Here is a 1153433-nt window from a genome sequence, read left to right as displayed (position 1 = left end):
TCACCACCTCCCAGGGTGTGGAACCCAGTTCCTGGGCTAATGGCAGATAATCCTAGGAAATCACAACCCTCTTTTCTTCTGAGTCTGAATCCAATGTCAGACCCCTTCTTAACACTAGAATTCAGATAGTTATCAAGAATTATTTGGAGTTCACAAATAACGTGAAGTATGTTGGCCATTTCTGCCCTACATAAACATTTAATTTTAACCATTTTTTTTGCTCACTTTTTCTGCAATACAATCATACATATTCGTGCTAATATATCTTTGCTCCCCTTTTCCACCTTTAAAATGCCCTCTTTTTGAACATTGTGTCCATTCAAATCATCATCATCTTTCAAGGGCAAGCTCACGTCGCAGTTCCTTCCTGAGGCCTCTCAGACAATGGCACAGTAGGCCACTGTGACCTCTGACTCCTCGGAAAGCCTCCTTCCGCATTTCTCACACATAGTAGGGAGTTGACGTCATCAATAACCTTGTTAATTCTCCAACTTATGAGAACCACTGTCACCTAGAATATGCTTGATAAAGCAGAGTAAAGAGTCACTAACAATAATAAGTGACACTTAAGAACTTTTCAGGTTCTTAAGGATTCTAAGTGCAGATGAAAACACATTACTGAAGCCGATTATTTTTTTCTAGCTGAGAGTAAGTTCCTTTTAATTTTTTTTTAAGGAGTAGTATTCTCGAACAGGATTTTAGAAACTATTCATGAGAATTACAAAAGTGCAGATGACATTTCAGAGCTTCATTTTAAAAAATATCACTTGTAGACATAGCAAAATACATGCTCTATTCTAACGGGATTTAACTTTCAAATCAAATTAGAAAATGTTACTTGATAAATTTTATAACAAAATTGCTTCAGTTGCTTGCCAGTGAGCAACATCCTCTTACTTCTCCTGGTCTGGAGCATGAACGCTACAAGTTTTCTTCCATTGGTTAAAATCTGTTTATTCTAAATTAGTTCTCCTTACAAAATACATTATTGTAAACATTGTAAAGCCATTATACAGCCATCCAGTCCCATGGAGAACAGAAATAAAGTTTATTTCAAGAAGGCTGTCAAAATTGGGGGGGGAAAAAAACCCCGAAATTTGCATAGTTCATATATTTCAAATACTCATTAATGAATCCAAGTGCTGTTTAATTAAATGCTAGTAATTCACTATTTTAAAGTTAAGTATTGATAATGTAATGTATTCAATTTTGTAATATTATGTTTAACAGTAAGATAAAAGACCATGTACCAGGGAGAAGTGTTCATTTTTTTTCCCAAAGATAATCTAAGTGTCAAAGCGTAGTTTTCAAAAACTTTAAAATCTGACTGTCAAACAAATAGTGAATGAATACATGCCAAAACTTATTCAGCTTACTAATGAGGGAACAGCAAGGTGGGAAAGCATATTCAAAGAGTGTCTGAGAAACAGAGATAATATATAGCTAATGAGCAAAGTCATGCTGAAGTAAGCTTGCTAAGCTAAAGATAAAACTGGTTAATGTCCCACAGTGCAATACGATAGTAAAAATTAGCATCTATTTCTATACACGCCAGAAATCGCTTGCATTTCTACTGGACAAAATCCACAAGTAGCATAAAGTATAACAGAGTCTAGCTCTTAATCAATGGAACATCAAAGAAAGGCACAATCTACTAAGGAATAAAACAAATAATCATTGGAGAAGCCTGTTAGACAATGGTCCAGAATGACATTGAGAGATATACAGTCAGGCTTAAGCCTCAAAATTTGGGATAATTTTTCTTAACACTAAAAAGCATCACTTTTGTAGATTACTTCACTTCTTACTTTTATCACTAGGCTTTTGAATTTCCCTTTACTGGAACAATCTCAATGTCTCTCTCTCTCACGTGCACGCACACACACAAACACGTTGAAAGTTCTTGTTTTCAACTTCTTATGAGAATTATTCCACATGTGGAATGTACAAAGAAGCTGTGTGGAGATGAGTTTGCTTGATTGGTCTCAGCCACCAGTTCTGAAGTGTCTCAGCAAAATTCCAATTTACTACATGTTTTTATCTTCTGGATTACTTGTAAATAGTACAAAGAAGGACTTCTATCATAAATTAGGGGGTAGGCCATACTGCTTTGTGAGACATCTGGTTCTTTTCTTTCTCTTCTTTAAACTAATTTAATAAAGATGTTCTTTATTAAATACGATAGGGTTGAATCTGCAGGCAACATCTCTTTCAGGATATAGACCTAAAGTGGAAGAGGCCATGTCATGCCTTCATGGTTAACATGTCTACATGAACAAACAAGGCAAACTGTTTGATGTTCTATTGATTTGGCACTTCTAATCCTCATATCGCTCACTGGGCATGAGTAAATTTTACTATGAGAAATTCACCACTGACTTCTGGCTTGCAGGTTTCCATATTTGCTTCTAACAGACAGCTTATTCATTAATGTCTCATCGAGTAAGTTATTGCAGGTTATGTCTTGTCTCAGGCTGCCTTCCTGGAGGATGAGGGAATACTGAAATCCAGCCCAATCTCCCCTCTTCAAGCCTGAGATCCATGGGGCTTGCAGGGAGTACCCTGTTCAAAATTCACATAAAGGCAACTTTTGGATGAACTTCGGTTGCCATTAATCTGTGCTCCAGCCTATCAAAGCAAAGGCAGCCTCCTTCAACCTCTGAATCAGAAGAAAAAATCTGCTTGGAGAGATTTCTTGATTTCATATGTGCGTATATAGCCGTACATACGAATATTTTCAGAAAGGCTAAAATAAATAAATAAAGATGGGCCAGGGTGTAGACAGGAGACTCAGAAATTAGAAATTCACAACATGAAAGAATAATAAAATTAATAGCTAACGTTTATTAAGAGCATAATGTGTCCCAGGAACTGAAATACGGTCTTTATATAAATCATTTCAATATTTTTTTGTTGAATAACAGATTCTACATTTGTCATAACTGCCTTTGGCTTTGCATGACTGAATAAATTGATCAGAAATTCAAAAATTATACCATATAATAATCTGGAAGCAAACAGCAGAACCTAGACTTTAAATCTTTGCTCCTCGTGACATATTGCAAAGGTTTTTTATTTTTAATTTCATCTAAAGAATCTTCACACGGAACTTGTTAAAAATACATCCCAGCTGCTGCTCTTTCTTTTCAGTGTGACCCCAAACAAGGAATGTTTCACATGGTTTTAGATTTCTGAGTGGAAGTTTAGCACAGCTGTGATATCAAATGAAGTACCACCTGGCCTAATCACCATAACAATATGTCCTCTGTCCTCCACAGCTAACAGATGGATTGGGTATCAGCCTGATGTCATAATCTGTTAAGTTTGTAACATGGAGCATTACCCACCCATTTAGGATACATCTCATCTTCTCTGATGGCATGTTGTACCCTAAATGGAGAGATGACACTATCATTATATGCCACTATCACCAGTCATATGGGATCTTAGTTTGCATTACTTAAGGATAATTATATGGTGCCCTAATTCATTTGGTGAACTGTCACTCCACCACTGAAATACTTACATGGAATTTTAACAAATGCTATGACATTCATAAAGCAGATTACTAGTCTTCAACATTTATTTCTCTCCATTTTTTTTTAATTCAAGTTCTAAATATCGACTTTCGTAAATATGTGCTGCTGAGTTTCTCTTTGGAGCATTAAATTGGATCTCAATAATTGTACAGTTGAAGTGATGTTATGCTTGCACCCAGGCTCTGATATAAAATATGATAATATAAAAATTAGCAGTAACATATGCATCTATAACATCTATAATCAAGATTTAGAAGGACAATATGATCACCAATACTTAATTCATCAAGCACTTATTAAATGTCCCTTAAATGCAAAGCACAGTGATAGACAATGGGAATGTAGAAACAAACACAAAATTAGCCCAGCCTGCTAGGGGCTTTCAGTCTTTCCCAATCCACCTCTTCCCTCCACCGCCCTCAGAAACATTCATTATTTGAGGTATTGAAACAGCAGTTCTTCAAGTATGGTAAATCCTGTTCGTTGAGTAGACTGATGCCCATCAGCAGCCCTCTCTTCCATTATTAACTACCTCTCTATACAGATGCTAGAAAAATTACTACTCATCTTGTCGGTCCTTCTTGCAGTTTAGGACGGTCAGTAAGATATAAACACAAATCTGGTAGAAGTTTTGCTTCAAGTACATTGGAGAACTATGGGAAAGACTTCACTTTTCTTATAAAAGAGAGAGAAAAATCCATTACCACCTCCAATCTCCCTTCTTCCATCCTTGAATGTGGACATGATGCTGGGAGTTGCAGAAGCATGAGGCAATAAGACAATTGCTAAGACTGGCAAGATACAAGATAGAAAACACCTGGGAGTGTGATAAATTGTTGAGATTCTCTGCAGTGCTGGTGTGCTTTCACGTGACTTATTGCGGGATAGAATTAAACCTTTATTGTTTAATCTGTTGTTGGATAATTTGTTATTTGCAGAAAAAAGCAATGGATATGTCAATCAAGTCAAAATAAAGCAACTTCATGACTATGTCAAGAATTTTCTGATTAATATCTTATTTCCTTTTAAAATTGTATTTATTTTCCAAACAGAGAAGGAAACTGTAGAGCATTAATACCACAGTTTAATTTGGCTTAGGATGGTTACCATCATAGATATATGATGCAATAGTTTCACTAAAAATATAGTTACTATGTAACAAAGTACAAAGCATCAACACATTTCTTTTAACCATATTGATGAAGTATTCATGAAAGGTATGTATAGTACCATTGATTTTTTTATGAAAATGAGATTTATTTCACATTAGAATATTTAGAAATATTTTATCTTTATTCATAATTATTATATATTTCTCTTCATTCATCTTTAAAATTTCTTCCACAAAATAGTAATCCTCTGTACTTTTATAGGATGATGTTTTCATTCAGTTAGTGTTCCTTCCATACACCTGACTTTGTGTGGAGAGCAGAGAGTGTAACAATGAATGAGCAGTGATCTCTTCCCTGGAGGAGCCCACAATCTACTGAGGAGAAACCAATGAATAAACTTTTTCATTGACCGGGACACCGTCACCAAGGGGAGCATAAGGAAACAAGGTAGTGGGTACTTTGCTGCTCCATCCCAGATGCCCTCAGGTCCAACATAACCAATTCCTGGCTGCTAGGATATGTGGTGGGTGATCACTCACAGATATCTCCATCACAGAGAATTGTCCTCAGATGCACAAAACTGTTTCACCCAAGGTTATGTGGGATCCAAAGTCTGGCGTCCTGCCTCCATTTGGGACAACTCTGAACGGCCATCTCAGAATCATCACCCCTCATGGGATTGGCTGAGGGCTCAGTTGCAACTGTTTTGAGGAATAGTTTCTCTTTCCCTCCAATTTTGTTTTCCTCATTTCCTTTTACATATATATCATGAGCGTACCCTCACACAAGGCTTCTACATGTGTCTAGTTCCTAAAGAATAAAATATCTGGGCAAAATCTTCAAGGAGAATAAGTGGCATCTGAGAAAACCTGGGAAAAAAGACAACTTGCCAAAGGAGAGAACGTTTGCCAAAAGAAAAACTTTTCAAAGTCACAGATATGTTTAAGAATGTAGAAAAATAAAGGATCTTTGCATGAATACTCTGGCTTAGGAAGCTGGAAAACATACAGGAAAAATCCATAAAAGATTTTGCACATCAAACAAAAAAGTTTGAATTTTATCCTGAAGGCAGTAGAGAATATTATTGATTAAAACTAGAATGCCAAATGCCAAACTTCAACAAAAAGGGGCATATCATTTTTACCTAACAAAAAAATCCAGAGGAGTATGGCTGTTAGCATTGGTCCCACAATTTACCTATATCAGAGAACATGTCCCTGCCTTCTCTTGGTTTTCCCCACGACCAGAAGAAGTCTGTGGAGATTCCAAGTGTCTGTGCAACAGAGAAAGAAGCAGAAGAGGAAAATTACTAACAGTGTTACCATTCCCTTTTATGGCATGTCATTTCCCTTTCTCGAGGAAAACAAAAGCTTTCCCAACATCCACACAGTACAAGCTTGGCTGTGTGTACTACACACTTATAGTCACTATGGTGGAAGCAAGCAAGGTAGAATGGAGATTGGAACGGAGGTTGGAAGCACGTAGGACTGGAAATTGAGTAAGCCAACCTATGTTGCCCACAAAGTAACTAAATGATTTGGAGGAGGCGAGAGGCAGGGTAACATTTGTACGAGGAGGGAAAATTCTGTAAATGGAGTAGTATGAATTGGACATTGTAGTTATGCAAATAAGATATGATTAAATCCTGAAATAAAAGATCCTTGCAATCATGGTAGTAAGGATGGGAAGAAAACAAGAGATAGGCGGGAAGATATGGTCAGGATTTGGAAATTGCTATGGTTTAGTTGCTGTGGGATGACGCCTAAGTTTCAGAAGGCTTGAGCAACTTGATATTTGTTTCATTGATTCGCATGTGCATCCTCATTTGGCTATCACTGAGATGGAACCGGCATTATTATTCCCATTTTAGAGATTTAGAAGCCAATGTTCAGAGAGATCAAAGGAATTACTCAAAAATCCCATGGCTAATAATTTTCAGAACTGAGGCTCAAATCCACATTTTCTGGTGATTAAGTTAATCGTGCTTGCTCTCTGAACTGATTTAGTATAACTCTAATGAATAATTTTCTTATTATCTAAATTGTTAGACTCCAGAATTAGTCAGTAATGGTAGATGTGCTTCTATGAGCAATATGGCTTTGTAAATTTCATAAATCCTCCACGAATACAAAATAGATGCTCATAGATAGCAGCAAAGAGCAGAAAAAAGAGAATAAAGAGGAGGAAAGAAAAATGATCTAGAGCAGAATGTACAGAATGAGTAGAAGTTTATGTTCAGGTCAAAGTTTTAACATTTCAAGAGTTTTTATACTTTATCAGTTTGATTTCGTGACCACTGTTCAAATATTTATGTTTCTTTTAATCATTTATTAACAAGTATTAGCCTCCCAATACATGCCAAGAACTATTTTAGGTCCTGGGTTTAGAAAAATGAATAAGACACAACTTTGAAAACTGTTAGTTTAATTGAACAAAAGCTCTATTTGAGATTATTTTTTAATTCTGCAATACTCCCTTGAAATAATTGGAGTTTTTGAAATGGCATGGCAGGATCCAGGGGGACACCCAGGAGTCAAGAATATTTGTGTAAGCACATGAGTTATACTGCTCATAAATGCAGATGAGAAAAGGTCTTCCATGACTAGGTGGAATTACCAGAAAATTCAATAAGATTTCCTCTCCAGAGGGATGGGTTAGAACTTATAGTACTTTGTATAACCCTGAATTGATATTCTGGAAAGGGGAAGAATAGCTCTGCCATAGCTACTGAGGCACATAGAGCCAGAGAGGAGAAACAACCAATTATCCATAATAGTCAATTAATCATAATCTGGGGGAAAAAAGCCATATAGAATTTAGGCCAAACCATTTTAAACATTTATGTTGTTCAAGCTTGAGGAGCAAGTGAAAAGATAATGAAAGAGAAAAGAGTTGTTAGAAGTTACCAGTTGCTCTTATATAGCATAAAAGTACCAAAATATACTTGAATTCCATGTAGAAGAAAACCAAAAGCACAGAAAATTGACAAGAAAGGAGGAGATAATGAGATGCACAACTTTTAGCAAGTGGGATGCAAGTGAATCAAGAGTTCTAGTAAAACTATTGGAATTTTGTTTTACAAAGGAATACATTAAATCTTTGTAAATATCTGTATGCATCATATCTGATTGTAAATCTTTACCTGTGTTTACATTTTCTCATGTGACATTTGCTTTTTATGACTCAACAGGGAGAAATACAAATATCTTATTTATCAATTCAATAAAAATCTAAAAATATTTTAATATTTTCCTCAACAAATTTGAGGACGCATGTAATGGATTCATAAGCATCCTCCTTTCTATGATTGGATATATTAATACTATAGAGATTTGCATTGCTCTTATTTTCAGGTATTTCAAAAGTATTCCAGATCAGTTCATTATATTAAGTGCCTCTTTTCTATAAAGCAATTTCTACAGAATTTATTTTATAAAAATGTTATATATCAATAAGTCAAGTAAAAATTATTTATTTATAAAGGGATTTGCTATTTACCTAACACTTTAATTTTAACTGTCTCTCATTATCTTACTAATTGTAGAGGAAGCAGACCCTTTAAAATGAATTTTACCTCATATACAAAGCAAATATTTTTAAATTAACTTTTTGAGAAGCTAAACACTTGATACTACTTTAACAGGCTAGTAATGTCTTAATTCTCAGTTGTAATTTTGGAAAACTTGCAAGCATTAAATTCAACTTTTTGTTCCTGAGAAATAATGCAGAATATTATCATGTGAATATATTTTACAAAGCTCCACTGGAAAATAGTAAAGAAATGCAAATTTTAATCAATACCTATTTTAACTTGACATTATTTATCATAAGATAAATTATAATTGTTTTATAAATGAAAAGATGTGGGCTTTAATTACAAGCTTATCTGAAAGAGATATTCTCCAACGTATACTTTGAGTTAGATCCCCTCAGACAATTCCACAATATGTTACAAGCTCACTGCTTAATAGCTAATATCTGGGAATTAACCGAAAGGCTTGAAAAATTGAACAGTATTGTATTTTCATGGCACTTATCCTGTGCGTGCTCTTTTTCCCCCAGAAAAGGATAAATACAAATGTTTAATTCTCACATTTCTTCCCCAACAACTCTGTTTCATCCCTACGCAACTAATTGTTATTCTCTAAACACTGTGCTCTAAGGTAACGTTGCCTTATGTAAACTGTTTCTTCTTTCTGACATTCCCTCTTCTTCTACCCTTCATACAAAGGAAACTCCTATTTTTCAAGTTTCAATTCAAGCATAATTTCCTTGAAGAAGTCTTCTTTTCCTGATTTGCTAGGAAAAGTTAGCTTCTCATCCTCTATTCTCTATTTTTATCTCACAGAGTATTTTGATTCTGCAAGTACTTCCTTGAAACATAGTACACACAGTAGTCCCACTTTATCCATGGGGGATACAGTCCAAGACCCCCAGTGGATGGCTAAAATTGCAGATAGTACTGAACTGTGTATATGCTACGTTTTTTCCCATACATACATACCTATAGTAAAGTTTAATTTATAAATTAGGTATAGAGAGAGATTAACAACTATAACTTCTCTTTGGCATATCCAAATTGCCAGTATCACTTCTCTAGTTCTTTGGAGTCATTATTAAGTAAAATAAAGGTTACTTGAACACAAGCACTGTGATACCTTGACAGTTGATCTGGTAACTGAGATGACTACTAAGTGACTAAAGGGCGGGTGGTTTTCACTGCGTGGAGCCACGGGACAATGGATGATTGGTTCATGTCCCTGGCAGGTGGGAGTGAGCAAGACAGTGCAAGGTTTCATCATGCTACTCAGAATGGTGGACAATTTAAAAGCTATAAATTGTTTATTTCTGGAATTTTCCATTTAATATTTTGGACTGCAATTGACTGCAAGTAAGTGAAACCACAGAAAGCGAAACGACGGATGAGGGGTCCCACTGTGTAGGCGTCCTCATTTGCTTGTCTTCCTTTTATGTCTCCAGACAAGTTTCAAAGATTCATCATATAGTTTTATATTTCTGATCAAAGTTAATCATAGGTTTAACATAATTGCTATTTCTATGGAAATGATCTATTTTTCTATTATAAGTTCTAGCTAGCAATAATTGTCTCTATATGGGATAGCTATTGATTTTGTATATTTACTTTTTAACTAGATGACTTACTGAATTATCTTACTAACTTAACTGCTTTTCAATTGACTCCTATGTATTTTGTCTGACGAATAATCTGATTATCTACAAGTAATAAATAAATAATAAATATATTGCCACCTCTGTTCTAATATTTTTAATTCCTTTTATATTTCCTTATCTAATTGCATTGGTTGGTACTTTTACAAAAACTTAAAGAGTTGTCCTTGTGCTAGGTACATTTTCCTTGAGAGTGTTTCTATTGTTTTACCAGTAAAGAATGACTGTTGATTTAAAATACATATTATTATATGCTGAATATTATTGTATGTTCCTTCCCTATATATCAAGATAATACAATTTCCTCTTTGAATCTATTAATAAAAGACATTTTATGACACCTGTTGTTAAAATGAATGGAGGAATTGCTTTATACTCTTTAGAACAATTTAATGTAATGGAAATAACATTTTGTAAATATTGAATTGATATAATTTTTACTTCCCCCAAAACCTTCTTTTTCAACTACTGTTAGAGTTATTGAGGCTTATTACCCAGGAACAGGAGGAAAGTTTCAAAGGTCACAGTTAGAAAAGTTCCCATCACCCAATGTACAAGAAAAGAAAGGAAATGATCCTTACAATTACAAGAAGAGTGTCTGAGGTGAGAAGGAGACAGAGAAAAGGAAAATACAGGGCACAGATCAGCTAGGATGTTTTTGTCTCTCTACCGACCACCTTTCCCTTTGAAAGGGAAAAATTTGAGATAGTTCACACCTGCAAATGTTTATAGGAAACTTTCAGTGATCCTTGCTTCTCAAAGTGTAATCTGGAAAAACTTGCCAATCAACAGAATGTCCTTAAAAGGTAGTTTAGAAATGAGTGTGTTAGCTAGAGGTGGGTAGAATAAATGGCAATCTCACGGTCTTTGACTCTCCAACTTGGTTTTGACAACACAACTAAGATGCAACCTAAGAGGTTGTAAACTTCTTGAGCAAATCTGCAGACCAGACAACAATGGAGTTGGAAGGGACCTTGTGACCAAAATCTGTAACAGTAGTGAGGGCCATTAGAACCTTTAAAAAACCAGGCGGCATCAGAATCATCTCTTCAAGTACATGTGCCAGACATCCGTGGACCTATATTCTTCCACCAATTGTGAAAAGAAAAAAAAAAATACATATATATACATCGATGCGTATATTTATATATACACATGTACTCCACAACCTATTAAAAATGAGAGATTTATGCTTTTAAAAAAGTTTTCATTACATTTCCTACCCACTCTACAGCTTCTAAAATTTTTGAATAACTTGAATTTTATGCATAGATTTGTTGTTATTATTATTAGTTATTTTTATCTCTTTCAGTAAATATCTTTATATTTACATTTGATTTCACAATCATTCTGATTATATTTATTAAATTCAAGTATTACTGGGTGCATTTCTCCTGGCCATTTCTCTTAATACGTCTTCCTTATACACAAGTTCAGACAACTAAACTTTTTCTCCAAATTTTTATCAAAAATAAAAGACTGTGGAGTATAAATTCACTGAGTCCTCATGTCTCTTAAAATGTTGTTGTGTTGCCTTTTGGAATAAATGATTGTTTGGTCCAGCGTAGCACTTTTTGATAATCATGATTTTCCCCTAAACCAGAGGCATTTTTCTCTATTGTCTTTGAACATTTTTGTGTGAAAATAATCATGATGCTACCATTCTTTTCACCTTTGTAGGTTGTCTGTTTTTATTTATTTAACTAAAAATAACTTATGTGTTTGAGTGTCTTCTTCCATGTTGGATGTTTACTGGGTTTTTTAAATTTAAAAAATTCATTAGGATATACTTAGGTATAGATCTCTTTTTACTTCTTTTTCATGGTTCTCTTAAAGGATGCAGGGAAAGTAATTTTTGATATTACTTTGATTCATATTTCTTTTCATTACATTAATATTTCTTGTTATTACACTGATTAATATTTCTCCTCTATATGTACTATTGTTTCCTAGAAACCTCATTATATATTCTTCAGATTCCTAAATTGATCTTTCATGTCTTTGAATTTCATCATCCTCTCCATTTTAATCATTTCCCTTGAGTTCTGGGAAAATTGTCGTGCTGCTCTAATTCATTGATTCAGTTGTTTGAAGTATCCAGTTGCTTACTCACTATTTCCACTAAGTTCTTTCTTTTAAACATATTTCGAATCTGAGTGACATTTTTCTGGATTATAGATTATTCCCTTTTCATGAATAGCATACCACCTAAAATCTTGTTGAGAGAATATGTTAGAAGTTTCTCTCGTTTTAAAAGTCAGATTCATGAAATTATGAGAGAGAGAAAGACAGAGACAATTTTCCAGAAAAGCTCTCTTCTTTTGTTCCAGGCTATTCTTTCTCTCCATCACACTTATAAATTCTGCATTGGTTGGTGGCGAAATCCTAACAAATTAGAGCAGAGGTGAATGAACCCCAGCCTTTGCATATGCTGCCTAACAGGTTGTAGATAATTTCCTCATCCAATTCCATCTCCCTATATCCTGCAGAAATGTCTCAAAGTAGCTGTCAGTTGATATGCCCTTCTTTTTTTTTTAACAGTATTTTATAATTTTCCCATATGTAAATATTTCTTCGGTTGTTCCAATAGCTTCAAGAAGGAATAAGAATGAAACACACGAGTTGAAAGCTTAATCTTAAAACTATAGTCTGAGGCACATTTTGGAAATACTTTCTTATAAATGATCAGAGTTCAGGAATATGACGCAACATGGCAAAAACCACTGAGAAAATGGCTCCATTTTCTCAAAACTTTTTTTATGTGCTCTGTTAGAGATTTTTTTGTTTAACAAACTTCTCATTTTAAATATTATTCTGCTCAACTCCTCATTCCACACCTTAGGGAGAATAAGCTTTAATGACAACTATATGAAAAGCTTTTGATCATACATCAAATCAAATCTTTAAGAAAAGATATTACTGTTAGATTGGTGAGGAAAAGAGGTAAATATCAAAAATACCTTTTAAAAAAAGCCTGTCAGGTAGTGTTCCTGGAAAGTCAGAAGAGTAAATAAAGAAATTATATTCCGAGAAAAGAAAAGACAAGGAGAGAATTTCAAAATGAGAAGGGAAAGCATACCAAACCAAGTTCAGACTCCTTTAGGCAGCAATTTAATAACTTGTTACAACTTTTGTTGAAGGCTGCCAGCTTCAGCTATTTAAATTATGAATCCACAAGCCATTTCAAGTGATAACTCTCTTTATCCAACTCTAGTCAGGCTCCTCTCAGCCCTCTTCTCAACTGGGCCTCAACTTTGGTCTATTAGAAATGCAACTCTCAGAACAAATGATTTTGTCCACTCCCCACTCTAGGGGACTTGCACAAACACTAGCATAGTTTCTATCAGCTCAAGGCTGTGTCCCTAACGTGAACTCAGCGCATTTTAAAACACCTGAAACAGCTCAACATTGCCAAAGGAATTTATTGTTTGTTCCAGCCAAAATCTAAAGATAGGCCCCTGAGCCTCCACTTAAAAAAATTCCTTTGGAAACCTTGCAACATAAATGCTTTCTCTGCCCCTTTGAGATATAAATCTGCCACTCAGAACTGTCTCCTCAAGGACCTGGGAGCCATCTCTTTGAAATGCAAACCTCCAGGGAGATAGCTTTTGCTGTCTTACCTCTCATCTTGTGGAAGGGTAAGGGCCTAACTTCTTTGGGCACATTGCTCCAATTTGCAAAACAACCTCCTATCCTAAAGATGCGTTATTCAAATAAGTGCCAATTAACAAACTCAGATGGCCTAATTACAGTGACCAACCCTCTTTTCAGGCTTTTTGTAATTTTCCACTCCCTCATTCTCCCTTGAAAATACCCAGTCATCTGGGTTGAGCTCAGGTGATACTGAAGTCTCTTTCTCTCTCCTGCTGCAGTAGTGCTAAATAAAATCTGTCATACCACCCTTAACAAGCATCCAGCTTTCTTTTACTTTTACACAATCCAGACCAGTGCTTTTCAAACTGCTGTGCATGAAAATCATCTGAAAGCTGATTAAACACAGATTCTTGGTTCCCAACCCCAGAGATTCTGATTTGGTAATTCAGGGATGGGACCAAAAGCTCTGCATTTCTAACAATTCCTCAGGTCACACTGATGCTGTCTAGAGACCACACTTTATGTATCACTGGTCTAGGCCAGTCATTGCATCTAGTCTTTGAGAAGAAGGAAAAGAAATAGAAAAAAAAAGAATAACATAATAAATGTACAGCAACACAACTCACAAACAAAACTCATAGTCATCCACAGTTAAATATGTATGATTTCTCCTTGTTTTAAGATTTTTGAAATGTGTCCTCAGTTAGATAAGTATCTGATCTAGTTCTAATTTCCTGGGGAGAAAGGGAAATGGGGCAGGAAGAGTTGGGACATAAGACAAATGTTGTTTGTAGTCAAAATGATTTTGCTCATTAAAAAGTTAATATAGTTGGACAAATTTTTCCATCAATACAAAATTAGCTGATGTCTGAGAGAGTCAATAATACGAAGTTCATTTATTCACTGTATAAAAAGAAGAGGATAAAGTATGTTCCACATAGTAGAAAACAGCAACTTCAAAGGCCCTAAGGAAACAGAGATTTACAGAAGGCACAAAATAGATAGCAGACCATTCATTCAGGAGGGAAGATGGCAAGTAGCAGGAGGGACATAAGATAAAGCAAGAGTTAGGAGCCATATTAATAATTTTGAAGAGAAAAGAGCAGGAAATGAAGAGTCAGAAGATAACAGAATTTACTTCTAATGTTACCACTTCATAGATAAATGACCTTGGGTAAGTCACTTTAAAAGTCTTGAGTTCTTAGTGTCTTCACCCAAAACATGAAGATGCTCATTTGGCCAGGAGATCCTAGAGAGAATTACATATTAGAATTGCACAGGGAAAAGTTTAAAAATATACATGGCCAAGTTTTCCTTGAAAAATTTGACTCAGTAGTCCTAGATATGGTCTGCACTCTGGAAAATTCTCAGGTAGTTCTCAAGTACTCTGGTTTGAAAATCACGGCAGTCAGTGAACATTGAAGATTTTTACAATAATATTAGATGCATTCAGAGATGGAATGATGGAATGATTATTATTCAAGAACAGACCAAAGATATTATTAAATACTGATTAAAATCAGTCTACTAGATAGAAATTCAGTAAATATATGTATTTATACTAAATTTAACATCTGAAATCTTTAGTTCCACACACTGTTGATCATAACTTTAAACTAGGTTACTCATATAGAATAAAACTCTCAAAACCAAAAATTCTCATCATCGACTAGTTTATAGATTAGAACACCCTTGTAGGCAACACCTTCTATTGCTTTTGCCTTCCCAGAACATACACTACCTTAGCATGAAATGGAACCCCACTCTTTTCCATTCTGCAATCACCTTTGTGAGTCGGGGTATTCTGAGAAACTGAAGCCAAAACAGAATTAAATGTGCAACAATCTTATTGGGGGAAATGCCTGTTTGAAAGCAATAGGAAAGAGCAAGGAATGACTAGGCAAGTCATTGCATTGCTTTGCAAGTGTGAACACAGAGAAAGAAAAGTGGGAGAAAATGTTGAGTAAAAGTGTCACAGTCACTTACGTAGTGGCAGATTCAATAAAACTCTGAGAGAGTCCTTGAGCTATCCTTGGCCAACACAGGAGGCATCTGCCTCCTAGGAATGGGTTTGTCTTCCTATCCCCCCACCACACTCAGTCACTGACTAGGAGCAGCCCAGGAGAGGGATAGCCTTGGTGCAAATTCAGTGATGAGTTTCAAAGCATGGCAACTGAAGCCTTTGATTAATCATGCTCCCTACAGTAGGAACAAGGTCTACAAAGTGCAGTCTTATTACCAACAGACCTCTCCTCCTCATTCTCAGTGTGTGAGTTTATCTGTCCAACCAATAGCATGAATCAGCAATTGGTACCTGGCCCTGCCTCAGACAAGCAAGTTAGTTCCAGGAATATGCTGCAATTATTGGAGAAAATAGCATCTTATCTTCATTAGGATTGTTAGCTATAAAAGTGCTTTAAGTCCACAGCCTATCATGGATCTCTCCCTCTCCCACTTCATGGAGGGAGACTGACAGAGAGTGAAGCCAAAACGGAAACAAATGGGAAGAATAATGGGATTAAAGACACATTTCTGATTACACACATTGGACTCGGGTCCACCAGAATCATGTACCCCCTTGTACTTTCTAGTTACTTGAAATTATAAATTTTATTCATTTTCTAAGTCAATCTGAGTGATTTTTCTTTAATTGCAATGAAGAGTCTTGTGTAAAGCAGCATTTTCCTGTAAATTTTGTAATTAAATCTTTATAACAAACTTTAGAGATAGATATTGTTATCCTCATTTGGGATGACCTCAGATGGGAATAAGGCCCAGAAGCATGAAGTGACTTCTCCAAGGTTATCTAAACTAAAAGAGACTGAACTATGACTCAAATTCCTACTTTCTTAATTGAAATCCCACTGCCATCCAATTAGTTATACAAGCTTGAATTTTTTGTTTTTCTGTGAATATATAATAATTGTTTTCCTGTTTTCATGTGAATTACAGAAAATAATCTCTATATGCTGTAGTTACTGCACATAGATTTGCATCTAATTTAATCCTATGCCTATGTCGATGGACATAGGACTAAGATTTTAGAAGTTGAAAACTAATAAAGTTACCTAAATAAAGTACTCTATATCTAATTATATATTATTGATTTTCCCCTCATAAAATTACACAAGGGGTCATATTTATACCATTTAAGCAGTACATTTTTTATCTGAATTTTGTTGTCATTTGACATGTGTTTCTAGTTTATATAGGCCTCATGTGCTTATGTCTGTTATTGTTTAAAGTCAAGAATGCAAGAATTTTTATACTTAAAATTGAATCCTTCAAATTACCTTGTAAAATAGTTCTAAATGAATGCTAAAGAATGGACAGACAGATTAATGTGTACTAAAAGGTTGTTCTGTAGCTCAGGTTCAACTATGAAAACTCTTGTTTATCTAAATTACATTCATTTTGTATAATTACATATTTTTGATATAATGACATGTAATATTGATTTTTGTACATGTTAATGTCAGAAGCCTTTGCCCCCCTTCTGGTATTTAGGGAATGGTGGCCCCAGTAAATCCAATTATTTAGGAAACCCTTACAGGAACTTTTAAAGTAGGAGATAGTTTTAAAAACCGTCTAGTCTAACCTCCTCATTTAAGGATAGACGAAGTGTGTTCTATAAATTAATGTCACCTGCTCAACATTAAACAGATTGGCTTTAGGAAAGCTGGGACTAGGATTCGCCTCCCTATACTTCCATTTTCTGAGTCATTGCATTGAGTTTGCTTTGCAAACGATCAGCAAAACAGTATTTGCTAAATCTCCCTGAAGTAAGTTTATACGATTTCCAATTATCTAAATTTCAAATTTACTTTGTATTCTCAAAATTATTTGTTGATATATTAGGGCCAGCCCCATTGCATAATGGTTAAGTTCAGTGCTCTCCATTTCAGTGGCCTGGGTTTGCAGGTTTGGATCCTGGGCATGGACCTACACCACTCATCAGCCTTGCAGTGGCAGCGATCGGCCCATAAAGTGGAGGAAGATTGGCATAGATGTTAGCTCAAGGCCAATCTTCCTCAGGAAAAAGAAAATTATTTGTTGTTATAATTGCATATTATAGTGGAGCCTGATTCATAACTTGGATTGGATTCAGTTTGTAACTCTCAATCCCAAATTTACCACATTACCACAATAGCATATATACATGTATATATGTATGTGTATACACACACACGTGTATATGCATACATATAATTCTCAGATCACCCTATTTACACATTAAGGACACAAATAAGTTGTCAGGCATTGTAAGAATGTGGCAGCTATGGATGAAGAAAACTCAAGTGATCCAGTTTTTCACATGAAAGATAATTTAAATCTAAAGTTTAGGTTGGGCAATATAGGTATTTTCATTATCCCATGGCCTTGTTTAAACACTTTACATCTCCTCTCTCTTCCTAATTTTCCACATGTCTATGGTTTGTATGCAGTATCTCCAAAATCCATCTCCTGTCCAGTGTCAACACCACTTATTTAGACCAGGCCCCATCAATTCTTGCCTGAGTTACTGAAAACACCTATAAAGCAATTTCCTTTTCTGCAATCTTTTCACCCTCTAATCTATGCCCTACTCAGCAAGCAGGGTGATCTTTATAAAAGTCAAATCTGATCAAGTCGCTTTGATAAATCCCCAGAGTCCTTAAGAAAAGTTCAAAATCCTTAGCATGGCATGAAAGGCCCTAAGGTCTCTACTTTCTTATCTCTTATCACTACCTCCTTCCTGCTTTATCATCTACTCTCCAAAAATTCTTTCCATTTTCCAGAGGTTTCACACCACCAAACCTTCCCACAGGATCCCTCCGCTATCTAAAATATTCCTTTTCCTATTTTATCATCGATAATATCTCATAATTCCTCTAAGTCACAGCTCAGATATTACCTCAAATCCTTTATTAACCACATTTTCTGGGTTAGGTGTCCATTCTCTGTTGCCAAATAGCATCCAGCTAACACTTTGAGATAGCATTTATCACACCACAAACTGATCATCTATTTATGTGTCTACTTTTCCTCACTAAACTGTGCATACTTTGGGAGTGTGTCTAATTTATTTCTTCACTCTCAGACCTTACCATACTCTGGGTACCACACATGTGATACTCAAACGTTGGTTGAATAGCTGTTTCTCTGACACTCTTTCTCTAGCGGCAGCCTCAGTTTTGGGGGATCTTCAACTTCTCTTCAGATCCCGGGAGTACACACATTTCATACTTTCTTTTATAACAGAATTTGTGAGTGTTTTAATGAAAAAAGTGAAACTAAAGCACGTCTTTGCAGGCTTGGCCACTTGTTTGAAAGAGTGGAGGCACTAAAGGTCTACAGGCAGTTGCACTTGAGTTATGTGACAGCAGTGTTCCAAGGAAGTCACACTCTTTCCAGCTTTACGTCCTGAATCCAATTTTTTTAGCACAGTGTTGTAGTCTTTGAACTACCCAGTATAGGAACATTAAAATAACCTACATAATATTTATGAGTCTTAGTTTTATGTGTAAAATGGCAATAAAATATTTGCTTTTTGAGGTCATTTTGTGAAATAACTTACAAAAGCAAATAACTTAGTTTCCTGCTTCAACTTATGTTTAAGTGGGTTAGTCAAACTAACCCTCCTAATGATTTATAAAATCTGAACAAATAATAAAAACTGCTTATTAGATGGCACTGGAGACTGGCTAAAAACAGTTAGAACCTGCAGAGGAGTCTATGATTGAAAGATTAACAGCAACTGGTAAGATGTGAGAGTTTGTAGCCTTGCGTCTGGGGTCAACGTCCGTCTTCACTTGGCTCCAAGAGCAGAATGCTACAGCCTTAATGACTTAAGGAGTCATAGGAGAGAGGTTGGGATGGCAGAGCAGCCAGAAAGCTGGGAGTAAATCCAAGAAGATAGGGATTAGCAGAAGGGGTAAACCCCAACATTTGCGTATAAAATTGATGCAAATTTTTGACAGATCACTAAACTATTCATTCATAACAAAAACCTCAAGGGCATGGCAAAAAAAAAAAAAAAAAATTTCAGGTTCAATTGAAAGCTGCAATAAATTAGCGTAGATATAAGCTGTTATATATACAATGGAGAAAGGTTATAGAGTTTGAGTCCAACCAAGTCAACTTGGTAGACGTTCTTTGGAGAAACATAACACAATCTAGAGGTTTTACATTGATTTACTCAACAGATATGCTAAAAAAGGAAAATAATATCCATCTCCTTTTCAAAAGCAGTAAATAAAAAACCTCCCTGAGGGGACCTACATATTACAACCAACAAGGATTTCAAAGCAGCTACAATAAATATGTTCACAAACTCAAAGATGGAGAATCACACCAAAAAAATAGAAAGCATAGAAAAGAACAAAACAGAAATTCTACAGTTAATAAAACTGTATTATATATTTGAAAATTGCTAAGAGAGTAGATCTTAAAAGTTCTCATCACAAGAAAAAATATTCTAACTATGTATGGCGATGGATGTTAACTAGACTTATTGTGGTGATCATTTTGCAATATATGCAAATATTGAACCATTGTGTTATACACCTGAGACTAATATAATATTATATGCCAATTATATCTCAGAAGAATTCTAGAACTAAAAAGCACGATACCTGAAAATTAAAAAAAATTTCTCTGTAGACTTAACAGAAGATTAGAAATAGCAGAAAGGAGTTAATGAATTTGAAAATATATCAGTAGCAATGATCTAGCCTCAAGAGTGGAGATTTAAAAGATTACAGAAAAGTAAATAGAATTTGAGGGAACTGTGAGACAATATCTAGTCATCTAGCATCCATGTAAGCAGAATGCTTTTAAGAGAGGTCAAAACTGGAAGAGAAAAAAAATAATAATGACCCAAATCAGCCCACATTTGGAAAAACATCAAGTAATATATCTAAAAGCTCTAGAAAACCAAAGCAGGATAAATAAAAAGAAAACCATATCTAAGCAAATCAACTCAACTGCTGAAACCCAAAGATAAAGCGATGATCTTTAAAGTAGCAAGAGTAAAACTACACATTAAACATAAGGGAACAATAACACAAATTACAATGACTTCTCACAAGAGACAGGGCAGAAGAGAGTCGAAGGAAAAGAAATGTCTTCACACTGAAAAGGAATGACAACAATACGATGATAATAGCAAAATAATTGAGAGAATGCAACTGTACTGATACAAGTTTCCTATACTTCAATATCAACTCTAAGCAGATTGTGATAAAGTAAATTTGCATAGTTTAATCCCTAGAGCAACCATTAGAAATAATACAAAGATACACAGCTAAAAAGGCAATTAAAAATCAAAATTCAGTACAGGAGACAAACATTAGATAAACCTAGAAGAAGGTAGGAAAAGAGGAGTAGACGAACAAAAAACTCATGACATAATAGAAAAAATAAAATTTAACACCTAAATTCAATCATATCAATAGCTGCATTAAGTGTAAATTGCCTACTATAAAACACTAATAAAAAGACAAAAGATTTTCAGCCTTGATATAAAAAGGAAACTTGTCAGACTGGATACAAATGTAAGACCCAACTATTTGTTGTCTATAAGAAAACTACTGTAAGTATAAATACACAAATAGGTTAAAAACAAAAGGATAGGAAAAAATAAACCATACAAAAGAGTAAGCATAAGAAAACTGAATGCTATTATAAAAAATAGACTTTGAGAAAGGAATAGTACAAGACATAGAGAAGGTCAACTCTTATTGATAATTGTCAACATATCAGAAAGACATAATAATTATAAATGTGTATGCGTAATTTGGCTTCAAGAAAAATGAAGCAAAAACTAAGAAATAGGAGGAAAATTATCCAAATATTATTCAGAGTTAAAGTTTTTAATGCCTGTCTTAGGAATGCATTTAAAAAACTAATAAAATTGATAAATCAATAGAAAGACTAATCAAAAAATGGAAAAAATAAAAATTACCAATATCAGTAATGAAAAGGAGATATTCTTATTGATCCTATAGAAGAAAAAGTATAATAAGGAAATATTATGAACAACCTTATGCCAATAAAGTTGACGTCTCAGAGGAAATGGACAAATTCTTTGAAAAACACAACACACAAAAATTTACACAAGAGTGTTCTTCACCACTAAACCAGCCTAAAAAAAATTCTAAAGGGAGCTCTTTGAGTTGAAATGAAGGGATGTCAAACAGCAACACAATAACATAAGAAAGTATAAATTCACTGGTAAAGATAAATATACAGGCCTATACAGAATATTGTATTACTCTATGGCAGTGGCTAAATCACTTGAATTTAAGTAAAAGAGTTAAAAGACAAAGTATAAAAAATAGCTACAACGATAAAAACATGTCAATGGATACACAATATAAATAGATGTAAATTGTAACATCAAACATAAGTGTTTAGGAAGGGGGCATAAAAGCGTAGTGTTTTTGTGTATTATTGAAGCAAAGTTGCTATCAGCTTAAATATAATATTAATATTTTATTTAAGCTCTACGGTAACCACAAAGGTTATATCTATTGAAGTTACACAAAAGGAATATAGAAAGGAATCAAAGCACATCAATGAAAAGATCAATGAAGCACAAAAGAAGATAGCAAAAGGGGAAATAAAAGAACTAAAAGAGACAGAGAGAAAATAACTAACAAAATGGAAATAGCAAATACTTCCCTATCAGTAATCATTTTAATTGTAAATGGATTAAACCCTCCTATCAAAAGGCATAGAGTGGCTTGATGAATGAAAAGGAAAAAGAAAAAAAGATCCAGCTATATGCTGTCCATAATAGATTCATTTTAGATTTAAAGACACACATGGGCTGAAATTAAAGGGATGGAAAAAGATATCCCACACAAATAACTAAAAGAGAGCAAGGGTGGCCATATGTCTATCAGACAAAATAGACTTTAAGTCAAAAACTGTCACAAGACACAAAGAAGGATATTACATAATGATAAAATGGTCAATTCATCAGGAAAATATAATTGTAAATATATTTATATATGCACTCAATGCTAGAGTGCTTAAATATACAAAGCAAATATTGATAGAACTGAGGGGAAAAATAGACAGCAATGCAATAGCAGTAGGAAACTTCAACGTTCCACTTTCAATAATGGTTACAATATCTGGACAGAAAATCAATAAGGAAACAACAGACTCGAAGAACACCATCAAACAAATGGACCTAGTGAACGTATATAGAACATTCAACCCAACAGCAGCAGAACATACATTATTCTCTAGCAAACACAGATTATTCTCCAGGATGGATCACATGTTAGGTCACAAAAAAAGTCTTAAAAAATTTAAGATTGAAATCATATCAAGTATCTTTTCCACAATAATGGAATGAAAGTAGAAATTAATAGCAGAAAGAAAGCTAGAAAGCTCACAAATATGTGGAAGTTTAACAACAACCTTTTGAACAATCAATGAGTCAATTAAGAAATCAAATGGGAAATTAGAAAATACCTTGAGAAACAATAACAAAACATAACATGTCAAAACTTGCTGCAGGATGCTGCAAAAGTACTGTAAGAGAAATTTATAGCCTACATTAAAAAAGAAGAAAGATCTCAAATTAATTACCTATCTTTACACCTCTAGGAACCAGGAAAAAAGCAAAAACTCAGCACAAAGTTAGCAGAAGGAAAGAAATAAAGATTAGAGCAGAAATAAATAAAATAAAGAGTAGAAAAAATCAATGAAATTAAGGCTTCATTTTTTGAAAAGATAAAGACAGACAATCCTTTAACTAACCAAAAGAAAAAGACAAAAGACTCAAGTAGATAAAATCAGAAAGAGGAAACATTACAACTGATGCCACAGAAATAAAAAGGATAATAAGAGACTACTGTGAACAATTATACAGCAACAAATTAGATAACCGAGAAGAAATGAAAATCCTAGAAACTTACAACATATCAAAACTGAATCATGAAGAAATAGAAATGAAACAGGCCCATAACTGGCAAGAAGATTAGATCAGTAATCAATACCTCTCAAAAAAGAAAAGCCCAGGGCCAGATGGCTTCAGTGGTAAACTCTACTAAATGTTTCCCAATCTTTCTCGATCTCTTCCAAAAAAGTGAAGAGGAAGGAACATTTCCAAATGCCTTTTATGAGCCCAGCATTACTCTGATACCAAAGCCAGACAAAGACACCATAAGAAAAGAAAACTACAGGCCAATATCCCTGATGAATATAGATGCGAAAATCCTCACCAAAATACTAGCAAATTGAATTCAACAGCACATTAAAAGGATCGTACACCATGAGCAGGGTGGATTTGCCTCTGGGACGCAGGGCTGGTTCTTGTGATGCACCACATTAACAAAATAAAGGATAAAAATCTCACAATAATCTCAACAGATGCAGAAAAAGCATTTGACAAAATTCAATACCTTTTCATGATAAAAACTCCCAACAAATTAGGATGAAAAGGAATTACCTCAAAATAATAAAGGTCACAGTTGACATCATACTCAATGAGGAAAAACTCAAATTTTCTTCTAAGATCAGTAAAAAGGCAAGAATATCCACTTTCACCACTTCTATTTAACACACTGCTGGAAGTCCTACTCAAAGATATCATGCAACAAACACAAATAAAATGCATCCAAATTGGAAAGGGAGAAGTAAAATTGTCTTTGTTTGCAGACAACATAATCTTATATGTCTGAGACCTAAAGACCTTCCCAAAAATGTTGGAACTAATAAATGAATTTAGGAAAGTTGCAGGATACAAAATCAACATACAAAACTCAGTAGGTCTTTATACACTAACGACATACTATCTTAAAAAGTAATTAGGAAAACAGTCCCATTCACAATAGCATCACAAAGAATAAAATAATTAGGAGTAAAACTAATTAAAAAGAGGAAAACGTGTACATTGAAAAATACAAAACACTGAAAAGAAAATAAAGACACAAACAAATGGAAAGATATCCCGTGTTCATGGATCAGAAGATTTAATATTGTTAAAAGGTCCATACCACCCAAAGTGATCTACAGAGTCACTGCAAACCCTGTCAAAATTCCAATGGCATTTTTTTACAGAACTAGAAGAAACAAATCTAAAATCACATGCTATGAAAAGGATCTTATATAGGCAAAATCATCATGAGAAAAAAGAACAAACTGGTGGCATCGTACTTCCTGATTTCAAAATATATTAAAAAGCTGCAGTAATTGAAACAGTATAGTACTGCCTTGAAAGATAGACGTATAGACCAACGGAACAGAAAAGATAGCCCAGAAATCAACCCACATAAATACAGTCAATTGATTCTAAAGAAGGACGCCAAGAATACACAATGGGGAAAGGACAGTCCCTTTAACAAGTGGTGCTGGGAAAACTGGATATTTACATGCAAAAGAATGAAATCGGATCCTTATTTTACACCATATGCAAAAATCAACTTAAAAGGATTAAAAACCTAAATGTAAGAAATGAAACTGTAAAACTCCTAGAAAAGAACATGGGGGAAATCTTTATGATATTGGTTTTGGCAATGATTTCATGGATATGGCACCAAATACACAGGCAACAAAAGCAGATATAGACAAATGGGACTACATCAACTGAAAAATTTCTACACAAAAAAGGATATAATCAAAAGAGTAAAAAGGAAACCTATAGAATTTGAGAAAACGTTTGTAAACCATATATCTGATAAAAGGTTAATTTCCAAAATAGTTAAGGAACTCCCACAACTCAATAGCAAAAAAATAATAACTTGATTAAAAAATAGGCAAAGGGCTTGAACAGACATTTCTTCAAAGAAGATATAGAAACGGCAACAGGTACATGAAAAGATGTTCAAACTCACTAATCTCAGGGAAATGAAAATCAAAACCACAATGAGATATTACCTCACATGTGTTAGGTTGGCTATTACCAAAAAAAACCAAAAGACAACAAGAGTTGGTGAGGATGTAGAGAAGTTGGAACCCTTGCATTGTTGGTGGGAATGTAAAATGGTGCAGCCACCGTGTAAAATAGTATGGAATTTCCTCAAAAAATCAAAAATACAACTAACACATGATCTAGTAATCCCACCTCTGGGTATTTATCCAAAGATCGAAATTGAGATCTCAAAGAGGCATTAGCACTCCCATGTTCATTGCAGCACTGTTCACAACAGCTAAGATGTGGAAAAAACCTGTCGATCGAAGTCAGTTGAAGGATAAATAGATAAAGCAAAGGTGGTATATACATACAGTGGAATACTATTTAGCCTTAAAAAGAGAAGGAAATCTTGTAATACGCAACAACATGAATGAACTTTGAGGACATTATGCTAAGTCAGTCACAAAATCACAAATACTGCGTGACTTCACTTATACGCAGTATCTAAAATAGTTAAACTCATAGAAGCAGAGAGTAGAATTGTGCTTGATAGGGCCTGGGGGAAAGTGGGAATGGGGAGTTGCTGTTTGATGGGTACAAAGTTTTACTTATACAAGATGAATAAATTCTAGAGATCTGCTGTATATCATCATGCCTATAATTAATGATAATATATTGTACATTAAGAGTTTAAGAGGGTAGATGTCATGTCAAATGTTCTTAGCACAATAAAAAAAAGAAAATAGATTCCATCAAAATTAAAATATTCTGCTCAAAGAAATCATTATGGATATAAATAGGTGAGTGACAGGTATAAAGTATCCATAACCTAAATCTAACAAAATACTTAGATTGAGACTATATAAAGATCTCTTACAACTCAATTAGAAAAAGATCAAAAACAATTTTTTAAAACATAGGCAAAAGGTTTGAAAAGACACTCCACAAAGGAAGATAAATGAATGGCCAATAAGGACATAAAAAAGTCTTCAACATTGTTAGTCATCAGGAAAATTCAAATTAAAACCAAATGAGATACCACAAAACACAAAAATGTTTAAAATAAAAATGTTTCAAAATATAAAATGTTGGCAAGATTATGGAACAACCATAATTCTCATATATTGCTACTGAGAATGTAAAATGTACAATCACTTCATAAAATGTGTTAGCAGTTTTTTACAGTGTTAAACATTCACTTATCCTTTGACACAGAAATTCTACTCTTAGATGCTTAGCTAAGAAAAATGATAAAACATATCCAAAAAATGACTTGTACATGAATGTTCATATAGAAAATTCTAGAACAAGCAAAAGCAATCCAAGGTTTAAAAAAGAGTGAGAGAGAGAGAACAGTGGTTACCAGGCTGTGTATTTGGGCGGTGGGGGGGCGGGGTTTGGTAAAGAATGGAGAAGGATTGGTAAGGGACAGGAAGGAACTCTGGGAAATGTTCAACATCAAAGCAGAGATGTGGATCATATGGGTTTATCCATTGTCAAAGTGGTACAGCTAAGATTCATGCGTTCCAATGGATGTAAATTCTGCCTAACTCATTTGCTATCATCATCTTGTGGTTGGTGGAGAGTAAATGGAGGGAGGCAGAGAGAAAACAAGAATGGCAGAATGTTGGTAAGTGTTGAAGCTGTGGGATGGACATGGAGTTTCATTATACTATTCTGTTTACTTTGTATATATATGAAATTTTTATAATAACTAAGGAAAATTGTATCCAGGGAAGAGAAATCTCCTTTTTCTACAACTCTTTCCCCATACTGCAAACTCTTCTTAAGAGAACAAAAAATTAAAGTCTGTTAAGTATCTACTTAGTGTTAGAACACAGGTAAGGTGCTTTACATGTTATTTTACTCAATGCTCCTAAAAATTCTATAAACCCAGCATTATTATCCCCATTTGGCACATGCAGAAAAAAGTATATAGAGGTTAAGAAACATTACCGAGATTTCAAGTGAGAATACAGTTTAAGCCCTATCTGATTGTAAAACCTATGCTCTTTTCACTATATATCACTAAACTATTCTAAGTTATAACAAATCTTGTTTTTGAAGAGGTAAATCAGGAGTCAAGACTAGGACAGGAGATGATATCGGTTGCTTTATAAAGATTTTTATAGGAAGCTATTTAGATGTGCCATAGAGATAAAAATATTATTTAAATTGAGAATTGACTGTTGATACATACATTCTGAGAGAGGTGGCATAATTCAAGTCGGAGATGAACAAGCTCCATAGAGCTCCCTATAGAGAGCTCACAGAGGCCAGTGGAGCATAAAGCAGAGAAAGACAAAATATCAAAGTCTCTGCCGGTTATTCTCTGGCACTGAACTATTTGGGTCCTGCAGTTAATGGTTCATTGGCAAGCAGAAAACAACAATGAGTTTTTTGATACGCAAGAATAGGCAAAAAGCAGAGCAGGAATTAGAAAACCATTTAATACTACATTGAAAAGTTAGGAAATCTGAATTATAGGGAAAGAGTTATAGAAGGGAGAATGTATTGGTCAGCATTCCACAAAGAACTAGAAACAGTAGAATACACGTAAATATGTAGAGAGAAATTTATTTTAAGGAATTAGCTCACGTGATTGTAGGGCTGGAAAGTCCAAAATTTCAGATAAGAGTTGAAGTTGCAGTCTTGAGTCTAAAATCTGTAAGACAGACCAGCAGGCTAGAAATTCAGGCAGGATTTCTATGTTATAGTCTTGAAGCAGAATTTCCTTGTTCTCTAGGAAACTTCGGTTTCTGCTCTTAAGGCTTTCAACTGATTGAATGAGGCCCACCCGCATTTTCAAAGTAATCTCCTTTACTCAAAGTCAACCGATTCTAAATATTAATCACATTTATAAAATATCTTCACAGCTACATCTGGACTAGTATTTGACCAAACATGGACACCATAACTTAGACAAGTTGACACATAAAATAACCATCACAGATGGATTCTGAGAAACAGAAAGGCAGTTATGTCCAGAGGCTCATTGGCAGCAAGACTGAAGAGCTCTGTGAAAAAGAAGATGTAATGTCCAGTATTTACTTTTATGCTGCAAGTGCTATGCTGTAAATTCTATTACCTCAAGCCTTTGTGTGCAAGATACACACCTTTCTTGTGTGAATAATATTTTGGGGAAAAATTAAATGGCCATATTCATTGTTCAGGCCAAAGAATGAGAAAACAGCATAGGACACTCTCTATGACTGGTTCATCTATAACTACAATATTTCAAGAGATAGAGGAAGTCAGCCAGAAGAGATCCAGAAAAATACGAGCCAACCCTCTCCACAAGAACCCCCAGAGATATTAGGAATGATACAGTTTCCCATGCACGTGGAATGGGATTCAAGCTAATTTTTTGAATCCCAAAGGTCAGTGTACATCATCTGATATAATAGCTCAAAAAGGCCAAGTTGCAGATTATGGGCCTGAAGTCATAAAATTACTGAGAGAGATTTTGTGAGCTTTCTTGGGAGTCAATGGAGTCTTCCAAAATATCCAGAAACTTGGAACACTGAAACAAAACATCAGATTTGCTTTTGGTTAACAAAAGGTTTATTATCTAGAAATTTATCTTCTTCCATCAAAGCGTGAATAGAGCTAAGGAAAGCTTTATGCCAAGACTTCTGTTTTGTATACATCCCAGGGCAGGATGAAATCTGCCCCATTAGCGGAGGGATTAATAGATTCCCTGCTTCAGGTGAAGTTTAAAAAAAAAAGCCTCTGGTGAGGGATTAAATCTAGTGATAGAAACTCTTAACTGTAATTCACATTCCCATTTGGGAGTAAAGCTCAGCAAAGAGTTTCAGGAAAAATTCCCCTGCTCTACCTTTAGCAAAAGGGGAATTTGACATTTCCCTATAAAGTTTTACAGGGTCAATGCCAAAATAAATCTCATTGTTTTCCTCAAAACTTACTGAGGTATATCTTACGTGGTTTTTGTAATCTATAATCCAATATGGTGTTTTTAACTAGAGATGTGTGTAAATATTTGAAGATAGGTTACTTGATTATCTCTGTTTCCATTTAGAACAGAAATTTTGAAGTACTAAAAAATTAGTGAGGGCCAGCCCCATGGCTGAGAGGATAAGTTCACACACTCTGCTTCAGTGGCCCAGGGTTTCACTGGTTTGGATCTTGGGCATACACTTGGCACCACTCATCAAGCCATACTGAGGCAGCGTCCCACATGGCACAACTGGAAGGACCCACAACTAAAATATACAACTACGTACCGGGGGGCTTTGGGGAGAAAGAAAAAGAAAAAAAAATTAGTGATATTTTCATTTCTATAAAGCCTTGAAAACATCGTTGCGGTAGACGATTACTAAAAGTTACTATAAGGACCCTGAGCAGGGCTGGCATTGCTATCTGGTAGCAAAACAGAGAGAAGGAGGTGCGGCAGCAATGGAAAATATGTTAGATGTTGGCTTGTGCGCATTTCAGACACATCTCATGATAAAACTGAAACTCTGCTCTTTTCCTTACTTTCTCTGTCCACATTTTCAAATCGCTTTATTTCAACACACTAGTCAATTTCCCTCAGCCTCAGTTTCTTCTCCTATAAAATTGGGATGTCTTTATTCCACAAATATTTATTGAGCATCTATTGTGAGCTAAGCACTGTACTAGGTGTGAGGATAGAGAGGTAAATCAAATGTCTTCTAAAAAACGGAATAAATATGTAAACTTTACAATAGAAAAATACTGTCAACCCATCATTTTGCAGTTAAAGAGACAGAAAGTAAAGAAAAAGTGCTGAGTTTCAGCGGGAAGTTTCAGCTGCCTGATTCTGGAAAGGTTGAAAATAAGTGGAATATGGAATTTACAAGTAGAGAACTCTAGAAGCAGTTGAAAATATGTGTCTGAAGCTCAACAGGGATTTAAGTAGCTAAAGATGGTTGGGGTTCAAATGAGATTATAGATGTGAGAGTATTTTGGAGACTATAAGCATCATGTAAATGCAAGTTCTGTATATGTGCTGCCAGGCAAGCAACACAAATGTGAATTATTATTACGTTCCTGCAGTTGGCACTAAACTAATTTGCAATTGTTCCATGTTGATTTTAAAGCACTCAATCTTTTATGCAAGTAGAATATTCTGACTTATCAAGTCAAATATAAGCTTCTCTAAGACAAAGCACTTTCTTTGAGCATACTTTACACATAATACAGATGTTTCATAAATGTTGTTGACTTATTAACAAATGAGAGTTTTACACAGTGATGGAAGAAAAAAAATTAAACCAAAAGTTACTGCTAAATATGACCAAATATGTACTCTTGATACACATAATACAGATGTTTCATAAATGTTGTTGACTTATTAACAAATGAGAGTTTTACACAGTGATGGAAGAAAAAAAATTAAACCAAAAGTTACTGCTAAATATGACCAAATATGTACTCTTGAGATGTCTGGGTTTATAAGACACACTATCCAAAATGGAATTCATAAGGGACCGCAAACTAATCATCATATCATTATCGTAATCTTGTAAATTAATATTTATGGAGTATTTATTATAGAAGAGACTTTTCCCGTGGATCTAATAGGGATTATCTAATTGATTCCTCCCCAAACCCCTTGCTGTCATTGTGTTAGAGGTAGTAGATTAGGGTGGTCAGGGCAGGAGCTCTGGGCTCTGAGAGGTTGGATTGGAAACGGCTCTACTGCTCACTAGCTGTGGTGATCCGAGCAAATTAAACATCTGCAACAATCTCTTCACCAGTATGAAGTGTAATCATAGCCTGTCTCTCCTAGGATGAGTCAGTTTATCTAAGGAGCTTAAAATAGTGTCTGGAATATTGTTTTCATAAATATTAGCTGTTATTAATTATTAGGCTGTATTATTTTTCTATTCCCTTTTGCCATACATGAAATTTTTATTGACATATCTAAATCTAAGGTGGACAAATTAAGGGATCCATTCGACTCTAAAGTTTCAGTGTGAAGGGAACATTTTTCACTTTCATTTTCTTCCTTTGAGTGATGTTATTCTGTCTTTGAAATACTTCCACAGAGACGTTCATTACTGAAAGTGTATATATTCACTTTTTAAAATGGTTAACAAATTTAGGCTAAGTGTGATTTTGAGATAATGAGTTATTTGTAGCCATAAGAATGATAAAGTAATGAATGAAATGATTTCTTGAGTCTTCTTCCCAGGAGAAATGAAAGAAAAGAATTGGCAACTATCCATCCCTTAAGACAGCCAGGATACTACATTAGCTGATCCCTGGTGGCAGTCCCCACCTCTAAGATTCTGGGATTTAAATAACTCAGAATGAACACAACATTTCATTGCCTTTGTCTGTGGGTTTGTGTAAATGTACCGTATATTTAGATGAAAAATTATCATGACTTATTACATCTCACATTTGCATCTGATTATATATTTAATCAGCATTCATTGGATTTTGGTTAAAATGTCTTACCTCAGGTTTAATGTTACTTTTGGTTACCATATATATTCTCATATGGCAATGACGCAAGTCACTGCTACAAATGTGCTTGAGACATTATACTTCTATTTAATTAGTTATCTTAATTGGGATTTTTAAAAAGTCAAAACATTGGCAAAATCCCATTTGTACTAATATTGCTATTTGCAAATTCGTAATACTACATAGAAAAATGTAGCACAAGCTTCTCTCAGAAATGACCTACAGCAGACCACACGAAGTATTCAGTACCTCCGTTCTCTATATTCATAGCCTATCGGTGACGTCTGTCTGCGCTTCACTAATGGCTTTAAATGTTAAATGAAGCCATATTTAAATTTCTCCAAATCTCCTTTATTCTTATCACCTTTGGCAGCTGGTTCCCAGATCTTCATTCCTATACTACCAGAATCCCCTTGTGTATTGTCTATTTGACAGATAAGATGAGTTTATGGTGATCCCCTTCTCATGGGCTCAAAATATTAAATTTAAATCTAAACATGTTTGCAAATAACCAGGAGGCCTTTTCCAAACATTATTTAATACACTGAGCTCCAGTTTGAACAGTTGCATATCCACTCAGGAAGCTGACTGGTTTGCTCCTATAAACCACAGCTATGTATTTTTTTTATAGTCTCCTGAATCACTACCCTGCAAGTTAGCCTGAAGACAAATTCTTATTTTATTTAAAACACATATCACCTTACTTTTCTCTTTAGGATTAAAAAGGCATTTTACAATAAATCTGAGAGAAAATATAATTTATGAGCTATAAAGCTGTGTGGTTTTGTAAAGGAGAGTGAAGACTAATGATCTGGGGAGTGGGGTAAGAATAAATTTCAAAATAACCTCCTAACTCCTTGTTAAATTTAAAATAAAATAACTCTCCCCACCACCTAATTAAAATAAACAAACTGGTCTCCATTATAGGCCATTCCATTTCTTTCATGCCACCCCTGTTTCTCCCCTCTTACTCATTCCCTCATAAAAAAACTTGTAAAAACATGCTGAGAGACTAGATGTATTTTCACTCACACAAGATGGGTCAAGAAATAATGATATCTCTGAAATGCAAAATTTAAATAAATGTGATGATATTTAACACATCTTCAGCATTTTTCAAAGAATTTGGTTACAAAAAACACACATACAAACCAAAACTGTAGCCTTCCTCTATTTTTATGGTTCAGCTGAAATTTTAGACATTTTTTTAGTCCTATCCTAAACTTTATTCTGAAGTACACTATTGTTTTGTTGTATCATCAATCAAAAGGATTGATCCATATATATTTGCTAAAAGGTCAATTACCTAAATAAATCTGATAAAAATTTATTTAATTATCTTATTTTTTACCTTTCTCATACAAGCAGGGAAACATATGCAAGATAAAGATGGTCATGTTGCTTTTCTAATTATTTGAGATTATTATTTCAGAGTCCAGAAGGAGATGTCCAAAAGGAGAATTAGCGATCCCAAACATATTTTCTTGTTAACTTTGACTCCTGCAATCTTCATTAACATGTTCCTACTTATCTGTGCATTGGGAGCACTGCGTGTAACTTACTAATTCATGGAAATATTGAAGCAGTAGTCGAAACTTTCAAAGCTCTTTATAAGGCTATAGTAATGTGTAGTGTAATAAATTCTTCCGAGCCTTTAATTGATTCACTTGAGAAAAGAATAATTTATTATGATGTGGATTGTGAATAGAATTAAATGTATGGAAATTATTCTAAAATCAAAGGATGTTGGTTCCTCTCAGTGTATCTATTTGAGCATTGAAACGTATCATCAGACGTTGCAAACTGCTCTCACACACATTGTGATATTTTGTCTTTAGATAATGGTCCTTAATTGAAGTTGAATTACATTCATTCAATCAACATTTATGTATCATGTGTGTAATACGTGCCAGACACTCTTTTTCTACTGGGGGTGTGACAATGAACAAGGCAGACAAAATTCCTGACCTTAGACTCATCATTCTGAACAAGAATCTGAAACCCCTGTTAATGATTAAGTCTCTTCTGTCTTGCTTTTACCCAAGTGATGAAGTCCAAATGTTGGAATCTGGCCTCTTGCATGCCATTCCAAGCATAAATTCTATTACATCTCCCAGTAGTCTGCGTGCATGCCCAGATCTTTGGCGTCTCTGTAACTTTGCCCCTTCCTTAAATGACACATTCAAGCTTGCACCTGGTGAATGACTCCTCATCTAATTTAAGTTTCACTACTTCTATAAACTCCTCTGTGACTTCCCTAAGAAGTGGAATGTGTTTTGGGTTTCCATAGCATTTTGTATATAATCAATTGTAACTCTTATCACACATCTTATAGTGAATATCTATGCCTATTTTCACCATTGGACTATAAGCTTCTTGAAAGCAAAGATTACATTTTCTTCACTTTAATGTTGCCAACAAATACTTCAATATGTGGGACATAGAAGATACTCAAAAAGTGTTTGATGAGTAAGGTAATTAATTAGGTAAGCTAAACTCATAATTAGCTAAGGCCTCATTGGATTTCCTGGTTAGAAATTGTTATTAAAATTCGCAGTAAAATATATAGTAACAGAAAAACAACCTAATCTTTATCTTTCCCAAGGATATTAAGTATACAATGAAAGTTGATTCTCTTCTCCTACAGACGGGGTGAATGAGCTGAGCCCTCCAGGCACAGCCGTATTCTGTTTCCCTCCACAGAGGACCTAGGGGATAATTCTGATCAGAAACAGCTCTGTGATAAGTGCCATTGGTCACGTAGCTACTAATGGTTGCCCTTCATTACCATAGACAAGTGACAGTCCCCACTAGTCCCTGACAGTCAATAACTGTTCTTTGCTTTTGTCCCACAGCCACTAGAACTCAAGAAAACAACAAAAATGCTAAAGGAATTAAAAAACTGTTTTTTCAAACAAAGCTCCAATATAATAAATACTACTTTGCCAAATCTAATGAAGATGGATATTGCTAAAGCTCACAAAACTGGAAATAAGAAATAGACCAGACATAGAAGTTTAAAAAAAAAGATACAATATTTTACTACATAATTTAAGCCAATAAATTTTAAAATTTAGATAAAATAGTTGTCTGGAAAAATAAATAATTTTCAAAATTGACACAGCAATTTAAAAAATATGGTCAAGGAGTCCAAAAGATGTGAAAACAGTTTATAAGTTAATCAAAGAAGAAATTTCTGATGGAAAGATTTGGATTCGAATATACTTGGCAAAGATATTTTTCAATATTTGAAAGTACAAGTAATATTCCATGCAATTTAAAGTGTCCCATTTTCATAAAAAGAGGAGAGTTTAGGGGCTGCCCGGTGGCACAGCGGTTAAGTTCGCACGTTCCGCTTCTCGGCGGCCCGGGGTTCCCTGGTTTGGATCCCGGGTGTGGACATGGCACCGCATGGCATGCCATGCTCTGGTAGGCATCCCACATATAAAGTAGACGAAGATGGGCACAGATGTTAGCTTAGGGCCAGGCTTCCTCAGCAAAAAGAGGAGGACTGGCAGTAGTTAGCTAAGGGCTAACCTTCCTCAAAAAAAAAAAAAAAGAGGAGAGTTTAATGCTGAAATGTGTATAAATATTTGTGAATCTAGATATAATTATAAAATGTATGGTCTCATTTATTACAGGGGAAAATTTTGTAAAATGCTAAGGATTAGTTAAAAAATTACAGTATTCAAGAAAAGACCAAATATTAAAAGTTATGCTGTAAATATATTTATAACATGGGCAAATGTTTACACAAATTTTTTTAAATTACAAAATGTCATAGAAAGTATGATACCAATTGTGAGAAACTAAAATTTTATTGTGCTTAAATATGTGTATAAATTGACATGCACTGAGAAAAAACTGTGAAGTTTTATTCCAAAATGTTAACACTTTTATCTCTTGGGAATAAAAATAGTATTAGCCTCAAAGCATCCCTAAGAAAAACACAGTCAGCTTCTAAGGTGTTGAGGACAATAATTTGCATATAGTGAACTAAATCTAAATTTATTTTTATTATAAACAAAATATTGCTTAGGAGTTGTCATTGTTTCATCTCTATACTTTTCTCCATTCTAAATTTTCTAGACTTAATTGATATTTCTTTTGTTCCTAGAAGAAAACATCAATATTATTTTAATTATTACGAACAAATTATAAAAAAGCACTTAACTAACAAAAAATGCTACGTACATGAGAAAGGAAACATATCTTGGAAGCAATTATACTATAACCTATTCTGTCTCTTTCATAAGCCAACTTTTTTGGGGAACCTTCCCTAAATTCTCTATTTATTTTTCTTTTCTCCTTTCTTTTAGGTACCATTTGAAAGAAAATGGGTCATGTAGAAAGAAATGGCCTCACCAATATAATTAAAATACTACCTTACACCATATAAATTACCATCCTATTGGCCACTTTAAAATGTTGGATTAGGTACTGGCCAATGGCATCAGCGTGGATGAAAATAGAGAGAATGTTGAACGCTGGGATGCTTGTCTCATGTTCCTAAGTCTATGTCAGACCTATAGTTCCTCCTTATGATGGCCATTTTTCAGACAGTTTATATCATCTGCTTATTACTGTGGATGCTATTTTATTACCATCTGCCATTCTAATACAACAACAATCTCATTCAAGGCGTTAATTCAGTGCAAATTGGACTGAAGCAATGTCCACATAGGAATCTTATGTCAATTTGTTAATTTGAGTGCCTGCCACTTTTGAGTAATCCATAAAACTAAAAGTAGTTGTACCAACCTGGAAGGCAAAAGAATCTGTCTCTCCCTCTGGAAAACACTTTTGAAATTACACAGTTCCCCAAGTGGTACTTTTTGGAAATACACATACTGGGAGGAAAGAAAAGTCTATTGAGTGTTATTTTTCAATTTTATTTTGATGTTCAATTTTGTTTCCAAATTGAATTCCAGTGCTAAGATATTTCTTTCTTGTGTAACTTGAAGATGGAAAGAGTAGACGTTTTCTTGTAAATCAATTTTGAGCGCTGTGGATATTTTTCAACCTAATTATTTTATGGAATTGCAACAATTCATGTTTTTCCACCATGAAACACAACATTAAGTATCAGTTGAGAGCACTGCAGAAAAGTACTTTTAGGAGCACCATTATGAGAAAAATTATAATTTTTCATCACAGTTGTTTTTCTGGAAAAAGCAAAGGCTAATTACCTTGGACTTAGTAGCATTTGGATAATTTCTCAGTAAAAGAAACTGTGAAAACTGAAGTGTTTATTTTTCAAAAGGAAGTCAAAGGACAAATGCAATACAGTTGGAAAATCAGGATTCATATTCAATATGTAGCTACCAGCCTGTAAATTTTCATTGACAGAATGTGGAGTAAGATACTTAGAAAGATTTGGTGACCTGAGGAAAGAGGCTCAAATAAATCAAAGACTAACAATGTTACAGTATGACTTGGAGTTTTAAAGTGACAATACTACAGATCTTAAATACTGTGAGAAAATGCTCATTAAACCTTAGGCATGGAGCTCTTCATTTTAGCTACTCCTACTGCCTTGTGCCACCCATTTTCGTCTCTCAGAAACTTGAGAAAACAAAAAGGTATGAGGTTTTCTGTTTGGGTTTTTTTTTTTTTGCTTAAGAGAAATGAAAAGGATTATTTTTTCTTTTCTGTGTGAAGACGATTACCCCTGAGCTAACAGCTGTTGCCAATCTTCCTCTTTTTGCTGGAGGAAGATTGTCACTGAGCTAACATCTGTGCCAATCTTCCTCTATTTTATGTGGGATGCTGCCACAGCATGGCTTGACGAGCAGTTCTAGGTCTGCGTCTGGGATCCAAATCTGCAAACCCTGGGCTGCTGAAGTGAAGCATGAGAACTTAACCACTATGCCATCAGGCCAGCCCCTAAAAAGACTATTTTTATTTCAGAACAGCTGATATTTAATGCTGGAGTATTAGCAAAGCTTATGCACCACAACCCAGTGGTGAATGGTTCTGCAATGGGGCACTCTACTAAGCGCCATTCTGCAAGGGGCTCTCCATCAATCTCCTTGGGTTTGGGTCCATTATCACTGAGTGAAGTTCTGAACACATGCTGTACAACTCAAAGTGTAGAAAGGCCATTAGTGACAGTACAGCTACAATGGAAGATAAATGGAACAAAGAGATGATGAATGTATTAAGCAGGACAAATTCAGAATGGAGCTCAGTTTATCTACACATCATCAGTCAGCCTTCTCTTGCTCCAGGCAATGGACACATTGTTCGTCTGTTAGTAGCCAAAGATTTTCACTGACTTAGTTGGTTTCTTTTGTTTTAACATTAAATGTCTTATTTTTAAACTTTTTTTCTATAGTAACTGACCCAGTTTAAAAATATCCTAAGCACTGGGATTCAAATGAGTGCTCCAATCACCATAATTGTTGCCTCTGCCCCCCAATTTTAGTTTCAGAGTAATTCATTATCTTTATCACACGTGCAAATACAATCTGTTTCCTTACATTCGGATTTTTGAGAAGAATAGGGAAAGAATTGGTGAAAGTTGAATTGATTGGCAATTTCATTCTCTCTGTAGCTATTACGAATTATTTGGAAGGCTGTAACTGATGGCGGCATTATCATACGACCACTCTAAAACCAAATAGCCGTTACATCTAATGCCTCAGATTTCCAAGGGTTTCATCAGTAATGCATATTTCTGGGTGTTTACATGGTAAATATGGAACTCAAACATTTCTTTCTAGCCAAATTCTCCCTGCTCAAATCCTGCACCTGTCTCCTCCATATTGTAACAACTTGTTTTCAATAGTCTATTTTTCCTGGTATATTGTTAAGGGCACATGTCTCTTAAAACATCTGGCATTATTTTTAGCTTACCTATTATAATAAAATTATGAGGTGAAAACTTTGCTATTTTCTTGTTCTTTATGCAACTTAAATGTTTGTGGGTTATTGCTTAGAATTAGGCTCACAGGCAAAAAGAGGAATTTTCCACTTGCAAACAGTTTTGTTCGGGCTGAGAGGGAGACACATAAAATGACTGAGTGCTAGAAAATTTCTAATTGTAGAGCTTTTCAGTGTTGCTCTTTAACAGACTAAGATGTTCAGCTGAAACTTTGTTCATCTGCCTTCTGCAGAGAAAAACAAAAATTGAGCTAGGAAGATCTCAGTATTTTTTCATGTGCAAATCTGTTTTATAGGAGCACAACACATATGTTTCAATGCTTACATTGTCATTGTTTCTTCTTTTTCCTTTTTTTCCTTTTCCAACTGGGCACACAATATGCACCCAACATACCTATAAAAGGTTGACTGAAAAATCACATTTTATAGTCTGCCAAAGGAATGTTTGTATTAAATTGCTTCAGATGGAGAAAGTTTCATTGTGATCAGAACCCAGGAGATATAAAAGGGCCATAAAGTTTGGGTCATAATGTGAGTTTATAAGCCCGGCTTCTACTTAATTTAAATTATAGTGGCAGTGCAAGAAATTGTGGTTTACCAATAGCACTAGGCCTCCGGCCAAATACTTTCGTTCCACTAGCTGCCTCGAGATCCTACCTCTGTTGGAAAGAGTTAACTGCCTTGCATAGGTATTTCTTGTAACTCGTCATCCGAGAAAAATAAAACTTAGTAATCACACATAGGCACACGCATTATTTTGCTTTACAATTACAAAGCAGCAAGTATAGTGTAGTGTAGACTCCATTTCATGAGCTTTTTGTTTTTCTGTTTGTTTTGCTTTGCTTTTTTGTTCCTGGATTAGTGCCAATATTGAAATGTCTGCCTAAAGCTGGTGTATGGGCCCTGAAGAGGAGGAATTTAGCATCTCCATTTAAAATTAAAGTTTGCTTTATAATTTGGTCCAATTTGACTGACTATGTCTGTGATTTATAGTTTCTTATATTGGATACTACAAGTCAAAATTACATTTACACTAAGATGAATCATATTTTTGTTTTCTACTCTATCTGTTTGACTTTTAAAGCATACAGCTTTTTGCACAAAAGATGCTGGAACATAACAGATAAACTTGCTGCCTGATCTTTGACCATATCTGTTTGCTGAGTTTTTTAAGAGATGAAAATGACAAAAAGGGCTTTGATCAAATCCAGTCAGCTTTAGCATTTATCTTAGAGTCTAACATCACAGCACACTAGCAAATAATAAAGAGGAAAAAAGTAGGAAAAAAGCATTGTATTATTATTTTTCCAGTTGAACATAATTAATTATATTTTAGACTTTTTGAATACTATCCTGAAGGTATATTTTTATGGTGTAAAATAATGTCAGGGCTACAAATAAAGAGAAATAATAGATACTAATATCTTGGAAGGAAACACAATTTAATCATCATCATAACACCTAGATGTATGTTTCAATTATTCCAGAAACAAAGATTTCTGTTGTGAATTCAGTTCCGTAAAATGTTTCCCAAATAAGTATCCTATAGTTAAAATACATGGTAGATAATGAATAATAGTCTACAGATGCCACAGCAGACAAGAAAGGCCTATTCCAATGGAATGTGTAGGCAATAAAACTTGTATTATGGCAAAGATGCTGCCTTACTAGCTTTGTAGTCATCATTCACAAGGTGCCTAATTCCCGGTCTTAATTTGGTTCTTGAAATATGTTACCACTTGGAAAGAAGCTAAGAGGTTAGCTGACAGGTTATCAGCCTGTCACTCAGTGAAGGACTCTTTTATAATTGTAACTTGAATTTCCAGTATCTTCTTAGGTACTTTTGGTGCAAGCGAATTCACTGCCTGGAAAAGCGTCCGGTTTACTTTTTTAAGAGTTCCAATTAATGTGTTCCTTCTTTTGGATCAAAAGTGGCTTCCCTTTGGCTTCCTTTCAGAAGCCATATGCTTGAGTCACGAAGAATAAATTTTATCTATCTTGTATATACGATCCCGTTAAACAGCTAAGGCAGCCATCATGCACCTCCAATAACTTTCTTTCTACAGACAAAATATTCCCATTTTCTTCACATATTTATCTGCCACGTCTTGCAATATGATGTTCCCCATGTAATGTGACTAGTGCACTCAGTGCCACTGTTCTCTGATCTCCTGGGATAATTCCCTTCCTTGTTTTAGACACTCTACTTCTATTAGTGCAGCCTATGATTGCATTGTCCTTTCTAGCATAATAACTCACTGTTGACAAATATTAAATCGCTCAATGAAGCCACTAAGTATGACAATGTGGAACATTTCTTTTCTATCCTACACTTACACAATAAATATTTTGAACCAAGTCACCAGACTTTACAATTATTCCTATAGGATTTTATCTCATTGCTTTCAATCCATTCTTTCATCCGTTGAGATTTCTTCCAGCCTTGACTGTCGTGTGTTAACTCTTCAGTAACTTTTCACCAGTGTCTGCAGACAGCAGCCTTGCCACACCACTCCTGTCCTAATGGTTGACATCCATTTATTCATAAATCTCTTAGGAGTACAGCTCAAGCAGTTACTAATTCAGCCACTGGTTTTATCATCAAGTTCATACTTCTCTGTCGTGCCATGAAAACAATAAATGAGATATTGTTAAATCTCTAGCTTCCCTTTGACCTAGCAATCCAATATACCTACCAAGAAAAATGCCTTTAAAAAGCGAAGTTTTGGGTTTTGGTGTTTTGTTTCCTAAATCAGTGGACAAATCATTCTTAAATGTTTCAATCATTCTAGAGGTAAAATAATATTATAAAAATTTTCTATTTTCATTCCTAATTAGTTATATTTTTCTTTTCATTCTTTACATAGTGATTATGAATCCTTTTTGAAAAACAATATGAAAATAACCCGGTATAGTTTGAGTATCTCAAGCTCCGTATCATGTACATTATTAGCTTACTAAAAGTAATAAAATGCAATTAGACTTGTGAAAAATTGCCTTCATATCTGAAAATTGTGTATCCATGTGATTCTATTTTGGGATAGTATCTAGGACTATCTAGAGGCAGTTGTCTTTTTTAATTGCTACCATTTGGAGGAATTAGAGGACAACATTGTGCTTATTAAAAAGCATGAGACATAAACCTTCTAATCTGATTTAATTCCACATCGGTAAACTATATGCCACTTACTTTAACTTTCCTTCAAGTCACATTGGAATAGCATTCTTTTGTCTCTTCTTTCTTCTCTGACTTTTCATATAAATTCCAGAGTCCATGTTTTGTGTTCAAATCATTGTTTTCTCTATGTCGACTTTTGTTTATGCTACACCATGGCTGTGGCACCATGCACCTTTTCTGTTAATGCTATAGGCCAAAGGGTAGTGGTAGAATAAAATCAAGTCCAGAATAGGCTCCTTCAAGGGCAGGTGAAGGAAATACAATCATCAAAATATCCTGAAGTTTCCTTCGTTAATATTTATTTATATATTTACTTTCTAAAAATATAATACTTATGAAATATTATCTATTATTATAAGGGGATGATCAACAGATGATGAATCCAGAGTATAAACGTAATCTAATCACCTTTCAGGACCCGATTTATTTGCAAATAGAATAAGAAAGTGGCCTGTCAGATGTGTTTGAGAAACAAGCGGTTTTGCATGCAAACATCCCCCTCCTGCCACAGGGCCAACTGCAGTAGTCACAGGGAAAGTGATGAACCTGAAGGCCGACAGTCAAATTCCCTAATGCCATTTATCTAGAGTTAGCTTTCTAGCAGTGTCGTCAAGAGGGAAAACTAGACATCCCCCTTCATAATCTATGGTCCAATTCCTTTTCTCTCTCTTTATTCTGAAGGGTCTCCATCATCATTGTAAGAGCATGGCTAAGCTTCGTACAATATTTTATAGTGCTTAAAGGCATCGAAACTAGCTAGATCGAGACTTGAAAACCAGCTCTGCCCCTCTGACAAGTGTCATCAGGAAAATCTTGTACTTGTATCTAAGGCGAGTTACATAATTTGTGGGGCCCAGTAAAACATAAAAATATGGGATCCTTTGCTCAAAAAACAAGAAAAAGTTTCTAATAAAGGTAAAAAAAATATAAGGCTTTTTTCTTTACTCCATGTTCTCTCTCTCTCTTGCATTATGATGGTGTTGTTTTTTTTGCTACTTAATGTCACTCTAATTTTTTAATATAAATATTTATTAGCAAGCATTTTACCATTATTCTTTACGTTGGACAATGCCAGTTTTAAGTGAAAATATGGGAAGATTTAACTCAAATGCAGAATCAGTGATATTATGCATTTTATATTTCATAGGTTGTATATGCTTATGTATTTTGTTCTTGACAGAACAGAAATACTACACAAAACTATCTCAGTTTTTTATTACACTTTTTGATACACACAAATTCTACTAATATTCTTTCCATCCATCTCACTGATGAGTAAGTAAGACAGGAAAAGGAACTGAGTTGCCCTAACTTTCCCTTTTCATTCGTGTCTTTATATTCAACTGGTTGGTTAACACAGGGAAGTAACATGGGAAAAAGGATATGATAGGGTCTCTTGATCGTTTGCATTTCTTAGAACATCATTGGCTATTGTCTGTGTTTGAAGCAAGTTCAGAAAATGTGGCCTTGCAGGGACTCTAGGTGTCCTAACTTTGTCATGACATAACACAGTTCTCTTGTACTCTTTCTGAGTCTTGTTGAACTCTCCTGCATAATGGACTCACCAGAATTCTGTTCTCTCGGGGCATCACAAATGCTATATGCCACTGGGGAAGCAATGAATGACAGTGGACATGCATAGTGCATTGTCTCCTACACAAACACGAATCCTCCATTGTTCCAATGAACTTCACGTACAAAATACAAGTTCAAAATAAAATTATTAAGAATTTCCAGACAGAGCAGAGCATTAAACTACATATGTGACTGCATGGGTTGCACACCCATGAAGCAGGTCCTGTCCCCATATAGCATTTAACTACCAACTTCCTTTTCCTCTTCTCCCTAATGGGCTGTAACTTCTGCTTAGAGTTATCATCTCAATGCCTAGCATAGTGCCTGACTTAGTAAGCTCTCATTATTTTTTGACTGAGTGAATAATAAATAAATAAATGATATTAACCCATCTAAGCTTTAGTTTCTTCATTAGCAAACAGGAATTTTTAAAAAAGTAAATAGGAGAATAAAATAATTAAATGAGGCATTATTAAATATATGAAAATTTCAGATTTCAAATTATGTTTAATATGGTATAAAATGTAAAATATCAGCTAGAATATTGAATTCATAGAGGGTAGAAAATCTGAAGTCATGTCCTTGAGTCAAATGCAGATGTCATATGATATAGATCTCTATATATCTGTCTCAGTTGGATAATTACTTTGATAAAAGGCAAGTTCCATGAGGGCAGGGGCTTTCTTTTGTTGTTTACTTTAGTCCCAATACCTTTTCTTAAGTGTGATGATCCATAAGTATGTGCTGAATGAAATATACAAATTAATGAAAAAGCGTGACATGATGGTCAAGCAACATTAATGTGATCAAATTCATATTAACAAGATTTTGTGGAAAAGGATTCTGATCTAAGTGTTAAGTTAATTATAAAATTAACTGATAAAAGTGAGAATTTCTCAGGGCATAGTATCTTTCCCTTCCCTGGGTGTGAAAAATAACTCCTCATTAGGAAGTCTCTCACTTTCTTGATTTCCCAGAAAATCTCCTCTAAAGATCTACCTCTGAGAAAGGAGTGGTGAAAGAAGAAGAAAGAGCGAGGGTCAAATCAACCCCTTAAAACTCTGAATAATAAACACATGATTATTTCTTTTTAACTAGTCATCAATTATTCTGAAGAAAGTGGTGTTGTTAATATTTATTTATGTCATTACAAATAAAGTAATCGACTGCTCATGACCTATTGACCTGCTTATGTTTTTAGAGAAAAGCTTTGTCCAGATAGCAATAAATTCCTTCTGTGTGACTCATACATTACCCAGAGACTTCTGGCTTCCCGGAATTTCTGTTGAAAATTTCAGCTTTCTCAGCAATAATCTCCTGTTTTTGCAAGAAAAGATTTAATTAAAAAATAAATAAATATTGCAAGATATTGATCAAAAATGCACTTCTAGTTTTGGCACCAAATATTGTTCGTGCCAAAATACAACGGCCAACTTTTGATATGCAAAGTTGAGTCTTCATTGTGCATATGTGGGTCACCTGTAACAGGTTGTTTATATTGGACTCTATCATCAGTAGGTTTTATCTTCCTTACCAAAACTCATCTTATATGTTACACTTTTTCATATTAAACTCAGTAATGCACAGTTACATAAAAATACAAATAGTATAATAAACACTCTCAATTGTACCACTCTGAAGCAACCAAAATTATGAGAGTTGGGTAGCTGGCTTTCCAAACCTCATTTATCACAAAGAGTACAACATTCTATATCTTGAACTCCTCCTCTTGCTCTTTTCACTTATAATATATCATGGACATTCCCTTGGGTCAATACATATAGAACCAATTTATTTTTTTAATTGCTGACTAATATTTCTTAATGGACATGTACTACAACTTTTTAACCATTCTCCTATCAATAGACGCCCAAGATGTTTCCAGTTTGAGAGCTACTAGAACCAATAATGTATTAAATATCTTTATACATATAAGCTCCCATATTGGTGATTTTATATTTTTATTATCAGTTCCTAAAATTAAGAATACTGTTTTACAAGTTTGTTCATATTTAAATTTTTATAGATGCTAACGAATTACTTTCCAATATGGTTGTAGCAGTCTACATTCCAGCTCTGTTTAAGCAAGGATTTTTCATGCTCCTCTTAACAGCACTGAAAATGTATCGACACTGCTCATTTTTGTTTATCTGATGTGTCTGTTGCTTTATTTTTATAGAATAGTATGCTATTGTTTCAATTTGTTTTTCCCTAACTAGGAAGGTTTCTTTATTTTTAATATATTTAATGGCCATCATGGTCTCTGGTGGTAATGACACTAGAAGCCCATACAGAGGACTAACAGAATTCCTCCCCCTTCCTTGACAAAGAACAACTCTGGACCCTCTTTTATCATTTTTTTGGGGGGCTCAATCTTTACTATATCATATGTAGGGAACTGCTTTATCTAGATAGCCTAGAGTAAAGGATTTTATAAATTCACCCAACCTAGGTATGAATTGGTAATGAATCTTTAATGTATTACCATTTGCAGTTATATTTGCATTTCAAAAGGGAATGACTCACAGAAATGAAATGCTAATAAACGCATTTCTCTGTGTGAGCATCACTGTAGTAAACGTAAGTCTCCCTTAAAAAGAGGGGAGAATGAGAGGTAGAGAAGAAGAAATATAAGTGAGGAGTCTTACATTAAAAACAAACAAATAAATAGGAGATAAGCATTAACCATGGGAATTTCAACTTCTCCTAGTTGCCCTCAACATGCTTGGATGCATTAGAAGATAAAAATCATTCAAAATGATGATTATGGTCCCTCCGTAAGAAAGGAATTAATACCACTTCTAATAATATAAAGTTTATCCCATTCTATTCTTAGTTAATATATGTGATTATTGAAATTCCAATCAATGTTTTTTTCACATTGGACCAAATGATGTAAACCTTAATTTAGAAGATCAGGTTCTCACTAGTTTAAGAATGGTAGTTCTGAGAGGAATGTAGAGTTTTTCTCAAGGCTGAATTCTCCCTCACTTTCTATATCCCACATATCACCAGGGTTTCTTATCTTCTGTGTTCTTCACATCTTATAAAACCTTTTCTCTAGCACAGTCTGATTCTGCCTCACTGGAACACTACTCATAATTTGACTCTCTGACTCAAAGGCCTCCAATTTGTCCTTTACGTCTTGTTAGGTCTTTTATTTAAAAGGGTTGTCAGAAGACCATCTACATCAAAACCACTTGGGTGCTTATTTTTAAAAACGTCGATTTTGGCCTACTCCACACAAGTACTGAATCATAGTTCCTTGAGGAAATGCCCAGAAAACTGTGTTTTTAAGAATTTTTCCAGGTAATCTTTATGTATAGTAAATTTTGAGAGGTAAAACTCCAGAGTTTGCTAGGCCATATCAAACGTCTTGCTGTTGCCTACACTTATTATTCCTTGCCTTACTACCTTTAAAAAGGCAATTCCACTGCCAATAATGTCCTCACTGCCTTCTGCTCATTAAATTACCATTCTTTTACATCCAATTCAATTTATAACTCTCTCCTCCATAATTTTACAACTTTCTGTACATAGATACATAGGCTTCTTCTAGCATGTGTCCAATTATACTTTGATTATTTCTTTATTGGAATAATATCTCAGATTGCTTGAGGGAAACTGCTGTATTTTATTTATCTTTGTCCTAATAATACGCTTCCACATTTAACCAATTATCTTCATTAGTATTCTCACGACATTTGCTATACATCAAGAGCCTACATTTTTCCAAGTTTCATACTATGAATTTCACAAGCATTATTTAAAATTCCCAATAGTTTCCATGTCACAGACAAGGAAATTGTGACTCGAAGGGTGAAACAATAACGTTAGAGTTTGAACAAATAGAAAATAACAGAACCAGGATTCAAACCCAGTCCTGTCTGATTCCAAAGCCCATGCCCTTTTCACAGTATTTCAATAAATGTTGGTTAAATGATTGATTGCTTTATATTCCAGCTAATTCTCTGAGATTTGGCAATTAAACAATCATCAGTCATTTCTGTAAACCTTACAGGATCCATTAAAAAAAAAAGCTTTCTTTTTCCTCAGCACACACTCTCAGTAATGTTTCCCACAGAGATTAGTAAAAGAAAAAAGTTAGTTTAAGTATTTTAAAGAGCTATAATCCCATCCTAGCTTTCAAAGGGTCTACAAGTTCGCCTGAAAATTGCCTCATTCTCATAATCAGGGGAGGAGAATTAGATGGTTACAGCTTTATTTAATGAAGGAAAAATCCTTTAAAAGAATCCTAAATATTTTTTATTAAAAAAAGAAATCAGTCATAGATAAATTATAGTTACCATTTTAAGCATCTATTTGTTGTCAGACTTTACGCTCAAGTCTCTACTCATCCTCACAGCACCACTGGAAGTTAGATATTAGGCCCATTTCAAACGCCATGGAATGGACTCTCAAAAGAGTAGTCACAAAGCTGGAGATTGTTGGAGGCTGATTTTGAACCCAGTTCTTTCTGACCTTGCAGTTAACATTCCCCACCCCACCCCAAATCTAATGTTTTTCGTTTTTGGGGGTATTTTTTGAGGAAGATTAGCCCTGAGATAACATCTGCCACCAATCCTCCTCTTCTTTTGCTGAGGAAGACTGGCTCTGAAGTAACCTCCATGCCCATCTTCCCCTGCTTTATATGTGGGACGCCTACCACAGCATGGCTTGACAAGTGGTGCATAGGTCCACACAGGGGATCGGAAGCAGTGAACCCCGGGCCGCCGAAGTGGAACATGCAAACTTAACTGCCGTGCCACCAGGCTGGCCCCAAATCTAATGTTTTTTACTCTGCTGCACTGCCTGTGATCATTCATCCATACCACCTGGCTCAAATAAAGGTCAAAGATATTGCTCACATTAATATCATAACCAAATGAAACTGACAACAAGATAATTCAATACATGTTCAACAATATCTGAAATCATTATTCTGCTATGTGGTTATTAGATGAATGTTGAACAGGCATGTGAATGACTATAATCACATTTATTTTACCCAAGTAATTAAAGTATTGCTAGCCTAATCTGAGGGAAAATAGGAAAAGTTGGACAGAACAGACAATTTTTCAAATTTCGAGGAAGTCACAGGTGCCTCCACTCCTTTAACAGCAGTAGCTATAGTCCAAGTTTTCTCCCTGGCTGGGATTATAAAATGCTGCTGCTTCTTTCCTTCCCAGAAGCCACTCTCACACATTTAAGTGGAATTCCATTTAAGTGGAATTCTCCAAGCCCCAAATAAAGCTCCTATCCCCAAGGTGTAAATTAATTTAAACTGACTCTTTTCCTCAGACTTGGCACTTTAAAGTAAGCAAACAAAGGCCACAAAAACTGGTTACCTGTGGATTTTGTCTACTAACTCTAATCAATTTTGAATTATGAGAATTCCAGCACTGTGGGGGAGATAAACATCGATTTGGGGGAGATAAATCCAGTTGACTGGGTCTCTGAAAAGAGTTATAGAACCAGGGGCAAACAACTTACCTATTGCATGTCTCATTCTGCAAGAGACCAGTTTCTACCTCATACATCTGGTCTTGCCTCCAAAAGTTAATTGTTCAGTTGCTACCATCTGGCAATATAAACTGGGGACTCTGGCCCCCAACCCCACTTTGTTTTCTGTGAAATGCACATATTTCCAGCACATCTTTATTTTAAACTTCTTGATAAAGTGAAATAGTTTCTGTATTTACTATGGATTACAGCTGAGCACGAGTGAAGGTTAGAAAAGCCCATAAAATACACTAATGAGTGTCCTATAATTGTTAAGCATAGAGAGAAAAAGATTAGACAAGATGAATTTGAACAAAAATGTTGCTCTTCCTGAGAAGGTAAGATGTGGTGTGAAAAGCAGAAGTCACGGCTGCTACTTACAACTGAAGACAAGCCACAAACTGGGATATTTGTAAGACACAAACTAGACAAAGTATCCAAAACATTTATTAAAACTCCTACAATTCAATAAGAGAAAGAATAAAACTAGAAATGGCTGAAAATATCGGCAGTCATTTCACAGAAAAGGGAACTCAAATGGTAAATAAATGTATGGAAAGATGGTCAACTTCATTAGTAATTAGAAAAATCCCAACTAAGAGCATAATGAGATGCCATTTACACCCACTAGATTGGCGATGTGTCTGAAAAACTAAGTGTAAGAGAAGATTCACATCAATATAGACTCTTGGATATTCTTGGTAGGCATCTAAATTGGAAAAATCCTTGTGGAAAGCAGTTTGGCAGCATCTCGTAGAGTTCTACATTCTTTCACTCTATGGTCCAGGATCACTGCTGCTAGGTGTGTGCCCTGCACACTAGAAGATATACCTAGGTGTATACTTCTTGAACCAAGAAACATGTACTCAAATATTCACAGCAGCATTATTTGTGATAGAAAAGAAGTGAAAAGGACACAACTATCCATTGATGGGCAAAATGGGTAAATAAATATGGCATATTCTCAGGATAGTATATTTTAGAGCAGTAACGATGAATGACATTTAGCTACACGTTAAACCTAGATGACTCCTAGGAACATAATACTGAGTTTTCTTGTTTAGAAAACATTAAAAAAAAAAAATGGTCTCATGCTGTATGTCATTTTCTGGTACTTGCTTGGGAGTGGGAGTTTTATTTAGCACTGAGCAAATTTCAGTTAAAGGGAGTGGTGATTCCATTTATCCCACCCATGTGTTCAAGTGGCTTCTGCTCAAGGTTTCTAGCTGTTTTTTCTTTATTATACATTGTTCAGCGTTCATAAATAGATGGATATATATTTTTTTAAAGACAAGGCAATGATAAGCAATAAATTAAAATAATTTAATTTAGAAGTAGATCCCATTATCTGGGCAACGCCTTAATCATTCAGTAGTGGTCCATCGAGATTTGTTATTCCATTTTATATTTTACATATAAATTTATACTTTTTGTTTATCAAATGGTACCTTCAAAAAGACAGTCAAGGAAGGAATGAAGGAGGAAGAGGAAGAAGAGGTGGAAGAAGAGAGGGAGGAGGCGGAGGGAGAAAAAGACGGAGAGTGAGAAAGGAGAGAAAGGAGACAAGGAGAAAAGAAAGAGCTATGCAATCAGACCTCCCTTCAGACTCTGAGTGTAACAATTAATGATGCTTGAAAGTATGCAAGTTGTTTAACGTCACTGAGACTCAGTATTTTCAACTGTGAAATGAGAATTTCACTTCAGGGGTTGAGGTGAGTGGTAAATGAGATTAATTCATATAACACATTTAGTTATTTCTAATACACACTCCTGTTTCTCCCTATCCCCTCTCCTCTACTTAGAAGGGATAGGAAACTGAGGCATGCAGGGGAAAGGGGGAGGGGAGTGGTGGAACTTAACACAACTACCTTCTCATCAGTCATTTCTTCAGGCAGGACGCTACCCACAATTGCAAAGCAAGTGATGTCTACCCCTAGTGGCATTCCAGACTCCATCTCTCCAGACACTCAATGACCTTAGGTTTCAGAATACAACATTCCTAACTTTTCCTTCATGGTTTGAATCAAACTCTAATGCTTTGAAAGACTCAACTTTTTTTTTTTAATCAAAGCAAATTATGAAAAATCACAATTAGGTGCAAATATAGTTGAATCTTCCCTTGGGGAGGAGGTTATATTCTAACGGAGGAGTTTGTTGACTGAAATGGACCTCTCTGTGGTGAAATGTGAGCTGGAGGTGTTTGTGAGCACAGTTGCACCCCATCCCCCGCCCTTCCTTACCTAGTCTGCCCACTGGGGAGAAAAACAAACTACTCAGCCTGACTTGACTCAGCCAAGGACCCACACTTTTGACAAGTTAAGCCTTAAAACCTCAATAAACACAAACATTCATAAATCTAGAAACTCCAAACATCAACGGTGGGGGCCTCCTGCATAATCATACTCAGTTAGTATCCAGTTGAATTCGCTCAGTGGATTTCAACTGGGGGAGATTTTGCCCCCAGAAGACAATTGGCAATTCTGGAGACATTAGCAGTTTCACAAGAGAGGGGCAGTAATTATTGGCATCTAGTGGGTGGAAGGGACACGGATGCTGGTAACCTACAATGCACAGGACAAACCCAACAATGAAGAATTACACAGCCTCAAAATGTCAACAGTGATGCAGATGAAAAATCCTGGTTAGCTGCGCATCAGCCACCTTGAGCTGCCTTTTGTCTGACCTGGGAACCCCAAGCTAGCTGTGTACTATAAAGGAATTTTATGTCATGGGGCTCATAATACCTTAATGCAGGGGTTATTAAGCCAAAGATCCATGGATTGGCTTAAAGCAGTTCATAAAACCCATGAAATTATATGCAAATTTTGTTCACATGTGCAGTTTTTTAAATGCAGGTCTAAAGTTAAAAAACTTTTGGAAGCCTGTCCATAAGACTCACATGTCTTTTAATATTTCCCCAAAAAGCCTGTTAAAATGTCTTAAATTCTCAACAAATCAATGAATTTCTTAAAAAATAGTGAGCTTTTATTTTGGATAGAGATTTAAGAAGATAGTGTTTATGCTCAAATCTGGATTGGAAGCACAGCCACATGACCTTTGAGTCTCAGTTCCCAAAATTATAAAATAGAAAATAATTATTCCAATTTAATTAATGCTATTTAAATCACCCAGTCACAGTAGTGTTTGTTGTTACTTTACTGTTAAAAATAAGTTGACTTTAAAGCTTTTCCTGTAGAAGATTGTGGATGGTGTAAAGCAGAGCCATCCAGTAATATTTTAGAGCATATTTATTCACCAGATGAGTTATTAGAAGAAGGAGAAAAGGCACAAGATTTGAATGGAGATGTGTAAAGTGTTCCGATATCTTATCTCTACAAAAAGAATATGAAATGGATGGGGTGGGCATTCAGATGAGAAAAGGGAAGAGTGAGCAGCGAAGAAATTTACCGAATAAGCAGGCTCAAATCCAGATGCTCAGATTCTGGAGCCTAGGTTCTTTTCACTATGCCCTCTAGAAAGAGCAAGCCTGGGGCTGGCCCTTGGTCAAGCGGTTAAGTTCGCGCACTCTGCTTCGGCGGCCCAGGGTTTCGCTGGTTCAGATCCTGGGCGAGGACACGGCACTGCTCATCAGGCCATGCTGAGGGGCATCCCACACAGCACAAGGGGAAGGACTACAATTGGAATATACAGCTATGCACTGGAGGACTTTGAGGTGAAGAAGATGACAAAAAAAAAAAAAAGAAAGAGCAGGACTTCTGGTGTTCAGACTCATAGCAGAGACATTTTGAAGAAGAGAACAATAACCCAGACGGTGAATTGCTTTTATAGGAGGATGCCCAGGCAATCATTGAAGCTGGAAGTTTTAAATAGAGAGCCTTGGAGAAAGGAAAAGTCCCACAGAGAGGAGACATTTGTTGAAAACAGGGAATTTAGAAGTCTACTTCAGCCTGTTCCAACCCAGTTAAAACCAAGCCTGGCTGTCCAAACTTGAAAGCCACCTCTGCTCATATTCCACTCTCTTGTAGCCCAGAGGCTCTTCTCCTAATCGCCACTGCCATCTCCTTTCATTTTCCCCTCTTTTCTGTGTACTCAGAGCTACCACAGCAAAATTAAAGACTAAGCTGGGACACAGTGAGTGTGACATGTGGGGAAAATGCCTTTTTTCTAAGAAAGAAAAAAGGCCTGATGTCTCTTCATCTTACATGTGGATTGCCCAACCTAGTTTTGTTACATAGGGAAAGTTTATTTAATTGACCCAGATAGTCACTTAAAAAAGTGCCTTGTCATAATCTAGAAAGTTGAGGGAAAGGTTACTAAGGTTTTCATTCACATAGTCAGCCATTTTTTTAATTCCACAGATATTTATTGAGTGCCTCCAACATGGGCCAGGAACTCTACAAAGCACTAATACATATGAAACAAAACTGATACCATCCCAGCCCACTTAGAGTGCTGCCTAGTGGAGGAGATGAATATCAAACAGATAACCCCTACTTCATTATGACACAATTAATTGGAACTGTGATAGGACCTATGTATTAAAAGTACAAGGGTCTATAAAAGCGTATAAAAGAGACACAATCGACTTTAGGGCATTTGTTTTGAGAGGCTTTCCAAAGAATTTAGAAAAGAAGGAGAAGAAGAGTGTTCCTGGCAGGAAGAAGTGTATCTTCAAAGACATAGTGAGAAAAAAAGAGGGATAAAGAAAGATAGCTTGTTACCAAGTTACCCTACGTGGAAACATTTATGCTCGCCCAGATGTTTTAAAGACTTCAAAGTGTTTCTTAGTTTTTCCCTCTGATAAAATTGCAAAAAAAAAAAAAAAAAAGAGTCCTTCAACTCTCCATTATCAATAATTTTGTGATTATGTGAACCAACGTCAGGGTTAAAAGGAAAACCACAAGTTAAGGAAAAAAAAGTTCAAGAGGGAAATAAAAATCTTCAGTGGTGAATTGAACACATGAGCCTATTAAAAATATGTTCTGTTTCTACTAATGGGTCATTTTCACCTGTTCCTGCGGGCCCACCTGGCCTCGGCTGGGCTGCTGCAGCTCCCGAACAATGGAATGAACTATCATTGCAGTTTGATCCCCAGGACGTGGAGGTGACCAAAGGGTCAAAGGAACAGAAGCTGGGCCGTTACAGAAATGGGTAATCCTCAAACAGGAAAATCCACTCCCAGATCATTTGGAGCCAAATGGAAACCCGCTAGGCTCAGGGAATCACCAGCTGGGTTTCTATCTGAAACGTGTAATCATCAGATACACGCAAAGCCAGACCCCACACGGAACCCTTGTGGCTAGCCATATGTTCGGGACACCTTTGGTGTTTACCAGTGCCCCAGGACTGTGAAGCAGAAGATCCACAAGAGAACACGCGAGCGCTCTGAACTGAGAACGCAAGGAGGTTGGAAGAGAGCCCCTTTTGTTTGTGGATAAGTGATCAAAGCTGGAAGCTTTTCAACAGTGAGCTACTGTGCTGAACACAGAAAAACTAAACGCTTTAAAGTAAGCCATTCAGGTTTCACAGCGTATCTTTAGGCATTAGCCTATTCTTAAAAAATTGTGTGGCATTGTTTCATATTTTACTTTTCCTAGCCAGCTTAGTTCAAAAAAAAAAAAAAAATGAAAAGACTTTTATGTAATAACAACGAAAACTGACACAATCACTTTGGACTTGAGAGGATTGATTACAAGAATTTCTGAAAACAGCGATATTTCTTTTTTCTCACTAAAAAGACTTTGAGGGAAACAGAAGACTAAACATGTTTCCTGGACACAAGGAAGGTCTGATGAAAGCCGTTTTTCATTTTATTTCCATGCTGTGAATGAATATTCAGGCTATTCAAACTACTGAAACAATCTGGTTCTCAAGTTAAACCACCAACCACCAGTCCGTAGGGGTGAAAAAAACTATTTTTATGCACTGTGACATTTTTAACTTGTAAAACATTGCAAATGTAGGTGGCAGCTCTCACAGTCTGGTGTATTTTTGGAGTTTCATAATCCTTCCAGCCAGAGTTCACGGGCTGCTTTTTTTCAACATTCTGGCATGTCGTGGCCTTTTCTCCATAATTGTACATGTTTAAAAAATAAATCTTTTTCTCACTGTTCTGCCAGTCTCCTGTTGAAAGTCACTGGAATGGGAAATTGAACACACACATATTCACACTTGATCTTGCCCCATCTTCTTCCTTTCTCTCTTCTCTTTCCTCACTCCTCTTTTCTTTATCTCTCTCTCTCCTGCTTCTCTTTCTCACATATGTCTCTAAGAATAGACTTGATTTTCAAAACTCTGAAGTTATATTTCAAACTAAAATTCTTGGTTCCTTCTTCTTAGTTATGCTGGTCAATGGTCAATGAAATCATATCTCGTTTATATTTGATTGTGAATTATGTATTGAAACCATGTAAGCAGTGGTTAAATTTTGTAAATTTATGATTATCGAAACGATACTAAGATAAACGTTTGAAATGTGAGAATCTATTTTTTTTCTTCATAGAACCCAATGATATAGGATTTACTTTGTCTAAATTCAACCAGCGTTTGAAGAAATTGATCGAATTCACTGCTTGATGAAAGGACAACTAAAGGTATAATCATAGAATTTTAACTGCACAATGAGGCTGTGTGGCCCAGATAAGTCTCATACAACAATGGAGAATTGAATACCCAATATTTATTTGAATGGTTTCAACAATCTTCCAAAGTAATTTCTTCTATTATTGGCCATATATAGTTGTTAGAAAGTTGTTTTTATGTTAAAGCCAGTCTCACGTTCCTATTGCTAACGTCTATTGGTCCTAGTTCTGCCTTCTGCAGCAATACAGGGTGACACAAAGCCAGCACGGACTCTGTCCTCCCATGGATATAGGCCTCCATTTCTTAATCTCAGACCTAGAAGTATTTTGCCTCAATATTTCTTCATCTATCATAATTTTGAGACCCTCTACTATTGTGGTAGATTTCTTTTGAGAGTGTTCTAGTTTATCAATATTCTACCCACTACCATGTGATCATCAGAACCGGTTGCTCCAGGCACATCTATTTATCATCTAATTGATTTTTGTAAAGTATTGGTCAACATTTATTTAGCAAGATAGGGAGAAATTTATTATCAATTAGTATAAATAACTTTTTTCCTTATATGTGTAACTAATGTATCAGTGTCCTCTTGTCCTTGTCTTTAAGCTCTCCCCAAAGTATCTTCTACTCACCAAAGAGCAGTGTTTAACTTTGCAGAGATCTGCTGGCATGAAAGAGAGAATATAAGCGGAACTCATCCCAGCATTTTCCTTGCAGTTCCCCAACTAGACAAGTCCTCTCTTGGCCCTGCTGACACCAGTTTCTCTCGCTCTCTCTTACTTTACTCAACATTTTTAGCTACTGCCTTTCTTTTTCTATACCTCTGATTTTTCATTCATAACTCCTACCCCTCAAATCCCTCTCTCTTTTTTAGTCAAAGTAATTTAGTACTGTCTTGCTTCAGTCTCTCCAACACCTCCACCCTCCACTCACTACTGTTTTGAAGAGTGTCAGAGACCATTTTGATGAAGATGATGATTTTGTGTGTGAATGCTCCGCAAACAAAAGACCCTATAGTTAGCACAACTCACCAGTCTTAGAAAGCAGGGAGAGGTTATAAATAACATTTTTTTTCCTGTCAAATGTTCAGATTCAAATAAGAGATTTCTTACATGCTCTGGCACTGGATCATTTTCCTTTTTGACAGTTATGTTAGCAGTTGCTGGTGCAAACCAGAGTTAACTAGAACCATATTTTTGCCTGTATCCAAAAAACGGATTTTTAACACCTCTCATAGACTGGTTGTCCAGGAAGTTGCCAGTCTGGTGTATCCTGGTGTCAGCAATGACAACATAAAACAAGGCGATGCAATAAGAGCAGTGAGCAATACAATGGCATTCTGTACTCTCCTATTGGCCTTGATATTTCAATAATTAAATAGTTCTTGGAATAGTTTTACCCCTTTGTGGCTCACTCAATATTTTTTATGTCAATTGCTGACACAATTATGCACCCAGGAAACTGATTTTTAAACTCAAGCACCTGATTATTTATATCTAAACTTATCCTGTTTCCCTTCGGTTTGGGAGTTAAAGTCAAACCTAGAGGGATTACATTTAATCTCAATTCAGAAACATTAAATGTATTTGATCTCTTTCCCAGGTTTGGGTCTTCACAACTATAACAAGCAGATTTCACTGTCTTTATATAAAAGCCTGACTTTTTTTTTAGTGTTCACCAGGACAGGACAAAGCATTATCTGCCGCAACAATTAAGACCACTGTCCAGTATTACATTCATCTACCAATAGAGAACCCAGTGATTGAAAAGTGCTAGAGATGACATTTGTAGGTATTAGTAGGTGTAAAATATTCATGTTTTTATTTTTAAAACCTGAAGATTGAATCATTTATGTCCTGAGACAGTCTCAGAGACTTATACACTGCGTTAAAATTTTTTGAGTAGAGGATCTATTCTATGGCTCAAAATCCTTAAGAAGAGGAATGAAATAATAATAAGCAAAGCAAAGCTTACGTGCCAACTATAGTTCTTACTATGTTTCAGAGACTTTCTAAACAGGTGGAATATGAACGTGACAGTCTTGAAAACGATACAAGTAACTCTGGATCAGAATTTTCCCATATACGTATGACATTAAAGAAAACTGGGACAAACTAGAAATGGTTTCTTTGAAACCAAACCTACAGTTCACCATCCACCCCTGCTGAAAAAACACATAAGGCTTTTTCAGAAAGATTTCTCAATGTTATCAAATAGGTGATGGGATTATTTGAAGATGGAGAAGTCAGAAGAAACTATGTGGAGTTCTCTCATAAATATCCCTTCACATTCTCCAGGCAACTATAACAGACTTAGAAACAGTTTACCAGCAGCATGAAAAATTTACCAAAAAGTATACCTGGGACTCAATGATAATGTCACAGGTGCATTTTATGTATTGAAAGAGTCTTTTAAAATAGGGTTAAGTGATCTTCACTTTTTTTCAGCTTTTCGTGGTTACATTTTTTTCTGTTTATGAAGTGTTTAGTTTCTGTTTAATAATGCTTTAGTTTATTAATCTCTGATAAAATTATTTAAAGGAGAATGCATCATTTAATATCTATAGTTTTACTTTATATTTTAATGCTCGCTTTACATTGAAAATGTCTTAAATGTTTTTCAATATTTTAAAATAATCATTGAATGCCTTTTATTAGTACTGTATAAAATGAATACCAAATTATCAGTATTGCTATTTTGCTCAGCTCTTATAATCACTAGACTATGAGGTGTGTGGTTTTTGCTAGCAGCTGCCTATCCAGTGACATATGTTATCATTCAAATCACACACCGTGATCATTAAACTCAACATAAATGCTGCTAGAAAATTGTAAAATGCTTGGAAACATTGTTCACATTTTCTTGATGTTGCAAGTTAGTAATCTTATCATAAAAGTTAAGTGAAGATTCATTGTTTCCTAGTGGTCACTATACTATTAATTCTTACAAACTGTCTGTAACAATTAACTTTACATGAAAAATGATTCTCAACCTCACTGGAAATCAAAAAAATGAAATGCCATGTTTAATGCATTAGATCAGAAAATATTTAAAATATGGATAATATCTTGTGTTGGTCACTGTAGATGGGAATGTCACTATCTCTTTTGATGCTATGCTGCATTACCCATTACAGTTTTAAATGTGTATCATTTTTACCAGAGATGATCTTGCAGGGTCAATCTATCAGTAATACTAAAACATGTTTTCTGGGACATATGTATTAGTCAGTTCCTTGCAGTGCCACTGGGAACAATTTATTAAGCCATATTAACCCATACTATGGAAAGACCTTGAGCCATTCAGAGGACCAAGGGAGACACACATAGGCGTCTTGCACAGTAGTAGGCACAGTACAATCCAACCCAGTATTCTTGGGATCAGTTCTACCTTATGTTATTTTATTTCTCTCCAGACATGTTCTGGAGAGTAGGAAATCTAAGGAAGGTTCAACATCTTCAGTTGGGACATCATGAAGTACTCCCTAGGGCTTAGAAGTCTACAAAATGGTTGCTGCTACTGCCCTTTGATGACCAAGGTCAGAGGTTGCACCCTGTTTTACCCATTCCACATCCTGCCTCATTTGCCTTTCTCCAAAGTGAAAGCACACAGATTCTCAATAATATTTAAATCATTCTTTACTGAAGAGGTTTAAGTGATTAGGTAAAGGCTGAACAGATTCAGGAAAACTGGGAGAAATTAGGCTTTGTTCTTTTTTCTTCTTTTTTTTTTTTTTCTGAAAAAGATTCAGCCTGAGCTAACATCTATTGCTAATCTTTCTCTTTTTGCTTTGGGGAAGATTTGCCCTGAGCTAACATCTGTGCTGATCTTCCTCTATTTTGTATGTGGGACACCACCACAGCATGGCTGACGAGTGATGTAGGTCTGTGGCCAGGATTTGACTTGCAAACCCCGGGCTGCTGAAGCAGAGTGTACCAACCGAACTTAACCACTAGGCCATGGAGCCAGCCCTTAGGCTTTGTTCTTAATCCAACTATTGTATTTCTTTGTACTATCCTAAGGAGCAAGTCTTCACTATCCAGGCCTTCTAGAAGTTTCCCAAGTGGATAGTTGACAGATCTTTGGAGCTAGGTCTATGGATCACCTTTATTTCTGAATTCCCCCCTGTTTTGTTGCACAAATCCAATGGTGACAAAACAAAGGCCAGTAGAAATTATCTGGCCTACGAAGATACTATTTGGTTTGCACAGTGTTGACCTATTCAGTGCTATAAACAAACATATAAAGAAACAAATATATTTGAAGATTAATCTTCATCAAAATATGGATTTAAAAATAAACTAAAAATAAATTGATAATATTTAAAAGTGATGAGATTCCTAGATTTCCAGTTTCTCTTGCAAGGCTGCAAGATAGGGCAACACTGGGCCGCACACCTAGGTGGTGATAATTATCTATTAAACAATGAATATACTCTCTGATTTGCCATGATACTCAAATAGCCCTGGGTTTTGTTTTGTTTTGTTTTTTAACACTGAGACCATGTTCACTGCCATTTATTATCTGTTGCTTTATATATTGCAGAGTTAGGTATCAATATACCTATCAAAATGGGGGGGGGGATATAACAGCATGGTACTATGATTCAAGAGAAAAAACTGGGAGAAAGGATTTTTCAGACACCTGGATGGCTTAATTGAGATTGCATGCCAGCCACCCTCTCTCCTTTCCTCACGAACATTTGTGTTCATAAACATTGTTCCATGTATCATGTGCCCTTCTCTTTCCTTTCTCTCATTCCTACTCAGAAAGGTAAGCAAGTTACAATGCCTATTACTCCTTTCTAGTATCCTGCAAGTTTTACAGCCTCAGGAAAATGTTCCTGCTCTGAAAAGAATTGTATTGTACAATGTCCAATTTGAGGGCTGTTCTTCTTCCTGGAAAACATGAAAGCAAAATAGCAACTTTACCTTCTGGCTAATGATAACATCACTTCTACCCTAACAAGTAAACCTCTGCTTTCCTTGTGCTTCTGCATGTAGTTTTTCAAAGATCTCCCTTTTTATCCGTGGAATTTCCCTGCGAGCATCCATTGATGTAGAACCTTTTTATTTTGATCACATTTATTGTGAGATATCTCCCAGACAATATCACCTTTCCATCAGATCACACTCCCAGCTCGAACACTTCTCTAGCCATTTCAAAAGTGAACAAGTAAACGCATCCTTAAAAAAAAGTCACTGTACCTAAAACATCTTACTTGGGAGAAGTGGAAGAGAATATACCTTCTGTGCCTCTTTGATATACTAATAATTTCCACGTTTGAGATGAAAAGAATTTGCATTTATTTCTACAAGCTTGCTCTTTTAAAATTATTTAATGGGCCACTAAAATAATGGCCATGGAGTCTGGGGGACTTGTCTTCTGGCTGATGTGTTCATTGACAATGTTTAGAGTTCTGGAATGCCTCAGGGAAATAAGTATTTTCAAAATAGCCTCTCTTTAATATCTGTTTCAAGGGAAAGAGGGACATTGGTGATGCTGAGATGAGGAGATTTTTATTTCCATAATTTAGTTTGAGTGTCTCAAAGCACAGTTAGTTTGATTTGTCTTCTAGCGTTCCGGACCACAGGTGTTTCCCATTAAGACAAGCAAGCTGACTTTAACGGAATCCAGCAGAGCAGCGGGCACAGAATGCCTTCTGTGAACTGCCAATAATTATTTGTCCTGGCTTTGTTTCTGGAGATTCTACTTAAATTGGTTCAAAAGCTGATAATCTGTTTCATCCCTAAAGATTAACCCCTTAAAAAAAATGAGTGTGCTTCCACATAATTGGACCGAATAAAAGAGCTCTCTTAATATCGCTGTTAAATTAGAGAATGATTTTTAAAGTGTGATAAAAGGACGCTTCGGAAGAGCACTCAATATGTAGCACTGCTAATAAAAGAGCTTCATCAATTCTTTCAGTCTTTGCAGCAGACAAAGGGTGAGTAATAAATCTAAACTGGCTAGGACCTAAATGCTTATATTCTAAAACATGCTGACTGCTGAGTCTGCTCTGAAATCTGAATTTAAACTTAAGACATCATTTACAAACTTATTGTAATTTGCAGTCCTCTGTGAACCAAGATGCAGTTGTTAAAACTTGCTTCTCAGCAATCCACTGGTCCTAAAGTGGTCATAGTCTCTTCACAAAGAATGAGTGGATGGACACACTTCAACACTCGCTGAAGACCTGGTCAGCCAATGACGACTGGATTACCATGCAGAGTATTTTCTGGCAGCCCACTTTCCCCTCCTTCCGTTTAAATTATGTTGCTTGGCTTCTTCTAAAGTGGTCTTGGATGAAGTCACTCTCCTTAAATATAACTGATCTCGAAAGAAAATCTGTGCTTATTTACTGTCTCAGAAACGAGAGCCGATCCCACATATATAATGTGGCTGGTTTAGCATATTAGAGTCACCACCGCAAGGTAGTCATCTGAAGGATAGCTCTTGGTGGAGTCTCAGGAAGACATTCGAGAAACAGACACTTCTGATGATAAAATTAAGACTAGATTGAATAGTTTTTACATTATTCCTTATTTATCTTGTTTACTGATAAATTTCTACTAACATATATGAACAATATGAATTAATTACAATAGCTTTCAAGGGTGCAAGTGCAACTTGAAAGCATGTATTTTAGTCCAAGAAAAGTAATACATTTTTCATGAGAACTAAAAAGGTAAAAACTAATTTAGAGTCCAAATTAAAAAGAAAACATGTAATGTTTAATTCAGCTGTTATCCTTTATTTTGTAACACATAGTCCACAGAGATGCCTAAGGAACCTTTGGACTCCAGGATAGATGAGAAGATAGGAAGAAAGTACCTAATGATTTTAAATTAGTTTAGTTTTCAGATCCAAGAAAACCTTCCAGGAGACTTAGAATTATCAAGAGTTATCTCAGAACTACTGCAGAGAATCTTTGAATAATCATAGAGAATGAGAGTAATGTTAAAAACAATATAGAAAGACAGATACCCAATTTGTGAAAACAAAGGGAAAATGGAAGAATCTTGAAATTATGGGCAATTAAACTTATTTCCGTGGAAGAACAACGTGATGTAGTTTTTAAGCAAATGGTTTGCATATACTAAAAATATAAAGAGGTCATAAATAAGAATCAAGGACATCCAGAGGAGGAAGTCAAACTAAATTAACATCATTTCCTTTTTGATAGGGTTGCTTACTACTAAGTAGTCCAGTGAATACTGAAGAATACTTATTTTGTTTTCAAAAAAAAAATCTAGTGTTATTTTTTATAATATATGTAGAGATAAGATAAAGGATTTAGGGCTGTATGACAATTGTTGTCAAGGACTTTAACATCTAACTCCACTGTCTTCCTTTTTTATGCTATGTCCCACATTTAAGTTCTCATATCTTTACCATCCATCTACTCATCAACCAACAACAATCTTACTCTGACCCCAACACGTCTCTAAAACTCTTCCTGCTGACACCTTCAAGGACGCCTAATTGCTAAGTAAAAGAATCACTTCTCAATTACTTTACTTGACTTTTTTGCTGCTTTGGTAGAGTTGAGCATCTTCTTAAGACTGTTTTCGGTTTTGCTGACACCGTGCTCTTTTGTCGTTTTTAATATCTCTAACAGTTCCTCCTGTATTGTATTACTTCTTTGTCTACCTTTGCAATGTTATTGCCCTTAAACTTATACAAGGCTTTCTTCTTCCAGTGGCAATATCATTTGCACTTCTAGTTTGAGCAACAGTCTATCCGATCTGATTATGCACCCAAATCTCTCAATTTAGGACGGACTTCATGGAAGAATTTTAACTTCATCTATCTAGATGACCCACAGGCAACAAAAAGTTAATGTGTAAAACACTGTACCCATGATTTTCTCCATACTCACTTATAAAATTTTTCCCTCTATCCTTTCCCATCTCGATTATTTGCCTAACATTAAATAAGTTCACCCATTCAGAATCACTGGAATCTTTGTTGATTCTTGCTCTTCTCTCATCATCAAACTAATTAAATGTAAAGTCCTGGAGGTTTATCTTCTAAATAGTTCTTCACTACATCTCCATTGCCACTTCCCTGATATTGTCTTTACTCTGTTCCTTACATTATCACAATACATTCCAAAGGAGATAAGTCAATTATATTTATCATATCCATTACTTTTTCTAAGGAAACTGTCCCTCTAGAGGGGTAGCTCTATGTAGTAATGTATATAACACTGTTTCCTGTGAACTGGTTGGACTAGGCAGGAGCATACAACCTAATGACAAAAAGGACATGAGGGGGTCCAAGGTGAAAATCTCTGTTCAAACTGGGTCATCCAGATTACCAATGTAAGGGAATTGCAGAATATGAAGAGAATTAGCCAGTAAGCTAAAGGAGATGAAACTAAAAGATTCCAAGGCAGAAACAACCTAACAGTGTAATGGACTGTTACTACGCTAAAGTCTGAGTAGGCCAATGTTACAAGTGCAGAGAAAGCATGAGGCAGAGGATAAAGAAAGGAGAAGGTGATAAAATCTCCAGAGGCAAGATTAGACATACTGAGATGGATATTGAATGAGACACTGCAGAAAAGTTGAGTTACGTTATTAGTGAAACATTTCTGTGAACCCTTGACATTAAGGTCTACCACAATATCTATTACAGTCCCTGGTTTTACATGTACACCCATGTCAAAGCCCCCATTATGTAAACTAGACTTTGTTTCCTACAAGCAAATAAGTCTAATCAGAATAAATTCACTAGTTTTGCATTCTCTAGTCTCTCACTCCCAATATCCAACATTAATACTGTGATATTAAGTGATATAACTAAAATGATATAAGCTGCTCTCCTACTTAAAACACTTTACTCTCTTCCCTCTCTGCATTAACCAGAAAACAAAATCTAAGTTCTGAAGCACGGCATCTGAGGCCTTCTTAGATCTGATCTCTGCTTGGCTCTTCAGACTCTTGCCATTCCTTCCTACCCTTCCCTGCATAATTCATACATATATATATATACACACACACATACATATATACACACACACACACACATATATATATATATCTATAAATAAAATGTGTGGTTAAAGACTTCAAAGGATGTTTTATCAAATTTATAAATAATATGAAGTTAAAAGAAAGAGCTGTAAGTTGTATTACAGGATCAAGATTCAAAATATCTCAGTGGGTTGAAATTAGAGTTTGAAATTTCTGTGAACAAATTAGTCCTGAGTTTTTGACAGTATTGTCAGCAAATTAGAAGAGAAATACCTTGACGTGTTTTCACTATTTTTACCTTAGAATTGGTCAATTATGCATTAAGCTGCTAAACCAACTAATAAGAAGTAGTTTAAACTAATTCTTAGATATATAATGAATATTACAGATGCAGTGGAATTTATCTTATTCCTACTACCCTTGGAGCAGGTTGTTCTGTCCTGGAAGCCTTTAAACAGACCTGGAGAATTTCCAAGGAAGGGCAGCTGGTACTGTGAGGGCTCTGTAAACATACATCTTCTATACTTGGCTAAAGAACCTGGGGTTGCTTAGTTTGAAGAACCAAAGATAGAGAGAACATGACATCTGACTGCAAGTATTTGAATGGTTGTCATTTGAAAGATATTAGATTTGGTCTCTGAGATCCTCAATGACAGAATGATACCAGTGGAGAGAAGATGCAGAGAGGCAGATATTGACTTTATATGAAGAACTTTAAAACTTTTAGAGATGACAATAAATATAACAGACTGCCCAGAAAAAGAGTGAATTTCTATAAACCGGGAGGTTGAGATTAGGTTTCTAATAAGGATGTACAAGCGAGATTTTTTCCTTTGAGTGAGAAATTCAATTAGATAATATCCAACAAATCTTTGAACACTGGGTTTCAATTAATCTATTAAAACAAGATTTAAGAACTTAAAAATATATTAAATCCTCTTCTTAATTAAAAATTTCAAAGATAATAAATATTTTGCTAATATACTTAAATGTCTATTCGTGCAAACGAGGTCAACAAATTAGTGTAAAGACAAGAGAAGAAGAAGAAAAAAGAAAAAGAAAAGCTTAGATTTATGTAAGCAAACATTTGAAAAATTATTTGTAACTTTGGAAAACAACACAAAAAGCAGTCATATTTATCAAACATTAAAATAACTGGTTCCATATCTGTTATAGTGCTTATATGCCCATGAACCTAATTAACTCTGTAATCTAGTAATTAACCGACCCATAAAGCCACAAGCCAATGAATGAATGAATGTTTCAGGATAGAGAAAAGTCACTGATTTATGCTCAGTCAGTCCATCCTTGGGAAGTGCATTCTTACCCTGAATTTTGCGTGAAGTTATGTGAATTATACAATTAGGCAATATGCATTTAGCTACAGTGAACAGAGTTCTGATTTGACTGCCAATTAGCCCTGCATGTTGACTACCACTTAAGTGAAATATGATGTGGAGGGTAAAAGATTACCTCATCAACTCTGCATCTGTCTTTTTTTTTTTTTAACAGATTCAAGCCTACATTCAGTGTGCAATTAAATCACAAAATACTAGACACAGCGTGACCTCCATGGCGAGTATCAGTGTATATATTCACTTCCTAGTTGACAAGCAGTACAGTTATTTTACAAAACTTCCAGTGGTACGCAGTTCTAAGACTCCTACAGAAGTATGCAGGATAAAAACTCCAGGTAGCTCTGGGTTTGATTAAAAGAAAGAAAGAAAGAAAAGGTGGGGCTTGAAGTGCTTGACTGAGGAACAGGTGAGGTTAAAAATGACTGAGAAGTTACTGAACTCATTCTGACATGTTTTAAATAATGGCCGGAAAATACAAGGGCTCGTGCAGCGCAGTTAAATCTTTCCCACTCGTTAATAGAGGGGACACAAAGGTCATGGCTGCGCAAAGAGAATTGACTAATTCCTCCTATGCATGGTGTATCCAGTACCTTTTTTATTTAATTTTGTGGAGGAAAGCTGGTCTGAATTAAGCCTTCAATAATTATTGCAGGGACCTGACACAAACATTAACAAGCCCCATAATGGCCTATCTATGTATTCAGGCCAATTATTCCATACTGACTGCTAGAGTTGGGCTGCAGACATTCTGTTGGTCACTCAGAACCTTGTTTGAATTATTTTATGTTTCACAAGACACAAAAAGAAAATAGTTGTGTAAATTAGAGAAATAAGCAGAATACTACCCATGGGGGGAAAAAGCTAATTCCTAATGCTATATGTAAGCCCGATAACTGGATATGATGTTGCCATTATATTCTCCCTGGTGTGCTAAGATATTATAGAAAGAGACGCAATATGTGTCTTAAAGAAGCACAAGGACAAGAAACAGCGTTATAGGTGAGACCCAGACCAGCATTCTATTCCAAGAATGCCAACAAAGTTATAAAGGGGTAGAAGCCTTCTCTTTGGGAAAGGATGAAAAGTGAGAAGAAAAGAAATGGGTAACGATCAGTACAAGTTCAATTCCTGTCACATTATTTTCAAAAAATTTCAAGGACAAGACAACCTGACACTTAACTCTTTTCCCCCAACCACCCTGAAACGTTCCTCAATAAAGTATATGTATTGGTGTTTAATTTACTAGCCATGGTCTAATGCCAAGCCCAGGACATCTTGTTACAAGGCCCTCACTTTCAAATGTTTCTTTCACGTCAGTAGCTAGGGAGCAAATATTTTTGCCTTCTGATTTGGAGAAGCCATTGGTTTTTTTCCTCTGCTTGCTTATTCAACACTAGAAGGTTAATGTTAAAGTGACACTTAGTTTTGCTCCTTTAGATCAAATTCTTTCCACAGCTGTTACTTAAATTTCATATACAGAGTTTATTAAAATATATGAAAATGGAATCTGTGTTAAACATGACCTGTATATGACCTTAAGCATAATGGAAATCAAAACCATTTCTCTTCTTTTTTGTTACCAGTTTTTCATCCCCCGCTTAACTAGTTATTTTAAAATGTGCTTTTCCCTCCCTGCAAAACACATCTTTGTGTCAAAAATGATGAAAATAGTGTAATGCTAAAAGAATACAGAAGCTCACTAGCAGTATTTATTTATTGCTCAACACATGTTTCTCTTACTTTTGTTTTGTAAATCTTATAGATTTAAAATAAACTCCTAGAAGGGGATGAGAGGTGGCGGTTCCACATCTATAAATAATGCAGCTTACTAAATGCAAACGTTTCTTGTAGTCCAATGTTTCAAGGAGTAATTTTTTGCAGCTCTTTTGGGAGACAGGGGTTTTATACATTTCCTTTTGATATTTTTTTATCTCCATGACTTAAGTTTTAAAGAAAAATATTTATAAATGGAGTCTCATATGTCTGATTTGTAAAAGAAATACACTAAATACTACGTTTTCAGAGAAGAACATTGAAATCAGGGTGAAGATGTGCTTGCAATTTACTTTCAGCTTGCAAGTATTATTAAAAAAAAGATTTAGCCCCTGGGGGTAATGCAATCACTTTCATGATATTTTTACCCTAAAAAATAGTTTCTAGATTTAATCTCTACAATCCAATCAAAACCATACATCCACAAAGAGCCTTTAAAAATACGTTCTTTGGATACTGTTTATAGAAAAATTCACTGAAAAGCTTGACTACATTAAAAAGCTGTTGGATCTAAGTAGAAAGCAACCTTGAATAATTTACCCTGAACTTTGCAAAACACCAGTGCAGCATAGAAAAAGATTTGGTCTCTGAAAACAATCTGTTAATTTCTGTGTATACAGTTTTTCTTTTGTTTATTTTTGGGCAGAAAAAAAACCCATCACTCCCGCTGTTGAAAGGAACTTTGCAACAAATTCAGTTACTAGACGCCCCACGCCCCAAGGTCACTTGAAGCAGGACCATGACAAACGTTAGTAGCAAATGAAGAAAATTGAAACACAAATACAATTTTATTAAGAACCAACATAACTCAGGGACAAAAATGAGGTATTCTGCTATTTGTTTCTGTGAGAAAATAAAACCTGTGAAAATTTGTCCATCTTGGAAACTAGTCAAAATAGAATTACAATTTGGAGGTAGAGAAAGAAAGAAAGAAGGAAGAGAAGAAGGAAGGAGGCAAAAGAAAAGAGAAATAAAAAAAATAAAAGTGAAGTGAAAGAGAAGAATGGAAAGAGAATTGGAAAAAAAAGAAAGCAAACTAAGTGAAATAAAATGCTAATTTTTAAAATTATTATTATTATTATTATTATTATTATTTGAGGAAGATTAGCCCTGAGCTAATATCCACTGCAAATCCTCCTCTTTTTGCTGAGGAAGACTGGCCCTGAGCTAACATCCATGCCCATCTCCCTTTACTTTATATGCGGGACGCCTACCACAGCATGGCGTGCCAAGTCATGCTATGTCCGCACCTGGGATCTGAACCCGCAGACCCTGGACCACCGAAGCGGAACATTCACACCTAACCACTGTGCCACCAGGCTGGCCCCATAAAATGCTAATTTTTCTCTGGGTTTTTGTTCACTGAAAACACTACATATGCCATCACAGGTAGGAAAAACATGGAAGCACATTCTTGTTTTAGATTCTTGTTAGTGATTATTTTTGTAAAGGAAGAGAAAAGATTTTTATAGAGACATATGTCTGTGCAGATAGAACTAGAAATACCAGTAAAAAAAGGAAAATGAATAAAGGATTGGAATTTTGTTTCAACAAATTTAAAGACTTTGGAAATTTGTTGGTTAAATGCAATGAATCTTCCATTCATAGTACAGCACAGAGGGTTGGGTAATAGATGTTGAGATCTACTGCCAGCTTCTCGGGTCCTTCTTCAAGACGAGCTGCAGGGAACAAGGGCAGCAGATAACCTCTAGCCGTCAGCAGCGTCAGGGTATGCTGCAGAAAGCCACCTTGTCTAAGGTCCTGCCCTCCCGTCCCACTGAGTGAGGTGGGTATAATAGCTGCCGCTTCTGCCCAAAGGTAGACACTCTGCCTCACAATATTCACTTCCAAGTTTCCCTCAAAGGCAGTAGAGACTTTGTTGACCTGCTCCGTAGAACACTTTCATCCTCTGCCCCAAATTGATTCTTCCTCCTTCCTTTTACAGACGGGAATCCAATAAATATCTTCCCCTCCCAACCTCCATTTTTAGCCTCTGCTTCCAGAGAACTCAACCTATAAAAGTTGTTATAATAAGCTTTAGAAACATGAAACTATGACACAGGAATCATGATTTTTTACACTCATTGAGTATTTGTAACACTCACTCACTGTACCGTATTTAAAGAACTATGCAAAGCACTTTCTATGTGTTATCTCCCTACCATTTAATCCCCGCCACCTTATCAGGCACAGTGTTTATATCTACTTTACAGAAGAAGAAACCATGGCAGAGAGAAGTTAAAATTGTGAAGACCACAAGAGACAATGCTTAGAATCAGCTCCAGCAGTCTAACTCAAGAATCCATGTTATTAATTTTTCAATATGCTATGATTCTTTAAAAATAGATAAAAGGCAACTTTTGTATACATGGTCCCAAATAGTCAGATAAAAATCTGGAAAATTCCATCACTCAAATACCCTCATGTCTGATTCTATGTAGGTGGGATATTTGGATAAGCAATAGAAACTTTCAACTTTCACAGAGATGTCTTACATTGAAAAAACTCGACAAACATTTAATATACAAATCACTGCAATACAAGCACTGTGCTAGGTGTTGGGGACACAAACATGGAAAAGAAAATGATCACTACCTTCAAGAAGCAAAACTCTTACAGCATAAGAGAAATGCAAACCAACAATTTTAGCTCAATGTATTAGGTGCTAAAATGAAGGTACGAGATGCAGAAGTTCATAAAAGAAAGAAGCAATAGCTCCTTCTGGAGATGTCAGAGAAGAATGATTTTCACAGAGGACACAGTGCTTGAATTAAGACATGGAAGTAGAGGGTCATTCCTGACAAAGGTGACAGGCCAGCAAAGATGCAAAGGCATGAAAGAGCATGATATGAAGAAAGGCAAGTGAGTCATCTGGACTGTAGGATGTTCTCTGACAACTGGGTCATATCTTCTCGCTGGGAGTTTCCTTCGTGACTCAACCACCTAAACTATAACTATTTCTACAACCATCTGCTTTTCTTCTGGTTCTACATGAACTTTGTGCAGCACCAGTTCCATTTCCAGTGAATTTTATATCTTTTTTGCCTTTTCATTTAAGAAATAACAGAACAATAATGCTGCCTCATCCTGTACCACATCCAAGCCTTCAGTGTGAGATACCAAAAGAAAACAACCCTGACAGCATCCTGCTCTCCCCACTCACAAGCACCTAGATCATGCTGGAGACCGCTGCTATGTGCCTCTACAGAGCTCACAATTTCACCTCCGTGAGCACCTACCATGCTTTACTCTTTTTGCTTAACTCTAAGTCTTCTGCACGGGACCGCAAAATCCATTTGGCAGGAACCCTCTCTCTCTTGCTCTCCATTGATGGACTCGCCGGTGTTCAGATCTTAGCAGGCACTTAATAAATATGTGTTAAATGGATAAAAGGCATTGTTCACCATCATTTATTCATAAAATCCAGAAATATTGATGGAGTACCTACTAGGTTCCAGGTACTGTGCTAGGCCGTGGGACACAAAGTAATGAGGCTGTCACTGCCTTAAGAAGTAAATAATCTAATAGTTTAGTCTAAACATAGATATGTACAATTATTGTTTAAATACCTACTTATAAGCATAAAGGACTCAGGCTCTTTAGAAGGTTTAAAACTAGAGGAAAGTGTTTCAATTGGATGAAATGGTTTGTATAGTGAAGAACCTTCTCCAATACGTCCAATTTAAACTTTTATGAATAAAGAAATATATGGACGTTTTCACACAGTATAGTGGAAAGGGAGTGGACTTCAGAGTAAGTTAAACCTGATGCAAAATTCTGGTTCTGCCACTCAGTAACTCTACAACCTTGGGAATGTGAACTTAAATACATTAGCATTAATTTCTCACTTGTTTTATTAATCAGGTTGATAATCCCATTCCCAGAGTTTCTTGTGCGGCTCCCCTGAATTTACATCTGTAAAGCACTTAGCATACCTCCTGAGACATAGCAGTCATTTAACTCATGTTAGTTTCTTTTGCTAATTCTTAGGCTAACAACTCTAGAATCCATCAAGAGTAAGCACAACCTCCTTACTCCAAATGGTCTTCTGTCCTGTCATGCAAAATTGAAATTATATCTCTGATGACATCTACAGTTTTAGGAGACCTTGCAGAGTAGCACCAAAGTGAGTTTTACGAATTCTACGTGAGTTTTCTAACACTCTAGCTACATTATATATATTTATTTATATGTTGATACAAATACCAAATGACTTATTTTTACTTATGTTTCTCCATAGAAAGTATTTGTACTATTATTGTTACTATTCTGCTATCTAATAAAAGGCTAAACAGTGATAGCTTAATCTCGAAAGATGAGTTAAAATTTACAAATGCGTATTCGACATTTTCTCCTGTATCCGTGTCTCGTAAAGGGATCACAAATCTCAACTAGTCTCCTGGTTCCTGAGTTCACTAATGTTCAACTGTGAGAGCTGACAGCAAAATCTAAAAAATGAAGAAACAACCTACCACTGAGGGCATTACAGGGAGTGTGAGAGTTATGTTGAAATGCATGACTGGCGAGCTCTATTAGGCCATTTTATTTTCAGCCCTTTATTCTTTTAACATTTACTCTTTGGGCCTTGTTCTTTCCCTGCATATAGATGCATGATTTTCTGCTTTCTCTCAGTTGGTGAAAACAATCTTTCTTCAATAATTAATTTCAGTTTTACTTATAACAATAAAAACTTAACATATTCATTTGAGAGGTCCTCTTCCCCTTACCATCCTGGACCTCACTCTTGCTAAGCACCTGCACTGAGGGAGTAGAGTATAATGGCATTTTCTTCCCCCATCCCTAACTTGTGCTTTTTCCCCTCTTGCTTTGTTTTGCTCATTGATATTTTCTAATTCCTATGGGGAGGAGGAGGAAAAGAGGAAAGGGAAGAAAGGTTCTTTCTTGTTAAATCTGCTATGATCCATGATTGGAGTCATGCTCTCTGGGCCAGTTAGATGTTTAAATTGACCTTTTTGTCTGTTGGAGAATAGTCACAAATTAGCTGAGACATTTGATCCCTAATAAATTTTTACCTGCAGTTCCCTCCATGAGGGCAAATGTATCACTTCCTGCTCCTTCAGTTCTTGCCTCAGCCTCTTACCTCACTCCATGATGTTGGAATCGTAGGCAGCCCCCTGGAAGGATTTAAGATGGCCCGATGTTGGCTCTCTTTCACATCTGTGATGGTGTACTCTTATGTAGCCTGTGTCCAATCCATGGGAGAGCCTCATACTTCATTTATCCCCTGGGTGATGCATGTTGTTCCAGTTAGGGCATCTCTCTCTTGTTCTGCTATTCTTTTGATGTCTCAGACATCCAAGTTGGCAGTATATTATGTCTCTTAAGCTCCAAATTCTAAGTGGTTCAATTGAATATTTTCCCCAAAGTTTGAAATGTTGGTCAGACACCCCCCCTCTCCCCCAAAAACCTCCCACGAGGAAGTGGAATAGGACTTAATAGCATGAGTTTTTCCAAAAATCCCCTTCTTATCTCCACTTTGAATACTTTCATACTTGCAAAGTGGTTGAGAATGTTTAGATTCACAAAACTGGTCTTCATAATTTCTTTTGCAAATCCTTCATGGTGGTCTCATAACTCAACTTGTAATGTGGCATCAATTGTCTTGAGTCCTCAGCTGAAAGTGATACTAAAATATTTCCATTTTATTATCCTATCATATGAGTTTTTCATAAAGTTAAATTTATTTAATAAAAAAGACTTCTCTTTGTTTTATGATTACATTTTCCTCCCCTTTTGTGGTGTGAAAAAGTTCTGTTTTTTAATGGAATCCTAGTGATAGCATACTGCAGTTCTTTTCATAATGTGCTTCCTTGGCAAAATAAAACCTTGACCACTGACTATGTTAGCCCTTTATTGATTTTTAATTTACAGGTTGATTTTCAGATGCCTTAAAAATATTAATCTAATTTAGTACCTTCATTTTTTTTAAACAAAGAAATTAAAAACCTGAAGTGACAAAGCGAAATTCCCAAGAAACCTTCACAAGTGCAACATATTCAGGACTAGTACAAGGAATGTAGTTTTTCTAACTCCCAGTCCAGTGCTCATTTCACTACTAACATTCATTTAAAGAGCTAGGTAGATTGTTTAAAAAGTAAAGTCTAAAATAAATAGATAGGAAGAGGATAATTACAAAAGAGAAAGCTTGAAAAGTGGTGGTGGTAATGCTACAAATGACAGCTAACGCGTCTATGGTGCTTATGATGTGTCAAGCACAGAGCTGGTGCCTCAGATGAACTCATAGGTTCCACAACAGCTCAGTGAGATAAGAACAGTTATTATCCCCACTGTACAAATGAGAAAACGGAGGCATACAGTGTTTTTGTAGCTTACCCATGTCCTCAAAGCTTGTGGTGCCCTCAACCGCCATAATTTACAGCAAACTTCTGATTAAGAGTTGGCCAAACCTAATCTGGAAATAATATCCATTTATTAAAATAAAGTTACATAAAAATTATTAGGCAATAAAAAGATAAAATTAAGAAAAGCAAAGAAAAATACTAATACCTGATAGGACTTTTAAGGCAGTTATGAAATATAACTAATTATAGGAAAAAAGGATGGAGAAATCAGAAAAATATCAAGAGACTATAAATTAAAATGGTCTACTGATAAAATTTTAACATGTCATAATTTGTATTTTCATATTCTTTTCCTATAATCCCAAGATTTTTTGAAAGCATACCATGTGTTAAACTTAACAGACTTATGATGTAGGATTTTAGAGTCAGATGATATTTCCATTAAAGACTTCATATTTCAGGACTTCATTACAATCTACTTACAATTTATATTGAGCTTCCAAGTTCTAAAACTACTTCCTTTAAAAAGATTTTAAATCGATCAGTAAAATAAGAGGCAGTTACATACTAAGGTTCATAGTTCCTGCTGTGCATGGCTTTATCTTCCTCCACCTCTCTCTCTTTTTTTTTTTTTTTTTTTTTGTAGCATAACAACTCGATCTTAAACACTGACACTGTGCAGGCTATGTTGAACTGTTCTTCTCCAATTTAAACAAAACATAAAACAGAGGAGATATTTATCTTTGAAGAGTGGCTCTCAGCATTGGGACAGCGCCTTATTCTCTGCTACACTCCAGGAGTTCGAGATGTAGGCAAAAATATATATGAGGGCTTGAACAGCATATTTCAGTGAAAAGAATTAATTACCCAAGGAGTCAAAGATTGCTTGGAGCAGAATGAGCGATTTCGGGAAGCTTTCCTGTAGAGCTACAATGCTGAGAAACAGACTCCATGTTGAGAAGTTTGTCCCTATTATATTTTACCTAACCTTTGGCTGAAGCCATCTTCAAGCAATGTTGCTTTGTTATCGCTAAAATGTTCTGGAATCACGTTGTTGTTTTTAACTTGCCTGCACTAAACATCAATTTTTTTGGTCCAGAAGAAAACAAAAATATCCCCACAGTCTGCCTGTCCTTGGCTTCTCCATTACAGATGAGAGTTTAATTCTTTCATCAATTTACGTTAAATTTCATCCAAGTAAGAAATACTTTTTGAAACAAACTGACAGCAAAATGCCTTTCAAAATACTGTTTTGGCTTAGAACTGTCATTCTTTAGGCTTAATGGCTGCAGCCCCAGGGCTGAAAAGTTACACTCGTATTACAGCTGTTCAGTGTAATATTCAAATAATGTTTGCTATTGATTTAGAAGACTCAGACAGCTTAGATTTTGTTCCCTTTCATTTACATTCTTAGCATCAAAGTCGCAGAGTGTTAGGGTACTATAGTAACGCAGTTAGGGAAAAAAAAATAATTCTGCTGACAGTAGGATCTTGTTTTTTTCATTGGTATGGCTTAGCAAAATTCATGTGTTCACCATTCACCAGTAAATAGGGGAATGCCTTTTGTATACCGGAAAGAACAATGAATTATGAAATTATTCTGACAGTTCATTCATATGGAGAAGACCTTAGACAGAACAGAGATGCAGCACACTCCCTGTTGACTCAGGGCCTCTTTTGCAAAGGGCTTAACCTTGTGTTACTTAATAAAATTCAGCTCTGCTATGGGTCAGTATACTATGCAATAAAGCCTGAAGGGACCATTTCTGAAGGCAGCATGGTTTAGAGGAGAAAATACACACATTCAGAATAAAAAGATCTAAATCAGCAGTTGACATTGTATATGACCTTGGGCAAGTTGCTTAACCTCCTTGGGCCTGAGTTGCTACATCTGAGAGCAGTAATAATGCTTTAATATAAGCATAAAAAAGAGCCCGTTTCATTCTATTTTACAAAGTTGGAGTAGGGATTAATGAGATAATGTGTGTAAAGCAATTTGATCTCCTGAGGGAAACACATTAAAATACATAATATCAAGCATTATTACTAATAATTATTCCAGTTGACCTATGTGTAGAGGATGGAGAGTAGTTTGACTCGTTGGGTAACATAATTACAGAGGGAACAGGTTTACTTATTTATTTATTTATTTATATGCTCTCCCCAAAGAGCCAGATGTTAATTGTGTTTTGAACCTAGAAGAAAGATTTTTGACTTAGACATGGTAAATGGCTCACTTGAGCAGCTACTGAATAGATGGTAATAATGTGGTCCTTCCTGTTCGTTGGCGTGGAATGTTTGGAGTTTGAATATGTAAGCAAGGGAAACTTCCAAGCAATGAATCATTATCTTCTAAATAGTGTATGGAGGTTAGGAAGTGTTTATTTCCCCAGAAAGAAGAGTGTTTAACAAGCACGTTCCCCCATCCCCTATCATAAGGCATTTCATGACCTTGGCTATCTAGCGTGAAATGCGCGATTTTTTAAATATGAATTTACTTTTAATATGCATACAGCTTTCAAAGTCTGCCATCAAGCCAGAATCTCTCACTTTAGTTATGAGAAATGTAAGTAGAGACAAAAATCAGTGAACTCCCTGACTGGTTTTCTTTCCGGCAGATATTAGCATTCTTACTTTAGTCAAATACATTCATAAGTTCATTCATTCATTCACGGAATATTTACAGATGTATAAACTGCTTTTTAGATATTATGCCAGATTTTAGGAATATAGGAGGAGATAAAAATTTTCAGGGTTCTGAGAGAGAAGTTAGGAAAGACCGCACACAGGTGGTAACAGCTGAGTCTGATAGAATGGAAATGGCTGAAGTTCACTTGAGCCGTAAATTCGGGAAAGAACCAGGTGCAGCTAAAGCATAACCACTTTGAAGGGCAAAGGCAGAACAGGAGGCTACAGAGACAGCACGGGCCAGGTAGCATCAGTCAGGACAGCTCTAAGGGAGGGTTTGAACGCTCTCCGACAGACCAGTGAGTCCCAATAGGAGCTGAGACATGTCACACTTACAGAGCAGGCCACCCTCTTATCCACTGCACCTGTCCTCACTGGAGTCAGCCACAAGTATTGATTCACAGACACTTTGTAATATCTATGTGTGTTGGGGAGAACTAAAAAGGCAATAGGAGCCATCTAAGGATTTTAAGCAGCTAAAGCACTGGTCAGATCTGCACTTTACCCTATGTCATTCTAGAATTAGATATGCCAGAAGGATACTGTGTGCATGGTTGTATCACTCCAAAAGTAGAGGATGCCCCCTTACAAATATGTTACTTGGAACAGTCTCCAGAGCTTCTCGAAATTTCTACATGTGTTGTCTTTTATTTTCCCATACATTTGGTCCAATAATAATTTCTTATATATGTACCATTTTAAAAAATTACATTAAATATACATTAACAAATGATCCAAACTTCACATCCAGAAATTCTAAAATTTCAAAAGAATTTCTCAACCTACAGTCTCTGGTTTGTGTATCACAGCTAAAGTCATCAAGAGCTATTAATCTCTTGGCACATTTATTTTCTTTATTTTCTCTAGTTTATGGAATATGGAGGAAAAAAGACAAGGAATGAAAATCTGAAGCTCATATTTCTATTCCCAGTAAAGCAAGTTACTAGCCATGCTACACTGGGACTGTTAATTGGGACAATAGCACCTATGTGGCCTAACTTTTACAGGTATTCCAGTATCACATGAGACAACGAATATGAATGTCCTTTGACACCTGAAGCATAGGGGACAAAAGGAGTTACCAGACAATGACTTAGCCCGGCTCTCCCATTTGACTGGAGAGAAGCCATAAAGGTCAAATGCTCAGAAAACTGTTAGAGGTCAGGCCCTAGCAATGGCAACTAACTTTGGATGTCTACATGAACTGCCTAATTTACAGTGTCCTTCAGAAGCTCAGCTGAAAAGTACTCTCTAGTGCGACAATGTGATGAAGTTTCATGAAAGTTAGGAAATGTACTTTTCTCCACATATAAATTCATATCAAACAAAGGGTACAATTGAGCCTTTATAAAATAAATTTCATAAATAGGAATACTAGAAGTGATAGGAAAAGCCGAGGAAATCCAATACCTTCCAGTGCTATTTCCATTGACTGTGAATCGTTTGTAGGCCTTCTTTCATTTATCTTTGTATTTCTAAAACTGCACAGTGCCTGGCTCATAGTTATGTAACTGATTTTAAATAAGTTAATATTTAAGACAGTTTTCTGACACATGCATAAAGTATTGCAAATACTAAGTGAACTAAATAAAAGAATCCAACTTTTTGAATATACCTAAGTACACTAACCTACTCTCCAGGAAAAACATGGTATAAAGTTTTCAATAGGAATTTTAAATAAACATGAATGTCATTAACCTTAGTTAATGTGCCTGTTTAAAATGAAGATAAAGTGGAGATAAGGGTGACTGAACTATCTAAGCAATCATCAGTTTAAGGTATTTCATACCTCGGAAAATTGTCTGATTTATGGAATCTTTCTATGGGAAGCAAGAGGCTATTATATGTATACGATAGCAAATTTTAAAAAGAGTTGAAGATTTCCCAATTAAGCCCTCTAAAGAGCATTCTGAAAAAAACAGCCCAATAATTACCCAACCTATGGTCAAGAAAATGCCTAAAGGGAACAACAAAACAAAGGGTTTTTTTTTTTTTTTTTTTTTTTTGGTGAGGAAGATTGTCCCTGAGCTCACATTTGTGTCAATCTTTATCTATTTTGTATGTGGGGTGCTGCCACAGCATGGCTTGATGAGTGGTGTGTAGGTCCATGCCTGGGACCCAAACCTGCAAACCCCAGGACACCAAAACAGAGTGTGTGAACTTAACCACTATGCCACTGGGCTGGCCCCAGCAAAACAATGATTTTTAATAAAATTTCTTGGCAACAGAACAAAGATAATCTGCAGAATATAGAACAATTGTTTCAAATGTAGTTTGCTCCTCAACGTATATTTCGAAAAAACTTGAGCAAGGATCAATCTAGATTGAAAAATTAATATCAAGCAGAAAAAATATACCACATTGTGCCTTCTATGGAGGAGACGTGGCAAAGAAAACTACAGAGCCATTGCTTCAAGGAACTAAAATAAGGTAAATTATTTTCATACAGGTAAACAAATAGCTATAAGATGAGGCAGAATGTATTAAGTATTGTAGTCATAAAATGCTATGGGACCTCAGAAAGAGCAAAAATTAAGCTTCCTTCTCAACCCAACTTCTATACGTTGAATTGGTTCCGTGTTCTGTACTAAGTCCTCACTTTACACTCTATTCCTAAACAATCTTATCCATTCCTGTAGTTTTAAATAACATTTATAGTCCAACAATTCCCAAATTTCTCTTTCCAGCCAAGCCTTCTCCTCTGAGCTTCAGATTTGTAGAGCTAACTCTCTATTTAATGTCTTCACTTGAGTGTCCCACAGGCATATCAAATTAAATGTCTTTATCAGTCACGGTTCTTAGTTGCAAGCAACAGAAACTGACTCTGGCTGAAAAATCAAAAAGGAATTTTAAAAAGGATTTTGAGACACTCATAAAATCGGTAGGAGGGCTGGAAAACCAGGTTCAAGGCTAAATTTCTAGGGAAAATAATCAGAAACGCAAAACAAGACTGGCCTATTGAGACAGCTGCTACAGCTGCCGCTGTTATCAACTCTGGAAGCTACTGTTTGCATGGCTGCTATAAACTTAAGTTTTCCACAACTGGCCACCAGCATTGATGTCCTAACCCAAGAGGATCTTGCAACCACTGTCCTCGCACCCCTGATGTCCAGAGCTAACGGAGTCTACTAGCAGAATGGACGCTCAAGAGCCATCAACCCCCAGCACGAACTGACGTGATTCATGGACAGAACGTCAAGCTGCAAAGAAAGCTGTGAAGAGTATTTTTTTTGGCTTCTATCTTGGGAAGGCAGAATTTATAAAGCAGAAAACTTTCCCAAACATAGCAATAGTGGTGAAAAGATATTGAGCACACAGAGACAGGGCAGATTGTATACCACAGAATCCAAAACAGATCTCTTCATTTTCCCTCCCCACAAATCACTCTACTTTTAGTCTTGTACAGTTTACATAATGGCATTTCCGTCGACTCAGTTGTCCAAGTCAGAGCTTAAACATTTTTCTTTAAATCCCCTTCTTCTTCACACCCACGTCTAATGCATTACCAAATTCTGAGCATCCAGATGTGTCTCAATTCCCTCTGCTTCTCTGCATCTCCACTATTACTATACGTCTAGATCAGAGGTCAGCAAGCTGTTTTGTAAAAGTCTGTACAGTAAATAGTTTAGGCTTTGTGGACTACATACTTTCTCTGTCACATGTTCTTTATTTTTTAAAAATGTAAAAACCATTTCTAGCTTATGGGCCATATGAAGCAGGTCACGGGTAGGTTTGAATCCGCAACCCGAGTTTACTGACTTGTGGTTTAGACCATGCTGCCATCAACTAATTTCTAGAATACACTAAAAGTTTTATGTTAATTAACCTGTCTGGCTCTTTATTCATATTTAGTCCATTCACAAAGAACAACCTGAGTGGTATTTGGAAACCATGAATCTGATCGTGTTGCTTTCCTGCTTAAAGTCCTTTACTGGTTGTTCATTGCACTTAGCATAAAAACAAAACTGTTGGACAGCCTTCAAGGCCTGTAACCATCTGGGCCCTGCTGACCTCTTCACATTTACTGCATGCTCATCACATTCCAGTTATATCAGCCTTACTTCATTTCCCTAAATGGCAAGCTCTGTCACAACTCAGGGCCTTTGCACAGGCTCTTCTCTGCCTGGAATCATCTTCTCGCTTTTCCTTCATCTTTGAGGACTCAGAGTCACTTCTTCTGGGTCCTTTCTGACCATCCCAAATAAAATTAGGCTCCTACTATTTTTCTCTCTAAGAGTTCTCTGTTATTTTCCTTCATAGTGCATATCTCTATCTTCAGTTATATAATTGCTTTATTTATTTTTTTATGCATGTCTCCTCTTTTAGAAGGTAAATCCCAGAGAACAAGGGCCATATCTGATTTTTCATTGCTACAAATTTCATGCGTAGCATCTTATCACATTCTCAAATAATTACTTGTTGAATGAAGGAATAAATGAACTAATATATAAAGTCAACTGAAAATATTTATGAAAATATTCATGGAGCCAGTGAATTTTGAAATAAGCCTTGAAGAATGTAAAAAATTTAGAAAAGAAAATTAGTAAGGTTCAAATGGAAAATCTAGGGCATATATAGAAAAGAGAAAGCTATATTGTGTACTAAGTTATATGGTATATAAGGGATATATAATGACATCATCCTAGAAAAGTAGGTTGAAGCAAATTGTTGAAGGACTTACATGCCGAGATAAGGAGTATACTTTACCATAACAACCTAATAGGGTATTTCCCTATGGTGTTCCCAGAGCTTTTAATGTGTTTAAACCATTGTAACTCTCTAAGGGAGGCTTGTGAAAGAAGAAACATAAGGTGACCCCTATGATCCCCACCTCCTAGTATTCAAATCCTTGTGTAACCCCCTCCTCTTGAGTGTAGGCAAGGCTTGTGACTTGCTTCTAACCAATAAAATATGGCAAAAGTGATGAGATGTCACTTCCACGGTTACAGCTCATAAGATTGTAACATCAGTCCTGCTGGGATACGTTCCCTTGGTTTCAACAAAGCAAGATGACTATGTTGGGGAAACACATGTGGCAAGGTATTGAAAGCGGCCTCTGGAGACAGCCAGCAAGAAATGGGTCCTCAGTCCAATAGGCCACAGGGAACTGAATTCTGCCATCCAATACGTGAGCTTGGAAGCAGATCCTTCCCCAGGACAGCCTTGAGATGAGACCACATCCCTGAGTGAAACCTTGGTTGCAGCCTTATAGGAGACCCAGCTGAACTATACCCAAATCTGGATCCACAGACACTGTGAGATAACAAATACATGTTGTTTTAGGCTTCAGTGTTTGTTGTAATATTGCTATCCAGAAACACTTAATAAAGGGTGTTATGGGATGAATTGCATCCCCTCAAAAATTCATATATTGAAGTCTTAACACTCAGTACCCCAAAATGTGACCGTAGTTGGAGATAGGGTCTTTATGGGGATAATTAACTTACAGGGAGGCCATTCTGCCGGGCCATGATTCAATATGACTGGTGTCGGAATAAGAAGAGGAACTTTGGGCACGATCACAGAAAGGGGGAAGACGATGTAAAGACACAAGGACAAGGCCACCTACACGCCGAGGAGAGAGGCTGCAGAAGGAGCCAAGCCTGCCAACACCTTGATCTCAAACTTCTAGTCTCTAGAACTATAAGAAAGGAAATTCCTGTTATTTAACCCACCCAGTTTGTGGCCCTTTGTTATGGCAGCCCTAGCGAACAAATACACAGGACTTATATTCTGTAGCATCTCAGGTACAGTCAAAGCTCGTTAGGCAAGTTTCTCTATATTCTCTTTTTTCCTCCATAAGGATATAATAATTACATCCTCAATAAGAATGTAATATTCCTCAATATGGGAAGGATCAATATGATACTTTCTCCACTCTACTTTTCTCACTGGGTCTTCAATCTATTTCCCGTGAAGGATTTGCCTTTACCTACTTCTCAGACCTGTATTCAATATGTCAAGGCACTCTCTAAAGTTATATTCTTATCTACTGTATTTTTGTAAAGGATAATTCTTACATGTTATTTTGTTATCCACTGTATTTTTGTAAAGGATAATTATTAAAAAGCAACTATAAAAAACTATAAAAATTATTTTAAATATTCTTAACATAGGATTATAGCACGATAAAGCCATTTTAAGCAGTTAGGAATACTGGTTCTTTACAGTGAGACATGAACATATATATAAGATCAGGAACAGAGATTTTAAGAAGTGCAATGAACTATTACTCAAGAGATTATTTATTGGACTTGGCAATTTCACTCAGTAGTCTAATGTTTGGAGAAACTTGCTTGAAATTATTGCAAATGGCTTTTGTTTCCCCTTCATTTCGGTTCAGATGAAGGTTGTGTATTCTCTTATGTATAATAAATGTCAAAGTACTTGTGGGTGGTTTCTAGACAATGAATGTGGTTTTCAACTACTAATTGCCAAGTTTTGGTTGCAAAATCAGGCTTCTGAGATGGGGTTCTCAGAAACTTTGATCACATATTTTTCGCTGGATGTGTTTGGAACGGCTTGAGAAGCAGTCATGGCTTACTGGGGGTTCCTCTCCATCTCCTGGCAGCCATCCCCTCCTCCTTCGTGATTTAGTTCTTCCTGTGCGCCTTTTGCATCAGGCTCATGGTGTCCTTTTGTTGACCTCTGATTGGTCCCCAATCTACTGGTATCAACTTATAGGTTATTGTGCTGATTCAAGGTATTATTTAATCAAGGAAAGAGACCCTCTCCTCTCTTTGCTTCCTAATTAAGCTCAAGCTCTCTCCTAGAGAAAAGTTTGTAATCTATGTCAAATTCCTCATCTATCGTTGTTTTTTAGTTCCTCAAATTATGTTTCGTTGTTCATCACTCCCCTGAAAGATGTCTCACTAGAGCCACTAACGATCTCCTAATTGCCAGATCCAGTAGGATCTCTTCGATATGCATTGTATCTGGTGTATGAGTCATCGCATCTCTGAGCTTTTGGACATCTCTGAGCTTCTTTTCCTTTGGCTTACATAATAGTGCTTCCTCAGTTCTCCTTTTATCGCTTCAATTAAACCTTCTCAGTATCCATGGTGAGATCCTGTTTCTCAACCTATTATTTAAACTATTTATTTGTCTTAGATTTTACTCTCGTAAGAACCTGCTCTACTGTCCATGTTCTCCTAGGATTATCTCGTTTAATCCCATTATTCCAAAAACAGCTGTATGATGATTCAATGATGACCTCAAAATTTGCTATCTCCAGCTCAGACTATGTTAGTGAGGTCCAGACCTACATTGGCCCAGGAAGCTAAGACTCCACATCTCTAAAACAGAACTATTCACTCAGCTTCGCCTCTTCACTGCCATGAAACCTGTAATTTCTACTGCAATTGTTATGTTGTCATCTCAATTAATTGTGCCAATATTCTTTAAGACCAGGGAGACATTCTATACCAAACTGCCTACATCTAATCAGTTAGCTTAACAGTTTTCCTATCCAATTTCTCACTCTCTCTCCACTGCTGCTTACTACTCTAGTTCAAGTTCTCATCATTACCCACCCAGATTACTGCAAACATTTGCTTGTAACTGTTCCTTCTGCATCCAGTCTTGTACCACCTTGATCTATCTTGCATACTACTGCTAAATAATCTTTCTAAAAGGTAATGCTTACTATTTAATTGTCTACACGTTACCTAAAGAACTATTTAAAATCTAACAGAACATCTTTCCTGATCTAGCCCCTGCCTTCTTCTCTGGCCTTATCTCTGCCCCCTCCGCCTCCACCTTTATTCTCATATATTCTATCATCCAGCCGTGCAAGCTTCTTCTCATTTCCTTAAAGTACCTTTTTATACCCATGTTTATCCTGCTTAACCTACTGGAACGTGCTTCTCCTGGACACATCCACCTTTCCACGTCATGTGCCTGAAGAATAAGTCATCATTGCTCATAACTCAGTTTGGCTAGTTGCCCTTCTTTGACTGCTTTCTGAAAGCATTAGGTAAAATTGATCACTTCTCTTTGGGCCCCACTGAATATTTCTGTTATAACATCTCACTCACTCTATACATGCCGCTGATGGTATGGTCCACAGACAAGTACGACCTGGGAGGTTGTTAGAAATCCAATTCAACATCTGCTTCCATCCCAATATACTGAATCTGAGTCTCTGGGGTGGAACTCAGGACTTGATACTTTAAAAAGCTTTCCAGATCATTCTCATGCTTATTCAAGTTTGAGATGCACTGTTCTGTAAATTTATTTGTTGCTAGAGGTCCGAAAATTAGAGATTTAATATGGCAGGTGGAAGAATGATAGAAGGAGGGTCTGAAAGACAAGCGTGGCCTTTGGAGGACCCAGTGGGAGAACACTTTGTAGCCAAGAAACACAAAGTTTTATAGAGAAGGAAACGATAAGGCTGACATACATGGTGTGACTCAGTTCCTCTCTCTCCGACAAAATTAGAGTGGATTCCTGCTATGTGTGCTCATTGAGTGGAGAGTATGCCAAGCAGGTTGCTGGGAGGCTCTGTTCTTCTGGAAAAGAGAAAATAAAACAATTTCAGCCCGAGCTGCTGGAGGTGGGACCACTGCCAAAAGAGAAACAAGAGAGCAATTAGCCCAAGGTAGAGCTGAAAGTGCCTGCCTGGCCTTTTCCAAAGTTTTGCCCATGCACCTCCAGTGGAGTATGAGGAAAACAAGATATGCACAGTCAGATGTCGTTTTCTTAAAAAAAAAAAAAAAAAGATATTTTTTCTCAAATGTTTACTATGACTTTATTTGTATAGAAATACTTGTCAAGATCTTCCTAGCTGTAGGAAAGAAAGTAGTGACAGGCAGGGACTTTAGATGAAGTCGAATTAAGTGGTACAGACAATTTCCACAAAACCGATTGTCTAAGAATTCACAAAAGATGACAGTATACATTTTTTTTTGTCTATTTCACTGTAATAAAGGTAAAGTCTTTTAGGATAAGAACAGTATCTTACTTTTCTTTTCATCTCTGATGAGGAGCATAGTTTCTGGCACATAATAAGCACTCAATAAAAGCTTGTTGAATAAATGGTGAGAACGATTTTTCTACCAGCATGAATCATAAAATTATCAAATTTTAGCCAAGGAAATGTTTCAGTAGAGAGGATAATCTGTTAGCTAATTTGAATATTGCTTTTTAAAATCTACACACCATGTCCTGCTTAATTGAATTATTCATTACTAGTTTAAAGACTTTCATTCAACACCCCTCTGGCAATGCTGTGTATGTTTTTAAACACCAAATGGACAAACTGGAAACATAACTGCCCTCAAGCGCCTACACAGAAAGGCTGGCCTACATACTGAGCGGTCACTTACACCTACAGCCTCTGCTTACGTTCTATCGTGCTCAAATATCTGAAAGGCGTCCATCCATACATAAAGCCACCTGTGTAAAACAATTTGATTATTGAACACAATGCTGAAATTTGTAATTTTTGAAACAGATACAATTCAAAATTTAGCTAATGTCAATACTGCATTTCTCCTAATTCAAAGTGATATATTATAGCAGGATATGCTAATAATATAGCAATTATAATTTTATTTTCTCCTACAAGGCCCATCTATAGGCATTTATGTTTTGATTTAATTACCAAAAACCCAGAATTGATACTGTGGTGAGCCATGGAAATAAAATTCTCTCCAGAAATTATCTATTTACAAATTAATCCTCTTAGAGATAAAGGTACACAGAGGTTGAAGTTCTCTTTACTCTATTTTTATGATGTTTCTTTACTAATACCAATATGTCAGGTGTCTCTTTTTTAAATTTTTCTGCCCAGCTCTTAATTCCCTGGCTCACAAAAGCTCAAAAATATTCTACACTTTGTTGGTCTTAGCCATGCTGTCAAAAATGTTGTGGAGTTTTTTAAAAATGTCCACGCTAATGATAGAGCAAGTATTTTTATGACTTTTTCTTAAGGATTAGGAGCCACGAAAGCTGTGAACAAAATGAAAAAGAAAGTTGCAGAACTGCGAGACATTTCGTAAGTCAGTGAGGTATATAAATGCCTTTATTTACCATGAAAATATTGAGGGGAAAAAATTAGCGAACCTTCATTGACAACCTTGTTCAGACACTGCCTCATCCTCCGACCACCCCCAAAAAGTATATATGTATGCATATATATATGTGTGTGTATATGAAGTCTTCTCTTATGGCTGATATCTTGTCTTTGAATTCTACTTTTGCCTGTATATTTGTCCCTGAGCTTCTCTAGGGCAGGGCGTGACGGAAATGATGTATTCCACTTTATTATTTCAGGTCCATTACAAAGCGCCTGACACTGAACAGTCATCCAATAAATGTTTCAAGAGTGAATTCATTAATTAAACTTAAGATAAAACAAAGTTATTATAATTTAAGAGTAAGTCCACATTTATATTACAGATGGTACGTTGGTTTTAAGTTAGAACAGCGATACGATTTACTACAGTTGTATGTGTGTGTATGCTCACACACATTTCAGTCTCTTGAATATTCTATGAATACAGATAAAAAAGGCCCGCTTCATAAAAATTGGATTATTTGAAAGATAATTATTTAAATATAGCAATTTATTAACTAGTATTTGTCTTTAATGTCATGCTTTTTATTATAAGTCCTTGATCCATAACTTATCCCTCAATTTTAACACTATGTCTACAAGGAAATAAATCAGCTTTACAGTGATGCTCTTTGAGGTATAGTTTATTAAAAAACATTATAAAACTGTAGAAACTGGATTATTTAGGTTGAATTTGTGTAAAACCTAAACGTATAATCAATTCATTGAAAATAATAGTTTATTTTGTTGTGGTAAACAAAGATCTACACCAAACAGCATCCTATTGTTTTGGGAGAGCTAACAGAAAAACAATTTACTTTAAAAGTGATTATTTATTTTTCAAAGTCATTTCATAATCGTAATTCTAGCAGGCAAAATAGGAGGAAATAAAGGGTGCCTGATAGAGACAATAATGGCCTTAAAATAAGGGATGTCATTGACTGTGACCCTTAAAACACCCAGGCTCAACTCAGGAATTTGATGCTGAGAGAGTGCACATTTCTTTATAATATTCAGATCAATCGCACCAAAGCCTTAGAGTAGAAACTCAGTTTTTCTGCTCAGTAAGGGGATCAGCACCCCAATCCTTATGAGGAATATTCCCCCAGCCCAAACTTGGAATTTGATTTAGAGCTTCCATGTGTTTATAGACCATATCACTGCCTGTTGATTAATCCAGAAGTAGGCACTTGATCCATATTGAATCTATGATAATATTTCACATTCCTGGCAGAAGAAAACTTGTTTCCTGTACATTGAATAAATTAGAGCCCTTTGCTAGCGTTATTACTTGTATTTTTTAAAATTTTGGACTAGAGATACAGCATGTCTTAGGATGACTCTGCTGCATGCCATCGTTATAACTAAATGAATGATGAGGCCATTGAAGCAGAGACTGGCAAGGTGAATTGCACATGGATCACTCACCTAGTGAATTTGAGAGCTAAAATTCCAACATAGTTTGGCTCCAGGGTCTGACACTTAAGTACCATATTCTGCTGACCCTTAGGGTGTTGTGGAATTACTGTATATGTAGTCATATAAACAAAGAACAGCAGAGAATCTTTAATCTGTCCTTTGTCTCAGGTTCAAATCATAACACAATATATACCTATACAGAATTCACAGGGTAGCAGAAATTTGCAAATGGATTCTCCAATGCCTGATTGTCCCTCCTAGCACAGGTCTTTCCACTAGACTCAGCTTCACAGCGTTATAAGATGCTTTGGGCTAAGGCATTTACTGAACAACACGTTTTATGCTTGAAGTATAATACTGTCTTAACATCTAGAAATTCCTTTGCTCAGCCTTTCTCATTATTTCCATTGTTTATTCCATTCTGTAACTTCAGCCTCAGTTGTCATCTCTTTGCTTTTTCTTTATAGCCTTGGTGTACCCCCTTTAAATCTTAAAGGGTCACCTAAGAGTAAATAGGACCTTTCTCAATTTCCCACTCAACCTGTCTAGGAGAGAATTACACCTTTGCCATACCTACACAATGGAATTGCAGCAACATGACACAATTGATATGTGTCTTACTAAGGACTTTTTCCTTGTAATGAATTTTGCTGAAAAGTCTGTACATTCTTACCTCTCATAGGTTTTGACTGGCTTTTCTGAAACTGCCATATGGCTACACAATGCTGGCACAGAGTTTGAGGATTTATTAGGTACCAATCCTGATCTCAGTTTCAGGTAATCAGGAAACAGAGAAGTTACAGTTCAGCTATTATGAGGGAGGAAAGAAGCAGTAGAAAGGTGGTCAGCAATTTTCAGGAATGAAACTGGGGAAATGAAAGAGATACAGAGAACTAAGAGTGACCTAAATTTCAGAGAAGATCAGTTATAAAAACACCATCACTGTCATCCCAGCGGAGAGTTAGTCAGTGTGCACACAGTACACCTGCCCCCAGCGTTCACTCTCCCCATTTAAAAGAGCAGATTTATTCACACCGTCTGTAGCATCAACAATGATATATTCAGCTTCTCTGGAAAAATAATGAGATAGTAAGCAGTGGGTGGAAAATTTGGCAAGAACTGTGGTAATTGCAGTATTCGTAGCAGAAGATGGTTCCCATTGCTTCATGTTTAAATGAAGCTGTACTGGAAGCAGCTTTATTTCCATTCCTGATTCATCACAAAATCTCTGGTTCTTTGTGATAATTTTATAGTCTTCACTGTGCTACTGTATACATTTTTACTTCTAAAACTTGACCAAAACTTTTGCTTCGTTTTATTATGGAAATCTTTTTATAATTACTTGTAGATATCTCCAATGATTATTAATTCATCATGATTACAAAGGGTCTTATCTTTAAAAAACTTTCATTTTTACTGTAACTAATTTTATCAATTACTTTTGGCTGATTGAAAATGAAATTGCATTGTGGCATATATATCTAAATGCTGATTTATATTTCTGACTGCAAGTTACTCTCAGTATATTCATGGAATCTCATTTATTTTTTCATTTCCTTTCCAATTATCCATAAGTGAACTGTCATTTTGTAATATCAGAAATCTATTTAGTATTTGATCACCATGAGAAATATATGCCATGTATGCATAATATGCATATGCACATATAGTAACTAAAGCTTCTAATATTTCTTTATGTAATTTTTTTATCATACATTTCTATTCTTCCCACTCATAGCCTAAGTAGTAAATCATCTGCTATGATCTCCTCAGCTTTCAGATGATGTTGTCCTTCATTTCCAACCCATAGTTGTTGGTTCCGTGATTCAATCCTGGAAGGAAAGACAGCTTTAGCTATAATATCAGTGGTAGCTTGCCTAGTTTCAGTGTCATACATAAAAAAACAGGTATTTCTCTATATAGGCCAGCCTATATAACCAGTTCTTACAGAACTCCATGGCTGATACAGAATTAAAGCATTCTCCCTTCCAGTTTTATCATCATTGGAGAATATTCCTTGGGAATGAAGAGACTGTCCATATTTAGTTGGATTGCATTTTCTAGAAAATGCCCTCTGAGCACAGCAAAACTAACATTTGTTAAACACTAGCTGTGAGCCAGACACTGGGCAAAGTACTTCATAGGTGCTTAATCCTTACTACAACTCTGGAAGAAAGAATAGGTATTACCCGTACTTGACACATGGAGAAATTGGATTGACTTGCCCAAGCTTACAACACTAGTACATGGTAAACCCAGCGTAAAATCCATGTGGTTTAACATCATAGTCTGTATGCTTTACAAAATAACTAGCCGTCCTTTCTTTCTAAATCTTTGAACTTGAGTCCTAATGAAATCAGTGTTCTATTGCCTTTCGACTGGTGCTATAAAAGTGTTAACAAGAATACTTGCACTTCCTACTTAGGGTAATAGCACTTGGAGGGGTGTGGCAGGCATTACCATCTAACTCTAAGCCCATTTCAGATATACATTTTCCTCACTTGTCAGCCCTTACTATGGGGGCTACCAAAGCTAGTTACTTTTTCCCTCCGTTTCCCTTGTACCCAGAGGGAGCCATGTACATAGTTTTGTTCAATAATGTATAATTAGAAGTTACAGTGGGCTTTTGGGGAAGCTTTTGCTCTTTCTGATAAAAATGATTGATATAGAGGCAGTCTCCTAGAATGGTGGAGTAAAAATCAGCAAATTCTCTCCACAAAAAATTTAACGGAGGGGCCAGCCATGGTGGTCTAGCGGTTAACTTCAGCACACTCAGCTTCAGTGGCCTGGATTCAGCTCCAAGTCACAGACCTGCATAGTTCTGTGACCAGCCATACTGCATTGTGGCCCACATACTGAAAAACAGAGGAAGATTGGCATGGGTGTTAGTTCAGGGCAAATCTTCTCTAGCAAAAAAACAAAGCAAAATAAAACTATAATAATAAAACTGGACAAAATTGTCAAAAACAGCCATTTCAGTACTCTGGAAGTCAAAGGCATACAACAAACCTGAAGCTTTAATTCAAGAACTACTGAGGCCGGTGGCCCAGGATTTCACTGGTTCGGATCCTGGGCATGGACATGGCACTGCTCGTCAGGACACATTGAGGTGGCATCCCACATGCCACAACTAGAAGGACCCACAACTAAAAATATACAACTATGTGCTGGGGGGATTTGGGAAGAAAAAAGCAGAAAAAGAAAAGAATAACTACTAATACTGTGATATAAACAGTGGGACTCTGTGGGGTTTTTTTTCCTTTTTTTTTCTGGGAAAGATTCTCCCTGAGCTAATATCTGTTGCCAATCTTCCTCTCTTTTTTTTTCTTTTCCTCCCCAAAGTCCCAGTACATAGTTGTAAGTTCTACTATATGAGCTACCACCACAGCATGGCTACTGACAGACAGGTGGTATGGTTCCATGGGTGGTTCCACACCCAGGAACCGAACCCATGCTGCTGAAGCGGAGCACTCTGAACTTTAACCACTAGGCCCTCAGGGCTGTCTAGGGACTCTGTGGTGTTTTAGCCTGAGATTGTTCCTATCCCACCCCCGCCTCCAGTTCCATCAGCTTAGTAGTTCAACTAGAGTGAGGCAAGCTGTGAACACACCTCTGCTGCCAGAGGGCACTGTCTTGATTTGGAGCAAAGCACGTCCCCACGGGTGCTGTTGAAACAATAGTAATCTTGGTGGCAACAATTCAAGGGAGACCCACATAACAATAGTCAGAGGTTTTGATATTGGTTGTGTCGAGCAACAGGCCAGCACACTAGCCAGAAATTTAATAGGTCTATCCAGGGAGTAAGCCAACTATATTGAGTTTTGATATGCATTTATGTATCTTTGTGTTCTGGAAGGCGATACATATACCCAAGAGTGTGTACGTGTTCAGGAGACAATAGAGAGGTCCCTAGCTATCAATTTATTTATGACTGAATATGAGGCCTACTGCAGAGAGAAGACATTAAACGGCCTAGCAAAAAGTAAGAGCTAAGGCACACTTGTAAACTGCCTGCACTTTGAATGCATGCCCTAATCCGCACACAAATACACTGGCAAAGGATGGAAGATTTATTGACTCAAGTTTTATTTGATCAATCATTGTCTGATCACTAAGCTATGCTGATTCATCTCTAGGATATCAGGCTTAGAAATAAAAGAAAAACCTGAGCAGAGACATCAGTGGCCACACAAAAAGGAAGAGAGAAACTCTCCACAATTAGTCCATGGAAGTCACTAAACAAAAAACAAACAAAACAAATTGAAAAAAAAAAACAAACAAGCATAACAACAACCCCTGAGCAGAGGGGAAGTCTGAATCTAGATTTGCTACATGCAAGGAAGTAGGAAAGTTTAATACATGCACCAGAAAACAATAGCAGTCTGTAGAAGTTGTCTCTGAGGGGGCCTGGATGTTGAACTTAGAAGACTCTAAAGCAGCTATTATAAATATGTCCAAAGAACTAAAGAAAATCATGACGGCAATAGCATATCAAATAGAGAATGTCAATAGAGATAGAAATAATAAGAACCGATCAGAAAGTCTTCAGCTGAAAAGCACAATCACCAAAATGAAAACTTCACTAGAGAGGTTCATGAGCATAGCTGAGCTGACAGAAGAATCAACAAACTTGAAGATACAGCAATAGACATTATCTAATCTGGAAATCAGAAAATAAAAACTGAAAAAACCGAGTCCCTCAAAATCCTGTGCAACATCATCAAACACACCAAAATGTAAAAATGAGAATCACAGAAGGAAAAGGGAGACAGAAAGGACCAGAAAGAATATTTGAAGGATATTGTCCAAAACTTTCCATGTTTGATGAAAACCATTAACTTATACATTCAAGAAGCTCAACAAACTCCAGGTTGGATAAATTTAAAAAGATCCCTACCAACACACATGGAATCAACCTGTTCAAAGTCAAAACAAAGATAAAAACTTGAAAGCAGCAAGAGGAAAATGACTGATGGCACAGAGAGGAACCACAATAAGATGAACAGCAACTGACACCTTATTAGAAAAAAAATGGAGACCAGAAGGTACTGTGATAACATATTCAAAGGGCTTAAAGAAAAAAAAACACCATCACCTAATAATTCCATATCCAGCAAGACTATTCTTTAAAAAATGTAAGTGAAATAAAGTCATTCCAAGATATACAAAGACTGAGAGAATTTCTTGCTAGTAGACTTGCCTCAAAAAAAGTACTAAAAGAATTCCTTTAGACTAAAAGGAAATGATATCAGATAGCAACATGAACCCGCACAAAGCAATAAAAAACACTGGTAACGGTAACTATGTGGTTAATATAAAAGTTGGTATATATTTATTTTGTTAATTTTTATTCTCTTAAATTATTTTTTAAAAGTTAACTAAAACAATATTTACAAATAGTATTTTGAGCCTATAAATATGAAAATGTAATATATATGACAATGTGATTCAGCATAAAGAACAGGGGAGAATATGTGGCTACATTGGAGTAAAGTTTCTATATTTTACTAGAGTTAAACTAGCATCAATCTACAGTAGAATCTGAGAAGTAAGATTCATATTTTGACCCCTTCATAAACCACTAATAACTAAATGTGCATAGTAAGATAACCAAAAAAGAAACGTTAATAGTACATTACAAAATGTCTGTTTAACACATAATAAGACAGTAGAGAAAGAACAGAAGAACAAAAAAAGATACGAAACATATAGAGACAGCAAAATGACAGACAATCATATCAATAATTATAATAAATGTGAATGGATTAAACATTCCAAAAATGGCAGAGATTGCCAGCCTGGATAAAATAATAAGCATTTCTATGCAGTCTACAAGAGACACTCCTCAGATTCAATAACCTAAACAGGTTGAAAGAAAAGGAACAAAAATAATATACCATGCAAACAATAACCACAAGAGATTTAGAGTGGCTACACTAACATCAGACAAATAAATTTTAAGACAAAATTGTTTCTAGAGTCAAAATAGGACATTTTATAATAATAGAAATCTTAATTAACGAGGAATATAACAATTATAAACATATAGGCATCTAACAACCCCCAAATGTTGGAAACAAAAACTGACAAAATTTGAGAGAGAAATAGACAGCTTAACAATTATAGATAGAGACTTCAACACTCACTCTCAATAAATGGTAGAACAGCTAGAGAGGAAATTATCAAAGATATAGAAGACTTGAATAACATTATCAATCAATCAGACCTAACTGATCTGTGTTAAATACTTTACCCAAAAACAACAAAACACACATCTTTTCATGAACACACAAACATCTCCCAAGGTAACAACATGTTAGGCAATAAAATAAGTCTAAATAAATATAAAGAATTGAAATCATACAAAGTATATACTTCAACTATCATGTAAACATGTTAGATATTGATAGCAGAAAGAAATTAGGGAAATCCACAAATTTTAAGAAATTAAACACACGTATAAGGAACCCATGGACCAATGAAAAAATAAGAGAAATTAGAAAGTTTTTCAAACTGAGCAAAAATGAAAACACAAGATATAAATTATCATATGCAAATAAAGCAGTGCTTGGCAGAATGTGATATCTTTAAATGCCCATAAAAGAGAAAAAAGATAAAAAATCAATGAACTGTCATTGTGAAAACAGTGTCTCATTTTCTCAAAAATTTAAACATAGAGTTAACATCTGACCCAGAAACTCCATCTCAGATATATATCCAAGAGAACTGAAAATATAGAAATTTTAACATGAATGTTCATAGCAGCATTTTTCACAACAGCCAAATGGTAGAAACAACCCAAATATCCATCAAATGATGGGTGGATAAACACAATGTGATATATCTATACAATGGAATATTATTCAGTCATAAAATAAATGAAGTATAGATACATGTGACAACATGGATGAACCTTGAAAACATTAAGTAAAAAAAGGTAGACACAAAAGGCCATATGCTGTGTAATTCCATTTATATGCAATGTGCACAATAGGAAAATCCATAGAGATGGAAAGTAGATTAACAATTCTCCAGGTACTTGTGTAGAGTGGGAAATTGGGACTGACTGCTAATAGATTTGGTGCTTCATTTTGGGGTAATGGAAATATTCTGGAATTAGATAGTAGTGATAGTCGTATATTATAATGAATATACTAAATGTATTAAATTACACACCTCAAAATAATAATTTTGTTATATGAATTATATCTCAAGAAAAAATTCAATAGCCTTTGAATCTACCTCAAAAACCCAAAAAAAAAGAGAAGAAAACAAACAACCCCTAAACCTAAAGAAGTAAGGAAATAATGAATAACAGTATGGAAATCAATGAAATAGAAAACAGGACAAACAATTGAGGAAATGAATGATACCCCAAATTTTTTTTAATTGATAAAAGAAATCTGGCAAACCTGTTGCTAGACTGTCTAAGAAAAAAAGATAAAAGATAAAAATCAAAATTGGGAATGAAAGAGGAGGCATTACAAAATTTAGAGAATTAAAAGAATTGAGAGGAATGTCATGAACAACTTTATGTCCAAAAATTAGACAACTTCAGGGGCCAACCTGGTGGCGCAGCAGTTGTTTGCACATTCTGCTTTGGTGGCCCAGGGTTCGCCAGTTCAGATCCCGGGTGCACACCTACACACCGCTTGTCAAGCCATGCTGTGGCAGGCGTCCCACATATAAAGCAGAGGAACATGGGCACGGTGTTAGCTCAGGGCTAGTCTTTCTCAGCAAAAAGAGGAGGATTGGTGGCAGGTGTTAGCTCAGGGCTAATCTTCCTCAAAAAAAAAATATTAGACAACTTCAATGAATTAGATATACTCTTTTAAAGATACAATTTACCAAATGACTCAAGAAGAAGAAGCCTGAATAGAAATATAATAAATAATGTGATTGAATTATTAATTACAAACCTTCTCACAAAGAAAATCTCAGGACCAAATGGCTTGACCAGGGATTCTATCAAACACATAAAAAAGAAATAATACCAATCCTTCATAAACTCTTCCAAAACATAGAGGAGGGAACACATTCTAACTCATTCCATGAATTCTGTATAACCCTGATACCAAAAGCCAGCCAAAGAATTCATAAGAAAATTAGAGATCAATGTTCTTCATGAATATTAACATCAAAATCTATTTTCAACAAATATAGCAATATATACATTCAGCAACATATAAAAAGGATTATTCACTATGACCGAGTGGGATTTATCTCTAGGATGCAAGGTTGGTATAACATCTGAAAATCAATTAATTGAATACTCCATATTAACAGAATAAAGGACAAAAAACATTCAATTGTCTCATAGCTGAAGAAAAAGCATTTTAAAAAATCTAACACTCATTCATAATTTAAATTCTCAACAACCTAGGAATGAAGAAACATCCTCAACCTGAGGATGTCTATGAAAAACCAACATCTAATAGCATGTTTAATGGTAAAAGTAGAAATGGAACTTACATAAGTAATCCAAAGGAGTTTACAAAGAAAAAATGATAAAATAAATACCACCAAACCAGTCAATAACACAGAGAGCAAGAAAGCCAATATTAAATATCTTTAAGAAAAAGATTATTGCCTCACAAAGTCTTTTAGCTTGATGGGTCCTTTTTTGTGGGTATCCCCAGTTTCTAGATTTATTAATATTTTGCGTTTCTAATAATGAATTTTGTTTGTATATAAAAATAATTCTACTGATAACTTGCATTAGGCCATATACTTTATGTTAGGTTTTGTTTATTAATGTTAATTTTTTTTTGAATTTTCAACAATTTCTTGCTAGTTCCTATTAAAACCACTGGCAAACACTGGTAAAATATTTGGCAGGATAGGTGTGCAAATTAGGGCTATAAAACCAAAGCACTCCAATTAGTGTGTGTGCGAACTGGATCTACAAAATTATCAAATAACTTGATGCAATCAGCCGTCCTAAGGGCAGATAACTCAGGTTTTGAACCGAGATACTTTTAATACCTATGTTATAAAGAGAGCTATCCACAGGTGCACCTCAAATGTAATTTCAAACGCTTAACATAAAGACCAATGCAAAACTGATTTTATTTCTCCTAAAATTGTGTTTAGATAAAGGAACAAATAATTGTTTAAGTATGCCATGATATATTAAATTTTAGAAATGCATGAAATCTATTGAGGTAACATTGAAATAAACAGGCGATTTTTTTAAAAAGCTTAACTAAAGTGATTTACGCGTGAAAATAGACGCTAAAATTTCCCAAATAATCATTCAAACTTCAAGTCAGGACTTCAAAAACACCAGAATTTAGGGGCTGGCCTGTTGGCACAGCCGTTAAGTTTGCATGTTGCGTTTCTCGGCGGCCTGGGGTTTGCCGGTTCGGATCCCCGGTGCGGACATGGCACCACTTGGCAAAAGCCATGCTGTGGCAGGCGTCCCACATATAAAGTAGAGAAACATGGGCACGGATGTTAGCTCGGGGCCAGTCTTCCTCAGCAAAAAGAGGAGGAGTGGCAGCAGATGTTAGCTCAGGGCTAATCTTCCTCCCCCCCCCCCAAAAAAAACCCACCAGAATTTAAAATGCAATATTTACAATACAATAACTATAAATCAGCTTTTATATTCATTTTATACAATGGCATATTATATTAATTTTATTGTTTTATTATCTGCACAAAGAGATTAGTTATAGTTACTAACGGAAACATAACTTGGAATTTCTTGACTTACATATTTAGAAAGCTTGCCCTTAATGTTCTATTAATATAAGATTTTGCAATTAATTCCCAAAGCAAAAAGTAAATAAAGTAAAAAAGCTCTGCAAAATATTTGAAACTCATAATTCACTTGTAATGGGTTTTCTCTGAATGTGTGATTTGAAATTCAGTGAACAAAATTTTCAATGCCTAATTATGCATCCTTTTATGAATTTGCTCTCATTATAATAAATGCAGCTGTTATGCTTTTACCTTTCCCAGAATTTGTCACTGAAATAAAAATACATTCCATAACTTAAAGGGCCAGACGATTTAGTATAGAACTCCTTCAAGACGCCCTAGGTATCAATGGGAGATAGTGATGAGGCGTAGTTACTGTGCAAGGCCTTAAATGCCCTTCCACTCATTTCTTAATTTTGCTTCAGGGACCCTCATCAAATTCTAGTTCCTCCATTATGACTTCTTTGATTTCTATACCAAGAAGCAATACTTCCCACCCTTATTCTTTTTTTTTCTTTTTAAGGAAGATTAGCCTGAGCAAACATCTGCTGCCAATCCTCCTCTTTTTGCTGAGGAAGACTGGCCCTGAGCTAACATCTGTGCCCATCTTCCTCCACTTTATACGTGGGACACCTACCACAGCACGGCTTGCCATGCGGTGCCATGTTCACACCTGGGATCCCAAGTGGCGAACCCCGGGCTGCTGAGAAGTGGAATGTGCGAAATTAACCAGTGCACCACCGGGCCAGCCCCTAACCCACTCTTACTCTTTTAGAGCTATATTTGTTACTTCTTCAAGGCATTTATCACTTTGTGCTTTATGTTAGGTTCCTTCTAGAGTTTAGAATTCATCTCTGATGCTTGCTACAATATCTAGCAAAGTGTTTTGAGTACCTGATCAATAATATTTGTTGGACTGGAATGAGTAATTTGTTATATTCTGCCGTCAAATTCTGTGTTCTTAGGTAATCCGACAAACTCGTACTACTTTTACCTAAATCCCCTGGTCTTCAGGAGGGATTGGATCCCACGTTAATTATACATCCCAATCCTTAGGACACTGTCCTGTTTATTTACTATCACGTAACATGTATCATTTGAATGTGCTAACTTTATACATATAGATATTTCATTATTTTTCCCAGACAGAAGGAACAATGAATAATTTTATTTCATGAACTTGTATAGCTAATAAAGTCCCATTCAAAATCCCAACCCTTTTTCTTGTCCTGTGAAATTTGTCAAATTAAAATTAAAAAACATATATACATATACAAATGTAAAAGTTCAAGAATAGACAAGACATTCTTGAAGAACAAGGTGAGAAGACTACTATACTGAGTATGGAGACCTATGAAGTTCCAATAATTAAGACAGTGTGATATAAGGGCAAGAATTAAATGGAAAAGAATAGAAAGATAAGAAGCTGTAAGGTTCATAAACAGACGCTTGTTTTATTGCAAAGGTATATGACCAAATGCATTAGTATTCACTCAACTATGCTGGCCCTCCCTGTAGGAAGATAATATGTACACAATATCGTTGAAGAGTTGGCCATGTACTAGCTTTGGCCAATGAAATATAAGAAGTTAGTATTAATTCAGGGCAAAAATTTTAAGAGCCTGTACATGCTTCCTTCCTCCTCTCCCCTCTGCCCCAAAGAGCAGCGATGTCCCACACAGAGGTGGTGGCATAGAGTCAGAGCCCAGCCGTGACAGACAAGGAGTATAAATGAGAAATACACTTTGTGATTTCAAGCTGCTGAGATTTGGGGATTATTTGTTGCTATAACAAAACGTAGTCTTTCTAAATAAGTTTGCAGCATAGAGTAGTAGGGAAATTACCCATAATTTTTGCAGTTAATCATGCTGAGATAAAAGTAGCTCCATATGGAAAAGAACCTTTAGAAACTCTCCCCTACTTCACCTCATACACAAAAATTAATTTTAAGTGAGTTGCAGGGCTGTAGCAAAACAAAACGCTTTCAGCAGATAATGTAGGAAGATATATTTATGACGCTAGGATAGCAAAAGTCTTTCTAAACAAAACAGAAAAAGTATTATCTATAAGACAAAAGACTAATAAATTGGACTACATAAAAAGTAAAACTTCTCTTCATCAAAATTTACCACTAAGTGGCACAGAGAGGAAAAAAAGAATATTCACAACATGTGTATCTGAGAAAGGGCTTATACACAGAACACAACACAATATTTTTTAAATGGACAAAGTCCTTGAGCAGCCACTTCACCAAAAATTTATCCAAGTGGCTGGTAAACATATGAAAAAGAGCATAACTTTATTAGTAATTAGGGAAATGCAAATTAATACCAAATTATAACACCATCATAGAGCCACTGAAGCAGCTAAAATAAAAACAATGGGCAGTAAGTGTTAGCATAGGAGTGAAGCAACTGAAAACTCTTGTACTCCTTAATAAGGGTGCAAACGGTACAACCACTTTGCAAAAAAGCGTTTGGTATTCTAGGCTGAAGTCGAAGGTACACATATTCTATGACCCAGAAATTCCACTCCTGAGGTGTACACTCAGAAGACATATGTCCCTTTGCTGGACCTGGGGATCTGCTGCTAATATTTCTTTCAAGGAAGGACCTGCTGCCCAGAGGCATCAAGTGAAGTCAGCAGACAACCTCCAGCTATCAGCTTCCTCATTATATGCTTTAGAGGCAGACAGCTCCCCACACAGGGGCACTTTTGAGGGCAGCAGCTCGTATCCACACCTGGTTACTGAAGGAGGCAAGGCTCTAAAGGCTGGCCCATTTTAGCCTCAAGTACTTGCTCCAGACCCTCCGTCCAAGTTTGCCGAGACACTGTCAGGCCCGTATCTCAGTTCGGTTTCTTTCTCTGCCCAATCACGTCACAACCTCCTTTCCTTTACAGCTGTTAGTCCCTGAGGAGTGTTCCACACCCCAAGTTCCATCTCAGCATGTGCTTCTAGAGAAATGAACCTGTCCCAACAGCTGGTTAGGAGTGGTCTAAGAAAATTGCTGACAAATTAGGATTTGAGGCTAGCTCACTCACTGCCTAGCTGGCAATGGAAACTCCAACAAGAGTGGTAGGTGGTACACAGGCAGTCCCTGGTGTGCAGAACTTATTGCAAAACTTTCATTGGCAGTGCACTGGGAGGGCGTGCTGGTGAAAGCGAATGAATCTGTCTCAGGCTTTGGAGGCGTTTGGAGGAAACAGTAGCTATTAGTATTGAACCAGTAATGCTCTACAAAAAGATTATCAATAGCCATGGGTAAGGAAGCGGCAATTCAAAGCCAGTTGTGGAACCCCAGGGACTTTAAGGTTGCATACAAAGAAGCTCTCAGCAACTCTATTGGTAGGATTGGAGAAAACTGAAGATCCTGACCATGATGTAATAGTCAGAGTGGCTAAACTTCGAGGAGAATTAAATATCCAACTAAGGCAGTCACAGGTCTTGGTCGAGAGAGCCTCTCTCAGCTCACAGCCATATAGTGGTTCTTGATGATCACCTAACGGAAGAGGAAAATCTCTGAACTGGGTTCCTAGGTGGTGGTACGGGCTGAACTGTGTCCCCTCAAAATTCGTATGTTGAAGTTCTAAACCCAGTACCTCAGAAAGTGACTGTACTTGGATATAGTGACTTGAAAGAGGTCATTAAGTTAAAATGAGCTTACTAGGGTGGGCCTTCATCCAATATGACTGTGCCCTTATAAAAAGAGGAGAGTAGGGCACAGACAGGAACAGAGGGAAGACTACGTGAAGATAACAGGAGATGGCCATCTGCAAGCCAAGGAGAGAGGCCAGCCCCACTGATACCTTGATTTCAGACTTCTAGCCTCCAGAATTGTGAAAAAATAAATTTCTGTTGTTTAAATCATCCAGTCTGTGGTACTTTGTTATGATAACTCTAGCTAACTAATAGAGATTTTGGTACCAAGAAGTGGGATACTGCTGTAAAAAATATCTAAAAATGTAGAAATGGCTCTGGAACTGGGTATCTGATAAAGACTGGAAGAGTTTTGAGGTGCCTGTTAGAAAAAGCCTGGATTGCCTCGAAGAGATTGCTGGTAGAAATATGGATGATAAAGGCAATTCTGGTAAGGGCTTAGAAAGAAAAGAGGATAGCTGTAGAGGAAACTTCTATTGTCTTAGAGATAGACATATATCATCATGGAGAGAATGTTGGTAGAAATACGAATGTTAAAGGTGCTTCTGGGGGCGGCCTGGTGGCGCAGTGATTAAGTTGCATGTTCTGCTTCAGCGGCCCGGGGTTCAACAGTTTGGATCCCAGGTGCAGACATGGCGCCGCTTGGCAAGCCATGCTGTGGTAGGCATCCCACATATAAAATAGAGGAAGATGGGCATGGATGTTGTGGATGGAAGATGGGCCAGTCTTCCTCAGCAAAAAGAGGAGTATTGGCAGCAGTTAGCTCAGGGCTAATCTTCCTCAAAAAAAAAGGTGCTTCTGGTGAAAACTCAGATGGAAATGAGGAACATGTTATTGGAAACTGGAGGACCCTGACTAACAGAGATTTGTTGGCTCAGATTGTGGGTGCAACCTGAATGAGAATGGCAGCTCTAGTAGAGCCTCCCTCAGAGATGTTCTTCAAAGGCAGCAGAGAGGGGCTGACCCTGTGGCCGAGTGGTTAAGTTCGTGCTCTGCTTCTGCAGCCCAGGGTTTCACCAGTTTGGATCCTGGGCGTGGACACGGCACCACTCATCAGGCCGTGCTGATTTGGCATCCCACATACCACAACTAGAAGGACTCACAACTAAAAATATACAACTATGTACTGGGGGGCTTTGAGGAGAAGAAGAAAAAGAAAAAAAAAAAAGAAGAAGATTGGCAACAGATGTTAGTTCAGGTGCCAATCTTAAGAAAAAATAAAAGGACCTTGATTCCTCACTTTAAAAAATAAAATAAAAAGGGGCTGGCCCTGTGGCCGAGTGGTTAAGTTCGCGCGCTCCGCTGCAAGCGGCCCAGTGTTTCGTTGGTTCGAATCCTGGGCGTGGACATGGCACTGCTCATCAAGCCACGCTGAGGCAGCGTCCCACATGCCACAACTAGAAGGACCCACAACGAAGAATATACAACTATGTACTGGGGGGCTTTGGGGAGAAAAAGGAAAAAATAAAATCTCTAAAAAATAAAATAAAATAAAATAAAAAGACAGTGGTGAGAGAAAATTCTCCTAATGGGCAGATCGCTGAACAGTGGATCTAGTCATCTATTTTTGTGGAAAAAGAAGTGGCCAACTGTTACAACATATACGGACTTATGGTCAGCTGAGAATGGTTTATTGGCTGCTTTGGGGCATGGAAAGAAATATCCATCAATACCGAAGTGGACAAAATTGATAATTTTTATAATATTCATACAACAAAAGATAGCCATGAAAATAAACTACTGCTCCATGCAATAATATGGATGAATCTCACAAAACGGAATGCAAGAAGTCAGACAGTAATGGGTTCATACTGTATAAATCTATATTCGTTTCCTAGGGCTGCTGAAACAAAGGACCACGGACTGGATGGCTTAAACAACAAACCCTTATTGTCCCACCACTCTGGAGGCTAGAAATCTGAGATCAGGTTGTCAACGGGGTTGTTTGCTTCCGAGAGCTGTGAGGGAAGGATGTTGCAGGTCTCTCTCCTTAGCTTGTGGTTGGCCATCTTCTCCCCGCGTCTTCACATCATCTTCCCTCTACATGTGGCCCAGTTTCCTCTTTCTATAAAGACACCAGTCACATGGGATTAGGGACACTCTAATGACCTCATTTTAACTGCATTACCTCCGTAAAAACCCTATCTCCAAATGACATCACATTCTGAGGTTTCAGCGTTTAGTACATCAACATATAAATTTTAAGAGGAGCACAGTTCAACCCATAACAGACCCAATTTTATAAAGTCCAGAAATAGGCAAAACTATAGCATTTAGGAATGCATACTACAAAGAAAAGCATATAGAGAATGGTACCTTTAGTTGTAAGGAGGGAGTTGAGATCCAGAAAGGACACACAGAGGTGTTGGCAAAGATCAATTTCTTGATCTGGTGATGTCTATACAGATGTTTACTTTATAATTCAACCTTTTTGTATTAGGCACTTTCTTGAATGCATGTTTTATATTGTGGATTGTGTCATATTACAGGCAAGTGGACCTCACAGAACAGAACTCCCAAGGACGATTGACTTACCTACGCAGGCAGAGAGAGTGCTGAATTCTCACATACAGCACTGAAAAGGACATATGTTCCCTTCAGGCAGCTTATTCACAAGAGAATGGAGAGAGCAAGGGGGTGGTCTACGGTGTCCTTTTCCTCTCCTATTCCTAGTCGGATAAATCACTCTACCTGCATGGGGAGGAGTGAGAAAAAATGGCAGGAGCACCCAGGAGCATTATGTTCAAAAAGCTTCATCAGCATAAAAGGAAACATCAGGAGTGGAGAGTAAGCCTTGCCAATATACTCAACATTGTTCCTAAGGTTTTTGTTATTTTAACTCATTGATCTTAGCCATTAAACCTAAGGACTCCTGGGGTCTGTGACCATTCCACTTAGGAGGGTAAATCAGCAGTTGATCAGACAGTACTCCCTCCGCCTTCATGAGACTGATCCTCCAATACCATTCCCTTTGAAGGTCCTCTTGTAACTGCTGGTGGGTTGTAAACACTTGAGTCTCAACTGATTTGGGGACTGAACTGACTTTGATCTGAAAATGATTACACAGTACATCAAGCATCAACTCCAAAGGCCAATTTATACCCAAGGCTGAAAATGTTCTCTATTTCCCATGCCCAACCATGTTGTCAAAAATAAGCTGTCCAGAGTCTCTGTGATAAGATTCAACGAAAACATAAGGATAATGCACTAATGAAATGTCAACTTAGAGATATCACAATAATAAAATGTCAAATTTGAATATAAAGTTCTCTGTGATTATCAAATTTCCATGGCAAAATTCAAGCCCAAAGATTAAATTCCCTTGCAAGGTCGCTGCTAGAGCTTAGCCATTACATCTGTATTCTAAAGACGAAGGGAGGGAGATGGAGCCCCCATCTCCAAATCTTTTTGGAAGAATTCTGGAAGTCTCACATATCCCTGTCATTTGTATCTTCTTAGCCAGAACTTAGTCATCTAGTTTAACATAGCTGCAAAGGAGACTGTTAAATGTCTCTATCCAGGGTGGCAATTTGCTAGAATGAAAATCAGTACGGCTTTCATAAGGAAGAAGATGAACAATGATATTACAAAAGAACTAGCAGTGTTTGCTGAAGCAGATCTTGTTTGCGACTTCCATCTTTATATATAAAAATCTCTTACTTTTCATTTTGACTTTGAGCCCCCTGTTTCTAGCACACTCGTACTAAAATGAAAGATACAATGACCATATTTTCTAGTGATTAGGCATTTTCAGACTTGTTCCAAGTGGCTGTTTCTACTGCCTCTTGCTATGGTATTTATCAGGCCTAAGAAACCTGTCAGTGTAACTTAAGAAACCATGGTGAATGGAGGTAACATTTGAGCTACGGATAAGTAACGCGAACTCAAGATTAACTTCTCAAGACCCTGAAGCTTGCCCCATACAAGATCTATCCCCACTTCCCTCTCTGGCGACCAGAGCAATAATTAAGGTCAAATCCCAGCACAGTTTTGACTGGGGATTCGCTGGACCTAGTGTGGAGGCAGAGGGACTAAATGCCAAAGGAGCTGAAGAATCTAGCTGACAGGTACCAGCATAAGCCAGGAGAGTTCGCATGGGACTGGATCCTTAGGATGCTAAATCAAGGAAGTGGGGGTGCTGGGAGGTGAAACATCAAGTCGCCTAATGGAGAGTTTGTTGACATGGAGCTCCGTCTCATTGTGAAGAACACCTGACAGGGAAGCTAGGCAATGGTGCTAACGTGTTGTTATGATGGGCCTTGGAAGCTTGGAAAAAGTAATGACCTACTTTAACTGAAGCAGAAATGTAGAACTGCCTTAACAGAAGGTGGAGAACAGATGGGGAACACTTACCGTAAGAAGCATGTAGATCCGAAATGTGCAAGGGGGGAACTGTAGTGCACCTGTGGTGCTCTGCCCAAACCTGCAATTGAGGGTTAAGAACTCATCCCCCAGCTGCCGGGAAGATCAATTGCTGATGTCTCAGGGCTGTGCCTCTCAGTGAGAACAACTCTAGGCCTTGGGTTAGCAGACTATGGCCCACGAGTTGGCTGCCTGTTTTAGTGCATAAAGTTTCGTTGGAACGCAGCTATGCCCTTTGTTTACATATTGTCTATGGCTGCTTTTGCTCTACATCAGCAGATTGAAGTAGTTGTGACAGAGACAGTGAGGCCCACAAGACCCCTGCTCTAAGCCATAGAAGACGTCATGTCTAAGATTACCCCTTCATAAGATGGTCCCCCACTAAGACTGCGGATGGAGGGACGTAAATAGCTGGTTCTCTTCCCTCAACTAGGGACAACTCTGAAGGCTGTACCAGCTCCGGATGTGTTGAGGACTCAGCTGCAATTGCTTTAAGGGTCAATTACCTTTTCCGCCCAATTGTACCTTCCTCACTTCCTTACAGGTGTTTCTTTTGAAATACTCTCCAAGAAACCTTTGCATGCATCTCTCAGTTTTAGAATCTGTTTCCAGAGAGTTCAAATTTAAAAATACAGATACGATGATTTAGTGACACCCATTCTGTAATACAGACATTTCATATCCCTGTGACTTCACTTATCATTTTCATTTCTCAACCTGAAACTCCCTTTTCCAACGTAACAAATTCCTACTCATCCTTTCAGATCAAGATTCAAATGTAGCCCATTACCCCTTATACCAAAAAATTAATTACTCCCTCAATTGTAATCCTACAGCAATATTGGAGGGATTCCCTATATTTTTCTCTCTACTTGTAGGTATAAAATAATAAAAAGTTAAAAAAAAAAACCAGAAGGTGCATAATCTCATTGACATCTGCAGGGACTCTGCGGTTCATTGTATGTGTGCCTCTGTGTGAGATGTGAGAGTCAGGGGTGAGAAAGGATTCAAAATTTTGAAACCCAACAGAGAACTTTAATCATTTAGTTAATCAATTAATGTCGGTATGTATGCATAGGATAGGTTTCTCTTTCCCCTCACCCTTTCTTTCCTTCTCAACATGGTAATGAGTAAATTTTTGGCAAGAGAGACAAATTGAAAACCCATAAAATTAGTAATACCAATACATCAAGACTTCCTTAAGCATGAGGGAGTATCCTGTGAACCTTACAAGTATCAATTCATATAACCCACCCAGCAATCACAAGGGCAAGGTCCTATTACTATCTCTATTTTATAAGTAAATAACTGAGGATCAAAGAGATTCAACAACTTGCTATAGTCACACAGCTCATAGTGTCAGAGCCAAATTCTAATGTAACAAGTTTTTAGCCCATCTTCTTAAATTCTCAACAATTTACTGTCTAAAAAGAAAAACCTTACTTTTCTTTCTTTAATAATAAACTCAAGGCTTAAGAAATGGTCATTGTTTATAAGAAAAAGGTCTGTTTGACTGTTATATATTCCTCTTTGAAAAAAATCTGAAAGTTCTAGGTCATTTGTTGCTACCGCCATCATCAAGGGGTGACATAGCTGTGAGCTTCCAGAATGGAGGCAGGACCCTGAAGAGGAGGCAGAATGAGAGAAAAGACCACAGGAACTTAGAGTGAGGAGGGGAGAAGAAAGAAGACCATTGTGGTGGGTCTCGTAGATACTCATCACAACTATGCTGTACTCTGGCCTAAAATGTAAAGAAATGTTTTTGCAACAGCCTTTGGACTCTATATGCACATATAATCAACTAATGGTGACAGTGATTTCTTTCTGTTGATAGATGACACCTGCTTCCCTTCTCAGACATGATAGGTACATCCTGAATGTTGCACATGAATGCAAGGTTACCAACACCACACCATGCACAGTTTCTTTGCACAGATCTAGCCTCTACTAAATGTTTGTCTCCTTTAATTAAATTATGTCTCACATACTTGGTTTTCTCTGTCTGAAGTTTAGGCTTTAATTTGACAGAATCAATAGGAAGGAGTCAAACTAGTTGGACATCATTATAAACAGTTAATATGTCTAGTGCAGTGGACTTAATGGAAAAAATAGAGAAGACAAGAAAAGTTTTAGATAGCGGAGAGAATGTAGAAGAATTTTTACTTTCAATTAGAGGCAGAGAACTTTCATTTTCATTGAAAAGTAATGGGGTTTAGTGAAAAAACTCTTAGACTAGGAGCCAGAGACTGCATTCTAGGACTTCATCTGCCATGAAGAGGTTACACAATCTCAGGCAAGTTATTTTGACTTTCCTTAGCTTTCTCATTTCAGGAATATTGTGAGATTCCGATAAAATAATCCATGTTACCGCCCTACAAAAATCCTGCCATATTGAGAAAATATAAGTGATTTTATTGTTAATCTCAATACCATATGCACATTAGGCTTTCCATAAACATCTGCTGATCAAAACTAAGTTCTTTCATTTGAACATTTCAATGACAAACATATGTATGTCCCTATTGATACATAAAAGTATAAAATCAAAAATAGGTGAAACGTCTTAATCATGTTATATCCAATACTTAAATAATCCTTACAACAAAACTATGAGGTCTATATTCTTGTTATACCCATTTCACACATGAAGATTATAGCAGTTACAGACCTGGTACAAAGTTTAATTACTGGTCAGTGCTAGAGAAAGGATTCCACATAGGTCTAGTGGACACCAATATCTGCATCACTTCCATCATGAAATATTTCTTCTGTTTGATATATAATTCTCTCTGAGTCCCTAAGACATATTCCCAGGGCAGAAAACATACCCAGTATGGACTCACAATTGCAAACAAGTCCCCAAATAATTCAGATGTGTTTTAAAGGTAAACACAGACACAGACACACACACAGCACGTATATATCCATGTGATATTAAGGAATGCCATGAGAATAATGTATGTCTGTGCTGAAATCTCTATGTTCATGGAGCTAGTTCTCATTTTCTAATTTCTTTGCTTTACATAATTATCCTCTCTTGCAAAAATGGATGTAACTTAGAATGCTTTACTTAGGAAAGTTTCTATTAATTTAAAGAATGTTCTGCTTGCAGTCTTAGTAAGATAATCAGAACTGGTAACCCAAAGGAATAATATTGTAACAAGCCACCCTTCCCATCATAATAACCACCATTCCCCAAGCAGCCTCTTCAAAAAAGTCGAAAGTTTTACTCAGATGGCAATATTTATTTTAAATAGAAATAGAAATATGCGCTCAACTCTTCAGAAAAGGTTTGATTACCTGTGAACCTTGGAGGGAGCCATCTATACATTAGCATAGATGATAATTGCCTGCTTTTGATGATGTGTACGAATTTGACATTCCAGCTACCTGTTTCCATGAGCAAGTATAAAATATTTACCACTTCTGGCATCTGACCAACTAATTACCTTCAAAATTCAACCACAGTCTGCATAAAATATAAAATTAAAACTTTTAAAATAGTTTCCTTACATTCTTTAACTTTATATTCTCTTTTAATTCTAAGTAGTCCTTCAGGCTAAAAGTCTCAGGGTGCGGAAAAGGTTATTCAGCGATCCTAGAAAAATAACTAAGGTCATGCCAGCAGTTTTTAAACACACTTTATGTGTTTAATTGAAAATCACATTTCCTTTACCTTCTTCTAGCATATATTGTACTTAACACTCTGAACATTAGCCCTCGGAATAAAGATATGAATAATATATGAGTTGCTCTTTATTATGATTTTGAAGGCTGATTTAAAATTAATTTTCAAGACTATTATGGAATACCAAATGTCGTACTCACTAGTACCTGTACGCTGCTTCCCAACTGCAATGTGCTGTTTGCCACAGCCATCTGTTCCTGTTCTCTCTCTTCCAACTTGAATGAGTATTGATGGAACCTCTCTCTAAAGGAAAAGAATTAGGGACTTGAAGCTCTCCGTGTTTTTGCAGAAAGTTCATATAAAATTTGTACTCCATAGCTAGGAATTATACAAAATATACAATTATAGGAACTCACATAAAGTCATTTGTGATATGCTTGAGTATGCCAGAAAAGTCTGGTGTTGTGTTTAAGCAATAGGTCTTATTGCACAAATGCTCATAAAGTATGCAATATGAAATCTACAGGGACTATGGACATGAATGCAATGAATAACTATGGGATGTAACATGTTCTAAAAAATATAATACTGAAAAAGAGAATTTTCATATAAATGGATGCTAAGTGGTCAAACTAAAACATTCAGCACATCATAATTATACTCATCAAGAGAAAAGTACTTCTTAATGTTTAAAATAAGCATTTCTTGGCTGGTGGATGCAACAGTATTAAAGTGAGGGCCTTTATAAGTAGTATCGGACAGTTTCAACCTCGTAAAGTTATGTCTACCCTAACAGAATAGAATCATACCGTGAACAATGTTTTATGAACCTACTCTATATGGAGCACTGTGCTAACCTGGAAAATTGGAGAAGGAAGGAAAGAAAACACAAAGAAAATAATTGATAAAGTGCTTCTCCTCAAATTTACTTCATACCCAATAGGAAGGATATACAGGCTAACGTATTGTCAGGAGAAAGAAAATAGAAAATCATAAAATCTAGTAACAAATGAAATAAACCATACAAGCAGCCCTCATCTTCACCAATCTCAAAGCAATATCCTTTATGCAGAAACTTCTCTTTTGAAAAGAAATTGGCTAATCTAAAGAGAATAACCCATGAATATGTGATCAAGGTTTCTCTCAGATTGAGGGGATGTCTTTGGTGAAGTTTACTACGTGAAAACAACAGGCATGGGATTCTTTCTCTCTCCTTGCTGATAAAGTGTAAATAGTGCCTCATTCCTTTCCCAGGTCAGTTGCTGAATGTTTGGAATAAATTCCAGAAATGAATATGATCTGCCTGTGACATCTTAGCCTATTGATCACCAGGGGTGATATAGCTCATCAGCCTGGCTTAATAGGCATCCCTTTTCTTCTTCATCATTTTACATGTGTTGTACTAAAGCTGCAATTGTCAATCAATTTCCAAATAAAGATAAACCACTGTTAAAGAAAGGCTACATGAAGAGAGGGGTTCTCTTGCTAGAGGCTCCAAACAAACAGACTTTATTTCTAGATCTGTTACTTGATTCAACAAATTTGAGACTGTAGTTTTTATTATGCATGTAACTTATTATTTTGTGTCATGTCTGTAAAATCATTGAGTAAGATTCAATCATACCTCTGAAAGTCACGTCCATAACTTTTCCAATTGGCATGAGTTGCCAAAACCGGATTTGATACTACCATGATCCTGAATGATCAATGAGATGCTCAAATATATTCTGACTGGCTGAGTGGCGATTTGATTGATTCCACTCTACATATTCCACAATATTAAACCTTTATTTTAGTACAAGTCAAGAAACAACTTGAGTTGCTAAATTCCCACAAAGAAGTATTGTGGGGGAATGTAAGATCAGTAAAAGGCCCAGTTTCTGCCTAGATAGAGCTGGAAAGCAAACACAAGTGAAAAAGATTTAGGAATGATAGCAATCAGATATTATTACAGATAAGGACAAACACAGACCTGATTCCTTAGGAGAGAGGACGGCACGATGTTTCAATTAATTGGATATTCCTGGGATAGATATCACAGACAAAAAAGATGTGTCACATACATACACACACATATATATTTAAAGTTATTTGTCCATTACTGAAAAGAGATTACTCTAAAAGGTATCCAAGAGAGCAAAAATGGAGACACTAATGTCCTTTTCCTTTCCCAGACCATCAAGTAAGCCAAAATAAAGAGCTTGGTATATCAGACGGGGTTTTACCTGAATGTGCCAGCATGGAATACAAGCACTGTAGCAAAAGAGAATGAATTATATGTTTTCAAAACCAATGTACATTATATAATCTGCCCTGCGGTGACCACGGGGAGAGACACATCGGGGGGAATAATCAAACAGGCTTGCCCAGTAAACACTCCCATGCAGATTTTTTTTCACTTGAAACCACATTTCCAGGGGTAGCTGTTATTCAACTCAACAAACTCCTGTTTTTAATAGCTCATTTAAACCTTTTTTTCACAATTCATTACAGACTGCAAAAGGCTCCGTGCAGCATTTTGAAATGGGCTTTGCACTAATGTGATAAGAGATATCTCTTGAAAAATAAAATAAAAGCCAGCAGAGCATATGGTGCTTACCACTCAGATGTTTCTGGTTTTTTATACTCAAATTCACCAGAGAACACTGGAGATTTTAAGAAACAAACAAAAATACTTTTATACTTATAGGGATGCTCTTGTTTCTCCCACATTTTAATTAACTTTAAAAACAGTATCATTACATCTTTTAGAAGCAAGCTTACTAGCTGCTAGGAAGGAAACTAACGTTTGTTGTGAACCTGCTATTGTGTACATGCCAAGCATTTTGCTTGCGATATCCTGTTAGAGTCTTGCAATAACCTTTCAAGGTAGGTACTATTATCTCACTTTACAAAGATGAATCTTTCTTAATCTCTCACAACTTTGACAAGTCACAGGTGATACATCGAGGCCCCTAGTTCATAACTTCAAAAGTCACATGCCACGCAAGATGTGTCAGAACAATCAGCAGAACCAACATGGCCCGGCTTTTCATGGCCTCGACAGACTTTCGGGACAAGGAACAGCAAGGTCCTTGGCTTCTTCCCTGTGGATCCTACCTGCTAAGTACATTAGGCATTAGGGCCTCCAAGAAAGCCTCAGTGCTATCCTCCTGCGTGAGCACCAGGGGAGTTTGAAGAAGCTCTACCCGGTAACTCCAGAGCCAAGAGAACATTTTTTTTTCAATTCTTTTACTCTCTGTTTCCATGTGAGGGTAGTGTTCAATTTGTGTTGGGTAGAGGAATTAGGAGAGGAGTGAAAAGAGTAGATCAGAAGAAAAAAATCTTATTCAATACATTTTTAAGGTTAAATTCTTCTTCTAAAGGTCTCCCTTTGATTGGAGAGAAAACATGAACTATAGGAGCCGGCAGAGAGTGCTAGCAATGGGGGTAGTGGGGAGAAGAGAAAGGGAGAAACACCTGCTTCAGTGAATTGGGTACGCGTTTTCTTCTGTGGGCGAGCATATGCAGGACACACTAAATACTGAGAAGGCCGGAAAGCTATGAAGAATGCATCAGAAAGAAGTCAAAGAGGAGTGGTCAGCATTTATAGAATGTCTACTTTTACCAAGTGTTTTTTGCATAATTTCCATATAATCATCATCATAATCCTGGAGATAAAGTAATATCATTCAAATTTTACAAATAGGTAACCTAAGGCTCAAAGAACTTAACAAGTAGCTCAAGTCACCCCAGGCTGTTCGAGAGGCTTTTGATCCAGACAACCTGAGGACAAAGCCATGCTCCAGGCCTTGCCACTGCTTTGACTAGCTGGGGAGATCAGAGGTATGGCTATGTGAATATGTGTTTCTAAAACACAGAACATAGAGATACTAGCAAAGAACTAAGGACACTTGTTGGCATGTCACATATTCACAGTACTGCCCATATCTCCTCAGGGATCACGCTTCCCCTCCACTCCCACAGCCCCTCCCCCATAACTCGCTCCTGTAAGCACCTGTGCCTGCCACACTGGCTGTTGGAGCTGCTCAGGTGAGGCTAGGGAGGCCAGCTGCACTAGGGAATTCCTGATCTCCTCCCTACCTCCTGGTAGCCCTCGGCTAATGGCAGGTGTGAGTGAGTGGATAAATGGCTTAGCTTCCTCACCCCCAGGTGGAACAACTCTGAAGCATATTGTCTACAATCTCCCAGAAGTTTCCAGGGCGTTGAGCCTCGGCTGACCACAGAGGTCCATGTTCATCAACACACTCTGCCTGAGCTTGATGCCCTTTCCTTTCCCATTTGCCTCCTGATGCTCCTGGAACCACTTTCCAACCAGACTACATACACTCAGTCCTTGTCTCAGGTTCGGCTTTAAAGGAAACCCAACCTAACACAGTTGGGGACACTTCAGAGAGGAGGCCAGATTCAAATTGGACTTTGAAAACAATAAGTGGAATTTCAAAAGGTAGAGGGCTAAAAGGAATGGAATCCAGAAACAAAACGTAGGTGCAGGAAAACCTAAATCAATTTTAGATTTTGATATTGTCAGAGGCAGACAATAAACCAGTAGATTCAGCATGATACATCTTCGAGAAAGCTACAAAATACCATAAATATTCTCAGTTATTTCTCTTTTCCTGGGCGAGGGCCTTAAATAAGTTATCATTTACTCTCACTGCTACTCTTCCTTACTCAAGAAGATAGGGTTTTTTTTTAATTGTTAACCATTTATTTATATCCTGCTTTATGCTAGAAAGGATCTGAGGAGAATGAAGAGTTGATGCTGACTAATTACCTACAAAGATTGAGTTCTTATTCTCCTGTTCAATTCTTATAGCAGTCCTATTCTGAGAATTCTTCATATTGAAAACTATAAGGAGAAAAAGAAATAAGGAGAGAAGATGGCATTAATGCACTGACATAAAGTAATTTCAAGTTTCCTGATCAATTTTCTATAAAAGGCAATTTTGTTAAATGAGGTTTTCTTCTCCTGCATTCATATTATTTCCTTACTGATATATATATATATATACTGATATATATATATCAGTAAGGAATATATGTATATGTGTGTCTTTTTTTTCACTTAATATACTTATAATGTCATCAAAATATTTTTTTTCCAGAAAAAGGGAAAAAAAAGTCTGTTCAGACTCCAAATACATTTCCCAGGAAATGGTTTTTTTTTTTTCTGCTTTATCTCCCCAAACCTCCCCCTGTACACAGTTGTATATCTTAGTTGCAGGTCCTTCTAGTTGTGGGATGTGGGATGCCGCCTCAACGTGGCCTGATGAGCGGTGCCATGTCCGCGCCCAGGATCCGAACCCTGGGCCGCTGCAGCGGAGCGCAGGAACTTAACCACTCGGCCACGGAGCCGGCCCCCCAGGAAATGTTTTGATGCTTTTCATCAAAGGGAAGAAGTAGGGATGAAGTGCTAAAGCTTTAGCAGAAACAAAATTATGAAATATCTTCTTGTTTCATTGTTGATCTTTAAGGTGAAGAGAGAATATTTTCTAGCTTTGGACAAAAAAAAGTATTAAAACTACATATTTTTCTTCTTCTTTTAAAAATTCTATTTATTGTGTTTATTGAGATATAATTGACAACATTATATTAGGTTCAGGTGTATAACATAATGATTCAATATGTGCGTATATTGTGAAATGATCACCACAATAAGTCCAGTTAAAATGTATCACCACACATGGTTACAAAATGTCTTTTTCTTCTAATGAGAACTTTTAAGATCTACTCTTGTGACTAGCCCCTTGGTATAGTGGTTAAGTTCATGGGCTCCACTTTGGCAGCCAAGTGTTCACGGGTTTGGATCCCAAGAGTGGACATATACACCACTCATCAAGCCACACTCTGGTGGCATCCCACATACAAAATAGAGGAAGATTGGCACAGATGTTAGTTCAGGGACACTCTTTCTCAAGCAAAATGAAGAAGATCGGCAAGAGATGCTAGCTCAGGGCAAATCTTCCTCACCAAAAACAAAAAATCTCTTAGGAACGTTAAAATATACAATTCAACATTATTAGCCATAGTCATCATGCTGTACATTACATCCCCAGGACTTATTTATTTTATAACTGGAACTGGGTCCCCTTGATGACCTTTATCCCATTTTGCCCACCTTCAACCCCCGTTTCTGACAAGCACCAATCTGTTCTCTGTTTCTATGAATTTGGTTTTCAATTTTTGTTTTGTTTTGTTTTAGATTCCACATATAAGTGAGATTATATGGATTTGTGTTTCTCTGTATGACTTATTTCACTTAGCATAACGCCCTCAAGATTCATCCATATGGTCGCAAAGGGCATGAGCACAGCGCGTTTAAAAACTACATATTTAAAAGGTACATAGACAAAGGACTGATCGCATTCCTCTCCACGGTTTTTCCTTTTTTTTTCTAATGCTGATCTTCCTATGCCTGTTTTTAAAGACTTGGAGGAACTTTCAATTGCAGATGGTAAACACAGGGAAGTGTGGCAAAGAGCATGCAGACCGCAGTGTGCATTCAGGCCAACAATTAGGACTTCACATAGTGGGAAATTACTGAAGGGTGTCAAAAACCTCCATTATGGACACAATTAGGTTCTGAGGATTGAACTGCTTAGCCTGGCCCAAACTCTACCTGAATGGCAGCGTTTGCAACTGGGGAGAAGCATCGCATTTTCTCTTTTCTCCTTTCATGAGACAACTGCACGTGAAACAAACTGTTTTGTCTCCGCAGTCTTTACTCTACCTATCACAGGCCTGATTGAATGAATGGTGTTTCGGAATCCTTGAAGCTTGTTGGATAACAAAAGTGCATTCAACTCACACAACTTATTTCAGGGAACCTTGAGAAGCTTCCTAAAACTGCCAAGGAGTGCTTGTGTGGACATCTTGCTACACCGTTAGACAAGAGAAATGGGAGGTATTACATGGAATTTTCATCTGGAAAAGTGGTTTATTTTATATTTCAATCCTAAGGGTTGGGCTAGAGATTTAAGGAATGACAGCATTTTTATTTTTGAAGATAAAGAGGAAAGCTATCTTAAATTATTACTGTTGTGCACTGAGTTTTTATGTGCATGTCTCAAGGGTGCAAGTGAAGTGAGCTTTTTTCTTTAAAGCAGCAGAAGCAAAATTGCACACCTGTGTTTTTTGGACACCGATGTGGGACCACTATGGATGCCATAAGATTTGTTCCTAAATAAACACGTCGTAATCTGCGCATTTTTTTTCTCATTTTAGGGATTAATTTTCAAGAACATAAAATTATATATGATCATAATGAACTATAGTATTTCTGATCTTAACTAGATAAAAATCTCTAAAGAGTAAATATTTCTAATCTAGTATGTGGTAAGCAGAATAACAGCCCCCACAGATGTTCACTTTTTAATGCCCAGAATTTGTGGTATATTATGTTCCACAGTAAGGGGGAATTAAGGTTGTACATGGATCGCTAATCAGGTGACCTTAAAATAAGGAGATCCTGGATGATCTAAGTGGGCCCAATGTAATCACAAGCATCCTTTAAAGTAGAAGAGAGAGGCAGGAGAGGAGGTTAGAATGAGAGAGAGATTTGAAGATGCTAGGCTGCTAGCTTGGAAAACAGAGGAAGAGGCAACAAGCCAAGAAGTGCCTGCAGCTTCTAGAATCTAGAACAGTCAGGAAAGTGGATTCTCCCCTAGAGCCCCCACAAAAGAACACAGAGCTGTCATCCCCTTGATTTTAGTCCAGAAAGACCCACTCTGGAATTCTGACCTCTGGAACTGTACTATAAAAAATGTGCATTGTTTTAAACCACTAAATATTTTGCCAATTTGTTACAGTAGCAGTAGGAAACTAACACAAGTGTTAATCCATGGTTTTTATTGTAAAATTAATCTGTTTGTTTTATCAGTGTGAAAGATATTCTAAGATGTTTTTGGAAGTATAGGGAAAATTTGTGCTTCAGTGGGAAACCACATTGTCTACAGCACATTCCGCTGGATTCTCTCGTTCTGATTCGACGGGAGCTATTTACAATTGTAAATTACAGATTACTGATAGAAATGCAAGATAATTCTTGACTGTACACGTGGAAATTCTGTTCTGTCCAGTACAGAGTCAACTGACTTTCCTCCCCAACTGTGGAAGAAGCAAGCTAGTTTTGCCTCAATTCACACATTCATTTCAATATTCCTGACCTGTAAATGTGTTTGTTCTCTGGATTCTCCTTTGAAGTGGTTGTAATGTCTCAGCAGCTTTCTTATTGATGAGTTCAATAAAGTCTTTTATACACGTTCATTTTTATGTTTCCATGCTAGTCATGATTTTACCTTTTTTAGAAAATTCTCTTTTAAAAGAAATGACCGAAATTCATCTCAAGCTAAAAGAAGAGGAGGAGGAGGAGGAGAAGCAGGAGGAGGACAGGAGAGGAGGAGGAGGAGGGAAAGGAGGCAGAGAAGAGGATGATGAAGACGAGTCATTGGAATTTCACTTATCTCAATTTACCCCGGAGAGTCCTGGCTGTCGGCACAGCTGGGTGCTGCGCTCACCTAATGCCCTCAGAAGTGTGTCTCCTGTTTTAGTTTTCTCCCATGTGGACATTTTTCTTAGGCAAGCTGTTTCTTGAGAGAAGAAAGGATGAGAAAAAGGATGCTTTTCAGCATTTCTAAGCTCCTTGATTCTCACTATATGTCATTCCAAACACAAACGCTCTCTGCCCCGGTGTCTTTGTCAATTCTATAATTTATATGAAGAAACATCTATTTGATGTTTATGTGACTGATACTGTATCTAGAAACTTGGAACGCATCAGTGAATACAACAGAGAGCTTCCTCCTCATAGAGCTTACATTCTATTGGGAGAGACAGATCCACAGCAACAGAATAAATGAGGTAATTACACAAATTAAAAGATGATAAGTTCTATGTTCATAGAAAAAGTAAAGTAGAGGATCAAGAATGCTAGCGGTGGAGGGCAGGTTATACTATTAATTAGGGGTCACGTAGGCCCCATTGAAAGAGCGAGATCTGAGCAAAGGCTCAAAGGAGATGAGGGAGTGAGCTGTGAATAACTGTAGGAAGAGCCTCCCTAACAGATGAAATAGTCAGTGCAAAGGCACTATGGCAGGTGAACCGTTAGCATTGTCCAGGAACCATAGGAAACCCATGTGGCTGGAGAAGGGTGAGAAAGGGAAAAAGAAAACGGAGATGGTTGCAAGGGGCAAATCATGTAGGATCCCATAGACCATTGTAAGGACTTTGGGTTTGCTCCATATCAGATGAGAATTCATGCAGTGTTTCGAGCAGAAGAATGGTACCCTCTGACTTACATTTTTAAAAAGTCTATCTGGCTGTGTGTAGTGAATTGTGTTCTGGGCAAACACAGAAGCCAATTAGGAGGCTATTGCAGTAATCCAGGTAAGAAATAATGGTGCCTTGACCCACAGTGATGGCAGTTAAATTGTAGTACTGGTGAAAAGTAGTCATAATATGAATACATTTTGAAGATAGAGTGAAATGGACTTTTTTGTGGTGTGAGAGAAACAAAGGAATCAGATATAATTTCATAATTTTCTGCCTGAACAAGCAGAAGGAAGGCGTTACCATCAACTGAAATGGGAAAGGCTATGAGAATTCTAAGCACTGGGGGAAGATTGGGAGTTTCGTTCTGGACACGCTGAATTTGAGCTTTAGATAACCAGATGGAGAAATCGAGTAGACAGTTGGATACATGGTCTGGGGTTTAGGACAGAGGTCTGGGCTGGAGATATAAATTTAGGCATCATCCACATATATATCTTATTTGAAGACTGAGTAAGAGCAGCAAATGATGAGGATAAATGGAGAAGTGATCTAGTAGTGATCACTCCAACCCTAAGAGTTAGGAAAAAGGAGAAGAACCAGCAATGATGACAAAGAATTGAGGTAGGAAGAAATCCAAGAGTGTAATGTACTGAAATCCAGATAAAGAAAGTGTAACAAGAAGCAGGAAATGATCAACTGGATCAAATGCCCCTGACACCTGCAGTTAGGACTATGAATTGGCTATTGGATTTGGGAGCAAGAAGTCCACGGTGACAGGGCTGAGAGCAATTTTGATGGAATAGTGGACTCCAAAGCCTTATTCAACTACATTTAATAGAGAATAGGAAAAGGAGACTATGTGGCAGTAACTCGAGACAATTCTTGAGTGTCTGTACAAAAGGAGCTGGTGGTAGATAAAAGATCAAGAGAAAGGTTTTAGATTTTTTTATGTCAGGAATAATTTTATGTCTATATCATAATGGCAATTTCTATCTCCGTTTTTAGAAGAGAGAATTGCTGGAGCTGTTTCTTTGAGAGGCTATGAGGGGGCTGAGTCTAGTATAGGGAAGGATTGGCTTGAGTAGGTAGCATGTTCCATGTTCATTTACAGAACCAAGGAGCAGAGCAGAGTGTGTGAGTGCAGAGACGGGGTAGGAGGTCAGTGGTGGGGAATGGTAATTATTGTCTGAATGCTTTAATTTTCTCAATGAAGAAGGAAGCAAGATCCTTCCTGAGAGTGAAGATGAGGGAGGAGGTGTTGAGGCTGGAAAAGAGAAATTGGAAATACTCATCAGAGCAGGAAAATGGAGGGATTTGGGACATATTGCGTGATGACTGGCTGTATTAAGTACCCTCTTGAGGTTCACAGTTATGAATTTAAAATAAGACTAGTCAGCAGCGTTGTGTATTTTTCCCTAACTGTTTAGCTGCACAGGTCCAAGTACAGAGTGAGTGAAGAGCTGAATTTAACTGGGGTTTTGCTTTTGCCAAATGAGTTTAAAATTCCCAGGATACATGGGATACGTTTAACTTGTCAAAAACATGTAAAGTTAAAGGAATTTTAAACCTCTTGGGTATCATATCAGGGAACAAAAGTGTCTTACTCCTAAGGGCTTATTTACCCAGGGATTTTTAAGGCTCCCATATATCTGGCAAGAATTCAGCAGCATTATATTAATTGTGAAGCTGAGCTTTAAAAGTTCAAGTATTGGCCAACTAATTGAAAGTTATTTACAAGGGGGAATAAAACCTATACTGAAATAGCACATTTTACTGTGACATATAATTCAACATTCTATTGTTGTATCAGCATAAAGTGTAGTTATATATACAGCTGTCATTCTCATTTATTGTTAGAAGTGTCTACGTTTTATTTCTCAACTTGGGTGACTATTTATTTTAGGTAGATATCGTGCTTTATTCTTTGTACTCCCTGCTGATCTTAGAGTATGACAAAGCACATGGGAAATTCCCCAAAAGTAATTTCTTTATTGATTGTCATTATCAGCTTTACTGTTTTAGGTACCTACAATCCCTGACGTGGTTCACATAATATCATCCAAAGATTCAAATCCACACTGCAGAGTTTAAATGATCTTTAAAACATATTCTTCAATTGGAGTCATTTCCGAGTGTTAGCTAAACAAAGGAGTTTAAATTTAAATTCTGTTACTATCTTGTTTCAATAACTTAAACATAATTCAAACAATTTTCCACACACACAACATACTTAATTTACAAATAAGATACATTACAGGCTAGGGCCATGTCTACCGTGGTCTTAAAAGAAACCCACAACACCAAGACGGAATTTAGGACTGACATGTAAATCCCTGAAAAATAGTGTTTATAATAGAAATACTGACAGATCCATAACAATAGCAATGCTAGCAGGCGCTGCTATAATACTGAACATCATCAGCCAATTTACCTCTTCATTCATGTCTGTTGCTAAGTGTCTAGTTACTGTAAATGCTTTAGATTTTGCATAATTTATGTAAATTATTAAACACCTGTTCTCTTCCCAGAAAACAAAGATATGGAACAGTCTCCTTAGTTTAATTGATTCCTGGCTTGGTTCTGTCATTGTTTCCCCAGCAACTACAAGGGGGTTGTAGCTCCCTAATGGTCAGACAGTGTTGGAGAGACACAGATGTTAAGAATTGATCTTTCAGACACATATAGCTGTATAGCTTTCTGTGCGGTTGGGTGAGCATGTAAATAAATAAATGAAAATATCATTGTTTATCCTGAATGCATTTAGACCAGAAAAGGTGCACTATCAATAATACTTAATTGCAAAGCATTTTACTGGTTTTTCCTAGATCGGCTTTTTCTTTAGTATCACCCTTAAATTTAAAAAACAAAAAATGGGTCATATATTCTTTAGTGAGGTAATCCATATTATTTTTTGAATAACCAATTCAAGTTATTTTCTTCAAAGATTTTCAAACAGCTAGTTCAAGAGAATTGTGCTAAAAGTGTAGAAAGAACTCAGTGTGGTCACTTGATGTCTATCAGAGAAGCATATCTTCGTGAAAAATCACTAATTCGTATTACTAGTCTCTTTGTTTAAATGCGAAAAGGTTCCTGGATCAAAATAACCTTGGATTGACCTACCCACCCTAGAAAGTGCTTGAAATTGGCTCTTTGCTAGGGAAAAATCCAGGATAGCCTAAAATCGCTTAGTTACACTGGACCAATGAGACGTGTAATGCATTATTTGTATATGTAAAATCTTTCCATGAAATTATTTTCTTTAAGGCAGTTGATTTTGGAAGTTATTTTGCTCAGAAAGGGATTTGAAAAGTTATTTATAAAACATAAAAGTGGCGAATCAGTTGTTACACCTCTGAAGGTCAGTACAGCTCTGACCCCCAGACAAACCGAAGTCAACCACTGAAGGAAATCATGAGCTAAGAAGCTGTAAGTAGAGAAAGAGCCACAGAAAAAGTGTTTAAGCTCCCTTTACCTACCATATTTCTATTCTCTGGCATTATTGATGAAACTTACCTATCACTGTGTAAAATTTTCAGTGTTTGAAATCAACATGGAAAAGTATATCTTAGTTCTGAATTAGAGTTGAATTCATATTCAGCTTTGAATATGGCAAACCCCAATTCTTGGAGTTAATAAGAATTTGAGGGGCCGGCCCAGTGGCGTAGCAGTTAAGTTCGCATGTTCTACTTCTCGGCGGCCCGGGGTTGACCAGTTCGGACCCCAGGTGTGGACATGGCACTGTTTGGCATGCCATGCTGTGGTAGACATCCCACATATAAAGTAGAGGAAAATGGGCATGGATTTTAGCTCAGGGCCAGGCTTCCTCAGCAGAAAAGAGGAGGACTGGCAGTAGTTAGTTCAGGGCTAATCTTACTCAAAAAAAAAAAAAAAGAATTTGAACTCAGAGTGGCTTTTAGTCAACCTAAAAAGATGAAGAAGAGAAAAAAAAGAGTCATAGTGACAATGTGAATAACACATTTAATGCAGATGCGTTGAATGCATTCAATTTTTATGAAAGATAAGTTAAAACCCAGCATAGTAGATGTTATACGATAAAAATCTAGACATTTAACTTAACGTAAATACAATATGAGTCCATAGTGTAAGGTGAGTGGTTAAAGAAATGAAATAACATGCCTAGTACATGTCAACCAGGCTGCGCATCAGCCATTCTTCACCTAGTAACAAACACAATTTCAGTAGCATTCAATAACAAGCATTTATTTCTTATCCACACGTCTGTGGCACAGCTGGGTTTAGCCCATCAAAGCTATCCTCCTCTGGGCTTGATTCTAAGTTGTGGGTGAGTCCAAATCTTTTCTACATGTCTTTTATCACCTTGAACCATTGGTTACCAAAGTATGAGCTTCTTGCAGCCAAAAACAGGAGCACAGTGAGCAAGCCCACCTGCACAAGCTTATATGGAGCCTGTTCACATGCTGTCTGCTAAAATCCCACAGCAAAGCAAGCCACATGGCCAAGCCCAACATCAATGGGATAGGAAATATGTTCCTTCAATGGAGATTAAGAAAGATAGAGCGAATATTTGCTAAACAAAATTTTAACTGACCATGGGCAGCTGTTACTATTATTTAAAATGTAGTGATAAACTGAGGCTACTTTAACAGATGTCTAATGGGCCTAGTTCAAAAGGAACATGTCTAATCTGGTAGTGAAAGGAAGAATTCAACTATTTTAATAGAATTGACCCCATCCCTGCTCACTAATAGCTTATGTGTGTATGAGTGTGTGTATGTGTGTGTGTGTGAGTATGAAGAGAGAGAGAGATTGACGTTTTTAGAAGTAATTTTTAGGTTACATCACTATTCTTTAGAAGACTTGCTCAAGGTCATGGTCTTTCTACATCATTTCTCCAATATCACCCTACACAGTGCTCAACTCCCACCTTTCCACCAATCATATTTGATTGACCAGGGGATAATACCTCTACCCAGTGGGGCCAATCACATAATCTCTTCTGGACATTCATAATAAATGTGAAAGGCATCGTTCCACCTGAGATGATCATCTGATGGCAGGACCTGGTACACACTGGGTCTAGCCACGTACTGCAAAGCTTGTCTCAATGAGAGACGTAAAGCAGACAGCCAGAAACTTTGAAAAGAGCCGAGATCTGGCTTTGCTCCTGGAGTTTTTAGTTCTTGGTTCTGTCTCACGTGAAGCCTAGGTCTTCTTGGGCTCTATGAGATAACCTGGTACCCTTCTGAGCAATTGATCTTATTAAGGCTAAGGTGATATTCTATTTCTTACAACCAAAATAACCTGAGTTCAAAGCTGACAATTCTTGTGTCTAGGTTTGAAGTGAGCCTAGCAATACCTACTATTGAAGAGCAATAAAACAATCTTTGAAGTATTTCCAGTTCACTGTCGTTTATAGTAATTTACATTTATATACCACATCACCTATAGTATCTCATTTTATTCTCAACAAAGCAAAACTAGCAAAAAAATAACACTAAGCTAAATTCAACTCTGTGAAGTAGGTAGGGAATATAGTATTATCTATATTTAACATGTAGTCATGAATTAATGAATTCTATAAAAATATATCTGGAAATGTTTTATAAATGTACCCGGGTAATTAATTTCAGAAAGCATTTCTAGGTTATATATTTCCCCTTATTTACCAGGACTCTTAAAGATACCTAAAATTCAGGGTGAGCTCACTTACTAGCACCTCATATTGTGTGGTTTAATTAACAAAAATATTACGTAACACATTTACCTAATATGATTGGCCCAGATTTCCACTGAGCTCCCTCTGTTTCCCCAATCTTTTGGAAAAATTAAAAGTTTTGGTGTTGTTGCCTCTTTTGGCTTTTTCACTAACATTAGGATTCTATTCCATATCTCCCAGTTTTGCAGTGGGCTGTCATATGCTGCTTTCCATGAATGGCAGAAACTCCTGTCATGGTCCACCTGATGGGCTCCTATCCTACTTTGCTTGATTTGGGGAAGATACGAAGTAGAACTTACTGTCCCTTTGGTTTCCTCAAGTCCAGCACACAAGATTTTGACATGCATGGACATTTCTTTACTGAAGAGTTAATATAGTTTCAGAAGGAAATTTCCGTAGAAGCTGGAAAATCTTTAAGTTCTGATAAAAAATTCAGAAAATCTTGAATTTTCTATAAGTCTGAATATGGAAGGAATCTGAAGATTGAGGACTACCATAAAGAAAGAAGGCTTCCGGGCTGGCCTGGGGCATAGTGGTTAAGTTCAGCTCACTCTGCTTCAGCGGCCCAGGGTTTATGCGTTTGGATCCTGGGCAGGGACCTACATCACTTGTCAGCCATGCTGTGGCAGCAACCCACATACAAAATAAAGGATGATTGGCTCAGATGATAGCTCAGGGCAAATCTTCCTCAAGAAAAAAAGAAAAAGAAAGGCTTCGATAAATACCTCCTCTAATCTTTGCTTTCTTTTCCTTTTGTAGGTGCATATACCTTCTCAAAGAACCTCTTGCTTCAGATCTTTCCCTCCAATTCTCTTTCCCATTCATCATCATCATTATATTTCTACATAGCAGAATGTTAAGAGCATAGACTCAGGCTCCTTACTGCTTAGGTGAATATCCTGGCTTTGCCACCCTGTGGTCATCAGCAAGTTAGTTAACCTCTTTATGTCCACATTTCTTTATCTGTGAAATGAGTAGAATAATAGTATCTGTATTATTAGATGGTTGAGAAGATTAAACAGATTGTTATATACAAATGATTGAAGAGTGCCTGTCATATAATAAGCACAATATGTGTTTGTTATTATTATTATTATCCATATACACTGCTCCATGTCAAAGTCTTGTAGCCCAAATACTTCCTCATGTTTGCCCAAATCACACTGATATCCTTCACTACTCAATGCCAAAGCTTGACCATGAGCATCAACCCTATGGATGAAGGAAGGAAAGCATACAATGAGCACTTCCTGACCAACGTTCTCACCTGTGGACTCTGGTCTGCTCCTTCCTTTAACAAATGGTACTATTAAAGTAAGCACATCTATCAAGGATAGATATTAACTTATCTTTCAACTACAGACTAAATTCATCCTGAGAAAAGGAAAACATTTTTTTTTTCCAATTAGCAAGGAGCCTGTCTGCTCTGTGAGTCAATGGCCCCCAATTAGCGAGTGGAAAGGCATTTGATTTCTTTCCTGCCCCACCCCAATGGGCCTACCTGAATCATTAAAGAGATATATTAGCTTTTAACGTGTGCTCTCCTGGTTAATATGGAAGGGGAGATAACTCAATACTTTATACCCAGTTGTCCCCACTGATGGAAAGAGTATGGAGAGATTATCAATCTCTCCCACCATATCTAGAAAATACAAACAATGAGAAATCCCAGATATTTGAAACTTCCGAGGGCTGCTTTGCCATTTTCCTACTAGACATTAAGTCCTGTCAATTAATTTTACAGTTGAATTAGGTCACCTGGGAAGTTCTAGTCTGGTTTAAACTAGAAACTAGTTTTCGTAAATGCTGTCTTTTCATAATCACGGATAAGATATTTTTTATCTACAAAGTAAGTACTTTAGTTCATAAACACATAAAAATATTATATTCTATTTGTCTAATTGTCTGATACGATTTTAATTTTCTGCTTAGAGTATGCTTATAAATTGGAACATAGAATAATAAAAACTAAAAGATTTTGCTATAAATATAAGCAATGTGAAGAGTTTATTATTTAATTCATTGTAGCCTCTTCCAGGAGAATCCTTCTATAAGATGCCTAAAGCTATATTAATATGTACTGCTGAGAAATCAAATAAAAATGTTTGCATAAGTAAATTCTTAAAATTAATTGCAATCGTTTCTTAAATCTCTCTTTTTCACCTCCACCACCATTAAAATTTTGAGGTTTAATTTAATTTTGCTTAGGCAAATTGCAATAGAAATGATTCAGCTACCCCAAAAATGCATTCTGGGGAATTGAAGCTTGCAATTACTTGTTCTGAGATGTAAGTATGCCTTCGAGAGATGCTTGAGAACCTACTAGGGTTTGCCAGGTGTTCTAACTCATATGTACTCTTGACTAGCATGTCATCTGAACACGTTGCCAAATGAGGATTCTTCTATTAGTGGCTCTCCATGGGGCGCTGCCACATAATACAAGTGGTTGAAATAAAAAGAAAGCAGACTACATTCATATGATTTTCATCTATATTAATAGTAGTGTGTTTTGTCAGACCACATTCTCAGTAATACCAGCAGATAGCATGCAAAGCCTATGTTAAGTTTAGGAAATATTTCCTCCCAATAACTAGCCAAATACAGTAAATTTCATTGAGTGTATATCCAGTTTGGCTGTTTTCTCTGCAAACCATAAATCCTTTATGTTCTGATACTTGTAATAGATTTAAACACCAAAACCATGATAGTCAGGAAGTCATATAATTAAAAAAAATTTCTTGGTTGTTAAGACTATCTGGTTTCATACTGTATTTATTTTCAGGTAAAAGAGCTGAGTCTTATGTCTGTAATATTGTCAGAAAGCCTGACTTCTTGTACTAATTTCCCTGCAGACTATGTGAGGAGCTTGTGCAAGCCACATAATATCCCCTTTCTCTCAATTGTATCAACCCTCAAATGGGAATTATACAATCTACCACCATGCTCCAAATAGCAATGTATATATGTGGACAAATTTAAGTATATAAATACTAGCAGTTATAAGCCATTATCTGTGTGAGCTACAGAGTTTTCTCTTGTGAGCCACTGTGAGTTTGGCTTTCGTCCACAGCTTTTAGATTTGTCCGTAGCTTTTAGAATAAAAGAGATGTTAAGTATCACTTAATATGTTTCACTTGGTAACCACCGATGATGCTCTTCAAACATTTCTAAATTATTCCAAATTGAAGAGTATAAAATGAGGAGGCACATTTCCAATGATCGGGCTCCTTTAGGGGTAAAAGTTTATCTGTGCAAAGTAAAGTTGTCTCAAGTCCTTTCCTTTAACTTGCTGCTTTTTGCTTCTCCAAGCAGTAAAGGTAGTGCTAACATCTTATTGCTCCCTAAATTTAGTCCTACATTTTCCCACATCTTTTACACAGATTTATTTATGAATGAATCTGGGTTCCTTTTTTGTTTGTTTGTTTTACTCATGACATAAAGAGATACACACAAGTCATTTTATGTGTTTTCTTTAATCTACATTTTCCTTTCTGATGGTATATTTGCAGTCTTGAATTTTTCTAATAAATAACTAATACTCAAGAAGTATTAGAGAAACAATAAGCTATTTTCAAGACCTCATCGCTATTCTGACATTCTTATATAGGTAAATTACATTTTGATAGCTTCAACATTCATGATCTGATAACTACAAGCACACATAAACTTAAAACTGGCTTATACAGTTAATAATGCCTACCATACAAGTTTGCAGGGCCCCGAGGCTCGAATAGAGTAGGGAAAGGGTCAAAGAGAAAAAATGAAAAAAAAAAGGTTCTTAGTCTCCTCCTGGCTCAATCATTTGTCTAAAGAAAACAATTTAAGGGCAACAAAGAGAGGGTAACAGCTTTATTCCCCTGATGTGCATGAGGGAATACCTGAAGACGGGGTAACTCTCCAAGTTAAAGCAAAATTGGAGTTGTATAGGGTCAGGGGAAGAGAGCAGTACATGCCCCCGTGGCTTGACTCAGATTGCACTTTTTGTTTCTAACTACTCTGAAAATTGTACTTACAATAGCTGGAGATTTTTCTTTCTCTGTATCACTGGTACAACTCCGTTGTGATAACTACCAGCATGCTTCTTTCGAGAGCTGTTGTTTGCAAGCCTTGTGGTTTGTTGCTTGGTCAAGGTTCATGGGGCAGATGGAAGCAAAAAAAAAAGAAAAGAGCGAGGGTGGAGAAGGAAGGGAAAAAAATGGAAGAAGGTAAAGTTTGAAGATTAGAGAAATGAGGAACTCTGTATCATATCAAATTTCATCCTTTTACACACCTTTCTTTAAAGTTCTGAATTTCTTTGCCATCAAATAAATGGTAACTTGGGGTCTAAGAAAACATGTTAGGAGTCAGTGAAAGGCTATGAAATTTACAAATTCTTTGAGCCTTTCTCCAAGATTGAATTTTATAGCTCTTTTCAGTTATACTCGCAACCCAAACGTCATTAATGCTATTTATTCACCATAATTATTTCATAACTAAAATCTTGATGCTCAGACATTTATACAATGCAGAAAAGGCCTATTTTGGATATCCATTGGAGGGAAGTTACTATATAGTAAAGCTAGCAACTCAATTACTGAAAAACATTTCATCCCAAAAAAGCATTAGAGAAACAATTCTTCCTCTTCCACTTCTGGTAAATTTCAGTAGTTTGAATAGATTAGAATTCACATATGGTTTCAATAAATCTAAATGATAGAACAGAATGGGATGGATTCATTAATGACTTTGGAATGAGCGACTTCTAGTTTAAAAGTTAACAAGTGTCTTGGTGGTATTCAGTCTTACTCTCTAGAGCTCAAAGGACTATTTTATCTACATTGTAACATAATGTTTTAATTTACAAACAGTCTTCTACAATTATCTCTTTTTGGTCCAGCTCTCTTTGAAAGAATGAAAGGTCCTTGGCATCAATTCCTGTTTTTCTCATATATGGCCAGCAGAACTGACCCTATTGCTACCAGAACAAACTTTCTTTTGTATTCTCTCAAAATGTTGCCTTAGGTCTCATTACTGGACACTCAATTTTTCAAGACCGAAACGTGACAAAAACATTTGGAAATTTTATTAGTGTTTAGTCAAGTAAATATATCTTTACTTGATTTCCTCATTATAAAATGGCATGTTTTCCTGGATAGTACATTAATTGTCCTGGAGTGTGTTAACTGGTTAACTGTAGAAATGATCTCAACTCTACTCTTGTTTAAAATAACTAGACTTTGAACCAGAACCTCTCTGTAGTTCTTGCTGTTTCAGAAAATGTATGAAAAAGATAGTAATTTAGCACCATGTGCCTTATAATTAGCTTAATCGTTGTCAGCATGCAGCTATAAACCAAATACCAATTAGTCCTATTTGTATATCCATGGGCTTTTCTGGTTGTCTTTGAGTTAAAGTTTCTTATTTGTGCAACTTAGAGCCCCCCCAGTGTGCAAGGGAAATGTTTTTTTATACATTTTTAAATGTGCAAATTAACTGCATATTTAGTTTCATTATGCAAATAAGCTGAGCTGATAAGTTCTTATTAGCAAAAGACAGGTTTTGTAATGATTAAAATTCAACAAATGTAGGAAAGCAATCTGTGATATGCTTCAACAGTCCACAAATGGTGGTTAGGTATTATTAGAGATTCAGTTACTGTTTAACAATCATTTAATCCCCATAGCTTCCTGTATTTAACAAAAGCCTATTTTCCAAATTGAAGAAAGCATATATATCAAAATGAGCCATGTTCACATATTAAGACAGGCACAGAGAAAAAGCAGTACATACGTGCTGAAAGCAGTACAATATCCTGAAAAAGACTGAAACGTATATTGAGAAAGGAATCCATAAGCAGAGCAAGTCACACACATACAGAAAGACCCAAAAACATTTGGAGAAATAAGTATATTTAGAAAACAAGGAAATAAACAAACATACTCAGGTCCGAAAGATGGATTTGAAAGCCCTACGAAAGTGTAATAAACATTCATCAAAATCTGTTTCCTCATCTTTTGGGAACACAATTAGATATTTTCCAGCCCCGCTTGCAGATGTGGTCATGTGACTGAGTTTGAGACAGTGTGGAGAGAAAGAAATTAGTTCAACTTCTATGATTTGCCCATAATAACATCCTATGTGCCTTTCTGCTCAGGCTGAATGGAGTCAAGATAAGCTCAGCTCTCTGGTGACCGTGGTAGCTGTGTGTTAAAGATGGAAGAGATGATGTTCACCTAGATCCCTGACATGGAACGGAGTACCTCCTTGAGTCCCTTCTCCACCACTTTGCCATCTACCCTGGACTGTTAAAGGGAAGAAATAAACACCTTGGGCTGTTAAATGAAAACAAAAAATTTCTATGGTATTTGGACCATTATGCACTTTGATCTATTGCTTTTGTCTCGCATGCTTGAACTAATGCAGAGGGAGAGAGAACAAACCTAAGGGACACTTTCCAGCTTCTGGTCAACTTTCTGTTTTCCTTCAGGGATTGTCAGAGCTTGTTGAGTTGAAGAAAATGCTTTGATGGATTCAACTTCAGCTACCATGAAGTCTGTGTAAATTAGGCCAAATACCAGGGCTTAATGAAAGAGATAGGATAGTCTAGTATAAACAGCACTGGACTGGAAATTAAAAGGTATTATTTATATTCAAGATACTGTTACGTCCTAGCTGATTGACATAAACAAGTGACTTCCTAACTAGAATTCCCTCTATTTCCACATCTGTAGGATGTGAGCACTTAGATTAAATGATTACCAAAGCTCTATCAATGACACCCTAGTTATCATTCTGTGAGTCTATAATTCAAAAGGGTTCAAAACATTACAGAGATTCTTCTCTGTAAAACCAAAATAAAATTAAAGAAGGTGAAAAATTATACCATATGTTTTGCTTTTCTTCTATTTTCTCTGGAACTTTTGAGACTTAAGCTCCAGCCCTGATGTAATCCCAAACTAGTACCTACTTAACGTCTCACTTATTACAACTCAAAGGTGGTAGGGTAATATGGATAATTTCTAAAATTATTTTAAAATCTAATGCACTGTGGCACTGGCAGATAATAAGTGTTAATCTCCAGGGATAATTTGTTTATTGGAAGCTTTTTTAAATATATCTTGCTTCTGTGAACAAAGGAATAGTTTAGAAACTATCTAGGCTTTGAAACAGGATCTGTGTAATAATGAGCAAGTTGCTTAACCTCTCAGAACCTTATTGTCCTCAACTGTAAACAGGGTTTAACATTGGCCTCCGGCCATTGTTACAAGGATTAAATGAGATTAGAAATGGGAAAGCTCCTAGTTTCGCCCTCTCCACGCTGTAGCCCACCTGTGCATGTGTTGGTTATTCCTCAGTTTACTGCACAGTGTAGCAAGGGTAGGCTGCACAGAAGGCCAACTCTGGACCAAACGTTTTCAAGCCACTGTGAAATACTCAGGATGGCTAACAGGCTTAAACATTGGCAGAACATGCAGGTTGTGACAGAAAGACAAAATAGAGATACGTGATTGTAAAATTAATGGTAATCACTGATGAATAGTTTCTTGGCGTTATATAATTTATACTTATAGAGAAAATGAAAAGAATTGCTTTCTTTTATTTTTTTCTTTTTTAAATATTAAGCACCCGTTTGCTTTCAAAGTAGTGAAGCTAATTGACATTTCCTGGTCATATACTACATGCCAGAGGTGTTTTTTCTTTGTAATAGAATGTAATCCTCAATATCAAAGTTTCAAGGTAGGTGCCCTCCTTTATTATTTAGGTTAAAAAAAAGTGTCAAGGAGCCTAAGGCTAGTATTTGAACCATCTGTTGAACTCAATGTAGAAAGAAAACCCACGTGTAGAGTCAAACTCAAGTTTGTCTGGCTCCAAAGACCAAGTTGACATATTAACTTTCAATGACGAGGTCTACAACACCTCCATATCATTGTGCTTTAATTCACCAGCGCTTATTGCACTCATCATTCCTACCAAGTGAGTTCATGTATTAACACTTAGACAAACAAACCCCAGGGTGGGATGTGGGAGTTGTATAGCAACTCGTAGGTTTACTAATCATCTCTAAATGGTGCATTGTATTGTGAAGGACACAATTGTCTCAAAATATTTAAATAATCATATTTATTGGCAGAAAGCAAGGAGGTAGTGGGAGCATTCTGATATGTGGTCAAGCCAAATATAACACGATTAGCAGAGAACAAACAAGAAAAACTTGGTTGTGACAATTCCTTTGCATGATGTAATTTGGTTTTTGTTAGTAAAAAATGACATCTGTTTATTCATTTGTGAACAAGACACAGCCAAATTTTGTACCAGCTCTCTCTGCACAGTCCCCTCATAAGGAAGGCCCCTCGTAAGTGATGATGTGTCAAAAGTCACAAAAAACTGTTAAGATTCTACTTCTGCTGAGAAAATAGTGCTCTTGATGGATATGTGTGTGAAATGTATTAAATCCAGATGAGAGTGGTATTTCTGTCTCCATTAGCAACAAACACCCAAGAGAATGAAATGTTTAACTTAAAGAAAAGATTGTTTGTGATCAGAATGGCAATTTCCTCGAGAGAGGCCAAAATACAGACAACTATACCACCTGGATATGCTTCAAGATTTTAGTTCCCACCATCCTCCTGAATCATTATATGTGTACAAGTAGATGACTTCAGGAAAAGTGTTACTGTTAAGTCTGGAAAGAATTTCTCCAGTTTTTAACAATGTTCTTTCAAGAATTGTTATTCATAAAACTTACAAGAATTGTCATCAAACCTACAAATGAACCTTCTTTTTTTATTACAGGTAATTTTTGAAACCTTCTTGTGTCTCTAGCTCACTTTAGCAGAGTTCCTATTTATGTACCAGTTGGCAAATCAGGAAAGGTTCCTACGTGCTTGTCCTTTGAATGCCTCTAGGAGAAGATTCAGTCAAAGGACTCGACCTAAAATTCGTAGGTAGGCATCGTGACTGAAATGGGTGGTTGAATATACATTTATACGAAAATAGTGAAGTATTTTCATTTACAACTTACTGAAAAAAATTAAAAAGAATAACAACAATACTATAAGATAAATACATACTAATTCTTTCAGTTATCATCTCTTGTGAAAAATAATCAAAAAATGTAATGGCTGAAAAGAACAATTTTATTTGCTCACAATTCCACAAGTCAGCAATTTGGGCTAGGCACAGCTGGAAAGTTTTCTCTCGGTCTCCTCTGAGACTACTCATGTGGCTGTCATCATCAGGCAGCTCAATTAGAATTGAATGATCCGAGATCAACTGGCTCACATGGCTAGTCGTTGGTGCTGGCTGTTGGCTGAGGCTATGGGGGCAATGGGGCCATTTTTTGTCTCATGTTCAGTAAATTGTCTAGGCTCTTCACATGACAGCCTCAAAGGAACTAAAATAGGACAAACCCCTAAGTGCAAGTGTTTTTCAAACCTCTGCTTTCCTCCCATTTGCTAATGTTCCATTGACAAAATTTATCTCACGGCTAAGCCCTGGTTCTGAGTGGACAGGCAGGAATGTCACAATGCCAAGAGACAGTCATACAGGGACAGTTTGTCGTCTAGTCACAAATTAGTAGCATTCTTCCTACATGCAAAATATCCTCATCCCCAACCAAAGAGTGACACCAAAGTGTTCTCTATTCTTGGAACTCTTAATTTCTTCTCATCTTCACATTCCTTCATATTGTTTTCTCTCAGTCCACCAAACTTTCTCTTCGTTTCTTACAGTGCCTTGTGTTCCTGTCTTCTGCGTACACTCTCACCCTCCACCAGAGAAGGTCATAGAGATTTGTGGGCAGTCAATTTGGGAGAGAAATTAGGACATCATCTATTTGGACTATTTATATAATCTGATTTATTGGGAGAAGAAAAAGTAGACTCACTTTTATTTTTCTCCTACAACTGCTGTGCTACTGTACCTTCTTTCCCCCCCACTGGATGATATCTCCAGTAGATCCGCTAGCTCTCAGGTATTGGAAGAGCAGCATTTTCAGATATTAAAAAATCCGATCAAAATTGACTCAAGGTTTTTCTTTCACATCTCGTTTAAAGCTTCTCCTCTTCCCTGAGTTTAGACTTGAATCTCAAATTCTACATATCAGCATTGGATAAAGGGGGTCGATTCATTTATCCTCCAAGGATGAGATGGAAAATGGGAAGATCAAAGTGAGGAAAATGGCAAGATCTTCTTGATGGATCCCGCTGTGATTTGACTTCCCTGCCAACTTGGTAGCAGATACTCAAATATCAGTTACTTCTCTGGCAAAGCACTGTTGTGGATTGTTCTTCCTGCTGGAAGACTTTACCCAGCAATTCTCCACTGAGTGTCTTCTACATACCTGGCACCCTTAACTCTTGCTCCTGTAATAACCCCTTTCTTCCAGGATGAGTCACCATCATGCCATCCTCTTGAATATGATACTTTCAGAATGGTTAGGGTTGGCTCCTTTCTGTACTGACCACTCTGACCTACAGGAACCTTGACTCACTAAACACTGGGAGTATGGGCCATTCCCACTGCCTTCAGGGGTAACGTCAGACAGGCTTTTTCCTTTAGCCTTTTAAAGGACGAGGCAAGGACGGTCACCACCCCTTGCTCTAGTACCATCATGAGGTGGGCCTAAGAGTTTCTGAAGCATGAAAAGCATCCCGCTGGAGTAAGTTGTCAATTTTCCTTTCTGATAAGCAGTTTACCATCTTTCCAATGGTTTTCTGGCTTTCTCTCTGGTTTGATTTGTGGAGGAGCATCTCTCTTCTTCCTCCAAAGGAGGGGAGGGAAAATGCCTCAGTGCTTTAAATGGCAAAAGTCTATTGAACAGCCTATTACTAAAATATTTATTTACTCAGCATTTTTCCCCTCTGCACACTTAAGTTCGATTTCTAATGTAGCAGGCTTTCTGAAGTAACTATTGCTACTGCTCTTAGTTATCGTTTGTCTATTCTATGTGGATTTACAAATTTGTATGTGCATGATGCTGCATACCAGGAGACACTCTTCTTAGCCTCATCAGAAAAACATAAGACTCTTCTTTTTGCTCCCTTGTACTCTGTGATTGGTGCTGCCAGCATTTATCTCTGCAGTGCTCAATTTCCTTTGCTATATTAACCAAGGTTCTCTGTTTCCCAAGACTTTCTTGCTATGATTCTCTTAGCTCTACTCCCTCAGGAATATTTTTCTTCTAAGACCACTGAGTCTGTAAGGCCAGGCCTCAGTGAGCTCCATGTCTGGTACTGAGCCCCATCTATGGGCAGAAACAGAGGTGGGTGATCTCAGTTTACACATAATCTTCCTGGCCTTGCTTTGCATCTTAGCCACGCGAATGCTTAGCTACCCAGCACAGCCTGGTGTCCTACTGCTGGCACATCTCTCTGCATTGCTCAAAACCTCAGGCCATGACTTTTCACGTCTCTCCTGACTCTTGCCAGCTGTCTTCTGAAATATTCTAGGAACTATTATTTATCCTGTTCTCAAGAATTCTGACTTCAGGTAGAAATGGATACAATTTAGGTTGCAATTGTTATTTTAGGAAAAGCAGACTGATGTATCTATTCTTTTTCTGTTTTTCCTTTACAGACTTTTTCTTTTCCCAAAAATAAGGTAAGGGATAGAAAATTTATGTTTAATGTGCAAAATTTCTAGCTGCCATTCAAAAAGTCACCAAAAACAAAAAAAACAAATAAATCAGACCAATTCACTCTTTTAACACCAAATATGTCTAAATGACGCTAGTATTCAGGACGATACCCCTAGATGAGAATGGGCTCTTTCTTTTCTATTTTAGATGTCTAGGAGGAGAGAGTATTGGCTGACCCATTATTTTTTTTTTTGCTTTTGTTTTTGTTTTTTGGAGGAAGATTAGCCCTCAGCTAACTACTGCCAGTCCTCCTCTTTTTGCTGAGGAAGCCTGGCTCTGAGCTAACATCCGTGCCCATCTTCCTCTAGTTTATACGTGGGACGCCTACCACAGCATGGCTGCCAAGCAGTGCCATGTCCGCACCCGGGATCCGAACCAGCGAACCCCGGGCCGCCGAGAAGCGGAACGTGCGAACTTAACCGCTGCGCCGCCGGGCCGGCCCCTTGGCTGACCCATTATAAACTCTGTCACTTAATTCTAAATTTTTCTGGTCTGGACCCTATTGAAATTATTCATATGTGTTCATGCAAGTGCCCAGACAAGACCAAAGTTATGGAAAATATTATCCCCAAAGATACCCAATTGACATCACTAGAGCTCCAACTGTTCTAAGCTGCTTCCTTTCTTTTAGATAGAACACACTGCCAAAAATTTTAAATGGAAACAGAGCTATTTTACTCAAAATTTAAGGAAAATCTCAAGATTTATCTCAGTCTGAAGTAGGCTGAATCCATGTTGGAATGTAAGATTGATTGTATCAATAAGGGGAGGAATATTTTGAAGTGGTTTCCTGATCACAGGTCCCCTACGCAGAGGAGGACTCCTTTTGAGTCATGTACTTCCAAGGCCATGGCGTGAGCCCTAACACTGTGTTCACATGGTTATATATTTTTGTGAAATTTGCAAAGTGCTGTTTAACCACAATTTTTATATTTGCTTTCCTCTCACTCTCCAGTATCTCCTTAGTCATACTTCAGCTCTTGTCTGGTGGCTTTGATGCGGCACTGGCACAGCTAAGGTGAAAGGGAGGTGGGAATGAATCTGTTTAGTAGGGGTTTGGTGGTTTGCAGTCAGTCACTTCTGTACATAGTTCAAGGATCGCTTGCTGCCCGTTCAGATGCAGGAATGGCTTCAGAGCAACTACTGCTGCCCCATTGGGAGTGTGACTGATCCTGCAAGGTCAGAGGTTGGATAGCTGTGTAAAAGGATCCTACGACATCTAACATCAGCAGGAAGTGGCTAATAGTTAATGAGCTCCCTTCAAAGAATATTTAACATTAGTTACCGAATAAGAACCTTTGAAAAGCTCTGATATCTTACAGCTCATATATGAAAGATTCTTGAGAGATGTTTTTCCAAATTTGACAATAATCCTAAAAATGCACTTGATGTTACCAGTGATAAGGTGTGAAGCTGAAAGAAATTTTTCTAAAACTAACAATAATAAAACATCTCAATCAACAAAAGATTGAATTATCTGAGAAAAGATTGAATTATCTTACTATTATTTCTAACGAAAATGATAGTATAAAATGTTGTCATGTGAAGAGATAACTAAAGAATATGCAGCAAAATGTCAGGTAAAACATAAAGGTAAAATGTATAACAGAAAGGTTTCGAGCAGGTTATAAGTTTAAAAATATTGCTATTTCTCTGGATTTTATATTTGTGATTAGATTTTAAAAAATTTATAGTTTTTCATGATTTCTTTTCTTTTCTAATTTCATATATAATTTTTATTGCAACTGTATTTACCCTGAAAGAAAGGCCCACAGAGTACATAAGCTTCAGGCTCCCCACACCTACATCTGCCCTCCCCCCCGCCCCCAGGGTATATATATTAGATAGGTAGATAGATGGATAGATAGATAGATAGGTAGATATAGATAGATAGAAAGATAGAGATAGGTAGAAAGATAGATAAATAGATGATAGACAGAGAAAGAAAGAAAAAGAAAGAAAGAAAGAAAGAAAGGAAGGAAGGAAGGAAGGAAGGAAGGAAGAAAGAAAAAGGAAAGAAAGAAAGATATAGATATCTAGAAAAAGTGAACAGCTCTCTCTATTTCACTTCAGCTTCTAGGAAATAAAATTAGTGAAGGCAGACAATACCCCTACCATACAGGACTCTATGGATTAAAATCAATATTTCAGTGCAACCAGCTTGCACTTAGGAGCTAACTAGGAGCCAGTGCAACACGTCGATGGCTCACATAAATAAAGCAAACCTCCTAATGGAGTACATGTGAAAATTAAGACAACAACAATAACATCCCTTTTAAGAAAATTGTCTGAAGAAACCAATCCCCTTTGTAGCAATGGTGTATTCTCAGCCAAACCCTGGGATACATTAGTGGGACAGCCGCTCCACCCTTTCCTGTAACTGGCTCTCTGGCTCTTACTGAAGGGCAGATGGGTTTAGGAGCCATTTGGATTTGGAGAGGATTTTGTCTGAAGATAGATTTATGATTAGGTAAAAATTTTTCAATCAATCAGAGTATTATACTATTTTGATATTCAATAAAAATCCCATTGGTTGAAATAGGAATTCAAATAAAATAAGAATTCTGTTTTTTGCTTTTTTTAAAAAAAGAGCTTTTATGATTTCTGGGTTACCACTGGCTACGGTGTTTGAACGAGGCATGTTCACCGTCTCTCAACTTTTCAGAAGTTTACAGCTTGTTCTGAAACAGCATGCTTTCCGATAAAATCCAATTTACAAAGACGTATCTGAGAAGCTTTTCTGTAATATGTTTGAACAACAGAATTTTAGTTGCTAATAAATTCTGCGCAAGATTTATATTTTAAATAAAAAATGAATTCTCTTTTTAAATAAATGAATCTCTGAAGCAGCCTTCTCTAAAATCATGACCACACAGTGTAAGATTCAGAAAACTCTAAAGATAACCAAACATGCGTTTTATCCCATCATTACCCTTCTCAGATGAGAGACCTTGAGCAAGTGGTTCCAGCTCTCTGAGCCTCATCATACTTCACCCTAAATTGAGTCTCGTCTCGGAGCCAAATCCCATCCTGTGGGTTAAATGTGATCCCAGCTGAGACCATTTTAACACAGGGCCTTTATAAAATAATTAAAGGTGTTGGAAAACTCCTTCTAAACTTTCTATTTTCAAAGTTAAAGCTAACTTGCTGCTAAAATGCCAGTCCCAAAATTTTGGGGAAAAATTCTTAAAGGGGTTAGGATGGGTGACTGACACAAAATTGAAAATAAGATAAACAGAAATAAAGTGCAAAACTTGCTACCCCAGATGAGTGAGAATTATATATACATTTTTTTTTCTTTTCAAAAGAAAGGAAGAGGAACGAGCACAGAGGAAAAGGGTTTTCTTGTAGCAGAGTCTACCTTCCCACGAAAGTCAGCGCTTCTCCGAGTTAGTGACGCTTAGGATAATTCAGAGTAACCAGCGCCTCCTCTGCTTTACAGATGGCTTGTAGTGCATTGAGCAAGAAAATGAGCAATTTATTCCATATCTTCTGGTTATTTTTGAGGGGGTTGCAATTTAGATATTCTAATAAGGACACAAATACCATATCCTTCTCTCAAGAACTTGAAAACAATTCTCCGACTTAAAACGTTACACACACATTATTTTTCTTCCTTTCTTTTTTTCCCATTGGGCTAGAGAGGAGATGAGGCTTAAAACTTTGTAGGTGATGGAGGGAATAACAATTAATGAACTAGATTTTGCTTTAATGTTTTTCCTTACTATTATTAATAATTGAGTTTATCTTTCTCTTCATTAAAGGAAACAACATAAGTGAGTTATTACTATCTAAAGTGTAATTGGCATTATTTAACTTAATTTAGTGACATCATGCATCTGAACTCTTAAGAAAATACTAGAATTTTTAAATAGTAATATTCTAAAAGTCCTAAATTTGTCCAAATTCTATATTACTGACTGATAGCGGCAGCAACTACATAACAATAATGGTAACTATTTTCATTGTTTGTGTGCTCAAACACTGGATTAAATATTTTACTATATTACCTTCTTTATTTCTTAAAATAGCCTTTCGAGATGTTATTTGTAACATTTTACAGATAGGAAAGCTGAAACTAAGAGGAGGTAAATTCCTTGTGTCATAGGGAGCTGTCCAGGAATTAATCAAATTAAAATTTACATTTGAACTCAAGAATCTATTGTATTTTATTTTCTGTATGATTACTAATAGTTCACATTTTTAACTTTCACTGTGCCTAGAACTCCATCAAATCCTTTACATACGTGATTTTTAAAATCAGTACAAAACCCTATGATTTTAGTACTTTTATTATCTCCGTATTGCCATGAAAACTAAATCTCAGAAATATTGAAAATGTACTGAAAAGTCACACAGCTTTGCCTATCAAAGCCTGAGTTACGTATCATTCCACAAGATGCCTTCTTCACCCAGATTACATAGATATTGATAGAGCAAAAATTGAAAGATGCCGTAGTTTGCCCATAAACTGTTTCAACATTTGGAACCTTTGGACTAAGTTATTGTTTAAAGGCAAATGATAGGTGGTTTACCCATTAAGTATCATTACCTAGTCCGTGACGTAGCTAAGGTCACCCTAGATCATCCAGAGAAGGGACTATCAAAAAAACACAGAAGTCTGTTGGTAAGGGAAAATCTTACCCTAAAAGAATGGTAACAGTTCAACTGGAGTAAAAGAATCAAGCTGTGATATCAGCTTTGTGACAAAATAGAGAAAGAGCAAGCTTAATGTACTCAAAAAAACAAAACAAAACAAAAACCTTGCAAATGACTAAGATGCAGAGAGCAAGATCTTAGCTTTAGATGTATTAATAAATATATTCAACTTCTTTGACCTTTGAAGAGGTCAGTAGACTTTAAAAAGCAAGATTTCTCAAGACTTTCTGTTGCTTGTGATTTTTCAAATGGTAACACTTTTCATTATCATTTTGGCACTGTCATTGCTTTCATGAATGATTTAAAAGTTTGAAGATAAAGCAAGTTTTCAAAAAATTGCATAGATTTTGCTTAGAGTCACCTATACACTTGATGTGAGATGTGTAAACTAACAGAGTTGTTAACACCCTCTTTACTAAGTTCAGTAGAGAAATTTACATATGCAAAATAGATAAGCCCTAGAAAGGTGGTCTTTAAAGCAATATTCATGCATTGGACAAATCCATATTAAGACAAAACATGTCTTTATCCTTCAGAAATACTCAACCGGAGAAAGGAAAGAAAAGAGTGGAAAGTTAGCCACGACATTAGTAAGTATTGCTGTGGTCTATCCAGGGTATATTTGTTGACACTTCTGAAGAGTCATAACAATAGTTTCTGTGGGAACACAAAGTATTTTCTGAGACCAATGAGGAACAGGCAGGTCTGTTGAGCTTTTTTCTGTCTTACTGGCTCTGAGAGCCTCAAATGTCGTCTCCCACTCTCCCTCCAGCTTTGCCATTGACTCAGCATTCCCAATGGGAATCTTAGGAAGGCATTTGGAATCCTCTGTTCCAGGGGAACACTATTTAAAATAATATTGTAGAGTCTTTAAATTGTCAAACTAAACACATCGGTCTTTCTTTCTTTTTCTGCCTCCTGGCCTCTCTTCCTGACTCCCAAATATCTATTGAATAAGCATTTATTATGCACCAGTACTTGTCAGATCCTGTGTTAGTTTCTAGGAACATAAAGATGAATTGGAGATGGGCTCTGCTCTCAAGTGTCTTTCCATTTAATGTAAATATGCCAGATACATCTAGATACATACTGGTTATGGTAGATTGTTTCCAAAGATGGTCACAACAATACCTCGCATCCTATATGTTCTTTACAATGAGATTTTGCCACTCTCCTATAAAGAGGTGTAGTTGATTTCCCCTCCCTTAGCCCTGTGAGCTATTTTGACCAAAAATATGTGAAGAAAGTGATGTTGGATAATGTTCAAGGCCAAGTTTAAGTGTTTGTTTGGAACACTCTTTCTTGGAAACCAGTCACCATTCTGTGAGAAAGCCCAAATAACTAAGTGCAGAGGCCCAAGTGGAGAAAACTGAGGCTTCCAGCTAATAGACCCAACTGAAGTATCACTCAGAAGCTTGTCCCAGCTGTTGGCCATGTGGGTGAGGCCATTTTGGATCTTCCACTCAGCCCAGCATCCCGGAAAATCAGAATCAGAATCATCACCGGAATCAGAACAACTGCCCAGGCAACCACCGAATTATGAAAATAATACAATATTGTGGTTTAAGCTACTAAGTTTTGGGGTGGTTTGTCATACAGCAATAGATAATTAAAAATAATGGCTGTATAGCATAGATTTTTCTCTGGGACTGGCCTCCCATACTTTATTACATAAATAAATGAATGCATGTAAATGAATAATATACTGTATTTAAATGAGTAAACATGAATTTTAGTTCTCGAAAAAGTAATACTATGTAAGCAATCAGTTTCATTGTACAGTGGAATGAGGAAGTATTATTTCATTCCTTATTCATGACAAATTTGGGAGACTCTGCTATAAATCAGGCATAGTTCGTGGCACTAAGGAAGAAAATAGAACCTCCAACCTTAATAATTCTAAGTCTAGTGAAAGAGATAGACAACTGCGCTTCAGAAATAAATGATGTGGTACACTGAAGAATGTAGCCAATTCCCTTGATACCCCATCTTTACATCCCTTGAGCCCACTTCAGAATTCAGCCTTAGTTACTGTAGAAGTTTCCATGTGGGCTCAGACTCACATTGCCTTGGCAGGGATCCACCTCAAGCTCCTGTCACCCATTTTTCTGCTTTCTGCCTTAGGGACATGTTCAACACAACAGAAGCCACTGCATGAACATTTAGGGGAATTAACGCCAACAGGGACAACTCTCAACCAATGAGGGAAGGCAGGCAGTGAATAACGAAAGCCAGTCTCCACCCTTCATACAGACAATTCTGGGAAACATTCTGCATGCTTATCAGAGGTTCCAAGAGAATTAATCTCCTGTTGCTGTCTGTGGCAACCTCAATAACTGGTACTCGTATAGACCTTTTTCTTCCACATCATACTCTCCTTTTTTCTTCTCTCTTTACAAATAACCTACCTGAATCAAGTCTTATCTCAGCCTCTGCTTTTGGTTGAACTCAAAATGAAACAAGGAGCAGTGCTCTGGGAGCATAGAGGAGGGCCGCTCGAGAATGGAGTAAGATAAGCAAGTTGTCTTTGGACTAAAAGTATGGACAGCAGAACACATGTTGATTGAATGATTGATGGCCTGAGCGATTAAAAAAGGAGCTCTCATCTTTCTCTTCTGCACATTAGTCACTTGATGACTTTAAATCTACAGTACCCAAATTCAGGTTCCCTTTGGCTGTTTAGAAAGGCAGGAGAAGAAAATCAGAGCGAGTAGGATGGTTGAGAATCAGATGAACAAATGCACTTACCAGATGTTCATTTTAAATTTAAAATTAATGTGGTGAAAAAGTATATAGTTTGTCAAGAAAGTCCATGGAATGGAAAATATTAATAACAAGAATGTCTTATAAATGATGTACTCCCCAAACAGCTGAGTATACAAGATAAATTCAATTTCAAAGCCCTTGTGTCATTAACAAACCACTCATGCTTTTCTCACCAGGCTTATGGATTCTCCAGGACCTTCTGTGCATTGCCTCACATGGTAAGGATTCATTAACTTCTCTTTCCTATTTCGTTATTGTTTGACCTCCGAATTAATCTGTCTCTGTAGAGTTTCCATCACTGTTGTTTCTTCCGGATCAAATTAAAGAAGAGCAAATTCAATTTGAGTGAAAACTGTTGCGCAACTTCTCACTACTTCTAGTCTTATTTGGAGTTGCTCGTAGGCCAGAAAAAGTAGCAGGGAACAAAGGCTTCCATCTCATCAATAGTTTTCATGTTTTAACAAGACGTTTCACGGAGGGTTGTTTTATTAGTGCCGGAGGAAGGATCCAGGTGCTAATTATTAATTTAAAGTTAGATAAAGCTAAATTAAATCAGTTCAATCAGGTTGGAGTACAATAGTTCGGAGTGGAAATGAACCCTTCTGAAAAAAGCCATTTACTTTCCCTCGTGTCACATACAGCATGCCTAAAGAGAAGGCATAAAAGTTCATCTTCTCATTTCCGTTTGAATTAGATTTATTCATACAGCAAAGTGTGAAGAATCAGGTTTGTGAATGTGTGAAGAGAATAAGAAACATACATGGGCCATGTGTATTTTTAAATACTCGATTAGGCTGGCAGGATTTCCATTCGTGAGGCGTCTGATCTTACAGTGATACTCAACAGAAGTAATATTTACAGATAACTTTTCAAGCGTCATGCTAATTGTTACATTACATAAAACCACATTTGAGAATTGGGCCACATATTTGAAGTTTAATCTGTGCATATGTGTGTACGTGAAAATATACTTCTATTATAAATTACGTAGTAATCTGTTTTATGACGTTTTCATTAGAACTTCTACAAGTCATTTCCAACCTACTTAACAGCCTGTTTTTTAAACGCTATTTTTTTTTCTTAGCACGTTTTGCGTGTGTCCCGTTTCAAGCCAAATATTAAAGGCATTATTTTTTAAAGATTACCTGTATGTATTTTTTTCTCTTCATACATCTCAGCTCTTTCTCTGATATTATTTACCACATTTTCTTTCAGATCTGCTTTGCGAGGCATAACAAAGCTTTCATTCTGTAACTGCACTTCTCAATGGTTCCAGGTTGCCACTCAGCTCCAGGGTGAGTAACTCACTCGGCTGCAATGCAGACCAGCCCCAGAAAGATGTCTTTAACGTTGGCTTCATTCCTGTTTTTACCTATTTGGACCCTCTAAATCTTAGGCCAGGGAGAGTCCACCCTATTCAGTGGTCTAAGAATGATAATCATCACGATGACTACAAACCACTCAGATTTCAGTTTTGAACAGAACGGAGTCCTCATGGATTTCATTCTGCATGGTTCACTGATGTGTGCCCAGTGCCCAGAGCCCAGAACAGTGCCTGGCACATAGTGGGAACTCAATAAATTTTTTTGAGCAAATACGTTATCATTAATTATAGTCCAATATTAATAATAATTCTCATTTTATTGATTTGTGACCAGCACTCTAGGAAAAGGATCAGGCTTTTTTATTTTAATTTTGAGTTTTCAATTGGACCCAGATCCAACAGAGGGATGCTGTCTTTTGTAAAACAGTTTTGAAACTTCACAAATCCCAAAGTGCAGTTGGCAGGCTGAGCTTGGTAGAGCTCACCAGGTGACACCAACCCTTATATTTCTCTCCCCATAGCCCTCAGAGTGACCAGCAGGACCCTGGTGGCTGGCTATCTGGGACATTTTTGAAGCGCTGCTCGGTATGGTTTTTTTTGGTCCCTGCACCCTTGCAAACTGTGCATCGGCTCCAACCCCTACCGCCACGTTCATGCCAGATTTGAGTGTGATCCTTTTCGGAGTCTGATGTGCTCGAGCTCCCAAATACAGGCTTAGCCCCATGAACTGCAAGAATACATATATGCACGGACACTAATTTGGAGTCTCTCCTCACTGAAGAGTTAAGCATTAATGACAAGTCGGCATGGTGAAAGAAGAGCCACTGTCCTGTCCTGTCTGTGAGCATCACTCTCTGCATGTAATAATAATACTGGAGATATTTTAAAACTCGCAGAGTGTGAAGGACAGCTAAGTTAGTGTAGGCTAGATTGCAGTATCAAGTTGACTAAATATACGCCATGATCTAAACATAAGAGAAATGTATTTCTCGCTCAAAATTAGTTCTGTTAGTCAAGCTGTTCTGCTCTGACTGCACAATGCAGTCATTCTGATACCTGTGATAACAAACATTGCATCATCTTCTAACGTGGTTTTCAAGGTTGCCCTGGGGGAAGTCTTTATTCCAATCATGTGGAAGAAGATACGAATGACTTTGAGGGGTAAGTTCTTATGGGAATACCTGGAAGCTGTCTCTCAATTCTGCTCACATTCAATTGGTAAGAATTCAGTTGCCATAGCTAACAACAGAGAAGGCAGAGGACTGTAGTCCGGCTGAAAGCTCATTAAGGAAAACAGATTGTGGCAGCCAGGATCGTTCACTCTTCAGGTCTCCTGCAGCAGAGCACACAATTGACTTGTCCCCAGCTACTGTTCCTCTGGATCCATCACTGCATAATAAGGATTACGCCAAGCTGAATACTACAAGTCTTCAAGGCACATCCTTTAGCATACTTTCTTCCTTAAACTCTGCCTGAAGCTTTGTCCATGAAACTTTACCAAAAGACTTAATGTGCAGAGTAGAGTGTAATGGTTAAGAGTGAAGACTTTGGAGCCCAAAGGTCTGAGTGACCTTGGCCATGTTACTTAAGCTCTCTATGCCTGTTTCCTTGTGTGTAAAATGGAGTAAGTATTATGCGTGTTGCATACTTAATAGAAGAATTAAAAGAGTTACACATTCGTAATACTTAGAAGAGCATATGGCCCTTATCAACCACCGTGTAACTATTAGCTATTATTGTTCTCCCACTATGCTCATTGGGATTTAAGGGGTTTTTTGAATGACCTTGATAGCTGTCAGGTTGAGGTTCCAGACCTCTTACCTCAGCTCTAAGCAAAAAAGTTCCAGTTGTATCAGTTTATTTGTTGACTTCTTTGGTGGACACAGGCCTAAATCAAGATTTCAAGATTTGCCTCAGTTGCGAAGAGCTACTTTGGCCACAAGCATATCCCTCCCAGGAGTATATGTGATGGCTCTTCAAGGCAGGGGTATAAAGGCCTAGCTGTGTCACCCGCTGCAGACCATTTTGATAGACCACATATTCTGCAGAGCTCCTTGGGGGTTTGGGCAAGGCTTTGTCTGGCTTCATGGAAGTTGAGCTGCTTCTTTTGCTGAGTCTTGCTTCTTCCCTCTCCCTTTCACAAGCATTGTTGCCCCCTCATAAATATGCTGCATGCCAACCTTCCTCTCAGTGCTCAGTGTCTGCTTCTGGAAAACCCAACGTGCAAGAACTTCTACACAAGAGTCTTCAAACAAACGAACAAGAGAAACCACTAGTCCTGCCTACGCAGTTTAACATCTTATAGTAAACTCTCATTGCTTTATGAGTTTAAGACTTTTCTGCAATAAAATTATAAGCTTCGCAAAGTCAAGAACTTGATTATATAGAGTGACTTAATGCCCACTTACTTGCCTCACTGTCTCTTTTGTTGGTTGATTGATTAATTGATAGTCTCATGGAAAGTTTTTGTTAAATATGTTAGTGAGATACAGTAAAATTAGCATATGAGTTTATTCTGACTGCTTAATATTGGTCCCCAAAATATGAAAATTCAAATATAATTTATGCTAATTGGAAGAAAGAAAGAAACGGGAAAAGAGTTTCTATGTTTAAATAATAAATTGTCACATGTCCGTTAACCAAAGCTCTTAGTAATTATTTACTACCTTGCTCAAATTCTTTGGCCTTCTCTGTTTTAGCCAGACAGATAGTAATATACTTAACACAGACTCATATGTCAATGTTCATCTGGGCCTTTGAGCATTCAGGTCCAACCTGGCGATGCCCCCAGGAGCCGGCGGAGCCTGCTGCAACAGGATCTGCCTTCCAGGGACTCTTCTTGATGATTCTAACAGTTGACTCCTCCTAATAGCGAACTAAATCTGCCTCAGTAAAAGTTTCAACGGATTTCTTCCTTTTTCACCATTTGGGGGGAAAAAAAAGTCTACATTCTTAAAGATTACAATCCTTCAAACATTTTAAGACAGCTCTTAAAATCCCCTTATGATGTTTTCTTTTCCAGGCTAACAATTCTTTCTTCCTTTAAGAGATGAGATTTTCAGACTCTTCCTCATTCTGGCTGTGGCTGTCTTCCCCTGGATGCATTCTAGTTACTCCAAGTCTATCAGAAATGGCGGCAGCCAAAACCTACTATCATGCAGCACAGTTGATTGGAACTGTTAGTTTCCTTGTTTTGAACACTGTGTTTTTATTACTGCTGTCTACATTTGCAGTGATTTTGCAGCTCCTTGTTCTGTTATGAGGTTCACCGTAGTGGCATTTCTGTCAGACTCTTAGAATTTGATTTCTCTCCAGCTTAATTAGACATTTACAATCTAAAGAACTCCCTCCCACCCCCCAACCCCCCACCCTCCTGCCCAGCAAGGATAGAATTTCCTCATTAATATCATGGAAAATGTTTCCCATCTGGCCTTTTTAAAAAACCATTATAAGTAGGAATCTTACTCAGATGTTGAGTGACATTGTTCCACTTACTGAATGCTGGCTCTATGTGTATACTTTATAGGATCTCTGGGATTGCTGTCTATAAAATACAATCTATGAAATAGTATTTTATTTTTATAAAGGTAAATTGATTTAGAAGAAAGGAAAATTCCCCCAAAACCTTCTGGAAATCCAAAGCAAGCCTGCTGTCGTTATTGTTTGTGGATATTGTTGTTTAGTCTAGATTTTACATTTTGTTTATATTGGGCTGAGCCTACACACCTTTATAGTTCCCAAGGTCTAGCTTCTTCTGTAATTGCCTCAGAAATGCTGTCCTGTGGGACACCTAGCACAAGAAATTGTGCAAGCTTTTTAAAAAAAATTGGAATTTTGTACAGCTTCACAGTCTGGTGTCAGGTAAAGCCAAGAACTAATTTTGCAAATTACTGATACAAATATAACAGAAACTATGGTGGTCTATTTACTGCAAACATTTGACTATCGTTTTCATTATTTATGAAGAACTGATTTTTCCAGAGGTTCAGCGAACAAAGTAAAAGCTAATATTTACTCACAGGTGGTTACAGATAGTAATCAATGGCCTTGAACTGAAGTGTCACAAAGTTTTGTCTTTCGCCAAAGCAAGCTTTATATCATTTAGGAATTCATGGAAGGAAAATGAATCCATAATAGATATTTTCCGGAACAAATCTTGCTTGGTCCCCAGAAATTTTAAAAATGGAGACCATAGTTTTGATCCTTCAAATTCTCAAATCTCCCCTCTGGAACACTGAACTCTAAATGTCCTGAAGGGAGTGACTGTGTCATGCTCGTCTTTGAAACCTCGTTCTTGGCCCCATGTTGGCAATGAGTAGTCTGTAAAGAGATACTTGTGGATTGAGTGAATAATGAATGAATGAATCATAACCAATGCTGACTGTGAAAGTCAGCATCTTGTGACAATCATAGGCATTACTTTGAAAAGACAGCAGGAGCCGGGCGAAGAGATGATCAGGGGAGTTACAGAGGAGGAGACATAATTGGAACATTGTTTGGGAGACCAGAAGAGAAGATGTAGCGGGAGGATGAGAAATCACCAAGGACCACAGTAGATGGCAGGAATGGGAGGTAGTCAGCAGCTTGAGCAGGAAGAGAGCCAACGCACTGCTGGGAAGTCTACCAGACAGGAGATGTGCGCTCCGTTTGGAAACGATGTGGGACGACAGCTCTCAGTACACAGACAGAGCATATGTAGCTTGTTAATTGGGGGATTTAAAAATTATATTTGATATATAAAATTAATAAAGATGATGAAAAATTAAAACTAAGAACAAGGAAATGGATGCAAAGAAGTCCTTAACTACATGTGTTTAATGATCATAACAATTTATTATAAAATGCTTAGAGCTATAGTCATGCTCATGGGATGAATGATTTTCATGAAATAAAAACAGCTGTGGGGAAATCACAAACTGTAACAGTATCAATAAAAGCAGTAAAATTAAAAGATGTACCTTGAAATATTATTCAAGTAGATAATACATATGCAGTTATCTTTTATGCTATATATAGCTCAATTAAATGCAGTTATAAAAACTAGGTCATATCTTGTAAACATTTGGTATCAGTCAACACAGCCTACCATAGGAAGTTTTTTAATGCATTGGTATGTCTTGAGAAGTATACACTTAAAAAACATTGTGTTGTACCTTCTGCATCACAACTTGCTACAGAAAAAGAATAGAAAATGCCACATCGGTGGGGTGGAGGACTCCACATTTTATATATGAGCATCTGCACTATAATTAATAGAAATAGATCAGTGTTTGTTAGGAGCAAAAGCCAGTGGTAACATAGGCCATGGACACAAATCAAACCTCATATCAAAGTTTAAAAAGCTAAACATCTTACTACATATTGTTTCCAATATTGCTAGAAAATTTCTTTTTTAAAAAGAATTAGCCAGGATGTGCAAGGTGGGTGCATTTTGCTTTTCTTTGAGAGTGTGTGCATATAATAGCTTCTAAAGTTCTATATGTTTTATTGCATTTGAATATATTTTTGTTTTTCATTTTTATCTAATTTACAATTTTTAACAAATTCATGTGCTTTACTATTTGTGGAGATGCACATTCCCCTAAGTTATTATATAACATGATATGTAACTCAAGAAATACTATATTTTGCATTTACATAGAATTTTTTTAGTTAAAACTTTTCTCGTACTTTATTCCTTTTCCTCTCAGCAATTCCATGAGATAAGCAGATTAGCTACAATAATCTCCATTTCAGAGATAAAGAAACTGAGAAATAAGGAAGTTAAGTATTTTGATTAAGGTCATCCAATTACTTGATTTCCTAGGGCTCTAAGTCAGTTTCTCCAAATTGTCTTTCTTTGAAATCCTTCTCAAACCTTCTAGCCTCTCAGTTTTAGATGTCCGTGTCACAAAGTGCTGAATAGAGTCACTAGTCAGAATGTTGATGTCTGAGCAGTTGAAGGCAGATTATCAGGGTAATTCAGGTGAATAATAACTGCCACTTGTTAGGGTCACATCTCTAAGGCCCAAGCTGGATACTTTTCTCATTTCCAAAAATGATATTATTTTTAACACTTTTAGCCATAATGATCATATTGCATAACTCAAAAACCACCTTATTTCACAGAAAGCAAACAATCATCATTTCATTAAGTAGTGGGATTGTAATGGAAAAACTTCAGTTAAAGCGCTCGGCTGTAGTCTTATGATGAGAATATTTCTGATGCATTATACAGATTTTAGGAATACAAGAGGTGGCATGTCCTTCTGGACAAAAGACCACACACCATTCCAGTAATCCTAATCATCTATCACCATAAACATTCTCCTTTCCGAAGGCTCCAGCTCATGAATTTTTCAATATCATTCTTTTTCATAATAGTTTTGATTTTTTTCTTTGACTCTCCATTATGCCATTAATATAATCCCATAGAGGCCTTTTCAAGTAGAACGAGAGCAGCACTTAATTACTGGAATTAGAAATGACAAACATCACAGTTTTTATCTAGTTGATCTCCTCTAAGTGGTTCTCTGTGTAAATTTGAATAATCTTGAATCTGTGACATTTAACATTCTACAAAGACTTCTGAAATTATTTTTTTAAACTTATTCTTTCAATTTCTCCCAGAAAAAGGCAAGTTTTTTTCTTTCTTAATATGGGCCACTGAGTAGTATGATAAGTATGGCAGCCATTATGCAAACATTAGCTCTTGTCTCCACTAAAGAAGTGCCTTTTTTATTTTTCTCTAAGGTTGATCCCATTCATTAATATCAATAAAAATTCCAAGTAAACAATTTTATCGGGCAGTTTGGCTTCTTTGATGGTGAGTTATAGAAACCAACTGTGGCTGATGTGAGCAGAATTTGTTGGAAGAATAAGAGGTAGTTCCAAGAATCAATGGAAAGATAAACCAGGTTTTGAAAAAATGATAGAAACCAGATCAGTTCTGAGAGTTTAAATTTCAAGAACTACTCAACTATCTCATCAAGTCTCTCCATCAGAGTAAATGAATTTAGGCCATTTTCTCTATCCATTCTTTCAAGAGTCAAAGGACCAACAACAAGAATCTATTGGCCAAGATTGGGTCACGTATCATATCTCAATCAGTATAAGTCAAGAAATCTTGATTTTCAGTCTCGTTAAGACTATATAAAATGTGGGAGAGGCAATTCTTCTAAATAAAAGCAGGATGCTCTTAGCAAAAGCAGGGCAAATAGATACTGGCCAGAAAAAACAGCAGCGACAACACATGCCCAGTACCATAAATCATAATTGAAACTCTTCAAAAAATATGATATCAGAGGCTACTTAAAACGCTAGACACATATAGCTTTCCTTTCTTCTGTGGTCAGATTTCTGGAACTCAGAATCTATAGTCACTCTATTTATAAAAACCTGCCATTTTTTTAATTCCCAGCGGTCGGCCATCAGCACCCAAATCTTTAACAAAAGTGCCATCCCTAAGTTATGTAATCATTTACTTTTAGCTAAAGACAATGCCTTTCCTCTCTCTTCAATGGGCGCACACTCTTTGCAGCATGCACTTTTAATGACCACAGTATATGTCACTTCTTTATTATTTGTCAAATTTTTTGTTGAGTACTTATTATGCAGCTACTACTCTCTAGACTGGAGAAATACAAAGACTACAGGATTCTTAAGGGGTTCACATTTTAGTGAGACAAACTGGGTTAAAAATAATTTTATGACATTGTATACCATGGGATCATAGAATAAGCCCTTATCTGCACACAAAAAGAAGAAGGTCGTTGGATAGAGAAGGATGACAAGTGTTCTGGGCAGAGAAAAGCATGCTTTCAGAGGAATTGAAGCATGGTGTAGCAGGGGAATTCTGTGCACTGCAGGAAACAATGATGATTCAAGTTAAGAGTGTAAGGAGCTAAATTTGTATGGATAGAAAGGGGCTTCATTGTAAAGGCATTTATATGACCTATGAAGGAATTTAAATGTTCACCTGTAGTCAATGAGGAGCCATTGAAATGGTTTAAGACAAACTAATAATCACATTTGTATTATAAGAAGACGAATCTAGTGACTACATCGATGGGACTAGGGCAAGAGCAGAGGGAGGGAGGCAATTTAGCACTGTTGTAACAATCCAGCTCCACCCCCCAAAAATGATGTAGATTAAGGTAGTTGTATTTGTTTCCGGAAGCTGCTGTAAGAAATTACCACACATTTGGTGGTTTAAAACAACAGAAAGTTATTCTCTCACAATTTTGGAGGCCAGAAATCGAAACATAGGTATTGTCAGGCTATGCTCCCTCCAGAGACTCTGTTGGAGATTCTGTTCCTTGACTCTTCCAGCTTCTGGTGGCTGTTGGCATCTGTTGGCCGTGGCTATATCACCCAATCTCTGCCTTCATCTTCACATGGCTTTTTACAATACAGGTTTTCAGATTTCCCCTGTCTGTCTCTTCCAAGGATACCTGGATCATTGGATTTAGGATTTATCTGGATAATTCAGGATGATCTCTTCATCTCAAAATGCCTAACTTAACTACATCTACAAAGACCCTTTTTCCAAATAAGGTCATGTTCACAGGTTCCAGGAAGTAAAACATGGACTTGTCCTTTTGGGGGCTACCATTCACTCTATTACAGCAGTACAATGAAAAGAGAAAATGGAGAAAGGCAGATTTGATGGGGGATTGATAAAACCTTTGAGTAATTGATGCGCTGAGGAGTAGTCCCAAAGAGTAGTTTAAAGGAGATTGAAAATTTGAGGATGACTCTCAGATTTCCATCTTGGGGGATAAAGGAGAAACTACTCTGCCTGTCAGTGCCTTTTTTTGTCTTCTTCTTAACCCATAGAGCTGTAATTTGCAAAGGATGATTCTGTGTCCAGATAATATTAGTCACTTCCTAAGACTCTCTTATAGCTATGATTCTCCTTATGGCCAAATTCTGTAAACAAGAGTCTTTTGGATGAGATTTAAGAATGCTTTTGAAAGAGGTCTAGTTTAGCAGACATGCTCTCTTTACATTTGCTCTTCACATTTCACCTTCCACCTTCCTCCTAACAAGAACAGGGATACCATAAAGTCTCTAAATGAAGCGCCAGCTTATGACCATGAGGCTGAATGAAGCCAAGTACTAAGGATGGTAGAGCAAGAAAATGGAAGGAGCCTGAGGCCCTTCTGGAGACACTACAGAAATGCTGCTCCACCCTTAACCCTCAGACATATTATTTGAGAGAAAAAGAAATTAAAGAAACATACTTAAGGAGAAGAGACAGAAAAAACCAAGAAGGAGCAGGTTAAAAAAAAAGATTTCACAAAGATTGACAAGGAGGTGCAGTGAAGCAAAAAGAATGCAATGGAAAAGTGATGTTTAGAAGCAAAAAAGGAAAGTTTTTCCAAATGTTTCCCTTCTTTTCAGAGCTCTCTTCAATCTTTGACATTTTAAGCCAATATTTATTGAATGTCTACCATGTATGTATGTTTACTGATCATAATCTACTTTTCTCTGTGTATTTCCATTTACTTCTTGGAGAATTTTATGGCTTTAACTCTACTTTTTTTCTGATAATTCACAAAGTTTTTTCCTCAATCTTGATCTCTTCCTGTCCAACTACCTACAAATCTTCCCTTTCCTTTCTTCCTATGACCAGTGACTGAAACTTTCCATAACCTTCTAGGTTCTACAAAGAAGTTTCATCACCTTTCACTTATTTTCTCATATTTGAGCTCAGTTTTGTCTAACATTATCTGAAGTGAGCCAAAGTACTAGAAATTTCAAAAACAAATTATATAAATTTACTTTAAAACAGTAGAAGAATCTCTCAACGGGAGTTCACGTTGATGTTTGCCTTTATCTTATCTCACATACAAAATACTCAGGAAAAAAGAAAATATTCTTTCTTATGACTAGATGACAACTACTTTGAAAATTTAACACCCTTGCTGAAATTAAACCATATATCCAAAAGAAAAAACAAATCAGCCCGAGATCCTTCTTATATAAGGCAAAGTAAAATTAAAGAATATATTAGAGCCCCTGTGAGCTGTCTCTATTTCCCGAAAGGTATATATTTTGAACAAGTCTGTTCTACAACTAGTCCTTCTTATAAAACTGCTTTTAAATAATTTTAACTGAAATTTCTAATGGTATTGTTGCAAATTACTCTAAAACTAGTAGATTAAGACCAGCATTTGAATGGGCTCGTAAGATATGAGTCAGGAATTGGGAAGGAATCGGTCAGGCTGTTCTTGCCTCAAGTCCTTCATGTGGTGGCAAGTCAGCTGTCAGTTGGGGCTGTAGTCATCCGGAGGCTCAACTGGGCTGAACATCAGATGGCTCACTCACATGGCTGCAGTTGATGCAGGCCAGAGTCCACATGAGATTACTCTAGCGTGGTAGTTTCTGGAGAGTTGAACTTACATGGCAGCTGGCTTTCCCCAGAGTGAGCATCCCAAGAAAACCAGGGAGAAGCTGTGTCACCTTTCCTGATCTTGCCCTGAATACCACCCAGCATCACTTCTGGAGCATTCTTTGAGTTACAAACAAAATCTCGAAGGCCAGTCCAGATGCAAATGAAGGTCATGGAACTCATGTTTTGATTTTAAAATGCCTGAGAGTTTATCATTATAAAAGTATATATTTTTAGCTTTCTTAATGAGAAATGTTAAAAACTTTTACATCCAATATATACTGTAAGGTATTTACTATTATCTCCTGTCTATGACTTTGCTTATGGGAAACAGAATAACTTATTAGTTATTATGATTATGATGATAAATTTCCTACACAACAAAGAAATAATATAGCCTGTTGAGCTTTGCCTTTCTACTCTGTACCCTTGAACCAAGTTAAAAAAAAAAGTCATTAGGGTTAAAGCCTCAATTTATTAAAGCAAGAGGCTACCGCTGGGGACAAAAGACTTACAAAGTAGTGAAGGTCTTGCTCTTTCAAGCTGTGAACAGCAGTTACTTTAAGTTTTGTCTCTACAGGAAGAAGAAAACAAAAATGCCTTCTTAGAGTAAAGGGGAAGGAGAAAAATGAGGCCTCATCTCTTTACTGGGAGAAATTTAAAGAACTTTTCCTCAATCTGGCTTAGTCTTCCCTGACACTTTGCTTAAAAATAGGCAAAAAAGCCCAAATTTTTACAATTTAAGAACTAATTCTTTGAATATATTTTATGGGTTTATTTTAATTCATTATAACTAGAGGTGTTAGATTTTCATCCTAAAAATATTTTGGAAGATTTTAAATAAAGAAAGAGATTAACCAATTTTCAGAAAATTTTATTAGAGCAAATTTTCTATTAGTTTTATTATAATAACACAAGCAATTTAGACCTAGCCTTTCCTTTATAAATAAGTCTATCCTGATAATTTCAGCTTCTTCTAAAAATTTAAATCACTTTTCCATATAATTATCATCACTGTCTTTCATTTTTGCAAAGTCAACTTATATAAAAATATTTATGATAGACTTACTCTCTTTAAGGCCCCATGCTGTTGGTGTGTAAAGTTAGTGTATAATAACTTCATATTCCTGTGTCTTGTCTTGCTACAACAGCCATAATGGAAATAAATTAAATTTATAAAAGACTTTAGATATCTGTCAAGGGTTATGTCTGTAATTCCGGAAGCTGCTGGTAAAGAGGGCACTGCTGCTTGTTAAGGCAGCTAGGAACGCTAAGGAGACTCTGTTTCCAGCATAAACAAATGATGGTTCCAGTTTTCAGCTTTTCAAAGTCATGATACCTGAAGGAGCTTCTTAAGACCATAAAGCAGCTAGGTCAAGATGAAAAGCCAACATCCAGAAGATAGAAAAGAGAAAGTAGGGGACAGCCTTGCTCTTTGACATCTTTGAATAGCTAAACCAATGCTTTCCTACTTTTAAACTCTTTCATATATGGGATAAATACATTCTTATTTATTCAAGAGGCTTTTAGATGGATATTCTGTTACTTGAGGCAAAAGGTATTCAAATGAAGGCATTTAATTGCAGTGTTTTAGGCACCCATCAGAGCAAGAAATTCTATTTGCTTGTCTGGAAAGAAAGACTTGGATATTGAGTCTAATCATCTTATCTATTCCTGAGGGATCACTCCACTAGGATCAACTGTATTGCTCCACAGGTAGAGCATGTTCAGAAGAGAGTGATTGGGGCCAATTAATCTATGGGGTGTCAGAGCTATACTGGGATGAGGAAGCAGCGTAAAGGCTGAAAGAAGGTGCTATAACAATTGCTTTTGAAAATTCCTTTATTTTAAAAAGGACTGAGGTTCAAATGCATACAGCCAGCCTGTAATCCTACCCTATACATGGAATGACGGTTAAGACAAAGATGTGAGAGAGCTGTTTCTCCTTTTTTCATATCCCCTTCAGGTGTGACTTCTTTCTGCTTTTAAAGGTGCCTTTGATGTTGCTTTTAGCTTAATAGCACTCATCGATCTACAAATGTCTGTGGGACAAGCACACTGCATTTCCTTGCTCTTGCGTATTCTTCTGTTGGGGTTGGGCTTCAACAAGTGCATGCATTCTTTCACCCATTCATTCTTAAAACATCCACCGACCCCACATTATGTGTTGAGCTTTGAGCTGGTTCTTGGGATAGAAAGATGACTAAGACATAAATTCTACACTCACATGCACATAGCTGAAGTCCTTTGTCACAGGATCTAGCCATAGAGTCATGTATAAATGCTACAAACATACAGAGGAAGACTTTTCAGAGTGGGTTAGGGAAAATTCCACAGTAGACAATTAAGTTGACCTTTGAAGAAGGGTCACTAGGCAGAAAGAGACAGCTGGAGATGCGTGGCAGAGGAAAGTGCACAAGTCGAGGAACTGAGGTATGAGAGCATTTTTCTTATAAGGGTGTCAAGGAGTCTACGTGCATAAAATCCAAATGTTATACAGCCATGGGAAAGAAACCTTGGATGGTGGGAAGGGTCTGGAGTGACACGCTGACAATTTTAAACTTTTAAATATTTTTTTATTTTAAATTTTATTTTGAATTTGAATGAAGAAGTCTCAAGAAGATTTGAAATGATGACATGAGATAATGAAATCTATACATTAGGGAAAAAATAACCCTGGCAGAAATTTGAAAGATGCCTTAGAAGGAAATACTCCTACATCCTGTTTAGTCTCCCGTCGGAGGGAAAAAACGCTAAAGCACATTTTTTGCAAGGGATTACCCAAATTGCCTCTCTTCTTTCACACCTAAATTTGGCCTTCTGATGACTAAAGAGAACTCCTTACTGATGCAGGCATTCCAGCCAGCAATTTGATAGCTGCTTCCTCCCATAAAATTTCTCTCCCTGGTGTTACTTTCACTAAGCAAAAATCCAGTTTTCCTAAAGGAACCTAGGATTTCTGTCTTCTTTGAGTATTTTGAACAAATTGAAACTGAAAATAATAGTAATAATGGTTATTGGATATTCAAAACAGTGGATTTTTTTTCACGTTTTGATTACATTTAAAGCCTCATTGAGTCCATGATAATCTTGCATTTGTTAAATTATTTTAGACTACTAAAAGCCCTTGTTATCAGAATTGTATTACTACATGCAAATTTCCTTTTCCTCTGACCTGTTCAAGAACAAGCTCTTTCTCCATTTAGCACCCAAAATTGATGAAATTTATTGGATAGCAGGGCATGTCAACTCATGTCATTTATTGCTGGTCCTCATTGCAGAAATACCAGCTTATGTAGAAAAGATCATCACCTTCACTTCTGCTTCATTTTTCCTCATTTTGTCTTCCTTTAATCCTGGAGATTTCTGGGTTTATAACAATAGAAATAGCATAAAGAGAACAAAAAGATTCCAAAGAGTAGGAAGAATTTGCCATAAATGGGCAAATTTATATGAACGAAATCCTAGTGGGGATTCCTTCAGCTGTGTGTCATCTTAGTTTTTATGGGAATTAACATAACTTAGTGGATTATGTTCAGGTTGACTGACAGTCATTGTGCCTGCGCTTGAATATCTCTGACAGATCATCATAGCAGAGCATGGCATAATGGAAGGAGCCCGTCACCTGAGAGTCAGAGGCCTTTGTTCCATCCCGGATCTGACACAAACTTTCTAAGGAAACTTAAGGAGCTACTTTCCCTCCCGGTGCTTCTGGTATATCATATATAAAATCAAGTCTGCTAGATAAATCAAAGTTTCAGCGCCTTCATGTTCTAAAACCCAATTATTCTTTGAGTGCACTTCAAGTTTAACATAGAGCTCTAATCATTTTAACTCTGATGTGTTTCTAAATCATAGTAACTTATTATCTAAGCCGAAATCCATCACCAAGCCAGCTAGGTGTAGGGAGGCCTTACTTGAAATTTGCAAAAATACATCTTATTTATTTGGAATTAACTGTTTCATGTCTAGCCTTGCTGTATGTACAGTTATCACAGTACAATGTTATTCTCAGAAGCCTCATTAACAGAGCAGTAGATAACATACAAAAATTGGAGAAATAACGTAGAAAACATCCCATGTATAGTAAGCAAGATTCTTTTATATTCAGTTCAACCTGAGTTGGGTTCTGCTATACACATCTTCCCCAACTTGCACATAAAAATAGCTAGAGCCCCACGCCTAGGGCTAAGCTACCAAATTACTCTCTCCTGGATATCTGAGCAAATCCTGGCCTTGTGTCGCATCCCTCCCTAAAGCTGGGTGACCCAGAATTAACTCTAAGGATATCAGAACAGTGCTCTCCACACTTCCGAACTCAGATCAACTTTGTAAAAGGGAGTTTTTTTTTTCTCAGGAGACCTGTGCTAATTGAAGTGTTGTTAAATATAATATACAGGAGATCAAAAGTAATAAGCACATTTCAAGAGTCTTCACTGAATCAGCTCAGTTTTAGCACACAAACATCAATCATAGTAGGAGACAAACAAGAGTTAACTTTTTTGCTTTTAAATGGATGAGAAGATTTTTATTCCCAAGAATGTGTAAATCGTTCTAGATTTATTTTCAAGAATAAAAGACAAACCTAGTCATAGCTACTATTATTATGTTGCCACAGTTTCTTCCAGTCTTTTTCCAACTGTTCATTCATTTCTCTTCTTGTATGTATGTGTGGGTATGTCTCTTATTTCATATTTTGTTGTGTTTCCCAATATTTTAAAATACTTACTATAAACATATTTTTTTTTTTTAAAGATTGGCACCTGAGCTAACATCTGCTGCTAATCTCCTTTTTTTCTTCTTCTTCTTTTTCTTCTTCTTCTTCTTCTTCTCCCCAAAGCCCCACAGTACATAGTTCTATATTCTAGTTGTAGATCCTTCTGGTTGTGCTATGTGGGATCCTGCCTCAGCATGGCTTGATGAGCCATGCCATGTCCATGCCCAGGATCCGAACCAGTGAAACCCTGGGCTGCGGAAGTGGAGCGCACAAACTTAATCACTTGGCCACGAGGCTGGCCCCTAAACATAATTTTAAAAGTCAACTATATAGCCTAGTGTAATAATATTATTGAGTTTAAAAATACTTCTTTTTTTGGTACTAGGATAAAATGTGAAATGATTAACAGAATTTCAAGAAGTTTCTTCCTATTATTCAGATAGAATATATTTTCATATGAAATACAAATCCAAAAGAAGTTAAAAGAGAAAATTGCCATATTTTACATACAACTAAAGAAATACCGCAATATAGCATGTGTCACGTGTATTAGTTTCCCACAGCTGTCATAACAAGTAGCACTAACTGGTGGCTCAAGCAACAAAAGTTAACTATCTCAGAGTTCTGAGGCTAGAGGCTTGAAAGTGAGGTGACAGCAGGGCCCTGCTCCCTCTGAAACCTGTGCAGGAGAATCCTTCCTTCCCCCTCTAGCTTCTGGTATTTGCTGGCAATCCCTGGCTTCCTTGCCTTGTAGAGATCCACCACTCTAGTCTCTGCCTATTGTCACATGGCTGTCTTCCCCTGTATATTTCTCTCCTTTTATTATCAGAATACCAGTCATATCAGATTAAGGGCCCACTCCAGTATTACCTAATCTGCACTAGTTACATCTGCAGCAACTCTATTTCCAAATAGATCACGTTCCAAGTGGGGTACAGGGGTTAGGACTTCCACACATCTTTTTGTGGAGACACACAACATTATGTAATATAGAAAATTTCATTTCTCCCTCTGCATGTGCTCATGCTCTTTCCTCTCCCTTGGAAGCCCTTTGCCCTTTCCTCATATTTCCATAACTTCTCCTTCTTCAAGGACAAAATCAAGTACGGCTTCCTCCACAGACAATGACCATGGGCCCAGTCATCAAATGCCTATGAAAAGCCAGGAACTTTAGGCAGGAAGCACTTTTTGTGAATTAAAACTTCAGCCTCTGGTGATCCTTTCTTCTGAATTCCCATAGCATTAGTTTTACAATTCATATTTTCATGTATTGTTAGCTATTTTCCAGCCATATATCTTAGATATATATAAGTTATTTATTGGTACAGATAGTGTTTGGTTTTTTCATATCTTCCAATGAATATCTGAGTAAAATGTGTAATGATTAAGTAAATGAACAAATGGATGATAGAAATTTCCCAGGCATGAATGCCTCATAAGATCTCTGTGAGTTCTTGCCTTCTCAAGGACTGGCTCCTCTAGAAATCCCCTCTCCGCTTTTATTTTCAACTTCCCTCTCCCTCCTGTCTCATTCTTATTCATATTCAAAAGTGTCTGAGGATCTTCCATCTTTAAAATGCTTCATCTAACCCCATATATCCACCTCCTGTATTTCTCTATCACTTTGATCTCTTCACAAGCAGTGCAAAATATTAGAGATAAATTACTTCAACTCCCATACTTCCCATTTATTCTTTAGAATAAAGGTTATTATATTTATATTATGTTATATATTATATTATATTTAAGCTTATAAAAAAGTGATAGCTATAGAAGTTAAGACCTCAAGCCTCATGCCATAATCTGTTTACTTTGATTTATTTTTCTTCATTATATCATGTATTTATTTGTTTACTTTTTATTGTCTCTCAACTGAACATACATTTCTTGAATTTAGCACTTTGCCTGTCTTCTTTATCATTGTCCACAGAAGCAAGCCTGATACAACAACTATTTATCGAATAAATAAATAAATAAGAATTTCCGTCCTAAACTATAAACGGAAAGAGGGAAGGGAACATATGTTTTTTTTCACCAATATATATCCAGTACCTGGCACATGGAAGTAGGGCAATGAATATTTATAGAATGAATGAACACATCATTGAGAATACTTGGCATCTATCATATAATTACCCAGCTTAACATATCGATATAAATAACAAATAGTATAAGAAAATGCACTGAGCTGTCTTCCCCTTCCACAAAGAAAAGCATCTAACATTCTTGGAGATTATTTAAAAAGTCCCTCTCAAAATAAAATGAAAAAGTTTTAGAGTCTTTGTAGAGTTGGGCAAGGAAATACATTTGTTTATTTTTAAGATGTCTAAAAATTCTATTCTATAAACTAGGAAGAACAGTTTTATCACTGAAAAGGCTTTTAAACTGTGGAAGATTTTCCTATCTCTGGATAAAGACCTCAAGAATTAACAGAGTTATATTCGAAGCGCTTTTAAAAACAAAGAGGCCTCTACTTTTAGAGACAATGTATAGACAAGCTCATATTGTGAGGTGTTAAACATCACCACTGATGGTCAAGTCTCATGAGCAATAAACTTACCTGTATATTCTCCGAGCTCCTTATCTTCATCTGTGCCCTGAGGTGTTGGTCATGGCTAGGATGCTATCCTTGAGGGATCCTGTCTGGAATGATAAATGAGAGGAAATAGGGCCTGATAAATACCCTAGAAAAATAAAGTCCACCAGCATCGCTATTATAAGAAAATAACTACAAGCTTCCTAATTGCTTTACAACTTCAGGGACATCTGCCAATTATAATTAAAGAATCGAAGACTAAATATTCTATAAATCTTAATAAGGAATCTTGGAAAACAGAAGTCAGCAGGAAATATAAGTTACAGTCTTTCCCAAGAGTTCAATGAAATCTCTCTGTCCGGGCCACTTAATATTATGTACAAACCATAAATCCATAACAAGTATATTACCTAGTGTAAAAGGCAATATCTCTTTGTCAACATATATTTTAATTCGTGGTGTCAGAGATACACTATACTTTAGGATGAATTATTATCAGATAAAAATACTTTCTCTCCAACTTTGCATTCCTATGCCACCCAGAGTGGTTTCCTATAAAACTTATTCTTTGGGAAAAAACATGTCTCTGATAGCTTATATAGTGAGGAAGGAAGGAAAAAGGGAAAGGGACATGGATCATGATATTAACATTTTGCAAATTAATATGCCTGTTATTGTTGTGATAAATCTATATTTCCTGACTATATTTCTCTGTTAGTATCACCAACTTTTTTCCCTTTCCAGATTCTCTAGCCGTAATCAGTCACTAGTGTGTTTTGGCTATGGATTCAGATCATTCCCGCACCTGTAGAACGCACCACATTTCCACTTTAGGATGTTTGAGGTGCAGTTGTCTTGATTTAAGGTGAGGTGGTAGAGGGTCACAGGAAGAACACAGGATCAGGATGCAGACAGATCTGACTTGTACCCTGGTTCTACATGCCGTTGAGCAAATGAAGAAACCTCTCTAGGCTAATTCTTGATACCCAAGGCCTTTGCATTTGCTATTGCTTATTGCTTATTGCCTCTAACCTCTTTTCTTAAATCTTTTCATCATTCACTATTTTCTTTAGTATCCTCTCTGAGAGACCTTTCCAGTGGCTTATATATATTCTGTACAAATCCTCTTATCCTCTCTACCACCACCCCCAGTAACTCCCTATCCCATTATTGTGTTTCTCATTACTTTAAATTGTATTATTTAGTTCTTGAATGATTCTCTATTTGTCACCCCCCACTATTGTGTAAATCAGCCCTTCTCAGTCAGGGGCAATTTGGTCTCCTAGGGACATTTGGCAATGTCTGGAGACATGTTTTGGCTGTCACAAATGCTTGGGTGCTAACTGGCATCTAGTGTGTAGAGGTCAGGCATGCTGTTCAACATTCTAGAAATGCACAAGATAGTTCCCACAACAAAGAATTATCTGGTCCAAAATATCAATAGTGCCAAGGTTGAGAAACCCTGACATAAATCCATGAGAATAATGACTCTGTTTGTTTAAGTCCTTGTTGAACCCCCGGAGCTAGAACATTGCCCGGCATAAAACAGCCTCTTGAAAATATCTGCCAAATGAACTTAATCAGCTGGCTTTTGGAAACAGTCAATAGGATAGGCACATAAACCTCTTAGCAGGGCCGTATAAACGTGAGTTTCCTCCCTCTATTGTATTCCAGTTTTGCATTCTTAGTGGAGACCTCTGGTTCATGTGTTGAAAACTAACCTGCCTGGATTCCTCACCTACTACCTGCTTGAACATCCAATAACTTTCAAATTCTGACCACTGTATACATTCATGGGTTTTCTGATATAGGACCTACTTTGTGATCCCACTTTTGTTTTTATTTTATTTTATTTTTTAAAGATTGGCATCTGGGCTAACAACTGTTGCCAATCTTCCTTTTTTTTTTTTTCCTGCTTTATCTCCCCAAACCCCCCCGTACACAGTTGTATATCTTAGTTGCACGTCCTTCTAGTTGTGGGATGTGGGACACTGTCTCAATGTGGCCTGACAAGCGGTGCCATGTCCGCGCCCAGGATCTGAGCCCTGGGCCGCCGCAGCGGAGCGCGGGAACTTAGCCACTTGGCCATGGAGCCGGCCCCCCACTTTTGTTTTTATGACAGGTAGTAGCAAATACATTACTCCTGCTTCAAGCAGGGTGTAAATTACAGATACTTTACACCATCCTTGATAGTTATCAGACTTCCATTCAACATTCCATGGCATCATTATTCTTAGAATATTTTTTACAAGGGCAATACAAAAAATACACAATGGCATAGAAACTTATCTATATCAGATTCTGGACATGTGTAAGACGATGTCTGTGTTTATGGATCCTATTATTGCAATCAATCTTCCTTCAATAAACAATCAGTTGTCAATTTATTTAATCAAATTAGGTGTTTATCTTCCCTGACATTTGTATTGGCAAAGTAGATTAATACTAGATGTGGCTTTGGTATAATAAATCGGCAAATTATTTTCAATTTATGCTATCATCTCCTGCCACTAGAAACTTCCAGGGAAAAATATAAAACACCAGCAATTCATCATATTTATTGCAAAAGTTTATATACTAAAATTCAACAAGTTAACATACATAGACATATTCACTTATGGTATAAGTAAATAATTTCTACCATAAGAACAAACTTCAGGTGCATCATATTTAGCAGGTAAGAAAATGTTATATTTTTGTGTAACACAAATTCAGAATTTGGTGTTAAATTATATAGCATGTAATGCATGTTTTGCCTCTGTTTCTAAAGGCTTTTCAGTAAACTTGTCACATAATGTTTTACATAATGTTTTAAGTGTAACTTTTTTTATATTTGGTTATTCTATAACTTATACAAATATAGTCTTACATTTACTTATTTCATTTAATCAAATAATTAAAATATAGCATTGCTTCATGTGAAATAGTTATGCAAGATATTGCTGTATGGGTCCAGCCCTGTGGCCTAGTGGTTAAGTTTGCATGCTCCATTTCAGTGGTCCAGGATTTTGCCAGTTCAGATCCTGGGCGCAGACATGGCACCAATCGTCAAGCCATGCTGATGCGGTGTCCCACATAGCACCACCAGAAGGACCTAGAACTAGAATATACAAATATGTACTGGAGGGGCTTTGGGCAGAAGGAGAAGAAGGAGAAAAAAAAAAGAAAAGAATGGCAACAGATGTTAGATCAGGTACCAGTCTTTAAAACAAAAAAGATATTTCCATAAAATAATGGTTGTGAGTAATTTTAACAGCTATATTAGAACTCATATAGAAAGTTTTTATATATCTCAAAGATCTTATCTTACTAAGTTATCAGTTAAATCCAATGTGGTTGTCATTTCAATTCCATTTTTGATTGACCATCAGCATCCTTGGCACATTTACATATACATCCTTAGTTGTTTTTGCCAGTAGATTAGATTTCAGAATTAGCCAGAATCCTTTGGGAGTTGACACTTATGTGAAGGATTCAGGCATTTAATATTAGTTTTGATTTTAAAATAAAGTACAAGCTAAGAATGGTTTGCCGACATGTCTTTAAAAATTGTTCTAAAGATAAGTTCAAGAGAAGAGTTTCAAAAATTCAGAGCAATAATATTGGCAAATATAGTCTCCTGACATGACTTCTTATAAGTGCAAACAGTATCCAGAAAAGCAAGTTTTGGTACTCTTGCTTGAAGAAGACCCTTACTTAATAAATATCTACTAAATAACTATTATAAACACAATTTTAAAAACTGAAGTTGACAGGTAGAGTTTAAAAAAGTAAAAAAAGCCTTCAAAAGTGCTTGTTAGAGAATGGGTAGAAACACTCACAAATGATGGGAAAAGAGTAAATAATAGAGAACATAGGCAGTTTGGTCTAAATATGACTTGTGCAACTTTTTTTTTTTAATCAGTAATCTGGCAAACGGCACAAAATTATATCCCAGGCTCTTTATTTTGTAAACAATTCTGCTTAATAAGGAATAATATCAATAACATGTGAAATATTTTAGTCCTGTGGAGAATAACTTGACTGGAGAAATACACATATAGTTTAAAAGTGTGTTAAAAATGACATAGGCTACACAAATACTACTAGTATACAAATACTACTTTTTGGTGATAAAATTTGGGATTCTTAGTACCACTAATGATAGAATGGGCATCCTTACAGATGAACACTGTAAACCATTCTATTAAATATATCAACCACAGAGCACACATAAGCCTTTCATTATTTGTGTCAAGAAAGTATATTGTCAACATAGTGAGTTTTCTTTCTTTCTTTTTTCCACCCTTTTTTCCCACTTCCCACCTCTGGCAACCACCAATCTGTTCCCCGTATCTACGAGCTTTTTCGTTTTTTTAGACTCCATATGCAAATGAGATCATATGGGATTAATCTTTTCTGTCTGACTTATTTCACTTAGAATAATGTCTTCAAGCTCCATCTATGTTTTAACAAAAGGTAAGATATCATTCCTTTTTACAACTTAATAGTATTCCATTGTGTATGTATATATATATATATGGAATGGAATGGTATATATGTTTTAATGGATATATACACAATGGAATATATGTATCACAATGGATATATACACAATGGAATATACATATATATGTATATATATATATATGTCACATTTTTTAATCCATTCATCCATTGATGGACTCAGGTTCTTTCCATACCCTAGTTACTGTAAATGATGCTGCAATGATCGTGGGGGTGCATATATCTTTTTTAGTTAGTGTTTTTGTTTTCTTTGGATAAATACACAGAAGTGGGATTGCTGGATCATATAGTAGTTCTATTTTTAATTTTTTGAGGACCCTCTGTACTGTTTTCCATAGTGGCTGCATCAATTTACAATCCCACCAAGAGAGCGCAGGGTTTCCTCTTCTCCACATCCTTGTCAACACTTTCTATTTCTTCTCTTTTTGATAATAGCCATTCTAACAGGTGTGAAGTGATATCTCATTGTGGTTTTGATTTGCATTTCCCTGATGATTAATGATGTTGAGCACCTTTTCATGTACTTGTTGGTCATCTAATATATCTTCTTTGGAAAAATGTCTATTCAGATCCTCTGCTCATTTTTAAATCAGATTGTTTGGGTTTTTTTACTATTGAGTTGTATAAGTTCTTTATATATTCTGGATATTAACCCCTTATCTGATATACAGTTTGCAAATATTTCCTCCCATTCAGTAAGTCAGTAAGTCGCCTTTTCACTTGATTTATTTTTTCCTTTGCTGTGCATAGCCTTTTAGTTTGATGTAGTCCTACTTATTTATTTTTGCTTTTTTTGCCTTTGTTTTTAGCGTCAGATCCAAAAAGTCATCACCAAGACCTATGTCAAGAAGCTCACTGCCTATGTTGTCTTCTAGAAGTTTTGTGGTTTCAGGTTTTACACTCAAGACTTTAATTCATTGAGTTAATTTTTGTGTATGGTAGAAGCTACCAGTCTGGTTTCATTCTTTTGCATGTGGCTATCCAGTTTTCTTAACACCATTTCTTGAAGACACTGTCCTTTCCCTGTTGTATACTCTTGGCTCCTTTGTCTTAAATGAATTGGCCATTTATGTGTAGGTTTATTTCTCAGCTCTCTATTCTGTTCCATCATAGTAACTTTTGCTTGTACAAAAAGTAAATTGTAAAATTTACCCTTGGTTTACTCTAAACTAACATTTTTGTTTCTGGACACAACATTGGTAGTATTGTATGCTTAAGGTGACTTTTAATACACAAAGACTGCTGTGACAAACTCTAAAAGAAAATCAATGTGGTTACACGGATGCGTGAATTTATCAGCCAGATGGTGGCTGTGAACGTGTTAGAAGTCCAAGAACACCGGCGACCAGAGAGAAGGGGTAGATTAGAAAGAAAAAGCAGTGTGAAGATAAACCTGCTTGAGCAAATTTGAAATATAACAACCTGACAACATAGGTTTCTCTATTTTATAAAGCACACCAAGGAAATAAACAAAGAGAGAAGTACTGGTGTTTCTTGGTTCTATGTGGTCAACATACCCTCATGCCACATGCCATCCTAGATGAGCTAATGAGCCCGGGGCTCATGAGATTACATGGTAAATTGAGCGATAGCTGCTTAACTCAGTAGAAAAGAGCACTTTTATTACATGATATCACCAGGCTTTTATGGTGAGCTTTACGAGATCTCACACGGTGATTTACAATTACTCTGTGTCACCAGTGTGGCACTACTGTTGCATTGTTTTGGCTATTAAAGTAACTGCCTCCTGAGCCAATTTGCGAATGGAGACAATTCACAAAGCGGCTGTGCTTTGTACTGTAAAAATAGATGCTGGAGATAATTGGGCAAGGTGGTGTCATGTCGCTTGTGTGCCATTCATTAATTAACTGCTTGAAACTGCTATAAAATAATAGCCATGTCATCAGGATAAAAGTACAAGAGTGCAAAGGAAATAAAACTTCGTAAGTAAGAAGACAGAAGTAGCTGTTATGAAGAAAAATCAAATGTTTCCTTCCTTTTTAGTACCCATTCTTATTTCCCTGTAGTTACAAACCTGCACTTCAACTTTTCTTATTATTACTTGATAGTGTTTATTGGGTGCTAGATGATGCATGCTATTTATGTTCCCCTCTGAACTGCGGATGCTGATGGATTCTGTACTAAAAGAGCTCAGGGATCATTGCCACAGACAGAGCAATATCTAGTGATTTTCCTCCCATAAGTTGGAAACAAGGTGCATGTGAAAGGCATTCCCGAACGTGTCACTAATGGGATTTCTAATTTCAGCAACAACCAGATCTTTAGCAGATCCAGAGCCAAGTCAGGAAATAAACACATTTGGAGGACCTACTTTGCCATTAGTAAAAGCTTTTGCAGATACAGCGTGTCATTTTTTTTTAAATTTTATTTGTAGATCTACCACTATTGTTTCATAACCAGACTAGTTAATTGGCAGCTGCATCAAAAGAAAGCGAGAGAACTGCAAGTCAAAACACGGTCAGTGAAAAGTATTGAAAGAGTAACTCTGTGCATACCACACCAATAACTATTTTTATCTGCCTTCCATTTACCAGCTCCACGGTGACCTTAAACCTGAAGCTGTAGGATATACTTAACAGCTGGAGCAGATTTGAGGAACTTGGCTGAAGATGCCTCTAGCTAAAAGAATATGCAATACCCTTATACACTACACATAGACTAGAAAAATATAGGACGAAGTACTTAAAGATATTGTTTATTTCTCTATCAGGACTCCCTCTCTATGGCAATAATGGAAACACTGGGTCACCTCACAATGGTAATTTTTTCAGAATTATGGTACACTTGAGTCAGTTTTCTCTCCTTTTAGCTGAACATTGAGCTAAGGAGGGCAGTGCTAAAAAAGCAACCCATCAAGCTTGTCACTGAGTGTAGGGAGAAGGGTGCCTACAGACTGGCCTCCAAGGTCTGGCAGTGGTTGTTCAAGGGCTTAGGCTGATGAAATATTTTCTGTCAGGGCTTATTCCACACCTGACATTTCTCATATTTGATCTGTTAATGGTTATTGCCTGCTATGCTGGTTTCAAAGGTCAGGTTCATAAAAAGGTTCTATCTCTACCAATTGAGCTCTTCTTTAGGAATCTCGTTCAAATAGGTGTTGTAAGCCCTGGTGACGAGTGCCTGATCATTACAGGGAGAGCATAAGTGTGATGGCCCATCCCCAAAGGATCATTTGTTTTCCCGTACTTCGAGGAACACAATAGCAAGATCCCTTATAAAAGTGTTAACAGTAAAAAAAAAAAAAATGTAAACTGTGTATGATTTTCTTTCATGTGTATTTTCACATCTTCTTATCAGATATGAAAAGAAATGCTACAAATTATTCTAGCAAGTAATTGTAAGAACTTTAGTAGAACTTTGGCAGTAATTTATTGTAGACAGTGTATTAATCGGAAATCATGTATTTTCTAATAATAAAAACCTAAAGCTAACTAAGCTGCCAAGGAAACTTTAGTAGTTCCACTGTTACAAGGACAGTTAGAACAACCAAGGTGCAGAAAGGACATGGATGTGGACACAACTGGAGTCAAGGAACTGAAACCCACCTAGACACTTTGCTCTCTGAGTTTCTAAGTATCTGCCTTTTTGTTTCTCATCAAAGACCAACTTCTTCCAAGCAGTGTTGTTTGTTTTCATCACCGGAAAAGCAATAACTCTCTCATTTCTAATTTTATCAAAACTGGAAAGACTGACTGATCCAACTTGGCTCCATCATTCCTTGACCAACGAGCTAGAGGATGAGGAACATGTATGAATATGGCTGATCCCCATGAACCAAATGGTTAGACTGGAGGGTGGGGATGATAGGAGTTTCCAAAAAGGAGTTTGGGGGTGGTGAAAAGAGCCCATCTCCAAAAAACAAGAGGGAGCTGCTGGCCAAATAATTGTGTTAAAACTTTCATTGGTAACATTACCTGAAAGTCAAAACATTATTCCCAAAACCCCAATAGCTTGCACATCTTCTCCAAAAATCTACATCTCCAATAAGGAAACAACTTGAAGGGCACTTTCAAATTAACAATCGAAATGTTGACTATTATATATATATATATATAGTGTTTACATATCACTAAAAATGTTCCTTGTAGGGCCAGCACCAGTGGCCTAGTGGCTAGGTTCGGCATGCTCTGCTTCAGCGGCCTGGGTTTGGTTCCTGGCACAGACCTACACCACTTGTTTGTCAGTGGCCTCACTGTGGCAGTGGCTCACATGCAAAAAGAAGAAGACTGGCAACAGATATTAGCTCAGGGAGAATCTTCCTCAGCAAAAAAAAAAAGTCCTTATAGAGTTTATATTCTAGAGGAGATATTCAGACAATAAACAAATAAATTAAAACTATGTAAGATTTCAGCAGTATGGAGAAAATACAGCAGGGTAAGGAGGTGGGGCAGGCAAGGAGGAGGGAGGTGGTTCCTGTTTTATGGGGAATGCTAAGGAAAGTTTTCTCTGAAAGGGGCCTTGGAATTGCCACCTGACGGGAATGAATGAGTCACACACATCTCTGGGAGAAGAATCAACTATTCTTTTTTTTTGAAGAAGAAGAAGATTAGCCCTGAGCTAACATCTGCCACCAATACTCTTCTGTTTGCTGAAGAAGTCTGCCCCTGAGCTAACATCCGTGCCCATCTTCCTCTACTCTACATGTGGAACACCTGCCATAGCATGGCTTGACAAGTCATGTGTAGGTCCTCACTGGGGATCTGCACTGGTGAACCCCAGGCTGCCGAAGCCTAACGTGCAAACTTAACTGCTGCACCACCTGGCTGGTCCCAAGAGTCAACTATTCTTGAATATAAAATTGGTTTTCATAAAGTTGAATTTGAGACTGATATGAAGGATAATGAAAAGATCACTGCCCTATGAGCCACTCTACCTTTAAGAAGTTGCAAAAACTTAGAAAAATATTTTAATCTGGGCCTCAGTTTCCCCATCTGTAAAATAAATACATTTTTGTCTTTTCACCAAAACTTAAGACTCCTAATTTGATGAAATTATTTTCCTAGTACCTAGCTCAGAGATACCAAGTACTGAGGGGCTTCTCTGTGAGCCTGAGCCGCCTCATCCCTTGCTTGGACCATGTCAGTAGCTTCCTGACTCGTGTGCCTGTTTCTCTCCTGCCTGCACCACTTGTTCCTGTTAAGACATAATTCCAGTAATATCATTCCCTTCACAAAGCCCCCAGTGCCTCTCCATTTATGCCAATAAGTGAAAACCCAGTTTGTTAAAGACCTGCGTGAGTCTGGACACAACCCTTCTCTGTTATGGGCTGAACTGTGACCCCCAAAGTTCATATGTTAAAGCCCCACCCCCAGTACCTCAGAATGTGACTGTATTAGGAGATACGCCCTTTAAAGAGGCAATTAAATTAAAATAGGGTTCTTAGGGTAGGCCCTAATCCAGTAAAACTAGTGTTTTTATAAGAAAAGGAGGTTAGGACACGGACAACACAGACAGAGGGATGAGCACGTGAGGACACGGTGAGAAGCAGGCCATCTGCAAGCTGAGGAGAGAGGCCTCAGAAGAAAGCAAACTTCCCAACACCTTGATCTTGGACTTGTAGCCTGCGGAAGTGTGAGAAAACAAATTTGTATCCTTAAAGCCACCTAGTCTGTGGAATTTTGTTATGGCAGCCCTAGCAAAGTAAAACACTCTCTAAGTTTATCTTCTAGTAACTACCACTCTCTTGCTTGCCTTAAACACAACAGACAGACACGCTGCCCCCTTGGGGCCTTTGTGCCGGTTGTCTCCTCTGCTTTAAAGGTTCTGTGCTCACTCCCTTACGTCCTTCAAGTCTTACTCAAATGTCTCCTTCTCAGTGTGGCCGCCCCTGACCACCTCCACTAAAAGTGTACCTCCTCTCCCTGACACCCCCACTTTCTTAATCCCATTTACCGTGTTCCATTTTTCCCTAGAGCACTTTCTCACTTATAATAGTTACTGGCTGATTTTTATCTTAATTGCTTAAGGCCTGTCTCTGTCCACTAAAAGGTAAACTCCATGAGGATAGGGATGGTCACCTGTGGGGCTCACAGATGCACCTTTGTAACCTAGAACTGTGTCTAGCACATAGTAGATGCTCAAGAAATATTTATTAAATGGATAAAATGGAAATGATAAACTGGACAGTACTTTAATGGTTACTCGATCCAATTCCCTTTTTTTTTTTTTGAGGAAGACGCACTGAGCTAACATCCATGGGCATCTCCCTCTACTTTATATGTGGGATGCCTACCACAGCATGGCGTACCATGCAGTACCATGTCTGCACCCCGGATCCGAACCGGCGAACCCTGGGCCACCAAGAAGCAGAATGTGCTAACAACCACTGTGCCACCAGGCCAGCCCCCAATTCCTTTTTATTAAAATAAAATTTATATTCAATTTCCCTTAGCTAGTAAAATCTGTAACAAATTTTTCCAGACAGTAAACATTGATTTACTTGTAATAAAATCACTTTTGTTCATTGAAAATTGGTATCTAAAATGTGCTATGTACATATTTGTTGCCAATCCATAGATCCAATTTATTACAACTTTGGATTCAGTTTTCATTCGTCAAGGTACACTAATTATAACAACAAACTTCCCCTAATTTTCATTAACCTTAAGACCAACAAGGGCTTTGTTTTTTGGCTTTTCATTGCTCACTTCATAGTGAAGAGTGAATGCAGGTCAGAGGGCAGGAAGGGAGTCTGCTCCACACAGTCATTCAGGACCCTACTCTCCTCTAACCACTCTATCTGCCACTCACTAAGACCTAAAGCCAAGGAAAGAAAAGTCTAGAGAATTTAGAGGAGGTTTTAGGGGCCAGAACCGGAAGTGACATATATCAATTTTCAATTACATTCCTTTGACCAGAAGTAGTCATTCAGCACCACCTATATGAAACATAATTGAGCAAAGTGCTAAGGAAGAGATGGACATGGACATTGTGAGCAACTGTCTCTCTCTAACAGGTAACCATTCTCTGCTACAGGAAGGTGCCAGATGGAGCCTCCACACGGGAGCAGAACACAAATAACAAAGAGAGCATTTGGTTGTCAGCATGGCCTGAGTTACTAGACATCAGAAACAGAAAACTAGGAAGGTTTCCTATCATCTTAATTTTGTTTTATTCAGCTTTATGTTATTTTATATATACTTGTTTTTGCTGAGGAAGATTCTCCCTGAACTAACACATGTTGCCAATCTTCCTCTTTCTCCTTGAGGAAGATTGACCCTGAGCTAATGTCTGTGCCAATCTTCCTCTATTTTGTATGTGGGTCACCATCACAGCATGGCCACCAATGAGTGGTGTAGGTCTGCACCCAGGAACTGAACCTGGGCTGCTGAAACGAAGCCTGCCCAACTTAACCACTAAGCCACGAGGCTGGCCCCCTTGTTCAGCTTTATTTTTTAATGTAAATCACCAGAATATTAAATGCATTTATTCATATATACATTTAAAACAGACTACAAATGTAAATTATTTTTTATGTGTCTACTACTATTTTTACGTGAACTTTTCCCCATAAGAGCAGATAATTAAGAGTTCATTGTACGTCATAAAGCATTTGAAAGGACAAAGGAAAATTTGAAACATGAATCTTAAACTACACCCAAATTAGTTATCAGTGGACTAACAGAGGAAAACCATAAACCTTCATCTTACTTCTTCATCTTGAGTAATTTTCTACTAACAATAAATTAAATTGTACAAAACGGTAGAGTTAACTAAGTTTGTTCATTTAAAGTCAGTCTTTTCTGGTCCTAAAGAAAATACATATAGCAGTATACCAGGAAGTTAGAGATTTTTTTTTTTTAATTAAAAATTGGTTTCTGGACTTGAGTTTCTTATGGCCTATTTGAGTTGACAATTACATGATATTTTAAGTTTTTAATGAAAAGAACATGGGTTTTTAGAGACAGAGCTAGTGTTGAGTATTGGCTCTAACACTCACTAATTGTGGGAGTGTTGGCAAATCACTCAACTCTCTGAAACTTAGTTTTCTCATCTGTAAAACATAGAACAATAATCCTTGTCTTGCTGGGCTGTTGTGCATTTTAGAATTAGTTATGAGAGCAACTAGTTCAATTCTTACCCCATAGTAGGTCCTGAATACACTATAGCTATTATTATTATTACTCTGTAAGGTAGCAAATTTTAAGGGCCAAAATAAGTTATGGATGATAACTGCAATGAAAGTTAAGAGACATGGGAAGTAAAATGTAAGCTGAATCAATGGGAATGAAAGTTCATGTAGCACTTGAATTGAACTTTAAATTATTGGTAGTTCTGGGATGGAAAAAGGGGGCAGCAGGAACACACTGGATTTCATATCAGAAGTGGATATGAACTGTTCAGAGAATGAGTGGAGCAACTTGACTAAAGAATCAAACATTGGAGGGCTCAGGGTATATACACAGGTAGCTTACTATCTTGCCTTTACAAGCTTTCAGAGATAGATATCAGGATTGTCAATGTTTGAATTTACAAATTGCAGTTTAATCAAAATATTCAGCAAGTATTGACTAAGAAATAGTATCATTTTATAAAACTATCTCTAGGGGTCAGCCCAGTGGAGCAGTGGTTATGTTCATGCACTCTGCTTTGGCAGCCCGGGGTTCGTAGGTTCAGATCCTGGGCACAGACCTACACACTGCTCATCAAACCATGCTGTGGTGGTATCCCACATACAAAACAGAGGAAGACTGGCATGGATGTTACTTCAACTACAACCTTCCTCAAGCAAAAAGAGGAAGATTGGCACCAGATGTTAGCTCAGGGCCAACCTGCCTCACCAAAAAACTATTTCTAAAACATTTTTGTAATAATAAAAGTCAAAAGGAATGTGATAAGCCATTTATATGCTACTACTATAAGAACTGTATGTCCTGTCTAATTATGGCTGGGGAAAGAGTAGTAGATGAGCAGAGTAGGGCAGGAAGTTACAACAATTTCTAACCCAAATAGTGATAGCTTAGTCATTATACAGAAGTGTTTTGTTGTTATTTTTTTATCCAGTTTTAGCCGCTTCCTCCTTTACTATGAAGATGCTGAATTCTATTACATACTAAAAACTTTCTCCCCATTTTGCTTCTATATCCTCCTCCCTCACACACACATCCAATCTTTTACCAGCGAAAACTGAAACCACACAACCCAATCCCCACCTTCACTGCCTTAGCTCAGACCTTCCACTCCTGCCTGAATTCTTGCAATGAGTTACGGACGGTACTCCTTATCTTTGACCTCAGTCCTCCAATCAATCTTGCATACTGCTTCCTCAACCATCAAACTGCTAATGTTACTCATTTATTTTTTAATAGCAAATGTTTTACTATCTTTAATATAAAATTCATGTCTGTTGCCACAACATTCAAAGACCGTCATAAACCTGTTTCATTGACGCAACAAATATTATTGCATGTTTTCTGTAAGTTAGAAACTTTGCTAGATTCTGTGGTTATAAAGATGAAAAGACAGTTACTGCATTTTTAAAGTACACAGTCAAATGAGGAGATGGGAATGGAAGTAATCAAAGTCAATTGAGATCATTTCTTAAAGTTTAGTTTGGCCCAAAAGAAAATGATTCCCAACAGCCTAGAAGAGATAATTATAAAAGTTTAACACTTATTGGGGGTTTTCTTTATACATTCTACCCAAAACTTAACTATATAAATGAGAATAACATAGCTAATATTCATTGCGGTATACCAAAAGAAGCCAATGAAATTTTAACAAATAAAAACATGAGGTTATGATATTTTATGATGTCTTCCCTTGCAGTCAGATTATTTGCTACCGACTGAGTAGTGTCAAGAAATAAAAATCTCTGCAATTATAACAATTTAAACTCAAAATTCAAATTGAATTTTAAAACATATGCAAACCACTAAATATTCTTTTTTGTTTATTGTAAATTATGGAGGCAACTGTAAATTCTTCATAACTGAAATATTTGAAAAGCAAAGATAAATAAATACAGATTTGTTCCTCTGTTATGTTTACTAATATGCATGCAGAAGCATATAAATTATTTCAGTAATATCTATTTATTGTGAAATGCCTCGCCTTTTTGAAAATAATATCTAGTATTGAAAATTATAGCAGGTAATAAAACAATGTAAACTTAAAAAATATACATCTCCAAAAAACCCTAAAGAAATTAAGGCATATTTGTACTGTTTTCCAAAAATGTTAGTACTATTCATCTTATACTTTCTGTGTATAAAATTGTAATAACTTACCTTAATACAATTTAGATTCACAGGTTAAACCTTTACTTATAAGGACACTCATAAATTTAATTACTGTTGCTACATTCGGGCTTAAATAAATTCACGTGGTGTGTTTATTATAACAGAGATGTAAAGGCAAATCTCTATTTCTCTGGATTCTTTCTTTCCTTTTGGTTAAAGTATTACCAACATTTAAAAATAAAGTTAAAATTTCCTTCCTCTTGAGCATCTATAAATTTCATTCTCAAGTTGCTTTAAGATACTCTAACATAATTTTTATCACATTTTAAGAGAGAAAAAAATCACCTAAAGGCAGTCACCTGTTAGTATTCTGCCTTAACTAAGTGGATTATGGACTTTGAAACTAAACCTGAGCACATCTTAAAAAGGGGCCCAAGCTTAACTATCTTGTCCTATAAATATGGAAGGTCCTTTGACAATAATTGGATCTCCCTAATACCCATATGGATTCAAATATTGCAGAAAGGAAATGGATTGTAAATTTTGGCAACTGAACCTAACTATACTTCCATATGTATGCTTTACCAACCACAGGATTTGGAATTCAAACTGTTGTTACAAACCATTTTTTGCTAATTAGAAGCGTCTTCATTTCTCACCTTCACAAGTAAAGTTGCAAGAAGCCCAATGTTCGCCTTGCTTATCTCAAATTCCCATTTGGCAGGCAATGTGAAAACTAACTCCCAAAGAGCTGTCATATGCCTAGAGTCTCCAACTTGGCACAGCTACTAGCTTTGACCTCAGGGAATTTTCGTGTGTGAGTCTTCCTGTGGTTTACCTCTGAGAGTTCTCTCTAAATTGAAAGAGAGCAGGAGGGATGGGTAAAACAAGAGCTCAACAAGCCAGGTGTTTTTTAAGTGGTACACAAAAACAATTCTCTTGCAGGACCGAATTGCTACAACATGGTCTCAGATAATTACTCTTACAAGGTAATTCAGGAAGAACAAGGCCAATTAACGTAACAATGAAAAGGTGTGCTGACAGCGCAACACACATTCATCCAAATTAACACCCACAAATGTTTCTATAGACACCACATCAAGCAAAGTGTAAGCAATACAGATCTTTGTCACTACGCCCCAAAATACCATCCACTGTCATAGGATTTGATCATTTCCTGTTTCTGCTATGGCCGCCATGGGAATTCTAACCTTCTTCTTCGTAAACAGGCCAAGATGACTGGACCAAAGACAAAGGAAATTTAAAATTTGGGTTTTAACTACTATGAATATGAATCATGTTTTTCTAGATGCCAGTTGGATCTCAATATTTGAACTGTGTAATATGCTCTTTCCATGAATTCTTCTGGAATATTTTCAGTTATTACTGAATTGGTAGTAGTTTCTGTTTTCACTGTAGGGTGGTAGAGAGCCAGAATCTGGTGAGTAAACTCCCTGCGTCAAGTCCCAGCTCTCCCATCTACTAACTAACTTTTGAAAACTGAAATAACCATTTGTGTGAGCCATTTGTCTATTGGCCCTCAGATTTATTTCCGCTCTGCCCTCATTCTGTTTTTCTATTGCATGGAACTACATTTCCCAGGCTCCTCTACTTTCTGCCTTCTGGGCAGGTGTAGCCAGTGGGAGGAATTGTGGAAGACTAGAGGACAGAATGAGAGGACAGAGCTGGTAGCTCTCTGCCTTCCTTTCTGCTTCATGTGAAGCCTCTGGCAGATTCTGTGCCTCAAGGTCCTACTTGGACAGTCACTCACTCACAGGGCACCCACAGGGCAGATGCACTGTGGTTCCACCTTCCTCCAGACAAAGGCACTACCTGTCCGTGTACCTCTGGAGTTGGGGATAGCTTCTTGTTCCCCCATTATTTATGCAATCAATTTTCCATCTTAAATTCCCTCTTTTTGAAATATGTTAAAAGATTCCTGTTTCCCTGATTGGCCCCTGACACTTACATTGACGTACCACTGCTTCATGTCCTCATCCGTAAAATGGAGTTAATAATAACAGCAAACCGACAAAATAATTTTGAGAATTATCTAATGCAGTTGTTCTCAAGCTTCAAGGTACCCCAGAATCACCTGGTGAGCTTGTTACAGTGCAGATTTCAAGGCCTCACCTTGAAGTTTCCGATTCATTAGGTATAAAGTGGGGCCCAAGAATGTGCCTTTCTAATGAGTTCCCAGGTGATCGGGTGCTCCTGGTCTATAGACCACGCTTGGAGAACCATTGCAGTGTAAAGTGCTTCACTGGTTATAAGCACTCTATAAAGCTCTAGGAATTAACGCTGACTGCCATCTTATAATATTCTTTTGTCTTCTCATTTATAGTTGAGCCAAGATTTGAAGAAATTCTTAAATTCATACTAGACATGAATCTAAATATAATGAGGGATTTGTATGTATATGTAGTTTTGTCATTTTATGTCAGATTGAATCATTGTTCAAACTTTGCTTTTGAGTGTGGCAATCATATATATCTCTATATAGAGATGGATCGATAGGTAGATAGATAGACAACAGAGAGAGAGAGAGATTTTTTGCTTGTACATACGGAACATGATTGGTGAAATTCTCATGTTTAATAGAGTCCTTTTGGTGAAAGTAAGACATGAGTTTGGGTTATACGCAAGCAACAACTTTCTCTCCCACTAAGGAGAGTACAACTGAATGCAAAAAAAAAAAAAGAGTAATGTTATTTTATGTGTGAATTATTCCAATACATAAAACAGCGTGTCATTTTAAAAACTTCTTAATATATATTAGTAACAAGTGCTCACAATTCACCACTGTATGGCTATATTGAAGTAGATTATCCAGTTCTGGAGGTGGAGCATATGTTGGACCTGAAACTCCAATTTCAAATACCAAACAGCTGTCCTGCTTGTATTTCTATAAATATGGAAAATCCCTTATACTGGTATAGCTAAGCAAATAAAATTGATTGTAATGGGGATACACAAAAAGATATATTTTATATATTTATAGATATAGATATCAACATCTATGTCTATCTGATATCTCTTTAAAATGCAAAGGAGACTTAAGGGTATATGAAACCAAGCTCATTATAGAGTCCTTGTAGATTTGGGGAACTTTCTCCCACCCTAATCATTACAGCTGGCTCACTTGTAACTAATTTGACAGAAATTCTTTTCTTTTAACCTAAATTTTTTTTTAAAGATTTTATTTTTTCCTTTTTCTCCCCAAAGCCCCCCAGTACATAGTTGTATATTCTTCATTGTGGGTCCTTTTAGTTGTAGCATGTGGGACGCTGCCTCAGCATGGTTTGATGAGCAGTGCTATGTCTGTGCCCAGGATTCGAACCAACGAAACACTGGGCCGCCTGCAGCGGAGCGCACAGACTTAACCACTCAGCCACAGGGCCAGCCCCTCTTTTAACCTAAATTTTAACTCAAAGTTTTTACTAAAAATTTTACCTAAGGTTGTTTTTCCTAAAATCAAGGTTTTGTCCCTAATGGTCTATATAGTTTTAATGAAAACAACTCTTCTCTAATTTATGTTCTCATATTTCATTGATCTATGTACAAAATACAAAAAGCATAAAAAGCTTTGGAAACAGAGGTAACAGGCCCTTCTCACTCACACAGCTCTATTGGAGGGAGCATGATCGTGTGGACTTACTCGCAAGCAGTCTAGTCACTAGTGTTTGGTGGCTGTATTAGTGTTCTATTTCTGGGTACAAATTTGGCAGGTTAAAACAGCATATACTTGTTTTGCTCACAGGTTTCATGCGTCAGGAGTCTCAGACAGGTCAACTGGGTCCTCTGCTCAGAGTCTCACAAAGCCAACATCAAGACATTAGCCAGCTGCATTTTCATTTGGAAGCTCACAAGAGAAAGACCTGATTCCAAGCTCATTGAGTGTTGGCAGAATTCGTTTTCTTGTGGCTCTATGACTGAGGTCACCATTTTCCCGCTAGCTGTCAGGCAGGTATTACTGTCAACAATTAGAGGCCACAGGCAGTCCCTTGCCACCTGGCTGCCTTCATAGGCAGTTCAAACATGGCTCTTTGCTTCTTCAGAGCCAGCCGGAGACTCTCTCATGCTTTGAATCTCCCCCTTCAGGAAGGTCCAGTTCTTTCTAAGGGCTCACCTGATTAAGTCAGGCTCACCCAGGATAATTCCATTTTGATTAACTAAAGGTCAACTGATGTGGAACCTCAATTATGTCTGTAAAATCAATTGACCTTCGTCATATATCATAACCTAGTCCCTGAAGTCAAATCCAACATAGTCAGTCCCAGGCATAGAGAAGGGGAAGGGATTCTACAGGCCGTGTACACCAGGGGGTCAGAATCTTAGTGGTCATCTCAGAATTATGCCCAGCACAGTGTCTGTGAGCATGAGTTAGTTTGATTTACAGAGCTATTGGAGACTGTTGATTAATCCAGCAGGAGGAATAATGGAGGTGGTTAAGAGAGCTTGCATTCTAGTTACATTTCGATGGTATTCTTACAGGACACTGATAGCTGTATAGATAAGTATTCGTGATGGTTATCAGAAACTCCACAAAAACTCCCACAGAGACTGTGTTTTTATGTGGAGATATTATTTAAAAACCTGTGAAAAGCTAAAATCATCATTTAAAAGATAAATTAAAGCGCTAGCGTGAGCAAATACAAATTGGCTAATGAATGTAAACATTACAAGGAGTGCTTTATCTCTATTTATTTATTACTTATTTATATATCTATTTAGTGTGGTATGTTTCTTTTGCATTGGCAAATTATAGAATCCTCTGAGCCAAGGTTAGAAACCCTTTCCCCCTCCACACTGAGATCTTACGAGTTATGATGACACCGACATCCCCCGACAGACAATTGAATCAGAAGAATCCTCTGCTTCCTCAAAGGAGGTGAAAAATTCTCTAATTTAGGCAGAAAATCTGAGAAATCAACAGAATCACTTTCTCTCTCTGATCTCATGATTCTCCGTAGGTGAGGAAACTTTTCCTAATATTCTCTGGCCAGGTCTCCCTTGCCATCCTCCCACTATGACTTGTTTTTATGACCTTATCTTTTTGTCCTGCATGGACTTGTGACCATAACTTATGGAATGATCCTCCCAAATCTCTGGAGACAAATGTATCAGAACAGCTACAAATCTCAGACATGGCGGGAGAACCTATGAAATGTGCGAGCTGGAAAGACTGGGCATCAAATTTTATCAACACAAATTTAACGGACTTTAAACAATTTACTCAATTTTTCTAAATTTCGAAGCAAAGATAATTAGACCTAGAGATAATGTATGGCAAGTATGTATCAAATATTAAATAATTGAATAAAATTTATTACTAATTTAGTCTACTTTAGTTTTAATAGAACCTATTTCTTGCTAGACATTCATCAGAAAGAAAACAGATGAAAAAAAAATTTTTTTAATACTGTTTCCCAGGGTGCGTTTCATGGGACCTTGGGCCCAGGTGATGCTTCTGTGTGGAAAAAAGTAAAGCAGACTCTAAACGTTGGGAAAACACCATACTCTCAATATTGCGTGAAGAGTCACAATGAATATTTGCACAATAAAGTCTCTGAGATGTCCTATAGCAAAGATAAATGCTTACTGTTTTTCTAAAACTTGCTAAAATTCCACAGGACAAGTTTAGGGGAATGTTTTAAAATAATTTTGAATATCTAAAGCCTAATAGAGATTTATTCAGAGTTTTCTCACCAGAATCAAGAAAAGAGAGATAAATGATACAGACAGCAATGGAAGAAATAGAGTCACCACAAGCAATAAACAAAAGGAAGATGTAGCTTTGATTTGCTCGCATGGCATAAATGATCACTCTTGCTGTCTTTCAGCAGTAGTAAATATCACAAATGATCTTAAGGGTAATACATTATTGAAGATAAATAAATTGTGATTGCCATTATCTAAACTAGGCAATACACTGCCACATGTTATGGCCCGGTCTTACTGTGTCAGTCTTTAGAATCTAGCACTATGGAACGAATGGAGACGGAAGGCGTGGAGTGTTGGGGGTTGGGGGCAAGATTTCAGTAAAAGAAAGGAAAGAGCTGTGAAGATCTTTTTGAATAGTGATCATCACGCTTATAGACTAGGGAACAGGAACTGCTGGTGAGAAGGCTAGTAGACAGGAAAATAAAATCTTACTTACATGATAGAAGAGGGGAGCAAGCAAACACTTCATAGAGTGGTCAGAGGTGATTGAAAAGTCATAATAAGAAAAAAACAGACCTTGTTTAGGATGCGCAAGCTGTCCCCTGGGGCAGAGTAAATCCATGTGGTGGTCTTCTGTTGCTGGAGATAAACACGACACTTGAATGTAGAAACTTAGAACGAAATGAAGTGGCTTAGTTTTTGCTGGAATCAATCTAACTCCTAGTGTTTTCCCCGCTATGCCCCAGACGAAGTGATGGGTCTTCTCTCTTCTCTCTTCATTCACACTTGGGGCTGCTTGTTGCCAGATGTGAGGTGGCAAGGCAAAGTGAAATTGGCAATAAATGTGTATCAGCTGAGTGATCTTACGGAACTTAACTTTCCAGGGCCACAATTTTCCATCTGGAAAATGAATATTAAATATTTCTGTAATGTGATTTGTAGATGCAAATGAATAAATCATGTGGTGGTATTATAAGTTTGACATACTGTGGTGTTTGACTGTCCTGGGCCCCACCCATTGGTTTGGATTTCCTTTGGGCATCACTGTCATTTTGGTCAAACCAATCTGCTACCTCCCCTGAGACAAGATATATTGGGCTAATCATGGTCCCCAATAAGAGAATGTAGGTTTTATGTTTGAAGAAACTGAGCTTTAGAGATATGAAGTATCTTTCCTAACTTGGTGGTTCATCTATTACGTCATGACTTAGAGCTTAGGTTTTCTAACGACATAGCTTATGTTCTCTCCACCTCACTCCTGTGTAGTGCTAAGTAGGAGTCAGTATTGACAAACACCAATAGGTTAGGCGCAGTCCTTTGAAGAGCATGTTAAAGGAGGGCTATGTTAGTATGTTAGTGTGGACCTGAAGGGAATGGAAATGAAGCTAGGCCTGCAAGGATGGATACTCCATAGCGAAGAGAGGAGAAGACATTTTTTGAAATGGAAAGCCCTTTAACAGAAGAATGTTTTAGGAGACTATCTTCACAGGACTTGTCTTCAGGAGTAGTGAAAAATGATGATAAAGAATTAGGAGATTTAATAATAATGATAGCCTTTTTGAGTACACACTCACTATATACCAAGCATTGTGATGTATTAGTTCATTTTATCCTCTCCATAACTGTCTGTGGGAGGAATTAATATTCTGTTCTTACAGACAAGGAAACTGAGGCTCACAGAGGCTCAAGGTCACACTGCTAGAGACTTTTGTAAACATATATGTGAGACTACTACGTGCTAGATGCTCTTCTAAGCTGTTTACAAATACTAAGAAACTTAACCCTCGCAGCAGGGTTGAGGTAAATATTATTATCCCGACATACAGAGACATTTCCAGCTGGTAGTAGAGTCCGAGTCCATGTGCTTAACCACTATGCCTGCTGCCTGGGAAGAAGTGGGGGTGGAATTCACATTCACTTCAGTCTGATCCCAGTGCAGATGCTCTGAATAACTAAGCTGTACTCCATTCCTCAGCTTAGAAAGTCTATCCGTACAACAAAGGCTAGTCAAAGAAGTGTGAAAGCAGTCGATTTGGGTGAGTTGTGATTGGTACACTATGGTGGGCAAATGCCAAAATACTTCTGTGACATTGCGTGCAACAGAAATGAAACAATCACAAATGGATGCCATTTACTCACACCTTGGTCTTCATGCCATAATAATAATAACAATAATAATGAGCCATGATTGCGTGCTTACGGTGTTTTAGGTACTATAGAAGTATTTTTGTGCCTTTCCTCAATAAGCTCGCACAACAACCTATAGTAAGGGCAACTCTCACCATTTTCCAGATGAGGAAATTGAGATAAGGAATTTGCCCAAGGTCTCACAGCTAGTGGTAGTTGGTGAACTTGCATCTAAAACCCAAGCAGTGTGACCGCTAAATGGACATCCTTAATCCCTAACCTACAGGGCCATGGTCATGGGCCACCAGGGGGTGAAGCCCCTCGTCTCTATGCATCAAAATCAGGATGGCAGCCCAGGCCTCCTCTCCTGAGTACACACAGACTTTCTTTTAATTAATATCTGTTCCTGCAAATGATTCCCCATGATCTTTTTTATCCAAAATACATGAAAACACCTCAAGCAGCAGGGAAAAAAAAGAAAAATTTTATATATAATGTGAATGAAACTGTGGGCATTTTCTGGTTTGGAATTGAACCCCCAGAAGATAATCATAATACTTCAAGTATTAACTAGTACAATATTTGCATCTTTTCTGGGTCCTAAAGGGGTGTAGAATCATAGTCTTTTTCTATTAAAAGATTTTTCCAAGTATTAGCCATATCTCTGGAATTAATTAGCATACATATAAAAATACATGTATATACACACACATAGTACATGTACAGATAAATGTGTGTATACCAGTACAACTTTTCTGGAGCAATTTTTTTTTTTTTTAAAGATTGGCACCTGAGCTAACAACTGTTGCCAATCTTCTTTTTTTTTTTTTTCTGCTTTATCTTTCCAAACCCGCATACATAGTTGTGTATCTTAGTTGCAGGTCCTTCTAGTTGTGGGATGTGGGACGCCCCCTCACTGTGGCCTGACGAGCAGTGTCATGTCCACGCCCAGGATCCCAACCCTGGGCCACTGCAGCGGAGCGCGCGAAATTAACCACTCGGCCACGGAGCCAGCCCCTGGAGCATTTTTCTAATGTCTGTATCTGGATAGTGACCATGATAAGAACAAAGAAAAAGCTATAATTAATTAATTGAGCTTTCTTGAAGGTCATGTGCAAATTCCATATTTCTATCCACATGACTCCTTCTTTTGCTCTAAATATATGTTGTTTTGAACACTCAGTAAATGCAACTTTCATTTTTGAACAATAGCTCTAAATGCTGCCTTGCCAGGTCAGCTCAGAGTATGTACCTGAGAACAGAGCTGTTAGCTCCTCTTGGTCTCCTAACGCAAGTATTGCAAAGGTGATAACTATCATCGAATCGAAGTTTCCCCATGTGTTCCTCATTATCTCTAATACACATCAAGATCTTCCAAAAATTCTATTCCATACGCAGGAGGAAAATAAGGAAGTTGTTCAGGGAAAAGATCGAGGAAAGAAGCTGAAGGCTAAGATGACAATAAAGGAGCTGATGAAGGAAGAGACCAGGTCATTAACTTTGCAATTCAAGAGCACAGAGTACTCTGGTGGCAGAGGAAATCATGTCAACACGAAATGAAAATAATACGATTAACTGAAACACTTTTCTTTTGACCATTGTGTGAACTATTTTGAAGGGAAATTCATAACCCTGCATGGTCAGATGGAAAAGTTAAAGATTTATAGGGAATATCTAAAGATTTATAGAGAATACCTTCCCTAACAATTACTGTTAGTATTCTCATGTATTCCTACTTCCTTCTGTACAAGAAAAGTTTGACACTGAACAATGGACCCAACAAACTTTACAGAGTAAGATTTTTTTTAACTATAAAAATACAACAATCCAACAACACACCAAGACTGATGAGCTGTCAACGGACGTGCGTCACTCCTCTTCCTTGCTCCTGGGATTTCAAACGCTAGAGTTCCCCAGCGTCTGCTCCAGCCCAGGCAGTCAGATTCCATCGCCATCCTGGGGTGGAATCCGATCCCTTAGTATAGTAAAAAGTTGCTTCATTCTATTAACATTTCTTCCTAATTGGTAATGGGTCTTACATGGCATAAATCATCAGTGCTTATCATGAATTCCTAGCCCAGAAAGATAAATTAACTTAAACAAGTCTTTTCATTTTGTTTCATCAAATTGCATCTTGATACATCGAGACAGTTGGGGAAAGTAATTTCCACTATCTGATCATCAGAACATTTATTTTTATTAAAAACAAACAAATTTATAGCTCAGTGTTTCACATATTTGTAGAGCCGAGGTCTTGAGCATACTCTGAGGCCATGGGCACACGATACGGTGAGGGAACCTGGGTGGACACTACATTCTATCAGCAAAGCCATCTCTGGCGGGCTGGGTTTCTGCAACTTGAAAGCATGGCCCTTGCGGAACATTCTGACACCGTGAATCTGAAGTCTCCTTCTACTCTGACTGCCAGAAAGTTTAAAATGTTAAATAATCTCTCAGACTTGCCCTAGAAACTCAAGTTGGCTTATTAAAGTTTTTTCCCCTGTTTGAAAAACTTCTTTGTTTCACTAACGGCAAATCTCCTGTGTTTTGTAAGGTTGTTATTGAACAAGTTTAATGATTTGCTGAGGACCTCATCTTGAGCATTACCAGGCAGCTCGAGATTAGAAACGTATGGCGGTGGAGGTTCTCCCAGAATAAATGAAAATATTTTATTCAGCTACTGAGAAGGGTCTCCAGAGAGCAAATTAGAAGCTAGCTGGGAAGGGAGATGTTTAGGCATGCTCTGGAATTATTTACCAGCATTTTCTGCTTGTGTGAGAATAAGCAGACATTAAGTTTAAATTAAACAAAGGGGGAAAGAAAACAAGTTTTTTCAGTAATTTGACTGCTAATGATATTTCTGAATTATTCTCAGCTTAATAGTTTAAGTAATTTGCAATGATAATAATTGTTCCTTCTAAAGCTCCAATAGTGTCGATTTTGTTTTTCCTTTTTGCCAAGATTAACCCCCTTTAAAACCTTTAATGGACATGTAATTGCAAATTTATTGTGGGCTTTGTTAATTTTTAAATTTGTTTTCTTCTTGACATTTCTTTTAATTTAATTTAATTTTATTACATTCATCAACAATTTGAGACACTAACGTAAAAGTCCATTAAAAAGGAATAAATGTTCTTTATGTCGCACTGGTTTGTCTTTATTTATAATGAGGCTGAGCTTGTAGATAGACTAAAGGCAGCTTAATTATTACTTTCAACATTAATGTGTTTTTCTCATGCACTCATTCCAAATAGATATGCTTTTAGGGTTTCTTGGAAAGAAGTAAACTGTTAATGTGGAGTTGCAATCCTCCCTTAAATAATTAAATTAAAAAACCAGACTATATTCCAAATTCACCCAGACACTTGTATTCTAAATAACATCTAGGTGGTGAAGTTGCACTAAAGGCAATTAAACTTTGTTCTTAAAAGAAGACTGCACGTTATCACAAATAATTGGTAGTTGAAAATATTTTCATGTGAAATGCAGCAGGTTAATAAACTAGAAACTAAAACCTTAAGTGCTACGGCTGCTTTTCATATTGAGGAAATGTAAATATATAGCTTGACATTCTGTCAGCCAGTAAATTACCTTTCTCGTGTCCTGAACTAAGTCACAATATCAATCATCTACATAGAAATGACCAGGACGACTAAAGCTCCCTTGACATTCACTGTTTCAACAATGAAATGCTTGATGGCAATCACGCTGTTCCTAGAAACTCAGGTTGCACGTTTGAATGTTCTGGGTTCATGTTAACTATTTTTAAAAGGATTTGGTTATCTGTTCTCAAATAATTTCCATTAACTTATTCCATTGTGATTTAGAATTGTTGTACCTTAAATTTTGAAAAGAAATGAAAAGGAAAGGAAAAGAGACCAAAATTGAGCTAAGGTGAACTAAGAACTCGGTAAAAGCATAATCCTTTCCTGGCCAGAGGAAAAACATTCTTAAAATTTGAAAAAATTATATATATATACATATATACGTATATGTGTGTGTATATATATAATATATACATAACAAATTCCCTGTTTGTGTGACTTGAGAAGGAGAGTTAATTTGGTATAAATTTTTTCTTAATCTGGAATGCCACAAAGGTTAATGACTTTTAAATACTTCAGAGTGACATTCTCAACCCTCTGCTAATACTCTTTCAGTGCTTGGGAATCAAATAATTACAAGATGAAGCTTTAAAACAGTCAAGAAGGCAATACAATACTGTGAATTAAAATGAGATAAAGGACTCATTACTGACAGAAAGGAAGGGAACAATTCAAGTAGACATGATTAGTGGAAATTTAGCAAATGCCTTAACATTAGTTTCTTTAGAAATATTCTTAGATATTATTTACATCTGCTCATGTTTTTGCCTAAATTGCTCAATTTTATGAAATGCCAGCCGTTGATTTTTTCCTAAGTTTAGTCTAGTAGTGACCAAAGTCCCTCAGATTACCCCCAAAACACGTATTTGTGATATCTGTCTTTTTCATAACTATGTAGTTGGTATGTTATTTCTTTCAAAAGTGTAAACAATTACTTTTCAGCATTCTCACAGTGACAACTACTTTCAAATATTTTCTACCTATTTCTTCCATAACCCATTGTGTGGCTTTCCCCCTCGTTTCTCTCCTTGTCAGGGCTCCTGATGCTCCAATAAGGGTACAGAAATTCCAACAAGAGTACATTCTTATTATTCATGATATAATTGATGAACTATTGTGGGCAGCACCATTGGCTGGACAGTATTGGTGAAGGATGGGCTTGAGAAGCCGATGCAGATAGCATCAGCATTCTGGATAAAGGTTCGGGAGAGAAGTTTTCTGATTTTAATTATTGTATATATTTTAATTGAATCCTTAGCGGTGAGGTACTCTTCTACATGATAAACTTCCTAATACGTATGTCTGTGTGTCTAATTTATGGTCCACCAAACCTCTCTTCTTCTCTATCTAGATTCCTTGGTCCAACTCTTCAACATCTCTTTAATTCTTTCCAAGCATCTTTTATTCTTTTCATCCCATCTCAGGATTTTTCATCACATCTGCCTGGAGAAAACCCTCCCTATTTCAATCCAACTGTCCATTTTATCCATACCTGTATGTGGGATGCTGAGTGTTGGGGGACATATGTGTGTGTGTTGGGAGGGAGGGAATCACATGACTGGTTGATTGGTGCCATTCTAATTAAATTGTCTCCAGACTCTTGCAGGCCTTCCTTTCACATTTTGTTACTTAGACTTAAATCTTCTCCATTCTCCTTAAGTATTTCAGCCCTTGATCTTGCCCCTTATTTTGACAGATGAATAAATTTCAACTCCATGGAAATTACTATTAGGGAACTCTCTTTACATCTCATCGCAAAACTGCAAATCTTGCTTTCTTCTTTGCCTCCTATTACAAATGAGAATGTATGCCCCCTTGAGTTAAAATATAATCTATATCTGCTCCAGATACCTGCCTTTCCTGCTTCCTCAGAACACTGAATCCCTTATCCCATTCTATTGGCTTCTGACCTGTGGCATTTAAATATACTGAGGACTTTTTCATATTACAAAACAAAGAAGCAAACAAATAAAAATCTTTCTCTACGTCAAGTCCCTCTAGCTACAACTCTACTTCTCTCCTGTAAGCATCTTCACATAGTCCTCATCTACATGCCGCGTCCTCTTTTTCACCTCCCATTCTCCTCCAGGTACTGCAGCATCCCCCACACTCCACAGAAAGTATGGTCTCAACAGAATCATCACTGACTGGTTTATGGTAAATTTTATAGACACTTCTCAGTCCTCATCTTACTTCATCCTTCGGCACCGTTTGACAGCATTGACAACTACCTCCTTATTCAAATAACCTCTTCTCTTTGCCTTCCTAATACTGTATTTCAGGGGTTGGCAAACTATGGCCCACAGGTATAGTCCATCACTGTTTTCATAAATAAAGTTTTACTGGAATATAGCAATACTCATTTCTTTATGCATTGTCTATGGCTGCCTTCTAAGTCTACGGCAGAGTTGAGTACTTGGGACAGAGACCATATGACTCACAAAGCCTAAAATATTTACTATCTGGCCTTTGGCAGAAAAAGTTTGTCAACCTCTCCTATATTTCATGACACTTTAAAAAAAAACAAAACCTCTTTAGCCATTGCAACTTGGTCTCCTTACTAGGTTTCACTTTCTCAATAGATCTTTTAAATGTGCATGCTTATTCAGGTTACACCCTGGATCCTATCCTTTTCGTAATCTACACAGTCTCTCTGAAAGATCCCACCTGTATGTACTGTACTCTAAGCCTGTGACGTGCTAGCTGGTCTACACGTTGATAACTTCCAAATGTGTATATTCAACTCAAACATCTCTTCTGAGCTTCTGAAACACATAACCTAGTGCAAACGTCCTTCTACTTAGATATTCTCTAGGCTTCTAAAATTCAACAAACACAAAATTGAAAATACCATCTGACCCAGTCTCCAACCTGTTCTTCCTTTGTCTCTCTCTCACTGATGGGCCCCACTCAGTTAATTGAATCCTACACTAAGGTTTCATAACGGCTTCCTGTTGCCTTTTGTATCTAATTTATCAGAATATATTTCTAGTGATCACTATACATTATATCATCTCCATCTCTAACATGGATTACTTCAAAAGTCAACTAATGTTCTCTCTGTCCAATCTCAGCAGTGTTCATACACTCTCTTTTCTCCCCCAATCCTCTACCCTACACACACACCCCCACACAGACACACACACACACACTTCAGTTGGCTAACTCCTGATTCAGGCTTCTGTTTTCATCCTCAAAGATTTCACTGCCCCCACAAATCCATCTAGACTATATTACTGTCTCTTTTTATTCTCCCCAACTTCTCCATGCTTTCCTTGTCATAATATTTTTCACATTTCATTCTCTTTACAATACTCTAAGCCCACAACAGGTAAAGATTGTGTTGATCTTCTTCACCATGGTCTGTTCAGCAAGTTCCACAATATTTGGCTTAAAATAAGCACATGATAATCTTTTTTTGTTCTGCTTTATCTTCCCAAATCCCCCCAGTACAGAGCTGTATATCTTAGTTGCAGATCCTTCCAGTTGTGGCATGAAGGACGCTGCCTCAATGTGGCCCGATGAGCTGTGCCATGTCTGCGCCCAGGATCCGAACCAGCAAAACCCTGGGCCAGTGCAGTGGAGCGCGCGAACTTAACCACTAGGCCATGGGGCCAGCCTCCCACATGATAATCTTAATTGAATGAATGAATTGTAGAGTTTGTCAATTTAGAGAATCATTCATACCTAAAATGCTTTTTGAAACAGCTAATAAATTTTAAAAGAATTTAATATTATGAATAACCTTTATTTCAATTCTTGCCTTCAATTCCTAAAATAGAAGAGCCTATGTGTCATCTGGTGCCACTCATCAAAATGGCCAGTTGTAAATGTAAGCAACGATGTCTCTGTCTCTTAGAGAAGAAATGCCTTTATCCATGGGTCCTCCTCTCTTTATCAAGGTTTGTGTACAGGGCTTTCGTATACACAAAAGAGTGATGAACGGTTTTGTAAGGTGCTGCCTGGTGATATGATGCTGTGACAAAAAATTTCAGCAACTGTAAATTTGAAAGAAATAAATTTGCATTTTCCAAAAGCAGCTTGGCTATGTATAATCACTATGTTTTGCATCTTTGACTATCATTTTCTTTAATTAATGTATGTTTATAAATGAAACATTGTTTTATGAATTTTCTAAGTGTAATCAATCAAACAGTTACTGTACAGTACAACCTAGAGTCATGAGGAATATTTAATGAAAAATTATTTATTAATCAGTCGGAAGGGTTAACAATAATGGATTTCTCCTCTACATAGGAAACTTACATATTGTCGTGTTATCACTTGTCCTCGGAATGTGTTTCCTTAAGGCAGAAAGAATTCTAAGCCGCAAGATCCTTTATTCTTCACTGGAAAAATGAAGGCCATTTCAAGGTACTCATACAAAGACAAAAACATCTTTGTTTTTCCAATTTTAACAGTTTATCCAATTTTCATGACTAAATTTAAAACCTGGAGGAAGAGGGACATGCAATAAAAATTGGGGCAGACTCCTGACAGTAACCGAGTGAATAGATCTCCTGTACAGTTTTTCATTGATGATGAATTTCCCATTCACTAAGGGAGACAGACTGAAGCATTTCTTGGCAAATTATATTCTCTTCTGTGCTGCTGCCAAATGAAATACTTGAACAAGTACAATTCCACCTCCTACGCTTGATGCGAGCCTAATGTCACTATATTTGGAATGAAACATTGCTCAAAAGTTGGTAACAAAATGTTTTTGTTTTTAACAGGTCTCAACTGTTTCTCTTCTCCCTCATTTCTTGCAAATACTATGCCTCAGATTCTTAGCAGAAGTCTCTGAAGAGAATCATTTCCATTTCCACATCAAGTCTTCGTCTGTGAGCAACCAGGTTAGAGATATCTATTAAGAAAAAGCCCAAAGCCCTGAAACGTATTTTCCCATTATGGTTTTAATTCATAGAAGACATTTCAAGGAATGTTTTTGTATCCTAACAAACAGAGAAAAGGAAACAAAAATTCATCATATTAACTTCATGTTTCTGCCAGCAAAGTATCAAAGCATTCGAGGAATCTAGGAACAATGGATGTGTCAGGAGATAGCTTCAAAGCAATGATGTCAGCATCTTTATGACAACACTCAAACTGTTGCCAGTCTGACTTTTCTTGTACACTGATTTTGTCACACCAGACTTCACTTCAGGAGACATCATCTCTTCCTCTTTCTTGTTCTAGAAAACCAAAATTCTTCTCTTGCCTTTCAGAGCTCTAAGCTCTTACCTAAAGTAGCCCTTTCCTCACTTCCATGGAACTCTTCAGTGTCCCAAGAACAGGTCATGAAGTTTAGGCAGAGGAAGCCAATATGGAACAAAAACTTAAAAGAAAGTAGACGTGGTACCTAACCATAATTGGAAAAGCATGCACTTAGGAAGCTGGGAAATTTGAACTTCATCCCTGTTGAACCATTCAGTAGGATTAACTCCTTATAAAGAAGACGCCATAACCCTGGAGAGAACAATACTTAAATGAGGCAGATAGTGTTGCTAAGTAAGGAAACACCCTTCCCAGTCCCCTTGCCTGTCTTAGCTATAGGATGCTAGAAATGGTAAATACTCCCTTTTCCAGACACCTTTGCAGCAAAGGGTGGCTGTGCAAACAGTTCTGGCCAATAAGATATGAAAAGAAGTCTGCTTGGCAGCTGCTAGGAAAGCTTTCTCTTCTCTTATCCTAGAGATAGATGTCACTCACCTCCCACGCTCCCCTATATTCCCGTCTTGAACATGGATGCAATACCTGGGCAGAAGCAGTCATATTTTGGCCATGAGACCATGAGATAGCCTGCTAAGGATGGAGACAAAATAGAAAGACAGAAGGAGACGGCATTTGTTGTCTCATTGAACGGCTGCAACAGCGCTAAACTGCTTACCTCTAGATTACCTTCAAATTATGCGAGAAAAAATAACCCCTGATTGTTTAATGACCATAATTCAGTCAGTTACTTGTAGCGAAAGCATTCCTAACTGACATACCAACACAAATATTCTCCATTCAAGGCACACTTAGTGTCTTGGCAATTTTTTCACAGCACCCTTAGGCCAAAAGAAACATCTAACAGGTTCCAGGTATTAACAAGTTAAGTCCAAAAAATTAATACATATTTACATCCTAACAACTTAGTACCTATTGGACACAGCACAGCTTCTCAAACTTTGGAATCAAAAGTTTAATTCCAAAGATGGTGGATACTGCCACCATCATTTCCCGTTTCACGTGGAATTTTGTGTGGCATTTTACTTTTATTAGAGTAACAACAGAAAATCCAGCTTCAAAAAGACATGATGTCAGTGAAAGATTTGATATCATTGTAGCAATCTAATGTCAAAACTGTGAACTACCTTGAAATACTGGTTTGTACAATAACCAACAGATTGCACTGTATTTCCTTCAAGAATTATCTCCTTTTGCCTTTGTGAGTTCGCCTAGATGCACCATTTGGGAACCACAGGCCTAATTTTCAGAACAGTCGTGATGATAAAAAGAGATGCTAAATGTAAATAGTAAGTGCCACTACCTGGAATAAAATAGATGAGCAATAAATTGTAGATATTATTATTAGCATCGTTCTCGTCAATTTTTGCATCCACTTTTATGAGTGTCCCTCTATAAAAAAAAAAATTTCAATCTCTGAGAACAGGAAATTGTTCCTTGTTCTTCCGTATCACGAAAAATATATAGCATCAAATTAGCAGCGTAGTATTTGATGGATTCAATCCATACACAAGCATATACAGATGCACATGAGCATAAAAGTGAAAGGAGCTGCTGGAAGACAGGGACCCAGTACGGCAAATCAAAATACAGTACTACAAAGATACTATTATGCTAAGCTAACTCACCACTTAGAATTTCATTATAACACCATGTTCATAAGTATTTCCTGTTTGCCTGGCACATGTGAAAGGCTTGAGATATAGAAGGGTATAAATGTAAAGAATATTCCTTGTCATTGATGAGCCCATATTCAAAGATTTACTAGCTCATGGTTGGATTTGCCATTCTGCAATTACTCTTTCACTTTCCTGTCTTTCCTTCCCCTTAATTTCGCTCCTAGATTACTCTCCCATTAGAGGGACAGAATTCCTCATGGTGCTGTAATTTTCACTTGCCCTGTTTGTGTCCTTCACAGATAAATTAGAGTGTGGGTTGCCTCAGTACAGTTCAACCCCAGGGGCCCTATCCACTCTCCATTCAGTGTGAATGGTGTTGCCTTCAACCTTGGTTTGTTGCACTTAAATTTCATGACCAACCTTCATCTCAGAGGATGAGCCTTTTCCAATATCAGGAACTGGAGGCCAAGTCTTCGTTTTTCCAAGCTAAGTTCTTGCTGCTGTCAGGTGAACAAGATGTTCCAGTGTCCAAATACCTCAAGTTTACTGACTCCAGGAAATAATAGTTTCTCTCACCCAAAAGGGCTCAAGGTCACATATTGGATATTTAAAGTAAACTGAAGGTCAATTTCTTTGGAGATGTGAGATGTAGGAAAACATAAGTCACTACTTGCTAAGGTCACTGTTTTGTGGCAGAACTTCAAGGTGTTTCCTGATGCAATAGTAGATAAATTAGACCATTTCCAAAGAAGCCCCAGTAACCAATGCTTTGAAAACTGGCTGAAAAGATTGTGCCAGGCAACAAAGCCGTTAGCTTCTGGGAAGCAAAAGCATCTAGAGGCCCAACCAATGGGATATGGAGCGACAAGAAAAAGATTGGTCCCATTTGTGAGAAAGAAGTGGATAAGTAATGAAGCCCAAAATTGTGACCAATGACGTAGGGTGATCGTAAACTGCAAACCTGCTCTCAACCATGTTGGCAGTACATATAGGCCACGTAGGAAGTGCTACAGAAAACAGAGACATTTTCAGACCTGCAAAATGCAATCCTCTTTGCACCATTTTCAAATGTAAATAATGAAACTCTATATTAATTCATTACCTTCATTTTCTAATTTTCTTTAATAGGCAAATTATTCTCTCATTTGAAATTAATAGGTATATGGGAATAGCCCTCCATAATTTAGGAATAAAAATGCTGAAAACAGGAAAATTAAACCACGCCACTGAATTTGTTTTGTGCAACTTGCAAGTCCTGCCTTTTCAAAAGGAGTATCACACATAGCTCTTTGCACAGCAAAGTTTTTCAGGATGCTTGTTTCAATGATTTGCATACGACAAGGTGTGAGGTTGGTTTATTTATTAACGTATGATATTAAGTTTTAAAACTACGTTATTTGATACTGGGCCAAATAACACATTAACTGTGTTTTTGAATTTCACAACTAGAATGAAGTGTGACAAGCTGATTAAAATTCACATGAAGAAGAGCTAGTAAACAGCGAGCCAAATCAGTAGCTTCGAAACCCTGGACACCGTATGTATTAAACTCATTCTATGAGCAAGCTGATCCTTTGTCTTCTATTTCTTCATTTGCGAGTTGGCGAAATAACCTTTTTGACTTACCTGCTTTAAAGTGAGGATTAATGACACAAAATTTGTAGTCGGATCAAAGTGTACTAAATAAGTACTGTAATTTTCAAGGAAAATATTATGGGTATTTGTATCATATACAGTAATGGAAATGGAAATTATTTACTCTGGGGACCCTGGCTGCATTATCATTAAATTATTTGCATCCTGATAAATGATTTGCATGTTAATGAAAGCGTATTCCCAGAACAGCCTTTCCAAAGGGTTTTCTATAGTTTTCCTACCAGGGATAGGTTACACCATGTGATATAAAGATATAGAACCTCAAAAGGTCTGTGAAGTAAATTATCCTCTTTTTCCTTTGCAATAGGCTTTTGGGGGATCAGTGAATGTTTTATTTTAAATTTGCCAGGTTGTCGTTAATGAGTTCTTCTTAACTCTATGGGATTTTTCACCCATTTATATATTTATTTATTTATTCTCATTCTTCCAAGCTTATGTCACAGTGACCTTTCTTACTGTGACCTGATGTTGCCTTCCACCTCTTGCTCAACTGACACAAAGACTCAGTCCCCTGATAGAAGATAAAAAATATTCTAAGTCAGAATTCTTTTCCCACTCCAATGTTTTACATTTGACTTTTATCTCTCTGCGACCAAAAAAGAGAAACAGAAAAGAAAACTCTTCTTCAGATTGCAAATAAGGTTTTGCATATTTGAGTGAATTTTAATTCTTCTCTTCTTCTCTGGAGTAATAGTCATTATTCTGATCTCTCCAGAGATGGCATTCCCAAAGTCCACCTGGGTTCAGCTGCCGCACTAAGAGCACACATTTGATCTGACATGCTGCAGATATATATTGCAAATAAAAATAAGTCGACCCTCTCAAGGGTGTTCTTACATCAGCTAAAATATAACTAGAAAGGTTAGTGCGGGAGGGGTTAGTTCCCAAAGGGAAAGGCCATTCCCCAACACTCGCCTGGCGGAGGATGAATACGCTAATTGGAAAACTAGAAGTTCTGGGGATTTGCAAGTGGAACAGGTGAAAATGTAACTGGTGATAATTAAAGGCTAATTATCTTCAACCCACAATTGGCCACAGGAGGTTACTCTGAGCCACATAAAAAGAGAGCCTGAGAGAGGGGGGAAAACCACACAGAAAAATATACAATTCTATTGCACACCTGTGCTATGAACTATAGGTGGAGATTGAACCTGTGTGGTCATGGATGGTTGATGCCTGTCTTACCCTTCTAGTCACCTTCCCTCCCAAATCTGTCTTAGGGATAAGAAGTACGTCTTACATCAGCATTAATAGAATTCATCCAAAGTTCATCTATTGATTAGAAAAGAGACACTCCTCTAATATCCCAAAGAAAACAATTTCTGAAATTCGGAGTCATTGTATTAACTCTTCCAGAAACTCAGGAATATAAACTTCTCCCATGGATCTCCTTTGTAACAATGGTTTGTGCAGTGTCAAAGTCAAAAGAAACATAGGCATCTTTTCTGGCTGGATTTGGTTTTATTTAGACACTGTGTTAGGAAAGATTGCAGAAAACTTCTCCAAGAAGCTCCACACATGTGTCAAGTGCAATAAGAGGAGCAAAGACCAAGAGAAATGTATTGGCAGAATCATCATTCCAGGAGGAATGGCCTCGTGAGTGTTTCTCTAGCAATGTGAGGGCACATGATTGACCCCTTTCACTACTCAACTAAAGTTGAGCGATCCAGAAATGGGTGCTGAACTAAACCAGGAATATCAGGGAACTCCCATAGCATTTTTCAAAACGAATCTGAGTGACAGAGATAATCTGTCTCAGTGGCAAAAATTTTATGGAATAAAACTTGGAAGCTGTCAATCATGGTTTCCCATAATGTGGAAAGAGTTGGTCTACAGTAAGAGAGAATTAGGCTGAAAGAAAGTAACAAGGACTAGAGAAGGAAAAGTCTTGTTACCTTTTTGAGCCCTTAATATTATGGGTTCCAAATGCATCTATGCTCTCTTTGGTTTGGACATTCAACACTGCCTTTTTGACTAAAATAATTAAAGCAAGAATTTTGACATTTAGAACAGAAAGACTTCTAAATGAAGGCACACACAATGGGATATAACTTGGGAATACTAAGTTCTCTTTTTGCGTTATTGTTTCCAATCCAGATGCATCCTGTCATCAACAGAGAACAGAGCATCCTCCCTTTTAGCTGAGCACTGGTTTAGAGAGAAGGAGAAATATACCAAATGGGTTTGCAGAGGTCCAAGAGCAATAGGGATTTATTTCCTGCCACCCTGGTGACGTCTGTGATGGCACTACGACTTCCAGTGAAGGCTCCTGGTAGTATAGTCACTCTGGAAAACAATCTGACACTTTTTAGTGAAATTAAGTGAGCACTACCCAATAGTCTCATTTTCCTGTGGTTGCAGAAAATTGGCCACAACCTAGTTGTCCATCACTAGGGGAATCGGTAAGTTTAGGTTGAGCCATATGAAACTGATAATATCTGACCATTTTTGACTGTAAGAAAATATCAGTCAACCTAGTACAATGTGGTGGATATATACTATGAAGTGGATAGAAACCAAAAATAAAAAAAAACAAAACTAAATCTTCCTACAGCAACAAGTATATACTTTAAAACTTAATGTTAAATATATATATATATATGATATATATATGTATGTATACATACAGCAGGAGATTTATAGCATAATACCATTTATATAAATTAAAAGCACATACACAAGAATGCAGTACATATCCTATCAGGACAGATGCATATATGAGGATACATATCAAACACCGTTAATGCGGCTTCTATTAAGGGAAGGAAATAGGAATGTGGATCGGGGATAAAAGAGAAAAATCAATTATACACAGAAATGCTTTGCATGGACCAATGATGATAATATGCCATGGACTAGGGAGCAATAAGCTCAATTCTCTGCAGCTGACAAATAATAACAGGTGATCCAAAAAGCCAAGGAGAGAGAAAGAGGAAATGTCACTGTATCAACACAAGTCCTCAGCAAAAAGTAGAAAATGAGAGGTAATGTGGCTAGGAAAAGAGGACCTGAAACAGTGCCCCATAGTTCCAGAAAAATATCTGTAATTTTTCTGAATAGTTTCTAAGCCTTCTAGTAGCCAGATGAGACCAAAGCAGCTGAGAGAGGCATGCAGACAAGACGAAGTCTCTTTCTGGTGACTGGGGGACACTGTCAGTGTACATGGCATGGATCATAGATAGTAGCAAGAGCGAAAGTCACCTGTGGATGGAAGTAGTTGATGCTGTAGGAAATGAGACCGGTGATCAAAGACCTGACATCACGATTACATCTTTGCAGAGTCTATAAGAGGCCAAAGAGTGCTCAAGAAAGTGCCTGCACTCTCACCATCTATGCCCCATCAAAATCTTCTCCATCACACCTAGACCTTCCAATTTAGATGTAATCCGAGGACAAGAGACAGAGGGACATCCTTTGTTTTAGTAAAAACCAGAATGACTAAGTAACGCTAATTTGAGTTTACTTCATGGAAACTTGAGTGAGTTGGACATAGGGGTTCATTATAAATTACATTTAAAACAGAAAAACAATGAAAGTTCAATTTTGCACATCTATGCTTTTGACCGAAATTTATGCATATGAACATCAGTTACTCGCTTCCTATATCTCATTTCAACTGTTAAACTTATCTATTTATGAATTCATGCTCGATATAGCATGTAAGTTTTGGCTCTGTATACAGTATTTGTGCACGAAGAGATATTACAGTGATGCTAGAAACAAAGTTGGAGGTTTTAATTTAATAGACAGCCACTGGTATTTCAAAATAAATAACACATTCATTAGAACTTCATATGTCAAAACCTAATTATTATTCTTGGCTGGTTCTTCACACAGGCCATTTTTTTGTTGTTGTTGGAGTGTGCTTTGCGTCGGAGACCAGTAGCTTTGCAAATGTGTGTGACGTGTTAAGGAGGAAAGGAGGCTCCTCTTAATTAATGACAGAGCTCTAACTTCATCTAACTAGAACAGTATCAGGGAGCACCAGCAAAGTCACTCCTTACATTCCACAGCATGTCCACCTTTCAAAAAATGTTCCCAGGAGAATTCATCCTACAGGATGGGGCTCTGAGCCAAATGCATGCACTCAAAGGATTAAACTAAGGAAAAATTCAGTGCCGAGTGGGAAGTTTGGGTCTTCACATGTAGTATTTTAAAAGAGCAGATTTGAATAGAAAACCAAATGAGCATCTGAAGGAGTACATCCTTGGTTTCTAAAATTGTATTCAACAGTAGAATCCATTTCAATCAAAACTCAAAACTGAACTCTAGTAAATCAATCACCTGACATCAGAGATGCTCCGGCTGAAGTTACTTCAGAGGGCAATTGGAAACCCTGTCTCTCAGACCCACTCACAGCCAGATGAAGCCCCTCAAGGCTTTGCAACACCCAGGGCCTTTGCCAAGCACACTTCAAAATTACTGAGTAGTGATAGTTATAAAATTATGATAATCAAAGGAAAACTAATATGAAAAGGTACTTTTAATTTATATCTTACTAGGTGCTGACCCCTTAATCACATCACCTCTGTCAATCTGTCCAGCACCCTTAATCCTCAAGTTACAGATAAGCAAATTATGGCTCCAATAGGTTAAGTCAGTTGCCAATATTACTAAGCTAATTATTGGCAAAGTTGGAATAGAAACACAGGCTGCCTGCATCTAGAAATCTGAGCTATTAATCACTTAGACTCTAGACATTTATATTGGTCAGTGGCGATGTTAATAGGGAAGAAAAGGGGCACTAAAGAAATAGAAGATTTCCTTGGAAGGGAAGCGAAGGGTAAAAGTACTTTAATTCAGGACATGTCACGTGTGAACTGACCAGGAGATTTCCTGATGGACCGGTGTAAGCACTCGGACACACGCAACTGGAACGCAAGAGGTTCAAGGGAGAAAGACGTGGATTTCAGAGCAACATATAGGAGACAATTGAAGCCAAGATTCTTACACAGGGAAACAGTAAAGGGAGAGAAGAAAGGGAATACACCCTCAGAAATTAGCATTTCTGGGAGTCTTTGCAGGAAGGAGAGCAATTGAAAGGAAGCAGTAAAGAATAAATTTGCAGACACCAGGGTAGAAGAGTAAGAGTATGTCAGCATCATGAGGGCAGGGCTTGTGTTGTTTTTTTTTCCTGTTTTGTTCGCTAATACATCCCAAGTACCTGAAATAATGCCTGGTTCTTGGTAAAGACCAATAAACAGTCATATAAACGTGTTGATCAGGATCTTGTGCTGCAGAGAGGAACCTAGTCGTTGCAGTTGAAATCATCAGGGACCATATATAGTGTCACTCAAATATCCTTAAAACGCTCATTTCCCAAATCTAAATTCAACATAATCTATACACTTAAAATTCTTTTTAAAGTAGTTTTAAAAAGGGAGCGTTAATTATACAGTTTTCTATGACTAAAAAATACTAAATATTTCAGAAACTTTTTACTAAAAATTCATCTCCTAATGAGATCAATGGTAGAGTTAACTAATTTCTCAAGAAATAAAAGCCTTGAGAGTTGTATTCATTTTTAGCCTTAGATTTGCCTACTTTTACGCACACCTACATGTTAAAGCGTTTTCATTAATTTTTCAGTTGGCCTATGATTTATGAAGTAGTTAATATGAATTTAGGAATTATCTGCTTCCAAAAATGCATCATGATTTGTGTCTAAGTAACAACTGTTTCAAAAAGAAAACCGCAGTCGTTACTCGGTTGTGTTGGCTGACAAACCTGGAGTAATTAATCTTTGTTTTCAGTGAATATTTTATTAAATTAATTTTCAAAAATGTGTGCAAATTACAGTTTTAAAAAAGCTTTTATGTGTGACAGTGAAATGTAATGAAATGTACTCAGGCCCAGACATAAGCACCTGCCAAGATCTGAAAAATGAACTGCTTTTTTTTTTAACCCCCAAAAATCCAGGGGACAAGGAGTTTGCCAAAGGAACAGAAGTAGGCACGTCTGCTACTCCACACTTGAGCACGTACTCACTAGTCACCTGAACATGTTCAGCGCACTATGGCGTGACAAATGTCAGGCTTTGAAGATGGACAGACCTGGGTTTGCATTATGCTCTTGCCACTTCCTAACAGTGTGACTTTGAACAAGTTATTTCCCTTCTCTGAGCTCTTGTTTTCTTAACCAGAAATTGGGGCTATTAGACTCCCATTGTGAGGTTATTGTAAGCTCCTTGATGGCATAAACTATGTCTTTCTTGTCCAACGTTAACATCTGATGTCTACCATAGCAGGAGTTTAAAAGTACTTGCTTTGTTAGTTTGGTGAATGTGCAGGATAACTTGTATCCACTGCCTGGCATGCAGAGGGGACCCAACAAATGCTACTTCCCATTTCTTCTTCTGGCTAATTATTTGCACCAGTCAATCTCTCCCCAACTGTTTCTGTTACTGGAATAAACGTGTATTTTTAGCTTGAATTGTCAGAATCATCATCTAAATCCCCTAATAGCTCTCCCTCTTTAGAGACACCACACCTCCCACATTAAAAATATTATCATTAGTCATAACTTAATGCACTAACATAAAGCTACCCAAATATTGTCCCCAACTCCCCCATAGTAGCAGGCATTACTTTCTTCCTTTTCATTCTTTCAGCTGACACCCATAAATTCAGAGTTTAATTATCATAATAGAGTTGAGCTTTGCCAGGGTTTTGGTTAAATAGATGACAAGGCGTGTCAGGCCTGCTGCCTTGGGTTGACATGTGTAACATATGCCTCCCCCACCGTAAATTCTGCTTACGGTTCTGGTGTCAACAGCAAGTGGTGTAATGAAATATGCACTGATTGTTATTGAAATTAGGACAACCAACGAGAAAGATTCCAAAGCAAGTTTATTATTTATCTTACATTAAAACTATTATAAAATTGAAGCAGTGACATGATTCAATTTAGCTTTGCTTATAACTATTGATCTCGAGTTTTCTACAGAGAAGTCCTTTTGGGCTAAAGCTCTGCACAGAAAATCAATTTGCTTAAAATGCTTCCTTTTATACATAATAGCTTACTCATCGAGGACTGAAATTCTGCATGTGAATAACACTGCAGTCTCCTTGCCAATCACTAGAAGCACTATGTAAATTATAATTGGAATATTATGGCAAAAACCTGGAGGCCACAATCTTTCCACAAGATAATTGAATGTCAATAATGATCCGGGAAAACATTTAGAGCCGTACCTCAGTATGAGCATAAATGGCCTTAAATTTAACTTTTAAAAACTGTTTCTATTCATTGTGCACTGAACATTTGTCCAAGGATGAACGATTAAAAGCAGGCAGATACCCACTAGAAGCAGTGCGGTTCCACGTACAAACTAGAGACCTAAGTTTAGAAGTACTAACTTCAGTTCTAGTTTCAAAGGTGGCACTAACTAGCAACCAGACTTTGTGAGTTTGGCCGGTTATTTAACCTCTCTGAATCTAAGTTTTCTTATTTATAAAATTAGAAAGTCTCCCCCCAAGTCTAGGATGCTTCAATTATGTCAAGATTTATAGAGACGTTTTATACCTGGAAACAATATTGTTTAAATGTTGCAGGAAATAAATAAAAGAAAAAGGAGTTGTTGATTAGAGCTTCCAAGACATAGCAACAAAACAAAAACTGAACCTGCACACATAAGCGCTTCAGACTTTTTCAAAATACATCCTGTTTCGTGTGAATTCAAGACAGTCTTATTTTATAAATCGTATCAATCAACTTAGAAATATAAGATTTTATATAATGTTTTCCAAGTGTTCTAGTAAACAATGAATTAATTAAAGAAATTTAATAGAGAGATTTGGAAACAATTTCCAGAACTTAACAGTTGAGGCTTTTCTGATGTTAGCGAAAATTTCTGCGGTGATCATTTCACAACACATGTAAGTCAAGTCATTGTGCTGCACACCTTACACTTATACAGCGCTGGATGTCAATTACAGCTCAAGAAAACTGAAATTACAAAAATTTTCTTTATCCTTCTGTATCTGTCTTTTATGAACTCTATGATATTAGCTTGCATTCCTAATTTCTCCCATTAAGGTTTGTATATGAATTTGATGGTTATAAGTGACACATTGACTATCGCTATAAAAATTCCTTCCCATTGTGACAAAAACACCTTTTCCATGCTCTTTCCAGTTTGTCTGGTATAGACCTAACTTTCCGTAACGTGTCACACAAATTATTTTCTGACTCTAAGAGAGATACCATAGTTCCACGCATAGATATAAAATATACTTGTTAAGACTATGCATAAGTTTTACATTTTGCCTATGATCTGCTTCCACTCAATTTCCTTGAAGCTAATTTCAGAATCATTTTCCCATAAAGATTTAATTGGGAGTGTCTCTTCACTACAGATCTAATTATTTCCTACTATACCATGAACACCACACACTTCCGGCCTCACATACCCTAAAGGATTTCAATTAATTCTAGCTATTGTGAAACATTAGGAAAGTAATTCCTAGCCATTGTGCAATATGCCTAATTTGTATATATCTAAAGAAATGTGATCTAACATAATCATATTTTACTGGAGGCCAAATAAAGAACATAAATGCATTACTGAAAGGCAAATTGTATATGATTGAAATTTGTTTTTCCTCCAGAGCACAGTTTCTTCAAAAATTGTCAGAAACTAGAATTATTCCATTTCCTCATACATAAGGGGGAACAACTAGTTTTTTAACTCTAGCAAATAATAGATGCATTTTAATAAGGTTTTTAAAAATCTGAAATTAGCATAACATGAAAAAAAATTAGACATTTTATAAGTAATTGCATGTAATAACTTATTAATGAGCAAGTACATTTTTCTAAACATTTATAATTTTCTTAATAAATCAATAACAGTAAACAAATTAACATAGGCTAATAGTTTGGTCTAGTTTAATCTGTACTTATGGAAATCTGCAGCATTTTCAAAATACAATTGAATCTGTATATAGAATAATAACTGAAAATATGGTTTCCAGAGTAAGACTGAGCTGCTTTACTTGCTATGAGAATTTGCATATAGTTCTAATATTCAAAGTCTTAGTATGTTCTTGGGTAAAAGGCGAATTGAAATAATATCTTCTTCGTTTTCCTCATTGGGCTCCTTGTAAAGATTAGATAAGATAATGCATGTAAAGTTGTTAGAAAAGCACTTATTTAACAGTGAGGTCAACAGCAGGTAGCTTTCCCTCCACACTGACCTATCCTGGAAGTCTTTCCAGTTTGGAAGGAGATTTGTACAAAGTGAACACAACAGCCTTCGCTCTTGACTGGTTCAAGTAAGTCTAGCGTGGGCTTGAAAGATTTGAAGCGATCCCCAAACCATGCCTCTCCCGCCCCGATACCACAAGACCCCGCTCTCTCATCTGCCCTTCAGTCCAATGGCGATTGGTGGTTGAACCAGACTCTCTGGGAAATCTTGGCTGACTAACTCAGCAGTGAAATTCCTACTCGTCCTCATGGAGCTGTGCCTGATCTCCCTGTATTCTAGTCATTATTACCTGGTCCTAGAGGATTTCATTTCCATGCTTAACATTCCTCTCCAGCAGGAAATTCTCCTCTATAGTTACCCAAATTCTCCTGATGCACTTAAAGATCATTTGCTCTTGCTTAAAATTGATGTAGATAAACTGGTCAGCATTCTTGACATGTCTTTATACATTTAAACACCAATATTAAGAATGTGACAAGTTTATGTGCAGTTCAGTCTTAGGTAATTTTGGCATTGCTAAAAACACAAATGGGAGTCTGACTTATGCTCAATAATTTTCAAAACAGAAACAAAAAGCAATATCCAACGAGTTTCTTGAAACTTTTAGTTAGAAAGTTTTAACTTACACAAAATTTAAATCCCTTTGTCTACAATGTAAGCCTATTTTCTCTTGCTTTCTTCTCAATAGATAAGAAGAACAGCTACTCATTGTTTCGCCAGTAGTTTTTATCCTTCTGTAAGTTATTCCTCTTTTTTCAAAATCCTTTTTATCCTAGTCTTATAAAAGAGCTACTTGTCTTCTTTAAATTTGTCTATCTTCGTAACTCCAAAAGTACATATGTAAGTCTAGATGTACTTTTCCTATTTAAAAAAAGCACTGCCAACAGTAACATCCCTGTTCTTTCTCATCATGTGTAACTAGTTGTTATTATATATTGTGAATTATATGCATACATATTCCTGCTTAATATTATGTCATACACACTTCATTTTGAGTGGATGTTAATTGCAACTCATTTTATTTCTACACTCCTCAACCACGTTTCTTTATATCACTTCAGATTTATTTTAAAAGATATTATTAGCTTGATTAATTTCATTCTCATAGCTTAAGAATATTTCTTGAAGTGTTGTGATATATATCCTTTGGAATATACTCTTTAGTGTTGAAAAAAGAGAACATCTGTTTCTTAATAGACAAATGAAATTCCCTGGTAGCTCCAACTTTCTGCTGGTTTCTCAGAAATAGAAGCATCAGGACTCAGTTCCACCTAATTAGCCTTCTTTCACCCTCTTGACATCCCTTAACTCTACCCACACCTACCATGCACCCCGTTGTCCTGGGTTTCCTGTAGTTGTCTCTATTTTCTGGAGACTTAGCTACATTCCTTCTTTCCATGAGTAAACAGAAGACCACGTCAATCAATATCTATCCCTTGAATCTGCCCTTTCAATTGGATATTGCATTCTTACTCTGAGTTGCTGGAATTGGAATTGACACAGCCAGTAGGCCAAGTGATAATCCAGCTAAGGCAACATCAACATAGAAAAACAGAAATGTTCACTTTTCCTTTCAACTCTCTTCTTATGCTAATCTTCCTTAACTCAGACAGCCTCACCATTCTTTCATCAACCTTCCAAGCAAAGCCCTCAGAATTATTTTCTTTTCTTCACTATGCTTTGTCATTGTCTACTTACTTGCCAAATGTCATTTTGCTGTTATTTATTCTAAATGCCTACATTGTTTTTCTCTTTTCTTGCAATTTCTGCATTCCTAGTCTGAACATAGGCTTTGGTCTTCCACCTAAGTAAGTACACAATGAATATCAAAATGTTAATCAATTTACAGCACTCCTCTGAAAGTATTAACTTCCCAATGTTTATTTTTGTACAATTAAATATACTTAAACTCTTTTGAACATGATTTGTCAGCTTGAAATTATATCTTTTGGCTACTAAATCTTACAAATAACATGTTCAGTATAACTATTATCTTTCCTACCATTTTCATTCTAGTGACTTTGGTTCTAATGTTCACATTTGCTTTAATCTCAGATCTCCAATTAAATATATCCTGTGCTCACAACACACATTGTTTGACTGAGGTTAATATGTTGGTAAATTCTTTATGACATTTTGTGGAAACAATATTTTCTGAGTTCTTGCATGTTTAACACTGGTTTTTTTTTCTATAGCTTACACACTTGAAGAGAAATTTGCAGGTCAAAAGTCCTTGCCTCACTCTTTCTTTCCTAGAGTGTCTTGGATATTTTACTCTATTTTCTACTGCATTAACTGCTCCTTTGTGGAAACCTCAGGCCAATATGATTTTTTATCCTTAAAAGTTACTTGGCAAATATTTGCAAATCATATATGTGAAAAGTGGGTAATACCACTAATATATAAAGAACTCCTACAACTCAACAACAAAAAAACAAACAACCTGACTAAAAAATAGGCAAAGAACTTAAATAGGTATTTCTTAAAAAAATATGGCCAATAAGCACATGAAAAGATGCTCAACATCACTACTCATCAGGGAAATGCAAATCAAAACCACAAAGATATGCCACTCCACACCCTTAGAATGGTTGTTATCAAAAACAAAAAACAAAACAGAAAATAACAAGTGTTGGCAAGGAGGTGGAGAAATTTGAACCCTGTGCATTGCTGATGAGGATGTAAAATGGTGCAGGTGCTGGTTCCTCAAAAAATTAAAAACATGTCTACCATTGGATCCCGCAATTCTACTTCTGGGTGTATACCCTAAAGAATTGAAAGCCAAGACTCAAACAGGTATTTATATATCCATGCTCATAACAGGATTATTCATAATAACCAAAACATAGAAGCAGCCCAAATAGTCATCTACAGATGAATGGATAAATAAAATATACATACCATGGACTATCATTCAATCTTAAAAAAAGAGGGAAATTCTGACTCATGCTACAACTTGGATAAACCTTGAAGACATTGAGCTCAGTGAAATAAACCAGTCACAAAAGGACAAATAATGTATGATTCCATTTAGTTTAGGTACCTAGAGTCATCAAAATCATAGAGACAGAAAGGAGAATGATGCTTGCCAGGGGCAAGGGGAAGGAGCAAATGGGGAGTTATTGTTTAAGGGGAATTGAGTTTCAATTTGCAAGATAAAAAATGTTCTGAAGATGGATGATGGTGACGACTGCACAACAATGTGAATGTACTTATGCCACTAAACTGTTCACTTAAAAATGGTTAAGGTGGTACATTTTATGTTATGTATATTTACCACAATAAAAATATACCTAAATTTTTTAAAAAGTACACTAGTACAAGATTAAAATGGACACTTTTTTCCTAACTAAATAATGTATTTCCACTAATTGGCAAAGAAAAATATTGAATCTCTAAAAAAGTGATTTAACACACCTATTGACAACAGAAGAGCAGGCAAATTAACTTGATATATTCATACAATAGAAAACCACTCAGCAATACCACAACATGGATAAACCCCCAAAATATTTTCTTGAGTGGAAAAAACACCCTGCCACAAGATTGTAAATGCTCTGTAAAACCATTATAGGAATTGTTATATGGTGATAGAAATAAGAAAAAGTTATTATTCTAGATGATAATAACTGGAAGCAGGCGTCAGAAAATTGTAGGTGCTAATGTTCTGTATGTTCATTGGGTTGGTGATTATATGGGTATGCACCTGTCAAAAATCGTCAAATGGATACACATAAATTCTCTGTATTTTTTAGTGTGTGATTTTTACTTCAATTCTGATTATGTTAGGCACAAAATGAGTTATGATCCTTTGACTTATTTGCCCAAAAGACTTTTTAATCTTAGAAATCCAGTTGCTATTTTAAGGTATATCTCTATTAAGATCCAATTTCAGTCATATTGCCCAGAAGATTGTACATTTGTTTGTTATATACATACAACTCTTTATTTTAGAAGAGATTTCACTAATTGCATGTATAAATATGTGATTCTTTTCTTTTTTATTGGATTTCTTCTTCAGAGACTTTGAATGTCTACACTGTTTTTTCTCTCTCATCTTATTTATTTCCAGTTCTTTTTAATTCTTTTAAACACATGACATCCTCTATTCTTGCACATACCACCATCATTCTATTGAGATACCTTTAAATAAGATTACAATAACTTAAACATCGCCAAATCTAATGGAAAATGTTTGGTTTTCATCCAATTTGATCAGCATTTTCAAATCCTTTTGGAAGTAGTATCTTTCCCTTGGCTACCTGAATAACATACTGCTTTAAATTTTTTCTGACCTATCTGACTTGTCTATCTCTCTGCCTTTTCAGGCTGATCTTTCTCTACCCAGTGATGAAATTTAGAGCAAACTCAAGACTTTTCCTTAGTCCTATTCTTTCCTCATTCCGTATACTTTTCCTAGATGATCTCATCTACACATATCTTTATTTCACACTTATGTTCAGATGACTCTGAAATTTATACCTCCAACATAGACCTCTGCTTTGAACTATGGACCTGTACCTCCAAATGCATTCTTATAATCTCCATTAGGATAAATCAAAGGCATCTTAAAATCCATATTTCCAAAAGGAAACCAGAGATGGACTTTTTCCCCAATATTCATTACTGAAATTAATGACTTCATCTTACATCAGATTAAACAAGCCAAAACCCTAGGAATCAATCTTGATGTTGCATAACCCACTCATCATATCAAATCTCCTACCAATTCTTGTTGATATTTGTCTGTATATTTCCCATCTATTCACTTCTCTTTATAACCATTGCAACTACATAACCATAGCAACTACTCTAGCGCAAACTCATCATCTCTTACCTGAGCTGCAATAGCTTCCTACCTCTATCACTCTACACATATTTTCTTGTATCTTTCAAATCTGTTTTCCATAGAAGCCATAATGATTTTTTTCTAAATACAATTTTGATCATCTCATGCCTTACTTGCTTAGAAACTTTCAATCAGTTTCCATTGATCTTGAAGTAAAGTCTGAAATCCTACAAGGCACTGCCTACCCGATTCCCAATCTACTCATCTAACTTCCTCTCAGAAATGGAACTCTTCATTTTCTGCTGTGTTTTATTCCTTATATGATTCATTCTACATTCTGCCACAAAGATTTTGAATTTTTTTCTTTGCATGAAAAGCTTTCTCTCTCTCTTATTTAGTTCAGCTTATGCTCATCATTATTTCTCATCATGAATCATTACTTTATGAGAGAAGAATTCTCAATCCTCTTAATGCAGTCAGAATCTATTAATATATTATTTGATTGCACCATGAAAATTTGCTGCTAAAATTATGGTTATATTTTATGATTTTCTTAGTGTGATCATTATATTAATATTTGGTCCAAGCACCAAAGTTTATGCCATTTTTGAGGAGGGACTATATTTGTTTTGCTTATTATTTGCTCCTCAGAGCCTAGCACAGTGCTTGGCACTTAGTAGGCGCTCAAATACTTGTTGAATTAATGTAAAAACTCGGAAGCACTTCAGAACATTGCAAATTGGGACCAGATTTTGAAGGGTGTTCAACACAAGGCTAAGGAGTTGATGCATAAGTCAGAGAGGAATAGGAACTCATTGGAGGGTTTTGGTCAAGGAAATGGCATGAAATGAACTGTTCATCAGAAAGAATAATGTGTTAATGTTTCATGATTGGTAAAGAATTGAGGTAAGTTAAAAGTTAATATTTATAGTTGAGCTAAAAATTAACAGAGATACATGGATAGAAAATAGCCCTGCAGTGAGACTAGACAGAAACTTCCTTTGACTATGGGATCATATGTGTTGTAGAACATAGCAAAAGGAAGAATCAGTGTAATTTAAGACAGGTCAAAGATTATCCATGCTGAAGTTAGACAGAAAAATAATGAAAAAATAAAAAGAACTGCACGTGAGAATTTTGGAATAATACGAAATAATCTAACATTCATTTAATTTATGTCTCAGAACAAGAGGAGAGGAAGAATGACTTAGAGGAAAATATTTGAAGAATGACTGGCTTAAATTTTTCAAAATTGATAAAACATATTAAACCACAGTTCCTAGAAATTCAGAGAATCTGCCATACAAAGAGGATCACTATAGGCATATGATAGTCAAACTGCTGAAAACCAAAGTTAAATAGAAAGTCTTAAAAGCATCCAAAGAAAACACACATTGCTTCCAAAGGAACACAAGAATGGCAATTGACTTCTCATTTGAAATGATGGAAATCTGAAGACAATGGATAAGGGTAAAGTGTTGAAAGAGAGAAAAAAAAGAGCTATCAACATATCAACTAGAGATGAATATCCAGAAAAGTGTTCTTTAAATACAAAGGTGAATAAAGCAATTTTTAGAAAATCATAAATTGGAAAAGCATAACAATAGTACTGAACCTCTACCAAATAGGGTTTATCCCAAAAATGAAAAATATCTAAATTTCATAAACATATGCATACAACTTACCCTAAAGGAATAGAATTAAATAAAATTTTTAAAAGTTAACTAATTACGAAGGAAAAATAGCTGATAGAAAATCAAAAATAAAAGGAGATTACTTTAACCACAAAACCAGACTGTGTCATACTTAATAGAAAACTCTAGTAAGCATTTCTTTTAAGATCTAGAACAAGAGAACATGGCAGATATTAGTTAATTTAACATTTTCCTGGACTTCTTTGTCAGTGCAATGAGACAAGAAAAATTATTAAAAATTAATAAGGATTGTAAATGAAGATACTCTCATTATCTCTATGAATAAAAATGAAAATAAATAATTATTCATATATAAAATCTAACAGAATCTATAAGCAAATTTTATAACTAATAAGAGAGTTGTATCCTAGTTTTTGGAAACAAAATCAACACAGAAATATTAGAGAATTTTTATTTACTCATATTAGCTATCTGAAAATGTGGTAGAAAAGATGCTATTCAAAAAGTAGCAAAAACTTTATGGTACCTGGGCATAAATCTAATGAAGGATGTACAAAAATTTAAGAAGAAATATGTGAAATATTTTTGAAGAAGACAAAGGAAGATTTGAATAACTGAGAGGTCTATCATATTTATGGAAGGGAAGACATCAAATATATGGGAAATTTTACAAAATTAATCTATAAGTTTCCTGCAGTTCTAATAGAAATCCACTAAAGAGTTTTTATGGATCTTGAAAAATGGATTCTAAAAGTTACATATGAAAAAGTATAGTGTCAAGAATAGCCATAAAATGAGGCCAGCCCAGTGACGCACTGGTTAAGTTCACACGTTCTGCTTTGGAGGCCCAGGGTTCGCCACTGCGGATCCCCAGTGCAGACCTACGCCCCACTTGTCAAGCCAGGTTGCGATAGGCATCCCAAATATAAAGTAGAGGAAGATGAGCATGAATATTAGCTCAGGGCCAGTCTTCCTCAGCAAAAAAGAGGAGGATTGGTGGCAGATGTTAGCTCAGGGCTAATCTTCCTCAAAAAGAAAAAAAATAGCCATAAAAATATGCAAAACATATGCAAGAGGGAGGATTTTTCTATTTGACATAAAGATTTTTATAAAGCTATAATAACTAAGATAATGTCATATTTATGTAGAGATAGAGAAACAATAAGTGAGATAAAATCAAGAGTCAAGAAACAGACCCAAATATGGCAGGCAATTAAAAATCTTGAGGGCTGGATGGTTGGGTAGTTTGCTTTAATACTAAAAAATAACTAAATTATTTCTTTCCTAACAGAAGCAAAAATAACTCCAAATAAATTAAAGTATTACATGTGGAAAAGAAACAAACATATTAAAGAAATATAGACTATCTTGGTGCCATGAATCTGTTGAAGAAGAACTTCAAAAGAACACATACAAAAAGTAAGATGAATGCAATGGGTAAAATGAGTTTAAAAAATAGTAAAAAAAAAAAAAAAAGTAAATGAGAAAAGTAGTAAATTTGACTATATTTTAAAAAGAACAAAAAAATTCACAAAAATAAGGGCAAATATCAGAATGAAAGAAATATTTGCATCCAGTCAAATAAATAGAATATTACTACTCAAAATAAACATTTACACTTCTGAATATTGGTAAGAAAGACTCATTTTTTTAAAATTAGCTGCAAAACATAAACTGACAAATCACAAAAATAGAAAATGTAACAGTCAATAAACAGAATATCAATCACACTACTAATTAGGAATATGCAAAGTAAAATAATGAAATACCATCTCATACCTATCAAATTGACAAATATTTTAATCTGATGATAGCAAGTGTTTGCAAGAGTTCATAGAAATTGGAAACATTTTGCAAACCAACAAATGAACGATATTTCAACCCACAAAACGTAGACAGTGAGTGGCCCACTTACTTTAACTCTTGTAAACTCTGTGATCAATTGGACACCATGACAGATCTGCCGGTCAGAACACTCAGATCCTCATTGTATCCCTCTGTCTTCCTTGTCTCTGCTGGAGAAGAGCCACCATATGGCCCCTCCTCCTCAGGATCCATCTCTCATCATTGCATCTGACCTATAGAAGATATCCTCCCAAAGTTAATAAAGGATGTTGGTGCTCCCTTCCCCAATTCCCTTTTTTAAAACTTTGAGGAGTGAATGTTCTTTGGGTCCTCCTGGGGAAACACGGTTTGGGGTAGATGAAAATGTTCACATAGTAAATCCACTCCAATATCATATCTCTCAAAGCCTTCAGACCATTCCTCTATAGCATGGGTAGGAAAACTTTTTCTGTAAATAGCCAGATAGCATATATTTTAGGCTTTGCAGGCCTCCTACAGTCCTTGCCCACATTCTTATTTATTTATTTTAAAACCCTCTAAACATGTAAAAAATCATTCTTAGCTTGATGGCTGAGAAAGAACTGAGTAAGGGCTAAATTTGGCCCATGGGCCATACTTTGCTGACCCTGCTCTACAACTGAGCAAGGAAATTTTAGCATCTCAACCTCAATTTGTGTATTTCTAGGAAATTTTTCCATTTCTTCTAGGTTATCTCATTTGTTGATGTATAAACGTTCACTGTACTATCTTATAAACCTTTTTATTTCTATAAGATCAAGAGTAATGTCCTCACATTCCTTTCTTGTTTTATTTATTTTGCATTTCCTCAATTTTTCTTTGTCAGTCTAGGTAAAGTTTTGTCAATTTTTGTGATCAAAGAACCAACTTTTGGTTTCATTGATTTTCTCTATTGATTTTCTATTCTCTATTTTGTATATCTGCACCCTAATCTTTTTTTTCTTCTTTCTACTAGCTTTGGGTTTAGTTATTTCTTCTTTTTGAGTTCAGTAAAGTGTGAAGTTAGTTTATTAATTTGATATCTTTCTTGTTTTTAATATAGGCATTTACAGCTATAAATTTTCCTTTGAGCACTGCCTTTCTGTATCCCATAAGTTTTAGTATGTTGTGTTTTCTTTTTCATTCATCTTAAAATATTTTCTAATTTCTATTGGATTTCTTCCTTGACTCTGTAGTTATTTAAGGATGTGTTGTTTAATTTTTCCATATTTATGAGTTTTTTCAGTTCTACTTCTTTTATTGATTTCCATCTTCATTCCATGAGGTTGGAGAAGATATGGTATTTCAATCTTTTAAAATTTAGATAGTTTTATTTTACATACACCAACTATAATCTCAAGAATTTTCTAACAACCTGTATTAAATCATAGTTTATGGAATTAGCAAAACAACTAAAAAATGTAATAAAATCTTGGTGTTGTTTGAGATGAGCTGAATGATATCCAAGCACAAATGCACAGAAATGTGTAAGACTAAAAGAGAAGAAAAACTGAAAGGTAAAGAAATTGGGATAATGTAAAGAAGAGGTAAAGTATGAGAAGAGACGAGCGACAGTAGAATTCTAACTGAGACTAAGTTCCTTCCAGCTGATGACAGAGCAGTATAATTAAAGTTCTTTTAACTTGGGAACATTAAGAAACTCTATGGAGGTCTTCCATTTCCAGTCAAGATGGAGTAATTCGAACTGGATTTACACTACTACCTAAAATAAGTGAAAAAAAATATTGGGCTGAATATATGAAACCAAGTCTTTCAGATATTGGGCAGTAGACAGTGCAGAACAGTGATCTCTAAGGAGAAAAACATCGAAGTGAGTCTTCCAATAGTCATTAGGGAGATTATCTCAATTGCAGCACACAGATGGAGAACCCACTTGTAACCCAGCAGCCATCCTGCGTTAAGGAGACAGAACTAAGAGGCTGGGAGTCAAGAGCAGCTGGAATCATGAGGCAGAGTATCAGAGACAAGCTTGCTGCACAGAAGGAAAAAAACAGCTTTAGACATCTGCAGAGAGTTCCTCTTGAGTCTTCATCTGAGTACTGATCAGCACAGGCACATAGGGAAAGAACTATCTTGAAAGATGAGAAGAAAAAATCTGTAGAGATCACAGAGGGCTGAGAATAGTTTGTGCCCTCACCAGTCATAGTGGAAAACATCACAAGTCACAGGGTATAGGGTGGCATAATCAGGAGATTGCCTTAGCAATCTGCCAAAAATAACCAGAGATTAAAGGTTACTCTGTTTTAACTATTCTAAGCTAAAAAGGAAGCTTCAAAAGGATCAGTTGTCAAAGTGAAAGGACAGACAATATCTAATTCAAGCCCTTTTAAAACTCTATGGTAATCAAGACAGTGTGATATTGGCATAAAAATAGATAAATAGATAAATGGAACAGAAAGGAAGGTCCGGAAGTAGACCCGCAGGTATACATTCAATTGATTTTTGACAGAAGCGTCAAAGCAATTCAATATGAAAAGATAATCTTTTCAAAAAATGATGCCAGAACAATTGCAGAGTTATATGCAAAAACAAAAACCAAAATACATTGGCCCTGGCCTTATACCATATATAGAATATTAACTTGGAATGGTCATAGACAGAATATAAGAGCTAAAACCACAAAACTTCTAGAAGGAAATAGGAGAAAATCTTAGTGATGCGGATTTGGCAAAGATTCCTAAATACAACACCAAAACATTTACTATAAAAGAACAAAATCAATAAACAGAACTTAATCAAAATGAAACACTTTGGCTCTTTAAAAGACATTAAGAAAAGGAAAAGATAAGCAAAAAAACAGAAAATGTTTGTGAAACATATATGCAACAGAAGATTTGCAGCTAGAATATGTAAAGAACTCTTACACTTCTATAAGAGACAACACAATAAAAAATGGGCAAAATTGTTGACCAGAGACTTTACCCAAAAAATGTGTACAAATGGCAAATACATGAAAAGATGCTAAATACCACTGTCATTAGGGAAAGCAAAGGCAAACCACTATTAGATGTCACTATACATCCACTAGCATGGCTAACGCTGAAAGGTCTGACCACACAGAGTGGTGCAACTGGAACTCTCATGAACTGCTAGTTGGAATGTAAAATGGCACAAACTCTTAGGAAAACAGTTTAACAGCTTCTCAAAACATTAAACATACCTGATCTTATGACCCAGGCTACATATTTACCCAAGAAAATAAAAGCATATGTTCACACAAGGACTTACACATGAATGTTCCTAGCAGCTTCATTTGTAAAGGCCAAAATTGAAGGCAACCAAATGTCCCCCAACAGCTGAATGGAAAACAAATTGTCCTGTATCACACGCTGAAATAACACTCAGTAAGAAAATGGAGTGAACTACTGATATACGCCACAGCATAGATGAATCTCCAAATAATTGTATTGAGTGAAAAGAGCTAGGCCAAAAAAGCAAGAATATGTATTGCATGATTCAATTTATATAAAGTTCCAGAAAACACAAATTATTCTATAGTTACAGATCAATGGCTGTCTTGGGTGAAGGGGGCAGGGAAGGAGAGGCGAATGGAAGTACAAAGGGCAAAAGGAAACTTTTGAGGTTGATGAACATGTTTGTTTGTGGTGATGGTTTCACAGGTGTATACATATGTTAAAATTTATCAAATAATATCCTTTATATACATGCATTCTAATGTGTATCAATTATACTTCAATAAAGCTATAATAAGAAAAAGAAATTCTGTATTCAGAATTTTAGTTAATCGTTAACTTAAATGCTATAGTTGTAGAGAGCACGAAAAGGTCTGAACTAGAAAAGAAAAATATATTTAAGTACTGTGAAGACTAAAGTCATCAGATGAAGTAGAATGACAGCTGAGAAATCAGAAAATATTGAAAATGAAATAGAGATGATTTCATAAGAGAAAGAAATGATATTAAAAGAGAGTTGTTGAAAGATACTGGGAAATTTGAAAGAATGAACGGGGAACAAAGGGCATGTAGTTTTCACCTCTTCATTAATTAGAGAATTGACAGAAACCCTTAATTTCCTCACTTGAAAATGGATTAACACCTACACTGTACCTTTTGTTAAAATTAGTTAACCTGGGTATTTAATATCTCTCTTACATTATAATCATGAAGAGCAAATGTTATCACCACCTAACATGAACGTGTCCTTTATAAAAAACATTTATTTGTTATTTTATGCATTCGTATAATTGTTTATACAGGTCAACCATTGTGAGTATTTACCTTGTTTAGGGTCAGATTTACTAATTCAATTAATTTTGATAATAAAACAGTTTATTTTTTTGATAGACTGTGTTGGAAGGCTCTTTATCATGCACAAAAGTGAATTTAAAACAGTCTCAGTAATTTTTGTCTGATTAGTTAACCTTAAAAGGAGGTTCTTCCAATGAAGTACTAAGAACCCAGAATCTCTTTTTATCAATTAGACAGTCATTAGATCATTAAACACACTGCTTTCAGAACTACTTTTAGAGCATATTCAAAGATTGCTTCCAGTAGCTGGCCTTTGCCTCAGCATTCACATCCTTATGACTCCTAACCAGTGTGTTCTTTATTAGGAAGCAAAGATACGGGCAATGTGGTTGCATAAACATTCAATAAATAAATAAGGTCAATGACATCTTGCTCTAAAATTGAAATAAGATACAGGCATATACGAAATAAGGTGGCAATTACACCTCAAAAATATTTACTTAAACTACAAATAATAGAGAAAAGAACACTTTACACAATCAAGAGAATACAATTCTTTCATTCAACAGATAGTTTCTAGGCACTTGGAATAAATCAAGAGGGAAAAAAAAGAACAAAATTCCTGATCTGGAACTTTTATTTTAACAGCTGAGACTGATAATAAACAATATATGTATATTAATCAAAACTATATAATATTCTAGAAGGTCAAAAATTCTGTTGGGAAAAAAAATAGAGCAGGAAAGGGGGAATCAAGAAGGCAAGCAAGGAGGTAGAGGTTGAAATTTTGAATAGAGTGGTAAAATAAGCCCCATTGAGAAGGTGACATGTGACTAAGATCTTGAATGAAGTGTGGGAGTTAGCCAATTGAATATTCAGACAGAGGGCAAAGGCCCTAAGGTTCCTGCAGTGTTCACTGAGGGCAGGGATTGGCCATGGCTGGGGAGCAGGAAGTTGGAGAGAGCAGTAGATGGAAAGGTCAGAGAGGTATGGGGCAAGATTAGGTAGACCTTTGTGTATCGGTGGCTTTTTACTCTGAGTGAAATAAGAGCTGTCAATAGTTTTGAAAAGGAGGGTGTGAACTAATTTCCATTTTAAGAGAATGATTCTGGCTGCACAGTTGGTAATGGAATGTAGGGCGACAGGACTGGAAGTAGGAAGTCAGGAGGCTACTGTGGTAATCCAAGTGAGAGTGGAGGATGCTGAGGCCAGAGTGAATGTAAGGAGAAGGAGTAGGCAGGATATATTTTGGGTGTGGAGACGATAGTATTTTATAAGGGATAGGAAGTGGGGTGTGAAGGAAAGATCAGAGTTAGAGATAAATCCAAAAGTTTTAGCCCAAGAAACTACAGAAGGATGGAGATGCGATTATTTGAGATCTGGAGACTTTGGATGGAACAGGTTCTGGTGGATACACATCAGGAAAGCCAGTACATGGAAAACTTCCATTCTATTAAGTATGTATCAAATGCTTCAAAGGGTACCAGTCGATAGGTACGTAAGAGCGAACAAAACGTCGTTCCAGCCCCGCGGAGAACTAACAGCCAAGTGGGCTGATTGATGAATGGACTGGGGACTCTCTAATCTAAAAGGAAATTGTCAGTGAGGGGTTTACGTGGGACTTTGATAACATCATCTAATCTTGGAAAACTAAAATGGAGAGAGGAAAATGTGAGTCAAATTTCAAACAGATTAGATCTCTTCACTGATTGGTAGCATACTTATGAAGCTAATAGAATTCATTACTAATAGTAAACAACAAGTATAACATGAAGTTAGGATACGAAATTTTCCCAAGTGCTTTGCATCCTTTTTGCATATATTCAAGTATTAGTGCAAGCTAAAAATATTTCTCAAGCTGGGCTGCATGCTGAGCCAACTCTGAGGGCATCCTCGTGATTCGGCCAGAGGCGCTCCACTCGCGACATCGTGGCAGCGTACTGGGGACAGTCTGGTCGCAGCTACATCCTGTACTCCTGGGTCTGTTCAAAAGCAGAGAGAGACGCACTCTTGAAGACAGAATTCAAAGCAAATGCCGAGAAGACTTCTGGCAGCAGCATGAAAATTGTGAAAGTGAAAAAGGAATCATCTGCCCTGACTGAACTTGAGCGCTACGTCTTCACCGTGGAGACGTGTGGGCGCGTGTTATGGCAGATTGAATGTGATCTTGCTTCATGGAAAAAAAATACCTGTCTTGTTCATACATTGACATTGCCAATAAATTGAAGTATAGTTGAAAAGAATAGATCATCTCCCAAAGTGTTTAAATAAATGCGTGAAGTGGGAGAAACAGAATAAGTGAAATTAAGAATTTGAAAAATTATTCCCCCTTTTGATGCTGATCAAGCTTTGCAGCCATATCTGAAGACCTTAAACTGAATGAACTATGAGTTTGACAACAACTACTGTCTTCCAAGATATAGCATTTTGTTTACATTATAGAAGAAATCCAAGATTATAATACATATTTTGGAATACAAAGAAAAACACAAAAACTCCAAAGCATAAAAAATCACTTTTAGTCTCTTCTCTCAGGGTTAACCACTGCTACTATTTTAGTGTTTCTCATAAGATAACGTGTAAAATGCGTATTTTGGAATAAATGTAAAACACACACATGCACTTGTTAACATTTACTCATTTCCCTCAGAGATGATTTGGAAGAAAAGACAGATTTATGTGTTTAGACCACATATTGGTGAAAAAAGGTGATGGTTAACGGGGAAGATAAACATTCTAAAATAAACCAATGTTATTTTCAGAAATACATTTTAAGGGAGAGTCTGTCTCTAAAATCAAAAGAAAGAGACAATCAAAATAATATTCAATCAAAATTATATTCACTACATAAATATTTTATTTTCTTACAAAATTTTTGACACCAAATTTTGGCATCAAAATTTATGAAAGTGAAATAAAATTCAGTGTTTTATACATGTCTTATCAGCATTGACTTTGCATAAGATCTTAAAATGCATGCTTTGTATTGATAATAGTCATTTAATCTATTTAAAATGTTATGACTAATATGTGTGTGTGTGTGCGTATTCACTTGCAAGGTGCTTATTTCATTCACTGGTATAATGCTAAGAATGACACAAACTAATATTCATAACAGCAAACATTTTATGGAGCTAACTATGTGCTAGCACTCTTCTATGTGGTTTCTTATCTATCGACTAACATGAACCTCTCAATACCTCAGTGAGCTAAATGCTATTATCACCGCTTTCCTGTTGAGGAGAAATAAATGACAAAGAGATGGACTGTCCTAGCCTAGCTCACCCCCTGTCACGCAGATAAGAAGTGGCCCTGGGTTTCACACCCTGGCTATTGGGATCTAGAATTTGTGCCCTTAACACTGCATTCTGTCACTTCATGTAGTCTCAGTCCATCAATTTCTGTCTTTTCACATGAATAGGTGTTTTTTTAATTGAAGTATAATAGACATACAATAACGTATTAGTTTCAGATGTATATCATAGTGATTCGAGGTTTATATACATTACAAAATGATCACCATGATAAGTCTAGTGATCATCTGTCACTATCCAAAGTTATTACAATATTAGTTACTATATTCCCTATGCCGCACATTACATCCGCATACCTTATTTCACAACTGGAAATTTGTACCCTTTAATCTCCTTCACCTATTTCTTCCACCGCTCAGCAAAACTAAAAAGAAACAGACTCATAGATAAAGAAAACAAACTAGTGGATACCAGAGGGGGGAGGGGATTAGGTATTTTTTTAAATTATATTGGATATAATTGCAAAAGATCATCATTACTCAACTTAAAAATATATATTTTTTTAGCCTAAATGTTCTCTGTGAACTTTTTTCAGGCAATTTACATTTACTAATTGCATTTTACAATTATTCAACCAATTTACATTTCTAACGTTTTTCATAAGATCCCAGAAACTTTTCTTAGATTTTAGCACCTCCTGTTATTTTCCAGTATTTATATAACTATGATTTTCCCCCTCAGGCTTGAAAAATAGATTATTTGTAATTCAGCTTTTCTAGTAGTAATTAACAAGTCACTACGTTAGCTGATCTGGTTCCATTGTTTCTTAGGAGACTACTGTGTGCCTAATACTACTTGTTATTTAAATAAATCGAAGACATGAATCTTTCCTTGGAAGAATTTAGTATAACTGAGAAATAGATAACTACCTTCACAGACAAATCTGTCCATAACAGCATTTCTCAGCTTCTTTTCACCATTAAACATGTGGTGATTTTCACCAGGCTGCACACTCCAGTGAATAAACGTTGTAGGTGATAAACAGCTCCTAGTTTACTCACTAAAACTTCACACTCTTTGGGATTTTTTTTTAATATGATAAAGTTATCAACATGTTGGTGAATGACAGCATTGTCAGTGCAGAAATAACTTTAGATCTCCCATAATAATTGTTCTCTTCTTAAAGTATACCGTTTTTAAGCTTTCTTTATTTTTGTTATTAGTATGAAATTACTTGTAACTGTTGACATCTTGCTTTAGAATAATCTTTTCCATCTTATAGTCATGGAAGGCTTGTAGAGTCCTGGAAAGCTTTATTGAGAAGATGGGCTTTGTAGAATGTGTATTGTTGGTATTCAACATTTGAATGATTTTATATCTTTAAGTAACTATGATCCTTTACTTAAATGAGTCATTCCTATTAAATTCTATTGGTTGCCTAAGCAATATTAAAACAACCTGTATTCAATTTCATCAACAGCATCCACTGAAGTGGTTATATAGTTCTGTATTTAAAATTGTATTGTATTATATTAATTAGTGTTTTACAGTGTCCTCAAAATAGCTTAGAAACAGTTTGAACTGTTCTCATGAGGCCACATAGCTCACTGAACGATATATTGGTCTTTATTTTTGTTGCATACAAGTAGCCAAACACACATCCTCCTTTCCGTTCACTATATCTTATCCACCACCACCTCCAAAGACCCTATCTCTTTATTGGCAAGCAGTGATTTACCAGCAAAAAATAATTTTAAGATAGTTTTCAGTAAGAAGCATTCAATTATTTTTTTAAGACTCTCAACAGTTCAAAAGTTTTGTATATCCTAATTACCTTGATGCTAAACAAAATATTTATTTCTATTACAAAACAAGCATTTGAAAATAGCCAATTTCTAGAAAAAAATCACTTTTTCTAATGAAAGAAAATATTTTGCCGTAATATTTCGATAATATATTTTTCAAAGCATACCTAAAGATTTTATGTCTATACCAAGTTTTTCTTTAAGCCTATTTAGCAGTCTATGGGCAAAGGCAAATCTAGAAAATCAAAAGGGTAAGCTCTACAGACTTCTTTCTGCAATAACTTAAAATCTGATTATGAACTTTTTTATTGTTGGTTACATTAGTGTCTAGGGCAGTGTTTCTTGGTTGTTTTGTGTTAATGGAACATCTTCCAATTCCAAAATTTTCAGTGGATTTTTTGAATAAATTAAAAGATTTAAAGAATCCTACACAAGCCAGCAATGATTATCAAGCGGTAATTCCACCACAATCGCTGAAGAGCACCTAGCTCTGTGCCATCCGGGCACCGTGCTCCAGGTTGGACTTCAGCTCCACGTCCTTGTTTGATCTGTTGCTGACCTGCCGCCTCTTTTGTGTCCTGTAGAGACAGTCCTCAGATTTTGATCTTTTTTCCTCTAGGGGCTGGAGGTTGCATAACCCTCTTACCTCTTATTCCCAGTCAGCTGTACTCTTCTGATTGCTAGCTTATACCCATAATACTTCCTTATTTTCAGCTGTAGTATAAGTACGTATTAAACATTGATCAATTGTGACAAAGTATTTATTAAATATTATGGCCTTTGGACTAAGATATAACCTAAGGAATACAATGCTTCCTAAGCCAGAGTTTTGTGGACAGTTTACTCTAGAAACATTTCCAAAGTCTAAATGCATTTTGAATGTGCGTAGGTCTATTTTCTGCTATTCTAGTTAACTTTCTTTTTTACCCAGTTTAAGTTTTTCAGTGTTGAAATGCAAAGACCAGATGACGGATTATATCATGGCTAATACTTTCATAAATTTGTAAACTTGTGATATAAAGATCTGGATTCTAATTTACTAGAAAATAAGCCTTTGATCTAGGTGCTATGCTGGGCAGGGCTCCAGTCTTAAAATTTATGTAGGTCTCTACAAATGATTCGAGGATAATAAAACACAGTTTCAAATTTTCATGAGAGTCATAGGAAACCAATAAGAACAAAAGGTTTCTGTAATTCTTCATCGTCCTCCTTACATGATTATATCCAAAATCAATATTGTCCTTTATTATTAATGCGGAATGTATGTTTTTAAAATAATGAAATAATGCAGTTTTATTCCTCAGTAGTTCCAGTCTCTGACTTCATGTTTTTATTGGCGGAGGGTAGCATAGTTGTTCCAAGTATCTTTGGGGGCGATTAGAAAGCATACCGCAATTTTAGGTTATTGTTTTTTAATTCTTCTCAATAAATAGTTTTTAAGAGTCTCTCATACACAATCTAGGTGTAATATGTTACATAGAATTAAGTGGTGAATAAAGACAATCTCTCCTCTCTAGGACCCAACAATATCCTGTGGGCTTTAGGCCTAGGTAGAAAAGTGAAGTCAGAATGCATGCTGTCTGTATGTACAGCTACATTTCACATGCTTGATTGAAAATTAAACTTATTTTACGTCAGTCATGATAATGTGAAGATAATATCAATGATGATTGTATCCGTGATGATTTATGAAGATACAGTCTTTCATGATTGCATGAAGATATTACTTAATCTTCCTGAAAGGAGGAGGGGTGCCTTTCTGAAGGTGGGTGGAGTCTTTGAGGGTGGACGTGGAAAAAGGATTTCCAAATACAGGAAGAATAGCAAGAACAAAAGAATAGAAGTGGAAAAGCACAGGGAATCTTATAATAAATAGCTCAGTTCGACTAGAGATGATAGTACATGCAGCAGCGCGATGCGAAACAGAGACTTCCAAGCTACATTAAAGAAATGTTGCTTCCATCCTTGAATTCAAATTTGTAAACAAAAATGTTATTTAATTCCATAGACAATGGGAACCTGATTAGGTTTGAAAAAGAGTGTGGTAGAGTTAGAATTGTGATTAGAAACAAAATTAACCCAATAGTAGTAAATATGCTTTTCTAGAATGAGAAGGTATGGATGTCAAGATCTGCCAAGAGGTTATTTTAATGACCCAGAAGAGAAATAATGAAAGTTTAACTAGCCTTGTGTCAGTGGGATTGGAAGGAAAAGGATGGATTTTTTAAAAATGGAAGAGATGGAATCTAAAGACGAGTACCTAAATGTCGTGAAGCAATCGAAAATGAAGATTTAAAGGTAATCCTGGGGCACTTCTGGTGTGTAACTAGAGGAATTCTGCTAGCATTACAGGATTTAGGAAGTCAGGAGCAGGAGCGAGTTGTGGGAAGAAGATGGGCAGAGTTGAGTTTAAGGGCTACAAGGTTTCTAGGTGGAATTGCAGAGAAAGGTTTTGGAAATGCACACCTGATGCTCTGGAGAGAGATGAGGGCAGGTAGTTAGTTTCAAGAGTCAGCTCAACGATAGTCCTGTTCAGTCTAGACTGGCCTGCTTACTTCCAAGCCTATATTCAGGATTCCATCTCCGTCAATAAATTTATTACAGAGCTCCACAGGTTTTCTTAGTGGAGTTTTAAGCTGCAATTTAAAATGAAAATTATGTCATCTCTTTTAGTTCAGTATATGTATATGTCAGTGAATATTGTAGTATCTTTGTTTGTGATCTTAAAATATAGAAAATACTACTTCTTTCTCAAGTTGCTTGAAGCTTCGAGGATTACATGATTCTTAGGAACACTTTCTGGACCCCTATCCTCACCCCACTAGCGTAGGTAGCATGATTCTGAATAGGTTATTTAACCTCTCTCTTAATTTATAAAATGTAGGTAGTAATCTCTACCTTGCCTACCTCAGAAATGTGCATTATTATCAAGCGAGACGAGATGAAAGCAGCATTCAAATGCGGGGAATGATTAGTAAGTTCTCCCTCCACCTCGATCTTGCATTGCTGCATGGGAGATTCAGCGAGCTGCACGGTGGGGACATTATATGCCAGCTGCCAGGCCTCAAATAGGCCATGCTCAGGGCTCCTAGGTTACGACATAGACATGAAGCGTAGCTATGAGGCGTGAGGTTCCTGGGCTTGTGGGCATGGGCTATGAGACTTTGGGGAAGGGAAGATTCACAATGTGCCTCAGTTTGTTCCTCGATAAAACTGAGATGATGCTAGAACCTCTTCATTAGGTTGCTGTGACTACTAAGTGCTCAGAAATATTAGCTATTATTGTAATGGGTTCAAATTTTCAGTCTCAAAGTCAGATTTGCAAAAATATTTATTTCCTTGAAAAATTAAAATTAATATAGCTCTGCAGCCTTTATTCCAGCTATTGGAAAATTTCTTATCAATTCAAGGTAACAGTCATTTCTGGTTTTAAAAGGAGTTCAATTCGGGATTTTGACTCAGTTAATGCAGGTATACCCACCTGCTCCCTTTGCATATCCTCATCTCTGGTGCTGAATTATAGTCTGGGCATCAGGTTGGGGGCATTTCTGCCACATGCTGATGTGTCTTCCTCTATTCTTGCTGCTCTCCACTGTTGTATAACATTAATCTTGGTACTCATTACTGTGCGCTGTCGTCTGCTGCTGACACCCATGAACTTTGTGCCCTCTGGTCGAGAAGTTCATATAGTGTGTTTTCATTGTTCTCATCTCTATTGATTGGCTAAGTTATGCAACAGTAACAAATAACCCCCAAATCACAAGGACTTTTAACAAAATAGATTTATTTCTTGCTGGGCTCCATATTTATTAAAGCTCAGTAGCCGTTCTACTCAATGTCAGTCTTTATTATAGGATACAGTCTGAAGGAGTGGCTCCGATCAAGGACTTGGCCAATTTCATAGTAGAAGGAAAAGAGAGATGATGAAACCACATAATGGATCATAAAGCTTCTGCTAGAAAGTGCTTATTTCATTTCCATTTCCATTTCATTGACCAGAGAAAGTCACATGGCCAAGTCAGATTTCAATGGTGTGGGAGAGTATAATATTCTACCAGGAAGGAACAGCAAATTTTTTTTAAAATAATGTAATCTACCCCAACACATAAGGCATCTGTGGGGCCCAAGATCACTCTCTGGCATAACCATATCCATCTCAGGCAGCCATGCACTTTTCACCTGTACGACCACACCAAGTCGAGGTGAGCAGGACACTGAAGCTACCCTCGGTTACATCTGCCTGGACACACCACAGCGCAGAGTTCCAGAAGGGTGGGAAGATACACAGCAAGCTGATGTCAGATCTCCAAACACTTATAAAGCTCAGTTTCTAACACAGTTCTGAGCATTGTAGATGCTCTAATAGGCCAGCTCCTAACATGCAGGGCCCGAGGCGAGAATACAGATGGAGGCTCCCGTATAATGTGTCTATATATTGAAAAGTTATGACATGCTATGGAACTATTACATAAAATAGGCTTCAACTTTCCACCTTGACAAATAAATCTTCATTAAGACTAGGAAGGCTAGTTTCTCATCAGAGCAGGACAGAGCAGAGAGAACCTGGCCAATCCCAGGACCCAAGCCCACTTTGGTGTGCCTTCTTTGTTCACCTCTAGCTCTCTGCCATCCTCAAAGAGGCTTTGTGCCCATACAGTCAGACACTTCAGCCAGGCTTCTCATGCTTTATCCACATCCCCCACATCTAGGGTTGCATTCACCAGCCATAGCTTGGTCTGCCTTTAGGAAGGCAGTCTTGGGAAAAAAACTCACACAGGCCTTGAAAACAACATCAATGACATCTGGGCTGGAAATTTATGGGCCCTGGAACCTGTAGAGTAGTCTAGAAGAGGGTATGTGGGCTATGGATGGTCACATACCTCTGGGCCCTAAGACTCTTCATTTACGGGGTAGAAGGACCCTCATCTACGGTCTAAGGTGCTAAGTCAAAATAAATTTTAGAGCACGTAAGCATAAGTTACATTTGTATCAAAGTATATTTTCACATATTTGTGTATATCAGTAATAGAATCTAGTCATAAAAAGATTCTAACAGACCATGTTTTAAGGCTATCTGCTCTTCTCATTTCTGTTCAGCTGCAGACACTGATTCCAGTATGATCAGCCTCACCTAATTTCTGAGTAAAACTGACCCAGTCAGGGAGCATTTTAGGCAACCCCTGTCCATTTTACAAAATATCTGTTCCTTTTGGCAAAGAATTCCCTGAGATTTTCTTATAAATAATTGTTTCCTTTAATCTTTTTAAAAGACAGCATTATTTACAAAAGTGTATACTCTTTTGAGACCTCTATATCTACTGTGTAAAATAGTATCTATTTGTCTTTTCAAATAACTCAACACAAATTCTGACTTTTGTCTAAGGACCTGAGACTAATTTATCAGCAGGATGTCCACGTCAGTGTGATGGATTGCTGGAGAGTTACCTGCCTTCCTTGGCATGATCCTTGCTCTGTGAGAAGGGAGATGCCTTTTGTACACAGCCAGCTGAGATTCGAGGGCTGTACCTATGGCCAAGACAGAGGTTTTGCTCTGGGTAAAATTAATTGAGACTCCAACTGTGGCCTCACTAGTACCCAAACTTCAATTTCTCTGCTCCCAATACTCTCACCACATACCACCTGCTTAAAGGAATCAGTGGCATTTATGAATAGGCTGGCAAGTCTTCCTTTGAAAACCATACTGTGGAAACACTTTACAAACATGGGTTATGACATGTGAGTTAGAATTCTGCTTGGTATAAAAATATCCTTTTTTTCCCAGCTTGTCACTCACTACAAAGGCATTTTTTTTACAAATCTGCCAATTTGTTTTATTTTATGTGTATTTAACTTTTTGATTCTCAAATGGGGACAACATGAAACAGAAAATCTCACATGTAACCAAGCTGAAACAAGAAAGACAATTACTTTTCCCCAATGAAATGTTCTATTTCCTTAGTTTGCTGTTTCATTAATTTCCCAACTTCATTTTATGCTGATCTAGATTTTAGTAGTTTTCCCTGAACACAACTTGAACAAAAGATGTTTAGATTAATTTAAAAAATTATTGTGGGAACTGGCCCCGTAGCTGAGTGGTTAATGTTCCACGCATTCTGCTTCTGCGGCCCCAGGTTTGCAGGTTCGGATCCCAGGTTTGGACCTACTCCACTCATCAGCCATGCTGTGCAGGCATTCCCCATACAAACTAAGGGAAGACTGGCACAGATGTTAGCTCAGGGCTAGTCTTCCTCAAGCAAAAAAAGAGGAAGATTGGCAACAGATGTTAGCCCAGGATGAATGTTCCTCATGAAAAAAATGTATATAATATTGTGTATCTGTGATGTGAGGGGCACTTTTCTATGAGCTGGGTAATGGTAAAAGATGATCCATATTTCTACTGTCACAGAACTTTTATTTTATTTAATTAATTAATTTATTTTTGGGGGGAAGACTAGCCCTGAGCTAACATTTTGCCACCAATCCTCCTCTCCTTGCTGAGGAAGACTGGTCTTGAGCCAACATCCGTACCCATCTTCCTCTACTTTATATGTGGAACGCCTACCACAGCATGGCTTGACAAGCGGTGCCATGTCCGCACCCAGGATCCGAACTGGTGAACCCTGGGCCGCCGAAGTGGAACATGCAAACTTTGCTGAGCCACTGGGCCTGCCCCCACAGAACTTTTATTTTAGACCTGGCACGAGGGAAGATTGAAACAGGTACAAGAAATAAATAAGAATTACAGGTAGTGGTAAGTATGATCAAGAAAATAAAAAGGTTTGTGTGGCTAAGAATGACTAGGGGTCACATAAACTGTAGGGAGCCCTCCTGAAGAGGTAAGATTTGAGCTGAGAATTTACTAGTGAGAAGGACGAAGCAAACATATATGACTATTTGGAAGGATGCTCAGCTACCTGAGTGAACATCAAAGATAACAGCACAAGAATGGGCCCAGTTTGGTGTGTTCCAGGATTGGAAAGAAAGTCATTGTAATGGGAGCATAAAGAACAAATGAAAGAGGGATAGGAAATGAGGGAGTACCAGTGCTGGGGGTCAAATTAATCGCAGTGTCCTAGAGTATTGTATTATACTTTTAGTAGGAAGTCACGAGAGGATTTTCAGTTGAGGAGTGATATAGAATATGTATGAGGAGATTACTTTGGTTGCTAAGTGTAGACTACATTTTGGGCCAGAGTATGGCGTAGTGGGTGCTGGGCAGGAAAGAATGGAAGCAGGGAATTATTTAGGACACCATTATATCTTGCGGCTGATCCCCTTCTGACTTGCGATCTTTTTATATGAAGTAATATGGTATCAGCCAAACTCTGTGTTCATTCACTTTTCTTCTGGGCCTTTGACCTGGGTTTGTGGTTTGTGGCCCTCTTATTTCTTGGTCTCTTTTTCCCTTATGAAGATACATCATGAAGACACTTACTTTTTCTCCAAACATTCAGAGCTCTTCCTCTGCGCTTGTGTGGAGGAATGAACAGAATTCTCTTTCTGGTGACACCATAGCATGTAGCAACTGCACTTAGAGTTACCAAATCCTGATGTCCAGATGGATGATGGTCCTTACAGAAGCCACTTACTATTTTCCAGAAGTTGTTAAATATTCATAAGCATACCTATGATCCAGTAATTTTAGATAATAAGCTGATACATTTTATTTTTGCCTTTCTGGCTTAGTCATTACAAGTTCTTAAACTGTAATTGAGAAAACCAACTTCATGAACATGGAAATTCCTTCAAGCTATGAAACAGTAAAAAAGCCAAATTTTTTCCTGATTTTTTTCCCCCAAGTTGTCAGATGCTGGCAGCTGGGTAACATTAAGAGGATTAGAAATATGCATGGTCTTCTATTTAGTTTTCTGTCCTTGTCGTACATGTCCAGTCTAATTTCTGGAGCATCACTTTTGCTGTTTGTTATTCATCTTTCTGAGGTTGGAACACTTAGTGGCTTTGGTTCAGTCAATAACTCCTCTGGTACTAAAATGTTCTCTAAATGCAGTGACTCGTGTGTTCTTTAATTTCATTTCTGGCTGGGTGTCTCAGTCTCCCTCTTTGTTCGAGCCATGGTGGGGGCCAACTTTCTAGAATTATTTGTGAAAAAAAGTCTCTGAATTTAGTGGATAGAGGGAGGAATTTCCCATTGCTAGGAGGTGTTGGGTGATTTCCACAATTTCTGCAAAATCTCATCACTGTGAGATTTCTGTGCTTTTAAGGGATGGCTCTTCACAACAGAATTGAGGTTGCAGTTTAGACTGAAAAGAGCCGTAAATAGGAAGAATATTGCCATGTTTTCCAACAGATGCTCTCTCTGGCTCAAAGCTTGAGTCTATCAAATTATTGAAAGTAGCATTTGTAACATTATGTCTCAATGAGGAATAGAAAAAAACCTCAGGCTATCTTTCTGAAATATTCCATGTGTTTAGAATTAACTGCTACGTTTGGGTGGGCCAATGCCATAAATGGTAAAATTTAAAAGATGTGCTGAGATTTGCTTGGGCCTCTGTCATAGTACTCTTTTTCCTTTCTTAAGACAGCTACCTTATTCTTGAAATTGAGTCCAAATAACCAAGCATTTACCTTACCTTCTCTAGGAAATACTGCCTTTGTTTTAAATTTAGCTGCAGATAATTCAGTACATGTCAGTCCATGTAACAGATGGACACTTTGCAGGTTTAATATTCATCAGCCCACAGCATCTTTGTTCCTACTTGTTTCTTGACCAAATCTTAGGTCTGGAAGAATGTGATCTACGGTCTCTATGACTGAAGATGTATAATTCAATGCAAATACTGTAAGGGAATAATGTGGACTATCTCCTGTACTAATGAAATAGTTTTCCATATTCCAAACTAATTAATGCAGCAGAAAATCCTCGATGCTGATTATGGAGCCAGCTTCAATTTGCTTCTATCAATCATTATTTCCACTTCTAGCCATGTCTTACTACAATGACCTCAAAGGAAAAAAATCAGTACCTGTAACTTATCAAACGCGAGTTATTTTAAAAAGAGCCAGACTAGCTAGTATTGTACTGTGGTAACTAACAACTCTAAAATCTCAGTGTCTTCAAACAATAGAAGCTTCTTTCTTGCTCATGCTGCATTGACGTTGAAAGCAGGCAAGGAGTATCTTGCTCATTATACCCAATCCGGGATCAGATTGAATGAGAAGTCACCAAGGTTACCATAGCACTCCATGATTGGCCTTCCCTAAGGCTTTTTGTGGACTGCTCCATTGAGATCCAAATACATGGTTTCTGTCACAATTTAGCTGGAGGAATCAATCTACGAGGAAGGCTAGAAGACAGGCTGCTGAGCAGAGGAAGGAGAGGGAATAGCATCACATTTGGTATTCTGCCTTAAGTTATGATTAGTTAGAAAATGCAAGCTGCATGGGGCTGGCCCGATGGCGAAACGGTTAAGTTCGCACGTTCCGCTTCTCGGCGGCCCGGGGTTCGCTGGTTCGGATCCCGGGTGTGGACATGGCACTGCTTGGCAGCCATGCTGTGGTAGGCGTCCCACGTATAAACTAGAGGAAGATGGGCACGGATGTTAGCTCAGAGCCAGGCTTCCTCAGCAAAAAGAGGAGGACTGGCAGTAGTTAGCTGAGGGCTAATCTCCCTCCAAAAAAACAAACCAAAACAAAAAACAACAACAACAACAAAAAGAAAATGAAAGCTGCTTTGTGTTGGTATTTGTCTCCTTCCCGACACGTGCACAATAACAACTCCATGAACAGCCTGCCCCAGCACATATCCTGATACTGGTGGAGACAAAGTATTGAGTTGCGCTCTCTCTCTGAGATTTCCTGTGGGAGAATTGAGTTTATCTGGCACTTTTCTGGCATCCTTGATCTTCTGCTTCTCTGTGAAGTACTTCTACACTAGGAAATCAAAAACTATTAATAATCATTCATTTCGAAGGTGGAGCACACCGAAAAAAATTCTGGGTCGTGCCTTGGCGTTGGTCGAGGGAATTCCCTTAGCCCACTCCCAAGCATTCTGTTAGCTTCCTCAGATTTCCCCCAAAACTGTTAACCATCATTTCAACTTCACTGTCTGTTAGGCAGATATGTCTACCTTCAACTGGTGACGTTGAACCGCTGCAGTCCAGGCAGGCACTCACAGGGATGCGAGCTTGCACTCATTGCTTCTTAAAATTCTCAAAAACCCAGCTAAGCCTGTTTCTTTCTGACTTTCCTTCTTTACCAGCTTTCCTAAAGTCCACGCATTTAAAATGTACAATTTGATGTGACCTGACTTATGCAAGCACCAGTCAGATCATCAGCACAATCACAGAATGAATACACTCATCACCCCCCAAAATTTCCTGGCGCCCCTTTTTTATCCCTCCCTTTGACTCTTCCCTTCTTCCATCCTCAGGCAATGAATGATCTGCTTTCCATCACTATAAATTAACCTGCATTTTCTAGAATTTTATATAAAGAGAATCAGAGAGTACATGTCTTTTTCTTTATCCAACTTCTTTCGCTCAGCATAATTATTTTGAGATTTATCCATGACATTGTCGGTATCACTGCTTATATTCCATTGCACGAATATATCACATTTTGTTTATGTGTTCACCTATTGATGAACATGTGGGTTGTTTCCAGTTTTTTAATATTACTGATAAATCTTCTATGGATATTTATGTACAAGTCTTTATATGAACATATCTTTTCGTTTCTCTGGGTTAAATACATATGATTGGAATGACTGGATCATATGGTAGGTATATGTTTAACTTTTTAAGAAACTGCCAAACTATTTTCCAAAGTGGTTCTACCATACCATGTTTTCAAAAGCACTGTATGAGAGTTCCAGTTTCTGTGCTTTCTCACCCAACACTTGATACTGTCAATCTTTTCTATTTTAATGTATGTTTTCTGATATTTCCATGGGGCTTTGTTTCGCGTTTCCTGAAAGGTTAATGATGTTGAATATCTTTTCATATGCTTATTTGCCACCTATATATCGTTTTTGGTAAAGTATTTGTTCAAGTCTTTTGCCCATTTTTATTTGAGTTTTTGTTTTCTTATTATTAATTTTTTTGTTTAAATTTTTTATTTTTGAAATAATCACAAACTTAACACTTTAAAGTTGTATACAAGCTTATAATTGTTCTCAATCATTTGAGAGTAATTCGTCAATCTCATGGCCCATCACCTCCTACTATATCAGTCTGTATTTCCTACAAAAAGAAGATTATCCTACATAACCGGAATACGACCATCAAATTCAGGAAATTAACATTTGTGCATTAGAACTGTTTAACCGTCAGACCCTACTCAAATTTTGCCAATGGTTACTATAATCTTTTAAAGCATAAAAATCCAGTTCGGCATCACATATTGCATATAATTGTCGCGTCTCTTTAGTTTCCTTCAGTCTGCAACATTTTACCACTCTTTCTTAGACTTTTAGGACTTTGACACTTTTAAAGATTACAGGTCAGTTATTTTGTAGAATGTCTTTCAGTTTAGGTTTAAATCCTGGTGGTGCATTTTTGACATGAATATCCGGAAATGGTGCTGAGTTCTTCTCAGTGCATATTATTATCTAAAAAACCTTACTGAGGTGTAATTGACAAGCAATAAACTGTTTCTACTTAAAGTACACAACTGGATAAGATTTGACCTATGTATACACTGTTACCACAATCAAGACAATGAGAGCATCTATAAGTCCCCCCAAACAATCCTGGAACACTTTGTTATCCTTTCCTCCAGCCCATTCCCATCCCCGGACAACAAGTGATCTGCTCTCTGTAACCGTAAATTAGTTTGTATTTTCTTGAATTTTATATAAATGAAATTATATAATATGCACTATTTTTTGTCTGGCTTCTTTCACTTGGCACAACTGTTTTGAGATTCATCCATGTTGTAGCACGTATCAACATTTATTCATTTTTACTTTTCAATCGTATTCTATTGCATGATATATCAGAGTTGTTGGCACTTTGTGATGGACATTTGGGTTGTTTCCAGTTTTTGACTATCACAAATAAGCTGCTGTGAACATTCATACACATGTCTTTGTGTGAACATATGCTTTTACTTCTCTTGAGAAAATACTTTGGCACGAAATAGCTGGATCATATGGTAGATGTATAACTCTTTAACAAATTGCCAAATCGTTTTCCAGAGTGGCTGGGTCATTTTACATCCACCAGCACTGGATGAGAGGTCCAGTTTGTTTACTTCCTCACCAACACTTGGTAGGGTCAGACTTTTTAATTTGAGCCATTTTAAAAGGTGTGTAATGGCATCTCATGGTGGTTTCAGTTTGCAATTCCCTCATAACTAATAATGTTGACAGCTTTTTTCACGTGCTTATTTATCATCCATATATTCTGACCTCTTAACGAATCACTCAAAATATGCTTGTTAGCAGACTTTCAATGTTATATTCATTATGAAAATCTGTGGCTCTGTGTCACAAGTCCCTATCTTGTCAGGAGGAGTGTGGGTCAAGATCTCTGTTTCTAATCACCTGTTTTCTGTTTCTAATCATCAGTACCTTCCTCTGTAGTGAATTGTTGAAAACCTGGCCCAGCTTTCAGTTTGATTCCTCCAAAAGTACAGTTATTCAAATACAGAAACTCTTGGGTGTTTCGTTTGCTTCAGATTATTTTTTGCGGTTGTTATGGCTTGCTGCTGTTTGTTTGTTTGTTTGTTTACTTTGGTGCTCAAAGCGTACTGACTGGAAGCAGGCTATGGCTCTCAGATATACAAAAGTAATGACAACATTTTCCATGCCCTTTGTTGCCTTTCCTTCTCAAATAGCAGTTTTTTTAGTCAGAGATTTTTAATTTCTTCAGAGGTATTGAATTTTATACTAAGTGCAAAGAAATGATTCTAGAAATAAAAACTCTTACTAACGTTTTATGTGCTTTGGGATACAAATAAGAGCATCTTAAATATGAACAAGGCTGTTTCTGCTCTCTCCTTTGCACACAGCTCACCTACAATCTCAATCATCACTTGGAGTTAGGTGTGGTATCACTGAGTTCCAACCCACCGAACAGGAATAAACGTAACATGTGCCACTTCCAGACCCAGCTCATAAACATCCATCCCACAAGATCCTCCACATTCTTTCATCTTCTAGATGATCTTGTGATAAGTGTTGAAGATGGTAGATCGACAAGATGGAGCGAGGCCGGGTATAACAGTCACTGTTTGGCGGAGAACCACACATGGACCAGGATGGTCAGTTTGGTAGATTATGTGAATAACTTCCGTCGTTTTCAGCCACTGAAATTTGGGAATTTGCCAGTTACAGCAACTTGCATTACCCTTACTAACACAGAAGTTATTGTAGTCAGAAAGACATATCAATAATAAGGTTTCTACATTTTTCTATGGGTACTTCCTCTTCTTTGTTCGGACTTCAGGCTTCTAGCCCTTGATGGAATACTGAAGCCCACTGAGACAACAGTGCTTGGAGTTTAATTGAAAGGCGTAACTACTGTGCAACAGTCCTTTTAATCAAGATGTTAAAAGGAAACTTTATTAAATTGTGATTGAATATATAAAATTAAGATGTAATGCATTTTAAATATATGAACTCAAATTATAAAATATTAAATTAAGATTTAATATATTAAATTAAACAGATTAAACTAGATTGAAGAAATACTTTTAAAAATCTCAAATACACCAGAGGAATTATTAACCATTTTATTTAAAAGTGAAAGTCTGGCAAGTACCAGAGTGATAAAATGGGGACTATCAAGGGGAGCCGCAGTGGGTGGACAGCAGTTGCTCCACTGGGTAAATGAGATTACCAAAAGACTGAAGTGGAAATTTGGTTCTGGATTAAAGAGTATGAAAATGAGAGCAAAAGGTAACAACATGTTGAATCCACCAGATTCTATGAGATCCCAGTGGCAGTGCCAACCCTGATGGCGAGCGCATGGCTCATCTATTTAGAGCTGTTATCTTTTCCCACGCCCAACATAAAAGCTTCTTGAAAGTGATTTTGTTTGTGCTTGTATATTTTCATGAGACAGGCTGGCTCTCTACAGATACTGACCCTTGGGTCTAGCAGGAGATTTTTCACAGGGGAAAAAAAAATGGAAAGAGCAAAGTTATCTTCAACCAAAACGAAAGTGTCAACTGAAAAAAAAAAGAAATGACCTACGACTTTATTTTTCTTGCTTAACCTGGAAGATAAATGAATGCAAAGATATCTTTGTACCGGACTTAATAAATGCCAGTACAAAACTCTTTAAATAAATGTTGCTTTGTCCAATTTTTACAGCAGTCCTATAAGAAAAATATTATTTTTCCAACTGTACAGATGAAGAAATTACAAATCAGGGAGGATAAGACATTTTACAGGGATGAAAGAGCTAGAAAGCAGTGTAATCAGACTCAAGGTTTTATCTATGTTACTCCAAATCTCATATTTTTTCCATTAATGCAACACTGTGTGTGTGTGTGTGTGTGTGTGTGTGTGTGTGTATGCACGCACGCACATCTATGCTGCATGACAACGGTGGTTTGTATTTATGGCTGGATTATATCCACAAAGGAAGCTAGATAGTTTCCTAGATGACAAGTCACTATGCATAATCACAAGGAATTAAACTGAAGTGCACAGGATAACAATAATAATAAATAACAATTATAGCAGTTACCACGTATTAAGCACTTAACGACGTGAGAAGCAATGATAAATACTTTGCTTGCAATAACTCATTTGATCATCTGAACAGCTTGTGAAATAAGCACTACCAATATCTCCATTTTATAGGTCAGAAGGCTGAGACTCAGCTTAAGAAACATGCCCAAGGCCACAAAGTGTTTCAGTTACGAGTCTGGATTCAAACTCCCAGTTGCCTCCTACCAGTGAGTCACTCTCCGTTGACATCCTTGGGATATTTAGATGGACTGAGATGAGAGAATAAGAATTGTGGAGCACCTTGGTTTCTACCTTAAACCTATTCAGGTGGCTCTTGCTCAAGTCTTAGAACCTATAAGTAACAATGAGCTGTTGTCCATGCAGGGTCATTAGCAGGCTGACATGAAGCTTTTGTCTTAATATTGGAATAAGCAATGGAGATACGCCTGGGCGGTATTATAAGTGCCGGACAGGTAAATAAAGTCTGTTTTTTTTTACTATCTTTACTCATTTCATTTCACTCTTCAACCCACTGTAATCTGACTTTAGTCTTTTCCACTTCACCGAAGCTTATCAATGACAATTAATTACTAGATCTCAAGGGCCTCTTTTCACACTCATTGTTTTTGGTTATATTTAACACATCAACCATCTTCTCAATATTCTTTCCTGACTTGACTTCTGAAATATTCATTTTTCTGGTTTTCCTCTTACCTCTCTGATTGTTCCATTCAATGCTTTTCATCCTTTTCATTTCCATCTCAGCCTGGCCACTTAGTTTAAATGCTTCTGCATTTGGTTTTCTCCCTGAGCTATTTCATCTTCTACCACAGATACCATCCGTATGCTAATGACACTATGTTTCTTCTCTAGTGTGTTATTTGTGTCAAAGGTATAACCTTCTAGACACTAATTTTTGGGTGATCTCATCAACAACCATGTTTCCAAATCTATACCAGGTTAATATCTCTATCTTGACCTCCAGAGACAGATTTCCAACTCCTATATCTCAATATATCTGGACAGCAACATGTAGATATCAGCTGCAATGTACTCTAAACTGATGTTATGCTAAGTGGTGGTTAAGAACAGGTTCTCTGGAGCCTAATTCTTCTACTTACTGGCTGCCACCTTGGGCAAGTTACTTAACGTCTCCCTCTTTTTTCCTTATTCTGTAAAGTAGGGATGATTATAGTACCTTCTCCAGACTGTGACATGACTAGTCCTAATCTGGCCTGGTCTTTTTTGGTTTAATTTCTCCGAATCTACAGATTCCCACCCATGTCCTATGCCAACACGAATGTTCAGCGATCTGTTTCAGAGCTGACGCACTCACAGCCAGAAGTCCCCCATGTCTAACTGAACATTACCAAATATCAACTTTAGGTATGAAAGTACATCAACTGAATTTCTCTGGTTCCAGTGAGCCCTTTTCCTAATTCGTTACTCAAGATACCCTTAAAATGTTAGGACTTAAGGAAGTTCAATTTCTTAGTGCACATGCAACAAAATGTCTGCTGTAGCTGCCTTTTAGCTGGAATGACCTCCCTTTGTGCTGTAACACACCTGTGAAAGACTACAGCCTTTAGATTGTAAAGTACATTCTTCCTATATTCCTGAACAAGATCAAATTCAAGCAAATTCAAAGCTGAGAGCTAAACACAGACACACACACTCTCCTCTTCTCAGGGTGAGTCAGGGAGTGAGCCATTGAGTGTATCCCTCTTTCAGCACAGGACTAGCAAACTTGCCATCCACCTAAATGTGTCATTTAACCATTTCAAGCTTAATAACGCAAGCCTATATTTGCACTGATCGTTCACTATGCTTATACTACTTCCTTGTTCATTCGATGCATTGCTGTTCATACTTCAAAATTTCTTCTAATAACATCTCAATTTTAATAGTGTCTTTCCTGACCCACTTAGGCAATAATAGCACTTTGTATATACCTTAATAATAATAGTAACAACCTACTCCATAATAACATCATGTCCTATGTACCTAGTAAAGATGAAATCCTTACAACAAGCTTATTAGTAGAATTTATGTTTTACAGATGAGGAAATAGACATTCAGTGAGTCTGAGTAACTTGTCCAAGGCACACAGTTAACATGCACAAAATCAAAATTTAAACCCAATCTTTCTGCCATTAGATCATATATACCCTCTGTCTGCCATACTTCGCACCTCGTCTAAAAGTATTTCTATCTTTGTCTATCTCACCTAATACCATGTAACCTTAAGAACAAACATAATTTATGTCCACTTTTCAATACAATGTCTCTCATATAAAAAGAGTTTAAAAATTTTTATTGACTGAATGAGTCAATCAAAAAGCAATCAAATGCCATATTTGTACTACAGATATATTGACACTAAAGAGTTAACGACAAGAAAATAAAAGACAAAGTCTCAATTTCAAGTGGCTCTCAATATTCCAATTTATCAGCAATGTGGAACAGTGTAAAGGCACAGGAATAGGCTTTGGTAGATTCAAATTTGTAATTCTGACTTTGCCAATACAAGGATTGAGAAAGTCTTATAATTTCTCTGTTACATGACTTCACAGCATCCCCAAAGCCAAAAGGTTACATTATGTAATTAAAAAACTAGCTTCCCCCTCTAACAATCTGTCACTGTCTCTAAGAAAGTCAGTCCCTGATAGCACCGCAGTTCATATTTGTAAATCACTGGCATTTAGCAAAAACTGATTTAAAGGATTTGCAAATTACAACAGATTCCACTTCAGGAGGCACAGGTTTATGAATCTGTTAAGATTTTTGATTGGGCATGAACAGCAGAAGGGTTGATCTAGGCATTTTACTTTTGTTATTTTATTTCATCTTGAACCCTGAGCTTCAATTTCCTCATCTTTATAATGGAGATTCTGTGAAGATATTAGAAGTCATAACCAGGAAGGGACACACAGTGGGTCCTAGGCAAAGGTCATTTTCCTTTCCCTTTCTGCCTCTAATCATTTCTCTTGCGGTCTACAGACATTTAATGGCTTGTCTATCTACTCCCTTACCTACAGAACTGATCTTGAAAACATATTTAACATTTAATAGAGCACCATAACTGACCAATCCAAACGAGGCCCTGCTTCAGCATCAAGGAGTTTTAAACAACTTGCAGGGCGTAGGCAGGTGTGTCCTGGTAGATTATGACTCCTGGTCCAGATGTCTGAGCTTCGCAGGCAGAAGTGCACCAGCCTACCTTATTCAACTGAGATTCATCTACTTCACTCTGACTCAGCTGTGGTGTGTAGCAAAGCTTTAATATTCCACCAGAAACCCCAATGTCAAGTTTTAGCATTATCCCTGTACTTGAAACTTTCCTCAAAACCAACTTTAAACATATTTATTTTCCTCAAAAAAATGAAAAGTAGCGGCCGGCCCAGTGGCATAGTTGTTAAGTTCACACATTCCGCTTTGGCAGCCGAGGGTTCACGTGTTTGTATCCCAGGTGTGGACCTAGCACTGCTTATCAAGTCATGCTGTGGCAGCATCCCACATGAAGTGGAGGAAGATTGGCACAGATGTTAGCTCAGGGACAATCTTCCTCACCAAAATAAAAAAAGAAGAAAAGTAAAGAAAACAAGAAAAAAAAGTTTCTTCAGTGCAACCATGATGAACTAGTTAAACATTTATCAAGTATTTATCGAGCGCTTATATCGTACAAGGCACCATAAAATTGACTGCTAGCAGATATGGGAACAAGTAGAAAAAGGACCCTCAAAATCTGTAGTTTGATTCCACTATAGTAAAATAAAAAATGTTATCATCTACAAATTAAGACAGAGATATCATTTCATGAAATTTTCAGTAGCTGTCAATGGTTCCCAATAACTTTTAAACACAGATTACTCAAGTTTTGAACAATAGCTCCAAGATCCGAAGTATGATTTAATTAAGTTGTTAAGATAAAAATTTTTTAGCCAGGACATTGGCAAAGAGGGTCTTAAACATTGTGGAACATGATCTCTTGATTAGAGATTGTATGTATGTGGCCCCTTAGCTATTAGTGTCACCCCGTCAAATATTATTTCATAAATATTTAGACCAATTTATCCAGGAGATAAATATAAATATTTTGGTGAGGAAGATTGTCCCTGAGCTAACATCTGTTGTCAATCTTCCTCTTTTTGCTTGAGGAAGATTGTCCCTGAGCTAACACCAGTGCCAATCTTCCTCTATTTTGTATGTGGGACATCACCACAGCATAGCCCCATGAGCAGTATGGAGGTCTGCCCACAGGATGCGAACCTGCGAACCCCAGGCCACCAAAGCAGAGCACGAGAACTTAACTACTATGGCACTGAGCCAGCCCCATCCAGGATCTTTTTGTCCTGCTTCTCCATCCGATAATGTAACAGAGAGTACTGTTAAGAAGTTACTAAAAGACCATTATAGTTACAACACAGACATTTCACATTTCTTGAGTAAAGAGAGAGAGGAAATTAGTCACTAGTTGATCATAACTTGGCAGAAACCTGCTAAGTGTACAAAAACTATTTAAGAACAGAGAAAAAAATCTTATTAATGAAATGTCACAAAATACCATGGTTCATTAGTCCTAACTTCCTGATGCCTACGGAACTAACTATAGACTTTTAAATAAATGGTTCCTCTTATGCACACATATTGAAAGTACCAAAAGTTGTAATCATCATATTCACTAACTATAACAATCAATAATTGCAGAAAAAAAATTTGAAAATATCTAAAACCTCCTACTTGAAGATTACAATGTGTGAAATATCTAAATTCAATCTAATTAATTATTATGAAGCAGATTTAAGCTTTAATTTTAATTCTTGGATTTACTGAACTCAAGAAAGTATTTAGCAACCTGTTTATGTGTTATGCATGTTGTAATTAAAGCTGTAAATGTATTCATAAGCACATTTATAAAACTTATAATGGCATGTGTTTAGAATTCTTGATTTTGTTAAACTTGAAGTTGCAAAAAAAGTAAAAAACTCTTGAAAGTGCCTTGTTTTTATATCTTCATGTTATTCTGCATTTCCTTGTAGTAGTTAAGTAAGGATTTTCTTGGTTTGTGATACCAGGATCTTTTTTATTGCACAAGCTTCCATATGGGTAAGACCTTCCTTACTCCCTAAGTTTAGATGTCATACTCTTAATTAACTGTTAGAATTCTGAGATTGGCATTAAAATGAAATGAGATAGTGAAATCATGTGTGAAAATATCCAAATCTGTTAACACCACTATTTTCTTAATTTTGTCCAAAAATAATAAAGCGAAAACAACTTATTAGTTTCCCTTACTTTCTATGTCTCATTCTAATATTCTGTGTGTCTAAGTTATCTGAAATGGAATCAAATAATAAATATTCCTCTAGCTACAAAAATCAAAATAAAATATTATTGATTTTGTAAATTATTTTGAAATCTACTCCAACAATATTATTTTCATTTTAACATATGTTTGAGAACTCAAACATACTGTGAATAATAATATTTCCCTTGAGGATATCTCTGCATCTACTTTTCATAATTATTTTCTTATATATACCTCTAGGGACCATCCTGCTTATAAAGATTATAATTACAAGCACTTGCTTGTAAATATTATATTTTAAAGACTTAAGCCATGTCTATATTGCTTCTTATGCCATGTAAATGTACATATACTTGTATATTAATATCACAGTTCACTATTTGCTCACTTAACTGGAATAGTTGATGTAAACAACAAAAAATATATATTTAGAACTTAATCCTGGAATTCTACTTCTCAATGTATAATTTAAATATGAGAAATCAAACATTTCTTTTGATTTTAATAGGAGAGTTATTTTAATGGCTGACGGTACAGCATTTGCTTAGCAACGAAACTTGCTTCCATTTCATTTTAGAAGACTTGATTTAGTTTAAACATTATATGTGTATTTTGACCAAATGAAAACCTATCAAGATATATGACTTCAAAAGAGTGCTTGAAATAGGAGGCTGTCTGAGCTCAGACCAAGGTATCAGATAGTGTAGATATCATCAAAATATTTCTTTTGTATTATATTCAGATGAAAATCATTCTACCATCTGAACATAAGACCTGGAGTCTTTAAGGCAAGTCAAGAGAGTTTTTAGGAAGATAGCCTTCTGAAATTCAGATTTGGCTCAGAAGGTAACTGAAGTGAGACCCAGTAATGAGTTACCAAATCAAAAATCAGACTTCCATGGCCTGAAAAAGTAATATTTACCAAGAAATCCCAAGGGACAGGCTGGCATCAGTATTTGCTCAATAAATGTTTGTTGAATAAATGGACAAGTAAATACTCAAGGTCAGAGCAGGTAAAGTTTGACTTGCACAGGGTGTTTATCCCTGCTCCCTTTTCATATCCTCACCACTGGAACTACCCAGAGTTGGACTGGTCCAGCAATGAGGAGAGAGACTGCAGCTCACAAAGCTCCCAGCTAGGCAAAGGCAGAGGTGCTAAAAATTGCCACAGATTTTTATGAGCCCCTTCAGTATATAACACCGATTTTTTTGTAAAAGCAAAAGGAAGTTGTTCAAAAATTCTCAATTGAATTCTGTGCTATGATAATGAAAATGATTATGAAAGCCTGATAGAAAGTAGCGGGTTGCACGACAAACATCACCAACTGTTGTCTTGCCCCTGGGAAGTTTGATATTTACCATTGAGACCAAAAAAAAGTAAAGACATCTTACATAACTTTGAATAACCAGCTTAAGGGCAGCCAGAAACTGAGTTAAAACGAAGAATAATTGCATTTTTAAAAGTAACAGGAATTTTCCCACAGTTGGGAATTTGATGTTGAGTTGAATGATGAATAAGACAATATGTTAGAGTGAGTTTGTAGGAAGGTGGAAATAAAAAGAATGGGAAATATTTGTAAACATAAATTTGGTGCACAAGGTTTGTGCAAATATGAAAAAAGGTAGTACCAGTTGAGTCTTTTTTTAAGTTCAAAACTTCACACATTATGAAATGAGAAAAGTAACTATTTAAGCTGAAAAAGAGTGTCACATAAAAATAATTAGACACTGTGAAAGAACATTATGCTAGAGTTTGAAACACAAAGTAAAGAAGAGGAATGTATCCAATTGAAACTGTAGGAGGAACTGAGGTGACAGAAAGTAATTGCTCAAATTGGAGTCTATCCAGAATACTGAGGCTGGGACAGGAGCCATGTGGAGCTCATCACCTGGAGTTTAGAGAAAATACATACAGAGCCTTTGTGTGGGATCACGGAGTCATACGCATGCTTGTAAGTGCTTTTGGAAGACCAACATACTTGTGTAACTCCATATGAGGAAGTGATTCTGAAATCTATTATATTTTGACTCAGAAACTAAATGGTAGACTCTTATAGTCCCAATCACTACTCAGTAACTAAAAGTGAGCCATCCGATAGTGACTGCCACTCATAAAACAGAGTCATTAGATATTTTTTTGAGATCAAATTTTCTTATTGAATATCAAGTCCAGCCCCTAGCTGATCTCTCCTTGAACAACCAGGCATACCATATAAGGGGGGAAGAAAGAAGAATTAAAATAAAGATTCTCCAAAGAGCAGATTATTTTTTATTTTGCATTATTAGATAGTTCGGTAAAAACGAGATATGTTCTAAAATAAGATCTGTGTGTTTTTTCAAATTTAAACATATTTAGCAATTTTTTGAAGACAAATACTTTGTAATTCATATTCAGTTTATCAGAAGATGCTTTGATGTATGTAATTCATTTCTAATGATCTCATTATATAAAAGCTAATAAGATTCTTTAATAGGAGATAGGAAAAAAAGCTAAAGGCCTTAGTGTCAGGCACCCTAAGCTTACATTTCAGCTTTACCAATCACAGACATGCAATTTAACTTCCTTGACCTTCATTTCCATCATTAAGAGTATTGAAATAACAGTATTAAGCCCTGAAGGGTTATTTTGAGAATGAGTCATCTTATGTTAGGTGCTCCACTGATGCTGTGTTGTGTACTCAATCAACAAATTGCTATTGGCCAGCACTGGGCTGGCTCCTGGGAACAACAAGTAAAAATACATAACTTCCCTGCCCTTGAGAAGCTCACTCTCTAGTGAAAAAACAGGCAGAGGGACAGTTACACACATGGTAATAAATTCACTAACACAGCCCTATACCTAGTGCTGAGGGGGCCTGGATTGTACGCGGAAAGAAAATTCCAAAAACTCTGTTCCATCGTAGAATATTCCACTTTCCAACTTTCTTGTCTAAAGTCACTGCAGTGATTGCTGTGGCAATGAGACTGTGAAAGTCAAGTTGGCTAAAGCAAATCCCAGCTCCTTTGGAGGTATGCGGACATGGAAAATCTGCATTCCCAGGAAGCTGTGAGATCATGTCTGATTCAAGTCCCAGTCCTAAACAAAGCAGGCCTCACGCTGGGTTTCATGTGCAGAGTTTCACGTCCAATCCCTGTAATGAGGTGATAGGCCTGTGTCACAGCTAGTCAGTAGCAGGCGATGGCAATTAACAGGATTGCACTAACCTGGAGATGCGCCAAGCTGGCGAAAGAAGGATTAGAAAATAAATGAAGTGAACAACCATGAACCAGCAAATAGGGCTTAATGGACGGTACGAATCAGTGAGGCAAAAATGGGCCAATTTGCTCTCATTGATTTTCACTGGCCATTGAGTTGCATTGCTCTTTTGCTTTCTAATGCATTTATCTTAGCCTAGGCAAGTTCTCTGGCTGTCATCCTGAGGACAATTCCATTGACCGCAACAACTCCATGAATGACTGGAGTGGACCCAAGTACAAGTGACCTACAGAGCTCTCTTTCAGGCATCCTGATGTGATGTTCTGATGACTTGGAGAGTCAGGGGAAGAAATTCCAATGAGGTCTTATATTATGTCCACGAATTCATGGAGGAGACTTTCATGGGAGGACTAGAAGTAAATATTGCAGAGGTTTATTCAACTTGTGTGTTCCACCTTATTTATAAATAATTCATCAAAGTGAATGAAAACACTCTAACGTGCCGTTTGCCACTAGTTCTGAATTATCTCCAGCGGAAGTGCCAAATGACTTCTGCTGTCCAGAATAAATAAACCTTGATGACTATTTGTTGTTCACTAGTTATCATAAGAGTAAAACCACGCTGTTATGTTAAACTCTAAGAGCAAGCAAATTGTGTCAGCTAGGCTAGGATACCAAGCAGTGAGTGTTTCTACCTGGAACAAGCCTTTTCTCTCCACCTCTTCTGTATTCTTTTCTCATCTCCTCATATCTTCTGGCCTTTTTACTCTTTATTTCTTTTTCTTTCTCTATACCTTCCCTCTCTCTTCCCCTTCCTACCTAATGGATGCTTTCTTCTTTCTGACTCTCCCTACTCCAAAAAGGAAATGTACTGCCTACTACATCAAAAGTCAATCAGGAAAATTCATGTCTGTCCACTGGATTATCTAACAATTACATTCCAGATAATTTCTCTATAGTCTTACCATTATGCTTAATCTCAGAATGAAGTGGCTTCTGAGATTTTGAAATTCCATCTGTTGATGATGGAAAAAAAATCTCCATCCAATTTCAAGTGAAACTGACTATCTTGCCATGAACCTGAGTCAAGTTTCATTTCTTTAAAAGAAATTCAGACAAGACAGAAAATATTTATTTGCTCAAAATAAATGATTTTATTGTGTTAAGAAGTAATAGACGATGTGCACGGAGAATTGCGGTTGATATTTACCTCAGTATGACTCTCCCTATGAAAGGGGCCCCACTGGTGACTTCAGCAAGTCAGTCCTTCACCACTACGGAGAGCAGAAGGAGCACACCTGGTCACCACTGCTGCATGAGGAAGCCTCTGAGTTTTCCCTGGCTGTGCTGGAAGGTCAGAGCCCCCTTAGCTCATGAGAGCTAATGAGATTCCAACCTGACAAGGAATGGCTGTAGGCCTGAAAAAGACTTTTTCCCCAAGCTAATTAATAGGTATTTTTTCATGGGTCCAGTAAAATAATAAATTATTTCTCTAGTTGCCCTTGTAAACAATGCCTCATCCAATTATTTGGCACTAGGACACGCACCTAAGAAACGAGCAGGGATAGCTGGTGAGTCTAACTTGGCCATAAATATGTGATTCCTTTGGTTTTTGCTGTGTTTTAAACTATTAAACTAGGGGGAAAAGAGGAATGGGGTAAGTTGGATGTCACATCTTATTGCCTTTGGTTATTGGTTCTCTCCTCTCTTATTCTTTGTTTCCCGAAGGACCATCTCCCCTCCACTTCCGTCAAGTAGCTTTGTGTTAGATGCACCCTGGGAATTGCATAGCCAGCTGTTTCGGTTCTTTCCTGGAGCTGCTGCTACTGCAGCCAGTAGGAGATACCGGGGGCCTTTCAAACTCCACAAAGTGTTAACTGCAGCTGCTAAGCAGAAAAAAAGTCTTATTCTAAGTTATGCATTGCATGACACGTGCATTTGATGTTTCTTCATATGTTTCCAAATCAGCATGTGCAACATATCACACTCAAACTGTCACCATCTGAAACACAGAGCAGCACACAGGCAAAATGTTCCAGTACGAGTTTATTGCGTGCATGCACCCCACCTGAGGCACCTGGAAGTAACTAAACTTCCAAACGCAGAGTAGCTTTGCTTTCACAGAATAGGAAGCTTCTGTGTTGAAATGAATTTCATTTCAGCTGGATTAATTTATCCTAATATGGACCTTCTGAATATTTTATCTTTCCTGTGGATCACTCCTAATATTCTGTGAATTGATTTCCATTTCTCTGTTTCCTCCCTTTCTCCTACTCATTTTATCAGATTTTCTTCCTAAAAATACACATTTATTCCCCATCACTCCTCTACTTAAAAACCATCAATGGCTTCCTCAATGCCAAAAATAAAGCTCAAATGCCTTAGCTTGACATTTAAAGTTCTCTACCATCTGGCTTCAACTTGCCTATGGTTTCTGCCTAGTTCCCTGTTCATCTAAATAGAATTCTGCTTCAAAGTGGTCTAATTACTGTTACCCCATCCCTCTATTTCCACAGCCCCTAATAAAACATCCCGTGAGTTTCTAAATACTAATTCTCTTTCTCCGTGCTTGAAATGATCACCTCCCCCTTTCCTTCGGCCTATATTCTGTCCACCTTCCAGATTCCACTTTCTCTGGAAGGATTTTTCTACATCTGCATAGTTCTTGGGGATAGTGGAGTCCACTGGGAAGTGTGGCGCCGGAATGGAAGACAGACAAAGTCTAGGAAGAAGGACCGGGTTTTAGTTCCAGCCCTAATACACAGCAATAACATGACCTTCAATGAGTCACTGAACCCCCTGGTCCTCCGTTTCCTCATTCGTAAAATGGGCTTAATAATAACTGTCTTCCACAACTTAATTTCAAAATCATAAAAGAACGTGTCTGAAAAAGTACATTGAAAATACTAAAGTATCTTTTGAATTATAACATATGAAGACAATTTTCTTCTAAACAACTAGCATTTCCTGTGCACTTATAACATGCCAGGCACTGTTCTGCCTAACTCATAATAACATTATGGTTGGTACTGTTATTATTCACCTTTTATAGATGATAAAGCAGACAGGCTAAGTGATTTGTCCAAGTTAAAACAAGGGGTAAGAAGAACAACTGGGATCCAAACCAAAGTAACTGGACACCAGAGCCTGCTTTCATTACTCTATATTTTACTGCCTCTTTTGCTGTCTTGTAACTATTAACATGCATTAGTCTTATGAACTCCTTGAGGCCAGTCACCACAGCTCATCTCTGAATCTTCCTATGACCTTGACACTTTCTGTTCCCATTGCCTGGAGTGCTCGTCACATGGCTCACGTGGCTCACTCTTTCATCCCCTTCAGATCTCTGCTCAAATGACACCATCTCGATGAGGTCTTCTCTGACCACTGTATTTAAAATTATAACCCTCCAGCCTTTCCTACCCACGTTATCTACTTTATTTTCTCCATATCCCTTATCATTTCACATCCTCCATGTTTTATATATTTATGCATTTTTATTGTCTTGTTCCATTAGAATGTAAGCTCCATGAAGGCAGGAATTTTTGTTGTTTGATTTGTTACTGTATCGCACTGCCTAGAACAGATTTATTACTGTATTCCACTGTCTAGAACTGCCTACAAACAGCTAATATGTTTCACTGTCTGAAATATATTAGCTTCTTAATAAATATTTCATAATAAATTAATGATTCAGCTTAGCATATGATTGATAAAATGATTCAGGATTTCTCAACTAAAGACCATTAACATTTCTATTCAGTTGTGTAGAATTAGAATACAGACAGTATCTACAATGGCAGCATTATCTTTAAATGAATCTTTGGACAGTATCATTTGTATTAAGAAGTACAATAAATGCACTTTGAATTGGACAGGCATGTAAGAACTCTGGTTTATTTTTAACTGTGAACAAGTTGCTATTTTGTTTGTTTTTATAATGTACAAATAAGTGTATAATAAGAGAACTGAAGAGACAGAAGATCTTCATAGGATAAGCTTCTATCTTCTGTAAAGATTTTGTCCATCATAATGGCAAATATATTCACGTTGCTCACAGGAGAAAATCTAAATTCCTAGTCATGAGCTACAAGTCGTTTTCGGATGTAGGCTCCATCTGAACGTCTGCTTTCATCTCATATCACTCTCCGTTTCAGAGGCAAAATAGCACAGTAGCTACACCACAAGCTCTGGAGGCAAGCTACCTGGGATTGAGTCCAACTTCAGACACATTCCTTAATTTCTTTAAGCCTCAAGTTACCCATCAGTCAAATGGGGATAGTAATATTAACTAATTCCTAGAGTTGTTTTGGAGAGAATTGAAATAATCCACAAAAAACACTTAGCAAACTGCCCAGCACAAAGTAAGTTTTGGGTTATTGTTATTTTTTTTAACTTTAGTTTATAATCCAACTACTCACAGCTCCCCAATCTCCCCAACAGAGACTTTCTCAAGCATCTGTGCCTCTGAATATCAGCTTCTTCTTTGTGAACACTTTTCTTTAACTTATCCAACTGGCAAATTCCTACTTACCTTTCAGGTCTCAATTCATAAGCTGCTTTCTCTGAGAAGTCTTCCCTGACTAAGGAATTACCTCTTCTAAGTCCCAACTTCATCTTGTACCTATTTTGACTTTGACAACATTGTGCTCCTTTGATTTCCTTGAAAATCTGTCTTCCTCCTGGCTTATAAATACCTTGAAGGCAGAAAACATGAATTTCATTTTTGTATTACGAGTGCCTAACGCACAGTTATGACTCAATAAAGATGTATTAACTACATGAATTAATGACAAATTTTTGCTTGTTCATTTGTAAGTAAGATTCAACCATAGAAATACATTGATTTGTACCCTAACTATTTTAGGATTAAATGATCATTTAGATTTTTGGCATAAAAGTTTTTCAGTATTCTGTATTAGGAGGAAACACATTTTCCCCCATCCTGATGTTTTCTTCTAGATGAAGCAAACTCTGCTTGTGCAAATTTCTGGCATCTTTACTTTCTTATTCACTCCGTCTCACATATGAGTTCTTAATCAGATGACAGAGTTTGGAATGAAAACTGCTCCTGCTAGGCCAAGTCCCTTTCCTTCTCTTTCAAGAGTGGACCTACCCGCAAAGAGTATGGGTTCTCAATAGCTATCATCAAATAGTCAACTTGGCCACAAACATCCTGTCCTCATGGTTGAAGCTTTTGACTGCTCAAAGTTCTACCTAAGTTTGAGTTTCAACATCAGGAAGCTGGTTTATCTTCACCTATGAACCATGTTGGCCAATCAGAGCAATGTCAACAATAAAGCTGCCATTTTTGTTTTCCATTTCTTATTTTTCAACTGGTTTGGAATTCAGGTGTGGAACAATGAGGTTGTTTACCAGACTCTTGAAATCTCAAACATCTTTCATAATTTATTTATGCTTACACTATGACATACATTAAAATGTATCACCCATCATCACTACCATGTCTGTAATATAGAATCTGTGAATCTCAAGGAATCTTGGGTATATAGAAGAATTTGCACAAAGAAAATGTTCACCATGATGCTGAAAAAAAAATGAAACAAACTTTTTGAATCTGCTATGACCCCCAAGGGGAAGCACGGTCTCCCCCACCAATGAAAATCACCATGGTGGGATTCAAAGAACTTACAGGAGGAAGAAAGGATAAAACTCAGTCATCTGAGTGGGCTGCCTTATTGGAATCTTCACATTCTTCAGGCAATCTCTTCCTGCAAATTTTATTTCCACAGATTCTAACATGCTATTTATCTAGTGTGAATTTCATATTTATGCATGTTTCATGGATCCACTTATTCCACGTCCTGATGAAAATAAGCCTCTAATGAATAAAATGTTGTTTTTTCCGCTTTATTAAGTAAAACATTAACATAGAGAAAGACAATTTAAGTTGAAGTGTTATATCAGATTGTCCTTATTCTCTAATCAAACGATTACAAATGACAGAACTGGTTTGCATTTTCATTTTATAACTTTATAATACTATAAAACATAAGAATAAGAAATTAAGTAAATTATACTCATAGTAAAATCTATTTTCAGAAAGAGTGGGGAAAATAGTTTCTCCTCGTTATTTAATTACAGTTCTAAGATTTCACTAAGGAACTACCCCAGGGTGTCAACTTTTATTTGGTGGTTTACTGTATTTTCTGGTTTTGAGTCCCTTTTCAGTTTATTTTATCTGGAAAAGCATGAGCCGGCCATAAACGACACATTATTACTCATTTTTTTAGTCAGTTCTTTACATTCAGCTAAAATAGTTTTTACTCACGAAGGCTGTTAGTTCAACATTTTTATAGCTACCCATAAAAACTTCATATGCAAATTACATTTTTCTTTCTTGAATCTAGAGTAGATAATGCAATTGATGAAATACTTGTAAATGTAGCGCATATAGAATTACCACACATATATTGGGTGACATCTCTATGAGGTATTGTCCTACATTCTGTGAAAGTCCAAACCAAGAGCCAAGAACCAAACATTTAGATTCCATTCAAGTTTTCTCAATACTTTCGAAAACTTTATTAACTCATTGAGTTGACTAAGAGACCATAGTGGCATCTTTATAGTAACCAGTATGCTGCTCTAGTACCGATCAATGATTTCTGTCCTTCATGTTGGGAGTGTACCAGATAATGTACCTGTACTGAATAAAATGCCTTGAACATCTCCCTCTTGTTTGCTCTTTTTCTCTCTATGTATGTTTCTTTCTGCAAAATGTGTGTAGCATCTCTTACTGAATATGTTATTGCTCTTACCTTTGTATTTATTATAATGCATTCTCAATCTAATGATACTATGACAACAATCATGTGGGCTTCTGAATTTTTTTTTTAATATTTAAAAGGTATGACACAAATGATATAGACTGATAAACACTTTTAAAAATGATACTAAATGTTTAACCTACACATGACTTCTCCTGCCTTAGGAGACTTGGTGAAAAACTGAGAACTTTGGAAATTCTGAATTTACAACTGGAGGAGAAAGAGATGCCCTTGAAAGGAAGAAAAGAGTCCTCATCCGTTAAAAAATCTCAACAAATATTTATCCAAGGGCTTATGATGTGCCTGATACTGTATTTTAGGAAACTGATGCCAGATAATTCCTGAATTATTTGTTTTCCATTTTGTGTAAGTGTTTGCACAGTGTTACACTGGTTGAAATTCCATCATTTAGAAACTCACCTAAGTTAACCAAAGCCTTATATATTAATCAAAAATCTTTTGATTTCAAGTGAATGAAACCCTCTTCAAACTCTCTGGAATAAATTGGCACTCATCTTTTATGATTCCCTCTTTCTAGTGCAATTTCCTCTATGGTAATGGTTGAAAATCTAAAAACTACACTTCCCAGACTTCCTTTCACCTGGGTTTTTTGTGTGAAAAAGAGATTCTTCCAATTAGATACACCGAAAAGAGGATGAAAAGATGGAAAGGATGCAGAAACCTTGTGTTATTTATGTTTGTTATGTCTGCTGGCCGGCAAGGGCATTAAGAAGGAGAATTTTTCTGCATCAGCATTGTATTGTGTCATCTCTAGCCCTGTGGGTGGTGGGTGGCTGTTGTGGCAGAATAGACAGCCAGGTACCTTATTCCAGCATGCAGACGCCGGCTTTGATGATCTCAAAAGAAGATTCTGGAGTGAGCAGCTTATTGATCCTGGTTCCTGCTCCCAGATTTGTAGCTCCTGCATTGTGTTCTTGAACTAACACTTCTCCTCACTCCATACTCTGGATGTAGCCTAGGTTGCAGATTTCTTGGCAGGACAATTCTAGAGTGTTCTGAGAGTCTTTTCTAGAGGCTTAATCCCCTGGGGTTTCCAATCATTTTGTTAACATTTAATTCACTCTTTTAAATCTTTTTATGCTTAAAATATATTATGGTTTCCATTTCCTGCAATGAACATTAATCAATATATTGGCTCAAGCTACACTGAGCTTTGAAGAGAATTTACTGGCTGACATAACTGAAACACTCAGACATAAGTGTAACTTTAGACAGGATAGATCCAGGAGCTCATAGACATCGATGTAACCCAGTGCAACTTTCTGCTTTGCCATTTATTATCTTGGCTGAATCCTCAAGTATGGTGGAAAAAGGCTGTGTCAGCCCAGCTTCTCATCTTCCCAGGTTCAAGTCAGTCCCGTGGCAAAGATCATCTACTTTTTTAGCAAGCCCAACAAAAGTCTCAAAAGTAAGTGCTAGTGGCTCTGATTTGGTCACATGCTCATCTCTGACCCAATCATTAAGGCCAAAGGAATTAAAATGTCCCTTTGCCAGATTTGTACATGATGTACTACCCCTGGAACTGAAACAGTAAGAATGAACTCCACTCAAAGGAAGAGTCAGAGAGAACTAGGATTTCCCCAGGGAAATTTAGATGCCATTCCACAAGAGGGAAAACACATTCTTTGAAGCCAGAGAGCCAATGTCTTTGTTTAGCCTTTTTGTCTTTATCTTTTCTTTAAAATACAAGCACTTCTGAGAGGATCACGATTTTTTAAACCATTTACATATAAATAAGAATTTACTTTATTTTCAGTTTTAATATAGATTTGTTAAATGCAAAGAATTAATTTAAAAATACTCATTAAATTCCTACTATGCTGTAGACTATAATCTCTGGGGTTCTGTAGAAATTGCCCTTAAGAATCTTACACTAGTAAGACAATTACATAATCTATTGCAAGCAGAAAAACAAAGCTATCATAAGTAAATAGAGATATTGATACTCAGAAGAAGGAAGAATTAGTTCAGTTGGGGAAACTGAGGAAGGCTTCATGGAAATGGTATTGTCTTAACGAAAACTCACTTACTTGATTGGATTGAGTTCATGGAGATGGGAAGACGTCAACACAGTTTTATGATAAATGGGGTGAGAGGAAGAATTTACTGAAAAGTTTATTGAGAACCGTGTAAGGAAGAATTTTCTAAGAACTGTAATACTTTCTTCGTAGTTTCTGTTTTTATACAGCGCATTGAATGATGACATAGGAATTGAGAAAAGCAAGATCTTCAGAATAGTTGGAGAGGATGATTCAACAAGATTTGGTGATTTAACATCTGCTTGCTTTGTAATTTATTTATACCTAATTCCATTCTAGAAAGGATTTGAAGTGGCTCTCACTTGGCTCTGTGAGGCAACTGAGAGAGAAGAGGCAAGGATTTAACATTCAAAAAATATTTGTTGAGAAATGAATGAACTTACTGAGTCTTGGTGAATGGAAGGTGGAAATTCCACTACAGGAATTGAGCAAGTCAGGAAGGAGCTGATCTGTAGAGATAACAGGAATTGACAGGAAGCATATTAGAGCAGACACTTCTTGCATTGTAACTGCATGAACTTGTTATAACAACAACAACAACAACAAAGGTAATTGAGTTGCCTTGTAGCAGTCTTCATGAGCTGTGAAAAATGCCCTCACTGAACTTTAGTTGTGGACAGAAAGCCCAAAATCCTGAGTAAGGCAGAGCATTTCTCTCCCTAAGTGGACAGATAGAAGGTGGAGCTGATTTTGTTTGTGGGATAGTAGAACTCCCAGGTACTCCATCTTTTATAGCCATAATGTGTTTGAGCTACTTGGTGTCCAAGGGCTTACATTATGTTCTCTAAGAAGTATCACACTGTCCTCCCTTTTTCCTTCTCTCAAAACATGCATGAATGGCCAATTTTTATAACTCTGGACACATGGACAACATCATTGCAAAGACTGTCTCAGGGAGAAACTCTGGAAGCAACTGTTTCAAATACTCAAAGCAATGCCTCAATATGTTCTTTTTTGTTTGTTTTTTTTGTTTTGAGGAAGATTAGCCCTGAGCTAACATCTGCCACCAATCCTCTCCTTTTTGCTGAGGAAGACTGGCCCTGAGCTAACATCCATGCCCATCTTCCTCTACTTTATATATGAGATGCCTGCTACAGCATGACTTGACAAGTGGTGCATAGGTCTGCACCCAGGATTAGAACCGGCAAATCCCAGGCCACTGAAACGGAACACGCGAACTTAACCACTGCCCCACTTGGCTGGCCCCACTATGTTCTTTAAAGACAAATCAATTATTCTCAATATTCTTGTAGCGTATATAGAAGGTAGATGTCATCTCGACTTTGTAGATGAAAAACAAGGAAAGGAAAGAAGATTAGGAGATCTGCTCACATTTGCCAGACTACTGTAATTCGAGGCACAAATCAGACCTGGGTGCTGATTAAAATCAATGTTGCCTGCTTTGCCCCCCACACTTTATGCCCATGCTTTGCCCATAAGCAGCACTGCAGAAAGAATACACCTGTCCTACCCTCCTACTGGCAAAACTCTTGCCAAATTTGTAATTCCCTTTGCACAATTTAGAGAAAGCAAAACATATCTAAACTCAAGCCTGTAGGATCCAGACAGCCCTGGCTGTATATTTGGATAGGTGATTTAAGTCTCAGTTTTCTCCTCTGCAAAATAGAGACAACAACACCTTCTTCATAAGATAGCTATTGTTTCAGAGCACATGCTAACTTAAGTGCTCAGCAGGTCTTGACCCACGATGTCCTCTGAAATAATTACTTGTTATTTCTAAATCCCTCTTACTGATAAAAGACATTTCTTCTTTTCCTAAAAGATAAGGCTCTAGTTTTAAATGCATTATTTGCTTGGAAATAATTAGCATGTTTGCAGAGCTCTGTACTATTCATCTTAGAAGGAGGAGGAACAAGAGACTTTAGCCCTCTGCAACCATTTAAAGAGTAGTCTCTTTAACAACAGCAGCAACAACACTCTGTGGTTTCAATCTTTCATTATTCACTTGTGCCTGGTGAATTGAGAAGGATACTCCATCCCCCTTGGCTCTGAGGACCAAAATGTGCTCAGCTGCGTACCAATTATGATATTCGAGTATTTTCAAGACTCCTGAATGGGAAACGTTGAACTGTGCTTGTGTGATTAGCTCCATTGATTTCTATAGAAATACAGTACTTAACTTCAATCAGTATAGTAGTTCAGTAGTTCAAGGAAGTTTACTCTTCCTTTCAAATTCACAAGGAATACACAGTACAAAACCAGCCTTGTAAAGATCACAATGACAATTTACTAAAACTAGATGTCTCAGGATCGTCTATAATTTGTTCCCTAATTTGGACCATTTAGACCACCTCATAACTCAGATGCGTGTTTTCAGTGTTACCTTACTTACAGATTATGTTGTGCAATTACTTGCAAACATCTATTGATTGCTTTAAAATAAATAGGGATCCATTACTTGGGAGTCTCCACTGTTTCTTTTCTTCAGAAATGTTTTACTGTCTTCTAGTTGAAATAGTGATGTCTTGGGCCTGCAAGATGATAGCCATTCTCTAAAAAATATGGACGCTTTTAAAACAGTGAAAAAGCTTAAGTAGAAACTTGGTGGTTAATGGATCCCGAACAATAACAGGCAGGAAACTTGGTCACCCCTTAACTCAACGTATTTTTCCATCTATCCATCTAATTATTTCTATGGCACCTACGATCAAAGTTGTTTAGGTGAGCTGACAGAGATATTAGAATTTCAAAACAATAAGTGAAGGAAAGAAGGTTTTCCCCTGTCCTTACTTGACTGGAGCTGTATGTGGGGTGTAGTGAGGTTAATGACACAATGTCTATAATGTATCCTGAGCTTGGAAGGGAACCAGTACAACATTTTAAAGGTTAAATTTTTATGCTTATCTCACCTTCACTTCAGAGTGAGTCTTTTTTTGCCAACTCAGGTGACATTTGGCCAATCGGCTGCTCTCAACAACTCAATAGCCAGGATGGTCGAGATCTGAAAGATGTTTCTAATTATACAGAAGTACAACAATCTGAGGATTGTTCTTCGGTCTTGCAGCGTCAAAGCAAAGCTGTTCATGGAGATAATAGCAGAAGCAGATAGCACACTTCCACTTCTAGTTTGCCTTCTCGGGAAGACCATTATCGAAAGCAGAATCACATCCAAAATAGCCAGCTCATCTCTCAGCCAGCAAGTCCAAAATCATGAGGTCCATGATCAATAGTGTGGTGAGTAATTGAAAGATCCAATATATTTTGAAATATTGCTTTCAAACATTTGCACAGATCAATGTTGAAAATAGATCTTTTTTCTCAGTGTTATTTTCCAGACTCTTCTGATAAAATGAGGATTTAGTTTTGTTATGGTATCAGAAATACTCAGAATTTGAAAGTAAAACTCCCAGCCATCTCTTATACTTTCTCTCTTATGTTAGACTTGCTCCGCTTCCGCTTACATGAGACGATATTTATTAAAAGTCTCCAAGACAGTGTTCTAGTGGTTTTTGTCTCTATTGCCTTCTGCCTTGCAAATTCTCTAAAGTCTTTTGTCTTTGAGAACCTGCAGCCAACAGAGCCAAGCATGTAAGAATGAACGTCAAATGACAGGTTAAATGTAGCGGATTCTAGGGTTGGTGAATTCCGAGGTTCACTTTCACCTAGGTTGTTAGAGAAGTAGTGAACAATCCTCAAATTTAATCCTGCAGCGCTCTTCATGTAGAAGTCAGGAAAGCTTTCACAGGCCTCTGTGGGGTTCCATCAGGTTGAATAAATATAGGATTATGTAAGTAGTCATTTCATAAGGTGTTAGCCACTTGGAGTTTTGAGACAACATTGTTCTGACTTCTCCATCTGAGAATGAGAATATCCTTGACTGAAGAGTGTAGATAACATTTGTAGGAATATGACTAAAGTATCCAATCCATTCATTCAGTCACTCATGCATTCAATCAACACATATTTGCATTCGACAAATACATTACATATTCATCGATTCTGGTAACAGAAGCGACTTTAGTTCCAACAGGAAGCTGAATTTTCATGACAAGCTTCTGTTTCTTCCTTGGTCTGCTACTCTAGATTTTAGGAAATTCGAGCTAACTTATAAAAATATCGTAATTTTGAGAAATTTTACAATTTTTCAAGTGCTTAGAAGTCTTAAATCTTATGTCTATCAAAGAGTTGCTTTTAATTTAACTTGACCATATTTTTTTTTTTTGCTTGCACTATAATGACATATCAGAGGCTTATTGCTAATGAATCCTGCTAACAACACACTATTTCACTTTTGAGCTCATCAGTGTTTTCCAGGTCAACAAATTATTGATAGTATTTTGTAATGTGTTCATTGCAGTAGCACATTAAATATGCCCACGCAGGAGACAGATGCTTGCTCCTGGATCCCCGCCCCCCCCCCCGCCTGCTTTAGCTGTCAAAGACAAATCTCCTGTGCACTAGTACATATCTGAGTAATAGGAGCAAAAGCTTCTCCAAACTCTCTAGTGCCAAGCCCAGGCCAAAGACCAAATGTCACAGTACAACTGTAAATATACTGTGTACATTGCTTATAAGAATAATACCTGTTCTGATAAAAGATTATATTTCAAAATCTGTTGACTTAGGCAATTCCCCCCTGAGTGATGTCAGACAATCCTCAAGGTCTAGCTCAAAGTGTCTCTCAGTTATTTCTGGAATATGTGAGAAATGGTAACATTTGACTGCCATCTTGCTCTCAAGTGAGCTCAGGGGTCAGCTGTAAGACTACTTTTTAATTGGTACGATCTATTTGCCACAGATGAAAATACTTCCATTGTATAAATTCAAGGTTAAAATATTTTTCTGCCAAAAATAAATAAATGTAATCTGATTGTATGAAAAAATCAAGAGAGCATTGAAGAATGTTAGAGGAAAGATTTCTCATAAACTTCTGCTGTACAACTTATCTGTTGAGACCTTTGAAAGAAAAGCGTAAATGGAGAATTAACTAGGCGAAGGGGCGTAAGTGGAGATGGCTACAAATCCTGATTGTTTTCTTACAGAGAAAATGGAGCTTGGTGTTTTGAAAGCTTTGCCTTTCAATGGAGAAATCATTTTATTATACACTGCTTTCGTGAAAGGGGCTAAAATCTAGGTGGAGTTAAAAGTGAATCCGTTTTGTTTTACAAAATTGTGAATAACACTAAGAAGCAAAGAACATCCTATTCTTTAGTTGGGAGGTGTGGCAGAACCCTGGAATGGAAGATTGCTCAAAAACATCGGTAATTGCCAGCAGTTAACTTATGGGAATAAAACCTTTTTTGTGTAAGTGATTAGATTCTTGGGGCTTCAAAGAGAGTTGCAGCATCTTAATTACTTGGAACATAACTCCTCCAGTTAAACGGAAATATTCAAGGTGAAAACACATAGTAGAATTAAGGAGTATTATTTCCACCTTGAAATTGAAGCTTTATCTTATCACTGTATTGCGCTGTATTGGAAAACTGAACTTGTGTTAATCAGTATTCCTAATTACAAATAGGGAAATTGTGGAGATTTTTCAGAGCCTTGCTTTTATTTTAAATGAAATGTCACAACCATGATTTAGATAGAAAAAATTTGGAGAGGATAAAAGGCTTTTAAAATTCTGATAAACACAGGCTAACTTCCGAGATTTATAACTTATTGAACTTTTTATGCATAAAACATTTAGGTTAATTCATTTACATAAATGATTGAATTGTTCTGTTGTCGCTGCCTCAGATATGTCTGCTTGGGCATTCTTTTCCATAAAGTACATTTAGCGATTAGCTGAGTACATTTAAATGCAATATGTCTAGAATAAGAAAAAGCTGAAGATAAAGTAGCTGTAAACAACTAACTAAATAAATAAAGCTGTAACAATGCAGAAGAGAGACACAGAGCTGAGAACTGAATAGATAGGAGAGTTGCGAACATTGAATACTGATTTGGGACTCCCGTCACAGTAAGTACATCTGCCTGCCTTACTGGCTGTTTGTTTCATATTTTTAGCCAGGCCATAAACAAAACAAAACCAAAAAAGACATGAATATCGTTATCATTTTAGTGTATAATTGCCTCCATGTCATTCTAGCAGCCCTTGTCACCTGATGATGACATCCCAGGCTCAGGGCAACAGAGACACAGAGAGTTTCTAGACCATTTCAATACACACAAGACAAAATGAGGGCCGTATCCCTAAATCCCAGACCAGTTTTACAGCTTGTGGGACCCTAGTTCAGACCTAAGTTCTTCCATATTACCCTGTGACAGAAAACATTCATAGTTCTGTATAGTTCCAGGACAGCTCAGACGGCCCCGTTCCCAGGGATTCCATTTCAAAGTGTCTCATGTCTTCTGATTCAATTTGAAGAAGTAAAACAGAAAGTGAAATTTGCTCAAAATAAGACCTATAGTTGTGTTTTCCAAAATTCCTGCAGAGTAAGAATTGAGTTAGGTTTGACACAGACTGGAACCCATTTCCTCTGTGTGTGCTCCGAGAGCCCCATTTCCTGAGAACTCCAGCAACCAAAGAACCAGGGTGGATCCTGACAGTTTGTGCTAATGGCCATAAGAAAGCCCAGAATACATAGCTACTCCTGTGGGGTTTCTCCTCTCTCGTGACCACTGTCGTTCATATCCTCTGGCTGAACGCTTAGCATTTACAAATATCACTATATTTCATCGTTTTCAGTTGAATTAGAGAAAGATTTATACAAACTGAAGAGAAACTGGAGCATGAGAATTACAAAAGTAATGCACCATGGACCTAAGTTCCTGAGGATTAAAAATAGAATTATTGTAAATCTATGAACGCAGAGGACAAAGGAAAATAGGTTTAAACCAAATCATGATTTGCTTTAGGGTTTTGTTTTAATCATTCTTTTTCTTCCAGCCTATTAATTGTTTCCAAAATAAAAAAAAATAAAAATAATTCTTACATATTGGAATAGTGTTGGGAAAGCACTAAAATGTTCCATTATCTCTTTGTTTATAGACAACATGTAGAAAGTGCTAAAGTGCTGACAAAGGGATTTTATGGGGCTCAATGTTCTGAATTAGATTCTACTCAAAGCAGTCTCCTTTTTGGCAGGAGTCCTGCTTCCAAAGGCAAAAGGTCATACTTTTTTTCTTGTGGAAATTCTTTATTCTTTTCTGACTCTTTACCCTGTTGCCCATCTCCCTTGCTAGCTATTTTGGGTTAGTTACGCAGCTTAATTTGATCATGCTTAGCACAGTGAGAGAGCAGACTAATCTGGTTTCCTCCTTGTGGATCATTTACTGCAAAATGTTCTAGATCCTACTAAATTGCAGGATTCCTCTGACAATTGCACAAAGAGCGTCTTTTGACATATCTTTGTCTTTAAACTTCCTTCTAAATATTGGAGAGGAAAAACACATGGACTAGGAAATCCAATGTTCTCTATGAAATGTAATTAGCTCTCAGTCTTGTGGCATGTTCTTAAATACGCTTTGGATAACGCATAAATCACCTTAAGGTGTACACACACACACACAGACAAACCACACACAACAAACACACACAGAATAATCTTTTCTTCTGGTCATATAAAAATATTAAGACTGTAAGTATAATAACGTTTTTAATATGCTAAATTTTATCTGTTAGATGGCTCAATTTGCCCTGAAATTCTTTGTGTATAAAAGGCACAATATATTAGTATAATTAGTTTCTTTGACAAATTTCTGGATATTTGAGTTTGTTGAATTTTTGTCTTTTGTGTTTGTTAGGTGTTTCATGCTTATGGGAAGTATGTTTGCGTATGTTCTTTTTCCCTATTGAGTATGTATATTACAGTTCTTAAAAATCGTTTCTACTTGGTATATAACATCAGTTTTCACACAGTTTTTTACCAATGTAGTTCCTCAGAAACCGTCATTAACTCAATATAGACCAAGATAAACATGAATTTTTCCTTGAAATTTTTGAAAATCATTCTAATCAAGTTGAGTAGAAAGTTCAATGTCACTGTATTTCTTAGTCACAAATTTGTTTTGATATAAACTAATACTGACATTACAAAAGAAAATATAGAAAAGAGAGAAAAAATAATACCTAAAATCTTGTCTCCATCACTGTTGACATTTTTTGGTGTATTTTCTTCTAATTATTGCATTCTAAAACAGACAACTTTTCTTGATGACTTTATTTACAGCTATGCTGGGCACACAATAGACAGAACAGTAACAATCTTCACCTATATGAGGAAGCTTGAGGTCTCTCATAATAAGTGTTGGTGCCCCATAGGCATACTGTTCCTTATCTCTGCACCATCTTTAACCAGAACTGGCGAACGTTGTGCCCTCTGTGCACATATAATGCCATATTTTTTCTAGGCTTGCCCCATTAAGTGTTCAGATGGAAAAAAATCGAAAACAACGCTTGATGCTCTCATTAAATTGCTATCTTAAGCCATCCTTGAAACTTGAGTCCTCCAGTCCTTTCAGTTATATGAGAACCAATAAATTCCTTTCTATTATTTAAGCCCTGCTAATCTGATTTTCTGTGCCCTTCCAATTTGCCTAACTTAACAGGCAATTGATCTGATAAACTTCTTTAGTGGCGTGATATTTATGAAAAAGCTAATGAGGAGAGCTAATGTTCCCCACTCTCCCAGGTAAAGATGTGCATTTTCCAGGGGGCCTTCTGGTACTGGTGTCTTTTCTAACGCCAACCTGGAGCTAGGAGGCCCTGCAGGATATCTGTGAACAGATTAGCAGTATATATGGAGCTCCCACAGGGTGTCAAACCCTGTACCGGGATCCTGCAGTACTTGTGAAGAATACGCAAAGTCCTGATTTCACCCAGTTGACAAGGTAATATTAAGAAAGTTGTATGTACATGTCAGTAAAAAGACAGGTGTTGAAGGGGTCAGGATATAGTACAAAAAACTCGGGAGTCAAAGTCAAACAGACCAGCATTTGAATCTGGCTTTATGACATTCCAACTTTGAGACTGTGGGAGGGTTATTGAGATTTTCAGAGCCTCAGTTTCCCGCATGTGAAGAGAAGCAGCAGTAGCAGCATTCCCACAATAGACAATGCTTACCATGTTCTACGTATGCTCTGTAGTACTTTGTGTATTTTAACTCTGTTATTCCTTATAACAAAGTTGAGATGTAAATGTTATAAAATCTCTGCACCTTCCAAATGATGAAATTGAGGCATAGAGGATTAAATAGCCTGCCCAAGGTCACAAAGCTAGCAAGTGAAGGAGCCAGCACTTGATCCCAGGCAGTCTGATTCCAATGCCTGAATTCTTAACCTCTATTCTTCACTGCCTTGTGAGACCTATGTGAGAATTAAATAAAATAACATATGTAAGCTCTCTAGCAGTATGCAAAGTCATAACTTCTAAATACCCTCTCATTCCCTGATGAACTGAGAAATTTGCAAGAGAGGAGTTTACTTGAAAGTGAAATTTGACTTCTGGCTTAAAGAAAAGGCAATGAAAAGTTGTTGTTTTTTTTTTTTTTTTTTGAGGTGCAAAGAACATCTACCTGAATGTTACTCTACTTCTCTGACTGTGAAATTCTTCTTCCCTCTCAGAGTATCTGAATTCTATATCAAACCAGGTTCATGTTGTCTTCCAAATTATTCCATTGAGAGTTTTGAAGGTAAAATCAGAGGGAAGGTCATTCCTTAAAAATAATACGGCTGAGATATACAGATTTCAACATGGATTTTAGAATACAAATTTTTCTGCAAAATGTACAAAAGCAAGGATTATTATGCTTTTTTTGTCATTCATATTCTTAATCAGGAATGTTTCTTCATTCAGTAAACATTTGTTCATCAAGTCAATGAACTTAAGTACCTACTGTGTACTAGAGAATACAAAGCCTTAAGAATACAGGAACAATTTATTTGTACTGTATCACCGTGGGGATATTTGTAGTTCTTAATTCCTGGCATCTTCCTTCTTGGGGCAAGATTTCCTCAATTTGGTTTGGGGAAAATACATTCTACCCCTCACTCTAAGCTTATGAGTTTCAGGAGAACCTGGTATCATTTCCAAGCTTCAAGCACATGGCCTTCTTCTGGCCATAGTGACTTGTCAGAGATTGGTAAATGAATTAATACTACTGTTTTGATTGAGCCTCAGGAGTTTGCTATTCTGGGACAAAGACATTGGTTTTCTCATACTAGGTGGCATCATGTGAAAATGAAATCTACTGAGCTTTCAACAGACTTACTTCCATCTTGAGGACAGCTAACCTTGGGAAGAAACCAACCCGATAGAGGCCACAGTGTTCAGATGGAAAAAAAATTACAGCAGAAACAATCCTTGATGCTCTCATTAAATTGCTATCTTAAGCCACCCCTGAAACTTGAGTCCTCCAGTCCTTTCAGTTATACATGAACCAATAAATTCCCTTTATTATTTAAGCCAGTTGAATTTGGATTTTGTTTTCTTGGAGATAGATTTCTGATTTCTATAAGTTTCTAAAGTGATTTTGATCTAAAGTTCTTATCTTTGATAACTATGAAAATGCACTAGCAAGATGAGTTGCCTTCAGTTCCAAGTGTTCCTAGTATACATTTTGAGCTCCCTGGGTCTCATTGGTACTCAGCTACTTAGCCACAAATGATCCATTAGTTAGCTGATTTGCCAGTGCTTTTGGTTTGGGCTTTTTGTTTTGTTTTATTTTCTGGTGTGATGGGCAAGAAGAAATCCAAGAATTGGACAAATGTCTCAGCATTTTACAAGTTGTTGAAATGGTTCAACCCAATATAGCACTTTTGATAACCAAAGACTGGCTAATAAGAAATCCCTAGTCTGGTGTCTTTAAAGATATCTTTAAATACATTGCACTCTATTTCCAATTGTCAAAATGTCCTACAAAATACTGGGCATTTAGAAAGGACAGTAACCATCGAGGGATGAGAGTATTGTTCCTCCAACTCCTCTGACCTTTTCAGCTCTTCTCTCCCTCACTTGCTCTGCCCCATCCTCACCAACCCCCTTGCTCTTCCTCGACTATGTCAGGCTTGTTCCCACCTCCGGGCTTTTGCGTCCGCTCTTCCTTCTACCTAGTAAACAGCTGGATTGCTGATGCTCTGAGTTTTTGTTCCCCTACATAGCCACATGGTTTTCTCCCTTACTTTCCTAAAGGCTTTACTCAAATATCGCTTTCCATGAAGTCTTTCCTGCCACTCCATTTAAAATTGGAAAATCTTCCCTACAAGCCAGTAATTTCTGCTCCTTCCCTGCCGTATATTCCTTATAGTATAGACCACCACTTAACAGCCTATGCGCTTTACTTCTTTGTTTATTGTCTGTCTGTACCCATGGAATGTAACCTTCAAGAAGGTGAAGTTTTTTGTTTTGTTCACAGCTGTATCCCCAATGCCTACAAGAGTCCCTGGTGCTCATTAGCTGATAAATGCACATTTGCTAAACAAAAGAATCTGACCTTGAACTAAATGGAATCATTTGTATTCCTAGATGTCACGTTGCAAGAACGTTTCTGAGAAGAGGAAAAATTAAGAGGATAGATGTAGTTATGTACGAGAAAAGATGAGAATAATTAAAACTGAGAGGGGCTTTAACTAAAATATGAAATACTAGAACAAGGAAACATACCTTGAAGCTTGGAAAAAAAAATAGCGTGCATTACTTGGCATGTGTAAGGGATCAAGTAGACAGTAGAATGTAACATATTGTGAGAAAGTGTCTGAAAGGTGTTACTCCTGTGTGAATAAAGACCAGTTTAACTGGGAAAAACCTGAAAATTTGCATTTGCCAAGTTTTTCCCGTGGTGAGCCAGGAGCCCTCAAGAAGGAAAGATTGCACATCACCTACTCCATGGATGGGTCAAAGGAGAGGTGACATTTGGATTAGCCTCACTCTTAGAAATAAAATCACAGGACAGAATTCAAAGGAAAGTTTCAATTCCTGCCTTCAGAAGAGACTCAAGAACCACCACCAAGGGAATAAGACTGAAAGAACTTTGTAAATGTCTGTAACCTTCATCACTTTCCCACGTTTGTTATTTTTATCTCTTCAATATTTTTCCCAGAGGAATTAGCAGTAAAACTCTTAAAACAAAAGAGGTCTGTGTGATTCTGTCAAAGGTAGCTAAATAAAGGGTCAAACTGGCCAGACATCATAAGCCTCTGCCTTCCTTCTCGGTGGATTAAAAAACCCCAAAAGATAGAGTGGGCGGCAGTGCCTATCGAAAAGAGAGGAAGACTGGCTGAATTCTGCCAGCTTGCAGCAAGGAGGAAAAAAAGAGCCCAGTATGAGAGGGCTCAGAAGCTGTGCTGTAGAAGTTTGTCTTTGGGCTTCTTAACATTTAAAATGTCATTACCTCTAAAAGATGGAGTGTTCATATATAAATGGGTTCAATTACCACTTTAGACACATTTGTAGTGTAACAAATTTATAATGAGTATTTTAAGCAAATGAGGAATGTTTGGGATTCTTTTTGGAGTGTGATGTTATGCCAAGCACCTTGAAAAGCCTCAAAACACACCTTCATGAGCATCAGAGGGCAAATCATAGACCGGCTGGGGGATTAACCGGTTTGACCGACTATGACACACATATGACCTTCAATGATGATGCTGAATAACTGCTTTTAAATGAACGTGCCTATGGAAATCTAGGCTAGCGGATCCCTTGGTAGAAGGAAATATTTCTAAATAGGACAAAATATCAAATGCATTTGCTAATGAAGCAAAATTTTGCATCTTGCCTCTGAAAATGTTCAGAAAGATATGCCACACCAAAATGTCTGCAAACGCCATCGCTACCTCTTGCCAAGTTTACCAAATGCATTAATAATGATGTCTCTCTATACAGTTGTTTTCCCTTTATTGCTAAATATTTAACAATTGCACAGTTTTAAAGTATATGACTTCCTCCCCCAAAAACTCCATTATTACATTTTCATTTCTCCTCTACTAGCAGAAAAAAGATTCTGAGTCTCTTGATGGTTGACTCAATTGTGTTCTATCTCCTGGCACTCCCGTCTTCATAATACATTGTAAATGAACAACAGCCTTCAGCTTAAACTTTGCTCCCATCTAAGCTTGTCAGTAAACAACTGTGTCTACTGACTTCTTAGATGAAAAATACCAAAGAAAACTGGGATAGCAAGAAGTGAAGTGAATAAACAAGGTCTCTCTCAGACCTGTTGTTTCATTTTGGAATAAGTCTTCCATAAAGTGATGAGATGTCCCGGATGGCTGGCCAGACACATTCCTTGAATGATGAGACAGGTCCCCAACAATAGCGAAGTGTTCTGTCAATCCCTGAGTGCTGTAACAATATACACGTGCAAACATTCCGTCCCAAAGAAAGGATTTCTGGTAAAATAATTTGGCTCACTCTTCCCATTCAAACAACAGCAGATACATTCCAATGTGTCATTTTCAATAAAGACAGGTGGCCTGCTGGTTCTTCATACCAGAACTCTGCTCTATGCTGTGAATGATACGTATGCTGCAGTTTAGCCATATATGTGTATAAAGTATTTGTGGAGACGTAAATCGGATGCTCTTCAAACTGGCTTTATATTGAGCACCACCATTTTCTGCACACTTCATAGAGTTATAGAGTAGTCCCTCTTTTTTTTCCCCTAAACTATTAAAATTTTAGTCAGCCACCGGCATGAATGTTATGAACTTCTCGCTAGCAGCTGAATTAAGTGGCAGCATTTATACACAGATAAGCTGTGTTGTGTTGCCGTCCCAAACCTGACTGATTCACTGTATATTTTTCATGTTTGCCACTACATGTGGTACCATTTGTACACCCATCTTCGTTTCCTTACAGTAACATATCTATGCTTTTGGAAAAGGCTTCTAGAAAGCCAAGAAGGAGTAGTCAGAGTAGAGAGGAGTTGTATGAAAGGCGTTCAAAATGGGTGGTTCTAAAGCTGTGATGCCCTCGCTTCCGGCTATTAATAAAACTATTGGCACCAAGTGTCTCTTCCGGGTGGTTAATTCTACGTTAACCCTACCAGTGGATAATTATTAGCTGTATAACACAAAAAGGATTATAATCTTGACCCTCTGGCTTGGTATAAAAAGTTTATTGCTGGACTAAAAGAAATAAGGCTGCTACAGAGAGGCTTTGGTTCCAGACTCATCTCCTGAGGTCAATGATTATTGGCAAGTCTACATATATGTGATAGAAAATGACTGGTATCAAAATGATCTAAATTTTTTTTGAAAAGCCCATAAATATTTGTTCCAATTTTAAGCCAAAATGGTGTCTTCAGATTCTTAACACCACTGCATGTTCCTGAATACTCTCACATATGTACTTGCCCTCTCTTTCCTATATTCCAGCCCTTAGGAAATATCTGGAGGTACTTATAAGACCTTTCTATACTTACTATGAACTTGTGGTATAAGTTTGGGCATTATGATGAAGAAATTTCACTTTAAATATGTAGTTTACATAAATATCTCACTGATAAGTTTTAATTAAGGGGAGGGTGGCATGAATATGATTTTTCTTCAATCACTGTTATTAGTCATGCTGTATTAAATTTTGAAGACTCAATCCTTAAAGAGAATAGAAGATTCCTCAAATCTCCAAATAGGCTTGACAATTAAAACTCAGTTCAAGTTGGTTTAAAACTTCAGTCATATATCTGCTTCCTAGAGCTCCTCCTCTCCCAACAAAAACTGAGCTTCTGGGCATGAGGAGCAGGAGCAGAGGTGGAAGCATCCACCGTGCTTTACACTCTTCCCTTCCACCTCTATTTTTGATGTTGGGCTAGGAAAGAGACATGAGGCAAGAGGGCAAACATCGTGTTCTGTAGCAGGGCAAGGATGTTGCTGTTTCTTTGGCTAGTACGATTGGCAATGCCCTCTGTGTCATCACTACCTGAATGTTTACTCTTGTGGGCTATAAGTATGTCCTTTGAATGGCCCAATGGAGCTTCCTCAATACTGGATTCAGACTCAAGCTGGAGCTCAACTTTTTAGCTCCTAAACAAGAGCTAATAAGGTCTCCACATCTAGTGTGGGGGTGGCCTATCTTAGGTGGGAGACCAGCAATGCTGCTTTAGCTTAGTTATCTTCCATGGTGTTCCAGACTGAAAGGAAATTCAAGTACCAGTACCTTTGCCAATCAGACAATGGTCGTGCAGTCTGACTTTGGAATGAGGGGTTACCTAGTATCTTTTCTTCCCAGCTTTGACTTTAAGGTAAATATCAGACTCAACGTCCTATAATATTCAAATAAGGAAAATGCACGAGACACTATGTAAAGGAGCCTCAAATTGCCTCATATAAATGACAGCTCCACAGTTTACTATGTGTGTGAACTTGACTAAGTCACGACATCTCTGAGCCTAGGTTTTCTCAACTGTAAAATGGATAATGGTATTCCCTACTTCAAGGTTATCTTAAGTATATGGATATGTCAGGTTAGCTATATGAATAAAAAAAATATTTTTTAAATCCCTATGTCTGTTTATGTGATAAGATTAAAACTTCAACAATGTCAAAAAAGGATTATTTCTTAAATGATTTCACATCTAGACATTTTATGGCAAAGCTATTTGTTTTACTCTGAATGCCTTTCAAATAGATTTTTTTAATACTTCTCATTCCCTTGGAGAAATTGTCATTTTGAAGATGCTTTAACATATCAGCATTTTCTTGAGCAGTCAGTCTCAAACTTTCCCTAAGAATTACTCACAAATGTATTCAAATACATTTTGCTAGGCACAGTCCTCAAATATTCTGATTTAATAGAACTACAATTGGGACCTCAGATCTGTATTTTGCCAAACTTCCCCTGCTTCCCGAGGAATTTGAAGCAGGTGATCCCCAGATCATCCTTAGAAAAACATTGTTTTAAGATGAACATGAAACTTTCTCACCAGTGGATTCCTATGATTGTTTGCAGCTATGTATATCTTAGTTTGGAAGTTTTGCACTAATAGAGAAAAACACAGGGGCAACTTGTATGACATTAGAGTTGTGACTTGATCATTGATTCTATAGTTACAGAAATTGTGATATTTTCAAATAATTAGCATTGCATACATATTACGCACAGACCACTCTATTACCAAAACAGTGTTTCTCAGAGATGTAGAAAAGAAAATTGACCTTGAAAGTAATGCAGCGCTAAATTTTCACTATACGTAAGGGGAAAATGGCACATCTCTACTTTTGTTTTAAAAATAATGGACATGTAATAAAAGAAGCAAAGCCTATAAAGCAAATAATTTTTCTCTCAAGTATACTTTCTCAGAAAAGTTTTCTATTATTTTATCTCTATGTTAAATAAGATGGCATATTTAAAATCATGTAATAACAGGTGCTATGCTAAATATTCACCTGGAAAATTTTTAGATTTTTGATTTAAATTTGTGAATTTCTCTCTCTGTCTCTGTCTATCCTCCTCTGATCCAGAACACTTCCCTTATACTGGGAGCATCTGAAAGATCTCTTTAGCATTTTGCTGCAAATGGTATTTTCTTCTCTTTTTGATCTCCATCCCACTCTCCCCCTAACTCTCACCCCTAACAGCATTATTCCCCAACAGTACCATGAATGAAATATCCCTGCTTCCAAGTAAGAAATACGTTGAAATGGTAAGTGGCAATAAACACACCAGTGATTGTAACATTGGAATTGTTACACAAAATGATAGACTATCTAATCACTTTGTATGCAGCAGGGCAATGATTCCATTAACAAGTACATCTTCATTTTCAAGGTAAACTCTTTGTCTCTGATTCAGAAGAGACCACCCCATCATCTAGACTTCTCTGTGGGGAATAGATTTGTAAGTGAAATTTTTTGGAGGAGTATCTTTGCTTGTTCTGATGTCCGTAACAGCTCATAATTTTGCAACTGTGCTTGTCTTCTTTTAAAATAATTTTGAATCTAAACCAGAAAAATTGCATTGTCTAGACTCAGTGTGATTTCCCACAGTACTTCAAATCAGTATTAGAAGCATTATATAAAAGACAAATTTGTTCTTGTGTCTCTTTAGGTACAAAGCATCGTTCAGTCCTGCAAAGAGCTCATTGCATTCAGACAACTGAATAGCATGTGTGAACCTTATGTTATTCTGCCCTTTCTCAATATTTAAAAACTGATACCTATCTCTTCAAGAGAATAAGTGTTTTCCTAAGTTAAAAAGATTTCAGTTCAGGCTTGGCCTGCATTAACGCTATTGAATTCTTCAAATACATACCAGGTTAATGAAGGCTAAACCATGGTGGCCTACACTTTTTGATAAATATCGAAGTCTTCTTTGATCCTGATAACCCACAAATGTTCAGCCTGAGTGAGTTTTCACTGTCAGCATGCAGTGATTTTGATATTTAACTTAAAGCTCTAGCCCAAGGTGGTTTATTTCACTTAGGTGGATGGTATGCTTAGAACTAAGAAGCAGCAGAAATTGGAAACAGCACAAGGATATAAGACATGACATATAAGGCACTTTTTCCCATTTGGCAAAGAATCTGCATCATTTACTCATGGCTTCAAGGGCTCTCTCTCTGTATGTGAGTTCATTTGGAGTAAAACAAACAAAAGCTCAGAGAACACATCTTCATTTCATTTTATTGACCAGCCTTGTCTGCTTTCTTTTATGAATCCAGGCCTCCCTTTCCTATCATGGTAAAGCTTCTGACACTGACCAGAGACCGGGTCTTTCCATCACCTGGCAACAGGAGGCCCAACAAGGATGAAATGAGTAGGTGACGGTGTGTAAACAGATATGCACTGGAAATAACTGCCTTTTCTTTCAATGCTTAAGTAATAGTAAATAGCAACCCCAATAAATGCATTGCAAACTCAAAATTCCTCAATTTTCCCTGAGTCTAAATAAATTCTGTCTCCTATTTGTAGGATTCAATGGCCTTTAGGATATAAATAGGAAGAAAGCTGTGCCTATATAGTTTATGTAACATATGTATGTAACTTACTCTGTGATTCCACTTAGATGCTCTTAAAAATCAGGATAGTGGTTACCCTTCAGGGGAGATTATGGACTGGAAGGGAGAATGAGGGGGCTTCTGGGGTGCTGATCATCTTGTTTTACTTGATCCTGCTGCTACTCGTATGATTGTATTCAATTTGCAAAATTTAAGGTGTACATTTATGATATATACACTTTCTGTATCCTTGTACTTAAATAAAAAATAAATATATACATATATATGTAATCCAGGATTTCTTAATCTCAGCACTACTGACATTTTGGATCTCATACGTCTGTGTTCTAGAGGGTTGTTCTGTGTATTGTAGGATATTTCCACGCGTTCCTGATCCCTTCCTATTAGATGACAGTAGCATCTCTCCTCCCAGCTGTGGCGATCAAAAACGACTCCAGAATTGCCAAACGTCTCCTGGGAAAAAAATATTGAGAACTTCTGATGAAACCTATCATTGTAAAAGACTATAAGATGTCTAGAAGAAATACTTCCTTAAGATAAGATTATTACATCATAGCAATGAGTGATATCAGACTTGGAGAAAATTATATGGGTTGGCATTACTTGAAATTCATGCTGCCTTTCAAAATCCTTAAAGTTCATTACAGTTTTGATACATCATTTTTCCCAGTGCTGAATGTTCACGTGTAGCTTCTATAAGTCCGACACAGCCAATTCAGAAACGCTTTTGACAACTGATTGATTGATTAATCTCAGTTTTGAGCAGAATAATTGGTAAGAAAGGGGAACCCGTTATAGGACTACATTATTTATAGAAACAAGAGGGCTCAAAATTGCCTGCAAGACAAATATATGAAGGTATTCTCAGTTCTTATAGCAAAGCCTGACTTTACAAATGGCTACTGAGGCAGACAAGTAAGTAATTGAAAAGAATGAAAGTTGCCAAATCTCTAGGTGTGAAGAATTACTGATACGAGTTCAGATTGTTCCCTAAAACTGATAGAATTAGCAATAACTGGGTTATCACAGAGACGAGTGAAACAAGAAATTCTGAGATAAAGCACTGTGGATAGGATTTAGACAGAAAGGTGTTCATGAAATGAACATTAACATTCCAGGCAAGCACTTTAAAAGGCCGCTCTACCAAACTCACAAACACCAGCAAATCTTGATAACTCTTTTTATTAGGACAAAACACTGTTTAAAGGGTATCCAACATGTTTTTGTTTGGCTTTTGTTTGGGTTTTGGTTTTTTCCTACGTATATATTTTTTTAAGACGACTTACAGCTTAAAAGAAAAATAATGCCATCTGAATTCAGTGTTTTACTAAAAACTGTTTATCAGTGTTCCATTCCCTGCGTAAATGCTTTCTTTTTTCCCGAAGCCAGATTTGGATCACTCACTTGAGCTGGGCCTGGGGGAGAAACACAGCGTGTATGATGAGCTGATTAATTACCAGAAATCAAATGCCTTGCAGTCAAGAGCTCTGTGCTTGAAAGCAAGCTCCAGGACTGGAGGAATGGCGAGATCCACAGGCACGCATGGAGAGCAGGGAACACCTCAGGGGTTAAGTTTCACTGCTGCCTGAAACAAAGGACTCAAGAATGATTGTTTATCCTTGGCAGTGTGACCTGTGTGATCTTTTTTTTACGAGAGCTCTCAGCATATGACTTTTAAAGTCAAAGAACCCCTGTTAAATCAACCTCAAGATTTTGTTGTCTTCAAAAAAAAATCTGCACGATTTTGTCATCGCTTTTCCACTCCTTTTCACACTCTTTGAAACTTAGGTAGTAATTCACAATTAAAGGTTAGGCTATGTCTTATTTCAAGTCTTGTGTGCATAAATAGAATCCTTTGCAGCTGTCTCTTAGGAAGAGCTCCTCGTTTAAAGTGGAGTGTGTGTCTAGCAGGAGATATAAACAGAGACAGAATAATATGATGCGGTGGGAACAATATACTGCCAAGCTCCGAAACCTGGAAAGCCATTAATAATCATAGATGGGCAAGATCGGCCTGTTGACAAAATTTCCTTGCCTGCAAAGATCACAGAAATATACAACTTATTCCCTCAATTCACTGCGCAGGTTGGTTTCTTTTCGATGCCTAATATCCATAAAACTCCCATTAAAATTGCAGATCCATTTATATAAGAGGACTAAGGTCAAAGGGTCCAGTACTGAATTCTCATTCAGAAGAGCTTGCCTATTTTTACTTTCTGTTTTTTTAACTTTTTTGTTGTGAAGATCATTTGTCCCCCAGAGAAACTGCTTATGCAATTTACTCTCTGCCCCTAAAGAAACACCCAGAAGAAGGATTCAGAGCTGCAATGTTGTTGGGCTGCTTCACATGGAGGGTCATTTCTCAGAAAGGTGTCTTGCACCAATAGACACTGTAGATCCCAGCTTGCTACTTCCAGTCACTGAAACACCTGAGCCCTTCTCTTAAACAGGTAGATTTTTTTTAAAAAAATCAAAGCTATTGATTAAAAAGAGCACTAAGACAAACTCTTTCACAACCACTCAAATTTGTCTGTCTCAGAAAACAGGCGGATTGTGAGCTCTGAAAGTAAAACAGAAAATTGTTCTTTAGTATTGACTTTCTTCTCACGTTGCCTTAGAAAGCTCTTTGGCACTAAGTCGGTGGAGAAAGTGAAATGAGAGTTCCTCAAATTTGAGAGAAGGGGGACAAGTCAAACCTGCAGTATAAATATTTTAAGATTAACCAGTAGTGTAAGTGGGGTTCATGTTTAAAAGCTACTTACAAGAGAAAACTAACACCAATGAGAAAAAATACGGGATGGAAATGCTTTAAGATGTATGGAATTTATCCACTCTTGTCCAGTGAGTGTTCTCTGTTTTGGAATTCCTGTCTCCTGCTAGAGTCTAGCATCCTCTGGCACAGAAGGGCATCAGACAAAGGAGGTACTTCAGCCTGGAAGTTAAGAATGGAATTGCTCCACAACTAGAAGGACCTGCAACTAAGATATACAACTGTGTACAGCGATGGGGGGGGGGGGGGGGGTGGGATTGGGGAGATAAAGCAGAAAAAAAAAAAAAGAATGGAATTGCTTTTGTTTGGCGGGGCACTTTTTAAGAACCCAACTGCCATCTGGGTTGGTGATCCTTTTGTGGCTAATTAGAAAATTAGTCATCTCTCTTAGGCTTAAACTTCAAGACTAAAGACATATACAAGTAGGTGAACTGCAGAGGAACACAACAGACAGAAACCAGTGTGACTAGAAAACACTAGAAAACAGAAAAAACTAGAAAAATAACCGTGAAAATCACAATCACACAAAAATTTATCTACAGGACTCAAGAAAACAATCAAGCCTTTCAAAAAAGTTAAGTGAAATTTGTTTTCATTACTCAAGTTCCTTTTTTCTTCTTCAACCCCTTCCCTTTTGTTTGGTATTAATTTCAGGCTTGTTCTATTCCTTGCCTACCCTTCATTCTTCAGTAACTTACTGAGCCTTTCCTCTATTTCCTAGGGGAACATAATGATGAAAAAGGCAGTTCTTGTCCTCAAGTAGCTCATACTTAAATTCTCAATGCCCAGTTTTCTATTCCTATTTACTAAATCACTCGACTGTTAAATCGTAACTGTTCTCCCTATTTACCTTTTTTCCAAGTTTCTTTCATTTTACTTCCATATCTTTCGATTACCTGGAATGCATTTTACTGATATAAAATATTTCTGGAGTTCTATATATTTACCTATGATGTTGCAATTCATTGGTATTTCTTGGAAATTTGTTGAATATTTCGCAAGAAAATGTGTTTAATGACTCTTAAACAATTATTTTCAAAGATACTCTCCTCACTTGACAAGACATAATAGTTTGTGGATGATATCCAGCCCTGGGCTTCATTAATAAGATGATATTTTGGAGAAGTACCAGACATAAGTTTTTTTGCAAAAATTACATTTGAGTTTGAAATGCATTGTGTGATTTCCCCCCTTTTGGCAGAAAATTTACCCTTCTAATTATGTTTACCTTAGGCTAATATTAAAATTGGTTCGCATTCCTTGACATAAAAACTGCCTAGGGGAGAGGGCACAGAATGAGGGAATTGACCCAGAAACATGCAGACAAGGGAGAAGTCTGCCCAGGGGTGCAGGTTTAACCTAGATAGTACAGAAAGTGAAGAAGCCACAAACATATAACCAAGAGGCACTTGTCTCTAAAAACTGAGCTAGAAACCTTATTAAAACTTTTCTTTCTTACTCAGCTTTTTCTATTTTTTTAATTCTTTATTCCCGTTCAAATGAAAATGACAAAAAAACTGTTTCTTATTCTCATCTTTTTATTTCATCATTTTCTTTTGACCTCTTTAGAAGAAAATATTCTAATTTTTGGTAATCCAAAGCAAAAATAAATTCAGTTGGCTTTACTTTGGCAGTAATTTTTGTTATGCTCTCTTTTTCCCTTTTTTCTTTTCTTTTGCCCCTACCCTGGATGCATTTAAACATAACTTAGATGACATTTCTTCTTCCCCCATCGTCATTAATTCTTTCTAACAAATAATAACAATTGTAATTAAGCAGTGCTTTTTTCCAACGACCTCCAAACGACGTACAGCCATTATCTCAGGTGTAGACGTACTAGCCTGCGAAGTAGACAGGAGATAGGTAGTATTATTCTCATTTCACAGAAGGGAAATCTGTGTCACAGAGAGGTTAAGTGAATTTTCCAACGTCATACAGCAAATGACTGCATGTTCAAGCCACACACTGTGTCCTCTTTTAGAACCTGCTACTTAGAGAATCAGCCGTGTTATAGCTTATTAGCAATACACTTCATTACTAATGACTGCGGTCACCATAAAGATTTCCACTGAAGTCTTCCAAGAATGAGGGAGTCAACAGTTACATAAAAAAATAGAGAGAAAAAGAAAATATATCCTCCCTAGAGGTTGCAAGATAAAATCAGTCATTCAACAGCTATGCTTTTATTGTTCTCCTATTATGTGCCAGCTTCTGTGCTCACACTGGGGATATAACCGTGAAGGTGTAGCCCTTGCCTCAAGGAACTTAAAATTTGTTGACTAGAACTGGTGTCTTTAAAAGATACTTATATTTATTTGCAAGGAAGTATGTGAGGCTGTGTGATCATATGCTAAATGGTCCAAAATATGATTTTGAGCTCAAGGAGCTCCTGGAGTTGCTTGGTATACATTTCAGATCTTTCTGATTTTTCCCCTTACTGTCCAATCACATGGTTCACAGGTCCTTGAATTTACTGCTAACCCCTTTCTACAGGGGTCACTTTTAATATTCTAAAACATTATATTAAATGAGAACTAAATAGCAAACGTTGTTCAAATTGTACATTTTTTTAAAAGATTTCATAATCCCTCTGTCAGGACATAGGGGTCTTTTATCATAGTAAACAAATAAGCTTTAGCATCCAGAATCTTTTGACATCTAATTTGGAGACTTCCAGATGTTTCAATTTGACTGTGCTTCTCTCAGCATCCAGATTATAGGCTGAGTGTCTTCTCAACAAGCATGTTTTATTGTCGTATTCTAATAACTTGATTATTTAATGTATATTGGTTAACTTCCTCCATCCTCACAATGCTGCTCGAGAGCTGCTTTAGTCTTCTGAGACGTTCTTCCTTTCCCAGTCTGCTCTCAACTGCAGAGGAGCTTTCAGGAATCACTCACCTGTCTCCTCATTGATGCTCAACTCACCATCTGGGAAACTGTCCCATATGTTTTCTACACAAGAGTGGGAATATGGCATGTGGAAATCATTACAGATATTTTAGGAAGCCAGGAAAATCAGCACATGCCCAGGGCCTAAAAGATTCAAACATTTTATCTAAATTAAATTCACAAACTTCTCTTCACAATTCCACTGCCTTATAGACATACGATTGGGAAGCGAGTATTGGTTGGTAATTTGTACTTCCAACTTTTGTGTTGTTCTACAGCGAGGACCACCTATCTATATGCATATTCTGAGTCATATGTAAACATCCACACATTTGCAGATGCGTATAAAAAAGTACATTTCCAAGCATGGGTTTTATTTATTAACTGAAAGCTTTTTCTTTAAAGTGCAACATTAGGTCTATTTCCATTTTTTTGAAAATTTTTTTCAACTTCATTCAGGTATAGTTGAAAAATATAATTGTGACAGTCTTGCCATTTGCGACAGCGTGGGTGGACCTGGAGGGCATTATGCTGAGTGCAGTAAGCCAGACAGAGAAAGGCAAATATTGCGTGATATCACTTATGTGTGGAATCTTAAAAAAAGGTCTATGTTAAAGTAATAAAGTCCATCATCCACTTCCATTTTTTCTTTTTTTTCTGTTTTAAGTTCTGTTCTATAAACATTTCCATGTATCCTTGCTTTGTTACTTCAAGGTCGTAAAAGCGTGTGAAAATATGCTATCTTCCAAACAGACAATAAAATTCTTTTTATTGTTCTATTATTGTCATATTTTTCTAGACACAGAGACAGAAATATAGACAGAGAGTTGAAAAATTTGCTTTTGAAGAAATCAAATATTCTAAGACAAATTGTAATGTCCATATTGTCTGCATGCATTAGTCAGCATCAATTTTCTGCTCTATTGGGCCTACCCAAACCTAAACTCCTATATTTACAAAAGTGAAGTATCATATTTGTATGTACTCTGCAGTCTGGTTTGAGATCAGGTCTTAGAGTCTTCAGTTTTGTTGTCATCAATAATGTCCTTGCTCCTTAGGTATTAAAAATGGATGTTTCAGAAGCTTGGGGACAACGTATCTTGAAGTGAGCTTTAACTATATAACATTGCTCACAGTTCCTCTACTGACCAATAGTATCTTCCTTCTCTATGGTGAATACAGAAACATTTAATTATAGCAGTGTAGGAAAATCATGTGAACTACTCCCGTTGCTAGGGGGCAGGGGGATGTACCTAAACTATAACAACCAAACAATTTTCCTTCATTGAGCATACAAACTAATTTGAAATGTAAACCTTAAAGAGAAAGAATAGAGATCATAAGAGAGTCCATGATTATATTTACTATTGGCATTTATTTTCATTTTTCACAATTTCTTAAATCCTCTTTAAGAATTGGTTCTCCAAAGCAAAGAAACATAGATCATCAATTCTAAAAATAGCTCAAGAAATAAACGTCAAAGTATCTACTCTTGTCTTTTGTTTTTGAAGTGCTGTCCTTGATGCCAACTATTTTAGTTAAGTATGCAGATGTGGTGGAAACAAAATGAAGTATATTCTTTCAGCTGTAGATGTGCCTTAAAAAGGTCAGATCTACAGGACCCATCAGTTTTTGTGGTTCTAATTGTTGAAAAGGTAACAAGAGTCTTTTGTAGAATGAACTCTTCTTTCTATGCCTTCTTTTTTCACTCTGTTTCTAGCACCAATTAGGAGAGCAAAGAAGTGCAAACTCATAAATCTCATTCATTGAGTAAATTATATCAAATATTTATTAAGGATCTGCCATGCACCTTTATTGTTCTACAGATTGAAGATACAATGGGGAATGAGGATTCTTGAAACTATAGAGTGCATATTTGGGGAGGATGGAGAGGTGAGATGGAAAATAAAATTATTTCAGATAATGACCATTGCTATGGAGAAAATAGATGACAGGACTGGGATACAGAGTGACTGGGTTGGGGTGGTGTACCACGTAAGAAAGGATAGCACCAAAGGCAACTCTGAAGAGATAATATAGTGGCTGACATCTGAATAATGAGAATGAGTTAGCCAGGGAAAGATCTAGGTTAAGTGTATTCCAGACACAGGGAACCAGAAGTACAAGACCCAGAGGTGATAACAAGTTTTGCATGTGTGAGGAAAAGAGAGATGGTAAGAAAATTGAGCAAGTGCAAGACATGGAGGAAATGAGGCCAAAAGAGTTAATAGGAAGCCAGATTAGGAGGGCTTTGAAGATCGTGGCAAGACATTGGATTTTATTCTAACGTAAAATCAAAATCCTTTGTATGGTTTTAAGCAAAAGAGTGCAATGGGAGGGTTTATATATTTAAAATATCCATTTGTTCCTATGTGGAAATGGGACCTTAGGGAAATGGGACTAAAAGGGAGACCAGGAAGCTACTACAATAGTCCAGACAAGAAATGATAGTAACTTGAACTTGAGTGGTTAAGAGTGAAAATCAAGAGAAGCAGTGTAGCTCAGGAAATTCTTTGAGATTGAACCCAAAGTGCTTGCTGATGGATGGTGTGTAGGGAGTGAGGGAAAGAGGGGAATCAAGACCATCTCCTGAGATTTAGACCCGAGTAATTGGTAGATGATAGTCCCATTAACTGACATAGAAAACAGTGGAGAAGGATATGTTCAGGAAGATGGGAAAATCAAGAGTTCTGCCTCCTGACACAGGCATGGCCTCTGCAATCTAAGGATATAATGTATATCCTTCTATTGATATAGACATGAACAACTAGCCACTGCTTGATCGCTCCTAGGAATCGAAGTTGCACTACCTTTAAAGCAGTCCTTAGCACATTATATGCCTAATGACAATTAATTCCCATGATATTCCTATGAGGAAACTGCTGTTATTATACTCTCCATACAGATGAGAAAATTAAGATTTAGAGAAATTAGATAATTTGTGCAAAAAGTCACAGCCTTTATGCACTGAGATTTTATGCTTATATCTGGCTGGCCCCAGAGTCCAAACTCTGAAATATGATGTGTCAGGAAAAGAACCCCTGCTAGAGGAAAAGTTTTTCCGGTTAAGACTCCAAGAGTAGAAGCAATTCCCAAATCCTTGGTGAATTGATTTGGATTCAGGAGGTTTGGTCATAAGGATCAAGACAGAATCCAGAAAGCAGATCCAATATCAAAGGCAGACTAGTAGCAAACTGCCTTTGGCTCACTCCTGTGCCATTAGACTAAAGAACATAAATTTCCTCTCCCTGGGAAGAAGATTGTTCCAAGAACCAGAGATGGAACTTAATTTGCCAGTTGGCTGCTAAGTGATTCCAGTTACATGGATTGGGAAAACTCTGGTCCAGAAATCATTCAGTCAGACGGAAATGTATTCTCTTATACTAGGCATCCCTGATGGGACAGGACATGAAAAGGTTGCCCAGGCAGTTGCTTCTATCGGGCTCCAACCAGGTCTGATGCTAGGTAGGATATTGAGAATGGTGCAGTTAAACTGAATTATTCTCAAAGTTCTCAGCTGCTGGGGCTGAAGGAATGGATGTTTACTATTTTTATATTGGAAGCTGCCTGTTCATTTTTCTCACCAATGGATGGATTGTTTTCTCTTTAGATTATCTTCGGAAAGAGACCTCCGTCGAAAAGAGTTTAAAATATCTCTGCAATTATGACAAAGTGGAGACTGCTGATCATTGTAAGACAAAGCACAGGGATTTGAAAGTTAAAAACTCATTTTAGAGTTAATAAGTAAGACCACAAGACATTTTTTTTAACTCTTGGAAGGGGGATAATCCAAACTATCCCATAAAAGTACTAATGTCCTATTCTAATTCCTTGAGTGACGAAACTTAAAAATTTATGTCTGGACCATATGCTATAATTCATGAATATGACTTAATTAAGTTGTATATTACTATAACAACTAGTTCGTTAATTCAGTCACCAGGTATTGTGTAAGTGCCTGCTAAGCTTCATACACTGTGCTGGGTTTTGGATACAATGCTGGGACAAGATCTTTGCCTTCTTGGAGTTCAGTTTAATGAGGCAGGCAGACAAATAAATATGCAACTTCTGATAACTGGAAGGAAGAAAAGAGTAAAACACAGTGGGAGAGAATAATAAGAAAGACCTAGTTTAGACTGGGCGATCTGGGGAGATTTCTCTGAGAAGGCAAAAATTAAGCTGACATTTGAAAAATAAGGACTTTTTAAAAATGAAGATTTGGGGAAGGATGTAAGAAATGCAGAGAGTTAGTCTAGCCCAGACAAGGGCTAAGGACTTAGTGAATTCAGGGACTTTAAATCACAGGTGTGAATGGAGGGAGGCGGGTGGAGTGAGATGAATGTGGAGAACAGGAGGCAGACCATGAAAGGTCTTATCAAGGCGTGAGCATTTTAATTTGTTTGCAAAAGAAACCAAGAATGTGGCACAATTTGACAAAGGTTCTTCAAAGACCGCACTGGCAGTTATGTCAATAATGGATTAAAAGAGAGCAGGGGAGATGGAGAAAGACACATTATTAGACTATACTTCAAATGAGGAACAGTGATGAGTTAGCCTAGGAGAACGGCAGTAGTAGAGATGGAAAGAAAAGCACAGATTAGACATTTATTTTGAAGGTAAAATAAACAAAGCTGTGTAATGTACCATAGCTGTAGAGGAAGAAACGAGTAAAAAGAATAAATTCCAGCTTGAATCCATGGGTAGATAGAATTAATATAAAGAAAATCAGCATCACTTTTATTCTATTATTCTAATTCAATTACTCTTATTTAAATTTTTTATTATTTTACCAAACAAACTGAACAATTATTCCTTTCATTCCTCATCTTCCAGGCAAGAATGAGAGGCACTTTCCCCAGTGAGCTCATAAAGAGAGCAGCCAAATCTTTGTCTTGGAAACTTTCTCCTTTGGCCTCAGAAGTATTGACAATGTTCTCTTCCCCATCCTCCAGCCCAGGTCCAATAGCAAGACTGCTCATGAGGGAAGATTCTAGAAGGGTGGGGTGCAGAGGAATACGGGACATAACTGGTAAAATGACCGTGTTTTCACATAAAAGAAATAGTATTCTTCCTCTTTGTCTTTTCTTTTCTTTCTTTTTTTTAAACTTAGCGAGGCTATCTGTCTTAGGGCTACCCAATTACCAAAAGAAGTAAAGGGAAAAAAAAGAAATTTTTTAGCCTAGTTATTAAGAGAATGCCTAAGAATAAGTCTGTTTTTTATTCAACAATTTTTATATTCCTCAAGAGCAGAATATGTTAGAAATACTATATATATATATATATAGTGCATTTTATTTTTATTCTGTTAGAAATAAGAAATTGAACTTAGGTCTTATGACATAGACAATAGCTGTTAAAATATGTCCCTAAGCATAGGTTATATATATGTATATTTTTACTATTCCATTATCCTGGTATATGTGTGTTCTCTCTCTCTCTTCTTGCCTATGTGTGAGTGTCTCTGTATATGTGAATCTTTACTCATGTAATTAGATTGATGAAAGCATGAAAATTTCTATGCCATACCTTCTCTCGATTTGAAACTAACTCTGAATCTTTTCCTAAATGCAATGTATCTTCAGATCTAAGTTTTCTGTACAAACACTTACAACTAAATGCAGATACTGAACTCAAATATTTCGTATACAATTTTTACCCAATATCCAATCAAATTTAATATCCAAATATCAAATATTTAATTGACTGTCTGATGTAATGACTTCAAGGAGACTTCCTTCCACTCCTGAGTATCTGACTCGAATTGGAATTCAAGTTTGGGTTTATTAGAATGTTTTATAGGAAGGTTAATTCAGTTTTGACCTTCTAGAACCCCTCTTCTAGGAAGACTCTGTAAAATATTTCATTTATGAGCAGCTGGGCAGCACATAAACAGTATTTATTGGGCATATTTATGAGCAGAACACTAGGGGTTATAGATCATTCTCCTTAAGAAAGTTACTATGTAATGAAAAAGACAAGCATAGCATCTACTGACCTAGCTGTCTCTCACTTGCAGAACCATAACCAGAGGTGACCATATGCACAAAATCAAAATAATAAGAAATCAAGCAGCCTAGAAATTCAAAGTATAGAAGAGAACAAGAAAAAGTGCCTATAGCAGAGCCATAAATGTTGTTCGCTTTCTGCTCTGCTAAACCTGGCTTATCGGATCAGTGGATTTAAAATTGAAAGAAGCTAATCATAGAGCATGAAATAACCTTGGCAGGCCCCCTACTTTATACCTTGGCTTTTAAAAGATATTTCCCCAAAGCTCTTCCCCCAAATTAGGAATATAACTACTTAAGATTTCTAAGTAAAATGCAGAAATATTTTTCATCAAGTCCAGGGTACTTCTGGGTTGTTAGGTTAGAAGCTGTTTGTAGTGGTATTCCATTATAAGAGGCCAAAACAACTGTTTTAAGAATTATTGGATTAAAAACAAAAAGTGTCCCCTGCAACAATTATTACCACACACTCTCACTCATAAACACACAAAATTACCCACATCCTTCAGCCTTATTTATTTAAATTCTTGGAGTTCATTTTAACTTTCTACTGTAGTCCAATTATCTCATTTCCATATTCATTACTCAGTAAGGAGTCTGATCACATTGGATGTTATATAACTCTCTTGAGCATGGGAAAAAATAACTTTTGTGTCATGACGCCTACTTACACTTAGCTTGAAAACACTGTGGGAGACACTCAGTAACCGTACACTCATTTGTCTGGAGGAAGGAAGAGACTAGAGCTGTATCTGGAGGCAAAATTGCATATCCACCACTTTTCCAAATTTGGATTACAGATGAATTTCTCAGTGTTTAATTGCTCAGTGAAGCCTTCCCCAAGAATCCTGGCCAGTCTAAATGATAAAAAGAGAATTACAGGGGGCTGACCCCGTGGCCGAGTGGTTAAGTTCACGCGCTCCGCTGCAGGCGGCCCAGTGTTTTGTTGGTTCAAATCCTGGGCGCGGACATGGCACTGCTCATCAAACCACGCTGAGGCAGCGTCCCACATGCCACAACTAGAAGGACCCACAACGAAGAATATACAACTATGTACTGGGGGGCTTTGGGGAGAAAAAGGAAAAAATTAAAAAAAAATCTTAAAAAAAAAAAAAGAGAATTACAGGACTCCTTAAGGGTGTATGCTTCCCACAGCTGGCCCTTTCACTTTTGTCCAAACTCTGTTATACTCAGGAGGCCCTCTTTTACAACAAAGTAGAAATGCCAGGGAAATGTGGGTAAATGTTATGGAACACTAGGCCCCTACTTTGCCTAATTTGAGGTCTGCATAAAAGCCACTTTCATGCCAGAAACACCCTCCAATAAAGATACTCCTGCTTGTGACCCTTTAGTGGGCTTTTGAGGTAAATTTAGAAGGCTCTAATTGGTAGTTTAAGAAAACAAAATAGAATACAATGTTGCACTTCATTATTAATAAAATCATATTCAGTATTAACTGTGATTTTTGTTGCAGTTTTAGGGATAAGTGTTGTCACATAAAACATTCATTTCAGATACATATATGTACTTATTAGGTCAAAATGTAAAACATATTTCTTCTTCTGAGTAGAGGTCTTAAAGTCTGGAAAACCTTGCTAGGATAAGGTATTATGCCTTTGGAAATTCCCCGTGCAAAAATAAATATGTTGCCTAACCAAGACAAACGCCTCTTGAGTGCTTCCTACAGAGAGGAGATGGAGCGGAGGCACTGTATTGTGGAGCTAGGTCCACCTGGACACAGTGTTGGAGACGTGAAGAATGGATTCACAATAAAGAGAGAGGTGGAAAGATTGGCAATGTCAAGCACCTCTTACATGAAAATTTTGTCCTGGGCCAACCTGGAATGATGACACAAAGCAGACACTTAATAAGTCTTTGTCCAAAGCAGAATGGTTGTGAAGGGGAGGAAGACATTTCCTCTACCCTGTCTGGGTTCTTCTGGCCAGAGAATGAATTAAATTCACATGAGACAGAATAACAGGAGAAAATTAAACAAGGCTTTATAACATGTATACATGGGAGAGGCTCAGGCAACTGAGCAACTCGCCAAAATGGCTGAAGCCCCCACCTTAAATATCGTCTTCAGCTAACGACAAAGGAAGATTTTGGGGGTGGAGGGGGTGTCAGTCATGGGAGATTACCACACAAGTATAGTAAACAAATGCAGATTTAAGTCCTTGCCTTGGCATTGTTAAAAGTTTCTAGAGATAAGTTCATCCCCCCTTCTTCCTGGTACAGAGAAGGAGACACCTTTACAGATGGAGATTTCCCTTACAATGTAAATGTCTCTTAACAAAGGGTAAGTAAATTCTACTTTTCAGTTGCTTTCCTGTCTGCAGTTTATTAAAAGTAACCAGCCCCAAATAATCCTCATGCCGAAGAGACACACCTTGGGGTGGCCAATTCCAGACCCCCACAGTTGTAAGCCCTGGAAAGAAATATTTTGCCTAAAGTCTCTAGAGTTACTTCAAATATAACATAGACCTAAACCTAAGTGACTATTAGAACAGCTTAAACCTAATCAACAGGATCATGAGGAAAATTATGGGGGTCTGCAGCTCTACACTTCTGGTCTTCACCAGTTCTCAGCTGGGACAGGTGACAGTCACCGAGAATAATTTCCAGAAATTGAGTTAGCGAAACAAGCCCAAATTATTTCAAATGGCTTTTTTTAAATAGTTCATAAATGTATTCTAACCCAGCAAAATAATTAATTATATCAAACAGAAATGGAAATAATAAAGTAAATATGAAATATTTTAAGTATTTATAATGTTTAAGAAGGTTTGGCCCTAATAGAGTCACAGATTAGACCATAATTTCAGTTTAAAATGTGTAATTGGTATATTTTGTGTTTTACATTATAATCTTACATTGAAAATTAAAATTTTACTAAATTTATAATTGCCATTAGAACATTTGAAAGAACTTAATACTAAACTTAATCATAAATTAGTCAGACATTAAAATATTAATTATAACCAAAGTTTACTTGGAACTAGATGAAGCTTGAGGAGTGAAGGGAAAAGTCTTTTTTCATCAGGAATTTAAATTCCATTCTCTTTCCTACAAAGGATTTAAAAAATGAGAAAAAAATGAAATGAAAACTCAACTTTTAAATATCTCCATATTCCCCTTAGTCCAATAGCCTCCACATTCTGTCCCAGTTGTGCTTTTCTAGCTTTTTACTTTACCTACCACCCAGTAGGCACATCAATCCATGTACAACATTCCTACAGTTGTGGTTGGGATGCAAATTTAAATACATTGTTGATCTCAAGAAACTTATGTCTTGATCAATTGACATAGTTGGAGTGAAAATACGTACTAATAAAGTATAAATAACGATGCGAGAGAGAATATGATAAAGCACCAACCATGAGATAAGAGAAGCTCTGTAGGAGTTCAGAGGTGTGAAGTAACAGGGTTTGAGCCTTGAAGCACTGATAATAATCAGAGGGGTTGAGTTGTAAGGACAGATTAAATTGCAGGCCAGAAAACTAGAGTGAGCAATAGCACTAGTGTAGGAATGCATTCAATGTGTTCAGAGACTAAGGAATGCATCTGGCTGACCATTGCAAAGGATTTGACAGGCATAAAAAATTAGGATAGGTAGGTAGGCAGAGGAAGATGCCAGCCATTGCATGTGAATCCTTGCACCCTTTCTAGAATCTAAAGGGATAGGTCTAGCATGTTTGCATAACGTGACACAACCTGTCCTTCAACCTCCTCTCCTCTCCCTCCCTCAACTGGTCGGGTCAGGGTTGGATACCTGACAATATGCTGGATGAACTAGATTATCTTTTCCAGAAATTTGGAACAGGAACCTTGTGAAACTGAGTCATTTAGTTGTAGAAAGCAAAACAGCAAGATTGTGGAAGCAGAGTAAGTGCTGTGGTAGCTGAAGACATATGCAAACTAACAAACTGCAGTTATTAGGGGGAAGCAGACGAGACCTGAATGAAGAGGGAAGTGGAGACTAACACACTGAGAAATACATGGTAGAACGTCTAAACGTGAGGCCTCTGGGCCTGCACCACCAGGAGTCAGTCCCAGCACTTCCTCCAACACACATAGTGGTACTGGGGAAGTTACCACACCTTCCTGTAACATAGGATGAAGTAAAAACAGTGATTACAGCACTAAATGAGATAATATACAGAAAGTTCTTAGAACAGTACCAGCCACGTGGTAAGCAGTGATTACATCACTAAATGAGATAATATACAGAAAGTTCTTAGAACAATACCAGCCACGTGGTAAGCAGTGTCAACTATTATTATTATCAAACCATTATTTTTCAGTCCTGCCTGTATTTCCCACGTGTGGGTCCTTATGTTCTTAAAATGAATTCACCTGTACGAAAAAAACGTTGTTTGGTTGGTTGTTGAGGCAGTTTAAGCAGTCCTATTTTTCTTGCAACCAAATACTTCCTGACCTGAGTGACGTAAAAAATAAACGTGGGTCAGACAAGAAAGTCCTCAAATATTAGGATAAGAAATTTGATCACTGAAATCTCTTTCTTGTAGGTCTTCTTCCCTCAAGTAAACCATTTCCTGGAATTCGAAGATGTACACTGAATCTCCCACTTGCCTCAAATTTCCACTTTGGTGAAATGTAGTGAAATGGAGAAAACTTAGTTTAACACATTATAGCAAATATTTTCATGTTTTTGCTCTTTCTGCGACAGTTTGAATTTGAGAATTTTGTTAAGCATTTCCTGCAATTTTCAAGATGCATAGAAATAGAGGAACTTGAACTGAGACCGCACGCAGACTTCTTTAGGTGATCATTGCCAAACCCAGTATAACTTTTCATTTCTAAACAAATGTAAGAAACTTGAGTTTTCTGAAGTGGTTTGTGAGTTCTTAAGAGATCTATAGCAGGTAAGCTCTATTCCAGGTAAGCTCACAGATGGGACCTGGAGAGGATTTTAGGATTTTACTATGCTATTTTCAATGATTTCTTTAGACCAAGCAGTTTTCATTAGCTGTAAAAAGATATTCCATTTTAAGTAGATTATATCTGTGGTTAATTTTGGAGGGACTTTTCAAGATTAAATTAGTTTTCAATATTTATTTCATATTTCTGTCTGATTTATATTCAGAGAAGAAAACAGCGATCCTTCCACGACCATCTGTAACAGTTTGTGGGTAAAACTGAAGTCTGCAAAGTTGATTATTCTCGAAGAATGAAAAATATATAGTAATCATATTTCTATTAGTACAGCTTGATCTAAATATGATAATTCTAATTATAATGTCTTTGAATAAATATTTGAATTCAAGAACAAAATTTTTAGCAAAGTATTTCAAATTTATTCCGTAATACTAATAACAGGACAGAGAATTCTTGTTTCAAAACAACAAATCATATAAACAAAATTGTATTTACATTCTGCTCTCTGTTTCTAAGGTCAAGTCAAAAGTAAATGAGTAAATTGATATTGATTTTTAAAAATCCAACTTTTTTACTCTGAAATTTTAACATAAATTTAGATTTACTGAAAAGCCACAAAGATAGTAAAGAAAGTTCCTGTATATTCTTTACCCAGCTTCCTCTAATGTTAGCATCTTACATAACTATAAACATTTTTCAAAGCCAAGAAGTTAATAGTAGTGTGATACTGTTAACAGAACCAGAGACTTTAATCAGACTTCATCAGGTTTTCCAGTAATGTCCTGGGCTGTTCATGGATCCAATCCAGTATACCATGCTGCATTTATTTGCCATGTCTCGTAAGGTACTCCAAATCAGTGATCATTCTCCGTCTTTCATTTTTTTTTATTACCTTGACACTTCTAAAGAGTGCTGGTTAGGTATTTTGCAGCATGTCCTTCTATGTGGGTTTGTCTGATGTCTTCTTACGATTAAACTGAGCTTACGAATTTAAAACATCATAGAGGCGAAGTGCCATTTTCATCACAGTGTATCAGGATATACATGTCAACACGACTTATTCCTGGTGATGTTAAACTCTATCACTTGGTTAAGGCAGTGTCTGTCAGGGTTCCCCATTATTTTTCCCTTTCTATACTCTATTCTTGGGAAGCAAGTTATAGCCTAAAGTCAACAGATAGGGAATTCAGGACCCACCCCCACCACCACCACCACCACCCCCATCAGAGGAAGGATTGTCAAACAATTTATAATAACAAATATTTGGGAGGAAATACTTTGAGGCTATACAAACACCCTATTTCTTCTTACACTTTTACCCATTAATTTTAAGATTCGTTAGTAGGTTTGCCTGCTGCAACTACTGCTGTGGTATTCTAATTGTGATTTTCTATTTCCCTCATTCTTTGCGCATTTACTACTTGGAATCCTGTGAGGAAGATGTAATCCTTCTCCATCATTGATTTATATATTAATCACTTGTTTATATCGTATGGATCCATGACTATTTAATTTTATTCTTGTCTTATAATCCAATACTATCATTATTCATTTTATTACTCAAAATGTTGTAGCTTTGGCCACTGGGGTCTATTTTAGGTTGGTTCTAACGTCCTTTTTGACATGACCTCATCCTTTTTTTTCCTTAAACACTTCCTTATTGCTCCAGGTTTAAAATTATTTCCTGCCCCAGCCTTAAAATCAGTCATTTCTCCAAGGAACCCTGTGTCCCTTTATTGGAGGATGATATTTAGAAACCAAGATCTGGGCATTGAGTGTGCTTATTGCTAGTAGGTGTCGTTGCTTTGAGTACGTCTCAGAAGACAGAAGTAGGAAATATATGTATGTATACTAATCAGTGGACATAATTATTTCTGTAACTAGCTGTCTGCATATATTTAAAATAAACATGAGGTCAATCTGATGTCTTCGACACAAAATCTCTGAATGCAAATTTTAAGCAGGCACAGATTTCATTCATGTATCCAAACATTTAGATTGTGAATTTTTTAAGCACCATCTGAGTCATCAGAGATTTAATCAAGTTCACTCTTGTCTAATGTTTTAAGTATTATATTACGTTGAACTTATTTGAAACATGACAAACAGATGTTACATAGTAACCAGAGAATTGTATTAGCTATATATTCATTCCACAGCATTTATGAAGCACTGGAAAAGGAGCAACAGTAAGACTTACAAGTCCCCTTCCCTCACAGAGTTTTTATCTAGAGAGTAATAAGCATTATTTGTATTGTTTTAATTGCCCGTAATTTACTGAGTTTTGTTGTATGCTTTATCACAAACATACCCTCAAAGATCTTGTTGACTTCAGAATTGTTGTGCTCTAAGAGGGCAATATAAAATGCTATAAAAGGCTTACTTTCATCACATGAACATATACCATATCAGTATATAACCCAATTTTTTATAGACTTAATTTTTCTTTTAAAATGCTTCTTTTCCTAGTTTAATTTTCCACTTTTCTTAATAAACTTTTAATAATCAATCAAATCAAAATATTGAAACGTTTACTACAAGTGCTTAATGTTATTTGTGCCTTAAAAATCTGATCAAACCCACCATGGCAGCCTGTATGATATCAGGACAAACAGACTTCTCTGCAACCTCAGTTGGAAATGAAGCTTTGATACCTATATTCGCTGTATATATTTGGCCTCTTGGCTGCCAAACCCATGCCCATCTGTTTAGATGGCAGCTTGCCTACTCATAAGTTGGCTGGCCTCTCATACTATGACATGAGTTCCAGCCAATGACAGCTAACAAAATGCTTCAGGAGGCAGCTCTTCTTACAGGAGGTCCTTTCTCATGCCAGAGCTAGAGAAGCAGTTGGCATCATGCATCCATTTAAACTTTGTTACACCTGTTGACACTTTTGTGCCAAAAGCAGACAATGCAACAAATGAACAAGAGAAAGCACAAAGGATTTAATGAAGCTTAGAAATAACCCTTTTCACCCTCTTAGAAATAGATGCTCAATTTCACTGCTGATTACTTGCACAGTTGACATTTAATTAATAGTAGGTGAAGATTGCCTTCTAAGTGACCAGAAAAGAGTTTGCAATAAAGTATCTTACATCTCCAGGATTTGAGCCCTTAACACCCCATATTGTGTCATGCAGTGAAAGTCAGTAATTACACTAAATACCTCTTTTGTCTATATTTTTTTAAAAAAATGCAGACACATGCCAATCAAAGAAGATCGCTTTTAAGATCGCTTTCTTTTACTGAGAATTAAGGTAATTATTCTAATGATTCAGTCTCCCAAATGTATTGAAACTTTGATTGTCTTTTTCCTAGAACACGTAAAGGCTACCAGGTGGGGAGATGAAGGAGATACATTGTAACAATGTTCCAGAGTTTCATTTTAACAATCATCAGGTGACCATTTAAAAATGTATGTATCCCAATAAAATTTTATGTTCAGGCATAATGAATATATTTGTTTTTGGTTATATTCGTTATTTGTATTGTTTTAACTGCTGTGATTTATTGAGTTTTTTGGTATGTTTTATCATAGACATACTCCTAAAATATGTTTCTGTAGATAAAATCAATCATGTTTTCAGTGAGTGTTTTAATCAAAAGAGTGCACAATTCCCTGGCCCCACCCTCTGCTCTCACTTCTCCTTGGACTAACACTAGGCCAGCACATCAATTTTGTATTCAATATCATGGAGATGACTCTGGGAAACAGGAAAAGTATTCATTCATAATAATGATAAAAATCACAAAATGATTAAACTAGCAATACATAACGTCTCAAAGGGTGTCGAGAGCAGATGGGGCATCTAGTTTCCCAACACGCCCTGCAAGAATCATAATGATCTCTTCCCTGCTTATTTCACAAGTTGAACAATGACAACAACTAGCAGTTATTGAGGACTTATTGTTTTTCAAACTCTATGCTAAATTCTTTAAACTCATAGCTCATTGGATACTCAGGACACCAAATGAGATATCATTTCTCCATTTCACAGATAAGTAAACTGAAGCACAGGGAGATTAAATAATTTGCCTCAGTGCAATAAGCAGTAAATGGCACAGCAAAGCTTCAAATTCAAGCAGTCTGCCTTTTGAGCCCCCAGTCTTAAGTACTGTATAACTCCGTCTTGTCTCTCATCACTTTTATTTTACACTCTGTGCTCCAGTGGATACTGAATTTTTTAAGGTACTTCCAACATACCTTTTTCATTTGAACCCATTTCTCCTGTCTGGATTTATGCCCATTCCACCCCCCACACACACATGTACTCCTTAGGGATAACTTCTACTTTTCTTCAAGCTCGCAAGACTGAGATCACTCTCTTCCTTAGTTTGATATCATTGTCTTCCTCGATGCTTCAACTTCAGGTTCAGTATTTCTTCTGCATGCTCCCATTATACATCTCTAGCAGCATTTTTCATATTGTATAGAAATTGAGTGAATAATGTCTCTCTTCCAATCTAGAACATAGGTATTTTGAAGGGGAAGACCCTATCTATCTTGTTCACTTTATAATAACAGCACCTAGCAAGGTGAACGACACCTATAGATTCTCGATAAGTGTCTGCTCACTTATTCAGTCATTCAACACCTACTATACACAGGCAGGGTTCTAGGGTTTAGGGATGCAACAGTGAACATAGATAAAATGCTTGTCCTTGGGGAACTTATTTTCTTGTTGGAGAGAGGGCCAAGTTATAAATAAAATAAATATGTTTACTATGCAATAAAAGGTAATAAATGCTGTAAAGAAAAACAAGACAGTCATGTAGGATAGAGATTGTGGTGGGGTTGAGGACTTTAAATAAGGCAGTTAAGAAAAGCTTTATGAGGAAGGCGACACTGGAGAAAAGACTGAAAGGAGTAAGAGGTCAACTCTAATGATATCTGGGGCAGGAGTGGGATGGGGGGAACTATTCAAAGCTGGAAGAAAAGTCTAAAGCAAACGTCCTCAAGCAGAAGCATGAATTGACTATTGGATTTAGCAATATGGACATCATTGGCAACGTTAACAAGAGCAATTATGATGGGTTGATAGGAGTATTCATAAAAAGATTTTTAAAGACAGTAGGAATAAGAGTATGTTTGTATAATGATGTGGAAATCCCAGAAGAGAGTGAAAACTTAACATAGAAGAGAGGAAAGGATTGCCAGAGCTATGTGCCCATATAGGTGCCATAGGAGGGTGGCTTTATATAGAAGATCCCAATTAATAATTTAAAGAGATAGAAGTTTATTTCTCATCCATGTAACTGTCAAGGTGAAGGCAGATCAGACCTATGATGTTGGGACCATGGACAGGCTCTTTGTTGGCTTATTCCTCCACTGCATCTAAGGTTGCTCTGGTCCATGTTGTACAAAATGTCTCATAATCATATTCTAGCAAGTCGGAAAGATAAAGAGGGGGAAGTGGAGGTGTCCATGCTCTTTCTCTCCGAGGGCAAGACTCAGAAGGGACATGCTTATACATACAATGATCCTAGGGTAGAACTTAAACACAAGCCCACATTTAATTTCAAAGGCTATCAGAAAATGTAATCCTTATTTTGGCCTGGCCTATGTGACTATTTCAAACTTGTGATTTCTTTTCCCTTAGCAGAAAGGGAATAGAGATTTGACCTATTTTCAATTCTGTAATCTTTCCAATCAAGACAGTTAGAATTTAGAATATATTTAAGTTCTTCTTCCTTCTGCCCAACCCCACTGCCCTATTTCTCCCAGTGGCTAGTAGCTGTGGGCTGGTCAGTGAGGGGGTAGGGATAACTATTAATCTCCACTGCATGAAAGAAAGAAGTATTTTGTGAGCCCAGTGGGAGGAGACTTTTTCGTGTCTCAGGGGAAAGAAAATCTAGCATGGAAAGAACATCAAGTCTGCATTTCCCCAAAACCAGTAACTCTATAATTTTAGTCAAAAATATTTTTAGCTCTCATTCTTGTCATAAATGAAATTGCTTACCTATTTTCAATATGAGGCAGTATAGTGGGGTAAGCAAAGCATGGGATGCTAAAGTATGGGCACATAGATCTACATTGGTGCCCCAGCTCCTGTGCTCACTGTGTGACCTTAAACAAGCTATTCATTCAAGCTTAAGTTTCCTCATATACGAAAAAGGGTTAATAATAACACTGGCCTCATCTGGTTGTTAGAAGGACTGACTGTCAAGTAGGCTGGTGCCTGGCCACAGTAAGTGCATAGAAATAATAGCTGTTATTGTCTTAACCTGACAAAGCTCCATACGTAAAATTGGAATTAGCGGTTTTGATTTTGCGTGTTTAAGCATCTCGGTAACAATGGAAATATTGAATCGATCATGTGCTTTTGATTTCAAAATTATTGTGAAGATAGTATAAGCTATGAGGAAGTTCTAGGAGGGGACAGTAAGAAGAATTTTCCAATCATCTCTCTCAGAAAAGTTTTTTGACTTTTCAACTCACTTAAGAGTTCTTTCCTAAATAAATCTTTTATATCTGAAGTAAAACAACATATACTTCAAGTTGTTAGTGTAGCAGTTATTAATCACATGGTGATTTTTCTGTCTGTTTGATTTCCCATTAAAGACAAAAAAATATTTTTGAAAAATATGGACAAAAAATGATTGGTGGATAGATGACAGATAGAAAGATGGTATAATCTATAGAGTTATGTAAGGTTAAGTTCAAATTCTAGCTCCATTTTACACAGATTTTTGACCAAGGGGCTCATCCTCTCTGAGTCTCATTTGACCCATTTGTAAGATGGGAATATTGATGCTATCTTTGTTACGGACTGAATGTTTGTGCAACCCCCAATTCATATGTTGAAATCCTATCCCACAATGTGATGATATTAGGAGGTGGAGCCTTTGAGAGGTAATTAGGTTTAGATGAGCTCATGAGAGTGGAGCCCTGGTGAACGGGATTAGTGTCCTTCTAAGAGTTAAAAGGGAGCTTGCTGCTCTCTGCCTTCAGTGACCTGAGGATTCAAGGAGAAATTGGCTGTCTGCAATCGAAAGAAGGCCTTCACCAGAACTCAACCATGCTGGCACCCTGATCTCGAACTTCCAGCTTCTGGAACTGTGAGAAATAAATTTCTGTTGTTTATAAGCCACCCAGACAACGGTACTTTATAATAGCAGCCTGAACAGACTAAGACAATCTCGTAAGATTGTGATTAAATTAAATAGCAAATAATAATGTCTTTATTCAGCTCCTAACATGTGAGGTGCATAATGCATTTTCACTTAACTGTATCTCCTTTCTGATCATTGCATGCCCCGTGAGGTCAGGGACTCTATATTACGCACCACTGCATCCCCAGTGCACAGTCCCTGGAATACTAGGTGCCTAATAAATGTCTGTGAATGAATGTGATGCCACTGGTGACAGTCTAGCAATTTTTGGAAGTAGTATTAAAACAAGGCACACAGCCTGAGGTCTTTTTCCTTTCTATAATTCTTTTATTAGATTTCTTCTCCCTCTATACAGGTCCTTTGCTTCATTATTTTTGATTAAAGATGAATGATCCCATCTCTTTGTTTATTGTACATCAGATTGACCTCTCTGATATCATTTTCAAGCAGTTCGTACCAATGCCACAGGGCTTGAAGATGTGCTGTCAACCTTCTTGAGTCTTTTCTGCCCATTGTGCTTGGCTAACTCAGCAGTTATTTATACTCCACAAGAGCCAGTCCAGTGGATCTGTTTTAATCTGAATTTTAGTGTGTATTGCCTTAAATAGCCTGGTCAAGTACCACCTACTTAGTGCTGGGAAACTTTTGCAGCAAAATAGAGAAATACTTGGATGTTGATGAAAATGTCCTAAAGACTGGCTGTTAACGTCTGTGACCCTGCCAATACACTGGCAGTACTGAAGGATGGAATCTACCCTTGGACTATTGGATTAATTTTTTAGAAATAGTCTATTAATGAATCAGAAATGAATTATCTTATATTTAGCCTTTATTCCTCTTGCCTCAATCAGAATATTACATTCCATTTTGTGAAACAATATTTGATTAGTAGTATTTCTGAAGAGATATGAGGTATTAATCCAGTGGACTAAGGTTCAGATTTTTTTGCAAACTACTTGTGAAATTTGCCTTCCATTGCAAATTTTCGTCTGCACTCCTTTTACAACTATATTTGAAAATTAACACTGAATTTTTTTTTTGAGGAAGATTAGCCCTGAGCTAACATCCACCACCAGTCCTCCTCTTTTTGCTGAGCAAGACTGGCCCTGAATTAATATCTGTGCCCATCTTCCTCTATTTTATATGTGGGATACTGCCACAGCATGGCTTGATAAGTAGTACGTGGGTCCACGCCCAGAATCCGAACTGGTGAACCCCAGGCTGCTAAAGCAGAGCACACAAACTTAACCACTACGCCACCAGGCAGGCCCTGAAAATTAAAACTAATTTTTAAATGGCATCATAAAAAAATATAATTTACCTCCAAAAGTAAAAAAGATATGAAATAATTTTCAGAGATGCTTTCCAGAAAAAAACTACAAAAGATTTTTTTTCTGGGCAGTTATAAATTGCCAATACTGCTTTATAGCCTTGCCTGCTTTAAAAGAAAGGAGGGAACAATAGAACTTGTTTATAAACTGTGATTTATGCTTAGGTTAGGAAGGAAACTATATTTTAAAAGTATGTGCATTCCACAAATTTTACTTTCACTAAACCTTTTCCTCCCTTTATGCATCAGGATAAATCTCACTTTCACCCTGAAGGGAAGCTTTACAATCCACAAAAAAGGAGAAACCATCTGAAAACAAGCATTCTCCACACAACAAAGGAGTCTATATGTCTGAGGGTTTTTACTTTGTTCAACGATTTTCCCACTAAGAAGGGAAAATTTACTGTCTGGGTGGGGGTTTTTGTAGGTATTTTTTAGTCCATATTTATTACAATTTTATTAGCCTCAAAAATAGTTACCATGGTAATAGCTCCATTTATATCTAATCTTAGAGCTGAATTATAGAAAACCTTCCCACTGGGTAGCATACAATGCCATTTGACAATTTCATCTAGCCTATTATTTAAAGTAGGAATTATTTTAAATACTATCAAATTGTTACATTCTATTCATGACTTCTCTTTTGTAACTCTCAAGTTAGTGAAATCCTTTGGTGTGTAATTTTGGAAGAACTGTGTTTAATTTCAATATGTATTCTTTAATGATTTTTATTACTCCTCCTTTTATGAATGCTTTATAAGCTTAGACGCAGACGATAGTTTATTTTCTTTTATAATTTAAAGCTCAAAGGGAATTATCAAAAAAACACAATTATTTTAACATAAAATCTGTATTAAATCACAATATTAGCAACTTCCAAGGACCCTTAGGTACAAAGGAATCACTTTCTTTAAAAGGTGCTCATAACTTATGAACAAGAGTCATAAATAAATGAAACAGGCCCATAGATCCACAGGTTTTAAAGGTGTTGTGAGAGGCCATCGAGTTTATTCTCTCAACTTCAGTCTGAACAGAAATGAAATCATCCAATATGATTCTTTTCTAGAGAACACTCTGTGAAGATGACATTTCTACCCTCCTTGATAATGTATTCAATGTTTTATAACCCTTATTTTGCAGAAATCCTGCCCAGCATTGAAGTGAGGTGCACCCTGCGTCAGTTTAACTACACACCCCCTGGCTCTGCCATATTTGCTCACTTACATCTGTAAGAGAAGCCTGGGCAAGTCTCTAATATACTTTAAATTGAAATTTTGTTAACAATAGCAACCTGAAAATGAAAAAATGTAAAGATACAATGCATTGGTAATGTGGGATTACTAGGAAAACAAGGATAAATCTGCCTCCTGGATAACCATCATATTGGTTAAAAAGACTATTTACAAGCATTGAAAAGCCTTATGAGACATTGTAAGAGAAAAAGAGACTATCACATTGCAGCGTACTATGATTATAACCAAATTTACAAACGTGAACACTCAAACTTAGAATGAGATAAATAAAAGTATAATTGCTCTGTTATGATATTGAAATGTGAGGTTTTTATATTCCACTTGCCAATTATCAGCCATGTTTTATTATTTTATAACTTTTTTAAAAAAAGGAAGGAATAAAATTAATGGAGCAAGTACTTTGTGAAACCAACCCAACACCCATTTCCACCTTTTTCTCTCTTTTTTGCCTTCAGTCTAGAGGCTGAAGGAGCCAAAGCCAACCAGCCTCTTCCTCCTCCAGCCTCCTCCACAGGGAGCGATGACCATATAACAGGGTCTGGATAACGAGATCTAAGAAGACGTCTGTTGGGATATGTCTGAGAAAAGGTGTGCTTTCCTGCTGAACATGACAGATGGCTGCTGGCGGGCCTACATCCCCTACTCTTCTATACTTGAATGGAGAAAACTGGAGGATCATGACAGAAACTCAAATGCTGGTCTTCATTTCATTTAGCAACTCCACCAGTACCAACAATTTTGAGACTCTTGACAGGGGAGAAAAATAAACCTCTATTTGTTTCAGCCACTACTGCCCAGATTTTCTGTTTCTTTGAGCCAAAATAATTTCTCTTTGATCCAATATGGCACATATAATTTCCATATCACTATTAGTTTGAGATCTTTGTGTCTCTATATGAGAAACCTTTTAAGAAGTTTAATCCAGTTCCCAAAATTCTTGGATTACATAATAACTTGAACGCTTTTGTGTTTAAGTTTATTAAGGATGTGTTATTAGTTATTGTTATGTTTTAAAAAAGGGAATTTTCAGTGGAAAATTTAGTGTTGTCATTACATATGAATTAGCTCTCACAAGATTTTAATGAAGAAAGAATAAATGAATCTCAACTCAATGATTATATCTCCCCTATATTCTACATACTTTTACATATTCAAAGAAACAGGCTTGGCAAAGTGCAATCTGGATTTATCAGAACAGAGTCACTTGCATTTCAGTTTTTCTAGCAATTGATTAATCTTTAACAAGTTTCCAAGTCTGCAGCTATCAGCAAGCATACTTTCTAAAAGAAATGTGAGTAACTAGTAAACCATTATTATTGGCAGTTACACTGAAAAATTTCCTCCAGAATACATACATGCCTTATGGATTACTGGGTCATATTATCAAGTTAGTTAATGTTAACTTCCAGAATAAAATAATTAAGAGATTCTGCGCTTTCATAAATGAATCAAAAGCAGAAAGAGAACGCAAGCCAAGGAAATGAGCCAAGCCTCATTTTGACACAGTCCCTTTGAACTGTATTAAAATTTGGGATTGCTATTTTTATTCTAACAAGTGAAAGGAGACGCTGTCAGAATGGAGATAAAACTAGAGTCCTGTAACAAATGAAGTATTTCTGACTCCCACTTCCTGTTCCTCTCTTTCTGCCAGAGAAGTAGCCAAGATGCCACCCACATTGCTTGCCTCAGTGTTTTTCTGAAGGTCGTTCAGGCAAGGGATTTCCAATGGAATTCTCTCTGATATGAATCTGCAACCATAGTATTTTTCTTGGTGAAATCCAAAGGGTTGTGTTTCTTCATAAGGGATATTACTGTTCACTTTTCCAAATTTGTGCATCACAAAAGCAACGTCTTACTCTTCTTTTGCATCTAGCACCCATGACAATGCTGAAATCCACAATCACTAGAAATGTGCAGAAATTATATCTAAAACCTTCAAAGACAAGAATCTAAGTTAAAGTCCTGTTGGTACACAGCATGTTTCCACTGGTATTTTTTGAAAACTATTTAAATATTCCTTTATGCCATCTTTTCTTTACAAAAGAACATATTTTTCCTCTCACTTTACAAATGTTCCAGGAAAACCACTTGTCTTTCAATGGGAGTCCACCATTGAAGAGTAGTTTCTCTGCCTGGATGAAAAAGCTTATCACAAGAGAAGAAAATGGAAATATTGGGAGGACTTTGAATTTACACTCACGGTTACACCACACAGTATTTAAAATATTTGCATCATTAAGATTATCAGTGTTTAAAAATATTATTTTATAACTACATATTTATGATCTTATCTTTATTATAAAAAATGCAGTTTGGCTGCCAAGATCTATTAAAGTCATCTTTGACTCCACTAATATTGTTGACGTTTCTCATATGAAAAAAACCTAACCCAAAAAGCACCATCAAGGAAGGTGTCAGAGAAGAAAAAGCTTCACATTTTAATATTGCCTATTTAAGTATCAAATTTTTTTTCAACTCCAACAGATTTCGTCTATAGCATCTTCAAAGATGTTTAATGATCAAGTGGTTCATATATGATTTGAAACTCTCCTTTGTTCCTTAGTCCTTAATACCGAAAGTTTTTGCAGTAATATCTAACCTCCTGAAATGTTTGTGCCGTAGTAAGGATGAAAAGGCTCACATATTTTCGTTTGAGTTTCAGTAGGCATTAACAAGCTAAACAGATTCTCAGTGTTAAAATTAGACCTTCTTTCTTAGGAACTATCAAATAAGAAAATATTCGATAAATTTTGGCACAGGTAATTCCAGATCAATAAGAAAATAAATAATCGTATATATTCTTATGAACAGATAGTTGGTGATACTTCAGAGAAACAAAGTTTTAACAAGCAGTGTAACTATTTCTATTAGAAAATCCTTAATCTCGTCCATGTAATAGAAATAAATGCTCTCCTATAACGGAAAGAGTTGGGGAGAGGGGTAAAAATTGAGATGACTTTCAGCAAGAAAAAGAATTTAGCACTTGTGTCATCTATGGCGTTTCTAGTCACTGGCATAAACTGGGGAGCGGGCACAGAGTGGAAGGAAGAGCATTTAAATATATTCTAAATTCTAATTACCCTGATTAGAAAGACTGTAGAGTTGAAAATAGATCAAATTTAGAACTCTGATAAAGGGTTGCTTTTTCTTCATGTATGAGAAATAAAACAGCACCAGGTGAAATGGACTTAGCTATGTTTGCTAACTTTATTAGAAATTAGCTGTTTCTAGGGAGCTAAAACATTCCAACTGGAGCCAAGAGTGCACAAGGGAGGAGCCTTTGTATTTTGAAAGAATAATGAATCCAAAGAGTTGCAGCCAAATTTTGAAGGGGGATCTAAATGCTGTTTGGGGAAAAGATGACTGAATGAATTACCAGTGGCTGTTGTCACCTCCCAAAGCTCTGCCGCAGAAAGACAGTACTGAATAGCTTTTATAATCTTTTCTTTTTATCCTTTTCTTTCAAATCAAGTCAAGCAGAATATAGTTAAAGGCTTAATTTTCACTGAAATCTTCCCTGTGAAATTAGACCTTCTGAATCCAGCTTTTCCCAGCCATCTTTTCTTTTTTTAAAAAACACTAAGTAATCAGTGTTTAATTACTTGACTTTTACATGGTACAACCTTTGAGACTTTGCTGACTTACTGAGGCTTCAAGGTGCATTGTTCAGAATGTTCAGCGACGCTGGATGTCTTGTTAGTACTAACAATGCCAAGATTAGAAATGGGGAAAGTGGACGATAACACATTATTCTCGTATACCGTTGCACACACTCTGAAAGCCTTAGATTATTTCATTTTTGACGAGATCGGACACAAGGTAGAAACGGAAACACAATTCCATGCTTATGTTTTTACTTATGATTGCAGTGTCATTACTAATGACTGGAGCTTGAAGCTTTCAAATGAGAGAAATTATTTTGTGACTACAAAACAGAAAACGAAGAGAAGGGTTGGAAGAAGTCCTTTTATTCCATCAGAACATACAAATAAGTAATTCAGAACCAAAATATGTGCTTTAGCCATTAGTTTATTTATAATCTATGTGCTTAGATAGTGTGTTTCCTCTTTTATTTAAAGTTTTGCAAATGTAGGCTATAAATGGAAAATTTTTAACTGACCCAAATTTAAACTCATACTACTTTCAAATTCTTTTACAAGCTCTACCTGTGTAAAATTCACAATATTAACATGATTTTTTTTTTATTTTTTAATCAAATATCAGGAAATCTACTAGGCCAATTTAAGGGAGGAAATTATAGTGTGCTCTACCTTTGAATACCAGTAATGAATCAAAGATTTGTCTGTAATTTATGGAAAAGTGAATCAAAAGATCTTGTGTGGTTTTAAATATATGTAATTTCTACCCTACCCACATCAAAAAAATTTTTTGAGATTCATTACACACAAGCGCAGATATAATAAAACACATATAAAAGATCAAATAGAAATTTAAAAAAATCTTGGAAATTATGACTTCTCCTTTTAAAAGGCAAAGCCTTATGATTATGAAATTACTGGTCAATTATTTTGATCTTTCATGTTTGATTATTCCTGGTGATGAATATGACCTGTTTCTGGTGTTTTCTCTTTCAAAAAAAATTTTGACCCCTAGTGGGACATGGTAGTACTACATTCTCATCTTAAGCATCTCTCATAACTCCAAATAGAAAGAAATTCAATATACAATATTTTACAAATACTTTTCTCAATACATTAATTTATATGTCTTGATTCAAATATTTCTAGAATAAGTACAAGAAAATGGTACGTGGAAATTTCTTTTATTCAGTAGTTGCAACTAGACTGTAGACTCTTTGAATGGGAAAACCATGTTAGCTTGTTCACTGTTCTAGCTTCAATGACTAGGCCAGAGTGGTAGAGTGCAGGTACTCTTATAAACATGTATTGAATAAAAGAATAAAAAATTAGGAGCCAGCCTGGTGGTGTAGTGGTTAAGTTCATGCACTCCACTTCAGCAGCCTGGAGTTCACTGGTTTGGATCCTGGACATGGGCCTACACACCACTCGTCAAGCCATGCTGTGGTGGCATCCCATGTAGAAGAACTAGAATGAGCTACAACTAGGTCATTGTACTGGGGCTTTGGAGAGAAAATAAAAAAGAGGAAGATTGGCGACAGATGTTAGCTCAGGGCTGATCTTCCTCACCAAAAAAAAAAAAGCATACTTAAAAAAAAGAAGAAAAATTAACAGGGATTGACCACACACACAGTAAGTGGACGATGTTGATACTTCCTTTTTTGAAGATCAATTACTCATTTTCTTCTTAATCCTCACCTATATGTATAAAGTCAAAGAAAGTTAGTACACATTAGTTATTTCTGGTTGTTGTCATGAAATTATTTCATCTGGCCTTCCTATAGTTTATGATTTTTTGCAATGACTGTGTATTGCTTTATCATCAGAAAAAGCAATAAACATGATTTAAATAACTGTTAGAACAATTTTGAAAGGAAAATCCAGAGAAAATAAATGTGTTTTTACCTAGAATGGAGGTTGTTTATATTGACTGAGAAATTTAAAGAGAAACAAGGTGCAAATCCACTCTTAACTCACCAAGAGGATTTGGCCACTCACATTTCATTTTTTTAGCGTACTTTTTACCATACAAAAGATTGCTATGATAATAGTGATTTCATAGGGTTGCCCTGAAGTTCAAATCAGATAAGATGAATGTACTTAGCAGGGTACTTGACGACATTAAGCATCTGAAGGGAGGAGGAGGAGGCGGAAGAGAGGGAGGAGGCAAAGGAGGAGGAACGGGAGAAGAGGAAGACAAAGAGGAAGATGGAGAAGAAGATGAAGAGGAGGGTTTAGAGGAGAAAGAAGAAAAAGAAGAGGAGGAGGCTGGAGGAGGAAGAGAAGGAAAGGGGAGAGGGAGGGAAATGATGGGGAGAAGGGGAAGAGGGTGGAGGAGGGGAGAGGAAGAGGAAGAATGTGATGCTACTGCAGATATTGCTGCTTTTCTTTTCCCTTGCAGCTGTAAATTGTGCATCTGAATTATCTGTGTGATGCGGGGCGTTTTACTTTTTATATGCTAGTACTGCTGCTATTTATGGAAGTCTTAGATACCAAATTAGGCCTTTTACATAAAAAGAATCTCATCTAATCATTACAAGTGTCCTGTGAGATGAATACTTTCTCCATTTTAAAGATGAAGACACTGAGATTCACAGAATTTAACGAAGTTGCCTGAATTCACACAACGGAGGGGAGGCTCCAACAGAACCTAAACTTCAGTCTGTTTATGTATATGACTTTTAAAATCTTAAAATAATTTGCATTTATCCTAAAATTTCTTTTTTGCTGTTCTTAGAGGTAGATTAATTAAAATCTTAAAAAATATATATTTGAGGATGTAATATGACAGCGACAGAAAATTTAATTTCAAACTAGTACTTTGCAGGTTACAGTACAGATGACTGCTTAAATTCAAAAGAAGCAATGAATCTCTTTTGTAATGATTTCAACTAAAATAAGAAACAGTATTGTTTTAGCTTCACTTACTTCAAATACAGAAACTCTCTTCCGCTAGAAAATTCCTTGTAACTCTTGCCAAAAAGGATATTCTGGATTATTCCATTGTTGTTGGTTTTGAAATGTAAACCATCAGGAAAATAATGAGCAAAATAGTCTACATTTTCAAATTCAGAGTTTGTAAGTTTTATTAAATTCATAGCAGGTATACCCTTTTTCGTTATATTGGAAAAATAATTCTTCTTTTTTGTACTATCCTCTTTCTATACCCCAAAGAATTTTTTTGGCTACCTGGTTTATCTGCTTTTGATGGACAGAAGCAAAAATAAATTTTAATTTGTCTTTTAACAAAGTCTAGAGTAAAATACCATTTGACCAATAAAAATTTTCCCATACTTTAAAAATTATTTCATGATGGATTGTAATTAGTCTTTGGGTGGTGAACATGATGTAATCTACACAGAATTCAAAACATATCATGATGTACACCTGAATATTATATAATGTTATAATCCAATGTTACTGCAATAAAAAAATTATTTTCATTTAATTTTAGTTATCTTTACATTAGTGTAAAGTATTTTCCCAATAAGAATATATATTTTACACTCTTCTATTATCTCCAATGGTTTTGTAGCTATCCGATAATTTATTGGTCACCAAATTTGTAAAGTTACCATTTTCTCTGGACTCTTTCCCTTTTTCAAACAAATCTAAGTGACTATATATTTTCTTGATTTAGTCTAGTTTGAAGTTTGAAATAAGTTGGAAGTAAACAACTGATCTAATTATGTACGCAATGAAGGTATTTAACAAACAACATATGCAGTCAGCCTTCCTTGCCTACCAAAGAGAAGTGCTCAGCCTTGTTCTCAGGCTCATGTAGAAGTTACGCAGGAAAGCATGTCACATTGACTATCTGCCTCACACTACTGAAGCCCTTATCACAGACAATCCAATCTGATGATCGACAACATGCAAGGCGGGGAGGAAATTAAAGCATTGAGGAGCTCTCCTTCAATTTGCATTTCTTTTCTTTAAAATGGTTAGCTTTGGGCTTCCTGGCTTTGGGGGGTGTTTGTGTGTGTGTTTGTTTTTTTCCTTTTTTTTTGGTTTTCAGGGAGTATGTGATTTCTCCTGGGGACGGGGAGAGGGTAGCTGGGGAGAAAGCAGAGGAGGGGATATATTTACATTAAGAAGAAAAAAGGAAACAGATAATCTTTTCTTTCAGGACTACATTATAGGAATAGATACGTATCCATGACTCCAGGTGCCCCACCTGAATGACCACAAATAAAAGTTACCTGTATCTTTGGGCTGCCAGGCTATGATAAACTATAAAGGGCTTCTGTTCAAAGCTGATTTGGTACTGTTCACAGGGAAAGAAGCCAGCAGGGCAAATCCTCCGTGGACCAATATTCTTCATATCTGAAATTCAACTGCGGCTAAGGATTCCAAAAGAGACTTTAGAGATTGGGACCCTGTGTGTTTTTGTAGTGGAATTTGACAAGCGTGCCATTTCCTGCATATCAAGCATGCCATAGGTACCATTCATCAGGGAATCCTAGCTGCTGGTGGTTTCTGATAAATTATAACTCATTTTAAAATACACGATTGTCTTCAGATTTCCATTTGGAATATATTTTAAAGTATGCATATGTGTATGTGTGGCAAAGGGGAGTTGGAATACAAACTGAACACTGTGAAAACAGAAAGCAGGGAAGCCATCCTTTTTTTTCTCCAGAACAGATTTTAAAGTTAGTTAAAATGTTCTTCTTGTTTAACTTTATCAAGGAAATTGACAAATAGAATTGTATATATTTAAAGTGTACAACGTGATGAGTTAATATACATATAGATTGTGGAATGATTACCACGATCAAAATAATTAACACGTCCATCATCTCACATTGCTAGTTTTGTGGGAGGTGGTGGGGGGGGTGGTTAAGATCTACTCTCAGCAACTTTCAAGTGTGCACTACTATATAGTTATTAACTATAGACACCATGCTGTACATGAGATCCTCAAACCTTATTCTTCTCATAATAGAAGATTTGTGCCCTATGACCTGCATCACCCCATTTCTCTCTAGCCCTAGCCTCTGGCAACCACCATTATTCTAATTCTACTCTGTTTCTATGAAATCACTTTTTTTGGTTGTTTTTAGATTCTACATGTAAATAATATCATACAGTATTTGTCTTTCTCTGTGTGGCTTATTTCACTTAGCATAATGCTTTTCCAGGCTCATCTATGTCACAAATGACGGAATTTCCTACTTTTTTATACCACATTTTCTTTATCCATTCATCCATCTAAGAATATCTAGGTTGTTTCCACATCTTGGTTTGTGAATAATGTTGCAATGAACATGATGTGCGGCTATGTTTTCAAGATATTGACTTCAATTCCTTCAGATAGATGCCCAGAATGAGAATTGCTGGATTATACGATAGTTTAATTTTTAATTTTTGATGGAACCACCATACTATTTTCCATAATGGCTGTACCATTTTACATTCCCACCAACTGTATAAGAGTTCTTTCTTCTTCACATCCTCACCAACACTTGTTATTTCCTGTCTTTTTTTTTTTCAACTTTTGACGCCCCTTCACTTGTTCCTCCCACCCACCTCCATTCTGCCTCTGGGAAGCACCAATCTATTCTCCATATCTATGATCTTGTTTTTTTTAGATTCTACGTATAAGAGAAATCATATAATATTTCTCTTTCTCTGTCTAACTTACTTCACTTAGCATAATGCCCTTGAGCTTCATCCATGTTTTTGCAAATGGCAGGAGTTCACTTTTTTATGGCTAGGTAATATTCCATTTACAATTTATTTATCCATTCATACATCAATAGACTCCTAGGTTGTTTCCATATCTGGTTATTGGAAATAATGCTGCAATAAACATGGGAGTGCATGTATCTTTTTGAGTTAGTGTTTTTGTTTTCTTTGGAAAAATATCTAGAAGTGGAATTACTGGATCATATGGTAGTTCTATTTTTAATTTTTTGAGAAAACTCCATACTGTTTTCCATAGTGGCTGCACCAATTTACATTCTCACCAACAGTGCACAAGGATTCCCTTTTCTCCACATCCTCATCAAGACTTATTTCTTGTCTTTTTGATTATAGCTATTCTAACAGATATGAAGTGATAGCTCATTGTGGTTTTGATTTGCATTTCCCTGATGATTAATGATGTTGAGCATCTTTTCAAGTACCTGTTGGCCATCTGTATGTCTTCTTTAGAAAAATGTCTATTCAGCTCTTCTGCCCATTTTTTAACCAAATGTTTGGTATTTTTTGCTATTGAGATCTTTATGTTTTTTGGATATTAACCTCTTATCAGATATATGATTCTCCCATTCAGTAGGTTGCCTTTTCATTTTTTTGATGATCTACTTTGCTGCGCAGAAGCTTTTTAGTTTAATGTAGTCCCATCTGTTTATTCTTGCTTTTATTGCTTTTGAGGTCAGAGTCAAAAAATCATTGCGGAGACCTACGTCAAGGAGATTACCGCCTATGTTTTTTTCTAGGAGTTTTATGTTTTCAGATGTTACGTTCAAGTCTTTAATCCATTTTAAGCTAATTTTTTGTGTATGTTGTAAAACAGAGGTCCAGTTTCATTCTTTTGCATGTGGCTGTCCAGTTTTCTCAACATCATTTATTGAAGAGACTGTCCTTTCCCCGTTGTATGTTCCTGGCTGCTTTGTCACAAATTTCTTGACCACATATGCATGAGTTGATGTCTTACCTCTCTATTCTGTTTCGCTGGTCTACATGCCTATTTTTATGCCAGTCCCATACTGTTTTGATTACTCTTGCTTTGTAATATGTCATGGAATCAGGAAGTGTGATGACTCCAGCTTTATCTTTCCTTATCAGGATTGCTTTGGCTATTTGAGGACTTTTGTGATTTCATACAAATTTTAGAATAGTTTTTTCTATTTTTGTGAAAATGTCATTGGGATTTTCATAGAGATTGCATGGAACCTGTATCACTTTGGGTAGTATGGACATTTTGACAATATTAATCCTTCCAATCCAAGAACATGGGATATCTTTCCATTTATTTGTGTCTTCTTCAATCTTTTTTGTCAATGTCTTATAGTTTTCAGTGTACAGGTCTTTTACCTCCTTGGTTAAATTTATTCCCAAATATTTTATTGTCTTTGATGTTATTATTATGGGATTGCTTTCTTAATTTCTTTCCAATAATTTGTTGTTAATATATAGAAATGCAACAGATCTCTGTATATTGATTTTGTATCCTGCAACTTTACTAAATTCATTGATTAGTTTTAACAGTTTTTTAGTGAAATCTTTAGGGTTTTCTATATATAGGACATGCCATCTGCAAACAGAGATAATTTGACTTCTTTTCCAATTTAGGTGCCTTTTGTTTATTTTTCTTGCGTAATTGCTATGGCTGGAACTTCCAGGACTATATTGAATAATAATGGCAAAATTAAGTGTCCTTGTCTTGTTCCTGATCTTAGAGAAAAGGCTTTAACCTTTCACCATTGATTAAGATGGTAGCTTGGGCTTGCCATATTTGGCCATTATTATGTTGAGGAATATTCCTTCTACACCTAATTTGTTGGGAGTTTTTATCATGAAAGGATGTTGAACTTTGTCAAATACTTTCGCTGCATCTATTAAAATAATCGGATGATTTTTATTCTTTATTTTCTTATTGTGATGTATCACATTTATTGATTTGTGGATGTTAAATTATTCTTGCATCTGAGAGATCAGTCCCACTTGATCATGGTGTCTGATCTTTTAATGTGCCCTTGAGTTCAGTTTGCAAGCATTTTGTGAAGATTTTTGCATCTATGTTCACCAGGGATATTGGCTTGTAATTTCCTTTTCTTGCAATGTCCTTGTCTGGGTTGGTATCAGAGTCATGCTTGTCTCACAAAATGAGTTTAAAAGTGTTCATCTTCCTCTTCAATTTTTTGGAAAATTTTGAGAAGGATTGGTATTAATTCTTTAAATGTTTGGTAGAATTCACCTGTGAAACCATTTGGTTCTGGGCATTTATTTGTTGGGAGATTTTTCATTACTGATTCAATCTCCTTGCTTGTTATTGGACTGTTTAGATTTTCTATCACTTCATTATTCTGTCTTGGTAAGCTGTATGTTTCTAGGAATTTATCTGTTTCTTCCAAGTTGCCTAATTTGTTGGCATATAATTGTTTATAGTAGTCTCTTCTGATCCTTCATATTTTTGTGATATCAGTTGTAATGTCTCCTCTTTCATTTATAATTTTGTTAATTTGAGTCATCTCTTTTTTTCTTAGTCTAAAGATTTGTCAATTTTGTTTTAGTTTCATTAGTCTTTTCTATTGTCTTTCTAGTCTCTATTTATTTACTTCTGCTCTGATCTTTATGATCCCTTTCCTTCTGCTAACTTTGGGCTTAGTTTGTTTTTCCTATTCTAGTTCCTTGGGGTAATTAAAATATTCTTAAATCCTCACAGTAGTATTAATAAGTTCTGAGCATCTGTCATATAATGAAATTTTCTCTCTTCTCAGGATACGTTTCCAAAACTCCTTCTTTCCTGGGGGGTTGGGGGGGAAAGGCTGACCCTGAGTTAACATTCTGTTGTCAAAATTCCTGTTTTTGCTTGAGGAGATTGTCACTGAGCTAACCTCTGTGCCAATTTTCCTCTATTTTGTACGTGGGATGCCACCACAAGCATGGCTTGATGAGCAGTGTATAGGTCCATGCCCAGAATCCAAACCTGCAAACCCCAGGCCACTGAAGTGGAGCATGCAAACTTAACCACTACCCCACCAGGTCAGCCCCCTCCAAAACTCTTTCTTAGAATATACTATTTTGAGCTTCTTAATTTCCTTCCAGCTGGATGGGAAATTTGAATTCAGAGCAGTTCGGTTTTAGTAGTCACTATCTATTGACATTTGTCTTGATCTAGACTTATTATATTATTAAAATCTTATATGTAGTATATGTATGTGTACGTATATATGCAATACCAATTTTAATTCTATCTGTTAAGAATGGATTTTCCTAAGTGATACAGGAAAATAATACATGATATAAAAATCAGTTTCAAAACACAATTTAACATTTTGGGAATAAAACAATTGAATCTGTGCTCTATCAAAACAAGACTTTCTAAATAAGTCCTTCAAGTAGTACAAAAACTTTACTTAATTTTGGCCCAATTACCTACATTTAAAGAGAAAAAAATAATCAATTCTCATGGAGTTAATACAAATGCAGATATGTCTATATTTTAAAACATTGAAATAAAAGGTAATTATTTCATACCTACATAATATAAATATACAACATAGGAGAGGGAGATATAAATATGCATGTAAAAAGAAATCTTTCCCCTTACAAATTGACGATCTGAAAGGAAATACTTTTCAAGTGCACATACGAATAGATAAAAACAGTAGAATTAGGGGTAATTTTTAAAAAGTATTTCTTAGGCAGATATTTTCAAACATTTACTTCTTCTCCAGAGGCGAAATATACGTTACTGGACATACATGAGACAAAATGCTTTGCTGAAATCTATTAACAGACTATACAAAATATAATTATTTTGTAAATTGTCTGCATGCCAGCAAAGAAATATCCTGTATTAAAACCTCTTCTGAACATGGAAAAAAAAATCTGATTCAGGAATCATTTAACACAACATTGTATTTGGCTAATCATGCTCTGACACAAGGAAATATCATTCAACTCAGAAGTTATTTTGTCTTTCTGTGAAGTATGTCTTGCTGTTCAGGCCAGCTTTGTCTGTTGTTCAGGTTTCGGTCTAAGTGTAAGTGCTTAGAGCATTGATCCTGGAGGCATAAAGTGACAGCATCCATACCTGGGCTCTTCTGCTTCTAAACTGAATAACCTTAGACAGGGTCTTTATCCTATTATAAGGGTCTCTAACCTCCCTGAACCTCAGTAACAGTATCTTCCCCATAGGGTTTTTTTCTTTTTTTGAATGAATTAAATAAGTTAGTCTATGGACAGTTTGTTATTTTGCCTAGGACACGGTAAATACTATATAAATATTAGCTATTTTATCTGGAGGCATTGATCTTTACACGTGGTAAATACTAACATCTAATTAAGTTACTATTTCTGCTTAGTAGTTGAAGCATAATCTATTTAATAAGACTTGTCTTATTTAATACATTTATTTCATATAATAAAAAGTATTATTTTTTAGCCATATTTATGACATGTGCTTTAATGAATTCTAAGAAGACTCAAAGGTTAAAGTTTGGCTAATTTTGGTTCTATTCCGTATTCATCTTTCCTGCTCATTTTTCTTTCCTTTTTAACTATCGACGGGAAGAGTCAATAACTTTGCCATCTCTCCATCTGTCCATCTATTATTTACCAGTCTATTTCTGGGGTCTCTATTGTTGTTCTACTGATGTTCTATCTGGCGCATATTGCAAACTTCAGAGGGGCAGGCGTGGAGAGGGGATTTGCAGAAGGCCTTGATTTGGCAGATCCAAAGGGAAAGAATTTTCAGGCATGAGGGCTTTGTTGTCTAGTAAGATAACAGGACAAGGAAAACATAAAGAGGATGAGCCACGAGAGTTCTGAGAAATAGAAAGAAAATACGATATTTAAGTAGTGTTGTCAAATTTCTGGGAGGAGGAAGAAAATTAATGTCACCTCTGCAAACCAGGTTGTTTCCCAAAGAATTTGCCTCTAATCAAATCTTAACTGGCTTCAAAGTTTTCTTTCAAAGCAGTGTTTTTCCATTGGTGGGGGCATTTTCTACCTTATATTTGTAAAATACGTTTTCTGAAAGTCTCACATTTGCAGAATTTCACAGAGGTCCCTTTTACCTGAACATTTTCTGTAGGAAGATACAGGTTCATTGGATTAATAGAAGTATTTTAGAGCAAAGATGTGACGCTCATAAAATTAGCTTAAAATATTTTACATACTTATTGCTCAGATCATTGACAAAAACTGTACGAGTTAGTTACTATTATAATGAATGAATGAACCCAGTTAACTGAGGTTCATGGAGCTTACATAACTGAGCTGAGGGTCACAGCTGATCTACTGCCAGAGGTAAGGTCTGCATGCAGATCTGGGGAGATAAGTGCAGAACAAGTTATAGCGAAACTACGAGGGGGGGTGTGTGTGTGCGTGTGAGTGTGTGTGTGAGTGTATTTACAGGGTGAGGGGAGAGAGAGGTTGGGGGAAAATCCAAACAGGCAGACACAACCCTGGGTAAAAAGGTGGTGAACTTTTGAACTCTGCTGTTGTACCAAGCATACAATGATACCCACCCACCCCACTCTGCAGGTAATACAATCACAGCTCTCAGAGTAAATAAGGGCTAATCCCACCAGTGTGTACTTCAAATAAGAGCTTTGTTTCACTGGCATTAGTTCCTTATTTTTTCAGTTGTTTCTAAGTCCTTTAAATATTTGTATCATCAGTATTGCCCTGGGTTTCCCTGCTTTTAAAGATAAGGACCAATAGTTTAATTCTGCAATGAAAAGCACTTAGTAATAAACCAAGAATATAGAATTGCCTGATATATGTTTTTTAATTATAGTTGCATTTTCTGCTTCTATTTCCCAAATCTAAATTAAATGTTTAATTGTTTAATTTAATGTTAATTAGATAATTTTTATATGACACAAATTGAATAAAATGTCTTTTTAGAGATGGAAAAATTACTTTGTTATAGCCTTTTACTTCCCAGGGCACAGTTAAGAGAAGAGAAGAACAAACTTACTGCCTTGTCCTTCTAAGATGTTTTGGTCTCCCTAGTATAAATTGCGCGTTCATTGAGTTTTACCATTATTTTAATCTTTAGTAGTATTCAAATTTGGCAACTTGTGCCAAAAAGTAAGATAATCATTCTCAGAGAAACTACGAATTAAAGAAAATCTATTGTTCATCCTCTTGTCTTTGTCCAAAATATTACCAAGGTGAGAAAAAAAAATTGAATATAAGAAATTATGATGATGAAAACCATGTATGTGTACTCAAAATGGGTAACACCAGCTCATAATGCTAATGTTTACCAATTGCTTCCTGCTTACCAGCATTTGCTGTAGGTTATTTAATTTCTCCTCCTTGTATCCTTTTGAGTGGGTTTTATTGTAACCTTTCCACTTTACAAATGAGAAAAAAAGAGGCAAAGTGAAGTCATGTGTCCAAGATGACAAAACTAGTAATAGTTAGAGCCAAGAGCCTTGTACCAACCTTGGTACAAGCCTTGACTTGACATTGCCTTCCTCTGTGGAAAGTCAGACATTGTGATTTAAACAAATAAAAAGTGTATTTCTTATTTAATGCTCCTGGTTTTCTGCTTAAGTTATTTGAAAATCAAAAATAATAGTAAACAAGAGCTGGCCTGGTGGCATAGTGGTTAAGTTCGTGCTCTCCTCTTTGGCAGCCTGGGGTTGACAGGTTCAGATCTGGGCACAGAACTAGCACCGCTTGATAAGCGAGGCTGTAGCAGCGTCCCACAAAAAATAGAAGAAGATAGGATAGGCACAGATGTTAGCTCAGTGACAATCTTGCTCAAGCAAAAAGAGGAAGTTTGGCAACAGATGTTAACTCAGGGCCAATCTTCCTCACACAAAAAAAAGAAGAATAGTAAACAAAACTATTAAACTGTTACACAGCAGATTGAAAGATTTTACTATACTGCATGGGATTTGCTTTTTGTCACACAATCTGACTATAATATCAGATTTACATATATTTGAAAAATTTAGTTGAAAGTATAATATACATTACAAAGGTGAAAACTAATTTAGAGGTGAAACAGACATAATGTCTATTATGGCAGAAGAAATTATACTCTTTGTAGCTCAAAAGTATTAAAATTTAATGCATTGGTATCTATATTGAACAAATTTTATATTTAAAGTTATTAAGAAATAAAATTTTAAGAATCATGTGAAAAGAATTCATTCTTCTAGATTATTAGTGTAAATCAGTTATACAGCATACAAAACAGTGCAAAGCAATTTGTGAAAGCATTACTAAGTTACATTTCTGGAAAATTTATTGCTGCTTTCATACATACATTTAATATTTCACCCTATGCAATACATATTATTTATTTATGATGCAGATGTACAAATACTTTGAATAAATATATTATTACTATATAATTTGATTTGTATATTTTAACTATATAATAAATGTATATAGTATAAAACTAATAGCACATTTTGTTAAGTTGTGAGTTGCTTTGTTACTTTTTTTATATATGTATGATACATATCACATACTTCATAATTCAAAGAGGGTTATATATAATGGTCATAATTAAATAGATTTTATCACATAATTCTTTTTAATTACAGTAAACAGTTGACCATTTGGCATCTTTACTGGCAATGTTTGTTATCTCCAAGTGCCAGAGGAAGATTTAAATATATTCTAAAAACCACCCAAAACGCATTTAGGATTATATTTAGTTGGTGGGAAAAGAGAAAGACTTTATCGAAAACACTGCAGATTTAATCTTGTGGGATTACTTTTGGTAACCCTTATGTCACTGTTTGAGTTTGCAGAATTAACTTGAGTTTGTTCAGCTAATACCTAGCCATCATAAAATGTTACAGCTCCTTTTGACTTCCACTTAACTTCTTAATTCAGTGACCTTCACTGGTGAATTCCAAAGGTCGGGTTATATCGTAAGTGAAGCTTTTGATTTTCACGTCTAAGCACTGTGCATATTTTTGCCATATTAAAAAACAAAATAGTGAAATAAAAATAAAAGTTAAATAAATAAATATCTTTTCATTTGGAAATTATCAGATGTAGTATAAAAAAATAACCTTTATCAAGTATAAACATTCATCCTTGTCCTAGCACCTAGCACAGTGCCTACTTGTAAATACATAATAAATATATATTGAATAAATATTTTATAAGGATGTTAATTCCGTTGGAACCTAGATGCACAGGAAAATCTATAGGCAGAATCTTACTGTTGCTTCTAATATAACCTTAAATATGGTTTGGAAAACAAAAGGGAAAATTTTAAAAGTGAAGCAAGCAACTAACATTTCTTAATAAACTTCTCATTTAACTACTTCTAAAATAATTAATAAATCAATGAGGAACAGTACTAATGTTTCAAGAAGTTCAGACCCTTTGCAGCTGAGTTTAAACCAAATTACCTCCCATGAAACAAATCAAAAAATAATTCCCCAGAAAACCGCTATGCATGAAGGTCAAATCATAATTCTGAGTAATATATTCCATTAATACATATATTATTCTCCTTTCTTAAATCTATGAAATGTTATCAGCTATTCCTTTATTGTGTATAATATTTTCTCAAGAAATGCCAAAAGTCAATTCTGTGTCTCTGTAAATTCTCCTTTAATTCTATAATAAAAATCAATATATATTTAGAATCAATATAATCCTTTAGAGTCAAATTTCTTCAACCATTGGAACTTTGTAACCTAAATGTCTGTACTTGTACATGTCCCGTTACTGAATAGGACATTCTTTTTCTTATTGCCAAAGACATGAAAGCCAGGAGTAATTTTCTAGGTTTCATGTTAATTCTTCGACTTAATCCAGACATTATGTACGATCAGTAAAAATCAAAAAGGGGCTGGTGTTTTGAGTAGAGGAAAGTTAGCACATTTAACTAGAATTCTGTTTGTGTTGCAAACTGTTCACCCCATTTTTTTCCTTTACTGTGAGCAAACATATTCTCTCCATGTATCTTAGAATAAATTATAATATTTTCTATATAACAAAACTCTATTTAAATTTTGTGTGTCTCACATTTTGCATTTGGATCCCAAATTCCACTCATAAATTTCTAATCACAAGTCCACAAATTACCTCACCAAAATATATGCTAATTAATGAAAGAGGTGATGGTTCTTCCTTCTAGATCTCTTTTCCTACACTATTTCTCAAAGATAACATCATTTATGTTCTTCCTCATAGTGTCTTACATCATATTATCTTTTATTCAGAAATTTTATGTGTTTTAAAAGTGCTTTTTAAGTTTCAAAAGTACTGATATTTAACACTTCATTGAGCTTTTAAAAATTTGGTAAAATAACACAATACATTCACACAAAATGAAACATGATAACTGGTACAATGTTATGATTATTAAACTGCATGCTACTTCTTCCAAGAAAAGTAAAATGATAGATGTTCTCTAACAATTGATTTAAAATCATTCGCCAAACTACAGTAGTGACATATCGTCCTTGACATTTGAGGGCGAGTTATATTTTCAAATGAAGGAGATACCCAATCAACATAAATAAAGAGCATTGCTTTTCAGAAGGAAAAGTAAATCAAGGTGATCCTTTTAGAGTCAGATTTCTGCAATCATCTGGTATTTATGAACCTAAACGTCTATACTTGTGTCTATCCCATTACTGAATAGGATAGTATTTTCTTATTGCAAAAGACATGAAAGTCAGGACTGATTATTAACTTTTCATGTTGAGTCTTTGACTTAATCCAGACATTAGATTTGTCTTTTTCTCTTACCTTCTTAATAAATTTAAAAATCAATACCTTTCCAGGTACATTGTTACCTTGTACAAGTTGTTGAGGTTATTTTCTGAAATATTCTGTGCTGACAAATAGTAAAACTCCTAGAGAAAAAAAAAGAGTGGCATTCAAATTTACTTCTCTGGCTTTCTGGATATTTTTGGTAACTTTTGGGAATGAGACTATAAAGTACCAATTTTTTTTGTTTTTTGGTTGCTTTTAAAGATTTGCAACTGCGCTAACATCTGTTACCAATCTTTTTTTTTTTCCTTCTTCTTCCCAAAGCCCTGGTACATAATTGTATATTCCAGTCGTAGATCCTTCTGGTTGTGCTATGTGGGACGCCGCCTCAGCATGGCCAGATGAGCGGTGCTAGGTCTGCGCCCAGGATCCCAATCAGCAAAACCCTGGGCTGCTGAAGCAGAGTGCACAAACTTAACCACTTGGCCACAGGGCTGGCCCCTAAAGTACCAATTTTAAAGTTAGTGCTTTTAACACATGTCATTGGATTTTCATTGCTATTGTTTAGATAAACCATTTTAGGAGATTTGGAATTGTAAAATGTTAATACAAATCAAAGGAAATGTAAGAATCAACAAAATGCAGCAATGACTAGTATAAACAACAACAAATAAAATTCTGAAAAGTTGAAGCGCTCCACAAAGCGAGGGTTGATCACCTTAATAAGCTAACATTCCTTTTATCTTGTCCTTTCATGACTATTTCAGTTTATGTCTAGTATAAAATCAAGCAAATAAGACCTATCAAATAGTTGACTGTCTCTAGCTCTAGTTGTCTCTACAGAAGACAGAACAGGCGCTTCAACACTGTTTACACGGCTTCTCATATATCTGACAAACTGACTGTCCCAGCCAGCATTCACACCACCTCACTCTTCAATAAACCTTTCTGAGATATGACTTTATATTTTACTGTGACTGCATTAAAATATTGGCTGTAAAAGTACGTGTTTAGAAAAACCAGTTTAAACTCTTGTCCAGCCTTCTTACAAAGTGTCTTCAACTTCTTGTATTCTTGTACAACGTTTTCAAAGTCTCTATTTTTCACACACACAAAAAAATTATTTCCCAATTTATTGATTTAACTCCTTGAAAATGTAAATGTTATTTATTAAAATACATTATTATTTACCACGCATAGTGCTTACAAACTTTGGTCTTAGGCATTCAAGTTATTTTCAGAATAAAATCCAAACTTGATTGCACGATCTGGAAACCCTTAGTGATTTGGATTTTGTTTTCCTCGTTAGGCTCATCTCTCATGACTTCATCTTGAACTACATTCTGTTCATTGCCTAGAACGATGCCGCCTCACTTCTAGGGTTTGAGAATGCTGTTTTCTCTGCATGAAACAGTACAGACCTAGCTCAGCCCACTCATTTCCTCACACTGCCTTCACTTGGCTGATTCCACCACACTCCCTCTAAGCTGACGATGCACTTTCTCCACCAAAAAGGACATTGACCTTCAAAGAAATGAGTCAGTCTTCTCCAAATATGTCAAAATACAGAGAATAGTGTAATGAACCTTCATGTAATTGTCAACTAGACCAACAGTTATCATTCTGCCATTCTTCATATCATAGTTTTTATCATACTTTATTTTAATTGACTATATATTGTCTCTATTATTCCTGGACTCTAACTTCAGTGGTGGGTAGGACCAAGTCTGTCTAGTTCACTCTTTTTGCCTATTGCCCAGCAGCCCAGTGCCTAGCCCAGGGCTGGTTCTCTACTTTATGAATTCAGAGTCTTATATTCGCAATAAAAGCAGTCTACAGAATATATTTTTGATATAATTAAAATTCAAAACAATTTACAGTGACCAACCGGTTTTTAATTAGTGACTGATTTATATTATTTATCCCCTTAAAATGATTTAAGTACATATGTGTATGTAAGTGTGTGTAAATACAAACATTTAAGCATTGGAGACAGGAGGTAAGCTGTCTCAAAAATGCATATACATATTTAATAATTATACATAATTATATTTATAAATACATAATACAGTATTATATAAATATTATATATTAACTTATTAAATATATAATATAAATATATATAGTTTTTGAGATCGCTTACCTAAAAGATACCTAAAATAATTGAAGCCCGTGAATCAGGAAAGAGAGCACTATGCTAAGAATGTGACTAATATGGATACTTAAAATGAACACCATAATTAGCTCTAAGCATCTTGATAACCACAGAACAAAGGAGTTCCATATGATATACACTTCTAATTATCAGAAAGAAAGATTCCAGTTTTTCAAGAGAGACAACTTTGGAAGGGGGTGTGGGGAGTCAAACTATAAATGTGATTTAGCTCACAAACTGGATACAGAAAATATTTGAAATTATTATTAACAGTATTTTCAAAAACGTATATATTATGATTTATTATTACTGCAAATCAATCAAAGTCAATTACGTATATTAAGGACACTATATATACCCCTATATCCATGATATGAATATTTTCTTTTGTAATAAGACTAAAGGAGGTAAGCGTAAAGATACAGATTTTAAATAAATGAAGGGGTATATATTTATTTTAATACACAGACTATCCTATATGACTTTTAATAGCATTAGACAGTTCCATAAGCCACATATTTTAGGTTGTGATCTCTCTGATTAACTTGTCTATAAGAGTCACTCTAATTACCCAAGACTGATAATTGGCATTCAAAAAGGTAGCAGAACGCACCTGCCACTCTGACCACTGCTGACCTTCACCATGAATTAACTGAAAAATCCATGTCAGGCAGCTAATTGAATGAAGCTGTGGACTTGTAAGTGGTAATGGTTATGATTAGTGTGTAACATACCACATAACAGTAATGATGTAATGTGGGTCTCAATAGACCTCAAATTGAAGTCCTATTCTAATGAAAGGGAGAATAAATGACAAGAAGAAAACTTCAAATGGACAGACAGAGCTCCCTTGCTACTGTCTCCAATAAGAGAAATATTCAATGGGATTTGAAATATTGGTGGGTTTTCGGCTGCACCCTTGTGCTTGATGGCTTGTTAAGGTACACAGGCCTGTCAGCACTCCTTTCATTTAGGGCTGAGGAGTTATTCTTCATTTGCAGCAGGGAGCAAGGAGTCGAATTGGCACTGCTGACTGCTGCCTTTCTCAGTAGCCGGTGAATTGCAGGTTTCAATGAGGTGCATGCTGAGCAGGGCATGTGCGTGTGTAGTGGCTTACCAGTTACTTTTTTGTTACATGTTTTCAGAGCTATTACAGTAATGAGATTAGTGATGCACAAGCTGATCATGCTTTCTCTAGACATTACACTTGGTATACAAGTGACAAATATGAAGTGAGCAGCCAGAAAATGGCATTTGGTAAGAAAGCCCGATGTGTGGGTGTTCCAGCTAAGCACACACTGTGTGCAGGATGGCAGAGCTTTTGTGGACTAGATGAATCCTGCTGGGCTCTCAGCCTCAGTGCTCTCAGATAAAAAAGGACGCTTGTCTTGTGTGAAATTTGCTCCTGACTCCAGAGTCTATCCCATGCTTGTTAGAATACGATATCTCGTAAATATCCTCAGTAAGACTTGTTGCTGAACCTCTAAATGAGAAAAATGGAGCCTTTCATAGCAAATGTATCAGCCCAGTGACCGGCTTACCCATGAGCAGAAATTGAACATGTGGCCAGAAATGCAAAGTGAGGCTTCAGAATGTGCTGTCCGTCCAGGATATTCTAAATGTGGCTGTCGCTTCTGGGATTCAGCAGTATCCCGCGGTGTGTAGATGGGTTGCACTTTTGGTATTCCTTTCCATAGATTCATATATTTACTGCGTAAATGATACTTAAAATTAATGGCGACTAGGAAACCGCTTAATGGAACTCAAGAGCAGATCTGAGAAATGGCATCGGTCTACCGATAGAGCTATTAGAATGGTCACAGATTTGCATCACAGATGCTACATTAACCTTGCGAGTGCATCAACTAATTCCGTAAAGCCTGGTGTGTTTATACTGTATCCTGTCAGTAGGTTTGCAAGCTGTCTGCAATAAAACCAAAGTCATGGTACAGGACTATTAGGGGTGCAGCATATGTCTACTATGTGTAACTAGTGTGAAAGGTGGATGTAATGTTCTTTTTCTTCCATAGGTACAAAAGTTAAGCTAAGAAATGTGTTTTCCAAAGCTAAGAAATATGTTTCCAGTTTCAGTAGAGATATTGATGAACAGGGAAATTCAAGATCTTGAATTAGAGGATTAGGAATATGCACAATAAAGAAAAACATGGAGAGGAACATTATGATTAAAGGAAATACCATGAAGTCAATGATAATCTCATCAACTCATAATGCCCAATTTTGTCTTTGTCTTTTTCTTTGAAGACATTGTTTTCACAATGTGAGTTTGAATTCATATTAAATGTTTTTGAATTTAATAACTGGCAGCCGATTCAAACTAGAGATTTACCCAGTATCTGGAATTTAAAAAAAAAAAGAAAGAAAAAGAAAGGTCGTGGCCTGAAAATCATCTTAAAATATTGCTTGAAAATAACTTCCTGCAATTTATACCTGGTATTGTAATTATTGATTCTAACCCAATGAATGAAGCAGATTTTTTAAATGATGGGCTTCTCGTTTCTTTAATTAAGGCATTAGAATGAGGTTTACATGGGAAATTGTGTATATACATAATTTCTCTTCTGGCAGTAAGTTACCTATTACTCATTTGATCAAAAATACTGTGAAATAAGACGTTTTTCACTATAAAAGGAAATATCTTAAATCAGTATTTTACTTTCTAAAATTTTTAAATCAGAATTTATAGGAGCATCCTCAAATAATATTTACATTAATTTTACGTCATATTTTTTCTTTCTTCTGAATTCATATAGCATATATCTATACGCTGACATATACATATATACATATATTCAATGTTATTGGTCTTTAGGATAAAGTTGCAGACAATAAATACAAAACAAAATTGAATAAATATTGTAATCTAATATTTCCAAAAAATAGTAGCTTTGTCATTACAGCAGGTATTTGTCAACATTTCTAAGAATTCCTTGGAAAGTTAAGTTGACCATCTTATGTATAAGAAATCATTCAAAGCCTTGTGATGGTTTTCAATATTACTGAAGAATATGACATAAACTGACCTAGACGTTTGGCAACAAAATACCATGTTAACTGCCCATGAATTTAGATCTTTCCAATCATGTTTCAAACTGACAGAGACCACATACATAGTTTTTTAAATTGCCAAAATGTATTTACTACTGCATTTAACACATAAAATTTAGCATCTTTTTAAGCTCTAACTATTGTAAGACACCTAAAGAAAGTCAATATATATTTAAACTTGATTAACTCAATTACTAACTCTGCTTTACCGAAGAATTTCAGAAACCTACATATGCATCCCTGGGTAATAATCACACCAGTTGAGCCACAATGTATCTTATCTGGAATAGCGCATTAAAAATGAAAGAATTGTCAGCTGTACATTCTAACTTGCTTATTTGTCAGTATTTAGTTACATTCTTAACAATTTTGAGGGACAGAGAAAATGTGAATATAAAGGCTCACAAGAAAGCAGTTTTAAATGGGCAGGATGGGAGTAAGAAGTATCAAAAATCCAAAAGAACATTTAAAATAAAACATTGTATTATAAAGTTTGTATGCCTTTAAATCACTTCATCAAAAAGAAAACCAGTTCTGTAAAGGCATAGCTACCATCAGTATTAGCTGTAATAGGGGTTGAAAAAAACCCAGTGAATCCAATCAAATCTGAAAACATTTTTATCCAAATACACATATCTTCTTATACTTGCTCTGTTTCTCTTAGATTAATTCAAATTTAGGGTCCATCAAAAGAGTGGTAACTTTTATATTAAAGTTTGAGGATGAAAAGCAAAACCTTCTCTTTTATAAGGATTGCTTCAAGGAAAACACCTTATTTCTGAAAAACTTCATAAACGCAACTGGTATAAAGGAATATTCCAAGGATAGAAATGCTTCCATGTTAGGAATGATTTTGAGAGTCCTATCTGGCTTTGGGAATATACTTTTATAACTTGGATAGAAATCTTTTTAAAAATATTTGTCATCATCTTTAAGTTTGAAAGCTCCTAAAAAACTTGAATGGGTAAAAATAATTTTTTTCTTACTTAGCAGAGTCTTGGATATTCTTAGGCATTTGTAGTATTAATTTAACTTTGTTAGCATTTTATGCACTAAGAATGAAAACATCGGGCATTCTTCAGAACACATGAATGTAAAACACTAGGAAACATAAGGAAGTCATAGAAAAGAATCCACTTAAGTTATTACCATGCACCTAATCAAAAGAACAAGAAAGCACAGTCACATGCTGGGGCCTGGTTGTCCACAGTCCCTCCTGCATGGGGGATAGAAGCGCTCCAGTGTGCTGTAGTGACCAAACCCTTAGACGAGCCGTATCTGGTCTATGACAAATTGGTTCCTTTTCAGATCATTCATGACAAAGCAGTGATGTTAGTAAAAGATTGTTTCCTGGCAGGCTCCATATCTGCCACAGCGTTACTCCATTACTGCTATAATCAGTTTAACTCAAATTGCATGCATAAATGTAAGAGCTACTATTTTTTTATAGAAACATGTCTTTAGAGCCAAAAAACAAAAGAGCAAAGTACAATTGTAGTTTTCAGTGGCTGGATATCAACTTGAAAAACCAAGACTGTCACATATCTACACTTTCAATTTTTAATTGAAAATCTTGTGGGAAATATTATTAATTTAATGTACTCTAAATTAATTAAGTAATCTTTTTCAAATTTTAGCAGTAGTCTGTGTCTACTCAAAATGAAAGAAATTGTTTATTTGGTGAAAAAAAGAAACCCATCAAATTATCACCTCCCGGGTGATTAAAAAATAGATGTTTCATTTTGTTACCCAAAGCTAGAGAGACAATGTGGCTACACCTACTTGCTGCTGACCATAGATAAAAATAGAAAAAATATTCAGGCCGTTGTCTGTATTTTGGAAATACCTACACTTCTGACAGAAATAATTAGTTCTTATTTCTAAATATAATGGTGTTATAAAAATATATACTTAAGTGTTTTTTTCACATTTTGTTAAATAATTAATATCCACATTAAACAAATTGAAAAGAAAAATCCTACATCTTCTATACTTTTGATGGCAACTTGTTTTTTAAAAAGTTTCTTTTTCTTATTTTCCCACTTATTTTAATGTATTAGATTGCATTTCAGACTCCATAACTAAGATTTCTTGTTCATTAAGGTGATTTTAAACCGAAGCTTATGTGCTTCCTGTATTTTCATTTAATCTCATCCATATTTTATATTTACACATTTTTCTCTGTTTTCTGAGAATGTCCAACTATACTGTGGATAACAAGTTCAAAGAAAATGATCAGTTTATTGCAACTGGAGTGTATATATTTAAAGTTCAATGTGTGACTATAAAAAAAGGGAAAATCATTCTATTTCCACCAAAGTATAAGTATAAATAGAATTGTTATATATGATTAGTCTAAATTGTTGAAATAAACTACATTCACCTAACTTGCTGAATTGGTTTTGTTTTTCTTTTGTTTTTGATTATTTTTGTTGTTATTGTTGTTAACATAGCCTATAAAGCTACTTTATGTTTTAAAAAAAGATTTTCCGTAAATTGTACTCATCACACATCTAAAGGAGGTCTTTTACTAAAACTGGCAAATCTCCTTTTGGTTTTCTTAATGCGGCTAGTATATGAGCTACCATTCAATTCACAAATCCAGGAAAAATGTCTATTTCATATATTTAACCAAGGTGCCTAAAAATGAAAAGGTACATTTCGTTTATGTTATTCTCAGTTCTTTTGGATTTGGGCCAAATCTTGCAAATTAGGTTGTCATAGCAAAACTCCGAAATAGATGTCCCTTCGTGCCCACCTTCTAACTCCTTCTCTGACTTACATCTTAAGCCTGCCATGGAGGTAAACACAATGTATTACTTTTAGATACTTATGCGGATGTTAACAAAACGAAATAGAGCATTGCTCCAAAAAGAGGGGAGGAGGGAGGAAGCTAAAGGAACCTTTTCTATAATGCTGCTAGCAAGGCTTTATCTTTATGACACTAACGATAATCCCCTGTGTAATTAACTGTAGAGTGGTTATGCATGCAGCATGCAGCCCATGACAAGCCTCATAGAAAATACATCAGTATTAGCCACAGGTGAATTCGTTTAGAAAGATTAATGACTGCACCTGAATTTTAATGTCTGAAAAGGGATGGAACACTGAATCCTTAATTAAAAAGTTGAATGACTGGTATGGTTTGTTTAACATCACAAATTTCAACGGGAGGGTTTTATATTCAAATAATGTATGCAAAGGGAAACTTTCCTTAGAAAGTGGTGAAGTCACAGTGAAAAGCAAAAATGTTTTATGTGCTTTACTTTATGTAAATTGATACATGGATCAGTTGCTTTGATATGGATCAAATGTGGTGTAATTATGGCTCTTTTCTGTTTACAGTGAATATGAAGCAAAGAATTCTTACAGAACATGAGCTTGCATTACCCTCAAACCAAGAGAAAGTTCGAGTAGGGGAGCAATGGGAAGTAGTTTCTTCATTATTTTACGAAGTTTTTAATGAAGAGAAAGTAACCTTGAAAAACAACTTGGCAATGCATTCCCAGAAGAGATTTAACTCTGCTTTGCAAACTCTTTTACTGAGTATTTTAAAGCTTGTCATAGACAGATTTTTCAATGACGATTTTAATCTCCTTTTTCAGTTCTCAGAAGTGGGGCAAGAGGAAAGATGAGTTGGGCATGCTTCTACCTAGAAGAGAAGGAAACAACTCAGATAAATCATTTGCCCTTCAGGTAAGAACTGAAAGCAGATGTCTTAAGAATAATCTAAAGTATTATTTTGGCCACTGTGTTTACAATTTTTAAATTTTTCTTATTATGTTTTAATTTGTCACAGAAACAAGATAATGGGTTCTGGAGCTTTAACAAAATCCAATTTGGCAGAAAGAAAGGAAAGAAGGAAGAAAGAAGAAGAAAAAGAAAAGAAAAAAAAAGGAAAAGACTGACATAATATCATCGGTCTATCCAGAGTTGACAATTGACATATTTAAAATAGATGCATATCCAAATTACTTTTTCTTTAAAAAAAAAGCGCTTTAGTTTTTATTGTCATAATGTGGGATTTAAAAAAAATGAAACCGAAAATATATCCAGTGGCTTTGTACTGACATAGTTTATACAATTGTCTGCATCTTCTGTTTGTTCTTTGCTTCAAAATGGGAATTCCACTGAAATTGCAGTGTAGAAGATATCAAAGCACATGTAAAATTCCTTTGCCTTTTTCTTTGCTAGGTCAGAATGCTGCTCACATCCATGGCAAAGTAGATTTTGATGCTCCTTAGCTGCACACATTGCCGGCTGTACCACTTTTTCTGCCAAGTAAAAGCATGGCTTTTAGTTCTGTCCGCTTTCCAAGGGAACACATTTTTAATGAAATGTCATTTAGGAGTATTTGTTACTTCCTGTAAAGGCTTCTTTCATGGTTTTGTGTGTGTGAAGAAAAAAAAAAATCAGCCTCTTAAAATGTTGTAGTTGTAACTGTTCCCAGTACTCAGAACACTAGAGAGGGGAAAAAAAGAAACCCCAGTTCTCACAGATGTATCAGATGTTTTCAATAATGGATTGAAAAAGCATGTGTTCCGCACACTGCTAGCGTCTCTGAGATTATTATAAAGCAAGTTTATCACTGCCGATTTCCATTAGTTATAATTACCTGTGCCACAGTGTGAGACGTTATTGGCACATGAACTATAAATATTTTTCAGAGATTGGATTTAGTTTTAAAGTAAACATTGACATCTTCGCATAAAGCCAAAACTGAAATGTAAAGAAATGCTAATGCTTTGGCAGCTCTTGTCTGCTGAATTCAGTTAATCCATTAGGAGTCAATCTGTGGGATAAGGTTTGAGGGGGCTTAAAGATCCGTGTTGCTAATACCAGTTAAAATAATTTACAAAGGTGTCCATTAAACCTGTCAGCAAAGTGTTGACGGACAAAAATAGATTGAGTCTGGATCCGCCTGGAGCTATTCACCTTAAATGTCAGTTAATAATGTCTGTTATAATTTTAATAAGTACATTTCTGAAAGCTCAGTATATGGCTTTCTCCCAGTTGTGTACCTAAATCTTTTTCCAAACTTATTTAAATCTTCATCACTAAAAGTTAAGCATAGTCTCAACGGCTTCATAAGCATTGCTGGGAGAATCCTCGAATTTTCTGAAACTGCAGGGGCTCATGTTCCCTCCTAAACTGATTAAGCCAGAAAGAATGAGCAAATTTCAAACAAAAAAATAAGGGATTAAAACCCCAAAATTTGTAAAGGTGTCAAGTATTTTATTGCTTTTAATTTCAAACAGTCATTCAGAGTGATTGCTAAAGGGGAAACTGTTTAAAGAAAAATTGGTGTTATTCACTGAAAAACTGTCTTTGGACCAAAATGTGAAATAGCACTAAAACTCATATTCATAATAAGCCTCTGTTAAAAAAAGTATATATATATATACATATATGTATATACACATATACAGTAAGCCTTTGTTATATATATAGATACATAGATATAGATATAGATATATACACACATATATATATTCCTAAATTCACTAGATCCTGATAACTCTGAAAGGGAGACTACAACTCTCATGATCATGGAAATGCAGTAAGTTCTCACATTTGTGGAACTGTACCTTGTTCACAAACCTGCTGCCTGTAGTGCCTTAGTAGTTAGAATTTGAACCATTTTCCTTGCTGATTGAAGGGGTAATGTGTTTGTATATGAGTCGCCCTCCCTCTCTCTCTCCCCAAAGTGCAACACTAATTTTTGACATTGCATCCTCGTATATGCACCACTTCTAAACACAGTTTAGAGCTCTTGTAATATTCATAGTCTAACTGGAAAGGATACCTATATATTTTGATGAAATCAATTAAACATACATTTATATATGTATATGCAACCCATATAGTTATCTTTTAGAAATACAGTGTAATTACACCAAATTGTCACTTTATATGAAAAATAAGGAAAATAGCACTAGGAAACAATACTAACATTTACTAATTATTATATGACAGTCATCATGTTACACTTTATGTATCGTCTCTTTTTGATCTGAAAATACGTTTGTGATGGGTATTGTATTAGACTCATTTTGTAGAAAAGAAAACAAGTTTATTGACTATTTGGGATTTAAAGTGCTCTGCTGTGCTAAACACACAATCAAAGACTTTTTTTTCTATTTGCCTTTTCTCTGCCCACTGTGTTTAACTATCTGTCACTGGCTAAATTAAGAGCTGTTAAGTCTTCATTCTAGAATTCTAGAATGTTTGTCCTGGAGTTTGTTTGGAGATTTGTTGTGCAACTTGTAGACAGAACTGTGGCAGCAAATGCATAAATAAGCAATGGGGAAAACTCTAACTCCTTGCGGGCCCTGATTGTGATAGAATTGCACGTCAAGTTTGCAGCACTTAGAAGCATCCTTAAAGGGCGGCACCTAGAAAATAACAGTAGATGTTGACAACAGTCATGGCACTTAGGCAAGTAATGGAGTAACATCTATTTTATTTCAGAGCACATACAAACTTTCTGTTTCTTTCGTTTGGGTTTGGGGTTTCTTTAGGTAGACAGGACACATGTTCCTCTTCCTGTCAAGCTCTCATTCTGGTTCACTCCAAGCCTCTTTGTCACTCCAAGTCTGATGTCCTCAGAGAATCGGGGAAAAAATGTAAATGACACTTTTCTTATTGTAGAAGGATTCCTTTTCATTACATACTTCCGTGTCTGTAAAATGATTAAGGAATGCTTAAGGAATAAGAAGCATGATTTTTTTGTACATGTTAAAAGCTTAAGATACAATATAGTCAAAGTTAATCGTAGAATCTAAGTAGTGGGTATGTGAGTGTTTACTGTACAATACTTTAAACTTTTCTGTATGTTTGAAAATTGTCATAATAAAATGCTGGGTGGTGAGAGCTTCCAATATAATTAAGTACAGTCTAGAAATTACACACCAAACTACTAACAGTGGTTATTGCTATGAAGGTTAGGAACGAATAAGAGACTTTCACTTCCTCTGAATTGTTCATATTTTATGCAGAAGCTGTGATATCTCTTAGGAAAATTACTTCCATTTCATATTTCAAATAAAATTTGTAGAGAAGTTAGCAGTGAAACAGAAAGTGGATCACTGGACTGTTTTAAAATTCTGTAAGCTTTCAATGGAGAGTGAAAAGGAAAATGATGTCAGTCATGTTGGAGAGGTTCTTTCTCCCCATGGGTTGTGCCAGAGGAATTAGTTTTTAAATTTCATCAGGAACCAAATAATAGAAAAGTCAGAGAACAATCACAAACAGAGTATGTTGACACTCTATTATTTGCACTACATTGTTGGAAACAGAAATATATGTATATATCATATATATAACCTTTCCCTGTCTTCATATTGTATATGATGTATTGGAGACACAAAACTATCATAATGAAAGAAAAGACAATTGAAAACCAAATCTTCATTACACAGAAATTCGGAGAAAAGAACTTGAATGGAGTGATCAGGCAGAATTAATGTAACTGAGGAAAACTACCGGGGAGAGTCTAGGCATTGAAAAATCCCCAAAATGTTTAGATCAGTCATAATCAATGGTAAAATATATTCCTTTCTAAGTTTTTTCTATGTAAACAAATTATATATATATATAAAATTCTGTATATTTACATAGAAAAATTAGATATAGATCAGGATCATACTGTATAAGTCATTATATATATATCTATATGTCAGGATCATACTGCATAAGAGATTCTTTTTTTTTTTTTTTTTGAGGAAGATTAGCCCTGAGCTAACTACTGCCAGTCCTCCTCTTTTTGCTGAGGAAGCCTGGCCCTGAGCTAACATCCGTGCCCATCTTCCTCTACTTTATATGTGGGACGCCTGCCACAGCACGGCTTTTGCCAAGTGGTGCCATGTCCGCACCCGGGATCTGAACTGGCGAACCCCAAGTAGCCGAGAAGCGGAATGTGCACACTTAAGTGCTGTGCCACCGGGCCAGTCCCTGCATAAGAGACTTTTGAATCCACTTTTATAAATATAGCACGAGAACCTGCACATATCAGTAATTACTCCTCTAACTATGCCTTTAAATCGCTGCCTTGAATTTCATCATATGGGCATACCTTGTATTATTTCTCAATCTTTATTTTGCAGACAGTCGTGTTTGATTATCATTTAACCAATATTCTAAATGTTGTTGAAGAATATCCTTATGTTGAAGATTTTGACATTTCCATATAACCAAATACACCACTCTTTTCCTTAGTTTTTGGTTCCTTTTTTGCTTTTATCTTTGAGGTCTGGGATAATGGGTGATTTTCATACCATAGATGAGGTATAGTAACAGGTGCTCTGATTTAAGAGAAGCCATATAGGAAAATCAATTTATACAAGAGACGAAACTGTAAACAAATTCTCCGTTTTCTGCAAATGGTTTTCCAGAAGTTCTCTAACTCCAGATTTGCTTAAAGCATACTTCTACTTAAAGCATTACAATTTATATGCCTTAGTGCATAATTTTGTTCTGATATGTACGTTGAGTTTATTTCACTATAATTTAGATACATTTTTGAAAGGTAAAATGAATTAATACAAAACCCATAAACTTTACTTTTAAGTACTTTTTAAATTGATTTTATTAATAATAAGCTGCCGTGTATTCTATAGCAACATTAGGCTGAAAATTTTTTTAATACCATCCACAGCTAGACTATTTGTATCCAGCACATCAGAAATTCAGATGTTAAGGTTTTATTGAAAAATAAATTTTTCTTAGAAATGCAGAGACTAAGTAAGTATTTCCAGGATGAACATGTTTTTCTGGCAGTGGAAGTATCCTATTTCCTTTAAAGATGTGGTATTTTTCCAAATGTAGCTGGATGAAGAAGCTGAAGTACAGTACTTCCTGGAGACCCATTTGTCATTTACCTATATTTACTGGGTTTACTGTCCTCTGTGTATCGCCGAACTTCACTTTTAATAGGAGAAAATAGGCCTTAAAAGGGAAGCAGCATTTTACTGCTGAGCAAGAAACTATTTGTATTCCTCTTTCAAAGGCTGCCTAGAAGCATGTAGAATGCCTCTTGACCAAAGGAGGTGGTATGAATATTCATGTGTTTTATGAATCACAGAGTTGAGGCCGTATGGTTTTCCCATTTATCAATTACTGGTTTAGGATTATCCAGCCGAAGAGTTGAACTGATTAACAGCGCTCTTTTTGTTTGCTCTGTGTTGAGGTGGAACAGCCCAGTGACAACTGTATTATTTCTTGCCTCTTCAGCTGTCCACACTTGTGCAAGAAGCTTAACATCCTGTCAGCTTTTATCATGTAGCCTCTTTATTACCACATTGTGAGAATTTGTATAGTTGTAAATCAGAATGACTTTTTAAGGTTTAATTTCTCATTGCAGTAAAGACCCCATGGTTCCTAGACCCAACAAGCATGGCTAATCGTGCCTGTCATAAGTGAGCTCAGGTATGCCTGGCATCTGACTGGAAAATTAAAGTTTGAAAAGTTAATGCCACAGGCAGTTGCGAAAAGCAGCTGCTGTGAGAACCGGACTGTTGGAGAGAAGTTGGAATAATTGAGGCAAATTCACCTTGATGGACCAAGTTAGCATGTTTGTTTTGGCTTTGTTTTCCATTTGTTGTTGGTTTTCTTCCTCTTTTTCTCTCATCTTCTTAGTTCCTATTTCAACTGTCACTAGGAGATTTCTTGTGATTACTACTGTTACTAAAATTAGAAAAAAACAACAGTGAATTCTTTAGTGGTTTGAGTACTCCGCTTTTCAGAAACTCAAAATTCTAAACTCTTTCTGAAAAAGGAAAACAGTGGTTATTAACCTAGAGGTTGGTCCTTCTTTCCTTCTCTCTACCTCTCTCTTTCTCTCTGTCTGTCTCTCAATCCTCCTCGTTGCCCCATCGCCTCCTCTTTCCCCCTCCTTCATGTTTACTTTCATTAGTATGCAACGGTACATTTTAATGGGATAGTGTGAAAATAGTCAAAGCCTAAAGGGGCTTTCTTGACTATATTCTCTCACTTTAAATGCTGAAGTAGCGATTTCTTTTTCAAGAGAACAATGAACCTGCTCAGCCAGTATTTAGCAGCTTAGATTTAAATCCAAACTTTTCTTTTTTCCTCTGTTACATATTGATTCCTGCTTTATCCCTTTTTCTGTTTCTTTGTGGTTTAGTTTGCTATCTTTGACTAGGGTCATCTATTTCAGTTTGTGTGTGCATAAACATCCCCAGACTTTATTCTCTTCTTCAGTGATGGGCAGCCAGTTTCAAAGCTACAGAAAACTATTTTCTCTATTATTTCGAATTATCTCTTACATTCCTCTATTATCTTCACGTGAATATGAAGGAAATCAGGCAGCCTCTACAATTTACTGACTATTCCAGTGCAGTGTGAATTAGCTGTCGTTTAATTCTTTGTTCATGTGTATAACTTTTACTGCTGACCTATTTGAAAAGGAGCCAGGGAGAAGAGAGAGACTGCCCCGCACCTTAGTTGATAGAGCTAACGCCTTTGCTTAGTGTGGGAGAATCTAATTTTCTCTGTGAATCTGGGACTACACAAGAGGCAAGTTAGCACCTTCCAGCACTGAGGAATCCCTCCGAACAGCTTTTGCTGACAAAGAGTCTCTGAGCGATTCAATCATTTACCCTACAAAACAAACCTGATACAAACAAGTAACTGCATATTTTAAGTGGATGTAAAAGAAGTCTATAGTTTGGGAAAACAAATTAAACTTTTTTTCTGAAGAAAACCCCATTGGCCATGTAGGACTCTATCACAGCAAGAAAGAATGTGTCAGTGCTGCTGCATTTCTTCTCTCAGATCCAAGCAGATCATTCTGCGCAGAATACGAGGCTCTGGCTGTCTGGGATTCTGAAAATTCTGTTTGTGAAGCAATGAACAGTGTCAAATTCTTTGTTCATCATTCTGAACACCAAGTCTCACATTGTGAATTCTGTTTTTCTGGTTTCCAAATCCTGAGTGGTTGCATGCAATATACATGTGGAAAGGAGATTAGACGGGTTCTGTCTGTCTGAGTTCTTTCTCCTTCTGAAGCACGGGATTTATTCAGTAAGTGCGACTTGCGAAGATCCATGCTCGTTTTTTTTTTTCTGATGAGTGAGTTCAATTGTTTGATTTACATTTTATCAAATATACTTGCAACATTAGAGACACTCTGAGGCTTTAATGCTGCATCTCATTTCTGATTTGGATTTAGTGTCTTCCAGATCACTATATGGCCAGAAAAGATTATGTATTCATTAACAAAATAATGAGTAAAGCACAGGACTAAATGCTAAATAGCTAAATGAATGCTTAAGAAAGAGAAAAATAACCAACAGTCTTCAATGTTGAGTTTTTCAATAAGGTTGATCTCTCAGTTGTTTTAGCGTCCTCCTTTCTCATACACTTTTCTCTTCCATTCATTTCCTTTCCATACTACAGGACATATATAAAAATATCAAAAGCAGGAATCTTATATTTCTACACTATCATCTTTATAATTCAAAATCTCACTAATTACAGTTATTCATTCAGCAGTTTAGGCTGAAAATAACGTATACCGTCCTTACTTCTGCAAGGTGAGCACAAATTCAGGGAAAGCTGCTTTCAGCCAAATGACAAAGGGAAAATTTGGCTGAAGACTTTCAGATTCATGAATAAGTTCACCTGAAACAATAAATGATGGCAAATATAAAATCAACCACAAACGTAAAAGCAAATCTCTAAAAAAAATGCTAGTATGTCATCTCCGTTTATATAAATGGAGAGTTACTACCCTCCCCTTTTAAATAGACTTTATTTTTTAGAGAAGTTTTGGGTTCACAGCAAAATTGAGCAGAAAGTGCAGAGTTTCCGTATACTCTCGACCCCCACGCATACACAGCCTTGCCCATTACCAACATCACACAACAGAGTAGTGCATTTCTTTCAATTTACTGTTTTGTTTGTTAGCGAAAAAAGACAACTCTCAGATGCTGAATCCATTGACACTCTGGGTAAAAAAAAATACGTTTTTAACTCAGTTTCTAGCCTTTCTAAGGTGCATTGTTCTAGGAGACAAACAATATTTCGAGTGCTGCTAAATTTATGATATTAAGTGAGTTACTGAGGACATACTGTGTTCAGTGCATGACCCAGAAGGGACTAAAAGTAACAACTTGGAAAACGTGTCAATAGAAGCAAGAGTTGGTTTGGAGATGTAAATTGACAAACGCCTCCCCAGCGACTAACCCTGGGGATGCAGCGCAGCCATCACTGAGGCTTCTCCTCCCACTATTGGCAGTCGCTTCTACCTGTGGGTGGACGAAGTTCCAGATGTAATCATTCAACACTCAGGCCCTGCTTCCTAGTGGGACTATTAAAATTGAAGCTCTACAGAGAAATTAAAATAGAAATTGTCATATCATCTTAGGAAGAAATAAACTAATTTTTAAACCAAACAAATCCCAATATATGAGAGCAACACAACAAAGAACAGAGACTTAACAGCAGCCTGAATCATCGGAAAGAGATGGTAATTAGAAATAACACATTCTTGGATAACCTGGATTTTTTCGGGCTATCATAAGATTATGAACGTACTTTGTCTGTAAAGTCAAATGTGGATCGTTCCACCAGCAATTCCAGTCTGAATACTGCTTCTGAGCATTGAATACAGGGTGCTGCAGGCACTTGCTAAGCCCACAAATCAGTAGGATATCTATCCTGCTTGGCCATCCAGGTCTAGAACACTAAATACGAAAAGCTTAAAAACCTGGGTTCCATAAACTTTCATTATATTGGAGAAGGATGTATTTTTTTAATGAACCAAGACTATGAGTATTGATTCTATTAAAGAGTTCTGGGAACATGAACAGAAAAGAGATTCTCATGATGTCGTGTCCCTCAATATAATGTGTGCATATAATCTGTGTAGACCATGTATATTTTATACAATTATTGATGAGGAAAGGGATCCCTTTAAGCCTTTACTCTTTGCATGATGTTGCTCCACCATCCTCTTATCTTGTTACTTTGACACTTTTCTAAGTGGTTTCTGGTTCCTGTATCTACTCAGCTTTTCCAGCAGCATCTTCTCTTCTTCAAGAATTGTCCTAAAGCTTGCAGCCAGTTCGCATTGTCATTGCCCTCAATAATTTTGTCTCGATATCCCTTCCCATCTTAACATAGTCCCACAAATCATTTACAAATAATTGCTATTTAAGAGTCAATTAAGCATTCACAGAACTCCTGTTTTTCAGGAAAATTGGCAGGGAACTAGAAAAGCTGATGCCATCATCAAATTATTATAACACTTCTGATTGGAACTTTCAATTTCAAGGCCAACAATATATAGCCAAAAATAAGTAGTTATTTTTACTTCCTGAAACTACTTTACCACTGCTTAATATTTATTGAGTGCCAGTGGTATGTAAGTCATTTCTTCTAACAATAACATATTTCTATCCATTTTTGTCTTAATCATTTTTTAAAATTTTGGATAAACAAGATCATTTACATATCAACCCTGACACACAAGAAACGCTCTATGAATATTTATTGTTTGAATGAATGAGGAAGAGATTTCATTTGCTATTTGGTTTTCTTTTCACAAATAAAGTATTTAAAGAAATAAGTATGGAAAAGCATTACCAAGTTCATGGATATACATCCTACAAAATACTTTGGTGTTACACTGTTTGGTTATGCATTAGATATATTTTTTCTCCAATGTTTATAAGACAGTAAGAGGTCTTTTACATTGGCATGATGTTGTCAAAAAATAAAAGGCTGTGGGTAAGAAAAGAGCGTCTTTTTCTGTAGCTGTGCTCTGACAGAAAGAAGAGATTGGTGGTTTCAATCTGTGAGCTACACGATTGAAGGCAGACAGTTACTTAGGGCTCATTGAGTGTGGTTTGAATGGCTAAAAATAGATATGTTCAAAGCATAGATATCAATGACTTAAAAGCCACTCATGGGATAGACAACAGCTTCTTCTTTAAGCCACTTAATTTTTCGTCTCGAAATTAATATTTCATTATTCCTTGGAGCACTTGACATGGTCTTTATGGTTTGAAGACGTACAGCAACCACCATGCGAACTAATATTAAACCATGTCTTCAAAACCCAAAGAGAGAAGGTGTTGCAACTAAATGCTTTAGCACATAACTGAAGTCATTAACTGTAGTAGACAGATTTAATGCTATGACAGTTTATTTTAACCAAGGACAAAGGTAGAGAGAGGCAGAACAGGAGAAGGAACGGATACAGTGGGAAAGTAAAAAATTAAATGTCAACGTTGTCCATGTCAGGAACAGTGGCTCTTGCTACTTTCTGAACTATCATGTTCAAAGCTGTTGATTTAAGCTCTTGCTGGTAAACATGCTATTTATAACCTCAACTCATCCATATTTCACACAAGAGACTTCATAAAAGAGACAGATTTATAATTTTCTGTCACCAAATTCAAGATTACCAATTATTTCTTTATTGAAATTTTTGCATCCTTTACTAGAATAGGTATTCATAGCTTTATAGACCTTTTCTTTTTTCTGAGTCACTCAATTTAGATTTATGAAGCCAAGAGTTTTCTCCTGCAGCAACTCACAAAAACATTCTACTTCAAATTCACAGTGCCTCAATCAATGTAATTATTTCCAGGAACAAGCCACAAGTTTTAGAATTTATATCCTCTTATTAATACTTCTATATTCTTGAATTATGTAATGATTTTACATGAATGGAAAATAAGGATTTTTGAGGACAGAATATATGGGAATATTTAAAGATCACTTTGTACATTAATTGGGCATCCATATTTAAAATTTTAATTTTTTCTCTGTGTACAATCCAATATTTAAAACTTTCCAAACCGTATCAATAGCATACTTTCAGAACACTAATTATGTTGAAGTTTTCAGAAATAGCAGAGAATTTCAACCCAAACAGTACACAGTGAAACTCCAAAAATGAGGGTAGGAAAGTTTGTGAAATGTGTATGATGTTTTGAGCCTGAGAACTTAAGGTTGGTGTCCACGAAAGGGTGAATGACATGTCCTGTCATCTTCTACAGGCGCCATGCTCTCTAATCGATAGACATTTGTCTCTGGTGCAGTTCTAATATGTGTGGAATTTGGGGGGGTGTTAGAAAAATATGATCAGGCAAATTTCCTGAATTTTAGTCTGAGAAATGGTTAGGACCTAGAAAAATGCTATCTAAAATATGCCTTGAAGAATCTGGCATTTATCAGGGGGCTTAGAATGACCCTATTCTGCCTGAAGAGATGAGTGGTGATCCCAAAGGAAGACTCGGGGTTATCACGTACTTAGGCTTTTGAAGACTGGCAAAAGGAGTGCCCGGCTCCAAGCAGAATAGCACCTCTCCTTCAGGCATACACCTGAAGAGCAGAGGAGGCTGGATTTCATCCCTCCCGCTGCTGGTTCTAGTGCTGACACTCCTTGCACAGCCACATGTTACAGCCCTTGGTTAGGTCCCAAGCAGTCCGACACCAAGCGCTGGTACAGAAAACGAGACCAGACACCTCTTCTTTCCAGACATCTCACCTGAAACGTTCCGTATTAACACCTCGACCATACACTCATCACTCAGAATGGGAATTTCCATAAAGGTTCGAAGAATAAATAAATAAAATAGAAGTGGGTGTCTATAAAAGCTGAAGAACTGCAGATTGCTCTCTAAGAATGAAGGAGTTTTTGGATCTAATACCATGCATGTGTCTAGCTAAATACTGCTTATATAAACTTTATATGCATGTCTATAGTTTATATAATCTTCATGTTGATCTTCACAATAACCCTGTGAGATAGACAGAGCCCAATAGTTTTATGCACATTTTCACACTAAGGAGCAGTAGTTCAGAGAGGTTAAGTGGCTTGCCTAAAGCTACACGTCATGTTAGGGAGCACCACAAGTAGAACTCACTTTCTGAATGCAAAAGAGACAGGGGGCTGGCCCCGTGGCCGAGTGGTTAAGTTCGCGTGCTCTGCTGCAGGTGGCCCAGTGTTTCGTTGGTTCGAATCCTGGGCGCAGACATGGCACTGCTCATCAAACCACGCTGAGGCAGCGGCCCACATGTCACAACTAGAAGGACCCACAACGAAGAATATACAACTATCTACTGGGGGGGCTTTGGGAGAAAAAGGAAAACAAAAATAAAACATCTTAAAAAAAAAAAAGAGACAGGAAGTACTATTGAGATTCACACTAGAGAAACAGAATATTTTGAATTTTGAGAAGATTTTATGAAATGATTGTTTTAAGCTTTTGCTGAACACTGATGAAAGTAGAGTTCATGGAAAATATGCAGAAGGTCATCAACGGCTGTGTTAGTACAACAGTCCCCTTATCCACTGGGGATATGTTCCAGGATCCCCAGTGGACACCTGAAACTGTGGATAATACTAACCTTACATGTCTTATGTTTTTTCCTATACATACATACCTATGATAAAGCCCAATTTATAAGTTAGGCACAGTAAGAGATTAACAACAATAAATACTAATAAAATAGAGAAAGTATAACAGTATACTTCAATAAAAGTTACCATAGAGCTTAGCAACCTCAGCATATTTTTTTCTTTTCTTATTAAGAATTTTCACCTTTTCAGTTAAAGGAAGCACTATAAGGCTTCTCTTTGGCATATCCAAATTTCCAGTATTACTATTATTGCCCTTTGAGGCCATCATTAAGTAAAATGAGGGTTACTTAAACACAAGCACTGCGATACTGCCATAGTCACTCTGATAAACAAGATGGCTACTAAGAGGCTAACAGGTAGAGATCCACTGCACAAAGGGATGATTCACGCCCCCCAGGGAGGACAGAGCAGGACAGCAGGAGATGTCATCACACTGCTCAGAACTACATGCAATTTAAAACTTATGAATTGTTTCTTTCTGGAATTTTCCATTTAATAGTTTCAGACTGTGGTTGACCGCGGGTACCTGAAACTCGAAATTAAAATTGTGGATACCAGTAGACTACTGTAGTTCTTTTTCAAGTTGGTTTTTTTTTTTTTAATATTTCAGACATTTTAAAAATATACAGCAACTCACATTAATTTTGTCATGTTCCTCAATTTGTCTTGTTTGTTTGTGAAAGTGTGTGTGTGTGAGCGTAAGTGTACAATTTGATATTGGACGCAAGAGTAACTATGACCTGTTGAAGGAGGTCCAAAATAGGACATAAGGATAAAGATTTTAAAAGAGATATTTTTGGTGAAAATTACTAGTAAGGATTATTGTAAGAAAATTTATGAATAATACTATAGAATCATTTCTGATCGTTCTTATAGATAGGTAAGTTTTCACAGGGCAGTCTTCAAAAAAGCAACAAGGATCTCACATGTCACTGACTTCTCATTGAGTCATTTTGTTCTCTTGTCTTTGTCTAGAATCTTTTAAATTACATGAAAATCCCAGGTTAGGTTAGGTGGCTGTTAAGCCTTCATATTTTCTGGAGATGTCATGAAATGCAAGTGCTAAAAATTTTGGGATTCTTGAGGTAGGACAAGAATTGTAAATATTCCATTTTATGAGTGATATGTGCACCACATGTAATGTTGAACAAGTCACATTGCACATAAGTTGAAATTGTGCAGTTCTGAGTTTTTGTTTACCCTCCAGGGTATATCATTTTTATATTTTAAAAAACATAAATATAACAAAGGACAGTATCAGAGGCCCTTCATAGAGTCAAATTGAGTGGTGCGAACTCCAAGTTGTTATAATGTCAAAAACACAGCATAACTTGAAGGTACCAAAACAGAAAACTAAGGTAAGAAAAAAAAACCCTTGTACTTTATGTAAAATATTCTTACTTTAACCTAAAAAGGGCAAAAAAAATATTGAACTGTTAACATTCACATATGGCTTATGAACATACTAACAAGATTTAGGATTCAAAAAACCTGTCTCCATCCATTCATTTTTCATCAGTACTTTTGTCCTTTATCCTCTAAACAATATGTTGAAAAGAGAAGACTTATAATCAATGAAGTTTTCAAGATACATTTTGATAGAAATAAAATCAAGTAAACTTGCTTATATTTTCCAATGGTGAACCACACCATATTGTATTCTAGATTCTCTTAATGCATTGATTTTATCCCTTGTTGGTACGTTATCCATTTAAAGAAACAATTTTACAACTACTTGTAAAGTACAAAAATTTTACATCTCAATTTTCATTTGTTTTGTGGATTAAGAATACACAGCAATTTTTAAGTACTGTTGAAATGAGACACATAATAATGTAAAATGAACAATGAAAGAGAAACTTGGGTAGTAAGAGTTTGAAACGTCAACAGATGAAGAACTCTCTGGTTTCTAACGCTACATTTTCAGATTTATTTTTGAGGGGAAATCTCCTTTTACTTTCATTCTTTCTCTCTTTCATAAGATTTAAGAAATCCTCCCAAGATTTTGAAAGCTTCTTTGGAGGCTTTCCATAATAATGGCTGCAGGCTGCTCCTTCAGGTGACTGTGAAATCTTCTTCATAGAAGTCACTTGAAATTATGCTCATAGTAATCATCCTGAATTTACTCTGAGAAGAGATGGGGCAAATAAATATGTATAGGATCAATTTTTACATTCAATTAAATGTTTGCATTTTATTCCAGTAATTAACATGAGGATGGAAACGATCTTGTGAAGCACCTTATCCACATTTATATACATGCATTACTTTACCAGGGTTAAAATATTATCATTATGCCTGATATGCACATGTGAAAGCAGATCCTGGGAATGAAGCATTTATAGTAAACATCCATATGTTTTAGTAAACACAATTGCACGCTTTCCAGAGTAAGCAAATGTGTGAATTCCTTAAATGGTATTGAAGGATTAAAATAGTCACTCTTTTTATATCCCTCAAAGAAAAAGAAACAAAACACTAAGTAGCGTGCTTTGAGATTGTAACAAAATATAATGATGAAAATAGTGGCACTCATGTGGATTTAATATATATTTTATATACGTATCTCCATCATACTAAGCCTAAAATCTAGGCCCTATTGTCTTCATATTTTACAGAAGGTGGACCTTAGACAGACAGGAAATTTAGTAATTTTCAGGTGATAACTGACTTAGTAGAACTTAAGATCTAGTTTTAAAGAGCTAGTCAATTATAATAAAGCTAATGTTTACAAAGTAAATTACAAATTTTAGGCGCTGGGCACTTTTCTAAGTTCTCTCCATATATTGATTCATATAATCTACTTTATTTAGTTGATTCTATTATGATCTTCATTTTACTGATGAGGAAACCGACACAGAGTGATTAAGTAACTTGCAAAAGGTCACACAGATAATAGATGACAGCAGGAATTAAAATGTAGCCATTCTACCTCTGAAGCTTATCTTAACCACGCTTTGACTTAGATGCAGTTTTGTTAGTTTATGTGGTTCAAAACTGATCTGATTCTGGTAATTCTCAAAGCCTTAAATTACAAATATTCAAAAGCAGTAGATGTCTTCTTTTTGCTGGGCCTCCCTCTTTGCAGTAGCGTATTGGGATTCCCAGTAACAACAAGAGTGGTGACACTCTCCTCTGTTTCATTTAGGGACTTCATTGTCATGAGACCCTTCACATTTTCAGCACTTCATGAGCTCACGTCTTGGGGGAAATTTTCTACTCTTCATTAAAAGTTTACTTTTGGGGCAGCTGCCCCTAGGTAAGGTAAATACATTTAGGTTACCTGTTAGGTTGTCTCTTCAAGAGAGAAACGTAGGAAACAGGTTTGCATATGAAAACATTACTATGAAGAGTAATGAAAGCACTTACAGGAAAAAGTCATAGGAATGAGCTATGGTTAAACAAGGAAAAAGGACCTATAGAAACTCACCTGCTTCTTAAGTATCCTCCCAGTGTCCTTCTAGACCTGTTGCATTCCCAAGCTGGGAATCAGAGGGATCAGGCCTCAGGCAGAGGTTCAGGAATGTACTGTTAGCTCTCCACTGATGCCCTTTCCAACTCCCTGTGAGCGGCATCGTTAGGATGCAGGCCATTTTCTAAACCTTCACCAGATAAGACAGGCTCAGAGAGCATCATGAAACCAACCAATTTAGGTATTGCTGGGGCTCATTTTCCGTTAGTGTAACGACGTTGATCACAGCTGTGGGAAAGAAATTTCCTAACTCTTGCATGTTTTCTTATCTGAAACAAAGGGCCAGAAGAAAGAAAATGACTTTTTTATACTCATGGCCCGGTGTCTTAAAACTCACCATCAGAGACCAATCTCTTTGTCCCTGGGTTGCGTTTCATCTACAACTTCCAGCTTATGAATTTTTTATTTTTAAAGATTTTATTTTTCCTTTTTCTCCCCAAAGCCCCCTGGTACATAGTTGTGTATTTTTAGTTGTGGGTCCTTCTAGTTGTGGCATGTGGGACACCACCTCAGCATGGCTTGATGAGCGGTGCCATGTCCACGCCCAGGATCCGAACCAGTGAAGCTCTGGGCCGCTGAAGCAGAGCGCACAGATCTAACTACTCGGCAACCAGGCCAGCACCCAGCTTATGATTTTTGAAACACATTTTACAATGAGTCTCACAACTCCTAGACTTGATTCTTGATATAATCACTTCTCAAAACCCCAAAACTTCTCTTTTTCACAGAAATTCTGTAATACCTTGAGCACCTTTTAGATTTATTAAAATAAGATATCAATCTTTTTATTAGCTGCCCAGTTTTCGTGATCAAAGAGTGGTGTTTCACCAACAAATATGTGAGACCCTCATATAAGAACAGCACTATGTGGCATTTTTTTTTTTTTTTTTTTAAGATTGGCGCCTGGGCTAACAACTGTTGCCAATCTTTTTTTTCTTTTTCTGCTTTATCTCCCCAAACCCCCCCTGTACACAGTTGTACATCTTAGTTGCAGCTCCTTCTAGTTGTGGGATGTGGGACGCTGCCTCAACGTGGCCTGACGAGCGGTGCCATGTCTGCGCCCAGGATCTGAACCCTGGGCCGCCAGCGGATGGAGCGCGCGAACTTAACCACTCGGCCACAGAGCTGGCCCGACATGTTTAAAACTATTGACACAGGGGGCTGGCCTGGTGGCGTAGTGTTTAAGTTTGCGTGCTCTGCTTTGGTGGCCTGGGGTTCAGGGGTTTGGATCCCAAGCACGGACCTACACACTACTCATCAAGCCATACTGTGGTGGCATCCCACATACAACATAGAGAAAGACTGGCACAGATGTTAGCTCAGGGACAATCTTCCTCATTGATTAAAAAAAAAAAGAAAGAAAGAAAACAACTATTCACACAGGCTCATTCACTCATGCACAAATTTGAGTTAATGCTGTGTGTTTTATTATACTTGGTCACATTTTCAGGCTGTCCAATTAGTGAAACCACTTCAGAGGTATAACCATCGGGATTTCCCATTATCATCCCGGTACTACTCATGTACCAACTTAGTAACTAAGCCATTTCCAGGGAGAAGAGGCATATGCGGTATTTGACAATCCAGGTCACAGAGTAAGAAGAAACAATGTGAGGAGAAAGCTATGGTCCAATTTCCTTTCTGAGAAGATTTAGCAGGGTTGTGGGAATGAGAAAAACTGGACCTGCAATAGTAAGAGTCAAGGCACCGAAATGCCATTTGCCTGCTTGGACCTCTTCGCTCATCACTTCCCGCCTGGTCCCGCTTTAAAATTCACTGTTACGTTGAAAGTACCTAATAAAATGTGAAACTATTGTGTAAATGCTAGTACTAATCAGTCTTTATACACTAGGACTCAGGAGGAAACAGTCTCTGTTCCATTTCTTTGTTTTCTTTGCCTTCTATGCGCTTTACCAGATCCCCTGTGTTTTGTCGGGGATGTTTTTCACCCTGGCCCTGTATTTCTTCACTGACTGTTGCTCATAGTCCTTCTATCCTGGGAGCAAAATTTAGTTTCCAGATTATCATTACAGTCCCTTTAGCGCTTGCTATATGACTTTTTCAGACAAGATTTCTGATAATCAAAATTTCTTCCTATTGGGTAGTTTTTTTAACAAAATTAACTGGCAGTTATCAGATAATTGCCAGATCTGTCAAAATTAATTTTTATCTCTTTTGCTTGAATAAGGGGAAAATAACCATTTGAGTCAACGTCTGACTAGGATATACTGACAAACTCATTTGCCCTTAACTGTTTATATCTCCAGAAGTGAATGGATTTTACTCCAATTAAAAAGACATATTCTCGATGCAAAGTTTCATCTTTAGCCATAAATATGCTCACTTTGAGATAAGTAGTTTTACCCACTATGGTGGAAAGAAACTCTATAATATGTTTTTCTACATCAGATCAGTTCCTCACTCATTCTTTATGTGCAAAAGTGATACCTTTCATAACAAAATCCAATTTCAGTCTCATTCACATTATTCTGTTAGCATTTGACCAGAATAGTTTTTAAAATCATTTATTGTTTCAGTCATTGTGCTATAAATATTGGCTGTACAGTTATAAATATTGGCTATACAGCTATCATCATCTTCTTATTGATATGTTTGCAAAGCACTTTAAATAGTGCCTGATCTGTAATAAAGTTCATATATTCCATCGTCATTATCATCTCACTGAATCCTCACAACAGCATAATAAAGTAGAAAATATTATGACCCCAATTCATAGAAGAAAAAATTGAGGCTATGAAGTTAGGAAACTTGTCATTGATCAAACAGCTAGTAATTAGTGTAGACAGATCTTAAGTGCAGATCTGTCTGACTCTAAACAAAGCACATGGAAGATTCCCTAAACTTTGAACATCTTTCTATTCACTTGTCTTTGTACATCTGGTAACTTGAGGAAGAAAAACATATAAAACTTATCGCTAAAGTGTCTCATGATAAAAAGGAGAAATTACAAGAAACAAAGATTCGTGTACATATCAACAGGTAGCACTATTTGATCCAAACTGTCAACTAAACTATTTGATTATAGCAAAGACTCCATAACCCACATTCCCTACCTTTTCACTTCTTCCAGTGGAAAACGAATACAGTGATAACAATAAAATGTCATTGCCTAAGCAAGTGGAGGGATGAGAGAGGAAAATTATGTAGACATCTGTTTTAGCAATAGGGGGTATACATGATTCATATTCAAATCACAGTGCATTGGGATTCAATGCTTTGGGGATATTACAATCTAAAAATACTGTTGGATCAAATATACATGACTACACACTGCAAGCTTAGTGAAACATCCCATAAGAAACTAAAACGATAATGATTAAGCTAAACTAAAAATTAACTTATAATTAAAAAGCAAGGATAACAGCAATTAAAATCCTGGCCAACTCTAGACGTTTCTGGTTTACCCATAACAAATTGTCCTCCCCTAAAACTCAGGGAATATTCTCGAGAATTGTCAACACTTCTGAGTATAAAATTAAATTAGCCTTCAGGAAGCTCTAACAACTAGATATTTTTGGTAGTAAAACCAAATGTTAATATCATAGGTTACCAGTAAAACAAAACAAAACAAAATTCTCTTACTGATAAATACAGATAAGGTAAGTCTACGGAATACAGCCTGATTTTTCCTTAATGATGAAAAGGACCACTTGTACATTTTGATCAGTTTGAGGCTCTTTGGGAGGTCACTTAAAACCCACCAATGAGCCATAGAACATTCTGCCAGAATCTCTGTGACAGAAAATATTTATGCTCATCTGAAGGGAGTGAAGTTGAAGGGCCCGTTTCCATTTTATCTCAAGTTACATTATTTTTTAAAACAATAGAAATTTTGTTTTGTCTCAGAAGTATTGTGGACTTCAGAATCCTTACTTATTTGTGGAACATTTGGTGTTTCCATAGGCTGCCTGAGACCCACTGACCAAACTAGGGTGAAAGCAGGAGCAGAGCAGAGCCGAATTCAGTTTCTCCTATTCACAGCTAGCTTGACATTTAGCATTGCAGATTCAATCTTTCGCTGCAAAAAAAAAAACACAACTATGGACCTTCAGGGAATTATGTTAAGTGAAATAAGCCAGATAGAGAAGGACAATCTCTGTATGACTCCACTCACAGGAGGAACTTAAAAGTGTAAACAAAGAGAACAGATTAGTGGCTACCAGGGGAAAGAAGGGGTTGGGGTGAGCACAAAGGGTGAAGGGGTGCACCTGCAACATGACTGACAAACAATAATGTACAACTGAAATTTCACAAGATTTTAACCTATCAACTGAATAAAAATTAAATTAAAAAAAAAACACACAACTATCTCCTCACCATTTCCCCACTCCAGTCCCATCTCAGAGATCTGAACCTCCACTTAGTGGCTCCCATTCATGGTTGCGAATGATAACTATTGTAACCACATGCCTCCCATTAATTTTGCTGTTCCTGGGGAAGGAAAATAAAAATGTTTAAAAGCCTGAGACTTTAACAAGCCTCTGCCTTCATTTCATATGACACTTTGACTTGCTAGCTAGAAAGATTGTAAATTGGAACTGAATTATATTTTAAATGAGCTAAATATATTCCAATAGGGGAAAAATGTATTTAAAACACATATCTTGGCAGTATCACGCAAATGGAATCCAGTAAGAACTTTCCCAACTTTTCAAAACAGAAGAGATTGGATTTTTTTTTAAGATCCATAACTACAGTTATAATAATTTTACTGAAAATAGTTAACTAATGTCAGAATATGATGTCATAATAATTAGAAACATGATGCAGGAAATACGGATATTTTATATTTTTATATTAGTGTTGACAATAACAAGGAAAATAATAATAACTATAATACCATGTGATAGGCAATGTTACAAGCACTTCATAATCACTCTCTTCAAACCTGAGACAAGCAGCATTGTCTCTTGCATGGGTTACTGCAATAGCTTCCTACCTGGTCCTGCTGCTAAAGCCCTTGACCTCTACCACCTATTCTTGGTATGGCTGTCTAGTGATGCTTCAAAGAATAAGTCATGCCTTATCCCTTTCCTGCTCAAAACCTTCAGTGGCTTTCCACTTCTCTGAACATGGGCTCGAGGCAGAGCGCGCAGAATTTAACCACTCGGCCCCTGGGGTGGACCCTCCCTTGTAGGTTTAATGCCTTTGGTGAGAGTAAAATTGAGAGTGCTGCCTTTGGAGATGATGCATTGTGGGTTCCACACCTGCCGCTCTCAAGAACTAGCTGTATGAGCTTGGACAAGAGTCACACGACTTGGGTGAGTCGGTTCCCCCCTTTCAGAATGGAGATGATAATAGAAACTACATCAAAGTGGCTTTGTGAGGATTCAAAAGCTAATATATTTATCTATTACCAAATTAGCAACTAAATGTACTTATTTATTTAACTTAACAGACTTCATTCTTCTGAGCAGTTTTAGGTTTACAGAAAAATTGGGCAGGAAGTATGGAGAGTTCCCATGGACTCCTCACTCCTAATTTCCCCTATTATTAACATATTGCGTTAGTGTGGTACATTTGTTATAATTGATAAACCAACACTGATACACTATTATTAACTAAAGTCCATAGTTTACATTAGGATTCACTGTTTGTGTTATACAGTTCTATGGGTTTTGACAAATGCGTAATGTCGTATAGTCACCAATGAGGTACACAGAATAGTTCCACTGCCCTAAAAATTCACCGTGCTCCACCTATCCATCTCTCTCTCCCTCCACCAAAGCCCTGGCAACCACTGATCTTTTTACTGTCTCCATAGTTTTGCCTTGCCCGGGATGCCATATAGTTGGAATCATATAGTATGTAACTTTTTCACACTTGCTTCTTTCACTTAGCAACATATATTTAAGGTTCCTCCATGATTTTTTGTGACTTGATAACTCATGACTTTCTATAACTGAATAATATTCCATTGCGGGATGTACTACAGTTTGCTTACTCATTCACCCATTGAAGGACATTTTGGTTGCTTCCAGTTTTAGCGATTATGACTAAAGCGCCTATAAAGATATGCGTGTACGTTTTTGTGTGGACATGTTTTCGACTCATTTGAGTAACAGCACAATTGCTGGATCATAAGGTAAGATTATGTTTAGCTTTGTGAGAAAGTGCCAAATTGTCTTCTAAAGTGTCTGTACCATTTTGCATTCCCACCAGCAATAAGTGACAGTTCCTATTGACATCCTTGCTAGCATTTGGTGGCGTCACGTCAGTGGTTTGGATCTTATCCATTCTAATAGATAGGCAATGGTATTTCTTTGTTGCTTAATATATTTATTTTTAAACGAATATTTATTTACTTTTATGTACCAGGCATATTCTAAGGACTGAAGTTACAGGAGTGAATAAAACAGACAAAAAGCCCTCTATGGAGCTTATTTTCTAGTGAGGTGAGGCTGGAAACAAAGAAATTAGTGGGTTAATGTATATAACATGTAGGATGGTGATAAGTGCTGTTGTAGAAGAAACTTTAGGAAAGAAAAATGTTGAAGTAGGGACTAAAATTTTAAATTGTGTGGTCAGAGAAGGTGTCACTAAGAAGATGACGTCTGAGCAAAGACCTGAAGGAGGAGAAGTAAGCAGTCATGCAAACATCTGGGGGAAGTGTTCAGGTAGAGGGAATATCAAATGCAAAGGCCCTGGGGAAGAAGCATGCCTGGAAGGTTGAAGGAATGGCACGGAAGCCAATGTGAGCAAGAAGATGCTATCAGAGAAGTCCTGGGGGCTTCCTTATGTAGGACCTCATAGGACAGGGTAAAGGCTTTGCATGTGGAACCCACAATGCATCATCTCCAGAGGCAGCACTCTCAATTTTACTCTCAACTAAATATACAAGGGAGGGTCCACCCCAGGGGCAAGTGGTTAAAGTTCCGCGTGCTCTGCCTCCAGCCCGGGTTCGCAGATTGTGATCCTGGGAGCTGACCTACTCCACTCATCAGTCGTGCTGTGGAGCCATCCTGCTTCCAAATAGAGGAAGACTGGCACAGACGTTAGCTCAGGGCTAATCTTCCTACCAAAATATGTGTGTGTATATACATACAAGGGAAAAACAGTGACAAAAGGAGAACTATAACAAGAATTTAGACGTAAATACATTTTTTGTCACACGTGCAGAGGTGGCCTGCACCTTGTGGTCAGAGAGGGAAGGCCTCTGTACGTAGTAGTTGTGTGGAGAAGAATATTACCTCTCCAGAAGGAAGCCTGAAATCTTGAGGGTTTTGTTTGTTGTCATTGTTTATTATCTTTGTTGTTACCTTTGAAAACAATTTGATCACTGTTGACATGCATGTCTTCTGGTGATAAACATGAGCATTTTCTACATTACTGCATTGATCTCAATATGGATAGATTCAGAGACATCATTTCTATTTTGCTTATTAATCCATTTGTGAGGCTAATATGTGTTAGCTAATAGTGTGAAGCTAATATGTGCCATAGAGGCAAGAATGGGTTGTCTAATTTTGGGGAAGGATTTTTAAATACACCTGAAGTGGCATTTACATAAAATTACAGATATGATAGGACAAGTCATTGAGTGTGAAACAGAATTCCAGTCAACTGATGAGCCCCCAAGCAGATCACCAAGGGCTTTACGATTTTCTTTTTTAAAGTAGTTCCAAGATATTCTGTTATCGTGACAATGCTTCTCAAAGTCTGGATCTTCAAAGTGACCTTTTCCTTGCATTGCCTGAAATAAAAATTTCAGTCCATCTCTGCCTGTGGCAGTCATAAAACAACCCTACTCTTCAGCGTCCTTCCAGATTATGCAGTCTATAATAGGATATCATCATAACTTCCTTCCCAAGTATAACATCCATCCAATTAACCTTGAATACTTTTTAAGAAAGCTCACAATAGAAAAGATAATTGCATGGCTGTCAAAAATTATGACTAACCAGGTACAATAGAGCCCCGTAAAATAATTCGTATCAAAAGATTAACATTTACCACGTCGCGTTAATGAAACATACTGTGAGAGATTTAAAAAGAATAACTGGAAAAATAGTAAATAGTCATTGCATGCAAAAGATACAACCGAAATTAACTAAAAAGGCTAGAAATATACATGGAACAGAGTAAAGAAATACGTTTTCTGTACTTAGCATAGCAATATGTCCCACCATATAGAAATTATTCCTCCAAATACTTGTTATAGAGAGAATGGATGAGATAAAATGCTTTTCTTGCCCCTTTGTGGTGTCACGAGGTTATTCTATGAACAGGTTTCCACTGCATCCCCTTACTAAAAGTCAAAGCCTTTAAGGTACAGTCCTTGGTAAGAAATAGCAGGGAGAACCTTTCACACATATAGAAATGGAGAAAATTGCTAAAGAAAGGGAAAAAAGCCCCCTTGACAGATAAGCAATAGCTCTGCTTACACAGTAATTTATGGTAATATCAGAAAGCTTTTGATAAAATTTCACACATATTGCAGGGTAGGACATTGGAGAAGATAAAGGACTCAAGAGATAGGGGAAAATTAAACCATTTATAAGAGGGGGAAGTATTTTGTAAAAAAAATTTGGCAATTGGTTTTGATAGTCATAACAATTTATGTAATTTCTGTGTGTGTTAGGCACTTGCTGTCTGAAAAAGTGGCAGCCTAACATTTCCCCCATTGCTATAAAAAGCCATTTTTGAGAACGATAAATATGAGAAGGTTTTTAAAATATATATATATGCAAAACTATTGTAACACATCCAGTAATGTTTGGGAGCTAAATGTCTATCATTTGACTAGTTTAGACCTTTATTTTTATTTTCTTTGATAGCAAATCAATTTTCCAATAAAATAATTTTGCCTTTGGGGTATTATAATGAAAAAGCAATTTAAAATATATTTCTATAAATACTGAAAAGTACTTTCATACTAGATATGCAGTAAATAAATGAAGAAATATTCACACAAGTTGCTACTTCCTTTCTTGTTATCTGAAAAATAATGAGCCTTAATTTACATATTTCTCCATCAACCCCTGAAACCCTTATTAAGGTCAAAGCTTGAATATAATACATTTGTTATTCTACAGAATTTTATATTTTGAATTTTAAGGTACTACTGGATGCTCTGATTTCACTTTCAGTATTAAAAAATACAAGTGGCATCAATGAAGAGTTTTTAAATGAGTTTTTTAATATTCTTCAGTGACGTTTTTTAATAAAGTGGCTCTGCCTTCCTCTGAACCTCAATGTATCTTTGGCCTGTCATTGTCATTCTTACTCACTGATTTCTCAACTCAATTTCTGACCACAACCACAATGGAGATCTTCACTTTCAGAAACATAAAAAATTCTGTCATTCAAAAAAAGCGTATTATGAGAACTCTGTTACTTGTTTTTAAAGAACACGAACAGGAAAATCTGGAAGAAGAAATGCTAGTAGTCTCTGCTCTCCCTAACAAATTTTTCCTGAGGCAGAGCTTTAGTGAGTAGTTCTGGAAACTTCTCAAAGACTATGTGTCACTGACCAGGATGGCTGACCCTTTCAAGCTGGCTGATGCTATTCAATAAAGATATTATCAGAATCTGAAGTAACTGGTTTGAGTTTCTAAAGTATTTTGAGGAAATATTTTGCGAGAGTGGGAAGCGTATTTTAATGCCATTCATATGTTTCCTTGAGAATGAAAGCTGATCTGCAGGGGCGTTGAAAGCGTTACAGGCTAATTTCATTGCAGTTTCCAGCCCTGGGAGGAAGGTTGGGAGAAGCAGGAGCTGGGTGGGGGTTCAAGAACACTGAGGTGAACACGTTGACCCCTTGGAAAATCACTAAGTGCTGGAACCTGTTCTAGAAGCCTCATGTTTTGAGCCTTTACAGCAATTGTGCAGCTCTCTTGAAAATTTACACTGTCATTTTATTTATAGCAGATGTCTCTTAAAGCAAACATTTTTACTTTATACTATACAAATCTTACAGAAAATTGCAAACATAATGTGGAGTTTTGATCATGCTGTAGAAATCTACAATATTTTCTATAATGGATTATGAGCAAGGGGGAAAAAACCTGATACTGATCTAAGGCTGAAGGATAAAGGGTAAGCAAAACAAAGCTTCTGCAGATGCTTTTATGAAACTTGTTTTAAAAGAAAAGGCAAAAGTTGAAACTGTGGATTAAACCAACTAAATTAAATCATTTTGTGTTCAACATACATTCTGCACGTCAGAATGAAATGACCAGAAGCCAGCATGAGCCTTAAGAAAGGTGTTCGGTTACTTGAACAATTCCACTGTCTGGACCATAAAAAAAAAAAAGTGAAGTTTTACTCAGCTTTTCCTGAGTAAAACTTGTATTTGTGTCTTATGTATATCCAGTGGAAAAGAAAATCTAAAAATACATTTCATTTTTCTAGCGAGTTCTGATTTCTAGTTCTCTTGTAACTCAATTTTGGGTGTACTCGATTAAACATACGTCCTGTGGCTGCTCAGCAGTTGCTGAACTGCCCGATAGGGAAGTTGTAGCATCTGAAATTCAGCTCTTACTATAAAAATACAATGTGCAATTAAGGGAGAAACTAAATTCTATCTAGAAAGTCACATCAGGACATATAAATAGGAAGAAAAATGATACGTTATAACTTTACAGAAGTGAATGTCAGCAACTTTAATTTTTCAAGGAATAGTTCATCCAGCTACAAATATTTACCCCCATATTTGTTTTTCTAATTGGCAGAATTGAAAAATAGAGAACTATATAAATTTGGAAATTGAAATCCAGATAAGTAAAACCTGTTTTTCGGAGAACTCATTGTTTATTATGCATGGTTGTAACAACACACATTTCAAAAAGTAATGTGGCTAAGTTTTCACAAACCTTTGTGAGAGTTTAACCAATCCAACAGCATAATCTCTATGGATTTTAAAAACACAAATCCAAGACAAGGACATGAAATTTATAGAATCTGTAATCATATATTGTTTACTTATGTAATAAATTTATCATTTCAAGGGCATTATTCAAAATGACCGTACTGCGTTACAATGTGTAGATTCCTATGCAGTTTTGCATTAATATGTGCAGGAAATTTTTACACTCTTAACAATCTGCCGTTGGTGTTTCAGAGGGTTACTTACCATTATAATTCTAGTCACAGATGAGGGTTAAAATATCTCTAACCTTTACAAATGTATTATGTGGCACCATTGACATAGCTTTTATTGTAGATAAAATCTATGACAAATTTTCTGTATGACAGAAGAACATGATTTCATATTAAATTCTGATGATAGGGACATATTTCTCTGCTTGTACTTCTGAAATGTTTTGGATATAGTAACAACGGGCAATACTTTCTCTTCCATTACATCAATAAAATCTCAAAATCCACTTTATTTTTATGAGTCCAGAGCTTCAGTAAATATTTCTTAAGCAGAATTGAAAAACAGGAAAAAAAATATTCAGAATTCAGCTCACTTCTAACCTTGCTGATCAAAATAGACAAAACACTTAGTTAATTAGACATAGTGAAAAGCAGAAAGAGGAAGCCACAAAAGAGCCTAGACATTGGGTGTTACCATGAAGGTGCATAAGAACTCAAGCAAAAGTTTCTCGAATATAAGTGTCAAGATAATGGTAGGTCCCTCTGACAGTCATGTAAAAGAAAGAATAAAGCCTATTATAGTAAATTTATAGAGTAATAAAAGCACTTGAGTTTCAGAGAACTGTGCACTTGTAAAATGTTTGTGACATTCCATCAAAAAATTGGAATTGTGACATTGTCATAATACGTAATCATATAGTAAAAGAATGATTGGAACTAAATCCATAATAGGTTTTTTAAACAAATTTCACATTGCATTCCAGGCATCTTCTTTCTCCTTTCTTTCCTTAGACTTAATAATCAAGAGAAATGTAGATAGAGAAGAACATTGTTTCCCCTGACCCCTTTTCCAGACAATCTCTTGGAAAAGATGAGGATTCTGGTTGGTCTATATTTTTTTCAGGTTTTGGGTTGTGAAGAGCCCTAAATAAGCCCATGTCTGATGATCTAAACTGTCTAATATTGTACCGAACACCTCTCCAAGTTTACCTACTCAGGAGAATGTGTCTCTGTAAATTGCCAGGATGCCTCACAGCTATATCAAGGACCGCACGGATTGTGTTTAAGATTCTTGAGGCTCTGCTGTACTTGAGTCTCCATCCATTGCCTTCTCTGCATGTCGCAAAAGACTTCCCTAGGCTATTTAGAGTCTAGGCTTTTAATCATAAGATTACCTGAAGCCAGACGCAAGCTTCACATATGGAGAGCCAATAGTCACATAAATATCCCTCTCTCCCCACCAAAAAAGGTAACATGTGGCTTTAATTCAATTTAATTTATTTATTCTTTCAATTTATTTAAAAAAAATCCTTGCCCATTGCTTAAGCCTTTGGGCACATGTGCATAATAAAAAACATTGCTGAGCATAAATAATGTATATTAGCTCTGTCTATTAGGATTCTCCAGAAAAGTCCATCAAAATGACTTATTTTATAGTCAAAAGTCTCAATTGAAAATGTATTAGCAAAATAATTCTATTAAACTGTATATTTCTAACATTAATTAGTTACATTTATGTTCAGCTCTACAGTATAATGACTTTGTAATATCAGTTTTGATTTTAATTTAAGAAGATAATTTGTAGGTTTGCCTCAAGTTTTAGTGTTTAATGCTTTGTCCACGTTCAGACTGTGTCCACAGATTGAGACTTTTTCATTTTTCTAGTTGAACAATTGGTTGTTTCAAACCTTATCTTTTATGATTTTTTTTCTTTTGCTGAGTTGACCAACTTAATTTGCTTTGGGACGGTAAAGAAACTCAGTAAAATAGACAAACTGAAAGTTACTGCAGAATAATGTTTCATTTTGGCCATGTACTGTTCACATTTGGCCATGTGAGCAGTTAATTATTTTCAAAATTATTGGAATTGAAGCTTCTGTGGCTAAAGATAGAGAAATCCAATAATCTGATGTTAAGATAGAGTATGTCATACCTGACATTAGTTAATAAAACCAACTAAGGTGTTTATGCCTGGTCAGCACTAAATTGATTCTTTCCCACAATCAACAAGCTTTGCACCTGGTCATTTTAACCAAGAAGAAGACTGGCTTTGAGCTTACCTGGGTCCGGATCTCAGTTTCTCCCTAGGGAAGTCACATACTTCTCCGTGACTCTTGTTTCTTCGTTTATAAGACAAAGATTGATGACAAAATGAGGTAGTAGATATAAAATGCTGAGAACAGAGTCTCACACAAGTAACCAATAAATGTTTGCTATTACTGTTACAGTCAATCTGATGCTGTTATTCAAGATTTTCGCTTTTAACGTATTATACTCCTTGCCTGAAAATGACCTCCTCTTTCTATCTTGTCTTTATAAATTCAATATTTTCTTCAGGGTTCTATAACACCAGTCCAAGGTGACTGATCTCTCACTTCTTAGAATCATGTTGACCCTTAATCCCAAATCACAGTTTAAGACACTTTTCATTCTCTAAACATTTCTTACATCTACCAAAAAAAGTACAAGTTGCTTTAAGAAGGGAACACTAGCTCTATTTCTTGTGCCCAGATTGGACAGGCAATACATGCTCTACAAACATGGCACAATTAATGCTGCACAGAATCAAAAGAGTTAACTAGCCACTGTTGATGACGGCCTTTATTTCTCCTGGTCAATTAAGAGAAGTGCATTTCAAGAGATCTCATTTGTTTTTTTTTTTTGTTTTTGTTAAAAAACAATAACTCATGTTCCTTTCATGGTGATTCCATATCTGCCTTTGGATTCAAAACACATTTTTACACTCTAAATTCTTTGGGTTGAGTCCAACTAGGTCCAGGATTATATAGTATTTCTCTCTATGATGTAGAGTTTCCAAAGCAGGGATATGTCTGGATGTTGTGTTACAAAATACAAATATGTATTATTGGATACATCTGTCAGGTTCCTTCAATTCCCTGAAGCCAAAAGAGATATGTCCACGATCATTGGCACAGTTACGGGTTACAATTGTTCAACATAGTGCTTATATACATGCAATTCACACTATCTGCAATGGGAGTTTCAAGTATTTAAGCTTTATATATGGATTTTATTTGAGCCCATTAAATAGGTGTCTTGGATGAAGGGAAGGTGGTTGTTTGAATGATTAGATGCCTAGAAGATGATTATTTTAATTTTTTACTTGGCTCATATTAGTAAAAAAATTCTACTTGCAAATTAAAATGAAACTTCTCCAAATCCAATTTTATTGTTTATTTTGTTTTGTTACTTTGCTAAAAACATAGCTCTTATCTAGTTATCATTCATTTCTTCTTATCATAAACCAGAGTTCTTTAATTCTTCCACTGTGTCATTAAAGATTCAATAAATTCTGATTTGCTTTTCAAATTCAGCATTTTTTTAGAAGGACATCAGATTCAATGGCAATTACCTTACTAGTCTCTTTAGCACCGACAGTGGGAAGCCAAGCTTAAATCCTCTGACGGAAGTCCTAAAGTTGGAAGGTCATGTAATATTCTTCTTTATAAGTAATAGTGATTTACATGTGTGTGAATTCTTCATTTTATTTTTATTAATCAATATGTGTTCATTTAAACCATTTGCTTTGGTTAGATATTTCATATTATCTGTCGTCTTCTCCTTTCATTAAGAAATGTGTATCTTATTATTTTACTACAGAAAGAGGCAACTTTTCAGTGTTATTGGCTACAGTATTATTTTTCTTGTTATTTTGTTCTTCTAGAAGTATTACTTGAGGAAATTATTTTCATATAATTTTGGAGAGGTATTTTTCCATTTTGCTTTTGTTATTATTTAAACACTTGAAATGACCAAAAATGTTAAGTACTAATATATGAGTATACACGTGCTTGTGCATGTGTGTTTGTAAATGACATATATAAACATTTTGACATCTAGTCCAGGGAGAAAGGTAAATATAGCTCTTGAATAAATGTTCTGTGAATTAATCATTGTTATTCTAGATTCTATAAATTTTTCCTCTGCTTTCAAAGACTTGTCACAGTTACAGGCAATTATATTACAGAAACTATATAGTTACAGAAGTTGTATTTATGATAATTAATAAATATTGCTGAGTCTATAAAGAAATAAGCAATATAAATTCACATGGGAGTTATTATAACTTAATAGTGATTAATAAAGTGACTATCATATTGTGATATGCATATGATATGAGCAAGAAATAGAAACTAAAGAGAGGAATTTTTAAAAGGAAGTAATATAAATTTCCAAACTCTTTAGTTATGTTATAAGCAAGCAAAATAATTTTCTCTTTTTTGTACAGTGGAGATTTTAATGTATGAAACTTTCTGATTTTTGTTTATCAAACTATTTAAAATCATAATTATTTATTTAAATCACAATTTTAAGATGTTTGAGTTATCCAGACAAAAGTGATTAACCAATAATTATTTTTAAATTTTAAATTTTCAACAAATAAGATATTTGCATGAAAAGTTTACCTTAGAGAGCATAGGGGTAAAGTTGAGTGGAGAAGTACAACTAGATCACATAAACAAAAGTGTCATTTCTGTAAATACATATATATATATATATATATATTTTGTTTTTTGGTGAGGAAGATTGGCCCTGAGGTAACATCTGTTGCTAATCTTCCTCTTTTTGCTTGAGGAAGATTGTTTCTGGGCTAACATCTGTGCCAATCTTCCTCTATTTTGTATGTGGGATGCCACCACAGCATGGGTGTTGAGTGCTGTATAGGTCCATGCTTGGCGTTTGAACTGGCACACCCTGCTCCACTGAAGCAGAGCATGTGAACTGAACCACTATGCCACCAGGCCAGCCCCTCATTTCTGTATTTTTAAATCACTATATCTGCTTTGAGTGCACCGAACTTTCTAGTTAACCAAAACAGCTACTATATACACATGCTGTTTCAAGTATAAAATGCGTACTTATAAAACATTTGTTAAATTAGATTAAGAAGAAAAGAAGTCAATAAATTTTTTAACTGATTGTGACCAAGAAATTCTATTATAACAGAATAATCTGGTTAAATAAGCCCAAAGACTTGTTTGATTTGACCATTATTTTAATTCTATATAATGTTGTATGTGTGTGTGTGTAGACATAACTCTGACAATTTTAGAAACAGGATCAAAAAGATATCCAAATGATAAACAAAATGCACAATGCAACATGGAAATATTTCCTGGTAAATTTAGTGTAAAATGCCTGCTCAAGTTAAGGACTATGTAAATACTTAAGAAGTTAGGAGGGAAGGGAATTTAAAAATGAACAAATATTCATTTATCAAAAAACAGTGTGCTGATATCAGTGATGCAACTAACAGTAACTTTCTTGATAAAGAATTCTTCTATTCATACTCACATAAGATTAGGTAGATGTTTCTTTTATTCCTTCCTTTCCTGTCTAAATCCCTTATTTTGCACAATTTATGGCAATAAAAAATAAATTTTTCGGTTGCTATTTTTCATATATGCTGCATAATAAAATGAAATAAATTTTTGTTAAAATGGAATTCTATGAATTGTCTGTCTTATGTATATATACACACATATATAAAGACCTATTGATTATGGAACATATAGAATAAAAACTAACCTGTGCGGTGAACTGAAACTAACATTTTTTTTCTCAGAATCAGTCTGATTATATTCTAGTGTCAGCAATGAGCTCACAGCACATAATTATTCTCTAGGTGTTAATAGCACCCACAAAGCTGTGTCTAATGAAACCAGAATAGCTAAATGAAAAAAAGGAGATATCTATATCATTATCTAATCGATACCCGCTCACCCGGATATTAAGAAACAGTTGTTTGATATCTTCGGATTAAACAAATATCTAAATATTTGCTGTCTTGGTGACCAAACTGAATGATCTGACTAAATTTTTCAGCAGCCTATTTGGGCGTTATGTAGACACAAACAATGAATTACTGTACTTTTGAAAGACCTGGATAAATTCCAGGAAGTCATTTACATGCACAAAGATAACGCAGCTGTATATGACTTTGTTATCATATGTGACGGGAAGAAATTTAAGTCTGGGGGGATTAAAATTTTTCTAATTTTCAGGGAAAAAATGTATAAATACATTTTTGTTCAAAATTGTCTCCTTTTCTTGGATGTTTGTAGCCGCTGAAAAAGAGCAGAAAAATGTCTCCTAGTGGAAAAATAGACCAATGGGAGGACGTAGCTGGCAAGCAGTAGAAGAGCTGGTTGACGGGGCCTAAACGGGAAAGGCCCCAGAGGCAGAAGTTGTGTGAGAACAGCCAGTCATGCATGAAGAAGTGTGTGAGGATTATGCAGACTTGAAGAAGACAGATCTGTACTGAAATCAGACCACATCTAGTCCCCAGATGGAAATCCACACGTTCATTTGTCCTCATATCCTGGAATTTCAATATTTCAGACATAGCTGTTACCATGCTGTTCTAAAAGTGCAGAAAGGTAAAGCAGAGTGTGAGTTTCACCTACTGAATTAATCAGAAAGCTTTTGCCTAAATAACTACCATTATGAGCTTAAGAAAACATCACTTCAGATGCATATGCTTAGGTAGAGGCAAAAATGAAAAAGGTTTGATTAAGATGCCACAGAGTCCAAAAACTATATTAACGCAACTCTAGCTACTCACTTTGTAATTTTTATGCACATGTAGATTTAGACAGAAAAATAAGTAACGAGAGAAAAAGAAACTCATCAGTTGTGTCTTCAAGAGAATTTGAGACACTACACACAGAAATAGATTTGTATAGATAGATTAACTTGGTAATTCCTGTTTTTCCAAGAAAGAGTGTTGGAATTACATACGTCACTATCCACATTGTTTCACTCTGTATAAACAGCCAAGCAATAAAGGCCACCTTTTAAAAACCAGAACTTCTGCAAAATCTGCCACCATCAACTAACCACCAATCTTTTTTCCAAAAGTACTGCCATTCATTTGTATTTATCAAAGACTATTGTATGCCTCATGGGCAAGACCTTCAATTCTACGTAAATAATAAAGAAACACAATGAAAACATGAAAGGAAATACAGCACGACAAAGTTCTATTAGGCTACCCATAACCCTCAGCAACTTTCTTTTCAAAAAAATTTAAGCCTCTCCTTTATTGTCTTAAATCGTCATTTTGTACTTAAGACACCTAGGGAAACTAGTAGACAGTTGAATCCCTTAACTCAGAGAACAGAAAATATGTGGGACCCTATTCTAGAAAGGTGCCAGAAAAATTCTGAGAAGCGTGGTTTGTTACATTGCTCAACAGTATCAAAATAAATAAATTAGTTAGAAAAATAATAACACCAAATACGCTGAAATAATTCTAGTATAACAGTTTCACATGTTTTCAGCCAGGAACTCCTCTGACATTCAACTAAATTTCACAGACTTTGCTTTGCATTTCATACCCCAAAGCCAATGCTTAAAATAACTCCAGGCTCAGTTTCCTGTATCATCCTCGTCTGTGTTCCTCAACACATTTTTTCTATCCCCTATTCTACCTACATCCCTCATTCATCTAAAGAACTGTCCATCTCATTTTCATTTGCACTACATTCTCACTATGCTATCCTTGAAATCCATTCTGTGGGACCATGTTCAATGTGAAAGTGTTATAATTAGATCCTTTTGGTTTATTTGGTAATAAACCCATCTGGATTTGATTCAACATGTATTAGTTTTATACCAAATCTTACCTATTATGGCTAGAATTACAATAAAGGTCCATTCCACGTTCTCTTATTTAAATTGTGAACAGTCATTCAAGGATTTTAAAAAGCAAACTATGAAAACTAAGTTTACATAAAGATAACTTAGTTAAAGAACACATTACTAGGTGTGACTTTCCTAGAGGGGAGCCAGGGACACAGACAACCCAGTTTGGGGTCTGCTGCTAGTTAGAATAGTAGCTCCCAAACTATTTTCACCTGCACCCATTTCAACAAGGCAAACGGTCCTAAGACTCACTTACCTTGCCTGTTCTTAATTTCCACTAGAGGATTACTCCATGAGAGTAATCAAATATCATTCACTGTACAATTAAATTTGGAGAGGGGGTTAGAATTAGGCTATATGGATAATTCATATATGATTCACAATACATATATTAGGGTCACATTATTATAAGATTAGAGGACGGGGCCGGCCTGGTGGCATAACAGGTAAGTTCACACACTCTGCTTTGGGGCCCAGGGTTTGCAGCTTTGGATCCCGGGTACAGACCTATGCACCACTCATTAGCCATGCTGTGGCAGCATCCCACATACAAAATAGAGGAAGACTGCCACAAATGTTAGCTCAGGGCCAATATACCTCAAGCAAAAAGAGTAAGATTGGCAACAAATGTTAGCTCAGGGCCAATATACCTCACCAAAAAAAAAAATTAGAGGACAGAAAATCAGTGATAAAATTATGCCTTGTTACCCACTATAGGGTAGTAAACAATACGCAACAAAGTGGATCATGATGATCCTAAACTAGAAGGAACTTATAAATCAAAGCCAAGAATAATCATTGAAAATCATCACCAACACAAGACAAGCTCTACAATATTCATACAAGCAGTCTTCCTGAGGATGGTGGAAGTGCCACTCATCTCTAGAAGCCTCTCAGAATCACCAAGCACTGTGTGGCAGCCAGATTACTTAGTAAAGAAAGAAAGCTATCCAGAAAATCTAGGCTTATACAAATTTTGGCTTATAAACACGAAATCACGGTAATGCTGAATAATTACATAATATTTTATTGGTAACTAGGCTTTAATTGTACATTAAGATGAAATTCTATCGACTTGCTTGTCACTGCTCCAAAAGAACAAAGAAAAAACTTGACATCATTGCAGCAGTTCAGAGCCCATCGGTGGACCAGGGAACTTAACTTTTTAAAACATCTGCTTATCTTCTGAGCTCCTAAAAAATTAGACGTGTGTTTGGTGTGATAACCCAAAAATTTGTTAGTAATCATATTGTGGATCATCTGGATGACAACTCTATAATCAAATACTTTAACTCACTTTCGGCTCCGAAATACACACTTGTGTTCAGGATGTCACAGGATCAAGCTGCACCCTTTTAATTGTCTAAGGCTAATTAGAAGTGTACTTCACAGATGAATCAAGGGAACCTGCTCAGTAAAGGACAGCCAATGTCATTTTGAAATCCTGATGAGGATTTTTCTAGAGTTTGAATATAGAAAATGGTGAGAGAATTGACATAGTAAGTGACAAGATAGCACTGACATTCCAAACTCAGAAAAGCCTGATTGTCATTTAGGTTGTGAGCAGCAATTTAATTTCCACAAAACAACTTCATCTGTCCATTAAATTAATGATCTTCATTTAAATTTTATTAGTTTTATAGTTTTAATTGACTTGAACTTGTAAAACGGTTTCTTTTATACATAGTTATATAAAGCCGATAAGCAGAGTTTATACCTATTTTATGTTTAAACGTGTTTAAGTAATACTATAATAAGAATAATTAAGTCAGAGCTTAGGGTCATTAAGAAACTTTGCTCTTAAAAGGGCCTATACAATAGTGCCCTGGTTTGTGGCAGAGGGAAGCAGCTATTCGGCCTACTCAGTTTGTCATAGCTAATCCCCAAGAGAACAAAGCATAAAATCAATGGAACAGGCTGAACCTAGGGAGAAAATGGGCACAGAGATTAGAGAACATTTCTGTAGTCGGCTGGGAGGATTATGGTAGGACCTGCTGAACAAAAAGATTCCCCATGCTTCCTCTTTGAAGATTTCTAGAATATTATCTCCAGGGAAACCCAGGCCACTGGCACTTCCTGGTTCTTCTAAAGAGTTCTATAAAGGACCCCAAAATATCTTTCTTAAACTATAAGAAATCTTGCATTTTGCCAATTCTCACTTGTCCTCGCAGCAAGTCAAAAACCAAGCTCTCTTTACCTCCACGCTCTCTTGCATCAGAACTCTACTCACCATTTCCATTATCACTAACCATTGCCCAAAACGATGCTTTCTCCCTTAAGAAACTGAAGGTAATTCCTCCAATGGCTCCTCAAGGTGAACTCTTCCTTTGTTTCAATGCATTCTTTACACTGTTCAATATTCCCACAGGAAGTTCAGATCGGTTTGGTTGCCTGCTCTAAAAGCCATGGATGTCCCACATTGCCAATTAAATTAGGCATTCAAGACAATCATCCTGGCATTCAAAGTCTTTTATGATCTCGCTTTAACCTCTCTTCCCAAGCATGTTGCCCAATACCTCCTAAATTTCAACAGTAAGCTACTAAATGTTCATACCTATCACTTTCCCACCTCTGAATTTATACAAGTTGTTTCCTTAAAAGGAAATATTTTCTCCTCCTATCCAAATGTCATAGGACAGCTTTTCCAAGAAACTGACTCTGAGACTCTGAAATGTATGCTAAGGGGTTTAATTGGAGAGTGCTCCCTGGAGTGGTACCTGTAGAAGAGCGAGGGAAACAGGACTGTTTGGGCAGAGGTTGAAGGTGAACTTGGATAAAATTGCAACAGTGGATTCTGCTGATCCTACTGAGAACTCAGAAGCTGGGAGGGCGTTTCGGACGTCCCCAATCTAGGTAGAGGAGCCAGGCAGGCCTTGTACCTCTGTATTGACCAGTCATTGGATGCAGGCTGCCCTGGAAATGTGGCATAGCCTTTGTCAAGGCAGCTTTCTTCAGCCAGGAGGAAGAGAGAGCGATGTAGCTAGCTGTGAACAGTCAGTAGCCAAAAATCAGGCAGATCTTAAAAGCTACCTGCACAGCACAACACTTCAGCTGACCCCTTGTGCCACTCAGGTCTATCTGCTTCACAGAGCAGGTTCACCCTACCTGGGAAAAACTCCTGAATCCTGGTTGGTCTCTGTCCCTAGGGCAACTCAGAAGAGGAAGTTTAGCGGGACAAAGTAGAGCCCAAAACTACACCTGATATTCATTGTCCTTCCTTCAATATCTGCTGTAGATTCCCCAACCCCTAGTCTAGCACTTCTGCTGGTTTAGGTACGTTACCATGTAGGGTGAACTAGATCCTAATCTCTGAAGAGTGTGGTGCCCTGGTTACCATAAATTTCTGACCACGACTGGCTCTACCTTTTCCTTTTACCATCAAATTCTGTAAAGAAGTACCAAGAAATGTCCCAGTGACTCACTTGGGCACCTATTTTATTCTTCTTTGCTGTCATTGTGTAATAGCAGCCCTATCTCCCCCTGATTATAAGGATCAACTAACCTACAAGGCCACTATTGCCCTCCTTGCCTGTTGGTCTCTTGGCAAAAAGAATCTGATGTGACCAGGTGGGAGCTATCACACAAAAGTTTAACGGAACTCATGAGATAGCCTCTGGGGAACTTAGAAGTTCCCTCTCCAAGAACTAGCACTTCTAGACATACAGTGCCTAGAGTTACAGATGTGGGAAGCATGGACTCCCCAAGTAAGTCACTGCAAAAGATGGGAAGTGAGACTACTTATACTTCCACCTTTTGATTCCCAGATTTACGTATTCCACCCATTGGGAATACAGCATCCTATAATGGTCATTTATTTAATTGAATATTGTATCCCACAGGATGGAACCACAATGGGTTTCATCTGTCTTCAAGAGATGATTCAACCAGCAACCACTGGGTGGTGCAGTATGTGATAGGATAAGTGTATCCCAAGACTATGTGTCCATTGCTGTAAAGTAGCTCCTTGGATCCACGAAAATGTCAGGCAGGATTTTGTGTTGGTGAATCAAACACTCTCAGGTAGTGGTTGAGAGGCAGATTAAGGTTCTGCAAGCTGGAAGTGGAACCCCGTGCCAGGAATATATCGTGATATCGGTCAGTATCAATCGCAGCACTTCCCAGAATAAAGCAAATTCTGTGAAACCAGCTTTCCATCAAGGTGGTGGTTGATCCTCTCCAGGGCTGGTGCCATATCAGGGCTCATCATTGGTTCCTGTTACTGACATGTTGAACTCTAAGTAGCAACAATAGTTAGATCACTCTTGGTAAGCAGTGCATATATGTTGGAGCTCCATCCTTTCTTTCCACCATGGCTACTCTGTGGTGGCTGGTGATAAAAGGCTGACTGATGTCAACTGGCTGAATAAAGTTGTCTACTTGGTTGTTTAGTAACTTTTCCATGGTGGATGCTCTCTGGTAGAAATTAACATGCAATGCAAAGATCGCCACACTTTGTGCCCACTTACATAGATCTATTCACATGCCTCTTCTCTAGACTTCCTTATTCTAAATATTCCTTTCTTTCTCTTTTGAAGCTGTCTAACCAACAAGCTGAGCCATTTGACACTGTCCACAAGCCCATATATGTTCTTAGCTGGGGCCACTTCTCTTTCCACATAAAGTGCTAACCTAGGTGCACAAACCAAAGCTGTTCTTAATAGAATTTCTCCTTAACACACTCTGTTGGGACCATCCCTTGGTGGAGCTCTAGTACACTGTACCCACATTCCAAGCCAACCCAACTGTGAAACACATTCAGCATTTTTTCTCTCGCATCACTTGTTGTAAGGGACATCCCTTCATGCTAAAGAGAAGGTGACAATACAACTGTGGTAGATGACATGGGATCCTGGGCAACCATTCAAGCCTCTTACTTGTACCCCATGGCTCTGTTCATGCCCCATGCCAGATTGAATCACTTCCATCTTATGTTGGTCTGTGACTGGGCTGCCCGACCTTATGACTCAGTGGGTCTGCCAGAACCCAGCTCACAAAGGGCATCTCTGACCCCATGAACATTTGGTACTTCATAGTCAGATTCTCCACATCTACCAGAGCTCAGCAGTCCATAAAGAGTTCTTTATTTGAATAGTGTATAGCTCTGTGTTTCAGATGGCATGACTGGCTCCAGATTACTCTGTGTCTATATCATGATTCTCTTTTGGAGTTTTGCCCACCACAGATACCTATAGTACCAGAGGGTAGGCCATATTGTATAGCCCAAGTGGCAAGGCTACTGGAATTGCAGCCTGGATTGCACAGAGCATATTCCTTAAAAGTGGCAGCCTTCCATGTCATCAGTAAACGGGTTGGTGCAATAATCCTAATATGGAATATGCTGCCTCCAGAACGTGAAGAAGCCTACCAGATACCATATGTTCTTCTTAGTGGTAGGACTATGAGATGCAATGATTTGTCTTTACTTTTGGAAGGGGTGTCCTGTCATGCACTGGACTCCTAAAAATTTCACCGATGAGTTAGTTGCCTAGATGTTTGTAAGGCCTATCTCCAATCCTTCTGAATACACATACTTGCTAAGACCTTTGATATACTTGACACGTTTTGTTCATCTAGTCTGATTAACATAATTTCATCAATATAGTAGTCCAATGTGATATTATGTGCCATGTATAGATGGTCTGGATCCCTTCTGATTATATTTGATAGTGAGCACAAGCTATGGAACAAGACAATAAACAAATACTACTGTCCATCTAACAAGAATTCATTTGCTTCTGGTCCTCCTTCTTGATGGAGATGGAAAAGAGTACATGCTCCAATTCAGTGGTAATGTACTATGTGTCCGAGACCATGTTAATCTTTCTAGCAAAGACAGCACACATGGCATAACAGCTTCAATTGGTCTTACTACTTGGTTGAGTCCACAGAAATTTATTATCTTCTAGGCTCCATCTGTGTTTCCATAGAAACTAGGCCGGTGAACTAAATGGAAGATATTATGGGAACCATCACCTCTGCACATTTGAAGTCTTTAACTGTGGTACCAATTTCTGCCATTCTTTCCAGGATATAGTATTGTTTTTGATTAACTATCTTGCCTAGAGTTTTGAGGAGGCAGTTTCAGAGGCTTCTGTTTGGGCTTTCCTGTGATAGTTCTTATTCCATGGGGTAAAGGAATCAAGGTGAGGATTTTGCCGACTACCAAGATGCCTCTTCTTGGACCTCATATATTCCACTCCAACAAATACCCTGGACATCAAGATCAACTGAGACCCTGTATCCAACAGTCCTCAAAAATGTTTCAGTAATCCTCTTTTCCCAGTGTACAATGGTATAGGTATATTAGGTAGAAGAACTGAAGGATTAGTTATTATATTTACTTACTCTAGTATTGTAGGGTCTTTCTACCTGGGACCTCTTTTTCAGTCAATGATGATTCCAGATCTGAAAGCAGGCTCACTATAGAAATTGAGCAAGGGATATGATTTATTTATGGTAGCTCCCCTTGCCCTCCTGGTTATCTTTTTTAAAAAATTGCATAGATTAACAATACCCTTGATGTCTTCCCATTTACCTAGAAATAATGTGTACTGTTAATCATATCCATTGCTCTCAGAAAGTCAATATCTCCCCATGTCCTCCTTACCACTCTAACCTTGTTTGCATCACATTTTATCTTGGTTCCAAAGTGCCTATTATTTTGGGATGCTGCCATCCCCATTGTTAACAGGGTATAGTTCTTTTCCCCAATTAGCAGACTCAGCACTTATCCACTGAATTTATTGTTGTGATTTGACCCTATCTTTGGTCTGGGGGCCAGAAGCAAAGGTAAGTTAGATCAAAAGGGTATGTATGCTGGTCTGCAAAGCAGAGACCTCTACATCATCTTCAAGCAGTAGCCTTTAACTGGGAGCAGTGGACCACTTCTGTAGTCCCAGGGACTTCAGAGAATCTAAAGATTCAAGAATTTTAGAACATAAACTTAGATGTGCTTAACCCATTTTTCACCTTGACATAGCAAGTTTGCTAAAATGGAGAATTCAACTTCTTCCGGAGATTTGTTACTCTTATAATTAAGTCCTGGACTGACCTTCAACTTTTTCTGCCTTCTAACCATGGGAGATGAGTCTTTTTTATACTGTCCAAGGAGGACCTCTGACTTTCACACTTAGCTTGTAATTGGTGATTACTCTAAGCCTTCCATTGGCTTATTCCAGTGTATAGATTCTCTCAAGCAAAAGCCATCCAATGCCATGACACTTAAAATTTCCCTCAGACTTCTCAAACACCTGAGATATTGCAACCCCTAGTGCATTCCCTTCCACCAATGTTCCATCTCAAGTCTAATTCACCACTGGTGAAAGTTTTAACAGTTGCCCCGCTGTAGCATGTCAGGAGCTATCCATACTCAAATCACCACCAGTGATGGAATCTTCATTGCCAGCTGGTCTGCTGGGCTCCAAAATTCCACTTTATGGTCCACTTTATAGCCACTCTCAGTACCAACTGATTCAAGTTCAATTCCCCAGTAAACAGACACTGAGATTCTGAGATCTGTGTGCAGAGCTATTGAGAACAATTGTGAAAGAAGAGAAAGGGAAAAAGAATCGTGAAGGAAGGGGAAGTTGAAATGTGATATAATTGCAAGTGTGGCTTCAGCTGATGCCCTTGGAAGCTCTGAAACTTAGATGATCCTTCAGAAATTACCTCAATCCAGGCAAGGGAGCCAGGTGCTTGTAATGCCACATTAATTAGTCTCTGGTTGAGGGTTCCTCCTGGGAGAAGATATAAACTTGGGAGTGATATCTTCCTTTCAGTCAAAAGCAATCACTGGAGAGGGACATGGCTATGAGTCCTTAGCACCCAATACTCAAAGGATCTCAGGGAATGAGTATCTTGATCATGAAGAGAGATTTGGGTGGTACAACACAGAATTCACTGCACCATCTCTGAAAGCCTACGTCAAATTCCATCCTTGTTCTTCCAAAATGGAAATATTCTCATTTTTCCTCTGAACTCTCATTTAACTTTGCTATATATTTCTTATATCGCTTTCTATCTTCTAATATATTTAGAGATAAACCTACTCTTACCTTTTATATTTAACATTTCTTAGATGCAGACTTTGGGTCTGATTTGTCTTTGAGTTCCTTACTAAATCTATTTCTGTACTTTCTCATTGTGTAATCAATATTTGTTTTATCTTGGAAACTTCTACTCACCATCAGATCTCAGCTTACAAATTATTTATTCAAGAAACCTTCTCTAACCTCCCAGACTCAGGAAGGCTATTGGTGTTCATAACACGTTGTACTTGTCTATCATTGCATTAACTACAATTACACTTAATTTGCCACAGAAGTAGCAGCTGGTAGGAAAAAAATCATGAAAGCAAGATCCATGTCTCCTTTGTTCACTATTTTATCTACAGAGATTAGCACAGTGCCTGGTGCATAACTGGTTGCTAAATAAAAAGTTATTGAGTGAGTGGAAAGATGAATGAATTAATGAGTGAAGAGGAGAATCTCCTTCATGATGAAAGTCCCTTGATAAAGATTGGAAATTAATAGTCATTCCATGATTAATAGCCATTCCATTGACTAGAATTGGTTCACGAGCTTGCTTTCCTCCTAAGACCATGCCAGGATCAGCAGCACCAAGAAGCTGCTTTCATGACAAAATGAAAGGATCAAAGTATTTCAGGCACTTTGATTGCAGGGCAGGGCTGAGTGAAGGACTCCAGAGAGGCTGTTCATCTGAAGACAACATGAGAACCTTGAGCCTCTGAAGTTCAAGATAAGATAAAGAGGCCCTTATGTATGAATGAGGGATGTGGGGAGGAAAACAATACTGTTGAAGCCAAACAGTCTTATTTGCTGTTTGACCACATCCCTCCACCAATGATCAGAGGACTGCATTTGAGCCGTCTCAAAACTCATATAGCTAAGCCACCTCACTCTGTCTTTAGAAAACAAGACCAAGAGGAGTAATGGCCCCATAAGCTGTTTATTTTAAGTTCCTTGACCAGTTTGCTCTGCAGGCAATAAGGATCATAAGTACTTTCTTTTACAGCCCCATCATGATCAGGAGTGACTTATGATATGTGTGTGTTTGTCTATGTGTATGTGCGTGCATGTGTGTGTGTATAATTTGTATATTATATATAATGTGTATATATATGTCTGTATATATACATCTGATTTATCTATTTATTTGTGGATAAATAAATCATTGTGCCAATATGTGTTATTTCATTTTATTATTTTTAAACTTATTATTACAGAGTTTGGCTTTGGCATCAGAGTATCTAGGTTCAAATTCTGCATAAACCATTTGTAAAATGAGCTGTGTTTGAAAACTCCCTTTGGCTCAGCTTCCTCATCTATAAAACTAAAGTCAATTGGAAAAGTTGCCTCAGAGTGATTGTAAGGAACAAATTAAGAAATCAATGCAAAGCACTTTGTAGGTGTTAAGCCACCACCCCTATGATTAGCTCTGATAGTGACAGGCTACGCTCAGTAAAGAACTTTGTCCAGGCATTTATCGATAAGATTTTGAGCTTCTTGCTGATGCTTTATTCAGCACAAGTAAAAAACACTGCCATAATCTAAATGATTATTTTAAGTAATAGTAGTGCTTTGGAAAGAAGCACCTAGTAATAGCAGGGTGCTAGCACAGGCACTCACAGTGAATGACTGCTGACTGACTGGTTGATGTTCCCAGCAATTAGGCTAGAGATTTCGGGGGCATTTTCAGTTGTTGTAAAGCCAGGTCATTACCGAATATCACTGACAATGCCTCCTTTTTACACCGTGTATTAAGATCTGATAAAATAATTGGCTTACTTCTCCAGGTCAAACTATATAGTCAGACCTAGTCTTACTTTTCTAATAGCCAAATATAATCTTTATTTTTATGTCACTTATTTATGAAGAAATTCTTAGCAACCACAGTTCCTATTAAGTTTCTGCTGAAGAAATCCTCTGAGTGAATCTGGGACCACAGGCAGCGCTTGCCTTTCTGCCAGGATGACTGAGTGTGGAGCATAGGCTGGACATCAGTCAAGCTCTCTTCCAGTCCTAACTCTTCTAAGTGGCAGTGTGAGTTTGGGCATGCCCAGGAATGCCTGTGTTCTCAACTATAAATTAGGAATCTATTTCAACTAACATTTATTGAACATCTACTACAATCAAGGAACTGTGCAGAGGAGAGACAGTGATTCCAAGATGCCTTTGACAGTAGCACAGAAGCTGATACCAGTGTTCTGTTTTTGGAATCCTGAGAATGCTTCCTTCTACTCTCAACCCGTTTTCTGCACATTTCTCCTCCTTCTATTCACTCTCTTGTAATACACGTGTACATATATGTGTAATATATGTGTATATATTTTGTCTCCCACTCAAGTTAAAGTTCCTTGGAGTGCAGGGACTCTACTACTATTGTTTTGGTCTTCTTACCTCCTATTCTTACCCTTAGCATTTGACAAAGCAATAACACATAGTAGGCACTAGATGAAACTTTAAGTACACAAAAATATTACTGGCTATTATCAATTTGTAGGTCAATCCTGATTCAAAAAATAGCCTGTCCAATCTCACACCCTATAATATTTCTACAAAATCATTTCCTAGGGTATCCCGCATGAAAAAGAATATATCCTAGAGAGGATTGGAAAAATTTTTCTAAAAATGGTGATGTTTGAGATAGATCTTGAGATTAGATAAGATTCCAAAAGAGGGATGGGACAGGAACATGTCCAGCATTGGGAATAATACAGGCCAGAAATTAGGAAGCTTGGTGTATGATTGGGGAAATAGTGATCCAAGTGTGATATGTGACTGGAAATCAAAAGATATTATGGTAGTAATATAATGCAAAGTTATTTATATGCTTTTGCTATTTAAAAAGCCTATATATCAAATTATGTTATGCTCAAAATGCTCCTAGGACTTTCCATTTCATTCAGAATAAAACCAAGACCCTTCCCACATGATCCCATGACTGCCACGCTGAACTCAGTAGCTACCATTCTTGTTCTTTCTTACTCACTTAGTATCCTACTAGCTTTCTTGCTACTTGTTCAACCCGCCAAGGCCTCACTTCAGGGTATCTACATTGGCATTTCCTGGGTCTAGAAATTTCTTTCCATAAATAGTTCCACCGCTTGATCTCTTGATATATTCCAGTTTCAGTTCAACTGTCAGCTCCTCAAAAGTTGACTTGCTTAGTCATGCAATCTGAAATAACAGCCTCTTTCACTCGCTAACCATTTATCTAGCCTATTTTTCTTCCTATTTCTTGTCTCTACCCAACATTAAAATAACTGTCAAGATCATCAAAAACAAGGAATGTCTGAAAAACGGTCGTAGCCCAGAGGAGCTGGGTCGGTGCCTAAGGAGACGTGACAACAAAATGTGACGTGGTATCTTGGATGGGAACCTGGGACATTAGGTAAAAACTAACGACACTCGAATGAACTGTGAACTTAAGGATAATAATGTATCAATGTAAGACGTTAATAATAGGAAAAATTGAATGTGAGGGAGCTCTCTGTACTATCTTTACAATTTTTATGTAAATCTAAAACTAATCTAAAAGTTTATTTTAAAAAAGTTTGTGTGTATGTGTCTACTGTTTGTTTACTGTCCATCTCCCTAGAAACTCTTGTTCACTGCTTTATCACCAGTCTTAGAACAATGCGTGGCACATAACAGACATTTGATAAATATTTTTCTAATTAATTAATCAATTAATTGAGTCATTTATACTTCATATGAGCCCTGCGAAGGTCTCCAAGATCTTAAATATTTGTTAGGTTTAACAAAAAACAAGAGCTAGAATGAAGATTCAAACTCAGTTTGATCCAATTCCAAAGTTTGTGTGTCTAAACACAATTTAGGACTGAAAGGGGAAATTGGAATATTGAATTTGTGCTTAGTGTAGGTGCAGTAGGGAACCATGGAAGCTTTTGAACAGAGATAGTAGCAAAGTGGATCCTCAAAGTGAAGAATGGATTAAGAGGGACAGAACCAGTGACAAGAAGGTCAACTTGAAGATTTTGACAGTGAGACAGATGAAAAGAAATGAGGCCTGCGCTACATCGTAATGGGAATATAAAGCAGTAGATGGGTGTAAGAGATATTTTGGTCTGGAATATACGGGACTGACAAGTGGTTCAAGGCAGTGAGCAAGGAGAAAAAACAGAGAGTAAACTGAAGTTGTGAATCTGGGAGACGAGAAGAATGTTAATATCATCAACTGGAATGAAGAATAGTAATTCCTCTCTGACCTTCCTACATATCCACATATTTCATGTGGTTGGCATAAGTAGTAAATGAAATGTAAACATAGAAAAATGAGAAATTCTTTGAAAAAGTTAAAAATACTGGACAAAACATAAATTATTTTCAAAATAATTTTTATTTATAAGATTTCTAAGTCAAAATCTAGAAGAGTAGAGTTTATTATGTCGTGTTCTATATGCTTTCTTTATCTAACAAAGCATTGTGAAAGGTTTTAATGTTTTCATGTCTCAGGCATAAAACTTTGGTAATTAAGAAAAAGGTGTATTGAGACCTCTGCTCTCCACATTAGTCTTGGGGTTATTAAGTGATAACTATTACTGTTACTTAATATCTATCTGAGACAAACATACATACAACATACAGAACAAATAAAAGGTGTTACCCTGGAGCAAAGTAGTTTTTTTATGATCAATAGTCTATCATTAGCATAATGTTTATTTTATGCATCTGCAGACTTTTTGTCACCTGAATTGTGGTTTATAAATATTAACCTATTGATCTTTGCTGCTCTTCCATCCACTACAAGTTTCTGATAAACATCATCACTGCTTTTTTTGTAGGTGAAGGACAAAATGAAAGAGCAAACCTCTAGATGTCTGATGACTGGACATGGTTATAGAAAGTTCAGAATCCAAGGTTGTTTAACCACATAAATCCCTCAAGATATCCTAAAGGATTACATTCCAGCTTATCCATAAAATCCAAGCTGATAATACACACTTTTAAAGAAACACGTAGAATGAGTACAATAACATAACACGTATATTTTACCCAGCATTATGACTTGTGACTTACATATGCTTTATAAATTATCAAATAACATGCTGAAAATGTACTTGCTTTGCTTCACAAAGATCTACTGCCATTTATTTTCTTTTATATTTTCTTTTTCAAGTGTTAGCACAATTTATTAAGCAAGATTTCCTGAATACTTCCCTGGAAACATATCTTTCCCGTCTTTTGGGAGTTCATTACACTGGATAGCAATCTGATTTCATTTAGGGAGTGAAGATCAGCTCTTTGAATGACCAAATAATGCAGCCTCAGAAATAACAAAAGAATACATTTAGAGGAATCTATGAAATCCATTACTTTTTCTAAAAAATTTTTTTTTACTCAATTTGTGTGGATTTTCTGATAGAAAGCTTTATTTGGTCCATTATTTCTCTAATTTATTTTGCTAAAGTAAACCCGACACAAGACTGAGGCCTAGGACCAGCAATTGAGTTATATTTAATGAAAATTTAGCACACAAAAGTGCTTCAATTATTCATATTTCTTGATTTAGACTGAAAAATGGGTGCACATATAAGTGTTCCTCTGATAGCGTTCAAATTAGCAGAGGGCTTTTGAAAATCAGTCCTTAGTAACTTCAACAAATGTCTTTTTACCAGCTTATCTTGGGAGAAACAGAGACTTTTAAATCAAACTTCTATTTCATCTATTTCTTTCTTTATTACTGAAATGAATAAAGTAATTTTGTACGGAAACTTAAATGCTTATCAAAATTGGGAAGCAATAACTACAACAATAAAACCATTTGTTAGAAGCTTCATATATTATTATATTATACTGTTAAGACTGGAGTGATACATTTGTCTTTTCATAGGGAGTTACATGAATTTCTTAAGCTGGGAAACCAGACATGTCATGTCTGTGCAAGGCAAAGGACCAAAAAATGTCCAGCGGAACTCAATGAAATTTGTTTATACAAAGGAACTTTAGAACTAGGAATTAACAGCCCCCATTTCACCACTTGCAACACAGAAAAGACTCTCAGTAACAGGTTTGACAAATCCACATTTAGTTCCGTATGGTCATTTATCCTCCCTATGTCTTTGAAAATAAAATACTGTGAAGGCGGCATTTGAGTTTTTGGTGACAAATTACTTTTCTGAATGGAATCAAAGGCTGTGGCCATCTGCAATGAAATAGATGAGCCACAGCTGGCTTTCACAATAATTAATCCTGATTGCAACAGGACTGTGGCACTTCTGGATTGATTGTGAAGACCTGTTGTGACAAATGATACTGACCAGTTCAGTCACGTTGACAACCGGTTATTTCTCACATTTAGATACAGACTCTACCTCATGTCATCAGAGGGAAGGGAAGAGATAGAAATCATCCAGCACACTTGGTCAATAGTGGAAACCTGAAAATTCGGAAATCCTTACATTGGATTTGGAGACCTGGACCATCTGCATGATACGCCAATACTGAGACTACAGCAATAGTACATCAGGAAAATGGGGAACCATAGTTTGCTGGGGACGTCTATCATGGCCTTCTCAACCCACACATGCGTCCTACAGCAAACTGCCTTACCCACAACTCCTACTACATGAACAGTAAACCACTTGATTCCGTATTTTCTCTTATGTCCCCTGGGCATAGCTGATTTAACCAGGGATGGACACTAATGAAAAGGCAGGCAGTTCATAAGCATAGTAGTGACTTTGACCTAAATCAATCACATTCCTCTTTTGGAAATTTGGATTTGGGCATCCAAGACACTGAGTTAGTTAGGTATCTGTAGAGAATTAAGCTTGAAAGTTATATAATTTCTTGGGGCCGGCCTGGTGACGTAGTGATTAAGTTCACACACCACTTTGGCTGCCTGGGGTTTGCAGGTTCCAGTCCTGGCCACAGACTTACACTCTGCTCATCAAGCCATGCTGTGGCAGAGTCCCACATAAAACAGAGGAAGATTGCCACAGATGTTAGCTCATGGACAATCTTCCTCAAGCAAAAAGAGGAAGATTGGCAATAGATGTTAGCTCAAGGCCAAGCTTCCTCAACAACAACAAGAACAACAACAAATTATGTAATCTCTAAGGCTGGGTAAGCTGTTACAGGTCAAACATTAGCAGTAGAAAAGAAAAAGTAACAATAGCTAGCAGATGTTGAATACTCACTACACCAGACACTATGCTGAATAGTCATCATCCACCATCTATTTTAAACTTTGTGTCACTATTAAGCTTATTAATAGATGCTGTTTTGGTCCCTATATAATTGATGAAAAATCTGAAATTTGGAGAGATTAACTAATTTCCTCATATCACATAGGTGCAAAATAAAGACAGAACTAAAGGTTAATTCTGTTGGTCTCCTCTTGACTATTCAGCTAAAGAACTGGGAATCTATGTGAACGGGCTGGAGAAAAAGAGAGAGAAAGATAAGGCAGATAGAAGCAGAAATGACCCTGCTATTTAACCCTGAGATAGTGGCCTTCTCTCCTGATAGCTTCTGAGCCGCAGTTCCCACAGGTGTAAATGTTCATTGATCTCTGTCCTCAAGTTCTCATGAACCCCCACTGTGTCTCTAGATTGATGTACAGTACACAATACTTGGGTTAGCGCGATTGAGATAATCACAGCAAAGATAATATGTCTTCATTTCTTCATATATTTGCTTCAATGTTTCATAGTTCACTTTGATTTCAGATATTTGACTTTAGCATCGTGTGTTTTTCTGAATACAGAATATGTAACTAGGTACTTTGAGTAAATGTGAAATTTTTATTTTTTCAACAATTTTCTACTTTCCAATTTATAAGGAATACCCAAGACCAAATCAGAAAAGACATTTATTTTTTCTTAATAATCTACATGACATGTGAATATACTTGTGCTTTTTTCTTCCCTCTAGAATCACTTTCATATTGTGAGATTTTAAATTTGGTCCAAGTGCAGGTCGAAAATGGCTTCAGCCCGTTATAAAGTTCCAATCCCATAAACAAAACCCTGATGTGAGGATCGCAGAGCCAGTCCCTTTCCCCAGAGTTCAGCAACTAGTTCAGCTGTTACTCTAAGGATGAGACATTGGGGATTTATACCCAACCTTCTCTTCTCAAAGTCTAAATAAAATTGGAAAAGATGAAGAATGCCTGGCTGATTCAGATAGCCCCAAATTTCTGAAGAATATTGCTTTCTTATGTTGGAGCAACAATCAAAGGGGACAAATCTTCTGTATTCTTTTCCAGCTGACATTATTTGTGTGTTTGAGAGTCCTAGCTTTTATTTTCCCAGGCTTCGTTTGAGGGTTGGAGTTAGAACTCCATTGCCAAATTGGGTCGATTCATGTTTCAATGGTTCAAAGGCAAGATTCCACAAAGGCACCATCACTGGTCATGTGGCTCAATCTGGACAGGGCCTCCATATTGTCTGGGAGTCCATCAGCATTTGTTTGTTCCAAGTTCCACAGGCCGACAGTACAAGCAGCGTTTCTTTTTCTGAGTCGACTACTGCTATGTTTGCCAGTAGTTAACCGTTTAAGCAAATCTAGGATACTGGAACAGCAATTTAAGATGTATAATGAGACACAGAAATAGCTCCTTAGCATTTTCCATTACTTTCAAAATGCTTCACTATCATTCTCCCTAAAATTGTTTTTCTTTGTTTTCAAAGGGAGGAGGGAAGAAAAAGTTATTTATTGCAAAAATGTAAAGACTTCTTTATTCTCTTTGATATTGTTCACAAATTCTGTGTCATTACAGGCAAATTGTTGAGAAGATTTGCTGATAATCTTGTCTCAATTGCTTTAAACTCATTCCACCATATTTTTCCCTTAGAATAATGCCCTCACTACAATGGAATTTCAAATTTATTAGCAGATACTGCCATTGATCTTTCTTCATGTTAAATATCTGTTAAATCTATACATTGCATTTATATAAATAAAATTTACTTAAATATATATTTTTAAGGATTAATGATCCATTTTGCATTTCTTTGAGTTGTAGAGCTTTCGCTACACCAAAAAAAAAAAAAAAAAGCGTACCTTTTTAATGTGATGCAAATATAATACATGGATTATACATTGGATGTCTGTGTAGTGGAATGTTAAGTATGACATTCGCTTTTTCCTTAGAGTTTTGTCCAAGATTCCAAAGCTAAGATCAACAGATGCCAAAACATCTAGGTATGTCATGTTAAAAGGATGTGAAACTAGTTTAGCAACTATACCTTGAGGGTATATATATATAAGTCAGTGATGAGATTGATGGAAAAAAGACTTTTTTGAATGTAGTTGTATATGGTATCAAATGGAAGAACTTCTCAATAGCTATTCAAAATTTCTGACGTTTGTCTCCTGGAGTTTGAGAGTAAGGCGTGCGAAGTCTAAAGGGAAGAGGCTGGCTTAGCAGAGCAGGAGGAGGAGCAGTACCTTCAGAGGGAGATGGCGCCTCTGCCGCCAAAGAAGGTGCGGGAGGGCAAGAATAAGGAAACTTTCCTCTGGGCCGATTAGACCCACAGAGGGTAGTTGGTCTTGAGTCAATTTGAGAAGGATATAAAGGGAAATCCAAGAAGAAAATGGAGCTGTGCCGCTGAATGCAGAAGCCGATGAGTGATTTTTAGGCATTCGGTCAGAGCTAAAGAATAGTCCAGCAGGAGATCCCTAGCGGGAAGACTTCTGAAGAATCCTCAAAAATTCTCCTTAAAAGAAATAGTCACTATTTGGGTATCTACCACATCCAGAGGACACCTCTTCCAGTTTACAGTGGCACCTTCAAATGTTACGTCAATCACTCTTACCTCACTCTGACTTGGGGAAGAGCAGGAGTGACATGGAATATTAAAATGGGGAAAGAGTGAAGACACTGGCTGCGACCCTCTTCACTGCAGGTCACTCAGCTGAGTCAGGCCCAAACTGATGGTTGAGAAGTTTAAAATTAGAGCAGAGAATGAGACTTTGATTATAAACTGAACGAGATTTTAAAACTGGGGACAAGATTACATGTTATTTAAAAATAGTGACCTGGAATGTAAGGAGATATACCCAAGAGTTCATATTGGTACTGGAAAAAATAATTCAAGAATATGTTTAAAGAGAAACTGAGGAGAAGAATAAAATTGTGTGGTAATTAAAACCCTACAAAGTCCAGGTCCTTCAGTGTAGACATATATTGAAGTGTCTAATGAAGATAAAATCAAGGTATGCTGGTAAAATGTGTGTGTGTGTATACATATATATACATTTAAGAAATACACATTTACGCATACATACATACACAAATACACATACACATTTAAGAAGATGAGTCTACCAAAGCAATACTGCATATTCACTGCCAATGTTTTCAGAAATAGTAAAATGCCTGCTTGTGATAAATATTATAATGATAAGAGAGAATAAGAGGGCAAGAGAGTGATGGCGGCAGAGTGCTGTCATGCCATCAGGCACAGCATGGATAACAAGGCGCCATCTGAGTGGACACCTGCCAAGCTGATGGAGTGCATGTTCGGCTTGGAGGAAGATTGCACCAGGCAGAGGATACGACATGGACAAAGGCATGAGACTGGGCCTGAGACCGGGCCTGAGACTGGGACACGCTGGTTGCATTCAAGGACCAGAGAGGAGGGCTGGGGTCTGGAATCTCTGGAAACAGAAGACGGTGATGAGAGGCATGGTCAGAGAAGTCCCAGGTCAAGTCAGACCTCACAGGCAATAGAAGGGCGTTGCAGTCTACGCTGGGAGAGAGGGGAGGATGTTGCTGGATTCTAGCAGAGGAAAAACATATTCCTAAAGGCTCACTCTCTCATGTTTTGTTTTCTTAATTACTGTGTATGCTTTGAGGTGGAGCAGGGCACGCACTATTCAATTGGCTGTGGTTCACTGTGCTTGCTCTATTGTCAAAAACTAGGCCTGCTTCACTCATTCACTTTACCTTCTTGGTCCCTGAAGACACTTGAGTTTGTAACCCTTATTCCGGACTCTTACAATTTCTGCCTTTCACAACACAATAGGAACACACTCTTAAGACATAAGCTCAAGCTGCTACCCTCCATGTTTCATTTTTTCTTTTGATGCACAGGTCTCCTCAGACATTGCCACGTTCACATTCTGAATTATACAGCACTTGTAAAATTTCTGAGTCTTCTGGGACTTACTGTGACCTTCAGAATAGTTTAGGCTTAATAAACTGGATATACCAGGCTGATGTACCAGCCTGATGGCCTAGAGGTTTAGGTTCAGCACTCTCACTGCTTCAGTGGCCCTGGTTCATTTCCCAGCCGCGGAACTGAACCACACAACTGTCAGTTGCCATGCTGTGGCAGCAGCTCACATAGAAGAACTAGAAGAACTCACAACTAGGGTATATAATGATGTACTGGGGCTTCGGGGAGGGCAAAAAAAAGAGAGAGGAAGCTTGGCAGCAGATGTTAGCTCAGAACGAATCTTTCTCTGCAAAAAACGAAAAAAGAAACTAAATACACCAGAGGTCTTCAGCTTGTTGCCAGTTAGAGTCCCAGCTAGTTCTAGAGATGCTTTTAATTTCTTCCGAAGAAGAATCAGGCAAAACTGGAACAAGACTCATGCCTACACAAGTTCATCTTAAGGGAATGAGGAGGCCAGCCACACTGCATCATAAAATGTACTCCCTGGCTCCAAAACTTATTGCTATGGAAATGAAATCAGTTGAAAATTCACTTCCAAGACAGACTCGAAGAGGGAAAGAAACCTCCAATAAGCAGCCTAAGTGTGTTTAGAAGTGGAAAGAAAACAGTATTCATTTGTTCCAGTAATGGCATGTGTAAGAGAAAAATTAGGGAGAGAAAAGGACTTCAGGTTTCTTTTTCTTACAACATCCTCTCCCTTTAGCTGCTTCCTTGGGTACCAAGCACAGCAGGGGAGTTCAGAACTCTTACTACCAAGCACAGGACCTACTGGACACCTCAATTTAACATTGCATGGAAGATCAAACACACCATACTTTGGCATTTAGTTTACCCTCTTATGGAATTCCCAGCACTGGCTCAACAATACTGCAGAACTGAACTTATACAGTCTATAAAATTTCCCAAGTGAATTTAATTCTTCTTTGCTCTGCTTAATATGCATTACCAGTTAGATTTATTAAGCATATACTATGTGTTGAGCACTCTGGGCCCTGGATATTAGGCCTTGGTTATAATGAGATTAATAAGAACTATTCTAGCCTTGATGAATGCATGTTCTAGCAGTGTAGACAGAACTATAACTAGATAAATAGTGATGCAGTCTATTAAGTGTTCTTACTGAGGTAAAAATACAGTATGAATACACAGAGGACACTATCTGGCTGAAGGAAGATCACATACAGAATTGAGCACCTCACTTTTCACTTGTCATTTTACATTTTAACTCATACTAGAATTCAAGAAAAAATAATTTCACATATCACAAATCCTATAAGGTTATAAAGGTTGTAGAAAGGCTTCGAGAACGTCTTAAAGACCTTGAAGTGCATGCTATAGCAATGCTAGAGGGAATCCACTGAGGGTGTTTAAGCAGGGGACATACTTAATCACAATCACATTTTCCCCCTGACATCTCTAGACCAGGCCTCTGCTCTGAGCCCCTGATTGCTGTGTCTGACAGCCTACATTCTGTACATCTCCATTTGGAGGTATCATGGGTCTCTCAAACATAATGTTCAAAATTCTTCATTTCCTTCCAATCTAGTTCTGCATCTAATCCTCGCCATCTCTGACAGTGAGTGACATGGCTGTCTACCCTCTGCTAAAGCCAGAAACTTAGAAATCTTTCTTGAGTCTTTCTTTCTCTTCATCCCTATCACCAAATCCTTTTATTTTTCTACCACCAGGTGGTATTTTGGATCCATCTGTCCCTGTTTATTTCCATTACTACCACCCTAGTCCATGCCACCCTCACACTCCACCTTTAAAATGGCCATGACATCCTTCTTGGTTTCCCCACTTCCACTGGTGCCTTGCTCCAAGACGATCTCTATAGCAGCCAAGGATGATCTCAAAATGGAAACTAGATGAGGTCACTCCACCTTACCCTGCCCCACCCTGAGGCAACATGCAAACTCCTCAGAAGTCTTCATATTATACATAGAATAAAGTCAGATTCCTTACCAAGGCTTTGAGTCCCAGAATCCTCTGGCTTTCTTACCTCTTCAATAACACTTCCTGTCACTCTCTCCCTCACTCTAAGTTCCAGCTCCAGCTGTCTTTTTGTTCTTAAGCACGTCAAACATTTTTCCCCTCCCTGCAATGTTCTTCTCCCCATCCCTCATCTGGTGACTTTGTCTTACTCCTCTGTTTTCTTCTTAAATCCGAAATCTTCCTTGACCATTCTCTGTAACACTTTCTGGTCCCCCAATCATTTATATCATAGTACCTAATTTGCATCCTTCATAAAACATATTTCAGCCTGTAATTAGATGGATTATGATGATAGATGACAGATAGACACATAGATAGATAGACAGACAGATGGATGGCTCTTCTTTAGTCGTTTAATGTTTCCCTTGCCCACTGTATCCTCTACATGAAAGGGCTCAATAAGTTTTTATTGAATGAATGAAATACACTGCTCTCTTTTTTGATCACTTTTCTTTGAATTTGCATTTTGTAACCAATTTGCATATATTTCCAAGTTATTTTACTTATAAATCTAAAAATTTCCTCCCCTGACTACTTTCTACCAGATTTGAAGAATGGAAGAGGTAACATCCTATCCACCCTCTTTTTACTGAAAAGCACTAAGAAACAATATTGCAGGATATTTTCAAATGCTACATGTTTTTTAACTCCCATTGACCACTAGATTTCTTATATTCCCATATATGACCAAATTCTAGATTTCCTAGAACTTTTATTTAAATACATATCCATTTATTATCTTCTGTCATCAAAATGAAGCAGAGGGGCCAGCCCCGTGGCTGAGTGGTGAAGTTCACGTGCTCCACTTTGGCAGCCCAGGATTTTGCCCGTTCCGATCCTGGGCATGGACATGGCACCACTCATCAGGTCATGTTGAGGCGGCGTCCCACATACCACAACTAGAAGGACCCACAACTGAAATATACAACTATGTACTGGGGGGATTTGGGGAGAAAAAGCAGAAAAAAAAAAGAAAAAGATTGCAACAGTTGTTAGCTCCGGTGCCAATCTTTAAGAAAAAAAGATGAAGTATATAGTTAAGTCGGCTTCTCTACTGTTTGTGTCTTGAGGAAAATAATAAAAGAAGGACAATTCCACTCAAACTTTGTTTTAATATATGAGGTAGTATAGGTAACTTTTCATTGCAAGTACCCATAAACATCTTTCTTTTGTTATTTCACTCCCAGCTTCTAGCCAAAACATTAAAAAAAAAAAAAAAAAACTGTTCTTGCAATCCTTGCAGAATGTCAAGGCTTAGAAAAAGAAGAAAGTCCCAAAAATCTTTTCAGAAATCCTGTTTGGGCGCCATTCCCAGCTAATTTTTGCAGACCAAGATGTTTGGGCAGTCCTGGTATGCCGGGGATAAGCAGTTGAGGATTTCTATCTGAATCAAACCCGAACTCCAACCCTAATTAAAATACCACAACATTGTTAACTCCTTGACTGTGTTAGACATCAGTTTAGTAGGACTAATTCCATTTTGGAATACAACCTCTCGTTTATGTGCCTGCTGATTGCTTATGTTTTCATTTCATCTCTCCTGCTGCTTTTCAAAGGATAGAAGTGTTGTCTTACTTTTTGGCTACGCAAACATCTCTGGAGTTACATAAAGAAAGTAAAATTATTGAAGCCAGATAACACCGATATGGTGACAGAAGCTTCTGGAGCTTTCTGTTTTATCCACTTTTCCCCCTCTGATGACTAAGGAGGGTGCAAAAGAATTCTTGTGATACTTTTTTATATTGTCATACATTTTGCAGAAAGAAATACTGATATATATATATACATAGACCCATAAAATTTTAATTGACAAATGCATTTGATGTTGACATTTAAGTTCCTAGTCCCCCATGTAGGAAGCATGAACTGACAAGATTAGTGCAAACTCTGTGTGTGTTTGTACAACATAGCATATATGTAATCGATGCTTAGAAGTTACCAGTCTGTAAAAATATGCCCTAAATTCTTTGAAATCACATCAAAGAAAATCAGCAAAGGACACATGTTCTCTGTCCCTCATCCCAGGACCTCTTTACATGCGCGTCACCTTTTGATCCTGTTGCCTTCAAACCTTCTTTCACCTCCTCAATTTCAGCTTGCATTACCTGTTGCTAACACTACTGCTATTCCCTCATTACTATTTCACTCAGAGTTCTGGAGCCTAGTATGAAGTCAAATATAAAGTGACAAGTGAAAACCAGGGGGCTTCAAAGTACAAATTGTATGTGATCTTCTTGCCGTAACAGAATAGTGTCATTGTCCTGTGAAATTAGAGCATCTACGTTCTTTAACTCCAGAGAATTAGCAACCACATGGATTCTACACAACAGCTCATGGGAATTCTAGAGAGACTTGGAAACCTTCCTCAGAAGCAGCACAAGTAGGGAGTTCCCAGATTCCCATGTAAATACTTTCCTCAAATTATAAACATATCATTTATCAAATTGAACAATTATTTACTGGCTATCTCTCCCAGATGCTGGGCATAAAGCAATGAGGAAAAGTCAAAAATCTCTCCCTCATGGAGCTCACATTCTATCTGGGAAGAAAGTTAACAAACAAGTGAGTAAGTACAGTGTATATTAGGCCAGAGCATGCTAAGTGCTGTAGAGAGAAGTAAGGCAAGGAAGGAGGACTGTGGGCTGGGGATGGGGGTGTTGGGCAGTGGGTGGAAGTTTAATAGAGTGATCAGGGAAGTCTTTACCACATGAGACACTTAAGGAAAATCCTGAAAGAGTAGGCAGGTAGGATATCTGGGGGAGGGGCACAATAGGCAGAGGGAAGAGGGAATGCAAAGACCCTGACGAGGGTGCATGCCTTATGTCTTGGAGGAAGAGTGAGAAGACCAGAGAGGCTCAAGTGGAGAGAGTGAGGGAGACTGTGGAGGATATGATGTCACAGGGGTCAGGAGAAGGGGGAAGGGAGTCCAGGTAGGACCTTGTAGTTCAATGTAAGGACTTTGGCAGTTATGTTTCACTCTGAATGAGATAAGACGCCACTGGGAGTATAGTCATTTCCTAGGCCTGTCTTTACAAATTACCACAAACTAAGTGGTTTAAAACAACAGATATTTCTTGTCTTTCAGTTCTGGAGGTCAAAAGTCCAAAATCAAGGTGTTGGTAGCAACACGCTACCTCCAAACATGCTGCGAGAGATTCTTTCTTGTCTCTTCCTGCTTTTGGTGGCTCCAGGCACTTCTTAGCTTGGGGCTACATCACTCTCATCTCTGCCTTCCTGTTCACATGGCCTTCTCTTCTGTGTCAATGTGCCTTCTCTTCCGTCTCTTGTGAGGACATTTCTTATTGGATTTAGAGCCCTTCCAAATAATCCAGCATGATCTCATCTTGAGATCTTTAACTTAATGACATCTGCAAAGACCCTTTTTTCCAAATAAACTCACATTTACAGGTCCCAGAGGTTAGGAGGTGGACATATCTTTTAGGGGGCCACCATTCAACCTATTATGGAGAGTTTTGAGTAGAAGAGTGGCAAGATCTGACTTGTATTTAATAAGTTCATTCTGGTTCCTGTGATGAAAATAGACTGTCGGAAAGCAGGATGCCTGTACAGCAGAACCCAAGAGACTATAGGGTACAAAGCAATAATTCAGATGAGTATGTGGCCTGCACCTGAACAGTAGTAATGGAGGTGATGAGAAATGGTTGGATTCTAGATATGTTTTAAAGAGATGACAGAATTTACAGATTTTATATGAGATGTAGAAGAAAGAGTAGAATTATGGGTGAATCCAAGGTTTGGGGCCTACATATCTGTGAGTTACCTTTGATGTATATCATAGAAATGCTTCTTTTCCTATACAGCTTTTGCATTACATTGCCAGGGTCAAGGTCACTGGCTGGCTGCTACTCCTCCTTCATCAGGTCTCAGGTTGGATGTTGTTTCCTTCTGGCAGCCTTCCCTAACTTTGATAGATTGGGTCAACATATCTCTATACGCTACACCCTAAGCTTATCCCTGTCATAGCTTTTTTTGTCATTAGTCTTAACTTGCTTGCTCAAAACACCCTAAAATTTAGTAACTTAAAACAAAAAGCATGTATTTAGCTCATGGTTTTGCAAATTGACAAATGACTTAGCTTGGCCGCTCTCCTGGTCTGGGCCAGGGACCACTGATCTTGGCTGGACTTGCTCATGTATCTGCAATTAGCTAGTGGGTCGGCAGGGCCTGGCTGATTCATAATGCCTCAAGTGAGATGGCCGAGATGACTGGGGCTCTCTCTCCATGGAGTCTTTCATCCTCCACAGGCTGGCCTGAACTTGTTTACAGAGCAGTCAAAGGGTTCCAAAAGGGTGAGAGCTGAAGCTTCAAGGTCCCTTAAAGTCTAGGTTCCGAACTGGCACAATTTCACTTCCATCAAATTCTTTTGGCCAAAACAAGTCATAAAACCAATCTAGAATTAAGGGATAAGTAAATAGACTCCACCTATTTATAGGAAGTTACTGAGTATTGTAGCAATTTTTGCAATCTATAGTATCATTTAATATAGCTGCTTATTTCGGTGTCTCTCTTCCCTGCTGGCTATCCCACAAGCAGAGAAACAAATCTCTCTCTGTTTTCTATTGTATCTCCAGATGGTAAACACTGAATATGTATTTGGTAAAGAAATGAATGGCTGAAAGAATGAATGAGAGAATCGATTGGTAGACAAACTAAAATACAGCTCAGCCTGCAAATGTCATGATTGCTTGGTCGGCCTCTATTCGCCTGAGTTCTACATCAGAATATTCATACAATCAGTATCTATAACCTGTATTTTCAAGTGGGGTAAATTATTGCTTCAACTCAAAGATCTGAATTAATGTGGGCATATGTAAGAAATGGCCAAAATAAGCATTGTTTTTTTCAACATAAATATTTGGCATAATTTTTAAGGGAGCTAGATACTCATTTGCTTTATATTAACCTAGAACAATGAATTATTTTAGTTTTTTTGGAATAGCTGTATCTGTATATACAAGTTAACAAGATACTTACCTCTTGAGTTGCAATAGTCATTATGTAGACCCATTTTTCTTTAAGGTTCAGAGTTCTTTTTTGCCTCAGTCACCTGGGTCTCTTTAGGCATGCAAACAAAGTTTTTCAAAAGGATTCTTTTCTTCCTTGCTGATGTTGCCTTAGAATCTAAAATGCAAAGGATTCATGACTGGTGAAACACCTTGATTGTTAAGCAACGCCATTGTCTGGGAAACTTCCAGTGTTTTACAAATGGAATAGCAGCAAGTTATCCTTTTTGCAGTGGAAATATATAAGAGCCTTAGTGATAGAGAGAAGCACTGAATTTAAAATCTGTGTGCCCAATCATTTTCACTAATGATTTCATTCCTAAAGCTCCATCCATTTTTCTGTTATGCCACATACCATGAAGAATTTACACTCCTTTTAGACTCTCTTACATCTTTCAAACCCTCCTTAACGTGAACTTCTTTTGGCACTGAAGCCGAACATCTTCCAGGGCCTTATTGATCTATGTATGTCAACGCGCTGTTTGTGCTGCTTGTCTGTCTGTTACAGTTGGTCTAATAAGTCTATTGGACTTTTCAATACTGTATTTGGTAGTGTGCCTATGTTTTGTACTCAGTATAACAGAGGTGTGGAAACAAACTAGTAATCTGAGAAGCAATTCAGAGAGAGCTACTCCTAGAGAACCTTTAACTCTCCAAAGAATCTTTTAATTGTTCCAAGAGCAAGAATATCTGGGAAGCAGAAATATAGTGAGGAGCTATCTGGGGGTCCTATGGATATGTGAAAAGTAAAAGCTCAGTTCTTTGGACATCAAAGGAAGGGAACAAGAAAGAAGAAAGAAAAGTTGTTTCCACATCAAGTAGATATTGTTAACTGTTAGAAACCTGTGTCTGCTAGGAAGCAAACACGGAGAGGAGTTAGAGGTCTAAGTGTTTCATCAAAGACCGAAGCCTATGAAAATCAAATGATGGAAGAGACCGTATTGGTCAGGGAAAGCCTCTGAGGAGTCCTGCTCTGGGCAGAAACAGATAGCCTTCCAAGTCCCAATATGTTCAGTCATTGTCAAAGGGCTACCTGAGTAGGTAAATGTGAAGGCGCTGTTAGATGGAGACTTTCGGCTCACTCCCCTCCTTGCTGCAGAACCACAAGCTTTTTCCTGAAAGGAGATCCAAATGGCACACCTCACTGGCTGCCAGGGAAGTTTAAGCAGTTTCAAAATATTTTAGAAAGAGCTGAATGTGGAACTAAACTGTGCTGTTTCCACCTCCATTGGGTGGGTAGTGGAGAAGAAGGACGTAATCAAAGATAATTTAAAAGAATCCTAATGTATTCAGTCATTCTGTTAATCAGCATAATTTTTTAATCATTTGTGGTTTGGGTGCCCTTTTTGGAGGTTTTACTTGTCATTGTGTTTATGGGAAATTGACAGTTATTAATTGTTTTTAAGCTTGAACCAGTCCTTATTAGAATTCAAATATATTTCCCACTACTGGATCCAATGTCTATATAATCATTTATCTTACAGTGGATTTTACTGTAAGTGTAATATTTACAAGAAGCAATTTGTCATTCTTGGATTAAGTATAGAAACTTCAATATTTTCTGGATAAATACGTCAAAATAACTAAGATTCAAGCAATACAAGAGAAGGGGAAACTTATAATACAGCATTTTATATTAGAGTTGGGAAGTTTGCTATCTGGTTTGACTCTGTTATCGTTATTGTTTTTATAAATGTGATTTTCCAATTATTAACCATCATTAGAATTAATGGCGTTAATGCTAGTAATCTGTCTCACTAAGGATTTCAAAGTGCTGTATTCTTTAAACGCTAAATGCGTTCCAGGGCTCCCGCAGTGATTCCCACCCTGATTTGCTCTATCCCAAAGTCTCCAGACACAATTAATTTAATTCATATATGAATATGCCATGCAGCACATTAGGTTAGGGAATGGAGTGGAAGACCTTCACAAACAATCTTGGAATATTTCAACTCCCTAAAGACTGAAATCTCTAATCTAATTGGCAATACATCCCCTTGTCTCAGTGCGGACGGCACTCCTTGTCGTTTAAACGTTGTCCTACGTCTGTGTTCTCAGGGCTGGGGAGTCCAGATGAACACATGCACAAGTTGTACAGAGGCAGAGGACGGACGCAGGTCCATGGCTAATGCACGGAGGTACAAAGGATCTCCTGTGCTTGTGCCCAGTGCCTCCTTTCTGGAACCTGCTCCTCAATTCTTCCCTCACATTCCAGTCACATCTCTCCATTTCCCACTCATCCTTCTACTCTGGGCTCTGAGCAGACTTGATTGATCGTCCCAGCTGATTGTCTCTCATGCTGCCTTTCCTCTGCACCCGTGTTCGCTCGATCTGGAACACACCTGCAGCCTTCTCCTCCTTCACCCCTTACTTACCTGAACTGCTCCCACTCTGCCTTCCAGAGCCACATCAAGCATCACCCCGTTTGTAAAGGCCTTCCCTCTTTTTTTTTTTTTTTTTTTTTTTGAGGAAGATTAGCGCTGAGCTAACATCTGCTGCCAATCCTCCTCTTTTTGCTGAAGAAGACTGGCCCTGAGCTAACATCCATGCCCATCTTCCTCTACTTTATATGTGGGATGTCTGCCACAGCATGGCTTGACAAGCAATGCCTAAGTCTGCACCTGGGATCCAAACCAGTGAACCCTGGGCCAGTGAAGCAGAACGTGGGAACTTAACTGCTGCACCACTGGGCTGGCCCCTGTAAAGTCCTTCTTAATCACCCCAACCGTCCTCCACCTGCCTGGCCTTCTTTCCTCTAGATTCTTTCCCTTTATATAGATGTCCAATGTTAGAATCGATCTGTTTACATGTCTGGTTCCATCATCTTCATTAGAAATGAGAGCAAGGATGATGCATTTTCAAATATGTAGTCCAGGTTTTTGCTAACAAAATACTCAATGCATTTTGTTGAACAAAGGAATGTCCCTCGTCCCAGTGCACCAGGAGCCCACACTTCATGCGGTTCTCTGAGCACCTGCTGCAGGACCCCGCACATACTGGCAGATCCAAGTGCACACAAGCAGAGGGATAGCACCATCCTTGCTAGGACTTCGTCCTCACACTCTTTTATATACCAAATGAGCTTTCTCTGCTCCTTCATTGAAATCAGCTTTCCTTGGCATTGCTGATCTTCAGCTAGTTACTAGAGGAAAGCAAAATTGTTAATGTGTTAATTCTGCCAGTAGTATGCGCATTGAAAAAGAGAATAGGAAGCCAGTAAAAAGTAGAAATGAACCCCTAATGGTGGCATTTCAGGAAATAGGAGGGGACAGATGGGAAGATATTTCTGGACTGGGAGCTTCTGGGTGCCCTTCACATTGTGCCACACAAGCCATTTCCTATTCCTATACAGAAGGTTGGTTCTGCTGCTACCCCACTCTCCAGCTCTCCTGAGAATAGTATTTCTATTTCTGTCTTTTATACAAAGGTAGAGACACCAGTCCTTCTGGTTGTCAAGGACCAGAAAGGAGCCCACCTCATGAAAATGGCCAGTAAAAGCCAAGGACAAAGAAGTCATCTTTTTTTTTTTCTACATTCAATAAACACTGTAATAGCACTTCCCAGTTCATAGAGGCAATCAGTTCAACAGAAAGAGATTTATAATAATTATAACAATATCTTACATTGATTACGTGTTTACCCTGTCACTATGCTAAGCTTTCTCCTTTCTTCCTTACACCAACCATACAATAAAGGTCGTTTTCTTATCCTCATTTTACAAACAAGTTAAGTAACTTGCCCATGGTCACAAAGCTGGTCATTGTTTTAGTCAACACGGTGCCCAGAGTTGTGACTCAAATCCTAAACATACTTTCTGGAAGGGACTCCCTGGTATAGGGAAGGGGGTGCCTAATTAAGCTTCCACATCAGTATACAATCCAGCATTACTGGTACTGTTATCACAATCCTATATATGGCAAGACACTCAGATATTTATCTTATTTCCTTTTATTTCATGAGAATACAGAAGACATTATAATTTCTGAATCAAATTTTTACATTAAACAACTGGTATAGAGAATATAAATGCTTTGCCTTTATTTCCAATATCTTTTCTACAAAAAAGAACTTATGAAACATCTAAAAAATATGTAAAGGACATTTTCAAAATATTTGGGGAGATATTTTAAAGGCTATTATAGGGTCCCTGATTTCAAAGAGTTTACAACCTGAAAAGTAATATTAAGACCTCAACAGGGGCCAGCCCCGTGGCCAAGTGGTTAAGTTCGCATGCTCTGCTTCGGCAGCCCAGGGTTTCAGATCCTGGTCATGGACCTAGCACTGCTCCTGGAGCCATGCTGAGGTGGCGTCCCACGTAGAGGAGCTAGAGAAACCTACGACTAAGATATACAACTATGTACTGAGGGACTTTCGGGAGAAAGAAAAAAAGAAGATGAAGATCGGCAACATATGTTAGCTCAGAGCCAATCTTAAAAAAAAACACCTCAATAATATTCCCACTCCCACCGGTGTACAAGCTGTGTCCAAACGAATACCGAAAACCTGGGAACGGGGCCAGCCTGGTGGCCCAGCGGTTAAGTGCACATGTTCTGCTTCTTGGCGGCATGGAGTTCGCCAGTTCGGATCCTGGGTCCGGACATGGCACTGCTTGGCAAAAGCCATGCTGTGGTAGGCGTCCCACGTATAAAGTAGAGGAAGATGGGCACGGATGTTAGCTCAGGGCCAGTCTTCCTCAGCAAAAAGAGGAGGACTGGCAGTAGTTAGCTCAGGGCTAATATTCCTAAAAAAAAAAAACCTGGGAACTCACCCATCCACTCAGTAAGCAATCAGACTCTTGGATGTCAGAGACATAAAATAACTGTCAGCTTCACCTTTTACTTTCAAGCAATCGCGTCCTAAACACTGTTAGTCACTAAGTCTGCACACTTCGGAAATTCCAGATCTTCACTAAATCTCATAGAGATGTATGTTGGCATTTTCCTTGAGATTTCCTTTAAAGTATCACTTCTGTCCATCAAGTCAGAGTTCCTGTAAGTACAGCGTGTTTAAATTCTTTATCTTTCCTGACAGGATGTGGATTTCCAACAGCAGCAAAAATCTGACTAGTCTCCTTACTACTCTCTGCAAATGTTGCTCACATGTTTATGTTGAGATTTTCAGGTCATTTGTTGAAACATAGTTACTGATGTCATTTGGTTCACACCAAGTTAATGCTGGCTTCCCCAAGGCTATGATCAATTCAATCAACCAGCTGATTTGACTGATTTCTCCTTTGAATTGACCTAATTGCCTGGCTGCTTGGGCATCTGCAGACACCTTTGCACAAAGAGAAGGCAGGCTTCACGTTAACTTCTTAAATGAGGGTTATTCTTTCCTTCCAAGATCTGCCATGGACTTATTGAGTGACTGTTTGCAAGAGTTACAATCATATCCCCACTCTCTTCTTTCTCATTTTTAAAATGAGAATACAAATATATAAGCTCTGAAGATGTTAAATGGAAAAGCAAAGAATAATTGCATATTTAAAGATACATCTGCATTATATAGAAAGAGGGATTTCTTCTATTCTGAAATGCCAGCAAGAGACAATAAGGAAAAAAAAAGAATTAGTGACTTAAAGAGATAAAAAAAGAACTCCCTTCAGTTGTACATTTGGGTCCTTTCAGATAATTAATCATTAACAAATATTCAAATATTATGTTCTTTTTACATTACAGTATATACCACTAGCCCTTTAAAAGTTAGCAACAATTAATTGTCTTTCAAAATAAATATTCTACTTAAAAAAATTGTCTAAGTTCCCTCACTGATATATATGCCATCAACTCAAAGCTCATTCAAAACTCAGAGTTTTATGCAAACTTGTTTACCTGGCTACTAATAAAAGATTTTCAACATGCTATCTCAAATCCTGATGACAAAACAGAAAGTCACAAATTGTTTATAAAAATTAGATCAGATGGAGCATCAGCTAATCTCAGTATATTTTTCCCTGTGATTAGCCAGTTCTTAATGACAACATTTCTTATCTTACAACTGTGACATGAAGAGGGAGCTGTAGCTCTTCTGAGACACCGTTCTGCAAAGAAGCAGCTTATCCACGCTCTCCGATCTCGTGTCTGTTTCTCTTTCTCTCTCCCTCTCTTGCGCTGTCCCTCATTCATTCACTCTTCCATCTTTTTGCCATTGTGCCAGCTCAATTTAAATGTATCTGCTCTGTATCTGTTCAAGTGGAGATAATCCATGCAAATCAGGAGCAGTGGCTTTCAGTGCTTGGTTCACAGAGAGGACTCAGCTTGAGGAGGTCACTCGCTCACAGCCGCTCCTCCCATTATATTTTTCCCCTTATTGCAGAACTGCTGTATGTATACAGTGCCTGAAAGGACTCAATTTACTGCAACTGCTGCCTGGCTTTCCTTACAACTTTTTTTTATAAAGGAACTTACCTCCATCTGTCTTTTCAAGGTAGGAAGTCTGATTCTTCTAAAGACGTGTGTAATGCCTCCACTGTCTGCTTATTATCAAATGTCACTTGAATGCTTTATATTGTTGCTGGCATTAGGCACAAATGCTGTGACTCCAGGTGCCTCACGCTTTTGTTACTTAACGGTATAGGTACAATTGTTGACGTGCCGGTATTGTAATGTTTATTTTCCCTGCAGTCAGCTTCAGTTTTAAATGCCAGAAAGATTACAGTGTCCACTCTCTAATCTAGAAATGCAATCTTCTATTAAGTTTCCCCTCTTAAAAAAAATAATCTCAGTATGCTTTAACTTATCATGTATCCTGGCCAATGATAGCCAAGTGTAAAATTCAGCCGTGTTAAGAATTTTTTTTTAACCTGCAACCTTCCTGCAGCATTTTCTGTGAAAAAGAACTAACTGTTGAAATGTTTTTAACAACAGCAAGGAAAGGATAGATTTTACTTCATTCTGCTGCAAAGCCAGAAGCCGAGGCCTTATTGCTAACAGGCCTGTCAAATAGATTTATTTTTCACAATTCGTAAATTGTTACTGGGCTATGCAGAAGTATTACAATTAGTTAGCATTCGGTTGCTGTCATTATACAGGCTATTATTTATTGTTTTGAGACTGAAATTGTGTTATGAAAAAGTTTAACGTGGCAAGGCTGAAAAGAAGGCTTATGTTTGCATAATACTGTTTGATATCATTTTTTAAGACTGATTTCAATAGCCAAATGGTTATGTTTGGATTAAAGATGCATATAAGAGGCTAACAGATTTGACGATGTACATGCTGATTTATGAAGGCAATTCCTGGGTTTACATTACTTCATATGTGCTTCCTTGAAGTTACTTGTAATAATATTTTAATCATTCCTCAGTCATTTCAATTTTAAAACATTGTAAATGTCATAAAATTACAGACTCAAAAATCTTTTTGATTAGTACAAATATAATTATAATATTCCAGTTACAATTTAGATTTTAATAAATGTAATGTCTTTGAAAGCACTCCTTATTAATATAATTTTGCATTTATTACCTTATTTTTCTAAGAAAGTTTGGCGTGTGGGTATGATAAGACTATTTAACCTTTGTGTAGTAGGAAATTGAATATAAACAATAAGCAAAGTTGACAGTCTTGAAAAGAAGAAAAAATGATCCTCTGGTATATTGAATAGTTCTGATGACATAAATCTTAGATTTCATCTTCTAGGTAGATACTTGTAGTTAGTGGAGTTCGAAGGAAAAAATTTATTATCCACATAAAATATCTCAGTGCCCAAAATGTGCAGTTCTTTTTCTTTTTGATACAGAGTCTTCCATTGGAAAAAAAATGCACCCTGATTTTTGAGTACCGTACAAGGCATGAAGCCCTGTCATTGTTAGCATAAAGAAGACATCTACACAAGTATTACTGTGCAGAGGGCAATCTTTCTGTCTCCGGCATTTGTTAGGTTACTGTACGTAGAATTTAACAGATAAATATGTTCTGCTTCGTGGCATTTTAGTGATCCTATTGGTATGCAGGCTACTCTGCTAGGATAGCAACAGGAAAAAAAAAGATATATGTTTTATAGCAGTGGGTAATAAAAGCCCTTCACAGTGAGAGAAGAGGAATTTGACTTATTTCTTATGCAGTAATTAGAATTTCTTGAAAACTCTTTGAAATACTGAGTGGTAAAGTAAACTGAGGCTTCCCAGGATGGGCTAATTGAATTTATCTATTCGAATCATGTAGTTGCCCATGAATATCTTCTTCCCAGACACTGTCACTGGAGGATTCCATTCACATCTTCAGTATTACAGGGAAAGAAAAGAATTCGTCACTAATGGAGGAAGAGGGTCATTCTCTCATATTTAAAACAAGTTTGAGAAGAGCACAGGAAAAGCTTAACAGATGGAAAGGTGTGTGGGATTGCCTGGTTGTGTGAACTTGAGACTAGTGTGAAACTAAAGGATGCCCTTTCAGAACAAAGGAACGCCATGTAATACTCTGTCAGCAGTCAAGCTGAGGAGAGAGGTAAAAAGTGGCCAGGGAGATCTTTTGGGGACAGAGAAAATGCAAACAACAAGGCATTCTTTTTCAACCAAATTATCAGTGTTTGATACGTATGATGGTATTCTCCCCATGGAATCTCAAACCACATTTATACAGAGTTATTTCAAAAGCACATATTTTATAGACTTTCACATTTGTTTGCAAACCTCCTAGGAAACTCCCCAAAGACCTAACTTGTATGCCTTAAGTTAGGTTTCACTGTGCATCCTAAATAAACTGGTCATAACCTTCAACTCCCGTAGGTTTCTTTTGCTTCATCTGTAAGCTTGCCATTCCTCTAGTAACTCATTCAAGCAACTGTTCAAGGTAAGTTACATTTCACTCCATTTTAGTGCGCCTTGCAGCAGAATCTATAGAACCGGTAAACCTTGTAGCTGTGTGTAATATCATGTGGTTATTCCCACCTGGCTCTTTTCTGCTGGTTTTATTGAATACAGTTAAAAAAGATAAATTATCATCTTAAAAGGATGCTATGGAGGGTGTTAATAAGTTCTCTGTAACTTCAGGAGTGTTCAGTGGGGCCAGAGAAACTTGCAACCCTGCTTGAGGGAAGATAATGTGCTTCGTCAGCAGACATTCAATGCCCAGATCATCTGCAGACATGCAAAATGTCTCGGGAAGGACTGTATCATACCACATATATTTTCTACATCATGAAACTCGTTGCTGTGTATGAATTGATCATAATATTAAGTAAAACCTCAGCAGATATTAATTCTTTCATCTGTGTTAACTTAATCGGCACAACACTATCAGGTCAGGTCGATGGAACCATCACCCCATTCCATAGATAATAAAATCTAGGTACAGAGAGGTTCAGTAACTTAGCCAAGGCCACACTGTTGTGTCAAAACTAGGATTTGAACCCGTTTATTCTCATAATGGCTTCGAAACATCACACAATAATGCCTTCCTGGCTAATTGGCTGAGATGACTAAAGATAATGAGGACACCCCTCCCCGGAGCAAAAACATTTGTATTTACCCACTTATCGTCTTGATTCGAATATCTGATTCGGATTTTTCAACTCTTTTCATAGCTCTTCACTTCTATCTGTATTAGCATTATAGCAGAGTTTTTAAAGTTTTTTCATTTAATGCGTGCAGGATGGTTACTCTTGCAGAACATTCGTCTTTTACCTCAAGGAGTTAAGAACTAAATCAGATCTGTAATTGACTGACTTGTCTACTGACAGCCTTTGAAGTGCTGCCCCCCCACACACACCTTTTTTTTTCCTGTCTAAAGAACAAGATTGACGTCTCTTTATATGTTTGGAATTTTTCAGTGGTGTAAAGTGCTTGGTAATGATGGAAATTAACCTGAGGCTTTATCTAACTACCTTCCTTGCAACTTCATTGAAGTTCTGGTAACAATTAAAATTTTCATGCAAACAACTGTTCCCATCAGAAAAAATATATTCTTCTGGCTTGTCATGTCTTTTTTCAAAATCTCCTGGGCAGTAGAGGAAAGCCCTTTTCCTTGCCTTTCTTTCCACTGGACGCATCTGAATGAAAATTTCCCCCAGTCGAAATATACCGGCACATTAGAAACGCATACAAAGAAAACAAATGAAGTGAAAATTCGTCTTTAAATGGTCAGACTCTGAATCACTGAATAAAATGATCTGTCCTTGTGTCAGAAGGTGTTATCTCCTTAAGGAGAAATGAGCAAGAACGGGTCTATACAGGGAAGCGTTTGTGGTTTTGCTTCTGTTTATTTGGGCTAGCTTGAACTGTCCCCTACTGTTTTTCTTCCCAGTGTGAAGAGATGGACTATTATACATGGAACTCGTACGAATCTGATTCAAAGACTGTGTTCGTTTGACCTTTGAATATCAAATATGTAACATAAACAAAAATCTAAACAGTATCAACACATAACCAAGAGGCAAAAATGTGGGGAACATGGGTCAGTAGCAATTGAGCAAGCTACACATTTCTCGAGGAACGAAGAAAAAACAATTTCGATGCCATTCTGTGATACCAGCATTCTTTTTAGATCTTATTTGAAGTATCAGGCAGATGGACTGCCCTATATATCCAGAACCCCTATCTGCTGGCAGGCAGAAAGCCTGAGAACCTATCTTTAAAGTTATTTTAATATATCACTTTGGCCCGGATTAGCCAACTTCGGCATCGACCATTGGTACAGGAAAGGTTGGGAATTAATTTAAATTTGAGCTTACCCTTCCATCATCTCTTGCTGAGTGAGTTCCTTAGCCTGTGAGACATTCCTTTCAGATTTGATTTCTCCATTACTTGGTTGATATTCCTACCTTGAGAAAAAAAAAAACCGGGGCAGGAGGAAAAGAGGACATGGTGGCTGTGAACGGTGTTGATAGAAACAGTCAAAGGAGTCAAAACGACCTTAAACCATTTGAAGAACATGTCCGTCCTCGCTCAGTTCTTCCGGTACATAACTGAATTTCCTATCTAAAATGATGTCAATTTCCTGAAACTAAAAATAAAATGAAAGGATTTTACTCCCTGTGGAAAGCTTGCAGTGGCAAAAAATATTCAGATAACTCCGTCTCAAATGTATTAGCCATCAATTGAGACCGGACAGTTATCAACATTTGCCTCAAAAATAAAACTTCACTAGCTTATAAGATCCACACTTTGGAAAGCAAAGTCAAAATTGGTAGAAAGTCTTAAACCAGGATTGGAAATTTGTTTTGTTTGTTTGTTGATGGCTATTATTATACATGTTACTTTCCTATCAATCTTTTCCCAGAAAAATTAACCAAGTACCACAGTCACTGAGACCTCCTGCCTGTGTGTTCATAGCACCTACAGTTTACACTGCACAACTCAGCCTCTAATTGTGGTTTTTTCCCTCATATTTCCCCAGTTGTTTTATGGGTCATACTCTTGTATCCCCAATAGCTTGTAAGCTAACTGGGGTAACGATCATCCTTGCCCAGTGCCCTTCACAGACCTTAGCTCAGCATTAAGGCCAGAGACTATTCTTGATTAATATTTGAATGATTGATTGAACTTTTTTAAAAATCTAGTTAGCTTAGATCATATATTTTTAAAAATTTGTTTCAAGGGCAAAAAGAGGACCACTTGTCTACTCAAAACATTACTTAAGACTCGGCTATATTCTAGACACTGGGCCTAAGCTCTGACGGCAAATGAAAGTTTACGCGTGCTCAATTTTAAAAACGACAACAGGAAAAGAGATTATTTCAATAGATAAAATTATATACATATGACTTCTTCTTTTGGAAGTTGAAGGGAGAGGCACCTGGGGAAAGAACTGAGGTGAAAGATGAGAGCAGGACGAGAAGAAAAAAGACAGAGAAAATAAGGCAGTTTGGTAGGTACTGGAGGCATGGGGAAGAGAGATATCTTGAGAAGTGAAGAGAGAAGTGTTTAGAAGAAGTTAAAGAATTCAGACCTTGGCATTTCTTATTAACCACAGTTTACAGCTTTTTAACTTCTATCATTAAATCTTCATACACTATAAATGGAACAGAAATAGTAATTAATCTCAAAGAGAAATTATTCTTTGGCCTGAAGCTTTGGCTCCCTGGGAATGAATACACTAAGCGGGGTTGGGGTCCTAAGTAAGGATGAAAGCAAAGAGGAAATAAGGGGGCTTTTAAGGCAAACTATAAAACAGTCAATCCAATAAGAGATCCCACAAAGAGAGCTTACAACTATAAATCAAATTCTAAAAGGAATTTGGCAAATCCAGTCTTACCCAGGCAGACATCAACGCCTACGCAGGATGGAGATGGGGCCGGTCAGGAGTGGGTTTCAGGACAGCTTAAAAGGGACAATTGGCAGCCAAGGCGCTCCTGGGAAAAGGCCGGGGATGTGTGGCCTAAGACACGGGCTTCAGGAGGCAGTGCTGGCAGGAGTGAAGCAGCAAAAGCAGTTTGGGGCTCACCAACATGGGTAGAATGCAGGGCTCCCCATCTATCCCCTTCTGGGCCAGGGCCCAGGGGAAAGAAAAATCTCGCAGATCCTCAGAAGATTCAGAGTAAAGGCACTGAACATATGGCTGCCCCTCCCCATTGGGGTGCTCTGGCCTCAGGCTAGAGGCATTTGGTTGTCTCAGCTCTCGGTCATTTCACTTTTAGGCCCTTAGCCATGGAGATGTTAAAGACTATTTGTGAAATCCTTCTGATTAGCAAGTGAAAAGCCATTGCAGACTGGCTCCTGGGATTTCGTTGGATTCAGAGAGGGACGGAGCAGCCTGCAGGTAACTGTGAATGCTGATTTCTAATTTATCAAAAGAGATATAGGACCGTGATTTAAAGTCTGCATCTTTGATCGGAAAACAAAAATCAAAGGTTTTTAAAATCACGTGAAATGAATTTACAGAGGAAGGGTAATGGCACAGGAAGGGCACCAGCTTCAGTCACACAGACCTGAGGTGGAATCCCAGCCACGGCGAGTATTATTTAATCTTTCTGAGGTTCAGCCTCCTCATCTGTAAAGTAGCAATAGAAATACCCACTTCTCAGTTTTATAGTAAAAAATGAAATAGTGTCTTCTATATGCCCAAACAATGCTGAGCTCATGGAAGACCTTTGACAGTACTTCTTCATATTCATTTTGTTTTCTGTCCAAAATTAAATTTACACGACCCTGGATCCCATTCATAGACATATATATTTAGATGTTTCATGGCTTAATTTTAATTTGTAGCTAAGAAAAGAAAAGAGATTCACAGGACAACAAAGCACTGATGTTTTCTTACTGTTACTAACATAGTATCTGAGGATGGTCGGATCCTTAAAATTAAAATTCTTAGGTCTTCTCATATGGCAGGAAGACAGACCATAGACGTGAAAGGTAAATCCTTAAAGAAAGATGCTTCCTATGCTTGGGTTTATATTTATAATTTTGATTAAAATTAATATTTTCACCTACCTCTGCTTCTCAGGTCCTGATTTAATATCCTTGAGGCCTGATGCCTAATGACCAACATGTGTTAATTTCCACGGCTCTTAAAATGGCGTGCCTGTCAGTGCTCCCAGGCACTCGGGCGATGGGTGTTAGCTGCAGAGCTTGCTGAATTTCCTTTCAAGTAGGATCTGTGCACACCACTAGGAGTTCCAGTGGTTCCAAAGCCAGATTGAGAACTTTTGGAAGAGTTGACTATGAATTAGTCAAATATAAAATCCATCCTAGGAGGATCTTTTTTTTTTTAGCCTTTTCTGTGTATGAGTTGAGCACATATCAGAAAAAAAGAAGCATCAGGACATGAGAAAGTCAGGAGGGTATTTCACAGCCTTGTAGGATTTTTCTGATTTCTTTGGAAACTATGTAAATGAATTCCTTAAACACAGACTGTCATTGATTTTTTCCGATGCTCGTTGATTGCCTCTTCATTGCTTCATGTATGTGTTCTCCCCAAACATCTACTATCGATATTTCTCTCCCTCTACTCTGTCCCCAATCCATTATAAGTGTATCATTAAAACCTGTTTAATTTCCTATGAAAGATTATATTAAGTGCACTTTTAGTGTAATTATGTCAATAGTGGAAGATAAACATGTATTAGGCAGTGCAAAATGCTGATTATCTGTCAGGGCAAATCTGTTTATTTCAGATATAGCAATCTGACAACCCCCTGGTGTTAATCGGGAAAGTACATGCTCATGCCAGGTACAGTTTGGTGGAGTTCTGACAGCGAAATGCTCTCAATGGCCTCCTGCTGTGACATAGTCTTTATCACGTGTAAACCCGTATACATGTGTCTCTGTGTAATAAAAAGCAGACGTGTGGATTGTGTGTTTTAGGCATGTGTGATATGCTTATATTTGTGTGTTTTTGTATACATAGAAAGTGAAGTAGAATTTGGGAAGCGCCAGCATCCAGTCTGCATTAACAGCTCTGCGTAGGATGAAATGGCTTGAGAAAGGGGAGAGTGGATTACAGGATTAGGCTGCATGTTAGTTTGTGCCCAGGGCAGGGTTTGCCCTCAGTAATGTCAGCTCAGAGCCATTTGTATTAATCCACAGAAAAAGGAAAGAGCTGTTGCAAAGAAAGAGAATCAAGAGAGGTAGGTCTGGTACAGGATGTTCATCCGATTCTCATGGCAAACAGGCTTCTTTTATTCTCTTAACTTTTTTCCTTGAGATAATCGTTTCTAAATATATGCCAGAAACACTATTGACTGCCAGTTCTATTGGGCACGAAGTTCCTCTTTAAGGAAATAAAGCAAGATCAGGAAGTCAACATGGCCCGCGTGCCTTGGCTGAATTTCACCAGGTTTTTGTGCAGCAGAAAATGAATCGAAATGAAAACGAATTGAATATTCAGGCACAGTTTGCCAACCCCTCTGAAAAATAATTTTGTCTGACTTTATTACATTGTGATCATTTCCCGAATGCCATAAAGTGCTGAGTAGAATAATAAAAATTGATATGTATATTGACATTTCGGTTTTCTAAATAGAAGCCGAGAAAATACAAACAGCATTTGGTCTTTACAACTCTGCCGACCAACCATTCGTATGCTGACTAATTCACTTACTCTCGAATACCTCATTCGGCCATAATATAAATGTCTTCTGAAATAATTTCTCCCCAGTAGATTATGCACGTCTTCAGTTTGATTCAGAATTTACATGAGTAGTTTGCATATTTTTGCATCAGAGTGCTGCTTTAAATTAGATAAAGGTCACTGTCATTCATAATCAAGAAGAAGGTGGATTAAAGGTCACAATTCAATAAAAAAAATCTGATTAGATGTAGAGATTTGTTCATGTGATTCAATATCATTGGATAAGTGGAAATCATGAATCAACAAATTACCCTCAGTAGAAGAGGTGGTGACTTGCTTTGCTGCCATCAAAAATATTCTGATTTTTTTCCCCAGTGTATAACTTGTTTGTCTCTGTGTCGTAGTGACGGTTGCTTCTGTTAACTCTTTTACCACTACGTGTCTTTTATAATGTCATTTGGTTTTAGGAGTGACATAAATGGCAATTTTATCTCCCAAATAAAGTAGTAGGTTATAATGAAATAATAATAGACAGATGTGGATTAGGAAGTCCCTAAGGACTTGTGGTTACTGCTCCCATTTTTTTCCCTGAGGTAGTTCCTAGCTCTTCCTCTCTTTTTAAAGGATGGAGCCGTCACACTGCATTTCTTCTCTTACATAACTATTTTATACCTCTCCTGGACACTTAAGAGCCCCTATAAACCCTTCCGAGTCTTAACATCTACTTGGTATTTCTGTTTGTGATTAGAATGGATAAGCATAAAATAGATGTAGCCAGTGACAGACAATTAGACTTTTTCAATTTGTTGAAGTTTTGAAGATATGTTTGACAATGACTTGAATAAATGGAAACTGGTTGCAAACAAACAAATGCTAAGTTGCCGTATATACTTATTTTGTCCATAAATCAATCTGAATACCTGAAGGAGAAAATTGATACACCTTTCATTTTTGTTTGCAGTTTTGATGTAAGTACTGGAGTGCTTACTGTAAAGGAACTCACTGTTACTAGTAAAAAATAAAGTCTTATTTCCTTATCTTCTATTTCTTTTCTTTTTCACAAATGCTGCCAACTTAAAGAAAAATCTACCTTTCTCTCCTTAATTGTTTGTCTACTTTTTTTGCTATACTGGCATCTTAGCATAGGATCATCCACCAAGAAAAAAAAGAAAAGAAAGATAGACAAGGAGGCACCAGCTTTTTAAAGCACATTGTTTATTTTTCCAAAGAAAATCAAACATTTTATAGGAACTATAAAGGTTAAATGGTTTAAGCAGATTATAATTAGTTAATTTTGTTAAACATATACCGGATCAATTTTACATTATTCTAATTACCTTTTGGAATAACTGGTTTGGTGAACAAATTCACTTGATGTTCAGGATCAAACAAAATTACCTTTCCTCTGGGTAGGCTTAAGTTTCACAAAATGATTTGGAAATGACCTCCTTTGCTTTCATCTAAAAATATCTTTGGATTTAGAAAATGATTAAAGTTGGATATATTGTGTACTAAACCAATCATATTTTATCATTTCATAGCTTATTCTTTCTTTAAAGAAGAATATAATGAAACTTCCTAAATAGATGTTTCCCCTTTAAGGAGACTCTTGAAATTCATGCAGTATCATGGTATTTGTAAGGCTGAGTCAACTCTTATTTCTGCCAAGAGACATATATTGTATTCTGGTAAGTTGATGAAGTTTTTTTCTGATAAGACATAGGAATGAAAGCTGGATAATCATTAAATATCATGGTCAATTAGATATGTTCTGATTTATGTCTCTGCATTGTATGTATGTGTATGTACCTATATTTATACATATAAATGGGCGATCCCTGAATTGTAAATACTAGATCTCAGGTAGCTGGGCAGTACATAAGAAACCACATAACTCTCTCTCACCCACCGCAATTTAGGGTATCTGGGAAGCAACTCGGGAGAATGCCAATATGATTTGCCCTTTTTTTGTCAATGTGGAGTTAGCAAGTGCATCTAGTGTCCAAAGATAGCTGTCTCTCTTTTTGCTTACAGAAGTAGTTCTCAGTTAGGGGTGATTTTGCTTCCCAGGGGACATTTGGTAATATCTGGAGACATTTTTGGTTTGAGTTGGGGCCGGGAGGGGGGAGGGGGCAGGTCTCGGTATCACTGACCTTTACTGGGTGGAGGTCAGGCATGCTGCTAAATGCATAGGACAGCCTCTCACAGCAAAGAATTATCCTGCCCAAAATGTCAATCACCCCGTGGATGAAAAACCCTCTCTTATAAGAAAGAGGGAGATGTTTCTTCATTATGTGTACCTCTTTCTCCACACTCTAACTTCACATCATCCCAATGTGTGTCTGGCTAACTTCTCTTCACCCCTAGGAACCCTCAGGGATCACCATCACCTCACTCTGGAAATTTCTGCTGATGTGTCTTCTAAGTATGATGACACAGCTTTGTGTTACCACACCGCTGTATGCCTCTGAACTCTAATGATTGATTTGCCTTTCTGTATCCCATACTAGACTATAAATCTCCTGAGAATTGTACTTTGTATTGCTAACTTCTAGCACAGTTTGTGACATAACTGTCTTATTAAGATTTGTTGTTGAATGAAATCAAGCTTATCTCTAGAAACAATACTGTAGAGGGTGTTTGGTTTATCTTAAACAGCACTTAAGATCTACTCTAAGCATTGTGGATTAAATATACAAATTGTAGTTGCTGGCCTAAAAACATAACTATTTTTTTAGAAATTTGAAACACAACCATTTTTAAGTAGGGGGTCTGTCTGCATATTTATTTATATCTATATAGCTGGATGTGTTTTAAAACTTAATCATGTGTTTATGAAACATGGCATGATTGCATATATTTTTTTTTTCAAGAAGGTATACATTTTAATGAAGACACTCCAAAATAAAATCAGGAATATATACATGTACCTAAATGAGGCATATTTTCACATTTACAACATTAAGTTTTTCTAATTCTAATGATTGTTTATATTTAAAATGTCAGATATTATATTTTCAATAAAATAGGAAAAAACACTCTCCACCTCTAAGGAACATGGATGCCTTTAACGCAATCACTGTTATTTCTGTGCTTTATGTTTTCTTTATCTCTGCATTTTGGATTCAAATATGGTCAATAACAGTATCAAATTATGAAAATACATATGCACAATTGAATAACAAGTGATTAGCTAACTTATTGATTGATATTAATCAATGAGAGTCCAGGATTACTTTTTACATCAATTGTTACACCTTTCAACAGGAACGTTGATAACTCTGCAGTTTGGCAATACTGTGTCCCTTTATTATTTCACGAAGAGGAAGAATGAAGTCACAATCTGACATGTCTCTGATGAATAAATATCAATGTAAGCAGCTAATTTGGGTAAATAGCAAAAAATTTACTTCAATAGAGCTTAAAGATTAAGAGCACAGATTCAGAACCAGAAAGATTTATGTTCCATAGATCTCTAAATAGCTCTGCCATTTAGAAGCTATAAGACCTTAAGCAAGTCGTTTGACTCCCTAAGCCTCATGTTCGTCTGCAAAATGGGGACAATACTGACATCTACTAATACCTACCTCACACGGCTGTTGTATAAACAAATGAACTGTCATTTAAAAAGGGAATTTTTTATGTGCCCATGAACACATGTTAGTTCAATAAATGGTGTCTATTATCAACACAGGAGTAGCTGCAGAGGTAACCATGTTAGTAATAGTAGCAGTGGTGGGGCACTATAAAATCCAAGATTTCTTTTATAATCTGAGAAATATACCAAATAACATTCCTATAACTTAAAATTGGATTTATATTAGAAAAAAAATTTACAAAATAAATTCTCTTATATGCTTTCTTCTTACTGCAGTCATAATACTCAACATCACTCATACTCTTTAACTATTCTAATTCTGTCTCCTTTCTCCTACTTCCATCCCTCTGTTGCATGTAACATTCATTTTACCCTCCACCAATTTTATGATGTTGTTTGCAAATTTGTTTAAAGGAATTTTTGAGAGTAGGTTCCAGACTTAAAGCTTCTTTAGCAAACCCAACACCATTTTTTTCTCTATCTCCTTGTCCTGCCGTGGCTCAGAACAACATAATCATAAACACAAAACCAGGTTTGTTTTTTTTTTAACAGGGTGCATCACAGATAAGGGAGGTGTGAAATATGCAAATTTTTCTTAAACTTAGGAGAATTCCATCCTTTCTCCTCCATTGATCCCAACAGCCCACTGTGCCAAACCTGTCTTTGAGAATAGCATTTCTACAGGCTGACCACAGAGATCAGGCTCAATGAATCCTTTCTGAATGGGACTGGAATAATGAACATTTCTAGCAAATGGTTCTATAAAGGCTAAAATAATCATGAGACAAATGACCATGAGTTTTTAAAATTGTATTCATTAATTTTACTTCTTAGAGTAAGGCAATAATTAAAAAGGAAATTAAGATCCATGTACCATTTTGTCTTCTAGGCCTTCGAGGTCAAATATTTCTTGGAACTATTCTTTCAATCTTTCTATAAACATACATAGGTGAAGTTCATAAGGTATGGTTACTAGTAGACTTTAATAGTTTAAAATTTTTGTTTTAATTTTAAAATAATTGAGGCACAGCACTCATTTCAAAACTTCAGGAAATAAAATACTTTGACTATATATTTGGAAGGGCTACTACTCTTTTACCAACATATTTAAAATACAAATGCTGACATTTAAAAAAAACTTGTTTATTAAAATATATATGAATTACATTGTATATACATATTATGCATATTATATAATTGTATATTATAGATATAATTATATATAATACATAATGTAATACAGCATGTGTGTCTATATATATATAATATATATTATGAACCAACTAGTGTGAATCCTTAACTTCTACCTGGGGATGAGGAAGGGGTAAAACAGAGAGCTCTGTCTTTGGGCCTTCACCTTTCCCACATTCATTACAAACAAAAAAAATACGTATATCCAGGTTACACATGAAACAAACCTGAAAAAACTTAATCAATATTATATATGACAACAAGCAATAAATATGTTAGTACAAGATAAGTGATAATTCTGTACATCAGTTAAAAATGTTAAATTGTGCAACTTTAAATGGGGCTCTCTGGCTGGGAAACTTAGAGAGAAAAAGATTTACGTATTTTGGTTAATCAAGTTTAATTTGCACCAATGGTGAGATCCAGCAGCTAAGAAAGCATACTACCGCCTTAGGCTAAATTAACAGACATTGTAAGAAGGACAGTTGGAAGAATAGTCCCACTAAATTCTCTAATTATTAGAACACATCTAACATACTGCAATTAGTCTTCTGTATTTAAAGGAGAACATTGAAAAACAGCGTGTCAAAAAATATGTGGCCAAGTTGGAGAGGAGTTTAAAAACTATGTCACATGAGGAATAATAAAGGAACCAAAGCATTTGGCTTAGAAGAGAGAAGACTAATGGCTAGCCCCGTGACTAAGCGGTGAAGTTGGCACGCTTCACTTTGGCGGCCCAGGGTTTCGTGGGTTCGGATCCTGGGCGCGGACACGGCACTGCTCGTCAGGCCATGGTAAGGCAGCGTCCCACGTAGCACAACCAGAGGCATTCATAACTAGAATGTACGACTATGTACTGGGGGCCTTTGGGGAGAAGAAGAAAAGAAGATTGGCAATAGATGTTAGCTCAGCTGCCAATCTTTAAAAAAAAGTAGTATTAAGATTAAAAAAAAGGAAGAGAGAAGACTAAGGGGAGATATAATAAAAAATTGATATGGATATCTTTCAATAAATATTTATTGACATTCTCTGGCACGCACTGTGCTTAAGTATAAAATAAACAGAGAAAACAAAAAAACATCTTTTACCCTTTTGTTAATGGACTTTAAAGTCAAGAGGAAGAGACAAGACTTTAAATAAATAATCATGCAAATTAACATTTGATAACAAATAGGGATAAGGAAGGAAACAAAAAGCTACAATAAAAAAATAAACTGATCTGTTATAATTGGGATGGGGTGTATTGTCAGGGAAGGCTCTCTAAAGATGCGACATTTAAATCAAATAAATAAAGGTGGGGGGTAGGCTTGATCTCAAACAATGATAATAGCATATGCAAAGTATCATAATCAAGGTTCCTAAGGTGGAAAAAAGCTTAGTAAAATTGAGGAAAGGAAAGAGGAGAGGGTGATTAGAGCACATCAATGAATAAGAAAGAATGGTGTGAACAGAAAGCAGGGCCACACTCTTATAGCCCTTTGGAGCCACATTAAGGCTTCTATTCTAAGTGCCAGGAGAAGCTATGAAGACTTTAAGCAGAGAGTAAGGCAAGGAGATTTGCTTTTTACCGAGATCCTTTTGGCTTTGTCTGGATGATGTATTGGAAAGGGGCTAGAGGCGGTGAGGAAAGCACTTCAGAGGCTGTTGCAGCAGAAGAGGCAAGAAGAGAGAAAGGTCGTTTGGCCTCAAGTGGAGAAGATGGAGATTGAATAAAAAAGAGAGATTCAAAGATATTTTAGAAGTAATATCAAGAGAATTTGATGGTGGATTGAATGAGGTTGTAGAGAAGGAAATCTGGTGCCAAGCAAGACCCCCATTTTCTGGTATAAATAACTAGAAGAATTGCTGAGAAACAGGTGAGGAAACTTTCAAGCAAAAATTCAAATGCCTTGTTTTGGCCACAATAAGTTTGAGAAGCTGGGTCAATTGTTTAAATAACAACCACCACAAAACTGTAAAGACAGTTTTCATATTATTTGGGTGAATATTTGGTGAATTGCCAGGCAGAAGAGAGAGCAGAATTGTTTTGTGTTCTTCAAAAGAGCAGACCCTCAACCACAATGTCAAATTTACCAGGAGGTCAGTTTCAACTCAGTATAGGAAAGCACTGTTTTTAAGAACTAAACTATCCAAAAAAGTGAGGAGGGCCTTAGACGAGGATAAGTTTCTCCTCACAGTAGCTACGCTGGCAGAGACCAAAGTCTACAGGAAATGGTTGCACTTTGTGGAAGATTGGACTTGAGTCTCTTTCAATGCTATTGTGTTCAACATCCAGATATCCAGATAGCAAGTTTTAAAACTTTGAGAAGAAAACAAAGAACATTCTTACTTAGGTCACCACAGGTGTTTGGTAAACCCTTTAATTTTTGATTGCTACTGGGCGTGTCCCTGGCACCTTTCTACCAGAAGGGTTATTGATTGCATCAAGCAGCTATTGGCTCTTTACTGAAATGTGCACACTTTTCCTCTCCAGTAAGTGAAGGTTATCACAACGCCAGAAGTGAGCTACAAGGCTTAGAAGCTTAGAGTTCTCTTCCATTATCACCCTAAACTCTCCTCGTGAACGTGTTGCTAATTTATTACGGCTTGCTTTCTTGTTGTGCTTAAACTTAGCCTCAAGCATCCTTCTGCAGCCGGCACTCCCAGACAATCAATACCCACTGATTGGCATTGTCATTTGAGATGATATTCATCCCAGCTGTTATGAGTGCTCAACCCCATGACTCACAGCTCTTGAGGGTGTCTACCCTCACAGACTCCACAGGGATGTGAAGCTGTGATTTCTTCTAAGCCCAGAGGATCTCCACGAGAATTAATACCACTAGTCAGCCAGATGAATCTTCTTTCTTCTCCCCTTGGTAGTGCTTTATATTTTTTTCCCTGAAAAACTTGGTAAATTTAAGAAGATTCTGCAGTATGACCCATATAGGCAGGTGGAAAGATTACCGTGTCTTTAGGTTTGTCATAATATCTCGGTGTGTGACCCTGCCTTAAATGGAAAGTGGGAAAAAGAATTGGCCACATAGCCAGGCATCCCATGATAGACACTGTAGCTAATCAGAGCCAGAGATTTGAGGCAAAACATCCCAGTCCTTAGGGGAAAGAAAAGCTTCCTTTTTCTTTCTCATAGACTTTCATCTTCAGTAAGAATTGTGTGCTTTGTGATTGTGGTTCAGGGAGAGTACCTATCACATTAGAGTTCAATTTTAATATATCTCGAGCTCTTTAATAAGACAGTCTGTTAAGACGAGGGCACTGACTGATTAATAAGTTGGTTCAAGTAGACTTTCATTCGGGTCTCAGGAATAAGTGCTCTGTCTAGTTGATAAATTTCCACACTAAACACAAACGTTGTTATTTGTCATATACTAACTGTTTTAATGGGCCATTCTTCATGATCTTTAACAACTATCAATTGATCTCTAGGACTCAGATGTCGCACTGCAATCCAGCTATGTTCAAATAATCTAAGTTTAAGTGAACTATAATAGAAGAGAAGAAAAAATATTAATTTGCTCTCAGGACAGATATATATTAAGCACATTGATGAAGATGTGAACGACAAGCAGTGACTCAGAGCTCTTATTTTTCTCCACCGCAGAACTCTAGTAATCAATCCAGACAGTTATATCTTCAGATCCTCAGGTTTTAATAAAGGTAAGTCTAAGAATTCTACTTAGACTTTCAGACCATTACATCACGAACCATCAGAAATAATCAGAGATGTTTTAAATCAGCTGGGAGATAAACTGATCGATTTCATACTTGTAAAACATAAACTCTAGAGGTAGCTTAATTTCCACATTCATCATTTGTGATTATTTTTCCAGTTCCTCCTTGCCTGAAAAGCTGCCTCGAACTCAGATTTCCCTTTAGCAGACTGGCAGGCCTAGGACACTTATACAAATGAAACCCAAAATGCTTAGAAACGAAATGAGTTGTTTTTTAAAGAGGTTCAGGGCAAACACTTATGTCCTAAGAGTACAAAGGAATATGCCTCCTTCTTTATCTGATTGTCTCCAGTGGTAACATTAGCACATCAATGTTTTATGCATTTCATACATAATGCTCCATGTGATTATCAAATCCAGACTGTAGACCTGAATCAAGCTTGTTGAGAATGGAATGGAACGGGAGGAAGAGCATGTGCTATTGAGAAAAAGCATCCCGTTTCTTTATCTTCTAGCAGCTCTGTGGAAGACTTTCTTTTGGAAAGTGCTCAAAGACAGATCAGAGGTGATCACAAAGGTTCACTATCTGAACAGGTCTGCTCTAGAAATAGTGCTTTGGAAATTTGAGGTGGGAAAGAAAGGCAGCTTGTGCCAGAAACTGATTAAATTTCAGTTATCTATCCAAAGACATCCCTAGTTGCTTGTAAAATGCTCCATATAATTACAGTAACTACGGGTTTAAAGGAATTTATACGTTAGCTTTTATCGTGGGACTTTCTTTGTGGGTGCGTTTCTACTTTAAAATCAATATCACTAAAATAAACTTTAATAAGATTTATTAATTTTATCTATGTGGACCTTTTAAAAGTCAATATCAAATATCTTTCTCCAGATTCTTCTTGGCATTTGAAGAAGCTTAGATATAATCAAATGTCATGCCCTCTGTATGTTGAATGATCATTGTTCTATGACTTTGCTCTTGTACACAACTTAGCCCTATTTTAAACTTTGAGAGAGTTGTGAATCAATATAAAGACTGTTTAAAATGTGCAGGTCATCCTGTTACACGATCTCAGGACTGCGGACAAGGCCTATGAGCTGTTTCTTGAGATCTTGCTCAGTGTTAGATTTGAATAACCCATGGAAGTAGGTTACCATGGTGGCTGACCCTATACCATGGTGGCTAAAATCAGTTTTTGGAAAAAATCTACAGGCTTTACAAAAAATAAAAAGGCTTTTAGAAAGTTGTGCCTCCCCAGAGAACAATACTACCCCCTTTCCTGGAAAGTACAGTAAGGAGCATTGGTAGGCTACCACGAATGTCAAACCTTTTCCTTTTCAGAAGATACCTGGCACCAACATTTCTTTACAGTAAGCTTCAAAAGGGAAGACTCCCTCCCAACTACACACACTCAATGGCTTCCTGTTAGGTGGCTATAATCTTCATCCAAAGAAGGGTGAGTTTACATTTTTCATTGGAAGGAAGACTTCTGAGGAAATCAAATGTTAAGATCTTCATTGACACCAGAAGAATTCTCTCAGTAAAGCCTAAATGAAGCATCAAATTGTGTTACCCCCTGAAAGTGAACCGTGATTTAATCTTAAATCTCAGACATTTGCAAACGTAAAAGTCAAGCCAACCTCTCATTCATCCCTAAAAGAAAGGTAAAAATTAAGCCTCAGTACTAGATTGGATGCTTATCTCAAGTAGTAGCTAAGTTTCCTTTCTTCTGTCTCTACTCCACCCTCATAATGTTTAGTTTCTTGAACTATAGTTTCTATGTAATAAACGTTTTTGTACCATCCTGGAAAATTTATTATGAAATGAGTGCATAATATTGAAACTGGATTGGTTAGGCATACCTTGAAAAGATAATTTAGTAGGTAGCCAAGGTAAACACCACATCTTTCCACTTGGATAAAGTGGAGGGAACAATATTTCAATACTTCAACATGGGTAACTCCCCAAGGGTAAGGGTCACCTCAACTCCAATACCTATATCCACCCAATGCAACAATTAGCTATCGCTAGCCACCCTACTCTCTCTCCCACACACAGGAAAATGCTATTGGACACAGCATTGACTCAAAATATCAAATGGCACAGAAGTACTTAATTATAGTTTTATAGTCTGCGCTTCACCTGAACTACTTAAATTAGGCTTTCAGGGGCCAGCCCAGTGGTGTAGCAGCCAAGTTTGCACCCTCCTCTCCAGTGGCCCTGGGATTTACAGGTTTGGATCCCAGGCCTGGACATGCGTACTGCTTATCAAGCCATGCAATGGTAGGCGTCCCACATATAAAACAGAGGAAGATGGGCACGGATGTTAGCTCAGGGCCAATCTTTTCTAGCAAAAAGAGGAAGATTGGGGGCGGATGTTAGCTCAGGGCTAATCTTCCTCAAAAAAAATTAATTAAATAAGGCTTTCATTTCCTTTGTTATCTGCTAGTAAAGGCTATTGTTCATGATCCATAGAGGATCTATCAATCTATATTAGGATAGATTTTGGTTGCTTATAGAGTAAAATCTGATTAATAGTGGCTTAAGCAAGCAAACATTTTTTTTTTTTTTCATGCAGAAGAAGTCTGGAGGTGGTCTGCCCAGGAGTCATATGGCGGCTCTATAGTCACGAGTCATCCATGCTTCTGCTTTGCCACCCTGCGTGTTGGCTTCCCTTCTTTAAGGTTGCCTTATGTTTGCAACACAGCACCAACACTCTAGCCACTACGTTCTTTTTCCAAACACCAGGGAGGGGAAGGAGAAAAGGGCCTGTAGAATCATCCTACTGCATTCTTCTCAGAACACCACCACCACACATCCAAAGACTCATATTTGTATCTCATTATCCACCCAGTTTTGAAAAGAGGCTGAAAGATAGTTTTGTAGACAAACATATTGCTGTTCCCAAAAATATAGGGATGCTGTTAGGAAGAGGACAAAAATATATATTAGGTGGGCAGTTAATAGTCTCTGCCACACAATCTTTAAATTTGCTCCTTAAATATGCTTCCAAAGTGGCTTATTTGGAGGACGTGTAACCTCAAATCTAATGCAAAATATTTCTCCAAAAGCTAGATGGAGTTTCTGCTAAGATCTGTTAGCTTCGTATACCTGCCTTAGTGGTATTGTATTTTAGAAGCAAAAGCTCCAAATATAAACTGCAACTTTAAAATAATTTGATTTAAGCAAAACTGCCCAAACCACCAACTGTTTTTTAGGTGCCAATTTATTTTTCATTTCAGAAACTTTGAGGTGATAGGTGTCTATGGTTTAAGCAACTATTTTCAAAGCTTAAGAGAATCAGAGAGAAAATTGTTGGTTTCACACTATCAAATGTTCCTATTGTGTTTCACCTGAAACGTTGTACTTACCAGCACATTATTATATTGCTCTAGAAACTGTGATCTTTACAGATTAATTGTCATCTGATAACTCTGCTGGTGCGAATTTCCTTCTTTTCCTTTTCACGTTTCTGATGATCAGTTTTTAATTTGAGTCAAGGTGAAATAGAAAGAAAATTGTCATTTTGATTAAATTGCTCTTAAATAAATGGCAATATATTTACTCATCCAAGAAGCTTTTTAGTTTCTGGCTGGTATTTGCCATAAGCTAATAAACTAAAACATCACAAGATTAAAGACTATTAAAATATGAATTTTCCCAACTGTGTTTAGCATCTCATCATCATGATGAGGATGAGCAAAAATATCTGAAATATGCTGCTGACGTTTTACAGAAAAATAAGGTCAGAAGATAATCTCAAATACTGACCCAATGGGGATTAATTCAAACAGATTTCTAAAAGTGTCACATGTCACTGAATGAAACACATGTGATATGCTGCCTGGTTGATGACATGTGTAGGTCACAGCTGATTAAAGAAAAGAGAAGTCTCACATTTTTATATTAACATGTATGCACACTTCCTTGGGAGTATTCTATTGCTGGGGCACATACAGAGAATGCAACTCTAATTTATCTAACATAAATCCAAAAATATTTAAGGTCTCTTCCTTGATCAGAGTCAAAGTATGCTACAGGGTTTGGTTATCTGGAGAATGTGGATTTCCATAGGTCAGAAACTATTCTTTTAAACTGAGATTTCTTTAAAATTTAGTCAAATTAATGGATCTTTCCTATTATACCTTGCCATTATCGTCTAGGGACGCAAAAGCTGTTAGCACATGGCATACTTAATCATCATCTCTACTGGCTGCCAACAGATGTATCAGTCAACAACAAATGCATTCCAGTCATGCCCTGGAAAGAACTGCTTCACACTTTTGGAGGCTGACATCTGCACCACGTAGAAGTGTAAAGAAGTGTATGAGGTCTGCATTTGCTGTTACCTGCTATGTGCATTTGAGAAAACGTGTAAGGGTTTCTCAGAGGATGTTTTTGAGGAACTCAGAACACATATTAATAACTGTTGTTGCTAATATTGTAAAGTTTAACAACATAGATTAATTTGTGGTTGATAAGCACACGTGATTGAGTCACACCTTTCATGAGTACCAGAATCACATCTTAAACTTATTTGGGTGTCCTATAGTGTCTGGCACAGTTCCTGGTGAATTGTGTGCTCTCAATAAATATTTGATGATAATGAGTATTTTACTTTACATCTAAACCAAACCAAAGCATCAGTTGAAAAGGGAAGGATTTTGGACATTTAGATCTCTTTACTTCCCTATACTCATACCTTACTTAATTTCTTTAAAAAAAAAAAAAATCAAATAGTATGGAACTGCCCTGAGTAATAAGAAATAGGCAAGAATGCTAAGGACAATAGGTGACTTAGAAAGAGATTTCACATTTGCAAATAAAATAGATGGTTTTGGAATTAATTCATGTGACTAGTTACGCTCTGAAATAATAATTAGGTAATTTGGACCCTTTGTGGGTATGTTATTTTTTCTTTATATTTTGGGACCAGGGTAGCCAGGCAGGAGAAATACAGACAATAATAAATCAAATTACAAGCATGATGGAGTAATGAATAAATGCTCATTTTTTCATGATTATTGCCTCCATGTTATATTTATTTTCCCCAAATAATTATTAGCTTTATATAAATAATATACTTTATTCCCTTGCTAGTGGAAAATAATGTTTGACATTAAGGAAAGGTCAGGTATCATGAATGGGAAACCACAATGAGCATTGCCTTTAAAGATTATTGAATAAAGAGGTACATATATTTGACAAAGTATAGAAATCAAATAGCTGCCATGTTAGCAGTGCCCTTTTACATGCCATAGATTTATTGACATTTACTAAATATAAAAAAAAAGAGTAGAAACTGTGAGTACTTAGTATGCATTATGATGAAAAACCTAATATCACTTCCCTGAAGATTATATGAGAGCATTTTAACCAGGATCAATTCACCAATTGGTTGGAAATCAGATTGGAATATAAATTAAACAGGGTACTTAATTTTAGAAAATTAAACAGGGTAATTAAATTTAGAAAGCACACACATGCAAAAACTAGTTAAGTCACTTAATGTGGTTAAATTGTATCTATTGACTTAGGCACAAGCTAAATCCATATGACAACAAATGCACGCACCAATACAGACTTTCCACGAGCCCAAGTTGTCCTTGATGTTGTGACATGATATGGATTCTGCAATTCACAAGAGTGCTTACTGCTATAGATGTCATGGTAGTAGCTTTCCAGCAGAAATGAGAAGAAAAAATTGTCCAACTCCACGCCTTTCATTTAAGTTCAAAATCACAATGTATACTTTATATTCAGAATTCTCATGGGGAAAGTCAAAATAAACAGATGCATTCAAGGTTCTAGAATATTTACTTTCACAACTTCATTTTTTTTTCTGAGACAACACAATTTCTGCCCTTAATTCTGGAGGCTCCTGTTTAACTATCAGTATATTTGATCAGTAAGAGAAACATTTTGTAGAGATTGGGAAAAAAAAGTCAGGCTCATAAGAATCTTTATAGTTTTCATAGTCTTTCACATGCCAATCAAGTTAGGTAGTACCTTATGGGGCCAAATTGATTTATATTCAGCAGATAGAGTGATACCCACCTTCCAAAAGTTTCAGAAATGTTAAATTCAAACCTCCTCATGGAAATACAATTTAATCACAGGTAAATGTGCTTGTTTGCCATTATCTGAATTATGGCATGGCCTTTGAAACTTACACAAGCTCGAAACATACCCAAAACGTTGGACTTCACTGAGGAAATATATATTTAAATGTATAATAATAATACTTTATATGAAATGGTACCAAATACCTATAAAGTGCCTTTGCGTTATTTTCTCTAGTAATACATCAAAGCACGAAAGTTGGTTTTAAAAAGAGGGTAGGAGGGGATGGCCTGGTGGCGTAGCAGTTAAGTTTGTGCATTCCGCTTTGGCAGCCCAGGGTTCACAGGTTCAGATCCCAGTTGCAGACATACACACTGCTCATCAGGCCATGCTGTGGCAGCATCCCATATACAAAGTAGAGGAAGACTGGCACAGAAGTTAGCTCAGGGACCATCTTCCTGAAGCAAAAAAAGAAAAAAAAAAAGATTGGCAACAGATGTTAGCACCCGGCCAATTATCCTCACAAAAAGAAAAAAACAGAAGAGGGAGGGAAGTGGGGACTTTTATATGAAAATTGAAAACAGTGAGTTCAGGAGTTTTGTTTCTCTTTTTTCGTTTTTCAAAACTATGTTTGTCTCTATTTTGTTTGGGTTTTTTTCCTCAGAGAAAAATGAATCATCATGGAATTATAATATTTCACAAAGAAGTGAGCTTAGAGCTCATAGACTAGAAAGAACAGTGGCCTGAGAATTAAGAAACTAGTTTCTGAAATGAACTCTACCATCATCCAGTTATGTAGCTTTGGGCAAGTCACAGAACCTCTTTCGATTTTGTTCATGAGGCCATAAAGGGAGGATATTGGAATAAATCATTTTAAGTCATTTATTAAACATAATAAAGGGCTTTGATAGCATCTGCCAGGTACATATGGGACTCAAAGAGAGATAACCTAAATGCGTAGTTTTTATCACCAGCTGGGGCTCCTATTCTGAATCTGCTCTCCTAGTTAGAGAAAGTAGGTTGAAAAAAATGGAGAAATACCAGGGAGAACTTTTTTGTTTCATTCTTAGAGCCTAAGCCAGCATCAAGCCAGAGGATCCAGCCCATTAGCTGCCTTTAGCCTGCTGGCACCTCCCTCACCTTCCTAGCCTTCTGGAGCTAAGGGCTCTCCATGTCATCCCACTCTCCCAAAAGATGTCATTTCCAATCCTAATAGAAAGTGATAGACAGGATATTGTTCTGTGCTAGTTCATTCCGTTGTGACATTTTGGCTCTGAAACCTATCAGGCATCTTTCCTGTCTACCTTATGTTCCCGAGCCCAATTTGAGTTGAGATAGGAGTTTCTCAATATTTACCACTCTAATGGCATCTTTAAGTGTTTCAAAATTAGAGCAGAATCATTGGATACACAGTCCTAGAATCGGCCTGCATCCTGGCCGCAGCTTTGCCATCCATTGCCTGTGTAACTGAGCAAGTCAGTTAATTTCACTAAGCCTCACTTTCCCACTTGTGAACTGCAGAGCATACGAGCACTTTCCTCACAGGGTCTTCTACAGCATGTCTGGGCTTTGACCCCATGCTGCAGAGTCTCTGTAATCCATTCTCTTTTACACTACACTTCTTGCCACCCTACCCACTGTGGCTCACTTCCTCCCAATTTCCACAAAAATGATTATCTCTTTGACTTATTTGACACTTCTTACAGTAGAGCATAGGGACCATATGGAATAGGACATTTATTTTTAAGTAGATGAAAACATAATCTAGTTTTGGCATAGATTTGGTACCAAAGAAATGTTAGTTGACTTTCCTGCCTTTGAGAGTACCCAGCACAGCACCTTGCCTGAGACAGACATTTAATATACATAGGGCCAGTGAATAAGCTCTCTACTTACTTATTCCCTCGAAAGTCATGTGCAGAGGGCTGCTAATTGCTGCCCTTAACATCTTCCTTAACCGGAACAGCTTGCAAGAATCACTGTGGTGTGAAGTATGTTGGCCAGTCATGTGGTCAGGAATGCAAGAAGGTAGACTTGGAAAAGACATGGGGTTCCAGCATCTAGTCACCCACCATCCCTTCATTCTTGCAGTAAATATTTAGTGTGTTATTATTATGGGCTAATGAACAATACTTTTCTCTTACAGACATCCTAGTTAAGGGAGACATTCAATAACCAAGGAAATAAATAAATGAGCCAGTTAATATTGGATAGTAAGGGCTTAGAAGGCAGTTTTTAAAGGGTAATGTGTTAAAGAGTGGCTGGGTAGAGTAGAGGGCTTGGGGGGTTAGTTTAGGTGATCAGGAAGGCCTTTCTAAGGAGGTAATTTTAAGCTGAGATCTCAGTGACGGGGAGGAGTAGACACAGGAAGATTTCAGGAAAGAATGTCTCATTCGGAGGAACAGCAAGAGAAAGAACACTCAGAGAACAGAAAGAAGACCCTCGTGGCCGTTGCTCAATGATCCAAGGAGGGCGCATGTTACCAGATGAGTGTGGGTACCAGAGAAGCAAGATTCGCTCAACAGAGGAGTAAGTGAGAGGCGGAAAAGAGGAGAAATCAGTTCAACAGAGTGGCTGATGCCACATTTGAGCACATTTGGTTTCAAATCTCTGCTCTATCCCTTATTAATTGTGAGACCTCAAGCAAGTCACTAAACCTCTCTGAGCTTCAATTTCAGTCAGTAAAATGGAAGTGAAAATAACTACTCCTCGCAGGTTTTGAGATAGTGAAAGTAAAGAGCCTAGCTCAGCACCTCACATACAACAAACACTCAACAATTATAGTGATATATCATTATAATTTTTATTGTGATGATACAGTGATGACAGCGTGATGGTAGAGGGGCTGGTGGCAGTGATTTCCAATTTTTTTTTTCAGTCTAAGATATCTTTTATCGAAATAAGGCAAAATTTGTACGGCAACTTAACCAAACTACAAAATGATTTTACTATCTCTATTTACACATTAAAATATGAAAAATAAACCCTTTATACTAGATTCTAGTTACTTAGAAGAATACTCCATACATTATTATAACCCCCATCTAGCTTTGCCTGGATATGAGTTTGCTTGCCATCCCAGCTGCCAGATCCAACTTTCATGATGTGATTAAAGGAGCAGCAGGAACAGGACCTTTCCCAGTACTCCCAGAACAGCATCCAGCTAATAACACAAGCTCTGGAGCCAGCCAGCCTCGGTTTCGCTCAGGATCCACCACTTGTCGGCTGTGAGGCTGTGCGAGTTGCTCATCTTCTCCGCGTCTTGGTTTCCTCATCTCTAAAAACAATATCTAGATCTTGGCAATCTTGTAAGCATCAATTAGATAATGCATGTAAAGTGCATATTACAGTTTTTTACATAAATTCTCAAAAATGCTAGCTATTATTAACTGTTGCTATGACCCATGAGCCGATCTTTCTGCCATACTAGTTTCACTCCTTTTAAACCCTTTTGTAATTTTAGGATGAAAGGATAGAAAGCTTTTTCCTTGTTGCAACTTCCCCAAATATATCCATATAGTACCATTTTACTGGCTTAAAAGAAATGCTGATTTTACAGGTATGATTCTCTGGCCAAAACGTTGATAAGTTACACGAATGTATTTTTCTCCTATGGCCTTAATGAAATAAAAAACCAAGGAAAGTAGTTTGTTAACATTTAAATGGGGCCACCAATGGGTAGTAGGATTTCAGATGACTTTTACTATATTTTTTTTTTATATGGCCTATTAACACATTTATTTTCCCAGAATTGGCACTTGTAAAAAATGGTTGCTCACCTCTGCCTGAAGTCATTATCACACATTGATTATCAGTCAGTACCTCAGAGGGATTAGTTGCCAGTCAGAGACAGTAAGAATTCTCACAGGAGGGACTATGGAAGACAGTGGAAGCTGAGGGACAGGCGAAAGTGTTCTAGGAAAAAGGAAAAGAAAAACGTCTGTGGTGACGATTAAATGAAACAGCGTATGTCACGGGTTTCACATGTTCCTTGACTCACGGTGTGTTCTCTTGCCACTAATAAGCCTTCCTCATGTATGACTAACCATCACAAATTCCTCCTTTGAGAAATGACATTAAGTAACTTGCCCAAGGTCGCCTGTATGGAAGAGCCAAAATATGAAACCAAATTGGTTTGAATCCAAAGACTTGAGAATGCTGTGACAACAAGATAAGATTTTTTTTAATATTTGCATATGCTTCTGCGTTAAAGAAAACGTTTTTGTGAATCACTTCACCTGATCCTTACACACATCCACAAACACCTGTTAAATATCATTGCTCCATCTTCCAGATGAAATTGCACAGCTCAGAGTGTGCGAGTAATTTCAAATCACATAGCTGGAGCTGGATCTTGAACCCACAATTTCTGACTCTTAGTCCACTGTCTTTCCAGTACAGCACAGGGTTTTCATTCCCTAATTGGTTACACACATAAAATATCAAAACAAATCCTAAGGAAGCCGGTCCCTCACCCCCAAACCCAAAACTGTGATTCTTGTTCACAAAAACACGCAAGTTAGTGTGAGAAATAAAATCGGTATGTACAACAGAACTTTGAGATCCCTTCCATAGTACAGATGAGCAAATATAGGATTAAACATAATTTATGTGTATGATCCCAAATGCCCCTCACACATTCCTCCCACCTCCGTTTTCCCCTAATTTGGTCATTCGAAATCAGTTGTGGAAGGAGAAATATAACGTCTGTATTTCGTCCATGCTCTGTCCCAGTTTTCACTGATTTTGAGATTCCTTCCTTCCTTCCTTCACTCCACATTTATTAAATCCTACTAATAGCCAGACTCCTGTACCAAGCCCTGGGGCTATCGTGTTAAAAAAGGCACCACCTTTCCCTCAGGGAGTTTACCAATTCTTACAATGTTTAGCAGAAAACGTTTAGTTCACTCAATAGCAAAATTAGTTGGAATCTAGATGCCAAAATTTGCTAACACTTCCTTCCCTTCAGCAAGTCCCTGCTAAGTGCCAGGCTGCTTTAAGTGTGGCTCTTTGTGAGACAGGAGAGATTATTATCACGGTCCTTTGTGATGGCCTTCACTTTATCATTCCTTTCTGTCCTGATTGATGTTTAGTGGCCTTGTCAGAGCTTCTCTACCATGCCAATCTGCCGCTTCCAGACCTGTTTCCACTCCCTTTCTTGCCTGTAACATTCCAAATTAGATTTTGGAAAATCATTTGTGCAAGCTAAAACAATGCTGCTTTTCATAAATATACTGATAAAAATACAAACATGACTGATTGTCATACTAATCAAGGATTAGAAAAGGGACTAGTTCCACAGTAGCTCATTGTAATCCCTCACTTCACAGTTCAGGTTGATTAGAAGTAGTCTTCTAGTTTCAAATATTAGTCAGATGCAAAGCCAGATGAGACTGGAAATCCTGATGGAGCCAGTTAATTGTGCTCATCTCCTTGATCTTCTATCTGAGTTGGGAATACTTGTTCGTGGTCTTAGTAATTTTCCTGTGCTCATTGCCCAGGTCCCTGAGGGTTGTTGATGTGAAGGACAGCTGGACCTATATATCTATAGCTGTCAATGCACAAGGTTACTCTGTTAATACCATAATCCCCATGAATGAGGAGATGACTCATCCTCATTTGGAGCATCTTAATGATCTGATCCTCCTCTAGAAAGAGTTCATAATCTTTTGCATGTGTCATCCTAACACTCAGGTATCTGAGATATATCAGATATCTCTGGGATATCTTAGAGAAATACCATTTGCTTTAAGCTACAGGAGACCCAGTCTTCCTTGTGTTTCCACGGCTTCTAATATATGGTCTTCCTTCAAGTTCATCACCAAGTTATTCCACTGTCCAGATCTGCCTTCTTTTAAGATCTCCATTAGTCTACAGGATTTAGTAGAAAACAAGAAAATTGCTCATGAGAGTCACCATGTATTTTATACGCTGGTATATTCTTTTGTTCACAGTGAGTCCCAGAACATTAGACCGTCTAAAGGTCAGTCCCAGTCTTCTGAGTCTCCATTATGTGCCTTATGAATTCTGTGAGTGCTGAAGTCTTTGGTCACATAATTTGCAAATGGATATCCAAATAGGGCCAGAGTTCTTAGGTTTGTGAAATATTACTCTCAAATTTCAATTCTTATTTTTTTCTCGTAACCTCTCTAAATAGGAAAAATAACGTACATATTTACTTAAATGATTATCTTAGAAATTGTCTAGCCTGAAGGTGATGTCTATCACAATTAACATCCCTCTTAGCATACAGTCAACAAACGTTTTCTTGGTGTCAGTCTGGACCAGGCACTAAGATGTTAACTGATAGTACAAGGGTAAATGACTGCATAGTGGTTAATTTTAGTCCACAGTGATGGAAATTAAATGATTTAACTAAGAGAGGGCAAAGAATGCTCAGAGCTCCAAGAAGTTCCTTCACACTTCCAGACATTACTTTGGCCTAACTCTACCAGAAACCTGGAAATTTAATAACAATAGTTAATAATTCCAAAGCATTCACCATGTGCCAGATGATGTTCTAAGTAATTCCTACTCTAGCCATAGGAAATATTGGTATCCCTCTTTTGCAGATGGGGAAATTGAGATACAGAGCAATTATGTCACGTGACTGAATTCAGATAATCTCAAAACAGCAGAGCTAGAAATTGAACCCAGTCTGACTCCAATGTCCAAGCTCCTAACAAGCAGATGGGACAGCCTTTCCCTGAACTCTGCTCTTGACCTCTGGGTCTTAAAATGCTCTCTTCTTCTATTTGTTTTTAAGTTTTACTCTTTTCTTAGTCTCCCATCTCATTACACTGTTCTAATGCCTGGAATGCTTTTCCCCCATCTTCTTTGTGGCTCTAATTCTGACTCGCTCTACAAACTTCAGCTCATGGTTTGCTCTCTCCCTTGAATCTTGAGCCTAATTTAGACGTACCTGCCTCAGTGTTCCCAGTGTGCCTTGTGTTTAGCGTCTGTGTGTGTATAATAACTAATATTTATTGAGCGTTAATACATGGCAAGCGTTAATGACTTTCCATGGGTTATTTTGTTCCATCTTTACAACCCTATGGAGAAGGCACTCCGTTTCACAGAAAGAATTTTGCAGCATAGCAGCAATTAAGGAATTTGCTTAAAGTTAGAATTAATTAATTAATTAGTGGTAACTGAGAAAGCCAGGATTCAAACTCAGACAATCTGATTTCAAATACCTTGCTCTCAAGCCCCACATCCATATATATGTTGTACACACGTGCAAACACACATAGTCATAATCATACCACATGCCATCTTGTGCCTCTTGTCTTTACTGAAAGCACCTTGCAAGTCAGAGCCATGGCTTATTTGAGTTTGTATCCATGGTCCCTACCACACTGCCTAGCAAATAAATATGGCTTGAAATTCTAACTGCTATAGGTCTTCTCGATTTTTCCTCATTGGTTTCCTCCTTTTTGTCCTTTCATCCTACACCAGCTGCTTACTTCATGGTGTTCCCCTAGGCTCCAATTCCTGCTCTTTTCACTCCAGGTGAGATTAGCTCTGTGGCTTTAGCTCCAACCTGTATACTCACGATTTCCTTATACAAAGCACCAGTACTGATGTCTCATGAGACTCATCCTTCTCCCTACCTTTGTACACACTGATTCTTCTGCTTAGAATGACTTTCTTTCCTTTCTCTGACTTGCAAGCTCCAAGTTATTCTTCTAAATTCAGCTTAATCACAAGCTCTGTTAGATTCATGTGTCCTTTCCTAAGTAATTTTTATCCCCATTTCCCCCCTAGCAGGACTTGCATCATGTTACAATTACGTGTTTACCTGTATCTCTTCCTCTTAGGAGACCATCGAAAAGAACAGTGCTATATTCATTTCAGTATCCCAGTGCCTGGAAGAATGTGTCACATAAAGTGTGCTCAAGAAATCATTTAGTAAATGAATGAATTAGAAATCTGCAGAACATATTTTGAGTAACGCTATATTTACAAGAGGATGCTTTTTAATGGGTATCTACATGTTAATGTTCTGTCATTTTATAATGAAAGTAATTTGAAGATATTGTCCTGAATAAATAGCATATTATGAACTCTTTTATTTCAAAATGTAGATTTAATGTAAGAAGATTGATATTTTATTCTTTTTTATGCTTTTCCAATGTATAATTAACAATAGGAGGACATGTTAACCTTATCACTCATATCCAAGCCTCTGCTTTTTGAAGAGTCAAAATCCTTTGCCCAACTTGTGCCTGCCCCGAGTCATGAGTCCACAGCAATGCCTCTGATACAGAAGCAATTTTTTCTCGCTACTAGGATAGCAGGGTCATCTGATTGGACTTTCTATGGCCCTGGCTGAATAGGAAGGGAATTAAATTGCAGTGTCAAAGGAAATTACTCATTCTAAGAAGCATTCGCGTATTATCTATGGCCAAAACCATCTCTGACACTCATTTGTGATTAAAATTAAAAGTAAGAAAGAAGAGGCAGTTTGGCAGTCCTTCTACGACAATAAAATTGTGAGGACCAAATTAAATTGATGGTAAAATCTGTGGCACACCAGATAAGAAAGTGGTTTTCTTGGCGGTGTTTTAGAGTTTAGAGGCATACCCAGAGAGCCAAGGAGAGAAACTGCGTGCCCCGATGTGAGATGGTCTAGACAGGACTTCATTCTAGAACAAACCTTGTTTAGGTGATGCCTGATAAGTTCACATCACCCAGGCATTCTCTCACGGGGAGATTTTAAGGAGCAAAAGTCTTTTTAAACGGAACCCTAAAGATCTTAATGGAGAAACCTTCAAAACAAGCTCATTTTTCATATTGTCAATAAACATTACTGTTCTGCTTAATTTCATTTTTACCGTAGTCCCAGGCATATATTTGAAACCTGTTTGCATTTTCTAAGGTAATGGGTGGTTACACTGAATGGTCGAAAGATAATAATTTCTTGATAATGTATCCCTGAAATAACATGTGGAGTTGAGCTAAAATGCCTTCTTTAAAACATTTCCAAATTATACAGCGTGGCTTAAAAATTGTGCTGAGTTCTATGCTTGTAGAGGAAATAAAATTAAAATGTTAAATTTAAAAAGAAATTCAAATTGACTTTTAGAAGTAAAAGTGTTTTTTTGAAAAGCAAGGAAACTATTTTAGTTCCTGAAATAAATATAGCAGCAAAGATAGTTTAAAAGAGAAAAGCATCTAGATTTATTTAAAAGACATGTCATCTCTTCGGCCTCTTCATACAGGGCAGACAGAACAAAAATGATTTATCAGCTGGGCTATTTGCTTTTTACAAAACTGTGATTTGTTTGTTATATAGACCTGTCTTTATACGTTCATTTTATTGCCCAGCGTTTAAACACTTAAGAGTCTTTTCTTCAAACATCAGTTTTCTGAACCTAGTGAACATTTATATTCTCCTTAGAGAAGCAGGCTTTTTCAAATTTGAAGCAACAGTTTACCATTTGTTTTATTCTGATTCTTAAGCATTTTAATGGAAATGATACTTATGTTGCTTTCATGTGATCACACTACTAGATGAGTCTATATTTCAGGGAAAATATGTTCGTGGAGCTCAAAGGGAGTTATATCCATTTATGTATCTTTCATGTATCTATCTGCTAAAACCCATCAACACTACTGGAGAATTAGTGCCAAAGACTACAGTAAATGTTAGTAACTGTATCTATTTTAGATCAAAATTTGAACTAAAAGAAATATAAATTCAAATTTTAGGTTTTTATATTTTCCTTTAAGAAGTGTGAATCTTATTAAAACTAGTTATTTACCAAGAAAAACATAGGATATGAGTAGTGAGTAATGTTGTTCAGAAAGAAGCATTAAGCTCCAACTGTGTTGCCGACTGTCCCTGTGAGCTGAACAGGACTCTCTGAGGTAATGACAGGCAGATTTCCTGGACAAAGGACTTGCAGAACAAAGATTGTTTTGGACCTAGCTACAGGGCTGGAATTATAGTATACCAAGTATAAGTATTTAAGAACAGACACCATTTTAGTAATAAGCAAAATTTCCTGCAGGAATTTTTCCCCTTGGTAAAATCCTTGTTATAAATAGCCAAGTTAATCTAATTAAAAATATCACTTAAATGTCCATATGGTTTAGATCCTAGGTTAAGAATCCATAGAAATTACAACAAATATTGAGGAGTTAGAGTTACATTGGGATTGATCAAACCAAATTAGATCCGTATTCCAATGTTGTCACACGGCCTTTGACAATTTTCTGTTTGTTACATGATGATTTTGGAAGAAATTGATTAGCTCTGTCTGAATTTGGCTATGCTACTAAGTGATATCAAGCTCTGCCTTCACCATGATTCATGAGTCAATTCACCATTTTACAACAAATGATAGCTGGAAAAAGTTTCCATATGGCAATTTGGATATAATTTTAAATGGATGTCAGTGGAATTCAAACTTACTTGGGTCAACCACTTCAGCAGGGTGAAAAAAAAAATCAAAGTAATGTAACAAATTTTAACTTTCCATTAAGTAACTAATTTTTAATTGAGTTCTTAATACATGTATTAATACTTCACATTTCATATCTTATTTTATCTTTATAACAGTCTAATTAGGCCAATATTATTGTTCTCTACCTTCTAGATAAAAAAATCAAGGTCCACAAATGTTAGCCAACTTTTCTTTTGACAGACAGCTAATAAGTTATAGAATTTATATTTGAGCTCTGCTCTTTCTGTCTACAAAGTCTGGCTCTTTATCACAACAGCGGTGTTTTCCAAATTGTAGTCTGTGTTTTTCTAGTTATGTTATGTTTCTAGTATTTCTAGAATGTTAACAGGTATTCTGTGGAAAAAAAATGCAAGTAACGTATTTTTTCAAAAATAAAAATTTTTAATGTACCTGTAAAGAAAATAATACACACATAATTATTATTATACAACAATCTTCTTTTAACAATAAATTGTTTATTTATAAGTGTGTACAAAAATAGTTTTTAAAAGGCCAGTAAAAGATTAACACAAAACTCAGAAGTGTTATTTTCTCATGTCTTAGTCAGCTCAGGCTGCTGTAACAAAATAGCATAGACTGGGTAGCTTGAAAACCAGACATTTATTTCTTACAGTTTTAGAGGCTAGAAAGTCAAAGATGAAGGTGCTGGCAGTTTTGGTTCTTGGTAAGGGCCTCTTCCTGGCTTGCAGATGGCCAGCTTCTTGCTGTATCCTCACATGGTGCAGAGAGCAAGCTCTGGTTTCTCTTCCTCTTCTTATTGGGGCACTAATAAGAGGCTTGGTGGCTTCACCCTCATGACCTCGTCTAAACCTAATCTCCTAAAACCTTCACCCTGGAGGGTTAGGGCTTCAACCCTGAATTTTAGGGGGGCACAAACATTCAGTCCATAAGACCTCAGGTGAAAAATAATTATGTGATAGTTTAAGGGAGTAAAACACAAGAAAGTGTAAATCGTCATCAATATCTAGTTTTGGGGTTTGGTGATAGATTGACTGGGGTCTTTATATTACAAATAAAACTAAAAAAATAAATGAGGGTCATACATGGATCAATGATAAGGGTGAGTCAAGAATTACAATTTGGGTGATTTGTGATTGATCCAATTTTGTATGCTTGAGGTGAGGGAGGTTGGGGGAGAGGAGAGAGAAAGAAAGAGAGAAAGAAACTGTTTGCCATATTGAGAAACTGAAATATTCAAATGAGACATAATCTGATTCACAAAAGAATAGTGTTCAATCCTCACATTTAAGCGTAGGCAGCCTTTACTAATCAAACTCCACATTAATTTCTGGACTATGTTATATATTTTGTCTTACTACTTTAATAGGTATTTCTGATTCATAACTTTTATCCTATCTTAATTATACAACATAAATTTTCCCCACAAATTTTTGGTTGATAGAACATCTGAAACAAAAAGAGTATTGTGTCGGAATCAAAGAAGCAAAATTGGAGCAATTCAAAATAAAGATCAGCAAACTTAGCTTTAAGTTTAAAAACCATAAGGCAACTGTTCATCATGAAACAATTACTTTTGAAGCATCTTAATTCACTGTGCACATCATGTAATTGGTGATTTTCTTTCCCTTGACACTCCTCACTCATATCAAACAGCTAAATGATGTCCATAATCATTTTCTCCTTTAAAAAAGACCATTTTCCCTTGTATGTAAAATTTTCCCAAAAACATAAAATTAATTATGTTTTATGATTTATTTTATCCTATAAGACTTGTTGTTTTACTCTTAAGAAAATAAAATTCTTTAGTTTTTCATGTTTTACTGAATTTGGGCCTAATACGAAATTTGAATGTGTATTAGCTAGCTATTGGTACATAACAAATTATCTCAAGACTTACTGGTTTAAAACAATAGTAAACATTTTTCTCTCTTGGTGTGTTTATGGGTCAGGGATCTAGGAGTGGCTTAGCTAGCTGGTTCTGACTCAGGGTCTCTCCTGGGATTTCATTCAAGATGTCAGATCGGGTTATAGTCATCGAAGGCCTGACTGAGCCAACAGCAGCGGTGTGTGGAGCTGGCTCATATGGCTTCTAAGGCAGGATTCTTAAATTTTCAGGAATTTTGCAAGCTAGCTGTTAACTATAGCCATTATTAAAAATTAAATTATATAAAAGTTATATGAAATTATATTCTAAAATTACATATAAATAAATTATATTAACATTGAATGCAATAGTCAAAACTAACCACTTTCAACAATTTTACTGTTTTACTACAATCAGTGCTTTTGAGGTTACTTATCTCTTTTACCACTGTGTAGTGCAAATACCATAGAGCTGTGTGCTACCGTGCATCTCTTCCCAACTCTACATTTCGTGACGTAACTTGCTAGGTTGAAATTGGTCATTGTGTGAGTATTTATACAATAGGATTGGGTAAATGCTATAAATTGGGGCTTGATTTAATGTTTTGTTAATTGCCTAGACTTAAGAAAGTAACATAGAAAATGTTAATAATGCAGAGTATATATACAAGTGTGTTGTGTCCATAGCTATCACATTGTCAATAGAATAAAAAATTGAGAAAAAATTTTTCCATTATATGAAAGCTTTTTTCCAATTTGGCAGAGAAGTCACTCAAGCTATTGATGAATAAGTGATGTTCCAGCATATGTATTTGTTTTTCCACTTTTGTTTTATTTGTTAATATATAAAAATATCAACCAGCATTTGTCTCAAAACTGTGGTCATTCACCAATGAGGAGTGACTTCTTTAATGAATTGACTAGTAATCAAGCATCTATTCAAAATCTGATTTTGTGAAACTTTTTTTTTAAAAACATTTTATTTTTCCTTTTTCTCCCCAAGGCCCCCAGTACATAGTTGTATATTTTCAGTTGTGGGTCCCTCTAGTTGTGGCATGTGGGACGCTACCTCAGCATGGCCTGATGAGCTGTACCATGTCTGCGCCCAGCATCCGAACTGGCAAAACCCTGGGCAGCCAAAGCAGAGCACGCGAACTTAACCACTTGGCCACAGGGCCAGCCCCTGATTCTGTAGCCCTCTTGTTGGTAAGAAATTTCAAAAACTGATAATGGATTTTGCAAGAAATACTACGTCACACTCATGTATGAGTGTATGGAATTTATAATGAAGAATAATGTATATTATTGTTAAATTTTATGTTACAGTTCTTTGTAATAAACTAATATGTGTGCATGTGTGTAGATATAGAGATACACATCTTTTTTGGAGAACAAGAAAACATTTACCAGCACACCACTGAGCTGATTGAACTTCCAGTGTGGCTCACTCGCATGGCTGGGAAGTTGGTGCTAGTTGTTGACAAGAGGTCCCAGTCCCCCGTCATGCGGGCCTCTCCACAAGGCTGCTCAACATGACATCTGGCTTCCCTCAGTGTGAGCAAAGCGAGTGGAAGAGCCCGAGGGAAGCTGTACGTTTTTCATGACCTAACCTGAGAACTCACATACCATCTTCTCTCTTTCTTGAAATAAATCTAGATCTAAGTCTATTCTCAAAAAATGGTTAGTTAGTTGTAAGTCCTGCTATTAACTGACTGAATGCTTGTGTCTCCCCCAGCTCTAAATCCCAACATGAAAGTATTAGGAGGTGAGGCCTTCAGAGGTGCTTAGGTCAAGAAAGTTGAGTCTTAGAAAAAAACTAAAGCCTTATAAAAGAAGTCCCCTTGCCCCTCCCACCACGTGAGGTCACAGTGAGAAGACGGTCATCTATGAACCAGGAAACTGCCTCACCAAACACTGAAGCTCCCATGTCTTTATCTTGGACTTCTCAGCCTCCAGAAATGTGAGAAATAAATTTCTGTTGTTTATAAGCCACGTGGTTTATGGTACTTTTGTCATAGCAGACTGAACGGACTATGTCAGCCGCTGAGTTCGGGCTACATCTAAGGGAAGGAGAGAGCTGTCTCCTCTCTCTCTTTTCTCCCTCTCCTTCTCTCTCTCTCACCCTTATCCAAGGTGACACATCTCATCTCTAGAACAGCTGCCAGTATTCCATTGATACATAACAGTTTTCAAAGAACAACACTGGTCAAATAAGTTTTGAAAGCTGTGAATCCTGCTACATTGTCCCATCTATTCTTATCCCCACAAAATGACTTCCTGGAAGTAATGGGAAGAGTATGGTATTTTTGATAAAATGTTAGAAAAAGAAGTGATAGGTAAATGATCTATGAATGCCAGAATGAAAAATACATATATCGAACAATTTTCTCTCTATAAATATTAATGCCACAGAAACCGTATAGTGCCTGGAAAATTCAGGTGAACTGCTTTTGGCCTACTAGCCATAACTGTCCTACATTTAGAATTATTTAACCAAAGAATGAGAGGGAAAAAGAGACAGAGAGCAAGGAAAAGGCAGAAAGGAAGTCAGGAAGGAAGAAACTCTGTACATAGTGATGTAAAATTTAATGCTTAGGAAAGTTTATGCTCATATTCTAAAATTTGTTAGTAAAAATCCAGATATTCAATTGACATTATGAAGTTTGGAATACTCATTATATATTCTATTCACTTGCCTAAATACCATTTCAAAAGATTTGAGCTTTTGCTGGATCTGCTCTTGGATTTTGAAGTTTATGAATAAATAATTTTTATATTTCTAGCCTCTATTGTTTCACATTTGATTTTCTGCGACAAAATATAATACAGCAACAGTAATACCTCGCTTTTCCATAAGAGTTTTTGCAGCAAGTTTATAAAAGTATTGTCTGTTAACCCAAAGTTAAATTGCATGCCGAGAAATAAGACACGCATTTGGAGTTGGGGGGGGGACGTGGAAGAGGACGCAGCAGGGGATGCTCACCTGGGAATGCAACGCTTCCTCCACAGGCATGCAAAAGATTTGCAAAATGAAAGTTATCCATCATACTTATGTAGAAATAGGTCACAGTCACATTTTTGCAGTTGTCATAATCCTTTTGACTAATGCAAAAATCCACTCTATGTTTGTGGCATTATAATCTCATAATCAGAAGGAACAATTCAGCAAACCATCTTTACATCAAGGATAGATCTTTTTCAAATGCTGCATCCTCCACATTCCAGATGCGATTATAGCACCATCAGAGACTGCTATGGGTGGAACTGTGTCCCCTCTCAAATTCATCTGCCGAAGCCCTAATCTCCAATGTGACTATATCTGGAGATAGGGTCTTTAGGAGGTAACTAAGGTTAAATGAGGTCATAAGGGCTCTAATCCAATAGGTCTGTGACCAGTAATAAGAGGAAGAGATCTCTCACTCTCTCTCTCTTATTCCCCACTATGCAAGCACACAATGAGAAGGTGGCCATCGATAAGCCAGAAAAAGAGGTCTCATCAGAAACCAAATGGCTAGTACCTTGATCTTAGGTTTTCCAACCTCTAGAACTGTGAGAAATTTCTGTTGTTCAAGCCACCAAGTCTGTGGTATTTTGTTATAGCAGCCTGAGCTGACAAAGACAGACGTTGGCGTGGAGAAGTAGCGTGCTGTTGCAACATATCCCTGAAAATGTGGAAGTGGCTTTGGAACGAGGTGGTGGGTAGAAGCTGGAAGAGTGTTAAGGTGCATGCCAGAAGAAGTTGATTGCTGTGAAGGGACTGTTGGTAGAAATACAGACATTAGAGGCAATTCTGATGAGGGCTCAGAAGGTAAAAAGAGAGCTGGAAAGAAAGCTTCCATCTTCTTAGAGAACACATACATAATCATAAACAGAGTGTTGGTAGAAATGCGGACATTAAAGGTCACTCTGGTGAGGTCTCAGATGGAAATGATAGAAACTGGACTATTGATTACTGGAAAGGCGATTCTTGTTATAAAGTAGCAAAGAACTTGACTGAATTGTGTGTTAGTGTTTTCTGGAAGGCAAAATTTGGGAGGGATGAAATTGGCTATTTAGTGGAGGCGATATCCAAGCAAAGTATGGAAGATGCTGCCTGGGCTTTCCTTACTGCTTATAGTAAAATGCAAGAGGAAAAAGATGAGTTGAAGAAGGAATTGTTAAGAAAAAGGAACTAGAATTTAGGAGATTTAGAAAACTTTCAGCTCACCTATATTGCAAAAAATGAGAAAGCTTGTTGTCATTTTTTCTCATTTGTTTTTTGTGTTCTTGTTGAAGAGAACACTAAGGGTGTGGCAGAACAACAATTTGATAACGAGATCATGAGCACAGCTCATGGACTTAATCAGCCATTGCAGCAGAAGCCAGGAACAGAGAGATTATACCAGTAGAGCCAGTTCCACTTTGAAATAAAGGGGACAGAGAAAGCAGAGCAGAAGGAAGGCCGTTGGATGTCTTGGATTACATAGGACAGACCATAGAGCTATTCAGCTGCTAACATGTGCTATTTTTCAAAAAAAGGGAAAAATGACCCCAAAGCATTCTTGGGTCATTTAGGCTGCCACTCCCAACACAGAGCCTAAGGATTGGAGGTGCCCTGCAGGGCCACCACAGTGGGCCTGGAGAGCAGAGCATAGATCCAAACCAAACCTTACAATCTAATGGATCTTAGTTCCTCTGTAGCTAAGATCCTAAAGTACATCCCTCACCACCGCCACTACCAAACACACACACATCACTCCTGAGACTACTTGTTGTGTTTTCAAATAGGGTCATGACAAAAGCATCCTCTGGGGTTGCAATGTTTCTTAGTGCTATGTAAGATCTAACTTCTTAAAAATCACTCCTCTTTTGTATATCTGTTCCACTCCACGGAGCATAAAAGGTGCAATTAGTAGGTTAGGTCTACAAGCAGGGGTAGGATGGAGTGGGTGCAAAGACAGCTTTATTAAAAACTTGGGATAATTTCCTTCAGCCTGGTGAAAAGAAACATTAATTGAGAGGCAAATTCTTGAGTCTGAGAGCCAGATTTTAGAGATGTCCAAAAATAAAAGAAAACAAAATCCAAGAATAAACAACAACAAAAGTTCACAATGAATTGCTTTCAAAGACTACTTTTTGTCGCTGCCATTAAAAAATTTTAAAAGTTTTTAAATTAGAACAGTATGAAATATGAGGTGGCCCAACCGAGCCTTGCCAGTGTAATACTGAGAAAGAGTAAACAATTACATTATATAAACCAACCATCTGAGCAGAAATGATAATTAAAGTAATGCATCTGTATGCTTCATTGATTTATGAATTTGTTTAATGATTCTCCTTCGGAGTAGCAAAAACTATTACGCATTCACTGATTTTAAGAGACAATATATAACTGCCTGACCTTTTGTTGCACCAATGGAAATAATCTGCAGTAATATTCTGAGAGATTCAAATGGTCTCACTGATTTTTGATTACACTTTAAACCATATATATTTTTTTCTTGAAAAAGTTTTATGATTGTGTATTCATAACTATTGATTGTTTTGGAAAGAATCATGGCACCCGAGCAAAATTGCCTCCCAGCAGCTGGAGTTAGGCTGAAATCAATGCGCGCAAAGGCATTAACCGTGGTGGGGATGTTGGCAGCAGGCCCCTCTGCAGGCCTCACTCCACAACCACTAAAGAGGTGTCTGCTTGTAACTAGGAGCTGCAGGACAAATGCTAAGTGAGGGTGGTTGTTCTTATCAGGGAATTTCTTTGTTTATTTGGTGTTCAGTCACAAGCTGATCTTTCTATTCATGTCTTGTGGTGTAAACTTCCTTGTTTGTTTTCATTTCTTTTTAACCTGGGAGCCAGAGAACCTGAGCACACAAGCTAACCTGAGAAGAAAAAATAGAAACTTAAGAATAAGTGATGACAAGAATGGCAGGAATGTAGGAACGGTGTTAGTGCTCTGAATTTTGAACTCTTTAAAAGCTTCCTTCTCTCTCTCTCTCTCACTTACACATGCACACATACACACGCACACCTTGCACCAATCTCTCCAAAGATCCAAAGAAAGAGATGTTGAAGAGAGACCTGTTCTGCAAGCAGCATACACACACACATCAGCATTCATTCACTCAATAAATTTAAGCATTCTCTCATCAGCATGTCCAGGCTTGACTGGAAGCAGATATAAGAAAAATATAGGAACAGCCAATTTGCCATATCAGATCAGACCACACATTTATCTATTTCTGTACCTCGCCTCTGGGAGTGACCAGTTTCTGATGCTTCTTGGAAGATAGGGAAATAAGATCAAACAAAAGAAAACATGCTTTCTTCAAACGCTTTCAGTACTCATTCCCTCATAAGGACAGGATTTTACCATCTTCTAGTCTTGTGCGCTTTTATCTTTTATTTTCCCCTGCACCTTCCTATCCCACATCAAACTTAAAATGATAACTGCAAATGTCATTTGAGTCTTCTGTGAAGTGTTTTGGCAAACTTACAATTTATCACGCACCTTTCTTTCATTCCTCTTATTTTGAGATTTACCGCTGTTGAAAAGTTCATTGTTTTTAAGAATAATTTTTTAAGGAAAAAGAAAAGATACTAAATGGCACATAACTCTCCTTGATTTCCTCAGTGCAGAGCTGTAACTGTTCCACACCGACTTTCTCATTGGATGTGTTGTATTAAATGACACATTGAGTCAACCTACCTGAGAATGTTCTAGCAGTAATACGTGTGCTTATTGCTATCGGAAATTTGCACAGGGCTGGCCCAGTGGCACGGAGGTTAAGTTCCCACGTTCAGCTTCTTGGTGGCCCAGGGCTCGCCAGTTCGGATCCCAGGTATGGACATGGCACCGCTTGGCAAAAGCCATGCTGTGGTAGGCATCCCACATATAAAGTAGAGGAAGATGGGCATGGATGTTAGCTAGGGGCCAGTCTTCCTCAGCAAAAAGAGGAGGATTGGCAGTAGTTAGCTCAGGGCTAATCTTCCTCAAAAAAAAAGAAACAAGAAATTTGCACACAGTAGGGTATACAGTGTTTGAGATTGAGTCAAGTAAATATTTGTAAAACATTTTTGTCCTGTAAACCAAGATTAAACGAGATCTTCAAGGATTTCAGTAAAAAGCACCCAAAATTATTTTGGAGACCGTTTGAAAAGAATTGCCAAGATTTGAATCTAAAGAATAATTGGTCAAGGAACCAGTATAATAACATGAAATATTGAAGAGAAACCAGATGAAAATATTTGGATAAAAAATTTCTTTCATACGTGTAGGATAGACTCTGTTAACAGAATTTCGATTCAGATTGCATAGAAGTATCAAAAAAGTAGAGAAGCATAGTCTACCAAAGTAAGATCTTCCAGTGGCAAAACGTAATGATGATAAAGCAGGGTTAGAATATTGGATAATTTTAGTGCTTCATATTTCAATCTAAAAATTTTAGGTTTTTTCTATGTAGGCATTTATTTACACATATGTATGTGTAACTCGACCATTATGGAGCATTAGACAATATGGCTTATGTGTTGATTTTGTAGCAAAGGATTTTCTATCAACAGATCTCTGATCATAGAAAGAAAAATTTCGCTCATTTTTATTGACATGACTCAAAGAGATGGTTCTTAATAAGCGATGTCCATTATGTTTTCATTGATTTTCAGGAATAAATGCAAAGTTACAAAAATAAAGATATTTAAAATCTGGAATGTATTTCCCACCAGATTATGACAATTTAAAACTTGGCCAAAATTTGACCCTAAATTATTTGACAGTGTCCCTTTAAGACTTTTAAGGGTCATTTAGCATTTCCATTACAAAACTTGACTTTCAGAGGTTTAACGTTGGCAGTTTAAAGTTGCAGGAGTCTGGAATTTATACAAGTTGTCAGACCAGATGCTTTTTATTTATTTGTGTGAGATTTTTCTTTTACCCTTTCTTCTCTTTCCTGCTTCACTAAAAGTGTTTCTAAAACTGCTGGTAACTTCCAGAGTACACAAAAACGAAAAACTTTAAGCTTTCTATTTTTCTTTACCAGAGCTATAAATATTTTCATTTAAAAATATGATAATATGTAGGGAATCACTCTACACTCCATGATGAAAGTAAGTCCACCCAATTTGAGAATCGTTTATATATATTATGACAAGGACAATAAATAAAAATAAAATGTAAATACCAATGAAAAATAGCAATCTAGAGATACTAAACCAAATGAAGAAGTTCCATTGTATGGACAAGGTTTTTGACAAAGGGACAAAGGAAAGAGTGATTTCAGATTAATTGTGGAAAAGTCTTTGATGTCCTTTATTCAGCATGTGAAACCTGCAAGTAGGTTTGAATCCTAGAGGGAGGATGCTGAATGTTTAGAATCAAGTTAAAGTTGTTTTCAGTGCTTACATTTTCTGACAAAAAAAGTATTCCTGTACTTGCTTTTTAAGAAGCTGAATGACTACATAGGTGACAAAGTTGTAAACCCCTTCAAATAACTGACAAGTGTCTAAGTCACTTTAAAAAGATTAAGAGTGGCTCCCTTGTTCTAAAATTATATAAAAGTGCCATTTCACTTTTCAAGCAATTTGAAAGCCATTCATTTCAGTGGCAGGTAGCCAAAACACAAAAGCCAGAGAATGGCAGCAGAGATGTCATACAGGCTCACACGTGTGTTGTCCAAAGGCTCTGCTGCCTCTAACCTCAAAGGCACAGCCTCAATAGGTTGCAGAGACAAAAGAGTCACAGCAAAGATCTGCACTAGGTACACGTGTGGGTGCTGGCTTCTGGCTTGCCCTGATTCATCTGCACTGATTGCCATTCCTTAAGTGATCTCTTGAGCATGGATGCCAATGTGAAGGATGCCACATTGTGCATGCCTGGATGCCAATGTCAAGTTGCTGGCGGTGGAGCAGAATTTGCATCATCACAAATATCTGATGGACAAAATCTCAAGACATCAGTGGACATTCTGATGGACCACACATGAGTTTCAGTTTCTGAAATCTTCTTACAGATTCGTTACTTGCAACATATCAGTTCGAATGACACAAAATCTATCAAAATACACACAAGAAATACTCTATTTCTTCTCCCCACCCAACGCAGTTGAAATATAACTTTGCACAACATTAAGCTCTAGCTGTAAAAACTTGAGTTTGAATGGCCTGAAATGGTGTAAAGAATAGTTTAAGCTATAGGTCAGGCAGCATGCTAGTTCATGGAATACTAGAACTCCCAGTGAGGGTTGGGAAACAAGACAATCTTGGAAAACTTGGAAAATTCCATTGTATCTCAAAGTTCTACTTTAAAAAACTTTCCAGCGATAGTGGTTAAATAAGATTGTACGTTAGTTGGTATTGTATGCCCTTTCTCCCAATTTAAGATGTGCCATGTGAGAAAGGGAAGTGATTTCTTTAAGTTCTTTTGGTGAATCTTATGCACCTGCCTAGTTCATAGCCGTTCCTTTCAGTTATCTAGACTCTTTCAGTGTGGGAAGGAGACTATATATAAACAATTTAACAGAATTCAAGCAGCAGCAATGGAAGTAAAGGAAAAAGAGTGTTTAAATCTGAGTCAAGAAAGGCTTCAAAAATGAGAAGACATTTATGTTAATGTTTAAGAAATAGGGATAGAAGAATTTAGTCAGGTAAACGAGTCGGGTTAGGGAGTGGGGGAGAAAAACAAAACAAATATTTTAAAATATTCAGAGATGGTAGTGATGGAACATAGATTGAGTGTTGGGGCTGCAAGGAGGGCTAGAAGTTATGCCAGCTAACATGTAATGAATGCTTACTACATCGTGAGCAGCATTCTGCATTTTTTATATATTAGTCAATTAATCATCACAAGAACCTGCTAGCTGGGTGTTAGTTATTAACCTCACTTTACTTGCCAGGATTGCACCCAGGCAATGTCTCTGCCAGACGCTTGCACCATACTGCCAGCAGCAATAAATAAGACTAGACTGCCAGGAAAGGATGCAAACACCAAGAGCCTTGCACGGCATGATGGACAGTTCAAACGGGGTCCTTTCATTCTGTGGGTATTAGGGAGCCTTTGCAGATTTTTGAGCACATGAATGTCACAATCAGATTCACTAGTTATCCAAATCAAGGATAGACTGATGAAGGACATAGGAAAGGGTAGGAGAGGGACCATAGTCTAGGATAGAGGTTCCGATGACTAGGCCTCTGAATACACCTGTGCTTAGAAAGATGCAGATGCTTGGGGTCCACACCACACCCACAAAGGAGAATTTCTGGGATGATGGGAACTTTATTGAGTGAAACAGCAAGAATGTTAGAAGGGGAACGAATTTGAAGAGAAATATGTAAAGAAGATTTTGCAGGACATAATGATTGACGGGAGGTGGAAAGATGAGGAATAGGAAAAAGTCTAGGCTGACTCCAAGGTTGGTACCTGGAGCCTCATTGGAGAGAAATGTCTTCAAAACAGGAGAGAACCCAAGAGGGAGAAAAGGGTGAATGTGATGCACTGCAAGTGGCTTTGGGTTGACAGTATGGACGTGTCAAGGATGTTGCGGTTCTGGAGCTCATAAGAGAAGCCTTGGATAAAGTTACAGATTAGCAGTTGGTAGTCCTCAGTGAACTGATGGTAGCTGAAACCATGTGAAAGGGAGAGGGTGCCCCTACACACATGAGGAGTAAGAGAAGAAGGTCAAGCATGAACCCCTGGGAAGTGTAGCATTAAATGGGTGAGTATCGAATGAGGAATCTGAGAAGCCATGTTGGAAAAGTTGTAGGGTTGAAAAGGCAAAGCAAGCGTGGAAGAATTGTGGTATGAGATTGTGGGAGTAAGATAACGTGGTGGTAAAGAGCACCTGCTTTGGAGTCCAGCAGACCTGGGTTGGAGTTTTTTTGGTAATTATCATAAGCCAGGCACTGTGTGAGTACTTTATATGTGTTATTTGATTGAATCTTCCCAAGTCACCCTACAGAGATACTACAGTCTCTTCTCACTGATAGGGAAATAAATCTTAGAGTGTTAGGAACTCGCTCAAGGTCGCTTTACTAGTTAATGATGAAGTTGGGATTCCACTTCTCTCCCCAGAGCCTAAACTCCTGATCACGTGCTATAACACCTCTGTAAACCCATTCTTCAAATGCAAGGCCATGTATGTCTTGTTGAACATCGTATTTCCTTGCATCTAACCCACTGCCAGAAACAGAATAGGTTCTCGATAAGCATCGATGGAAAGAGAGAAGGAATAAGCATTGAAGCATAGATGTTGTCTGTCCTCTCATCTTGTTGCCTCCCAGAATACCTTCCCACTGACCTTATTTGAAACCAACCCATCCCTAGTCTCCGTTTACACCGTAAAGCCTTCCCTGTCGGCTCCATCCAAAGACAGGCTTCCTTCTGTACTCACACATTTGTTTGTGCCACTTACCTGGAATTTATTCTTTCTTGCCTTGTATAATCAATTCCCTTTTTGAATTCTTATATCATGCTTCAAAAGCAGGCAGAAAGCTTTGCAAGGGCGTTTGTGTACTTCTGTATTCTTCAGGTCAACTAGCTCCATGCCTTTACCAGATAGGTCTTAGTAATTGTTTGCTGATTGATTTCACTGGTTAAAATCAGAATATTAAATGACACTCAACCCATGGTTGTATCAAAAATATCACAGCCCTTCCTTCATCTTTTTCAGAAAGATTCAAAAGGATGTAAAACATAGATTTTAGGAAAAGCAACTTTATAGGAAAAAATACATGCCAGACATTCATAGTTACTCTCTGTAATGTTTTTTCCTACTTCCTATTACAGCAGACAGGCTTTTCTATGCTTTAATAAATCCCAATTTCCATGGCTTTTATGTCTTATGCATTTCAAATTATATTCAGTTGAAACTTGGCATACAATTTTCAGAGTTTCAAATATTTTCTCACACATATGTATTCTCTTAATCTATAAACTTGTTTGGATGTATGGCCCCAAAAGTAGATTACTGAGTACTTCAGGTGCCTAATTGGATAAGATAAAAGTGCAGGAGTATAGTTGTCCATGAAGGCAGTGCTGGCATTCAAGAACGACAGCACAGCAGCCCCAGAAAGTGTACTACAGACAGCAACGTGCAGAACCTTCCATGAGAGACCAGGTTCCCTCTGGGCGCGCAGCTCTGCCTGCTTGCACATGCAGCAGCTTCTGAATTCTCACAGGTGTTTTGTGGGCAATAAAGGCCACATTTATCTGCCATTACCTGATGAATAGTGACCTACTCCCTCTCGGCCTGACCTTGTCGCTGTTTTTGTAACCCCGGGATTAGACCACTGCTCTGTGTTTCTACAGATAACATTGACAACTGCCTAAGACCCTCAGCTTGTGCAAAACTAAGTAAAATGTTTTCTTATTGCCACCTTTGCATTTTTTTCCCTCCTGATATTACTTTTTTTTTATCTTGGGTAGGATATGAATGTTGTTTGCTTTGGGAACCCTAACCAAATGCTTACCACTTGACATGAAATCATTCTTTAGGTAATGGTTTGTCCGAAGATAGCAATAAAAGGGCCTGAGATAGCGCTTCAGGACAACTCTCCAATGCTTCCCTCACTCCCATCCCTAATTTATACAATTGTGCTCCTTAATTAGATTTAAAATGAACTAAGGGAAGTGATGTCATCTCTAACAGGAACGGTAAAAAACTAAGCAGGCTAAATTCAACCTACAATTTCACCAAGGCTTAGGTTACACCGTGTAAAATACTAGCTCCCTTCCCAGGAAGAAAAAAAAAAAGATTCTCAAATCACATCAAAAAAGGGTGTGGATCAATGAAAACAATATGGGATTTTTGCCAGACGTGGATTCAGCTTCTGTCTCCTCTGCTTACTGTGTGACCTTGGGCATGTTCTTAAGTTTGAAACTAATTCTTTTGAAGGGGAGGACTCCAAAAATCAGAAAGAATAGGGAGAAAGAAGTGAGAGGGGCATATCCACTCCTTTGTGGAGGAATCCCCGGTTATTGCCTCGGCGTTACTGGATGACGCGTGCTAGAGTCTCTTCTGACAGAAGCCTTCTAAACAGCTTCTCCGTTGGGTACTTCAGTCTGTCTTCAGGGAGCATTAAGAAATTTTCTTTTTGAAGTCCATTAAGAGTCACAGATTTCCTTTCATCTAAGGTACTAGGTATTTAAGCTCATCTGTCCAAGAGATGGCTAGATAATGGCTACTCACGTCCAAAGAACTTACGAGAAAGAGTGTAAACATAGCAGGACTCACCTTCCTGAGTTACCCTCGTCTTCAGCCTGAAAGGACAAACTCTGAAGGAAGGATGCTGAGTCTTTGGGCATTGTTCATGTTTAGCCTCATCCTTTGTCTCACGATTTATATTCATTGGCTATAGAGACTAATATTTTGTGATCAGGCTCCCAGATTACCTCTCTCGTCAGTTTTTAGGTTGTAAAGTGAAAAATACAGCGCTGGCCTCTCCCAAGCTGAATTTTAATTCTAAGCTCCTTTACATTCAGTTGATTGCTTTTACTAGCTGTGTCTTTCAAAGTTTCTAGCATATTTGCTAGGATATAACTCAATTATTTTTACCCCTTTACTTAATGTTATGTAGCATGATGTTACAAAAAAAAAAATACTAGATTTGGTAAAAAAAAAATCTTAGCACCATTTTGGATAATTTTTTAAAAATTCTGACATGTCTTGTTATTTAATCTGTACAACAATCATATGAGATGAATAATAACACCACCATTTTATAGGTGAAATAAATGAAGCTTGGCAGGGGCGCAGAGTGGGTGGGGATGGGAGGTAAGGAGTTAATGAGTAGGTTGCCTAAGGTCCTATAGTCAGGAACTAATAAAATCCATATACAAACTCAGCTCTCTTGATTCTAATGTACATGCCCTTTTCACTAAACTATTATGCCTCTGAAGTTATTTAAAGTCCTTAAGCCTTAATTCATTAATTTACCAAATGAGGATATTAATCTCTGCGTAGCTTAGAATACTCTTGTGAAAATCAAATAAGTAAAAGTGCTTGATAAACACTAAAGTGTTATAGAAATATGGAGTGATAATAAAGTAAATTAGCAAATGCTGAGTAACAATCATTTTCTTATGAGTTATTACACATATTACACCAAAAGGCTCTTATGGATATTAGCTATTTTTACCGAGGAGAATGAAGCCCCCAAGAGTGGAAATTAGACTTCTAATTCTCTTGTCAACATAATTTTTAAAAATAATCAGAAAAGCTAACTTACAGAAACAGGGTAAATTTTACACTTTTATAACTGTGTGACAGAGGGTGAATTTCCAAGGCAATGCGGGAAATGACAGATTTTTCATAAGCAGGTATGAGAATATTTTTCCCACATCATGTGAATAGGGTACAGCGAGAGAAAGCAGTGACCTCGCCTCTCTTGAAATGAATGTGCCTTGATGACTAAGTCGAAGATGCCATCGCATGCCCCGTGTGCTCAGAGAAAGTACAAGCACAGAATCCAGATTTTCCAGAAGCTGATGGTGTCCTAGATTTCTGTTGTATTAAATTCAGTCTGACTCTGAATAATCCCAATTCAAAACCAGATACTTGTGCAGTGGAAAAGCTGCTTTTGTGTTCTTCAGTTTTTTCAAAGGTACAGTATGGGTGATATTTTCTTTCTGAAAATTTCATTGATGTTTTATTGATTTCTATTGGCACAGTTAAAAATCAGCCTGAATAAAATAGCCTTGTTTTCTCCTTGCATTTTAGAGATTCCTTAAGTCTTGTCACTTTGGAAATCATAAATTACTTGATTTATATTAAGCGCGTACTGTTGTCCTCACCTTGATAAAATGGTGAGCCAAAGAGAACTGTTTACATTATAATGGGAAAACAAGATATTAATCAAACAATTATACAAATGTTGAATTAGAAATTTTAATAAGTTCTATACAGGAAAATGATCAGGTGGTAGGAGAGAGGTCTACTCCGTGGGATCAAGGAGAGTCCCCTGAAAAAGTGATGCTTGAGCTGAAATCTGAAAAATGAGCAAGAGTTAATTAGAGGAAGAGGATGGAGGAATGAGAAGAGGGAAAAGAACTCTGGGAAAGGAAAACAGAATATTTAAAAGCCCATATGGAAGGGCCTCTGGTTCTTTCCAAGAGATGAAAAATAAACCTGTGTAATTGGGCTGGAGAGTTGGGGCAGGGTAATGACATACGGAGGCCAGATAATGCTTAAGCATAGACACTTTCTTGACCATGAATAATAAAAAGGCTTTAAAAATGACTGTATTAGGTTAATACTTACACTTGATAACTTCATTCGTGATATATTTATTGAGCATCTGCCGTTGCTAAGCATTATGCTACAAGGTTGACTAGAGAGAGAGAGCGATGAACAAGGCAGAAACGATTTCTGTCCACATCAAGCTTACAGTCTATAGTTCCGATGCATCTTTGGTTACTTATGTTCTTCAAAGGAGAAACTACTCTAAGTTTTGGTTTAAATTCTAAACTTCAATAGAAGCAATTTAGATGTTACATTTCATTCATTCGTACATTTATTTTGTGTCCTCTGAGAAAACTGATGGCTCTTTGGAAAATAAAATACACTTCTGGTTACACTTTCAAAGGGAAGCTCTACAGTGCCAGCCTGGTGGTGTAGTGGTTAAGTTCGTGCTCTCTGCTTTGGCAGCCTGCAGTTTGCGGGTTCAGATCTTGGGCCCAGACCTACACATTGCTCATCAAGCCATGCTGTGGCAGGATCCCATATACAAAATAGAAGAAGATTGGCACAAATGTTAGCTCAGTGATGATCTTCCTCAAGCAAAAAGAGGAAGATTGGCAAAAGATTTTAGCTCCGAGCCAATCTTCCTCACCAAAAAAAAAAAAAAAAAAAAAGGAGAAGCTCTACAAACCCTCTCTATATACTTATTATTCTACTATATGGATGAATTTATAAACAGAATTCCTCATGAACTGAAGTATATTTTTACAAGTCAAGATGTATGTATGTGAGAGAAAGCTAGATCTTTTAGACTAAATTTGTTCCTAGATCTGGCTTAAGCGTTTATTGAAGACTCATGATTGCTCTGCCCATTCTTTTCCCACTAGATTACGGTTGTCTACAGAGATCTGGGGATAAGTTCCCAGTAGGTGTGAGAGGAACTCCTCGGGGAATTCACAATGATTTCTGCTATGTGAATAGCCAAATCAAGTCATTAAAGTGACACTCATCAAGTCATCATCATTGGAAATTACTAATTACTTTGTTTGGTTATGAAGATTTAGACTGTATTCCTAATGTTTTCTCCAATCCTCTGCCACTAATCATAAGAGGGGGAAGATGAGAAGGAGTGAGAGTATATCACCGCCCCCATTGGTGTACGGGAGGAAGGGTCAAGACCAGCCTCGTGGACTTATGACTAGGTTTCTATTTTCAGCCTTGATCTTCCCCCTGAGCTCCAGTATTGTATATCCTACCTCATGCTTGTTATCTCTACCTAAATATCTAAAAGGTATCTCGAAGTGAACATTTCTATAAGCAGAACTTTTTATTTCCCCCATAAACCCTTTAACTCCCACCCCGTTTCTCTCCTGGTCTTCCACACTCAGTGAGAGAAACCACCATTCACTTTTTCCAGTCAAAAATTTTAGAGTCAGCTTAGATTTCTCCCTTTCCCTCATCCTTCCAACATCCAATCCATCAGCAAGTTCGTTTAGCTCTACCCCAGCATTTATCCAGAATGTATCTTCACAGCCATCCCTCACCACTATAGTAGATAATAATCCTTTCTCCGCACAGCAGCCAGGGTGATCATTTTATAATAGTTCAAATTGTGTCATATCTTAACTTAAAACTCTCCAATTACTTCTCATTTGAATAAAATCTGGACATTCATCAAGGCCTCCAAGATGCTGTATTATCTACTCTTTGTCTGCTTCTCACGCTTCCCCTCATATCAGGCTTCCCCTTTCTGCTACAAGCTTCACTCACTATTTTGCTATTCCTTGTACAAATCAAACAGGGTCTTTGAACTTGCTGTTTCCTCTGCTTAGAACTTTCTGCCCCTAGATCTTTGCTTGACTGTCTTCTTGTGTGTCAATTTGTCAGTTCTAGTATTATTTCACCAAAGAGACCTTTCCCAACCACAAATGTGTTGTAGTATCCTGCTCATCAAAATCATTCCCTATAATTTTGTTTAGTTTTGTTTTCTGGATTGTTCTTACTCTCTTTTTGTAAATGTGCTTCATTTCTGTCTCTTCCAAGTAAAATGTAAATTTCATCAGAACAGGAATCATATTTATCTTTTTCATGTCTGTTTTTCCAGTACCTGGGAAAGTGATCTATAAATATTTATTAAAAGGAAGGAGGAAAGAAAGAAATGGAAGGAAAGCAGGAAGGAAAAAATAAAATACATAGCTAATGTATCCAATAAAAACAAGTTTGCATTCCTCATTTTTCATAGCCACTCTTCAACCCAGATATAATGTAAGGAAAAAAATATTCTGCCCAAAGCATTCCAAAAACATTTTAATGCACTCTGGAGAGAAAGTCTACGTACCTAATGTCTATTGGAAAAATTGTGCAGTAAATCTGTGGATAAAAGAGGAATGCAAAAAAACAAGAGAAAAAGAAAGACCTAATTTTGCACTATTAAACAATGTTAGTTGCATTATCTTGTTTTCCCTTACTTTTATAAGAAAAAAAAATAGAAACACAACAAACCACAATGACAACTCAAATGCATCTTTATTCTTCTGGGTGTCATTCATTAGATGATGCGCTGGGCTCCACTCTCACTGTGTGTGTTAGTCTCTCTGAGCAGAGCTCCATTGATTTCACAGTCTCTGAGCTACCATTTTGGAGACTGCTGAGTGCAAATATTATAATGCCATTTGGGGTACTCTAATGTGCTTTTTAGAAAAGTAGTCTCTCAGTAGTACTCCAACTTACGCTGATTGGGGCTTGGGCTACATGCTTGCTGAGAAAAGATGGCTCTGCTAGCTGTTATGGTTTATTTTCAGCCCTTTAAACTTGACAAATCTTATCAGAGTTCTTGCCCAAGACTTTATTGATTCTACAGGGTGGCCCAGAGCCTTGAAGTCGTCCATGGGGAAGTGCTCCCTAAGGACAAGGACTCTGTGTTATAAATCACTGTATCACAAAAGGGACTGACACATTAGAAACACTCAGTAAACGTTTGTTGAATGAATAAATGAATGAATAAATAAATAAATCTTAATTTCTAATTCATTAGTAAGAAAAATGAGCACTTTGCCTTGTCCATCTGATCTCCCACTTTTCAGTTACCCGAAACTTCCCTTAGAAGTCCCAAAGCTACAAATACTTTCTTTTCCCTGATTTTTTTATATAACAAACGTTCATTAACCACCTATTTGGTGCAAGCCTTTGGAATGAACACAAAACAATTAAGACATCTTCTGCCCTCAAAGAAAACCTATTCAGAGACAACCCTGTGAAGACTCTTATCTAACTTTAGAATTTTTTCTGGCCTCTTCTACAATAATTCCCTGCTCTAGTAGAGTTCACAATATTTTTTTCAGAAAAAAATTCCCTGTTAGTGCTGCCCTCCATCCCTTGAAAGCCCCTGGTTCTCCTGGTCTATGTTTACTTGAGGATATAAAGTCTATTCTTCCTTCAGGCTTAATAGACATCATGTCTGGCTTAAGGCACGGCAAGAAACTAAACATGAAATGGTATCTTTTGGCCCTCTGTAGGATTGCTTTTTCCAAGACACTTTGGGATGGCGTCCTAGACTTTCATTAAGCATTCCTATAGTAAAACACCGTAGGAATCTCACCCTGACATTTAAAATAGGGAAGCTTTTGAGCATGATTTTTTTCATAATATCACTCTGTGTCCCCTCTCTCTATGAAGTGTCACATGAGAAGATTTTTCAAAACTAAGAGCTGAGTAAATCCTTGCTTCTCCCAAAGAATTCTTTTCATTATATTCAAAGTTAATCTTATAACATTTGCAGCTGCCTTTTTCATTTTTTTTTTGACTTATTAGAAAGCTTAGAGTTGGAAATACAACCAAAGTTTAGTCATTAGATGGGATTACATTGTCCTCCTATCATTATGCTAACTTCTCCACAAGATGAGAAAATAGGGGTCTCCGAATTTACATGTAAAATTTTTTAATGGAAGATAATTTCAAAAAGTCTAATACATATTTTCCACTTTTTGAGAGAATAGTGTTCAGTACAGATAAAAAAGTACCTGTCCTCGTAGAATTTATATTCTTTATATTTTTTCTTACTATTTTTTAACCAAGAGAAGTGGGGGAAGAATGCCCATCCATTGATCACTCAAATGACCACATATGGATAATATTTTGTTACATTTCTTTACAATTTACTTAGATATAAAATTTTTCTCATGTTATTAAAATCTCTTCTCAAATGATCAAGAAATAGTCCATTGAGTGGATATACCTAATTTACTTAACGTACCTTAATATCTTAATTGTGCAGGTCTTGTTTCCTGTTTTTTTATCATTATAATCCTGTTATGTTTTGGGATTATCAACCTGTAGGACTTTCTGCCACTTTCCTTGTTAGATTATTCCAGACATACATATATATCACTTCATTATATTTACCACACTGCATTCTTCTCTATCAGCATTGACATACTTGCTGTATGTGTTTTTATACTGGTAGAGATTTATTAAGCAAAATGAATATCCTAAGTCATTTAAATATTTGCATGTTAACTATTGACATAAAAAAAGTGCATTACAATAACAAGACAAAATTTAATAATGGGAGTATTCTTCATAACCAAAAAGATCAAGAATAGGAAATTTTGATTTAATCTTGGAAAAAGAGGCTTTCTGTGATATTTCAAAAATCTCCTTGCTACAGTCAAGCATGCTAAAGGGTAACTTAGTCATTATTCAAATTAGGCTATTAACGAGTCAATCCTGTGGTAATCCAGCTGAATAATTTTTTCTCTGGAGATGTCTATATGTAACAAATTTTCCATAAAGTTTGACAATTAAAAAAAAAAGCGTTCTAGTACAAAATTATCCTCCTGCTAAGAAACCGGAGGCCTATCTACTGAGTAGAATTCTCACGTAGAAGTAGTCACTGGAGAACTCAAATGTGTGTTAACCATAGGCCTAAACAATTGGTTCGTTTGGTCAAATAAATGATAAAAGTCATCCAGCAGACTGCCAACCAATCAACTCATTTAAATACTATCTCTGCGTAGTAGCAATGTTGTAAAAGAGTTTTATTTTTTTCCCCCCCAATTCAGAGAGGTAACTTTCTTACTTGCCAAGTTAAATGATTTTCTGAAATACGCATTGGCATATAAATTAATGCCTGTGTATACGGTACTGCGGAAACAATAGCCTAATAACGGAAGCCTGTAAATACCTGTAGTATTTTCCTCAAGCCGTTCTAAAAATGTCTACTCTATTAATGCCTCCCTATTTCTGATACGAATGAAGAAACTCCAAGCAAACTGCGTTGCAAATGACTTTTCTAAGAGCATTTAATGTTGTTGGAAGACCTGTTTCTTTGTGAGAGTGAATCATTTTTACATTCTCTATCTGAAGGGATGACTTAACTGGTCCCTCAGCGCTTGTTTCTGCTGTGTTTTGTCTTAAATCATTTATTATTACAGCCCTCTTTTTCCTCTCACTCTCTCCTTTGCCTCCCACCCCACTAAAAACCAACAGAAAGCCAGACTGAAGGGAAAGCGTAGGAGGGATGAAATTTTGAGTTGAACAAAGAAAGGATGAGCCCTGAAAATTTCTATTTTTATTTTTTTTGTGACTTTGCCTCGGTCCAGGATCATGCTTTCTTTTATTTCAACCAGAGTGGAAGCCCGTCGTTTATGTTCTGACCTGTTTCCATGTTCTGAGTGCAGGTCTTCATGTGTCTTCTCTGCAACCAAAATTTTAACTTATGCTTTCACTCCAGGAGTAAGGACTCATAAGAGTAAAGGTACAAAAAGAGCAAAAAATCGAGCATTTTCAATGTGATGGACCCAAGTGTAGGACAATTAGATTGGCAGATATGGGTGTTTAACTCTGCTATCCAGATCCAACCATTCTTAACATAAAACGTGGTAAAATAATTCAGTACGCAAAAGGTTAAAATGGCATCTTTTATGATCTGCATTACTATGAAAAACTAGGAGTGAAATTCTAAGCAGTACTCTTGTAATCAGTCACCAGAGTTCTTCACGTCAAGAACAACAGGATGGTGGAAATGAATATCTCAAATCTGTGATGTATCCGAGACTTGGATTGCAATAACCAGTTGTTCTGTGCATATATTTGCTTTTATTTGCTTCTCCATCCTATCTGACAGCTGATCCACCTGAGGCTGGAGCTCAGGTGGAGGTATATGAGACCAAGACTAACGGGACTTCCCATCGGGACATCTGCCAAAAAGGGGTATGAAATTTTAACAAACAGTCCATTTGTGTAAAGTCAGTTAGAATCAAGCCAGAAGGAAGGCAGAAAATCATGAGTTGGAAGATGAGAGCTGGTTTAGACAATAAGTCACATCTAAACCAAGGTGTAAACCAAAGCAAAGAGGGGTGGCATAGAAAACAGACATGAAGTGAAAACTTGTCAAAATATAGGGAGAGTAAAGAATGTAATTTATGGATGTTAATTTTTCATTTGCACTTCCATTCATTTATAATAAATATCTCACGCTCTCCTTCAAATTGGACGTAAACTATTAGTTACATATGCCATCTTCCCTCTTTACATCCTGGTTACCCCTGCTTCTGCTATGTTTATTTCTATCAGGACTAAAGAAAATCAATTTTTTTTCTTTCTTGAATAAAAGAAGTGAGACAATCCAGCTTTGTGGCATAAATGATGTCTTTTCACGGCACTAAATTATCTAGTAATATTGGTTGGGAACAATAATGGAGAATCTTCATTTGATGACCACAATATTCACAAGCATTATTGCAATGACATCTACATTTTATTGTCCTGATTCAACTTTTGCACTTTTTCAACCTTAGCTGAAATGTGTTGGATTTTTAAACCAGACCATTGACATTGGGTCATTTGACTTGAATGACATCTCTATCACTGACTAGCTATCTGATGTTCAACATAAAATCTGATTTTCCTAAGGTTTAGTTTCTTCATTGACAAACAGTGTAAAATATCTCAAAAACTTGTCTTAGAGACTAAATGTGTGTATTAACAAACATGGATGCTGTTAGCAGAAGGCGTGACTCCGCATCGGTTCTTAAAGAAAGTAGTTTCTATTCTCCACCACTCTCGTGAATTTTCTTCTCTTCTGCTGAGTAAGCAAGACATTAAGGATCGTATGTTGGTTTTTGATAGGTTTTCTCAGAACTTTCTCCTGAAAATGTTTATGAAAATCTTCAGAGACTGGATCTTCCAGTCATCATAAATTTCCCGTGTTTTCCTACTTGTGAATACAAGTGAATTGGTCACTGCAGTAGTGTTTAAGAGTAAGTCTTGTAGGTAGAAGAAATCTCATGCATCTCCGTCACCTTCATGAGCTCCGTACTAGCAACTCACCTGGATGTGGTACACATGGCTCCAGAAAAAGAAACAGTAAATCCGGTGTGGTGAGATGTGTTCCTTTTAAATCACGTCTACTCAAAGAGGCAGGTTCCGTGCACAAATATTTATAGTAACATGCCAGAAACCCACAAAACCTCTGTCAACAGAGAGCATTAAAACAAAGGACTGTAAAATTAAATGCAGAACTCATTTTATACAGATTCTAGGTTTCCTTCCTAGTTTTCTTGCTTTACTCTTCTTGTCTTTATGCTTTTCAATGGCCCGGGACGACATACCCTCTAACATACACCAAGAAAATATTTCTCTGTCAATCTCTTAATCTCTCTGGCCTCTGATTTAACATAGAAATATTTTGTACTAACGTGAATTTCACACTTGGACTGTGTATTCAACTAACCTTCCTTTGAAATAAAATAATATGACATGTCTCAATATTTAAAGCTTATCCTTATATATCTTTTCGAACTCTCTAATGAATTTTAGTCACTTCTTTTCAAATCTGTGATTCTTGAAAAACTTCCATCCATTGGATTCTGTGATATAAGACTCCCTTCATTCTTCTCCCTTGTCAATCATTTCTATCTCTCCTCTTCTCCTATTTATCCTTAAGAGTTGATGTCCCCCGAGTGTTTTATCATAAATGCTATTCTCTTTTTATGTCACACATTTTCCTGAGAAAATCTTAGCCTCCAAATGCTTATGATTTATAAATTCTTCTACAATTAAATTTCTCCAGAGTTCTAGACCCATATAGCCAACTGATTATCTTCTAGTCACACAAATTCAAAATGTCTAGCAACTTTCTTGCTAACCATATTCTTCCTTCCATATCTCTTATCTTGGTAAGTGTCACCAATTTCTGTATGTTTGAACGAGCCTGTAACCAGGCAGTAATTCTTAACTTGTTTTTCCTTTCCCCTTATCTAATCATTTACCAAGCCTTATCAATTTTGTTTCCTTAATATCTCTCAAAAAGTTTAGCTATCTCCACCTCCATTGACCACTTCCTTAGTTGAGGCCCTCATATTTCTCTTTGCCCTGTTCCTCTCTGTTCATCACACATCTTCTAGAGTGATAGATTTAAATGTACATTTGGATAAGTCGATCTATTGTTTAAAATCTTTTAATGACTTTCTGCCACGTACAAGACAAAGCCAAAACTATATCAATGGCATACAAAGAACTTTCGCATAGATCCCTAATGACTTCAACATCTGTCTCTAATGTCTCTTCTTCACATTTACATTCTTAAAGTAAGAGAACTGCTGGCAGTCTGGCCCACTACCTCTATGCCCCAACTTTCCCACCACACCGTGGCTTTGCATCCATCCATCCCACTGAGTGTACATTACAGATGCATGAAATGTACTCACTGACATCTTGACATGCGTATCCACTCAGGGAGCTAATTGTTATTATTGGACCTTTTTTCAGGCATAACTCCCTTATAAAACCTCTGTAACCACAAAAAAATCTTGTAAGACAATTTCCTCCTCCCCATGAGAAAATCTGAATCTTCTATATATTTCCATTATTACATCCAATATACATATATTCGTTACAAGAACCAAAATGACAAATGTTGGCCTTTGCTCTGAATAAAGTGAAAAGGAACACTAACGAAAGAAAATTAATGTTTGTAGGAGTGTGTGTGTGGGTGTCAGACAGACAGTCACAGAGACAGAGACACAGACAGATAGTGATACATAGAGAGAATAAGAGAAATGGGGACAGAAAGATGGAAAGAATTCACAAATATGTATTTGAGGGTTCAATAAATACAGTATTTTGCAACAAGAATAAAATTATCATTAAAATATTTGCAGTTTGGGCTATTGTTTTCCCCTTGAAACAATACTCTTTAAGGATTCACCAAAGGAAAATCCCTAAATATTTATAATCAGTAATAGTATGAAGATATTAATTCATGTACTGATAGTTTAGTTGTTGGTTATGCATTGCTTGCTTGGTAGATTTTTTTAAATGTATTTCCCCCTTCAAGTAAATGCTACAATATGTTTAACTGCATGCATTTTTGACAAGTGATGGCTTATATATGGTGATAGAAGTGTATGTATATTCTTCTAGATATATCAGAGATAGAAAAGAATGTGTGTGCTTATGTATACATACCTATGTACATATACATTTACAGGTACCTATATATATACATATATGTGTGTATGTGCTTATGTATGCATACCTATGTACATATACATTTACAGGTACCTATATATACATATATGTGTGTATATAAATGTGCGTGTGTGTGTGTGTGTCTAGACACACGTATTAGTTGTCTGAGACAAGTAGCCACTTGGCATAATGTATCATTTCCAGGATTGGTTTTTATTTGAGTTAGAGTTAAAGGACTTTGCCCAAAGCATTCAGATATAGTCTACTTCTGATAAAATGATGCCTCCCTATACAGGGCTATTGTTCTGCTTCTAACAGCAATCTTGCTTCAGCTGAATGGATGACCTTAGTCTAAAGTGACTGGCTCATTTGAAAGGCCACGTATACTTTTTTCCCATGAGCAAAGGAAAGCTAAACTAAATCAATTTATGTTTCCTATGGACACGAAAACAAAAAAACCCTTGGCTCGGAAAAGCCATGGCAGAAAAACATGTTATGTAAAACAAAGCATCGTTGGGCTGGAGCAGTAATCTATGTGAAGCACTTGTAATCTTATAGAAAGCACTGGACTACTTTTGGTATTGGGGTTAGGTGTTTTTTTAAATTAATTAATTTATTTATTTTTCATTAGCTAAGCTTTTGGTAGTGAGGTATTGCAAACTGGACAGCCGCTCGTATGGATTTCCAAGCCAGTGGAATAGCCTTGAGACTTTCTTCCCTTCAGGGTGATGTCATCAGTTAGCCAGTTTCCGTAGCACCCCACACACTACCAAGGTTCCTCTTGGTATTAGTTCTGCCTTCACCTGCCAAGAAAAGAAAACACACAGCTTCCTTTATTCTAAAGTGAAACAAAGTGGTTTGGACACAATTTGGAGGAGAACTGCCAGAAAAAACAAAAAAATGTTTAACTTAATAATGTTTCCATACATTTAGATGCTCTCCTAGAATATACGACTTTAATTGATTTTTACCTTTTTTATGGACTACAACTGGTGTAGTAGAAATTGAACTTTGGCATTGACCCAGAATGTTAAAGAAACGATAGAAAACTTTATAAAATCCAAAACTATTAAATAATTGCTGGAGGGATTTTTTTTTTTTTTGCATTTCACAAAATAGCACAATGCTTGTTTTTAATAGAAAATAATCTCAACTTTATCTGAGGTAATGCTTTTGTCTGTTTTATGTGAGACAAAATTCTAAACAAGGTAATTCATTAAAAGCATATTGTGTACCAAAAAAACTGAAATAATTGCCATTGTTTCTACATGAAAATTATTATGTTCACAACACTTTTTGTACAACTAAATATAGGCATCCTAAAGATACTTGTACGTTTCATCCTCAAAAGACCCTCCCTGCCAAAAAAAGTTTTCAGATATTAAGTTCTGAAGACAGTTAAAACTTATCTTATCATCAGAATGCTTAGGGCAGAGTACTTCAGAAATTTTGAATGATTCCAATCCTTTTAGGAACACACTGTAGCACTTAAAATCATCTCATCCTTCATGAAATATGATTTTCCCCCCTTGTGCTTTTAAAAAACTGCACCTTATGAAATAAATTTTCATTTGGAAATACCAAAAGAATTAAGTTACACTAAGTATAATAGAATCATTGATATTAGAGAAGAGAAAAATGTATTAGGCCTCTCCTTTGATGTCTCAGGAAGGACAGTTTTCAATATAGTATGTGACTTAGTGAGTTCTCTAGTCTAGCGTTTAACGGGAATTTTCAGTATGCTAATAAAACGCTTTTAAAAATCTATCTATATGGGCCATGTGTACCCAAGTGAGGCAAATGTTACTGAAAAGTAGAATAACTTCTCGTTTTCTGTAGTTCGTTAATATTGGCCTTGAGTGGAAAGGCGGCATCTTTAGGGTCTCCACCACCCACAGAACCATTAAAGGAATCAAGGAAACTTGCACCAACCACCTGTCCCTTTTATGCCTGTTTGGACTATGGTCATAGGGATAAAACCTTAGTGTTCTGCACAAATTGGGGTAGCTATTTCTTCAAATTCTACTTTTATATACCAAGTTAGGTTGAAATAACTTAAGGCAGAGAAATAAACTAGAGCTTGAAAAAGGCAATTAAAAGATGGAAAATAGGCTAGTGATGAAGGAAAAGTATAAATGAAAAGATGACTTTGTGGAATTAAGCCTGTGTTTCTAAAACTAATGTTTGCATTAAAAATATTAAACATCATTAATATTCTCACTTCTAAACGCTTGTTTTGAATATAAAGTGAGATAAGAAATGTAAAGCATTTAGCACAGCATAGGATATGTATTTCATAACTAATCACTTTTGTTCTTTATAAATGAAATATTCTATCATGTGCAAGAAGTAAGCTGAAATACAGTGTAAAAGTATAGCTTTAAATCTCTGTGATAATTTCTACTGTAATTATTTACTAGGAAATATAGAGGCTATTTTTCAAAAAGTATGCCATGATTTTGAAGAAGAAAAATCATGCACTTCATCATCCAACCATTTATTCACTTATTCAATAAATACTTATGGAACAAATCATCTCTCAAGCATTGTATTAATTGCTGGACACATAGCAGTGGACAGAAAACCCAGTATGCTTGAATTCTAATGGAGGTGACAGACGTATAAACAGATCAACAAAGAACAAAGGAATAAGTGTTGAAATGGAGGTCTGTTGCAGGTACAGCTCAAGGGCAGTCATGTGAGAAGGGTCAGCGTAGGAAGCCTAGAACACTGAGGTCTCTGTCTCCCCCCATAGTGAGCTGGAGCATAAAGATCTTAGATATCACACACCAATGTGAAACAAACAACCTGTCCATTGTTCATGTGAAATGGTAGGTCATTCTTTAATCTGCAATGTCAGTAAGACTTTATACACTCTGCATCAATCAATTTTTTAAAAAAACTAGACTATTATAGCAACACTTCAATTAATGAATCATCTGAGAAGAAGGATGAATAAAGTCAAACTCTGTTTAGAAATAAAAAGTGGACAAAAGTCTTCATAAATTATTCAAAGAATGTGAGTGCATCATAGAGCTCAGGAACCATGTCCCTCTAAGATATAAAGGTGATGGGCAAGGCCGTTGACTCCCACCTTATGTAAGGAGGTCAAGGAGGGCAAACACAAGGGAAAGATATCGTTGCGGTCAAGTTTGCTTTCTCTCGTTTGTACCCTATTTGCCTCCATTTGCTAGCATTCAGACAACTTGGAGAGCTTACTATTGCTGGACGGACAGATTATAATTTAGTCTGAGGAAGTTTCAGTATGTATCTCATCAGATTTGGCTTCCTATGCTCTTTGATTAATTAATTAGTCGATTAGTTTGTTGTTTGATAGCCCATCCCATTCCAAAAACGTTTTTGAGGTGACTAACTTCCTGACGCTCTAATAATAAACTTTGTCCCCTGTTAAAATAACGTACCTCAACAAGCAAGTGGAGAGATGTCTTCTTTCCATAGGGGAGCCCTTGAAATCAAACCACAGTTGTCCACCTATATGTAAGACTAAGGCACACAGAGTTATGATGCAGGCCCATATTATTTTGACTAGTCACTCCTCTAGCCTCCAGAAGCATGTTGACAACAGGAGCAGTATAACACTGTAATTATTTCCTTACATGTGAATCTTATTCCAATAGTTGTCAAACTTTAATATCCATCATCATAATTATACAAGGGGACGGGGCTTATGAAGATATAGCTTCCAAGAGTTTCTGATTAAGTATACCTTGGGTGTAGCCTCAAAATTTACCTTTCTAAAAATCTCCATATCATGCTGATACTGCTAATGTGGGGATCATACTTTGAGAACAATTGTCTTGTCCAGTCCCTCGTAAATACCTAAATGATGGTAACGAAGCCTTACCTCTGTACAGAAACTTTTAGAAAGTGCTCAATAAATGTTCAACACATTGAATAAATGAATGAATAATTGTACCTGGTTTAGTTCTCCAAGGAGGAAGGAATAAATAGCTTCTGATCCCACTTCTCAAAATGTTGGTCTTTGAGAAACTCTATGTAGGATGAGCCTGGGGGCAAGACTATAGGGAGAGCTGAAAACCCAGGGCTGGAAATGTCAAACAGCATTTCAATCTTCAGTTTCCTCAATGATAGACAAACGAGCTCCACATAAATCCTTGGCAAGACTCAAAACATACTACTAAACGGGTGGGAGGTTAAAATGTAGAAAAGGAAGGGTTCATCAAGAACGAACGCTGACTGGCAGCATCTTTCCTTAGCAATGTTACTTACAGAGAACACCAGGGAAATACAATAGGCATAAGGCATCTGGAACCGCCAAAAGGGCTTGCTTCTCGTGCACAACATGGAATAAGACAAGCCGTATGCCAAACAAATTAGATAGATCAATTAATAAAGACCTAGATGAGTATAGTGATGTCTGCCTGAAAGACGATTTCTAGCGGTGTGTCTCCTCCTTGCTTAACTTCAAATGCTTGTTTTCATCAAGATTTTGAATGATGACATGAGGGTGGGCCGCCAGAAGCACAAGTGATTCAAAGCTTGGAAAAAAGGCAAGTGATTTAGGAGACAGAATGTAAATCTGGCAGTATGCCATGCATGAGAAAGGCTGATAATCAGCAATAGGTTCAACAGAAGTCAACGGTATGTTGTGACCACCTTTAATTGTATATAAATATGACTATATATACAAATATATATAGTCATACATATAAGTAGACATCTATAATACATATATTACATATACATATTCAGAGAGAGAGAGAAACATGTTCAAAATGTTCAGTTGAACATTTGGATTTTCAGAAACCTTTAAACAAATGGAAAGAACATGTTACTGCTTACAAAAATGATAGAAAGATGACCATCTTTAGATGATTCTAACATTCTTGTACTGGTTCTAGGATTAGGGGTTGTTAAACTAGAATGTTGCAAGGGTATCAGTACTCGGAATGATTTCACATTTTTTACTCAGCATCCTAGCTTGCATGACTCCTTAGCTATGTTTAAAAGTAGTCCCTTAGTAAAAGGAATTTCTGGACCCTCTTCTGTGGAGACCTGCACTGGATTCCTGCTATAATGTAGTGGTGGCCTCAGGGATAAATTCAGCTCTACTTCATCACTTGCATTTAATGATTTTTTTTCTTTTCAAAATGCTATCCTTGATGCTATTTTTAAAAGCAAGAGTACAGCCTTTGACATTCTGTTAATTACAACAAAGAGAGCTATGTTGTGTCTTATGCTTACTATGTTTAATAAAATAAAGGAATTGAATTTTTTTTTAATACCACAACAACAACATCATTACAAAGATGGCAGTGAAGACCAGCTTCCACTCTCCAGTGGATTGGCCCCAGCCACTCTTGTCATTGGCCCTGTTCTCTCTTCCTTTTACTAGGCTGAATAACATAGATACCCTTAGCCTTTCATCACATCAATTTACAAACTTTTAAAAGTTCCATTTTGTTCTGTTCAAAACCGTGAAGTCCAAAGCTGGATGTACTAGTTTATCTCTAACCTATTCCAGAGAACCATTAGGCATTTACCCAGCTGCCTGTGGGGTAATTCTACTCTTCACACTTCTCCAGCACTGAAAAGGGAAAAGCAGAATACTGCCAACTAAGAAAACATTGCCTAGTGGCTTGGTAATCTGGGAGTTTTTCCAGCCTGCCTTGTGGAGGCAGCCCAAACATCATAGCGTTCCCAAAATGCCTGACTGGGTTGACTAGGCCTGTAGTAATTTCCCACAATTGTATGCTATAAGCTTCTTAGTAATTGTATGCCCTAACCTTGTTCACACCACTTCCTTTCTCTCTTCCTTCTTCCCTTCCTTCTTTCTTTCCTTTCTTCCTTCTTTCTCTCCTTACCTTCCTCTTCTCCTTCTTCCCTCATTCTCTCCAGTCCATATCTCCTATCAATTGTCCACCCCCTGATATTTTGCAATTTGGCATGAGATCCATTTTACTCATGCATGACAGAAGAGAATGAGCACCCCAGGAATTGGCCAGACTCTTCATTAAAACCCAACCAGGCTGGGCTGTGACTGTTGGAGGTATAGTGCGCTCAGGCAGGGGTTGCCAACACTAATAGCACTGTGCTTGGTCATGAAGAAATGCATGACTTTATATTTATCAGAAACAACCACACCAGAGCAAAAAGATAAACATTATTTTCAGGAAAAAAAAATCAATCATCGGCAAATACGTGAAATAGAGATAATAATATTGTAAGGTTACCCTGAGAGCTGAATGCACAAAAAAATGCAGGAAAAGTATTCGGTGCATTGTCTGGCATTTAATGAACATTCACTAAATGGTGTTATCATCATCATCACCTTCCTCATGTTTTAGTTATTGCCAGTATCAAAATTAGCAAAATCTTAAACTAGAACCTATTTTGGTAAAATCACATTCAGATATTGGCTGGATGTTGTTTGGTATATACTCACACTAAGACAGCAGGAAACGTTATTATCCCAGAAGCAGTTTATGTCACAACCTTCAGATTCATTGAAGCTTATGCTACCTCTGAGTTTCCTGACGGGACCACGTTACACTCAACATCAGCCTAAATCCAGGTTGATTGCCAGGCGTCCTATTGGTGCGGCAAATTTGTGATGGGACAATATGTGCAAATATTTTTAATTGCCTGACAGTTGTTCTTCATTTAAAAAATATCTTACTTTAACAAAATCGTGCCATTTGCGACAATGTGGATGGACTTTGAGGGTATTATGCTAAGCGACATAAGTCAGAGACAAATATCGTACGATTTCACTGTATGTGGAAGATAAACAAACACATAGACAAGGAGAACAGATTGGTGGTTACCAGAGGGGAAGGGAGTCGGGGGAGGATGAAAGGGGTACAGGGGCACATATGTATAGTGATAGATAAGAACTGGACTATTGATGGTGAACACGATGCAGTCTACACAGAAACTGACACAGAATAATACACACCTTAAATTTACTCAATGTTATAAGCCAATATGACTTCAATAAAATAATTTTTTAAATCTTACTTTAAAGTGTATGCTTTAATTTTTAAATACTTCAAAAAGAGAAAAAAGCTGTATTATCTACCCCAGCACCTTAATACCACATTGCTCAGCATTTTTATGTATTTCACTTTGAATTTTTATGCACTTTTCAAAGTCATAATAATAATGTGCATATGATGTCATAACATGCTGTTTCATATTACATACACTGTAACTGTTAAAGCAGATTTTGTCATCAGAATATCCAGGTTTAAATTGTAGCTCTGTTGTCTATTAGCAGTGTAATCTTTATGTGTCTCAGCCTCCCAGAAACTCAATTCCTCCTTACATAAGAATGAGGTAATAATAACAACATATATCTCATCATAAGAACCGAGTTAGAGAATTCATGTAAAGGGCTTCCTGCAATGCCCAGAACAGAGTAGTCAATAAATGTCATGATTTTAATGGTTGCGAGTAGTCCCTAATCTTTTAACCATCTCTAACTGGTTAACGTCCACTAATGCAATTTTATAAATGATGTTATAGGTAGCAAAATTCCAGGTTGACAATGAATGTTTTTGGTTTTGATTTTTTGCTGATGTGATCATTAAAAGATGATGTCATATTTCCTATTTGTTAACACCACTCTTAGCTGTTTATTAAAATTTTTAATTCAATGTAACTAAAAGTAATAATATCATGCTTGCCAGCTTTCTTCTCCATCCAAGCTTCCCTCCTCCAACCCTGTCCCTGCCACCCAGTGGCACGTGCCCAAGACAACTTCAGGAAGAGAACTGCAGGATTTAGCAGGTCGCTATGACATGGTTTTCTTCTGTTAGTCCACATCTCACACTTCCTGGAACATACAGCAATTCCAAGACTCAAACTGCTTCTACTCCCTTCCTTTTTTCAGAAGCCTGAGCTACAAAAACAAACTGTAACTCCTTTCCCCATCTAAATTGAATTTGCATTTCTTTGACTACTAATGAGGTGAGCATTTTCCCATCTGTTTGTTTACTTGTTCTATTTCCTCTTTGGTGAATTGTCTGTTCATGTCCTGTGCTCAGGATTTATGAATTTGTATGGGCTTGTCTTTCAAAATTACAAAGTTATTAACCCCTTATCAAATATAGACTGGGATATTCTTTATGAAATAAGGACTTTTATATTTATAAAACTAAATTTATTGGCATTTTTTCTTTATGGTTAGTTTTTAATCATTTGTAAATTCATAGTCTTCTATCCAAAAATCCAACTATTTATTTCTATTTTTCCTACCTTAGTAATAGTTTGACTTTTTCATTTTAACATTTTAATCCACCTCAAACTTATTTTGGAATAAAATGTGAGGTAAAAGAATATGTGGCTTTTTCCAAATTGCTAATTATTTATCACCACTTTTGACTAAGACTTCTGCCAATTTTATTGATTTATAATGACTTTATTATACAGGACATTTTTACAAATAATAAGAATTATTTCTTCGCTATTTATTCTTTTCCATTCAGCTGTCTACTTTTATACAAAAATCATGGATTTACTTATTATAAGTTTATAATGTGTTTTATAGTGGTGGTGGTGGTGGTTGCTGTTTTGCTTTGATAGTTCTGCCTGTTTATTCTTTCTAAATGAATGTTACATTAGAGAAAAATGTCTTAAATTTCCCCCAAAGCTCCTATTTTATTTTATTTACACGAAACATACAAATACATGTGGGAATTATATGACATATATAAATAAATGAGGTTCAATCATCTCTTCCAGAATCATGTTTTATCCTTAAAAATCTCAACAAAGTTTTCAATTTTCATTACATATTTTATTTATATAGATTGCAGCTATATTTGTAATTTTCTTTATATGCAATTTAGAGATTTCTTTTTAAGATTATCCTGGGTTACTGATAGCTTTTATTGATGTTTTGACTGTGATTTCTTCTTTTAATTTAGTTCTGGCTTTATATTAAACACACATATTTTGTCATATTCACAATCTTTTATTTCATATAGCTCTTTGGGGATTATAACTGCCCAGTATTTATACTCCATATTTGGTTTCATGTTACATGGATTAATCAGAAAATCCCCAAATAATAATAAAAATTAATGATGGCAATGGAGATCCGTATCTTATTCTGAGATTTCACCATTAAATAAATACTGGCTGTTGGGTTAAAATAGTGATTCTTAGGGGGCCGGTGCCGTGGCTGGGTGGTTAAGTTCACACGCTCCACTTCGGGGGCCCAGGGTTTTGTTGGTTCGAATCCTGGAAGTGGACATGGCACTGCTCATCAAGCCACACTGAGGCAGCGTCCCACATAGCACAACCAGAGGCACTCACAGCTGGAATATACAACTGTGTCCTGGGGGCTTTGGAGAGAAGAATAAGAAAAAGAAAAAGAGGGGCCGGCCCGGTGGCGCAGCGGTTAAGTTCACACGTTCTGCTTCTCGGCGGCCCGGGGTTCGCTGGTTCGGATCCCGGGTGTGGACATGGCACTGCTTGGCAGCCATGCTGTGGTAGGTGTCCCACGTATAAACTAGAGGAAGATGGGCACGGATGTTAGCTCAGAGCCAGGCTTCCTCAGCAAAAAGAGGAGGACTGGCAGTAGTTAGCTGAGGGCTAATCTTCCTCCAAAAAAAACCAAAAAACAAAAAAAAAGAAAAAGAAAAAATGATTGGCAACAGTTGTTAGCTCAGGTGCCAATCTTTAAAAAGAAAAAAATAGTGACTCTTTATCGTGTTCAAGAAAGAGTCTCCTATTCCTTTTAGTATTTTCATGAAGAACGTCTACAGACATTTTCAGTGTCTTTTTTAATACCTTTTGACAAAAACATACCATTTCCTTTTAATATCTCGATTTCCTATTCTCCATGAATAGATTTTATAATACTGAAGCATGCTTCCTCTCCTGAGATTAAACCTCAGGTGGTTGTGGTAAATTATTTTTCACAACACTCTCATAATGGACTTACAACCCAAGAATTTAAACAAATAATCATTGTTGTATCAAACATGTCCCTAATGTCCTGCTCTTGTAACCCTGCTTGCCTTCCTTTATCCACCAATTTGGTAATCTTATAAAAAAAATAATTAAGCTTGTCTGGCCTGATTTGCACTGAGGAAGGTCATGCCTTTCATTGGTCGTGATTCCCTTGTCCAACAGTGGTTTAGTTTTTCTCCCATAATGTTTGTTTCTATGTTTTACTAATTTTTGACATAAAAGAATCTTGTAGATATTCTTCCCATGCTTTGGCCTAACTGAGCCCTTGTGTGCTTTAGGGTTCTACATAAGCCTCAGGGTAGCCTGGCATACATCATATGATTGTCATTCAATTGTATTTTCCTAAGGGATGTCCACCAACAGTTAGCAATCCCTCAGCTCTCACACCAACTCACATCGACATTCATAGCTGTAAAGCAGGTTTTGTTCTCCTTTTCCTGATTAAAATTTTTAAATCACCCAGACTCAACATATGGGATTTTTCAATATCCCATTATTATTAAGACTACTATTGCTATTTGAGTTTAAAATAATAACAATCTGAATGTCCATTAAGGACTATCGCACAATAGAGGAAGCTTTTGTGAAGCAAGCACTTGCTAGGTATATTGTGTGCCTGGTGACCCACATGTGCCTGAGATAAAAATGAACTATTTTCAATTGCATGTCATTGTCTAGATTATTTGCTTTTTAAAAAGCAATTTTAATATCTATTTTAAGATTGAGAGAAATTATGAAGTGCTGAAAAAAAACAGAAGCAAATAAGGACATAAACTATAAAATGAACTTGATCAAAGACAAAATTGCATTTAAACACTCTGGTTCCATTGTCCAAGCTGAAAATGTGCCAAAAATAAGCAGTGAAAGATCAAGAAAAAATTGGATACAATTGTTCTTATCTTAAGATGATAAAATTTCTGGGAGTAATAGGGAACCTGAAAATTTTTATTAAGTGTATAGGGAGACCCCATACTGTTAGCCCAGTGATTACAAAATTTGAATGTTTCCATAGGGATCCCAACTAACATGTATTCTGGGGTGTTTCTATTTATCAAAGAAAAATTTCTAGGATTGCTCCTCCAAGATAACTTCCTAATTGCTTTACTTACATATTTAACATGTGCAACTGTCCATGCATTCGTTCAGCCTGTCTGTCTCGACCACATACAACAAGTCAGGCACTGTCTTAGGCTTTGAGTCCGCACCAGTGGAGTGAAGTCCTCAGGTTTCTAATATTTTTCTCATTCACACATCATCTGCTCTTCCATGCGTCACTCCAGCTGTGTCTATTGAACTATATTGGAGGAAAGCTTAGATAAACAGAAAAAGCTTATTCCTCTGGAGTTAACTTTAAATTGAAAATTCAACTCTTTTAATATTCCTTTTAAATTGGTTTTAGTTGTATATCAAAGTAATTGACCCGATCCTACACCACTGAAACATCTCACTTAAAGATTCAACAGCTAAAAAAAGGCTTTTAAGTTATGACTGTTCCCTAACAGCGGGTAAGAGAGAGAAAGGGGGTGGGGGGAATGTGTGTGTGCGTGTGTGGTCCTTCAAGCCACCATGGGTGGTCATACATCCTTCATTATTTAACAACAACAAAAAGTTCTCCTGAGAAGAGTTTGTCAAAGTGCTCAACTTCTCTGATAATTAAATAAATGCAAATTAAAACTACTGTAAGATACACTTTATAAAAATCTACTATAGCTTTTATATTACCAATCTTGACCAAGGCTTAGGAAAGCAGACTCTGCAAACTGTTTTGTGGGAAAGCAACTTGGTACAACATTTTTGAAGGGAAATTTAACAACATCTATCAAAAGTAAAATAAACTAAAAATACACAAGCCCTTTCACTCAATATCAGTATTTTTATTTCTAAGAATTTTTTCTATGAAAATTCTCATATAAATGTGCAAAGATATATGCAACAATGTATGTTGTACCTTGTTTATCATAGAAAACAATTAGATACAGTCAAAACGCTTATTAGTCGGCAACTGGTTAAATAAATTAGAGTTACTCATACTATGACATATTGTGCCGCCCTTAAAAATGAGAAAGGTCTATATGGACTATATATTGAGAAATATGTTTTATGTGAATAAAAATAGGTTGCTGAAGCCTAGTGAAATCTCATTTGCATAAAAAAGGTGCATGTCGGGGGAAGCCCCATGGCCCAGTGATTAAGTTCCGGGAGCTCCGCTTCGGTAACCAGGGTTCAGTTCCCGGCTGCTGACCTGCACCACCTGTCAGCGGCCATTCTGTGGCAGTGACTCGCATACAAAACAAAGGAAGATTGGCGGAGATCTTAGCTCAGGGCAAATCTTCCTCAAGCAAAAGGAGGAAGATTGGCAATGGATGTTGGCTCAGGGTGAATTTTCCTCAGCAAAAAAAAAAAAAATGCATATGTGTGTGCATCTGTATGTGTGTGTGGTGACTAGAAAATTAACAGAGAGATATTTAAGAAACTCTTAAAACTGGTTACCTGGCTCAAGAGAGTGGGCAGATCTGAGGAGGTGAGGAAGGACCTTCTATTTTTCACTGTGTGCCTCTTTTGATTGTTTACTTTTTTTGCATTTTAAATTAATTTTTAAATAATCCATCATTCATTTCTCTTTTTGAGTTGTATAACATAACAAGTTTATAGCAGATGTGAAATCAGAATGTACTGTTTCCACCACTGTTACTATAATTCCATTGTGTTTTTTAAGAAATTTTACTGACGTGATCTGAAATATTTGAATTATTAACCTGCTCAGGCTATCCTAACAAAATACCACAGACTAGGTGTCTTAAAGAACAGATGTTTATTTTCTCACAGTTCTGGAAGCCAGAAGTCCAAGATCAAAGTACCATCAAGGTTGGTTTCTGGGGAGACTTCTCTTCCTGACTGGCAGATGGTGGCCTTCTCACTGTGTTCTCACGTGGCCTTTCCTCTGTGTGGCAGGAAGAGAGAGATCTCCGGTGTCCCCTCCTCTTCTTATAATGACACCAGTCCTCATGGCGTAAGGACCCACCTTTATGACTTCATTTAACCTTGATTACCTCCTTAAAGGTCTACCTCCAAATATAGTTACATTGAAGGGTAAGGTTTCAACATACGAATTTGAGGTGGACATAATTCAGTCCACACATCTTCTGAACATTTAGAACAATGTAAGAGACAATGTGTTAATGATAACTAATATGCTTGAAAATGTGGCTTTGAAAGACTGTTTCATAATAGAAAAACTGGCAATAGATTAGGGTAAAAGAAACAGCCCACTTATTTTGGCCACTCACTTTAAATGCAAGAAGTTTTCAAAATAACCTTCAGATATATATATTGTCTTCTCCACCAATTGTTAATGCTTATGAAAAAACGACTTTATCTTCTTTCGATTTACTTTAAACACCATAACCCTGTTGTGGCCAAGACCTCCACAGTTGTCCAACGAGATGTGAAGTTGTGGTGACACATGTCTCCTGTAGTCAGGTAGTCTTTGATAAATACATAAAAAAGGGACATAGTATTCCATTCCTTTGTTCTTCTGCCACACCTGAAGAGAATACTTAAATTTTATCAATACTATTTCCACATATTCTTTTATGATATGGTCATATAAAAGTGATGGTCCTATAAATTTATTTAAAACCCACTATTTTTCTTTAGAGAGACACAGGTTTTGAGGCTTGAGTGAGTACTGGAAAATCATAAAGCCATGTGAATATAAGCCTAGCATGAAAACATCGTTTTTATACAGGCTTTATTTTTCTGAGTTGAAATATATGCCAAAGGCTACAAAAATGAGAGCTAGACAGATGTCATATCACTACATTTGTGAAAGGTGAAAATTTGATCTATCCACAATAACTGGTTGATGTCAAGTAAATTAAATCAAAGGAGAAAGGCAGATGAAGTGTCATATCAATGAGAAAGAATAAACACAAAAGTGATTGAGATAAAACATATAGAAATATTTCCTGATACCTAAGGCTACTAAACATTGTTTTGGAAAAGGTGGCAAGGAAGAAATCCTTAGACATTACCCAAGGAAACTGGAATGCTGCCTTAGAATTAGAGAAAGTTATAGTAATTATTTAGGATAATTGGACAATGAGTTCACAATGTGTTAATAATGAAACATGTGCTATATTTCATTAATAACTAAAATAAAAGCTAAAGAAGATTTGCAATATTTATATCAAGATGGTTTCCTGGAAGAAAACTAAGGACACAATTCTTCTTTTCTAATCTGGACTTGCTGTTAAGTAAATATAAAGATTTGCTCAGAAGTAAAAGGGAATGGTACCCGAAATAATTGCTAAAGAAAATGAAAGGTCTTCAGAAACCAGGAAAATAAGTGTTAACTTGAAGTCTGAGACCACATAGCTCAGGATGTTTCTATAATTGTCTAATGTCCTTTAGGAACTTGCGGCTAATTACAAAAAAAAAAAAAAAAAAAAAAAATGGCTCCAGAGCAATCTTAATTTGTTTTCTGTTTAAATAGCACAACCTATTAGGTTTCAATGTCTCTAACTTTAAAGAATTTTATTTCTTTTTCCTGAAAAAAGCCTTATTCTTTACCATAAAAAATGACAAGTACAAGGTCAAATTCAAAGGTAATCTAATGACATGTCTGCCTATTCTTTTATCTAAATGAAATAAAACAGACACAGGCTCTTTTACAAAGGACCTAATAGAATAAACCTAGTAAGCAGGAAACCATTTCATTTAGCTTAGATGACTTGCCCTTGGTTTCAAAGGTGACCAGAAGTCTTTGGTGTGTGATAAGGTGGTAACTGAACTGGTTTATCTCCTGGCTTCCATTATGCCTTCTCTCACAGTGTTTTTTTGTATTGTGTGCCAACATATCTTCAAGGTGTTTCTTTCTCCTCTCCTATTTGGTAAACGCATGATAACAGAGCCCCAACCAAAGACCAAATGAATGTACTGCTACTCACCATGATTTTTTCTGCAACAACCTAGGAGTATACATTGTCTGTGCTGGTACATTATATTTTCGGTGGCTATGCCTTACAAAAGAACGTATATACTGGACTAATGAAAACACATTAAAAGAAATGATGTGATATGGATATACTAAATTCAAAAGACCCTTGACCAATTTGGTGCAAAAAATTAGTGCTAAATAAGTGTTCACTGAATCAATGGTCGTTATGAAATATGGCTATTGCTACCACTCTCATGAGTAGAAGGACACTTTCAAATTGCACCCTATTAAATCTTCTATCCTCTACTGTCCTTGATATTGTCTTTTTCTACTCTGTTGGCTATCAATATTCAATCTATATTGCATGAGGACAGCTGAGACCAATGTCTTGCCATTACCTGCAGGAGCAGTTAGGCCGTATGTCACAATATTAGACAGTCATGGCTTTCTTTGAATTGATTTTAATATAGTCTTAACTTTAATGGAAGTTGATCCTCACTTTCAGAATTAACTTCAGCTAGGATTGCTTGTGATTTAAGATTCCAAAGAAAGTTATCCATTCTTCAGAAGCTGATAGTGTTGGCAAAGTCAGTTATGAAATGGTATATGTTAAAGCACTTTGAACTTGTAAAATAAGATACCAATATTAATGATTATCATTATTGCTTTTTGGAGTCTGTGCCAAACCTTGTAGAATATTTCACTTACCAAAATTTTCCTAAAATAATTCACAATCACAGAGAATACCAGCAAAGTTTTCTGTTGTAGAGAGAAACTTATAGAAAAAAATTAAGAAATTTTTCATATAGAAATCATGCAGATAGTCACTTTTTGTATGATAACAACAAGGGTAATTTACATTTACTATGTGTGTTCCATGTAAGGCACTATTTCACATACCTTAAGTACTTATTTAATCCTTTCTATAATCATATGAAGTAAATACTATTACGATCCTCTTTTACAGAAGAGGAACCTAAAATTTGGGGAGATGAAGTAACTTGGCCTATGGCACATGACTAAATGACTCAGTCCAATCTCAAAGCCCTCAGTCTTAAATACAAATTAGTTCATTTATCCAAAATTACTTGTTCCCAACTGCTATATTCCAGGCACTGTGTTTTTTGCAGTATGCAGTGTCATGACCATGTAGGTAGTATGACTTTCTTTCTATTTATCCTGCCTGGGAATGGAGTGCGGGGGTCTCTTGAGCCTGTGGATTAGTATCTTTCTTCAACTAAGAAAAATTCTCAGTCCTTTCTCTCCAAATAATGCCTGTTTCATCCTCTCTCAGTTCCTCTGGGACTCTAACATATACTAGAATCCTTCATTCTATGCCGTATTTTCCATCTTATATTTTCTATCTTTTCCATCTTATTATTTCTCTTTGCTTTGTTCTGCATAATTTTCTGGTCTTCATCATTGGTGTTTTATATCTTGTCAAATCTGTCCATTGGAATTTAATCTTGGTTTTTGAAGTTTTCTTTCCTAAAAATTTTTAAGGTGATGCTTTTTCAAATCTCCTCTGTCACTTGTTATATATAGATCCTGCTCCTTGCAGCTTTTTTCAAACTTGTGTTTCAGTTTTTTAATTGTGGCAATAGCAGTTTCAGTCTCTCTGACTGATAATCCGATATCTGAAGTCTGTAGACCTGTTCCTTCTGGCTGGTGTTTCTCCCGGTGCTCACTCACAGGGCCTTGTTTCCTCGTGTGTTTAGTCCTGGGGATTCCTTGAGGTCCAGCTCCAGATGAATGTGTGTCAATTTCTGCCCAATACCTAGAGGCACTAATTGCCTGTAACCATCTCAAATCGAGCTCCTAGATTGGAGACCCCCGGACCACCAACGCCATGTGTATTGTGAGCTGCAAATCTGTAAAAATATTGGCAAGAACTTCCCTAGGACAGGTTGTTTTGCTCTTCCCTTTGCTCGCCTGCTCTGTGATATGCCCAAGCAACCCTCATTGCAATCCCCTAGGAGCAGAGGATGGAAGGGTAGAAACATGGTTACTGCTGGTTCCTTTGTCCCTTTTGGGGCCTCAGCTCAATGTAAGCAGGATGTCCTTTAACACTCCCTTACTCAGAGACCCTCAAAGAGTCTGCCAAAACTATAGTTCTAATTTGACAGAATACAAAAATATCCTTGGGGCAAAGGCAACTCAGTATTCCAGGCTCGACTTACTTCTCTAGATCCCCACTTTTTCTTCAGTTTCATCCTCTGGACCTTACTATCTTGTTACATCTTGGATGCTTTTAAGAAAATCTTTTTAACCCAGATTTGTTGTTTTCAGTGATTTCTCTGAATAATGCTACCTTTATTAAACCTTTCAACATTCAGTAATGTAGCCATTATTGAAAAGAGAGGCCCATAAATAACAGGGACAGGGTCTTTTTCCTAATATAGATTGCATTCTAGTCAGAGAGTAATACCAAAAATAAGTAGGTAGAGAGATAAGAAAGTGATTCTGAGTTAGGACAGGAACTATGAAAAAAATAGACAATGAACTGAGATAGATATTAATGGAGGGGAGGGGGATATTGCATAATAGCTTACTAATTTTCATAAATTTAAAGGAAGTTGAAAAATCAACAACAACCTAGAGAAGAATTTAAGATTATATAAAAGTTAAATGTTAAATTAAATGCCTTGTGACAAATTACTTAGGCAAAGCATGATTCATATAATATATATGTATGTATAATAGTAAGAGGCTTAGATTGGCAACGGGGTTTCAGGGATTGGTTCCGTGTGTCATTTACCTGCAGAATGATCTTGGAAAAGCCACCTGACCTATTCAGTCTAATTCAACCACCAACTAACTGCACAGTTTTTGCTTATCTCTAAATGCAAGGCCCGTGCTTGGCCCTGGATGGGAGTGGTCCTAGAAAGTCAATGTGAAGGTCAGCTAAGTGTGGATCTTGCACTTCCTGCAGTGTGGAGCTAATATAAAACTGCAAAGAAACTCTATGCCTAAAATTTCACGTCTGCTAAGCTGAATTCTAATCTCAACTCTGCAGCTTGTTTGAGCTTGAGTCAACCACGTGATCTGATATTACAACTTGGGGAAGTGGTTTTCACACTGGGCTCCCTGGAACATTAAGTGTTGTGTGGATTCCCCCTTCCACCCTTCAACCCCTTACTCTCACTTTAGGCTGCCTCAGAACAAAGGAGAAGGGGAGTTCTGGAGCTTCATTCTGAAATCAGAAGAGTTCTGCTCTTATCCATTCTAATATCGGGCTTTCCTGTAATATTTCCTGGGCATGAACAAAGAATAGTACAGCTAGCAAATATTTGAAAATCTGCTGGTTTGTTTGTTGATTTATTTATTTGTTTATTGAAAAAGGTAAAAGAGTTATGAAAACGGGATAAAGCTGGTTTTCATTCTGGTGATGAAAGAACTATGAGGGAGCTGCAGAATTATTGCAAAGGATTTTCACATAAAGGCACGTACCAAACGTTAGCCATTGGCAGAACATACAGGTCTTAAGTGAAGGGTGAAAAAAGAATTATATATCATATATGTATGATATATATATATATCTGTATATATATAATAGAGAGAGAAAGAGAGATAATACATACGTGGATATGCTATTTTGATTTTTAAAATATAAATAATTCATGTTCAGAGGGGAAAGCTCAAACGGTATAATAAGTTGTAATGTGAAAAGTAATGCCTCCTTCCTATCACGCTCCTTTCAATTTATTGTATATTCTTCCAGAATTTTTCCATACTCTTGCCAACAGATTTGTGCAGTTTTTCGTACACAAAGGGAATTATACTGTACATTCCCTGCTGAAATTCGATGTTCTCTTTTAATATATCTTGGACATTTTTCTATCTCAGTACTTATTGATCTACCGCCTTCTTTTTTAGTACTGCGAAGTATTTCATTATATGAAAGTAGCATAATTTATTTAACCAACCCACTATGGATGGACATTCATTATGTTTTCATAACCTCTCTTCAGTTGTTTTGCTATTACAAAGATGCTGCCACAAACACCCTTTATAATACCGGTTTTGAAAAGATGTGGGAGCTGCTCTGGCAGCTGCTGTGTCATGTATTTTCTCAATCAAGAGATAATTTAAGTACAAATACTCATGAAAATTTTTGACACTTAAAGGAAATCCTCATGCTAAAATTGGTCGGTAACTGCTGAGTTAGAAATTCATTTTAAGCTTTCGTTTAGCATATGCTGTTTTGAAATATAACAGGCAATCAAGTTTATTAACAAATGAGATAAATGAATGCCCTTATCTGGGACTCACTGAAATTGATTCATTGATGGAGCAGACTCGGTTTTTTGAGCACTTATTCTGTGCTCAGGATTGGTGATACACAAATAAGATATGGTCCTGTGCTCGGAGCCATTGTGGGAGAGACAGTCATGTTAACATAAATTGCAATACAATGCAGCAAGTGCTACACTGAAGAGCTGCCCTGTGCTTTCGATATGTTAACGTAAATGCTGAAAATGATGAACTCGAGCTACTGTTCTCCCTACCAATGTATGTATGGAGGCGTTCTTCAGGCATTTTCAGTAACTGTTCACCGTTTTCTGCAGAAGGAAAAGAGAGAAACAGAGAATTTGGCAAACGAGCTTCAGTTTTCATGGGCTTTGCAATCATTTCCTATCAGTGGCTCACGTAATTTTTCCTCTAAAATAAAGGAAGGATTTATCTGTCTACTTTTACCTCTCTAGCAAGTCCTCTGCTCCTTTATTTAATTTTATGTGCCCTTCGAGTGCAGCAGAGGTTTATCCTTGCAGAAGTCTGTCTGTGGGAAATTCAGACTAACGCTTGACAATTTAGCTACTTACACTTCACTCTCTACCCAAACCTATGCCACACTGAATGCTAGCGACTGTCTTTGACTGATCAGAAGACACTTATTTGGATTCCTTTTCTGGAAAGGAGAAATAGGAACCAGGAACACATATTTTACTGTGATCAATGAAGCTTAGGAATGCATCTAAAATAATAATAATATAAAAAACAACAGCTATGAATTATTATACCCTTACTGCTGTGATAAGAGCTCTACTTACTGCACTAAGCGTTTTACATATATCATCTTATTTAGTTTCCATAGCAATCATTATCTCCAATTTACTCATGAGAAGCATGGGAGAAGGTAACTCACAAAGTCATGCAACCTGCAAACGACAGAGACAAGATTTAAATCCAAGTCTGTCCAGTTCCATTGCGCCTACTTTCAACCACTGCACAATACGCCTCCACAATGAAAGCTTCTTCTCAAGTCTGGATAGTACTGATATCTCTTAACCATGTGTAAAACACCAAATACATACCTCTCGCCCTTCACCCAATCCACCCTCACACAAAAAAAGCAACGTTTCCTCAACTTAAGAAGAAACGTCCTGCCTGGATGCAATGAATAAAAATAATGTTTATTTTAGAAGGAAGGTTTTGAATATATTTGAGATATTTAAGTTTTATACCCACCTTCCCATGTAACTTTGCCGCCTTAGAGTCTTTATGGATAATAAGTCTCATCTATTTTTACCATTTTCTACTAACTTGTGCTGGAGGAGCAAGCTAACACTAACAAAGAAGCTAGCTCGACAGATAAAGCCCCAAGGAAGGAAAAAAAATTATCTGTTTTAGAGTAGTATTAGTCTAATTCCACATCCCCAAATGCCATATTTGGATTAACCAATCTCTCTTAGATAAGCGGGATATAAATTAGCAATGGCAGACTCGGCCCAACCTCCCTGCTGGAAGCATATTATTAAGAGACCATGCCCAATAGTATTAGGGAGATATATGTTTGACTAAAATCTTGAATCCAGTGGGAAAGAGTGCCAACTGGCACAGTTTCTTCTTGTTAGTTCAGCCTCTCTTGTTGATGTAATGTGGTGGGGGTAAAACCATTTGTGTTTCACAAAGTCAATCATGTAGCATAGATCACACCTGTCACTGAGTTAGAAAATCTTTTGCAAAATCTTCCTCTAATATAATCAATCTCATCTTGTTGATTCACAAGGCTTTTCTGAAAAAGGACAAGTGTAACTTTTTGTGCCCCACCCAACCAAATCACGCTTCGACAAAATTGCTTTCCTCTTTCACAGTTTGTACACATTTTTTTGATTGTCTGATAACATCTGCACATGGGAGTGTAAATTTCGACATTGTTGATGTTTCCAAATAGTTATAAGTTCCAGCTGTTAGTCCTTTTCTCTCCAATGGAGAGCTAGCATTACGAAGGAAAAGAGGAAGAAAAATATAGATAACTAGTTCCCTAGTCTTTCATGACTGAGGAGATAAATTGTATGGTAAAAATTCTATTAGCAATTATATTTTTAACAAATTAGAAATTCTCAGCAAGTACTATTTAAATATTCCCAGTTGTCCTCATTTTCGGGTGGAGAGGAGATCAGTGATTACAACCTGGGTATGTGGAAAGTTCAGATAAAACACAAAACTTCATTCCCTAGAAAAACCATTGTTTTTCTAAACACATGCAGAATTTCACGAAAGGCATTCTCTTGAAGTTCGAGAACATTTATAAAGTCAGTGGCAACTATTTTGTAAGTGAGGCCCATCACAGCCAACTAATTCCTGTTGCTATTGCTCTCTAAACGAAATCTCTGCCAGCTTAACTTTTGGATAGAAAAGCAGATTCTACAAATTGTTTCTCCCTCTTTAATTACTTGCAGGTTCTTGTCCATTTTAATTTCACAGTGAGGAAGAAACACCAGGGAGAGGCCTATGTGATTCAAGAGGTGGGAAGATGCTGTGACCCACCTCCATCATGTAAAATCCTTATCCAATCTCTAAGCCAAAGTTTAATACTTAGGAGGGCTGCACCAAATGGATGCATGAGGATAATAAATAGGGAACTACCCTATGTAATGGGTATACATCAACCAACCAATTAATCGTTTAACACCTGTTATGCTATACCACCGTCCTTCTCATTTTGAGAGTGTTTATAAGATGAAAGTGCTTGATTTCTGAGAAATATGTTTTAATCGACTTCAAGAAACATCTTAGTCATCCATGAAGGAATCAAGCAGCAGCATCTTCAGCTCCGTGACTGAACTCACTATGCTTTAATGGACTGTCTATGTAGGGGAATAAAAGACGTAATTGTGTCCCATTTTTAACTTTTAAATTTAAAATAAAATAAACCCAAATCTATATTATGCTTAAATCCCTATAAACATCCTCCCCTTGAAGATAATAACTCATTCAACCACAGAGAAGAAATAATATGATAATCAGGCTTTCCCTCCAAAGGATTAAAAGCAGAATTTTTTTTTTTTTTTTTTTTGCAATTTCTAGAGTAGTAAACTAAATGGGTATGAGTTGGCAAGAAGAGACTTAGTGGATGGCGCAGGTTCTTTCAAAACAGGTAACTAAATTAGTCTACCTTTCTTTTTTCTCCAATACCAGCAGAATCCAGCCACTATTCTTGACTAAATGGGAAGCTCTGTCTCCCTGTACCTCAGGGGTATGATGGGATCCTTGCTGGTTTGCTTCATCTGGTGCTTTTCCCATTGAGCGTGTCATCCACAAACAGACTACACAGCGTCTTTGGGAAATTGAGGTCAGGAGGGAATATGCCACTCTGCCTGCCAGGCTCCCTAGGATGTTATTTCACCTGCTGGGTCCAGAAACTTATCTCCAGAGTTCAACAAAGAAAGTGCTTCCTTGATTAATCACATACAGGTTCCTGCCCCCCGGGGTCACTGGGTGATGATTCCTTGATGCTCAGCAAGAGAATCCACCATATAAAGGGGATATTACCGCTGCCACCGACCCTCCTCTACACATTGACCTAACCTACCGGCTCTAACCACAGATGGCTTCTTTAAGGAAGATTACAGAAAGGGACTCAACTCCACACAGCAAAAAGTCCTGGGAAAATGTAAACAATTATCTCATATACTGCTCTGAAACAGGATGATCACTCATGTTTTTCCTTTCAAGTTGATCTTGTTTTCTCTATTTTCTTAGTATTATCTTTCCATATTTACTACCTGAAACAACCATGAAATGGCCTTGTCCACAGAGCATTCTTATTCACACACTCTCCACCATATCACGGGTGTGCAACCAGACTTTATTTGAACTACTCACCACCACCCCCCAAATAGCCTTGTCAGAGGCCACTGTCTTTTGTTTATTCATTTGGCAAACATTGAGTTATCCCACTTTATGCTGGATACCATTCTAGGCACCAGAGACACAAAATAATGAGCAAACTAGAAATAATTCTTACATTCATGAGCTTTCAGTGGAGTGGAGAAGACGCTCATTTTTCAAACAGTCATTTTTTTAAATGTGTAATAAAAATTGTGACATGCTTAAGACAGAAAGGTTCACTCAGTTGAGAGAAGATCTAACCAACAGATCTGATCTACTCAGAAGAATCTTTTGTTGAGATAATCTTGGTAACAAGCAATTACTTCCAGAATAGTAACAATAAAAAACAGGGCATCCATTGGAATTTGCATGACACTTTCTTTTAATGATAAGACCTCAGTTCCCATAGCAAAAGGAGTGTTATCATCAAAGAATTCAATAAGCAAGTACTACTGGAAAGGAAAAATGGGCTTAAAAATAAAAGTTACCAGGAAAAAAAACCACATTTACCAGAATACATACATGTTTGCAGTTTATGTGTTTCTATATTTTGGTCATTTATCTACCACCCCTTCTTAAGATGACAGAGCTTTTAGATAGAGAAAGTCAGCATCTTTGTTTTTTATCAGAAGATACGACTAGGTAACTTATTAGGCAGTTAAAAGTTCATGGATATTAGTGCATGCACTGGTAGCTCACTCCACAGCACAGTGAAGCTTGTGGCCCCTGGAATTAGACATATGGAATGTACAGAATACCAACTCCTTCGCCACCACCCACTAGATATATGATTCGTGGCAAATTACATCAACTTTTGGGACCTCAGTTGTCTTTGCTTTAAAACAAAAATAGGAGGGGCCGGCCCAAGGTGCAGCGGTTAAGTTCGCATGTTATACTTCGGTGGCCTGGGGTTTGCAGATTCAGATCCTGGGTATGGACCTACACACAGTTTGGCAAGCCACACTGTGGCAGGCATTCCACGTATAAAGTAGAGGAAGATGGGCGCGAATGTTAGCTCAGGGCCAGTCTTCCTCAGCAAAAATAGGAAGATTGGCAGCAGATGTTAGCTCAGGCCTAATCTTCCTCAAAAAAGAAAAATAATAAAACAATTTTTAAACAAAACAAATAAAAAAAAACAGAGGCCAGCTTGGTGGCACAGCAGTTAATTTCCCACATTCTACTTTAGCATCCCGGGATTCACTGGTTTGGATCTGGCCATGGACATATGCACCACTTATCAAGCCATGCTGTGGCAGGCGTCCCACATGTAAAATAGAGGAAGATGGACACAGATGTTAGCTCAGGGCTAATCTTCCTCAAAAAAAAGCAAAAATAATTTTTTTTAATCAAAGAGAGTTCTTGTGAGAATTAAAGGAGAATGTTTTAATAAACCGTTGTATAGTGGTTACTATGTACCAGACACTGTTCCAAGAACTTTCTCAATATTTACTCAATTAACTCTCATAACAAACCTATAGGGAAGGTTCTAATGTGACTTTTTATCACATTCTATGTGTGACCTGGCCAAGGTCATACAACTAGTAACAGATGAGGCTCAGATTCAAACACAGAACTTAAGCTCTCAGCCCTTCACTCGGAGGTTCTGAATACACATAAAGCACTGGACAAAATGCCTGAAATGTTGTAAGCATTTAAAAATGTTCCTTGCTGTTCTGTCCGGCTATCTGCTATCCATGTTCTGATGAGTAGTCGCGCCAACTTTCCCCAGACTAATACTATTTTCTAGTTGGAGAATTAGATCTCCTCTTCCTTTCCTTCATTTCTTCCTCTTACTCTTCCATCAAAATTATCCTTCTCTCTTCTCTCTCATATGCACGCTCATTATTGCCCTCTAATGGACAGATATGTGACATCTCCTTATTTTTAATTTTATTGTAATAGACTAGCAGACAAATCAAAATTACTATAAAATATTTATAGTCTTGTGTAGTATCTGACTTGAATATAAACACGGGCTTTTAGCAAAGATTCTAAAAAGCCCGTGTTTACATTCTAAGACAATTTTCAGGCATTCCTCAATAGTGTTGAGATTTCAGTACTTGTTCTAATCATTCGTTGTCTTCTCAGCAAAGAAATTGCTGTGTTATTTTATGCCACAGAGTACACAAATTGTGCTGAATTTTATGATGGTTCAGTAGCAACCCTAAAAGCATATGCAAGTATTTTCTAAGGAATGCCCAGTCTGTGAGGAGGAGCATGCTCAAAACGAAATTTCACTGAGATGTCATCACTTACTCAACACCACAAGAAAATCAGAAGAATGAAGTCTTGTTTTGGCATCTGCCAATGATTCTGTGTTAACTTAAAATCGGATGATCTATTTTGGATAGACAAGACCTGGAATCAAATCTACGTCCGCATATCCAGGGGCCTATTTGGAATATTAAAATATACTATTTCATACCTTAAGCAAAATATCTCACATTCTCAAAATAATAATAGAGGCTGTTTTCATAAGGCGTTTTGCAACTTTCCAATAAGTTAAAAAAATCAGTTGGGTAATCTCCTCCCCTTCCCAAAAAAGTCATTGTGGAATAATGGTTATGGCATGTAAGGGAATTGTTCTTATATATAATACTTTTATTTCGTTTCCTTTTAAAATCCAATAAAATGTTATCTCCTCATGAAAAGTTATAAAATTTAGTCCCCTTGAAGAAGATTATAATTAATCTGAGGTTTCAGACACATAGTTAATCTATTACTAGGAAAATTTTCCATCTCTGCTGTAATTATCTTGAAAAAGTTTGAGATGAGACTTTAAAAAATCTTTACCCATACATTAAACAATTTTGAATTTTGCTCTCTTTAACTGAGAGCAGACCAGGAAGGAGTACACTCTTAGCTGCAGTATAAAAGATTTAGGCTAGAGAAAGAAATGGCCTCTGGTGGTTTTTACATCATGGAATTTTTTTTTATCAGTGGGAATCACAGACCCTCTGTGTTATGGGCTTCACAATAGAATTTTCACCTTTCAAATATAATTTAGGTGTAACACTGTTTTGTGATAAGGCGTGAACTGAGTGACGTTTTGGCGTCTTTTGATCCCTCACCTTGACAGACTACATGGGACCATAATAGCACCAATCTTGAGTGGAGAAGTGGAACCGATTTTGCTAAACATCTGAAATATACTCTTTCTAAATAGTAACACCTGGTCATACAGAAAGTCCCAAAGAGTCTTTGTTCCCAGGAGATCCCCCAACCCAGTTTTCCACTACCCAAGAGGCTTAGGTAATACAGCTCAGGTCAGAGACGCGCAGCCATGGGGCCAGCCTCTGGGCTGTTCTTTAAATAGAATTGCTTTTCTGACTCTTCACTCTCAAGTTTTGAATACAATGCAATTTCAACTATTCCTATCGATATTTTTCTGTTAATTAAAAATGACAAACGACATTGTTGTCTGAGAGGAGTTAGTTCTCTGTGGTGGATGCCACCAGAGCCTGAAAATCACTGACTTTGGGGAAAGCAGAACTCTGCTCCCCAGTCAGCAACATCTGTGATATGAAAAGGGGACTCCAGAGGTTAAAACCAATTTAAGCTTGTCAGTCTCTAGGCAAATGCCGCAGAATCTTCAGAAACAGCTTGTGATGAGGGAGTGTTGAATGGAAATAAGCTCAATCAACCTTCTGAGTTGGATCATTGAGAACGCTGGGATTTTTAAAAGTGTATTTATTTATTATTCTGTTATGTTTTGGTTACATTTGGTTTTAGCTCTTTATTTCTTGTCTGGTGTCACTTGAAGAAATGTGCATTTCTGTGAGATGTATTTCCTCCCGTTTCAAAAAATCTTCATGGAAGAGAAGTTCATTGCTACCATCTGTACTTGGTTTAGGAGAGCTTTGATTAATAAGGACCACCCTATTGTTCATTTGTTTGACATGTGGAAATATTTGTAATCTGTTCCTGGTGAGAGAGATTTCAGCAAGGACCTGGTTTGACTTTCAAACCCACGTTGCCAATGAAAACCAGCCTCCTGATTCCAGAGGTCAGTGGGGAACAAGCAAAGGTGTTTTATCCTCCCCCCACCCCCTCCCGCAAACACCAACACCTGTTAGAAGTGAGGTTGAAACGATCCTGTTGGATCTCTGGGACAGAGACCCAATTCCAACCTGAAAGAGGCTCTGATGTATGGTGTATATTGAGGGCTGGAGACTGCCCACTGCTACACATCATTATCATTCAGATCATGAAAGAAAATGAAATGGTTCAAGCAGATAACAGCTGTTTTTATTCTGCTTTTCAAAGATTCTCTTAAACAACCTGATCTCATTGCTTTTATTTAAGGGTGAACACCCAATTGTAAACATAGGAGAGATGCATTCTCATGATGTCAGTAATAAAAGCATGTATAAAGCAGCATGTGTATTCTGGAAAGCTAACTAACCATTAAAGCCAAGAAACATAGTCTGGCATGAATCTTATTATGTGTCCAAGAGGACTTGATGGTATGCACATAAGAAAATGTAATGAAACAGCGGGAAGGAGAAAAGAGGGGAGGGCAAGAAGTCAGAGGGTTGGGGGGCGCCCAATTTTATATCTGTGAGATGTTAGCAAAATTAAAGAAAGGCAAAGCTTCCAAGAGCATCTGAGAAAAGGGTTACATAGCAAGTGGAAATGCAAGCAATTTGGTTTCTGTTTCACTATATACTGTGTTACAGAATCAACTCTCTGCATTTTGATCTATTAGTTACAGGCAATGAGGTTGTTAGACAAGACACAGGAAAAGGGAAGAGTCTTCCTTTTATCAGGACTTCAGATGGCATTTGGGGTGATGTACATCTATTGTGTCTGTAATTGCTGTGATCACTATCACAAGCATTCGGGCTAGCTTGCTTGAGGAATTCCACACCACACATTGTTCCTCAGAATTTTGTGAAAATAAAATTGCATGCGAGGGAATTTTGACAGAGTAAACCTTATACAAAGCCAATCTAATTGATATTCATCATAATTTTTCATCTTTGCAAAAAAATAGGCAATCTCTCCTAGATGCACTGTATGACAATGCTCAGTTTTTAATGTTTTCTTCTTATTTCAGTATAATAGGTAGCACTGGGTCATATGTATTAATTAAAGCAAAGTAAACCATTCCTTTACTCGATAATAAAAATTTTTGTGTCTGAGGAAAGCATATGTATTAAAGCATGTATAAAGTTTACATCTAATGTTGGTTTATGACCCACATAAATTATAACATTAAAGCAAAAGATGAGTTCAATAAGCAGTTTAAAATTGGGAATCTGCTGTTCCTGTGTTTAGACTTGTGCTTTAAAATAAAATAAAAAAAAAGCAGAAGGCATAAAAATGTCAGCTCCATAGATTTTCTGCTAAAAAATTCTTGTCCACCTGTGCATAAAATACAACCGACCCCAAGGGTGTGTAATTTTACAAAGGCAAATTAATTTCGTACCTGCCCAATGCTCAAACCGTAATGTATTTCAAAAGTGAACAATATAAACCACTAAATATGAGATTGTTTTAGATAGCTCTGCCAAAGGAAAACTAAATGCGTGGTTTGAGGTCCTAAATTATAGCTGGATTTTCTGCTGTTAGACGTTCATTAATGTGGATGGAGCCAATGAAATAAAGTAGCAACATCTTGTACCACTATATGACTTCCTAGTTCTTTGAATCAAATAGGGAATGATGTGGAGGCTTGTGCTGTTTTGAAATGGCATTTCTAGCTCTGTCAGGAACAATGTTTAGACTGAACTGTAAAAATTTTTCATCAGTGTGAAAAATGCTGATTCCATGGGCTGGTATGAAAATATAACAGTAGCACACACACACAAACAAGTGTTCATTCCTCATGACCAAAACTAATATTCCTTAATATTATACTCATTATCAATTATGGTTATATTAGTTTTCCAGATTGCAAATTATCTGGATTCCCAACTCCTGTTCTTTTCCTTTCCTCCTGGGTAGGGTCATTCTCCTGCTCATTAGTGGACCCGCTACTAGAATACAAGTACAAATAAAAGGAGAACAGAAAGAAGCCACCCACCACCTCGGAAAGGAACAAAAAAGCATACAGATTTGTACTTATTAGCAGCTCTAAACATCTGATGAGTAAACCGTTTTAAACAACTGACCAAAATAAGCATTTTGAATCTGCAAATATATCCTGAAACACAGAGGCTGTGTAGGCTAGGCAGCTAGGGGAGGCCCAGGTTACAGCGCTGAAATTCAGAGGATCGTTTCTATTTATGGCACATTGGATTGTCACAGGGCTATGAAACAGGAATTTGGATGCCAAATGAATAACAAGTTTGAAGGCTGAGCACCAAGTGACTTTAAACATCTGTGAAGTGAAAATGCCCCTGAACCAAGACATGCTGCTGTGTTGAAAACAATTACTGTTACTGATCATTTGCTTGCTTTAGCTAAAGTACACGTCTTCTGATGGGAGCAGGTGTATGGATGGCTCTGTGAATCATCATTAATCAAGTCACAAATGGACGCCCCCTCCCCTTTTTTGGTAAATCCATGCAAACAAAATGACAAACGTTCTAAAATCTCCAAGATAGAAGCCTGTGATGTGTTACCGAGGAAGGATAAATTTCACCTTCTCGTTTCTCCAGGAGTCATAGTAATCCAAAATCAAGTGAGCAGAGACACTTCAAAAATCTGCCCCTTTACCCCCTGCCTTTGGTATATTAATGACTACAAGATGTTGAATGCATATTTGAGCAGTCAGAAGAACCTGCTTCCCAAAGGGAAAAAGAAACTGGAAACAGACCCAGAGGAACTGTTAGTGGACGGGTCTAAAAGCTCTGAATATCAGCACATTGCAAAGCTTGGTAACAAAGCTTAGGCTATTGCGTGATCTCTACATCAGAGTCAGCGCAAACATTTTCTTTCATTATGACTTCTAGAGCATGACTTGTGTTTCATAAACCGCAATTTCTCTTTCATTGGAATTCATCGCACGAAGCTAACAATTAGCATTCTACCATTGCCTTTTTTGTCCTAGCCATAAAATGTTTTACTAGCCAGCTTTAAAAAAAAGTCAAGAACTAGGGAGGGGGGGGAATTTGTGTTTGAGGCCATGCGTTGAATTTAGGTTCCTCTTTAAAGGATGGGGTAGAACAAAAACCAGCTGCTTTCCGAATGCTTATTTTGATTTTGAAGCCCACTTGTGCACAGGTGTCATTCTTTCCTTCGTTTACTTTTCTCTCAATTGTCTCTCTTTCCCTCTACACATCCATGACGCAGATTAGCACAGGCCTCCAAGCCCCAGGCATCAAAGGAATTAGGTCAGACCCAGAAGAAATCAGGTTGCAGGCAAGAAAAAAATTTTTAATAAAATAGAAGCTATGCCAGCCTGGAACTTCCATACTCCTTCGGGCCAACTAAGCAGCCCTGGCCTTAGATGTAACAGTATTAAGTAATTGGTATGTGGGAAAAAAAGCAGAAAAGATGTTTGAGAGACTGAAGATTTTAATAGGATTAGCATGATGATATGCCGAATTTATTTAAAGCTAGTCTGTATATGCTGCTTGGGTAGGCTGGGTTCTCAGTCTTAAAACAATATTTGCAATTAAAAATAATTCCAGGAAAGCTCTAGTGCAATATCTGTTTTCCTGTAATTTAGGTTTTTGCAAAAAGCTATTTTGTATTTGTATTTCACCTGAGATTGGTAGTCTTTTAAAGCATGTATTGTCTATCTAGAGGAAATTCATATTATGTTAGCATGTTTAATGCTTATTTATTCATATCACATTATATTATCTTGTTTTGGGTTATTCTAAGGACAAAAAAAGAGAGAGAGAGAGATTTTATTTGAAGATGTCCAGGCTTAGTTCATTCTCCAGATGACCATTTTGGTTGCCATTATTACTGCCTCCGAAATGATTGGAAGAGTAATTCGAATTCAACCTATCGCATTATCCAAGGGCGTTCTAAGAATAGCAGCAACCCAGAGAAAGTTCTGGCAAAGATGCAAAGGCAGCCTATCAAAGTCAGCAATAACACTCAAGAGTGTTTTCCAGAGTTAGCGAATGCAGATGAGAATATTTACATGTGATCTCTCAAACTAAAGAAAGTATTTTGGGAAAGATATTTTTCACAAGCCCTGCATTAGCCCTTATGTACTTTCTTAGCATTTTTAAAGGGTTTTTTGGATAATGAAACAAATCTTTGGGTGATGCTAGTCACATTCACACATGTCATCCCATTTAATCTTCCCAGATGCCCTGGGAGGGAGATATTGGTGTCCTTAGCATCCCCATGTGAGATAAGAAACTGAGGCACAAGCATTAAGAAACCTGCCGAAGGCCTCAGAGTTGGAAGATGGCAGAGACAAAATTTGAATTCGGGGCATCAATGAAGCTCTAGGGGTTTCTCCATCTTGCTGCCAGCAGTTTTCAGTTTTAGAAGAGGCGAAACCTCTTCAGCTTCTGAATGTAGTAAATCTCGGTTTGTGATAGTTCTCAGACATTCCTTCCAACTGTTGTTATTATCATCATTATTCTTATCAGTAAGTTAAATTTAACAAGGGAAAATATTATCCTAGCTAACATATATTGAGAGATTATTTCATGCCAGATATACATAAGATTTTCATGTATAAATTAATCTAATGCTCACTGTAAGAGATCTAATACTATTATTCCCCATTGGAAGAAAGGGAAATTGAGTCGGACAGACGTTGAGTAATTTCCCAAGTTATGGGCTAGAAAGGAGAAGAACCAGGATTTAGACCCAGGTAGTCTGTTTCTAGAGTCAGTAACTATAACCACTAAGCTCTATTGCCTCCCCCAGGTCATTGTTAATTTAATCATTATGTCCTGCTCTGTGTGAAGAAGGGGCATTTTGTTAAATGATTACGTTGTGCATATAAATGAATACCAATTATTAAGAACACATTTTGCATATGTCGTGCATTTTGTCTGGAATTACCTTTCCTCTTCACCATCTACCTAACTCTGCTTACTTATCTTTTAAAATTCAGCTTTCGTATTAGCCTTCCCAGATCCATCCATCTGATTTACATGCCCTTATATCGTCATAGGGTAGTGCTATCATAGCATCTATCACACTGTGTGGTATTGCTACATTTCGCTTTCTCTCCACCTGGACTGTAAGCTCCTCTAGGGAAGGGACTCCATCTTCCACGTCTCTATATCACTAGTAATAATGCTTGTCATGTTTAAATGTTAAACATGTTAAAATGATGTTAGGTGGTCAGGATGGCCAAGCAATCTAAGAATAAAATGATGTTTAAATACTTTGTTGGGATAGATGGATGATTGGATGAAGGATGGATGGATGGAACTATAGAAGAGTAAGTGATGGGGCCGGCCCGGTGGTGCAGCAGTTAAGTGCACACGTTCCCCTTCAGTGGCCCGGGGTTCACCGGTTCAGATCCCAGGTGTGGACATGACACTGCTTGGCAAGCCATGCTGTGGCAGGCATCCCACATATAAAGTAGAGGAAGATAGGCACGGATGTTAGCTCAGGGCCAGTCTTCCTCAGCAAAAAGAGGAGGATTGGCAGCAGTTAGCTCAGGGCTAATCTTCCTCAAAAAAAAAAAAAAAGAATGAAAAGAATACGTGACATACATGTACAGCAAATGTATGTATGAGGCAATCCAATGTATGTGCCAGCTTTAAATGGACAGAGCTTCCTGGACATATTTCTAAAAAAAAAGAAACATTTTTATAACTGATGCATTTTCCTACTTTAACTTTAAACACCATTCCGTCTTCTACTGCCTTCTTTTAATAGCCATTAATGATGACTCAGCAAGTTAGCCATAAATTTACTGTTAGAAATTCTCTTTAGTTTTTTGTTATGTATACATCAAAGTTTTTGAGCTTTGTAACCTCACTCCTCTTGAGTCTGACATGCTGGATACCTTTGGATAGAGGAGCTGCCTTGCGCTCCCTTGCTCTGTGGCTGAAGCCCTCCACTTCCTTCCACCATTTTCCTGGCAGGTCCTACTTGAAGCTTTGGCCTCTGTTACCCCTACTCAATTTAGCAACAAAAGCAGCATGAAATCCTAAACATACTGCCAAGTATGCTTCTACTTCAGAACAGACATACCATCCTGGCCCTAACAAGGAACAGACCACATAACATTTCCAATGTTTTAACATTATGCCACTCCAAGTGTCAAATTATATCTACCTCCCTAGCAGAACCGAAAAAACGATAATGTTTTTCTCATTAGCAGCCAACATTGTAAGAAAACATTAATTTCCCCTGAAAAAAAGACATGGCAACTGCAGGGTACCATCATGGATCGCTTAATGATACAGTTTATGAATATAATACTCTGTTGAGAATGCAATTACTAGAGAGACATTTCTCCATGAAAGATTTGGGATTGTTTATAAACAGAAAAAATTATCCACTGCTTGGAGAGTTGCACTGGACAACTACTAGTCAAAGTTTAAAAGTATAAAGGCAAGTAAAGTCAATCATCCACTAATTTTTCTCAAGAAAAAAGTTTACTAGATTTCCTTTTACACTATCAGACAGCTTCTCATTTTGATGTGATAGACTAATTATTTTCCACAGTGGTATAATTCATTCATTCATTATTCCATCAGATATTTATAGAGAGCCCACCATTTTTCAGGCTCTACGGTGAAATACATTTTCTGACTGGTGGTTAAATATCTCATTTCCCTCTTACTGTGTTTTCGACTCCAAGGACTTCGTGTTTATGACTACACAAACTAGCCAGGCAAAATCTCCAAACAAAATAACACTGGGGGCAAAATACACATGTGTGGGAGTATAATTAGTAGCAATAGCAGTCCCTCAGCTTACATAATTTTTAATACTGGATTTAACGTTATTGCTGTTGGTTGCTACTGAATGGCAAGAAGAGTGACTGGAATCTTGCCATCTTCTGGTTACATAAATTAGAAAATATGCAAAATCTCCATTTGATTCTTGTTTGGATTTTTCTTAATCAGTCAAAGATGTGTTCACAAAATTTGGGCACTCCCACAGTATGAAACTGTGTGTATGTGAATGTGCAAGTGGGTGTGATATTTATGTATTTATATATGTGTGTGTGTAAATACATATTAATATATTTTATATATGTGTTTTTTTTTAACTAGGGCACTGTATTCATTGTAGAAGCGTACCAAAATCTATTTAGGATGCAAATAGCCAGGGGAGAAAAACACGGAGCCACATAACCTGAAAGTATAAGAAGTTTGTGAAAGTGGCCTAAAGACCGATCGATCAATACACAAAAGTCGTCACAACTTTTAAAGTCTACCGACATAATCTTTTAAACCAAATAAAAAATTACAAGTTGGGAAAATGTTTGTGGGTTATCAAAACATTCTTTACTTCGGGCTCGCGCCGTGCTGTCTCATATTCTTGCAAGTCTCATGGGATGCTTCTTAAACACACTTCACCTTTCTTTCTTCAGTTTCAGGGTAGAAAGGGTCCCTTTAACTCCTGGAGACAGTAAATCACAGTTTGTGTGGTGGTTCTCAGAAGACACTTAAAGAACTGAATTGGATGCTCTACATAGCGTCCTTGCCAAAAGAGTTCGGAAATGACTTCCAGCTTCCCACAGTAATAAAATGGCACTGTTTGGCATCTTTAAGGTAATAAAAGTGAATTTTTTCCATTCTAGTAAATGAGAAGAGAGGCCTGGTTGTTTTAAAAACTGATTAAAATGCATGTGTTTTCTTCAAATTATGGAGCGTGATATGAGCACGCTTACACGTGAACTTCAGACCACCTCAGAGCGTTATTATTACATCCAGCCCTCTGAGGGAAGCAGGATGTGCTAGTGGGTGGATGGAAGGGAGCCTGGGAGGACCCGTCAGGTGCTGTGAATACTGAGGCCGTGATTCAATAGGTGGCACTCTTCCCTCTGAGTCAGTGCTGAATGAACTTGGAGTTCGCTCTTTGGAGAGTATTATTTTGCTTGAAGGAAACGATTTGGAGGTTCATAAGTGTTTCTGGCACTGTTAAACAGCTGCTGAGTCTAATCGCAGACTCTGGCTGTACTTTGGCGATGGGAAAAGCTCTAGAAAACAGGTTTCATGTCTTTAAGAAAGAGGCTTATGTAAGGCATTATCGTCATTTGTATACAGGACATTTTAAAATTCTGTTTCACTCTCCCTACCGTTTCAAAGGAAAATCTTTTGTCATTCCTATTTGACTCATAGGGTCTAGGAGGAAGTCTGATCATCTTCCTTTTCCCATCTGGTTATTCATAAGGCACCTGCATCTCTGTGATTTCTCCTAGACTACACAAAGCCACCAACTGACAACAAACATTTTATAAAGGAAGAGTGCCTTTCAGAAAAGGCACCCAAACGTTAGAAGTTTGTCAACCAAGGGCACAGATAGAGCTTTCTACCCTTATTTCAACTGTACCAGAAGTAGTAATTATCATTGTTTTAACCAGAAAAGACAAGATGGATATTTTTTACATGCAGTCCTTCCCACATTTGTCTTTGTTTATATGCTGCAATTAGAAAGCTATTACAAACAAATTAGTAATATCGTGGAAGAATTTTTAATGACTTGCAGATTTCAAGTATTGCCAAATACCTTCATCTACCCGTCACATTCTTAAGAGACATCAATGTGTGTCTTTATATAATCTCTTTGTGAAAATTAACATAATAGTGGCCTCAATAGTCAGGGGCTAGTCCATTAATTAAGTAGACAAAACCAGTAAAGAAGCTAAACAGATTATTACAAAAGAAACGGATGTAGATACACCCGGTTTAACAATAGTGGGGAAGGAGGTGTCCCTAACAAAGATACGAGAAGCCGCTCTTAATGACGGTCTGTAAACACTTGACTAAGTGTTTATTAAGCTTATGACATCTCACTTCAACAAAGAAAGAATTAGATGTAAATGCTAATGCCCTTTGCTCACAAATACTCCCAACGAGTATGACCCGAATCAGAGCATCTGACTTCAGTGGGTAACCATCTGTGATAAAAAGGAGAATGTTTCCTTCTGGGCTAGCACTGAAATACCAATGGAGGCAGCCTACCTGCAGCTAGTCCTGACCTTCACCCTCAAGTACTTCAAGTATGTATTTACCTGTTAAATTATGTGGTCTCCAAGCTGATTCATGACAGAGGTTTAAGGAAGAAAAGTGTAGTCCCTGATACACTACTGATCATCTATAACATATGGCACAAAATGTTTATAGACCTGTATCTGCCATTATCCCTTTTTTTAATTTAGCCATTTCTCTCAATATTTTGGGCTACGAGCTTTTCACAGCCAAGGACCATATCTTATTTAAGTATGAACAGAGTAGGCAATCAATAAGTATTTGCTGAGTGAATAAAGGAATAAACATGTAAAAACAAGTTTCTCATTTTTCTCCTTGCTAAAATGGAAGGAAAATTACTTTCAGCAAATATATAAGGGTAAGAACATTCATATTCTTGATTTTGTTTTTAGTGTTAATAATTTTATCTATAAATACAGGAACTGTACTGTGCTTACCCTAAACAACCTTACTGCTTAAAAATATTAAAAGTTAAAGACGAAAAAGTAATGGCTTGTAAATTCAACATCGCTGTCTCTTATCTTAGCAGGGACTTGCTTTATGTTCTTCCTAAGCTTGTCCCCTTGTCCTCCTGTTATTACCTCCTCTGTAACTTAAATTACTTATTTACCTTCTATATTCCAAATAGTATTATATATATATAGGAGTTAAAATAATCAGTTTCCTTTGAAAATTCCCAATTGTGATTTCCTATTCTAATATGGATATTTTACATCCAAATGATATTTATCTTTGCGTAATGGATAAAATTCCATTTATACATTCATTTAACATATATTGGTTGAGCGCCTACCATGTGCGAGATACTCTACAAAACACAAAGACGCAACAGAAAATATTCATCTTCTCTTGATTCCACATGTTTCAGAGTTAAGCTAATTCCACAGGTTTACGTCGATTTGGCCAGTGATCTTCACTGATTGTATAGGCTAAAGATTTGTCTTTAAGAGAGTGATTCTGAAAGTCGTCCATGTTTCAGAAGCATCTGTGACTATGTATGTAGTAAAACAGGTTCTGAATTTCATTCCCCTGGAATCAGGCTCAGTAGATCTGGCATAGAGCCCAGGAATAGGCAGCATTTCTAACAAGTTTCCCAGGTAATTCTCAGGCAAGTGGTCTTCAGTACATGCACTAGAAATGACTGCCTGAAGAATTAAAGAGGTTTTTCTTTTCATGCAATGTTTTATTCTGGGTACAACAAACATCTTCTTTTGCTTCCTCATTATTTTGTTTGTATAAAATGAATTTAAATTTTCCTGAATTGCATTTTATAAGTACAACAGAATCTGTTGTAACCCATGGGGAGTACTGTAGGATATTTTTGTCACTCTAAAAGGGGTAGGGATAAATGAGGAGTATTAAATGTGATTTTTTAAAAAACTCACATTTTAATGATAAGAAAAATACTTCAGTTGCCATTATTCAATTTTAAATTGGCAATTCATTATGATGAAAATCATGGACTTTTGGTCATTAACTTTGACTATTCTTTTACAAAATAATTTTCAGAAGTCTCCGCTAGGTGCTTTTCTTTAACGTGTTCCTTTGTAATTTTGCCTTAAAATATTCCATTAGGTCCCAATACGAGTTTTTCCTATGACTTTAGAAGAGAGTAGATAAAAGAAGTAAGATCTATTTTCCTTCCTGTATACTTCAACCTCTTTGAACAGATTATTTCTCTCCACAAGTCCTTTAGTAATATGGCACATGTCATGGGTTGTGAACACGGTGACATTATTTAAGATCAGTGTAGACAGAAAATCTGTGACCAGCCTCTCTATTTGTTATATTACGGTCTATCATTCTCACACAGAAATGTTGGCTTGTTATTTCGTGATTTGAGTTCCAGACATGGTTTTCTTACTTCGAAGGTTGATAGATCATTTCTTTGGGAAGATATGATATATTTCTAACCTTTTCTAATTTGAATATTGTCATGTGTGATCTGGTAATTTTTTTTAGATAAGACGATAGTCCCCACGCTGAGTTAGATTTCAGATGATATTAATCCTAACGGCCACCTCCTGCCAAGTTTGGCACCGTTTAGACCCTTTCTTTGCAAAACAATATCATATTTACTTTTATTTTTTTCTGTCCTTTTTAAGAACTTATTTTAAGAGGCTCACTTGGAAATAGCTCTTAGTAATAAACAATTGGGAAATGTTCCCCTTTCATTGAGTGCCCTAACCACTTTCACCTGAATAATCCAGCTCACTGAAGACTGAAATCTGTTCTCGCTATTTGTGAAAACATAGTGTCCAACAATAGCTACCCAACAAATACTCTAAGGCTGATAAAAATAGAATGAAGCAGAATATCTCCCCCTCTAAAAACAAACAAAAAAAATAGATTTTTATTTTGAAAGTCTAAAAGGCTAAATAAACTTGAAACACCATTTTAAAAGACATACTTCCACATGATAATTTGCCCTGGGGCCTGGAAACAATTATCATAAAATTTTGTGGAGAAAACCCCCCACTGTTTCTGTGGTGGCATTTCTGCCATGGTTCAAATTAGAACTCCTATAAATCTTGGAATTGAGCAAATAGGGAAATAAAAATCTCATAAAATATCTGTCTGTATTCATGCTGAAAGAATTGTCAACCTATAAAAATCAGAAACCAGTTCAAAAGGCAAAGCATTTATTTGGGATCAAAGAATTGCAATTTGGGGAGCACAGACTCAGGGAGAAACCCGAGTGATGCTCCACCTACAAGAGAGGGACTCAGAGTTTTTATGGGAAAAAAGGAGGAAGGTGAAGTCAGTTGTATTAAAGAAGCGGTCACTGGTGCTGGATGAGATGAGGCTAGGTTTGTACTTCGTAGACTGGCTTGAGATTTGCTCATCAGGCAAAAGACCAGATTTCTACTTCACTGATGGGTTAGTGATTCGATCATCGGCAAGGTCCAATTTTACCAGTCCTTACAAACAGGATATTCTTGTTCTTACCGACTTCTTGGAATGTTAGCAGTTTGATCCAGTTTGGAAGATAGCAAGACGCACCAGGCAATTCCTCTGAACTGGCTGCTCTGGCTCTATTTTAATACGGCTCCGCTCATGTTAACTTTCACAGAATGAATTTGGACAGGATTCCAGATCAAACTTTCTAAATGTTGAGGTGGATACATTTCTACCTGCTTTCCAATTTGTGGCAACTTAACTAAACAGTTCCCAGTTAAAATAGAATCTATACTTTGATCATTCCTTTTAAAATGAAATCGTGGTAATTTGGGCCCAATTTCCTGCATTAATGTATCCATTTCCCTACAAGAAATTCTGTAAGATGCTACAAATAAGTAAACAATTGAAAAGTGTTCTCCACAAATAATGATGAGGCTGCAAATCCAGGAATCTTATGCCCTGGACCAGTAGTGGACCGGGCAGGGGAATTCCGCCTCAAAAGTAGACAAAGAAACTTTCTATCCACAACTTTACAATGGTAAAGCACATTTACACTTATGACTGTTTCCTTTTCAGCAACCTCAGTGAGAAAGTCTTCTTTATCTTTTCAAATGTCATAATTGCATAATTACAAATGTTATGCAAATTATCTATTTACATGCCAAATGACAAATCCGAAATACTAAGCATCATCAAACTTTGGAAAATGCATAAATATCTCTAGGACAGTATTTTCAAATGATGCATAGAGGCATATACAAATACTTCTGAACCATGGGCAAAGCTTAAAAAAAGAAATCTTTAAATAGGAAAATCCCCTGAGGAAAGACTTGACTCTGGCTTTGTAAATGAAAAATGTTTCAGTGGGTAGAGGGGACCCACGCAGTAGTTGTAGTCAATCTAATCCCATCAAAGGGGCACACAAAAGTATGTTTCTCACTGTGAAAACATCTCACAGTGAAGGTCTAATTGCCTTTATTGTCTTTTAAGAATATATCACTGAAAAGGAAAATCTTCTTGGTCTACCATAAGCAGTCAAGGGATTAGATATAGCCATCACTAGGCAAGAGTTCTTGTCTGGTAGGCCTGTAATTGTAGCGAAAATTCAGAATCCTCTTTTTCCCTTGTAAATCTTCAATTTATGGATGCTAGAATTTTACCCAAAGGGAAGAAAAACAGGAAAAAGAGAGGCAACCTAGAATATTTACCTGCTTTTCAATCGCTTACCAATAATGTCAAAGTGAAAACAGATTATTAAATTAGATAACGCTTTAAACAGGAAAGATGTATTTAAAGTATTCTATTTGATAACATTTATACCGCAATTCTCATCAGCATATTCGATATCATTCTTCCTCCAAAAGATTTCAATCTCATTAGATGTCTAGCTCTTATGTTCAGTTTTTTTTTTTTAAAGATTTTATTTTTTTCCTTTTTTCTCCCCAAAGCCCCCCAGTACATAGTTGTATATTCTTCGTTGTGGGTCCCTCTAGTTGTGGCATGTGGGATGCTGCCTCAGCGTGGTTTGATGAGCAGTGCCATGTCCGCGCCCAGGATTCGAACCAACGAAACATTGGGCCGCCTGCAGCGGAGCACGCGAACCCAACCACTCAGCCACGGGGCCAGCCCTCTTATGCTTCAGTTTTTGAAAGATACTTTTTAAAGTACTTTCTATCTACCTATCTAACAATCCATCCATCTAAATATCTGTATCTCTATCTATCACAATATCTTCTAAAATAAGAGGAAAGATTTTCAAACACCTTACCAAAAAGCTCCTACACTAATAAAAGAAAATAGAAATTATAAGAAAATGAGTTTATCTTCCAGTTATGAAATCAGGGACCCTTCTACCCATTGAATTGATTTTAGCTCAGCATGATCTTCCATATGTTTTCTGAGTTTTCTCAGTGTTCTTCTGATAATGAGATAAAGTGCATTGTTTTGTCCTCCGACATTGCAGAGTGATGTTAACACAAGGAGTTTTGATTTGAAAATCTTTAGCTGGCATAATTATACATTCTGTCCAGGCCTCCACTGACGGGAAGTAAACTGTTTCTCTCTGTCAGTTGTCATGCTTAGGGGAAAGGCCAGATGGGGCCAGCAGCTAAAACTACAAAAGAAGCTCTCCTAGGTCGTTGGTGGGAAGCTCGATATTATTGCATCCCTAATAGCAGCTGCTTCTGTTTGAACTCGGGGTTATGAAAGATGAACTACATTAAATGGTAAATCATTAAATATCAGCTGAGTAAAAGTACTGTGGTGCATTTCCTTGCTTAAATCATGAGCATCTGTCTTCTCACATGCAAAGAGTTGCTCTTTACAATCATGCAGTGAAACACTGACAGAAGGGCCAAGGCTAAAACCGCATGAAAAACCTCAAGTAGCAGCTTTTGGGTTTTCAGTTGGTGAGCAAATGATCATCAGCACACATTCGGCCATGGAGCTACAGAGCAACACTGCATTTAACACAGCTATAAAATATTTAGGAAGGCATAAGCCCTTTAGAACCTCATTTTTTCTCCTATTATATGTTTATTCCTCAGGAAAAGAAAAACAACTGTTTAAATTATGTCCATCTAATACCTTAGATGTATTGCAAAGCCTACAATTTGCTGGTTTCCTTTTACTATTGATCCCCCTCTTACTTATGGGGATGGGAGCATCATAAGTAGAGATAAAACTCATACTGATTCAAAACTAAAACTGTACAATCGTGGATGCCATAAAGTAAGCCTTCAGGACTGTTACAGAAATTAGACCCTTCTCATCGACTTGAATTAGGTGGCAGAATAATCTCAAATGGCAATTATAGCTCTAATCTCTTACTCCCTGCATGGCTTCGATTTATAGTAATATATACACAAGTGCCAGCAGTTACCATAGGACAATGTTCTTTTTTTATCTTCCTGCCGCACATGCTCTCATGGTGTTTTAGCTCCACTGTGGGTTTGTCTTGTCCACGTAAGCGTTTGAGCTGTCATTATGGTGTCACGCTAGATGCCCGCATCCTGGCAAGATACTGGAGGTAAATACGGAGCATCTCAACGGCAGATTCTTTCCTCCTCTCCTGAATATATAGTCCTGGAATAAAGAAACAAATGAAAATCTAGGATTCACTTTTAGGTTTTCAATTAGTCGTCTCCCTTCGGTGTAAGACAGACTTCAAGGGTTGCTACTTTCAAAATTTGGGGAGAAAACATAAAGTTTATTGCATAGAATATATTCTTTCAATCATTTTTATACTATGCTTATTTTGAGAGTGTATCCTGTCATGTCATTCCCACACTTGTCTCAGCCGGGAACAGATTACCTTCTATAGACAATAGAAAGAGGGTCTCTAAAATTTTCTTAATACTTTTACTTACAGATTCATTTCACTCAACAGATGAAAGGAAGAATTTTCTTTTAATTTCTATTAAAGGATGTAAAATTATCCTTATATCAATCACAAAACAAATGCAATTTTGAGGAAAAGATTGTTTACTAACACTCTACTTATTATAAAAATACGTGAATCCTTCAAAAGAACACATTTTTATATCCATCAAACTGCTTTTTTACAGAAATTGTATTATTTTTAAAGCTATTAAGATGCGTTTCCTTATAAAAATGAAACTATCTTTTAATTGCTTTATTAATTAGCTCCTACATCCAGTAGAAATATCGTGGAATATCTTATATGCACAAAGTCGTATTTTGTTTAAGGAAGAAACAATTATACTCTTATAGGAAATCATAAGGACCTCGAAGACCACCTTATTGTGACGTTAGACAAATTATTTATCTGCTCTGTACCACCATTTTCTCATTAGTATAATGGGAATAATAACACCAATCTCACACATGTGTAAGAATAAAATAAAATAAAATACGTAAAGGACTTATCATAATACCTGACACATATTAAGCTCTTAGCATAAATGAAATGTTTTTGCTCCAAAACACATATAATGTGTTTCAAAACTATACCATGTAGTTTATCACGTTTCTGAAGCCTCTCTCTGTTTGCTGACCTGCTATGCATTTACTAAAAAGACTCCTTTTTATAGCTTCTCACTCCACATGTTTTATCCACTGGAAATCTTTCAGAGATCAACCAGTGAGGCCAACTTGCAAATATATTAATGGAAAACATATATAGTACATGGTTACCTCTTCTGGGACATGAATAGACAAACAGAAAATGTCAGAGTGTCATGTTTTAGAAGAAATATAAATCTTTGTGAACTACTGGACATGATTTTGCTAACAGGTAAAAGGAAAGACAACAATTTTGACAAAGTTAAACTTAACGCCATGGGACATGGTTCTCCCCATGTTGGCTGCTTTTAAGATTGTGTAGCCTCTACTCACACTCAGATCAGACTAAAGATAACGGAGTCTTATTTCCCGGCATTGAAGGGTGGATTGAGCTGGCAGGTAGGCATGCCCAGGACACTGTCCAGGGCATAGAAACAGGACATATTCCTATTATCCAATACTGTCTTGTCATTGTGTTAAAATATCTACATCCAGAGAGCCCAGAATGCTCACTGGACAGAACTGACACTTTAGAACCTGAAAGGGTTTGTGTAACTGAGAGGAAGAAATAAGTCAGTCATACAGAATCTGTAATTCTGACACTGAATACTGAATAATCTAGCAGAATTACAGGCCCTGTTCGGTGCATCGTTCTGCATCTTTGTCGATCAACTTCCTCTTATTTTTTTATTCCCATAATAATGTTATACACGTATATGTACTGTATAAATAACGAAGACAGAAGGTTAAGCGTTTCGTGTTAAAATGCTACCTGAAATGTTAAAAGAAACCACTTAATTAATTCTTAAACCACTTAGACTAATTTCATCACAGATTATGTCATTTGACAAGTCATGTCATTACTGAAGCCAAGGGTAAATCACTCTTTTTAAAAAATATAAAGCCAATCTTTAAAGAGCTTTACAAAAATGAAAGAACTGATTGATCTCACCCCGCTCTCCTCCTGAAGAAAAAGTGGTCTACCGATGTATCAGGCTCTCTATCTAGTTAGTTGTTCTTATCTATAACAGCTACAAAGTTTCCAAGGACAATACGTTTTAGTATTATATTGCACATTTCATTTTGTAAGGACACTTCAATTTCTCTTCATTTCTGGAGGAAGATGAATTTTGTCACTGAACATTCCAGACCCATCTTGCTTGAAAGGCGTCAGTTGCACACCAGCATTTATGGAAGTCCCGAGGTCGGGTGTCAGAGAGCATCCAAAAATGGATGAAGCATCACCCCGCAACTGCCATCTGTTGAGTGCTTTCCCGACAGCTGTATCTCTTGACCATCGCAAGTGGAGATAACCACAAGAGGCATGGAGGAAGTGCGCAGCCGTCAGACACGGAGGAAAATTCCATGTTCGTCTGTGAAACAACAGTGCTTTTAATTGCACCATAATGATTTTCTAACAGACACAATGGAATGTAGCATAGTCTTAGAGCTGATTTAAAGCACACAATAAACCACAGCGCAGCTGAAAAACCAATTGAGACTTCTTAGTGCCAGGAAGGTTTTTGTCCTACGTGAATACTTAAGAGCATTTTCGCCAGCTCCTCTGTCCACAATCCATTTTTACCAAAAATAACTGCCTCTATCATTGTGTCGGGGCAGTTTTGAAAAGTAAATGAACATTTTCATTTCAAATATCAATGAAGTTAAGCTTTGGCTTTAGTTTTAATCTTCGTGATATACAATCCTAAACTAAGACAAGTTCATGGGCTGAGGATGGCCCCAAATCTCACTTTGCTGATTTTTTTAAAACCACTTAACATTTTTATTCTTATCCTTGAGTGTGAATGTCTGCCCAACTGCCGTCAGTCTGTACTTCTTACAAAACATTCTCTGACATAGCAGTTGAGATGGTATTCAGATGGTAGAATTGGCTGGTCTGACATGGAAATTCTTGGTTTCTTAATGGGGCAATTAATAAGAAGACCAGAAGCTTCCATTATTTGAGGACCCACTATGGGGCTGTCCTCCTCTCAGTACTTCATAGGCTTGGACTTGAAAGATTCCAGTCAAACATCACTTTGTGTGAAAGTCAAATACTCTGTTTCTGGGAATTTAGTTGTCAGAATATGATGGATTAATCAGCAGAGGCTTTCTAAATTCCCCAGCTCCAGTCCATTCCATAGCATAAAGGAATGAGAGAGAGAGAGGCAGAGAGAGAGAAAGGGAACTTTAAAAGATCTACACTTTTGCACTTTCCATTTGAAATTTCATCATCATTATTATAGTAACCAATAAATGCTAACCCTATCATATATATGCATAACACAAACATGCATGTATGTACTCTAAACTCTCATTTTCTTGACCTGTTGTCAGGTCTCACTTATTTGTACACCATTTTGTTACTACATGTTACTACTTCTCAGAAGTGTGGCAGCAAGGGCAGATATCGGACCCGAATTTTAAAAATAAATAAATAAATCTGTGGGAAACCTGCATCAGGTACATTTGGACTCATTCTCTATTTTTTAGGGGAAAAAGAATTCCCTGCCAGGGGGTCCTGCCGGCATAGTGGTTAAGTTCGCACACTCTGCTTCAGAGGCCTGGGGTTCACAGGTTCGGATCCTGGCCGAGGACCTAGCACCTCTCAGTCAAGCCATGCTGTGGCAGCATCCCATGTAAAATAAAGGGAGACTGGCACAGATGTTAGCTCAGGGCCACTCTTCCTCACACACAAAAAAATCCGTACCAAAATGAGCCACATATTTCTAGAAATGATATTTTTCAGGAAAAAACCTGAACCACCTATCTAGGACCCCAAATGCTACAAAAATTTGGAATATACACTTTTGAAACCTATTATCCCTATTTGTGAACTACCCATCTGCAGTTGGAAAACAGCTTTTTCTACAAGGACCCACTTTTCTTGGTCCTAAGGCCTGTCTGAGGACCTGACTGCCCGGTTCCACCACTTCCCAGTGAATAATTGTGAGAGAGAAGAGTGAACTGTGCTGTCACCTAGTTGCTATTGTTACTTTTTTTTTCTCCAATAGCTGTTTGCGCTCTAATAGTAGATAAACATTCTTTTGTTGTTTAAGAAAATTACATACACAATTCAAGAGGTGTAAAGAGCCAGGAAGCCGACAAGCCACTGCCTAATCTATCGCCTAATCTATCGGATTCAGTAATTGGGGAGGCGGGGAGGAAGCGGGTGTGAGTACATCCTACCTGAGGTCGGAATATTTCTTGTCCCTAAGTCAGCGGTCGGGAGAATTGCAGCCTACTCTGGGGTCGGGTCGTTGCCAGTCCTAAGAAACAAGACTCTCTCACTCCTGCGCTTGGAAATCAGTTGCAGTAAAGAACGCAGGCACCAAATGTGTCCCTCCTTCCCTTGTGCCTGGATCTATGCCTAAGGGACTCTTCAGTCTCCTTCTGAAAACAGTGGTTTCCATAGGCCAAACAGTGCACACTAAAATGAGAAAAATAAGCCGTATGTAATTATAAATATATGTAAATGGAACAGATATGTATTGTTGCCTCCCGCGTGCCAGGCAGTGTTTGGGGTAGTGGAGAAAAAGAGGTCAACAAAGGCTGTGAAGCCCATGACCTCATGGACTTTATATTGTAATGGAGGAGATTGATAATTAGCAAACGAAGAACACACAGCCAGGTAGTCACAAGTGCTAACAAGGGCTTGATGAAAACTAAAGGAAGGTAGGGAAATAATGGAGAGGAATGGGAGTGGGCAGGGGAGAGTCAGTCGGCACGGGGTCTGCGGAGAGGGACTTTAAGTGGCATGGTTAGGGAAGCCTGCCTCTTGTGGTTCCATCTGAGTGGAGGGCTCTGCCAACGTCCCAGGGAATAGATTTCCAGTCAGAGGAACGGCTGGCGTAAAGGCAGTGAGGTGGGAAGGCGCTTGGCGGGTTTCAGGAACTGGCTGCTTCGGAAGGCCTTTGTGGCATGTCAGGGTAAACGTTGCCAACTCTTCATTCTTGCAAAGGCTGTCTTGCATGCTGAGACTCTGGCTTTCCTCCTTCTCTCACCCCTCACTGATGTTAGCATGTCCTTTCTTTTAAGAAATGATGTAAGATTTCAATGCTAGTTGGTTTTTTTTCAATGGCGTAACTTGGCAATATAAAATGTTGGCAACCTTACGTTGTTCTCTTTTTTCCTCCCCAAACTAATTCATGAAATACAAAACTCTGTTAAGCCCTGGCTTAAGACGACGTGTGTTGAAAGTGCCAAATCTCTCTGTGTCCATGGAAAACTCCATCCTAACTCACTCCTAAGTGTTGGTTTGTTTTGTTTTACTAATTTCTGTACCTACTTCCTACTTTCCAGGTTTATTCTGAAAGAAAAAGAAACTCTGTACTCCAAAAATGCACATTTTAGATGTTTGGTTTATTTTATTTTGTTTTAACATGAAAAAGCGGTCGTAAAATTTATACCTGATTCTTTCATAAAACAGCAGGTCAGCAGAACAGGTACAGAAAATGGGGCCCTTCCAAGATCTTTTATAGTCTGACATCAAAATTAAATTGGGATGTTGAGAACATCTGGGCTTTTCCCCCTTCCCTCGCTTCCCCCAGGATTTCCAAGGGATATCCGTGTTTGTTTTGTGTTTGTATTTTGGGGATAGGGTGGGGAGTCTGAAGCTGTTTTTTTTTTTTCTTTAAGGGAAAAAGAGAAAACCAGATATTTTCAAGGGAATTGACTAGTAGTGGCCAGTCTAACAAAGAAACCCACTAAGCCCAACCACAACCTGACAGAATGAAAAGTGATTCCAGAGCTGCCACTCACCGCAAATCCCCATGAAACATGCCAGGAAACCAGCTGGAAGCGGTTGAGGGGCCGCTTCTCAAGGGCCACATACGTGGCCCCCAGAGAATCTTCTGGTCCCATTCAAATTCAAAGTTGCACCGTAGGGGAGGGGTGGAGACTGGAGACAGAATTAGCAGCTGTGTGATCACTTTCAGGGGTATGATGGCATTGATTTAAAATGCAAAGCCGCATTCCACAGTAAACACAGAGACAAACTGGAAGCCGAGAGGAAATGGGACTTCATTTGGTGATTTTCAGTTTTAGGATCGAAACGGGGACAAGAAGAACAATGCGATTTCTTTTTCCAGAACTGAGATTGCCTGTTCTTTTTTTGTAGGATAAGTGAACATGGACTGATATATTACTTCTTTGGGCGTCCATGCTAATAAGGCATACTTCCCACAGAATCTGACAGAAAGGATGAATACCTTGCCCTGCTAATGGTTAATTTGTAGTGGCATGTGTATTTCTTGAATGTTCATGAAGTTTTCTAATTCATCAGCACACAATTGGGCTTTTTTCTTCCCTTTACGCAGAATGAAATGCCGAGAGGGCAGGAGGTTTGGGGTGTTGTATTAGCCCTCAGCCAGTGTCTTTACTGCCCAAAAGTTATTGCTAATTTTTTTCCACCTCAGGAACGAAATTATCCTTTAGCAAATAATTTAATACTGACCACCCTTTCAAAGGTTTGTTACTGTTCAATCTATTGACTCTGTCACAGATTGCATCAAGCCACAGATGCTAATCTGTCTCTTGTATTTGAATCTCCTCTGGGAAACATATATTTGGGCTTACCGCTGAGTGAACATGACTGTTAGGATTATGGAGAACCAGACACAGTGAAGAAAAGCAGCATCACTTTTCTGACTGGAAAGTAAACAATAGGGCGATTGTCGGCTTACACTTTGGGGCCAACAACCCTACTGCTGAGAAGCTGTACGTACAAACCAAGATCAGCAAGCGGTCCTGATGTGTTCTTGGAGTTGGATGTTGTCAAGGATTCAGATGAGCTACCCCAGTGAGTACCCAGGAAACAAAACAGGATATTCTTGTTGAAGGACTGCTTTCTGTAATTATGTTGATTTTTTTATGCAACACTTGAACTTTTAAAAACTCAAGGATGCATGTGAAGTACTCCAGAGGAGAATAAATGATTGGGATTTTGTCTTAAGTGAAATGTTCGCTTGTGTTCTTAACAAAATTAGCTTGTTTGTATTTGTGAGCAGGCCTGTGAATTAAGTATACTTAGACCATGCCTGTTTTGTCTTCCCACCTTGGCCCCTCACTCCCATTTTCAAACAGGAGGTCAAGTTGTCTTTGGAACATCATATTTCCTGCTTGGAAAAGGCACTGGATTGTATATAGTCTGACAGGAAAGTTTCAAGAATACCAGGAGTTTCCCCCAGAAGGCTTGGGGGAGGGGCGGGTGTGCAGCATCTATAAAGTTCTTTCCTTTGACCTATCATGAGCTGTTCTATTGTTGTGTATACAAAGTCTTCGGAATGGAAACAGCTACACTAAACTGTAAATACCCTAAGGAAAAACGTCTTTGGAAATATGTCCGTGGGCTTGCTTGGCACGCTGTACTTTTATCTGTCCTTCCTTGCTGAGGAAGGGACATCTGGCTCAGCGACTTGCTGTTACTGCTATCATGCTACAGACATCCGTTTACTTCTTTCCCATCCGAGTATCAGTTCTGTGGATTAGACAAGAGATGTGACATATTTGTATGCCAAGAAACTTGGTTTTGTGACAATTATTTGCTCTTTAACAAAATTACTTCATGCTCCTTTTCTTTAATCAAAATGCCATGCAATTTCGTATTTCACTTGGATAATTCTCATAATTTTACAACACAATGAAAGGATTATAGATTAGCACAGGTCAATCTCCTCCATATCCTCCTTATTTTTCTTAAGATTCCAATCCACAAAAGGTCATGGACAACATAATACTTCCTGGCCAAGGACACCACAAGGTCCCTTTGCAAAAGCCCCCCACACACACACACCTCCCCCCAACATCCTGCTGGGCAATCATATTCCAATGGCAGTGTGCCCTGAGTTTTAACCACTGTGATTCAATGGAGAAAATGAAATGTCTACTAGTCTGCAACTACCAAGTTTAGTCAGGGCACCCTGGGAATGCTGACCTCACTTTAGGGGTAAAGCTGTGTGGGGTAGAATTTAAAATGGTGCTTGGGGGTCAGCCTGCCCGGGTTGGAATCCAGATTCTACCATCTGGCGAGCAAATTACTTAACCCTTGTTTCCCTTGGTTTCTCTTCTATAAAAGGAAGATTATAATTTTTCCAATTATTCATTGCTGCATAACAAAACACCCCAAAACTTGGTGATTTAAAACGACTATTTACTATTCCTTCTTACTTTTCTGTGGGTCGACTAGGCTCCCCTAGGTGGTTCTCACTGGGATCTGTCATTCTAGTGTAGTCATATAGTAACTGGAGTCATTTGAAAGCTTGAGGGGGCTGGCCAGCCAACGTGGTTCATTCACATGCTGATTGTAGGCTGGGAGCTCATTGGGGGCTCAATTTACACCTGGCCTCTCTATGTGGTTTGGGCTTTCTCACAGCATAGAAGCCGTCATCTGATTTCTTACGTGGCAGCTCAGAGCTCCAAGAGAACAAGGCAGAAAAGCTAGGCCCAGACCTAGTCTATTGTCTCTTTTGCCCTATTCTATTCATCAAACAAGTCACCAAGCCCAGCTCAGATTAAAAGGAAAAGGAGTTAAACTCCATCTCTCAATTTGAGGAGTAGTTAATAATGTGCTGCCATCCTCAATCCACCACAAATACAATATCTACCAAGGAGAGTTTTGTGAGAAATAAATGAATTAATCTATGTAATATACTTAGATCAGTGTCTGGCACTTGTAATATATTTTGAATAAAGGTTCATTATCATTATTTTATAGGTCCTTACACCATTTTTTCCTCATTGCGTTTATCACTGTTTGACCTTACTTGTAATTATGCTTGTGTATATGTCTTTGTGTGTTTATTTTCTCTCTCTCTCATCCAAATATAAACTTCACTACCATATAGATTTCATTTTTTTTCAGAGCCTAGAAACTGTCTGGTATATAATGCTGATGTTGGTGCCATTGAACTCATTCCAACTCCTATTGACCCGTGTACAGCTGAGCAGAATCCTGCCTGCTCTTTTTGCGCCATCCTCTCACCTTCCAGTGTTCTATCAGACAATGCTCTGCTGTATTCATAGGGTTTTCATGGTCAATTTTTTCAGAAGTGGGTGGCCAGGTCCTTCTTGCTTGTCTGTCTGGTTCTGGAAGCTCTGGTGAAACCTGTCCACGATGGGTGACTCTGCTGATGTTTGAAATACCAGTGGCATAGCTTTCAGCATCACAGCAACACGCAGCTGCCACAGTATCACGACCAACAGACTATGGTATAGAATGAAAGTACCATAAATATTAGTTGAGTGAATGAGGGATAAGTGAGTGAACCTTAGTGAATGTAGAACTGGAGGAAACAAACATTTTGGATGTTTGGTTGTGGAAAACGGGAGTGCGTTTTAAGTTGGGGGAGGATTATGAGCAGACAGTTTGACGTTCTGATTTATTTAAATGTATTAAAAATTAGGATCAATATCATCTCTTACCTGGAGCAGTTTTTAACTGAAACTGTCCTAAGAAGCATGAAATATATGAACAAGTCTACTTCGCCTCCAGAATGGCTGACCACAATCAGCACAACTAGCAACTGCATTCGCCACCCATAAGCCTTAGCATCTGACAGGTCTGGGTTTAGCTCTCTGCTCCGCTGTTTGCTTGCTGCCTGACATGAAAAGTTTTTTTAAATTCTCTGAGTTGTAAAATCTGTAAAACCAGACAATGAGGCATACCTCATGTGATCCCTATGAGAATTAAACACAGCTGACAAAGGGTTTCAATAAAAGTACTGGACACAGTTGATAAAAATGTACCAATCCCCAAAAATATTAATGATAAGGAAACTTTATTGACATGAATTTTATTACACCTATACTTCCTATTCGAGTGGACGGCTTTTCAATTTTTATTTTTCAAAAACTTCCAAACATATTAAAAAATATTAAAATAATATTAAGTTCACTTTTTACTAACTTGACATTCAATCTGTGTGCATATTGATCCATAAATTGACCTTTCTACTTCACCAGTATTTGACAGGAATTGAAACAGAATATTCAGTAAGTTTTAACAACCCTTTTAAAAATAAATGTTTACATATATCAAGAAAAATTGTGACATCAAAGGAAGTAAATATCAGTCCGAAGAGCAACTTCCTAGAATTCAAGGGGAAATCCCCTCCTCCACCACCCCCTCCATGAGGATGTCCAAAAGTAAATTACTTAATCAACAGTTGGTGCTTGTCCAGAGTTCTACAAATTCAAAGCAAGCAGAGCTGTGGGGAACTCTTAAAGGGAAACCACTTCTTATTTTTTAGAGCTCTTAGTATTTCAAAATAAATTTGTTGACCAAGATGAACTGATAAGTATAAAAATTTATTTCCTCCACACACATACACACATATGTATAAAATCAATTCAAGATGGCAATTTATGGGGACACACACATTTATACAAATTCAAAGTGAGTAAAGTGGACAGAAATTTTGTCTATTTTCTTGTTTCAGAAAAGCTGTCAAATATTTCTTACATTGAAAGATTGCTCTAGAACATGTGGAAGATGGAAGCTAGCAAAAAGGATGATGCAATAGAGAATCATAAGCCTTCAAAAGGAAAATATTCAGCACTGATGTTGTATATTGCTGGCAGCTAGAAAGGACAGCATATATTCTGTTCTCTGAAGAACAAAACACCAAAATGGGCACGCGGCAGGCACAGCTCAGCCCTCCAAAGCAAAGGAGAATTCACAGTACAGCATAGTAAAATGTAATGGATTTGTTTTTGTTTGGGGGGAGGAGGATGTACAAATACAGGACTCAGCAACAGATTTGATATCAGATAGTGGCAACATTAAAATTACATATATTCATTGTACCTGACAAATAGTAGATGATTAGCAAATATTAGCTTTCTTTCCTTCTTTCTTTCAAATTGTTTTTTTTCCTGCCTTTTTGTCCATTACCTCAATGTCTGAGCTCTGTAACTAAGAGCACAGCCACGTGTCTTGGGATCACCCTATGGTTCTTTGTTCTCAAGTAAACAAACCCTATCTGGTTAAGCATTAACCAATGGCAAGTGATCGGCTCTGTCATGGAGCAGAATGGGAAAATCAGAGGCAAGATGAAATAAATACAAATTAAATTTGTCTGAGCATTTCCATCGTTCCATATTTAGTTTCTTCATGAGCCATATATTAGGAAGACAAGCCTGCCAGAGTTTATCCACTCTGTGAACCCTACTTAACATGAAAGGGGAAAACCCTGTTATTCCCTCCCAGAATCTGATTGGACCAGATTGTTAAGGCTCCATAAGGTAGATATTGACATTCATAGCACCACCATTTTTACTATACAGAGTGCTGACAAAAGTAATTTTGAGTTTTTTTTTCTCCTTCCACACCTTACCCTTTCCAGAGAATGTCTATAATTCTACTCCTTAAAATAGTGACTCCAGATGGTAAGAATTCGCCACAAAAGACCTTCATAAACATTTACCTGTTACTTCCATATTCGTAGTAATGATAACTAATGCCTATAGTTTGGAGAATAATTTGTTCCATTTATCCAACCAAGACAAAAGCCCTTTAGGGGAATTTCAATGTCCAGTCTATTATTTAGCCTCATGAACAAAAACACCACATTGCCCCACTTAAAAAGGTTCATTGCAAAGGTTAAGAACAGCTGAGGAGGTGTCTACAGTCTCCTGGAATCGAAAATGTACAAACAAGAGAACTAATTTTTCTCTATTGTTTTTACAAAAAAAAGGAAAGCTTTTTTTCACACTAGGCAAACAGCAACTGGTTTAGTCTCATAAATTTACATATCCTAAGTAGTGTCAGTATTCAGGCAGATTAGATTAACAGGCCTTGTGTTATCATCCAAAGGAAAAAAAAAGGAAAATATATCCAAAGTCATCTGGTTAATTGGAGGAGGTGGGGAGATGAAGCTGCTTCCATTAAGTTCTTTTGGAACAGTTGCAAGATCCACAAAATCTGTTTTTAGCTCAGTCATTCATCCTGTTGGATGTGTGATGTGTTTTCAATTTAATGATAATTGCCCTTTCTGTTTCTTTGATAATTGCCCTCTCTATTATCATTTATGGGGATTCAAATTATAAATCAAGACAAGACAGCCAGAAAAATATTATGATTGTCCCTTCTGAGGCCACAGCAAATCAAGTAACACTGCCAAAGTCTGAGAGCTTAAGCTATTTCCATTTGCGTGTTTTCTGAACATTTTATTTTAGGGTCCAATGGTTTTCCTAAAGAAGAGGTTGCCCGACAATAACAGGACTGAATGACAATGGATACAGAGAATATAAGTTTAGCTTCAATTCAACATTTAAGTATTTATATTTGAAACCAGACGCTTGCACTCCTGACTGAAAGCAAATGTGAGGAGTCAGCCAGAAATGTTTCTTATCAATCGCGGGGTGTCCCCCTGGAGGACATTGCACAGCCCTGGCCCCCACAAGGCTCCTCTCCCTCTACTCTTGGCCTGTTTGGCAAAAGACTGCATTCTTCTCACTGAATATGCTCGATGATCCACACGATGAGATAAGCGCAAGGACATGAGTGAGCTTTCATCTAAGAGTCCAGGAACCAACTCCCAAAACAGAAGCAGGAAAATAAAAATGTGCACCCAAGAAATAGTTCTTAGAGGTGGTAACAGTGGTGTGCTGACACCAGCTCGTACCTGCTCAGCAGGTCCTATTATGACGTTTTCAGGAATTCAGCAAGCTGTTTCTTCCCCTAGAGAGCCACTATTAAAAATTAATTGTATAAATTTCAAGTTAAATACATTATATTAAAAACAAATATAATACATGCACAGAACTCATCACTTCCTAATTATTGTAGTATGCTGTATTATTTTCTGTGTTCTTGAGGTAGCTGTTATTATTGTAGCTGAATGATAGAAATACTGTATAATGGTGTGACCTCTTCCCAGCTCTGCATTCAGTAACTTCATATCAGTGGCTTGAAATCAGCAATGGTATTTACAACACTGATATCAGAAAATGCTACAAATCATTGCTTCCCCCCCCCCCCCCCCCCCCGGAGAGCTAGTTGTTAAACATTTTGCACTCCAGCCCTGGATAGTAATATAGTTGCATAAAAGGGAGGACCTTGGAGCTGGGACGACCTGGGTTTCCTTTGGCTCAATTGGTAGCTGTATGATCTTGGGCAGTTTATTTAAACTATCCGAGCCTTAATTTGTCACTTTTTGCCCTTCAATATCTTTCCATCACTATTAGGATAAAGTCCAGAATCCTTAGGGCTTTTTTTCCCTTATCCTTGCCCCAGATTTCTTTACTCCTTGAATCCTGTAAGTTCCTCTTGCCTAAGGACCCTGGAATCTGGAGGGCCCTTCTTTTCCCTGTTTGTCCTGCTAACTCCTACCCATGATTCAGGGCTCAGTTTAAATGTCACTTTTTTAAGGTAGACTTCCCTGATAGCAACCCCCTACACCCCTTGTATGATAAATTAGGATCCCCTAATACAGACTTCCATGGAACCGTTGCCTTCATAGCACTTGTCAAAAGTGTAACAAAATTATTTTGCCTGTAGTCAACTGCCTAATATCAAAATCCCCTCTTTTGCCTGTGTTTCTCATGCATGTTGCTGTTACTCTCTATGCCCTATGCCTTATGCCCATGGATGTCTGCTTTGCTAAACTAATCACTTAAATTGAATCTGTGGGATATCTGTTTTCACGAGAACATCCTTCTTCTCAGAATCACTCAATGTACCTAAGAGGCGCTACAGCGCAGTGGTTAAGGACAGGGGCTCTGAGACTAAGCTCTCTACGTTTGAATCTTGACTCTACTTAGCAACCTTCTCTGCATCTCCATTTCCTAATTTATGAAACAGGTTAGTAACAAAATCTACTTCCTCGGGGAGGATGTGAAAATGAGGTAAGTTAACCCCTGGGAAGAGCTTAGAGCAGTGTTGATCCTGTAGGAATCAGAATTTAACTGTTTGATATTATCCCTACTTGCCTTAACTCCAGTTGCACTTTCTTCTAATTGTACCATTTCCCAGAATCCCTGCTCCTATGGAGACTCTCATCCTCCTTTACCATTGATGATTATAGACAATCCCACAGCTTCAACTATCTCGTCCATCCACAGAACACCCTAATCTCTCTAGCTCTAGATTCTCCCCTAATTTATAATCTTACCGTTCCAGCTACTTACCGTCATCTCTCTGAGACTTTTTGACACATCAAACACAGTGTACCACACCTGAATTCATCATTACCCCATCAAACTAGTTCGTTCTTTTGACATCCGTATTTCTGTTAATAGCATCCCAATTTCTCCAGTGAGGCTCCAAGTTTCTAATTCATCTATGTCTCTTCCCTCTCTTTTACTGCACATCTCAGCAGTTGCCAATTCTTATTGACTGCCTCTGAAACACCTCTTGCATCTTTTTCTTCCTTTTAATTCCCACTGCTCCCACCTAGTCTAGGTTCTCATTAATCTCTTTCTTGTCTGGACTATAACAATAGCCTACTATCCAATCATCACAGCTTTAGACTCAGCTTAACATAACCAGAAGCATTCTTTTAGAATTAGACACTCTCATAACCTGTTTCTCTCCCTTGCTCTCTCTTCCTCTCGCTCTCTCAATTACGTGGTGCTTTACGGTCGTCTTAAAGAGGAGACCTTGACCAACTAGTTCACCTCTGTATCCTCGTACCTAATAGTACTAAAAAGAATTATTTACTATTAAATTTACTACTATTATTAAATGTTATTATAGTATTAACATACTATATTATTAATATAGTATACTATTATTAAAATAGTACTATTAGATGTCAAATATCGCTAAAAGTATTTGTTGGGTCAGTTATTGAATAAATCCGTTTTCTGTCCTTACTCTGATCTATAGTACACACACTTCGTCTACTTAAATTAGATTTCTGGTTAGTTCACTCCACTGCTCAAACATCATCAGCCCTTCCCAATTGATTGCCTACTGTCTAATGTCCCCATCCTGGGATATGAGGCTCCAATTAAGAGGCCAGACTTACTTCTATGAAAGCTCCATGCCACTTAGAATATTCAAAGAGTTGTTTTTTAACTAGGAAAATAACAATATTGGTTATGATTTCAAAAACCTCCTCAGCCTACATCACACAAGACATTAGAGAAAGCACTGGATTTCCTTATCAATTACACTTCCCTCTGAAACAGAAGGCCCAGTTAGTCAGGAATTTCCCGTCCTAGCGCAGTCGTGAGGGCACTAGTCAGGGAAAAGATATGGACATCTTCAAACAATGAAAATATTAAGGCTGCTTCCTCAAAACTTTTCAAAATAAATTTTTCTTTTTCAGATGTAAAAGACATTATAGATGGTACTGGAATGTTCTTCTATTTTACTTAAATTCATTTCACTTCCCCTTTTCTCTAGATGAGGTTATCACTGGATGCACTTTTTGTCTAAACTGGCTTCTTTTCATTCTTGAGCTTTTTTTCATATTGAATTACATTCTCTTTTCTCAGTAACTATTCATCATTATACTTTCTTCATTTTCATCTTGATGATTAAAATGTTGCTTTCATATTACTTGGAACTTATTTTATCTTGAATCTCATGGATTTTTCCCCTGAATTACAGTTTAAAGAATACTCTTTCTTAATTGGTTTTTAAAGTCCTGATCTTACATTTTTGCATACTGATACCACCACTACATAAGGAATAAATGTTCCTCAAACATCTGACTTGTTTATTTAGATTCCATTATTTTGAACTCGGAAATTTTTCCAGAAGAAACTGACTTTAAAATTTGAAGAAATTATGCAAAGAGCAACTCTCTTCAAGAAAAGAGAAGTTTTTTTTTAACAACCATAGTAAGGGTAGCATTCAAAGGTGACTAGAAAGTTCCATTCTGATGAATAAGACATTCTCAAACTTTAGCAAAAATAACTTATTTTGTACATTTCACTACACTGTGTTAATGCTGCCCTCGTTAGGTTTACTCACAAAGTTAATATCTATGTTTTGATTGTAAAAGACACATACAGGAATTAATTCTATTTCTGTAAAATCTAAATTATCTAATATGGTGTTCATTGAATCTTTTACCATGTGCCTAAACTCTCAAGAAAATAGTGAACATTTCTTGAAACTTGCATTGTCAAACATAAATTTCTATTTAAAAAATAGATGTCTGGGGGCCAGACCTGTAGCCTAGCAGTTAAGTTCGGCATGTTCCACTTCGGCAGCCCGGGTTCTGTTCCCAGGTGTGGACTTGCACCACTTGTCAGTGGCTATGCTGTGGCAGCAACCTACACACAAAATAAAGGAAGACAGGCATGGATGTTAACTCAGGGCAAATCTTCCTCAAGCAAAAAGAGGAAAATTCACAACTGATGTTGGCTCAGGGCAAATCTTTCTCAGCAAAAAATAAACAAATAAATAAAAGTAGAAGCTGGCTATCAGTTCAAAAGCTATACTCACTACTACAAATATCAACAATTACTCAATTACCTTTGTCCTCTTAAAGGCATAGTTTGATAACCAACATTAATTCATCCTACAAAAATGTTTTTTTTATTACAGATGAAAATATCCCTTTTTCACAAAATTACACAATCAAATGTCCATCAATTCTATGTTAATCTCACATCTATTAGCTAACCATGATCTTAAGAAAAAACCCTTAAGTGCTAGTTTATTCCTTTAGCATTTTCAACCATAGTCTGAGATGAAATGCCCATCTAGAACTGTATCTAAGCAAGGGCAGTGCGAAGCGTGAAGCCTGGAGATGAGTTTATCTAGCAAATTTTCTATTGTTACTCATTGTAGAAACTCTATAGCTATGCTGAATCCTCACCATAAAACATGATGCTAGGGAGCAAAATTCAGTATTAGATTTGCTTGGATTTCATCCAAGGACTGTCATTTTGATGCAAGGTCATACAGAAGAAGGACGTATGTCCATTCCTCAGCTATCATTTTAAGGTCAAGTTTTGCAGCCTCATTCAGCAATCTGATCATAGCCTTTGTATTTATAAAGCCCCTTTTTTTTTATCCTGCTCCATTTGATGTTAAACTTATAGTATGTTGAAAAATTAAGAATTTCCGGTCTCCAAAAATGTGCTCTCTTGCTCTCACTGTAATTTTTGTGTGTAAGAGAACAGTATTCTTCTCAACGTACTTCAATCAGGGACATAAGTGATATTCACAAGCCCCTTTAAATTCAAGAAACAGTAACAAATCTAGTCTCCAAAATGTATAAATCCTTAGCCCATGCTGGAATTCTATTGCTTAAAAATTTACTAAATAATACCTTTTTTTTTCCCCCAAGATTAGCCCTGAGCTAACATCTGTTGCCAATCTTTTTTTTTTTCTTCTCCCAAAAGCCCCACAGTGCATAGTTGTATATTCTAGTTGTGAGTGCCTCTGGTTCTGCTATGTAGAACACCACCTGAGCATGGCCTGATGAGCTGTGCCACGTCTGTACCCAGGATCCAAACCGGCGAAACCCTGGGCCCCCAAAGCAGAGCACGTGAACTTAACCACTCGGCCATGGGGTAGGCCCCAATAATACTTTTTTTTTTTTTTGAGGAAGATTAACCCTGAGCTAACATCTGCTGCCAATCCTCCTCTTTTTGCTGAGGAAGACTGGCCCTGAGCTAACATCCATGCCCATCTTCCTCTACTTTATATGTGGAATGCCTACCACAGTATGGCTTGCCAAGTGGCGCCATGTCCGCACCCAGGATTCGAACTGGCGAACCCCGGGCCGCTGAAGAGGAACGTGTGCACCTAACCACTGGGCCACTGGGCCAGCTCCCCCAGTAATACTTTTTTAATAGGCACTCATTCCCTGGTCAACTTTCTTGATTAACCTATGTCCGTTGTAGGCTAGAGACAGGGATTCCTTTTCCCTTGCAGGTCTAAGACTCCCTTGATGGAAAGTCCATCCATCTACATACTGATTAGTTAGGAATGAATTTTAAGTATTCAGAACCTACATATAACACCTTGACTTTTAGAGACTAAAATGAGCAGAAGACAGAACAGTAATTAACAGACCAGAGTTGGCTTTACCATCTGACTGCTTGGAGAAACTGTAGCTAACTGCTACATCTCACCATTCCTCTCTTAAGTAAGCAACTTGCTGCTTGCAAAATGTTTTGGACTGGAATAGGAATGTTCAACATGGAGAGAAAGCTATTACTTGGTAGTCAGATAAATAGTAACTTCTTGAATAGTCATAATCAATAAATAATAAATATGCATACCATCAAAATTATACAAGGTCAATTAAATATATTCACTTTATTGAAAGAGAAATGGACACTCATCTGCTATAAAGGTGGGATGGTCTGGAGTCCCCCCACCAACAGGTGTAGTCGATAGGGAGTGAGAAAAAAGTTGGGAGGGCCATTTAGAGCTGGAATTTGCAGATGCTGAGAAAAGTAGCCAATAGCTGCTGAGCAAAAAGATCCTAGTACCATTACCAATATAAAAAAATAAAGTTTCTTCCCTGTTTACCAATGGGGAGCAGGCACTTGCTTTGCTTTAGGAAATAACGTTTCTTTTGAACCTTTATTCATTGGAAACTGATACTAAAGAAAAACAGAAAACCTTTCCTTATGCTTTTGGAAAATAATTAATGCTTGTAAAAAAGACAGTGGTCCTCAAAGACCGTTAAAGAGAACAAAAAATTTGTATAATCTCTATATTTTTAATGTATAGTCACTTCAGATCTGAGGGATATAAATACCTGAAGAAAGAAAATCCTCTGAGCCATTTTATTTTTTTACATTTAAAATGATTTCTTGAGTTCACGTCAATATTAACTTTATGAACTCCTCATATTCTGATGTATTTGTTGAAGAGGAAACCCCGCACCCTCCCTTCCCCTCTGGGAGAGACTTGCTTTCTGATTTGCCCTCACATCTGCATTTACCGGAGGAACAGATGCTCCACTTCCAAGGGTCAGAGTTTGGCCTTTTCCCTCCCATCACTAGAGCAGAATGAGAGGGGTTCCAAAGCGCTGTGGCAGCTTTCCAATGGCTGGCCTGTACTTTTACATTTAAAGTAAGCAGGTGGCATCAATGGGCTGTCTAATGACTAACAAGATAAGAGTGCAATTGATCTTTTTATTAACCCGTTTCCCCAGGTGGGTGGCAGCCTGCTCCTCCCTCCTGGGTTCAGTTACATTGTTCAGTTCCAGGAATCATTTTAGACTCTTTTGGTTTTTTGTCTGAGCTGATACTTAAAACACAGGAGCACAAACGCTGATATTCCGTGTCCTCTAAATCCTATCCTCTCTGGACCTCCAAACTGGTAAATGACTTTATTATTTGAATCTAACTCAAGACAGTAGTTAACACACATGCGGATGTATCTTCAATCCTATTGATGTTCTTCTCATGCTGAATTTGAACCACGACTTTGTTTGTCTTCCTTCTAGGTCGCAGACCACTTACCCTAGACCTCACGACTAGTTCTGAAGAGTATGGAGCCTACATAGATTCATAAGGTAAATGATTAATTTCAAAATAAGACCTAAGGATTCAACTGTAGTGTGAATTCCAGCATTGTGTAAATGTCTTGTCCTTGATTTATCTGTTGGCGACTTTCTAAGTTATGATACCGAGTAATCTTTTGATGGAGGGTAGAATCATGGTGCTAGGTATTGCTGAGAGAAGATCAACTACATCTGTGCGTTCCTTCGCTTCAGAGGTAGGTTATCTGTTGTATATTGCTTAAAGCTGGCTACCTACCTCCGTTTCTGACGAAAGTATTCTCACGGTCTTAGGAGCCTCCTGCCCTGGAGTAGGCCAGGACGTCAAAATCATTTAGTCAAGTGAAGAGTGATTAGATCTGTCATTTTCATGAAAGAAGCCCAAAATTATTAGGATGCATTCCTTTGTAGAAGTAGACAGAGGTACAAAGCATCCTATTGACAGGTGGTGTCAGATGAGGAAGTGTGGGATAGAGGGATTTAGAGGATGGCCTCGTATTCCTATTTCTCTGAATCACAGTCATCATTTGCTTTCCTGCTTGTTAAATGGTTGTGCATTCCTGGAAGCCAGCGATTCTATATTAAGGTAGACTCGTACAGGATCTTTGATATCGCTATAGTAAAATGATAAAAAGCCTGGGCTTCAGAGCCAACCTAAATTCAAATGGTGGTTCTGTCATTTACTTGTTCTGACAGTGTGGGCTTGAATGTTCTCATCTACAAAGTGGGAGAAATAATAGTGCTCACTTCCAAGAGCTGTGGCAGAGTGTAAACATATGAGTACATGTAAAGCACTTAAAATATTGCCTGGCACCTAGTAAGCACTAAATTTACTGATTAACTAAAGCTCTTTTATTCTACTTCCTCACTTTATTTATTTCAGTTTCTCAATTTTCCTTTAGTTCAGAAACTCAGTGGTTGTGGGCATTATTAAGGGAAACAAACTCCCAATTCCCTTTAGCAGCCTCTCTCCTAAAGGGGATATATTATACCTTTCATGTAAATGTCAGGAAGGAAAATAATTGGCATCCCACTGCCCTTTGAATGGGTCCCTGGCTAACCCTAGGTGGTGTGACGTGTAAAGTGACCTGGAATCGGGGCGCCTGCCAGCTCAGTGCACAGCGTAGTGGGAGAATCAATTAGAAGGCTCATCGCCATTTCAGAAACATGCAAACATCAACCGGCGTAGACTTTCAGGAAGCAGAATAAAAAGGAACCTACAAAACAAAAAGCCTTTCAGGAGGATGGAAGCACCGTTCTTCCAAATCACGAATGGATGATTATGATCACTGTTAGAGCTTAATGAGCCTCTATATAGCTAATGACTTCATCTTTCCAGTAGATGTGCCGATACTCCATGTTTCCACTCACATCCATCCTTCTCTTCTAAGAAGCGTAACCCGTTGTGCTAGTTGATCAGAACAAGTCTTTGGAATTCCCCCTCCTCCGTCAGCAAAAGCATATTTCTCAAATCTACCATCGCCTGATTTCCTTCCAGGACTGGAGGTAACAGATCAGAGAAAAGAAAATAACACCAGGGTACGGTTTATAGAACCCTGGAACACGTAGGTTCAATCCAAGACTGGTCATTAACTGCTATCTGACCCAGTTTTGTCATCTCCAAAATGCAATAGGTCACTGTCCTATTTCCAAAGATAACTTTAAAGATAAAAATATGTAAAAATGATCTTTTAACACACGTAGGGACATGGTTTATTTTACTTAATTTAGATCTTTGCTACAAATGCTATCAGTGATTATGGCTATATTTTTATTTTAATAACCCAAATGCAAAAATTGGTATTATAAGGTTTTAATGAGTTATCTGCTAAGCCCTTTAAAGTCTATTAATTCAAATAAGACCTAAACTGGAGTTAGAATCGTTTTTTAATTAACCACAGTATTGTAATATTTAGTCAACAGTGATACTTAGCGTTAAAATCACTGAAAGGGGCAAAATTTGGCAAAATAGAAATAACGACATATCTTCTAAGGAACAGGAATTAAAAATAGGTTATTTTTTGGAAGAGAAAATTTTTCATAAAAATAATAGATAACATTTCCCAGCACGATTCTTACTCAAATTTCAGTGTGAATATTTCTTTGATTTTCCTATTTTCAAAATATATCCAGTAAACATAGATCTTAATATGATCTTGAATAATAATCATACCAATATTGTTGTCTTAGTATAATATTGAATAATATCATGCCACTATAATGTTGAAAGTGAGGCAAGTCATAGTTATGGTAGAAGGAATAATGTTAGCTATTAAGACAATGCTTTAGTGTAACACCCCAGAAATTTTAAATAGTTTTATGTTAAAATATTCCAGCATAATTTTTCTGGGATCTTTATGGTATAAATAAATTTTGATTGCTATGGTAATGTAAGAAACATGACTGGATAATGTCTATTCTATGTAACCACCATTTCAGGAAAGTGTCATTGTTAAAAAGATACATGACTGGGATAGCATTTTTGAGTTCTAGTCCCAATTCTACACCTGAACTTTCTGAATGATCTTGAGGAGTTTGCATCTGTCGGAGTAAAGTTTTTGATATACAATTTGAAGAAGTAAATAAAGGAGCCTCAAAAGTGAAGGCTGATTTTCAGGAAAAATTTTCAAGCAACAAAAATGTTTCGCAGATTCTAACAGGCCCCAAATCCACATTGTGCCCCTGATCTTCCCTCACACGCTTCCGCCCACTCCTCTTGCCCTACTGATCCCAACATTTCAAGAATGAAAGGGTTAGTTTAAAATGGATCCTCTTCAAAGGCACCGGAACCTTTAAAATCACCAAAAGGTAGGAGCTGAATTTCCTTTTCAGTCTCACCAACTGGATGTTTGGAGACCATTTTTTTTTAAGTCATTTACCTAATTTTATTGAGGGTCTATAATATGTCCAAAACTGTTCCACAACAAAAAAGTATAAAAAGAGTGTAGAGTGTGGCCTCTGCTCTCTGAAGTTTATTTATAGAGGTAATATCAACACAAACAAAATAAATATTAACATCAGAAAAAAAATATGTATATGTGCTCATCTCAGTATTTTAATATATGAATTTTGTCGGAGTTCTGGTGGAAGAAGTGGGATCCAAGATGTGGTTTTAAGAATGGAGTTTGGATGCCTAGTTCTTCTCTGGGATAAATAAGCAGTGGTCCTGGATTTATATTATCCAGGGTCTATGTAATGAGCTGTTTGACCACTAAAAGCAAAGCAAAGGAGTAGTTGAAGGGGCTGGTTAATTCACCATGAAGGCTAGGTAAATCCCAGCCAACAAGCCTTTCGCTCTTCCATGCTCAATAAAAGCATGAATAGACATCCCACTAAAATCCAAAGCTTAGCTGAAGTATGAGGCTCTCCCCTCAGAATGCAACAGTGAATATTCCGGGATGAGTAGAAAGAATTCAATCCTCGAAGCTGAGTTCAAATCTTTGAGATCCAAATGTTGGGCTTGGGTATTAAGCTCACTGAGTAACCCCATATATCTGAAATAGAAACCCAGACTCTCTGAGGCACGTCAAGCATAATCATTCTCTCCCTGAGGACTCAGTCTCCTTACTTCTCCCCGCTGGCCCAACAGCTGCTTTCTTTGCATTTCTGACCAGTCCCAAAGTGAAACAATTGAGAAAGAGAAAGCTAGAATCATGGACCTTGACAGATAAAGACTTGAGAATGTAGAAGATGAGTCCATTTTATTCCTCATTCTAGGAATGAACCATTTGCCATCTAAGGAAAAAATGAGATCCTTCTCATATTAATAATCCAACACTTCACTCATGCAAAGAAAACCAAAATTACATATTGTTCTTGAAACTCTAAGTTGCACTGTGTTGTGAAAGTAAACTGTAAGTATGCTGATGACAATGATAATCATAGCTACCATTTGTGAGTTTATTGTATGCCTGGCATTCAGTTATATGGTTTAATTTCTGTACATCTCATTTAATCCTCACAAAATTTATATTAGGAAGGAGCTATTGTCCCCAGTTTAAAGATAAAGAAGTGAACCTCAAAAATTGAATTTGATCAAATTTTACAAGTAGCAAGTGGCAGAACCAGGATTTGAACCCATGTCTTCCCGAGGTCAAAGGCCATGCTCTTGCCATTATGTACATTACCTTTCAGACAGTGCTGCCTCACTGTCTAATGATGCTCGTCTTATATACTCAGGTACACCAGGAAGATGACTGATTTGACAGCTTTATTGCATGTATGTACATTAACATCAACCAAAACTTATTATTTAGTCCCATGAAGTCAATGAATGTTTTGCAAGCAGATAGGCTACAGATTCAGAAAAATCAATGAATATATGACTAAGCAAGTGAATTATGAAGAGTAAAAGCATTGTATGTGCTTTTTCTTGGAAGTAAAGGGAAAGCTATAGTGTTAATAAAACAGACCCAAAGCTAATGACTTAGAGCCACCTCCCAAAGTAGAAATCAATCTGACTCTAAGGTTGATTTTGTTCCTTCCGTAAACTTATTTCCCAAAGGAGTTTCTTAATTTTGACATTCAAAATGGAGAATCCTGTCATGGCTCTTTACTTGCAGATTCAAGGCCAGTTTACTTCGTAATATCTCCTCATTTATTAGTCACTTTCGTATAAGGCTCCCTTTGCCTTGTTTTCACATTCTTCATCTTCTTACACACTCTCTAAGACTATTCTCACTGTCTGGAAGATCTTCCATTGATCTTACCTCTTCTTCCTCGTGTCCATCAGATCTTCATTGAGGCTTCCAGGATTTGTAGCTCTGATTTTGCCCAAAGATTTCCCAATTAATTATATGTAAAACATTGTAATCCTTCTATTGAAATCATCCTTCCTCTATAGCCAAAGGCATTACCAGTGGTAAAATGTATTCATTTTGTATCTAACAGTAATTTCAACCATTAGCTTGTACTTTTCATTGATCTATTTTTTCTGCTCAGAGTAGAGATGCTATTGTAGAAAACAGATAAATATTAAAACATGGAAGGAAGAAAAAAGCCATTGTTTCATGCCAACCCCCTGAGAAAAGCATTGTCAACATTTTGTTGTATCTCTTTCTAGTCTATTTTTTTTTCCCTAACACATTTGCTTATGTTTTAGTTTAAACTCTCCCTGCCTTAATGTACATTTTTTCCTGCTTTTTTCCTCCTAAAATTAGACCCTCTAAGATTTGGATTCACCCAGTTCCCTGAATTCATGAAAACCAAGGACTACTGACTTATGAAGGCTAAAGGATTTCCTAGCTTGGATGAGATTAAAAAGCTTTCTTTCTACAAAAATGTTTCCTTAAATACTACCTATGAACCTCTGGCCTATGAGAATAGCCTTCCTCGCACCTTATTTTTCTTTGTCACACCACCTAAAAGAAATATCAGAAACTCTCCAAGTTTAACCCTGAGTCTGGAACTCTGGAAACTGCAAAGTATATTCGTGGATCTGTAGTGTAGATTTTATAGACAGAGATAAAGGAGCTGAAATATCAGCACCACTGAGGGAGAGCCTGAGAAATGAACAGCTGTGCGTGTTGAGGTTTCCCAGGCAATGGGGGTTCAAGAGGAAAATCGCAAGGTGTCAGGACAATCAAGACACCACAATATTTTAAACTGCAGACACTCTACATCAGGGCGGATGCTGCCAGCAAGAGGTCTGTGTTTTATTGAAGTCTAAACTAATTCCCCTTGTTTTATGCTACTGAATGGTTCATTTGCTTTGGGACCCTCAGGGGGTAAAGGGGAGGGAAACAAATTAAGTCAAAACTGCAAAGACTTGTTAAAACTACACAAGGTGTGTCTAGCTCTCTTCTTGTTCTATGATACGTTGGGAGAAAAAAAAAATCTGTGGGAATTCCACCCTGACTGACTCCGTAACAACTCACAGCTGATTAAGTCAACCTTTGAAACAGGCAATGAAAACACAGAGAAAACCAAACTTAGTATGCAATAGCATAAACTAATCATCGTTGCATTTTCTGGAAATTGTGTTGGCGCCAAGATGAGAAGTAGATAAAAAACTCCAAGGAAAACAAAGACAGCTCTCTCTAAGTCAGTAAGTTTACTGATTAATGAAGAGCCAGGCTTGCTGCTAAGGACTTGATGTGCAGTGGTTATGAGCATGTCCCTCCATAACAGCTGCCACTTAAGAGTTCCAAGAAGGGACTCATGCATGTGCCTAGAAAGAGAAGGAAGTAGAAACATTTATGACTTTTGCACCACCCAATGTACACAAAAACACACCCTCACTTAATCCTGTCTATAAAACTTTATTTATGTAGTTGTAAATTGGGAAATCCCAAGCATAAAACTCTATATCTCTTAAATATACAAGGTTTTAGTGGACTGGTGACTGTGGCTGGCTTGCTTATTTTTGCTTTTTCTGGTAGCGAATGATTTGAAATCACAGGGAATCCATATCACTAAAGCCAAAGAATAGCTCCGAGTCATTTGTGGCATGATTAGCAACGTCGTGATGTCCTTAAGGACAAAACACATAAACGTTCTCCTGTCACTTACAATCGTGTCAAGGAGAAAAGCAAAATGAACTTGCAAAGTCATGCACAGCTCAATTTTGGAAGGCAAAAAAAATCTTCCTTTGAAGGAAACGAAATCAATCCCCAGTTCAAATTAAATTTGGACTATTCTGTGAAGCTCCAGTACACAGCTCCAATAACAATCAGTACTTACGGACTCAAGGTGCAGGCAAATAATGTTTCATTTAAAAGAAATTGAATGAGGATTACTGACAGAGAAAGTTTTGATGCTATTTTGTCTTAGTCAGAGTTAAATCATGCCATTATTGGCTCAGTGGTGAACGTCTCAATCCCCACTCTTCTTTTTTTTTCCTGAATGCACTAGGAGCCCTTTGACGGGTTGGGCTTGTGTCTTCATCTTATTAAAACCTTGTCATGCAAATATATCATAAGTGTAGCCTGAAGACTTCTGTCTCATGCAAAATTTAGCTTAAATTCTACTGGCATGAAACACTTTGTTATGCACAAACCTTCTGTTTGGTTTGCTGACATTCTTCTTAGCCGGCTCTCATGGTGATTCATTATCTTGTGATATAGATTTCCAAGTATCATCTTTGTATTGATTTTTATATCTTTAATAACCACTCCACAGAAGATGGCTCCACTGGTGTCATTGATCGCATCAAAAATTCAAGGCTTACAGAAATACTAGAGGGCTAATTGGTAGCAGAACATTTCAGACTTAATCTTAATGCAGTCTTAATCTTCGGCATTAAACCTACCTGAACATTTCCTCTTGGAGCTGAGGAGGGGCATTTAGTGCTTCGTTGAAAACACCTGGTGAGAGCATGCAAGAACATGGCAATAAATGGACTACGAACTTGAAAATGTCACTTAAGAAACATTCAGAAATTAACAGCAATCCTTTCATCTGCGGCCTCCCTACCTGGAGCGCTCCTTGCTTTCCCTTTCCTCTGGCTCCACTGAGCCAGGTTTGCCTATATGTTTTAGAAACGTAACTGTCGTTAAAAAGGCCCCATAATTCTAAAGCACAAGCCACCCTTGGGTTTGATAATTTCCCAGTCTGACAATCGAAGAGATTCCTCTACAGAAGCTCAGAGTGAGCACCCTGTTTGTGTGAGTGACTTTAAACAACAAATTTTGCACTGTTGGTGTGGGGCCAGCAAGTCTGGAGGCCCAGTATAGAACTTGGCATATGACATTCTACTTCCTTCTTTCTAGCACCCCAGTCAGGGAGCATCCAGATCTGCATTAGGAAATGTAACCAAAGGGAGAAGCAGTGCTTTCTGCAAAGCTTAAGGGTAACTTGGAAACACTGAAACTTGGATTTACTGTAGTCTCTCCCAAAATATTTTGTGAACCTGCTCTGTGCCTGCCACTGTTTCAAAGCACAGATGGTACCTGCCCTAGGGAACCTTACATTCGGCAACCTATGGGTGGAAGGTGGAGAGGAGACTGAGGTATATTTAACAACTAACAAAAGGGCACAAGGACGTGGGCTTTGGAATTGGCCAAACCAGAATTCTATTCCATCTCCAGCATTGTGCTGTGTGGCGCTTGGTAGATTGCTGCTTCCCTGAAAAACGGCAACAGCTAAAGTCTCTTTCTCATGAGAATAAAACGTGGCAATGTGTGCAATGCTGAGTATTGGACATTTTATCCATGCACCCCAAAGGCACGCTTCCTATTAGAGGACCATAAAGGAGGAAGCTGTGTGGTTTTTTCCCCTCCCTGTAGGAGATGAAGTCATTTAAAAGATGATAGAAAAAGGCAGCCATAAAAAAATTGCATGTATTCTGGATTTTTGACAGAATTTAGAGCAAAAAGCTAAACATATTTGCTAGTTAAGCAATATAGATGTAGCATCAAGTGCTGAGGGGAATCTGGAATATTTAAGACATTTAAAGTCGGAGTGAAGACTTTAGAAAGAGTGGAAAGACAAAGGGATGAATCAAGGATAGATGCCATAGTCAGATATTATAAAGGTTGCGGTAGGATTTTGATGTTTAGCATTTAGGTATTTGAATCTTGGGATTCAAATAATTTTTAAATCATCAGAAATTATAGTTGCAAATTTCAAAGTTTCCCATTTTAAAAATGAGATGTAATAATCTCATAAACAAAATAATAAATATGTAAAGTTCTATGTAGTTAACTTAAGAATGAATACACTATTAGAATTTATTGCTGTGAATATCTTCAAAGTGTTTCATTTACAATATGTGTGAATTTCAAATAATTTACCTAGGATATGACATTTAAAGAAACGACAAACACTCCCATTATATAAATTGTTTTTCTACTCAAGTCATTATTCCTTTTGTATAATTATTTGCTTCACGGAATTTAGTCATGTGTCTGGTCTGTAAATACTCATTTCTTGATGAAATTCAGTTTGTACGTTTATGATAGCCTCTTTGCTAAACAGGCTACAGCTGTCAAACTAGGAGAGCAAAACATCTTCAAGTGGTTTCATTAGAGATGTTTTCATTTCATCATGGTCTATCTGCCTTTCCAGCTGCCCTCCCACAAAACAGTCCCTGATTTTACAGTTTCTCAAAGAATTCGTCACCCCACTTCCCTGCCTCTGCCTTTTGCCTTTTATTTTCTTCCTCCGTCGCTTTCTTCCTCTGCTTTCCTTCTTTGCCAGCTTTGGGTCTTTTTGTAAGTTTCTACCACTTTCCCTCTGCTTCACTTCCAGTCTTTTCTCCCTTCCTCTTTCCCTTATTGTGTTATTACCTGAACTGAAACCCAAAGCACAAAATTGTAAATTTGATTCAAATTTTATTTATCCTTTGGACATGTTAATAAACAATCCAAGGAATCTCCCATTGGGGTGCTAAATTCACTTTCCATGTGTTACAAGAAAAGACAGACTATGACATGAAAGGGAACAAAAATTCTGCCAAATTCAGATGCAACAAAATTCAGTGAGGATGGTTTTCCAAGAGCTGCGAAATTTCTTTTCTCCTTAACCTTTACCTTTTTTCTGCAGTATAACAGAAACTATTAAAAGTGTTTGTGGTCCTAAATATAGGAAAAATACTTCTCCATAGTAAGTTAATATGAAATATGAACATTAATTTTTAATTTTCTATTTTTAAAAACTTCAAAATGCTACCAAAAAAAAATGTAGGTCTCTATCCTTAATATAGTAGAAAAAAAGTTAGACATTCAGTACTAACCAGCTTATTGTTTCTGAACATAGTTTTCCCTTCTGTTTAACATTATCTATTCTTTACCATTGTCAGGAAATTGCTTTACTTATTAGTACAATAATACTATTAACAGTATTTGATTATTGACCACTAATCAAAGGATTGGAATATAGTAAAATGCCACTAACAAAAATACATTTTTTAAATGTTGCCTTTTTATTAAATTCCTCTCTAATAATTGTAAAAACTACAAAAGTGAGAGTTAACAGAGATTTCCAGCCAAACGAATTTTTTTTTTTAAATATCAGGTTTGTATATAGAATGGCCCAGAGACGAAATATGAAAGTTTGACATTTTCAAAGCCTTCCCTTTTCAGGGCTTTCTCCTTTTGATCACAGCTCCGTCCCTGTTACACTCTCCAAATGGAGGCCCCACATCATTCCACAGCGGGAGCCACCTTTGCATCATTATTGATCCCATTCTTGAGAGCAAATGACATATGCCTTTCAGTTTGCCCCTGTGGAATTTATATAATTTCAACTTATAAATTGGATGCCCAGTTGACAAAACTAGCATCCTAACTTTCAGTCCTAAATCATCCTAAATAATAAGAATAATCACCATGTTTTAAGCAACTATGATGCTTTCACTTGCATTATCTTGAAGTCTTACAAAGACCCAACATGAGAAATATCATCTTCATTTTACAGATGAGAAAACTGAAAATCAGACAAATAAACCAATGTTGCCCAAATGCACAAAATCAATGGTAATTCCACATAGACTTTCTGTTCTAGTTGACAAATAGCAATGTCCTTCAAAATAGTGGTTTGCCCATGATTAGTAAATGTTTTTGTTTGATTTTGTTTGATTTATTCTGGTGAGAACATTTAACATGATATCTAGCCTCTTAACATATTTTGTGTTTGTGTGTGAGGAAGATGGGGTCTGAGCTAACATCTGTTGCCTATGTTCCTCTTTTTGCTTGAGGAAGATTGTCACCGAGCTAACATCTGTCCCAAACTACCTCTATTTTATGTGGAATGCCTCCACAGCATGGCTTGATGAGCAGCGCTAGGTCCACACCCAGGATCCAAACCTATGAACACCGAGCCGCTGAAGTGGAGCACATGAACTTAACCACTACACCAACAGGCTAGCCCCCTCTTAACATATTTTTAAGTGTACAGTAAAGTATGGCTGACTATAGGCACAGTGTTGCACAGTAGATCTTTAGAATGTATTCATCTTGCATGACTGAAACTTACCCAGCAGAATTTTGTGTGCTTAACATGTCTCCCCCCAGTGGATTGGGTATGCCTTTAGGGGTTTAAAGAGCTACCCCTTTTACTCATAAACAATGAACCAAATGGTCAGAAACAGGACTAGAAATTTTTGATCTCCTGGCTCCTACCAACTTGCCTCAGACTGCCACTTCTAACCAGGCAAAAGACATGTCAGGACACAAGCTCTAAGGAACATTTCCACAGCCTAAATCTTCCTGCAACATTGCCAGAGGCTTCGCTGCCTCAGGACCAGCTATCTTACGTGCCTCAGTCAGGTGTACGCTTATGTCCTGTTGAAAAGGAAACAGCAGTCCTTATGCAGATGTATGACAGCATATGGTCAGGATTTAGATGAGCCAATACTTGCACCTGGAAATCAAATATCAGCACCAGCAGAGCCTCCTGCTCGCCCAGGGCAGCATCCACCCACTGGGACAGGGAGCAAGCTGCCAGACCGAACGCATCCAGATGTCCCACCTATCTCTTCCTCCTCCCCATACAGCCTTCCATTGTTTTCTTCATCCTTTGGCAATATTTATAAGTTTTTAAAGGAGTAAAGGAGCCCAGAAAATACAACAAAATATGTTTTTAAAGGAGAACAAACATATCACCCATTGAGCAGTTAAAGATTTTTTGAAAAATTAGTTTATCTTAGTCTTTTAAAAGGTTTTGTTTTCATTATCTTTTCCCCAAACATTGGATTTTTGTTGTAATTCTTGCTCAAAGGTTTGGAAGAAGAGTATCCCTCTTAATTTTTAGATGGACTAAGGCAATTTTGAGAAAGTGCCATCTCAGATGTCACAGAATGTCAATAACATCCCAGCCGCCTGTACTGATTCTGACTTTTACATGGTGCTAACTGTCCATTTCTTGCAATTTACACCAAAATCTAATGTGTTGCTTGGGGTAGCTCACTAGGAACGGATCTTGTTTTATCTTTTCAAAACGCTTATTTCCCTTAGGCATGTGATGTAACCTCTTTGTACTTTAATATCTCTATATATACTTCAGAGAGATAAAAAGATAAAATGTTGTAAATGTGTTGAGAGCTTCTGATCCCTCTGAAGCAGTAATTAATCATTCAAAATGTCCCGTATAAAAATAGCTTTAGGGCCGGCCCAGCGGCATAGTGGTTAAGTTCCTGTGCTCCACTTTGGCTACCCCAGGTTCACCAGTTCCGGTCCTGGGTGCAGACCTATACACCGCTCGTCAAGCCATGCTGTGGCAGCATCCCACATACTAAAAAATAGAGGAAGATTGGCACAGATGTTAGCTCAGGGCCACTCTTCCTCACCAAAAAAATAACTAAATAAAAAAATAAAGCTTTATAAAACAGGGTTTGGGAAGGGACCAGCCCAGGAATGAAGGAATGAAATAAAACTTAAAACTAGCCAGTAAACATGAATTCTTCAAAGCAGAAATGAATAGTTGATAGCCCTACAAAAAAGAAAAGAAGGAAGAAGGGAGGAAAGAGAGACAGAGACAAAGAGAGAAAGAAAGAAAGGCAAAGTTAGCTTTCCTAGCCTACATGCCCTTCACAAAATGCCCACTTAGAAGTAAGCTTAAAGTAATGAGCGATGGCAGCCTCTGGTGATTAATTTTTTTCCTATGTCATCTACAAATGAGGCATTTGACGTAAAGTTATCAGGTAGGACAGTCTGTCTAATTCTTACTCAATTATTCTGTTACTAGAAAAAGGCCTTGTTCATATTAGCACCTTGCTCCTGTATTATTAACTGTTTAAATATTTGGCTTGTATGACTTTCCAGTTAGTCAAGATCTAAGGAGGCTATCCATATCCTGAAAAAGCAGGCCGTTCTATTTATTTTGTAGAAAATCGTTTATCGGTGGGAGGGTAAATAAAATTAACATTAAAAATAAAACAAGTTGTATAAGCTTTGTGTAAAAAATATGAATGATCACTGTCTTCTAATGTGTGTGTAGCAGGGGAAGAGTTGGTATCAGACAGACATGGATTGACCTCTGACCCCTCCTTGACTAGCTGCCCGCTTTGGTCTCTCTGGGGCTCAATTCCCTCCTCTGTAAAATGGATATAATAATTTTTGTGAAGTTTAAATCAAGCCGGAGAATGTAGACAAACCGTTTGGTACTCAGCTCTTGTTAAATGTCATTTCTTCTTCCTAAAATTTGTTTTTCTTCAAAACATTTCTACTGTTTGTTGTAAATGATGGTTCTCCAAACTGAGAACTTTTGTTCCAAAGCTACTCCAATGACAGCCCTGGACACCCAAACCTACAGCTGTCGCCTGATTTCTGAATGAGGAGAGCTTCTCCTCTGGCGTCTTGCCCCATCTCTCTGGACTCTAGAGGTGTCGGCAACAATTGAGTCTTGTTTTTATTTGTCATGCATTCTCTTTTTTGTGAGGTAGTTACCTAAATTAGTAAACTATATAGACAGTGAATGAACCAGAAATGCAATAACCGCTGCCCAGTCAGCCCTGGACTCCTTCCTGCATGAGATGGTGCTGAGGCTGGACCAGGAGATTGATGTATGGGAAAACAGTTCAAGTTCTTTGCAGGAAATTATCCTTAGTGTCCTTATTTATTACTGGGAAGAATGAAAGCATCACCGCCGCTCTCATTAAAGAAATCTGTATTGAAGCCGACTTTAAGCCTATTTCTCAGATTTATCCAGATAATGTAGAAGGGAAAAAAAGTTTTTCTTCTTTCCTTCTCTCTTTCTTTCTTTTTTTTCAAAATGCAAGCAGACCAAAATAAACCCTATTAGTGCTCCTATAGCCAAAGGAAAAGAATCTCACACACATACACACACACAATCATATTAGTAGCATGTCCCATCAGGAAACCTTGACATGATGGATATTTCAAGTGTTATCATCTCAGATGGAAGTTCCCATCAAGCACAAATGTACAAAGTTGCATTTTTTTCCTTCTTTTCCTTTTCGCAAACACGTATTGTAAACCCCAAAGAATCCTGCTAGCTGGCTTTCTTTCTCTCTATTCAATGCCTTCCTCTTCGACTCCCCACCTCTCCTCATTACCCAGCCCCAATTTGTACACACACTCCATTCACCCCCACCCCACCCCACCCCCATCTCTAGTGGTGTGAAAATAGAAAAGCATCTGAGTCTCTGGGCAGCCGATCCTTTGCTAAGGTTCATTTTAGCTAATCCAGACATCCCGCACAGCAGGGGGAAAACTGCTGTATCTAGTGAAACAAGAGCATGAATAATTAAAACTCTGTTATTAATGAACTTCCAGTCATTATGTAAATGAAACTGATTTCAAGTCTAATTTGTCAGCCTGAATTCTTTTTCTGTTCTCCCTTTGTCTAGGACAAGAACTCATCATAATGGACTTGATAATAAAACACTGTAGACATGCTGTGTGCAGTACCCATCTGAGTCAGAGCTTTTAGCGTGGTTAATGGATACAGTTACTCCAGAACAAGTCTATAAGGCATTTTGTATGGCTCTAAGTTTTAAAAGCCGCTCTTTTTTCCCTTTGACAGGGCTGCCTCATTATCACTTACCTTTACACGAGGGGTGGCATATAATTACTGCCTAGTAAATAGTTTCTTTTTCAATATCCATGATGCTCAAAGACAGCAGAGTTCAAAAAGATCCAGGGGAAGGGAAGTCTGTAGTCTTCCAAGAATGACAAATAGCCACCAGGGAGAGAAAAGAAAAGAAAAAGGAATACTTGACAAAGCACAAGACCACTAAGTACCAGTCGCCCACTGTCCCACCATCAAGTGTCACTCATGCTATTGGTGCCATTGTCCTAGTGATACCCTGATGTCTGTGTTCACATATTTCAGCTACATTGTTTAAATCCACTGTATTGTTTGTGAAATCATTCACGATTAAGGTGACAGCTTCAAATACTACAATCTGATTTCCTAGGGTTACAAATATTTTACACAACATAAAAGCAATAATTCTTTCAACAGAAAGCTATTCACCAGTGTCAACTCATTGAGAATTTACTTAGCTGGTGTCTTTAGATTTGAATTTTGAAAATGCTTCAGTATGATTTTTAGGGACGTGTATAAAGTAGATATCAGAAATTAATTCATATTTTGGATGTTTGGCATGTGATTTTATTTCTATAAGACAATGTATAAATAACAGAAACTGACTCATATTTTGTATATCTGTTGCATTAAAATAATTAACTTTGCTCCATGTTTAGAAGGAGGGAAAAAAAAGTTCTCCAGAAAAATCCTAAGTCTTTTAAGCTGCAGATGCTAATAACATGATTCTTGCTACTCTGGTAGATTTTTCGTTAATGGATCATAGTTCACAGTAATATTAAAAACTAAAAAAGTTTTCTAGGTCCCCCAAATATTGGTGCACCAGCTCCTAGGGAGTTTTATATCTCTATGTCAACATCTGCAGTGCCTTTGTATCATTGAAATCAGAGAAGTGTTGTAGGCATTGCTTAACTGTGCTCTTTTGTTATTACGTAATATTGCTTTGTTTATATACCAAAGAGTAGAGAGTATCCGAATCACTTTTGTCCAAACAAAGAAAAATGGACATCTCAGCATCTGCCTGAATGAGATAATCAATCCTTCAGGTATCAGTCATTAGAGACTCCTAACACACGTTTTCAGACATCTAAAATGTGCCCAACACTGGCTTAACAATGGAAATAAAAATTTGGAAAGGGAACAGTCATTTTCATACAGGAGGAGAAAGGTCAAGTAACCAATATTTATAACTTGATGTGAAAAGTTACTATACACATATGTGTAGGAATATATAGTGTACAAAAAGGTGTAAAGTGTCAGAGAAGCATTCCAAAAGTAATCTGTGGGAAGCCAGGAGACACGATGTTCAGAGAATACCATACTCTCTACTTTATCTAACGGCAAAATATTATCTAGCCCAAGTCACTGTCAGCATCGTCAAGTACAAGGGTCTGGTTATAATTTGATTCCTTTTCTCGTGGATGCATTATGCAGCAATCCATGCCTCAATTTCCCAACCAGCAAAAGGCATACAGTTATTCTAAATCATGTCTGGTTTTCACAATGTCGAAGTATAAATTGATGGTGTAGGTTAAAGAAATTCAGTTCCCTGCAAGTTCACAGGAATAAGACCCGACGCAGGGCACCACAGCACGGACAGCACAATCTGATGTCCAGTGATACCCAGCTTGACCCTGCCCGAGGGACTGTCCCACACATCTGTCAGGCTTGCCTTGAAGAGGTTTCCCCTCATTGTGCCTATGCCAGACCTTGCTAAAGCCTCTGCTCATTCTGATAAACCCTGGAATTCCTCTAACCCAATCTAAACCTAAGAACAGCCTACATTAAAAGACAAAAGCAACCCAGTAATAAGTGCAGGGGATGTGATGACATATAACATATGATCTCGCGTGCACACAGACACACACACACACACACCCCCCCTATCTCCCTACTTTCAATTGATAATCTGGCTCATGGGGCCAGCAACTCTGTTCAATTCCTTGCCAACTCCAGAAGTCGTAAAAATAGGCAATCTGAAATTAACGTCAATTAAACTATGTTGCTTCTTCGGAAAGTTAAAAGGAAAACACACATAAGTAATAGAAATCAATTATTGTATATTCCCAGGCCTGTTCTTATAAACTGGAGAGGTAATCAATCACTCTAGAGATTCCTACAAGGTAATTACTGTTTGTTCTTTAACGTTAGGACCGTCCTCTTCTTCCTTCACACCAGCCTCCGGCAGCTGCCGCCTCGCAGAAAGCAAATAAGCTTCAGTTAAAAAAAATAAAAGATGAGAAGAAAGTTGGTGTTCTGCATAATGTGGACACTAAGACTGCTGAACTTCGTCCCTTTTCTGTGACCTGAGTCTACGATACTTTATGGTCCATGCTGTATCCACACGTCATAGCTGCTTTTCGGTAACACACGCGGCCACGGCTTTGAGAGGGGGCACTGCTGCACAATATCTTTCTGGTGGATGTTTAGTCACTTAATAGAACCAAGTTCGAAAAGAATAAGCAGCTGAAAAAGAACATGGACCAATTAAGAATTTAAAACAACTAGCATCCCACTAAGTCTCTTTCCCCTTTTTAAAAAGAAGGGGAGAAAAATAAAGAGTAAAAATAAATGCCGCTGCTGTTATCGAGAGGCAAAAAGCACTAACCAAGAGATTTCACAGCGCTTCAGTCAGAGTTGAGCTAATGAATATAAGTTACCTTAGCCAGTTTTAGCTGACTTTGAAATTAAAGTTCCATACACTTGCATGCTGGGAGAGCTGGACTCGAGCAAAATGGACTTAATAAACTCCATTGTGCCGTTAGATCCCTAGTGAGATTTCCTGCCCATCCATGACCAATCGGTATTATTTTTTCAGTGACTGGTACTTTTGTGAGCAAGATTGGGGTTTCTGGGAGTGATTAGCACTTTTCACCATTGATTGACAGGTTCAAACAGAAATGAGACAATAGGAGGAGTCATTAGGAATTCAAATGTAAGGTTAGTGTTTGCAGGCTTTGCGATTCATTTTCATAGAAAGGAACTATATACGTAAGGAAAGGAATTAAGGTTTAAAATGCTCGCTCAGAAAGTATAAATTCATCTTTTCAATTTCAAAAAAAAATTTTCAGAATTGAAATGAATCAAAAATAAGAAGATGAAATGGCGATATTTTTGACGGTCTTTCAGGAGATTTCTCATGTCAGCCAGGGATATATTCAGCTCTTTGCTTTAGATATTGAAGATCTGAAGATTTAAAATCTTAGAGAAATCCTCAGTAGTAAAGGTTTAGATTTGGGTTTCTCGTAGATTAAAAATCTTGTAGAAAAAAAAATAAGTATTGTTTTTCTAAGAAAAGAAATATGTTGAAGCTCACCATTATATCCAGGGAAGTTTCCTTAGGGAAATAATTATGGTGAATGATTCTAGCATTGACCAGTAATTGATAATTGGCCACAAATAATTAGGGTAGAATATCTTTCCTGGTGTAAATTATGCTAATAGCTCAGCCTTGTCCCTAGGTGCTGATGTTGGTTTCTTATAAGTAATTTTGTTTTAAATTCACATTATAAATTTAGCATACTGTACTTGAAAATTTAATCTTGTTTGGCATCAAAGCAAAGGCAGATAATACAGAATTAAACAAGCTTAATCAAAGAAGAAAAATAAGATGCACACCATTATTTTTCAGGATTTTTTGAGAAGAGTCGACTCCTTCTGGGAAAAAAAGTTTTCTGCGATGGAAATTCTGTTTTTCAAAAAAGCGAAAGCATAGTAGAACAAAATGTGTGACTTGAAGTCACCTCACAAATTTAAATAGAAGCATTTCTGATATCTCATGAGTTGTTAATATTTAAAGGACCATAGCGTAAATCCAATACCCTGCGCACGAAATGATCACCACATTGGATTTTTATGCACATCCTGCGTGTAGCTCGGCATTCAAGCTGCATTTTTGAATATGTTGTGACTAATTTACGCCAAGTTTTCATCAACCTAGCATTCTTCATTTTTCAATTGACATACAAAGTTCTGTAATTTGTGTGCTCAGTATGTTAATATACCGAGATAGTGAGAGAAAATCCAATGCATCACAGAGACAAAATAAACTGTCAGGGAGCCTGGATGAAAGTCAGAGGTCAAGAAAACAAGTCCCAGCCAGGGAGTGGCTCGTGGTAAGATTTGTGGGGGTCATTAATAATCTACACTTCCATATCACAAGATGATTACTGTCATTCTTTTGTGACCAATCTGCTATTCAATTTCCCTCCAAAATTTCAAGGCATGCTCTATGAGTGGTTCTCACACTTTTCTACAAATTGGAATCCCCTGGGGATCTTTAAAAAATGTAGAGCCTTGGCTCCCACTCCACACTTTCTGATTTCTTGGTGTGGAATGCAATCCGGGCATCAAGAAATTTTTCTGAGCTTTCAAAGAGATTCTAATGAGCAGCAAAATTTGGGAAACACGTCTGCATATGCTTTCTGCCTCCGTTTTCTAATTTGGTCTGAAAAGACACCACTGTTCTCTTCTACACATAGTTAAAAGAAATGCCTCTCCATCCCGCAGTAGATGTCAGGCACCTGGCTCCTTGATCCACCGTGTTTTCTGAGAAGGATCATGGCACCATACCCAGTGCTTCTGCCAAACTCTCTTACAGCCTCTCATCTGCTCTCAACTTCTTTCTTATTTTCCCTTTTACACTCTTTCATCCCCTAAATTACTACAGATCAACTGTTATCCCTCTGAGTTTTCAGCTCTTATTCAATTTCCTATCTTTAGCGATCTTTGGTATCTTATTGCCAGTTTAAGTGTGAAAAAGGTCCCTTTTCAATGTTACCTATTTCTTTCCCTTTTTCCAAAAACCCACAGGCAGGCTCTATTCCTTTCTTCAATCTTCATCCAAGAGCTAAGTTAAGACTCTTAGTGATTTCTTTATCTCATTATAGTGGACTTCTCTGTTTCAGACTCTAGTTTTCTACCTGTCTCCTCCCAACAGGCTCATCACTTTCCTGTACAAAATGCTACTGTCAGACTTCTTGTCATTTCCCTTGCTCATTATGAACACCATGTCAATGTGTTTCTTAAACACATCCTATCCAATTCATCTCCCTATTCTTTTCCAAGAGGCTCCTTCAGTGCCAAGCTAACCCCAGAACTATAGTCTGGATGAGAATCTGTCTTGGGAATTGATAGTAATACTTAATAAATGCTTAGACAACAAAGAGATGCGTACCCGGGGTTGTTCCACAACGTGCATGTCCAGGAGGCTCTCTAGATTTCTTGGAATTACTACAGGCCTTACAAATGCATTCGTTCTCACCCTTACACTTCTTCCTTTCCTCAGCTCAGTTTTTCCAGACTCATACAGCTGACACTGAGCCAGGATCATCCAAAAAGTCGGGAAGGAAGTTCTATACATCTATGTCTGTGTTCTATTCTTTGTCAGATTATGCAAATTGTATACTTATTTGAAAAATTATAAGAAGAATGAATGCCCTTTTGCCTTCCACCTCAAGGGCCTGTTTCCTACTGAGCTTTGCAACATCAATCATCATCCCTGTTTCTGTTCCCCAGTGCTCCCATCCACCATTTCCCTTCTCATAAAATTCTACCCCACCTGCTCTCTGCCTTCCCTCTTCCGTTTCGGTCTCCAATAACCTTTTTCAAATTCTTTATTCTCCTTTGCCAGGTCACCACCTTGTATTTTCTCAACTCCCTCTTATAAATTTACTTCTTGCCATGACTCTTTTCTATGATAGCTTTTCAAATACATCTTCTTTCAGAGGAAAAGAAACAAAAAAACATTATTTTAAGTCAAAGAAATATACACCAGTGAGAGAACCCTATCTTCTTTCATGATACATTGTATTTCTAAACTATTTAATACACATGTGTCACATGATTATAAAATGTCAAGTCCTGGATGTAGAAATAAGCTCAAAGTAACATGCAAGGAGAGTAAACTGCTCAAGAATCAGAAAGCAAAATTCATCTGTCACCAAATGAGTTAAAAAGGTCACAAAGTGAGTTTTTTAAAATGAATTAAAATGACTGATACAACTATTTTTAATTTGTTGATTTTATTTTCTTGGTAAGGAAGATTGGCCCTGAGCTAATATCTATTGCCTATCTTCCTCTTTTTGCTTGAGGAAGATTGTCTCTGAGCTCACATCTGTGCCAATTTTCCTCTATTTTTTGTATGTGGGATGCCACCACAGCATGGCTTGATGAGCGGTGTGTAGGTCCGCACCCAAGATCCAAACCCATGAACCCCAGGCCACCAAAGCAAAGTGTGCAAACTTAACCACTATGTCACTGGGCTGGCCCATTTAATTGGTTAATTTTAAATGAAGTCATTAACACATAGAGTTACTTGTATCTCTATAGAGAGAAGAATGGTTTATCTGAGTTTGGACTTGTGAATTGGACAGATTTGTGTCAAATCCTGAATGTAGTTTTGCTCATTGTGTAATCCTCAGCAAGTAATTTAATGTCTTCTGGTCTGTTTCCTCATTGGTAACACACAGCTATAAATTATATCTTATTTGCAGGATATTTTTGATGTCTGAATGAGATCAGATCTGTTAAGCACATTGCAGGGCTGGGACATAAGAGGAACTCTGTAAAGGGTGGTTGGTCGTTTTACTATGGACATGCCTTGGTAAACCTGTTACCAAGTATCTAGGTATTTTTTCTGTATTTCTTGGACAGCTGTGTTATGATTCTTTTTTCAGACCATCCTAAATCCATCCCTGGCATTTAACATATCAATACTAAGAGATTCTATATTTTATCAATGCTTTGGCATTATTCAGTATTACATATAGTTTGCCTATTTTCTGTTCAAGGGAATTTTAAATGGAAAACGTATTAAGATACCCCATGTGCTTTCAATATAGTACATCTGTTATCAGCCTTTATAGCCACTAGATGTCAATACAATGTTTATCTGGAAGGTTTAATAAAGGCTCATTAGTATCCTATTTAATGATTAAATAATGTATTCCCTTTGCAAGATATTTTAATATTGAAGGGTTTCGGAGCACTTTACTCTAATATTTATGGAATTCACTCCACTAACAACTGAAATGCTTCACCTCATCCAGGTGTAAACAGTTGTTGAGTAGAAACAGAGTTTTAAGTCTGAATCAAATTAAAATTGCTGAGAAAAATGTATCGAGGCAGAATATAATTGCTCTAATTGGATTTTTTCCAGGCACTTTACTCGCAGAAGCACAATGGGATTTTTATTATTCATAACTGGATAAGACCTAAATTTTATATTTCATTTTAAAGGTAGCATCTTACCTTTTCATAGTTACAATGGTAATTCTGAGAGAAGAAATAATCTAAGGTGTTTCTAAAATCATTTCCTTCAGGATATTGGCTATTTTATTAGTGATTTGGCTAAAGATAATTTAAATTCCTGTCAAAACTCAGCTTTAGAAGGCTTGAGTATTTACTTTTCAATCTTTAACCCTCAAATTACAGTCAATAACTTTTCCCTGAACATACTAAACATTATTTTTTAAAGTCCCATACTCATATAGAGAAATGTAGTTCAAATCTCCTTTCTTTTGAACTGAGAGTGAGACTTACACGTAAAATAGAAAGAACAGGACTTCAAAACAAATGACAACTAAAGATCCAATAAACAAAGGAAAAATAAAACCATATTATTTTTATCTGAGGAAGTTATTAGATGTATTTTTTTCCCAGTCCCAATTTTATGTGTTGTTTTCCTCTGGATATGTATCACATAACCTATCCGCTCATTTTAGCCAAAAAAGGTAACAAGAGAACTTGGAAAATCCATTGACTCAAAAGAAATCTTTAATCTTTAGTCTAAATATCTCTTGTTATGTGTCGTAGTAGTTTCCTACATTGTTGATCCTCAATCCTAAACAAAATGGCACTGTAATGAAATTTTAGGACAAGAAATGAAATTTTAGGACAATATTAAGAAGTTTCCTTTTTTCTTTGCCCACCTTTCCCTATCCACAGTACAAGTTGGCAATATTTGCATAAGATTATAATTTAACATATTAAATACTTTAGGAAGAAAGGGGGAAGAAAGAAACTGAGGGCGAGAGAGTCTATTTGAGGACCCAGTCATTAATCTTCCAGCCATTTTACGGAAATTCTCTTCACAGTTAGGACTCCAGCGCCAGTTATGTGAGCTAGATGGATCAACGTAAGCAAGTGAGACAGAGGGGAAGGAGGAGGCACGGGGGAGGCGGAGAGGGAGGAGAAGGTGGATGAGAAGGGGGAAAAGGATGAGATGATGAAGATGGAAAGTGGGTAGGAGTGACAGAGGGGATGGTATGATAGACAAGAAAGATTTGTGTAGGTTCAGAATGTTGAATTGACTTTCCAATTGTCCCAAAGTTTCAGTTGAAGTCTAAAAGCAAAATAAAAAGTGACTGCTCCCCCACTTTGAAGGGAAGACTAGCCCTGCACTGTCAAACACAGTAGGTAGTAGGTACGTGAGCCAACTGAGCACCAGGAATGTGGCCGGTTGAACTGAGATGGGCTGCAAGTGTTAAATACATACCAGTTTTCAAAGATGTGGTATGAAGAAAGAATATGAAATCTCTCTTTAATATTTTTATATTGATTATACATTTAAAAATAAATTTTTGGATTAATTTAGATAAATAAAATGTACTATTAAAATTATTTTCGGGGCCGGCTCCGTGGCCGAGTGGTTAAGTTCGCGTGCTCCGCTGCAGCTGCCCAGAGTTCGGATCCTGGCCCCAGACATGGCACCGCTCATCAGGCCACATTGAGGCGGCGTCCCATATCCCACAACTAGAAGGACCTGCAACTAAGATATACAACTGTGTACAGGGGGATTTGGGGAAATAAAGCAGGGAAAGAAAATAAAAAAGATTGGTAACAGTTGTTAGCCCAGGTGCCAATCTTTAAAAAAAAAAAAAAAAATTATTTTCACTTCCTTCTTTTGACTTTTTATTTATTTATTTATTTGCTGAGGAAGATTCACCCTGAGCTAACATCTGTGCCAGTCTTCCTCTATTTTGTGTGTGGGTCACCACTACAGCATGGTCACCAACAAGTGGTATAGGTCCGCGCCTGGGAACCAAACCCAGGCTGCCAAAGCAGAGTGCACTGAACTTAACCACTAGGCCACTGGGGCTGGCCCTCTTTTGACTTTTTAAATGTGGGCTCCTAGAAGATGTTAAATTACATAGGTGGCTTGCATTATATGTCTAGTGGACAACACTGAACTACACCATCTGGGAAGCCCTTGCTAACAGATAGCAAAAATGGTTCTGTGGTTCATATCCTTCCTATCATCCACCTCCAGCTGAATATTGGGAGACTAAGTAGAGAATGAGGAATGCTTTGTAAAGGAAAAACAGAGGCCTGTCAAGAGTAGCTCTGTGACATCTTCCTTCCATCAGGCAAGGGACATCCCTCTACCCACTTCAAGCTGAGCAGAGAGGAACTTCAAAAGAGAACCATTTGTGCAGATCAAGGTGCAGGTCCAAAGGGGATACTGACACTTTATGCTATATGGATAGCCATACGGTTACAGAAACTCCAGGCAACTCTTTCTCCTGGTACATGGAGCTGAAGGTGGTAAGAGAGCTCTTAGAAAAACTTGACCTAGGCTTCCTGCAGTTGGAGAGAGTGAGGAGCTGGAGTTAGTGAGGGGGAGAGAGGAGGAGCAAGGAGCTAGAAGAAAGAGGCCACTTCCCCTCTCCCTAGGGGAGGTGCCTAATGTGGGCAGGTTGAGCTGGGGAGGAGAAAGGAGCTTTGAAATGGATGTGAAAGGAACATTTTGGTTTGGGTAGAACTGGGTTTTTTAATAGGTGAAAGTGATACTTCTAATACATGAAAAAGACCAGAAAACATATGGAATATGCCTAAGTTCAGAGGCAGGAAAAGATCTATTAAATTTCTTGTCTGTCTCCTCCATTAGAAAGGAAGCTCCAGGAAGGCAGGGTTGTCTCCTCTGTTTGGTTTTGTTTTCACTTGCATACTCTAAAGGCTTAAAATTGTACTTGGCACATAGTACATATGCAATAAATATTGGTTGAATAGATGAATAAATGAATCTGACATAATATGATTGAAGGCAGTAATTGGAGGGAAAATGCTTCCTTTTGTACCGATGGAGTCTAGCATGTTCAATAAACTTGACAATTCTATTAGGAAAAGCAATGCCTGTGTCATTTAATGGACACAAAATGGCTGGTAGACAAGAGGAGGGATTGCTGGTCAGTTCAGCAAATGCAGTCCATTTTAGAAATTATAGAGTATAGTCAAATCCCTGCATGATGCTATACTATCAAGAACTCTTTTAAATTTTCCTTGCCAATAGTCTCATATTAAGGCTTGCGGTGCTCAAAATATTTCCAGTGTTTTAGAGTTATTGAACCTCTTTCAGTCAGTAAGATTCTGAGCGAAATTTCTTCCATCATTCATGGCCAATTACCTTTGTTTTTTCAATTTCTGGTCATTTTGTTTGAGACTGAGTTTTGAGTATGATGAACAATTTTCATCATTATTTTATGTAGATTCAAGTAACAGTGAGAAAGACTGTAACTTTGACAAAGATATATGAAGCCACCTACAAAGTTTCTAACCTTTTTTAACAAAAGGTCTTGTTAGGTGGTACGTGATCACTGCACTGAGGACCAAGGACCTCAAAGCAATCAGAGTCAGCATGATTAGTTCTTTAGGCTTCTAAGGCTTTTGTTTCTATATCTGTAGTTTTCTAGAACTCACTGACATCAGTTTTTCTACTTCAAAGTCAATAATAGGGATATGACAAAATGTTAAACTTCTAGTTCAAAAATATTTGTGCCTGAACATTTTTGAAAAATACACCCATGGGCAGAAAAATACGCTCACGGCATACTCATGATTATTGTCTTTCAAAGTATACGATGGTGATAATTATTTCATCTGGGTATGTGAATTTAGCTCAAAAATGTGTGCATAATTGGTTCCTTCCCCTGAGCACAAGTTGACCATTGCAGTTTCCATGACTTTGGTCCATGTCCCAACAACTCTTCTTTCTTTGACGTCTGATATCTTTGTTCAAAGGTACCAAATAGCCTTTAAGCTATACAGGTGAGATCTTTCTCAAAAGATTTTAAAACCGTTTATGCATATTTTAGAATATTTTATGAAAGGAAATTAGGAATCAATTTTTTATTTCCTAAAATAAAAGTTAGACAAATTTTACTCTACTTTCCATCATTTCATGGATGGTGGAAAAAGAATGCTACAAACTTCAATAATTTTGGAAATGATTTGATCTTTCTTAAGGAGGAAAACAACAATGAACTGTCATACTAGAGGGTGTATTCTATGAAAGGAGATGAGCAAACAAGCACGAAAGACAGGAAAAGCAGACAGAGATAAAGACGGGGGCAAGCAGATCAAGTGATTGAAAAGAAACAAAGTGTAGAGACAGCAAATTGTTGTCAACTCCAGCGTCAACTTGGGTTAATAGTGACTTTCCTGGAGCAGGTTGTTTAGAAAAATTTTAAGGCTATTACAATCTATGTAGGAAATAGTGTCATGATCACAATGCAGGAAGGGGGAGTAGAGTCACAAAAGCAGTGTCTTTCCATCTCTTCTAGAAGGTAAAGTTTTGCCACAACAAGAAAACCCATGAATATTCAAAGGAAACAGAGTCACGATCAATGTCAGGGAATCCTAGCTTTGTCAACACTGATGAACAAGTTCTAGATTTCTTTTTTCCACTGAGAAGAAAACTCTTCACACTAATCATTTAAATTTGAAACCAATACACGGTTTGGAAAGAACATAAACCAAAATAAAAGAAAAAAAGAGAATAAGATCATTGGACTATTTCAGACTAGTTCACATCTTTGAGGTCTCCATTATTATACCTTAAACTACTGGGAGAAATTGAATATAGGATTAGTGGGCCACTCTAAGTAAAGTTACAAGAATTATGGAGAGTACGAAAAGTGCTTGAAATCTAGGTATGAGGCAAGTATTTTCCCAGTGCTCAAAAAGAGGAGAAAAAGATGGATTGTACTTACCAGGAAAACACTGGGCTTCCTCCATTCCAAAGTAGAAACTTCCACCTGTGCTCCCTCTCCTCATGCCAAGATCCTTCCACCTTCTCTTCCTAGACCAATTTATTGAAAGAATGGTATGCCTAGTTACCTTCCATTGTTCTTCTGCCACTGAACTCTCAACTCCTTACAATGGATTTCATTTCGTTTCACTGGACTCTCACAAAGTTCCTATTTAAAGAATTGCTAAACGTCCAGTTTGTGGTGCATCATTAAACATCTTCCATTACACCTTCTTTCGGGTAACATTGTGTTACTTTAATGCATGAAAACCTATGTTTTCTTTGTAGTCATCCTACATCTTTCTCAAGCTCCTCATCTGGCTATAAGCGTAGTCATGTCACTTAATGACAGGGATACATTCTGATAAATGCATTGTTAGGTGATTTTGTCATTGTGTGAACATCATAGAGTGTACTTACACAACCCTAGATGGTATAGCCTACTACACACTTAGGCTGTATGGTACTAGTCTTATGGGACCACTGTCATATATGCGGTCTGTGCTTGACCAAGACATCCTTATGTGGCACATGACTGTATTCTCTTAGATTTTGTCCTCAGCTTTCTCATTCCAAATGTTTGACTTCAGAAATATTAGTGACAATCATGGATTAAACTGTATTTTTATGTCACTGATGCCCAAATATATCTGCCTAGTCTAGACCACCTGAATGTTGGCCTTGTGTTCCAGTTGCCCAGTAGAAATATCCATGGTTGTCCTACACATACTTCAGGTCAACTTGTCCAAAATAGAATTTATCTTTTCTGTTCACAGACTCACTTCTCCTTCTGTTATTCACATCGGTTGACCATTCCTGGCAACCTACACTTGAACCAATACTCTGTACCCACCATGCACTTTGTTACAGTTTACGTGTCATATCATATAATATGCACAACAACCCCCTTGAGATGGATTATGATGCCCACATTACAGATGTGGAAATGGAGGCACTAAGAGGTTAAGTAACTTGCCCAAAAGGATACAAGGCTAATAAGTCATGAAGCCAGGATTCTTACTGACATCTGATTATCTTAAGAGACAATAAGCTTTTCGTGCCAACCTGAAGGAAACATGTATAAGGAGAGATGTGTTTATTCTCTTTCTACAGAGGAAAGAACTGAAACAATCAACAGAAATTATATGAATATAGATTTCAGTCAATTTATCAAGGACCTTCTTAAAAAGTAGAGTTATAGAGCAAAGAAACAAGTGTCCTGGCACAGTAATGGCTTCAGACTCAGGACTGTTGCAGAAAAGTCCTTTAAGTGGAGAAGAAATTTAGACTACACAAACTCCTAACGTTCACCACAGAATCATATTTCCTAGCACTGCCTCCTTTGGATAACAGATTCAACAGTCTGCTTACTAATCCTACGAAAAACTAGACAGATGCACATGAACATTTAATCAATATACTGCATATTGGGTAATCAATGCACTGTTTATTAAACAATCTAAAGTCATGAAACTTTGGTAATCAGTTTAAATAGGAAAAAAGTGGTTTTTTCTTTATTTTAGTGGATCAGCTGCTCGAGGTCATGTTCTGTTTTGAAAAGCAGCTACCGTGGGTGCCATAAACATTTCTAAATGATCCATCCTCGTAATATAGTTCTGGCTACAGCATTACCTTTTGTGGTTTCCATAGGAAGAGGAGTGAAAAGTGTGAAGGGAACAAATGTGACACTGTTGTGAAGTTGAAGAGAACATTTCTTGCATGTTTGGGTGTGTTTTTGCTTTTCTCCCATAGGTGTAGTACATCTGTGTTTTATGCAGCTTGGATTTTTGTTTGTTTGTTTGTGTAACGTAGACTTTAGTCTCGTTTTTGTTGTTGTTTTAATCGCTGCTTTCAGAAAGGGTCTGGTTCAACATTTTGCATCATGTGATAATTATTCCTCAGGAGAGCTATAAATAAGTGCAAGGGGCAAGAAGTGTCATCATCTCCAAGTAAAACCGTCACAGGGAAAATCTGAAAGGGGAGATACCCGATAAGAGATGCCAGAATTCATGCCTGTTTCTTGTGGCCGGGCAGGCCAGGCGATATGCCCACGGCTCTAGCTGATTCTGCTGCGGCCACTGGCAGGTGCCTACAATGAGATTCTGTTCATCCGCTTTAATTAGCACCTCATCACTTTCAGCTTGGTGTCACCCAGCTGGCTAGAGCAAGACGACACCTCCAGCTTGAACTGGGCTCCATTCCATGTTCTTGGAGCTCATGGAGACATGCGGTGCTTTCTTCAAGTGCAGCTGGTGCTGGCACTTTCATTGTAAATTTAAATCTCTGTTTGGGAAAAGGTGATAAGAACAGTTTGTTTCAAGTCCCTGGTGTTTAAGCCTTAAGCGATTCCCAGTGAATACATTCAAGGTTCCTTCTGGTTTGATCGTCTACAATTTGTAGTCTTATTAATAGTAGCAGTGTTCAGATTCTCCTTAATGACATGCACCCCAAGGAAGTCTCAACGTGGGCATCACTGTTTCTCTGCAGCTCAAAGTTTATGCTGATTGCTTTTATCATTTTGGGTGGTACTTGTTGATCAGTGCAAGTCATGAGAAAAATACCGGCAACTGCATGCGTTTATCTGAGGGTTTTTTCTTGTTTCAATGGGACAAAGATGGGATGCTTACTAGATGCATTCGATTTTATCACAGTTCTTCCTCAATAACACGGGTGCTAACATCCACGACTGCACAGTGAGCTCCATGCAGGAGCTTAATGTCTTCTGTTTTTCTATACAGTTGTTGCACCATCAGGATTTAACTCTTCTTTATAAACTATCTTGATTGTGTTACGCTTAAAAATTATTGTATAAATGGTATTTTTATCTACTTTATAATTAATTTCTATGTCTCTTGGCTTTTGTGCCCAAAATTGGAGTTGGTGATTAAAATATTTGCCTTTTCTTTAATTTCTTCTTAAACCCCTTTATATGCTCTCTAGGCATCAGGTATCTAAGATTTGGAGATAGAAAATGAAATAGCTCAAATTAAAAGTATTTCATTTTTATATAATATTCCAGGCAGTCTACCAGATGTCTTCTTTTGTTCTCTCAACTTCAAGATCATCCTTTTAAAGTTTCATTATAAGCCACAATAGTACGTTAAATTGTAAGCAAAGTGTTTTCTGAACATTACATAATTTAGTTCTCGCAACAATTCTGAAATTTATAAGTAAGTGAACTGAAATTCAGACAAGCTAAGTCATGGGCTGGGGTCCCCCAGGTGATGACAGAGTTGGCAGATCCCAAGCTGGGTCCCCATTACACAACACAAGGCTGGAAACTCTCTAAACAGATCTAGACTGAGCTACTTACCTTTGAGCACAAGGGCAAAGTAAGCTCACCTAGTGAACAACCAACCAGGGCATCTAGGAGGCCCGTGGCATTGGTAAAGGCCTCAGACGTTACTAACCATGTTTCTTTGGCCTACTAGTTGACTTCTTAGAGCTTAGTTTTACATTTGTAGAATAGACAAAATTATACTAAACTCACACAACTATTATGAAGACTAGATAAGTTAAAATGCCAAGTATTTAGCACAGTAAATTTCAGTTACCTTCATTTCTCTTTTATACCAAAAATATTGATGCCTAAACTAGCATTAGCAGATGAAAGTGACATATTCTCACTCGGTCAGTTAGAAATTATCTGTTGTTTATCTTGACAATTTGTCCTAAAGCAGATTAATATTTCAAATATGTTTTATTTCAGAACATATAGTATACAACTACCCTCTCTCTGGATAAAACAAATGGGAAATGCTTTTTAAATAGGAGAAGGCATAGATAAACATATTGGGGCAAGGAAGAACACAATTTTTTAAACTTTACTTAATTCCTAACAATAATAGACTAATAGTAATACCTAAAATTTATTATATAACCACTAAGTGTTTTTTATAAACTTATTTTATCCTCACAACAAAATTATCTGATGTATAGTTTCTATTAAACCCATTTTGCAGATGAGGAAACAGAGGTATGAAAAGGTGAGGTCATCCAGCGCAGGAATTTCCATGAGTCAGTCTGATGATAGTGCCCCTGTTCAACCATCACAATACACAGCCTTAAAATAAGTTAACTACTGGGGCTGGCCCCGTGGCCGAGTGGTTAAGTTCGCGTGCTCCGCTGCAGGCAGCCCAGTGTTTCGCTGGTTCGAGTCCTGGGCACGGACATGGCACTCACTGCTCACGGGGCCATGCTGAGGCAGCATCCTGCGTGCCACAACTAGAAGGACCCACAACGAAGAATATACAACTATGTACCGGGGGCCTTTGGGGAGAAAAAGGAAAAAAAATAAATACATAAATAAATAAAAAATAAGTTAACTACTACTTGTAAGAGTAATTTTATCTATATACAGATTGAAGTAATGAAGAGATGCCTGAACTTTGGCATCCTCAGATTAGAAGATATGTGTCTTTTAGCATTTATGTCATTTCTTTACTTGTTAAAATCAGTCATTGTCAATAAAACTACTCATTAAAGTAAAAAAGAGATAAAAAAGGAAGAAATTTAATTTGAACTTTGGATAACTAAAAATATTTGTTCATTAAATGTTTTCCAGTTATTCCTATCAGTGTCTAGTGACAATTACTTTAAATATATTAAAAATAAATGTATATGTTAGAAAGTTATTGGTGAAAATAATAGAGGAGCTAATTAAGATTTCTAAATGAGGAAACCCAATAAACTGTCAAGAGAGAAATAATTCCACAAAATTCAAGCTTTAGGAAAGGAAAGTTTCCTGTTCAAACTCTCTCAGATGTAAAATCACCTGGGAACGATTTCCCCTATGGAGGTTAGTCATTAATTCCTTGAAGAGAGAGAAAGAAACCAGAAGGATGCAATATTCAACGTCAGTCTGGCTCCAGGGAGGAGCTATGGCCCTCAGCTCAGAAGTTCCGGTGCCAATGGGCAACTGTCTGGGGCCACACCAGTGAGGCAGCCGGCAGCCTCCTCCCCTGATCTTTAGGAGAACCCAGAGTTGTGTTTTGTTAATCTGGGTAACCTCATTTCCTTCTCATTTAACTAGTAGGACTTAATTGAACTACCTGCTGAGATCTCTGGCACATAGCTAAATAAGGTGAAATGAGGTCACAATGTTCCCTAACCCACTTTTGGCCCCATTTACAGTATGGGCTGGTTTTCAAAGAGGATCAGAAAATACTTTGACAACGGCAGGTTACTTCCAACTCCTGCTGGATCCAGCTACACCCATTGCAGGTCCCTTGTTTTCCTCCTCCTGAACTCCACCCTCCCTAAATATGTAGTTCTTCCTGTTTCTTCCCCTTCAGCTCACCCAGATGCATTTCCCATCTTTTCAAGCCAATTACCAGCAAATCCTTAAGACCCTCCCACCCATATCTTTGTTCCATTGATGTCTCCAGACACACTGTGTCCACAACTTGCTTTTGACAGCTTTTCCTCTCCTAACAGACCTCATGAATTCCTGTTTCGGCCTAAAGAGACTATATGTACACAAGGTTAAACATGGCCTAGAAAACTAAAAATCCAACCCGCCAACCTTTTTATTATGTTAAAATATCAAACTGTTTGATATTTTAGCGCAGCCATGACTGCATTGTTCAAATATTTGGGCTTTGGTAGAAACAGATACTGGTTATTTCTGACGTAAAAAACAGAATATAGTTTGTGGCCAAAAAAAAGTTTGAGTAAAGCACTGTATGTTTCTGCATTGTATTCCCTTGGAAAAGTGCTGGTGAGGATTCGTTTCTGTACCATCTTGAAAATGTGCGTTATTCTTTTACTACCCGAGAAATACATGTTTATTAGAGAAAAATTTTTTAAATTAAATAAAAATGTATAATAACTTGTTTCTTGTTCTGACCTCACACATATAAACTATTATTTAAAAAATGAGGTAAATAGCCATTTATATCTGTTTTGTCTGTGTGGTTCTGAAGCTGAAGCCAAAATGCCTGAATTAGCCACGTATACTAATTGCCATAAATTTCCACTCCACACTGTAAGAATTCACTAGGTATTTTTCCTTTATTTTTAATTTGTGTTTCCATCACTATCAGTGCTTTATGATAGTAAAACAATAGTAATTATAAAACCATTAAAATATATCACAGCATGAATTCATTTTTACTTCATATTTATGAACTTAGCACACATTAGCTAGGGTTCTGTTTGTAGATGTAATATAAATAGTTCTTTCTTATAGATTATCATTTTAAGCCTTACACCTGCATTATACACATCCCTACCTTTTACGTTAAGCACACAGAGACTTACTATATACTGCTCTATTTTTTGGGGGGGGTGGGGAAAGATTAGCCCTGAGCTAACATCTGCTGCCCATCCTCCTCGATTTTGCTGAGGAAGACTGGCCCTGAGCTAACATCTCTACCCATCTTCCTCTACTTTATATGTGGGATGCCTACAAAAGCAAGGCTTGACAAGCTGTGAGTAGGTCCACACTCGGGATCTGAACTGGTGAACCCTGGGCCACTGAAGCCGAACGTGTGAATTTAACTGCTGCGCCACTGGGCCAGACCCTCTACTACTCTATTTTTGTTTAAATTGGTCACCATCTCCTCCTTGGCTCCCCCTCGGCTCCCCGTCCTTGACTCCTCCTGCTCTTTCATTATATTTATGTATGAATTTACTCAAGTTTGTGTGATTATTTTTCTTATTTCATCTGTCTCCAAACTTACCGTAGAAAGTTGACTATGTGACACCATGAGGGAGAACAAACTGTCATTGTCAGGACCTGGGCTCACCAGTAAAACAACTCTCCATCAGATATTTTATGAAACCTGAACCCAAACCTAACATGAATGTCATAGGACTGTTCCTAAAACTATGTCTGTCTTATGAAGCCTTCGATGGGACACACTTCAGACCTTTAAGTTCAAGTTAGGAGTGATAAGTGCCTTTCATATTGAATCTTACTTAACCCACTTAGAAAAGATTCATTGTTGCTATATCTTAACAAGAAAAACATGTGTCAGTGAAGAAGAAAATGAAGCAGCCAAGATGAATGTTCAAGAGCCTTTGTGCATTTAGAAGCATAGAAGTATTCTGACAACAGAATATTCCTGAAGTAAATTTTTAGAAAGGAACAGAACAGTGACTATGCAAGCCAATCATTATTGGTAAACAGCTATTTCTATTTCAAGTTAATTCATTCTTTCAATGATAAAACTACATAAAAGCTGGTGCCAGCCTCATGGCCTAGTGGTTAAGTTTGGTGTGCCTGGATTTGTGGGTTCAGACCTGAGGTGTGGACCTACACCACTTGTCAGCCATGCTGTGGTGGTGACTTACATATAAAATAGAGGAAGATTGGCACAGATGTTAGCTCAGGGCTAATCTTCCTCAGCAAAAAAAAAAAGAAAAAGAAAAGAAAAAAACACCTACACAAAACCCAAAACCGCATAGGATTATGTGTTCTTTTTCAGAAGAAAAAAATGAAAGATTTAGCAATGTGTAAACAGAATCAAAAAGCCAGGCATAATGAAGTCTTACCCACATACCCACACACACACTGGCAGTCACAGAATGATTAGAGTGTGAAAATAGGAGAGATGTTGACCAGGTTATTTTCTACATTGCACGTGACGATGTTTGAGTTTAAACAAGGTATTTTCAAGCATATTTCCTTTCATAATACATTTAATAGATGTATGGAAATAGAAGACAAATGTTTAACAATTATAAGATAAGCTTATTTGAAACTCTCTAGAATAAGACAGCGTTCTCTAAATCCTGGTGTCTCTGATTTTCAAAAGACTAAATCAAATCCCCAAAAGAAAGCAATTGTGGTGGAGTTAATTAAGACAACTTTGTGGCTGTATTTGATCATTTTTAAAGGGTATAAGTTTCTAAAGGGTATAACTTTTCATGTTTTAAATTGTGTAAGTCTTCAGCATAAAAGGGTCAGCTCCCTTTACCAGATGTATGTGTATACCTGCTGGGGGCTACTTAGACACACAGAATGTCGGGGGGAAAAGCCCTGTTGATCTGGCATTTATAAATTTAAATTTGAGAATAAAATTCAAAGATTAACTAATCAAAATCACACAATGCGATAAAGAAATATATCTACATTTTCTTGTTAAATCTAATTATTTGAAGAGTACATTCTTAAATGTTAATCTCTCTTCTAGTTCAAAAGATTGATTGGATACAGAGGAGCAAAACAGCTTGCCCATGTCAACAGATCATTTTATTTGGTCTCCAAGTTTCTGAATGAACTTCCACACAGAAGCGTGTAGACATCTGAACTCCATAAATCCACAGGTGTTTAAGGAGCCCTAAAGGCTGGGTCAGATAGCAGCCTTGTTCCACTCTGACTTTACAAGGATTTCGTACTGTGTGAACAGCACTTGCAAGGATTTCTCTTTATTGCTGAGTAAAACCAGTAGCAGGAAGATCCACTTTTAGCTTTCTTCCCTAAACTGTAACACAGTTCACTTTTATTTCAGTTATGAGCTACGTGTAGCAGATTATCTTGTACACAATGTAGGTGGCACTTTAGTTCTCTGCTTCATGAACTGTACAGCTTAGTACAAAGCATAGCCTTTTAAAAGGAAAAATAGCTATCTTCGGAGGGAAAATGCGTTCTGTTACAATGATTTTCCATCTTTCCATGCGCTGCGCTGAGAAAATTTTGAAATGTCCAAATATCATTTATTTGTTCCTCTTTAAAACTAGAAGTTTTGCATATCTCATAAGGGAAATTTGAGTGAAGTTAGTGTAAGCAAATGACAGATTCTACTCAGGAAATGTCTGGAAAATCTAGTTTGTTTTCATTTTGCTTCTTTGTTGCTTTCTTTTAGTAATTAGGCCAGAAGCCTGATTCAGAGGACAAATTCAGAAGAAAAACTAAAAGCCTTTAGGATAATCAATATACGGTACGCCTTGAATGCTATGACAAACTATGACATTCAAATGTCCCTCAATAGAAGATAATAGTTCCCTTAGACTGGGAAATTGAGTCTAAAAAAGAAAAGCAAGAAATTGAAAAGAAAAAAAAATTGTTCTTGAAGAGTGAAAATAAGATGACCTAACTGAGTGGTGTATAGAATTAGGAACTGGGAGAAGAAATCAAGACCATTAGGGGATTTTCGGCATCAGAAGAATTCAGAGGGAAAAAGGTAAAAGCCTGTAAGGGAGGTTGCCTGCAAAGGCATAATTAACTCAAATAAAAAGCTTGGAGTCTCCATGTTGCTCCTCTGTTAAGATTTCATGTGATTTTAGGAATATGTTTATGACAAAAGTTTTCTGTCGCATATTAAAATGATATACTTCGAAGTGTATTTGATATTGAAGCAGAATAAAATCATGAACATCAAAACGTTGCTTTATATAGTCTAAATGGTATTTCTGTGACTTGGTTTAAGAGCAATATTTTGTTTTTAAAAAGATGTGTTTAGGATGCCTCAAGAGCGATGAGCACAAGTCTCCTAGGGAAATAATAATTTCTTAGATGGCACTGCTGTAGAGTATACACAGGTATCACCAGGTACCTAAGAGTCTTGGAGTCTTGTGACCTTTCTGCATGAGGAAGGTTGCTGAGGAACACTGCTCCTGCCCCCACAATAAATAAACAAACATTTGGGAAAGAGAGAACCAGATCGGCTCAAGTAAACATTGATTAGCAGTCCGGCCTGATTCACCTATCAATGCATCACGTATAAATGATGAATCAAGTAAAGGACTGAAGATCAAAGACCATCAACACATAAAAGTAAAGACTCAGGGGGCTGGCCCCGTGGCCGAGTGGTTAAGTTCGCGCGCTCCGCTGCAGGCGGCCCAGTGTTTCGTTGGTTCGAATCCTGGGCGCGGATATGGCACTGCTCATCAAACCACGCTGAGGCAGCGTCCCACATGCCACAACTAGAAGGACCCACAACGAAGAATATACAACTATGTACCGGGGGGCTTTGGGGAGAAAAAGGAAAAAAAAAAAAAAAAGTAAAGACTCAGAGTTAACCTCCACAAGAGATTACTCATCTACCGAGTCAACACCTCTGCCCTACGTACAACACCCACCTCCTGTTTTGTGTCCATGTGCGGCTTCAACAGTTATTTTAACACCTTCTCTATACAAGCCACGGTGCTAGCTTTCTCGTGAAAATGGGCCTAAATCTTTCCTTTGAACATCCAAACACGAGGAGATTGCAGTTCCTGAGAGGAGTTTGGTTTTGAAACAGGCAAGAATTATTTGTAGGCTTGTTTATCGAATCAGATGAGTAAACAAGCCAGACAACGCATGTCTGGTCAAAACCCGAGAGTATGCATTCTCCGCTCTGGCCCTCGCTGTACTTCATCGACGTCATCTATTTATAAGGCTGACCTTCCCACTCACTACGAGCTCCTCAAGGTCAAAAACTAAGCTACTGTCCTCTTTTTTTTTCACCTCCTAGCACATTGCCCGTTGGTTGAAAACAACTGATGTTTTCTGTGGCTCATAAGTTGTCTCTAAAGAGAATCATAAAATATCAACGTCTTTGTAATAAATGTTAACTATTTGGGAGAAAACAAATACGCATTCTGAGGTTTTAAAAAATAAATCCCGTTACTTACAGATCAATGCAGAATATCTACTACAAATTGATAAAACTTCAATAAAAGGTATAGTGCTAATAGGTAGATGGGAATTACTTAAAATGAATATCAAGTTATACATCATTATCTTTGTTTTTCTCCCAGAGTGCCAAATATTGATTCTGAATCTATCTCTCACCTCCAGAGTTCTAGAAATCTTCCCCCATGCCCTTTGTTCAATCGGGCAGGATGTAGAGATCTATTTCTCATGCTTTGGGTATAAGAGTTAGAAAACCTGTCTCATGTTTGGCAGATTTCCAAATGATTGAGTACTTTCATTTCTAATTCTAGTTTGTGATTATTGATTCAGCAGAGGAAAAGTAACTTCAACAAAATTGATACCTGTTTGAAAGTGTCTCAGGCTTTAGAAATGTAGCAGGAAGTGATAAGACTACCAGATAGAAGTCAGGTCGGGTCATTGTTGCATGAATTTAAAACAAGGAAATCCGAAAGGGGCCTCATCACATCTGATGATCAAGCAACATAAACCCATTTAAAGCTATATTAGGAAATGAGGATTATTCCTGAAGTATCAAGGAGGTAAAGTTGTGTCTTCAGTAACACTGTCAACTCATATCACCATTTCAAGGTTATACGCTGGAGTTTGGGGCAGCGGTTATGTGAATGCTCATTTACTTGAAAAATAGACAGGCTAAAGAGGAGATGTGGAAAAATGTGCACGTATGTCAGTGTAAAGTACGTTCTCCTCTCAAGGACTTAGAACCCGCTCATTTCTTAGCTACATACAGTAAGATATTTATTCAATTCAGCAGACTAGGTTAGTAAAGAGCATGCTCACTAATTATAATCTTTTTGTTTGTTTCTAGTAGGAAATAAAACTGCCAATTTCCAGTGATACATCTTTCATCCTTTTTCCAATCTAAATATTTTATCTTTGCCTAATATGTTGAAAACTCTCGTGACCTTGCATATGTGGTTTGAATTAGTAAAGAAGAAGGAAAGCAAAAGGTAAATGTTGAATATACATACAAGAAGGCATTTTTACATAAACGTCTTCATAAAATGACCAAAGAAGTGTAGAATACTTTAAATTCTATTCACTTTTTTAATATCAATTTTCAAGTAGATTTGTGTATGTTTCATCAGTTCAAAATTCAGTTTAGTGTAAAAAACTTTATTCTGATAACGACAGTCTATTGACTGAGATCACATGGGAATGAGAAATGTAATAAAACAGACATACTTAGATTATTGCTGGGAAAAAAATGGGTTGTAAATGAGAAATACTTGGACCTAGATGTGCTATAGTACAAATGTGTTTCTAATCGTTGAAAATCATCACTGTGCAATATTTAAACTTAGACCAAGAATACTTCATTTCTAAACTTGGAAAAACTGATTTCATGTAAATAAAATCATTCTCAAAATTGGATATAACGTTCAATATTCGGAGTTCAGAAAGACGTTTGAAAAAGCAAGGCGTTGAAGATTGCCCTCCAGATCCTGCGCTGATGGGCTGATGCAGTGTCCTACTGACATCGACTGGAAATTTGCTGATGCTGGGCCTCGTGAATACACTTCCTTTCTGGATTTCTTCCTCATCCAGAAACAGAACAGGAAGGTCATTTGTTTGGGAAATAGAAGAGTATGTTAATAGCATAAAATAGCTTGGATTATGACCTCTTCTGATATCAACTATATAATGTATATTTTTTAATCTAGAAACAACTACAAAAGTATATGTAAGTGATAGACAAAACCTGCAAAGAAGGAATAAAAATCCTTTTATAGAAAACACATATACATAATCCTAGTACTCATATGAAATACCCCCATCTAAATTTTATACAGCTCTAACGTTTACAAAAAGCAGAGTCAGTCAACCTTAAGGAGATCTGTGAAATATGTTTCAGGAGCAAACAAACAAACAGAATCCTAAAAAAACTAAATGCAATAGCAGGATTGCTGAGCAGATGCGAGATGAGGCTGCCCTGCACATCACAATTAGCCAGAAGCTAAACTCCTAGCAAAGAATATTTGCTGTCCATCAACCTAGGCCAATGGTTGCAATAAATATTTTTCTCCATATGTCACTGACTACCTGCCTATCTTTAATCTCGGGCCCTTGAAACTTTATCTCATGAAATATTAAGATATGCTTGTGCTTCGCCTATTTTTAGTCCTATTTCTCAAAAGTGTTTTATTTGTATAATATATCAGAAAGGAAGACAGAGTGGCTGTGTGTTTCTTCCCTTTGTTGGGATATGTGAAAGGAAGGGAGTGCAGGTTATCTTGGGCGTGAGTTTGTCTCTGGCCAGCTGAAACACATCAGTGAAGTAATTTCTATTTAAAGTCTTGGCTTTGCCACTCAGTTTGTAATAAACCAGAAATATCAGACAGAAATCAAGACACAAATCAGTAATGGCTGCCAGAGAAAATGCATAGGACCAGGATTATCTTTAGGAAGAGGGAGTGGTCAGTGGTCATTCACAGCACAAGCCAGCAGTCCCATCAGAAGTTTGGGTCAGTGGATGTTCTATACCTGTTCAAAAACCCCCTAACTGTTTAAAACATGGGGCAGCTGGATTGTTCTCAATCTGATTCTTGATATGGAGAAAATACAAGGAGTTGGGTGAGTAGGACAAGATAGAGGCGCTTTCTGAAACAATGGGACTTTGAATTCTCTTCGCTTTTAAATGAGCTGAAGAGCCAGAGTGTCAACATTCCTAAACTCAGGTCTTCTTCATGTTTTGACAACATCCACCATCCTAATAGCACCAAGTTTTGCAAACTCTCTTGCAAAACTTCCTAAATGCTCATTCTGCATATTAAATTAGCTTCGTCTTGCTAGAGGGTGTCAGAATCTTGCTGATTTTCCCTCACTGAAGTGGAAAACTTACTTCCGTCAATCAGCAACATTCTTAGCAACTTATCCATTCCATGTAAACTGAAGCAAGACGTGGTGTCCCATTTTAAAAATTTCATCTATACTCATCATTTTTAAAAGTGCCATCAGAAGGCTCTGAGTTCCTCTTCTGAAAGTGGACAGTTTATTTTGAAAAGGTCTTTCCTGGGGCAAGATCAAATGTCCATGATAAAACCAAACCATAAAATTACTTTCCCATCATTTGCAATGTGTTTCATAGGGATAAACAATACAGTCACACAATTCTACTGGTCGAGAAAACCTTAAATACCACCTATGACACGCATTTCATGTCACTGAAGAAACAGAAGCTCAGAGAAATTAAGTAACTTTCCTGAGACTATATAGCACTTTACTGGCAAGTGGCAGTCTGGCACCCAGAAGTCTTGCTTCTTAGTCCGGACGTCTTGTCAGCATACCTACAAATGGTCCTCTAAAAAGTACACGGCAATGCTTCTCTTTTACAAATATTCCCTCTCTCTCTCCAGTTCTTTGCCTTCACCCTGGGAGATTTAGAATCAACAACTCTTTTCTTGGAATACTTTGTTTTAATGCGTCAGTTACCTTTATTTTCGCCAGTGTCTATGCTCAAGGCCATTAATAGCAAGAGTTCAGAACTGACACATTCCATGAAATGAAGTCGCTAACCCACATTACCATTTTTCACTCAACAAAATTAATCAGCCCATGTAAACCCAAAGTAGGCAAGTTTGCACTTCGAATGCATCAGAGAACCACAGTGGTGACATAGATAGATAACTATTAACTCCTTTTAAGCTTTCAAATGCCTTAGAATGTCAGAGGAAAGACTCTAAAAACTGCAGATCTTATTCAAATGAATCAGGATAGAGCAGATGGTTGAAGAAGGCACGCAAGCAAGAAGGAAATCTCCTGTTCTCCCTGTCTGATTGGTTTGCCCACAGAGGAATAACAATTCAGAGAAAATCAGTCATCATGGCGGATGTCGTTAGCATATTCCCAATAAGGGTGCTTACATAAAAATTCCCAGAGAAAATGAATGACTGCTTGAAGATCAATGTGCAAAGAGCACTTTTTCAGCTGCCTGCCTTCTCCCAAAATACACGCTATTTAAGACTTAAAAATTGAAGTTTATAAAAAATATAGGCAAATACTGAGAGTGCAAATTAGTACTGATTATTATAAGCAAAAATAAAGCAGATATATTTGCAAGTTTTGTCAATGATTAGAATGCTTTAGTGCCTTAGGTTTCACATGTTTTTAATTAAATTCCATTTGGACTGCAACAAAGTCCAAAGACTTACTAAAATATGGAATATACCCTTTCTTCTCTCCCCTGTGTAATGGAGGATTAAGCAAGCTACCATGAAGCAACGTCATTGCTTTATCATGAGTCCACGCAGTAAAATGTGTTTTCCCCCTCTTAGCTGATAAGCAGAAATCATTGAAACAACGTATCTACTCTAAAGAAAAACTTGCATGAAACAGTTTTAAGAGGAAAAGTTCTAATTCAGGTAACTATACATTTAACATGCCTCTATTGAGAAAACATTTCGGAAGACGTGATTTAATTAAAGACCAAGCAAGAAAATAATAGATGCTTACTTAAAGTCATACATTACACAACTGGTGAGAGCTTGTCATTCGTATACATTTCTCGTTCCTTCTCCATACAGTTTGTAAATTTCTAGTTATCGAGGGGATACAAGCATCCTTTGTTGTTGTCAAGCCAACTTTTTAACCCTCAAAAAAGAGACTAAAGAATTTCTTCTTTATAGGAAGAACAGCAATCACCAAATATGCAAACGCCCTTATCAATAATAAATCTCCCTGATAAATTAAGCATGAGACACTGTATTGGCAGGTCTTGTTAAATAGAGAGGACCTAGGTAATGCTATCATTGATGGGACCAGTAGAAGGCAGATGGTTAAATAACACAATAGGAAATGTCACAATAGTTTTAATTTTATTATTGAAACCCAAACTTTCAGTGGCAGTAGACAGATTGCCTTCATTTTTCATCCATATAGCAACCATCTTGAACATTTCATCAAAAAGAACTTTTTCTTACACTGGCATTGCAACCAATAAAACCTTTTATGCATGGCAAGTTGGCAGAAACTATTAATAAAATGTCTGTCAACTGCACATCTCTCTCTTTTTCTTTAGCAAAAAAGGGGGGAAAATCATTAATTATAGTTTCTGTCACACACAAAAGACACAAGGATTGTTCTGGTTTCCTAACAGCCTGAAGTCACCTAGTGACCACCTCTTCTGTTGAATGTGAGAAGGGATAGGTCCTTATCCATCTAAACAAAAAGCTACAGAGCAATCGGAACACATTGCCTGTGTCTGCCTGGGCAACAAATGTGGTATTTTAGGTTGACTCTGAAAGAGGATTATGAATATGGATAGAATGCAAATACTTCATCTATCTTAATCAGAATACAGGAATTCAAGCTGTTGAGGAAAAAAAAAAAAAAGACCTTAGAATTCCCATACATGGAAAGAAATTTTATAGTAGTGCTTATTGAATTTAGAAGACAGAGATTAGAAATGAACTTAATGAATCCGTTCATCAGAAAGCAAGCAACAGACTTAGCAACAAGTGTAGATCAATTACCCTGATGACAAATAAATATAGTGAACTTTCAGAGTGGGAAACAACTGTTTAACACAATTAAAAAAGAAAACGATTTTTTTTTTTTTGGTGAATTTACTTTGTCCTTGCTTTTCTACCTGATTTTTTTTTCTATTAACAATTTTTAAAACCCTCTCTATCCTCCTAAAATGATCTTTCCACAAACAAGTTTTGCAGTATGTTGTGCATAGTAGAAAAGTAAGACCATAACTACACGATTTCTGTAACCAAATATAAAGAGAACAAAAGAGCCAGAGTGACTTGTACAGGTTCCTTCTGAATTTGCAACAAGGTTTTAGCAATAACACGGTGTAGAAAGCTGCCAGTTTTCTTTATTATTTCAATTTATCTGCTCTCAGTAAGTCAACCAAAAGGTCTAGGTAGGCAGATTCACCTCGGCTGGATTCCCCATATCTGTTCACATTTAATGGATGCATTTGCTCCAGGCGTTAGAGTATTGAAATCCAACAGCTTTCTGTTTTTTGTTTAAAGAAACTTTTCAATTTAGTGTACTTCTTCATATGAACACTAGTAATTACCAGTCCATGACGCTATGGATTTTTAAAAATATGTACTGTAATTATTTGATGAAGTTCATTCAAGGACTTCTTTATCTATGCAGGGTGGGAAACTTGAGGAGATGGAAGAACAAAGGGGCTTTATAATAATCTATAAATCTAAGAAGATAAGTATAGTCATAGGTTCTTAATCTCCAGGTTTACTACAAGTTTGTGTTGTAAATATATCTAGATTCAAATCCTAGCTCCACTTGTTCTTAGCTGTGTGGCTTTAAGCAAGTTGTTAAACCTTGCTGTATCTCGGTTTCCTCATCTACAAAAGGGGGAAAATACTGGTAGTTACTTCATATAAGGATTAAATGACAAAGTATAGAAAGCGCCTAAAGCACTACTGGGACATAATAAGTGCTATATAATTGTTAGCCATTATTATGAACTGGTTTGTTTTTATTTGATCTACAGCCAAAAACAAAAAGATGCAAACTAAGCTTAACAATGGAAAGATTAACGTGTACACTAAATCTTTGCTCATAATCTTGACTGCTGGCAGGATAGATATGGTAAAAATTCGAATTGGAATTTTACAAAATTAAAGTAGGGACCACTCATAATGAATGGGATACTGTAAGCAACTATTCCCTTGCGAGACTGAGGACAATAATATCGGTAATGCAGAAGTATATATTGTTTCTTCTCAGTCAGAAAAAGTAACAGCAAAAACCTGGCCAGTATCGTGACCGATATTATCTTGTTTATAAGTTTGAATCCAAGGTAAGAAGTGACTGTGTCCTTTCTTGCTCTAACTAACATATGCTTATGCACATATCGTACATACAGAGAGAGAGAGATGTATGTCATCTTTATAATCTTTTTTTAAAAACCTCTATGGAATAGAACTTTTTATTGCCACTGGTTAGAAATGTCATATCATAAGAATCTGGCAAGCATTCAGAACCATTTAATCTTTCATCAAGGTTTAATCAGAAGAGGTTTATATCTCTTTTGTGCATTGTCAAGTGCCCACCGCAATTTGTCTCCCCCACACTGGACTGACAGATTGAGCGAATAAGCAAAGAGCTGGAACATTTGAATCTAATTGCAGTGTCAGCACTGTTAACTGTATTTATGAGAAGAGAGTTAACACTATGACATTAATAATTTCATCAGATTACACATGTTTGCTTGACAAACAAGCAAGCTATTCTCTTTAAATTATCTGTGACTAGCGCCGTTTTCAGCTGGAGAACAGCCATGAATTCCAGTTTAAAAAGAAAAATAAACTCCCCAAAATGCTATTCAACTTATATTGTTATGTTTTGGGGGAGGAAAAAAATTAAGTCTTTAAATATTTGCATTGAGCCAGACTTTATAAATCGTGGTTTCGTGTCAATAAGAAAGAAAAAAATGGTTAGGAACGTACAATAAAAAGGAAGGGCCAGGAAGTATAACCGTGTCTAGCTGCACCGTAGTTCAAAATAGCTTCAGGCAGAGACATGAAGTCTTTTAGTTTGCCTTGACTTTTTAAACCACTAGATGCTCACCTGCAGTGCTTTCTGTGATTTGTGGCAGCTTACCAAAGGCACAGGATAATAAAGACAGTTTGTTACCCTCTAATTTTGGAGGGGCATAACACATGAAGCTTGTACAGCAATCTCTTACCTACATATTTCACTCCGTAAGGGGAAACAATAAGAGAGAACATGACATGTATTAGAGAAGTAAATTACAATGTTATACTCTTTGGTCCAATAAACCATTGTGGGCTGTCACGCTCCTGACTACTGAAGTGTTGTTTTATGCTACAGCTTAATCAGCTGGGTCTAGGCTGTGCTTTCATATGCCGGTGCCTTAGGCAGCATAAATGCGATGATTCACACACATGATCACAGGGGCCTCTATGGTGAGGTCTGCACAACCTGCCACGGAAGTTATTGGCCGGGGTGATGGATCTCCTTGCACTTAATTTAGAAGAGGAAATGGGACTTGAACTCGATTGTTAAAATTATCGCAAAACATGGAGCCACCTGTTTGTCTTATTTAATAGGAGCATCTCGCTGGTGTTGGTTCTAACAAAGTAATGTTTCATCATTGGAACCTAGAATCGATGCCCTTTCGAGAATCTCACCAGCAGGAAGCATCTGTATTTGTGAAGCTTATGCAAGGCAGCGTGATGTGAACCTGAACGCAGAAAGTTAAAAAGAGATTTATTGATTCCACCACTAGCGAGCCCCCAAACAAAAGCCCACCACTTCTAGAAATACATAGAAAATCAGATGTCAAGAGGAAGTATTTGGCCTACCTGTTTTATAATTCTGAGAGTAGTTTTTTATTCAGTTTCATTATTCTTTTGCAAGTAAGTATTGATACTATACTAAAAAAAATAGAATGATGGTAGTAGATTATATAAATACATATATATACATACATATATGCACATACATACATACACATAATCCCCAATTACAAACACATAGATTATTACTATGTGCTCTTGAAAAAAACTAATAGATCTGGTGAGGAAGAAAGAATAACACATTCCTGAACTGAAAAAAATCTCAACTCAGTATCAGTCACTTAGAAAATCATATCACCAGAAGTTTATGCAAAATGAAGAGGAAAAAATATTTACGAGACTTAAAGCAAATTTTCCCACTAGGGTGGCTGTTATCAAAAAAAAAAAACAGAAAGCAAGGGGTGGAAAGGAGGTGGAAAAATTGGAACCCTTATACATTGCTGGTAGGCATGTAAAATGGTATAGTCACTGTGGAAACCATACAGTGGTCCTCAAAAAATTAAACAGAATTACTGTATGATCCAGCAATTCCACTTCTCAGTATATACCCAGAAGAATTGAAAGCAGGGGCTTGAACAGATGTTTGTACACAATGTGCATAGTAGCATTATTTACAATAGCCAAAAGATGGACCCAGCTGAAATGTCCATCTACAGATAAATGGATAAACAAAATATGGTATATACATAAAATAGAGTAGTATTCAGCCTGCAAAAAGAAGAAATTTCTGACACAAATGACAACATGGATGAAGCTTGAAGACATTATGCTAAGTGAAATAAGCCAGACACAGAAGGCCAAATATTGTATGATGCCACTTATATAAGGTACCTGGAATAGTCAAATTCATAAAAACAGAAAGGAGAACTACGAGGGACAGGGGAGAGGGACAGTTGGGGAATTATTGTTTGATGGGTACAGAGTTTGTTTGGGATGATGAAGAATTTCTGGAGATGGTTAGTGGTGATGGTTGCAAAGCAATGAATGTACTTAATGTCGCTAAACTGTACACTTAATATGGCTAAAATGGTAAATTTTAAATTATGTATATTTTACCATGATTAAAAAAACAAACCTCTTAAAGAAAAATAGAGCCCCTACCCCCAAAAACTAGTTGAGACCAGAATTAATAATTTAATTCTATCAAGAGAGGACTAACATAAAATTACAAATTCCAATTAGGGTAAATTCTCACAGTTGTGGATATCAAATTGATGGTAAAATGTTCAAGCTAGATGAGAAATTCCTAAATATTGCATTCATACCCCTTGTCCTAGAGACCAGAGGTGCTCATGAGTACCCTCAAGATGACAGTTTCAGGGGCAAAGTTCACTGTTGCTGCAATGTTCATTGTTTAAGGATAGATTTGATGCCCATATTAGAGAAATGGAAGTATGAAATTATCTGTATTTAAAAAATTTATTCTGTTCACTTCTCTACACAATGCAGCATTTTGGCCCTCAAATTATGAGTAAAATTTTAGAGGTTTTACCAAGGACATCTGAAGATTTGTGTGGAAGTCCCTCCCCATAACTTATTGGTATACTGCTCTGCAATATTTCTGCTATGTGATTTTACTAGCTCTCTGCATCAGCTAGTGTGTGTGTTGAGAGTGCAATGCAAGTTGGCTCTGCTCAGGGCTGCTGTAACTTGAAATCCTGTTTAGCAATAGCTCACACTCTGTTTCGAAAGTGTGCTGGATGCCTTGTAATGTTTGTGTTTTGGTTCACCCATCAAGGTACAGGGCACGTCTCTTTGTTTCAACATTAACATCAATTACAAGAGCAGGATCCTGAAACCTGGAGTTGAGAAAATCTGAATTTTTATTTTGCTTTGTCTTCCTTTCTTTCATCTATCTCAGTTATTGTTCTTTATGGGATCGGTATCATTACCCCACTTTCATTAAAAACATTTAGAAAGCACTACGTTATGCACAAGATGGGCCTAAATATTGTGCAAAGATCATTACATGCAACTTGGGTCCCTTCCTTCTGCCTGGAGGAATTTCTGTTCCTATTCTGAGAAAGACAGACTGATGAGCAGGCAGAATTATAGGAAATGCAGAGAACAAAAGGGCAGAGTAAACAAAACTGTGGCATTTGCATCAAATCCAGGTCAAAACTAAACTTCTTTTAGCATGAAATCCAACAATATGATAAGTCTGGAAAGAGCAAGACCCAGATGGTAGCACCTTTCCAACCAGCCCAAGAAAGGCTGCCTCAGAAAATATTAGGAACTTGAAGGGGAGGGGTGCATTTACCCTGGCAAAATGTTCATTTAAAATTCTGTGAGGTCAGTAAATTACCACTCAAGATGACATTTCCAAAAATATATTCCAAATAATACTCATTCTAAATGAAAAAGAGTCCCAAGGCCCAATTGACTCACACAGTATATCTCTGTTGGAGATTGACACTGACCTTTGAGCTATCAAAGGCACTGTTAAGTCCTGCAATAAAGAAGATAGCTGAGTTTTGTTTAATTCAGTCTTTCTCGAACTTGTTGACCCTCAACCCCTTCTTCCCCCCAACCCCTACATTCATCCATCTAACAAATGTTCATGGAGGGCCTTCTCCAGCCAGCCAGAGTTCTAGGACCTGGGGATACAGCAGTGAACAAAACAAAGACTGCCTTGGCAGACTATATTATTAGGAGGAGACAGACAATAAACAAATTGAGTACTGTGTATAATGTATCAGAAAGAGTTAAGTGTGTTGGGCGCAGGGAAAAAGAGTTAAGTGCAATGGGAAAAAATTTAAAAAAAAATAGCAGCCAGAAAGTGTTGCTATTTTCAAGAAGGTGGTCAGGAATAAGATGACACTGAGGCACAGGTGAGATGTGTTGATTTGATCAATTGCTGGGGGGGACCAGTGGAAGCCCCAGGGGAATATGAGAACTAACACTCCCCTAGAGAGGGAGCCCCCAGCACTTCCTCCCAGTCAGGAGACTTAACATTGATAGGAAAGTTCGACATAGGGGCACTAGCATAAAGCAGTTCTAACAAGGAATTGATTTTACCAGTGTGGATGGGTAAATTGCTCATCTTCTAAAATCAAATTAACTCTTTGGGGCCCCTAGGGTATTGTTCATTTACTAATTCATTTACAAATTGTTTGCTCCTTGCCTTCTAATTAGTGACATTCTCCTTGGTGACCGCGTGTTATGGAAGTGTGTTGCTTTCGAGTCCTCCATTTCACATTATATGGAGACCGTTTATCTTGCTCCTTGGGAGGGAGGTGGCACCTGGGAGCAACTGGTCATACCTCATTTGTCATAACCAGAAGGGTGGCCATCAAGTTGCTGAGCTGTGTTGAGTGGAACAATGATAAGGGACTGAAATTTTTGCTACCTGAGTCAATTCTCGATACCACAAGAAGGGGCTCCATTTACTATTGTTGTAATAGAAATTGAATGACACTCCTTCAAAGATAAAATAATTTAGAAAGGTGGAAAGTTTACCTCGTGCTACTTGGGGACACATCACATTTTCCATTTCCCTGGTAGAAATATTTCCTACTTTCAGAGCCAGCTACACAGCTTGTGGGGTTCAGTGCAAAATTAAAATGTGGGGCCTGTTGTTCAAAATATAGGGGGAAAAAAAAAACAGTGCCAAAGGTCCTAAAATATACAGCTTTCTTTTCTTTTCCTCCACAATCTCTTTCTCTTGATTTGTGTTGGGGTTTACTTGCTATTTAACGTCATTCTAAGTACAGTAAAATTTTAAGTTATTAGCGTGAATTTTACCATTCAGTTTTATGTGTGCAATGCCCATTTTAAACGCAAATATAAGAGCATTTCAGTCATGTGGAATTACTGAAATTACACAATTCATATCTCGTAACTTGGACATGTATATACATTTTATTCTTGTCAGAACAGCGAAAATGCTACACAAAACTTTTTTCATGTCACTTCTTGATACATGCACATTCTACCATCACTGATCACTGTCTGCCTTACTGATGAGTAAGGAAGGATTGAAAGGAAAAAGAGCTATATCCTCCCCTGTATTTTAGTTCCCCTCTATGTCATCCTCAGCACCACCACCTCAATAACAGATGTAATGTAACCTGCTTCCCTTTTACTCACTTTGAGATTCACTGAAGTCCCACACAATATGGGGTCACTAGAATTCTGTACTCATGAGGCATCACAAATGCTCTGTGTGAATGAGAGGCAAAGAACAATAGACACATATATTGCATGTCTCTCCTCTGTTTATGTAGATGCTCCATTGTTCCATCGAACTTCGCTTATACAACACAAGGTCAAAGATAAAAGTATTACGAATTTTATACATCAAACTAGAAAGTTTCTGCACAGCAAAAGAAACAATTAACAGAATGAAGTGGCAGCCTACAGAATGGGAGAAGGTATTTGCAAACCATCTATCAGATAAAGGGTTAATATCTAAAATATATAAGGAACTCACACAACTCGATAGCAAAAAACAAATAATCTAATTAAAAAATGGGCAGAGGACCTGACTAGATATTTTTCCAAAGGAGACCTACAAATGGCTAACAGGTACATGAAACAGTGCTTAACATGGCTAATCATCAGGGAAATGCAAATCCAAACCGCAATGAGATATCACCTCACACCTGTTAGAATGGCTGTTATCAAAAAACAAGAGATAATTAGTGTTGGTGAGGATGCGGAGAAAAGGGAACCCTTGTGCACTGTTGGGGGGAATCTAAATTTGTACATCCACCATGGAAAACAGTGTGGAGCTTCCTCAAAAAATTAAAAGTAGAGCTACCATATGATCCTTTAATTCCACATCGGGGTATAAATCTGAAGGAAATGAAATCCCTCTCTTGAAGAGATATCTGCACCCTTATGTCTATATATAATGGAATACTATTCAGCCATAAAAAAAGAAGGAAATCCTGTCATTTGTGACAACATGGATGGACATTGAAGGCATTATGCTAAGTGAGATAAGTCAGGCAGAGAAAGACAAATACTGTATGAACTCATTTATATGTGGAATCTAAGAGAAAAAAAAAAGCCAAACTCACAGAAACAGAGAGTAGAATGGTTGTTGCCAGGGGTTGGGGGCATGGAGAAAATGGGGAGATGTTGGTCAAAGGGTACAAACTTCCACTTACAAGATGAGTAAATTTTAGGGATCTAATATTCAGCATGGTGACCGTAGTTAACAATACTGTGGCATACACTCAAAAGTTGCTAAGGAGTAAATCTCAAAGGTTCTTGCCACAAAAAAATTATGATTATGTGAGGTGATAGATGTGTTAACTAATCTTATTGTGGTAATCATTTTGCAATATATACATGTATCAAATCATCACGTTGTACGTCTGAAACTTATACAATGTTCTTTGTCAATTAAACCTCAATAGAGCTGGGGAAAAATGAAGGTTATAGTAGGAGGCGAAAAAGAAAGCCTTATTAATGGGAAAGACATTCTGATAAATCAAATTGATTTTAATCTTAATAGCCAATTTAAATAATAGAATTGGCTAATAGCGTCAAATTAGGTTAAAGAGAGGGATAAAAATCTATTTCTACATGTTGTTTCAAAACAAGACATTCACTGGCTGCCATATTCTATCAATCTGATTATACTGTATGTAGTAAAGCATATCCCATGACAAAAAAAAAAGGAGTTTCAAGACTGTGACAACAGAACATTAACACAAGTGCCAGGCCCGACTGGCATGAGGTGCTGTGCCTGGGCTGTGTAACCACGAAGCTGGCCCTGCCCACTTTACATGGAGCACACAATAGGCACTTGGGGACCACAAATGAGGGTATTGCCATCTCACAGAAATGTTACAAACTCTGTTCCTTCATTTATTTTCCAGATGTACCTCTGACATAATCTTTAGAAAGTAAAATATTCTCCAAGAATATATATTAAATATTAGTTTGAAAATAGCTTCAGGACTTAGTTTGAACAACTAAGCTCAAAATGCTCCCAGCCCAAGTGCCCTTTTTCTTTAGGCTCAATTCAAGAAACTTTTGATCCACTGATGGAATGGTTCATCCATCTCTTAATGTATGCAATATCATAGCTCCTCTTTCCTTCTTCTCACACTAAAATCGCATTTTGATTAAAGTCGCCCTTTGCTTCCTCCTTTCTTTCAACCACTGGCACATTCCTTGGGTATCAAATCCCTGTCTTTCAGAGTGATTAAAATCCAGAGGAAAGGAGTACCTCAACTGCCAAATGAATTGGAGATCAGTGCACAAAAACACACAAAGCCAGCCAGCCTGCTAGTAATTCTGACACCCCATTAACTGCATCATCTGCATCTGATGGCCTTTGCTCCTTCTCTTGAGGGCAACATAGCCCTCATTCCACTCAAGGTGTATTGTCTTCTTTTCATGGGAAATCACTTAGAAAAGAATACGTAAGTGACATGGCAAAAAAGATGCTATGTTTGGTAGTACAGAAGCAAAACATCACTTCCCAGCACGTTTCTTTGACTACTCTATCTGCCATCCCACGTTGTATTGACCTTCTGTCCTATTCAGATCTGTGCTGTGTAACCGATGTGGCATATACAGCATTTTGACAGACAGTCCATATGAATGAACTGTAAACCTGGTGCCTGCCTGCATTGTGGTAGAAATCATATTACCAGATTCCTAACAAGAAGCATTATGGTGTTAGAAACTGTTAAAAAACATGAATGGAAAAAGACCCCTTTACATGGAGCCCAAAAACTAGTTCAAGTAACAAAGCCCTATTTTCCATCTTTTATGTAAAGCAAATGGATTAACAACTGGCATGGAGCTGAAGTGACACCCTGACTCGCCGTGCCAGGCAGGCTCTCCGTGGAATTGTTTGCACCAGCCATTTCTTGTGTGCAAACAGGAGAAACTTGTTCAGGCAGCAGCCACTCTGAATGGTATGTGAGGATTTAGTGAAATACATGCTCAGGACAGCTTTCTTAATCCTTGCAAGTCTGCCCCACAGAGGGAATTCCAGGGTGACAGATGAAGGAAGCTTCTAAGTCTTTCACTGCATACAGTCAAGTCCAGAAAAAAAGTTTGCGGAGCTGTGTTTTATACTCAGTTTCCGCTCACCCAACAAACACCACGGTTAGGAGAAAAAGTTAAACGAAAGACGGTAATAAACATGCTAGTACTACCCACTGATTAAAGTGTCATGATGTCTCTTTAGAAATCAAAGGACTTATCCTGCTAATGAGCGGAATTAGACTGAACTAAGAGTCGTGTTAATAATGATCACTTACAGAGCTGGCTGTGTTAGGAGTGATCATGGTAATGGGAAAGCTGAAGATAATAATATTTCTCAGGTGCGTATCCCCAGTTTAAAGCAGATTCAACAGGAACAGGCAGGTACCCCAGCGGCCCAATTTTAAAGACTGGAGGGAATTTTTTCGGAGTGAGGATAGTAGATTAGGTCCTAGGTGAGTAATGAAAAGAGGGCTGAAAAACAAAATTCCTTATTAGAACCAGAAGTGTTAACCTGACAAACACACTCATTCAAACTCTTTAATACTATATATGAAATACATATGGTACTCATTTTCCCTTAAAATGAGCCATGATAAAAAACAATTTTATATTCTCAAGGCTAGAACCAGAGAAGATATGCATTGGTGATAATATTGATTTTTTTTAAAATTCCACTGAAAGGCCATTATTAGACATAGGTTATAGTTACAGCGAAAACTGAGAGCTGTTTTGAATCCCCCGGGGGGGCAAAGTTATGTTGGCTCCTTTTTGTCATTGTCAAGGTGTAGAAAGAATGAAAAATACGGTGGTGTATTTCATTATTAGTACGCATGAGCAGTTTGAACTCTCCATTATTGGGTTGTCTTTTTTCAGAGTCAGTGTCTTTTTCAGGCTCCTTTTAAAAAACTATTTGACAAGGAAAAAATAGCTTCCTTGGTTTGATATGTGAGTATATACAAGTTCACACAAGTTCTCACAAGAAAGTAAATGAAGAGCATGCCCTGCAAGCTTAATCATATTAACTCTGAATGCAATCAAAGCTTCAAATTTTAACTAGATCTTAGTGCTAAACACGAGCAAAGACTCTGTGGAGATGTTTCTTGATCTTGGACATAATTTTTTTTTAAGATTTTATTTTTTCCTTTTTCTCCCCAAAGCCCTCCAGTACATAGTTGAGTATTTTTAGTTGTGGGTCCTTCTAGTTGTGGAATGTGGGATGCCGCCTCAGCATAGCCTGGTGAGCGGTGCCGTGTCTGCGCCCAGGATCGGAACCGGTGAAACCCTGGGCCACCGAAGCAGAGCGCGCAAACTTAACCACTAGGCCACGAGGCCAGCCCCTCAAAATTTTTTGGATAAATAAATTCTATGCCTTCCCCTCAAAGTAAAATTTCTATCGTATCTAAAACAATAGGAAATATCTCAGTTAGCTACAGCCAGATACTGTCACTCGACCATTCTGAATGTGGAATAAAATCCTTCTAAAATAAATAATTGTAGGCAATCAAAATGCTACCAGTACTTTGATGGATATTGTCTTTCTTTCGACTAAAACCAAAACTAAACAAGACCACAGATTTTCAGTATGTGAGTGATTAAAAACCTTTAGCATTGTTTCTTTACTATTTCAATTCTCTAAAACTATTGCTGTTAATAATTGTCAGTAACTTGCACCTTTATTTTCTTTGTGTAGGGGGAAGGAGGTGGCCAAAGGATTTTTTTTAATTAGTAATCTCTCTTTTTCCATCAACGTTAATTGTTTGATATGATTATACCTTCCACACGTTTCTTTTGTGCTGCTTTGTCTTTTAAGGACGGCTAGGTGAGTCAAAGAGAAAAGCATACTTCATGTGAATATTTGACTTCGACACTATTTGGATCAAATTATAGAGAAAACAATGTTCTGGAAATGATTATTTTTTGTTAAACTTATGGAGTGTCAAGATAGGCCTTAGTGAATCAAGCAAGCACATTTTTCAAATTATTTCAGTAAAGGATGGGGAGTTGTAAAAGTGACTTTTTAAATTTCAACATTTTGTGATAGCTTTTTCCACTTTTTCATAGGGGAATACTATCTCTTTAATATGTAGGCGTTTGTCTGTGATGTATGTGTATGTGAACTTGGTATGGGTTTTACCTCATCTCACGAAATGAGCAAACCAAGTGATTTTAAACAGGTCTGTGTTTTGTTTTTGTTTGTTTGTTTGTTTGTTTGTTTTGAGGAAGATTAGCCCTGAGCTAATTGCTGCCGATCCTCCTCTTTTCACCGAGGAAGACTGGCCCTGAGTTAACATCCATGCCCATCTTCCTGTACTTTATATATGGGACGCCTGCAACAGCATGGCTTGCCAAGCAGTGCCATGTCCCCACCCAGGATCCGAACCGGCGAACCCCAGGCCGCCTAAGTGGACCATGCACACTTAACTGCTGCACCACCCGGCCAGCCCCTAATCATGTCTATGTTTTAATATGTGAGCCTCTAGCCTGCTGTGTGCAGACTTCAACGGTTTACAGTGTGATGTTTCACGTCAATTAAGAAAAGATGAGAGAATGGGCTAGTGGAAGAGTTTGTTTCCTTGTAATCAACTGTAAAGAGACCAAGGTCATGTAACAGATTTTTTCTTCTTTCTTTCTTTAACCAGAAAGACTATGTGAATGTAAATTGCTTTATTGGTGAAGGGAATTAAAATTATAAAAAGCCAGGCTTAAAGAAGTGCAAAATCAGGGCTGTGTCGGAGCAGGGACAATATAATTGTGGTATGGATTCCCATATGGGACTAAATTATCTAGATTTTAGTAACGTCAGCAGTTCTGTGTCGTTGCTGGAATGCAGCCAATGTGCCATATTTGCTTCATTTTTTTAAGATGGTTCTGATTTTACGCAATTTTAAGTATGCAGAAAGCTAAAATTGTTCGGGTATTTTGGTGGCACTTCTCAGATACATGTCTTTGCATGTCGGGAATTTTATTTGACTATTAAACAGGAAGTGACACTGATGTGGCTTTATTATTTTTAAGCAAAATGCCATTTATTATCATTTCTATCGAGGCTGTAAAATCTTCCCAGTAGGGGAAAAAAATACCCTCTTCTGTGAGCACATCCCAAGGTTGTCTTCCTTGACAGTGTACCATTCAGTAATACTGTTTTGTAGCAACTCAATAAAGCTGATAGTTTTTCTGGATAATTACCCACAGCCCCCTGCAGGACAAATTAGCATTCATGACCTGAATAATGCTTACTAGAAAGAGTTCAATGGAATTTACTTAATCAGAATCATTGCTTTCTCTTAGTTAATTTTTTTTTACTTAGTCCCCAATGCCCGCTAATAGCAAATATCTTTCGGGCCAGTGTTTGATACCTGATAGAGAAAAAAGCATGAACTTTAAATTTTGCAATGTCTTTTTGGTCTTGGGAAAAAAAATGTATATTTTTATATATAGTGTGTGAAAAAATTAAGCTATCTATCTTCCTTAAAATTTTCTGACTGAATTTATTTTTTTTCTCTTTTTAATGCTTATTGGTTTGAAAAGGAGAGAGATTTTTCATTTTCTAATTGTCTCACAACAGTGTCTCAATTTGTTGAGGACGAGCCTAGACAATTGGTCATGGTTTTGGAGAGGATGCCTTGTAATATCTCTGTTCCTGGGCACCAAAAATTATAGAATTCTGTAACAGACTATGGGCGTTGATTTTGATGATTTGCTGGATTTTTATTTTGTTTGTTTTTGATGATTTGTTTGATGATTTGAACCAAAATACCAAGCAATATAGTTATTAGGATATTAGGAGAAAGTGACATTAATTGAGCTTCTACAACGAGCAAAACACTTTGCCAGGTGAACTGTTTATTGTATTTCATTAATTCTTGAAATGGCACAGTAAAGGAAGATGAGTTTCAGAATTTAAGGTACTTACTCCAGTTTATACATCCAGTAAGCAAAACATAATCCAAAGACTGCCTGAATCGAAAGTCTACGCTTTTTTGTTTTTGTGTTTATGTGTAATGCTTTCATATTTTTAGAAAGGCAAGAAAAGGGAATCCCAAACAGATTCCATTTACTGAATCTCTAATTTGGAAAAGCCTCCTAACCTGGAAAAGGAGACATTTCTAAAATGCAGCTGCAAATCAGTCTTTGAGGGAGGACTCCATAGACACAACTGACCAGGGTAGAGTCTGATCAGAGCAGAGGGATCCATAGCAATTTGATGGTTCTCTAAATGTTCATTTAGCCCATTTCTCCTCCTTCCTGTCATCTTTTGTGAATCCCCACAACCCAGCAGAATAAGAGGCAGCTATGAATTGCTGGGACACAGGACTCCCTGACGGAACTTTCCTGGGGGCTGGGAAGTATTCCAGTCATCTCAAGCTGTAGGACAAAAGTGTCAGATGAGATGCAAAATAACAAAGCAAAATCAGCAAGGTCTGTCAGTGTTTCTATGTGCTTAACTCAGCGGAGACACAAGAATTTCTGTAGGAAGGGAAACTTGTCTGGACTGTTAGTTTGCATGACAACCTCACAGTTTTACTTAGGTGGTATGGTTGTTTGGGTTTGCGTACTGTGTTTGTTTATTGTTTATTTATTGTATGTTTGTTGGAGGTGACTTGAGGGGAAACTGATGAAGATTGTACAGGGCAATTAGAGTCCCAGACAGAAACTTCTTGGCTCCTACCCTGGTCAGACTCTGTACTTCAAATGTATTAAAACAGTTCAATACAACTGAAAAGGGGCATTCACTCATTCAGGCCCCTGTCCACTGTGCCATGCAGTGCTGAACTGAATTTAGTACTTAATTAAGTCTCCCGGGGTGCAAAATGGTTATCCCATTTCTAAATCTAAATAAATCGAAATGTTTTTTCAACTTTGGGGGTTTCAGAAAACCCGCAACACATTTTTGCACAGATTTTCCTTCCAAACACTAGAATATTGCAAGGAAAATTCAATCCATATGTTTCAGATTTACTGAGAGTTGTATCAAAATCTTGTGTTGCAATTGACATTTGATGTTCATGAAGTTTTCTGAATGCTTTTTATTTGCCTTTAACTCAAGAACAGAAAGTTGATTTGTCAAGCTTATATGTACCAAAAACCCCAAAATATTAAATTTGGGTTGAAGACAACAAACTTAAAACTCTGCATCAGGCGTAAAATTTAATAAAGCATTTGTCTTGCCATCTCTACAAATTGTGCATATGGATATGCAGATATGGACATTCCCGGCAATATGGTGTACATAGATATACTTTTGATATTGACATGGTAAGGAGAAAGTGGGACAATGAAAAGAAACAGGGTCAATTGTTTTTTGTTCTGGTACTCCTTCCCGATTTAAATATTAACAGTATATTGTTTATAATTTAACACAAAAGATATGTTCAGTGACAACCTATATCTAACTTTCTTCTATCTTTCAACAATCTCCAATCAGTCTATGATTGGGACTGAGCTCTTCATGTGTTTTCTGGTCAGTGGTGTACCTCCTGGTCACCATGCAGAGAGATGACGCTGAGACAGGCAAGAGTGAAAATAAACAATTTAAACTGCAGCGCTAGCGTCTTAGGGAAGGTAGCATAAAAGAATCTGCATTTGCTGTTGTTAGTGCTGTTTTAGGGCGTTCTAAGATGACTACCTCCCTTTATTCATGACTAATAATGTGCTTCTGCCTCTGCTTAGAGCATGACAATGGTGCCTTCCAACCAGAATCTGTTCAGAGAGAGGCATAAAGTTTCTAAGGAGCCAAGCACCTCAGGAAAGCAAAACACAACCGAAAAAAATGTTTTCTGTTAGCATAAAATAAATAACAGTCTTCTGGCGTTTGTTTATGACAGTGTCTACAGACAGTGAAGGAGTGGGCCATTCACTTTGTTTGTTATGTGATTTGTATGTGCAGCCTCTTTTATAGTTTTCAGTATTTTTACTTTCAATGTTTCTTCTCTTAGAATAAAAATATATAGGAAAATAATTCTTCAATGTTGAAAAATAAATGTATGTAACCAGAAAAAAATTAAAAATTCCTGAAACCTCTTCCCAGAGATAACTGACATTTCCTTTTGTTATATACAGTTCCCTCCATTGTATTTTCTATGCATAAACATGCACACATTATATTTTTTACAACGAGGTCATACAGAACATACTACCTTATTCACTGGCAGTGCAGAGCCATAGAAGATTATGCTGTATTTTAAACGGTGGCATGGTATTCCATTGTTGGGATGAACTATTTAATCATCCAAATATTCAAATATAATCATTCAAATTTAGTGATTCAAAATTTTAACTTTCAGGTTGCTCCAAAATATTGGTTCCATAAAGTATACTACAAATATCATCTTTACTTTAAATTTTTGTCCATGTCAATAATTATTTCCTTAGGATAAAGGTCCAAACGTCACGGCTTTTGAAGCAGATTTACAAAAATAGCATGCTTTTTACATTTTTTCTTTCAAAATGACAATGGATATATGGCTCTGTCTCCACGTCTTCATCTGATCTTCGTCAGGACCTATCATTCACCTTTGCTTCTAGAAAAAGACCCAGCATTTCCACCAACCCTCTGTTTACCCATTGTGTGACTTGAAGCAAATGGCTCAAGCTGTCTGGGCTTCAGTGCCTCTGTCAGATACTGGTCACATCACCTTCACGCCATTCGTAAGAATTCAGTGGTGCTGATGAAACATCTTGTGTGCAGTGGGTGCTTAATAAATGGTAGATACTTAAGATATATTTAGACCAAAAAGTGTAAGGTATTCATTGAAGGCCTTTTTAAAAGAATTTAGCCCATTTCAGCCCGAGGTCACATTGATTAAGTTGTGTTCTGCTACAAGTAACAGAAAAGGAGTACCTTAAACAAATAAAGGACTTGTTTTTTCCCACATAATTCCACACCCGGAGGTAGGCCTTGTTGGTGTTGATTAGTGGCTTAAGGATGTCGGAACCGAGCTGCTTGGGATTAACTTAGCCGTTTCCCGCGGCCATCAGCATATGGCTGCTGCTGCCGCTTCAGTCCCATGACCTCATTTCAGGGAAGAAGGAGGAGGAAGCGACAAGAAAGGAGAGGAAGCACCCACAGGAGAAAGCCAGAGCAGACTGTGACCATCAACTTGGTCCCTGCTGCCCCTCACTGCAAGGAATGTTTGGAGAGCTGGCACTTGCTTTCTACAGAAAACCAGCGTACTCGTCTGCCTGTCGAAGGTGCCTTTTTCCTTCTCCTACTATACCTCTTTCTCCTACTTGCTTCCTGTCTGAGACAGAGTAGGCTTAGCCAGCATGGTCTGAGGCGTGGTCCAAATCTTACCCAGTAATTCTGCCTCACCCACCAGTTTCTATTAATGCCTCAAATTTTGTCATCAGCAAATTAAGCTACCATCCGCTATATGTTCAAATGCATTTATCTCTGAAAAGTTGGCACATTGCATCATTTCTGTTACTAACACCTTAGATAATCAATAAGCTTATTGATTAGATCCCCTTAAAGAGGAAATTAATTGAAACTAGGTTTTTAGCTAGGGAAGATGGAGAGCTCAGTTTCCAACGATAGGCACTAGCCAGGCGGGCATAGAAATAGGTGAAAGGAAAAAAAAAACAAGAAATAGGTGAAAGGAAATGAAGAGCAGGAAGGGAAGATGAAGACAGAGAGCGAGCAGAAGCTGTTAGAAAATATTAGATAAGCACATCAAAAATAAATGTCACCTTCTTCACAATTTGTCCTAGAAAGAGCTTGATTGCTCTTTTCCCCTTAGTCCTCCACACTTGTGAATATGTCTGATCACACGTAGAACCTTATCTTGATACATATCTCAACACACCAAACCACGAAAGAGAAAACTAGCCCGGCCTGTCTCTGATACCCTGCTAGATCCTACTTCAAGCTCCACACATGTGAGGCCCGGTGTGGCCGCACTCAGGACCCACTACCCAGAGGAATGGGAAGTGTTGGCTCAGGGGCTGCTACCCAGGGGGAAGTCCTTTGACTTGATGTTAGGGTATTAGGAAAGAGGCATTCATCTTAACATTTTGTTAACACAACAGAAACAGCATGGTGATTCAGTCTAAGCTTTCTGGAACCAAACTGCCTGGGTTCAAATCCACAAAGACTATGAGAAAGTCATTTGCTATGCCTCAGTTTCTTTGTCTGTAAAATGGCCATGACAATGATATTTATCTCCTAAGTTTACTTTGAAGATTAAAGGAGGTAATATAGTTTAATTACTAAGAGCTGTGTCTGGAACACGGAAATATTTGCTTTGTTGAACTGAAAGCTTTCGTTTTGTTCTATCTCAGATCTTTTCCTTAGATACTATTAATCATCTTCGATGTCTATAGTTCTTTAAAATTCCCAAAATGTTCCGCTATGTATTTTATTCCTATTTCACAGATGGTGACTGGAATCAGAGAGATTATGCACATGCCCAAGGTCACACAGGTAGTGACAAGGCAGAGACTTAAACTCAGAAATTTGAAGACAAGTTGAATGAACTGTCTGTTATGCCACACTGATTTCTATTTGGGAGGAAAAAGTTTGGAATCATGGCAAGATGAACATGTCTCAGGACTGATTCTGTTTGCGTGTATTCTTCATTCCCAAAAGCTGAGTCTGCTTTATAGGGAGCCTGTGTACTTGCCCGGAAAGGTCTAAGGAGTGTTTGACTTCCTGATTTCTGTGTAATTTCTGTACTATCCCAGAAGGATCACAGTTTATTCCACTAATATTAAATGGCCTTGTAATTATACTTTTAGGAGCATACTCAAGAAATGAATCCTAACCAGAGAGAGAGAAAAAAAAAGTTGTATACAGAAGGATATTGACTTTAGAGTTATAAATAATAGCCAAAAAAGCAACAAATAACCTAAATATCCTTGGCACAGGATCAGTTAAGTAGACTAAGATACATCAACTCAATGAAATAATGATAGTCATAATAATTACCATCTGGTAAGCATCCAGTATGAGCAATGCACTTTACTAGCTCCTTTCAAATGGCTTCTCTGTTGATTTCCTAAGAGTTGGGCATCATTATCACCCCATTACATAGATAATGCCACAAAGTCAAGGTCATATGGCTAGTGTGACAGATACAGTAATGACTCATCCTTCAGCTTTACTTGCTTCTTTATGGCTGATGGAGCCCTGATTTCGTTGAAGAAGAAGGGTGAACAGCCCCAGGAGATGAGCTGAGAATAGTCTAAGCAGATTAGAGCAGTCCCAATCTCCTTTGCAAGTAGTAAGTCTAGGGATGGGCATGTGATATGATTCTGGTCAAAGCGATTTAAGAATAAACTTGGCTTCTTGAAGATTACTTCCTCCAGACTCTTTTCCTTTTCTTTTTTCCTGCTCCCTTTCTTATTGCCTTTGAACGTTTCTATGTGAGTTGATGATTCTGGAGGCTGAAGTAGCTAATTAGGGATGCTCATAAACAGATTGGAAGCAAAATGATGAGAGTGATGGGGTAAAGAAGGAAAATAATCTAGATCCCTGACGATTACAGTGAACTGTCAAGCCACCCTGCGATTGCCTGCCTTTGAGGGTTTGTTTTGTTTTTTTCTGGAAACAATATACATCTTTTTGGTGTAAACCACCATTCATCTATTATTTGGTACCAAAAGTAATTATTATTAGGATTGATAAAGCTGTGAATGACTTAAACCCCCCCAACCTAACTGAGACTTAAACACATATAAAAATCTCTCCCATAAAAGTCCTTCATAGGCAGTCTGGACCAAATGTAGCTTTCCACAAAGTCATCAGAGACCCATGCTTTTCCAGCTTTCCATTCCTCCATCCTAAGAATGTGCTCTTGCCACTGGGATCAAGATGGCTGCTTGAATCCAGCCTTCATGCATGCGTTCCAGCCAGCAGAAAGGAGGAAGGGGCTAGGAAAAACATACACCCTCACTTTTAAGATAAAGCCAGGAAGTTCCATATACCATTTCACTCACATCACATTGGATAGAACCACTGGCTGCAAGAAAGCAAGGAAATGTCATCTTCATTCTGGGTGTTCATACACTCAGCTAACAATCAGCAATTCAATCAGCAGGAAAAAAGTGAAGAACATATAGAAGGAGACACATACAACTGATGAACCCACATCTGTCTGACTCCAAAGCTGTACGGTTACTGCTATATTCCACTGTCTCTTATAGCTAATTAGACTGCACAATGATGAGGAAAATCTGTTATATTATTTTCTATACTTTATTTTGAAACTATTTCACAATTTAAATATATTATAAAAAGAAATATGCTTTTAATATGTTATGCAGGATAAAATTGTATATAGAACATACATGGATAAAATTACGTTTTCAAAAGATTTAAAAGAAAGATTGTGTTTGAATTTAGGAACATCAAGGAATCAGGGATTTGTTCCTACATTTCTCTATTTTATAAGGCTTCTTTAATAAGCAAGTAATAATTTTATATTAAACATCTTACACTTAGGTATCTACACCATATTAAAATCCTATAAACCATACAGTCAGAGAACGTTTTCACGGATAGCCACTAAGCAGGTCTATAAGTGGTGGATTTTATGAGGAAGAAAAATGATAAATAGCGTGTCATGTGATGCTTCATAATTTTTGGTTTGTAACTTCCCGGGTCACTGATTTCTCAAAGAGTTTTCCTTCTTTCCGCACATTAGTTAGGTGATTGAGGAAGGTGTCAGCTACTGAGACATGGGAAAAGATGATGTGGAGGAATTAAATTCTTCTTTTCTTTCGGCTGAGTGTACAAGATACACGACATGATTTAGTAGTCCTCCCCCTGTGTGTATTAACCTCTGACTGCTGTGGGCAGTGTGGAGAAGACGTTGTCGTTGGCATCCAAATAAGATACGTTCTTTTTTTTTTTATAAACTGTGTACTGATTTAATAAAACCAGTGCTGAGAACTGGAATGGGAAGGACCAAGAAAGTTGAGGAAAGAGCAGAAAGAATTGCTGGTTCATTATGATTAAGGGTTATGTTGGGATAGAGGCAGGAAGAAGCACTTTTGGAGGAACATTCTGAATAGAATACATCTGTTCGAGTGATCGCCATCTCTGCTCAGTGCAGGCACCTGCACAGCTCGCTTAAGTGGGAGCAGGAGTAGCCAGCAGCACATATGAAGGAGGAATAGAAGCCAGGATTGTCCTGTCGTGTAAGTGATGTCTCTCTTAAGAAATTATAAGTGTATGTAGTTTAGGTTGTACTTTTGCTGTCTTTTATATTTGCGTGCTTGCTGACTTTTTAAGGGAAAAGGGGACAAAAAGAACCATTTTAAATGATTTAAATAGTGAACTAACATGTAATTATGATAAGATAGATAAAATCTATATTTTACCTCCTAAATTACAAGCATGATAAAGCTAAATCCTGTTGGTTTACATCCATTTTCCAGTCCGCTAAAGTGAGTATACAAAACTTCCTCTTATGCAACAGGAAGTCTATGGCTCGTTTCCAGTACTTTATTTACATTCAGAGGTTCAGTAGAAATTTCATCTTTGAATATGTTCTAGAGAAGATGTCCTACTTTCAACTTCCCAACTATGTCATTCAAGAATTGTGAATTGAAGTGCAATGAAAGTTTGGCTTCTTAATAGCAACAGAAAAAGCAAAATATCTGAGAATAAATTTAACCAAAAAAAATGAGCAAATATTATACGATGAACCTTTAAAAGCTATTGGAGAACAGAAATTAATTGAACATACAGAGAGACATATAATGTTCTTGGATAAGCGGACACCTCATAAAGAGGTTCATTATCCTAAGTTCACCTATGAGTATTGTGTGATCCTAATATAAAATATCAATCCAAGTATTTTTGGAACAAGATAGGCTAATATCAAAGTTCAAATCAAAAAATACACAATCAAGTAGAGCCATGAAAACTCTTAAAAAGGAAAGCCATGAGAGGAAACTAGACCTTCCAAGTATTAAAATGTCTTATAAAGCTTCAATAATTAAAACAGTATAATATTGACCTACACGCGCATACATACACACACGAACATACAAACACACAACATACACTCAAACATAAATAGAATAGTTTAAAAAGTCCAAGAAAGACACAAAAACATAGGAGAATTTAATATGTAAAGATGGCATGTTAAATCAGTAGAGAAAAGATTAATTAGTTAATGGAAAAGATTGAAAAAGTAGAGTATTCATGTGGGAAAAAATAATATGGATCTATAATCTATCCCCACCGTATATTAAGATAAAAAATTATCTAATAAAATGTAGGTAAAGGAAATGGGCAGAAATCTCATAGAAAAGCAAATACATTTAAATAAAACAAAAGATGGTCAATCTCCCTCATAACCTAGGAAATACAAATCAAAATCATCTAGAGGTTTTTTCACGTATAAGATTGACAAAGATCCAAAAGTTTGATAGTACACTATGTTGGCGAAGGTATGAAGAAACTGGATTTCTTCCACCTCTATGGAAAACAGTTTTCCCAAAGCCAAAAAAAAAGTGTACAAACATTGGAACCCTTTGAAACTGAAATTAGACTTCTAGGAATTAGAGAATGTATTTAGGACTATACATATGCATGTGCTGAACCACACATATATAGAATTCCACCATAGGAACATTGTGTGTGTGTAAAAGCAAAAGACAGAAACAACCTAAATAGGTCCACATCAGTCAGAGACAGTTCAAAGATCTAATGGAACAACCATATAATGTAATATTTATGCAGATATAAAAGAGAATAGGAAGCTCTTCATTTATAAATATAAAACATTTGTCAATACTTGTTAACAGCAACAACAACAGACAAAGCAAAATGGAAAACAGTATATGTAGTATGCTACCATTTATGTTTTAAAAATAAGAGGATGGGATACACATATTTGAATAGAATAATTTTGTATAGATACATAAGAAACTGACAACATTGTCTACGTCCAAGGAAGAAAACTTGGAATGAAGAGTCAAGGGTGGTAGACTTCTCACACCTTTTGTATCCCTTGAATTGCAATCTTTTGGGTGTTTTAATAGTCAAGAAATAAATTGATATGTAACAAATTTTAAACGCCTTAGCGTGTGACGAACAGTTATACCCCATAAGTGTGACTGGGTTCGGGCACATATTTCTAATTAAACGGAGAATGTCGCAGTGGTGTGTTGGAGCCAGTTCCCTTCACACAAATAGGTTTGAAATCTAAATACCAATTAAGAGAGGCAGAGTGAAAAAAGCACTCAGAAAGAGCGTGACATCCTATACATGTAAAAACGTCAAAATGGACATTCTAAGTGTACTATCTAACATCATTTGTAAAATGTCTTCCCAGCTCTTTGTTCAGTGACGTTGTACTGGTAGCTTGAAATCAACTCTGGTGGGAGTATTTACCCTAAGGAAATCAGCAAACACAACACATCAGAGTTTTCTTAGTGTTGGGGAAGGGAAAGCCAGTGGTTAGACATTCCCCAGCACAGCGCTGGCTCCAATGTTCCAACTCTTACCATGATTTTCTCTGAGACTTTCAAATTACTTGATATTCTTTCCTAAAATGTGGGTTGATATTTACCTGACAGTGACACTGATGAGAGATTGCATGCTAGGGGAAGATAAGCATAATGCAAGTGGAGTGCTAATAATTAGAAATACATCCTCATCTTGACGCACGACCAGCGGCATTCTTTGAGAAGACTTCATGCATGGAGACACCAGTCATGGTATCTTTCCATTTTAAATGAACAGAGAATCTTCTGTCTCATTTTTAGACAACTATATAAAAGCTAAGGAAATAAAATTAATCAAATTTGCAAGCTTATTTAGTCTCCTTGTATCATATAGTGTATCTCATTTAATATTTGCTTGTTTTATTAATAATTGAAAGCAATTTTGCAACACATAGGCGTGCAGAATAACCTCTGATCCTATGGGAATTAATGTGTAGTGACAGTGGTCCAGAAATGATACAAATTATGATAATAAAAACCCTGCTCAGCTATTTTGCACTTTAACTAAGTACTATAGATATTTTCCTTGTAAGAATACCCCCCTTCACATGGAATTTTTATAACAAATTCATCTAGATATTATAGCTTGATAAGAAGCAAACTACTCATAAATAGATATATGGCCATAAAATAAGGTTAACTTTTTCTTAATAATTGTGATGAAAGAAAAAGCAGAATGTCAGATGTGTCTTCAAAGGAAAATTACTTGGAATGTGTAAAAAAAAGAAATGTAATGTTTAACATCATCTGTGTTAAACTTTTATAAGCCCCAATTAGGGCTCCCTTCTGTTGAGGTTTTCCTCTAAAGTGAATATATGTTCAAGAGGGAGAAGATTCTTAGTTTTTGGGAGTGTTTGTATTTTCCTGCTTCAAAAACAACTCCTGTTTATGTAAATACACCCTCCTTGCCATTGTTTGTGTCAGTACTGCCCACAGGGAAGTCTATTTCAAACATACAAACTCTATATTTGGGAAATAAAAATTAAATCAGATATTTTTGTCTGTTTGTTATTAAAATTCCGGCGTAAGTTTACCCAAGGGCAGAGCTAACACACACACGCCTACTTAGACCACTGTAATGCACATATTTACTTTATTTGAAAGACTTGTATTGACCATTTTGAGACACCTCCGGCTATGGCATTTCTCTACTATCAGGTTCATGCATATATTTTTAGGGTATTAAAAATCAAAAGCCCATAGTTCTTTAAATCACTTCTGGCTATGAAAGTTGCCAAAGCAAAAAATAAAATCGGTATATGAAAATCAAAATGTTTTTATTCAATAAATTCAAATTGAGCCTTTAATCTGTTAGGTATGATAGCATCTCCAAAAAAAAAAAAAAGTCAACATGGACTGCCCTTTAGGAGCCTCAAAGACAATGCAGATCATTTATCAGCTGTATGAACTTGAGCAAGTCAGATAGGCTCACTAAACCTCAGTTTCCTCGTCTCAGAGTGGTGTTAGTGGGATAAAATAAGCAATACATGTTTGGTGCCCAAATTCGTGACCCAATGAGTTCTATAGGAATGAGAAAAGAGGCAAATGAGATTCTTTAGAACAGAAATGGACTCTTATTCATACCGATAATCTAAACACCAGCATAGCGCCTGGCATATAGTGAGCAGCCAGTCAACATCCGTTGCAGGATTAGAGTGATCAGCCGTTCATTGTCGGCTGGTATAGAAGGAAAACCTTAGAGATAAAATAGAATTTTAACTCCATCTTGAAGGATGGGCAGGATTTGCATTGATGAAGAGAATAAGAAAAGATATTCAAAGTGGGGAAGATAGCAGAAGCCAAACTCTGGAGAGGAAATGAGAGGAGTCTTTTAAGAGGACAATGAATAAGATTTCCAGACTAGATCTAAGAGCTCGTGGAGCCAAATCTAAATCTTGCTAGCAAAGGTGAAAAGAGATTTATGAAGAGCCTTAAAAACCAAGCGGAGGAGTGTGGACTTTATTAGGTAAGTAAATGAGCAGTGGAGGAAAAACGATGAAAAATGCTGTTTTAGGGAGTTATCCTGGCAGTGGTCGGGGGAGAGAATCCAAGGAAGGAAGTTTGAGCTGCGGCCCCACAAGGAGAGGTCGATGCAGCGAAACAGCTGGTGTAGAGGTGAAGGGCAGTGGAAACAACAAGGAAGGAAGAGATTTGGGAAAAATGCTAAAGTAAGAATCCAGAACATTTAGTGACTTTTAATATGCAGCATGACGATGAGAGGCCAGGAAAATAGGATAAAGTTGGTGCAAAGAACAGGCCATAGGATGGACAAACAGCATATTTCAGATGGATCCTGTGACTTTCTTTAATTGCATTATCTGTTACAATGAACCATCCAATATACTTTGGGCACAATTGAGTGTTTATTAAATGCTTACTGTTTGTCCAGTCTGTACTAGGTGCTATGGGGAATGTAGAGGAAGGAAGTCAATGACATAGATACCGTCAAGACACTGATTAAGAGGAATATTAAGAATATTAAGAGCAGTGTGCATTGAGCACATAGTATGGACCAGCTACATTAAGCAGACTCACTTAATCCTCACAACAACTTTAGGAGGGAAGTACTACAATTTGTCCTCAATTTACTTACACAGAAAGTGAGTCTGACAGTGGTTAATTACCTTGTCCAATGTAACAAAGCCAGTAAATAGTAGATTCAGAAATAAAATCCCACTAGTCTGACTCCAAAGCCCACAGTTTCACCACTAGACTATGCATGATTTACATGGATGGAAGTCACTAACGGATGACAACAGACTAAATATTATTGAGCAACAACACCCTGGTATCATGGATTTTGTTTTAGGGCAGAAAGGAGAGAGATGGGGCTTGCAGGAGAAGTTACATAAGCTACTGTACAGAAAGGAATGAACACAATGTGCCCGAGGAAGTTGGGGAGATCAGCCTGGCTGTCACAGGAGGGTGAGTAATGAAGGGAAGAGAATTGAAAGTGTAAATCTGGGCCAGATGATGGCTACAGGTCTGAAAGCCTGGGACAGAGCAGTGACTCACAACTCACAGGAATCAATCAATTAATGTATACTGATGCCCAGCCATCTTTCCAGTAGCGGCAGGCTGGGGAGTTCAGGATGAATGGACCCTCCTCTCACTTTTTCCGTACTTCAGCTTTTTCTTCTTACCAGTATGGGCCCAGGATGCAGTCCATCCAGTCAGCCAACTTATGTCACATCAATTCAAACTGTTCCTGTTTCAGGACGGCGAAAATTCAAAAAGCTTCCTGATCTTCATCACACTCAGTTCCATCAGATTCAGTCTCTTTACGCTGGGACAACACCTCTAGAGACTCTATGTGATGTGAGGAGAGTAGTATTTTTAGTATACAGGATGGACTGGGGAGAGAAAGAAACAGAGATTAGAAGGCTAAGTACCTAGCACTCTATCTGATGCGTGCCTGCTATGCTATAAATAGTTCTTGAAAGAAGAAAGAAACTTTAAAGAAGGTATTCTAATAATCCAAGTTTGAGGAGCGAAACTTGTGCTAGTAGAAAAGGAGGATTAGGAATAGATCAAATGACATTCCACAGAAAAAAAAATTGACAAAATAGATTGGATATGTGGGGAGGAAAAGAGAAAGCCATGGACTATACCAAGTTTTCGAACCTGTATATTTGGCAGGAGGTGATATAACTGACATTAATTCCAAGAATTAGAAGTTTCATTAGGGTAGAAATTATCTCTCTGGTTCTCTGGTGTAATCTAGAAACTAGCAGCACACAATACATAATGGATAGGCAGTAAATAATTAGGGTGTTGAATAAATAATGTAATAGTTTTAAGAAGAAAACCAAACTCTCCTATCCTGAAGCTGTGACAATGACATTTACTGCTAGAAATCCACGTCTTAATGAATGACTGTTACAGAAGGGACTTTGTTATATACTTTAATAAGTTAGACCAGGAAAAAGAAAGTTTGAAGACCACTGCCCTAACGCCTAGCACAAACGCCTAGTGGTATTCTTGATTTTAAGTTAGGGCTAAAATCACGAGAATGTAGGGCCTGGGTTAGGTATTGGCTGGATTCCTGAAACCATCTCCAAGACAGATTTATTAAGAAGATCAATGAACCCCTCACTTGCAGGGGCCCCTATATCTAATTTTTTTTAATTTCTTAAATTTTGCAAGCTTCAGACACCACAAAACCTGGACCCATCTCTGAACCACTAGTCAGATATTGGGTCCAGCTGGTGCAAAAAAACTATTTGAATTTCCCTGTTGTCATTTCATCATCCTGGATAATGGAAATTTACATCTTAGACTGTGAGCAAAGTTAGAACTCAGTGTGAATTGCAGTTATGCCATTTATAAGCTCTGAGGCTTTCGTCCGCTCTCTCTAATTTCCTCATCTGCAAAAAGGGAATGGTAGTAGCTACCCTCAGGGTTATTATAAACTTAAATGTGCATAAGAGTTCAGTAAATGGCAGCTCTATCATTATTACTAATTAGTCTAATGATTCTTATCCTTAGTTTTCCCATTTTACATTTAGAATTTTGTATATAATTGAGAATTTGTTACAAAGCCTAAAAAAAAATCCATTAAATAAGATGTTCATAACTTTTCCTTTACTTTTCAAATGATCCTGCTAGGAGAATTCCTGGATATGTTGATTTGCAAGAGTTATGTAGCAAATTCTGAACAAAAAAATTCTTTTTTTACGTCCCTGCAATCTCATTGGGTATAAATCTAAACTTTTTATGAATAATCATTTGCCTGCAGAGATTGCCCTCTCACCATGATATTCCAAGAAATTTTTCAGGCTGAACAAAAACCAAATTCAGAAAATAATCTGGTGGTCATTCTTACTATCTGGAAACCCAAAAGAGCCATGGAAATCAATGAACAAAAGTGTATAATTTTATCTTAACAATCACCAGCTAAAGAATGATTAGAATTTTACTATTTACGCAATCATCTTTTAAAGAAAAGTGGACTCTCACATATTTCTTGGGGGGAGGGGAGGCACTCTCACATTCTTTCGCCCTTAAATGCATTCCCCTGAATTCGTTTCCCAACTAACCTACTCATTAATCATTCCAGCAGAGGAAGTAATGGATTAAGCCAAAATTTCTCAATTTTTTAAAGTCCGAGGGATCCTTTTCCTAGTCCTTGTATACACTTTAAGTATCCTTTAATTTTAAAAAATACAGAATACCAAAAACTACTCTGAACTCCATAATGCTTTCAGATAAATTTTATCTAAATAATCTTAATAGCAACTACATACTTCAGAAGAATAGCGATACAAATGTGTGTAAGCTATATAATATATTCTATTACAGAGGTTGGTGTACACTTTTCCAGAAATAACTCCACGTTCAATCCTTCCTCCCACCCTACCTTCACCCTGGGAGTCTAAGGAACACCACCTGGGAACCATTGTTTTATGTACCTCAGAGTCAGCGGGCAGAACGTCTTGGCTCATTCTGCGAGTCATGATTCCCTCCTGGCTTCGCAGAAAATCATCAGGTGAATTCAGAAAAGAAGAGGAACACATGGGGCCACTTTCAGCTCATGAGCTTTCGAGGCAAAGCCTCATCATGAAAATGTCCTTTTACAGACCGTGATAAATCCAAGTTCTAATTCTGGTCCCACCACCCATTAAAACGTGGGTCTCACCTAACCGCGGTGGGCTTCCTTTACCTTATCTGCTGAGGAGAGCTACGTTAGAAGATTCCACCTTCTCTGCAGCAGACTTTCCCAGCCTCACAGCCCTTTCACGGGCATTATCTAATTTGATCTACACAACAACTTTGAGCTAAGACAAGGCAAATAATAGTATTCTCGTTTCTCAGATAAGGGAATTGAGACTTAGAGATGAAAAAGCTTGCCCAAGTTAGACTTAATTCGTGTTTGAGGCAGATGCCTAGCAAGGTCTTCTGATTCTTGAACTGGTGAGTTTCTGACTACACCCTACTGATCCCAATTCTATAAAGCTAATATTCTAAGACTCCTCTCCCATCTTAGAGACACTTCACATGGTTTATGCCTGAGAATATTCCATGTCTAGTAAGAGCAGGGAAATGCTGCTATTCTTTAAAGATTTTTTCAAAGGTTACAGAATCAAATACAAATTATTTTTAAAGATTCTCTATTAATTCAGATACTGGCTGAAAATTGTGGATTTTTTATTTCGATGACAAAAGCATACATTTAAGACGCTTTCCTCTCTCTTTCCTCCTCGTTTTCCGACCCACAATCAGGGCTTGCTGCTTCTAAGCTTTTTAGCGTCTCTGGATGAATCTTAGTGATTTGAAATAGTTGCCACTGAGCTGTTGTTCGGCACTTAGTCCAAGTCTGCTCTAAGTGTGTACAACGCAGAAAGAGTTCTTTTCTGAAGACTTGTGACTCTAAGCTTCGAGAATTGTTGAAGGGTTTTGTTTTCCCAGAGCTGTCAGGTTTCTTTGAAAGAACTGAAAAGAAGCAACAAAGGAAGATGTGAGAGCGATTTAAAAATATTTTAAATATCTCTTTGGTTTTCCAGTCTTTTCAAATTGAAGTTCTCTTGTTAACCATTCCATACTTAAATGCCTCTATCTTTGGAATGTTACTCTGTAATGATATGACCCTTCTTTATTTTGTGTGTGTGTGTGTGTGACAGAGTGTGTATGAGTTCTTTTCTTTTCTTTCTTTTTCTTTCTTTCAGCCTTTTCTCTGAATGGTAAAGGTTTACTGGAGACTGAAAACTTCTTATCTTTTCAAAGAATAGAATTTGTAGTAAAAATGGTTTGATCTAGAAATAAAGATGGAGGGGATATAGAAATAAAAGTAACATTGGAAAAATAATAAGGGGAAAGAAACAGACAGCAGACCAAAATCGTATGGCAGACCATGTTTAAGTGATTTACTTGGGGTTATGTGTTTTTAAAAGCAACATATAAATGCATAGCAGGATTTTGGCAGATGAAAGTGTGTTCTGTTTACTTTAAGGCACTCGATGATGATAAACAGTTATTTAGAACAAGTAGTATGCCTGATGGTGCAAAGAACACTAAATTAGATATGGTTCCTGCCAAGTAGGTTTGAAATCTAAATACAAATGAGAGAGGCAGGGTTTGAAACATCCAGAAGAAACCGAGCATTCTACACATGTAAAAATGCCATTGTGGGCATTCTAAGTGTACTTGCAGATACAATTTGTGAGATTTCTTAAGTGCACACACAAACATTATAAATAAAGTCATATTTACACGGATTTGATATGTGCACAGATGTAAGTACCTGGATTTCAGACGTGTAATTTAAGGGTGAAGCGTTTAGCTGCTAAATACAGGCATTCACCTAAAAATTGCTCTCTTTACTCCTCATCTCCCTTACATTTTTAATTCCTTCTAAATTACGGTTTGAATAAACATGCAAACATTTGTTGTTTCTGAATAATGTGTCAAATATATATTTGAGTGAAATTTCCTCTAAATAATTTTTCAATTTTGTGTTTCATCTCTGTAGTTGCTCTTTGCTCACTTGATGAAAATGTTTTGCTTTTTTTAAATTGGCAAAGTGGAAAATTGAAGAGCCGTTGAGAAAAATAAACCCAATTCTTCATGTGAACAATTGTCTCACGCTGATGTCTTGAAACCAGAAAGCTTTCTGCTATTTATTTACCAGAGATGAGTACAGATCATTTCATTGTGCATCGATTTTCTCTAAGGAGGGAGGAAGTGTGGTCAGCTAAACAAGACACTGAAATGGGGAATCAGCAGCCACAACTCCTATTGTCATCTCCAGCTGCAGAATTTGCTCAGACTCTTAGAAACTCACTTGATTGCTATGATCCTGGTTTTTTGGTTTGTTTCTTTTTTTGTTTCCTTTGGTTGTTTTGTTTTTTTAATCAACAAGATCGAACTTATAGATTAAATTCTTTGAGTTCTTTTGTTGGGTTATTTTAATTGGTCTGGTCTATAAACACAATATATTGATAAAATGAGAGCCAATACAATTGGACACCATTCAGGAATAGAATCATTCCACATTCATGTAGCCAAATGTTTACTGGGAGCCTACTGTCTACTGGGCACTGAGCTGGGCGTTGCATAGTGTATTTGCTCCTTAAATCACGAGACAATTATGAAACTGACATTATGTGCAAATATAAACTTCCCAGAAGATCAATACTATATGAATTAAGAACAATTATCCAAAAGAAGATCACTACACTTTAAATACAAAGAACTCCTTTATTTTTGAAAAACACTTGTTAAACACATAAAAAATTTCAAATCCCTTAACCTGTTTTTATTCTGTTTTCAAATTACTGTTTTTAAATTTGTGAAATATGTCCATTGTACACATTTGGAAACTTGGTATACTTATTTGTGTATTTACATATGTATATGCTTATGCTGGAAACACATATATCTGTGCCTTTCAAATTATAAATTAGAACTCACAGTAACACTGTTTCAAATTAAAATTATTTCACCCTCATTAGGAGGGAACCTGCTATTTTTTTCTATTATCAAGTTTTTTTATGCCAGTTCTGTCTTCTTGGTTACAGTGAAAGATTAAAAATAAATAGATAAATAAAATGTCCTTTTCAAATTGTTAGTTTTATATTCATGCTGTTTTTTTCGTTTATCATTGAAAATGTTTTTAGGATTGGATGTTTAACAAGAAATTCTGTGACTTGTGCTAGATTTTATTTATATTTTGCTCTTTACACCTATATTAGATATGAATCTAGTTAAGCTATTATAACAGAGAAACTCCAAAACACAGAAGCTCATACGAGATAAAAGTTTATTCTGTCTCACATAACAGTTTAGACTGGCAGGACTGTTGGTGTATGGCAGCTGCACAGTGTCAGGGGCCCAGGCTCCCTCTGTCTAATTGCTCTGCTATCCTCAACTCTGTCTTTCATCTCCTGACCCAATGTGGCTGCTGCAGCTCCAGCCATTATGTTTGCCTGCAGCCAGCAGGAAAAGAGAAAGGGGTAGAGGAATGCATACTTCTTTCTTTTGAAAGCATAAACTGAGATTTTCACATATAACTTCTGAAATGATCCATGGTAGATGTTCAGGCACACCCACACTGGAAGACGTGATGAGGTCATGCGATGCCTGCACATATACACAGGTTCTCTGAACATAACAGTAAAAGTGCAACCTCAGACCAGGACACTGTGTTATGCTGAGGCAGCAGTATCGTGGGTGATTTTCTGAGATGGTATACAACTCAGGGAGGTTTGGAATAAGGCAACATAAAAGCCTCCTTCAATTTATATCGTCTTTCCATTTCTAAAAAAATAAGTGTTAAAACAATGCAAAATAAAAATTTAAAACTTTGTGTTGCGTGTAAAATAGAATTCAATTCTAGTCTTAGGCAATTATCAGCAGGTTTTTCCCCTACAGAGATGTCTAGCACAGTGTTTGAAAGTCATGAGCAATGTAGATCAATTCTTGTCATGTGGGACTTTTCTATACTTTGTAGGACATATACTATCCCTGGCCCAGACCATGAATTTTCCTCCTCTAATTCTGGTAAACACCAAAAACAACTCTGAAAATATCCAAAATGTCCCTCAGGGACAGGACAACTCATATAGACAGCTCTGGTGCTACAACGTATGTTGGCACCTGGTCTAACTTCCAACATATCACGGATAACAATTTTAGCAAATATTCTGCAAGGGTCTAACGAAGGGTCATCAGATTTCTAACTGTTAATAAATATATCATTACCACTAATCACCCAATGTTGCACGTTCAAGGCTTTATTTAGGACAGCGTGCTGCTTATAAGTACCAAATAATGTATTTGTTGTGAGTTAATGTTGCTATATAAAGGAACCCTATACTGGACATATGTTTATTTCCTTCTCATGTAAAAGTTTTCCCCAGGTATTCCAAGACTGATATGGCAGACCGATAATTTGAGGGCCCTTGCTTCTCTGTTGTCACTCTGCCATTCTCAACATTTATGGTTTTCATTTCATGAATCCAACATGGCTGCTCTAGCTCTAGCCATTACAACTGTATTCCAACAGTGAAAAAGGAAAAGATAAAAGAAAAAATCATAATCCTTCCTTTTCAAGGCAAATCCCAAAAGCTACACAGACAACTTCTGCTTGCATCTCTTTCTCTAGGACTTAGTATTTTTATTTTTGAGATTTTAAAACTACGGATTGTTGGTAACTCTAAGCATCTAGTAGATACTGTTCTACCAGACAGGTGGCATAGTGAAATGAACCTCAAACTACAAATTCTAATTCTGGCTGTGCTGCTAACAAGTTTCAGGATCCTGGGGACATCACTTAACTTCTATGATCCTGTTTCTTCATCTGCAAAATGAGAAAAGGGGAGTTGAATAGGTTATTTCAAATTTCCAAAATCCAGAGTGTACTATGCCTAGGACATTTTATGACTAGAATCAATCTTAAACCTTTCTTTTTCCTAAAAATTTTCCAGTCTGTTCATTCTAGGTGGCTGATTTTTATTTTCAGAAGTAATTATGGTTTTACAAAGTACCTTAGGAACACAGAATTTAATTAAAAATTTTACTTTATGTCTTTGTCATAGTTTTTTTAAACAAATATATGTTGAACACTTATCACATGCCAGACACTGAATTAGACACTAGAGATATTAAGGGTGAGCAAGATTGGCACGATATCTTCCCTTACACAGATAAATAGGAAATAACTGCAGCTTATAGCCAGTGCTATGAAAGAAATATATAAATGTGTAAACAACAGACAAATCAAGCCAACAAACTAAGTCAATCACAAAAGACCAAACAGAGACCTTTAGAAGAGAATGAGCTGGCTGTGCTGATCGTGGAGATCAAGAGAGCATTCCAGGCAAACGGAACAGCCTGTGCAAAGGTTATAAGATTCGGGGGAGGGGAAGTGTGGAAGGCTGGAGAATAGTGAGGGGGTGAGGAGAGGGCGGTGACCCAGGAAGAGAGTGGAAAAATCCACAGGCGCCGGATCACACAGATCCTGCACGCCTTGGAAGCAATGTAGGTATAGAATAGTTTATTTCCAGGGAAGCGTTCAGACATCGGAGGGATTCAAACAGGGGAATTATGTGAATCGATTTATGGTTTAACATCACTTTTGCTTTTGGTGGAAGGAAATAAAAGAGAAAGTGGAGAAACCAGTAACCCAGGGAGAACTGATAGCAGTTAAGACAGAGAGGTGACAAGAAGAGAGAAAAACTACCTTTACAAAGTGCAGTTGAAAGGGTTTGTTCTATCTAGGATGACATGCAATCAGCCAACGAACAATCACATTTTGAGGTCCTACTCCACAGCCAGCGTGAGAGCGTAAAGATGCAGGATGTGTAATTTATTAGGGGGAACACTAACATATAGAAAACCGTATCAGTGATCTCATAGAACCTCCCCGACACCTTACAAAAGGCCATCTCTTTGGGTTTACAGGAGAAATATGTAGAAATCTGAAGATAATATTTTTGTGTTCTATCATTGTTGTTGCTTATTGTATTTATAACCTGATCTTCCTGTGCCAGTAACCAGAATGTGAGCAATGTCCGAATAGGTATTTCTTCTTCTCCACGTGTCATATTTTTCCTGATTTAGGCCAGGTCATGGACATGGGGTAGATGCCAGATGGCAGCAGGTGGCAGGAAGATTACAAGAACTCTCAATTTAGACTTTACCGGCATATTTCAAGCTCTCATTTGCACCTGCCTAGAGAGATCCTGAACTCCGGCCTCTTCACAGATCCACTTCGGCAAACCCTTCTGGCTAAGCAAGAGACAAACTCACAGATGGCCAACATAGGCTCTTGCTTTCTAGAAATTATAAGAAACTGATTTAATTTCAAATAAGAAAAGAAGACCAAATGTAGTAAATCATCTCATTTAAAACAATCAGTGCACTGTCTTAGGAATATCTTCTGAAAGCAATATCTTGGAATAAACTGAGAGTAACTTGCCTCAGAAGTAAAGGTTCTAGATGAAACAGACTATACTTTTGCTACTTAAATTACCCTTTGAGGGAAATTTTCAAATATTATTGACATGGGGGAGCTTCTTGTGATAGCCTCATGTCAATGGCATAGGGTTTTCACTCTATACGACAGGTTTGGAAACTACTAGACTTTCTCATTCATAACAGGAAGCCCAGTTCTTGTGGATGGGAATGTGGATGGCCCTCTGAGTCTGCCAAGAACAACTGGAATAAGAAAAATAAAAAGAAGCTGGAGCCCCAACGCTTGTGGCCATTCCCATTTCCAGAGTGCCTTTTGCTGGTGGAGGGCATGGTAATTCTGACATCCTGGACACATTTTAACCTGAGTAATAACACTTTGCTGACTTAAATACCACCTGCAGTTTCAATTAGCTGGGCATGCTTCTAAACATTCTTTTGCTGTTAGGCGAGACGTGGTTACAGCCAGCACGCATTCTTCAACGGTGAATAAAAGGGTGTTCTCATCTAGAACCAACTTTTCAAACTTGTGCAAGGGCAAGGATATAATTTAAAGATTTAGGCTCTAATTTGCAACACATTTTCAGAATAATAGGGTCAATAACACTTGTATAATATTTCCACTCTTGTAAGAGGTATAAAATCCAAGAATATAGTAGTTTATTATTTTGATTATCAACTCAATAAATAGAATGACATTATTGCTATCAAATGCCTAGTTAATAACCGCATGATAATACTCCAAAGCTTGAAAGAAATATAAAGGACATTCACAATTCAGCAATGGATTATTCAGATTTTACAGCAGATATTTCTCAGCAAATAATCCCAGCTATAGAAATCATGTTCCCCTAAATCAACATGTCTTCCACTATTCCACAGAAAACTGGTGTCCTTGGAGATCTTAACAGATGTCCATCAACAACAGTTTATGTTATCCAACAAGTCTGGGATATGCTGGTTGAACAAAGTTGAAAAGGTTTTATTTTGTTTTCACAATTCCTTAATCATCTGCTAATGCTTATTTTGACCTCCAAGTAAGGGCATATGGGATGTAGAACTATATTTCCCCAATTCACTTGTCTATAGAACCCTGGAACATGTATTTCTATAAGTGGTATGGATTTACCCTGGTTATTCTCTCTGCTTGGAAGGTTCTTCTCTTGAGAGCCATGGGGCTCACTCTCTCACTTCCTGCAAGTCATTTGCTCAAATGGCACTTTCTCAGTAGGATCTACTCTCACGAACCTGTTTAAAACGCCAACCTCTATCCTTACCATTTGGTAATCTAGATTCCCCTTATCATGTTCTACCTTTTACCCATCGCATTTATCATCTACATAATGAAGTAACTTAGGTTTATTTTCTGACTCCTTCCATTAGAAAGGAAGCTTCAGGAAGGCAGGAATTTTTACTTTTATTTTACTTTGATGCATCCCCAGTTCCTAGAACAGGGCCTAGCATATATTAGGTTCTCAATAAATATTTGTTGAAGCAAGAAAAAAAGAGAATGTTTTCCACCTATTTTTAAAATCAAGATGTGTCGTATAAATGATACACTTCCTTTTTCCCTGTTGTAGAATTTATCTGTATGTTATAGTCAGCTCTGTCTTAGAATCTAGGAAACGCAAATCAGGGGACACTTGCATTTTTCTGAACTCACTGCTGCCAGAGTTAATTTAATATCTGGTAAGAAAGAAAGAGCTTAATGTCATTCCTGACTTTTCTTTCTCTAATTTCATCACTCCCCTTCCTCTCTCTGAAATTAATTTTTTCTAAGTTGCCAAGCCTTGCCAAGTCTATTTCAATAATAACTTCCTCATTAATTTCCTTCCCTCCTTCCACACTAGGAAGGGCACGTGGAGGGGGACAGCTGGCAATAATCCTGGAGAGGAGGCCGGAACCTTATCATAGGTGGCCTTCGATGCAATTAGACTTTCTGTGGGAAGCAATAGTGAGCCAATGCATTGGTCTAAGCAAGATCAGAATTTTTAGAGAGATACCTCTGACCGTGATGTATCAAATGGCCTAGAGGTCAGCAAGATTCTCATTTCTAATTCTGCACTAACTCTTGATTTCCCTTCTTTCTCATCTGCTTTTTTCTTTGGCCACCTACTCACATCTCAGACCTGCTAGTTCTCCAAGAGTCTGGATATGCAACAAAGACACGGGCTCAAAGACATGGCTGTTCCATCTCCTCCGAGGTCTTCCTGGCCTTCTTGCACACACTGATCAGAAGAAAAGGTTCAAAGGGAGGAAGGGGAGAAAGAGACAAGCTTTCTGGATATCTCTTATCATAATCTCTAAATTCTCTCATATAAATGAGGGAACTTCAGTTCAAAAAACATAAGTATTTTACTGAATTTCACATAGATAGTGAAGCTCAAGCCTAAAGCTGCTCAAGAGGATAAAAAAGTAACATTAGCTGACTTCTAATGAGCCCGTTCTAAGTCCAGAGAGTGAGATGTATGCTTTACAGGAATTATCTCATTTAAACTCCAACAGCCTTATGAGAAGCCTCAATTCCTATCCCCATTTTACAGAACAGGAGACTAAGGTTAGGAAGATTAAGATATTTGTCTAAGTTCACGCAGCTAGGCAATGGTGAGTCTAGGCTAGAGCCCATTTTATCAACTAGAGTGAAAGCCCCAACCTCCGTATTATCAATAAACTCCAATGCTTTCCACGATGCATCTTGCCTCCTGTGGTATGGAAAGCAAGAGCCACAAGGACACATACTGGCCTGGCCCTGACCATTGCCACATGATGGGCTGTTGGCTGTGGGTATGAGCGAGCCCTCTGCTCTCCCTGCTGTCAACATGCCTGCAACAGCTGTTTATCCTGCCAGTGTTTGCGGGGGAGAAGGAATAGCTCTGGAAAGATCAGCGCCCTGAAAATAGAAGGTCCTTTTTACCCTGTCTTTTCCTGTTTCATTTTAACAATTTATATCTTTTTCACCACCACCACCGCCTTCCCCTACAATTCTGAGGAAGGGACAAAACTCTAAAGGTTAAGGTACAAAGATTGTAGTTGAATCTCCATTGACTACCAAAGCAGAAAAGTCCTCTGTAAACTTCAAAATTTTACCATTATTTTCCTTCCCAGCACTGTGGGGTACATGGGGGCTCGGCAGCATTTTATTTGGAAACCTAGAGACTGGCCTCCCCTTTTTTTTCTTTCTTTAATACTCATTCGGGGTTGGTTCTGTAGTTGAGGTTCAGGTAGAGGCGTCTAAATTAGATAGTTATTAATTCATATCAAAGGGGCTATTACTCAATCTACTCCATGATACAAAGACTGGCACAAATAAAGACTTAGAAAAATTTAATTCCCATAGATATAATGATATGACACAGTAATAATAAATTAGAAGCATCATAAATGTGTTTACACTATGCTCAGATGTGCAAAGAAATGGGGTTTCTTTATTTCTGTTTAACTGATTGGGCTTTCTTCATAAATTCTCACCCACAGGGTAGTTTAGGAAAGTTATTTTAAATTGTCGATTCAGTCTTATTTGGTAATTCAACCTATCTCTTTAACCAGTTTACCCAGTTTCTGCCTTAGATGAGTCAGGGAATTCCTCTCCACCTGGAAACGTGCCCGATGAGTGAGGTGGATGCCAGCTTAGCTGGGAGCGGAGTCCTGGAATGCAGGAGGTGTCCTCAAAGCTCTCTGGTTTGGCCTACTCCCAGAGCTGGTACCATCTCAGGAGCGCCTTGTCCATACCCTGGGCATTCTGATGCGTCCACTGCAAGAAATTGCCTTTAATGATTATCATTTGTATTTTACTCACTTGACTCTAACAATGCTCTGGGGCACCATTTCCTTTTGCTGATTGGGCCCCCAACGCCACTTTCACAACATTATGTATTCCCTGACACACGACTGTAACTCCCATTTGGACCTTGGTCCACAGCAGGTGGCTTCATTCCCCTTAGGCAACCTCCTTTGTTTGGCAAAGTTGCCAGGCAGGTCCTTCAACTACTTTCAGCCAGATCCTTCTGGTTCATTCCACAGGACGCTCAGGAACTTCTGGATAGCTACCAGACCATACAGGAGTTGAGGGAGACTGAGGGGCTTAAACTCAGACCTCTCTGTACAAAACCATGTTAAGCCACTGAATTTAATTTGATGTAACAGCCCCCATGTTTAAGCAGAAGCCTGTAAGGCAATAGCTTCCAATATCCTCTTGGAGAGCAGAAGTGACTCTCTCTTCAGCATTCCTCTCAACCTCTCTAGAACATCTCTACACTTCTCCTCTCTTACTGAATCCCCACCTGGAGGAATTTGTGAAGAGAAGAGAAACCTCTCTGCCTTCTTCTACCCAGAATCCAGTGGGAACTGAGAAGACAGGCATTTCCCACCTTCTTCCTAACCTATCCTGTCCTCTTCTCCTTTAAGACTCTCTGGTATAGTTTGTCTGGCCAGCTTCTCAATATATTGAAGAAGAAACAAAGGAATTTAGAAAACCCTTTTCTTTCTTACAACCCAAATTTCATCACTATTGTCTCAAAAGAGTCAGCTTGTGAGATCCAAAACTGATCAATGGCTTCTTTGTTCTAAACTTGGGAATGCCCAGCTTCTTCCCTGGGGCTATATGCTCAGGAGGTAGACATTTGCAAGGGAACTTGATTTAAGGGAGGAGTGTAAGTACTTATTTATTATTTCAAATGATTCAAATATGATTTCAAATGTGATTTCAAATAATTCTCATCATAACTCCCAATAACACCAATATCAGGTTCTTACTGTGTCAGATACTGTGCATCAACATTATTTTATTTTTTACTTAACTCTTATAACAACCCTATTATGAAAGTCTTAATACACATATTTTCAGAGAAGAAAACCAACGCTTCGAATGATTCACAGTTGGTCGGGAGTTCTTGCCCCTATCCACTGCAGTCTACAATAGTTTTTCTCAGCTCAACTATAATTCACATAAGAAATACAACTTATGTTACAATCCAAATACACACATCAACTAAAGCATGAATTTCATGTACCAATACTTAACTTCCACTCATTTTTTTTATATTCCTGCAATTCTATTCCTTTCTATTAATATTATTTTTTCTTTTTAATGCTGGTCACAACCAACTAAATTGACTTTACAGCCTACTAAAGGGTCATAATTGACAGATGAAAAATGCTACTCCAGCACCTGTGGTATCAATATTACCGAATTCTAGTGGAAATGACATCCAACTATTTAGTCATTTGGAAATCAGGCTAAGGTAATTTTTCATGTGCAATTTGTAATTGGGAGAGCTTGAGTATGAAAGACTTGAAGCAAGTAAAATAATAAGTAAAATGTCAATTAAATATTGTTAAGTAGCTTTAGAACTACTTAGTAAGAGGAAATCCAGAAGCTGAACAAACATAGATTTGTGGTTTAAACACTTATCATTTTCACAAAGTCTTCTTCTTTAATTTGGCTTCTCAGAACTTATATCCAGATATTTTCTCCCTTAATTTTGATCTGCAGGACTTAATTATATCTCAGGATTTTAATTTTTTCTCAAGGATTTAGATTAAAATACAGCATTGGTTCCTTCAAAACTATCTCTTGCAAATCTCTAAATAGTTTCAAAAGAAAAAGGCTTTCCTAGCTTCAAATTCTTGGATGATAAAGGATCTGAGTCAGTGGACACTCTGTCCTTAGAATAAGCAGGATAAACCCAGGATTGATAATGCCAATTCATAATTTTGAGATGAGTGAGTGACATTTCGGGAAACAAAAGGTTCAGAAAATGTTCAAGAATTTCATCATCATAAGACCTAGAAAAAGCCAACAGATTTCTGACTTCTCAGCCCAAGGATCATTACAAGGTTATGTGCTGGAGTACTTTGTTTAGACAACTTTCAAGTAAATCAAGAAATGAGCCCTCTCTCACATTTATTGCACTTTCTAGTTCTCACTAAATTGTACCTTTGACCTCGGAGACATTTGCAATAGCACCAGGGTGTGGTTACAGATTGGATTAGTATTGCCAAGCAGATCCTTCTGGCACGCTGGAAGCCCTAAACCATCAGTCACCTACTGAAGCTGAATGGATGACGTTAGTAGCTCTTAGGGTTAGGATTTTCGGATATACAACTGGAGGACAAAACAGATGCTGTTGAAAATAAGGAAAAGAAACTATTCAAAACACAGTAAAGGCAAGGGTATTTGAGTAAATTCTGGGAAACCTGAGTTCTACTCCTGAAACTACTGTGAGTTAGTTTTGAAAGACTTACAGAGTTACCTGACCTTTTTAGACTTCAGATGTCTCACCTGTAACTATCTTCTGTAGCTTATCACCTGTCAATGGTCTCAGAGCTACCGATGTTATGCCAAATATTTGGCATCCATTATTACCTTCAAATTGCACATGAGATCGAAATCACCAATTTAGAGTCGTTTTCTTCGACGCTTTAGGGAATACTATAAATAACAATCATTCTAGATTCTAGCACCCTTGAGAAGAACCTAGTACGAGTAGTTTCACGAGAGGGTTAAAAAAAAGTGGAAACAAGATTGTGGGAGGAGAAATTCATATAACCTGCAGGGGGCACTAAGGTACTTTTAGAGAAAGAATCAGATGACTGGGCATGAGAGGTACGTGTCTCCCCAAATGTAAGTAGGCAAACTGGAAGAAAAGAGTAAGAGATGTCTTCATTTACCATTCCTCATATGCTTCCATTACTCCCCGCCTCAAGTAGACAGCCGAGATAGCATCAGTGATTATAAAAGATAAACTACTAACTGATGGGAGAGGAAAAAGTTTCCAAAAAAGGAGAAGCTCCTTTCTAAGGATTTGATGAATGAGCCCTTGCTACCTAATAACTTCAGAATTGGCCAGTTAGTCAGGATTAGGAAATCCAAGGAGAAAGTGTTCAGAGCTTAAGACGTATTGATTATTGACAGAACAGAGGTAAATTACAGAGAGAATTCTCGGAGTCTTAGTTCTTCCTTTATAGGGTGGGGTCAAAAGGATATCCCCGGCGGAAGACTCAAGTCAATGCCTTATATTGCAAGATCGCTTTTCAAGAAGGCATGAATCAGATTAAGAACGATGCCCGGAAATGCCCTTATATTTGTATAATACTTAACAATTTGAAAAGCCCTTTTGTATAGACATGATCTCATTTAATCCTCATGATGACCATTTTATTTTTGAAGGTTTAGAGAGGTTAAGTGCCTTGCCCAAAGCCAAACAGTAAATTTCAGAGAGGATCTTTAACGGAAATATTGATTTCTAGTGATTTTTAACAGATCTTTGGGCGGTTCTTCCAACCAAGTGTGTCTGGGGGGACATATTCACAATGGGAAAAATTCTGTAACAAGCCCAAGAGATGTCAGTTTACGTTTTAAAGTGAAAATCAAATGGCAGATAGTCATAAGGAAAATTTCTCATCACATGCTTTGCGGTTCCAAGAAGCTAACAGGAGTTTTCACAACATCATGGAACCAACACAAATGGCTAATCTTAACAGTACGCTAAATTGGCAGTCATGTCATCTGCCTGATCAACAATATGCCAGGCTGCTTGAAATTTATCCTGTTACAACTCTTCTGGGTGAAGGTATCATTTCCAAAAGGTCCCTGTCAGAAAGTAAATAGAATTCTTTTAATAAAAGTTAATAGAAGTAGAACCATGTATGACTTCTATCTCCCTACCCAACCAACCTCTCCCCTCCAAAAAAGAAACCAATTCCTTACTGCCCATATTCCAAAGCCCCAAAGCCAAAGGGAATCTGGAGTCAAAACAAGAAGAACAAGTTTGGGTGTGAACTCCATTGGGAAGCCTCAGGTCTCACGATGAGCCATAATGATGTCACGAGCTTGAAGAGGGGCATTGAAGTCAGACCTGGGGTTAAAACCCAGCTCTGCCCTTTGGAAGTACTTACACTCATTGAGTCTCATTCTCATGTCTTTGACATGGGGTTAAAATACTGATCCTGCAAGTTGATGTAAGGATGAGAAAGAATACATGTAAAAGTATGGCACACAACAAATCCTCAGGAAACAGCAACTAGAATTTTGGAGTCCCTGATGCTTGGTGGGAAATGTGGCACAGAGCAGTGTGGAAAGCCCTCAAGACAAATTTGCCCACTTCCCAAACCTGCCTACAGCCAGCCCATCTCATGATGGGTCTGCATATCCAACAGGCCAAGGACTCTGTCAGAAGACGTCTTTTGTCTGAGTGTCGCTTGAAGTCCCCAAGTGTAAGGATTTATTATACTTTGATTTGTACGAGTCCTCCAGGATCAAAGACGGATTCTGAATGTTAGTTGTCAAGTGAAGGAACGATCATGAAAATATAAAAGTAAAGCAACTCCTGTTGCCTTAGGAATAGCTCATTTGCAAAATCTACTACGTATTACATTGACATATTTCCTCATTTCATCTATTAAATCTTCCATTTTAGTATAACTAGTTTGTCACAACCAAATACTACAATTATGTACGTTTATGTACAGATTGTATGCGTTATAGTCTGCCTATAGTTTTTAACAAATGCTGGGTCTAATGTGAAAAAAACAGGAAATTAAGGTCTACATATGAATACACAGCATCTGCATTTCAAATATCCTTGAGTGTGGCTACATTTTTTTAAAAACTTCTTCTGAAATTCATACCTTTCTAAAATTTTAGTTCTTCTAACACACCAATCAAACTAAAATTTATTCTTAAAAAGAAAATCTCCAGTTGAAAAATTATGAAAATAGACACCACGGATTGAAGCAGCTCCAAGTTAACTGCGGTGTATGCATGGGCACTGCTCATGGGATCTTGTATTGGAGGTAGGGTCTCACTTTCCTGTTCCCTGAGCTTTTGTTCTAATCTCCCACCCAGGACTTGGCCTATTTTACTGGCACTTGCCTGCATTTGGCCTGGGAAAATGTTTATTTAAAGATTGCCCTCTCGCTGGTCTCTCAGCAGCTTGTTTGTAGATGAGTGTGCTAGTTCAAACTCCTCCATTCACTGTTGACTAAGACGTTGAAGACTTCTTCAGGCTCCACTAGGCTCCAGAAGAGTCTTTTGAGAGTCTTGGCCTTTTTCTTCCTGCCAAGTTACCTTTTTTTTTATTAAGCTGATAAACTCCAGAATTGTTGGAAAGTACCTGTTTAGAAAAGGGTTTAACTTATTCTCATGGGGTTTCTGGATGTGGGGGCAATATATTGGGGCCTGGGGTCCATTGGTCCCCAGCACAGTTAGAACAGGGTGGCCTCTCTTTCTAGCTCTAAAAAGGTTTCTGGAATGTGAGGCGACCACAGCACTGCTTTTCAGAGACAGCCATAGACACTCAATTTCCTTTTCCCTCCTGTCTCCCATCTCAGTGTGGATCTCTCTCTCTAAATGTGAGTCTTTAAAATTAGGATTTCAGGTAATTTGATGTTCACCAGGTGAATGCTAACCAGATAGAGTAAATGGTACTTGGCTGGGAGAAAGAGGGGACGGGAGTGGAGGGGAGGGGAGGGGAGGGGAGGAGAGGAGAGGAGAAAAAAATGAGCCTAGTCACACCATGAGTTCTGACTCAGGCTAAGTCTGGTCAGATGCCCGAAAGGGTTTAAACTGTTAATTTTCACATATTGCTCCAGTAAGCAAAACTAAAAGCATTTAATTCTTCTAATAATCTCAGACATGGTATCCTTGTAATGTACTACACAATCTGTATTGATTGCTCTGTGGGTGAGATATGCATTTAATAAACACATATTCCAACGTGAAGCGTAAAATCAACGTTTAAATTACTATTTTTAAAAGCCACTTTTTTCCCCAGTGTGTCAAAACCAAATGTCGACTGGGGAGAAAAAAAAGACTTACATTTCAATTGTTTCTTGAGAAACTAATTCATAACAGGCATTGAGATGAGCAGGGCAAAAGCAGGCAGCAGAGGACCAGAGGAATAAATTCTATACTTTTTCAAAACAAGTTAGATGTAAGGCTGTCTTCCATAGGATCATTTGGGGACAGAAAAGAGCTTAGCTGGAAGTTATAAAGGAAGAATAAATTTTTACGCTTCTGATAAACAAATAAAAATTGCCAGTATTACGTTAAAATTGTTGAACGCATAAAAATTTAAATATTGATCCACTAAATATGCCATTTATACGCATGTAATAAAGATTAGATGATAAACTTTTAGCATTATTTACAAAGGGCATTATTTACACATAAGAGCAAATTATTTTGCCAAATTTAAGCAACCAGTTTCTGAACTTTTAGTATCCCCCAAAGCAATGTTCGCAACTAGGCAAACGTCTTACCCATTTTAATGCTCTTTAGAAGACGTCTATAAGAAAGGAAATTGTAAATGTGCAAAGTGGTAAATAGAAGGGGTGAGTAAAGAAAAAGTGAATTTATATTTGCAGTCATGGAGGGGACTGTTGTTTTTGATTTGTTCTGTGCTCTAATCTGGCATGCTATTTCACCCTCCACGACACACATCAATACCTTCTTTATGTCTAGCTATTACCACTCATTTAAAAATCTATTTTACATGATTCTTTCAGCCAAAAATGGACCATAATGACACAGAATACAGCATGTGCTTCATAAATTCTGTAAGAATCAATACTTTGGCTGGAAATTTGTCAGTCTCTCAAAGTTATGCATCATTAAACTTTACTGTTATTACAGTGGACTCTTCTTCAAAGTTCAGTACCTGGCTCCTCCTGAAGAAACGCTTTGAGAGCCAGGAAAGGTTGAGAGAAGCAAAAGCTGCTTGCAACAGGATACATACCTTCAGATGATGCTTAATTTGCAAAATGCAAATAGAACACAAGCTATTTTGCTTATGTATGGGGAGGTAGTTTATAAGATTCAGGTTATAAGATTCAGTTTATCTAAAGGTCACATAGATGATATCTAAACAAGTTTGAAGAATGTGAAAAATATTCATCCCCTGACCAGATTGCATCTTCTTCTAATACTCTGACAATTATAGCACACGGATTGAGAAACAGATGATTTCTGGATTCTTCACCCATTTTACGCTGCTCTCTGGATTAATTTGCAATAAGAACACCGCGATCCCTTTTGTTTTGTCCTCCTTGAAAGGCACTTGGTGATTGGCACAATGACTGGCCTGTGCAGACACCCTCTGTTCAGCCACACCTATAGGGACTCCACTGTAATCATGTCACCCACCGGCTGCCTTGTCAGCTTCAAAAGCAAATACTGGCGGAGTTCCCTTTGTGAGCCGTCTCCTGCTTGCCTCTCTCCTCTCATTGGTCAAGATCTCACTGTTCTCCTACCCGTCAGGAAATATTTCAAGTTCCCAGAGCAGACTGAGCGCTGACTGTGGGGTTCAAGGCTTTGGTTCCTGTCGTTCCCGAATCCTGTCCTGCCCTTTCCCCTCTTAACGATTACTTTCTTTACGATCTCAGAATATTTATCACCTTCTCCAGGAAATCCTCCCCGATCACCTTATATTGAGTTCAGTGCTCCTCTATTCTAGAAAGCACCCCAATATTACCCTACATTGTATTTGTACTTAATGAAATTGCCTTTTTCTTGTCTGGCTGCTCTATAACAATGACAATTTTAGTAGTGACTGCATCTTATTTGCCATCATACCCCCTCACTCAACCCAGGGCCTGGCACATAGTAGGTGCTCAAAAAATCATGAAGGAACAAATAAATGAAATGTTCCATGTGCAAAGTAGAAGGGTAAACACGAAAAGTCTCAGAGGTGTAAAACTAGCTCCTTTTCTTGAGGGGCTTACAACAGGGCAGGGAAAACAGAGCTTAGACAGAGATTGATTTAAAAGAAGAGGAAAAGGAACTAAGAAAAAAGTCATAAAAATCTTTTTAATCAGCTACAAGAAAGTCTCTCTTTCTTCGTGATAATACCCCAAAAAGTTTATTTTTCAAATTTAGCATTTATAGACTGCATGAAAAATTAAAAAATAAATGGCCATTTGAATGAAGGACTTAGATGAAGTCAAACACCTTTTCTTATGCATGTTTTCCCTTATTCCTGTGAGATAAGGAATTGTCTCACCACTGGTTTGTTGACAGTGTCTTCAGGGTCACGCTGCTCCATGGGAGAGTTCGAAGTGCAAAGATTCCTTTCTATTCATTCTTTCACCCAGCCTTTCAGCTTCAGATATATTTTCAAGTTTGGACTAAGCTCTTAAAATTTATTCTTGGGTGATAAACAAGGCTGATTCTCACTTCTTAAAGGAGTTAATGTAACAAAGTGTTTATAACAGTACCCGGCACTCGGTTAACTTTCCATATGTGTTTTGTCATTCTTATTTCGTACCCCCCGGTATCTTCCAATTAGCCTTTCAAAAGCACTGTCTCTCAGCCTACAAGCGAGTACAGATTGAGAAGAAAAGGGATATAAGGAACCTTGCAGCAAATTCGGGGACTTTTCCATGCATTTGAAATTACAGTTCAGAGTTCAGTCATTTGAATTGGCTGCTAAACAATAGGAGCTGTACTTGGTCTGAGTAGGCGTGAGGCAGCTGGAATCTGGCTCAGGTAGGCTCGTCCCTAGTCTGTCGTTTTGGCTGTGTGCTCTCCTACTTCCATGATCTTCGCCTTCGATTCTTCTATCAACCTGCAAGCGGACTTGGAGGCCGGTCATCCTCCCACCCTATGCAGAGAGGCAGCCCGGCAGGGTGGGCTTCTGTGTCAGACATTCTTGCTTTGTACCTGGCCCCACCATTAGCCTCCCTGAACTTCCTTTTCTTTATTTGTGATGATGGAATTAATAACCAGTCATACTTTAAAATCTCTTGAGGATAAGTGCTAATTAATATAAAATTAATGGCATAGGTATGCTCTGATCTTGATGAGAGAAAACACTCTTCTAAGTAGGTAACTGATGAATGTCAGTTGCGATGGATATAAATGCTATGAAGAATCGGTATCACGTACAGTGTAATAGCGCTCCAGTGCATCACAGATAGTATATGCTCTGTGCCCAATAGGTTATGGTCTATATTTTTTAAATATGCCTACCACACAGTTTTGCACTTGTTCAGAATTCAACATGTATTTTTTAACTCAATAGAATTGATAAGAATAAGAGATGATCCCCAAAGAATGGCAGGAATACACTCCTAAAACTTTACTGTCTTATTACTGTTCAAATAATAATTTTCAACATTGCTGAGTTATCTGAGTCATATGGGAAAGTCTGGAAAGAGTCTATCAGTAAAGCCCCAAAAGGTCTTATTAAAAGAAATGAATTTTCTGACCTACTATGAGTGGTTTATTTTTCATCTCTAGGGACTGATGTTTTATGATCTTTTATTTGGCTTACGTAGAGGAGCCATGTACAGCACTTCAGGTTGTGCACTTCACAAGGGCATCACATCTAAGGGGCATTATTTATATTATATACACTTTTAATATTTTGGCTTTCAGATTTATTCCACCTTTGGACCTGCAAATAAATTTGTGTATTTATTATGACAGTTTTCCAACCATGGCAGTTAAATATCTTGCTCTGAAAGAACCAGAATAGTAAGGTAATTTTTCGACACAAGAAAATCAAGCGTCTTGAGGAAGAGTCACCGTTTTCTAAATTCACACAAAGACATCATAGAGGCTTGCAGCCGCCCTATCACCACAATGCCTAACAGTGCTGAGCAAACAGTAGGATGTTCATAAATACTTAGGGAATGAACAAGTCAGTAAACAAGACATTTCAAAGAGTATGGCTATTGTCAAGGATTCTAACAACAGAAGGCAGCATTGTGAATGGTCAAGAACACAGACTCTGGAGTCAAAAATACCTGAGTTCAAGTTTTAGTTCTATGGTTCACTGTCTGTGTATCTTGGATGAGTAATTTAACCTTTCCATGCTTCATTTTCCTCATCCATAAAATGGAAAAATAATATCATCTATTTTACAGAGTTGCTTGTAGGACTAAACGAGCCGATGCAGATGAAACACTTAGTGTTGTGTCCTGTTCAATAGCGGTCTAGAGAGTCATACACTACGGTCAGTGTCCAATAGACTATAGTTTCTATTTTTCAAATGTGCCTGACACAGTTTTGCACACATTAGGAATAAAATACATACTTCTGGATTGAATAGGATTGATGAGAATTAGAGAATTGTGGACATATATTCCTAAAACTTTGGAATCTACTATTATTCAAATCAAGTTAAATGTTCAGTAAATGTCTCATTGATGAAGGTGATAATGGTGAAGAATAAGGAGGAGCAAGAAATGAAGGAGGAGGAGGAGGAAGCAGGGACCCAAAACTGGTCAGTCAGGAGTCAGAGCCAAAGTCGAAGTCTTCACGATGGCTTACATACCTAAACGATCTGCACCACCACCCAGGCCCCCACACACTCTCCTCTGACCTTTCTCCCTTTACTCCCCCTTTGCTGCCTCTGTTCTAACCACGTTTATCTTCCTGCTGTTCCTTGAATGCACCAGGCGCACTCTTGCCTTAGGGCTTTCATTGAAGTTATTCCCTCTGCCTCCAGTGCTTTTTCTTCAGATACTTCTTGGGATAATTCCTTACTTTCTCCAAGTTTTTGCTCAAATGCCACTCTCTCAGTAAGACCTACCTACCATTGCAACCAGATGTAATACCCCCTGCGTCATCCCGCCCCTCACCCTGCCCCCACCCACACTCTCAACTTCCCTTACCCTGCTCTACACATATCACCTTCTAACATACTCTATAGTTTATTCTGCTTGTTATTTACAGTCTCTCTCTCTTCCCCTAAGTGCCCCTCCCAGTGCTAGAATGTAAGCCTCAAGAGGGTGCAGATTCTGCGGATTTTATTCACTGATATAATCTAAGGACCTGAAACAGTACCTGAGAATAGGCGCTAAATAAATATGACTTGTAACATTTCTCATTTTCTTAAATCCTTTTCTCTCTTGCCATTGTTTTTTCTTTCGGTTTAAATGCAATAAAAATTTTCATGTTGCACTGATATTATTTTGGTTATAGGATTTCCATGAAACAATTAACATTCTCTGTCCTGGCCTCCTAATATGAGCCAAGACCACACAGAGCTTAGAACAGCAAGATTTTGCTTTGTTTTGTTTTGTTACGCTTAGGCAAAACTTCATGTCTTTCTGGGCAAATCACAAAATACACAAGTTTGCGTAACTTAGATAAAGATACTCTCGATTCACGTCTTTCTTGAAGAAGCTAAAATACTAAAAAATTATAAATTTCAAGGTACGAGAACAACAGCATAAATGGCTTCCCAAGGAAGCTAATCAACGCTCACAATCATCAATATGTATTTCTAGTTGTAAAGAAAAGTACAATTTCGTAAATAATGAATAGAAGATAGGGAAAACATGAGTCCTGGGGGGAAACCAAATTGTGCAAAAAAGAGGTTCTTTAGGAGGCAAGTATATAGCTAAAAGAGACAATAATTTAAAATTTGTTGAGCCTCTTGAGTAGGTGAGAAAGATATCTCAATTAGAAACACCAGTAACTTTGTTCTGTATATAAATTCTTAAGTGTGTGCATATATATCTACTCTCACACATATTTTCGTTTAAAGACTAGGAAACAACTACACCAGACCGTGTATGTTTAGTTTATTAAATAACTAACAGAGACTGAGAAATTAACCCTTTTTTCTAATGCAAATTTTTCTCCATATCTACATTTAAATCTTTCTTACGCCCAATAAATTTAAATAAATTTTATTTGTTTCCACATAGTCCCAAATATTAAATTCTACATTCTCAGCTGGAAAATGTCATTTACACATAGAGATAGTTTATTCTCTGCTATTTCCTAGAAGTGATTTCTATTATTTAAAATTTTAGCAAATTTAGTTTTAATTTTTTTGTAAACTATATAAATTTTTCAATTTTTTTAAAAAAATATTTATACCAACATTCTGGGAATATTAGGCAATGTTTTTCATATCTACTGTGTGTCTAGTAAAGTCTTTAGAGAATCACGTTTCGTATTTTGGGTTAATTACTGTTTAATTTCAAAATCCAAGGGGTTAGTGCCCAGAAACAAATATTATGAAAGAAAAATTAATTTTTTCTTTATTTCTATATGTCATACAAACCTGTAATTCTAGAAAGCATTTTATTTATTCAGTCAGTCATTCACTCATTCAACAAATACGTCTGCAGTTCTTGTATTACAAAAGCAAAGCTGGACTTTTGACTCGATTTGCAGAAGTTCATTGCTATGTGGCCTCCACACTGTGCTGGGTGCTGCCACATTACTTTTAGCCATCAATATCTATAAACATCTCTCAATATGACCTGTGAATGTTAAACTGCGTAGGTATCTCCTGCAATTATCTCTTCAGAAATGTGACAGAGGAAATGGGCTCGTGTCACCCATAGGAGTTGAGAAGCATCTAATGAAAATCATTGTAACTTGGCTTCTATTTAAAGACACTACATGCCAGTTATTATCATGCACTTGGATTATTTTCTGTCTTGCAAAATATTTTAGAATGGTTTTTATTGCCGTTCCTTGACATCCTCCTGGGGTTCAGGTCACTATTATTTCCATTTTTAATGGGAATTCTTTGATTACTTAGGGAATAGGACAATATCATTTAGGGATAAGTACTGACATCTTTTGTTGGAAAGCATTACCTAGAAGAGGATGAAAGAGAGGAGATACAGAAAAGAGAAGCTCAAGGAATGGTGCATATACAATTGACTGTTTTTGTTTGTCTTAATGGCGTGAATGACACAGATGGTGTTATTTTATACATACTTTGGTGACTCTCAATGTAGACAAAAATATAACAAAATTTCACAGCTAAAAATTCTTCTTTTTCAATGAGGAAACTAAGATCTGAAGGAAAATAAAATTCAAGTCTCCTAACTCTAACGCTAATGTTTCCTCTATTTCTCCTGCCCTTGAGAAGCTTCTTCTCAAAACAAGAACATCATATATAAATATAAATACCACATTTCTTCTTCCTGTACAATGTTGCCGCGTATGCCAAAAAAATTGCAGTTACACCAAAATATGCATAGTTGTAATCGACAAAGTAGAGTTTAACATACAGGAAATACTATAGTTTCTCACCACCACCTAACCTGACCATCTTTCTCAGCAGTAAGCAGTATCAAAATAAGGGAAGAAGTCACCCACCCACGGTGTTCCCTAGGTCCTTCCTATCCAAAGGAACAACTTATATTTATTCACTGATATTTACAAAATGCCATTGGCTGAGTATTAATTTCCAAAGAAAATAACTTTCCAAAGGAATAAGAATGTTAGGAATGCAAAACCAAAATAGGTAGATGTAATTAATAGATTTCAATTCAAATTAAAGAACAATTGTTATAAAAATAGCTAACACTTTCTGAGAGCCTACTAGATACTAGAACTTTTTGTTTTGTTTTCATGAGCTCACTTAAAAAAAACACCTCTGAGCCAGGTAGTGTAGATAGATCATTTTACAGATGAGGAAAGCGAAGATCAGAGATACTAAATAGTTTCCCCAGTGTCTTAGAGCTGGTAAATCACAAATCTAGACATAGCCCAGATATTTCTAATCCCAAAACAATGGTCTTATCCACTATGCAGTTTTCATAGTAACTGACATCAAATCCTCTTCCAAAATTGTCTGGATAGTGGGAAGGGCATTGTATACATAAAGGGTAGGATAAAGGAATTCTGTTAAAATCAATTCATTAGTTATTTGGTGCTATGTAACAAATTACTCCCCAGACTGAGCCGTTGAAGGCAACGAATATTTTATCCTACAGTTTCTGTGGGTCAGGAGTTGGGGCACAGCTTAACTGGGTCCTCTGGATCAGAGCCTCACAAAACTGCAGCCAAGGTGACCACCAGAGCTGCAGTCACCTCAAAGTTAGACTGGAGGAGGATCGTGGCCCGGGCTCGCTCAGATGGTCGTCGACAAAATTCAGTTCCTTGTGGGTTGTTGGACTAAAGGCCTCACTTCCTCGCTAGCTGTTGGTGGAGCCTTCCTCAGTTCTTGCCACATGGGCCTCTCCATAAGGCAGCTTGGAGAGTGAGCAGCTGGCTTCCACCAGGATAGGAAAAAAGAGAGCAGCAGAGGGTGCGCAAGACAGAAGCCAGAGTCTTTTTGTAACCTAATCTCAGAAGTGACACACCATCTTATTCGCCAGATTTTATTCATGAGAAGCAAGTCACTAGGTCCATCCCACACTCTGGGGCTGAGGGGGCAGACTTACCTGAATACCGGGAGGAGGGGATCACCGGGAGCCATGTTAGAAGCTGCCCATAACAGTCAAGAAAATGTTCTCAGAAGATACTGAGGACTAAAGGCTCAGCTGACTCTGGTCCACATCTGGCTCTAGCAACACCCCTTAAGTGAATGTCCTTCAGTAGGCCCCATCCTAATTCAGGCAGAGTTTAACACTATGCAGAGTGCAGCATGCCAACCTCCAGCATGGCCTGGGAAACAGTATAATTCTGCCTGGGAGTCACCTCGAGCAAAATTCATCTCTTTTCTGAACTAAATTTTCATTTACGATATCAGAAAAGTAAAATGGTAGATGTGAGTAATGCATTTTTGTATAAGATAATGAAAAGAAGACAGTTTCTGGAATCTTCTAACCATGTTTAAAGACACAACTCAAAGATACCAGCTGTTTGAATACAGGCAACTTCCTTACCTATCAGAGCCTCAGTTTCCTGACTGTGGATCAAGGACATACTAACTCTCACAGTGTTACTGTGAAGACTAAATAAGATGATCTATCTGAGAGCATTTCGTTAACTAGAAAGTACAGCATATAAATACAAATTTTGTTGGTACTTCGCTTAGCTACAGAGCAGGATAGATTGTTAAGAACAGCTGCTTAGCATGCTATTTAACTTTCTTATTAGGGCAATAAATATCTTTGGAATATGGATAATAAATACACTGTGTTTTTACAGCATTCAAAGCACCATTAGTAGCCACATTGGCTGTTGATTTACTAAAGAGAAAAAAGATTTCCAGGCAGTTTTGTTTCAAAGAGGCACTTGTGTTTTTAGAACCTGCCTGCCTTCACCACACTGCAGAGGTTGACAGGCGACACACAAGCTTTCTACCGTGTTGAAACCATCTGGCTGCGAGCACTTCCTCCAGCCGTTTTCCTTCATTCCACACTGCCCCCTGTTAAAATGTTCCCGTTGTGCGTGTCTTTGACTTGAGGGAAAACATTTTCCCATTTCATGTAAGAACAACATGGATTTGAGGCCCCTGATGGCCCGGGAGAGTACATTAGCCTTTCTTCTTCAGTGGCCCAGATTGAAATCTCATCTAATGTTTTCCCATTAGAAATGAGATGGTGAGATATTTTCTGGGAAGTGATTTAGGTACACTAAAACAATCTATAAGGATCTATTGATTAGAAGTAGACTTGACTCAAACTTGATTTGTGTGCAGTGAAGTACCTTGGAAGGTGATGTGATTGACAGGCAGTGCAGAATAGATCTGGGGCTGGAATAGTTACACCATTGCAGCTTTTTATGAGGCAGTACATGGGCAGAACTCATCTGTGGAGAAAGAAATTGAGAAAGAAAAATAAGGAATTTAGAGTACTGAAATACTGCATACTCTGTGGTTTTGGTAACATATATAAATTCAAACATACAAACAAAAAAGGGGTTTTTGCATACTGAGAATTATAGGAGGAAGGGAATTCCGGGGTGTTTCTATGAACTTTGAAAATATTCCTATTTCCAAAAACATGTATTGGTTGTCATTAGGCTATTCCTAATTAGTTTTGGTCAATTACATAGTTTTAAAATGCCTTACCAGCAGATAATAATGGCATTACCCAGTTAACTGGAATCAAATAACCAAAAGCCTGAATCCAAATGGCTTGCCCATAATCTTGTAATACATCATGGTAGAGACTAGAAAAGGATGAAACGATGACTTAAGAATTTCACCACTGGAGTAATAAGGGTGAAATGTATATTAACATAGTAAGTCAAACCCCAGCCAATTATGAAAATGCAGAAGTCTGTTGAAAATTTTGCATTTATTACGTCCTTTCACTCCACGAATTTACTTGAACTCAAGTCATCATGTAAGCAACATTTAAAATAACATGATATTGGGTAACTCCAGGTATGTTTTGCCTGAGTCAAATATTTCACTTTTTCATGTAAGTAGGAAATTATGATCTGATAGCATTTTATTTATTCTGAAAATAAGTTTTGATACTCGTTTGAAGAAATTTCAAACTAATGATGGTGTTGAAGCAAGAAAGAAACTCAGTTATATTAATAAATCATAAATTTGAAACAACCAAATTTAAATTAAATTTCATTTGAGCTGCTCAACTTTTCGCAAAAAGTAGTTAAATAAATCTCATAGTGTTTGTATATGCAAAATACTTCAAAGGGCAGACGTTTTCTAGCAAATTTAAGTCTATAGCTTTTAAAAATAACCCCAAGTTGATCTTTTTAGACATTATCAACGTAGGAATAAGAATGGATGGAGCTAGAAGTTAAGATAATCAATTGTTGTGGAATTAGCTGTTCTTTTTGAAAATCGAGTCATAAATTATCTACTCCTGCATTGTTCAATATGGTAGCCACTAGCAACGTGTGGCTATTTAAATTTAAACAAATTAAAGTACGTAAAATTAAAAATTCAGTACCTCAGGGGGCTGGCCCCATAACCTAGTGGTTAAGTTCGTGCTCTCTGCTGCAGCGGCCCAGTGTTTCCTTGGTTCGAATCCTGGGCGCGGACATGACACTGCTCATCAAACCACGCTGAGGCAGCATCCCACATGCCACAACTAGAAGGACCCACAACAAAGAATATACAACTACGTCCGGGGGGGCTTTGGGGAGAGAAAGGAAAAAAATTAAAACTCTTAAAAAAAAAATTCAGTACCTCAGTTGCCCTAATCACATTTCGAGTGTTCCATAGCCACACGCAGCTGGTGGCTACAGTTGTGGACAGCACAGGTACAGCACCTTTCCCTCCTCACACAAAGTTCAATTGGACAGTGCTAAATTCTACCTCCCGTTTCCCTGTGTGTGGTCTATGTTGTGGGTAGAATCAGAAAAATATGCAGAGCATTTGATATTCTGTCCCCAGTGCTGATAATTACATAGCATTTTTCTTCCTCTTCAAAAGTTAATGAACACAAAATACTTCATGGTCCAAGGTGTCCCATTAAACTATGGAAGTTCTAACAAAATGAGAGTTGGCAATATTTAGAATTATGTACTGGGTTCAATGAAGCACTGAAATATGCTTATCAAGTCTCCATTTGTCGTCTGTGTTTGGAAAGAAGTTAATGGAAAAAAGCACATTTGTTAAACTACTTTTTACACTAAACAAAACAATATTATGAAAGGAAGTTCTTAATGTGCGTAAAGATTAGGATGTCATTGAATCAAAATACCTGATAGACTGGAATGGGCTTCACCCTACTGGGAAGAAAGATTTTCTTCTTCCCATATTCCAATATTTTGTTCTTGCAAGACTTACTGAATGTGTTTAAATGTTCAAAGTCATCAATAATAAGATAAGTCATAGCATTTTTTTGTATCTGAGAACTTGCTATCTGAGGATCTCAAAATGATATATTACCTTGCTGTAAAGCATCAAAAAAAAAAAAAAATCAGCATGCCCAATTTTTTTCCTAGTTTTTGCTGCTGGTTGTGGCGTTAAGTGAAATAAAATGGCTTCACAAAGAAAATCAAGAATTTTGAAACCTCAAATATAACCATTAATATGATGACTTAAAGAGAAGGCAGATTTTCTCCAAGAAAAATACAGCGGTGTTTTCCACTGTTAAGAAAAGAAAAGCTGGAGGAATGGCTTTTCTTCCATGTAATGTATTTCTAGAAACAGGGATCATTGTCTCTGAACTTTCTTGACCTTAGCCTGTTCTCTTTTGCTAAAGTCATTAAAATGATTACAACCTCAAGGAGGGTTCCAGTGGTATATTCTTTTTCCTCTTTTTAACTTACTCTGAACTGAACCACCTTCAAATCCTGCACACATCCCATTAATCCCATCCAGCTCTTCTGTCTGTCTGGATGAGTTTCTTCAACAGGTTTCCCCAATATGCATTAAAACACATAAATCACGGGATTAAACTTGTAGAGAATGATGAAAGCTAAATTCGTGTATATACATGTGGTGGGACAAATGGACCCTTTTATTATTTAACCTGAATGAAAGCAATAAATTTGAAACAGGTTTAACTGATGATATTGGTAATCCACAACAGATTTCGTAAGTGTTTTTGAATGAACATTGGTTTTGTTCAATAATCCCTTGGATTAAAGAAGGGTTAGATAACTCAAACAATCTGCAAAAAATCATCTTATTTTGCTATTTATCTTTTATTTTTACCCGAAAAATGATATGTATGGTTTAGGCTTTTGCAAATTAAACCAAATATTACATTTGTCATTTTGTTTTTTACAATTTGTGGCTGCAGTTAGACTATATAGTTTCACCTGTGTTCTCAGGAAGCAGCCTGTTCTTCACCCTCTGTTGTTTATATGTAATATTATGTAGTAGTAATATGTATCTTGTTTTCAGGTATATTGACAGTAGTCTCTTCTCTTAATTACTGCTTTACTGATCTACCACATTCACATTAGGTACTCTAAGTCGTATAAACTCTAGGATATAGGATAAAAGTCCTTTAATATTCTACTATGCATTCATTTAGTTGTCAAAAAAAGGTTTGAAAGAATTCTTAAGTGGGTACTTGAAGTCAATTCTAATAATCATCAAAAATAAATAACTGCTAACATTTATTTAGCAATGTTATCTTTCATTCATTATCTCATTGAATTCCTCACAAGAATTCTATGAAATAGGGATAATTATAGCCCCATTTTTGCAGATGAGAAAACTATATAACATGATTAAGCAATTTGCCCAAGGTCGTACATCTACCAAGTGGCAGATCTGGGGTTCAAACACAAGTTATATGATGTGGGAGCCCATCCTCTGATACATCATATTACTTATCTATGGCTGCATAACGTATTACCCTAAAAATCAGTGGCTTAAAACAGCAAACACTTATTATCCCATAGGTTCTGGGGGCAAGAATCCAAGAATGACTTAGCTGGCTGGTTCTGGCTCCAGGCCTCTCAGGAGGTCGTCTCAAATGTCAGCAGGAGATACAGTCACCTAAAGGCTTGGCTTGACTGGGGCTTGAGGGTATGCTTCTAAGATGGCACACTCACGTGGGTGTTGGGATGCCTCGGTTCCTCTTCAGCTGTTGGCAGATGCCTCAGTTCCTTGCCACATGGACCTTTCCAAAGAGCTGTTTGAGTGTCCTCTCAACATTGTAGCTGGTTCTTTCAAAACAAGACAGAAATCACAATGTCTTTCATGACCTAGATTCAGAAGTCACACTCCATAATTTCTGCAATATCCTAACGATTATACAAGTCAGCCCTATTCTGTGTAGGATGGGACTACACCAGTAAGTGGATATCAAGAAATAGACCATCTTGGAGCCTGACTACAGTATCCACTAAAGTATACTACTTCCCAAGGAGAGCTCTATATAGAATGTATTTCTATAAAACTTGGATATTCCAGGTTTTCATGTCTATACTTATAGATGTTGAACCAAAGAACAGCCTGCAAATGGAATTTCAACTGCTACTGATTTAGATCTCTAATGAAGAGGATATTATTTTTACTGGATAAGAATTTCCAGAAGAATATTCATATCATATGCAAATATAGGAAAAAAATTATATCCAAAGGGAGATGTTGAATTTTTTTTAGTGATCCATCATTTTGCTGTCACCCAAATTACCATTTTACTCTAACTCAAATTAACAAGCATTGTCTATGACAGATAAATAGTAAATATTTTCAGCTTTGCAGGCCATGCAGTCCATGTTGCAACTATTCAACCTTGCTGTTGGAGCATGAAAGCAGTCACAGGGAATATGTAAGTGAATAGACGTGGCTGTGTTCCAATAAAACTTTGTTTACAAAAACACATGGTGGGTCAGATTTGGCACACAGGGCATAGTCTATCAACCCTTAGTCAAAACATTCTTTGGGTGGACTTTTGAACAATTATTACTTTGATTTAAGGTAACTAAAATCACTGTAAATTTTTTGTGACAGAATTATATTAAGTAGTTTTGTCCTGGCCCATAAAATATTGTACCATTTTAGGAAAGTTGGCAGCATTGTCAAGATAGAAGAGATGAACTTCTGTAAAAACAGAGCATAATAGATAAGACAAACAATTCACACATCAAATCAGCACTCTAAAAATATCGAGTCATTCTAGAGTATAAACTGACTTAGGGGGGATGAAATTTGGATAATTCTTAATTCTGTTGATATCTGTCTGATGAATATTTCATATTTTTGGCTGACCTTGAATTGTCTAGACTTCATGCACTGTGCCCAGCATAGAATAGGCACTCACGAAATATTTGTTGAATGAATTAAACATCTTACCTCTTTACCTTTTCTATATCACACACTCCTCACCCCCAGGCCTTCACTGCCTTTTCTTGTCTCTTCAGTAATTTTGTCAGAGCAGATTATGAAATATGACGTTCACTGTTAGTTCTACTTTTAAGAAGTTATTCAACAAAAAGTAAACAAAAGGCAGATAAGAAGTAGCTATTGGAAGATAACTGAAGATATAAAGACTTAAAAACAACCTGGAAAATTATGGAATAGAATGAGCATTGACTTCAAATAGACCGGCTAACAGGAGCAATGAAGCATCAGACAATAGAGTAATTGGTAATGAATTTATTGGCCTCTGACAAAGCTATTAAAGACCAGTTCAATTTAGTCATTCTTACTTTCACTTCTGTTATTTTTACTTTGAGGCCAAGAATTATTTTTTTGAAACCTATATTCTAATGTGGTTATATCTATAGTTTAAAAGGATGTCTACTCCAGTGTCCATTCATTCAATCAAACAAATATTTATTGAGTACTTACAATGTGCTAAGCACTGTGCAAGTTCTCAGAGATACAGTGGAACGCAACACAGGGACCCCGCCCTTACTGTACTTGGAAGCTGACGGGGGATTCGGAAAAGCAGACAGGCATGGTAAAAATGAACAGCATCATAAGGTGTAAGTTCACATCCAGCTTAATGAACTGCATATTAAACAGGTGGATTAAGCTTTGTTATGCTGGTCCTAAAGACAATACCTATGGGGCACTTCAGCTATTTTGACTTTTCAAACCAAAAGCAACAATAACAAAATCATAAACACTAACACTGGAATACCCTATTTTATAACTGCATTATAGACGATGCAAATTATTAATAGAGTTTTGAGGGGAAAAAGGTTTATAGCCAAATTTTTTGTAAAATGCTGGGTTCAGCATAAACAGTTTTGTTTTGTTTTTTTCACTGCAGGACTTCTCAGTACCTATAATATGGTAATAAGCATTGTGGCTCACCCAGAGGGCAAATATGGTTTTGTGTCTTGAAATCTGTTTGATCATAGCATGCTTCTTTTAAGGAAGCGTCAGTTAGTATCTAGCAGGACCTGAATATTTCTTGGAACATAGTTTGAGAAAGACTACCACATACAATTTCACATGTTTTAAGCAAACCATGTTTATTATGTTCCAGGAGAGCTAATTCTTTAAGTGAAATATTAAATAAATCCTTTTGTTAGGCAGGAGAGTTGTTTTGCAAAGCTCTCTCATTTTGCATCTTTCAAATTCAGAATTTGCTTTGCTCTTTTTAAAAGAAATATTTGCCCAAGGTCCCATTAAGGACTATCAGATGTTGTTAATCCTCAGCTAAGCATGTGACAGTATTCAGGGGAGTCCAGCTTGTGGCAGAGGCCTCTGGTCTGAGTCTGCAGAGGACAGCCAAAGGATGATTGGCACAAAGTGACATCTGGTTTCCCAATCGCCTCTCTACTGGCTGTATTGGTCCTGGCTCAGTCTTGCACAAAGCAGTTCTGGAAGACAGGACGGCACCATCTTAGTGCGTGTGTGTGAAGGAGAGTTTCTTTTCAGATAGAATTTGACTTATACAGTATTTGCTTTCAAATCAGGCACCTTCTATTTGAGTTTCTCATATTATCGGGTGCTCTCTCAAATACTTCTTTTGAACAATAAAGTGCTGTTTGGAGAAGACACATAGCCTTAAAGAAACTGAATAGTTTTTGAATTGTTAGAGATGTCTCAAACCGAATTTGTAAAAATAGCAGACAAGGAAAGTTAACATAGACAATAATTATTTCTGAGGCGTCTCGCTTCATAAGTGCGAGTGTTAGATAATGTTGTAAACAAACCTTTCTTCAGATCACTTCAAAAAGCAACATAGTGAGTTGTTACAAAGTGGGGATCAAACAGATACCTACAAAATGAACTATTTTAAAAGCTATAAGCACTTTTGAAAGAAGCCCATGGGAATCCCTACAGGCTTAAGCAGGGAAATCATCTAACCGGCAGTGAATACTTACAGAAGGGGGGTCGGGGTATGAAAATGAAAATGGTTTAAGATCAAGAAGGAAGGACAATCAGAGATTGGTGACTGACCAAACGAAGCACCTGCTTTCCGGAAATTAAAATCATGTATTAGGCAGCTCTGACTTAATTGCCAAATGGGGTGAAGCCCAGTCTCTAATGTAAAAGGGTCCCAAATTATAATTGGGCATCATGGATTAAAATTCAATACCTGAAAATTTCCTCTGAAATGAATAGGCAACTGGGACAGACTGCAGAGCCCAGTACAATATGCTTCCCGCAGCTGACACTGGCAGGTCACTTTATTTGGCACCAAATAAAGTTCCCAAGTGGTCTTTAAGAGCATTCAGCTGCCGAGTGCTTGTTTCATTCATCCCTTATTGTGCTGCCCGTAGCAGATCCAAAGAAGGAGCATGAATCAGCTCTGCTGATGAAATTTTCTCAGGCTGAGCGAGGGAGATGCAACTGGACTGACTTCACCCCTTTAGTGACACCCTGAATGGTAATGGCTTTCACGCAATGTCGTTCAACAGGAAATTTAGGGAAAGGAAGGATAAAAATGAACAATGGAATACTTCCAAACAGATACTGTTTAGAAGAAAAATATTTTTAACGAGAAACATTATGTATTTTGCCATTACCATATAAATGAGAAAATTGTCAAATAAGGCTGCGGTCCCCCTTTGTGTACCCCCAGACACAAAGTGGAGGCTCAAAGTAGACCCTCAGATTTCCTACGCGAAGCATAAAACTACAGCGCTATATTTAGCTCTCTTTAGTTGCTTCTTTTTAAGGTATCCAGAGGAATAAAAGTCAATCCGTTCAATATCTTTCGTTTTAGATGTGCTAATTTCAGAGCGTATGCTCAATATCGGAGTGTGTTTCCTTGTTTCTGTCAATTCTAGTAAAATTTTCTAATCCTAAAATAATATTTCGTGTCCTCCCCCATGCCGGTTTAGGAACTGCAGGAGCTGGAGCAATCTTACTGAGGTCGTGAACCTGTCTGATGAACTTCAGATGAATGGAAAATGTTCTTCCGAGCTTAACAGGCCTTATTAATGTGCAATTCCAGTACAGATTTTTTTATTTAAATTCACGGAAAGGTTAAAAGGCAGTAGTTTTTATTATTGTTTTGCCTTTGGTTTAGGACAAATTCTGCATGCATCTACAACAGAAGACGTCTGCTAATTATTTCATATAAATCACTGTTAGCGGCAGTATCCAATAGTGTTACTATCACTGAATTGTTAAGAGTCTTACATTTCCATTAGAATTAGGAGCAAGGGCTAATTATTTTAGTTAAAGCTAAATTTGATCTAAACGGGAAGCACATTTGGCATTCAGTCTAGAAACCTACGGCTGTAATAAAAAACTGCTTGTAAATGCAGAGACTGGAAAATGTATACAGACTCTTCGGTTTTCCATTTTTAGGAGAACTTGCTGTAGTTACAGTGGGATCATTAACATAAGTATAGTAATATAAAATAATTAATATAAGATGTTCTGTTCTCCTGTTTATGGCCAAATTTTGCAGGATAAAGTGAATTAATTTGCCCAAATAAATTGGTATGCAAGTATCTAAATGCTTCTCTAAATTGAATTTCTTTTAATTTTTTATTATGGAATATTGCAAATTTATACTAAAGTAAACAGAATGGTATAAGAAACCCCCCTATACCCACTATCCAAATTCAATGAGTATCAACACATTATCTTGTTTCATCTATACCCCAATCCTCTCCTCCATCACACTTTTCCTCTTGAGCAGACTAAGTGTAGGAGCCAAATTGTATGGGATTTTTAAATTAGTAGAACTTATTTTAAAAACTGGCACATTCTCAGGGTCAAGCATTTTACTTAAGAAGCATTTTTTTCCCAGTTAACCCAGGAGAAGAGTGGCGCACTATACTCACAATATGAAATGACAGATGAGGTGGATATTTGGTAAAATCATACTTCACATACCAGAAATTCAGTGATCTGGGTTTTCATTTTCTGTGCGTTTCCTGGGTAATTGATACGGTTCTTTTTCACCAGTGGAATCTCTAGTCTTCCAAGTCTACCACTCCTCTAAACCTCTCAGCCTTTCTTTCTTTCTCTCCTTATTTATTTTTGCCTCTTATAAATCATAGATAATAATAGTTCCCACATCATAGCTTGTTAGATTTTAATGACAGCCTCCAAGGACAGGTGTCAGTTAAATGAAACCTATAATTAAAATTTGTGCTATTCTAAAATTGGGTTACTTGGCAATCCTCCAGTCAGAGACTAACCCCATTCAGATGATAGGCGTGTAGTAGTCATCCGGGCTACAAAGTGTGCGGCAGATTCAATGGAGGCCAGAGTTTGCAAAGTGCCAAAACTATGATGGAATGCTTTGGTTCAGCACACCCACATTTCAGGTGTTTCTACTTGGCACCTGAGTAAGTGGTCTGTACCTTGGGACTTTAGCAACTAGTGTTCTTGTTCTTGATTAACTCCACAATTTGGGTGAAGGCTATATGTGTTTCACCAAGCAATTAATTTAGGTATGTGCATATATATGCGATTATCATACTTATGCACTAAGTATGATATTATCAAATTCTTTAACCTCCGGCACTTCCTCACTAAGAAGTAGGGAGGCATGGTCTCAGTTCCAGTCCCAGTGTTGAACATGTACATCATCTTGGACTCCATGCTAGTCCTATCAGACGTGGTTATCGTTTTCCTACAAGAAATACCTCTTGAAGGATCCTAGCTTGCAGAACCTCCTGAGACTCCTTTGGCATTTACTCAAGAGCAAGCTCTCTGACTTTGTTACTGTTCCTATAAATTCTGCTCTGGGAACTCTTCAACCTTTCATTGATTTCTATATCTTTGGACTTGTCATTTCCGCCCTGCAACACTCTACCGAGGGAGAAACACATAATCACTATTAAGTTGGAAACGTCATGATCTTTTCATCTGTAGCCCTCAACTATTGACACCCTTCATGAATTTGTGCTGGGCTCTCGTTCTCTTGGCCCCACTAACCACCGAGAGGCATTCCCTTCTACTCTTGGACTCCTGGGTCTTCAACCTGCATGTTACACATGGTCCTCGGATAAGAGTTTCCCCTGCCTGTACAGTGTCTTTCAGACCGTATGACTTTATTGGTAAGTCTTCTCTATGTTCTCACCAGGCTCCTTGGAGATACACTGGCTGGTAGACACATCAACCAGACCCAGCTCTGTTTTGTAGCTGAGTCTTGAGTCTCGATGATGGCTCTGGCTTGTCTTAACTCTTAAGCCTGCGTCTCTGCAAATCAGCAGTCAGACTAGGACACTTTCTTTTCCTCGACCAGGTGTCACTTGCAGGATTATTCTGTTAGGAAATTAACCCCTTCTCTAAGCTCATTTATCCAATTTTCCATTTCAAATCTTTCCCTTCTCCCATAGCTTCCAGGCACAGGGGAAAAAAAAATCAAGTTGCTATTATTCGACCAGAAACATCTTTATTTTTAAATTATTTAAATATTCAATCTTTCCACCTTACTGTGTATGGGTTTCCCTCTAACAAATGCACTATACAAAGATTTGGGTGTATGTTTTATTTGATTTTCTTTTGGATAAAATCCAGATTTTTTTTAAATCAGTAAGAAAAGGCGCAAACCATTAGGAAAGCATTCAGGGTAGATTAATTGCTTATCAAGTTTTCATTCTCTCTTCAAACCATATTGAACCACTTGTTTTACATGAATTCCAAAGGCTGGTGCTAGCTTTCACTTCAGGAAATAAATGACACAGGGTATTATATTTTAAGGACCATTAAAACCTTGAAATTGCACAGTGACTTAAAAAACAACAAGTTATTTAGCCTGGATAGCTTTGTAATGGTTATACAATGGGGAAATTCATTGTTAAATGACTCTCCCACTCTAACTTCACATATAATGCTTGGCAGGAAGAGGGAGAAATAAGACAAGCATCCGGTACACAAGGTGTAATGTAAATGGTGCAGGAACATTATGGGTCTGTGTACCAAGTGGATTGGAGAGAATGCACTAAATCTTTCTCGGAATCCTGTGCTCATTGACCCACAGCTGGTGACTGCTATTTTTGCCTGGTCTAACAAGGCTAGTTCATTGCTATGGTCATAATTCCGAACTTCTATATTCTGTTACAGAAGTTGCTCTTATCTATAGGTTAATATGTTTGAGATAAATAAGAGAAGGTATCTGTCATATCATTCATGAATCTTTGCTAATATAAATAAGTTTGGATTTATATCAAGTGGCATTTGAATGCGGTCCTTCTGTTGTCTAATTTATCACCTTTCGAACATTTTCTTTAACACCTCCATTAGAACGTCTGTGAAGGCAATGAAACCTAGCTACCAAACTAAAGGCAGAATGCAACAAGTTCTAAAACAACAAGAACGATAACACAAAGAATTCTTTTGAGCAAAACGACAAACTAACAACAACAATAAACAAAAAGCAAACCCCACCTGTTTTTACGATGAAAAGCAAACAGCATTTGATTCAGTAAAGAAGCAATAATTGCTTAACTAGCCAAAGAGATACAGCTCATTATTTTTCTATTACTCATTTATGTAGTTTTCCCCCCTGAAGCACACGCATAATTCGGGTCTTTAAAAATATGATTTACATATGGCACTTGAGGAGCAAAATTTTGGAAAATCATAAAGTGTTCTTTCCTGTAAAAGCAATGTCCTTTCTTGTTAATGCTGAGGATGCTTTTCCCAAAGCTCTCCTTTTCTGCGCAAGACAGTGTAGCCACTAATGAGGAGAATACGGCAAGTACCTCTGTTGAATGTTTTCCTTTGTTTATCTACAGAGAGTTCATTCTGCAATAGGAAGAATCCCTTAGTATGGATGAGTCTAAAAGTGCTCAAATTCTGCCAAGAGCAAAGTTATAAAGCTTTGTGTACCCACAGTTTAAATTAATCTAAATAAGGCCAAAGGAACTCTATCATCTCAAACAACATCAACCACATTGCTTCCATTGTCTCTGTTTACAAAATACATTCTGGCTTATTTCCATGGATCCCGTTTCCAGTTACAGGCTCTCTGGTTGGCAATACTAGAAGATGTGCATGTATAGTGACAAACTCCGACACTGGCACTTGCCGTTTATTAAAGGTATATGATGTTTTTCAGCCTGTTTGGAGTTTCCAGAGTAGTTCCAGATAGTGGCAATCAGTCCTTGAAAACGACTCTACGTCCAATAGTAAAGAGCACTTTCAGATGGATTTTTTTAAAAGAGAGCATTAATTCAGAATATAAATTAAGAAAATAATGTTTACTGGTGAAAAAGTACAAACTTACCCACACATTTTGGTTTCATGTATAAAACATAAATAGCATATGAACTCTGCCTTGTGTCCTCAGAGAGAGCTGCAGCTTTTTTTTTCCTTCTGAAGAGTGTTCAAAATATGCTATTTTAAACACAATAATTCATAAATAAAATACAGTGCTTGCCAAAATTATTTTTTCACCCGTATACGTAGGGCCTTTAGGCACTGTTCTGAACTCTGATTTTCTCCTGAGATACAATTTAAGAGCTTAAAAAATGTCTTTAAAAGACTTCCTGTGAAATATGCAGGCTTTTTTTTTTTTTAAATTTGTGTTTCTATATGGCCAAATTGCTCTGTTGTTATAAATACTGTATGTAAAATTACCAGATTGCCTGGCATTCCATTTTTACAGGGGATACTGCATCATTAAGCATTGAAAGAATATAATATAACTATTCAAACTGCTTAAAATATTTTGTAACCATAAATTATTATCCAAAAATATTTTTCAAGTAGATAAAAAGAGTTGTCAATTCTGCATAGTGAATGCCTCATAAGGGGCTCGTTTGTGGTTGAAAACTGAATAAAAGCAGTAAATTAAGACCAGACTTAACCATAGAGAAACTGTAATCCACTGCAGATTTCCTTGGTGAATGAAGTATTGTTATGTGGATTTATCCTTCTTGCTTGTGCAGTTAACCAGTCACATCTGTGGCCAAAGCGCTGTCTGTGCTCACAGACAACGCGGGTTCACTAACCCCAAGGAGGTAAGCCCACGCTGGTTTACATTGTATTGATAAGTGCAAAATAAACTTCACAACTGTTTCACAGGGGCTGCCTGTGAAAGGGCAGATAGGATATTGAAACTGAACTATTGTTAAGGGTGGAGAGGAGTGTCACAGAAGGAGCAGGCTCTTGAGAAACTGCAGGCGACATTGGGTGTTTGGTTTTCTAATAGGCATGATGTTAGCAAGGGGGGCTGTGATGAAGCCCTGTGGAAGGTGGTGTGAAAGAAGGACAGGAGCATCTGGGGTTTCCGAACGCAGTCAGAGCTGAGGACGGACGGAAATATGGTATATGTTAAAGAGCATCACTCATCATAAATATTCAATTTCAAGAATTTAAATAGTTTACAGACATAGAAGCCCTTGATGATTATTTTATCCAGCATTGTTGATTTTCCTCTGTTGTTCATCGGCAGCCGCCATAATTAATGAATAAGACCCTGGAAGGCTTGACAATGAGTCGCTTTAGTCTTAAGTCTGTGGATTTTTCTTTGTGATTACATGCCATAAAATAACTGATTTGCCTTTTTGTAAATGAAATGAAAGGGAGGCAAATAAGTCATATCTCTGATTTTTTTTTCTTTTAGAGCCTAATGTTTCCAAACAACATCACTTTTGATTTCTCTGATGAAGGCTTATGGCTACCCCTCATGCTTTACAAAATATACCAAGTCAAAGCCGAAAAGAAACCGTAAGTGAACATTATTTCAAGACAGTTATTTTTCATTATTTTGGAAAAATTTATCAGATTTCCCTGTAATTCATTGCAATATGTTCACTTTGTGAGTGATATGGGAAAAGAATAGAAAAAGAGAACATACAAGTGAAAAATGCCTTTCTTTTTCTATGGAGGGTTGAGATTTAAAAGTTGTAAGAGTCCCACACCTTTCTACAAGAGTATTTTTACAAGCAAGGTCAGCTTTGCAAGAAAAGAGTTTATTCTTGAACATAAGCAGGCATTTGTACATTATTGGTACAGTAAAATGTGTGTAAAGTATAGATATACTGGCCTGTTCCAGTATTTGAATCCTTCAGATCAAGAAATTTTTCTTGGAATTTTTCAAACTTGGAGTATTGCTTTTCCCTAAGATGGAAGATATTTAAGCTAATGAAACCTATTTCAGATTCAGCAGCTCCACTAAAGTGTAAATAGGTTATCTGCTCACGAAAAAGCCTTCGCGACTTGCAGCAATGTGGGTCTCCTAACATGAGTAAAGAGATCCCAGAAAACATCAGTTCTTCCAAATATGTGCTAGATTGGATTTGATTCCTGAAGAAGAAAGTTTGTAATTACCATCTCTACTTAATTAAAGAAAACCACAACTTGATTATACCCATTACACCTTTACAAAGGTGTCTGTTTCTGAGGAAAGCACAATCTGAAAATCTCTATCATTACATGAAGTATCTATATATTCCATCAAAACTTCTGGAGTTCCACAAGCTTTTTCTTCCAGTTGGTGAAAAGGGGTACCATGCTGATTGCAGGTAGGTTTAGTTCAAATTGCCTGTAAATATTGTATAAGCACCTGCACCTAAAGACAATGTTTTTCTTATTATTTAAATCCCACCCCCACACTCCCACAGTACACACACACACTCCTTGTAAATTAAGGGGAGGAAACTTCAGTAGAAACTGCTATTAGCAATAAATTACTCTTTGGTGCTTTGCAGTTATATTTTCTAAAACGTTTTCAGATTGATCAAAATAACAATTTACTGTTACATTTTTCTGTGACTTCTGTGTATTGCAACAATTTAATAAAGTAATAGAACTTCCCCTTAAAAGAACAAGTGCTCATTATCACTTGTAATTCCATGTTGTGTGGTGCGTCCAGTGTTGTGAAAAGGTTATGGATCTACTCACTGTAACATCAAAAGTGTAAAGGTGATGGGTGAGATTCCCTTTGTTGCAAGTGCCGAGAAATAATCATTTAAAGGTCAGTTGCACTCAAAAAAAGAACATTTGTTTAATAAGTAACTCATTTTAGGATATGCTGCACTTTTAAAGGTTACAGAGTAGACCAATTTGCCAGTGATGTCAGCAAAAAGTACTATTAAAGTCATTGGTCCTATTAAAACAATCCTTCATAAAACTCAGATTGTATGCCTTCTCACACAGCCCAGCACACATCAAAACAGCGAGCAAACCGTTTATAGGGTGACTTAAGGAGACATTGCCTTGTGCACATTACCTGAAGTGTTCAGCTCCTCTTAAAAGCAACAGTGGAGTGTTAGGCAGGAAAATATGTTAGTACACACCCACATACACACCATCCCACAGCTGATTCATTCTATTTTGCTTCATTCTTTCAGTTTTACTAATTTCTAAGAACATACCCATGTGTCTTAGGTTATACGATTTCTCACTGGATGGTACACCAACAACTGTCGTGCTAGAAACTCTTTCATAAATGAACTAATTATTGATTCAGCTATCTATATAGACGAACAACTATTTTTTTCTGTTCTTTGCTATTCTAAGACAAACTTCCCTCCGCTGCTCTTCCCCCAAAAAGCCAAAGAGAATTTGGTTTGGCAATAAAATGGAATACTAATTTGATATACAGACCAAAGAGAAGTAACGATAATTGTAATATAAGCAAACATTTTTTAATACCAGAAGGGGTTTTTTTCCCAAGATCTGAATAAAGGTGGTGGTTTATTTAATATAACTTTGTATTATTAAAAAATGTGTCTTTGGGGAACTGATGCTCAACACATAAAAGTTCTTTTGTTGTTTTTACATTTAGCATTCTGGAAGCAGTGTTTTAAACTGGCAATAATTTTTTCTAGAAGGTTAGCTCTTGGCTTGAGATGAGTAAATAAATGGAATAACTTCAAGAGAAACCTCTGCAGAAAGCAGGCCCTCTGAAAACTTGATTGTTTAAGATTTGCATTTACTTTTTCGCTCTTTACAAAGGTTGCAAAGCTTCCCAGTTGCGACATTTGGTTGGTGATAAACAGTGAATTCTCAGATTTTTATAAGGAGTTGACTTTTAACACACACTGAATAAGAAATTTAATTACAGGTTAAAACAATACATTTTCATGCAAACTTCTAAGATTCATTATTTAGATTAAAGGAACTAGAAAGCTTATAACTCTTACCCTATGGTAAAGTAAGAACCGTCTGTATGGACACAAGATATGTGCAATTAGAAGAAAATACGACACTCTTATTTCAAGCAATTTAGCTAAGAATCAAGTTATTCCCTTAATTTGCCTTGCTTTTCATTTGAAAGAGGCAAAATCTATTTCCTGGGCAATTTTGCAGAGCAAAGATATTAATACTTTGGGGTTTAATTGTATCCTGTGTTTAAATACACTGTGGGTGAAACCCCAGACCTCTGCTTAATTGCTGTGAGAAACTAGCCTGATTTCTCTGAGATTAGGCACACGCTTATGTATACTTTGACCTAAGAGTGCCTCCTTCGGAATTAATCTTCTAAGGTAGAGAGATTTGCTTTTCTATGTGCAGCAGGGCCATTCGTGACAAACGGGGCCTAATAAACTAACCTCACCCCCAACACCTCGCTTTTGCTGTCAACGTTTTTCTTCATCTATTCATTTCACACATCTCTTGTCCGGTGGCTTATTAGCAAAACCCTAAACTGGGCAAGAGGAATAATTTTAATGGTATTTTTTCAATTAGAGGACTTTGAACTTTAAATCAAAATACTTCAGAAATAAAACTGTAAAGAAAACTTTCATTTTTGCTAATGAAACAAATTGTTCTAAAGCAACCCCATTTAAGTAAATACTGTGGCCCTGTGAAAAGACAAACAATTCATATTTACTTAAAATTTTGTTCTGCAGCTGTATTTTGTTGAATTCATCTAATGTATGAAAGCACTTTTTCTTTCCCATCAGCTACATCAGAATTGTTTTTATAAGATGTAACAGAATGTTCTGGTTTTTAAATATTTATATTAATCAAAGTTAGGGCTGTTTATATTTTTTGGCAATAGAGCTTTTCTTTAAAAGTGATGCACTTCCATTTAACTAAACAAAAGTGTTGAAATGGCTTGTCATATCAACCTCAACATAGAACAGTTGGTAATAGAAGTTTTGAAGACAGGAAGAAAGGGCAGCTAGTTTCTCAGCTTCAGGTTAAATACGGATTACCAAAATATGCAATATTGGTAATTTCCAAGATTCAGCTGAGGAAATGTCATTCGTTGCCGCCTATAAACTATAGAGTTACCTGGTTGAAAGGTTTGCATTCAAGTTTCTTGTTCTGTTTTCTTGGGGCATTGGTAAGTCAAGACAAAAAGCTGGCTAAAAAATGACAAACTGCTAAAACTGGGGGGTTACTAAATCTTTTAATTCATGGAAAACATGCTCTAATATTTTATATATTTCTAAACAATCTTAGTAATGAAAAAAAAACACCTTCGTGTTACTTACCTGCAATCTTCTATATTTGTGAGCAAAAATAGCTCAAACTAAAGCTTTTTTGAGGTCAAACCTCCAGCTGTTGTTATTACCATAAGCTTTGGGTGGCTAATAAGGAACATTGTGGTCTATCCAGACTTTCATAAGGGAAATGGAATCTTCACTAAAGACATTTAAAGAGCAAGCCAACCTTGATGAAATTCATTCATAATTAAACATAATTCTTTCGTAGTTTGAACAATCCCAAACATTCTGGAAGCTTAATAAGAAGCAGCTTGGAGTAGATCAGTCCATTGGGAATTGTGTTGTTGTTGTTGTTTTCATTTGTTAGTTCAAATTGTACTGATTCACTTCTGTGAGAAATCATCCTAAACAGGAAGAGTGGGAGCAGAGCATGCCGGCCCTAACATGGAAGCTATAAATGCTTTGCTTTCAGGGAATGGTAAGCACCTATCAAACAAACAGGAAGTATTATTATGCATTGCAGGCAGAAAGGCTAAAGGTCTCCTGTTCGAACTTTTGGCCCTTCCTGAATCCCTGATCCTTCGTTATTTTGTTGAACTCGATGTAAGTCTTGACCAGTAGCTGACTCTGAGAAAACACTTCCTGACATCATTTTCAAAGGTGATGTGGGATTATTATGCCCGCCTTTTCATTTGGGGTTGAGGATGTAAAATCTGACAGTGGTTCCTGGTTAATACTTCAGACGGTCTTCTAATTGCCAGGTCAGGCTAATTCGTTCCTTTGGCCTTTAGCTTTACTGCTTCATTTTCAAACATTGGTTAAAATAATCAATGCGCGTGCACACACATACACTCACCAACACACAAACATTTAAAGGGGCAAAAATATGCTATCGCAGAACAGGCAGAAGAGTCTTTTTAATTACCTCATTCATAATATAAAGTGGTGAGGGGAGAGCAAAAGAGGTCAGGGTATAATAAATATAAAATTCAAATCTCTAAACTAATTTCCTTTTTTTATTGTACCAGCTAAAGCCAGTGAAATAAACATGTATACCATTATGTCACACCATTATGGATTATTATTAATATCTTGTTTCCAATTTTATGCAATTTTGGAATAATCCAAATCTATGCATTCGCCTGGGTAGGGGGTTTTGCTCGAGGTAATTGACATTATATAGTCCAAAGCACAGAAAGAAGAAAACATATCTATAATCTTTACCCATTTCCAAACAGAGGGGGATAATCGGACCAATTCTTCTATTGTGTGCCCTCCCTTTTCATGCAGGGTTTCCTTTGAAGTCAGAGGGAGCTGGAGGAGCCGGGGCTGAGAATGTGGCTGGAGGAAAAGAATGAATATTATCAGGTCAGATTCTCATAACCAGGTTTTATGCCACATTAACCATTGAATTTCCTATAATGCAAAGCCTTTTATGATCATTTTTACCTTCTGGTTTATTCCAAGCTCACTAATACAATTTCTAATAATATACTGGGGGTTTTTCTTAAGTATATTTATTTGAAAAGCTAGATCCACAACCCAGGCCCTCAAAAATATAAAGAAACAATTTTTTTTAAGAAAACGCTGATAACTGAAAAAACATCATTTTCTGATTATTTGGAAGTCTAGATGAATTAAAAACACTGGCCAATTAAACTGGCTTTGGAGTGACTACAAGGCAGAGAAGGTATGAAGTGGATGGGGGGCTTGGCACTTGGAAAGCAGTTTTCTCCGTTCTCCCTTGCTTGTTACCACCTTCAAGGAGAGATGTAATGTACACTTGCATTTATGTTGCCTAGCTAAATTTCAGGTTTGCTATTGCCATTTGGAAGTTTATTTCTTAGCCCCTGCTTTTTACAAATGACAGGGAGCATGAACTTGCGTAAATGCACAGGAGGTAACCGTATATAAACCCAGATAATGATGGCCTGAAGGTGTGGTCAGTCATTTGATTTAGGTGAACAGACAGTTGTGCAAAGACTCGCTTCAGTATCCATATCTCCAACCAGAGGAAAAGGATTGAAGGCAGGGACTAGAATAGAACTGACCCACTTGTCAGGCTGAGAAGCTGTCTAAGAACCAGCCGAGTTCTTCATTCCGTTAGTGTATATTTTTAAGAATACTATGCTAAGCTATGTGATAATTATTACAGCTACAAAAACAAATCACATGGCCCTTGAAAAACTCAAATTCACGTGGAAGAGAAAGACATGTAAATAAACAATCACAAAAAAATTATGACAAACATCATAACACAGGCATCTACTATGTGCAATAAAAGCAGAGAGAAGGGAGTTATTAATTCTGTCTGGAGGTTGGAAAGAAGTGCTCAGATGGTCAGTAAGAGTTTCACAGAAAAGTTGATAAACAAGCTGTGTTTTAAAGCATAAGCAGAGATTCACAAACAGAAGAGGAAGGAGGGGCCATCCCAAGCAGAAGGAATAGCACGGACTCAAATCAGAGCATGTCTTATTCAGGGAATAAGAAGTTGTTGAGTCTGACTGTAGTGCATGGCTTCCAGGCTGGATGGTATGGGGAAGAGTCTACCAGAATTTGGTTCCAAATTGCAGCCCAACAAACAAAGCCTTGTATGCTACGCTAAAGAGTTGAGACTTCATCCAGGAAACAGCAGAAAGTCCCCAAAGTGTGTAAGCAAGGGAGGAACATGAATTGAATTTTGTTTTAAAAGATAGTTAGCATCAGCAGAGAGGACGCCTTGGAGAGTAACAAGAGTAGAATAATGGTCATCAGATATAGTAAAGTTGAGAATTGAAAATGAATGAGAGACTTTGCTATGGTAATAAATTAAAGAGAGATGGTAAGAGGTAAAATTTTTTTAAAAATTGACAACGTCAATCTATACAATTTCTCATGTGTGCACTATCAGGTTTGGATCAGAGTGATATGGGTGGAAAAAAGATTTTTCCAACATAATTAATAGTAGCAGATGGTGTCTTAAGTCGGAATTCCTAGAAGTGGGGCCCAAGATGGAAATTCTCCTGAAAATGATTTATTAAGGGAGCTCTCTCAGGAGAATGAGAGCAAGAGAAGCAGAAGAGGCAGAAGAAGAAAGCTAAGCAGGGTGTGGTCTCAGCTGAAAACTGGCTTTAGCTTAGTCCCTTGGGTGGGGGAGGGGCTCTGGAACATGAATTGCACCCCAGGGTTAACTCTTCTGATCCCCAGGGAAGGTGATTCTCAGCTGAGTTGGCACTGTTCAACAGAGGGTTAAACTTTGGGAAGGGTGCAGACATGAGCTGTTAGCGTCCAAATACTCAGAGCAGCTGTGGGTGAAGAAGCACCATCACCAAGTACTGTAGTCCCCCCCTTGCACTGCTCAGACCCACCTGCTTCTTACATTAAGTTTCCTCCTTCCAGGCACAGTCACTTCAGGATACTGGTTGATCGACATTATCCTGGCTAATGTATGAGAGAAAAGTTAGCAGGAGAAACTGCAGCTTCCTGTGCTACAGTTTTTCCCAAGGCCATGACACAGTTATCATCTCCCTCCTTTATCAAACTTCTAGATGCTCCTCCTCATGGGCTAGTACACCTGCAGTTCGAAGCAGATTGCCTTGAGGGGTAAAACAAATTATCATCTTTAAGGCTTCTGAGCATCTGGTTACCAAGCCCTAACCAGGTTGTTGTTGCTGCACTGCCATTACAGTTAAACAAGGCATGGGAATACCAAAATATGTCCCAATGGATCTCCTGAGTGACAAATGCATTGCTCCATGCCTTGAATATCTGGCATCACGGCTGCCTCTTCGTGATAAGCATGTCAGTTTCCCTGCCAATATAGTAACTTTTTTGTGCCATCTAGTTTACCATGACAAGGATCCCAACGGAATCTGGCAACAGCCACAGCTTTAAGTGTACTGAGACTCTTGCTGTATCCCCTGGTGGTAGTTTCCCTTCATTGGGACCCAGGACCTCTAGACTCACAAATCCTGAAGTCAGAGGGATGGGTCACTGGGAGTGATGATGAGTGAAGTCCATCTTATGTCATCTTATGTCCATTCTTTGATTCCTGGACTCACCTATTCTACCTGTTGGGGACAGAGCACCATAAAACATCCGTTAGTTTAAAGTGTACACTATAGTCTGAAAGGTGATACCCACCCTCGCAGGGTGTCATCTTCAAGCTGATGCCTTAGTTGTGCCACAGTGTGGTAGGACCAGTGAATCACATGGTTCTCTGCCCACTGCCATAACTCCTTTATCATGAAGTGAGTTCCTTATCCCAATTAACATGATGTGACTCATATGGTGCGCAACTATAATGCCCTGCAGAATGTCCGGACAGTCCTGGTCCTTTCAGTTTATATTTTGACTGAGCTGGAGAATTAACACAACACTGAGACAAGACCATGGCCACTGTTTATCCGTATGAATATAAGCTGTTTCTTGATCCTCCTTCTTGATGGGTATTGAAAAAGCACATTTGCCAGAACAATAACTACTTACCTTGTATCTAGTTAACTTGCCCTAGTGCATATGTTACATACAGCATAGCAGCTGCATTGAAACTACAACTTGGTTAAGTTGGCAGTAGTCCACATGATTCATCTAGTTTGGGTATCATCTAGACTGTTGAGTTACATAGGGATAAGATGGGGATCCTCAACTCTGCATCCTTTAAATCTCTGAGAGTGATACTAATCTGTGCAATTTCCCTCAGGATGTGATCGTTGATTTTGGTTTACTAACTTAGTGGAGGAGATAGTTTCAAGGACTTCCACTTGACCTTTGTTAATACAAATCAAATCAAGGAAAGAATGGTAGAATCCTACCAACTCCTAATAGGTCCTTTCCAATAACACATTCAAGGAATAGCTAAATGACCACGAGGTGGGTGTGTGGACCCAGTAGAGCTACCATGAAATGAATCTGGGTCAGGACTCCATTTACTTGCCAATGTTCATATATATGCCTACTCTAACAGGGGACCCATGATAGTGCTATCAGCATCAACTCATACCTTGTATCTAACAGTCCCAGAAAGATCTGAGTATCCCTTTCTCCCCAGTGTACAGTTTCCTGAGTAAATAGCTCTTGTCCTTTTGGGGAAGGACTGGAGAATCCCACACTTGGCATAATGTTGCCATTCCTTTCTCATGGGACCCAGCATCTCCTTCAGTCAGTGGCTCTAGGTCTACGGACTGGCTCAGGTCTGAAGACAGAGCAAGAGATGCAGACTTTCCATTGAGTTACTTGGCCTCAGAGTTTTGCTCATCTATTTTTATCTCTTTTGATTATATACACAAATAATACCCTTGTAGACTGCCCATCTGTCTTGCCCTTACACGAGGTGCCATTTCCATAGATACTTTGGGATGGCCTCCACCCCTACCTACAAAACAGACATTCCAACCTCGCTTCCCTTTGTAATGATTGCATCAACTTCGCTTCTGACAGTTAAGTGCTGCTCTGTACCCTCTATCAATCTGGAATTTTACCATCCTCATTGCCCCACTGTACCCCAGTCCTGTAACAGCATCACGCACTATCCCTGGCCTAAAAGGGACTTATGCTTCTCCACTGTTAGAGTCCCCCTTATCAGAAGATTCCTCAACATACTTATAAATACAATGCTCCAAGCCCTCCTGAGGAACAAAATCAAATATGAATTTTTCAGTCTTATATAATGGGCCCATTTCTGTACACCCATTTTTTTCATCTGTTTTTTCCTTCCTCCACAATATATTGCTTAGAGTGCTGGGATCCCTACTTCATTTCATGTGGGCCATTGCTCTTTCCAAGCAATCAAGGGCTAGCCCAGTCTTACATTATACCTATCACCCAGGGCCTTGCTGGGTGTTAAATTTGGTGTCACAACAAAGTGATCCCATATCAGCAAACTGTCCATATAGCTTTATATTCTGCCCATGTTCAAGAAGGACCCTCAGGATCCACTCTCAGGCCTTCTCTTGGCATACGTGTCAGCCAACTCTTAGCACTCCACTGGTGTATAACTCATCTCCTCACTTAGTAAGCCATTACTTCCCTAGTCAGGACATGCTGAGATACAGCCCAAATTATCAGTCTGACTCCCATGAGGGAAAGTACAGACAGATCCTGAGGATTGTCTTGTAAGAAACCTGCCCTATCTGAGACTTCCGTATAGTCCTCAACAAAGCAGCTCTCTTTTCCAACAAGAGAGTAGGCTCTTAGTAGCCACTGCTGCAAGCCAAAAGTATTCAGGGGAATATGCAGATTTAAGGTTGTCAACTACCCAGATATCCCTGTTCCAAACCTCAGGATCTTACTCCTTTTCTTCCAAGACTTGGAATTTGGCAAAGGAGCCTTGCCTAGGCAAAGAATTTAGCCTTCTTTAAAATTCTGCCACTTTTACAATTGTGATGTGAACCTGATCTTCAAATCTGTCTGCCCTCTAGCTAAAAAAGATGAGTGTCTCTTTAATAAATGCTGCTAATATGTCTTTCTGACTCCCACAGTTTGCTTTAAATTCTGAATAATAGATCTGAACTGTGTGACAGACAGGCTCTAAGATGGCTCCCAGAGAGCCCTGCCTCCTAACATTCATACTACAGTATGATCCACTTCCTTGAGTATGGGCTAGCCGTGTGACTTGCTTTTAACCAGCAGACTATGGCAAATGTGATGGAATGTCACTTCCATGATTAGGATACATAAGATCATCACTTCCTTCTTGCTACCAGAATCCCTCTCTTGCTGGCTTTGATGAATTAATCTGCCATTGTTGGAGAGGCCCATGTGGCAAGAAACTGAGGATGGCCTTCTGCCAACAGCTCACAAGGAACTGCATTCTGTCAACAATCACATGAGTTTGAAAGTGGACACTTCCCCAGCCAAGCCTTTGGGTGAGACCCTAGTCCCGGAGGACACCTTGATTGCAGCCTTCTAAAAGACCCTGAAGCAGAGGACACGTTAAGCCATCCCTGGGCTCCTGACCTATAGAAACGGGGAGATAATAAGTGTATGTTGTTTTAAGCTGCTATCGTTGTGATAATTTGTTGCACAGTGTAACTAAGAGAGCATGTCATTTTCTCCCTTCAGTGCGTCAATGATACTTAGTAACAGTCACTGAAATCCACAGTCCTTATAGTTCCAATTTCCCCACACCGCTCAAAGCCAGAGACATTCTCTCGCTAAGCTATCCCTTTCTCTCTGTATCTCAATCCAGTTTACCACCATAGGTGAATTGGCAAACTTTTTCTGTAAAGGGCTACTTGGTAAATATTTGGGGTTTTGCAGGCCATATGGTATCTGTCTCAAATACTCAGCTTTGTCTGGCAATACATAAATGAAATCTGTTCTAATAAAACTTTATTCACAAAAAGCAGTGAGCTGCATTTGGGTCACAGGCCGTAGTTGCTGACCTCTGATCTTAACAATCACACTGCTAACAATACCTACCTGCCTACGTGCCTACCACCAATGGTAGCTACAATACGTACCTACCACCAGTGACAGGGTCCTCATTGCCAGCCACCTCCAGCATCCCATCTTAGACTCTGCTTTCTGAGTCCACTTCCACTACCATCCTTCTTGGCTTGGGTTTCCTAAAAGCAGAACCTAAGAAAAAGTTTCTTGTAAAAGTGATTCATTGAAGGTGTGCTCTCAGGAAAAGGGGGGGGCGGGAGACAGAGAGGGCAAGGGAAGAGTCCCAGCAAAGACATGTATTCAGCTGAAAACTGTGGGAGCCTGGTCCCACGGGAAGCTCTGGAGCACCAGAAGTCAGTCCACCTTGCAGCCAGGGGGCACCTGGAGGGGCGACCTTTTGTACTCCTTATATCAGTTCCTCATTTGCTGTTGGCTGCCCTGGTGGGAGAACATTCCAAAAGAGGCAGCTTCCCTTCTCAGAGCAGAGGGCAGCTGTTAGTAACCAGCACTCACAGCAGCTGGGGTATGGGTACTTCCCTCTTCCGCTCCTGGGGAGATGCTTTTACCCCAATTAAACTTGTGTTAATGGCCTGGAAGTATTTTCATTAATTTCTAAGGGATGGAAATGGGGTGGTTAAAATACAAAGAATATTAATGATGCTAAAAAGGATGCAAAGTAATTTTTCCTAGTTTTTTCTCTCGAGGAATATTAGCCCTGAGCTAACATCCGTGCCTATCTTCCTCTACTTTATATATAGGACGCCTGCCACATCATGGCTTGATAAGTAGTGCATATGTCCACACCCGGGATCCGAACTGGCGAGCCCCGGGCTGCCAAAGTAGAGCGCATAAACCTAACCCCTCCTCCACCAGCCGGCCCAAAAAATTTGTTAGTTTTTGTTATATACTTTATAGGTGTTGCTGATTATCACCTTCCTTGACCCATTTGTCATCTAGAACTAACATAGTCAAAGCAGAGAGAATTGAATGACAGTTTCGGGTACAATTAAGGGAAACATGGGCAGTACCAAGAGGCAAAGCAAAAAGCTCAAGGTTCTCATATCATCCTGTGCTCTCTCTTACGTAGTATAACAGCAATCACCACAGAGCCGACCTACTTCAGTTTCTATCCCACTCAGTCCCATGCCGGCTGTGTGAACTTGAGTAAGTTACGTAAAGTTTTGTGCCTCAGTTTCCTATCTGTAAAATGGAGCTAATACTAATATCTAGCTCATAAGGTCATTGTGGGAGAAAGAATGAACCAACACGTGGAAGCGTGTACAACAGTCCTTGGTACGTAGCACACACTTAGTAAATGTTAGCTTTATTACTATTGGTGGTGGTGTTACATCTATGGTGATCATTAACTTATCTATTGCTGTATTTATATGCATCTTTCACAATGGACCCTTAATTGTACTGTGTTATAGGCTCTATTTCCTCTTAGTCCAGCACTTCAGAATGTTAAAGAATAGGATTAGATTAGTCTGCTCTCAAGCAAAACTGCAAATCTCCTTCCTAGACCCCAAGAGAAATTCTGCAGAGCCATATTCTTGAGTCCCTTCTGTAGAGAAAGAGTCGGAAGTGTACCTATGCTTCTAAGCAAATGCTGGGAAAACAACTTTTTCTCTCTCCACGTCTGAGATAATTATCCTTTAGCAATCAAACTTCAAGAGCCTCCAATTTGGGGGAAGGTAAAATTATGCCTTAATTTTGTAAAGTTTGTTGGCCTGGCTGACCATAAACAAGAACCTTCAGAGAGTTAAAAAACATTCTATGTACTTTCATGCATAGATTTGCAACTATGTATATAGAAACACATGAAGAATACTGTTTATTGTATATTTATGTACAATGCTTCAGAAGATTACAAGTTTCCAACTTTCAGCTTTATAAAAATACTTTTGAATTTATAATAATGCTCAGAGTACAAGATTCCGCACCATGGATCTAATGAAATATATCTGATCCCCATCATCTGTCTAGCATTTCTGCTTCTTCTCTTCATCTTTATAAATCGCTACTTCTCTTCATCTTTATAAATCACTGCTCAGTAAACAAGGAAATAGGAACCAAGCAGCCAGGGAGATTTGGAAGGAAGATCACAATTATTTGATGAGTGAAACATCTGGAAAGGGATCATGGCCTCATTATCTCTCAAAAATAGTTAATGAAACTCTCCTTTTAGTTCGCTGAAGAATTGTAAGTGGAAGCGCTTCATCAAACATTAACTAAGAAAATGTATGCCAATGCTTTGGATAAGTCAAGTTGTCATTCTGCTCCATAAATATTTATTCAGCAGATGGTTTTTAAACCTACCAGTTTCCTTTTTGTAAGGAAAAGTTAAGTTGGTATATTTATTTTAGATTATGTTACAGAACTTTTCAACAGTTGGGATTTTTAAAAACATTTATTCAATTCCTTTTCCTATTTAAAGTCGGTGGCTTGAACTGAACAAATGATAATGTAGTAGGAATTTTCACATTTAACAGGTGAAGGACTTGTCTCACCTATTACGTCCTTTCCTCGGCCATGTAAAACTCTGTTTTAAAAAATTAGAAATCTTTTGAAATCCTGCTCTTCAGAAAGAACATATTTAAAATCAATAAGCCATTGGACAGCAAACAGCTTTTGAAAGATAATTGAACTGTAGAACTAAATTATTTTCAACCCAAATGTGATTATGCCTTTCTGGTTTAGAAACACATTCTTGAAAAGCCCTCATTCTTTAAATAAGGACTTGAGTATAATATAATAAGGAATAACTGGTGTCATGTGAACCGGCAAACACATTAAACATCAACACACTGCATTGTGCCTATTTGATTCAATCACCAAACACTTATTGAGCACCAACCAAATGCCAGGGGCTGTGACAGGTGCTAAGAATGCAAAAAGAAAGTGGTGGTCACTGCCTTCAGGGAACTCATAGTCTAATGCAGGCGACAGCCACTTGGACAACTATCTATAATCCAGTATGACAAGAGCTGTCTAGCAGCATCAGCTAAGCATTATGGGAGCAGGAAAAAACAGTGACTGCCCAAATGTGGTTTAAAATTGAGAAATGCAATAAGAACTTTTTAAGAACCAGGGATCACAAAGAGAGTCAGTCAGGATATGAACGAAGATTAGCAACAGCCTTTGTGAGAACAAATATAGACGAAAATTCTGAACCGTCACCTCTCAGGAGAAATGGGAGTAGAAACATTTAGAGAGCCGCAAGATTGGGAGCAATGTCACTATATTAACATCTCAGGAATATTTTGATGGAACCTAAGATGTGACTCTAATGACAGACCTCCTTCTGGGCAATAGTATCCCTCTAACTACTCGGAACATGCTAAATTTCTCTAAAATTGTTAACAATTACAAAAGTTCATTATTTCAACATGGCAGTCAACCACATGCTAAAATTAAATTTGCGCTGTGGTATATTCAGTTCTGGGGCAAATGTGGTCACAATCAATTAATATCTAAGAAAATTGCGGTGTGACAAAAACTGAAGTGAAGTGCTCAGCTCTTCATTCAGTTAATAAAACTCATTTAGTCGGCAAGATATAATTACATGACCCTGGAATATGAACGCATTGCTCTGGCATTTGCTTTCATATCTCTTTAGGCTATTAACTATATTACCAACCACAGTTCTTCATCTGACTTATCCTCTTATCCTCCATTTTAGTTCCAGAATGCATAGATTTTACTGTTTTTCTGAGAGTTTTCTGAACAAGGTGGTTAAAGTATATCAAGCAACAAAAATCTCTGGCTTGGCAATTTTTTTTTTTCCTGAAAAATTTCCCACCCATGCGCTTCTACTTGGAGACTAACACACAGGGTTAAATAGTCTTTAATTCTCTGCCTCAATATTCATCTTGCCTTTCTGGTGGTGACACTGCTATGTGCAACCGCTGCTGCTTAAACTCTTCCCTCTGTCTGTCCCCCACCTGTCTGTTTTCAGTCAGCAAGATGGTTTTGCCTTATCTTTCTGAATATTTGAATAACATGATTAACTTTTAAAAGCACCCTACAAAATAAAGATTTAAATACAGTCCCTGCCCCGTGAATTTATAATGTAATGAAAAGGCACCTTCCAAACAAAGAAAAGATGGAAAGATATTCTTCCCTAGAAGAGTAATTGACAATAGGGAAAAGCCAGTTGTGTCTTTTTTAATCCTTTGCCTTTGACATCTGTCATTTTGGGGAGAGGGTTATGTGGGTGTTGGGTGGTGTCACAGTAGTAGTTAAAAAGTTCTCTTTATCTCGTGGTACTCATTCTCTATCCTTTCTCAGTAACTTTCTACCTTATGTTATTACTTTCAGATATTTTTCTCTTTAGCTCATGGCTAAAGAATTATATTTGCAAATATTTATATGTTTGAATTAGTTTGAAAAACACAAGAGCAACAGCAATAAGGATGTTTAAAATATGTAAATTTATTTAGTGTTTCATGATTTCCAAAGCACTTGTACATATATCCTCTCGTTTGATCCTCACAATAACCATGTGAATAGGCAGGGCAGGTATGATTGTTTTCATTTTACACATGAGAAACTTGATTACTTTGATTGGGTTCCCCCAGAAGCTTACTCTAAGACAAGGATTCAAAGGCAAGTAATTTATTTGTGAGCTGATCCCAGGAAACACTGACAGGGAGTGAGGAATGAGACAGGGAATGGAAGAAAGCCAATAAAAAGTGCATTTTCAAGGCAATTTCCAATTTGGCAACTGGAACTCAGTCCTGCCGGGGAACTTTGAAGGATGGTGTAGAATACAACTCAGTATTAGCCCAAATCAAAGGGTAAACGAAGCTGGGATATTCATCTACCAACTCCCCATCCATCTTTGGTTGAAGTTGGCCTCCGTAGATAACAACTCTAGCATACCTCCAACTTGCTTTATTTGTAAACAGAGCATATTCTGAGAGGCAGAAAAAAGTCCTCAGTCCCACAGTCACAGGTGTTCACAGTAAGCAGCCTTCAGGGTGCAGCGGTGAATGCTGAGGGAACACGGGTCGGGCAGGACAGAGTTGCTAACCAAACTTGGCAAGGTTAGGCCACTTATCAATCCAAAATTATACTAGCACAGGGAAGGCCAGGAAGGGAACTAGGCCCTTGATTGTTCAGTAGATTCCTTGATACAGTAAAATAAGACGGCACTCACTGTGCTCAGAGTGTAGGTTGGAAGAGTCAAGAAGAGAGAATATACTAAACATGAAAAAGTATTCTTTAAAAAGGTCTAACATTAGGGGCTGGCCCCGTGGCCGAGTGGTTAAGTTTGCGAGCTCCACTGCAGGCTGCCCAGTGTTTCGTTGGTTCCAATCCTGGGCGCGGACATGGCACTGCTCATCAAACCACGCTGAGGCGGCGTCCCTCATGCCACAACTAGAAGGACCCACAACGAAGAATATACAACTATGTACTGGGGGGGCTTTGGGGAGAAAAAAAAAAGGAAAAAAATAAAAATCTTAAAAAAAAAAGGTCTAACATTAATTGAAGATTTATTCACCCTATACATATAATAAAATTATTCAAAGACTGCAGCTTTTATGGAATGCAAAGAAACATCAATACATGATCCTTTACACTGCAAACATACTAACACCCTGCCAAAATACACTGCCAAGGTTTTCAGTCCAACTGGAAGCGTTTTGCCAAGGACACTGGAACGAATATTAGTATTTACATGCGCCGTAATACATTTAAAGGGCATGTATATTGCAGAAAATTATGACACACAAGTTAGATAAACATTATATGGAAAAGTCATAGCAACATGTACATGTCACCACTTGACAGCATCTTCACATCGGCATCACTCACTCATCAGTAGCAGTGAGTTTTCACAGTTGTGAAATATTTGCATACAGATGTGAAGGTATTCTTGTGGCTTACTCAATAAATGAGAATGGGGCTTTATGCACTCCTGAGTTTTCAATTAATGTTGTTGACAGAATGAATGGCTATTTATGCCAACCAGCCTTTCATGTTCACTCGTGGTACACAATACCTAAGTCTTAAAGATCTCATCTAAATGCCTCCCCTCTTAGGAGGGTGCTTACGGATTCTATTGTATAAATGGGGTAGCATAAGGTTCAATGATTCTATCTAATCAGCAGAGTGGACCTTACATTTTAGCAAAGCCTGCCGAAGCCTTTGTTCTGCATGGAGCATTATCCTACAACTTCTACAATAACTCAAATGTCTGATTGTACAAAAATCTTAGGTAACGAATGGCTGAACCTAACTTTCCCAAGTATAGCCCACCCTTATCACATCTCAACACTCAAACATTTGGGAAAAAGATGTCTTCACAGGAAAATCATTTTCCTTTGTGCAGTAAATCCTTGGTATACTCATCCACTGTTCACTGTGTAACCAGGGGCCTAGCACAGAGCTGGAACTCAATATATTCTTGCTGAATTTAATAACAAGCAAGCTACAAAGCTATCAGCCTTGGCCACTGTGTGTTCCAAGATTTCTGTAACATGGTACAGTTTCTGGGAGGCGGAGGGTAAAAGTGAGTACCCTCCTTCACCCCACCCATGCCACAATCTCTTCAGGCAGGGAAAGGAAGGTATAAATGTTATCCAAGAAAGGTGTTCATAACAGATGAGGAGAATTCCATATTTCTGCTTGGACTAGAAAAGGAGAATTCCTTTGGGAATGGGGCTGGTCATTATTCACATTAATTAAAACCAAAACAGTAATTTTTCTTTCCATGCAGCTTTATTGTTTAAAAAAAGATCTTTCACAAATACCTGATCTCTTTTTAGTCACACAAGAGCCCTACGAAATGACTAAGGATTACTCTCTCCATTTTTCAGATGAGAAAACTGAGTAAGCTTAATTGATGTCCCCAAAGTTCTATATTTAAGGAGAAGAAAAGCCAGAATTCCACTCAGGTGACATCTGAGACTGGGATATGGACACAAGTTTATCAAAAGTAATCTGAAATAACACGTTTTCAAAGTTCAAACTACATATCCCAAGTTTTGAGACTCCATATGAAAAATGCAGGCATGTTTGTTTACTTCTGGGAAGCAAATTAAATGTATAGTCCATGCATTGTTGATGTCTATTATTTTAATTCCTAAGAAGTACGTGTATCAAATTGCCATTACAAGAGAAACTGCATGAAAACAACTTGTATTTACACGCATTTTTAGTTTACACTTGAGTGTTTATTTTACCACTAACTTACGGACAGTGATGTAACGTGACACTGTTTTGAAAATCTGACATGCCAGTGACTGTTCCGGAGCACAGATCAGTGTTTGTACACTAGGGAACTCTAGCCTGGGGTGGGAAGGTACAGAGACAAGAGGCTCCTCATTAAGGGTTCATGTGCAAACAAGCAAAGAAGTCAGACCAAATGGTCACCAACAGCCTTGAATTATAAACTAACCACAGAGGATCTTTTTAGAGTTTTTACAACATTTGGCCATGTAGAACAATCTCGATGGTTCTAATCCATCTCTGACTTCTTATTCTTTTCAAGTGTAGCTCATTTCCTCTTGAAATCTTTCTCCTGCTCTGTGATCAGCACAGACAAGAAGGGGCAGACAGGCCCAGCATAGACTCCAGGAGTCTTAGAGCTAATTTAGGGCAGAGGCAGAGAGATGCCCTGAGCAAATATTCCCAGGGCTCTCAGGGGCTCTGCCAGCAGGAGAAATCACAGGCCGATTTGCAGTTCTCTGCTCTGACTATCAGAATTTTCAATCTGGAAGAGCGTTTAGAGATTACTTAATACAATATATTCATTAATAGACTTGGAATTGTGTCTCTGAGAACTAAAATGACTTGCCCAAGTCAGTGGCAAAGGTAGAGAGAAAAACATACCACTTGGAGTGGAATAAAATATATTAATTTGCTTAAAAACATGAAATATAATCAAGATAGACTAGTAGTGAGGCTGGTGGACCAGACTTTAAAGCACAAGATTTCTAAGTAAATCTTGATTTACTTAGAAGCCTTGAGACAGAATACAGCAAGTCAGTTTGGCCTCCTTGCCTAAATAATGAGGTTAATATTTATTTCTCAAAAGGCTTAGATCTATCATCTAAAACCTTAAATCATATCCATTCAATGCCATGCTTAAGCATTCTAGTAATGAAAAAGAACAGCCAGTCTGAAACACAGGGGCTGCTGATAGATGCTAAAATAATGAGTATGCTTCCCCCTCGTGCATAGGTGATCATTGGTGAGAGAAGGGCATGACTAGCAACTGCTTTTTCCTTGGTGCAGTGTAGAGTTGAGCAGGATGATTTATAAACCTCAACACATTGAAGACCAAAAAAATAAATCATTAAGTAGCATGGCTCATGATTCAACTTGCTTTTTTTTTTTTTCCTGCTAACATGGGTAATAAATTGTGTGGGCTTTAATAATTTATGGGAGATGTTGTTATAATGTGAGAATATTAACTTTGGTGAGTCTTTTAATTTGCCTGTGATGTCAACAGTGTGCTGAAGTGTTTCTTCTACAGGATGGCAATACTGCTGGTGCACAATTGAATTTGACACTTTCGTCAGAGGCTCCTGGGGACCAGATGAGACAGTTCACTTTAGTACTGAGCTTATCAATTTGGTGCATGTCCCTCAGGACTTACACGCCACAGAGAGAATTAAACAGAATGGTTTGAAAGCACTTAGAATCATATTAGCACATTCACATATAACCCTTTTTCCCCCATGTCCTTGTGGAAGCACATTCACATATAACCCTTTTTCCCCCATGTCCTTGTGGAAGCATAACCTGACAAAGGCCATTTTATTTCTACCCAGGACTACTCCTCAGGTTTGCTAGGAAAAAAAAAAAATAGATGAAAGAGGAAATTTAAAAACTAACAGAATGCAACACCAGGAAAGCCAGCGAAATATTCTAAATTCATCTGGGAATGTGGCCAATCTCTTCCCAGTTAATAATATCCCTCGCAGGTTCCCTCAGATGTTTTCTCATCATTTCACAAATGTGTGACAATACTGACCCTCTCATATTTCAGAAATAATTCCTCACTGTCCTGCCTATGCCTCCACTCTGGAAGGAAAGAGCCTTATAACAGTTTAGTGAACAGCAGAGCCAAAAAAATACATGGATAAAAAAGAGGTAGAATGAGAGAAAAGGGAAGAGGAAACAGTTCGAGAGATGATGCTAAGAGAAAAGAGTGTCTGGGTGACAGCGTGGAAGAGGTTGAAAGCATCAGCAAGGCACCATTCCCAAATTTTAACTTTAATCTAGAAGCCACACATATACCTAAAGATCTACCTCCTTTCATGTTTCAAACCAACATCTCTCAATATACAGTTTTCAAGTTTTTTTAGTTTAAACAAAAATGAAGCAGTAAATTTGAGAGATTAAAAAGTGAAATGGCCTGGGGCCGGCCCGGTGGCGCAGCGGTTAAGTGCATACATTCTGCTTCTGCGGCCCGGGGTTCACCAGTTCGGATCCCGGGTGTGGACATGGCACCGCTTGGCAAGCCATGTTGTGGTAGGTGTCCCACATATAAAAGAAGTGGAGAAAGATGGACACGGATATTAGCTCAGGGCCAGTCTTCCTCAGCAAAAAGAGGAGGATTGGCAGCACTTAGGTCAGGGCTAATCTTCCTTAAAAAAAAAAGGGAAAAAAAAGAAGTGAAGTGACCAATACAGGCAGAAACCAGAAGAATGAGAGAGTACAGGAATTACTGGTGTGAAAGTGAGGAAGGCTGGTGCTAAATATGTTAGCACATTATGGTAGGTGGTTAATGAATCAGTGGAAAAATGAACAGAATCAAAGACATAAAGCTAGGTCTCTCTTGCTCTTTCATGTTTCAAATGGCTGTTCCTGTTTCTTTGAATTTTCATTAAAACATTTTTCCTTTGGCCTGAGATATTTAGTTCAACTCTCCAAACCTAACTCAAATTTAGGCCTTTCTTTCACAACCCAAACCCAAGAAATTCTCACCAGTCTCAACTGGCCATTTCTTCTTTAACCTCAGCACCTTGTCCTGCTTCCATTACAGGTTCTGGCTCAAGGTCTGGTTCTTTCAAAAGATGGTATGTGTGTGTGTGTGATGACATGTGCATTACAACACGTAATTACTTGTCTTCCGGAAAATGTAGATGCATGTCTATGTAAGAAATCCCTTTCATAACTAAACCAACCTGTAACAAACAACAGGTCTACTGCCCATGCCCAGCTGACCCACAGAACACCAGACATTTCTGACATACTAAGAAAAATTTTGAAACTGTAAGCTTTAAAATTGTTTTCTTGTATGTCACAGTCCCACCCATTAATCAACCCCCAACATTATCAGAGAGAATGAGAAAGAAGCTCTGAAAGAAAGGACAGTTGAGAAAAATATTTTATAATTATCCATAAGACCACTAATGCAGTATTTTTTCACCCTCAACAAAAAAAGGGGAAAAAACAAAGGCTATTCTATTCAAGGCTAGTCTTATTCTTCCCTCTTCTTCTGTTTGTTTTTTTTTAATAAGAAAGTGATTTTATTTATTTTTTAGGTATTTATTTATTTTTTGGTGAGGAAGATTGGCCCTGAACTAACATCTGTGCCAATCTTCCTCTATTTTTTTTGTGTGGGACATCGCCACAGCATGGCTTGGTGGGCCATGTGCACGTCCACGCCCAGGATCCGAACCCGCAAACCCCAGGCCGCTGAAGTGGAACGTGCAAACTTAACCACTTCTCCACCGGGCCGACCCCAATCCTCCCCATTTCTTAAATGTAGTCTGGCTTATTTATTAAAGTCTAAATAAAGTTAATAACTTGGTTAGGGCTGTGTTTCTCAATCTTTGTTTAACAAAAGGACATCTTTTCACTGGTCAATCTTACAGAGAACCCAATATCTGAAACAGAACGTGGAGGAGCTGCTTTGGTTGAAATGGGGACAGGAGAACTGGAGCTCCCTGTCCTCGGCTCCCCATGTGGGGCTCTCCAGGGACTCCTGGAGTTCAGTGAGATAGAGCTTGGAATCTTTCAGATTAGACATAACACAAGGGTAGGCACAAGTTGCATTCCAACAGAATCAAATAAATAGCTAAGGTCAAAGCAAATTGTCAGAGCAACAGGCAACAGTGCCAAGTGCAAGCAACCATCTCACGCTGTTAAGTTTTCATGAGTGAGGACTAAGAACTGAGAAGCAATCAAGCCCAGGACTGAGAGGTTCGGGGATGAAAAATTCTCATTGCTAAAATTGGGATGGTCCCGGGCAAATCAAGACAATTGGTCACCCTATCAAAGGGACCCTCTATGGGGGTCCAGGCGACAAGTCAAATCATGTCTCTCAATGCTGAAAGAGTAGCATCAGCAGCATCTTCACACAGAGAGCAGAGCACAGCACATCAGGATTCAGCTGAGCCATGCCTGGTTGGCATTGGGCAGCTCTGGGTTCTTTGATGGGGAAAAAGGAGGAATCGATGAAAAAGTACCCCTTTTATAAACCACAACACAGGAGGTGAGCATACAAATACACACCCACACACTTCAAGAAAGACTTAATGTGTTTATCAACAATTGGTTCTTTCTTAGAGTAGATAACAAAACACTTGCACGTGTAATTTCTTTTCAGCCTCCAAGATAGGAAATTTTACAGATGAAACTAAGCCTCAGGTCTTTTCACTGCAAATTTAGTGCCCAGTGTCCTACTAGCCACATAACCTGGGGATATGATTTAAGGTCACAGATAAGGACAGCTCCAGCTGCTATAATGCCTGCCATCCAAGGTCGACACAAAGAGCCCTTCCCCTAGGCTGCAAATCCTTTTGTATCAGCCCTGCCTGTGGAGATTGGGCCCTGCTTAATTAGAAGGCTGAATTCTAAATGTGCTTAGTGTTTGTCAAGTCAGGAAGACAGAAAACTATCCTGTCTGTAATTTATGTGTGCCCAATGACAAACTATATTATTCAAGTGAGAAGAGCAGATGGCCCCAAAACAAGACAGTTATGGCCCACAATTATAATAATTATAGTACCCAGTGGATCTCCAGGATATCAAGAGAGCAAGGAATCTAACAGTCACCCCAAAGACATTTAAAAGGAAAAGGAGTTTAAACTATGCCCCAAGTAATAAAACGAGTTGAGACCCTGCTTCATCAAGATGAAAAGGTTTATTTCCTCACGGTAAGAAGACAGTACCAGAGGGAGCGTGTCATGAGTAGACCATGGCCCCAGGCAGGACTTGCAGTTTCTCGGGAGTGTCATCAGCTACTTCTATGAACATCAACTTTGTGAGCAAGGACATTGCACCGATTTGGGTTATCTTGGGAGAAACCTAACTTCTCAAGGGCTGATTTACATCAGTCATTTTTGTCCCATATTTCCATTGCCGACAGTCTGGTTCCATTGTCTGTGACGATTAGATTTTGCAGTCTTGAAAATAGCCATGCAAATTACCAAAATGTTTTCCATTTGAGACCTTATACATATTTGAATAAAATCAACTCTAAGCTGTTAAATGGAATTAGATGAAATAGGCTCAATCTGATGACTGAAATTTTAAAACTTCTGCAAGAGGCTCCCGCTATCCCAACCCCTTTATTAATGGCCAATTGTAAATGACTTTCGCAAATGGAAACACCATTTGTCACTTTTTTTAACAAGTATGGCACTGTTACTGTTTCAACTCCCCCCACTCAATTTAAGCATCAAGATTTATAGCTCCTCGTGAGCTCCTCTATCTTTCTGTTCCTTCTTTGTACCTCTCCAAATGCTCAAGCAGATTTTTTTAGAATAAAGTGAAGATAGTTTGTTCTGAACTCAGACTGAGCATTCTGAGACTCGACTTAAAAAATCTGTGTCCCCCCCATTCCTTTGATTCTATTCTCTCCACAGTAGTTTGTGTTCCTTCTCTTCTGTCCTAGCATCATCCATATTCTATATGAGCTGACTCTTTCTTTCAAAATTCCTCCCCTGTGTATCCTTGATTTTGTTTTTGGTTTCCTGCTATTTTGAAACCACTCTGTATAATCTTGATTGGCCAGTGAAGATTTATTTGCCACATAGCCACCAATTACACTAAAAATTCCAAGCTGTTTCATTTCACTTGATTTTTCTGCGATGTGTAACCAAATTTTGGTCATCAGGCAATTGCTTTCTTATTTGTATGAAGGAGAATTTTATCAAAGATTACAGACACCTGATACAACTCATGTGTAGGCCAATGAACACACAGCAGACAACCAAGAAATGACCCCTACATAAACAAACACACACACACACATAAGCTTCAGTTTAGCTTATATCAATCAGATATCTGTTTGTTTTGGTTTAGTTAATTTATACTGGGAACCCAAGAATTCACTATGAACTCAATTTCTTCTCTTTCTGCCTATGTCTTTGTTTTCTTTTTCTTTATTTATTCCTTCCTTCCTTTCTCTTACTTTTCATTCCTGTCTCTCACGTATATATACTCTAACGTAGCAATGCAAATAAATGCCTCAAGAAAAACAACTTGGGTGTTTGTGTGTGTGTGTGTGTGTGTGTGTGTGTGTGTGTAACTTGTCTTTCATCTATTTGCTCATTCATGTGGCTTTCACAGAAGTACGAATGTGGCTTTCACAGAAGTACTTCACCTCCAGAATCATGTAACTAGAAAACTGCAAAGCAAACTCTTGTCCATTTTGGAGAATCAAACATCTTAAACAATGAAATGCCTCTCAGCCACCTAACGTTTACTTTATAACCAAAAGCAATGCTTTCATGAAGTGAGTCACTTCTGTGAACGTGGAAAACTCAAGATTACTTCAGAAACTTCATCTCTTAAGTCTTTAATTTCTAATTTCCATAATTCTCAAACTAAGCTTTTCTCTGAATTTTGGTTAAATTTCCCTGGAGCAAATCTCAGAAATATGTCTTTCTCTGAGTGACTATGGCTGCTAATATATATATGAACATGGAATTAACATGTATGCTGATGTAAGTTTCCCCAAATGCAACTTTGGATATTAAAAGGTAGGTTATACTCTAATTGAACCAAAACTATATTAACCAACCAATTTATTAAGCATCTATTTCCTGCCAGACAATTCGTTAGGCTCTGGGGACTAACCAATGAATGAGATACATGTGGCCATCTCGGAACTTATAATCTAGTGGGAAACAGCCAATTAAATACACAACAAAGTGTGACGAGGGAAGTTACAGTGGAGGCACCCGACCAGGTTCTTCTAGACTAGGCGAGTGGCTCAGTAAATTCTTGCCATCTAAACGGAAGACTGAAGGATGAATGGCACTTAGTGAGGCAAAGATGAGACCAAAGAGTTTCAAGTTGAAAGAAAAGCACATGGGAAGCTCAGAGGGTAAGAAAGAGCACATTCCCTTTCTCATTTTTGACCTTTGCATACATTCGTGTGTGCCTTGTGTTATTCAAACATTTAGCGATGTAACTGTATGCATTTTGGAGTATTTATATTTTAGGAATCTCTCCCAAAATATATTTCCCTAACTCTCTAACATGATTTGATTTTTAGTTAACTAAAGATAATAAAAGAAGGAAAATAGTCATCTCTCTCTGGCACTTACTGAGTTTAGAAAATGTAACTATTTCAAATGTTTTAGTTGCAATAGTATGGAAAGAAGATAGAGACAAAATCCATTAAAAGCAACTTTTCTTTTCCTCTCGTTCAGTCCCTAGAGTTTATTCTCAAGGGCATTCTCAAGGCCATAAACTCATGAACCTTACTAAAGTGAAACACCTTCATAATATTTCTCCCAGGGCCAGGGAGAGGAAGCATGGAGCATGTGTGAGCATTAGGCGGATCTTTAAAAGGTTGTAGTAAGTGGGTTTCACTGTACTGGCAACTCTCATGGGTTCATTTTTTCTGCTACACCGGGTAGCACGTTCATATCCGATTTTCAGTGCATGATTGCTCCTAGTTATCTCTCAGTATTCCTGCTTCAGGAAGGTTCAGCCATTCAGTCCATCTTCCTTTCTGCGGGTGAAGGGTGGGTCAGAAGGTAGAAGTAGACAGAGTTCTTTCCCCGACTGCTTCAGAACCCAGAGGCAGATGCTCTCCACGTGGCGTGAGGCGCACGGGAGGGAAGGTTAGACTCTTGCCCCAGAACCCGCTTCACAGGATAATGAAAGCGCTGGTATTTTCTTTGTTGGTTTCCCATCCACAGCCTTTGTGCTTTTCTAAAATCTTTTTCAGTTTGTTAATAAATGTCACAGAGAAAAAAGAGCCATATGCTCAAACATGTTTGGGAAATACTGGGTAAAACAGAGTTAACAAGGGTTTTTGTTTGTGTGTGTGTTTGTGTGTGTGTGTGTGTGTTCCCTAAAATGCCTCTCTCGCGCATTGTGGATACTTGAGGGAGAGGTTTACACAGTCCTTACCAATCTTATTTAACCACTAAACATGTTTTTCTTCATAGCATCTCACAAGGCCAGTATTCCAAGAAACCTTTGGAAAGCATAACTCTACTACTTTTCGCCACTGCCTGTATAAGACGAAGGACTCTTGTGTTTGTTGACTTCCTCTCCATGTACCTATTCTTCATTCTTTTCCCCAATTTTCCTTACCCCTGCTTCTCTGTTCTATTCTTTTCAGCTTTCTTTCTGCCTCTCCCTTTATTCTCTTTTCGGAAATTTACAATAGCTATTGAGTGACCGAAATAGTGCCTCCTAGGTCCCAGGCTCTGGTCGAGGCTCTGGGAAGAGAACACCTAAGACTCCTGCTCCCTGGGAATTCACGTGGGGGAGTCTGGGGAAGGAGATACTAAACAAGTAAATAAATGAACATGTAAATATGCAAGTGAATTTTATCTACCAATTCTTGTAAACTAAATCACAGCCCATTTGTATGCACAAGTCTTGGGTTCTTTTTGGTAGATAACAGTTACCATCACAACCTTTGAAATGGATGAGGGTCAGCTACTCCCCCTACAACCTTGCTGTCAGGTTATAAATGAAAGCAAGACTCACACCAAATTCTATCACACATAAGGGCTTGATTAAGTAAAATTATTAGGAAACAGGCATGACACAGTTAATAAAGCATGTTCTCTGGCTTGACAGAGTGCCAATTCTCTGTCCTTTAGGTATTCCCATCACCATCTTACATGAAAAGTTCCCTCAAGATGGATGTGACAATATCCAGAGGCAGGATTCTGCGACCCTCATGGTCAGCATCAGGCAATCAAAAGTCTTCTAAATCAGCGGCCAGACATGGGAGATTTTGAGATCAAGCTTTGTACTCCAGTCCTAAGAAAAAGTGTTTTCTAGTTTTCCATACCTTGTTCATGCCAGACTGGGGGATATAGCCAAAATGATTTTGACACATCCACCTTTAACTTTACTAGTGAGAGTCCGTTTCTAGCATTCATCATGCTAATTAACAAGGTGCTAATTTCACCAATAAAAATGCGCTTCTGACATTCACTATGCTAATTAGCAAAACATCTTTATCAGAGGTAAAGATAGCTGAAGTGCTTGTAGTGGCCTCCTCTGGAGCGTGGCCCTTCTGTCCAGCATTAGCTAATAGCCTGCACCCTCCTCTGGGGAGTGAATTCCTGATGACAATGCTGTCCGCACCTGGGGTGTAACTGCAACCAACTCACCCTTAGATCTCAAGATCTATTCTAATCCATTGTATGTTAATTACAGTGTGGCCTCTCTAAATCTGATAAAGAAAATAAAAGAGTCTATTCGAGAAGGTCTCTAAGGAGGAGGACAGGTGATAGCTAAAGATATTCAGACTAATATCTGAGTGAAGAGAGCAGCTAGACCTAAGGACGTCTCGGGCAGAAGTAAAGGAAGTGCAAAGGTTCCCATGCAAAAGTAAGCTTGATGTGTTCAAGGAGCCGCCACACGTCCAGGGTGACCAGCGCGGTGAGACACTGTTCAGAACGAGAGAAGATGAGGTCGGAGAGACAGAAAGACACTGGATTGCTGGAGGCCCTGTTAAGGAGTCTGGAGCTTATTCCAAAGGAAATGGGAATTCATTGCAGAGTTTTAAGTAGGGGAGTGACATGGGATTTACATTTTAAAAGAGGGCTCTCTGCTGAGTGAGGAGAATGGATTGCAGGGGGGCAGGAGAAGAGTCTGTGAGACCACGTAGAAGGCTACTGTGGTTTATAAAGGAGATTACGGTGCTCCAGTTTAAGGTGGTATTAGGGAGGATGCAGAGAGGAAGCTGTGGGGAAATGGAAAATTTTAGCATATATTTGGACGTAGAGCCAATCGGACTGAATGATGAATAGGAATTAGGAAGCAGAGTGAGGGTAAAAGGAATCAGAATCTTAATTTTGGGCTGTGCAACAAGGTTGCTTGTGGTACCCTTTATGAGAATGGTGGGGGACTGAGAGAGAAATCCGATCTTTTGAGGAGAGGATGGGCAGCAGAATCAACACCACAGAATGAGAGCCTCTCCATCTAGATCAGGATCCACCTGTGAGGCCGCAAATTCCAAATCAGAGATTCACAAGCCAGTTTCTTCCACCTTTTTAAGGTTTGTGGAAATCGCTAGAGGCACACTAAAGCCTTCAGCAGCATTATGCTATCCATTCCTCTTAGTGCTCTTACAACCAAAATCCTAGCCTTCTTATCCTAAGAATCTAACAGCTTTGTGAAAATGAAACGTAGTTCCTTTTCATACAAAGACCAGAAGGCCTATTGTGACAGTCAGAGGCTACAAGGTAGTTATTAAGGAATTGAGTCCATTATGGCCTTTGGATTCAGAAGTTAGGAGATCAAATTCTGGCTATGCCCCTGTTTCGCACTGTGACTTTGGACAAGTCTGGAAGCCTCAGTTCCCTCATTTATAAAAGGGAAATAATCTATGAAGTGAATGCTGAATAAAGTAATATATGCGAAAATTTTTAAACTTAGTAAAATTGCTATATAAATTAGCCATTCCTTTTTTAATAATAAAAAAATTCCAAATAACGCAGGCCTCCTTTGTGAATGTAATAAATATGAAACCCACTTATTGTGCCTACTGCATTCAAGGCCCTCATTTTACAAGCCTTTGGTATGTATACATTACCAATTTTAACAAAAAGATATTCTCTTGAGTCTCCAAGAATTGAGCCTGGATAATAAATGACATTATTTTTTAGCTAAAAATTATTTCCTCCAGTGGTATTAAAAAATTCATTGCAGCAAAATCACCCCAGGAGCTCTTAAAAACGCTTGCCCCAAATCTGCAGAATCTGAATCTCTGTGAATGGGACCCAGGAATCAATATTTATCAAATACTCCCCTGGTGGTGGTGATGCAGCTGGCCCACAGGCTAACACCTGGGAAGCCAGTTTGTAGGTGACAAAATGGAAATGCAGAGAAGTAAAGTGACTGACCCAGTAGCACAACTGGATTCAGAGCCTTCTTTCCCAGTCTAGACCAACAGGCCGCCCATTGTATCTTCTGGGCTCCGCGTGATCCTTCTAAATAAGAAAACCTTGAGAGGTGACAATAGTGAAAAGCCAAACTTTTTCAGTGCCAATGTGCCTCTCTATGTTCAATTTAACCGCAAAGATAAGCAAGGACCCAGGAGACTAAAGCTTACGGTGAATTCGGAATGGGCTCATGTAAAGTAGATCAACAGGCAGAATAAAAATGAGGCAGAGAGCCTACATTTATGCATGTACCTGGTCTCTCCCAGGTATTCAAGTTGAGGTTCAATGGCAATTGTTGTTATGAAATCCTACAGATATTTTATGCCTATTTTCTATCAGATGGGAAGGCAAAATGGTGTATCAAAAGGAGTGTGGGGCCCGCCCGGTGGCATAGCGGTTAAACTTGCACACTCCACTTCAGAGGCCCAGGGCTCACCAGTTCGGATCCTGGGTATGGCCCTATGCACTGCTTGTCAGGCCATGCAGAGGCAGGCATCCCACATATAAAGCAGAGGAAGGTGGGCACGGATGTTAGCTCAGGGCCAATCTTCCTCAAAAATAATAAAAAAGAGTAAGGACTTCGGAGATAGATCTGTGTAATCTTGATAATGTTTCTCAACCCTCTAAGCCTCAGTTCTCCAATATGAACTAAAAATGATTTTTATCCACTCTGCAATGTTTTGTGAGTAAAGTACACAAAAACACATGCAAATTGCCTAGCACGTAATTAACTCTCATTAAACATTGATTATCCTCGTTGTGGTTATTATTCTTAAGCTGTGTGCACCATGCAAGTTACTGTGGCTACTAGGTGATCATGACATGGTCCGTGTCCTCAAGAAGTTTATAAAATAGGGAAGACAGACAAGGAAACTAGTTACTCTAACAGTATGATTTAAAAGCATGGACTCTGGAAGCAGTTTGAATTCCAGCTCTGCCACTTACTGGTTGTGCAATCTTGGACAGGTAACTTAATCTGATATGAAATTTCCTTCTATATAGAACTGAGATCATTATACTTGCCTCTTAAGGTTGTTGTGATAATTACAAAGCGAGTGCGTGAACATGCACAGCACAGAGTCTGGAACATAATTACCTGCTCAATAAATACAGCCGTTATTGTTGTCAACTTATGTTAGAAGCAGGCACTGGGTGTGATGCCAGTACCAAGGAAGGCCACAAACCAAAGTCAGGGGTGGGCTGGTTTCTGTACATGAAAGCCAGGGAAGGAGGCGAGGGCAGAACTGAATCTTGAAGGTCATATGGAGATAACCCAGAAACGAGAGAGGAGTGGAGCACTGAGCAGATGGTGCAGTGAGTAATAAGGTGGATGCAATCAGGGAGCTACAAATAATTCAGCCTGGATACAATGGGAAGCACAGAGCAGACAGATGTATGAGAGAGGCTGGGAAGACGGACAAAAATAGTGAAGGGAGGGTCTCTTACAGGGCTAAGGAGCTTGGACTCCATCCTGTAGGAAACCCAGAACCTTTCAAAGATTTTAAGCAGAGGAGTGACATGATCAGATTTGTATTTTTAAAAGATAAGAATAAACAGTATAACGCAATGGAACAAAAATGGCTAGGAGTGGGGAGGGGCTAGCACTTATAAATGTGAGCAATGCCTATGAACATTTTGTGAGCTAAATGACTTTTAAAACAATTTCCATTGCTGATTTAAGATACTGTGCACAGATGTGAAAGCGCATTTTTTTTCTGACGGAATCTCATTTCTGTTCTAAATTCTTTATATCCTTTTGTTTGCCCTCATTTGTGTTTACACCACCTGTCAATTTAGTATAATCTGTGGTTTTAATGTGTTTTCTCCCTCTTCCAGATCATTATTAAATGCGCTAAATAAAACCAGACCCATCACTGCCTCTGGCACTTCCCTCCCTGAATGCTTCCACCTAGTTCAATATGCTGATTGTTATTGGCATAATACTTCTAAACTCCTTGAAACTTCCTTAGTACTCTCTAGTCCATATCTGTGAACAAGATAAATAGTCAAATGTTTTCTCTTTAACTAGGCAAGACTGGGGCCTCTAGCTTGGTCCTGTGAGCCTTGGCCATCTTGATTTAATCCCAAACAAGGGCACATACATGGAGTCCAAAAAAGATGTTACTTGATGAGGCACATGTAAACCAATGGGTCCTTGCTTAATGTGCTCTTTAATACAAATGTCCTAATGGATAGACCCAATCAATCGCTTCATTCCATAGTATAATGACTGAGGAATGTGTGTACGTGTGTGTGTGTGTGTGTCTGTGTGTCTGTTGGGGAGACAGGCTTCTGAAACCAGATTTTGTGGTATCAAAATCTTCTCTTCTTTACAGAGAAGCCAGTGGTCCAGAGATTTTTCCCGTAAATCTGGAAGTGGGGCCAGTCCCCGTGGCCTAGTGGTTAAGTTTAGCACACTCCATTTCTGCAGCCTGGGTTTGGTTCCCAGGCTCAGACCTATACTGCTCTGTTAGCGGCCATGCTTTGCTGGTGGCCCACATACTAAAAAATAGAGGAAAATTGGCATGGATGTTAGTTCAGGGTGAATCTTCCTCAGGAAAAAAAAAACTGGAAATGCATATATTAGTCAGGGACATCTTGAGCTTTCAGGTCACCCCTGCCTCTCCATCTCTCAACTCCACCTCCAAGTGCCCTCCTAGACTCCAGTTCCTCAGTCAAGCTTCATGGCCATACTGGAATGGCATGTGTAAGAAAAGAGGAGAGGCTGTCCCCATTGTAGGAGGCAACTCTAAGAACAGATATCAGTAAATCAAAAAGCAGTAAACACAAGCATAAAATATTGCAGACCATTCTTACTTGGCTTCTTGATTTTGCCTTTCCATTCATCCCTTCAACAAACTTTTTTTTTTTTTTGAGGAAGACTAGCCCTGAGCTAACATCCGCTGCCAATCCTCCTCTTGCTGCTGAGGAAGACTGGCTCTGAGCTAACATCCGTGCCCAACTTCCTCTACTTTATACGTGGGACGCCTACCACAGCATGGCTTGCCAAACTGTGTCATGTCTGCACCTGGGATCCAAACCAGCAAACCCTAGGCCGCCAAAGCAGAACGTGTGCACTTAACTGCTGTGCCACCAGACTGGCCCACAACAAACATTTTTTGAGGCCCCATCTAAATGTTAGGCCCTGCTCTAAGGACCGCAAAAAATTGAAAAACCAACATTGAAAAATGAAGAATAGTTGGTCTCTTTCTTCAGGAAGCTAAAATCTAATTGGGAGGAATGACTAGGGGGAAGTAACCCAAGCTCATGTTTTCTTGCACTTTAATTTCATCCCCGTGCCCAAAATGGCATCTCAGAGAATGGTTCTGTTATAGACATGTCTTCACCTGATTAAGCTGGGAGTTTTAAAGCAGACAGCTTCAGATTGCATACACCAATCATCCCACCAGCCCATGCCTTGTCACACTTCCCCACTTCCACCCAAAGTCAAGGCCTGAAGCAGTCAGCCTTATTCACTGGCACCATAGTCACCTAGAGAAGCATCCTTAGAAGTGTCTGGAGCCTGGGCATTTCAACCAGGGCAGGGCCTACCTGAAACCATCAAATGTCAGAGGAAGTCAAACTGTTGACAGGCTCCCTGACAGAAATTTTTGGAACTCAATTTTGATGGTGTTCAGAAAAGAGGAAGAAGGTATGATGCTTTCCCCTCTCCCTCCCATCAGACGGCTAGCACAGGACCCAGGGAAGCTGCCTCAGTTGCCCTAAACAAGAGATAGGTCTAATCATCTGAGTTCATCTACTATATTTGGACTTTTGCAGTCTGGCTATTTCTGGTCACTGGTTGCCCATTTGGGTTCAATTTCTCTTTTCAGGTCTGGTCCTTTAACATTCAGCTCAGTGAGGATAGACTAATTTTCAGAGAAATTGTACTTATCTAGTTGTTCACTCCTTAAGGCCAATTTGCCTAAAGTGCTCAATTTTATAAAACTACTAATTCCAAGTCTTCAGCACTGTGAGCCCTTTCACTTTCTACCTGAGGCTGCCTACTCATTAGCATCCAATTCTAGTTTTCAAAGAGGTCAGGCGCTCTCTTCCACAGGCAAGTGCATTGACCATCGGTCTGTATGACTGTTGGACAGATAGTAGGCAGCATCATTCACAGGACCCTCCACTTGGGTTATCCATTGCAAATGACCCCAGTTGCCAGCAGAACAGCTTTCTTTCCCTGCTTTTGGTAATAGTCTTAGTTTATTTCCTGTTTTGCTTTTGACTACTTGATCTCCATCTGGGATGTGAACAGCCATGGGTTTACAAGGATGTCATTGATATGGGGCACACAATCCACACAAAGAACCTTTCCTTTTCAAGAACAAACTTGGCCTCTTGCTATACCAGGAAGGTAGCAGAGCTCAGATGCTATGTCAATGTTTCTTTAAATGGCATTTTTCATTGCAAGCACCATTCTGATAGCATAATCTGAAATATTCCCCGTGGAGTTATCTCCACAGACAAACACACTTCAGTAAGTAGCCCTTTGCCAGGGTCATTGGGAGGAAAATGAACAACAAAAAGATTCCACCCACTCTTATTTCTGATAGTGACCTAATGTTACCCTTGAAATGTGGAAGGAGCAATACCCCAGGGCATAACCTCAGCCGGTTATGGACCTTGCCCTTGGTTATAGCCCTTTTTAATTTTCATTTGCTGAATCTTTACAACTACATAACAAAAAGCTGTATTGTTAAAGGCCATGTTGCTTGTTTTCCTGTCCAATTATAAAGAGTATATGTTTGTCTTTGCAGCAAAGGGAAGGCAGGAAGAGGAAAAGCGCATTAAAGAGGGACATTAAGTGATTTATTTTTATCATAGGTAGTTTGGATTATGGCACTTGACATAGACATTTGACTGTATCAAAGCTTCCGGAAACAAAGCTTAAAGAGTAAAGTTTTAGTAGAAAAGTCAGTTCTTGGTCATCAAATAATGGTCCTGTGGAGCCTTTGTCCCTGAATGCCTTGCCATCACTCATAATACACTGTTCCCAGTCCACTCAGAGGCTACTGTCTAAACAAGATTGACTATTACAAGGGGAAGAACAGAAAGTTTCCTTTGTAATGTCACCAATTTTTTTACATTCTGAGAATCCTTCCCCAGGCACCAGCACAGTTTTAAAGGCAGAAAGGTGACCATATTTTTATGACAGTTTTTTTTTCCTTGGTCCGAGGTTGGAGCACTAGAACAAAATAGCTCTTTTTGTTCATTGTACCAAGAAATTCCCTCCTGGATCTATCAAGTGTGACTGTTCACCTAGCAAATAGCTTGGACATATCCAGACATAAACACCACATGAATAAAACATGTTGCAATTGTTGGATATAGTTATGTTTTTACAAAGACAAGGTGTTCTGCTCTACACTATCTGCAGAAGTTCACAGTAATCATTCTCAACTGTGACACTTTATCTTATTAACTGAATAAAAATACTTTTAATTATCTCAGTTAACTCTGTTTATTGTGACAGTATATGCATCATTAATTTGGAGAAGTTTTTTCTTTTAGCTGTTACTGTAACATAATGGCAGGTCCAGGTTGAGTTCTGAATTGGGTTTATAAAAAGGTTGAACACTTGGTTTCCACATTTCAACTCAGACATTTATTTATATATTTCCTTTCCTGTTAACTGTAAATGAAGTTCTCTAAAATAAAGACTGCTTGGGGGGAAGGATCATTAATCAGCCACACCTTGATGTTTTACTGATAATCAAAAGTTCCACAAAATAAGCAATTGTGTCTAATCTCAATTGCTGTACCATATCTAAAGAGAGTATAATACCTAAAATAAAATTAATCTACACCACACAGTGACGTATAGGCTGAGGTCAGTGCCTTGATCTGTGCGCACAGGCTGAGGAAGCAGCCTGAACACATCGCCATTTATGAGTGGACCGCCAGAGCCCAGCACAGTTGTGGACTTTTTTTTATGTCTGCCCTCAAGCCCCCTGCAGTGCATTTAGTACCTCATTGCCCTGGGCACTGACCCAGTGGAGATTTCCCTATTCACCAACAATCTAAAGCAATTTGCACTTATTGACACCATGCCAACTAATTGGTCTTCATGACCTGCAAACTTTCGGGAAGGTCAATTCAAGCCACCTTTGTCGTGTCAGGGATCAATGTAAAATTCCTCAAATCAGAGGCACTTCTGCTCTCTAACCCCATTGGAAAGTTGCCTGAAGTTCTCTGAGTTGCCTCAAGGAGAAGGCATTCAGACTTATCCAGTCTGAAGTTTCAAGATGATAGAACAGCATTTTGTGATCCCTACGAAAGGATAAAATATACCAATATATCTTCTAGGAAGATCATTAAACTGTATTGAATTCTTTCTAGAAATTAGGTCTGGTGCTAGGTGAGCATGTGTGTGTGTGTGTGTTGTGTTTTGCATTTAATCTTCATAATACCAGATTAAACCAGGGAAGCAGTGTATGAATTAGTTAAGGGAACAGACTCTGGAGTCAGACTGTTGGGGTTCAAATCCCTGATCCTTGCCTACCAGGTACATGACCTTGAGCAAGTTACCTAACTTCTCTGTGCCTTAGTTTCCTCATCTGAAAAAAGGGGATAATAACATAGAACTGTTTCGGAGATTTAAGAAAGGAGTACAAATAAAACACTTAGAACTTTACCAAGTATGGAGCTCTTAATAATAAACATTAGTTGTTACTATTATTATCCTTATTCTATATTTTAGGATTTAGAGGGCCAAGATCTGAAAGAGGTAGAGCCAGATTGAGACGAGAAATGTTTTGCAGGATGCAAGTAAGTCCTAAAAAGTTGTGGAAACACTATTGGTGGTGCAGGTAATAACTGCAAGTGGCACATCAGCAATACTTTCAATACTACGCGTTTTCATGTGAAATTGAAAAATGTAAAATGCGTAACTAGCATGTGAATTGCACGGTTTCGTGGATACTACTGTTTAGATTGAGCTCAAGTAAGATTCAATTTAAAGAAAAATGTTATGTAAATTCTAGTATAAGAAACATACAAGTATGGCCCCAAAATTAAGTAATTTGTACTTAAATATCTAGAGTTCAGGAATACTCCAGTATAGCATACTGCCTCCCTAGACCAGTCTAATCCTCCTCTGAAACAATAGTTTTCTGAATCCAAGTTAAGTACCACTATGGAAATGAAGTACCTGTGCTCTGTTTTCTGAATTTAACCAATGAATGAAACAAATTATATGCCCGTGATACACCTAGAAATCTCCTTTATATTAACATGAGATAACTCTGTCCTCAAATAAGGAATACTTTAGTTGAGGAGGAAAATCCGAAGGTATGAAAGAGAACTCAAGAAGTCGCTAATAAGTGTGATAATATTTATAAGTAGATGTTCAAATATATAAGTTCGGGGTAGGGAGAAATTAGCATGCACAGGAATAATAAGAAAAGTCTGCACGTGAACATGGAAGCAGAGGAAAGCTTGTACAGCTTCTAAATCTGTACATGGAAAAGGAAAGCCCTTCCACATGTTAGAAGCACAGAGAAGCTCACCAGAAGCAACTACGGAACTCTGAGAAAATGGAAATACCAAGGTTATACATACTCCAGACTTTTACGTCAGAATCTCCAAAGGAGTGGGGCAGGGTGTTATGAGTCTTTTTTCCCTCTACCCTGGTAATTTTGTTACATATGTGGCCATGTGCTTTTGAATGTACTCCTGCTATCTGAAGGCTGAAGAGCTTTCCTCTCTTTGGTTACTTAAGGGAGCAGCCCCTACCTGAAAGGCCTGAGGAAGGAGAGGATTAGGCTTTGGGATGAAGTCCATCTTTCCTGCTCTTTCTCACTGTTTCTTGGAGACCTCTTAATATGCTTTGGTTCGTGTGGCAGGCAGAATTCCAAGATGGCCCCACGATCTCCATGCTCTGGTGCTATGACCTATCTCTGCCCTTGAGTGTGGGCAAGACTCGGCCTTCCTTCTAGCCAATAGAATATGTAAACCTGAAGGCATGTCACTCCTACCTAAGATTCTGTCTTAGCAGACTGGAAAAAGATTTTCCTACTAGCCTTGAAGAACCAAAGGGCCATGAAGTGAACTCCCTAGGGAAAGAGCCATGTGGCAGGGAACTGCAGGTACCATCTAAAGCCTGAGGGCACCCAGAGACAGCTAGTGAGAAACCAGGGCCCTCAGTCAAATAGCTGCAAGGAGATGAACTTTTCCAACAACTTAAATGAGCTTAGAAGTGGATTCTTCTTTAGTCGAGCCTCCAGATGAGAATGCAGCCTAGCCAACACCCAGATCGCAGCCTCATGAGATCCTAAGACGAGGATCCCCCATAAGCCGTGCCCTGACTCTTAATCTACAGATAATCTGCAGACATGTGAGATAATAGATGTCTCTACTGTGTTAAGCCTGAAAGTTTGCGGTAATTTGCTGTACAGCAATAGGAAATTAATCATTGACTTTAGCCTACACAAATGGAGGGACAAAATCTCTGGATCAGAGACACAGCTTGATTCCCTCACTTCCTCCTCTGCAACTAGTTGTAGTTTATCAAGCATTTACGTTTTCCCTTGGTGATTTGCAAGAATGAGTGGTTCCACCAGAGGTCAAAAGCTTCTCCTTCTTCAAGTACCATTTTAAATCCCATCCCATTCCCAATACAGCAAAAATGATTCGTAAAAAGTAAAGGGATATAAGTTTAGATAGATATAATTTTTTAATGATAACTTTTTTCTTGTTACAGAACTAATATGTGTTCCTTGCAGGAAGTAACAGGAGAGGAGTCATCTCAAACAACAGCACGAAAAATGTCCACAGTTAATATCGTCCAATATTCTACCTGTCTTTTTATATACATATATACCCTAAATATGGCACTACGTATCCTTTAGAATCAGTATTTTTTAACGATGTACCATGCATGTTTTTCCAAGTTATTTAACTATCTTTGACATCATTATTAGTTTTATAATGTCTCATATCGTATCCCATTTTACATATTTGATTTAATTTATTTAATCAATCTGGATAGAGCTAGAATTTGAAGGGACTTTAAAAATTTCTGAGAAGTTAAGCATTGGGAAATGTTAAATGGGCATCAACTTTGCTCTGAATCACATCCAGGTTTTCAAACTTTAATGAGCAATACCTGGTGATCTTATTAAAGTGCAGATTCTAATTCAGAATTAGGTCTGGGGTGGGGCCAAAATTCTTTATTTCTACCAAGCTTGTAGCTGATACTAATGCTCCCAGTCCCTGGACCACACTCTCAGTAGCAAGGGACCATACAAGGGATAGACTAGAATCAACAAGACTAACCTGGAATTAAAGGCCTGATCTGGACAGACACAGTGGCAGTAGACAGTAAGAGAAGCTGATGGATATTTCAAAAGAAGAAACAATAGCACTTCATGACGGATTGAATCTAGAGTGTCAGTGTGGTAGAAGTCCCTAACCTGGAACAGTTCAAGTTTAGTGACACTGACAGAAATGAAGAGTCAATTGCAAGACTGTGATGAGGTGATTTGGGCCATCTTGTTTGTGATGTAAGAATAAGTTCCTGTTGTGGGTTGAATTGTGTCCCCCAAAAAGGCATGTTGAGGTCCCAACCCCAGGTACCTGTGAGTGTAATGAATGTGACCTTATTTGAAAACAGGGTCTTTGCAGATGTAATCAAGTTAACATGAGGTTATACTAGATCAGGGTGGGCCAAAATCCAATGACTGGGGTCTCTCTAAGGAGAGGGAAATTTGGAGACACAGAGATTCACACAGGCAAGTTGGCCACACAATGACAGAGTCAAAGATTAGAATGATAGAGATGCAAACCACGGAATGCCAAGGATAACTGGCAACAACGAGAAGTTAGGAAGAGGCAAGGAAAAGTTCTTCAGAGACTTCAGAGGAAATAAGGCCCTACTGACACCTTGACCTCAGACTTCTAGCATACAGAACTGTGAGAGAATAAATTTCTGTTGTTTTAAGCCATGCAATTTGTGATATTTATTATGGCAGCTCTATAAAACTCATACAGTAATCTAATTGTTAAAGCTGTGAAAACAAATAGAAATATGAGATTGAAGAACACATCCGTCAGAGACAGAGATGCCAATTTTAGAAACTTTAGAACAGAGATTGTAGTTCAAGTCCCTAAGAAAATAAGCATACAGAGAGAAGAAGTGAGAGCACAGTCTTGAAAATCACTGATAGTTGAGGACACTGAGGAGGGAAGTGTGGTAACCCCAAAAAGTCATTTAATGTCTCTAAGCTCCACTATCCAATTCTATATAAAAGAGAAGGCTGAATTCGACAATCTTGGAGTACTTTTGCAGCTCTGTTATTTTACATCCATCATTAAGCTACTACTTTGGTAAGATGCTGGGAAGCTAAGAAGCAATAAGAGGAATGCACAGAGGATCTTTGGTGATAATGATGACAATAGGAATACTTTGCATTGTATCTTTCTGGGGAGTTGAAAACATTTTTATCTATAATATACTATTAATCCTAATACCTTCAGTACGAAACAGAAAAGCATTATCATCATTTAAAGGATAAAGAAGCCGAGACACGAGAGAGTTAAATGAAAAAGATTCTTCAGTGTAATATATTGCCTGAATGAGGCAGAATGCTTATCAGGAGAAAAACTAATGACAACATAAAGAGCACAGAAATACTGGTGGGAGACACATCACATTCTCGTGCTCTCCCTTCCTTCCTCCTTTTCTCCCTCCTCCCTCCCTTCCCTCCTCCCTCCCTCTCTCCTCCAAATTACCTTGCCCCTATTTGTAAAAATAGATTTTGGTTACAGAATATTTGACAATCAACAAAAGAGACATAATTGATGTGTTGGGTGATCAGGAAAATAGGTATTTTTCTTCTTGGTTATTTCAAGTGTTTTCCTTCTTAGGGTTAATGAAGAAAGAATAGTTATGTTAGATACTCTATCATTTCTGTAAAGCTGTCATTTTTCTCCTGTCTTTAAGGACAGGAGCAGCTATCAATGATATTTTACTCACGGAAAGAAACTACAGAGCTGCAAAATCTATTTCGTGAGAGTCGAGCCTCATCTTGTTCTTTAGAAAAAGCCAATCCTTCAGCTGTCTTAGCCCTTCAAAAGAGACATTCCCAAAGCGCTTCAATAAAGTATTAAAATTTTCTCCTTTCTTTATTTTAGAGTTGCATTCTTTGGGGTGCTGCTACCTTAAAGTGGAAAAACAACAACTGACAGCAAATAACCTATATTAAAACACACTCTCCATCAGCAACCATAACTTCCTATGGGCAGTAAGCATTTTAAGAGCAAATCATACTTAAAAAGAATGGCATGCCTTGCATGCGTTGAAGTGTAGACTATATATAGTTAAAAGTTCTTTGTTTAAAAAGCTGTCAGAGAGGAATTTTCCTTCTTTCATTTGCCTTTGAAGAGTGACTAGCCTGCAGCAACCTCAGCTATATTTTTTCCTCTATGACACAATAACAATCCCAAGTGACACACCCCCTGAATGATTGGAAAGTGGGTTAGGCTGCAGGAATTTGAGACCCAAAACACAGTGGCTTCAACGTTCTGCCACAAAGCCCCTTCAGAGACAGGGGCCTTTCTTGTGGTTACGTACAAGAGTGCTCCACTCTTTTCCACCTCTTGACTGGTAAACACCAAGACCCACCAATGCCACGAAGACCAAGGCAGCAGTGTTGCTACCAACCAGTGAACTATTGCTTTAATGACAGGCTGCACTTTCATATAAGCCATAAAATAGGACAAATGTTATCATCATTTGAAACATGTAAAAACCGACACATGGAAAATTTGGTTGACAAGATTCTTTAACTGTAATCGAGCGAACTGACCAGAGAGTGGACATGTGAGACATTCCGAGGCCTCTGGACTGAATGGTCCATGAAGGAATGCTCTATTTCAGTCCTTTGACCAGCACCTCAGAGCAGGCATTTCATAAATATTTGCTGCCGTGCAAATGAAAGCATGTGTACCTTTACTTTACCAGTAGGAAGAGAAAATTGGCAGTTGCACAGTTTAATGATGCCTTCCCCACTTGTGAGCACCAGAATGGTGAAGGGCATGGGTGGGTGGGTGGGTGTGGAGAACTGAGTTAAAGATAGGGGAGGGGATAGCTCTGCTCTTTCTGCTTTGATATTTTATTCATTGTAGTGATGCCAAACCTGAGACACATCCCACATCAAAGGGTTTTTGTAGTACCGTTAATAATTAGCAGTAAATGTTAGCTATTATTCTTATTACTATTATTATTATTCTAGAAATGGTGATGGGTTCAGAAGTCATGAAAACTGAATCCGTATATCCATAACAAATGTGACTATAAAGGCACATGACGATTAAAAAAAACATACTTGAACATATATATCCAATTTATCCAACCAACTTGGTGTCCTTAATGGCTTTCTCTTCTCCAATAATCTGAACTCCAGACACTCTATAAGAGCTTCCCTACATCAGTAATAGTTGTCTAGCATCCCCTTTTGGGTAAATCCAAGAGAGACAGGCCTCTAATTGAGCTGGGTTTCCTGGGTGTTGATCTGGGCACAGAAGTAAATTGGGCTGTATTTAGCTGCTGTGAATAATGATAATAATAGCTACAATTTATTGAGAGTTTACTATGTGCCAGCTGCCCCATTAAGCATTTTGTTTTCATCATCTTATGTAATCACAACAACCTTGCTGGAATTACTATTATTACTTCCATTTTCCATGTGAGGAATCTAAGGCTCAGAAAGCTTAAGTAACTTTCCCTGTGATCATGCGGAGCTGTTTCATTCTGAGTAAAAGCAGACTGAGGGGTCTGGCCCACTGGTGTAGCAGTTAGGTTTGCATGCTCTGCTTGGGTGGCCCAGGGTTCATGGGTTTGGATCCCGGCCATGGACATACACACCACTCATCAAGCCATGCTGTGGCAGTGTCCCTCATACAAAATAGAGGAAGATTGGCATGGATCTTAGCTCGGGGACCATCCTCCTCAAGCAAACAGAGGAAGATTGGCAACAGATGTTAGCTCAGGGCCAATCTTCCTACCAAAAAAAAAAAAAAAAAATCAGACTCTGAGAAGCAAAGACATATTTAAAACTGTAAGACAGAGAGCTTGAACTGGACCAGAACTATAAGACCAGCCATATCTCAGTTAAGACAGATTCTGAGCATAGAGACTTGAGAGATCCTTGAAGCTCTAGATTTTCACAACCTCCCAAGCTTCAAGTTCCAAGCTCTGGGCCTCAGTGCATGACAAGATTCCACAGCCTGGCATGGCTCACAGCTGTGGTTTGATCCTGAGCAGCTGGGAGCCATCCTTGGCTAGTCGACGAGGCTCACCATCAGTAGTGTGTATCATCTTGGCTTCTTGGCAAGCTCAGCTGATAGCCTATCAATCATGTTAGTTGCAGTGAACCACAGCATTTTTGGAGTTCCTCCTTCAATGTTACCTTCGGGTCCTGCATCACATTTTTATTTTTTTAAATAACTTAATCTTTTAAGGTGTTAGTGGACTTTTAGAACCACCCAAAGTCATTGAGATCTAAATCTGATGAGAAAGGTACAGATCCAGCTGGGTAAATACTGAATCATATCAATCATAAAATGTGACTATAAAGCAAGAGTTATTCTGAGGGCAAGCCCCAAAGTGGAGTTTGGAAGATTTTCAGAGTAAGGACATCATCACTGGGTTCTATCTGTGGCCTCTCAGAGCTGTTGTTTGGATGTATAAGTCTCAGTGGCTGTGTTAAACAATCAGAGAATCTTCTTGTGGTTTGTATGACTTCTCTCACCAGGCTAGCTAAATGTCCTCTCTTGATGAATCTTGATTGATATAAGTCAACGTCGACTGAGTGATAATGAGCCAGACGTTCAATATATTACTATATTTTTTTCTCCCAACAACCCTGTGAAGTTAAGATTAGTATCCCATTTTACAGATAAGGAAACTGAAATTCCTAAGCAAGACCTGTGTCACCTATTTCTCCATTCAGATTAGTATTTAAATCTAGGTCATGCTAGAAGAATGCTTTCTTTCCACCATTCACAACTTTTTCAGCCCCGGCCTTTCTAAGCCCCTCTCCAGGAAGAATATTTGTAGAAAACACAGTACTTCCTCACTTCTAAATCAATCAAATGGCAAACATATGTCATAACTTCTCCTCAAGAAGAAAATGAATTTATTTTAGGCTCAAAAACTAAAGTTCTTTTACTTCACAAATATTTATGACCTATATTAGATACTTTTACTTCGCTAAGAAATTACAAGAAATAATGCGATTTGTTTTAGATAAGGTTTGAAGATTGTTTAAAAGCTTCTACATTTAGAGGATAGTACCTGAATCACAGATTGTATATTATTCCCAACTCTCATTACAGCTTTCAAGGAGAAAGTCATCCTTATATCTACCGGCTAGTAGAGTAGCTGCCAGTAGAATTTATAGTGCAAGAGCAACCAGTAACTCCTACTTCTTTAAAGCACATTTTCTCTTAGAGACCTTGACAGTTTAGACATAGGGCAAAAGCTTCATTTATTGACTTCTAGTTGAAGAAGACGAAAGGGATATTTTGAAAAGAAATACCAATGAAAATAAAGATCCAATCATATAAGTCTTCAAAGAAGAAGATAATAATGCCATGCATATGCCAATAATATATTTTTTTCCTAGGTATTAAATATATACCATATTGAATGCCTGAAGGTATTAACAAAAACATGCTTATACCTTATAAAATTGGATCTGACACGATCTAAAGCAGTATTTTCAATCTTATGGTTACAACTCTCAAGCATATTGTTAAATCAATTTAGTGGGTCATGAACAGCATTTTTTTAGAAGAAGGAATAGACTAGATTATAAAAGAAAATATCAGAATACAATGAGTCAGCCTACAGAACACATGGTAAAGTTAAGTTTTGTATTATGAATGTAAGCTCCATATTCACTGCTATTTTTCCATCAAATAGAACAGAGAACAGTTCTTTGCACATAATTGGAAATAGTTAAACAATCATTGTTAAATGAACGAATATGTGTGCTTGTGTGTAGGTAAATATGTTTTTAATCTTTTATACCAGGTCAAAAAGTAAAATTTACTTCTTTTTTTAATGATTTTCTTTCTTTTTTTCTTTTCTTTCTTTCTTTCCTGTGTTTTTGCTGAGGAAGATTTGCCCTGAGCTAACATTCATGCCAATCTTCCTCTATTTTTAGTATTTGGGCCACCAGCACATCATGGCCACTAACAGAGCCATGTAAGTCTGTGCCTGGGAACTGAATCCAGGCCGCCAAAACAGAGCATGCTGAACTTAACCACTAGGCCACTGGGGCTGGCCCTGAAATTTACTTCTTAATGTAGAACAGGATAAAAACTTTGTCTTTGTATATACACATACACACATATGCATATACATATACATACATACATATATACAATACATAACAATCATACATACAAAGATAATGTCTTAGGTCAGATTTCCTAGAAGCAGAGTCGGAGACACGAGGTCTTGCAGAAGTGAGACATCAAGAGTGTTTTCAAGAGACTATAAGAGGGAGGGAGACCAGCAGGGTAAGGCAGTGGAGAAAAAGCCTCTGTTTCAGAAGTCTAACCTCCCAGCTTTCCCCAGGAAAGGCAGCTCCCATCAACCAAGGCCAATCTCTCTCCGGAGAAGGTGGCAGTGACAAGACAGACCCCTCCCAACTAAAAGCTGATGATTTTTCACTCCTTTATTCAACACACACTTATTGAGGACCTACTCCGTGCCAAGACCAGTGTTAAGCCCTGAAATCTGACCCTACCTCACAGAGATTATAATTTAGTAGGTCAGAACCCAATTGCAATTTTTCAAAAGGTAGAATACATATGGTACAATACTTTGTAATAAGAAAAGGGGTCATTTCCATCACAAATTGGATTCCTTGGAAAATCGTCAAGTTTCTTTTACTCCTTAGTTTTCCTACATTTTTCTAACTCTTCAGAATGAAACCAGCACATGCATTTAAAACGAAGTGACATGAATGCAAATGTATATATCGGACTTGATGAGCAGCCTAGAGTAATTTTTGAATATACTAATACTTTCTTAAAATATGCAAAATGTGTTACAACTTGAAAGTTTGCAATTGTAAGAATAGTCATACGAAGTGGCAAAAAAATAGCATGTCAACTATGCTATTGATATGGAAATAAAAAGTTATATTTCTGAAGAAAAGAATTTCTCAGAATTTTAGCAAAGCTAACCAAGCAAAACAATTTCTAATCTACTGTTGGCTTCTACACGTTCTCCTAATTTTAGGTGATGTTTTTAGTATTTGGATGATTAAAATAATAAGATACACAACCTAATTTTGAGGCTTGTAGACATACATTAATATTGAAGAACAGTGAAAAAAATTGCCCCTTATTATACTTTCCTCACTTCATTATTGTTTTCTCAGGAGTGCATCAAGAATTTCTACCTGGTCAATCTGAGCCCAAAATATAGACTTAACCGTGTCGCTCACCTGCTCCAACACCATCAGTATCTGCGGCTCATTTACAGTCTGGAAGCAGCCTACCTTTCCAATCCTATCTCCCACCAGTGGTCGCACACTGGATCTAAACCCTGCCAGGTTCCCTGTTCCACTAACTGACCTCCCCCAAGAGCTAAAGCTATTCGTCCTCCATTTGAATGCCCCCTCCCCGTAGCACCAGGCCCAGGCTCTGGTTCTAAGCCTGACCTAAATCAGAAAGCAGAGTGAACATAGCGGATTTATGGTCCTCTAACTCACCTGAAGGAATTGAAGATTAATGACCTTGTCTCTCGCCTAGCTCTGACCTTGTAGTGCACATTAGCACTTCTTAGATTTCAATGTGCATACAAATGACCCTGATCCTATTAAAATACAGGTTCTGATTGGTAGGTACACATGGCAATGCCAGAGCTGCCAGTCGGGGGGCCACACTTTGAAGAGCAATGTCTAGTCACTGATTCTCAAACTTGTCTGCACCTTGCACTCACTCCCTGAGACCTGGGTCCTGTGCCCAGACATTCTGACTTTCGTGGTATGGGGTGCAACCTCATCAAGGAGAGTTAGAAAAGCCCACAGTTGATTCTAATGTATCACACTTGAGAAACACTGGTCTCATTTATACCTTCCTTCTGATCATTCTGTCCCTGATCTACGTTGCCTGAGATCTACATGACACAATATTGATTATTGCCATTCTAACTTCCTCCTTCCCCAACCCCGACCCCTGCGTCAGACATTGGAGCTCTTTCCCTGAATGGCTGGTGGAGACCCACTAAATTTTGAGAGATTTCCTTGATGCTCATTGTAAGGCCTGCCCACCTAGACTTTTGAACCTAGCCTCTGAGATCGTTGGCTGTGAGATTTCCTATCTCAGCAGGTTTCTCCTGCCCATTCAATATTTCTCACATTGAATTCTATAATATCCTATAGCCACATAAGAAACATTTGATGACATAAATTTTAAAAAGAATGATTTGTTCATTTATCCAAATAAATTCTTATCAAGCACCTCTTATGTGTCAAGCAATGTTGTACAATCTGGGGATGCAGGATTAAACAAAACAGACCAAGTAAAGCTCCTGGCCTGTTAATGCCTACGTGCTAATAAGAGAGAGACAGATAAGAAACAAATAAATGTATAAACTAAGTTCAAGTAGTGATAAAAATTATAGAAGAATAATAAACAGAAAAAAGGGATCAATAAGAACAGAGTCTAATATTTCATATAGGATGGTCTCAGGAGGGTCTCCTATAGAGGAAACATTTGAGCAAGACCAGAATGAGGCTAGGGAAAAAGCCACACACTTATCTGGGAAAGGGAAGGCTGCAGACAGCTGGAAGGAACAAGGGCAATGGCTCGGAGTGGGCAGTTGGGAGTAAGGTAGAGTAAGGAGGCCACTGTGGGGGCAGCTGAGTGAGCAGAAGGCCATTGTTAGGAGAAGAGGGGTTAGGCGGGCAGGGCCACGATTAAAGTCCACCAGATCAGACACGGTCAGGACTTTCATTCCACGTGAAATGGGAAGTCTTTGGAGGGATTTGCGCAAATGATTTAAAAATGACTGACTTGGCTATAATAGATTTCTTTATACCAAAATCTATTTGGTAATGATGGCCTAACCTTTTCAGTTGCTAACCTGCCTGTGACTATTTTAGGATATACTGCAAAGAAGTGTTTCTCAGCCCATATCATCCTCTACTCTTTCCCAAGTGGTTTTTTATGGTTAGACAACTGTTCTTCAACTCTGAGGTTCCAATATACAGAGAGAAACAGAGAACTCTTATTTAGGCTATATCTGTAAAACCCTCATTTGGCTTTTTTAATATAGATACGGTGGTGGGGAGGACTCTCCTTTAGACAGAACACTCAAATACCTCACACATCGTACTTGGTTGCCTCACAGGCATCTCAAACTTAATATAGTCAAAAAAGAAGCATTGGTTTTCTCTGCCAAATCTACTCCTCCTCATTTTAGTAAATAGCACCATCACCTATGCAGTCGTTCAGGTCAAAACTAAACTGCTGGGGCTGGCCCCACGGCCAAGTGGTTAAGTTGGCACGCTCCGCTTTGGTGGCCCAGGGTTTGGATCCTGGGCACGGACATGGCACCTCTCATTAGGCCATGTGGAGGCTGAGTTCCACATACCACAACTAGAAGGACCCACAACTAAAATATACAACTATGTACTGGGGGGATTTGGGGAGAAAAAAGCAGGAAAATAAGAAAAGATTGGCAACAGTTGTTAGCTCAGGTGCCAATCTTTAAAAAAAATAAATAAATAAAAACTAAATTGCTATCTTAGATTCCTCCCGGTCCTCATAACTAATCCTTCATTAAGACTTGTTGACTCTACCCCCAAAATGTTTCATGAACATTGGTTATGAAGCTTTCACCACATCCACTGCTACAACTTTAGTCCTTACCAACATTTGTAGGGGTGAGAGGAGTCAAGGGTTCAGTTTTTGACATGTGAGCTTTGAGAGGTCAGTCAAACCCCCAGATGGCTATGAAGCTCGTAGTGACAGAAATGATTCTGGAGTTGAAGAGAGAGGTCTGGGCTAGAGACATACATTTGAGAGACTTATGGGTGCCAGTGGTATTTAAAGTCATAAGACTACATGAGATCACCTAGGGAGTAGGTAGAGACAGAGAAAAGGTCCCAGAACTGAGCCCTGGAGCAGTCCAAGAAAGGAAATGAGTAAGAGTCCCAAAGAGGTAGGAGGAGAATCAAGAGGAAGTAGTATTCTGGAAGCCAAGCAAGAAAGCGTTTCAAAAGGAAGAAGAGATCAATTTTGTCAAATACTGCTTACAGATTAAGAAGAAAACTAATAATCTACCACTGAACCCAACTGACTATAATCTTTTGGCTGGACTAATGCAGTAGCCTCCTAATCTGTCTTCCTGCCTCTTGTATTTCCTCCTTACAGGCCATCTTCCACAAAAAAATCAGAGCTATCTTTCTAAAGCTTGATCATATCAGATCATTTTCCAGCTTTAAACCCTCCAATGGCTACTCATTGCAAATGGATTTAAAACAGGCAAAGTTACACCTCATCTGGCTTCTGCCTACCTCTTTGAACTCATCTCCCTCCATGTTCCCCCTACTAGGCTCCAACCAGGTTAGCCTTGAGTTACATTCTGGGGAAGACAGACAATGTTGATGCCCTGCCGTTATGCTCCTGTCCCTGAAGAGTTTTCAGCATACTGACAGTTTCCTGTCTTTAGCACCTGTGTTTCTCTAATTATTTTCCTGAGGACTTTCTTTAGTTCGTCTGGAGTTTGCCTGACCTCCATAGATACAGCCTGAAAGTGCAGGAGAGTTAATACCCTGAGGATAAGACTCAGCCACGGGATAGGGAGAAGGCAGACTCATGGCCCAGCCTCCCAGCCCTCTAGTCAAGAGGTGAGTTCCAAACGGTTTCTCTAAGAGGCTCCACCCCAGAGGAAATAAACCCATTATCCACAGCAGTAACCCTCTCCTACAACATCGTTTTTTGGGTCTTCTCTCTCCTTGTCCAGTTTCTCCATTTCCTCTTTGGTGCTTCCTGGGGTGACCTCCCAAATAAACTACCTGTATCATGTCCTTATCTCAGAGTCTACTGTGAGAAATCCAAACTAAAATGCACGCAAAACCACTTCCCATCCTTGGGCTTTCACAGGTTTTCTGCCTTCAACTTAGAAAGCTCTTCAGTCAAACCCTTTGAGTGGCGTCCTTCTTATCAGTGGGTTTCAAGCTGAATGATTCATCCTCCAAGAACCTCCCTGGTTCAAGTAGCTTCCACCTGTCACTCTACCACTGCTGTATCTTCCAGAACCAATAAATGATAAAGTTATCTTACTTATCATTTCATGAGTTTATGGCTGTCTCACTTCTTCCCTCCTCACGCTCAGCACACAAACCACTCTCCCCTCCCCATTCACTGGACACAAGACTGTAAGAATTCCTTAAAGGCACGAACTCTCTCTGCCTGCTTGCTCAGCCCCTAAAACGGTACCCAGACCAGAGAAAGCAGTGAATATCTGTAGACTGGCCGACTTAAGGCCTTGCTGATCCTACTGGAGTACAGGTACTCCTCTCACGGCTGCTCAATATTATACCGGGGGTCTGCATTTATGTACCCAGTAAGTGTGAAATATGATACATCTTCCAGGAGCATAAATTTGATCAGACAAAAAGTGTGCATGTGTGCGTGTGTGTGTAGGAAAGTACGAAATCATTTACTTCTCAATAATTAAAATTTTTATTTTTATATTTAAACAAACAGATATCTTATGGAGTAATATGGGAGATTCTCTTGGGCTTTCATGATAAAATAAGTGTTGAGCGTCCCTTGCTTTAGGGGTACTTTGATGGGAAAGTCTGAAAGCCTTCCTCTAAGGGACCCATACTCTAATTGAAAAAGGGAGGAAACTCTAACGGGAGCGGATGGCTACACAAGCTGTCCCTCATTTTTTTTTCTAAGCTTTTTCCCTGTTCTCAGGCGCCTTAAAGCCATTACCCATACTTCTTCATTTTCTGGCCCAGTTTTCCCCAAACTCAGTTCCCCAGAACCATTAATTTATGTTCTCTAGAGATTAAAGAATCCGTGCTCAGATAAGATTGGAAAAACCAGATTAAGCCTCCATAGAACCTTTAAAACGCTAACGTGCATTTTTCTTAAACCAAAGAGCGGGACTACAGACGTAGCCCCCCAAACTTCCCTGACCCTGAAATCCTTTCGAGAGTTTTTTGAAAACAGATAGGGAAACATCGTGCTGATCTAAGAGGATGGTATTCCAAATCCTGAGTGCATTTCCAAGTCAGGCGTGATGCTAAGTGCTTCTCAGGGGTTTGTACACCTACACGGTAAAAAGGTGATTCTTTCCTTAAATCCTCAAAAAAATCTTCAAGGTAGGAATTATAATTTTCAATGTCTGAACAGAAAGTTGAGAAGTAAAATAATGTGACCCAGGTAGTAAGTCGTGGAGAAAGAATTTGAAACCGTGTTGGTCTGGTTCCAAGGACTCTTTTTTCTACTTAGCACAGCTGAAAAAAAACTGGAAGGAGTTTCTACTGAAGCTGCAGAATAGGATTTCCAGATGTCTTCCTCAAAATAGGGGTGAGGAATAAAGATTTACATTTTGAAATGATTGCTTGTTTCATCTGATATTTCATATTTATTGATTTATTTTATATTCTCCTTAAAACAATTATTTTTAAATAATTGCGTGGACTTTTGAAGGAAACAAAAAGTTTCAGTTTGAATTCATTCTATACAATCAGCCCACACATGGTTCAATACATTGAAAACTGAAAATGTTTTCTATAGCAGCATTTAAGGGAGGAGTCAGGCATATTTCTGAAATAATTATGAATATATTAATTTAAAAGTTAACATACAGTGTAAATAGTGAATATCCAGTTCGTTGGCCTGAGGAAGCATCTTATTAAAGGTACCACATTTGTCTACATAACAATGTTATCATCAATATACTTTTTAATTCAAATTTTTTTAAAGTCTAAATAATTTTTTAAACCTTCACATGCTCTCTCCTTCTTTTATTTTTTCATTTCACCAGGCAGACAGCTAAATATAGGACTGCATCATTCCAGTTACTGAACAACTGGCAACAGTATTGAGGAAAACTAATTGGGAAATAAATTTTTTTGAAAGATAAAGAACAGTTTTCTGATGGCAGAATACGCCAAGGGACATCACTTAACCAGCCCAAGGTCCCATTTCTGAGCCTTTGACTTTTCTTTCTCCACTCATATTTTTGCACCAGGAGACCTTGAGTTGGGTACACCCTAGCCCCCATTGTTATTAACAGCAGCAAGTCAATCTGAGGACCTCACAAATGGTTGAGGAGTTGATAGCACATTGTCAGGTCAACAATACAATCCTCTCACTCAATGAGCGGCCATTAACATAGTGGTCCACAGTTGATTGTTTTCCGGCATTCTTCAGGGAACAGATGGAGTAGCTGCATTCTTACTTTCGAAAGAAACCATCCCTGAACTTTCTGAAGAATAAAGCAATGGAACGAAACTGGCGGGACATGCCTTTCTCCTACTGAGTGACTTTAGGGAAGTCCTGTAAACCTCTCAGGCTCTCAATTTCCTTGTGTGCAACATGAGAGTGTTGGAATCACTAAAAATGTATGTAAATTTGTACAAGTTCCAAAATTCTATAAGCAATTCTCTGAAGTATGCTACATCTTCTGTTATCCCCTCTGCGTCTCATCTTCCTATTCGTTTTTAATTTGCAAAACTCTTAAAAGAAGAGTACAGAAGATGCGTATAATAGCGTTCAATTCCATGGGAACTTATTGTGCACTTTTATCAATGTGGCAGCTTTTGTCAAACATTTTATCGTATTTATTTTTACCAGCAACCTGGGCAAGATGTTATCATTATTCTCATACTATATTCAGATTTTTCACACAATAAATATAACCCAGATCTCCTTGTCTGGAATGCACTTTCTACTCCACTACAATTGAAGGTCCTTTAGTTGTTTAATTAAACAAAATTTTATAAATTGTCCTTGCAAATCCATTTTCCTTTTGCCGCTATCAGAGCTCTGGCTGATATTATTAAAGTGTCAAATCATAAAGAGCACGTCTAAGAGCCGTTCTCTTGCCTTGCTCTCCCCCATCTCTTGTAGTTCCTACTCTTCTGGTTGAAAATTTAAAAGGACGACTTAAGTAGACTCTTCTAACCAGAACCACAGTGAGATGCGAACTGGGTAAAGTCAGCGTTTTGTCCTTGAAGTCACAAAGGTTGTCTCTGCCCTAACTCTTTATCCCACATTCATAAGAGTAATAACACCTTACAGTGGCAGAGCAAGAAACTTTAGCCAGATGCACTGCCCTCCTGAGAGTAAGCTGGAAATTGTAGGAGTGCTGGAGCGGAGTCAGGAGATCAAGGGTGGCAGTCCACCAGAAGCACTAAGAAGCAATGTGACCTCGAGCAAATTCTTCCTGCCTAAGAAGAGAGGGGTGGCTTGTGCTTAAAACCTTTTGTGCGTCTTAAGCTCTCACATTGGATGATTCACTGTTGATTTTCAGAGTACTTGTCAATGAGGTATTAATAGGCTTATGGTGCATTCTTTTTAAATACGTGAGTACATTGCAATAAAAAATTCCAACCTTAGAGTTCTTAAATCTCTTGTGTAGGGGAGGAAGACATTTCCTCTCCCCAAATGTGGGTTCGTCTGGCCGGAGAAAGAATTAAATTCACATGAGACAGAATAGCAAGAGAAAATTAAACAAAGCTTTATGAGGAACCATGGCCCGGGGCCTTTCTTCCCAAAGGAAGAAAGGGCACCACAGAAGTGGGGTGCACGTAGTGGTTATATACCCCCAAACAGGGTGTTTCACATGTGATTGAAATGTCCCTTTTACAATAGTCACGAGGTTGCTCTGTCAGCACAGCTCTTGATGGAAACGGCAGATAGGTCTGCTGTCTCAGTGAGCGCCTCAGGGTGGCAGGTGTGTTACCTCGGGCTGGGGGGTCACAGATGAGCACCGCAATCGGTTCCCAGCCTAAAGAAAGATGCTTAATCTTTAAGGAGATGCCAACGTTGGGAGGGTGAGGGAAGTCAGTTACAGGAGGTTACCAGACTAGCACAATAAAATGCAGATTTAAGTCCTTGCCTTTGGTATTGATTAAGACTTTTTAGAGAGATGGTCATCTCCTTTCTTCTTCCTGGTACAGAGAGGGAGGCACCTTTTACAGATAGAGATTTACCTTACAAATGTAAACGTGTCCTAACAAAGGGCAAGTTCCATTCCTCAGAGCCTCCTTCCCTGTCCCAGTTTATCAAAAGCGATCAGCCTCAAATAATCCTGACGCCAAAGAGACATATCTTGGGGTGGCCAATTCCAGGTCCCCACACTTGCAACTACTACCAATCTCAGACCTAGAGGACATCACTATTATCCATTTTGAGTATGTCTTCCAAAATTTTTCTATGCATTTCCATACATATATGAATATATATAGATATATAGTAAGCTTTAAGGAAAAGAGGTATCATTTTTTAAAAATTGTACAACATTAACTATCTTTCCATATCAATATATATTGATTGTCTTCATTTTTCTACAACTACTGCCTAGTACGTCATGCTGTGAATGTACTGTATCCTGTGAAATTATTCTTCCTTTGCTGGACATTTAGACTGTTTTGTTTTTCCTATAGTAAAGAATGATGCATTGGATATCCTAGCATATGTCTCTTTGGTCATATATATGATGGTCCTTCGATTAGATCTGAGGTGAAATTTAATTTTAATATACTGCCAATTCATCCTCCAAAGTCACCATACCAATTCACACTTCCCACCAACAGAACATGAGAGAACCTTACACCTTAGCCAATACTTGATGTTATCAAACAACTTAAGTCAAAATAAGGGGTAAAAATGTTATCTCAGCCTTGACTTCACTCACTCTTTCCTGTGCTAGACCACCTCATCACAGTTTCTGGTCTCTACCCCTCCCAACACCCCAAGGAGAGTTGAGTCAGTGCCCTTCTAATAAATGCTTCCTTAGGAAATGACCTGGTATCACTTGCCTTGGTACAAATGTAAGTCAATTAGCTGCTATTCTTATGGATATTTGCATTTCAAGAAACTTCATCTCTAATTGCAGAATAAAAGACTATAGGGCAATTTAAAGAATTATATAAGAGAATTATTTCTTGGACTAAGAGGCTTTCATAGCTCCAGAAATCACATTATTAAAGGCCCCGGCCATGATCCCCTAGGAATGCCTTATTGATGTGTGGAAAATCATGATGTTCTGGCTAGAAAATCCTTACTTATGCTGATTGTTCTTCAGATCATCTCAAGTAGCAAATGTACGAAGTTCGCTTCTGAAGGGTAATGGGGTGTGGCTGTTGACGGAAGAGGAGATACTAGAATCCTGCAACAAAACTTGCTTATATTAACAGGAACCCCATGGAGGCGCAGTTGTATATTTACAGACCAGAACTATCTTCCTCCGAGCTTATAAGAGGAGGCAGACATTTCAACCATTCAACAGGTCCATTTTTTTTTTAAAGATTTTATTTTTTTCCTTTTTCTCCCCAAAGCCCCCCCGTACATAGTTGTATATTTTTAGTTGTGAGTCCTTTTAGCTGTGGCATGCGGGATGCCATCTCAGCATGGTCTGATGAGGGGTGCCATGTCCATGCCAGGATCTGAACCAGCGAAACCCTGGGCCGCCGAAGCAGAGAGCATGAACCCAACTGCTCGGCCACAGGGCCAGCCCCTGCAGGTCCATTCTTGGATTAATAGAGCTCTTCTTATTTTTTTGTTAGCAAATATGCTGCCTCTGAGGAAGACCTGTTGGTCTACAATTCAGTTTGAAGAAATGTCTGGCTCCAGCCACTCTGGACAATTTTCTTATCTCCTAAATGAAGCTAAAATGCCTTACCAGCCTTACAAGGTGGTCTGAGATTAAAATGCTATGCCTCATGTGGAAGTACTTTAATCAACTCTAAAACGGGGGCTGTAATTATTATTAAGTAAATAAACTAATAAAACAATATTTTTGAATGCTTAAACATGCCTGAGTCTCACACTTATACTCACAAAGATCTTGTGAGATCAATATTGCTGTTCCCAAGAGAAAGCGGAAACTCAAAGAAACTGAATATCACACTGGAGATAAACTTAGCACCAACAACAAAATTCACACAAAATCTTTCTGAATCTACAATCTAGATTCTTTCCAGCCCGTAATCTGCCTTTATCATTTTTCAGTATACCTCACCTAGTAGGTACTAAATAACTGTACCTTAAGTAAATACATTAATGAAAATTTACATTGTGTTTGATTGCAGAATTCTGAATACTGTGAGGTTTCACTTCATTTAAATATGTATCTAAGCCATAATAATAGCCATGTTAATTTCAGTACCGGCGCATAATAGTTCAAGGTTCACCTCCAATAAGACAGTATCTATCTGTGGGTAATGTCCTGGAATTTGGACTCACTAAATGGTTGGTAGGACTGACAAAACAACTAGGAAGTTGCTATTTCATGCAGTTTCCCCAGGCTGGTGACAGTACACATTCTGGGGAGATGCGATAACAGCACATTTTACATCTTCATGTGTTGAAACCAATAAATCTTAGTCCTTCCAGAAGCACAGCCCTACTTTGGGTAAAATTGCAGCCATTGATCTACAGTTCACTCTGACTTACCTTTCTGCCTTTTTTCTTTTCATGCAACCTCCTCCTATTTAGATGTGGCTCACTGGGTGGCAAAATGCAAAGGAAACCAAATGTGGGGGATGATAGAGCAGTCGATAAGCTAGTATTTGGGGATTTCTGCTTCTAAATAGAGACTGAAAGAGAGGGTTCATAACAAATGCGTGTTATATCCCAGAGCCAGCAGTGAGATGGGAATGGAGGGGCTGTGGCTGCTAATTTAGAGTTGAACTAAAAACCTCCTTTATATCAAGGAGGACGGGATCACACCAACTCGGAGTATTAGATCCACCGACCAACAGATCTGACTCCTTCTTTTTGTAGATCTGAAAACAGAAGTCCAGACAGCGGACACAGTTGGGATTCAAACTCAGAACTCTGGACCTTGGCCCCAGTGTACTACCTTCTGCCACCCACCTCCCTCTCAGCTGCAGCCCCAAATGCACATGTTGGAGCCGAACACTTTATAAGTCCCTTCTGTTTACTGAGGCAAAACAAAGAAAAGACACATATTCCTTCTCCCAGAACATTGGGCACAAGACCCTGTGCAGATGCCACGGTTAATTGCACTTAAAATGTAATTCTGTGAGGACGGTTTGCACTAGATGGAGAGAGGGGATTGAAGAGTTAACAGGCTCCAAAGAGAACCGAATTTCTGATCCTGCTTGAAGGATGGTTAGCTAGGGGCATTGCACAGCTCTTAGGATACATGTTACAGAGTGACATTTCCATAAGCCTCAGGTTTCATTCTAACCATCCCTTTTAGTGGTACTGGGGAAGACGTATTTCTGAGCTTCCTAGCTTGAAATATTTAAAGAAGACATTTAAAGGTGTAATTTAAATAATGAATGCAAGCAGGTTTCAGGGAGAAAACAAGCCCTGCACTCCCAGGCATTCTGATTCATCTTACTGGACAAGTGTCTGCCTGCACTGTCCTGTGGACACTTGGAACCAGAGGGCTGTGCTGGATTGCGGGGTTGGCCCTGACCAAGAAGGCCAGCTCAAGCATCAGCACCAGGCCAGCGGTGCCAAAGGCAAGCTGGGAGATGATTTTTATCCATACCAGACAGTTAATCCCAACCTAATCGCAAAATAAAAGAAGTTTATTTTGGAGTTCTCCCACATTTTCCAGACTCTTCTGCCCTCTTTTGGAATGCCCTGCCTTTCTTCACCCAAGCACCTAGGGCCCTCAGATTTCCACTATCCTGGCCAAAAGCATTCTACTTCCACCTGATTCTCTCTCTTCTACACCTATCCTACCGTAAAGTACATCAAAATCCCCTTCCTTCTTCTTGCTGTGCACATCTCAAATAAGATATTATTTGACTAGAAGAATTTATAACAGGGTGATAAAAGAAATGCTATCACTTTCCTCCTCCTATCCTGAAAGATTTGCATTTTAAAACCTCTGTTGACTTATCCCAAGGGAATCTCTTAATATGTGGAAAAGGTGTTTTGAGCTGAGGCCCTCCACTTCTTGAGCACTCTCTACTCTCAACACTGGTCCTGACCAGTCAGATGCACTAATGGTTCATTTCAATGTCCATCCTCCCAGAATGTCTTGTTTCTTTTATTCCACTGAACCAGAGTTTCTTTGTTTTTAAAAAGTTATATAAGAAGGCTAACAGGGGATTTCTGTTCCTGCTTGAAGATGGGTCAATCTATTCTAGTTAACCCTTTCTGGGTCTGGACTTTGTGATAAGCACAAGTCCTATATTATTTACTCTTTCCCACAACCTTCTGAGGGAGGTTCTATAATGACCTCCATTTTAGAGAAAACAGGCTTAGAACCATTAAGTAACTTGCCCAAGGTCATGGTAAGGAGTAGATTTGCGAGTCAAACCCAAGTCCTTCAGATTCCAGATCCCATGCTCTCAACCACTGCACCATAAAGAGAAAGGCTCTCATTCCCAGTCAGAAGGCCCAAGTTTCAGTCGTAGATCTGCCACCAAGCAACAATCGTCACCAATTTCCTTCACTTTTCTAAAACTCCTCCTAATCTGTAAAGTAGGGAGATAATAATACTTATGATGCCAAGCTAAAGCAAGAATTCAATGTGAAAAATGATTTATAAATGGTACCAAATTTATATGGCTATTCTCACTGATATAAATATGGTGCCTATTCTTTTTTTCTTAATCACCTCCCCCCAAGGGAATTTTATTTCTGTGTTTATGTGAATTCTACAAAAGATAGACTTATAACATAGCAGACAGTAAGCTGAGACCCTCTCTGTCTTGTTCTTCGCTCAGGCTCTCAACAAATACTCGTTAAATAAATGAATGATTGATCTTTGCTTGGAAAACAAAAGAGGAGCATGACAGGTGAAGAAGAAGGCTTTGTTAATTGAGAAATTGTCACTGGTATGCAGAAAACAATGACTGACTTTTACACGGGCTTGGCAAACCCTAAGGAGCTCAGTGGTAAGAAGATCTACTCTATCATATTAAAATGAATGATATTTTGTGTTCATCTTTAACAAATCAAGGGAGTCTTTAAGGTCTGACTCGCAGCCCTATTTTGGCCCATGTGTAGCCCCATTTAGGCTTGCTAACGCTACCTTAATCCTGCTTGAACTTCTAGACTCCATTTGCCAGCCATTTGCAAGTCTCCAACAGCATGGCTGTGTGTAGAGAGTGTTCAGTCCACTTCCTTTCCCCACCCCCACTTTCTATTTTGGGCTTTCGCCCTCCCCTCTTGTACCTGGCATGTTTCCCAAGAAGTGCTTCAGTTGCAAAGAAGGAAAATACTGACAGTGCATAATTTAAATGAGAGAGATGTGCCATGCCACATTTTCATTAAAATTACAGAAAAATCCAAGCTGTGTGGAGTTTAAGGGAGATCAGAATAGAGTCCAAAGTGCTATCATTACATTTTGTAGTGTTTTTTTAGCTCAATAAAGCAGCTGTCCTATATTTGCAAAATAGCTTGGAAATTGTTGGTCGTGGAAAAGGAAAGATGCGCACTGGGTTTTTTCTTTCTTCATTTCAGTTCAGAGTTCTCTACTAGTTACAAGAATTAGAAGAAAATCAAACTGCACAATTCCTGTCATCTCTATTAGCATCTAAATATCAAACCAGGAACATGTTGAAAAGAGCTTCTAAAAGTGGATTGGGACAGAATTATGTTAACAGATTAACAAATTCTTACCCGCAAATTAAATGCTCCTTTGGCAGATAAGCTTAAAAAAACAGTGGCACTTGTTTGTAAGGGTGTTTCAGTAAGCAAAAGTTTTCTGCAAACTTACACAAAGCAACCAAATAAAGATGTGATTCTAGAATAAAGACCTGAAGCAAATGTGGAGAACAAGAAATACCAAAACGATACTGTTTTCTCAGTAATTGTAAGATTTCACCACTCTTGGGGCCGGCTCCGTGGCCGAGTAAGGTTAAGTTCGCGTGCTCCACTGCAGCGGCCCAGGGTTCAGATCCTGGGTGCGGACATGGCACCACTCATCAGGCCACGTTGAGGTGGCGTCCCACATCCCACAACTAGAAGGACCTGCAACTAAGATATACAACTATGTACCAGGGGGGTTTGGGAAATAAAGCAGAAAAAAAAAAAAGATTGGCAACAGTTGTTAGCATAGGTACCAATCTTTAAGAAAAAAAAAAAAATTTCACCACTCTTGAGCTCAATCATCCTTTAGAGCTAGAGGTCCATTATATTTTGGCATTAGTTTGTCATATCTTGGCATCAGTTTGAACAACAGAACGCTTCTGTCATCAACTGGGAGATTTTCATCTCAGTAGGTAATAACTTTCCTGTACATGGTTAACGCCCGTTTTCTTCTACTATCTTAGGATCTAGACCCAAGGGTCAGAGATATCAAATAATAAAAAATTATCTGTTCTATTTGGAAATCCAGCAGAAAAAAGGCAAGAATGTTTAGAAATCTTAGAGAAAACAAATTTAAAAGCTAATTCATTTGGCTCATTCTGCAAATAAATTACATTTCTATGGTTTCCTAACTGAAAATATGCAATTATGTATCTCTAAACACAACATTCGTATAAATGTAAATCCATCTTCAGCTTTGTTCAAAAGTGGGATTCTCACTCTAACATACACCTGGAATTTCCATTCCAACAAATCACCCTATAGATACTGTTTCTTTTGCTTTTAATGTTATATTTAATTACACAAATAGCATATGAACACACTAGTGTAAAAAGAATAAATAATGCAGAAGGAATAATTATTCACTTAAGTGAACATCCTTAAATAGTTTTGCCAATTTTGAATTTTTTTAAGTCTCTTTAGTCATAGTTCTCTTTCAGCTCTTTCTCATTTTTTTATTATTGCAATTTGTTGAATAAAGTGAATCATTTGATCATTTGTCCTAAACAGATGCCCCCAGTTTGGGTTTTATTGATTGCATTCCCTTGATGTTATCCATCATATTTCTCTGTTCTCTGTACTTGCTATAAATTGGTAGTTGATCTAGGGGTTCAATGTCATGCCAAATATATATACATATATATTTCTCCTATTCAAAATACTTTATAGGTCATGGGAAATTCTTCATCAAGACATTGTCTCTCTTGCAACTTATTTTTTAACTTGGGAATATGTCAGAGATTCCTTCTCCCTCAGTACGTGTAGGTTTACCTTAATTCTTTATTCCATAGAATGATGTATCATAATTTACATTATCTTCTTCCTGATGGACCTTTAGGTTGTTTTCACCGTTTTCAACAATGCTACATTGAACATCCTTATATACAGAATTTTGTGCACACGAGTGAGAGTTTGTAGGGTGATGAATTCTTTAGTCCTTTTTCTCCTGTGTGCACTGTTAAGAGATCCTGAAAAGTGGAGATATTCATTCATAGGAGAAGAAACAATAGAAGGTCATTTTGTTCAATGCAAATGCATTTGGGCTTCTTCCCAACACCAGAAAGGTATCTAAGATATTGCAGTGGTCTCCAAAATGGGGTACATGCCTACCAGGGGTTACAGAAAAACATTCATTGGGGCATAGGAAAAAAAGTGGAACTCCTATTTCTATTTATAATTCTCTGTGTGCATCTTTTATAATGTACAGAACTATGTGCAAACAATTTATAAATAAACATCTATATTTACTTATATATGTAAACTGAGTACGTGCTCAAAATATTTAAGGAAAAAGGACGTCCTGAGGAAAAAAGTTTAGAAGCTGTTGTAGATTTGTTATATGGAGCTGAGTTCCTGCAAAGCTGATTGCTGTGTCTCTCCACCCAAATGACTTGTTTTTACCTCTGTAAAAAAAAGCAAACCATCATTTTTTCCCTCAAGGTCCAGCTTCTTCCCCTGATTTCTGCGTTTCTATTCCTGGCATCAGCAGCGTTCTCCCCGTCACCCAGCCTCGAAACCCTGAGTCATCTTTTGTTTGTTCCACCTTCCAGCTCAGCCTCTGCAATAGCTCTTACATCCACGCTTCCTCCTTCCCATCTCCCCAGCCACCACCCTTTCTCAGGCCCATTTAAATCCTATTACAATACAGTTTAATTGGTCTCCACTCATTGTCTCTCTTTTTAAGCTGATATATCCTAAAAGATGAATCTTTCCAAATCTCACTTCTGATCACACCACAAGCCTGTGAAATTCCACATGTAATTAAAAATTGCCAACTGGACAATGTCAAAACTACCCCTAAGTATGGTATTAAGAGCCTTCATATGCCTTGGCTTCAAACTCATTCTCTTCCCCACCGTCCTCTCCTTTTCCATGCTGAGATTTATTCAATCAAATGCTTTCTTTCTGCCTGACACTGCTAGTGTAAGGGAGGAAACAGTTTCCCTCGATCCTCTTAGGGTTCCTGGCTAGGCCTGAAAATTAAACTGACAAAGACAGAGTAACAAGAGAAGAGCATCCACATTTATTTAAGTTTTATGTGACACAAGAACCCGCATAAGGAAATGAAGATCCAAAGAAACAGACCGGAATATATTTATGCTAGGTTTTTTGAAGAGAGGCAGTTGTGTTAAAAAATAATAGGCTAAGTAGGCAGTGAGCATAGTAAATTGGGGGAAAGTAAGCAAGTCCTGTTTGTAGAGCTCTTCTTGGTGTCCCTCTGTCTTTGGAGATAAAGAGGCTCCTTTCCTCTGCACAGAGGGAGGGCACCTCTCACATGAGAGTTTTATGACCATTCAGGGGAGAAGAAGGGAGCAGGAAGGACTCTAACCGTCCTGCTTCTGCCGTTTTCTCAAACTCCTTCAGCTTCAAATGTTCAGTATACCCAGCTGCCATATTTTGGGAGTAGCATGTCCTAAACCCCATCACTAGGCATATTATAGGTGTTATCTCATTTAATTCTCACCATACTTTATGAGGTAGATGGCTGAACTTCCAATAATGAGGGGAATTCCAGAACCAGAATGTCTGGATTCCAATCCCTGTCTTATCAATTGTGTGACAAGCGACTTGCTAGACAGGTTTGCTACCCTCTTTCACTTCAGTTTCCTCCTCTGTAAAATCTGTATCTACCTTACAGGGTTGTTGGGAAGACTAAGTGTTAACACCTTTAAAATGGTTAGAACCATGCCTGGTGCAGAGTAAGTGTTCAATAAACGTTACTATGCTCATTTATTACTATTGTTAATATTAATATTTCCATTTTCCAGAAGAGGACACTGAGGCACATAGAGGTTAAGTCAATTGCCCCTGTTCACACAACTAGTGATTGTCAGAACAGGAACTCAAACCCATATCTGTCTGACTCCAACACCCATGTCTTAACACAGTCCTTTGTCACCTCTGGTTTCCAGTCCCATCTCTCCTGCTTCCTCTACATCTGTACTCGAAGCTCCAGTTATATCAGGTAACTCACAAGTCTCCAAGATGCTCTGCATTTTTTCCTTTCCTTGTCTTTCTTTTCACGGTCTTCCTCTCCTCCTGACACAGTTCTGTTAAAATGCTCTTCATTCCTCTCCTTGCTCTTCACTGGTGACCTCAGCCTCTTGAAATCCTATCTGTCCCTGTGAAAGGCCACTTTCTTTGTGCTATCCTCATTCACCTTCTTCTTCCCTTGTCCATGAAATGAGCAACTGTGACCTCTCTCTTTCATAAAGTATGGGGAGAATTAAATGAATGGACATACACGTTCTGGTTGTCATCATTTTAGTGCTTTTTATTGCATATATTTGTGCACCCCCAGTGGAAATCAGGATTTTATGTTTGAAAGTCCCCCAGAGATCATCTTGCCTGATGACTGTTTTCAGAGCCTGAGGGTTCAAAGGAGGCGGCCCAGGACTGCGGGAGGTGGCTGGGAAAGGCTGAGTGGGTGATCTGTGTCCTCCTTACACACACCCACACCCCTTCAAACAGAGTATTTCCTTTTTCTCTGTTTCACCTATTGGGGTAGATATCTGCATACATTCTACAGTAAATTATTGTCTTCTCTCTCCCATTATATCTGCAACACTTTGTGCGAGGAGAGAGTCTTGTGGATAATCTGTTTCTAGCGGCAACTAGCTCAGGGCCTTGACAGACTAACTGCTTATTCAAGGCAGATCCACAGAGGCAAGACACTGTGCTCAGCATTTAATGTATCCTGTCTCAAATATTTAACCTCTGGACAGTCCTGTGAGGTAGACATTCCCTCCATTTTAAAGATACAAAAATGGAGACCTACGTTGCCAAAGTTAAGAATCTGCCCAAGTTTACACAGCTAGTGAGGGATAGAAGGAGGATCGGACTAGGTCTGTCTGGCTCAGATTCTGAATTTGGATGGACCAGGATTCCAGTCCCTGTTTATCTCAAACTAGCTCTGTGATCTTGGCAAGGTGTGTAATCCTCCTGAATGTCACCTATGCAATGGGCATAGCCCTACCTCTAAACACTGTTGTTAGGGTTAGAGTCTATACGCCAGATGTCTGGCTTTCAACCAAAGTTGCCTGTTATCATTTTCACTACACCATCTACCACAACATTTTCTGAGAAAACTCTGGTTACCTTAACGTCTGAATCTTCTTCAGCAACAAATACTAAAGAGCAGGATTCTGAGACATCTCGCCATGTACCTAAAGTGATTTAAAAATGTTCAGAGAGCCATGCAGTTTCTATCAGGGAAAGACAGCAATTCAATTCAGAAATTCAACAATATGAACCAGTGATACAGCAAGTTCTGTTTTATAGCACTGCACGAAGTCTGGAGAATCTGGTCTGCTAAGGGAATTCCCTCAAGGTTAAAACCTCCTAAGAGAAGTAGCACTTCCGCTCCCTTCCCATGAAGCCCCTAGGTCTCCAACTCTCAATTCTTTTGCCCGGAAGAGCAGAGTCAATTGAGAGAGGAGTGCGTGTGTGTGTGTGTGTGTGTGTGTGTGTGTGTGTATGTGTGTTCTTATTTCACTGTTACAAGGACGAGAAAGTTACTTATAAAGCATAAAAAAAGAAAGAATGGCAAGTCAACAGGCTTATCTGCACCTGGAAGAATGTTCTCGATGGGCTCACTGCCATAGAGTTTTACCACATATTATGTAGTATATTCGTTGCTGTTTAATCATGTCACTATTTATTTGTATACATATACATTGTCTGCTTTTGAATGCTTGCTTCTAATGTGCAACTTGCTTTATTGAATGCCTGCTGGTTACATTTTTGAGAAGGCAGTGATGGATATCTGTTGCAGCTGTCCCAAACAAAGGATGCCAATGGGAATGAAAGAAGTAAACCCTGAACCCAGAAGGAATGATTCTACAGAAGTATTTAGCATAAATTTTCTTTCCTGTCTAGCTTTTCCCCTTCTAAGATGTGGACTCTGTTCTTATCTGAAAACCCAGTCAAAATAATTGGTTCCTTTTATGAACCTACCCAGAGAGCACATTTGTTTAAAAAATTAGTCGACCACTGGATATGCCACATCTATGACACTGGAACATGGCCATGTGAGGAAGGGCTCTTAATAAGCATCACTTCATAATTGCCAAATGACTTGTAGATGTCTGTTACATGTCACCGTTAGCTTCTTCACCACGTTTTATTTTGGTGCACCCTGCTGGTTTACCACATGCTAATCAGATGTATCCTAACTGAATTTAACAGAAAGTATCAAAAATATTTCTAAATTACTTTCTTTTTCTGCCGTTAATTTAGGTAGTGAGCCATGGATCAATGTTTATTGGAAAAATAGAGCTTTGCATACAATGAAATGCTGTTTTTGTGTGGGAAAGCACATTTTTTGCAAAGAAAACCATTATGTCAATACACAAATATTTTCAGAATTTATCACCCTGCAAATGCCTAACGTGATCACTACTGATGAATTTCAGATTGATTTTTGCCCTTTCGACAATCTATGGCCAATACCACATGGCCATATTTTCTTCCTCTCAAGCAGAGATTCCAGTAATGAATTGGATTTGCTCTAAGAAGTGGGATTTAAGTATCCTTCACTAAGTATGTCCATTTTAGCGCTGTGGTCTAAAGGGGACAGATGACAAAAGGACTCTTCTTAAGTTTACAGTTGTTTGATGGGTTCAATTTGTTTCAGCGCTCTACAAAGTAATAATGTGCTGTCTTTTGTATATTAGATCTAACTATCACCTGCTTGTTTTCCAAGCTGTTAATAGGTTGTACTGAGTAATCTGCACTCTCTTTGTGACCCAAGAGAACTCACTGAGCTTGGAGGTACAATCTGTGACTCTGGGGCAGTTTTTCTCTATGTAAAGCTAATAAAATCTGCACCTTACCCTTATTAGTGCTGTCCTCTCACCAACTGAGCTAACACCTCTGAAAGTAAATAGATGATTTGCACAGAGCCACTTCCACATTCAATTTCCAAACCAGTTCTTCCTGTGTTGCAGTAGAAATGTATCCTATGGTGAAAATTTATAGAACTTTTAGTACTTCTTATAAGCTTCCTTTTCCACATTTTAGCAGAAAAGGGATCATTGAAAAAGGTCATACATACAATCTGGCAAAGACCTAATAATACAGAGTATTAAGATGCAAATAGGGATGTCTTATTCTGTTTCTGTTTGTCACCAACATTAATAAATTTGGTAAAAAATATTTATTGAATATCTACTTTGGGTCAGACACTGTGTGATTTAATGATAGATAAAACAGTCGGGTCTTGCAAGGCATAGAGTCTAGTAGGAAAACAAAATAAACAATAAGAGTTATGGGGAGTTCAGGGTGAAGTTACAGGATTCTGGGAAGGCGTTCTGAAAGTGTTAGCAAATCATCAAGGGCTGACAGTTTTCAAGTCTGAAAGACCCATTTTCTTCCATTTTACTTAAGCATATTTCTCTTTGTACTATTTTAAACACTATGTTTAATTCCATGTGTTCTAAGACTCTTTACGCTTCCTCTTTTACCTTCTTTATTGCTACAAAGGTTTTGAAATAAAATATTTAAACTTAAAGATTTCAGATATTTAAAGTATTTCCATAAGCCCTCCCTAGGAAATTAACAAGCGAGGCTATCATCTTTGTAGCAATGAAAAAATTAAGGCAGAGCGAGTCCTTCTTGGTAGTAACATTGGAGTCAAAGAAATATTCCACGTTCCTTGATTCCTAGGCTAATAGTGTCTCCAACTGGTTTCAAGTCTTATTCATTTGCTTATAAATCATTACAGATTTTTGGTTGCCCAGGAAATTGTATTACTATAAGAATTTTAGATGATAAGTGCTTTTAGAAAATTAAAGGTGAAGAATCTTGAACTATTCCTTAGAAAAAAGTATGTAAATACCTGTTGCTGAAACCAAAGAAGACACAGTGGATGCAGCAAGTTGTTTTGTGCCAATGACATGATTTTCAAAGACTAGCTAATCAACTACATGGTCCCAACTTTAAAAATTTTACCTTACACAGCCTTGTTCAACAACTAACTTCACAGATCTGTTCTAATTCATTTTAAATTGTCTAGTTATGGCTAATTATTCATAGGTTGAAGATATACCCCAGTTTGCCTGGGATAGTCCCAGTTTACACCAATTGTCTGGTATAATTAAAAATAGCACCCCTTTCACTTGAAAAGTACCCAGGTTCAACAATAAACTTTATGGTCACTCTAGTTTATTCACCATATTCTCATCAAATGAGTTGACAACAACAGGATCATGCCTCTTTAGTCCCCTCCTGCTCCCCACTGCATATCTTCTCATCATCTGTATATAGTTTTGAATACCTGTCAGATAAGTATTACTTAATTGTGATAGAGTACAGGAGAAAAAAAGGAATGCGGTCTGCTTAAACATTCTTCAAGTATTGGTAACAAAATTACTTCCATGTCATTTGGTAATAGTACACTGGTCCAATTCTTCTTAACCAATCACTATATTTTAGTTGTTTTGTTAAGTTAGGCCTGATTGATTGCAAGAGGGCATGAGCAGGTGGTGAGCATTTGGCCATTTGGTCTTGCTGTTAAATGAACCATTTGGAAGGTCCAGGCATTTGCTAGCCATATTAATTGTTAAAGTCAGGTTTAGAAGCATGATAATGGAAGAAAATATGTTCTTTAAGAATTGGCTCCTTATTGTCTTAGTATTTCCTGTACACGATTTATAGATTCTTTTCAAGTATGAGAAATAAATTTGGTGGATAAATGTCATTTAGTATGGTTTTGATTTTGGAAGGGGGAAGGAAGACTGCCCATCTTTGATTTAGGTTATCATATGTTCACAAAGCTAGGAGGATCATTGGTAAACTGTATATCCTGCTGCCCTTAAGTGTGACTACAGGTTATAAAATATGTCATTTGTCAAAAGAAAATACCGTATCTTGAGGTTTTTTCTTTTAACTTATTTTATTTTTTTATTTGTATTTCTAAATTGTCCATACGTAGGAAATCTTTGTATTTTCCACAGTGTCCAACACAATGCTTTATAGCTAACACTCGAATAAACACTTATCAAATGAACAAATGAAAGGATGACTATTCTTCTTATCTTACCATATAGTTCAGATTTCTAAAATATATGATATAGTAAGGTAATTTATATCCCAGATTTATAATAAAAATATTTTTCTTGTGTTCTCCTAATTCGAGGGTATGTTAAGACCTACATGCTTATGTGCATCCCTCTCAGAAAAGCATTTAAAAAATTCCAAGCAGAGGAACGTATAATTCCACTCCAGTTTCACTATTATAACGTTGAGGTGCTTTCCTTCTGAAATAATCAGGGTGATTTTTTGATAAAACAGCATGTAGTGATTAAAATATGCATTCCATGAATGGTACCAAACCTTTTTGTGAATCAAATTCTTTCAATTCTCAAGAGTTTCCCTCACCAGGCATAGATTCAAGAAATTTCTCAGTGATTGCCTTGCTTACTAGAGAGTGATTGAAAAAGAACATACACTAAGTCTCCAAAATCTGAAAAGCTGTCTGAGGGCACAAATAGTTGAGACAATTTAAGAAACTACTTTTATTTTAGTCTCTGAATGACAGTATTGCATTATCATTTCCTTCTTTCTGTCCCTTTATAGGCCTAGAGTATCCATAAATATTACGTCTCTGCCTAAACTCATTCAATTTGTTAGTTATGTTTATCTGGGTGGAACTTTAGACTGAAAGTGATTTAATATGTGTGGTGTTTAGGCCACATTTATTTATTTTGTATGTATTTATTGAGTCACTATGATATACCAGGTACTGAACTTGATGCTGAGGATACAATAACAAATGACTCTTGGGGACTGCCTGGTGGTGTAGTGGTCAAGTTCGTGCACTCCACTTTGGTGGCCCGGGGTTTGCCAGTTTGAATCCCGGGCACAGACCTGTACACCACTCATCAAGTCATGCTGTGGCAGCATCCCACATACAAAATAGAGGAGGATTGGTATAGATGTTAGCTCAGTGACAATCTTCCTCAAACAAAAAGAGGAAGGTTGGCAATAGATGTTAGATCAGGGCCAATCTAACATTGTCCCTCCCACAAGGATATCACATTCACTATGAGTGAGGAGGAACATAAAGAAATAATTAAAATAAATACTGTGTGGTTCAGACAAAAAGAAAGGGTTGATCAAGGCACAGCAATGACACAGAGAAGAAAGTGATTCATAATAAACTCTGGGTGGGATTGTAAAAAAGAATCTTCAGAGATAGATGAATAAACTGAATCTTTAAGAATTAGCAGAGTTTGCCAAGTAGCTGTAGTTCGTAAAGACAATTTCAGGTACAGGACATGCAAAGGTACATTATATGAAGACCATAAGCACCTGGAAATCACAGAGGAAGTGTTCTAGTACATAAGTAGCATTTTCCTTTAGAAATTGATATCTTATGAGGGGCTGGCCTGGTGGAGTAGTGGTTAAGTTCAGCATGCTCCCCTTCAGTGGCCCAGGTTCGTGAGTTCGGATCCCTGGCGTCCACCTATGCCACTTGTCAGCCATGCTATGGTGGCAACTCACACACAGAATAGAGGAAGATAGGCACAGATGGTAGCTCAGGGCTAATCTTCCTCAAGCGAAAAAAGAGGAATATTGGCAACACATGTTAGCTCAGGGTAAATCTTCCTTGGGAAAAAAAAAATTGCTATCTTATGAGTTTTCTATGTATGTGATAAAACACTTGATCCTTTTTGACCATTCTCTTTAATAAATTAATTTCTAAGCTGAGAGGCACTTCATTTCTTATTCAGCAATGTAGGCAATAAATTCTCATGAAGGCGTTACTATTCTCAACTCGAATTTTAAATGTCATTTTTCGTACAATTATGTTTGTCATTGGAATGAGCAGCCAGAGTTGACATTGGGTCTTCCACATCTGTGAGTCTCTAGGAAATGGAGGTTGATATTCCTTTTGAGAAGTATGTTAGGTAAATGTCAGATTATCTCTGTATGAGAACCTCTAGATGTTATAAATCATAAATCTGTGAATGAGAGGCCGTACCTAGAAATCCCCAATATTAACACCAGTGCAGGTAATGCTCTCCATGGAAATATTGAAGGTGCTTTCCATTTCAGGTATAGCAAGGCTGACTAATTCCCTTATGATCCTGCAGAGAATCTAGTTTATGTCAATGACTTCCCGGATACCCTGTGATACTCCAAGTGGTTCCATGTAATGCTTCTTATGACACATAAAAAACTCAGCTGAACTGAAAGGAAAGAATTCCTGTGAACAGTGATCTCACCTGTTCGCTCATATGTTTCTCTCCAGTCAGAAAATAAAGTTTCATACCTGAAGCCGAATGGCTGGGCTAAGTAAGGCAAGGTTGTGAAAATCCTTAAACAAACAAATAAGCAAGCGCAATCTAAAAGAGCTACCGCCCTGCCAAAATGTAATGTGTCTTTTTAAATCAATTTTGAAATTAGACTCTCAAGGAAAGGAAATGCTACTGCATGTCACAACATCTGCTAAAGTACATTTATTTCCAGCAGAAACAATAGGACAACTCCCTGTGGCACTTAGCTTACTGAAAAAGACCAAATTGCTAAAAAGATGCAGTGCCATAAACAGACATTTGTAAAGGCTTGTCAACTCCGATGAAATGGTTTCTGTGAACTCTGCACTTCTCCACGCCCCTCTGCATCTCCTCACTTCTGTAATAAACGCATTAAATAAATAAGTAAATAAGTAATGCTGCTAAAATGATGAAACCTTAATATAACCTTTCCAGCAAGAGATCAAAACATATTGATTGGTGACTGCTGATGGACATCATTAAACTCTCGATGTTTCATTTCATTTCTTCTTCTCTTATTTTATTTATTTATTATTTGTTTGCCTGCTGGCTTCTCTATACTGACCGACCCTGCCAGTTCAACTATTAAAGAATTTCTTTCTCCAAGGAGGCCTGATGTAAACGTGATAATCTCTTTGGCGGCTCCTATGATGGCCCATGAATAAAACATATGACAACCCGGTTGGAGTTGAAGCAGTTCACTATTTGTTACCAAAGAGAATGTCTGGAAGCTCCTGGAAAGCTTCACCATGCCTAATCCCAGAGGCTGGAATCCCGTTCTCGGCTCCCACGAACTCACGAGGGTTGTGGCTAGCTATCGGCCTTATGGTCAACCACCCTTTAATGTCTTATTACACAGGACCTTATGCTGGAGATTGGATTTGCACACTTCTCTAATTGTGGCAGAAAGCAAGTCTCTGCTTATAGAAGGTACAGACTGTATCCTTGACAACAAAAGAAAACGTTGACTAGGTGAGATTTGGAGAGAAGTCTAAAACCTGAGTGGAAGAGCTAGAAAGCAACCACATCTACTGTACTTAATAGTGTACACAGTGAAATCAAAATGTGAAGTTGCCTACCTGGTTCTTTATAATAGTACAGAGAAGCAATTGCATACTTTTTGCCTTTGATTAACTGTTCCGACCAAGACAAGTTTATAATTCTAAGAAAAGGGTTTTGCTATAATCACTGCACTGGCAAATCAAAGAGGTAAAACCTCTCCCTGGTTGAGTGGATGTTGTTGGGTGAATAAAATCAGAGAGGAATCATTTAATGTAACCTTTCCCATACAACAAGAGGACAATTGTTGTTATAATTCAGGTTTGTTTTTAAAGTATAGTTATTAAAAAACTGCTTATAACACATTTTTTTCCTGGAAATCTCTCCCTTTGTGCATTGGCTTTGGCCATTAATCCTCTAATTATGTTTCTGCATATATTTAATTTTTGACCTCCTGTAGAAGGAACCATAAAATGAGCATTTTATATAAGGACGGTTTTGTATTGCGATGTAACAGCTGCTATTGACTAAACAATTTTCCTGAGACTGTCTTTTGTGTGTCAACAAGTTCTCCTCATCATCTCTGACATAGTTGGTACTTTTTACATGGTTGCCATTATGCTTTATTTATCTCAGTGAAAAAATTAAATGCAATTCTGGATACTAGCAACACTTGGAAATTTAAAATACATTTTTGCATTCTAGTATACCCTAATGTAAGCATGATTTTAAGGCTGTATATGTGGTTTTTGTAAAATTTAGAATTCTATTAAAAGCGCTGTCAAAATATAGGGGCATAATAAATGTAAAATTATAAGTTAATGTCCAGGACACATTTACTTTTAAAATATTATAAATAATAAAATTTGCATCTACTGCATATTTATAAGATCTATTCTATATTATTTATGCATCTCCTTTGTAAGATTTAGGTAGCTTAATTTAAATATAATATCTAATTCTCAGTAAATCATTATTGAAAAAAATGTTGGATTTTAAAACTTTTGAAATCAAAATCAAATCTCTTTCCAACAATTTTGAAACATTCAACATCTAAATATGTCTGACAATATTCATGAGAAAATTGCAGTAACACCTAATTCATCAGCTTCACCATAGAATGAGGTATTTCACATAAGCAAATTATCCTAACAATTGTAGCTTGTCTCCTCCTGTGTGTTATGAAAATCAAATGAGACAAAGTATAGAAAAGTGCCTTATATTGGGACTGGCCCCATGGCCAAGTGGTTAAGTTTGTGCACTCCGCTTCGGTGGCCCAGGGTTTTGCCAGTTTGGATCCTGGACCCAGATATGGCACCGCTTATCAGGCCGTGTTGAAGTGGCATCTCACATGCCGCAACTAGAAGGACTCACAACTGAAATATACAACTATGTACTGGGGGGATGTGGGGAGAAAAAAGCAGAAAAGAAAAAAGATTGGCAACAGTTGTTAGCTCAGGTGCCAATCTTTAAAAAAAGAAAAGTGACTTATAAACTTTAAAACACATTATAATTGATACTATTATTTTTATTATGCTACAAGCTCACTTTTAGATGATTTATTTCTAAAAAAACTTTCCAAAATACATACTTTCTTGCCTCCTTATGTCACATATATGGAATGTAATTTAACTGAGATTTATAATTATCAACATTAATGGAAGGAACCTAAAGTTTTATGAGGGTACCCTCTGCAGCATCTTGCCCTTGATAATGGCTCCACACTGTTGCATTCTTTTAGTTCTTTTATCTGTGGTTCTGCTTCTTGCTTTATGAAACTGTCAGTCAAGTTGACCTTTTTCATCCCTTCTTCATTCTCCTCTCTTTTCTCTTCTCCTAGTTTACTACTTGAGTCTGTTGTGGTTTGAGAAAACAGATAAATCCACTTGAATTGCATCTCAACAGTAAATTGGTCTGAGTAAGGATCTGTAAGTTCCTGTAAATCTCAGTGGATGTGTTTTATTTATTTATTTATTTATTTTGGAGGAAGATTAGCCCCAAGTTAACATCTGCTGCCAATCCCCCTCTTTTTGCTGGGGAAGACTCGCTCTGAGCTAACATCCTTGTCCATCTCCTCTACTTTGCATGTGGGGTGCCTGACACAGCATGGCTTGACAAGCGGTGCCATGTTTGCACCTGGTATCCAAACCAGCAAACCCTGGGGCGCTGAAGAGGAATGTGGGAACTCAACCACTGCACCACTGAACAAATATTGTGAGTGGCCAGTGTGTTTCAGATACATAATTAGACAGTTGTGGCCCTTGTCTTCATGAAACTTACAGTCTACCTGGACAAACATAAAACATAATTACCCAAATACTTAATTAGATTGGACAAGTGCTATGAAGAAGAAATGCAGGATCCACTAAGTACATTTAAAAGAAGTCACCTAAACTAATCTAGGAAGCCCTCCCATTTAAACTGAGACCTAGAGGAGGGGTAAAACTAAGGCCTCCAGATAAAGAAAACAGCATATAACAAAAGTTTGGGGTATTCACAGAATTTTTCTTTATTTCCAGAATCTTCTAACTAGGTGAAATGGCTAACTTAAAAGATCTCTTAATAAGCAAGTAGCTTACCACAGAATTTCTCTTCCGGAATTTAAAAAATTTCTTGGATGATAGGCTGTACTTCAATTTATTTTTACCTGCTCCTCCTTCTAGAACTTGGGGGAACTCTTCTCTAAATTCGCAATGCGTGTTATTTGATTTAATTGTGGAGTGTGGCTTTTCTGTAACCAGCCCACTTACGCCGCCTCACCTTGAAGATAAATTTCCAATTCTTGACTGTACTCTGCTCTCAATCTGATTGTAGAACTCCCACTGATGGCAGTCGGAGCTGTGCTTGTGTATCTAGGGAAGTACACTGCCCTCTGTGTCACTGTCAGACACCTCTGGCATGGAGCCTGGATGCCCGAGTGAGGCTGCGAGTCTCTAAGGAAACCGAGCTCTCAGCGGTGCCACGCCAGCAGTAGTGTGAATGGAAGCAGGGAAAACAGATGAAAAGGAAGGGCTTGGCTTCTGGACCAGCACCCTTTATCCCGCCAACCAGGGCAGCAGAAGGAGGGATGGAAGGAATTGCAAGCATTTTTTTCAAGACTAGACTCTCTATTTCATACAATCATCAACTTTATAGCCACAGATTGATTTTTAATAATTACCATACCCCTAACATACGCATGGCCCGGGCTAGAGTAGAAATGGAGATCCAAACTCGAGGCCAGCCCTACCCACTGCCCACCCCCTGCTCCCACTTCCCACCCTCTGCTCCCACTTCCCACCCTCTGCTCCGTTCTGTAGGCAAAGGGCCTACTAGACAAGGACGTGTCTGGCTTCCACCTGTCATCTCCCCTGAACCCAGTCAGCCACACCCAGGGAAGACACCCATGCTGGCCCCGGAAGCAAGCTGCAGGCCACTTGGACAGGGAATTTCTGGAAATGCTTGCTCTTAACCACTCACTAAACTGTACTGCTTTAAATAATGGGGAAATTCTTAGTGGTTTGATATTGAAGATGCATGGGTTTTAAGGATGAGAGGGCTGTGCAACTTTGAAAGCTTGTTTTTAAGTCAGTACATCTCAAATATCCTGCGCAGAGAATCATGTGGGGATCTTGTCAGAATGCAGATTCTGAGTCAGTAAGTCTGGGCCGAGGCTCCAGATTGTGCATTTCTAACAGGCTCCTGGGTAATGCATCTCTGTAGACCACACCTTGAGTAGCAAGGCCTCTGTGAACGTTACTGGTTTCAGTTGCGTACGGGTGCGTTTGTGTGTGTGTACCTGCTGTTACTTTGGGATGGGAAATTTTAATACTGTGTGTAAAAAGAAATCACACTGTAGCATGAGTTAAAAAGACGTAGCTTTTAGATGTATTATTATTTAAGATTCTTGTCTCGATGATGTCCCAGGCAACAGCTTTTCATAACTAGTCCTCCTTCATATTAACCTGTTATCAGTGATGTTACCACATCTTATCTTTGACTTGGGCTTTCAAGTGTTGCTTTACCAGCCTTCCAAAACCCTACAGATTTCTAAGATACATATTAGAGCCAATGGAAGACTAAATGTCTCCTGGTGTATAAAAGAGGTTTTGATTAGATTTAAACAGCTGTCATCTCTGAAATTTCCCTCTCTAAATCATTTTCTGCTTTCAACAAGATCTTACATGTTGCTTTCTTGGATGGATGGCGTCGGTACCCTTCTAACTATTCCTGTTAACTGTGTCCTGTGGCACGGAACTGATACATATTTAAGAACATCTTCACTAGCTAAAAAAGCACTTGGCTTAGAGAAATTTTACTCTGGCATCTTCTCTGCCGCAATAACTATTTTTCCTTGTAGTGAGCAAAATTCAACTGCATGAAAAAGGACAATGATGTCACAGGTTGCACTGCTAAAAGCGGTTTTGAAAGCTGTCATAAAAGTTACCACTTTTCATTTCACCTAGATGAAATGCAATCTAAAGTATATGTGTTTTCAAAAGCAACTTCATCTCAATTATCGAGTTCCCTGGACTTGTGGGAAATGACAATTTAAAATGTTAACCCTGAACCAAGATTACATAATGGAAAATTGACTAATGTTTTAAGGATAAGTATATTTCTAGCTTGTGTTAGTCTACATTTCTTAAATAAAATGTGAAATATTCTACTGGGTATTGGACAACACCTCCCCCTGAGAATTTATAGATTATTAACTGAAATGGCAGTTTTCTTGTTAGTCATGATCAAAGTGATTTGGGAATGTCTAAAAACATGTGAAAGTTGATTACACATTTTATTGCTGGCACCACATTGACTGGCCACCCATATGATGGAGCAATTGTGACTGTGGACGAGTTCCAATTAGCCTCGGGGAGAGAGCGCACTGAGTTGAGACCTTTGGAAAGCATTTATTTGCTTGCCTCATTTAATCAAGTAACTTTTATAATTTTCCAGCTTTTAGCCTTATTTATTCCATATAATGAGAAGGAAAAATATCTTAGTTCTGGCATTTAAACAAAGCATACCCATCATTTAAAAATATTATTTCAAGATACAAATACCTACCTTTTTCAAGAAATGTATCTGTTTTGTTTTTTGAAACAAAAGACGTACGTAGAGGAATTCTACTTGATTTTAAAGTAACCAATATTTGTCTTCAGAGTATAGGTATGACTCTCAAAATCCTATCCATCTTTCAAGACCCAGTAAAATCCCTTCACTTCCAGGAAACTTGTATTCCTCTAGTCAGAATTACTTCCTCAATCTTCTGTTCTCTGACAATAGAATTTATGCACATCTAGTAATATGTCTTGTATATACTCTTTCTGGGGTGCAACTAGATACATTTGCTACTAGAGGTGAGCTCCTGAGGAACAGAAATCATTATTTATGTATTTATTTTTATTTAATCTACTTAAATTTAAATTTAATATATTTATTCAAATTTATTTTTATTGCTATTTTTCCAAAAGAGCATAACCCAGTGCTTTCGAATAACAGAGGTGTAGTGTATAATGCTTGAACTGATTCTTTCTAACTGTCAATGACTATGAACCAGTGCATTGTGGGGTGGTGCACTTTATTAAGATCATCAAATTATCATATTGACCTTTTAAGAAATGTCCCATGGTAAATGACTTTTCTAAATTATTAGAGCCCTGGGAATATTTCAAAATTTCTTTGAATACAATTTGGATACATAAAATCACATTTTAAAATATATTTTCCATCTAATGAGTCTCTCTTTAATACATAAATTTTAAAAGTTTTAATGGTGTTTTGCTTATTTTTTAAATTTCCTGTAGCATTTTACCTCTCTTGCCTTGAAAATAAATAAAATTAGATATACTTAATGTATAGTTCACAGGATTTGTATTGTTGGTATCTCAAGATACCTCCATTTGTATTCAAAATAGTATTTGTATTTTGCAAAATAGTGTATTAGCCAAACTAACACAAAATAAAGAACACACCTAATAATTATTACTGTATACTTCCACTGTTGCAGGAAACTAAATAAGATAGGTCAACAGAAAATCAGAGGCGACGTTAAACAATGCTTATCCTCCAGCTCAAGTTTTAACTTTTAATTTTTTGCAATAAAATACATAGCTTTACATATTTTCTTTTCTGCTTTCCTTTTAATAGGTGACCTTGGCAACTTTTCCATTTTCTCTATTTTTAGAAGATTGTTAACAAGTCCACGGGCATTAGAGGAAATATACTCTCTGGAGTAATAGAACTCAAGAAATAATATAATGATAATCTACCCCTCCAATCCAGGGACTTGTTTTACAGTGGCATTAAGAGGCTTTCAGATGAAAAATATAAATTAGTCATTTAAATTCAGGCACTGAAGTCAGGAAAACTTGGGTTTAGCGATCAATTCTGTCACTTACTAGTTGAATGACCTTGAGAAAGATACTTTGTTTCTTTTAGATTTGATTCCCCAGTCTGAAACAATGGACACTGTAACAGGGCCTACCTCGGGGGTTGGTTGGAGGACCCGGATGCATGTAAAGCACTTCCCGCTGTGCCTGGCAGAGAGCCCATCCTGAAACTGAGCTTGTGTGATGTGGTGGGAAGATCTCATTCCTGAGAGCCAGCCCTTCCCATCCATCAGCTAGTCAGGCGCATGAGCTCGGCGGGTGTGGTGTTGGTCTCCTCCCTGATTGTTTCTGTTTTTGTTTACTCCCAGGCAAAAGGGAACACCAGATTGTAGCAATTAGGAAAGAAAGTGAGAACCCTCAAAGTCAGAGAAAAAAATCAAAGCAAAGACTTAGCCACTAAATCTTCCAGAAGGAAGGAGGAGAGAGAGGAGCTAAAGCTTGATGGATTAAATTCTGAACGTAGTATCTTAAAAGGAATTTTTGTGGTAAGGGACAATGGAAAGATACCAACTTACAATACCAACCCAAGGGCAGGCCTCATGGAAATCAAAGAAAGTGACACTGACAAGCACATTGTAGAATAAGGGAACGTTTCAAAAGAGAGGGCTATGTATTTACCATTTTGCTTGATCTACATATCAAAAGCATCTTCCAACAGTATATAGAAGATCCTTGCAGGAAAATGTTTCATATGAAAAATAAAAAAATAAAATAAAATAAAAAAGAAGAAAGTGCTGGAGGCCATGTCATTTGTTTTTCATCCTATTCTCTTTCATAGGCTTCAGGCCAGGAGCAGGTAGCTCATGCGAATGAATACCTTCCCAAATCACCACAGAAGCAAAAGAAGGTACTGGAAATACAGCATGCACCACACTAACATGAGATAACCTAACTGAGAGGTAGAAATGATCGAGGAAAATTAAGTGGCCTCAACATGAAAAAGCACAACTTTTATTTCCAGCTGATAACCCGTTATGTAATAAAAGCCCACTGTGCTTATTAGGAAGAAAGAAACCTTTACTCAGCCAACTTTAGAACTATTTTTCTTTGATAACGTATTTTGCTGAGTATTTTGAATCAGTAATATTGAAAAATTGAAAGTCAAATTGCTAATGAGTTGAAATCAATTGATTAGCTATTTGAAAATCGATATTATTCTACCCATATATTAGGTTGCATCTCTAGCATGGCAAAAATTTTTCCTTAGCAAAGAGACGTCAATCTTTTTTGTTACAAAACACTTAACAGAAGTTTAAGCCTATTTTCTGTTTTGTTGTCATTGTTGTTGTTTAGCAGCAAAGAAATTGGTCCAGGATTTAACTAGAACTGATAAACAGTCTCAATTAAAAAAAATTATTTCACTCAAAATGAAAGTTTTAAAATTGTCATTAACACTCGATCAAATTTATGACTTGTTTTGATTCAAAATCCATATCAGGGTTTTAACAGGGAATTTCATTAATTCTACCCGCCGAAGGTTATGGAAATGTGTGGAGAATACATGGGTCTTTTAGAATACTCAGGTTCCAATCCTGTCTCCGTTGTGTTCTGGTTGTGATTCTGGGCAACTGTCTCACCCTTCCTGAGCTCCGTATAAAAGAAGGCTAAAACTACCTATTGCTTGTGTCACATTGTTATTATGAGATTGGAATAAGTTAATATAAGAAAATAACTCAGTAGAGTTCCTGAAATATTTGCAGTGCAGCAAAATGTATCATTTCCCCATAAGAGCACTACCATGAGACAGCTCTTCAAGTTGACTTCCTTCTCTCACATGTCATATTAATTATCAAGTCCTATCATTTCTACCTCCTAAATATCTCTCGATTATATCTTTTTTTCATCTCCCCTTGCACTTTCCAAGTAAAGCCCCTTATTACCTTAGGCCCTGACTAAAATCATGGCCATGTAATTCACTGCTACCTACAGACGCAACTACTGCCAACCCATTCTTTATATTGAATTCTCTTTCTAGAGAATGAATATTATCCTTCTGCTTAAAATTCTCCATGACTTCCTGATGCCCATAAAACAGAATTTAATCTCCCTAGACTGATACAAAAGGGCCTTCATCCTTAAGTAGTTCAACATCATCTTCTATTATATCTCATTGTACACCCTATGTAATGGATGCACTATACTATCCTCTTCCCTGGACTTCTTTTTTTGTTTCTTGTGAGGAAGATTGGCCCTGAGCTAACATCTGTGCCAATCTTCCCCCATTATATGTGAGATGCTGCTGGGACAGCGTGGCCTGACGAGCGGTGCTGGGTCCATGCCCAGGATCCGAACCTGTGAGCCCCAGGCTGCTGAAGAGGAGTGTGCAAACTTAACTACTACACCACCAGACTGGCCCCTTCCCTTTGCACTTGCTGTTCATTTTGCCTATGATGTATTTCCCACTTTCTGACAGTATACAACTATTCATCTTTAAGACATGGCTGAAACGTCACCTCCTACATGTCGCCTTCTCAGAGCAATAGGAAGAATTTATCATTCTTGTAGGACATATTTCCATTATACCACACCATATTTTATTAATTACATGTTTACATGTCTGTCTCTACACTGGACTGCGAGCTCCACTATATAGCATAGAGCCAAGCATGTGTTAGGTAGTATTTGATAAATATTTGCTGAATTAATGATTGAGAACAACGAAAAAATCAATGAAGTTACAATGGGTCTGTTCATGAATTAATATGCCCCAAATTTGCAAGTGGCCTTTATTTTTGTTGTATATTTGTAGCCTCTGTCTACACAGGGAGCAAAAGAAATGAAGTCAAGATCACCATTTAGGGAAGTGTACCAAAAAATTTTTTTAAAAACGACAGCCCTTGTGAGTCAATTATATTGATATTACAAGCAAATGTATCTTTGGCCTCAATTATCAAGTTTAAATGTCTCAATTTACTCTGCTTGTTTAGACACAGCGTGAATACAGAGGTATTTTTGTTATTCTTAGCAAATACCAATTTTAGAGAGTCCATTCTATCCCCTTTGCATGCAAGCACAAAGGAAAGAGATGTGTGCAACAGCAAACTAACTTCTGTATATGGTTTCATCACAGTCCTCATTCAGCGCGCTCTGTACCTTGGTTCCCCCTCTACAAAAAAGTACCAGCCTGTAGCTTCAGGATGCTGTGGATTTAATGAGAAGATTCAGCAGCCATCCCATTTTTCGTTGTTGTTATTCTCGAGAAAATAAAAGAGAAAAGTAAAATATCCTGGTGTATAAATGGAGGAGCCTGGCTTCTGCCACTAACTTATTTAGTGCCTAGCATAGTGCTGACAGTGGATAAATGTTCCCTGTTGGTGATGAAATACCAAATACAAGAACCTGTGTTTCTGGTTCTGCACTGTCATAAAGCTGTTATTATTCAGCATTTATTGGGTACCCACAGAGTATGAGGCATAAACATGGCAGGTAGAAAACACACAGTCCCTAACCTCTAAATTACAAAAGACACATGCACAGGAAGGTAGGTGGACCTCGAAATTGTTTCCAAATGGCTGTTTGTAGGAGGATTTAGACAGTAGGAAAACTGAAGGAGGGCAGGGTGGGGTGGACAGGCCGGGTGTTAGGAAATGAGAGGTGTAAGAGGAGATAGTGTTTCCATAAAAGGGATAGGTCGGAGGTCAAGCCAATTTCCGGAAGCACCAGAGTGGACATGAGAGATCCACTGGTGATAATGAAGAACCCAAGGGAATAAAGAGGCAAGAGTGTTGTTCTATTGTCTCTCCATGTCCTCTTTGCTTGTAGGGGCACTTCCTGTAGCCTCTCTGGTTGACAGCAAGAGAAAACTCATGATTATTTGAGAGGAAGACACTCCCATGCTAAATGAATGGCTTTGCCATTTACTAGCCTCAGTTTCCTCAGCTTTAAAATGGAACAACAATACTTCAAAGAATTGAACTCAAAAGAGGAAGCATGTAAGTGGCCCACACTGGTGCCTCGCACATAGTTTAGGAAGCAAATCCAGAACCCCTGGAATCTCCGGCTAGTTATCCAATCTCTAATGTCCCAGGTTTCCTGCTTTTTTTGCTTTTTCCTTCTTCCGTCAAAAGGAGTAAGATGTTTTCTAAAAAGAGATCAGGTTTAAACAAGCAATATGGGTTAGCAAATATGTAGACAGGATTTATGTTAATGCTAAGGCGCTGCTTCCAACTGAATTTGGAGCCGGTGAGATTTTAACCTAGTTAGTAATTTTTTTTAACGGTCATTAGATAGAGACCAAAAAAAATCACAGTGGGAGCCTTCTAAAATGGTTCTTGGGGCCCTCAAGGGCATTTCCCTCAGTCTTTTCATCAACAGAACTGGTCTGTATTGTAAGTCTTATTTATAGGGTGGCTTACAGGCAATTTCACACTGCGTTTCTCTGATGCAGCCCCCAAAAACATGTAAACCCAAGGGATTAGTAGCGATTTAAAGGGAAAATAGTGTGAAGTTACACCATGAACCCAGGCAGCGCAGCTGCCTTGATGCACTCACTGTTACCCTGGGCTCCTACAGTGAATGAAACTTATCTAAGTGGCCCAGTCCACTCCCACACTGCCAGATCCGCATCCCTTTGTTACAAAGTGCACGAGAATTGCTCAATCTCAGGGGGCAGCAGAGTCTGGAATGACCGGCATTGTGGAAACACACACAGCAGTTCACTATCTAGGAATGAAAACTTAAATCTCCTTTTAGATTTCTTTGTTGACAGTTGCAAGCAGGGCTGTGTTGTAAATAAATTGTTTATTCCGATAGTGTTGCTTTCATAGGCGGTTCAGATACATTTATTGAGTAGGGCAGCTGTCTGAAATGGAAATGAAATAGGAATATCACCAGAGGGCCACGTAGAAGTCTTGAAAAAGGCTGAATATTCCCCAAATGCAACCATCATGAGGCTGGCATACTTACATTGATGATCTCATCAGACCAATAATTAATAAGCGTGAATTAGGCTAATGAAATCAGATAAGGTAATGCAAGGCAGTCTCCTACTTGTTAGCATTGTTATTTTCTTCATTATTTAATCTCTAACAGAAACTGAATTTGCTGCTCAAGATCTAATTGAGCCTATTTGACTCCGAAACAATTTTTTTAAAACTCTTCCAAAGAGCCTTTAAGAAGGTGTAATTGTGAAAATATTAAGAATCTATACAGCACATGCAACATCAGGAACTGGAGGCATTTCCTGCTCCTTTGATAAGACTAAACTGCAAGTAAAGGAAATGATGAAGAGGCATTTTTTTTCCACTTTTTTTCCCTCCCCACATCCCCCCCATACATAGTTGCATATTTCAGTCGTGGATCCTTCTAGTTGTGGCGTGTGGGATGCCGCCTCAGTGTGGCCTGATGAGCGGTGCCATGTCCTTGCCCAGGATTCGAACCGGCGAAATCCTGGGGTGCAGAAGCGGAGCGCGGGAACTTAACCACTCGGCCACAGGGCCGGCCCCGAGGCATTTTTTTTCAAGGTAGAGATTTTTAAAAGGCAGAGATCCTCCATGCCCAAATGGCAGCTTCTTTAATTTTTTCGACACACATCATTTAGTAAATAATTAAACTGTAACATATCTTTCTCTCCGAGGATCAGCACTATAGTGTGATCTGGAAAAGTAATGGGGATCAAAATGGAGCCCTTCGGCCTGTGGAATGGAGCTGTGAAGACCTGACCTGGAAGCAGAACAGGGGAGTTCTCCTTCCCTGATGGCAGTGTACGAACTGCCACTGTATCTGAAATCTGCAAGAAGAGAGTAGATTGCGAGGCTGCTGTGATTTGGTTTCGATTTGAGGCTTCTCTTCCAGAGAAAGCTTGATCATCTGCCAAAGGAATCCAAGCAGAGGAAGCATGTGCTTCGAATTCTTCTTCCCTTAAGGAGCATGTGGATAAGCGGAGCCCCGGTGCAAATCGGCACTGTCAGGGGACCATTCCAGTGATTTCACTTGTTCTCGTGTCTTCTGTTGGAACACAAGTGCCAAAAAAAGAGCCAGGAAGTGTGCATTTGTGAGTGAGGGGTTAAACCCAGCAGGATGTGTGGATAAAATTACAGCATATTTCCTATTTGATAATATTGGATCTATTTTGAGATTACTTATCAGTTGGTTATTGTGCTAATAATTGCCATTAAAATTAATACTACATTTTGGGAATTAGGCAAAGAGCTAACAAGTTTGCTTTTACACAGAGCTTTCCAAAAGCAATCTGGGTAACTTGTTTCTGGAATGCAGCTGTGTAAGTTTTCATTAACATCTTGCAGGTGGAGCCTAATTTTAGTTCAGCCTTGAGAAGGGGGAATTGTTCTCCTCCTCATATGCACAGCACCACAACAGCAGCAGAGCAGGTGGGGCCTTGCCGAGCACTTGTTTACTTTCCTGGTTTTCAAAAACAGATGATTCATATCGTTAATCATACAGTTTCTGTCTGATTTTAACATGTCTTTAACAGAATAGTCTGCAGTCCATTTGACCCCCAGTTACTCAAATGTGAAACAAAAGCAATGAGATGGAAAATGATAAGAAAATGAGCAATGCATCCTAAATATAGTGGAGGGGAAGCCAATGAATGAAGTAAAATTTAGAAATACATCTGTTTGGCTACAAAAGCATTTTACAAAGCAACCTTCCAGACTCTAGTTTGGCAATTTGAAGTTGGCTCAGTTAGAAAGTTCAATATTTTTTTTTCCTGCCATTGCAAGGAGGAAACTATTAGGGGAAGGAAGCAGTTACTGGGAAGAGGGGAGCCGAGGGGTCAGAAAGGACAAGTGAGATGCAAAATGTTTTCTCCTGCAAGCACTTCCCTGGCCTCTGAATCTCAGGGAATGACTGGTAATCAGCTTCAATTTTATGTCCTAGGAAAAAACATTGTAAAGAATCAGAGAGTGATTAATGAGAGTAATCTCCCTTTTAATTTGTTCAGGAAATATCTGGAGCTTTACATTAAGCTTCCAGGGCACAAACCCCATACCTTTGCTCTGTTTAATGTGTTCCACCACAATGAACCTACTGTGTGTCTCTTTGGATGTAAGGCCAGCGCGATGGCCCTAGTATTGCTGTGTGTCGTCCGGTTTAAACAAGCGCCTTTGAGTTCTGCTGCCCTGTGGGGTGTGCATGAAAATTCCATTACCTCCACAGAGAGGGGGCAACTCCGTGTGCATATTTGTTTCTTTCAATTCGGTCTCTTGGAATGGATGGAATTTGTGATTCTGCTGCATAGAAGTCTATTGTTCTGAACCTCAAAATAAACCTCTTCTTGAAAGCTCTCTTCTGGACCTTGAAGGTCACCATTCAATGTCTTTGCCTTTATGAAAGTTCTTAACCTGGGATACAGGTTTGTCAATGAATGTGCTTCAGGGTGCTTGTGAACAAAGTTTCTCGTGTTTTGGAATAGATGTGAATGTGCATTTTTTCTCAGGAGAAGGTGCACAGCTTTTCTTGGATTCCCAAAAGGGTTTATAACCCCCCAAATCTTAAGAACTATTGCCTTACACAGAGTGTTTTCAAATACTGCCTTTAATGTAAAGGAAATACAGCAGTGTACTTGGCTAATGATTAGAACTCAAATGTAGTATTTGTCAGCCTGCCGCATAGAGTGAGTCTTCATCTGACTGAGAACTAAGTTTACACTCTAAGTCTGCCTAGTTACTTTCCCTGAGACGTCATAAGTCTTTCCTTATTTCTAACCTGTAACTGCTAAATGAGCATCTAAGAGGATATTAAATTTTCAAGATTTGTTCTTCTATTCAACATTGATTTGTTAAGCACTTATTATATTTAAGGTACTTTTGGATTTCAGAAATATATGACATAGTCTCTCTCTTTAAGAAGTTCCCAGACCTGTGGCAGAGACAGTCAACCAGGAAAAGAAACTCGACCAATCAATGTTTGTAAAAGAGGACAACGTTATGTGAGACCTCAGATTTTCAAAACAGATTGCACCTCCTCATTTTGAGATGTAAATGCAAAGGTCAGAAACAAATGTCTGTGACCCTTTGACAATATGACAAGAATCCTATGCTACTCCCAAACCGGCTTGTTCCCATTCCCATTCCACTTGCCTGCAGATGTGACTGGAGAGGGAGCCATGGGTGACAGAATGGATGGATGGAACTTTAGAAGTGGATCCCATGACTGGAATGGGATGAAAGGTCATCAAAAGGCAGGAAGGAACCAGTCTGTCTGAGACGTAGGCTAAGTGAGCAGTTTTGACTGATTTGATCTCACAGATTCCCTAAAGCTCCACGAGGCTGTGATTTTGCAACTCTCTCGAGAATAGTCCTACTGGACTTTTCACAAACACAATGCCCTTTCGTTTTCCTGTTAAGACCCAATCTTTGGATGAGATCTCTCTCTTGTAGATACTTGAAACTCAGAGTCTGTTCCTGTTTCTTTCATCCCCAATGTTTAAGGTTCTTCTAATTCAGTCCCCAATTTTTCTTTGACTCCAACTTATTCACAAGAATAGGAGAACAAAGAAAAAGGAAAATAAGTTGATGTGGAGCAGGAACAGAGTACTGCCAATTCTCTCTCACTGTGACTCAGACTACGAACGGCAGACGCTAAGGACAGATCTTCCCAATATTCTAATTGCTTTTAGCCTCATTCAGAATGTAAAATTCGGTAGCCAACTTCTATTCATCATGAAATCCAGGACTATCTTGGAGAGGATGATGATGTTGCAGCTCTATTTGCAGAAAGTATAAAAGGTTGTTTTGGCTATCTGTACAGAGGGCTCAGTTTTTGAATATTCTGAGTTAAAAATCACAACCTGCCTTCCTCATTTCTAGGTTTTTCGTTTCTCTGTAAATTCTTCCTATACTCCTCTCTAGGCAAACCTATACTTTTCCTGCTGAGATTCCTTAAGTCATGGAGTAAAATGTCACCTACAGGAAACATGTGATTCATTTCACTCTTGCTGGTAGGTACATTCAGAATTCTACCTCAAGAGGTTTATTTCCCGTTTTTAATCTAAACTTTATTGGGCTGCCTGCAGTGGAAGCTTCAACCACAGCTGCTGAAATAAAGTCTTTCCAGAAGCACTTAAAGAAGACCCGGTTGTTCTGGTTCTGCTTCTGAAGAAGTTCCAGTCAGCAGCAGGGCAAAATTTATGGGATGCTTATGAAATTTTTGGTTTCTTAAAAGAGCACGCATTCCACAAGGAATTCGAATACATTCTAGGAAAAATATACAGACCTCTCAGCCAGCACAAGGACACACACAGAAAATTTGAGGGGTCACAGTTTGGCAGGACCACACTAAAATCATCTCAGACAAGTGAGATAAATCCTGTTCAAAGACTTAAACAGAAAGAAAGAGGTTCTGCAACTGAACTGGGGAGCTCTGACAATATCTAATTGTTATCTTTAGTTCTAGGATCCGTCTTTAATATTTATTGGCATCAGCTCTGCTTGTTTTTTTTTTAGCCTACGAATTGGGTGAGGATAAACAAAACTTTGGCCAGAAACTCTGTAAGTACATGAGAATCTCTATTTTGTAGAAAAGAAATAATTTAAAAATAGAGAGTATTTTCATAGCTCATACCAATATGTTTGGGTAATGTCTACAGTGACTTTTCTTTTTTAGACTTTTGATTATCCATAGTTATGGAGGCTAAGGCAAAATGGCTTCCATATATATATTATAATCAAATTAGATAAAGTATTCTAAAAGTGTTTATATCCAATCTGCTGCCCAAAAAAGAGCTAATACTCGAATAACTTGAACCAGGTGGGATAACAGAGGTGCCAACCAATCTTCACCCAGCAGTGAGCAGTGCTGGATGATTCCTTTGATGTCAGGCTGTGGGATGCCAGACTTTTTTTTGAATTACTGTGAGATAGAAACAAAGAGGAGGAGAGTAAGTGAGATACAAATCAGCTTGTTGAAAAAGTGAGAATTGGCATTACTAATAATGTAAGTGATATTTCAATTTCTATAGCGCGTTGTAATTTTCTAAGTATTTTATCTACGGGATGATTTGATCTTTCCACTATTCTCCGGAGGAAGATAGTGCAAGAATTATCAAGTCATTTTATAGAATAGAAAGTTAAAATCAGGGTTGTAGAGTGGTAAGAGGCATTTTTTTTTTTGCCTAAATAATATTTAATAAAAATTAAATTAGTTATCAATACTTTAAAAATTGGAGACCACATGAAAAACTGGATACCTGATACTGAGAAAAGTTGAAAGTTCTGGGACCACTGGATAACGCTGGGCCGGTATCCCCCAGCACAGCACACTTCCACTACTTCCTGTTTCCTTATGCCCAGTCTCCTGGCTCATTAATCTTTACTTGCCTGGCCTTTTTCGGCATTTGATTTTTGCACCCCTGGTGTCAAAGGATTTTCATAAGGCCACACATTGAGATCATGACAGAGGCAGACCTAGAGTGCATTGCTACTGCTGCATTCTTTTATCATGAAATGTTCGCACTGGACTGGGTGACTAGCACATCCTTCTTTAGTCTCCTCCAAGAACACTTTGCTCCACTGAACTTCTCACAGTTGCCCAAGGGGTCATGTGCCCCCACATCCCCGTATGGTTGATGCTATTCCTTAGGCTTTTCATACTGTCTGCTTGCCACTCCCCACTCTCTTGACTAAACCTTAATCCTAGCGCTCCACTCTAAGGTCCCTCGCTCTCTGCAGCCATCTCAGAGCCCACTTGCAGCTTCCCGCTTCTCCCCATGCCGTCATTTATTCAGCCTCTCATTTATTCAATACGTGTCAGATGATTGAAAGGAAACAGAAGGCAGCTCTTTAGCCTGTGCTTGACTTACTCTTCTCCCCAGGTCAATGTTGGGATGAAAACATTACAGTTTCTTTCTCTATTTGAACTATGGGTCAGACTACTTAATGAAGATTTTGGGGAGAATGGTGTTGAGCCACATCTATCACAGGCAACGTGGGCAAACTTTGGGCAACTTCTCTTTGAGGAGGTCCAACATGAAGCTTGCTGATTCAGTATTTTTGACTTATTTATTTATCAAAAATGCTCCTTTATTGAGGAGAGAAACTCATGTTTCTTTACCACTTTAGTAAACAAAGAAAACATTAATTCAAAGTCTAGAGAAGGCAGTACTCTGCTTTTTCCCAGCAGGAGACAAATTGGTGCCTGGCAGGGAAAATTTTGTATCAACAAACGATGTAGAAAAGCTAAGGACTGGCCTAGTTATTGATTCATTCCACAAGAGTTCTTTAACACCTACTGGGACCTGACACCAAGCCAGGCCTTGGAGATAAGTAGATATGTAAATAAATAAGTGCAATGGATATTATGAGTGTATATAGGCATCTGTACAGGGCACAAGGAATATAAAGGGGACAGTGGTCAGTTCTGCCCAATGAAATCAAGAAAAGTTCCATAAATAAGTTGACCCTTGAGCTGAGTCCTAACAGACGCAGATATATTTTGCACTCATTTTGGATAGGATGTTAAGTACTGCTTAGCATTACAAAATAAATTAGGAAGACAGATTTCTCCTTCATGAGGTTATAGATCATGTGAAAAACACTTAAGAACATAGTGGGCACATAAAGAAAGCATGCAGTAAATGCAAAATAAATAAATAGTGATATAATTTCCAGATTCTACCTGAGTTTCAATCCTGGCTCAATTATTTGCTAATGGGGTGACCTTGGACAAGTTGCTTAACATCTCTGTGCCTCAGTTTTGTCCTCAGGTTTAAGGAGATGATAACATTATCTACTTCACAGAATTGTGATAGTAATCAATAAGACAACGTATGTGGAATGTTTAGTACAATACCTGGCACACAGTAGTAAAAAAGTTAGCCCTTAGAATTGTTATAATATAATTAGTATAAGCCCCTATAATATTTTTCTTTGAAATAGCCAGCATCAAAGAAAGGAACATATATTTCAAAGCACTTATTAATGAAAACTTAGATGATTAAAACAAAAAAGAAATCTCCTACCTAATATGCCTTGCATCATTTATGTTTCAGTTTTGCATTTTATTCTCACTCAGATAATGAAAGCAGACCGGGGCCCATAATTGCCTTTCTGCAACTAACTGTTCGGTATTCAGTTTCTTAAATTTTTCAGTGAGATTCATCTTCCAGCCATAATGCATTAGCATAATACTATTGTGTTGATGCTTCCAATACCGCATATTACCAAAGAGAACTATTCTCAGAAACAAATTTTTACTTTCAAACATAGAGTAAAATTGTGAACTTCAAATTTTCTGTTACATACACACATAAATACATACATACATCTCTTTTAATAATATAATATATAAATTATTTTATACTCTCCATCATTTTTATTAATAAACATGTTAAGAATATTAAGAATATTATAGGAATATTGAAAATAATATCATCAATATGTATATATAGAATGCTCTTCTCAAAAAAATAGTCTCAAAAAGCATTTATTTCCTGCTAATTCTTTGGTATATTCCTATGAAATTCATATGAAACTGATTCTTTAGTCTTTTCTAGATAAACTAAAATAAGATTTAAAAAAATCTTTCACATTTGGGTGACTCTACATTCTCTTGATAACATACCTTTCTTTCATTCTATGCTTACCTACCAGAAATAATCTTAGGCCTTTCTATGTAGTAAAAATATATGCTATTCTATAAAAGAATTAATAAAGCTCTTTAAAATATAGTATAATAAAAGAACAATTAGGGAAAAGTCATATCAATAGAATATTATAGGAAGATAAAGCCTTTATTATTTTCTAATACCCACTCGAACTGGAATAATAAAAGTCACCAAATAGGGGCCGGCCTGGTGGCTGAGTGGTTAAGTTTGTGCCCTCCGCTGCGGCGGCCCAGGGTTTCACCGGTTCGGATCCTGGGCACCGACATGACACCGCTCATCAGGCCACGCTGAGGCAGCATCCCACATGCCACAACTAGAAGGACCCACAACTAAAAATACTCAACTTGTACCAGGGGGCTTTGGGGAGAAAAAGAAAAAAAAAAAAGTCACCAAATAGAAGCTGCTTCCTTTTCTAAAGATATTTTTCATTTTACAAGATTGGGATCATCTCCCATATGTTTATCTTGAAGAAAAGGACCCTGTCTTATATTATCGTTTCTGTGTCACCTCTTGGGCCAGCACAGCCCTGAGGCAGCTATGCTTTGAGATTTCAGTGTGAGCAGCTTCAGAATTTCTCCCTCGCTGTATGGCTCTGTTGTGGTCTGGGCCTTCTGCCATGTTCTTGGGCAACACCATAAACCACTACACTTTCCACATCTCTTTTCTTCTTCCCATGTCCAAGTCTTGTTTCCCAGACTGACAAACTGTTCATAATTTATTACAGAAAATTTTAGCCCTCTCTTTATCTAGTGCCACCCATCAGGCTATGTTCTGAAGAACCTTGACTTTCTCAGCCTGAGCGTCTCATCCAGATTTGTCTAGTCATTTTCCTTAACAAAAGAACCATTCATGTGTGATATAAGTGTTACTCCTCCGGAGAAGGCGAAAAATAGAGGGCTTTTTTCTTTTTTATAAAACAGGATTGCGAGGCTTTTTTCCCTCTCCACTGTGTAGATATTTTTCAAGAAATATTTTTGAAGTGTGTTGTATAATTAAGACTTTGTGCAGAACAATTCAATCTTCACTTTACTTCCCTTTATGGGAAGTGAAGCCCAAGAAGGCGAGAGCTACATAAATATGTTCTAGAGCCTTCAGAAAAGAAAGAACTTCAGACGTGATCATGGAATCTCTGCCAATTATTTGTGAGGTATCATAGAGAATGGGACAGAGTTAAGAAAACTGGAGATGAGTCAATGCTGACCTGATTTTAGAAAGGAAAGAGAGATTCTGAGAACTGCAAACCAATGAGTTTGACATCAGTCCTTAGCAAAATTTAGACAGGATTATTAAAGTAAAAGTGAGCATTTTGAGAGGACGGCAGTGACTATTAAGGATCAGTATGGGTTCACTAAGAACAAGGCAGCCCCAAGGAAACTAATCTACTTTTTACTCTTCAAAATAGAGTATAACTGAATTTTGGCAAGTTTTTTAATCAAAATACTCATACATTCCTAGAAGATAAATTCGAGCTAGTTTATAGTATTGTTAGGAAGTTTCCAAAAATGGCAGAATTATCTTTTTTCTTTTTTTTGAGGAAGATTAGCCCTGAGCTAACATCTGCTGCCAATCCTCCTCTTTTTGCTGACGAAGACTGGCCCTGAGCTAACGTCTGTGCCCATCTTCCTCTACTTTATATGTGGGACGCCTACCACAGCATGGCTTGCCAAGCTGTGCCATGTCCACACCCGGGATCCAGACTGGCGAACCCTGGGCCACCGAAGTGAAATGTGCAAACTTAACAACTTCGCCACCAGGCCGGCCCAGAATTATCTCTTTAAGAATGATTAAGAATAAACTTTGGAGGCACAGGGCCTTGTGGGTTCAAATTGAAGCCTTGGAGCTTATAAGCTGTGTAAATTTGTGCAAATTGCATAAACTTTCTGAGCCTTAATCCCCTCAACTCTAACGAGGGATTAAAACTATGTCATAAATATGTTGTGCTTATTAAATGACACAGTGTCCACGAAGTGCTTTTTACCTTTCTTTAAATAAGTGCTCAATAAAAATGATAGGTGTTACACTTTATTAGCTAAGGCTGATGGTCTGTTGTCGGTCTGAAGAGAGATCTCTGAGAGGTGCACTAGCACTTTTTTTGTGCCAGTAATTTGAAAGAAAACATCCTAATGATACTGGCAGTCTCCTTGCTATGCTGTGAGCTTTTTCAGCAAAGTGATCATATCTTCTTGCTTTTGGTGCCATCACTGCCTGATGTAGTGCCTGACCACCGCAGCCACTTAGATGTCATTTGAAGAATGACACAAGATAAAATACAGTAACGAAGACACCGAATAGCAAAATCGGGATTCAAAATTGCCACAAATAATTAGAACAATGGGCCGGTACCAAGGATGAGCTGTAGTATGGATGGATATAAGGTCCACATTTCCATCATCAATTGCAAAAAGAACAAGTGGCAAGAGATTCGATTAGACAGAATTTGGTATGAAAAAGACTTAGATATTTTACTTTTGTAAAAATTCAAGAACTAAGGATATGATAATGATGCCAACCCCTCCTCAGAGTGCATTTCCTGCCTTCATAAAATTCTAATTTATTAGAAATAGAGTCCAGAATCAGGGAGGCATCAGTACTCATATACTTTGCATAATTAGACCACATCTCAAGTGATGCATTCAGTTCTGATGCCACATTTAGGAGAGACATGGACAAACTGGAATCTATCCAATATGGTGAGAGGCCTTAAAAGCCATCTCATATTAGAATGATTAAAGGAATGTTCAGTCTGAAAAAAGAGTAGACTGAGGGGAAAATGATAGCCATTTTTCAAATAGTTGAATAACTTTCATGTGGAATAGGGATTAAATTTATCCTCAAAGCTTCAGAAAAAATTCATACCAAAGACTAGACAATTCAGGAAGATATTGGTCAAAATTAAGAAAGATCTATATTCAAAATGAGAATGGATTGTCTTAGACTTAGTAATGTATTCTTTTCAAAGTTACTTAATTTCAATTTGTTCAGCAAATGATTACCGTTCACATTTATGCGCAAACCTTGTGTAAGCCCTGTACAGGAACCAAGCCTTCGAGAGTTTGTAGGTTTGTTGATTTGTATCATTTAGAATGTCCACATATGCAGTTATAAATGTACCACCAAATGTTTACTTAGCAAAAATTTATTGAATATCATTGCCTGTCAATTTTGTGCTAGATGGTGGGCAAGTTGAAGAAAAGGCAATATTATACATATAGGAAATTCCAGTTTTGGGTGGGTTATTGTTCAAACTTTGATTTTTGAGATTAAATCAATCCAAAAAAAAGCCAGTTTGCTTGATTTAAATGTCACTGAGGAATCGAGGAGTCTGAGAAAATTAACATCTCACCACTTCCAGAGTACATTGATAAAGTAGGTAGAAATTGTAAGTCAAAGACATGCCATTTACATCTACTGAGCCCCATATTTTCCTGGCTTTGTTCTGATCATGCTATCCTTACAAAGATGAACAAAACAGATAATTTTGGCATGTTTCTAAAATCTTGTCTTGCCACTTCCATACCTAAATTTCATTTACACATATGCCTAGAAAGAGATACGTAGTCAATCAACTTTTTTTAATGCTACCATCAATAAAAAAACATTGAATGCCAGCTGTCTACTACTCCTTAAGGACTAAAAGATTCCCTTTTCTTAAGAAGTTACAGAACACCTCTCCTATTATCCTTTTCTCTTAAGAAGTAAAGGCATCATCACTAACAGATATATTTATTTGCTATCAGAAAATTTAAGAGCAAAGTGTACAACATATGCAGTGATGTTCGTTTTAATTATTTGGGGAGCTCCAATTTTCCTTGCCTTTTGTTTTGCTAGTGCTTGCTTTTAAAAAAAGAGGTTAAAATATAGTAATTCTCTATGTTTAAAAAAAGCTATATTTTTAAGGAATGGACATCAAAAAGGTTCTATTTTTGCTAAATGGCTCATTAGAAGAGGATGAGCTCTAAAAAGAAAACTAACAGAAAGCAGTAGACCTGCCTAGTCCTGCTCAGTGCAGGCCAATCCTGATTCAGCAAATAGGTATTTGCCAGTAGCAACGAGCATTGTGTACTACAATGACAGTGCTGCTTAACTCGATACTGTTCCCACACCTCTGTTAGTCGGGCCCAGTGCGTGGGTAACTCATGAAGTCACTGGGTACCTGAGAGAAATATTGAAAGCGGTGGAGGTTATGAGGGTTTAGAGACAGGTGGAACTGGCTACATGATCACAGCCACGCCCACCTGTTAAAATGTACTTGGCAATGAAATTCATGCCAATATGACACCTGTCTGCAGAGGAAATTCATGACAAGACAGAAGGGCAGGCTTTGGATGACGATAATAGTGTTGTGACTGTGATCTCCCAAGAGGCCTCTCCGGGGAAGGCTCAATTCTCCCTTCTCACTTGTGTGCTGATTGGAATTTGAAGGGAGCTTGGTAACTGATCTTCTACGTGGACCCAGAAGTACTGCTGATAAGGTAAGGGCAATGATACCTCCTGGTTTGATCACTAGAGGTAGATTATAAAGAGTTTCTCTACTCGATCTTCCCTTTCAAATGTAGATTACTGGGACAATCTTCTTGGCAGTGTACTTCAGGATCTTGAACTTGAGGGATAAAACTGCTGGGTGCCTGCTCTAAAAAGAGACACCCAGCCCCTGCAATAGCTGTCTGTGCAGTTTCTGTCTTAAAGGGATACAGAGAAACGAGGACGATGGTGAGCCGAGATTGAGTGGTAAGGAATGATTTCAGAGGAATGTGTCAGAGCCACCCATTTCCTGGGGCCCTACATGATGATGCTTTTAGTAGCCACCTGTATTCGGAGATTTAAATTTATGAAAAGAAAATCGTAATGATATCTTAATTGCTATAAGCATGTCTTTTCAAAGGAATTGTCACGCAAACAGTTCCTTCAGAGGAACTGAGAAACCAAGGAGAGATGGCTTTACTGTAGGAGAGCTGAAGAAAGGCTTCTGCCCTACAAGTTAACGTTTGTGGATCTCTTTGGCAAATAACAGTCTCCATTTCAATACTGCTGTGTTTGATGAGGATTCAAAAAGTCTTAATCAAATCTAGCAGTCATTGCTGCTTCTTTCTCTCCTAATCTCCCTGATCTTGAATTATGAGATCCTTATCTGTGAAAATAAAACACCATTTGTTAGAGCCTTTTCAAAATTAAGACTAAAACCATCAAAACCAATTGTTTGTTAGCATCAAACAAACAAATTTTTTAAGTTTGATGAATTGTTTGTAAGCACTAATCAAGTGGGTGGAGTCATAAAAGAGGGGAGGGAACCAACTGGAACAATATATGTAATTTGTTTGCGTTATTATTTGAGATAATTACAAAGCAAGCGTTCAAAAGCTGTTCTTTATCTCTATAACAGAAGAGGGGGGAACCAGGGAGGAGAGGAAAAGCACAAGAACACGCAGCCATTGTCAGCTGCAATCTAAAATATTGCTGGATTCACAACGGTCGAACATTAGCAGTACTGAGAATGCCAGGGACAGAAGTGTCACGTTGAATGTAGAGTGATGACTTCATAGGAAGGCAAAGCTGAGGATATGACCAGTTTGCAGTCACAGAGAAATCAGCTTTAATTAATTTGAGTGCCAGCTCTGTGTATAATTACACAGCATGAGAGTTTGCATGCAAATGCGGAAATGCTGATTGTTCAAATACTTGCACTTGCTCATTAATACGTTGGGACTAAGCAGGGCTGGCAAGCAGACAGGGTACAGCACACACGGTGCCTGCAGGCTAATTTGTATTATACTGTAGTTAGCAAACAGATTTCAGATTTTCTCCTTTCTTTAAATAATAAGCACAAAAATATATGTGTCATTTTCATCTGTGACATACTTTGTTTTCTTCTTGATTAAAATAAAATGTTGGGGCCTTTTAAAAAACTGTTGAGGGTATACTAAGCATTGCTCTAACGCCAATTTATAACTATTTGAAGTCACCGCATCAAATGTTACTGCATTTATACCAGTTATAGGATATATCTATTTGACATTTTATGTAATTATCCAAAATAGTCATTTTTTCATAATTTGTGACTCTATATTCAGAAAAGGTAAATGTATAGTAATTAAAACCGAGGAGGACTAAAGCAGTGGTCACAGTCCAATTGCCTACTTGTCTATCAAATCTAGTATCTTGAGTCCAGCATCAGCTTGGGGCCAGAGGCTTCAGGGAAAGGATTGAATTATTTGAGAAAGCATCTAATTCTACAATGTACTGAGGTAAGATTTTCTATTCTGGACCTCTGATTGTCTTAGCAGAGATCAGCTTCAACCAATTTCCCGACTTCCTTGACAATGCCCCAGGGAAAAAATCTTCCTAAATCACAACCCAAGGAATATCTGATACTTTCTTCAGAAAATGGTATAAGAAAATAAGGAATTTGCCCAAGTCCCCCAAATCTGGTCCTACTACCAAGGCTATCCATTTCTTTGCCAATGTATTCCATGCATATTAAAGCATTTGAATTCTACAAATATTTACGAAGCACCTATTTCTGTTAGACACTGCAAGCAGAGGATACACAATAGTAAGCAAGATAGACGGTCCCTGTGTTTGCCATCTGTTCTCTCTCAGGAGTTGTCGAAGGAACCGAACTCGGTTTACCTGGGAAATACATGCTGTTAGCAGTGACCACCTTGGAGAAGCCCTCATTGCAGAGCTATGAGTCTATGGCCTTCCATAGACACAGTTCTCAGGGCCTTTATGGGAGACTACTTCCCTCTCTGATATTTCTTCAACCCGATTCTTGTGTAAGATGAAGGGAGCTGCCTCTGCCCCAGGGTTGAATGGAAACTGTAAAGGACATATGACACCATCCATCAGGCAGGCCCAAAAGTTTTATAAGAACAGACTGAAGAGGAAGGCTGTCAATACCCCTCTCTGAAAGCCTATGTCTGTAAGAAGAGTCATTTCTTAAGGAGAAAAAGTGGACACATCACGTAGATGGATACAGGAGACCTCACAGCATTTGGTCTGACCAAAATTAGGCAGCATCCACATAAGTATTCTCAGTGAGTTCAGTATATGACACACTGAGGAGCACCAACTAAAGAGCATGACCCTTCCTTCCTACAAAGTCTGTTCAAATGTTCTGCTGCCAAAGACTTCCTACAGATATAGGATATGTGTATGGACAAAGGAGGAAAGCAAGAGTAAAAACACTCATACACACCACCTGGGCTCCCACTTCACTTTCAGAGTGGTCATAACCCTCCACCCTACATGTAGAAAACATACAAGAAGGAAGGAGGAAATCAAGGACAGTGAAAGAACTCAGGGGTATTTCCATGATGGCAAACATAGTGATTTGGAAACAGTGGATTTCAGGGGCTCACTATGAATTGCAAGTATGCTGAGCTCAACCAACTTTTCCTCATAGTTCTGCCGCAATCAGACACCCAAGATCAGAAAGCAAAAACGAAAATAAATTCTCCAACTATGTACGCATGAAGAAAATTCCATCTGGCTGGGACCAAAATATTAAAAAATATGTATGTGGAGATATTAGTATCTTTACCAAGAAGATCAAAAAGTCTTAGAGGATGTTTTCTATAGGAAATGACTTCTAGTGTGAGGTTGTGGTGAGATATGAAAGGATTGATATTCCTGGATGATGTGAATAATATCATGAAACAATTACCGGGTAGGGAGGACAGAGAAGAAACGTGTAGAGAAGAAAGAAGAGGATTTACTCGGGAGCTAGAAAGTGTTCAGGAAACCTGAGCAAGCTCTAGTCACGGACTTGAAGAAAGCTTGTACCCACTGAGGAAGCACAGCGCACCTGGTGACTCAGGATGGCCACCTGTGCTAATTATCACAGAGCGAGAACCTAGATGGGCTGACAGCAGCTGACGATTCAGCAAGGATTAGGTCAACAAGAACTGTTTCCACAGGTTTGTGGGTGCCAAATACACATTTCAAGGGCATGAGAAAAATGAAAGTGAGAATAATTGGAGAGAGGGAATATGTGGAATACTTATTCAGAAAGTGAAGGGGAAGAAGTGAGGCAAAAACCATTTTTTTCAGGAAAGCAGAGATTTAACCAAGTTTGCACGAGAGAAAAGAGCTAGTGGGGCAAGAGCAACTGGGGGTTTAAAGGGAAATGTGTCCTCAATGGGGCAGAAGTTGGGGAGAGTCCAGGTAACTATAGAGATCTTTTTTTTAATCTTGCTCCATGAAAGGAGAGGAAAAGAGGTTGGTGACAGAGAAAATCTGAGACGGAGGTGAGGAAAGTCGTGAGAGTATGTGCCAGATATTCTGATCCTAGTGAAGATGCTGGGCATAGAAAAGGGTGGACATGACACAGAGGGAAAAATGACTTTACTTTCTTACTGGAAAAAACAGGCAAAGCAAAATAATTTATGATGAAATTAAGTGAAGAAATGAGGGACAATGAAGAAGTGGAAACTGGTCATTGTAAAAGCTTCCCTTAGACGTTAATTTGTTCCAAGACAAAGTGAGTAATGGGACTGGACTGGTAATGACCTAACAGTCTCGAAGTTTACCTTCTCCAATATCACTGTACCTGAAGTGGCTGTCTACAGTCCAGCACTCTTGTATTCTACACTGACAGGTGCTGTGGGGAAAACAACTGCGTGAGAAGTAAAGACAATTAATGCACCAAAGAGCTTAGTCACTAGGGGGAAAGCTACCATCTCTCTGGGGCTTCCCATCCCTCCTGCTCACTTGTGGCTTTGCTAGTGACAGTAAATGAATTTCTTTAGCAGAGAAGAAAGCTGTATGTGGCTGTCTGGGTCTCCCTTTATCATAGTACTCCACCCTACCCCACCCCCGCCATAACCCAGATTCCTTTTGGCTCCTACCCCCTGGGTTAGGCATCAAAAGCAGGGCAGCATCTCCTGAACACCAGGGTTAAATACAGTACTTACGTACCACTTGGCAAAGAGAGAGAAGGCTCCAAAGGGCTAACCCTCTGCTGAATATGCCTGGAATTACCACCAGCATTTTAGGACAGGTGTCTTCTCAGGCCTAGCTGGCTATTCCAGTTTTCCTGCCAGAAGACAGGAGCATAGCACATCAGTCATTGAGTGGCTGCCAAGGGAAACGGCATCCCCTGGGAGTGGCAGGCCTGGGTGTGGTATAACAGGGGCACTGAGCATTCTGACATTCTGGAGAGAATGGTGGCTCTGATATGTGGATGTCTGGGCCCCCAAGGATCAGGTGGCCCTCAGCAGGCAAAAGGGCAAGACGAAGATCATCTCAGGAGGCTTCCAGTCTGCCACTTGCTGCTTCTCTCAATTTCCTTTTTGTTTGGGCCTCTTTCCCTGCCTTCTGCTATCCTCTTCCCAACCTTTCCCAGATCCCAAATCTAAGGGTCCTGTTGACCAAGTAAAAGAGTTTGTAGGATGTAAAAAATAAGGAATGTTGAAGATGATATTCCACCCAGCCCCAAAATAAAGTTGTTGAGGGTTTACTTTATGTCAGTCACTGCAGCCAATGTAGGTGATTTGAAGATAAACAGATCAGGCCCTTCACTTGTGGAGCTCACTATGAAATGGGAAATAAACCTGTGAGACTGGAATGCCTGATGATATAGAGGCATAAAGAAGAGAAGTCTTCCTTCTGTAGGAAGAGAAAAATATTGGCAAAGCAAATGGCTGAAGCAAAGGCGTTTAGATACAGAAATGCAAATAAACATGAGAAAGCTGTGTTTCAGAGATTTTTCTGGCAGCAATATATAAAGTGGTTTGGATACAGAAGAGCCTAAAGAGCTTTTAGGAGGCTATTGGGATAGTCTATAGAAGAGAGGGGATGGAAATGAGGATAGAAACGGCAGCGATATCTCAGAGGAAGTATTGACATGGTTTGGCAAATTATTATGGAAACAAACAGGAAAGTTGCCATAGTTGACTGAGATTTCAAACCTTAGTGATGACATTGTTAAAAAAAAAATAGGAAATATGAAGAGGAAATGGAAATGTGAGAGGGAAGATACTGAATTCAATTTGGATGCAATGAGTCTTTCGAGGTGCTGGAGCCTATCCTTGTAGAAAAGAGAAGCTTGCAGATGGGAAGCTGTATCCAGCATTCTGAGGAGATGACAGGGCCAAAGTCAGAGCTGGGAGGGTGGGGGTTATCTGCAGACAATGCCAAAAGAGTAGATGAGGTTGTCAAAGAAGACAGAGAATAAGGAGAAAGGAGGGCTGAGGAACAAACTTTTGGATCCAATGTATGAAAAGCATGAAGAGGAAGGAGATTCTTACAGTCACATAGATAAAAACAAAACTGGGACTTCCACAGAGAGGAAGGGTGGAGAGTTTCTGGAAGGAGGGACTGGTCAGACAACAAGGAGGAGACACAGACAAGGAAGATGAAACATGAGAACAGTGGATGTCACAATTAGTCATTGATGACCTTCAGGAAAGAGGTTTCATTAAAATGATGGGAAGAGAAATCTTATTGCTAGGTGACGTTTTTACTAAATATCTCCAGTGTGTTTGAATATTGAAACTAAAGCAAAGCATTAAGCTTTCTAGGGGTTTGCCCTTAAACTAAAGGAAGAGGGCATAAGGACTACCTCAAAGAAGGAGGCTAGTGGCGCCAGTTTAACTTGGTCTGCTGAGCCATTTTTCCCAACCAGAAGCCTGTCGTAATTCTGGTTTCTCTCAATCTCTTCCTGGTGTCAAGCGAAGGTGGGTGGCAGTCAATGGGAAAAAGTTGGTGATGTTCAAAGACAGCTAAGGCTGTAAAAGACAATCAGTCTCTTCCTACAATTCATGCTTAGGAATGAAAAGAATTTCCCCCTGAGAAAGTCATCTCTACTCCACCCACTGTCCCGGGCCTATTTTATCTTTCTGAGCACAGTTTACCCTCATAGATGTTTGTACAAATTTCTTGTCTTATGTGGTAAGCTCATTGAAAAAGGGCTTGATAACATCCCTTTCAAGGCAAGGTATCTTCTTCAGCTGCTGGTGATTTTTAAAAGCTACATAATTCTCAATAGCTTTGCTATCCATGTAGCAAATTCAGGGAAGTCTGTCGCCATACTTTATTATGCTTAGTTTAAGAAACAGGCTAATCTAGAAAATCCTAAATAAATGTACATCTTTCCTCGCCTTTGCTTTGATGTATCCACATGTTATAGTGCTCAGTGCTCAGAACTATCCAAAGCAACCTGATAACAAATAGTACCGTATTACCTGTGAATAGAAAATTATTTTGGGGGCAGCCCAGTGGTCAAGTGGTTAAGTTCAAACGCTCCACTTTGGCGGCACAGGGTTTTGCTGGTTCAGATCCTGGTTGCAGACGTGGCACAGCTCGTCAGGCCATGCTGAGGCGGCGTCCCACATAGCACAACCAGAAGGACCTGCAACTATGTACTGGGGGGGCTTTGGGATGAAGAAAAAGGTAAAAAAAAAAAAAAAGATTGGCAACAGATGATAGCTCAGGTGTCAATCTTTAAAAAAAAAAAATTATTTTTTGCCATAACTAAATACGTTTTTTATGAGCCACCCAACTATATACAGATGCCTCTTCAGGTGTGCAGCTGAGATGTGGTATCTACATTGTAGGAAGAGAATATAATTATGTGTTTACCTGTTAGGTAATTTCTGTGTTACCAAAGAGTTATGTATGGGGAATATGAATTATTTGTGTGCCATATTAACATAGCACTCAATTGTATGTAGTTCGTGTGCTTCTTTTCAAAATGTAAGTAGCTATTTGATGTATCTGAGCTTTTTCTGTATCTTTTTTAGTCGGAAGAATATCTCTGTCTCTTATATAATTCTGCAGAATTTTTATTCATCTATATATGTATACATGCACACACACACATGCACACACACACAAACACACATACTCTCTCAAACACTCAGGGAGGCACCTTCATAAACTTGCCCTGAATGGTTGTTGGTTTACCTGTCAGAGAAATTCATTACTAAGAGAATGCCTTGCTTTATATGCTTACTAAATTTTTAAAAAATGTTTTTCATTATATTTATGCAAACGTAACTTGGCTAGCTCATAATTTACCAAATGCAAGCATTTGTCAGGGTTATTTCCAATCACTCAGAAAAATGTGCCTTTGTGTATTTTGATTATTTAAAGCAATTTTGTTTCCATTATGCATATATGCAGCCAGAGCAGCATGACTGTCTTGACTGAGGAAGTAGGAATGCTCTTAATTTTCATCCATGCATCTGCAGAAGTACTTTTGATTGTTTAACCAATGTACAGATAGTGATGTGGGCATAAATGGTTTTGCACGCATTTATTTTCCTTGGCACTTCAGAAAAGAGGGTTAATGCAAAGGAAAATTACATATGTTGTTGTTTGCATTTAAATATAGATATACTCGATTGTAAGCTGAGAAAATGTTTAATATTTTGAAGCATAAAAATTAGGATGCATTCCTTATATAGAAATCTCTATCTTGTAACCACATCTTATTTATACATTAGCTAAACATCTGGGGTTTTTTTCCCTTTGGACTTGGGCAAGCTTTATACCAAACTCTGAAGTTCTCAGGGATCAAATAGTGTCATTCAAACTTGCTTACCTTGCCTTGAGGCAAATCAGCTTATTTGCTCATTAGATGAGTCCATTATTTTCCAAAGAGACAGGAAAGGGAAATAGAGCTGATCCAAGTCAAGGCATTAGAGACCACTATCTTGAATATGGTGTCACCATATACCTGTAGAATTGTTTCATTTTTTTTTTCTGGGCTACTATATTTCATTGAATCTAAGATGCTATCAACATGCCAATATTTTCTATTCTACAAAGAAAATGTAAAACTTTGCCAATTAAACTAGAACATACCATTGATTGAACAACCTATCTCAGTTTCAGAAGTGTTAAAATGAGGGGGGAAAGACACCTTACAATGGATAAAATAGCATATATGGAATAATTAGGAAGCATGAGCTCTCTGATATAGTACGTTCACTACACCGGCGCAACTCAAAGGTGATCCTATCCTGGCAAGAGGTTTATTCTCTCTTTCATTCAGTGGGACTAAAAAAACCTACGATGTCTTCTAACCTGTTTCTACCTTTTCTCATTCATAGAGTTAGCAAGAAGCTATTTTCTCGTTTAAGAGAGTTGACATTGTCTTCTTTTTTTTTTAGCTTCATTGTAAGATATTTAAAGCGTACAATGTGGTGATTTGATATTCGTACATATTGTGAAAGGATTCATCCCATTGAGGTAACACATGCATCAACTCACATATTTACGCTTTCTGCAGGGTGGGAGAGGTGAGAAAAAGTTGACTTTGTCTTGGAGGAGGCAAAATAGTAGTAGAAAAAGAAAAAAAAACTTAGGGTTTAGGATTCTTTTTAAAGTTCTGACTTGGTTCTTGTTTCTGTGAGACTTCAGGCTACAAATTAATCTCACTGAGACTGCTTCCCTCTCACTCTGTCCCCTTGGAGCCCTGCTTTTCTGCCCATCAAAATTCCCCCTCCACACCGCTCTGGGCCTAACAGGCATTCAGATGTTTGTTCCAGGAAACTGGAACAGAAGTGGCTACTGAATATTCCTTAAAACACAATGCTAAAGCAACATAAACAAGTCAACCAAAACTTGTGAAAATCTTCAAAAGGTGCTAAAACAATCCTATCCCAAACACATTGTTGTAAAATGTATAAATTGATAACTAAACAAGTAAATTCTTGGATTTGGCAGTCAGATAATGGACTTTAAGAGAAATAAGCCATTACCCTGTCCCCCCATCACCACCGATACCTCACCCGGTGCCTGGTAAATAGTATCTGCCCAAGAGATATCCTTGAATGATTTAATTAAGTGATTAATTATGACCAAAAAATCTCTTTCCTTATCTCAGTTTCAGAGAGAAGCATTATGAGGCAAGAAACAATGGGAAGAAAAAAAATTAAATTGCATTTTCATTGATTCCTTACATATTACATATCAAGATCTTTTCTATTATAGTCTAAGATTCTTCTGGCACCATATGTAATATTCAGTTACTTATCACCCACCCGTCTATTAAATAAACATGCATGAAGCATCTAGTGAATACCGAGCACCCTGGATAGAAATGTGAACTGCATTGCCCTCCACAGCAGTGGTGCCTCAACTTTTTGATCTCAGGACCCTTTTGCATTCTCAAAACTTATTGAGGATCCCAAAAGCTTTTGTGTATGTGTTTTATATCTCTCAATATTCATCACATTAAAATTAAAACTGAAAAAATGTTTAATATTCATTAATTTAATTAAAAATTGCAATAATAAAGCCATTGCAGATTACCATAAAAGCACATTTTTATGAAAAATGATGTATTTTTTGCAAATATCCTTAATGTCTGAGTCAAGAAAGGACAGCCGAATTCTCATATCTATTTCTGTATCAATGTATTGCAATATATCGTTTTGTTTGAAGTGTATAAGGAAAATCAGCCTTGCACAGATATTAGTTGAAAAAAGGAGGAATATTTTGGTAGCCTTTTCAAATCAATGTGATATTCTTCTTTGATACTAAACCAAATTTTGACAAATAAGAGTTTATTAAAGGTTACTTGCAGAGTAAAACCTGAAACCATATGAAAGAAATTTTTAAAATCTGTTGCATTAAAATACATTAATTTGTCTCATATGTTGAATAGATCTTTTACCTATGCATTACTTGTGTGATTTTGTAACATGATGCACTGGTCATTTGGAAAATATTGTTCCACTGAATTATGCAGATTTCCCAAATGTCAACATATTTCATAAAACATCTTTTTAAATCACCACTGCTGGGGTCAGCCGGGTGGTGCAGCGGTTAAGTGCGCACGTTCTGCTTCTCAGCAGCCCGGGGTTCGCTGGTTTGGATCTTGGGTGCGGACATGGCACTGCTTGACAAGCCAATGCTGGGGTAGGCATCCCACATATAAAGCAGAGAGAGATGGGCACGGATGTTAGCTCAAGGCCAGGCTTCCTCAGCAAAAAAGAGGAGGATTGGCAGTAGTTAGCTCAGGGCTAATCTTCCTCAAAAAAAAAAAAAAAAAAAAAAAATCACCACTGCTAATATCACCAGCAAGCTTATCAGAAAAGTCTTTTCCTTGAAGTGACTTGCTTGCTTTCATTCATCTTTTGAAAAATATCTGTGAAATATTCAAGTCTGAATAACCATAATTTGTCTGTTAGTTGCCTTTTAAAGTAAAAATGGTATTCCATGAAAAGAGCAGCTTGAAACATTGACCTCACAAGTGTTTTCCTCGAGACAATCATACCTCAGTAAACGGCAGCAGTGCTTTCTACATGCATCCCCTTTGGTCACACAGGATATTAAAAATGTGTATTCAGAGATTTGAATTTTATAAAATGAATACTAATTTTCATTGTGTTTTAAAGAACATTCTTAATTGAAAATTGGTGTGTTATTTTTTGTTGGTTCTTTGCTTTGTGTTGTTTTTATTTTTGTTTTGCTGCGAGGGTGAGGTGATTAAGAACACAGTGACAACAGTACTGCAATACGGCTTGGTGCTACTGCCTTAATTCAAGGTGTTAGCATTTTAGACAGCAATGCTTTTCCATCATCAGTGCAAATGCCAATAGAGTGAAAAAGATAATGTCTTCAAATTATTTTGAAAATAGATTTGACGTTGCAAACTCCCCTAAAAGGGTCTCAGAGACACTGAGGGGTCTACTTATTTCACTCTGAGCACTGCCACTGTAGAGATTCAAAGGTTATAAGGAGCAGATAGGCAAAGGAACAGAAATTTTCTGTGGTTTGTAATAAGTACAGTGATAGAGGAAAGCACTGGGTCTTTTAGGAACATTTCCCAAAAGGGTATACGTCTGCGTGGGATCCTGAAGGACACCTAAGTGTCAGCCAAGTCAAGAATGAAGTCTTTGGCTGATTAAATCCTGTACCACAGAATATTATTTCTGTTTTCATTTTACTAATGCTTTTTCTAAAGTCTAAAGAGATCTCAACCATATGGTTCCTATATGGCAATTGGATTCCAGAAAACATGTATGCCAGTCAAGTAAGGTCATTAATAAGCTATTACCACTCAAGGTTGAGTTACTATGGGAATTTGGAAGAGAGAACCTGGACAGTTGCATGAGATTCTGTGTTGTATTGCACAGACATTTTTATGTGGCAAGCCAGATGTCATCTATTTTATGTGCCTTTGGGCTGTGTGTCCCAACAGAAATAAATTCAAACTGGCCCCTGTCACTGTGACCTGGCTGGATATCACTAACCATTTTAAGTAACACTGAAAGAATGTAAAATAACTGACATGGACTGAATTCCTGATATGTGACTTACTGACCTTCCACACATTAGCACATTTAATTGTCAAACTATTTGATAGGTATTTATAGTATCCCCATTTTTAAGACCTGAAGACTGAGGTTCAGGGATATTAAGTAGTATGCCAAAGGTCACTAAGTGCATAAAATGCAGCACTTGCTTCTAAGCCAGCTGTATCTAATTGGGAAGTCTCTGGTCTTTCTCAAACTGAGGTGTCTGTAGCCAGGGAGCAGGCAGAGGTTTTTCAGGAGGAAGAGAAGCCCCAAGGCACACCCTGCCCATGGGGCCGAAGCACCAACTAACCTGGGTGGTAGATTCTTAAAATATTTTTAAATTCAAAACAAAAACAGATATATAACGAAATAAAATGGAAACCACTTGAATTTTTAAGAATCAGATGGAGACTACAAAGAAACGTCCTCTCAGAAGAAGAGAATCTGGGATTTTCCCACTGTCCCAGTGTCAGAGTTCATCCTCCTCTGCATCAAGGGCACTTCTGAGACGCACTCTGAGACGTTCATTCTTATATCAAACATACCAATGTGTTTTCCCCAGTAGCCGACCAAATGCCGTCCACTTAGTGTTCAAAGCAGTCGAACAGTGCTAGGAAAGTGCTCATAATTCCTGATTGTTACAGGTACAAGGCAAATTTCAAAGCATCTTCCACATATGTGACATCAGTGTGTACCAGAAAAGATGGGGTTAGAAAGAGAGAAGCAATTAACTCTGATATTTACAAACAGCCACTAATGGCAAATGATAATGATTATGAGAACGAATGTGACAAAAACTCTATTTTTTGTGTATCTACCATGTGCTGAGCACTGTGCATGAATTCATCATCTTAAGTAAACTGCACAACAATCTCATAAGATGATCTTATTATCCCCATTTGTGTATGTACCCGGGCATAATACTATTGCATTCATGTTATCCCAACAAGTCTATGAGCTATTATTATCCATATGCTGCTGACGACAAAATTGGTCTCAGAGTGGATAAGTAATTGCCCAAGTTTACACAGTAAGTAAATGATGGAAGTATGCACAGACATCAGTGGGCTTGTCTCAAAAGCCTCAGATCTTTGCATACCATGCTGCCTTGATATTAGATAGAGATAACTATATAATTTTTGTCTAAACTTCGACACATTTGAGATAAAAAGGGATGCTATTAATAACTGTGCCAGAGCAAGAGACATAAATTGGAATTGCCCAGACAATGAGGGGTAAATGGTTACCTTATTATTAGGCAAAGATAGGGCCTTTGTGGTATTCAACTTCTTAAAAATAAATATATTTAGATATTTCTTTGTTTTAAAATCTTTACTAATCATTTTACCTTAAGCAAATTTTTATAATTTAAGATGAAATATCTTTTGTATGTTCGGTATCCAAGATAAAATTTTTACCTCGCAATTTAAAAAATGACAATAGAGTAAAAAACATGCATCCTTTTTGATACATTTTTATACAAAATGAAACAGAAGTCAGGCGTAAAACTCTAAAGAGGATAAAGAAGATTTAGAAAACCCTAATTCAGTATTAGAAGTTAATGACTATGGTCCTTGCTGTGTTCTGAAATGTTATAACTTACTGATTGAGTGGAGAAAATTCTGAGAGGGATGTTGCATACTTGAGTGTTTTCCTATTTTGGAAATAATCCTGTAACAATAACTCGAGACAGTTTTATATAATTGTGGCAGGTAGCTACTCCACCTTGATCCAAGTACAGGTTTGGGCATGTTTTTTTTTTTCCTTCCTTTTATAGCTACCTCTATCATAGGTGTAAGTCTTAATTTCTTCCCAGTAAAAGAAGAATAGCTTATAATTTCTTTTGTTTCTTTTTCTTTGATGCAAGAGTTCTCTCCTCCCAGTTTTTAACCTGCTTTGTTCAGTCTTTTTTTTTCTGCTCTCATTTTTTTTCTGTAAATTTCTTTTTTCAGTAGATTTACATAAAGTTAAGTGGCTTAAGCTGTTTGTAATATTATTTTGGGGTTTTACTGCTTCTTGCTTTGGCTGCTCCTGATCATATCCAGATTTATCTTCTAGAGGAAGTTAATTTAGTAAAAAAAATTTTTTTGGTTAAATAATTACTATAAACTTTCCACCAAACAGGCCACTCAAAAGTGTAGATTTGTTCACAAACAGATGGGTTTTTTTTTCTTTTTTTAATTCTAAAGAGACATACATATATTCTTGAGTGATACAGTATGCACCAGCTTTGAACAAACATTTTCTCCACCAGACCTTAGGTCTGAACAAGACAAAGAACAACTCGAATAGTGTAGTTTAGCACTAGCAGATTTTGCTCTGTGTGTGTGAGTGCTTCTTGTAAATTTTTGTGCTTAAAGTCGCCTTTCAACCTTTTTAAATCATCTTTATGAATCTTTTCAGCTGGCTGGACATAAGAAAAGAAGGCTTTTCTCTTGAATGACTACGAGAGTTATTATGTTAAGCGTAGAGTAAGAATGTGCTGAGCACTTAATGCGACATGACATGCATGGGACTCCCCACAAGCTTACCTTCAAAAGGATGAGACAGAGACAAATATAGACCTGCATACATGTCAAATTGCCAAGAGCTGGGGGAAATATCTCTTATCCCCCCTGCTTTCTCTTTCATTGTCTCTTCATGAGACCAAGGGCACAAAACATAATGAGGAACAGAAGTCAAAGGAAGCAGAGTTCTTCGGTCCACTGTACGCATTAGTAGAACTGGTATTATAATTAATAGTTGAGGTTTTGAGGCCAACCAGATCAAGGAAGGCAAGGCAGCCTGGTCCCACAGGCACCTCTAAACCTGGCAATGCTAAAGTTAGCGAGGGTTTGTTTCTTCCCTTCACTTATAGCAACCACTGCTAGGACATCCAGAGCACCCACAGAATCATAATTGCTCAAGGTACCGAAATATGTGATATCACTTCATATAAAAATGGGACATGAGCAAAGAGAAGAAATATGCAAGTGATAAGAAGGGAAGAAAGAAAGGCATTTATGCTCTTGTATCTTATACTAATGACCTTCACCCTTCATCTCTAACACAGTTAGATCTTAAAAGTTTATTCCTAGTCTTAAAGAAAGTACCTTGGAACAGTTCATATTCCTGAATATGGCAGGCAGTCTGCTAAGGGAAGAGCAAGGCCCCTGGAGGCAGAAAGATCTGTGTTGGATCAGTTCTACTGTAGACTTTGCACAACCTGAAGCAAGTTTTTAGATTATTTGAGCTCCATTTCCTCATCTGTAAAATGTTTAGAGTATTACTTACTCCACGGTGTCGTGAGTGCTGAACGAGTTCCTACACCCAAAGCATCCAGCACAGGGCCAGACATGAGTGTGTGCTCATTCATTGGCTATTGCTATTGTCATTGAAAATATAATTGCATTTCCAGAAACTACATTTTGTTACTGTCAGAATCATATAGGAATCTGTATCTGAGGAATAACAAACTGAGGAATCTCCATCTTCTCTGCCCTGGGTGGTCAACATTTTTGAAGAAAATCTCTCACACGGAAATTACAGCAGTCCAACCAACTGTGATTCAGCTAGGTCATACAAAAATCCACACACCACCACAACCACCACCAACACAACTAGAATCTAAGACCTAGGTTAAACCAGGTTAAAAACCGTCAAAAGCAGCATAAAAGGATAAAGCCACAAAATCAACGTGGGGGATTGAAGGGTGTGCAAAATGGGTGAAAGGGGTCAAAAGGTACAAATTTCCAGTTATAAAATAACTATCACAGGGATGTAATGTACCGCACGATGACGATAGTTAATAATACTGTATTGCATATTTGAAAGCTCCTAAGAGAGTAGATCTTAAAAGTTCTCGTTAAGGAAAAAAAAAACGTTAGAGCTATGTATGGTGACAGAAGTTAACTAGGCTTCTTGGGGTGATCATTTCTTGTTATATACAAATATTGAATCATTATGTTATGCACCTGAAACTAATATCGTGTTATACATCTATTATATCTCAATTTAAAAAAAAACAATGTATAGCCCGAAAGGTATGTATTTTGGTGATGGTGGTGGTTGTGATGGGGAAGACTGAAGGGAAAGACAGTGTTTAAGTGATTAAGAATGCGGGACATAGGTTCATATCCAATTCCACTACATAGCATTTGATCTTTAAAAAAATAGAGTGTTAAATGTTTTTGATCCTCAGTCTTCTCATCTGTAAAATGGGGACATTAATAGACCTACTTCATTAGATTGCTGTGATGCTTATATGGGATAATGTGTGTAAAGCAATAAGTACAAACCTGAGTAAGCACTCAATATTGTTATTAGTACCTGTGGGCCTTTTGTTTCTGTTTAGAATTGGTTGGTCACATTTTCTCCATTTTTTCAACCCCATTTGTTTCTCTAAGTCATCAGGGCTTCTCAAAACAAAGTCCTGGAGTATCTGCTTCTAGAACACTTGAGTGCATTTGAGGGCTCCATGAGAGTGAAGCATTCTAGAATGTAAGTAATGAGCCATTCATAAGTGATTCTCCACATAGATCCACAGGAACCCAAGGCTGGGGTTCTCTCCTTTGGGAAGAGGCACCGCATGGCTCCCAAAAGGCCAAGTACAAGTCAAAGGTCATACATGGTGTTTAATATTTCACCATCAAAATTCATCTATCAGTGAGACTCAGTTCATATGACTAATCTTGTTTGATTTGGCAATGAAGTGAAATGTCAATAGGCTTCCTATTTTGACTGAAATTATTAAATACACCAAAGGGAATATTGCATGTGTGTTAGTCATCCCAGAGTAAAGATGCGCATACTTTCCTGAAAAGTTCAACTATACTAATGGGATAATGGATCACCAGAATATTTTATATTTGAAATGCATACTTTGTTCACATTCTTGCCTCACTTGGAGAATTGTGTCATTGTTGCCAAAGTCTTGGGTTTCCTTTACCCCATGCCTGGATTCTCCATTGACACTAATGGGAATTTCACCTTCAAGCACAAGACAGTATATGGAAGTCAAATGACAAAAGCAGAAGGTAAAGAATACATTTTATACATTGTGCTACAGAATTTCTTGACTGTTTCTGTTATAGTCGTTGACTATTGCTAAGAACCATTTGGAAATCCAAAAACATATTGTCTCTAGAGGCTAGTCTTTTGAAAACACACTTTTACCCATACATGTCATCACAAATTATATAAAAGAAAATTACAGATCAATCTACATAATTTTAATTTTGCCTTTGGTTAATTACAAAAGCATATCCCTCTGGCACTGCCATTACTCTATAAGGTATGCTTGCTTCTTTTTTCAGTCTGAAGGAATGGCATTTTTGGAGAAAAAATTTGTCAATATTTTCTTAAGGAAATATAATGCAAAATTTGCCACTTACTGAAATTTAAAGTGTGATGAACTCTTTGTAGTTTGTGTTCACACATTAACGATAACCTGTAGAGCTGTGAGCTACTAGAATATAACACTAAAAAAGAAAACCTATGTGGAAGAAGAAATACAAAGCCCATTTTTATGAGTGACCAAACGTCAAAAATGTATTAAAGCGGTTTACAGGCTACCCTGTTCATTATTTTGCTGACTTAGAAACCTTGAAGTGTTTTCTACCCATTTCATTATCTGCAAAAGTATGAACTGTAATGGAATTTACATGAAAATCCTGCTACAGTGTGAGGACTTCACTGCGTAGTCAGCTTTGCCTGCTAATCCAATCTTCCCCAATGCAGTTGGTACGGCAGTTGCCAAACTCAAACAGCAGGATCTCTTTTGTAAAGAAAAGTATGAAGTTGAGCTGTAAAATGAGCACAAGTATTTTTCTATTACTCTGGATGCTTCCTCTTGCTGAGTTTACATGAGAAGTCTAGCAGGAGGTGTTATTAAATAGCCTCAGAAATTAGCCCCCAAATAATTATCTTGGTTTAGCTATGGAAAAAGATGCGAGAGGCTTAATGAAAAAAACATTTAAATTTTTGTGATTGAATATCTGTTGGACACCTCTGTAGTTATTAACCCTTGTGGGCAGGATTTCGGATTTTTTATTATTTTTAATTGAATTGTTTTTGGAAAACTGCAGATTAAAAACAGTTTTCTCCCCTATGATAGTCAGAGATCCCAGGCAAACTGTGTAATAATGAGTTCTTTAAAAGTTTGGTTTAAACCTCGCTGTGTGGCAAGGAATATACCATTGTTCAACATAAATTTGGATTTTCATATTACAATAGATTTATAAGAATACTAAGTAAGAAAGAACATCTCCAGTCATATAGTCCACCACCTTCCTTACAATCATCATCTTCCAATACACACAGCTTTCTTTGCATTTAGTAGTTAATTTGCCATGAATTAAAGCTTCCTATGGATTCCTTAAGAGAATATTCCAAAAGTTCCTAATTTGTTTGTTGTTGTTTTTCATTTTCCCCTATACATTTCTCAGTTGTGCTTCTTTTCCTGTGGTCTTTTACCATTCCAAATAATTTCTCTGTCTCTATAGTATTCGCTATTTTTAAATATTTGTTGGCTCTTATCATGTCAAATCTTAAAAGTTACTTAGTCAGTTGCTTTAATCTTCCCTTTCAGGCCCCCTCGCAACCTCATCTCCCTAGTCACTTCATCATTTTTTTTTTTCCTCTTAACTCTCTCCAATCTTCCACATATTTCTGGAATTGAGTTTATCCAAACTGAATGCACTTTTCCAGGTGCATCATATATCATTCCTTGGGTCTGGGATGTGATGGTTCTTTGTATACAGCCCAAATGCAGTGGAGTTTGTCTTTTTTTCCTGATCGCTGTCAGCATGCTGACTCAGAGTGTTCTTTGAACATCTCCCACTGATTCCTGAGGGAGCCTTTCTGAAAATGGGCTATCTTCTACCTGGTTAGTCTATTTAAAGAATGTGATATGAAAGAAAATATGATTTTGTGAACTGTATTAGAAAACATTTCCAATTACCCCTCCCACCCCCTGCGGTTTTTAGAAACACATCTATTTTTGTTGGCATCTTCATTTTTGTTAACTATATTTTATTATGAAAATGGAATAGAAGCATATACAAGCAAATTGCTGCTAAGGCTATCAGAGAGAAAGTGGAGAACTCCACTTGACTTATGGCAGAATGATTTTCCTAGCTGTATTACAGATGTTTAAAAAAAATAAACTTGAAAAGGTCTGCACTGAAATTAAAACATTCTTTATTTAATTTTAACAAGCGACATTTTCTTCACCTATTCATCCAATTCTTTTTAGCTGATTTTCTAACCTTCAAAGCAGTTGATAGTAAGTACAAAATTGGGGGTGAGAAACAAGAGAAGAAGATAAAATTAAACATGATACACCAAAATTTTAGTAATAAGTTATATGAATTTCTTTCTATGTCATCATAAGTAGTACTACTCAATATAAAAAGACTATACAGTATTAAACAGAAGTAGGATCCACCAAAATCAGCCATAAGCCACTCCAAGCAGTATAACAAAAGATCATATAACACCCATGCATCAATAAAGCAAATCTGGAGAATGTATGAGCCAAGGAATATGGGAAAAAAATTTATTGTCTTCCCTAAGTTTTATATATTAACGTAAATATATATCATATTCATAGATTCTAAGAGGCTATCAATTGTAAGAACTCACTGCCACTCATTTGGTAACAGCTTTTCAGAAAATAAACTACACCAAATTTACACCGCAATTTCTTCTTGCTAAATGATAATAGCATACATTTATCTATATAATTACATATTACTCTTGTCTTTGAATTGCAAAGTTTGACTCAAAATTTTTTTAATATCCTTGGAATCACTTTGGAACCTTTACCGTGGCATCAAAGAGACAACCACACTGCTTTTCAGTTAATTCACCTCTGCTTATAGAGCTCAGTCAATACTCCTTCAGTGATGAATCTAAACAACAGAACAGAGCCAAATTATCTTGAACAAAAAAGAAAATTATTGACTTTCGTAACTTAACAATGTGTGGTATTCTTCAAGCGCTGTTGGCTCATAGACTCAGAAAATATCACCATGATCCAGTTTCTCTCAATATGTAGAGACTTTCTCTTCCATGCAGTCTCTCTACTCAGCAGGGGTGTCCCTTGTGCAAACTGCAGAGCTCTCATCTCATATCCTCTCATTTATTCCAACACAGTCCTGAGAGCTTCTCTCCCCCAACCCTTACAAAGTCCTGGGTCTGGCTCTCACTAACCTGATTGGGTCATGTGTCCCCACCTAGACCCACCACCTTAGCCAGGCACATGGAATTTACTGAGTTATCCAAATCTTACAGCATGATTCAAGAGAACTTCCTGTGATGATGGAAATCTTCTATAATTCACAAAGTCCAGTATGGCAGCAACTAGCCACATGCAGGCATCAATCACTTGAAATGTGCCTGACGCAACTGAGGAACTAAATTTAAAAATTTTTTTAAGTAATTTAGATTTAAATTAAACAGCCACTACTGTATTGAACAGTGCAGTTCTAGAGTTTTGCATACGGGTCAAATCTATTTAGATTACGTGGGCTGAGGAGTGGTTCCCCAAAGGAAACAATTTTGAGGGGAACATGTCCTATTTTACCAGAAATGAGAAACATGGATGCCAAAGGGTAAAAACAACAGATGTTCACTATACTGTACCCTAAAACTTGAACTTTTTATTAACATTTTTGGGCCTGACAGTTTAATTTCACATTATATGGCTTGCACCCTATTACCTGCAGTTTTTCTACTTTCTATTGCTTTCTGTGTTTTCTTTAGTTAAAATGCATATGGTAGGAATTTTGGACACATAGCTGTTCAGGCTTGAACGAGGATCCACTTCAAGCTATTGTTAGGGATTCACTACCCTTAATTGAATTATCTTTTATGCACACTGTGCTCATCTTTTCAAAGGACGTTTTAAACGACAAATATGGATCCAAATTTAACTTAAAATTCATGTGGCACTTTCAATACAAATAACAAACGGAAGTGACAAAAGTATTAATCAGCTTACAGGCATCGTTAACATCAAATGTGCACAGTGACAATTGTAGTACAATGTAGTCCTTTGCCTAAAGTTTGGAAATTATCTTTTGGACACTGACACATTCATTGATTCAACTAAGTTTCCAAGACAGACAGATTCCTGCCCACATTGAGCTTATAATTCTCAGTTTAAAATACACGAAAATGTGGTACATCATGCATCTTACACTGGAGGCAAAATATATCAAATTAATACAGGTTTACTACAGAAAATTTAGAACTGTGGAGACATAATAAGAGAAAAATAAAAATTATTTATGATCCCATCACTTAGAGGCAACTACCATTAATGTTTTAGTGTACATTTCTTTTGACTTTAACAAAATATATGTGTGAGTACTTAATACATTTTTCATAAGAATGAGAACCTACTCCAGTTACTCCTTTTTCACCTAATTTTTAACCTAATAATATATTCTTTAAAAATGTTGTGTTTAATGACAGCATAAGTTTCCATTGTGTGAAAAAATATATATCAAAAAAGTACAACTTTTAGATGAAAAGGATATGTGCATTTTTAAACACTTTGAAAAATGTAAATTCCATATAGGTAGAGATTTTTGTCTATTTTATTCACTGCTGAATTTCAGTGCCTAGAATTTTAATTCTAGATTCAGAATCTAGAATACATTCAATAAATATTTGTTGAATGAATGAGTATTTGTATAGTTCCCCTTATAATTCAAACAGCCAAGTATGAGATGGTCCATTTCCCTAAATCCTCATCAAGACTGGCATTTTTTATTTTTTCAGTTTTGTAGACAGAAGATAGCATCTCATTACAGTTTTTGTTCCAACTCCTTTATTTCTACTGATAGTACAACTTGTGTCAAATCATACTTACTTAGGCCAAAACACATTCTATAGAGTAGGAAACATGGAGCCTAATTTTAGCTGAATGTTTCAAAATCTTAAAGTTTTGACTAAGCAAATTCTAGTAGGAGGATTGTGTTTGGAAATGCCCTTCCAGCCCACTAAGAAACCATAAGAATTGGAGAAGTTACTAAGCACACTCTACCTCGTTATTACACCTTAACATATAAAGACCTATAAATGCAGGTATTGTGTTTTAATGAATCATCAAATAGAGAAAGCTAAAAGAAGAGAAATGTGATGAGCCTGACTCATATTTCACTCTCCCCCTGACTGCTGTGGAAACACCTTTTCTCCATGCCCTGAATTTAACTCATAATCTAATACTTAAGCACAATAGAAGTTTATTACAAAAACTGTAGGGAAAACTCAGAAACCAGGTTGGGAACTCCAGTCAAGCCTCATGTGGAACCATAACCAGGACAGATAGAACAAGAACATTCCACAGGGGCTGTCTCTCCCTGAGCATCTGCTTTCCTCTTGCCCTCACCCTTTCTCTCTCTTGCATTTGCCCTTTAGTCTCTGTGTGTCTCTTTTTCTCTTCCTGCCTCTCTCTCTAGCGACTGTCTCTGCTTCAGCACTTGCACATGCCCAAACATGGCCCTGCACTGGCTTTACCTCCCTTTCTTATTGAAGCACTTAGTTAACTGTGCTCCCATTCCAAATTCTCTAGAGAGAGACTCAGATCCACTCACCTTGGGGCAGGTATCTCTCCCACTCTGTCGCCACTCCAATCTGCTGTGATGATAGTGATAGCGAAAGATCACCTAGTTCAAATATGAGAGCGAGTATCCACTACAGATATGGGACTAGTTTTTAAAGAGGATTAGGACTGGTAAATATCTCCAAAGGCATTGGTCACATTGTGCCTACACTTGTTAGATGCTGGGATACAACTGTAGGTAGAAAGTGGCTCCTATTATAAAATAATTCACAAATCTAACTTGAGTATACAATTTCAAAAAAATCTTCCAACCATCTCCATTTGAAAAATCATTTATGGTAATCAGGGTTTTTTTAATCTAATTTTAATTTTATGGTTAAGCTTCTCTACTTTTATTTTTCAGCTTAAGTGTTCTGCCATTTGTCCGTGTCAGAGTTCTTTGATTCCACAGAAACAAAATTTTTTTAAAAGTTTATTTTTTGTTCTACCAATTATAGGTTCCTATTTATAGTTATTTTTAACAGGGATGCTGTATCTAGCAATTTCAGTACTTTCTTGCAGTACTGTTTTTCTCAAAATTATCTGACTTTGCAAAAATCAAATAAAGGAACAGAGCTACCTCTTGCAATGCCAAATTTCAAGAATTTTTGGCGATAATCCATTATTAACTGTGCTCTCTATACTACACAAAACGATTCATCTGAACTAGTGATTTGATGATGTGTGTATTCCATATTTTCATTTTCTTTGCATTTCATAAATTTTATATTTTCCCCCTTCAATTCTGTTGTAATTTAAAACTGCTATGGGATAAACTAAATCATTTTCTCTTTCTTATTTAAGTAATTTCTGACAGTTAATCTTCCTATCTTAACTAGGGTTATTTTGAGGAAAAAGAAAATAAATTACACTTGAGTTACACCTACGAGTAATAAACTATTTAAATCAAGCCATCTCCATCATTAATATCCATTACGCTGGCCATATCCAGATCTTGTAATATATGATAAATGGCTAAATTTACGGGATCGGCCATGTTGCAGTTTCATTGCTTCCACTATTCAGATATGTCCTCAAATTGTGGCAATATGCGTGAAATGACAGCCTTCCTTAATGACTGATGGGGACAGTCTCATCATGGTGCTGGCCATTGTCATGAGCATCAATCACAAAGGCAGCCAAAGATGTCAAATCTGCTGAGATGCTCTTTAATCCTGTGATCCTAGAAAGTCACAACTGTCAGCACAGATCCAAGCAATTGTCTAGCTCGGTGGTCCCTAACCTTTTCCAGTTAGAAGAACTGTATTATACTAGAAAACATTGTTGAAAAATTCACTTTTAGTTTTCTTTGAAAAAGCACACAATGGCCAAAACCAGGCACTTTATAACAAACACGTTTTGAGACATTTTGCATTGCCTTAGCCAGCCTCTCTTCTCTGAGAACTACTTCCACATCTACAGAGGTGGCACTTTATGCTATATTTGAGGTCAGAAATATTTGTAAGTGACATTTGATTTCCTAACTATCAAAACACTTATACTTGTTCAAAGAAGTAAATGTAAAACATGCTATTTATTCAGTCAACAGATCGTGCTTATTTTGTTTCAAACAAGATGAGAACAACTGATGTAGAAAATGCACTTTTTATAAAACCCACTCTTACCTTAATGATTCAGGTAACTGAGGGAAAAGTTTTGTTTTGTTGTTTTATCCTTTATTTAACATTATGGATTGACTCGATTGTCTACTTCACCTAATGTATCAGACAAAGCCTGTGATTTTATAGAAAACCATGTCTAAGTTATCACGATTACCCTCCCAGAATTCAGGTAGGGTAAAAATATGAGTGTATTCCCTGAGGTGCAGCAAAATAGTTTATTTATTACTACTTCCGCAACATCTCATTTACAGGTGGTTAGATTTTGAAGGATTATTAACTAGGCCTGTGTAGGCAAGTACAACAATTTGACTTCAGGAAGCCATTATCTGAGCCACCCTCCCTCCTGCTAGGGCCGACGGATATTATTTACAGAAATGAACCAGTGTATTTTGTTTAATACAGTCTTAGAACATTTGTACATATACTATATCAAGTTTTCCTGTTTAAATGTTTCTCTGCTGCATGAGTTCATTTAAAAAAGTTTCCCACATAATTTTGCCTGTTAATTCCATTAGGCTCCTCAAGTTCCTACAGTGGCTTCCTAATCTATCAATTTTGGACTTCTCCTTACCAAATGAGAACCCGGACCTTCTTCAAAATCTGATTTAAAACTTCTTTCCTCCAAGAACTTTTCACAATAAACTCCATTTGATTTTGCATTTCCTCTAGAGACATCCTAAGTAAGATTTCAAATGTTCTATTACCTTTTTTTTTTCTTTTTGGTACAGCATATGTGCCATGCTTGTATATCCAATTTGAACTGCTTTACGCTTTATATGAGATGTACACGTGCATCACAATCTCTGTTACTTCCTTATTTCACAGATGTGCATATGTGTCTGCTCCTCTCTCTGCATCTTGATAATGCTTTGCTTGAGCATGAGGAAACGTGGCCTATGTGCTGTTTGGTTTTCGTTTTAATTTTTCTAGAAGAGCTTCAGTGCCATTTATCACTGTTGACTAAGAAACTCATATATTTTTCCCAACAGAGAATGGTGATACATTTTGCAGTTTGTTCATTCATTCACTTACCCATTAAAAATTATTTATTGATCACCTCCTGGGTGCCTGGCATTGTGCTAAGCACTTGGAATGCAATGGCAAAAGAGAGAGACTCAGCCCCTTCAACTTACAGTCTAGACCAAGACAATCTGTTCAAGACCCATGAATGATGATGCTGTCAAATCTTGTCCCAAGCTCATGTGTTAGCCATAGAGACTCTAGCATCACTAGTCCCTGTGTCCCTTGCTGTTCTCAGTAACCTATTTATTGCTGTTACAGAGGGAAAGAACCAGTAGATTACAGTAACTGAGAAATCCATATCTTTTCAAAGGAAGTGAGTAGTGGATCACATATGCATTATCTTGACCTTGGATCAGGTCATAGTAGACACAGAGGAAAGGAATGTTACCTCCTGCCAACCATGGTTAAGAGAGGACCATGTGAGATCCACCCCCAGAGCACTAATTGACATACTGCCCTAAAACCTGTAGATATGCCAGTCATAACAAATACATCAGATAAATATCTCAACAATAAATATATTTGACATTATTCTTGTCAGAGAAAGGCTTGAGAGAACTATATATGCTTATTTAACTCCATCGTTCTTGCTTTCCATCTTAGAGGTTGCCAATATCATTACTACTATTTACTGTTAATTGCCTATGTATATTATTTGAATGCCAGCATACGCTTAAGATGTGCTATTTTTAATGATGAAGATAGTGATAACTGGAAATGGTGATTAAAAATACACTGTAAGCTTAGCACCTTCATAAAAATCCCAGAGCTCTTTACAAAAGGAATGAAACAATGAGCTGAAATAACAGCTGTGCTAATCATAAGCTAGTTAGAAAAGATAACACTTAGGAGTTTGGCGCTTTTTGAAGCCCATAAATTAAAAAAGACAAAGTTTCATGCACGTGAAGGCTAACTTTTAGAATTTGCTGACAGAGGATGGTCGAATAGGTAATTTAACTTACAGATAAAATGGCTCTTAAGTCGAAATGGGCAGGATATCATGTATATGTCTTGGGACTTTTATTTTCCCTTATTAATCAAAATTGTCAATTAACCAGATTTTTTTTTACATTTAACTCGCAAAAGGTAAAGGTAGATCACAAGAAAACAAGCTTATAAAAATGACTTTTATTTTTAAAAAACTTCTAGTACTCTTTAGGGGCCGGCCCTGTGGCTGAGTGGTTAAGTTCTCACTCTCCGCTTCAGTGCCCAGGGTTTCGCCGGTTCGGATCCTGGGCGCGGACATGGCACCACTCATTAGGCCACGTTGAGGCAGCGTCCCACATGCCACAACTAGAAGGACCCAGAACTAAAATATAAAACTATGTACTGGGGGGATTTGGGGAGAAAAAGCAGAAAAAAAAAAGATTGGCAACAGTTGTTAGCTCAGGTGACAATCTTTAAAAAAAGAACTTCTAGTACTCTTTAATCTAAATTCTCTGTACCTTCTAGATTTCACAATAATCATAATAGTTTATGATGGTTTGAGATACTTTAGAATTTCAGTTATCAGGTACTTTACTATATTCACTGTATTTCACTTAATTCAGCTACAAAATTGAATCGAATTTCAAGAAAGTAACACTGCCTGGTGTGCTCAGTAGTATCTGAGCAGGAGAGAAAGTGAGCTTCCCTCAGGCTGTAAGGTTGGTGCGATCAAAGGGTTGACCACTGTACGGAGTCCGATCCCATGTATAAATTGCTTGACACCTAATGAAACTAAAGAAAGCAGGCCAGTCATTAATTTTATGCATTGTATTGGTTTGCTGGGGCCGCCATAATAAAATACGACAGACTGAGGGGCTTAAACAGCAGCAATTTGTTTTCTCACAGCTCTGGATGCTGGAAGTCCAAGGTCAAGGTGTTGGCAGGTTTGATTTCCTCTGAGGCCTCTCTCCTCGGCTTGCAGATGGCCACTTTTTCATTGTGTCTTCACACAGTGTGTCCTTTCCTTGATGCGCATGCATTCCTGGTGTCTCTCTTTGTGTGTTTTTTTATAAAAATACAAGTCAGACTAGATTAGGCTCATACAAACGGCCTCATTTTACCTTACTTACCGCTTTTAAGGCCCTACCTCCAAATACAGTCACATTCTGAGGTATTGGGCGTTAGGGCTTCAACATATGAATTTTGGAGAATACGATTCAGAGCTAATCACACATTTTGTAGTGGGTTGAACAATGTTCTCCCAACAGATATGTCCACTTGGAACCTCTGAATGTGACCTTATTTGGAAGAAGGGTCTTTGCTGACGTGAGTAAGGTAAAGATCTCGAGGTGAGATCATCCTGAATTAGGGTGGGCCCTAGATCCAAGGATGGATGTTCTTATAAGTAACAGAAAAAGAGAAAACACCCAGAGATTGGAGTGATGCGTCTACAGGACAAGGAACGCCAGGTGCAGAAGCTGGGAGAGAAACATGGAACGGATTTTCCTTCAGAGTCTCTAGAAGAGACTAACCCTGCCAACAGCTTGATTTTGGTCTTCTCAAATCCAAAATGTGAAAAAACAAATTTGTGTTGTTTTAAGCCCCCCAGTTTGTGATAATTTGTTGTGGCAGCCACAGGGAACTAATACAGATCTTGGGACAGGGAAAAAATAAACACAGCTACCATGTACTGATGACTTCCATGTGTGAGGCACTATACTACGTATATATTATCTCTGAAATTCTCTAATCATCTATGTGAGATAGGTACCATTTTACCCATTTTACAATGAAGAAACTGAGGCTTAAAGAAGTGTAAGTAAAATTTACTATCTGGAAGGCACAGATAGCACATGTCAAAGCCAAGATTCAAACTGCTGTCGGTTTGATTCCATGTTGTGGTCATTCCATTATGCTGCACCAAACTAACAGATAAGAGTATCTTGAGGCTATAATGACCTAAAGATTTTGTGCTGAAAGGACTCAATGTATTGAGGTTAGACAGTGACTCATGGAGGCAGTTAGAGAGAAGAGCAAGAGGCAGACAGAAGAGGTACCTGCCCTTCATATTGTAGGGAATGCGTTTGCCCCAGCATCATCCCATAACTAAGGCAGAGGAATGAGCTCACTTTTCTCCTCTAATGATCCTATAGCATTTGGCATTCCTAGGATTTATTTCCTCCCTGGAGGCTCTACTGAACCCAATCTCTCCTACAGTTCATTGTTGGGTGGGAATGATCTCTTCCTTGACATGGATCCAAGACACCATATTCAGTTTGCAACTTTGGTTTTCCCTTTGAGCCAGATCTCTGTGACTAGCAACTTCAATCTGATTCCTAGCTGCTTTTTTACTGTGCTGGACTCTGGATATCATGAACAGAGTATAAGTGGTCACTGAGGACAAGTAGATCAGGAATAAAGATAGAGATGGCAGCTGGAGTTTTATGTAAACATTCTTGCTCCATCCATTTATAAGGTTTCCTCTTCTCCATTTATGGGCTTAGAAAGACTCCCTCGTCTCAGCCCCTCACCAGGCCTCCAACTGATAACTTTTGTTGTGTTGATGGAACCCAGTTTTTCTAACTTACAAGTCTGAACAATGAAAAAAAAATATTTCTGTGGATCAGATATTTTCATGTATTTACATATTTCAAGCTCAGGCAATATATTTATTTTCCATCTCCTCAAGAACCTACAATACTGTCAGCATGATATGAGTGCACAAATAGAAGTTGACTAAACAACCAACAGGACACCAGTCATGGAACTTCTAGAGTCATCCCAGCAGGTAGAACTTTTCAAGTCTGGCCATTAAAATTAAAACATGTATATCTGTTTTTCATTTATAATTGCAAAACTAGAAGATGTCCAAATTCCACAACCCAAAATATATACCCCATAAAGTATTATTGTTGAAATTATCAAACTTTTGATACTCTGGATACATGACTTGAGAACAAACTGAAACCCAAGTTAGAATTCAAAATTTCAAAGAGTCTGGTTTCAAACCACAGTGACAGACCACAGTGGCCTCTGAACCAAATTTAAATAAATAATGATGTCACAAAATAAACGAACTCTGTATTCTGCAATGCTGAAGATGTGTCAACATTGCCTAGCTATGTTTTTATGGTGCCATACAATTTGGCAGGATGTGGATTTAGGTCAAGATTGAATGCTGAGCTAACTGATAAGCAATATACCAACCAATACCTCGCTTACCTGGCTTCGTAATTCTCATGCCTGGAAGAAGGACAGATTCTCTGAGCTAGCCCTTATCCTTTTGCATTAGCTTCTAGTATTATGCTCAACAACTATTGAAGAATCTCTTCAGTCTCAATCTGATTCTCCATCAGTAAGGACAGCCCAACACAAAGAAGGTCAATGAAACAGCAGTGTGAAAAAAAAAAACCGTCCCAATAATTTCTAGAGGTGGCTCCACCAGTTTAGGAACCTAAAGCTGAAACTGGGAGACTATACTCATGTGTTCACCATCAGGACCTTACAAAGAAAGTAGACGGGCTAGGCACAAAGGGGTTGACACAGCAGTTAGGGTGAGCTGCAGCAGAGCCCCCACCAGTGCAGTGGGACATTCTTTCTGTTATTCATCCAGCAGTTTGACTTTTCTCCTTCTACACAGTGAGGCTGAACTGTGGTGTGATTTTTCTATCCCTGTTTTCCTGATGCAGTCTGGCGTTCAAACACCTGTGTTTCTGACCTCATTTTCTCTGTGCTGTCTTGGCTTCACCTTAGGCCCAGAACTTTGTGCTCTTTACCTGGGGCCCTAACCCTGGTGACCTAACTGGTCATTTCTCTAGATTCTATCTTCACAACAATTAACCTGGTTATAGGGCTCTAGCAGGCAGGACAGGGCCTTCTCTTGTCACTCATTCCACTGGGTGCTTCTCTCTGCCTGCTGCCCCGGAGAGTAGTGGCCTAGTACCCTCTGATCATGCTGGTGTTTTGCTTTTGGAATAATCAGGCCAAAAGAAAGAGCTTCACAAAAAGACCTTTTGTGCTGGCAACTGTAGACAAGGCAATCTCTTCAGCATGAACCAATCCAGTGAAACAAGTCTGACAGACAGAAAACAAAACAAAAAAACCCCACAACCTCATACAAGAAGAGCTGAATTAATCAACTCAGTTATCCCAGGGCAACCTTAGCTGTTGAGAGTGCAGTTTCTCGAGTCAAATTGCAGGATTCCACCCCTCGCTCCACCACTTGCTATGTGACCTTAGGCAAATTGTTTAACTGATTGGCGCCTCAGTTTCCTCATCTGTGGAAAGGGGATAGATGTATTGGGAGGCTAAAAATGAAATCATTCATGTAAGCATCTACAATAGTGTTGGCACAAAGCTCGTGCTCAATAAATTATTGAGGATTTGATAGAGTCCATCAACCCGTTTCCTCTACCTTAGATGCAAAACGATCGGCTCATTCAAGCAAATGTCCTGGTCTGGAGCAGTGAGAAGGAGCCAGGGCAGGTATTAACAGGTATTAACAGTTTATATTAGGACGTAATATAAACTAATCTCTTTTCCACCCGAGAGCTGCCCTATGGGAGGCACAGAAAAGTAGAAAATGAGCCTAACCTATTAATAGTGATTGACAAATATAGAATGATAAATAAAGCAGGTAAACAGAGCAAGAGATACCGGCCTCAGCAGAGGCCCTAAACATGACAAGCTTAGACTTACTCCACCCAGCATGCCAAGCTAATCTCCACAAGGCTACCATGTTTCTCAACAGGAGAACTCTTGGGGTGAAGTAACTTTAAAGAAAAGAGTATATATAGTTCATGTATTTTTCTTCCAAATAATTCTCTGACTAAATTCTTGTTATCCTATTTCCATCCATTAAACAAGGATTTATTAAATGCCTACTGAGTACATAGCACTATTGGACACATCCACTTGAAAAGGTTTATCTGAAGCTGAGCAAAGCACAACACGTTTCTGGCATCCTTGAATATGATTTCGGGCCTATTTAGTAGCCATGTCTGAAGTGGCATCTTATTTTTGAGCCCCTAGTACTAACCATTCACACAATATAGCTTAAAACCAAGTTTTACTTTTTGTTATATTTGTGAAACTAAGTCAAACAAACTCTTGGGCTTGGCAGTATTTCTGTTACAGCTTCAATACCTGTTGCACTGAACGATTGCATTGAACAATCGTTAACAAAGTTGAGACAAGCACATGGTTATTCAGACACAGATATGGAGTCCAGACATACATAGGGACATGACTCAAAGGTTTTGAGCCCCCATAGCGCTTACTGTTTGTACTGTACAGACTTGCCACTTGGAGCTCCAGCCAACACGCACACTTAGTATTTGAAAGTTAAACCATTAGGTAGGATTTCTCCTCTACCTCCCCTCTCTAGATGAGATACCTAGAGGATCAGCTGCTGTGAACAGAAGTAGGGAGCTTTTGAGACGAAAAAGGCATGCAATATAGCAAAAGGGATGAAAGAGGTTCAGATCTCACAGAGAGTAATAGAGAAGGAGGGTTAAAACCTTCAAGTTGAGTGTCGAAAAGCAGAGTGATGGATTATAGAACAGAATGGAGAAAGATATGGTTAAAGGTTTCTATTACCAAGAAAGAAAGGCTCCGTATGGAAAAAAATATATTATAAACTGGAGCATTACGTTTTCAGGACCCTGAAGGGTCTTACATCCCTTTCGTGTATTACAGGTTAGAGGCTAATCTGAGATGAAGAGGAGACAAGGGCATGCTAAGAAAAGGGACAGGTCACAGAATCAGGTAAAGAAAATTAGAGTGAAATGAAGTTGTGGAGAGAGGCCAAAATAGATACAGGAAATGGGAAAAAGGCACCAGTGATAAAGAAACGTATATTATCAGGAAAAGAAAAGCATACAAAAAATAATTTGATGCTTTCCTTTGAATTTAGAGTCATTTTAGTTTTAGAAAACAGATCTTTGGGGCAGTATATTTTAGCATGTTGAGTGCTAACCACTGAGATACTGACACTTAGCTGAGGGAGATGTGGTCCTGACATTTCAAGATCCATATCCTGAGATCAACTTTAATGCAGGAATGATCATACTCAGAACATAAGAATTACATGTATTCAATTAAATCTTATCGAATCTTACCTTTACTTCTTACAAGACTTGGGATCTTTTGCACTTAAAATTTAAAGCTACATGTGAATTTTACACAAACCTCTCCACTTTTTCTCTAAAAGCTAACACACTAATGCCGCTGACTGAATTCCCCTTAGAAGATATATTTTTCTAAGTGAGAGAAATCAACTGAAGACAACTTTTAAAGGTGGCTAACCAGGGAGACCGCAATATTCAATCAAGTTAATGTTATCAGAGCAGTGATTATTTGAATATCTTTGATGTCATAGCCCTGCCTCAGAATTTCAAAATTCACTTCACTTTGAAATCAAAATATACGTGCTTTTTTTCTTACTGTAATATAAAATATATATATTAAAGTTTTATCAAAAAATTGAACACACAAAAGGAAAATGCGAACTTTGCCAAATTTTGATAAAAATTAGTTTTCAAATATCTTATTATCTATGAAATATATAAAACATAAGCTAACCGTGAATAGAATATTTTACTATTTGTGTGACAAAAGGCTGAAGTTTTACTGCCGTAGGTTTACATTAGCATGTGCATTTTTAAAAGGCAAAGTATGTATTACTGTGGAAAAAAATTGGGCCAGGGTTTGGAAAACCCACATTTTAGCTTCAATCCTGCCTTTGCCTACTAGCTGTGTCACTTGTTTAACATTTTTCTCTTTTAAACTGGAAATAATACATTCCCTATCTAGTTCGTTGACCATAAAAATGTAGTTTTTAAACCAAATCTATAAAAACATACGAAACATAATTTAGTTGTTTAAATGTAATTTCCTAAGGAGTCACAATTTCACTCATTAAAGGTTTGTTATCTGAGATATGGCTATCTCTCTTTTCTTTATATTGCCAAACTCTTGGACTTTTCTTCTATTAATGGAAAAACCAGGGAAGGGAAAAGAGAGATTAAAACATTTCACTTTTCAAAGCCATATCTTTATAATCATACTTTAAACTACTCTGGTTGAAGATTTTGAGGGAGATGGCCTGGAATTCAACATGTCAAACCAAGCGTTGGATATCTTATGTGTAGCTTTTGACTGTGAGTGGCGTCATGAGAAGAGTTAAGAACGGAAGCAAAGAATGCAACAAAAAAATAACTTATCCCATAAACGAACACTCCAGAAAGGAGCTATTTTACTGTTAGGATTGCTATTATCATTCTAAGCCCTAGCATAGTAGGAGATCAGGGAAATGTATGATATGAATGAAAGAACAAATGAATGAATGCCTCTATCTTTGCAAGAAAAAAATTATTTCTATTCTTCTTATACCTAATTATTTGCCATGGGGTCACTCTTACCACAAATTTTTCTGCTTTTCCCAGGATTTCTGAATTGTGATTTGTTGCCATTTTATCAAGTGTAGGACTTATGGTCAAGTTGTTTGGCAAGTTCAGTAGTTAACACCTATCTGTTCTACCTAATCTACAGGGGAGATTTCCAGAAGCATCTTAAAGAAAGAGGGACAGGGCTTAAAGAAATTTTTTTTAAAAAAAAAAGGCACTGTCCTTGCAAAGAGTGATGTAAGAGGTAAGGAAGTTAAGAGATAAAACTGAACAAATGAGTTTGGGGAGAAAGCTAGCCTTTTACAGAATAAAAGGAAACAGAAAGGGTGAAGTACTTTTGGCCAGCCTAATGAAGGGTTTTGAAATTGAGGGTCCTTAGAGGAAACCTGGAATTAGAACAAGTTAAAGAAGTAAAGAATGTAGGGAATGAATGGAAAGGGCTTTGTTTGTCTAGAGTTGGTGCCTTAATAGGAAAAAAGCTGGCCAGCAGCAATGGCTGCAGCTGACAAATCGGCATGTGTAAGAATGCGGGCAGGAAAGCACAGTGCTAATGACAGTGAGAGGTTTTTTTCTGAAGGAGCACGTGCACTAATCCGAAGGAGTTGCTTAAAATTACAGTTTGCTTTTTTTTTTTTGTCTTTCTCTTTCTCAGAATTGTTTAAAGAAAAGAGAGAGAAGAAAAAGAAAGGGGTAATTTATAGGATGTACCTTAGGAACTATTATTAGAAGAATAAAAAAGAGAACTACTGGCAAATGTGAGAGCATTAGAAATGCGGTAATTAAAAGGTTCTATAAGAAAAAAGAAAATTAGAGCTAACAGTCTTCTATTCGCCTATTGTGACTTATAACTCACATTTCACTTTTTTCTCCTAGTACAAAGTTCCCTGTTACTGTGTGTGATATCTACATGCAATTTGTTGTTGTTGTAACTCCATACACGCAGGCATAAGTGAAGCTTTGTTTTTGTAGGTGCCTTGAGTTTATCAGCTTTAATTTTAGGGGAGAATTTCTCTTTGCTTTGAAAAGCGCCCAGCATAGCTACTCTGTGTTAGCAATTAATCTCTATTTTGGTAATATAGCAGTTATGAATAAGTGATACGTAGATAGAATGAAATGCATGCCAACGTTGAAGGAAAGGAAAAGACAAGGATAGATGCCACTGGTGACGAAGTGTATTTATTCTGGGAAAACTGAGATGGTATGTGTATGTTGGGAAGTGGGATGTTAAAGATATATCTAGGAAAAAAAGTGGGAATAAGATAAATGCTAGGAGTGTGATGAATCAGTTCTTAAGGAAATTAACCTATTCCTGATGGATGATTAAGTATTCCTTGAACACATGAAAGCACTTGTGTTTCTAAAATGCTAAATTAAGATACGCTCAAAATTTCAAGAGAAATCAATATCCATTAAAATACTGAGCAAATTTGGCAATGTTCTAAACACTACTTACATTATCCCATTTAAAATACTTCTAAATTGTATAAAGTAGGAACTAATATAATCCCCATTTTACAAATGAGAAACTGATGAATAGAGATGTAAAGAAGTTTGCCCAAAGTCACACAGATAGTTAAGTGACAGAGATTTCAAATACAGGTTGAGTCTGGTTTCAAACAGATTGACTCCTGAGCCAGGCACAGTAACCACTATACCCTCTGTGTCCAGGAGAATCATGAAGGTAAAATCTTACTGTTGTAGGTGAAATTTTTACCAAAAACAACAGCAACAGTATTTAAGTATCACTGAGTAGCACAGGCAGTACATACTGAGCAACTATGAAAGATTGTAGAGTTCTCTGCTTCAGGGTTGAAGATGTCTCTCCTGGCCTTATTGCAGCGCATCAAATGCTGCTCAAAGACAACGCCTCAAAGTGCCTAACTTGTGACAATGGAGTGTCTGAGATATTGGTGAAAACAGAGCAGGAAAGCAAAAAGATAGAAGCACCAGACGTCTCTATTTAGGTTCCTCTTTCTTCTGCTGTATGTACATACCTTCTAAAAGGTCCCTTGTTCCAGCTCAGATTAAATCACACGAAATTATGTTTGAAGATTATTTTTGTTTGCTACTTGAAAGATGATAATGTTTCATGAATTTTTTTGTGTCGTCTCCAATAGACCTTGCACCTCATTTATTCCAAGGACAGCATAGGAAATATTTGAGAACAAACCAAAGGATTTCAGTACCTTGATCATTGAGCATTGAGTTGATAACAGAAAAAACTAGGGACAGGTGACCATAAGTCACCCTGTGAGTTCAGAGGGGAAGCATCTCAGAAGATGATAAATATGAAAGCCTTTTGTTTTGATAACTAAAGGCATCATTCCCTGGTAATCCTTGGTCATTGGAGAATGAAAGACCCAATGCAAGGCTAGGAAGAGAAGACTTCATAATATTAACAACAAAAATAGTTTAACTTTTTTAGCAATATGAAATTTACAAAGTTGATAAGCAGATAAAACCTCTTTTGATCCATCTCTCTGAGAAGCAGATAACTGTGTATCCTTGGAAAAGTCACTTATTCTTTCTTAAGCATCAATTTCCTCAATTGTAAGATGGGAAAAACAATGATTCTCCTTAGGCAAGTTACTTAACCTCTCTGTGCCTCAGTTTCCTCATTTGTAAGGCAAGAAAAACAATAGTATTAGGTTGAGACATAATTTTGCTGATATTCAACTGTTTTTCATTTACACAAATGACATTTTCATATGGTTCAATCTAATACTTATGGCATTTTTGTGAAGATTAAATGGATGAATACCCTTAAAATAGAGCCAAGCTGTTAGTTACACGCTCAGGGCTAGTTGTATGAATACGATCTCAGTTTATCCTCATAATAGCCCTGTGACACATAATAGGGTTCCTCCTTTGAATATAAATTTATGTGAAATAACATAAATGGTATTTATGATTTATAAGTGGGGAAAATGTAGCTTTACAACAAATACCCCTACATTATAACCCTTTGTCCTGTGGTTTCTAGGCTGCTCAGTGATTGTATATTATATCAGCCAGTTTACAAGGTCTCTGACTGCTTTCCTTCCAATCCAAATTTGCCATCTAAGGGTTGGCTGGCTAGTTTTGTAGTTGAGGTTTTAATAAATACTTATTAGATGTTGTTTACCTTATACAACGGCTGGAGGCCAACAGAATGAGTTTATCTATGTTCGTCAACTCAGAGTTGGGTATAAAAAGCATGTGAACATGTCAGAAAAAATGTTTTAATGTATTGAAGTACTGCTTGGTTAAAAAAAATAAAGTAAAATGCAGTATGATATTATAATGCACAGGGATAAATAAAATGATAGTTCAGAGTTATTTGTATATTCTGATTATTATTTCGTGGAAAGTTTTTCACTTTGATTTTGTGTGTGTGTGTGAGGAAGATTGGCCTCGAGCTATTGGCCTTGAGCTAACACCTGTTGCCAACCTTCCCCTTTTTGCTTGAGAAAGATTGTTGCTGAGCTAACATCTGTGCCAGTCTTCCTCTATTTTATGTGGGATGCCACCACAGCGCGGCTTGACGAGTGGTGCTAGGTCCACACCTGTGATCCAAAACTGTGAACCCCAGGCTGCTGAAGCAGAGTGTGCGAACCTAACCACTATGCCACCAGCCAGCCCTTTGATTTTGATTTCTAAAATACCAATTGTAAGCTCCTTGCCAATGGACGTTGTGCTTTTGCAAATATATGCATATAATATTTATACTAAATTGGTATATATTAAAAAGGAATAATTCATTTTGAAAGTATAGGATGCTAAATATTATGGAGGAAAAGTGAGTAAAAGAAACAAAGTTTTAAAACTGTTTAATCTACATTTTATAAAATGCCTTTGAGAATGAATTAGAAAACTTATATGCATATTGTGTAAAGTATTCTCCACTGTGAATAAATGTAAATAAATACATAAATAAAGATAAGTGAATAAATAAATAAATAAAGATAAAAGTCAAGGTGTTATTATGGTTAATAAAACTTATTATTGGATTCTTTTTTCCAATAATTTAAACAGTATAACAGATTTTTGCCTACTCTTCTGTCTGAGAATGAGTAAACTAATTCAAACTTGTTCTTTAAATATTATTTGAGAAGTGATGTAGAATGTACCAGGATTTTTTCCACAAAATGTATTTTTGAACATTTGCAAAATCTAAATGATTAAAATGTAGTCATCTTTTGTGAGCCCTATCAAAAAAATAAAGATCAAAAGAAAAACACAGTAGCTATTTCTCCCACCCTTCTTTTTTCTCAAATGTAATCATTTGAGAGGATTACTATAATTTTTGAAAGGATCGAAAGGAACAGAACAGTAATCTTAGTGAAAAGGAATTTTAATAACTGAGTATTCGACATATTCTCTTCTTTGACTGAAAAATAACTTTTCCTTTAATACTATATCTGTATAGGTAGTGAGAAAGTGTGTGTTGAATCACATAAATTGGTAGATTTTTTTTATTGGTTTTTTGGTTTGTTTTCATTCTAGGATCCTATTTCTAAATGGTGACTTTAGACAAGCTAACATCACCTTCATTTGGAGAAGCCTGGAGATAAAAAAGTGGGAGTGATTTGCCCAAAATTACATAACAAAACTAGGAAGAGTTCAAGCCAGGACTCAAAATCCCTTGTCCAATGTTCTTTCTTTTCCATCTGGATGCTACTGACTTCTGTTTACTAATCTATCCTAGAATCTATCCACTTTCATATTCTTACTTTTCTTTCCTTTTAACCGATGATATCAATTCTTTAAATTTATAGTGGTATCATTGGAGTAGACAGATACCTATTGAGCTAAGGAATAAAATACCAATTTTTGCTTGAGAATAATAGGAGACTTTTGGACTGTACATTAAAATAGAGTTACCATTTGTGGGAGTTAGTAAAACATGTTTATCTGGAAGGTGGCTAATGAACAATAGGAAAATGTACAGATTTTGTCTATCTCAATCACTTCATTTTCCATTCATTCTTGTCGGAGGACATAGGAGCTCTAGCAGCATAGTGTTTGAAGCAGCATTCAGCTGCTATGACAATATTTTTTTAATAAAAATAGCTTTTAAAAATTATGAAGATATTGAAACATAGAAAACACAAGCAATATAAGAAAGTTTCTTTTTTAATTCAAAAATCCACTCAAACTGTTTCCCCAATTAACCCTTTCTTTCCTTTCTACCTCCCCCAATTTACCATCTTGACTGATAGCTTGCCAGTCTTTTTTTTTTTTTAAAGATTTTATTTTTTTCTTTTTCTCCCTAAAGCCCCCTGTTACATAGTTGTGCATTTTTAGCTGTGGGTGCTTCCATTGTGGCACGTGGGATGTCGCCTCAGCATGGCTTGATGAGTGGTGCCATCTCCAAGCCCAGGATCCAAACAGCTGAAACCCTGGGCCACGGAAGGGGAGCATGAGAACCCAACCACTCGGCCATGGGGTCAGCCTCTTGCCAGTCTTTACAAAATGATTTAGATGCAGCTAAGAGTTCATTATAAATTTGACCCAAATATACTAAAGAAAATCAGCAAACAAATATGAGAATAAGATATTTCTCATCCTGAGAAAGAGACTTTCACTGAATAAATGAAAAACTGATGACAAGAAAAAAACTAAACTAACCATCTGTCTAAGACAGCTCACCTACCATCACCTCCACTCGTTCATGCTCTATTCCTTCACCTTTCTTTACCTATTTTTCTTCTTAGCACTTGTAATAACCTGGCATACCCCATATTGCCTGTTTATTGTCTTTTCCCCCCTCACTAGATGGTAAGCTCTATGAGAATAGGAATTTTGATAGATATTTATTTGCTTAAACAGTGGCTGACATATACAGAGTTTTCATAAATATTTGTTGAATGAAAAAATAAACTAGAAATTGGTTGTTTGGGAAATAAAATTTTTGGTTAACTGAATAAAACTATATTTGTTGAAAAGATTTGTAAAATGTCTGTATTGAGCATGGCAATATTTCGATTGTGATTGATTTTCATATTCTTTTTTAGGGTCATAATTCTGAATATCACTTCTTATTATAGTATAATATGTGTCGTGGGAGTTACAGTAAAATCCATACTGACTTTATGACTGACCCTGTTTTGAATAAATCTTCAATTTGGATGTGATTTTTTATAATTGGCCAGTTTCCCTGAACAGCAAGGAGGTAAAATATATTGATTAATTGAGAACTGCAGTTAATTGGGTTTTTACTAAAATTTATTATACTGGCACAGAGTAGGCACTCAAAAAATATTTATCAAATAGATGAAGTCCAGTTAGTTAACACAGACTTATTATTTTGCTTTTAGTTTTGAGTAAAAAGAGAAATTTTCAGTTAAATATGTGATATACAATAGCATTAGAAACCACACAGCAAGCAAGAAAGCAATTCAAAAGTATTTCAAGTTCTTCTCATTCTCTTCTTCTTTTTCATTATTCTTTCCCCATTCCCTTCTATTCTTTTTCCTTCTCATTCTTTCCTGAACCATCTAGTCCTAAACCCATTAGGTGAGACAAGTAAGGTGGGCGTCCATAGGGAGTGTGGGAGGGAACAGCCTCAGCAGCCTAAAGAGCAGTGTTGGAGCTCAAGGAGGGTGAGAAGGCATCTGTGTGGAGGATGGAGTGTTCAGCAGCAATAGGACATTGGTTACAGACAAGGAGATTGATCAAATAAGTAAACATAGTAAGCATAATGGGAGATAGGGTTTTCATTGTTGGAGAAAATAGTTACAAATAAGAAAAGAGAGAAACTACACTAGATCCTGTCGTGTTGGTTTGGAAATGGGGGTATTAATATGAACTCTTGGTGTTTCATAGATACAGATATAGACATAGGTATAGAAATGGATAAATATAGATGTGTTAATATGTGTATATATACATAAAGATAGATAGATGAATTTTTTCATCCATATATTTCCATGGTCCCAGATCCTAATAATAATGACACCCCCAAAACAATGAGCATAACTACCTCCCAAATCTTGGTTTTTAAATATCATTCTCAACTAAAAGAAACTAGGACTCCTTGGAGAAACAGCTGATTCCAAAGCTGGGGCATGAAAAACACAAAATTAGCCTAGAATATCTTATTGTGCCAAAAGCATGAAAGCACTCAAACAATGCCAAGGACATGTCAAAGAAAGAAGAAGTCAGATTAAAGGGGCTCACACTGGCCATATCCGAGACTACTTGAAGATCAAAGTGAACAATAGAAACAGCAGATTATAACACACTGGATAAAATGGATATCCACAAGTACATACTGATATAGATAAATAGGTTAAAAGTTAATGCACTTCCTCACAATATACATATATAAAAGGGAAAAAAGAACAATTTTACAGTGATCACCTTAATCATGAGATCAATATTAACAACACAAGTAATGTGCCAACTGATAGGATGCTATAAGAGGAACACAGCATCATTTTTATGATTTCCCTGCCAAAGATAGATAACCTGAATTTAATAACGAGAAAGCAGAAGACAAATCTAAAATAAGGAGCATCTTAGAAAACAGCTAACTTGTAAATTTAAAAAATGTCAAATCCATGAAAATCATTGGAAAACTGACATCTTCCAGATTGAAAGAGACTACAGAGGCACAATAAGTAAATGCAATATTTGATTCTGCACTGGATCCTTTTGCTATAAAGGACAATATGAAAACAAATAGCAACATTTGAATGGGGTCTGATGATGACATGGTAATAATATATCAATTTTCTGATTGGCTGTATTTCCGTTATTTAAAAAATGTTGTTGTTTGTAGGAAAAATATGGTAAAGTATTCAGGATTAATGGATCATCATGTTGGAAAACGGCTCTCAAGTAATTTCGGGAAAATGTTATTTGTACTGTAGTTGCAACATTTTTTGTGATTTGAAATTGTTTCAAAATGAGAAAATAATTAAGAAATTTCAAATTCAACACCTTCCACAAAATTTTGTCACAATCCTGAAATAGCTTTCAGGTTATCTTATAGAAAAGTCTTTTATTTTGATAAGTTTTATAACAGAATCTGAGGTATAGAATGCAGAGGGGTCTTCCCCCACCTCTTTTAAAAATAAAGTGGAATAATAATGAAAAAGACCACTCATACTTTGTGGGAGTTCTAGTGAATACAATCAAGACCTCTCAAACGTATGATACAGATGGTTGTAATGATGGTTTTCTCTTTTGTTTTATATTAGAGACCCTTTATATGCTTTATAGGAAGCAGCCAAATATCTATAATAGGTATTAAAATATCAATGAATATTATCTAAACAGAAAACTATGGTATTTCCCTATGGGCAGAAAACTTAGTAGAAATAATGTGTAGACAGGTAACATTTATATATTTACTTACATTGCTGTAATACAATTATTTTCAAATAGCATGCCAAGTAATATATTACAATGTTCCCTCCCTGCATAAACTTGAAGTGAATTCCAACAAGAACAGGCCATGCAGGCCACGCATGAGGAGAAGCCTAGGATGGCACATAGATATCGCTGCGTCTATTCAATGTCCTCGTTGTCTGGGGTTGCAACAGACACAGCCAAAATTAGAGCAGCAAGAAATTTATGGAGTGGGGGTTGAATGTGCATTATCAATGATGGATTTGCTCAAAAGCATGTTGGTGTACTTGGGAAAACTGGATAATTCTCTTTAAAACAAAATATGAAAGTGTATAATTTCAGAAATTATGACATTGCAATATCAAATTTGTCAATTTAGAATTTAAATATTAAAATTTTAGATTAGAATAAAGCTTTTGTAGTGGAATAAAGAGATATATTCTACTTGTATTTGATTGCTAGTTTAGTTGGTCAATCAAGTAATAATTTTGATCATATCCGGTACTTAAGATAGCTGGAAGGTTGTCATTATTACTCCTATTACTAGCAAGGGATCACAGAGGTTGACTATCTTTCTCTAAAGGTAAAAAAAGTTTAAAGCAAACTATCTTTCCAATATGTCTTTCCTGTCTTGGGGAATACTCCATTCTTTTGTGGAATTAAGTTGTGGTATGAGGAGTTTGGAGTGTGGCTGGAGAGTTGAGGAGTATGGGGGCCTCAGGTTATCTGAGATTTCCTGGCCTTTCATTGGAAAGGTTTTGCCTCATGTCTAAGTGTCTGCTGTGGCAAGTTCCTCCTAATGAGGCATTGTGGCATCCTGATAGAAGCCAAGAAATAATAATCAGCCTTCTTGGACTTCATAGACTCTTTCTTAATTTGTGAGAAAATTAACTTTTCACAAATACTATGATTTGAAGAAATTTATGACGTTCATTTAAGAAAACACTCAGAATTCCACATCACTTAGGACAACTTAGGCTAAGGTCAGCAACCCAATGGAGAGGGTTTAAAATACAGTTCGCCAGCTCTACAGCTAAGGAAACATAGACAAATTATTTAATCTCTTTGTGCCTCGTTTTCTTCATATGTAAAATGAGACTAAAATAACACCCAAATCATAGGATTATTATGAGCATTAAATGAGACAACACAAGAAGATTGCTTAAAGTGCTACCTGGGACATAGTCTACACTGACTAATTCTCAGCCACTCTTATAATTGTTGGAGCTCGAGGAACAAAGACAAAGCTATCAAGCAAAAGTAGAAATCTGTGATTCTTGGAACACATTTTGGTTGAGCATTTTCTGAATAAGTATATTTATTGGTATGGACCCAACACCACATTAGGACATGCAAGAGCTCTTTTTTTTTATCTGTAAAAATGGGGACGATAATAACAGTATTCCTCACAGCATGGTTATAAAGATTTAATTATGAAACTTAGCAATTTGCCTGGCACTACTAATAAGCACTCAAAAACACCAGTTGTACTACTATCGCTAATTATTATTATTATCATTATGATATAATAAGATCAGAGTTTGAGAGATACATGTGAGGGCATAATTACAATTTTATAGTATAAGAACAGAAGAGTTGACATTTGAAGTCTTTTTAAGAATGAATACAGTTTTTCCAGATGGAGAAGAGGGGAAGAGCATTCATGGATTCCCCATGTGTTTTACCTAAACTTGACCTGTTTTCAAAAAGCCAGTGGGCCCACAATTATTCCACCGAGAAAGTGCTTTTGAATTGACCATGTCCATACAAACTAATCAATCAATAGGTCATTGAGCACCAAACCTGTGAAATATGCAGATAAAGCGTAAGATAGCTTCTCAGCTGGTTTTTCTATATCCACATTCTCTCTTCTTTAGCACAATTTTCATGAGGTTGATGCACTAATTTTCCTAAATGCAGTTTTCATCATGCCACAACTGCCAGAGAACATAGAGTAGTTCTCAAATGCCTGCAGTATCAAGCCCTTATGACCCTGTCTAGCTTTAAGGATCCTCTACAGTCTTGCAATTCAGAGTTTAGCATCAGCACAAACAACACCTGGGAACTTTTTAGAAACAGATCATCTCACACCTCAATCCAAACCTACAAGAGCCTACAGTTTAACAAGATCCCCAGGTATGCAAATTAAAGTTTGGGAAACATTCCTTTACAATATCCATGAATCTAAACTAAACAAAATCACTAACCCATAAGAACCCATGGTTCCATCAAGAAGAATTAAATCCTTTCATTAATATCTTTTCATTCAAAGCAATCCCTTTGCTCGTGTTCTTAACTCCACTAGAAATACTTTATTTCCTTCCCACCTACTATCTAAATCACATGCACTTTTGAAGGCCCAGTGAAAAATCCCACATCTTCCCTCAAACTAAGACAATTTCAAGTCACACTAACCTTTCTGAATATTTCTTGAATTTAGGTCAATACCATTTCATTCCTCTTATTTATATTATTCATTCACTATTCGTTGAATACTCATTTTCTGAATGCTTATCGTTTACCAGGCACTGTTGCACTAGCCAAAATGCAAACAAAAATGCACTTTCCCTGCCCTCATTAAGCTCACAACCAGACAATAATGGTTCAGTACAGATACCTTCATCTCCACAGGCAAGTGCAAGTGGGTAGATGCAGGGGTGCAGCACCATATTGGATAAAGCTATGCGATTTGTGCTTCTGTTTTGTTAAAACTACTTAAATGAAGGAAGTAATGTTGTTGAAATTGAAACCTTTTGTGGCATGAAATAGATTAAACATTTTAATTAACAGAGACAAGGCAGAGATACTGTGCTTTGTTTCATGTTAAGTTTATAATCCTATAGATGATTGTAAGTTTTTTTATAGGCCAGTAATGTCTTTTTCATTCATTTAACAAATATCAGACTTTTAAAATAGCTCACATTTATCCTTTTCTGACTCCTTAAGTTTAGACATGGTAGGCACTAAATAAATACTTGTTGATTGAAGACAGTGTTTGATCTCAAGTTGGGGACTAGGTTTACACACATGGAACAATCATTGCACAAATGCAGCCCTTTCCTCCCACTGTTATTCATGACATGAGGAAACGTTCATGAATTTGCAATGACACTTTGGTTTACTAGTAGTGTCTTCTGGATCAAAAAGTTCCTCCAGGGTGCCATGGAAGTTTCTGTTTCTCTATAGCTAATGTTTGTGTTCACCAGAGACTATGTTGGAGCACAGCCAACCAAATGGAACTGGCTAGTAAAAGCTTTTGTGGGTGAGCATTTTGAAAACAAGTCTCAAGACCATTTGCCAGCAAAACCTCTGCAGGTGGAATTTTAAACAACATAAGTTAATGTAAAGGTCTAATTTGAAGAGGCCTGGAGGGGCAGGGGAGATAAAATACTTACTGAAGTATGTAACATCCCATATTCTTTGAAAGTAAAAATAAAAGTTAGCTTTTCTTGTTGCTGAAAACCACTTATCAGCTCTTTAGATAGAAACAGATGCTTCTGGAAGACAGCCACTCTTCAAAAGATCTTATGCTCCAAACAACAGCACTAGAGAACATTAAGGTTAGATACCATGCAAGACCTTTTGTGAGCCCCTTGCTTCCTTCAGTGTGATTTGAGAGCGGGATCACACAAGGAAACTTCAAAACCAAGCTAAGTAAAAAGACTATTTCCAGCTAACATAAACTAGAACTTTACAGGACCTGGTGTTACACAAAAGGTACACATTACTTTGACTCAAGATCAGTAATTTCCTTATTTTTATAATCTTCAAATTGGTTACAACTTTCCTTTATCTTCTTCAGCCATCTTGCTGAAGATGAGCATTCCCACACGATGTGCAATTTTCTTTTCAACTTTTAATTTCTCTAGGTACAGAAGAAAAGCTCTGGATCTTTAATTGAGCAATTATTATTTCTTAAGTGAATATAGAGTTTGAGGATCATGCCAAAATCTTCCTTTCATCCAGAGAACAAGTCTAACATAGTCAGTGACATACGCCTTGTTTGGCACCACCCCAGCTTTAGGTAGAAGAGCCAAGTCAAGACTGAAAGGGGAACCCATTCTTCACCCCCAGTTACTCCCTGGCATCTACGAGGTTCTTGAAAGAATGCCAATTAGGACCAATTTACATGTCTCCTTGGAGGCTTTGGATAACTCTTCACTAAGAACTGTTTGTTTTTCTCATTTAGACCGTTTCTCCAGAGTAGGATTTGTAAACTGGCTGCTGAATATGCCGTTTGCAGATCATTGCAAGGTTTCCATACCAACATAAAGCTCTGGGAGTACTTGAAAAATTCATTGAGAAATGACTCATCTGAACTCCCAGATCTAAATTTGTGGAGTGGTTCCACCACATTTTCTACAATGTTGTCTAAGAATTCAAGCAACAGCAAAAAAGAGTTCATACGCAAACAGTTCATGGAATATGTCTAGACAAGGAACTTGCTGCTTCATAGCTTGTGCTATTGTTTAAGCAATTCTAATTGTTTTAAGTTTTTCTTTCTATAAAGCTGGAATCCACTTTTCTGGAACTTCTACCATTTGTCTTAGTTTTCTAAGACACTCATAGTCTCCTTTGCATAACAAGTCCTTCAAATATCCAAAGTTGGGTTCCATCTTTCCCCTCTTGTATAGGTTTCTGTTTTTAATTAAACTTCTCTTATTCCTTCAGCTACTCCTAAGGATATATGGCTTCCAAACGTCATCATTAATGAGAAGTTAGCTTTTTAATAACCACATTTTGAACATAGTCAGCTAGTAATCAGCTCAATTAAAGTTAAAAATATATGACTGTATTTTAAATAATCTTTTTTAATGTTTGATTAAGTTTTGATTGAATGCCATATTTAGTATTATGTAATACTGTAATACATAAGATGCAATCTAGAAATTGCTATTAACATGTCAGACTGTTAGACCCAGTTAAAGAAAACATCTTTTGGTTATCTCCAATAATGAAAATTTTACTAGACGCTACGAAGTGGGGACTGAAAAATCATGCTGAAATATTACTGTCAGCTATTGGTGTAAAATTTCTCACCAGAGAGCTATCACAACTTCAGGATAAAATGTTTGCTGTCTAAACACAAATTTTAGCAGCCACTAAAATTGTTAGGAAGACCTTAGATCACTTTGCTTCTTAATTACAATTTTTAAAAAAATTTATTACACAGTATCAAATTAAAATATAGTTACTATTTGCAAAATTCCAAACATTTATGAAAATATAATAAGCTAACACTTTAAATCAGACTTGGAGACAGTTTGAATATTCCTTATATGGCCACAAAAGTTTCTGGAGTCTTTTGCAAAATGCTCAAGTGGTGATTTATCCAACAATGTAGACGGTTGATATTCGCCCAAGTGACATCAACAATTTAATGCATCATGCTTTTACTTCTCATTAAAATTGCTGTATTCCTGAAGCTTAACCAAATTTTCTTCATGCTTGGCCCTCCATTTAAGTCTAATACTCTACAGTTTTCCTCCTATATCAGCTTTTGCTTTGTTTTCAATTATTTTCCCTCCTTCTCTTACCTGCTTTCAAGATATAGAGAAAGGCTCTTTGCTGTGCCAATTCAAAGTATATTCAGATAAAAAATAAATAATTCAATAGGCTTGTTGAGAAGGGTTGACATTTAAATGTTGGAGGTTGTTTCCTTTACTCATTGGCTCTCCTATTGAGGTCATGTGACCTATGATAGTAACTTGCTAGAGTGAGTTTCAAATTGGTGAAAAACTTCTAATAAAGGAATAGTGACAGAAATAGCCAAAAAAAAAAAAAATCAATAAAGTAGGAAAGTCCACATGTATATTCTTATCAAGTCTTATACTTGTCCAATAGTTACAAGCCTCTCTGAAAATATTTATATGTGTAGGCGGAGGCAAGTTGCCTATTAAATTGTAGGAAGCATTATCAGATTCATCAGGACTTGGTTGTAAATTTGACTACACAGTTTTGGCTCATAGAGAAATGAGGAGGAAATATCTGATTAAAGTGTGCATTGCTGCTGAGGCAACTGAATGTTGCCATAGCAATTGAGATGAAATGTACAAGAAGTGAGATAATTAAATCTAACCCTTTAGTAGTTTTGACAGTCAATGCACTGCCAATAGGAAAAGTTATCCACAGTATTAAGATAAAACACATTCCTCATGGAAAGTCTCCTTACTAGTATTTTGTTGTTCCCTTTCTAAATACATTGCTTTAGGTGTCTAATTTGAATGTTCTCTTTTAATAATCAAATACAGTTTTGACCTTGGTCTGTAGCTGCCTAGAATTTCTGCTGGTTTATTGTATCATGGGAGCACATGTCTATAAAAATATCTAATTTTTTTCCTGTAGTTCTTTAAAAAAGTATACTAAAGCCAAAGCTGTCATATATGAGCTTGGAATTCAATAATATCTAGAACGTGCTGCCCTCTTCAGGAGCTGGTGCTTAAAAATACTTTTTTTTTTTAGCAGTTTAGAAACTATAAATACGAGTTATAGTATCAAAAGTTGTATTAATAATTCTTTAAGAATAAGCACCACATACAATAAAGTACTTTTAAGGTTAAAGCTTTTTCCATTAAAATCTTTCATCTAAAAATCAATAAATAGGGGCTGGCCTGGTAGTGCAGTGGTTAAGTTCACATGTTCCACTTCAGCAGCCTGGGGTTTGCCAGTTAGGATCCTGGGTGTAGAAGAAGATGGGCATGGACGTTAGCTCAGGGCCAGTCTTCCTCAGCAAAAAGAGGAGGATTGGTGACAGATGTTAGCTCAGGGCTAATCTTCCTCAAAAAAAAAAAAAAATCAATAAATAAAAAATTTAGATAAATTATTAATATTTATGATTAAATATAAAAAAGTTTCCTTAAAAGAAACTACATTCATGGGGAGAATTCCTGAATCATTGCAGAATTTTAGACTTCCATATTTACTACTCAAATGTTCTTCAGGAGTAAAAATGTTTAAAAAATAAGATATTCTCTATGTGAAAATCTAAGTAGTACACCCTTCAAATATTAACTTTATTCTCCAGTAAAAAGTCAGTACATTTTGTGAACATCAATATTTGTTGTTAGAAATTTTAGCTAGTTTTCATCTACAGAAACATTACCTTTCTTGGAAATAATGATTCCAAGTTACATTAACACATTATAGTTTTTAACACATTATAGTTTTTAACACATTATAGTTTTAACACATTATAGTTTTTATTCAAAATTACTTCATTCAAAAAATAAAGTTGAAGGGTCTGAAATGCAATTATCCAAAAATTCAAGCAAATCCCTTTTCTGCGTATGTTATATATTAAAATTTTCTTAGCCATCAACTCGTTTTAGCAGAGGGAGATGAACTCTGTGTTTTTCTCTGAATTAAGATTATGATACTTGAAAAAAAAATAAAGGAACAGAAAATGACCAAGACTTAATAACATTAATTATTGGGATATGAGAAAAGCATATTTTCTTACATCCTGACATGTTCCTTTATATTAGAAGTATTGACACTAAGAAAGGTTATTTTGTATTAAATTATTAAATGTGAAAGTAAATCTTAATTGAAAAATTTTAAAGAACACTACATTCAAGAACAAACACCTTTTCAAAATACAATTTTGTTCTAACTCTTATCATGTGATGCAATTAGAATCTTGTTTTTAATCAACAGAAAACAATAAGAAAATGTCTTTAATATCTTTTATTTCATGCAAAAAAAAGTAGGAGCTTGGATTCCTAATTTTGTTTCTCAACTTCTATATCAGATTTTCAGTTCAAGATTCCAAACAGGGAGTTTATTTACATAAAAATAGATGTAATGGTCACTAATATTGACTTCAAAAAAGTAGAATACCCCTCAATTTTCCTTCCCTTAAAGAGATTCAGGTATAGCTGTCTCGTCTGTATAGAAGAAAACTTCAACTGAGCTAAACGGGAGGAGGAAAAAAAAAATCTATTGACAATATTCTCTTAATCCTATAATATTTATTTGGGGAAAATAAAGTGTTTTATTCCTGACTTTGAAAGTACTTATCACAACACTTGCTTAATGCTCGGGTAAGTCTGTCCAAAGGCATGTAATACACGTTCAAGAATTCTTAGAACACTGATTTGTGTTTTCTGCAATAGATTTACCTCATTTTTGTTTTGCTGCTGATGCATTACATTTGGCAGTTAGGATCCCTGTGGATGGAGGTATAATAAATAATAATATTTCTTTTCTTTGCTTTTCCAGGGTATTTATGGCACAATGATAAATTTCATCTTTCCCAGAATGGTAAGTAAAGAGCTCTTTCTATATTTGATAGTACTGAACACAAACAAGAAAAGTGAATTGTTATAATAAAAATGGAATAACATTTGCTAAATACATTGAGTGATCTGATAATTATAAGGCAGCTTACACCCTTGAAATAAATGGATGCTGCATTCAAATTCTATAAGAATTCCAAAATACTCACCAAATAAGCTCCAGGCTCTTCAGAGGGAATAAAAGGTTTTTGCTTTCTCTGTTGGATTGTATTGAGCATAATGTATTCAACATTTTGTTTTCCGGGGTAATTTATTTTAAAAAAATACACCGATATAGAAATAAACGTGTTTTATATTCTATGAGCAGAAAGAAAAAACATATCTGTGATACATACTGAGAGCGGGTGAGTAAGAGTCCTTTGGAATTTTTACTGTTACATAAAAACATTGTAATTTATGTTTGACCAGGGCTTTTCAGCATCTGTGAACTTAAAAATGTTTGTTTTCTAAGAGCATATATCATAACTTCTCCTAGGCAAGCTAGCTACTGTACACTTCTGTTTAAATATATAGTTTTACTGTCTTTATGTTTTTATGACTTAAAAGGTAATATTTAATTTTAGTCTTAATCATAACCTCTCTACAATTCAAATAACAATAAAAATTAATCTTACTGAATAGAAGAGGTCAATGTAAAATGATATTTCTCAGCAAGTTATTACTGTCCCCTATGAAGTTTTTTTTTTTCTCCAGTGGTTCTTGGGTATTCCCTATAAGAAGAAGGAATTTCTCACTGTAGAAAAAAGTCACATTGAAATAAACCAGTCATCAAAAAGTGCTATGTTAAGTGAAACAACAGGGCACAAAATACATACACTATATGTTGTGTAAACGTGTGCTTGTGGATTGAGGGGAGTGAGAATGGAATCCTATTGTAGGCTGACAAAAGGGCCTCATAAAAGGTGCACAAAGCAATGGAAACACGAGTAGTTTAATAGCCTTCATTCCTTCTTCTTTTTCTGCATTTCCTATAATCAATATGTATTATTATTATAATCAGAAAAGCATGAATTGAATAATAGGTTGTTCAAAACAGTATATTGATTATTATTGAAATATGTATATATAAAATTGAAGAAATACTTGGTTGTGCCAATTGCAAAATCAAAATGATCTTATATGATTAAAAAAAAAATCCTTCTCCCTAATCCCAGAAGATTAGTTGGGTAAAAAAAATAAAACAATGAAGGATTTAGAGTAAGGATAAAGCTATTACTTTTATTAATTTTACTGCAATACAAAAGGACTCCTAGAATGCACACATATGTGTGAAAAAATAAACATTTTAAAACTAAAATAAAAAGATCTCCATCTTCACATTGGTTTTTAGTATATAAGATTTTGGTATTTTATGAACATTTTTTCAGAAGAAGAAAAGATCTAGCTAAGAAAAGGCTGAAATATGAAGGTAAAACTTTTAAAATAAACTCACACTTTAAGTTAGTAGATCAAACTACTCAATAATAACAGAAAACTTTAATGTAAAATCTGTGCACTTTATCCATCTACCCAACTGCCATCTTTGCAACTTCAATGTGCAGAATTATTTTGTGGGCCAAGATTAAAAGAAAATAAAGTGTAATAGACAACTAGGAAAATACAAAGAAATGTTAGCACAAGAATTGCTTTTAACCTAAAATATTGTTAATAAATCATTTATTCATAGTAAACATAACAAATAGCACAACGAATAGAATATTTTTGAAATTATTTCTTCTCAAGAGAAGTTTAGTATATGGTGAAAACTAGCATAAAAGTATAAATTGTAGTTATAGCTTGTGTGTCCAATAACTGTATCTGAAAATAGGTCAACAATTTTGGAAGAAGTCTAGGGGGGAAAAAAAGGTGCTCTTGCAAGCATCTAATACTGTTCACATTAATGCTTTCCAAATCCTCATTTCTATACCTCTTTCTCCCAGTTTACATAAAATTGTAACAAAATTGGTTCTCCGATTGTCTGGCTCACAAACCAGAAGGGATGCTATAAAAGCTGAGAGGGAGAGCGGGGAATGCGTTGAAAAGTTATGCTGTTCCCACCTGTTCACCAGCAGTAAGAATTGAGGTAGCAAAGACAAGCTGTATGGTTTGAAGTAAGATACATCAAATGCTTGGGTTTAAAATTCCTGATCTGTTAAATAGGGGGTTATACTGGAAGATTTTTGATAAAATCTAAATTCCTTTCAAGCCCTAGAATTTTGCAATAAAATGATATATCCTTAACTGACTCTACAGAACACAAGATAATATTGTGAGATTTGGAACTGTTAGAATGAAAAAGGTTTTAATACTTAAGAGGGTAAATTCCATTCATTTGCAAAATTCATTTATATTGAAAGTCTCACCCAAATTATATCAAGTAAATGAGAGATTATATATTGTGTATATTGATAATCTTTCCATTTTACTATTTTTAAAATGTACCTTAAAATATAACCTAAATTTTCTCACTTCGCTTTAAAGGAGATAATACTCTAAATGGTGTGTCAGAGAAAACCTAGCATTAGCCTTTCATAAAGACTAGGGAGACAAATTCTATTTGTGTATGGAAATGTATATTTCTAATAAATTTATTCTGTGAAGATGCTAATCTGATATATCGGGGAATCAAAATTTTTAATTCATAAGTTTCTTTTTTCAAAGTCACTCTGTAACATTTTTAGTACAACTAATATATAATGATACTCTAGAAAGAAAATAAACAAACGTAACCTCTTGTCCCTAACTAAGATCAGGGTCAGTGTAACAAATTAGTAGATAAATAAAACATCTGCTCATTCCAACTATTTCTTTCTAATTTGTAAGAGTGCAAATTTAAGTAAGCAGCCACAGTTCTGAATTATGGCGTGAACTGAATTGAAATGTAAATATATATTTTGCTCACATGTATCTATTAAAACTGAACTTTAAAACAGAATAAATCTTCAGCATTACCAGGTTTTTCTAAAACTTGGATTAGAGATTAGAGATAAATAAAGCAAATTTCTCAATGTAATTAATCTGCACTTGAACAAACTAATTTTCCCTCATATTCCCAATTCCTGCTGTACTTAATGAACAAAGAATGGCTGCATATTCCTGTGAATAGTCACAGCGTTCGAATCTTCAATCAACAACAATTAAATGCACTTTATTTCTGAGAACACTAATAAAAACTTGTTACTTTATTTCATTAATGACAAAAGTTCTATATTGGAATTAATTATAGTCAATAGTCACTTTGCTATTTATCTTTTAAAATTCCACAACAGTTTCCAATGCATCAAATGTCAAATTTTAGGTCAGATGATAGTAATATTAAAGCATTGTTAATTGGCCAACAGCTTGATTACATTTAAGATTTTGAAAAAAGCAAAGATAAAAACAGTCCTCTCCTTTTCCTTCAATTAAAATTGCATGCAATTATTCCTGTAGATTACAGAGCTCTTATGGGACTTCCGGTTTCATACAACTTTTTGGTTCATTTCACAAGAATAATATTCATCCTAATTAGCAAAAAACAATTGATGGGCTTTTTACAAAAGGGACTTCACTCTGCACTGATTACTGACACTAGTCTATCCTGTTTTTAAAAATAAAAAGCTCTCAGCGACAATCTTCCTCAAGCAAAAAGAGGAAGATTGGCAATAGACGTTAGCCCAGAGCCAATCTTCCTCACTCACACACAAGAAAATAAATACATTAATTAATTAATTAAAAGTAAAAATTTTAAAAAAGTTCAGCTTTGAAAGCAGTTAATTGAATATGTTACCTGTTAGCCATTGGTTTTGAAGACAATCTTTCTTGATGAGTGGTTAATCCATTTTAGTTTTACCCTCCAAACTTTCTAAGCAATGTCCTAAGTTGGCTTCTGAAATGATTTATTACCGCTTTATATCAGTTCAAATATACAAATCAAAATTATTAAATAAATAAAAAGACATTTATTGTGTTATTGAGTTGTTTAACACAGCTTACAAGGTTAAAATAGTACTTCTTTTTAAAAATGCTTTTTAATATTTAGTAGCTAAAAAATAAAAGTTCTCATACACAATAAGAAATAACAATTCATGAATCCCTGAGTCACTTGTGATCTTTCAAGTTCTCTGTGTACCCTTCTACAATTCCTTAGCCCTTTCTTCAACCAGAGCTAAACATTATCCTGAATTTTCTGCATCCCTTGCTTTTCCATGAGGTAATTTTACCTCATGTATTTGCATCACTAAACATATTATTTTATGTTTACATGTTTCCAATAATATGTAAATAAAAATGCATGCATTTGTGACTTTTCCATTAAACATTAAGTTCTTGAGTTTCAATCATTTGCAGCACATAACTATAATTCATTAGATTACACTGTTGTATAGTATTCTGTTGTATGACATTAATTTACTTGTCATTAAGGTTGATGGATATTTGGGTTGCTTCCAGTTTCTTGTTTCTGTTTTTCACTATTACACATAGTGCTGCTATAAACGTTCTTGAACATGTATAAGTAGATACGTAAAAAAATTTCTCTTGGGCAAGAGTTCTTAACCTGGACTGATTTTTAGCCCCAGGGAATATTTGTCAGTGTGTGGAAATATTTTTGGTTGTCATAACTTGGGGGATGCTACTTGTTTCTAATAGGTAGAGGCCAGAGATGCTCTAAACATCCTATGAGGCACAGGACAGCCCCCACAACAGAGAATTACCAGACCTACAATGCAAATAGTGCAAAGTTCAGAAACTCTGCTTTATCATATATGTTTGAAAATGAAATTGCTGAGTCATAGGGTATGGAAAATTTCAAAGTCATTAGATAATTCCTAACTGTTGTATAAAGTATTAATTTTACACTTCTACGAGGAGTGTAAAGATAAATGTCCCAAGAGTTCTGCATTCCTATTAGCACTTAATATTGTCAGATACTTTAAAATTTGTTATCAATTTTGTAAATGTGAAATAAAAACTCATAGTTTCAATTTTCAATTCCTTGATTACTAATGAGATTGTGCATCTTTTCTCATTTTACTGACAACTAGTGTTTTCTATTCTATGAGGTACCAATTCTTTTTAACCAATTTTTAAAAATTGAATTGTAGGCAATATCTATACTAATCCATTGTTCTTTATCTGTGTCATAAATGTCTTTTTCCAGTTGGTGGGTTATCTTTTCACTTCTTTTATGTGCCCTTTTAAGAACACAGCCCTTAATCTTAATGCAGTTAAGCTTAGCAAACTTTCCAGTTTTGCTTATATCTTAAATTTCCTACTTAAGAAATCTTACCCTTTATCTTCCAAGTGTTTTAACATTCTGGTTTTTATATTAAGTCTTTAATCCATTTGAAATTTCTGTATACAGTGTAAGGTAAAAATAAATTTTAAAAACTAGAAACTGTAGTCTTAGCACCATGTATGGAATAGCTGACACTTTCCCCACTGATCTTTAAAGCTACCCTTTTCATGAATCAAGTTTCCATATATTTATGGTCTAATTTTTGGCTCTCTGTTTTATTCTCTTGGTCAATTTGTCTATCCCTTCACCAATCTTACACTGCTAAAATTATTATAGTTTTATAGTAACTTTAAAAGTTCCTCTATTTTTTCTTCTTCAACAGTATTTTGTCTCCCGGGGCCCTTTTCTCTTCCACATAAGCCTTGGAAAAAGCTTGTCACTGCCCCCTCCTACACACACGCAAAACTTGATTGAAATTTGTTGGAGTCTACAAGTCAATCTGAAGGGAATTGATACTTGTATTATAACTTTCAGTGTTCCAATCCAAGAATATGGTTTATTTTTCCATTTGTTTAGATTTTCTATAATGTTTTATTTCTCCCATAAATTTGTTAGATTTATCTCTAAATACTTTTTTATAAAATATTTTTAAATTATATCTTTTTAATGATTTATTTTGTAAAGTAAGAGTTTCTAATGTTTGCTTCTGGTATGTGGAAATACAAATAATTTTTGTATTTTTATTTTATTCAGCAAGCTTTCTAAACTTTCTTATTAGTTCTCATAATTTATCTGTATTCTCTCTTGGATTTCCTGTGTAAACAATCATATCTTCTGTGAATGATGTCAGTTTTGTTTCTTCCTTTCCAGGTCCTTACTTTCATTTGTTTCTTGTGTACTCCACCAACTAGACCTCTATTCCAGTATTATATGCAAATTATGATAACAGACAATCTTATTTTCTCCTGATTTTTAAAAGAAAATGCTTTGAACATTTCATCATTAAGTTGTAGGTTTTTCACAGATATCCTTTATCAAGTTAAGAAATTTTCCTTTTATTTTTAGTTTGCTTTGATTTTTTATATTTGATGGACGTTGAATCTTATCAATATTTTTTCCTACATTAATTTAGAGAACATTATGATTTTTCTCACAAAGGTTTGCTGAGAACTGAAATATCTCTTACCCTAAGGACATTTACTGAATGGGGTGAACACGAATTTCAATTTTCATGTCCTTGGTGGCACAGGGGAAAAGTGACAAAGCCCAGGGCTTAGTGTTAGGATGAAAATGGAAATATCCCCATCATTAACCTGATCTACAAATAAATCCATCCCATGAAGGACTGCAAGGAAAATTGCAAGTCTTAAATGCATAACTAAAGAGAAAAAACATTCTCCCTTGAAAATTTATAATCGTAAACCAACCTTACTGTGTTTTCAGCAATAATTCACACAACCTCAGTGGTCTAAAGACTCCAACTTAAGAATTTAGTTTAGGGGCCAGCCCCGTGGCACAGTGGTTAAATTCAGCAAGCTCCGCTTCAGTGGCCCAGGTTTGTGGATTTTGTTCCCAGACTCGGACCTACACCACTCATCAGCCATGGTGTGGCAGCGACCCACATACAAAATAGAGAAAGACAGGCACAGATGTTAGGATGACTTTTCCTCAGCAAAAAAAAAAAACAAAAAACAAAAAAAAAACTTGGTTTAAACTGGTCCCTAGTTGTACCTTTTGTGTCTGGCAGAATCAAAAGAAAATGTGCTCTGGAGAGCCCGTCTTTATTCCATCCTCCAAGAATTTTAACAGATAAAATTCCATGAATATAAGCCTACAATCAGAAATCACAGACACATTGTAAAAAAAGGGAAAAATGAACAAGAATCAGGTGAAGAAAGATAAAAAGCAGAATCAGATTCACAGACTTCAAATATTGGAATTATCATTTTAATTCTTTTTTTGTCCCCTTCTTTTTTATTCTCATTCCTTGTTGCACATAAAATTATATTCAAAAATATTCTCTTTTTAGTATTTAATTTCCTCAGAAATAACATGTAAGCCCTTTTCTTCCATAACGTTGGAAATTAATAGTATAGTCAAGTAAACCTAATTACACTGAAATGGAATTTGATTATGACATTTATCTACCAAGCTATAAGAACCTCAGTGAACACAAAAAGTAGAAATATGAATAGGTACTTTTCTGTTTAATTTAAACAAACAAGTAAGATTGTAAATATAGTATTAGACTAAAAATACTAAAACATACATTGATGGCTAAAATATACAATTTTTTTTCAAACTTTAATATTTTTTGTAGACAGATTCCATTTAGCTAAAAACTCAAAATAATAAGTATATTATAAATTATTAGAATATCCTTTATTTGTGCAGCATGATATTTCCACTCAAACTCTCAAGGACTTTCAAATATCTTTAAAATTTATGTTTTGAAAAGTTTTAGAAAGGAATTGTGTTGTTACTTGACCTTGAACCCTTGATTGGTCTTATGTTGGGTACTTGGCCAAAGCTGAGCCAATCATAGTCTGTCCTCATAATTTTGAACCTGGAATTATGGAACAGACTCTTTGGCAAAGGGAGAATATATTGGTTGATGGAACCGAAGGAATGCTGATTCTGAGCCTTAATTCCAGTTATTAAACTTTCTAGGGATCCATGAACCAATAAATTGCCTTTGCTAAATCTTACTTGAGTTGTTTCTGTAACTTGCAACCAAAACGGTCCTGATAACTACACTTATAAAAAGAAAATTAAATTCTGAGATGGTTTCTCTGCATGCTGATAGTCCTAGAAGACAACAGAGGAATAATACCTTTAATACCTTTTCCGCCACAATGGAAGGGAATTGGGAAGAATTCCTGGGTGAGTTCATTTGAAGCACTGCCTTCACCAGAATGTACCTCTTTCCTCGGATTTATTCCTGAGGCAGGTCAAAGTAAGAAAGATTACCTAAGATTATTCCTTATGACAAGGTTGAGGACCACTAGTATTTTGACAATTAAACTTCCGATAGTTAGAGGGATTGCATCAAGAAACCCTTCCTGGATGTAATATTTTCCAGTTACTTTCTACCTGAGATTTTACATGGCCTAAGTGGAAAGGACGGGACTGAAATTTAAGGGGAGAAGGTAACAATTATTGAGCACTTTATGCTATGTTAAGGACTGGCTGGTCCATTTTAATTTATTTTCTAGTGAGGTGTTATGGGCTGAAACACGTGACCCCGAAATTTGTGTGTTGAAGCCCAAAGCCCAGTACCTTAGAATATGAGTGTATTTGCAGATAGTCTTTAAGAGGTTATCAAGGTTAAATGAGGTCGTTGGGTGAGCCCTAATCCAGTGCGACCAGTGTCCTTAGGAGAGATTGACACAGACACTCACAGAGGAAGACCATGTGAAGACATAGGGAGAAGACAGTCATTTACAAGCTAGGGAGAGAGTTCTCAGAAGAAACAACCCTGTGTGTCCAATCTACCCTTTAGTCGTTCAAATGTCTGCTCTACTCTCTCTTCCCACTATTAATACTTTAGTTTTGGCTTTATTTTTATTACTTGAAGTATTTCAATAACCATCAGCTTCTCATCATTCTAATTCAAGCATTCATAGTCATGCTAGCAAACCCACTGGACTGTGAATTTGTTGAGAACAAAGTTTGCTTTATACTCTCTTCTTATCCCCAGTATATAGTCCATGGTTCCTAAACTTGGCTGTGCATCAGGTGGCATTTTTTAATTACAGATTATCAGTCCCCAGACCATATCTATTGAAGCAAACTCTATAGGCATGTGGGCTAGAAATTGGTATTTTTATTATGTGCCTAAATTGATCTTACGAATAATGGACATCTGTTACTTCTATTGGCCCATCTTTTTATTAATGGTTGTGTGACAGCTTCCCTGAGACTTCTTATCTCTATCTTTTGTCCTACATTTCTTACTGTGTCTTCCATTATCACAATGTTTTTGAATAAAAAATCTAATTACACCTTTTTGAAGTAAAATGGTGATTCTTTAACATTAACGATGTCTTTCAAGAATTTTCTTCTTGAAGATCTATATCTATTGTAGGTTATGGTATGTCTGTTTCCTAGGAAGCTACAGAAATGTCCTAAAGATATTCCAGTATGTATAATAGTAAAAATAAATGAAGCCTATCCAGTTTATTCAGTGTAAAGCTGACAAGTAGATTTCAGCACTAGGTTGTCCCCTTAACTACTGCCTCCAACTATGTGAAAGAACTGGCAGAAACATTTACTTCTCTTCTATAGTTATCTTGTGGCTTGGCCTTATTCATATTCATACAAATGAATGGGACCACAAGCGAAAGTGGGTTTAGAGTTCACCTTGGAAAAGGAAGAAGTAACATCTCAAATTCTACCATGGTCCTCCATATTACAAACTCAATTTATGCAATTATCATTTTGCAAAAATTGACAACTTTATACCCTGAAAAGAAAAATCATGCTACTTTTCTTACTTCAAGTAAAAAATCGCTTCAAGGTGGAAGCAGTGGGTCTTTGTATCTACTCAAAGATAGGAAACATGATTATAGAAAAAGGTAACAAATAATGGCAATCCTTAGAGAGAAACTCTCTGCTGTAGTCTATATGTGGAATCAAAGACACTCTTTTAGACCATACTTAGAAAACAAAAGAAAAACTTGCTGAATATATCTGCCAAACGGATTAACTCAATAAATGTTTGTTTTGTGTCTATTACATCAAGCATTTTATAATATACAAAGATGAAAACAGACACGATTCCTGATTTTGTGGAGCTTTCAGTTTAGTTAATAGAAGTCCTAGTTAAAAACAAAAAAAGTGGGATGCTTACAGGAGGCTGGAATGGAGGCAGAAAGGTGGAGTGTGTGAGCAGAGGTCATGCCCAAATGACACTTCCTGGAGGGACCTCTTATTCTGTGCTCAGATGTCAACAGTCAGGAGTACCCGGGAACTTGAGTAAACAAATGAGCATGACCTTTTCCAGTACACTCTTTGATATTCATGCATACTTTGTAAAAAGGCTGGTACAAAAACTAAATATTATTCATGGTCTACTTTTCCTGTTCTAAATGTATACATTCATGCATTCATTACACAAATATTTTATCAAAAGTACTTATAAAATAAGGCCTCTTAAGCAGACTGGAAGGCCTCAGTATGAAGTGATATATTAACCAACTACTCAGTCCTTGGCTTATTTTTTCCTGGATCATATTTCTAACATCGTGGGTCCTTCAGATTATAATCTTGACTACACAGAACAATAAAACTTTAGTACTTCCAGACTTGGGTTAGCATCTCCAGGAAAAGGAAGCTCCCTATTTCTTCTATCAAGATAGTATATCTTTGAAAAACTCTGACTATAAGTGGTTCTGTCTTTTAACTGGAATATACCTCATTATACTTCGCAGCCTCTTAATTCGGCCTCTTTGGGCCATTCGGAATAAAGCTAATCCCTCTTGCACATAATAATTTTTTAATTCAAGAAATATGGGTGAGACTTTTATGAAATTAGGATAGGCTTAGTAAGAAAGATTTGGAAAATTAAAAGAAGTAGGTAAAGAAGGAAATAGCCATATTCCCAGTACCCAAGGCAACCACACTCAAAATTTTGATATATCTATTTCTAGTCTTTTTACTATAAATAGTTTTGATTCACTATTATTTTACATAATTTCATCGTCACATATATAAAGACACACATACACAAATATAATATAATTTAGTTGCCTTTTAGAGGAGGAAATTTGCTGTAGAGGATAAATGGGCAGGCACTGAAAGACAGACCTGAGTTCAAAGTCAAGCATTATCACTTGCTAGCTTTTATTGCCTTGGACATATTACTTACTCTCTCTTGGCTTCAATTTTCCTTTTATATATATATATATATATATTTTTTATATATATATATATTTTTTCTTTGGTGAGGAAGATTGGCCCTGAGCTAAGATCTGTTGCCAACCTTCCTCTTTTTTGCTTGAGGAAGATTGTCACTGAGCTAACATCTCTGCCAATCTTCCTCTATTTTGTATGTGGGATGCCGCCACAGCATGGCTTGACGAGTGGTGTGTAGGTCTGTGACTGAGATCTGAACCTGCAAACCTGAGGCCACTGAAGTGGAGTGTACAAACTTTAACCACTATGCCACCGGGCCGGCCCCAGCTTCAGTTTCCTAATCTGTAACTAGAACCCAGTTCTTCTTCTTGTGGCTAGCACTAATTAATGTAAAATGGTTAGCACAATGTTTAGCAAACAGTAAATACTGAATAATGATTAAAATTATTATGTTTATACTCTTATGGTGTAGTTATCAAATATAACAACTTTCAGGGTGAAAGTTCTACAATTCTTTTGGCCTTTTCTAATATGAGATGGTTTTAAATCTCCTTCCCAATGCAGGCTGCTCAATACCTAAAGTTTTGTAATTTTTCCATTAATATCTTCCTTAAAACGTTGCTCTCAGAAGTGAACAAGGTAATCAGAACAACTTGAAATAGAGTCAGATTATACCCTCCACTATTCTATGCACATCCTAAATTTATTACTTAAGCCTAAATTATTTCCTCCTTCTCTTCCTCTTCTCTTTCTTCTTCTACTTTCTCCTCCTTCTCCTTCTTCATCTCCTCCTCCTCCCCTTCCTCCTCCTTGTTCTCCCCATAACCATATTATACTGTGGTTTCACTGCCATGTAAAGCTCTTTTTTTTTCCCCATGAGTACTGTTGCTGAGTCACATATCCTTCAAATCAAATTTAGGCAGTTGGTGTTTTGGTCCCAAGGCAGGACCTCACAATTATTCCAATCAAATTATACATTGTTAGATTTGTCTATCTTTTAGTAATTAAGAATTTTTAGATCCTGATCTTGTAATACAATATATTTACTCACCTTCCCTACCTAGTGTAACTGATTTTTGATAGGCATGCCTTCTTACACTTTTATCTCAGTCACTGATAAATATGTTCACATCAGACAAGGTCAGGGACGAAGGTCTGTGGTGTACCACTTGAAGAATCTTCCTCCAGTCTGACACAGCCTGATCAGAATTACCATTGGTACAATCATTCAGGCGGTTATGAAAACACATAATAGTACCATCCCTAAACCCATATTTCTCCACCCACAAGGTCCATAAGTATATAAAAAAAGATCTTATTAAGTGACTTGCTAGAATTCAGATATTTATATCTCTTGCCCTGATATTCTGGTTTATTAACTTTACAGAGAAGAATACATAAGATTGAGCTGAATAGCTTATCCTTATTGATTTTATATTTTCTCCTAATAATTACTTTTTCAAAATGCTCACAAAATAGTCTTTTATAAAGATAATCTAGGGTATTCCCCGCACTTCCACCAAGCAACATCAGTTTCCTGGATCTGAAGTTCCCAGACTCTGTCATTTTTTGAACCTAAGGTATTCTTCTCTTATCCCCTCCACTCCATTTCTCAAAGGTAATCAGCTAAACACTCCATAATCTCATTTAGAAGGTTTCTGGTACTAATTTATAGAGTTCAAAAGACATATTAGCAGCTAGACCAGTCAGCTTCTCCCAGTATAGCATATAGGTGAAGTGCTCAGACCACGACGTCAACCATGTTGGCTCAAATCCTAGCTCTATCCTTCTCTAGTTGTATGATCTGGAACAAATTATTCAATCCAATAATAATGCATGCTTTATAGGGTTGCTATGATGATTAAATGAGTAAATACATATAAATACTTAACATATGACACCTCCTAAGTCCTCAATAAATGTTACCTGTATTATAAGCCCTTTACCTATTTTGTCTTTCAATTTTTGGCCAATGTCTAATGGTCTTGACCTCATTCACTCAACACATATTTACTGAGTACTACCTGCTATATACAAGCCTAGAGATACAGTATGGAACAAATCAAAGACCCTGCACACATAGAGTTTACCTTCCAATACAGGGGAAAGAAAACATGTAAGTACGTAAAATAATGGCAGCCAGTGACTGGAAGAATGAAAAGTTTAACAGTTACAGAATTATTTTAGAAAGGGTGGTCAGGGTCCTCTCTGAAGAGGCGACATGTGAACAGAGATATGAATGAACCAACAGGGAAGAAATATAAAGGAGTAAAGATGCTTTGCTTTCTCTTTTTCACGAATGAATTTTATGTCTTTAACTTTAAAAATGGGCCTATTCTGGTATTGATCTTCTTCCTCATTTCATGCTAAGGAAATCATTTTTGGTTCTCTTTAGCATCTTTCACAAGTCCCAGCTCATTCTGTGCTCTAGTCTTGCTGATATTAGTTTTATAGGTCTATACTACCTTCATGTATTTATGCCTGATTATGTCCCTTTTACTATCTTCTGCACATGCTGTTTTAAATTTAGAGCCTGCCGATAGGTCCCTGTGCAGCACACTGGTTTCTTGAGTTTTCTCTGCATTTTCTTGCTCATTAGAATCATTCGTGTTTGCATAGGCAGGACACAGCAGAAATCAAACTCTAAAAGCACATGGTTGATTTTCCCCAAGGTTCCAATTGTTTCCTTTTTACCTACTGTTTTCTGTCAGAATTGGGTCCAGAGTAGGAGTTCCCCTTACTGCTTATTCTACCTTCTGGGAAAGGAAATTATCAGCAAGGCTGGTCAAGAAATTGTCAGTGTTTTGCTTTCCGAGGAATGAAAGTTTCTACAGATGCTTCAAGACTAAAATCCCTAACACTAAGATATGTTGCTGCGCTGATAATTTTGTGGTCTGCAGTAGAAAAGCATCCTTCTGGCCAAGAGGTGTGTAATGTAGTCACATGGTGCTGTCACTTTTCTGTGTCCCACAGTTTATGTTCGTCTAGAGTTTTCTCCAGTGTTCCTCTACCCATAGGTTCTTGAACTTACAGGTAGGTTCATAGCTTCTAACCAGCAAGGACTATTCACCTACTTTTCAATCAGCTTGGTCTAATTATAATCAAAAATAGATTGGATTAAAAGTTACATTTTTTATATAACCAAACTCTATGCCCAGGACACCACAAAGTTTTCCCTACACCTTAGTATTAACAAGCAGCACGAAGTCGTAGAAAGCTTTGGAATGGAAGGTGGATTCTATTCCTGACCAAGCCATATACTAGCCTGTAGATTAATCACATGTCAGAGCTGAAGGTCCTTTAACTGAAGGATGAAGGATCTGGACCCTCTACTTTCAGTGATGAGCAAATTGTGGCCTAAAAACGTTAGTTGACTTGCCCACAGTCTCACAGTTAGTTAAGGATAGTGACTGCCAGAAAAGGTTATTTTTTCCTTCAGCCAGTAGACTTCATCCATCCATCTCACCTTCGATTAACAGCCCAGAGACTTACTTCCCTTGCTGTGAAATCCAAATAATAAAATCAGCCCTTCCTAGCTCACAGAATTGCTGTGAGAAGGGAAGAAGATAATAGGTGTGTAATGATAGTGGTTGTGTAAGGTAGTATTATGAGGATGATTTTAACGATTTAATCTGTAGGATTCTCTGGGCTCTTTTTCCTTATTATTTAAGTGATTTGCATTTTAAATTTAAATCTGTGGTGTAATGTGCTGACTCTGTTATACATTTACAACAAATTGCAGGCTGCCTCCCACAGAAGAAAGAGCCTGGCTTTTGGTATCCCCGAGACCAGGATGGTAATCCTTATTCTGTCACTCAAGGGATACATGACAACACATTCTCTTAACTTCTCTGATTTTCGTTTTCTCATCTGTTAAAAGTTAAACGTTCTTCTCTCTTACAGTTACAGTGGGAATTGAGACCCAAAAAGGCTCAGTATCAGTGGTTGCTTTTGTTTTATTTTAGGGTGGCTTTTTTTGTATTTTTCTCCTCCCTCAGACCATGAGCTTCTTGATGGCAAACACTATCTATTTATCTTTGTATTCCTAGAGTCTGGCACTCAATAGCTACACAGTATGTTTGTTGAATGAATTATTTACCAAGGTGAACAACACAGAGTGGGTCTGAGGGTGGTAGCATTTTGTAAGTCAGTGTTTTTCCAACTCTACTCTTAAGAGCACAACACTGAGTTTTGTGGAGGGGCTTCAGGGGCTGCTAAAAGTAGGGATGAGATGAGAGCATAGCTGAGCGTGAACTCTTGGCCTTTATTTTGTTTTAATCAGAGCAGACTTACTTGTTTCTTATTAATATATTGGGCTTCTACGTAAGAAAATTTTTAGGGGAAAAGATTTTTCAGCTAAAAGACAGTTGCAACAAGACCTGGAGGCTTTAGAGTCGCAAAGATGCATCTTCTAATACTTCCTTTACCATTAGGCACCTTAGGCAAGTTCACCTTTCTTTGTCATGATTTCCTCATTTATCATAGGACTTACAGCATTTCAGGTTGGTTATAGATGGGCAGGAAGATATCACATGCACACCTGCCATTTCCCAATGTATTTTGCCAAGAATACCAAAATGGATTCCACCTGGATCCAGGTGGCCGTTTATATCAGGAACAGGTGCATGCAGACGCAGTGTACCTTGGCTTGGCTTTTCTCTTCCTCTGGTTCCCTATGGGCCACACAGCTGCCAGGGACACTACTGCCAGGACTGAATAACACAATTTTTTAAACTCAAACTTGCTACTCTAGAAGAATTTATATTCATGGCCTAGACACTTCCATGTAGGAAACTGCTTACAAATATCGGGTTCTCCCAGTTCTAGAACCAAACTAGCACAAGCAAGAAAACCTCCTTGAGGCAAGATGGGGAGGAGCAGGCAACTCAGGGCCAGGGGTCCCTGCATGGTATCTCTGCCTCCAGCTTCCAGGGTTCTCACCTCCCTGGAGGTTTTTTCTGAAGATTAAATAAAGTTAGGCTCATGCTAAAATATTCAGTAAAGTATAAATGCTTGGGCTTGGGCACCGATAGATCAAAACAGATGCTGGTCATAAACTACCAGCAAGCCTCGCCAGTGCGTGCCAGCTGAATGCCAGCCCCCAGATAAAGTAACATTAAAATGTCCTCACGATATCTGACACATAGATGGTGCTTGATGAATGTGCATCCCCTGCCCAGCTCCGCCTTCCTCCTGAACAAAATCCAGTAAAAACAAAAATGGCAAATCTAACACGACATATCCTCAACTAACCTGAGAAATCAAGCTTATTATTTCATTAGTAGAATATTTTAATGAAGGGACAATTTCTAACACCAAAATTTATTCTGTGGTCTACAGTAAAATAAACTTAAAAAATTAATTGTAGACTATTCCCTGAATTAGAACCCAGCTGTTAACTAGTAGTATATCTTAGCTAGACCCAGTGGGGCCATTGTCTTTCTCCTCTGAGTTTATCGTTTTTCCTGCTAGAATGGGTTAATTCTTTAAATTTACTTATATTCTATCAGTTGCTTTAAGGCAGTGTTTCCCAGAGGTTGGCAGCGGAAATGAGAAACACTCTCCCAAAGCCACCTGGGTTTTTCTCCCCATTCCCCCAAGTCCTTCTAGAGATTTTGATGCCTTCCTTCCTATTAAGAATCTGCCAGAATGAGCCATTAGAAGTACGTATAGGATTCCCTAGGCAACTTAGCTTAGAAAAGAGTTAAGCTAGCCTTTGGGTAGGTTTTGTTGCTGTTGTTGGAAGAGCAGAGAAAAGAAAGAAGGATATCTTTGCAGCAGAGGCAAAACTGGACTGTATCCATTTCAGTAGTGAAGAAGACAGGGCAGAAGGATGGACCAGAAGTAGAGAGGGGAGGCGAGGACACGTAATCCCCCAGCTTCACCATTTGGTCAGGGTTCCCTCAGGTCTCATCATCAGGTCACACATTTGCTGGGCATTGGGCATCTTAGAACAGCCCTTCTCTTTCTGTGGCTCTAGGAAAGACTGAAGGCAAACCTGAGTACAGCATGCAGATAAGCATACATTGCCTGTATTGACTTCCTGCTGTTTACTTTCCAGTCTTTATTTTCTCTTTGCCTCACCATTCTTAGTTACTCTTATTACTTTTATTTCTATTTGTTTGTAAATCTCCTTAAATTCTTTTCGGAATATGAAGGGTTATAAATTAATAAATAAAAATTAGGGTTCCAAATAGACAACTGTCTTCAATTGTGTTTAGCTCTTTCAGAGTACAATAAGTTTAACCAGATATTCTTCTAATGTTATGAATTTAAGGAAAAACTAAGCATTTTTCACTAAAAGAGAATAAAAATCATAAGCTTCGAATACAACTAAGAGTGACTAGATTCTTCAAATTACTAACTTAAAATAACAATCAAAAGTACCAGAAACAACACTGGCATACAAGTGATAATAAATTTTTATGTTGTCAATACAATGCTATAAACTTCAAAAAGTATTTCTAAAATTCTTTGCTAGAATACTACCCAATATGTAAGAATATTCAAAATTGTTCCACTTAGCTTGTACAATTTTTGGCATCCATGTAGCAGCATTTTGAAGAACTGTCAACTATTTTATGCTATTAATGGTACTAAAACAATAGCATATATTTGAGGACTTACTATGTGCCAGGTACTACTTGTATTAATGCATATAACCCTCACAAAAACACTATAAAATATGTGCAATTATTATTCCTATTTTATAAATGAGGAAAGAAAGAAACAGTTCATTTAAAGATGAGCTTCTATAACTTACTCAAGGATATACAGACTGAAAATGGTGGAGCTGAGCTCTGAACCCAGGTGGTCTGGTCCAATTCTAAGCTCTTTTTTTTTTTTTTTTTTTTTTGCTGAGGAAGAGTCACCCTGAGCTAACATCCATTGCCAATCTTCCTCTTTTTTTGCTTGAGGAAGATTAGCTATGAGCTAACATCTGTACTAATCTTCCTTTATTTTGTATGGGGGAAACCTCCACAGCATGGCTGATGAGTGGAGTAGGTCCATGCCCAGGGTCCGAACCCATGAACCCCCAAACCCAGGCCCATGAAACAAGGACATGGAACCCCCACCACCTGGCCATGGGGCCAGCCCTCCAAATTCTAAGCTTTGACGCTATGTTGCGTCCCTAAAAAAAATTTTTTTTAAGCATCTTAAAATTAACATTAACCAAAGTAAAGTGTATTTATACTTTACTTTATGAGGCCCCTTTCAGATCTTTTTTAACAGGTCTTTTTCAAGGTAAGGGAAAAGAAAAGGTTAATCTTCAATATGGTTTTTATTTTTAAAAAGTAATGTCTGTGGCTTTTTTTTTTTTTTAAGATTTTATTTTTTCCCCTTTTTCTCCCCAAAGCCCCCGGGTACATAGCTGTATATTCTTTGTTGTGGGTCCTTTTAGCTGTGGCATGTGGGACGCTGCCTCAGCGTGGTCTGATGAGCAGTGCCATGTCCACGCCCAGGATTCGAACCAACGAAACACTGGGCCGCCTGCAGCGGAGCGCACGAACTTAGCCACTCGGCCACGGGGCCAGCCCCTAAGTCTGTGGCTTTTTTGAAAGAATAAGCCAAGTGCTTCAATGGTGATGTTTCAAGAATTTCTGCAGAGCAAAGTGATTTAAAATGGTATTTACCAAATTCTTGACTATACCAAATTGCAGAATTTTAAGTAAGAAGTGAATATAAATGATTTCAGCTAGGTAAAGCCTCATGGGATGCTTATTAAGCATCAAGAAAAGAAATTTCACTTCTCAACGTATGTGTTCTGTTAAGAGTCAAAACCAACAGTAAAAAGGTTTCATACTTTTTAGTATGGACACAGACTAATTGGCCATATTAATTCTCCAATCTTATGAATTGAATATATCTTTTATCTTAAAATTTGGCAGGAAAAGTGAAAAGGGAAAGAAGAAAAAATCTTTGAAAAATAAATACTATGATTACTAGAAAAGCTCGATTTTATTTTTGTCATTTAGAAGAGCCTTGCTTAGTAAAAAAAAAAATGGAAACTTCTAATATGCAGAGCATCCAGTCATATACGCCAACATAAATTTCTAGGTTTAACCGGAAATTGTTTGTGATGATTTTCTTTTAAATGGAGTTTGTCCCAACAATTGACAGATAGAATTCTTCGAATAAAGTTCTGATGGTGAAGCTGCTTAGATAATTCTTTAATAAAATGCTAAGCAGATGTTTGAGTAATTGAAACAAAATTAGGAAAAGAATAGTTAGTTGAAAGTTTTATAAAACTGTTAAATAGGGGCGAGCCCAGTGGCCGAGTGGTTAAGTTCACGCGCTCTGCTGCGGCGGCCCAGGGTTTCACAGGTTCGGATCCTGGTTGCGTACATAGCACTTCTAGTCAGGCGACTTTGAGGCGGAGTCCCACATGCCACAACTAGAAGGACCTGCAACTAGGATATACAACTTTTACGGGGGGGATTTGGCGAGATAAAGCAGGGAAAAAAAAAAAAAAAAAGATTGGCAACAGTTGTTAGCTCAGGTGCCAATCTTTAAAAAAGAAAGAAAAAAAACTGTTGGACTAGTATTTCAATAAGACTACTTCAATGAACACAAAAGGTCTTTTCAGAAAGAGACTCTATTTAATTATCAGAATTTTTAACTGATGCAAAGGATATTATGCAAACAATATAATTTATAGGAATTTTTAAAAACCAGCACGTTTAATATAGGTGATTCTCACTTCATGGAGTCATTCATTGCGATCATAGTTTCCAGTTGGCATACTGATATAAAATATATAACTACATTCCATGTCTTGACCTGTAATCATACTAAACATTTGTATATGAAAATATAAAATAAAATTAGGAATAATGTTAATAATATTAATAATACTCACAAATAAAAAACATAACATAAACTTGGCACAGTAAAAAAAATGGCCTACGAGGAGAGGGCTAAGCTTAAGTCCCAACAGCTGAGAGAAAGAAGAATACAGTTCCGAACTCAGGTTCAGTAGATAATCTCAATTCTAGGTAAGCAGTCCCTTTGAAAAGTATAATCTTAAGAAAGAATACCTTTTGAACACATCTGAGACCATCAATCACTTGTAATTTTTAGTAAATCTTAGCTTGTTTGCCTTAAAACACTTTGTGTTTAGCTCTCTCTGCTATGTTAGCGTGGCTTAATTACTTAACTAATAAGTCTTTTAAACTATGTGTATTAATCCTTAAAAGCGTGTTTGCTTCCGTTTGTTTGGCTGAAAAAGACTGATCCCTTTCATTTGTCCTCCTTTGGTGAACGATATTTATGGGACACTAGGTCATACAAAAATACTCAGAATCATGATTTGTTACTGTCAAGGGACCTTTCCATGTAAGGAAAATGAACAGAAAGAAAAGAAAGTGCAAGAGTAAACATCAGTGGAAGAAGGATGGAAAGCAGCGTCAAGTGGGGAGAAAAAGAGAAAACGGGTAAATGTGAGTCTAAGTAGAGGGAGGATTAAGCCAATAGGTAAGAGTAAGGGAGCACTCTAACGTCCATATTGAGCTATGTAGTAAGTGCACAAAGGAGATCGCATATATGCAAACCCTTTGAACACAGTAAATCACTATTGCTACCATTCAACACATTTCTTCATATCGTATAACGCATATTGACAGCAAAGTCACACATTTGTTCACATATAAATTATTAACCACTGGAACTCAAAAATTAAAATGTGTACAGAAGCCAGGAAGAAAAAGTTAATCAATCAGTGAACGGCAGTTGGGTGAAATACATCATCCTCTTGATCTATCTTTCTACTTCACCCTTTATAGAGACATAGGTCAAGATACATTTCACTTCCCTTTAACGCCGCTGTTAAAGTAGAAGGCAAAACATTATCACAAATTGAGCGATTCATTGCAAAGATACTTTGCCTTCGTTTGAGGGGGTAATAGGGAATGGTGGGGTAGGTGGCGAGTCAGAGCGCGTGTTTCATTAAACAGGGAAAGCCTCTCCTGCTGAACATTGAACATTGTTACGAGGTAGCGTACGCCAAATGTGGCCAGATCTTTCCAATTTTTTTTCAGAAGCTGGAAATCCACATTTTGATTGAAACTTCCTAATTTTTAAAAGGTGACAAATAATAGATTTAAAAAACACAAAACACTGTGTGACTCAATATCCATGGGACAATAAATTACATTTGTGGGTTAGATTTTATACAGGCCATCAGTTTGTGACCTTTATTGTATGCTATGCTAAGAGCTGGGCATATAAACTGTAGGGAGAATTGAGGAGCTTACTGTCTGGTAGAGGTAGGGAGAGAGTAAATCAATAAATATAAGGATGTGTGATAAGGGCTATGACAATCCATGTTCATTTTGATGGTCCTTCAACACTGAAAACTTCCATGTCATCAAAGAAAGATAAAATGATATTCAGAATGATTTTCTTAGATAGCAGAGTACTGTGCTAATAAATTTTGGAAAGATCTTTTTAAAAACAGGAATGTAAACAAAAAGAAACAGCACTTAAAGTGTCAGCAGAAAATCAAAACATCTTCCTTGGAAATTTTGATTAATTAATTTACTCTTTAAGATAATATCAATTAAATTTGCTGGTGATCTGGCAAGAAAAAATTGGTTAAAATGCTTCTTGGCTCTTCCATGTAGGGTTCCTGTCTTTAACTGCTTAGTAAGTAAATCACAAATGAGCTAAGATGGAAGGATGATACTTTTTACCATAATATATAAAATATCAGATGTTTTGCCTTTAATAAAACTAAAGTACCATGGTCCAAAATATAACCCTTAAAAAGCTTCATGTAAGTCCTGTTGATTCTAATTTCTGAGGTTCCTTAGACATATTTTTATCTTCTATAAGTTGTTGGGATGGGAAAAGTGGAAAGGAGGACTGTTCTAGATAAAATGGGATGGACAACCAACTTTTCAACTTCTGTGAATTCAGAAACTCAAGTGTGTTCATTTCCTGCCTTCCTTGAGCTATTTCTCACCTTCCCAACACACACACATTGTTATTAAATTTTTTGAAAACACTCCAATTTTTATTGTACACACTAACTTACGCAGATCTTAAAATATTTACATACGGCCCATAAAAACATTTCAATAAATTGTCTAAATGAGTTTGTTAATAAGTAAATTTATGTGTGTGTGTTTATGTGTACACTTGTGATAAGAACATTTGTATAAGATTTCTAGGTTATTTGACTTGTAATAGCCATATCAGCAAAGCAATGCTACAATATTTGGATAGCAAGTAGCCTTCTTATTGAACTAAACATTATAATAGCATTCATGATTATAGGATTCCAATTCCTTTATTCCATAAATACTCTCCAACAACCAATTACGGCTCAGGCCTTTTGCTAAACACTAAAGAGGCCTCTGTTCTTCAAAACAGTCTGAGAGTAGGTACAGTCTTTCAAAAATTCCTTTGTCTGACTGGTGAGTACCATTCTGAATAGTATAATATTACCTCTTGTATTACACAGCTGGGAGGTATTTTGAGGGCCATTTATATTTCTAGATACAAGAATGTGGGCAGAGAGGGAGGTGATGCTGGAGAGGCAGTTCCAGAAAGGAGTTTTAGGCATCGAATGAACTTTTTAAAGACTATTGTCTCCCCAAGAGTTCATGACGCTACTTTGGTATATTAGAGACCTTTAAGTTATATTAGACTGCTGAGGGCTTCTCATAGGGTTTGAGTATTGTGAGTAATGGGTATAAAAATGGTATAGTTTTTTGCTGGGTTTATGGATGACTGGATAAGTGGGAGAAGGACTGGAGAAGATAGTGGCTTCAAATTTTACTAAATGCCACAACAAAGATTGAGATTTTAATACGTATAAAATTAGGACCTCCCTGGTAAATTAAAGCTAAAAAGAATTTGTTGAAAGCATATGTCACAAAATTAAAATACAACCTGAATGAACCCACCAAAACCTAATGTAATGGAGAGGGGAGCAGTACCACAAAGGAAAAACTGGGTGGATTTTCCAAAAGAAAGGCGACTGGAAGGTAAAAACTAGAAGGTAAAAAGGTTACTTGTTTTGTTCTGTGTAGGACATACTTAAGTGAAAGCTTATTTCCCTCCCTGTTGAAAAATAAAATTGATGAGAACCTGCTGCAAATTTATTCTGTAACCTCACCAAAGTTGGGGGATTATTCAATTATTTTCATTATTTTTATGAGTAAAGATGCATCTTAAGGGGAAAAAAGAACAATAAGATCTATTTGAGAGAAAATTTTGTGAAGTAATAGTCTGTGAAGAAATAGTATATAAAGCTCCTGAATGCCATGCATATTATATATATCTTTATGTCCTAATTAGTTTTGTGTATTTGCTTATAAATTTTTGTGTCTACCCTTACATATTTTCCATGCATACCTGCCCTTTGTTTCCACAGATGATTTATTTCTTATGGGGAGGGAGTATGTTTACGACTTTCTAGTAGCACCTAGAGCACTGAATTGAGGAAAGCAGGTTTTCTATGAGCGTTGAATAATTGCGTTTATTATCCTTACATTTTGGAAAATATGTCAGCCTACAATCTCAGTAAAAATGCAAAATTAAAAATGCATATAGAAAATAACGTGCACGTTTCTCTGACATTTAACCACCCAGTTGTGCCAAATGTAGCACAAATGGCTGGGGACCTATGCAAACGGTGGGTGATCAGAGAGCAAATTGTAGCAAAACCAAGTCCCATTGGTGGCGTCAAGGACAATGCATTCTGAATTCTATTTTGTATTTCTTCTGTGATATTATGCCAGAACACAAATATATAGACACAGATATATGCATATACATGTGCATATATATATTTTACAGAATTTAAATAATTCATTCAAATAAATTATTTAAATGATTTAAAAATTCCTTTGTCAAACAGATTAATGGAACCTTGTTATTCAAAAGATAAATCATTTTATATGAAGTGGCAAAGACTTCAAGGGCTAATAAAGGTTTTATGAGAGATAAACTTTTAATGAATTAATACTTTTGCATGTACTTATTTTCTATATACATAAATATACACACAAATGCTTACAATGATATTTATATCAACATTTCTGACTGATTTTTAAGGAAACAGTATTCACAGTGTTTAAAATAAAGTATTTTTATAGATTTGATTTTTAGGACTCATGGATTATAATTCACCAAGCAAAGCAGAAGAAGGTTTAAATAATAGTGCTGTAAATGTTATTTGTATAATGAGATAAAATAGACTTTTTTATATTTATAATCTATATAAACCCAGTAATCCTAAGTCCTGAGCAATTTTATATATGTTGTTTTCTAGGGTTTAAAACGCATCTAGCACTCAAGTCTTTTAGCTGTGTAGGTCTTAATCAGAAAGACGTTTTGCTCTAGAAAATTATGGTGAACCAGTATTTGTATAACAAGACCTTAAGACCTTGGGAAAAATTTTAAGGATTTTTATGAAGCTCAGTACACATTCTTCAGCTAAATTTTGGCATAGTTTCAATTTTGAGACTCCAGTGAAATTCAATTGGTTTATTTTATAATTAAAAACAAGGAAATCATAGTAACAAAAATATATAATGTATAGCACTGGTGTTTATAATAGAAACACCCATAAAGAAAGAAACATGTTCTAACTTTTCTCATTACTCCAAAGGGAATTGCATCTTTAATCACACAAAGCACAACTGCTTTCTAATTTTGTTTAAAGTGTTTCAATACTTACAAAAACCAGATCAGGTTATTGTAAATCTAGAGCGAATTAGAATCATTGGCCTCTGCTCAGCTCTATGTAAGGGTTCTATGTAAATCATAAATTTAATGGCATACTAAGACACACATCTGTTTCAGTTTTGTAGAAGTTAATAATCTAACTACAGAGTATTTAAACACTTCTTTCATTAACTGGAAAATTGAGGCAAAGATAGACTTCCCTCAGTCATAAGGTGTAATATTTTACCTCCAAATTCTGATGTTATAAATTTACCGATGTAGTTAATTTTCTAAATATTTCATCTAGTATCTATTTTTGACATGACATGATTTCCTCTTGTATCAAAATATTCAATATAAACAAATAGGCCAGCATTATCATCTCAAATCTACACCTGCATAAAATATTTTGATTTATATATATCATATTTAAAATCATTTTGCAGTAAGGCACTGGAGAGAAAGTAAATATTGAGTAATTATATGAAAAGTCAAAATTCATTCTTTTAAATATTTTTCAGATTCCTTATTTGATTACCCATAAGTTTATTTTTAAATGATAAATGATAGTCTTCCGGGGATCCATATTATTTTAAAATAGTTCACATTCTTGGATTTCTCAATTTACATTTTATAGCTAGCATTCATACTCAACTTTTCTCTAGTTTTAACAAACTGTTATTTTTTCATGTATTTCTGAGACCTCTTTCTTTGAGACATGCCACTTCACATATAGCAGTAACCCAGTATTTTAATGAATTACTGTGTTTCAATTATCATTAGAAAATAAACAGGAAATTAGTTTTTCTTGCAGTATGTTTTACATTGTCTGAACAATGAAATATATGTGGTCTGAATTTGGGTCATTAATTCAGGTAGTAAGAACATAGTACTAATTAAATTGGCGTCATAAATTACATTCCCAAAATGAAGGGGGCATTCTTTTAATGCGCTAATAATCTTCTTTCATTATATTGTAGATATGTGATTTTGGTAATCAGGACAATTTGATGAGTATGGATGGTTCAGTGCTACACATCTCCATCACTGACACAAAACCATTCAAAAAATATATTATCCAGGTGATGGTTCAGAAGCGTCCTTTTCATGTGGATTGGCTGGAGAGGCTATTTATGTGTTTTTATTTTTTAACCTAAAACAAAATTTTTTCATTGAATATCGCTCAACAAAACCTTATCATTACCAAGCCATTTCAGTACTCCTCTGAGATATAAATGACATTTTAGTATGATTCTAAATTTGGATACTAATTTTAAAGAAAACGGATTCTCTTCTAAGGCGCTTTTACTTATCACAAAAACATATGCCTATTACATCATTGTTTGGTCTAGGACCTAAGTGATTGATTTCATAGTGACCTTAAGAATGGATTGTAATGAGTTGCAATAAGTTGAAAACTTAATTATAAAGATTTAAACTATTCTTGAAAATAGAGATGGCAACATTCTATTATCTTATCAAGAAACTATGATGAGAGCTGGGTTTAGAAGAAAAATCTTTGCAAATTGCTCTTCTAGTTTCCACATGCTCAGACAAATTTATTTTTACTAAAATATATAAAACAAAGGCCTTTTTAAAATAAAGCAGATAAGTGGAGTTAAAAATAACTATCATACTAATTATAGAAAAAAATAATGAAAAATGTTGGTAATGGCTAATTTATACGATCAGAAGAAACAACAAAAGTCAAGGTCAACCATCTCAAGCTACAGAATCTTAGACTATAAAATATTTCAAAACTGAAATAAAACAATTTTTGTGTTTCAAAAATATTAAGATTATATATTTCAACTATTATTTTATGCTGTATCATTTAGGAAACTTTAATGTATTCTAATATGAAAACATTAGCAGTGTTATACAATTGTTTATTTGACACTTTCTAAAACGCAAAGAGGGCATCTGTGAGTCTGTTTCCTGACTCTTAAAAGCCTTTTGCAAGTTTTGCCGGACTACAAAACTTCATGAGCTATGACATGAATAACCAAAGTCATATTCTCAGAGGCACTAAAAATTCAATTTGGACTTCTGTGAAATTGCTCTTTGGGTATCTTTGAGGGTTTAGATGCAATGGAGTGAAGTTGCCTCTACTATTAACCATTATCTTGCTTTTGTTGTCACTCAATCGTCGCGTGACGCTTTACCACGAACTGTCCATTCAAACGTCTCATATTTAAAACAAAGACTTGCGATTTTAGGTTCCTCTTAGTTTAACTTCAACAATTTTTTTAAAAATGTAAAGAAATTTCATCTGTATTGTTGACAAAGGTTTGCACATATTAAAAAGGGATGGTGAGGCCTATTTTTAAACTACATACTTGAACAAGAAAACGTTTGGTTATGAGTATTTACCGCATAAAATAATTATTACAGGAAGTGATAGACAGCTTTGTATAAAATGAGTGTTCTTATAGTTACACTTCATGGTTTGACAGAAACATTGATAGAAGAAGATCTTTAAGACCCAATTATAGCAAATCCTCAGGGTGCAGAGATTAACACGAGTTATGGGAACAATTTATGGGAAAGAAAGACTAACTCTGAGTCATGTAAGACTCAGCGGAACAACGATTCTGAAGGATATCGTTTTTAATTTGCTTACTTTTGAGTATCGTAATGGCAACGGTATAAAAATTTTACAACCCTTTACATACAGTTATATATATATATATAAACACTGCACAGGAAGAGCCATGCTACCAGTTGTATTGGTGGATATTTTTTAAAAGTATTAATTGCAAAATGATATGTATTTAATAATATATGTGATTATATACTTGTAAATAATGTCATTAAGCACAGTATACCATAATCATATCTGTACTATAGTTTAAATTGCCATTGCTTTTGGACACTGCATCTTTCCATTTTAGAGAGGGTTTGGCCTTCTTGGACAAAGATTTACTCAGTCTGGAGGGAGCTGGGAGAATAGTTAAAAACTTATTGGCTTTGCCAAATGCTTTCATATGTTTCTGCTCTCATGGAAAATGAGTTTTGATTTCTTGTCAGCCTACATGCATGGTGAAGCTAAAATGAAAAACAAAGCTAGCAACTTGCAACCAGTTCTAGTTATGTTTGGTATTCACATATTGCTTTGATCTGCTCTAGAGCTTTAAAAGATGTATTTTCTAGAGTAGGGAAAACTAGTTTCAGCACTCAGCATCGTTGAACAGTAATAAAAAAATAAAAGGGAACTGACTAAGGTTAGGATGAAATCTGGCTAATTTTAGTTCTATTTCTGTATTAGATACTAGACCAGTTTCACATGTTTTCTGTTTACTTGTTCGCTGTATTTTAGAACTCTCACAGAGCTCTCATCACAGGCAAAAATGTGCCGCCCGTAATGAATACAGCTTAGCCTCATGGATAGTTCTCTACAGCTGGGCAGCTCAAACTTCACACGATTTGGGGCCTACTATCAAGCCCCCAGTCTGTTCCCCACCCCACCCCACCCCAACCCACCCCTATGAGCATCCCTTTCTGAACTGGCTTATCCAGATCGAAGTTTGTCAGAGCGGGGCAGTGACGAAGTTACCCACGTGTGTCTACTGGCTTATCCTAATCACAATATTTTGCTACCATGCCCATTTTCATACCTCTTCAGATTCCTTAATTTGGTACCTGAACTATTGTTCTTAATACTTGTATTTTTGACAAGTACCTCTTCACTTCCCTCTAAACAAAGATGCTCAGATGGTAAATAGCATTAAAAATTAGCATAATTTCATCATCAGAAATATGTGAACCCATTGAATAAAATAATCTTTAGTTTCTTAAAGTTGCTTAAATTAAAACCATGAGTTCCTACAGTTGGAAAAAACATGTATGGTTAAAATGTTTGAAGCCCATCAATCTCTCTAACCACATAAGCTAATGAGTTCCTTCTGTTTTCTTTGAATGAAATCACCATGAGTGGTTAGATGTTGATTTAACATAAAACAAATGGAAAGGGGTGTTTCCTTTGTCCTTTGTAGAATTTATTTTTAAAAACAATTAGCAAGTATTATGAATAAGTCAATGATTTTGCCATTACTTAAATAATAATATAGATTGAGCAGTTAAATTGACTGTATCGCAGGGAAGCATCATCTACTCACTCCCCTTAACTTGCTCACATCTGCAGACATTATTAAGCTTCTTATTTCATTTTTTTCTACCATAACACCTGTGTTGTTATAAATTATGTTTGGAATTGTCATGAAGTGTCAGGCAAATTACGTTTTCTGGATGTGTATGTGTCATTTAACTGCTCCTTTGTAAATGGCAGGTTGTGGCTAACAGCTTAATCTTGAATATATCAGTGCAATTAAAAGCTCTGTTTCAAGTCTTTGTGGATACAAAGAAGGTTGACACATTATTATGTGTAAAGTGCAAGGGAAGTATTAAAAACTCTTTAATATTTAAAGCATTATCCCAGAGAAGGAATACACTTAGATATAATTTTAAAAACATAGCAAGCTTATTGTAGTCTTAGGAAAAAAGTATTAGATCCTTTGAACTCTGTAAAATACACATCCTATTGAATTAAAATTAAAAACTTGTACGAGACATTTTCCACTCCCTATAGTTTTAACCCCCTCTCAAGGACCCTCCTTTTTTTGTGGTGTAGTCTCTTTAGGAACATAGTGGAGAGTGACTCCCTTATGTCCTGAGCATCAAAGAATGTCAGACCTATGAAATGTAGATAGTGGGTTCTTGCAGAGATTCTTTCTGAGAGAGTTAAATAAATAAGTAAATGAGCCAACATATGGCCAGCTTAATTCAGGCAAAAATTTCTATTGATTACTTACTAAGCTCACTAAATAAAAACTTCAGCCCAAGCTTTGCCTCCCAAAAGAAAATAGGATTAGACAAATCTGTGCACTCATTGGGGCTTCTTGTGAATCATGCTCAGATGAAAAACCTTCAAAGGTGAACAAAAGAAAGGGCTAAAATTTTTCAGTAAATGCAAACTATTATTAGTTTGACATATTTTGGTTTACAATCCTGAATAAAATAATTTTAAATTCCAAAAGAGACCATGATATAAATGACCTCTGAAGTCTGAGAATTCTATAATTCTGCCTTCTTTTCAACTACTTTAAAGTAGCCTGATTTAATTTTCCTAGATACCTCTGTTGTACATATAAATTTCGACAGATGTAAAGACTTAGGTATGTAACAAGGTTTCACACCAGCTCTGCACAAGTGTATTTTTTTCCAGACTAGTTTATACCCTGCGTTGATAATATCTGAACTATGCTATCTACGAAATTCCAAATGGAAGTGTGTATGTAGTTTAAAGCACAAACACTCTAAATAGCTTCTCTTATCTTTTGGAATGGTGAGAGTATTAAAACATCAATACATTAAGTAGAAAGAAATTAGATCATCGAGGATTCTTGCTTAATTTGAGAATTATAATGAATCCACCAAAAGAGCATGTTTCAGTTATTTGCACACATGTACTTTTAACTCATGACTTTTTACAAGTTGAGAACAAACTTGACCACTAGCTGGATTTACTTCAGTACTACAAATATCTGGCTTTGTGACAAAATAACTGATAGGTATTTAGAGTCTTCATGTCTTTTGAACAATCTGCTGTTGACATTTTAATAACATTGTTGTTTGAAATGATTTCTGAAGTATGATGACTGCAACATACCCGCAGCAACAGAAACTACATATTGTTTCTGAAAGCAAAGAAGCTCAAGTTTCATCCTATTTTCTAGAGGTTTTAAATCTTGGAGATTCAGTTTTTCTTGAAAACCAATGCAAACACGCTTCTTTAATTGACGGCTGCATTCATTAGTAGAACCAGAGATTTAGAAACGCAACCGAAAACTTCGGCACTTTCAGCTCAGAATTTTGTAATTAAAAAAGAAAAATCCAGGTTTGATTTTCCTCGTACGCAGAGGACACTTAACTGGTTTCTAAACATTTTTCAAGCATGATTTGCCCGGTCGTGGTCTATTCTCTTTAGCTTGAGTCTGTCGTGGGCGCTGTCTGGCTGTTTGCTGACACTACCAACAGAGAGGTGCAAGGAAGTGTGGTCAGAGGACAAGAGCAAAAGCAGTTTCAATGTAAGGAAATGAGGGAAACAGACCTAACAGCACGATGAATGCACTTGCGAATAAAGACCCTTGTAGTCTCCTTTCCTTCCTTTGCTTATCCTGGTGGCTTTAATCAAAAACAAACAAATCGCTCTTGTGAAATATAGTCAATAAAGTCAAAGTTGGGCTAGTCCTCCGTAACTACAAAGAAAAAGTCATCGCAATTTTAAAAAATGTAACTTTCATTAACGAGCGCGCCGGAAATCTCCGGTATCAAAGACGCATTAACCCTGGAGCGTCCCCCGCGCGCCGCAGCCGGACGGAGGCAGCGGTGGCGAACAGACGTTCTTTCTCCTCCGAGCAGTCACACAAAAGGAGGGCTGCGGAAACTAAAAGTTTCGGGGCCTGCGGCTCGCGGCGTGGAGAAAAGAGAAACCTGGAGACGGGGTGGGTACAAGACGCATCCTGGGCGCCTCTCCGAAGTCCAGGCAAGGAGCAAGCTCCTGGGCCTGGGGGGGAGAAGGGAGGGGGGCTCCGAGGCGCCGGCCAGCCCCCTGCGCCCCGCCTGGGAGGCCGGCGCGCCGCGCTCTCCCAAATACCCTTCACCCCGGTCCAGAAATAAAATAAATGTTTTTAAAGTGCGTGTGTGTGGACAGGATGGAGAGCGCGCGCCAGCGAAGCGCGCGGAGGACCGAGCGCGCAGTGAGTGGAGTTTAGGGAGGTGGGGGTTGAAAAGATGGGTTGAAGGTTGGGGCTGTTGGGGGGGGGGGTCTGGATGCGGAGCCCCGGGACGGTGGGGTGGGGGGGACGGCGAGCGGACGGGGCGGGAGGGGAGGGGCGCCAGCCACCGCAGGCCGCCTCCAGGGCGCGTTCCGCGGCCGTGCGCGCGCGTCCCTCGCCGCCGCCGCCGCCGCCAGGACAGCCCTGCGGCCGCCCCGCCGGCGGAGCCGGGGCCGGCCAGTGCTCGGGCGGCTGCTGGGCCACCGCCACCGCCAGCCGAACTGCTCGAGCTCGTAAGTGTCCCCTTTCGCTCCCCTCCCCTCCCCTCCGCTCGGGCGCACGGCCGCCGCAGCTGCTCAAATGGAGTGGAAAATGGCCATTGGGCGGCAATGAGTTATAGATTATCTGCTCCGCGTTTTGTACTTAGCTGCCTGTAATCTTCTTTTGAGTTTGCCTGAGCCTCTGGCTGGAAAAATCAGGAGGGAGAGATTTGTCCTTTGCCGCTGTACAAGCTAATATGTTGATATGATTAGGCGAACTCGGGGGGGTGGGGAGGTGGGGATTTGGGGAGGAGGAGGAGGAGGAGGAGGCGGCTGGAGGTGACTCCAGTTCAGACCTCGCCGAGAGTCTGTGTCAGGACTTCGCACTCCCCCGTCTCTCTCGCTCGCTCTCCCTCTCTCCTGCTCTCTCTCGCTCTCCCTCTCTCCGCTCACACACACGCAGAGGTGCCGGAGCGAAGGCGGTCGCTTACCGCAGCGTTCCTGGGGATTGTCGGGGGGCCTGTCCCCGCCGCTGCTGTGCGTGGCGCGCCTCTTCCCTGCACCGCCCCGCTGCCCGAGCCCGAGTCCTCGCCGCCGGGCTGCTGGGGGGCAGCGGCCGCCGCTCCGCCGCGGCCCGGAGCCCAGCAATGTGAGGAGGGGCCGCAGGTCGGCGCACGGCGGGCCGAGGGGCTTCGCCGGACACACGGAGCTGGCCGCGCGCCCGCCCGCCCGCCCGCGCCCCCCGCGCCCCCCGCGCCCCCAGCGCCGGCCGCTCCGAGGGGACTCCCAAGTCTGCGCACCTCTGTCGGGCTCTTGCCCCGCCACCCCTTCCTCTCTGATCCCCGAATTGTTGCTTTTGCGAAGGGAGCGCGCGGCCAGGGGGTGTGCGCGCGCCTGGCCCAGACCCCCGTGGCGGAGCGGCGTGCGGGACACTGCGGGAAAATGTTGACCTAACCCCAGGAGCCGCCTGGCGCAGGCTGCTTGGCTGGAGGCGGCGGCGGCCGAGCAGGAGGACGCGCCGAGCCGCCGCGCTGCCTCCCGCGCCCCCTCGGCGGCCGGCGACCCACTCGCGGCCGGCCTCGGCCCTCGGCGGCCGGGGTCGCCGCCCGGCTCCGCGCCTCTCCCCGCGCGGCCCCCGGCCAGACGGTCCTCCCCGGGGCGCGCTCGGCGAGCGAGGTAAGAGCCGCGGGAGCGAACAATGTGCCTCTGTACCGGGCCCCGGAGACCTGTTTGCTTGGCGCCGCGGGCCCGGGGTGGATGCTGGAGGGGGCGGGGGCTGCGGGAGAGTTGGGGCCGGGCGCCGTGTTTCTGTTCGGCGAGCCGGGGACCCGCCGCCCGGGCTGCGCCCCCTCCCCTCCGCAGCGATCGAGCCGCAGAACTCGCCGTCGCGTCCCCCCGCGGCTCCTTTGCTCGGGGAGTGTTGGAACGCTTTCGGGGCGGCAGTCCAGGGGCTGGGGGACCGGGGAGGGGCAGTCGGAGGGGCTTCTGCGTTTTCGGATGTTCTGGAAGCTTGGGCCGGGAGGTGCCGCTCCCCCGTTCCCGGCCCGCCTCGGGAGGGGCTGCTCTGCTCGGGGCGCGGGGCTCGAGGCCGGGCGGGGCGCGCGTCCCTGTCCCCAGCGCCCGCGGGCAGAGCCGTCCCGGGTTGGAAGTGGAGCGGGGAGGCCGAGCGCTGGAGCGAGTTCGGGGGAGTGGCCGGTGGGGGGCCCGGGGCGAGTTGTTGCGGGGTGGTGTTCCTTCTTGTCGGTGGTGAGGCGGCGTGGGGAGGCGAGGATGACAGCAAAGCGCAGCCAGATGTGGCGGGGCCGGCGCCGGGGCTGGCAACGATTAGGGGCGGCCCGGCGGGGCGGGCGGCTGGCGGGCCCGGGCCCGCAGGCCCCGGGGAGGGCAGCCTCCCGGGCCGCAGTGAGAGGGCAGCAGCGGGCCGCGCTGGGCCCGAGACACAAGTTAGGGGTGGGGGTTCCGGGACTGGCTGTGGCCCTGGAGCTGTAGGAAGCAGGGCTTGCAGGATGGGGGGCGGGGTGGGGAGCAGCGGCGTGGGAGGAGCGCTAGGACTGGGGAGACCCCCGGGCTCCCGGAGCGGGGGCTCCGGGATTGGCTGGGGCGCCCCGACCCTCTGGCGGAGAGGCGAGGGCGAGGGAAGTGACAAAAGCGCCCCAGCAGTGGGAGGCACGCTTGCAAGATTACTTCACTTGGGATCAGTCAAGTTTGTTCCTTTCGCCCAACTACGGGGCTTGGGGTACGGGAGATCGCTGGAAGCTTTACTTGTTCCCAAGTGTCGCTGAGCGCGGGCTAAGGAACGTGTGAATTTCATCTATTTTTTCCTATCCTCTGTTCACTCTGTGCTCTACGGGCAGCGTTGGAGGGACAAGTCCTGCAGCGTCCGTCTTCTTTTCCCATCTTCTGTATACTCCTCCCCCCTCATCCTTTCCCCCTTGCTTGCCCCCCCGCATTCCGTTCTTCCTGATGCAAACTGTGTAGTCTCGGATTCAGACCGAGGAAATGTTTTCCTCCTGTTTCTTGAAAGGTGTCAGGCTGCTTAGCAGCTTCTCCAAGCAGCCTGGGAGCGTCTGAGCCGCAGCCACCAACCATATGGTTCCCGTTACAAAGGCCAGGTTCTTAGGCTCACGCCTCCTCGCCCCCGCCCCCAATGCTTACATTTTCTTCTGCATTCTTTACAGTGTGTGCCTCTCCTCTCTTCCCCTTTCCAGAGGCATAGATTTAACGGACGTGGTTGGTCCATTCATTTCTCTCTCCGTGTTTGCGTCTGGAACGGGCCCCTCCGAGTTTGTTTTTTGCTCAACTCGAGTTGCACAATGAGGAAGAGTTACATCCGTTGGGTAAATAATTGCCTGTTGGGATGTCTCCTACTAAATCATGTTTGATCTTGGGCAAGCCTTAAAAGATGGGGACTAAGGAGGCAATATACGTCCATAGCAGAAAAATAAAATAGTTGGTGTGGTGTCTTTGGTAACATTCCAAGTTGTGGCGGGACTCTTGACCTAAGTAAAAGGTAACTTTATAACTTTAAATTTAGTGATCTTTATCATAGTTGAGAAAGCCTTTCTAAGAAAATCTACTTCTCTTCAGGTGTGTTATGGAACTTTTTGTTGTGCCTCCCTCCACTCTCTAATAAATTTATGCGTGATAGAGAGAATACTGCAGAACAAATGTTCTGTTGTTTAGTTTCTTCAGACATTCCGATTCTCTCCTTTTGTTGCTTGCCTCTAAAAGAGGTGCCATTTCACATCATTCTGCACAAATTGTTTGAATTAATGCAAGTGTGAATTCTTACCGTTTGAAGGGGACTATTAGCATATCAAAGGTTTCTTAGCTTCAGCTCAATTGAGAAAACTTCAGCCTGTCTCCCATTTGCTTCCAAGCGGAGGCCCAAAGGGCAATGAGAGTTGTAAAGGGTAAAAATAGGGAGGTGGATTCAGGCTGTGTTTCTGAACTTTTACTGTTTTGTAATTATGTGAGTGAAAAACATTGTCTATTGCTGTGGAGCCCTTGCAAATGGCAAGACAATTATTTTCTATTGATAAATGGTTTGTTCTTAGAAAAAGGGTGACCTTTTGTTTTATGATCGTCACTGTTGCCTCTCTTTTGGGGTCCCTTCTGTGGAAGGGAGAGAAAGCTTTTCCTTCTAACTTAATACTTTCCTAGGGCCTGCACTTTGTTATATTACTAAAATGGGAACGAAAGCCTGATAATTAGTCTATGAAACAATAGAAATCTTGTGATACAAGGCCACTCATTTTTACACCTAGGAAACTTTATTTTTAATATACTTGCTAAATTAATAGGAAAAAGGAATCAGTGGAGGGTTTTGAAAATTAAAAACTCAACATGCACTTTGTTAATGCTCCTTCTATTGCAGGTGTAAATTTGAAAAAGGTTTCTAAGTGATGCACAATTTTTTTATGATTGTACTTAAATAGGGATAATCCCGATTGAGTAGTCATTGTTTCATCTCAAAATTTTTGTATTTTATCAAACACAGTAAACTGGAGAATTCAGCTTAAAGTTGGTTTATTTTTCTTAATATTTATAGTGCATTTGCTAATGCTTTTTTACATTTGCAGAGAGGTAGGTTGTTTGAATTTCTTGTAACAGCTCAATATCCATGAATGAAGAAACAAGGACGAACAGGTTCTGAGGTCCTTTGGGTCATTTTCTGGAGATCAGATGGGTCAAAGGAGAGGAACTTTTATCTTCAACTTCTGGGGAAGCATTGGTTTTATTTATTGAGCTTACCATTTCCTAAAACCTAGTTTTAAGATGAAAATGAATGTTTGGGAAGGTTTTGGAGATTTGTGAGCTCATATTACCTTTGATAGTTGACTCATTTTGGACGTGAATTGATATCTCTTCACTGGAGGAGGGCTTTTTTACTAATGTTCAGGACTCCTTGTTTTAATTTTAATAGTAAAAATTGACTTTCTAATAGACAGTTTTGGAAGGAAAAATATCATTAATTGCCTAATATTTTTAGTCTTCAGTTTAATAGGATAATAACTTTTTTCAGATTAAGATGAGGTTTTTTTAGTGGCATTCAAATTGTGTTATCATTTACCCTGAAATCGATTTATGATACTTTATTTATCTGATCCCTTCAGTTGTCTAAGAAGTACTTTTGAGGTAAAAAAGCTCACATTGATGTAATTGCTATTATTGCACTTAAGTTGCTATTAACTAGTCTTCTTTGAATGCAGAGTGCTGTAAAGAAAACACATTATCCTTTAGAGCTATTAGTGATAATCTAAAAATTGTCTTGAAAACATTGCTCTTCATTTTATATGATGGTGAGCCTGAATTCAGCAAATCTCTAAAGGTGTAAAATGCAGTGAAAAGAAGATTTTTCAACATTTAGATGACAAAATTGGACTACTTAGAGAAAAATTAATGTGTTGTAGAAGCAGTTCAGCTGCCATTTTCAATCACTGTGGGTTACTATGTGTTGGCAACAGAAAACGAATTTAGAAATGCAGATAGCTCTGGGAGCAGGTAGTTGGGGAAATCAGAAGATTGAATCATGTGGGGTAGAATAAACCAGTTACTTCAGGTTTTGACTTGAGAATTCCCAATAAATGTAATTTTTTCCAGGCTTTTGACTCTCTGCTTTATTAATGGACTGACATCAAAGCAAACAACAAAACTTCCAAATGTTATAAAAACCAGTATGAATATACAGATCTCGTATGGTATATGACAAGTCTTAATTTAAGACAAGCAGTTGGAGTTTTTATTGCTGCAATTTTCACAATCAGCAGAAACGTTAACACCGAGCTTCTGGGCGTTTCCTTTCTTAAAATTAGCAAGAGGAGAGCTTTAAAACCAAGGTTTACTTAGGGTTAGATCTTTATTTGATCATTTGGAAGCTTTCTGTGTTTTATTTAAAAAATTTAAAATAATATTTTAATGTCTTAAGTAATATAGGAATATGTGAGCTAAGATTGAGAGATAGGAAAGGTCAGGAGGTAACTTGTTATCAGTACACCATAGTGATAAAATGTTACTGCTCTGTTTGCTTTCAAAATAGTTACTGGACCTAACTTTTATGAATAAATATTCAAATAGCACTTAGTTTATTGACAGGTGTAGTGTGAGATGAAGAGAACATTACTATTTCATCTAAGGTATGTGCTGCACACACTTGTACCCACCTGAGAGAAGTCTGTTTTCCTTTTGTTAAGAATCCATACCACTTGCCCTATTGGTGATATTTAATAGCACAGGTTAACTGTATCTAAATTAGGAATGAAATCCAGTTTTGGAAATTTGAAGAATTTACTGTTAATATAAGTTTGCTCTTTTTACCAAAAGTCTCTTCAAAGATTGTACACTTTACCTCCTGATGTTCACCGGATCTGACTTTGAGTTTTGAAGGAGAGGTAATCTGCCTGCTTTTCTGCGGAAAAGGTTCATGCAAAATTAAAGTGGAATTATTTTCAAGCTGGTAAATTTTAGAAATAAAATGCATCGTTATAAGAAAAGTCATCAAATTATTTTCAAAAATCTCTAGCTAAAAAGTTGCACAAATTGGTGATTTTGATCAAGTGTTAAAAATAGCAAGCTTAGCTGCTAGACCTTAAAAGGACTTGAAATCCTGTTTATATTTTGGTCGTATCAGTTCCTAAGGTAATTTGTTTAAATGTTGGTTCACTATTACCTAAATAGATAACTGTTTTGTAACCATTTTCAAGAGAGATTAAAACATTTTTATTTTAAAGATAGATTAAAATCATAGCTTAAGTTCGCTTCTCTCTTACGTAACACTAATTAGTCTATAGCCCCACCCAAATATTCATCTCTTCAAATAATTCTTGATTGAAGGTTGAAAGCTTGAAAAGTATTTAATCACCCAGATTGCGGTAATTAGACTTGATGTTATCAGAAAAATTGAGACTGTTCTCTGAAATCTTTTTGCTACTCAAGATTGGTCGAGTAGTGATTATTATTTTTTTAATGCTTTAAGAAAATGGGTTATTTAACATAGAGATAGTTAATTATTGGAATTAGGCAATTCGAATCCTAAAGTAGGTGACATTTTTCTTGACCTAGTGTGATCACTTTTAAAGGAATAGCTATAACTAGGGTCTGTAATTTCTAAATTTTATTCAGGACTTAAATGTGGTATTTTGCATTTAGCATACAGGCTTTGTTAAATATATGTTATAAACTATGAAAATTTCTTAATGCTATTTTGATGTAAGTAGGTATTTTAATTTAAGTGGGTCATCGTGTCATAAGAAAAGGTCCTAATCAGCTGAAAATACTTAAAAAATCTTTTTGGGTCATTTATCTGATGGACTAAATGTGGGTGATAGTTTGCAGACACTTTCCAATATATTCTTATCTAACAATTTTTAAAAAGTTATTAAGAAAAAAACTCCCATATTTTGCAAATAAAAATTATCCAAGAAAAGTAGATCGAATGAAGGCACCAAGCACTTAACACCTGCAAGTAAAGTGCAGCTTGCAGCAAAATGCTATTGATTGCTTTGGAAGCACAGAGCAAGTTTAAATGCAATTTGTTTAATTACAACAAAAATGCAGTTTTATGAAGTAATATAGTTTGTCTTCTTAGAGGATTTTATGCATTGTGTGGTGGTAAATAAAATCCCATCACAGTTGTATAAATTTGTTCAATTACCAGAACGGCTAAAAGAAAAAAATCAATTTACGTTGAAAAGCAACAGAAATTAGATTACCTTGGTTAGTAGGAACTTGCCAGCAGTGTCTAAATTGCTTAATAATATCAAAAGTTACCATGTTTCACAGTGTAAGGATATTGGCGTCTGTTTTAATATGCATACGTCTTGTTTACTTGGTGACTTTGGTTATGTGAACATTTCTTTTTTCTTTTTGCTTTCCATTTTTGTCTTCATGGAAGCTGTTACGTGACATCCAGAAAACTATTTCCACTTGCTATTCTCATTTGTTTTAGAGGTTTGCTTTTTAGTAGTTGCTTTTCTGGATTTCTCACATATGTAATCAGTTGACATTTCGGATCAGTGTAGTGGAATAGCAGATGTCACTTTATGAATCAGAAGAAACCTGGACCATCAGTAGGGTAGCTAGGTTATTATCAGCAGGAGAAACACATTTCAGAGATGTTTAAACACTGACTCTGGGATTATTTGGAACTCTGAGTCTTAAATTCTTGTCACAATAAAGTGGCATGGGATTCGTCGTAGCAGAGGGCTGGGCACCTGTTTTATCACCACCTTGATTCGTTCTGGCACCCAGATTTACCCAGGTGCGAGAGCGGCCACCACTGCTGCTCGCAGCCACTCGGCTGTTTTTAGGTCATGAAGTCAACCTCTTGGAATTTCTGGGGAAACCAGTTGAAAAGGGAGGACAAATGTCACTTTAAATAGAGATGTTTAAATCAGATTTTTGCCTGAGGGTGAAAGTTAGGTGTGTTTTAGCCCGGATGTGATGTCTCCCTCTACAGAGCACAGCATTAATCACTGCCTGACAAGGAAACGTATGCCGAGCCACACGGGCCCCTCTTGGTCTCATCATTGATTTTTCCAATCTGTGAAGAGTGCATTATAAACATTAAAACTCACACACATGGATTACACCTTAATCTCTGAATTTCAGTATTGAAATTAGTTATCTTAAAAGAAGCCTACTTAAAGCTGAAAAATCTTTGAGAGACTTTTTTTTTAAGGATAAATTCAATACTGTAATAAAAATAGAAATACAAGATTAAAAAGCAGGTAGGTTAAGCAGAAGTTAACTTTCTGAAATAATGACCAAATCTTAATTCTGTTTTAAGATGCATTAAGTAACTTTGAAAATGTTTTTTTAATCTGATTTAGATCAGTTTGGACACATTATTTGGTTAGAACAAAACCAGATACAACCTTGTATCTTTTTGTGAATGAATAATAAAATTTAGCCATAGTAGTAGCAAAGAAGAATGCATCATGAGGTTCCTAATAACAGAAAAAGGGTTTAGTTTTGCTCTTTCAATTATTAGATAATATTCTTAACTCCTTTCTTGGTCAAATATATACACAGACGTACATACATAAGCGTACAATTTATATTCTGTTTCTTTGTATATACCAATATTTATTGACAGTTGTTGGCCAAAAATTAGCACAAATGGAAGTTTAAAACGTGAAATGTGTATGATTAAGATATCTGTTTTTAAACTGATTTTGAAAATGCTCGACGTTTAATCTCTGTTTTGTTCTCAAAGGTATTTCTTACCTTTGGAACATGAAATGCTTGTACTGTGCACACTCTGCATCATTTTGTAGATATTTTGACATCAGTCCACACCTCAATTATTGCTCTGGATTTAGATGACAGAATAATCTAACCCCAGTTACTGTCAAAAATAGTGCTTGGCTGTTGGGGGTGGGCGAGGTGACCTTGCTTTTTTGACTAATATTTTCTCTTGGAGAGGACAGTAAATAGTGTCTAGCTATCGAGAGAGCAAAGGAGAATTCTCTCTTTTGTTTATAAAATGAGTTCTGATTTTAATCATTTATTCTTAAGATTAAATACTATGAGACCAGTTCTCCATATAAGGGGTGAGTCATCGCAAGATTTTAGGTAGGCTCTTTAGTTGATATATATTTGGTTTTTGTAGATTATATTTACTTAATCAGTTCTTAACTACAATATACATTAAAAAAATCATCTTGAAAATGATTTTCCCTGTGTCATTACTTTGAAGCAAAGTATTTCTATTTGGAATTACTAGTTTTTTATTCCACTGGTCCCTTCCACGTGGAAATTTTGTTGCTCTATGATAAAAGCCTACCATTTTTTACTGTTTATTACTGTGGTTATTGATCAGAAATTACAGAATACATTTTTTTGTATAGCATTTTTTTCACTCATCTTCATGTTTTTAATCTCAAGATGCATATGATATGTTTTAATTCTTAAAACTCCTGGCTTTCCTGTGGTTAACGTCCAAGACAGTTTGGGAAACATTAATTTTGGTGATGATGTAAGCTTATGCACTTGTATGCCAGTGATTGTACATATTTTCATAGAATTTGACAGTGGTTTAATGTATTAAATGAAGAATTGATGCATTTTTTATATCTTGTTTTTCATTTTAAAAAAGATGGACGTAATTCTGAAACGCTTCATTTTGCTTCATATGCATCAACAAATAAAAATTATGCTAAAATGATTATGTCCTAGACATTTTCACTTTTACTAAGGACCTTTAACTATTTTTGTCCTTTTCAAAGTTCTGTCTGTCATGAGAAAGGCAACATTTGGATTTTAGGTGCTTCCTCTTGATAGCTCTATAGATGAATAATGGGGACGTCCCCCACTTTGTTTTTTCTGCTGCAGATGCTGTGATACCTATAGCCTTGATGGAAGCCACTTTTCATATTGTCATTGGTTTTGAACTAGGTCTGCAGCCTGAATATTTAAAAATAGAAGTGAAACAAATTCTCTTTCTTTTTCTTAAGCAAAAATCTTGCTAAAAACGCTGCTTATTATAAGTTGCCTTTCCTCTTCACCTTACTTTAAATGGAAAAAAGAAATATAACTATATCTCTGTATGATATTTCTGTATGTTTTAGGATGAAAGTTAGCATATCTTTTATAATTTTCATTTATTTAGTAAGGATCTTAGTTTTTTGAAAACCGCTTTTTATAAGCCTGTCAGTTCATTCGTAGGTAAGTCAAACTGAATTTGCCTCAAATTTCCAGTCTCTGCTTATATGTTATAAAGGTAGTGTATGCATGTTGGAAGGGGGAAATCTTAAGGAGAGGGACATCAATTTTTTGGGAACACCTTGTCCCTAGGACTTTGAAACGGTTCTTCACTTTGCTTTTTTTTCCCCGCTGCCTTGGCAGAGATGGGCCTCATTTCTGTAAACCTGGGGAAAGGAATATGTATGGCAGAAGGGGAGAGTGTGTAAACAGAAATCTAAAACAGATTCTGAAAAAATATTCTGGAGGGGTAAAGAGCATTTTGCAGGCCAAATCAGTTTTTCTTTTTCTTTTTTATATTGAATTAATGAAAATAGATTTATTTTTCAGAGGTACATACTCTCCAGGTTTAAATTTTAGAATTATTCTAAATAAGAACATGTAATTGTTACTGGCATCTGTTTAAAATTGATCTTTTATCTTTCACTGTAAATCATTCCTAAGATGCCACCTTTGATTGTTTGCTTGGCGATCAGTAGACACATCAGATAAAGGGATTGGACCCCTCTGTTTTGGGTTCTCTGTCATTTCAGGCTGGTGCTGGGTAAGCGAAGTAAGGTTTTCTTTTCCTTAAAATACACTTTGTGAGAGTAGCTCTTGGGTGACTTTGTGACAAGTTTGGTTATTCTGCCTGCTCTGGCTGCATTCTTAACCAAAAAAAAGGGACAAGAATAATAGTGTTGAACCACAAATTTTCAGGAGCAGTTATTTTAAGCAGATTATTGGTAAGGAGGAAGGAACAATGCTAGATAAATGGTATTTTTATACAATGGTGACCTGCGTCTTTACGCAGCCAACTGCTTACATGTTTCAAATATGTTTGCTAACCCTTGTTATTACCTGCAGAGGGAGCTTGTATATGAGATAAAATAATCAAGGCAGTATAAATTGCTAATTTCTCCTTTGAAAATTATATTTTATTAACATTTTTATTTTTGTTTGCAAAAAATTGTTCTAAGGAAAGTAAAGCATTTTGGGATTAGCCCAAATTATAGTGAAATTTAACATATTAATGCCAGGTATTTATCGTTTCCTGTATTCACAGGTTACAATGTGGTTTTTGCTTTTTCTTAATTAGTGAAAGTAACTTGAAAGATAATGAAGATGGTGAATCAGATTGATTTTGAGATTCCATTTTTTTTGATGATTGGCTAAAGCTCTGGGAGGATGACCGAAGAATTGTCTCCTGTTTAAATATCTAATAATTGTTAAGAGATCTTGATCTTTTAGATAATTTTCCAGATTATGTAAAATACTATAAATGATCACTAAAGAGTATGTAGTAAATTACATTCCTCTACATTTAATTAATAGATCAAATTAGATGAGTTGCATATGCTCTTTTCTAAAAACAAAAATGATCTTCTTGGATTAATGACTTTTACTTGCAATAATGGACCGATTGGTGCAGTGATACAGGGAAAGTACCAGTAAGGATGTACTATTAAACGGCTTAGTAAAATGCTGGCAAACTTGGTAAAAAAATGAATGCAGGCAAGATAGACAGTGCTCGATCAAAAACTAAATTCTGTTTATGAACCATGTCAACTAAATTTCTAAGAAATTATAAGCGGGATGCTCAAATACTTGAGAGTTTTGTGAGCAGGTGTTTTGGTAAAAGCATTTGGGAGCATTCGGATCTTTTTAGCAAGCAAAATTTTTCACATTACCTGCATATATATTTTCAATTGTGCCAGGAAATTTAAGCGTAGGATATTATGTTAAATTCTACCAAAAAATGAATCTTTTAATTTTTAGTTTTACATTTTGGTATAGTGACGTTATTTCAGAATTTGCTTGTTGGGAAAAAAAAAATTTATCCACTTAAGCATCCTTGAAAAGAGATGTAATAGTTCCTTTTTTCCATTAGTTTACTAGGGAAAGATATGACATAAAAAGACTTATTTTTTTATTGTAAGAGGCTTTGTTTCTTAATGAAAATCATTGTTATGGATTTATCATTTTGTTACCCAGTCTTTCTAATGTGCAAAGTCAGATTGTTACTCTCACACGGAATGACCCTCTAAGTAAAGCAACTGTTGTCGATAAAAGAGATTTATGGTTCTGGCGTGGGCTTTTGTATAAGTATTACCCTCTCAGCATGATCATGTATTATCTTAACAAGTCTGTGCTACATTTCTGTAGAGCATTTTCATATCAGGGTATGAATATTAGCAACAGCAATTACACTTCAATAGGATTACCATGATATGTTTTACAAAAGTATACAAATGTTCCTTTTCCATAGAATTATTGGTAGGCATTCTGTGCTGCCAAGTTTATTTCATTGTCTTAAATAAGACTTGATAAAAAGAGGTTTCTTATCATAGTTGGTGCTAAATATGATAGTCACTGGAAAATGGAATCTGCTATTACAGTTCGGTACCCTTTTTCCCTCAAATACCACACCTCCCTCCTAGTGAGGTAAGGGTTACTGGAGAATTCATTCCAGGAAAATTATTACGTGAGGAGCAGTAACTGTCACAGAGTGCATAACTTCTGTGAGGTTACTGGAAAGGCACAGCTAGGGTAAGTTCCACTTGTTTTGTCTTAAATTTGGAGGTCAACTACTGAGTGGTTTTTAAAATAGCGAAATTTGAATTCATTGCAAAGAAAATGTTTTATTGCCAAGTTTATAGAATTATTGTTGTCAAAGTATTATAATATTGAGGATGTTTGTGACAAGGAAGTTAACTGGCAGCTGCTTCTCAATTTAAAATAACCCTGACATTCTTTGTAAGTTATCAAAGAGATTTTTAGTAAATATTCTTGAATAAATACTAACAAAGAATATGAATTATGATTTAGCATCCTCTGCTCATTTGTATATATGTTGAGTAAATGTGTATGTATTAATTGTTCCAGCGTCTATTTGAGCAGATTTTTAAAAGAAAAGTGTATCATGAGTAGGATATAATATAATATAAAGACTAATTCTTCAGACAAGGGTAATATGTGTTATGAATATAGATTTGAAATAATTTTTCATAGACATTTCATAAAAAAATGGAAGTTCCTATTTAAAAAAAAGAGACGATATGTTTTACACTCTTTAAACCACGTGTCAGTTATTTTAACATGTTAACGTCTTAAATGAAAGCTAACAAAACATGTAATGAACCCTAAACAATATTTATTCAAAGGTTTATGTGTACCTCTTTGGAGAGTCTGGAATGCAAAACTGTGCATCTGCATGTCTTAATAACTGTATTTAAAAAAAATAAAAAATGTATTTTAAATTGCCTTATTACCAGGATTTGAAACCTAATGTTTTTATTTTAATTATAAAGATAGGTAAACAATATTAGTTTCTTTTTGCTTTCTCTATGTTTCAAAGGCGTTCCCTTTTGTCTATTGGATAGATTTCTTCAAATTGAAATCTAACAAAGGTTTAAAAAGACTACTTTTTATGATGTACACTTTATGTAGTATGATTTTGTGGCATTCACATGATATTGCTAATTCAAAGCTGCACTGAAGAGTGAAAATGTTAAAATCTTAGAATATCAAATTATTCATTTTAAAAAAGAATATATCGCAAATTTTCTCCAGTAATTTAAGCATAATTGCATTGCCTTTATATAAAAATAAACACAATGCCTAAGGAAATATCTGAAATTCAAAATAAAAATGCTGATGCGTTCTACTCATAGATAATTTTATCTGTTATGTTGTATGTTTCCATATTTTAATATAAATATGATTAGTACAACCACTTTTTTGAGATATATATTTAAGAAGGGAAAGAAAACCCATTTAATTATTGAATATTTATGTAATGGTATTTAAAAATTAGTTTATATTTAATGCTCTTTAAATCAGATTATAGATGCAAAAGGCATTTTTGTTTTGACCGAATATAAGTCAAAGCAGAAAGGTAGTTGTTACGACTCAGAGGCCCTAAATAGAAAGTTAGTTTAGGTTCAAGGAAAGGGCTTAGACCTGCATTCAACTACTTGTCAGAGCATCATAACAAATGCTTTGTTGTCTCTTAGTAGTAATTACTGGCCCACGATAGCTATTGGCTAATGCAAAAGAATTACCTGTACCTTTGATATGATTTGAATTATACTTCAAGAAAATCTTTGTCTTAGCTCTCTGCTGTGTGGGATTCCGGTCACAGCTGCAGCATGTTCTGGTATTTAAGAACACATTCTAAAAGCACTTGTCTATCTTTGTAATCTTTATGGAATTTAGGGTTGATTAGTGCTTATAAAATATTTTGTAGAATTATGGTGACATAGAATTATAATGAACCGGATGGTCAAGTGTAACTTTTATAGTTTGCCTATTTTATTAATTTCGTCCTCTTCCACACCTCCCTTGGGTTTTTATTTTTACTGTTTTTCTTGTATTCTGTTACTAATATGTTAAGAAGTAAGTATGTAAGTTCTCCCGACATTTCAGCCTGGAAATCTATAATTGGTTTCATTAAATGAGAATAGATAAACAATTATTACTCAGTTAATGACATTACATGATTAAAAAATCTAGGAATGAATCTTAGGTATCTTAGAATTCACATTTTCTAGAGTTGCATTTTTCAACAACATTTAAGACTGATTTTTAACAGTTTGAGTATTCCTAAAAAAATTAGAGATTAAGAATTAAAGCTCTTTAGAACAATGCTAAATTTAATAGCCTTTAGTACAACCATTGCTTAAGTATTTTAAGGATATTGAGAATCTTGTAAATTACATACACGAATGGCCTCATTCTCTATCTTGGCTGTTAATTCCGTGAAAATCAAAAGGAGCACATCAAGAAGGTTGCAATTGAATCACCACAGTGTTAACTTTTAATCGAAAATATAGCTTTAATTTGTGAGCTTTCTTTATTAAAATCGATATTTTCTGTTTATAAAGAGTAAGTCATCAAAAACTCCTGTGTATGTGTAAAACTGATGATATTATTATCGAATGACTTTTGCACTGTTCTGAAGAACACCTTTTCAGTATTTTGTATATTGCTTTAATATTTTTGATATTTCCTCTGATAAAATGTTTTCTTCAGATGTTTTAATAATTTGATGGTATTCATTTCTGAATTGATGGCTGAGGGCCGTATTTCTCTTTAAAACAGTCACATTTTTTCATTTGACTTCCCACGTAAGCTGATTGACCTCCTAAAAAGAACTGAGATGTAAATCTAGTGATTAATATCACTGTACGGTATAGGTTTTTTTTAATGTGGAGTCATATGGCAGTAGTCTTCAGAGTGTTTCCATATGACTTAATATATATTAAGCCCTCCATAATTAAAAAATGAGATTTGCTGTCCCTTCATGGTTGCCGTTATTTAACTCTTGTAAGAGATTCTTTTAATGTTTGGTCTGGTAATCGACCATTCATTATAACATTGTAAGAGTGATCTTTTTATACTTGACTACTTTAATTCAACCTACAAAAGAAAAACTATTCCCTGTACTTGTCTCTTAAAGAAAAAATAGAAGTTTTTCATTGAAGCGTCCTAAGTGACAGTTTGAAAAATGTATGTATACTGCCATGCTAGAGTTAAATTTGTGTAGTGAATAAAAGAATTTTAAAAGGGGAAAAAAAAAAACTAGTTGGTCTATAAAAAGGATTTGTGTGGACAACTACATAGCACACACAATTGATGCCTTTGATTGACCTGTCGTCCTACTTTGATGTATTTAGATATGCTCTATCAAAATATAAGGCAAATAAATACATGTATTAGTTCTTGGCCAAGATTTAGCGTTATCTTGGTCTCCTTTTTTGGCAGAAAATTAGGCTCACTCTGTTATCTAAACTTGTAAATTATTGCATTATATATGACTTAAGTATTTGTTGATTTTCCTCTCCTTATCTCCTTTTCTATTAGAATCTAAGACTTAAACTTTTGTGGTAAGTTTCAACCTAAACTTGTACTGTTTTAATTTGTTGACATTATACGTCTTGCAAAAAGAGATTTAAAAAGTAAAAAGTATATGCAACCCTGTAGAAGGATATGTTTTTAGACAGGGAACTATAGTACGTATCAATAATTCAAATAGTTGGAAAGTCAAACTAAAAATCTTAGGAAAGATTCCAGGAAATGCTGTATAATTTTGGCTAAATAGTCAGAATTGTCATTAACACTGCTTATAAAGGTTAACTTTTGGACAGAATCGCAACTATACCACTCTGAATTTTTAAAGTTCCACTTATCCACTTAAACATTAATTCCTTACTTCTCAAATTGACTTTTTAATGATAAGTACTCATTACTCATTAACTCTTCAATATTTTACATCATTTTAATATACAATCAAAAATTGATGAAATGTAAGTGTTTAACATCCAGGTTAAAATTGTTTGAAATCACCTATCTTAGTGGTATAGAAACAGCTTTAAAGGTAGGACTTCTGTCCAGTTTTTGTTGTTGGAAGATTTATGAACAGATTGAAAAATATTTTAACAAATAATTCAGTGGAAATTAGAAACTCTCTGTCTTTAGTAGTGAGCTTCCTTCCTGTGGACTTTGGATTTTATTGATTTTACACAAGCAAGAGATAAAGGATTAAACAATAACTCTGGAACAGCACAGATTTTGGTTCATATATATAAATATTATGAATTTTAAAAAACTGAAAATTGTTCTTAGTTCTAAATATAATCATCAGAATTTTATCTTTATCTTCTAAAATAGAGTGCAAATACCTAATGGTGTATTTGGTTGTTTAGCTGAAAAGCAGGTGTTTCCATCTTTGGAATTAATTTATGTTCAAGATTGTATTAATCTAACTAAAACCCCTTAAGTCAACTTTTCATTTATACGAACATTTATAGGGTACAACTAAGATCATAAAGGTCAGTTTGAAGGAAGTAAATCTTAATTTTTGGCAACTTTGTCACTCTTCTGTGTTGTGCAATTTATAGTTTTCTCAGGGCCAGAAGATATGACCAAGCCAGAGCGATTCCATTCTTGCCATTATCCTACCTCTCACTCCCAGTTTTGATAAATTAAATTGTATTAAGATGCACAGTTCCAGAGAACTCCTTACTGTATAAAAGAGAATTCTTTTGAGTCCAATTAATAGAAAAGTCCTACCCAAATTATCTTTTGAAAAATCTGATATTTCGTATGTGGCTACGTTCTTACAGTACGTTATGCTTCTGTAGTTGGGAGCACCCGTTCCTGGCAATGTTGCCTGTGTGTAAGTGATAGGTGAGGCTTAGATTTACTTTAATAATTCACAGTATTTATAATGCTTTGGATTTTACTTTCAAGATGGTATTTTTGGTTTCCTACAATGCCACAGAGGCTATTATAGCAGCACATGTGGTTTGAAAAAAATGACAGAACTTGTGGCAGCGAGTTTGCCAAAATTGCCAGACCAAAAGTATGCATTTGCTTGCGTTGGCCTTAAAGTCTGTATTTTAAAATATTGACTGTGTTATCCTTTACAAGAGCAGTTTGATCTCTAAGCACACTTCGTCCAGTTACCCATTAACTTCTGTGCTTTAATTCGATTCATTTTAGATCAACAGCCCCTTATTAAGGCCCTGCCTGGGAAAGTGTACTGCTCTCTAGATACTTATAATCTCATGAGAGAAACAGACGTTTCCACAAATAATTATAATACAAGGCGTGCTATAATAATGTGCCAAAATGAAGTGCAGAGGAAATGCCGTGGAAACGTAGGGTGGGTGGAGTAAATTCAAAATGAGTAGTGTAGAAGAAAGCGACCCCGTTCAAGGAGACTTGAAGGTAGGGAAGGATTTCAACGGATGCAGGCTTTCTGAGGAGGACAGTCAGAGGTAAAGGCGCCAGGAAAACAAGGGCAGAATATGGTGCCCTAAAGAGCATGTGTATGGAAGGTAGGAATTGCACAGGGAGTGGAAGGAGACAAACTGGGATGTTAGTTTGGGACATGTTTATAAACAGCCTGTTCTGCTAAGATTAGACTTCATCATATAGGCCAGAAAAAGCCATTAATATTTTCAATTGAAAAGGTGTTCTATTTAATTGCTAACTCTCAAGGTGGTGTAACCAGTGAACTAGAGTGGGGGTATTCTGGAAGAAATAGAACCCTAGTTAGAAGGCCAAGTGAGAGGCAACGGCCACAGACAGATGGGAAAAGTTTTGTGATGGTGGGTTAGGATTTGGTAATTGATTGTAGGGCAGAGGAAGGGCTCAGAATCAAAACCTAGGTTCTAGACAAGTCATTGCTTCCTGCATTAGCCTGCTCAAGAGTAAGGGAGGAGGAATGAGCCCAGCCCGTTTTTCTGACAACACTTTGAGGTGTGTGCATTGTGCCTAAAGAATACCAGCTGCCCCCAAAATTGCTTCAAGTTGATATATAAATTTTTAGTGTGATAAATGTTTACTTCCTATATAGATATTTCTAAAAATATTCTTGAGTATATAACTGCATATGTTTAAGTGATACGCATATTTTTTCAAGTGCTGATTAAAGTGAAACATTTTATTATGTGGATTTCAGGCTATAAGGTTTAGGTTTTTGGTTTGTTTATTTGTATTTTATATGAGGTTCTTACAAGGTAATCAAGAATATAAAAGTCAGCTATTATAATCTGGCTAGAGAGAAATCTTCATTTTGTGAAAGAATACTGTTGTCATGATTAGACCTGTTAAGATAATCTCTTTGTTCAGGGCCATTTTAGTAACATTCTTAACAGCTCTTTCACCAACTAATTTGGTATTCTTAGGTTTCCTTAGATACCAGCCTGCCCCTTTTCGGAAAGCTTAGGGGTTTCTGTGCATCCTTGAAGGTTTTTTTAAATTCATTGCAATTTTTCTTTATTGTGGTTTTCTCTTTTGTTATCACGAACTTATATTTGTCTCTTGGTACCTAGGATATTTCCTAGCTACATCTTGTTCGTTATAAGAATAATGAAATCATTTCCTCAGTGGTGTCTCAGTTGTTTAGACCTAGCAGTAACTGTTAGGTTTTATGGCTGATCCTTTGTAGCTGGTTAATTATGGGTGACAAGGCTGAAAAACAACTAAATGCACCTATCAGCACCTATCACCAGTCATTAACTTGGAGCAGGCTCTCAGTATATTTTTGAATAAACAGTTATCATTGATGATAATGAAGATCACAGTAAATTGCTCTAGAAACTAATCAGTTTCAGCTTCCTCTCATGGATATAGGAAATGATAAAGGTAATAATAAAAGAATTAGTACTGATTTTTCTGTGCTAATCCAAAAGTATTCTTGTTTCCATATAATAGAGAAAATTTGTCTGATGCAGTTATTATAGTGCTTAATAGAGCTTCATACATGGAAAGCTCTCAGTAAATGCTTATTATTATCATTATTGATGTGAATTAAATTTGGTTCCCATGTTTAAATGGCCCTTGTCTTTTGGCATCCATTTTCGCTCTTTAGATTTGCTTTATTTTTTCTCTTATTTTTGTTTGGGAGATTCTCTCTTCTTCTTTTTCTCAATTCTGCTCAGTTTTCTGTTATTTTTTATTGTTGGGTTTTCTATTATTGTTGCTATCTTCCTTAGATGATATATCAGTGATTGATCAGACTGGCTTTATCAGAACTGATGTTCTGAGACTGCAAACAGAAAGTGTTGATGTCTCCCATCCACCTGCAAATATCAGTGCTTTCTGCTTCCGCATTTACTGTATGATTAAATAAAAAGGATAAATAGTTTTCCTTGTTTATTTTTATAATCTGATGCCTCATTGAATTACCATACAGAAAACATGCAAGTAGGACTCTTTTTTTGTAGTTCTTCTCCCTGAACTACAATCACAGCTCCAAAGTCCCTGCCCCCAAATCATCCCAAAGATCAGGATCCTTCCGTGTATTAACAGTTTTAAAAGGGAACCAGTAGGGGAGACTTGTCAGAACTGTATCCTGGTATGAAGGCTGGCTTCTCCTTTTTTCTACTGGTGGATCAGTTATGCTGAAGACATAGATTCACATAAGGTAACCAACAGGAAATAAAGGGAGGTTAACTAATATCGTTGTTGATACTGTACTGGGAATTTTATTTTATTTAGTCGGTTCAGGAAACCGTAAAAATATAGTAGAAATGATTAAAGAGACAGTTTTATGACCATTTTAAAAGACGTTTTATTGGTCATAAGATAAAATGTGTAAAGAAAGATTTTGACAAAATATTTTAACAAATCTATGGTGTAACCATCTAGTCACTTAGCAACCTATGAAACAGTGACATGTAATATCTCATAAAATCGTCGCAAAGGTGGCTCAAATTTTAGCATCAGAGACATTTTCTGGTATGCAAGGAGCCATTCTTCGACAGGTCCTTTCTTCAGTGGGTAATTAGATGTCACAGGTGGATTATCTTTACCTTTTAATTGTGAACTGATCATTTTTTGGGGAGGGGTGGTGGTGGTTTGTCTTCCAAAATGTCTTCTAGCGACTAATACTAATCTGATTAAAATATTATTGTGTTCTTGCATTCACAACAGAAGACTACTGTAAATTTCATTATATGAAACTGAATAACTATAGTTTTATTTAAAGTATTAATAAAATCTAAATTTGCACATCGTAGCTGTATAGTCTCAAGGTTTTAATTTAGTGAAATGCCAGAATAATTTCTTGTTTTTAGTTTGACGAGTGTTCTGTGAGAAGCGTGTCTTCCTCAATTAGGACAGACATATATATTATACCATTTATAGAGTCTAATTATTAAAACCTGTTAAATTTCATTATTCAGATATCTTTCTGCAAATGAGGTGCTTAGGTTTATTGTCAATGTTGTTAGATTCATATATTGAAGTCGATTAAGTTGCAAATGCTGGTGTGAGAATGGGTGGAAAGTTAGGATTTAGAAATAGCCATGGTTTTTCAGCGGCCTCAGTAAATCATAAATACTAAAAAGAAATAATCTACAATGCTGCATGCATTATAGGCAGTATTAGATATCTTAATTGCAAACTAACTAAGGGTGAAGTTTAATTCCCAGTGTGAAATTTACTGCTTTTTCATATAGAGGTCGTGTTGAATTGGAGTGCCACTGTTGGTCCCATAGTTTTGAAGGAGAAAAGAGATGTGGACTTCTAATTTTTTCGTTCCTTGTTCTCATGGTGATGCAAGTGTAGTGTACCTGTATGTTGCTCTCTACTTAAAAAATTTCGCTTTAGGAGGAATTTTACTGTTGGAAACGGTATTTTCTGAAATTCAGAATATTGCCTGGAAAACATAGATGTGGAAGCCTACTTTGTCGAAATTTTTGCAAAGGAAAAATTATCTTCTCACACTGGCCCGGTGGCCCAGTGGCGGTTAAGTGCACACGTTCTGCTTTGGCAGCCCGGGGTTCGCCGGTTCGGATCCCAGGTGTGGACATGGCACCACTTGGCAAGCCATGCTGTGGTAGGCGTCCCACATGTAAAGTGGAGGAAGATGGGCACGATGTTAGCTCAGGGCCAGTCTTCCTCAGCAAAAAGTCCACATTTTGTAATACGTCAAACGTTGTAAATTTTCAATATTTTAGATTATAAATTGTTTTTGTAAGTGCTGTTAGATTTTCAAGTATTTTGAAGAAAAATTATCAGGAGATTATTCTCCTGGTGTTTGGTTGGACCTGAGTCGCAGGTTTACTTTCTAATTGTGGAGCTTTCTGCTCTTCACTTGTACAATGAGGAGACTCAGTCGTTTTTAAAACTTTTCCTTGAGGTGGCTTATTTGACTTCTATAAATGATAAAAATGATAAGGTATTTTACGCCAAACAGTGACAAATTAAGCCTTCTGAAAAACAGCCATTATTATTTTCTGTGTTTTGAATTGGCATTCCTCAATATTTAATTAAACATTTCATTACAAAATAGTCTGAAGTAGAAAGAAAAAAATCCTTGAAAATCTCTATTCTAGGACCTCTCTAAGTTTCTTTCCAGTTTTAAAACATTATGTTTTGGTTTGACACTTTGGTTTCTGAATTCCGTTCACTTTTCTTTATCCTTTCTGCTGTTCGTGCACATTATTTCCATTGTTCGGTTTATTCATCACCTCTTCCTCCCTCTCTCCTCCCTATTTACCTAAGGAAGGAAGCTTCCTTTCTGTGGAAAACATTTGTTAGGTGCTGTTTGCCAGGAGAGTGCCAGGGTGCCTGGCACTGAGGTTGTAGATGGGGAAGCCATGCGTTCTGTTTTCAGTTAGCTCGCAGTAATTTGAAAATGGTTATTTCAGATACTTCGTGATAGTGGAAGGCACATTGTACTTCGGACACAAGTGGCAGTGTTCCCGTGGTATGTGTGGTGGAGGTTTGGGGAAGGAGGGAGTTAGAAAATCCGGTGATGAGCCTCAACTGAGTCTTGGGGAAGGCATAGCGGCTGGCTAAGGCACGGGTGACTGAGGGGATTCCAAGCAGAAGGAGCAGCATAATAGGCCATGCGAGGTCCCGAGGTGAAGGTAAGCCTCCTGTGGTCCACGTATGGCGTTCCCAGTAAATAAAGGGTGGTGGTTGTCAAGTTTAGATGTTAGCTAAAAAAGAAATGGTAAAAATTTTTTAATGGTAAAAATTATCATGATTTTCCAGAAATTTGGTTAATTTATTGTATATCCACTGTATTAATCACCAGGATATGACACCACTCAGCAGAATCAAGATTAAAGAGGTGAGCAAAAGCCGTGGTCCATAAGGAGCCCTCACTCCCTTCATTACCTTAAAGTAGTTTCTAAAGTTGTTTGTGCTCTTGTCTCATTTCCGTATCTTCTGCATCATTGTATTGCTTGCAGTACCAGCCTCAGTGCCTTGAACAAAGTATGCCTCCTGGGAATTTTTTTGGTTTGGTTGGAAGACACTGGTGCTGAAGGAAGATGAATACTGAAAATTTTGACGAAGAGATTTTAAAAATAGTTTCAAAGCTTAATTGGTGTGTCACCATAAGATAAGCCAGTAACCGCTACATACCACTGATACAGGCAATGACTGTAGGAATTTGAGGAAGGAGAGGTTTTTCCAGCCTGAGGTGCTCAGGTTGGCTTATGGCATAGATGGTTTTTTAAACCTATCAAGTCTGTAGAGAATTTCCTTGGGTGGAAAGGAGGGAAATGCTTTCTATATGGGTAAAAAGTCTTGCATGAAAGTCAGTTTGAAAGGCATATTCAGAATTACTGAGCAAATAAATTTGACAGAACCAGAGGGTTGGATTAAACTTTTTTTTTTTGATGAGGAAGATTGTCCCTGAGCTGACATCTGTGCCAGTCTTCCTCCATTTTGTATGTGGGGTGCCGCCACAGCATGGCTTGATGATCTGAACCTGTGAACCCCTGGCCACTGAAGGGGAGTGCATGACTTTAACCACTACGCCACCGGGCTGGCCCTGGATTAAGTACTTTTGAAGTTAGGTCTGTTTGGGTTCTATTTCCAGTTTTGCATTTTGCCACTTTTTTTTTTTTAACTTTTTCTATTTACCACCACTCCTCCAGCCCCCAGTTGTAATTTCTCTGTTGTTAAAATAGAGATACTAGATTTGTTGTGCTAATTAAATTACAGTGAGATAATAATATATGTCCTTATGGGAAAATTTAAAAATCAGCAGTTCTGAGATCTGCCTTTGTTAGGTCACAACCACAAGTGTTTTCCTTGTCTTATGTATAAGTGATCTCTAGGATTGATTACATCCAGTTTTACACCTTTTTATGGTTTAAAAATGGAGGTTGGTATGCTGGATGGAGGGCAAGAAATCAGCCATGAGATTTTTGCAAAAATTTAGAGAGAAAAAGGTTAGGGCAGAGGGAATGAAAGGAGAGAGAGGAGATTAAGACATTTTAGAGAAAGAATCAATAAAAACAGTGAGGGAATGTGTACCACTTTAAAATGAAGTACCTTTTATGTTAACAGAGCTATATTTTACCCAAACTTAAAATGAATAATGCTCTAGAGGATTTTCGTTTTAAAAACTATTAGAGACTGAGCTAATTTCATTTGTGTTTATATATCCATGCTTGTACACTTGTACACATTTAGTAAGCTTGGTTCAAAGAAAATCTGTTATTTCATAATGGGTGCGATTATTTTCCTTTTACCATTTCACACTAGTGTATTTCTTTGTTATTGTAAGTCAGCAATTGAAGAATATATTATAATTCATGCCAAATCAGTATATGGGTGTAGAAGGTTTTTTAGGAGACTAATAATGGAGTAGAGGCTTCTTTCATGCATATGACTGTATAAAATAAAACATTATTAATGTTAGCAGGTGTTGCACTTTAATCTCCTAGAATGATTGTTTGGTACCAGCGGGAGATTTATTAAGCCTGAATCGTGTGAAAGTGTGTGTGCATAAGCCGCTACTTAGATTGTAAAAACGCTATTGAAAACCGTTAAAAAGTTTTAGCTGTAATTGGCAGAGAAGTATTAACTGTGCTAAAAGAAGTGTGTGTGTATGGTGGCCCCTGCGCCTTCACCTTTTTATCATTTATCTTCTTGTATTAATGTCACTGAGTTATTAATTCATGAGCCAGGATGGGAAGGGTGAAGGCACCATTTAAATGTGTGGCAAATTTATCCTTATCGCTAGAGACATGAAAAAAAGTCATTTTGTGTTATCTGTAAAATGGAAAGGACATTTTAAAATTTCATTTACAGTAATCCACTTCACTTCCAGTAAAACACCTAGATTATTACTACCATAATATAATGCTCTTATTAAAAATTTGTAACCTTCTCCACTCTTTTGTCTTATGTATAATATTGATAGAAAAGTTTAGCCTTCATCTATTTTAATGTGATACCTATTAACTGTAGCTTAGACCTGTTATTATGGTATGTTATAGTATGACTATTCAATTTTAAGAAACTTTAGATTGCAAAAAATAAAAATATTTATTGTAATAGTAACAAAGTATTTTGATTGAGGAGAGCCTATATATAGGGAAATGGAAAACTCTAAAAATACTTTTGTTCTAAAACAAATGTGTGCATTAATTGCGACTTCATGATCTTTTGGAATAAGATTGATGATTTTGGCCTTGTAGAATTGTAGCTTTATAGTAGAAATTCAGCAAATTAGATTTTAGCAGTTTCCTGTTGAATATAATGTGGAACTGGGATATATCCAGTATTTCATATGGGTGAGTAGGAGTGGTGACAGAAATTTCAGAAGTTTGAAGCCACTTTTACCAACAGCTATTTGAAACCATCATATTAATGGTAGAATACCTCCGGGGTCTTGTCCAAACCTCATTACTTTTCAGTCTGCCATTACTTACTGTTTTGATTGGTTTTACGTTCTCTCCTCGGAGTGGTAAGATAGGTTACTGTGGTAATGTCCTTTATTTATTTATTTTTCTGGAATTTCCCCCCAAACACTGTTAAGCCGTACATATTGGCTCTGTTACACTCATACTGAGACACTAATTTGTTTTGGTCAGTGTAATGCAGCTTTGTTTTATTTTCCTCATTGTAGCATGGTTAATTTACCTTTACATTAACATTTAAATTAATTTCTTAAAATAACAGACTAAAGTTGTTTTGACTATTTTGGCAGAGATTGATCGTTATTGGTCAGCTCGTTACTTGACTGAACTGCGTTCAGTTATCTCCACCTTGTGCCTGTTCATCTCTAGCAGGCGCTGGCAAACTGGTTGGCCAGCTATTTTTGTAGTAAAGCTGGTTGGCACACAGCCACGCTCATTCATTATGCATCATCTGGGGCGGCTCTGGCACTACAGCGGCAGGGCTGTATAGTGTGACAGAGACTGTATGGTCCTTAAAGCCCAAAATATTTACTATCTGGTCATTTATAGAAAAAGTTTCCCGATTCCTGCACTTTAATGTTAGGCTACATAATTCCTTGCTTCTAATGTTTCCAAACATAATGGTGGAATACTATTGATAGTTTTTAGCTTAAGAGATTTGAGCAATCACTAGTTATTATCATTGGTAGTTATTAAGCACAGTTTTTTGCTTTTCTTTATATGTGGAGTAGCAACAAGGGATATTTTTTCCTCAGTTTTCTGAATTGGAAAGTTTAGAAAAATTGTTGAAATACTGCAAAAATACATTTGTCTTTAACCAAATGAGAGAGTCTTGGCAAGTAATTCAAGCTTCTAGTCAGTGTTTCTCAGCTTTTTATAACCTATGTTTCTTTTTATTAAACATCACTGTTTTATTACAGCTTTAATGTTATTTGAAATTTTAATGGAGGTTATAAAATTATATTTTAAAGTTGAAAGTCCCTTTTCTAAAAAACCACATACCTCCCCCACTCCATGATTGAGGAGTTAAGAAGCAGTGACACATAAAATGATATATTTTAATTTTTGAATGAACTAAAGTTTTTGTTTCTGTTTTCAGATTTTTTATGTTTAACAACCATTCAAAATGACTCAGTTCATCACTGTTTCTTGGTAGCTGTGTCCGAGACTATTTCTCTTGCCTTCCCATCTCAGTCTCCTAATGCTCTTTAGAGGACCCAGCCACGCCAGCCATACAGAATTGTCTAACACTGGAACTAAGAGTCTGTTCTGCTCATTCGCTTAGACTACAGCTTTATTTCTAATGTTGTTAATTAAGTTAATTTTCAGAAATAATTGGTGTATTCCTTTTCTCTACAATTCAGTAAAATGCTGTTATTTTGAATTTTGCTCATAGACACTGATGTATGTGGTATGGAGCATAGGGCTTGATGGAGACCGGCCTTGGCTAAGGCACAGGAACTTGCTCTTTCTGGAATAAGCCCCTGAGGTTGTCTTACTTTTTGATCATGTGTAGTTTCTCCGTGAAGGCAGAGTGTGAATGTGTGAGCTGAATAAGTCAGGTTATTAAATTATGGCTGCCAATGTAATCATCTGAAGTAGGTTTCAAAAAAACGTTCTTCTAAAATAGCAACTCCTTTAGAGACAATTTCTAAAATGTGAATTATGAGAATAATTGCTGAGACATATTTTGATAGAAGAGACAAGCCCTTAGTGGAACTTGTTGCGGTAGCCCGTAAAAATCGTCCTCACGATTACTTTAGGTGGAATCAGGACCATAAACGTGTAATTGGAGTAATTGAGAAAATAATGGAAGAGTAAATTTATTGTGTATTCCTACCCTGGTATGTAGTTGCTGAACTTGAGGCCTAGATGTCTGTGAATTGTCCCAACCCTCGTAGTGGTGGGGTAAGCCAGGATTCTAGAGTGTGCTCCTGGTTTCAGTCCTGGATTCTTCATCAAGGTGGTATTGGTTGGTCTAGGGTACATATCTCAAGGGAGACAGAAGTCCAGAAACTGCTTTTGTTTCTCTTCTCTCTCATTATTTTGTTATAAAATACATTTAATACCATTAAGTTGTTTGGAAATTTAGCAATTATTAATTAATGCAAATTTTGAGTCTTCATCATTTTCCTGTGTATTTAATTCTCCTTAGAAGATTATTAACTTTTTGAAGGTGGCAACCATATCTTAATCTGTTTTATAATCCCTTTGGAACCTAATACAAGACAATTAATATGTAAGGTAAGAATAATAATCAAATAAGTAACACTCATTTCAGTACTCAACATCAAAAATATTTAGACTGTAATCACTAGGTATTCATTGACTTAAACTGACATACATTCAGTTATAGTGTTAATATTATCTACCTTATTTTAGAGATAAGATTTGCAAGGTTAGGAGACTATTTATTGACAAAGCTTGCAAATGAGTTGTATCATTTATTGATTACAAAACGCAGTGTGCTGTATACTTCACAGAATTTTCTTCAGCTTGTTACTGTGTGTTTTTTATCTTACTGTTAATTTTTCTTATTTATTTTTAAGATCAGTTGACATATTTTACCCCGATTACCTCATTACCTCTAGAAACCTCTGGTGGCGATATTGATGATCTAACATACAACAGATCCTGCGTCATTATTATTTCATTTAGTGGTTGTATATATAGACCAAGAGGGAATCTGAATATCGATTCAGGGAATGGCTAGTAACAATGATTTATGAACAAAGGATCCAGTGCAGTGACCCAAGCAGAGGATTGCGTTTCTTGAGCAACACTGGGTTTTTTTCTTTTCTATTTGCCTGAACAATGATTAGTCCATTATATCATAGATGTTAACGTTAAAACGTTCTTTCCATGACTGTTAAGATTCATTGTTAATCTTATTGGAGGAAGTCCTTAGGTTTATTTTTTGCCGTGAAAGCAACTTCTCAGGTACTTTGGTTGATAAGATTTGTCAGTCTAGAATAATTTGTTAATTTATGACGTATATTGTAAGCACTTTAAATAGCACTATAAAGGAATAAAATTAAGATAGCTCGTCTGGAAATACTAAGAATTAAGTTAACATTTAGCTATCATTACCTAAGGGATGTTAGTTTTACTCATGTAAACATTTTGAAAATCAAGTCATTATTCTTTTGGTATTTCATTGCTTTTCATGATCCCAAAATGACTTTGTTCTATTTCCATTTTTTGTTCTAGAGTGAAAGATAATAAAACGTATAAGTGAGTAAGTTTATCTGAACTACTTAATTAGTGACAGTAGTGGTTTTAGAGCACGGGTTAAATCTTGGCCATGCTGTTTACTTACTAAGTCCTTGAACAGTTTAAGTATTCTCATTTTCAGGCAAAATGGAGGTAAGACGTATTCCTTCAGGTTGTTGTGAAGATGGCATGAAATAATATAGGTAAACTATTTAGTTTATCTATATAGTCTAACTGTCATCTTGGAGGAACCCAACTATGTGCCAGGCAATTTTTTTGGGGGGAGTGGTGAGGGTGGGAGGAGACTTGCATATATTTTTCCATTTTTCTGTAGTGAACATTGATTTCTTCTGGGGATTTTAAATTAACTTTCTTGTTTTGCTGAGGAAGATGTGCCCTGAGCTAATGTCTGTGCCAGTCTTCCTCTATTTTGTATGTGGGTTGCTGCCACAGCATGGCCGCCGATGAATGGTGTAGGACTGCGCCTGGGAACCAAACCTGGGCTGCCGAAGTGGAGCATGCCAAACTTAACCACTAGGCCACAGGGCCAACCCCATATAGCTTTTTCTTAGGAAAGGTTATTTTTGAATTAGACTGTAATCTCCCTGAGGATAAAGAGTTTTGTCTCTTTTGTTCCTCAGTACAGAGCACATGATAGATGCTCAGTAAATGTTTGTTGAATGAATAATTTAGTCACTAGCAGAGAGAATGGCTTTGTAATTAGCCTTGATTAGAATTCAAGCTCTGTGACCTGCTTGTTGAGTAACTTCAGTGGAGTTACTTCTCCTTCCTGAGCCTCAGATTTCTGACCTGCGTAATGTTGACATCATAAGAATTGGTGATGTATGTCTGATAGGGTATTTCATACATAGTAAGCACTCAGGAAATATTTTTGGCCGTAGTACCCATAATTTGCATTCAACTCAAGAAAATTGCATGAGACTTCCAGACTGTTGGAAGGTTAAGAGGAAATACACTGTCCTAAAGTTGGAGAGGAGTGCCATATAAAAATAGCTTTCCCTTTCCCCCAAATGGGGAAAAACTAGCTTCTATGTTGTAGGTGTCTGATAATTTTAACAGTAAATACAAAATATTTTGAACAAATGGATTTATAATTTTTTTGTAGAAAATCTGGAGAAGCTGTCAAATTTTCATGATATATAAGGTAATATTTTGAACTGGGCACGTAGCTTCATTTTTTTTTTTTCCCCCTTTTGAAACTTCATTTGCAAGTTTATGTTCAGTCATAAAAGTTCCCCTACATTGGTTCGAAAATGACAGCCATTTGTTTTTATTATTTCAACTGGAAGGATTTTAATGAAGAGAATGGCAGACTGCCCCACACTGTGCCTCCGGTGTCCACAGCTCCCAGCCTCCACAGCTCCCAGCCTCTTTCGCATGCTCAGCATGACTCCTAGGTATTATAGTGGATGGCAGATGTAATTTACTGGGAGCATTCCTGAACTCGTCTCCTTTCTCCTGCTCCTCTAAGCCCTCTCGTAGGCGAATTTATTTCTTCCCCACGAAGAAGTTTCAATACAGGGTAAGATCAATAATGAATGGTAAGGGGACTTTAGCATAAATAGTTTAATTAAAGTACTCTAGACTTGAAACCAGCGTCCGCAGAAATGAAATGGAGAAAGAAGGTGGAAACTAGCGGTTGGCCACGTGGTTTTAAAATCTCTATCAGCATTCCCAACCCCAACCCTATCTTTGTGAAGGGAAAGAAAATAAACGCAAAAGGATGCAAAGGAACGTTGAACGTCTGGAGCTAAAAAAGGCTTTCTGATTAGCGATAACAAGGGTTCACTTAGACAACTTACTGAAAGAAACTCCCGAGGGTGTTGATGTTTTCTCCTCTGTTAACAAGAAGGGGAAATTCTGGCCTGCAAGGACCGCGCAGAAGATATTTCTGAAAAATAAACACCCTGAATGAGGGTTAGCTAAACTGTAATGAAACTGTAATTTATTTTTCATTTCCAAGCCTTTGCATGGGGGCAGAGTGGGGTTAGTATCATCCTTTTTTCTTGTTGTTTTGGGAAAATATAGAAAAACAGCTTTCTTTTGCTAGTAAATTCTGTCTCATTATGATTTTAATTTTATAGCGCAAATAAAACCAGAAAGACATTTTGTACGGCTATCTTTAGCGTTCATTTAGAGTTGACATACATTTAGTGTGTAGGATTTTAGCCTTACCCAAGGCATTAATGTTTCATTTTACACAGCATCAGTGCATAATAACAAGGATGGGTGACTTAGATAGGTCTCATGCTTACATGGCACTTTGCTTTTCCTGTTCTCATGCTTGTGGTTGTTTTGGGTTTAATATCCAGTGTTCACAGTAGTGCAGTGTCCATGAGTAGAAGTCAAAGGTAAAGCTTTAGATATGAATCCTTATGGTGGCTTTGCTCTTAATAGAATATTAATATTAGTTAACCAGTCTTTTAACATTTTGAATCATCTTTTCCTCTTATTAATTTGAAGCATGTTATATTCTACTTCTTTCATTAATGCTTGTAACAAATGGGTTTTATTTTTTTCTATTTTTGCTAAATAGGCCGCATACATGTAAGGTTAAATGTAGTTTCCTGGTAATGTAAGATACATACACCAATGTTAAAACTGATTTGTGGTGTTTTCCTAATTTTGCTGACAATTTAAGACACAGGATGTTTAATGCAGACAATAAATATAAGCAGGTTACTGTCTGAAAGGCTGGAGCTAACTGCACATTTTAAGTAGTGTATAAAACATCGAGGGCTGTTGGGATATAAACAGTGCTGAGGCATATTCCTGGAAGTCCTTGTTCAGCTTTGGAAGGTTTAGTGGTAACGATGCATTAATTGACTTTTTACATGACAGAGTAATAGGATACTTAGATCTAAAAAAAGTCTTGACAGAGGTTTGGTAGACAATGGCATGTGGTTTATAGAAACAAGATTAGGGTGAAATTGTTTGAATCTTACTTGAAGGATAAGGAAAAAAGGAGGAGGAGGTTGCACATCAGAAGTGGCTTGGATCTTTTAAAAACCAGAGTCATTTGTAGTTCAAGTAGAAATGTTCTGTTTGTTTTTATTAAGACCTGAACTGTTTCTTAGCATTATGAGAGGTTCTATCCGTGCACTGTGCCTTTACACTCCCAATTTCTCTCGGAAGCTCTTGGGGAAAGGTTTTCTGCAAATCTAAAGACAAACTGGTTACTAATATGGGGAATCACTTAATCTTTTCTGTTGATTGAAAGGAATTTTGGTAGCCCTTTTCTGATTTTGTTCCTTGTTTTCGTTTTGCACTGCAAGGAGCATTCACTGAGCTTCATTTTGCAGGTGGTCGTAGAGTTTGCAAGACAAGTCTGTTAGCTACGTCTATGCCTGTGAGTGTCCTTTGGCTCCACTTTGATTTAGGAGCAATGTTTTCCTGGGATTAGTTTCACCATATATGATTATTCATCCATTCTATCCTTAACTAATTATGGTTTGTTAAGTATTTCAATTTTCATTAGCATTTTTTTAATGGAAGGTTGTTTTTAATTGGGATCACAACAGGAAAATCTTTTGACTCTTTTTTCAAGGTTGCATTTAAAGCTTGAGCTTTTGAAAATAATTTTATTTGATGTGAAGCTGACTGGATATAGGTTGTAGAATGAGAAAAATAAGTTTGATACTCTTGTTACCTACTCACTGCACAGACAGTTGGACAGACTTCAGCTTTATTTGCAAAAAAGAAGACATGATTTTGTTACATTCCAGGACCTGTTTCTGTTTGTTACAAAGAATCATTGATACTAAGTCTCACAACTGCTGAGAGTGTGCTTTTGAAATTGTTTCACATTCTCAAACATTAAAATGCTGTTTCACACTCAAACCTTATGAATGCACTGAAATTTTAGTATCGTTGAAATCTGTTTTTAAAATATTCTGTCCTGGCCAAAGACCACAAAAGAGGTCTTGGTTGTGTGGTTTCCTCCTCCTTTCCCTCGCTAACAGGGGTTTTCCTATCTTGGCAGCTGTTTCCTACAAAGGCAGTCATCAGTCCCTGATTTCTTCCTTCCCTTTCTTCCCACAAACAAGGACTCTTTCAAATAGCAGATGACTGAAGACAGACTGATCTGAAGTCGCTTTAAGAAAGTGGAAATGTGTTCAAGAGTTGTGCATGTGGGCCAGCAGCCTGTATGCATTAGTTCATTGAAACGAAAGTACCCATTACACCCAGGACTTGGACAGTCAGAATTCTTTGCTTGAATCAGGGGCATTCCAAAGGCTGACTTAATTCTGCTGGTAGTAATTAATGCACCTCCTGCACGCGTTAAAATTATTCTACTTGCTTGATCAGATCATTGAACAGTTTGTTAGGATATAAGAAATTGCTCGTTGCTTAGCCTTTTCGATGTGACAGGGCATGAGACTATCTGACTTCTCTTCATGCTTTATATAGAGGAGCGTGCGGTTTTAAGGCAGGGACTTTGCCACAGCGGTTGTCAACTGCAGGTTTACCTGGGGTTTAGTCTTTTGCATAGTCTTTGGGAACTCGGCGAGAAAATTGTATGGGGACAGCCAGCCAGTTCTGCAGGGTCCTGTGGCCTGTCTCCATCAGATTCATTTTTGAGGTATCATTCTTTTTATATTTTCGGCATTCAGAGGAAGCAGGTTGCTCTTTTCCTTTTTGTCTCATTCTTTTGGACAGAGAAACATCTGAGATGTTCTCGGAACGGGGTGGTACTAATTCTGACTCCCCTCATCATGATACCTAATTGTCTGTAGAGGCTTCAGAGAAAGCTGAAAAAATTGGGCTGATGTGGATCATGTAGGAATATATAGCGAAGCAGTTTGATCTCTGAAGCTCTAGGAATGGTAAAACAAACTCCCTATTACAGAAATATCTTGCTAGTTTCATCTGTGATTCTGTGGATCTCTATATTTAAACACTAGGTAATACTACAGATTAATTTTTTACATTCTTTTTGGTGTGTATGTTGGTAAAGCAAGATAGTGACTTTATGGCGTGAAGTGTTCTAAACCATTTAGAATCTGACCGCTGTTCCACTGAAGTGACGTTATGGGGAACTGATGACAGAATGCAGTGAACTGCTAATAGGTGCGCGTATGATACATGAACCATGTAGCAAATGCAGAGTAGCTCGGATAATGTGAAGCAGAACTCAGTCAGCTAGGAAAATTTTGTTTTCTAAATTTTCTCTACGCTTTAGTGACAGCATCTATATTACATAAGATTTCATTTTATTTGAGTATATCTATAGAGACAACCTCAGAATGGGGTTAGTCCTCTCACTGCCCCACTTTTAAAAACTCTTCATTTATAGCAGATAGAAAGGGTAGCTTGAGGAAACTTCGGGAAGACTTAGAACGAAACAATAGGAAGTTAATATGAAGAAACTGTTAAGATGTCCCTTTAAAGGAAAAAATTTGTAATTTCTTTACCTTCAGAATGTAGACCAGGAGGCTGGATATGTATGGGAACTGCTTGCATTTTATGTGTATTATAGGGCTAGTATTTACTCTGTGATTTTTTTATGTTACCGTAGAAAGAAGTAAGACACTTCAGTAGAACCCAGCAAATGACCTGGTCTCATGTGACCCTAAGAACTGGAGATACTGATTAAGTCCCATTCCTGAAGTTTTTGTATCCTCTCCGGTTGAAGGAGTGGATCCTTAAGAGCTAGTCAAAATTAGACTTGGCTCTGAGTTTTATGTTTTTTGCCACCTTTCCCCCAGTTTTTTAAAAAACGGTGATGCGACCTTGTTGATATCATCATCATGGTCTAGGGGTTTTATTGGTCCATTGGATGGACCAACCCACTCAAGGGTGGAGGTTTGAGCTTATTAAGTTATACCTTGCTATAAGAAAAACCAATATGGGAAAATCTGAAACTTCGAAATGAAGTAGTTGAGACAATCACTTTATTAAACTGCTCCCTCTATGAATAACTACCAATCAGAGAAATAACAATTTGCTATGTGATGTTTAGGAATGTGATGTTTTCAGGATGCTATTGTTATATAAATTAAAGTACACCCATATGTTAAAAATTGTACACCCTTGTATAGAAAAATAAACTTTTATTCATTATATCTCTGATCTTTCTTGCAAAGTAACAGGATAAAATAGTAGATAATATTGCTGTTACCATCACTAGAAACAAACAAAAAAAGCATATGTATTTATAAAATTTTGTTAGAGGTATTATGCATTACAGTTAGTACTTGGATAAAAAGACTAAAATGTGGCATGGAGAGACAGATGTATTATTCTAGAATGACTTTGTAAGCTTTTCAAAGAAAAATTCATCATTGGAATTTATATAACTATTATGTCAATTCACATGTTCTCATTATCTATAAATTTTGGGGAGGGTTTTGATCATTTTCAGAATGTAAGACTCAGATATCCAGTGTATAGGAGCAGCTTCCATATTGGATATAGAATCAAAATATATACCTTTTTTTTTTTTAAAGATTGGCACCTGTTGCCAATCTTCTTCTCTTTCTTCTTCTTCCCTAAGGCCCCCAGTACATAATTGTATATTCTAGTTGTAGGTCCTTCTGGTTGTGCTATGTGGGACACCGCCTCAGCATGGCTTGATGAGCAGTGCCATGTCCGCACCCAGGATCTGAACCGTTGAAACTCTGGGCTTCTGAAGCAGAACTCTCGAACCATTTTTATTTTTTCCATACTTAGGAGAGGGAGAGAGGAAGGGAGGGAAAGAGACAGAGAGTTGTTGTTGTTGTTGTTTTTGTGTTTTTTGTGACGTAGCAGAACCATAGAGTAAATGATGGATTTGTTTCTTTTTCAGATATGAGGATCAATGATGCAGACTCCTGGGTTCGATGAAGCTGGGCATTTATAACTAGATTCATTAAGGAATACAAAGAAAATATTTAAAAGGATCAATAATGGTGTCTTCTGGTTGCAGAATGCGAAGTCTGTGGTTTATCATTATAATCAGCTTCTTACCGAACATGGAAGGTAAGATGCAGTTTAAACTTTATTTTTTAAATCCAGGAGAACTTAAACTATGCAGTCTTCTTTATATAGAAGTGGCTGAGATGAGTATTATTTTATTATTTTAGAAATAACTGTTAAAAAGATTTCTTGAATGTTGAATTCTTTTTTTGGCAGTTGAATTATTTTTGTTATACAGCTATATATTATGGAAAGTGCTAGAAGTCTGAATTTATATGTTACATAAATTCATAATCATTGTAAATAATTGTGAGAGAATTAAGTGAAAGCTTTGTTTTGGTATATATTTTACAGTTATTGACTAAATTTATTCCAGTAAAATTGGAAGTATTTTGTGGCAACTCTTTCACTTCATCGTTCATTTTATCTACTTAAGTGTGGTCATAGTTCTAAAACTCCTAAATAAAATTTTTTCATATCTTGTGGAAAATGTTATTGTTTTGTAGTTCTTCCTTTTTAATGTTATCTATATCTTTTTGAAGACAGACCTGATTTTTAAAGAACTAAAACTCTTTTGAGACTTAATGAAATAATTGGAACAATCATTTATTAATTACTATATGGGTTTCCTTGTATCCATTATTTCTTTAGTCTTATATGTTATTTCCATGTGACAATAACACCCTTTTGGGTGCTTTTTACAGAGCAGGTCAGAAGTTAATATGGAGCTAAGATGTGTTAATTTTATAGCTAGTTGATAGTGGTAGTTATTGTATTTGGCATGAAGATATATTAATCTTGTAAAATCTGTGAAGAATACAAAATCTCTGAGAATGTTTGTAAAATATAGTGGAGTTTTTTGTCCCAATTAAATATTCTTGAAAATATTTTAGAATTTTAAGATTGGTTTTATATATACTTTTAAGCGATCCCATTCATAGCTATTAATAAAATGGTAGATGGAGAAAAGAGGCATACAGTCAACTAATAGATAGAAACTTATTATTTCATTGTCTTTGTAATAAGCTTAAAAATGTTAATGTTTTAATTTTGCTGTAAGAATTTTATTTGAATTTCTTGTTCCCAAATTATGTTTTACCATTTTCTCTTTGCCCTCCCAGTCTTCTACCTTCAACATATTGACATAAATTAATATAATTCAAATAAATGACAAATTTACAAGTATTTTAAATTGAGAATTTCTGTATTCAGGAAGTAAATAATGTTCACTTGGATCTAAGTCACACATGAAAGTTACAGATGGTTAACATTTTCAGAAGATACTGCTGTTTGCATCAGAATTGAAAGATGCATCAACTCTAACATTAAAATCTAATATATCTGAATGAATAGTACCATAATGATAAACAACAAGCAGAAACTGAGTTTAATAATATGAATTTCTGGCTTGGATTGTCATGAAAATCTTATGTATAGTCTCTAATTTTGCATCTGTTTTTTGGGGGGAAAAAGTAACTGAATTCCTGCTGTTCTGTTTGAATGTTTTTATACATTTAAAAAAGATTCCAGGTGTGGACCAATGGCTCATTAGTCCACATAATGAAAAATTTTCCAATCAAGATAGAGACCACTGTGCTGGCACAGTAGCTAACTCGGTAGGGGGCTAGCAGACAGAGACTTTTTCATGAGATACTGCAGTTTTATTTCTAGTGTCACCTATCAGGTCAGGATTCATATCTGCCGTTAAGAGAAATGTCATTGTTGGTGCATTAGGCCAGGGGGTGTTCCTTTTGAAGCAGTTTCCTCCTATGGGTATAAAGAGTCTGGGACGAATGCACACTGCTAGCCGAGAGAGTATACGCAGTTAATGCACAGTTAGAACACTGATCCAGCATCATATGGTTTTGTCTTAGAAAAGTTTTACATGGCACGATAGTCCTTTACTGCCAGAAAGCAGATAATGCTCTGTGAACACCTATAGAGAAAACCAATCAAAGTTAGGTATGAGAGCAGCGCAGGAAAGAAAATATAAATTTACCCAGTCAGCCGTTCAGTTATGTGATTGTTACCTTTTCACATCTTACAGAGCTGAGCACTTTTTTGTATCAGTTTCTGGATCCTTGCGGATAAACTCAGATAAGGGGTCCTGGTTGGTTTCCTCCCTCCTTCCTCCTTTATTGAGTGACTGAATGGAGCCGCATGCTTGGGATTTAAAAATGCACAAGGCACAGTTCCTGCTCTTCAGGACTCATGGTCTTGTGCAGGGGTCAGAACCTCAAATACCTGCTGGGGCCGAGCAGGCCAAGTGACTTCAGTGCACAGGCCTAGTGGAGGTCTGCAGCAGGCAGGAAAGCTCTCCACAGAGGTCCCAGGACTGCCGTTCAGTATTGAACCTGGTTTTGCCAGTCTTCTAACTTTTCAGTGCAATCCAGACATGAGATTTTTAGGTAATAGCAACTAATTAAGATTTTTTTAAAAAACCAGCCTGTGTGTTGTATACGGCTATGGACCATGCCTTTTCAGAGCTTTCTTTTCTCCTGTTTACAGCAGTGTTTTACCTTAATTTATGATTGTAAAGTCTTAACATTTTTAGATTTGTTTTTTTTTATTTTATTTTTTTTATTTTTTTTTAAGATTTTATTTTTTTTCCTTTTTCTCCCCAAAGCCCCCCCGGTACATAGTTGTATATTCTTCGTTGTGTGTCCATCTAGTTGTGGCATGTGGGACGCTGCCTCAGCGTGGTCTGACGAGCAGTGCCATGTCCGCGCCCAGGATTCGAACTAACGAAACACTGGGCCGCCTGCAGCGGAGCGCGCAAACTCAACCGCTCGGCCACGGGGCCAGCCCCTAGATTTGTTTTTTTTGTACATGAGAGGTAAATTTCCTCTTTTGCAAAGAGGACTTACTTGTTCCATGTTCAGACAAACATTATAAAGATGTTATGTTTTTGTTTTGTTTTTTTTTTTTTTAAAGATTTTATTTTTTCCTTTTTCTCCCCAAAGCCCCCGGGTACATAGTTGTGTATTCTTCGTTGTGGGTTCCTCTAGTTGTGGCATGTGGGACGCTGCCTCAGCGTGGTCTGACGAGCAGTGCCATGTCCGCGCCCAGGATTCAAACCGACGAAACACTGGGCCGCCTGCAGCGGAGCGCGTGAACTTAACCACTCGGCCACGGGGCCAGCCCCTAAAGATGTTATGTTTTGTGTGCATATTGAAGAGCAAATCACTAAGCATTTTTTGTTTTACCATGGTAAAAGCTAATTATATAAAGATTTAATTGTTAGAATTAGCTTACCTTCCTCTATCTCTTTCTCTATCTCTATCCATTAGTGTTTAAGAATCAAGTCTTATCCATTAAAATTTACTTGTTTTTACACAATAGGAAAAAAGTTTTATTTATTCTTAAAGTTTCTCCTCCCCTGTGTATTTTTTAAAATTATTTTTAGAATTTCCAAATAAAAAATGATTATAAAAGACCAAACTTCCAAAATATTTTCTAAGTTTTTCTTAGAATTGATTTTATTCCTAGAGAACTAACCTCAAACCCTTCAGAAATCAGTTTTGTTGAGAAACTGGTGTGTTTTGATTCTTTTGGCCAATTTTTATAAGCGTAGTAACCCACTGTGGAATCATGTATCAGTAAGTAGGAAAGTAAATTGAATTCTTGTGTCCTGGAGAATTAAATTATGCTATATATTGGAGCCCTGGCAAGCATAATTCAGACATGAAGGCTTGCTCAAGTGACAAGTTACAAATAATAGGACTTCTTCAGCAAAGTCAGTAATAGAGATTTCTGTGAGTATGTAATTAGATTTCATTAGTCAAAATTTTACTTAATTAACTCAAATTACGTTGTTGCTTCTCCTTATTTCAAAGAAAAATATTATGCCAGATATAAGTGGCAGATATGTAAAATACAGCTTTACATATTTATTTTATATACATCAAGAAAATTTAAGAACGTAGCTACAGAAATAATATCTTAGCAGTTTTTAGTGTATCTTTAAATTCTCTAAGAACATTTTACAGTGACTTTTGTGTTAGTAATATCTTATTAAAAACGATGTTCGACTGTGGGGTCTTTCCACTAGTTGGGTGGTAGGAAAGTAGATCAAAAGGTTAAATATGAATTAGAAAAAACTGTTTTTGGCATATAAATATTTCCTTCAGAATGGTCTGTAATTTAGTGGAAGGAATAATAGCTTTGCTCTCCAAGGTTAAACTTAAGACGGCTTAAAATAATTCAGACCTGTATTTCTTTTTTTCTTTCATTCTTTTATCTATACACACATATAATAAAATGTATAAAATTTTTATTTATGTGTGCGCACACACACAAACACACAACATGTAAGCTTCGCAAGGGCAGGGATCTTTTTCTTGGTTGATAGATGAGGCCAGGTGCCTAGAATAATGCCTGGCTTATAGTAAGCACTCATTCTGTATCCATCACTTGACTAGCATAAATCTTTGAAGGGGATCTTAATAGTTAGAGAGGAGACAAGAAACGGTTGTAATAACAGGGTGGTAAGTGCCATAATGATGATATTCACAGAGGCATTGGGATGAAAGGTGGTTAAGTGAGCGGGTGAATGTCAGGAGAGACTTCCAGCTGGAAGTCATGGTGAAGCTTGAGCTGAATCTTTGTATGAGCTGAATAAGCTAGTAAGGCAGTGGTGAGCATGGTAGTGGAGAAAAAAATCCATGGAAAGAGAACAGCCTGGATGTGGAATAAAGTATTGCAGTGGTTCTCAAACTTGAGGAGCAGTGGAATCACCTGGAAGGTCCAGGGTGGGGCCCAAGCATTTCCTTTTCTGACAAATTTCTAGGATGACACTGATGGTGCTCAGCATCACACTTATGAACCACCGTGGCGTTGTCTGTGTGTGGGCAGTTGTAGAGGTGCATGGGTGTGGATAACTTAAAAAGAAAGTTTTTTTTAAATTTTGATTTAATCCATTGATTCAGAAGTAGTGACCAGTTGTTTACTAGGAGTTACTATCTAATCCTTTTCATATGCCTCTTTATTCCTCTGATCAGGTCTCTGGGGTGTAATTTTAGGCTTCAAAATAGGATTTTTTTTTTTTTAACTCTCTTTTGACAGTGTACTGAGGAAGAAAAAAAAATTTGAAAACTCGGCTCCAGATTGGGAAAAAAGAATATATTTTCTGTTAAGGATAAATGTTACATTTTCAGAGCTCCTAAACCCTTGCTTCAGTTTGTCTCTTTTCATTTTGATAACCCTGTTCTTTTTCTTGTTGGGAATAACTACGTGGCCATTGCTATGATAATACTGAATTGACTTACTATAGGGACTTTAGATTTCCCAGTCTAGCAAAATTGGCTACTTTTGTTCATTTCAATATATTTGATTAGTTGACAGCTAGGAGGTAAATTTTCAGCAAGGTACATGGGGATTTGGCTGTATGACTCCGATTAAACTTAATGGGAGTCACAACTCCCATTAAATTAATAGGGATTGTACAGCATATCTATGTTCGCTGCATAGCAAATGTAATCTTATATTTTAAATTCACAAATTATGTAAATTAACGTTGGTTTAAAACCGCATTTTTTTAATGATTTTATTTATATTTTTAGTGCAGATCAATGTGATTTTACTCCTTAAGAAAGTACCTAACTATATTGCTCTTAGAACATTTTAAATATTCTTTATTGTGTTGTGTGAGTGTAGTGGAATTCATTGCAGCAGCTTTCTTCTGAATAGGTAGTGATGTAATTCATTTTTAAAAATACCAGTACTAATGCTGTTTGCAAATTGTATGATGTTTCTTTTTATCTTGTAAACACCAAGATGCCGTATACATAGTACTGCTACCAAGATTCTAAAGCAAGGTATATTTGTTCTGAATATGACTCAAAGTTGAAAAAAAATAAGACTAAACTAATAGGATACACTGGCACCTTTTAAAAAGTTAATTTGGAATATTCTTTGGTCATCTTTATATATATATTCAGTGCCATATTTCACATATGAAGATTGTTTCATTGCTTTGATTGTCGATTTTTTTTCCCCCACTTTTCCTCCCACTTTCTACCTCGTTTCATCCTCTTGCTTCTTTTCCAGTCTTAGAAAGGTTTGTTTATTCACAGTCTCTGTTCATTCACCAGTAGATCTGTTGCTGGTGGCAAAGTGTTATAAATCAGCGTGTCACGCACAACAGCCACCCGGGAGACCTCAATAACATTGTATTGCTCGGCTGTTTAATTTTCACAAACCTCCATTTTATGACAGAAAAGACTGCATCAGATACTTAATGAATAAATCTGTTATTATGAAATAATAATTTGCTAAAAGTAAACAGGATATAAACTTGTCCATATGAGAAGAAAGTTTTGAAATACTGATTTTAAATCCATATTAGGCCTTTATCACAGTTAATGTTAGATTTCAAAAGAATCAATAATGTATTAAAGGTGGCCAAAAAGCACAGGAAGCATGTAAAGCACCTTAATTTTGCTGAACAGTAATTATGTTAATTAGTCCTTACCGAGTAATTTCAGTTTTGATGAATTTCTTGCTTCGTTTTTTGAATTGATACACCCTTTCACTTTTTTATGTACTGTATACTTAGGTTGTAGTATTGGAAAATAAGATAATACAAATGATTGAGCGCATCTCAGTATGGATGTAGAACTGAAACGTCTGGAAGAGCAGATTTATTTGCGGCATTACGGAGGGAGCGTCTTCCTGAAGCATATGCTTGGTACCCTGTGGTAGTCTTTATTTTCTTTTCACCTCCTGCATGGCAGAGAATGACACATGACAGCCGTGCAGTCTACATGTATTAGACATCAATGTGGATTAGTGAATATCTCATGACATCTTTCAACCCTATTCTTGAACTCCTTTTGTCAACTTGACAGAAGTGATTCCAGGAGAATACCTAGCCCCGGCCCTGGGATCTCTTGGCTAAAATGTAAGGCTGAGAAGGGAATTCCGTATCAGAGCTTCAGGAAGCAAAAACAACATTTATAATCCCTCCTTATCAGCATGGGACTCTGCTGAGTTGGACTTTTATGTCTGCCATTATTCTTGCTTTGAGGGCTTATTTTTCTTAAAAGTTCGTTTTTTTCTCCTTCTGATTTTCAATGTAATATATTCTCCTGAGAAAAGATAAAAAATAAGAAAATTAAGATAAGCATTTAAAGTTGTTCATAGTTCTAGGACCTTGATATAACCACGACACATTTCCTTTTTGTTCTTCCCCCCCACACACATACTTGCTATTATGGATAAAACAAAGTTACAATGAATAAAACAAAATTAGGTCCTTCATCTCCCTATACTGTTATATTCTGATTTTTCACATACTACTACCATAGCTTGTATTACCATATCATTATATATTTAGATAATGGATTTTAACAACTGCATTGTAATTTATCATGTATATGTCAAAAATGATTTAATCCTCCCATGCTACCCATTGGCCATTTGAACTTATTTTTTTTTCAAGTATAAGTAAAATAAATATCTCGCTAAATCTTTCCCTTCATATGTAGTTATTTCCTGAGACTAGGATTCTAGAATTCTGATGAATATATCTGGCATGTGGACATCTTCTCAAGTGGTTTTTCTGAAGGAGTATACCAGTGTTCACTTTGATTACCAGTGTGTTAAGGTATCAGTCTACATGCTTTACCAGCCTTGATTTTGAATTTTTAAAAGAATTGACACTTGGTGTTTGAAAAAGAGTATCTGATTGTGAATTAAATTTGTAATTTGGGGGCTACTTTTGAGGACAGAAGCATTTTTCATGGCCAGTGGTAGTTGTGATGGGAACATTCTGTTCACTACCTTTGCTAATTTTTCTCTTTGTGCCGTTTTGTTAAAGCTTTTCTTATTTTTTAAACTCCTTGATGAAACCTTTTTGTCGTTTTTATTATGGAAAACATTTGTTTGCCTTTTGATTCATACTGCTTAATTTTTTAGTGAAAATTTCAGAGAGAGAATTTTGTAAAATGATGCTAATCACAAGTTTAACAATTATCACTATTTTTCTTCACTTGCTTTATTTACCCCTTTTTTTCTTTCCTTACTTCTTGATATACAGCTATTTTCTTTTGTGAGATCGTCCTTTTTTTGTGTGCTTAAAAATCCGTATCTTTAGATTAGTTGAATATTTATTCACTTGCATTTCCCTGTAGCTCTTAAATGTTTTTATTTAGTTTTTAATCCATTAGGAATTAACTTTGTTATGACGTGAGAGCTAAGATCTCAGTCACTTAATTTAAAATGAAGTGAAATAGGGGCTGGCCCTGTGGCCGAGTGGTTAAGTTTGCAGGCTCCGCTGCAGGCTGCCCAGTGTTTCGTTGGTTTGAATCCTGGGCGAGGACATGGCACTGCTCATCAAACCACGCTGAGGCAGTGTCCCACATACCACAACTAGAAGGACCCACAACGAAGAATATACAACTATGTACTGGAGGGGCTTTGGGGAGAAAAAGGAAAAAATAAAATCTTAAAAACAAAAAAAATAAATAAAATGAAGTGAAATAATATGAAGCCATTTGTTGTGAATCAGCTTTTAACTAACAAAGTAGATGAAGTTGGGACATACCCAAATTAAAAATGAATAGTGGGAAATAGTTTAAAAAAAAACAAAAGAAATGAACACAATTTATGTCTATACAGATTAAACTACGGATGAAAATATCACTGTTCTTCTGATTTTAATAATCTCTTTTCTATTTAATGAAATTTATTTTTAAGGGATAATTTTTTTGTTAGAGAGAGAGAGAGGGAAGACTGAATGAAAACCATGTCAATAGTGATTAAAATATCCCATAGTGAATTCTGCCTTTGAGGAATTTTAGAATTCTGGAGTATCAAGAAGCACAAGAAATTTCCTGGAAAAATTAGGGGGATTCAGATAAAGCAGCATTTTCTTTTGCATAGGGGTTTAATCTAAAAAAAGAGATTAAGTAAAGTTCTCTTTTCATTTTGCTGATTATTTATAGAGTGCTTCTTACTATTACTTTGTACCTCTCTCTTTGTATCTAATTAGTGTGTGTTTGTGTGTGTGTATTAATCATTAGTTCTCTTTCCTCTTCCTGATTCTTTCTTCACTTCGTAGTATTAAAATCTAAACCAGGTGGTAGATATGCCTGATATTAAATTCAGGTTTTGATTAGAGGCAATATAATATGTTAATAAGAGTCAGGGATTTCATAACTTAGTCAAACATAATCAAAAGGATGGATGGGGGCATTGCTCCTTGTGGTGGGGAGAGAGCTCCATGGTGGATTTGAGAGACCCACTTTTATATGGCAGGATGCAGTAGTGAGGTGATGGCAGGTGATTCTAAAGTTGGTAAGTAAAGTGAAGGAGACAGGTGGTGTAGGTTAAGTGTATGCCATTGTTTAAGGAAGGTCCTTTTTATAGTTTTCTTTTTTGGTTGTTTTTAGTAGATATGTCGGATACCTGAATTTGTTTCCAGGCAGAAAGAAAGGCAGTGGGATTCAGTGCAAGGAGAGGAAGGCTCATGTAGGAAAGGAGAATGTTTATTATGATCCAGAGAGAGGAAGATTCAGGAAGAGATGTGTACAGGAGAACAAGAAATTTAAGAGAGGTCATGCTGGATGTTTTTAATCTTATTTATCTAGAACAGTGCTCTCCAAAATTTAATGTACCTGTAAATCACTCGGAGATTTTGTTAAAATATAGATTCTGATTCAGTAATATGCGATGGGTCTTGAGCTTCTGCATTTCTAATAAGCTCCCAGATGATGCTGAGGTTGCTGGTCTGTGAGAGGATATCTGTATCAAGGAGTTTTAGTTATTAAAATGTTTAGTCTCGGGCGGGCCTTGTGGCGCAGCAGTTAAGTTTGCACGTTCTGCTTCAGCGGCCCAGGGTTCGCCGGTTCTGATCCCGGGTGCGGACGTGGCACCACTTGGCAAGCCATGCTGTGGTAGGCGTCCCACATACAAAGTAGAGGAAGGTGGGCATGGATGTTAGCTCAGGGCCAGTCTTCCTCAGCAAAAAGAGGAGGATTGGCGGCAGATGTTAGTAGCTCAGGGCTAATTTTCCTCAAAAAAAAAGTTAAAAAAAATAAAATGTTTAGTCTAGAAAATCAGATCATTGAAAATAGAAATTTGTTTCTGAGCTTAACAACACATTTGAAATATAGAAATAACATCACTGTCAGTTTTATAATTTTTATTTAAAAAAGGAACTAAGCTACCTTGAAACTGTACTGAAATGAACATTTCTATATTTTGTTACAGTTCTAATCCTATTTTATATGCTTTCTGTTGACTTTTTATCTGATGATTTGTTTTGAAAAATCCCTGAGTACCATTGCAGCTTGACCTGTTCTCTCTAATATTTCCCTCTGTTCCCCATTGACTGTCCTACTTTCATTCTGTTACGTGGAAGCATTATTTTAATAGCATTTTACTACAAATGTTTTTATTACTTAAAGTAACATTATAAAGTCATGTAATGCCAAGTGTATGTTTGTCTTAACCCGTTTAGAAAAAAATTATATTTTAGTAGTTTTTCAAAGTCAACATATTTAAAAAACTAAGAATTGTCATCATTTTCACTTCAGTGTTAATACCCTGACATGTTAGCACCATGAAAGGCTATAGGATGGGGGTACTTGGATGAAAACTAATTATCCAAAAACAGCTTAAAGATATTCTATCTGCTTAAGGTCTTGTAGTGATTTTTCCACTTTGTAGTATTATATGTAATCAAAAATTTTCTTTATTTTTGGTTGTGGACATAATCTTTTAATTTTCCTGTCAAAGATAGGTTACTGATGTGATTTATTTTAGTTTTATGATAATACAAATCTCAAATTAAGTTTATTTGTAAAGTTCATTAGATTCTTCAGCTTTTTCAAACCAAATAAAAAGTAATTAAATAGCAAATTTTAAACAGAGAGAATTCTTCATAGGTATCTTAGAGGTCAGAATGCTTTTGTTTTTATTTTTTGGTAGAATTGAAGAATTTTGGACAGGATCACATCTTGGAGATTAGCAGTGTAGAAGTTTTCAATTTACGGATGAAGAAAATATGGCCTCTGAAAGATCATCCCTTTGCCAAATTCTGCTTAGTGGAGTCCGTTTTTCTTTGTGTAGAACTTGATATTTAGCCTCAGGTCACTGGTGTATTTAACTACCTCATAAGGTTGTCACTTGAATATTTCACATATATTTCATAGTGCTTAACGCTGTTTAACTTAATGGTGATGATTGAAAAAGATCATTTAATCATTACCATTTCAGATTAGCAACTATATTAAGATCGATTTTATTTTGAAGTATATAAACATATATATTACAGGAGGATCAATCTTGCTAACTCTGCAACTTTCAAATAACCTTCACAGGTTATACAGCTACAGGCATATATCTTTTAAAACCACAATTTCTTTTTGAAAGTACAAAGAATTGCTGAGAATGATTAACCACCAGAACACTGGAAAACTGGAATATGAAACAATAATTTTTACTTTTACTCTATTTAGTTTATCACTCACACTGATTAGTAGTCATCGTTAAAATAGTGAAGGCATGCCTTCGAGCCCCTCCTCCAGGTATGGGTTGTAGACTTTATCTTTTCCTTTTTGTTTGCTTACACCAGGAAGCCCGTTTAATCCTTTTGCTTTGTTTTAGAGTTTAGGCAAATAGGGACCATCCCTATTAGCTTTCAAAAGCTCTTACTTTTGTTGCATTAATGGCACTCACTGTAGATTCTGTGATCCTGCTTTATTTACCAGAAAGCTTGCCTTTGAGAGCTGTCACTCCTTTCTTTCAACTGTGTTGTTAATTGACTGATAGCAAAGATTGAGTGGAAAACCTTTAGTGACACAAGCCTGGATATAGGTGTGACTCCAATCTAAAGGCTGGTGAATCTTTGCTTCTTGATCCCGTTTGTATTTGTACTAAAATACTAAATACAGTCTAGAAGAAGAAAAGTACATTTAAAAGTATTCAGAAATGTTAAGCAACAATAAAACTCCGTAACCATTTAAATGACAGCAGCTGACTATTTGAATTAACTTTGTGTTTGGCTTAATTTGGGGCCCTAATTATTCTTAACTTACGTGAGTAGATTTCAATTATAGTATCCTGCAGGGATTTGTAGCTAAGGCAACTAAAAGAATCATTTTACATAAAGTACTTTTGTTCAACAGATTAGGCAAGTTAAAATGTAATGATGTAAAATTGAAACCCTTCTGACAGGGTCCAAACAAATGTTTCTAGTAATTTTGTTTAAAAAACAAAGAGATTGAACTAAGTTTAATTTTAAATAATATTTTGTTCTTTTGGGAAGATTGACTTCATTGTAATACTGATAAATATATAAATGTGTTTTAAGATTGCATGTTTTAGGAAAGTCGTGAAACATTAAAGATAGGGACCGATTTGTCACAGTAGGAACCTTCTTAAGTAATGTTTATTTGCTTTATAATCCTTGATATCCAGTTTGACAGCTTCAGATACATCGGTTTAGAAGAGAAATACAAACAAAATAAATTGAATGATTAGCACCTGTTCTGTATTTCGGAATGCATTTCAGTTGAACACAAATCAGAGACTCATTTATAGATTTGAAATGTTATATACCATGAAGTACAAGGATACACGATATGGTTGACATTGTGCTGCAGTCAGTAGATAACTCAATATTTGACTCCTTTCTCCTAAATCCTCTTTCTCCCCACTACAAGAGTCCATAGTGATTTTGAACACCCTTTACCAGACTGAAATCTACTTTATGATTATTAGCTGTAGATGCTACTTCGGTTCTTTGCTAATCTATGTGCTGGAACAAAGTATAAAAAACATTTGGGGCCGGCTCCATGGCTGAGTGGTTAAGTTCGTGCGCTCCGCTGTCGTGGCCCAGGGTTCGGATCCTGGGCGCGGACATGGCACCGCTCGTCAGGCCACGTTGAGGTGGTGTCCCACATCCCACAACTAGAAGGACCTGCAACTAAGATATGCAACTATGTACGGGTGGTTTGAGGAGATAAAGCAGACAAAAAAAAAAAAAAAGATTGGCAACAGTTGTTAGCTCAGGTGCCAATCTTAAAAAAATAAAATAAAATCATTTGCCAGCATCAATAGATCATTTTGAGGCTTAACCATAACATTTCACTAGAGTCTTCTAGCTGTTTAGTGTTAGTCTAGTCCAGCAAACAAAGTTAAGAGCCAGCAGCTCTTTTTTTTCTTAACTTCTCAGCACTCCTTTGTCATCCTCCACCCTCTGACATCCCCTTCATCCTCTTCCTCTCTCCTCCCCCTTCTTTATCGCTTCTTTCAGTTTTTGAACATCTATAATATGTTAGTTATTATCTTTACATGCTTCTATATGCATTGTTTCCTTTCATCTGGTCAGTCTGTGTTGAGTTTTTCACTGAATAAAACAATCTAAAAGGCGTAGATTAAACTCAAGGGCCCCTACTTTGACTTCAGAGTGAGGTTTTTCTCCCATACTTCCAGCCAAGCTCAATTATTAATTGTTCCTTGAAAAAGAATACCAAGAAATCCATCTTCTACCTATTCAGCTCCTATCTGTTCTTTGGGATACTATTCAAAAGCTAGTACCTGTAGGAGGTTTTTCCTTAAATAAACAGGAATCCTGTGAATTTATATAGCAGTCCAGTCCGGTAGAGTAGGTCACTAGCCACAAGTGGTTATTGAGCACTGTGGTTAATATGACTGAAAAAGTACATTTTTATTTTATTTAATGTTAATTTAAATTTAAGTAGCCACAGTGGTTAGTGATTACCATATTGGACAGAACAGTTTATAGGAACTTTTCTTTGTTCATGTAAGGCTTCTTTTTTTGATCACCTCTTACTACTTTATATGTTTTAGTGAATTCTTTGAGGTCAGGGGTAGTGTTTTACTTACTTTTGTATTTTTCATAGTGCTTCGGCACTCAGCAAAATGTCTCCATTAACTGAGAAGTGCATTCAGGGAGTGTTGATACCGCAGGAGTATTTTAAATACATACTTCATTCATAGTGCAGCAGTTTCTCTAGTGGTCACCTGCAAATGATGTGGTGAGTTTGTGAATATTGGAAACAAACAAGTGTAGCTTAATGCATAGTACCCAGCTTGCAGGAGTGGAGTCTTTGGGATTAACAGCTGAGTGTGCTTTAAGGATACTTTAAGACTAAATGATAGCAAACCCTTGTTGCTGACTGCAGCCTCAATTCGTACATGGTTTTGATAGTTCTTTAAATTATGTAGATGATGATAACCTGCATCTAACTAAGCAAAGCTAGTGGTGACGTCTATTCCCCAAATTGAGCTTCTTTTGTGAAATCCAGCGATGGCCCCAGCTGATATTGCTGTTTGCTTTCTATCGTTTGAGAAGGTGCTTTAAAAGAAGTAATTATGAAGGCATCAGTTTAAAAATGATGAGTAGTGAATATCTCTAGTCATTTAGAAAATTTTTGTGATCTTGTCTTGTGAGTTTCTTTTAGAAACTGGAAAATTCTTCTCCAATTTTTAGTGTAGATATAAGAAGGGGGAAATTTTATCCTTATAATAGATATTTTATTATAATGATATTTTACATAGACTTAAACATTACACTTGAAAATATATTACTTTTTTGGTTACTATTTTCTTATGACTTCATTATTAATATTAAAATGTTTATAGCTTGTTATTGAAATTGGTGGCTTTGCTGGGGAAATCTTCATAAAATGTCTTTTAATTATATGTGCACTATATATGCTTATGTTTATATGTGTGTATATGTGTACTGGCAGTCAAAATTCCTTATTCTCTCTTTATTTAAATAGCATTTGCAAATGGATAGCTGATTTAACATGCTCTCTGTGTCTGTCTACCTGTCTCTTTCTCTCTCTCTCTCTAATTTAGGGAGAAAATTAACCAATTCTGTATTTAGTAGAAACTAAGGTAAATACACAGTGCAACTAGAGGAAGTATTTCCTATATTCATTAATTTTGAAGAAGAAAGCATTTGACTTAGAATGGTGATTTAAAAAATACTGTATTCTGTACTTCTGAATATTCTAGCCTTAAGTACTTTGTGATTAAAAGATTCGCTAGAAAACTTGAGAAGTTTTCATTGACCTCCTCAGCATTGATCTGAGGTTTCTGAAGTGCTAGTTTCTGACCCTCACATCTAGTGGTTCATTACCACCTCTTGTTTTATTACAATAGTGGTGTCTCTCAGATCGAAGCATTATTTTATCAACTTCGTTCCTGAATGATTTATATTTATTTCAGCAAGTCAGTCCATTCTTGAACGTTTGGCATCAATGAAAATAATTGAAAAGAATGTGTTCCCATTTCATAGGGTAAATATAAGAGGAGAGTGTCAGAAATGGTTGAGCTGTGGCTGTGTTATTAGAACAAATGAGTAATAATCAACGTGACCACCTGGAAGGAGAGGGTATAGTTTATTATGGGGAGAGCTACTTATGAGTATAATCTGGTATATATGTGGAATAAAATAACAAACAGTAGTACTTTATAAGCTAAGTTCATATATTTGTCATTTAAATATGACAGGCATAAGAAAATAGTCTAAAATTTATAATTTCCTAAATATACCATTTAACCTACCTGTTTTTTATAGCACTTCTTCAAAATATGATCATATGAAAGTATCTGGAAAATAAACCTGCATGGATTTAGGTTAAAATTTCTCTTTCTTTTTTATTTAGCATTTGCAAATGAGTGTTCAGTTTACCATGCTGTCTCTGTGCGTCTGTTCCTCCCTCTTTTGTTTGTTCTTGCTCTCTTTCTTTCTGCCAACTTAGAAAAAAAAATTAGTAAATTCTATATTTGGTAGAAATATGTACTTTTGTGATTTTGGCAGCTGAGGAGTACTGTACTACATAAATTACAATACACTGACACAGTGAATTTTTTTTACAACTTCATTAAAATATTTTTCTTAACCCAGCTTAAGAAAATTTTATTGGTATTTATTCTACATGAGGATCTGATACTTTAAATTTACCCTAAAAATTTTGATTTTTTTTGAAATAGTTGGTATAGTTGAAGAAAATACCCAGTTGTCAGTCCATTCCAAGAGTGAAGAAGGCAGGCAGCTGGTCCAGCAGAGAAAGGGTCTAGTTGTTGCATAAAAAGTTCATGTCAGCATTTTGACACTGCATTCTTTTGGGGTATCTGTTATCACTGAATAGGAAGCTGTTTCAAACTGACAGGCAGACAGAATGTTGTGCTGAATGTGTAAATTGGAATTATCACATCTAGTGGGTCCCTTCACCAGGTGCCGGCTCGGAGCTGGGTTCTGTACTAATGTTGAGGGAGTGCCAGGAATAGTTTTATTTGCTAATTATCCCTCATCCCTCCCAGTGTCGAATTTTTTTAGTAAACAGCTTGCCCAGGTGTTTTTAGGAATGCCTAGCAGGACAATGCAAGACTGCAGGTGCTTATGTGGGGAGAAGATGCCGTACAGAACACCGAAAACATCTATATCCATCTGTGTGAAGACTATTGCTTTCAAGGGTTTTACTCCCTAATGTACTGAAAACAATACTTGTCAGTATTTTGTTGGCCCTGGGATGCTGGTGAAGGCAGAAAAGTGGGGGTTGGTATTTGTAAGAAAGCTAGAACATTTAATTAGGCCTTGCGTTTGAGTCTCTTAAAAAATTTTATGATATGCACCCTATGTGGATAAGCAGTGAAGTTTTCAGACTCTGAACAATGAAAGCAAATCAAGTGTTAATAAACGAATATTAAAGATGATTTTTTTGTTTCTTCGGGCTTTTTAATCTTACCAGAAAGATTTACTACTACATGATATAATTGTTTTTTTCCTGTCATTTTTTCCAAGAAATTCTTTTGTGGTATAATACTGTGATGTTTGAAAACAAAGTTTAGAATTTTTTATGCTTTACGAATTTATATCACAAGCTGTTACTAAGTACTGCTCAAATTAATTTGTGCTTGAAGCATTTAGAATAGTGTTACTTTTTTTGAAATTTAATAACTTGGATCACAAAGTTATTCTTTAAATAGTTCTGTTAATCGTGTTTTCTTGACTGTCATAGATATTTTTCTTAAAGAATTTGTGATCTATCCTTTGCCTATCCTGTGAGCATTGAATTTTCCTAATACATCTGCCATTATAGATTGCTTTTCCATTTTCTTTTTTCTAATCATTTTTCCATTATGGTAAGATAATGAAGTGCTAAGTGCTCAAAATATGAAGATTTTATGAAGTTTCTTGTAGTGTGCCTAGGACTGTGGAAGTTGTCTTGGCATTTCGACAGCCAGTCACATTTCAGTGGTACTGGTGAACGTTTCATGGGATTTATCCTGTCAGGTTTGATTTGGGATTAGACATGATTGTCTTTTGTGTTGACTTGGTCTCTGTTTCCTCTTACTGACATATCCTGTAGTGAAGTTACATTTGTATGAGAGTTTCCCAGGGGAGCGAGAAAGGGTATATATTCAAAGGCAGCAAAGTCTGTTGGTATAAAGTCCGTGGGTTCAAATTTTGACTCCTTTACTTACCAGCTGTGTGAACATATGCAAATTATTTAACTTGAGTCTGCATTTTCTTATTTATTTTAAAATTGGGAAATATGCCTACTTTTTAGAACTGTTGATGCTTAGAAATGAGATATTTAAAAAAACCATTTAGGGCCAACCGTGGTGGCCTAGTACTTAAATTCAGTTCCGGGGTTGCAGACCTGCACCACTTGTCCGTCTGTCAGTGGCCATGCTGTGGTGGCGGCTCACATACAAAAAGAGGAAGATTGGCAGTGGATGTTAGCTCAGGGCGAGTCTTCCTCAGAAAAGAAAAAAAGTCATAAATTTTGTTGGTAATTATTGAACACCTGCCATGTGCCAGGACTATGTTTTGTGGGAACTAGAAAGCTGTGTAGGTGGCACACCCAGCAGAAACTGGGTATGTCACAGAAGTCTTTCTGGCAGAGATACTTGAATGAGTAAGAATTGGTCACCTGAAGAATGAGGCATTCCAGGAGAGGATAGTGTGCAAAAACATTGCCACTGAAACACGTGATGAATTGCAAGCGATTCCATGTGTTTGCAAGGTAAGGGATGACAAGAGGTAGCACTGGATAAAGAATATGGGCCAGACGGTGTGAAAGAGTTAGGATTTTATCATGTAGGTGACAGATAATCATTGAATAATTTCAAAGGTGATTATAGATTTTTATTCTAGAAGTATTTCTTTAGGTTGGCTGGGGTTGACCGTGGAAAGGAGAGAGTACATTGAACAAGTTCCTATGGGGCTAGGTGGTTAACATAAAAATGAAGCAGGCCGAGTATAGAGAAATGAAATGAAACTGGAAAATGGATGCTTGTCTAAAGTGGACAGATGCTACTCAGCTTCAAGTGATTAATTTGTCATTATTTTGATACTTTGTCAATGTGAGTATGTTGTCAAGTTGATCTGATTTTTTTTTTCCCCAACAAAAGTCAGAAATTGGTTTTGAATGTTCTATCTCTATATTTTGAAATATTGGAAGTTAATTCAAAATACAAACTCAGACACCGAGGAGGCGAGTGAAATAGACCTGTGAGCTGGATTCCTTCTGTGATCTGCCCAGTTGTACCCTTTTTCTTAAATAAGACTATCCCAGTAATCTAGGTGAGAAAGAATGAAAGAGTGGGAAAAAATTGCCATGAGATTACAAAAAGGGAAATGAATTGATGAGATTTCAGAAGTAGAATTGATGGGAATTGGTAGATCATTGATGAGGGAAAGAGTGATTTATTCAAGTTTATTGGTGGTAAGGCATGGAGAGTAATGGATGTTTGGGAATAAAATAAACTGGACCCTTCCAGGGTTTCAGGGAGAGTCACACTGCTTGATTTGCCCTTCTGGAGTTTGGAAGTTGGAAGGAAACTAGTCATAGCCACAAATCCGGAATCTGGAGTAGCAGGAGTTTTCTGTTTACTTGTCGTGGGTTCTCTTTGTATCTGCCTGCTCTTCTCTTGGATACCAACTGGCCTTTCTTTCCCTCTACTCTATGTTTGCATTTCTTTTTTCTCTTTGCCTTGCTCATAGTTTCTACTCCCTCACAGTTTTATCTTAGGATGACTTTTCCTGGCCTCTACCCAGCCTTGTTCCACCCTGTCAGCTTCAGCTCTTGCTTTGTTCTGGAAATGCCCCATGTTTCCCAATTGAGACTCTTGAGTAAGAGAGTAACTCATGGGCTTCTCTCCTTATTTTGCATGAAGCCACATCATACATTGCTCTTGGAATTGTGGGCTCATTGTCCTTGAGTTGAAGGACCATGTCGGGTTCCTGGTAGGATCTCATAGTGAGGTTGGCTTTGCCCCCTCAGCAATGCCTATAAGCAGACTGTTTTCAGTTACAGTGAATCCACTGCTGGCAGAAATGGCCATTTATATTTAGGCATGGTGAGTGATGAATGCAGGGAGTCAAGGTGGATGGTGAATTCACCAAGATGAGAAATACAGAAAAAGAAATGAATTTGATGGATAATTTGTGTGGTCAGTTTAATGAAGTTGCTTCAATTAAAAACAAGTCACACTTGTCATTGGGGCATACTTACAGAATTAAAAAATATCTAAGAATTAGATATTTAGTATTAATATTCCATTTGGCCTTAATATTGCATAGTTTATAATAAACATGTAACATGAGGCTTGCTTTAATCGTTAAATAATAAACATGAGTAAAGTTTGGAAAACTTTTATTGTAGGTGTACAGAAACAGCTAGTTTTTAATTTCTCTCCCTAATTTGTGATTTTAATTTAAATCTAAAAACAATGGCTGCCCTTTGTGGGACCTGTACTGGCTATCAGGGGCTGTGCTAGCTTCTTTCCATTCATTGTCCTGGTTAATGCTCCCAGCAGCTTTATGAGGTTTGTAGTATTTTCTTGGTTTTGTACCCGAGGAAACTTGCATACATTAAATCAATAGCATTAAATCAAAAATAAATGCAGAGATGAGATTCATTCATCCCCATGACTGATACAAATTCTCAGTGCTCTTTAATTTGTATAATAGTGAAAATCCATTTTAATTTTCAATTTTGGAATGTTTCTAGATGTATATACTGTGGTGCCTACGGTTTTAGCCATCCATAATTTAAGCAATGCATATATGTAAAAAGGAAATGGCTTTAAAAAAGGCTCATAAATGTACGCATACTATTCACACTCCAGACAGCCTATTGAGAAAGTGAAAGATGTAGGCATTCAACATATGCTTTTTGTCTCTAGTGCCAGACATCTTACTTAGCTTTATTTTTTAACTGTGATGACTACATATTTTGGCATTGTGTCGACACATCAGTAGAAAAGCCTCTATCTGCCCACAGATGGTTCCTTCTGATGGCAACCTTCTCCTCTCAAATTTGCCATGCATTCACAGCTTCCATGCAGAGAGGGTTTTGTTCCTAATCGATAAACATACAATTGAAAGATTATATTGTGATTTGAATATACTACTATTTTTTTATTTTAAATTTGTAGGTTCTTGGTATATGACAGTATTTAAATAAGTTATTGAATAAATGAATACAATTTTAAAAACTCATTTTGTGACATTTTGAGAGAGAATATCATTGGCTGTATATACCATTGTATAACCATCTATGGACCTCTTAGAAGAATTTTTCTTGGGTTTATATAGCAATTAATCTTTTTCACTCTCTCTGCTATCATCTAAATCTTTACTGTTATACTGATATTTTGAGACTGGCCTTGAACATGTTTGGGAATGGTAAAACATTTTATCTCAAATGAGAAATTAAAATTGATGGTTAGTTTGGAATAGAGAAATAAGGAAATATAAAGGTGACTACATTTAGACTTAGGAAACTGGAAATCAGGGTGGATGGGAGTTAAATATGATAATACTCTAACTCTCCAAGGTATAAGCAGTTAGTTTACTCATTGAAACCTACTCTGTTCTCCTGGGATATTAACAGTGTTGGTTTAAATGACGTTACATATAGAAAATTTGAAATTCTATACCTGATATGTCAGAATGGAGAAAACCAGACCTGATAACAGTTAGGACATAGAACTAACACTGTTGAGCCAATGGTACCACTACTCCTTGGCTTGGTTTATTCATAAAGTCATTTGTTATTTCATTCAGTAAATGCTATGTTTGTTTATTTCTTACCATGACCTGCGTTTTTTTGTGCTTGGTGGTGTGAAGAACTGAAACTCAGAAGAATGAACATCATTTTATCCATTCCTGTAAACTTCCTCTTAGGACAAGAACAAATGTATTATAGAAATATTTAGAGCTAAGACTTAAGACAATATATTTCTTAATCTTATCTCTGCTGTCTTCTGAAGCATGACACATCCTCACTGCTTTAGAGATTCAGCTGAAACAGAAGGGAACAGGGTCAGTTTTTGACTTAGCATTCTTCTTCTTGTTTTCTTTTGTGTGTGAGGAAGATTGGCCCTGAGCTAACATCTGTTGCCAATCCTTTTTATGCTTGAGGAAGATTGTCCCTAAGCTAACATCTGTGCCACTTTTCCTCCAGTTTCCACATGGGATGCCACCATAGCATGGCTTGATGAGTGGTATGTAGGTCCACGCCTGGGATCCGAACATGAACCCTAGCTCTGGGCCACAAAAGTGAAACATGTGAACTTAACCACTATGTCACCAGGCTAGCCTCAGCATTCTTATTTTTTAAATTATCAGAATTGGGGATGATTACTTAGATCAGGGCCAGTGACATTTTAGTACCCTTTAAAAATGATAGCAAGTGTACAAAAACCTGAAAAAAAAGATCATTCGCAAAACTTAAAAAACACGTGAAATAAACTGTAGACGTTTAACATTTTTTTCCCCAGATGTAGTGTAGATGGAGTGCTGTTTGTAATTGAGTGCTTATTTTTTAGTGGCTATGGCTTATTTTCAGCTTGCTGTGGAGTTTTTATTTTAACGGGACATGGAGTTTGTAGTCATGTAATGTGTATTATTGTTTATTTTTCTACATATTGGAAAATGATGACTGAATAAATACAGTTATACCTCTGTGAAGTTAATTGTCCAGAGTTTATTGAGGTAGCTGTGTTTGAACATTCAGATTTTGATAATTAGTAAGGAGTGAGAAGATGCTACCCATAAAGTTGTAAACAATGGACACAGTTTAAGATAGTAGAGTAAAATATAGTGCTTGAGTTTTATATTTTTTAATAATTTGAGCATCAGAGTACTTTAAAATATTTGCCATTTTAATTCTGACATAATTGTGTATAAATGTTTTTTTTATTTTTGTGAAAATGTGTTGTTTAATTTGTTTCAGTTCAACAGTATTATTTTTGTTTCTGTTGTATAGCACTTTTGAAATGTTTCATTCTTCAATCTTAACATGATTAGAAATTCTCCTATAAGTAAAAATGACCACAAAACAGAACTTTTAATATTATTTGATTAATGCTCAATTTTTTGTTAGTGTTTTGGTCATTTGGACTATAATATTGTGAGGCTTCTTAAAAATATAAAATAAAAGTATTTTAATGACTTTATTGAATTCTAAGCAAATTCAAACATTATAGAATGTTAGAAAGAAAGAATAAACATCTCTTAGTGATTTTTTTAAAATAAAAAAACGGTTTTATTTTAAAAAGCAAATAAAATGCTGTCACTTGAAACTCTTTTTTTCTTTTAGTGTATGTTAAAGTGTTAAATGTGCAATATCTCTAGCAAATTTTATAATCACATATTGTATAGTTTCAGTCTCCTACATCTCTATGTTAGCTGGAAAAATATCCCCTGGTGTTCAGACACAAGAGGTGCTTTGGGGAAAATAAACAATTTCTAGGAATTCAAGACTTTGGATCTTGGTCTAATGCTGAGTCTAATTAGTTAATTTCTGTGGTCCAGATTCCTCATCCTAAAAGTTAAGAAATTAGATTGGAAGGGGGCCACTATCTCTGCTGACTAAACTGTGAAATAAAGTTCAGTCTACTGGAACAGAATATTTAGTTCTAACTTTAAAAATCTGCTTGCCTTTAGTATCCTTTTTATTTATCATTATTTTTGGTTTTGTCTTATTCTAGCACTTTCAGCATGTGATAGGTGATTGCTGTTAAGTATACGATTGTCTGACTCTTCATTACATGTCCTCATTAGTTTGAGAACTTGTGCACATTTCGCTGACATTTTAATAGGATGGTAAAGTATCAGAGTATTTTACCATAGCTACTTTTGGAAAGATTTTAATGTTTTCAGTAATATTAACTCAGCATAAGAAACTCACCTACCACTTGATAGGAGATGTCAGAATGTCATGGCAGGTTCTACGTGTTTGATTAAAGTTGTTACTGTGCAGTGTTACACTCACAGAAATTCATAGTTTATTGATTCTGTCAGTATCATTTCTAAAATGTCTTTTCATATTTGCTGTTGTTTTTTATCAACAAACAGATGACTGTGTTTTGTTTAGATCTTGAACATTTTCCATCATGTGTTATTTTGTTATAAAAGAATTTAGACTTAGTGATTTTGTTTTACTTAACATCAGTCTTTTTATATATACTTTTGTCATCATAGAGTGTAATAGAAGGTAATTTATAAAAAATAAAGTGGAATTTTATTTCACTTGCCAAAGTTAAAACTATCAAAGTTTGTAAATTAAGAAAAAAGAAAATTAATAATGTAGATTCATCATATTATGTTAGTTATCAAGGAATTAAAATAAGAAAAGGGAGGCTAAGATGGTGAGAAAAAGAGCTTTTTAAGCTTTGAAAAGTAGACACTTATTTTTTTCCTCCCCAAAGCCCTAGTACATAGTTGTATATTCTAATTGTAAGTTCTGGTTCTTCAATGTGAGCTGCCACCACAGCATGGCTGCCGAGAGATGAGTGGTGTGGTTCCGCCTGGGAACCAAACCTGGGCCAGCCAAGAAGAGTGCGCTGAACTTTAACTGCTAGACCATCAGGGCTGGTGTTGTTTTCACGTTATCCCTATTGGCAAATTCACCAGAAAAGAACACAGCTGATTCATAATGAGCCAACACCTTTTAGCAACTCTTATTTCTCTTTTAATTTGTTGCCACCAATTTTTGAACTTTCTCTTAGCTACCTAGTAGCCCCTCATCAACTTGCTTTATCTTCCTTTGGTCTTCACTATTCCTCTCTGACAGTTACTAATTAACTACCCTTTGTGTAATAAATAGATCTTGATTCAAAGCTGGTTTTACATGGTAGCTTCATGACAGCAGGGACCATGTCTTCTGCCAGTGTGTATTCCCAGACCTCAGGAAAGTGCAAGGCACAAATATTTTTTAAATGAATAGACATTTGATGAATGAATGAATTTTTCAGGAGATGACTATATTAATAGAACATGAGTAAGCCTTTTTTTGTTTTTTGGCTGAATTTGCTTTTTATAAAGCCTAGAGAAAGAAGAGATGTATTTAATTTTCCATAGCACTTTTATTCTTTGACCGTGCGAGTTCATCTGTCACTTCTCACATCTACTGGTGTCTCCCATGCAATAAGGACTGTATGGCATAGAGGAGATACTAAATAAATATTTGTTGGAAGGATGAATAAATGAATGATCCCGTCCCTATTCGCACCTCTGTAAAATGAAAAAAAATTACCAGACCTTGTTTTGGGAAAAAAAAAAATTTGCTCATGAAACCAAATAACATAAAAACCTAGGCTGGTTTCTAAGTACTAAGTCACAAAGAAAAATGAGCAAACACTGGAAGGCTGGGAATATGAGTTTTAGTGTCATGTTTATACTTTCTCAACGGCGATATTCTGTATAGACTTTACAAAGACAAGGGGCCTCTTCATTTTATGGGGGTCTAACAGTGCAGTGAATTTAGATGATTTGTTTGTGATCAACAGCTGGAGCTAGCTGGTTGAGGATATGATGTAGAAATCAGTCTGTATGATTCCCAGGCTATTGATCTTTGCCCTGTGGAGGATTGCTTCCTTTCTGGCTTTTGGCCCTGTCGCATATGAATTGAGGATGGCTGAGAAACAGCTCCTGTTGGTGTTGATATGGTCTTGCAAGTTTTTGAGGTACCCAGGCCACAGTAACCACTGGATGGGACTCAGGGTTGCTTGATCGTAGCATTTCCCCATTGCCTCCTAAATACTGCTTAGTGCCTGAGGATCCTCAGGTTTTAAATGATCATTCTGGAAAGGGGCCTTCTCTAGAAACTGAAAAAAATCATCTAAAACTATGTTTGACAATTCTTTTTCTCCACTAAACCCCTCCCCCCTGCCATTTGAGGATTATGACACTTTGCCCTAAATGGACGTGTCTCCCCTCCTGTGATGATCTGTAAATTGCTGAGATTGGTTGTAGTGAGCAGATTAAAAGATGGCAGATGGAGGAGAAACCTTAGGCTCTTGCTGTTATGTAAATTTGATTTAGTGTAAAGTGAGATTTAATTGTTTACATTAGGACCAATTAAGGGGGAAACCCAAGAAACCAGGTATGGGATATTGAGGGCCTGCTATGGAATAAACGAGCATGTTTTCTCATGCAAAAAGATTGGTAGCTGAGTTATGTATGTTAGTTGAAAAAAAAAATAATGAAGTTGTCTGAAAAGATTAGAAGTCAATACAGTTGACCCAAACTTATTGAATTATGTGCCACAAATATGAAATCACCTCTAGACTCTTGTAGTTCCTTAGTACCAAGAATTAAAATGTCTGCTGCTATCCAGATAAGTTTATTTTTCAACAGTTTCAAGTTTTTGTCCGAATAACATTAAAAAGTAATTAAAATTTTCTGATGTAAGTAGCAATCTATTGTGGAGGAAGAGCTAAAAGTGCTGGAATTCAATTTTTCTTTATTAAAAATCACAAAAACTATGAAAATAATGTTATATTTTCAGCATTTCAGGTCTTGTAATTTTGTGCTTTGCCATGCACTTATTTACCATTGATATGGGTCAACAGTGATATCGCAAGTCATAAACATTCCTGAATAGTAAGTTGTCAAATATATTTCGTGGCTTAATTCCATGTGTTCCTCTAATAAGAAGGTGCTCAATGTGAGCCTCAGAACTGTCAAGCATGAAGATTTTGTTGTATGCAAAATTAATTGCCAGGTGACATGTCTAAAGGCAGCATATCACTTAGCAAATGTGTACACATTTAGTGAGGACCTGCTTCTGATTCCAAAGAAATTGAATGTTTCCCACAGCACTGACACAGCACGTAGAGAATTCTTTTTCTTTTTCCTCCGAATAGTGGTTATTACATATGCAGATTGTTGCACTTGACAATGAATTGACCCATAAATTGACCAATGGCTTGTTAAGGGTAAAACTTTTAAAAAGTTGCATGATTGTTACACTGTTTCTATTTAATTTGACAGCCTCATTTGTATTTTTGTTAATATGAAAGTTTCAGTCACTATAAATATAGTTACAGTGGAGTAGGAAAATGAGATTTTCCCATTTCCTTGGCTTCGATTGTCTATTTTACTTCATTTCTAAAATTTGTGACAGCTCCCAAGCACTGCTTTACAGATGGCAATTTGTCCGTATGTGTGTCGATATCTCCAGCCTTTCCTCCATTCACTGTTCATTCAAACAAACAAGCTTAACTGTTTAAAAGAGATGTTAAGTTAGCTGCAGTGTTCCATTGTCGTTCAGCTTCCCATCTATATTTCTAACTGTAACCTTAAATTATTTTGTTTTTCTAAAATTTAATGTAATTTTAACTGGTATTCAGAACCACTTGTGACACTGGCCAGCAGTTTTTTCAGTTACTTCCGTGCCATCTTTCAGTTCTGACTTAATAGCTAAAATATATTGAAATAGTGAGAGTTGGTAAGTGAGCCATATCTGATTCACCAGTTAGGCTTTTACTGATACAAAGATAAATGTGAAGTATTAAAACTGGAAACATTTTAGCAGCTCTCGCAACATTGCAGCTATTTTTTATCACTTTTATTTGGGGACATAGAACGTTCACATAGTTTCTACTTTAAAGATTATAATTTCAATTTTCCTCCCTCCTTCTCACCCTCCCTCCCTCTGTTCCCTCTCAATAGGAAGAGATCGCTTTCCTCTGAGCACCATAAATTAGGAGCTACCTGTTTTAGGAAATAATCTCTAATTTTTCCTAATTTCTTATATTTTCTCAAATGTGAGATTAGTAGTTTTAGCTACTAGTTGTAACCCAGTGATCCATCTCTTCTGAGAGATACCCAGGGAAGTGAGGTGGCCTTTGTAAGCGACCTTAGCTGAATGCCCCACAGACAGACAGTACTGAGAACAGAACTCCCAGGGAGAGGATTCATGACCCTAAGGGGACGGGGAGAGACGGCTTTCATCATAACTGTCCATGAAAACTTGATTATTTTAAGGGGTATTGAAAATTTTGTTTGAAATGATTTAATTTAAAATGTTCAACCTAAATTATGAAATTTAAAGAGAAGCCCATTGGTATTTGTTTAAAGTTCAGAAAGATAAAAGTGACATCAATTTTGAAAGAAGGAAAGAACAAGTTACTGGGCATTTTTTTGTTTGCTGAAGTTTTTTATGCCAGTGGTCATAAAATATGGATCTTATTTTCTTCTTTAGGTAGATTAGGAAAAAGGGGCTAAGAACGTTTTGGTAACTTACTGCCCAACATCACATAATTTTTAAGTTAGTTGAACTGAGATTCAGATCGAAACTTCTTTACTCCAGAGTCCATGTTCTTCCTGTTAAGGCATGCTGGCCTCAGAGGAAGAGGAAAGAAATGTTAACATTTCATGCTCTTGCCTTCCCTCTGTTTCTGGAACATGCCAGACTTTTTTTTGTGTCTTCCTTAGCCTGTCACATTACTGATCTTTTCTTATCCTTTAGGTTTTGGCTCTAATTAATGTCAATGCCCAGAGAGGCTTTTCATAGCTATCTTATGGAAAGCACCTCCCAAGTTACATCATCCTATTTATTTTCTTCCTAACAGTTCTAGAATCTTTTAAATGCTTTCTATGTATGTCTCTCCCTCTGTAAGGTCTATGAGGACCGGGACCTGTCATTTTCCCTTTTGTTTCTTCAAGTTTTGTTTCATAGAGTAGTACTTGGCACGTATTAGCATATTTAGTAGCTATTGGTTAAAAGAATGAATACAAATTTTTATGTGTTTGGCTCCCTTTTAAGTACGTAGAGATAAGCAGGTACTATTTCCTCAAAATTTTTAAAGAAGGAATTAAAACTGCACTTTAGTTTTAATGTCCAGTTGCTACTTTGGCAGTCAAAAGTTACTTTAAAGAAATAATGTAATAGATAAATTTCTGTGAAAATTGTTGGAAATTCTTATTGAAACTTTACTGTATGTAAGACATTTTGTAATCTGGCATTTGTTTTCCACACAAAATCCACTTCTGCAAGCATATCTTATTATGATTTATTAACCTGATTGTATATCCTGCACAAAAGAAAGTAATCTCTCATTGATATTTGGGATTTATTGTAATTTCAGTTTTTGCATGAAATGGGAACTCTCAGGACCTTGTGTATATTGCCTGCATCAGAATCTTACATGAGTCTTAACCAACAGTAACCAGGGGTGAGCTGGACGTACAGAGTTATAAGTGGCAAGTAAATGCTTTGATTGCTAGAATGTGAATTGCTTACTGTGGAATGTGAATTGCTTACTGCTAGAATGTGAATTGCATACTGCATTATGGTTCTGGGCCAGAGAATTTGAGATCTTTGTTCCATAGAATAGTGGTTATTTTTTAAACTTTGGGAAGCTTTGAAAAACAACTCCACTTATTTAAGTAGTTTTTCTTAAGTAAATTTAAGTAGGAACTTTTCCCTTTTAGCCTAATAGTTGGAGAAGATAGATGAGGGAAAACTAACCTTGTAAAATATTTCTAGCGATGTAATAGTAGCCAATTCATTCTGTTTTAAAAATTATGGTATTTTCATATCTCAAAACTCTTTTGCATCTTACTTGATTTTGGCAGTAAGTTACTATTAACATTAGTGTTTAATGATTACTAAAATCAATGTTTTGAAATGTCTACTTTCAAAAAATAGCCTGGATATGATAGTGTTTTGCTATACTGGAGACAAGGTAGTGTTGTTACTAAGCCTCATGGGAAGAGGGGAGTGCTGTTTTGGGTGCCAAAAAAACAAACCGACTGCCTTCCCTGGGGTGTTCTGACTTCCTTTGCTGTGTGCACATGGGCCTGTGCCATGGAGCTCTTTTTAGATCAGTGTCAGAAAGTCAGAGAGTAGGAAGCAAGTCTACTGATATGTAAGAGAGAAAACAAAATTGAGGCTGGTGAGTGAGTTTTATATTTAATTCTATACTTGAAAGAAACTAATTAAATAACTGTGTAAAACCATATCTGATTATCTGCAGATTAATTCTTATCTACAAATATTAAAAAAAAAAAAAGCATGATTCTGCTTTTCCTTACTTGGAATTGGTAATATTAAGTGCCTAAATGACATACAATTATAAAGGAAAACCAGATATTTAATTGCAAAGTCAAGAATAAGTAATGTTTTTAAAATTTTAATCTGTATGATGTTTGCTCTTCATTTGAGTGAATACCAGGAATTAGCTTATCTGTGTATAAAGAGCTTAGATTCCATTTCATTCTCTGTTCTATTTTAGATTATTTCTTTATGTCCTATGACAATTCTACTCTCTAGATTTATGGTGAGATGTAGGCTTTCCTGGTTCTTAAAATTCTGGAGCTTTTAGCCTCCTTGGGGAACCTGATAAAAGCTGGGCAACAACTTCCAGATAAAAGTGAAGCTTCACATAGCAAATATTACACCCTTGGAATCTACTTAATGATAAAGCTCCACTTTGCATAGGGGGATGTGTGTGTGTTATAAAAATTAACCGACTTTTTTCTTGTATACTTTAAGAGTTTCATTGATAATATTCATCTGTGCTATTGCTATATCCCAGACCCTGGTGATACTATTAGCAAAAAAACCAGACAGGTTTTAACTTGCACTCAGTTAAAATGTGGAGGAGACATACTTATTTAACTAAATTACAAATGGGGTAGGTTCTACAGTGACGGTTGGTTGGTGTAGTGGCCACTTTCATCTATGTTCCCCTCTTTATCGGTTGGTTTATTCCCCACAGCTTAGCAAAAGTGAACTCTGTAAAATATAAATTGGACCACTTCCTTTTCCTGTTAAAAACCTTTTCGTGGCCTCAAGTGGAATAAACCTCTAAGCCATCTAACTTAGGATTCTCTCTCCAACTTGCCATGGAGCCACTCTTTGGTCGGCTCCCCTGGCTTCAGGCATGCTGGTCTTATTATAGTTCTTATAAACATCTGAGGACCTGTACACCTGTAGTTTCTTTGCCCAGAATCATTTTCCCCTCCGCTACTCATAATTACTTCTTTGTTCTTTTTTAGCTTGAAATTTAAATGTTCTTCTCTGAGAGAAGCTACCTGCCCAATTTAAACACCCTCCTCTCCCACAACATCCATACATACAGCACTTTGACTCACTGATTTCTTTATTTGTATTTACTGCAATATGAATCTGTTGATCTATTTTGCATGTCTTTTGAGGGAGGTGGGTACCTGTTACTTACACTAGAGTGTTGCCTCCATGTGGCTGGGAATCCGGTCTTTGTTTTAACCAGCTCCTCGTATATCGTATGCTGTCAGCATTTAGTAAATACAAAGACGAGTTGGAGTGTATGATAGGATATTTGACCAAACCAGGGGTGCCAAGTTTTCCTTGTGCAGAGAACTGGAAGGAGCTTGGTACGTTTGACTAATTGAAGTGAAATGTAGCTGATGGGCTCAGAGAACTTGTGTTCAAACCAAGTGGGACCTTGTGGCATCTGTTGAGGATTTTCATCTTTATGCTAAGAACCCGTGGTCACCAGAAGGTTGGCCTGATCCACTTGTGTTTGGAAAGGTCGTTATGGTTGCTGTGAGGAGAAAGGATTGCGTAGTGGGGAGAGTAGAACTAAAATATATTCAGGGAGATTTGAAAGGATGTGACAGAGAAGTGGAATCAGGATCAATAAGTGGGTTAACTTGCTAAAAGTAGAGACAGAAAAGGGAATGAATTAGAGAGATACTTAAAACATTCAAACCTTCTGGACTTGGAGATGGAAAGGTGTGTCAAGGATGACTCTTGGATTTATAGCTTGTGTAACTTGAATGAATGCTGAAGAGAACCAAATTGTTGGTGAAAGTACAGTTATGAATCAATTAACTTGGGTTTTTTTCCAGGTGTCTCTTTTTTTCCCTCTCATTTTCACCTTCAAAGTGTGTTTGTTTTCAGCTATTTTCAAAGACTGTAGAAATAGAAAAATTCTGACGTGATCAGAGTTTTCTAATTAAAAAAAAACTTTTTTCTTTTAATAAGGATTGGAAGGCCCTTGAGCTACATTCCTGTAAGCTACAGTATAAGGATATACAGGTTTTGTTTTCGTGGGAACTGTGATGTTGCTGTTTCTTCACAAAATCCGCTTAACATTGGCCACTCCTGTTGTTAATATTAGGTCACTATGTATGATGACTTCCAACCATGGTCAATGTACCTAAGTATATGTATGAAAGTATCATAATAGGAAAGTACTAACATCTAGGTATGGTTTGAATACTTTAACTATTCTCTTTACAATTTATAGAGAAGTACAATTTCTCGTTGTATAGAAAGGAAGAATGAATGTCAGTCAAATTGATTATCAAAACCATTGATTTAGGGCCGGCTCTGTGGCCGAGTGGTTAAGTTCATGCTCTCCACTCGGCAGCCCAAGGTTTGGATCCTGGGCGCGGACATGGCACCGCTCATCAGGCCACGTTGAGGTGGCGTCCCACATCCCACAACTAGAAGGACCTGCAACTAAGATATACAACTATGTACCGGGGGGGGGGGCGGGTTTGGGAAATAAAGCAGAAAAAAAAAAAACCAAAACATTGATTTAGTAAATGTTTACAAAATGTAAAATATAATTTGTGACTTAATTGGATAAGATACATTATGTGTTCAGGTGCATACTTTCTGTTTATTTAGATAGACATATTAGCTTTTTTTTTTTTTAAAGATTTTATTTTTTTTTTCCTTTTTCTCCCCAAAGCCCCCCGGTACATAGTTGTATATTCTTCGTTGTGGGTTCTTCTAGTTGTGGCATGTGGGACGCTGCCTCAGCGTGGTTTGATGAGCAGTGCCATGTCCGTGCCCAGGATTCGAACCAACGAAACACTGGGTCGCCTGCAGCAGAGCGCGCGAACTTAACCACTCGGCCATGGGGCCAGCCCCCATATTAGCTTTTTTTTAAAGAGAGATTTGAATTGAGTCCTCATGAGTCGTTTAATTTTTAATTCCTTTGTATTCACTTATTAAGTGTCCATATCTTTATATGACAACTTGTTAGTCTTTAGATCTGCGTGGTCAAATTATTATGTTTAATGGCTGCATATCTTGAAAACTGTAGAGTGCTGTACCACGTCAAAACTGAACAAGCAGGGAATGCACGTTTTCTTTTATGAAACAACAACAGAAAATTAGTAACACTCATTTGAGATTTGTATGAAATTAAAGACTTGGCTTTAATTTTTAAATTATTATTCAGACAGTTATTCAGACTTAATTCCATACGAACTGGTGTGTGTATCTGCCCATAAAACTTTTGTTCATATTCATGACTTTTTATAAAAGGAGAATGAAATGTAGTTAAGTTATTAAAAATACATTTTTTTAAAAATACATTTTTTTAATAACCTAACATTTGTTGAAACTGAAGACTTGTCCAAAAACATTTATTTAGTCCTAATTATCTACATCGGAATCCTTGGGTTCCTTAGATCTTATTTAGCACATATACTTAGGTGAAAACAAGGGATAAGCAGTGTTCCTTTCCTCTTTATTCTTGAAATGCTCTGAAAGAAAAGCTAAATACTCCTATTTATCCTTTCTGGAAACATTTTTTTTATATATTAACACAACATAAGACTTTTTAAGGTAGCATTTCTAGTTGCAAGAATCAGTTTTCAAGGGGACATCAGAGTAGAAATAGGGACCTGTTTTGGTCTATTTCAAATAATAGCTTCACATTTTGGAAAGTACCCATAGTGATAATGTAATTTTGGCATATTTGAAAATTATGAGCTACGAAATTATTTTCAAGATAGAGAAATATAAACTATATTTTAAGTTGTCAGAACAACTAGTCCTAATGAAAGCATTTTTACATTCATTTGCAGACTAAGAATATTATGAAGCAATCAAGGTTCTGGTTTTTATTGGTGTTAATACTGTTAAAATAAAAATGATTTCTCTCTGTACTTTATTCATTTACATGTTAGTATAGTTAAAACGACCAAAAACCTGCTTTCTTTTTTTGGTTCTCCATTTTTCTGCTAATGAAAATTTACGTTTAGAGTGGTTGGTGTTTATTTATATAAAATTACTTTTTAAAATACTTTATACCCTTTTACCTAGTTATAGGGAAAGAGGCCCCTTGAAAACTGATTCTTGCGGTTAGTTAAAGCATTAATAAATGATAATTTTTGCTGCCTTTTTTGAAGACAATATTTTTGTTTGGTCAGATGGACTATACAGCATAAACATAAATGACGACATTGTTAAAAAATGAAAAATAAAACTGTAGTTTTCAAGTCACAATGTTTCAATAGGTATTACTTCCCATTGATTTTAAGTATTAATTTGTCACTAGACACTGGTAGCTAGAGAGATTAAAATTTCTTAGAAATTAATTTTAGCATCTTTTTTTAAGATAAGGATGTAGATTGGTTTGCTCCTTACCTATTTTGTAATCTCGAAGGAAGTGAGTGAGGCCACAGTAGTGATGAGAAACAACCTGCCACAACCTGCTGAGTTGGGAGTTTTCATGGATGTGGAGACAGAGTTCCTTAGAAGTTTGAACTTTAGTCTGAAAAACCACAAGTAGCAGAATCACCTCTCGTCTCTCAAAAGATTCTTACCAGTTTTTAAAATATGTGGTTTTAATCTTCTATATTTCTATTCTGAAAGCACCTGTAATGCTGATGATTTGAATGTCCTCTGTAACCTTTGTGTATTGACATGTTCCTCTCACAAAGACTTATTTATTCACACTGTATGAAGTATTGGGGCTGATTGACTTTGCTGTTACGGTGTGCCTCTTGTAATACTCATGTCAGAGTCAGTAGAAGGAGGCACATGCCTTAGACATTATTTTAATTATTTTCTACTTTTATTTCTGAAAAGTCATTGCCAACAGAAGACCCTGAGATATTTTTATACATATCTACATATATATATTCTGGATATCTTGGGCTAGTACATAGCCAATATAATTACGATTTTCCTATTGTGACGGTGTTAAAACTGTGTTTTGGTATTCATCAGTATAAAGAAATGCTGGCAAATCTGTAGTGTGCAAAAATAAATAAAATAACATCAGAAACACTTATAACTTCTTACTAGATCATTTTGTCTGCTAGCTTAAATCCTTAAGTCTTTGGAGAAGATGCAGGATTAAAATGAGCAAGTTTATGATGTAAAACCAGTATGTGGAATGTAGATTAAAATAAGAACAAAGTACTACGTTTAGTCTGTATTACTGCATCTTGTAGAGAAAATGATGAAGTTAAAGCTCAAGTTTATTTTTAATTCAGGGTCTTGACTGAAATGTGAAGGCATTTTAAGCCACCTACCTATTTCAAACGTGGCATGGATAGACCACCTGCTGTTAACGTGCTGTAAGGAAAATGGAGGGCTATAATTAGTTTGGGTGATTTGCCTGACTCTGAATATAAATGAAGCTGAAAATCTTCTGTCCTATGCTCTTAATAGTGAACTACTAGAGTGTTCAAATCTTTGTGCAAAAGTGAAGGCTGTTATAAGGGATTGCCATTAGCTTCTTATTTTTTTTATTATGTGAATACTTGTCCACACTGGGTAATCAAATATAGTTCAGTAATAATACTTAATACATCTCTAAATATGGTACTTTGTGAATGTGCTTCGACACCTTCTGCCTGAAGTGTAGAAAACCCCATTTTTTGGAAACGTCATAAATGGTAGGTAGATCAGGGTTATGGCTAAGAATTTGACAGAGGAAATGGAGAAGCCTTTACAAGGTATACAAAGTCAACTTACCTGAGGTAGTAAAATATTTTGGAATTAAATGCCTTTTGAACGACACAAGAACTGGCAAATTTGTTGAACATATTAGATGGCAGGAGGCTGGAAATTTTTTGAAAACTTGGATAGTGTATTCTATGAATAGTATTGTAATCTTTGAGTAGAGACTGAGGGAAATGGAGATCACCATATGATTCTTAGTTTTTTCCCCCTAAAATGGAAATATCTAATACTTACCGGTGTGCACACATCTAAAGTGCCAGTGTTGCTGAAAAAAATTGCAGTTTTGTTTTAGTTAATCACTAATAAAGTTTATTATAGGCTCACATTCTTCTGATGGTTGTATATCAAGATGGAAAAAATGTACAAAACTCTCTAATTTTTGATGTAGGTAAAAAAGATGGAATAGTGAGAAATTGTATTTGGGAATAACTTTTTAACTCCAGATTCCCATGTGACACTTCGTGGTTTTATCCTAAGAATGTGTAAAGAGTTCCCTAGATCTTTTCCCACTCATAAAGTTTTGAACCTACAAAATCATGATTCATTTTGGATGGGCGCTTGCTCCAACACGCCCTCTTTGCATTTGTCCATGGCATTGAAGACTTGCCTTTCTGCTCTTTGTGCACACCGCCCCTTGGAACCAACTGAATTGTATGAGATTGTCATGATGTAGCTTTAAGCCCTTCTGAAGATCATAGGTGAAGTTGAAAATCAAAGGTGAGCCCCTTGCTTTATAGTGTGAGTTATACCTTTTGGTGCATTGGTGGAATACTGATCAAACATTTTAGTAAGTTTCAGCCTAGATTAATTTATATATTGTGTAAAGTCCATTAAAGGCAACAGTCAACATAGAATGAGGTTTTTAAAAAGATTATTTTTTTCAGGTCATATTGGCTTATGACGTTGTGTAAATTTCAGTATATGTTATTATATATTAGATTCTATATAGACTGCATTGTGTTCATCACCAATAGTCTAGTTTTTATCCAGAAATGGTGAAATTTTTGATCATTGAGAGTGACTGCCTTTTTACCTTTAATGAAATTTTTATTGAAATTTAAAATCAAGAAAAAACTGTAAGATTGTATTCTCAAGTTTTCCCAAAATGTTTCTCCAGTTGCCATCTTCCAGATCTGAACTCTCGTTGAAAAGGCGAGGGGCAACATCTTAGTATTTGTTAATATGTGTTTGTAAATATTATTTTGTGATTAAATCTGTGTTTTAAAGAACTGTCATCTAGATTTAAGGGAAAGAGGCTGTATGGAAAAGTCATTTGCTTTTGGCTTTAGGTTTTTGAAATTAGTGTTAAAGGAAAAATGTTTGATTTGCTCAATGAGCAAAAAATTTTTTTAGTCTTGGTTTGCTTATGCTACCAAAAGAAAAATACCTCGCTTGCCTACGTTCTAATTCTTAATTCTTAAGGCCACGCACCCTTTCTTCCCAAAATCCCTGCAGCAAGTGACCTTGTCAAATGAAAGTGGGGAATAATGGGAGGCAGCCCAGGGACGGTGGCTCATTTACAAGCAGCTGTTTGCTACTGTCAGAACAAAGGCAAATCAGAGTTGCATTAAAGGAATATGACAGGCAGAGTGAACAACTGTCCGACTGCCAGCCCGCTTCCCTAATAATACTTATCTCCTACTGTTTGGCTGAAAAACTGACTGGCTTGAGTAGTTATAAAGGTCTGGGGTGAAGATGTATAAGGAAATAAAGATCCATTTCTAGCCTTTAAAAAATACAGAGTTTATTGTTCATTGTTATGTAGGATTTGAACTATGATATATTGGAATCTATTTAATAATGCATCATGTGATTAAATCCTTGATGTACTTTTGTAAATTTGGAACAACAGTTCAATCTTATTCTTTAAAATAGTAATTGAGTGCAGTACCCTTCTTACATGTTCACATGGAAAAAAATTGCCTTTTGCTTGTGGCTTGATATGCAACCAGCCCTTTTGTTATTGTTTTTGGAGGGGCACTTAGGGTTTATTGTGTGACTTCTGTGCTGGTGTGAAATGGAGAACATCTTCTGTGTCTGTCATTTGCATTTTTTAAATATTGCTTTTAAAATGTTCCAGAGAGGTACATTTTCTTCCACTTTGCCTCTTTAATGCACAGTTAATAATATGTCCTTCACTTGAACTTTTTCCCCCATAAATCAATTATGCGTTTGCTACAGTAGTTCAACTTTTTAAAGTGCATAAAGGAGAATACTGTATATCAAGTGCTTATGGAGTAAATCTGTTCATTTGAGCAAGAATCTAGATCTTGAGAATTTTCACGTCTTTCAATGAACAGTTGTTAGTTTAAAAAGTTGACATTTAAAAAACTTAGCATATTTGCGCTAGTTTTTAAAATATTAAAAAAAGCTAAACTATCAAAATGCTGTCCACATATGGCTTTATATGGTATAAATGTATTCAAAAATATAAAAAGTTTTTAATAGCTGGCCAAAAATGGAATTCAAGTTGGGTTTATCGTATGCTTTGAATGTGTTCCTGAAATATATATATTTTTTAAAGATTTTTTATTTTATTTTATTTTTTTTTTCCTTTTTCTCCCCAAAGCCCCCCAGTACATAGTTGTATATTCTTCGTTGTGGGTCCTTCTAGTTGTGGCATGTGGGACACTGCCTCAGCGTGGTTTGATGAGCAGTGCCATGTCCGTGCCCAGGGTTCGAACCGACGAAACACTGGGCCGCCTGCAGCGGAGCGCGCGAACTTAACCACTCGGCCACGGGGCCAGCCCCCCTGAAATATGTTTTAAAGCAAATAACTTGTACATCGACCTCTTTTGTCGTTTACTCCATCATAACTTCATATGTATTCTACCATGAAATAATACTTAGGAATTCTAACATTTGTTTTTAAGGCTATATCTTTGTTATATTGTATTCCATGTGTGTAATTTTCCCAAAAAGCTCTTAATAATACTAAATTGGACAATACGTGATCTTTTACACTCATTCAGGTGTACTATAAAATTACTTTTTCTATTGATACTGTTACACCATATCAGATCACAAGAGAAATCCCTCATTTACACTTAACAGAGCTTTTCATGTAATAACAAGCAGAGTTACCTGACCATCAATAAATGCTTGTTTAAGTTGAGTGACTAAGTTAAAGACTGTAGCAGTGAAAAAGGACTTTGAAGATAATTTAATCCAAGCCCTTCGTTTTTGACATGATGTTCATGACTTGATGTTTATTCAGGTTAACATGGTAAATGGTGGTAGAATCAGGGTAACTGAAACCTTGAGACTGAGAGAAAAATTATTAAAAATTCTTGACTTTCCTGGTTATTCCCTGCCTTTTTGTTGGTGTGTGGAAGATTGGTCCTGAGTGAGCTAACGTCTGTTGCAATCTTCCTCTTTTTGCTTGAGGAAGATTGTCACTGAGCTAACATCTGTGCTAGTCTTCCTCTGTTTTGTATGGGACACCACCACAGCATGGCTTGATGGGTGGTGCTAGGTTCGCGCCTGGGATTCAAACCTGTGAACCCCAGGCCGCTGAGACAGAGCATGTGAACTGTAACCACTACACCACCAGGCCGGCCCCTGCCTTTGCTTTTTCTACAGCTAAATCTCCTTCTGGAAGCTCAGCTTCAAAAGCCCTCAGCCGTGGTTTCCAAGCTATGGACGGGTGTGGGATATGTATCAACAAGCTCAGCCTCTTAGGTAGTAGAATTGAAAGTAGAATTGATTCCCTTCCTGAAACAGGATTCTCTGCGTGCTTACCTTCACCACTCCTGCTCAGCCTCTTATCCTTGAGTCTTAATTCGTATTCCTGTCTCCCTAATCACCCTTTCCAATAGATTTTTTTTGGGTGTCAGCGAAGCAACAACATTTTATTATGATAGATAGTCTCACTTTAAAATGACATAAAGTAGGATATTTCTCAGAATTGACTTGCAAACGAAAAAAGGTTTGCCTTTATCTCTGTGCCTTAAAATTTATTGCAGCAGTTGACATGACTAAGGTGGTATGACACAGTGCTTAACAGAGTGTGTAGCGTGGTGTGGGGCCAGAATGGTTCAGTGTGAGCCTCAACCTGTTCAGTCCTCAACAGGAGTGACCTTGGGCCATTTACTTAACCTCTATGCCTTGTTTTACTTATCTTTAAAATAAGGATTATTTTAGTACTGTTAGGAGGGTTAAAGAAATTTATATTTATAAAGCACTGAGACCCCTTATTTAAAGAAAAAAAACTCACTTCATATTTTTGGGAAAGTGGTTAGAGATGGATCTTAAAAGAAACTTTGCTCCTGGCTTAAATTGATAGGTATGTGGATACGTTTCTCTTAGAAGTTAGTAAGTGTGGCTCCCAGGTGTTAATCATGAGTCAGGCTTCACAAAGGCAGTTTAATTGTGTTTGAAAGAGGAAAATCTCTGTAAATCATGTCTACAGATTTACAAAATAGACTAGAAATATTTATAAAAATCTATAATTTTCCATTTGTTTACTGTATTAGAATACTACATGGTGTTAATGAATAAGTATTTACAATTCCTGTTCCCAAATTGTATTACCATTGGGGGGAGTTTTATTCTCCTTGCTAAGTGTCCGTAGAGAAGCCCTGGTTTTCCAAGTGAATAAATCTCTTATGTTCAAAGCCCATCCTTTAGCATAGGAGGAGTGTTATGGTGGCCTACTTGGTTCTTCTTCCCTAACATAGCCAAACACGATGGAATTTCTCCTTAGGTCCACAGCTTATGAACTTTCTATAGGTCCCACATTACACATACATAAAAATTACTATAATGTAGATCAGAAACCTATTTATTAATTGACTTGACATTCTTATATTAATTTATTTGTAAATAAACAAGTGTTGCTTTATGCAGCTCATTGAATACGGATGACATACATTTTTGGAAAATGTTTCAAAATACATGAAAATATAGCAACCTATGAAATTTAAGATACTATGTGTATGTTTTTTAAATTATATATTTGCAGGATATTTATATCGGGGACATAGCCTATCTGTATGAATAGATGTTGGAGAAATCATATGAGAATTGTTAGGAAGTTTGCTTTTTAGTTGTTTGCTTTGTTAACATATTTCTTGATTTAGTGTAAAAAATAGATTTTAGAAGATTTATTTATGCTTTTAGTTAAAGCATGCATTTGCAAATTATTCTTTTGTTTGAAGTTGTAAATAATTAATGAAAAATGCTTTTTACATGGTAGTGAAGCAATCTGTTAGTTTCATATTTCTTTTTCTGAATTTCTTCTATTTAATGAACCCTTTCTTACAGCAAGGGAGGACATGTATTCATTACTTTGCCCAAACAATACTAACGCATTGGCAGATGGTCACTTTCCAACTGGTTTGTCTTCAAAAAAAAGAAACTAAAATATTACAGTACCAGAGAGATGTTGTAATATGTCCCTTTTAAATTAACAGGTTGTTCTTTTCAAATATTTTATAATTATAAAATAGCTCTGTGTCAGATAAAAGGCTAAAAACTAGAGTAAATGGCATCGTGGGAAACTTGAATAAATATAGGCGTATGTGGTGTATCGTCCTATTCTTGAACATACTAGGAATTATTTTCTTAAAAAGATACACATTGTATACTATGGTAGCATTTGGTTCTATTGGAGTCTAGTGCAATTAGTTCATGTCCAAAGTTACCAGTTTTAAAACATATATATATACATTCTGAAAGAAGATACTTCCCCCAAAACCATTTAATTAAAACAAGCCTGTTAGCCTAACAATGAAATCAAATATGAAAATAATTTACCTGCTTTTTTTCTTTTACCCATATCTCGACCCCCTCAAGGAATGATCTGTACCTCTGATTGGCTTTGAGACTATTGAATTATTTCCAATCTAGAACCAGACTGAAAGTAGCATTGTAGAAGTGGAAATGCAACATATAGATGAATAGATTCAGAATCAGTATGAGGAGGAAATATTTGGAGAATCTGAACTATTCTTAAAACACAGATTTGTTATTGAACAAACGGGAAAGATCTGCAAATACTTATGAATAAATGTTTGAAGAAACTAGAATCATCACAGTTGAAAGTAAATCATTTGTTTCTCTGCTACTAAGTTGCCACTAAATATCTATTCTTGAGCAGAGACTTAGATCCCGGCTATCATTTCTTCATCCAGAACATTAGCCAGTTGGATTAGACAGTTTGTAAACCTTTTTTTGAAGCTTTATAACTATTTGATTGGGGATTAATTACTCAACCCAGAATAAAATATTTAAAATACATTTGCCCAAGTGAGCCAGATATATCTGTAATGAAATGGAAGGTAGTTATAATGACCGTTCTTCATACTTGTGGTAAACAAATCAAGTGTTATAGAAACTAAACTACGAAACAACTGAATTTGATTCCCAGTTCTAATTGCTAGCACTGTGAACAAAAAGAAACCCTCAAAATGTGCCGAGATTGGGTTCCTCTTCTGAACAGTGGAAATAGTAATACTTCAGGTTACCTCACTGTGTCTAAAGAGATGCCTTGATGTTTTACCTTTTCAAAGAGTGATCATTTCAATATCCGTATGGGTGCCCTTGTTGGAATGCTTTCTAGCATTATTGCTTGAACTTCACATACTGTCGGGAGTCATTTCTCAAGTAGTTGGCCGTTCCTATCACAAAACAACTTTCTCTGATTGGCACAGAGATGGAATATGAAGTTAGCCTTGAGGTCTTTCTTAACTGAGAGTTTTGGTAGAAAGCAGTTTTAAGATGTCTTAGTCCTACCCCTTCAAATCCTGACTTTAACCAGTGCAGCAGCATCTTTTAGTCTTTAATGTTGTGCTGGTATTACTCTTCCCAGGGCCCTAACCCCATTTCTTCCTATATTTGTTTGAAATATCAGTATACTCAAATTGAATATTATGGAATAAACAGATTTATATGCTTAGTGTGAAACTATATATTGTTATGAAACAGTATGGGGATTGATGGAGTTGGGGCTCAAAATAATGAGTAATAGAACTTTTTTTTCATAAGATATTGATTCCTATGTACTTTATTTAAATATTAACCCCATGTTAATGTTTGCATTTTTCCTCTCAAATTACTTGTTACTTTCAAGTTGCTACAAATAGCACTAAAGGGAAGGAGGGAGGGAGAAACCTGCCTTTGAGATTCTTCCTACTCCTGGTCTTCCTCTTTTCTGTGTTGTCTGTGTTCCTCCTTCAGGGCTAAGCTGAGATCTCCCCTCCTTCGTAACGTCTTCCTTTACAGCTCCACTTCTCATTAATCTTCCTTTACTCCCAATTTTTACATCACACAGTCTGTGCCACATAAGTGAATATTTAATTATGTATACTTCTGTGTATGGATCTGTTTTTTCTGCTTCCCCAGTAGACCTCCAACTGTTTAGGTGAAGACAATGTCTTGTCTTAATCTTGCCCCGAGTCTGCCTCAGCGTGTGCTACAGCACCTAAGTGGTGCTCAGTGAATACTGGATTCATTCATTAGTTGGTTCCTTTTTTCCATTACCCTTTTTCTTTTATTGAGGGTGAAAATTTATCCTAGAGATCTTCCGCCCACCCCCCGCCTTTTTCTCCTGAGTCTACCATTTCAACTGATCTCCTTGTTTTTCTGGTAGGTCAGCATAGATAGATGTGCTATAGAAGCCTGTAGGTTATTGTCTGATTTTAGGTATCTGAGGAAAAAATGTGAAGATAGAGAAATGATAATTCATAATTCATGTTGTTCTAATTAGAAATGAGAAAGTTGGTTAAATCTTCAAAAATCAGATTGATGCTCAATAGACAGAGGTGTTTTCCTCCCTGACCTGTCAGCTCCCCGTCCCCCCAGCCCCATACGCTCCCCCACCCCCATCCTTGTAGTTTGCAGTTTACTGGTTTCTATTATAACTAAGAGACACTGCTTTCTAGCAAACCTATTGAAAGATTTTGATTATGCCGAATATACTACTACTAATTTAAATGTCCCACATAGATTCTAGCCCCTTTTAGTATTCGACAGAGTGAAAGTTCATTTTATCTAAAAGATTGCAGAAAAATAACATGGTTTTTTTTTTTTTGTATTAGAAAATCATGCTTTTTGCAAAGCCTGTCCAAATAACCAGAGCTGTGTATATGGATAAGGACATAGTAAATATGAAAGCAGTTTGAAAAATTAGAAACAGTGTAAACATACAAGTTAACTTTATACTTAAAAGGTGTGCCTGAGGGCAAGATTAAATGCCTTTTGTATCTATGGCATCTTTTAAACTGAAAAACTGTGAAGTCTGTTCCCACAGTTCCTAAGATGCTCTACTATGCCCTTTCAGCTAGTTCCAGTAGATAATTGAGACCTAACACATCCATTGTATGTAATGAATCAACTTCTGTCCAAGGCATCTAGAATAGCAGAAGTGGGAAAATAGACCCTTGATCATTTTATGTAGGGCTGTATTCCCTTGTGGCTTCCTAGTTCAGGAAAGCTAAAAAACAATCTGTTTAACCTCCATTTGCATAAAACTTTATTTCCCCACAAATATGTTTTTGTGAGCTTTCTCCTTCTAGATTATTCTTATTTGACCCAATTGGTTAGTGGTTAAGATGTATTGACTATACAGTATAGTCCAAATATGGTTGGCCCTATTTGTTTTCAAAGTTTTAAATGTTGTATGCATGTTTTATTGACAGCATTTTTTCTGCTTAATTATGTCTTTTGTTGACAGCTCAAACTGTCTCTATTTACTCTTATTTAAAATGCAGCTGGCAACAGCAGTTGGTTTGTGAAACCAAAGCACGTAATTAACTTCCCCAGTTAAGGTATGGTGTGCTTTGTTGGGAGAGAAGGCATTTTATGGAGTATGTTACTTTAGTCTGAGAAGTTATGCAGTTTGTTTTCAGGATGGTGTATTTTATAAGAGAGAACTTAAGCAGAGAATTGAAAAAAAAAAACGGTGTGACATTCTAACACTACTTGAGTACTAAAGTATACAAAAAGTACGTATCAGTTAAACCAAGAGAATCGGATACCAATATTCAGTGTAAATATCGAATTAACATAGTGGAGCCAATAGGAACATTTGGGATCATGTTCTTTTCATGTCTGTTTTCACGAATGATCAAACTTTGACTATATTACTTTGATGTAGATTTTTGAAGAAATGTAAAAAAAATCCTGCTCTTCCTATTTTCAGGGGCACTTTGTGATTACTAATTCTGAAAGAAAATAAGTAAATCCCTTTGTATGAAGTAACATAAAAATGGGGAGAAAATATTTAGATGATAAATTTCATACTCTGAGATTTTTTTTATGTCCTGGCTGCTTAGTTAGGAGGTTCATCTCAGTTCTCCTGATGCTGCACGACAAGACTTTGATTCTGGATCCTCTTCTTCCAGGCATCAGCCAGTGCAACTTTATTATTTTTCCATTTCTAGCACTCTACCTGAATCCCCATAATCGTTACCCTTTCTTTCTCTGTATTAGTTTTAACTAGTTACTTGCCTTGCTTACCTGCTTAGACAAGACACAGATTTTCTTTGCTTTTTAAAAGCCAAGATACATGGTATTTTTGAGATGAGAATGATAGCGATAGTGGTATTAATTAAAAGAAATTAAGAGAAATTAATTAAATTAAAAGAAATTAGTGCTGACTTGCTAGTTTTTTACACTCATAAATGTTTTAGATTAAGAAATTTTTTCTCTGTTTTCAGGTGAAACTGTTTTCTTTGTTGGTCATCCCATAAGAGCAACCCCATGCTTGTGAATGATTTTTAAGGAATCTTGCCACTTTTTTCTTCTTGGAATTATATGTTGACAGAATATAGTTTCCTAGAGGATACTGTGGAATATTTTTACTAAAGTTTTACCAAACTTTCTGACCTGCTTTTCCAAATTGTACAATTTCTCATCTTGTATTTTAATTTCAAATTGAAAATCGGGAAATTGCTAATGATGTTGAAATCTAAAATTTGTTGAATCTTTCTAAGCATGTATTGAGCAGAGTTAAACACCATGTGTGCCTTCTTTCATGTAACACTCAGAAACTCTTATAGTCAGTGTTGTTATCTTTATTGCTAGGTAAGTGACTAGCTCTAGAGAAACCTGGTTGATATGTGACCCAATATTAAGTTTAAGTAAATAAAAGAGAAAAGAATGAATACGTTGAATCATGACAGTTGTCCTGTTGATGAGGATGTTTGATTTCCATGTAGACTGACAGAATTAACATATATAGGTAATTTTGCATTTATACTGTCTAGTAGTTGAAGTGAGTAGAGAGAGCTTCAAAATTGAATGATCTAAAAAGAGTGTTCCAAAATAACATAGTTAGATGAACTAAAGGAGTACTTTTGAAAATGAATTAGAATTATATTAGAAAACAAATACTTTAATGGAATCTAATTAAGGAAATAAAAATAATTAATAGAAAAAATGGAAGCAGTGTATGGAATTATAGGTGTAAAATTGCCAACTTATTTCAGGATTTTATCTCATAACAGGTACTATTCTAAGAATGACCAATATCAAAAAACAGAAGTAAGGAGGGGAAAGTTAAGTAAACCATTTTGAGGTGGTAATATCCATTTAGGACTGTGCTTTTGCTGTTTTACTTATTCAGTTTATAAATATTAAATGTAATGTTGTGACATAAATGTTTGTCCTTATACATCTCCCTTTCAAACCTAAGATTTGATCTTTATTTTTGGAAGAATTTTTTAAAAAAATTGATGTTTAAGATACTGATGAGTACTAGTTCACAAACAGGTCTTCTGATGGTAAATTAGTAAAAACTTTCTATAAACACAGCTGCTAAGACCTGCCAAGATGCCTTGGTCACATTTCTTATCTAAAGCTTGATAGAAATATACTGCTGCTTGCTAGTTAATTACCGTCTCCAGATAGAAAAGGAAAGGCCTTGAATTTAGCATTTGTATGGTTGCGTGGCCCTGTTCAGTCAAGCTCAATGCATGTTACATGATTGCCTGAGAGGAATAGAAAAGCTACTTTCTCAGTCTCTGACCAGAATGCATGATAAGGCTTGGTGTCAAAAAGGGCAAGATGGGGATCACAGCAATTATGGCAGAGGCAAAGTGGTTTCCTTGACAACCAGATTGAGGATTCATTGTGATGTATTATTTACTACTTGAAAACCTCATTCTGTGATTTAATTAAGGATTGGGATTTCCATCAGTTCTGTCCTTTCCAAATTTGAATACTGTGTTACTGTTGTTAAGATGTACGCTGAAACAATCCCAAACTGATGTTGCTGTACAACAAGGACAAATTAGGCTTGCCCTGTGGCTTTGTGGAAATCTAGGCAGGTCACTTCGCTAACGGTTAACTGATACTAAATGGATCTTATGTTGGGTGATGTTGTTAATCAACACGTAGTAAAAGCTTGATAATAACGACCCCCCTGGGATCTTCAGAGGAGCATGGTTGCAACAAGTGAATTTTACCTTTTTTGTTGAAAGCAGTTTTACACAGTTGGTACATGATTTGTATTTCACTGATTCATTTTAGATGTAAAATGCGCATGTTATTTCTTTGCACTTACCCACATAATTATACACCTTTTATGTTGCCCAAATTACAGTCTTTTAAATTTGGTAGTAATCAGATAATTCTTTGCCAGAAAGCAAAAGTTCAGCGTCTTAGAGCAAGTTAACCATCAGATAATTTAGTATTTCCTATGCTTTCTCTTCCCAAGTATTCCTTAGATACTTAATTACCTTTGCAGATGAAGCTCTAAGTTGACTGCTTAGTCTGCATTATTAATAATCAAATGTGATAAGCTTTTTAACATGTGGTTTTTATTTAAACAACAAAACCTGCCAAATAAAAAATAATTTTAATCCTTTATTGAGTTCCTATTCAAAATGAAATATTTGCATGTACTTTTTAATTAAAGTAACGTCTGCTTAGCTCGTTTACATTCTTTCTGTCAGAATTTCAGCCTGAGGATTCTATATATAATTAATGTTAGAAAAACAAGATGGCAATCCCTTGGTAGAAAACTGGTAATGGATTAAAAGACCCTTGCTCTGAAATTCCAGGAATGTGACACTTTCTCAGAAGGATGCACTTAGTCCTGAAGTCTAGAGATATTTAAAAGTGCCCCCAGTGTAATTAGCCAAAGATAGACATTCTGAGTGTATATTGTATGTTTAATAGGGATTATTTTTTCTTTCTTTCCTTCTTTTTTTGAGGAAGGTTAGCCCTGAGCTAACATCCACCACCAATCATCTTCCTCTTTTTGCTGAGGAAGAGTGGCCCTGAGCTAACATTCATGCCCATATTCTTCTATTTTATATGTGGGACACCTGCCACAGCATGGCATGATAAGCGGTGCATGGGTCCACACCTGGGATCCAAACTGGCGAACCCCAGGCCGCCTAAGTGGAGCACATGAATTTAACTGCTATGCCACAGGGCTGCCCCCTAATAGGGATTATTCTTTTTATTTATTTATTTTTTGAGGAAGATTAGCCCTGAACCAACATCTGCTGCCAGTCCTCCTCTTTTTGCTGAGGAAGACTGGCCCTGAGCTAACATCCGGGCCATCTTCCTCTACTTTATATGTGGGACAACTGCCACAGCATGGAGTGCCAAGTGGTGCCATGTCCGCACTTGGGATCTGAACTGGTAAACCCCAGGCTGCCAAAGCAGAACATGTGAACTTAACCTCTGTGGCCACCTGGCTGGCCCCCCAGTAGAGATTATTATAAGTAAATTTATGACTGATGTTAGATATGATTTGAGGAGAATCATTACTTTGTCCAGAATAGAGGTTTGAGTGTTCTAACTAGAAGCTTCAGATTTCTTACTGAACCAGTTGATAGACTACACACAATGTGTGTTGAGAATGTGCGGAACAGTTCCCTAGGCGGGAGGATCAATGTCTTAGAATATAACATTAAGTAGTTGAGGAACATTGGGGAATTCACATAACCATCCTGGATTCCCATTATCTTTATTTAAGGATTTGGATGAGGTCAGCGCTTTTCAAATTGTAGGTTGCCACCTATTATCAGTTTTCGAAGACAGTATTTAGTGAGTTATGATCAGCACTTAAATGAAAGAATAGCAAATAGAGTACATTATCTATAGTAAGGTATTTTCGTGAAATTTGTATTATACGAATGTAATAAAGATGTTGTGTTTTGATAGAGAGTGTCATGCCTATGGGATATAGTTAAAATATATATATACAATATATAAATAAGTACATATATATTTATATAAAGAAGGACTGGGCTGGGTGATCCTAAAAGTCTCTCCCTGTTCCAACATCCCCAAATAAAATTTTAAATATTTAGATTTTTCTAAGATTGCAATATTTTAAAAATAGAATTTATCACGTGCAGTTACTTCTGGAATAAAAAGATAAGTAAGAAAGATGCAAGACTTGATATTCTGAGAGAGTAGTACCTATATAAATTGTAATTGTTCCTGATTACTAAGTGCGATGATTTAGGCCTGTATGAAAGCTGTGAGAGCATGGAGGGCAAGTGATTGGTTCTGATTGTCAGCTTCAGAAGATACTTCATGACATTAGACTATACCTTTGAAAGATGAGTCTGATTTTGTTCATTTGGGGCAGAGAATTGAGATGAGTCTGGACGCTTTGGATGTGGCTGGAAAGTCAAGAGGCCTTGCAGCCATGCTTAGGCATTTGGGGTTTATCGTGAAGACCAAGGAGAGCTGGCAAACCTGTTAAGCCTGCTAGAATCAGATCTGCTTTTACAAAGATTAAAGGTAGCAGAGTGGCTGTCCCACTGAAGTAGAGAAAGAGTCAAAGGGTAGAGAGGATGAGTTATGAGAGAATTTCAGAAGGGCCGTTCATGAAACGATGAGGTTGGGGGCTGTAGGCAGTGAGTCAGAAAGTCCTCTTTTGAGAAACAGTATAATAAATTAGTTTGACCGTCTTTACAGCACACGCTAACTGGGTTTCATTGAGTTTGTCAACACACTTGGGTTTTATTTTAGTATTTTAGAAATACCAGAGCAATTTTCAATACTTTTGCAAAATACTCAAGTAAACCTTTATGAAATGTTGAATGACTGAAATGAAGCTAGCTTTGTTGATTAAACAAAAACTGTAGTGAGAAAAAATGTTTTGATGGAATACTTGCAACTATGCATTCCATATATTGTGGTATTTTTTAAAATGATAGTTCTTATAAGCTAAAAAGTGACCTCGATATGATCTTTCTGTAATTTCACTTCTAGTCCTCTCCTTACCTGTTTCAGTTTGTGTATTTTTGATATTAGAGATTTTAAAACACTGCCTTTCCTGAGGAACCTTCCTTGACATCCCCCTGTCAAGATAGTTTTCTATCTTTTGTGAAGTTACTCACCTCTCACTGTATGATGTGCTTCCATTTTACACTTTTAAGACTGGAGCTGCTTAAAAATAGAACCTGCAAAATTCATTTCAGCATACTGTGTTTTGCTAAGCACATGGTGACCACTCAGCAGATGTTTCAGTGATGAATAAATGGGCTAAAAAGCTGAAATATATGATAAAAGTAGGGGAATTAATAGAAAATTGAATTTAAAAGATTAAAAATGGAGTTATCTCAAGGAATTAAAATTGGCTCTAATATTTGGACATATGGTAGGCTACTGTTGGCATGTTAACATATAGTTTTGACATGTAGTTACATGGTAACCTGTATTTATTAAGTACCCACCTCTTTAGGTGCTGGATTATGGTTGTGAACAGAATAGAAACTATCTGTCCCCTCATGCAGACTTTATTTTCCATCTTTAGTCAGAGAGTATGGAATTCAAGTTATAGCGTGATGGATGCTGGGAAGACATCATGAAGAAATTCCTAATTGTACCTGAGAAAATAGTGGAATCGTTTAATAAAAATAGTGTATCATTTCCATTACTGAAGTTGGTGACATTAGATTTTTGATACCACACTATTTCCTGTTTTTGCAGACTGTATAACGTTGAACATATTTTGAGTCTGAAAAGTGAATGGTAAGAATATTTAGAAATAGTGAGTACCATCTGATTATTTTAGTTCAATTAAAATTGTTAGTGAAATAGGAGATTGAGCTATAGGGGCCTAGGCAAGATGACAACTCCTACATAAAAATATAAACATTAAGATATAAACAGTTGTTTTCTGGCTCCAGAAAGCACACTCCAATGGCTTCCTCTTAAAGCTCCTCTTAAAAGGCTTAAAAGTTCTTAAAAAGCTTTAAAAGCTTAAAAGTTCCTCTTAAAGCTCTACATGGCTTAGGAAAATTTTATCTGCGGCTCTCTATGTAGAAAGATCTCTTTCTTTCCAATATCCATAGAGGGCATACTCCCATAGCCTTCCAAAATATACCTTACTACGAGTAATGTGTAGGCAAGCATATTTCCTCAGAAATAGTGAAATGGAATTATAAGATGATGGTTAATTTCTTCAACAGGCTGAGTTTGTGCTAGACGCTGAAAGCAAAGGTGACCAAGGCAATAGACCAAGATATAGAACCTTGTAGGCTATTTCCCTGGAATCCTGCCGAAGTTTTTAGGGTCTTCGATCATTTGGTTTGGGTAATAAAAAATGCTGACATCTGAATGCTCAGAAAAAATTGAAGCAATGTTATATGTAATGAAGTTTTCATCATTAAAATGTTTGTTACTAACTTTTGGATGACTTTGAAATTTTGCCTATCAGATTTCCAAATAAAGTTTCCACTTGTATAGTACTCAGAAGTGTTACTAGGTGAGAGAATTGTATATTCAAACATATAGTTTGTAAAATAAGTTTAATATAACCTATGGAAAATCTGTGAAAAAATTATCGGTGTCCCTTTAGTGTAAATTTGATGGATTTAATTTAAATGTCTAGGAAAGGTTTTGAAGGACTTCTTAGGATTGCAATGATGCCCATGGTAAAATAGGCTAGAAGAGTGCTGAAGTGAAGTGGCCTGGAATCTCAAAAAATAACTACTGATAGGACTTGATGAGGTACCATCGTTCAGCGAGAGGACCAGTAAAGCCAGTCTTCAGATTCTTTTCATAGTAATGTGACCTTGGATAAACACCCCAGAGCCTCCATTTTCTGAGATGTGAAGTTAACATCACGTATGCATTGAGTGCTTGCTATAACCAGGCTCTATGTTAGATGCTTGGGACAAAAACAGGAGTAATTATCCATTCTTGCCTTCAAGGAATTTTAAAGTCTTAAAAGGAGAAACACAAAGATAGATAAGTTTGAAGCTGTGTGGTAAGAGCAGGGAATGAATGTGGATATATTGTCAGAATTATGACACAGTGTAGGAGGTGCGGTGGGATAGCTTGGGTATTTGTTCGGAGAAGACTCCTCAGGTTTTTCCTGTTTCTAATCTTAAAAAGGGATGAGTAAGAATTTACTAAGCAGCCAGGATATTCTGTGGATTCAGCCAGGGTCATTGTGATAATTAAATGAGATAATGTATACTATGTCTAGAATATTCTAAGTCCTTGCAAGTCATGGTCCCTTTTCTGACCTATCTATCGGTGTACTGTCTGTGTGCATACACACATACACACACATACACAATTGGCAAATGAACCTTGTGACCTCAAAGTATAAGGAAGAGAGATGGGAACAACATCTCTAGCTTATTTCTAATTACCTATAATTATGATTTCATAATCTGCAAATTGTCTACATATAATGAGTTACTCAATTATATCTGGCTTATAATTTAACAATTAGGCTGTTTCCTTAGTTCACTGGAGATGGAATCTAGAACTTACGACTAGGTGTGAAATATACCACTTTTTAAGAAAAGTATTGCTGGCAAAATTTAGCACTTACAGTTGCCAAGCACTATTTTGACTCCTTTACATGTAGTGGCTTATTTAATCCTCACAAAACCCTATGAGACCTAGGAGCTGTTATTATCCCAATTTTACAGATAGCGAAACTGAACTTCAGAGCTTTACCTCTGAGCAGCATCACTCAGGTAGTAAACAACGCAACCTGGGTTCAAATCTGGATGCTCTGTGCTGGACAGTGTACATCTGCAAAATAGCTTAGGGTTGAGAAGTTCCTAGAAGTAAGCCTTCTTGTCCCAGAAGACTGAGACTTTCAAGATCTATGTGCAGCCAACAACTAGGTTTTACAGCACACAGGAAGCAGGCAGAGTAGCCAGCCTGTGGAATATACTAAGTGGATGCTTTTCTACAAGTGGATGTGGTCGACAAGCTTGCAGAATACTGTTGCAGAGCAGAGCAGACACTGGAAGTCAAAGTCCACATCACCAGGGAGATGGAGAGAGCATGTCACTAAAGGGCGGGGGTAGTTCTTTGTCTCTGCATTCTTGGGGCATCCTGAGGAACATGAATGTGCTGGCTCTACTCTTTGCCCTTTCAGGAACACTCAGTGTACAAGAGGGCTGCCTGTGGGGCACTGCGATGACCAGTGACCCTTCCTTTAATGCTGTTCTTTAGCAATAAGTGACTTCTTTTTGAAAAACCTAACATTTGTCAGTGTGTTTTGGGGGGGTCTTGTGCACACAATTTGTTTTAAGTGCAAAAGTTATCATCCTGTCTCTGAATCAGGTCTACATTTTAGTTTCATCCTATTTTTGTACTGCATCTTCTGTTGGGGAAGGCTTTAAGAGGAGGGAGCTCTCTAGCCCTCCATGAGAGGGAGGCCCCAAAGCTGAGCACACAGGAAGGAATTCCAAGTGGCGAGAATGGTATGAAGAAAATTACAAAAATGGGAATGCACATACCAGATTTTAGATGGTGAATAAAGCAAGATTCAATTCTATAGTGTAAACATTGTAACACTGTACATTTTAATAAATTATATGGAATAAACAAACTGTTGGAATTTTCTCCATACCACCTTGGTGCACAGGTGCCATTTGCTTCTTTCTTTTATATAAATAGTTAATTGCATAAAAATAGATCACTCATCCACCTTTCAGCATAAGGGTTAATACAGGCAACCATAAAGGGGCAACCGCTGGACAGACTGGGAAGAAGCCTGGATTGAGTTGGGGGGAATTTGGAACAACCAACAGGATGGTAATTCTGAGTTGGAGGGTAGGAAAAAACCCGATGCAGTCTGTAGGAGACCGTCCCCTGCTTTAGCAAAATTCTTCTTTCCTTATTGAATCAGTATGTGGGGGCCCAAGGAAACTCTTATCTCAGATGCAGTGAGGAAATTAGATGTAAGGAGTTGGGGATACGTGCAGTGTTTGGAAAATCCACCAGGATCTCCACGTCCACATAGGCGTCTGGCGGACAGAGTCCAGTAGCTCAGAACCATGAAGATCAAGGAAACACTTTGATTCCCAGGGTGAGAGATGGTATATTTTCAAGTTGTTCCTATACAGGGAACCAGGATTTCTGTTATCCTCCTCCAGTGAGGGCCTTTTTGTTCACCTGCTCACTTTAACTCAAGTTCTGCTTCTTGGTACCTAAGGGTTGATGGCCAGTTTTCATCAGCTCACTGATTACTGATCCCAGTTGGTTTCGATGAACTGGTCATTGCTATACCAAAAAGGGTTCCACTTCCTGGGTTTGTTTTTCCTGGACATAAATATATAGAGAGAAGTAGATTTGTAATTCATACGTATATATTTATATGTAGATTTATAACTCTTTTGCATAATTTTCTGGGAACACATTCCCAAGTCACTAGATATTATTATTTTAGTATTTATAACATGAATTATTATTATATTTATATTACCATATTGGTTGTTAGGGTTGCATCATATGCTATTTTGTTGATTTACTTTTAAACCGTTTCCCTATTTTGGTCTTTCAGTTTGTCTCAGATTTTTCATTATCATGAGTATCTTTCTATCCAAATCTTTGTCCAATTTTTGAATCCTTTTTGGACTATGTTCTTACAAAAGGGGTTTGGTAAGACTCTTTTCAGAAAGATTGTACCAGTTTGTAGTCTCCAAAATATATGAGGGTGTTTTACGATACCTAAACAAACCAATCTTTGGTAATTTGATGGGAGAAAATTTCACCAAATTTTAATTTTTTGCCTTCTTTTTGTCCTTACCAATTAAACTGAGCATTGTATATGTTTATTTGCTACTGTTTATTTCATTTTCCTGTTCTTTTTCTTCACCTACTTTGAAATCGATACTCATGATTTATAAGCACTTCTTATATAAAATATTTAACCTTTATATTGTTTGTTTAAACAGGTAATGTTGGGAGATGTAATTTTCTGAAACATACCTGTTGTCATTATAAATCAGCTTCACCTAAACTTGCTCTCTCATTTTCTGATAAGAAGCTCTTGCTTGTTTTTGAGACTCTTAGCAAGTCTTCTATTTTTCTTTTTGCCTTGAATAGTAGGGAGTTTTTATCTGGTAACATTCAACTTCTTAAGGGTGAAATTAAAAGTATTTGAGATTGTATAGAGAAATAAACATTTAAAGTATCAGGGAAGGGGCATCTGAGTAGTACACCAGGGTTTAGCAACACTGGCTCAGACAGGGTTCCTAAGAGCCTTTTTTCTTGCAACTGTGTGTAATTTGTTAGGATCTCTGAATCCAGAAGTTGGAACTGCTCTGTTGCTTCTGCACTGTTGGTACCCATAGGGAGCAAGTATGAGGATGACAGTGGACCGTGTATGCAGGGGCAGGGGCTATACAGCTGGATCTGCTGCCGTGCTGTCTCTCAGTTCCCTTGATGTTCAGCTTGGCAGTTAAATACCAGAAAGGATATAATTTTAACTCTACAGAAAAGTAGTATTATTTCATTTTTTTTTTATCAGCACCTGAGCTAGCATCTGTTGCCAATCTTATTTTTATTTTATTTTTTTCTTCTTCTCCCCAAAGTCCCCCAGTACATAGCTGTATATTCTAGTTCTAGGCCCTTCTGGCTGTACTATGTGGGATGCCACCTCAGCACAGTCTGATGAGCAGTGTTAGGTCCACACCTAGGACTCGAACCGGTGAAACCCTGGGCCACTGAAGCAGAGCGTGCAAACTTAACCACTCTGCCACGTGGCCAGCCCCCAGTATTATTTTTTTAAGGCTACATTTTTTAACTTTGCAATGTCAGATTAAACTTCTCTCTCCTCTCTCCCTCCCTCCCTTCTTCTCTCCCTCCCTGAGTGTTCCCCTGACACAGATTTGAATAGTTTGAGTGTGTTCCTTAAAACCTCATCTTTTCATTAAAAATTGAACAGACTTCAATGTCACAACACAAAAATAGTAATACTGAAGCCACTCATGAAATCCAAATCATTGTATTGTCGTTTAAGGAATTTTCAGATAACCGTCATACCATTTTGGGCAGCGGTGTCTGTTTTAACTCACAGTATCCCAGTAGAGTACATCTATAAGTTATCTCATTGCTTCTGGGACAACTTGTACCATTGAGTGGGCTTTCTGCAGTTTGTGGAAGTCGTGGAGTTGCCTCCAATTTGAGAATTGTTAATTTCTATGGCTTATTCCAGAATATAATCTAATGGGGGTATTAGAATGTGCTGGGGATATTAGAATGCAGTAGGGGCACAAACACAGATGGATGAATGAATGAGCAATAAATGTGTTTAGGTGGGGTTGCCAAAGATGTTAGCAAGAGGTAATGTTAGAAATGCTATTTTCCATTTGGTAGTGGTTTTGATTATTTTGAATGTGCATTTTGATGTGGAATTCACAAAATGAGCTCACTGCTGTGTTTGCTTTCACTCATTTTGTCATTTTGCAGTTTTTAATTGGTCCAGGACCATTCGTTGAGGAAACTAATAGCACAGTGATACAATGTACACTGGAGTAAGGATTTCGTTTGTTTGGCTTTTATGGATCATCTTACCCACTTTGGTGGTCCAATGGCTAAGATTTGGGGCTCTCACTGCCATGGCTCAGGTTTGTCTCCCAGTCAGAGAACCACACCACCAGTCTCTCAGTTGTCATACTGTGGTGGCAGCGTGCTGCTGTGATATTGACTGCTATGCCACTGGTGTTTCAAATAAGGGCAGAGTCCCCCATGGTGGACAAGTTTCAGTGAAGCTTCTTGTCTAAGACACACTAGGAAGAAGGACCTGGCCACCCAATGCTGGAAGAATTGGCCGTGAAAACCCTATAAATAGATCATTGTCTGATACAGCACAGGAAGGTGAGAGGATGGCGCAAAAAGACTGGGCAGGCTTCCACTCTGCTGTGCACAGGGTCCCTAGGAGTGGGATTCAATTCAAGGGCACCACCACAAACAAAAAAATTACCCGCTTGGTTAGTTGTTCCTGTAAGCTCTGTGTATCTCTTAGAAATTTATCTTTATAGCTGTTTGTGAGATTAAAATAACCTTCAGTTATAAAAAATGTCTTACATATTAGTACTGACAGTCTGGATTTGGGATTTAAAAAATTTCGTGTATGTAGCTTTATTTATTTGCAGCTATGTTATACTCTTTTTTAACTTTTTCTTTATTTTATTGAGGTCATAATGGCTTATAACATCGTGTAAATTTCAGCTGTACATGATTATATTTCAGCTTCTGAATAACTGCATCATGTTCACCACCAAAAGTCCAGTTTTTATCTGTCACCATACCTATGGGCCCCTTTACCCCTTTCTGTTCTTCTTATCTATGTGTTTGTTTGTTTACCTTCCACATATGAGGGAAATTCTATAGTATTTATGTTTCTCTGTCTGACTTATTTCACTTAGCATAATACCCTCAATATGTAACATAATTTAGGAATGAAATTTTAAGCATTTTTTAGAGGGGAAAAGGAGGTAAATTTGACAATGTCAACTTTGGTCTCAGGAGTTATTTTTTGAGGTGGAAAAGTACTTCAGTAAGCATTTGTTTTTTCCTATAGAACCTCGTTGGAAAATTCCCTCTCACTCCTAACAGAACAGCCTTTCTTTATCGTCTTCCATCGTATTGGTGTGTTCAATAATAATAATAATAAAAGTCCTAACTTTCAGAAGTCTTTTGAGGTCTTAGGGAAAGAGTGCCTCTTACTGCACGTAGGAAAGAGACATGAAATTTCTCCCTTCTTCAGTGGGAAAAAGGTTAAATGGCTGACGCTTTTTAAATGATCCAAATGTTAGTGTGGGTAACAATTTGTGAAAAGTCAAGTTAAGAGTTAGGCTACTTTCAGGCTGTGTTAGTCCTTCCTACCTGAAGTGAGAAATAAATACTTCATAGGCATGTGCATGGGGATCTGATGCCTTTGCGGTGTCGGACACTTGTTTGAGTCAGCAGTGGTTGAATGTGGTTACCCTTAGATTCCTGTTTGGAATTGAGAGAAGTGAGTGGGCGGTTTCAGTGCAGTTTCAATGTAGTTAAGTCAAATAAGTTTTAGGATTGGTATTAATTGGCCCCCTCCTAGATACCTTTAATGAGGAAGCCTGTTGTTACACAGGTAACTTCTTCACCTTTTAGAGTTTATTGTTGCCAAATAAAAGTTGATTGACATGGAAATTGATATTCAGATACATTGTTATTCCTCTTGTAATTGAACTTAAATGTACCCTTTAAAAAAGGAAATTATGGTTAATCATTTTTTGTGGGTTTTTTGCTATTTTTTAAAAAAGTATTGGTTGTTTATGTTTAAATACACAAGGCATTAACACAAAGACTTAGAATCTAAATTTTGACTCTCTTTGATCTGAGAGACCTGCCGGGACTACTTTAAATGAAGTCTCCACCCCTAGTTTTATTCCTCAGACTAACACAGTGCCAGGAGAGGAATAGAATCCTTGAGCCAGCATGGCTTAGGGTGAGTCACTGGTTGAGGGAACAATTCTCACATTTGCGATTCTAGTTTTAACTACTTTTAAGAATGAACACTCTGAGGCTGGGTGGATGGGGGTTACGAATGAAATTCCTGATAACAGAAGGGTAGTAAACAAATAACAAAATTACTAGAAGATTATATTAAATAATCAATGTGGAAGTAGAAATACATTGTTGTACCTGAGGAGATGATGAAATTGTTTTGTTACTTATTCTGTGATTATTCTCCAGACTTTTTGTTGTCAGTGAATAAATTATACAGAATTACTAAGAGTTTTAATTTGATAGTACAATGTGAGTTGAGAAATTGCATTTCCAGTAGTAACTTCTTAATGTTAAAGTGGTTTTAACTAGTTAGAAAAAGTAATAAATGTAAAGAGCGTTTTCTCTTTCCCTTAGGGGAACAAAGAGAGAGGGGTAAAGTTGCTCTTGTGGTGTTTGAGACGCGTTTATGTGACTAATGGCCACCACTCCTGTACGATTTTGCCCTCCAGCAGGTGGTCCGTCATTTAAGGGCGAATTTGATAGTTGAGTCCCACTGATTTAGAGATTCTGATGATGATGTCATCTTTGTTATATTTTTTTATCTCCTGACATCTAGATTTTTTACTAAAACATTTTCTGATAGTATGCATAGCTTACACTTGAAAACTAGAAATTTTAAAACTAACATATATAAAAAGATACAATTGTGATGTGTTTTATTCCCCTATAAATACATCTTCATTTTCCTGGGTATATGGCTTTTTGTATGAGGAATTAAAGTATAAAATAAAGCATAAAATAGAATTAAGTAAAAAGTGAATAGCTGTTACGTGCCGTGCATTGTGCTGAGACCAAGGATGCGAAAGTAAATAGGATTCACCTCTTTCTATGGAACAGCTCAGAGTTCAGTAGGGGAGGAATATAAGTAAAGATATCCTTAGACCTTGTTACCTACTCTGACACAGGAGCTCATAATTGTTCATTCACTCAGTTCATTCGGACATCCATTTATTTCACATATCTATAAAGAGAGCATTGTACACTCACCCTTTATTAGGTTTTGGCATTATAATGGGGAACCAGATATGATACCTTTCCTCAGGGAGAACTCCCTTCCCATATAAATTACCCAGCCCAGGGATCATTGTGATTTTTGTTCACCGTTGTATCCCAACTGTCTGGAAGAGTGCTGGGCACATGGTAGGTGCTCATTAAATGTTTGTTGGAAGAAGGAAAATAGATGACCCAAACCTGAGCTCAATTCTCCTGTTCCTGTTGTTCAGGAAGCCTTGAACTGGGTTCTGCAGAGCAGTTGTTGCCTAAGAGAAAAATGAGTAGAACATCCTGTGTAGAGGGAATAGTTTAAACATAGGCACTGAGTAATAAGGGTAATATTAAGGCTTAACACAAAATTCATCAGTTTTTTAAAAAATAGATTGAAATTAAAGTATTCTTTATTTGTGAGCTTTGGAGAAGTTATAGCTGTATGCTGAGACTATTAAAAGCATCTCTTTTTGTGGCGTATATTATTTTTAATAGACATGCTTATTAGGAATTTTTCTTTTAGAGTTCAGTATTAAGCTAATAGTATTTTATAACTTTTAAATTGCTATATTTTAATGGTGGTTGCGAATTATTAATCAGTGGTGGATAATTTACAAGTTTTAAGTGGGAGAGATCAATTTCTTTCTAATATGGAATTTAATCCCAAAATGTTTTTGAGAGTTTCATAATGTATGCTTTCTCCTTAAAATATGGACAGGCTTTTCAGAAGTAGTAATGTTTGAACCAAACAGCTGGTGGCATTCTAATATTTTTACCTTTGTTTATCCACAGTGTCCAGAATTTTATCACTCTTAGTGAATCCCAAAGATAAAGTTTTTTTCCCTTGTTGTTTATATAATTGGATTTAATTATGTATTAATTTTTCATTATGTGTTTATTAGTAATTTTTTGTGTATTCCAGTGGAAATCACAGTATTTTGTACAAAAATTGATTTTGCTTAAAACTGTAAACGTTCTTTTTAGGAAAAAAATATGTTTAAAATGCTTCATAATTTAAAATATATCCAAAATAAAAAAACCCCAAACAGCTGTAAACCAAAATGACACAAGAAGCTAAGGCATATCACTCATATATGGTGAATTGATTATTTTGTAGTTACGTAATCTACAAACATTTGAACACTTTGTTTTGTAAGAACTTTATATTTTTGTAAGGATTTGATTGGTGCTTCATGCTAACAACAAAGTTTATTTACAGACAAATTGCTGCGTTTTCAAGGCCGCTGTGCTTATGCTAGAAAATGACATTGCATTCTCTTTTTTTTCTTTAGTCTTGGCATGAAAATGAGTTCAAAGGTGAGAGCAGTTCTTTTACTCTCCACATGTCATAGTGTAGGCTCCCCACATAATACTGACAGGTTAAAAGGATTATATGTTAATAAAGACACACACAAAAATAGATTTTTTTAGGGTTTGGTTGATAAAGTTATTTCTTAAATGGACTAGTTGAATAATTAAAACTAGAGTGACATTCTATGAACTTAAATAAAATGTTTTTTACTGTCTTTTAGTATACAAAGAAAAGTTGTATAATACATCCTTGATTGTAAAAGTTACGTTTTAATGACCTCATAAAGATGCAGAGATAAGTGAAAAAGTTGAACTATTAGTGCAATAATTTTTTAGGTTTACTTTTAACATTTCTCTTTATCTAAATTAAAATGAAGTGGAAATAAGTTTTCGAGAAGCTTGTAAGCTAGAGTTCAGCCTGGTTGAAATCATGTCCCCTCCTCATTAAGTATTTTCCTTATTTCCATTTTAGGAAGAAATCTCATTAACATATATAAACAGGAATAAATCAGAGATTTCGTATGCCAGCACTGGTAATAGACCGTGGCCTGAGTTAATGTTTCAGTAGAGCTTAAAGTCACAGCCTCAGTCCCATAGAGGTCCCTGATAATCAGAAGGCATGGTGCTTACTGGGACCCTAGACAGCATGAGCAGTGGCATCCATGACAGGGTTTAGTTCAGAGCAATTAAGAAAAACAGTACCAGAAAAGTTGAAGTTTTTATATTACAGCTTAATAAGAAGACTTTTATAGGAATGTATGATTTCACAGAAATGTACAAAGAGCACACTGAGTGGAGACAGTATTAGAAAAGCAAAATGTTCCCAATCAGGTGCTTGAAGTCCACCAAGAGTATGAGCTTCTAACAGAGTGTACCATTTATTGCCAGAGAAGCATATTTTCTTGCAAAAATGCTCATAAATGATGCAAAATCCAGTGATAGAATTCCAATTCTGGTCTTACGAATTCCCATCTGGTCACAGTACATCTGTTTATTAGGAGTTATCCCCTGAATGTGAATGATTTCAGTCCTAAGTCGCTGCACCTGTTGCCGAGAGGTATTTATTCCAATCACTAGCCTAAAGCACAGAGAGTTATTGCTTGACATTTTATAGCTTGGGGGAAAAAAACGCCTGTCTTTTCAAAATCATTTCTTCAGAGTAGAGAAAATGGAGCCAAACAGTTCATTTTACTCTAAGCAACGCTATTTGGCAGTACTCACATTTGCACAGCACAAAGCTGCAATATTGATTTTTTGCTCACAGGACCTCCCACAAGTTTTTTCTTCGATTGTCAGGGTGGCAAGATGGATTGGATTACACTTTGCTTGTTGGATGCTTATTTTTTTTGCTTTGTTGAAATAGAAATAGATTGAAAATACAGCTTAGAATAAATATCATAGTAATAGTGTGATTAAAAGGCTTTAATTTGGGAATTTCTTTATGTTGATTATGTTGACTGAGTGATTTAGTTGAATACTTGACCATCAGGCACACCATTTCCTTTCCTGCCCTTCTCCTAAGATGGAAGCGCCCAGTATACCCTAACTATGTCCTCCACAACAGGGGTCCCCAAACCTGCTGCTAATTGTCATTATCATTTGGAGAGTCATTAACGTAACATTTAAGAACATGAACCTGGGAGCTGAATTACTGGGTTTCAAACCTTGATTTCATTCCTACTGGATGTGTGATCGTGGAAAATGTAATTTTTCTGCACCTCGGTTTCCTCCTGTGTAAAATGATGATAATAATAATAATACCTACCTCATACGGTTGTTGTGAGGATTTATAGTCAGTAAATATTTGTAAAGTCCGTAGAGGGACTTCCGGTGATGATCGGTAAAGAGGGTGGCAAATCCTCTTCCCTCAAAACAAGTATAAAACTGAACAAAATTGTCAACAACCACCATTTTAGGGCTCTGGAAATTAACCAAAGCTAGATGAGAAATTGGGAAGCATTTATTTATGAAAAGCTGGTAGAACTTCTGGTATGAACAGTGGACATTTAAAGCCGTCTAGACTAGGGCTGCTTTTACCCCCCATCACCCCTCCTTAGCCGTGTCATTGTGGCAATTTCATTAGGGCAAGCTGGCCTTAAAAACCAGTGACTTTGCTGCCAGGGGGAGTTGCTTGATTTGGAGTGGAGGGTGGGAACCCATTCCCAGTAGTGTTGCCAGTAAAAGTAGTAAACACTGTGGAAAACAGATGGGGAAAACCCATAGCTCTGCCAGCCTGAGGTTGTGGTCCTTGGTGGGCACACTGGAGAACCAGGCTGAAACATAGCCGGGAAATCTTGGAAAAGAAAGAACCAGAAGTTCTCTATGCATGCTTGACTAACTGGGAAGCTACACGCATCTGCAGAGGAGACGTGAGAGGACTTGGCAGAAAGTAAATAACCAAGGCTGACTTAAAAACAGCCTGAACCTTGAACACCCTCCCTAACACACACTCAGATCAATCAGCAGAGGGTGTAGACCTTATTACGGGTTCAAGGTTTTTGTGCAACGTCTCTGGCCAGTCATTGGCTGCTCGCTAAGCTATGCAGAGATGGAGTGATCCCTAGGAAGCTAGGCTAGAAAATAAAAATATGAATTAAAATAACAACAACAACAATCACAATGAGCGGAGACATTCCAGCTGCACACCTTGGGGAGACAGATTCTGCACATTAAATCCAGTCAAGATGCAAAAAAGAAGATCTCACACAGCAGTAATTCTCAGGGGACAGAAATGTGAATCTAGAGTCGCTAACAGCATATTATTTAAAATATCTACTTTTCAACAACAACAAAAAATTTACAAAATATACAGAGAAACAGGGCAGTTGACCCATATACTCAGGAGAAAAAGCATTTAGTAGAAACTGCCCGTCTAATGTGGGCCCAGATGTTAGATTTAGCAGATAAACATTTCAAAGTGGCTATTATGAATATGTTCAAAGACTAAGTCTTAAACTATCTTAGAGAATTAAGAGGAAATATGATGACAATGACTTAACAAATATGTAATCTCAATAGATAGATAAAAGTTACTTTAAAAAGGCCTTGGAGAAATTCTTGGCACATCTTAGTTACTGTATCAGCGTGGTGCAAATAAATTAATGTTTTCCTCCCCAAACACAGATATCTCAGCTTCGTCTGAACCCAGAGATTCTGATTAAGTAGGTCTAGATTAGCGCTTGAAGATCTGTCTTCTTGAAGGTGCTTACCAGCATTTTTAAACGCTGCATGACGCTGATGCAAAGCCATGTTGGCAAGTGATTTTTTTTAAAAAAAGATATCCTCAAAAATAATCCAATTTAAACAGCTAAGAATTATTTCATGTACAAAGGAAAAAAGAGCGATTAATAGTGGCTATACTTGTGGTGGTTTGTATATATTGTATATATTAATGAGTACAGTAACTCATTAATGTGATGTAAATAAAGGGGTAAATAAATGTTTTTACGAATAGGTTTTTTGTTCTGTCTTTTTATAAGATACACTTAGTGGAAATATTGAATTTCTAAAATTAATATTAATTGCAGTAGTTTTGTTTAAGAGTTTCCAAACTTCCTTTGAAGTATCATTCTCGATGGAAAAGGTTGAACTCATACCCCCTGAAGTTTTCAAGGAAATAGTGTGAAGGGGCTAAAGAAGGCACAGTAATTTACATCTTTCTTAAAAATTTATGTAAATTTTTCTTTTGGTTCCATCGTTGACCCCTGTTCATTTTCCCCCTGCCACTAAGTCTTTGATTAGAATAGTTAATCCGGGGAGATGTCTGCTTGTGATTTGTGGGACCCCTGCTCAGTTCATCACATGTACTTTTGAGAATTATCTTGAGGGCACCATGTCATCTGCATGTTGTGCCACAGCACATCCATGTTAACATTCTCATATATGTTTATATTTTAAAGAAATGGAGCAAGTAATTGATTCATTATTGATCACTTGAAAGTGTTAGAATAGCATGCGTACCTGATTAAAATGGCTTGCCTATTTAGAATCATAGATTGGTGAAGTTTGACGTGACTTTAAAATGACTTTAATTCTTCAGAAAAAGAAATGAAAACTCAGAAAAGTAAAATGACCCAAGTTCCTAAGGCTGACCCAGCCACCCATACTTAGTGTTCGGTGTTCTCCATATGTATATAGTTGAGCAGTTGTTGGTTTTGCTCTCTTTATGGCACACATCCCTACATTTCCACAAGTACAATTTTTGTTATTGTCCATATGTTTTGTGAACCTTTCCAATAATTGTTTCCTGTCTAATTTACTAGCATTCTTTGGTGAATTTCAGATTGTATGAAAACTTATAAAATAAATGCTGTTGTATTATCAACAAGATGGCTTGAGAAGTCACAGGGCCGGCAAAAGAGCCTGGGAACCCTGCCCGGGTTACAGTCTAACTCCTTGTAATCCTTGAGACCCAGAATTACCCATTATTTGATGCCTTAGTTTCATTCTCTGTAAAAGTTGTATCATAATAATAACTACTCCATTATTTTTTTGTTGTTGATGATATTGGTGATAAAAGAAGGTGATCCATGTAAAGCATTTAACACAGTGCCAGAACATAATAATTGCTGTGTAAATGTTAGCTATCATAATAGCGCCTTTCATTTCTCTCTTCATGTTTGTTTTTTTATGGCTATATATATTTCAGGTTGGAAACACAGGGTTTAAACAAAGGAAAGTTTATAAACATGTAACTCGTCTGTCTTTGTGAGAAACACTAATGAACCTCAATAGTACCTAGAAAATAATAAATTGACAGAACTTAAATATTCTTTTTTGAGGACAGCACATAGTTTTCATTGACTATAAGTAGTTTATCTTTTTTTAATGCTTACTACTTTTATTTTCACTACCAAAGGAAATACATATTACAGAGGAAAACACATTGCAATTTATATTGTTTTAAACAAATGCTAGTGTTCAATTTAGTGATTTGGTTCAACAACATTTATTGGAATTATGTATCATATACCAGTCTAGGCACTAGAATTATAAGTAAGAACTCTATCATCACAGTCTAGCAGGGAAGATATATATTAAAAATGAATATGCCCAGTACCATGTAATAATAATAGGCACTTTAGTAGATATTATAAGTTCAATGGAAACAGAGGCGAGAGAGCAAGTAGGAAAGAGAACACTTACGGTTTAGAACAATGGACGTAGCAGTAAATAAAGCAATATTCGCTGTAAGAACTCATTCTGTTCCATGCAGTGAAAGTGTAACTACCATGATCCCTTTCTCCAGGAGAGTCTACATTGGAAATCTACTAAACTATTAAAGTGTGCTCATCTTTTTGTTTCCTTTTCCTTACTTTACTTTCTTGGATGACTATGACTAAGGTTTTAAAAATCCTCTTTCTGAATTACCAAAACAGCAAGACACTCAACTGTGCAGCTTACCAAATATCTTTCAAAAGCAGAGGAAAATTCACTTAGAATAACTAATCCTGCAGACTATCAACAGCAACAAAAATTAAAGGACTCAATTTAAAAACCACGGTGCTTCAAGTCAATTCTATATTTTTGACAAATAGTACAAATTGTGAATTATGGCTCCAAGCCAGTTTTCTAATAACATGTTCTAATATTCGTAATATCCTCTAATAATGTGATTTATTCTCTTTTATTAAGGAATTATAGTTGCAAATCATCTCTGCCTTTAAAATATGCTGTGCTCCAAAATCTTATTTGATGTCCCTTGTTTGAATTTCCGCTCAGCTTTTGCCCCAGAAATGGGTCAACTTCTGAAGTGCTAAGAAATAATTTCAATTAAAACAAATACAATAATACTAGTTTAAGCTGAATTATTTGTATGGGCAATACAGTATCAGAAAATGGAAGAAAGCAGTAGTATATGTAAAATTTATTTATGAATGTGTGGAAGTTTATAAGTGAACTTTTTGAAAGCTTGGTCTGTTTACTGTTTGCCTTGACATTGCCCAGCTCCATTTCAGTGTTCCTTCTTCATTGATGCACCTCTCTACATACTTTTAGTAATGTCTTAAGACCATAAACCTTCTTAGTGAAAACCTACTAAGGTTAGGACTTGCCACAATCACCTGAAGATTTCTTTGCTCCAGATTGTGTCCTTTTCTTCTCTCTTAATTCCCATTACACCTTTAGTTTTCTCACTTGAACTGAGAGTTCAACCAAATTTGAGAATTGCTGGTTTTCTAAATCATGCCAATGTAGAATCCAATCACTCTTTTGAAAGACTATTTGGATCTTAGAAAGAAGATGCTTGTTTATCTAGGTGACTTTCTAGTTCATTGAGTTAGTGAGCAGCCCTGTACAATAAAGTTCAAGAGAAGAGTTTTGGCATTAGATTGACCTGGACACAACCCAGCTCTTCAACTTGGAAGTTTGTATCTTGGAACAATTTACTTCTGAATGTCAGTTTTTTCTGTTAAAAAGGATGTAAGCAATAATTCATGTGAGGCAGAGTAGTTAAAAGGATAGAGGTAAGACAAAGTACTGAAATTATTGCTAGTCTTTTATAACAGGAATGTGATAGATGGCAGCAGGTTAGAGAACTGATCCAAATCGGAGGCAGTGGAGGAGAAGTTTTTGGTGTGCAGCTAACCCACAGGTAGCACACCACACAGCGAAGATGTGCTTCTCCCACCCACAGTTCTTCGTGGCTGTTCTTGGCTTTCTCTCTTTTTACCTTCGTTCTATGCTCTGCTGCTGCGTTATGGGACCCCTAGTTGAAAACTATGGGTAAAACTTATAATTCTAATCTTCTGTTCCATTCAGGAATCTTTTTCACAGCCCTCATGAACAGTGGTTATCTATACTCTTGTTTATTGCTTCGTACATAAATTGGTATAGCACTTCTAACTAAGCATTTTTATGTACATTATCTCATTTTAGAGTCACGCAGGTAGGAAAACTAACCTCACGGGTGTTTCGGCTCCATTTTGTAGATGACAAAACTGAATCTTAGTGAAATTTTGCCCTTTCTGGGTGTTTCATTGTGTCGAATTGGATTGGAGTAGTGCTGGCTCCTTTCAATGCCCATCTGCTGAATCCTTTCATTTGTTTCAGTTTTAAATAAAGTGTCTACAAATGGAAATAAGTTATGGTCCCCTAAGCATGTTACCGTCATAGTATCTAAGTTATTTCAGGGGAGAACTGCTAAGACAAAAGTATTTTTAAGATAAGACTACTAACTGCAATTAATATGTCTACATTAAATGAGAAGGAAAGGCCAAAAGTCTAGCAGAAAGTAGAGCAGAGCTTTTATTCCTTTGCATAAGTGAAAATTGTTCCTTGATTAGTTGATGCATTCTATAGTTGTGAAATTTGTCACTATTTATAAATCCTTTGGTTAAATTTATCATTTTTCTTTGGATTTACTCACAAAGAGCCAGTTAGTTTCTGATTGTGACTAGATTGTATAGAAAATATTTTGTTAGAGTAATTTTAAATTGTCTTATAAGGATGAATAGTCCAGCTAAAGATATATTTTTAAAAATCTATTAAGGAATTCTTGACACATAGTTAAGAACCAAGGAATTATTTAATAAATGTATGAATTGAATGACTTAAAAATATACTTTCTATAACATCCCTTGAATATAGACGTGAACCGTATTACTTGAAGATGCATTATTAGAATAATAATACTTCATAAATGAGTTAATTTTAATTTTCTCTCTCTTTTTTTTAAGGTTTCAGCAGAGCAGCTTTACCATTTGGGTTAGTTAGACGAGAATTATCCTGTGAAGGTTATTCTATAGATCTTCGATGTCCAGGCAGTGATGTCATCATGATTGAGAGTGCTAACTATGGTCGGACAGATGACAAGATTTGTGATGCTGACCCATTTCAGATGGAAAATACAGACTGCTACCTCCCAGATGCCTTCAAAATTATGACTCAAAGGTAAATATTCTTGTGTTAATGTCCCATGTCAGCTACTACATCCGAATTGGTAAAATTATTATAATAATTTCTAAGTGGATGAGTATAGTCCATATCTCAGTCTATTTACTAGACTGAGTTAGGATTTTACCTATGAATGCTGATTTCTGCTTTGTAAGTTTTGAACAACATTTAAATCTCTGTATCATTTTTGTATAGATTGACATAGCAGAAGGAATATGTAATACATATCTTAAATTTTTATATATCATAAAATAGAATAATATTTCAAATGTAGTCTTTTTTTTTTGAGGGTTTCAAAATTTTGAAGTATTTTTGTAGTATTAAGAATGTTTAATTATCTGGGTCTTTGGCAATAATTGCTCTTTAATTTTTTAATTAATAAACATTTTTTACAGCAAAAATGAGCAGAAAGTAGAGAGTTATCATACCTCCATCCCCCCCACACACACAACCTCCCCAACTATGGACGTGCTGCACCACAGTGGTACATTTGTTACAATAGATAAATCCACGTTAACACATCATCACCCTAAGTCCATAGTTTACATTAGGGTTCACTCTTGGTGTTCTGCATTCTGTGGGTTTTGACAAATTTATGATATGTATACACCATTGTGGTATCTTAGAAGATAGTTTGACTGCCGTAAAAATCCTCTCTACTCCCCTCTTCGTTCCTTCCTCTGTCCTAACCCTTTGGAACCAGTGATCTTTTTATTGTCTTCATGGTTTTGCCTTTTCTAGAATGTCGTATAGTTGGACTAATGTAGTATGTAGCCTTTTCAGATTGGGCTTCTTTCACTTAGTAATATGCATTTAAGTTTTCTCCATGTCTTTTCATAGCTTAATAGATCATTTCTTTTTGGCGTTAAATAATATTCCATAGTCTGGATGTATCACAGTTTATGTCTCCATTCACCTACTGAAGGATATCTTGATTGCTTCCAAGTTTTGGCCATTATGAATAAAGCTGCTATAAACATCTGTTCAGGTTTTTATGTGGACATAAATTTTCAGTTCATTTGGGTAAATGCCAAGGAGTGTGATTGCTGGATCATATGCTAAGAGTGTGTTTAGTTTTGTAAGAAACTTACAAACTGTCTTCCAAAGTGACTGTATCATTTTGCATTCCCACCAGCAATGAATGAGAGTTCCTGGTGCTCCACACACTTATCAGTATTTGCTGTTGTCAGTGTTTAGATTTTTGCCTTTCTAATGGTTGTGTAGTGAGTGGTATCTCATTGTTGTTTTAATTTGATTTCCCAGCTACATATTATGTTGAACATCTTTTAGTATGCTTACTTGACATCTGTATATCTTCGTTGATGGTGTGTCTCTTTAGATCTTTTGCTCATTTTTTAGTTGGGTTGTTTGTCTTCTTAATGTTTAGTTTTAAGAGTTCTTTATGTATTTTGGATAACACTCCTATATAGGGTATATCTTTTGCAAACATTTTCTCCCAGTCTGTGGCTGGTCTTCTCCTTCTGTTGATCTTTAGCTTTAAAAAAAAAACAAACAAAATAAAAACAATGAATTCAAGTTAAGAAAGCATATGGCATTTGCTCTCTCTCTCTCTCTCTCTCTCTGTAAGGCAACAGACCATTTGGTTAATTTTGTATTTTGAAAATGATGTGTTGGAAAGTGTGTTATAAACTTGAAAATATATAAATAATACCTCTTAACTGAACAATTGCCTTTCTGCATATAGACAGAATACAAAAAACTGCTGATAACTTGTATCGCCTTTCCTTTGTGTTAACACAGTACACCTAACTGACTCTTGGCATCTTTTTTTCTAAATTTTGGTACTCTTGACATCTTAATTAGAATTTTCTTATATATAAGATATTAAAATCGTAGTTAGTTTTGCTTGAACTAGTTCAGTAATACCAGCAATCCCTGTTAGACTCTCTGAAGGAACACTTAAGTATCATGGAGTTTGTTATAACATTATTGCTTTTATATTTTGTTTACTAGGAAAATCCCTCATCTTTCTATTTAAAGCCTTCACCCTCTCCTCCTGCCTCTTTTCCTCCTCTGAACACAATATTCTGTCTAGCTTTCTAGCTTATTTACTATTCTACCTTGAAATAGAATAGCAGATTTTCTAGACTGGTGTCTGGTCAGTGTAGGTGCAATGAAAACGTCGAAAGGTGATTAAAAGGCAATGAAGGAAAAAATAGAATTATTTTTAAAAAATCCGTGATATAAGAGTTTGGGTACAAGTTGCTGTAAAATCTCTAATTTCACAGAGAATATGTATTAGCATTATTTTTATTGACAGGACATTATAGTAAGTATTTTTTTTTTAATGTTGATACTGACTAAGATATTTTTAAGAAACCAGAGAACATATACATTACTTTGGAAGATTTCCCTCAAAATGTTTTTATTTTTAGTTCTTAAAGAGTAGTTACTAAAAATTTAGGGCAAAATCTCATTTGTGTAAATGGCGCTTGATACAGGGTTTTTTAATTTAAAATAAAAGTCCTATATGGACTATGTAGGGTTTGAAATCTGGCCTGTGAAACAAACCACAAAACATAACTTACCTTCTTTGGAAGAATGGATTCTGTGCTCCAGTAAAACTATGATAGAACATTTCCACATAGTATTTCAAAATTTGGGGACTGCCTGTTCTGGGAGGTAATAAAGGCAGCCACTAATAATCGACCATTTATCCATTCTTTACATGTTGATCTAACTTGTTCGCTGGTAGTGACATGAATGAGCATCTAGAAGTAGGCCAGAGACAAATAGGAAGTAAGGAGTTATTATGTACAATCTCCTGGTTTTACTAGACTGACAAGCGAAAAGCAGTGGGAGTTGGTACAAAGAGAGAGTCTGGAAGAGCTGGCCTTGAGGAATTGTACATTGTAGGTAACTTATCTTTGTTTGTGGGGTTATACATTTAAATACACAGTTGAATATCTAGCAAAATACATAAGTCTTATCAGACTTGTACGTATAAATATAAGTACATATTACAAGAAATGTGTAAGATAAGATAGTAAGTTGTTTTCATGTTTCATTATGTTATAAAAGCAGGGCTGTGTTTTTGATAATAAAAGGAACTAGAGTCTTGGGGTATCTAAATTCTGTGAAAGCACACAGTGGTTCTCTGTTCCCTTGTTATCAAAATCTCCAAACAGTTTATGGTGTATTACCACACATAAGGGGTTAATTCCAAAACTGGCTGTAGAAATCCCATTTTTAAATTGGTGTATTGTACTGATGGTTTATAATTACATAATCAGCAACAATGACAATTTAAACATGAACATTTTATTGACAAGGAAGATAATGGACAAGGAAGATAATGTTAAGATGACTTAAAAATGAGTTTCATATTGGTAGCTTGTAACTTGCATTCTACATACATCAGGCTATAAACGTTTAAGGAAGTCTGCCCTATTTGACTTATATAGTTTCACATAACAAAAAATAGGTAGACAGTATTTTTGTAGCTGAATTATTACTGAATAATTATTGAGCATGCAGAGTACCTGTCTCTTTTTTATTTTAATTTAAAAATACTCTTTAAGTATTTACAAATAAAGTAAGAATTATTGTCACCAGACTCCTAATAATTTGGCAAATTTTTCCATTTATAATTATCAAAAAATGTGATATTTAGCAATGTAGAAAAGAGAAAGTTTTTTCTTGAATATAGAAAATTTCCCTTTGGAAAGCTCAAATAAGAGTAATGGAATTTTTCTATTAAATGTGGAAGTTCCCCTTTTCTACATATAATGATAGAGATAGGTGCAGAAATTTCAGTACAATTAAAATATGTTTGTATTATAATTCATTGCTTTTTCACCCCCTCTCTGACTTTGATCACTTCCACATTTGAGAGTCAAGTAAATAAATACCCTAGTAGCTCTGACCATGGTGGTGGTAAAAGGATTAATAGTTGTTATTCATTGTCCATTTTCTATTTCCTGCTCATTTAAAAGTGTGAAACCAAGGCTGTATTATAATAATAGTACACTTGTCTTGTAAATACACCAAATGGCTCATCCCAAAAAGTGAGAAATGAAATTCTTCCCTAAAATGATATGTTTTTTAATATTTTATAAAATAATCACTGTTAGAGATAATTTTTTTCAGCGCTCTTTGAAGGTAATTGTAGTGGAGTAACTTAAAAAAATATGAAACGGTTGTAACACTTTAAATTCATTAAAGCAAAAAGAAAAACAACACCCTACTACTACTTTGAGGTGTTTTATGAATATGTAAATTAGGATTTTGCTGACAGTATTGGTTCTTTGCAGCACTTGGGTGCAATCTAGTTAACGTCTTATAGTGATGTGCCAAATTGTACCTGAGATCCTCTCCCAGTCTTGTTTATAATTGTCCCTTTGTTTGAGAAAGGATGAGAACCTGCCCTTTCTAATCCAGGTAGTTTCCTGCCTTAGACTATGCTTTATAATATGTCCTTAAGGTTTTAGCGTTTGGTCTAGAGATCTGAAAGTAAATATTGACTGTTTTTCTTTTCAGTATTAAATGTGAGGTTAGTGTACATGGGTAGGTTCAGTTTTACAGTCTTTACTCACAGTGTCAGATATCTATCACTGTACCCCTGTCAATACAAACAGGTTCTAGAAGTACTGTGTACTCCTCCGGAGACTATACTAAGAATACATGCCTCAGTTTTCCCCTGTATTAGGAAGGGTATATTTTGTGTAATTGATTCAGAGATAGGCTGGGGGTATTTTTGTATTAAAATTGGCCAAGGAAAGTAAAGTAGTGCCCTAGACTTAGAGAACGACCCTGGCTCCTTTAAAGCTTTTACCCCAACTTTTAAGCCCACATATAGAGAGCAGCTGGCTAAAACATCATAGCATAACTACATTAGGTTTCTTAGTACATACAATTCAGTGTATTTTTGGTTGTTATACTACCCATGTAAGCTCCTTTAGATTTATTTGGGATTAGGGTAGCATATTTATAAATTTTTCAGCAATCAGTTGTTTATACAGGTTTGGCACTCGCAAGAGTGGCAAAAGAACATACGGAGGAAGCATACAGAAGCATATAGTTGATAGTTACAGGTGAATAGATGATATTACCCACCGAGGTGATTAGTTTGAGCACGCGAAAGCTCTATAGAACACACCTGCATTTAGGGGCAGAGGTAAAGTTGCTATCAGGGAAACCAGAAGAGGCACTGGAGATAATGTCTCATAAGCCAGTAGTAAAGTATAAAAGACAGACTTTTGTTTTTTTGCTTTATTTTTATTTATTTATTTATTTATTTATTTATTTATTTTTGAGGAAGATTAGCCCTGACCTAACCTCTACTGCCAATCCTCCTCTTTTTGCTGAGGAAGACTGGCCCTGCGCTAACATCTGTGCCCCATCTTCCTCCAGTTTATATGTGGGATGCCTGCCACAGCATGGCTTGCCAAGTGGTGCCACCATGTCCGCACCCGGGATCCAAACCAGTGGACCCTGGGCCGCCGAAGCAGAACGTGCACACTTAACCGCTAAGCCACTGGGCTGGCCCCAACACAGATTTTTTTTTTCCCCTTTTTTGATGTTGAAGATCTTTATTCTGTTTAGACAGCTCAAATAAAAGAGCATGTTAGGATTTTCAAGATAGGGTTTCAGGATAGAAATCAAGAAAATAGCATTCAGCCTTGCATAGACCAGAAGAATTAGGTAGTACCCTAGTCACGTGGAACCAGACAGTGACTAAATTACCAGATCTAGATTTATAAAGTAGGGGTGTAGTTAGGGGATTTTTCTCTTAGGGAGCAAAAAAATCCAGCTTCTAGAACTTGCATATAATTTAATTAAATTAAGCTAAGTAAGTGTCAAAGTTTATTTCAGAGCTTAGATCTTTTCCAGAAAGGTTGGGATGATGGGAGTAAGCTCACGTATGTAGGAAACAGGTTAATCTATTCCCATCCTATACTCCATTCCATAACTTTTCTAGCCTTGAATTTCTTTTTCTAAAGCTATCAATGTCCCAACCTGTTATCGCCAAGTACAATAATTACATTTTATTTAACAGTGCTAACCCAACAGCAGCTCAGATGGTGACAATTGCTTGTGTGCATGAGGATTTTAAGAAATGTGTTATTGTATACGTATGTGCATTACTTTTTCTGTTCCATGGTTCTTTACGTTACAGTAGCTGCAGATTGAGACTGGAAAATTTAGTGCATCCTCCCAGCATGCAGTTAGAAGTAAGGCTACATGGAAAGGACCATGCGTGCCTTGGTCTGGAATAAGCAGAAAGATCTTTCCCTTGGCCTTTCCACCTCTCATTTTTGCTACCAGTCAAGGCACATAACTGGGGAGCCTTGGGGGTAGGGGCGGGGTGTAGGGGGGGTGACGACGACATAGGCCATTGCTTCTATTTTAAGAGAGTTATTGAATAACAGATTGTTAGAGCTGCTGGGGAACTTGGGACTCATTCTGTTCTAACTTCCTTCATTACATCGGGGAATCAACTGTCATTGCAGTCCGTGTGCTTTGTCCACACTGCGGCATGGATATTCTTCTCACTTATTTTTAAAATATCCTTTGGGACGAGTGGCAACATGGTATCCTTCTTTTTACTTAGCAGTGCGAACCTTTAGAAAGGTTCAATTATTTGCCACAGGGGCTGAAACTTCAAAGCATCTATACCTAGAACCTCATACCTTAGTGGCATGAAAATTTATTCTTGAGCAATAATTAATAATTATTCTTAAATAATTCTGTTATCTAGGTTTTTAAAATATATTTCTGTTATTTTGAAGTATACTAATAGATGCTAGGCATGTGTAAAATATTTAAAGAAAGATACTTAATCACACACGCACAAAACCTTCCTACGAGAACTGATGAATATTGGAAGCTTCTCAGAATTTGACCAAGAAAATCCATTAAAATGCAATCACAGTTCTGCCAGCGTTCTCTGGCAGACTTCATGATTATAGATTTCAGTGTGGATATACTCTCCTTGACATACAACCCTCTCAACTTTGATATTGATCATTCGGTCTTCATAAAGAAGCTTTGTATCCAAGTCAGAGCTCTATGAAACAGTTTTTTATTTAATTGTTTCCTGATCTCTCTTTATAGGTGACAGTAAACTTCAAACCTATCTTTCTAGGAAGTTCACATCCATTCCTTGTTAATGGCAGTGTTTTAGAGGGAAAAAATTAGCCCAATCTGCCTTTTCACCTAACTGGATGTTTCCTAATATTTTGGGGTTGGTACGTTTTCCTTTTGCATTATTCTGGATACTGACTGCTCAGGGATGCTTCTCTTTTGTGTAGTCTGTTTATTCAGTGTCCCTATTCCTTCTCATAGGACAAAACTGCATTCTTAGCTTTATGCTGTTTATCTATCCCCAGTGTTTTTCTCTGCCTGTGGTGTCAGATTTATCAACCATTTGTCCATCAAGATGAAATGTATCTGGGGAAAAATAAATAACTCAGGTGCCGCTAACTCATCATCTCTGTGCCACGTACTTAGGTTATTTTCTGCTAGGTGATGAGTTTCCACTGATTTTTCTCACTCTCACCTGAGTTGTTCTAAGACAATTAACTGGAACTATAAGCACCTCTCTTTGGCCAAGGATTGGGAGGTGACTAGTATAGACTCTTGCACCTTAGTACAGTAATAAATAACCATTAAAACTCTAATTGGTATATCTAATTGGACACATACTTTGCATGTCACTTGCTGATGGGCATTTAAACCATAGCACTCATTATAGGAAGGGAAGACTGTTGGCATCAATAAACATGAAACATATTAAACATTCACATTTAGTGTACAAGAAAGGCTAATCAATTATAAAATGGCTTAGAAGACAAGTAATCTCAATATCCCTTATGACCTGCTTTTCAAATGTAGGAGAAAGAAACAATGGCACATCAAAGGTTCTACCCTACAGGATGCTGTTTCTCCTTTTAAAATTAAAATTAGTAAAACAAGTTTACTAGATAATGCAGACTGGAAGTACAAGTGTGAATTGCGGGGCTTCACTGGTACTTCTGGTTAACAAATATAATGCCTTTTATATTATGTCCATTGATCGGGGAAGCCAGGACCGTTTTCCCTAAGGACACTACGTTATGATCGTCCGTATTTCTTAAGGATTGTTTAGTGAAATCAGGAGGCTTGAATAAAAGTTTGAATTAGATTTTATTTTTGGACAGCTACTGGTCAGATGAGGGAAAGGGAAGTTAAAGTTTTGAAAAGCAAAGGCATATCTCATTTCAAGTCTGGTGATTTTTCTTCAGTTTTTATTTTTAGCAGTTGTCTTTATTTTTGAAATCACAGTGGAGAGGTGAAGAAATAAAATAAAAGCAAATGTGAACATTCATTTGACATACAAATTTCAATATTATCGTAATAATCTTTTCATAGTGCTTTTCAGCCTTAGATATTGTTTATTCCAGCTTTCTCATTTGAAAGATGAATGTTACGAATGAGATGCCAATGGTATTTCAATATTAGGTATATTGTCATATACCTTGCAGTTTTTTACTCACTTAGAACATTCTCTGCTATGCACTAAAATATTGATTTCTTTGTAGAGAGTAAATTTAAACGAATTAATTATGTTAATTAACAGAAACTAAGTCTAATTCAGTGTTATATTACTAAAATGTATCAGACAATCAAGTGTTTGATAACTAAATGAAGGCACACCAGCTCTGCTTATGTAAGACGAGTTTCAAATGCTCATTTGAGTACTTTGTTTTGTACCTAAGTATGATTTCTTTGTAGTGTGCATCTGCTTTCTCATGTCATATTACTAGTGTCAGTGTATAAAAATGGCTTACAAGCATCCTTTAAAAAAGTTTATAATTTGAACAAATAAAAATAGGTGTTTAATTCCAGTTGTAGAGAATAGAAATGAAATTTTATTTTAGAGTTTCAAATCAAGATATAGTCACTATTTTTCCTTTGGATTTGGCTTTTTCTTCTGTTTTTTTCCCCCTCACCAAAAACTCATGGCCAAATGCTACTGAAATGTAATATAATGCATATTTTCTACCAATATAAAAAATGAAGAACAAATTAGGAATTGTAACTTCTCTTAATAATTTGAAATGATTTTTCATATGCAGTACAACTTTATATTGGCATGTTTATTACCAAGAAATGAAAACACGTATTCATAGAAGCTTTAGAATGATTTCACTGTCTGAAAATAAGCTATTTATTATTTAATAAATTGTATTATGTAATAAATAATAACAAAATATAATTTTGAGTAAAGTTGAGACATTTCCATTTTAATTATCCTTTTTATTTTATTGAGATTTCTAAGTAAGTAAAAAAAATTCCTATTTGTTATTTGGTAGAGAAAATATCGTTACTTGTTGGTTTACTCCTTATGCTTATTTTATTTTCTTACGAGCCATTTAGGAGCTCTGCTTTGCCACATCAAAAGCAGGATAAGAATTGTGAGTCAGGATCATTCATAATATAGTCTATTGACTAACTTTATTAAGTGAAGAGAGAAGAAGATTTGGTATTAAATTATTTAAAAACAGCTTAAACTGTCATTGATTATGGCTCTATTAATTTTTCCATATATCACGTAATGAAAGGGCACACCTAGACCATGTTAGCAACAATAGCAATAACAAGAAAACACCAGTATCGATACTCTACTTCGTATATTACCTAAGGAAAATTATTATGGTTTTCAGGTTTCTGTTAGCATCTTAGCTGTCATGCAGATCTTAAAGAGCTCCTCTTTTTACTTTTCTGTGTATTTTCTTTAAATATCTTATAGCAGTTTAGTTAGTTTTTAGTGCTGTTTGCTATTCTACAGTTAGATTTAGAGCTAACATCTCTCAGATGTTTCTAGGAAAAACTTGGTTTTGAAGAAATACAAAGAAGTGAGCGATTCTGTAATCCTAATATTTGTTTATTTCCCATCAATCAGTCAAGTGTATTGTGTAACTAATACGTGTGGCAGTTCTCCAAGTATTTTTTCACATGTCATATGCAACCAGTAAAGACATGGATTTAGAACTTGCCTCAGCACACTCGCGTGGCCTTGAAGAGAATGTCTGCAATGAGAGTCACTCTGTATGACTTGTCTTGGAGTTGTAGCAGTGGTCTTTCTGTTGGTTTTTTCAGACCACAGATCTGTCATTGTCATGGAACTCCTCTGTGATTTGTGAAAATACTCTGTTCCTGAAGGTGGATTTACCATGATGCTAACGAAGCTTCACCATCGGAGCCTTTACTTGCCCAGGCCTCTTCCAAAGCACTGTTAGGACCCCCAGCTCCGTGCTTACAGGGTCCTGTGTCTTTGTAAAATTTGCTGAAGTGTGATGTTTAAAAATGTTCTGAGGTTTTGGTTTCATTCTGTGACTTCTTCTCTGTTACACTTCCCCTCATTTATGGTCGCTTAGGAGTAGCCAAGGGCATTTTGGGATTCTATTAAGTGGAGTTTCGGGTGGTGATAAATTCACTTTGGGGTCAGTGGGGTATTTTTATGTGGTTCACAGACACTCGCGTACACTTTAGTTATTTCTAGCTATTCTGCTGAAGAAATGGCCTCAGAAATACTTCTATTACTCATTATCCTGCCTTACTGATCGTGACATAAATCTCCAAGGCCAGATGTCATATTACAATTTGAATATGTCCTATGGCACTTGAAATATGTGGCAAGAGGAAGAGAAATAATGTTAGAAATGTATGGAGCCAGAAGCTAGTCTGTGAGAAATTCTTTCATTATTAAGTGTGTAAAATAGTAAGCGTGGGATTTGGTTCTCATAGATAACTGTCAAAACAGAAGTTCTCTCCTGTATGTTCTTGGTGGACTACCTATATAGAGAACACATCCAGTGTAGTATTTACAATTACGAATGCACCATACTGTTACCCTCTTTAAATGAATGTCATATAAAATAGAATTTATCGGAATACCTGTGTTTGTGGGGCACAGGCTATAGCAGTTCAACAAACATGAGCACCTATGACACTGTAGGTGCATGCTTTATGTGACCCAACCATCAATAGAAAAAATTTTCATCAGCTGTTTTAGAGGAAAAGCAAAATTATAGAAAGTGACATGAAATTGTTATATGAAGAGACAGTCTTAAGATAAGTGGTGATAAAATTGTTAAGGAAAGTATTATAAAGGAATGCCAGGCAGTTAATTTATTACAATGTTATTTCAGTTTTCTGGGTTTTGTTGCTTGTGATACTTGTTGGCTTTAGAAGATGTGTAGTGATTTCTTTTTTTTCATGAGTAACTACTTTGGTACCTGATTTTCTACTTGTAATTTTTCTATTTTTTTCCTTAAAGTGGTAGCCTTAAATTTTACAAGCTTTAGACCTCACAAAACTAAAGTCCACTCTTAGCCATTTTTATTTATAATGTGATGGTTTCGAGAAATTGGCAGTGCTCCCCTGAACATTCATAGGCTGATGTGTGCTTTTCAGGAGATGTCATTGTATCTTTTGGATTTTATTTCATTGTGTGTCCTTTGCATTCTAAAGATTTAGGATTTGGGAGAAGAAAGAGTGAATTAAAAATTTCACAAATCAATTTATTAAGGGGTATTAAGTAAGTATATAAGATAACAAAAAATTCCTTTTCACAGTTTATGTTAAATAAATGCTTGGTTTAAAACATTCCTATTATGATGTAACTAAACTCAAGGCGTTCTAATCTAAATGAGGTTTAAACACATTTCTTTGGCCTTTGCTTATGCACGTTCCTCCGGCTCTCTCCATTCCTAATTTTTGGAAGTTTCCTTCATCCTCTCCCCACTCCTATTACAGCCTTCATGTGGAGAAAAATATTATTTTTAAGTTACTTTTCTTTAGTTAATGATTTCCGTGGGTTTCTGTAAGATCTGTAATCAAAAGGTCCTTTAGTAAATCAAAGCTTTTTTTTCTTATTATTGCTCTGGAAACTTGCCAAAACAATACAGCCAGAGGAGGCAAGAGAATGTATGATGATTTTTCTAGGGCTTTTTATAATTTGGTAATTTTTTTCCATACATTGAATTATCTTATGACCCAGTCCTAAGACGTTTATATTGTTAATTCGTAGAATTCTGTGTATATAATTTAAAAGAATGTTTATAAGTCACTTTGGAAATCTAATTGTGAGTTATGTGAATAAGACTATACCTTTAAAAATGTACATGGACAGGTATGTTATCTATAGAGAGATAGATAATGGTCATTACAAATATATTATCTGATGAGTTGATTTAGGCCCTTTATATGTACATTGCCATTTATTTCAGCCTTTGACGAGTAGACCTTTATTAAGCTGTGATGATTACTGAATATGAAATGTAACCAAGATTATTTTTTATTCAAATATAATTTAAATATTCATCAAAGAGAAGTTATGCTTGAGACTGACAGAGACTATTAACATCAAAAAATATAATTAACTGCATTGGGTATCATGAAGCAAAGTTAGCCAAATAGCCGAGAGGTCTAATTGCTGTAGAGTTTGAGAAGCAATGGTTTTATTTTATGCCGGAGCTGTGGAATTAATGGTAATGCGGTTTCCTATGTGGGCCAATTAAAAGCTGCCTGTTAAGGTTCATTGCTCTATAGGAGACCCATTGAATATCGCTTAGTAAACAGGATTGACATGTCAGTGTGTACAAGAAGATAAAATACAATAAAAATCATGAAAAGAAGAACTAGTATTAAAAGAACTGGTTTTGAAAACAGTTCCTTAGCCCCTTTACAGTTCCACTGTTGCAGTGGACGTCGTTGGATGCCCTCCAGATCCCCCGGCAGGATCAGACACTCTTTCCCCCAGCTGCCAAGGGAGTTGCCTGCTGGTGGGCTCACCCGTGTGGCTGCCCAGGAACTGCCGGGGGGCTGAAGGCATCTTAAACCCTTCTCCCCGAGGCAGCCCTCACTGAATGCCACAGTAAAAAGGTTTGGCCTCCTCATCCTTTGCTTCATTTTGAAACATCTCTGGAGGGCTCTCCCATCTCCAGAACTCCCTTCCTGAGGCATTTGCTGGGCCTTTGTTGCCACTGCGTTGCACTCCTCGCTCTCCCCAGCCCTGCGTCCCTCCTGGCTTCACCCCTAGTTCCAAGAGCACTGTAAGCCTCTCACAGATCTCTGCCTAAAGTTCCAGTCCCCATGTTTCCCCGCCGAAGGCAGGCGCTAATATTAAATATAAAAACAAGTCCTGTCTGGTATTGGTTACAGACATTAGAGGAATCTGGCAATTAAAAACAAAGTGTTAAAGCAAAAAAAAGAATCGACCAATTCAGATCTGAAAATGGCATTTTACATTTGAAAGTTTATCTTTGTCGTGTGGTCTTTTTTCTTTAATAAAGGTAGTATTCTGACCTTTGTGATGCTATTACACTTTTTAGCTGAATACAAAATGAAAGCATTCCTGATTGAACCCAAAAGATTTTGCTTTGCCCAGGCTGTAGAGATTCAAAAGTGGGCAGGCGTTCTAATGGCATTTTGACATTAATGAGGTTGCTGAAATGGAAAAGTTGAAGGGTCAACGATAAGAGCAGTAGTAAGATCTTCTACTGTTTCTTTCTCTTATTAGTGACATATCAAATATATTTAATAAATTGACCATGATTCCTAACGTAAAGTATGGAATGTTATGTGTGAGTGTACTACTTTAAGTATTAGAATACTTTTTGCAAATAACCGTAATTCTAAAACTCTCTAGCTATAAAATATGCAACTTCGGATGTGTGTAATTCAGATGTCGTATTTAGCTGTAACTTTCATAAGACATAAAAATCTTAAAATAGCTTAATAGATTTTAATGTGTATAATATAAGAAGACATACATTGTCTCTTTAATCTGCAGTGATAACGATGTTTTCCTAGTCATTTATTATTTAATATGCTTACCCCGTTTATATCTGTGGCCTCAGCGTGCATGTTAGCTTTCAGAAGAGTGATCTTGCTGCTTCACAGCACACAACCCTGTCCTCTCAAGCCTGTACATGGTGTTAGCCGTATTTAAAGCTCTTGAGTCTAGCATTTTATAGGTCACGATGAACTGAGCCTTTCAGACAAGTTACTGCTATGGAGCTCATTCGGGCTCGGAGTATAATATGGAATGGAAGCCTTCTGCCTTCATTGTAGTTTTTAAAAACTAATACAAACCTTGTAAATCAGAAAAGTTTTAATTTGGTGTATATCCTATGGTTATGGAACTATGCGTGACTTCTGAAAATTGTATCTTTATCTTTCATTCATTGATTTGTGCTACGAAATAATTACTAAGTTATCTGATGTCCAAGCTACTGTGCCAAACGTTGTAAAGGTATTTATGAACAACTGGTGAGAATATATATTTTCAAGTCTACAGACTGATGTTTCTGGAGTTAATAAATTTTAGAATCAGGCACATCATTAATGTAGAGCACGTGGTTCAGAGATTCTCAAAACAGGTACTAATCCCTCAAAGATATTGTAATCTGGTGAAGAAGATGAGATATGTACAGAAATAACTATGATCCCACATCTCTCCAATAGCACAATAAACCTCTGAAAGCTGATGGGAAGGGAAAGTGATGAGTAATGGCCTGGGGTGGAAACCTGTGCTCTCTGCTGAGGGAATACGGAGTAGACCTATGAAGGGAGTTCTTCAACTTCTCTCCTTACCTTTCCAAGCTTTCTGTACCACGCAGCGTCACCTCAACTTTCTTCTTCCTTTTGGGCACTGTGAATTCTCTTGTGCCTAAGCTAAGGGGGAAGGGATCTTTCAAAGGTTGTCTTCTTCATATTACTCAAAATTATGGAATAGTTCTATAAAATAGTGTATTTAAAAAAATTTTTAACTCTGTGATGTTGATATGGAAAATAACACTAGAGTTTTAGACCCTTCATATTAACTCTGAAACAATGAGTTCACTCTTTGTGTAATTTCATATCCATTTGTTCATTTTCTTCTGCATAGATATTGTTTGCATATGGTGTATCTAGGGTATTACCATGCTTTCAAAATTGTAGGTATTTCTACACCTAGGATATAGCAGCAGATAATGTCTTACATCACTGTTTCTAGTACCAGAATCACAGGTGGATAGAAAATTATCATTTCCTTCCATCTTTCCTTCTTTCATTCCTTTCTTTCATGCTTCCTCGCTTCCTCCTTCCCTCCCTCCCTTCTGTCTTCCTGCCTTCCTTCCTCCCTATCCATGTATCTATGTAGCTATCATCTGTCTGTCTGTTTTTAGGTAATTTCTTGCCTTTGTGACTGAGATGCAGCAAGCGGACACTTCCCTTGATCTGTGCTTTTAAAAAAAAGAGCACTTTGGGTAATAAGCTGTAGACTGAATGCTTATGCGTAGGTGTTCAGTTATCGAGAATGCCATCAGCAATGCCTTGTTGCTTTCTTATCAGCTGCTTCCTGCTGTCAGCTTGGCACTTATTTCAATAGAAAAGGATTTGCATCAAATGTAATGCCTTATTATATACAGCTAACATGGGGTTTTTAATTGTGCAAACACATGAGACTCCTGCAGTGATAGTCAATTTGATAAAAGGATTAGATTATGAATATTTTGTCATGATTAAAGATTAGTTCTGATTTATCAGAAATAAGCCAGTGAAATTTGCCATGTATATATCAGTCAGGTGAGACTCTATTAATTTTGAGAGTGTATGAACCACCAAGTAGCCACCTCTCTATAAGTCTCTGATGAATTTGATTATTTATATTCAGATTATGGGCATTAGGATTGTTTTTAGCCTTCCACACCTGCTCTACTGCTAAGAATATGCCAAGAGTCAGTGGTTTCAGCTTTTTGCCTTTATTGTTTTTCATCTCTCGTCTTACAGAATAGATAGGTAAATATCTATACAAAATTCTACAGTTTTTCTTAAGGAAATGACAGCTAGTATGTATCAACAGGACATTTTGAGTTGTTCCTTCGAATAAAACCCCCCCATAAAATACAGAAAAGTAAGAATTCCAGTTCAGAAAGTATGTATTGAGTATTTTTTGCCATAAACAGGGCTAGGCATTCTAGTGGATTTGCAGAAAGCCTAACAACACCTAGCTGGAGAGATAAGAGTAGGCCTAGAAACAGCTCAAAACATCGTGTGATCTGATACAGTAAAGAGCCCAGCATTCGTTGGGGTGTTTGGAAAAGAATATAAACAGAAACGTAAGATTTTAGAGCTTAATTCTAAACATGGCAGATACTTGGTGAGAAAATATAGAAGAGATGCCACATAGCAGAATATGGTTAATTGCCAGATTAATTATATAGACAGTTACTGCCGTAGGGGAAGGAGAGAAAGATCACTCAGGTTTGAGTAATCAGGGAAGAATTTAATACCTTTGGCCCATGTAGTTTATGAGTTGGTTTTCTCCATCCCCCTCCTTAGCTGATGCTTCCTGCAGAGGGTCCCCCTCCCTTACTTCCTGGTACATAACACCGAGATGCCGGGTGCTCCTCCTAGGCTTGTGCGGAGGGCACCACTATGAGTTGGAAAACAGCACTTCCTCAGACTGGTAGCCTAGTGTCCTAACCTCTGATAATGTTCTATCCCAGAGACTTAAGGTCCTTCAGATGGGTCTTCGTGTTAAGGAAGAAATAGCTTAAGAAGCGTGTGTAGACAGTAATTTCTGTGAGAATTAAGTTCTGATGCTGCATTCTAGATTAGAAAGAACAACATAAGAAAATATAGGTAATGGTTTTTATGGGGCACAAGGTTAAAATTTAGAAACAGGTTCATGACTTTCAGAATAATTGCATAGTACTTTGTTTTCAGAATGAGAATTTTCACTTTGTTGACCCTTTGGAGAAATATTAATTCTACGCGTTTCTCTGTCCTCTGACATTAATTTGTTAACTCAATTGGTATTATTAAGATATTGCTCACTCATATTTTTGCATCCCCTTTTACACAATATGTCACATATTTTACTATCAGAATATTTTATGTTACATGAGGAACATAAATTCCTTTGAAATAAAAGTAATAAGAAAAGTGTATTACCTGAAAAGTAAGTTTGATGACGAGATAATAGTACAAAAATTGTGAAAAATTTTAGTAGCAAAAGAATTCACCTTGGGTAAAGAGCAGCAGTGCTTTCTTGCCTCTTGATGGAAAAAAAGGCACTTGTAGAATGTAGTTATTTTAATAAAAAGTGAAAAAATTTTCCTGAATTGATTATATACTTTAACAAAAAAGTAGTACTTTGTCTTAAATTTTGCATAGATGGAAAATTTTAAAAACCCACACTACCAAAAGTCTTCTGATTTTATTTCTATGCTTTCAGTTTGATTTGTACAGGAATTTCTGTGGACATTTATTTCTGTGCTGTAATCACAGTGAGGTCTGTAAAAGCGGACGTTATATTAGCTTTCAATTAGATTAGAAATTAGTTTCTTTCATATGCATAGATTTTTAATACTAACTAAATGACACCCCATCAAACATCTTGGGAGGCAGAAAAAATATTTATGGCATAGTTTTTTTGTTTATTAAAACCATATCCAAACCTAGGGAGTAATCTTTAAGGTGAATTTAACATAGCAACAACAAAAATCTAGTTCACTCAATTTTGCCCTCCAAAACTCCTTTTAGTTGCAGGTTCTTTTGCATTATTTCAAACTCTAATCCTCAGAGCGGGTAATTAACGGACCAGAAAAGCCATTTGTGGAAAAGAAGAGCCATAAGGGTGAAAATATTTCTTCACAGAATGATCTTTAAGAAGTAAATAATTACAAAAGGAAACGGGTTGGGATGACCAATCTAAATCTGAGGATAATTGGAAGGAATAGAATATGAAAATCGAAATGCTTGGCATGTACAACAATTCTCATATCATAGCAAGACTAATTAAATATTTAGAAACCAAAAATCCCCTCACAATTTGAAGAAAAATAACCCACAACAAAAGGGTCTGTAACTTTGCAGATAATTAGCAAGGGTTATAGGAAGGAAAAACATCACAGATTGGCTCCGAGGCTCTGCAAGGTCATGTCTTATTACACTGTGTCTTTTATATGGTCTGGTAACAAGTTTCTTGCTAATTTAATCTAACTAGGGCATCCCATAGCGATTTCCCATTTCCCTTGTTAAAAATGTGATCGTTTCTGCAAGTGCAAACTGTAGTCGGTTAACATTTTTATAAATAATTGCTCCTAATTGATACAGGTCATAATAATTTTTTGAATTATTAAAAGGAGAGGTCTTAAATTTGGACACAGAAGCGATATTTTTAAAATATTTCAAAATTTTATAGTTTTTATCTCCACTTAAATTATCTTGTTCCTTTCATTAAGTAGTTAGACCTGATGACCCTGTGAATGAAATTTAGTCTCAGTGGCATGCTTTGTAAATAAATACTTCTTATTTTGCTAATAAAAGCAAGTACATTTATGTTGAATGTGCATTTCTGCAAACAAGAGATTTTGTACTGGATTAATAAGGCTCTGAGTGAGTCAAGCCTAATTTGCATTAAACTGACCCCAAGGTCTAGTAAAAACTGCAAGGAATTTCAAAGGTTTCTAAAACATAGGAAGTTGTTTTTAGCAAATCGGCGTTGCCATTTCAAAATGCTTATCTTAGTTATTAATGCGAATTTTTGAGAAAATTTTTTAGGTTTCTTAGATACAAATTTAACTATAAATATTAAATATTTAATATAAATATTAAGGCATGCATACATTGTGACTATAATTTCTGACTTAATATGTTACTCAAACTGGTTATGGAAGATAACCACTTTGGTGTTATTTCTGTTTTCAACATGGTGAAAAGTAGAATGACAGCTTTCTGGACATGAAGAAACAGGACTTTTATGTGAAGCTTTTGTTGACTTGCTGTAGCTTATTTGATAGTTGCTTATTTATTTTGGGGGGTTTTCTCTTTCTCTTAGATACTTTATACTTTTTCAGTCAAGTAGTTTTCAGTTTATGTATTTATAATACAGAAAGATATTTTGCAGTTTTGCTTATAGTTATTAAATAATAAATTGGCTTTTCTGTGCTTTTTTTCAAATACAGTTGCAAAGATTTAATCACAGTTGCAATTTTTAAAGAATCAGGATTATATTTAAAATTTTTGAAAACATCAGTATATATAAAACTGAATGGAATAGAAATATTATTTAGTTTTTCCTAATTATGTATCTGTGCATGTCGCAGTATTCAAGCATATTCTCCTAGAGATTCTGCTAGTAACTTTATTTCAATAATTCAACTTTATTTTAAGGATTTTAAAATACTTTAAGTAACACAATATTCTATGATGCTTGGAGTATAATATCCTAACATGCCTAAAGAATTAAATACTATATGATGGATAGAAATCTTTTAGAATGCACAAATTATTAAGTAAATTATGAGAACAGTTATGTGACAAATGGGAACATTACTATAGAGCACCTCCTTTTTTTACCATATTAATTACACACCATTTAGCTTCCTAATGTTATGTTTACCTAGCAATTAGTTAGGCTCACAAATCATCATTAATAAATATTTAAAGAAAGCAAGACCCACTTTCCTTAGCTCTACAGAACAGAAGTTTAGATGACAAAAGAGCATTTCATCATACAATAAAAAAATAAAAGTTTGATAATAACGTGCAAGTCAGTGTCCCTCTTTCATTTGTGAGGATGATTGTAACCTTGTATCGTGGAGCATGACGGCTTTTTATCCCTTCGGTTTATTTGATTACTTTGCTTGAGAAAATCTATTTGCATTGGGACTCACCTATTCATGTTTTAAGGTCATCTGCTATGTGTTTAAAATTTCTTTTCTAAATTTGGACTCAAAAAGACAGGAGGTTTAGTGCCTAGAGTACTACGTTTCTTGGTTATTTGGAATTGTTGGTGTATGAAGAATTGATTTGGAAGCTAAAGGGTAGTTTTTTCCCCTGCCCCTTAAATAGATGTGTCTCGTAAGTCTTGTATTATTGGTTTCATGGTACAAAACTATGTCCAAATTGACAGAATTGTTTGAGAATCAGGTACAGTTGGTTGAAACAGAATTGGATATCTGGTATTTATTTTCTACTAACTGTTTATTTATAAGCAGAAATAGCCAAGTTAACCATTCATCATTATTTCATTCATTCAAAAACAATTACTAAATTTCTCTTATGTGCCAGGCACATAATCACCTCCAATACGAATTTACAGGTTGACAGCGTTCTTTTTCTTTTTTGCCCCTTGTGGTAAGGTTTCTGAAATTTTTAAACTTGTGTACTTGAATAGAATAAAATGTACTTACTGACATATAATACCTTTTGTTTTTAGTAATTGAGGCTTGAGAGTGAGTATCATTTCTAGTCCATTAATTAGAGAATGGATTCATCTTGCAGTAATTCAACTGTAGATGTTCTGTTCATTTACTAAGATATAATTCTCCGTGTGGATATGGTTTAAAGTCTTCCAGGGCACTCCTGTGAATGCTCTACTTATATTTAGCACTTTGCAAAGAAGTATCATTACATGTTACCCTGGTAACTTGAAAGCACTTATTTCATCTCCAAAAAGTGAGTCGTTTTAACTAAGACAGAAGGTAACTCAGGAAAGAAACAGACCTATTATTGCTACTATTTTATAATTGAATTTAAAAAATAACAGATGCCACTTAGAGACTGAAATTGCTGAAGCAATCTTCACTGAACATACAGACTCAATAAAGAATTGGGCTAATTCTAGAGGATGACTCCAAATTTGAGCAAACAGTAATTTTTAGTTTCTGTCGTCATATACTGAGCTTTTCTGTTGAATGCTGGAGTATTTGTTCAAGTCGGTAGATTTTGCATTTTTAATCTTCCTTAGAACTGTGGTGAATAATGGCCCCTGGCAGGAGATAATGAAATTTTCTTAATTTATATTTTCAAGCAGAAGCCTCATTGAAAATGGCATCCTATGGCCTGGAGACATAGCCCTTGTGCAGGTTTCAGGGGAGATGCAATGCTAATGTAGTGCCATAGAGACGACGAATGACGGGACAGTGAAGTAATTTAAGGAAGAAAAGAGAATGTGCCAAAGCTTTATTGTAGCATATCTAATGATCTGCTGAAGATTCCCAATGGTTTTTGGAGCACGACTGGAGAAACTAGTGTTATCTTGCCAAAACAGAAGCCCCTGCTTAATCAGCAGAACAAGAGTATTGATTAAAACACCTCTCACAATAGATTACGCATGGAATCTCATCTCCATACTTTGCACTTGGTAAAGTGTAATAATGAGCATAAGATAATCAAAAGAAGAGTAAAAGCAATTTGTTAGGCATTGTACAATGCAAGATTAGATTTGGAAAGGAAACAAATTTGCATGAGTAGTTCAGCCTGTTTTTAAAGCTGTACACAGGAAATCCTCTGCACAGTCTAAGAGCTACTCTGGAAGAATAAAAACGTTCTGTCCCTTTAAGGTTTGCAAATCTATGTCCATCTTATATAGGGAGTACTTATTGTTATTACTGATATTTTTGTTGTTGGTAATTCATATTTACTGAGGGATTGTGTAAAGAATTTGCCTGTATTATCCCATTTAACCTAATGACAAACTTGTGAAGAATTATGTTTTACAGATGAGAAAGCTAAGGCTGAGGGGTGTAATACATTGCTTCTGGACTCACAATTAAGTGAGCAGCTGAGCTGGAACTCAAATCCCAAATCTTTCTGATTCTAAAGCCTCTGCTTTTTAAGCACTAATCTCAATTAGCAAATGATTTTGCTTCTGAACAGAGTCAAACGATATGCTGTATTGTTGATTTTTATACAATTTATTCTCAGATTATAATAAGTAATGTGCTCATTGTGCCTTCTTTCATTTACAGCTTTAAAAGATTAAGGAAAAGCAACATATTAATAGTTTGCATTATTATTATTTCATTAGTGATGAAGTGCTACTGTCCCCAAAATAGAAGATAATATTTCTTCAAAATTCTGCTGTTAATCTGTACAAGGCAATTTCTAGGTAATTTCCATATACTAGTATGTAAATTATTGATAATACACATTTATAAAATGCCTTTTCATCAGTTACATGTTTTTCTTGGCAACATTTATCTTAATTTCAAAAAATATTGTGAATAGCTTAAAAGTTAATATTGAAGCCTGAGAACATTGATTACATCTGGAAGATAAAATATACTGTTTTTAGTACTCTTAACTTTCTACCATCTGCTAATTGTGATAGTTAAGAGATTCATTAGATATTCCTTAAAAGTATTTTTCTCCTACATATTTTGCACAAACCTGGACAATATCCCTGACTTCAAAAATATTACACTCTAAATTTTGCTAATAAGTAAATATATTGGTATTCTCCTGTGCATAAGAAGTAAATTAACAAGCTATTAATCTCCAAAATTGTGCAGTCTTATTTTCTTCAACTTTTGAGATATACATTTGGCTTCATTTCTAAATAGAATTTTTCCCGTTTAGAGGAGAAAGACTTATAGGAATGAGTTTTAAAATAATTTTAAAAATTCAGGTTTTTTTGCTCCATTTACATAAAGCAGCTTTATGGCCTATAAAACAGGATTTAGGATTTCCTTTGTTGTGGTTGATGGGTTTTATGATTAAAATATAAGTTTTATGAATATTTATGTCAGAAATAATACTTTTATTCTAGTGTTTGAACTTGATAATTTTACAAAGCATTTACTATTGGATTTATTTTAGTTAATGTATGGAATTCTCAGGATAAGTGTTGTATTATATGTATATTTTAGATTAGTAAGAAAATTAGAGGAAGAAATCTTTAATTTGATAGTCAGAAAGTTGCAACCTAAAATAATGTATAGAAATAATATATAGGTGATATTATTTGGTAGTGCTTTTAACCCAGTGATATGAAATAATGGTTAGCCTTTGGTCTATACGTGCCAACTTTTGGGAATGTGGTTAGAATATTAAAAATGATTAATGTTTAGAATTTGAGACAGGGTGCTTATGTACTTTTACATTTATTTCCTAGGTGGTCTTAAATCGTATACTATACCCCAGAAACTGCTTAGCTGTTATTTGCAAGAGCTGCTTTATGCCTCTGGAGTTCTCTCTAAAAATAATTATATATTACATTAATTGTCTTCCCGTAGTTGTGCCACTTTATTAAAATTTATCTGAATAAATAAATCAAAGATTGAATATAGAAAAATTTGCAGTGATTACCGTGCATCTTCTTTGTGGTTATTTTTAATGACATCCTTCTTCTAGGGAACATAGTATATTTTCACAGAATGTCAAAAATTTTATTTCCAGATTTATTTAGTGTTATAAATTTTCATTAGCTAGCTAGCAAATATTTCGGAAAAGGATATACTTTCTCTCTGTTGTTAAAAATGGGCTTACATGCGATGCATACATGTACTTAGAAATTGTACTTATTTAGATCCCCTGTGTTCAGAATTTATAAATAACTAGCCTACTTGCTCAAAATTAGAGCAACTAAAACCCTTGATTCTTATGATTAAAATTAGCAAGAGAAGACATGTTAACATTGTAAACTCTTATTATGTGTCTGCTGCAAAAATCATGCTCATCGCTTAATGAGTTTCTATTTCACTTGTATTGGCATTGAGATTTATGGAGGAAAAAAGCAGGCGTTTCTTTGCTAAAGTATGTAAACCTGTCTTGTTTTAATCCAGTGGTTGTCCTGCATCAGAATCACCTGCAGAGAGAGGTCAACCACAGATTGTTGGTACTCACCTCCGGAGTTTCTGAGACTGTTGCTCTTGCTTGGGGTGTGAGAATGCATTTCTAACCAGTTCCCAGTTGATGCTGGTGCTGCCGGTCTGAGGACCACTTTTTGAGAACCAGTGCTTTAACTTTCCTAACTCATCTCTGCAAATACAAAATAAAATGAGATTATTTAGAAGTTGAAGTGTTTAAAATATATCTAGTATCCATTTTCTTTTTGATGAACAGTAATTAATTAATTGAACTTGTATTTCCTTCAAGTTGTAATCAAAGGTCCACCTATTTAAAAAACAATTTCTCTTCTGTGTTCTCATTCATCTCAATTTTTATGTTTAACATCTAAAAAAGTGTAGATTTTTAACATAATGAATCTGTGTAGTATTACCAAAATATACTGATAATTTAATTGTTAATACAACCATGACTTTACTGATAAAGAAATCTTTTTCTGTGGGGGAAGAGGGAGAAAAATCATGCCAGGAACATTGCCCGGGGCTGAGAATACAAACAACTGAATACCTTTCCTTTCTTGGCTTAGTTGTGCCTTTTCATTTTCATTAGAATGCAAACTTGAAGCAGAACAGTTGGTGGGAATTTACTTTGCTTCTGTGGCTAATTGCTTTCTATTTCCCTAACTTCTTAAATGATAGCAGTTTATGGTTTTAGAATCTTACCAACAGTGTATCCGTTAAAGAATTTTCAGATTTTTCTTAGTACTAACAGCTCACACTGGTATTTTTTTTCCCCTGTGTCCCCACGCTTAATTGTATTTGGAAACTTAAAGCTACTTGCTTCGTTCATAAAGGAATGTACATAGTCTGAATTTTTATTTTCATCATTTAGTCCTCTAAAAACTTAGGTTTTCTTTTCCATGAATCAAGATACTGGTGTGCAAATCGGATAGTCTTAGACTTTTGCGTTCCTCTTGCTGACCCTTTCCTGTTAGCCCCTGAAGTCCTTTTTTTCTCAAGATTAATTTCTTGCACTTTTGATATATAAAAGTGAACATTTGTGACATCTTGGGAGGCCGTGAATTCTAGAAATCTGTGTAATTTTATTTATAGCAACTCCATTAAATCTCCTTACCTTCAGTTTTACTTAAGAATAGAACCCTAGAATTATCACTTTTTGCTGTCTTAAAGTGAATGCTGTGTACAATGTGATTATTAAAAGGAATAAAAATTATGTAGTTGATATAAATTGTGTAATTGCTTTGACATTTGTTTGAATTGTAATTGTGGTCCGATGACTAATATAAAGTTCAGAATAAGAGTAAATATGAGCAATTACTTTTCATTGTACGGTGTTGGTCTTTTAAACAATATGAATGCTTATCCCTTGTATTCTTCTTACAAACATGCTGTGACATTGAAAAATAGGGAATAAAAGATATTTTAAATCCCATATTAAAATCATATATATTCATTTGATCTTCTAGTGGGAAAAAAATTGGATAATCTTCAGTGTATTCTTAATTTTTGAAAAATGATACATGAATTCCCAAATCCTTTGAGCTACATCCTTCTCCACGTTGGTTCAAGGTTCGTCATGTTCCTGGTCCATTTGGACCTTGAGCGCTATCCCCTGTCTCTCCCACCTCTTTCTGGTTTGGTGGTACGAGAGGAGGCTACAGTGGGGAGGGGAGGGTGATGAACTATGTGAAAAGTTTACTCACGAGTGGAATTGTTATTTTATGGGATTTCTATCATGAATATATTTCAGATTTATTTAAAAACCATTTACTACATGGCAGAGTTTTGTTGGGTGGCTGTCAAATCTGTACCTAAGGGAATATTATAGAAGGGATATCTAACTCACAGGAGTTTTGATTTCTTTGTTTCTGAAAGATGTGAGAGTGAAATAAAGGGGGGATCCTTGTAGGTATGCATAAATGCAAGGAAGGAAATAAAAGAACTTTAGTTTCTGGTGGGGATTTTTTGGTGAGGAAGATTGCCCCGAGCTAACATGTGTCGCCCTTCCTCCTCTTTTTGGTTGAGGAAGATTGTTGCTGAGCTACCATCTCTGCCAGTCTTCCTCTATTTTGTATGCGGGACACTGCCGCAGCATGGCTTGCTGAGCGGTTTGTAGGTCCATGCCCGGGATCTGAACCTGTGAACCGTGGGCCACCAAAGTGGAACATTTGAACTTAACCACTGTGCCACCAGGCCGGCCCCAGAACTTTAGTTTTTGATGGAGACCAGGTTAGTCACTGAGAATTCCTGGGAGATCAAGGAACTAAAAAAAATCAATGAACTCTCGTGTTGCTATAAAATTTAAGAAAGAAGAAAGTGAAACATTAGTTGAAACATTAGACATTGACCTATTGAGAAATCTTAAATCCATCTGCTGTTTAAAATTTTAGGATATAAAATTGGTTCTGTGATTCATGTAAAAATAATTCATTTACACTAAACAGAAAAACATCAGCAGATTTCTTCAAATGATTGTACCAATTTAAGAGAAAGAATAATGAGAATAAAAAATGATGTTGCTTTGGAATGTAACGCTGCACCAGTTACCTTATCCATGCTCTTGAAAATTATTTTCTGTGGTATGTTTTTAAAAAAATGGGGAATACAGTATTATAGATTAATCATGATGAAACACCATTAGTATTTGCACAAGCAATATTAGTTATAATTTATTTAATATGTAAGACTTTTGCTTGAAGTTCATTATATTATACCTTGACCTATAAAATTTACCTGTTAGATCCTGTAGAAGTTTTCAGGTCTTGTTGCTCTTCGAGCAAGACTCAACCTGGTTTCAGTCGAAATGGCTCCAAAAGTGCATGCCTTACTATACCTCTGCCTCTCTAACACAATTCTCCTCCCACTGTCCTTTAGACAGTTGTGCTAAAAACAGGGCTGCTTTTTCATTCATTTGCCGTTTTATAGTCTAGTTATTTTCTGCACTATAGAGTGTCTGGTATTCAAATTGTTAAATAAATTTTGTTATAATGCTCTTGTTCTGCTTGCTTTGCCTTCTTAATTTATATACCATCAGAAAATATAATGAAAACCTTGCAAACGTTACATTCCATGGATTGTAGTCAAGTGAAATTACAGGGAAATAGTTCTTGCCTTTACAAAGCTTATAAAAAGATCATGTGGACTATCCATAGGACTTAAATAGATATCATCTTGCCTAGAATTCTGACTTAATTCTAATAATCCTGATGAATTAATGACAATATAAAAATAAGAAAATACTTCCGATAGTAATAAATAGGACATTCTAGGCATCGTGGTAGTGACATTCTTTTTAACGTTGTATTTCAGAGATTACTAATTTAGAAGAATGAAGGTTCACAATCATACCATATTGATAGTATAAGCATGTCAATCTATGAAAATAGTAAGAGTAACAACAGTGCTTAGACACTGAATGTGTCCTGGGCACTGTGCTAAATGCTTGGAATGTGTTCTATCATTTATCAGGCCATAGCATGGCAGGTGCAGTCTACTAGCTTGATATCTGGTATTCAAGAATATAGAAAGTGCCTGTGGGGCTGTCCCCGTGGCTGAGTGGTTAAGTTTGCACGCTCTGCTTCGGAGGCCTGGAGTTCACCAGTTCAGATCCTGGGCGGGGACCTAAGCACTGCTTGCCATGCCGTGGAGGGATGCCACATAGAAAAACTAGAATGACTTACAACTAGGATATACAACTGTGTACTGGGGCTTTGGGGAGGGAGGAAAAAAAAAAGAAAGTGCCTGTGATAGAAAATGTAACACAAAACTGTATTTAGAGGATAAATTTAAAAAGCTTGCTCCTTTATTTTAATATGTTGTCAAAACTTACAAGCTAATCAATTTATGACTCCATGTCTCTCTTCAGTTGTAGCACCGTTTTATTTTTCATAATTTTAATTTTTAAATATGGCGAGTATCCTGGTAATTTGTTTGTTTCACTACATATTGAGTATGTCAAAAATTCCAGTTAAAATGTATGGTAGAATAATAGAGAACTGTTAGCTATTTTCTTTTCACTTCAAGTTAAAATTTAGCGTGACCCATGATACAGAAATATTACAGCATAAAGAAAATAGGACTTTTGTATCTCTTTATTTAATCATGTAGAGTGACCTAATACCAGTTGAACTTTTTGATTTTTGGTACTAGTTGCTTGAAGAAAAAACGAATCAATTCTCTATTATATTTCTTTAGTAAAGATAAATTATTATGTTACATAAATGTGATTTGTTTTGTTTTCCAGGTGCAACAATCGAACACAGTGTATAGTAGTTACTGGGTCAGATGTATTTCCTGATCCATGTCCTGGAACATACAAATATCTTGAAGTCCAGTATGAATGTGTCCCTTACAGTAAGTATGAAGTTTGTATTCTTCGCTTTCTCCAGCATTCCTCGTCGATACTGAAAGACTACACATGTGAAAGAAGCATATGTTTATGGCCTACAAAACCATTATGCATGCAGAGCACTAACAGACTCAGGCCTCAAATTAGCTTCATGAAGTGTGGAAGGAAGCCATAGTGTGATGCTGGCCAAGTGTCTGTCTGTGTTCTTAAGTGTTTGGCTTTTAAGGCTAGTGTTTTTCCAGAAAACAAACTTGAATTAGCTATTCAATAGGGCAGATAGAAATCTGTACTTTTGCCCAATACCAGTTGCTGACAAATTGGTTTGGCTCACAGTTTTCTAAAGAAGAAATTGACTTCGTTTTTAATCGTGAGCTGCTTGAATGGCTACCTGCTGTTGTGGTAACTTCAGTGCCTCGTAAAAGCTGCCATTGCAGTAACCGAGGCAAAGGCTGCCTTTTTTGTTCCCTTGTCTTTAAGGGAGAATTTCTTTACCAGGTTCAGCGATGAAACCTTAACACTAAATAAAATAGACATAACAAAACCTTACACATATTCCTATTTTTAATTTGGCACAATATCCATTTTTAGTAAGATCCTATAGGGGGGTATTTAAAATTCAGTTGGAAATTTCATAAGTAGGCTTCAGCTAATGCTTTAATTCTGGGTGGTTTTCCTCCTAATCTCAGAATTCATAGTTCTAAATAGTAGTCTATACTTTCAAGAGAAAAAAACAACATCTTAGACGACTGATTTTCATAAGCTAGTTTGTTTGATAGTTTTTGTCTTCTTTACTTTTTAAATTAGAAAAAAAAAAAGTGTCACATCACCTTCATTCACAGGGATTTGAATTAGAAGTTCTTTAGTGGCAATTTTCTAGATTGGAGATAGTTTTTGTGTACTTCCCTCCTAAAAAAAACTGGATTCAAACTAAATAATGAAATTGCTTTTTCTAGAACCTCAAAAACTAGATCTCTAGTTCTAATAAATTCATATGTCCTAACTATCAATTCTCATAGATGTATAATGCATTCTCACACATCCTGTGAAGGTGCTGTCTCTGTCTTCTCTGCCCACAGTTTTGATAAATTGGCTTTTTGTGGTGTATCAGTTAAAGGCCAAACACAGATTATCTTTTCTTTTCATCCCTGCTCTGTGTTCCTGTGTTCCTGTGAAATGGATGCTTTTTATGTTTTCAGTATTTTCTATACCATCTGTAGGATCGGAAGCCTACTGAGTGCACTGATCTTTATATCATTTCTCCTGTGTGTAGTGTTGGTGGCTTACGTAATCATTCTCCTGTGCCACTAGAGGAACATTGTATTCTTTTGAGCTAACCAAAATTTTGTTCCGTAAAGGCACTTTCACTTGAATTTAGCGTGGTTTCTGTCCTCAAATTAGAAAAGGAATACAGCATCCATTCCCAGACAGTGGAGTCAGTCAGAGCGGCCAAGAATTGTGTCTTTCTGGAGCCAGTTCCTGTCACCTAGTCTGTAGACCAAGAACAGTGTTAAGCAAATATTATTTTCAGACTCTTAAGTTATTTCTTGTGCTGTTTAAGAAAGGAAAATGTGGATATCTTCTGGAACATCTAACTTTCAAAATTTTACTTTTTCAGTTCTCCAGAAGTATTGTACATTGTGCACTAAACTTGCAAATAGCTATACTCAGAGAAGTATTTGTTCTTTTTAGTTTTTATCCTTAAAAAAAAAAAGCAGTAATTAATTTGCTGTTACCTTTCTAGATGTTTGCACGAGGCAGAAATAAGTCTATGGCTTTTTTTGTTAACTATTTCTTGCTAAAGAATAGAAGTAATTATAATACCTGTATACTGTACAGTAGTGACACACTATAAATTGCATGTTTTTTGCTAGTATTAGCATTTCAAGCAAAGGATCATTTTAGATTGTTTGATCTTCTGTAGGTTGTATACTTCCTTATCTCTTTCCCTCTCCTTCTGTTTCTTTAAGCTTCTGTCTGTTATGTCCATTTCGTCCACTTGCTTTTATTTTAAGCCTCTGGCTTTCACTTTCCCCTTGTTTTAATAGTGTTTTTGTACTTTGTAACATTTGCATACCCCCTTTACACTGTATACTTGGATAAAAATCATCACCATCAGATAACATTTATGTGTTATCTGATAGTGTGTTTCTCTTACCACTTGGCTTTATGCCAGTTTCAATCCTGAGCAAATTCTCCAAGGGCTTATGAATCCCAAATGGTTTCCTCCCATTTAAAAAACATTTCAGAAATTTTCCATGATTTCTGAAAATTTTATGATAAATTTACTCAACAGACTCTACTAGAAATGCTGTTGTCTGTTTCCCTTTGTATAGACAGGCACATGTATTATATGTGACATTTATACTTGCCAGGTAATGTCTTTGTCAAAAATGTATGTCACAGGGCATCCCTTTGTCATTAACAGAAGTGTTAGTCATTGAATGTGTATGTGTGTTTAAAGAAGTCATAAGGATCTTGTAGAATAAAGGAGAATGATCAAATTGCAATTTCATATCCTACAGGCAGGATTTGGATTTGATTTTTCTACCCTCTTGTTTCAAATTATCATTTAATTATAAAAATTATACCATAATTTTAGCTACAACTTTTATTTGATGAGAAAAATAACCATTACTATTGATTAAATTATTGTTAATAAATAAACATGAGATTATTCAAAATGAAATAGTGTGTCACTTCTGGTACAGAATACGTAGACTTTAGTCTGTTTGGGTCGATTAATTGTCTTGCATATCCACGTAGTCCTCCCCTGATGTTAGTGGTTCATGTTTTTATGTTTGTTCTATAGAATGGTAGATGTATTATTATGAATTAATTCACACATTCTCTTAAGACAAGTTGCAGTACATATTTGGCATGTGATGAAGAATGCTAATTTTATTAATTTTATCGTATTTTCTATATTCTTCTGAGTGGATAGAATTTTGGCTTATTTGACAGACATCTATCCTTTGGGTTTTCATAAAAATCATAATGTAAGGACTTTTGTTTTAAACATCCATATGTTATGTGATACATCAGTCCTCAAAGGTTTTGTGAAATCACTTTTATTGTTACATTTGGTTATTACTTCTCAGTTTTCATCAGAATTATAAGTTATATACAATTTATACTTACTTTATTTTCTTTAATATAAGTGATAGCAGTTAAATCACAAATGAACAAAAACTTCCCTCTTGAAAATTTTGCTCAGTAACTGCACTGTCATTTTAGTGTATCAAATAATAAAACCCAGTCATTTTCAATTAATAGAAAGCAAAATATACTTTCTTCATCCTTTATTGAACTTGTTTTAAGTTCTGTTTTAAATATGTAACATTTTTAAATGTATTATTCCCATCCTTTACATTTAATTTATTTCAGTAAAATCGTCCTTTTAAAAAAAGAAAAGAATATAGCTGTATATAAATATAGTCTGAGCAGTCACGACACTAATGATTTCTCTTATCCTCATTTTCCCACCACGCCCTTCCGTTATTGATTCCAAGCAGGTATAATATTGCTGTTCACTGAGGAGTAATTTTAGGACTAGTGGTTTTTTCAAAGTGAATTGTTACATGTCAGTAGCACTGAATTTCTTTTTACCGGATGTAGTCAGAGTTACACACTGTAGAGCAAGTATGTTTCCTGAAAGTGGTTCAATAGCCCACATTGGATGGGGGAGGTGGGGTCTTACTGCGAAAGGTTATATGCTATTCCGGTGTCAAGAATATTTGTGTGGTATGCTTCTCCCTAAGGTAATTCAAGAGGTCAGTATTTAATCTTGATGAATTGTTGTAATTTTTAAAAATTAATCAAGCTAAGACATCTTAATGAAATGTGCAACTACAGTATCTTTGAGTAATCAGTTTGGAGGTACGATATTAGCCCACTCTAATGCATTTTAGTAAGAGAAGAGGGAGAATCACAGAAATGAATCTGGTCATTTGATGAAATTCAGGCAACATACTTCAAAGCTTACATACAATGTAAACTAGTATTTTACGGTTTATAATCATTAGAATACTTATTTACCAGCAAGAATTTTATATAGCGCACTTCCTAACTGCATAATCCATTTCTTTCAACTTCTTGGAGGGAAGGTTTTTTTCTCATGTAACTCTACTAATCAGGTTTGTTTTATGAAAGCATTTACCTTTTATGGGGTCTGTGGAGTCAAGGTACTTGCTTTGAATGCTCTGTATGATTGTCATTGCATGCTAGCTTGCTTTCTGTGTAAATTGATGATGGTAAACAATGTCATAATAAGCTAACCATAATTCTTTCTTCCTTTTTCTCCTTGCCTACTGTGCTTGCTTTTTCCTTGTATGTATTTTGCTTACTTTTTTTTAATAGACTTAGTATTACAAGTTTGAGATATGTGATATAGAGAATTTAATAAGAATTTTATAGTATAAAGTATATATATAAACCTAAATAATTAAATTTAGTAATTCTTAGTGGGGAAGAAAGGGCACAATCTTACCTCATCTTTCAAAATCTCTATTGAGATGTGGGGAGATTTATGTATTCCTGAAAAGGAGGCATTGTTTTTATGGTTAAGAAGGATTTTTCTAGAAATAAAAAATAATAGAAAAACAGTCGAAACGTGTACTGAGATGCATAATTATATATTTCTTCTTACAATAAATATCTTTGAAGAAATGTTAGAATGTAACCACATCAGTATTCAGTAAATTTGACCTAAGATCCAACATTGAGTTGCCGTTTTTATAAATATATTTTCCTGTTGTGATGCTTACCTAATTTTAGGCAATTTAATAATGAGTTCACATGATGAGATAAATGGGGATGATACACCTGTGCATGCATTTGTGTCTATAGCATGCATATGATAAAGTAAAACTTGATAAGAATGCTGAGTGACTTTGGAAAGGCAAGAGTATGTATACCATGCATTAGTGAAGAGTTTCATTATTTATTCAGGTGCACTAAGTGAAGCAACATGCCAACATATTTGTATTGTCTCCTTAATCTACTAAAATGATTGATCCATGTTCTTTTATGTAACTTTAGAATCTTTCTCCTGCTAGGTTTTCTCCTGTTATGTGTTTCTCTTTATCCAAAGTAGTGCAGCTCTTATTCTTCCTATATTTAGCGTCTATTACGAATTCAGTCTTAGACTAATAGTCAATTTATTTTAATCTTTTTTCTTTTTTCCTTGCACTTTTTTTTATTTTTCTTCCGATGCTTAAAATAGAAGTGGAGCAAAAAGGTAAATAACGTATACAGTCTGAACCCCAGCTCCCTGTTATGTGCCTTATGGATGTTACCTCCTCCCTTCCCTCCCCCCACAACACTCCTGACATTAAAATAATCAGCAGGATCTCATAAATGCACCTCATAAAGAAGTCAACTGTTTACAATGAAATTATATGACTGCTAAATCTGGTGATGGGGAAAAAATTCTGAAGTCGCCGAGGGGGAGCTGTCCTTTGTTTCTTTTTCACCCTTTATCTCTTTTTCTGACACCCTTGGATATTTTATTATTAAAGTGTCATCTTGCCTGGCTTCCAGAACCCTCTCCATAGCATGCCATGGTTACAGGGTCTCCTGGTCGTTTCATCACTGCTTTCCTCGTATTTACTTTTCTCTGTTCCTAATCACATTTTCCGAATATTTCCGTTCCTTCAACTGAAGCACCTTTATTTTCAGTCTAACTTCTGTAAAAGTTCTATAGAAGCCTACACATTGGGTTTTTTGTTTTATTTGCTTTGTTTTGGTGTTTTGCTTTTGGGAGCTTAGAAGTGAGCCAGGGGAGGAAAGGTACAAAGTTTGGACTAAAATACTTTGTACACTGTTATGCACAAACCTCAAAATTTTAGTGCATAAATTACTAAATTATAAGGTAAAAAAACATAACAAAAAGGTAAATTGCCAGCTCAATTATGAATGATCTTAAACTTAGGTTTGTATTTGTGAAAGTAAACCCCGGCCACTTTGTATGCTGGTACATTGATTGTGGTAACTTGAGGAAAGAAAGGGGTAGTACTTGTATTAAGTATAAATTTTGGTAAAATTGAATGTTAATTAAACGAATTTTTCTCTTTTGACTTATGATTATTAAATCTTGTGTTTGCCTATGTAATTGTTTTTAACTAGCCTTAATTCTTGTCTTTTCTCTGTAACTGTTAGTTTTTGTGTGCCCTGGGACACTGAAAGCAATTGTGGACTCTCCATGTATATATGAAGCTGAACAAAAGGCAGGTGCTTGGTGCAAGGACCCTCTTCAGGCTGCAGATAAAATTTATTTCATGCCCTGGACTCCCTATCGTACTGATACTTTAATAGAATATGCTTCGTTAGAAGATTTCCAAAACAGTCGCCAAACAACGACATATAAACTTCCAAATCGAGTAGATGGTACTGGATTTGTGGTATATGATGGTGCTGTCTTCTTTAACAAAGAAAGAACAAGGAATATTGTAAAATTTGACTTGAGGACTAGAATTAAGAGTGGAGAGGCCATAATTAACTATGCCAACTATCATGATACCTCACCATATAGATGGGGAGGAAAGACTGATATCGACCTAGCAGTTGATGAAAACGGCTTATGGGTCATTTATGCCACGGAACAGAACAATGGAATGATAGTTATTAGCCAGCTGAATCCATACACTCTTCGATTTGAAGCAACGTGGGAGACTGTCTATGACAAACGTGCTGCCTCAAATGCTTTTATGATCTGCGGAGTCCTCTATGTGGTCAGGTCAGTTTATCAAGACAATGAGAGTGAAACAGGCAAGAATGCAATTGATTACATTTACAATACCCGATTAAACCGAGGAGAATATGTAGATGTCCCCTTTCCCAACCAGTACCAGTATATTGCTGCAGTGGATTACAATCCTAGAGATAACCAACTCTACGTGTGGAACAATAACTTCATTTTACGATATTCTCTGGAGTTTGGTCCACCTGATCCTGCCCAAGGTAAGAATGTTTCCTTGCTAATGCTTATGTCTTTTGTGAACAGCTTACTTTTGAAAGACTTGGCGTCCTTTTGCTGATTATTTTCTTCATTGTTTCACAGCTAAAGCTTAAATGATAACGTTGTGGCATTTCATGTTGTCACAAAATGTGTGCATTTTAGCCTTATTTTGGTCCAATTTTCTTTTTCTGAATTTCTTCACTTAAATGTTGACTTCAAAAAAGTGTAGCATCATTGGTCAGTTTAGTTTTTCACTGCTAAAAATACAAGACCAACTCACAAACCTGTTAGCTTTCTTTTTGTTCTTTTCCTCCCTGACTTCTAAATTGACTACCCTCTATGTGCAGACCTTTTAACTCCTTGGCGCCAGTGGTTAAGGCAAATGTGTGTGAGGAGGCCCCAGGAGAATTGCTGGGCTTGATGTACAATGCCAGGCGTCAGTGTTCTGGAGTTTTGGCATCTGCTCTCGGGTTGGAGAGGGAGTCATGCAACATCTTCCTAGATCATCATGTAAAATTACGCATTTTTGTTTCCTGATAAATTAGTGATGGTTTTAAGTAAATATTTCTGTGACTTTAACTGTCACGTATGGACTAAGCATTAAATGATCCCAAGTGATGATTTATGAAGAGGGGTCTGCTAGGATTTTTGATTTATGTTCTCTTTAGGTTTCTTTATGGAAGATCATTATTTTAGAAAGTAATGCTAAATCTTTGGAAAAATATTTTAGTTAATCAAGTGAATTCAATTCTGTGGGAAACAATTTTTGAGAGTAAATTAAATGAATATTTGATTAAAACAAGATTACTTCATCCTTATGGTAAAAGAGTAACCTATTAATATATTATTATAGAGCTTGCACTAATTATATGTATTTTCTGTTTGAACAATAACATTTGTGTTTTAAAGATCTGAATTAATGTTTCCATTTACTGAGTTAATTGGAGTTTTCAAATTACTGAGTTACTTCAAAATTTTAGGAAGCAGAAAGTTCTTTAAAATAATTGAATCAATCTCTTCAACAAGGTGGAAAAGAAATTAATAATTTTTTTCTTCTGTTAAAGCAATACACATCCACACACTTAGACATGATTACGTATACCCACACATGTTTTAAGATATACTGTTACTGAAAATTCTAAATATTGTCATAAGGCCGGGACCTTAAAAGCAGAACTCACACCCTTTTGTAGTTGAATTTCTAATTTGAGTCATTATAGAATACCAAAATAAGTGATTTTTGTTCATAAAATAAGAGCAATAATGACATACCAACTTAACGCGAGGCCCCTTTTTCTCTAATTCATGGATGGCTAGAATTTTTTGGCTTAAAATTACACCAGAAATGTCCCATTGTTAAATTTTCAACAATTAAATCTTCTAGGGTATAAAAATCTTTATGGATAGTATCTTAGAATCATTTATTTTTAAATTTAGACTTATCTTTTTTCTCATGAGCTCATCAATCTGGAATGTTTCTTGTTATCTCACTTGTTTTCCTAAAAACTAGTACCATCCTTTTCCTTTATCCTATAGGTTTGTCAAAGGCAAACTTCAGGAAATGATAGATTTTGATGTTGTAATGATCCCTGTGTTAACCTTTTTTTGTAACCTGTTTTACCCTTACAGCTGTTATGCATTTGTCTTGGGTGTCAGTAAATCTCTTCCCCTCTGTTAGAAAAAAAAAGGAAAATACTTTTAGAAATGCAAATTCATAATCAAACAAAACGTGAAGTGTTATGAATAAAGTTGCGTACAGATTCAATTCAAAAAGGATCATTGCCCCATCTACTTGTCACAAAGTACCTTCGCTGACAGGATGAATAATAATGTCATTTTCCACATGTGGCTTATATTCTAGTAAATAATTTGATCCGTTTCAGATGAAAAAGTCTTTGATAATTTAGATGCTTTTTGGAAAAAGCAGTTACCAGCTTTGAAAATGAGAAACTTAGACATATTTGATAACTGTATTCCTACAACTGTATTTTGTTATCCAAAATAGTTAGCCATTCTTAAATATGCCCAGAAAGTGAAAATTCATATTGACCCTTATTAAACCCTTAGTGGTAAAAAGTTTTATATGACCTAAATTTCTCTTGCTGCTTGTTTGAACCGTATTTTCTTATTCTCTCTCTCCTTGTAATTTATCTTCCTAGGCTTTTAAAGACTCCTGTCTCTCTTGTCCAAGATGTGTGTTGTTATCTATGTGCGTGTAGATGGGGCCTTGTAGAACTATTCTAGCCCATCAATTTAGGTCAAACCAATAAGCCACTGTCAGCTTTCCAGAAGCAAGATCCGAGAAACTGATACAATAGAGCAATCAGAGAAATCAGGTCTTTGCCTGTCATAAGACAGTGATTGACTGGTTTGGCTGAAATTCACAAAGTCTTAGGTACTGGATTTGTTACCATATTTGAGGCCTAGGTGTACATTGTGCTGTAAAATTATCCATTTCTTTCATTTTTTATTGTGGACTGTTTCCTATGTGTATTAGCTTCAATACTTTTCCCATTTATAAATCCAAACCTTTTTATTCCTTAACAGGGCAAGCATGTTATTTTTTTTGCCCTGATCATAGTTTTCAAATACATCTTTTTTTCTTTGAATTCTTAACTTTATGTGATCTCTGCATAGTTAATCTGCTCCATTCCCCTAACCTAGATCTGTTTTTCCTTTCACCTTCTCCCTGTGTAGAGTGAGCTTGGGAAAAACCTTTTCAGTCGTATTTTAACTCTTTCCTATTTCTTAATCTGAATTATGTTATGTTTGCTTAATCTGTCTACAGATTTAGTATCCCAGATATGTCGGAAAAACATTGTCTTGGGTTTTGACAGTTCCTAAATATGTGTCTTACAGTAATTACGAAGTATGACATTTCAATAATGGGAGAGAAAATTTTTATCAAGAGAGCTAGTTAAGTTTATTTATTTAGGAAGTGTTTAGCTTGGAATACATATTTATTGAAACATCTTTCCATTGGTAATGAATGCTTGATAAAAGATGATCATTGGTTTTAGACATTGAATAAAGGTAAATTTAGTGAATACACGTTTTTGCCTTACCAAGCTGCAGACTTACTCTAACTTATGTTCCTTCAGTGAACAGTAGCTGAGTTCTTTGACCCGGGTGAGGGGAATACTACCCCTAGCATAAATGGATATTGTCTTTAAATCTTTTCATGCAGGAAAAAGCTGGTAATAAATAGCAAGTTCTTAGTAAATGCTACCATAGTAAATTGAACCATTCTGTATGTGTTTGTCAAAAATCTTTATGAGTACCCATTAAATATGTTTATTAGCATTTTATTAGCACTGTTTCTAGGTCTTTGTACTCAAATGATAAATGGTAGGCAGAATACTAAATGAGTTAATCTGGATGTTTAATATGGCATCCTGATAACGCTGGGATAGAGCTCTATAAAATAGGGTTTGATTTGAGATACAATTCTTGTGAGTTGCTGAGTTTTCTATTACCATTTATAGGGTATTCTTGAGTTTTAAACCTTTTGCCACATAAGTTTCATTATGAAATTTTTTATTATTTATTGCTCTTGTATTTTATGTTATCTTCCCAAATCTTTTCTTCTTTTAGAGATTTTCACAGAACGCAGTGTCAGTTAAATACTCCAAAAAAGGAGTATATTGCTTTGTGGGAAGGCATATTCCAGAGTCTCTGAAAATCTTTTATCTAGAAAAATAAGATCATAACATTTAAGAGTATGGATAAATGACCTTGAACACATTGCTTAACTTTCTCCATGGCTCAGTTTCCTCCTCTGTAAAAGGAAGATAATCATAGTGTCTACTTCATGGGGTGTGGTAAGGATTAAATAGGATGATCCGATGATCCATGAATGGTGATTAGCATAGCATCTGCTACATAAATGCTGATGAGTAAGTGTAAGCTTTTATCATTAGCAGATGCCCTGTTGGAACTTGTCTTTACTTATAGAAAGAAACATTAATTTTTAGAAATACCCCTGTATTTCTACCTTCAACGTTAGAAAAAAATTACTTTTCTTGAAGTTGCTAAACTTCAGCCTTGCAAAATCCCAGAAATTCTCGTTGTCCTGCAAAAGGGTTTAATTTTGCCTCTTAAAGTTTGCTTCCGTGTTTATTGTTATGATAGCCCTGTATTTCATTGATTTACCTTTGAAGAATGTGTTGATTCCCTTTAAACTTCTTTTGATGAACAAAAGGTGAAAGAAAACCTATGGAAGTATATTGTCAAAACACATGGAAATAGGCTATAGAATATCGCATGAAATTTTGTGCATTTAGTAGATGTCATTTTATTCCCTACTATGACTCTTTACTGATGCTTAGCTAACAGATCACTAGCTGTAGTATTGTTAATACATATTTCAGTGATTAAATATGTACTAATTAGTACAGCGTTGAGAGATCTGTAAGATGCTGCAGCGCTCAACCGTTTTGCTCTGCCCTTTGCTCTGCTCGCTCCGATTCCCCACTCCCCTTTAAGATTTGATTCAGCGGCGTCGTTTGACACTTCTGCAAAAGATTGTGATGCTTTTGACAAATGTTAATTGAGAAAGCACTGAAAGCTTGGCTGCATTGTAATCAAAAGAAAATTACAGAGGTTGAACAAGATGTCAGGCAAGTGCTTTACAGAAAAAGACAGACAGGTTTGAATAGGTTTCTGCAGCAGCTGGCTGGGCATGATGTTTGACTAATGTACACAGGCATCTCTCATATGGTCAATAAATTCTGCCCTGGAAATAAAACACATGCTTAGGAAGTTTCTCTTGAGATACCAGGAAAAAAAGTTTAGAAAGTGTGTGGTGCGCTTATTGATAACAAGAAGTTTGTTACTACTAAAAACTAGAAACAAGTGCACACTGCTTTTTTTGATAAACTTAGCATATTTTGTCAGTAGTGTCAGAATTATTTAAACAACTATGGGCCAGAACTTGAAATAGTAAACATATTAGTGATAATGTGAACTTGTTTTCTAGTAAGTTTCAATGTTCTGGTTTGTTTCTTATGTGCAGAGAAGGCATAAAATAAGTTAATGTTTTTATGTTACTTGAAAACAATAGTTATTTTAACTTGCTATACTTGAATGGTTTAAATTTAAGGCATCATACGTGTAAGGTTTTAAGAGCCAGTAACCTCTAAATGTTGATAAACTTTAGTGTGATCACCTAACAGATTTTAAATGATAGCGTTAAAGTTTTACTGACAGAATTTTTGTTGTTTAAACTAGTTAAATGGTAATTAATGAAAGAAACATTAAGCTCCATTATTTTTTTAACCTAGTGGATTTAACAGTTTGAAAGTAATGTTGGAAGTCAAAAATAACCTTTTAAAAAATTTCTTTTTATGTTTCCGCCTTTAAATGTGTAACTGTTGTTCCTTTTATACTCTCTCTTAAGTGTCAGGCAGCTGTGTAGGGTTGGTTTCGAATTATGCATGATTTGATCTAACCTGTTATCTTGGTAAGAGGTTGAATTGTAACCTCTGACTGGAACTAGTTGCTTTTTCATACCTGCGTTTTCAAAAGTAAAGATGCCGCAGGAAGCCTCAGATGTTTTCTTACTAAAACAGCATAAGCATGCCAAGCTTATCTTCTGTTTGGATCTAATCAGGCATGCTAAAAAATCTCTCAAGCAAGAATGGCTGCTGGGTGGAAAGATGTCACAGTATTTATTTTCCTGCAAGATGTAGAGTGGGTGACTTTAAATTTTCTATTGTTCTAATTATATATAATTGTCAGACTTTTGTTGATACTTTGAATTTCCTTGTTTATAGAGTATGGGTTTATGTAAGAGAAGAAGTTTTCTAAACTATTTAGCGTTGACATAATGTATTTGGTATGTACATTGAAACTTTATGTAAAACTGTCCTTCATTTCCTGTTAGATGATATTTGATGAAATTATACCTGAACTATATTATCAAGTATTTAATTGAGAAGTAAACCTAACACAGTTAGAGGCACACAGCAACATCTGTAGTAAAGCCTAGACTTCCATCGCTTAGCCAACAAAATGAATAAATTGGGATAAATGAAGAGATTTACTCTTCCTCCCAGCCTACTGATGTTCTCAGGAATTCTTATTGTGTTGGATTTGGGGTGGTTGGACGGTAGGGGTTTTGTGTGCGTGTGCACACATTCATGTGTGTGCCTGTGTGTGAGTGCAAGTGTGTGTTGGAGATTAACATGCTCATCTTTTTTCCATAGTGCCTACCACAGCTGTGACAATAACTTCTTCAGCTGAGCTGTTCAAAACCACAGTATCAACCACAAGCACTACTTCACAGAAAGGCCCCATGAGCACAACTGTAGCTGCATCACAGGAAGGAAGCAAAGGGACAAAACCACCTCCAGCAGTTTCTACAACCAAAATTCCTCCTGTAACAAATATTTTTCCCCTGCCAGAGAGATTCTGCGAAGCATTAGACGCGAAGGGGATAAGGTGGCCTCAGACACAAAGGGGAATGATGGTTGAAAGACCGTGTCCCAAGGGAACAAGAGGTATTTCCTGTAAAATACCATACGTACATTTTCGCGTTGAGTTAGTAGGTTCTGAATTACACTGAAGTGATTTTATTTGGGGAAAGACAGAGATTTACAATAGCTCACTTTGTTATTATTTTTGTTACTTTTTTCCTATAGTACCTGTAGACAAAGGTTTTTAAACTGTAAAAGTCATTTAAGATCAGGCACTGAGTTACTTCTCCCTCCTAAAGACTTCGGTCAGGCCCGAGATTTTTGCCTGTAGACTCTATGAGGCTTCCTTACAGCTGTCTTTCTCATCACAAGTATCATTTTGGATGAGTCCCAAGAAAATCAAGGGCTTTTTGTTTGTTTGCTGTAAATGTCTGTTATTTCTATGCTGACTTTATATTTACTGTTTATAATGCACATTACACCCGACTTTTTGTCAGTTATTGTCAACCACTTCCATTAGTGTTTATTCAAAATTTAACAAGCAGAGTAGGATCATCATTGCTCTTTTCCTGAATGCATGCAGAAAAATGGTTTCAATTTCACTGTTGTTTTCTACATCTGTTGTAGGAACTGCCTCGTATCTCTGCATGGTTTCCACTGGAACATGGAACCCTAAGGGCCCCGATCTTAGCAACTGTACCTCACACTGGGTGAATCAGCTGGCTCAGAAGGTTGGTTGGAACCTTTGAATATGATGCACGTTTGTGATTAGGGGCTTTGACGTCTAACATAAATAATTTAGCTTTGTATGTTAAAACCAGCTTCAATGCTCTTTGTTCAGTATGAAAGTAAAACATTATGCATAGTTTTGTCTGAAAACTATTTATTCAAAGTCACATATGTTTTGGGGCATTCTGTTTTCTGTGTTAAGCTTTTTACTGAGTACATACTTGCTTAATTTCATTCATATTTAGTTTGTTCTCTTTCTTTTGATGTTTGTAAGACAAATAGTACCTTGGCCTAATAAATCAAATATCATTAAGTTTGCAACTGAAGCCACAGAATGCAAGCAGATGTTTATATCGCAGATGATTATGGTAGAATAAGTAAAAATGACTTTAAAAGGCATTGTAACTTTAGTATTACATTGTAATGCAGTGACATTTTAGTCTCTCCTTCTCCATCCACCTCTCTGAAACGCAAGCAGTAGATAATAACCTTCAGTATCATACTGATTACATTCCAGTTTAAATTTTTGGATCATTGGAATAAATAAGTAAGATTTTTAAATAGCAGTTTAAAATGGTTGCAGTAAAATGAGAGCTGTCTGAAAAATTTTAAAAAGGATTTCTGGTTTTCCTTTTCCCTTTTGTTTCTTTTAAATGTCTGGTTAAGAATTTCTTTTGTGTGTTGAGGATTTAAGAACCTTTAATCATCTGAAATGAAGAGAAAGTTATTGTTCTCAATTAGTTGCAGATTTTGACGTATTTGCAAATATTTTTTTCACCACAACAAAGATACTAGGAGAAGAAACAAGAAGCCACAAACAGAACAAGAAATCTTACAGAGATAATGTAAATTGCCATTTCAGATCAGAAGTGGAGAAAATGCTGCTAGCCTTGCCAATGAACTGGCTAAACATACCAAAGGGCCGGTATTTGCTGGGGATGTGAGTTCTTCTGTGAGATTGATGGAGCAGTTGGTGGACATTCTAGATGCACAGCTGCAGGAACTGAAACCTAGTGAAAAGGATTCAGCTGGACGGAGTTATAACAAGGTAGGTAGAAATTTTCTGTGATTTTTCAATTAGACATTTTGTATGGCAGCTCTTGATTCTTCCAGCAGTTGACTGCCAAACCTCTGGCCCCCTTGACATACACTTAGAAACAAAATTTCTAATTTGGTTCATTTCGTAAGAAAGAATTACAGTTGAGAAAGGAGCAACGTGGCAAAAAAAAAAAAAAAATTAATTACTTGAAGGAGATCTTAGTTGGTGCCAAACTTCATCAGCCTGATTGTGGTCAGGACTCTCGCTTTAGAAGGCATCGTCTGCACTTGGAGAGATGTGTTAACAACTCATAAACTTTGTTTGCTAACACATTCAACTCTTATGGTTGCAGCAGAATTGTAATGCACATAGGAATATTAGCCACTGAAATACTGTTTTCAATGCAGGTTTGGAGGAAGGTCAAGTTTCCCTCTCTAGGAGTATGGCGTATTAATGCTATTAATTTTTCCTATTATGACAAAAATTTGGTAATTATTTTAACCATACTATAAAATAAGTATTTATATGAAATTGATTTGTGGCTAATATGGTTTCATAGGGTTAAAAATAGTCTTTGTTTTTTCTTTTAACCACATATTTTGTCTCTAGTTTTATCAAGATACTTTGGATTAGTATGCTCAGTAAAATATAGCTAAAAACCATAAATACACAATTTTGGCAGTCAGTGTCGACTCACAAAAATCCAGAGGACTACCATGCATAATAAACTTAGAGCTCAGGAACATGAAGTTTTGAGGATTTTTTTCCTTCCTCATTTTCAACAGATAAAATCTAACCTCTGATTTTCTTTTCTTTTACTAAAAAGCTCCAAAAACGAGAGAAGACATGCAGGGCTTACCTTAAGGTATCTCTCCTGTGCTGTCACCCTGCTTTCTCCCTCCTTCAGCTACCTGCCACGCTCTGTCATCTTGCTGCATGATCCAATGTATTTCAGTCTTTGATAATTATATAATGTGCCCCATATCAGCTGTACAAATGTTGGCTTTTCACAGGTATATTAATCTCAGAATAAGCAAATCATTTATTTTTATAATTTTTGCTGGTTTTTTTTCTATTCATCCAAACGTACAAGAATTTTAATGAAATATCCTCTGAATTGGAAAATAATCTATAGTCTTTGGTTCCTGTTGTCATCTCTGTGGATTACAAAACAACCTGAGTAAAACAGCTATGATATACTCTTGGCAGTTTATCATATCAAAGACTGTACAGTCATGATGTATGTGCATGAAACAGCCCCTGCTTTCTTATTTCTGTGGTGTCTTCTTAAAACAGGCTTTGTCCTGAAATTTTTAGGAGTCATTTCTAGACTCAGGTTGATACGTTACTATGGGTTGGGTTACTAGAAATGAAATATACATAATATGACAGTGCTATCAATGTATGTTCTATATTGGTTTTTATCAGGTTGATAGGAACAGAAAGCCACTCTTTGGCTCAGAATCCTTGTCCACTCCAGCCAGTTTTCCTTCGTGGTAATCCAAGTAGTGGGAAACACGGAGGGGCTGACAGAGGAATTACGCCATGCTAGTTCTGTGTGATGGATCAAAATAATAATACTAGATTGCATTTTGTTGTATTCTGTGAATTTTAGAATTTCCTTTCAGGGGGATAGTTATTTTCTAACCTTAGTCATCTGGGGACCATATCCCTAGTAAGTCAATCTAGGCCATTTAGGTATAACGACAAAACAAAAGAACTTTGTAGTTTTGTAGAATCAAGGTTATTCAAAAGCCGTGACATCACCAATTTTGGTTGGCAAGGTCTAGAAAAAAAGAATGGCATTCTCACTAGAGAGTAACATATGTTGTTGGACCTGAGAACTTGACAAGAAAAGGTGGTGAGAAAGTGAGTTCTTAGGTGGTAATATTCTGAAAGTCCTTTTTAGCCTGTTTAATAGGGGCAAAGAAATAACTGCTGAAGTGTACAGAATTTGTCATACTGGAATTTTCACTTCGCCTTTCAGGTATTAGTTAATGTGTGAAATGTAATAATTGGTATGTTGCCCAGGACATACATCTCAGTGGGAAAAAATAGCTTTTTTTCTTTGGCAGGGAGAGGCTACTTTAGGAGTATGATTAGGCTAATGATCATTTTGATTCTCCTAGAAAAGTACAAATGGTAATAAATAAGGAGTGTTTCAAATTAATAAAAGCATGCCGTCAGTGAATTATGTGTATACATAGTAAATTTCAGCATGACCTTAATTTCTGACCAGTGTCATTTTCAGTATGTCTCAAATGAGCTTCTCTGTTCAGATAAGACTAATAAAACTCCTTAAATTACAAATCAGAAGCTGACTTACACTATGCAAATGAAGTGCGTTCCCGCTTTGTGACAGGATTCATTTGTAACTGAGATTAGAGGCTCTGGTCTGTATTTCTTGATGACTAATGAATCTGGCCTCAACAGACCAATTTCTGTTCCACTCTAGTTAATGGCTGCAGCAGCGTCAGTGTGAGCATTTTGACTATTCTGTCTCCCATTAGAGAGAGAAAAAGGACTTGAACACCACTTGGAAGTATCTTCCACCTGCCAGGAAGATCGTGGTGGCTCACATGGCAGACAGAAGGAGGATATTAAGATGGATTAAGCTAATTAATCTTACTCTGACAGTAGTCTCAAACAACTTTTCCTCCTGCTTATTTCAGTATGGGACCTCAAACTGGCAATTTTTGTTGCTGTTCTTTGAACAGTGTATGTTCTTTTTTCCTCAGTGATTACCAGTAGATCAAAACCAGGTATATATGGCCTTAATGACACATTATGACTAGGGAAATGGGCTAGAGTAAATAAACTTAGTGATTTCAGCTATCCAAGCCATAGTCAGTATACAGCTACAGTAAGTATCAGTACAAAAGCCTGTCTTCAATTGCTTAACTGACTGGGTTATATTTTTATTTAATGTTATTTTGCATGATAAACTAAACCTACATATATAATATTTACAATTTGGATGTTTATGAAGACTTCATTCTGCTTTTCTGCTTTCATTAAATTATTGTTATAGGCTTTAAATATTTTGATTGTTCTCTTGATTTAAAAACTGTTTATGAATTAAAGTGTACTCTCAATATACTCTCAGATAATTTATAAACTTTGAAATCATCTTGTTTTTTCCCCCAGTGGTAATAAATAGACAATGTTATAGAGCACAGTTTTGGTTATTTTTTAGTTCAGGTTCCAAAAAAGAATATGGTTTAATTTTCGAGCATAAATAATATTAGGCTACTCCAGAGATGTCAGTGTTTTCTATTTAGAACATTGAAGTCTTGAGATTATAAGTAGGAGTGACCATGCATGTAAGAGTAATAGCTCAGATTAAGGGCTGACGCTGGTTGTATTTCTCTTCAGTAATTGAGATATGATTAGATAAACAGAAACAAGCCATCTTTTTACACTTAGTCTTGATAATCAAGTAGCAGTCTACTAATCTTCAGTTAGTCTTGTTTTCAAATTGTAAGGTATATTTTAAATTGGCCAGATATATGTTGTCCAGGTGTTCTTCCGTCTTGAAATAAAGAGTAAATCATCAGGACAGATAAATATTACAATTGTCACTAGTCAATGATTGAAAAGCACCCTGGAACTAGAAGCAGTCAAAACTGATGATAGTTTTCAAATGGATGCAGGCAATTGTTGACACAGTGGACAACCTTCTGAGACCTGAAGCTTTGGAATCATGGAAACACATGAATTCTTCTGAACAAGCACATACAGCAACAATGTTACTTGATACCTTGGAAGAAGGAGCTTTTGTCCTGGCTGACAATCTGGTAGAACCAACCAGAGTCTCAATGCCCACAGAAAATATTGGTAAGTGAATCAATTGTCAGTTTTCATTTTTATTTAGAAGATAGATGTTTAAAGGAATAATGTTCCCATTCTGAATCTGTTGAGTTATTTCCCAGTGCCAGACTTCTCTTTTGTCAAATTATTTTTGTCTGTTAACAAGAGATATTATTGAGCACACCTCATAAAATTAATGCAAAAGCCAAAATCTATTCTATATTTTTTAAAAGTTGGTTTTATGTGGATTTTTTTTTCCCCAACCGAAAAATCATTAAGGGAAAAAGTGTTAAGAGTACTTACATGCCAGAATATGGATTGCTTAAGTAATGAAAGTGCTCGTTATGGAACTGTGGGAAATGCTTTTCCGTTTTATATACTCTGTTCCTAATAAATTTAAGTCATTTTCTGAAATGTTTTCTCCAAATCTTTTAGGCACACAGAATTTGAACCAAATCTTTATATTAAACAGCTGCCTTCAGGTGAAAATGTGGTCAGTGAACTACATCTCCCATAGTGCAGAATATCCATGCTTCGTAGATTGCAAAATAGCTGCGGATAATTTTGAAGTATAATTTAGAATTTAAATGCTAGAAATGAGAGATAGGAATTTACTTTTGATGATATTTGAAAGAAGTACTCTAAGTACAGTAAAATTATGTTAATTTAGGCCTGACTGGTTTAGAATTGTTGGTTATTGTTGAGCTTGGATGAAATTTCTAGTGTCTAGTAAAGTAAAAATGTTGCCCAAGCATAAACGAAAAAACCCCCAAGAGGGAACACAGACTACTCTTACACCAAAAGAGAGCACTGGAGCAGCAGATATTTACTGAAGTCTTGTTGTACCTGCCTAAATCATGAGACTTTATATTAAAAAACACAGAAAAGACAGGTGTATGGAAGAAATAGACATTAATCAGATTATGGTAACTGAATTTAAATTCAGAACTTTAAGTGTATTTTAAATAACCGAAGTTTTAGAGAAATTATTATTAAAATCATATGTTTTTATTTACTGTAAGATTTGGGAATGATAACTCCATAACTTCAAATTAAATGAAATCAAAATACTTTGGCTTGCCATGATCTGGGATCACAGTCATAAGGAAAATGATTCTTTACCATAGTCTTACTTGTAACAAAATGAAGAAAGCATCCCCTTTCTGTCTAAAGTGTAAGGTTAATTTATTTACCAGTGTAATAAAATTCTTAAGATGTACATTAAACAATTCTCAAATGTTTCCAGCGATGAACCTGGAAGGGTAAAGGAGCGTAGACTTGATTATCTCAGAGGATGAATCATAGAAAGTATTATTTGAAGTGTTGTATTGTGACCTCAATTTGTTTTCTAAATCTTCTAAAGCCTATTTTAAAAGCAAAAACCCTAAAATTTCCCTCTTATGCAAGAAAATTTGATGGGCCAGGTTGACATTCTATGCTCCCATCAGCCTCATATATTCAGAAGACATAAGATATTTTATTCCAGTTTGAGACATAGTCTGAAAATTTAAGTGTCCAGGAATATATTTTTCCTAATACTAGTGTTTTCAGAGTTCTAAAGGATTATTCTTCATGTTTTTTTTTTATTTTTTATTTTAAAAAGAACATTATGGGTAGAAATTCTTGTAGAATGTAGTATACATTTTACTGACTTCTGAAAAATAATACCCTGAACTTAATATATGCTTATATTGATTACCTAAGAATTACCGATATAAAAATCACTTTAAATGTTCTAACATAGTTGTCTTTTTTATTTCTAAGACATAAACAATTTTATGACAAATATCACCTGTAACTTAGTATGAGGAAAACATTCACCTTTTTCCTGGGACTTGTTCTCTTTTCAGACATGAGGACTAAAGTAGCCCATTATCCCTTTACATCTTCAAACTCTTGAAGCTCTTATCTAAATTTAGGGCATGGCTATAATATCTTAGGTTATTAAGACAATTTGGTTTTCCTCCTTAGTGATTTCTCCTTGAATCCTTAGTTTTACTTTTTTGTTTGATTTATCCTTATAATACATGACCTCATAAAAATGGTATAATTATATGTTATAACTATATCTGATTATAGCTTTTTAAAATCAACTTTGAGGTATAATTTGTATATGGTAAGAGCAGCTGTGTCAAGTGTGCAGTTTGATACTTTTTGGCAAATATACACCCATATGACCAAGAGCACAGTCAACACTGCTGTCACCTCAAAAAGGTCCTTTGCAGTCAGTCTCCTCATACCACTAGCCCCAGGCAATCAATGATCTGTTTTCTGTCACTATAGTTTTGCTTTTTCTAGACCTTCAGTTGAATGGAATCATACAATATGTACTCTTTGATCTTCTTACACAGAATAATGTTTCTGAAATTCAGCTGTGTTTGTGCAAGCATCAGTAGTTCAGTCCTTTTTCTTGCTAAGAAGCATTCCATTATAAGGACACACCACATTTGTCTATTTACTCACTTACTAGACATTTAAGTTGTTTCCACTTTTCGATTGTTTCCAGTTTCTTAGTAAAGCTACTTTTTCCCCAAGTGCATGTACCATTTTATACTCCTAACAGGCAATGAGAGTTCTGGTTGCTCCACATCCTCATCAACACTTAGGATTGTCAGTCTCTTTAATTTTAGCCATTTGAGTGGTTTGCAGTGTCATCTCATTTCGGTTTTATTTTGCATTTGTATCATTTCTGAGTTACATTTAGCTGATAAGAGTTCCACTTTTCATGTGCTTATTGGCCATTCATACTTCTTTTCATGGGATGTCCATAGATTTTGCCCATTTTTAATTGAGTTGTCTTTTTATTAATGAGTTATAAAGATTCTTTATATATTCCCAATGTAAGTCTTTTGTTGGATGTATGGACTCTGAGTGTTTTCCCTCAGTATGTGACTTTTTAGAAAAATTTTCCTCATGATATCTTGAGAAGAGCAGAAGTTTTTAATTTTGGTAAAAAATAAATCCTCATTACCCAGCTTCAACACCGTTCAGCAAATCTGTTTCACTTATTCCTCTCACCATCATATTATTTTAAGGCAAATCCTAATATTGTATTATTATCACTATAAATAATATGTATCCCATATTTTTTAAAAGAAAACACAATGCCATTGTCACATTTTAAAAAATTAACAAAAGTAGGTTCAAAATATAACAAAAATGTGTTTAAATTTACTTGATTTTTGTGAATTCGTTAATACTTAATTTGTTTTAACCAGGAATCAAACAAGTCTATGGTATACATTTGATTGAGATATCACTGGAGAATCTTTCAATTAAAAGTCATTTCTCTGTACATCTTGGTTTTTTTTAAGCTTTTTTCATTTTTGTTAGAGAACTTGGGTGGCTAATTTGTGCTGTAGAATTTCCCACATTCTGGATTTGGCTCATTTCATTCCCACTATATCATTTTACCCTAACTGATAAATACTGATAATTAGATCTAAAGGCTTCATCAGGTCAGGTTTAAGTCGCCCCCCCCCCCACAACCCCCAAGAACTTTCTATCACATCATATGACAGAGGCCCATGATGTTTGATTGTCTGTTCATTTTGATTTTATGATTGATTAACTGGTTTAGGTATTATCAGCCTGATCTATCCATTCATTATAAAATTTCCTATCATTTATTTTCGCAGTGGACTTAGCAGCCAACATGATTGTATCCATCAATTTAGACTTAATTACGTTGAGATCACAAAAACATCACAACAGCAAAGGCTTGTGCTCTTCACCATCAAGGCTTGGCCTTGGCTCTGCTCTCTATGTCTTAAGGCTGCTCCCTGTTGTTTTTACCCCAGGACGCAGGCTGATGGAGCCTATAGTGTCACAGGTCTCCTGGCAGAGGTCATAGTTTTCCCTTTCTTTTCTTCCCCTTTCTTCTCATTGCAGCCACTACTTTGTGATAAATTTGAAAAATACAAGGACAGAGAAATATATAAAACCCTATCTCCAGCACTGGCTATGAGTGAGGCTCTGGGTGGCTCTCCTGTGAGTCAAGTGTATTCACTTTCAGGCATATATTGTTTCAGGCGCATGGAAAATATAGAGAATATTATAAACTTCTGTTTTCCAATCACCCAGCTGAGCTATATCTTAGTATTTTACCACATTCACTTCAGATTTGGGGGGAAAGAAATAGTTAGAGATAGTGTATAAGTCCTCTGAGTCCCCTCCTTCCTGATCCCATCAAGAAGCGGGGTAACCATTTGGTCTACAGATAGGTACATTTAACAGTTACTGTTCATGTTTTTACTCTAATGATTTCACACTACAATTGTATAATTATTTCCTACCATTATATTTTTTGTTCTTTCTGCATGTTGATATGTGCATCTCGAGTTCATTTTTTTGATCTAAGAATACACCACAGTTATTGAACTGTGCCAGTGATAGGTATTTTAGTGGCTTACACTTTTTTGCTGATGTAAGAAAAATTGCAGTGAAAGTTTTTGTATGTCTTCTTGCTATGTGTGCGCCTTTTAAATGTGTGCACATACACACACACCTAGAAATAGAATTCTTGAGTGATAGAGCATGCTCATCTTCAGCTTTACTAATGATTGCCAGAATGCTTTCTAATGTCGTTTTACCAATTTGCATTCTCACCTCTAATACTGTTGTTCAGCATCACTCTCTCGGCTTGGCTAACACATTATTGTTAACGTGAATTTCGTCTTTCTAATGGATTTGAACTGATCACATTATTGTTTTAATTTGCAGTTCTCTGATTACTTAATGCATTTATTGGATATCTTAGTTTTCTCTCCTGTGAATTTGTTGTCCATAACTTTTTCCTGTTTATTTTTTCTGTAGATAATGCATTCCGGACACTAATTCTTTCTGATTATATAGTTTGCACATACTTATTCTGTCTGTGCCTTCTTTCTTTTACTTTGTTTATGGTATCTTTTGTTTTACAGGATAATAAAGTCAGATTTATCAGTCTTTTCTTTTAGGGTTGATGCTTTTGGTATCTTGTTTAACAAATTTTTTCCTTTTTGGTGTCTTACTCAAGAAAATTTTTTTCTCTACTTTGCAGTTTCAAAGATCTTACATTTTCTTTAGAAGTGATAAATCTTCGCCTTTTTACAATTATGTCTTTAATACACCTGGAATTTATTTCTGTTTATGATATAAGATAGGGAACTAATTTGATTTTTTTTTCCATATGGATAATCTGTTGTTTCAGTACTTTTAGCGCATAATTCATTCTTTTCCCCAGTGGTTTGTAATGATACCTCTGTCATATATCAAGTTTCTATACATGTAGGGAATGTCTGTTATACGTTGTTGCTTTTGTTTTTGTTTCAATAATATTAATATCTGAAGAATTCTTTCAACCCAGCTCCTTGAGGAATTGCCTTGGCTGCTTTTGGCATGTCTCTTCCATGTGAATTTTAAAACCAGTTTGTCAGGTTTCACACACACAAAAAATGTTCGAATTTTTGTTAGAATTAGACTGAGTTTGTAGATTGATTTTGAAAGAAGTGCCACAGGTTTACCTGTTGAGTTCTGCCAAATACCACAACCATGATGTAATTCTCCATTTATTAGGTCTCCTAATAAAGTTCCATATTTTTCCCATTAATAGCTTGTGCTTTTTTTTATTAGATTTATTCCTAGGTAACTTACACTATTTGTTTTCGTTGTAAATAGTCTCTCTTTTTAAATTACATATTCTAACGATTTGTTGCTTGATATGTATAGGAACACAATTGATTTTGCTGATTGCAGCCTTGCTACGTTCTTTTACTTCTGATAGTATCTAGAGACTACTTCAAGATTACTATGTATAGTTAATTATATTTTCTGTAAATAATAACAGTTTGCTTTTACCTTTCAGTCTTTATACCTTTTGTTTTTCTGGAATTACTGCATTAGCTGGGTCTTTTAGTACAATGCTAGATAAAACCTGTCATAGGGAGCGTAGGAAGCATCCTGACTTTAAAAGGACTGCATCTGGAGTTTTTCGCCATTGTTTGCTGTAGGTTTGGATAGATAACCCTTATTGATAACAAAACTTTTATCTGGGCAAGGAATCTTCCTTTTATGCCTATTATTTTGTAAAGATTTTTTATATTGAATGAGTATTGAAATTCATTGAATTCTTTGTAAATTTTTTTCTTTCATTTCTTAATTTGGTGAATTACATTAATATATTTTCTAATGCATTAATTTCTATATGTCTTTTTGAGATAAATTCAATTTGTTCAAGATATTGTACTTAAAGTGCATGGTAATTTATTAAATATTTTTGCATTCTTTTAATAAGTGAGAATATCCTGTAATTTCTTTCCTTGTGCTGTATTATGCGTCAGGCTTATACAAGTCTTGTGAAAGGAGTTGGAAAGCATTCTTCTGTTTTCTGGAGCAGTTTAAGATTCAGTGTATATTTAACTATCAGTTTCTTTTCTTGTTTAAAAAATTTTTTATTTGTTTAATTGCAGTAACACTGGATTATAACATTATACAGCTTTCAGATGTACATCGCAATGTATTTCGAATTCTGTGTGGATTAAATCATGTTCACCACCCAAAAACTAATTATAGTGCATCCCCTCACATGTGAGCCTAATCACCCCTTTTGCCTTCCCCCCCCAAGTTTATTTTCTTTAGTGGTCATAAACTCTTGTGGTTTTTTATTTATTTTAGTCAGTTTTATGTTTCTAGGAAGTTTTCCCTTCTTTCTGTTTTTAATTTTATTTATTTATTGATATGTTTGTTTGTTTATTTATTGGTATAAAGTTGATTATTGATTCTCCACTAAGATCTGTATTAATGATTCTTTTTTTTTAATTCAAACAAATCAATTTTTTTACTATGGACATGATTTTTAAACTCTAATAAGTAGATATATGTTGAATGAAATTAAAGTTTGGTAAGTAAATATCTGTTGAATGAAGTTAAAATTCTGTGCATGTACATCTATATTTGGAACATTTCATGAAAACTCAAAGGGTTTCCTTCTCTCACCCTGTCTTTGTCTTGTTTTAAGAATAATTAATAATTGAGAGTCCCTTTCAGTGTAAGGAAGAGAGAGATATATATTAGATGTATGATTTTGTCACTCTTCTCCCCACCCCCACCCCCTGCCCGCACACATGGAATTGGTATGAGGAGAGGAGATCATGCTCTTCCCCACCTGTCTTTCTAAGCAGGGATCAGTAAACTGAGGGTCTCAACCAGCTTCTGCTTCGGACAGAATTCTAGGAGTCACATTATCTCAGGAGCTTGATTTGTCATCTGATGGGTTTAAAAATCTCCCAATGTTATTTCATATTTACAGCTAAATGTATACGTATTTTTACAAAACAAAGTTGTGAAAGATTAAAAAAAATTAGTATCCAAGAGTTATATTCTATAATGATATAAGTTCATTTTTGTAAAAGGAAAGGGAGTGGGTGAATTCATCACATTTGTGTGTTGGTGTACAAATTTCTCATTTCTTCAAGAAAATGACATATTCTAATTACTAATATTAGTAGTTGACTTTAGTAGAGACAATAATTTCCATTCTTTTTAAAAATTAAATGAATATTGATATAAAGTGTTGCAATCTTTATTGGAATTACAGTATACAACGTTTATGTTGACAGTGTTACTAGTATGTTTTTGAAACAAAGTTAAACAACATTGGTCTCTTGATCAGGCAGATAGTCTCAATGTTATGTATTGACTTGTTTTTCGTACATATTTTCTAGTTTTGCTACGTGATTTGAATGTTTGAATGTCGAATTACACTGCAGTGGTTGGCAAATTTTGACTATAAAGTCCCAAACAGATATATTTTAGGTTTTGCAGGTCAGGTAGTCTAAGTTGCAAATATTTAACTGGCATTGTAGCACCAACGCAGCCTTAGACAGTGTGGAAATTACTAAGCACAGCTGTGTGCCAATAAAACATTATTTACAAAAACAGGTGACAGGCCAGGTTTGGCACACGGGGCCTTTTTTGCCCAACTTAAATAGGTAAAGATTGATGGTTACTAGTGAGAATTAATGGGAAATTTTAACGTAGTGCCAGACGTTTTCTCATAAATATGCTGTGCTGATCTCGGTACTTTTAGAAATTAGAGAAAATCTATTAGTGCAAAATTGACCTATGTAATCCTGTGTATTAAAATGTATATATAGAAATAGGTGTATACGTGCAATAAACGCATTCAAACTTACACTTTGTATTTAAGCTTTATCACTGCCAAGTAGTGGTCATTGAAAAGTTATTTAATGTAGGAAAAAATCATTTTGAAATATTTGTGTTTAACGATTTAAATGAAACTTTGAAAGTTGTGTCCTGTGAGTTCATATGCTATTCATATTCAGAGGCCAAAAGTCTGGAATTAGTTTATGACAAAAGATATAAAACTATGAAGAAAATGTTAAACTGATTATACAGAAATTTTTGGAGTAATCAAGGTTTAAGTCCTCTTGGAGTAATTTAGTTGTTTGTTCATGATTTTGTTGAAATCTAACAGGTAAGTTTTGTAAATAGAGAAAAATAAACAGTGGTTCCCAAGCAATCATCATTTGCCTCTTTGTAGTTTAACGAATGTCCTCTTTTGCCTCCTCCCTTATCCTTTGCCTTGTCCAGTTCTGGAAGTTGCTGTACTCAGTACAGAAGGACAGGTCCAAGACTTTAAGTTTCCTCTGGGCATCAAAGGAGCAGGCAGCTCAATCCAGCTCTCGGCAAATACCGTCAAACAGAACAGCAGGAACGGTAAGAGGGAACAGAGTCTTAAAAGTTGCTGGGTTTTTTGTTCAGTTAACCCTATTCTAAAATGCTGTTTCTTTGACTCCTAATATAACAAACACAGCTTAACATTTAAAAGCAGACTTAAAATATTGCTTTACTCTTTCCCGGTAAACTTAATCTAAATTAAAATTCTTTAAGGATGTTTTTCATTTTATTCTTATCTGAATGTATCCTATTTTATTCATAAGCTCATTTCCTGTAAAGTCATATTACTTTTACCTTGCCAGGGCTTGCAAAGTTGGTGTTCATCATTTACCGGAGTCTGGGACAGTTCCTTAGTACAGAAAATGCAACCATCAAGCTGGGTGCTGACTTTATTGGTCGTAATAGCACCATCGCAGTGAATTCCCACGTCATTTCAGTTTCAATCAATAAGGAATCCAGCCGAGTATACTTGACAGATCCTGTGCTTTTTACCCTACCGCACATTGATGTAAGTTACGTATGCTAATGAAAGTAGAAGGTTATAAAACCAGGAAGAAAGGAAAGCAAAACTGATGAGCTGGGGATGGGAGAAGGGGAATGGGGAGATGGCAGAGAGGAAAGAAAAGACCTTTCCATTTGAATTTCAAATGTTGGACTAGGTCAGAGACACAAGTTTATTTAAGTCTGTGAACATAAAATTAAATGAGCCTGGTTCAGTGATTATTAGAACTTAACTGTATTCTTAATGAAAGCTAATTCAGTAATCAACAGGAAAATGTAAATGACAGTAATTTGTTTTAGAATGAAGATTAACTCTTACCTTAGCAGCAGGATAGCCTAGTTTTAACTGTTAGGACTCTGCCTTTTTAGGGTGGGCAATTTTTTGTCTTGTTTCATTTTACTGATGACATTTGACACAATTGTTATCAAGCATTGGGTTTTTAAAAATCTGGGATTGAAGAGATGTGAGTCCTCTGCTGTGTCTTGGAATGCAAGTTGGTATTTAAATAATGACAGTGTTGGAAGATTGTCTGCAGAATTTTGGCTGTTGTTATAAGTAGAGTGAATAAGTGCCCACAGATAGCCAAGTGGATCTCCAGAATTGGCAAAGGAAGATAAATTTGTGCAGCTATTCTCTTCTTGAGTCTGCTGCAGTTCATTCGCTCTTTTCTGAACTTTGACGTCACTAATGTGTCGCTTAGAACAAAAATGGGTCCAGAATGGAAAAATGGATTTTAAAACATTTGGTCTCTATAGCATTTTCTCAGAACAAATTCATGGCTCTAATTTTGTCAGAAAGGAAAAAAAAAAAGATTCTAATGTGCCATCAGTATGTAAAATCATAAGATGGAAATTGTAATTGTGTAAAATGAGTCTTTGGTAATTTAGAGTACACTTTAGAGTGTTTCGGACTATAAAGCCCCTTTTAAGTTAGATATCTGCCTTGGATAACATAGTCCACAATTTTGCTGATGAAAAACTTTATAGTCCGAAACATGCAAAGTTTAATCTAAATTACCTTTTACACATATTAAACAATTGCTATTGCCATCTTAGACTGTAAAATCCTAATTTTATCTTGTCATTTTATTTCCCAGCCTGACAATTATTTCAATGCAAACTGCTCCTTCTGGAACTACTCAGAGAGAACTATGATGGGATATTGGTCTACCCAGGGCTGCAAGCTGGTTGACACTAATAAAACGCGTACAACGTGTGCATGCAGCCACCTAACCAATTTTGCAATCCTCATGGCCCACAGGGAAATTGCAGTAAGTATTTGCACTTCTAATTAGTAGCAGAGAGAAGCCTTGGAGATTCAAAACAGCTTGTATAATAGTCCCTTCTTTGGGTGCTTATCATAACTAAAAAGCAAACAAACTAATGTGGATTTCTAATTGTTTCTACACTGTCCATGTATCTTAGGAAGTCTTGGCACTGTACTTATTGTCACTTCTCAAAATCATGTGCTTTACAGGCTTGTGCTAAGTTTTTCTCCTTTGGACAGGTGTTGGGCAGAGGCGCTTTGGATTTTAAAAATGAACAACAGTAGGTCGTAGAAAAGAGACAGAGGGCCGTGAAATTCAGCAGGCCCTCCCTATCTTGCATGTTTGGCTCTGATTTTACAACTTGCACTTTAAGTTTTCTGACCACTTTGCATACTATGCAAAACTGCAAATTTCAAAAGGTCAGAATGGCTTCTGGAATATTTCTTAGTATTCCTTCTTGTGATTAAGAGAATGATAGCCAGAAGATAAAAATATTTTAAGAAATAAAACATGAAAACTCACAGATCTATTGTGTACTGGATTCTCAGTATATAAATACAGTCTTGTTCCATATAATGACATTCAGTCCGTGATGGACCGCATAGATGACAATAGACCCTTAAGATTAGTACCGTATAGCCTAGGTGTGTAATAGGTTATATACCGTCTACGTCTGTATAAGTACTGTAGGGGAGGAAGAAATTTTCCTCTACCCTTCTAGGTTCTTCTAGTCTAAGAATTAAATTGACATAAGATGGGTTAATAGGAGAAAAACAAAAGTTTAAAAGCATGTATGCATGGGAGAAACCCAGGGAAACTGAATAACTTGCCAAAATGGCCAAAGCCCTCACCTTAAATGTTATCCTCAGCTAAAGACAAAAGAAAATGTTGGGGGTGGGGAGAGTCAGGGAGTTCAAAGGGAGGGAAGGCTATTCGCAAGTAGGTGAAAAGGAGCAAAGGTTTGGAAAACAAGTGTTTGGCCACAGAGAAACAGAAGAACACAGAGGGCAGCCCAACAAACAGGCTTTTCTAGGTTCCTCCCTGTCCAGCACCTAGTTCATGTTACGCTAAGGTGATAGCTAGCTTCCTGAGACAGGTTTTTTTATCTGAATTCTTTTAGGCAGATAAGGGGGAGGTGACAAGGAAAACTTTCGGAGTCTTTTGTTTCTTAAAATTATTCAGCCTTAAATAATCTGCCTGTTAGAGAGACACATTTGGGAGTGGCAGATTCTGTTCCCCTTCAGTACACTCCTTGATGTTCACACAATGACGAAATCGCTTAACGACTTATTTCTCAGAACGAATCCCTGCCATTAAGCAATGCATAGCTATATAATATAAAAAACCCAAGGAGAAAATTAAAACTTCACTTATGGGTTAGCCTGGAAAGTCATTAAAATGTAATTTCTTTAAATCATAACTAAGTGTCTTTTATTCTATTATATAAATATTTTCTGTATGTTTCTATGGGTAGTTATTTCCGTCCTTTTGAAATGATTGGGCTCTTGCATCACTTTCTAGGTAGACTTCCACTTTCTTAGGTCACTGTTTGAATATAAAAAAGTTAACAAGATAGTACTGACCTGTGTTATATGATCAAAATTTCTTTTTAGTACTGAGCCCTGTTTGAACACACGTTAATAATATTCAGGGAGCTTAGTATTAAAAGATGAGCTATCATATGTGAAAGCTGTCTTACTTTAGGTGATGGAATGCAGGAATATTAATGATCCTCATTTTTTTTATTTTCAGTACAAAGACGGAGTTCATGAATTACTGCTTACGGTCATCACCTGGGTGGGAATTGTCATTTCCCTTGTTTGCCTGGCTATTTGCATCTTCACCTTCTGCTTTTTCCGTGGTCTACAGAGTGACCGTAATACTATCCACAAGAACCTTTGTATCAACCTTTTCATTGCTGAATTTATTTTCCTAATAGGCATTGATAAGACAAAATACATGGTAAGCACTCCTCCAGGGTATTGACCTTGGATCTCTGAACATTATTATAACAGGTGTGAATGTGCACAGGATGATGATACTGATATTTGACCATGTGGCAATAGGACATGGCAATATTAAAGGATAATCAGTAATGAATTAAAAGCCCAGTCATTTCTTGTATTAAAGTGCAGTTGCATTTTTGGGGGTTGTTATTAAGATGTAATTTGAATAGAAGGATGCTGGGGATACTGAAGTGAAAAGATTCTATTTTTATAATTTTCATTTTGCTTACGTAGTCATTCTGCCCACTGATCATTTCTTCATATTCCAAGCAATTTATTCATCATCGTGAGGTCTCGGTGTCAGAAACAGAGCTTAACAATTAGTTAATGCTTCACCCTATATTCATCTGCACTGGGATGAATTTAAGAATTTCTGCACTATGGATGATGAATTTAGTATTTTCCACATATGTCAAGAAAATAATGTTAGATAATTAGAGCCAGGGTATTTGTCATTAAAGACAATTTTTAAAATTCGGTTATAGAAAAACCAGAAATAATATATTTGGAAACAACTGTTCTAAAAGACTTATGAAGAAATCATCTACAAATGGAAACTAAGATTTAATAATGGAGAATTCTAGAAAAGAAATTATGTTTTCTTATTTGCGCTTAATTTCACTAAAAATAGTAATGTATTTTAGCAGTGAAATTTCTAGCACACCTAGCATCATACTCTGTAAGCATTAACCTCTTCAAATTTGGGTGTCCGTTTATGAAAAAAAAGTTGTTTAAAGAAGCAGTTGTTTACTCTAATGATGGACTTTAAAGACAATAGTGAGCAATATTTTACAATTTTGGAGTGAGCTGTTTTTTTCATGTGTTCTCTTTTGTCTTTTTGTTCTTTTCCTTTGTAGATTGCATGCCCAATATTTGCAGGACTTCTCCACTTTTTCTTTTTGGCTGCTTTTGCTTGGATGTGCCTAGAAGGTGTGCAGCTCTATCTAATGTTAGTTGAAGTTTTTGAAAGTGAATATTCCAGGAAGAAATATTACTATGTTGCTGGTTACTTGTTTCCTGCCACAGTGGTTGGAGTTTCAGCTGCTATTGACTATAAGAGCTATGGAACAGAAAAAGCGTAAGTAATTGCACGCGACCTGAGTGTTTTTCAAGTGAATAATTTTTTAAAGCCTGTTAGCTGTCAGTGAGGGTCCCTGACAGACTAAAATAGCATCTGAAAGCTTTATTGGTAAGAGAATGGGCATGCCGTGCACAAATTACAATCAAGTCTTTTGTAATTTTCTAGGTTCAGAGGATTTGTACTCCGGCGAGGCAGATTCTAAATTATGGACTTTCTTTTTAACACAAAAGATTGACCTGAAACAATTTGAAAAAGTAAATAACTTTCTGGCCTTAAAAAGATATTAAGTAAAAATTCTTCTGAACTTAAAGCATCTGACAGCCTTAACTACTCAGTTTTAAGCTAATGCTTCATTAGCTTTCTTTGTGCAGCCGACCCTCTAGCTGACTCTCATTCTGAATTGTGACAGTAGCACATTCCATCCCATATGTTTTACTTTGATAATATTTTATCAGGCAGTTTGAAAGGATTAAAATAAGTCACTGTCTTTCATTTATAAAAATATAGATGTTTATGGAAAGTGACAGAAGGTAGACATAGCCATGTTTCTAAGGATTTTATTTGCTAGAGGCATGAATTTGCTTTCCAATTCTGTTTATTTTTTCCTTTGATAAAATTAGTTATATAAAGATTCTTTGGACTAAAGAAAGCTTTTTGACTATACAGATGATGAAAGACAAATAAAAGAAATTCAGTGGGGATTCAGTGTTATATGAAAAATGAACCACTAAGTAAAATCTGTCTTAATAAGTTTATGCATCATTTACTCTAATGCTGTATGAGTTCTGTGGTTTGATTTTTTTTTTTCTAGTATTCATCCATTCCCTTGAGATAGTATATTTATGCTATCCTGTTTTGCAGCGAACATAACATCTGAACATTTTTGTTGTCTGTTGTGTTCCATAGGGTTAAACACTTTAGCTCAGTTATGGATCTGAAAGGCAACTTTTGAGATAAGAACTTTGTAATGGTGAGACAATTTGGAATAGTGAGTTTCAAGATTTTAGTAAAGTCAGAGGTCTTAAAAGTTAGAGATCGCAGTGTGGTGGGTTTGTTGTTTTCCCCATACAAGCGTAATTATATATGCCTTTATCAAATTTAAAACCTGAAATGAAAAATAGTAGGTTGAAGTAAATAAATTACTACTCTTTAAATCAAAGCCAACTCAGAATTCTTAAAATTGTTCCTGCTCCTAAGAAATGAGTTTTAAAAGGCAAATGTAAAGATAATTTTGTTGGTTAGACTCTTAGAATTCTGTTTTCTTTGTGATGTTGAAGATCCATTGAAGCTACTTAATATGTATTCTTTTCTTTTCGTAATAGTTGCTGGCTTCATGTTGATAACTATTTTATATGGAGTTTCATTGGACCTGTTACCTTCATTATTCTGGTAAGCTGACTCTATTTTTGCTTCAGTTTTAGCTTGCTTCATTTTTAGCTAGCCAGCTAAAATGAAACACGGATAATTTAATACATTGAAACAAGGATAGTTTGCTTTATTGTTAATTTATCCATGCCTTCAAAGATTTTTAAACGTGTCTGGCTTACAGGATAAAATTATATAGTACATTTGAAATATTATACCATTATTGAGAGTTTATATACTTGCTAATTAGTACTATTTCCGAAAATCTTTTTTCCTGTAAAAGATACTTTTTCTCATTTCTAATTTAGTTTGCTAAAATATCATGGCATAATCAAAAAAAATATACTTATATAAAAGCCATGTTAAGATTGCATGATTTGAAACTATTTTGATAACTCGAAAGGAATAACTGGTATGTATAGCATCTTTTGTTTTTGAGTGGTGGGAGTTTTTTGCTAACAGTTTTAGTTCAGGAAGTTGTGTCTCCAAAATCTATAATGTTAGCCCTGCGCCAAGCCCGTATAGCATTCATGAATTAAATGAATGTTTTACAGAAGTGAAAAAAGATTAGCTGAATATTTATCATCTTAATTTCCACATAGTAGTTTAGTACTTTAAAATAAATGTCCACACCCTAAATTCTCTTTCGGGCTCAAAAAGATTTTTTTAAGCTTAGATTAAAAATGAATATTAAATCAATTTTAAACTCATTAGTAATAAAATTGCTTTAAGACAAAATACCAAATAAAAATACTAGTTTTTAAGAAATTTTAGCTTAGGGGCTGGCCCCATGGCCAAGTGGTTAAGTTTGCATGCTCCGCTACGGCAGTCCAGGGTTTTGCTGGTTCCGATCCTGGGCGCGGACATGGCACCACACATCAGGCCATGTTGAGGCGGTGTCCCACGTGCCACAACTAGAAGGACCCACAACTAAAATATACAACTATGTACTGGTGGGATTATGGGGAGAAAAAGCAGAAAGAAAGAAAAAAAAACAAGAAAAAAGAAGATTGGCAACAGTTGTTAGCTCAGGTGCCAATCTTTAATAAAAAAGAAACTTTAGCTTAAAATAAATTTGATACAAGTTAAGTATAGTGACATTAAGGTATTTTTTAGCTTCTTACATTACCATTAGTCAAATATTTGAAATATGGTTGAAATAAAAGAATATAGCTAAAATATTTGAATTTCAGTATTTTGTTTAAAACTTTTCACTCAGTTTCAGCATTGTGTTGTTACAGATAGGTGTTATTGACCATTGTAAGATTGAAAGGAAACATAAATTTAAACATTGCCTATATCTTTCTATTTCTATTAAGGATTTTTTTTCTTTAGAAAAGTGACACAAATGAGCATACTAAGATATTTCTGTAGTTAACTAGTGTTTCATAAAATTGAGAAAAAAATTTAGTAGTTTAAGGAAACAAAGCTACTTCAAGTCTATGTACTTGTTATTAAAATGAATTATTTTATCCACCTGTTTATACAAAGCAAAATGAAAATTTGAGATGAATGCCTATATGAATCAAACCAGTAAAGCATTCTCAAGTGTTCCTAGGAAAGCTGATTTCTCATCAGAATTATTCAATCCAGATGGTTGCCCTAGTTTTTGTTCTTGGTTTCCTTGTGTTAACACAGCCCGAGCCTATCTGAGTTAAAATGGCAACCAGCTAACCTGAAGAGGTGGGATCCTTAGAGACACAGGCTCCTTGATTTTCTCCTGAGCCCTTGGCCAAACATATTGATACTTTGAAAATTGCAAAGGCTATTTTAGGGATATTTGGTCTATAAAAGTGTGATGTGTTTACTTCTGCTGTACTGGAGTTTTATTTTCTATTTATATTCTCTGAAGATAAATACTAACTTTAGAGTATTAAAAAAACGTTTCACTTGGCAAAAGGAGATAGTGTTCACAGTTACTCAGCTTCCTCTAAGACAAGAGGTAAAGGACGTTTTCTTATATTGCCTACTTACAGTGAGAGCCTACTGTTAGACATTAGTCTTGTCATCATTACCCTCTACCAAATCATCTAGGCTGAGATGTGAAGGACTTTTGGAAACAGTGTTCCCAGCTTAAAACAAAACAAAACAAAACAGCAGGTAGCAATCACAGTGCAGATCCTGGGAGTAATTCTTCTCCTGCAATTACTTTGCCCTCTAATCATCCCAACACTGAGACAAAGAGTGATATAGGAGTGTAAAACGTTATCTCGCCTGTAACCTCAATTGAGATGTGATCTGATTGTGCAGCACGTGTTTCTTGAATATTAATTCATTTACCTACATAGATTCTTCTGGTGATAGAGAATGTTTAAAAGTCAATTCAAACACAAATCTTAATATAAATCATATTGTATACTACCCTTTGAAGAAGTACTCTCATAACAAAAATTACCTATTGATATTTCTAGAAAGTGTAGTTTTGCATTTCCAACTTTCCTGAATTGAAATCATTTAACTTAGTAGTATTAAATGTGTACATTTTTAATATCCTATGAAGAAAAATAACATGCTATGAAAAATAAAACTTCCTACTTGTGTCTTTCTATAGAATGTCTTGCCTACAGGCACTGGAGTTATTATATCTATGAGAAAAGTGCTTGTAAGTAATGAGCAGTGGGAAACCATTAGTATGCTTGAAATGGTTTAATGAAAGCTTGGATCATGACACGTCAGGAGCTGTTCTTATCATTTGGACAGCTCCATCTGCATCGTTAATAATTAATTCAGTTCAGTAAGAGTTCAGCTCACACACTCATTTAGAAGTCTTCTTCAGAGAACACCTCTCTGGCTGCGAGTCCCAGGGAGAAATAGGTTTCTGCTTGGCTAACAGCAAAGATCGGGAGATACAAGCGCAGTTTTAGAGTTGCTTTTGCCAGGTAGCAAAAGCTCCAGGGAGGACAAAAAGGGTCAGAACATGTGCAGTTCAGTTAGGTTACTTCAGAGTGGTGTTTCTGTTCGTCTGTCTTATCATATCCATGTCAGCACTGCAAGCTGTGGAATGAATTTTAAGCTGCTAAACTCAGACGGATGTGATTCAATTGAGCAGGTTGATGACTGTGAAACAAACTGGGCACTTTCATAATCTGTGGTATTTCTTCCTTTTTTTAAACTTTGTATTTTCGCATCGTCATTATGGGTGGTAATGAGTTACCCTGTATCATTAAGTAGCGAATTTTATCAGCAAATTATATTGGCAGATTATTTAAACAATAATTTAAGAAATTATTATTTTGGGATAGGTGAAAGAGTATTATTTGTCATTGGAAGAGAAAAAATGCCCCGTTTGGCGATTTACTCTTTTTAACTGAGTAAGAAAATTTTTTTCTTCTGAATTTGCTCTCACGCTTTCACATAGATATCCATCTACCTATTTACCTATGTGTACACACACAGAGCAGAGGTAAACTCTGATTAATTTCTGGATAAGTTGCCTTATCTCCAATATTAATCATCAGTATGGGCATTTAGCCTGCTGAGTTGACATACGATATGTAAGACGGTCCTGTTAACTTGTCCTTACTAGGGGCTTCTATGCGAATGATTGAGTAAGGACATGTACTTAACCAGGTTTAGACAAATCTTTGTGTCTGTAACTCTGTCTTTTTTCTTTTCTGCTGATGCATAGCACCTTTCAAACTATCCTAAAATACTGTGTTTAAACTTAGTAGTGTTGATGTTCGAAAGAAAAAATAAAGAACAAATTGACAAAAAGTGGCTGCACTGGAATTGAAGGGAGAAGGATGGTGGAGAGATTCTTCTCTCCTTGTCTTTTTGCCTGCCTTCTGGTGAGAAATAGGGAAAATTCCGTGTTCGATGGTTATAATTTCTTTTATTTTTAAAATGCATATCAAAGGCAGGAAAATAAATTGGGTAGAAATAAAAGTGAGGAGAAAGAAATCACTTACTCTAACCAGATGAAAAAAGAAGCACAGAAATGTATGGCTGGAAGGAACCATTTATGTCATGGGGAAAATGCAAAGAACAAAGAACTCAGATTTGCAACCAGTACTACTCCATCTTCAAGGAACTATTTTGGATGATAGATTTAATCAAAGATGTTTCCATTTGCCCACCTCTTTCTTGTTCTGATTCCTGTAGTTATATTTTAAAAGAACAAGAAAGGAGTAGAAGAGAGGGAAAGAAATCTATTGAAATATATTACTCTACAAAATCATGACTCTTATAGTGTATTACCTCTCAAAAAGAGCATAGCAGCAATATTTATTCTATGAAACTAAAAATTAGCATTTACATTTTTTAAGCATTGGAGAAAATAAGCTCTAAAACCACATTTAGAACAATTTGTTTATAGGGCTGGCCTGTTGGCGTCTTGGTTAGGTTTGTGCACTCTGCTTCAGCGGCCTGGGGTTTGTGGGGTCAGATCCCAGGAGCAGACCTACACACCGCTCATCAAGCCATGCTGAGGCAGCCTCCCACATACAAAATATAGAGGAAGGTTGGCACAGATGTTAGCTCAGGAACAATCTTCCTCACCAAAAAAAAAACCTTGTTATAGTTCAGTATATGTTCTATTTAATTCCAAAAATGTTTCACTGTTATCCATGTTAATGATAACATATTAAAATATTCAATGTCTAAATGATGTATTTTTTTCATTTCTCTAATAAGACTAGTAAATAATATGCATTAGTGAAATTTTTATTTTTTTTAATGTGGAATTGAGGAAAAGAAAAATATCTTATGTTTAGCATTTTTTGCCCCTTTATATTATGATTCACAGTATGTCTTTCATGCCTTTTTTCATAATTGCTTTGTCTTAAAATGATGGTATTTTGTCTTATTTAAGATACCATTGCCTCATTATTTGTATATCTTCAAGTCATATTTCAAAGGCTAAATTAGTGTTGGATTTCGCTATAAATTTGTTGGCAACCTAAATATTAGTGCATTGGCTATGAGTTTTATTTTCAGTTTCTTTAAATTGGAAAATTCACAGATACTTGTGAAACAATCCAAATGCAAAAATCCAGTGGTTTTGCGATTATTTTTCTAGTATTTTTAGTTGCTTTTAAAGGTCTTTTTGAAGAATTTAATCTAAGTATGTTGGAAACAACAGCTTTTTTTTTTTTTTGCTCTCAGGTTTTATAGGTTTGTGTGGTATTTAGCCATGTGAGTATAATTAACACAAACAGGTTTGAGAAAACGCAACCAACTGTTGTTAAACATACCATTTGGCTAGCGGGAGTAGAAGTGTGTGGTTATTTTAACCATTTGCTGATTATGGGATGGTAGTGTTTTACAAAGAAAATGGAGAATCAGCTATTCTGGCAAGTCCATCAGGGGGAAGCCGCCTGAAGAGCACATCTCTTAAGTTGTCCAGAATTTCTTGAGGCTGTAGTTTATCTATTAATTTATTATTATTATGTTTTTTAAAGATTTTATTTTTTTCCTTTTTCTCCCCAAAGCCCCCCGGTACATAGTTGTGTAATCTTCATTGTGGGTTCTTCTAGTTGTGGCATGTGGGACGCTGCCTCAGCATGGTTTGATGAGCAGTGCCATGTCCGCGCCCAGGATTCGAACCAACGAAACACTGGGCCGCCTGCAGGGGAGCGCGCGAACTTAACCACTCAGCCACGGGGCCAGCCCCCTATTAATTTATTATTTATCTTTAACTTCATTTGTCATCTCTGAGTGATTTCTAAATTGAATTACTTTTTATAGATGTGGAACCTTTTTTAAAAAAATAATACTAGTATATCTTTGCTTTGTTAGAAGACTCCTAATTTTCTCACTGAAATGAGAATAAATTGATTAATTTTATTTGGAAAGACTGAGCTATGGAGCCAGACCACAGTTTAGTGAATCTCAGGACTGACATTATATAGCTGTGTAATCTTTGGCAAGATACTCAGCATCTCAGATTTGTAATATCGTTATCCAAGTGCTTCCTGCTACCTCTGGAGATGAGATTATAGGTTGTTGGATTTTTTTTCCTGTATTTTTCTGAACTTGTACGGCTTGTCAATCTATTATATTTGTAACTAGAAAGAAACACTAAACACATACATAACGTTAAAAACCTCAGTAGGGTGAGGGGAAAAGAAGAGGAGATGCATCTAACAGTCTGTGTTTTCAGAATTAAATGAGATAAGTTTTCTGTAGCACATTCATCTTGGTTAGTCCTCTGTCTTAGCAAGAAAGAAATGTCTTTGTGTCATATTTAAGCTTTAATTCTATTTTTATATAGGTAGATTTTATTTTCATTTCAGTTTTATTGGAAAACTAATTCTTGTTAGTTCTTAAATAATGTTTTTTTATCTAATTTTCTTCATTGAAAAATACTTTGGGATGAGTTCACCTCTAAGATGTCACATTTTCTACTCGTTTTCTTTTCATAGCATAATACTTAATACATCCAACATTTTTTCACATTCCTTATTTTCTTGTAACTTGTACATTCATGTATAATAACTTTTCTCCTTTCTGGAATTTACTACTACTACTGTTATTTTATTCCTGAGGGGATAACTAATATGCTTAGAAAATAATGAACACCAAATTGTGGCCCTGTATGCTTCAGGAAATCTTTTTTAAAAAAGGAGCAGTGGGTGGGGGTAGTGGGACAGGAAACAACTCTGGGTCTAAAGTTTGGAATAAAGGAAATTAGTGGTTTATTAGGTATGTTCAAAAAGAGGAGTTGAGAGGTTTAAAGGATTTTTAACTCTGAATCTGTAAAGCTGCTTTTCTTTCCTAAGGGTTGTAGTCAGTTGGTCTGTTTACATGGGTTTTGCTTTGTTTGTTTGTTCTTAGGATATTTAGAGTTCTTGTTTTAACCATTCCTTAATTTTACAAGTTAAGGCTTTCTGGAGCATAAAATAAAAATAAGAACGCTATTGATTTTGCCTTTTAAAGAAAATTAGAGATGATTGTTTAAAAACCAGGTCAAATATTTACCATACCACCAGAAGGATCTCCCTAATTTCTCAAACGCAGAAATTGTGTCTTACCCACAACACAATAAGCACATTCTTGTCTGGAGCAATAAGATCAATAAATATTTGTTGAATGAAATGCATAATATTGTAATATCCTTGCGAATGTAATTATTTGTTTATATTGTGAAAAGTTGGGATAATCTTCAGGATATAAAGCTAGAAAATGTTTCTACAAATTTATTTACTTTTTCTCTAGACATGTATTTTAAGAAATTAATTTTAAGTACTTTTTTAAACAAAGAACTTCTTTTGTCCTCAAGTAATTAACATCAAACAATAGAATGCTGTCTGCCAACACTTGCAAATTATGCCCATTAACCTCTTAAGAGAAAATTTTACATCTAAGAGCAATAGTAAGGCACAGTAGACAAAATGAGTGATACACAGCTTAAAGTAAAGCCTTGACTCTCTTCCTAAACTCATCGTTAGGAAGGACCTGGAAATTTTATTTATTGTCCTATATCCTTTTTCCTAATTATAAAATCAGAAGTAGTGATGAATGAGTAAAATAATGTTATCATTTTATCAGATGGTATTGTGACTCAATAAAAATGATCATATTCCCGTAACAAAGCTTTGCTGATTACTTACCACCAAGGAATTGCTTTTGTCCCCACTTATAGTGGGTCCTTTTCTGAATATACTATTTGGGCTTGCACTTTCTGAATCACATAAAGCTCACAAAAGAACTTTGTTTTGTCTTTTTCAAAGTAATAATCCGAACTAAATAAAATGTCAAAAACATCCAAGAGCCGTCTAGGTTAGTTCTGTTTTTAGAACATAAAAATGGAACTGCCTTCCCTCCATCCAGCATTCTGCAGGTTTCTGTAGAAGCAAATGCAAATTACAAGCCCTTCTCTCTCCTGAGTCAAAACAGCTCTTTCCTTCTAAGTTCACTCATGTCCACCTCCCAAAGCTTCCCTCTGCATCGGGCTCCATCTTTTTCCCAGTTTACTTTTGTTTGCACCTAGATTCTTTGCACCACTGAATGTTTGGAGGGACTCAAAACAGCCTTTCTTCAGAATATACCTACTTCCATACAATATGGAGACATAAGGGGAAAAGAGCTGATGGCTTTTAACAGTAAAATAGCAAATATATATATATATATTTTTAGAGTTTATCTTACTTCATATAACTAACGAACATTTTTTGTTTGATTTCATTTGATTCTCACAATTACCTTGCACATAGATTGTGCAAATGTTATTATCCTCATTTAATCAATCAAAATCAAGAGCTGGAGTCTGAGCCAAGTCTTAGGGTCCCAAATCCAGGAACCCTTCTGTTATAAGCTACGTAATGTAAATGCCCCATCTAAGCAGTTCACTTCCGTGTTTCCAATAGATGGCTTTTAGGCCCTGGAGTACCTCTAGCTAAAGAAACTGATTTAGGTTTTCTAATTTATTTAATCATCACCACATGGTACTGATTTAATGAGGTTGCAATTTCATGTCAAATGATCTATTAAAATATCGATCATACATAGCCCGAGTATTTTTTGTTTAAACTCAACTTGATCATTGTGTGTGGGAACTAAAATCGAATCAGTGGCTACCACATACTCATCTCATGGATAGTTAACTGCATTCACTCATTAAATATATTTGAAAAAACTGACTAATTGTTCACTCTTTGGTCATAATGGTCTAATTGTTTCTTTATTTGTTATAACAGCTAAATGTTATCTTCCTGGTGATCACATTGTGCAAAATGGTGAAGCACTCAAACACTTTGAAACCAGATTCTAGCAGGTTGGAAAACATTAAGTGAGTATTTTGAATTTTAATTTTAGTGCTTGACAAACTAAGTGAAAGATATTCTCCACAGGGAATACGTGAATACCTTCTGTCAACTGTAGAAATTATTCAGAATGATCCAGGTTGAGTCTCGCTGTTACCATGTCACAGATATTGGTCAAAAATGAGATAATTGCTGTCTTGATCTAGAGCCAAGAAATTATTTCCGTGGCTTGGTGGAAATTCCATATCACTGTAGCAATTTCATTTGAATTTAAAATGCAGTGCAAAATGATGTTTCTCTTTGCATGGCTGATATGATTATATTAAGTTTGTTTTGTTAAATGACTTTTTTGATTTAAGGATTCTGAGCAGTTTCTACTTCTAATCCTGTTTTCCTCAGAGAATTTAGTCTATTATTATGGTTAACTTGGAGATTATCTGTTGTTTTCATGATAATTAAATAGTTGTTTACTTTATTTCAATGTTGAATAAAAACTGCACTATCTCATCAACGGAGAAATGCTATCTAATTAACAAAAAACTGATAGCTCTGGATTCATTAAGTCATCTTACGGAAGCATTTTCAGTTATCTTTTAAATATGAGTTAATTTAAAATTTGGGGAGGTATTATTCAAGTTGGTTATAAGGGGACTGCGAAGAATATTTTTTTTTTAATGTAAAAAATGGCAGATCTGTAGTAAGGGTAATTTTTTAAAAAATTAGGTGTTTTAGATAGGTTAGTGCCAGCTTCATTGCATGTTGCATGGTAAGAGAGAGGGCTAATCTTTAGCATCTCTCTCTTTTCTTCCTTTTCCTCTTTCTGTCTTCTCATCTACACCAGTAATTACCGTGTTTGTGATGGCTACTATAATACGGACTTACCTGGGTAAGGTAGAACCCTACATTAACAAATTTATGGCATGATTTATATTTTCTACAAATCCGTCAATATCATGAATTGCCCTTAATTTTTATAATTATTTTGAATATCTAATTTGCTATAGTATTTTTAAACAATAATATGCCTTTATTTTTTAATTGCTTGCCTCTGCATTTTGACTTTCTTAATTTTGACTAATTTATAAATATATAAATGCTTTCTTATTACTTTCTATTTTAATTCTGTCTAATAATTTTGTTTCTCTTTTCTGCTTATAATGCTTTCTAGCTATGAAGATAATAAGCCATTTATCAAGTAAGATCATTAGTTAGACATGGAATGCACTGACTTTGAATCCTTCTCATTCCGCCCTATTTTCTACAGTTCTTTTCTCCTTAAGCTATTCATGATGAAATCTCTCCAAAATTATTTTATTTTGAAATTGTTCTCATGTTTTTGTCCCATTTCAGCCAGGCTTCTTCATGCTTCAGTTGTAAAACCTTAGGTTCACCTAAGATTAGTTTATTAGAATCTGAAGTTTAGGTGTTAAGTGATTATCTGCCATTTAACCTTTCTGTATGTGTCACATTATTCAGTGTCGTGAGTGCACCACAGGAATAAAAATATAGAAGTAAGCTAATTAAGGGCTCCTTAATTTCCTCTACCAAAATGCACATAAAAGACAATAAAGTCATGGGGGATGTTTTACACCTTGTATTTTCATATAGTTTTGATACCTCGTTTATTCTGGAGTAAGAAAAGGTCATACCTGCTGTTGCTGTTTTCACTGGAGGCTGCAGTACTAAATGCTATTGTTCTCTCTTTAATCAGTGAAAGGTTAAAGCCAAAATGCTGTTGAATTTGAATGTGAACATAGGGAAAGTCCACTGCTCCTACTGCCATGTTACTGTTTAAGTGTGATTCGTGGTGTTCTCCCATTGAACCTGTTCATAACATTCACTTTATCTTTTCAGGTCTTGGGTGCTTGGTGCTTTCGCTCTCCTGTGTCTTCTTGGCCTAACCTGGTCATTTGGGTTGCTTTTTATTAATGAGGAGACTATTGTGATGGCATATCTCTTCACCATCTTTAATGCTTTCCAGGGAGTGTTCATTTTCATCTTTCATTGTGCTCTCCAAAAGAAAGTAAGTGGAAATGGAAACACCTAGGGGCTCTGCTTGCTTGTCCTTTGGTTTGAAAATAAGAGATAGGATACAGAAGATTTTACAACTGGCGTATTATTAAATAGCATCATATTTTTAGTCGTAAATTAATTGTAATGCATGACTGGAAATTAAGGCTTCACATGTAAAATATGTCATTACCAATCATCTTTTGGATCTCAATTTGGGAGTGTTATAAACTCCATACTTAAGATTTCTTCTTTGCTAGGGGGGTCTACAAAAACCCTTTGTGCAAAGGGTATCCAAGATAAAGAATAGGTTAAACAACCTCATTCTTTGCTCTATAAAGGGAATGCAGTGATTGAAAACATTGAGTATAAAGATAAATGACCTTAATTTTAAAAGCACCAGACATACAAAAAATTAATATTAATGTTGTCTTTTGAGTAATTTTGAAAGATCTAAACCCCAATAATTTCATGTGTCACATCTTATTATTTTGTTCTGATTTTATGTTAAGTGCAGTCAGCAAAAATGATTCAAAAATTAAAGTTGAAGATGAAAAACTTTAGTCTGTTGCAAGGAGATATAAAGCTTAGCTGCCATTTAAGTTTAAAATTTCCATGCCTTTCACTAGGTATCAACCTCTCCCTGTCTGCATATCTAACGTAGTCTTTTTATTCTGTTATTACTAGTTGGTCACTAAATTGAACAGAGAAATAGAATTGTGAAAGTGAAAACTATTATGTTTTCAGTCCTGACGAGATGATAGTGTTGTTACTTCCATCAGTTTTGAATAAGCTATAATTTTGAGATAATGACAGAGGAATGTGCAATACTGACAGATAATGTACATTCACAACAATATAGGCATTAGGCAAAACCCACACTGGAGGGTGTTATTTGGATAAAATATCATTTTGATTGCCGTTGTCTTGGTTATACAGCATTTCAGAGTAGTTAATAGCCATTCAATGTACAGAAAGTTTTTGTGAGGTATCATGTGTTATTTAATAATAACACTGAACTTTAATTTTTTAAACCTTATACAGGTATAATCTTGTAATTACTTTGTTCTTTTCTATGTAAATGAACATTTTGTATACATGCATATGATCATGTAGCCATAATTTCTGCCAAATGTTTTTGACATAAAGCGTAAACTTAGCAGAGAAAAGGTGAGGCCGTCATTATTTCCTTGTAGAGTTACGTGGATTCATTGAACAAAGAGATTTGCTGTTTTATATGCTTTTTTAAATTAACAGTTACATTTTAAAAGCATCACGTTGCACGTTTTTTGGACATGTTCTGCTTAATCTTGGAATGTCCTATGGGGTATTGCTAGGATGAATTATTAAGAACATGATATAAAATGGTCTAGTTAAAATCATGATTCTTACTGCTTGAGTGAGCTTATGTAGGCAAAGAAAATACTTTAAAAGTTCAACCCATTGTTATTTGTTCTAATAGATGTAATTAAATAAAGTTAAGAGGATGAAAATGCACGTGCACGTAGATTTAAAAGGTCATCTAGTGACTTTAATTCTCTGATTTTGCAAGGAATGCGTGTCAGATTTATGGTCTTTGCAGGCAGATAACTGAACATAAAAGTGTGAGGGGAGAAAAAATTTTTGAGTGTTTTTTGTAACCTAGTGGAAAAAATCATTTTGTATATGACTTCTCCTTCATGTCAGTCTTGTAATTTCAAAATCTCAATGGAAGCCACAAGAAAACAAGTTTATATGCCAATTTAGCTGCACAGAGTCCAGCTCTCTCCCCTGGTCCTCCCAACTCTGTACCACCTCTGCAGGCGGAACCCTAGTATTTAGCAATTGTTTGGACTTCACTTTTTAAAGTTTACTCTAAACTTTCTTTAGGCCTAACAACTTTTCTGTCTATTCATATATTCAAGCTTCAGGGGAAAAGGGAAATTACATGGGTAACTCATTAATGTGAATGGAAATTGCATAAATAGTTCCCTTGTGTGCTAATGAAGTGAATAGGCATCTTAGGCTCTCTGCACTAAATGTTAAAGCTAGACACATCAGAAAATGAAGAAAACATCCCATCCTCATTAATGGCATATGTATCAAAGTACTTTTTTCCCTTTATTCTTGCGCCAAAGCACTCTTGTCATTATAAAGAGGTTACCCGCAAAACTATGCAATACAGTAAAAGAAGTTTATGTGTTGACCTACCTAAGAGGACAGGAAACGTATAAAACTTAAATGACTGAATTATGAGTGGTTAAATGTAATTAAGCAAGAAAGATAGTAATTTTTGGTCCTATTTTCTTAGCACAAAATGTAAAATTCGGGTTGCTAAGTATGTAGATAAAATAAGGCTTTTAAAATACTAGTGTATTAATAATATTTGCATAACAATAACAGGTGTAGAGCATTTCTACATGTTACATCACATTTTAAAGACCCCACCAGCCAGTCTAGTGGACACATATTTTTCTGATTTCTGTTTCAGCAGTTTCAATTCAACTTGATTTTGTAAGTTCAGTTTATTTTCTCCATGGAACAGTATTAGTGGAACTTAAATTCTTCTCAGTTGTCTCCAGTGCTCATTTCATTAGAGAGTGAGAGGGAGGCAAATCTGTTTCTATTAATCCCTGGGTCTCGTGGGTATTCAATGCAGGTACGGAAAGAATATGGCAAGTGCTTCCGACACTCCTATTGCTGCGGCAGCCTCCCAACTGAGAGCCCCCACAGCTCAGTGAAGGCGTCAACCACCAGAACCAGCGCCCGGTACTCCTCCGGCACCCAGGTAACAAGGAACTTGAGAGCATCCTTAATTAACCTTCTTTAGAGAAACCCTACTGAGACGTGTTCTATTCACTTGCGCTAAGTGTCTCCTCATTGTGATGATCTAGGTAGCAAATACTTGCTTTTTTAGTATTTTGGTTTTAATTTCTTCTTAAGTATCTCTTCAAGGTCTTTAGGTGTGAACATCGTTTTTGTGAGAGGTATACTTCTTTAAGAAGTGTATCATAAGCCTTTGGATCTCCTAAGCTCGTATAGCACAGCTCTCTCGTAAGGCACACTCAATAAACATTTGATGAATAATCAGTCATCTCCACTTAAAAAAAGGCAATAAAAGAAAATGTTTCAGAGCGGAAGGTCAAATACTTCTTTGTAGAGAAGCAACAGAGCAGTATGGACTTCCTTAGTTTTAGACCAGAATCAACACACATTTTTTTTTTTTAAAGGCCAACAGATAATCCTACACAGATTGTTTAGAGTAAATCTTTGTGTGTCTTTATTGGGGAAACTAACATAACATATGTCTTGCTATTTTATATTAATAGAGTCGTATAAGAAGGATGTGGAATGACACTGTGAGAAAGCAATCTGAATCTTCTTTTATCTCAGGTGACATCAATAGCACTTCAACACTTAATCAAGGTCAGTTACTAGGAAAATTTGAATTTACAATATAAATTTTGTACCTTTTGCCAATTTACAATAATTCTAGAGAAAATGCTGAATTTTTCTCGCAAATGGGTTTATATCACAAGCTCTTAAACCTGTTGAATCAAGTTTTACCCTTTATTTATCCTTTATTAATGTATATTATTCAATAATGTAATGCAAAAAGTATAATTTTAAACTCCACATTTAACAAACTAAGGCCAGAAGAAGTAAATACTTTGCCACAGATTAAAATGTTTTCCTAGTGAGTACAAATTTATCCTTTCTCACCAGGACATTTATGAAAGTTTTCTTCTTAAAACATTAATATAATTAGAATAACTACTATTCACATTAAATAGTGCCGATCTTGCCGTGAAAATTATTTGAAAAATTCTTTTATATTTCTTTCAGAGTAAAAAATAAGTCAAAACATTTATAGTAAATCTGCATAAATAATTAAAATACATGAGAATTTACAAAGTAATTTTTAAATTTGAATTGCTGTTTTTAATGTCTACAATTACAGCTTTAGATTTATCATATAATCAGTGTAATTCATACTTTAAGTAAGCTGGCAAATAAGATAATTTAGCAAGATAAGGACATGAGTGCACGTATACACACGTTTTCCTAAATGCAAGCTTAGTAAATTTCAATTTGGTGTAAAAAAGTCGAACATGTTTTATTGTTTATATCCCTGGAAAGGTAATTTATCCAGGTGATTTCAGTTTTGATGTACCAATTTGTAATATATATTTTATCACAATGAAATATTAAAGACATTTTTCATTGTTGACATTGTTCTGATGAGATTCTGGTTTAAAATGAAAAAAGGAGTACGTATGGCATCAAGACCAACTTGAATTTTAAAATATTTTAGTCAAATTGCATTAGCTATGCAAAACATATGTTTGATAAGTATTGAAAGGTTTGTAATTTGTCAATTAGAATGAGTGAAATGTGTGTTTATTCCATTGCTCTGATGTTTTACCTAATTCTGTTAAGATGACTATCAAAAAGGAAATGAATTATTCAATGATTCATTTTTGAAACCTGGCAAATGAGATTACAGAATGAAAATTCTCGTTACACAGAATTTGTGAATGGTCTAATATTCATTATACGCTGTCTCTTTTTCCCCCCCGGCATGTGTGCTCCCGCATTTACTAAGAGAAGCTTTGTGCCATGTGTCATACTTTTTACCTGTTTGTGAAAGTTGTTTTTCCTCCTGCTTGTATCAGAGTTGGTATTAACGCAGATGTTTTCAGGAGGGATAATCCCACACCTGTAAATTCTGAAAGTTCGAGATTCCCTCTTCTGGGCCTCAGTGGTTAGGTTTTTAATATTAAGCAGTAACATCTTGAAACATAATGTTGATCTCCGTGCATTTAATTGCCATTTTTGTTTAACAGTGATTTTGTATAAATTAGCAAATGTCATCCTCAGCAGGTGTTTACTTGGGGGACTTAGAAAGCACCTGTGAATCACTGAAATTTAACTTCCCTCTCCCCTTTCTCCTTCAAATTAGTAGTTCAAATAGAGTCAGAAAATTTCAGCAGTTTCCGTTCCCAACTTGTCCACTACCCTTGATGAATACAAAAAGTACTTTACTGCAACTGTAACATTAAAATAAGAGAACTGATGTATTTTTTTCTGTTTCTTTGCTTTAGGAATGACTGGCAATTACCTACTAACAAACCCTCTTCTTCGACCCCACGGCACTAACAACCCCTATAACACATTGCTCGCTGAAACAGTTGTATGTAATGCCCCTTCAGCTCCTGTATTTAATTCACCAGGTGTGCTTATACTTACAAATAAGACTGCCTTTCTTTGCTGCTAAACAGAGCTGTGATCTTTGCCCTTTTCCTAGAATACTCAAGTTGCCATATATTTATTATTACGTCCTTAATTTCTCAATTAAAAAGAGTTAATGGTGTTGCCCATGCCAGGCTTCTAAAACTGCACTATATTATAGTAAAAATTCAGTCATGATAGTATTTACCAATAATTATCCATGTTTTTGACACAGGTGGCATAAATCTTAATATATTATTACAGGACTGACATCACATGGTCCGAGAGCCCATCTTCAAGATTTATATCATTTAGAGGTATCCTATCTATGTAATGTACTGTTCAGTTGACTCTAAAGCTTGCTGACAGAATTTGCTTCTGGAATGAATTAGCTAATAAAGATAATTTGGATGCCTAGGTTTAGAAAACTACACCCAGCCTTATCAATGTAACCAAACTATAGTATAGTGCAGCTTTATGGTAGTTTTTCTTTTTTCTGAAAAAACTTTGAGAATAAAGTTAGTATTAGTCAGTTTATCCCTATAGTTTTTTATTGGGGGGAGGGGGAGAGATTGTCACTAACCCATCCTGTATTACTATGTTTTCTAAAAGCTTATTGTTTTTTAAAAAAGCATATATATTTAATATTAATAGAATTTTCAAGATTTTGATAAAAGTTATCACGTAATTACTGCTAGCGTATAATCTTTATTTGTGATTGATGTTTGCCACTAAATTAAACACAGAACTTTGTTTCCGTTTTTTTTCTTAAAATTCTTTTTTAACGTAACTGCAGCTTCTCTTTTCATTCTCTTGTTTTTCTTACTTTCCTTATGCTTTCCTCTAGCAACCTACAGAGAGACAAGTATGGGAGTAAAACTTAACTTTGCCTATCAAATGTAAATTTTTTCAGCATGATTTTTAACCGGCACAATTAAAAACATAACTAGCAGTCATGAAGTAGACTCAGCGGGCAAGTGGTTCACAATTTGCAACTAAAATGTTACCGAATTCAAACAGTACAACTCTCTGTACTGTCTTGTCAGTAATAGAGGTCTGTAGCAAACGCTGTCCGTACTTAAGTATACGCAATGCTGAAATAATTTGCTCTTTCAAACTTGAAGTACTGTCAACCAGGACACTGAATAATTGACTTACCTTTTCTGCATTCCCACAGTAATCTTGCTACAGGCTGGGCAAAGTCTTCAAGTGAATTACCTGAACTTGAGCAGAAAAAGTTGCCTCTTCAAAACCAAAGATGTGCTTAAATCTGCAGTATATCATAGAAAACAGCTTTTGGATTATCCAGTATATATTTTTATATTTATTAAGCAACAATCAAAGGAAAGAAAAATGACAAGATCGAACCTCACAGAGGAAACAAGTGCCAGCAAGTGATCCATGTGTCACCTATAACTTAAAACACCAAATGTTTTCTGGTGGTAAATCTTAGAATAAAGATTGTGGCACATAGATAAATTTATAAAGCTGGAGAATTGTGTCAACCAAGCTCAAGGAGGCCTTGCAATGCAAATAACTATTATAAGTTCATTTTGTTCTATGTGGAGCATGAACCAAATTGAGTTGTCAGTCTTTCAAATTTGGAAGTTGGATCAGAGTTTTTAAAATAACATGAGTCGCCAACAAATAGAATCCTCCCATTTTCTCATTTTCTGCTAATGATAATTTGTTGAACGATTATCAGATATTTATTGGTCGTGAAATTGAGTTTTCTAGGATAATCTGCAGCTTTAAGAGCGGAGTAAGCACCAAAAAGGGAAATTTCGTATTTTTTCCAAGAACTAAATTTTTTCCTAAACTCCTCCAAGCCTTGCATACAATGCAGCAGCCTCACAGTGGTCAGTTTCATTTCAATAACATCATTTCATTCTTTTTTTTTTCCAGACCTATCTGTAGACGTGATTTTTTTTTTTTCTCTAGGATTTTGAAAGTGACTAACGTAACTTCCATGGTGCAGACCATTTCATTTTCTCTCAGACTTTTTTTTCATTTGCCTGAGAAGCACTGTGATGTCTTAGTTTACATGTTTATGTGTCTGTAGAAAATACAACTCTGATTCAAAGAGAGCATGTTACCACATTTTTTTTCCTCCTAAACCTCTTTTCATATCTTCAGCAGACTTATCTGATCTTTCATTCCTCTAGAGATAAAAATATATTAGCTGAGGCTGACACCCTTTTCCCATTCCATAGTTAAATATTTATTCTTGGTTTAATTTCTGTGACCCATACTTAAGAGATCTCTAACATTTCTGCGTTGAACTTCCATGCCCATGGTGTCTGTGGGCCAGTCTCGGATAGTAGACTCTGCTGGTTCATTCGGTGCTGTCACTGTGACTGATGCAGACTGCAGGGCTGCAGGCCAACTCTGACCGTTAGGAGCCTGGGGCCATTGCTATTAGAGTATTAGTCCCCAAAAATAATCATAATAATCAAAATAATAAGAAATATTCAATGCAAAAGTAAAAGGCTGCTATTGCTGGTAATCTAATTTGTTGAACCCTTGCTCTGACTAAGTTGCTGAGAAGCTTAGAACTTCTTCATCATGTTACAATAAATCATTTTACTTTCTTTTATATATCAGCTACTCTTAGGCCAGATAGCCTGAGCAGACAGACATGATGTGAGTTGTCCAAAGTGAGTCACCCCACCTGCTGTCTATCGTGTTGTTGGATGGTGCTTGTGGGCCCCTGGTCCAGTCAGTGTGAGAGATGGCTGTCTTTGTTGAACATGAATTCTTTGTATCTGTCCATTTTTTCATTCTTTTTTTTACTTCATCTCCAGAAAAAGGAAATGTTAGAATGTCGTTTAACAAGTTGCTTGCCAGTTCTGTGGGTTTATGTGGTACATTTGCCTTCAGTTTTTGTATGTGACTTATTCCTTTTTAATTTAGTGTTGTTTAGGACAAATTCTGTTAATTTTATTTTTATAGACCATAGTCTCATACTTTAAAATGTAAATGTCACTAATGAATTGCTTTGCATTAACTATGCAAGGACATGGAGTGAAGGCTACTTTGTAAGAGTGTCAGAGATTTGACCAAAAATCAATTAATAACTACCATCTCCCCAAAATTGATCAAGTAATATTCTGTTATGCCATCTTCCCTCCCTGAAAAACAGTATTATTCTTTCACACTTTTTCCTATTATATAAGGGGTTGCAACTGTTTACAGTTGGGAATGCGGGAAAGCCTGGCACTTTTCAAGTGTTAGCTTTCAAATACAACTTTGTCCTGAACGACATTAAAAAGTCTTGTACAAAAGAAGTAGACATCCTGTAGGGAGGAACAGAGGCAGTAATGGAAACCCCCCTTTTCTGTTTCAGGACATTCACTGAACAATGCCAGGGATACAAGTGCCATGGATACTCTACCGCTAAATGGTAATTTTAACAACAGCTACTCACTGCGCAAGGGGGACTATAATGACAGCGTGCAAGTCGTGGACTGTGGACTAAGTCTGAATGATACTGCTTTCGAGAAAATGATCATTTCAGAGTTAGTGCACAACAACCTACGGGGCAGCAGCAAGAGCCACAACCTCGAGCTCACACTACCAGTCAAACCTGTGATTGGAGGTAGCAGCAGTGAAGATGACGCAATCGTGGCCGACGCCTCATCTTTAATGCACGGCGACAACCCAGGGCTGGAGCTCCATCACAAAGAACTCGAGGCACCGCTCATCCCTCAGCGGACTCACTCCCTTCTGTACCAACCCCAGAAGAAAGTGAAGCCCGAGGGCACTGACAGCTATGTCTCCCAGCTGACGGCTGAGGCTGAGGACCACCTGCAGTCCCCCAACAGAGACTCTCTTTATACAAGCATGCCCAATCTCAGAGACTCTCCCTATCCGGAGAGCAGCCCCGACATGGAAGAAGACCTCTCTCCCTCCAGGAGGAGTGAGAACGAGGACATTTACTATAAGAGCATGCCAAACCTTGGCGCTGGCCATCAGCTTCAGATGTGCTACCAGATCAGCAGGGGCAATAGCGATGGTTACATAATCCCCATTAACAAAGAAGGGTGTATTCCAGAAGGAGATGTTAGAGAAGGACAGATGCAGCTGGTCACAAGTCTTTAATAGTGCAGCTAAGGGGTTCCAAGGGCCACATGCAAGTATTAATAAATAGAGACTCCACCGGCCTCATGCAGCTCCCTCAGCCTCTGCTTGAAGACCTGGCTCCGTTGACCTGTGGTTCTCCAGTGTAAAAAAGATGACTGAACCTTGCCGTTCTGTGAATTTTTATAAAACATACAGAAACTTTGTATATACACAGAGTATACTAAAATGAATTATTTGTTACAGAGAAAAGAGATGCCAACCAGGTATTTTAAGATTCTGCTGCTGTTTAGACAAATTGTGAAACAAGCGAAACAAAACTTTCCAGCCATTTACTGCAGCAGTTTGTGAACTAAATTTGTAAATATGGCTGCACCATTTTTGTAGGCCTGCATTGTATTATATACAAGACGTAGGCTTTAAAATCCTGTGGGACAAACTTACTGTACCTTACTGTTCCTGACAAGACTTGGAAAAGCAGGAGAGCTATTCTGCATCAGTTTGCAGTTCACTGCAAATCTTTTCCATTAAGGCAAAGATTGAAAACATGTTTAAACCACTAGCAATCAAGCCACAGGCCTTATTTCATATGTTTCCTCAACTGTACAATGAACTATTCTCATGAAAAATGGCTAAAGAAATTATATTTTGTTCTATTGCTAGGGTAAAATAAATACATTTGTGTCCAACTGAAATATAATTGTCATTAAAATAATTTTAAAGAGTTTGAAGAAAATATTGTGAAAAGCTCTTGGTTGCACATACGTTATGAAATGTTTTTTCTTACACTTTGTCACGGTAACTTCTGCCCATTTTCACTTACTTTCCACTGTATACAGCGTTCTGCTTTGACAAGTTAGTCTTTATTCTTACATTTAAATTTCTTATTGCCAAAAGAGCGTGTTTTATGGGGAAAAAACTCTTTGAAGCCAGTTATGCCATGCCTTGCACAAATGTGGTGAAATCTAGAAAAGATTGTGTCACCCCCTGTTGATTCTTGAACAGAGGGCAGAGAGGGCAGTCACCGGGCACTTCTCACAAACTTTCTAGTGAACAAAAGGTGCCTATTCCTTTTTAAAAAATAAAATAAAACATAAATATTACTCTTCCATATTCCTTCTGCCTATATTTAGTAATTAATTTATTTTATGATAAAGTTCTAATGAAATGTAAATTGTTTCAGCAAAATTCTGCTTTTCTTTTCATCCCTTTGTGTAAACCTGTTAATAATGAGCCCATCACTAATATCCAGTGTAAAGTTTAACACGGTTTGACAATAAATAAATGTGAATTTTTTCAAGTAGTTAACGTGCACTTCAATGTATGATACATAATTGGCTTTAACACACTGGTCCTTGCCCACCCTCCCCCCTTGGGTGTATTCAGGTCTCTTCGTGATATAACCCATGGATATGTGAAAGAACACAATGAAGTTGCCTGATGGTTCTGTGTGCGGAAAAGAATATATTGTATTTGTATTCTATTTGCCCTTTACCGGTGCCCAAAATCTAGCAGATAAGTTTTAACAGGGAAATATAGTGAAGTATTTTTGTTTGTTCTATTTCACCAGAACTAAAACAAATAAAAAGAAAGGAAGAAGAAGGGTTGGAAATTCTATCATCAAATTTGGGCATCATAAAAAAAAACTGATTTTTCAGCAGTATTTGAAAGAAATTCTTAAAACATACTTTTACTGTTTGAGGACTATAAGTATTCCTGTAGGCAAGGATGAATGACAATATTTGTTAGCATGGAAAGGTTCAAAAATCATATGATTGAATCACAACAAATAGATTTTTCCTGTCGGCATCATAAGCATTTATACCAGATTTCTTCTAAAGCTTAGTGGTTCTCTCAAGCGCGTCCACCCAGTTAGAAATCACTTCTTGTGGATGCACTTAGTCATGCTTATTGAATTTAACAAAAGTAATGAGAAAAAAAATTTTAAGTATGTATTTATATATCTAAATGTGGATATTGTAAGGTAGACACTATTGATAAAAATAGCAATATTTAATAATAGGATAACAATGGCAGGGTGTATTCACATATAGTTAATACCTAACAAGTTGGAGATAGATTGACTATAAGAAATTATATCAAGGGCCAGCCCCGGTGGCCTGGTGGTTAAGTTTGGTACATTCCGTTGGACTGCACGAGTTTGGTTCCTAGGTGCAGACCTACACCACTTGCCTGTCGGTGGCCATGCTGTGGTGGCAGCTCACATACAAAAAAAGAGGAAGATTGGCAACAGATGTTAGCTCAGGGCGAATCTTCCTCAGCAAAAGAAATTAATTTCAAACAGATTTAACAATCCTATGAGGAAGGGTATTTGTATTTCTTTGGCTAAAATTCTTCAGGAATTTACAAAATTTTATTTGCTAGCAGGGAACATTCTGTAATCAAAACTTTAATTTTCTACTGTGTTATACTTCTTTCCTTTCAAAGCCTGAAACTATGGTGTTGTGTGATATGTACTTCCCAGTATACAAGTTAACTAGGGTCAGGCGGGTTCTGTAACGAATTACCCAAAAAAAGAAGCAGCGTTGATTATTCAGTTAGTGCTCCTCCTTTCTCTTGAGGCAGTTCTTAAAACTAGTATGATGCAAACAAGTACATAAATACATAGTCCCTAAGTGGTTAATGGTCTCTTTAGAAAAATTAATTTATTATGAGTGTTTAGATTAGGGAATACAATTTGGAAGCTATCATTCATCTTTTCCACCAAGAGAAGAATCATTTTTAAAATATATGTTTGCCTTAAATTCCATCCAGGATTTCCCCTGGTACAAGTTAATTTCTTAGGTTTAAATTGTCAATCTACTGATGGATGCAGCACTCTATTTAGTAGCCCACTCGTTTCTTTGGATCTGTGTAGACTTCACCTAGGTGTACAATGTCCACCTCCTTGGTGGTTATTCTTTGTGATAGTCACGACTGTGAGCTTTTATAAAGTCATGTTATTGTACCTCCTCCCTGGAATCATTACTCAACTGGTCTATTAATAATAAAGAATGATTGTTTCCTTTATTTTAGATGTGGCTTGATACCAGACTGACCTTTTATTTTATCTTACAATATAGGCTGTTAGTTCGGTTTATCAAAAAAAATAAGAACAGATATCTGTTTATATTCATCTTACAGGCTTTTAAAATTGCATATGTGGAAGAGCATCCATACACATCTATAAATTACTTAAATATGTTGTCACCTGCAACTCATCCACATTCATTTGAGGGTAGTTACGTATGATATTTTAACCAATAAAACAACAGCGACGGTTATTTGACAGAAAATCACCATCACTATCCTATCCCCAAAAAGCAAAGAAGCATCATGCAGAAATTCATTGCCAAATTTCAAAAGAAAAATTCATGTGCACTTGTAGTGTGTATTCAGGATGCTGCTTTATTTATTTAAATGAGAAAGGATAAAATGTTCTTTTCTATCAATTCAACCTTGAACCTCAGGCTTAAAACCAACCTTTAAGAGGTTCTCATGGGATAGAGTGTTTTGTAAAATGTTTTAACTCAGTACAATTTTTATTGCAGTTATAACCTTCTAAGTAGAAAAACTTGAAAGAATGCATACAAGTTGAATATCTGAAATGAAAACAGCTCTTCATATTTTATTGATATGGAATTTTCTTTAAAGACAGTAATCCCTACAGTGTTTTACAAATAAAACTTGGTACCGAGAGTTCACAGGATCCTGTGTTCCAGATATTTCACTTCCCATGAATAGTTGCATTAAATCCCAAACGTCAGTATGAAAAGTTACTGGCATGTTGAACATGGATGAGGATTGCTACACAGGGTAATAAAATTAGTATGCTTTTTGGTTAAAATGCCGGATTTGAGTGGATTTTGAGCATGTATGGGCAGACTGGAAGCATTAGTGCTAAAGGAATAGTAGTAGAGTGAATAGTAGTGGGTTGGATATTAATTCGTGACAGCCTTAATTATCATTTGAATGGTATGCGATGAGAATTTGCTGTTATGTCGCTCTGAGTCTTTCTCCAAGTGATCATAGAAACACATTCTGTTAGCTAAATGCACCAAGCAGAAAAACTTGAATGTTTAAGGATATCACATTTTTAACCAACATGTACTCTGTGCATATTACTGATGCTTTGTTGCAAAACATATGGGACTAATGGAAACTCCTGGATGTTATCCAAGTTCATTTCAAGGCACTATGGCCAGCGAGCTTTCAAGGCCAGGGTAACATACATTTGTCAGAGGGCATTAATAATAAGCGGTAAGAGCACCATGTAATTAGGCTAATTAAATGTACTATTAGCTTTTTTCAAATATTGGCAATAGACCGCCCCTCATCTCTTAATAAGGCTTCTCTGGAGTCTTCATCCTTTTCTCGATGGCATTACTGTTTACTGAGTGTGCAGTTTCTCAGACGTCTTCAGAGGTCACTTTGATTTTTAAAGCCTATTGTTTTAACTGGTAAAATTTTTCTGAATTAATGCATTGTGAAATGCTGTTAGGTATCCTGGCATTTAACATTATAGATCACTGCATGAAATAAGAAACAACAAAAGAGGTAATCCAATCCAATTGAGCTCACCGAAATCATTACCTGATAAGGGAAAAAAAAACACTGCCCCAAGAATCTTTCATACATTCTCTAGTCTGTGCTTATTGAAGCTATAGGATCAAAATCTCAGAAATGTTTAAAAGGCATAGTCAATCTTAAGCAAACCAATGCTATGTGAACATAAGAGACTAGTGATGAATGATCAATTTTTGAGTAGTTTTCTGAATATGGTTTTCATAAGCATTTTTCAATCATATGTCAGGAATAAGCTCTTTAAAAAGGCATTTTAGCAGTCACAGCAACGTGGCTTTCCTGTTTGATCTTATTAGGCAAAAAATGACTGATCTTTTGATGTTCTCTTGGAAAGGCTGACAGCTTCTATATAGAACACCCAGGAACAATAATGATGGATATCAGAGAGATTGATTAGATGAAAGATTCATTCATGTTTTTCTGCTGAAATATCAATCTTCATAAATAGATGGCTTTTAAACCAAAACATAGCACTAGCACACAGTGAATTCTTTAAACACTATAATAAAAGAGCTCCAAAACAACAAGTGCTGTCTCATTTTTCAAAGCTATCTCAGGCTAAATGATTTTGTCCCATTTGTTAATTTTACATATTGCAACAAGAAATAAGTACCAGCACCTACCGTTTAATAGATGCTTCACAGATGCCCGGCTCTGTACTAATGTTATGTGCCTTATTGCACTTAATCCTCCCAAGAATCCTGTGAGAAGGGTACTTATTATCCACTTTTGTGAAAGAAGAAAAATAATTTGCTCAAGGTCTCACAGCTGGTGAGTGGCCGAGCCTGCACTAGCATGACATTTGTTTGGCTCCAGAATTTGAGCGTTTAACCAACATGTGTCACTTCTGGTTTTACTCAGAGTCCCAAGAATATTCCTTACACTTCATAGGCTTTTCCTCTGCTGGTAGAGCGCATTTGTTTGTTGTTTGGAGTCTAGAGAACGTAAAGGAAAATAAAGTGAAGGAGTCAGTTTAAATGAGTCGAAGTGTCTCAGAAGAGGAAGATCTCCCTGGTAAGAGTGAAATCTCAAATCTTAGCAAAAGTGAACCCATTCGCTGAGTGGTCCTTGAATGTAAAGTTTATTGGTTACTGATTTGCCTCCTTTGGAAATAACTTAAACAAAAGGTCATGAGGAAGTTGCAGTAGGGAAAAAAAATCAAAGGATTTTGATCCAGGACATGGAATTTTTATTCCTCACCTGAGCAATAAAGTAATACTGGTGTACCCAGTCCGTGGGGTGATGAACAAGAGAAACAAACAAGAGAAACGATTTATTCAGGTATACACTTTTTATTTCCCTTCATGACCAAGCCATAACGATAATGAAAAAGTCATGTGAAAAATGAAAATATTTGAGTTCCCTTAAACTTTTTTGAAAGTTAACATTGTTTTCAATTTAAATGATTGCGTGTGTGTGCTCGTATATTTTACTATTTAGGGTTTTTCCAGTTCATAATCTAGCTTTATCTTTAACATTTGTCCAGAGACCTAGTCTTTCTCTCTGAAAAATGAAGAGTTTGAACTAAAGTGGTATTGCTGTATTTTGTTTTTTCCAAGAAGTGTCCTGCAGAGCCCCGGAGTTAGAGTGGGGAGCTCAGAAGGACCAGCCGGTCAGGGGTTCCCTGTGAGTAGGTTGTTGGGAACGTGATCCACTAAAGCAGGTTTTATACTGAGCTTTGTGATTTATTGCATTAATTCTCACACTTGCCAAAGGTAAGTGTTCTTACAAGTTAGGAAACTGACTACCTAAGTACTTCAGTGTAGCCCTCTGCAAGCGTGGCTGGGAATTGGATCTAAGCTTCACGCCTGAGCCCAAGCACTTAAGCTCTGTTTAATTCAGCCTCTGGGGACAGTCTGGCCTCCCAGAGCCCTGCAGGGGCCATACAGCAGTCAGTCAGGACGAGAAAGCCACATGCACTGACTTTCGAGTGAGCCACTCATTACGTAGTGGGTCCTGGGGTGACAGAGGGAAGGGAAGAATTCATAAGGGATGTGAGACTTTGTACTGTGGGCTCCTGTCCAGTTTGACACTGTCTTTTCCCCTGGCCACTGCCCCTGAGGACTGTCTCAATGGCCTTGTTGGTGCCATTCACTTCTTTTTATTATTATTATTGACATAACAAAAGACATCTTTATCTCTTGGGAAATTCTAAATTTGTTTTTTTTTAATTAGGAGCTGGTTTTCATTGTTGGAATTAAGATAAGTATGTTATTGAGCTTGAACGCTTTCTTTTTTTTCTCTTTATTAGCTAACATTGGTTTATAAGATAATACGAATTTCAGGTCTGTATCGTTATATTTCTATTTCTGCGTAGCCTACATCATGTTCATCTTGATGCCGCTCACTTCTGTCACTGGCTCCTGCCTGCCATTCTTCATTCCCTACTCCCTATTTCTTTCCTCTTCAAGCTTTTTGTTTTTCTTTTTAATTTTCTCCTTTTTTTCATTGTCCTTGTTATTTGAATTAAAAAACTATTTTAGTTTTTAAGTATATCTACTTTTACATGCCATCTTTTCATTTCACGGATTTTAGCCTTTTTTCTTTGTAGAGTATATATTTTAGTCTGTGGATTTCCTCTTTCATTTCAAATGCTTTTTTAAAAGTTTCATATATTGTATATTATTTTTTAGTATTAACCTTTAATCTTTATTGGAATATAAGCTTGCTTATATTTAAATTTCTCTCTAATTTCATTTTTTAATTTCCTTCTAATTTTCTTTTTGTCCTTCACAGTCTTTAAAAAATAAAAAAGTCCCTCTGGTTTTTTTTTTTAATTTTTTTTTCTCTTAGCTTTCTTTTTCGATAGTCAGCAAGAGTTATGGCCACAAAGATGGTGGTGTTGAAAAAAAGTCTTCAGCATTTCAATCCTACTTGTAATTCTTCTGTATTTCTCCCGATTTTAGTGTTCATTTTGTATAAGATATTCACATAAGTAATTTAATGAAGTAGAGGTGTTAAGGGTTACGGAAACTTTGGATTCACACAGACAGAGGTTTAAGCCTTTGCTCTCTCTTGGGCAAATTACTTAACCTCTCTCAAATTGTTTCCTCCTCCGGAAAATTGGAATCAGCCTACCTTGCCAAGGGTTGCTGTGCGGATTAGAAGTAATGTATGTAAAGTGCCTTAGCGCAGCGCCAGGCTCGTGATGGGCCCTCAATAGAGAGTAGCTGCTTTTCTTCAGGAAGATATTGTGAGTAGCAGAAACATCTCGTGACTTTAAGTTTTATAAAAATAATCAGTCATCAGGACTTCAACTGGATTGTCATTATCTGCCTCTAGCCATGTGGCCAGGATTTATCAGGAACACTTCTATGAACCGTGCACCTACAGCCACCAGGTTCGTACCTGCAGGGGTGGGTGACTCCAGGGGATGGCCAGCTTTCTGCAGAGATCTAGGTGGATGAGAGCAAAGGGGAGCAGGCCTCTGAGTCCTCTTCTGGAATATTCATTTAGCTAATTAAAAAAAATATTTTATGCAGAGAAGTGAGTCACTCAGCTTTTCCACTTCTCTGCTTTTCTCTTCCCCCCTTTGTCTTCTCATTCGTTCCTACAAAGCAGTAGACAAGCCTTTTACTTGATTTCGTCTTTCTTTAATCAATATTGGTCGAGTATCTACTATGTGTTTGACGTATAAAAGTAGGTGGTGAGATATAGAAATGAAGGATGTCTCTGCCCTTGAATTAACAATGGTAATGACTAACATCTCTTGATCACCTACTGTCTGCTAAGCTCTGGATTAAAGACCTTCGTGAACGTGATTTCATGTAAAATTTTCTAATTTTTGTAACACTCCTATGACATAAAAACTATTACTATCTGCATTTATGGGTAAGGGAACTGAGGCTTAGCAAAGTGAAGTAACTTGCTGAAGATTCAAAGTCTGGTCAGTGGGGAACCTGAGAGCCTGAGTGCCTAAGGACCTTGTTATGATACAACTGACGTGGCTTGAAACCAAAACAGATATTTAAAAGGATAATTACGACACAATAAAATAAAGGTTTAACCATTGCGAGAGCAGAAAGGAGGGAGTGATTGACTGAAGGGAATACTGAGAAAGACTTTTTTGAGGAAACAAGTGTTAGAGCTAGATTTTGAAGGATAAGTAGGAATTTGTTAGGTGAACAAAGCAGAGATGGAATATTCTAGGTGGATGGAAAATTATGTAAAAAGCAAAAAAGCTGTGAAAAGACATGAGACGATTTGAGTGAGAAGTTCACTGTGACTGGAATAATCTTCTGTGACTGATGGAGTGTGGTGGACCAAAAGTCTGAGGAGATAGATTGGGGCCAGATTGAGGGGGGGGCCTTGAACACCTCTTGGGTACTGGAACTGATGGCTGCTGCTTTTTGCCCGTGTTGGAAGAGGGGAATGGAACTGGTCTTAGTGTTTGGTGAGTTCTCTTATGTGCCTTATTTACATTATTTCATTTAAGTTTCAGAGCTATGAAGAAGTAGCTTTATTTATTAATTGTTATTATTATTGCTTAAAGTATACAAATTATAAGAGTAGTACTTGCTGAATTGTCACAGTATGAACATACGAATCTAACTAGCACCCAGAATGGGAAACAGAATATGGGATTCTGCCTGTGTCCCCTTCCAGCCATTACACCCCGAGGATAACACTACCTGACTTCTAATACCATAGTTTAGCCTTGCCTGTTTCTGAATTGTGTAAAGTGGAATACTGCAGTATATAATATTTTGTATATGGTTTCTTTTCTTCAACATCATGCTTGTGAAATGCATTCATGCAGGCAGATGCAGTTGTAGTTCATCCTTTTCATTGCCGCATAATGTTCCACTGTGACTACATCATAAATTATTTATCCAGCCTTGGAGTAGTTCTTATTATCTCTGTTTCACAAATGATAAGCCTTGAATAGGTTAAATAACTAGTTTTAAATCACAGAGCTAGAGAGTAGCAGAACTAAGATTAGTCCAGTATCATCTTACTCTAAAGCCAAAAGAGCTGTAGAATATGGGCTTTGGGACAGCCAATCGCTAGCCAACAATAATGTGTTTAGTACATTAATTACACAACAGTCTATTGTGTGCCAGGTACCTTTCTAGCTGCTGAGGGTACCGTAAGGAACAAAGCAGATTCCCTGCTAATAAACGTTTAAACAAGAAGATGACGTCAGCTGCCAGTAAGTGATGAGGAAGAGAGTAGTAAACACGCATAGAGTACTGAGTTTGTGGCAGGCCCTGTTCTAAGTACTTTGCCTATATTGCTTCATGTAATTCTCCAAACAAACCCATGAGGCAGGTGTGATAGCTTCTCTCATGATCCGCGTTTGCAGATGAGGATGCCGAGGAATGGAGAGCCCAAGGACCCCGCCTTCTGTCCCGCAGTTAGGAGACAGAGGAACTGGATTCAGATCCAGAGAGTCTGGCTCCAGAGCCTGTGCACATAACCACAGAGCCAGGAAGGGTGAAATGAGGAAGCATCCCTCAGCAAGAAGGCCAGTCTAGCCAGGATGCTGGGAGAGGCCTCTCTGAGGAAGGATGCCTGAGCTGGAGGCATGTGTAGTGAAGAGGAGAGAGTTGTTGGAAGATCCGGAGGGAGAACTTCCCAAGCATAAGGAGCAGAAAGTACAAAGGCTCTGAGTCAGGGAGGAGCATGGCTGGTAAGGTCAGAAAGAAGGAGGAGAGTGGAGGGAAATGAGGCCTTAGCCAAGTACAGGTTGGAGCTGTAGAGATGGGGATTGCACTATCACCTTCAACACACACCAGATGCTATTTTTCTCTCTGCGTTGCTGTTTCCTAATCGGCTGCATTGGTCTCCCCTGTGGAATAAATGTAGTGACCCGAAGGAAGGTTGAGAACACTGACAAAGCAAGTAGGAAGTGTTCAAAACTTCGTTTCTTCATTTTCGTGCTCTCCCATGTCATTCCTACCCTGGTGGCGGCAGTGCAGCCAGGGACTGCTGGGGGTCGTCAGGAGCTTGTGAAAGAATGTGAGTGACTCGTATTTTCTCCCAGTTTCCTGTCTGCTCTTTTTCATTACTGATTGCAAATCGCCAGCTGGGGTTTGGAGCTGTCATGAAGGGCAGCTCAGGTCAGAATCTTTTCCACATTCATGTGGCACATGTGGCAAGGGGCAGAGAGAAAGGAGAAGAGGACAGAAAGAGCAGGGGTCTCAGTGAAACTTGGCCAGGACGCCTCTGAAGTCCGGCACCGCGCTGCCCGGAAGGCTAGAAGGCTGTCAGGCGCATTGCGAATGAGAAACCTGCGCCTGCGTGGGACTCGTTCATTCCTTGAGATGGGAGGCTCTGCAGTGTCTCAAGGTGAGACAATGTTATGTGCGGCTCGCCGGATGAGCCTGTTTTAATTATATGCCTCCTTGATTATTGTTCTGCAGATTGATTAGAACCATATTCAAGACATTTGTAGATCATAGTTCCTGGACACTTCTATATGTTAGCAAATCAAGTATGATTTATCCCTGGAATTACTGGTTAGGGACGGCTTCTTTTCTTCAATGCGTGTTCTCTCTAGCTTATAATTTTAATTAGCGCTTGCTCCCAGTTCACACTGAGAATAGGGATGATTGTCACTTCTGCGCTGAGGCGCAGCCTTAGCTTGTAATGCAACTTTGACTTTTGCATTCAGATTCCTTAATCAACACTGGATGTAGGATAAGGGAAACTGCTGAATTAAAGTTACAGTGCAATGGGAAATTGAATCGCCCTTCAATTGAGGAGATGAATTTGAATTAGGTTACTGATCGGCGAAGCTGGATTTGACAGGTCAGGTCTCCTTATCTACCATGCCCAAATGCTGGGGAGAAATGACCCTCCTCCTGCACCCCACCCGAACTGCAAGTGACCAGACCCCCAGGTGCAGAGGGCCCAGGCCAACCCTGGAGACTCTGATGTCAGTCTTCTCTGCGGCTCGCAGCTCCTGGAGAAAATGGATTGTGGCTCTCATTGCTGTGCTGTTTATTGTAGTAGCTTTAGCGGCTTAGGCTGGCTCATCATCTTTCCCCCTGCATATAGAGATATCTAATCTTCTCCCTTTTTTCTTTTACACCGAGGGAGGTAAACAGGAGCTTCCTGGGCAGTCCTCTGTCTCCTGACTGGGGCAAATGTGTGTGGATGAGGGAAAGACAATTTCTTCCCGAAAATCTAAAGTAACTGTAAGAACAACCTGCTTTGAATTTCTGATTACCCTCTTCCTACCCTAGATAATATTGTGCTGTTTCTTGAAAGATCTCGTATCTTGAACAAGATAATTATATTTCTCCTGATGCTTAAGGAGAATTTTCCCTCTGTGAAATACAAGAGAACTACCTATTTCAGAAAGATTTAAGTTCAAATTTAACCACTTCGTCTCTGAACTTCAAGTGAAATTTAATTATCACCGCCTTGACATACATTGACTAATATACAAACAGTGCCAGGGAGAGCAGAAAAGTGAGAATGTGCTAAAGAAAATAAAGAGCTGAGAAGAGTTTGACAGAAGATTGGAATTTTCAAGAATGCAATTTGTTTTGGCAAGTTCAAGCTCTTTTTTCCCTAAAAATGCAGTTGGTATTAAAATACAACGTTGCTTGGCAGTGCAAATATGGATATTTAACAGCAACAAGTTGAGCAGTTGAAGTGTTCCTGGGCCCAGGTGTAACAGAATATTGTGAGGGACTTACTTTCCTGAAGTGAAAGGCAGTGTTTGAAATGAAGTAGAATATCCTTGAGGATTTTTAATCACCCACTAAAGCTTAAAGGCTATTTTATCATAGAGTTGAATGTGATCATTGGAAAACCAGTATAAACTTTGCCCTAAACGAACAGTCCAGGTAAGGAAAGAATTTTTTCCTTAGGAAAATTGGTGCTTTGATATTTGTTGTATTAGTCAAGGTTCTCCAGGAAAATGGAACCAATAGGATGTATACATATATATATGCATGTATATATATACATATCTCTTTATATATGTATATATATACATACATATATAAAGAGATTTATTTTAAAGAATTGGTTCACAGGATTCTGAAGGCTGGCAAGTCCAATATCCGCAGGATGGGCAGGCAACTGGGAGAGGGGCGAGTTGATGCTACAGTTTAAGTTGGAAGGCCATCAGGCTGAAGAACTCTCTCTTGCTCTGGGGAGGTCAGTCTTTTGTTCTAGTCAGGCCTTCAGCTGATAGGATGAGGCCCACCCACGTTGTGAAAGGCAACATGTTTTATTCAAAATCCACTGATTTAAATGCTAATCTCACCCCAAAAGACTCCCACAGAAACATCCGGAATAATATTTGATCACATATCTGGGCCAGCCAAGTTGACACATAGAATAAGGAGGTTTTATGGTCTCTTATTTCTACATTCAACTTTGAGGCATTTTCAAAATATTATTCTATTGGCCTTTTTTGGTTTTACATTTTTTAAATATTTTAAATCTTAGGAGGCTTCCTACTGGAATCAGTAATAATTGCTGTGTAATGGACTAGGATTTCAGGACTAGGAAAATGTTAATAAACTGATAATTTGGGGGATATGGATAGGAGAAAACTACTCACAATAAAATTAACTCGGTTGAAATAAAGGTCCCACTGCTCTTCCTGTTCTTTGTCACCTCTGTGAAATAATTCACCAAGTCTCAGTTTAATTCCTTTTCCATGAAGAAAAATAATAATAAAAAACCTACTGGTTATTAAGTGCCTATTATTTACAAGGCATGGTGCTAAGTCCTTAAACGCGTTAAATGTCAATTCAAGTCTTATATCCGCCCTGTCTTCTCCGTTTCTGTTACCACTGCCTTCGTGTAGGTGCCATCATTCAGGCATTCCCCTGGAATGTCCTGCTCCAGTCACCGCTCTCCACCCAATGCAGTTCCTATAATAACACCAGATGTATTTTTTCCAAGCCTTTGTTCCCCTCTTTCCACTCCCTTGCTTCCCAGTGAGCAAAATAAAATTTTCATTCTTGACATTCAAAATTCTCTGTGATCTGACTCCATCCAACCTCACCGAACCATTGACATGCACTCTCGCTCCCTCCAGCCCACCACCAGCTCCCTAGTGTTGCTGGCTTACTCAAGGTCTCATTCCAAGAGTTGCTCTTCCTGTGCATCCATTGTCTAAATCCTACCCACCGTCCTGAAGATCCTCTGACTTTCAGACACCATGATCTACAAGTTGATGGACCCTTTAAGTAATTATTATCTGTGCCAGGGATTTTGTCCCAGTGTAAGTGAAAATCACACACTTTCCTATCTGTATTTCTTATGTGCATTTTCACCTCCAATAGAATACGATTTCCATTAGGGCAAATAGCTTGCATGCCATTTCTCCCTGGGCTCCCCATTTTCTAGCAGCGTTTGATGCAGAGTAGCACACATTCAATATCTCTATTTGTTGAACATAGAAACAAATGAACTTCTGCGTCTGGCAGTGAAGGTCTAGATATCTTGACAGTCCTCCCACTGAATACACTTAAAAACACGAAACAAAATATTTTTAAATGTCTTTTAAAATGCATTGATGAGCTGGCCAGACAGTAAAGCCAAAAACTAAGAGAAGGATGGAACGGATAAAGATAAACTAATCTAAGCTGAACACTGAAACCAAATTTTGCCTCTTCCCTCAGGACTTAGACTGAACCTGGGAAAGCTGATCTTTGGTTTTCACGGTGTACTGAGACACAGGAATCAGAAGATGATTTCCAGGGACCTCTTCTGAGAATTTATGACTTCAAGTTGGCTCTCATGGCTCTCATTTCATGTGCATTCGCACCTCAAATTCATATTAGGGAATCCCAGGTTTATAAGGGTTTTAGGCAGAGCCTGTTTACATGAAAGAATAGTAAAAAGTTGACAGTCCCTAAATATGTGTCCCTAAATCACCCAGAATCCCAAGGGGCTTATCAAATAATGATCAGGTCTTGCTGTTGGATGCGTCTTGAGAACTAAACCTGCCATAATGTTTCTTTCTCTTTCTAAATCCATTAAAGAAAATAGCAAAGAAAAAATTGAAATGACTACAGCACATTGTATTCTCGGAGAGACAATGTCCACCTACTTTTTATGGCCAGAGTCAGGAAGAGCCAGGCCATCAGTATGTCCTGGAGACTGTTGCTTTTCAAGAACTCCATCAAACTGAAACAACAAAGATCCTGGCATCGTCTGGTCTTGCCTCAGTCCAGGAGGGCTGTTCGCCAAGAATACATATTAGTCATCGGGATTTGGGCTGGGAATTATTTACATCAACCTGCACACCAGGATTGCCGCTAGGAAGGTAAATGACTGGGGCCAATGTCAATCATAAATTCTATTGAGAAAAATAACATGCCTCCACGATGAAAGGTTATAGCAAAAGGGAAAGAAAATATTAGCCTTCTCTCTTACTAAAAAGTGATCTCAGTTTCGGAAGATAAAAAAGTTCTGGAGATGAATGATGACAATGGTTGTACAACAATGTGAATCTACCTAATGCTGCTGAACTGTGCACTTAAAAGTGGTTAAAACGGCAAATTTTATGTCATGTATCTTTTATCACAATTTAAAAAAGTTATCTGGACTATTTTCCTATGTTTAATCCCATTTATTATAAAATATCAATTATTTGATTAAACATTTATTTAGCCTATCTACAACTGGTGTAAAATAGACCCAGAGACCTATTGAAAATAGTTTTTCATCAAGCAGTCCCTTGGTGTATATGAAACTTTAATGTATAAAAAGGAATATCATAAAACCGTCAGAAATGTTTTGAGAAATCTTTGGGGCAAAAAATGGATAGAGTCTCACCTGAGGTGACATGCAAAACAAACAAACAAACAAACAAAGCAAAACAAAATCATGAACAGTAAAGAGTTAAATATAAAAATCGGAATTTTTAAAGTTAAAAAAATGTAGATAAAGAAGTTTGGATGTAGAAAGGTTTTATAATCAAAAGAGCAATGAAGAAAACAGGATATAAATATGATTAGATCACATAAAAACATAAAACTATCCACAGAAGTAACAAAAAAGTATGAAACAATCAATGTTTAATAATAATATTAAGATATATTCAAGTTTACTAGTATCAAACAGATATAAATTATTACCAGGGAGAGCTGGTCAATTAGTAAAATTGACATTTTCAACATCATAGCAAAATGTCTAACTAAAGAACCTGAGTGACTCTTACTAAATTTATCAGTAGTGAAACCAGAGTTCTTTGTACTGTTTTGGCCTCATGAATTTAGGTGGGAAGTTTCTGGGTAGATTCAGTGAAGGGGCACAGAGATAATTAGATTGCAGCAAACCCAAAGAAGCTTGTATTCATCTAATCTAAGGGAAAAAGTGCTTAAAACAATAAAAGTAGAATTATTACTATATTAAAGAGTACTAATTGGTTTCATTTCGACAGAAGAAAGAAAAACAAGAAAGAGATCTTGCAGAATAACATATTACGGTGAAGGCATTTTGGATATTCTGAGGCAGCGATTTGGCAGTAGGTTATGAAAGACGGTTTGAAAATCTTTTTGGATGATATTTGAAAACAGAAGAGATTTTCTTCTAGCTCAGGTGCTTCTGTTTTAGGTTAGAAGCTCTGCTAAAAACCTTTTCAAGGACCCCTTTGGAGTTGTGAGTCCGGATCCAAACTTTATGCAACACAGCTTTAAAAGAGAATGTTTTAAATAGATCTGGCGACTTGATAAAACCAGCTTTCAGGCTCCAGGCTGAAATCATCCTCTAAGGATACGGACTCCACTTACCCATGGTGCTTGATTTGTTACGAGATCTGGCGAATGGAGCAAGTTATTCTCTTCGCCAAAAGAATTCTCTTTGGGGTATGTGAAAATTAGGTATGCTCTCAGGGGCTCTGTCAAGTGGATTAAATGAGAGAGCAATGTGCAAATGCCTAACCCAGAGCCTGACCGTAGGACGTGCCTCAGCAAAGACTAGGCGCGCTAGCAGAAAATATGGTTGAGAATTAGGAAATATGTATATTCATATATTCAAAGTGGGGCTTACATTAGTGCTACAAATAATAATAATTATAATATTAATATAGATAATGCTTCCTATAATGCCAGACACTTATTTAATCCTTACATAAATCCGTGGAAAAGGGCCTGTTAGTACTGCTTTTGACGATGAAGAAACTAAGGCACAGAATGATTAGAAGAAATGTGATGTGAAGGGATGTGGGGCACAATCAGGCTGGAAAAGAGTCTGAGGACAGATTGGGGGAGATTTAGGACACTGTGATAAAAGTTTCTATTTTATTCGAGGTGAGTCTTTGCGAGTCTCTGAGAAGAGGAATGACTAACCACAGGTGTGCTTACAGCATTGTGGTGCATGGTTCTCGTTCCGGCGGTGACTATGGCTGGATATGAGAATGGCAGTATTGAGATACTAGATTGGATACTAGGTGAGAGAGAGATGAGGGGGAAGGGGGAGGAGGGCTTAGTGAGAGATTATGGAGGAAGGATTTACACGACTTCATTGCTAACTGTACGTCCGGGAGAGGGAAAGGGAAGTTGAAGATATTTTCGCTTTATTAACTTAATTAAAAAAAAAGTAGGATTGCATTTCATGAACAGTATCTGCACACAGTTGACCATAATTTCTGAAATTCATTGATTATCCAGATCATTAACGGTCATAAGTCTTTAATTTGTTTATTCAGATTTTAAATATCCTGCTAAAAACCCAGGTCTCTCAATACATGAAAAACAAAGGCAAGCATATTTTTGAATTTGTGATTAACAAAGAGATTCAAATCAACTCAGGCAGTTAAAACAGATGAACTCAATAAATGTTTCTCGAATGAACGGGTCAAGCAGGTAAACTGACCATCTCTCCCAAATCATTATGGTAAATTCTTCTACAGTTGAGGATTTCTTGGCAATTTTTTTGAGTGTAACCAAAAGTTCAAACGACAAAAACACTAGTCATAGGATTTGGATGCTCACAACTCCCAGGAGAGTAGAGAACGAGAAGAAATTTGAGAATCAATAGTTCCAGTTGTACAAGCAAGGAAATAGCACTGCACAAATTGGTAGTGTGAACAAAGCAGTAAGACTCTCCAGTGCCTTCTTCTAGTCATTCTGGTTATTCTTGGCATCCTGATCCCTCCACCCATTCTTCTCTCTCCTCCCACACTAATCTTCTTACCACTCAATTCAATTTTCCACCCTTCATTCAGTTCCTGCTCTCCTGCATTCTGGAGACACCTCAATTTTCTTCTAATTGCAAACCTTTATGCCTTCCCCTCCCTGTGTTTAGAGTGTTTCCCCTGGCTGGATTTGCCAAGTACCTTCCCTTACAAGCTTCAAAGGTCTCTTTCATTTTCCCTTCCTCCCTGTAGCCCATCATGGCTAAGTGTGGGTGACATTGAATCTCTCCTTTATTCTAACATGCTACTTGTTCATTCCGCAAAATCCACAACTGCTGAACTCAAAACAGAATGTAATACTTGTTTAGAATAGGCTAGCTTTTGCTCTAATATCACCCTAGTTGGATAATTCTATTTTGGCCACATTAATATAGTGTGGTCTGAAATGTAGGCATGTCGACAACAGGAATTGATTTTATTTAACTCACTTACAAAAGCATCAGCATAGCACAATGGGACTAAATTCACTATTAATAAGTACTGCTGTGAGTACCATTTTGTAACACTGATACTAGGAATCAGACTAAGGCTGTGTGCAGAATGGCCATATTCTGGCTGTGTATATTTGTGTTTCATGGTGCAAGGTTTGAACCTCGAGGCCAGAGATTGGGGGCAAGAAAAAGGAAAAAGAAGATGAAAATTATACGTGTCTTATGAAACCCCACCTAGTAAGTCTGCCCTCTTATCCCACTGGGAATGCCTTAGTTCTTCCTACAGCCTGGTTTAGGCTGCTGTCATGATTTCTTCTCACACACTCTCCCCTCCACTTCATTAGCTAATCATAGAGCAGGAGCCGTTCCACCAGCATGCACTGTTTCTTCTAACTCTGCGAGTAAAGCTAACACTCACTGCTTAATCACTTTTCTCTCAACAGGTAAGGATAATAAAACAGTGGGGAAAATGACAAAATTTAGTGCACCATTTTCTGTGTTAGGAGTCATGCACTCACTCTTTCTTTGACATTCAATTCCTTACTGCAGAACAGCAAGAAACTCAACCAGGTGCGACCTCAGCATCCTCCGTCTTGAAACAGGAGTAAACAGAACCCTCCTGTTCAAATCCTGGGCTGATGGTGCCTGCAGTACCGCCTGCGAGATGGCAGTAGAGGATCGAGCAAAAACCGGGGGCCATCTCTCTCTCTCGTAGGACTTCCATAGTTCCCATTGCAGTTGAGGCAAACATTAGGAAATGGAGATCTGGAAGGGATACTTATGGATGTCATCTGCTCCAGTGTCCTATTTGTAAATTATGAAACCAAAGCCCAGGAGGTTGGAGTAACTTTCCCAAGTGCGTTTGGGAATGGGGTAATAATGGGAATTGAGCGATCTGACTCCTGTGACAGATCACTAGATTAAGTAGCGTCAGTGAACTCTGATCGCTATTTCAAAATACAAAATATTTTGATTTTATTATATCCCTGGTGAACACATTTTTTAACATAAAACATTGGCAAGCAGTAGCTGCCTCATATATGTAAATTATACATAGGTTATGGTAGATTATGGCAGACATTAGCAGTACTTTTCAATATAAAGTCTCTTCCTAGGGTCACTGGAAGCTACTCTGAGCAGCTGAGTGAAGCCATATGACTAAAAGTCAGGGGCATCCCTTCTGCGGCGAGGCCATGAACATTTGCACGATTTTTCCAGCTGTCTCTCTGTTCATTGTCTGCAGTAGAGGCAAAGGGTTGGGATGGCGGAGCCTCAGGACCGAGGCAGCCTGGATCACTTCATCATCATGTGGACGATTGGCTGTGCTGGAAAATTGTCGGAAGGAGAAAAAAAATTATGTTTTAAGTCACAGATTTTAGGATGGTTTGTTATTGTAGAGTAAGTATAGCTCATTCTAATTAATAGAAAGATATTGGTATTTTCATGGGTTTGGTTGATATTATCCTCACTCTTTAACATTGTGTTGTTTACACAGGGTATATGTTATTTATGCCAGATACATAGTGGTCTGAAAGAAAGTTTCCTTGACAGGCGGTTTATCTTTCGTGGTGCGCTACCCGAACAGACACTTTGCCTGTGATTCCCTGACAGTTCTGCTGGTGACGCCTTTCTCTCTTAGCACCAGTTTTCCAGAAGACAAGACCTGAAGCAAATGCTTAAGTGCTAATAGTTTATGGAAGTGGAAACCCAGGGAAGCAGGAGTGAGGTAGAAGGAACGCCGGACCAGGAAAGGGGACCAAATATGAAGGCAGTAGATTACAGAGCTAGCCATAGTTTTGGGATAAACTGACCACTTGGTTTCTCAGGATGTCTTCAGAGAAGCTGCAAAAAGCTATTGTGCCTCCAAACAGTATGGAGGGCAGACAGGATGAGAGAAAAACATCTCTTCTCCTTCCCATCTCACTGTGGTCAACGTTTGCCCCATGGGGTTTGAGCCCCCTGACGTTTCTGATTGGCATATGCATGAATGTGGCAGCACCTCATGCCTCAGTGGTGACAGGGAAGTCCTTGGCCGTGAGATGAGGTTGCTGAGCTGTGCTTGTGAGCAACATGTGTGGCTGGGAGCATCGGTCACAGCCGAGAGGGCTCCCTGACGGCAGAGTGGTGCTAAGTCTTTGCTTTAGTCCCTCCAGCTAGAGAGCACGGCAAATGAGCTGACTCTGGGGGTTGCATAAACTGAACTGGTTAGAGTTTTATAACTCTAAAAAGACAACAATACTGTAGCTTATTTAAGGATTAAAGGGTACAATGTGCATAACGTACTTAGCACAGGGCTTGGCTCAAACTAACTAGTAATTAGAGGCCAAAAAACCAATCTGGTAATAATAAAGCTTGTTAAATATACAGAGAACTTATGCATATTTGTTATCCATTGTTCTTTTACTAGATCCCTGAGCAGTAGGAAGGGCAGCTCTCATTCCTATTGTACTGGTGGGGAACAGGAAACAGAGGAGTTGAATTGCTTTCCCAGGGCAGTCAGGCCCGGGTGGTGAGGCTGGAAGAACGGCCACTCCCAGCCCATCTACCCATTGCCGATATGTCCGCTTCTCTTTCTTTTAGACTGCCTGAGTTCTGAAGTCACCATCTGGTTTATGCTAGCATTTTATCTTTCACTTGGTACCTGGACTTTTGGTAGATGCAAAGAACTGAATGTTCCTGAAAAGAAAGAATTTTTCTATTCCTTTTACAACTTAAGAACAGTTGAACCATCAGCTCATATCTGATATATAAGGCTGAAGTATCTGAAGAGATTAATAAACTAAATAAAATAGTTCCTCCTCATCTGCAGGGAATACGTTCCAAGACCCCCAGTGGATGCCCCAAACCAAGGATAGTACTGAACCTTATAAATATTATGTTTTTTCTTATACACCCATATCGGTGATAAAGCTTAATTCATAAATTAACCACAGTAAGAGATTAACAACAAGAACTAATAATAAAATAGAACAATTATAACAATATACCGTAATAAAAGTTACCATAGATCTTAGCAACCTCAGCTTATGATTTTTTTTCTTTTCTTATTAAGTCTAGAACTTTCACATTTTCACTTAAAGGAAGCCCTTTGCAGCTTCTCTTTGGCATGTGCAAATGACCAACATCACTACTCTTGTGCTTTGGGGACGTTATTAAGTAAAATGAGGGTTATTTGAACATGAGCACTGTGATACAGCGACAGTGGATCTGATAACTGAGACAGCTACCAAGTGACTGATGGGTGGGTAGTATATACAGTGGGATCTACTGTACAAAGAGATGATTCACGTCCTGGCTGGGACAGGGTGAGCTTTCATCACGCTACTTAGAACTGTACACAATTTAAAACTTATGAATTGTTTATTTCCGGAATTTTCCATTTAATATTTTCAGATTGCAGTTGACCGCAGGTAACTGAACCCACAAAACGTGAAACTGTGGATAATGGGAGGGCTACTGGATTGTGGAAAAGTAAAATTCAGAATTATTTTCCAATCAATTTTTCATTAAATAAAAAATCTAAAGAGATCAATAACTATTGTTTTGAGCAAGTAAACAAATGGAAATCGTGGGTATCTGGCAAAAAAGGGTGATGGGAATTCTGGCACTGTGGACATTTCTAAATAAATTTGTTCATAAAACAGAATTTTTTTATTATAAGACATATTATTATATAAGAAAATAAGCAGAGATAAACAAAAAGAAAAGAAATTGATACACAATCTCCATAGCCAGAATTAACTTTATTTAAACATCTCGAAATCTATTCTCCCTCTCTCCCTCCCCTTCTCTCCTTTCCCCCCCATTCCTCCCCTCCATTTCTCCCTCCTTCCTTCCTTCCCTTTTTTCTCTTTCTCATACAAAACTATTCTGTTTCTAACTGGCCTTTATACTCAACATATAGACATCAATAATATTTTGAATTTAAGGGAAAATTTTATTTCTACAAATTTCCACTGCTTTGACAATTTTATCTAGTCATTCTCAGGACATTTTTGATTAGAGGATTCCGCTTGCCAGTGGTACAACCTACCCTCAGAGCTTCTTTTGTCAAAGGTCGTGTAGTCTGATATCCTAAGAATTTGCTGCATTGGCTCACCCAGTGAGAAGCATCAGGTCAGTGGAATTCCCACATCTGCACTGTGCAGTGAGTGACACAGAGGCATCAACCCAAGTCACACACCATTAGGAACCGCCCCAGTGATTTACACTCCTCATGATGATATGTTGATTTGCCCAATCACAGTACTGTACAATTGCTGGTGTATTATTTTCAGAATTTCAGAGATTTCCAGACTACTACTAAAGTTGATTGACTATGCTAATAAGAAATATCACACCCTTAGAAGATTCTTTAGTAAGAACCACCAGCCCTGCAGAATGGAAGTCATTCAAGGAAAATCCCCAAATTAAAAAAAATGACTCCTAAAATAAATTTGGAATAACACATTGTCTACACTATTTTCGTAGGCTGTACCATTCTGTCCGTGGTCTGTGCAGACAAGTAGCATCAGGAAAAAACAGCTCTTCAATTGAAAAGGTGCAAGAGGTGCAATTTATGACACCTTTGCAAACACACTAGGGACTGGGACATCATTTCACCTTCAGCTACTAGCGTGCAGGAAAAACAAAGGAAAAGTATTAATGTGATACATCATTGCCTTTGGAAATTGGGAGAATAATTAAGTTCCTCCCTGACTCCCATTAACACAGTTTGCCATTTGCTACAACCATCCAGCCCCTACACACACCTTGAAGTGATTACTTTATGAAAGAAACAACGAGAAACCCCAAAACTTGAGGCAAAAATTCTATAAAATGCAACTTGGGAGTGCCATTAGTAGCCCAGCAACATTTTTGGTGGCCCCCACTGTATATCGCTTAACTGGTGCAAACTGCAAATATGAATTGCAATTACATTTTGTATAGTTGATTCAGTATATCAATCAGCCCCATTGTTCCAAAAGAAAGCAATTTAGTTAAACAGTTTTGTCAATCCACGCAAAATGATCAAACTAATTATAATCACAATCATGGGCATATTGCTTAAGGTTCTTGCGCAGTGTGTGTTACTTGGAGCAAGAGAAGGCCAATTCCAGAAGCATTTATCAAATGCCCACTATGTGTTCAGGCTACGCACTCATGGTCGAAGTATGAGACATGTTGTCTGCTCTCGAGCGGCTTTCATTTAATGCTTAACGGAGGTGAAAAGGTATGAAGAACACAGTGCAAGATATAAGTCTCAGATAAGTGGGAATGTTGGAGACATTTAGAAGCAAGTGAGAACAGGTATTGTGGAGTGGTCAGAAAAACCTTACCGAAAGAATGAGATCTGAGTAGCAGTTGGCTGGTCCTTAAATTATGACTACAATCGGAGAAGAGAAATAACAGTGGAGAGTGGAGGGCAGAGCAAAAGGTCAGATGGAAAAATGAGAGGCAATAAGGCACTCGTTAGTTTACTCAATTAATTTAGCAAATATTTATGGAGTGAGGTTTATGTGCCCCACATTCTGCCAGGTGCTGGAGAGACAGGCTAACAGGACAGGCATTGTTTCTCTTCTTGTGGAGATTCCAGACAACCTTGAGGAAGTCACGCTGGCTGCAGAGTAGAATGAGATGAAGTTGGAAGAACCCAGTGAAGGTCAGGAAAAATCCTGTCTTCTCATATTATGTTTGGTCCTCCCATCTGCAGCCAAGTAACGCATGCCCAAGTGGTTTATAAAAGCAAGTCAGCGCTGACGCTGGGAGCAGGCCTTCCTTGCCCAGGTTCAGTGACGCATGTATACGGAACGTACGACATAGGGTAGAATGTGTATTGTCCTGACCTTATGTGGACTAACTCTCTTAAGAGCAGGTAGGCCAAACTTCAGGTGTGTGACGGTTGGTGAAAATGAAGGAAAGAAGGGGATTTTATTAAACCTACTATGCGCAAGGCCCTGTGCTGGATCTCCCATCTTCACAGCAATCTAATTAATAGTATGATTATAACAAAACTCTTATTGCTGTTATATAGATGAAGAAACTGAATCTCAGAGAGATTTAGCAGCTTCTCCAAGAATATGTTAAATGGGGGAGCCACACCTGTAACGCAGATACAATTACTCCTCTGCTCATTGTCTTACCCATTATTGCTATTCTGCTGTATTGCTATTGAGAAAAACGAGGGTGTGAGGATCAGAAGCCATCTCAAGAAGGAATATAATGAATTTAGCAATAGAATTTAGAATCCTATTCTCCATTCAAGGATATAAACTTCTGGTGCAAGGGAGCTGGGTTAATAATAATAGGTATGTAAAAGGAAATAAAAAGAAAAATTAAAGAAAGACAACCCTAAGGGTAGTAATAATGAAATTTTAACAAGAAAGGCCTACATAGACAGAAAGCAATTACATTTAGCAAAATACACTAGTGCCTTTTGAAACGATTTCAAAGTATGGCTTTAGCTATGAGCAAAAACCTAGCGGAGACTACTGCTTTTGCCAAAAGCCATACTTGGGAGACGGAGTAATGGCCCTCAAAATAGGCCTATGTCCTGATCCCCAAAACCTGTGACTATGTTAATTCACATGGCAAAGGAGCCTTTGTGAGGTGATTAAGATAAGAATCTTGAGATGGGGAGATTTTCTTGGATTATCCGGGTAGGCCCCACGCAATCACAAGGGTCCTTATAAGAGGGAGAGAGAAGCGTCAAAGTCAGAGGCGCTGTGACAACAGAAGCAGAGGGAGAGAAGGAGATATTAGGATGATGTGGTGCCACAAGCCAAGGCATGCAGGCCCCCTCAAGAAGTTGGAAAAGACGGGGACATGGATTCTCCCTGGAGCCTCCAGGAGGAATGCAGCCCTTGCCAACCCATTTTAGACTTTTACATTCCAAATCTGTGAGATAAATTTGTGTTGTTTGTAGCCATTTAGTTTGTGGTAATTTGTGACAGCAGCCATAGGTAGGTAACTCACTATATCAAATGCCTGCTATAAGTAATTTGGAGTTGCAGTGATTTCTGACATCAACCACCTGGGGTTGGGCCAAACTTCACAGGTTAAGGGCATGGTCCTCCACAGGTCTGCCCTCACTTCAGCTGCAAGTTTGCGGTCCACAGGCCACTTTCACTTCTGACCAACTGACTGCAAATTCAGGGATTCTCACTGACCCCTTAGTTTTGATAATTTGCTAGAACAACTCATAGAACTCAGGAAAGCATCATACTTATGATTACAGTTGTATTACAGCAAAATGATACAAATTAGAACCAGTTAAAGGGAGAGAAGCACAGGGTGAGGTCTGGAAGGGTAAAGGTTCCATTTTCTCCTCGTGTAGTCAGAGCGTGTCACCCTACTGGAACATTGATGTGTGACAGTATGAAGAGCATTGCCGACCAGGGAAGCTCACCCAAGCTTCAGTCCAGAGTTTCTGTTGGGGCCTCATTACCCAGACACAATTGATTGATCACTAGCTGTGTGGTTGAACTCAGTCTCCACTATCCTTCTTCTCTCAAGAAGCTGGGCTAATATCATGTGGCTCAAAGCCCCAGTCCTCTCATCCTATGGTTGGTCTTTCTGACATGCCCAACCCCCATCCTGAGTCATCCTATCCTGAATCAACCTGTCTAGCAGCCCACCATGAGTCATTGCATTAACATAAACTCGGGTGTAGTCAGGCCCACCATGAATAACAAAGACATAGGCAGATAGGACCACCCTTACTTGCTCTCCATCTTACGTATCAGTCCTGAAAAATGAATGTCTTCCTCACAAGTGTCCTGAGATATAAAATAAAATCTTCCAGTGGTAAGTGGAAAGTGAAAAATGTTGAACTCTCTTTTATTTTGCTTGTTTTAAGCTCGAAAAGTCCATAAGTTTGAACAAATGGTGTAAGTTTTTTCCAATGAGAGTTCTTTATTTGAAGAGAGGTGACAGTACCTTTAAAGGACTTGTCAACATGGGAAAATGTCCAAGAATAGTGGAGGCTTCCTGATATCTGACTGAAATGTAGATTTATTTAAAAAAAGAAACACAAAAAAACCCCAAATCCAAAACCCAAAAAACTCCTCTCAACCCAACCTAATAGGAGAAAGGTTGTTTTCAAGGCAGATGGGAGGAACAAGGGAGGGAGGACATGACTTTAATAGTTGCTGCAGAAGGATGCTGTAACAAAAGATACATGTAGCTGGTAAAGCTCCTAGGTAGCATTTGTGCCAAAAGAAGAAACCAGCCGTACTTGATGCCCTAGGACATCAGCGGTCTGACACTGGATTTTAGGCAACAAGACTGTGATAAACATAAATTAAGCGTTGCTGTTCCCAGAGCTCTTTCTTCCCAATCACACAGTTGCTGTGATTGGGACTTTGCAATTGGATCTGTGACTCAGTATATTCTAGCCCCTATTCCTGCAGTGACGGTAGAGAATAGCCTTTTAATGGCGATGAGTGTGTGAATAGAAAGCTTTGGAAGATGACTGTAACAGGTTGAATGGTGGCCTCCCAAAAGATGTGTTTCCATTCTAAATCCGGGAAACTGTGAATGTGACCTTATTTGGAAAAAGGATCTTTGCAGATGTAATTAAATTAAAGATCTCAAGATGAGACCATCTGGGATTACCTGGATGGGCCCTAAGTCCTATGACAAGTGTCCTTCTAAAAGACACACAAAGGAAGGATGCACAGAGAGGTGAAGGCCATGTGAAGACAGGGGAAAGCCTGGAGTGATGTGGCCAGAAGTCAGGGAATGTCTGGAGCCACCAGAACCTGGAAGAGGCAAGGAAGATGTCTCCTCCAGAGACTTTGAAGGGAGCTTGGCCCTGCTGACACCTTGATTTCAGACTTCAGCCCTCCAGAACTGTGGGAGAATAAATTTCTGTTGTTTTAAGCCACTAAGTTTGTGGGAATTTGTTATGGTGGCACTGGAACTAACGCAGTGACTATATAAATGCACGAATGCAAGGGAGGTTTTACATATCCCGCTCATATTATATATATTATGTATATATATTTTTATAAAATGTGGTAGTGAATTTGCTCTTACAGATTTCTGGTGACAGTTACCCCTTCAGCCCTACCAACTAACTGTTCAGGTGACAGTCATTACAAATAGTGCAAAGAACACAACATGCTATCAAGAAAGAAAAGCCATAAGAATAAGACAAGAATAATAAATCTATTGTTTAGTTAGTACTGAACAAGGTGTTACCTCTATAATATCTGAAAAGAGCTAAAAGAAAATCTTTAGTGGCTTTGAATTTACTTCTCAAATTAACGTGTTTTTAAAGTATGTGGAATAAAGGACCAGGGGATTATTTACATATTGGTAACGTATTTCCTTTTCAATCTTGGAACAAAAAGTAATGTTTAAAGCCTGTTAAAAATAAAGCGTTAAATTTCAGAATTAGTATCAACCATAAATATATGAACGAAAAATAAGTATAATTTTGACAATTATTCAATAAACTCAAAGTGAAACATGAATCTGAAAAACTAATGCTGCCAGGAATGTATGGCTTATTTTGGTAGCCCACATTATTCAAATTCATTATCTACTTGAACTATACTTCTTTTCTGTTTTCGTCTAATTTTATACGTAAATTATTTTTTCCATTTTAATGTAAGCAGTTATTTCCTTCCATCTTCCAGATCTTTGTGAAATGTCATAGATAAAAGTTTACCAGCTTCTTTCTGGGGCAGCCTCAGAACATTGCCATGCTCCGAGTTAAACGGTCAATATCAGGTCTTTCTGTGTTACGCAACTGGAAAACTCCTGTCAAACCCTGTAGCAGAAGAGGAGAAGATTAAGTTAGTTGATAATCTTCATTTTCATTTAGTATGAAAAGAAAACATTTTTAAGATCAATATTATATTTTAAATTTTGCATTTGGAAAAGCTTGGCATAATTTTTTGGATAATGGATGGACCTCAGAATACAGGCTTAAATTATAGGTTTAGGAATATGGACACTTCTGTAAATTTGCCAGTGATAATCCAGGTTGCTCTGTGTAAGTCACCAAATCTTTCTGTGTTATAAAATGCCAATGATAGCACTGTCTTCCTAGCTTCCAGTTTTTTTCTTTATAAGGCTCTTACAAGCAGAATGAATGTGACAGCACTACCAAATGTGAGGGACTACAGTCATTTGACAGCTGATCTGATTGTATAACCAAACTGCAGACAACCTTCAGAACACCCTCCACTTAGCAGACTTATTTCATTCTCAAGTGTGATGATCTTTTGTATTTAATAAGTCAATTGTGGTTTATTTAAAAACTAATTGTAAGTACCTAGTTGAATTTTCATTTAAGCTATTTTTGACATCAGTGGGCAACCAAAATCCCAATAGGGCAAATTCGGCCTTGGATGAAATCTTTTTGTGCAAAATCTTTGGAACTTTTAGTTCCCCAGTACCTTTAATATTCACTCTTGAGTTAGAGTCAGTGGATTTTTTGGGGAAAATTGTGGCTCCCAGAAAAGAAATCTAGGCCTCGTGAGTGTCCTAGCTATCCTTGGATACTTGAGCAAGAGGAGACCAGCCCAACCCACGTCACTGCACATGCCTTTGACAATCACAGTTTTAGGAAGGGAGTTTGGACCCTGGGGGATTTCCCGAGTGACTTGTATGTCCTCTCCATGGGGTATCCTTTTCCTACTCTTCCCCCTTTTGAATTGTCAGGTTGTCAAGGCTCCATGGTTTACTTCTGTAAGTAATAGATTACTTCTATTTTTAGAGTAGCATTGTATTAGGGTAAATTTTTGACTTAGGTTTTGTTCAAATTCATTTAATGAATAGCTAAATGAAAACATTTTGCTGGTTTCTCGTATTTTTTAATCAAACTATAACTATGGAGGTAATTTTTCTAAAAATCAATGTAGTACAATGCCTCAAAGTAATGACTTTGACTTTCTGATATGCTAGATTATAGCTTCAAAAATAGCTAATGCAACTCCTTAATTTCTTCAGCCAAGAAGGAAGGCAATTTTTATCCCTGATAAATTTTTTCAAAAAACACAAATACCACCACCTTATACTCCCCAAAATCAGGATGAACTTTCACTCCATACATGGGGAAATTGTTTGGAGGTTGTTTCGACGGTCCTCAGGGCAGGTGCAGAGTGGGGTAATCTTATAAAACCTCTCGGTAGCCTGCTTATTGACTTGAGGTTCAGCTGAGTTTTCTCTCTGTCTCTCTTCCCAGTTGCCCTGCCATGCCCTGTGGTTGCCACCACTGTCCTGGGACCTGGAAGATCTCTTTCCTTCCCTTCTCTGTCAGCCATATCCTGGGTCCCTGCTGCTATCCATCTATATTCCCCCCTTATTCACTTTCTGGGCCCTGCATCCAGGTGCTAGTGCACAGGCACAAAGCCTCCAGCCTTCGGACCCCACCGCAGGGACACGTGTCGTCTCCCCCTGCCTCAGCACTATCTGCAGGTGCCTCTGGATGAATCCATGGATTGAATCGGATGGAGCCAGGGTTCCAAATGAGCTGCTCTTTGCTCTCTGAAATACAAAGCCTCAACCCACGGAAGGCAGGAGTGCCCAAAGAACCTAAGAGACTTCTCAAACAGTGGGCACAATTTCCTAAAATTCTACTGAGCTTACAGAAAATGTGGATAAGCCTGCCTTAAACCATTTGGAACATGCCACTCCCATCTCCTAATAGGTTTTTAACTCAATTTTCACATTAGAATGTATAATATTCTGTAGGAAAAAGGCAGCCTTGCCAATATAATTTCAAGGTGACTGCATGTTTCATGTAACATATGTCCAATACCCTGGGTATAATAACTACCACTGCGTAACATCCCTAATTAATTGATAACTATTCTGTGGATATTATATAAGCCCTTTATTAAAACACATATTCAATTCAATAAAGAGAGATTTAAGTCCAAATTACAGTGAAGGACAGCATTTGGGGTTCTTTACCTGCATGTGCAGCTAAACTGGGGCCGCCAAGTGGGGACCATTACCCTCTTCAAGGTTGGGGTGGTCAGTCCTGGGGAAAAGAAAGAAACAACCAGCCATCAGTCCCTTTATGTAACAACTTCAAATTAAACTGTGAAAAGCACATTCATCCCGGAGGCCTGTCCTCTGGCTGGGGTTAGCCTCTGTGGTTGGCACTTGGAACTTTCTGTAATGAAAGACAAATTAGCACACTGCGCATACAAGCAGGGAAATCAATGAAACCCAAAAGAAGCTGCCACAGGAAAATAAAGATTAAATGGGAGATAAAGAATGATGGCCTCCAATATCGGAAATACCCCACACCCACCAAAAGCCTTCTTTGTATTGTTTTGCTAAAGCAGACCGTAATTTTGATGTTTCATAAAATTTAAGTGGAGATTTTCTTTCCGTGGTAGACATAAATCTCCTGGAGGAAAGATTTTATATGTAATTCCAATTTTGTGGTGCTAAGAAAACAAAGAACAGGTGAAGATTTTACTGCAGGTAATTTTGTAAATTATTAAGGAAAAAAATCTCCCACAGCCATGCCATAAACACGCTCTCTATCAAAAGCTAAAATAGCAAGTCAACGATGACTTTTTAAGGTATTGTAAGATAAAATACTCAAACTCTAAACTAGAAATAAAACTGCCTATAAATATTTACTGGTGGGATGACTCTATGATAATAATAGCTCTTTCAAACTCATACAAAAAATATCAAAATACTGAAACGTACTTGTCCCTGAACATGTGAGATAAGTGCGATCTAATATACGTAGCACATCCCGACATGCATGCTAAGGCTGTGCTGAAAACTGCATCTTTGGGGTTTTAAATTATTTAAGGAGCATAAAATAGTTCACTACAAATCTGTTTTTAAGAAAGTGTAGAATTAGATGTATAATAGGTTCATTCATAAAGTTTAGGAGACAAGTTTAAGAAAATTTTTTATGATTTTTTTTAATACGGCACGTGTGCAGCTCAAGGAAGTTCTTTCTCATGTGTGGGAAACAATATCTGCACTTGGCGGTTTGCTAGCTTCCGCCTTTCCAAAGAAAGCAAAAGAAAATTTGGCCTGAAGAAATATTCTTGAAAGAAATGGAAAGGCTCTGTTTTTGGATTGGTTGATCAACTTCTTTGTCTTTTGACACAAAAATTCATTGTAGTAGATTATTTCCCTTGATTTTTCAGACAGCCATAAAAGGAAATTATGTTTGAGGCTCAATTTTATTGCTAGAAATAGTTTAATTCTGAGAGTGTGTCCTCCTTTGGTCAAGAAACTATTGGCACCTTTCTATCAAATGAAGCCACTATTCCAATGATGGAAACCTGGCTACATTTATATGTGGCAGAATTCTGGAGAAATTGGACATGCAGTGAGAGAAAGAGAGGCAAAGAAAGGAAGAGTGACAGAGAGAAGACAAGGACAGAGAGGCAGAGAAGGAGAAAGAGAGTAGGCCGAGAGGGGCAACGGAGGCAGAGGGATGAAGGCAGAGAGACAGGAAATGGAAAAATCTGCCTGGTGAGCTACGAAGGCTCTAATTGTTGCTTTCAAGGTTAATTTAACAATGTTAGTCAAGGTAGCATGAATTTAACGTGACTGGTAGCCTGATTCCCACTTTTGGTTATCACATGTATATGAATATATTTTTTGGGGACAATTTGTTATAACAGTCTGTTGCTCACCATTCTTCATCTTTGGATTCATCTGCGCATCAGGGGATTTTAAAGGAAAATGCAAAGTGACAAAGCAGCTCGTTCTGCATCCCCCTGCCTCCCAGTCCCAGAGTGAAGCACATTACTCAATAGTTTACCTAAAAAGCCAGAGGCTGCAGCTCATTAATGTGAAATCTATCTAATGCCTGGCTCACTCTGTGAGGCCTCTGGGAATCTCATCAGAGGTTGGCAGTCATGCTGTTTGAAGAGAGGGCTGCAGCTGCTTCTGGTAAGGGTCCCATGGAGCGTGGTGCCAACTTGAGTCAATCTGTTGGTGGTTTCTTCCAACCTAGGGTTACATTCAGAGCATCCTAATCAGGATACTTCACTTCATTCTTTCTTCCTATCACCTGCCAATGCATAAATTAAGCCAAAAGACCAAGAAGAAGTCCCACAGGCTACTCTGGACAACCTATGTGGCATTGGCTCTAGAGCATGTCACAGAGTAGCTGGTGTTACGCTGAAATGGAATTGCTCTTTGCACGCTTTAGTGGAGGTAATTTAGAGCTGGAATAGGAATGCCACGCTATATACTATCTTTAAGAGTATTCCCTGGTTCCAGTAATGTGTTCATAGATTCCCAAAGCCAACTCAGCCCTTGCTAAAATCTCAGGGTACAGTGGTGCTAAGAGTAGATTGTGTACCCAGAGTCAGTAGATCTAATTTCACTATGAGATGGTCATTCTGCTCCAAGCTTCCCATATAGACAACGCTTTTTAACTTCATTCTTTGACAATTTCACTGGGGGATTGCTTTTGTTTGCTTTTTCTCATGCAGATTTCACTGCTTTATGAATATTCTACATCTTTATGTGGGACAGACATTTGAGAACTTTCTCAAGTTCCCAACTGAAAAAAATACCGTTTTGGCTGCCAACCTGATCCAACCTGTGAACTCTCTCCTAACTCTCCACATCCCTCTTTGAACCTTATATTCTAGACATTTCTCCTAAATTTAAAATTTCAAGCTAATCCACCTTTTTTCATTGTGCTCTGTTGGTCTGCAAAGCCTTTTCCTCTTGGTTGTCTGGCCACACCTCCTCATGTTTGAAGACTTCCTTTTGGTTTCACCTTCTCCCGACATTTATTCTCACCAGCTTCCCTCTCTACTCCTTGCATGGTAGCATAGACATTCTACTGCCTATAGACTTGCCCAGATGGAGCTCTTCACTCCCTAAGGCACTATTATCTTAGAAGTATTTGCATTCCCAGTGAATGACCAAGAAAATAGGTGTTCAAGAAAACAAAAGAATGAATGACAATAGTGGAAAGATTTTAGGCTTGGTCTCAATCAGATCTGTGTGTGAAAAATCTAACTTTATCACTTATTAGCCATGTGACTTTCGGCAAATTACTGAATGTTTCTTTGTTTCATTATGGGTATTTGTGAAATGGGGCTAATAATAGCTACTATGCTAAGGTTCTTGTAAAAATTAAAGGCAAATATATAGACACTTGATATCAAGTGTCTACAGCACATAATAAGCACTAAATAAACTATAGTCCTCCTTTGTCTGTCTTTCCTTCCTCATACATATTTATGTGTATAAATGTGTGAATTTGTGTTTGTGGGACAGAAATTGAAATAACCAAGGTTACTAGAAGGGAGTATCTACAAACCTGGCCTTTGGGTCTTTTCAAGAAATCTTCCCAGCACAATCAGAAGGACCTACAACTAGAATATAGAACTATGTCCTGGGGGGGCTTTGGGGAGGAGAAGAAAGAAAAAAAAGACAAGATTGGCAATAGATGTTAGCTCAGGGCCAATCTTCAAAAAAATGAAATTTTCCCTGCTCCCCATCTTCCCACTCACTGTGGGGTCCTTTCCTCACGATTATGTGCAGTGTTTGTACCACTGAATAAACTTTTGGATTTAGTGACTTGTTAATGTTTGAAACAGCTCTGATTGGCTTTCCTATTTCCTAAGATGGTTAGTTAAAAGTTAATGTGTTTGGGGGCTGGCCCCGTGGCCGAGTGGTTGGGTTCGCGCACTCCGCAGCAGGCAGCCCAGTGTTTCGTTAGTTCGAATCCTGGGCGCGGGCATGGCACTGCTCATCAGACCACGCTGAGGCAGCGTCCCACATGCCACAACTAGAAGAACCCACAACGAAGAATACACAACTATGTACCAGGGGGCTTTGGGGAGAAAAAGGAAAAAATAAAATCTTTAAAAAAAAAAAGTTAATGTGTTTGACCATTTTCAGTCATTTTTTTCGAAGATGATATTTAACTAGTATGTTTTTAATTTTACAAATGTCATGATCAATTTTCTTGTCACCTCCACAACATATTCCATCATGTGTGGCTTCTGGAAATGTTCATTATTTGACTGACAGTATTTAGAAGATACTGCTACTACTACTACTAAGAAATAATCCTTAATGCTCGAGATGAAGCTAGAAAGGGAGTGTTTTAAAAGAAAGAATAAAAAAAGAATCTGAATATTAAAGATGCTTCATTCAACAACTAAGGCATCCAAACTATCTGAGAGATTTAATGGCTCATCTTATAGCTGCTGAGAAGAAAGAAATAATCTATTCATATGTGGCCCTGAATACAGAATAGTAAAGACGCAAAGCTTTGTAATTTTTCAAGCATCTTTAGTTTGTGTTCCGGAAAACAGAGATGGGGCTTTATATTGTTCATTTAAAATGGGAAATATTGGAAAACGAGAGTCTGAATAACAATAATTAATACTAAATTCTTGCAGTTACAATGCATCTTTCATCCCAACATCCCCGGGAGTTTAGTATTTTTCCCAAAAGCGCTGTTTAATGCTCCTCTCATGCATTTGACTTACAGCACACTGACATGGCAAATCAAAGGCAAAATAGCACTTAACATTGAAAGATTGAGCCACTGCAGCAAGACCAAACTCAAAGCTCATTCAGGTAAACTCTGCTTTTTTTCTTTAGAAAATATTGTTTTTTAGACGTTAATAAAGCCAGCCAAAGCTTTTACCCTCCACCCACAGTCAGAGCTCTGCCACTTGGACTAGTCCTTTTCATTGCCAAGATAGGTCAAATTAATTCTTCATTTTTATGCACAATCATGGCCCTTCTCTTTGCTGGTCTACTGGGATATATATTAATCATTTTTTAATAGCCCATTAGGCGTCGTTGTATCCTATGGCAACCAGGTCTCTATCAATTTCAAAGTCTTTAGTTTTATGCAGTATGTCCAATAATACATTTCTCCATCTGCTTAGGTAAAGAGTGAGCTTGGAAATAATGGTCAAAACAGTGCTTTTTAAGTTTTCATTAGATCATATGCTTTTTTAGGGGTGGAAGGCAATACCCTAAATTATATGCGTTAAGTATACAGAATATAATAGGATCATTATTACAAGTAAATGCCAGTAGATTATTCAAATCATGGTGGTGAGTCCACCATCTATGTAATAGATACAAAGTATGAATAAATATACATACATTACATTCCTGTTTGGACTTCAGGAAATCTGTTTCTAATAAATAACAGTCTTGCTGCATGTAGATGGCTCCCTTTTTCTGAAACATGATTCTCGGACTGCATGGTGCTTAATATTTACAAATAGGATATGGTACATATTAAATCTGGGCATGGTAGTAATAAATTGCTTCTAAAGAGAACTGACATTTATGGAACACCATGCCTGGCATATCATCTCAGATAACTGTCACAATGAAAGGTTGGGATTATTTTCAAACTTCGAGATAAGAATCTTGAGTCCCAGAGCAGCAAATGATCTAACTGACTGAATGATGTAGCCAAGATTATTCAGTTAATAAATTGACTAGTTGAAATTTTTCTTTGTGATCAAGGAATTTCCTAAAAGTAATATAATCTAAGAGAAATGAAATTGAAACTGTTTAAACTAATCTAAATTTAAAATACTTTAGATTAGAGCTTTGCTAGACAACAACTAGTCTACAATCTCCCAAATGGCAAGGATTGTGTCTTTCTTATTTATCGTTGTATCCACACACCTATGCAGTGTCTGGTGTAGATTAGGTGATTAGATATATGCAGAGTAAGTGTATGAATGAAAGCCATCTTTTATGGTCATGCCTGTCACCTTATAAATGACCACACATGTAGACGTTTTCTAGGTTGAGCTGTGCCGTGGTTTTATCCTCGGGGAGAAATAAAGCTCATTTATTATGTTAGAAATATCAGACCAAATCAATCTTCATAAATTATATGAAACATTGTTGCTCTTTTTGAAAATGCTCAACATGTTTCTGATGGATTGTATAATTGTACAATTTTGATTTCATGAATTCAGCAGATATTGCTTTGTTGCTGAGCTGGTTGGTAGATACATAACGATGAATAAGATAGTTGCCCTATCCTCAGTAACTGGCATGACATAATAGAAAACAATTGGTTGCTGGGATCAGAAAGAAAACACTGGAAAGCTGTGACCTTGGGCATATTATCTAGCTTATTCCAGACTTGGTTTCCTTATTTTTCTTATTAACTGCTTACTTTCTATCCTTATGCTTTAGGGGTGTCTCTTATACGTTGCAAATCTCTGGATCTTCTTGTAATCTGTATGATAAAATATTTCTTTTAATTGGAAAGCTTAGGCAATTTATATCCATGTAGTTGAATTGTTTCTACTTTCTTATTTTGTGCCTTTTATTTTTCTCTCTTTTTCTGTTACTTTTTTAAACTAAGATTTTATTTTTTAGAGCAATTTTAGGTTCACAGCAAAATTCTGGGAAAGATACAGAGATTTCTCATATACCCCTTTTCCCCACACATGCATAGCCTCCCCCATTATCAACATCCCCCTCCAGAGTGGTACATTTGTTACAATTGATCAACCTACACTGACACATCATAATCACCCAAAGTCCCAAGTTTATATCATGGTTTGCTCTTGCTGTTGTACATTCTATGAGTTTGGACAAATCCATAACGACATCTATCCATCTATTACTTTTTTTGGATCCTTTTTTGCCTTAATTTTTTTTTTTTTTTGGTATTGTATGAGTTTCCAAGCACCACTTACCTCCCCAACCCCCTGCAACCTTTCTTCTCTCTTCCTTCTTTGGAAATTGGAAATTGTATGGTTTATGCCTATTCCTTTAGTGGTTTCATAGCTCTTTTAAAATGAATACTTTAAGTCTAAAGTTATTTAATATTTTACTCATTGTTCAAGCAATGAAAGAGTTTTAGAAGGCATTACTTCTTACCAACTCCTTCCCAATTTATGTACCTTTATTTTGAAATATTTTCAACTTATGCTGTTTGTTGATGTCCCCACCTTCGGCAAATAAGTCATTATCATTGTTTTATGTAGTATTGTATTAGCCTGGGTTCCCCAGACAGCAGAGCCTGAGACAAGGTTTTACAAGCAAGTTGTTTATCTGGCAGTATGTTAATTAAGGGATGGTGGCATGAAAATGGCAAGGATGGAGAACCAGTAAAAGCTAAATTGTTGAATTAAGCACTGTTAGAGGTGACGGGATATGCATCTTTTAGGACCACGGGATTAGCCTTACTGAAAGAGTGTCAGGCTGTCCACTTTGCAGAAGAAGTAGGGGGCATTATTCATTGGCTCCCAGTCCCCATTGGTCAAAAGCTCTGGTCATCCCTGGAGGCATTAACTGCTTGCTAGTCCTGGGTTGATCATGTGTGGGAATTCCCAGCTTAGGAAGTGAGAGACGCAGTGCAGTCAGGCTGCAGCTGTGTGAAGGTGAGGCAGTCTGCATGCAGACTCAGCTAGCACAGCTGCGGCTGAAATCTAAGAGGTGGCCAAGAGAATTTGATGAGGCACACAAGAAATGTCCAATTCAACATTTCTTCTTGCTTCTTGGATCATTTCCTTCTGCTTGAAGAAGATCCTTTGCAATTTCCCTAAGTGAAGGTCTTTTTGTGGTAAAAATATCAGTTTTTGTTTTTGAGGAATGTCTGTTTCTCCTCTCCTCCCCAGTTCTTGAAAGATTGCTTCCACATTTCAACATTGATAAGGCTCTATGCTGAACATTATTTTCTCTCAAAACACTGAAGATATTATTTCACTGTCTCTGGCTTCTATTGGTGACATGGAGAAGTCAGCCATCAGTTTAATTGTCTTATTTCTTTGCAGAGGAGCTGCCATTTTCCTCTGGCTGCACTTAGGTTCTTTTTCATTTTGTACCCTATGGTTTCATTCTGATTAGTCTAGGTGTGACATCCTTATAATTTCCTGTTGGGATTTTTTGAGCTTCCTGTATCTGATCATTCATGTTGTGTCATCAGTTCTAGAAATTTCTCAGCCATTATCTCTTTGAATATTGCCTCTTTCCTATTTTTGCTATTAATTCCATCTGGAACTTTGATTACATTGTCTCATGTTTATTTCTGTCAAACTGTGTCCAGATTTTCTATTTCTTTGTTCCTCTAGAGTGTGTTCTGGATAGTTTTTCATCTTCCAGTTCACTAATTCTCCCTTCAGTGCTTTCTATTCTTTTGTTTAATGCATCCATTGGTTCCTTTAACTCACATAATTGTATTTTTTTATTTATTTATATAAATTATAGAAATTCTATTTTGATTCTCTTTTAAATATCTTTGGTCATTCATTTTTTTTTTTTGTTTTTGGTGAGTAAGATTGTCCCTGAGCTAACATCTGTGCCAATCTTCCTCTATTCTGTATGTGAGACACCACCACAGTACAGCTTAATGAGCAGTGTGTAGGTGCACATCTGGGATCTGAACCTGTGAACCCTGGGCTGCTGAAGTGGAGCACACGAACTTAACCACTATCCCACTGGGCCAGCCTCTAGTCATTCTTTTAAATTTCTTATTCATTGATCAACTTTCATGCTTTGCTTTTTAAAAAAATTTAAATAGGTTAATGTTATTCATTTTATATTATCTATGTGACTGTCAATTTCTGAAGTCCTGATGGGGCTATTCTAATTTCTGTTATTTCTCCTGATTCTCATTCATGGTGCTTTCTCTTCAGATATGTTTTGTAATTTTTTTTTTTTTTTTTTTTTTTTACTGTGGGTGGTCTATTTTACTTATACCTTATAGATTCAGTGCTATTTTCCAAGGACCAGGTTGAAATTTAATTCTTTTAGAGAGGATTTATATTTGATTCTGGCAATTACCTATTGACACTACCAACTCTGGTTCACTTTACATTACATAAATTATCCATTTCTTTATTTTATGATCATATAGATAACACAAATTTGCATCACTGAATTTGTGGGCCCATTGCATTTGCAAACTGTCAGAAGAAATTTTTAATTTCCTCCACACAGGACGATCATGGCAAGAAAGTCTCTTTGCTAACCACTACTGTACAGGATACTTTATTTCAAGTTTACTTTTACATTGAGGATACAGACTTTTGGAATGTCATTCAATGCAGGCATCTTCTACTAGATCCTCCACCTTGAACCACCTCTGAGTTTGTCTCCTGTCTGCTTCTTATACTTCATCTGTCAAAGATGAAGCCCAAGATTTCCAAGCCTCGGCAGAAACTCTTGGGGCAAAAGTGAAATTTGGAATCCACTTCACTCTGGGGTCCTGTTACTTTGTTTTCAGTTCTCTGGATTCCTTAATATCGTGTCTGCTTAGTAATACATTAAAAATAATTCTTTCATATTTTATCTAGCATCTTAGTTGCTTCAATCAGGAAAATTTAGGAAATAGGAATATAGTCTCCATAATGTTGTAAACAATTTTTGCCTCCCATTTTTTCCCTCTAAATGTATCTTTTAGTCACTTAAACTCAATTTAAGTGCCCTCATTCTCTTCCTTCTGGTTCAGTTTGTTATTCCTTTCTTCTCCTTCTATTTCCCTGCTTTTTCACTTCCCTGGTAAAATAAAAATTGGAAAGAATCTGGCGTCCATGATTTACTCTTGCTGATAGATTGATTTATTACATTTTAATGTGGTTTTAATATTTCAGTCACTTACCTTTTACATATCTTTTTCTGTTATATAAAAAGAGACTTTCTCCCCTCTTGTTTGCTGACATTTGCAATTCTTTTAATAGGGGACAAATTGCTTTGGGGCACAAATGCTACTGAATCTCATTTTCCACAAATCTGTCTTGATGGCAAATGTAATTTAATATTTTAGCTGTAATAATAGCTCTCTTCTATTAAACGCTTGGTATTTGCCAGGCGCCGTGCTAAGTGCTTTACCTGCATATTCTCAAATCTTCAAACCACCCAGCAAGGTAGATACTATTGCCTCTATTTTATTGAAGAGAAAGACTAAGGCTCCAGTGAGTGAGGTAATCTAGCCAAGTTTATACGGTTAGTGAGATTCTCACTCTGCCTGTCTGGTCCCCAAACCTGTCATCTCTTTCCACTGTCTCATTCTATCTCTCTTGAGTAACTAGGCTAACAAAAACTGCCTCATGGTCTTTCCCCTGGAATGACTGCTGACTCTTATGGGAAAGAATGAGAAGGCTTACTTCTAGTTGTGTTTCTGGGTGACTTAGTTTTAGATTCTGGGTAGAGGCTGGAGTTCTTGAGATGGGGCCATGTATATTTTTGCTTCCTATACATGTTTCTCCCAACACCTGGAAGCCTATCTGATAAGTTTTCTGTTTTCAGACTTCCTCAAAATCAAATTTTACTCCTCCTTTGGCCATAAGACTCTCTGAATCATGATTTTATTTTCTAGAACATGTGATATCATTTCAGTTAGTGCTGATGATATAATCAGACGATAATTAGCTCTTTTACTGACCTACTAGAATATATCCCTAATGCCTCATATATTTCGAGCTCTGGTAATAAAGTTTCTGACAATAAAGTATGCTGTCTGAGCATAGCTTCTTCATTAATAGAGGTATTACTCTACTTCCCTAACAAAACCCTTTTCGGGTGAAAGCCAAGATGGACCAGCCTTGTGCTGAAATCTGCTATATTTGCTCCAGAATGGTTCCAGAACACTATTTTTTAAACTAAGAGCATGAGTCATTGACTCATGCTCCTTTTTTCCCCAGGCAAATGGGACAATGTCTTGCCTCTCATCTCCCAAGATGATGAGGGTGTTAAGTGGTAGATGGGGAAGCCAATTAAATGCTTTGAATTCCTAAGACAAACTATTATAAGTTAAGCTACCATAATTATAAAGGAGTTTATTGCATTTTGAAAAAACAAACTCAAATAAAAAGTAGAAATTATGTTTAGCATGCGTAGTTTATATAAATGCGTTATTAAACTATGTGAATATAAACATCTGTATAATAAAAAATACTATATGGTTGCAGCTCCCACGATTTAAAACAACATCTTCTAAGCTGCTTGTGTAATTAACTATTTTCTGTGTTCTAAGGAATAGTTCCATGAGAGGAAAACTCACAGAAGAGCGAAGGTGGGGCAGCCTGGAAGTGGGCGACAGGGGAGCATTCTCTGGGTGGCTATACCTGGGCCCCTTTGTGTTCTCAGCAATCACATGCAGGGGAATTGGTACAATTCTCAGGACAAGCAAAGACTAGCCGAAAGGGCAAATTTGGTTCTGCAGGGTTGTGGTTGTCCAAGATGTACGCTAGTCCTTCATTTGGGGAGGATTAATGGTATATCTGTTCTGTGCTGGGAGCTGGAGAGTACCAATGACTGAGATGCAGTTGTTGCCTTGGGAGAGATACGACAGTAAGTTACAATAAAGTGGGGTAAGCCCTTCACTAGACTGTGGACAAAAACTCATGGGAAAATTCCATCCATGGGTTTTAGGGAAGGCGAATGCAGACTATTATGAGTAAAAATTTACTGTAATACTAAAGCAAAATCCACTGCTTTTTGGATGGTCTACAATTGGGTGCTGCACCTAGCAGTAAATCCACATTTAAAATTCTTTAGCTTCAATGCAGAGAAAACAAAGCAAGCAAAACCAAAAATCGTCAAAATTCAAAGCAACTACAACTACAACCTGTCAAATTCAAACCCCATGTTTGTGTGGAGTGAGGAGGAGCATTAGCTTTCAGCCCCCACCCTTTTGTCCTCCAGCCCTCAGCCTCTTAAATGGGAGTTTAATCTGCATGAAGAAGTTGAAACGGCACACGATTGCTCCAAACACAGACTCAGTCACCAAACTGTAAAATGAAGTATCATAGGCATTTGATCCTTTATTGACAGGCTTTCTCTGTTGTGTTTTCCCAAGGCAGCTCCTCTCATTAAGATGACATCCACCTACATCAAAGGAAAAAAGGAAGCCGGTGACTGTTCACACACCTTCCTGAAGGGCGTCTCCTCCCTTCCATTCCTTTTCTCAGTTCTGTTGAGCTGTGGCACTTTGAAACCTTGCCTCATTGAACAGACTTCCCAATTTGGTGGAGTGCACGAGCTTTTCTCCACTCAAGTGTCTGGCAGGAAATGCATTAAGCCGGACTTTATGGGAAGTCTGTTAAAAATACCTTCTTTAGTATGGGGAAATTTCAAAGAGGAATTGAAGTTGCTAATTTTAGCCCATTTCCAAGGCAACATGTTTGCATGGTCCAGGGTGGTGGCCTTAGATGTCTCTATAAAGCAGAAGGCCATGGGGCTGTTTGTGGTCTGAGTATAGGGTTTTGTTCCACTTGTGTTGTGGCCCGCACTGGGGTGCTGCCTGCATGTAGGTGAAATTGACATAGCCTCTTGTATCTCTGGCTGAAGTAGATCTGGAACAGGAAAGGACTTTCCAGGATGTAAATAAAGGTCCACTTATCGGATATTTATTTTCAGAGGGATCCTTGAGCAGTTCATTGCTTGTCTCCAGAGTCCCGGTGTCGTCTTTCAGCATGAGCTGGATGTTTGGATGAACTTTAAAGCTTCCTGAGTTTTGATGTGTACTGAAACAGAAGCTTTGATGCTTCAAGCTGCTGACTGCAGAGGAAATACAAGGTTTAAAGCTTATCAGCAGATATACAGAACATGCAATATCCAGAAACGTTTCCCTCCATAGTAGAAACACTGAGAATTCCATAGGTTCCATGACAGCAAAGAGCAGACTAAATATGTTACTCAGAGCACTGAAGAGCTGGTCCCTGACTCCCTGAGGTGCCCCAGTTCCCAGTGTTCCCTGCCCCCACTCTCAGGTTTTTAGCATACTGAACTCAAACCAACCATGGGGGGATGTTTGCTTTCTAGGCATTAGCCCCTTTGATTTTCCTTACTTAGAATGCTCCTTTGTTTTCTTTTTGTCCTGGTGTATTAGTTTCACTGGGCTGCTATAACAAAGTACTGCAAATTGGGCAGCTTAAAACAACAGAACCGTATGGTCCCCCAGTTCGGGAGGCTAGAAGGCTGAGATCAAGCTGTTGGCAGGGCTGTGCTCCCTGAGAAACCTGGAGGGCAATTCTTTGCCTCTTCCTAGCTTCTGGTGGTTCGTTGGCAGTCTTTGGCATTCCTTGGTTTACAGATGCATCACTCCAATCCTCCGTCTTCACACGGTGCTCTCTCTGCATGTCTTTACATCGTCTTCCCCTGAGCCTGTCTGTCTCTGTGTCCAAATTTCCCCTTTTTATAAGAACATCAGTCACATTGGATAAGGGTCCATCTAATGACCTCATTTTAACTTAATTATCTCTATAAAGACTCTATTACCAAATAAACTCAAATTCTGAGGTATTGGGGGTTCAGACTTCAACATATCTTTTTTAGAGGAACACAGTTCAGACTACAGCACCTGGCTAGTATCTCCTCTGAGACCTCAGCTTCTAAGCAGTCTTTGCAATCCTCCAAGCTGAGGTTAGATACCCTTTCTGTGAACTTCTTTGGCATTTGGTATTTTCTCCTATGATAGGACTTAATATACGGTGTTGCCTGCCTAATTGTTTGTCTTCCACAATAAAAGGACAACCTCCTGAAGCCGAGGACGGTATTTTGTATCCATGACGGTTAGCACAGCGCCGCACGTAGGAAGCACTCACTGAGCTCACACCAGCAAGATAGGAAGTGAGGAAAAGCAAAATTCCCACACCTGTGATTTTAGCATTTACAGTGATACTTTATATTAAATAAGAAAACAGCCTACTGATTGCTAAATAGATTATTTGATCTGAAAAGGACCAAATAACTAGACTTTGCATTGGTAGGGAGGCTTTACAATGAGTCAGAATCAAATTTGGGAAGTGGATTGAGCATTTCCACAGCCCCTTTATAGAAGATGAATTGGCCAGGGATCCAGGACAAGTGTCTCTGTAATAATGGGGTATGTGGGAATGAGTGCTGCTGAGGTGGCAGAGCATGGGCAGCTAGTGCAAACAGCTGGCTTCTATTCCTGACTCACCCTGGATTCACTGTGACCTCCTGCAAATCGCTTACCTTCTGACGTTCTTTTAAGTGAGCTCCAAGATAAGGATGGCGATCGTGACCATGTAAACATATGGAATGAGATGAGGACCAATTTTTAGGATAAGGTTTAAAGACATTTTCCTGAAAACCATTATTTACTCTAAATGTTGTGAATGTTATGAACTGGCAAACTGGCGATGTTAGCTAAAATGAAAAAGGGTAAACTAATTTGAGTGAGTAGATTCAACTTCAGTAAGTTTAGAAACAAATATATATCTTTTTTGCTCTGGTAAATAAAGCCAGATGTATAGAAGGCAAGCTGATTTACGGAAAAAAAAATAGGATCCATCTCAACCTTTTTTCTCGTTGATCTGTTTTGTTTCTTTCTGTAGTGAGAGAACTGGAAAGTTGATCTTTGAAGAGAGGCTGGCTGGAAACCAAAATAGCAGAAGTGGAGAGTTTAAGGGAAGTAGAGTTGACTTCACCAGTCCCTGGAGGATTTTGACAGAGAAAATAGATCTAGAGATGACCCTCTATTATCTGCATGAATTTTAGAGGAGAGCAACAGAAGCAGCTCCAGAATTTCTGTTTGTCAGGCTCAGTGGTGGCAGTCTTGTTGGAAGAGGTGCTCATGACCAGGATGCTGGAAGCTGTCCTTACAGAGAAATTTATATTAAATTATAAAATTGAAGTTTGAAATTTTAGAGGATGGTGGGATGGAACTGAAAGAGATTACAGAAATGTTCATAAAGCCTTCATTTTCACTCTTAGGCACCGTATAAGCTGCAGTGGGCACTAGGGCCAGTGAAAGGAGTATATGCAACAGAAACACACAACTATAGACAGCTATGTCCCAATTGAGATTGATGCTCACTCCTTTCCTTCGGAGCATTAATGCTGGAGGAAATAAGTAATACACATGGATTCCTGCAGCGAGGTTCCTGATTTCCTCTGAAACTCTGAGTCTAGTCAATCAATCCATATATCCAAATGTCGGCATTGATCAACTCCTATCTTCTCTACAGTGTGTTAAGTGGTCTGGGGCTATTCAAAAAGGGAAGGGTGAGAAAATATGGGCCATAATACCCGCTGCCAAATTGTTTATAGTTTGGTTATTGAGACCAGCTGTAATAGAAGGAAACAATTGTAGCACAGTGCAGGAAATGTAAGCTCTGTGATAAATTTTGAGAAGGTAATAAATGGTGTAGTTGGTTGTGAAAGGAGAGACCTTGACGGATAGAAGTATTCCATGAAATTATGGAAAATATGAGACTTCACCTGGACCTTGAGGGAGATTTGAATTGGCAGAGGGAAGGGGTAGGCTAGAGATGACAAATACATGTGTCTGCACACTGACTGTCTCTTCCTGTGTCCATGGCAGACATTGTCAATCGATCACCCCATAGCAGATTTTTCTTTCCTTAGAGAACCATCCACATATTGCTTTCTTAGATTAATTTAAATAATCAGTTTATTTTCCTATCACACTACAGTCTAGTGTAAAGGTTAAGCCTTGTTTATCTCCAAACCTACTGAGTTAGGCACGTGGGAAAAGGTCACTGTGGCAACTTAGAGGTGTGCTGCTGGATTTCACTTCAAGACAGAACTTCCCATTCAGCTGTGAGGAATGTAGTTAGCTGATAATCTCCAGTTGCAGTATTTAGGGATCTGCCTCCATTACAGCATTTGAGCCAAGGCCAAGCTCTTCTAGGCAGCCCCCAGCCAATGACTGAGCATGGGGGGGACTAGGTCTTGACCATTTCCGCCATCTGTAAGACACCTCTAAAGGCAGTCTTTGCTCTGAGGCTCCAGGTTGGCTGAGTGTCAGATCTGTGTTGCAGTTTGACTCTCCCTGCCCAGCCCTGCTTCCCCACCTCTTATCTTTCACAAGCAATACCTCCAGGTTAACCTCTTACACTCCTAATGCAGTTTCAATGCCTATTGGAAGAAGCATCTGCGTTAACTCAGTAAAAGATTATGGGATTGACACGGGTTGGTGATTCTGGAGAAACCATTTTGTGTTGTCTAGGTCCCAGTTAAGCCTTCACTCATTCTACAAACACCCCAGGCATCCACAAAATTTTGGGCTCTGAGATAGATGTCGGAAATTCAAAGATGGCTAAGGCTGATCCCTATCTTCGACAAGACAGACTCATGTATTAGAAACTGAGACTTAAGAGATGAACAATTTGTTCAAGACTGTTCTCCTAAGTAGTCAGCTGAGTTTCTAATCCAAAGAGGGATTTTGGTTCCAGAGTATGAATCTGTAACAGGTACAGTAGACCTGGTGCAGTTAAATGCACTGGTGGGTACATTACTTTGTTCTAGTTCAGTATGCCCGCAGGAAATTCTTTGGAATACTAAACCCTAAGGTGTGCTTCGTGGAATGGACATGTTAAATATAGTCAAATAGGTTTCTTGACTGCAGTTTGGGGGAGTATTTTATAAGCTAAGGTACACTGTGCCTTTGCAAGAACAGGTCAAGTAGTCAATGTTTTCCCAACTTATTGGCTCAGGAATTGTGGTACAGTACACCTCTGAGGAATGCTGTCCTATCCAGTTAAATCCTTTGAGGGTATATGACTTACTCCAAGCCATAGCTGACGTCCATTTAACGTTTTCTATCTGCTTGTCACTGTAGTCCTGTGAAGGGGGAACTATTATTGACCCCACTTTTTGGATGAGGAATCTGAGGCCCAGAGAGTTAAGTACCCTGCCCCAAGCAACACGGATGTGGCACTGGAGCCGTGCCCTGCCCCGCTCCCTGCACTCTCCTGTGGGCCAGTGTCTTGGATGTGTTCAGACCAATGAGCCTGCACCTTTCAGAGATGGGGAACACGTGGCTGAAATTCACCAAGGACACAGGAAAGTGCGTGTGAGAGAATGAAAACTGCTTTGCTCCTCCACAGGGACTGTGGGTTTGGTGCAGTTCAGTGAGACATATGCACAAAGGCCTGGAAAGAAGGTTGGTTTAGATGATGTTTAGTGGGAGGGATGAGCAGGCCAAGCATTAATGCTCCCATTTGGCAGTCTTGCAGGGATGGGTTCTCCCTTCTGAGGGCATCTCTCTTCTCTCTGGTGCCCCTTGACCTCCAGATGTCGTCCTCTCTTCTGTTCTCCAGTGCCCAGTGCTCCATCCCTTATGCCACCCACCCCCCATCAGATATAGTAAAAGCAAGGGCTTTCCAATCAGACCCCTGGATTCAGCTCTTCCCTGTATCACTTGCCAATTGTTCCAGTTTCTTCATCTTTCTAAGCCTCAGTTTTCACGTAAGTAACAAGGTGGTATAAAAAATGTCTACGTCTTAACATTACTGTAATGATCCAAGAAAACAATATACATAAAATACTTTGGACATGATGGGCGCTTAACAAATGGTGTTGGCTGTAAAGTCTTATCTCTCTAGCTGTTTCTGAAATTAAATAGTGACCCTTTAAACTGAATATCCTTCCAAATGTAAGGGGGAACAAATCTAATTTCAGGCACCATGCAAGTAATAGAGAAAAGAGGAAAGATTTTGCAAGGGGTTGGTAGCATTTACACCTTCTCTAAGTACCCTACCATATGCATGATTGCTATGTACAATGCTCACCCTTGAAAGAGCCCCCATTTGCTTCAATTGCTGATGACTTCAGGTACTGCAGGACCAGGTGACCTGCATATGCTCAGTGGATTTGCTCGCCATTGGCCTCTGTTTTCTTAAGACTTTTTACTGTCACCTCAATACCTTGTTGGTAATTTGAGTCTTTGAAGGGGCAGACAATGAGGGTTTTAGTTGGCTCTCATGCCTATTCTGTGGCTTCGTTTGCCTCTTTCCCAGAGATTGAGCATTAGTGTCTATGGGCATGAGCTCGATGACTGCATTGTGCAACGGAAATGAAAAGGAAACATTCTTTCTTGCCTCCCGAGCTCTGCCTGGCGTTGGCTGCAGCCGGTGGCTTCGTCTGAGTGGTCAAATGCCCTGAGCGCGTGGACACGGCAGCTGTAATTGCATACTTATCTCTGAGACAAAAAATAAATGAAGTTGCTATCTAATTTATTCAGATGGCTCTCAAAATGCATCATTTCATGTACTGATTTGATTTCCAGGAACTAGAAAGTAACTCTGAATGCTTTGTTAGAAAATTACTTCAGCACCAAATGAATCCTCGTTTTTTTTCCAGCCACAGTAACTAACAGCTTAAGATATAAGATAAAAATAACGTATTTTGTAATTAATATTTTAATTTACTACAAAGGGAGTGAATTGGTGACTAGACATCTCTTCCCCTTGATAATAATGAACCCAGGCAATTTCAAAAGAAGGAGTTTAATACCTTTGATTAAGAACATGTTTCCACAGTGGCTATTATGTTCCCATTTGAAAGAGCAAACCAAAACTCAGGCTTGTTTTATTTTGCAACTGCAGGGGGTCTTATGGCATCAAAAGAAGACAAGAAAACATTTAAGGATAATTAAAAGCAATTTGCCTCATCAGGCCTTTTTCCTCCTCTTTTTTCCTCTTTCCCTCCTTCTCCCCACAGTACTTGTTAATTGCCACTTCAGTGACCTAAGGAACTTTTTTGTCCTTCAAGTAACTTGCCTATTTGGCTGTTGCCCACACTTATAATTGACTGCATAAATTAACGAATCTCCATTAGTTCATTTAAAAAACAGAACATGATTGGGGCCAGCCCTGTGGCATGGTGGTTAAGTTTGTGTGCTCCACTTTGGTGGCCTGGAGTTTGCAGGTTCCAATCCCAGGAGTGGACCTAACCTACACACTGCTCATCAAGCCATGCTGTGGCGGTGTGCCACATATAAAATAGAGGAAGATTGGCACAGATGTTAGCTCAGGGCCAATCTTCCTCTCTTTAAAAACCCAAAAAACAAAAAATGAAACAGAACACGAGTTACTCCCTGTCTCATCATGCTAGCTGGTTAGACACTAGGAAAGCTAAAGGCAGGAAATGAATTACAGGTCTTAATTCCTTTCCTTTCCAAAAGGATGAATGCCATGAAGTTCCTGCTATAGAATCGGAAGAGTAGCTTGCTTAGGGTCTCACTGTTTAGGGTGAGATTGGAACTCTAAGCTTTGTTTTTATTTTATTATCACTTTAGGTTAAGCTTTCTCTGTTTCTATATTCATTTTAAAACTTTCCGTTTAGAATTCTCAATCGTTCCTTCAATTTGAATGCCCCTGGCATGCATTTAAGTATATAACACTTCGGTTGCAAAAAGTGAACTTGGTGACTCTCAGAAAAGGGATTGTGAAAAGTCATTCACAGCAGCTCCCTCGGAGACAGAAAACTCAGTCACCTTCAGGAAACTTTTAGTTAATGTTTTAAAATAACAGAACCCGGGGTAGGAACTGAGCCCCTAAAATGCAAAAGGTTTTAATTCGGCACTATGTTTTCAACTCTGAAAATTGCTAGTAAATGGCATTACACTCCCAGAAAAAGTGACCTCCTGGGAAGAAGAGTGATCCACAAACTTTCGACCTCAGAATTTGAACAGTTTTTCTTTAAACTCAGGTGAATTGAGCAGTGTAGACCAAAGTGTCACATGCTGAGAAAGTGCAGGAAAAATGATGTTGAATTAAGTAAAGGATTAAGTTGTGTGTTAGGAGAGGGAAACCCACAATGGCCATGAGTCTAGGTAGGGTGGTCGTACTGCTGGTTTGGGGAAGGAGCAGCGCAGGAGAGAGAGGGGTGAAGAACAGTGGTTGCATACTAATTCTTCAGCGAGATAGACTATAGGAAAAAAGGGAAAAAATCTCAATTTAATCAAATATGTGAGCCTCAGAGAAGTAGGAAGTAGTTTAATCCCTCTTCCAGACTTGTTTTCCATCAGCAGCTCCCTGTGATCCCCAAACACACAACCACACACACTCCCAACCAGTGTGCGTGCAGAGTTTGAAGTTTTAAGATTTTCTATTTTTGTTTTTATAGCTTTGATTTTTTACTACATTTTATACTCAGAAATAGCCAAATATTTGCATATGAAGCACATTTGCTCCAAATCCTAATTTCAAAAGAATTTGAAACAGAATATTAGAGCTAAAGAAAGGCTTTGGAGAGTAACACAGAAAAGAGGATTGGCGAAATCCCCAGAATGTCCTGGGGTTAGCCTAACCTCCTTAGATTTCTGCAGATGAGGAGAGAGGGCATAAATTTTAGCCTGAGTATCCTCAGAGAGAGAAAGTAGAGTGAACTGAATTCTCTCTCTGTTCCTCCACACCCTTTATTGCGTGTCCTGGGAGATGTTTTCAATTCCGAAAATTCTGTAAAACATTTTATATCCTAGGAACTCGACTTAGTTCCTGACTGGTTGGATCAAAGTTAACCCAACTCTATTTTGAGGAAATATTCAAGAAACTGGGAATAGTCAGAACTGATGGTAAACTTGTGGATTGAGAAGTTAAGATATTCTCTGAATGATAAACTGCAAATGAAATGGAAAATTGTAAGTTTGGTTGAAGTCACATGCATCCTAAGTTTGGCATAGCTTTGGAGAAAAGATGTACCTTTCCTCAGAGCGGTGGATCCATTCCTGCAGACTGACTCTTTTCTGCCCCTCCAGCCCCTTGCCTGTGATTCTCCTCTTTGCTCAGCTCCAGCCACACTGACCATCTTTCTGCTCCTCCAACATGCCAGGCTCCTTCACGCCTAGCCCTGGCACACACTATGTCCTCAGCCTAGGACGTCTCCCCTGGATCCCTCCTATTCCCTTTTGGGGTCGATTTGCTGCTCATCTGTCAGGTGACTAATTAAAATATTTCTTATTTTGTTCTCAAACCACCTTATAGTTTTCTTTATAGGACGTATAAACATAATTGAGAATCACTTGTGTAATTCCTGCTTTAATATCAGTCTCTTTTTACAGATTATAAGGGTCATGAGGACAGAGGCTATAATTATCTTGTTTACATCATATAGTAGTTCTAGGCCATACCAGTCCTTGATAAGTCATTATTGTGTGAATGACTCTATGACTGGTATTGGTATTCAAAAATAGGACGAATACTTAACTACTCGAGGCAATTGAAGTGGAAGCCAATCTCAGTATTGAGGATGAACAAGTCTTAGAATTCTAAATGCTAAAAATAGAGGAACGTGAGTGTTGAACATATATTGAGTGGTGAGGAGTACTGGGGAGACAGAAAACAAGCAATGCTGATGATCTGACGTTTAGGCAGAGAACAAAGACCAAAGTTTACCCAGGATCATTACATGGCAGGTAATGAAAGGGGACTGCTGGGCTGAACCAGTTTAATGCTACCTTATTGAAAGTCCCTGGTATTGAACATGTTATTCATAGTAACCCAGGTTTGTCAGTGAACAAATTTCTTGACATTCTGACAAGACTGGGAGCTATAGATTCAGTGTTATCTGTTCACACACATAGAATGCAATATTTCTCATCCTTCTGGATTTCTCTGATACCTGACATTCCATAACCTTCTCCAGAAAAGTTTCTGTAAGTCTTGTACCCTTCCTTTGTAACCCATAGTGCCCTCTATATCTATCATTGCGTATATTTACCGATTTATTTTCTCTACTACACTGCGAGCTTCCTAATGGTAATGATTTTCTCATTTGTCTGTATATTTCCATGACTAGCTCAGTGCCTAGCAATAGACACTTGAGTAATGTTTGAAAACTTAATGGAATTTAACTCATTTTAATTAAATAATTGATTTCTTTTTCCAAGTAAATGCCTTGGTTGGGAAACAGTTAAATGTATATTCATATAAGGATACCCAGCAGAGTAGGTCGTGTAGACAAACTTAATAAAGTTTGTTGTTTGACCAATTTTAGCCATAGATACTTTGGTAGATTAATATAAAAATCATCTTGTCACTGCCATGTGATTTTGCAGGATCTCCCTGGAAGAGATGGAGTCTCTTTACTTAATCCTTGAATCTTATCTGGTCTTAGAATTTGATTTGGCCAATAGAATGTGACAGAAATGATGGTGTGCCAGTTTCAAGCCTACATCTTCCCTCGGCTTTCTTGAAACTCTGCTCAGTTGCTTTGTGAACAAGTCTAGACAGCCATTCCAGCTGAGGTCATCCTGGACCAACTGGTTCCCAGCTGACCTGGCAGCTGACCGCAGATGCATTGATTGAACCCAGCCAAGACCAGAACTGCCCAGCTATGCACAGCCCAAATTGCTGACCTGCAGAATTGTGAGCTAAATAAATGGTTGTTGTCTTAAATCATTACATTTTGGGGTTATTATGTAGCTGAAGTTAATTATTATAGATATGTTACTTTTAATGTGCTAAGTTAAAATAGCTGATACTGTATTTTGCTAAGAAGATGGGTGGTAAGATCTGACTCATGCATAGGGCATTCCCTGGAAAGGAGAGTCCTAGAGGGAATGAGCTGATCAGTGGGAGACTTGAGACATTAGATACCTTGAGTGGGAGTTGGAAAGTGACAAAGGAGAATATCCTCATTAGGGAATAAACAGTGGCTAATAAATAGGCAGACCCACGGGGCATCTCATAGAGAGTGCAAGCTTACTCAAGATTAGAGGTGATTGCAGAGAACCGATCAAAAATAAAGGTGAGACAAATTGATGACTTGATATTCCGGGTAAGTAAGCTGTGCCGTACACAATGCTGGAAGGAGCCTGCAGGAATTAATGGTAATTGCAGTCTGCCAATATATGGGAAGAACAAACATCATAAGGAAATAATTATAAAGGATGGGATAAAAATTATGAGTGATTTTAAGAAAAGAAGAGAATTAAGGAGCAATACTTACTAGAGTGAAGAATGTAAATAGCTCTTCCAATGTGGAGTGTGGAGGTCTGAATTTGCTTTCTTTCACTACCACTATTTGGCTTTAAGAAAGTCAGTGAGGCTTGGGTTCCTCAAGTGGAATCTGGGTTACTATAACTCTATTTCACAGAGAGAATCAAAGAAGATAGCAAACAGGAAAGCACATAGTCAATTGCAGGGAGTTAGAGCAATGGTTCTTAATACCTAAGGTTGATATGGGAAATTAAAACTAGGTAATTCTGGATGATCAGCTCATGGACAGTCTTAAGGGAGATCTTTTTTTTTTAATCCTTGGCTTCTGTCATTTATGTCAGCCTCACCCATTGTCCTTTCCTTCACCTCTCTCCGGAACAGCCTTGCTCATTGCAGACAGTGGCGAAGGCTTCTTTTTGCTGAGGTTGAAATGTTCACTCACCCTATAAATCAAGGTGGTGATATGGCTTCACCTGTTTGTGAATATCTCTGCTTTTATAGTCCTGTGATGTGCTCCAGGACACTGGATAATAGCAAAGGTATGTTAGAGAACAGATGTGTCCAATGCTATTTTGTGACTTGATCTTTTGGGATTAGTTTCTTCTTATAAAATTTGGGGCAAAGAAGGCAGGATTTTGAAACTTTCTCTTCTGTCTTTTTAATTCCCATTAGTTCATTGGCTCCACAGTTCTGCCGTTGAGTCATGATATGCATTGCTTCAGGGGGAGGGCAGAACCCAGCCAAGAACAAAGGAGACAATGTTCAGTTTTTGAATTCCAAAACATGCTCTTGAAGGTAATTTCAGAGACAACTGTTGTGAAAAGCCAAGGCATTCACTTGCAATACATAGGTTTGTTGAAAGAGAAATCAGAAGCTTTGCTTTAAATATTAACTATTCCTTTAAAATATTAAGAAGTTAGAGGACTGAAGGAAGAAAGACTTACGAGAAGCCACAGAATACAGAATATGCAGAGTGAAACACAAAGATGATTTTCCAATACATTGGAAAGAAGAAAACTGATGGGGAGGAGCCTGGAGAGGAAGAGGGAGAGGAAAGCAAGATTATTGAGCCTGGAATTGGGGCTGGTTCCTGGCCTGGGTGGGATCGAAACCCCAGATGATTTTAGAAATCATTGATTAGAGGGAGATGGGTTCTCACATCTTGCCTAGAACTCTGGATGGAGATGACCACCTCAAAAGGGGCATCCTCAGTGGAGCAGAAATTATGGTGTCGTGTGTATAAGATGACCAGGGTGAGTTAGCTCACCGTCTAGTCTCCTTTGGATTCAGAGAGGAGATCCAGGAAAGTTCTTAAAATTCTTAAAATTTGGAGCATGGGATTATATTTAAGAATTAGAAAATAGCGTGTCTGCCAGGAGGCTGCCACAGCTTAAATTTGAAACATAGACTGGCTAGCCCAAAGCAGGGGCTGTATGTGGATGTGGCTAAATTTCAGAATGTCAGCTGTACCTGTTAGTGCTGAGGCGAAAGCTTGAGCCTATAGACAGAGAAGACTGAGCTACCTGAGAGCGCCATGTCCGTGGTCAGGAATCAGAGCACAGATGTCAGCACCACACAGTTTAGTGTGGTGACGGAAGCCAGTTTGTGCTCAGAGACCAAGCAAGAGCCAGATATCCTTTCTCTAATGACAGAACAATTCATTAGTCCCTTAGTGGTAGGAGAAGGATGTTGGGGAAAACCTGGAATTTGACTATCCAAAGGAGATTAAGCTTAAAAGAGAAGGATCTAGAGTTACCTCAAAATAGGAATATCTAGTCTTTACTTCTGCCATCAATGGAAATGAAGGCTCCTAAGTATGATGAGTCTGGTTCTGTACCATATTCAAGCTTTGACGCCGCAATACCACTCTTCAGAGGGGTGTGAGGGGCATATATCAATTTGGCTCCCTTCCTTCTTTGAGCCCCATCTAAAACCACTTTCTGCATTGCAGCATGTGTGCGCATGTCTGTTTCCCCACTTGATTGTAATCCTATGATGGTAGGGACAACATCTCATTCCTTTTTATATTCTCAGCTGATGGCACAGAGTCTGGCACATACATGTCTCTCAAGAAATCTCTAAATGAATCCACGATGGCAAACCAATAGGGCAAATTGTGAAAATTTTTACAAAAAACTTTCTGTAGAATTCTAGAAAATCTGATGATTCTTGAATTGAGTTGTCAGAATCAACTGACCATTTTCTCTGTGTTGTGGAGACATTTCCCATTTATTAATGTGTGGAATGCCTACTATGTGCATCACTCTAAACACTTTTCGTGTAGAAATCATCTAATATTCCCAAGGATCCTCTGATGTTAGTCTTGTTGCTCTCATTTTGTTGATGAAGACTGAAACCTGAAGAAGTTAAGACACTGACCTAAGATTCCATAGCCACTAGGTGGGACCAGCCAGGATATGAGTGTGGCTCTAGCCTGTGTTCTCAGTTACTATACCACGTATGTCTCTAAATGCATATAAGAGCATCCTCACGTGGAAGTGGTCGGGAAATTTGCTATTAGTGAGCAATGATAGATAGCATTCCGCTGTATGGTCCATACGATTTCATGAATGAGTATACTCAAAGTATTGTTTTGGTGTTTCAACAAATGAAAAGAGTTCTCCCCAGCAGTATGGAAAGAATATCTATGATTCTTTGCAATAAAAAGTACTGCTAGGAACCTGTCAAAGTTGGCTTGTTTGTTCTCTCAGGTGTGGAAAGTCCTAGTGAGGTCAGACAGGGTTGTGGGGTTCCGTGGTCCCTTTTGTGAGCTTCCTCATGCCAGGAAAGTGACCCTGGGTTCCTATACCACTGCAATCCTGGAAGAGTCTTAGCTTTCTGTTCGTTGAGTAGGGCCTTTGGGGAGAAGGAAGGAGCAGGGAACCCGTGAAGGTGGGGCTGCAGCATTGGGCCCTGATCCACTTCCAGAATGCACGCAGCAGTGGAGAGGGGCTCCTGGTGGAGGTGAGCCCGTGGATCACATGACTTCTTTGCTTCTTAGCAGGGTGCAGAGTGAAGAGACTATCTCTCTCTTGGGATAAATCCAGGGCCAGGGTGACATTTTGAGGGACTGTTCTGCCTTTGTGTGTGTTGGGTCTGACTGGCAGAGGCTTGGGAATCCTTGGAATATGAAACTACAGCAGGGCCTACAGGGACTTCAGCAAATTTTTGAGATGATTCTGGAAAACGAAACTAGCTCTTTGGACTTACCCCAATACAACACAGAAAAATGGTCTCTAGGATATGAGGGTCAGCTCAGCAGCGCTTTAGGCCCTGCTGTGCCAGTAGACACAAGCGTGACTGCAGTTGATTTTTATGCAGTTTGATGGGTCTGTGCCTATCCCGCATTGGCTGTTTCATATGCTGAATGTCACCCCTGGCCTTAGGAGAAGAGAGAATGTTGCCAAAACAGACATAGTTCTATGAGAATATATTGAGACATAGTCTTTGTTTCATTTCTAAAATTTTTGTTCGTAATTTTTCTAGCTTCACTGTAGGAAGGTAATAAACATCAAAGCTGGCGTAGCCAATGATCCCTTTCCAGAGATATGACCAGACAAGTCTCCTTTCACTGGGCTCTTGGGGAAAGCACATTCCCAGGATGGGAGAGGAACATTAAACCATGTGTCACTCATTCTGCAGGAATGGAAATGTTGGTTTCTCTGGCTGTAATAATTTAGAGATTAAATGTTGGACATGTGACTGCAGGAGGGCTATGATTTGTTTCTTAAATCATAAAATCTTGTTTCCATTTCTCGTTCTGTATGCATCTCCTTTGGAAAGCCATATAACTTGTCCAGCATGCCATTGCATGGAACTGTGTCAGCGAGTTTGTGGGCCTCTCGATAAATCATGTCACGTAGAGATTGCCTTCATAAGCCAATCCTCCACCTGGTCACCATCCCCAGAAAAAAGAGTGTGCTTTGTTACATGTGATTGGAAGCTTCCAAATCAGTCTTGGCTATTTCCTATTACTCAGGTCCTTCTAACTTCCCCTTAGCTATTGTAGAAAAGATGCATTTGCTAGGGACACCAGCAACTGTGCTCTGAAACTTTATCAGAGGGAATACTCTCTAATCATTTCCAATTGTGTGAAGGCTTGGGACCTGACTTCTGATCACCTGTAATACTCAGTACCATGACTACCTTTTATTTTCCTGCCTACTTGTCACATCCTACTTGTTGGAGCATAAAATTTGTGGCTTGCAGAATCCCAAACCTAACCAAGTGATGGATGTACTGTTGACGATTAATCCACAGCTCTATGTAGTTTTTTTTTTTAAAGACTGGCAACTGAGCTAGCAACTGTTGCCAATCTTCTTTTTTTTCTGCTTTTTCTCCCCAAATCCCCCTGGTACATAGTTGTATATTTTAGCTGTGGGTCCTTCTAGTTGTGGCATGTGGTACGCCACCTCAACATGGCCTGATGAGCGGTGCTATGTCCACACCCAGGATCCGAACCAGCGAAACCCTGGGCCTTGGAAGCAGGGCATGCGAACTTAACCACTCGGCCACGGGGCCGGCCCCTCTGTGTAGTTTTGAGTCTACTGCTTTTTGATTGATTTGTGCTGAGTTAAGCAATTAATTAGATGGCTACTAAGGCTTGATTCTTAACTGTAATACTTTTCCTAGAAGTTTGGGTCTAGTAACACCTGCTTGAACCTGCTGATGGTCAGATAGGCTATTATTATAGACAAACTTCCCCCCCACCCCCAAAACCTCCACATAAACTGAGAAAATAGAGTGTAGTTAAACATGTTGTTATGACCAGAGAGTGCCCTCTCTCTTTTTCTCTTTCTGTCTCTGTCTCTCCCTCTTTGGGATCTCAGATGCTGTTAAATCAATTTCCTTATTTCCTAGCAGACAAACTAGTATCTGTCCAGTGTGGAGACTCTTTATTATTTGTTTATTTCAACTTTATTCCCTTTAATTTCTACTCCACCCATTCCTCTCAAGGAAGAAGCAGCCAGAATGGAAGGGGTTCCAGGGCCTTAGTTTGGGCACCTTATCTCTCATGTATAGTCTGAATGGAACTCAGCAAATTCTGGGACCATTTGGATGTTTTATTGAAAGGTGTTAGTTTTATTACCATAGGCAACTATTTTGACGTGCATCTTTTTGTTTCATATCATGTTTTATTGTTTTGGATATACATATTTCAAATTTGTGTAAATGAGATCAGATGATGTATATCTCATTCTGTTTCTTTTCTTTCCTTTTTTTTTTTTAGGATCCATCCCTGTTGCTATGACCAAACCGCATCTGCTGTTTCTAATGGCTGCATGATGCTCCAGATTGTACATCCTGCACATTTGGTTTATCCGCTTCCCCAGTGATGGACACGGGTTGCTTCCAATATCCCCTCCCCTAATCCCAACTAATGCTGCAGTGAAGTGTCCTAGGTAAATATGTTTACCAATTAACAGATGAATTTTCTTCTTTAATGTGTCTTTCTTATGTTTGTGGAAAACTGAATTTATGAGACAAATTTCAGTTTTCATTTCAATTCTTTTTTACCCTTGAAAAAAATCCTTTAATATTTTACATAATGCTCCATAGTTTAAAGGTTACTTATAAATTAGTCATGCCCTTTGCTCAAAATTGATCTGTTTTCTCTTCTTGCTTAAATTTACAATTATCATAGTATTCTGTTGTGCTCACTGGGTGACCTATATATTTGAGAGAATAACAGTTTGTCTTTGTGTCACGGTAACAGTACTGTTTTCATAATAATTCAAAATGTAAATTAGCAAAATCCAATACTATAACAGTCAGTGAAAATCTGTAGAAGGTTGTAGGTACCATTAAAAAAAAAAAACCCTAGGGGTGACAGAGATTGAATGGCTAGATGATGTATTTTTCACATATTTTTCTTTGTCTTGAAGAGCCCATCTGTTAGTTATGCCAGGGCTGGCAAACCCTACGGTTCAATATTTTCTTACTCTCTAGAATACTAAGCCAACAGTAAACGGAAAATAATGAATGGAGCTCTGTTCATGAAAAAAATTCTTCACAACGCTGTTTTGGATGGAGGGGAATCCATGAAACTGTGAGACTTTGCCTCATGCAAAGCCATCTTCTGAGCTAAGCTGCCAGAGGTAAGTTATGGAGCACACGGTGTTTTCTGACCCAGTAACTCAGCAGTGGCAGATTCTATTAGAACTATGTAGCTGACCAAGGCAATGATATGTAGACTGAGTGTTGATCCATGAAGGGGCCCCGTATAAGAACGTGGTCCCCAAATGGTGCTGCAACTGGAAAATGATGAACTGAACCAGTTAGATCACCGGTTTTGGGGCTCTTGAAGCATACAGGGAGATCCTCGTAACGGAATAGGAAGAAGTCGCTGATAGAAAGAGAACTAAAGTCGTTAAAAAAAGAATAGTAGGTTGATTTCAGTGGTATCCTAAAAAAAGATTCCAGTTTCCCTTAGGCTTATTTGAATATTAAGACAGTTTTCTGTGCATAATTCTTTTCCTAGAATATAAGTGTTTTTTAGAAACCAAAATAATCCTAAATAAAAGCAGATAAGAAGCCAAAAAGCAAAGCTGAAGGTGGCAATGAGAGTGAAGCAGATTCTAATTTTAGTAATTTATATTTTAAGGATAAGTAAGTAAAGAAGTTAGTGAACCAGTGGAAATACATTGGAGCTCTGAGTAGCTATAAAGGGAATGACATATTAAGCTCTGATTGTATCCATGTGTTGAAAATGGAAGGAATGATTCACAGCTGATTTTTCCAATACAATAGCTATTTAACTCTACATTTGGGACACTACAATATGCTGATGGAAGGTAAAGATATTGCCCAAGGTAAAAAAAGCTCAAACGTGGTGGAAATGTGTGTCACAGGCAGTAATACTCACCGTATATCCGTGTACTCCACTACATTTTACAGCCTTCTTTGTAGTTAGGTTATATGATGAGTTCTGGTCACAGCCTGTGGATGGATTGACATGTGTCGCCTCCAGACTATGTTACTCATGATCAGCTGTGAATTCTTTCTGTTCTCTCTTTGCCTGTCTTGGAAACCCTGGAAGCCATGTGTTGGGATGGTAGAACCACAAAATAAAACCTGGAAGGATCCATAATTCATTGCTGGGAAGTGAGCGGCCCTGGAGAGTATCTAGACTTGCAGAGAGTTTGTGAGAATGGATAATAAACTTTTATGTAGAGAGCAACTGCGATTCTTGAGGTTGCTTATTGCTGCCAGACTCATACCGGGTGGGATTTGAATCCTGGCCAATCTATTTTACTAGAAATATTACACTCTTCCCACCACGTTATATTGGCTTAAACAAAGTGGCAGGCTCTGAGATAGATGAGTCTCAGCTTTGTCATCTCAAAAAATGGGGAAAATGGACCTCACCCTAGGAGTATTATAAAAGCTAAATGAGGTAACTGTTTTAAAATGTAGGTTTTATTTTTATTCATGCATGGTGGTGCCAACAGATCAGGAGATGACTGCCATTGAAAAGATAATTCATTACTCACAGTTCCTGAGAGGAGCAGGTGTGCCATACCATGTAGGGCCTTATGAGGAAGCACCAGGATTGGTCAGGAGGCAGAGGGAGTGAAGGGAAAATGCGAGCAAGAGCCTTTATTGTTGTTTTGGTGAGAAGGAATGGGCAAGGCAGGGTAAGCAGGCTTGGGGTTGGCTAGTGTGAATAATTTCACTGTGCTCTGACGCATAGGAACTGTCTGTAGTTGTACTGGTCCTGGGGTGATTAGGGCAGTGGGACAGTAGCCTGGAGTGTGAGAGAGCCTGACAGAGGAAGTGGTTGGGGCGTGGGCTCTGGATTGGTTGGTTTGCATATGAAAGGCGAGTTGTTTAAGGTCTCTGGGAATTGGCTAGCCCTGGGATGGGCAGTCTCTTGAGGGCCAGCAAAGCCCCAGATGTCAAAGCATCAGAATAAAAAGTCACGCTTAATACAATAACATACAGGAAAAGCACCTAAGTGAGTGTCTGGCCCAGAGTAGTCCCTGAGGTGAGTTCAGAAGCAGGTTGAAGGGAAGCAAGTTGGAAAGCAAGAACAGACAGGAAGTGTTGACAGGGTGCTCTATCAATCTAATCTCTCTCTATAACTCAAAGAGATTCTTCAAAAATATGTTGCTGATTATGTCACTTCTCTTTTCTAAAAACCCTAAATTTTGGGTTGGCCTGCTGGTTTCGTGGTTAAGCTGGCATGCTTTGCTTTGGCAGCTGGGGGTTCACGGGTTGAGATCCTGGGCATGGACTTACATACCGCTCATCAAGCCACTCTGTGGTGGCATCCCATATACAAAGTAGAGGAAGACTGGCACAGATATTAGCTCAGGGACAATGTTTCTCAAGCAAAAAGTGGATGATTGGCAACAGATTTTGGCTCAGGGCCAATCTTCCTCACCAAAAAAATAAATAAATAAATAAAAAGAAAAAAACCAGAAATCTAATTTAGTTCATGCTCTTCTCTCTGTTTGTGTCACTCTAACCTCCACACCTATCAGAATCAATCGTACTCATTTTGCAAGTCTCAGCAAATGCCATTTCTTCTGGGAGACATCCTGTCAGTCCCATCCATTTTGTCCTCATCCTGTGCCCCCTTCCCCACAGGTCTGTGTTGAGGCCCTTCTAGACACCCACACGTCACTGTAGACATCATTCACACGGTGTTAGAATTGCTTATTTATTTATCTGTACACCTTCATTAGCCAGGAAGCAACCTGAAGGTGGAGAGATGTCGAGAGTTCCCTCCTTTAACCTGGATTAAGTCCCCATTGTAAGCGCTCACTGCACCTACACCTCTTTGTAACACTGACAGGTTTTTAAAAATAATTTATTCAGTGTCTGTCCTGTGTTCAACTGTTGGCTCCGAAAGGGTCTACCTTTTTTATTTCTATAAATATAGCACCCCTCTGCATAGTCCACTCTCAGTGCGTGTTTGTGGAATGTCTGACAGGCAGGACTTGAATCTGTCCAGTTCTTCATAACACTTGAGCCTTTAAAACAGTGCCTGACCCTTACAGACGCTCAGTAAAAGGTATTTGAATATAAGCAAGTATAAATCCTCATAAAAATCTTCTAAAGTACATATTGTTCCAAGGACTTTTAAGAGTGAGCAGAAAGATGCTCAGGAAATAAAGACTTACTTGGCCAAGATGCTCAGCAAGATGGAAGCAGAACTGAGACTCATACTGAATTCTTCTGCCTCCAACGCTTGTTTCCCTCTGACGATGTCCAGGCTTGACGAGCAGGCTGAGTTGACAGCAGTGGTCAGTCCAGTGCTTCTCAAACTTGAATGTGCATACAAGCCATCTGAGAGTCTTGAACAGAAGCAGATTCTATGTCTGCACTTCTGGAATGGGACCTGAGATTCTGCATTTCTAACAAGCTCCCAGATAACGCCCATGTTGTTAGTATGGCAGCCACACTTTGAGTAGCAAAGATAAAGATGGCCCATAGATTAATTTTCCTGTCCTATATGCTTATAACTTCTCCAGAGAAATAAAGTAGAAATGGAGAAGAAACTTAATTAGTGTAAAGACTACTTGTTATTAAGGGAAGGAATATTCAAGCAAGGTAAGTGGTTTAAATTGATCAAATTCAATAGACAATTGTTCAATTCTCTAATTTTGCTGCAGGAAAAAGAGAGTCTATAACTTTGAAACCAAGCCCTTATTTTTGTTTTGTCATCAACAAGAAGCCGAAAATAACACAATTTCAGTCAAAAAGAACTAAAAGGTTTGCAACGGACTTCTTAGGTGATGGTACAGTTGCACGGTCTTAGGATGGTTCCCTGGGTAACAGACTTCGAGACAGAGATCTGCCTGTAGGAGGTTTACTGGGGAGGGAGGGAGGCAAGGTGGGTACAGAGAGGAGTTGACCAGCAACGCCTTTGTGGCAGAGCCCCAGCTGGTCCAATTGGGATCTCTGAGAGGACCTGAAGTGGTCTTCAGAGCTGTCCCAAATCAAGGTGAGAGGGCTGGGTCAATATACCCCTACTGACCAGTCATTGGGTGAAGACTTCTACCCCCAGGAGGAGTATAACTTGAGTGAGGCCACTTCAACCAAGGGGGATTCACAGAGAAGCAGTCAGAGTGGGCAGCCAGCAGCCCTCATGCCCAGAAGCTGGGGAAATGGAGCCTTAGCTTGGGGGAGTTCCCTAGTATCGATTACAAATGTTTCTAGAACTAAAGTACTTCTAAGATATCTTCAAAACTATCTCTGGGTTTCTGCACATTCTCCAGAGAAACAGGTCTTTTTGCTGCAAAGAGCTGGAAGTCACTAGAAGAGAGTGGGGTCAGGAGAGTGAGTTAGAAAGACAGCAGTATCCTACCTAGATCGACGGTTGGCCGTATTCAGAGCTGTCTGAAATAATTATGACTACAAAAATTTCGCAAAACTCACAACATGGCTTTTGGATCCATCTACGTATCTACTCCTTATATTTTTCTAGCTTTTTCCTTCTCGGCTTCTCCATTATAAAATGTGGAGTTCCAAACAGATGATCTATAAAATCCCAGACAGTTTTAATAAAATTCTGATTATATAACTCTGTCTTCTTCTAAATCCCTGCCCTTATCAACTGGCTCAGAGAACAGAAACTTGGTCTAATCCAAAAATGCCTTTTGCCCACAAACATCTATTCCAAGAAGCAAGAAATACCTAAAAATAAAAAGGAACAGTTGGAATAAATATTGGTCCTTTTACATCATGAATCACTTTTAAAGTAAAAAATTAAATTAAAATCTATTTTAACTCTATAGAGATTTGGAATATAGAGAAAAAGATCCCCAGTTTATCTTAATTAATCTGTTAACATTTAGTTGTATTTACACTTTCCACTTTCTATATAATTATGATTATATTGTTATGTAATTTTGCATCCTATTCTTTTCCTTTAATGTAGATATCCAAAACATTCCCATGTGTATTGAATGTTCTGTGTAGTTAAATTTAAATATCTTTATATTATTTCAAACAAAATAAATTAGAATTTACTTAATGCTTCTAATTTGGGAGATTTCTCTTATTATTTTTTAAAATTTTTGGTTAATGGATATAGCTTTGTCTACACTTTTTTCCTAAAATTTAGATGATGGCTTAAAATAGAATCCCAGAAGTAGAAAATGAAGCAAACTTCAAGGTCAAGGGAGAGCAGTTAAGATGCTCAGAGCAACAGGTAGGTGTTGTTTCTCCAACAGGGACAACTTCCTTCTCCATGTCAGTTTAAGGATGACTTTTATTAATGACCAGGCCACAATCTGATTATTTCACAAGGTCCAAGACTGGCAGTAAACACCACAAAAAATTAACAGAGAAGAAAAGAAAAGAGGGAAGGAAGGGAGGAAGAAAGTACAGAAGAGCAAACAAACCCGTATTATCCTTACACATTTATTGGTTTTGTAAATCGATCTTCCATTTTCCCCCTTAACTAAATGATGCTCACCTTATTTGGGGGGAACATGATCAAACAATACCACTTTGTATTCTACTTTTGCAAAAGTCTTTGTGTGGTGAACAAGGAGGCGGATTACGGAAGTCATTCTATACCCCAGGCAGAATGTTATTATTCTGATATGTGGTTTGGAACTGGGGTGTGAAATTCTCCTTCACCGGAGTCTTAGAGGAGAATGGAATGTTATTTCTCATTTGGGAACACCATTTTTGAAGAAGAGCAATCGACTTCTCAAAACAAAGCCTCTTCTGCTACTTAAAATTAAAAACCTAAAGGAAAAAAGCAAACTCTTAGATTTCATCTTGTATTTTTCTTTTATTGAAACTGCCTCGTGTCCTGCTAAACTTTATTTTTTCAGGATATCTATGTCCCCATTTCTCAGTTCCCTGATTTCTCTCCCTCTTTTATTTCTATTTGGCAGTGGTGACCAGCAATACTGGGTAACATTTGAAAAATAGCCTGGGAAAATTTCCAAGTTGCCTGGCCATAGATAATTTCATGGATTTCCTCTGCCTAACTGGTAGAAAGAACAGGTTAAATTCAGAGCTGCTGGGTAACGTCTAGTGCTTTCTGGTGTAGCTCAACCAAGGCATAAACAGTCCTAGCGGATTTGGACTTGGGGTTCCCGGATGCACTATTTCTTCTTTATAAATATTCTTGCTTCAGGTCAATGCAAGTCAGCCCAGAGAAGAAAATCAGTATCAGAAAAAAAAAATATATAGTGGTCTGCCATTGCTGCTAGTGATCAGCCAGCCATTGCCCCCATCACTCTGTGGTCCTCAGAGGGACAGTAGGGGTAGGTGGGCTAAGAGGAAAAGCAGGCAGCACAGCTGTGAGTTCTTTTCCAGCAGCTGCAGATAATTTCCTTTGCACAGAGTACTTAATCTCTGTTTCCCATTATGGCTCTGTGAAAAATGAGTCCGAGGGGCCGGGCCTGTGGTGTAGTGGTTAAGTTTGGAGAGCTCCACTTCAGTAGCCCACATTCATGGGTTAAGATCTCAGTTGCAGACCTACACCACTTGTCAGCCACACTGTGGCAGCGACCCACATTTAAAGTAGAGGAAGATTGACAAAGATGTTAGCTCAGGGCTAGTCTTCCTCAAGCAAAAACAGAGGAAGACTGGCACAGATGTTAGCTCAGGGCTAGTCTTCCTCAAGCAGAAAAAGAGGAAGATTGGCAAAAGATGTTAGCTCAGGGCTCATCTTCCTCAGCAAAGAAAAAAAATGAGTCCAACAGTGCTAAGTGATCTCTGGAGTGATTTGGTAGAGTACTAATAAAAGTTATGGAATGCAAATATCAAGTGCTAGACAAACATTTAAGGATGATTCTCCTATTTAATGGTTTTGAATTCCTGGGCTTTTCTCTATTTTCCGACTGATCTTTTCCTTCTCAGCACCCTCCTTTGTTCACCAAGGGCAGGGCCTCAGCAAGATTGGCTGGGACTCTTGTGCTGGAGGTAAGTGCTCCTCTTCACTAATGCTCTCAGTCCGCGACGCAGCCTCTCACATGCCCAGGAAAGGGCTAGTTCACCATCTAGTTCATTCTCCGGAGCATCCATTTCCCATAGAGCAAGTAGTACAGGAACAACTTTCCTCAGACTTTGCTACTGTATGAGTAAATCTAGAAAAAAGTAGTTGAGACTGGTAATATCACATTGGAAATCATTTGGATTCCAGGAAATTCTTGTTTCTGAAGCTTCATTGATTCATTCCTTCAAAAATTATATATTAAGCTTCTATTTGTATTCTCTGCTTTTCAGTTATGGGAATTAGGATATACCAGTAAGGAGAAGTACAATCTATGCTCTTAGGTGGGAAATGTATACATAATCAAGTAAACAAACAAATTATATTACAGTCAAAAAAGCCAGAAGTGCTATATAGACAGTAAAGTAGGTTGTATGGGACCCTATGAAAGGGAGAGTTACTCAGATTGAGTGGTCAAGGAAGGCTCTGAGTGGTGGCAGCTGCTCTGAGACCTGAATGATAAGAAAACATAAACCATCAGATGAGAAATTTCCATCTGCTGCCACCACCACATCTATCCACCTCATGAACTCTGCCCTCCTCCCCGGTGCTATTGATGAACTCCCCCTTCTTGTCTTCCTCACTTGTCAACTGGGTCCATCCGCTCTTTCCCACTTGCGGGAATCACACGGCAATTATTTCTTTGCTTCGCTGCAAAACCGAATTTTCATTTTCTAATGGTTCATTGCCATTGATACTTTAGCATATTGTATGTTTTTTCTACTTTAAAAAATACCGCGACTCTATGTCTCTCTCCAGCTACCACCTCAATTATCTGCTCCTTTTTATGGGAGATTTCTTAAAATTTTTCCTCTTTGTCTTTGCCACTCCACTTTTGGAGCCACTCCAATCATGTTTTCACCCTCAGCGCTCATTGAAGCAGCTCTTATCAAGTTCACAGATAACCACAATGTTGGTAACGTCAGTGGTTACCTATCTAAACTTGACCTATCAGTAGCAGTTGACGGAGTTGATCGCTCTGCTTCTTCAAACACCTGCTTCCCTTGAAATACAGGACCCCACACTCGCCGGGATTCCTGCCCACCTCATTGCCTGCTCCTGCTCCCGGCCTTTGATAGCTTCCTATCATCTTCTCCAGGTTTTTGAGTTCTCTGTAGCTCAGCTCTTACACTTTTCCTCTTCTCCAGCAATATTCACCATTTAGGTAATTTCAAGGATTTAAATTCAGTCTCTATATTGGTGACTCCCTAATTTCTCTCTCCAGCCTGGAGGCCCAAACTCTTATATCCAAATGGTAGCCTGATACATCCAAATGCAAACCTAATAGTATTCCAACTTCACATGTCCAAAAATCCCCTGTGGCCTTAGAAAATGATCTGCCCCTTCCACCAAAAGGGAAAACATGGGAGAAGAAACAGTTTTGTGATAGAAACCAAAGCATTCAGTTTTAGACCACTGTCTCTGGAGTCATTGCTCATGTTGGGCAAAAGTTCAAGACACGGTCAGGGCCCGAGTTAAAGAGTTGGAGGAATGTTTCTGATTTTCACAGCAGTACAGCTGTCAGAGATATGATTTTTGTTCTTCCACTGGCCATCTACCAGTGTGATCTCTGGAAACTAGAAGAGAACAAAAGTGGGTTATTTTTTTGGCATGTTTATATTCCATTTTTGAAATAGCCTATGTCATTTGAGGGAGGCAATCTATGATAAATAGATTTGCCTTTCCTATTTATGTTATAGTAAGCATTTATATCACTTAGGAAGTATTATATTACTTAAGAAGCATTTGTTGAATCCAAATAATCACTAACATTGTTATAGATATTGAAAACCCAAATACTATGATGCTGTGTCTGATATTGTAAAGCTTACTTGAGAAGATAAGACCTATAAAGAAAATAGTGTTATAAACAGAACAAATAGTGGTAGGTATTTCAGACGCTTTCCCAAGTGCAATTTGATGTGAACCAATTTTAGCCCTAAATAATTATAATGCATCAGGGGGCTACAGTCTTGTATTACTTGAAGGATGTGAAATTTGCTATCGTAAGTCAGTTTAACTAAAATATCTCCTAAAATAATTCAACAGAGACAAAAACTGTCTGATATGCCAAATTTAGATATTCTCTTGGTTCATTATAAAGATGACATTGCTTTTTATTGGTTAGATTGATATTGAATATAATATTCAATTTGAAAATGTCAGGGGGAAATTCAGAAAATCAGACTTGTGAGGCACCCATCCCATGTAATTCTAATTAGGAATTGTTTTGTATCTTATCTCTATTTACTACAAAACAAAACAAAGAAAATTAACAGTTTCCTGCATGAAAAGATTTAAGGTGAATAAAGAAATGAGAAATTTCTACATATGTGAACTTAATTTTTTTAATGATGGTTTTTGAAGGAAAGAGTCAGAGAGTACTGAGCTTAGAAAAACCAAAACATTTGGATACCACACTTGTGTGTGTTTTTGAAATGCTTCAAGTTCCCCAAGTTTATGAGCCCAGAACAAACACAATTAAAGTCATTGGGGAAAAGGTTTAAGGAGCTATTTTGAGATGCACACAACTTGTTATAAGTCAACGTTTGACATATTCAGGAAACTTAGCTTATTGAGACATGATTTTAAGCAGCCGAAATGGGGGATGAGCAAATGTGGGGACAGAAAAGTTTGTGACCATTGACCAGCATATACATTACTCCCATCAACCTTGATACCGAGGTCATGGTTTAGATTTACAAAGTTTTGATCACTTGGCTAAACCAAGAATCACCTGCTAAACCAGGTATACTTTCTCTTTGGGCTGTTGGTTGAATCCTCATTGTGTTTGTTTTCTGGAGGTAATATGCTTTCTTCTCCCCTTTTTCTGCTCCTTGTAGGTTTGTGAACACTACCAAACTCTCCTAGAAATGGTTACTGTAGCTCTGAGCCAGCAATGAGGACTCTCAACTTTCTCATGCAACACATGTCTCCCTCGGTCTTCTTTAGCGACTTCTATCCTCTGCTGCGCTCCTGGTAGCCCTCTTGATATCTACTTTAAGCCGCTGCCTCCTGTCTCAGGAGGGAAGCTGGGAATTTTGATTTGTAAAGGGGTGCTTTTGACTGAAGCTAGACTTCCTTTGTGGCTTTTCTGTATGGTCTTATCTGTCTCTGGAAATGTGATCTACACGATAGATGTGAACGGACGAGTTGAGTGGTTTGTGGTGTCTTCTCTCTGGATCATCAGTTTTTCTCTAGTTGACTGGGAAATTTAAAGATGTCTACAGAGCTGACATTTTCAGTGGAAAAGGAAAGCTGAGTCCCAGGTTATGGCTCGCTGGAAGCTTGGAGTGGGCCAATGTGACAATACACATTGGAAATGCGTCATATAAGAGAATACCATTCTCCTCTCTGGGTTGCACTTTCATTGAATTGCCATTTGCTTCTCCCATTGACCTGTCTTGCTTCTGTGTAAAGCTCTATTTCTGATAAAGTGCCCTTTCTCTCATTTGTCCCAGAGAACCATAGCCAAATATCATGAAAAACCATTGGGAAATGAAAATACCTTCAAGTGAGAGGGCTACTTATCAGGGATCCAAGAGTTCAAATCTCTGCCAGGAAGTGGCTTCAGACTCTTGGAGCCTGAAGATGGAAAATCCTAACCCTTGGAGTTGCTTTGGATTCCAGCAAGTAAGGAAGGAGTTCCCATAAAATGGAGCTGAGGTCATGGCAGAGTGAAAGGGTTAAAATAACATGACAGGAATTGGTCAGCGTGCCCTGCTGGTCTCATCACAGAAACTAAGTAATTAACGAGTCCCCCTCCAAGTCTCTCCTCCATCCTTGTGACTTTCTGTGCTTAATTGTAAATTAACCTTCCTTCTCTCATTTTCCATTTTCCTTGTGTTAGTGAAGCAATTCAAAGAAAAGTGCTGGGGCTGAGCTCCCACTGGAAAAAATAAAGCAGTGCTCAGTCCCTGTGAGGGCGGGCTCACGCTGGGCACTGAAGCTGGTGACATTATGGAGCTTGTTAACTTCAAATCTTCTTCACTTTACATTTTTTTGGTGATATATTTTACAGAAACCCACCCCGGGGAGAGAAGGGCCAGTTGCCTCTTTATTACACTGTAGAAGAGTCACATTAGCGTTCCAGTCTATATATTATGAAATTAAGTGGATACCCTTGGGGTTAATTCCTTGTTGTAATTGTAATGAAAAGAAACAATTTCTAACCCTCCATTTAAGATCTATAACTATTAAAATCCACTAGTCTTAGTGACTCCTGGGGCCAGTGGATTGCTTCAGTATGTATGAAAAAGGGCACTCCTACAGTGTCCAATATCAGTAATTTAAAAAATAACAACCTCCAAGTGGGAAAACTAACAAATGAGTTTTCCATTTAGCCCCTCCCTGCTGTTTACCCATGGTGTGTTATATTCATCGACTGTGTGAAATTATATGCATATTAAAATATGGGCCTGGGTTCTAGGATTTTGGTTGGACCAGGGGAGGGGAAGGGTACAGCATGATGCTCTTCAGAATGAAATTTAGAGTGAATCATCATAAAGGACCAGTTGAAAGAATTGGGGAAAAGGACCATGTTCCCAAACCGGCACCTCGCCTCCTCCTGCTGTGTCCACGGCCTCTTCTGCTTGTCTTAGAGTGGTTTCAACATGTGCTTTCAATTGCAAATGGATACATGTTTTGCTTTATAATATTTACCCTATTATAAATCAGTTTATTGTTAGCGGCAAAAAATGTACATTCTGCATGTGACATCTGATTTAATTTCTTTATTAGAGCTATTATACCATTAAACACCAAATTTACTATCATCTGACATAGTGTAAATCACTGGTTGGTACATGCACGGGGACGATGACAATAATTTAAAATAAAGGAAAGGGACGTTTCAGTTCATAATGGAGTGAGTATGTGAAAAAGAATGAGACTTTGTGAGGCTTCTAAGATTTCTGGTGGGAGTTCTTTTTAATAAATGTATTTGTTCGGTTGTGGTTGACATGATCATAGCTCTTTTCATTTCTCTCCTTTCACTCATCATAATATGAACTGCTTCAGAAGAAAGGCAAAGCAGTTGCACGCTTGACAGAAAAAGAGCAAACGAAGAAATAATTGTATTAAAAAAATTCATTCTGTTGCTCAAGAAATGTGATGAAAAGTTCTATTTAGAGATTTCTTTTTGGATAATGCACTGCATTGCATGTCACAACTTATTGGGGAAAGTTTTATTTTGGGTGAACAGTCCCTGGTAATTCACGCAGCACAGCTCCTGGTGACTTAATGTATGTGTGTGCGTGAGGTGTCTCAGAATGCTCATGAAAAGCCGTTACTCCTCTGCTGTTCTCATGCCATTTGCAAATCTTGTCATTCCCAAATTTGTCTCCTATGCAGTCATTTCAGAATGCCAGCAGAGGGCTGGTAACGGCCCATGATGTTTAGGTCACTGGCTTGTATCCGAACTAGGCAGGTGGTCTGAGTGAAATTAGCAGGCCTGTCTCAATTCAGTTCCCAGCTTTCTCTCGTCCACTCGATCAAAACATTTCGCCAGTATCCTGGCTGAGCTTCGCACTTCTCTCTAATTGGCCACTTTGGAGAGAAGCTTTTGAGATGCTCAAACATGAACATGGCAATCTAATAGAGAACTGCCCCGCGGTGAAGTCTACCTGGGAGTATCCGACTCCTGAAAAGATGCATTGCTTTTCATTTTTCACTTTTTATATTGAAACAATTATAGACTTACACAAATTCGCAAAAACTGTACAGGAACTTCATGTGTATCCTTTACCCAGCTTCCCCGGATATTAAGACTTACATAACCATAGCACAATCATCAAAACCAGAAAGTTAAAACGGCCATAATACTATTGAACTATAGTTTATTTAAATTTCTTTAAATTCAAGATTATTCAAACTTCATCAGTTTTTCCCTTGATACCTTTTTTCTGTTCCAGGATCCAAGCCTGGATTATACAAGTTGTTATTTCTTCTTGGTCTCCTGCAATCTGTGACAGAGCCTCAGTCTTGTCTTTCATGACCTGGATATTTTTCCAGAGTACCGGTCAGTTATTTTGTAGAATATCTCTTGTGTTTGGTTTGTTTCCAGTCTTTCATTGTTAGGTTCAGGTTATGCATTTTTGGCAGGAATACCAGAAAAACAATCTGTGTGTGATACACACAGAACCTGATGTAGCTAAGCCTTATTGCTGGTGATGTTGACTGCAATTACTTGGTTAAGGTACTGTCTGCTGGGTTTCTCCAGTGTAAAGTTGCTATTTTTCCTGAGATAGTAATTTTCTTAAAGAAATTTATTTGTTTTGGTGAGGAATATTGGCCCTGAGCTAACATCTGTTGCCAATTTTCCTCTATTTTTCATATGTGGGATGCCACCATAGTATGGCTTGATGAGTGATGTGTAAGTCTGCGCCTGGGATCTGAACCCGCAAAGCCCTGGCTGCTGAAGTGGAGCGTGCAAACTTAACCACTACACCACCAGGCTGGCTCCCTGATATAGTAATTTTAACATTCAAAATTTTGAGGTCTTTGCAAAGAGGTATGTGTTTGGGTATTTCAAGGTAGAAAAAGGAAGAACCACCCTTCTAAGTTTTGTATTTAAATAAGTCTAACATTTTTTCACAATCTGCACTTTGCAATCCTTTTAGTGTTGAAGAAGCTCAAATAGTTGATATAAAATTTTCCTCGGTGCTATGACCCTAGACTAAGAGCTGTAATAGAGGAGCATGAGAACAATGCCAGCTTGTGGCCTGCACTTGGAGGCAAGGAGTCTGTGAACTTGATCATTGGCTGATGTTGCATTTATGGCTGAGCCAGGCAGATGAGTGAAATTTGGAGTATGATTTGAGCTATATTCCTGAAATTATTTTTTATTTCATTAATTGAGTAATTATTATTATTTTGTATGTGTCCGTCTATCCCACTGTACTGTGAGCCCCAGGAAGTTGGGGATTGTAAACCAATATGGTCCATAACCTTAATTCCATCTGCAAGGTTCCTTTAATCATGTAACAGAACATATTCACAGGTTCCAGAGAAGAGAGTGTAGACATCTTGGAGGCCTACCATGTTTCCTGAGGGACTGAGTGAGACTAACACCATTAGTAGGAGACTAACAATATGAGTAATAGAAACGGAAGCAGGAGGAAGTGATCTCTTTCTACTGTTTTCTGAGGGCTTGTTACATGCTAGGTGCTTGTGCTTGGTATTTTACATATTAAATGTAAGATTGGTTTCATTTTCTCTATTTTTCGGAAGTAGAAACTAAGAATCTAAGGACAGAGGGCTTAAGTAATTTACAGAGCTAATAGATGGCAGAGCTGGAATTTTATTCCTTGATTTTCAAATTTAACCCCTTCTCCCCAGTTTTGAAAGTTTGATCTAATACTTATGGCAAAGAAAACAAATAAGATGGTAAAGTTTCCCTCTAGCTCGATCCCTTTTCTGTTATCTATCCTCTACTTCTATTATCTGCTTTTCTATTAAATGATAGGCTTTGAATGGCAAATCAGAATCAAAAAGTAAAGATGACCATGAATAGAGTAAATGGACTATGTTGAGAAAGTAAAAATAAATCAAATAATTTTATTAATATTTTAAAATGAAAAAATAAATATGAGAACAATGGAAATAAACATGAGAACAATGGGGTGACTTTTCTTTCTACGGGTTGAAAAGTTTTCAACAGTCATGTTTGCCTCTTCAACTTAAACGAATCGCCTTGGAACTGAAATAGATCTGGAACTGAGTTAGTAAAGGAGCCTAATTATTAAATTAACATTTTTGCAGTTGATTATTGCTAGGCCAAGAGTAGAAAAAACTTCCGAGAGATGATAAATTCAGAGAGTGTTATAACCACAGTAAAAACTTGCTTCAGGTTGTTATGGAAACTCATAGAAATGCTCCCAAAGGAGGTTACAATCATAGGATCATGTAATTATTACAGCTGAGGTTATATTTATCAGGATGAGCAAAGATTTTCTTCCTTTCAGACTAGAGCACTGAGACATCAAGACTTCGCCCCTTAGTCTTTCCTGTTTTTGCTGGGCTCCGTTTTCTTTGTCTACGTGGCACTATTGACAGCCTCAGGGGCCAGCAACTGGTGAAGGCCATCCAACCACGGAACAAAGATCCTTCTGAGAGCAGCTAACAGATCATGTGTCGGATCATTCCTGCCTCTGATATTCTGCCAGATCCACTGCATGGGGAACTTCAGATATCTAAAGGCTGCCTTTCATTCGCTGTCCCTTTATTTAGGGCATAATATTTCTGACATGTGCTTCAGCTATTGGAAATTTTCTCTGTTTCCAAATTCTAGGCCTACAAAGTTCTACTGAAGCTTTTCTAACTGCGTCTTATTCTTCAATGTTTCTTTTTCTTTTTTTAAATCTTTGGATCTTCTTAAGTGAAATTTTTGATAAGTATGCTCTTTTTGTATTGAAGTTTAAACACTGTTTATGCATACTTTAGATTAATCCCTTCTTCTCTTTTCAGGAGTACATGTCTGGTATAGAAGGATATTATTGCTTATGGACTTTGTAAAGTGGAGCCTAACTCAGGATTCCTTGAGCCTGGTCAAAGACTCCAGGTCTTATTCAGAATTTATGACCTGTGATTATTTTGAAAAGATATATGTATATTGGGAATAACAGATTAATCCCAACAGAATTACTCCTTCCAGTCCTTCTTGAGTGGTTTAATTCCTCTTCTTGATGGTCATCGACTTTTCTCAGAAATGCTACCCTCTAAGTTACTCTCTGTGGATTTATAGACAATCTAAGAGAATAAGAAGCTTGAAATGAATATTACTGGCTAAGGAAAATTGAGAAATTGGGGACTTTTCAATTCGTATTATAATCTCTGCAAGAATTTACAAATTAGAACATATCTTCTAGACTTGTCTCTGAGCACAGCTTGTTTGATCTTTAAACTGGCCGCTCCATTCAACAAAACCGAGTGCCTGGTGATTATGTTTTTATAAATTGACTGGCTAACTCGATCAAACAAAATTATGTACACCATACATGCAGACACTACCCAAAAAAATCTATAAATTTAGGAGAGCCAAACCTATCTCCTAGGCAAAGCTGTCTGTATTATTCAGGTTTCTCCAAATAATCAGAACCAATAAGGTATATATATATATCTCTGTATATATAGATCTCTCTCTCTCCATGTATATATTTATTTATAAAGATTTACTCTGGGGAATTGGCTGCCGTGATTACGGAGACTGGCAAGTTCCAATATCTGCAGAGTGACTTGGCAAGCTGGAGACCCAGGAGGGCCCATAGTATAGTTTCAGTCTGAGTCTGAAGGTCTAAGAACCAGGAGAGCTGATGGTGTAGCTCCTGTCCAAAGGGTGGCAGGCTTAAGACCCAGGAAATGTTGATGTTTCAGTTTGAGTACAAAGGTAAGAAAAAAGCCAATGTTCTAGTTCAAAGGCTTTAGGTAGAAAGAATTTTGTTACTCAGGGAAAGGTCAGCCTATTCAGGGCTTCAACTGATTGGATGAGGCCCACCCACATTATGGAGGGCAATCCGCTTTACTCAGTCTGCCAATTCAAATGTTAATCTCATCCAGAAACGCCCTCACAGACACACACTCAGAATTATATTTGATCAAATATCTGGGCATCTCATGGCCAAATTGACACATAAAATTAACTATTACAGTGTCCGAAGAGTACAGTATTTTAAAGTGTTTAAACATATTACATTTTGCCAGTTATGAACTCAATCTCAGTAGACTGTCCAGGGTATTCCTTTTTTTCTTTAAACCATTAGAATGTGTGGCAGGGTTCAGGGAACATCAGTATTTGAAGGGACGATGAATGGCAAGATATTTGCTTCTTCATTCTACATGAATCTCGAAAACTCATATAGCCCTTGCTCTGCTTTATTGAAACCTCAGAGGCAGGGTGTCTGGTGTCTACAGTCAGTGACATTTCCCAGTTTATAATTCCTTCTCAGGGTGGCCTGTACTCTTGAAGAGCCACGTTTGCATGGCAGCGCTCTGCCCCTTGGAAGTCCTCTTGTGCCCACTGGTGAAGGATTCCTTCAGCATATTCTCTGCAGTCACTGGAGCAGGCCCAGAGCCTCTGCTCGTGACTTCATCAGCTCACCTTGCCAGCTCATTGTCATTCTATTGGCCTCTGAGGAGAAGGCACCATGGATCCTGTACACAAATGCTGCAGAAATGATGATTAGAGGGAGAAGCGTCAGTGAGTCATTGTGGAAAATAATTTTCCTGTAAGTAATAAGGAGAAGGGTGTTTTTGTAGATTATAAACCCAACCATAGCATCAAGACCCTGACTATTTAAAGGACACTTGAAGATTTTCAAAAGAAGAGATGAGCTCAGTGGGATTCTTGGGTCTTATTCATTCAATTTTAAATGGATTTTTGTGGAGAAAAAAATAGCATTTGGTTACTTTAAAGCGTTTAAAGTGCTAAGGAAAATAAATTTTACTTGTAAATGCTTAAAGTTATGAATAGTCTGTCTACATTTTCAGCATTTTACTTCTATCACCTTTGCTGGTCAACTTGTCTTCTTCCTTAAAGGACTTTATTAATGATAATTTTAGAGCATTAAAAACCATATTCCCAGAATTCTACCACCCAAACACGATTAACTTCTTTTTATGATCCTATCAAAAATTTGTTTGTATTATATATGTTTCTGTATAGCTGTGGTAAAAAGTCATATCTTTTTAAGGAATCAGTTTTTATCTGGCCCCATTTAGAATCTTCCTTCTTCTTCCTTTGGGAAAATTTTCTATTCCACCTCCAATCTTTATCCATCATCAGCCATGATAACATGGTGAAACTGGCATGTATGATAAGCAAGCAGTTTCTCAGTTTCTTACACTATTTCAAGTAAATATTAGCTGATGAACCTACTGTTATACAGGCAACCAAAAAACTTTTCAGGACTTATTCAAATAAGTTTACGGAGCTACGCAGAGCAATATTCTTATAGAATATTATATATATGCATTTTTAAAAATATACTTTCATGAAAAATCTGTCGTGTGTTGTAATAACTTTGATTTGGAATTTGGGATGGACTATTTTAATAAAAAATTAAGTCTTTTAAAATAATCTTTTAGAAAGGAATATGGCAGACCCCATATTCTATTTTTAAGACAGTGCAGTTCACGTGACAATGATTGAACTCCCCAGGCCCAGTGATGTTTGTGTGCTTAGTGAGAAAAGAGAAGGGTGTTAATGCCTTTAAATTGGCAAATGTATTTCAAATAAAACAAGTTTTGGTTCTGGAACTTGGTGCCAAAGGACGTCATTGAAGGTGGAAACATATGGCCATGACTGGTGTCTGGTGAAGGGCCCCCGAATTGTAAAATCCTAATGCTTCCTGCATAAACTGAGCTCTGAGAGGGGAAATGAAGGGATTATCCTTTCTTGGTACCCCAGGGTGCTACGCTATCGAGTGCATTACAGTGATTTCATTCTTCCTCAAGAGGATCATTAGTCCATTTCTCTACAACAATTTTCATGTTTTTTAATGTACATCAGTATGGAAGGAATATCTAACCTATTTGTAAGGATCGTAAAAGATTGCTTTTCCTCTTAAAATTATGTTATAAAAAGTGAACGTTCCCACTGCTTTATTGCTGGATGCGTTTTCAAGATTTTTACTTTTTTCTCTTTGTGAAACATTTATTTTCTCTTAAAACAATATTGGCCACTTTACTTGTCCTTTCTCGTTAAGGAAAAAAGAACCAATGTTCAGAGTGGTTCAGAAAGAGAGGAAGCTTCCAAATGATCTCCAGACAGTGAATTTAACCCTAAATCTACTTGTAAAATCCAGTATCCCCCACAACAGGAATGCTTTTCCTATTCATAGCTGAAGACAAATCTCCATCGTTACAATGGAGGAGAATTACTAAAAACGTTTAGAAGTTCTAAATTGGCAGGAAGCCTATAAGGCAGAAGACTTATTCCTGTTGCTATTCTAATTCTGCCTAAAATGCTTGTTTTACTCCCATAATATAAGCACATTGTGATAAATACTCATGCCCTAAGGAATTAAGTTTCTGCTGTGACTCTTTGAGAGTTGCCGTAGTAAGTTATGCTGTAGTAACAAACAATCTCAAATTCTCGTTGGCCAACTACATCCCAGTTTCTCTCTCCCAATGAAGGCAGCAGGGACCTCTGTTCCTTGTCACTCAGCAACCCAGATTATGACGGTTCTGTCTTGACTGTGTTTCTGCTGCTAGTGTGGTAGGGGGAAGTGAATGTGGTGAACTAGCATTAGCTATTACATCCTGTGCCTGAAAGCGATGTATTTTACTTCCTCTCACATTTCCTTGGACAACGCAAGTAAATAGGACAATGCCCAGGAGAACAAGACATACGGTGAACAGGACTAACGACTCTGATAGCGTGATATCTATCTATGTGTATGTACGAGCATGAATCTGTAATAGAAAGCAAGCTGGTTTAGGGAAGATGGAGGCAGAGTTATGCTGGAAGTAAGCTACAGAGAATTCCCTGGGTTGTACAGATTAAATATTTTAGAACAGTTTTAGATTTACAGAAAAAATGTGAAGCTATTACAGAGAGTTCTCATGTGCCCTGCACCCAGTTTCCCCTATTATTACATCTTACATTAATATGGCAATTATTGATTGAATAGTGTTACATTATTATTAACTAAAGTCCATACTTTATTCTTATTTCTTTAGCTTTGCCTAATGTCCTTTTTCTGTTCCGGGATTCCATCCAGGAGGCCACATTACATTTAGTCATGATGTCTCCTTAGGCTCCTCTGGGCTGTGACACTTTCTCTCATTTTTCTTGTTTTTGATGACCTGGACAGTCTTGAGGAGTCCTGATCAAGTATTTTGTAGAATGCCCCTCAATAGAGATTTGTCAGATGTTTTTCTCATGATTACATTGGTGGTATAGGTTTTTGGGAGGAAGAACACAGAGGTAAAGTGCCATCTTCATCACATGGTGTCAAGGGTACATATGATCAACATGATTTACCACTGTTGATGTTGACCTTGATCACCTGGCTGAGGTAGCGTTTGCAAGCTTTTACACTGTAAATCTACTCTTTTTATCTCCTTTCCACACTGTCCCTTTGGAAGGAGGTCACTATGAGCAGCCCACACTTACAGAGTGGGGAGTTATGCTCCATTTTGTTGAGGGTGATGTAGCTATATAAATTGTTTGGAATTCTGCATGGGAACTTTGTGTCTTCTCCCATATTTATTTGTTGTCTTATTTATTTATTCAATATTTTATTTATATTAGCATGGACTCAAGGATATTTATTTTATGCTTTGTGTTATAATACAATGCTACTTTTTCTAATTAAAAAATTATTTGTATTCTTTGTTTTCTTGTGGCCTCTTTCCTTGCTCTGTTGAACCATGTCATTTGGGACGTGAAGCTTAGAGTCGCTGCAGCCTCCTTGCAACAATGAAGGGATTTGCTGAGTTGGAGGGTGAGGTCCGGTCGCTGACGATGGCAAAGCAGGAGGATAGTAAGACCTGGATCCCTTTTTTTTCCTACTTTAAAAAAGAATTTTGTTACTCAATTGTTCTACTTTTGGCAATTGGGAGCTCCTGTGTTCCCTTAAGATACTCCTTTCATCATTTTTTTTTTAAAAGCATTTCCTTATTTTCTGGCACAGTTGTACAGATTAACTTGTAGAAAGTTGAGTTAGTAGTCCAAATTTTCCATCTGCTAAAATAACGTCAATTATTTAAATTATCATATTTTGCTGCCTGGTCTTTAGTTTCTAAGAAAGGCAGGAAGGTATCAATGTGGCTGTTAGGTGGGTTGATAATTTAAAACTGCATTGACTTGAAGTGTGGTGAATAACAATCCTTTGTCTAGAGACTACAGCCTCCGAAAGGGAAAAGATGAGCGGTGCAGAAAGATCGAGGTTGGCCAGGACTGTCATTTCTGCCTTATGGAAACTATCTTCTTGCAATATTATTTGCAGGAATAACAATCAAATGTTCTCTTCCACTGGCTAGAATGTTTCCAGGAAAAGGGAACCTAACTAATATTAGGATACTGGATGCATTGATTACTTTTTTTCTAGTATAGTATGGTATTCTAAAGCTAAATTACAGCTTCTGTGGAGGGCGCATCAGTACTGCAATTCAATATATTATGCATAATAATGATAATAGTTTTTATATTTGCTTTAGAGGGCCAAGGTTTTTAGAAAATTGTTTCGCCACTTTTGGCATATGATACTAGTAGAGTGCAATCTCTTGCTCTCTCCAGTGCAAAGAAACTAATTTCTAAATCTGTTCATATAAGTGAAGGGCTCTTTATCAAGTACGCACTTCAATTGTGATTTGGATGTATTGCCGTAGCATGGACTGCCGCGCTCAGCTTGGGTCATAAAGCCTTTGGATAACCAGTAGACAGCAATCACCACCAATCTGGGCTACATGTTTTAATTGTCAGTTCAGGCCTAGAGAGCTCTGACTTGCTCTCCGTCTGCCAGCAGGTCTCCTTAGGCGTGGGAATATTACTGCTATTGGAACACAGAATTTTTCATGCAGAAATATTAGAAGTATACCAAAGGGGCATGAGATAAAGTGACTTCTATTTTAACTGAGATAAGGGACATCGAATGGGAACAGTGAGGAGTGGTGGAAAACGGTGGGGTTTCTTGTTTACAGGCAGAATAGTTCAAAACTACATTACACTGGAGAGAGCTCTTGGAACTGCATGAGAAGAAACAAGAGCTGGGAATAGATTCTTAGGCCTGCGAGCAAACATTTCCGGAGAGATTTACTCTTCTATTTGTGCTATAGCAAAGTGAAGGGAATGTGACAGAAGGTGCTCTATTAGTTGGTTTCTTCCATAGCTGAATCCCACATCATTAAGGGCCTTGGAAATACAACAGCATTTTAAATTGGTTGCTAAGTTGTGCTTGTAGCCAGTACGGGGAAGAAAGGTTTTGGGCAAATGTACTCTTGGCGGTATATCCTGCCATGTTAGAGGGTTGATGTTTTCCACACCAGATAAAAGTTCTCTGTGACCACCTGTGCCATATGCCATTACCAATCCCCTCAGCTCTAAGTCCCCTTAAGCCAGTACAAAAGACCTCTTTACTACCATTGGAATTCAAAAGACTTGAAAGGCCTCCAGGAGGCACTGTAGAGAAGCTGCAGTCAGAATTAAATATCTTTTAGTTGAGGAGAACCAGTTTCACACCGGTCTCTGAACTTGGAAATCTTAGCATTTTTCCCCCAGGAGATGGGGTGTTGAAATCAGATTGCTAAAGCTGTGTTACATGAATGAGAGCTTAAAAAAAGATTAAAGAAGTTTAAGGCAAAGTTCAGATATATCTTTACTATCTTCCTCAGCACATTGACACAAAGGATTAAACACAGTTTAACAGGAAAGTGGAAAAATGATTTTAATAGAATGTGGCCAGAGTCTGGGAACTCAAGGATTGTTATCTATATTCCTGAAAGTAGAATATTCTCACGTAAAATTGAGAAGTCATTGAAGTTGTATTCATCTATAATGACATTCAGAAAAATCCCTATTTATTTTGACCTGAGAGAAGGAGTTAGGAAAAAAAAACTTCTCCCAGGAACCAATATTTTATTTCATTTTCTTCCTGACTCACAATCACACCTGATTTATTGTTAACATCTGTCAGTGGCTGAGGTTGTTAAAGACTCTGAGCTGCACTTGAAGTCTCTTTTATAATAAACACAAACTTTCTATAAAATAAATAGTCCTAACTGATACTCGTTCAACTGGGCTGAAAAAAAGCACCAAAAAAACCTACTGAATGTAAAACCTTTAATAGCTTATACATGTACGATCAAGAATTTCAGTGAATTTGCTTTGCTGGTACTTATTTTTAATAAGTTAAGACCAAGATGACACTTTAAGACATTGTGCTTTGACGGCACTTGGTAGAGGGAAAAAAGGTCCCTCGAGTGCCTGACTTGAAGAGCCCCATGAGATTCTGTGAAATATACTTTTTGAATACTTCAATTTACAGTGTCTTTTCAGTACTCAATTAGCATAATTTGACACAATTATAGGTATAAACATTTTATAGGCACTTGGTAGCAGGAGTGTCGAAAAAGTGTTGATCTCCATCTACTTATATTGGCAGCGCTCACCTAGTTCTGGCATGACACTTGAATGAGCAGTGAAATATGCTCCCTACTATTAATAAAATTCAAAGCATATTTCATCTTGACACCATATCACAAGTTTGACACTGAAGTTCCTCTCTGTGGAATTTTGAGTCATGGAGACATCTTCTTGCTACATCCCCATCTCAACTAGATGATAATTTGATTCAGACGATTTCAATACATGCCAATATGTATATCTACCCTGCAAAATGGAGGCATGCCCACAGAGGAAAGAAGGTGTAACTGACAGGTCAACATCATTTTTGTGAAGTGGTACCTTGGTGGTTTAAAGAAATACTTAAGGATGACTTTTACCAATTCTCCTTTTCTTATGCTTTATCAACAGGACTTTCGAGAATATGAAATTACATGAAACAAAGAAATTATTTTTAACCCTCTTGATAAAATTCTACTTTTAATGAATTACTTTTTAAAATTTCCATTGTGGAAGATGTAGTTTAAGCAGCTCTAAAGCATTTTCAAATCAAGCGGCATAGAGATTTATTGAAATCGGCATCTTCATACAAGAATTTGGTTTGATTTGTTGTTTTCTAACAGCCAGACCTTTTTTTGTGCATGTACTACCTAAATGCTTGAAGAAGAAAAAGAGGAATGATAAGTGTAAGACGTATGGGAGAAAGAAACTCAATTATTAGGAAAAAGGGAATAAAAATGATATGTGACATTTCTTCAGCTCTATTTTCCCTCATTGTTAGTCATTTCAGGTTTCCTAGAATTGAGATGAAGTCCATTTGGTTGGGCACTATTTTACCTGTGATGTAGCAGCTCTGATTACAATTTATGCCTAATAAAAATAATCTGATTCATCTTAATGCTATTGAAAATAGAAAATAATCTCCATCTCAGTAAATAGTGTTTTGGGTCAACGTAATTTAACTTTACTAGTCATTGTAATTTTTTAACGGTTATTTCTGACGTTTGTACTTATTTTTAGAAATTGGTTTTTAGAGACATTTTCTCTTAAATCTCCTCCATCCAATCAATTTTTGCAAGAACTAGGGTATTTTTTCCTTTTTTTTTATTAAAGGTTTTTTTTTTTTTTTTTAAAGATTGGCACCTGGGCTAACATCTGTTGCCAATCTTTTTTTTTTTCCTGCTTTATCTTCCCAACCCCCCACCCCCGTACGCAGTTGTATATCTTAGTTGCAGGTCCTTCTAGTTGTGGGATGTGGGATGCTGCCTCAACGTGGCCTGATGAGCGGTGCCATGTCCGTGCCCAGGATCCGAACCCTGGGCCCATGCAGCAGAGCACGCAAACTTAACCACTTGGCCACTGAGCCGGCCCCAGGGTATTTTTTTCTTAATTTCAAATTTACATCATTCAGCTTGATATGTAGAATCAAAGCATTATGAGGGTTTGTTTTTATGTAGTACCTCTAAAAGCAGGAAAGATGAAATAATATGAATAATATTTCCTCATATTGATACTGTAATGTATAGTTTTTTTTTTTTTAAAGATTTTATTTTTTCCTTTTTCTCCCCAAAGCCCCCTGGTACATAGTTGTATATTCTTCGTTGTGGGTCCTTCTAGTTGTGGTATGTGGGACGCTGCCTCAGCGTGGTTTGATGAGCAGTGCCATCTCCACGCCCAGGAGTCGAACCAACTAAACACTGGGCCGCCTCCAGCAGAGCACGCGACTTAACCACTCAGCCACGGGGCCAGCCCCTGTAATGTATAGTTTTTGAAATACTTTGGCCTATTAACTCAGTTGATATTCACAATAACAAGTAGAGATCCCAGTTCTCAGAGTAAGAAAAAGTATTTTTCAGTAATTAGAAACTGAAATATACCCTTGGAATTCTGACCATATTATTGAATTATATTCTATATTTTATATATCTCCCAAGGTCAGAGAAATTATTATCCCCATTTTGCAGGTGAAAAAACTGAGGCTTGGAGCAGTTGGGTAATTTGATCAAGGTCAGGAGGGGTAAGTATCAGAGTTTGAATTTGAGCCCAAGTGTCTCTGATCCGAGAATTCAAGATTTCAACCTCTACTGCAGCTGTCTCTTTTGAGAGCAGCTCACACACCTCTATGATGTTTTTGACCTTATTTTTTTAGAGCAATTTTAGGTTTACAGTAAAATTGAAGGAGAGCTACAGTGATTTCCCATATACCCCCTACGCGCACATGCAGAGCCTCCCCCATTATCATCATCGCTCACCAGAATTTTTTATCAAGGATGAACTTACATTCATCTTACATATTATGACAGACCATAATCACCCCAAGTCCGTAATTTACGTTAGGGTTCACTCCTGGTGTTGTACATTCTATGGGTTTGGGAAAAAGTACAATGACGTATATCTATCATTATAACATCGTACAGACTATTTTCACTTCCCTAAAAAATCCTCTGTTCTCTGCCTATTCATCCCTTGCCCCCCACCTCTGGCAACCACTGATCTTTTTATTGTCTTCACAGTTTTGCCTTTTCTGGAATGTCACATAGTTGAAATCATATAGTATATAGCCTTCTCAGATTAGCTTCTTTCACTTAGTAATAGGCATTTAAGTTTTTTCTATATGTTTTCATGGCTTGAGAACTCATTTCTTTTCAGTGCGGAATAATATTCCATTGTCTGGATGGATCAAAGTTTATGTATTCATTCACCTACTGAAGGACATCTTGGTTGCATCTAAGTTTTGGCAATTATGAATAAAGCTGCTATAAACATACATGTGCAGATTTTTTGTGTGGATATGTTTTCGATTCCTTTGGGTAGATACCAAGGAGCATGATTGCTAGATTGTAAGAATGCGCTTGGTTTTGTAAGAAACTGCCAAACTGTCTTCTAAAGTGGCTGTACCATTTGGCATTCCCACCAGCAACAAATGAGTTCCTATTTCTCCACATCCTTGTCAGTATTTGGTGCTGTCAGTGTTCTGGATTTTGGCTATTCTAATAGGTATGTAACTCTTTCATTTTTTAGATAAAGAAACTGAGTCCCAGAGGAGCAAAGTGTTTGAGACAAAATTTCCCAGCCGATGAGTAGAAAAACTAGAGTTCAGGTGTTGATGTTAGATATCTGATGGTAATGAATTTCTGTGGCTACATTATTCTCTCAATTGTACAGCTCTATACATGGATCACTGCATAGGTGAAGTAGTTACTTAACACAAATGTGTCTGATAATTAATGGCAACTAGGGGTGATTTCTTACCTGTGCTTTATGAATGAGATATTTCAGAGCTGACAGTGTTATAGATTTATTCTCCAGCTCAGATGGGATTTGAGCTTGCCAGGATCACTCAGCTGTATGGATCAAATCATACTTTCTAAATGCCATTTCCCCTTGATGTTCTGTCCCTTTACCTACACTGATCAATGGGCTTCTGGTTATAAAGATAGGACTGGAAGTGGTTTCTTTGATTTCTCTTGATGATTTCAAAGGCATTAAAGGATACCACCCCTTTTGTGGGCCCTGGGCTAAGGGTGAGGGGACGGTGCACGTTATGATAGCCAGGCAAGGCCAATCCTGACCTTTCTTTGCTGTTTCTTGAATGAGATTTTGAAATAGACAGAGACAAAGTGGGAAGGACAGGCTGTGGAACAATAAAGCTTTTAACATCTATGACACGCTTCAGGAAGATCACAGGGGAGCTAACGCTGAGGGAGAAATAGCAACAATGATCCTTTAAGAATGAAAGGTGACTAATGTAGAGAATGAAGGAAAGGAGGAAGTACAAATGGGAAGAGATGCCGAGGTGATTCTGTAGTTAAGTGAAGTCCTCTCAGAGTTGTGAGATGATCTTTTCCTATCTCCATCTTTTCCTCTTGTTTTTGTCTTTTTTTGGAAAAAGGGATGTGACAGCACAAAACTGATTTGAGGGTATTAGTTGCCTCATAATGAGCCTATTCCCAAATGGAATAGGATGATTTTTGCCACTAAAAACTTTCTATCAATGATTGTAAAACAGATGGTGGATAGGAATTACTTACTTAGAGTGCTGGTGGTTCTTAGCTATTGACTGATTGGAATCCCTTTTGAAGTTCTCATAAGAACATGGAGTTTTTCTTTATGAATCTGAAAATGTCCATACCTCAATTTTTTTTAACATGTCATCTTAGATTTACAGGCTCCCTGAAGGCGATCCCTGAACTCCTGTTAAAGAACCCTTGGTTTAGACAGTCAAACTAGCCTTCATAAGGAGAGCAGAGAAAGCACGAGAAGATGAAGAAGTTTTAGATAAGTAGAAAGATTAAATGCGAAAGGACTCGATAATATTGGTGAAATAGAATGGATGATTGGGCCGAGAGTGTCTCCTCCAGCTCTCGGCCTCTCTACCTCTTTATTGTTCCACTACTTAAAGATTCGTGCCCTTCACCCCTCACTCCTTTCTTTTCTGTCCTTCTTCACCTCTGAAGATCAAAACTCTGCTAGGAACTAGCAGTCAGACTGCTTTGGAGCCCCATAGCTACTTATGCCAGCTGTGGCAATAAAATGGTTACAGCAACCCAAATTTCTGGGAAACATGTACTCAGCTTTAATGGAAAAGCCCATCCTTTAGGCCAGTGCTTCTCGAACTTTAATGTGCATGCGTCTCCTGGGGGATCTTGGTAAGATGAAGATTCTGCTTCTGTAGGACTCGGGTGAGTTGGGGTCTGGGTTTCTAGCAAGCTCCCAGGTGATGCTACTGCTGTCGCTGCTCCATCGACAACACTACGACAACAATGCCGTGGTTTTCTTAGGAAGCCAGTAGAATGATCCCCATCATTGAGGGTTAAACTTCTGTGTGTGTGTGTCAAATAATCTAAATTTACTTTCCCAGAAAAATGCTCATTTCTCAATATGACCCCATAAAAAAAGATTTTGAGCCAAAAAGGAAGTAGAGAATTATTTCATTTTTGAAAAATCTAAATTTTTCCGAAAATTGGAAATCTACCCTTTGATCTAATGAAATGGAGGCTGGTCTACGTATAACAACACCTCCTGTGGCACAGCCTGGGGAATAAGAATAGTACGGATACCTGTCCACCTGCCCTGTGAATGTCAGAAAGAAATAACCGGAGGAAGCTTCCTCTACTTGCATAAACATACATGATTTTTTTGCACATAGTTATGTATAAAGGCTTAGCAAATTTTATAATAAAGTGGCAGCTATTTCCTTTTCCTCATACTCATTTTAGGGGCTAAAATACAAATAATTGTTATATTTCATTGGTTCTAACACAAATATTTCTTTCACTTTTTTTTTTAAAGATTTTATTCTTTTCCTTTTTCTCCCCAAAGCCCCCCAGTACATAGTTGTATACTCTTCATGTGGGTCCTTCTAGTTGTGGCATGTGGGATGCCGCCTCAGCGTGGTTTGATGAGCAGTGCCATGTCAGCACTCAGGACCCGAACCAACGAAACACTGGGCCGCCTGCAGTGGAGCACATGAACTTAACCACTCGGCCACAGGGCCAGCCCCTTCTTTCACTTTTTAACATAGCTGAAATTAGAATACTCAATGAAGTTTACAATTGCTGTTGACCAGGTGGCACTTGTAAGGAAGGGCTTGTTTTGTGAGCATATGTGAGCTTAATTGTTATTTTTGGTGGCATGGCTGGATAATGGCAACCTCTTGATGTTTCAGTCAAAAATCGTCAGGACTATTTGAGGAAGGGATATGAATACAGAATGGGTGTCACTACCTTGAAAGAAAAGCCTAGGGATAATTTTAAGAAATGCTACGTTCCCAATGCTCTTGACAGCGTAGAGTTTGATGTTGTGTAACACGGTCTCTGTGGCTCTGAGATGAAATGCAGTTTAAGAAAGTTAGATTCCACATGTGCAGACGTTTTTAAGCTACTAGGAAAATATATTTGACTTTTCCTTTTAACTTATGAAAAAGAATAATACATGATAAAAATCCCTGTGCAAATGAATCTGGAAGAATTCTTTCGCTAAGAATAAGACAAAAATCCCAGGTAGTAAGAAAGCATCGTCTCCTACTTTGCCAGCATTTTGTTTGCTTTCCTAGTGGTGCATCTTGCAATGAATGTATAGTTGATTTGAAGAAATATTTCAGTTTAAAAATTGTATTTTGGGGGAAATAAAGTTATCCCAAATCATAAAATTGTAGATAATGGAATCAAAGGTAAATTCAAGGAATTATCTTCAGTTAGTGAGTGTCTAAATCAAGCAGGACACATGAGGACCCAAAAAAGAATGGAGAATAGTGAATGTTCCTACCAAATAGAAAATCTAGGGAGTAGATTTGGTTTTCACACTGAGCAGATGTGCAACCTTTGGCAAGTCACTTTAATTCTCTGGATCTCAGATTCCTAACTTGTAAAGTGAAGAGCTTGTCTTAGGTAATCTCCAACATCCCTGTAAGACCTTGGATTCTGTATATTAAAAAAAATGCAGTGGGTAAAAGATCAAGCTCACCCATTATGTATTGTTTTATCCCCTTTATCACAATGGAATGTTGACTAATGAGCAACGGATTTTACTTACATTTTAGTTTGATTTGAACCAGGGTTCATTTAGCTGAAATCTTTTCAGCTCCTATTCACGTATGGAGAACTGGTTAGGCTCTTCCTAACAATTCTATGGATACTTGAAAAACTATAATGAATAAATTCCATGGTTTTCTCCTTTCCAGAGAAAATAATCTTAAATTCTTGTTTCCAAAAGGAATAAACTTGTGATTCTGTAACAACTTCTGTTGTATCAGCTCACCATTTGGTTTTTTGGCTGCACACCAGCCATTCCCCTTTCTGAACAGTGCCCACATTTCTTTCTGAAGAGCGACCTCTCTCTAGTCTGCAGTCTTGCTGGGGCTGTGAATATGCATCTCTGCACTTCCTTAGCCAAAAGGTGGGCATTGTTCCCAGACTGAACCCATTTCTTGTTTCTTTTTGCTGGGGGAGCGGACTCTGAATCTAGATCCAAGTGTTACAAGAACGTAAAAGACAGTTGGAATTTTCTCGCTACTGTGCAGTGTCCTGAAGAGGCGGTCAAAGCGGTCCTCCAGCCTTGATGTCCCAAGCCAGCTGGTTCCCAGCCAGATGCTGAGCTAACGCCAACCTGATTCAAAGCCTGAGTTAGGCTCGAAGTGCGTGTATTCCCTCAACCTCGGGTTGCTGTAACCAATTTATTGCCACAGCTGGCATAAGTAGCTATTGGGCTCTGAGGCAGTCTGACTGCTAGTTCCTAGCAGAGTTTCGATCATCAGAGGTAAGGAAGGAGTGAGGGGTGAAGGGCACAAATCTTTACCAAGGTGACTGAATCTTCAAGTAGTGGAACAATAAAGAGGTAGAGAGGCCGAGAGCTGGAGGAGACACTCTCGGCCCAATCATCCATTCTACTTCACCAATATTATCGAGTCCTTTCTATGTGCCTCACTCAGGCTTTGCCATGTGAGCTCCCCGAGATTGCTTTAATGAATTCTCTTTCGAAGTGAACCAAAATGGGTTTCTGATGCTTGCAATGAAGGAAACCTAGCAAGTACAAGGACAGAATTTGTGTGGGGAGCTCCAGGACTCCAGTATCAAACCTAATTCACTCAGCCTCTCAGTGTCTTGATGAATGAACTGTGGAGAGGGCAGAGGGACCCTTGCAGGATTCTGATGTCTTGCCACACACCACATGAAAAGGGTTCAAACTTCTTGACTGGTGTCGGGTCCATATAACATAAAACTAAAACATCTCTGCATACTGTTTTTACTTTTCCTTTGATTGCCCAAAACCTTTCAGTCTGTGTGACGGGCTTTGGTTTTGACACAAATTACATCTCCAAATAGAATTTTGAAATGCAATTTTTACATCTATCCTTCTGTTTATAATTAAAAGTAATTGTGTCCCTTCCTTGACTGGTCACCAAATGTGGTATATAAAAAGAATTCAAGAAGGAAAGCCATTAAAAGACTGTTGTATTCTATTTAAATTTCTCTTCACAGAAGAAGAGAAAACAAATTGGTTTATTTTTTCTTTTGTGCTGTGATAGTTCCATTTATTAGTTATAACATTTTGTTAAATTTTTCACAAGCCCAATTCCTATTCCTTTGGAAACCCATTACGCTGCTTCTGCTATTCCAGATATTAGAAACTATTGGCTATTTAAATGAAAAGAAATATAGAGGCAAAAGACAAAAAACACTTAAAGAAGGCAACTCATGACTCTCCGAGTTACTTCTCTTGGAAATATGAACTCAGGTGTTGTCCTCACCACTTATCCTGCCATTTCCAAATGGCTTTCTTTTCTGCCACCTGAGATTTACAGGAACCATTCCTGCATATGTTTAGGGTAGCAGTTAATAATTTGAGCTCTAAAATCACATTTCTTTTGTGTCTATACTAGATCCACTAATGTTGTGACCTTGGGCAAATTAATCAATATCTTGAAACTTAAATTTTTCCACCTATAAAATAGAGTTAACCAGAACACATTCTCACATGATTGTTGTGAAGTTCATATGGGGTAATTGATGTAACACACTTAGCATATCACCTGGCACCATGTTAGCCCCTTGATGCTTGTTATTTGTTATGGTTAATTTTTTTTATGTTAAGCAATGGACAGATGCAAACACATGGTGAAGGCAGAGTTTTGAATGAATCAGACGGTGCAGTGTGTGGCGCATTGCAGAGGAGAGGATGTGAGGCGGCAAGGCTACTGGGTTACTTTTGCAGTAGATGTGATGTGATGTTCAAAAGGCCAGATACAGTGGGTGGAAAGTAACGATGTGAAAAGAGGGACAAGTGAAGTGAAGAGTTAAAGGAAAAGATTTGTTGATCATCAGATGAGGGTATCCAAGGGAAGAGTCATTCCCGACTGATTGACTCAGTAAAGGTATGGGAAAGTCAGGAAGGGGAATCGATTTAGGAAGGAAAAGGAAACATTTTGTTGAGTGCAGGGGGTATCTAAACAGAAATGCCCAGTCAAGAGGAGAGGAAGTCAGATTGAAGCTTGTGATGGGCTGTGCTGAAATCCTTAGTAGGTCTTTTGTACTAATAAACAGAGCATATCATCTTTTTCTTTTCCATGGGATACATAGGAAGTTTTGGGAAAGCAGTGGCTTTTGAAAAACACGTAGGCTTATGAAACATCAGTTTCCCCCTCAGCAAAGCTGATGTTGAATCGTTCCTGTGGGCCACCTCCCAAGTGGAAATGGATATGCAAAATATGAGCTTAAGGATTAGCTGTGTTGAAATGAGAGTTAAAGCATGAAAATATATATTGTATTATTCTTTACTCAATTTATTTTTAAATACTTAATTTTTGTTTTAGATGTTTGGAATGTTTAAGATACTATTGGAAAAAGCAGACAGCATGTTCAAAAGGCAGAAAACTTATCTCCTTTCTCTCTCTATTTTACTGTGCTTCCAGATCTGAGGCAGGGCACAAAGATATAACTAAAGAAATCAACAAACAATAAATGCATGGTCCAAGAGGCTAAGGGTTTTATGTGACATATATAATAATATAGAAAGATTAACTTCAAAGGAAAAATATACAAGGGGATTATTTGTCTGTACCAGAAATAGAACCCATAGGTGTAAAAATAAATATGCATGAAATCCTTACAATTTATATGTGTATGTGAACCACTCTCCATGAAGTACAACTATGATGATTAAGCATGTAAATTTTGCTTGCAAGCACAGACTGCTCACCTACTCGTCCATTATATACGCAATTTACTGATTTGCACGCTCAACTAGACAGGCTCAAATATTATCTGGATGTTGCTTAAATGTCCATGGTTTGCAAGTTTCGAGTTGTTCAAAATAAAAAGTTCCACTTCCGGAGCAGGCACACCACTTCTCTTTACTCTGCTTACATTTTAGTGCAACAAAGTGCCCACAGCTTATTTCTTTCAAGACTCTTTTTGCCTTTAGTTATATAGAGTTAAATTTGTTACTATTTTGATCTGGTAAAAAGAAAATTTATTTTATCTTATTTTGCTGATAACGGGTATGAAGATACATATTAAATCATTGTATCTGTACTTGCTTCACAGTAAAAAATATGTAGTTTGGAGTGGCCTTTGAACTCAACTATACTTTCATAGTATATTCTACTTTTTGATGTCTTAATTTATAGAATTGCATCTCTGAGGTGGGGTATTTGAAACTTTGAGGAATAGTTTTATGTCAAAGATTAGATTTGAAAATTTTTACCCCTTTTCCAATTTTCATCATCAAATACTTATTTTGGTAGCTTGTATCTCCTTTGATTCTGAGGTGACACAAGCCTGACTGCATGGTTCTTGGCAGAAAATTTTAGTTGAAGAGATGTGTGCTGGAATGGACTTGTGATTAGTTGTATGGACAAAGAAAAAAATCTGGAAATAGGTGTAAATTATAGTGTTCTCTTTAGAAACTTATACAAACAGAGTTTCCTCTTCTTTTCCCTTTGCTGTGCTCACCTGTAGTGTTTCATGGAGTTATATCTATCTACCGCACATAGATATTGACAGGATGGCGGTCAAGAGCTCAGTCCTGGACTTAGGACTCTGGGTTTGAATACCAGATATGCTAATGACTAGCTAGGAGACATGGAGTATATTTCATAATCTGTGTAAGCTTCAGATTTTTAATTAAAAATTTTTTTAAAACAGCCATCCCCTCATGGGTGTCTAACAGTTATCGTATAATGCGTCCGACACAGGCGGACATAGTAAGCAAATGTTTGATATTATCTTTACTTTTAGAGTTATCATTTCTTTCTATGCATGTCAGTGCTTCATCAGAATTTACATGGCTCAGCCAAATGGTACCTTTTTATTCAAAGGCAAACCTATTATGACTCCCTTTTCATAGCTCTTATTGGGAAAGACTTAAAAACTTTCAAAAACTCTTAGATACATTTGTTTTGAACATACTCATTTTCACACAAACAAAAAGGAAAAACAGTAATACACACTATAGGGAAGTCTACTTGCTAACACCAATGGTCCATTCCCATAAGAATATTTATCAGCTGCTTTTCATGAAATACATATTTTAAATCTTACAATAATCTGCAAAGTGGATATTATTATTCCCATTTTATTGATGAGAAAATTAAGACTTATTGAGGTCAAAATCTTTCCCAACGTCAGAGACCTAAAAATTGTGCATTCTGGGATATGTCCAGTTGTACAAAGTCTGGATTTTTTTCATATTACATGAAGTTGCATTTTTAGTCACATTAAAGAAAAAAAATCCAACGATTTTTTAATTTTAAAAAAATCAAGAATGACAACTTTGCACTCCCAGTTTCTGGAACAACTCTAGGTTAAGCATACTTAGCGGTGCAAAATATTCTAAAATGCAAGTCAAATGAGGTGTGTGTGAAAGCAATCCTTTGTCAATTTAAAGAATATAAACATTCCTCTGAAGAGGGAAAGAAACACCTTTTCCAAAATTTAACTACTTCCTTTAATCACACTGGATTTTTCTTCTTTAGTTTTTTGTTCACCCACTGAAATGTTACTAGGTTGAATATCACTCAAATAAATAAATAATCCTATTTCTTTCCATTAACTTGCCAACATGTAAAAGGCTAGGAGATTGATTTACTTTCGGGAATCAATTTAGGGGTAATTCTTCTCCATCTAGCGCAACTTTTGATCCTTCTAGTCTCTTTCACTGTCAAGCCAATAATATCCGTTTTATTTTCCTGGCCTTGAAATTTTTTCACAGTCGGCTTCAGTGACATGAGCTAGATATATTTCTATTATTTGTTTGTTTTTTAGCAAAAATATTATTGACAAAAAGGAAAATTTGAAGGTATAATGACAACAAATCGCTCAATTTTCATCAGACTCTGCTCTACATAGCATAAAAATGGAGAAAATATAGAACAGTCAATATAAAGTCTTTCAAGGCAAGCCTGATCAGCCAAAGACAAATAGTAAAGAGATATATATGGGAAGAGTGAGAAGAAATACAAAATGGAGAACTATGTCCTGGAAGCTGAACTTTATTTGTAGAGGTGTCCCCACCTTTATTGCCGATTTGAATGTTGGGGCAGCACAGCACAAAACTCTGCACGTGCTTGCAAATGGACTGCATCAGCAATATAATATCAAGTAGCTATTTCATTTGATGTGTGAGTTAGAATATAGTCTGATTCATTGGAGTAATCTTTTTGCAGCCATACCACAGACATCATAAGACTCAGTCAAAAGATGGCATCTTTTAAAATTTGAAAACATCAACCCTGCCAATTTACTCATTACTATTAACAAGATCAAATTATAGCAATATCCAGCTCAGCAGGCACTTATGTATTGTTGTTATTAAAAATGTCTGGCCCCGCAGAAAAAATAAGACTTGTCAAAATACTAGAAATAACAACAACTCACTGGGAACCTACTATGTGCTGGAATTTTGCAAATATTGTCCTTTTTCAATACAACAACTTTGCAATGAAGAAGTTATTTTACAGGCTGAGAAATGGAGGCGTAGAGAATTTTAGCCACTTTTTTACAATATACCTAGTAAGCTCCCGAGTGAGGGCTTGAGGTCTTACCTGTCTGGCTGAACAGACTTTACTTCCTTGTTTTCTATACCAAGCTGCTACACCTAAAATAAAATTGTAAGTATACATAACAAATCGTATGCATATATAGAAATCACATATATAAAACCATATCCATATTTGTATCTAAATATATACGCATCTATATCTAGCTCTATCAATTTCTCTCTCTCTGTATCTATATTTTTACCTATCTTTATCTCTTTACCTGGGAATTAATTCTATATTAACATATAAAATAATTAAAAAAAATTAGAGTATGATATGAACAGGTAAAGTACAGTCTGAACTGAGTAGAATGTGAAAAGTAGTCAAGAAGGGAAATGATAGAGACCATTGGTTGCATTTGCCAGAAAAAAAGATACTACTTTTGACTTGGTCTTATTGGAAAACTGGGGCCATTTGCAAACAGGAGAGAGAAAGAATGCAAGAGAACGTGTATTTATTGAGCACTTAGTGTGTTCTAAGCACTGAGAGAGACAGTCGATTTTTATTATTGCTTGTAATCTTCTTATTATCCCCACTTTACAGATAAGGACAATTAGACTCCAAAGAGATGAAGTAACTAACCCACAGCCCAGAGCAGGACTTGAACCAAGGTCTGTGGGGATCAAATGCTATGTGCTTTTCATATCATCACAAGATCGACACCACAATACTATATGAGAGTTGGTCTCTGAAAGCAATATTCAGATGAATTGGAGAGAGAAAGAGACTGAGAATGAGGGGAACTTTTGAGAGTTTAATAAAGTAAATCCAGAGCTGAAAAGAAGAGGTCTGGATTAAGGTTGTGACATTATGCTTAGAGGAAAAGAGCAAATATGATTTTACTTCTTGTAGGCATACGTGGTTCCTAGTCTCTGAAATGCTTATAGTTCTCCAGAAGTTCAAAAGTCACCTCAGATCTTTCATTCATTTGATGAGTACATTTGTCTAAATTAATCTTTGAAAGTACTTACAAGTGCTTGTGAACTGTCAGATAATTTAAGAGTTTAGAAGTAAACAAAGTGGGCATACAGAATTTACTGGATGTGTAACAGGACAAGCTCACAAAATAGACTAGAACTCAGCGAGATTAGGTTAGGGATTTCTTACCATGCTGAATTTGTTCCAGGTGGAGAAATGGACCTTCCAGAACTTTTAAATGAATTCACATGTAGTGACTCAATGGCATTATGCTGAGAGGTCTTGAGAGTGGTAAAAAATGAGATTGTGGAGAAATTTCCAGTGATTTTATTGTTAAAAAATTCTGAAGACTAGGAATCTGCAAACTGAAGATAAGCAAATATTATTCCCAGTTTTGAAAAAGGGAAGAAATATTTTGCAAACTACAGAGTGGCAAGCTTTACTGATCTCTGGCACGACGAGAATGAACTCTAGGGGGGCGGTTGCGCACTTCTGTGAGAGGAAGTGATGGTCATTAGGACCCAGGGTGCACTCAATCAGATCAAAGCATGTGCGAACAATGCATTTCATTTTTGAATGGCATTGATTTTCTGGTACAACAGACCAGTGTGGTGACATTTCTCTGGGCATTTCACCCGTCTAGTGCGTGATTATTTTACATCTGCCCTGTCTACAGAGCTGCGATACCTTATCCCCATTCCTCGCTCTCACTTGATGACCTTATTTCTCTTTTCGCTGAGGAAATAAGAGCTATCAGAGGAAACTTCTGCCCGCTTGCTTCACACAAACTCCCCCTCTTCCTGCATCTTTGCCCACACAGTCTCCCTTCCCCCACCCTGGGGATGACCTGTCCTGCTCCCACTGAGTCTAGCTCTTCTCTTCATACTCTGCAACCACTTCCCTCTTGCTTGTTCAAGGCCAGCACATCAGCAGCTGACCCTTCTTTCTGAGACGATATAAACTTCTTTTCCATTGGATCACATGCCCCAACAGACAGATCCGTTATATATTTCCCTTCTTAAAAAACAAATGAAACCAAAAGTCAACCAAATAAAGCCTTCTCTTGTCTGTGAATCTACTTTGAGTGATTACCTCATGTTATTCCCTTTGGACCAAAACTCTCTCAAGAGTTGCTTTTATTTGCCATGTCTAATTCTCCTCTTCACGTTCTCTTAAACCCACTTCTTTCAAGCTTTGGTAGCTGCATGCAGTGGAACTCCTCTTGTTAGTATTATCCATATTCATGCCTCTAGGTGTTGACTTGATTAGTCTAGGATGGAGCCTGGGCATGCTATTTTTTTTTTTTTATTCTTTTTTTTCCAGTTTTTTTTTTTAATTGAGTTATTGATAGGTTACAATCTTGTGAAATTTCAATTGTACATTAATGTTTGTCAGTCATGTTGTAGGTGCACCACTTCACCCTTTGTGCCCACCCCCCACCCCACCTTTCCCCTGGTATCCACTAAACTGTTCTTGGTCCATAGTTTTAAATTCCTCATGTGAGTGGAGTCATACACAGATTATCTTTCTCTTGCTGGCTTATTTCACTTAACATAATTCTCTCAAGGTCCATCCATGTTATTGCAAATGGAATGATTTTGTTCTGTTTTGCAGCTGAGTAGTATTCCATTGTATATATGTACCACATCTTCTTTATCCGTTCGTCTGTTGATGGGCACTTAGGTTGCTTCCATGTCTTGGCTATTGTAAACAGTGCTGCAATAAACATTGGGGTGCATAGGACTTTTGGGATTGCTGACTTCAGGCTCTTTGGATAAATACCCAGTAGTGGGATGGGTGGATCGTATGGTAGTTCTATTTTTAGTTTTTTGAGGAATCTCCATACTGTTTTCCATAGTGGCTGCACCAGTTTGCATTCCCACCAGCAGTGTACGAGGGTTCCTTTTTCTCCGCAACCTCTCCAACATTTGTTGCTATTAGTTTTAGATATTTTTGTCATTCTAACGGGTGTAAGGTGATATCTTAGTGTAGTTTTGATTTGCATTTCCCTGATGATCAGCGATGATGAGCATCTTTTCATGTGCCTATTGGCCATCAGTATATCTTCTTTGGAGAAATGTCTGTTCATGTCTCCAGCCCATTTTTTGATTGGGTTGTTTCATGTTTTGTGATTGAGTTGCGAGAGTTCTTTATATATTAAGGATATTAAGTGGGGCATGCTATTTTTTGTAAGCTGTCCAATTGATTATAAAGTGTGGCTGGGACCAAGAACTGGCCCAGGACTTCCAAGTAAGGATCAGATCCCGTAGCGTGCTTACTCCAACACAATGCTGACTACCTCTGAGGGTCTGCTTCAGCTATCTAGCCAGCTTCTCTCTTTGACAGTTCTGTAGACAAAATGGGGTTATTATTGTGAATTATTCTTTGTGAGAGTTACTGCAGAGTCGCCTTAAATAGAAAGCTTGCAATGCATTTTAAAATAAGATTATGATTTACAAAAAATTGATTCATTCATGAATTTTCCAAAACACAGCTATTGCATTAGGCCAGGTACATATTTATTTCTCAGTCTTTGCAGAAGCTTGTATGCCTTTATAAACTAATAATCAGAAAGAATATGGGACATGAGCAAATCATTATAATAACTTTATTTTGTCTTGTGTGAAACATTGTCTCTCAAGCAATTTAAAATATTTTACATCTTTGTAGGATAATACTTGACATGTTGTATTTCTGAATTGAAATATTTGCCCAGACTACTAAAAATTCATAGATGCCCTTAAGCTGAGGGTTCTTTTGCTTGTGTGCACAAAAACCTTTGAGGAGTTAAGTGTTATCTATTGAAAATGTAATAGTGGGCGAATTTTCTATCTATCACTCTTTGGGGCTGTCATCTACTTCTATAGTGCTTATCACCCTATCATCTATTTGCTACATGTTTTCTCAAGATATATGGTTTGTACTTGTCTCCATATTTATGGCGTATAATGATTTTTGATGTTTATTTGTTCCTATTTCTCTTTTGAGAAAGATAAACATAATATCAATGCATAGCAATGGAAAGAACGAGAGAAACAGTCGGCTTTTCAACATTCCAGAAAAACTTGCAAGATCAAATCAGCAGTTGAATAATCTGAGAAGTCCTACAGGCGATCACAGGAGTGAGAAGAGATCAGAACTGGTGCTAGACTGGGCTTCCCGTCCCAGGTGGGCGCTAATTAGCCCTGTGACCTTGGTGGAGCCTTGAACTGTTCCACACCTCAATTTCTTCAACTCTGCAAGGAGTTTAACTTTTAGGTTCCTCCAAAATGCTCGAGACTGTAGAGAGCTTTTTATAGCTATACCTGGGAAAACAGTAATCTATCCTTTCATAAGGATTTTATTGTTTAATAAAAGAATGGGAATAATGTTATATTAGCGCTGAATAAACCCTGTTTTAGTGAGTGCTAAAATAAATTAATTTGGTAATTTTTCTTTATGAAAATTGTCAGAGAAATTAGATCTGTCTTGGCGCACAAACATGAGAGTCAAAAGAACAGAAAAGGCAATTTCAATTTCACTCAACTCCTTTCAGAGACTGGAGACAAACTTGGAAGTCTTCCAAAAGACCCAAGTAAACAGAGAGGAAATTTTGGAAGATTGGATCAGAGCCAGAATAAACTAGGATTTCTGTTTAGGACGGATATTGCAAAGGGGTCCAAAAAATGATTCAAGGAGATATATTTAGATCTGGAAACCAGGCAAAGTTGTTTTAATTAAAAATTTCAGAATTAGGAAATTAATTTGTATCAACATTAATCTGTATGAGAGACTACTAAAGATATACAGAAAGGCACTTTGACTAATGACACTTTTTTCCCCCCTACAGTTTCAATACCTGTGGTGCATTAAGTGGAAAAAAAGTCAAATTAACTCCGTGTAATTGTTAATATAGTAACATAAAGTTTATATTTTAAAAAATCATGGTTGTTTGGGTTTTGTCCTTGAAAATAAATGACATAGAAATAATTCTATTTTTTAACATATTTAGAAAATATCATAAGTTATAGCAAAGGCACTTAAAATAAGTAAAAGGAAATAATGCTCAATGGGGTCAAAATATTATTAAATTAGGTCTTGATGTCTGATATTTAATTAGCACAACAGAAAAAAAATGGATGAGACTGGCCGTGCCATGGCAGGATTCTGAAAGAGCCATCCTTTATTCTTACAGTGAAAAGTGATCCGAATTATTCAGATTGACATTATTAGTTGATTCTGGTCAGATTTGTTTAAAGTCATTTCATGTTCAGAACAACATGTTCTCTACCTTGTAAAGCCTGGTTAATTGCCTAGTAATTCCAAGAGAGAATTGCAGATGGGTAAAATAATATACTTGAACGACATCTCAGTTGATATGTAATCTGATATAATAAGAATTTAAAAATGTTTTTCTCTTGATTTTTAGAAAAATGATAGAAAATCGTTGAAAAGCAAGACCCTAAACAACAACAGAGAGGATCTCTGATTGTTTTTTTCTTTTTTGAGGAAGATTAGCCTTGAGCTAATATCAGCCACCAATCCTCTTTTTGCTGAGGAAGATTGGGCCTGAGCTAACATCCGTGCCCATCATCCTCTATTTTACATGTGGGACACTCACCACAGCATGGCTTGATAAGCAGGATGTATGTCTGCGCCCGGGATCTGAACCAGCAAACCCCAGGCTGCCAAAGCAGAGTGCACGAACTTAACCACTATGCCACTGGGCCAACCCCAGAACATCTCTGATTTTAATGCTTAGCATGTTGGGGTGTTCTATAGGAACTCTAGCACCAATGACTAGCACAATATGATTTGAATTCTAGAGTTACTGAAAAGTAATGGAACTATTTTCAAATCTGTCTACTGTTCACTTAGCTAGAGAAACATTAATCAGATTAATTGAAGTGGATGAGAATTACTTTAAGATATTAGAATCATCACTTTTTAAACATTTCTTTAACATTTTAAGGTTCTAGCTACATTTTATTTATAGCTGTTTATAATAATTTTGATAACATATTTCACAAAAGAGTTATATTTAGTGGAATGCAGCCTATTTTATAGAACTAAATGTATACCTCATTCGTTCATTCAGTAAACATTTACTGAGTGCCTGCAGGGTGAGGAGCTTTGCTGGATGAATATTTTTCTACTCTTTCTAGTTTTAGCTTTGCTAAGTCTGAAACTTATGTTTTACTCATCATTACTCTTTATTAATTCTGTTTTTGTTTTGTGCTTACATCAAAAACGAATACTTTAGGTTTTTTTTTTCCCCTGGGAAAGAGTCGCCCTGAGCTAACATCTGTTGCCAATCCTCCTCTTTTTTGTTTCCCTCCCCAAAGCCCCAGTACTTGGTTGTAAGTCCTTCTAGTTCTTCTCTGTGAGCTGTCGCTACATCATGGCCACTGACAGAGGCATGGTGCGGTTCCGTGCCTGGGAACTGAACCCGCCGAGGTGGAGCATGCTGAACTTTAACCACTAGGCCATGAGGGCTGGCTCGAATACTTTAGATCTTTTTCAAGATGCGTTTTCATTTTTTAACCTGCACTTTGAACAATGTATTGGATCATCGGTTTTGTTTGGGTGTCTTTAGAATTCTGTTAGACTCACCTGTTCCCCTGACTTTATATGCAGCCTTGCTCATGTGGAGATAGAAATGTGAGGCTCTGCAAGACTCACCCAGAACCTTCATTAACCCCTAATTCCTGCTTCCATTATAACGGTAGAGTTCAATATCTTGTCCTTTGTAAGTATATCCATTACCAACTGAAAAAGAAATAAAATGGGAGCAAAAACATACTTGAAGCAAAACAATGTTCATGAATTTATTTGCCTCATATAGGTAATCCTTGTATAATTGGCAGTATTGGTGTTTTATAATCATGCAGCTAGAAATTGAGGACTAATGAAAACACAAAATTCCCAGGCTGGGCAAGACTGCAGCAAATCCAACCCAACATTTGGTCTCTTTTAGTAGGGAAATTGTACAGTTAAAGGGGCTGAAAACCATGACTGCACTGAGATTTGTAGTATCACAGACTTGGGTCTGAATCCTGGTTTTATCACTTACCCGCTACGTGACCTTTGGCAGTTACCTAACTTCTGTAAACCAAAGAAAATACTGGTAAAATGAATATGATAATTTCTACCTCATACAATTATTGAGGATTAAATGGGATACTGAAAACAAAGTTTTACCACAGTGCCTAATCTGTGGTTTTAAAATTTATTGACCAAAATCTATCTTCACTGGTGTGTATTCAGGAGCGTAATTGTTACATCTTTTTCTGGCACTTTTTATACACCATTGTCTCTACCATGTGTTAGAGGTATAAGGGTAGGCACCTTTTGGAGGGGGAGAGAAGAGATAGACTGGTAGTTATGATTGAAAGTACATATATGTGAATCATACTCTTTCATGGTATGCGTATGATTCCATTTATGGGAAGGAGAACTTTACTTTTTTTTTAAACACTTTTCTTGGTAAAGCCATGCAAATCTTTGTTTTACACTATGATGTGTACGAAGAGAAGACAGCAAAGAGATGAAACACAGAACTCTGAAATTAGGCTGCCTGGATTTCTGCTCTGGCTTTATCGCTCACGAGCTGTATGACCTCAGGCTGTTTATCCTTCTCTGTCTCCGTTTCCCCAACTGAAAAGAGGGGATAATAATTTTACTTGTTCCTTAGGATTGTTTTCAGGTTTAAATGTTAAAATGGACATAAAGTTCTCAGGGCAGGTCCTGGCTCCCAGTGAGCATTCAGTAAATGGTGGCTATTATTAACATTATATGTCATATCCTATTTAAATATAGCTAAAGACTACTTTTTTGGTGTGTGTGTGTATGTGTGTTTGTATGTCTTAGGGCTTACAATTTTGAAGTGCTCTATCAGGCAAAATAATATCAGCATTCTATATCCCACAATTTGTCTTTACCAGCTTTAATAATATATCCAATAACTATCTATGTTCAGTAATATTACGTTTAGTCATAGGGATAATAGTGTCAGGTATAAATGGCACAATTAAAAACACTACAGGAGCTAAGTTGCTCAGAAAGTTGCAATGCAAATGTTCTTGCCTAAAAGCCTTGTAAATGCACAGCGAGAAAGAATGAGGGTATCTTATTTTATTCCCCGGTGGGAATCTATCCACATCAAATACACTACATAATTCTGCACATGGGCAGTCTCTGCTGGGGCTGCCTGCCTCATCATGCAGGCCCTCTAGAGAAAGAGATGGATAGGCATTGATTTCATTTTTAAGGGAGTCAATACATTACAAGTCTAAGTTAAAAGTAGAAGCATATCACGTGACTCTTACAGATGTTTTGTAATATGTCTAGTTTAAAAGTACTAACATTAACACACACTTGGAGCTGTTTACAAATCATTGTGAAATGAAATTTCAATTACATCCAAAGAATGTTTCAAAATGACGTTTAGTCAGTTTATTCCAGGATGATGAAATTAATTTGTTCATTGAAAAATCATGTATTAGGTACCGTAATATATTAAGCTCTGTGTTGGCGCTGAGATACAAAGATTGATGACATTTCCCTGACCTCAAGGGGCTGACCATCTAACAGGGGAGAAAAGGAAATTAGCTTTTTAGCAATAGGCACTATGTTAGATTTGTATAGAGGGATTTAGAGGACAAGAGAGAGGTTTCTAATTAAAACTAGGCTGGGTGTTACCACAGGCTCTCGAGAGCCAACTCTTTAAGTGCTGGCCTGAGTAAGCTAGTGGGTGCATATGTTGGGCTGTGTGGTATGGGTAAGTGATGGGAGCAGACTGGGGTGTATTGCAGGCAAAGGGAACAGCTCCTGTGCAGGAAGGAAGGTGTGAAGCAGCATGAACTGTTTGGGGAATCGCAGTGTTCCACACGGATGGAGCACAGGGGTCCATGAATTTACAGAGGCAGTTCAGTTCCTCCTCCCAGGCAGGAAGAAGCTGGGTGCTGGATGAGGCTGGGGGGCAGTGTTAGGAGAGCCTGGATCAGGAGTAGGGGCTGCAGTGTCCCTTACCCATGGACCAGTGTGTGCAGCAGAGCTCTGGAGAGAAGGAGACATTGAGAGCAGCAGATCTGACGTCTAAAGGAGGCAACCAGGCAGCATTCAGGATGGAGGCAGAGACCGAAGCAAACCAGGGACTCGGCGGCGAGAGCAGAGGTTCAAAGCTGCAACCTGGGTATGATGTGGAGCTTGGAGGCATTTCCTGAGCAGCCGGAACACAGCTGCAGCAGATTTTTATAGGGCACTTGCAGCCTCCTGAATTGGTGGGGAGGGAGCTGTTAAGGGCACTGATCTGGCTCAGGCAGAGGGCCGCGAACTAAACTGAGGAGTTTGAACTGTATCCTGAAAGTTTTGGGGAGTCATTGCAGGGGGTGTAAGCAGGGCAATGGCATGATCGGATTTGCGTTTTAAAAAGATCTTGTTGGCTGCTGTGTGCGGATGGAGTGGAAGTTTGTGAGCCTGAAGCCTTGGAGATCAGCGAGGGGGGTTTCCACAGATGAGAGATGATGGGAGCCTGGTCTAAGGTGCCGCAGTGGAAATGGACTACAAGGAGACATTCTGGGGAGACCTGGAAGGTGGAAAGAAGATTGGTTAAGAGGAAGAGCAGAGCCTAGGAATCAGCTGATGTTTCTGAATTGGGTCCCTGGGATAAACAGTTGTGCCATTTCCTGCAGCCCTAGATGGAGTGCAGAGGAGGAGAGAAACTGATTTCAAAGGTAGAGGTGTTGAGTTTGAGGGTTCTGCTGAAAAGCTAGATGGGGACAATCTAAAATGAGTGGTGCATAGAGGTCTAAAACTCAGAAAAAGATCTGGGTTAGGGACAAAGATCCAGGGTTCACGACTATTTAGATGGTAGCTGAAACTGGTAGATTTGGATGAAGTATACTGAGAGAAAAGAGCAGAGAGCTCTGGTAGACATTGACATTTAGGAGAGACTGGAGGAGAAGGATTCATGAAACTGAGAAATAATGGCCAGAAAGGGAGAAAGGAAATGAAGAGACAGGTGATAGGGAGGCCATGGGAGGAAATAATTTCAAGACCAAGAAGAGCTGCAGAAGGGTCAGTGTGATGATTAAATCACTGTGAACGTAAAGGCTAAGACAACAAGTGCCCTGACTTTGCCAGACACTTTACATGTAGTAGCTCGTTTAATGCTCATAACAAGCCTACAGGTTGGATGCTATTATTATGGGGCTTCTGGGGCACAGAGAGGGTAGGTCATCTGCCCCACATCATAAAACAAAACAAATATTGGAATCCACATATTTTGACTCCTGAGTTCAGATCCATAACCAGCAGCTCTGTCAGTGCTGAAGAATCGAAAAACTAAAAAGTAAAGCTAAAATGCAGCAAGCTGAGCAAGGCCGAGGAAGATGAGAAAGTCGAAACAATGAGTGAATACGTCTCTCAAGGAATTTTCATAAAGTAATCTGGAGAGGTCCTGGCTGGAGGGGAGGTGGGGCTGAAGGGAGATTGTTTTTTTTTAATTGGAAAGATTTGAGGTTGTTTATGCATTGAGTTAACGGAGAGAGTGAAGTCATGGGTAAATGTGGGAAATGATGAAATGAGTCCTTTCAGGCATCAGAAGGGGTTAGGATCCAGAATATAGGTACAGACATTAATGGTGGACAGATATTTGTTGAACACATACTGTGAACTTGATTTTAATAGGTTGGGCATATAAAGATGTATAATATATGGTAATTGCCCTCAAAGAGCTCAAAGTTGAGCTGGAGGCAGACAGTTATGTTACTGTCTTATAACATGTGCTGTTTAGAAAGGGGTGGCTAAAAGACTGACTTTGAGAAGTTTGGGAGTGAAAGCTCTTCTCCTATCTCCTTAGCTTATGGTTTATGCTCCAGTCACACTGGCCTCCCTTTAATTCCTTAACAGGCCAAGGTCCTTCCAGTCCCAGGATCCACATACCTGGTCCCTTCTCATCTTCAAGTCTCTGTTGGAACGTCACTTCTGCAGAGAGTCCATCGCTCGCTGCCTATCTGGAGTTGCACTTCCCACACTTCATTCTCTCTCACATCACCCATTTGCGTCCTTCATGGCCATTTTCACAACTTCTAATCACTTGTTTATTTAGACATTTGTTTATTGTGTTGCTTCTCCTGGATATGATCTCCCTTAATGTTCTCCGTGGTCTCTCCAGTGCCTAAACCGCACCTGGCACATGGGAGATGGACAGTATGCTTTTGAATAGGCGAATGAATAGAAGGAGTAATGTTTGGGCAGAGTCTTTAAGGGTAGCCATTAACTGTGTTGATGAGGTGGACTAGGTCATTTAGGTGATTTTAGACTAGTGGGAAAGCATGTGCAATATGACAGAAGCATGAGCCAGGTTGGCATATGTAAGTAGCAATCAGTGACTCAGTATATTCACACCGTCCCATGAAATGGCTTAGTGGCAGTGGTGGTGAGGGTGGAGAAGATAAGGGAGGGCTTGGCCACAGAATGGTACATCTTGGCCATCTAAGGAAAGGACTTGTAAGCCAAGTCAAAGATTCTATTGACATAGATGGTGCATTGAAAAAACTGAATACTATGCAAATCAGATCTTAAAAATCAATTCTGAGTGAATTTAGCTATTAACATTTATACCTAAATTGTGAGTAATTAAAAAGTCTTCTGTTTATTAAGTTCTGTCTTGATGTAATTATCATCACACAATACAAACCGTTGACTTAAATCCTTCATCGGAAATTAGATTTCTGTGAAAAATCGAGGATTTCTGTTTAGTGTGTATCACATGTTTTCTTGTGATCACTGCCTAGTAATTCAGTAGCCAGCGAATAAAAGCCTTTGTCATTATATGAAGACATCAATATTCATTAAAACAGTTGGGTTGGTCTTTGTAGGTATGGTAATGGAAATCTGCAAACTTGTTTAACCAAAGATCAAACAACCTAATTAAATGTTAGTCATTAATAATAATAACTTCATTTTTTTCTTTTTTTGGGTAAGAAATGGCAAATGGTAGCAATACAGCACAAAAAGAAAGCAAGCAACAGTCACTGAGGAAACTGATCTTTGTTTTTTATTAATTACTAGATTAGAGAAATGACATTTACTGAGGAAAATAACAGATCATTTAATGAAATTGCCAAAGGTCTTTTAAACCTCCAGAGAATTGAAAAAATGAGCTAAATGATCAAAACTAATGTTGGGAGCTAGGACTGTAATACTTGCTAACATTTTTGCTAATTTGATGTTATACCAGCTTCTTTTTTTTTTTTTTTTTTGAGGATTGACACCTAGGCTAACAACGGTTGCCAATCTTTTTTTTCTTTTCTGCTTTATCTCCCCAAGCCCCCCCGTACATAATTGTATATCTTAGTTGCAGGTCCTTCTAGTTGTGGGATGTGGGACGCCGCCTCAATGTGGCCTGACAAGTGGTGCTATGTCTGTGCCCAGGATCCGAACCCTGGGCCGCCGCAGCAGAGCGCGCGAACTTAACCACTCGGCCATGGAGCTGGCCCCTATACCAGCTTCTAAAGAACAGACTGAGAACAAGAAAGGGACTGTCTATTTTACATCCCTGTTTTTTCCTTTAGTCACCTGAGATTATTTTCATGTGATGATAATATTGTCCTGATGGGAACTTTGGTAGGATAGATATCACTAGGTGTATGTAAAGAGACAATTTCAAATTACCCCTTCAGTTCAGTCACCTGCCTGGAATATAATACATTACTTCATGACAATATAACTTTGCAACTTGCGTAATTACTAACCAAAATAAAATTAAGAGCACAAGTAGTATCTTTTCAGTTTTCTAGCATATTTGATAAATGTATTTACCTAAATTCTGTTTTTGAGGTATATGTCCAGCTTAATTCTTTGCTTTTGCTTGGAAGCATATAACTGTTTAAAATTGGTACGATTATCCCAGATCGTCTACTAAACTGTAGGCATCTACTAGTTTTGAACTGAGGCTGTAGATACTTTAGCGCTTGGGGTGTTTTTCTTTATTCAGCACAGTTAACACTAGACTAGCTGGTAACTTTAGACCATCACTGCCTGCATGTGTCTTCTCATATCACAGTAAAGTTTAAGGAGACTCCTCACGGCCCTTGCTCCCAAAAAGGACACTTACAGACGAACACCAATGCATTAAAGATGGTGAATTTTCAGCTTCCATTCCCAGGAGAATGATCATGCCTCTGTTTTAAGGATTGGCAAACTATGGCCCGTTGACTAAATTTGGTCTGCTGTGTTTTTGTAAATAAAGTTTTATAGGATCATGGCCACAGCCCTTCATTTACATATCGGTTATGGTTATTTCCATGCTGCAAAGGTGGAGTTGAGTACCTAGTTGCTGCAGAGACCATGTGGACTGTGAAGCCTAAAGTAATTTCTATTTCGGCCTTTACAAAAAAGTTTGCTGACCCTTGCTCTAGTGCAAGGTTTCTCTAAATATTTCCATATGATGATTATTAAAGAGGATTTTAATGGTTGGGATTAGTCAAAAGTCAAATAGTTGGGAAAACAGTTAAACAAATTTAATTTTTTCCTTACTGCAGAATTTCTCAGAACAATTAATATACTAATGCGTGTTTAGATCCTTTTAGAAGGAACTGTTATATTAGTATTTCCCAAAATTACCTTATTATTATATCTTTTTCTTGTGGACTATGTGTGGGATTAGTGATCTGTGAAATGCACTTTGAGAAATGCTAAAATACATGTTTTCTTCATGATTTTCTATTTCTCACTTCTCTTTACCACTTGAGAGAACTGTCAGTTCCTTCTTTTCCCGGTAGTTTAGATATTATAAGTTATTTAACTTAACGTAATGTGCGCCTTGCTCCCACTATTTCAACATGATCCCAGTATGAATTATTTTGATGTCTGACCTCCTTTTTAAAGAAGCATTTTTTTCATTCTTTTGAACAATGTTAAACTTAACTTGAACACAGTATATATTGAACAGTTATATAACCACATGATTTCTTTCCCTACCACTGCCCTTAGAAAATATTCGAAAGTCAGCTGTATAAATTAGCTGCCCTGGAAAAATTAAACTTGCGTCTAGCATCTCCTTCACAGTGGACAGTCTGAGTTAACAACTTATCTTTCTTTATGTAGAAGTAATTGTTTACAAAAAAGGAAATGCATATGGACGATATACTCAGTAAAGTAGTGTGATCCTTTTCCCCCTTAAGTGTAAGGTTTACTTAGATCAATAAAAAGTAGTGATTGAAGACTGTGTTTATGTGTTTCAATGAAGCAATAAAAATTTGGGCTCATGTTTGTTTCAGATATATAACTGCTGCCATAGTTCAGATTTTTAGCTTTTATTTTGGGTAGGACTATGAAATTGGTAACTTAAACTCTTAGAGTCTGTCCTCTCCCTGTCTTCAGAGTAACCATTCCAAAACACATATTCATTCTTTCCAAAACACAGAGCCCTTCAATGGCTCTCCAGTACCTATAGGAACTGTAAAGTCTAATCTTTGCCACATTATGGAAAGTCTTTTGTGATCAGTGAACGACATTTCCAAGAGTTTGCAGAGCATAACCTGTGTAACTTGGACAATGGTCCTGACTTAAACGTACAAGCCCTGGAAAGAGACTGCATGGGTTCAAATCTGTGGCTCCATTATTTATTAGCTGTTTGACTTTTGATAGACTGCTTCATTTTCACCTTTCTTACTTTCCTTGTCTATAAAATGGGGATAATAATAACACTTGCCTTATGGAGATTTAGTAAATACAAAATCTTGTAATTTGTGGAAAGCTCTTTAAAAAGTAGTTGGCACAGGATAACTGCTCAGCAAATGTTATACACTACTAATATCATTAATTAATAAATATTGATTGGTATTAGCTTTATGCTCTCATTAAATTTTATGTATTTTCTTATTTATCCTGTTTTCACATGTGATAAGCACCTGGAGGACAGTGTAGGATAGTGGTACAGAGCACATGTCTGGGCATTAGGAAGATCTGGATTCGCATCTTTACTCTGACCTCATGTTTGAAATAGGCAGAATATTATTTCATTCTTAGAGCTCTGGGAGAATGAGCAGTCATAATACTTGCCAAGCAATTATTACAATATTTAATGAATATAGTGAATACCCCCAAATGGCACCTACTATTATTTCTGTATCAATGGTGCTTTGAACATAGAAAGTTTTAATTACTGCTAAGTAATTTGCCAGGTCCTAATTTGGAGAAAACTAGTCCAGTTTGAGAAGACTTAGAGGGCTTCTGTCTTTGTGTCTTAACAGTAGTAATCTGCAGCATCTATTGGATCCAATATGAGACTATTATGAAATTCAGTCAATTAAAATGAGGTCAAGATGTTAAAATACAGAGTAATCACGTACATTTTTCCAACTGCTGAGTCTAGTTCAGTCTCTACCTTTGAATTACTAGTGTAAAATTCTATTAATCAATTTGCTCAACTTCCCCATATCATTAGAACATTTTGATTGAAAATTAAAAATTTTCAATTTGTAATTAAATAAAACTATGTTGAAAACTGTGGTTTTATTTAATTTTTGAATTAAACTAGACATTGTAGTTGATGGGCATTATCAATTTATTTGCATGATTGATTTATTGATGTCTGTTTCACAAACTGGACTATAATTTCCACGAGGCAGAAACTTTCTCTATTTGTAGAACCCTATTGGGTTCTTGGCACCCAGTAGGCTCTCACTAACATTTGTTGAACGAATGAATTTCAGTTACCTCTTGTAACCCTTTTAATTGACCTAAATAAGGTATAAATTTAAAATTCGTCTTACATGAGTGAATGTACCTGTATATATTAATCCGATTTTGTGACCATTCTGTATCAGAGGTTGGCAAACTATGGCCTGCGGGCAAAATTCGGCCTGTTGCCTGTTTTTGTAAAGACTGTGAGTTAAAAGTTGGCTTTATTATGTTTTTAAATGTTTGAAAAAAATCAAAAGAGGAGTATTATTTCATGATATGTGAAAATTGTAGAAAATTAAAATTTCAGTGTCCATAATTGGAACACAGACATGTTCATTCATTTCCATGTCATCTATGGCTGGTTTTGCCCTAAATGACAGAGTTATGTAGTGGCGACAAAGACTTTGTATGGCCCAAAAAGCCTAAAATTTTGATTATCTGTCCCTTTATAGAAAAAGTTTGCCAACATCTGCTCTAAATAAAACAAATAAAAAGAGACACTATGTAGTTTAACTTGCTTTTGATTTTGAAAGAATCGAGATAAATGACTGCGTGCATATTATAGTTCTCTATTTAACTATAAATTATAACTATATAATTTATTATCAATCACAGTTCTAGAATTATAAGCTATATAGTTTTTTTAAACCAAATCTCTCTACAAAAAAAGGACCAGTTTTAATAAAATATATACATTACTTAATGTCAAATCAAAATAATTCTTATTTCAGAGTTTTGTGTTCTCACTTGCTTTCATTTATATGCCCCAATGATTCAGATGTGGGTATAACTATGGATTTTTTTGAGGGTAAAGTATTTAAAACCTAAATTTTAAATTAAGACTTTTTGGAGGTATAATTATTCTACTAACTTCAAAAACTTTCTTTTCTTTCTTTTTTATATAGCTCTTTTCTCCTCTCAATCTCAGCTATCAAGGTTTAGGTTAGTAGCTGCTACAAAAAAGAAAAAAACTCCGGATAATAATAATGATAATAATAATAACTCTATATTTTGATAGTATACTGTATTCTTTTTATTTTTCAAAAACTTTCACATATATCACGAAAACCTACTGAACTTACTCTAAAAGTTTATAAGTTAAGGCATGGTACGTTTCACTCTTGGAACTGGTATGATGGCAACTATAATCGAGGTGAAGAAGTTTTTACCCTGCATTTTTTTTCTAGTCCATTAATTCTTGTACTGATACCCAGAACTTTTCATATGAATAGACAAATAGAATATGAAAGACTGTCTTTGAATTTTTGTAGTTGAAAACAACACCACAGGTAATTGGAATTAGAGTTTTAAAAACCGTTGTAAAGGAATTCAGATAACATATGGTCATTTTTTTCATGTTTTTTTGTGAAGTAAGTAGACACATATTACCTATGGTTCAATTTCTCATAAAAATTTTTTGGTAGTTTCAGCTATATGTAATTTTTAATTTGCTGAGTATCTTTCATAACCACTCCCACAATTTTTGTTTTCCCAAATAGGAACTGTGTCAAACTGGGTACATGTTAAAATGCTAAAACAAAGGGAATCTAAAATAGAGGTTTAAATGATTTTTGTTCTTAGTCGATCCTGACTCCTAGTGACCCTGTGTAGAGCGGAACTCTGCCTGTTCTTTTTGCGCCACATTCTCACCTTCTGGTGCTATATCAGACAATGCTCTGTTCCTACTCATAGGGTTTTCATGGCCAGTTTTTTGGAAGTGGGTTGCCAGGTCCTTCTTCCTAGCCTGTCTTAGTCTGGAAGCTCCACTGAAACCTGTCCACCATGAGTGACCCTGCTGGTATTTGAAATATTGGTGGCATAGCTTTCAGCATCACAGTAACACGCAGCTGCCACAGTATGACCATGACAGACAGGTGGTGTGGTTGTCCGACTGAGAAACAAATCTGGGTCATGGAGGTGAGCCATCTTAACCGAGTCTTAACCACTAGACCACCAAGGCCAGTTTAAAATGATAGAATTGACTATTTCTCTTACAACAATCCAGAGTTCTGTGATCTAAATCTGGTAAGATGCTGCCATCCTAATACCCTGTCTTCTCTGGGTCCACAATTGGTTGCTCCAGTTGTTATCGTTTCCCCACTAGAGAGAACAAGGGGCCTGGAGCACATGCACAATCGCTTTTGGGGAAAAGGCCTCAATTTGGCACATCTATCACTTCTGCTCTCTTCCTGTTACCTAGAATCTAGGCACATGGCCATATTAGTTGTGGAGAATGTCGTCTATAGCTGAGAGGGCGTTTGCCAAGCTTAACTCAGTCTTATTGTCAAAAAAGGAGAGTGGATATTGATAGATAACTAATAATCTTTGTTACAGAAATGGTGCTACCTGCTTTATCTGACGTATTGATTGGTCAGTATATATGGATAAAAATACAGACATTTCTTCTTTTTACAAAGAGAAAAGCTGTACAGATATAAATTTGCTCAGACTGACTGTTTTCTGATACCAATATTTCAACAATATTGTACACAAACCACTGAATATTCCTAAACATTCTTTCTATAAGCTATTATGTGACCATTTCTTATGAAACTGATTTGAATAGAGAGCAACTCAGACTAGAAAAGGATCCATGACTTTAGGCCAGATGCCTGTGGGCCCACAGAAATGCAAGAGGAAACCTATAGATTCCAGTTTATTAGGGACCAAAAGAGTTAGAAATTCTAAAAGTAAAAAGAAAAATCTAAAAAAATCTAGATATTAAATAACTCTTCTTAATAATATACTGCTAAGTTAATGTAACCATTCAACAGTCAATTTTATATTATAAACAACTAGTTTAAAATTTATTTGATGGAGGTGGAAAGGTTCTACAGAGGTTAGTGACTGTTAATTCTATTTGGTTTATTTTCAAATGTTGTTTAAAAACTGGCTTGCAATATTTAGGAAACTTAAGATACTGTATGCTAATTAACAGACATTTTAGATGGCATTTGAGTAATTTTCAAGGATAAACTCAGTCAGTAGAACTCATTAATTTCTAAATTTTAAATGATTTGTACTGGCTGTGCCTCTCTCTTGGATGAGTAGTTCCTCTGGTAAGCACCCTAATATTAGACTGTCTCTTGAATTTTTAAACTGACTTATTAAAAGAAAAGGCTTGAGTGAGAAAAATCATACAATCACAAAGCCATCCTTTCCGCTTACTATTAAGCTAACAATGTAAGCCCAATATTTAATGTTATTAACAATGCCCAAAGTCAAAGGTTTGTGATTAAATGAAGGATACAAAAGAACTGCCATGTTTAAAACATCATTTAATTTTTAGAAGAATACAAATCAAAGACTAGAATTAAAGCCCAAGAGAAAATTTTATTTAAGCGTATTTGAATTTCTTTTCAGTTCTACTTAACCCTCAGGTTTTTTTTCTCTTCTTCTGATAAACTTTTGCCCTCTAGCCTGCTGTGAAAAGAACAATGAAGCAGCCACCAATGTTCCCTAAACTCTGTAAGTGACTCTTCCTGAGTCATTATCCTTCAGCTTCTATAAGGAGCATGAAAAATTTCCTTTCTACCTCTCCCACCGGGAAGCCAGTGCAAAACATTGCACTCGATGTCTTGTAGAGTGGAAATCAAGAAACACAGGGCCCATCTGTGTACATCTTGCATGTTGAATGGAAAACATTATCACCAATATAAATTAACAAGAATCCTTTATCTGGCCAAGGCTCTTTTCCCACACAATGTAAGTAATGTGGCAAAGATCTGAGACTTCCACGCAACGACTGCCCCCAGTCTGGCCTCTTCTAGTGTTAAAGAAGAACGGGGACCTGGAAAATTTTCAGGGACTTACTTAGGCTGTGAATCCTCTTCTGGGCTGGTGAAACTTTTGTCCTCTGAGTTTTCAGCTTTTCATCAAAAGAAAAAGAAAGGCATAAAAAGGAGAAAAGATCCAAAGCAGGAATTTAAATTTCAGGATTGAAGATTTGATACTGATTTTCTCTCTCCCCGCCTTCCTTTTTTGTCAAGAAACCAAGCTCTCGTTTTTATATGGAGCTTCTCTGCTGCTTTGTCAATTTATCAGCCTGTGAATCCAGAGTAGATTTTCCTCTAGGAATCAGGCCTCAAATCCCAGGAACATAAGTAATTCTATAAGGTGATCGAACCATTATCCAAACCCTGCATACTGCCTGCTAATGAGCTGGCACTCTCCTTGGGAAATTTTGGGCTTTGCTAGACACTATTGGTCTGAGAGTCCTAATGTAGCATATGGAGTGACTCATTACTTGATCAGAATCAGAAGGTTATGAATCTAAAACAAAAACTGGAGGAGGAATATGTATTTAACCTGTTTACTAGCAAAGGTGCATGCTTTACACATGACATAGCTGAATATCTTCTGTGAAAAATACTTTCCCACTTCTGGTGTCTTCCACCCACGTGCTTGCCTTCTCCTTTTAATTAGCCAAATTCCCATTCCTGACCTCTTCTCTTTTTACTCTGTTTACCTACTCTGGATGCATCTTTTTTCCCCTGCCGCAATCAATCCTTGCAACTACCTCCTAATTAACACATGGTAAGTCTCCTCTATAAAAATATGTATTTACTAAATTATACACAGGAGTTTTGTCCTATAAATCTCCAAGGTGGTGAAGGCTCTCTGTTATCTGTCACTTATGTGACAATAAAGCTAATTACAATTGCCATGTCACCTGTGGTGTTGCTGTGTCTATCATTAATAGATATTTATTCACATTCATGCTATAAATTTCTGTGCATAAGCCCATGCTGTTTTTTTCTCTGGAGAGGAGGGCACCAATACTCTGGTATTTGTCTTCCCACTTCCTATATTTCCATCTGCATCTTTCTCCAATTTCTAATTGAGATAAAAATGAAAAGATAAAGTTCTTTGAAGATATCTATTAATTTATAGGCATTTCTCCCAGTGTTTTTCTCCCTTCCACAGCGGGTCATGCTAAACATTGATTTACAGAAAAGCAACTGTAACTGCATCTGTAACTGTTTTTCACCATGATTTTGGCTCGGAAATTATAGCTTCCATAAAAGTCAATTATAAAATGGCAGAAATTGAAAGAACATTGCTTAATTAGTGAATACGGTACAGATTGGCTTAGTTTTCAGATACCTAGACTTCTACCAGATAAAATGCACAGACGCCAGTGAATATCCCTAACCACTCTTGATATAAGCTTATTGCGGCAGTACCACAAGCAAACAGCATCATTGGCATTTGGCATGATATCTTTGTGATCTATCACTTCCTGGCTGCACCAGTTTGGTTTCAGCATCATTGTCTTCTCTAACTTTCAAGGGCTGAATGACACAAAGTTAAATGGCAAGTGCCCAAGGACAGAGCGACCAAAATGAAAGAGAAATGTGATTTCCATGGAGCAAACTCTGTATGTGTGGAGTTACGTTAAACATGCAGCTAGAGATTCCTGTCGCCCAAGTTATTCCCATCAAAGCCAGGCTCCTCACTCAATGACAGACTTTTGGTTGCAAATAATAATCTGGCCTGCAAAGTCCAGTTAAGGATGTTAGGGCCTGAAATGAATACTTGTGAATCTGAAAGTACTTTTTTTTTCTGGTTGAAAAACCTGTAGTATTTTAACATAAAATATTGCATTCAAGTTTTAAACTTGCTTTGAAACACACTTTTTTAGCACAAAATAAATAACATTAACATTCAAAAGACATAAACAACTATTTAAAAATTTTAAATTATTGTTAAAATTATAGTATTTTAATTAAATAAAAAGAGACAGATGAAGCAGTAATGTGATAAAGGCATATTGGCAAAAGTATGGTTTGTAAGTTTCTTTGTGTGAAGTAATAAAAAAGATTCTAAATTTACATTCATTTTCTCATGGAATTACTTCCAACTTACTTTTAATCAAGACAAAAGCTAAACATACAAAACAATTCAGAATAAGACTGTGAAATTATGCCGCAAAATTAAATGTCTCTCTTGTAGGCTAAAAGTTTGCTATATGAATATATTAAAAAATGAATTCCAGCAAGCCGGCCCCATGGCTGAATGGTTAAAGTTCCGTGTACTCTGTTTTGGCGGCCTGGGTTCGTGGGTTCGGATCCAGGTGCAGACCTACTCCACTCAGTGACCATGCCGCGGAGGCATCCCACATACGAAATAGAGGAACACTGGGGCAGATGTTAGCTCAGGGCGAATCTTCCTCTCTCTCTCTCTCTCTCACAGACACACACACACACACACACAAAGTTTGGAAAAAAATAATGAATCCCACATACACAATATCTATTTTTAGACTTATTTCTAAGCAAGAATCCCAAGATAAATCATATAAACATAATTAAAATATGCATTGCCCACAGTACACTGGAGAAAATTAAAATCTATTAGTTGTTAAAGATTTAAAGTCCAATATAGCCCTGGAGAGCTAATTCTGTAGTTGTAAATCTGTTAACACAATGATAAAAAGGAAATATGTATTGATAATAGTTACTTGATATCAGAATCTTTCCAAAAAGAAGAATTTTATTAAATCAAATGGGATAATAAGGAGAGAGTCTTTGAAAATCATGCGTGCCTCCTGACTCAGACAAGCAGCCAATAACACTTATACAAACATGGGATAAGTGAGATTCGGGCTACTTTAATTACCATTACTCTCACTTGGATAGGAGATTAATGGATAATAATCGTATTACTGGGAAATATTGGAGGGTTGGCAAAAAATGCCTGAAAAGTTCCAAATTAATAAACTCAATTTTCTATAAAAAATAAGCCAGATACATATATATGAAATTAATTTGTTTGCCCTAGAAGTTTAAGTTAAATTTTAAATGCTTTCAAAGTCCCATAAATGCATGTTAACTTTTGCTTAACAGACTTTTCTGAAAAGATGCAAAAAAAACCCCTTACATAACTTAATTTAAAAAAAAAGATTCATACAGTTAGAAAAGTTTGTTGTCTTTATTAAGGCTGATAGATATTTGCATGCGTGGTACTTTCTTCTCATGAACAAGTGAGCAGTGTGACCAAGTTTTGAAGAGCTCTGGTAAACTCCACAAAAACTACTTAAGAATAATGAATAACGATGCTTTGCTCAGATGTACGTTTATTGATCATCAACTAGTCACCAAACACATTGTACCTCCTGCCAAGAATACGCACAGTCATACTCTTATTGAACGAACCACGGTCAAGGCCATTATTTTATGAAATCATTTTATGAAAATCACTCTAAAGACATAGAAGTTATATTTCTACACTCTCTTTCAATAATAGGAGATAATTTTCAAATCAGATATTTTTATTGATCTAACTTGCATGACATCCTTTTATTTTCAAAAATTTTAGGGGCCGGCCCGGTGGTGCAGCGGTTAAGATCGCACCTTCCGCTTCTCAGCTGCCCAGGGTTCACCGGTTTGGATCCTGGGTGCAGACCTGGCACCGCTTGGCATGCCATGCTGTGGTAGGCGTCCCACATATAAAATAGAGGAAGATGGGCACAATGTTAGCTCAGGGCCAGTCTTCCTCAGCAAAAAGAGGAGGACTGGCAGTAGTTAGCTCAGGGCTAAACTTCCTCAAAAAAAAAAAAAAAAAAGAATTTTATTATTTATTTCTGTTAGGATTCATAGGCAGTAAATCTAAAAACAAAGAAAGAAGTTGTTCCCCTGTATGGTATTCTGCAAAAGCATTAGATTTGGAATTAGGTGATCTGAGTTAGTGACCCACAACTACAACTTACTCCTTCCTGTGTGATGTTAGGCAAGCTTCCTAACCTCTAATTCTGGGGTTCCTTGTCTCTAAGATGGAGATGTGTACTTTACCCCACAGCATTGTTGTCAAGAGTCAATGAGAACACACATGCTCATGTTAAAGCATTTTGCAAACTGTAAGGGGCTATTTGAATGTGGAATGTTTTAAGTGTTTTGGTTGTGAACTTGTGAAAGATTCCCAACATTTATGGGGAAGAGTGTTGACTTTTCTGAGATAAGGATGTGTTGAGAAGGGAGTATGTGGCTTTGCCAGTTCTGTAACTGGAAACTTGGATTGTGAGCCAAGACTTCTGCCTAAGGGAATGACAAATGTGAAAGCAGCAACTGGCAAGAAAAAGACACAGTACAGTGATGAGATTTTATTTTATTGTTGATAGAATATATTTTCTTGGGAATTAGATTCATTTTCTCTCTACTCTATGTATGTTGTATTCTCATAGAGCAGGTACTTACAAAAAATTGGCTAAATTACGAGGATCTCATTCTAAACCATGACAACTTAAAAGGAACATGGGAAAGTTGGAGGGATTTCTAAGGAGAGTCATAAATACAATTAAAGGGTTTGGGCATGGGACCTGTGGGGAAAAGGTTCTGGGATTATTCAGTTTGCTGAGGACAAGGCTAAATGTAGAATGTGGGAATGTGTAATATACTCAGGATAAAAGAACATCTGTTTTCTATGTCTAAGAAAAATCCGAAAGGAACTGAGCTTAAGCTATAGGATAACAAATTTAAATTAGCAACAAGAAAGAATTTCCTGACAGTGAGGGTTGTTGGGCATACAAGGACTTGTTGGAATCTCCTTTACATGTCTTTGAAAAAGTGTTTTCATTAAAATAGAATGGTGTAGGTGTTGACCTTCCTGAGTATAGGACAATGGATCAGATAACTTTTAAATAACATTTCTAATTTCCTCATTCTTAAGTATTGTTACTCTGGTAAAATAGAAGAGAACTCTGGCAAAAATTGTCCAAAACGAAGAAGTTCTTTATTTGTATGGAACAAAGAGAAAATGCAGTTTGATTCCAGTTATCCTATATTGTTTGATTATATAATAACTAAATTATTGCTTTGCATATTCTAGAATATGGAGTATGTTTAAAAACACCTAATGACCTACAAGTTAGAAATTCTCAAGTGTAGAAATTCTCTACATTTGAATTCTTTCAACTCTGGAGTGACATGGAGTAGGATATACAAAGTGTGGGAAAGACTTAGCTGTTCATCAAATACTTGTTTCTTATTTTTCCTGTGTGGGACTATATTTCCCAACTTCCTTTGTATGGATGCATAGCAATATATCTGAGTTCCAGCCAATAGAATGTGAATGTAGTGGATGTCTTATGTGCCATTTCTGGACCTTTTAAGAAAAGGGCATGCCCACCTTCACTCTGTTTCCCTTTCTGCCTGCTGCAAGCTGACTATGATGATGTACTAGGGGATGGCTGAGCAACAAGTTGGAAGGGGCCTGGGTCTCTGAGTTATCATGTGAAAGGCTACCTGCCAACTGGGAACATCTGTCCTGGCCCGTTATGCCAGTGAGAAAGAAACTTCTATTTTATTTGAATCACTGTACATTTTTTAAGATTTGTGTCTTCTGCAGACTTAGATGAGACATGGAATAACCAGGAGCATATTAGTGTATTTATTTCTTCTCAGATCTTCTTCAAATACTTTTCTTCTCCTTGTTTCGGTTTCTCTTCCATAAAACAGTGAGAACAATGAACTCACTTATTTTGTTTTTCTTTTTCTGTGTTGGAATGATGAATGACGTTGCATCTTGAATTATAGTTTTATTATTTAACCTAAAGCATGAAAGGATTTTTCTAGCAGTTGAATAATTATATTAGAATGTATTTGTTATAATATGGAGATTTATAACCCATTTTGCTCTATCTTCAAAGAAAAACAAAAGGAAAAGCTTTAAAATATAGGAAGAAGCCCAAAGATTTATCATAAAGAATGGTTTGCAAATGAATTCTTCAAACCAACTCTGCTAAAAACATGGTATCTTTTTTACTGAAAAGATTTTCTTCAGTATGCTTAATAGTGGTTATTCATAAGACAGCTATATGTAAGTTTCACCTGTAAGTTAGAATTTTACATTTCATTCTTTTGTACCAGGGACCAGTACAACTAATACTTTTACAAAGAAAAAACTATTTGCATGATATTTAACTATGTTTCTGTGAAATTGAAATATAAACCAGAGGAGATTTAATGAACTTTCTATTCATTCTTCCTGTCTATGGACATTGGAAATCACAAATATATAGAAATACTTCTACGCTAATTAGTGGACTAGATTACTCAGAATGTGTCTTCCATGTCCTACTCTTGAGGATTTTGAAAACTGGTGACAGGAATTTAATACATGTGGGTCTACATCTAGTTCTAGATAAAGACTTGGAGACTCGTCTTAAGAGTAAAGGACATAATAAATTATCCTTAGTCTCTTCTGGCTCCCTAGCTCTATCTGAAACCAAATCATTCATACTATGATTTGGAGGTAATACTATGTGTACTTACGAGCTTGGGCTGCAGAGTTAGAATACCTAAGTTTAAATTCTGGCTCTGCTATTTACTGACTGCTGCACCTGCGGCAGCATCTCACTTCACCTTTTCTGTTCTCGGGTCGTTCATCTTTCAAAAGGAGGCCTATAATGGTACCTACATTATATAGTTTTGTGTGGAATAATAACTTAGGGCCTGGTGTACAGTAAACAATCAAGATCATAACTCTTATTTAATAAATATTTATTGGTGGTCTGTTATACTAAAAACTACAATATATTAAATCTCTTTACATGTCAGACGATGTACTTGACACTTTAAAAGTTCTCATTAAATTCTAACCAACCCTCTATGAGGTAGATATTGTTATGTTAATTGCACAGATGAAGTACCTAAGACTCTGAGAGGTTAAGTAACTTGCCCAGAGTCATACGGTTAGCAAATGGCAAAGCCAGAATCTAAAACCTAGTGTACTAAGCTCCAAAGCATTGTACGTGGAATAAGAGGGGTAGGTGCAAAGATAGAAATGATATAGTCCAGGAGAAATCAGTATAATCACGGCACAGACATTAAAAGTATGTATCTTGCTAAGTGTTAAAATAAAAATGTCAGTGATGTGCTGTGGGAAGAAATCTGGTATGCTTTTTCCACTGCATTTATCACAAAGTTGTGTATTTTCCTGACATTGGTTGGTTAGAAATTGTTGCTAATGAGATAATTGTTGGGGCTTAATCATTGACTGGTCTACTTTCTGTTCCTTGATGCCATGCCATGTGCTTGTCCTCATCCTGCCAATTGTCTCACAAGCACGTGTTTTGGGTCCAAGAAGAAAATATAGGCATCCGTGGGAAGAAATGAGCAATTGCTATTGGAAAAATCACTCAATATGGCTGAATAGGTCAAAAGTGGAACACTCAGTTGCACATAGGCTTGCCCATTATCTCCAAGACCTGACATTTTTGGCCGAACTATACATTGGGACTAAGGTAGATTCTAGATCAAGGTGACAATTGTAGTTCTCTGCTTGCACCCGCCTGGCTACATACAATCTAAAACTTGCTGTCACTTAATTTGATTTCTCTGCTTGCAGTTAAGGTAAATTTAGTCATTTATTCAGGTCAATTATTTAGGGAGGTGAGAAGTGTTAAAGACATTAATTAATTGTGGAATTATAAAATCAGAAGGAACCTCAAGAATCATCTAATCCAGTGTCCTTATAGTACCAATGAGGGATCTGAGACCAAGGGAGAGTCAATGGGTTAATCTGAGCCACAGTCTGCTGTGTGCAGAGCTGGATTTAAAAGCTAGATCTTCTCATCATCTTGCTCACATACCATATTGAATTAGTCAACAAATCCAGTGATGGATTCTACTTCATTATTTCTGATAGCCAAGCCCTTCTCTACATTTTCGTCGTTTGTTTCTGCTGTTGTTTTAGCTGTAATAGGAAAGCCAGCCGGATGTGGGTTAGAGAGAAAAGGCTAAAATTAGTAAGACCCTTTTGGTTTATCAGCAACACCTGTACTAGCTTCATCTTCAGCTGGCCTTAGCAAAGAAACTCCCTCTCCTGAAGCAGCCAGACTTTCTTCTTGTGGATCAGAGCTGGGCTTGGTTCTAGGTCCAACCAGGCCCTGTGCTTGATCTGTTACATCTGGAAAAATTTGATTAGAAAAACTGCTTTTAAGGGGAAAGAAGGAAGGTGATGAAGAGAAACTGGAATAAGGTTTCAATGTAAAGCTAAGAAGAATCTTAGGGATCACCTTATCTACCTGTCTCATTTTATAGAGCATAAAATCCAGTATTGGATGAGTTGAGCGACTTTGGAGGCTATACAGAAACGGGGCTGGAATTTGGTGCCTCATTCCAAGTCATTCCTTCATCATTCAAGAGCCATAGTAGGTAAATATATTGAGCACATACTTTGTGCCTGGCATGGTGCTAATGCATGTATTGTATGTTATATAATATAACATATATTATATCATATACTGCTTAAAGTCTTAAGCCTGGCCCCATTGACAGCTAAGTAAACTGAGGCTTGGAGAGCTTAAGTAACTTTCTCACATCACATAATTATTAAACAAGAGACCTAGAATTCCACTATGGGCCTTGCCAAAACTATGAAGCGTCTGAAACTTTAACTTCCTTGTAAGCTAACAAATTAGCCTGCTGTAGTTTTATGGATGCTGGCAGAAGACTTGAGACTCCTGGTTCAGAGACAAAGGATTTTTTTTACTTGTATTAGTAATAGTAGCCAGCATATGAGCATTTTCCTGAGCCTTAGTTCCTACAAAGTAGTAAGAAGGGGGCCAGGTGTTACCTGCACATGCAGTGAGCTGCATTATAGGAAAGGAATCTTGAGCTGAGGAAATAAATCTGTTCTAATGGGCAGGAAGTATGGCTGCCTTTTGCTCTGGAGGGAAATAATATCGTGATCTTCCAAGGCTGTTTGCTATTTAATTGTGCTTGCATAGATAGTTCGTAACAAAGTCAGTCAATGCCAATGCTTGAAAGACATGCAGAAATGTGAAAGACGCATGGAGAATTGTCTCCCAACATACTTTGACTGTAAAACCCATATAATCAGCCACTATACCATACTAACTCTGCACCAATGCAGCCGGCAGGAAAACATGATGTTGAAATAGTTTGCTGTTGCAATGCAAACCTTTCAATACTATAAATTTCTGCCATTGAAATGCCATTGGTAATCAGGCCATTCAAACTTGGAATGAATCACACTGAGTGAGGTGCACATTGAGCCACAAAAATATAATTGGGGCTGGTTTTCTAAAACTTCTGTGTCTAGGCATTTTTCTCTCTTTCTTAGCAGCTGACTTGAAGCAAGAAAGAGAGAGAAGACAGAAGGGACTGTAGGCTCAGTTTGAAGAGAACAGCACCTCTAGGCTCTACACTGTGTGCAGGTGTCATTGTGTGAAGTCTTCACAGGTTATTGCTGATGCTGCTTGGGTCTGTTCATAATGCCGAAACGGATGGTAGCTACCAAGGTGGAAAGGGCAGTTTGGTCTCCTGAGTTTAAATAAATTCTGCTTACTCGCTGGTGTCCTTGGATAAATTCACCCCCATCTCTGGGAGTTTCGCTGGCTCTAAGGTGAGAGTGACCCTTGTCTAACTCATAGTACAGTACCAGGCCAGTAACAAGCAATCAGTTAACATTCATTATTATTATTAAAAGTAGTAGAAGTCTGGCATGGCTAAAAGTAACACTGAAAAGTGCTTTTAATACCTGGAAATCCCACAAGAAATATCACTTTGAGTTGAAATCAGTACAAGGAGGAATTTTAAAATGAGAGGTGAATTTTTATTATTTAAAAATGTAGAAATAATATTTGCGATGATAATGTTAATGCTGCTGCCTTTAAATCCCAGAATGAAACTCGACTGCCTTCATTTATGCATTCCCCAAAAAAGGAATTCTTTTGTTAAGCCTCACTTAGTCCATCTTGAAGCACCTTTCAGTCAAAGAACAGCTTCTCATTAAGGGAAAAATGATTATTAACATCCTCATTTTGCTTCCTCTCGTGAATTATTTGCATTCAGAAATGTGCATGGCATTAGTTTCAGGGTAAATGCAAATATGACAGCGGGATTTCTCACCAAGCTCTTTTTTATTATTAGCTCTTTTTATGTACTCCATTTATTATTCCCTCCTCATTTTTCACATTGTATTAAAATGTTAGGTTTCTTAAAATAATAATATTTCTTTCATTTGGTAATTTTCTCAGCCCTGTCTACAACAGTCTGCATCACAGAGCGCCCATCTATAATTTGGGTTGGCTTCTAATGACTGCTCGTCTTTGCTTAGGGGAGGCTCAGGAATTAGCTATCGTGGTAACTGAATCCCTGTCTCCCACCGAGAATGTGATTACTCCAGGTGAGGTTCACGGGCTTGCGAAAGAGGGCAGTGGTGTGAGGAAGCCTTCTGCTGTGAGTGCTGGCGGTCTATTTTACAGTCTGGGGCTTGAAGATAAATTAAGATTTTTTTTCCTTCAGCTTTGAGCAGTGTCCATCTCCGCTGCTTTTTAAATACAATAGCTCACACTCTGTTTTTCTCTCGATGTTGCGAAGTTGTTTTGTGAGAAACCTTGTTGGCTGCATCCTGTGTCCTCCTGAGGAGGAGCAAACGGATTGGGAGGCTAAGGATGCGTAGTCGGAGGGGAGTGGGCACAGCACGGCTGGAGCGTAATCTGGGAATCCGGGTGTACTTTTCACCAGGATCTGCCTTGATAGACTGATGATGATTATTTTGTTTTTCCCTGGTCATAAAAAAAAAAAAGGTAATAGATCTAACTAATAAAGGGAAACTAATAAAATCATTTGATCATTTTGATTCACTACACTTCACTGTACCAAGCTTCCCTGTTGACTCACAGATTGTTGCTGTCAAATCATTTTATATTTGTTTCTTTTTGATATAACTTAGCTTCTCCTTCTCTCTCCTCTTGTTACTGTCCATCATTTTACTTCTTCCTTCCAGGGTGCCAGGGAATGATCAATGATCAAGGCTGAAGGCAAGCTATCCAGTAGATCACATAGATGTGTCTGTTCCTAAAATGGCATAGTATGCAACATGGAGATATTCTGATAAAGCTTTTCCCGCAGGATCTGCTTCTTGGTGCATTACGAACTACAGGATATGGTAAATAGCTTTTGTACTTCTGTTATGTAATATATACATTTTTACTTTGTAGAGTATCAGATGAGAGAGTATTGACTTGACCACGACCCAGAAGACATAACAGGAGCAAGTGTCCAACTGATAGTTTTGCTGGTATGGGCCCATAGTGAGACTAGATCTTCCACATATTTTATAATGCCTTCCTTGCACCAATTTTATTAAAAATCCTCTAGTGAATAGTGGGTTAGCATATACCAGCTGTATTTGGCAGGTGGGAAAAGGAGGATAAAGTGTTTCTCACAGCTGCTAATGGGCTACTGGGCAGCATACACCATTCAGCTTAAAGAAGATAATGGTAATTTTGAGTAGTTATGATGTGTCCAGCACCTTGCTAAGTGCCCTAGAGACATCATTTCAGTATATTTCACAACAATACTGTGAGGTAGTTCCTATATTATCTGCATTTGTACAAGAGGAAGTTGAAAATCAAAGACGTTAATCAGAGCCTCCAAACTTTTTCATGTCATAGAATACCTAGAATATTATATCTCTGTCACACACTAAGGAAAGTGGATGAAGATGCTATCAGAGGCAATCAACCAAAGATTTCAGGCAGCCCAGTGTCTGGGCAAACCTGTATCCTACTCTGGGCACAGCACTATGCATGTAATGGGAATTGGCACGCCACCATTTTTGGTGGGATTATTCTTTCTCTTTTTTTGGACTATTTGTATTCCTTTTTTCTGGAATCACCAGTTCATATGCCTGGCCTTTTTGTCTCCTAAAGAGAAATTCATCATTTCCCTATTGATTCATAAAACTGATTTAGGGTATGGAGATGGTAAGATGACAGACTCTGGATTCAAACGTCTAGGGTTTGTGTACTGGGACGTTCATGCACTGCTCTTGTTCATGTTCTGTGACTTGTTAACTGTGACTGCTGGCAAGTTGCTTAACCACCTTTCCCTTAAATGACAATTATAATAGAACCACCCTTGGGTTGGTTATGAAATGGTACCTTAGACCAGGGAGAGCAATGCCCATCGCCTAGGAGCGCTCATGATTGTTAACTATTATGTCATGAATATTGGCACTTTGCTACGTATATTGCAAATATTTTTCCAATTTGTCTTCTTCTTGTCAACTTTCTTTGTGAGCTTTTTGACATATATAACTTTTGGTGATGAATGACTTTGAAGAAAATCCACAAAGGTTAGAAGGAACTATTAAAAATGCTTGTTTAAAACAGGTATACAGTTAACAGCAGTGATAAAATATATGCGCGTAAAAAGACACCCACAGCTATTTTGATGACATTTCATTTTGTTCTTTTATCTATACATCCCAATGAGTTCCTACAAGGGAAGACGTAGATAATCCATGCTACATCTCCCGGTTGATTTCTTCAGGCTTTTCCCCTACCCGTGTTCATCTTTTGACAGTCTGAAATGGAGAAAGCATTTTCGTCTCAGAGGAACTGTGGGGCTCAGGAATGTTTGACTTTGATAACCCCACCATAAAGCACTGCCTTTGCTATGAGGTACTCAGTGTCATCACTCAAAATCTTGGCCAATTGTATTAGGAATCCTGGAGCACAGTGGTTACAACAACCATTTAAGTGCCACCAAGGTAATCACCCAGGGGGACTGGCCCACGAAATTGAGAGATGGTGCTACCTTTGAAGGATGGTCCCTCTTTCAGTGTTGTGATGTGTATTATGTGAATGACAGGCTAATACAATTCCTTATCCACAGAGAGTTGGTAGGAAAAATGCACTCCAGATGAAACCAGTAAGAATCACCATTTGGTCAGAAGATAAATTGCCATCACTTTTTTTTAACCTAAAGTAATGGTCTCTCTCTAATCTATATATTTCTTTCTTGGACTGATAACCACTCAATTAAAAACAGACTTGACAGGGTTGTCCTATTGTTTTATAAACCATCCTATATATGATAATTTTCCTATTTGAATTACCTGGTGTTTAACCAACCACAACTTTTCCAAAAGAAAAGTTGAGAGGTCCAGGCCCCTGCTGCCCAGAAAAAGAAAGAACTCAACAATGAAAAGCATAGATACCTCAGTTCTCTGAAAGTGGTGATTATATTGGCTTGAATTTTAATAAAATAATTTATTCTTTAGGGATGTCTGGGAACTTAAAAAGGTTCAAATTGCCCAATGTCTGTCCATAAGGTACCCAAGATTTGTGTTATTAACAATGATACATGCCAATAAAGAAAACTATATATGCCAAAATTTTACCTGCCAGTAAAGAAAATTACCACATTGGGACAATTTTTAAATATGCTTAGAAATTAAGTATATTCTATCAACAAATACAGTTAATCAATATTTGGAAGCCCAGGAGATTGTCTGTGTGTTCTCAATTCTTTAGGTGATTCTGGCATCCATTCATCAAACTCCGGGACAAAGATTCCTTCAAGTCACATGCATCTGCCAGACAGGAACTGGCAAGGATCTCCTCATTTTGTTACAGCCTGGCTGGGGACCAGTGTGAAAGCTATATGGATGAACATATGAATAAATCTACTGTCCTTATCAAAAAGGGGCAGCTATCATCAGCATAATTTTGGTCCCCACACAGTACCTCTCTTAAACTTGTCCTGATAATGCGGCTGGTGTTGAGAATAATGTTCGGCTGGTAGTACACTAAAATACAGTCATTTATATATTAAGAACTTAAGGGAATACTATAATTATTGAAATAACTCAATAAACATCCGTCTGGTTGGTATTAATGCTTGCTGGTTTGTGCACATCTAAATTAAATATAAACAGATCCCTCAACCTCTAAAAGCTTAATATGAATGGCATACGCATAGACAGATTGAAAGATACATAGACAAATGCCAACACCAACCAAAAAAGTAAATCTAACCAAATATTTACATGATGTACAATTGCTTGCACAAAGCTTGGAAAGTGAAGTTCGAGGCATGAAATGTACCTATCAGAATATCTGCTATTGAGGGAAAAATAATCTCATTAATTCTAGTTACTCCTAGAGAACTTTCTAAGGCAATAGTTTTGCTCTCCCTCTCCAGCAGATAGATCTTCATATTTTGAGGGGCTAAAATGGCACCTGGACCACTGTAGATGCTCAGTAAAATTTTTGTAGAAGGAACAAAAGAAAGGTAAATTTGGAAAGAAAGTTTCAGGTATGTGAGGTGAGAAGATTTAGAACCTTGGAAAAATGGATAATTGAATTGAAGGTCCTGAGAAAACATCTTTGTTAAACAAAACAAACAAAGAAACATGCAAATAGGCCAGCCCTGGTGGCCTGGTAGTTAAGTTCAGTGCCCTCTGCTTTGGTGGCTTGGGTTTGGTTCCTGGGCACAGATCTACATGACTCATTAGTGGCGGTGCTGTAGCAGTGGCCCACATACAAAATTTAGGAAGATTGGCAACAGATATTAGCTCAGGGCAAATCTTCCTCAGCAAAACAAAAACAAAAACGCATGCAAATATGCAGAAGCTTAGAGAGATGAGAGATGGAATGGGGAAAATAAAATTCAATTTTAGTTAAAAGCTTCTCATACTTTGATAACCTACTTTGCAGTTTGATTGTTTAAAAACTTGTATTTAACAAATGTAATAATGATTCATTGATTTACTGTATCAGATGGAAAATAATGATAGAGCTGCTTGTCTTCTTTTTAAAGTTAAATTTTTCCCAGCGTTTATTCTCGCTGGTTTGGAAAACAGGGACCTATTGGCTCACGATGATCTAAGAGTGATCCCAAAACCTTTGGCTGTCCCTATCTGATGTCATGCTTATAGAAAGACCTATTGGAAGGAGCCATAGAGAGCAAGAACCATGAATTTTCTCTTGTCAGATTTTACCTTTGTCGTGATGTGTAAGAGCTTTGTTCCACACCAGTGGGATCGTGCACTGTCAGGTGGGGGGAGTTAGAATTCCAATAGGATTGTGCTCAAAAGGGAGTGTGGCTAATCGTAATGCCAGGGTTGTCATGGGTGTGATGTTGAGATATTCAACCCGGCCCGACAATAAGGACAGTGAGAGCTCTGCACAGTTTGGGCTAGGCTCCTTTCAAAGTCCCCAAAGGGGCATAATCATAAAAGAAGTGGAGGAAACCAGCATAACCCCTTCAAAGAAAAGAAGGAAATCACAAAACAAGCCAATGATGAGGCATTCTGATTTCAAAGAGACAAACAAAATCCCACTTCTCAAAGTGGTCGTTTTGAAAATCACACATTTTTATAATCTGATTTTTCACTTTCTGTTGCAGATTAGGTTAGGTTTTTAGCATTCTGAAAGGAATTGAAGCACAATAAATGACAGCCCTTTCCCCACCCACAGAAGTATGTGATCTGCTCTAATTAAGAGAGCATGATCTTTGAAATCAGATCCAAGTTTAAATTCTAGCTTTGTTCATTGCCAGCTATGCGACTTGGGGCAAGTTACTTCCCCTTTTGAAGTCTCGCTTTCCTTCTCTGTAAAATGGAGACAATAGGATCCACCAAACAGGAATATGGTGAGGATTTGATGTTATAAAGTCACCTAGCTCCAGCATCTGCAAAATGTTAGGTTTCCTTCCAACGAAGACAGTGAGGAGTAAGAAGGATCCTTTTTTGAGAGAGAACTGATTATTTAAAGTTTCTGCGCATTTTTATAGTTTCAGTAATATAGTGAAGCTCCATAATAAACCAAATCTGAAAATGTAGCCAAAGTATGTAATCACGATATTGTACAAATATTTATCTAAAAGAATGTCAGTTGTAGTTCTGTTTGTGATGGAGAAAATTAGAAATGATCTACATGTTCAACATGAGATTGCTTAAATAGATTATGGCAAATCCATTTGATGCAATACTACGCAGCTGTTAAAAATATCTCATAGCTGTATACTTGAAGTTCTGGGAATATTGACAGTGTTTCATTGAAAAAAAAAGCCCAATTTCATTACGAGAGGATTCCAGTTTTGATATGTGCATTAAGAAAACAGAAAGTAGTGGGCTGGCCCCGTGGCCGAGTGGTTAAGTTCGCGCGCTCCGCTGCAGGCGGCCCAGTGTTTCGTCGGTTGGAATCCTGGGTGCGGACATGGCACTGCTCGTCAGACCACGCTGAGGCAGCGTCCCACATGCCACAACTAGAGGAACCCACAACGAAGAATACACAACTATGTACCGGGGGCTTTGGGGAGAAAAAGGAAAAAAAAATAAAATCTTTAAAAAAAACCAAAAAGTTAAAAAAAAAAAAAAAAGAAAACAGAAAGTAGTACACCTGCCTGTGAAAGCTGTTGTGTCTTTGTGGTGATATGGTGTGATTTTATTTATTTGTTTTTGTCCTTTTTGTTGTTTTCCGATTTTTCAACAATAGTAAAAACTTAATTTTGTAATAATAAAAGTATGTTTTAAAATAACTAGTCTCTGGCTTATACCTTAAATAATACAGTTAACTAGTGGCGCAGTTGCCTAAATTGTAAAAGTCAAAAGATAATAGTCAAATAATCATTTGGTAGATTATATTTCTGCATAGGTCTCAAGAAAAACTAGCTGAATTTGTAGAGTTGCTGGTGCGTATTATAAGGATGTCTGGCTTATCTATGGTTTATACAGATATTTTTATATTGTACCTTTCAATAACCAAAAACACTTTCATTTATATTACAATTAACTCTTCTAAGTGGATCAGCATAAAAAGTTTAGGTAGAATACTTGGTTTTCATTTGGTCATTTATATAGAGAGATGTTTTGTTTTTTGGCTGAGAATGTTAAGAAAATATATATCGCTTTTATTTAGAAAATTAAAGACGTGAAATCTAACACAGAGGCTAAGTGATTAATATATGCTAATGAGCTTGAATTCAGTAGAAAATAATAGTGGTTTTAAAAAACACATTAATTTACCTTCTCATTCATTTATTCTCTCGCTCGTTATACCTTTCTTCTATTCAAATGTAATTGAAATTTAAAATAAAAACATATAATAGAACATTTAAAATACAGTTCTAAATGTAATAAAATAACCTAAGAATAACAATATTCTTACTATTCTTCAGCATCTGATTAAATCACACAACTGGAAGAAAAAAACTACCTATGTATTTGCTTAAAATTGATTCCATTAATATCCTATAATAGTGTCCTTTGTTGTAAGAAAAATATTCCATTACTCCTCTTAGGTAGTTAGTAATTTGGAGAATTCAGGGAACCAGATTACATTATGATACTTAAGTTATAGGTTCTCTCTTTAATTTGAGTCTGGAGTTAGCTGATATAAAACATTATTTGTTGGTGTCCCTGGGTCATTAGGGTACATACTTTGCTGCAAATATTGTCTTCACAAGCTACTGAGTAGACTATGTTTAGTTATTTATTTTTTTTTCTGGGCAGTCTGACGGGTTATTTCTGCAAAATCACTTTTATTATCTATGAATTGGATCTGATTTGTCCATTTGGAAGACTAAAAACAGATATTTTGAAATGTGGTACAGTGGCGTAGTCCTTAAGAGTCAAGATAGTGGCTAAGATCCCCAGCAAAGAATGTGGACATGGTCCCTGATTAATATCCCATCCCACCAGCCTTTGACAGTGGATACAAAAATGGACTTCGTGTGCGATGTAACTATGACTGCAGTTGATATCAATGATCATAGATATCTTCTGCTTATATCAGGTGTTTAGTGGACCATTAAAAACATTTAAAAAATTATTAAATTTTATATATACTATATAATGCATATACATTTACAGTAGGTTATAACGTTTATTAAAATTTAAAGTTTACTTCTTTGACTTTTGTAAGCAAAATATTCACATTTGAGGAAAATGAAGAAATGCAACATAGTAGTATAAAGAAGAAAAATATATTAAAGGGAAGAGAATAATCATATAGAGGTAATCTCTGTTAACATTTTGGCATGTTCCCTCAATCAATAAATCTCTCTCTCTCTCCACACAGAAATAAATAAACAAATAGATAAATGTGCACACACACACACACCCCTACATGCACACACGTACTCATCAAACCCTAAAGAATTTTAAATAATTCAGATTATTCTGTATAAAATTGTAATTCCTACTTTTTATCCATATAAATATGTCTTTTCCACTAGACATTTTCAATGGCTGCATAATAGTCCATTGTATGGACACATTATAGTTTACTTAACTATTTATTATAGTTTGATATTTAGGTTTGTTTTTATTTTTTTATTTTTATTTTTTTAAGATTTTATTTTTTTCCTTTTTCTCCCCAAAGCCCCCCAGTACATAGTTGTATATTCTTCGTTGTGGGTCCTTCTAGTTGTGGCATGTGGGATGCCACCTCAGCGTGGTTTGATGAGCAGTGCCATGTCCGTGCCCAAGACTCGAACCAACGAAACACTGGGCTGCCTGCAGCAGAGCGCGCGAACTTAACCACTTGGCCACGGGGCCAGCCCCTAGGTTTGTTTTTAAAGTTTTACTGTTAGAAATAATATTCTGATAAATACGTTTCACCTAAATCTTTGTATATTTCTAATGATTGCTGTGTCAAATTTTTTATACATATATATAAATTTGTTTAAATATGTTCTCAGGGTGTAAATTAATCTCTTTAACTGAGGCATGACCAACATGGGATATGTGTACATAATTTTTAAATGTACTTTAAGTAGAATGATAATGCTCCTTCCTTCATTCAGATTTCCGTTGAGTACCTGCTATGACAGCACTGTTCTTGGATGCTAGAGATCCATCCTTTCTTTCTGTACCAGTTTATACTGATGCTGTTGCAACTGCTTTTGTCAGGGTCACTGTTAACCTGTATGTTTTAAAATCCAGTGGTCAATTTTCATGTTTTTTTCATGGACTCATCAACGGCATTTGTTTGTATCTGAGACATTACTCATTTTTGTTCCCCTTCCATTTCATTGACTGAGCTTTCTTTGCTTGTTTATCTTCATTTTCTTGACCTATATGTATTCAAGTGATGCAAGGTTCACTCCTGAAAATTCTCTTTTCTGTGATATTCACAACCTAGATGATCTCATCTGCCTCATAGCTTTTAATACCATCTATTCTCCTACAAGAGCTAAATCTGTTTTCTGTTTCTGACTTTCCCCTACATTCCAGACATATACTGCCAACTTGATCGCTCCACTTGGATATCTAGTAGACGTTTCAAACTTAACATGTCCAGAATCAAACGATTGATTTCACCCTCTCCCACTAACAAATAAACAACATGCCCCCGCAGTTGTTCCCTGTTCTCTTTAAATAAATGGCAACTCCATTCATCTAATTTCTCTGTTCAAAACCTTGGAGCCACCATATCATTTATTCAACAAATAATTATTGAGTGAGCATGATATTTCAGGCTCTATTGTAAATGCTGGGGATTAATCTGTTGGACACACAGACACCCTCTCAAAATGGAGTTTGCAGTCTAGTGAACTTTAATTTCTGTCTTTCTTAGCCCCCATAATTCCATTATCAAATTTTGTTGATTATACTTTTACAATATATCTAAATCTGACCACTTTCCATAATCTATATTCCTTTCTGCCTAGTCCAAGCTGTCATCAACTTTCTCCTGGTCTGTTGCATTAGCCTTCTAACTGGTCTCTTTTACTTCTGTTTTTACACCAATAAAGATTCTTGCCAATACAATATCCAAAGAGATCTTTGAAAAACTCAAGTCAGATCATGTCACTCTTCAATTTAAAATCCTTCCCATTTCAAAATAAAATCCAAAGTCCTTACCATGAACTTCTAGACCCATAGTAGGAACTCAACAAATATCAAGGATGAAAGGCTGGATGAAAGAGTGAAAGGATATGACTTACAGGCCCTATATACACAGTGCCCTCCCAACATAGCAATTTCAAAGCCGAGATCAAGCTGGTTGTTATGGTTGTGTATGGTGGAGAAGGTGGACTTCACTGACACAGAAGTCTGAGTATTTGATTGACAAATAATCAATCTAGCTTTTGACATTAAGACCAGTCCGGTTAGACATGGCCATGGCTGCTCTGGGAAGAAGAAAAATCCCAACCTGAATCTTTTCAGTAGGAGGAAGGAGATTGATTTGACATAAAGGCTTTACTCTTGGCCTTTTACCATCCTCTTTTATGTGGCATTGAAGAGCTATGAATTCAGATGCTCAAGTTATGATTCAATCTATCCATATAGAATCCTTGATTTATTTGAATCATATGTATCTATCGCCCAATAGTTACGGATATCAGTCGCTCCACACCCACCTCATCTGTTATCGTTAACAGTAATCGGTTGACCAAGCTTGGCAAGCTACCCAGACTTTAATCCATAAGTGGAAACAAGGAAAAAAAAAAATCAATTCTTTTTGGTTTATATGTGTGAAATTAAAACACTTCTAGTTCAAAAACTGCCTGGGCTAAAAGAACTAAGTTTGTGTCACTATCATTTTTTAAAAGACTCATTTGATACAACTTTCCTGTTAATGTGTTGATCAGTAGCAAATTTCACTTAGTGGTATTCAATATTAATTTTAGTAGCTAGCTCAGTCGCTCGTCTTACTAAGGGGCTATTTGCACTTTCTTTCTTTTAAAAAATGGGAGCAATTATTTGTGCTTATGAGAGCGAAGGGAGCAACCAAACACTAAAAATAGAAATTATGGAATTAGCCATAGGCAAATTACAGAGCAGGGACAAGCCCATGCACATTTCCTCCGACTGGCCTGCTGCTGACCTCCTTCTTGAAGTGGACAGGCTATTTACTTGAATGGATGACAAGTTGGAGGACCTCCTCTCACCTGGTTCCATGGCTCTTTAGCTCAAAATGCTAATTGAGGGCTTAGTTTGATGCTGCACTTTGGTTCCGGGGACAAACCTGTTAGAACCATAGCTGAGAGTAGAAAATGCATTATGTCAGGGCCACCTGTTAAATTTGAGCCATAACCTTTGGACTGGGTGACAATTTTGTGGTTTTTAATTTTACTTTCATGTCTTTGAACTTTAAGCCCCTTCCGTGCAAAGTTTCTCTTAATTGATATATAGAGTATTTAATGTGGGAAAAAGTTTTGAATTGGAGAAGTGCTATTTGTCATTACTACTAAAAAATACATGTATCTATTCCCCCCAAAAGATAGCCAACAAAAAAGAATCTGATTCATCTTTGGAAAAGAGAAAGAGAAAAAAATAATATATCGAGGAAAAGGATCTGAGCAAAATCGCATTTAGTGATCAGATTCTCTTTTTCTTCGCTGCTGTTGCCAAGGCATCTGCAATTATTATCCTTTTTGTATGAGGATGAACACATGGAAGCAAACAGAGCTTGCATTTAGCGAATGAAATATAAGAATTGTTGGGGGTAGGTGGAAAGGAAATGATGGAGTTCAGAGAACAGATGTTCTAAGAATTATTAAAACTTTTCAACATGAAATTTCATACCCTGTCTCTAATTATTGCATTGCTCTTCTTGTATCCTGACAAGTCAGACCTGTTAAAATTCTTGAGGAGAGGGAAGAGAAATGGCATGTAGAGGCCAAGGCAACTTGCACCATACCACTGATGCCTTCCAGCCGGAGACATGCTGACCCTCTCCTCAGCTGCTCATCTGCAATGGCACAGCGCTGCCCACAAAAATGCCAGAAGAGAGCACTTCTGGCTGCATGTTTTGCATTCTTCAAGTGCATCATTAGAATTCCTTCTCTGAAACCCCCTGCTACATTATTGTTCTCAAAATAAGTGCTCTTTGATTTTTTTGACTTTGTGTTTGCAATACCCTAAAACAGATTCCATTTTGTTCTCCGGTGCCAAGTTATCTGAGCATGTGTTTTCTTTCCATGCAAAATTAGGCTTTCTGCACCCATAGATTGGGAGCTAAAAGCTTCATATTTATTATCTTTAAGGTGCTGTGTTAATGAAAGAATTTTAATCATTGACATTGCTCTGTGAATTATGTATTACAAAAACCCCTGCTGGTGAGTTAGACAAAATTAACCTACTGTAAGGGGCATTAAAAAAATCACAGCTAATTAGTAAGCCAACAGGAACAAAGAAAACGTAAAACAAAGATGTTGAGAACAAGACATTTAGGTAGGAACTGCTGCTTTCGTTTCAGACCTGGCTCTTTCATTCAGGCTTCATTTGTAATACTGCCTGCCATTGCTGGAATCTTCCTCTGATCTGATATGTTCCATTAGACTTGAGTATTTTTATGTTTTGTAATTAGTTTTCTAAGCTACCGTCGCTTCACTCTTTCAAACCGTGGAAATCCAAAGGCTCATAATAGAAAATGGAAGATATTTTTAAATGCTTTTAAATTATTTCCCAGGCGATCTATATTAGAGATGTAAGGCAATTGGCGGGGATTATAATGGGAAATGATTTCCATCACTTTTTTCCCCTTGAATCACTCTGTATGCCCATCGTATATCCTGTATCTATCCTGTATTTGAAAGTAGCAAAGCTTTGTCCAAACTCCCTTCCTGATGCAATTCCATGTGGAGCGGACAAAGGCAGGCATGGGCTTAAATCATGGACTGTGTGCCTCCTCAGCTCCTTCTCATGCTGACTTCCAAGGAGCCGTGCATCACTCTGCTGGTGCAGGAGCTGGGAGGAGACAACTGACCCTGAGAGGCTGCCAGGGAGATGCTCATGCTGGGCCCCATTTCTTTATAATTGTTCTTTCTAAGTTATAGGTGGAGATAAAGCAACCAAAATGGGACAAGCAGAAGCTAGAGACGACAAGAACGTCTATTTCCATTTTTCCCTGCTCAACAGAGGCCCTGAGCATTAAAAAGGATAAGACAATTCTTTGACCTTTCATTTTCTTCTGAATTATTTCTTTTTATTTTCTTCATGTTAAAATTTCTCTCCTTGCCTAACAATATCCAAGGTCATTGTCTTTCTGATAAGAATCCGATCTGTTGTTCTTTAGAGAAAGCGTCATTAATCTTTCCTCTTCCATTTCTGAGTTTATTGTAGGAGTAACCTCTGACTCTTGGATGATTTAAAACAAAAGCAAACTGAATAATTTTGTAAAAATCTTGTGGGTTTTTTTAGGCAAAAGGAAATGGTCAAAGAATGTGCAGCAAGGAGGGGTTCCTATTTTAAAAATGACATAAAGGGTTGAAGGATACAGGATGTCAGATGTAGGATGCAAGCTCTTCATGTGGTAATTTTGGCTCCTGCTTACTTCGAGTTGCAGGCACCTCTTTCATGTTGTTCTTCACTGCTCTCTCTAGGCTTAGAGAATTTAAAGGATTCTTCTACTTTTCAATTCTGACGAGCTTTCTCTTTTATTATAAGATCAGTGAAAACAAATTGGAATACTACAATAAATTTGAATGTTTTTGAGTCTAAGAGCCCTTGTCCCACAGCCTTCTACTTCCATCTCCACGGTTAGAAAGGAAGCCCCAGAAACCCACGTTTCTCTCCACAGCCTCTTCACCACTATCTGCCTTGAGCCCACCATACTCTTTCCTGTTTATGTCAGTCACCTCAAGAGCCCCCGTGGTCCAGGTCACCCCTTTCTACCACAGTCTAATCCTCACAAGGCTCACTCATATCCCACATCCTTCCTCCAAACTCTTGGCATTCTTCCAATGTGATTCTATCCCAATATTAGCAACATATCCCAAGCTCCCAACTTTATCTCCAAATGTTTCCTTCTCGGTTTCATTTGAATGGAAATCTGGTTCTGCTCTGAGGACTACTTTCCTTACATCCCTCTTGGTTTCCCCACTGGTCTGGAGATGGAATAGGTGCTCCTGCTCCTCTTTGCTCCCTCTGGATGAGTCTAAAAATCCCATATGTGACCTCAGTTTGTCACAGCTCCCCTTTGCTGCTGACACCTACTGACTGGGAGATCCCCCCTTACTGTGATGATTTTTACTCATTGCACAATGCCAGTCTCTCCAGTGTTTCCTCCAACCCCCATGACTTCATTCGTGGTGATTTAACTATGCATAGAGTTGGTCTTTCTAACACCGGGCTCCTCAGTTCTTGGACCACTTCTCCAAGAAGCTTTACCTCCACCTTCTTTTGCCCTTCCCTTATAAGGTCAGCCTCTTACAGGCTAGACCGGATCATTATCAGTCACAGCATCTCCCCATAATCCAAACTTCCTGCCTACATTCCCTGAATACTACCTCCTACCTCTCCAGGTCTCTCTCTCTCTCCCCACTCTCAGTGATCTTTTGGCGCCATGGTGACTTCTAATCTATTACTTTGCACTATCCTCACGAACCCAATGTCCTCAGTGGTTTCCTCACCTGCTTGAATTCCTCTGTCAATCAACTATTATAATCACGCCTTGCAGAGCCTCAACCCTCTGCCTCACTCTTGCTTTGTTGTACTCACTTGAGAAAATCACAACCTTAATTCTCTCCCACCCTTTACCTACTTAATGTCTGTACCCGTATAGCTGAATGAGATTAGAGACCCATACAACATCACACAGAAGAATTTCACTTTGGAATCATAACCAAGAACATCAAGTGGGCTTTTACTACTGCTGGCAAATAATACCAGTATATCATAATGGTATAATATATTTCTAGTGCACTCACTGCCCACTCTCCTGTGCAATTCACACTTTCTCCTCTCCTGTTTAATCTCATATATAATGTATTAAACCATATCAGACTCTTGGCCAGATCATAAACATGCTTTTCTCTTTCAGGCTTTCCTGAAGCTCCACCACCTTAGAGCTGTATGATCTTGGGCAAGTTGGACGCAACTTCCTCATCTATAAGATAAATATGTTATACCTATATCATCGGATTGTTGTGAGCATGAATTGAAATAATATTGATAAAGTCTTCAGTTTTACTACTTGACACATAGTTGGAGGTCAAAAAATATTGCAAGTATTATTACTACATTTAATTTTTTGGGCCAAGGAGTCCCTTTTTCTGCTTCTAGAAGCTCATACTTATCTTTAAAGGCCAGGACATAATTTTTCTTTCTGGTGAAGTTGTCAAGTCTTCTTCTGCACTGTAGTGGCACCCCGTGCTGGTCTTTTGTAGTAGTTATTACACTGCATTACAGTTGTTTCTCATATGTCTAGCTCCCCAGCTAAAGTGTCTCTTCCTTGATAACACTTCATATTTCTTATTTAAATTTGCATCTCGATGCTCTGTTCTAGTGACTGGCAAAAAATACATGCTAGTTGTGTGAATAAAAGAGGGAGTTAATATTTCAGTGTAATATAATAATTCTCCTATGTCTACATGTATAGCTAAAATTATTCTCAAATAAAAATTTCCTTTTTTATGGAGAATTGCTTGAGAACAAAGACCATAGTAGAATTTGAATCCTGCTCAACATCCACATATATGAAAATTGTATCTAATTAGTCGGATAGTTGAATGGGTATTATCAACTGAATGCGTAGCTCATGGTCAACCCAGAGGCTAGGCTGAAGACTCTACTCTATAACAAAAGGCCCTGTCAGACCAGCACAGTCTTAGGCCTGTATGTGCTGAGATGCCTTAAGGAGTTCAGCTGTTCCTATGGTTTATTCTGCAACAGATTTGACACCCAAAGGCATGAGTTGCTTCCCTGTATAAACTCAGCTTCAGACTTCCACGTGAGAGGCATCCTTCTATCTTTCCTTTGGGGGTTCTGTGGTGCTCTTTCCTTTGAAAACTCTCTCCTCCTTCAGAGTCATCCAGAATCACAAGATGCTAGTAAACTAAGGGGTTGGTTTGAGTTTGGTTGGGAAAGAAATATCCTGCTGCTATTCTTTTTGATGTCTTTGTCTTGTCGATGTTTATCTTTACCTCTTTAAGGTTAATTAATAGAAGTGAGATACATGGATGTTATTGTGTGCATTACTGATAAAACAGGAACAAAGAGGAGTAGGCTGTTTGCCCTCATGGTAGCCTTGTAAGCCATCCACAGGTCTGGGGATAGTTTTCCAGAGCCTTAACATGCTTTCCCTTGCTACTTTGACTTTTCATCACTTGGGGCTTGAGTTGTGTAAGAAAGAACTACTATTTCAAGTTTATGTTTGTACATATCACTTTTTTAAGGGAAGGTGGGAGAACAATGAACAACCGTCTGTAGATGTTGTCACCACTTATCACCAGTTTTGCTGAGGGCATTACAAGGTGCGAAGAACTGTCAGCTGAAAGAAGATCTATTGGTTCCCTGGCTTTCCAGCATCTGGGAAAGAACTGAGCAGCCAGTTGAAACCTCATACCATGCAAAATTGTATTAGATGCTTCATAGCTACCTCGCTCCCCTTCCCCTTCTGAAAGGAGAACCTCTACAGGGCCTCTTCCCATCTCCCTCCACAGCCAGCCTGATGGATCATCTGAAACTCTCTGAGGGCACTTCCTAAGGCATAACACAAAGAAATATTGTACGAGTAAAAATGCTAGTAGGGAACCATGCAAAAATCTGCGTGCATGTCGGAACATAAAAAGCTAGGGAAAGCCGCTGCCAAGACTTGAGTCTACAAGTAAGTTTTAAGAAACCGACCTGTCCTTATGGTTGATCAGTTAACCTGTTGTGTAACAGTAAAGGCAGCAGAGAACAAGTAGCTCTCTATCAAGGCAGTCCTTTGTTACCTGTAAACTACCATCTTCTGCCTTGAAACTGTAGTTTCTGCACAATGAACTACAGGATGACAGAAAGACCAAGACTGCCGACATCGGATAACAGAAATCCTTGGCTACATAGCACAGGCTTCAGGCCACTCATCTGTATACTCATAAAGAGAATAATATTATTATTAGCAACCACTATTGTTTACCCACTGATTTCTAAGTTCCAGCTCTTGTGCTAAAAAATTAAACGCACATAGTTATCTCATTTATTCCTTCAAAGAGCCTTGCAAATTTGCCTTATTATCATTTTACAGAGTGGAACCCAAAACTCACAGAGGTTGTCACTTGCTAAAGTCACGCAGAGAGTAAGGAACTGTGATATTGACCCGAACCCTGTATTTGCCGCAGCTTTCTCTCGTTCTACTTCCTAAATCTACAGACTAGATTCTCTCTTCCTACTTCTCAAATCTACAGATTACAAATTTGTTCCCAAAGCTACAGAGTAGATATGCTCCGTGACCAGGAAACAGACTTGGGGAGCCCAAAGCGGCAGGTACTCTCATGTGACTGTACTCACAAGATGGTAGAGGTTAAAGTCAGCAAACATTTGAACTGAACAAATATGGATTGAATGCTGGTCACAAGGCCAGAGATGTGCTAAACTCTAGATGAGAATAAATGCCGTAGGGGTGGAGGAATTTGGATCACCTATTCCTATTTTCAGTCTTCAGCCAAAGAGCAAAGAGTTCAGCTCCCCTCCCATCCCCACCCACTCGCGAATATATTTCCCATCCTCCAAGGCCTTAGCATTCATTTGGGTAGAGGACCACACGTTCCAGGTTGTCCTGGGTAGCACTGGGTGACACTCATCCTTCTGGTATATTGTTAATAGCACCCACTAGCACTCTCAAAAGTATCCTGGTTTGGCCAATAAGCCTAAAGTTTAGATGTTTTTCACCAGTATAGGGAAACGAGAAACTTAAATCAGCCAAGCAATGTTTACTTTAAAATAATGAGTTTTCCCCACACGTCTTGTCCTTGGAAAATCATATGGAAAAAAAAAGATGAGAAGAATGGGAAAGAATCTATAGGTATTTGACAACACATGGGTCCCGGTCAGTCTGCCTCGCTGGGTCCTCTTCCAGCCACTGGCTATGTCATCTCGTGGGGCGCGCTCCCTTGGCCGCTATGCGTGATGGCCGTAGGGAATTGCATACCTTTAAGCTTTCAAAGATCTGCGGGGGAGAGTTATTGCTTTACTAAGTTGGGATCTTTTGATTAAATGAAGTTCAAAGTACAATTTCTGATGACTACGCAGACCTCAAGATCGACACGGAATCCTGTTTTGAATTTGAAACTCTGGCAGCATCTGCGCTCTTAGAAACAAGCCAGCTAGTGGACATTCCACCCCGGCGGCCGAGCAGCTGACGCCGCAGCTGGGAGCGCGCGGCCCCTCGGCCTCCCGCGCTGGGCAGCGGGTCAGACGGAAACAGTTGTGGGGTTTTCGGGACCCCTTTCTCCTGCCCATCTTGCTCGGCCCTTCGCCCCTCGTTCTTCATAAAACTCTGGGAGACATTGAAAGAATGAACGACTTATTTCTCAATGCAGAATGAACATAGGAGTTTTGCATTTAAAAGTGACGGAGGGAATTAAAACAATTTAGTTTGCAAAATTCAAAAGTAGTCATGGTGCTGCCAAAACGCCGCCTTCATTGGAGGCTTCGGCTGAAATGTCAGGATTCGGTTTGTAGTCTGGGCGGGTATTTTGAACCGTAACTAACTCACCTCTGTGACTGTTTTAATGTGTTTTCGTAAAGCCTGGCAAAATTATATAAATAAAACGTCTTCAGATTTTCATCTTTGCTCCGCTGTGTTGCAAAGGGGTAATCGGACCTCACTGCAAGCGCTATGGAAAAACACAGCTTAGCTGACAAATTAGTGGTATTTGGTGCTAATATTACTAATTCAACATTTGGAAGGGTTGCTCACTGGGGAAAAATAACATGTTCTCTAAGTCGCGGGAGAAACTAGGGAGATAGTTAATGGGTGTTGGCTGCACTGCGCATATTGCTCACAATGCTCTTCAAACTGCCGCTGACTTCCTGCCAATAGACGTGGAAGTAATTGTCAACAAGATTTATTGTTACGCTCACATTTACACAGCGAGAGAGGCAGGGTTGAAAGAGTTCTGTGAAGTTCAGCACCGACTTCTACTGAACCATAGCAACGCGCCCTGATTATCGTTAATGTGTGCCACGGAGAGAATTTTGCATCATTTGAGGCCTTTAGATCATTCTTCTTGTTAGGAGCAAATTCCCCCACCATCCTCGGTAATTTCTCCCAAGATCAATGAGCTGCGTGTCAGTTTGCTTTTTTCCACAGCAAAACAGTTGTTTTGTACATGGAGAGGCAGTGTCCTTCAGCTCCAGAATTAGGCGTCATCTTCAGAGTGTGACCAACCAACACCAGCCTGTGGAAATGACAAAAAGAGACAGAGGAGGGAGATTTTAATTTTGAAAGGGAAAGGTTTTGCTTGCCGATTTAGAAGATGTCAGTGAAGGAATGTACTTGGTTAAAAATGCTAATGAATATTCAGGAGCTTCTAATAGTAACATATTCTTTCCATTTCGAGTCTATTGTGGGAGTACCTGATTTGTGTGGATGTATGAAGGAGTTTCTCGCTCTTTCTTCAAATGACATCTAGCTCTACAGGAGTGAAATTAAAACGATGAGATTGCAATTTCCTGTGATTTGGGAACATTTTTCTAAGAGTGAGGAGCAAACTTGAGTGTCAAGAAATATGCCAGGAGTTTAGGCTGCTCAAACCATGCGTGCAGTTAAAGCCCCCCACACGGCTAACACACACACAAGATTATCTCTTCCTTGAATTTCAGGATGGCATTTCCAGGCACAAGAAGCACCTGTTGGTGAAATCTCTCTCTGTAATGAAGGACATCTGGATCGGAGACAAAAGTAGAGAGCGAGGACTCCGCTAAGTGGAGAGAGAGCCCGTGGTAGTGACTGAGGCAGCAACTGCTCTGAGAACTAACAACTGTGGGGGAACAGATACGTTGGACAAGGAGTCATTTATCTAAGCAGTATTTACACGGCAGCAGGCGTTCGAAAAGGAATGGATTCGGATTTGGAAAGCTTTTCTTTCCTTTGCAAAAAATAGGCGTGATGCAGGAAATCTGAAACCTCCCGGCATTCCCCCTTGTCATTTGAACATTTACCATGGAGCTTGTTTTCATACCATTGAGTGCATTTCCCTTGATTACTTTTTGGAGAGGGAGGAGAAAAGATATAAAGGGACCTATCATTTTAAATGCCACCTTTCACAATGTAGATGAAAGTGGGGCAAGAAGCAGTATTGATGAATAACGCTGGTAATATTAGATGTCAGTGTAGAACTTAGCACTTGCTGTATGGAGTTCATGAAGGGGCCTATTGGGCTTTGTATTTTGTATCTTCAGAATGGCACAGAGAAGTATTTCCTGGGAGGCCATGGTGGCTTTACATGATCTGAACCTTGAGATGACGTGGAAGTAAAACCCCCTCGGGATGAATCATCTAGGAACTCATGAACACTTTTGTTGGTACTAAATATGCTTATTTACTTAATGGAGAGCGTGGCCGCTTTCATCAGTCAGGATTCCTTCAGTAATTCTAATCATAGTAATTTTAAATTATATTTAGAAAGCCTTACTGGCAGCAAGGGACTGTTTGGAGTGTATTACACTTATTTTCTCATTCAGTCTTCACAGCCATTCTCTGAAGTCGGCACTAATGAGGAAACCAGGTTTTAGATAGATTAGGTACTTAATCTAAGGTCATCGGCTAGTGAGTTTCAGCTCCAGGATCTGCACCCTATTCTATATCTATGACATTCCTGCCCTCAGGTTTGGTATCCTTGGGGTGATAGGTTATTTTATGCATCAACTTGGAGGGTGTTTTGGGGTGAGATTAAATTTTAAATCAGTGAACTTTGGGTAATGCAGATTTCCCTCCATAATGTATATGGGCTTCGCTCAATCAGTTAAAGGCCTGAGTAGAAGACAGGGCCTGGCCTCCCCGAGCAGCGGAGGATTTTCCAGCGGACTGTCTTTGGACTGGAACTAGAACATTGGCTCTCCTAGGTCTATGCCTGCTGCCCTTTGGACTGGAATTGCACACGGGCTTTCCAGTTTACTGGCCCACATTGTAGATTTTGGACTTGTCAGCATCCATAATCACCTGAGCCAATACATAAACAGCTAAGGAATTGACTCAGGCGATTACAGAGGCTGACATATATATATGTATATAGATATACATCCTATTGCTTCTGTTTCTCTGGAGAACTCTGACTAATACACTTGGAATTATTTTTTTATTTTGATTGGGTAAGACTTGCTTTCTGAGTGGAGTCACCATCAGAAGTTCAGTTTACAACTATTGAAATCTAAAGGCATTGCATCAGGGACATGCTGGGATATAGGGTTTCTGCCCACGTAAGAACAGTATCTGCCCCTCTCCATCACTATTGTCCCTATGCTAATTTGGGTCCAAATGATCAAGCTTTCACACTGAGTGTTACACTGTTTCCATCCTTTCTCATGGTGACCACTTTGCAAATCACCACTGCGTTAACGAAAGGCAGCCATTTCCTTTCATTCCCTTTTTCTGCTTAATGATCTATCATGGGTTCCCTTTTCCATCAAGTTGATAGAACACTTTACAATAGTTATTTTGAAGAATAATCAAAGTGTGGTTAATTCCCTGTTCTGACAGTGTTGTATAATGCTCCAATAAGAAAACTCAAGCCAGGGTTTCTAATGACTATTGGATACAAACTGAAAATTTTCTCTCTACAAATTGTTTAGAAAAAAACCAAAATAAAACAAAATCCTTACCCCTCGAGAGACATTATCCTTTCCAGAGACAGGCATCCTACATGGAATTTCCAGGATATTGTTGCATCCTGCTCACTGTTAAAAAAAGTTGCTGGTTCAGATTTTCAAAGCGGATGTCTTTCAAAGGTGACCAACCCTGGATGTTCTCAGTAGAGATCAGTGACTATTGGAATAAGAGAAATTAGTAGAAAGAGTAGGAGAAAATGGTAAAGTTTTGTACTGTTTTATAAAAGATTCCATTATAATTACGATTTTTACTTGCTTAAGTATGCAAGGAGAAAGAAGGCAATTTTCTTAATTCCAGTTTAGTTTGTTTAAAAAAGTCAGTTAAGTCATAGTCAGTCAATTAAATAGTAAAAAGTCTGTGAATAAATTAAAAATATCTTCTATCAGATATATAATGAATAAATATAATTTACTACAACAAATAAGTAAAATGTGTCATAGTCTTGAGATTAACAATATATATCATTGTAGCTTAAGAAGCCAGAATGTCACAAGAGAATTATCATATAAACATACTAGTTAGAATTTAATTTCATAATGATAAGACACAGATTAAGTATAAAACTGATGACTTTGAACCCAGCCTAGCTATAAATTCTATCCTTACTGTTTTGAAGTCTCAGACTGGCATGTGTTCTCTAGCCTCCATTCCTGTTTTTATGATGAGATGTCAAAGGCCAGCTCCGTGCTCCATGTCTCAAAGTATTTCAGTCAATAATTCAGGCTTCCACTCTTTCAGAGTTACTGTTATGGAAACCAAGTATCTCTAGTTTCAACTCATTTAAGTGTAAAATATTTAGAATAAAATCTATTTTATTTTATTTTAATTACCACAAGAGCTCTGGCTTTGTGTATCACGCAGAGTAAGATGCAGAGCAGAGAGCAAGAGCTTGTAAAAAAAACCACTTGGGTTTGATTCTTTGCTTCCTAACTTCTCCATAACTTACTACGTGTTTAATCTTTGTCTACTTGAGCTGCCTGAGCCCCTTTTTCTTCCCTTGACATCTAAGGGCTGCTGGGAGAATTAAATAAGATAATTTATGTTGGAATAAAGTGGCAGTCAAAAGGTAATCACTCAAGAATAATTTGGGGGCCGGCCCGGTGGCACAGTGATGAAGTGTGCACGTTCCACTTCTCGGTGGCCTGGGATTTGCTGGTTCGGATCCCGAGTGCGGACATGGGACCGCTTGGCATGCCATGCTGTGGTAGGCATCCCACATATAAAGTAGAGGAAGATGGGCACGGGTGTTAGCTCAGGGCCAGGCTTCCTCAGCAAAAAAGAGGAGGATTGGTAGTAGTTAGCTCAGGGCTAATCTTCCTCAAAAAAGAAATAAAAAAGAATAATTTGGTTGTCAAATTGTGGATGACTATAAACCTAGGATTGGCAAACTGTAGCCTGGGATTCAAATCTGACCCTCTATCTAAGTTTCTAAATAAAGTTTTATTGGAACACAGCTACAGTTTTTCACTTACATATTGTCTATGGCAGCTTTCATGTTACGAAGGCAGAGTCAAGTAGTTGTGACAGAGATTGTCTGGCCTGCAAAGGCTAAAATATTTACTATCTGATCCTTTACAGGAAGTTTGCCGACTCCTGCTGAGACCAATATAGAGACCACCATTAAGTAAATAGCATTACTTTTCCAAATTGTTGGAAGATTTTACAAAGTTGGAAACAGAGGTTGAAATTTGAGAAGAAGTTCCAGTCTTGTTTCTATAAAATCTGCAAGGAAAGAAAGATAAAACAATAACAACCAATAATGAACTAAGAGCCTCTGCCCCCAAACTCCATGGCAGTACAGAATATGTACATTGCTAGAGGTAATGGAACTCAAAGCCCACTAAATTTGGAGCTTGCTGTTAAATTTGGCATCACTAATTTACAACTGGTTCCAAATGCAGCAAAGCGCTTTCTTCCATAATGATATATATGCGTCTCTTTGCCTGAACTGCAGGATGAGTATTAATTAAGGTACTTTTCTGCTCAAACTTGTTCCTCGGGGAGGAAGTGAACACTCCCACGATCATGTCACTATCCTGAGGTTTAAAAAAGAAACAGATGAACTTAAGGGTCAACAACCCTTTTCATTAGATTTAAATTTGTTCTTTTTCTGTACTTCAGACAAAAAATCTTTCTCCCTCCCTTTTTTTTCTCCTTAATTTACCCTAGCAGTTAAGTGTACAGACTTTGTGATCAACACTCGGGGATTCATATCCTGCTTCTGTCATTTACTAGCTGTGTGACTTTGGGAAGCCACTTAACCTCTCTCATCTCCAGTCCTCTCATTCATTAAACAGAAACAATAATGGTACCTTCCAGTAATAGTATGGTTGTTGAAAGGATTACATGAATTAATACACGTAAAGTGCTTTTAACAGTATTTGGCATGTAGAAAGCACCAAAATGCAATTTGCTATGATTACTATCATTGGAGAGTTTAGTTTTCTTCAGGAAACGTTTGTTGCAATACTTGAGACACTTGAAGTTGTGTTATTAGGTCATATATGCTCACATTTTTAGTAAGAGAAAAAAAATTGCACTCCTGTCGATTGATATGGTTATTTCTAATTCAATTAAACGAATATCCATACAGCAGATATTATTTACGTAATATTGTGCCGGTTTGCTGGCAACAAAAAAAATGTGACACCATCCCTCCTCTCAAATAATTTCCAGTCTAGTAGAAGAGATAAAGTATACACACAGGAAACAACCAGAGACCAATTCAGCAGTAGCATCCTCCTCATTATCTCCTCATCCAGTTTCTATTTATTGATCACTTACTCTTACCAGATTCTATACGTGCTGTTTTACACACATTACCTTTGTGAGTTCCTACACGCCAATCCTGCGATGAGATGTTATTCTTCTTCTTTAATGCATGAAGACATCGTAGATGAGAGAAGTTCTATGACTTTCTCAAGGTCATACATAGAGTGACAGGCTGTGTATACAGCCATTAAAAAATAAGATTTCGAAAATTCTTCCTCCCCAGATATCACAGCAGTTTTAAAAAATACTGTTCATTTTGTTTTAAAGATGACTCCTATTTGTTTGAGTATGGGTGAGGAGTATTGGAAAACGTCAACGATCTGTAATCTGTCCCTTTACACAAGCTTATTTTAAAACTGAATGTAGTCAGGTTCAAGATAAGTGATATGAACTAATGCTATGGGCTGCATGCTTCGGAAGTTAAAAATAAGAGCATGGAAGGTTGGAAACAACTGATGGGCAGACTTTGTGAAGGTTTCAGTGATGATTTTTCGTGATTATTTTAATTGAGCACCATTGCTTTTTTTGTGTTCAAAGACCTGCTCTTGAAGATCAGACATACATTTAAATATACCCCAAAGAGCCTGTAAATGTCACTCTGTCATCCCATGTGGTTGTACTTTGCTTTATATAATAGATATATTTTTTAGATAAATTGAAATATGATCTCTTGGCATATAGTGGGTGCTTAATAAATACTAGCTAATAAAAAGAAAAAATGAATATATTTACATTGAATTTACATTGTAATTTCAGAGCTGCTTTATTTTCATTTCTGATTGATATTTAATTGGCGTGGCCTTGCCACTCGAACTTTAATTATGTCTGTCCCAGCAGACTCTAGAGCAAGCAGTGCTAAGTGAATATTTACTTAGGTGTCTGAGAACTCACTATTCAAATAAGTCCAAAATAGATCCTTTTGAAAATACTCTTGTAAAAAAGAAACGAAAACAAAAAACACATTGATTTATTTCTTCTGTAGCTTCAGTGTTTTTATGTGGGTTATTTTCTTAAAATGTTTCTTTTAGAATATTAGAGAGAAGATTCAGCAAGCCTGCTAATAAAATGGGGAAAAATAGGCATATCTGTACATGTGTGTGTAGAGGCACAAGTTTTCTCAGCTGTAAAAGATGTGTGTGGGGAGAAGATATGAGATTTTAAGGGATATATGATCATTTTTGTAATTTTGGGGGGATTTGATATGAAATAAAAGCCAGATATTCTTGGGGCCGGTCTGGTGGCATAATGGTCAGGTTGGTGCCTTCTGCTTTGGTGATCTGGGGTTTGCAGGTTTGGATCCCAGGTGCAGACCTACACACCGATCATGAAGCCTTGCTGTGGAGGTGTCCCACATACAAAATAGAGGAAGATTGGCACAGATGTTAGCTCAGGGACAACCTTCCTCAAGCAAAAAGAGGAAGATTGGCAACAGATGTTAGCTCAAGGCTAATCTTCCTCACCAAATAAAGAAAAAATTCTTAACTGTTCTTTCAGTTTCTCCCAGTGAGCAGTGAGAACCCACTTGTGTGGGGAACCACCTGAGCTATTTATTAAAATGCAGCTTCCTGGCCCATCCCAGACATAGCGAATCAAGATAAGAGGGGTCAGGCCAGAAAATATCTATGTTTAACAATCGTAAGATACTTTTACACACGTTAAGAGTAAGAACCCATTCTTCAGTCCTAAAGAATCCTGAAAAGTAGATTAGCCAAACTCATTAAATTTTCTGAAACTGATATTTGAATTACGTATTTACTAATATGAAATCTTTACCATACAAAAGTAAATATCTAGAGCACCAGAAATCCTTCCTAATTAAAAAGTTGACACATTAAATAAAATATGGGATATTCAGAAAAGATTGAATAACCTAACTGGATTGAGGATGTAATGGTTAACATTTATCTCTGAAATTAGAAATATTGTCATTTTTTTTTTTACTGTTGCCCAGGTAAAGGTGAGAGAGTGAGGGATGAGAAGCTGAATTCTGGCAAGTGCTAAGATGACTAGTCTTATAAAAGTTGCTAGATTCCTTTCTTTAAAATCAAACATATTTGGCTTCTGCTCAGTATCTTCATGATTATTACACAGCATTTTAAAGAATAAAAGTGGTTGAAGTGCTACAAATAAGGTCATGGGTCAGCGTCAGAATGCAGTATTCTTTCTTAAAAGACCTGTCTTTGATGATGATTATTTTTTTTTTTCACTGACACTTAGAAAAACTTTTGACAACCTCCAAAAATCAAAAGAGGCAACAATGATGCTATGTTTACGAGGCTAATGTCATAACTATTGAGTGCTTATGTTGCACCAGGCTTTCTGCTTTGCATATTATGTCCTTTATGCATATTTTTTAGTGACTCTTTAAAATCAGTTTCCAAATAGGTATTATTACTAGCATTTGCAGATGAAGAGATGGCTATTTAGAGAGTTTAAATAAGTCACTCAATGTCAGAGTTAGTCAGAGGCAGGCCTGGGGAGTGAATTCAGGCATCTATGTCCAGAGTGTGGGCACTTTAAAAAGCATCTTGCCATCTCTGATAACCTGTTCATAATTTGGTGATGGGGTAGTGGGTGAGACTTTAATGAGCTAAAGTAAAAAATCTCTCTCTCCTTGTGCTTAATCCCTTTGTCTGCTATTTTCACCTCATTAGTCTCATTGGCCAACCTAGAGCACTTGTCGTGTTGGACTTGCATGTTCGGTGTCTAACATGCCTGGAGGTGCAGACGCACAGTGGTGCGTTTTACTTATCTAGAACTATGTTAAGGAAGAATTGAAGACTAAGGCGTTGACGTTCATCAGGGAGAGCTGAGTAGACCATAAATGTTTCTTAGTTTTGGGGTATACTCTGGAATCTGTATATTCTAAAAAACTTCCTGAATTGTGGAAGGCTGAGCTTTATCAGAAGTGACATAATGATTGTGGCTCTGGGCCTAGTTCCTGCCTTGGACAGAGTCAGTGTTCTATTTCCTGTCACAAAATTGAGAAGAAAAAAAAAAATCTCTTTCTCAGGAGTGAAGTTTTAAACCAAGTATCTGAGTAATAATCCTGACATTTTTCCAACTGGAATGAAAAACTGACTGAACTCCAAGGGAGTCAGAAGCCAATTTGAGAGAAGAAGGTTGGAGAAGAGGAGCAGAGGAAGCCTTGATTTCTGAAATGAAAACGGTCAGGATGGGCAAACTTAAACTCTGTACTCTGATGCAAACCGGCTGATTGTATCTGCTGGAAGGGGGTTTAAAATACAATTAAAGTGGACATGATTGCGTAATTAAGAGAAGAATGATAGGGACGCTAACGTTCAATGAATGAGCAAATGGAAGCATAGAGCATGTGGCTTGTAACGGGATCAAACAAAACAAAACAAAAAAAGCAACTTCAAGAAAAGACCTAAGGACAGATTTTTCTGTTTTATGCAAATGGATAAAATATGGTATAAGCTTTTAGTGGTCTATGATACAAAGAATTGTAGGATTTGAACATTAACAGAAATTAAATGTTGGTGACCTTCCAACACCATGCAGCTATTAAAGCCAAGATGTCATGTTTTAGGACTAATTTCTGTTCACCAGAGAAAGCAAACTCCCTGCACTGATACTCAGCAAAGACGAAGTCTGTCCATTGGAAGATCGTGTGAGACTTCACGTTGTAGCCGGAATTCCAGAGAGACAGACACGTTTCTGCCAACTTCCCTGATTTAGTAGTAATTTGAGGTTCAGGACCACAATTTTCCAAAAGGCCAGGAATGCCTTTTCTAGAGGCCCCAGCAGAGTTATTTGTATCTTAGAGATCCTTTAAAACAGTAGCTACTGATGACTTTCTCCCACTCCTCAAGGGACTTGACCTGGAGAAACAGGGCTAACTGAACAGGAAGTTTTCTAGGGAAATTTGTTGCTCTGGATCAATCTTAGTGTGATTCTCTGGCCAACATCTTCACTTGTATGTGAATTTGCAAACGAAGTCATGCATGTGAAATTGGTTATTCATGGAGAAAAAAAAAGTCTGTTTTCTTTTTGAATAAATATCTGTAGTTTGTACTATAAATAGAATTTGCACATTCTAGAAAGATTTACTGAAAAGAAGAAAACTGACTCATCTATTTATATTTATTTTACTTCTCATTAACACTTGTATCTGATGTTGGGAAGGAATTATTACAATAAGTTGAGGGATTTGCCATTTGAAACGGACCAGGATAACTTAAATGCAACATATTTTCACAAAGATAACTTAAATGTGCACAAGATCATCTGGATGATTAAACACACATTTCTCTAAGTTTCCACTCAAAAGCCCAGAAAAAGTAAAGGAATTAAAAAGAAAAACATATGAGAAAAGAAGTAGGAGAGAAGGCAATAGTAGACAATGAATTTTGGAGAGACAGAGGATTGGGGACTACATCTGATTCAGGCAAGCTGAGAAAGGTATCAAGTAACACCTGCAGAAGAAGATACCGCCGAAAGGGCATTAAATTTGTTCTGCAGAACTCCAGAAAGGAGGATCCAGCCTCCTTGGGAGGAACAAAGACGTGGCAGTGAACACAAAGGGTCTCCACGTGGAACAGTGAGCCTCCCTGGGTCACCTCCCCGTTGTGGCTCAGCTCGGTGACTCTGATTCTTACTCTCCCACCCTCTCCCCACCTCCAGGCCAATCCACAACCTCTAATCATGACTAGAGTTTCCCCTTCTTTAAAAATTAAACTAGAAAGTCTCTGATTTCAGGTACTCTAGACCCAGATAGGGGTAGGATCAAGTTAAGTGCTGAAAATAGGATGACTGGTTGACATCTGCACATGGAAAGATGAGGCAGCCAGCTCTTTAGCTCCTCTTCTAGAACGCAGAGTCAGAGGACGCCCCCTCTCACCTCCTATCCCCAGGTAGGAGGCTGGAGAGCTTTTCTTTGAAAAAGCAGAATGACATTAGAGGAAGAAAATAATCTTTAAACCTTGACGTTGATAGTATTTCCCACAAAAAATTTAGCTTGTCACTTTACAATAAGGTTCAAAGATTAACAAGTCCCACCCTAACATACAGAACTTCTCATGAGTGTTTTAAATCTTTTACTCTTAAACATATAAAAACGGACAGGAGAGGTCAAGGGATAAAAGAGGAAGCTCTGACTTGAAAGAGAAAAAACCAAAATAATCTGTAAAACAGAACTCTTAGGAAACAAAACAAAAAGGAAGCAGAAGAACACTTTGAAAAAGACAGAGAAATAACCAAAGATATTGTTTCTATGAAGAAAACAGGAATCTAAAAATAAAGAAGCAATAAAAGAAAAGGAAAGAGGCTTTAGATATATAACAATTAAAATGAAAATTCAATATGCTGTAAAGATAAAGTTGAGAACATCCCTTTGGGGTTAGAACAAAGGGATAGAGATAGAAAATAGATGGAGGGGTGGGGGAGACTAAGAAAATTAAAAGACCAGTTATGGAGATCCAACAACTAGTTCCAGAGAGACAGAAACAGAAAATAGAGGGGAGAAAATTATCAAAGAAATTATACAAAGATTTCACTCTTTTTAAAGACATGTCTCCATGTTGAAAGGTATATCAAGTGCCCACAACAATGACCATAAATAAATTTATGAGGACAAGAATATTACTTAGAATACAGTGTTGCCTGTTGTTACAAAGGCCAAAATAATAGTGGCTGAAGCAAGATGGACATTTATTTCTCTCTCATATATTAGTCCAAACACAAGCAGCATGACTGCTTCATGGCATTGAGAACCCAAGCTCCCTTTGTCTTGTTGCCCTGCCCTCCTTAAAATGTGTCTTCCCTTTTTTAAGATGGCTGCTTTAGGTGTTGCCATAACATCTGTGTTATAGCCGTCAGGAAGAGGAGAAAGGGAAAGTGAAGCCATCTCCGCTTTGCAGGGCCCACTCCAGAAACTATATATAATTTCTACTCACATCCAGTTGGCCCAAAATTGGTCCAACATGGTCACCCCAGCTATAAGGGAAGTTGGGAACTGTAGTCTTTAGCGTGGGCAGCCATGAACCTAGTTAAATCTTAGAGTTCCTTTAACTAAAGAGGGGAAGACCAGTATTGGGGAGCAACTAGCAGCCTCTGCCACACCCAGAGATAAAGAAAAGAACCTAGAAGCCCTCACAGAGAAACAACAGCCAAAGTAAACCAATAACAATTAATAACATGTAAAAGATTAGGGAAAAATGATATTTGATTCCTCATCAGCAAGACTTTAAGCTAGAAGACAACAGAACAATTCTTTCAGTGTAGAGAAGGAAAAGAATTTCCATCCTTTATAAGGGAAACAAACTAACAATCAAGTGTGAGTTGAAATAAAGACATTTTCAAACCTGCAAATTCTCAGACACAAATTGTCTTTCTAAGAAATATACTAAAGTCTGTTTCAGCATGGAGATACAATAACATTTAAAAAGAAGAAGTCATGAGATTTAGAAAGCAGGGGAATCCAACACAGAATTACGAAGTGAAATCCCTGCTGAACAGGAGGGCCAGGGAGTAATGAGTCCAGATTGGAGCAGGTCTGAGCATAGGATTTTCTTTTAAGGCTTAGGTGGATAAAACTCAAGCTATGATGTAAAATGAGTTTCCACTGCTTATGAGAATGGAGAGTTCTTAAGGCTGAGAGTTAGAGCCTTAAGCAAGGAAAAGGATTGGTGGGAATGAGACTGGAGTTAGAACATGCGCATGTCCTTCAGGGATCCAAGACTTCACAGGAGGGGGATGGGAGGACAGCAAGAGGCTGGAAACCACAGCAAGGCTGAATGAAAAATCTAAAGCAGAGGGGACTTGTTGGAGTTCCAGAAAGATACAGACGTGTGAGAGCAGTAGAAGAGTCAGAATTTTGTTTGTTTAGGCAAAGATAGGGCTTGGCTACGTCAAAATTTCCGTCAAGTGGAGAATAGAGTGCAACAGGACATAATTTTCCATGCAATCCCTTTGGGGGATTCCAAAAGTAGTGCTGGAAGGTGAATTCATTTAGATGCCTTGGCAAAGGGAATAATTGAAGTCCTCTGTGTTTCAGGGAGTCTTCTCAGGCAGGATCTTAAACAGGAATGACAGCCAGACCACAAAAAATCTCTTGAGATTTAGCCAGCAGGGAAATGTGCTAAGTTCCCAGAGCATGTGGTTGAGTTCCCTGGGAGCAATCATGGCACTTGCCTTTGTAGAGAGATCAGACTTCAAGCTGAGTCTGAGAGAATTGTATGTGTATGTGTGTGTGTATGAGAGAGAGAGAGAAAGAGAGAGATTGAGATTGAGAAATGAAAAAAGTAGAGAGATGCTCTTATCCTTGTACTCCTAATGCCCGTCATAGTGTCTGGACCATAAATATTTGTTAGCTAACAGGCAGGGCCCCAGAAGAGATGCTAAGGAGAAAGACCAAGAGAGTGCTTAGGATGAGAGAAAATAGACTTTGGTTGGGCAACATGTTCAGTTTATGATATTTTATGATTTTACTATTAAAGAAATAGTATGATGTTGCATTTTTACAACATTAGGCAGTAAGAGCAATATTACTACTTGGTATTTGACCCAGGAACTGTATAAAATTACATCCAGGCCTTCCTGGGTTCACCTTTTTAGAAGGTGATTTCCCATTCTTGCGGCATATACACTAATTAGTTGAGAAAATGTTTTTCCTTGAATGTGGATTAGTGGTTCATGAAAAGCACGTAAATTATCTTTCATTAGATTTAAGTAAGACAATATTAAAAGACGGAAGAAAAAATTTTATTCCAGGTATGAAAAATAGGTCATAAAAAGCTAGGACATAAGCCAGAAAATTATTGGCCCGAGCATCAAAAAAAATAGCATTTTTCTGAAAGATTAAATACCACAAGGCAGTATTAGGACTGTTGATTGAAGCACAAATTTTAACAATGAGGTTTTGGAGAGAATAGAATTTAAGCTACTAACTCATAGCCTAGGCAATGATCCTAATAATATATGCCAGAAATAGAAAGAAAAATGTTATAGATTTTTTTCTCTCAAGGGAGACTGAGGAACCCTAAGGATTTTATGAGAAGTCTACTTTAGTGAAGTTGTTTTTGTTGTTTTGTTTAAAGAGCTTCCAACTCAAACCCCATTGAGATTTGCTTATCAGTCGTTGTTAAGCCTTCAATATATTTTGACAATAGAATGCAATAGTAATTATTGTATTGTACGTATTTGTAGCAGCCTCAACTGTGATATACAGAAAGTGGGGAAGAGAAGCAATCATTTATGCATTTTATTAACTCATTCATTATATGAGGTGACACTGGTTATATCAAGATTGTGTAATAGTCTATTCTAAAGCATGGATTTTTTTTCATAAAACAGCATGAATGTATCATGCCAAAGTAATATGAATGTGAAAGAATACCCATCATAGAATAATAAAATCATTTTACAAAATGAGACACAGAATTCATTTGCTCAAGTAGCTGCCAGTTGGTTGTCTGATAAAAGAGCTAATACATAAGAGGCAGGTTATAGACACGTGTGTGAATGGTAAAGATGGCCTTTCAGCCTTGTGGGCAGTATGCCACCGGCGCTGCAGCGTGTGTGGAGAAGTGCACTTTTGAATATATTAGCTCAGCTTGTAGTGCTGGATTCTAATTCCATATTCATTGTGAAATTTTGATCATTCCTAACATTTTACCTCTCTAGACTATAATGAGCCATAGTTTCTTCATCTGTAAAATGACAGGGGTTGGACAAAATCTTCTCCCAATTCTCAAAATATCATCATACTATGATTTGAACCAAAGAAGAGGCACAGTTAATAACCGCAGCTCTAAGGATTGACTGTCTGCTGATCAATTCAAGAGGTCAATCTCTACCCGACAGGAAATACTGTGGAAAATGCTTACAAATGATTGTGTAAAGGATGTTTGAGAAGGAAAAAGAGATTCACAGTGTCTCTCACTGCTGGCTACGTGGAGATAATGGGGAGTATTTGAATCAATTGGCTAACCTTGGCAGTGTGCTACTGTGAGGAGGTCATTTAGAAAGCTCTTTCTGGATTAAAGAAGCAGGAGGGAGAGGATCTTGTGGTAAAGAAAGCTGAGTGAGGGAACGAGAAGCAGAGTGCAAACTGTGTTAGCGTGCGCGCATGTGTGTGTGTACATTCAGGCAGCCATGTTCCTGTGGACTTGTGCGCATTTCCATGTTCCCATTGAGAGATAAGGAGATTTAACTAGTCTGTGCTTTCTTTGCTTCCCCAATATTGCTAGGCAGAAGTTTCACTTGAAGACTCAAAATTGAAGAGTTCAGGGTTTTTTTGTGAACCGTAGATGCAGATACGTTTCCCTTGACTTCAGGCCATTGTTACAATTGCACATCTTTAAAATCTTGGGTTTTAAGAATAAAGTTTGAAATCTGTCAACTCTTTAAAAAAGTTATGTCTCTACGTCCTTTCTACTACACTGGGCAGGTGAAGTGTGAAATTAAAAATAATGATCCAGAAAAACATATTTTTCTAAAAAGAATTATATCCTGTAACAATAGACCAAATCAGGCAGAAAATGCACCTCCTGGGCAATTAACTGGTCAGAGATACAATGAACTTGAGATTATGTGAGTGAGTTAGAAGGAAGAGATGCAGAGTTTAAGAGTTATTAACATAGATTTTGGAATCTTGCAGGTACAGTCTGAAATCTCTCCCTATTCCTTTACCAATTGACAGACTTAGGCTATTAATGTTTTAAGCCAAAATTTTCCCGTATGAAAAAAAGAGGCTTATATTTCCTATCTCCTAGTGTTGTGAAAGATGAAAGAGATTATGTATGGAACGCCTTTAAGACGGTGCCTGGCACATAGCTGGTGCCTGATAATGGTCATTACAATCTTTTTAACACTCACTCCCACGTAGTAGGTGCTCAAGAAGCATTTTCTTAATGTCTCCTGAAGTCATAGATTCTGGAAACCAAAAATGTCATGCTTATTATTGGCATGGTGAACTGCAATTTCATAAAAATTATTGGTTCCTCACTAGCTGACCAAAGATCACAGCATCATGCTTTCTTCTGTTGGGTCATCTGGGGGTAAGGACGCGCTGTACCTCATGAAGTGGCTAAGAGTTATGGGAAGGGGAAGTGCAAGGAGAGGTCACAGTGTGGCGGCTTTGACAAGGAGCAGGCCTGGGTGGGAGGGGGATGGTAAGAGAGGGAGACAAGAGGCAGTCAAGGAGAGGTTTAGGAATACATGTAAACATGAGTGATCACAAGGCGCCAGCTCAAGACTCACTTCTTTCTTCCTTCCCTCCTTCCTCTTTTTTTCTCTTCCTCCCACCTTCCCTTTTTCCCTTCCTCCCTCCCTCCCACTCCTCTCCCTCATTTCCTCTGCTCCCTTCCCCTCCTCCCCTTTCCCTTGTCTCCCAGCCTTTTCCTTTCTGTCCCCTTCCATTCCTTTTCCTCCTGTTCTCAGCAGATGATTTCAGTTGGGAAGTGACAAGCCAAGCAGTTCTGCTTTGTCTTCTGTTGGGCTAGGCATTCTGAGATCTATGTGCACCTTCAAACTGCTTTTCGCGAAACCTCAGGTTTCTGCAAGATGCTTCTACAGAGTTTCACGTTTAATTCAAATGGAAAATATATTTCATTTTTTTTTAAAGCTGTAACCAAAACCAAAGTAAAAACCCAAAACAGCACCAGCAACAGACGCTGAAATGTGATATTTGTCAATTTTTAGCACTTTAGAGATTATCCAACATACTATGTGCATTGAGTTTAACTTGTTTTCAAGCAGATTTCAGGCTGTGGCTCCTTTTGCTTACTTATGCATGTATTTGACCTTTCTACAAATGTGTAATTGATTAGGAAAGAGGGAGTTTTCTCAGGTCTTTCTTTGAATTCAAGCCTGTGTGCTGATGTAAAATCGTCGAAGTGAGTTCACTGGTTCAGCACATGTGTACTGTGTTCAATTAAATGCCAAGCAAAGCTCAGGCATATCAGCTTAGCTCATGCTCTTATCATGGCTTATTAGACAATTGTGCAATAACAGGTGAACTCTACACGCTGCATCATGACCATGTTGTACTAATGCTAATGTCAGATGTTACTTGCCTAAATGAAATATACAGGTAAGTGTAATTGTTATAATTGAAGTGAAATAGTTGCTGTCTGAATTAGAAATCGATCATTAACTAAAAACAGGAGGTTTTAAAAGGAAAATAAAATTTCATGCTTAATACCATGAAAATTATCAGGATGAGATGACACAAGATAAGTTATACCAGCCCCAAACATAGAGCTCTCTGCACAAAGTTCTCACTGGGTTTGTGAAATTAAGATTTGCAAAGTTCTTTGTTCTGTGAATTCTGACAAGTTCTGAGGTTCTGAAATAAAAGAGTGGCTATAAAAATTACTGTCCCAACGTCTTTTAGTGCAATTTGAACCGCCACTTAGTGTTCTTGAAAAAGTATACTTAAAAATGTAAATCTGTCAATAAAGAAGTATTTATAGCGCAATTTGAAGTTATCACGTTGTAAGTAAGGGGAAGCACAAGATATCAGGAAAACACTTATTCAACCCTACGCTATTGATTTTGCAACGGTCATGGTAGATGAGCAAGCAATGAGCACACTTAGTGCCATTACTTTAAAATACTGTGTGAAAAGGACACCAAGAAGCTGCTCATGAAGAATTGTTTATTTCAGCAAGTGAATTACATGAAATCATTACAATTCAACTGTTTCAAGGTATAAATACTGTGCATTATACCAATTTGTTTGTGAGATAGGATCATACAAGTAAATACAAAAGATACATAGCACTGGGTAAAATCCTTTAGGCAGATACACCAGGAAAAAGTGTTTAAGTTTTATTCTAATTTTAAAAATATGCTATCAAGTCAGTTGTCAAAAATGTATTGGTGTTGCAGTTAGCATTGAGAAATTAATCACTGGGAAAACTATAAGATTTGTAATTCATATGAGAGCAGTTGCCAGAGTGAGTGCAAATAATTGTGGTATGTTGTGTAGACAATCGCTTGGTATTAAGCAGATTAATGAGCCTCTTGTGAAACAGTGGTTTTGTGATAGAAATTGCCCAAATTTTAAGGTGTATTCTTTATAATGCAGAACATTTAGTGTTATTTGTGGTATTTAGATGATGAGTTCCAAAATTCCTTTTTCAAGTGAAGTTAGTTGGTTCTACCAAGGCCTAGTCCTGATAGAAATCTTTCAAGTGAGACAAGACATCTTGTTTTTTTTCTTCCTGGTAATAATGCCTTTAAAAAAACCTCCCTTGAACCATGGTTGTACTTACTTGCATCTCTTGCTGACATTTTTTTTTTTTTTTTTTTTTGGTGAGGAAGATGGACCCTGAGCTAACATCTGTGCCAATCTTCCTCTTTTTGCTTGAGGAAGTTTGTCCCTGAACTAAAATCTGTGTCAGTATTCCTCTATTTTGTATGTGGCTACGACCACAGCATGGCTTTTTTTTTTTAAATTTATTTAATTTATTTACTTTTTAATTTTTTTCCGAGGAAGATTAGCCCTGAGCTAACTACTGCCAGTTCTCCCCTTTGTGCTGAGGAAGCCTGGCCCTGAGCTAACATCCCTGCCCATCTTCCTCTACTTTATATGTGGGACGCCTACCACAGCATGGCGTGCCAAGCTGTGCCATGTCCCCACCTGGGATCCGAACTGGCGAACTCCAGGCTGCCTAGAAGTGGAACGTGTGCACTTAACTGCTGTGCCACTGGGCTGGCCCCCAGAGCATGGCTTGATGAGTGGTGCTAGGTCTGTGCCTGGGATCCCAACCCATGAACCCTGGCCTGCCCAAGTGGAGTGCGTGAACTTAGCCAATACGCCACTGGGCCAGCCCTGCTGACATTGTTAATAAGCTGAAGAAGCTCAATATGACAATGCTAGCATGCCATATTAATCTCATTTATAACTACCTACGAATGTAGCAATAAAATGGAAGCAAAATTTAGATTCAAGGAGAAAAATAAATTTGATTCTCATAAAACTCTGAGTGAATATGCAGTAGAGATGGGCATTAAGATATATGAGATTCTTTAATAACATTATTGAATGTTTCATAATATTTCAAGACGTATATCTTGCATTTATGAATACATCTTTTTATACATATAAATGAAGATTTAAATTTCTTTGGAAAACCACTCATCAAATATAATTCTGAGATATTGCTAGTTCAAATTACAAACAAAATTTTCGTACTATTCCTCTTTCAAGATTCTGGATGTGTTTAATTGAAGACTTCTGAGATTAGAAACTGAGAGGTTAAAAAAGTTCACGAGTCATCTGTGTAAATCAGGATTTTCTCTAGCCTATGCGACCAAAACAAATGCAAAAATCAATTGGATATTCATGCTGAAATCAGATTACCACCATCAGTTGTAGCACCTGGATTCAAAGTTTCATGTACAGTCCAACAATCTTATTTTCTTATTGATTTACTTTCTGAGTAAATATGATGAATTTGAACTTATAGAATATATCCATACTGGAACATACATTAGAATATTTTTTATATTGGAGTGTCTGCCCAGGATTTCATTTTGTTTTATTTCACTTCATTTTTTTCTTTCTTCTCATTTTCACAACTATACTGTCTTTCCTTTATATTCATTGATCATCTATTATGTGCCAGTCAATGTTCCAGTTTCTGGAGATTTAAAGATGAGCAAATGAAAACAATCCCCGATTACATTCCTTTAGGGGAAAAAAATAAAACTGCTACTGAATGTTTGAAAACTATCACCCTAGACTTTCATTCCTATAATAAGAAGGATCCAACCTGGATCTGCACAATCTTCTCCTAGAGCTGTATGGCCATGGAGCAGACCTCCTGTAGAAATTTGGAGCTGAGCAGGGAGCAGACCTTAGAATAAAGGCAGAGAGAGCACTGGATAGATTTGGTTCCGAAGGAGTTGCTTAGACTCTAAGCATAAAGGTCTGAAGTTTTCTGTTTGGGGCCAGAGGAAAAAAACCAGAGCTCTATATTGTATGCAAGCTTTCCAGGTTCTCGTACAGCCCATATATAGTAGCCGCAGTTTGTTGTTTGTAGTAGTTTAAAAGTTCTGAGCATGACTCAGAAAGATCAATTAACAGACACTTACTAATGCCAACACATTCCTAGGTATTCTGTGAGAAATATGAGATATTTGCTTTATCCTTAAAAAGTTTCACAACTAACTGTAAAAGAAAACTAGCCATTCATCATACCAGATATAAACTATCTGTCAAGTACCATTTAGAATCTCAAGATGAGTCAGATGTTTCCTATACTAGGGATAGATGTAGTCAGAGATTCCTGTAATACAGCATCGAATATGATAGAGCCATGAAACAGTGAAAGACTTTCAAGAAGTGTGCCATTGACTTTAAGCGCCACAGACAATTAGAAAAAGAAGAAACCAAAGTGGTAGGAAGAAAATTCAGTGAGGGCAGAAGGACGCTGGGTAAGCGGTGTGCTGGCTCCTACCACCTCCAGAGGGCCAACCACGCATGTTTCTTTCCAATGCTGCATTGAATGTTGACATGTTTGTAGCTGAAAATTTGTCATGATGGAAAGTATTTGTAACATGGAAAATGGCAAAAAGTACAATTCAGGGTTTATTGTTTGTTTGTTTGTTTTTGTCTATCTTCTTTGTCTGGAACGTTGTCTGATAAACATTTACTAGTATGTCACTGGTCTATTCGGATGCATAGTATAAGGATAGGTAGTGGTTAGGGAGTGACTATTTCCTTCTGCTGCATGTAATCATGGATCTACGTTAGTCACTATTATACAATAAGCATAGCAAATTTTTGGGAATGAAATAAATGTCGACTTAGAAAAGTAACAGGAAAAGAAAATCTTGAGTTCAGATCCACACTAGGGTGTTCATTTGCCGTGGAGGTGTTCTTTTGTCCTGAGATATGTAGTGCCTTTATGTTCCCCCAAGAACGTCCAGAGCCATCTGCCCCTGATCCATGCTCCACTCAGAGGTGCCTTCCCTTCCCTCTCCCGCATCAATTGACTCTTCCTGAGTCCCTTCCCCTGAATCATCGGTTTCATGATGTCTTCTCTAAGTGTCAGTAGCTTGTAAGGGTTCAATGTGATAAACATTCCCTTGGATTACAATTTAGAGTCAAATAGATTTGGGCCCCATCGTGGCTCTGTTTCTCATTTACTCTATGTTGATGGCAACTGCTAAGGTGACTTGGTCTCAGTTTTCTTATTTGTTAAATGGAGTTAATAATATCTACTTTATAAGACAGTGAGGCATAAATGAATAATAATGGGAGTAGAGAATCTAATGACATTACTGGCAACTGGCAAGTAGAAGCTATCATTATTTTGTGTAGTATTATATATAAATATACACACATAAACACATATTTCTAACTTTTCTGGCTCCCCAACTTTTTTTAAATTGAGATATAATTGACATGTAACTTTATATTAGTTTCATGTGTATAACATGGCTCAGTATTTGTATATATTGTGAAATAATCACCACAATAAGTCTAGTTAACATCCATCACCACACATAGTTACAACGTTTTTTCTTGTGCTGAGAACTTTTAAGATTTATCCTCTTAGCAACTTTCAAATCTACAATATAGTGTTGTTAGTTACAGTCACCATGCTCTACATGACATCCCCGGGACTTATTTATTTTATAGCCAGAACTTTGTACTTTTTAACCCCCTTTACCCATTTCTTCACCCTCTACTTCCTGCTTCTGGTAACCACCAATCTGTTCTGTGTATCTATGAATTTGGTTTTTTGTTTGTTTGTTTTATATTCCGCATATAAGTTAGACAGTATAATATTTATCTTTTTCAGTCTAATTTATTTCATTTAGAATAATGCCCTCAAGGTCCATCCATGTTGTTGCAAATGGCAGGATTTTCTTCTTTTAATGGCTAAATAATATCTTACTCTGTGTGTGTGTGTGTGTATGTGTGTGTCTGTGTGTGTGTGTGTGTGTGTGTGTGAGAGAGAGAGAGAGAGAGATTTTTATAAATAAAGTTTTATTGAAACACAGCCACACCTATCCACTTATGTATTGTCTGCGGCTACATTGGGGTCCAAAGGCAAAGTTAAGTAATTTCTTTACTTGCATTTTCTTTGTCCATTCACCCATTGATGGACACTTAGGTTGCTTCCATGTGGGCTATTGTAAATAATGCTGCAATGAACATGGAGGTGCGTACACCTTTTCAAATTAGTGTTTTCATTTCCTTCAAATAAATATCCAGAAGTGAAATTGCTGGATCATATGAGAGCTCTATTTTTAATCTTTTGAGGAACCTCCAAACTTTTTTGCATAGTTGCTGCACCAATTTACATTCCTGCCAACAGTGCACAAGGGTTTGTTTTCTCCACATCCTCACCAACACTTATTTCTTGTCTTTTTGATAATAGCCATTCTAACAGGTGTGAGGTGATATCTCATTGTTGTTTTGATTTGTATTTCCCTGGTGATTAGTGATGTTGAGCATTTTTTCATGTACCTGTTGGCCATATGCATCTTTTCCTTGGAAAAATATC

At 37.1% G+C, this 1153433-nt stretch overlaps 1 protein-coding gene and 2 long non-coding RNA genes across 52 annotated transcripts; 1 reads left to right on the top strand and 2 right to left on the bottom strand.

The window, feature by feature from the left end:
- Window positions 1-330513: 330513 nt before the first annotated feature.
- LOC111773613 (uncharacterized) lies at window positions 330514-399704 on the bottom strand. Its single transcript, XR_002808260.2, has 3 exons — window positions 399526-399704; window positions 388826-388972; window positions 330514-330749 (listed from the first exon to the last, which is right to left on the bottom strand). It is a non-coding gene; the product is annotated as an uncharacterized lncRNA (long non-coding RNA).
- On the top strand, window positions 394873-990283 carry ADGRL2 (adhesion G protein-coupled receptor L2). Of its 50 annotated transcripts, XM_070267469.1 has the most exons (27): window positions 394886-395280; window positions 516596-516664; window positions 627372-627475; window positions 771957-771998; window positions 839182-839354; window positions 906970-907183; window positions 935024-935133; window positions 941285-942085; window positions 948290-948583; window positions 949127-949230; window positions 950091-950276; window positions 951094-951132; window positions 953921-954104; window positions 962670-962795; window positions 963059-963264; window positions 964355-964528; window positions 966278-966487; window positions 967389-967609; window positions 968935-969001; window positions 977614-977705; window positions 978521-978565; window positions 978848-978874; window positions 979534-979702; window positions 982328-982456; window positions 982998-983094; window positions 984774-984902; window positions 988247-990283. In XM_070267469.1, exons 5-27 carry the CDS (start codon window positions 839282-839284, stop codon window positions 988999-989001), a joined length of 4452 nt encoding a protein of 1483 aa, XP_070123570.1. In that variant the 5' UTR covers window positions 394886-395280; window positions 516596-516664; window positions 627372-627475; window positions 771957-771998; window positions 839182-839281; the 3' UTR covers window positions 989002-990283. The 50 variants fall into 50 exon arrangements, with proteins under 50 accessions (XP_070123528.1, XP_070123544.1, XP_070123531.1 ...); XM_070267427.1 differs by lacking the exons at window positions 978521-978565; window positions 978848-978874 and adding an exon at window positions 632437-632514 and having other exon boundaries at window positions 394873-395280; XM_070267426.1 differs by lacking the exons at window positions 978521-978565; window positions 978848-978874 and adding an exon at window positions 685778-685948.
- Window positions 455833-461253, bottom strand: LOC138924384 (uncharacterized). Its single transcript, XR_011439430.1, has 3 exons — window positions 459181-461253; window positions 458666-458747; window positions 455833-456046 (listed from the first exon to the last, which is right to left on the bottom strand). It is a non-coding gene; the product is annotated as an uncharacterized lncRNA (long non-coding RNA).
- Window positions 990284-1153433: the final 163150 nt, after the last annotated feature.

The sequence above is a fragment of the Equus caballus genome, chromosome 5 (genome assembly GCF_041296265.1).
Source record: "Equus caballus isolate H_3958 breed thoroughbred chromosome 5, TB-T2T, whole genome shotgun sequence".
In the NCBI taxonomy this organism is placed as follows: Eukaryota; Metazoa; Chordata; class Mammalia; order Perissodactyla; family Equidae; genus Equus; species Equus caballus.
This window is presented reverse-complemented; position numbering and strand designations above follow the sequence as displayed.

Excerpts from the sequence above, each read along its gene's own strand:
- ADGRL2 (XM_070267469.1), top strand. The coding sequence starts at position 839,282 with ATGGTGTCTTCTGGTTGCAGAATGCGAAGTCTGTGGTTTATCATTATA. Across the intron at positions 948,584-949,126 it reads GTGTCCCAAGGGAACAAGAG|GAACTGCCTCGTATCTCTGC; the intron begins GTATTTCCTGTA and ends CATCTGTTGTAG. Across the intron at positions 979,703-982,327 it reads ATTGTGCTCTCCAAAAGAAA|GTACGGAAAGAATATGGCAA; the intron begins GTAAGTGGAAAT and ends TATTCAATGCAG.